At 45.3% G+C, this 1,109,466-nt stretch overlaps 1 protein-coding gene across 2 annotated transcripts; it reads right to left on the minus strand.

The window, feature by feature from the left end:
- Positions 1-436,150: 436,150 nt before the first annotated feature.
- Positions 436,151-952,687, minus strand: BMPR2 (bone morphogenetic protein receptor type 2). 2 transcript variants are annotated; one of them, XM_069226041.1, is made up of 13 exons: positions 951,684-952,687; positions 797,408-797,581; positions 776,538-776,717; positions 615,360-615,470; positions 614,081-614,172; positions 612,933-613,163; positions 572,791-572,905; positions 571,832-571,995; positions 553,193-553,340; positions 534,954-535,090; positions 518,982-519,154; positions 493,152-494,422; positions 436,151-442,547 (listed from the first exon to the last, which is right to left on the minus strand). In XM_069226041.1, the coding sequence occupies exons 1-13, from the start codon at positions 951,748-951,750 to the stop codon at positions 442,300-442,302; spliced, it is 3,111 nt and encodes a 1,036-aa protein (XP_069082142.1). In that variant the 5' UTR covers positions 951,751-952,687; the 3' UTR covers positions 436,151-442,299. The 2 variants fall into 2 exon arrangements, with proteins under 2 accessions (XP_069082142.1, XP_069082143.1); XM_069226042.1 differs by having other exon boundaries at positions 571,832-571,992; positions 951,684-952,682.
- Between the last annotated feature and the right edge of the window lie 156,779 nt (positions 952,688-1,109,466).

The following is a 1,109,466-nucleotide window of genomic DNA, read 5'->3' on the forward strand; positions in this document are numbered from 1 at the left end:
GCAAGCTAGCAGTACCTCACCTTCACCTGGAAGTGGCAGTGATTTGTGGTAGGCATGCGCATGACATTCTGACTTCTTAGGGAAATTGTGGAGCAACAGATCTTATACTTTTCTCTCAGTTAAGTTTGTCTCACACATGCAAAGACAAATAGAAGCAAAGATTGGTCCAATATACTTTGTTGAAACAACTGCGTTGTAGAGAAAATAGCATGTACTGCAATGATTAGGATGATAAAACATACTAATAATAATAATAACAATAATAATGATACGGTGACAAAGAGAGTGAAACATAAGAAAAGTCCCACCAGAGTGTCAGAATGCTAGGTGTTGGAATTTCTAACTACGCCACTTAAGTACTATATTAGAACACACAAGTGCTAGCCCTAATCCACTCTTCAGCATACCTAGGAAGACACCATCCCCCATACCTGGATTTGGTAGTAGCGAAGAGGGCTTTTAGTCTACTGAGTGTCCACTCTCATGAAGGCAGAGAAAAGAAATCAAGGGCCATATTCATACTTTTTTAGCGCCGCAATTGCGCCGCTTTTTGACGCAAAAGCAGTGCAAAATTACAAAATACAATTGTGATAGCCTGGAATTTACAAGATTCTAAAACAACTATGAAGGCTAGAACTGATAGATTAAGAAGACCGGTCCCACTCGTTAAGGTATGAGAGAAGGTCTGGCTGTCTTCCAGATTCTTGCCCATTCAAAAATTGCCAATCCGGTTCTGTCTTTGATTTTTTTGGTCCCTTTGTAATAACCAAACAATAAATCCTATTGCCTTTAGGTTCTGTCTTCGTAAATCTTGGATGATTTACTCTAGTTTTCATGTGTCCCTGATGAAACCTTTTGTGTCTGATCCCTTTTGTCACAATTCTCCTTTTATGGTAAATGGAAAACCAAATTAGTTAGTAAAATTGGTGATTCCTGGATTTTTCAGAATCTGCTTATAGTTCTTCATTTACTGAAAAGGCTATCCTGCTAGTGACAATCCTGCAGCCTCAGAAAGGGGGGAATACTTTTATGACCATGACAACTCAGCCATCTGGTTCCTGTTAATTTTGTTTGCAATGCTGCATTCCTTTGTTCATTTCCTCACTCCCTCCACTCGCTGATCCTTAACCCTCACGCCTGAAGAATTCCACTAGGGATACTGGATTTCTGGTTCTCTTTAATCCTTTGAAGTCCTTGTCAAGGAAGGAGCTTTTTTACACATTTGGCTTTTTGAAACTGAGAAGGTGATAGCTTCTCAAGAACACATTCCTACCATATATTTCAATTTGTGGTGATATTGTAGCTTCCAGATACAGTCACCTGTAAATTGAGCAGTAGAAGACCCTGATTAAGGGTATGCACCCATACCTGAACTGGGACTATATGCATCTCACAGGTCTTCTCTGTACTCTGCCGTGTTTCTTCTGCTCACACTGGGCCACTCCTCACACCAGCCTTGGCAGTTGGGTTCTGTCCAAACTCCTGCGGGACAGAGTTCTTTCCTCTGCTGTCTCAGCAGGCAGGCAGATGACTCCCAGGGTCACTGATAGACCCACAGCTTTTTCCAAGGCTTGCAGAAACCAGGGGGTATTCTATGCCCTTTAGGATACTGGCTATCATTGATACCAGTCCTGGAATACAATACCTTTTCTTCTTGGGCAATGAATCAGCTCAAATTGGACCCACTTTTATATTGTATTTTTAGACAGGGGCTGCGGATCCACAATCTGGGTTTAAAAAAAGCTTTGGCCTTGTTTCTTTACATAGTTCTTTTTCCTCTTCAGTGCTGACTGGTACTTTGTGCAAGGCAATTGCTCCTCGTAGCAGACAGTGACTATGCTGGTGCCAAGCAGGAGTATCCACATCATGAGCACAATGAATGCAAAGCACTGTGCTTGGCTCTCATCAGCCTTCCAGCACTGTTCTGAATATTGTAAAAGTTCTCGCTCTTCTATTTCCCGCATTTGGTTCTGACAGATTCTACTATTTCTATTTTGTGCCTGTCCTCAGACCCTACCTGTCTCATAGAAAGTGACACGTTTGGGTTATGCCTGTTTAGTCTCTGGGACTGGCATGTATTTGCAGTTTGTAACGCTTGTTACCTAAAACTAATGTGATAAATGAGGTAACAGGTTTGTCTTATTGATGCTTAAGTGTATGCAAGCCCTGCATTTGTGTTCATGATATATAATAAAATCAGCCATCAGATACCCTAAAAATTCAGGTATCCAATCATAGTCAGAAAGAGACATCACACTGGGCTGTCACTGCAGATGTCACTCTGGTTGGTAGCATCATCCAGCCTCCATAGGAGGGAACATCAGGACAGTGAGAAAAAGAGGCCTTCAATCACTTGTTATATTCCAGCCTCAAACAAGCTGACTTGCTATTTCATAACGAAGACACAAGTAAGTTGTGCCACCCATTAGGAGAAACTCAAACACAGACTTGCTATTTACTGTTTTAACTACAACTCAGCATAGAACTTAGAAATAGCCAGACGATTTTAGGAGGATAAGAACCCAAATATCATGTTAGATATGTTCATGCTGTTCATACCAGGTTTCACTGCATTCATTTTTGCATTCTGTGTAGGTACCATTAATATATTATGCATTAGATTAAGATAAAATAAACATCTTAAAATATCGATCCTGATTCTTAGTGCTATTATGAGTGTGCAATTCATTTACGAAAGAGGGTTTGGAGTTCCACTGTGTCCCTGGGCTCATCTTGTGGGAGAGACCATTCCCAGTAAGCACTTCCTTCAAAGTATTGTTTAGTAGGTTGTGTATAGGCTGCAGTCCACTTGAAACTTGGAAAGTCCTTGTACCAGGGAGTTAGAATCTGACCCCCTGCAGCTCCAAGGGTCCTCAGACTATAACATTTTCATGCCCATAGCAGGGCTTCGACTATCTGAATTTTTAAGTAGATTTGAATAGAACACCTCTGTAGGTTTGCCAAGTTTGAGCTGCCTGTCAGTCCATGGTAGTCTCTCCATTACCCCCAAACATTTTCATATTTCCCGGAGCAGTCTTGTAGACCACCCTCTAGGCTTCCATACATCTGTTCATTCCTTCTCGCCACATATCCATCTTTACAGTGTGTTCCCTCCCCCACAGTTTGGTCACATCCCTTTTTGCCACAACATAACCCAGCATACAGAACAAAAAGTTGTTTCCTGTTAATTTCTTGGTTACTGATTGCCTGGTATAATCAGTTGGTGTGTCTTGGAAATGACCATCCCCACCACGGCCTCCAGTTCAGTGACAACTGATCCCCAATACACACCAAACTTCGAGTAGCTCCAAATTGTGTGTAGTAAGGTGCCCACCTCCAAACCACATAGGAGGCACATGGGGCTCATCACTCCTCTCATTTTGTGTAGTCGTTTCTTATTGTAGTATGACCTGTAGAGGATGTTGAATTGGATCTGTCACAGTCTGGCATTGATGACATCTTCCGTAGGGTGCATCAGGGCCACCTAGCAATCAGTATCTTCCAGGGTTCCGACATGAGGCTTACATTTTTCTAGTAGGTTATACAGGTTGTCCAGTGTGATGTTAAGTATGTTGCGATATAACTGGGATACTGTTTATGGGTGATTGGACTCCCAAGGGCCCAACTTTCAACGAGCTATGTTCTGGAAGGTCCATCTCCAGGACTCTTTCCTTTCTTAGGGCTTGTGTCAGTTGAATGTATCTAAACCATTGAGCATCAGTTAAGGTGTTTTCTTGCTACAATGCCTTAAATGACTTACCATCCGCCAGCATATCCCCTAATGTTTCTATCCCAGTCTGTTGCCACAGGAGAAAAACATTGAGTTTGCCTTTTTTTGGTCAGTATTGTTCCCTTACATAAGGGGGTGGCCAATGTAATCTTCCCCCTCCAACCCAAAGCTGTGGTGGCATCACCTAGGAGCACAGGGTGGACTGGGTCAGCTCAGGTAAGAGTTTCCTGTAGATGTTATGGACATGGGATGCTAGTCTCATCTACTCTCTTACTATCCTATACTCCTGTTCACTAAGTGGACTGTGTCCCCAGTCATTTATAACGTGCAACTGTGTAGCCCTATGATATGCTGTCATGTCAGGAAGTGCAAGGACCCGTTGTAGGCTGACCTGTACACTTTCCTCAGGGCTATTCCTGAGGTACCCCGTTCCAAAGAAGTGTGAAGAGCATTTTATATAATTTGTTTAAGTATTTTTTTGGGAATGTAGTACAAGGTATATTGCAGTTCACAGAGCAGCTTGGACAGGATAATAATTTTGTAGAGGACAGCCCTGCCCATAATCGTCAAAAGAGTTTATGCTATTGTTCTGTGTTTTTGCGGAAGTCCCAGTGAACTTGGTCAAGGTTGAGATCTGGGAGCCTTTTTCTGAAATTATAGCAATACCCAAGTATTTAAATTCTATTCTTGTCAGTTGGAAGCCACTTTTTACCCCCACCCCCCGGTCCTCCCAGTCGGTATATGATGGATTTCTCCCAATTTATACGGTTGGTACCCGGATAGTGTCTCAACAGCACAGAAGACTGAAAGTACTGCCAGGATCGACAGCTCTGCAAGGGTTGCTAGGTACACCAGAGCATCATCGGCATATAAAGTTATTTTTTTCTGGATCCCCCGATTTCTGGGGAAGGCCCACTATGTCCGCTTTCCAGACAAAATGCAACTGGGAGGGGTGACAAAGTACAATCTTGCCTTGTGTCTTTTCCAAGACAAATGTCTCTGAGACCATCCGGTTCACCGCCACTGGTGATGTGGGTGCTTTATAGAGAAGGGCTACCCAGATACAAAACTTGGGCCCAAATCCGAACCGCTTCTGGGAGTAGGTAGCACCAGTCTATGGAGTTGAATGCTTCTTCAGCATCTGACAACATTATTACCCTGGGTTCTCTATCAGTCTTAAGTTGATCCGGCAACAACTGTAACTGTGTAAGGTTTAGTTGCATTGGGGGTCATTCCGACCCCGGCGTTGGCGGGAGCACCGCCAACAGGCTGGCGGTGCCCCGCAGGGCATTCTGACCGCGGCGGTTTGGCCGCGGTCAGAACAGGAAAACCGGCGGTGTCCCGCCGGTTTTCCGATGCCATGGGGGATTCCGACCCCCTCACCGCCATCCTGTTCCTGGCGGTTCCGACCGCCAGGAACAGGATGGCGGTGAGGGGTGTCGTGGGGCCCCTGGGGGTCCCTGCAGTGCCCATGCCAATGGCATGGGCACTGCAGGGGCCCCCGTAAGCGGGCCCTACATAGAATTTCAGTGTCTGCATTGCAGACACTGAAATTCGCGACGGGTGCAACTGCACCCGTCGCACCCTTCCCACTACGCCGGCTCCATTTGGAGCCAGCGTCCTCGTGGGAAGGGGCTTCCCGCTGGGCTGGCGGGCGGCCTTCTGGCGGTTGCCCGCCAGCCCAGCGGGAAACACAGAATGGCCGCCGCGGTCTTTTGACCGCGGTGCGGTCATTCGGCGGTTCCCGCCGCCCGCCGGGGTCTGAATGACCCCCATTGTCTTTTTTGTAATGAAACCCATTTAGTTGGCATGGACCAATTCGTATATCACCCTGGCCAGTATTTTTGAAAGGACCTTGGCTAGGATTTTGCTCTTGGTATTCAACAATGAGATGGGTTTGTACAAGGAACATAGATTGATTGGTTTACCCTTCTTGGGGATAATTACAGTAATTGAATGATTTAGGTCCGGGGCAGGCTCTCTTTGTCTCTCGCAACTCCAAACAGGTTTAGCAAATGTGGGTTAAGTAGGGAGGCCAGTTGCATATATAACTCTGCAGGGAAGCTGTTGGTTCCTTCCATCTTCCCTAACTGCATGGCTTTCACTGCCTCCCCATGTCCTAGTTGTGTATCTCCTGCAATAGTACTAGACCAGGGAAGTGTCTAAAGATATATTGCATAGTGCCCCCTCTTTTGATTTTACAGGCTAGCCCATTCACATTCCACAAGAGGCCTTTCAATGTGTCAAAGTGTTGTGGATTTATCTCTGTTATTTTCTGCTCTACCTCTGTGTTCTGTACCTTGTACCTGTGGGTGTCTCTCCCTCTTTAGTGCCATGGTGTACCTACATGACCGTGTGACCTGTTGTGTCCAACTGTGAACAGCCTATACTGGCAACCCCAACTGTTCCCCCACCCCAGTTTTCCCTGCATGGGTTTTCAACTACCCATTTCCTCAACCTGGGAAAGGTCTGTTTCCCACCCCTCCCCTTAACATCTATTCATACCCTTCCCTCTGTCAGCTGGAGTCAGGCACTCTTTCCTTCTTTCCCCACGTCACTTAGTTCCATTTCACTGTTTGAATTATATAGTTATATGGCACTGCCTAGTTATTTGTATTAAAGGCCCCTGTTCGGACTTTTGTACAATAAAGGTTAGTCTGTCACCTATGTCTGTATATGCGGGAATGTTCTTCTTGTGCAATGTTTCAGGCGATGAGGCTGCTTCCCTGCCCTGGGGCCACGGTCGTCCTCAACAATCTGTCTGGATTCATGCTTAATCTCCCCCAATTCCCTTGCTGTGAGTAACACTAAGGCCCTCATTATGACTTAGTCAGTCTTCCTTGAAGACCGCCAAAGCCAGGGGTGCCAGAAGACCACCAGTGCTGGCGGTCTCCCGCTCGCCATATCACGGGTACTTCTGGATTTCCGCCACACTTTGGGTGTAAATCCGGCAGTAGTCATGCTGGCGGGCGGAGGTGCTCTGGCGGTTCCACCACTGGCCCAACCAGTACGACCACAATGGGTGGAAGTGCCCCATCTCCCGTTCTCTGCCGGGCGACCATCTCCCTAGACCAGGTAAGGTGATCATCCGACAGGAGAGGGGGGTGGTAGGGTGCGGGTGTTCTATGTGCGTGTATGAGTGTGTGGTGTCTGCGTGTGAGCATCGATGTGTGTGTGTGTCTGGTTGTATGCTATGTGACAAGGGGGATGGGGGTGCTGTAGCTGGAGTGGGGTCTAGTACTTGCCGGGGGTGGGGGAGCCGTCTACCGGTGACTGAAAAGGAATTCCCTGTCACCGGTAGCTCTTACGCCATGGTTTTCGTGGTAGTGCTACAGCTGCGGAAACCATGTCGGAAGGCCGGCTCCTACTACCCCTGGCGGTCTTCTGTGGACCACTAGGTCGGAGATGATCATCTCCGCCCGGCGGTTCAAACCGCCATGGGGGTATGATCTCATAATGTGGAGGTCTGCACCTCCAGCCTGTTGGCGGCAGGACCGCCACATTCAAAATGACCGCCTAAGTCTCTATTTCTGTAGTTCAACAAGCGAGCAATTATCTGCCTTGGGCTGCCTCTGGTGGAGGTTTTGCTGCTAGGTCCCAGTATGCCCTTTCCACCAGAAAACTCAGTAAATGGTGGTTCGGAGGGAGGAAGGATTGCAGACACTGCTCAAGGAAGTGATCCAGGCGGGGCCCTCCACTCCCTCTGGCAATGCCAGAAACCATAGATTATTGTGCTAAGAGCACCCTTCAGCATCTTCAATGCAGGCCATCAGTTCACCAGAAAGGCCCTACAACTTTTGGACTGTCTAGTTCAAGTCTCTGACGGTGCCCTCCAGTGTCGCTATCCTTGTTTCAGGCTCTGCCATGCATCCCATGGTATTCCGCAAATCCTGTCAGAATAGTGCTATGTCATCACCAATTTCCCCAATTTGGTCAGCAAAGTGTGGTGGGAAGACTCAATTGCCCTCAGGATAGTGTCTGTCCCTGTCTGGGGCCGTCTCCCAGTCCCGCTGCTGGCCTACTCTCTTCACACCAGCTGCACCAGGGTTTGGTGAAATTGTACAACTTCCCCTGTTTCGGTGGGACTTTATCCTTAGTCATGCCTGCTGGGGGCATGACATCAAATTTGGGCTGGCAGCCTGATGGGCAGTCACCGGCCTGGGGCAGGGTAAAACTTCTGGAGTGGGCCCAAACCACATCTCCTTCTCTGATGTCCCTTTGCTCCCTCCTCAAGGAGCTTCCTTCATGGGTCATGGCTGATGCTCTGTCTGGGAGGGTGGGGGTGAAGAAGATGGAGCTTTCACCTTGGCACTGTAGCCCTTGCCAGGTGAGGCCGGTCGCGAGCAGGTTGGTTCTGCGTCCAGGGTGTGCTCTTATGTCCTCAGTCCTACTGTGGTCGGTTGCTTCACCATACCTGCCCTGCAGCCATCATCTTGGAGCCCTGGTGATCTGGGAAACTATTCCTCAGCCACACAGGAAGCCTCGCCTGTCGGGCTCTGTGACCTTCATGCTGCTTTCTGGGGCCTCTCTTCTGTCCTGTGTTTCCTCCTCTGTGAACTTCTTCACGGGCTGTGGCATTCTCCCTGCAGCCTGGGATGTGGCCACTGCTCATTCTAGGAGGGTGGGTGGGGGGGAGTGCCCCCCCCCCCCACTGTGGTGGTATGGGCCCGCTCCGGGGGAGACGGTCGAGGGCAGGTTCAGTCTTGCTTCTAGGGTGGCCTCTAGCCCTCGTGGACCTCCACCGGTCGACCATTTTACCATGGCTGCGAAGGAAGCCTTGCCTGTTGACTCAGTGGACTTCACGCTATTCTATGGGCCATTGAGTGTCTCCTTGCTGTGGGGAACACCTGAAGGGTTAGTGCAGTGCCCCAATGATGTAGAATGGTTGTGTGGTCTCAGTAGTGCTGTGGGATGGCGAGTAACATCTTGTGTTGCCAGACCACGCCTCTCAAGCTTGACTCTAAAACATTTTTCCTCATTCTGTGGTTTCTTCACTTTAGTTGTCATGTTTGTTGAATCTGGTCACTAAGAATGGGTCAATTAGTTTGTGTTGCAGTAAGAATCAATCAACGGGCACCAGTTACACAACATATTACAAAGGGAGGTTTCCCTAATGCAAGGGATGCAGTAGCCTTTGTTGTAAAACCACATGCTGCATATGCCTCTGAAATATTTTCATGATGGAGTATGATACCGCAGATGGTGCCACTAGGCATGTCATCACATGAATAACTCCAGGAGTGCCTCAACATTACCAGGTTTATCATGACTTGGAAATGCCCTTACCTTACCATAAACATTAAAATTGGTTTGGGGGTCTTTTACCCCATATGCCACTGTATGTCAGATTGGCTCCCCGAACAAATGACCTGTATTGGCCGGGTTTACCCCTTATCAGCAAATTTGCATGTTGGGGATGTGGAAAGATGATTAAACCAGATTGTATCATAGTACCTATCTACAGGCATCTCAGACAGTATGGGCTATGCATAACAGATGCTAGAGCAGCTCTAACAGGGCCTGTTCCACAAGCCCAGGTTGCCATACAAGCAATTAGTCCAGAGAATATAAATGCTATTATGGACAAAATGCTTGTAAAAGGAAAACAAAATGCTTTCTGGATTGCACACAAGACAAACCACCTTTAAGTGGTCTACCCTCACACACCACCCTTTGACTATGTGTCTTCCTTTTAGAATGGTGCCACTCGTAGAAGAGTGCAATACCTGGGGAAGTATATTACACATGGCACCACCTCATAAATGGTGCTACCAAATGTATTAAAACAAGTACAAAATGAGTACAAAGATACAACAGCTCTTGATTTAGGGATGAAATTAATGAGAACATTTGAAACAGTTTTCTTAATCATCCTAGTACAATTTGCAGAGAAGCCGTAGCCCTTGTAATACACTCAAGAATTCCAGCAGGTCATAAGCAGTGCATTGCGGGGGCGTAAGTTATAGTTAGGAGAAGAACTATAATTGCTGAATTTCTATGGTTTCGCACGTTGCACGTAAAATGTGAGCCTAACTATAGCGTCCCTGTAACCTATGTTTTGTTCAGTGAATTTCAAATATTTGTTTTGTTTTATTTTCCTAACTATAACATCCATGTAACCGTTGACTTTTTCAGTAAGTTTCTAAGGTTTTTTAAGTTTATGTCATGTAATTATAACATTTTAATTATGATTTTTTTTTTGTGAATTATTATGTGTTTTTTCTAAAATGTTAAGATTTTTAAATACTTTACCTTTTTTTGTTGAATTTTCTTTTTTTCAAGTTTTTTAACTTTTTGACTTTTTGTTTATGATCTAAACTCTAACACAATTTTTTCATTTTTCTGTGCAATTTTTTTGTTATTTATTTTGTTAATATATAATTGTTATTAATAATTGCATTTTTAAAAGAAATAGAATGTTTTGAGAAAGATATGTAGTGAATTATTTAAATTGCTTTTAATAAGTTTTATTTATTTTTTGGAGCGAACGCTGGTCGGAAGGAAGGAGTCGCTGAGTGACGTGGTGTGGGCGTGGCTGTTGCACTGCGCTCGGCACCTGGTTCGTCTCCCACTTGCTCTGGCCTACTCTGGGCTCTGATCTTGGGGCTGCCTTTTGCCTCCGGTTCCCGGCTCCCAAGGCCGCTCCGAGGTCGCTGTTGAGTGGGGGGGTTCCTCCTGGCGGGGACAGTGTGGACTTCGGCGGTGCTCGCTGAGCGCCCCTGGTGCCCGGACCAACATAGTCAGACCAACATCGTCGGCCCGAAACGCTGTGCCCAACATCCTCTACCTGGCCCAAAGCTCAGCGCTAGGTTTGTGTTTTGCCACATGGCCGTTTAGAGGCTGCCCCAGAGGTTAAGGTCTCCTCTGTGGTGACGGCGTATCCTGGCTGTTTCGGCGAGGAGCAAGGAGGGCGTTTGGTGCTTTGGTGCTCTGGTGTACTGAGCGCAAAAGGCCTTTTATGGTGATCTCTGCAGCCCCCTTGGACCCAGACCTGGTCCCGGACAGTTGCGGCACATGAAGCAAAGGAAAAAGAGTGGACGTAAGATTTTTACACCTTCCAGTGCCAGGGGCAGAAGAAGTAAGCTGTGAGACACCCAAACTTTTTTTCAATTGAATTCTCTTATATTTCTACTTTTCCTGCTTGGTCCCTCCTCCCCCTGCCAGGACAGGTCTGCAGGAGGCAGGGGGTTGTTAGTAGGAGGTGTAAGAAGGGATAGCTCCCGAGAAGCTGTAACTGCTGCATTACGAGGAAGTCTTGAGTGCCCCTCGAAAGGGTGTGTGGCTGTGGTAGATCCGCTAACTCAAGAGCCAGTTTGGGAGTACCTGGGAGTTCCTGGAACTGGGGTCTGGCCTTGTTAGCCTCTCCACCTTATTTTCTCTTTTGTGAGTACTTCCCAAGTGCTCTCTCATGGTATGTGCTGGTACTGGTGGCAATTAGGAGTGTGGGAATCTTTTCAGCCATAAGGATGACTGCCAAGCACTTGCAAAGAAGCAGGATCTTCCTCAGTCGAGCATGTAAAAAGACCAAGTCCAACCGCCTAAGAAATATGGGTGTTCATCATCTAAGTTTAAAAAGCATCAATACTATCCTACTGTTTCTTCAAAAAGAGTCATCTAAAGATCTGAACATCAACTAAGTAAATGGACTAGTGGTTAACTATGTTGACAGTCGGGGAGAGAATAAGTGTTCTCTGGGAGGGGTTTCTATGAGTAATATTGCTCCCTCAGAGATTGGGGTTGGTGCCCTTGGAGGAGGGGACTTTACCCTCCCAGATATTGATGTGGAAGTGAATGGAGCCGATATTGTAGGGAATTTATTTGATTGTTGTCCGACTACGCCTTTGCTAGGTAAACCTAAAATTAGTCCTTCTGGCTTAAGGTTGTTCAGTAGTACCCCCACTGAGCTTTCTCTCTCTCCAGCTTTGCCCACTTTAACGCCAGTTCTGGGGTCCTCTGAGAATCTACAGAGTTGTCCTCCAGACCAATATACTATATTTTCGGAGTCCTTTTAATGCCTAGAGAGAATGTTATCTTCAATCCTGGCACTCGTAGAAAAATCTTTAAATAATTTTGATCATACCCAAGACCTTTTATCCTCTATATTGAAAATTTTGCTAGATCAAAAAAATGTCAAATTAGAGATGGATGAGAAAACATTTATGGCTGTAAAGGTTCTAGCACATGTATGACCCCTAGTGCCTCTCGGGCACTTAAAACGTCTTGCACTCAGCCCACTTTTCCCGATCAGGGAACTCAGGTGGGTAAGCCCCAGGTTTTGTTGAAAGCTTCAAACCTACAGGATTTCTTGAAGCAAGAAAGTATTGTTTATTCCTTGAAAAAGCTTTTCTCCAGTCCTCTATCCACGAGTAATAGGGCGCAAGCAGTATCTGATTCTGCACCTATGAAAACTGAGTTAGATCTCTCGGTGGCCCCTTTTCCCATTTTTCTGCCCAAAATTCCTCCTGCTCCAATATCAGCAGAGCATAATATGAGTTCGGCTCCAAAAGAGGTTGCAGCGGGGAAAAGTGGTAAGAAAAAGGGGAAAAAGAGAGGAAAAAAGGGAAACAGTGCATTCTAAAAAAAGAACCCAAGAAAGGATAAGTTTGAAAACATTGGCCTTGATGGGCCTTTGAATGACCAGGAAGATCATGATCTGGCCCAGAGGTAGAAGATGCTCAAGGATATGAGTACTGTGGGATCTCTGTTTCCCAGGGGAAAACAAGATTTGACCCCCGGTAGGGGTTGGCAATGTGATAACTCACTTGACTCAATGAGAGTTGTGTTAGATTTAAATCCATGTGCTGAACCTTATTGTAATGAGAATGTGTTTACAGGATTATCGAATACAGCCTCTAATTGTAATAAGGGCGGGGAAGTCACCAGTAGGATGAAAGCCAGAAAAGGGCTTATGACGATCCCGGATTGTCTGGAGTTTTCTGCTCCATTTGATCAGGATTAAGTTTCTATCAGGAAAATTGGAGTTGGCTGGCGGGAACTTTAAATAGCAAGGGGGTGAAGGGAAAACTGTTAGACCTTGGTTACTAACCCTAATTTTACATTAGTCTCTTGGAACGCTGCAGGACTGGAGAATCACTTGGAGAAATTAGATATGATCCAGTCTTGGAAAGCTGATTTAATTTGTATCGAAGAGATCTGGAGGGTTTCGGATTTTCCTTGCCCCTGTTCTTTGTTCAAAGGCCCAGTCCTCTCCGAAAGGGCACGCAAAAAGGGGTGTTGCTATGTTGTTAAGTAATAACTGTAAGTGGGAATCTGTGTTTCTGCCAGTTTCTTCAAACATTTTTCAAATTGTGAGAGTGTTTCTAAGGTTGGAAAATGTAGGAAATTTTCCTTATGAATAGTAAATCCCCATATCCCTCCAGATAAGGATTATGACTCAGCTATTTCACAAATGTTTGATCATATCTTTGCCGTCTGCTCTTATTCAAAGGAGTGTGCAGGTGAGGTATTGATTATGGGAGACTTAAATTGCAAGATCTCTAACCAAACTTTTTCCATCTTTTGTGATCTAGAGAGGGAGACTGTGATGAATATCCCTCACATTTTATTCCCCCTAGAATTAGGACAGATAAAAGGGGGTGCATCTTAATGAAAGGGCTGAGGAATCTTAGTTGCATCATCTTAAACGTGCGTTTTCGCTCTGATTCCCCTGCAGTCTTCATCCACAAATCCTTACAAAGTAATTCTATTATCGATTATATGATGGCCTCTTATGCTATCGCCCAATTGGTGGAGTATATGATAATTATCGATTCACAGTATAGTGACCATAAGATCCTTAATTTATCTAAATAAATTCAGTTACCCTCAATTGAGTTGTGGAATTTAAAGGGCAAGGATATCACTTTTTAATGGAAAAACTGGCAGAATGTATTGGACACTGGCTAAAATCTTATTTGTTAAAGATGTCCTTGAATGCTCAGTGAGATCTGTCCGTGGGGTTACGTTAAACTATTTCACCAAACTCATGACATGTATCACCCAAAGTGATCAGCCCAAGTGTATAAAACCTCCTCAAAAGAGAGTAAAGTTATTGGTACTATTATTGAATAGAGGGATCAATAAATTGGTAAGGTAATAGATATAATGGAGATTCTAGGGATAGTAATAGGATAATTTCCCTCCTAAAAAGAAGATGAGCGAGCAAGAAGAGAAGTATTAGGAAGTTGTTGCATTGACGTGAAGCCGCAGTGTCCAAAAATTCTCAAAAGTTTTGGTCTATTATATCTGATGGGTGTGGTAATCATAAGTCCTCTATCGCTCCCCCGATAGCTGAAGCAGACTGGAAGGAATTTCTACTTTCCCTTTATGTGGAAAATATGGATATGAATCTAAGGGGAGTGGTCCCGTGTATAAGTAATATAGCAGAAATTAACAGTTTCATCCACCTTCTGAATCTGAGATAGAGGGATTCATAAGGTCAATGCGAGCACCTGGAGCTATGGGCCCTGATGAGGTTCCGATGGTAGTAAATAAACAGGAACCTCAGCTTTGGGCAAAAATTATCCACCCGTTATTTCATGCCTGCTATTTACAAGGTAAAATTCCAGAGTCTTGGACAGGGGGTATTATAGTCCCCCTTTATAAGAAGGGAGACAAAATCCTCCCTATAAATTATCGCCAAATTGTGTTGTTGGACGCAACTGGTAAGATTTTTGCGAAAAGCATATTAGTACACCTAACTTCTTGGGTTGAGGAGAATGCGATCCTCCCTCTGGAGCAAGCAGGCTTTAGAAAGGAACACAGTTCTTTGGACAATATTCTTATATTGCAAACTATTAAGGACAAATATATTAAGCTTTGGGGTGGAGGTGTATGTGCTACTTTTATAGATTTCTCAATGGCCTTTGATAGGATAGATAGGAATATTTTATGGAAGAAACGACACGAGATGGATGTTCCACCAAATTTGTTGCGCTTAATTATTGCTCTGCACTCTTCCACCTGATGCAAAGTTCTTTTAGGTAGAGATCAGGGAAGGTCCTCTGAATTTGCTACAAATAATGGTTTGAAGCAAGGCTGTCTTTTGGCTCAGTTGCTTTTTTTCTCTTTATATTAATAATTAGCCGGATTTCTCATCGAATGCAGTTGGTTTTGCACCCAAAATTGGAGACAGACCTATCTCTTGCCTGTTATATGCGGATGACATAGTCGTGATTGATCTTATACCGAAAGGATTAAAACCAGCGTTTAGCCGCCATAGATCTTTACTCTGTGCAGCACCACCTGAATATAAATATATCTAAATCTCAAGTTGTTTGTTTTCTTGGGAAAAGGTCTGGTAAAAAGATCAATGTCTTCTGGTTCTTGGGACAACATAAGTTAGAGCGAGTAAAAACGTATTGTTTTTTAGGGCATATTTTATCCCACTCACTCAGTGCCCAAGACCATATTGGAAATAATGTAATCAAAGCCTTCTCTCAAGCGCAAGGGTTATTAGCTTTTTTTAATGGAGTTGGCCGGCGTCATTTTTTACGTCTTCTCACTGCTTATCAAGCAAAGCTACCAGCAACCCTTCTTTACGCAATAGAATGTATTGAGATTTCTAAATGGGGTTTTCTTGATAGGACCAATGGGCAGATTTTAAGACGCCTTCCCTCCTGTATTCATTTGACCTCAGGGGCTGCCCTTAGGCTTGAATTTGGTGTTAACAGTACCTTTGTGCAGGGCCTTGCAGCAGAGATTTGGAGGGCCTGTTGCCTGGCTCAAAGTAGGGATTCTTCCTTGAGACATTTAATTGTCATATACATTTTTTGTAGCTTAAGAGAAAAATCTAAGTTTTTTTGAAATTTTAATCTTGCAGCCCAACTGCTTGATCTTGACCCTGACTGAAGAGGTGACATGGTCTAAAAGTTTTTTATTTAGATCAGGAATCCACTTCGTCAAATATTTGTGATTTATGTCAATTGGGGGTGTAGGATCTTAAACATGTTGTGTTTGTCTGCCCCGTTTTAGCATTTTATAGGAAAATGTGGTTGAAACCCCTCTAGCTGAATCTTAACATTTACTCTGCTAAAGAGGCTTTGGAAATCTTGTACAACCCGCCAAATGAATTTTTTTGTTACAGGGTTTTTAAATATTTCAAGTCTTTTTTAAATCTTTACTGAATTTTTGTTTTCGTAGGGTACAAGAGAAATTTATTGACTCTACCTTGGCAGGGTAAAGACCCTATATGATCTTTAAAGAGTACTGAGTGGGATGGGTAATAAAGCATACTAATGTCATTATCTTGTATGTTTATTTGACAGGCAGAGGGTTTGCAGTTCATATAGTTTTCCTATTATATCTATATAGATTTTATGTACAGGTCCTAATCGGTTTTGATGGTAGCCAAATTTATTTTGGATTCGGGAATATATTTTAAAAGTGTTTTCTATCCAGGGAGTAACTGCTTGTATGAGATGATGTGCACTAGGGAACTCAGTGAATGTAACTTATTTACAGAGAATGTAGTGTTTTATAAATTTTAATTTTACGGTCTTTTTGTATATTTTTTTGTATTGTATTTGCTTGTGGACCTCTTTGGAGTTCCATCCCATGGCTTAACCAAAAATTTATGTATTTATTTTTTTCAATATTTCTTGGATCCGCGGATCCACCATGGACCAAAAACCGAGATGTACTACAAGAACTCTGTGGTTTCTCATTCTGATCATGCAATCCCAATGTATTTGTGAATTTGGATTTACAGATTTGTCAAAAATTAAAAAAAACATTATATATATATGAAATACACTAATTTAATGAAGGAGGTCAGCGTCTTTTTATGTGAGGCTATATTTCTCTCTTTATATATTTGTTGTTAAGATTACTCCATAATTTATATTTTGCGTGACTTTGCAAATCTATGTACTGGAACCATGAATTCATGCTATGACACATGCAAACCTTTCCTTTTGACTGGCTAGATAAGCACCACACTTTTTTTTTGTTTTACAAAAGAAACCCCACCCAAAACCTGTTATTTCGTATTTAACAGTGCAGACAGCTACACTGATTCACATTGATCTGCTGCTTTTGAGGCTCACAGCTGCTCAGAAGTCCAAATTTTGAAAATTATGGCTGCATCTAACCCTTCTACACAAAAAGAGAATCATGTCCTGGTCCAGTAAGATGCGTAACAGCACAACCCTCTACTTAAAATATGGCGTGAGTATGGAATTTTTTTACAATCTCCTTCAGTGGAGAGGAAAGTTACAGCATGGATTTTAAAATGCACGATTTGCGGCAAAGGTCTTGTGGCCCTAGCAAGACATACAGCCACGGTACTAGCTCACTGAAGAAACATCTCAAAACAATCTATGAAACAGCATATCTGAGGATGTTAGTTGAAAGAGAAACTAGTGCTGGTGTCTCTACATCTACAGCCACTTTGCCTGCACCCTCCACCTCAGCCACCATCACTGTTCCTGCTCTGTGTCCTAACCCAGGACACATGACAACCCATTGCTTGAGATGCCACATGCCAGTCAGGTTGAATACAACATAAGTGGCAGAATATTCGGATGCAAATAATAACCATCCATCTTAATTTTAATTTCTTCCTTTTTGCATCCAACCTTTTTCCCAATGTTTTTTTTTTTATTAGAAAGCCTGTTGCTTTTCATTATGGTTATTTTTCTACAGTTTTCACCTGTTTTTTGGTGCATTTATAGAAAAAAGTACAATTTAAAAAAATGTAAACTGTTTATAAAAGAGTTCTTTGTTAGAATCACACCAACTAATCATTAAAATAGCTTTGTTTGTGATTTTAGTATTTTATTGTATATATGTTGTCTATCTGCAAGCTTGGTATGTCAGTGTATGCATCAGTGTGTGCTTGGGTATGTCAGTACATGCATCAGTGTGCCTGCGTTCCAGTGTATGCATGAGTGTGTGCCTTGGTATGTCACTGTATGCATTAGTGTGTGCCTGGGTATGTCAGTGTATGGATGAGTGTATGCCTGTGTGTGTCAGTGTATGCATGAGTGTGCCCCTGGGTGTGTCAGTGTATGAATGACTGTGTGCCTGAGTATGTCAGTGTATGTATGACTGTGTGCTTGGGTGTGTCGTGTATGCATGAGTGTGTACTTAGGTATGTTAGTGTATACATTAGTGTGTGCCTGGGTGTGTCAGTGTATGGATGAGTGCATTCCCGGGTGTGTCAGTGTATGCATAAGTGTGTACCTGGGTGTATCAGTGTGTGCAAGAGAGTCTGCCTGGACGCGTCTGTGTATGCATCAGTGTGTGCCTGGGTGTGTCAGTGTATGCATTAGTGTGTGCCTGGATGTCTCAGTGTGTGTCTCAGTGTGCACCTGGGTGTGTTAGTGCATGCACCAATGTCTGCCTGGATGTCTTATTTGATGCATTATAAATGGAAAAGATGTAATTAGCCAACTACATTACTGCAATAAATGGTCCCGTTGAGCTGTCTAGAAAGAGAGAAAACATAAACATAAGTACATGTTATATGTTGTACAATTGCAATTAAGAGTTCTGCAAGATAATTAATTTCTATATGGGACACTAGCATATAGAGGGCCTTATAAAGACATCACATCTGGCAGGTTGCATGATGTCATAATAATGGTAATATATAAACTACAACTAGAGTATTTAAGTTTTCCATTTGTAATCCTTCTGCTAACTTGTTAGGTCATGTTGCAATATCTTTTTGTGACATTCTTCTCATTATATTGTGTCCATCGGATTCTAGTTTTTGAAAACAAATTGCCATATCCGGAGGCAATAGTAACTTGGTCATAAAAGATAATAACTTTGATAGTATTTCTTTCTCCACAAAATATTTTTTTGTCCTCGTTTTTAGTTTAGACTGACTGTTTCCAATTTATGGGCATGTGAGCTGATTCATTCTACCATTAACTGCATATCAGGATTTCGAATCCTTTATATAGACATCACCCCTGGTAGGCTGTATGATGTCATAAATATTTGTATTAGAAATGCCACAAGTATATAATTTCATTTTTTCAGTTGTAGTCTTCGTTGAAACTTAGGTTCAAGAAATAGAAGATAGGACTTTTTCTGCAGGTATTTTTCTGTGAACCAACTTTAAGCAACCTGCCAGAACTGACAGTTTTGCAATCTGGTAGTGTTAGGTAAATAAATCTCTCTGAATCAATTTCAGTGGTTATTCTAGAAAACAATTTACACACACATGGTTCCGTGAGTAACTAAGTCCAAATAATTCAGCAATCGGTACCATCCATTCTTCTAAAATGTCAAAGATTACCATTAGAAAATCTTCTGCACTTCTTGAATGTTTTGAGTACAAATCCAGTGCACATGCCTACAAGGTCTTGCATGTGAGATGCACAATATGTTTTACTTCTATCACTGCACAGGCGTTCTCACAAAGCAACCAGTGTAGAGCACAATCTCTAGCCTTTTTTCTCTTCAGCTGCATGAACAACATGAGGTAAAGAGAACAGTGCATTCAGTTCCACATTGGCATAGCAGTTGATACCAGAGAGTTTCAACAACTGGTCACCAACAATATCACTGGCATTCTCAGTTTTTATCTTTCAGACTTTTGTTGTTCTTTTTTTTACACTTTTTCTCCACAACATCAGTACAATCCTTCAAATGCTTTCTCTTTGGGCAGATTGTAGGTTAGAGGTTTTTCAGAAACTGGATACTGTCATAAATGAGGAACTCTTTGACACAACTTGAATCAGCATTGACTCTCATCAAAGTCTACAAGATACAAACTGGACAATGTTCTAACTCGCAATAAGGCTACATATGACACACCTTCCTTAAAAGACAGTAATACCAATATTAATGGATGCTGCATCTACACTTAAACCATGAGCTTTACAAATAGTTAGAGCATCTGTGAGAAACTGGAAACCCCTTTCTCTGAACATACAAGTCCTTCACAAAGAAGAAACTGCAAAGGACCTTGCAAACTGTTTTATGCCATCAACCTAATCACATTTTATTGTGAGGCTTTCAGCCTTATTACTGTTAGGCAACTAAATGAAAACAATTATTTTACCAATAGCACCATTTACTAATCCTTCCTCAACATTTATATTATGCCCCAAAATTACTCTACAGATTGTGCAAACATGTAAACACTTTTCTAATCCCACAGTTCTGGAAAGAGATTACTACAATTAATCCAATTTTGCTTGTAGTTTTTCTCCTAGCAGTACTGTCATCATGGAGAAGTATTGTGAACACATGCTGTCCTTTGACAGGGGTAAGTTGTAGTAGGTCGCCAAACACAATTAGGTACTTTCTTCCAAACAGCACGTCATAGTCGTCTTTAAAATCTGTTGCATTCTCAAGTGCACAAAGGCAAGCATCGAATTTGAGACCATACTCACCTCATCGATGATTTTGAGTTTTAATTTACTTTTGGTACTCCAGTTTCTTGTCATGTTCTACAGGTAACATAACTAGTCGATGTAAAGTTATTCCTTTAATGTTGTGCGCTGTTACTATGCACAGCAAATTTGAGTCTGTAGTTGTCTGTAGGTAAGCAGTAAGAGCTTCAAATAAAAACATTTTCCCAGTGCCAACTTGACCACTGAAGTATAATAGTATTGGCTTAAATGATTAACATTTACATTAATTCTTCTTGTCGAGGAAACTATGCTCTATTTTCTCTTTTACCTCCATATGTTCGTCATTCAGTTGACCAACTAACTGTGTCAAATCAACACTTTCCTATCTTGCCTGTTGCATTGCAGTCTCCACCTCATAGCTCTGGCAGCTTCATTTTTAATAATTGGTTGTCCAAGAGATCCTGAACTTTGGCTGCTTTATAAACTGTCCTTAACTATCTCAGCAGCAATTGTTTCTTCCTGTTCAAACGTATTTAACATTTTGAGGTAGCTGGGAAAGACTGAACAGTGAATGCTGTCTTTCACAGTGTTGAAAGAATCTTCATAGCAGTTAAAGAATCCAAGTAACCACGACTCAAAACGTCAAGGCTTGAACATTTGCAAAAGTGCCAAGCAGAAAAACTCTCTTTTATCATGTGTTTGGCAACTAAGGGCCTGATTTACCACTAGGCAGAAGGAATGCTCCATCACAAATGTGAAGGATATTCCGTCCATGGTATTACGATCCTCATAGGATATAATGTGATTGTAATTGGGCAGATGGGATATCTTTCATGTTTGTGACAGAGTATTCCCCTCTGTCAAGATCTAAATCAGGCCCTAAGTTTTCTGTGGTTTATTAAACTTCCTTTTGTGTGTCGAACCAAACAATCATCACAACCAACTACTGCCTATTTCCCCTTCATATATGTTTTCTGTTACATTGTTTCAATATCGATAGTGTTGAAGTATTTCATAAATACATATGTTTTAAAGGTGTGGATTCCTTCTTGGATAGTAAGTATCCAACATATTTGTTTTCACAGTATCTGTAATTTCATTGTCAAACTCTGCTAGTTACTGAATTTCTGGGAAAGACTTCAAGACTCTGTTATGCCTGCTTGCAAGGCCTAGACTTACCCAAACAATTCCCTTTGATTTCGAGTACCAACTGGCTGAGCTCAACCGATCACAGCATTCATTGGAACCTGTCTCCCCATATGAAAGTATTTTCAAGCTAAAGCCGTACAAGTTCTTGGCAAGAGAATTTTCAGAAGAAATCTTCTCCGACACCTCCTTCAACTCTTCTCTGATTTTGTAATATAGAAAGTGACATAAAAAGCAACAGCAATGGAGTTGTCTGCAACAAATTTTATATTCCTATGTGCATTCTACATTTCCAGACTCACAGGATTATAGTCATCAATATACTTGGAAGCTTATGTTCTTCTGAGGCTTTATGTGTTTTTCAATGATTTTCATCCCAGTGTGCGTCTGATTCAGATAAAAAGCTGTTCACTCTTCCTTTGGAAATGACAGGTCTTAGAGATCCAAAACAACACCTTGTATAAGATTTTCCTTTACATTTTCCTTTACATCTGTGTTTTCAACAACAGTACTTGACACTTGTATGTTTTGAAAGCGCAGAACTTGTTTTATTTTTTTTTCATCATTGTTTTTCGGGATGGCACATGTCACATACTGTTCTACGAAACAGAGTACACAGTCATCACTGTCTGTTTCAAATTTCAGTGCATCTTTTATCCATAACTGCATGTGAATATGAGGAACACCTCTTGTTTGGTACTCATTACTCAAAAACTCAAAAAAAATTTGTAGCATCCCCAAGAGAAGAATTTCTTTTGTTGTAGATGAAAGACATCATGGCTTGAAACCTGTGGTTAAAATGTTTATAAACATTAGACTGATCGAAAGAGCAAAGTTCTCCTGCTGTCTTCACATTGATATCCTTAATGTTTGAGTTTGGTTCTCTTAAAAAGTTAAGTAAGGCATCCTACGCGTACTCTGTACAACTGTCAGAAACAAAGTAGGTGCACCTACGTATCACAACATACATTTAGGCTCTCCATGTCAACAATACCAATACTTGAAGGTACCATGTTGACATGTCATCAAATTATATTCCAACTTTTGATCCTTACCTTGAACTTTGTCAACAAATTCTCTTGCAGAGAGATTTCCTAGATTAACTCCTGTCTTCAGAATGTGGTTTACAGCATATGATAGTACAGACAAGTCACTCTCAAATAATAGATGGAATATTAATGGAATACAGTGGCAAAATCAAGGGTCCTCTGAATATAGTGTAGTTGAGCTGTACTCAACTGCTGGTATTTTTACAGGGTGGTAATCATACTTGCCACCTACTCCATTGGGAAATAGGTGTGGGAAAACAGCGAGCCTCTAAACCTTTTCCCCCACACATTCAGTAGAGCTGTTTTTGCTTGTTTCATTTGAAAGAGATCAATAGCATTGCCAATAACTTCTTTGGAATGGAGTGGATGAATGCTATTGTTTTTATTGTATCTATCCATTTTTTCAATCTGTCCACTTGATGATAACATTCCATCATCTATAGAACTTACATCTCCAACAACATCAACATTTTTTAAATAGATATAATTTTATTTTAGTTAAAATTTAGTTTTTATTTTACTTTAGTCACATCTACTAACGCCTGCCAGATTTCTATTTTTGGTAGGCACACCATCTACTAGAATGATAAGTGGTTCATCAGTATCTCTCTCCACAACTATAGTTTCCACATTCCATTTAAAATCTATAGTTAAGTAGGCAATTCTTCCTTTAAGGCCTTTCTCTAGCTTTGTTGGTGGTTGTTTCCCAGTATTTGGTTCCAGAGGAACTGTTGTTTGAAAAGGGTGTATAAACTGTATGAGAATTGATTCATGAATATTTAATTGTTGAAGTTCTCCTGGAATTAACACCCATTCTAACTTGTTATGTATTGCTCTGGCTGACATTTTGTTATCCTCCAACCTATCATAGCAATACGTACATTTAATTTGCCGTGTTGCCAAATTCAACAAATACAGAAAATGGTCTATAGGCAGGGATAAATTCAAACATTATTATTCAAGACCAGTGCTTAATTCTGTCCTTATGGATCAATTACTTTCCATTATTTATTACAATTCATTTTGTACAAGGTCAGCAGTGGCTCATTAGTGAGTTATGTACACAGCACAATTATTTACAAAACAAAAGCACAACCTACTATCACATACAATAACAATTTATTTTATCTATAACTAAGACATCCTTATACTTTGTATATAATCTAAACACTGGCAGTATGCCAGAAGAGGATAGTGCCCAACATTGTTTCTTAAATGGTGGTTACCATTCCAAGATCGTGATTGTAATCCACTCGATTGCGATGATTGAAAGTTCAAATATCAGCAGCAGGCAAATACCTATTTCTTTTTTTAGGGTATTTTGCAGTGCTTATTAAGTTTTTTTAAATCAAAATCACTTGAATTAAAGAACGCAATCTCGCGAAAATGTGTGTCAACGCGTTTCGGCCTCTTCAGTCAGGGCCTCATCAGGACTATCAGGGGGCAACGAAGCCTCTACGAGAATTAAAACAAAATTAAAACACCACAATTAGCTAAAAATACCTAAGGTATCACTGCAACAAGAGAGTTTTACTTTGTGCGTCAGTGCCAAACTTATACCAAAAAACCTTTTTGCCCAAATCATCACTTCCTGTGGGTCAACTGAAGCTGCTACCCAAGTGTGTATGGTACCGTGCCATTGTCAGTGATTCAAGAAGAGCAAGTGAAAGGTATTAAAATATAGTGATCAAAAGCACTTTGTGTTGTTAACGGGCATGCATCTTTCAAAACATGCAACATGTTCAGGGTAGCACCTTTTTATATTGAAATCAGAATTGCTCACGAGTCACCACGTTCTTTTCAAAACTGAAAAGTAGCAAATACAGTAACTGTTGACTCACTCGCATATCTTTGTAGTGAGAATTGGAGGCAGTATTCACAGAGTTTTTTTTTTTTTTTTATTGTTTAAAGAGACTCGGAGTGGGGTCTTACTTTGTTGTGCCAGGTAATGAAATGACTCAATACCGGGAAACACGGTGAGCTACAATTTATTTCACCACCGTCAAGGCTGCCGAGATAAAGGAGAAGCAGGGATAAGTTACTGTCTTTGCCGGAAAAACCGGGAGGTAACACTTCCTTAATTTAGGCGGATTGCCACTTACTTGAATCGGATGTATCAGTTCATGCCTTTTCAAGCGCCCGCAAACAACGGACCTCACGCCGTCTTGGCGGTTCTTTTTCCAACTTTTTAAGAAGCCACCTCGTAGCTTCTCGCGTCTCCACTGAACCATTGTATAGGTTTGCCAAATCAAAGCATTCTTCCATATATAAATATACAGTAAATTATTGCCACTAATCTCTGTTCTCCTGTTCAGTTTTTGAGAATAAAACATTGCAAGTTTGGCTTTTGTAGTGAGTGCTTTGACAACAAATATAATCACAATTGGGTTTCTCTGAAGAAACTGTGTTAAACTTTACAATCACTTGCGTAAAGTTTTCAATACTAATATGTGGGTCCTGTTCCTCTACACCTACAGTCACCAACTCGTCATTTTCCCTAGACTCAATTCAGGACCAAAGAAACAAAACTGAACATATTCACAAACGTTTTCTACCTCTGCAATAGAGTTCTATTCATCTATCTTACACATAAAGTAGCAGTTTTCACAAAGTAAAGTCTCCTAACTAAATTGCACATTTTAGAATGATGAGCAGCTAACATTTTGAAGTAATGAAAGTTGCTTCTGCACACTTTCTTTCATAGACATGCCAGTGAATGTCTCTGTAATTTAGTATACTTCCTCGCTTTACACAGATTTGATCTTTGCAAAATTCCATTGTTCTACTTCGCACTTTTGCATAGAAACTCACGTAGGAAAGCTCTCAATATATCTATTGATTCCTGACAAACACTGCAAATACTACTACAGTTCTATTTGTATAAAGGGACATGTCTATGTCTTCCTTGTACCTCTTCACTTATCACTTCCGCTACATTCTTAAGAACCATCTCTTCTTCTGCAGTGGGAGTACCATCTTTTACCTCATAATAACAACCAGTTGTACCAACTGCATGCACTAATGTGTTCTCTTGTAAGAAGCTCCCTTCACGAAAAAAGGTTATGTACTAAATGTGTGCTTCCATTCACCTTTAAAAATCTTGCAAAAAGTAGTTTTATTAATAAGTCCTTTATAGGGTTTTTTCTTCATAGACAATACTGTTTTATCTAGTGTCCTCATTCTGTACAATATCAAGATATTTTCCTCTTCACAGCAAATGCTGCGTCAACTACCCTCTCAATATATTGCTTTTGCTTAAGTGCAGCACTTTCCTTCTTATATTTCTTCATGTTTCTTAGCAAATTCTGCATTACTGTCATGCCGTGGGCTTCCGCGGCATCTCCAGCTCGGGCCGCGGTGGGGGCCGCGGTCCGTTTTCCAGGTCACGGGGCCCGCCGTGGCCCTTTTTTCCAGCTGTGGCCATTTTCCTTGGCTTCGGCGAGGCCGGAGGCCCAGGGTTGGCCATCAGGTCTTGCTGCGTACAATGCACGGTACGGGTGTTGTCATGGGGTGCCCGCACCCCCCCCTCGGTCCTTTCACTTACCTGGTGCCCCAATCTAGGCCCTTCTCCTCTTCTTTCTTCTTCTTGGGGGAGCCATGATTTATCTTTCCCAGCATACCATTCTCCTTCCCCTTCCCTGCATGCATCTGTTCTCCTTACTACAATGGTGTCTTTCCTATCTTGTTCTATATCCCCTTTCCCAATCCAAGATCGCGTTCCTACTTCTTCCTGCATGTCACTTCCTGCTAGGGGGTATATAAGGGGTTAGATTATTCTTCTCTTTGCGTTGCAACACTTCTCCGGTGGTGGTCACGCTCCGGCTGGTCTTCTCTTGGATTCCAGTTTTTGCTCCTGTTTTTCCTCTGCCTTTCCAGTGAAAATTCCAGGCGTTGAAGTTCTGATCTTCTTGTGTCCTCTTTTTCTGTTCCAGGGAGTTCCTGTCTAGAGGTTTTTTCCCTTTGGGGTTTTTCCTCTGGGACTCCTTCTGGAGGGCCCGGACTGTGGTGACGTACTACTGCCAGCAGCACAGTGGCTACCAGAAGGGGTCGCCCCTACCTCGGGCCGAGCAGGACTTACAAGAACCGAGGCTGCACGTCATCCCCATCTGATCAAGGTGGTAAGCCAAAGGTGAATCGTGACAGATTGCAATGCCCAAAACTTCAGTTTTGGCCGACGATCACGGAGGACCCCTCCACATTACGGAAGAAAGAAGCCAAACATTGCTCCTGACTATCCAACAGGAACTACAATAGTTACGAACCAAAAACACAGCTTTACGACAAGCCTTAGTCTCTAGGACCACTGATATTCCTACCATTTCTGCCACTACACCTCGTTTTTCTGGGGATCCCAACAAGTTGTGAGAATTCCTTGATGCCCTGACAGTTTACTTTGCGTTTAGACCTTCACAATTCGTGCAAGACAAGACTAAGGTAGGATACCTAATCAGTGCCCTGTCTGGTCCGGCCTTAGCCTGGGCGACTTCTTTGGTGATCTCAATGATTCCCATCTGCCTGACTTTTCAGCCTTTGTTGCTGCCTTTAAGCAAATGTTGGAGCGTCCTATATTTGAATCCTCGGCAGAAGAAGCCTTATGCAACATCCAACAAGGTAGCCAGGACGTCTTACAATACATCACACGATTTAGGCAGTTGGCAGCTGAAACCTCTTGGGTGGAACGTACCCTTGTTACCCTGTTCAGAGAGGTCTTCAGGATGAAATAAAAGACGAACTAGTGCATTCCGCTAGAGTGGAGGACCTCAAGGGTTTGATGGACTTAACTCTCTCCATAGAATATTGTCTTAATGAACGTAGGATGGAGAAGAAAAAGGACCGTGTACCATCCCATTCAGGAACCTCACGTACTATCCCTCATCGTTCTGAGGAGACTCGTTCTAAATCTAAAGGGGCTACTGAGGAGGAACCTATGCATATTGACATGGCCCGTGGACCATTATCGGCTAGTGAACGTGAAACCAGACGACGGAAAGGACTACAGCCCTCATTGTGACATTGGCAGTAAGTCCCGCTTACTGCCATGCTGACTGCCTCCAACATACCGCAACCGCGGCGTTATACCGCTACCCATATTATGACCCACACATAGCAATTCATCACTATACAGACACATACACAAGTCCGCCAGCCCAAAGAAGAGTGATAAACTGGTGGTACCAAAACCCACACCGTTATGCCAACAGAACTACGCCCACAATGTTATGACCCACGAATCACCGTGGCGGACACTCAACTGCGGTAAACCATTGGCGGTACATATAGCTGCGCTCAAAATACACACACACACACACATAAAAAACAACACCACATTGGACAATTCAAACTACACACACCTGACACACATACACACATCACACCCACCACTATAAAACACACACCCAAATTACCCACATCCCTTTACGACTAACAAAAATTGCCACTAGAGAGAGATACAGCAAGAGCACCCACAGAACCAGAGCCACAGAACACTATCACCCATACACCATCTACGCACCTCACAGCACACACCCCAACACATCACCCCACACACCCTCACACAAACCACTCACATGACACCCATGGCACCACAAAGACACCCCAGGTTCTCAGGAGGAAATCATCCGGGTAGAGCCACAGCTATTCAGATCACAGGTGCAGCAGACATCCATCGCTCGGAAGATGGAGCTATGGCAGAGGATCGTGGACGGGGTCAACGGCATGGGACAGCACCCAAGAACAAGGGATGACATCAGGAAGAGGTGGAACGACCTATGGGGGAAGTTGCGTTCCGTGGTAGCAAGACACCAGATAGCAGTACAGAGGACTGGAGGTGGACCCCCACAACATGGGAGGAGCAAGTCTTGGCAATACTGCATCCTGAGCGCCTGGCAGGAGTAGCAGGAGGACTGGACTTTGTTAAGTCAAATCTCTATTACTATCACCCCCCTACCTGCATGCCATCACATACCCCCACCCCTACTCTCACCCCCATCACCCCAACACCTTGCATACACCCCACCATCACAACACACCCATCCCAGTACCCAGCACTGCATGCGCCACCAATGCATGGACACCACTCACAACCCTGCATGGACACCCATCACCACAGCATGCACACTAGAGAGAATCACCTTGCCCACAAAATAACTACTCACACAAGGCAAAGCTGACAGGGCACTCACAACCATAGAGGCCAACACGTTCATGCACAAGATGTCACATGCAGAAACAATAACACTGCATTTACATCCCCACAGGTCCCCCACACAACATCACCGGAGAGGAGGTGCCAGCAACATCCAGTCCCCCCCCCCCCCACCAGAAGAGGCCCACAGTGATGACAGCAGCTCTGGATGACCAACCTGGCCCATCAGGGACCTCCGGACAGTCGGTTACCCAGGCACAGTCCCATACCACCACAGAGCCTCCCCCATCAGGATACACCACCACAGCACCCACCCAGCGGGCCCATACCTCTGTCCCCAGGACACATCAATCAGCAGTGTGTCCACCACTACAGGGACCCCAGGACACCCCACAAACACAGGACGATCAGGGGCCTGGGGTCAGTGGCAGTGGGCACACGGTTCAGGGGACAGAGGCACAGGACAACGAGGAAGCTGGGAGGACTGCTGTGCGACAGGGGGAGGACAGGCCCAGGGAACTGACACTCCATGAGGCACACAGTAACATCCTGGGAGCATACCACCATTTCCAGGAGACGATGGGCAAGATACTGGCCAAGTTGTAGGAGACCCAGTGGCTGCAGGAGGGACAGTACCTGGGGATCAGGGAGGACCTGAGGGACATCCACACCACCTTGGTCACCATTGCAGGGGTGCTGGCAGACATGGCCAACACCATGAGGGAAGCAGTGGCACACCAACGGGTCCCTGACACTAGCCAAACCGATGAACAGCCCTCCACCTCTGCTGACACTAGTGGACAGGAGTCCCAGCCACAAGAACAACAGGCCCCAGCACCCCACCCCCTGCAGAAGGAGAACCATCCCGCAAACGGTCCCTGCGATCCAGGCAGAAGCTAGAGAACATTGCCAAGACCCCCGCCAGGAAATAAGACTCTCCTGATTGTCACCCCTGTGTCCCACTCTGCCCACCTTCAACTGCCATTGCTCCACTTCCTATGCACCCTTGAACAACACACCTGTGATACAAATAGACTGGGCTATATCCTGTACTCTCCTCCACCACCCCCTAAGCCTATAGCAATACCCTTACATACAAATGCATTCCGAAGGGCATTTACTCTGGTGTGGCGGCCCAACAAAGATCATTCCAGGGTCTGGCTTCCTCCCTAATGGCAGCCATTGTTCCTGTTTCTAGCCTCCCCCTCCAAGTTCCTCTACCCAATCCCATTCCCCTGAACCCCAACCTATCCCAAGCACACATTCAGACCAGCATGCACCCAAGACAACACACAGGGGTGGCTCAGGCAAACACAAGCACCACACATTTTGTGAGCCTCTGTGCATCTCCCCTGTGTCCTGATACAGCCCAGTGTTCAAGAATTGCAATTTTCTGGGTAAATAGTATTATTTGTTCAAAAGTATTTGTTTCAGCTACTTGTGTCTGTTTTACTGTGAACTCTCTGTGTTTCAGGCAGCCTGGCCTCTTTTAAAGGGGTGTTTTTTGTTTAATTTGTTTTTGGCGTGACTGTGTGAATTGCCTTGCTTGTTTGTGGCACACCCCTCTACCCCACCTTTTTTATCTTCTAAGTAAAAAGGCTATATACATCTTGCAGAGTGTGTTTTTAGGAGACTGTTTTAATCTGTTTCTGTGATTTAAATTGTGCTTAAAAACTGCCAGCCCCCCTGTAATTTTGCATTTAAAAAAGCTCGATTTTAGAGTGCGCGCCCAGCACTATTCCAGTGTTTGTTTCTTAAACAATCTCTCCCTTACCTGGAAAGTAGACTCTGCTAGCTTGGAAGTGTGGATTCAGCCTGTCTGTATCCAAGGAGATTCTGAATAGAGCAGCAGTTGCCTTTCCCCCTGACCACAGGGACTGGACTTCAGTCAACTTGCTCCTTATATAAGTTCCTAATTGGTTGTTGCATATGTTGTTGTGATAGGTTGTTGGGAGATAGTGTTTCATTGGTTGCTGGCTCCAGGGCTGGGGTTATGATTGGTGGATAGGGCTGGGAATCTGATTGGCTGTTGGTTCTAGGGCTGAGATTCTGATTGGCTGTTGTTTCTAGGGCTGTGATTGGTGGATAGGGCTGAAATTCTGATTGGCTGTTGTTTCTAGGGCTGTGATTGGTGGATAGGGCTGGGATTCTGATTGGTTTCTGGTTTTAGGGCTGGGGCTGTGATTGGTGGTCAGGAATAGATATGATTGGTGATTAGGGCTGGGTCTCCCATTAGTTGTTTGAATCAGGGCTTGAAATTGGATTGGCTAGGGTTAGGACCAGCTTCTTACTGGCCAGTAGGGCTATTAAAGGCTAGGACTCAAGGCACCTCAGCCCGGGTGTCGAGGCAAAGGGTGGAGAGGACAAGGGCAGCTGCCTGTTTGGGCCTGTTCGGGACAGGTAGAGACTAGGGCCCAGGGCCAGAAATGCTGCCCAATTCACAATGGACCAAAAATGGTTCCAGCACCTACACATCCCTCAACATGCAAACACATATTCCACAAAGGCATCCAACTCATACATCACAAACTGACCACAGACAGATTGCATTGCCCCATCACTCAACACAATACCCTTTATACAACACATATACACATATCCCCCACAACTACTACAGTCAAACACCTGCATTCTCACAGCCAACACTACTCTGTCCACTCCCACTAACACAACCTGCCATCACCCACACAACACAAAACTACAGTATACATTTCTCTCAGTCTCAGCCTTCCAGATACACACTTTCTGCTCATACTAACCAACAACACTATCCGCTATTTGCGCCACACAGACCACCTCTCATCATAACAATGCCCAAACCCTGCCTTCAAACACACCATCTACAAACACTCTTCCCCTCTCTTCACCAATTACACACAACCATACAATCCCCACATTTCACTCCACCACACATATTACCTCTTCCAATCATTGCAACTAACACTAACTCCCCTGACACACATCCATCACCTCTTACACACCTTGTACATTCATCTCCAAAACACATCAACACCCCATCTAACACTCAAATTCCACTTACCAGCACTAACTCACATACAAATCCCTCAGCAAAAACAACTACACCAATATCCCCTCTCACTATTCCACAAAAACAATACTGACCACAAACATCAGCACATCAAAGCAACACAAACTTACATTACACTTATCGTCATACCCACTCCCACCCTCAGGACTACACAAAGAATACAAATTCCATCCTATCTCCACCCCTACTTTCTCACTCTTCACAAACACCTACCACAAGCACCCCAACCCAGCAACTTTCATTCACTCGCCTCTCCTCCATTGCACAATTTAAAGCCTTACATCATGATCCACATGCTCCTCCACCACCCCTAACCCATACTCCATCCACATTCAACAAACGCAAACAAAATAAAAAACATGCCACTCATAGCAACCTCGCATCCCCTTGTCTATTACATAATAAAACTACCCTACAAAAAACAGTCCACTCCTCATGGCTCCCTCAGCCACCACGTCCACCACCCACACACACAGACCCAACAAAATGCCTCCTTAACCTGCTGGAAGAGGAACACTATATTGAAAAGCAAGACTATTGTGAGCCTCAAACAGTTATCACAAATAGCAACACTCCTGCTTCAAGCTCACATTATACTACTTACCCTTCTCCTAAACAAAACAACACTACCACTAACACACCTTTTCTAAACTGCCAGCTCGTAAATGCTCGATCACTCTAAAAAAACAAGCACCACATCAACAACCTGCTCACAGACACATAACCTGACTTACTATTCATAACTGAATCCTGGCTGGGAGATGACATGGCCCCAGTGTTGCACGAAGCCATTCCTCCGGGCTATCAAACCATCACTCAAAACCGTATAGGCAAGAGAGGAGGTGGACTAGCTATTATATTCAAACAGGCATTGAACCTCAGTAAAACAGACAACATCTCCATACAAGGTTGTGAAGCCCTCCTTACCAGATGCCACCCTACTCCAACTTCCTCCTGTAACTTTCTCCTCCTTTACAGACCTCCACCTAACAACTCCACATTCCCAGATGCTTTTCTAGACACAGTCTCAAACCTTATTACACTATACTCCAACCTACGCATTCTTGGGGATCTAAACATTTCCTTTGACAAACCCAATATGCCCCATCCAAAAGCTACCACCACTGGCCTAGTTGCATTGAACCTACATCAGATTGTACACATTCCCACACACATCGCTGGTCACATCCTAGATGTCATTTTTGCTAAGCCTGAACTAGTTACTATTCATAGCATCATGCCAATCACTTGGTCAGACCACCATATGATAACTTTCCAACATACAACTCCACAAATCAACAAACCCCACAACTACTTACATACATACACCTATCGACCATGGAGCAAACTCAATTTGGATCACTTAGAAACACAACTAACAGCAAACACAGATCTAGATACAATTAATTCTGTGCCAAAACTTTATGAGTGGCTACAGGAATCTTTTGATATCCTAATACCACTCAGAAAAACTAAACACAACAAAAGAAAACCAACACTTTGGAGAAACACAGAACTTAAAAAGATAAAGCAACAAATCAGAAAGTTGCAGCGGACCTGGCTCAAAACAAACAACAGTCAAGAAAAACTGCAGCTACACAAACGTAACAGGATATACAAATCATCAATCAAAAAAGCTAAAAAAAGGTACTACTCAGACAGAATTCTAAATGCTCAATCTACAACCAAGGAATTTTATAAAATTCTCAATGAATTTCGAAAACCTACATGCATGGAAGGAAGTCATCCCACTACTCAAGATTTCACAAACAAATCGGCAACTCACTACACAACCAAGGCAGACACATTGGACTCCTATTTAAAACAGAAGAAAACCATCAGCACCAACCCCTTTCCTAAAATACCCTCTAAGAATAAACAAACCCAACCTCTACAGTCCTTCAAACAAATATCCCAGGATGAATTTATGGATTTGGTCAAAGCAAGAAGACCTTCTGGTTGCCTGTCTGACCCTTGCCCACCACAAATCTTCAAGAACATTCTTCTATCTACTTCTGGTGCAACACCTGTACGAAGAATCATCAACAACTCTTTAACTTCAGGAACTTTTCCTGTAGACCTGAAAAAGGCATACATACGACCTTTATTAAAGAAAACAAACATAGACCCGCAAGACCCCAACAACTACAGACCAATTACAAATGGACCTTTCCTGGGCAAATTGATAGAAAGAGCAGCTTTCGCCCAGATGTCACAATTCATTGAAGACAAATCTATACTTTCAGACTTCCAAACTGGATTCCGCCCAGGAAGAAGCACGGAATCGGCACTCATAACAATCTGGGATGATCTTAAAAACACAGGCGACCACAATGGAGTTGCTGCACTACTTCTCTTGGACCTCTCAGCTGCCTTTGATACGGTTGACCATGACACCCTAACTCAAAGACTCCACAAAGCCGGCATACAAGGGATTGCTCTCGACTGGATTACTTCCTATCTTCAAAAAAGATCTAATATCATCCACTCGCCCCCTTCTCGTCCGAACCCTACCTCACAAAAGCAGGGGTCCCCCAAGGGTCAATCATCTCACCTTTGCTTTTCAACATCTACATGATATCTTTACCAGAACTGATCAATGATTTCCATCTCACATGGTACAACTATTCAGATGACACACAAATACTACTTAAACTAGAATGCCCCCAAAAAATGGAAAACTCACAAATCTTCAGTTGCCTCAGAGCCGTTGATCAGTGGATGACCTGGAGCCATCTCAAACTAAATACCTCCAAAACAGAAATACTCATATGTGGTGACTGGAAACATTATGACCCTCTGTGCGTCTGGCCTGACGATCTCGGACCACCTCCTCAATTATCCAAGGAAGTTAAAAACCTAGGAATCACCATGGATTCCAAGTTAACTATGAATGCCCAAGTGGACAAATTAGCATGAACAAGCTTCATCACCTTGAAGACGTTACAACGCATCTTCCCCCACCTTGGATTTCCACACAAGGTGCAAGCTACTTTCTCGCTTGTGCTATCCAAATTGGATTATGCCAATGGCCTCTACCATGGATCATCTCTATCTGTTATGAAAAAACTGCAACATATCCAGAATTCCGCAGCCAGGCTACTATTACATGTAAAGCCGCAAGCCCACATCTTCCCTGCCTTGAAAGCACTATACTGGTTACCCGTTGCCAGAAGATGCACTTTCAAGCTGCTTTGTATCACCCACAAAGCTATACATGGAACAGGACCGCTTTTTTTCAGAAACAAAATTACCAACATCCAATACATCCAACAAAGAAACCTCTGCTCAAGATTGGCACCCCGCCTTAGAACACCACCATACAAGAAAAAGACTATAGGTGGTACATCCTTCTCTGTTCAAGCAGCCAAACCTCCGCTTCCACATCTAACTCACCAAACTTCACTCTACTACAGTGACCTCCCACATAACCCTACAAAATTCTCCTGCATTTATCTCACCCTGCTACTATGCTCTCCCTAACCCTTCCACATACTCTTCCCTCCTCCACCCCCCTTTACTCATCCCAAGCCTTTGGGTGGAGTAAATTAAGGATATACTCCCAATTAACACTTCTGGATTTCTTTTCTCCTCCACCCCTCCATTACTCCAGTCAATCTAACTAACAAACTCTCATATCCACAGCTCAAATTAACTCATAATTATACTAAAACTGTACTCATTATTTCCCGACACTAATCCATCACTAATTCTTGTAGGGTTCCAGAGTAGCGTGCTACTCACCGAAAAGCGCTTTGACGCCTCGCCAGGGGTAGTAAGCGCTATATAAATACGATTACAATACAATACAATACATCATCCCACAGGCACTCGCACAAACACCATCCAGATGCTGACATAACAACATCCACTGCCTCCACTGTGTCTCCCTCCACCTCCCTCCCAATAGTGTCTCCACTCACACCTGCATGCACTACATCCACACCCACTGCCTCCGTCACCATCACGCCTATCACTATACGCCCTTCACTGGCAGTCACCACTCCCACATCCATGCACACGTCCCCTGTGTCTTCTCCAACTGTGTCTGTGCCCCCTCCTCCCAAAGTACACAAACGGAAGCATTCAGACACCCAACAGCCATCCACCTCACAACAGCATCCAGACCATGCACCTGCACCCAAACACAGTAGACAGACACCTCCTACAACCACTACCTATTCCTCCACTCCCAAACTTTCACCCTCTTCCCCCCCCAGTGTCTCTAAGAAGCTTTTCCTCTCCGCCGTTGACCTCTTCCCTACCCCTCCCCCCTGTCCTTCACGTCGGGCCAGGGTGGGCAAAACCCAGGCTAGCACCTCAGCCACCCAGTCCACGGCCAGTGTAGTTTTGGCAGCTACTGCAGGTGTGAGAGGCTCCCAGGAAACACCCATGAGCACTGGCAGTGTGCCTGCACCAGCTGCAAAGGGGAAGGGCAGGGATGTACCATCAGCTGCTAAGGGCAAGGAGGTACCACCAGCTTTCAAGAGGAAGGGCAAGGAGGCACCACCAGCTTACAAGGGGAAGGGCAAGGTGGCACTACAAGCTTACAAGGGGAAGAGCAAGGAGGCACCACCAGACGGCAAGGGCAAGGAAGCACAACCAGACGGCAAGGGCAAGGGCAAAGGGCCTGCCCCTGCAGGCAGGAGGGACAGGAGGCCTGGTGCTGTGACTGAATCTGAGCCCACAACACTGACCATGGCGCTTCAGCCGTCTGAGGCTGTAGGGGAAGGGCTGGAGCCTCTCCCCACCAGCACCGCCACCAGCACCGCCACCAGCACCACTGCAAGCAGCAGCAGCCCCAGTGGGCAGCCGTCCGAGGGTGCAGGGGAAGGGCTGGAGCCTCCTCCCACCACTGCCAGCCCTGCCACCAGCACCGCCATCAGCACCACCACCAGCACAGCCACCAGCACCGCTGCTAGCAGCAGCCCCAGTGGGCAGCCATCCCAGGGTGCAGGGGATGGGCACTGCCAACACTGAGCAGCCATCACTGCCAGAGGGCAGTGTGTAGTCCTGCCTCCAAGGAGTGTAATGCATCCTGCCCACTGCAAATCATGTGGGTCTGACATCCAGGTGAGTGACCTTGCACTCCCCAATATCTGCATCACTAGGCACAAAGCTCCCTCCAGAACCAGTGGAAGAAGGCATCCACTCACCCCCTCCTTGCCAGGATGAAGCACACTGGGCACAAAGCCCCCTCCAGGACCAGTGGAAGAAGGCATCCGCTCACCCCCTCCTTGGCAGGATGACGCACACTGGGCACAAAGCCTCCTCCAGAACCAGTCGAGAAGCCATCCACTTGAGAGACTGTGGCCTTGCACCCCCCAGGACCAAGCAGTGGGCAAACCACCCACTAGAGAGACTGTGGCCTTGCACTCCCCAGGACCAAGCAGTGGGCAAACCACCCACTAGAGAGACTGTGGCCTTGCACTCCCCAGGACCAAGCAGTGGGCAACCTACCCACTAGAGAGACTGTGGCCTTGCACTCCCCAGGACCAAGCAGTGGGCAGACGACCCACTGGATAGCGAGACTGTGGCTTTGCACCCCACAGGACCAAGCAGTAGGCAGACCACCCACTTGAGAGACTGTGGCTTTGCACTCCCCAGGACCAAGCAGTGGGCAGACCACCCACTTGAGACTGTGGCTTTGCACTCCCCAGAATCAAGCAGTGGGCAGACCACCCACTAGAGAGACTGTGGCTTTGCACTCCCCTGGACATCGCACAGGGCATGTAGCCCCCTCCAGGACAAGTGGTGTTCTACAATCTTCCGGCTGAGGTGCCCCCCATTCCCTGTACCCCTCAGGTGCCTGTGTATTTTTGACCTGATGCCCCAGCAGTGTTCTCTCCGTGTTGATGCAGGAGTAAAGTGGGGCCTTGGCCTATGTGATGTGGCCACAGACATTATGGACTGGGCAGTGTCCCTCCATCTGTGTATATGTAAATAATGTTTTGAATTTTGAGGATGTATTTCCAGATTTTTATCTTATTACACTCACTTCAATCAATTCCTTTTGTCCTTGCATTATTCCTGAGGAGTGTGGGGTGGATGTGTAATGTTGTTGCATCTGTTTGTGTGTATGTTGTTGGGAGTGGTGGTGTTGCATGTTGCGTGTGTGTGTCACTCTCTTTTTCCTCCCCCTATCCCTGTGTGCTAGGCGGCAGTATTCACCATAGTCGTTGTTTGCCGGCTTTGGTATTCCTGGTGTAGGAGGAGATAGACCAGCATGGGGAACACCTACAGTTCGGGCTCCATGGTGATGTGGTTCTTCCCTGAGTCTCCAGCGGTGAGTCCTTTGACTTCTGAGATCTGTTTCCGCTGTGCTTTTGTTGTCATTGATACCGCCCCGGAAAAGGTGGCGGATAGGCCTATTGTAATACAGTGGGTGGTACATTGTCTTCCGCCTGGCTGTTGGCGGTTACCGCCACGGTGCTTGTTGCTACCGCCGTGGCAGTTGGTGTGTTAAAGTGGCAGTCTGTGTTGGCGGTTTCTTACGTGGTCATAATTCAATTTTTTTTACCGCCGGCTTGTTGGCGGTATTACTGACGCTTTATCACCGACCGCCAGGGTTGTAATGAGGGCCTATGTCTTTATTGTGGTGCTTCTGGCCATCTAATTTGTACCTGCCCCATTCGTCCTTCAAAGCCTTTGGGAAATGCCAACTCCCGTCCTCTGTGGGAAGGGAAAGGAGTGGATGTTCAGAGATACCTTCCATTTGTTCCTCCAGAGAAGAAATAACAGCTCTCTTCCTTTTGCCCATCACCTTACAGTTAGCCAATGGCCGAGAAGAAAGAGCGTTAGCCTTGTTGGATTTTGGAGCCAGTGGTATCTAACTAGATGAGACATGGGTTCTGGAACGAAAAATCCCTCAGACACCTAGGGACATTCCAGATCAAGTTCATATGGTGGATGGTTCCCTCCTAGCTTCTGGACCTGTCATCAATACCACTCCTACCTTGTGTTTACATTTCGGGAAACATCAGGAATATATCTCTTTCGACCTGATTACTTCACCAAATCACGTAATAATTCTAGGTATCCCATGGCTAACCTGACACAATCCCTATATTAATTGGGAAACTAGAACGATTTCGCTTTCTTCCCAATTCTGCCAACAGCACTGTTATTTATCAGGAACTTATTGGTCCCCGAAGAATATGCTGTTAACACCACCAAAAGTAGATTGTTCCATTAACCTTCTACAAGGAGTACCCAGCCATTACCTGGAATATGCAGTTGTGTTTCAGAAACCCGAAAAACCAGTACTACCACCTCATAGAAAATATGATTGTGCCATTCCTTTGGAACCTGATACTGTAGTCCCCTTTGGGAAAATGTATTCTCTTACCGAGCCTGAGAAGAAAATACTCAAAGAATATCTAGAGGAAAACTTACAGAGTGGTCTGATTGCCCCTTCCTCTTCACCCGCAGGGGCTCCCCTCTTTTTCGTACCAAAGAAAACTATGGATTTACACCCCTGTATAGGCTTTTGTGGATTAAACAAGATCACTACTAAAGACCGCTATCCTCTGCCACTCATTAAAGATATTCTGGAAGCCATCAGAAGAGCAAAACAATTCACCAAATTAGACCTTAGAGGAGCCCACCATCTTTTAAGGATAACAAAGGGTGATGAATGGAAAACCGCCTTCAGAACCCCTTTTGGCCATTATGAGTATCTTGTAATTCCCTTTGGGCTAACCAACGTTCCCTCGATATATTCAGAGATTTATGGACGCTATCTTTTCTGTCCTTTTACACAAACAGTGGTTGTCTACTTAGATGATATTCTAATATATTCCACTTACCCAGAACATCACACTAAACATGTACTCCAAGTATTAGAAAGGCTTAGGCAACATCATCTATTCTGCAAGCCAGAAAAATGTGAATTCGATAAGACTGAGGTGAAGTATTTGGGGTATCATATCAACCAAGTGGGTATTGCTATGGACTCATACAAGGTCCAAGCCATTCTAGACTGGCCATCCCCCTCCTCCATCAAAGAAACCCAGTGTTTTCTATGATTGGCCAATTTCTATTGTCAGTTCATAGCTGACTTCGCCCAGCAAACCAGTCATGTCACGCAAACTCTTAAGAAAGAAAATCTACAGGAAGGCTTCTGTTGGCCCAAAAATGCAGAAACCGCATTTCAAGGCCTAAAACAGGCCTTTACGCAAGCTCCCATTTTACGGCATCCAGATACCACTGGACAGTTCATAGTTGTCACAGATGCCTCAAAAAGAGCAATAGGGGCCGCATCACTGCAAAAACAAAATGATGATGGGTTAGAACACCCCGTCTTTTACCTTTCCCACATACTGTCCGACTCAAAAAGTAACTACTCTGTTTTGGAATGAGAACTGCTTGCCATTAAGACAGCCTGTACGGAATGGAGACAATTTCTTATGGGATCTAAAGAACCCTTTGAGGTGAGAACAGACCATCAGAATTTACAGTGTTTACGTAACTTCCAATGCCAAAATAGTCGTCAAGCCCAATGGGCTTTCTTTTTTAGTCAATATGACTTCTACATAACTTACATCCCTGGTTCCCAAAAAATTTCGGTAGATGCCCTGTCACGACGTTATCCTGAATGTAATGATTCTCCTATGCAAAACCTAATTGAACCCGATAGGATCATCGGATTAGTACAATCCTTTCTTGATAAAGTAAAATCTGAGTATTCAAACCTCGACAAAATTGAAATGAATAATTTACGTCCACATCTAAGTTGAGATAAAGAATACTATTATCACAAGAAAGCATTGTTCCTGCCTACTAAGATAGTTGAAACAGAAGCCCTACGGATGTGCCACGATTCTCCCGTCGCTGGCCATCGTGGTATTAAAGCCACCTAAGACCTACTTCTTTGCTCTTTTTAGTGGCCCACACTTAAAACAGACACTGAAAGCCATGTGGCTTCTTGTCCCATCTAAGGAAAAGCAAAGATACCTCGTAACAAACCAGCCGGATTGCTTCGTCCTTTACCTGTTCCACCTGCTCCATGGCATACTGTCTCCACTGATTTCATGTATTCCCCACCTCCCTCATCCGGTAATCGAGTTATAATGGGGACAATTGACTCATTCACTAAATTGGCACATTTTACTGCATTAAAGAAATTACCCACTGCAAAAGAATTGAGCCAAATCTTTATTCAGGAAATCTTTCGGCTCAATGACCTCCCTCAAGTCATCCTCTCGGAAAGTGGTTCCCAATACATTTCACGCTTTTGGAAACAATTTTGTGAAACACTCAGAATAGATGTGACCCTGTCATCTGGTTTCCATCCTCAAACAAATGGACAAACGAAATGCCTAAATCAAGGTCTTGAACAATATTTACTTGCAATGCAATGCTACTTGAAGCAATTGGTCTATGTATTTACCACTTGCCGAATTCTCGTGTAACAACGCAGTACATAGTCCCTCAAAGGTCTCTCCATTTTATTGCTCGTATGGGTTCCATCCTAAAGCCTTTCCTGTTACCCTCAGTGAATCATCTACACTCCCTGCCATCACAACATTTGTTCGATGACTACGCGGTATCCAACGTGTTATACATTTTAATCTTCAAGCCACCAAACTACACATGAAAAGGATGGCTGGTAAGAAATGTTGGGATGCCCTGTATTATCAAATCAATGATAAAGTCTGACTTTCTTCTAAATTCTTACTTCTCCATTTGTCACAAAACAAATTTAAACCCCGGTATTATGGACCATTCCTGATCCTTCAAAAAATCAATCCTGTTTCAGTCCATCTTCATTTGCCTCGGACTTGGAAGATATATTCTGTGTTTCATGTGTCTCAGCTTAAGCCCTATGTCCCTGATCCTTTTCACAGACAATTCTCCTGTCCTCCTCCTCAGTTGGTTAATGATGTGCTCGAATACGAGGTCCATGAGATCTGTTACTCTTGGTTCTTCCGTGGACGTCTCCAGTTTCTCATCCTCTGGAAGGGCTATCGTCGGAGTTAATGCTCCTGGGAAGACACCGCTTCGGTTCATGCCCCTCTTTTGGTTTGTCATTTTTTCTGTCTTTTCCCGGAGAAACCTGGGGCCTCGGGGGGGGACCCACTGTCATGCCATGGGCTTCCACAGCGTTTTGCGCTCGGGCCGCGGTGGGGGCCGTGGTCCATTTTCCAGGTCGCGGGGCTCGCCGCTGCCCTTTTTTCCGGCCGTGGACGGTTTCCTTGGCTGCGGCGAGGCCGGAGGCTGGAGGCCCTGGGTTGGGCGTCGGCTCTCGCTGCATGCAATGCGCGGCGTGGGTGTTGTCGCTGGGTGTCCGCGCTCCCTCTTGGTCTTTTCACTTACCTGGTGCCACAATCTAGGGCCTTCTCCTCTTCTTTCTTCTTCTTGGGGGAGCCATGATTTTCCTTTCCCAGCATACCATTCTCCTTCCCCTTCCCTGCATGCATCTGTTCTCCTTACTACAATGGTGCCTTCCTATCTTGTTCTATAGCCCCTTTCCCAATCCAAGATGGCGTTCCTGCTTATTCCTGCATGTCACTTCCTGCTAAGGGGTATATAAGGGGTTAGATTCTTCTTCTCTTTGCATTGCAACACTTCGCTTGTGGTGGTCACGCTCCGGCTGGTCTTCTCTTGGATTCCAGTTTTTGCTCCTGTTTTTCCTCTTCCTTTCCAGTGATAATTCCAACTGTTGAAGTTCTGATCTTCTAGTGTCCTCTTTTTCTGTTCCAGGGAGTTCCTGTCTAGAGGTTTTTTCCCTTCGGGGTTTTTCCTCAGGGACTCCTTCTGGAGGGCACAGACTGTGGTGGCGTACTAGTGTCAGCAGCACCGTGGCTACCGGAAGGGGTCGCCCCTACCTCGGCCAGAGCAGGACTTACAAGAAACGAGGCCGCACGTCATCCCCATCTGATCAGGGCGGTAAGCCAAAGGTGAATTGTGACAATTATTCTAGTTTGAAACATTTTAACTCATATCTGTTTAAGTTCTTTCTGTCTTCATGTCAAACTGCCTGTTTTCTTATAACATTTCCTACTTTCAAAATCATGAACTCCTTGCTGTTTGTCAGTTGATTTCATACTTTGCTTTCTACTTAACACCTTTCCCGTATTTTGCATTTTTGCACATTTGTTTCAGAAACTCCTTGGTACCTTTACCAGCTACTATTTTTTCTGCGCCCATTCTCCACCTTATCTTCCTTTTCACTCTCAGTTTTAAGCAGGTACTACTATTTCCTCTGTTTCTTTCTTCTTTTACTCTTATCAGGCATTGTAATTCCTCTTCTTCAACTGCTAGTAGATGTCTGAAAAGCAAATAAATAATACATTTATCTCTACAAAACATACTATGAAAGTACATAATGTAAGCTAGTAGAGTAAGTACATATGTGGTTATTTCAGTGTCTAAAAGATTCCATAAGTCTCTCACTATACATTTATATATGTGGATACTATTTACTGTAGACATGGGAGACTAGGTATTCCACTACTTGAAACGTTTTGCATTGGTTACTTGGTGTGTTTCTTATATTATAAACATCCAACTCTCTGTACAACTGCCGCTCTTACTAATAGGTATTTGTGTTTGAGAGTGTCAGTTTATGAATTAGTGTGTCTATGGGTCTGTTAGTATGTCTGTTGGCTGGGTGTGTTATTGCACATCTCATTGAACATCTGGGTTTGTAATAGCTATATTACCATTTAGTTGACTGTCGTAGTGGCTGTATTAGTGTCTATGTGGTGTCAGTGTATCCATCAGTGTGTGCCTGGGTGTGTGAGTGTGTGCATGAGTATGTGCCAGCTCTTGTCAGTGTATGCCTAGGTGTGTCAGTGTATGTATGAGTGTGTGCCTGGGTGTGTCAATATATGCGTCAGTATGTGCAAGGATGTATCAGTGTATGTCTCAGTGTGTGCCTAGGTGTGTCAGTGTATGTCACAATGTGTTCCTGAGTGTGTTTGTCAATACATCAGTGTGTGCCTGGATGTCTCACTATATGCAGGAGTGTGTATCTGTGTGTGTAGTGTATGCATCATATGTTCCTGGGTGTGTCAGCATATGCATCAGTGTGTGCCTTGGTGATTCAGTCTGAGCACCAGAGTGTCTGTGGGTGTGTAATTGCATGTGTCAGTGTGTGCCTGGGTGTGTCAGTGTATGCTTCAATGTGTCCCTGGGTGTGTTAGTGTATACATCAGTGTCTGCCTGGGCATGTCAGCGTATGCGTCAGTGTGTTCCTGGGTGTTTCAGTGTATGCATCACTGTGTCTCTGGGTATGTCATTGCATACATCAGTGTCTGCCTGGGTGTGTCAGCATATGCATTAGTGTATGCCTGGCTGTGTCAGTGTATGCATCAGTGTGTACTTGAGTGTGTTACTGTATGCATTAGTGTTTGTCTGGATGTGTTATTGCACGCATCAGTGTGTGGCTGTGTGTGTCAGTGTATCCATCAATGGGTACTTTGGTGTGTTACTGTATGCATTAGTGTGTGCCAGGATGTTTTAGTGTATGCAGTTGTGTGTGCCTGGGTTTTGTAGGGCATCAATCAATGTGTACCTGGGTGTGTCAACATATGCATCAGTGTCTTCCTTTGTGTCCGTGTATATATGAGTGTCTGCCTGGAAGTATTAGCGTAAGCATCCGTGTTTGCCTGGGTGTGTCAGTGTATGTATTAGTGTGTACCTGGGTGTCTCAGAGTTTGTGCGAGTGTACGCCTAGATATCTCAGTGTGTACATCACTGTATGTCTGGGTGTGTCAGTATATACATCACAATATGCCTGGATGTCTTATTGGATGCAATAGTGTTTGAGTGGTGGTGTTAGTGTCTGCATTACTGTATGACTGGGTGTTATTAATATATATAATGCTTTCTTCCTCCTTTACTGATCACTGTACTTTTCCTTATTTTCATCACATACCCTCCATTTATATTCCCTTTTACTTTTTCTAAATGTCCTGCTCACTTGTATTCACCTTACATACACTCATGCCTTTTATAACACTTTATTAAACCACACCGTCTTTCACATACCTGGTAAATGTCTTTGTTGGTCTATATTTTTGTTTCACAGTTTTAGTTAGAAACTCTTCTCACTGAAAATGCAAAAAACAAGAGAACCATTGATGGTAACCATTTCACCCTTGCTATCAAGGTTACTCAGTCAGAAAACAATTCACAACCTCCCTTTCATATTTAACTGATGTTATACCATTTCGGAATGGTCAGTATAGTTAACCCTTTCTAACACTCCTCTAAAGAATGCCATAATTGGTAGCACTTTTGGGTGAATCCACCACAAGGCTCATTGTGACCATGTGAAACTTTGCAGTGGATCCACACGAGAGCCAGAAAATACTTTTCATAATCTGTTCATAAACAATGACGTTTATACTCCAATTGGGATAAGTGACTTAGGACCTAATTTAGAATTCGGCATATGGGGGTTACTCCTTCACAAACGTAATGGATATCCCATCCGCCGTATTATGATTCCATTAAATGCTATTGAAATCGTAAGATGGTGGACGGTTCACCTAATGTGGATATTACTTGGGTTGGCCTTTGAGCGCATTAAAGTGGCATTAATTGCAGATTTTGGTTGAAAACATTATGGATTGCCAACATCCAGACATCATGATTTTGCACTGTGGTGGCAATGACATGGCCACAGACACTGGAGCAATACTGGAAATACTAATGAAAGGTAAATTAATGAGACTTTTTCCACACACTGCCTTGGTATTTTCCAACATTTGCCAAAGGCGGAAGTGGTCAACAGAGTTCTGTTCACTGATAGACAAATCCAGGAAACATACTGATAAAACAGTTTCCGCATTCCTCCTGATGGAGTTCATTTGACAGGGAAAGGCAACACAGTCTTCCTTCAGAACTTGAAAGACTGCATTCTGTGTTATGTGTAGATATCACATAAATATCATAAACACAAAGGCTCTTTTCAGTACCAATCCTTTCACTAAAGACAGTTTTTAAAAATTTTCATTTCCAATTTTATTAATCTCATGCTGATCTGCAGATCAATCGCAGATTCACAAACCAAAAGCACTAATCTTATACACACCAGCAACACTACATGATGTCTCATTGGATATCTAAGTGGTTCATCACTCTAACAGTAGGAGTATAAGTGAATCTGTGGGTATGTGAGTGGGTGTGTGAGTATCTGTCTGAGGCTGTAAGTGGGTGTGTGAGTGTCTGAGTGGGCCGGTGAGTGGATGTCTGATTACGTGTGTCTGTGAGTGGGTGTCAGTGCCTGAGTGGTCCTGTGGGTAGCTCTGTGAGTGGGTCTGTGAATGGGTGTGAGAGTGTCTGTGGGTGTGTGAGTGGGTGTCACAGTGTCACCACTGTGAGTGAGTGTGAGAGTGTTTATGGGGGTCTGTGACTGGTTGTGTAAGTGTCTGAGTGGGTCTGTGAGTGGATGTGAGAGTGTCTGGGTGTGTGAGTGGGTGTGAGAGTGTCTATCTGGGTGTCACTGTGGCTGTGAGAGTGTCTATCTGTGAGTGTGAGTGGGTGTAAGAGTGTCTGCGTGTGTGAGTGAGTGTGGTAGAGTCTGTTTGGGTGTCAGAGTGTCTGTCTGGGTGAGTAAGTGGGTGTGAGAGTGTCTATCTATGGATGTGAGTGGGTATGAGAGTGTCTGTGTGTGTGTGAGTGTTTGTGAGAGTGTCTGTCCGGGTGTCATAGTGGGTGTGAGAGTGTCTGTCTGGGTGTGTGAGTGGGGATGAGATTGTTTGGGTGTCAGAGTGTCTGTCCGGGTGTGAGAGTGTTTGTATGGGTGTCAGAGTAGGTGTGAGAGTGCCTGTCTGGGTGTATGATTGGGTAAGAGAGAATATGGGTGTCAGAGTTTGTGTGATAGTGTCTTGGTGTGTGGGTGAGTGTCTGTGTGACTGGGTGTCAGAGTATCTGCCTGGGTGTGTGAGTGGGTGTGAGAGTGTCTGTCTGGGTGTCACAGTGGGTGTGAGAGTGTCTGCCTGGTTGTGGGAGTGGGTATGACAGTGTCTGTAAAGGTGTCAGAGTGGGTGTGGGAGTGTTTGTCTGGGTGCAGAGTGTAAATATATATATATACATATATATATATATATACATATATATTTGGTTTGCAGCAAAAACCACACGTCCGTTGCTGATTTACACAGGGGGCCACACTAAGCCTTGCAACGGATCTGCGGATCTTACATGTGTTAAAAAAACATACTCTGGCATTTTGCTGCCCATTATACATACTTTTACCACATCTATAATACACACATGGGATCAGGAAAGCTCTAACCTCACCTCTTCAATTAGTTTACAGGCTACTTTTCTTCCATTTCCTGATACAGAAAATGGCAGTCGCAACTTTTCTGTCAAGTTGAAGCCAGCCAATCAGGGATTTGCGTTGCTGCATGAATACTCAGATCCACCGTGGATAGTCCATAGAGTTTCCGCTTCCCTAGGTATACCAATTTCCTTTTCCTTTAAAATTGCATAAGCTACTTAATGAATTTACAACAAATAATGAAAAGCACGCTTTATGGACCAAAAACTACCTTTCTGCCAAATTTGATGTAATTCTGTCCAGCGGTTTGGGCTGTAGTCGTGTTCAAAATCCCTATGGGAAATTGCATTGGAATAATGCATTTTGGGACCCCCTTCTTCTCACTTGACGAATCACCCTGAAACTTTCAAGAGAGCAGCTGAAGTGAGTGGTGTACTAGTTTTAAAAATGTAATGAAGATTCGTCAAACTGTGCTAAAGTTATTAGAAAAAAAAATGTGGTTTTCCTATGGAAACTAGGTCCTAGTTATAACTATCTACTGGTGACTATATATACACAAAATCCTCGCCAAAATCCAGAAATGAATTTTGCACTTCCGAAAAGTGAAATACTAAATTGTTTATTAACACTGCCAGTGGTATCAGCAAAACCCAATGCTTTTCAGCAACAGCCTTCATCATGGGTTTTGATAATACCACTATTGCTGTGAATTAACACTTTGGCATTTCACTGTTTGAGAGTGCATAATTCCTTTCTGGATTTTGACAATGATTGCTTTAAGATATGAAAACAGGTGCTCACACCCCTAATGTAATCTCTAGAGCCAGGACGTGGGAGGTGTTGTGAGGACACTTGTTGGACTTCCATATGTAGTTTTATTTACACATTGTGTTTTATATGTCTTCCATGACATTATATTTGTCTTATCTCGATTAACATTCTGGGTATTGTTACAGTTCCTGTTTTAGAACTAGACTCTACTATTTCTATTCTGTACCTGCCCTTAGACTCTTCTATTTTCCTCATAGAAAGTGTGAAGTTTTCAAGATACAAGTAGAAATGTTTGTATCATGCTCACTTACTATCTGAGATAACGTTTGTTATTTATGATGATGTTTATGATGATGGTTACCATCAACGTGACACATTTGTCTTCATGATTGTTTAGTCTTTTTGATACATTAGAATCTGCAAGACCTGTATTTGTGTTATCATAATATAGGATAAAATTGGCCATCAGATTCTGGAAACACTAGGGTAGCTTATCTAACTATAGTCAGAGAGGGATTTCGCACTAGGACTATCACTCCAGAGGTCAGACTAATCTAGTCTCAGTAAGTGGCGATATTGTGGACAGCAAGTAGTGACCTACAGTCTGTTGCTGTTTAGAATAGCTGAGTTGCTGTTTCAAAATGAAAACAAAGGTATGCTTTGTGAACCATCTTGAGAAACTCTAACACTGGCTTGTTTTTTTTACTGCTTATCTTAAACTTAGCATTGTACTTAGAAATAGCCTGAGGGTGTTAGGATGATAAAAACTCAATAATCTTGTCAGCAATGTTCATGCTGATTTCGCTGATCATAACACTTCTCGCAGAATTCATTTTTGTATTCTGTGTGGTTACCATTCATATTTATACACAAGATCAAGATTTTAAAATAAACATTCTAAAATCCAAGCCCTTCCCAGAAACATGTCTTTCATTCGCAACTGTCTCTTTTGACTGACTCCCATTCCCCCACTACTTACCAATTAGCAGTGCTCAGCAAGGGCAAATCAGCAACCCCTTGCTGAAAAGGTCACATAGATTTTTGAAAGGCAGACCTATATCCATCCCGCTAAGCTTCCACTAAATGGGGACTGTTCCACAACCTCCATCTTGTGCCATGTCAAACCAGGGGCAACCCAAAATACATCCCACTAGTAACAGCATAGATACACATGCAAACAGTATGGAGTCCTGCTACATACATGCACACATACTTTACTTTCACACAGGGATGTCACAGCAGGATATGGTCATGATGGGTGGGTTAAACCTCACTCAGGCGGGGCTGCGGGCATTGAGTTCATATCTATGAAAGGGAAAAAGGCTTGTTCAGTTACTAATTACTGAAAACAGAGTACTCTGCCACTACCACGCATTGTACATAATGAGGGACACAGACACAGTCTTGTCCCCAGCCACTAGCATGCTTCTGGCACCCTTCCATGACCTCTGAGCCAGGCTCTCGGCCTCAATGTCAATTTTGATCATAGGACTGCAGCACACACAAGGATTCCAGGTGTGCTGAAATCAATATAAAGTCAAGATACCATATTCACTTACAGTAGGGTTAGTCAGTGCAGGGGTACAAGTCTTTTACCATCCAGGGATATATACATGTCCCAACATCTAGCCTATTAGGTCAGTGGAACAAAACATCCACTCTAGGAATTCCTAATGCCCCATGTTCACAGGTACACATGCTGATGGCTCCACCCATCCTTCAAAAGTCGATAAAATGAATACTGTTTAGTTGAGTAACAATATACATTTGTTATCTGTCAACAACACAGAGAACTCATTCATGAATGTATACTCTACAAATAAGCCTTTGATGTTAAATAATGGATGTCCAAATAAAGTTGAGAACTTATATTAGGCAAAGTTAGAGTTACAACTACAAAAATAGTAAAGCTAAAATGTGAGGAAGTTAGTTGTTGTCCTTTCATTTACTTGTTTGTCATTTTGTCACTCCGGAAGCATGTTGGTGCTTGTAAGTCTCTATTGCATGACACATACTTATTTTATTTATCAATGATTTGGGTTTTTGTAAACGTCTGTGTATTTGGGATGGATGACATTGGATTATGCAGTTTCAGCAATCAGGGGGTCATCACTTTAAGACAGCGACCTTCAATATGTCTGCCCTTTGTCTTATTTTCTCTTCCCACCAACACATACTCTCCCATACCAAAGGACAGTAGTACGGAACACAAACTAATTATATATTCTAACATTAAATCATGGAGACAGAACCCATGGCAAGTGCAGGGTCACTCAGCTCCACCACTCATCATATCAACCGAGGCGCAGGCCAAAGAGCCATGTATGGAGGGCACATCAGTTGAATATTTGTAGTGGCCTCTATGGTAAGCACAAGAACCCAGATACGTAGATCTATGTCCATTCAAGCAGCAGGGGTGAAGTGAATCTCCCTTTACTGTACATCCTAGAATTTTATGCACCACATTTCCAGTGTGGGTCATTATGTTTTTTCAGAGTGTTTGACGATGATCAGCTACACTGATAGAAACAACTGCTAAACATGTTTCCGCTAGTTCTATCACAGTCATCCTATGCACCAAGCACAATCTCAAAATTTGCAACCCTTGATCATCCAGGATAGAGAACCTTATTATTAGAAATAGGTTCTCTAGTTGGCAGAGGTATACACCCTTGTTCAAATAAGGACCACAATCCTAGTCACGGTAAGACACAACGCAATCCAAATTATCGAGTGCTCACCCTCCAGTAGCCTGGCACAGAGCAGGCAGGCTTAACTTAGAAGGCAATGTGTAAAGTATTTGTGTAATAAATCATACAGTAACACAGTGAAAACACCACACAAATTGCTCCACACCAGATTAGTAAAATAGATCATATTTATCTGAATACAATAAAACCAAAATGTCAAGAATCCTATGTACACAAATAAAAGTATGAATTTTGCAATATTAAATCCTATTATAGAGCTTAGAAACACAGTAGCTCCAACTGGCGCTATTCCGACATCGTAATAGATCATTCCCAAGATAGCAGACGCCACTCGCAGGGGAGTGTGGGCCAGTCACGGAGTCACACGGACTCCAGGTACAGTACCTTTGGTAAACAAGGAAACAAGGACGTAGAATGGTATTTGTGAGATGAGGCATCGGTGGGGCCGGTGCGGTTTTGGGTCCTGGCTGTGGTGTGGGAGGTGAGGGTCAGTTCCTTACTGCTGTGCAAGTGAGGTGAGGCATCAGTTCTGTCTGGTTGCAGGGGACTTGTATGCGGCGTCGGTGGCAAGGCATTGGTTCCTTGTGACCCAGCAGGGTCGTTGAGTCCAGCAGGTCAAGATGCAATGTGTCGACTTCGCAGTGTTGTGATCACACCACAGGACTTCAGCGGCTTCGTGGTGACATGGGACTTACATTGCAGCCCACAGTTGTTGCGATCAGCGAGTACCACAGAGCGGGCAGCGGTGTGGCGTCGGACAGCGGCACCAATTCCGGGGTCATCGAAGTCGGTAAACTAGTTAGGTGCTAATAGATGAAAAGCCTCATTACGACTTCAGTGGTCTTTAAAAAAGACCGCCGAAGCCGCGGGAGCCAACATACCGCCAGTGCTGGTGGTATGGCTGGCCCCCTATTATGACTTTTCTGCTGGCCCAGCGGACGGACCAGTGTTTCCGTCTGCTGGCCCAGCAGAAATGTCACATCAACATTGCAGCTGGCTCATAATAGAGCCGGCAGCAATGTTGATATGCAGCGGGTGCAGCAGCACCCTTCTCGCATTTCACTGCCCGAAATTCAGGCAGTGAAATGTGCGCTGGGGCTGTGCCTGGGGGCCCTTGCCAAGTGCATGGGCAGTGCAGGGGCCCCCAGAGGCACCCCGAGTCCCCCTTACCGCCAGCCTTTCAATGGAGGTGTTCACGGCCATGGACAGGCTGGCGGTTGAGGTCTCATAATCCACAGGGCAGCAGTGCTTGCACCGCTGCCTTGGGGATTACGACCGCCTGATGGTAGCCTGGCGGTCAGTTGGAGGGGCCGGCGGTATGACCGTGGCTGATGTGCCACGGTCATAATTCACTGCTGGTACACCACCAGCCTGTTGGCGGTGTTACCGCCAGTGTACCTCCGGCCGCCAGGGCCGTAATGAGGTCCGAGGTCTTTGCTTGCCCTAAGGCTTCAGATTAGGAGGCAAGCTCAACTCATGCCTCTTGAAGAGCACTTTTGGAGGAAGGTAGAGTCATTCCAGCAGAATCAGGGGCCAGAACAAAGCAGAGAAACTGACAGGGCAGCGGTCTTTCTAGCAAAGCAGTCCAGATGAGACCTTTGGGCAACCAGGCAGTCCCTCTGACAGAGTCCAGTTGTAGATCCAGAAGTGTCTCATTTGGTTGGGTCAGAGACCCCGTATATGTACCCAAAGTGCCTTTGAGGTGGGGGAAACTTCAAAGAGTGGTTCTGAAGTGCTCAATTTCCCCTTTCAACCCATCCCTGTTTGCCTGGAGCCCTGCGGGGGTTTATCAGTCCTTTGAGTGGGGGCAGTGCACTGACCTTTGAAGTGTAAGTGAGAGCCCCTTCACCCTTCTTGCCCAAGGAAACCCATCTGTATGTAGACAAACGCAGATGCAACTGAGTGTCCTGTGTGTATGGCTGTCTGCGTGGAATGCACAAGGGGAGCTGTCAACCGGCACAGACCACACGTAGGTGGAGACAGGCTGTAAGGCACAGATGGCAGTAACTGCAGGGAAATACCTACTTTCTAAAAGTGGCATTTCTAAAATAGTAATATTAAATCCAACTTCACCAGTAAGCAGAATGTTCTTTATTCTGCCTATACTAAATATGACAGGGCTGCTCCCTTCTGATCAGAATCTACCACTTAAAAGTATATAAAGGCAGTTCTAATGCTGGCCTATGAGAGGAGCAGGCCTCACAGCAGTGAAAAAACAAATTTGGGAGTTGTTCACTACTAGGACGTGTAAAACACATAGGTACATGTCCTGCCTTTTACTTACATAGTACCCTGCCATATGGGATACCTAAGGCCTACCTAAAGGGTACCTTTTATGTAGATAGGGGGAGTTTTATGGGTTGGCTAGTAGTTTTAAATGCCAAGTCGAAGTGGGAGTGAAACTGCACACACAGGCCTTTCAATGGCAGGACTGAGACATGGTTAAAGGACTACTTATGTGGGTGGTACAATCAGTGCTGTAGGCCCACTAGTAGCAGTTAATTTACAGGCCCTAGGCACACGTAGTGCAATTGGGTATGAGCCAATGTTACCATGTTTTAGGGAGAGAGCACATGCACTTTAGCACTTGTTAGCAGTGGTAAAGTGCCCAGAGCCCTAAAGACAATAAAAACAAGGTCACAAAAAGAGGAGGAGAAAGGAAAAACGTTTGAGTTGACCACTCAGAGAGGGCCATTTTCCAACACTTATTATTTGCTTTGTAGATACAAGTACCACTTTTGAGCAAAAATCACAATTTATAGCAAGACCACCAGACTGCATTGCTGTGCCCTGAGTTCTGTTGTGCCTCTAGCATTTTCTAGGTGTACTGGGGAACATTTTCTTAAGCTGTCTGACATTAGTTACCTTTTCAATATGATATTAAATACATTTTACCTATGATTGACAGCTAAGTTATTTTTGCTGGTGTTCCCCAATAGACCCTTTTGATGAATCCATTTAGATTTGCTCCCGCAAGGGAATTTCCCATCTGCATATATTTCCATTTTGGGTCATAGGAGGTGAGTTGAGTGTAGATGCAGGATATCAAAGTTTTTTGTTCCAGAAAATGTAATTATAGCCTTTCCAAAAAGTGTACTATACGTAGTGGCAGCTTTGTGCATCGTGGGGTGCATGCCACAGTGTATGAATTGCAGATACCTACATTTTTCTTCTCCCCTAAACAAAACTGCAGCTTGCATCCCCTTAGTATTTTCCTTATCTACTAAAACAATTATCGACGATATGGTAATCAAGCTTCCTGCCCATCACGTGAACTGACACTTTTAATAGCCAACAAAATTTAAGATCAAGTATTTTGAGGGAAAAAGGATATACCAGAGGTCAGTGACTGCTGCATCACTATATCATCTCTTATTTTAGCAGCATGCTGGTGACTATACTTTAGTAGAGGTTCAGAGATGTACACTTTCTAGCAACCACAATACATCCGCAAGGTCCTTTCTACTACCACCTGGTCCCTGTGGCTACACCGCTTGCATGACTCCCCCTGTGTCAATTCGCAAAATACTCATAGGTGAGCTGCCCTGTAATATTTTTTAACCAGGAAGTCCAACCTACTCTTCCTCCTCAAGGATTTCCCTGCAGAGATAGATAACCTTAGTGCCTTACCCTGCCTTATAAACGTCAAGTTGTCTGACTGTAGTCCCTCCAGTAAATCCTTCTTATGCTGAACTGAGAGGGCCAGAAAAACAGAATAGTTGACACAACACGTTAACCTAAATAGCCACTAGTGCATGCACATGAACTCCCACCTAATGAGGTCAGACCACTTGAAGATTTCTGGGATATTCGTCACATGTAAGTTTTGAATACTTGAGGCCATATGGGTACCTAAATACCTAACAGAGATATAAATATCTCCATGAAAGACTAACTAACTCTGCATAAAGACTTCCCCTCATCAAACTATGTCACCAATTCTTCTTCCTCTTCTTGTTAGTCTTGCAAGGTGGGGTATCTTCCTAAGAATATGAAAAGCCCACCATTAGTACACATTTCACATGAACTGTAACATTTTAGATGAAATGCGATGTACACAAGATGTACACAAGATTTAGTAACTGATGCACGATGGCAAACATTCAGCTTTAGAAGGGCACATTACCTTTATCTTGTTAGAGCCAAAAGAATCATCATGAGGCTGATTCTGTTCTGATGTCCTGTTGCAATTGTTAATGCTCCACAACTTGAGGCACCGATCAGGAAAAAAGATTCACACAGGACCTGTACATAACACTGCAGAGGCCCATGAGGCAGTTATTACAATACATTTTTTGAGTTGACAGCTATTCACATGATTGGGTTTTGCACGAGGAGTCATGAAGAACATTTTAAAGAACGACTCCAAGTACATTTGGTGAATTTGGATTACAGATAATCTGAACCTTAATTTTGGATTACTGTGTATAATGGAAAATATTCAGAATTCAGAGAGCTCCATTGAATACAATGGAACTGTAGTGCCCTATAAAAGCTAGTGTAAGCTATTTGCACTCAACATTGCAATGCCCTAATCCACAGCCCCTGCCTCTCTATTTCCCCTGCTTCTCCACTCCAGGATATGTGGCTTGGGAGACGAAAGAAAGCGACAGTCTGTGGCTCAGAGCACATAATAGCCTTTTCCCTTCCCTCCTCACACAGCTCACAGTGTCACTGCATCCTTGGACGAAGGGAGGGGGAATTCTGCTCAGCTCCTGGGTTTCCCTAGCTCAGCTGAACGTGGAATAGAAGTTTAGCCAACCAGAGGTTGACTTCAGATGCCTTTCACAGCTGTCACTTTGCATGTTCAACAATGAACTGACATGGCCCTATGCATGCATTGTTGAACCGTCACAGCAAGAGCTGTGAAACAAAGGCTTCAGTGGCATGAGGGTTCCAGCCCCCTCTCTCCCTGGAGGCGTTTGTTTTCTAATTACTACATTCCACCCTCATGGAGCAGAATGTCCTTATCACCTTCTAACCTGCTTTAGCACACTATACGGCTAAATAGGAGGGGTTTTATCTTGATCACGAGGGGCACAAACGTATCCTTGTACAAGGATACGTTTGTGCCCTTGTTTAGGTGGCCGGTGAGAGGGTAGCCTTTATATAGACTCATAGGTTCTTGATAAGTTGTGTGGATAATTGGGTTTTCCCTAGACAGATGCCATGGAAGGGGTGTCTCTGACTTCAATGAGATAAAATGATGTCATCTAGTGGGCTATGAAAGGCAATTGTTTATGTTGTCAAAGTTTAGACTAGTTTCCTTGTCTATTCTGATGATTACCTACATGCCGTTGGACTTGAGGAGATTGACTATGTATTCTTTCCCATCATTTTACTGAATACGAAGAAATTACCTTGAATTTTGAAGTTGTAAGTGTTTCGTGCTGCTAGAGTCTTCTACTTACTGTGCATAAATCAGTAGTTGTTTGGGTCATTACAACCACGAGAGCTGCTTTTGTAGTGGTTTGGTGTAAGCGGTGGTGAGTTCTGGTAGAAGGAGTTATTTTCCAGTGGAGGCCTTGAAAATGTATAGGTAAGAACAGACCACTGTGGGACAAGGTAGTTATTGAAAAACATACATAGTACACTATTCATCAGGAGAGCCTTCGCTCTTGTTAGCTTTGTTTCCATCCTGAAACTGGGGTTTGAGATTTCCTGGGATTGTTTCAAAGGCTTTTGCAATGTTAGAGTATTTGAGGGGTGTGAGTGTTCAGCCTAGGTTTGAACTGCTGGCTGACATCTAACTGAAGAAGTCTAGCTTCTGTGTTTGTAGATGTTTGAGCTCTAGGAAGAAAAATGGTTTTATAGGGTGTAGAATATATCTTGCTCGATGGATAGCATGTATCTGGTTTGCTACTCTCCTAGAATCATTCTAGAGCTCTCCTTTTTGGCAGCTGGCCAAACCCTAACCCTGTTGGAAAACCTCTTGCGAAAAATATGTTATTTTATGTTTTTCTTACTGCACAACTGTCGAGTTTAATCTGTTACATGAATTTCAGTTTCTCTTTGGGGTGAGGTTTCGGCATCACTTCCGTTTCAAGGTCTTGTTTCTGCTTCTACTTTATAATGAGTATTGAATCTTTTTGGAATTGTTCCTCGTGTATTTGTGTAGGGTTTTAATAGCTGTAGGAATGCTTACAGTGCCTGTCATCCAGCCAGACAATGAGATGAGATGTTGCCGGGCCTTTCTGTGCTATTCAGGAAGGTTATGTAATAAGAGATCTTATAGCTGATCTTTCTTGAAGTCTCCAAGAGTTCGTGAAAGGGTACTGAAATTGAGTGGATGGTGTTTTTCTTATGTACAGGATATATCATTTAATTGTGAAATGATACCTCCGTGTTGAAGGGGATGAGAGAATGTTTGCTGTTAAGGCAGCAGTGCTGAAAATGGCATTTACAGTGGCTGAATGTATCCTGCTTATACCCATTTATTTCAAATGTAGGTCTTCCAGGTTTCCTACTGAGGTTCTGATCGAGCCTGGCATTAAAATGTCCTGGACTAGGCATTGGAGACGGAGGATTATCGAGGTAAAACTGTCATGTAGACTGTGAAGTTCGGGTTGGGCTGTAGTGGTGCTGATGGGCAATGGCTAGTCCTGCCCTTTTGTGTTAGCCATGTTCATCTTCATCTTGTATCTTCATCTTCATCGTGTATGCTACCTGTATTACTTAATTCCCTTGCACGAGTTCTGTCCAGGAAAAACATTGTGGTCTTTTACATAAAAGAGTAATTGTCTTAGTTTCTGCTAAAGTTTATAGCAGATGGTTTTCTTCATTACAGGCATACATTTATTATAGAAGCCTTTACAGACCTATAGTGGTCTGTGATATTAAAATCAAATCACCTCTCTATGAAAAGGAGAGTGTTTTTTGTACTGAAAGTAAGTGGTAGGTTATTTACTATTCCTGAAACCTCAGGTAACTTTGCCATGTACAGTGAAAAGAGCAGAAGGACAAGTATGTACCCCTTCCTTCATGGTAGGCACTTGTGAAGACAGTCCTACCTAGACTGAGAGTCTCACTTGAACCGACGCCTGAGAGTGAATCTCAAGTATTAGGTGCAATAATTTAATGTCAACCCCCCGTCTTTTAGGTATGCACTATAATAGAGCTCTATCTAAAAGGAGAAAAGCAGATCTATAGGCAATACAACTTGTATGCTAGAAGACGTTATCCTTTACAGGTTACGCACAAGACAGCACATGCACAGTTTGTTGCTAGACATACTATTAGCTTACGGTGGGCTTAGAGACTGCCCTTAGCTTACCACTGATATGCTTTATTATTGCTCACATGTGGTTGCTTCTTATTCGTCAACTTTTGCATTGATGTATTGCTAGCTTACAATGAGCATAGGGCTTAGGTGGGCTGGGGCTTTCTTTGGAAAGTGTTAGTGGGGATCAGGCTGTGAGAGGTTCCTTTCCATGGTTATGGCTGGATATTTCCACCACGTCATGAGTATGCTTGAATGACAGCCTCTCCGGACCTTTTTTGCTGAAAAGGAGCACTTGGCAGGGTTGGCATCTATTGCTTTTCCAAGTGCATTGATTATAGTGACTTTGGCAACAAGATGGAGGAATCGGCAGAAGGTAATTTGTACCTGAATCCCTCAAAACCTTCCTGTTTGCAGACAATACTCTTCTAACTCTAACCGACCCAGGGCCCATTGATTCATAAGGTGTTGGGCCAGCTCTATGAAATGTAGCATGGTTGATTGGATAAATCTGAAATACTTAACCTAACACTGAGTCAAGCAGAAGTCATCTCCCTTTCTGTGGTCGGATAAACATATTAAATATCTAGGATTGATATAACTCTCTCCCCCAATGATCTGTATCCATGACTCCTGAAAGCCATAAATGATGAGATGAGGGAATAGTGCTTTTCCTTTTGAATTAATGTTATAAAAATGCATATTTTAACCCAGATCGTGTTCCTATTTCAGTATCTTCTCATGGTGGTGGAACTGAGCTTTTTTGACAGTTTGAAACAAGCTCTCCTAAGGTTCGTATGTCAGGGCTTGCATCCTAAACTGGTATATAAGCAACTTTGTGAGCTGAGAGACCGAAGGGGGCTGGGAAACCCAAACAACTATTTATGTTACAAAGCGGCACATCTGCAAGTATTGGTTGACTAGTCTCTCACGGATATGCACAAGATATGACCACGCATGAAGCACAAATTTGTAGAGAGAGGCAAGCTGTGGGACATACCATGGAAACCAAGGAAGAACTGGCCTCAGACTTTTATATTAGTGCTCCAGTGGGTATGACTTTAATGATATGGGATACAACAGCACAACATTAAAGGCTCACTACATTCCCATCCCACTACATAACAATTACATTCAATGCAGCATTCTCACATCATGGTCCATTTGATTGATGGGAGGGGCACTGGTGGGGATGGAGGGTGCATTAAGATGTCAAATATCTTTGGAAGGGGGAGGAGAGATTAAGGGCCTGATTTAGATCTCGGTGGATGGAATACTTCGTCACAAACGTGACAGATACCACATCTGCCGTATTACTATCTTCATAGGCTATAATGGGATTGTAATACGCCAGACAGATATCTGTCATGTTTGTGCTGGAGTATTCCCCTCAGCCAAGCTCTAAATCAGGCTCTAGAACTTTATGAAAATTGTGGCTGGGCCAAAAGGCCTTATACCATCCATTTATAAAATATTGTTAGAGGTTTCACATAGTAAAAGGGGACAATATAGGAACCGGTGGGAATGGGAGTGATACACGGGAAGGGAGGTAAATGATGCAACATGGGGGAGGCTCTGGCAGGACCTGGTGAAGTGGATCACAAATATTCAAAACAAAGTGGCGGATTACTGAGTTGCATATGGTGGTACAGGTGCCCAGCTGACCCTCATTGGTTTTATCTGGCGGTAACCAGATGGGGTGCGGTTGTGAGACATTATGGCCCTCATTACAACCCTGGCGGTTGGAGTAAAAGTGGCGGTAATACCGCCAACAGGCCGGGGGGAAAAAAAATTGAATTACAACCATGGCGGTTACCACCATGCAAAACCACCACTTTTACACTTCGACCACCAGGGTGGTAACGAACGTTGGGCTGGAGACTTCGGTCTCCAGCCCGGTGGCCGTCACTAGACCGCCGGCTGTATCAGGACTCCGCATACCGGATTTCGTGGGGTTTTGTACCGAAAAAGGGCAGAGGGCTGCCAGCAGTCATGATACGGTTGGCGGGAGACCGCCACCACTGGCGGTCTTCGGCCTGGAGTAACCTCGGCGGTCTTCAAAAAAGACCGCCGAGGTTAAAATGAGGGCCATAGTTTCTGGAGAGGTTGATATGAGTGAGCTCTGTATGCTTCAGTGAGTTTGATAAAGCAGGGGGCCAACTTCTGACCTAACTATCTATCTATGGCATTGCCAAAAGTGAAGTTCCCACCAAGACTCAGGGCCTTAAGATTATTCTCATTATCTTGAGAGTGGGGCGACCACGAGAGACAAGAACCAAAGCCTCCCATCTGCATCATTAGATTTAATAATAGCTATTAGAATATTCATTTGCACTAGTACTTGATAGAGTTGTGCCGATTTAATTGGTTTTACCACCTTCTGCAGAAAAAATATTTTTTACTTGGGTTTAGTTTTTGAAATTCAGTTGCTTTGAATATATAGTGCCCAATATTTCAAGCAGAATGAAATATCCCTGATTACTAGTCAGTGTCCTCATGCTGTTAATGACTATTTTCCAAAAGCCTTTATTATCAGTTTACTTAATCACATTGAACATTTTTTTTACCAAGTGGCTTCATTTTTTCATGTTTTATTCCAGATGCATACACTGTATTTTTTAAGATTATTAATTTGGTTATCTTTCACTGTGCCGGTTACAGTTTAACCAAATGCCTTAGAAGTCTCTGAAAGATTTTTTCACTCGATTGACACATCTTGGTTGTGATCAATGAAGACTGACAAGCTCCCTCCAACAACTCATCCATAACTTGAGGTTTCAAGGCATTTTTATAATGCTGATCGCACACCGAAGAGTGCTCACTTCATCCCACACTGGCACTCACGTTCTCTCGCTGTATGAAGCAATCTGATAGTTGCCATCAATTTTAAAATAATCGATTACCTACACAAAGAGGGACGGAGCAACCACTGGGCCAATCAGTCTAACTCACCAGACCTCATCCTGACCAGGAATCAGGAGGCATTCCATTTCCTTCATTCATGAAACAGATTTGTAATCAACTAAAATTGAAACGCCACCTGATTGCATCCTCTAGGTCCAGGGCCGGCTTTCGCGCTAGTTGCGCCCTGTCCGACAGACTTTTTTGACGCCCCCACCCCATGACCACCTCCTCGGATTCACTCACTACCACCCGACAAATGTGCCCCTCATCTCTACATAGCACTCCTTTGACACACAATAATTTGCTTCAAAGTGCTTGTAAAGGCTAGCTTTACTAATCCACTCAGCTATCAAAAAAAATATAGTTAGCAGGCTTATTAACCTTCTAATCTACTTATTGCATCAAAGCTGCCACTAGAGAAAACTCCCATCTCTGTTCCTAGCAGGAACATTATTCACTAGAGGTATCTTGACATTTTAATTGTTTCCTGAAGGCTGGACACACAAGGAACTTTTCATGAGGTGCTTTTAAGTTGTACATTTCGTAAGTGATTGCTAAACACAGAAGCCCCCAGAGGTCAGCGCCCCCAAATCCAGGTCAGCACCAGGTGGGCCCGCACCTCTCGCACTGCCCTAAAGCTGACCCTGTCTAGGTTCCCTCTACACCTTAACTCGAGAGGCATGCCTGGGTTTGAAAGCCCCAAGAACTGGTTTGCTGACCTGATGATCTGAAACTGATCCAAAATGTTTGGTCCCATCACTAACACCATCCCTGGAATACAGAACACTCTAAGACACTGTAACCAATCCCCAGTCAATCAAACTCCTTTATATTCCTACTGATGTTTCAGTTAATACTCCAATCAAAAGACAGGGCCAAAGCCAGTGGATGAATAACTAAACAAAAGTTGGAGGTGCAACTCACCATTGGTGCACTCAGGCTTTTCATTCTGACTCCCAGGGCATAGAACACAGGTGAGTAATCTGATTAAATGCATGCTGTAGGTTTTAAAAAACGGAGCGCGAAGAGTTACCCATCACCCATGTACTTACCTACCACTGCATACCAGAAACTGCTGCCAACAGGATTCCACTCTATAAAGTTGTGATATGGGTCCCTTGCTCAGTGTGCCAAACTATACCTGGCTGAAGAGCCCTAACTAGGGTGAAACCAGTCCTGTTTTCTTGTGTTCCAGTTCAGAGAGGACCTAGCTTGGCAGTTTGGGCTGGACTGATCCCAGGAGGAGCAGGGTGAAGACAGATTTCCATATTGCTGGATCCAAACTGAGATGGCATGGTCGGCAAAAAAAGATTGATTGGGATACGGCCCAAGTGATTACCGGAGGCTAAGATTAATTCAGGCATTTCATCCACCCACTGGTTGTTTTTACAATTTAATAAACACCTAAGGTAAGTGAAAATAAACTCTATTTTTTTTCTTTATCACCCATGTCTCATTTACATTAAGAAAAAATGTTGGGACTTTCTGACATGCCCTGTTACCATGGCTGCATGCTCTGACATATGCAAAGTTGTTGCTTTACTAGCTCTTTCCCTTCTACCCTTCCCTGTTTATCTTTCCTGCAGAGTTCTGGTTCATCTTTGTAGTCTTCCGAGTTCCTCCTTAGATCAGATCACCCACCATGCCTTTGGAGGTTGAGTCTACCATTAATGTTCTTTGTGTTGCAATCCAAACCAATATATTCCCTATGAGTTATACATTCATTATTTCACTGTCCCAACATTTGGAGTCATCTGTGAGACTTCCTACGGACCTAGACTATTCTCTCCCTTCCTATGCTTGATTCCTTATTTTCCCAATCACCACTTGTATCAGCATAGTATACAACTCTTTGCTGGTCACTTGAGTTTTGGGTGATTGTGGGTAATTCAACAGTTCTGGTTTGTATACACTCCCAGCTGGTCTCTTGCCTCAGTGGTAGAGCACATTGCTACTGCTGTCCTCAGCTAACCTATGACTCTTTATAGAGATGCCCAGCAAGACTTTTACGTCAAGCTCATGATAACTGAATATCTGTTAATCCAGTAGCAGATTTTATAAGAACAGCACCTTCTCGCTGTCCAGTCTTCCACTCCAGCAACACAGTCTAGACAACAGCACGCTGTTCTATTTCCTAACACACATGAGGTATCATTTTTATCAGGAGGCTGAGGGGAGTGCTGGATGGTAGGAAATATGTGCTGGCGTGCTGATCCCACACAGAAATGTGAGGGAAACATGATTTTTTAGCTAAATTTGAGGTCTCCAGAGGATTCTGGGTAACAAAACATTGAGGGATCCACACAAACCACACCTCCCTGGACTCCCCAAGCGTCTAGCTTTCGGAAATGTCTGGGTTTGGTAGGTTTCCCTAGATGGCTGCTGAGCCCAGGGCCAAAAATGCAGGTAGCCTCTTTGCAAAATGGGGTTGTTTTGTGATAGGGGGTGACCTGCGTTTATTGTATCGGGCTCAGCTGCCATGTAGGGAAACTAATTGCCAAGCCTTAAACTCCCATTTTTTAAATATAATTCACCCCTAAGGTAGGCTCAAGGTAACCCAGAGACCAGGGTGCTATGTACTTATCTATTTTACATTCCAGATAGTGGAAAACTCACAAATTTGTTTCCACTACTGTGAGGCCTGCTCCTCTCATAGGCCAGCATTAGAACTGCCCTTATGTACTTTTAAGTGGTAGATTCTAATCTGAAAGGAGTAGTCCTGCCATGTTTAGTATGGCCAGAATGGTAACAGAAAATCCTGCTTACTCGTGAAGTTGGATTTGGGCATTTCTCCACCCTTACCACCATCTGTGCCTTACAGCCTGTCTCCAATCCATGTCTGGGCTGTGCTGGTTAACAGCTTCCCTTGTGAATTCCACCCAGACAGCTAAAAACACTGGACGCTTAGTCACATCTGCATTCATCTGCACACTGAATGGGTCGCCCTGGGCAGGAAGTGTGGAGTGGCTCTCCCTTACACTTCAAAGGTCAGTGGCCTGCCCTTACTCAAAGGACTGATAACCCCCCACAGGTATCCTGGCAGACAGGACTGGGATGAAAGGGGAACTTGTGCACTTCAAAATCACTCTTAGAAGCTTCCCCCTTTTCAAAGGCATTATTTGGTATGTATACTGGGCCTCTGACCCCACCAAATCAGACACTTGTAGAGCTGCACCTGGACTGTCTCAGAGAGACTGCCTGCCTGCCCATAGGACTAATCTGGACTGCTTTGCTGAAAAGGACTGCTGCACTGCTTGTTGTCCTGCTGCCTGCTGGCCCCTGCTTCTGCTGGAAGGACTCTGCCTTCCCCACAAGTGCCTTCAAGGGCTTGGATTGAGCTTGCCTCCTGTTCTGAAATCTCAGGGCCACAAAGACTTCACTAAAGAGAAGAAAATCCCTGTGCGTTGAAAAATCAATGCAACACCTGCACAAATTGATGCAGCACCTGCCTCATGGCTGAAAAATCACTGTATCGCCTAATGGATTGAGCAAGCATCTGCTCTTTCTCACCAGCGTGTCAAGGATTTTCAACGCATCCTCCCTGGGACTCAAAATATCCCAGGCTAGCAGTGAGGAACTGAGGCTGCGCTCCTGGAAATAAACACACCCCCTTTCAGCGTAGAAAGAAACAATGCATCGTCTGTACCACGCTAGAAAATCAGACGCTGCGCCTTATTTTTCAATGCATCACCTCTGAACCAAGGCTGCACTCCTGTGAATCGACGCATCACCATGCAGTGCGTTAAAAAACAAAGCATCGTCTGTGCAGTGCTGGAAAATCCAACGCAGCACCTTATTTTTCAACGCATCTCCTCCTCTGTGACCCAGTGTGTTGTTATATTTTACACATCCCAGGTACTGTGTGTTACACGGATACACCCACTGATTCTTAAGGATTGAGACTCATTGAAACCTTGAAAAAGTGATATCTTGACTTATGCATATTGGATTTTTGTTGTTTTGGTCTTATTTATTCAGATAAATATTATCTATTTTCCTAAGCTTGTATGGAGTACTTTTGTGGTGTTGTCACTGTGTTACTGTAGGAATTATTGCACAAATACTTTACACCTTGCCTTCCAAGTTAAACTTGCCTACTCTCTCCCAAGCTTCCAGAGAGTGACTGCAGGATAATTTGGATTGTGTTGTGACTTACCCTGACTAGGTCTGTAGTCCCTACTGTTACAAGGGTGTATACCTCTGTCAAATAGGGACCCAATTTCTAACAGATGTGGACTGTTAAAATTAATTACTCCCACAGCAAACTCAGCAAGAATGTGGTATATGATGGACTTTGGCGGGGGTCCTATTTACTATTCCCACAGCAATTTCAGCAGCAGTACAGAAAAAGTTGGACTTTGAAGGGGTCAAAGTTACTATTTCCACTGCAGTGTAAGCAAAAGAAAAGAAAGTGTTGGAGTTTGGAGGAGTTAGCTCTACGATTCTCTCTCCAATGGAAGCAAAAGTAGGGAAGGGGTTGAAGTTTTCAAGACTTAGGTTTACTATTGCCACTCAAACATAAGCAAAAGTAGTGAAAGTATTGGACTTTTGAGGGTCTAGATTTATTAGTCCAATTCCAATATAAGCAGTAGAGATAATTTTCAAATGTGAAGGGGTCAGATCTGCTATTTCCACTCCACTCAGAGCAACAGTAGTGAAAGTATTGGACTTTAGAAGGGTCAGATTTACTATTTCTACTCTAACTTTTGTTTTAAAAAACATTTAAATGTACACCAAAAAAATGCATAACACATTTGAAGGATTGTTAAATATAAAACAAATATAATACAATTTAAAAAAGTCACATTTTGTAACTAATAAAAATAATTTTAATTAAACTTTCCCTCCCTACTACCATAAAAATACACCCCAAACAATTAAAACTTAAATAAAAACATTATAAAAATAAATAATACATGAATGTTAAATTAGTTAAGTAAATTAAAATAAATATAAAATTAACTAACACAATTTAATAAATAAACAAACTTATCAATTAAGTAACAATTAGTTTGAAATCAACAAATAATTAAATTGATGAATCAATTAAGTTGCATAATCATCAATTAAAACATGTAAATATATAAATATCAATCATAAACTAAATATAATACTACACATTAAAAAACAAATCCCACCCTAATTCCCTACAAACTCAATACCCATGAGTAAATTAACTATTTCTATTTATATATTTACATAATTTCTAATTACATAAGACATTTACATTTCATGTAAAAATCAAAATAAAGTCAAATAGTATTATAATACTTAAAACTTTCAAATTCACTAATATTTTTCAAACTAATTACAAAAACAATTTTATGCAGCTATTGTAAAATTACATTATATTCAAACTATATTTAAAAACACTATATTAAATTACTAAAAAGGCAGTATTCTTACTTTCCATATTCTGTCCCACTAAATTCTTGACTTAACAATATTTGTGACTCATGACATTTTTATGGAATAATTTTTGGAATACCAATATCGACAGGTCAAATAACACTGCTACTATAAAAAAAAAGAGGTTAATCTAATAGAGCTCTCATACTACTAACCAGTTACCAGCCTCCCAGGACTTGAGAAAATGTGTGGTAGTTCAGCTTGTCTCACACACCACTAAAATAATATTTTAGACCTCACCAGTTGGGCTTCCTCAAGTGTGTAGCCCAGAAACTGCTACCTTGAAATCCTTAACAACATTCACGATACCTCAGAAAAAGGCTGTGCATGCTTCCTGGGTTTTGACACCATTGAAAATCATACACTGCTGAAATTTCATGAAAATCACATGTGCCTGAGCGGTAAGATCCTCAGATAGTTCACCTCCTTTGTCACCAACCTAACAATAGCTGGTAAGAATAGATTCAACCACCTCCAGTGCAACAGCAATCATTTTTGGTGTCCCCCGGGGCTCTATAATCACCCTATTGCTTTCCAGCCAGCACATGGAGCCACTCAAGGACTAAATGGAGGCAATGAATGTAATGACGGGGGTTTCTCCTTTAGGGCTAAGGGGCAGTGCCCCTCTATAATTCTTACACATTTATATAAAAAAATATTAAATAGATCAATTTGGTATACAGACACAACTGTATTTCTAAATAAATTGATGTATTTAAGTCTGGCTGTCATGTCTGGGCTGCCTGCCCCGCCTCGCTTTGAAGCAGGAGATGGAAGCCAGGCACTAAATACAATTTGTCCACTGTGACGCAGGGCTTGCCTTTCTAAAGCCCTCTGTTTGTATTGTGGTCTATGGTGGTAACCTCTATAGGCCAGTGACACTTTTAGCGCCATTGTTTGGGGCGTCAGAGTCTTCATCCCCACGTGAGAGCAGGCATCTGCCTTTCACAGGCATAGATTCCACACCTTTCCCATGAGTGGATGCCTTGTCCTTGGTAATGGTAAGAGTTAAAATGCTAATCTTGGGTTACTTTTATTGTACTGAAACCCCTTGTCAAACTAACCTCCCCCATTGTGATATCCCAGGCCCTTGCTGCAGATTCTGGCCCCTTCAGAAGTGGAGTTGCTATATTTGTTCCCCGTAAAATTGATCCAAAAGCCAGCGGGGTTCTTGTTCTCTTGTGAAGTTGATCCAAATATCTGAGTCAAATTCAAAACAAGAAATATGTGCTTATAGTAAAGATAGTTATCTGCTGTATGGCGTTCTCACTGGCTCTATGAGCATGCCCTTAACATTAATGCCAAAAACATGGATTGATTTATGAACAATGAATGTTAAAAACGTTAAGGTAATGTGTGTCAGCAATTTAGTTCCTCTCTCATTTCACATGTTTTACTTAATGTTGCTTTCCCCAAGAGAGTTAACTGTTTCATCATGCTGTGTTCCTCTAAAAAAATTTTCGTGCATCTTATTACTCTTGTATAGTGTACATGTTGTCTCATGACAGGTGTTTATGAGGGGATTTGATTGATCACTGACACTGAAGGCAAAGCAAAGTGCCTGTCAGTAGGTTGCTGTCTCAGCAAAGCACACAGGGCAAAGGTCATGTATTCCAGTTGCAATTGAAATTCAGTGTAAATGTGTAGGAAGTGGATCAAAAGAAGGCAAATGGAAATAAAGTGCTTAAATGTGAATTAGTGAGAGTATGTTTTGGGTAGTAAAATGAGGTAGATGAGAGGAAAGGCATTCAGGGGAAATCAAAAAGAGGGTACTGAAGAGGAAAGAGAGGAGGTTGAAAATGTGCAGGGGTATATGAAAAGTGCAGAGAGAAAGGACAACAAATCTAACATAAAGCACACATAACTGAAGGCTGTACTACTTCCACAGGCCTCAATAGTATTTATTTCACAGTCTCACAATTTCAGAATTGAAACATTCCCAAAGTTAATTATTTATAACAAATCATTGTTATTACTCATTTATCTTAAATAGCTAACAACCACTGACAAAGTCAATAGTACTGTCAGGTTCTAGGTATATGTCAGTTGTGTTATATTTCTGCATGGGCTAACATCTCAGAGAAAAACCAAAATACAGGCTGGGGCGCACACTTTGGGAATCACTTTAAAGAGCTGAAGTTATCATGCTGTACATTTGCACATGAAAGTAACTGTTGAATATATTAATGCAGTAAGATATGGGGCAGTTTTTAAAATGCTTAATATTTCAAGGCTATACATTTGCACTGCTTTATAAACCATGCTTTCCCGCTAAATTTATTTGCTTCCAAATGTACCATTTTGTCAAACTTTTATTTCTTGGGAGGCGGGACCACAATGGATCCCACGGTTGTCCATCAAGCTTGCTTTGTTACGACTCTGTTGTCCCATTTCTAGGGGGCGCTGTAAGGGTACTCTCGGTAGCCTGGGAATCACCTTGAACACTTATCTAGAGTCCCTTGCTGACTCCTGTTTGTTTCTCTTTTCGCCATGGTATACTTGTGTAGTACTACATTTGCTTCCTGGGACTGCAAATCCCATAATGCACAGCCTGGTAGTCAGGAAAGCCTGGATTCTGTTTACCATTGTTTTCTATGGGAGAAGTCCAGTTGCTCCTTTTCACCAGATCCTCTGCTCCAGGACTTGCGAGTGTCTGAAATTACACACACCTGAGACCTCTCCTGTGCAGCCCAGCTTGGAACGGCTTATAAGCAGCCATTTCCTCAAGATTCCCGTTATGCATTGGAGTCCGGTTCCTTTGTGTTACAGACCCCTTATCGGATGGTGTTCCAGTTTTGTTCCTGTTCTGTTCCAGCTTGATTCTGTGCCCTGTTTCTCTGCCCTGTTCTTGATTGTTCCAGCCAGAGTCTGCTCCCTATCTTTTAGCCTTGTCCCTGTCTCTTTCTTCTAGAGCCTGCTCCCTGTTCCTCTGTCCTGCTCCTGCCTTGTTTCAGCCTGAACCTGCTCTCTGTTTCCCAGTCCTGTTTACTGCTTATTTCTACATCCTGTATTCCAGCCCTGTCCTTGCCTTTTCCAGCCAGAGCCTGCTCTCAGTTTCCCAGTCCTATCTCTGTTTGTTCCAGCCAGAGGTTTACACCCTGTCTTCAAGTCCTAATCCTGCCTTTGCTTCAGCCTGAGCCTGTTCCCAGTTCTTGCCTCTGCCTCTTAGTTTGTTCCATGCTGTTTCCGTTTCTTCTTGGCTATTTGTGTCTGGTAAGTGTTCTATCAGTCTTCACCAATGCATAAGTGTCCTCCTTTGTACTGGGGTTTGCTCCTGGTTTCCAGGAGGCAATTCCAGCCACCATCCTTGTCTAGTGTTATACGTTGTCTTTCGTGCCTAACAGTGACAGTGTGCTATTGCTGTTTTCTCAGGAATCGCCACTGTGTTTCCAGCTGGACCCACAAGAGCGTGTCTTGTGTATGTAAGTACTATCCTTGTTTGTGCTCTAGGGTCCAGAGACAGAATCACTTCTGCTGCCTCCTTTCTATGGGGCTGGCATGGTGACTATCTGCAAGAGCAAACTGCACAGAGGCATTGACATTCCCTCTCACTGTGGGAGGTTCTACGCCTTACTCTGTGTACAAGCCCAGTATGTTTGTCCATTAGTAATCTGTTTCCTGCTTGTTCACACAAGGGTTGCTTTGCTTTTACTTTCCTGTTTCCTGTGCCTGTCCATAGCTGTCCTTTCCGTGTATGCCTTTAGCTGCTCTTCTGCCCCAGTACACTACCTCTTTAGGATATTCAGTGACCTCAAGGAGTGTCCCAACCAGAGTCCTGATCAGATCCGCCCAAAACCGTGACATGCTCACTTTACTCGCTACATAAAAGTCATATCCAACTTTTATTCCTCACCACTTTCAAATGTCACCAGCTGCCACTTTGTAATGAAACATCAATACACTGATAGGACTCGTCTACCTGGAAACCAACACAATCAAAGACATCCAAACCTTGAAGACATATCTAAAAAGACTGCAAAACTTCATGCCATCAAATTTTCCCAGACTCATCCTAGAGATAACAGAATGTATTTTTCTGTGGAGAAAACAAGAACTGTGATTTAAACAAGCAATGACTCAATGAACTAAAATCAGAGGCATCAACTCCTATCTAAAACATGATGTCAAGTCCCTTGCCATTTGGATAGATCGCTTGCTATTGATGTTCTCACAGATCGACCATGCTGTAAAATCTGTAGGGCGACACTACTCTCCTTAAAAAACTCAAACCCCTTGTGCCCCCACCAACTTCCAACTAGTTGGACAAGCCATAGTTATTTCACAAATCAGTTATGAAAATGCCACCCTTGAGGGAGATCTCAAGTCACATTCTCCCTTCTTTCTGCCATCATACGTTTGCAGCCCAATTTATGTCTTGAAGCAGAACATTTTATTATTTCATCTCTTTTTGAAAAAAAAAATATACTGGTTTCCTTTAAAGGCAAGAATCAAATTCAAGCTTGTCTGTATAACTTACAAATGCACTCACTACTCCTAGCCAGATTAGCTATGTTCTACCCTAAAATCTCTGGAGGAACTTGACAACTAGTTATCAAAAACATTCTCCAACTTGCATCCAAATGCTGAAATATCATGCAGGAAGCTACTAGGCCTTCTTGGAAGCAGCCACATTGATACTTGTTTTATACTTTCATACAAAATATGGCCCTGAATTTAGGTTTTCTAAACCCACTGGCAAAAACATAGGCTCAATGCCAGCTTAGGCCAGGAAACTTGGTGGACTGTAGCCTTGTAACCACAATTATATGAGGGTGATGCATTCTGGTCAATCCTGTAAGAATCCATAGGAATATTTGTGGTCACTAGGTGCCAAATCTCTTTTGCCATGAATAAACACACTCAAGAGTGCACAATAAGGATACGTTTCATATTTTTATTAAAATTAACGCCCTATCCTAGTGCATAATATATGAATAATTGTAACTGTAAAAATGGACAAAATATATGCAATTAATAAATAATATATTAACATGAATTGCAACATTGTGACAGTGGTTCAAAATGCAGAATTCTCTTGCATGAAAAGATGGATTCTATCAGGATCTTCTAACTCCTCCCTTCTTGGCTCTAGCTAAGCTATTTCAGCACTAAAAGGGCCTGTGAGAGTTTCTAAGGTGGCCGCTTGTCAATACACCCCAAATGAACAACAGAAGTGTTGTTCTGCATGAAGAAGGTCATTGTCTATTTCTGCTTGGTAGCTATGGGGTCCCAGCAAGCTGATAAAGCTGGGTTGGCTCTGAGATGCCAGCCTGTGGCCTCTACGAATGGTGTTTACCACTCAATCTGGTCTCCTGGGAAGTTGACGGTTTCCTCTTTGCCTTCTACTTCTGTGCCCAGCTTAAAAACACTTGTATCATTATTTTTAAAAGGGCAAGCCTCACATCAACTGATACAGTGCTGCCAAATGTCACTCATCTGAGGTGAGATGAGGTTAGATTTATGATTTTTAAGGAATTCACTGAATTACCAAAAATGCCCAAAATATCACGCATCCTTAAATCGAGCCTTTGTGTGCCTTGCTGCTGAACTGCTCATTTTCATGAGCTGGAAGGTAGGGCATGCTACTGACAGTGATAAGTGGGACTGAGGATTGTGGCGGCCAATAAAATGAAGCTTTGGTGCCCAGCCCTCAATAGGCTGTAGTGGTGTAGAACTCCGAATCCTAATTGGTCAATAATAAATCACATGACACGCAGTGGAGCACATCCTGCCCACACTATCCCAGTGTTCCCTCCTGTTTATGATGAGTGCAGCCTGCACAAAAGCGCTAGTGCGGAGAGGGACCTGCCTTCAGCTGTAATTTCAAAGAGCCAAGCCGCCATCCAAAACAAACATCTTGACTGAATGCCCCAGTGTCTACACAGAGTTCAAGATGCCCAGAATGCAGGCCTGGCCTAGCAAAGGCTGTCCCACATAACCTTTTTAGAGCTTTCCACCCTCTGAGTTGTATCAGTTACACCCTCTAGGCTTGCAAGATGAAACACGTGTGCTTGAACTCCAGGCACTGAGCATGACCGATGCAAGCTCTGTCATTTGTCAATACAGCTAGTAGTTCTCTTGAGATGCTGCTAACAGCACAGGCTGAGTGTTGCATGAACACTAGGCCACCCCGCTGCTGCCTGTTCCACAAATGTATTGTGCTCTTGGATATAACGCCAGTACTGACTGAAGGTTTCACAAGTGACGATGGGGAAGCTATTCAGGAAGATCAGATCATTTGGTCCTTGTGTTACAGGCAGCTGCAACAGCCTAGGTTCCCACTACTTACACTAAAATAGGTGAGTAATGATCATGTTTTATGTGACTGGCACCTTCAAACTGAGCACCAAGCTATATATATATATTACACTTTCTGTGCCAAAGTATACAGCTGGCTAAAATCCATTATTGCCTATGTAATTGAGTTTTATTGATTTGTAGAAATATATGGTATAAGATATCATATATATACAGACATGAATTAAAATTATAATACCCAAAGAATAGGAAGGATTGATTAAGCTTTTAAGTCCACTTTTACGGCCTCATTTTACAAGAAATGGGCTAATTTCTGAAATGTATCTAATTATATGGACATAATTACTTGGTTCTACTCAGAATGAAGTGTCATCTAGTGTGTCACATATATGGCAATAACGTATCACAAACAAACATACTGATAACATGTAACTGATGTAAATCAGTATTCTACAACATAAGCAGTAGTCAGGAAACATGTTATTACACCAAAGCACTTGTCATAAGAATATCATAAACGCCCATATTAGGAACATTAGAAAACGTATGACAAGTCATAAAAACATATTAGCATGTTATGCCCATAAAAGGAACATTTGCATACACATATGAAGCTATCATAAACAGGTAGGCAATATATAAATCAGAAAAGTCTCTAGCAAGACCTTAGGCCATATATATTGTCTGGTAGGGGTTCCTGCTTTTCTGATGAGGCACCTCCAGTGCCAAGGAACGGAGAAGGGGCCCCCAGCGCTCTGCTGCACAACGTGGGGGCGTCCTTAAAACTCAGGGGTTTTAACCCCCAGGCCTCCACCGGCCCTCATGCTGGGGGCCAAGGTCAGCGAATACTTTTAATAAAAGGAGGGGGGTGCTATGCACCCTCTCTGGTTTCAGGACGGCCCCTCCTGGGGCCTGCAATCACTGGGGTCCCACTGGGCATCCACCGTCCCTCACGAGGGGGGGGGGCCACAGTCAGTGAAGAGTGCAAGGAGGAGGGGCGCCACGCACCCCCTCCGTTTCAAGGGCAGGCCCCTCCTGGGGCCCACGATCATTGCGGGGTCCCTGGGCCATCACAGGCCCCCCAATGAAGGGGGGGGGCGAAGATCAGTACTGGCCCACAAGGGGCCAAACAAGGGACCGTCAGCACGGGGGAGCCTCCGGCGAGGCTTCTGCCCCACCCGCAGTCCAACAGAGACTTCTCCTGGGCTCAGTGGGGCAAGGAGAGGCTTCCTTCTCTCCTGCCTGTCTTGTTCGGGCCCAGTAAGGGCCTTTTGGTGCCCCTGTGGCGCTCCTCGGAGCGATCCATGCCCCAGGGGCACCGCTAGGAGCACCCTTGTTCCAAAACTAATTTTGCAGGTTGCTTCGTGCCCCGGGGGCACAGAGGACAGCGCGACTCCGGCGCGGCCTTTGCATACCGCCCGGGTTGCGCCGGTGATGTCGGGCAGCGCTCAGATGAAGCGCTGCCCAAAGGGGCTGAAAAACAAAGAAACAGAGGCGCTTCCCAGTCGCTGGGATCCACTTCTGATAGAGCGCTTTTCCAAGCGATATGAAATGAAAATGAAGCGCTCCTACTATGCTTCAGCAGCTGATACCAGGGGACAGGGGCCACAGCACCCTGCTCCTGGGGGACAGAGTCCAAAGAGAAGGCCCACAGGTGGAGGGGCCCAGCAACAGGCCAGCACAAAGAAGATACAGCAAGTGGCAAGTCCTTTACAGTGACCAAGCAGGTCACAGGTCAGCACAGCAGCAGTCCATGGTGGTCCCTGGTGAGTCCTTCCAGCATTTCTGTGTCCAGGTCCAAGATGTTTCAAAGAGCCTCCAATTGTCGGGAAAACTCCCCTGTACTTATACTCAGTCCTTACAGTGTTTTACAATGGTGGGGGAGATAAGGTTCCAACCAGTTCCAACTGGTTCTAGGAGTGCCCCCTTTCTCCTCCAGCACAGGCTCCAAACATCAGTTGAGGGTAAATGACCCTATCGTGTGAGGCCAGGGCAAAGCCTTTACAAATGCAGCTGTGTCCCACCTCTCCCTTCTCTCAGCCCAGGAAGACTATTCAGTATGCAAATGCACCTCTGTGACACATCCACCCGCCCTGTGTACAGGCTGTCTGAAAAGTATGTACAAAGCCCCAACTGTCACTCTGCCCAGACGTGGATTGGAGTCAAGCTGCAAAACCCCAGAGTCATAATCCCAGAGAAATGGGCACTTTCTGGAAGTGGCATTTCCGTAATAGTAATAAAAATTACACCCACACCTGTAAGCAGCATTTATTATCACCATCACAACCAGGCCAAACATGCCTGCGCTACCCCTCATAAATCAGACAATACCCCTTACACATAAGGCAGGGCATTTCTAATGCAATCCTATGAGAGGGCAGCACTCACAGCAGTGAGACACCAAGTTAGGCTGTTTGTCACTACCAGGTCAGGCCACACAACCTGGCACATGCCCTGCCCTCTACATACACGTTACCCTGCCCATAGGGTTAGCTAGGGCGTACCTTAGGGGTGACTTACATGTAGTAAAAGGGATGTTCTGGGCAAAGCAAGTAAATTTAGATGCCCAGGTCCCTGTGGCAGAAAACTGTGCACACACGCCCTGCGCTAGCAGGCATGAGACAGGTTTGAAAGTCTACTTCAGTGGATGGCACAAGCAGCGCTGCAGGCCCACTAGCAGCATTTAATTTACAGGCCCTGGGTATAGAGATACCACTGTACAAGGGACTTACAGGTAACTTAAATATGCAAATTAGGTATAAGCCAATCATACCAACTTTAGATGGGAGAACACCTGCACTTTAGCACTGGTCAGCAGTGATAACGTACTCAGAGTCCTAGAGCCAACAGCGACAGGTCAGAAAAAATAGGAGGCAGGAGGCAAAAAGATTGGGGATGACCCTGCATAAGGAAAAAAGTCCAACATCATGAAATGATGCACTTGGAAGTATCACTTCCTCCCCTTCACCATATCTTTTTTTTTTGTACATCTATATGTTGATTTTTGTGGCATACAGAAATAAACAACTGTTCAAGGTCATGCACTGACTGCTTTTAACGTCATCAATAACAAATATACCAGTTATCAATTCTAATTGTCCCCACAACCAAAAGAAGAAGGAAACATAGGGGGAAACATAGCAATTGAATTGGTGGATGAGGCATATTAATAATGGTCTTAAAGGGAGTTTAGAGTCCACGGACCCCAAATTTTCTGAAGCTGTGCGGTGCAGTCTTGCCATTTATATATTTCTTTCTCTGCTTTGCAGCTGACATCCATTCCGCTGTACCACATGGATATCGAGGGAGGCTCCAGGGATCTCCAGTTCTTTGCAATGTCTCACTTAGCCAATTCCTGTAAGCGCGTCCTTTGATACCTAGTACTGGCCCATACCTCTATGATCCCCAAAAGCGCCACCTTGAGATTCAATCTTGCCAGGTTTTGCCATATTTGGGTAATCATGTCATGAATCGAGGTCCAGTAGGTTGCTATGACGGGGAGGGACCATATGACGTGAAGCACAGACCCTAACGGGTCTCCACATTATATGCAGGATAATGTTCTCAATCGTCTCATTCTCTGCAGCCTACTTGGGCTATAGTACAGTCAGTAGAAGTAATGGAACTGTATACGTCTGAGATTAATAGGAATGACAAGACCCATGAGGCCATTTTGTCTTGCACCAGTCATCTTTGTCAAGTTCACCCACATCCACTTTCCGGCTCACACGGAGTTTCACTAAGGGGTCAGGGGCATTAGGTAACAAGGACTTACAGAGGTGGGAGATCCCCTGACGACTCAGCAGGCTCATCATCAGCTTCCCCTCTAGTAGGATGAAATCACTTCACCAACGTTATTTTGCAAACATTGCAAAAGCATACTATTTATTGTCAACCCTATACTGCAGTGAGCACTTTCTGAGCCAGGGCGACCCAAGGAGGTTATTGTGTCATTTTGGCTAGTTCTCTTTAGACCTTGTGTACCTAATCCAGAAGGTTCAGCATTACCAAAGTCTCTTGATTTAAGCCCAGAGGCATCAACTGTCTCATCTTCCTTTTTTATTTTTTTTAGGAGGAAAATGCACATCCATTGTTACACTAGGGTTCTGTACGTTCCCTATACCTTTTATAATAAATATTTCTCCATTACTCAGGTTCTCCTGTTATGGTGGTCCTTTTATTGGACTGTACTGTTAGGTCTACCTCACCTACTACACAACTATTGAGGAATATACTTTATCAGTGGGCGTATTTGTTGTAAACTTTTCTCCTTTACCTACAGATATTTATTTTGTGTTCTTTGCAGAAGGACTCACATTTTCATCCAGCTTTCTATTTGATCTCCTCAGTTTTTAAGCTATGCTTAGTAATTACGTGTGTAAACTCCTCTTTCTTCAACATTATTAATTAATTTAATATCACTTATTATTAGTGCTGCCACTGATCATTCCGTGACCACAGACTAACTCAGAACAAAATGGATCTTGAACATTGTGCTGTAATGATTGTTTAGTCCTTACATTTATTGTTTCACGACTTGTGGCCTTCTGCACTAATAACCATTTCGCCTGTTTCTTTGTTGGGTGGATGTTTTGTTTTGTTCCGCAATGCCTCTACCCCTCTTTTTGCAGCTCTCAAAAAAGGATCTAGTGTGTTCTGTTTGACAACAGTGTTAGATTTACCAACCATTTCAGGTTATGTGCAGATTTTTCGACAATTCAAGTCTATTTGTGCCGTTTTTATCCCACCTTTGTGAGACCAGATCAGTATTATTATATATATATATAGATAAAAACAGAAGGGGTGTGGTTAGAATTCTGCAAAATCTGGAGAAATACCTAAAAACGTAGGGTATGAAGTGCAAAAGGTAGTGGACTACGATAGACAATAAGCACTGCTGTTTTTCTGATGCATGGATTAAAAGCAGTACACACCAACTTAATGTTTTGGAGGAAGATACCATAATTCAATTCCCCAAACTCATGGATTATTTAAGTCTCCTAAAGAAAGAAATCTATCAACACTTAACCAGTTTTGCCTTCAAAATCGCCGTGCCCCTATAGTTCACCGCCTAAAGTGGCTACAGTTTGACACAAGCAAACCAACAAATACCCGAACAACCTCCCAGAATATTTTTGATATTCAAGAATTTCAGGAGCAACGCAACGGAACAAGGCGCTCTAAAGCATGGATATCAATGAAGGGTAGCCAAGGGTTAACTTTTCTAGTCTTGGCATTATCCATAGTCTCAGGGTTTATATAGATGTAGTTAGGGAAAGAAAATAAACAAGACCCCAAGACCCTTAATTATGTTTCACATATTCTAGTCGTTGTTTTTCCAGTAGACCCTCAGCAGCTTAAAGGTTGTTGAATGGCTAAGGGGGGAAAACAGTCAACTTTCGTGCCATTGGCAGGTCAAAGGGTCCAGGATGTCACTTAAGTTACCTATGCCATTTTGGTAATTTAATGTTCCTACCCTGAAGGGGACTGAAGCTTGGCTGTAATACTTTCAGGTGTCAGTACCTAACAATACATAATAACAGGCAGGATCAAGCCGCAGAGTGCTCAAAATCCACATCGGTCTACAATAGTTTTGATCATCCACAGAATAATCTGGTCACCGGCAAGACTTCATCCAGATGGTCTACTAGGAACTCCCTCCTGCACAAGGTTTAAAATTGAAAATGCACTCTGGAGTATATAAGCTCTTCAAGTGACAAAGCATTATTGCTGTTGTAACAACGCCTAACAAATCAAGAATGTCATCATGCCAGCTCCAAAGTCTTAGGGCCTGTGCATATGGAGGGTGTTTTTTTTTTCTTTGCTACACTTTAGTCTCTGCTCCGTCAGGAACAGGGACCCTGAGTCATGTGACACTAGGCACTAGGCTGTGATTGCACCTGCTATCAGCTCCTTCACGTCGACAGAGCAGTCATGGATGGAGCAAATAATGGTGCTTTGCACTGCACAATGGCAGGTGGTACACCAGCCAGAAAAGCAGAAAGATTGTGTTCCTGTCTAAGCCTCCCCACAGTATGTGTTGTAGCTAGTCTGCCATTACCATGTGGGCATACAGTGCTGATGTGTGCATTTGTTTACTGCACTGCCTGGTATTCGGACTCAGAAGGCAGCAGGCTGCGATTGAAACTGCTGGCAGCAGCTCAAAAAGGACGAGGCAATCACAGAGGGAACACACAGTGACTATCTTTACTTGACATAATTGCCACCTGCTGAATAAAGGCAAAGGTTTGTGCAACTGGGCTAGGCCACTGCATTTTAAAAAGTTACAGTGCTTGCTGAATCTAACCAGATCAAACCGCCCTCTATCTCTCAGGCAAGGGGAGCTGGCCCAACAGATTGTTTACTTACTTTGTAATTTTTGAGACATCTCAAACAGCTTATTTTAAAACTCTAGACAGTCTGGGACTGTCCCAAAGGCTTACGTCAGGGGGCTCCTATAAAGGTTGTGTCCCTGCGCCAGAGCCCGCTGTGTCCATGCCTTAAAATGTCTTTTTATTCCCCTCCCGTAAGCCTTCCAGCTTTGGACCATGGCTGCGAGGCCTCGGGGAAGGGCCTCTTGCTAATGATGTCATTTGTGATGGTGCAACAGATGCAGGGATATCAGGCACAATGATATCAAGGGCCCAATGCACCAACATTCTGGTTTTAATTTTACATCCAGCCAGTGAATGAGAGAAAGAAGATAACCTTGCTTGCGCCGGGAATAATGACACCACTGCTGGGCCACTGTTTATGGGGGACACTCCACACAGCTTCCAACCCCAAGTTCGTCAGTCCCTCCAATACTTCATTTGATGCCACTGGGAAAGTGTTTTTTATCTATATTTATGTGGAATTAAAAAAATGGGTATTAATGACTATTATGTTGGATCCAATTCGCATATGATAAATTAATATGATTACAGTTGAAATGAGTTTAATATGAGGTATAGAATTGTATATATTAACATAAATGGGTTGAGCCACATATAGGTTAAAAAAACTGTCATTCACTGCAGTATTCACGCTACCCCATCAGGTTTGCCTGCCTATCATCTCTCCTCACAAGCTCTGCAAAAGCAAAGACAGCTGATGCAACGTTTTTCTCATTGTTATGAATACTAAGGTTAGTCTTGAACTTTTAGTGTTCCTGGTGCCAAGGTCTTTCTGCTGTAGTTGTGCTTGATAAACGAGTCCTATTCATTTTTGTGAAATTATATTTTTAAAATGTTTCATATTTTGTTCAAACATCTCCTGATGTCAGTAGCACGTAAGATGCGGAGTGCTTTCTTTGAATGGGATAGTGCTAATGTGGTAATGGATTGATGTTTTACTTCTGATTTGCTAAAAACATTGTTACATATTTCATGCTATGAATAATCTGTAGTTTAGCTAAATTGTTATGCAAGAATTCTGTATATGAGACCCTTGATTTTTGGGGTGAGCCGTAAAGCTGTCACATTCTACTTGAGATATTGTCCAATTTCTTTGAGATTTGTAGGGAAGACTTTCCTGTTCTGTTGTGGATGCTCTCTGCCCCTTGTCTGATTTTATTACTCATGGGGGATTTAGAATGATTCCTGTTTTTTAACTACTCTGTAATAACTCTGCATTAGAGCCTTTATGGCATTTATTCTGTAATACTTGATTTGAGATTTTTGTACGAAACCCTTTAACTTTCCCTTCTGATCTAGAACTCAATTATTATGCATTCTCAGTTACTTATTTTTGATACTCTGCTAAACTGATGTCGGGGAGGGTGCCTTTTCGCATAATTATTTCTAGTGGGAGAAGCATATGAAGTAAATGTAGGGGTGTCTCAAATTTTAGGATTTCCAAGACTATTGGTTTACTATTTTGGCTCCCACACCAGCTGAATAATGTCTCCAGCCACAATGATCTTGACTTCTGTGAACCTCATGATGATATGGGTAAATTCCAGCAGCAACCTGCCCGGTCCCTCACTAGGGAACATACTACCACTAATGAGAGGCATTCAGTTTCCACCATCCTCTTAACCAGAAGCAGACTGCCCTTCTTGGCCTGCACAATGGTGTTTAGGGTGAACAGAGGGCACATTTCGTAAGTACAGTGGCACACCTCTCCATCGTCTCCACCATCTCCAGCCAGGGACCCACAATGGGGACAGATTTTCTGTAGGAAAATCACACAAATTATATACAAGCACACTAGTTAGCCGTAAGCTCATATTTATTCCTTATCAACACAGCACCAGGACCACCGGGTGCCATTAAAAGAAATCAGCTTATATTATTTTTAATATTTGAAGACAACACATCTACAAAATTTTCATTAAATACTTTCAGATCAAACAAGTTACAATTGCCGTTGTATTAGTGTATGCAAATTCTGCGAACTGAAATCAAAGGCAATTCAATATTTTGTCATTCCGTATTAGTTTTATATTAAATAACTGGAGTTACATATAATCCACAGCTCTAAAGATCAAATATTCGTTTTCTATTTACTATTTAAGTTACTATGGTTTTATTCTTTTCCACCGAGGGTTTAGGATCTCAGCTCTGTTCTTCATTACATTTGTTAAAATATATCAACGGGAGGTGTCGGGGGTGTCACTTTTGTAGATTATTAACAGGCAGTATTTGTGCTGATATGTGTGTGTCTGGCTTTTGTACCATACAGGTTAGACCACTCATTTCCATTCTTACACTATTTATTGCGCCTAAAGTTGTTAATAATATGTGAATAAACGTACTCGTATTTAAAACAAACCATATAAAGTTTGACAGATAAAGTAATTATGCATATTATTAAAATCATTTAAAACCATTGCTATGGCTGTACAGACACGAAGACGTTTTGAATTCATAGAAAATATGGTAAAAAAAATTGCACCTAAGTTCTAAGAGCAAGGAAGGCATGTTTTAAATATTTGCTGTGTAGGGCACCCATTGCAGCAGAACAAGATGTAGACGAGTGTTTCTATGGTTTGTGCAGAATGGTAACATTTCCTACTGTTCCTGCGTATTTTACCAACCTGCTCTTTAACACACGGGTTGAGAAAAGGGTCAAACTCGACAGCATCAATGCTTTGGGCTGTTCAAACTGATCTAGCAATTGTGACTATTCGTAGACTAGTATAGAACAGTTAGATGCATATCATGCTTTGCAGCTATATAATCTGATATAATTTTCTCGACAAAACCTTAACTTTTTTAGGCTGGCTTTTGTTTAGAGAAGAAACATTCTTTTTGTCGTCAAGGGCTGCTTGTATACCTGGAATGTCTAGCCAGTTTTCACCACTTGATCTCTGCTAGCTGTATATTGGCGATGAGTGTGATATTGTCTGCTGAGGCTCGATATAGTGTAAGATACAGGCCAGGGCAGACTGGATAGTTCTAGCTTCAGTTAAACCGTTTTGAACTCTAAACAAATCGCCTCCTTTGGGTTTCTCTAGTTTAGACCAAGCAGCCTACTCTGTGGCACATTGAGCCTCTGTTGTGCCCATCACTGATGTAGATCACTACAGGGGTGACTTTCGCCTTAAAGGATCTAACCAGTGAAGTCACTGGACCTCCTCTAAACCATCGATCAAATCTTAGTAGCCCGTTTGACAGATTCTTGTGGCTAATTTAGTTTTATGCTTGGATCATAAGCTCCATGGCAGGTTCTCTACTCAAACGTTAAGCATATGTCTTTATATTCTGTGTCCTTTCAATCCTGTGTGTGATGATGATTCTACTTTATATTTTGTTGTGCCAAACATGAGAGTTTGGTTGTGATCGATGTAAATTGAAAGCTGGTTCTCACCAGCAAACCGCATGAGGATAGTCCTCTTTCGTTCGAGCTCCCAGTCCACGGAAATTGATTAAAGGGATATCATTAGCATAGAACAGTGCCTGAGTTTTCACCAATGCAAACTTCAAGGTTTGGTCGAGTTTGTACTTCAACATGAAAATACATTTCTGGTAAAAATGCTAAACAATTAGGGCGCCAAAATGCGCCCTTGCCTCACTCCTGTTGATGTTTCCTTCAGAAGTCTGTTGGTTATAGTGGGTCGTAATATCCTCTTTTTTAAATTCATCTTAAACTAGTCCTTTTCTTACGAAATGTTTTTGGTCCTCCCGGCTGGCCTGCAAATTGCAAAAGGTTTCCATGTGCGTTAGGTATAATAATTGCACACATTATGCTTGGGCAAGCACCTGCTTGAAAAATGTTCATGAGATATGCCTTTGTGCACAAAAGTCAAAGAAAATACTTGTGAAGTGTTTTTTCCATGGAGTACGTAAAGGAATGCGGGAACGTTGCCAAAGCAAGCGGCCACAGTCCAGAAGCCATTTTCTGCTCAAACCGGTCTCCCACGGATAAAAGGTGTACAAAAGTGTACGTGAAAAGCGAAAAGTATGTTGGGTATCCCTCTCTCCAAAAATAATTAGAGTTTAAATGAAATTAGTCTTGCTTTAAAAAAATAATATTTGCGCCAGGGATAAATAATACTTCCGGCTCTTGTCTCCTGCTATTGGAAATAACTTTTAAGTTACACTTACTGTATTATTAATGAAATACCCTTTTCGACACAGGTGAGCTATTCCGATAGTCACTTCCTAACTTTAGAACTCTGGTCAGGCATATACACAGAGCATCTTCCCTATAGATCATGCTTCCCTAAATATCTAAATTCTTCAGGATTTACTAAGAGCTGGTGAATACAAATAGTAATACGACACTTACATGGTTTACTATTCTCTGCTAGACTTACCGACTAAAGATAAATGGGGCAAGGATCTAGGTGTTAACTGTCTGAAGATCAATGGACCAAGGTATGATACCCTTTAAAGCAAGTTTCCTTCAGCGCCGGGTATAGTCTGGTCCAATATAAAACATTACACTCTATCTTCTGAATAACATTCACCTGAATAAAAACACAATTGGTCCTATATGTGTGACTATGCAGGTGGGATTGCTGCAGTTTTGTCTGGTAATAGAGCAATTCCTGGCAAGGAGTACTCATGAAAATTAACTGCTGTCACGCACTCACCTTGGTCCAACCGTGGAGGTGATGCTGGACTTCTTATCCCTCGGAGGGCAGCCCAAGATCAAGGAACCCTAAACCCTTAAATCATACACTGCCCTCGAGGGGAAAGAAGGTTGGAACAAAACAAGAAAGGATAGACTTGCAGCACCAGTCCTGGTCTGCTGCCTTGCGGCTCTGCGTAAGAGGTTCTGCACTCACTGGACCGTTTGAGTTCGTGTGAATGTAGTGTACTGGAAATAACAAGAAGAATAGTTTACCAACAGTTCTCAGCATAAAAAGATTATGCAGTTAGCAATTTACAAGATTCTGCATCTGAGCAGGTACAAATCAAGATTTAAGGCTGGAGTTTCTGGCACTCCGAAGAATCATTTTACATTCAGTTCTCTGTACAAGTTTGTATACATAAATAGAGCGCTCTAGTAAGTCCTTTCTCATTCTTATTACAACAGTTTGTCAAGAATTACTGGTGGGCGGATTTCAGTTACAGTATAATTCAAGTCCAGAGCACCTACTCTGTAAAGGAGTTCAGAACGGTAAAGCTATTGAAAAAAAAGGTAGTGTCCGATTTACGGAAAGCGAGCTTTCTCTATTCAGAACTCAGTATTATAGATAGTCTTAGGCTTAATCCAAAGATCAGTGCACACTAACTTGTGATCAAGTACTTGGGGTCTGATAATAATTTGGCAGTTAGATCACCAGACCGCCATGTCCTAAAAAGAACGATTCACCGGCGGTCCCTAGCCCACTGTGTTACAATGCAAACAGGCAGAACCGCTGCCCACCAAGCAAAAAGGCAGCCCACCAGTGATGTCGCAGTCTAACTAGGCGGTCCGACCTCCAGCGCTGTCAGTGCCGCAGATAATCACTGAGCCTATTACAAACACACAGTCGCTGTGGCGGTCCCCTTGCGGCGGTCCTTGTTCAGCAAAGTAGCAGACAAGTGCACATTGGATGAATTAAAAAAAAAACACAGTTGACACACATTGGTCCTGTGGACACACCTGCAAATTACACCATAAAACACACCCCTTTCCAGACCACAATCCTTTGCATCTCCACTGGAAGATAAACAACACCGACCACCATTTTTTGAATTGTCCATAGATGAGACACTCCTTTTTTTACCATCCCATGTAACACCTTGCACACACTTTTGTCGATTCATTCCCTATAGCACTTCCCATATTAATTACATCCTTGGCACCCATGTTAGTTGTCCACCATGTAATGTCCCAAAAATCCTCGTTTTTCTGAAGATGAGTTGAGAGTCATGGTGGATGAAATGATAATAGTAGAGCCACAATTGTTTGGAGTCCCAGTCTCAGTAGGAATATGGAACTGTGGCAAAGGATTGTTGATAGAGTGAATGCTGTAGGCACCACCCTGCACACAAAGGTGGACATTAGGAAGAGGTGGAACGACCTGAGGGGGAAAGTTCATTCTCTGGCCTCAAGGCAACAGATGGAGGCCAACAAGTCTGGTGGTGGCCCTCCCAGTGCCCCATTAATACTCTTTCCCTGGGAGGAGAAGGTCTTGGCCTTCCTGCATCCTGAGGGTTTGACAGGAATACCTTGGGAAGTGGAGTCTGGTAAGTTTCTGCACAAAAACGGTTGCAAAATGTCCTGCATGCTCACAGCTCAGTTTTTGCCACTGTGTTGTTTATGACCTTCACCAACATTCAATAACCAGAGTATCTGAGAAGTAACACTGTCAATGTGTATTGCTGGACCCAACAGCAAAGCTACCAGTGCCCATGACATGCCATAAGTCGAAATGGTGCCTGTAAGTCTTTCAATATAAAAAAAAACCTAGGACTCATGGTATGTCTCAACATGTAAACGTATGCTCAAACCTAAATGCAGTCTACCTACAGATATGTAATACCCAATATTAGTCTAGTGTGTGAAGTAGAGGGAATCATCTGACTGCAACTCCCAGGAGGCCCTGTTTCAGTAACTCGCACCACCAGCCCAGTGTTCACTTTCCCATATACCCCTGTTTGTTAACTCTCAATTGAAGTGTACTCACCTGGGAGAATATCATTTGTCCGGTGTGGGAAGTAGACAGAGTGACCTGTCTGAAACTCTCTGGAGGCCCTGTTTCAGTAACTCCAACCTCCAGCCTAGTATTCACTTGCCCATATATCCTTGTTTGTTAACTCTCAATTGACGTGTACTCACCTGGGAGTATAGCATTTGTATAGTGTGTGTAGTAGAGAGAGTGACCTGGCTGCAACTCCCGGAGGCCCTGTGTCTGTAATTCCAACCACCAGCCCAGTGGTCACTTGGCCATATGCCTCTGTTTGTTAACTCTCAATTGAAGTGTACTCACCTGTGAGTGAGCAATATACAGATCATGCTCAACTCAGAAACATGTCTGTCTATCTATCTCCAACTTGACCTGCAAAACCAAGATCAAATTATTGAGGACAGGAATGACACCTTACCAAGTATGCACATCAAGTATTCCTAATGCCTTCAGCTGCATCACCAGATTGGTAGCAGCAGCAAACACATTGACAGCACTGCACACATGGTGACTGCAGTTACATATACAACAAAGTTCTGGCCCTGTGCCTGTGCCTGTATCTTACTCGAGTAGGCCTCCAAATGGTCAAAGGCATATGTTGCCTCTCCACTGTATTGGCTTTACCAATGGTAAGATGTCACTTTCATTCCACCATCAAAAGTACAACTGATCTGCACATCTCATTGGCTGCTTGAGTCTTATAGTTCAGGCAAGCTTCACACATCCCATGTCAAATAGTCCAATACTATGGTCAAATGGCCAAATAGGCTAGCCTACAACTTAAGAATGTCCAATGTCTCTGCTTACTGTAACATAAAACATTTAACAATGTACCAGTAACAATGTACTTCCCTCATACACAGGTCGAGCTGCAACTGGGCACACAGAGTCCACCGAACAGACACCTTCTACCCCCCTGGACAAAGCCCTCAGTGATGATAACACTCCTGGACCTGTGGATGTGGCGGATGGTCCTGTTCCATCTGGGCAACCTGGTCAGATGGCAACAGTGAGTCTCACTGTGCCCACAGCGTCACCTCCCAGCCCTGTTGCATTAACATCCCAGCCAATGATGCGCCACCCCAACCTGTGTACCTAGCACAGTTTCCACCATCTTGTGCCCCTCAGTCCTGGATCCTGAGGTGCAACTCAACACTCCTGACACTGAGTCTCCAGGACCTAGTTGGAGAGGTCACCCTGTGCCAAGGGCAAAGGCTCATGGGCTTGGTGTGTGGGAGGGATGCTGTGGGCCAGCAGAATGAGGCCACTGGAGCTGCTGTCGGCCAGGGCACCATCAGCCACATCTTAGGGGTCTATCAGGAGTCCTAAGGTGTGATAGGTCAGGTGTTGACTGAACTCTGGGAAATTAAGCAGCTTAAGAGGGTCATAATAGAAAAACATCGATGTCCATAACAACAACATGGGTACCCTCACAGAAGTGAAGGTGGAGGGAAATCATTACCACCCTGAGCAGCCTTTCACCCCAACATATACCCCTTTCTGTGTTACAACAACATCACGCCTAAGTACACCTGCGGCAGCCTCAGGAAGGGAGGCCCTGCCAGAGGCACAGACACCTACAGACACCCCTGCCTCTGCAGCAGCTGATCTTCCCCACCTCGCAAGCGGGGATATCCAGCAAAGAATCCAGGAGGTGCGGGTGGCGGGATACCCACCACTGCCAGCAATAAACCTCTTCCTTAATGTCCTCCTTTGTGTGTCACACATACACTCTGTGGACTGATCCTGAACCACATTCTATTTCCAATGGGAAGAATACTCTGGCCTTTGGGCTTCCAATAGTGTAGAATCTACTTCAATGATTTCATTCACCATGACTGATCCCTTCACTTTACATTTTTGTTTCTTTCTGTCACAAATATTTTTGTATGTAGTAGAATTGCAATAGATTCGCCCGTCACAAAATCATTGCCTTCTTGCTTAATTTTCACATCTAGCTATGTCGGTATGCCAGACCATATGAACCATATGATGATGATTCAACCGGGGATAGGTTGCATGTATACTGTGTCCTGCTCAGGATTACAACCAATCCACACAAACACATTCATACAAGTGTCTTTTCAAAGGATACATTTTATTACATTGTTCAGCCCGTAGGCTGCCAGTATGTCTGTAACACAGCAAATCATACATGATTGAATCATAATGGGTAAATGATCAAATTTACAGATATAGACCTCCAGACCTTGGAAGGAAGGGATTTATCAGTCATTGTCATGTAGAATAGGCAAACATTAAAGTGTTGTTGTCCTCAGCTGGAGCCATATTGTCTACCACACAAAAGTAATCCAACATCATATACTGCAAGACTCAGACAGATGGCAGTACAACATGTTCTGATCACAGGGTCATTACAATCCAGTGCTTCTGCATCTGGTGGTATGACACAAACAAATGTCAGTGATGTGCCACAGGCACTTTGGCCTACAATGATGAAACACATCAACAGCTACATACAGTTGACACACAAAAAAGAGTGTTCTGCCAATGTGAAGGGAAAGTAACATGAATTTGGGCTAAGACTGCATATTGTCCGACCACATGATGAAACACATGATGCATCAGGGCCATCACACGACAAGGATCAAGTCCAATGGATTCTTCTGCACTTCCATTCTATCACTGTGCAAGCTGTCTTAGCACATGTCTTCTACACCCAAAGTCTGTGACCTACATTCCCCGGAGCAATCTATGTCCACTTCATATGTGCGAACATCATCACATACCTGCCAATGTCACAACTCTGAAATGCCTGAACAAAGAACAAAACGAGGAGTATAGGTATAAAACTATACATATGACACAAGGCACATATCAAGCATCTGGAGAATAAAGTACATAACAATAAATCTGACACAAACAAAGCAACATCATCACGATGTGGATGTGCCAAGCGCTACCTCATCAAACACCCTTTGGAAGATTTTGCCTGAGCATCTGCTCCCTAACTATTACCAAGTACTAACTCCACACTTTGGGCCTCATTATGACCCTGGCGGGCGGCGGAGGCCGCCCGCCAGGATCCCGCCCTCCATTATACCGCTCCGCGGTCAGAAGACCGCGGAGGGTATTATGAGTTTTTCCCTGGGCTGGCGGGCGGTCTCCAAAAGACCGCCCGCCAGCCAAGGGAAAAACTCCCTTCCCACGAGGATGCCGGCTCGTAATCGAGCAGGCGGAGTGGGAAGGTGCGACGGGTGCAGTGGCACCCGTCGCGTATTTCAGTGTCTGCAAGGCAGACACTGAAATACTTTGCGGGGCCCTCTTACGGGGGCCCCTGCCGTGCCCATGCCATTGGCATGGGCACGGCAGGGGCCCCCAGGGGCCCCGCGACCCCCCCCTACCGCCATCCTGTTCATGGCGGCTTTCCCGCCATGAACAGGATGGCGGTAGGGGGGGTCAGAATCCCCTCGGCGGCGCAGCGAGCTGCGCCGCCTTGGAGGATTCTAAGGTCAGTGGAAAACCGGCGGGAGACCGCCGGTTTTCCCGTTCTGACCGCGGCCAAAGCGCCGCGGTCAGAATGACCAAGGGAGCACCGCCGGCCTGTCGGCGGTGCTCCCGCCCCCGTTGGCCCTGGCGGTAGAGAACCGCCAGGGTCAGAATGAGGGCCTTTATCAGAAGTACAGTTCATTGTACAGTCAAAGTCATGACATTTCATGTCATACTTACACTCATGAACAAAAGCTGTCAATGAGATCTTGTTGCAAGTCAGCTCCTTACTCTTCACCACTATCTTCATTTGGAATTTCAGTATTCTCACCCGGTGGCACTGCAGGCTCCCCTCATTTGGGATGTAATGGATATTCCTCCACAGGGCGATGTTATGGAGCATGCAGCATATCGCAGTGATCTGACACACTTACCCTAGTGAGTAGAGGAGGGCTCCCCCAGTCCTGTCCAGATAGCGAAATCTGGACTACAGGAACCCAAAAGTCCACTCCACTGCTCGCTGTGTTCTTCCATATGGCTCATTGAAGTGGACTTCCCCTGGCCTAGTTGGATTCCTCAGCGGCGTCAATAAACAAGGACGGTTTGGATATGCTGAGTCTTCTGTAAGGAATGTAAGCACAACAATGAGTCACTCACTTCATGATTGTACCACCTGATATTGCACACACAAAATCAGGACAGATATAACTTACCAACCAGCCAGGCCCTCTCTGGTTGCAGTTGTGACATAAGTTGGATAAGGTGCTGTTCCACATTAAAAAGGAATCATGGGCTGAACCTTGGAACCGGACACTGACATTTGAGATATAGAATTCCGACAAGCATACAACTTGCATGTTGATAGAATGAAAGTGTTTCCTGTTGCAATAGACTTGTTCACTGGCCTGCGGTGAATGTATGTCGGAACAACGCATGCCGGAACAACGCATGCCTGAACAACGAGGTCAGAACAACAACCGCGTTGTTACCACTTATGCCTTTACCACGAATGCCTTAATAACGATTTTTTGTTGTAAAGGCATTCCTTGTAAAGGCATTAGTGATAGGCATGCATTGTTCCAGCATGCGTCTTCCTTGGCCCCCCACCCCCACCCCTAAAAATTACTGCAACCCCCCTACCCCCTCTAAAACCACACCAACCTCCACCCTTGCCCCTAAAACTACCCCAACCCCGCACCTCGTCCCTAAAATTACCGCAACTCCCACCCTACCCCCAAAATCTAAAACAACCCCAACCCCCACCCCATCCCTGAAACCTAAAGTACCCCAACCCCCACCCCTAAAACCTAAAACCACCCGCCCCTATAACTACTTCGAGCCCCCCACCCTGCCCCTAAACCTAAACCCACCAACCACCCTGCCCCTAAAATTACCCGACCCCCAACCTACCCCTAAAACCACCCCCACCCCATCCCTAAAACCTAAACTACCCCAACCCCCAAAACCACCCCAACACCTGCCCCTAAAACTAAAAATACCTGACCCCCCACCCCGCCCCTAAAACTAAAACCCCCACCCGCCCCTAAAACTAAAAATACCCCAACCCCCCACCCTGCCCCTAAAACTAAAACTCCACCCCCAAACCCCCCAAAACTATAAATACCCGACCCCCCACCCCTCCCCTAAACCGCCCGACGCCCCTCCCCTCAAACTAAAACCCCAACCCCGCCCCTAAAACTAAAAATACCCCGACCCCTCACCCCTGCCCCTAAAACTAAAACCCCAACCCCCCACCCCTGCCCCCGCCCCTAAAACTAAAACTAAAACCCCGCCCCCCTCCACTCCTGCCCCTAAAACTAAAAATACCCCGACCCCCCACCCCGCCCCTAAAACTAAGACCCCTCCGTGCCTAAAACTAAAAATACCCCAACCCCCCACCCCGCCCCTAAAACTAAAACTAAAACCTCAACTCCCCCACCCCCACCCGCCCCTAAAACTAAAAATACCCCGACCCCCACCTCGCACCTAAAACTAAGCCCTGCCCCTAAAACTAAAATACCCCGCTCCCCCACCCCTGCCCCTCAAACTAAAACTAAAAGCTCAACCCCGCCCCCATCCTGCCCCTAAAACTAAAACCCTAACCCCCACCCCCGCCCCACTTACTTGACCCGACCCCCCACCCCGCCCCTAAAACTAGAACTCATCCACTCACCCCGCCCCTAAAACTAAAAAATATCCCGACCCCCCACCCCGCCCCTAAAACTAAAAATACCCCAACCCCCCACCCCGCCCCTAAAATCCCAACCCCCCACCCCTGCCCCGCCCCTAAAACTAAAAATACCCCGACCCCCCACCCCACCCCTAAAACCCCAACCCCCCACCCCCGCCCCTAAAACTAAAAATACCCTGAGCCCCCACCCCGCCCCTAAAACTAAAACCCCAACCCCCACCCCCGCCCCACTTACCTGACTCGTCGCGTCGTCCTCCTCAGCCAACTCCCTTGTTTGTGCTTTGTTCAGCACATGCGTGGTTGAGGCACAAAACAAAGAAGTCGTGGTTAACGAAAGCGTAGTTCCGCTTTCGTTGCCCACAACTTTGTTGTTCCGGAGTCGGACTTCAGAGCATTTCCCGTCTGCGGTAGCATCAAGGCAACATAACGGCCATCAATGGCTCTCACCACATGTGAGAGGCAAGTAAAACTGTAGAAGTCAGCCTTAACATTGGCTAAGTCCTCACGTCTGCTGAACCTGCTATAGCTGTCAATGTGTTTCATCATTGCTAACAGCACATTTCTTAACACAACACTGAGCATAGGTTGGGACATGTCACCAGATAGGGCCACTGTATGTTGAAAAGACCCTGCGGCTAGGAAGTGTAAGTGTGATTGGTTCCTGGTTCTAGGGCTGGGGTTTGTGATTGGTGGATAGGGTGAGATTCTGATTGGTTCCTGGTTCTAGGGCTAGGGTTGTGATTGGTGGATAGGGCTGAGATTCTGATTGGTTCCTGGTTCTAGGGCTGGGGTTGTGATGGGTGGATAGGGCTGAGATTCTGATTGGTTCCTGGCTCAAGGGCTGGGGTTGTGATTGGTGGCTAGGGTTGAGAATCTGATTGGTTCCAGGCTCTAGGGCTGGGGTTGTGATTGGTTGTCAGGTTAAGGGGTATGATTGGTGATTAGGGCTGGGTCTCCCATTGGTTGTTTGAATTAGGGTTACAAACCTGATTGGTTAGGGTTAGGACTAGATCTCTATTGGCCAATAGGGCTATTTAAGCCTAGGACTCAGGGTGCCTCAGCCCGGGTGTCGAGGCAAAGGGCAGTTGCCTGTTTGGGCCTGTTCAGGACTGGTAGGGCCTAGGGCCAGAAATACTGCCCAATTTTCAGTTGACCAGAAGGGATTTTACTCCTTACACATTAACATGCAAACACATTATCTGCAAAGACATCCAACTCATGCATCACAAACTGACCACAAACAGATTACAATGTCCCATCATCCAACACAATATCACTTATACAACACATATACACATATCCTCCACAACTACCACAGTCAAACCCCTGCATTCTCACAGCAAACATTACTCTGTCCACTCCCACTAACACAACCTGCCATCACCCACACAACACAAAACCACACTATACATTACTTTCAGCCTTCCAGATACACACTCCCTGTTCATACAAACCAACAACACTATCCTCTGTTTTCTCCACACAGTCCACCTTTCATCATAACAATGCCCAAACCCAGCCTTCCAACACCCTTCTCCTCTCTTCACCAATTACACACAACCATACAATCCCCACACTCCACTCTACCACATATATTACCTCTTCCAGTCATCACAACTAACACAAACTCCCCTGACACACATCCATCCCCTCTTACACACCTCATACATTCATCTCCAAAACACATCAACACCCCCTGTAATATTCTAATTCCACTCATCAGCACTAACTCACATACAAATCCCTCACTGAAAACAACTACATCAATATCCCCGCTCACTATTCTACAAAAACAATACAGACCACACAGATCAGCACATCAAATCAACACAAACTTTCATTATACTTATCGTCACACCCACTCCCACCCTCATGACTACACAAAGAATAGAAGTCCCATCCTATCTTTACCCCTGTATTCTCACTCCTCACAAACACCTACCACAAGCACCCCAACCCAGCAACTTTCATTCACTCTCCTCTATTGCACAATTTAAAGCCTTCAATCATGATCCACATGCTCCTCCACCACCCCTAACCCATACTCCATCCACACTAAACAGACGCTAACAAAATAAACAACATGCCACTCCTAACAACTTTGCATCCCCTTGTCTATTACATAATAAGGCTACTCTACAAAAAACAGTACACTCTTCATGTCTCTCTCAGCCACCATGTCCACCACCCACACACAGAGACCCAACAAAATGCTTCCTAAACCTGCTGGAAGAGGAACACTATATTGAAAAACAAGACTATTGTGACCATCACACAGTTATCACAACTAACAACACACCTGCTTCAAGCTCAAATTATACTGCTTACCCTTCTCCTAAACAAAACAACACTGCCACTAACACACTTTTTCTAAACTGCCGGCTCATAAATGCTCGGTCACCACATCTACGACCTGCTCACAGACACACAACCTGACTTACTACTCATAACAGAATCATAGTTGGGAGACGACATGGCCCCAGTGTTGCACGAAGCCCTTCCTCCGGGCTATCAAACCATCAGGAGGTGGACTAGCTAATATATTCAAACAGGCAATAAATCTCAGTAAAACAGACAACATTTCCATACAAGGTTGTGAAGCCCTCCTCACCAGATGCCACCCTACTCCAACTTCCTCCTGTAACTTTCTCCTCCTTTACAGACCTCCACCTAACAACTCAACATTCCCAGATGCTTTTCTAGATGCAGTCTCAAACCTTATTACATTATACTCAAACCTATGCATTCTTGGAGACCTAAACATTTGGTTTGACAAAACCAATATGCCCCATCCAAAAGCTATCACCACTGGCCTAGTCGCATTGAACCTACATCAGATTGTACACAATCCCACACACATCGCTGGACACACCCTGGATGTCATTTTTGCTAAGCCTGAACTAGTTACTGTTCATAGAATCACACCAATCACATGGTCCGACCACCATTTGATAACTTTCCGAAATAAAACTCCACAAATCAACACAATCCACAACTACTTACATACATGCACCTATGGACCTTGGAGCAAACTCAATTGTGATGACTTAGAAACATAACTAACAGCCAGCACAGATCTAGATACAATTAATTCTGTTCCAAAACTTCATGAGTGGCTACAGGAAGCTTTTGATATCCTAATACTGTAGGAAAGTACCATCTTGCCTGGCATGTTACCCCCATATTTCACTGTATATATGCTGTTTTAGTTGTATGTGTCACTGGGACCCTGCCAGCCAGGGTCCCAGTGCTCATAAGTGTGCCCTGTATGTGTTACCTGTGTTATGACTAACTGTCTCACTGAGGCTCTGCTAACCAGAACCTCAGTGGTTATGCTCTCTCATTTCTTTCCAAATTGTCTCTGACAGGCTAGTGACCAATTTCACCAATTTACATTGGCATACTGTAACACCCTTATAATTCCCTAGTATATGGTACTGAGGTACCCAGGGTATTGGGGTTCCAGGATATCCCTGTGGGCTGCAGCATTTCTTTTGCCACCCATAGGGAGCTCTGACAATTCTTACACAGGCCATTGCAGCCTGAGTGAAATAACGTCCACGTCATTTCACAGCCATTTACCACTGCACTTAAGTAACTTATAAGTCACCTATATGTCTAACCTTTACCTGGTAAAGGTTGGGTGCTAAGTTACTTAGTGTGTGGGCACCCTGGCACTAGCCAAGGTGCCCCCACATTGTTCAGGGCAAATTCCCCGGACTTTGTGAGTGCGGGGACACCATTACACGCGTGCACTATACATATGTCACGACATATGTATAGCGTCACAATGGTAACTCCGAACATGGCCATGTAACATGTCTAAGATCATGGAATTGTCATCCCAATGCCATTCTGGCATTGGGGAGACAATTCCATGATCCCCGAGTCTCTAGCACAGACCTGGGTACTGCCAAACTACCTTTCCCGGGGTTTCACTGCAGCTGCTGCTGCTGCCAACCCCTCAGACAGGTTTCTGCCCTCCTGGGGTCCAGCCAGGCTTGGCCCAGGATGGCAGAACAAAGGACTTCCTCAGAGAGAGGGTGTTACACCCTCTCCCTTTGGAAAAAGGTGTCAGGGCTGGGGAAGAGTAGCCTCCCCCAGCCTCTGGAAATGCTTTCATGGGCACAGATGGTGCCCATTTCTGCATAAGCCAGTCTACACCAGTTCAGGGATCCCACAGCCCTGCTCTGGCGCGAAACTGGACAAAGGAAAGGGGAGTGACCACTCCCCTGACCTGCACCTCCCCTGGGAGGTGCCCAGAGCTCCTCCAGTGTGCTCCAGACCTCTGCCATCTTGGAAACAGAGGTGCTGCTGGTACCCTGGACTGCTCTGAGTGGCCAGTGCCAGAAGGTGATGTCAGAGACTCCTTCCGATAGGCTCCTCCAGGTGTTGCTAGCCTATCCTCTCTCCTAGGTAGCCAAACCTCCTTTTCTGGCTATTTAGGGTCTCTGCTTTGGGGAATTCTTTAGATAACGAATGCAAGAGCTCATCAGAGTTCCTCTGCATCTCTCTCTTCACCTTCTGCCAAGGAATCGACCGCTGACTGCTCTGGAAGCCTGCAAAACTGCAACAAAGTAGCAAAGACGACTACTGCGACCTTGTAACGCTGATCCGGCCGGCTTCTCGACTGTTTTCCTGGTAGCATGCTGTGGGGGTAGTCTGCCTCCTCTCTGCACTAGAAGCCTCGAAGAAATCTCCCGTTGGTCGACTGAATCTTCCCCCTGCAACCGCAGGCACCAAAAGACTGCATCACTGGTCCTCTGGGTCCCCTCTCAGCACGACGAGCGTGGTCCCTGGAACTCAGCAACTCTGTCCAAGTGACTCCCACAGTCCAGTGACTCTTCAGTCCAAGTTTGGTGGAGGTAAGTCCTTGCCTCCCCATGCTAGACTGCATTGCTGGGTACCGCATGATTTGCAGCTGCTCCGGCTCCTGTGCACTCTTCCAGGATTTCCTTTGTGCACAGCCAAGCCTGGGTCCCCGACACTCTAACCTGCAGTGCATGACCTCCTGAGTTGTCCTCCGGCATCGTGGGACCTTCTTTTGTGACTTCCTGGACCTGGTGCAGAGTGTAAGTACCCCTTGGTACTCACTACAAACCAGGCCAGCCTCCTACATTGGTTGTGCAGCGGTGGGTATAAGTACTTGCAACTACTTACCACTTTGTCATTTTGTACTTTTCATAAGAGAAAAATATACAAAACAAGTTCAGTGTATGTACACCTAACCAAAAAGTTTTGCTTTTCTTCTCTTACTCTATTGCTAAGTGCTGAAAAGTACCTCTAAACTTTCACAATGTTTCTTAAAAGTTGAAAACTTTTTTTTTTCTGTTTCCTTAAAAAGTTTTGAAACTTTTTCTTTCTTTTTCTGTCCCTTAAACCTTTTTCTATCATGTCTGGTACAGGTCAAACTCTGGATCTGACCAGCACTGCTTATGACCACCTTAGCTGGAAAGGTGCAAGGAGTCTCTGCATTGATAGAGGTTTAGGGGTAGGGAAGAATCCCTCAAGAGAACTGTTAGTTATTATGCTCATTGAACAAGATAAGACCTTAGTTGGCACATCTGGTGAGAAATTGGCTGATGGTTCACACTCTGATTCTGGGGTAGCCCCAGTAAAAGGGTTAGAAGGAAACCTTCCCAACCTGCCCCTTAGCAGGCCACCTAGCAGGGCTGGTACTGATGTGAGTTCTCATCATAGTATAGAGGTTACTCCTTTAGGCCAGGTTGTTAGAGTCCCATCTGTTAGGGACAGGTCTCCCTCTGTTCATTCACACCATTCTTCTGTGTCAAAGCATGCCCAACCCACCCTCCCTAAAGACAGAATGTTAGAAAGGGAACTCAATAGATTGAGAGTGGAAGAATCCAGACTGAAGCTCAAGAAGCAACAGCTGGATCTAGACAGACAAGTATTTGACTTAGAAAAAGAAAGACAGAGGTTGGGGTTTGGACCCAATGGTGGCAGCAGCAGTATTACAGATAGTAATCCTGTAAAAGAGCATGATTCTAGGAATCTGCACAAGATAGTTCCCCCTTACAAGGAGGGGGATGACATTAACAAGTGGTTTGCTGCACTTGAGAGGGCCTGTGTTGTACAGGGGGTCCCTCAAAGGCAGTGGGCTGCTATCCTATGGCTATCTTTCAGTGGAAAGGGTAGGGAAAGGCTCCTTACTGTTAAGGAAAGTGATGCCAATGATTTTACAGTTCTTAAGAATGCACTCCTAGATGGTTATGGCTTAACCACTGAACAGTACAGGATCAACTTTAGAGAAACCAAAAAGGAGTCTTCACAAGACTGGGTAGACTTTGTTGACCATTCAGTGAAGGCCTTGGAGGGGTGGTTACATGGCAGTAAAGTTTCTGACTATGAAAGCCTGTATAACTTAATCCTGAGAGAGCATATTCTTAATAATTGTGTGTCTGATTTGTTGCACCAGTATCTAGTGGACTCAGATCTGACCTCTCCCCAAGAATTGGGAAAGAAGGCAGACAAATGGGTCAGAACAAGGGTGAACAGAAAAGTTCATACAGGGGGTGACAAGGATGGCAAGAAGAAGGATGGTAAGTCTTCAGACAAGGGTGGGGACAAATCTAAAAATGAGTCTTCACCAGGCCCACAAAAACACTCTGGTGGGGGTGGTGGGCCCAAATCCTCTTCAAATCAAGTTACGAAACCATGGTGCTATTTATGTAAAGTAAAAGGCCATCGGACAACTGATCCCAGTTGTCCAAAGAAAAGCACCAAGCCTCCTACCACTACAACCCCTGCTGCTACACCTAGTGCCCCTAGTAATAGCAGTGGTGGTGGGAGCAAACCTACTAATAACCAATCCAAGGGAGTAGCTGGGTTCACTCTTGGTAATTTAGTTGGGGTTGGTCTTGTTAGGGAGACCACGGAGGCTGTGTTAGTCTCTGAAGGTGCCATTGATTTGGCCACCTTGGTTGCTTGTCCCCTTAATTTGGATAAGTACGAGCAACTACCCCTAATAAATGGTGTTCAGGTTCAGGCCTACAGGGACACAGGTGCCAGTGTTACCATGGTAATAGAGAAACTGGTCCACCCTGAACAACACCTACTTGGTCAACAGTACCAAGTGACTGATGCTCATAACAACACTCTTAGCCACCCCATGGCTGTTGTGAATCTCAACTGGGGGGGGGTTACTGGTCCAAAGAAGGTTCTGGTTGCCTCAGATTTACCTGTAGACTGTCTACTAGGGAACGATTTAGAGACATCAGCTTGGGCAGAAGTGGAGTTGGAGGCTCATGCAGCAATGCTGGGCATATTTTTGCTTTGACAAGGGCTCAGGCCAAAAAGGACAGGGTGACTTGGATCCTGGAACAATGGACCAAGTGCTCCCTAAAGCTAGGGTTAGTAAAGGTAAAACACTACCTACTATCCCTCCCTCTACAGTGGATTCAACTTTTGAGGAAGAATAATTTCCACCCTGTGCAGAACCTACACCAGAGGAGCTGGAAGCAGACACTGCTGAGCTTTTGGGTGGAGGGGGGCCTGCCAGGGAGGAGCTGAGTGTGGCACAGCAGACCTGTCCCACACTAGAGGGTCTAAGACAGCAAGCTGTCAAACAGCAAAATGGGGATGTCAGTGACTCTCACAGAGTTTACTGGGAGGACAACCTCTTGTATACTGAAGCAAGGGATCCAAAACCTGCAGCTGCCAGGAGATTGGTGATTCCTCAGCAATACAGAGAGTTCCTCCTAACTCTAGCCCACGACATTCCCTTGGCTGGACATTTGGGACAAATGAAAACTTGGGACAGGCTTGTTCCCTTCTTTCATTGGCCTAGAATGTCAGAGGACACAAAGGAATTTTGTAAGTCCTGTGAAACCTGTCAAGCCAGTGGCAAAACAGGTGGCACCCCAAAGGCACCCCTTATTCCACTACCTGTGGTTGGGGTTCCCTTTGAAAGGGTAGGGGTTGACATAGTTGGCCCCCTTGACCCTCCTACTGCTTCAGGCAATAGGTTTATCTTGGTGGTAGTGGACCATGCCACCAGATATCCTGAAGCAATTCCTCTAAGGACCACTACAGCTCCTGCAGTGGCAAAGGCCCTCCTGGGAATCTTTTCCAGGGTGGGCTTCCCAAAAGAGGTGGTATCAGACAGGGGAAATAATTTCATGTCTGCTTATTTAAAGGCCATGTGGAAGGAATGTGGTGTGACATACAAGTTCACCACACCCTATCATCCACAAACAAATGGACTGGTTGAGAGGTTTAATAAGACTCTCAAAGGAATGATAATGGGACTCCCTGAAAAACTCGGGAGGAGATGGGATGTCCTGTTACCTTGCCTCCTTTTTGCTTACAGGGAGGTACCCCAGAAAGGAGTGGGCTTCAGACCCTTTGAACTCCTATTTGGACACCCTTTAAGAGGTCCTCTAACACTTGTGAAGGAGGGTTGGGAACAACCTTTAAAAGCTCCTAAGCAAGACATAGTGGACTATGTACTTGGCCTAAGATCTAGGATGGCTGAGTACATGAAAAAGGCCAGTAAAAACCTTCAGGCCAGCCAAGAGCTCCAAAAGCAATGGCATGACCAGAAGGCTGTTCTGATTCAGTACCAACCAGGGCAGAAAGTGTGGGTCTTGGAGCCTGTGGCCCCAAGAGCACTCCAAGACAAATGGAGTGGTCCCACATTATTGTTGAGAAAAAGGGAGAAGTCACCTACTTAGTTGACTTAGGCACTGCCAGGAGTCCCCTTAGGGTGCTCCATGTCAATCGCCTGAAACCCTACTATGACAGGGCTGATCTCACCCTGCTCATGGCAACAGATGAAGGACAGGAGGAAGAGAGTGACCCTCTCCCTGATCTCTTCTCTTCCACAGAACAAGATGCTCTAGTGGAAGGTGTAGTTTTGGCAGATTGTCTTACTGCTGTGCAGAAAGACCACTGCATAAATCTCCTGGGCCAGTTTTTTTTAACTCTTTTCTACTGTGCCAGGCACCACTTCTTGGTGTGAGCACACTATAGATACTGGAGACAGCTTGCCTGTTAAAAGTAAGATCTATAGGCAGCCTGACCATGTCAGGGACTGCATAAAACAAGAAGTTCAGAAAATGCTTGAACTGGGAGTGGTTGAGCCCTCTGAAAGTCCATGGGCCTCTCCTGTGGTACTTGTACCAAAACCTCATTCCAAAGATGGGAAAATTGAAATGAGATTTTGTGTTGACTACAGAGGTCTCAACCAGGTAACTAAAACTGATGCTCACCCTATACCCAGGGCAGATGAGCTAATAGATACACTGGCATCTGCCAAGTATCTAAGCACCTTTGATTTGATTGCAGGGTATTGGCAGATCAAGTTATCAGAGGATGTTAAAGCAAAAACTGCATTTTCAACCATTGGAGGGCACTACCAATTCACAGTAATGCCTTTTGGATTGAAAAATGCACCTGCCACTTTTCAGAGGTTGGTGAATACAATCCTGCAAGGGCTGGAGGCCTTTAGTGTAGCATATCTAGATGATATAGCTGTCTTTAGCTCCAGCTGGGATGATCACTTGGTCCACCTATGGAAAGTTTTGGAGGCCCTGCAAAAGGCAGGCCTCACTATCAAGGCTTCAAAGTGCCAGATAGGGCAGGGGAAAGTGGTTTATCTGGGACACCTGGTAGGTGGAGAACAGATTGCACCACTTCAGGGGAAAATCCAAACTATCATAGATTGGGTTCCCCCTACAACTCAGACTCAGGTGAGAGCCTTTTTAGGCCTCACTGGGTACTACAGGAGGTTCATAAAGAACTATGGCTCCATAGCAGCCCCTCTTTATGACCTCACTTCAAAGAAAATGCCTAAAAAGGTATTATGGACAGCAAACTGTCAGAAAGCTTTTGAGGAGCTGAAGCAGGCCATGTGCTCTGCACCTGTCCTGAAAAGCCCCTGTTACATCCATCCTCCAAAGGGGAAGTTCCTAGTCCTCTTCGTTCTTGCAGAATCCACAGCTTCTACCATCCGGTGGCAGCTTCTTTGCACCCACAGCTGGCATTTCCTGGGCATCTGCCCACTCCCGACTTGATTGTGACTCTTGGACTTGCTCCCCTTGTTCCACAGGTACTCTCGTCCGGAAATCCACCATTGTTGCATTGCTGGTGTTGGTCTTCCTTGCAGAATTCCCCTATCACGACTTCTGTGCTCTCTGGGGAACTTAGGTGCCCTTGGCACCCACTTTTCAGGGTCTTGGGGTGGGCTATTTTTCTAACCCTCACTGTTTTCTTACAGTCCCAGCGACCCTCTTCAAGGTCACATAGGTTTGGGGTCCATTCGTGGTTCGCATTCCACTTCTAGAGTATATGGTTTGTGTTGCCCCTATCCCTATGTGCTCTCATTGCAATCTATTGTGACTGTACATTGCTTGCTTTGCTTTCTATTGCAATTACTGCATACTTTTGGTATTGTGTACATATATCTTGTGTATATTTGCTATCCTCATACTGAGGGTACTCACTGAGATACTTTGGCATATTGTCATAAAAATAAAGCACCTTTATTTTTAGTATATCTGTGTATTGTGTTTTCTCATGATATTGTCCATATGACACCAGTGGTATAGTAGGAGCTTCACACGTCTCCTAGTTCAGCCTAAGCTGCTCTGCTAAGCTACCCTTTTCTATCAGCCAAAGCTGCTAGACACCTCTTCCACACTAATAAGAGATACCTGGTGCAGAGTGTAAGTACCCCTTGGTACTCACTAAAAACCAGGCCACCCTCCTACACTTATAAAAACTAAACACGACAAAAGAAAACCAACACCTTGGAGAAACACAGAACTTAAAAAGATAAAGCAACAAATCAGAAAGTTGCAGCCGACCTGGCTCAAAACAAACAACAGTCAAGACAAATTGCAGCTACACAAACTTAACAGAATATACAAATCATCAATCAAAAAGCTAAAAAAGGTACTACTCAGACAGAATTCAAAATGCTAAATCTACAACCAAAGAATTTTATAAAATTCTCAATGAATTTCGAAAACCTACACGCATGGAAGGAAGTCATCCCACTACTCAAGATTTCACAAACAAACTGGCAACTCATTACACAACCAAGGCAGACACATTGGACTCCTATTTAAAACAGAAGAAAACCATCAGCACCAACCCCTTTCCTAAAATACCCTCTAAGAATAAACCAACCCAGCCTCTACAGTCCTTCAAACAAATATCCCAAGGTGAATTTATGAATTTGGTCAAAGCAAGTAGACCTTCCGGTTGCCCTTCTGACCCTTGTCCACCACAAATCTTCAAGAACATTCTTTTATCTACTTCTGCTGCCACACCTGTAAGAAGAATCATCAACAACTCTTTAACTACAGGAACTTTTCTTGTAGACCTGAAAAAGGCATACATACGACCGTTATTAAAGAAAACATACCTAGACCCGCAGGACCCCAACAACTACAGACCAATCACAAATGGACCTTTCCTGGGCAAACTGATAGAAAGAGCAGTATTCGCCCAGATGTCACAATTCATTGAAGACAATCCTATACTTTCAGACTTCCAAACTGGATTCCGCCCAGGAAGAGGCACTGAATCACCACTCATAGCAATCTGGGATGATCTTAAAAACAGAGTTGACTGCAATGGAGTTGCTGCACTACTTCTCTAGGACCTCTCGGCTGCCTTTGATACAGTTGACCATGACACCCTAATTCAAAGACTCCACAAAGCCGGCATAGAAGGGACTGCTCTCGACTGGATTACACCCTATCTTCAAAAAAGATCTAATATCATCTATTCTCCCCTCTTCTCGTCCAAACACTACCTCACAAAAGCAGGGGTCCCTCAAGGATCAATCATCTCACCTTTGCTTTTCAACATCTACATGATTACCAGAACTGATCAATGATTTTCATCTCAGACGCTACAACTATGCAGATGACACACAAATACTACTTAAATTAGAATGCCCCCAAAACATTGAAAACTCAGAAATCGTTTGTTGCCTCAGAGCCATTGATCAGTGGATGACCTGGAGCCATCTCAAACTAAATGCCTCCAAAACAGAAATACTCATATGTGGTGACTGGAAAAATTATGACCCACTGTGCGCTTGACCTGATGATCTTGGACCACCTCCTCAATTATCCAAGGAAGTTAAAAACCTTGGAATCACCATGGACTCCAAGTTAACTATGAATGCCCAAGTGGACAAATTAGCACGAACAAGCTTCATCACCTTGAAGACTCTACGATGAATCTTCCCCCACTTTGGATTTCCACACAAGGTGCAAGCTACTATCTCGCTTGTACTATCAAACTGGATTATGCCAATGGCCTCTACAATGGATCATCTCTATCTATTATGAAAAAACTACAACGTATCCATAACTCCACAGCCAGGAAACTATTACATGTAAAGTCACAAGCCCGCATCTCCCCTGCCTTGAGAGCACTATAACTGGTTACCCGTTGCCAGAAGATGCACTTTCAAGCTGCTTTGTATCACCCACAAAGCTATACATGGAACAAGACCGCTTTTTATCAGAAAAAAAATAACCAAATACATTCAACAAAGAAACCTCCGCTCAAGATTGGCACCCCACCTTAGAACACCACCATACAAGAAAAAGACTATAGGTGGTACATCCTTCTCCGTTCAAGCAGCCAAACTATAGAAATAATTACCGACCAACTATAAGAGCCACAGATAACTATCTCGTCTTCAGAAAACTACTCAAGAGTTGTCTCTTTCCTTCATTACCACCATATTCAAACAACTATGGTCTGCATATGCCTATGTTGATAAATATTTTTCTCTGATTCTGTGTATATTCTAGTTATATATAGTTCTTTAGAAAATATGTATCACTACAATGTCATAACAATAAATTACACACACACTCTTTAAACCTGTTTAAGTGTATTTACTCATGGTTTAAATATGTATATGTATGTACATATATGTGTGTGTATTCATGTGTGTCTGTATGTGTGTGTGTGTGTGTATATGTGTATGTTATTCTATGCTTAACATGTTCATGGGTCACTGCATAACTCCTAGATAAGTTGTTATACTAGATACTTATGAATCCCTGCTCTCAGCTTATATCACACTTATCTGCCCATCACCATATGTCATGTCTCTATCAATCTATCCTCCATTCCCACTCTGACTCATCCCAAATCCATTCTACTACTTTCATCTCCTAAATAACTCTGCCTAAGCTCTTCCCTCCGCTTTCACATCTAACTCACCCCAACCTCACTTTACTACCATGATCTCCCAAACAACCCTACTATATTCTCCCTCATTTATCTCACCCTGCTACTATGATCTCCCTAACCCCTTGCACAGACTCTTCCCTCCTCCATCCTCCCTTTACTCATCCCAAGCCTAAATCCTATTACCATAAACTCCCAATTAGCACTTCTGGATTCTTTCCTCCTCCACTCCTCCATTACTCCAGTCAATCTAACTAACAAACTCTCATATCCACGGCTCAAATTAACTCATAATAATACTAAAACTGTACTCATATTTCCCTATACTAATCCACCACTAATTCTTGTTGGGTTCTGGAGTAGCGTGCTACTCGCCAAAAAGTGCTTCAGCGCCTCGTCAGGGGTAGTAAGCGCTATATAAATACTATTACAATACAATACAATAATACTGCCATGAGTCTCACAATGGGTGGTATGAATGTTGGATTAGTTTTCTCAGGCATTAGAACTGGCTCCAACTGGCAACATAATTCCACAATAGTTTGCCGATTCATATGGAACTGTTTGAATATGTGATGTCCTTTCATGGTTTCAAGGTCTGGCAGCGGACAGTAGACTGGAGCTTGTTGACTCCTTCCTCTCCCAGGGTACCTATTTGTGACATCAAATGAGTTGAAGCATTAGTAAATGTATAGCCACACCATCAATATAGGACACAAGTCCATGTGACAAAGCACGAGTGTCTGGAATAACATAACACCCATTACACATCAAAGCTGCCTACTACCCATGGGCCAAATGTGATCCCCATGGCCGTCTACACGTGTCAACAACATGGATTTGGGCATCACTCAACTATCCGCTCCTCATGTGCCCCATGAAATTTGACAGTCTGTTTCTGACTGCCAAAAATACTGTCACCAGCAGTGCACAAGGAACTGCCGTTTTATGCCGTTTGTGACTGGCAACACACTACAATGTTGATTGCGTATTAGAAACCAATACAACAAGTCTGCTTTAGGATGTAGGTGATGATCATCCACATATAATTGAATTGTGAAGCATTTACCAGGGCACAAAACTGTTTTTCCAATCACCAAAATGGCAGATGCCTGACCAACTTCACTTAACATTAGGAACCGCCCGCCGTCGCCAGCAGAAGTCATCCACGCGGTGGGTGGTTTTAACCATGACGGACACAGCCATAAGCTAACATTGTTGCCTGTGGCGGTGTTGACCACGTACATGGCATATGTGTACGCTGCATTGTACAAGCTCACTTACTTGACTCTTGACACTGCTCCCATAAACACCTCCACCACTTCAGCTTTTAGGAGCAATTATGCCACGTCAAGCAGGTGAAAGGGCCCCTGTCTTCTCTACAGAGAAGCTGGAAAAGCTTGTAGAAGAGGCCCTTCCCCTGTATGGTGAACTCTGTGGCTCACTAGAGGAGCAGGTAAGAACCTCATAGGCGTATTTGACTCTGTTCAACACCATCCTTTCCGTCCTCACAGGCTACAATGTGCCTCTGTTTGAGTTACTGTGGCTATGCAACTGTGGCACTGTACCCACCCCCTGTAGACCTGCAGATCCTGGCATGTGGCCAAATTGATGCTCCAGTGGCAAGACATGGCCCGAATGCCCTAGTCCATTAACTAGATTAGGAATGGTTACTGAGGTAAACCCCTGAACTAGTACATATGTGCATTTTGCATCATTGTCAATGTGTGTGATTGACTTATAATTTATTCCTTACTCCCACAGTTCTCTTGTCACCTTTACATAAGTCATATTTGCCCAGTACAGGTGTACTGCACAAGTGAAAAACCTACAGTACAGATAGTTGGTAGATTCTGGGGAGGGCATGACATGTGACTCAGTAGTTTGATTACATGGAATAATTAAGACCAAACATATCTTTGTGTGTTGGAAGCCATCTCTGAAGGTTTTCCGCATATGCTCAAACGTATGTTCTGTGCTACAAGTACATACCACACAAACCTACCCTGAAGTGGCATGAGTCTACATTGGGTAGGCCACATATCCACACATGCGCAGGGAAGAAACTTTCCATGTTCATCATAGCAGCCCTTTTATTGTCAATCAAGTCTTATGGTGAAGTTTGTACTATGGTCATTGTAAGTAGGTCCTGTATGCAGTGAGTCAATGTTGCAGAATGTACATGTGGATGTCCATTCAGGCCCAAGGCGTTTACCCTTCAGAAGGCCAGAATGATATGTTGTGTTTCAATCACAATATATGTCAATTGAGCCTGGGCTACCTGATGTCAGTATGCTTGCTTAGTCAGAGTAGGCCATGAGCAGGGTAGTGGGTTAGTCTACTCAAATTAGCACGAACAAGCTTCATCACCTTGAAGACTCTACGATGAATCTTCCCCCACTTTGGATTTCCACACAAGGTGCAAGCTACTATCTCGCTTGTACTATCAAACTGGATTATGCCAATGGCCTCTACAATGGATCATCTCTATCTATTATGAAAAAACTACAACGTATCCATAACTCCACAGCCAGGAAACTATTACATGTAAAGTCACAAGCCCGCATCTCCCCTGCCTTGAGAGCACTACACTGGTTACCCGTTGCCAGAAGATGCACTTTCAAGCTGCTTTGTATCACCCACAAAGCTATACATGGAACAAGACCGCTTTTTATCAGAAAAAAAATAACCAAATACATTCAACAAAGAAACCTCCGCTCAAGATTGGCACCCCACCTTAGAACACCACCATACAAGAAAAAGACTATAGGTGGTACATCCTTCTCCGTTCAAGCAGCCAAACTATAGAAATAATTACCGACCAACTATAAGAGCCACAGATAACTATCTCGTCTTCAGAAAACTACTCAAGAGTTGTCTCTTTCCTTCATTACCACCATATTCAAACAACTATGGTCTGCATATGCCTATGTTGATAAATATTTTTCTCTGATTCTGTGTATATTCTAGTTATACATAGTTCTTTAGAAAATATGTATCACTACAATGTCATAACAATAAATTACACACACACTCTTTAAACCTGTTTAAGTGTATTTACTCATGGTTTAAATATGTATATGTATGTACATATATGTGTGTGTATTCATGTGTGTCTGTATGTGTGTGTGTGTGTGTATATGTGTATGTTATTCTATGCTTAACATGTTCATGGGTCACTGCATAACTCCTAGATAAGTTGTTATACTAGATACTTATGAATCCCTGCTCTCAGCTTATATCACACTTATCTGCCCATCACCATATGTCATGTCTCTATCAATATATCCTCCATTCCCACTCTGACTCATCCCAAATCCATTCTACTACTTTCATCTCCTAAATAACTCTGCCTAAGCTCTTCCCTCCGCTTTCACATCTAACTCACCCCAACCTCACTTTACTACCATGATCTCCCAAACAACCCTACTATATTCTCCCTCATTTATCTCACCCTGCTACTATGATCTCCCTAACCCCTTGCACAGACTCTTCCCTCCTCCATCCTCCCTTTACTCATCCCAAGCCTAAATCCTATTACCATAAACTCCCAATTAGCACTTCTGGATTCTTTCCTCCTCCACTCCTCCATTACTCCAGTCAATCTAACTAACAAACTCTCATATCCACGGCTCAAATTAACTCATAATAATACTAAAACTGTACTCATATTTCCCTATACTAATCCACCACTAATTCTTGTTGGGTTCTGGAGTAGCGTGCTACTCGCCAAAAAGTGATTCAGCGCCTCGTCAGGGGTAGTAAGCGCTATATAAATACTATTACAATACAATACAATAATACTGCCATGAGTCTCACAATGGGTGGTATGAATGTTGGATTAGTTTTCTCAGGCATTAGAACTGGCTCCAACTGGCAACATAATTCCACAATAGTTTGCCGATTCAAATGGAACTGTTTGAATATGTGATGTCCTTTCATGGTTTCAAGGTCTGGCAGCGGACAGTAGACTGGAGCTTGTTGACTCCTTCCTCTCCCAGGGTACCTATTTGTGACATCAAATGAGTTGAAGCATTAGTAAATGTATAGCCACACCATCAATATAGGACACAAGTCCATGTGACAAAGCATGAGTGTCTGGAATAACATAACACCCATTACACATCAAAGCTGCCTACTACCCATGGGCCAAATGTGATCCCCATGGCCGTCTACACGTGTCAACAACATGGATTTGGGCATCACTCAACTATCCGCTCCTCATGTGCCCCATGAAATTTGACAGTCTGTTTCTGACTGCCAAAAATACTGTCACCAGCAGTGCACAAGGAACTGCCGTTTTATGCCGTTTGTGACTGGCAACACACTACAATGTTGATTGCGTATTAGAAACCAATACAACAAGTCTGCTTTAGGATGTAGGTGATGATCATCCACATATAATTGAATTGTGAAGCATTTACCAGGGCACAAAACTGTTTTTCCAATCACCAAAATGGCAGATGCCTGACCAACTTCACTTAACATTAGGAACCGCCCGCCGTCGCCAGCAGAAGTCATCCACGCGGTGGGTGGTTTTAACCATGACGGACACAGCCATAAGCTAACATTGTTGCCTGTGGCGGTGTTGACCACGTACATGGCATATGTGTACGCTGCATTGTACAAGCTCACTTACTTGACTCTTGACACTGCTCCCATAAACACCTCCACCACTTCAGCTTTTAGGAGCAATTATGCCACGTCAAGCAGGTGAAAGGGCCCCTGTCTTCTCTACAGAGAAGCTGGAAAAGCTTGTAGAAGAGGCCCTTCCCCTGTATGGTGAACTCTGTGGCTCACTAGAGGAGCAGGTAAGAACCTCATAGGCGTATTTGACTCTGTTCAACACCATCCTTTCCGTCCTCACAGGCTACAATGTGCCTCTGTTTGAGTTACTGTGGCTATGCAACTGTGGCACTGTACCCACTCCCTGTAGACCTGCAGATCCTGGCATGTGGCCAAATTGATGCTCCAGTGGCAAGACATGGCCCGAATGCCCTAGTCCATTAACTAGATTAGGAATGGTTACTGAGGTAAACCCCTGAACTAGTACATATGTGCATTTTGCATCATTGTCAATGTGTGTGATTGACTTATAATTTATTCCTTACTCCCACAGTTCTCTTGTCACCTTTACATAAGTCATATTTGCCCAGTACAGGTGTACTGCACAAGTGAAAAACCTACAGTACAGATAGTTGGTAGATTCTGGGGAGGGCATGACATGTGACTCAGTAGTTTGATTACATGGAATAATTAAGACCAAACATATCTTTGTGTGTTGGAAGCCATCTCTGAAGGTTTTCCGCATATGCTCAAACGTATGTTCTGTGCTACAAGTACATACCACACAAACCTACCCTGAAGTGGCATGAGTCTACATTGGGTAGGCCACATATCCACACATGCGCAGGGAAGAAACTTTCCATGTTCATCATAGCAGCCCTTTTATTGTCAATCAAGTCTTATGGTGAAGTTTGTACTATGGTCATTGTAAGTAGGTCCTGTATGCAGTGAGTCAATGTTGCAGAATGTACATGTGGATGTCCATTCAGGCCCAAGGCGTTTACCCTTCAGAAGGCCAGAATGATATGTTGTGTTTCAATCACAATATATGTCAATTGAGCCTGGGCTACCTGATGTCAGTATGCTTGCTTAGTCAGAGTAGGCCATGAGCAGGGTAGTGGGTTAGTGTGCAGATGACTCCAAAACTGTGTAGTCATGTCCCTGTACTTATCAGCATGTGTGCTTTACCCTTGTGGTGTGTTGACAAGTTTAAAGTTTTGTGCTTGGTGTTTCTGAAATGTGTGTGACACAACCATCATTTGGGTAACAAATTGTGTTTGTAACCTTTTGATTTGTCTCTTGCATCCATACAGGTCAATGCCCATGCGAAGAAGGGGATTTGGAGAGCCATCGCCTGGAAGGTCCATAGCTGGCCTCTGTCGGAAAAGGTGTGAGGACCTGAGACGCTGGGCCCAGAAGATCGCAGAGGTCCAGCTGGGGCTGTCCTACCTATGTGGGCGGGGTGCATGTTGGAGCATGACCACCCCTAATGGCCCGCATTCTTTTAGTGGCCTACCCTGAGCTTGATTGGCATTTGAGAGATGCACAGCAGCTACAAGGTGGTAAGTCCAGGGCATATACCTGTATGTTACATTACAAAGTTGATGTGTTGCATTCTACCATCTCTCCCTGAAAATTAGAGATGGGCCATGTGTGACACACAAGATAAGTAATTGTTTGCGTAGGTGTGGAAGTTGATGCATGCTGATGTGCCTTGCCTATTAGCCTAGTAACCAAGGACACAACCAAGTATAGCCCTCAAACAATTAACTCTCCAGGACCAACACATGGCTGAGTTCAGTGATCAATCAGGACATGTTGTTTGTTGATGTGGGTGTAATTCGTACACAACAGTCTTCTACTCTTCAGTGTGACAGCCCAAACAACATGAAATAATAGATCACTGTCCTCAGCCATGTGTCTGCTCAAGTGAGTATATTGGCATCTGTCCCCCACAGGCCACTTGTCTTCAGTGTGTCACGAGTGCTGGTGCCTCACTACTGTCTCATGTGAAGGTGGCCATCAGACATGTGACAGAGCATGCATTGCTCTTTGGGTGAAGTCACAGAGCAATACTTTCCCTTGGTAAGTGGTGAATGACCATTGATATGATTTTGGTGACATCACTGTTGCCATCATTCCTTGTGCCTACATGTTAGTATGTGTACCTTTCACTTTTACCATATCATTTTCACTGCTGTTTCATGCATGATCTACCTGTCTTCATGGGATGATGTCTGAATTACCTCACATATTGGGGCTAAAGTTCATGTGGTTTCACAGACAGGAGTGTGTCACCATTGATTGGTAGCTCACACACACCCTCACCTGTCATTGCATGTAGTTTGACATGTACAACTGCAGTAGCAATGAAGGTCATGACAGGTAGGACTACAGTATTTACCCACAACGTGCATTTCTGTGACATCGATGTAGAATCATGCAGCAAAGTGTTTTGCACATGTTAAGCGTGGAAGGTTTGTTACCTAAGTGTTGACATGCATCAGAGAGTGACTTGCAGTAATATGGGAATCAGATGTGGTTGTGTACAACCATTAATCCAAGGGAATCTGTGTTTGCAGGACAAAAAGAGATGATAATATGGCTTCACAGTTAGCAACATGTTAAGGGCCTTCTACACACACTTGAGAATCCTTGGGTCTCTACAACATTCAAAGGACTGTTGGCTTCTATTGATGTAATCAGAGTATGGTATTGCCATCTGTACCAATCAAGAAACGTGTTATCCCTGGGGCTAGCTGTTTGTGGTGTGGATTTTGTAGACAAATCTCCCTGACATTTTGCCCAACTTGTGTCCAGTGTACATTTTCGTGCAAGATGTGTTATCTATCTGAACAACATTAGTAAAACCTCCATGAGTCCATTTAGGCAATGCACACATAGTGAAGTGACAATTGTTGATTTGTTTCCAGTGTGACATGAGTGTTTATTCTGGCTACTGTATTTCTATGAGCAACATGGCTGGATTATTTGGCCATCATTTCTTCATGATGTGGCACTGGGTATATGATGACTAGCTAGATTCATGACCTTGTGTGGGATCTGTGTAAATGAATTTGGCACTGCTCTACTTTTGTTTGACAACAGTTAACCGAGGGATGCTACATGAGGCAAACCATTGAAGGTGATAAGGTCTGTCATTGCAAAACTTCATCCATGCAATTGGAGTTGTCTGAGATTCAGAATTCTCTGTGGGCAACTGTTGAAAGTTCATGTAGCAGGCATGCATATGGTGTTGCAAATGTTGGGGCCACTTGACTGGAGCTTGTGGCTGGGGGATACTGTACATCATGGTGATGTTTGCTAATCACAGCTGTTGTTCAAGTGTTTTCAGGAACATGTAGTGACCCTAATTATTTTTGTAATTTCAGCATCATCTCAGGCAAGTGGAGGAGACAGGGCAGAACCAAGTGGGGAAGCAGCTGGCCACAGGACCTCCTGTTATGGGACAACCGACACAGAGGGACCCAGTGGCCCGCAGGGGGAGTGGAGTGCACAGAGGACACAGGATCGACATCATCATCTTCAGATTCTTCCTCCAGTGGCTACTCCCTAGTTGTGGCGGACCCATCAACACCTACTCCTGTTCCATCCTCGTCTGCCACCCTCAGTTCAATCTCCACCCTCCCTGTTGCTCCCCATGTAGATGTCTGTGCCTTCTCACACAAGAGGGTGGGTATCTCCTTCCCCCAGGCACCTCGCCCCCGTTACCCCTGATGCCCTGAGTGAGGAGGCTATTGACCTCTTGGGGAGTATCTCTTTAGGTCACACTGCCATTCTGAATGCCATCCAGGTGCAGGGTTGCCAGCTCTAGCAGATGGTTGCGTACCTGGAAGGCATTCATAGTGTCATGTCGGGCCTACAGAGATCGTTTCAGGCTCTGGCCTCCTCACTGATGGCAGCCATCCATCCACTATAACCCTTTCCCTTTTGTTGCATAGACTGGGGTTGGGATAATAAATTTAACCCCTCTGAAGTTCAACGCTTTCCTTACTGTTGCACAGACTGGAGTGGGAATAGTACATTTTACTTGTCCAAAATTCATTGTTTTCCCTTCTGTATCACAGATTGGAGTGGGGAATAGTACATTTTACCATTCTAAAGTCCAACACTTTCCTTACTGTTGTATCGACTGGAGTGGGAATAGTACATTTTACCCCTACAAATTATAATGCTTTCTCTACTGTTGCACAGATTGGAGTGGGAATGGTGTATCTAGTAGTCCTAGACTTTAATACTTTTTAAATAGTGTTTACATTTTATATTCTCTCTCTCTCTCTCTCTCTCTATATATATATATATATATATATATCTTTTGAGTAAATTATTTTGGTAAGTTATTTTATGCTTTGAATTTGATTTTGTTAAATGTTTTATGCTTTATATATTTTTACATATATATCAAAATATAGACATATTTGTATAGCAGTAAATTGGAAAAAAATGAAAAACTGTATTATAATGTGAAATATAGCTTTCAATAATAGTGGTATAGTACTTAGATGTATATATTAACATACACACATGGATTTATGTGTGTATGTATATATAACTATACATTATATTTAATATTAAATGTTACTTAAATGAATTTAATATATATTATATTATGTATTAAAATATATATGTCTATTGAAAAAACATATTTTTGTCTTACTTTCATCAATAATAATGTGAAGCAATACTTTTTTTTATATTTTTGTACTTGCTATTATAAGTATAGGGAAACAATATTTGTGTTATCAATATTTTTGCACGATATTTATGTGTCACAATATTTTTGTAATTAATGTTATGTCAGTGATCTGGTTTTTCAGGATTTAGCACTGTCCTAGTTGACTTATTTTCTGAAAACCGGACTTTTCAGGTCTATTCTACCAATCCCATCTCTAGGTGTCACTCTCTTCCTTCCAGAGTCTCACAAGGCTCTGCTTTGAGCCCAGAACTGTTTAATATCTATGTACATCCCCTGGATTATATCTTTGAAGGCTGTGACCTCTCTTTGTTTTCTTATATTGATGACACTCAGATTATCTTGTCTTTGACATCTAATGAGACTCACAGCCTGGACATTTTGAACTCATCTCCTGAAGGTCACCACCTGGATGAGTAATAATTCCCTGAAATTAAACTGAGATAAGAATCAGGTTTTGCTTGTGGGTAATAACCCCCAATTTTGGGACCCACATCACGGGCTGGATACTCTTTGATTCCATCAAGTTCCTGGCTCCTTGGTGAACAAATTAAGTTCCTGGCTTCATTACCAATTTTCAATGAAAACTCAAACTTCTAACATCTCCTCTACCTGTTTTGCGTTCCTAAAGTGGTTAAAACAATTGTCTGGATATTACCATTTTCTGCTCAGCTGTCTGTTTTTGTCAAGGTTGGACTATGACAATATTCTATATCCTGGGGCTGGTAAGACTTCACTTAACTGCCTACATGTGGTCTAGAACACGGCCGCCAGACTGCTATTCCATCTCCATAAACAAACTTCCAAGTCCAATCTCTAGCTTCCAGTGTTAAAACGAATACATTCAAAGCTCTATTCTACATGCAAATAGCCATGTGCAATGTATCTATCTGAGACTGCTGGTGAAACACTATTGCCCCAGCTTCCCTCTTTGCTCTTACAATTGGAATCTCTGCAAGGTCCTGAGATTTAAGAACACCCGTCAAGGTGGTAGCTCTTTCTTCTGTCTGGGCCACAATTTGTGGAACACGCTGCCTGACTCGCTGAGAAGCTGCTAATCCCTCAGTGTCTTGCTGGTTCTTGGCCAAGACACTTTACCATATATGTTGAGTGCTGGGAAACCCCATCAGGTAGCTATGCACTATATAAAATTACAAATTAAAAAAAAAAAAAAGAAAAAAATGTCTCACCCTCAGCGAAGACCAAAAGACTGCTAGGAAGATTTTGAACACTGCCTAGCTATAATGTCTCATGAGGTTTTGAAGGAGGTGCTGGTGGGATGTGAGTGAAATTTAGTTTCTCACTTCTATCTGGAATGTTAGGTTGGTTTGTTAGAATGTTTTGGTTTGAGAGAGATGACAGTTGCAACTTATCTGGAAGAGACCTTGTGTGAGGGCAGGGCTGTGCATCCCTTCTATAAACTTCAAGAAGTCATTATTTTCTCTCTCATTGTATATCACCATACTAGCACACCTAGAATTTAAGATGATGACACTTAGGGCCTCATTGTGAGGCTGGCGATCCGACTTCCGCATTAAGGCCCTGGTGGTCAGACTGCCAGGGTTCAATCAGCACCGCCAGGATCAGTGATCCCGATGGCCTGGCAGTGGCGGAGATAATAATCTGCATGCATGCAGTGCTGCCCTGCGTATTACAAACTCGTTCTCTGCCAGCCTTTTCATGGTGGTTTTACCACCATGAAAAGCCTGGTGGAGAAAGGTGCAGGGGGCCATAAGGGGACCCCTGCACTGCCCATGCACTTGGTATGGGCAGTGCAGGTGTCCCCTTGCCCAGCAACGTCACAATGTTAACTGTCTGCTGTGCAAACAGTGAACATTGCAAGGGTGCTGGTGCACCCTGCAGGCTACAACATTGCCGCTGGCTCGATTACAAGGAGACAATGATGTAGTCTGTTTCCTGCCGGCCTAGCGGGAAACTCCTAATAGGTCCGGCAGTGTGGTCGCTACTCACTATGGTGGTGGCCACCCTGTCTGGAGTTTGGCAGACGGGCTTTCTCGTCCACCAAACTCATAATGAGGCCCTTTGTCTCTACGATCGAACCAAGTCTTCAAAGCAGATGCAGTGTGATTTCATATTTAATAATAGTGGCAACATTAGTGGCTGTCTATGGGCCTCATTATTAGTTTGGCATTCCCACTGCGGGACTGTTAGACTTACGGGGAAGACGCCACTGCCATGGCGGTGACGTCCCCCTTGAGTGTATTACAATGTTCTCGCCAGTCTGGTGGGAACAGTGCTACATTACAGGATTCGGCTCCCTTAAGGGAGCCAAGTCCTATACCACAGCACAGAGGAGGTCAACCAGCACCCTTAGAATGTGCACGCAAATCGGTACTGGACTGGGGGACCACCAGCACTGGCTTTCCACCAGCCTTTTAATGGCAGGGTCCCCACCATGAAAAGGCTGTCAGAAGGTGGGGATGTAATCAGCCAGGCGGCGCTGAGTTCAGTGTCACCCTGGCTGGGTACAACCCCAACTTGCGTCACCACATCGGGAATGATGTTCCTGGCAGGGGTGGTGGTCTTTAGGCAGGTCCGCTCGCCAAAGTCATAATAGTTTTTTTTTTTATAAACAATTTTATTGGTTTTATATGAAGAAAAGAAAGGAGAAGAAGAAGTAGAAATGGCAAAGCACAGGTAGGTGCTTTCCTTGTCAGCCTACACACAACATCGCATAGACAGCGTAGATTGTCAGTATGGCATCTCAACATCACTAAAATACCACACCGGGAGCACAAGATTAAGTGATCAAGGGAGAAGACCCAGCCATTTACCCCGCAGCTTTGCGTGCTTACATGGGCAACCCCTTGCATTAGAGACCGATTTTTCTTGGCTTACACACCAGTCAACTCCATGCTTTCATTTCCGTAAGGAAGGGCCTGTAGCGGTGTTCCAAGTGGCTGGAATGTCTCTTTTCACCACCAGCAAAGCAGTACCCACAAATGCTCGGTCAGCCCTCAAACCCTCCAGCTCGTCCATAGCACCCAACAAGATTATGTTTGGGGACATCTGCTGCTCTCTTCACAATACTGTGCTCAGTTCACAGAATATCTCGCCCCAGTAAGCCTCCCTACAGGGGCATTCCCAGACCATATGGAAAAAGTTCACCAATGCCCCTAAACACCTAGGACAATGGGCAGAAGGGCAAAGGTCCGCTCGATACAGCCGGACAGGAGAAAAGTACGACCCATACAGGAAATACATTTGCAAAAAGTGCAACCGTGCCGACATAGTCAGTAGTTTAGGTGCCATCAGCGCATCCAGCCAATCTGTCTCCTCAAGAGGTCCCAGCCATCCCTCCCACCTACCCCTGAGGTGGTTCAGGTTGCCCAGGGCATGGTTAATTAACATCTTGTAAATTTGGGACATCCCTTTTTCCCCCAGAGCGCCCATGAGCAATTTAGCCTCCAGTGGACTATATTCAGGAAGTGTGTCATGGCGGGACAAATGCATGTTCAGGGCATGTCGCAGTTGTAGGTACTTAAAAAATGGTGTGGGGGAGAGTTGGAAGTCAGTCTGTAGGACCTGAAAGGATTGCATTGAATCCCCCCTCCACACATCCCCCACTTACGAAATGCCCACCAATTCCCATTTTTCAAACCCACTAAGTGCAGTTGATTCTTTTAGCCATTTGCCGTGCCATAAGGAGGTTTGCAGGGTAATTACAGTATTCCATCCAGTGTGACGCAGAGCCGCACGCTCTAGCCACTGGATCCATCTCACAGGGGAGTGGTGAACCATAGAGTAAGTGCAGAATATGTGAAAAACTAAGTGCCGCCAATTCCATCTGATATGCTGGGTTGGCCCACCCCCCATTGAACCAGTCATGCACGACCAGGAGCTGCGTCGTTAAGTAGTATAAATAAGGGTTAGCCATACTCTTCCCTCCATCATATACCCCCCTCTTGCAATGTTGCAGTGCAATCTAGTGCCTCTAGCCATACCAGAAAAATGAGGTTGTTGCCCTGTCTGATGTATGGAACAAGGAGCGTGGGTTCGGGAACAGGAAGTTCTGGATCATGTACAAAATACGCTGCAGTATCATCATTGTGTATAAGGCCACACGGCCCAAAACATTTAATGGCAGCACCTGCCATCGCTGCAGGTCTGCATTCATTCGAGGGCAAAGCAAAACACAAACGCTGTGGGATAGCTTAACTTAATTCGAGACATGAACGGCACCAAGTTTAGGGACCAAGTTAACTCTAGGAGGAGGGCCACCCATATACCGAAGTACTTAAAGCTCAACCGACGATTAGGCAGTACTTCCTGCCAATAGTAGCAATCCCATGGTGGTGTCAAGGGTACCAGTACTGATTTGGCGGGGTTAATTTTACGCCCGATGCCTCTTCATAACAGCGGAGGAGGTGAAAACTTCGTGGGCCAGACTCACTGGGTTCCGTCATGTATAGTAAGACATCATTAGCATACAGAGCCACACAGTCTTCATATGCGTTTCCCCAGTTCGAGCCGCGATACAGAAGGCCAATTCTAATCAGTTGTGCCAAAGGCTCAATGGCCAGGGCAAAAAGGAGAGGGGACAGGGGGCAGCCCTGATGCGTTTCCTGGCAGATATGGAAGGAGAAGATACCATTGACCTGTACCCAAGCCATGGGGTTGGCCTATAAGGCACGGACCAAACGACAAAATCTAGGCCCCAAGTAAGCACGCTGCAAAACTAGAAAGAGAAGCCCCCAGTCCACGGTATCAAAAACCTTCTCAAAATCAACAAAGAGAAGTGCCAGGTCCTGGGGTAGCTGGTGATGTAGTGCTAATGCCACATGCAGATGACGTACAAAATGTTGCGTGCTTGGGTTGGCCACAAAACTACACTGGTCCAGGTAGATCAGCGATGGCAGGACCCTCCTAAGGCGCGATGCAAAAATCGTGCCATGAATCTTCACCTCACTGTTAATAAGGGAGATTGGTCTGTAGTCCGCGGAAGGTCGTAACGGCGGCTGCGTTTTGGAAAGCACCACAATAGTGGCCATATCTAGACCCTCCGGAAATGATCCCAGTCGGTCAACCTCATCATATAAGGTTTTGAAGTGTGGCGTTAAGTCATCTCGAAATACTTTATAGTATTCCAATGAAAACCCGTCAGGTCCGGGAGTCTAGCCAGTTCCCAGTGAGGAAACTGCATCATTGATTTCCTCATTCATTATGGGGTCATCCAGGATAGCTGCCTCTGCATGAGGCAGTACAGGAAGGGGAACATCTATTAAGAATTGGCGATGAGGCCCTGTAGAGTACCTCATAGTAGGAAGCGAAAGTATCTGCCACGTCTTGTAGTTTAGTAACGGGTTGTCCAGTCATGTTAAAAATTTCAGGGATAATTCTAGATGATTGATGGCTTGAAGCCAACCAGTAAAGCAGTTTCCCATTTCTGTCCTCCCGCCCATATACCCTGGCATTAACTGCACCCCAGAGATGTTTAGCCACCTTTAAAGAATGATCACGGATCTCGTCCCATATCAGCAAGAGTTGCCTGGCCACCGCTTCAGTCGGCTGAGTAGATTGATCTGCTTCTAGGTGGGTGGCTCGGGCCTCTAATTGGGTAATATGTAGGGTCTGGCATCGCTCCCAGGAGCGGACGAGGCTCTTGGCCATGCCCTGTACCACTGCTTTGCTCGCCCCCCCAAAGAGTACCAGTGAGGAGACCGAATCTGTATTGAGATGAAAATATTCAAGAAGTGTTTCCCGCAGCTGTTGGACATGAGGCTTTTACCGCAGGTACCATGCGTTCATGCGCCACATTGGGCGAACCCCTGCTGGAGCGGACCCCAGTACAAACCGGAGCGGCACATGATCTGATATACCTCTTGGTAGAATTTCAATGTGTGTGAGATGGCAGCAATCTGTAGCAGGTAATAGAACAAGATAAATTCTAGATTGTGTACGGTATGCTGCCAATGTGTGCGTAAACTGCTGGTGCCCCCAGATGCCAAGACTCTCCATGCATCACACAGCCCTATGGACGCCAGCCAGGGCAACAGTCCTGAGGCTGCGGTCTGCCTATGGACTGATGGAGATCCCCTCACGTCCAACACAGGGTCAGGGAGTGCGTTAAAGTCCTGTGGGGCAAAGCACAGCCGCTGGAGGGACATATACACTGATAACGTTGATGGTGAGGCCTTCCACCTTCCTGGTCAGGATCACATATCCCCTCTGTGGGACCTTCTGCACCTGAGTGACCACCATAGGAAAGGAGCAGTGAAGCAGTAGCGCTGCCCTCCTCGACCCCCGAGCAAACCCCGCATGGTACACCCTGTCAAAGCCCATACGGGCAGTGGTCCCCGAGAAGCTGGGTCTCTTGCAGCAAGAACATTTCAGTTCGGTGGCGATGAACGTGCGCAAGTACTGCCGTGCCATTGACCTTATCTAGAAGCATCTGTCACCCTTATAAAACATTTAACTCTCTATTTTAGAAGGTTCTTAACCCCAATCTATTGGGCAGTGGTGTTGGATTAAAGAGCATTAGTTAGCAGGCAGTTGCCTCTCAGCCCATAACCAGATTGAGGCTGTTTTCGCCCTTTCTTTATTTCTTGCCAGCAGGAATGTCACATTGCCGGACTAGGGTATAGGTCAGAGTCACTGTGGGCATCCAGGCGCTCAGGTGCCCCTTCCCTCTGCTTGTGACTCCTTCTCTGTTTCACCACTGCAAGCAAATGTTGAATGCTCGGACAGTGCCAGCTGCGTGGTCCCCTCCCGCAGGGAACCAACAAGGGAGCTGGACCGCGAGCTACGCCCGCGTCTCTTGGAGTGTGTGCGCTGCTGTAGACCCGTAGGCTGCCGCTGTCCTTTATCCATTGGCAGCGCCTCACGATTCCTTGGGGAGCCGCCCTTCCGGGGGCCCAAAGGGACCTCCTCAGTCACCCACATCCATGCCGCTGCGGGAGTCTCTAAGAAATAAAAAATAATAATAAACTACTCTGATGTGGCACAGAGAAACTGTTTGTCCTCTCGCCTGTGGGCCCTTGGATTCATTAGGGGTGCCACTTTACACAAAATGATTTGAAATATTGTGAAATTAATTGCAAGGTATTTTGTGTGAATACTGAACACAAGGCATACCTAAAATTCAAAAGTCACATCAAATACCAGCAGGGGTTCTGGTTCAAATAGAAAATGTCTCCTGAAAGTCAGTTTCTGCTGGAACCAATCTCTTATGGGAAATGTTCTGCTCAAGCCAGTCCTCTGAAGAAAAGAGTGCAAAGGTTTGTACCTGCCAAATTTGCACTTGTTCACAAATTTATCAGGCATAGTAAAACTTTCACACACCTTAGTGTTAATAACTGTATTGTATATAACCTGTGGGGCAATAATGGCTTTTAATTACCGTCCCTTCACTATTGGCCTGCGGCTTGGGTCCTTAGTTGCAGGAAAGGGCAATTAACAGCTTTTCTTGTCACAGATAAGGGTTTTAGGGGGTCATTACAACCCTGGCGGACGGTGTTAAAGGTCCGGTAATACCGCAAACAGGCCGGCGGACAAAAAAAGGGAATTATGACCGTGGCGGAAACCGCCAACATAGACAGCCACTTTAACACACCGCCCGCCACGGCGGTAAAGACAAGCAGCGTGGCGGTCACCGCCAACAGACAGGCGGAAGACAATGTACTGCCCACAGTATCACAACCTGCCAATCCGCCACCTTTTCCGGGGCGGATTCACCGTGGATAAAAACACAGCGGAAACAGCTTTTGCAATGGGAAAACGCTCACCTCAACACACTCCACGAGGAAGGAGGACACCATGGAGCCGGAATTACAAATACTGCCTGCCCTTGTCTTCCTGCTCATCTACGAACACCAGCAACGGCGGCGTCGAAGACAACGGTGAGTACTGCACCTACGACATAGGGGAGGGGGAAGGCAAAAGTCAGGGACACACACACGCAACACCCCCACCCTCGCACATTACAACACACACACCAATGCATTTCCAAACATCACAGTAACAACCCACAACCCCCCCGGAAGAATGCAAAGACAAAAGGAAATCAGTTCAAACATTGTAATGTATCAAAATACAGTTCCAAATATATACAGATATGTATATACACATTCAAAATTATATACATTACGAGAAGTAGTGCAGGTATGCACATATCAATGTCCGTCCACCATTGGTCCAAAAAAGCATGGGCGAGGCCCACACTAGATACCTGTCCACAAACGGAGAGAACACTGCAGGGGCATCAGATAGAAATACAACAAGCACCTCAGGGGGAAGGGAAGGGGGCGGCACCTCAGCCGGATTACAGCACCACGCCAGATCCACGACGGGGCTCCATGCCCATTGATGTATCCTGGGGAGTGCAAAGCCACAGTCTCTCAAGTCTCTACAGTGGGTGGTTTGCCCACTGTACCATCCTGGGGAGTGCAAAGCCACAGTCTCTCAAGTCTCTACAGTGGGTGGTTTGCCCACTGTACCATCCTGGGGAGTGCAAAGCCACAGTCTCTCAAGTGGATAACAGTCTCCACTGGTTCTGGAGGAGGACTGGTGCCCAGAGTGCTTCATCCTGTTAAGGACAGACGGAGTGGATGCATGAGTGGATGCATGTCTCCACTGGTTCTGGAGGGGGACTGGCGCCCAGAGTGCTTCATCCTGTTAAGGACAGACGGAGTGGATGCATGTCTCCACTGGTTCTGGAGGGGGACTGGTGCCCAGAGTGCTTCATCCTGTTAAGGACAGACGGAGTGGATGCATGTCTCCACTCGTTCTGGAGGGGGAATGGTGCCCAGACTGCATCAGGCTCCCTGTGACGGTTCCTGTTCCGTCACTGTCCCAGCTGCACATGGGATAACAATGCTTGATGTGGCGGTGTTTTCCTTGTTCAGCGGTGCTTTGCCCTGTTCAGCGGTGCTTTGCCATGGCAGTCTCTGACCTGTTAAGTGGTGCTTTGCCCTGTTCAGCGGTGCTTTGTCATGGCGGTCTCTGACCTGTTCAGCTGTGCTTTGCCATGGCGGTCTCTGACCTGTTCAGCGGTGCTTTGCCATGGCGGTCTCTGACCTGTTCAGCGGTGCTTTGCCCTGTTCAGCGGTGCTTTGCCATGGCGGTCTCTGACCTGTTCAGGGGTGCTTTGCCCTGTTCAGCGGTGCTTTGCCATGGCGGACTCTGACCTGTTCAGCGGTGCTTTGCCCTGTTCAGCGGTGCTCTGCCCTGTTCAGCGGTCTTCACCATGGTGGTGTTTTCCTTGTGCAGCGGTGCTTTGCCATGGCGGTCTCTGACCTGTTCAGCTGTGCTTTGCCCTGTTCAGCGGTGCTTTGCCATGGCGGTCTCTGACCTGTTCAGTGGTGCTTTGCCCTGTTCAGCGGTGCTTTGCCATGGCGGTCTCTGACCTGTTCAGCGGTGCTTTGCCATGGCAGTCTCTGACCTGTTCAGCGGTGCTTTGCCCTGTTCAGCGGTGCTTTGCCATGGCGGTCTCTGACCTGTTCAGCGGTGCTTTGCCCTGTTCAGCGGTGCTTTGCCTTGGCGGTGTTTTCCTTGTGCAGCAGTGCTTTGCCATGGCGGTCTCTGACCTGTGCATTGGTGTGTGGCATGACGGTCCCTCATTGCCCAGCGGGGCTGTGGCTGCCAGGGCCTTCCTTGGCACTGCCTCTGGCGGTGGCCTCCTGACCAGTGACGATACTGCTGCCCTCCTGGGCACTGACTCTGGCGGTGGTCTCCTGACCAGTGACGATACTGCTGCCCTCCTGGGCACTGACTCTGGCGGTGGTCTCCTGACCAGTGACGATACTGCTGCCCACCTGGGCACTGACTCTGGCGGTGGTCTCCTGACCAGTGATGATACTGCTGCCCTCCTGGGCACTGATTCTGGCGGTGGTCTCCTGACCAGTGACGACACTGCTGCCCTCCTGGTCACTGGCTCTGGCGGTGGTCTCCTGACCAGTGACGACGGTGCTGGCGGTGGGGTCCCGGCAGCCGGGGAGGATGGCACCCTTCTCTGCCGTGCTGCTCTTACCAGACTGTGCAGACTTCTTCTGGCCCTCACCACCTTTGGAGGAGTCACAGCTGACTCTACAATCCCCCTGGGACCCTTGTGAGCAGTTTTGCCGCCAGGAGTCTTCACCCTGTCCCGTCGGCCACTTTCCAACTTGAGGTGATTTACAGGGGGTGGACTGGCAGTGCTTTGGCTCCGTGTCACACTGGCTGCCCTGGTGGCCGGTGCACTCCACACACCTTGAACACGCACCACAGGTCCTGGAGTTTTTTTGGCTGAGGTGCTACTACAGGACTTATGAATTGGAGGGGTTGGGGTGGGGGCAAAGAGGTCAACGTTGCTGAGGAAGAGTTGCTGACGAAGACTGGGATGGGTAGCTGGAGGGGGTCTGGGAGTGGAGGAAGAGGAGGTGGTTGTGGGAGGTGTAACTTTAGGTGTTTTGGGTGCAGGTACTGGAGGCTGTCGTGAGGTGGATGGATGTTGGGTGTGTGGGTGCCCGCGTTTGTGTACTTTGGGAGGGGGCATCACAGACACACTGGGAGTGGACACAGGGGACGTGTAAATGGTAGTGGGGGTGGTGAGTGCAGGTGAGCGGGTTGTGGTGCTGGGTGTTCTGGTGCAAGTCCTAGTGCCTGTAGATGTAGTGCATGCAGGTGAGAGTGTAGACGACACTGGCAGGGAGACGACGAAGAGGGGGACACAGTGGAGGCAGTGGATGTTGCTGTGTCTGTATGTGGGTGATGCTTCCGTGAATGCCTGTGGATTGTGTGGTGCCTATGTTTGCCTGAGCTACTTGTGTTTGTTGAGGTGTATGCATGCTTGTTTGATGGTGTGCTTGGGATAGGCTGGGGTACAGGAGATTGGGTCTGGGTGGAGGAAGTTGGAGGGGGGAGGCTAGACACAGGGACAATGGCTGCCATCAGTGCTGAGGCCAGAGATTGCAGGGTTCGATGATGGGCAGCCTGACCAGAATGAATGCCCTCCAGGAATGCATTAGTGTGTTGCAACTCCCTTTCTACACCCTGGATGGCATTCACAATGGTAGACTGCCCAACAGTGAGTGACCTGAGGAGGTCAATGGCCTCCTCACTGAGGGCAGCAGGGGTGACAGGGGCAGGGGCTGAGGTGCCTGGGGCGAAGGTGATGCCCACCCTCCTGGGTGAGCGGGCACGGGGCGAACACTTAGGGGCTGCTGGGAGGGCGGTGCTGGTAGGGGAGGTGGCGGCTGTACCTGTAGAAGTGGGGCACAGATGGTGCCGCCACAACAAGGGAGCTCCCATCGGCGGACGAGTCTGTGTCGCTGGTTGGTGATCCGGTGACCGACATGAAGCTCCCCTCGCCCTCCGTCCCACTGGTGTATTCTGAGTCCGTGGTGTGGCCCTCCATGGCCATGTGGGATGCAGCTCCCTCGTGCTCCGGTGTAGGAGGCTGGACTGGCTTGTAGTGAGTACCAAGGGGTACTTGCACCTTGCACCAGGCCCAGTTATCCCTTATTAGTGTATAGGGTGTCTAGCAGCTTAGGCTGATAGATAATGGTAGCTTAGCAAAGCAGCTCAGGCTGAACTAGGAGACGTGTGAAGCTACTACAGTACCACTTAGTGTCATATGCACAATATCATAAGAAAACACAATACACAGTTATACTAAAAATAAAGGTACTTTATTTTTATGACAATATGCCAAAGTATCTTAGAGTGTACCCTCAGTGAGAGGATAGGAAATATACACAAGATATATATACACAATAGCAAAAATATGCAGTATAGTCTTAGAAAACAGTGCAAACAATGTATAGTTACAATAGGATGCAATGGGGAAACATAGGGATAGGGGCAACACAAACCATATACTCCAGAAGTGGAATGCGAACCACGAATGGACCCCAAACCTATGTGACCTTGTAGAGGGTCGCTGGGACTATTAGAAAATAGTGAGAGTTAGAAAAATAACCCTCCCCAAGACCCTGAAAAGTGGGTGCAAAGTGCACCAAAGTTCCCCTAAGGACAAAATAGTCGTGTTAGAGGGAAAATGCAAGGAAAACACAAATCAGCAATGCAACAACGATGGATTCCTGACTGAGGGTACCTGTGGAACAAGGGGACCAAGTCCAAAAGTCACAAGCAGCTCGGAGATGGGCAGATGCCCAAGAAATGCCAGCGGTTGGTGCAAAGAAGCTCTTACTAGGCTGAAGAACTGTGAATACTGCAGGAACGACAAGGGCTAGAGACTTCCCCTTTGGAGGATGGATCCCCCACGCCTTGGAGAGTCGTGCAGAAGTGTTTTCCCGCCGGATGGACGCCAACAAGCCTTGCTACACGCAAATCGTGCGTTTGGCGTTTTTGGACGCTGCTGGGGCCCAGGAGGGACCAGGAGGTCGCAAATTGGACCTGCAGAGAGAGGGGACGTCGAGCAAGACAAGGAGCCCTCACTGAAGCAGGTAGCACCCAGAGAAGTGCCAGAAACAGGCACTACGAGGATGCGTGAAACGGTGCTCGCCGAAGTTGCACAAAGGAGTCCCACGTCGCCGGAGACCAACTTAGAAAGTCGTGCAATGCAGGTTAGAGTGCCGTGGACCCAGGCTTGGCTGTGCACAAAGGATTTCCGCCGGAAGTGCACAGGGGCCGGAGTAGCTTGCAAAGTCGCAGTTCCCAGCAATGCAGCCCAGCGAGGTGAGGCAAGGACTTACCTCCACCAAACTTGGGCTGAAGAGTCACTGGACTGTGGGGGTCACTTGGACGGTGTCGCTGGATTCGAGGGACCTCGCTCGTCGTGCTGAGAGGAGACCCAAGGGACCGGTAATGCAGCTTTTTGGTGCCTGCGGTTGCAGGGGGAAGATTCCGTCGACCCACGGGAGATTTCTTCGGAGCTTCTGGTGCAGAGAGGAGGCAGACTACCCCCACAGCATGCACAAGCAGGAAAACAGTCGAGAAGGCGGCAGGATCAGCGTTACAGAGTTGCAGTAGTCGTCTTTGCTACTATGTTGCAGGTTTGCAGGCTTCCAGCGCGGTCAGCGGTCGATTCCTTATCAGAAGGTGAAGAGGGAGATGCAGAGGAACTCGGCTGAGCTCATGCATTCGTTATCTAAAGTTTCCCCAGAGACAGAGACCCTAAATAGCCAGAAAAGAGGGTTTGGCTACCTAGGAGAGAGGAAAGGCTACTAACACCTGAAGGAGCCTATCACAAGGAGTCTCTGACGTCACCTGGTGGCACTGGCCACTCAGAGCAGTCCAGTGTGCCAGCAGCACCTCTGTTTCCAAGATGGCAGAGGTCTGGAGCACACTGGAGGAGCTCTGGACACCTCCCAGGGGAGGTGCAGGTCAGGGGAGTGGTCACTCCCCTTTCCTTTGTCCAGTTTCGCGCCAGAGCAGGGGCTAAGGGGTCCCTGAACTGGTGTAGACTGGCTTATGCAGAATTGGGCACATCTGTGCCCAACAAAGCATTTCCAGAGGCTGGGGGAGGCTACTCCTCCCCTGCCTTCACACCATTTTCCAAAGGGAGAGGGTGTCACACCCTCTCTCAGAGGAAGTTCTTTGTTCTGCCATCCTGGGCCAGGCCTGGCTGGACCCCAGGAGGACAGCTGCCTGTCTGAGGGGTTGGCAGCAGCAGCAGCTGCAGTGAAACCCCAGGAAGGGCAGTCTGGCAGTACCAGGGTCTGTGCTACAGACCACTGGGATCATGGAATTGTACCAACAATGCCAGGATGGCATAGAGGGGGCAATTCCATGATCATAGACATGTTACATGGCCATATTCGGAGTTACCATGGTGAAGCTACATATAGGTAGTGACCTATATGTAGTGCACGCGTGTAATGGTGTCCCCGCACTCACAAAGTTCAGTGAATTGGCTCTGAACAATGTGGGGGCACCTTGGCTAGTGCCAGGGTGCCCTCACACTAAGTAACTTTGCACCTAACCTTTACCAGGTAAAGGTTAGACATATAGGTGACTTATAAGTTACTTAAGTGCAGTGTAAAAATGGCTGTGAAATAACGTGGACGTTATTTCACTCAGGCTGCAGTGGCAGGCCTGTGTAAGAATTGTCAGAGCTCTCTATGGGTGGCAAAAGAAATGCTGCAGCCCATAGGGATCTCCTGGAACCCCAATACCCTGGGTACCTCAGTACCATATACTAGGGAATTATAAGGGTGTTCCAGTAAGCCAATGTAAATTGGTAAAAATGGTCACTAGCCTGTCAGTGACAATTTGAAAGTAATGAGAGAGCATAACCACTGAGGTTCTGGTTAGCAGAGCCTCAGTGAGACAGTTAGGCACCACACAGGGAACATATACATGCACACCTATGAGCACTGGGGCCCTGTGTGACAGGGTCCCAGTGACACATACATATAGGCCACAAACCTATGAGCACTGGGGTCCTGACCAGCAGGATCCCAGTGACACATAACAACCATACTGAAAACATGGTGTTTTCACTATGAGCACTGAGGCCTGGCTATCAGGATCCCAGTGAGACAGTGAAAACAGTGACAAACACCCTGACATACACTCACAAACAGGCCAAAAGTGGGGGTAACAAGGCTAGAAAGAGGCTACCTTCTCACACAACCCCCCCCCAAACGAAGGACAATAAGGCTAACCTTGGCCAGTTGAGACTTTATTGTCTAAGTGGTGATAAGTAGAGAGTAGCTCTGCAATAGACTGGTTACTCCCTTTATCATCCACTATATGGTTACTTCCCTGTGGGGATGTAAACCACCCTGTTTGAAGTTTTTTTAGCTAGGCAACAATGTGAAGATGTATTTTCAGAGTTTCTATCAGTAAGTTTTAGTTTAGAGCAGTGGGAATTGTCCACTGAACCTATTTGTAGTGATGGAAATGCCAGACAGGGATGCTGTCTCAGAAAAGCCATAGCTGGGCAAAAACTTTGTCCATCTGGCTGGAAGAGAGAACAGGGATGCTGTTTCTCTTGAGTTGGAGCAGGGCAGGGATGCTGTCCTATCAGCTCCACACTAGGGCAGGGATGCTGTCCTAAGTGTTGTGAGGCAGTGCAGAGTTTCTGCACTAAAGTTTCTCTGGGAGGGTTGGAGGGATGCTCCATGTTAACTAAAATGGTGCTCTTTTTCTCACCAATGTTAGTTATCCCACAGAGAGGTACTTCCACCTCAGGGAGTCCAGCTTTGCTAGCTGATGATTCCCTTGGAACAGGTGCCACCCCAGGAGAGGTTTCTCCCACCACAGGAATAGTATCCTGAATGGTAGGGTGGTTAGGGGATACTGTGATACCCTTTTTACCTGTTGATGGAGAGGGATCCTGAGTTTTCAGGCCTTCTCTCCTTTGCTTTTTCATTTCACTTGAAATGAGAGGGAACAATTCCTCAGGGATGCCCAGCATGGCTGCATGGGCATAAAACTCTACATCAGCCCAACCTGAGGCCTCTAGGTCATTACCTAAGAGACAGTCTACAGGTAAGCTAGGTGATACCACCACCTGTTTAGGGCCAGTAACTCCACCCCAACTAAACTGAATTATAGCTAAGGGAAGAAACTTAGTGGAGTTATGGACATCAATAATCTTATACTGTTGTCCAATGATGTGTTGTTCAGGAGGCACTAGGTTTTCAGTCACCAAAGTGAAACTGGCACCTGTGTCCCTGTAGGCCAAGGCCTCAACACCATTTATTGAAACTGTCTGCCTGTACTTATCCATTGTAAGGGGACAAGCAGCCAGTGTGGCAAGGCCAGTGCCACTAGGTGTGACAGAAACTGTCTTGGGACTGATTACATCAGTTTCCACTATGGACCCATAAGTGAACCCAACTACACCCTTTGCTTGACTGTTGCCAGCAGTCCCACCACTAGTACCACTACTGCTAGGGGCACTAGAGCTTGATGTATTAGTGGTGGTAGGCTCAGGGGGTTTACCTGGACAGGACTTATCCCCTGGCCTATGGCCTCTGTTTTTACACACAAAGCACCAAGGCTTTTTAATGTGTGCAGGTTGAGAAGAAGAGGAAGAATTTGTTTTATCCCCACCCCCTGAAGAGTGTTTAAGATTTGAAGTGGGATCTTTGGTTTTACCCTTATCCCCATGCTTATCTTGAGATTTTTCACCATCTTTCTTCTTATTGCCATCTTTGTCACCCCCTGTATGAACTTTTCTGTTCACCCTTGTTCTGACCCATTTGTCTGCCTTCTTTCCCAATTCTTGGGGAGAGGTCAGATCAGAGTCTACCAGGTACTGGTGCAACAAATCAGACACACAATTATTAAGTATATGCTCTCTCAGGATTGTGTTATACAGGCTTTCATAATCAGTAACTTTACTGCCATGTAACCACCCCTCCAAGGCCTTCACTGAATGGTCAATGAAATCAACCCAGTCTTGTGAAGACTCCTTTTTGGTCTCTCTGAACTTTATCCTGTACTGTTCAGTGGTTAAGCCATAACCATCCAGGAGTGCATTCTTAAGAACTTGGAAATTATTGGCATCATTTTCTTTCACTGTAAGGAGCCTATCCCTACCTTTTCCACTAAATGATAGCCATAGGATAGCAGCCCACTGCTTTTGAGGGACATCCTGTACAGCACAGGCCCTCTCAAGTGCAGCAAACCACTTGTTAATGTCATCCCCCTCCTTATAAGGGGGAACTATCTTGTGCAGATTCCTGGAATCATGCTCTTTTGCAGGATGACTATGGGGAATACTGCTGCTGCCACCATGGGTATCTAAACCCAACTTCTGTCTTTCCCTCTCTATTTCTAAAGACTGTCTATCCAAATCCAGCTGTTGCTTCTTGAGCTTCAGTCTGGTTTGTTCCACTCTCAATCTATTGAGCTCCCTTTCTAACAATCTGTCATCAGGGTGGGTGGGAGGGACATTTCTAGATACAGAGGTATGATGGGAATGAACAGAAGGAGACCTGTCCCTTACAGAGGGCACCCTAACAGCTTGGCTACCAGCATAATGTGAGAGCACATCATCAGTATGATGTGATTCAACCTCTGTACCAACTATGCTAGACTGTCTAGTAATGGGCAGGCTGAGAAGTTTCTTTCCTGAACCTTTTCCTGGGGGAGTCCCTGGATCAGATTGAGAACCATTAGCTACTTTTTCTACAGATTGGGCACTTATGGCCTTATCCTGTACTCTAAGCATATTAATTAACAGTTCTAAAGAAGGATTCTTCCCTACACTCAAACCTCTCTCTATGCAGAGACTCCTTGCTCCTTTCCAGCTAAGGTGATCATATGCAAGTTTGGACAGTTCAACATTTTTTTCTGTGCCAGACATTTTTTAGAGAGAGTTAAAGTGATAGCAAAAGAGAAAAAAGTTTTCAGAATTTTTTGGAAAGACAGAAAAAAAACTTTTTAAACTTTTAAGAACTTTTTGAAAGTTTAGAAGTACTTTTCAGCACTTAGAAAAGAGTGAAAAGAGGAAATGCAAAACTTTTTGGCTATGTGTATATACACTGACCTTGTTTTGTATATTTTTCTCTTATGAAAAGTACAATGACAAGAGTGGTAAGTAGTCTCAAAGCACTTATCCTACCGCTGCACAACCAATGTAGGAGGCTGGACTGGCTTGTAGTGAGTACCAAGGGGTACTTGCACCTTGCACCAGGCCCAGTTATCCCTTATTAGTGTATAGGGTGTCTAGCAGCTTAGGCTGATAGATAATGGTAGCTTAGCAAAGCAGCTCAGGCTGAACTAGGAGACGTGTGAAGCTACTACAGTACCACTTAGTGTCATATGCACAATATCATAAGAAAACACAATACACAGTTATACTAAAAATAAAGGTACTTTATTTTTATGACAATATGCCAAAGTATCTTAGAGTGTACCCTCAGTGAGAGGATAGGAAATATACACAAGATATATATACACAATAGCAAAAATATGCAGTATAGTCTTAGAAAACAGTGCAAACAATGTATAGTTACAATAGGATGCAATGGGGAAACATAGGGATAGGGGCAACACAAACCATATACTCCAGAAGTGGAATGCGAACCACGAATGGACCCCAAACCTATGTGACCTTGTAGAGGGTCGCTGGGACTATTAGAAAATAGTGAGAGTTAGAAAAATAACCCTCCCCAAGACCCTGAAAAGTGGGTGCAAAGTGCACCAAAGTTCCCCTAAGGACAAAATAGTCGTGTTAGAGGGAAAATGCAAGGAAAACACAAATCAGCAATGCAACAACGATGGATTCCTGACTGAGGGTACCTGTGGAACAAGGGGACCAAGTCCAAAAGTCACAAGCAGCTCGGAGATGGGCAGATGCCCAAGAAATGCCAGCGGTTGGTGCAAAGCAGCTCTTACTAGGCTGAAGAACTGTGAATACTGCAGGAACGACAAGGGCTAGAGACTTCCCCTTTGGAGGATGGATCCCCCACGCCTTGGAGAGTCGTGCAGAAGTGTTTTCCCGCCGGATGGACGCCAACAAGCCTTGCTACACGCAAATCGTGCGTTTGGCGTTTTTGGACGCTGCTGGGGCCCAGAAGGGACCAGGAGGTCGCAAATTGGACCTGCAGAGAGAGGGGACGTCGAGCAAGACAAGGAGCCCTCACTGAAGCAGGTAGCACCCGGAGAAGTGCCAGAAACAGGCACTACGAGGATGCGTGAAACGGTGCTCGCCGAAGTTGCACAAAGGAGTCTCACGTCGCCGGAGACCAACTTAGAAAGTCGTGCAATGCAGGTTAGAGTGCCGTGGACCCAGGCTTGGCTGTGCACGAAGGATTTCCGCCGGAAGTGCACAGGGGCCGGAGTAGCTTGCAAAGTCGCAGTTCCCAGCAATGCAGCCCAGCGAGGTGAGGCAAGGACTTACCTCCACCAAACTTGGGCTGAAGAGTCACTGGACTGTGGGGGTCACTTGGACGGTGTCGCTGGATTCGAGGGACCTCGCTCGTCGTGCTGAGAGGAGACCCAAGGGACCGGTAATGCAGCTTTTTGGTGCCTGCGGTTGCAGGGGGAAGATTCCGTCGACCCACGGGAGATTTCTTCGGAGCTTCTGGTGCAGAGAGGAGGCAGACTACCCCCACAGCATGCACAAGCAGGAAAACAGTCGAGAAGGCGGCAGGATCAGCGTTACAGAGTTGCAGTAGTCGTCTTTGCTACTATGTTGCAGGTTTGCAGGCTTCCAGCGCGGTCAGCGGTCGATTCCTTATCAGAAGGTGAAGAGGGAGATGCAGAGGAACTCGGCTGAGCTCATGCATTCGTTATCTAAAGTTTCCCCAGAGACAGAGACCCTAAATAGCCAGAAAAGAGGGTTTGGCTACCTAGGAGAGAGGAAAGGCTACTAACACCTGAAGGAGCCTATCACAAGGAGTCTCTGACGTCACCTGGTGGCACTGGCCACTCAGAGCAGTCCATTGTGCCAGCAGCACCTCTGTTTCCAAGATGGCAGAGGTCTGGAGCACACTGGAGGAGCTCTGGACACCTCCCAGGGGAGGTGCAGGTCAGGGGAGTGGTCACTCCCCTTTCCTTTGTCCAGTTTCGCGCCAGAGCAGGGGCTAAGGGGTCCCTGAACCGGTGTAGACTGGCTTATGCAGAATTGGGCACATCTGTGCCCAACAAAGCATTTCCAGAGGCTGGGGGAGGCTACTCCTCCCCTGCCTTCACACCATTTTCCAAAGGGAGAGGGTGTCACACCCTCTCTCAGAGGAAGTTCTTTGTTCTGCCATCCTGGGCCAGGCCTGGCTGGACCCCAGGAGGGCAGCTGCCTGTCTGAGGGGTTGGCAGCAGCAGCAGCTGCAGTGAAACCCCAGGAAGGGCAGTCTGGCAGTACCAGGGTCTGTGCTACAGACCACTGGGATCATGGAATTGTACCAACAATGCCAGGATGGCATAGAGGGGGCAATTCCATGATCATAGACATGTTACATGGCCATATTCGGAGTTACCATGGTGAAGCTACATATAGGTAGTGACCTATATGTAGTGCATGCGTGTAATGGTGTCCCCGCACTCACAAAGTTCAGTGAATTGGCTCTGAACAATGTGGGGGCACCTTGGCTAGTGCCAGGGTGCCCTCACACTAAGTAACTTTGCACCTAACCTTTACCAGGTAAAGGTTAGACATATAGGTGACTTATAAGTTACTTAAGTGCAGTGTAAAAATGGCTGTGAAATAACGTGGACGTTATTTCACTCAGGCTGCAGTGGCAGGCCTGTGTAAGAATTGTCAGAGCTCCCTATGGGTGGCAAAAGAAATGCTGCAGCCCATAGGGATCTCCTGGAACCCCAATACCCTGGGTACCTCAGTACCATATACTAGGGAATTATAAGGGTGTTCCAGTAAGCCAATGTAAATTGGTAAAAATGGTCACTAGCCTGTCAGTGACAATTTGAAAGTAATGAGAGAGCATAACCACTGAGGTTCTGGTTAGCAGAGCCTCAGTGAGACAGTTAGGCACCACACAGGGAACATATACATGCACACCTATGAGCACTGGGGCCCTGTGTGACAGGGTCCCAGTGACACATACATATAGGCCACAAACCTATGAGCACTGGGGTCCTGACCAGCAGGATCCCAGTGACACATAACAACCATACTGAAAACATGGTGTTTTCACTATGAGCACTGAGGCCTGGCTATCAGGATCCCAGTGAGACAGTGAAAACAGTGACAAACACCCTGACATACACTCACAAACAGGCCAAAAGTGGGGGTAACAAGGCTAGAAAGAGGCTACCTTCTCACATCCGGTGCCACTGTACCTCCGCCTGATGATGCTGATGCACAAAAGAACAGGGAGAGCAGAAAAAGGGAGGGGGGGGGCGACAGAAGAAATGACAGGTTGAGTGCATGGTTTACCGCTACCTTTGGCGGACAATACAGACACAGCAGCCCCCTGCACTACGCCGTGCTCTTGGCCACTACAGATGCAATTCCTGGGATCTGGCCTACATGGCTATAGTGGACATCTGCACACATGGATGCCACAGGGGCATGTATACCTGTACTTGGCCCTCTACTGAGGTGGGGTGGAGTGGCACATGGCCTGCATTACGGAGGGGCCTAGCCTACGTAAGTCACCCTGGCCTAGGGAAACCCACATCCCTCCTCCCCCACCCAGACCCCTCCACTGCGCGCAAAGAACGAGAGTGTACTCACCCCCTTGTGTCTGCTGTGATGCCCTCAAGCGCCCATCCAACTCCGGGTAGGCCACCGCCCAGGATCCTGAACATCAGGGGGGTCATGGTGCGACGGGCACCCCTCCCACGTTGGGAGGCCATCCCCAGCTGAGCGTCCGGCGTCTTCTTGCTCCAGCGGCGAATGTCCTCCCATCTTTTCCAGCAGTGGGTGCCCCGTCTCTGGTGGACCCCCAGGGTCCGGACGTCCTTGGCGATGGCATGCAAAATGTCCTTCTTCTGGTGGGCGCTGACCTACATGACATGCACAGGGGAAGAAGAAAAGTCATTACCAACTGCACTGTCGATGTGAGTGGCCCCCATCCCTACCCTTGCCATGTGGCACATGCATTCACAGTCCTTCATGTTCCCTGAACTTTGCCCCCTTCCTTCTTACAACCAGCCCTCTCCACCCAGGCATAGTCCATACAACTTGCTCCCTTGGTACTTACCTGTTGGTCTGGAGTACCGTAGAGTAGCGTGTACTGGGGGAGGACCCCGTCCACGAGCTTCTCCAACTCCTGAGCAGTGAAGGCAGGGGCCCTTTCCCCAGACGCAGCAGCCATTGTCTCTTCCAGACCGAGGTCACAGCAGCACTTGCAGTGTAGGTCCTCTCCTGTCGAAGATCAGGTATCGAGTGATTGAACAGATTAATAATGGCGGTCACGTCCGCGGCGGTGATGTCCGCGGCGGTGCGTATCATTACCGCCGGCGCACTTCATCATTGGCTCCTGGGACCCATAGGGTCCAATGTTAACCAATGCAGCATTGCACCGCGGTCTATGACGCCTACCGCAACGGGGTACAACGCCAGCACAGATACCTCACATCCCATTGTCCCAGTTTAGAGGTCAGGCAGCCGCCATTTCAGGGGCCCACATGGCTTCATTTACTACTGCGTCACACATACCCAGGCCTACACTCAACACACATGCAGGAAGAGTTTTGTGTTTGGTGTCATGTTCTGTGTATCTGTGGGTACATACCTGGAAATTTGTTGACTCTGTGGTCGCTGTTGTCCTTCCTAGGCACCGTCAGCTTGGACATTTGAGAAGATGGCGGAATCCTCCGGTGTACCGACCGCTGGTGGACCTGTTGACAATGGAGTAGCGACATTTAATCACCACCTACAGGTTTGACCGTGCCACTATCCAGGAACTATGTACCCAGTTGGAGCCAGACCTGATGTCACCAATCCGCCATCCCACTGGAATCCCCCCTGACGTGCAGGTGCTGTCAGTGCTCCATTTCCTTGCAAGTGGGTCTTTTCAGACAACAGTGGCCATGGCATCAGGGATGTCCCAGCCTATGTTTTCCAACGTGTTGTCAAGAGTGTTGTCTGCCCTGCTGAAACACGTAAGGAGCTACATCGTTTTCCCTCAGGTGGAGGATTTGGCTACAGTTAAAGGTGACTTCTATGCCCTTGGACATATCCCTAACATCAAAGGTGCTATTGATGGCACCCATGTAGCTCTGGTCCCCCCCCACAGGAGTGAACAGGTGTACAGGAACCGGAAGAGTTATCATTCGATGAATGTACAGATGGTATGTTTGGCAACTCCAGAGGCACCGTGTGTGGCTATTAGGGGACTCTGGTTACCCCAACCTGTCCTGGCTATTGACCCCAGTGAGGAATCCCAGGACCAGGGCATAGGAACGCTACAATGAGGCCCATGGGCGGACTAGGAGGGTGATCGAACGCACCTTCGGCCACCTGAAGGCCAGGTTCAGGTGCCTCCATATGACAGGTGGTTCCCTATTCTACTCACCGAAGAAGGTGTGCCAGATCATCATCGCCTGCTTGATGCTTCACAATCTTGCTTTGCGACGACAGGTGCCTTTTCTGCAGGAGGATGCTCCAGATGGAGGTGTTGTGGCAGCTGTGGAGCCTGTGGAGCCTGTGGACAGTGATGAGGAGGAAGCTGAGGAAGAAGACATAGACAACAGGGAGTCAGTCATACAGCAATATTTCCAGTGACACACAGGTGAGAACATTTCTTTTTTACCATTACATTCACTTTCACACTTCTACCTCTATCATGTCTGTCATTCCATAGCACTATTTGGTCACTGAGTTGTACCTTTCCATTACGGTTTCACAGGTGTGGTTACCAACGTGTGTCATCTGCTTGCATCCTTCAAGGACTTGTGATGTGTGACATAGGTATGTTGGCTTTACAATTGAATACGCATTTTGACACTGTCATTGATAATACAAATTTACCAAATCACAGACTGACTCCAGATTGTTTTGTGGTTCAAGGGTGTTTCTTTAAGTGCTCAAAAATGGAGGGGGGTTGTAAAATGGTGATGGGGGACGGTGGAGGAATGTCCATGGCAGAGTCCAGTCTATTGGTCACACAGGTGCACTGCCATATGCGCATAGGAAGTGGAGCTGGGGTAGTTAAAGTATGGACAGGGTAACAAAGTGGGACAGTGGGAGGACAATCAGGGTGGTCTCATTTCCTGGCGGGGGTCTTGCCATCTTGCTCTGTCCTGTTCCTGGATCTCAGGGACCGCTTGCGTGGTGGTTGTCCGTCTGCAGGGGGTGGGGTGCTGGTGTGGTGGTCCTGTGGCGGGGCGTCCTGTCCACTAGCGCCGGCGGACGTGGTGGGCAGTTCATCGTCCAGGCTAGTGTCAGGGGCCCCTTGGAGTGCCACGGTGTCCCTCATGGTCTTTTGTATGTCCTTCAGCACCCCTACGATGGTGCCCAGGGCAGAGCTGATGGTTCTGAGCTCCTCCCTGAACCCCAAATACTGCTCCTCCTGCAGGCGCTGGGTCTCCTGAAACTTGGACAGGACAGTTGCCATCGTCTCCTGGGAGTAGTGGTATGCTCCCATGATGGAGGAGAGGGCCTCGTGGAGAGTGGGTTCCCTTGGCCTGTCCGCCCCCTGTCGCACAGCAGCCGTCCCAGTTCCCCTGTGTTCCTGTGCCTCCGTCCCCTGGACCGTGTGCCCACTACCACTGCCCCCAGGTCCCTGTTGTTGTTGGGGTGGTGGGTTATCCTGGGTTCCCTGTAGTGGTGGACACACCGCTGATTGATGTGTCCTGGGTACGGAGGTATGGGCCCGCTGGGTGGGTGCTGTGCTGGTGTTACCAGAGGGTGGAAGGTCAGTGTTGGGCTGTGCAAGGGGAACCGACTGTCCCGAGGCCCATGATGGTCCGGGCTGGTCATCAGGATCCAGTAGGGCAGAGCTGCTGTCATCACTGTGGGCCTCTTCTGTGGGTGGAGTGGAGATGTCTGGACCCTCCGTGTGGTGACGTTCCTTAGTGGTCCTGCAGGGATATGAGAGCATGATTATTGCATGTGTGTGTGTAATGGAGTGCAATGGGTGGGTGTGCGTGTACCCCAGTGCAAGCATTCCTGTGTGCGGGTTTGTGTGATGATGGTTAGGGGGTTGTTCTGGGTATGTGCAGTGAGCATGCTTTGGTGAGGGGTGACCATGCTTAGTTGTGTCATGCAGGGCTTGGTGTTGGGATGAGTGGTTTGTGTTATTAGTACATTAGTGAGGATTTGGGGTGATAGGGGAGGGGGTGAGGGTGGGGGTGTGTGATAGCATGCAGGTAGGGTGGGGGATATGATAGTTAAGATTTGACTTACCAGTGTCCATTCCTCCACCGACTCCTCCGAGGCCCTCTGGATGCATGATGGTCAAGACTTGCTCCTCCCATGTTGTTAGTTGTGGGGGAGGAGGTGGGGGTCCGCCGCCAGTCCGCTGTACCGCGATGTTGTGCCTGGAGACCACAGAACGCACCTTTCCCCGTAGGTCGTTCCACCTCTTCCTGATGTCCTCCCGATTTCTTGGATGCTGTCCCACAGCATTGACCCTGTCCACGATTCTGCGCCATAGCTCCATCTTCCTGGCTATGGAGGTGTGCTGCACCTGTGAGCCAAATAGCTGTGGCTCTACCCGTAGGATTTCCTCCACCATGACCCTGAGCTCCTCCTCGGAAAACCGGGGGTGTCTTTGGCGCGACATGGGGTGGTGTGGGTGATGTGTGGGGTGGTGTAAGTGTTGATGTGTGTGGTGATGTGTAGTGGTGTGTGGTGTTTTGTGCGTGGAATGTTGTATGGGTGATGGTGTTGTGTGCCCCTGTGTGGTGGGGTTCTCAATTGCTGTGCTCTCTGTCTCTCTGGCCTTCGTTCGTGAATTATGGTCATAGGGGTTTGTGGGTGATGTGGGTGTGTGTTTTATATTGAATTGGGTGTGTGGGAGTGGTGTTTGTATGTGTGTCAGGTGTGTGTATTTGGAATTGTTCAATGTGGCGGTGTTTTGGAGATGTGTGTGTATTTTGAGCACGGCGATGTGTACCGCCAATGGAATACCGCGGTTGAAAGACCGCCGCGTGGATTCGTGGGTCGTGATAGCATGGGCGTGTTTCTGTTGGCGTGACGGTGGAGGAATTGTTTTCGCCAGTTTAACACTGACCTTTGGTGTGGCGGAGTTGTGTGGGTGTCTGAATTTCGGCAGATTCCGAGATGTGTGTCATAATAGCTGTGGCGGAATTCCGCGGCGGTGTTTTGGCGGTCTTCTGCACAGCGGTAAGCGGCTTTTACCGCCAATGTTGTAATGACCCCTTTAATGTGTAAATATACGTAGGAGGGACAGCTTGTCAATAGATATGATACACAATTATGCTGTTGATTTTATGGGTATTACTACCAATACAGGACTCTTGTAGGTGTTTCTTTGCTGTACTGTGATTATAGTCTAAAGAGTAGAGCAGGCTGTTGGTAAAGCTTAATTTAAATACACAATATAAAAACAGCTTTAAAGTATACAACCTTTAACCTTTCACTAATACTTACCATGCAGAATCTAATGCCACACAATATAGTGGAGGCAATGTAGTTGGTGTGGTGACGTAGTAGAGTTTTTAAAGTGAAAAATGTTACTTCAGCTTTTGGGTTTCAAACAAAAGCGGCTCTTTTCTTATAAGATGTATGATTGGAGATGTAGTTTTAGAAAAATCCTCAATGAAACACGTATAAGAATTGGCAAAGTCAATTAAGCTTCAACTTCCTTGAGTAGACAAATTGGGGCCAATCAAGAGCAAATGTTTCACCTTTCATACCAAGACGTATGTGCATGCTTCTAAAACTGACTTTTTTCTAGTTGATATTAGATTAGGTAAAAGAGTCAAAAGGGTGGAGCATTTGCTGGCACATCTTCCAGATCATTTGGCTGTGCAGCTAGAACTACTTCTCGATAAGATTACAACTCCTCCCAGATGGTCCAGCGACAGAACTCTATTACTAGACTTGATAGTGATAGAATCGCTTAAAAAGGACACAAGGGAGTTTTTCCAACTCAATAAAATTCCTCCCCCAATACATATAATATGGCATACGTGTAAAGCTTTTATTAGGAGCAGGATAATAAGCCTGGCAGTAAATAGACACAAGGAGTCACAGAAGAGACTAAGAGACTTAGGGGGTCATTCTGACCGCGGCGGTCTAAGACCGCCGGGGCCAGGGTCGGCGGGAGTACCGCCGACAGGCCGGCGGTGCCCCGCAGGGCATTCTGACCGCGGCGGTTCGGCCGCGGTCAGAAGAGGCAAACCGGCGGTCTCCCGCGGGTTTACCGCTGCCCTTAGAATCCCCCATGGCGGCGCAGCTTGCTGCGCCGCCATGGGGGATTCTGACACCCCCTACCGCCATCCTGTTCCTGGCCTAGCAGACACTGAAATACGCGACGGGTGCAACTGCACCCGTCGCACCTTCCCACTCCGCCGGCTCAATTCTGAGCCGGCATCCTAGTGGGAAGGTTGATTTGCCCTGGGCTGGCGGGCGGCCTTTTGGCGGCCGCCCGCCAGCCCAGGGCAAATCTCAGAATCACCGCCGCGGTCTTTCGACCGCGGTGCGGTGTTCTGACGGCGGAACCTTGGAGGACGGCCTCCGCCGTCCGCCAAGGTTAGAATCAGCCCCTTAGAGGTTAAAATTGTGAGACTCAAAGAGAAGGTTGAGTTTCAATATAATCCCCAGGGGCAAGCTGTTGTACAAGATAAGACTAACAGAGCAAGTGCTGATCTAGCAGATAATCTGAAAGGTATACCACAAAGGAGATGGGAAGCTAGTAAACTGCTCCATTATGAGTATGGGGAAGGATGCAGAAAATTATTGGCCTGGAAGGCAAAGGTTGAGCTCTCTCAGAACATTAAGGAGATTGTATCCAAAGAATCTGGCAAACCTGTATAGAGGATCCAGCTATAGAGCAGGCTTTTACCATTATCTTTCAGGATCCTTAAAGGGAGGATCTAGAAGTCTGTAAGGCCCAGATAGAGAATTACTTTGAGAGTGTAGCTGTGCTATCACTGAAAGCAGTGCTTAAATCAAATTATTAGCATAGAAGAGGTACAGGGGGTTATTAAAAAGCTAAAAAGAGGGAAAGCAGCTGGTCTGGATGGCCTTCCGAATGAACCGTAACTGTGGGCCTGTAAGACAAACTTATACCGAGCCTAACTGAATTATTGAACAAAGCTTTCTCTGAGGGTCTCGCCCTGACGCAATCCTGGGATGAGGCCACCATTAGCTTAATTCTAAAATCAAATAAAAATCCTAAAATCTGTGGGGAAGGGCGGAGCTAGCCTGCCGGCATGATGGCCGTCACAGCATGAGGCTCTGCTGGACTTAGGGCTATCATTCTTCATTCCCCCTGAGTCAGCGGTGCTGGAGGTGCTCCCCCCGGCCGGAGGCCTTTGTGAATGGACTGGGCTTCCCCCGGTCCGTAAATTTGCTGGCTCGCTGCCCTGGGAGCCGGCGGGGTGGCGGAGGCCGCGCCGGCGTCTGGCCTGAGGAGGAGCGGCGCGCTCGGATCAGACAAGCTGCCGCGAGCTGCTTCGGGGGCCGAGGAGGGGTTCCCCTGCGGCCCCATCGAGGAGAGGCGGTGCTGGTTGGGGGGCCTTCAGCGGTCTTGCCGGGCCGCGGCCCCCCGTGAGGCTTTAGGCCCGGGCTGGGCCTGGCCTGGAGCCGCGCGACTGTCTCGCGGCGCGTGGCTGCCTGGAGGCGCGCGCCACCGGTGCAAGACCTTCCTGCCGTGGAGGTGGCTGCGGGGGCTGAGGGGGGGTTCCCCTGCAGCACCGTCGAGGAGAGAGGCGGTGCTGGTTCCCGCCTTGGAGGTGCGGACCGGCGGTGGTGTAGGTCCGACTTGGAGGAGGCCGGCGGGGGCCCCCGTGTGATGCAGGCCGGAGAGACCCCCCTGTGAGGCTGGGGACCCACCTTTTATGGCCTCGTGAGGGAGGCCCTCGCTATGGAACTTCAGGTGGTGGGCCCCTGCTGGAGGGGCCTGTACTCCATTGTCGCCAGCTGGATCGGGCCGGGGGGGAGCCTTGCTGGGACTTTTTTGTTTGGGCCCATAGGTGGCAGTGGTGTTTTCTTCTACTGCTGCCCATTGTTGCCCTGTTGAAGGCAACGGGGGATTTCTTCTTTCCCTTCTTTTTGCCACTTGGGGAGAGCTGAGGAGGCAATTGGATTACCTCATGTGCGCTTGAGAAGACGACTGTTGCTGTTGCGGCTGTTGGGCACTTACCTCTGGAGGAGTGCGGCTTTAGGCGGGTGCGATGTGACCAGTGACTGGAGAATCCTCTGTGAGTTGTCAGCTGGTCTTTGCCTGCTGTGGGCCCGTCTACCTTTGGGCACCTGGTGGAGCGTCTGGGGCTGGGCTTTACGTGGAAGCCACAATGGGTAAGGCGGAGTAGCGACAGGCCAAGATCTCCTTTGAGGGCAGTAAGCGGAAGGGGAGCACCGCCGCGCTGCAGTCTGGTGAGCTGCAGATGGACGATGGGCCCTCTGAGGTCTCTGTTAAATCCATGTTCATGGATCTTAAGTGCAGTTTGGCTGGATAGATGCCAAGTTGGACCATTTGACAGAGCAGATGGACCGCATCAGAACTCGGGTGGATGAGCATGATGCTCGGTTTGAGTAGCTGGAGTCGCGCACCTCTGAGATGGAGAATCAGCGGCACGGGGAGAGGGAGCGCTTGTTGCAGGTGGAGCGAGTGCTGGAGGTCATCAGGAACAAGAACGAAGATTCGGAGATGCGGTCCTGGCGCAATAACGTTCGGTTGCTTGGCCTTCCTGAGACCACTGACATGGGCAGAATGGAGGATTTCGTGGAGGAAATGCTCGCTGATTTGTTTCCTGGTGAGCTTTCTCGTATGCTGGTGGTGGAGAGGGCTCATAGGTCTCTGGGCCCCAAGCCCCCTCCTGGGACCCCACCGCGACCTGATATTTTTCGTCTTTTGAATTATCGCTGGGCTGCGACTGGCTCGGGACCACCACTCGGTGGTGTACAGAAACACTGAGCTGCAATTTTTTCCGGACTACACTCCAAATGTGCAGGCGTTCCTGCCGGTTAAGCACTCGTTTTTCGCTTATCTACCCGGCTAAGCTTCGGATACAACACGGCGGAACATTGCATTTCTTTACGGATCCGAAGTCGGCGGGCAAGTTTGTCAAGACGCTTCTTCGGCGCTCTTCAGCTGAACAGTCTGAAGCTTTGGGCTCGGAGCGGGCACACCTTAGTGACACTGATTGACTGCCTTGAAGTTGCGTTGATGGTTGGCCCTGAATCATGGCGGGTGCCGCTCTGGTTTTGCCTCTGACTTCCTCTTTCAGGGCTGCTGAATCAGTTTATCTGCTTTTTCTAGCCCTTTGTCCTTTCTAGCCTGTCTGTTCTTCCGATGGGCTGGATGGCTAGACTTACGACCCCTGGATGACTCCTTTTCTTATGCTGTGGGGTTCAGATGTCCTTTGTTTGGGGATGGGGGGGTTTGCTTTGACCCATTTGGGGGGTCCGCATGGGTGGGGGTGGGACTGGGTCCTGGTTTGTTGTATCTGTGATGTTAGGATTTCATTACTGTTCTGTTGTGCTGGATGGGGCTGGTTGGAGGTGGCGGGCGGATCTGTGGCGGGATGCCTGGAAATGTTGCTGGGATGAGGCTGGGGGCAATGACGACGGTTAGTTGCCTTGCATGGAATGTGTGTGGCCTGAATGATCAGCGTAAGGTGTGTCACATATCTACTTACATTCAAAGGCATCGTATCGATGTGTGTCTGCTTCAGGAGACTCATCTGGAGGCGCACACGTTGAAGCGGCTGAGGGCGGGGTGGATTGGAGAGTGTCATGGAGCGGTGTTTTCGAGCTACGCTAGAGGAGTGGCGATTTTGCTGCGCAAGGGGCTGCAATGGCGTACGCATCGTGTGATAGTGGATCCGAATGGGCGATATGTGCTGCTGGGTGGGACATTGCTGGACAGGCCCTGTCGGTTGGTGTCAGTGTACGGCCCTAATGTGGATGACCCTGGATTCTTCTGTGAGGTGTGGGGCTTGGTGGAATCGTTGGGCAGTGGGACTGTGATCTGGGGGAGAGACTTCATTGTGGTCCTGGATCCAGAGAGGGACCGGGAGAGCTCGACTAGACCTCAACATTCTGCTGCTGCTGCTGCTGCTGCTGCTGCTTTGAAGAATGTGATGAGTGATGGTGCTTTGGTTGATCTATGGAGAGCTAAGCATGGGGATCTGAGGGAGGGCACTTGTGTTAACTATGTTCATAATAGCTGGTCTCACCTGGACCGATGGTTGGGGACTAGGGACGTGGAGATGTGGACGCAATTGGTAGAGCATCTGGCCCGGACCTTTTCGGACCATTCTCCGGTGAAGCTGCAGCTGTCAATACCCGGGACTCCGGGGGTCACGTTTGCTTGGCGCTTGCCGCAGGCAGCTCTTCGAGATGCAGTGTTTCATGAGGAGGTGCGGGAAGCCATTTTGCATTTCTTTGCTGAGAACCATGGGTCGGTGAACTCGGCTGGAATGCTCTAGGAGGCCTTCAAGGTGTTCATTCGAGGGGTGTGCGTCTCTAAGCAGCACGGCGTGCTTCGTGCCTTGCGTCGGGAATTAGCTGAGCTGGAGTCTCGGATAGTGGAGTTGGAGGCGAAATTGGCGACGGACTGGGCTGGTGAGACGTTGGCGGCTTTGCGGTATGCGGTCTCCCAATATGAAGAGGCCTCTGATCACGAGGTGCGTTTCCTGGGTAAATATGCCAGGGCCCGGCGCTATGGGGAGGGTGACATGGCGGGTCGTACATTGGCGAACATGCTGCGCAAGCCTTGGGCGAGTGGGTATGTCACTGAAGTAGATGGGCATGGGGGCCACCGGGTGGCTGGAACGGCGGGGGTTATGCAGGTCTTTGCACAATATTTTGAGGATCTGTACTCGGCCCCTGCTGAGCCGAACCTTGATGTGGCGCAGGCTTATTTTGCTGAGATCAGTCTGTTCTGGTTTGATGACAAGCATAGAGCCTATTTTGATGAGCCCTTCTCGGTGGAGGTCAAGGCAGTAATTAGTGGACTGCCTGGTGATAAGGCTCCGGGCCTCGATGGCTTGACCCCTGCCTTTTATAAGGAGTACTCCGATATCCTGGCTCCCTACCTGTTGGAGGTCTATGCTGAGGCGTTGGAAGTGGGCTCTCTCCACGCTTCCTTGCGGGAGGCGCTGATCGTCACAATACTTAAGCCAGGCAAGGATCCTTGTAGCTGCGATTCGTACCGCCCGCTCTCCATGATTAATGTTGACAATAAAATCTTGGCCAAGTTGATTGAGCTCCGGTTGCAGCCGTTGATGTCGCTGCAGGTTCTCCCGGATCAGTCTGGTTTTGTGCCGGGGCGTTCGACTGCGCACAATTTGCACATGTTTTTTGCGGTGCTGGGTAGCCTCACGGCGGAAGATGAGGCTGCTGCAGTGTTTTTGGATGCGACAAAGGCGTCTGATTCCTTGTCCTGGCCCTATCTATTCGCGCTGCTGGGCAGGGTTGGTATGCGTGCTTTATAGGGTTGATTCGCATGCTCTATACAGATCCGGTTGCGAGGCTCCGGTTGAACGGATGTATGTGCGGGAACTGAGTGGGAATTTGGATATTTTGCTCACTGAGGTTGTCCGCTTCGGTACCTTCTCTGGCATAGTGATGAACTGGTCTAAGTCGGTGGGGCTCCCTCTTACTTGTAGCACGGCGTGCTTTCCCTCGCGTTATCCTGTTGAGTGGGCAGAGGGCCTAGTCCGCTATCTGGGTGCATGGCTCAGCTGTGACGTCTAGACCCTTTGGCTTGCTAATTGTGGTAGGCTGGTGGCCTGGTTGGAGGACAGGCTGGAAATGTGGCGCTGATTGGACGCATTGGCATTGCCAAGATGGTTGTTTTACCCAATTTTTAAAATCTTTTTGTTAACCTTCCGCTGGTGCTGCCCATGAGCTTCCTGCGGATGCTTCGATCGGCTTCGGTGCGGCTGGTGTGGGCAGGCGGGCAACCCAGGATCGCGTGGGAGAAGCTGACGCTGGCGTTTGAGCTAGGGGGGCTTGCCGCCCCTGATTTGGAGTTGTATTATTACTGTGCTCAGGCCCATTTTGCGTACTTTTGGATGCGGTGTGGCCGGACCGGCTGCCGAGGGTGCTTGGATGTATGACCCGGACTCGCCCTAGGGGTGTGAATACCATTGCGTGCACTTCTGGGGCTTGGGCCGCTCTGCTGTGTCGGTCGGATGGGTGTGAGCCTTTTGCTCCTACAATGTCGGTGTTGGATGTTGCAGATGAAAGAATGTCCAGTGATGTGCGATTATGGGACTTTCTTTCTGCTTCCGGGCTGTCTCTGCTGGGGGACTGGTTTGTGAATGAGCGTTTGCGGTCGCCAGAGGATGAGCTAAGTGACGGTGTTGATAATGTGTTGCATAGGTTGTATTTGTTTGTGGGTGTATGCGATGTTTCGGACGCGATTTACTGGTCTTCCGACTATGCCTCAAACTTTTAAGGCACTTGAGCTACTTTGGCGCGTGCAGTCCCCGTGTCAGCTTATTACCAAACTGTATAGATGCATGCAGGAGCAGTGGCGGGCGGTGGTGGAGGCTGCGAGGGTCAAATGGGAGAGGGATGCTGGGGAGAAGATTACTGATGCTATGTGGAGAAGCTGCTGTGCGCACATGAGAGCGCTGTCGCCCAACTATAGACTGCGGTTCATACACTTTAAATTCTTACATTGCTTGTATTATACCCCCTCAGTCTACAGGCTATGGGGTTGCGCGACGATGCGCGCTGTGAACGCTGCCTTGCCCCGGATGCTGATTTTCTGCACTTGCCGTGGACTTGTGGTGAGGTGCGCGTCTTTTGGGGTGAAGTGATGCATGCGATAACCGGCATGTCTGGCTTAAATATGCCTTTCTCTCCTGTGGTGGCGTTGCTGGTCCTGCTGGACGGGGTGCTGTCGGAGTGGAGACGTCTCGTGGGTATGTTGCGCTTGTTGGCGAAGAGAAGAGTGGCGGTCTGCTGGGGGCGGGGCAGGGCTCCGCAGAAGGATGATTGGCTGCGGGATGCCGCATTCTGTCAGGAGCAGCTGTCCATCTTTTGTGAGATGGCCCCGGCGCGTTCTCGCCCTAGAGACATCTGGGCGCCTTTCTGCTCCTGTTTGGAATCCACTGGTTAAATTGAGAGAGTCTTTGCGGTGGGTGCGAGGTCACGTGTATGACTGTTTGGATTGGGTATTGCTTCCGCACGTGTGGGAAATGCTGTTTGGTGGACGTTCCTGCTGCGTGGGTCTGTTCGGCCACCTCCATCCTTCTGATGTTGTGATTTTTTTTAGTTTATACCCCAAGTACTTCTGTATTTAGATTTCCCCTGGGGGTGTGCTTCATGTTGCTCCTATCGGCATGTATATGGGATGGTATTTGAACTTAGGGCTTCGACCCCACTGGGTACCTTGTTTCCTTGGTCTTTGCCTTTTGTTATCCAGGCGTTTCTTGTGCACACACTTATGGACTCCTTGTGGTATATCTGGAGCTCTTGGGGCTATTGTTGTTGGTTTATGCAAATTTGTATAAATAAAAAATAAAATAAAAGATCTGTGGGGAATATAGACCAATCTTGTTACTTAACAGGGACTATAAGATCTACATGCAAGTATTAGCGAAGGGATTGGAAAAGGTGATCGGGACTTTAGTTCATGAGGGTCAGAAGGGGTTCATTAAGGACAGACAACTTCATGAACTAACACATGGTTTAGTTGGCATAATCAATGTGGCTACGGGAAAAAAATCTGCATTAACAATCATGACATTTGACACTGCTAAAGCTTTTGATAGGGTGAGCTGGCCCTTCTTATATCACGTTATTCAACAATATGATTTAGGGAGCAATTTGCAATAACAATAAGGTCAATTTATAAAAAGCCAACAGTGAGGATTGTAGTAAATGGAAAACTAACTAAACAGATTAGAATAGAAAGAGGGACATGACAGGGGTGTCCAGTGCCCTTCCTCCTTGTTAATCTATATATTGAGCCCTTAGCAAACAAAATTAGGGAGAATCAGGGCATTATCCCCTTTGAATACAATGGCTGGAGGAAACAAATTGCGCTTTACGCGTATGACCTGATGGAAGTTCTCTTCAGTGATATTGAGTGTTTTGGACAACTTTGGGATAGTCTCTGGCAATTTGGTTATCCAAAAAAAGATGGGGATAATGACATGGTATACTCACCTGGATAGCCAGTTCCTGAAAAAGGAAATAAGATACTTAGGGGTTCAAGTGGTACAAACTTGGACAAGATGGCCCAGACTAATTTTGAGAAACTAATGACAGTAACCAAGACATTATTGAAATCATGGGGCTATCTCCCACTCTCAATAACAGAAAGGTCCAATTTGACTAAGATGATGATACTCCCAAAATTTACCTTCATTTTTTATGCAATCCCATTGTTTTTCAATCGTGAATGGGTGAAGAAACTGCAGGGAGAGGTACGTAGTTTTATTTGGTCATGTAAGGGATAAGAATTGCATGGGGTAAACTATGCAGGAGGACAAGAGAAGGAGGTGTAGCAGCCCCAGATGTCCAGCTGTATTGCTGGGCCTTTCAACTAAAAAAGTTAAGAATCCTGCTATCCAGTGGTCTGTCTTTTCGTCCTCTATTCCAAGCTCTAACGAGCGATCTCCCTCAGGGAGGCAAATTTTTCTTTTCAAATTCACCCCCCCAAATTATTTTAAAAAGTTCATGCTGGGGATTTTGGTCATAGCTTGCAAGCTGTGGTTTCAGGTTAGATAGGTCTTGGGCCTTTGCCATGCCAGATTAATATGGAAGAGGGACCTTCCGATGCTTGAAGAGATAAACTTATGGCAAGTATCGATGTCTATTTTATGGTATAAAGTAAAATCAGCACCTCTATTTACAGTGCAGAGAGCATATTACACCCCAAAGAAGTTATCAAGCCTTTAAGGTCAGGAAACAAAGGCCTGTCTGAGGTGTGGTGTGGAGAAGGCAGACAACGTTCATATGCTCTGGCAGTGTCCCACAATTGGGATGTTCTGGCAAGAAGTAGGTAAGGCTCTAAAAGATATGTTTGGAAAAGAAATAGAGGTAAGCCTTGCAATAGTGATTTTTACTGTACTAGATGGCACTGAATCCTTGCCAAAGTTATGGAGAAGGCAGGCATCACTATTATTTCCGTTCATTCCGATCCTAATGCTCCTTTACGCAAATGAAGACTAAAAAAAATGTTTTTTTAAAAGAACTGTGTGTGCATTTTTCTTGTCTGAAATGTTCCATTTAGGTGGTTCAGAAAGTGGTATGTTCAAAACATATAGAATTAAAGATGGTTTACAGGGAATAATGGGATGTTATTCACGAAGGGGTTCGTAGTAAGATTAAATAGACAATGAGTAGAGGCATTTTATACTGAGGGGTTAAATCAAACAATCAATCAATCAATCAAAAGGATTTATAGAGCTCGCTACTCACCCGTGAGGGTCTCAAGCCACTTGAAGGGGGGGTGGGAAGGGAGGGTTACTGTTCGAACAGCCATGTCTTGAGGTTTTTTCTAAAGAGCAGGAGGTCTTTGGTTTTGCAGAGGTTGGTGGGGAGGGAGTTCCAGGTTTTGGGGGCGAGGTATGAGAATGCCCTGCCTCCTGTGGTGGTTCATTGGATGCAGGGGACTTTAGCTAGTGTGAGGTCGGCTGATCGGAGGTTGCGGGTGGGAGTCTGGAAGTTCACTCTTTCGTTGAGGTAGGTCGGGCCGGTGTTGTGGAAGGATTTGTGTGCGTGGATGAGGATCTTGAAAGTGATTCTCTTGTCTATGGGGAGCCAGTGAAGGGCTTTGAGGTGTGGTGAGATGTGTTCGTGGCGGGGAAGGTCCAGGACGAGGTGTGCGGCCGTGTTCTTGATTGTCTGGAGTTTGCATTTGAGTTTGAGTGTGGTGCCGGCGTAGAGGGCGTTACCGTAGTCTAGTCTGCTGCTGATGAGTGCATGGGTGACTGTCTTTCTGGTCTCTGAGGGAATCCATTTGAAGGATTTTTTCAGTGTGCGGAGTGTGTGGAAGCAGGAGGAGGTTACTGCATTGATTTGCTGTGTCATGGAGAGGGAGGGGTCCAGGATGATGCCGAGGTTGCGTGCGTGGTTTGCGGGGGTGTGTGCGGGGCCTAGGGTGGTGGGCCACCAGGAGTCGTCCCATATGGTTTTGTTGGGGCCGAAGATGATGATTTTGGTTTTGTCAGAGTTAAGCTTGAGGTGGTTTGTTGTCATCCAGTTGGTGGTGTTGAGGAGAGCGGCGTGTAAGTTGGTTTGGCGGTGGTGGGGTTGCGGTGAGAGAGAGGATGAGTTGGGTGTTGTCTGCGTAGGAGAGGATGGTGATTCCGTGTGGTCGGAGAATGTTGGCGAGGGGGATCATGTAAATGTTGAAGAGTGTGGGGCTGAGGGAGGACCCTTGGGGGACTCCGCAGATGATTTTGGTAGAGGTGGAGCGGAAGGGTGGAAGGCGGACTCTTTGGGTCCGGTCGGTGAGGAAGGAGGTGAGCCAGTCTAAGGCTTTGTGACAAATTCCTGTGTTGTGGAGGCGTGTGCGGAGTGTGTGGTGACAGACGGTGTCAAAGGCTGCAGAGAGGTCCAGGAGGATGAGTGTGACGGTCTCGCCTTTGTCGACTCTGCTCCTGATGTCGCCAGTTCATGTGATGATGGCGGTTTCCGTGCTATTGTTCTTGCGGAACCCGGATTGGGAGGGGTCAAGAGTGTTGTTTTCCTCGAGAAAGTGGGATAGGCGGGCGTTGACTAGTTTCTCGGCGACCTTGGCGGAGAAAGGGAGGAGGGAGATGTGGCGGTAGTTGGAGAGGACCTCCGGGTTGTCTTAGGTTTTTTTAGGATAGCGGTGATTTCTGTGTGCTTCCAGGGGTCTGGGTAGGTGGCGGAGTCGAATGAGGAGTTGATTATGTCGCAGAGTATGGGGGAGATGGTTGGGCTGGCTTTGTTGTAGTTGCGATGAGGACATGGGTCGGAGGGGGATCAGGAGTGGATGGAATTCATGGCTTTTTCGGTTTCTTCGTGTGTGGCAGGGGCCCAGGTGGTAAGTGTGGTGGGGGGGTTGCAAGTGGGGTTAGATTTGGGCAAGTGAGGGTTGAGTGTGGTGGGTGTGAGTGGTATGAAGCTGTTGTGAATGTCCAGGATTTTGTGGTGGAAGTGGTTGGAGAGGGCGTCACATGGGGGCTGTGTGTGTGGGGGGTCTATTTTGCTGGCTTTGGGTTTGGATAGCTCTTTAATGATGGTGAAGAGTTCTTTGCTGTTTTGAGAGTTGTTGTCAAGGCGTGTCTTGTAGTGAGCTCTTTTGGTGGTGCGTATGAGTTGGTGGTGGGTGCGGATGGAAGTTTGGAGGGTGGAGAAGTTGGTTGTGGAGGGTTCTTGTCGCCAGATTTTCTCCACTTGGCGGCATTTGCGCTTGGAATCTTGGAGTTCGGGGGGGAACCAAGGGGCGTTCTTGATGTTGCTGGTGGCGATGTGTTTTGTGAGGGGGCAAGTGTGTCTGCGCAGGCAGTGATCTATTTAGAGAGGTTGTGCGCTCCTGTGTTGGGGTCATTGGTGTGGGGTGGTTATGAGCCAGTTGGGAGTTCAGGTGTTCTGTGGGGATCTTGTCCCACATGCGATAGGGTGTGGTGTGTTGCTAGTGGTGTGTGGGGGGTTTAGTGAAGGAGAAGTGGACGCAGTGGTGGTCGGTCCAGTGGAGTTCGGTGGTGTGGGTGTAGGTTATGTGTTGGCTTGAGGTGAAAATTGCGTCAAGCGTGTGTCCTGCTGAGTGGGTGGGTGCTGTGACCAGTTGTTTGAGTCCGACGCTGGTGAGGTTGTCTATGAGGGAGGTGGAGTTGTGGTCTTGAAGGTTCTCCAAGTGAAAGTGGAAATCACCGAGGAGGATGTAGTCTGTGGAGGTGAGGGCGGGGCTGCAGGGGAGGCAGCGGCAGGGAGCTGGAGGGCTGAAAGAAATGGGTGGGGGAGGGAGAGCGAGGCTAGAGAAATCGCGGGGGCGGGGGTCAAGAGAGCGCGGAGCGGAGGGACAGAGAAAAACAAAACAGGCTGAAACAACAGCGCGGATTACAATTTAAACAAATATACCAAACTACAAAGGAATAAAGACGCAAACGCAAAGAATACAGAAAAAGTCACAAGAAAACACGTACACGAATTATGTGAGATTGGAGAAGCCTACCACTAGGCACCAGGGATGAGGCGCAGGCGGGGGCCTACGGGTGGAGGAGGGCCTGGAACTGCTGTCCAGGTGGCAGTTGGGGGGTCAGGAGCACGGGGGCAGGCTGGTGGAGCCGAGTGGACTCCTGGCCAGAACCAGGTCAGGGAGTCACACGAGACTCTGTGCAGCGGCCGCCATTAAGAGGGTGGGGTGGGAGGGTGTAGCAGCTGGGAGGTGGGAGGGGGCCAATGGGAGTGTGCGGGGGGCAGGGCCGCAGGGGAGGCAGCACATACTCAGGAAAGAATACAGACTTGCTTAAATCTATCTGACTACTCTTGTACCTGTTTTTTTCTACAGCAGGTGCCACATTAGAATCTCATCGGAGAGCCGCTGAGACGTTCCCAATCCTGGAAGCAGCTACAGTTGAATCTGGGTCTTTGCTGATTTCATTGACTACTACAGCCTCTAGTGAGCTTGGACTGAAATTGGTACTTCCAAACTGGCCAGTGCCAGCCGATTGGAACAAATACCTTCTATAAGATGAGTTCCTGTGATAGGCACTAAACTTCTGGGATAGCGTGAGTGCCCTGCTTCTGTGGCCTGGGAGACCTGGAGACTTATGTGAGATGCCCATATTGATTTGACTGTAAAGGCATACTGGCAGCCCTTAAACAGCCAAATGTGGCTATCCCGCTTAAAAAGTGAAACAGGGTGGTGAAACTCCATTGACATAACTAAGGAGAAGATGGGGCATACAAAGGAGACCAGAGAGCCACCAAACCTAGGGCAGGCTCACTGGTGGCACTGAGACACCAGACATCCTGCAGACAGCCCAGAGACAGGGTGCTGAAATGAACCAACTGAGCACCCATCTAGGTAAGCTAGACAAAATATACTCTCCTATAGAGGCCACCAGAGAGGTGCTAGAGGCTAAGATCGACAGAGTGGCCATGCAGTAGGGCCGGGTATGGGTAGATCTGCAACAATTGACTGAAAGGGTCAAGGATGCAGAGGACACCACTGAAGAACTATGTACTACATCAGACATAGTGATGAAACAGATTGACGAATACATAGAGAGACTGCAGCTTGGAGAATATAAAGCCAAACACTCAGAAGGCTGCAGCTGCAGAGATAACATCAGATTGGTGGGGCTACTGGAGGGGACTGAAGGAGCGGACATGCTGTAATTACTGGAGAAATATACTTGTTGGAATCGATGCGATTCATTTCCCGCATTTAAACCTTGATGTTTAGATCGCTAACAGAGTGCGCGATCATTTCATGGCATTTGCATATTCTTGTTAGAAGCGGCAGTGTGCGTGATTCATTTCCTGCATGTAAACCTTGGTGTTCAGATCGTTAACAGTGTGCGTGATCATTTCATGGCAATTAAAACTTTGATGTGTAGTGTTTCCTGAAGTGCACACATTTATCCTGAGCCTATGGATTTCCTATGAAGATGATAAATTCAAAATGTGACGTTCTTTGTGCATATTAAGTCCCTAGTACAATTCCAATTGTTTTCCATGGAATGTTTCAGATTGTCTTATCCTCATGTTAAAAATGCAGTGTTTGTTCTGAAACAGTATTCTAGAAGGTTCTTGTATTTCCAGACTGTATGTGATATTTCATGAAAAGCTCATATGAAACATTGGATTAACCCATTCTTGATTTATTCCAGGTACCTAGATTTCTTGAGGCCTAGTTAGAGTCTAGTTCTAGGCCATTTATGTTTCTTCAGTCTAAGTGTTATTTCATGTTCCGAATATCATTGAACTCTAGATTCAACAGAGTGTTATTTCATGTTCCGAGTATCATTGAACCCTAGATTCAACAGAGTGTTATTTCATTATTCAAATATCATTGAACCCTTGATTCAACAGAGTGTTATTTCATGTTTCGAGTATCATTGAACTCTAGATTCAACAGAGTGTTATTTCATGTTCCGAATATCATTGAACCCTAGATTCAACAGAGTGTTATTTCATGTTCAGAGTATCATTGAACCCTAGATTCAACAGAGTGTTATTTCATGTTCAGAGTATCATTGAACCCTAGATTCAACAGAGTGTTATTTCATGTTCCGAGTATCATTGAACTCTAGATTCAACAGAGAGTTTTTATGATCCTCAATGTGATTATGGGGGTTATTACAACTTCGGAGGAGGTGTTAATCCGTCCCAAAAGTGACGGTAAAGTGACAGATATACCACCAGCCGTATTACGAGTCCATTATATCCTATGGAATTTGTAATACGGCTGGTGGTTTATCCGTCACATTTGGGACAGATTAACACCTCCTCCAAAGTTGTAATAACCCCCTATATCTTGATATTGTGTTGTTTAACATTTTGCTTCCTACAGGTCTCCTTCCCAGCTGTTCCCTTCCTAATCCCCTTTTCCCCACTTGGACTCTCTTAGGCTCTGTGATATTCCTATCAGAGTTTTGGAGCTGTCTTGTGGTGGAAATGTTGGGAACGTGCACAGACCCTGAGGATCTGGTCTCCCTGACAAATGCAGGTCGTGAAGCATGTGAAGACCTGAATATAGACTTCTAAATGCCCCATGAAACATCATGTTGAGGCTGATGGAGCAGCACTGGTCAAATGGTTTGGGGAAGGTACAAAGTCATCAGTCACTTCCACCTCAAAAGATAGAGCTGAAGGAAGTGAAGAAACTGAAATGCCCACTGTATTACTCCAAACTGCTTAGGGCATGAGGGCTGATCTGCACTCGCCTTTGAGCAAAAGAGGATGGCTGAGACTTTAATTGTCTGGACAAAATATTACGTAATACTATATAGCGATATGTATGAGAAGGGAAATGGGGCTAATGCAACTTTTATACAATTGTAAATGATGGTGCTCTTGGGGGGATGGTCCAGATGATAAGAGACAGCAAGATGGTTTTCGCCTGGTGGACAAAGGGAGATAAATGCAGAACAACAGAAAGTAAAATTTTTCATCTATTCCCCAGTGCACAAACTGAATGCCCACGTAGGTAGATTAGTAGGGTTCACCACTGCTTAATTTGTAAATAAAAACATGCCAGTGCCCAAAACCCTCCTCTTAAACACGCGGCTGCTGCAATTAAATGTGCAAACACGGAATACTGAGGCAGCGTAATACTGAAGCCATCTCGGGCCTCTTCAATCATCCATTTAAAGCCACTCCTTGTCCCTTCAGCTTACTCTTGCAGCTTTCTGCTTTCTCCCATTGTGATGCTTTTTCGTTTTTCTCTTCTTCCGTCTTTCCCATATGTGTCTTTTGCTTGCAGTAAATGCTTGAGGCAGAAAAAAAAGTGCCGGCCGTCAAAAATAAGTGCCGATGCTCTGCACCGGAAACAACAAGCACAAATTAAGCACTGGTTCCCCCCATATCTGTCTACCCCTGTAGAATATTTGGGGAGAACCCTTTTGGACCACAAGACTGATATGAAAATAAGATGGGGCAAACGTAACACACCTATAACAACTTAGTGGCTCCAAAGTACGGTTCTAGAAGACTTTCTAGGTGGAGTGATTAAAGATTACTTTGTAAAGAATCAGGGACGGCATTGAAACCTATAGTGGAGTGGGAACCATTTATAATGGTGGTCAGGGGCTCCTGAATTAGGGCCATAGATCAAGTGTGACAGATGATGACATGGATTTGTCCCTGCGGGAACTAGAAAAAGTAGTACTGGATCCCCTTAAAAATCAGGAATTAATGGCCCTCTGTTAGAAATATACAACAGCTGTAGAGAGAGCGAGGTGCTTTGACTACAAAGATTTCTTAGTCCTTATGCATGTAGAAAGTCATAATAACAGAATGCCTCCTGGATTGGACAATCAAACCAAATCTTAGGACTCCCCCCATTACGCAGGTGCACAATGATTTAGAACAAATTAATTAATACAGCCATGATGAGTTATTTTCCAAAAGTCAGAGAGGATTGTCTGGATGACTGACCCTAAAGAAGGTACCAGAAACCAAGGTGGAGCAGCTAAGTAGCCCAAACAAAGAAGGAGAGATTAAAGAGATTCTAACACTGTTGGCCAGGGGAAGGACATAAGGCACAGATGGCCTTCCCTCTGAGTTCTTTCTCACATGTGCCGCTAAAATGGCCCCTCAACTATCCAGACAATATGCCATAGTCTGGGAGCTGGTTAAACTCCCTGACTCTGCAGGTGAGACATTGATTATCCCCATTTCTAAACAGTGCAAAGACCTTTCTCGTCGAACTTTTTATTAACTTATTTTGGTGTTACAGTTAGATATTAAAATTCTAAGTAAGATTTTGACATTGAGACTAGACCCACAAATGATGATACTTATACATCACTATCAGCGGGGTTTCATACCCATTGGAAACACCTCAGACATTATGATATGTTTCATCAGGATAATAGCTGAGGCACTTAAAACTCCCCTTAGAGTAGAAAAACATCCCCCTGTACCCATGTACGAACTGTGCAAAAAATGCATATGTATAACAAACATACAATTATCTATAGAAAGGTGCTAATGAATTATGGTGACATATAATCAATAAACGTTCATTGAGAGAAGTGTAATAAAATCAATTGCACCAATTTGTCTCATATGCCACCATTCATGAGTCCATGTGTTAATAAATAAATGATTTTTGTTGCATATTGATTTTTTTGCACAGTTCACACACGTTTTACAGGTAGAGTTTTTTGTGGTTTGGCAACGTGACCCTGCCCCCTTGGTGTTGAAGGGTCGCTCTCTTTGTGTTTTACCCCGATCGCTATTAGACAGAGCACCATGATCTTAGCTGTCCTCCTGGAAAAGGCATTCAACAGGCGGAGTTGGACTTTACTCTATGAAGTACTGCAGTGAATGGGTATGGGGGAGCGACTGGGTTAAGTAGATCAAGATCCTCTAGAACAGGCCCACAGCAAGGGTCAAGATGGGCAAGTGATTTATATATCCTATGTAATAGCCAGGGGAACTAGCATGGACCTTATTTAGGGGGCGCAACTGCGTCCCCTGGATTGCACCCTTGCGACCCCTGGCACTTCCTTTGTGACTGCTGGCCTCAGGGGTCAAGATCAGTGTCTGGAATAGAGCGGTAGCTCATCCTTACGGACGTACTTTGGGACGCCATTCTCCTTGTTTTCTATCAAGTTTTTATTACACTAATAGTGAAGAAAATTATATTTGTCATTATTATTGTAATAGAAATTGAGTACAATTAGCTGGAATATGACTTTTCCTGGCAGCTGAGGTAAGTAAATAAAATGCTTTTAAAATGATGCTGTGTGCGTGTTTGCAGTGAGTGTGAGTTTATGTGAGAGGGTGTGTTTATGGGTTAATGCGTATGCATGTGAAAGTAAAGGGCAAGGGCGTGATGTTACTTCTGCCACCTCTGGCATTTTGGCGAACTGAACTAGGCAGGGATCCTCAGTCTCACATATGCTTTTCACTTTGGCCATCAAACCCTTTGCTGAGATATTGAGAATGACAGACAGAGACAGGGGTATCTCACTGTGTCAAGGTAACTTAGCATTTAGCCAAGGGTTGTGCGGCTGTGCAGTGAGTGTGTGGACAAAGCAACAGACAGAGACGGCCTCACACTAGACTTGCAAGTGGCCCTTGTCTTTTTTCCTTGTCCAGCGTCTCAAACAGTGTGTGATGTCATCTTCAGCTAGTCATGACTTGTTTACATAAGGTATTTGCTGCTGCCGTGTTCTCGCTTAGTATCAGTTCCATTTGTTTTCTCCTGTTTGTTCAAATAATTATATACATTCGCATTTTCACAGGAGCTTCAGGTCTGTAAAAACAAAAGCAAAGAAAAGTTATTTCATTCTGATATGGTTTGTTGTTAAGCGAGCCTGGGAGGCAGGCATTTGCTTAATTTGACGGAAGAGTTTCAGTGGTATTCTGAAATGTTTCAGGCTATTGATAGTCAACTAGGAATTGCTATGGACCTTTAAGACTTTAATTTTTTTATTGCATTTAGCAGTGTTGTGCCTGTGAAAAACAAGAAAGGCATTTATAGCTGGATTCTGTTGAAACATGTAAAAATCAAAAACAAAAGATGATTTCTGTTTCCCTGGATGAGCCTGAAAAGTAAACATTTTAAAGACATTTTAGGAGAAACATTTGAAGAAATATAACTGCAGATTTCCAAAGGAACAGTTATTTACAGGCACTCTTTCATTAAACTGAAAAGGCAAAGGTTAATTTATGCTTGTTAAAAAAAATTCCACATAAGCAGAGACTTTAACATTGTTTTTTTTTGTTTCAGCCAGCAGGGAGAGACAACTAACTGTGTCAGAGTTAATTTAGCTATTACGTTTTGTACAGATAAGAGAATCAGAGGGCGTGATTCACAAATGTAGTTTACAGTTTTGAGTATGTATATTGTTTTTTGGTATTCTCAAACTCTGTGTGTAAGTTACTACTAAAACAAGCATTGGTAAAGCCAATAGGTCTCACCTATGCAAGAGCTATTTGCTTTGGCAATGTGATTAAACTATGTTGTACAGCAGCTTAGCTGCTGATCAGCATGGGTAAAAATTACTAGGAGGAGAGTGGCATGGAGTGTTGTAGAGTATTGTGGCAAAGAGTGGAGTAAAGTATCATAGAGTGGAGTGTCATAGCGTGTCATGTCTTTGAGTAGCATAGAATGGATTAGCGTTGCGTGGCGTACAGTGAAGTGGTGTAGAGTAGAGTGGACTGGTACAGAGTGCATTGGCCTAGAGTGCTGCAGAGTACAGTGGTGTAGAGTGCAGTGCCGTACAGTGCAGCAGCATAGAATTCAGTGGCGCACAATGCAGCGTCACAGGATGCAGTCGGCCTAGATTAGAGTGTTGCACAGTAGCGTGCAGTGGTGTAGATTGCAGTGGTACGGAGTAGAGCAGAGTAGCATGGAATACAGTGGTGTAGAGTGCAGTGGTGCACAGTAGAGTAAAATGGCTTGTGTTTCAGAGTAGAGTGGCGAAGAGTGGTACAGAGTAGAATATAGTGCCATAGAGTCACAGAGTGCAGTGGCATAGAATCGAGTACTGCAAAGTGCAGTGCCATAGAGTGGAGTGATGCAGAGTTGAGTGGCATAGAATGCACTGGTATAGAGTGCATTGGCATAGAATGTAGTAGTGCAGAGTAGAGTGGCACAGAGTTGAGTGTCATAGAGTGCAGTTTTGCAGAGTAGAGTGGCGTAGAGTGAAGTGGCATAGAGTGCAGTGGTGCAGAGTAGATTGGAGTGGCATACAGTGCAGTTTTGCAGAGTAGTATGGAGCTGTGCAGAGCAGAGGGGAGTGGCCTAGATTGGAGTGGTGTAGAGTGCAGCGGTGAAGAGTACAGTGGTGTAGAGTAGAGTGGTCTAGAGTTATTTGGCATAGAGTATAATGGTGCAGAATAGATTAGAGATACGTATAGCGAAGTGGTTGTAGCAGTGGCATTGAGTGGAGTGGTGCAGAGTAGAGAAGAATGCACTGGAGCAGAGTGCAGCAACATGGTGTAAAATGGTGTAGTGCAGAGGAGAGTGCATTGGATTGGAGTGGTGTAGAGTGGTGTGGCAAAGACTAGAGTGGCATAGAGTGCAGTGGCATAAAGTATGCATGGTGGGGTAGCGCACTAGCATTACAGACAGCACATCTTTAGTTGAAATTACCATTATAGTTGCATAGACACACATTTTTATTAATAAGACTCTACAGTGCACAAGCAATAATGTGTAGAAATGGAATCACCTAGTGTATTGATTTGTTTTGATCATATTAAAACATTTGTTCCCAACACACTTCAGAAATAACAAAAAAATGTGCTTCATTTATGGTTTGCTAGTTCTGATATATTATGAATTACTTGCATTGTATTCATTTTTAAACTCAGACTCATTGATAACTTTGTCCAGGTCAGAAAGTAATGCCGGGATGGTTGACATATGGCCCGTTAGCATCACATTACATCGTCCTGATAAAGTGCTGGTACCTCCGAACCGCACTCCCTTTATGTTTCGGTAAAGTTGTATCATCTCTGCCAACAGCTCCATATACAGTGGGAATTATAGGGGAGACAGAGGGCAAACCTATTTTGTCCCTCCCCCCCACTGCAAATCCTGTATAATCCTACTGATTCCCCCCACAATTAACGGGGATCTCATACTGGCATGCAAAGCAGGCATTGCGGACGGCAGAAATGTGGACGAATGCTGCAATTGGACATTGCGGAGTGCCCGGATCAGAACTGATCGCACTGGGGCCTAACCACGAGGCTTGAGTGCAGCGGGCGCGGCCTTCAGCGGCGGGGAGCAGTGCCCTGCGACCCTGGGTGAGTTGGGCATTAACGGAGAAGGGAGAGAGACAGGAAGTCAAACGCGCTGATCGCAGCGCACCAGCATGCTCACAGGAACGCCAAGCGCCAGTAAGAGGGCTGCATGGGGTTCATTGGCACCTCGACCCCGACCTAGACGTCCGAGACAGGGAGAATTAACATGGCGGGACCCAGCGGCTGGGACCAACAACTTACTAGAAACACCGACACAGAAAGAGTCTGACGCTCATGGTATCAGCAGTGGCCCAGGTAAAAGGGCTTCACAGGGGCAGCAGGGACAGCACGAGGGGCAACAGTGAGCACAAAACCCACGGCGTTTACAGCAACCATACATCTCTGAAGTATAGGGGCATGGAAATAGGCCTCACAAATGGCACACAGAACAGATGACAGGATCTCAAGACAGATGTGATTGGGTCCCACACTCCCACTCGTGACCTGCTTAATTTTTGTAGCGAACAGCCGTAATCAACAAAGCATGCTAACCCGGTTCTGGTACATACAATAGGCAGAGTCAAGACCACGGGTCACTGGAGGGGCCATCTCTCACACCGGTCTCCACTACCCCACACTCCGGCGGTGGTGACCTCAAATTAAATGGGTGCATAAACAGAGGAGCCCCAATACAGTTGGTGATATGCTGAAAGGAGTGCTGGGGGAGAGCAAACCTGGGTGATTCAGAACCCCCCCAACGCCGAGCTCTGGAACCCCCAGGTGCTTCACTGCATCACAACTCTCTCCACTATAGTGGTTCATGGGCAAGGACAAGGCGGGCGCTCTCACGGGGCAAACACTATCACCTAATACACTACTTCACCCCACCCCACTCCACCCAAGAATAACGAGGCAAACAGGAGTGGTGGATGCAGATGACTCAGTGGGGGGGAGACACTGAGCCCTCCCAGGCGGAGCTACTGGCCGCAATTCAAGGCTCCAGAAAGGCACTCAAGCATACAATTGAAACAGTGTTAATAGATTTCAATCTCCTGGATGCCGACCTAAGCAAAGTTGCGGACAAGGTCACAACTGCGGAGGGAAATAGAGAGTTGCAAGGACAGTTGGTCACACTCAAGCGTCAGATTGCCCAGTTGACCACGACTACAAGGGAGCTGGAAAGGTGGGCCAAAGATGCAGAAGGCCACTGGAGATGCGGCAACATCAGAGTCCTGGGATTCCCCGAGAGAGTGGAGGGAAGCTTGCCTGAAAAATTCTTCAAGAACTGGGTGTGTTCGGAGCTCAAACAGCAGGGACTTTCTGAGGTTTTTGTGCTGCAAAGGGCACACAGAGCCCTCGTGCCTCCACTACAGGGGGCACGCCACGAGCACCCATGAGAAGGATCATAATCAAAATCCTCAACTACCATGACAGAGATTGCATACTACAGGCATCCCATGAAGGAGGGCCATATCACTTTGAAGGCAGTAAGATAACCATATACCCAGACTATATGAGGGAGGTACAGGAGCAACATAAATCCTTTCGAGGCATGAAACAAAAGTTGCAGGCACTGCAGCTCAAATGCATGCTGCTTTATCCAGCAAAACTAAAAGTCCTCACGCAGGGGACAATGCATGTCTGTGACCAACCTGAAGATATGTTGAAATGAGTAGAACTCAGGGGCGAGAGTGGGTCTCTACCCAGGAGCCAGAACTCAAACAGAACTGAGGAACTCACCCTCAAGAACAACAGTGCCATTCCAGCACAGCTGCTGAAGATCCTAACTCTACCTACCTGGGCACTCCTGGACGATGGGACACTCCAACTAAGTGCCTCAGTACCACAGGACTTGGAGCAAATCACTGAAATACCTCAAACGTTGGATGAGGCTGGGATTAGAGATTCAGACTCAGCTATGGATTTCGTGTCTGATAACCTGGTTGCCCCGGAGGTGGGGACTGGTAATGAATGCATGTGATGGGGGTAGTGCATCTGGGAGGGATAGGCTGCTTGGGAATCCTATGGGTAAGCTTTTTTTTTTGCTTTGGTGAGGGGCTTAGTTGTGGAATATAGTAGCAGCAATGGTTGCCCCTAGAGCTTGCATGCCATTTTATTTGATTGCTTTATGCGTATTGTTCAGAATTTATGCTAATACTGTTTCCTTAGGGGACCCGAAAAGAAAAGAGCAATGTACATGGATATGTGATGGACTCAGGTGAATGGCTTGTCGGGATGCCGGTAGTGTTTGAGACATTAACTGATCCCAGCTGGATCAGAGGGGATGCTGTGCATGTCCTGGTGCAAGCATTGGGTGGGCTTGAAAGGTTGAATGTGGGTACTAATCTTTTCCATGGGAGAAGGGTAGTTGTTATGATGATGATATTGTTAGTTTGTATACAGAAGCTGGCAAGGATACGGGCAGGATGCAAAGGCAGATGCCCATGCATTAAACGCATACATGACAATGGGGACTAATCTAAAATTCCTAACCTGGAACGTCAGGGGACTAGGAACATACACTAAAAGATACATGGCGCTCACATTCCTGAAGTGGCGCAATATAGCTATTGAATGCTGCAAGGGACACATCTAACAGCTCCTCGCCTCGCCAAAAAATGTCAGGGACAGGTTTTTCACTCCTCATACTCTACCTATGTGAGGAGTTTACTAGTCTGGGTGGAGCCAGGATACCCTTCTCACTCACATATATGGAGGCTGATGTAGCCAGACGCTATGTTTTATTGTGGGAGACTATAGACGGACATAACTTGACCATCTTAAAATCTTATGCCCCAAACGTAGATGACCTGTCCTTCTATCATGGTATACAAGACTTACAACCCAGGATATTGACTCACCCTTAATTTGGTTCGGTGATTTCAACTGCATCTTGGATGCTCACCTGGATAGGATAACCCCCAGGGAGGGTACGAAACCACTATTGACAGCAGCACTCGATGAGCTGATGCAACAACTGGGGATATAAGATATATGGCAGTCACTGCACCCAACACAATAACATTTTACATGTTACTCAGCAACCCATAATACATATGGCAGACCGGATAGGATACTCCTAGCAGAATTTCCATGCATGGATGATAGTGAGGTTTCACATCTGCTGTGTTACCTGTCTGATCACTCGCCGGTCAGCTGTATAATAAATTGGGGGGCACACCACACAGTCCGTGATGCCCTGGAGGATGCTGGTATATATCCTGATGGACCAAATGGGGAGGGATGCTCTCTTGCAAGCACTGAATGGTTACTTGGAGGTTAACTGGGGCTGCACAGGCAGCAGGACAATGGAATGGAAAGCACTCAAAACAGTGCTGAGAGGAACTTGTATGGGACTAACTTGCAGGATGCTTAGGCAGCTCCAGAAGGAGCTAGCTGGGGAGGAGGCAAAGCTGACCTCATTACAAACCAGGGCATCCATGCATCCAACAACGCATAATAGTGAGCAAGCAGTACGCAGACGCATTGCAGACTTCTTGGTCCTCAGACTTAAGAGGCAGAAATCCCTATTGTTTCCTCTAGCATCCATAGCTAAAACACTTGAAGCCCTCCTATCAAGTTTGGGTCTACACTAGGAGGTGTCACATTTCAAATATCTGGGGATAAGAGTTCCACAAACAAGAACACTGCAACTATCACTTAATGTAGATAGGGTACTAGAAGGATTACGTGATCGGTCACCTTCTGGAATACATTGCTACTCTCTCTGATGGGCAGATTAGCCATAGCCAAAATGGTGCTTCTACTGAGGTGCCTGTACATGCTTCAAAACTCACTTTGCCCCCTTCCCATGAAGACGTTTAATGGGATAAATGATATCCACACATCACTGCTATGGGCAGGCCGCCATAGGAGAGTGGCCCTGGCCACCATTACTAAACAATATGACGAAGGCTGCCTGGCGGATCCCAGGCTCAAGCTATATTATTACACTGTGCACTTGCAACACAGAGCTCGATGGCTAACTGAGGAAGACAGCTGGGAAAAAATGTTGCTACATGGCTTAGTGGATACTGACCATCTTCCCGAACTACTGATGGAGGGTGGGGGAATACAGTGCGACAGGCCATTCATAGTGCGACACACAGCCCACATCTGGTAACAAGTAGTAGAATCAGTGCTGAGACGACACCCATTTTATCAGGGACTTCTGATATGGATATTAAAACCAATTAGACAAATGATGGATACCATGTCCTTCCAAACTTGGAAAGAGGGAGGTTCCAAAGTGCTTGGAGATTATACCCAGATGAGAGTTTGCACTGGGCCCGGGCAGTTGCTACACCATGCAGGATTGACAGAAGTGGCTAAGATGACCTGGCCGGCCTTCCCAGCGGCGCCCCCACTCACACACATCTTGGACATCTTGCTGTTATGTGGCAAGGGACGCCACCTGATCACTCACTTGTATTAAGCGATGCGACGAGGTACAACGAGTCCACCACCCAGGGCCCATTTGGCTTGGGATACTGATCTGGATAGATCATTGGGTGATGGGGAATGGAACCAGGTGTGTGACTTCACACAATCTATCTCATGCAACACCAGATTTAAATTAATACACTACAACTTCCTACTTAGGCCATACCTTACCCCCAAGAAGCTACATCGCACATCCCACTCGTGAACAGAGAGATGCCCCCGCTGTAATGCCAGAATGGTGACTTCCTACATTTATCCTGACTCTGCCAGCCGGTCCAGGACCTCTGGATACAGGTGGTGAATGACTTGAAACAGACTTTACAACTTATATTAGAATGCACCCCACAGAGTTGCCTACTGAGAAGTGTCAGGTATTCTAGGAGATCTAAAATGGCATATAAATTTGTTCAACTGCCTCTAGTGTTAGCTAGATGCAGGGCTGCAATCACTTGGATGGGACACCGATCGCCCACACGCCAACTATGGCATAGGGATATACAGGAATGGGCATTAGCCAAAGAGAGACATATGAAAATGAGCAAATTGGATGGGAAAGTGGAGGAAGACCTCCAAACCTGGCAGGACCTGTCTTTCACACTGATGCACTCAAATGGAGACACAAACACTAATGTTAGCCACAGTGCGGATAACACTGAGAGTGTGGGATCCCTACAGGAGGGAGCAGGGTGATAATATTGCGCACAGTGTGTGCAAAATTGTGCCCCTAGGATCAGCAGGGAAGGACTACCAGTGGCTAGCTTCTATCAAAATGTAATGGAAATGGAAAGTTCTAATGAGCATGGTTGTGCATACAATTTACATTGCCTGACTTGTCAAACCATGCCAACCGTATTATTGTTTTTGCGTTGTGCTTTTTTTTTAAAAGCTGAAAAATAAAGGTTATAAAAAATACATATATATGGCCTTTTCAGCATCTATGAACAGTAGGAACGTAGGCTAGCCTGTTCACTTCACTCTGTTCAGGATGAGGAGCATTCATTTGCTGTTGTCACTTCATCCCTGTTCGGGAATAAAGCCTGTTTGATCCGGGTCTATCAGTCCCTGCAGGTAAAGAGCCAGTTGCTGGGCTAATATCCCTGTGAAGATCTTCACGTTGAGATTTAGTAAAGATATGGGCTTGTATGATGAACAGTGTGTGGGGTCTTTTCCAGGCCTGGGTATGTGAGTCACCACTGCTTCCCTCATAGAAGGAACCAGGGTGTCAGATCTTGAGAAGTCATTGTATAGTCACGCCAGTACTAGCGTCACGGTGGAGCAGAACATCTTATAGGAAGTTGTTGTGAGGCTGTCAGGGCTGTGCACGTTTCCTAGTCAAAGCCCAGCGATCACCAACAAGGCTTCGACCACTGAGTTATATGTGTCTAACAACTGTGCTTGGTCAGGTGTTATGGTTGGTAGTGAGATATCCGCTAGGTATGCATGAGCATTGGAGGAGGGTAGAGAGTCAGTTGTGTACAGACCTGCATAAAAATTGTGAATCACGTCTACTATGTTGGCCGTGACTCGGAACAGAATGGAACAGAACAGACAAAAGGGGCCTTCCGCGCTAGTGATACTCCACACTTCCTTAATGAGGGGCATTTTAAAAAATACACCAGCTCCAAGTTGGTGACTCTAAACACTGGGCAGCAGCACTTTCTAGCACAGCATAGTTTCTCATAAGCAATACACCTCACCTGGATGCTCAATAAAGGGACACTGCCCGGCTAGAGGCTGCTTAACCTGTATCTCGCTTGAATAGTGACGGAACCTTTGTAATCTCAGAGGGGGCCCAGTTGGAGCAGTTCTCGCCCAATTTTAGCAGACATTGTCAATATAGTAGACATTGGTCACTTTCACTGACTACCTGCCTCATTTTGCTGGACAGAGGAGTACCTGTCTCAGTTTTGCTTCGGGGCAGGAGGAGGAGCCCTGCTGCCACTGTCATCTGTACAGGGGCCCGCAGCGCTAATAAAGCGCCTCCTGAGTTCTGCAGCGTGGGACGCATGCGGGCTGTGTTGAGGCAAGTCATTGACTGGAAGAGGATGGGCTGAGCCACCCCTCTTGGCTCTTGTTGCTTAATGTGTTGTGTCCTGTCGTGGTGTAATTACCCTTCACAAAGGTACTGTTTTTTTCTTTTACCCATGGTCTTCCACTAAATGGTGTGTTCTACGGTAGATTTATGGGATATGGGCAAGTGGAAGCTCCGCCAGCAGCCTCGGCCATAGGAACATCGCAATCACACACTTGTACTGCTATTGACAGCTTTTTGGTTTGGGTGATTGACGTTATTTCCAAGGAGGTTCAACTGGCTGAAAAAAAGATGTGACCCCTTTAATAATATTGTCTTCTCTGCCCCTCTCCCAATCGCCTAATTTAGCAGCTTGCCTTCGAGCTAACTGTGGAGATGAACAACATATTTAATCTTTTACCTTTTCTCCTGGTAATGAGGGTATGGAGGTTGGGGTGGGTGGAGAGAAAGCTCAAAACAGCATTATTGTGGACACACTTTCCCCAGAACCTGCCGCCACAGACAAACCTGGAAAGGGGTTATCTAAATGAAAGATAGGCATTTCCAAATCACGTTCTGCACATGGGAATCAGCAGTCCAGGGATTTTAGCTGCTTGAGCTCTGACACAATCACTTGGGATCTCATTAGAGGGTTGCTGTTTGAGCTGCTTGATTGTAAATTTTCTCCATTGTATGATCGCTTTTGTGTAATGGAGGAAACTTTACGTAAAATTAGATTGGGTGGGGAGGATTGTTCACCAAGCAGACCTGAGGAAGGGCCAAAGACATGTACTAGAACCCTTGTCCATGCATCCTTAGCTAAAGTTGCAAGTGAAATCAGCCCCAGTGAACTTGGTATAAGACAACTAAACACAGCCATGAGTGATTCTGTTCCTATTGCTGCTACCCCTGTGATAGAAGGCAACGTCTGTTCTAATCATAAGAGTATGAGGAAGGCCAATACATCTCCTGATGTGGTGGTCAGCAGCAACATTTGTGAAGAAGCCCTTCCTGTGATTGACTTAGCTCCCGCTTCTTGTCCTTCTGTGGCCATTTTAGCCAATGTTCCTTGTCTGGCCCCTGGTGCTATTGAGTCTACCCTTAAGGTGATACATTGTATTTATAGCAAAGTGTGCAGTGGTCGCAACCTTCATGAGGAAATAATTTTTGTTTGAAGAGTTGGGAGAATAGGGCCGTTTCCTGGTGAACCACAAAGGAATTGTATCATCGTAAATTTTCGCAGGCCTTTCGTAGCAGGTGAAGTCCTTCACCTAGCAAACATAGTTCTAGTTCAGCCAGGGAATATAAATGTTGTTCTGTGTTGTACTTTTATAAACATTTAGCCCCAAAACCCAGGAGACTCAATCAAAACAACCATTCAGCTGCTGCTATCACACGTTTCAGCTGCCACATGGAAATTGGTTCCAGGTGCTATCTGGCTTGGAAAATAATGATTGACAGCTGATGGTGAAAGTGTGACTTGGCTCAGGTTCAGATTAGCAGGGGTTCTTTACACCAATCTAGGATTCTCCCTAGCATCATTCCTGCCCGAAGTTCCTTATGGAGTATTACTAATGTAGAGCTACCCCAAGAAGAGCTGATTCTTTCCCTTATGGGTGACCAGTTCAGAGGCTCACAAGAATATGGATTCAAGAGCCGTTATGATGCAGTTTTGGGCCCCTGTTTACCCATGCTTAATTTGGATACTCAGTTTGATGATCCTTCGTGCCCAGATTACATCTATACAAACCGGGTCAGCATGAATATTCATGACTTATCTATTCACACCCAAATTTATAATGTTGGCTTATCCGGGTTTGCGCGCACTGGTAATGACCTCCCAGTTCTTGAAGTCTCCAATAGCACATCCACTGATTCTGTAAGCATCTTGTCCCCGCCCGAGTGTCCCACTAGAAGTCATGATTCACCTTTGATCCCAGGGGTTTCTTGGAATGTGGCTAGCCTTAAAGCTAAGATAATGCAACCACCCTGGGGTGAATATGTCGACAAGCATGATATATGCCTCTTCCAAGAAACTTGGCCAATAGAACCACTATATAAAATGAGGTAACTGTCTTTTCACTCTCCAGCTAAGCTGAGTGAGTTTGGAAGGCCTATGGATGGCCTAACAACATGGGAGAAGTCCACCCTAACTTGTAAGACTTGCCAATTAACAATTGATTGCCCTGACATATTAGGCATTGAAGTAACTAGGGCGAGGGACCATAGTGTATTGATCTTCAACATATATGCATGTGGGGTTCAGTGTGTACTTGCTTCAGAGACAATCTAATCCCTAGCAGCTCATCTGGCTAAGTTGCGTTCACGTTCATATCTGATCCTTGTGGGGGACTATAATACTATGGTGGTCATTACAACCCTGGCGGACGGTGTTAAAGCGGCGGTAACACCGCCAACAGGCCGGCGGTAAAAATTTTGGAATTATCAAAGACAGCCACTTTAACACTCCGACCGCCACGGCGGTACAGAAAAACAGCACGGCGGTCACCGCCAACAGACAGGCGGGAGACAATGTACCGCCCACAGTATCACAACCTACCAATCCGCCACCTTTTCCGGGGCGGATTCACCGCGGATAAAAACACGGCGGAAACAGCCATTTCAAAGGGAAAACGATCACCTCTACACATCCCACGAGGAATCAGGACACCATGGAGCCGGAACTCCATATTCTGCCAGCGATAGTCTTCCTGCTCCTATACGAGGATCATCAATGCCGGCGGCGAAGAGCACGGTGAGTACTGCACCTACGACATAGGGGAGGGGGGAGGCAAAAACACAGGGACACACACAACCAACATCCCAACCCCCACCCCGACCCTCACCCACTACAACACACACACCAATGCTTATCTATACATTACAGTAACACCCCCCAATCCCCCCGGAAGAATGCAAAGACAAAAGGAAATTAGTGGAACCATTGTAATATATCAAAATACAGTCAGCAAATATATACAGATATATATACACATTAAACAAAATATACACCACGATTAGTAGTGCAGGTAATGCACCATTCATTGTCCATGGACCACTGGGCCCAAAATGCATGGGCGAGGCCCACACAAGATACCTGATCAAAACGGAGAGAACACTGCTGGGGCATCAGATAGAAATACAACAGGCACCTCAGGGGGAAGAGAAGGGGGGGCACCTCAGCCGGATGAGTGCACCACACCAGATCCACGAGGGGGCTCCATGCCCATTGATGTATCCTGGGGAGTGCAAAGCCACAGTCTCTCAAGTCTCTACAGTGGGTGGGTTGCCCACTGTTCCATCCTGGGGAGTGCAAAGCCACAGTCTCTCAAGTCTCTACAGTGGGTGGGTTGCCCACTGTTCCATCCTGGGGAGTGCAAAGCCACAGTCTCTCAAGTCTCACAAGTGGGTGGGTTGCCCACTGTTCCATCCTGGGGAGTGCAAAGCCACAATCTCAAGTCTCACAAGTGGGTGGGTTGCCCACTGTTCCATCCTGGGGAGTGCAAAGCCACAGTCTCTCAAGTCTCACAAGTGGGTGGGTTGCCCACTGTTCCATCCTGGGGAGTGCAAAGCCACAGTCTCTCCAGTGGATAACAGTCTCCACTGGTGCTGGAGGGGGACTGGTGCCCAGAGTGCAGCACACACCCCGTGACGGTCCCAATTGCGTCACTGCCCCTGCCGCAAATGGGCTAGCGGTGCATTCCATGGCGGTCTTTGCCCTGTTCAGCGGTCCCTGGCCTGTTCAGCAGTGCTTGTGTTGCCAGTGTCAGACCTGTTCAGCGATGCATTCCATGGCGGTCTTTGCCCTGTTCAGCGGGCCCTGGCCTGTTCAGCGGTGATTGTGTTGCCAGTGTCAGACCTGTTCAGCGGTGCATTCCATGGCGGTCTTTGCCCTGTTCAGCGGTCCCTGGCCTGTTCAGCGGTGCTTGCCAAGGCGGTCCTTAATTGCCCAGCAGGGCTGTGGATGGTGGTCCTTCATGGGTCAGCTGGGCTGTGGCTTGCGGGGCCCTCCTGGCCAGCTGGGCTGTGGCTGGCGGTGGCCTCCTGGCCAGTGACGATGGGGCTGGCCTCTTGGGCAGTGACTTTGGCGGTGGCCTCCTGGCCAGTGACGATGGGGCTGGCCTCTTAGGCAGTGACTCTGGCGGTGGCCTCCTGGCCAGTGACGATGGGGCTGGCGGTGGCCTCCTGGGCAGCGGGGATGATGGCGGTCCTCTCCGCCGTGCTGCTCCTCCCAGACTTTGGAGATTTCTTCTGCCCCTTCCCCACCTTGGGAGGAGTCACAGCTGAGTCGACACTCCCCCCGGGACCCTTGTGAACAGCTCTGCTGGCTGGAGTCTTCCCCCTCTCCCGCCGGGCACTGTCCAACTTCTGGTGCTTCACAGGGGGGGGACTGGCTGTGCTCTGGCTCCGTGCCACACTGGCTGGCCTGGTGGCCGGTGCACTCCACATACCTGTAACAACAGGCACCACTGGTCCCGGAGATTTCTTGGCTGAGGTGCTAGTACGGGACCTGTGAGTTGGAGGGGGGGGGGATGGTGGTGGGAAATAGGTTAAGGGGGGCCAGGAAAAGTTTTTGGGAGTCACTGGGTCGGGTAGATGGAGGGGGTTTGGGAGTGGAGGAAGAGGTGGTGGTTGTAGGAGGTGTATCTTTTGTGGATTTGGGTGCAGGTGCATGGGCTGGAGGCTGTCGTGAGGTGGATGGCTGTTGGGTGGGTGTGTGCCTGTGTTTGTGTATCTTCGGAGGGGGCGTCACAGACACACAGGGAGAGGACACAGGGGACGTGTAAATGGTAGTGGGGGTGGTGAGTGCACATGAGCGGGGTGTGGTGGTGGGTGTGCTGGTGCGGGACGTAGTGGCTGTAGTGGTAGTGCATGCAGGTGTGAGTGTAGACGAGACTGGGAGGGAGGAGGGAGACTACGAGGAGGGGGACACAGTGGAGGCAGTGGATGTTGGTGTGTCTTTATGTGTGTGATGCTTGCGTGAGTGCCTGTGGGATGTGTGGTGCTTATGCTTGCCTGAGCTTCCCTTGTGTGGTGAGGTGTGTGCAGGCTGGTCTGATGGTGTGCTTGGGACAGGCAGAGGTACAGGGGATTGGGTCGGGTGGAGGAAGTTGGAGGGGGAGGCTAGAGACAGGGACAATGGCTGCCATCGGTGCTGAGGCCAGAGTTTGCAGGGTTCGATGAAGGGCAGCCTGACCAGAATGAATGCCCTCCAGGAATGCATTAGTGTGTTGCAATTCCCTTTCTACACCCTGGATGGCATTCAAAATGGTAGACTGCCCAACAGTGAGGGACCTGAGGAGGTCAATGGCCTCCTCACTGAGGGCAGCAGAGGTGACAGGGGCAGGGGCTGAGGTGCCTGGGGCGAAGGTGATCCCTCCTGTGTGAGCAGGCACGGGGCATACGCTGAGGGGCTGCTGGGAGGGCAGTGCTGGTAGGGAGCTCCCATCGGAGGATGAGTCTGTGTCGCTGGTTGCAGATCCTGTGACCGCCGTGGTGCTCCTCTCGCCCGCCGTCCCACTGGTGTATTCTGAGTCTGTGGTGTGGCCCTCCATGGCCATGTGGGATGCAGCTCCCTCGTGCTGCGGTGCCACTCTACCTCCGCCTGATGATGCTGATGCACACAAGAACAGGGAGACCACAAAAAGGGGGGGGACGACAGAAGAAAGACAGGTTGAGTGCATGGCTTACCGCTACCGTTGGCGGACAATACAGACACAGCAGCCCCCTGCACTACGTTGCGCTGTTGGGCTCTACAGATGCAGTTCCTGGGATATGGCCTACAAGGCTATGGACGACATCTGCACACATAGATGACACAGGGGCATGAATACCTGTACTTGGCACTCTACAGAGGTGGGCTGGGGTGCCACATGGCCTGCATTACGGAGAGGCCTAGCCTACGGAACTCGCCCTGGCCTAGGGAAACCCACAGCCCTCCTCCCCCACCCAGACACCTTCACTGCGCGCAAAGTCCTCTGAATGATGTTGTACTCACCCCCTTGTGTCTGCTGTGATGCCCTCAAGCGCCCATCCAACTCAGGGTAGGCCATCGCCAGGATCCGGAACATCAGGGGGGTCATGGTTCGACGGGCACCCCTCCCACGTTGGGAGGCCATCCCCAGCTGAGCCTCCGCCGTCTTCTTGCTCCAGCGGCGAATGTCCTCCCATCTCTTCCGGCAGTGGGTGCTCCGTCTGTGGTGGACCCCCAGGGTCCGGACGTCCTTGGCGATGGCACGCCAAATATCCTTCTTCTGGTGGGCGCTGACCTACATGACATGTACAGGGGTAGAAGAGAAGTCATTAACAACTGCACCGTCTAAGTGAGTGGCCCACAGCCCTACCCTTGCCATGTGGCACATGCATTCACATTCCATCATGCATGCAGAACTGTGCCCCCTTCATTCTTACAACCAGCCCTCTCAACACAGGCATAGCCCATACAACATGCTCCCTGTGTACTTACCTGTTGGTCTGGAGGACCGTAGAGTAGCGTGTACTGGGGGAGGACCCCGTCCACGAACTTCTCCAACTCCTCTGCAGTGAAGGCAGGGGCCCTTTCCCCAGACGCACAAGCCTTTGTCTCTTCCAGACCGAGGTCACAGGAGCACTTGCAGTGTAGGTCCTCTCCTGTCGAAGATCAGGTATCGAGTGATTGAACAGATAGAAAATAGCGGTCACGTCTGCGGCGGTCACGTCCGCGTCGGTGCGTAACATCACCGCCGGCGTACTTCGTCATTGGCTCCTGGGAGCCATAGGGTCCAATGTTAACCAATGCAGTATTGCGCCGCGGTCTTCGACCGCCTACCGCGACAGTGTACAACGCCAGCGCAGTTACCTCACATCCCATTGTCCCACTTTAGAGGTCAGGCAGCCGCCATTTCAGGGGCCCACATGCCCTATTTACTAACTGCGTCACACAGACCTAGGCCTTGTCGCACAACACAAATACAGGCCAGATTTTGTGTATGAATGGTGTTCTGTGTAGACTGTGGGTACATACCTCTGAGTTGTTTGACTCTGTGGTCACTGTTGTCATTCCTAGGCACCGTCTGCTGGGACATGTGAGGAGATGGCGGAATCCTCCGGTGTACCGACCGCTGGTGGACCTGTCGACAATGGAGGAAAGACATTTGATCATCACCTACAGGTTTGACCGTGCTACTATCCAGGAACTGTGTGCCCAGTTGGAGCCTGACCTGATGTCAGCAATCCGCCATCCCACAGGGATCCCCCCTCAAGTGCAGGTGCTATCAGTGCTCCATTTCCTTGCAAGTGGGTCATTTCAAACAACAGTGGCCATGGCATCAGGGATGTCCCAGCCTATGTTTTCCAACGTGTTGTCCAGAGTGTTGTCTGCCCTTCTGAAACACATGCGGAGCTATATCGTTTTCCCTCAGGTGGAGGATTTGGCTACAGTTAAAGGTGACTTCTATGCCCTTGGACATATCCCCAACATCATCGGTGCCATAGAGGGTGGAAGCTCTGTGGTGGCCTGTGACTGGGTGTGGGGAACCGACTGTCCCGAGGCCCACGATGGTCCGGGCTGGTCATCTGGCTCCAGTTGGACAGAGCTGCTGTCATCACTGTGGGCCTCTTCAGTGGGTGGGGTGGAGATGTCTGGACCGTCCTGTCTGGTGACGTTGGGTAGTGGTCCTGCAGGGGTGGAAAAGCATGATTATTGCATGTGTGTGTGTCATGGTGTGCAATGGGAGGGTGACCGTGTACCCCAGTGCTAGCATTCCTGTGTGGGACCTTGTGTGATGATGGTATAGGGGGTTGTGTGGGTATGTGAAGTGGGCATGCTTTAGTGATGGGTGTCCATGCTTTGTTGCTGCATGCAGGGCTTGGTGTTGGGATGGGTGGTTTGTGATGTTGGGACATTTGTGAGGAGTTGGAGTGATAGGGGAGGGGGCGAGGGTGGGGGTCTGTGATAGCATGCAGGTAGGTTGGGGGATATGAAAGTTAAGATTTGACTTACCAGAGTCCATTCCTCCACCGACTCCTGCGAGGCCCTCAGGATGCAGGATCTCCAAGACCTGCTTCTCCCATGTTGTTAGTTGTGGGGGAGGAGGTGGGGGTCCGCCGCCAGTCCGCTGTACCGTGATGTGGTGTCTTGAGACCACGGAACGCACCTTCCCCGTAGGTCATTCCACCTCTTCCTGATGTCATCCCTTGTTCTTGGGTGCTGTCCCACGGCGTTGACCCTGTCCACCACTCTCTGCCATAGCTCCATCTTCCTAGCAATGGACGTCTGCTGCACCTGTGATCCGAATAGCTGTGGCTCTACCCGGAGGATTTCCTCCACCATGACCCTTAGCTCCTCCTCTGAGAACCTGCGGTGTCTTTGTGGTGCCATGGGTGTAGTGTGAGTGGTATGTGTGAGGGTGTGTGGGGTGATGTGTTGGGGTGTGTGCTGTTAGGTGCGTGGATGGTGTATGGGTGATGGTGTTATGTGGCTCAGATTCAGTGGGTGCTCCTGGCTTGTCTCTCAGTTGGCAATATTTGTTTTCATTGTAAGGGGTTGTGGGTATTGTGGATGTGTGTTTTATATTGGATTGGCAGTGTGGGTGTGGTGTGTGTATGTGTGTGTAGTTTGAATTGGCCAATGTGGTGTAGTTTTGTTAGTGTGTGTATTTTTAGCATGGCGGTGTGTACCGCCAATGGTTTATCGTGGTTGAATGACCGCCGCAGTGATTCATGGGTCATGATGCTGTTGGCGTATTTCTGTTGGCGTAACGGTGTGGATTTTGGTACCGCCAATTTATCACTGACCTTTGGTCTGGCGGACTTGTTTGGGTGTCTGTATAGTCGCGGATTTCTCTGTGTGGGTCATAATACCCGTAGCAGTATACCGCAGTGGTCACGATATGTTGGCGGCCGTCAGCACGGCGGTAAGTGGCATTTACCGCCAATGTTGTAATGATGGCCATAGTATCATTAAAAAAGAAAGTAGCAGCAATAACGTGTGGGCTCACTAGCTTGAATAAAAAACAAAAAAGTGCCTCTGCCACTCCAATTCTGAAGGTTATAAAGACCTGTCTTCCACTGGCACTTCACTATGGGCACCAGGCATTCCCTGAGGACTGTGCTATTACCCTGGACTGCAGACTCTAGGATACAAGAAAGTGTTACACATTGGCGAAGTTCTAGGACCCGTCTGGAATTTGGACTGACAAGCCAAAGATTAGCCTGTACGTCAGATATTCAGAAATTCTACATTTGCATATTAAGAGAACCAACAAACTCACTGAAAGCCTGCCTGAAAGAAATCTTTGAGAGGCCTGGGAACCCCTGGCAGCGGCAGGTGCAGAAGGCAATTCAATCGCTTCAAATAGAAGCAGCAGCCTTAGCGCTCGACTCAGTTGATCTTCAATCATGTAACACGGCAATTAACCAACAGGTGCGTGTTGTATCATCCAAAAACAAGGGGGAGATGGGGCCCCACTCAACCTATCACCCCAAGGGGACAGGGCACCGTAACACAGCGATAAAAAAGTAACCCCTAGGAGGAGCAAAAACTGTCCACCACACAACACTTTCACAGACACTCAAAAACTCCAATGATCAGTCTTAGTAAAGGAATCTCTAAAAATTGTTTAATAAATAATCCCACACAAATGCAAAGAATACACCATTAAAAGGAAAAATTGTTTAATAAATAATCCCATACAAATACAAAGAATACCCCATTAAAGGAACTGGCTAATTGAATAACACATCCAGGCCCTCATTATGACATTGGCTGTAAGTCCTGCTTACCGCCATGCTGACTGCCGCCAACATATCGCGACCACAGCTGTATACCGCTACCCATATTATGACCCACACATAATCCGTCACTATACAGACACACACACAAGTCCGCCATCTCAAAGGTCAGTGATAAACTGGCCATAGCAAAACCCACACCGTTACACCAACAGAACTACGTCCACAGCATTATGACCCACGAATCACCACGGCGGACATTCAACCGCGGTAAACCATTGGTGGTACATACCGCCACGCTCAAAATACACACAACCTATCAAAACAACACTACATTGGTCAATTCAAACTACACGCACCTGACACCCATACACACACCACACCCACACTACTATAAAACACACACCTACACTACCCACAAACCTTTAAGACTAGAAAGAATTGCCAATAGAGAGAGATACAGCAAGAGCACCCACACAACCAGAGCCACAGAACACCATCACCTATACACCATCCACGCACCTAACAGCACACACCCCAACACATCACCCCACACACCCTAACACACACCACTCACACTTGCCCTATGGCACCACAAAGACACCACAGGTTCTCAGAGAAGGAGCTAAGGGTCATGGTGGAGGAAATCATCCGGGTAGAGACACAGCTATTGGGATCACAGGTGCAGCAGACATCCATCGCTAGGAAGATGGAGCAATGGCGGAGAATTGTGGACAGGGTCAAAGCCGTGAGACAGCACCCCTGAACAAGGGATGACATCAGGAAGAGGTGGAACGACCTACGAGGGAAGGTGCGTTCCATGATAGCAAGACACCAGATAGCAGTACAGAGGACTGACAGTGGACACCCACCTCCTCCCCCACAACTAACAACATGGGAGGAGCAAGTCTTGGCAATACTGCATCCTGAGGGCCTGGCAGGAGTAGCAGAAGGACTGAACTCTGGTAAGTCAAATCTTTACTATTTTCACCCCTCTACCTGCATGCCACCACATACCCCCACCCCTACCCTCACCCCATCACCCCACCACCTCACATCCACCCCACCATCACAACCCACCCATCCCAGTACCCAGCACTGCATGCACCACCAATGCATGGACACCACTCACAGCCCTGCATGGACACCCATCACCACAGCATGCACACTAGAGAGAATCACCTAGCCCACAAAATAACTACTCACACAAGGCAAAGCTGACAGGGCAATCATAACCATAGAGGCCAACACATCCATGCACAAATGTCGCATGCAGAAACAATAACACTGCATTTACATCCTCACAGGTCCCCCACCCAACGTCACCGGAGAGGAGGTGCCAGCAACATCCAGTCCCCCACAGAAGAGGCCTACAGTGATGACGGCAGCTCTGCTCGCCTGGATCAGGATGACCAACCTGCCCATCAGGGACCTCCGGACAGTCGGTTACCCAGGCACAGTCCCATACCACCACAGAGCCTCCCCCCTCAGGAAAAACCAGCGCAGCACCCAACCTGCGGGCCCATACCTCTGTCCCCAGGACACGTCAATCAGCAGTGTGTCCACCACTACAGGGACCCCAGGCAACCCCACAAACACAGCACGATCCAGGACCTGGGGTCAGTGGCAGTTGGCACATGGTTCAGGGTACAGAGGCACAGGACAGCAGGGAAACTGGAAGGACTGCTGTGGGACAGGGGGAGGACAGGCCCAGGGAACCGACTCTCCACGAGGCACTCAGCAACATCCTGGGAGCATACCACCATTCCCAGAAGACGATGGGCTAGATACTGGCCAACTTGCAGGAGACCCAGTGGCTGCAAGAGAGACAATACATGGGGATCAGGGGGACCCGAGGGACATCCACACCACCCTGGTCACCATTGCAGGGGCTCTGGCAGACATGGCCAACACCATGAGGGAGGCAGTGGCACACCAACGGGCCCCTGACACTAGCCAAACCGATGAACAGCCCTCCACCTCCGCTGACACTAGTGGACAGGAGTCCCCACCTGCAGCCCCCCCCCCTGCAGAAGGAGAACCACCCCGCAAATGGTCCCTGCAATCCAGGCAGAAGCCAGAGAACCCTGCCAAGACCCCCGCCAGGAAATAAGACTCTCCCGATTGTCACCCTTGTGTCCTACTCTATCACCCTATCCACCTTAAACTGCCATTGCTCCACTTCCTATGCCCCCTTGGACAATGCACTTGTGATATGAATAGACTGGACTCTATCCTGGATTCTCCTCCACCACCTCCCTAGCCTATAGCAATACCACACCCACTTATTAGCACATGAATAAATATAATTGTAAAAAATAGTATTGAGTCTGTCAAGTGATTGAACTACGTATTTGTTTCACAATCTTTAGACATTGCAATTCAACTCTACAGGAATGTATACTTAGGTATGACCTGTAGTTTGCTGCAGTCAATACACCAGGAGCCAGAATTGGGCACAGATATCTTCAAATAGACATGTCAAAGGGTACAGTAAGTGGCCATAGTAGTGGGAATATCAGCCTGCCAGTTCAAATTTACAATACAAAACTGCAATGGTAGGTGAAGTTACAGGGGGTCATTCTGACCCTGGCGGTCGGTGATAAAGCGGCGGCCAACCCGCAAACAGGCCGGCGGTCAAAAAAATGGTATTCTAACTCTGGCGGGAACCGCCAACACAGGCGCCACATTAACACTCCGACCGCCACGGCGGGACCGACAAACAGCGCGGCGGTCACCGCCAACAGGCAGGCGGCAGACAATGTACCGCCCACCCTATCACAACTCACTAATCCGCCACCTTTTCCGGGGCGGGAGCCCCGCTGATAAAAACACGGCGGAAACAGACTACGTACGGGAAAACGCTCACCTATACACACTCCACGAGGAAGGAGGACAGCATGGAGCCCGAATTACACATCCTACCAGCTCTTGTCTACCTGCTCATCTACCAGGAGTACGAACGCCGGCGCAGACGACAACGGTGAGTACTGCACCTACGACACACGCGAGGGGGGAGGAGAAAAGATTACGGGGACACACATGCGCCATACACCCACCCCCCCACCACAAATACCTACACCCCATTGCCGAGCAACAAGTCAGAGTGACACCACACAAACCCCCCGGAATAATGCAAAGACACAATTTAAATGTTCGAAAAAATATATGTATAAATAGCTCCATAGAAGGAATGGCAAATATGCCATCTAAAAGATACAAAAATAAGGAATGAAGATAGTCAACAAGATATTCATAGGCAAAAAGTCCTGCACATTCCGTCAAAGTTCCATAGTCCGTGGGCCAATGTGCACAAACACATGGGCAAAGCCCACACAGGAGACCAGATACCATTGGAGAGAACACTGCAGGGGCATCAGATGATAAAAGTACAGGCACCTCAGGGGGAAGAGAAGGGGGGGCACCTCAGCCACATGAGTCCACGACGCCAGATCCACGAGGGGCCTCCATGCCCACTGTCCCATCCTGGGGTGTGCAAAGCCACAGTCCATCAGATGGATTACCGACTCCACTGTGATTGGAGGAGGCATGGTGCCCCGAGTGCTCCCTGAAGCCCTGGTCGACACTGAACCAGCACTGTCAATGGGCCAGCGGTGCCTGACAGGAAGGGCCCAGCGGAGCGGTGCTTGAGACGGCGGGGCCCAGCGGAGCGGTGCTTGAGACGGCGGGGCCCAGCGGAGCGGTGCTTGAGACGGCGGGGCCCAGCGGAGCGGTGCTTGAGACGGCGGGGCCCAGCGGAGCGGTGCTTGAGACGGCGGGGCCCAGCGGAGCGGTGCTTGAGATGAAGGGCCCAGCGGAGCGGTGCTTGAGATGAAGGGCCCAGCGGAGCGGTGCTTGACAGGAAGGGCCAAGCGGAGCGGTGCTTGACAGGAAGGGCCCAGCGGAGCGGTGCTTGAGATGAAGGGCCCAGCGGAGCGGTGCTTGAGACAGCGGGGCCCAGCGGAGCGGTGCTTGAGATGAAGGGCCCAGCGGAGTGGTGCTTGAGATGAAGGGCCCAGCGGAGCGGTGCTTGAGATGGCGGGGCCCAGCGGAGCGGTGCTTGAGATGAAGGGCCCAGCGGAGCGGTGCTTGAGATGAAGGGCCCAGCGGAGCGGTGCTTGACAGGAAGGGCCCAGCGGAGCGGTGCTTGACAGGAAGGGCCCAGCGGAGCGGTGCTTGAGATGAAGGGCCCAGCGGAGCGGTGCTTGACAGGAAGGGCCCAGTGGAGCAGTGCTTGACAGGAAGGGCCCAGTGGAGCAGTGCTTGACAGGAAGGGCCCAGCGGAGCGGTGCTTGACAGGAAGGGCCCAGCGGAGCGGTGCTTGACAAGAAGGGCCCAGCGGAGCGGTGCTTGAGAAGGCGGGGCCCGTTCAGCGGTTCTTGGACCGGCGGGGCCCTGTTCAGCGGTGCTCCTCCCGGCGGGGCCCTGTTCAGCGGTTCTTGGCCCGGTGGGGCCCGTTCAGAGGTGCTCCTCCCGTCGGGGCCCTGTTCAGCGGTTCTTGGCCCGGCGGGGCCCGTTCAGTGGTGCTCCTCCCGGCGGGGCCCTGTTCAGCGGTTCTAGGCCCGGCGGGGCCCGTTCAGCGCTTCTTGGCCCGGCGGGGCCCTGTTCAGCGGTTCTTGGCCCGGCGGGGCCCGTTCAGCAGTTCTTGGCTCAGCGGGGCCCATTCAGCGGTTCTTGGCCCGGCGGGGCCCGTTCAGCAGTGCTCCTCCCGGCGGGGCCCTGTTTAGCGGTTCTTGGCCCGGTGGGGCCCATTCAGCGGTTCTTGGCCCGGCGGGGCCCATTCAGTGGTGCTCCTCCTGGCGGGGCCCTGTTCACCGGTTCTAGGCCCGGCGGGGCCCGTTCAGCGGTTCTTGGCCCGGCGGGGCCCTGTTCAGCGGTTCTTGGCCCGGCGGGGCCCTGTTCAGCGGTTCTTGGCCCGGCGGGGCCCGTTCAGCGGTTCTTGGCCCGGCGGGGCCCTGTTCAGCGGTGCTTGTCCTGTGTGTCTAGGGAGCCAGACCTGGGCAAGACTTCCCGCTCATTCCCCATCCGAGCTTGCGGTCGCGGCGCCCTCCTGTGATGGAGTCCTGGGCCTGTGGGTGTCGTCCGTCACACCCGGGATGGGGCTGGTGGGGACCTCCTGGGCAGCTCGCCTGCTGCCTGACTTCTCCGCCCTGCTGCCCTTGCCCTCCTTCGCTGGAGCTCTGTGGCCCTTGCCTCCCTTGGATGATGTGGCAGGTGACGGGGCAAGGCTACTGTCCTTGGTGGCAGCCGTCTCAGGCTTGTCGCGCCGGACCTTTTTCTTCCTTGTCCTCTTCCCAGGGGGGGGGGGCTGGCTGTCCCCTTGCTGCTGGCCGATGTTCCTGCCCTAGGATCTGGTGGACTCCAATAGCCCTGCACTATGGTCACAGTAGATGCAGGGCTGGTGGTGGCTGAGGTGCTTTTTTTGGTCTTAGCAGATGGAGGGGGTGGGTCAGTGATTGGAACGAGCTCAAGATTGGAAAGGAAAAGGACTTTGGGAGGACAGGGACGGGTAGGTGTAGTGGGTTTGGGAGTGGAGGAAGAGGATGTGGTTGTAGGAGAGTCAAGTGTGCTGTCTTTGGGTGCAGGTGCTTGTGACGGAGGCTGTCGTGAGGTGGATGGCTGTTGGGTGGGTGGCTGCCTGCGTTTGTGTGCTTTGGAAGAGGGGGTGACAGACACACTGGGAGAGGACACAGGGGACGTGTAAATGGCAATGGGGGTGGTGACTGCACGTGTGCGGACTGTAATGGAGGGTGTGCTGGTGATGGAAGTACTGGCTGATGGTGGTGTGCATGCAGGTGTGAGTGGAGACGTCACAGGGAGGGAGGGGGGAGATGAGGAGGTGGGGGACACAGAGGTGGTAGTGAATGTTGGCATGTCTGCGTCTGGGTGTTGCTTGTGTGAATGCTTGTGGGATCTGTGGTGCTTATGTCTGGATGAGCTGCCCTTGGGTGTAGAGGTGTGTGCAGGCTGGTCTGATGGTGTGGATGGGATAGGCAGAGGAACAGGAGACTGGGACTGGGTGGAGGGAGTCAGAAGAGGGAGGCTGGAGACAGGGACAATGGCTGCCGTCAGTGCTGAGGCCAGAGCGTTGAACGATCGCTGATGGGCAGCCTGACCCGAATGAATGCCCTCCAGGTATGCATTGCTCCCATGCACCTCCCTTTCTACACCCTGGATGGCATTCAAGAGGGTAGACTGCCCAACAATGAGTGTCCTGAGGAGGTCAATGACCTCCTCACTGAGGGCAGCAGGGGTAACTGGGGCAGGGCCTGAGGTGCCTGGGGCGAAGGAGATGCCCGCCTTCCTGGGCGAGCGGGCATGGAGCAAAGGCTGAGGGGCTGCTGGGAGGACGGGGCTGGTGCGCTGGGTGGCGGCTGTACCTGTTGTGGCGTTGGGCACGGATGTTGCCGCCACCGCTAGGGAGCTCCCTTCCGAGGACATGTCGGTGTCGCTGACGTCTCCACGGGTCCCCGTTGTGGAGCTCCACTCGCCCTCCGTCTCACTGGTGTACTCGGAGTCTGTCGTATGGCCCTCCGGGGCCATGTGAGATGCAGCTCCCTCGTGCTCCAATGCCACTTCTCCTCCGCCAGATGATGCTAATGCACACATGAACAGGAAGACAAAGAAAATGGGGGGGGGAGAAATGAAGACAGGTTGAGTGCATGCATTGGCAACACCGTTGTCGGAGAGGACAGACACAGAAGCCCCCTGAACTAGGCCGCGCAATGGGGGTACACTACTCAGTTATTGAGACTAGTCCTACGGGTCTATGGACGACAAATGCACACATGGGTGAGGCCGGACCATGGATAGCTGTACTTGGCACCCTACAGAGGTGGGGGGCGGGGGCACAGGGCCGTGTCTAACGGAGGGGCCTAGCCTACAGAATGCGCCCTGGCCTGGAGATAGCCACAGCCCCCCTCCCCCACCCAGACACCTTCACTGCGCGCAAAGATAGCAGAATGTGCTGATACTCACCCCCTTGTGTCTGCTGTGATGTCCTCACGCGCCCATCCAAAGCGGGGTAGGCCACCGCCAGGATCCAGGACATCAGGGGGGTCAATTGGCGGCTGGCACCCCTCCTACGTTGGGAGGCCATCCCCAGCAGAGACTCGGCGGTCTTTCTGGTCCCGCGGCGTATGTCCTCCAACCTCTTTCGGCAGTGGGTGCCCCGTCTGTTGTGGACCCCCAGGGCCCGGACGTCCTGGGCGATGGCACGCCAAATGTCGATCTTCTGATGGGCGCTGACCTATGTGACATGTACAGGGTGGTAAAAGAAAGCGCATCAGTTTTCAGCCTGGTCAATGTGAGTGGCCCCCCCCTCCCCAACCTTGCCATGTGGCACATGCTCTCATCTTTCGTGCGTTGCACTCCTCATTCGCTCCCCTCCCCACCATCTTACATACACCCCACTCAACACAGGCATAGCCCATTCAACGTGCACCCTGTGTACTAACCTGTTGGTCTGGAGGACCGTAGAGTAGCGCATACTGGGGGAGGACCCCATCAACAAGTTTCTCCAATTCTTCGGAAGTGAAGGCAGGGGCCCTTTCCCCAGTCGCAGCAGCCATTGTATCTCCCAGACCGAGGTCACAGCAGCACTTGCAGTATAGGTCCTCTCCTGTGGATGATCAGGTCTCGAGTGATTAAGCAGATAGAAAATGGCGGTCACGCCCGCGGCGGTGCGTACCGCGACCGCCGGCGCACATCGTCATTGGCTCCTGAGACCCATAGGGTTCAATGTTAACCAATGCTGCTTTGCGCCGCGGTCTTCGCCCGCCTACCGCCACGGTGTGCCACGCCAGCGCAGTGACCTCACATCCCACTGTCACACTTCACAGGTCAGGCAGCCGCCATTTCAAGGGCCCACATGGCATGATTTCTACTGCGTTACACAGGCCCAGGCCTTGCATTGCCACTCATACAAGCCATTCAATGCATAGCGATTCGTGTACTGTGCAAGCTGTGTGAACGAACCTGTGGGTTGCTTGACTCTGTGCTCCATGTTGTCCTTCCTAGGCACCGTCCGCTGGGACTTGCAAGGAGAAGGATGAATCCTCCCGTGTACCGGCCGCTGGTGGACCTGTCGACAATGGAAGAACGACATATCATACTTACATACCGGCTTGACAGAGCAACCATACATGAACTATGTGCCCAGCTGGAGCCAGACCTGATGTCCCCCATCCGCCAACCCACAGGGATTCCCCCTCTGGTGCAGGTTCTGTCAGTACTCCATTTTTTGGCAAGTGGGTCTTATCAGACAACAGTGGCCATATCATCTGGGATGTCTCAGCCTATGTTTTCTAAGGTTTTGTCCAGAGTGTTGTCTGCCCTGATGAAATACATGCAGAGCTACATTATTTTCCCTGACGTGGGCGAATTGGCTACAGTGAAGGGTGATTTCTATGCCCTTGGACATATCCCCATCATCATTGGTGCCATTGATGGGACCCATGTGGCTTTGGTTCCCCCCAGTGGAAATGAGCAGGTGTACCGAAACAGAAAAAGTTATCATTCGATGAATGTCCAGGTGGTCTGTTTGGCTGACCAGTACATCTCCCATGTAAATGCCAAGTTCCCTGGGTCAGTGCATGACGCGTATGTCATGCGAAATAGCAGCATACCTTATGTGATGGAACAGCTACAGAGACACCGTGTGTGGCTAATAGATGAGTCTGGTTACCCCAACCTGTCGTGGCTACTGACCCCAGTGAGGAATCCCCAGACCAGGGCAGAGGAACGGTACAATGAGGCCCATGGGCGAACTAGGAGGATCATAGAAAGGACCTTCGGGGTCCTGAAGGCCAGGTTTAGGTTCCTGCATATGACAGGGGGATCCCTCATGTACTCACCAAAGAAGGTGTGCCAGATCATCGTGGCCTGCTGTATGCTTCACAATCTTGCATTGCGACGCCAGGTGCCTTTTCTGCAGGAGGATGGTCCAGATGGTGGTGTTGTAGCAGCTGTGGAGCCTGTGGAGAGTGAAGAGGAGGAAGACGACGGGGACGACACAGACAACAGGGAGACAGTCATACAACAATACATTCAGTAGCACCCAGGTAAGAATCAGCCACCCCATTTTACATTTACTGAAGGCCTCATGCGTCTCCACTGTCTGTGTTTCCCCCCAGTTCCTGGTAACTGATTTGTGACTTTCCCTTCCCTTTTCAGAGCTGTATGACCCACTGCCTGACATCAGCTTTGTTTGCCCATGGACTAAAGCTTATTGAAATTGGTATGTTGTCATCACAAAGTAACTGGACATTATTGCACCGTTATGTGTAATACATTTGTTGAAAATACAAGCAGACTCCTGTTTTTTTTGGTGGAATAAGTGATTTATTTTAAGTGCTACATATAGGTACATGATTGGGAAACGGTGATGGGTGGGGGTGGAGTAATGTCCATGGCAGAGTCCAGTTCTCAGTTGCACAGGTGCATTGTCCATATGCCTGGGGAAGGATGGAGCAGGGACAGTTCAAAGTTGGACAGGGTGACAATGTGGGGCAGAGGGATGACATCAGGGGGTATCTTAGGCTGGCGGGGGTCTTGCAATCCTACTCTGTCTTCTTGTGAGATCTCAGGTTCCGCTTGCGGGGTGGTTCTTCTTCTGCAGGAGGTGGGGTTCTGGTGGCCCGTCGTTGTGTGGGGGCCTCCTGTCCACTAGCGCCGGCGGAGGTGGTAGGCTGTTCCTGGCCTGGGCTAGTGACAGGGGCCCTTTGGGGTGCCACATGGTCCCGCAATGTAGTGACGATCTGGGTAAGGGCCAGGACGATGGTCCCCATTGCGGAACCGATGTTCCTCAGTTCCTCCCTGAACCCCATGTACCGTTCCTCCTGCAGTTCCTGGATCTCCTGGAACCGGGCCAGTACCGTCGCCATCGTCTCCTGGGAGCGGTGGTATGCTCCCATGATGGTGGAGAGGGCCTCTTGGAGAGTGGGTTCCCCGGGCCTGTCCCCCCCCGTCGCACAGCAGCCCTCCCAGTTCCCCTGTGTTCCTGGGCCTCTGTCCCCTGGACGGTGTGCCCACTACCACTGCCCCCAGGTCCCTGTTGTTGTTGGGGTGGTGGATCAACCTGGGTGCCCTGTAGTGGTGGACACACCGCTGATTTACGTGTCCTGGAGACAGAGGCATGGGCCCGCTGGGTGGGAGCTGTGCTGGTGTTCCCAGAGGGGGTTGGGTCTGGTGTAGCCTGTGGCTGTCTGTGGGGAACCGACTGTCCAGAGGTCCCCGATGGGCCGGGCTGGTCATCTGGCTCCAGGGAGACAGAGCTGCTGTCATCGCTGGGGGCCTCTTCTGGGGGTGGGATGGACATCTCGGGACCCTCCGTGGTGGTGTGGTGGCGTTCGGGTCCTGCAGGGGTATAAAGGTATGGTATTGCTTCTGTGTGTGGCATTTCGTGTGATGGGTGGGTGTCCGTGTACCCAAGTGCAGGCATTTCCTTGTGGGGGCTTTTGTGAGTGTGGCTTGTGGGGGTGATGTGTGTGTGCAGTGGGCATGCTTTGGTGATGGGTATCCATGCTTTGTGGTCGCATGCAGGGCTTGGTGTTGGGATGGGTGGGTTGTGATGGTGAGCCTTTTGCTAGGGGTTGGTGTGATGGGGGAGGGGGTGAGGGCGGGGGTATGATTTGGCATGCAGGTGGGGTGGGAAGCAGTAGTGAAGATTTGCCTTACCAGAGTCCATTCCTCCGCCTACTCCTGCGAGGCCCTCAGGATGCAGGATGTGCAAGACTTCCTCCTCCCACGCGGTAAATTCTGGGGGAGTACGTGAGGGTCTGCTGCCAGTCTTCTGCACCGCAATGTTGTGCCTTGAGACCATGGAGCGCACCTTCCCCCGTAGGTCGTTCCATCTCTTCCTGATGTCCTCCTGATTGCGTGGATGCTGTCCCACCGCATTGACCCTGTCCACTATCCTTTGCCATAGCTCCATCTTCCTGGCAATTGTGGTGTGCTGCACCTGTGCCCCGAAGAGCTGGGGCTCTACACGGACTATTTCCTCCACCATGACCCTGAGTTCTGCGTCACTGAACCTGGGGTGTCTTTGGGGTGCCATGGGGTGGTGTGGTTGAGGTGTGGGGTGGCGTTTGTGGTGATGAGTGTGGTGCGTGTGGTGGTGTGTTTGGTGCGTGGATTCTGTGTGGGTGATGGTGTTGTGTGCCTCTGTGTTGTGGGATTTTCTATTCTGTGCTCTGTCTCTAGCCTTCGTCAATGATTCCGGGTCATAGGGGCATGTGGGGGATGTGGGTGCGTGTTTTATATTGTGTTGGGTGTGTGGGAGTGGTGTTAGTATGTGTATCAGGTGTGTGTATTTCAAACTGACCAATGTGGCTGAGTTTTCTATGTGTGTGTGTATTTTGACCGCAGTGGTGTGTACCGCCAATGGAATACCGCGTTTGAAAGACCGCTGCAGGGATTTGTGGGTCGGAATGGTATGGGCGTATTTCTGTTGGCGTGACGGTGGAGGTTTGGTCATCGCCATTTTTTCGCTGACCTTTGGTGTGGCGGACTTTTGTGGATGTCGGGTTTTTGGCGGTTTGCCAGTTGCGGGTCAGAATGACCGTGGCGGTTTACCGCGGCTGCGGCGGTGTTATGGCGGTCTTCTGGCCGGCGGTAAGCGCCTTTTACCGCCGAGGTCAGAATGACCCCCACAGTGTCTTACCTGTGTGTCACTGGAAGTACTGTCGAATGATTGCTGTTCTGTTGTCCACATCCTCATCCTCTGCCTCATCTTAGTCACTGTCCACAGGCTCCACTGCTGCCACACGCCCATCTCCAGCCTCATCCTCCTGCAGAAAAGGCACCTGGTGACGTAAGGCAAGGTTGTGCAACATATAATGTGCCACAATGATCTGCCACCCCTTCTTGGGTGACTAGCACAGGGAACCACCTGTTAGATGGAGGCACCGAAACCTGGCCTTCAGAAGGCCAAAGGTTCGCTCTATATTTCTTCTTGTCCACCCATGTGCCTCATTGTAACGTTCCCTTGCCCTTTTCCTGGCATTCCTCACTGGGGTCAGTAGCCATGAGAGGTTGGGGTAACCAGAGTCACCTGCAAATACTGAGGGATACCTGTTAGCCAGACACTAACCCTTAGGGCCAACCCCATACCCATACACCAACATCCACCGGGTGGGGACCATGGGCTCACCTATTAGCCACACCCGGTGCCTCTGGAGTTGAGCCATCACATATGGGATGCTGCTATTCCTCAGGATAAAGGCATCATACAAAGACCCAGGATACTTTGCATTCACATGGGGGATGTACTGGTCCGCCAGGCACACTATCTGCACATTCATAGAGTGAAAGCTCTTTTGATTTCTGAACACCTGTTAGTTTCTCCGGGGGGGACAAAGGCAATATGTGTACCATCTATTGCCCCAATAATGTTGGGGATATGTCCCATTGCATAGAAGTCAGCTTTCACTGTGGCCAAATCCTCCCCCTGGGGAAAACGATGTAGCTGCGCATGTGTTTCATCAGGGCAGACAACACTCTGGTCAGCACGTTTGAGAACATTGGCTGTGACATTCCTGCTGCCAAGCCCACTGTCACTTGGAAGGAGCCAGTTGCCAAGAAATGGAACACAGATAGGAGTTGCACAAGAGGGGGTATCCCAGTGGGGTGACGGATAGCTGAGGTCAGGTCTGGCTCCAATTGGGCATACAGCTCTTGGATTGTGGCCCTATCAAGTCTGTAGGTGAGGATAATGTGCCTGTCTTCCATTGTTGCCAAGTCCACCAGGGACCTTTACACGGGGGGGATGTCTCCATATCCTGTTCATCCTCAGCGGTTGTAATCTAGGGGGCAAAATTATGAGCATCTGGTCAGTTTTCAACATTTCCTAAATGTACAGTGCATTGCATGTTGTGACAGGAACAGTATGTTGATGTTTAGTCCCAAATTGTGCCTATGTGTGCTGTGACGCAGTTAGGTGCCATCGCCTTCCCCCCCGAAATGGCGGCCACCTGTCCTGTGTGGATGGACTGGTGGAAATGAGGTAATGCCACTAACGTTGTGCGCCATTGCGGAAGGCAGTTGAGTACCGTCATGCTACTCCTCATTGGTTAACATTGGGCCCCATGGGTTACAGTAGCCAATGGTGATGTACACCAGCGGTGACAGTACGTACCGCCGCGGACGTGACTGCCATTTTCTATCTGTTCACTCACTTGTTACCTGACCTTCAACAGGAGAGGAGCTACACTGCAAGTGCTGCTGTGACCTGTGTCTGGAACTGACCATGGCTCGAGTCACTGGGGAAAGTGCTCCTGCCTTCACCGCTGCGGAGTTGGAGAGACTGGTGGTTGGGGTCCTACCCCAGTACCGAATGCTGTATGGGCCTCCAGACCAACAGGTGAGTACACTGTGAGCACGATGCATGGGGCATGAATGCATAGAGTGCTGTATGTGAGGGACTCATGTAAGGGGGTGGTTGAGGGGTGCTGGGATGCGTGCTGCATGTATGGTGGGAAATGGATGTGCGTAAGGGGATGGGAGGGCTATGGTGGGCTATTAGTGTAACAGGCCGGACGGTATGACTCATACCCTTTTTCTATGTGTATTTCCTCTGCAGGTCTGCGCCCTTCAAAAAAAGGGTATATGGTGTGCCATCACCAAGGACGTGCAAACCCTGGGGGTCTACGGCAGGCGGAACACCCACTGTCACAAACGGTGGGAGGACCTGAGACGCTGGGCACGAAAGACGGTGGAGGAGGAAGGGGTGCCCATCAAACCCTGACCCCCTGATGTTCCGCATACTGGCGGTGGCCTATCCAGAGCTGGATGGGCGCTTGAGGGCATCACAGCAGCCACAAGGGGGTGAGTACAATTCCCAATATACTACTTGCGTGTGTTGGGGTGGTCTCTGGGTGGGGGATGTGCACCTGTTGGTGCCCCTAGGCCAGGCCAGACATTACAGGGTAGGTTCTATGTTGGGCATGGGCTGATGAATTCCTCCTCCAACCAAGCTAGTGGGCATCCACTACTGGGCAGGGCTCTGTTGGTCTCAGGTATGCTGCAACTGGTGTTAGGTATTACTGTCCATAGCCTGGTGACTATCATTGTGACTGGTAGTGCATTGCCTAGTGCGTAGAGCTGTTCCCTTTGGTGTTGTTGCTGCCATTGACCAAGTGTATTCTCTGTCTCTTCCCCCCCTTTTTGTTTTGTCATCCTTTCCTTATGTGCATTAGCATCATCTGGCGGAGGAGCAGGGGCAACGGCAATGGAGGGAGCTGCAACCCACCGGGCCCATGAGGCCGAATCCACCAACGGTGAGGGCACCAGTGGGACGGAGGGCGAGGGGAGCACCATGGCGGAGACAGAAGGGGACAGTTCTGAAAGTGATATCTCCTCCAATGGAAGCTCCCTAGTGGTGGCGGACACCTCTCTGGCCACCCCAACTACAGGTACAGCCGCGCCCCCTTTGTACCAGGACAGCCCTCTCAGCAGCCCCTCAGTGAGTTTCCTGTGCCCGCTCACCAAGAAGGGTGGGCATCTCCTTCGCCCCAGGCACCTCAGACCCTGCCCCAGTTAGCCCTGCTGCCCTGAGTGAGGAGGCTATTGACCTCCTGCGATCCATCTCTGTTGGGCAGTCAACCATAGTGAATGCCATCCAGGGCCTGGCAGGGCATTTGTAATACAAATGCATTCCTGGAGGGCATTGACTCTGGCGTGGCGGCCCAATAGAGATCATTCCAGGCTCTCACCTCCTCCCTGATGGCAGCCATTGTTCCTGTATGTAGCCTCTCCCCTCCAACTTCCTCTGCCCAGTCCCATGGCTCTGAACCCCAACCTATCCCAAGCATACATTCAGACCAGCAGGCACCCAAGACAACACACAGGAGTGGCTCAGGCAAACACAAGCACCACACATCATCCCACAGGCACTCACACAAACACCATCCAGATGCTGACATAACAACATCCACAGCCTCCACTGTGTCCCTCTCCTCTTCGTCATCCATCTCCCTCCCAGTAGCGTCTCCACTCACACCTGCATGCACTACATCCACACCCACTGCCTCCATCACATCACGCCCATCACTACACGGCCTCACTGGCAGTCACCACCCCCACATCCATGCACACGTCCCCTGTGTCCTCTCCCACTGTGTCTGTGCCCCCTCCTCCGAAAGTACACAAACGCAAGCACTCAGATACACAACAGCCATCCACCTCACAACAGCATCCAGCCCATGCACCTGCACCCAAACACAGCAGACAGACACCTCCTACAACCACTCCCTCTTCCTCCACTCCCAAACCTTCACCCTCTTCCCACCTCAGTGTCCCTAAGAAGCTTTTCCTCTCCGCAGTTGACCTCTTCCCTACCCCTCGCCCCCCATCCTTTACGTCGGGGCAGGGTGGGCAGAACCCAGGCTAGCACCTCAGCCACCCACTGTAGTTTCAGCAGCTACTGCAGCTGTGAGAGGCTCGAAGGAGACACCCATCAGCACTGGCAGTGTGCCTGCACCAGCTGCCAAGGGGAAGGGCAAGGATGTACCACCAGCTGCCAAGGGCAAGGAGGCACCACCAGCTTCCAAGGGGAAGGGCAAGGTGGCACCACCAGCTTCCAAGGGGAATGGCAAGGAGGCACCAAGGGCAAGGAGGCACCACCAGACGGCAAGGGCAAAGGGCCTGCCCCTGCAGGAAGGAGGGACAGGAGGCCCGGTGCTGTGACAGAATCTGAACCCCCAAGGCCAACCATGGCGCTTCAGCCGTCTGAGGCTGCAGGGGAGGGGCTGAAGCCTCCCCTGACCACTGGCAGCACCATCACCTGCACCACCATCATCACCGCCACCTGCCCCACCACCTGCACCACCACCAGCACCACTGCCAGCAGCAGCAGCCCCAGTGGGCAGCCGTCTGAAGCTGCAGGGGAAGAGCTGGAGCCTCCCCCCACCACTGGCAGCACTGCCACCTGCACCGCCACCAGCACCACTGCCAGCAGCAGCAGCCCCAGTGGGCAGCAGTCCGAGGCTGCAGGGGAAGGGCTGGGGCCTCCCCCCCCACCACTGGCAGCACCAACACCAGCACAGGCACTGCCACCACTGAGCAGCCGTCACCACCGGTGACGGCTTGTAGTCCTGCCTCCATGGAGTGTAATGCATCCTGCCCACTGCAAATCCTGTGGGTATGACACTCAGGTGAGAGACTGTGACCTCACACTCTTAAAGATCTGCATCACTGGGCACAAAGCCCCCTCCAGAACCAGTGGAAGAAGCCATCCACTCACCCCATCCTTGCCGGGATGAAGCACACTGGGCACAAGGCCCCATCCAGAACCAGTGGAGAAGCCATCCACTCACCCCACCCTTGACAGGATGAGGCACACTGGGCAAAAGGCCCCCTCCAGAACCAGTGGAAGAAGCCATCCACTCACCCCATCCTTGCCAGGATGAAGCACACTGGGGACAAGGCCCCCTCCAGAACCAGTGGAGTAGCCATCCACTTGAGAGACTGTGGCTTTGCACTCCCCAGGACCAAACAATGGGCAAACCACCCACTAGAGAGACTGTGGCTTTGCACTCTCCAGGACCAAGGAGTGGGCAAACCACCCACTTGAGAGACTGTGGCTTTGCACTCCCTATGACCATGCAGTGGGCAAACCACCCACCAGAGAGACTGTGGCTTTGCACTGCCCAGGGCCAAGCAGTGGGCAAACTACCCACTAGAGAGACTGTGGCTTTGCACTCCCCAGGACCAAGCAGTGGACAAACCACCCACTTAAGAGACTGTGGCTTTGCACTCCCCAGGACCAAGCACTCCATTTGTAGATCTGTAAATACTGTTGTGAATTTTGATGACGTATTTCTGGATTTTTATCTTATTACACTCACTTCAATCACTTCCTTTTGTCCTTGCATTATTCCTGAGGAGCACGGGGTGGATGTGTAATGTTGTTGCATCTGTTTGTGTGTATCTTGTTGGGGGTGGGGGTATTGCGTGTTACGTGTGTGTGTCACTCTCTTTTTCCTCCCCACTTCTCTGTGTGCTAGGTGGCAGTACTCACCGTGGTCGTCATCGTCGGCCTTGGTATTCCTGGTGTAGGAGGAGGTAGACCAGCATGGGGAAGATCTGCAGTTCGGGCTCCATGGCGGCGTGGTTCTTCCCTGAGTGTCCATAGGTGAGTACTTTGACTTTTGAGATCTGTTTCCGCCGTGCTTTTGTTGTCATTTGTACCATCCCGGAAAAGGTGGCAGATAGGCCTGTTGTAATACACTGGGCGGAACATTGTCTTCCGCCTGGCTGTTGGCGGTTACTGCCACAGTGCTTGTTGCTACCGCCGTGGCGGGCGGTGTGTTAAAGTGGCTGTCTGTGTTGGTGGTTTCCGTCGTGGTCATAATTCAATTTTTTTTTACAGCCGGCTTGTTGGCGGTATTACCGCCGCTTTATCACCGACCGTCAGGGTTGTAAGGAGGGCCCCAGTCTCTGATCGACATAGATCAGAGACTGGATGTATTAATCAATTAGCCAGTTGATACCATATTTTGGAACAGCAAATGATGATAGACTAGAAAGGATGTCTTGTGTGTTGTCTCCCATTTTATTTGTTTTGGTCTAGCCTTATTGGTCCTTTAGTGTTGGGCCGGTTTGGTCCTTTTAATGGGGTATTCTTTGTATTTGTATGGGATTATGTGTTAAAATTTTTTTAGAGATCCTTTATTAAGACTGATCATTGGAGTGTCTGAGTCAGGCGTGGCCCGTCCTTTAGGGCAGGGAGGCCACGCCCCACCACCTTTTGCCCCTCATAAAGAGTACCGGTCAGCCTGAACAAAGGTCAGCCTGACAGATACTCTTCATGTTCAGGTCATGCAGCCAGGAGCCGACATGCGCGATTTGCGCAGACTTCTGGCTGCCTGAGCTGCACTTTGCTGGGCTGAAGAGGTCACAGCTCCTATGGGCGTGACCTCCTCACCTCAGCAAAGGTGCCTCGGAGCCCTCCCCCGGGTGACGAGGAAAGCGTCACCCATTGACTTCGACCTGGGTGCTTCAGGTTTAAGCCCTGAAGCACCCAGGGCGAGTGTCAGTCAGTGACACCTCGTCACAGAGTGGGGTGGGGTCAGCAGTCTCACTGACCCCACCCCACTCTGTGACGAGGCTGGGACTGCTGCCTTCCCTCATTGGCCAACCTAAGGTCAGCCAGTGAGGGAAGGCAGCAGTCCCAACCCTCCTGGGACCTCTGAGGCTGAATATAAGTGTGTGTGTGTGTGTGGGTGTGTGTGTGTGATTTTTTTTTAATGAATGTTTGGTGCTTGCATGTATGTTTGAATGTTGATGAGTGTTGTTAATGGATGTGCGTGTGTGTGAAAGTGTGAGTGTGCTTCCCGTCCACCCCCTCCCTCCTAAAACTGCCGGCCGCCACTGGTCGGAGTGTCTGTGAAAGTGTTGTGTGGTGAACAGTTCTTGCTACCCCTAGGGGTTACTTTTTTATCACTGCTTCTTGTATCATTCCAGCAAGAAATTGCTTTTCTGCGGGCCTCAGACATGTTATGTTCAATGAACTCATCCTACTTGGTGTGTAAACCTCAGCCCTAGCTCTCAGAGGCTATCAATCCTCGTATACATAAAGACATTATGGCCCTCATTATGACTTTGGTGGTCTTTGCTGAAGACAGCCGTGGTGACGGCCGCCAAAAGACAAACGCGAAGGGGGCAGTCCGCCCGCCATATCATGAGTCACAAACACAAAACCACCTGAAAGCAGCCAAAATTGCAACCCAGCCAGAGCCAACGGAGACGGGAGAGAGTCGGTCCCACCAACCTCCCCACCACGCCTACAACAAACCACCCTCCTATTTATGACCCTCGAATCACCACAGCAGTCACTCAGCCGCGGTTACCCATTGGCGGTGTGGACCACTGCGGCCGATTTTGCCACTCCACGACAACAGAAGACAACATTGGCCAGATTGAAAAACCCACTCCTGACACACATACATACACCAAACACACCCACTAACAGCAATATAAAACACACCCACACACAACCCACAATTATTTGCAAACTCGAAAATTCTGCTACATGTTGCCAGCACACACATCTCCAGAACTTCACACACAAACCACAGCCACCCTTAACACATCACACACCACAAATCATACCTCTACACCAAACACACACAACAACACTGTACGCAATAACTACTTCACAGCATCCCACATACTCACATAACCTGCACCCCAGCAAACATTCCACCCTCTGCACAACACACACTACACCCACTACACAATTGGCATGTCCCCACAGAAGAACCCTCGTTTCACTGATGAGGAGTTGCAGGTCATGGTAGACGAAATCAATAGGGTAGAGCCACAGCTGTTCGGTGCACAGGTCCAGCAGATATCCATTGCCAGGAAGATGGAGCTATGGCGGAGAATCGTGAACAAGGTGAACTCAGTGGGAACCTATCTACGCACAAAGGACGACATTAGAAAGAGGTGGAACAACCTACGGAAGATGGTGCATGCCACATTGCCGTCATGAAGACTAGTGGTGGACACCCACCTCCTCCCCCACAGTTGACATCATGGGAGGAGAAAGTCTTGACTTTCCTGCATCCAGAAGGCCTCAGTGGAATCACTGGAGGGCTGGACACTGGTAAATCACCATTACTTCTCCACCACCACGTACACCTGCATGGCATGTCTCCCCGTCACTCTATCTCCCTTCAACCCACTCCATCCCAAACTGATAACCACCCCCATAACCACCCTCAACAATTCTCCTCTGTATGCTCTACCTACTTCAAGCACACCTCTCCACGGTCATCATTCACACACATGAGTAATGCATGGTCAGCATTAAGCACTACTAATCCCACAATGCATCACCATACACAAAACAAAGGAGGTAAAACCACACCCATCCCACAGGGAAACCCATTAATGCTGAATATGTATCTGAGAATGAAGGTAACAAATATCTTATATGTCCACAGGTACCCCAGCCAATGTCAGCTGGCAGCATGCGCCACGTCAAACCAGTCCTCCACCAGAAGAAGGCCCCAGTGATGACAGCAAATCAGGATGTTTGGATCTGGAAGATCTCCCTGGCCCATCTGGTACCACTGATCAGTCATACACCACAGGCAACCCCCAGTCCACCGAGAGCACACCACGTTGGACTCCACTACCACAGCAGCCACCAAACGTCCCCAAACCTCGGTCCCCAGGACCCGTCAATCAACAGTGTGCCCACCTGTTCAGGGACCCGAGTCAACACCTCACAGGCAAGACGAAAAAGGTCCTGGTGTCAGTGGGAGTGGGAACACAGTTCAGGGGGCCAGGCACAGGATGCCAGGGCCAGTGGGAGGATACCTGTGTGCCAAGGGGTGGCTCAACCCAGGGAACCGACTACCCAGGAGGCACTGTCACATGTCCTGGGAGCATACCAGAAATACCAGGACAGGATGGACCAGGTACTTATCATCTCGCAGGAGAACCAGAGGCTGCAGGGGGAACACCACCAGGAGGTCATGCAGCGGTTGCAGGCCTTCAATGCCACCATGGCCTCCATTGCAGGGGTGCTCAGTGATATGGCTACCATCTTCGGTGAATATGTGAGTATTAAAAAAAAGTTACGCGTGGAAATAATAAGATTAACAAGAACGCCGACTCTAAGAATTAAGATTTGAACCAGTTGAATAATATTTGGTTCTGCCATATTTTATCTCTATATATATTTTGACTACATGAAACACAATCCATAAAGACGGTGGATGCTAAGGAAAGTATCTATATATATCAGTGTGGATGTTGTGTATTGGTTTTTCTGGAGGTGTGAATGAATAACTTTGGGGAGTACAATATTCAGTCCTGGAGAAGGTGGTGAAAAAGGTTTGGAATCCCACCGAAACGCGTCAACGCTTTACTTTTACTGGACCCATAGAAGGAGGACTCTATCGAATAAAGAGTTTTGATAATTATCGATAGGCCGATTCCTATCAGTATTGGGACAATTTATTCTATAGACGATTGTATATGTCTTTGTTTGTTTCCCCTCTATGTCTTTGTACTCAATGTCAATTTTATATCTTTGATGTTTTAATATTTATGTGTTTGTTTTGTCATTGGATGATTTGAGAATTTGCTTGGAATTTTATTAAATATTTAATTTCAATTCTTCAGATTCTTAGTTGATTAACAGAGAGATTTACTGTCTGCATGAGTGAGGTGTGATTGGACTAGTTTGCCCGGTGGGGGTTTCTTCTATATATTTACCATCTTCGGTGACTACACAACATGCCAGCGGGCCCCTTCCACTAGCCAGTGTACGGACCAGCCCTCAACATCTGCTGCAACTAGTGGACAGGAGGAGATGCCACAGGACTCACAGACCACCAGCACACCTCCCTCTGCAGCAGAAGAACCACCCATGAAATGTCTCCTGCGACCCAGACATCCACCAGAGACAGTAGCCAAAACCCAAACCACGGCCAGGAAGTGAGCCTCTCCTACATGTCTCCCTTTTGTGCCACTGAGACACCTTGTTTACTATGGACTGCCATTGCTCCTTTTTCCTATGGCCATATGGATACTGGACCTGTGCTACAAACTAACTGGGCCACTACACTGACGATTTCGTCCACCATCACCCTACCCTATTGCGCTATCCCTTCCTTTTTGTCATTACAATAAACACACTTAAACACAACTGAAGGATGTGTGCTTTTATTTCATCAATATGGAATTACTTGACCTTTATCATCCCTTGCAAATGTATTGTGAAGTATGAATCCATCCAATGTACAGTCAGCTTGAGGTACACATTACCAGTGTAAGAGCATCCCACAGGTCATCATCCACCAAACTGTGTAAAAGCACTCTGTAAGAATTACATGAGTTCACAGTGGTGACCACAACAACATCTGTAAAAAGGGAAACCATTAGTGACATTCAAATGAGAAGGACAGTCTTGCCCTTGTGTCATTGGAAGTACTGGTTATCAGATGTGTCCTGTTGTCCACATCCTCCTCCTCTCCATCTTCATCACTGTCTTGAGTGTCCTCTGCTGTCATAGTTGCATTGTCTCCCCCCTCCTCCTGCAGGAATGGCACATGCCATCTGACGTCCAAATTGTGAAGCATGAAGCAAGCTACCACTATCTGGCAGACCTTTCAAGGGGATTAGAGTAGGGATCCACCAGAAATATGGAGGCACTGGAACCTAGCTTTCAGGAGCCCAAATGTTCTTTTAATGACTATTCTGGCCTGTCCATGTGCCTCATTATATTGATTTTCCACCCCTGTCCTCGGATTCCTTAATCGTGTCAACAGCCAGGATAGGTTTGGGTAGCCAAAGTCACCTGGAAATAGTGAGAAACACACATTACTTGTGTACATTAGCACAGAGGGCAACTCCAGGTGACATAACGTGACATACATTGTGTATAACATCATGCTCACCAATGACCCAGACTCCCTCTCTCTGTAGTTGTGCCACCATCTGTGGAACACTGCTGTTCCTCATTATGTAGGCATCATGCACATATCCTAGAAACTTGACTGAAGCGTGGTACATATACTGATCAGCAAGGCACACAATCTGCACATTTATAGAATGGTAATTCTCACTATTTCGGAAGACCTGCTCATTTATCCAGGGAGGGACCAAAGCAATATGGCTCCCGTCAGTGGCCCCAATCACATGTGGAATGTGTCCCATTATGTAGAAAGCAGCCTTAAAAAGGGGTAAATCATCACTTTGGGGGGGATGAGATATATCTGTTTATATGTTTCAGCAAGGCAGTCAAAACTTTACTCAGCACATTAGAAAACATTGGCTGTGACATACCTGTCCAGCCAAGCCCACAGTCACCTGAAATGATCCACTGCCCAGGAAGTGGAGCCCTGACAGCACCTGTACTGTAGGAGGTATTGCAGTAGGACTACGAAGAGAGGGATGAGATCTGGCTTCAATTGTGCACCCAGTTCAATAATTGTGGCCCTGTCCAGACGATAGGTGAGAAAAATATGGTGTTCCTCCAGTGTAGCCAAGTTGACTAGGGGTCGGTACACTGGTGCAGGTCTCCTCCTCCTCCGCAGTGGTTGGCATCTAAACAAACCAAATATCACAAGTGTGTTATAGCAGGAAGGATAGACACACAACATCACAGTAAACAAAGCTATCTCGTACATTTCAGGCTACCAATGATTGGAATGTGCTTTGGTGTACTCTACATGAAAATGGACTTCTGAAACAATATATTCACATTAATTTGCCATACTGCCTCACAGATGTAGTTGAAGTCGTGAGACGTGATTTGTACCATCACATTTAACATGTTTTGTCAACTACTCTTCTGCAAGCAGTGCACTGGCATGAGCTCTCATTGAAGAGCCAGAGTCTCCCACCAAACCTAAAATCTAGACGTGTTGGAATTGCTTTGGTGTGTACCATCCGTACCTATGACGCACATTTAATTGACTACCATGAGTACTATCATCAGGAAATGGCACCCGCCTGCCCTGCATGATGAGGACAGGTGGAAGTGACCTCACTCCACTTGCGTTTGTCGTCATGGCAGACGGCGGTCCAAACCGCTTTGCAACTCCTCATTAGTTAAAACTGCAGTCTAAGGAGCACAGGGGTCAATGATGAACACCGCCAGCAGTGAAGGTGATTACCGGCGCGGACGTGACCACCATTTTCAGATGCCCATGTCACTTGTCTCCTGACTTTCACCCTATCAAGACAGACTTCCACTGTGTGAGCTGATGTGTCCTGTGTCTGGAACCAACAATGGCCCATGCTACAGGGGGATAGGGCCCCAGCCTTCACATCCGAGGAACTGGAGAAGCTTGTGGATGGGGTCTTACCATGTATGGACAGTTGTATGGGGCTCCAAATCAACAGGTAAGCACCTTTTAGGTATTTTGGATGTGACATGGCTGTATGTAGCTGTATGTGTGTGCATACAGGATGTAGTGTGTAGTTAATGGTGTCCTTCTGTCTGGGTCTCCTATGAAGGTCAGCGCCCATCAGAAGAAAGGGTTATTGCATGCCATCGCCAAGGACGTGCGGACCATGGGTGTCCATTGCCGGCGGATCACCCACTGCAGAAAGAGGTGGGAGGACCTGAGACACTGGGCCAGGAAGACCGCAGAGGCCCAGCTGGGGACATCCTCCCAATGAGGGAGGGGTGCCCATTGGACCCTGACCCCACTAATGGCCTGCTTACTGGTGGTATCCAACCCAGAGTTGGATGGGCACTTGAGGGCAGCACAGCAGCCACGAGGGGGTGAATACACGCTGTGTGCATTTCTTTCCTGATGCCTGGCATGGTCTTTGGATGCATGATAATAGTCAGTGTATGCCTCAGTATGCCACTGTAGGTTATGATGTCAAGTTCTGCATAGCTATGGTCAGTGGTATGTACAATTGGTATTGTTCATTTGCTGGTATTCCAGCTTCAGTAAGGGCCTACATCCTGACTCACCAGTGTTGGAGTGATGTTCTGATGTCCACTGCCTAAGTGGTATGACCTTGCAACTGCACGTTGTGCAGTCACTTTATTGGAGTAGTGTAGCTGTGACTTTGTCAACAGGCAGGCATGGAATAGTGAATGCCATCCAGGCGCTGACATCCCAGATGCAGCAATGCAATGCCTATCTGGAGGGCATTCACTGTGGCTCCTCCAACTACCTGTACCCAGTCCCAGAGCCCTCTCCAACCCACCCATCCCAAGCACACAATCAGATGAGCATGCACCCAAGACAACAGACAGGACTCACAAAGACAAGCACCACAGATCACACAGCCAACACACAGAAACACACACAACAACAACCACTGCCTCCACTGTCCCCCCCTCCACCTCGTCCGTCAGAGTCACATCAGCACTCACCTGCAAGCACTGAATCCTCAGTCCCAGATCCTGCCACCTGTTCAGCCTTGCCCACAGTCACCACAACAGCAGACATGCAGACTAGCACCCCATTCACCACATGCACAGTCACCATCACAACCACATGCAGCACACCCACCTCGCTTGCAGACACCAAGACACCAACCTGTGTGTCCTCTCCCTCCCTCTCTTCCCCCTCCCAAAACACATAAACGTTCCCACTCAGACACTCAACAGCCATCCACCTCACACATGCACACTTTACATGCACCTACAACCCAGTCCAGCATACTTACTCCTCCTACAACCACTCCCTCTACCTCCACTCTCAACCCTCCTCCCACAGTCTGCCCCACTGTACCTAAAAAACTTTTCTTTTCCCGCCTTGACCTCTTCTCTCCTCCTGACCCATACCGTGTTGTCCCGAAACGTAAGGTGCCCCTCCCTTAGCCCAGTCACTCCAGCTCCCAGTTCTCTCATGACCTCCCTAGTGTTGCAAATGTCCCTCCCCCGCCAAGAAACCTCCCACTACGGAGAACAGGACAGTCACTCCCAGCCCCCTCTCCAGGCTTACTCCCCCGCCCCTAAACAGAGGAGCAAAATCCCACCCCACTCCCAAACCAAAGTCCAAAGAGCCCCCTTCTAAGAAGAAACCCCCCTCCCCCGAACCCACTGAGTTGCCTGCCTTCCACATTGATGTCCCTGCCCAGTGGAGTCACTTGGGCTGTCAGAATCCAAGTTGGGGCAATTTTGTTGCCCTCTGGGTTGCCATGGACAATTGGACTGGCCAAAGGCCCTTTGTATATAGTTCCTGTTTTTTTGTGGTCGCTATTCCCACTGGAATACAGTGGTTGAATCACAAGTAATTTTCCTGGCTTTCTTTTCCTCTTGCTTATGTTATTGTTGTACTTTTCCTCGGATTGTTCTCCATGTGTGTGGTATGTGTGCGTGGTGTGTGTTGTGCATGTGGGTGTGTCATTTTTGCCTCCCTCCTTTTCGTGCTAGGCGGCTGTATCTTCATCAGCACCGCTGCTCGTGGTCTCCCATCGCATGGTATAGCATCGGCAGGACTTCCAGTTCAGGTTCTATGGCAGCCGCGGAGTCCTCTGTGTCCCTGGAGGTGTCTCCTTTTATATGGGTTGTTTCTGCCAGCCTTTTTGTAGCAGTGGTCCTGCCCCATAAATCCTGGCGGTCTACCATGTCATAATATGGTGGGCGGTAAATGGTGTCCCTGCGGGCTGAAGATGGCGCCCGCACTGGTGGTTCAAGCGGTGCATTGGCTGCATATGGGAGGGATCACTGCCGTGGTCATAATATGGCGGTCTTCGCTGCCAGCTTGGCAGAGGTACTACCGCCATTGCCGGCGTGACAGTCAGCTGACTGCCAAAGTCATAATGAGGGCCTATGAGCCTGTGTCTGCGCCTGCTAGCTTTACCCATGGTAGACTTTAATCCAGCCTAGAAAGAGGGGGGCTTGCAGGCTCTGCAACATCAGTAAGGATCTTAGCTCCATCTATTGTGTTGCTGCCCTGCCCTTGACGCTGCTAAGAGGTTACTGCTGAATTTGGTTTTCTTTCTAAAGCGGGCCCGCACTGGCAAAGAGGCCTCCGCAATATGTTTTGTACAAACAGATATAAGAGCCTTGGCAAGATGTGCCAAATACGCCAATTAACTCAGAGCTCTCCTCTGGCCACGAATTACGAGAAATAGGCCCACTAACTATACTCAAAAACTTATTTCAGACTATGGCCCTCATTACGAATGTGGCGGTCTTGCAAAAAGACCGCTGAAGCCGCTGGCGCTACAATACCACCATTGCTGGCGGTATTGGTGGCTTCCTATTTCGACATTTCCGCTGGGCCAGCAGACGGAAACAGCGTTTCCGTCCGCTGGCTCAGTGGAAAAGTCACATCAACATTAAAGCCGGCTTATAATAGAGCTGGCGGCAATGTTGAGGTGCAGCAGCACCCGTCGCGCATTTCACTGCCCGAAATTCGGGCAGTGAAATGCGCAATGGGGCTGTGCTTGGGGGCCCCTGCACTCCCTATGCCAAGTGCATGGGCCGTGCAGGGGACACAAGGGGCACCCTGAGTCCCCCTTACCGCCAGCCTTTCCATGGCAGTGTTTACCGCCATGGACAGGCTGGCGGTTGGGAATTATGACTGCCTGGCGGTAAAGTGGAGGGGCCGGCGGTATGGCCGTGGCTAGTGACCCACGGTCATATTACACTAGCAGAACACCACCAGCCTGTTGGCGGTGTTACTGCCAGCGTTCCGCCGGCCGCCAGGGTCGTAATGACCCCCTCTATGATCTCAACATAGCTTTTTTCCATTATGCATAGCTTGGTTCAATAAATGGCGTACAACAGTTTAAAGACACCCAGCATTAATGGACAAAATTTAACTCTTTTAAACTGTACAGTGTATACTTTTTTCGCACCTTAAATTGTAGAGGACGGTTAAGCTCTGATGATTATTCTGATATGCACCTTAAGATCTATAATGCACTTTACTATTATACAGCACTTTCTGCGACCAATATCTAACCGGCGCTGGCTGCTTTTTAACTTTTGCAATGGTTTTAAGTAATCATGCATTACTATCCATAAACCTGAACTTGAATAATGTGTTGCACCTTTTTCTTATTTTTATATTTATTATATTTTATTGAAACTTTTATGGCTTTCTCGAAATAAAGTTATATTTGACTTTGACTCTCACTGTTTCCCCATTTGTGTAGTTAGAAGCTCTTTGGTACTGTCCTGTCGATTGCTTTTAATTTGCAGACCAGCAATCCACCTGCTTTATTTTCCCATGTGTAGTATCTTTGAGCTGCAGGAGTGGGAGTTCCGCTTTATCAGCATCAAGAGCTTTGAGTTGTCTAGCTAATGTGAGTAGGCACCATAATGTGTTTAGACGCTGTTCGTTATGTGAACTTTCAAGATCTGCAACTCTCCCCTCCAGCTCTCTTCTCTCATCCCTCTGCTCCCTATTGAAGTGTGCTGCTTGTGAGATAAATTCTCCAGAAGTAACTGCTTTGATTGAGCCCCACAGAATTGGGACAATCATATCAGGGGTATCATTGATGCTGAGGAAATCTGCAATGCTGATTTTGATCATTTCTATCACCTTGTATTTTAGTAGGTTATCGTTAACCCTCCACGTCCATGCGGGGGTGTCTTTGGAGGCCGCCTATAGTACAATTGTGACGGGCGAGTGATTGGAAAGGGCGGATAATTTTTTAGTGATGCACATGGTCTTTGCATGTATGTACATGGGGCAAAGAAAGCAGTCTAGCGTAGCATTGGTTTTCCCAGAATCTGAATAATAGGTGTTCTTTAGCGTGGGATATAAGTCTCACTCTTTATTGACTAGCCCCAGGTCCTTTAATCATTTGAGGCTCCGCTTTATAGTGCCCCAGTTTTTCCCACCCTGTGCGTGGATCTATCCACGTCTATGTCCTCAACTATTTTAAAGTCTCCTCCAATCAATACATCCCTATCGAAAGATGCCAAGACTTGTGTAAGGGCAGATTTAAAGAATGCTTCCTTCATTTGGAGTATATGTGGTGCCTAGATTAAAGATGGTGGGCCCAATATGGATGTGCACCATTTGAAGTCTTCTTGCTATGCAAGTGTATCATTGAATTTGTTAGCCAATAGGATAGCTACTCCCCTGATTTTTTGGGTCCCGAGGAAAAAACTGCTTGGATAACCAGCAAGATCGAAGTCTCAGATAATCTCATTTGGTAAGGTGTGTTTCCCGTAGGAGATAAATGTCTCGCAGAAAAGAGAGCAAGGCCAGGCATGTGGCTGGAGCATTTTTCCATCTCACATTAAAGCTTAGGATTTTCACCATTGCAAAGTTGTAGATTATTGTGTTGTCTCCTGATAGACCTAAGGTGTAATGTGTGCCCATGGATAAGTGTAGATGTTGATATTGTAAGTATGCTTTGTGATGGTGGTCATGGATCAACATTCCCTCCCCCAGCAACATTATAGCATTAAAAATGTACATTCATACCCCTCCCCCAGGAGCCTTCAGTCCCTTGGTATGGCCCAATTGATGGGCTCAAGAAGTCTATGTACAAGTCCATTCTTGTTCACTGACCCCAGTACCTCCCCTAGTTCCGCCTGCTACTCTCTTCAGTCATCTTACCATTGCCTATGCCCTAACCATCTCCAGGTACCTTTCGTTGTTATTGCGACTTGTCAGGAGTGTTATGGTGTCAGTGCTATAAGTGATAAGTAATAGCATCTGTCATTCAACCTTTGTTGCAACATTACATACTTAAGACAGCCGTCTGTCTGTGTATTTCATTGAAACTCAACAAGGCCAGGTCCTCCGCACTCACTGAAGGCCAAGTGGGGCACACAGGCCGATGGACGTTGCCTCTGTCCCTTGTCCAGAGGGGTGGCCCCCACACTGCAGGGAAGCGCAGGGCCCCAGGCCTGGTTCATCTTCAGGCCTGGACTTCACTGGCGTCAGTTGGACCCCAGCATAGCTGTACAACTCCCCCATCCCACACAGGTTACAGATCCAGTTTCGTGGCTCCCCAGCACTGGATGAACAGCCTTCATCACTGCACCCCTCTGATTCCAGCCACGGCCTTGGCCCCTGCCTATCTGGCGTGCCAGTCACTGGATGCCTCTTTGGTTTCTGTGGCAGGAGTGGGGCTTCAATGTCACATGCTGTGAATATGTTTTTTTGTGGTCGCACCTCTGCCCCAAGTCAACCTGGTCGTCTGTAGTAAAGAGGTCTTCAGAACTGCTTTGAGAACTTGGGGGAAGACGTGGGGGCAAATTTCCTCTGGCGCGGCATAGAGTGGAGAGAGGAAGCTCCCACTTCAGTACCATCTTGGACAGGCCCCCCAATTAGATTATTTATTTATAAACTATTTTGTTATATTATTTTTTTAATTGACATAGGTTATAAAAACATTATAAATTTAAATAATAAACATGTACCATTTTTATATTTTTAAATGTACTATTTGTATATTTTAAAATATCTTTTAGCACTTTTATATATAATTTATATTTATGAAAAATGGTAGCTATTTAAAATAATTGTATTTATCTTTATTTGGTATGGGGTTTTATTTGAAGTCTCTACCTCCATTATATTCTTTGGGGGGGTGTTGCAGAACTAGTGGTTGGCCATGTGCAATGCTGGACTCACTATTGTTTTCTTTATTAGTATTAACTTACACTCAGAATTTGTTAGTACCGAAAGTTACCTTTGTGATTCAGGCACAAACACTTCAGGACTCTACTTACACATATTAAGATTGATATTTTCTAGGAAATGAGAGGGTGTAAAGACTTCTGATAAAGGATGCAAGCCCTTGGATATTTCTAGACTGCATTTCCCTAAAGGAAAAAAGTGAGTAAATAAAAAAGATAGCGGGGAACAGGGGTCCATCAGGTGGAAATAAATATATATTGAAAAAGTATTAAGTAATAGGCTGAAAAAGAACAGAAAATTACAAATAACATTAGAATCTATTACATTCTCAGTTCCAGTGAGATTCATATCAAAAGCAAGGAAAACAGTTAGAGTCTACCATATTGAAATCGTGGAGAGAAAAGAGACCACAGGCCTCAATATTCTGATGACGACCCTGTAATGTTTTGAAGACTGTCTTTGTCTCTTCCATCATCCACTCCCCTTTCCTCAGTCAAACAGAGGATCACCATGTGACTAAATAATATTATATATGCAAAAAGTGTGCTAACTCTTGTGAAGAGAGTAACCAGGTAATACAGTAAAATTTCCCATTTTGGCCAAATGATCCACAGTTAGAAGAATGAGAGAACATTTTGACTCCTGGGCAACTCTACAATAGAGTCCATGGACTCTGTGTGCCATGGTTTGAGAAGAACAGGTTTTGGCCTTAGGGGACCCATGGGTTTGGTATATGAACATTTGATTTGGGTACAAACAGTACATCTGTATATATTACTTCAGATTTACATACATTGTCGATCTCTAAAAATACCTTCTAACCGCTGCTATTGTTTTAATAATTCCAAGATGCCCCAACAGTCTTAGAGTCAGAAAGCCAACTTATAGCTTGTTGTACTGAGGGTAAATACAAACATTTCCCCAAGTATAACAACCCAGCTTTCCCTCTTCTCTTACTCTGTGTACTTTGATCTGAAAGGCTTCTACATTAATTAAAGTTATGGAATCATATGGAACAACAACTTTATATTTTTGTATATCAAATACTGAAAAACAAACAGTATTTGTCATATCAAAAATGAGAAATAAAGTTCTAAAAAAAACTGTAAAATCTCCTTCCAAAAACATCTAAAGGCTCAGCAGACGGAACTCCTTATAGAGCCATTGTTTAGACATCTTCAAAATATTTCCAACCAGACTCAGTACCAACAGGTGAAATACAAATCCTGTTGTGTAGACATTTTTGCTCTCCAGACACAGCCAATCCTATCCAACCTCGTTCACCAATATCATATCCAGTCATCTGGAAACCTGCACTCTCCTTCACCTTTTCTCCAAACTATCAACGAAACTGAAAACTCCTGCTCCATCGTACGTCCACTACAGTGAACTGACAGAAATCCCCACACCCATTTTCCATAATCCTTGTAATGTAAATGTAATGTAAATAAGCTTATATTTCGCATGATTACCTGAGGGTGTCTTGGCATTAGCATTCTAAAGAAAAACCACCGGAGCCTAAATCAGGGCTGAAAAACACAAGAGAAAAAAGCTAGGTTTTTAGCATTTTCCTAAACTTCAGCAAATATGATTGACATCTTAAGTTCAATGGCAGAGTGTTTCAAAGTTTTCTGGCACTAAAGGGAAAACTCCTGCTGCTCCAATTTGTTTTATTTATTCTGGGGACAGCCACTAGACTTGCAGGACTTGATCTAAACAGCCGGCCAGGTGAGTGCCAGAGAAAGATTTTTTGAAGGAATTCTGGTCCTGTTCGGGTAAGAGCTTTGTGCACCAGACATAGGTGGTCATTATGACCTGGGCGGTCTCCAGGGCAAACGTGGCAGTTTCACTGCCAACAGGCTGGTGGTGAAGACCGCCACATTATGAGTGTGGAGGGTTGGCCTCTGTCAACCCGCCACATCTCCACTCATACTGCCATGGTAGTCAGACCCACTGGGTTGGAGATAAGCATCTCCGACCAGGGGGTCCACAAAAGACGGAAAGGCTACTGGTGACAGGGAATTTCTTCCCTGTCACCGGTAGATGACTCTTCCGCCCCCCCCCCAGCAAGCACTAAACTTCCCCACCCCTGCTCCAGGCACAGAACCCCCCTCCCCTCTCCATCCCCCCCGTCCAGGTACAGCGCCCTCCCCCCACCCCACATACATGCACACAGACACCCACATGCACCACGCATACACTCATTCACTTACACTTACATACACACATTCACACACACGCATCCATACTCACAATCACCTCAGCACACATACACGCATTCAAGCAGGCATACTCACACCCATCCAAACACGCATACTCACACCCATCCAAACATGCATACTCACACCCATCCAAACACGCATACTCACATGCAGACAAACATGTATTCACCACAACACTCATACTCGCATACACACACGCATGCACACATAAATGCATACATGCACTCACTTCTACATTCAGACATGCATACCACCATGCATACACACATTCATGCACACACGCAGACAATACACACTCACACAACACCCCCACCCTCCCCTGTCAGACGATCAACTTACCTGGTCCGGGGAGGAGGTCAGCTGGCAGGGAACAGGCACTTCCACCTCCGGCAGCGCCCCACCATCAGGACACCTTCAGGCTGTATTATTGCACATGATACGGCAAGGGGAGTCCTTCTGGCAGAACCACCCCAACGCCTCAGCCTGTCAGCACGACTACTGCTAGATTTCCGCCCAAAGTGTAGCGGAAATCCAGCAGTACCCGTAATATGGTGGCTGTCTTCTGGAGTAAGATCAAAGCCTTTAAGATTGTCTAAAAGATATTATGTATCTGAACTGTCAGGAAGGTCTAGATGAAAATGAAAATCAACCATAATGGTGAAATTTGGGAGATGAATGCAAGATTCCATGAAGTCTTGCACAGTTAGAATACATTTGCCTCCAAGGCCAAGTGAATGATAAATAAGAAGGCCCTGAAAGGAATTCATATTATTGAATTTCAAATGAAACATGAAGGTTTCACAATCGAGCTGGGTGATAGGATGAAAGGCTATCTTTGTAAATTTACGATACACTATTGCAATGCCACCATTCCTCTTTCCTTGTCGGTCCACTCTTTCCAAATTAAAGCCATTATGTATGGCAAATTTGAGGTCAGGGTCTGAAGTGAAACAAGCCCAAGTCTCCGTAACAAATATGATTTTTAGAGCATGCTCGTCCACAAAGTCAGCAAAGTCATACTTATTCTTAATTAGGGAACGGGTATTTAATAGAGCACATGAAATCACCTGCAGAATATTTTTCCTCTCCGTTTTCACAGCAAGGTGAGGTTGAGGTATGTTTTGTCTTAACAGAGAAGGAATTCCTTTGTTAAAAACAAAGTTACATGCCAAGAATCTGTAACTGCCTGATTTACTATTAAAATCATGAATAATACAGGAACCATGCTTATCGTCATTGCGCAATCCAAGAAGAACTTCCCTTGAGTGTGCCAAGATCAAAAAACAGTCAGGGTTCCTGGCACAGGGCGCAGCCTGGCCGTAGATGGGGGCAGACATGCTTGCTTGCTGCATTGCTCTTTTTAAGGGACTGTATCAAGGCGGTGTGTGTGACCAAACTTCTGAGGTGCAATGAAACACCTTGAATAAGAAAACAGGGAGAAGAAACAAAATAGGTCAAATTGAGGTCCAGCAACCGCTTTCCCATGAGCATGCTCCCCTACAGGTGAGAATTACCTGCAACCAAAATCTAATTAACTAAAAAGGGGGAAATGAACCTGAAAGCATAAAATTATTAAAATAGGCAATACCGCCTACCACACGGCATAGACGTAAAATATAGGAGACTGGAACCTCCTAATAACACCCTGTGAGAGCCTACAAGGAAAACAAAATGCTGCCAGAGTGTAATTTAGTTAGAACGCTGCGCAGACGTATTGCACTGTTCTTTTGAAGCGCCTGCATCAAGGGGGGGGGAGGCATTGCCAGGCTTCATAGGTGCAATTAAACACCTTGGATGAGGAAACAGGGAGGAGAAACAAAATAGGTCAAACTGGTGTCCAGCTACCCCTTTTCCATCAGTAGGCTCCCCTGTAGATGAGAATTACTGGCTACCAAAATCTAATCAATAAAAAAGGGAGAAACAAACCAGAAAGCATAAAATGACTAAACTAGGCAATACCACCTACCACCTACACGCATAGATGTAAAATATAGGAGCCAGGCACCTCCTAGTATGGCCCTGGTGAGAGCCTGTGAGGAAATCAAAATGCCACCGGTGTGGTATTTAGTTAGAAAGCCTTCACCCATCAAACAGCATCAAAAGCACATAATAACATAGGGTGCATGGGAGCATAGTCAATTACTAACCGCCTACACTAGCCACTTACATTCATTGGATGATGCCAACAATGATTTCATTTGAGATGTCATCAGTGATGTCACTGACCATGTCATGAGTGATGTAATATGTGAGATCCTCAGCAATGCATTACAGGGGTGTGAGTTATAGTTAGGTCTGATAACTAAGACTGCTGAATTTCTATGGTTTTGTATGTGTAAAATCTGAGCCTAACTATAACATCCTTGTAATCTTTGTTTTTTTCAGTAAATTTCTAAGGTTTTTTAAAATCTATTTCCTAACTATAACATCCTTGTAACCTTTGTTTTTATACAGTGAATGTCACTGTTTTGTTAATACAAATTCTACTACAATTTCATCCAAACATTCAATTCAATAATATAAATTTTCACAAGTTTATAAATGTATTTTATTAACACATTTATTCTTATCGTACTTTTTAAAAAGTAACAATTAAACCATCTTAAGATAACGTTTGTAAGTTTGTTATAAATGCAATGCAGCAAGTCTTTCTCTTTTTTTGTATTCATTTTATGGAACCACAGATCTCCTGCAATGCCATCATGAATCTGCCACAATTCCAAGAACACACCCAAGCTTCAACTCCTAATTGGATACACCAGGTCTCCACCCATCTAAATTGCAAACCATACCTTAAGTCAATTATTTGGGTTTCACATCTCTATGGAGACAGACTCAAAACCACAGCTCCACCTTTTTTCTAACTTTCCTTCAAAAGAAGAGAGTTTCAAAGTTAAGATGTCTTCTGCTGAGGACAGAAGAGAAGGGGAAGAGCAGGACGAAGAAGAAGAGTTACCACCTCCAAAGAATTTCTCCAACATTTTAAAATATTTCTCCATCCCTTCAGAAAAAAAGAAAGTTTTTCCCTAAAATTGGTCCAATGCAGTAAATGCAGTGAAAAAATGTCAAGAGGTATGGTGAAGAAATATTCACTTGGCACATCCTCTATTAGGAAACACCTGAAAACCATGCGTAGAAGGACATATCACAACATGATAAGGAAGAAGGAAGGTGGTGCGTCATCATCAGCAGCTGGACCATGTGTGGGACCCATACCTCTTGAGCAGATGGCTACCATCCCCGTTGGTTCACCAAAACTGGAAGACATTTTCACTCACTGTAGCAAATGCAATATGCCAGTTGCACTAAAATGCCATCTGTTGGCCAGTTTATGAATGCTGATATCAGGTATAATTCTTCATTATTTTTTCGTTCACCTCACTATTCCATCTTCCATTCCTTTTTAAACAGAAGTAGATAAATGAAAAGCAAATATAGAATACGTTTACCTATACATTATATATTATTACATTACATACAATAAGCAAGTGAGTAGCTACATAAGGCTGTTTAAGTGTCTTAGTATTGGTGCATAAATGGGTACCTGATTGGCTGTACGGATGTGTGACTGGGTGTGTCAGTGGTTGAGTGGTTATGTGAGTGAGTATATCAGTGTCTTTATGGGTGTGTCACTGGATATGTAACAACCTGTGTGGGAGTGTAAATGGACGTGTCAGTGGCTGTATGGGTGTCTAAGTGGATATGCAAGTGGCTGTACATATTGGTAACTGGCTGTGTAAGTGGGCGTTTGGGTGGTGGATACATAAGTGCTATGTGGGTGCGTGAGTGAATGTGTAAGGGCCTCTGTCAATGTCTGACTGAGTGTGTGAGTGGCTGTATGGTTTTGTAAATAGGTATGTGAGGGCCTGTATGGTTGGGGACTGGGTGTATAACTGGGTGTATGGATGTGTAAGTGCATGTGTAACTGACTGAGTGTTGGGTACATGAATGGCTGTATAGGTGTGTGAGTGGGTGTGGCAGTGCCTGCATGGGTGTGTGAAGGACTATGTAAGAATTATGTAAGTGGATGTACAGATGAGTAACTGGGTATGTGAATGGCCTTATGGGTGTGTGACTGAATGTGTCAGTGACTGTGTATGTGACTAGTGGGTACATAAGTGCCTTTGTAGGAGTGTAACTGGGTGTGTAAGTAACTGTGTGAGTGGGTGGAAATTACATGCTATTAAATTACATACTATAAGCATGAACACACATTTATTTTCAAACACAATCACTGCTACAGGCTTAATAAAACAACTATATTTTCAGTATAGCAATTCTTCTTTCTCCTCTGCTGCTCACTATTTTTTATTTTAATGTTTTCATCTAACCTCCCTTCTTTTTTACTTTTGCTGTAGTGTCTAGAAGCTATACATTTTCTTTCAGTTTATATACACTCATAGGTTTCTTTAAGATATACCTCTTTATAGTACAACCTAATTCACATACCTGTAAAATCTATTTGCTGTTGTGCAACTTTTATGTAAATATCTGCGAATATATGTTCTCCACTGCAAATCTCAAGTCAGAAATATGGCAATCCTCCTCCGCTCTCTGTAGAAAAGTATCAATAATGGCTACCCTTCCCACTGTGTTCTCACTCATACTGTTGTACTTAGCAAACCACAGACTTCCTTTCATCTTTTATTTTTGCTATACCACTTCTAAATGATCACTATTTGTTAACCCTTTCCCTGTTTCCTGTAAAAAGCACAATTCAGTAGTTTGTTTGGCCTTAAAAGCATTCAACAATCTGCTGTCAGTGCTTTTCATTTACATTTTATTTTGTAAAATATTGTCAATTACAAAGCACACACACCCTACTGAGCAATTGCTGTACTCCAGTATGTTTTTCAGTTTCACATTGCAGTCTCTTCTGTTCCATTCCCCACACTCTTTTATCTCTGTTTTCATAGTAACCATGTTTCCAATAGTCTCTGCCTACCAGTAGGTCAACAAGTTCACGAGGCTTTCTCTCAACAGCATACTTGCTTCACAATAACTGTAGCAGGCGTGGCTGACTTCGCAATTCCAAGCCTATCACACACAACATAACTTTTTTTTATTTTTTCAAAGCCAATCAGAATTAGTTACTTTTTTCTTAATGCCACTACCTAAATTAAGTTCCCTGCACATCTCCACCATCCAATCAAATATGTTCTTTTTTCTATTTTGCTTGCTACCCTCCATTTTAACTGCCTTTCATCTTCAAAACTGCCTCATTCTGCTACAGCCTTTTCCTGTGTGCTACTCCTGCTTGTCTCCAATATGGTCAGAGCCTGCATTGTGGGTCATAGTTTTATGTTTTGGGAATGGGTATGTAAGTGGCTGTATGGGTGCTTTATGACTGTATGAGTGTGTGACTGGGTGTGTGAGTTCCCAGTGTAAGGTGGTCATTCCAACCCTGGCGGTCGGTGTTAAACCTGCGGCCAAACCGCAAACAGGCCGGCGGGGTAAAAAATGGAATTCCGACCCTGGCGGAAACCGCCAACAGAGACCGCCACATTACCACACCGCCCGCCACGGCGGCACAAACAAACAGCGCAGCGGTCACCGCCAACAGACAGGCGGGAGACAATGTACCGCCCACTGTATCACAACCTACCAATCCGCCACCTTTTCCGGGGCGGTAGCCCCGCCGATAAAAAAACGACAGAAACAGCCATTTCAAAGGGAAAACGCCCACCTCCATATACCCCACGAGGAATCAGGACAGCATGGAACCCGAACTCCACATACTCCCAGCGATAGTGTTCCTACTCCTCTACCAGGAGCACGAACGCCGGCTCAGAAGACAACGGTGAGTACTGCACCTACGACACAGGGGAGGGGGGAGAAGAACATATTACGGGTACACACATACGCGACACACCCACCCTCACCCTCACCCACTACAACACACACATCAATGCATAGCAACACATCAGAGTGACACCCCCAAAACCCCCCCGGAAGAATGCAAATACAAAAGGAAATGATTCTAAACATTGGAATATATTGTATAACTGGCTTAAAAATATATCTACACATCAAAAAATCTGAGAGACATAAATGTACAAGTCCGAGCATTGTAGCATGCATTGTCCGTGGACCACTGGGCCCAAATCACATGGGCAAAGCCCACACAAGATACCTGACTCCAACGGAGAGAACACTGAAGGGGCATCAGATAGCAAAACTACAGGCACCTCAGGGGGAAGGAAGGGGGGGCACCTCAGCCAGATGAGTAAATAACGCCAGATCCACGAGGGGCCTCCATGGCCACTGTTCAATCCTGGGGAGTGCAAAGCCACAGTCTCACAAGTCTCTGCAGTGGGTGGTTTGCCCACTGGACCATCCTGGGGAGTGCAAAGCCACAGTCTCACAAGTCTCTGCAGTGGGTGGTTTGCCCACTGGACCATCCTGGGGAGGGCAAAGCCACAGTCTCACAAGTGGATAACAGTCTCCACTGGTTCTGGAGGGGGCTTTGTGCCCAGAGTGCTTCGTGCAGCCCTGCCCAACATAGATGCGGCCCAGCCCCTGCCGCTCATGGGGCAGCGGTCCTTGAGACGGCGGTGCCCAGTTCAGTGGTGCTTGAGATGAAGGGCCCAGTGCAGCGGTGATTGAGATGAAAGGCCCAGTTCAGCGGTGCTTGAGATGAAGGGCCCAGTGCAGCGGTACTTGAGACGGCGGTGCCCAGTTCAGCGGTGCTTGAGATGAAGGGCCCAGTTCAGCGGTGTTTGAGATGAAGGGCCCAGTGCAGCGGTGCTTGAGATGGCGATGCCCAGTTCAGCGGTGCTTGAGATGAAGGGCCCAGTTCAGCGGTGCTTGAGACGGCGGTGCCCAGTTCAGCGGTGCTTGAGATGAAGGGCCCAGTTCAGCGGTGCTTGAGATGAAGGGCCCAGTGCAGCGGTGCTTGAGACGGCGGTGCCCAGTTCAGCGGTGCTTGAGATGAAGGGCCCAGTGCAGCGGTGCTTGAGACGGCGGTGCCCAGTTCAGCGGTGCTTGAGATGAAGGGCCCAGTTCAGCGGTGCTTGAGACGGCGGTGCCCAGTTCAGCGGTGCTTGAGATGAAGGGCCCAGTGCAGCGGTGCTTGAGACGGCGGTGCCCAGTTCAGCGGTGCTTGAGATGAAGGGCCCAGTTCAGCGGTGCTTGAGACGGCAGTGCCCAGTTCAGCGGTGCTTGAGATGAAGGGCCCAGTTCAGCGGTGCTTGAGACGGCGGTGCCCAGTTCAGCGGTGCTTGAGACGGCGGGGCCCAGTTCAGCGGTGCTTGAGATGAAGGGCCCAGTTCAGTGGTGTTTGAGACGGCGGTGCCCAGTTCAGCGGTGCTTGAGACGGCGGTGCCAAGTTCAGCGGTGCTTGAGATGAAGGGCCCAGTTCAGCGGTGCTTGAGACGGCGGTGCCCAGTTCAGCGGTGCTTGAGATGAAGGGCCCAGTGCAGCGGTGCTTGAGATGGCGGTGCCCAGTTCAGCGGTGCTTGAGATGAAGGGCCCAGTGCAGCGGATCTGGCCATGACGTGGAGGTCATTTGCCACCTGTCCTGTGGCTGGCGGAGCCTTCCTGCCCATCTGTCCTGTGGCTGGCGGGGCCCTCCTGGGCTGCAGTGCCGGGCCTGTTGGTGGCCTCCTGCCCACCTGGGATGGGGCTGGCGGGGCCCTCCTGCCCACCTGGGATGGGGCTGGCGGGGCTGGCGGGGCCCTCCTGGCCAGCTGGGCTGATGGCGGTGTTGTCAGGCGTGCTGCCCTTCCCAGCCTTCCCTGATCGCCTGTGTCCCTTCCCCACCTTGGGCGGTGTGCCAGCTGTCTCCACACTTCCTGCCGGAGCCATGGTAGGGGTTTGAGTCCCTGCTGTCTTCAACCTCTCGCGCCGGCCACTGCCTATCTTTGGATGTTTCTCCGGGGGTGGGCTGCCTGTGCCTTGGCTCCGTACTGAACTTGCTGCCCTGGAGGGTGGGGGACTCCACAGTCCATGGCAGACTGTCATGACAGGGCCCGGCTTTGTCGTGGCTGAGGTGCTGACTATAGTCCTATGACATGGACGGGGTGGGGGAGTTGGTGGAAAGAGGTTGAGTTTGGACAGGAAAAACTTCTTAGGAGCAGAGGGACGGGTAGGTGTAGTGGGTATGGGAGTGGAGGAAGAGGTTGTGGTTGTAGGAGTATGAAGTCTAGTGTCTTTGGGTGCAGGTGCTTTGGCTGGAGGCTGTCGTGAGGTGGATGGCTGTTGGGCGGGTGGCTGCCTGTGTTTGTGTATCTTGGAAAAGGGGGTCACAGACACACTGGGAGAGGACACAGGGGACGTGTAAATGGTAATGGGGGTGGTGACTGCACGTGTGTGTGGGGTTCTGGTGTGTGTGCTGGTGATGGACGTAGTGGCTGAAGATGTTGTGCATGCAGGTGTGAGTGGAGACGTGACACGGAGGGAGGAGGGAGACGAGGAGGATGGGGACACAGTGGAGGCAGTGGGTGTTGGCATGTCTTTTGTGGATGTTGCTTGGGTGAATGCCTGTGTGATCTGTGGTGCTTATGTCTGCCTGAGCTTCCCTTGAGTGTTGAGGTGTGTGCAGGCTGGTCTGATGGTGTGTCAGGGATAGGCAGAGGTACAGGTGATAGGGTCTGGGTGGAGGAAGTTGGAGGGGGGAGGCTAGAGACAGGGACAATGGCTGCCATCAGTGCTGAGGCCAGAGTGTTGAACGATCGCTGTAGGGCAGCCTGACCAGAATGAATGCCCTCCAGGTATGCATTACTCTGGTGCACCTCTCTTTCTACACCCTGGATGGCATTCAAAATGGTAGACTGCCCAACAGTGAGTGTCCTCAGGAGGTCAATGACCTCCTCACTGAGGGCAGCAGGGGTGATTGGGGCAGGGCCTGAGGTGCCTGGGGCGAAGGAGATGCCCACCTTCCTGGGTGAGCGGGCACGGGGCAAACGCTGAGGGGCTGCTGGGAGGGCGGTGCTGGTGCGGTGGGTGGCGGCTGTACCTGTTGTTGCCGGGGCACAGATGTTGCCGCCACCACAAGGGAGCTCCCTTCAGAGGACGAGTCCGTGTCGCTGATGTCTGCCCGAGTCCCCGCTGTGGAGCTCCCCTCGCCCTCCGTCCCACTGGTGAATTCGGAGTCCGTTGCATGGCCCTCCATGGCCATGTGGGATGCAGCTCCCTCGTGCTCCGATGCTACTTCTCCTCCGCCTGATGATGCTAATGCACACATGAACAGGAAGCCCACAAAAAAGGGGGGGGGGAGAAAATAAAGACATGTTGAGTGTATGCATTGGCGACACCGTTGGAGGACAGGACAGACACAGAAGCCCCCTGCACTACGCCGCGCACTTAGGGTCGACTACTCAATCCGTGGAACATGGCCTGCAAGCCTATGAACGACATCTGCACACATAGATGACACAGGGCCTTGATTAGCTGTACTTGGCACCCTACAGAGGTGGGGGACGGGGGCACAGGGCCATGCCTTACGGAGGGGCCTAGCCTACAGAAATTGCCCTGGCCTAGGGATACCCACAGCCCTCCTCCCCCACCCAGACACCTCCACTGCGCACAAAGTCAACAGAATGAGATCCAAATCGGGGTAGGCCACCGCCAGGATCAGGGACATCAGGGGGGTCAAAGTCTGACTGGCACCCCTCCCACGATGGGAGGCCATCCCCAGCTGAGCCACCGCCGGCTTCCTGCTCCAGCGTCGGATGTCCTCCCATCTCTTCCGGCAGTGGGTGCCCCGTCTCTGGTGGACCCCCAGGGTCCGGACGTCCTTGGCGATGGCACGCCAAATATCGATCTTCTGGTGGGCGCTGACCTATGTGAAATGTACAGGGGGGGAAAAATAGTCATCACCATCTGCATGCTCAATGTGAGTGGCCCCCCATCCCTACCCTTGTCATGTGGCACATGCTCTCACCGTCGTTTGATGCATGCCTCAATCGCTCCCCTCCCCACCATCATTCATCCACCCCACTCAACACAGGCATTGCCCACAAAGCATGGTCCCAGTGTTCTTACCTGTTGGTCTGGAGGACCGTAGAGTAGCGCATACTGGGGGAGGACCCCATCCACAAGTTTCTCCAATTCCTGAGCAGTGAAGGCAGGGGCCCTTTCCCCAGTCGCATGAGCCATTGTCTCTTCCAGACCGAGGTCACAGCAGCACTTGCAGTGTAGGTCCTCTCCTGTTGAAGATCAGGTATCGAGTGATTAAGCTGATAGAAAATGGCGGTCACGCCCACGGCGGTGCGTACCGCGACCGCCGGCGCACATCTCCATTGGCTCCTGAGACCCATAGGGTTCAATGTTAACCAATGCTGCTTTGCGCCGCGGTCTTCGACCGCCTACCGCCACGGTGTGCCACGCCAGCGCATTTACCTCACATCCCATTGTCGCACTTCACAGGTCAGGCAGCCGCCATTTCAGGGGCCCACATGGCTTTCTTTCTACTGCGTCACACATACCTAGGCCTTGCATCAACACTCATACAAGCCATTCAATGCATTGGGAATCGTGTTATGTGCAAGCTGTGGTTACGTACCTGTGGGTTGATTGACTCTGTGCTCGCTGTCGTCCTTCATAGGCACCGTCCTCTGGGACATGCGAGGAGATGGAGGAATCTTCCCGTGTACAGACCGCTGGTGGACCTGTCGACAATGGAGGAAAGACATGTCATACTGACATACAGGCTTGACCGAGCCACTATCTATGAACTGTGTGCCCAGCTGGAGCCAGACCTGATGTCACCAATCCGCCAACCCACAGGGATCCCCCCTCTAGTGCAGGTGCTGTCAGTGCTCCATTTCTTTGCAAGTGGGTCATTTCAAACAACAGTGGCCATATCATCAGGGATGTCTCAGCCTATGTTTTCCAAGGTGTTGTCCAGAGTGTTGTCTGCCCTGCTGAAACACATGCGCAGCTACATCGATTTGCCTACAGTGAAAGGTGACTTCTATGCCCTTGGACATATCCCCAACATCATAGGTGCCATTGATGGGACACATGTGGCTTTGGTACCCCCCAGCAGGAGTGAACATGTGTACAGAAACAGGAAGAGTTATCATTCGATGAATGTACAGATGGTGTGTTTGGCAGACCAGTACATCTCCCATGTGAATGCCAAGTTCCCTGGCTCAGTGCATGACGCGTACATCATGCGGAATAGCAGCATCCCTTACGTGATGGGTCAACTCCAGAGGCACCGTGTGTGGCTAATTGGTGACTGACCCCAGTGAGGAATCCCAGGACAAGGGCAGAGGAACGCTACAATGAGGAACATGGGCGTACTAGGAGGGTGATCGAGCGGACCTTCGGCCTCCTGAAGGCCAGGTTTCGGTGCCTCCATATGACAGGTGGTTCTCTCTACTACTCACCAAAGAAGGTGTGCCAGATCATCGTGGCCTGCTGTATGCTTCACAACCTGGCTTTGCGACGCCAGGTGCCTTTTCTGCAGGAGAATGGTCCAGATGGTGGTATTGTAGCAGCTGTGGAGCCTGTGGAGCCTGTGGAGAGTGAAGACGAGGAAGCCGAAGAGGACGACATAGACAACAGGAACACAGTAATACAGCAGTATTTTCAGTGACACACAGGTAAGAATCCACACCGGCATATTACATATACTTAACCACTACTACGTCTCTACTGTCTGTCCTTTTTCTATGGTAACTGAGTTGTGACTTTCCCTTCTGATTTCAGAGATGTGGGCCCCACTGCGTGACATCTGCTTTGTTTCCCCATGGACTACAGCTGTGTGACAGTGGTATGTTGGCATCACAATGTAAATATGCATTTTGGCACAGTAATCTCTAATACATTTGTACTAAATCACAGCCAGACTCCAGAATGTTTTGTGCAATGACTGTGTTTATTTCTGTGCTCTATATTGGTGGGTGGTTGCAAATCGGTGAGGGGTGATGGTGGAGGATTGTCCATGGCAGAGTCCAGACTAGTATTATCACAGGTGCATTGTCCAAATGGCTGTGGGAAGTGGAGCAGGGGCAGTTTAAGGATGGACAGGGTAACAATGTGGGTCAGTGGGATGACAATCAGGGAGGTATCCTTTGCTGGCAGGGGTCTTGGCATCTTACTCTGTCTTCTTCCTGGATCTCAGGGCCCGCTTGCGGGGTGGTTCTCCTTCTACAGGGGGTGGGGTGCTGGTGGCCTGTTGGTCCTGTGGCGGGGCCTCCTGTCCACTAGCGCCGGCAGAGGTGGTAGGCAGTTCTTGGTCCCTGCTAGTGTCAGGGGCCCTTTGTGGTGCCACAGTGTCCCGCAATGTGGTGACTACCTGATTCAGAGCCCCTACAATGGTGCCCAGGGCGGAACTGATGGTTCGTAGTTCCTCCCTGAACCCCAAATACTGTTCCTCCTGCAGGAGCTGGATCTCCTGAAACCTGGCCAGGACCGTCGCCATCGTCTCCTGGGAATGATGGTATGTCCCATGATGGAGGAGAGGGCCTCGTGGAGAGTGGGTTCCCTGGCCCTGTCCCCGCCCTGTCGCACAGCAGCCCTCCCAGTTCCCCTGTTTCCCTGGGCCTCTGTCCCCTGGACCGTGTGCCCACTACCACTGCCCCCAGGTCCCTGTTGTTGTTGGGGTGGTGGGTTAACCTGGGTGCCCTGTAGTGGTGGACACACCGCTGATTGACGTGTCCTGGGGACAGAGGTATGGGCCTGCTGGGTGGGTGCTGTGCTGGTGTTCCCAGAGGGGGGAAGGTCTGCTGTGGCCTGTGGCTGTCTGAGGGGAACTGACTGTCCCGAGGTCCCCGATGGGCCGGGCTGGTCATCTAGATCCAGGTAAACAGAGGTGCTGTCATCACTGTGGGTCTCTTCTGGGGGTGGAGTGGACATTTGTGGACCCTCCTGCGTGGTGACGTGGTGTTCGGGTCCTGCAGGGGTATAAATGGATGGTTATTGCATCTGTGTGTGCCATAGCGTGCAATGGGTGGGTGCCCGTGTACCCCAGTGCTGGCATTCCTGTGTGGGGGCTTTTGTGACGGTGGTTTGGGGGGGATGGGGATGTGCAGTGGGCATGCTTTGGTGATGGGTGTCCATGCTTTGTGGTCGCATGCAGGGCTTGGGGTTGGGATGGGTGGGTTGTGATGGTGAGACATTTGCAAGGAGTAGGTGTGATGGGGGTGAGGGTGAGGGTGGGGGTATGAGTTGGCATGCTGGTGGGGTGGGGGGGATGAAGTAGTGAAAATGAGACTTACCAGAGTCCATTCCTCCAGATACTCCGCCGAGGCCCTCAGGATGCAGGATCGCCAAGACCTGCTCCTCCCATGTTGTAAATTCTGGGGGAGGAGGTGGGGGTCCGCCGCCAGTCCGCTGCACCGCGATGTTGTGCCTGGATACCATTGAACGCACCTTCCCCCGTAGGTCGTTCCACCGCTTCCTGATGTCGTCCCTATTTCTTGGGTGCTGTCCCACTGCATTTACCCTGTCGACTATTCTGCTCCATAGCTCCATCTTCCTGGCAATGGAGGTGTGCTGCACCTGTGTTCCGAAGAGCTGTGGCTCTACCCGTGCGATTTCCTCCACCATGACCCTGAGTTCATCCTCAGAAAACCTGGGGTGTCTTTGCGGTGCCATGGGGTGGTGTGGGTGATGTGCGGGGTGGATTGTGTGGTGCTAAGTGTGGTGATGTGTATTGGTGTGTTGTGTGAAGTGCGTGGTAATATTGCTGGGTGAAAGTAAAATGCGCGTCTGGGTGCTCGGATCTCTATTTCTCTGTGCGTGGTCCCGATTCTGGAGGAGTGGGGGTTTGAGGGTGATGTGGGTGTGTGTTTTATATTGTGTTGGGTGTGTGGGAGTGGTGTTTGTATGTGTATCAGGTGTGTGTATTTTGATTTGTCCAACATGGTTGTCTTTTGTAAGTGTGTGTGTATTTTGAGCGAGGCTGTGTGTCCCGCCATTAGAATACCGCGGTTGAAAGACCGCCGCGTGGATTCGTGTGTCGTGATAGTGTGGGCGTATTTCTGTTGGCGTGACGGTGGAGATTTGGTCATCGCCAGTTTCTCGCTGGCCTTTGGTGTGGCGGACTTTTGTGGATGTCTGTATTTTGGCGGTTTGCCTGTTGTGGGTCAGAATGACCGTGGTGGTTTACCGCGGCGGTATGTTGGCGGTCTTCTGACAGCAGTAAGCTGATATTACCGCCAAGGTTGGAATGACCCCCTAAGTCTGTGAGTGGTGTGTGAGTGGTTCTCTGGGTCCCTGAGTGGATGTGTCAGTAACTGGGTGTGTGTGAGTGGCAGTATGGGTCTGTGAGGGGGTGTGGTAGTGGATTTGTTGGTCTGTTAGTGGGTGCGTGAGTGTATGAATGGGAGTGAGAGTGAGTGAATGTGTGTTTGAGTGGGTATGTGAGTGGCTGTGTGGGTCTGTGAGTGGGTGTGGTAGTGATTGTGTGAGTGTGTGAATGGGTGTGTGAGTGGCTGTGTGGGTCTGTGAGTGGGTGCAGTAGTGGTTTTGTGGTTCTGTGAGTGGGAGTGGGAGTGGCTAAATGGGTGTGTAAGTAGGTGTGTGGATGTGTGTGTAGGTGCGGTAGTGATTTTGAGGGTCTGTGATTGGGTTTGTTAATGGGTGTGTGAGTGAGTGTGTGAGTGGCTGCCCGGGTCTGTGAGCGGGTGTGGTGGTGGTTTTGGGGGTCTGTAAGTGGTATGTGAATGTGTCAATAGGTGTGTGAGTGGGTGTGTAAGTGTGTGAATGGATATGTGAGTGGGTGTGTGAGTGGCTGTGTGGGTTTGTGAGTGGGTGAGATAGTAGTTTTGTGGGTCTCGGAGTGGGTGTGTGTGTGTGTAAATGGGTGTGTAAGTAGGTATGTAGATAGGTTTGTCTGGCTTGGTGGGAGCTTTGACACTACTGCCATGTCAGAGCAAACACTCTGCTTCAGGGGGCAAGAGCTGTTAAAGTGCTCTCACTCCCTGGAAATAGAGGTTTCATCATTTTCCCTGTCCACAGAGATGCGGGCAGGGAAAGAGATGAAACTATTGCACACAGGGAGCTGCATGTTTAGCAGGAGGTGAAGAGCTGGCTTTGACTGCAGGACCTTGAGGCTCATCCCAGGGTCCCATTGCACACTGGGTGCCCTGGAGGGCACCCAGGATACAAAGCTGGGCCCTGGGTGTTGGGGTCCCTGGGTCTGAAATTGGCCCAGGGAGTGGGGCTGTGTGGCCCTCCTCCTCTATTTAGTGAAAGCCGGGATGGGCTAATCTGGGCTGAGATGGCCCGCAGAGGATTTATGGCCAGGCCCTGGGGCTCGTATCAGCCCGGGGAGGGGGGCCGCACAGACCCCTCACCTATTAAATGAAGACCCAGCCTTGGGGATGGGGATGGGGTCCCCGGAGCCCCCCCTCCTCCATTTATTGATAGCCAGGCCCCAGGGGATAGGGTTCTCAGAGCCACGTGGCCTGCGCCCCCCTTACCTAATAAATGAATTCTGGGCCCTGAGGGATGAACTTAAGGTAACTATATCTCGTGCCCCCACTATGCACAATTTTCTCTGAAATAATTTTATGGCAAATGTTACATTGATATTATCAATGATGTTATCAAAGATGCCATGAGTGATGTAATATGTGGGGTGATTAGCAGTGCATGGCAAGTGCATGAGTTATAGTTAGTGCCTTAGGGTACAATTTATAGTTACTTGAGCTAACCATGGCTATAATTGCTGAATTTCTATGGTTTTGTGCAAGTAAATTCAAATCCTAACTACAATGTCCCTGTGACCTTTGCTTTTTTAAGTGAATTTCTATGTTTTTTTACATTTGATTTCCTAACTATAAAATCCTACAACCTTAGATTTTTTCAATTAATTTCTATGCTTTTTGCCTGGCCATAAAGCCATTTTAATTGCTAAATGTTAATCCAACCACCGCCGCGCACGGCATCGGAGGTTGGCTGCAGGGCTTGGCCTCCCAACCCCCATGCATTAGTCTCTGAGTGGGTCTTTGAGTGTGTGCATGAGAACCTCAGTGGGTCTGTCAGTGGGTGCATGGGTCTCTGAGTGAGTCTGTGACTGAGTGCATGAGTCTCTAAGTGGATGTTTGAGTGGACTCGTGACTCTTTGAGTAGGTCTGTGAGTAGATGCATGATTGTGTGAGTGGGTCTGTGAGTAGATGCATGATTGTGTGAGTGGGTCTGTGAGTAGGTACATGATTGTCTGAGAGGATCTGTGATTGGGTGCATGAGTGTCTGAGTCGGTCTGTGAGTGAGTGCGTGTATCTCTGAGTGGATCTGTGAGTGGATGAATGACTCTTTGAGTAGGTCTGTGAGTAGATGCATGACTGTCTGAGTGGGTCTGTGATTGGGTACATGATTGTCTGAAAAGATCTGTGATTGGGTGCATGAGTGTCTGAGTGAGTGTCTGAGTGCATCTGTGAGTGTGTCAGTAGCTGTGTGAGTGATTTGGCTACAAAAGAACTTCATCTGCACTTTTATCCAACAAGAGTCCACAGAGTTTTGCTCAAAATATCTACCCAAGTGGAGTTCTTACTGGCTCCTTGGGCAAATGTCCAGTACGTATTCTACACTACAGCTGCTTAATGAAGCACAAGGAAATGCACTAGTGACCTTGTATGCATTTTGGCAAATGATTTTTTCCGGTACGCCTTTATCCAGAAATAAGTGATAACATGAATCCTCCTATAGAGAGGCCAAAAAGACTACAAAGTCATAAATTTCTACCAAACCAGGGTCCTTCTGGTTATCTATATGACGTAAGTGCTTCTTTGTTTTGTGGAGATGTCCTCATATTCCTCGGATTTAAGAATGCACCACCAAAATTGGCAGAAAACGCCCCGGGGGACCCTTTAGTAAGCTGTTCATCATCCTGGCAAAAGGCAGGAAGATCTTTGCATACTACTAGGGTGGACGGTGCAGGACCAAGTGAGCGGAGCTTACAGGTAACTTGCACATTTGCATACTTGTAGCAATTTAAAGGTGGAACAATGGACTCTGCTCTCACCAGGAGAGGACAAGAAAGAACCCACAGATTGCGCTTCAATACATCAATGATGCATTTACCAGGTGTGTGACTGAGCACCAGAAAAGATGGTTGCACCTTGTGGAAGTCCCTTAACTCTTAACTTGAATCCCCCACACATCAGACTAGCAATCCGGCAACGCAGCCTGGATGACTGAAGCCTGCGTTGGAATGGTGTGACCGCTGCCAATTCAGACCGCTCTCCCTCCCTCGAAAGCACAGTAAGAGTGGGGCCTAGACTGAAGATGGCAGCCATTTGAGGAAACATGGTCACGGGGATGGAGAGGAGAGGCTGCTGACAGCTCCACCTGCCCTACCTGAAGTGTCAGCTGAAGCAGGCGACGGGGGAGCAACCTCCTATGGACACAAGTGGGGGCTGACCTGAAGCCTCTTAGAGTCCTGGAGGGTGTTGAGCTGCTAAGCCAGTGAGGTGGAGGCCACAAGGGAAGCCTCAGCCCTCTCCCTCCCTCATTTGCACTGCCTGGGCGGGGCACAATTGCAAGCATTGAAGCTGTGATTCCCCCTGCTGGAGATCCCAGAGTGGATCTGGCTGCACGGCGGATGGTGACACCAGAGAGGGAGCACCTAGCAACTGCAGGAAGAACAGCGTAGGACTCGGAAGGTAGGCCTGCAGAGATTCTGACAGGCTGAGACGCTATTGCACAGAGGCACTGGGAGGCCCAGGACGAGTGGGCCTGAAAATAGACAGGAAAGCTCAGGGAAAACTATAATATCCTCACTCCAGGAGAGGCTCCACATGGTGAGCAGGGCCCTCTTACAAGTCCCTCAATATTTGATTTGGTTGCTCCTCACCCTCCTTTGTCTCTCCCGCACAGATGCTCCTGGAGACCTAGACCCTGCAATTGTGATGCAGAGCTGGGGCCCGCATAGTGTAATACGCCAGACAGGATTTGGGATTGCTACTTACTGGGAATAGCGAGGGAGGCCTGGAGGTTTGACTCTTGCCATATACCATAACTGTAGTGCCAAAATTGGAAGGAGAGCCAGAGTGGCTATATGGAGTACTAGAAGTGGACCAACACTCTGGGAGACAGGGGCCACACATGAGTCAGAGCTCTTCAATCCTCCTCTGAGCAGAGTGGAGCTACTGAACGGTTCTGGGGCCGGGAGACGTGCTGTGTTGAGGGGAGCAGAGGACACATTTTATAGCCCAGGGCCCCCAGGGCCTCCTGCAAGTAGCCCCTCTACAGCATGGTGAAGAACAAATGACAGCGACCTCTGCACACAAATAAAATGTATAAATATGCTGTCCCAAGACCAGCTGAGGTGCTAGGAGAAGATACAAGAAGAAGCCCAGGGAGGAGCCAAGCCCCACCAGCAGAGACATCATTGGGAGCGATAATGGCAGCTATCCAGGTCCTCAAAGGTTCACTGGAACAAAATTGCATGCGTATTAGTTGATGTCACACTCCTCTGTGCGGGCCTCAAGAAAGTCACTGAAAAGGTCATGACTGCCGCGTCAGACATTGTGGACATCTAAAGTCCACCTCCAAAAGACTAGAGAGTCAAGTAAAGTTCCTTACAAAGGAAAATGAGAGAATCATGGCCCGACTTGAAGATCAGGAGGGAAAAGCAAGGATAAACAATATTAGAGTAGTGGGGGAACAGGAGGGAGCTGAAGGGCTGAGTTTTGAACTTTTTCTGGAGGACCTCATTACCAAGGCACTTCGCCCCAAGAGATTATCTAACATTTTTACAATAGACCAGGGGCCCCTCCCAGATCAATCATCACAAAGGTCTTTAACTTTTGAGACAGGGATGCGATCCTGCAGGTGGCTCGGTCCCTAGGTGACCTCCAGTTTGAAAACACCATAATCCAGTTCTTTCTGGACATCAAGCTTCAGGTGCAGTGACAAAGAGATAGTTTTCAAAAAGTCAAAAAGGCACTCAGAGAGCGCGAACTCAACTATATGATGCTGTTCTCAGCACGCTTGGGAGTGGTTGTGGTGGGCAAGACATGGCATTTCACAACACCAGAGGAGGCATGGGAGTGACTAGATGGATGGTGCACCACAAACTGCACAGCTAAGTGTGAGGATAGAGGGAGACATTGAGGAAATGACAGAGAAGGGGATTACTCGAACAGTCCTGATCCTGGACAAAACAAAGGACAAGAAACACCACCATAAACTGCAGAGTCTGCGGTATGGAAAATCTGGTCACTTCTGGGGCAGGATCAGAGCTGTATTTCATTAAGTGTAAGTGCTGGGGTGTGAGGTGAGACCCTGGCAAACGAGACAAGATGAGCCTGGGATCGATCTCACTTGTGATGAGTGGGTGGAAAGAGTATATATCCATACTTTCAGGGGAGGCGAGGAGCAGGACAATGTATGGTACTGATGTCTGGTTCAGGTACACGACAAACAGGAAGAAAGGTAAATTAGGGATTCAAAGCAACGGTTTTCTTAGTCTGTGTAGCAGGTTAGTCGAGATGGCGCTGGCCCACCCATGAGATTTAAGGTTTTATTATGGGCGACAGGCACTCCGATGGTGGGTGGGGGGCAGTTGTAAGCCTGCTTTGAGTGGGAAGCAAGGTGGGGTGAGTTTGTTAGTTGGGGGCAATTGCTAGTAGTTTGTTTGTTTATGATAGACTTCTATCATTGCTCAGACATTGTGCAGCTGATTTGGTGCATAAGGTGGTGTGGGTTCCACTGGAAAGGAAGGGACGGGTGGGAAATCGGACAGACATGGTGCCTCCAGCAGACATATAGATTACTCTATGATGACAACAAAATTACAGTCCCTAAATGTGTTGACATGGAATGTCAACTGGTTGGATAGCAGAATCAAGCATACCATCGTCTTACAACATTTGCACAGGCATGTCCCGGACCTGGTTCTTTTGCAGGAGATGCACCTGAAGGAGAATCTATGTAAAGCCATGGATAGATCTGGATATTCCCTGCTGGCACATGCAGGTTACACCACGAATTCTAGAGGTACAGGTATCCGTAACAAAAAGAAGGACCTTTTAGACTAACTCGCACCTGGTGGGATCCCCTAGGCTGCTTTGTGGCAATATCAGAGGGTTGGGAGGGCCACACACTGAATGACTGTTCTGTGTATGCACCACTGAAGCTACAGCCACCTACACAAGCTGACATAGGGACCCTACTGTTGGAAATACCATCTGGGCTCCTTGTAATGGGAGGTGGCCTGAACTTGGTAGCAGACCCTGCGGTAGATAGGGAACCGCGAGCTAAGACTCAGAGTGACCCAGAGTCGCTGCAGACCTTTCTGGATGCACTAGGTTTGGCATACTTGTGGTGGGAGCATAACCCTGGGGTGAGACAATACACCTATTATTCAGGGGTGCATGGCAGCTATTCCCACTTAGACTATCTGCTCACCTTATGGGCCCACATTGGAAAGTTTAGGGGCACCCACCATAGATCATGTGGGATGTCTGACCACTCCCCAGTGGAAGTAGAATTATTAGGCTCAGTTAAGACACACATCTTGCCTACTAGGCTGGACCCTTGGCACCTCTGGGACAGGACCGTTAGGGTCAACTTTAGAGAAAGGGCAGCTCAATATTTTTTTTAAAATCTGGATTTAGTGGACTCAGCCTGTGTCTTGTAGGAGGCCTTCAAAACAGTTATTCGTGGACACGCACATGACCTAACAGCATCGTGGTAATCCATAGCCTTTGATACTGAGGAGCAGTTTAGTGTTCGAGGAGACCTCTTGCCCAAGCACCCCAGACACTGCCTCCAAAAACTGTTGCATCCCGGGCCAGGTCCACAATATTTGGAAGGAGGTTCCCCCCTGCATTGCTGCAGACAGAGCGGGGAGTCTCCCCAGCCTATCTTGTGTAGGAGCACCCTGTGCAGTATTCACAATTGGATCAATCTGAATTAAGCTTGTATTGCCACCTCCCTGGGGCTTTGTTTCACCTCAACCCAATTGTCATCATCTAATACCCCTACATTGTCCTCCCAGCCCATGCGCAGGGCAGTCAGCAGATCCGGGAAATCATTCATCAATTTCTTATATCTCATTGAGATTGCCTTATTTTCAAGTGAAGCCGAGAGGAGGTGGTGCTCCACTGGGGCTGCTTCGGGTAGCTGGTCACCCTCCACCATATGGCAACGTATGGCGTGCTCCAATTGCATATGCCTATGGCGCTCGGTCTCTGCCATGTCGTATTACTGATGGAGATCATCAAACGTCACCAATGCCTGCACCCTCCAAACATCTCTCAGATAGTCAATGCCCAGAAGTGCCCATTTCTTGAATCTCCTCAAAGCTCTGACCTCACGGAGGAGATCACTGTGCCTCAGAGAGGTTCGGGTGGGCAAGGTAGTCCCCCATCCCAGGTAACATGTCGCCTTCATCCACACCCGTACGTCAGTACCGGGGTGTATCGTCAAGGCCCGCACACTCGATTGTTTATATAATGCAGCTTCATAACTTCCGCTTCCCATCATGTTTTTAACTACTCGGAACCCAGCTCTGTTTGGTCAGCAAATATCCAGTCATTGACAATGAAAAGTTGCGATGCCCAGTAGTACCTATGGATATTCGGGACAGCCGGACCCCTGTCGTACACTCCCCGTTGCAACTTACGCAATGCTATGCGAGAACTACCTCCAGCCCACAGTAACAATCTGACTTCCATTACATAAACCCAAACACCTCCAGGGGGACACCATAGGGAGTGTTCTGAAGAACATATAGTAGCCGCAGTAGTGTCACCATTTTATAGAGGGCAGCCCTCCCCATTAGCGATTAGGGGAAGGGTCCAGCATATGTTTCATCACTTACATTTAAAGAGCTCCACCGGCAGAACAATAGGTCCAGCTGCCTTGACTGGCTGGAGGCTCCGTAACACCAGAACAACTTCATCCTCAGTCAGTCTCATTTCCAAGGTTTCCCTGTCCCCATCTGACAGTCGCTGAGGAGGTCTGCACAGGTCTGCACAGTCTGCCTCAGTCCCCAGGTCCCTGAAGCATAAATCCCTGCATAATACTCTGCAAAGGCCTCCATGATATCATTGTTGCACATTCTTGGCGACCCATCAGTGTCCAGTACCTCCCTGGCTCAGGTCTGCTCCCATTCTCACTTATCAAGCCACAGCAGTAATGTATTGGCTTTATCCCCAATATAATAAAGTCTTGGGTTGCTAATGTGTGAGCCTGTGCATGATATACCACCAACTCCTGCAGTTCTTGCCACTTAAGATGCAGCTGGTTTTGGAGGCTAGCTTCCTCCCCGTCCGCTGTCGAACTCTAGGCCTCTAAAGCATCAATTTCCCACTCGAGTGTTTCCCACTGCAATCTGTGTTCCTTCTTTTTCCACGAAGCACCTCCACAAAGCATTTCAGATTGTTTTCCAAAATGGAATCCTTGAGAAAACACACTTAATGGGGAAGGGGGTCGCACGGCCCGCCTCCCCAGGCCCATTTCATTTTTGGGGACCTCATCCCCTGGGACCTGGCCATGTCTCCTGGGTGCCCTTTGGCAACCAGTGTGCAGGATCGGGACCACGGGGGAGCCTCAAGGCCCCCACGGTCCCAGCTGGCTGCCCGCCTCCTGCGGGAGCCAGCATTGCCGTTGCACACAGGGAGCTGCTGGAAATGCAGCTCCCTGTGTGCAAGAGCAATAGTTTTATCTCTTTCCCTGCCCGCATGTCTGTGGGCAGGGAAAGAGATGCAACCTCCGCTTCCAGTGGGTGAGAGCACTTTGACAACTCCCGCTCGCTAGAAGCAGAGTGTTTGCTTTTTCTTGGTGGGAGCTGTCTAAGCCCCTGCCAAGCAAAAGCAAACAGTTACGTTCCGGGGTGGGCACCCCGTGACATAGCAGGTGCCTGCCCTGGTGGAGGGGGGCAAGACCCCTGGGCCATGTATGGCTTCAGGAGGAGGGCCACACGGCCCCTTCTTCTATCTGCACAGGCTGCTCCGGGGAGGTGGTGACTCTCGGGCCGAGAATGGCCCAGGAGAAGGGCCGTGTGGCCCTACTACTTTTTTTTTTTTTAAGCCCTGGGGAGGTAGTGACCCCTGTGGTGGGAGAGGGTCTGTGCCTCCCGGCTCCATATTGAACTTACTCTCAGGGAGGTGGTGGTCACCAGGGCTCACGGGTGTCCACGTGACCCCTTTTACTGTTTCTTTAGCCCCAAGGAGGTGGTGGTCCCTGTCTACAGCCTCAGGAGGGGGGCCCCATAAGCCCCCCTCCTTTTTTATAAATAAAGCCCTGGGGAAGTGGTGATCTCGGGGCTCCAAGAGCCTCAGGAGAGGGACCCTGTGCGCCCCCTCGTTTAAAAAAAAATATCCAAGGGGCCCGGCCCACCAGGGGGATACATTTAAAACAAGCGCAGGAGCCCGCACTCGTTTAAAAAAATATATATATTTACTGTGAATTCGCGAATTTAACAAATTTGCAGAATTTGTTTTTTTACAAAAAGTTTTTTTTTTGTCGGGGTCCCTCTGCTTCCTTTTCTTTTTTTATGTTTTTTTGTCAACTGTCAGATGGTTGAAGTGATGGCAGTCAATCAGAGCTCTGCATTTCCCTGCACAAGGTCCTTAATCTTCGCAATGTTGTCAAAGAGGAACTGTGGCCTTAGATATACAAATTTGGATTTCCCTAAATTTCTCAACAACTGCTGAATGAATTTACACCAAACAACAAAAAGTACAATCTGTGGAACAAAATCTGGCTTTCTGCCAAATTTGGTGTAATTCTGTCCAGTGTTCCCGGGCTGTAGTTGTGTTCAAAACTTCTATGGAAATGAACATGGGATACACACTTTTTTGACCCCCCTTTTCCTCGGCTCCTGCTTGACGGATCACCCCAAAACTTTCCATGTGCAACAAAAATTACTGGCACACTTTTTCATTGTGAGAAACTGTGGGAAACCGGCAAAGGACCAGACGACTCGGGAGGCTCCAACGTCCTGTCGGAAATTTCCAGGGAACCGGATGAGAGTTGGTGGAGTAAGCCGGGAGGTCACCGTCCCCTCATGTTGCCCTACCACGTTTCTGGAGGAGTGTGGCTAGCCCAGGTGCGTGGGCGTCTGCTAGGAAGAGAGGGAGGGTTGACAATGGGTAGTTGTGAGGAGGGGAAATCCGTCTGAGAGACAGGCTCCTCTTCTTATTTGGAAGATAGGAACGAGCCTTGAATACTACGTTTTTAAGTAAAATAAATAAGCATGACAACACAATAACGGGATAGGGAAAATGGTGATTATCTCCCTCACACCCACCCCCATAAAAATAAGACAAAATTAAAGAGCATACACTAACCTGTGGTTCTTTCCTTTTCAGTCCGAGGGGCATGACAACTACGGTGGTCAAGTCTGGTATGAGAAAAAGCCAAACAAAACCACCAATGCAACTTCCAAGATTAGGATAGGGAAACCTGAGCCTGTGATAAACCCTGGTCCTCAGTGCTATGAATGTGGGGAGTTGGGCCATATTGCCTGATTCTGCAAAAGACGAAAAGAGAAGGGGGATGACGAACCCATGGATATCGGGTATATTCCCAGGACTGTTCTCTATGCCCAGGAAACTGTCCCCATTCATTATGTGAGTTTATTGTTAAATGGGCAACCATAACCACTTTCTTAGATTCCGGCTGTAGATAATCAGTTGTCAGGAGAGTGGGTACATCCTTCCCAAATAATTCCAAACAAAAAGGTGGGGATATGTTGTGTACATGGTGACACCAAGGTATATCCAGTCGCAAGGCTTAAACTCTCCAGCCTCTCTGGGGTAAGTAGCATAGTCGAAGTAGGGAGTCCTACCTTTTCTCCCTGAACATCTCATTTTGGGTACAGATAATCCCTACTTTCTTGAGTTATTAGGAAACCTTTTACAGAAAAAGATGACCCAGACCCAACAAATCACGAAAGAGACTTTTGTTCATGATTCTCTCCTTACCCCAGAACCGTGGATACTGGACAAAAGGTTTGCACTAGCACAACTTAATGATAGCACCCTTCAGGATGCTTGGCCAAGTGCCACGAGTAATCCTGACTCATCTACTCCTACATATCTATGTTTCATCATACAAAAGAGCCTCCTTTACTGATTAGGTAAGGCCACTGATACCCCTCAGTTGTTGGTTTCATTAGGATATTCTGGCCATGTTTTGCTTTTTGCACATTTTCACCTGCTAGCTGGTCACTTTGGAATAGAAAAGACCAGTCAGTCCATCCTGCTGAATTGTTTTGGCCTGGGATATATGCACAAGTCAAATGATATTGCCAGGAGTGTGCCATCTGCCAGAACAAGAACCCCTATCAATCACCCCAGGTACTCCCTACATACAACCATTAGCGGTAATTGGAAATGCATTTGATCATATCTGTATGGATTTAATAGGACCCCCACCCAGGTCCGCAAAAGGTTTCCAATATGTGTTGGTAATGGTTGATTATTCTACAAGGTATCCTTAGGCTATTCCCTTATGGGTGACCATGTCAAAGGTCATCGCCCAACATTTTATAGAAGTGTTTTCTCAGATGTGATTTTCTTGTGAGAAGCTCACAGATCAGGGAACTCCCTTTGTTTCTAAAATAATGAAACAAGTTTACAAACAGTTAAACATAAAACATCTGACCACTTCTGTTTACCATTCCCAGACAGATGGCCTCATTGAGAGGTATAACGGGAGTCTCAAATTGACTCTTAAGAAGATGCTGTCTAATGTGGGTGAACTTGAGACCAATTACTCCCACTTACCTTGTTTGTCTTAAGAAGCCAAATCCAAAGTAGTTTGGGAGTCTCTTCTTTTTAGTTGCTTTTTGGGCGATGACCGCATACTCTGCTGGAAATAATTTAAAAAGCATGGGAAAAAGACTCAGAAGATGAGGCCTGTTCTCTTTTGGAGTATACTAGACAGCTCAAATCCAGAGCACTAAGAGCACTAGCCCATGAAAACCTAGAGAAATCCCAACAAAGACAGAAGTATTTCTATGACAAGGGTAAACGTTGGAGGGAACTCGCTGTAAGCGATTGGGCTCTGGTCCTTCTACCCAATACTGCTGTCAAAATGAAGAGAGCGGGGCAAGGACCCTATGAGATAGTTGAGAGAATAGGAAGAGTCACCTACCAGCTATGCCTCCCCCAAAACCGAAAACAGTTATATCACATTAACATCCAAAAAAATGGTTAGGACCTCCTCCGAAGGCTGTGCAAATGGTGAACTCCGTAAAGGAGATAAAATCCACTATAAGTGACACAGACATCAATAATTCCCTAGCCAAAGAAAAAAAAACTAAATTCTGAATCATATTATGCGGGCATTTTTTCAATCTGCCTGGTATGACTAACCTCGCTATGCATTCCATGTGACCCATGAGGGGGTTGCGATCAAGCAACCTCCATATTGTACTCATAAAGCGAGGTGCGTCTTGACCTCCAGTCAGAGGTTACACAAATGCTTAAAATGGGAGTCATTGTTCCATCCAAAAGCGAATGGTGTTCACCGATAGTACTTGTCCCAAAACCAGACGTCAGTCTACGGTTTTGAATTGATTTCTGGGCTGTGAACGGAATCTCCAAACTGGATGGATACCCCTTACCCAAAGTAGACGAGATGATTGAGAGGCTTGGGGAAGCACACTACCTAAGCACTATCAACTTGACTAAAGGCTGTCGGAAGATCCAGTTAAACCCAGCTGACCAAGACAAAACAGCCATTGCTATGCCTAACGGGTTGTACCACTTCACTGTTCTCCCCTGTGGGTTACATGGGGTCCCTGCCACCTTCCAGAGACTCATGAATAGCCTACCAGCAAACACCAGAGATATTCAGCCGCTTACTTGGATGATGTAGTGGTATACAGCAAAACATGGCCAAAACACCTTGAACATCTTAGATCAGTTATTTTGGAATTATAACATGCCCACCTCCATATCAATGCGAAAAAGTCCAGATTTGCACACCATAAAGTAAAATATCTTGGTTATGTCCTTGGGGATGGGGTGATCGAACCCAAAAAGGAGACGATAAAAGCCATAACAGAAACTCCTTTCCCCAAGACAAAAAGGGAGATGCAAGCATTTCTCGGTCTCCTAAGATATTACAGGAGATTTATCCCTTGCTTCTCCGATCGATCAGCTTCCCTTACGGATTTATTGAAGAAATTGGTATCTCCGTCTATCTTTGAATGCCCTCCAGCTACCGCCCTCAAAGCCTTGCAGGATTTGAAGAATGCTCTTACTACTGCTTGGGTACTATTGTCTCCTGACTTTAGTAAACCCTTTATTCTACAAACAGACGCTTCAGACATGGGCATTGGTGCTGTTTTGTCACAGTTGGATGCTGAGGGACAAGAGAGACCTCTTCTCTATATCAGTAGGAAACTGTTCCCTCATGAAAAGGTGTACCTACCATAGAAAAAGAGTGTTAGGCCCTGAAATGGAATATTGAGAAGCTGTGCTACTATCTAGAGGGCAGGTATTTCGTACTGTATACAGATAACACTCCTTCACTTGACTTCAGCATAACAAAAAGAACAATGACAGTGGCCCGAGGTGGTTTTTGTGTTTATAGCCCTTCAGGTTTGAGGTCCACCATAGAAAGGGTAGGGATCAGGATAACGCTGACTACCTCTCTCATTTTCCCCTTTTCCCCGAGCGGGAAAATCCTGGGGCTGGGTGTGTGATGGGGAAAATGTCAGCTTAGATGAGGTTTTACCCTGGCCCTTCCCTTTTCCTTCTACAACACAAGATGTGCCTGTCTTTTTCTTACAGACTACATAGGGCATCTGTCCCTTTAAGACATCTACAGAGAGACATGAGGAGGGGCGTAGCCTTCAGTGTGACGCTGATCAGCCCCCGGATGAATGGTGGCGGGAAATCAGAAGGACGATGAACCCTGAAGGAAGGAGTGCTGACAAGGGAGGGAGAGAGGAACACCAAACGGAGACACTGTGGGAAACCGGCAAAGGACCAGACCAACCGGCATAGGGAGACTCTAGCGCCCTGTCAGAAATTTCCAGGGCACTAGATGAGAGTTGGTGAAGTAAGCCGTGAGGCCAACGTACCCTTGTGTCACCCCGCCACGCTCCCGGAGGAGCGTGGCTAGCTTATGTACATGGGCGTCTGCCCGGACGAGTGGGAAGGTGGATAATGGGTAGTTGTGAGGAGGGGACACCCATCTGAGAGACATGCTACTCTTCCTATTTGAAAGTGTATGTTATGTTTAGTCATTATTTTAGTAAAATATTTTTTTTATTCTAACAAAATAGCATATGGTTCACAGTTTGCTAAATTCTTAGTAAAATGTGTGGATTAAACAGATATATAATTATTAGAAATAATTTATTTGTTCAGTAACTTTGATAAGATATATCACCAGCAATCTTTTTTTAGGTATCAATGTTCTCACAAGAGGATCATGAGAAGCTTGTGGGAGACTCACAAGATCGCAAACTTCTAAATTTTATTGTCAACTATTCTATATGGTTCTTTCTCATGTTTTCAGTTATGATTTAATGCTAATGAATAATACTGTAGTGAAGAAAAGATCGTTGGATGTTCAGTGATGGCTCTTGAGAGACCCTTGCGGGAGCCAGACACACAATCCCCAGCGTGGACTCCGAGAGGGCGTTACTTCCTAGTTGGCTTTCGCAACCCATGCATGAGACTCTTTATTCGGAATTAAATGAATTACAATGTTTTACTCTCATTTTCAACAAAATAGTACATTAGACATGTTGTTTAAGGTATAAATTTGTGTACTGTTCTATAGATGATATAAAGGAAGTATTTCTTTTATAACGGTCACACGGGATGGCCGTGAGACACTTGCAAGAGGCCCTAGGGAGGAACCACACCCTAAGACAGGATTCTAATTGGGCAATATGCAGGTCTTTATTTAGAAGAAGATGATTCCATACTTTTAGCTTCATTTTACTCTTGGACTTTTCTGACAGTGCACATATTTGGCCTGCTCTCCTTTCCTGTTTGGCTTTGAAAAGAAAGTTACCTTTATCTGATTCAGATGATCAGCCAGGGCTATGCACCAGCCGAGGCACCTCAGCCTCCCAAGGTATCCTTATGTGGCATTTTTTTCAATTGAGGCCAGGTGGCAAGACGTTTTCAGTAAAGTACATCACCTGTAATCTTAGCAGCAAAGAGTTTAGCCGGAGGAGCAAAAATAAGCACTATAGCATAAGTACCATTGGTACGTGGAGATACCGGAGGCCTGTGCATCTGGAAATGCTTGCATGGGCAGAGTTGGCTCGTACTGCGGAGTATGACAACTCTACAGGGGCATCAACATCATTTGCTCCAGGAGATGCACAGGTTCTAAGTGCACAGGCGGACAATACCCCTGCTTTTTTTAATAAAGCACTATTTTGCTGCTTGTGCAAGCAGATAATTTTTTCATCTGAGATAAGCCGGTCTGCCCAGGACAAGCTTGTTCAAGAGCACAAGTGCCCTCCTAGGCAGTACGTTTTTTCATAATTTTTTTGTAAATTTTTCTCATTTTTGTTTTTAAGAAAATACTGTTGGTGTTTGTTTAGCACCTCAAGTTGTTTGTTATTGTTGTAAAAAAATGTAAATACTTGAAAACATAAAAAAATTATAGTTGTTGAAAACTGTCAAAAAAACAGCTCCTTTAGAAGCTACACTCTAGTTTTATTATCTGTTGTTTCCACGGCTTTGGTTTTTTCCCCCCTTCTTAAAATCTCTCACAATACAATCGCAAGATTCACAAAGGTAATTCTTTGTAGGCGGGGTCAGTGCTTCCTGGTTTGCTGTCAAGAGTCTCTTGCAAGAATGTACCAAAATGTAAAGCTAGCCAATAGAAAAGTGCGTACTGTTTATCAGTTAACTGTGCTCCATACACACAGCAGTTGGTAACAACCTAACTTACTTTTGTAACTTCCAAAAATCCATCAATTACATTTATAATTTTGCCACCTTTTCATTTTTCCTCCCCTCAGATAACTCCACATACCTCCCCCGAAGCTTACTCATTCTGCTGAGCAGTCCTCTGGTGACTGAGATCTCTGTACAGCACCGTGGTTTGTCTCTGGATTTTGGGACACAGCTTCATCCACTGGGTTAGAGAACATACCATTGATTGTGGTATTGACAAGAATTTTGGATTTCTAACCTTGGACATAACTTGGATTGGCCAAAGTAGTATGAAGTGGCATCAATTGTTACCAATGGTTAAGCACATTTTGGATTGTGAACACCTAGACCTGATGATAGTGCACTGTAGTGGCAATGACCTAGGCACACTCACAGGTGTTGCACTTGAAATCCAAATGAAGGAGACCTTTTCACAATTGATGTCTCTCTTTCCTCAAACTGCCTTTGTATATTCTAATATATGTCAAATGTAGAAATGACAGTGGTCAAAAAAGGTTTGTCCTAAGATTGAGAAACCCCAGAAGCATGTCAATAAAACAGATTCTGCATTTCTTCATGACCATGGCATGGGCTCCATATATCACAACAAAATCTGGTTTGATTTACCAGGTGTCTATAGGCAAGATGGAGTGCACTTCACTGCAGAAGGGAAAAAGATCTTCCTTTATAACATCAAAGTCTGCATCCAGTTCAATGAGTCACTGAACATTACATACTATAAACATAAAGGCTCTTGTCAGAGTCACCCTATTGTAACATTATGCCATTATTTTATGGTGTAAATCTCTTTTCTTTTGGGGTACTGACACCCGTGAGACTCTTGTGAGAGCGGCAGAACACAAACGCCTGCTGTCACTGGTATATTTGTCTAGCTCTCATAAGCGCAGATATTCAAGCTGTATGTAATGCGTAATAGCTCTGTATCATAGGGTGTGAGTATATACTGTCAAACACATAAGCCTCCATATGGTAACATTTGTCTTGAGAAATATTTTCTGTACCCCACTAATTTTCTTTCTTTTTATACGATCTTTTGAGAGTCTTGCGATATCATAACATTTTTTGGGGGAAAATGTACCCTTTCATTTATTAAAGTACTTATGCCTTATTGTCCCCACTAGTAGGGTGTGGGGAGAAAGTGGCCTCTCCACTGATACTTCTCACCCTATAACAGTGCATATTTGGGTGTGAGGGGACAGGGAGTTCTTCACTAACACCCAGACCTACAAGTGTGTATAGTTTGGCGTGGGGAGAGACAATCTCTCCAGTAACATATTGCATCAAGATTTTGGGGGTCATTCTAACTCTGGCGGGCGGCGGAGGCCGCCCGCCAGAGTTCCCCCGACAGAACACCGCTCCGCGGTCTGAAGACCGTCGCGGTGATTCTGTGTTTCCCGCTGGGCTGGCGGGCGACTGCCAGAAGGCCGCCCGCCAGCCCAGCGGGAAACCCCTTCCCACGAGGAAGCCGGCTCCGAATGGAGCCGGTGGAGTGGGAAGGTGCGACGGGTGCAGCTGCACCCGTCGCGAATTTCAGTGTCTGCTAAGCAGACACTGAAATTCTTTGTGGGGGCCCCTGCAGTGCCCATGCCATTGGCATGGGCACTGCAGGGGCCCCCAGGGGCCCCACGACACCCCATACCGCCATCCTGTTCCTGGCGGGCGAACCGCCAGGAGCAGGATGGCGGTATGGGGTGTCGGAATCCCCATGGCGGCGCAGCAAGCTGCGCCGCCATGGAGGATTCCTGAGGGCAGCGGAAAACCGGCGGGAGACCGCCGGTTTTCCCTTTCTGACCACGGCCAAACCGCCGCGGTCAGAATGCCGCGGTCAGAATGCCCTTGAGAGCACTGCCAGCCTGTTGGCGGTGCTCTCGTGGTCGTTGACCCTGGCGGTCAATGACCGCCAGGGTCAGAATGACCCCCTTTGTGTACCCCACTTTTTTTAATGATCCTGCAAGAGTCTTGTGAGAGCGAAAACTTTTTTTAGAGGAAGAGTTTGCACTTACTTATACATTATAGTCCTCATTAGTAGGGTGTGAGGAGAAAGAAGACTCTCTAATAAAACCTTTTCACGGTATGACAACAGTGCCCACTAGGGTATGAACAGACACTACAATCTCACTGTCACCTCTCCACAGTCTAACAACTGTGTATAGTAGAGTACTTGGAGGGTTTGACCCCTCTACTAACACCTTGCATGAAGGTAACCAATGTGTAGCATAGAGTGTTAAGAGACACTGCCTCTCCACTAACGCCTTTTTCCCAGGTTCACTAGTATGTATAGTAGGGTGGAGAAGATACTCACCTCACATGTAAGACTTTACTATTCCATGGCAAGAATATCAAGTACTGGCTTCTCCACTAAGTCCTCTTCCCAAGGAAATACCATATATATGCTAACAGATATAAATAGTAGGCTGTTTGCTGACAGATCTCTCTTGCATCATATGTCTCCACAGTACCTTGTGGGGAAACACTGGCAACTCTCCTGTGACCTGTCTGTTGGATGATAGATGCCCTAATTAGACTGTGAAAAGGGGCTTACCTCTCTGGTCACAGCTCTGTCCAGGATGACAGATGTGCAAGTAAGGTGTAGAGATGAAATTACCTCTGCGCTGAGAAGTCTGGCTTGCATAATAACTATAGAGACTATGGTATGGAAATACACTACCCCGTCAGCTGAGACATCTCCGCAGAGCAACATATGTGCAAAGTAGACTGTGGGTAGACTGTTCTCTGTGCATACATCTCTTCATTGTGATGAATTTCCGTAGTAGAGTATAAAATGGAGTATCCTCTCTGTTGAAAATAATGTCTTCAACAACTGGTCTCCATAGTTGATTGCAGGCACATACTCACCTTGCTTTCAGAGATCTCCCAATGGAGACAGTCATACATAATACTGTGTGTTCAGCAGGTGATAGGGGTGTATATTAGAGAATAAAGATGCAGCATTCTCTATGGCAATACCTCTCTCTTGTATCTGAGGTCCCTGTACTACAGTGTGAACAAGGACTGATCTCTCTACACCTCACCGTTGCATGACAAGTCATCATGGCTGCAAAACAGAATAATTGGCTTCTCCATTACCAATTGTATTTAGAATAAAGGATGTACAAACTACCATGGAGATACATGCAGCATATTTACATTCCCTTAAGATGGAACTGACAGTGTTGTTGAATATTGAAATAATATGATGAAATTTAAATTTATAATGAGTATTAAGCAAGGAAATAATAAGACTGTAAACTTTTTTTTACTACAACCAAACAATTTAACAACACTACACAACTACAAAAACTATATTAACAAACTATAGCAGGTGCCAATGTCTTCCCCCTTTTTGCTTAATTTGCCTACTTGATTATGATTGAAGTGAGAATTAGTTTCTAGTCTCTTAGTCACCTTAGCCTGCCAAAGAGTTCAGTTTCCTAGTATACATTAGCAGGCTAGGTGGTAAGGAGGTTTCACTGAAGCATTATGTTATAATTTATAGTTCACAAAGCCAAGCTCGGGCAGAGTTAGCTCATGCTGCTGAACTGCACAACTCTACAGCCACTGCCACATCCCATCAACCTGAATACACTGTGCTGAAGAGGTAGTTATGGCTGATCAGTACAATAATCCTGCTTGTGTTGATAAGGCTCTTTCTTGCTACTGAGTTAAGCAGTTAATACTTCCCTAAGACACAAGATTCCAGTTTCCTCCTCAAAAAAGACAAAATAACAAAAAAGAGAAACATTACAAACTGGTCAACAATTCATTACAGTGATTCGTCACTATATTCTCTAAGCTTTACTACATTTTTCACCCACAATCCCATATTTATGTCTAATGCATCATTAACTTGTTATTCCTTTTTCATGAAGAATATCACACCCTCAACCAGTCTATTTTCATAGTTTTCAATTAAATTATAGCATGTCATGAACTCTGGCTCCATAACAGTTTCTAAAGTAATAGAATCATCTTGACACCTTTGCTAACACTCACTACAGTGTTTCACTCTAGAAATACTCAAACATCTCATGGTACTAAAATATATGTACAGTGATCTTCATAAGAACAGTAGAGCTTGTATTATTACATTCTTCATTTTATAATTTAAGAAACATTACGTCCTTTACTTACAAGTAAAACGTTTGCCATTATTAGTACACCAACTGACACCACAACAATGGTTATATAATGTTTTATTAAATACCTGAACTTAAAGTTCTTTCTTAAATACAGATGATGACACCAGTCTCTTTCGACTCCACATAAATTCACTTCTGTTGAGCACAACTCAAACAAACCTCCTTCTCCTCCAAAGCACCAAGAACAAAATGAGCTATCTCTGGTTCTGCAGCCAATCACCTCACATTTCTTCGACCATGTAATGAGAATGATTACTATTGGTTCAGCCTTTGCCTTTTTTTTTTTTTACTTCCCTCCATACAATCCCTTGAGACTCTCACAAGACTGTAAATACCTTGTGGCAGGCCCAGTAATTTTCCATGCAGTCTTGTGAGTGACACATGAGATCGCAACATAAAAAAATAAAAAAAATTAACCATCTACTCATCACAGTACTTATCGCTTACACACTGTCTCGCAAAAACAAGCACCACAATATCCATTCCTACTAATAAAATGTATTGTGAACTCATCTATTCTTTTTTACTATTCACAATCCTGCAAGAGTCCCACATGATTGTAAAAATTAGTTAAAAAACAATATACATTTATAATCTTTGTAGTAGTTGTCCCTTAGAAAACCTCCTCACTAAATCTAAGGGGACAGCATACACTTCTGTTCCCACCTTATGTAGCTTTTTTACTTCTTTTCCACAACACCTCTAATTTTAACTTAATTTATTTTCTAACATTCTAACATTTGAACAGCCCACCAATCAGACTGCTTGTGAGACTGCGGGACGGACCTCTCAATCACTCACATGGGTCAATTTTTAAATTCACACACTCGCAGGAGGTTTGTGGGTGTCTCGCCACCCCCAACTGTTCAAAAAGGCAATTATTTGGGGGTTTGGAGAGGTGGGGGTGTGGGAGGGGTTAACTGGAGAGGAAGGGGGTGGAGACCCCATCAGTGACAGGGAAGGAATTCCCAGTCACTGATATGGCCTACTGCCATGGTTTTCGTGGCGTTACAAACGCCACAAAAACCATGGCAGTAGGCGGTGTCATAATGCTGCAGGCGGCACAATGGCTGCCACCGGGTTGGAGATGGATAGCTCCAGCCCAGCGGCTGTTGCCGCTGTGGCTGTCAGAGTGGTACCTTGGCGGGTTAGCTTGAGCCAACCTGCCAATGTCACAATGTGGTGGTAAATATTGCCAGCCTGTTGGCGGTACTTACCGCCACATTATTGCCGACCGCCGGGGTCGTAATTACCCCCATTGTCATTTACAACGCCAATAGCTCTAACTCGCACAAATGCAAGACCTATTTGCATTGCCAATGCTTGTTTAAACTTGAATTAGACACAGTATAGATGGTTGCCACAAATTGCACAAAAAGATTTAGGTTCAAGATAAAAAAGTACTTCAAAAATGTAAATCTCAGTAATATGCAGACTGTACCTCGGGCAAACATTTCAAACATTTTCATAGCTGTCCCCTAAAAGCACACACTCTAAAGGTCATCAGACAGCTTACAATACCTCTCAAAGAGAATATTCTTCAAGTGACTGCTTCAATTAAAGCCAATATTGGCTTCCAAGCAGCCTTTACAATTGCAGATTACCCAAATGCACACATTTACATTTCTTTCAGGCCACACACTCCCTGGCTCAAAGGTTTGTTTCTTCTTCAGCTGTCTGTTCCATCCTAGGCTTCACAGCACTAGAGACGCTCCCCCCTTCCACTTCAGCTAAGGCGACTCAAATGTCGGAATTAACTTTTCTCTTTCAGCACACCCAAATGAAAAGACTATCTTTCATGCCTGCCTGGCTTCTTAAAAACAAGGGTTTGGCATTATCAAAACCTTTCATGTTATTTCATTTTGTCCCGGGAGCAGGAAGCTTGCTCCTACTAAAAGGAGCAAGGCTGCGCGTGGCAGATGTGCAGTCTAAAGAAAATACCATATATATATATATATATATATATATAGATATACATTTGTATATATATATATATATATATATTTGTAAGTTAGTCCTCACCTTCTGTTATTACTACCCACCTCTAAACCTAAACTTCTGTTTACCACTATCAACCCCTAAACCCTAAAATGAATATTTACATTAAATGTTTACATTAAATATTGTCTTGTTTTGAGGAGGGAATCCACCTCAAACCACCCTTTGACTTTAATTTACTCCTAACCTCCCTTTACCATTACCCACCCCATCACTCCACCATTACCTATACCTTCCTTTACCACTCCCCCATAACTCTAAAATGACCCTTAGCTCCCTTTACCACTACCCACCTCTAAATCCTAAATTTACCAATACCTCCCTTTTACTACTGCCCACCCCTAAACCTAAAATTAACTTGGCCTTCCTTTATCACCAGTTTCCACCTCTAAACCCTAAGTGTATCCTTACCTCCTTGTACCACCACTCACCTCTAACCCCTAAAAGTACCCTTGCCTTCTTTTACCAATACCCACCCCTAAGCCCTAAAATGACCCTTACTTACATTCTCTTCTACCCACCCCTAAACCCTAAAAAAATATCCTTACCGCCTTTTATTTTTAACCACCCTTGAACCTAAGAGACCACCCCTTTACAAATGATCTATCTATCTATCTATCTATCTATCTATCTATCTATCTATCTATCTATCTATCTATCTATCTATCTATCTATCTATCCCTTATCTATATTACCATGTGTGGTAAAGGCATACATGGTAAAGGCACCTGCACAGTAAAGGAATGCATGGTAAAGGCATGTCTGGTAAAGGCAAGCATGTAAAATACTGTGTGGTAAAGGATGTTTCTCACAACACCTGCACTGAACCTTCTCAACCATCCAACTTCATTAAACTACAACACACCACACAACACCCTGCATCAATTTTTCCACACCTCTTCACCTCATGACACTGTTTGATAAGACATTATAGTACTATACTACTCCATATCAATCAAACCACACACGCAGCAACTCATAGCACATGATATTACACCAGACAAGCTCCACACATCATAATTGATCACATTAGGCTACATCAGTCAAAGTATCCAAATGGCTACATCATTCCACACCATAACATCTAATATCATTCATCCTATTGCAGCACGTGAAATCACACCGAACCACATACATATACCCCCATATCAACAGCTAGCTAGAAGGCACAGTATTATTAATATAAAGCAATGAACATTTGTGAGAAAGAAAACCACTATCTCTTTGGAACTAGCCAATTAGGGCACCATATTACCCACTGATTAATTAAATGTATTTTGCAATGATCTCTTCTTTCTTTATATACTATTTGGCATCTGCTTAATGCTTAATGCAAATAGTTCAGAACAGCAGTAAATGCCCTCCTTGTTCAGGCTGTTAAGTGCTGCAAATTGGGTGGGCTACATCCCAGGGTCCTTTGTACAAGGGTTTAATTCACAAAGCAATTGTTAGATTTGGCCATTTTGCAAAAAGGAAATAGTGGAAGGAGTACTCTGGTTGTCCAGCTCTTTCTATGACACACTTCCGCCATTACATATGCGCTAAGCTAAGTATTTATAATGATTCTTTCAAAAATAATCTGCTTGTTTAATGTATTGTCCATTCCAAATGGATCTTGCACAGTTTGTTTGCCCTATTTGTTTTCCTTTTTATATCTACAATTGTAACTCCAGGTTAATTGTGGAGACGACTGATTATAACAACCCTGGAAGGCTTTTTTTTTTAGTTTCTTTGAGTATATCCTTAAGAATTTTTAAAAGTTGCACACTGGCTGATATTTTGAGTGGTTCGCGGGGGGAGTAGAATAATAATGGCCCGACTCTTGCTTTTGGTAAGTAGTTTATGACTATTAAAATTCACAGAAAGTTCCAGAAGCTGTCCTGTAAATCTGTGACTGTCACATATTTCCAGTGTTCTCAAATATTTCTTGATATAGAATCGTAACACGGTCTACATGATACCATTTGAAACACAATGCAAATGTGCATGTGAACTTTGTTTTGCTTCTTGATTGGGAAGTGTTTTCCCTGTGAAGAAACCCTTTTCCTAATCAGTCATCAAATTGGGAATGGTGCCCCTAAATTTCAATCCTACAAGCACACTTATTTCAGACTTCATGATAAATATTTACACTCCAATTATTGATGGGTACCAGTTTGTGGGTGTTCAGTTTTTCTTGGAGGACCTCATCTTAATTTGTGTGTTCTCTAAAGCAGTGGTTCTCCAGCCTGTGGTCCGGGCACCCCTGGAGGTCTGCAAAGCCTTCTCAGGGAGTCCATGACTCCTTAGAAAATTCAATAACATTACCTGAGTAGGACCCCAGCTTCATTGGGGGGGATCCCCAGATTCCAATAATGATTCCGGGGAGGTCCGTGGGTTCCTGTACAGATAAAGTGGGGGTCCACAGAAGTCAAAAGGTTGGGAACCACTGCTCTAAAGAATATCATGGAGCTAGGAGTGACTGCTTGCTAATGGGTATTCTTAGATAAACAAGTAACTTTTTATGGTTTGAAGGTGTGAAAATGACCTCGGAAGACAGATGGAGACAGGCAGACAGTACCACAATTTTTTTAAACGAATATGAAAAGGCATAACTGTCACATTGGCTATGACTCTCAGGTTTTTAGATTGCGTCAAGTGTCTGTTGTTGAAATGAGGGCCTGGGGGAAAGGATTAGCAGCTGTGAAGGGCATTTCAAAGAGATTTAAAAATAATGCATTGTGGTATCAGCAGCCAGTGGAGAGATTTGTTTCATGCCCCAGCACTGTGGGCAAGTTTTCCAAGTCCACAAACTAGCCTAAAAGGAATATGTGGAATCCACTGAAGCTTCCCCTGCACATAGGCCTTTTAGCCAAGGTAAAGAATGTTTCTGTAATTTGGATTAATGAAGATGAAGCCATTGACAAGTTAACAACATGTGTTTTGATAAAGAAACTTATGGGTAAAAAGACCACTGAGTTATTTTTGGCTGAAAGCATTAGTTTCTTGTCAAAAATTAAGCCTACAATGTAAGTGGAGAGACAGGGTCTTGGTGTGGACCTAGCTCAGATGGCCCTCGGATAAAATCCCAGAGGCACTTCTTGAGCCACAGCTGGACACATGGCTGAATTTCCATGGGGACCAAGCTGTCAGTGAATACACAAGTGGAAAAGGTTGCCAAATCAAACTTTCACACAATGGAAACACTGCAATACATCTTCCCTCGCCTAGGAATCCCCCACAAAGTTCAAACTATCCTAATCTTATCAAAACTGGATTACACTACTGGTCTGTATCCTATCTCCCCTTTGTCAACCATAAGGTTAAAGAGCATTCAGAACACTGCAGCTAGACCCACTATATGTAAAGCCATAGGCATACGTCTTCCCTGTCTTGAGGATCCTACACAGGTTACCAGATGCCAGAAGAACAACCTTCAAGCTTCTTAGTACTACACACAAAGCAATAAATGGCAAAGGACCACTCTTCATCAAGAAGAAAATCAGCAAATACATACAATAAAGGAACCTTTACTCAAGGACGGTTCGCCGCCTTAAAATTCCTACATGCAAGAAAGAAACCTTGAGTGTAACATCTTTCTCTGATCAACCAGCCAAACTACATAATTTGCTACCCAAAAACAGAAGATTCACACACAACGATCATAACTTCAAAACATTAGTCACGTGCTGGCTCTTCTCCACATGACAACTATACTCACAACACAACAGTGCACCACAAGAGTATACTCATACATGACAAACTATGCTTCTCACGGTATGAAGATGAGGTTGCTGTTATACGTGTCATTGTACATTGAACTATGCTTCATTATATAAGCAGCTACATTTATACAAGAGAATATGTATATTACACCAAAAGGTGCATGTGTATATCAGACCATATCATAATTGCTACTTCTTTGTACTTATAGGTGCACATATAGAGGGGTTTCTACCTCCTACTAAAATGTTAAGAAATATCATGTGTACATATATATGTATAGGTAACTTATAGGTCTTTGAATAAAAGAAAGTGCATACTTCACCACAAAATTACATTGTCACGCCAGACCACGTAAACATTGCAGTTTCTGTGTACATATGGATATTTATACAGAGGGGTTCACAACTGATTAGTTAGTGGAAGTCCTACCACACAAATGAGACTATTCCAAGTCTTTATGAAAATTGAGCATAATTAAAAAAGATGAATCCAAAATGAAATTCAAGAGGCTTCTTTCAATTCATCTCTATATTTCTTTCTTTCTCTACATAAGATATCATTGAGTTCATTGAAAGAACAATAATCTTCCTTTATCCTTATAGAATCTATGAGAAGAATCCTTCTTTCACATTTTGATGCATTTCGGGCACCTGATCCCTTCATCAGAGGGAATCATTGCAAACCAGAAAACCATGAAAACAAACATGCATCGAAATCCACAATTAAAAGAGCTATGCAGCACCACATATTTCTTATTGCGAAATGGCAATAAACTTATATGCATCTGTTAGAAATGGAGTCAATAGTTGGCAGTCAGGTTACACCCTGTCCAAGTAGGGACCCTCACTCTAGTCAGGGTAAGGGAGATACACAGCTCACATAACCCCTGCTCATCCCCTTGGCAGCTTGATACAAGCAGTCAGGCTTTTCTCAGAGGCAATGTGTAAAGTATTTGCACAAACACACAATAACACAGTGAAAACACCACAAAAGGACTCCACACCAGTTTAGAAAAATAGGCAATATTTATCTAAAACACACAAGACCAAAGTGAGAAGAATCCAACATACACAAGCAAAGATATGAATTCTTAAAGTAAAAAGAATCCTAATCCATAGAAATCAATGGATGCGTTGTTTTGGCACAAAGTACTTACTATGCATGAAAAATAAAGCCACACGGGTGAGTGTGTGAGGGAAAAGCAAGCAATGCGTAGATTCCTTACTCACAAGTGAGGCCATGTGTCGATTCTTTCTCCGCCGGGTAAGCAATGCTTATGTTTGCAGACTAGCAGCCTTGGGTCCGTGCAGTGATGGTGAAGATTTTGATGCCCCAGGGACTATGCATGGAAAATCGGGATGCACAGCAGCAATGAATCTGCGCCAAGCTGGTGATACGTTGATTTTACCGGCGCTGTGATGATTTTTCAGCCATGGTGCAGGCAGTGCATATATTTTTCTGCCCCTCAGCTCCAGAGTGTAGATTTTCATCTGGTTCTGTCAGATGTTCCTTCCAGGGGCCCAGGGACTGGATGTGGCACCACTTGGCAAGTCAGGGGGGTCTCAGCAAGAGAGCCCAGGTGCTAGCAGATGTAGTCTTTGATGTCCATGAGACTTCTTAACAGGAGGCAAGGTCAGTCTAAGCCCTTGGAGAATCTTCACAAGCGGGATACTTAGCAAAGTCCAGTCTTTGTCCTCTCTAAGGCAGAAGCAACAACTGCAGGACAACCCAAGAAAACAGCAAAGGGGCAGTACTCCTCCTCACAGTTCTTCAGCTCTTCTCCTTGGCAGAGGTTCCCCTTGATCCAGAAGTGTCTGGAAAATCTTGGGTTTTGGGTCCACTACTTATACTCATTTCTGCCTCTGAAGTAGGCAAATTTCAAAGGAAAGTCTCTGTTGCTCACAAGGTCCTGCCTTGCCCAGGCCTGGCCCGACACACTCCAGGAGGTTCGAAACTGCATTGTGTGAGGAAAGGCACAGCCCTTTCAGGCCCAGATGTCAGCTCCTCCCTCCCCACTCTAGACCAGGAAGACTTAGCAGGATATGTAAGACACACCTCAGTTCCCTTTGTGTTACTGTGTAGAGGGAATTCACAAACAGCCCAACTGTCAGTCTAACCCAGACGTGGATTCCACAGGCAGGCAGAGATATAGAATGGTTAAGCAAGAAAATGTCCACTTTCTAAAAGTGGCATTTTCAAACAGACAATCTAACAACCGACTCTACCAAAAGATGTATTTTCAAATTGTGAGTTCAGAGACCCCAAATTTCAAATCTCTATCTGCTCCCAATGGGAATCTGCACTTAAAAGATATTTAAAGGCAGTCCCTATGTTAACTTTTATGAGAGATAGGCCTTGTAATAGTGAAAAACGAATTTGGCAGTATTTCACTATCTGGACATGTAAAACACATCAGTTCATGTCCTACCCTTTAGGTACACTGCACCCTGCCAATGGGGCTACCTAGGGCCTACCTTAAGGGACTTACATGTAGTAAAAGGGAAGGTTTGTAACTGGCAAGTGAGTACACTTGCCAGGTCGAATTAGCAGTGGAAGACTACACACACACAGACACTGCAGTGGCAGGTCTCAGACATGTTCACAGGGCTACTCATGTGGGTGGCATAATCAGGCCCATTGGTAACATTTGATTTACAGGCCCTGGGCACCTCTGGTGGACTTTACTGGGGACTTACTAGTAAATCAAATACGCCAATCAGGAATAACCAATCATAATCACAATTTATACAGGGAGCACTTGCACTTTAGCACTGGTCAGCAGTGGTAAAGTGCCCAGAGTACCAAAAACCAGCAAAAACAAAGTCCTGCACACAGTAAAAAATAAAGGAAGCAGAGGCAAAAAGACAGGGGAAACCAAGCCAAGGGCACCAGGTCTAACAGCATCCAATCTATGAAACAACTTCAAAAGTGGGTAAATGACATTTAAATCTGAAAAAAAGAAAACTAAAACAATAAGATCCTGTGAATCAGTCTGCAAAACAGACAAGTACATTGTGACACGCCTGTGACACGTGATGACTCAAATCACCAAAATGTTGTGTTGACCACCTTCTGTGCACTGTGAACCTAGCAGAGCACCATTCAGCTACATACAATCAGTGTACAACTATCATTCAAACTGGCTAAATATGAACTCATATGGCATAATTATAAACAGTGAAGAGAAGAAGAGAAAAAACCCAAACCCAAATTACTACCACGACTATAATATACAAGTGAAGTTACGTGTAGTTAATTAGCCAATTAACGCCTTATTGCTGATGCCATTAAAAATGTGTAACTGCAAACGGAGCAAAGCTTAGAGTACTAACCTTGCCGTCAATGTGAAATGCGTGTTGACACAAACACAGTCAGTAAAACTCACACAAGGTATTGCCGGAATTTAAGCTAGTGCACGTGACCAACACAGTTATACCATTTTTTGGATATTGTCACCATCTAACCAACTAACACAACTTGTGATCTTAATGCTGAAAAGTTATCAAACCTTATAGAACAAATGGATTAAAACATGAATAATATAAATAATAAATCTCACAAATATACAATTTTACTCACACAGAATACCCTGTGAGAGCACAACCACCCAAGCAAACACTATGGATGCCCAAGTAAGGTATTCTGCGCATGTTTTTGTTGAGAAGGCTTTCTTTTTCTTGCTTTAGCTCAACCAGTAAAAAAAGCGTCTTTGGACATGGTTATGTAATTGGAACCTTCAATGTTGTGTATGTATTATACTATTATTATAGTATACCAGCAGATGATGACCTTGCACCATGGTTGAAAGTATGAGGAGGACGGCCCCATTGCATTTGCCAACCAAGGCCATATGTCCTTCATTGACCAATTATTGCACACTTTTATTTCTCTTAAAAATCTCAGATTCATCAATAGCTCTGTCCCCCCATTACAAGAAGTTTTTGTTTGGCTTGACTACCTGGCTTTTCAAAATTTGCCAACCAACAAAATGCCTGCCTGATATTTTGATAGAAGATAAGTCTGTAACCAAATTGTAGTGATGTACTGTGGTTGTATTTTGCTATAAAAAAACAATGGAGAGGCGTATCACACATCTAAAATGTGAAATGTTTTTTTTCTAGCTGCACCAACCACCTGTGCCGGGGACAGATGCAACAGTGCAAGCAGTTGAAGGAGGACTCTCAGTGGCGGTAGTGGTGGACGGTGGTAAGTCATACTGCTTGCTTATTGAAAATTAATAATATACTCACTGCAAGGGTGTACTAGTGTTGTTGACTCACTCGTTGTAGGAAAGTACCATCTTGCCTGGCATGTTACCCCATATTTCACTGTATATATGTTGTTTTAGTCTATGTGTCACTGGGATCCTGCCAGGCAGGGCCCCAGTTCTCATAATTATGTGCCCTGTATGTGTTCCCTGTGTGATGACTAACTGTCTCACCGAGGCTCTGCTAACCAGAACCTCAGTGGTTATGCTCTCTCTGCTTTCCAAATTGTCACTAACAGGCTAGTGACCAAATTCACCAATTCACATTGGCATACTGGAACACCCATATAATTCCCTAGTATATGGTACTGAGGTACCCAGGGTATTGGGGTTCCAGGAGATCCCTATGGGCTGCAGCATTTCTTTTGCCACCCATAGGGAGATCTGACAATTCTTACACAGGCCTGCCAGTGCAGCCTGAGTGAAATAACGTCCACGTTATTTCACAGCCATTTACCACTGCACTTAAGTAACTTATAAGTCACCTATATGTCTAACCTTCACCTGGTGAAGGTTGGGTGCAAAGTTACTTAGTGTGTGGGCACCCTGGCACTAGCCAAGGTACCCCCACATCGTTCAGGGCAAATTCCCCGGACTTTGTGAGTGCGGGGACACAATTACACGCATGCACTATACATAGGTCACTACCTATGTGCAGCGTCACAATGGTAACTCCGAACATGGCCATGTAACATGTCTAAGATCATGATCATGATCCCATGGCTCTCTAGCACAGAACCCGGGTACTGCCAAACTGCCTTTCCGGGGTCTCCACTGCAGCTGCTGCTGCTGCCAACCCCTCAGACAGGTTTCTGCCCTCCTGGGGTCCAGGCAGCCCTGGCTCAGGAAGGCAGAACAAAGGATTTCCTCTGAGAGAGGGTGTAACACCGTCTCCCTTTGGAAATAGGTGTGAAGGCTGGGGAGGAGTAGCCTCCCCCAGGGGAAACGTCCTTTATGCCTAAGTTTTGATAACGAAGTCGTGGTTAATGAAAGCGGGAACAACGCTTTCTTTAACTACGACTCCGTTATTTTGTGCCTTAACTACGCATGTTCTGAACAACGAACATGCGTGGTTAAGGTACAAAGAAGGGAGTCGGCTAAGGAGGACGACGCAGGGGACAACTAAGGTAAGTGGGGGGTTTTAGGTTTTGGGGAGGGGGTGGGGGTTCAGGGGATTTTAGGTTTTGGGGTGGGGTTGGGGGGTGGGGCGTTTTTGGTTTTGGGGAGGGGGTGGGGGATCAGGGGGTTTTAGGTTTTGGGGTGGGGTTGGGGGGGTGGGGCGTTATTTGTTTTGGGGAGGGGGTGGGGGGTCAGGGGGTTTTAGTTTTTGGGGCGGGGTTGGGGGTGGGGCGTTTTTGGTTTGGGGGAGGGGGTGGGGGGTCTGGGGGTTTTAGGTTTTGGGGCGGGGTTGGGGGGTGGGGCGTTTTTGGTTTTGGGGAGGGGGTGGGGGGTCAGGAGGTTTTAGGTTTTGGGGTTGGGTTGGGGGTGGGGCGTTTTTGGTTTTGGGGAGGGGGTGGGGGGTCAGGGGGTTTTAGGTTTTGGGGTGGGGTTGGGGGTGTGGGGGGTTTTAGGTTTTGGGGTGGGGTTGGGGGGGTGGGGCGTTTTTGGTTTTGGGGTGGGGGTGGGGTGTCGGGGCGTTTTTGGTTTTGGGGAGGGGTTGGGGGGGTGGGGTGAGGGATGCAGGATCAATGGTGCCTATTACTAATGCTTTTATCAGGAATGCCTTTACAACGAAATATCGTTGTTAAGGCATTCGTGGTAAAGCCATTATTAATAACAACGAGGTTGGTGTTCCGACCTCGTTGTTAAGGCACTAGTTGTTTCGGAAGTCGGTGTTCTGTCATATAACCCTCCCCCAGCCTCTGGAAATGCTTTGATGGGCACAGATGCTGCCCATCTCTGCATAAGCCAGTCTACACCGGTTCAGGGATCCCCCAGCCCTGCTCTGGCGCGAAACTGGACAAAGGAAAGGGGAGTGACCGCTCCCCTGACCTGCACCTCCCAGGGGAGGTGCCCAGAGCTCCTCCAGTGTGCCCCAGACCTCTACCATCTTGGAAACAGAGGTGTTGCTGGCACACTGGACTGCTCTGAGTGGCCAGTGCCAGCAGGTGACGTCAGAGACTCCTTCTGATAGGCTCTTACCTCTCTTAGTAGCCTATCCTCCTTCCTAGGTAGCCAAACCTCCTTTTCTGGCTATTTAGGGTCTCTGCTTTGGGGAATTCTTCAGATAACGAATGCAAGAGCTCACCAGAGTTCCTCTGCATCTCCCTCTTCACCTTCTGCCAAAGGATCGACCGCTGACTGCTCAGGACGCCTGCAAAACCGCAACAAAGTAGCCAGATGACTACTAGCAACCTTGTATCGCTTCATCCTGCCAGCTTTCTCGACTGTTTCCAGATGGTGCATGCTCTGGGGGTAGCCTGCCTTCTTCTTGCACCAGGAGCTCTGAATAAATCTCCCGTGAGTCGACGGAATCTTCCCCCTGCAACCGCAGGCAACAAAAGACTGCATCACCGTTCCTCTGGGTCCCCTCTCAGCACAACGAGCGTGGTCCCTGGAACTCAGCAACTCTGTCCAATTGACTGCCACAGTCCAGTGACTCTTCAGTCCAAGTTTGGTGGAGGTAAGTCCTTGCGTCCCCACGCTAGACTGCATTGCTGGGTACCGCGTGATTTGCAGCTGCTCCGGCTCCTGTGCACTCTTCCAGGATTTCCTTTGTGCACAGCCAAGCCTGGGTCCCGACACTCTAACCTGCAGTGTACAACCTTCTGAGTTGTCCTCCGGCGTCGTGGGACTCCCTTTTGTGACTTCGCGTGGACTCCGGTTCACTCTTCTTCCAAGTGCCTGTTCTGGTACTTCTGCGGGTGCTGCCTGCTTCTGTGAGGGCTCCCTGACTTGCTGGGCGCCTCCTCTGTCTCCTCATCCAAGTGGCGACATCCTGGTCCCTCCTGGGCCACAGCAGCATCCAAAAACCCAAACCGTGACCCTTGCAGCTAGCAAGGCTTGTTTGCAGTCTTTCTGCATGGGAACACCTCTGTAAGCTTCTTCACGACGTGGGACATCCATCCTCCAAAGGGTAAGTTCATAGTCCTCTTTGTTCTTGCAAAACACCAAGCTTCTTCTATCCAGTGGCAGCTTCCTTGCACCCTCAGCTGGCATTTCCTGGGCTCCTGCCCACTCTCGACACTGTCGCGACTCTTGGACTTGGTCCCCTTGTCTTACAGGTACTCAGGTCCAGAAATCCACTGTTGTTGCATTGCTGGTGTTGGTTTTCCTTGCAGAATCCCCCTATCATGACTTCTGTGCTCTCTGGAGGTTGTAGGTGCACTTTACACCTACCTTACAGGGTCTTGGGGTGGGCTATTTTTCTAACCCTCACTGTTTTCTTACAGTCCCAGCGACCCTCTACAAGCTCACATAGGTTTGGGATCCATTCGTGGTTCGCTTTCCACTTTTGGAGTATATGGTTGGTGTTGCCCCTATACCTATATGCTCCTATTGCAATCTACTGTAACTTCACATTGCTTGCATTACTTCCTTTTGCTATTACTTGCATAATTTTGGTTTGTGTACATATATCTTGTGTATATTTCTCATCCTCATACTGAGGGTACTCACTGAGATACTTTTGGCATATTGTCATAAAAATAAAGTACCTTTATTTTTAGTATATCTGTGTATTGTGTTTTCTTATGATATTTTGCATATGACACCAGTGGTATAGCAGGAGCTTTACATGTCTCCTAGTTCAGCCTAAGCTGCTTTGCCATAGCTACCTTCTATCAGCCTAAGCTGGTAGAAACACCTCTTCTACACTAATAAGGGATAACTGGACCTGGCACAAGGTGTAAGTACCTCTGATACCCACTACAAGCCAGGCCAGCCTCCTACACTCGTGAACACCCTGCTTTGGCAGATACAGCGGAATGTGAGTATTAATGGCCTCTTCTACCTGCAAGTCAGCAGACAAAGGTTCATAATGAATTTTAACTATGATGGGTTTATGGAAAAATGAAGGAAGGATTGAAGGAGGAAGGATGAGTGAAAGTTAATATGATTAAAAGGATGTGTGGGTGAAAGGGTGCATAATAATCATATAGGTGAGTGATAGGATGCATTGGTGGGTGAAGGATGGATGAAACTGTATTCAGGTGATAGGATGCCTGCCTGGATGGGTGAAAGGAATCCTCAGGTGGGTTGGATGAGAATCTTGGATGGGTGAATGGGTGAAAGAATGCATGGGGGTATTGGATAAATGGATGTTGGTAAAAGCTTCGTTGAGAGCCATGTTTGGAATTTGGATGGCTTTTAATGGTGAAAGACTGGATGAGGGAATGCAAAGCTTAAATGGTGTGTATCAAAGCCAAGGGTGAAGGATAAGAATATTAGAAGAACAATGCAATGATGAATAGATAAATGCTTGGAATGAAGAAACAAGGGAACTCTTCTGGGTAGGGACTTTCTTCTCACCTACTTCACTTGCATGGAATGGTTTTATCAAAGGTTTAATTCAAAGGGTCGGGTCGTATTTCTGACTATGCCCTTGATTTACAGTATTTTTCAAGCAAAGCAGATAATGTGTATCCCATCAGCATTAATCATCACATCCCTCCTTACCTATTGCATTTCACCAGTGCCACCCATGACCTAACAACTGCATGGTTCAATTTGGCAGTATCGGCACTGCAATGTTGGCTGTTCAATGTGCCTCTACTTAAGTTAAGTTAATTTGTCATTTATTTTCAAAGTTTTCAATGCATGGCAATGCAAAAACAAGGTGTGTTTCCCTTCCCTCCCAGTGCCCACTGACTCAGTCACTTCCTAGTACTTCACTCCTTTAATCTTTCTCAAGTTCAAGTTTTGTCCCAGCCTTCCAAAACATTTGAAAAATTCATTCTTTGCTTGTGCCACATTTTTCTAGCCAAGTGATATATTTTATTATGGCTTCCATCACAGATTAACGTCTGTTCAGCTTTTTCGGTTTCAACATTTGCTAACGACAGTGACTCACACTACCAGCCAAACCTTAGGCACATGATGATGAATTGATCAGTAAAGCATCTTCTCTACCTACCCAGCCTAATCACCTCTAACTTACCCTGTAGTAGAGTAAGTTAAGATTCCTTTCCTTACTGCCAAGCAAATGTATGTTGGAAAAAATGAATTATTACAAAGTGTGGTGGAAGAAGGGGATGAGGACAGGGAGTGAAGTAGGACTAAGTAAGTGCCTTGACTTTTGTGGATGGGATAGTTTGTGACGAGCGTGCCAAATACAATCTATATATCCTGTTCCTTAATCCTTTCCCTGTACTGCAGTACATCACTTTTCCCACTGCCTCCTTATGGTAGACAGGATGTCTGCATGATTGATTTTAGTAAAGTAAGTGGCATGTATCATTCTTAATATTCATCTGCCTTGTAGTCAGTGTAAAATTGAAAGGCATTTTGGAGAATAGCAGGGTCAATGAAATAAGATAATTGTCTATTACAGCTGCCCCAGCTGCAGACAGTAATGAGTATGACTAGGGTGCCAGCTGAGTTAGCGTGCCTCCATTAATTTAGCACAACTGGAGAGAGAGGAATACTTGTATTCCATAGTGCATAATGGCTGTGACTCTAATCACATAAAAATTGAATGGCGTGAGGTACCAGCAATGGTACTGCTACTGTGCCACTACATGACTTTAAACAAGTGTTTTGCACAGAGCATTGTTCACAATTTGTCTTTTTTCTTTCTTGATATAGCTATTCCTGCTGCTCCACATTCACGGGCAGGACTAGCAGCCCAGCTGCAGCAGCAGAAGCATGAGGCCATCAGGGCTGAATATCAGTGGCTTGTGGTCCTGGAGGAAGAGGAGGCAGCAGCGGCAGCTGTCAATGCCAAGGGCCCCAGCCAGACCCAGCGCCTCCAGACCCTCAGTTTCAACACCGGTGCTGCTGTTCGCTGGCAGCCACCGCTGTCATTCCATCACTACTGCCACCCCCCAACACTACGTTTCGTGGCCTGCGAAGGCTGGCACAAATAGAAGCCAGGCAGGCATGCATGGAGGGGCTCCTTAAACAACTCATGGCCCACCGTTAGTGCCCTCTTTTGCCCCTTTTCTAACCTTTGTTTTGGTGGGTGGGACTTGTTGTGATAGGAGAGAGTGGGAATGTGTTTTTGGGACTGTGTCCAGGACTGTTGGACTTTGATTTCTTTTATCATGGACATTTGAGGTTTTTTTGGACATTGGTTGGGGACAGGGAGATTTGTTTGGGGAGAGGAGTGGGTTTATTCTTCTTGTTAAGGTTAATAAATATTTATTTAATGTTATTTATGCCTCAAATCTTTTTGAGTGTGTTTTATTTTGCATTGCTGCCTTTGAGCGCAGCATGTTTTTAAAATCTACTGATAGTGTATAACAATTAGTTTTGCAGTTAGGTACCCTTGTCCTACCTCTCTCCTAGTCTCTGCACTGCAGTCTGCAACTATATTTGACCCATAAGGAGTGAGGGGAGAGATTTGCCATTGCCTATTATATTGCCTAAAAGTACAACAATGCTCCATAGTTCCCTTACCTGAATAGATGAAGCGAGGGCTGCATGGTTTCCCAAGGTGCCATGGTGGAGGTCGTAGTAGCATGCTTGCGGACTAACAGTGAAGGTGTACTCAAATGAAGATCCTACACATTGATTTGGTTTTGGTTCCACCACATTTGCACCACCAAGTGTGTGATTAATTAATGGTGTACATTAATATGTCACACCTCAATAAATCACACATCCCAGGGGAAGAGGGTTATGGATTTGATGAATGGATGGGAAAGGGGGTTTAGGGAAAGGTGTGACAAAAAGACAAGCACAACACAAACACAAAATTCATCTGGGCAATGATCAGCAGCCTGTTGTGGGAGGAATAGAAACGAATGAGAATGACACACTTAACTTAAATGGATTGCAAACGTTCCGTCAGCCCCAGAAAGACCCAAGTTATTGTAATTCTAAATGTTCTGTCACCTAGGTTTGCAAAATAGTAAATGCAAATAATGTTGGAGTGAAGCTAACACTCACAGTTCTAAAAAATGATTATAAATAGAAAAATGATACTAGTCTGTATTGCCAAATTGGGTTGTGCATCTGCATTCTTCTTGGGTTGCCTCGTCAATCTTGAGTGCCTGCCTGGCTGAAGCCATTCTATAAGGTAAGGATGAGTGTTATGGTGCTTTTGCCTTTTGTACAGGAGAAGAGAAGGCCTGCAGGATTGTAAAACACAAATGATTATCATTAGATTGTACAATCAAGAAGGATAGAATGGAAGGTAAGCTTCATAAGAAGGCTAGGAGGAGGCAGAGCAAGAGCATAGTTCTTTGCAACAATTCATTTTATGAATGATGTGCGATCAGTTAGGTGAGAGCAATTACAGCAACCAACAATCACAGACAAGTGGCTGAATGTATATTGGGATGATTAAACTTCCAACGGTCATGATAATGATCATCATCATAATTACATTTAGCCTAGAGCATGCGCATAATGTAAAGATGTGACATCATCCATCACATTTATGTCTCCTCCAGTTGCCTACAACAACAGGCTCCTCACCCAACAACATAGTTACAAATTGGAGCCAGCCAGCACACATATACAGCAGCAATGCATTTCACCAAATCAAGTAATCAATGCACCTCTCACCAGTCCACAGAGTTGAGTAGGCCTCTTAGACTCACCATCCATGTTGTCTTCCATGAAGGTGATAACTTCCTTCTACTGGCAGTTCTTGAAATTGTCTTTTCACACTTTGAGTCCTTGCATAATCCTCCTGACTCTGATTAAGTGTTATGTCCAACTCCGTACCAACTCCTCCCGAGAGTTCCAGTTCCAATTGAGATAGAGTGACCTGTAGCGCATAGCTGTGTTTCACAACAAGAGAAACACTGAGTTTTTTTTTTTTGTGTAAACTAGATTTGTGTTTGTTAGCTAGGTGGACTGGTCGGGATTTTGAGGAATGTGAACCCGAAAACAAAGCAGTGTGAAACAGGCAAACAAATCTCGGTAAGTGCCAAAGGGGAAGGAAAAAAAATCATCTTCAGGAAAAAAATGATAATCCATGAGGCCACCAGCATTGTAAACCAATCACAAAGACAATCAAGTGTAATAAATTATAGTTAAACAATAAACAACCACTCTCACTATCTGCCACCACATTAATCATTTCAACATTAAAACAAGAATCACTCATATCACTCTTTGGTGCATAGCATTACTTACCCATTCCAGTCAAGAATGGTGGTACATTGCTGATCCGCTTTGATTCACAAAACAAAACACACATTGGCCAGTAAGTTGTAAATCAAATATCTGGGGCAGTCCTGCTAGGGGATAAAAGAAAGGATAGGCACGGGGACGGGATGGAGGCAGGCATTGTCTCTCCAATGTCCTTGAAGGGGTTTAGGTGGAGTGTGGGGAAAGCCTTCTTCACTGCACACTGGTCTAACTCCAATCCGGCCATACATGTGTCTAAAACAGTGGCGGTTTATTAGTCAGTGAGACACAAACAAACAAAATAATAATGTTCCCCCACAAGGTATATCTTTTTTTTGGTCTCAAAGCAGTTCTTCAATAGAAAGAAGACATTTCTATGGTGACACAGGTCTACTCAGTGGTCAGGGGAGTAGAGTTCATCCTCAAACTCAGGTGGTTCACCCAGAAGTTGGTCAGCTAGCACACTACCATGACCTTAGTCTGACCAATCACACTCATCCATCTCCTGTTGAATGCTGTAATTCGGGGGTGTATAGTGCTGATTCATTTTGATCATGGTCTATCATTTTTGGGTGAGAGACTGGTCCTTCTCACTGTGACAACTGCACCAGCTGCACAGAACACACGCTCAGCAGACACACTGGCTACAGGGAAAGCCAGATACTTTATTGCCAGCCTGCTGAGCACTAGCCATTGGCACCTCTTCCCATACCAATACACCAATGGGTTTTTAACCATTTGGAATGCCTCTAGAGATAATGCTCTCATACTCACTGCAATAAAAGGGGTGAGGGAAAGGCAGGATGAAATTAGAATATCTAGGCTCATACGTAAGACTTTTTTTCCACATGCTTTCTACATTGCAGACACACTTAGGGTCTCTGTAGTGAGGACTAGGCTTTTGTTTTTGGTCCTGAAGAAACACCACTTGATCTGTAAAGACTTTCATAGACGTGAAACATGTTGACCTATACATAGTGATAGAAGAAATTCTTCCTTTCCCTCACCCCTTTGCTTGCAGTAAGTGCGAGAGTATTATCTTGGGTGGTACTCCGAATTTCGTTTTTAACCTTGACATAGAACCCATAGGTATTGGATAAACACCTAGGTTTGGGGGCCTATAGTCAATTTTAACATCCCCTTTCCTGTCCTTCACCTTCTTCACTCACAGGGCCATTATATCCCTGCACTTAACCAGACGGCATTGATCAAAAGATCTCCGGCAAAGAGCCCAATGGGGGGCCCGTCAGACATTGCAGCACCGGTCCGACTAGGAGCAGGCCAAAGGGTGAAGCGTGACACCCAAATCGATGTGTGAGGGCCCTTTCTTCTATTTGCAGGAGTGCCTAGATTAACCTGTGTCTCACTTAGGGGTCCCAGTTGGCACACCTTGACCTCAGAACTATGTACCTTTAAGTAGTGTTTGTATTTATTGGGGGACTGTAAACTGGACTGGCAATATCCCTCATACCCCTCGTATTTTGAAGCACATAAAATGGCCGCCAGCCACACGGTCAAACAGTAACAACCAGCAAGGAGGCATGGTCACAACAAAGAACACATGCAAGCCTAAAAGTACACTGTCTGCCTACACAAAATGGCTGCCACCCACATGGTCAAACAGCAAAAATCAGCAAGGAGGCATGGCCATAACAAAGAACACATGCAGTTCTAAAAGCACACTGGCTGCCTACCCAAAATGGCTGCCAGCCACATGGTCAAACAGCAACAACAACAAGCAAGGAGGCATGGCCACAAAAACAAAGAACGTGCATGCCCATGGCACAAGCACAATGGCTGCCTACACAAAATGCCCGCCAGCCACATGGTCAAGCAACCAGCAAGATGAATAGAAAACAAAAAACACATATAGGACTATAATTGACTACACAAAAAGGGCCCCTGGCCACATTGCATGGGAAACAAAGACAAATGGTGGCCTAAGGCAAACACTCTCACGCACTGGCCAGACAAAGGAGGCATTGGTACAGGAGAAGAAAACAGCATTAAGTCAGAAATTCCAAAAATTAAAATTAAATGGGCTAAAAAAGTACATTTTACAACAACACACTTCATACTAAGGCATCAAATATATTACCCAACCATACACTGTTTGTAGAAAACAAATGTGAAATACCCTCAAAGAACATTTTGTAATTGTCTAATCCAATGCCATTCATGGTCTAAATGATGTTTCAGTTCAACAGACACCACAAACAGTTCTTTCATCATGCACCCATGACCAGTACTGGGCCTACAGCTGGAAGGACTATTCCATTATCAGACTAGGCCACATAACTTAGGGAATTAAATGTATATTGCAAATTTTCAAAACATGGAGAAAATGTGCTGAATTCTGAAACATTTTTCCTTTAAGGAAGAAAAATTACAAGTGAAACAATAAACAAGCCCCTACTGAAATTGCAGGCCACCCACCACAATACATTTTAAAAATCGAATAAACATACAGATAAATCCTGGTGCATGCCCTCTATCAAACAAACAAGTTATACAACACCTGAATACCAGTGTCTTTGAACTTAACTTGTGAAATCTCAAATACTACAAAGTTCTTCAATCCAATGATACATACATGAGACAAAAAGTTGGAGTCACTGGGGCACTTCCTCTTGTGGAAAAAAAAGTAAATTAAAAAAGTACTCCTGGCACACAAAAAACATCGCAAACAGTCTATCAAGAGAAGGTTTTTAACTCAAAATTGTCTTTTTGAGGAGATTTAGCTGCTTTTAACTCATATTTAACTTCTCCAGGTTGCAGCCGTGGTCGACTGTACTCACTCGCGCTTGCCTACATCACAAAAAGAAGCCCCGGAAGTTGCTGGTGTGGCTGCAAAATCTTGCGGAACTCGGAGGTGGGTAGAAAATCTTGTTTGCACTTGTGAGTGGCCGACACATCTCTTGCTTCCTGCACACGTGAAATGACATTGAGCGCGCCAATAGGTAAAAGACTCTGCTCCATTGCAGAGCGTGGAGTCTATCGGTAACTCCACTTTCTCCGCGGAATGCGTAGTTGCAGAATTCCGCAAACTCCACGAGTGGAGCGGAGTTTTTCTCCCAGGCTTAGACAAGACCATGAATGTGTACACAATTATAGAAAAAATGAAAATTATTTACTCCGACAGGCTGTAGTGTCTGTAACAATTTCATCCAGTGTATTTTCCTTTGGAACAGTTTCTTAGAGTTGTCTATTTCTTGTTTTACTGTTACCACTTTCAAGACTTGGAATCTTAATTGAAAAATCATGTAGTGTGCTTCACGCCAATGGGATGCCAAACAGAGGGGTTTACTCCTGCCACTAAAACTTTACCAAGTGTTATGTGTATAAATTAATTTCAGGTTTTGTTATAACAAATACTCCCTTCAGCTATTGTCCCACCCCTTCTCTTTCTGACTCATCCCAAACCTTTCTGACTACTATGAATTCTCAAGTATCCTTCTCAAACTTCACCCTCTGTTTTTTGGCCATGTGACCCAACTAACTGGCACACACAACCAGTAATTACAAAAACAACCTACTACTTCCCCTTTCCAATCCATTCCCATCGTTCTAACCATACTCTAAATTCTACTATATACACAACAAATCAAGAGCACAAACCTAACGCAACTAATGCACACAGACAAAACATATATTACTAATCTACTAAGTATTACTCTAATCTTGGGATCCAGAGTACCGTGCTACTCACTATAAATTGCTTCAATGCCTTAACTGGTATAGTAAGCACTATATGAATACAATTTACAAATACAATTACAATTGTGACAAGTAACTCTCCACCTTTTTGTATAACTTACGGCCTGATTACAATGTTGACGGACGGGGTTACTCTGTCACAAGCGTGACGGATATCCTGTCTTACGATCCCATTTTATCCTATGGAGATTGTAATACGGCGGACGGAATATCCATCACGTTTGTAACAGAGTTTTCCATCAGCTAAGATGGTAACCAGGCCCTTAATTCTTTTCACCAGTGTTTTTTTCTAAAAAAAAGAAAAACAATGTTTTTCTTTTACGTCACCAAGTGCCAGATGTATCAAGCGTTTTTGCATTCGCGAACAGTGCGAATGGCCGTTTGCAAATGCAAAAATGCCTTTCATTATGTATGAAAGGCATTCGCTGTGAAATTTATGGAATCTCTAAAATAGCGATTCCTTAAAATTGCGAGCCCTTTTGGAGAATAGCAAATTGCAATTCTCTAAATAAGAAATCGCAAATAAGGAATCCTTATTTGCGATTTCTTAAGCACATGTATTAAGCTTTTCCTTAATGCGAATTGGGCATTAAGGAATCACAATTACCACCAAATACAATTTGGAGGTAACCATGTGCAAATTTGGCATGTGGACCTTACATGTCCTAAAATAATTTTTGGGGGTGCAGCAGAGGGGGCTTTAGGCCCCCAGCACCCTGGGGTTTGCGTTTCCCAAATTGAGAATTCCAGTTAGGAATTCACAATTTGGGAAATGCAAATAATTTGCCCATAAGTGCGAATGGGGTCAGAGTCGCTATTTGTGATTCAGTAATAGCATTTGCGATTTTTAAGAAATCGCTATTACCGAATCGCAAATATGATACATACCATTTTGCGACTTCTGAAATAGCGATTTCTTAAGAAATTGCTATTAGAGAATTGTAAAATGGATTCTTGATACATCTGGCAGCAAATGACTAAGACATTAACTTTGGCTTAATTTCCCAGGGTTCTAGTTAGTTTTCTGTAACTTGCGGCATGCTGTCAGACCATCTAATCTACGAATATTGACAGTGTTTTCTGTACTATAGGGTGTCTGTAGTGGGTGTCTGACAATTTATTTGCCCGAACACGCAGGAAAAAGTGAGTAGCTTGAGACTCTTGCATTAATATTTCTTATGTGTTGTTAAGATTCACTTTTGACCCAGTTCGGCAATACCTTTGGAATGCTAGCATGTAAAATCAGCCAATTTGTTGGGAAACGTAAACCAGTAATCATCGAAATACTTCTAACATAAACAGTACCTGTGTCATTCAGGTGGCAGAAGACCAGTCATCTGCCAGACTCCAGCAAAATAAAACTAACAAAGAAAATCTGGTACTAGGATCTCCAAGGGTTTTCTCAAAATTGTTGTCTCTGGTGGGTATGGTTCGTACCGGCCGTTCAAATATTTCTGTACCTGTATGGCTGATTAATTCCTTCCTCTTATTGTCTGAAAGAATCTGAACAAGCTCAGCGAATCTGCAGTGTTTTGACAGGTCATGGATTTCTGCTCAACCTGAAAAAGACAAGCTAGCTCCAGTTCAGAGCCTACAGTTTATAAAATCTCTTTTCTGAAGAGACGTAGTTCAATTCTTCCGGCCAACAGCAAAGAGGCAGAAGTTGGTGGCATGTTTAACAAGTTTGCTGTCTGTGCTGGTTACAACAGGCCAGGACGGGTTCCTTGTGCTTGATTGTATATAGAGCCACTGGTTCAGCACTTCTGGAATCAGATATTGGAGGACTACGAGGTAGCAAACGAAATAGGGACATCATCATAATGGTGGCTGACTTTGCTATGTTTCGATTCTTTATCCCTACTTTCTCCGGTGGTGTTAACAACAGATGCCAGTCAAATGGGTTGGGAAGCGACATTAGAGGTTCGGATTAGCTCTGGGATTATGGACTTCCATCAAGCTGTTATACTCTTCCAATTGGATAGAAATAAAGGCGGTTCATCTAGCTTTGCTTAATTTATCAGCATCTTTGAAACAGCAGACTGCCTGAATTCTGACACACAATCAAGTAGTCAGATGTATTTCAGTCATCAGGGAGGGACGGGATCTCTATTTCTATCTGACCTAGCTCAGACAATCTAATCTGTTGGCAGAGGAGAATCTCTTTTCTCTCTCTACAGTCTATCTTCCGGGAAGGGGAAATGGGCCTGCAGAGTACCTGAACTGGGTATTTTCCTCCATGACATCTCTGTGTCTCCATCTCTCCATTTTTCATTAGATTGTTCAAAGGTTCAAAGCTCCTTGGTTAGAACTTTTTACAACTCTGGAGAGTTCTCTTCTTCTCATCTTCTGTAAACCTATCCCATCTCCAGTGGCATGGGGGAGTTGATGTACTCTCTCTGGCATGGCCAATGTGTCTGCTGTATGTTTTTCCTCCAAACCAGTGTTTCCCAAACTGTGAATCACGACTCACCAGTGAGTCACGAGCTGATTTTTGATGGGTCGCGAAAGTCCAAGGAAAACTAAAGATACCTTTAAATTCTATATTTATCTTGTCAGGTTTGCTGCAGTTCAAAGACAGAGGTCAAATGTCGGGCTATGTCTTCTGAAAAATTGCCGCTTATTTTTTAACACGGAGATTGGTGTTTAAAAACTCTTCTCACTTTGCAGTCAGAGAAAGATAAGCAAAGTGAATTATGTAGCAATCTGGCTAGAGTATGGGGAGTGTGAAAGGAAATTTATTAAAGCAAAACTGTAGCTTTTTTTTTTATTCTGATGTGTGATGGAAAGATTTTAGTAGGATCAAAACAAATCAAGACACTTGGTGATGCACAAATGATAAATTTGCATTGAAACCCAATTTCTACACATTATCATTTGTGTACAATATAGTTGTACCCGTAAACATGTATGGCTGTGCAAATTTAGTGTTCATTTCAATTGACAATGTGATGTCTGTAAATGACAGTGCGCTACCATATAATTCTTTAGTTACATTAAAAATACTCACCTGCCCATTAATCTAGGTGTGTTGCTGACGTCTGTCATTCTAATAGTTCGGTCATGGTTCTAAAACATTTGGAAAGCACTTCTCTAAACCATTTGATTACGAAAATCCAGGAGGATTAGGCAAAGGTTTTTCTAGTGGCACCATTTTGGCCATGCGTACCATCGGTAGCACTTGCTCTTAGACTATCTGTTCAGTCTCATTCTATTGTTCCAACTTGCCTGTCTCCTTTCAGCACATCTGTCCTTACAGAATTCTCTCCTGCATGCATCTAGGGGTTTGAAGCTTAAGGGGTTAGCCTTACAAGCTCAAGACTGTTCAGCAGAAGTTGCTTCAGAGATTCAACAGTTGAGGCGGCATTCAACCCCTAAGATTTATGATAGTCAATGGGGAAACTCTGAGTGCTGGTGTTGGACCAAGTATTTGACCTCTTCCTGATGAAACCCAACAATGGTATTTGATTTTTTAGGGAAGGACTTTGTGTTAGGTCTAGTGGTTCTACCCTCCAAAGTCAATGGGCAGTAATTTGGGCTATTAAGGGGAAAGCTATACAATGTTTTTTTCAATCTAGCTTCTTGTTTATTGCAAAGGTTATTTTTATCTGCAAAGACCTCCAGTGCACTTTCTGATTCCTTCCTGGGATCGTCCTTTAATGTGGAGGGCCCTGCAGTCTGACTCATTTGAGTCTCTGAAATCCATTGATTTTTAATATCTTTCCTATAAGGTCTCAGTTTTAGTTTCAGTTTGCTCAGGGTGAAATAGGGGCACTTTTTTGCTCAGAACCTTTTCTTTGCTTTTTACCAGATTACGTCATCATGCACCCAGATCCTTCATTTCTACCAAATGTTCATTTAGACTTAGATTTAATATTGTCTGTCCATTTTCCTAATAGTATTTCAGGTGCAAGAAATAGGGTTACATTCTTTTATTTTACACAGGGCACTATCCATATTAGGCGCCAGAACGACGTATTTAAAAGGGGTATTTTCTTTTTGTGAATTTTGGAATTTCTGGTCGAGGTGTTCAACTATCATCTTTGACTCTCAGTCATTGGATGAGAGACTATTGTTACTGCTAATGAGCAAGCAGAATATCAGTACAATGTAATCTACCAGAGGAGTGTCTACTTGGATGGATGTAAAGGGTCTCTGTGAAAGTGATTTACTTGGCTGAACATTGACAACCCCACACACACATGATCCCCTGGCCATCTGCAAGTGGGAGGTAGCTCATCAACGGACTTAGGTTCACATGTTTTGGATTCAGTCAGACACAAGAGTGTGTTAAGTAATAAATCATGAGAGGTTGCAGAAAATATGTCTAAAGAGTTTTTAATTGTTACTGGAATACCCAGTTTGCGTTAAGCTTTGGTATTACCTCATTTAGGTAAGGTTTGGAACCAGGGAAGACAAGTGGAGGGTGAGGGGAGGGGTAATATATATTTTTATGAATAATGTATTTATTCTTTTTGAAGTAGGGAAGATGTGTATTATTGTAATGAACCTTCCTATTAGTTGTCTTTGCTTGGGCATGCTCACATTCTAAGTTTGACAATTTGTCAGTTAGAGCCATTCAATGGACGCCTCTATTTGGGACCATTTACTCTGCAACAGAAAATCCCACTAATTCTTGCCTTCGAGTCTGGACATTTTGGGCCAGATGTAGCGACGTTTTTGCACGTTGCAAACAGCAAAATTCGCTGTTCGCGACGTGCAAAAAGCACATTGCGATGCCCAAACCCCGTTTTGCAAGTCGGTAACCTGGTTACCGACTCGCAAAATGGGACTGAGAGTCGCAATTAGGAAGGGATGTTCCCCTTCCTAATTGCGAGTCGCAGCGCGATGCTTCATTGCTTGGTGACCGCGAACGCGGTCGCAAAGCAATCGCAGTTACCACCAGTGTCACACTGGTGGTTACCCATTTGCAAAATGGGAAAGGGTCCCCTTTGTGAATGGCATGGAAACCATTTTTTCAGGGCAGGCAGTGGTCCTATGGACCACTGCCTGCCCTGAAAAAATTAAACGAAAACGTTTAATTTTTTCGTTTTGTAATGCATCTCGTTTTCCTTTAAGGAGACAGCCGACCACCATCCCTGTAAGTGCTGCGAGTCTCAAGGGGGTCGCAAATTGCGACCCACCTCATTAATATTAATGAGGTGGGCCTTTGCGACCCCCTTGCGAGTCGCAGATAGTGTCAGGGACACCATCCTGCGTACTGAATTCCGACTCGCAAATTGCGAGTCTCTCTGACTCGCATTTTGCGAGTCGCAATTCAAGTAATACATACATCTGGCCCTTTTTTACTTCGATACAACAAATCTCGTGTTGTTCTTTTTTAATATTGTACATTCGGAAATGTACACTAAGTATTAAACATACTTCTACGTCTGTAAACATTTCCTTTATGACTTGGAGCCCCAAAGTTTAGGCAGCTACAGAAATGATTGTTTGAAAACAAAATAAAACCATGGTTATTAAAGCTGATATTGTTTTTGAACGTTTACCTTAGACTGTGGTAAAAATGAACAGTGAAAGCCATTTCCCTCCTCAAGTTGGCAGTAAATCGAGGTGATAGTCCATTCTAAGAATTGAGAATTTTATGTGACCGAAGTCCTCACCTGATGTTACCTTAGCATCCAAGCAAGCAGGTAACTACACACGCAATAAAATGAAGTGGATCAAAAAATGTGGTCTCTTGACACGTACGTACGCCATTGACTAATTCACCCTCCATCTAAGTGATTATTTGTGATTAGTCACGCCCACCTAAAAACACACGCAGAGAGAGCACAAACTGTAGTTCACAAACAATGACACCTAGCACACTCGGATCTGACACAGTACTTGCAACTGCTGCGAGGCGGGTGTTAGGGCCAGATGCAGGTAAGTCCGAGTTTGCGACTTGCAAATTGCGAGTCTGAGCGACTCGCAATTTGCAATTCGCAAACCCAGATGCAGGATGGTGTCCCTGACACAACTTGCAAATCGCAAGGGGGTCGCAAAGACCCACCTCATTATTATTAATGAGGTGGGTCGCAATTTGCGACCCCTTGCGATTCGCAGCACTCACAGGGATGGTGGCCTGCTGGAGACAGCAGACAACCATGTCTGTGACTGCTTTTTAATAAAGCAGTTTTTTTTTTGTATTGCAGCCCGTTTTCCTTAAAGGAAAACGAGTTGCAATACACACGAAAAAATGAAACGTTTTTGTTTCATTTTTTCAGAGCAGGCAGAGGACCATAGGACCACTGCCTGCTCTGAAAAAATATTTTCAGAGCCATTCACAAAGGGGAAGGGGTCCCATGGTACCCCTTCCCTTTTGCGAATGGGTTAGCACCCATTTTAAATGGGTGTTAACTGCGAATTGCTTTGCGACCGCGTTCGCGGTCACAAACCAATTCTACATCGCGATGCAAATCGCAAATAGGAATGGAACACCCCTTCCTATTTGCGAGTCACATTCCCATTTTGCGAGTCAGTAACCAGGTTACTGACTCGCAAAATGGGAAGGGGCATCGCGATGCGCGTTTTGCATGGTGCAAACTGCGAAATTCGCTGTTTGCACCATGCAAAACGTTTGCTACATCTGGCCCTTAGTTCCGTTCTTCAACAGCGCCTCCCAGGATACCGAGGAGCTTTCTGAAGGGCATTTATAAGGTTCCGATACTTCATTTTTGTATTTGTTTGAAAAGAGGAACTCTTCTCCCATGGGGGCGGGCTGCCTTCTCCAAGAGAAGACATTGTTGAGCCAAAAATATATGTTCATTTGTTTGTATAGCACACACTGCACAATTCAATTTCTTCTAGGCGCTTCAGAGAGGAGCCAGCCAAGGTGAGATGATCTGTGTTATACAGACTGTGACTGGCCCAGTACCCGGTGCGGCAAAGGAAATGTGGTTCTATCTACACAGCAATACAGCGTATGTTGTGCAACGAGAACCTAACCAGCATATTCATTCTTGCAATAACGCAGCCGTCCAAGATAAGGCAAGGAGCAGCGTTCCATACAGGTAAATATGACCAAAGGAATCCTGGTATAGGAGCATCCCCGGAGGACGAGGGGGGTCTGCAGGACAGAGAGAAGGGGGAGATGGGTGAGCGCAGTCCATACGTGGTAGGGGGCATCTGATGACTGTTTGTATGTGGGTTGTATGGGAGCAGCAGTGCTGAAGGTACGAGCTATTATTGGAATAGGTGGGTATTGAGTTTGAATCGTTATTGCTCATTTATCCGATAAAGTAATCCTGACGAGAAATCAGCACAGACCTTTAACTTTCCTGCAATATGTTGGACACTGGAATTGTACTCTTGCAACTTTGATATTAGTCTAACAAGAGAGCTAAAACCAGTGCTTAATTTGTGCTTGTTGTTTCCGGTGTGGCACTTATTTTTGAGGGCCGGGGCTTATTCTTCTGCCTCAAGCATTTACTGCGAGCAAAAGATGCATATGGGAAAGATGGAGGAAGAGAAAAATGAAAAAGCGTCACAAAGGTTGAAAGCAGAACGCTGCAAGAGTGAGCTACAGGGGCAGGGAGTGGCTCTAAATCGATTGAAGAGGCCCGAGATGGCTTCAGGATTACGCTGCCTCAGTATTTCGTTTTCCCACATTTAATTGCAGCAGCCGCATGTTTAAGAGGAGGGCTTAGGGCACCGGCACGTTTTTATTTACAAATTAAGCACTGCCCCATCCCTCTTGGATTATTTACCAAGTGTGAGTATGGATTTTGAAACGTTCAGTTTCTACTATTTACTATATTTTTATTCTACTATGTTTTGCAGGGTTGTTATGTTGCTAAGTTTTTATTTTGTGTCGTCTTACAACTATATACATGTGATATGCCATCTGATAAAATGCTTACACTGTGTGGCCTTACATTAATACTCTGGTTTGTATAGCTATTGTTATTTTACTGACTATCGGTGAGTCTATATAGCTGTCGCATTTACCTTTCATTCCATTTTTTGTTTATTCCCTGCCTCCACTGGTTTTTATGTGATTTCAGTGCAGTCCTTGTGAGTGGCCTGTATATGGTATCTGAGTTTCTTAAAGGTTGTGTGGCTTGTATATGGTGTGTGAGTTACTTCACGGCTGGGTGGGTGTAACTTTGAGCCTGCATGAGCAGCATTCCTGCTTGAGTAGTTGTTGGTGTATCTTTTGTAAAATCAGCCATACTTGTTGTTGTGTCAGTGCAGTTGCATTGATTCCCCAGCCTCCTTTGCCCACAGCTTGATTTTCCACTTGTCATTTTTGTGCCCACCCCCTGTCTACAACCACATGTACACCTTGGTTGTTATGGTATTTTCATGAATAAAAAAGATGCAAGTTGAGAGCCCTCCGGTATGCAGGGAGGAAACCAACATAACTTTGCAGTGAGAAATAGAGACGGCCTGAGGTAAATGATTATATAATATCCCACAATTTGAGGAGTAGGTGGCTGAATCCAGAGGATGCGCCATTTTCAGAAATGTGCAACTCAGACTCTCCTCTTGATTTCCCACTCCCTTCACAAATCAAAAGATTTCCCAGTTCCACTCATTTCTAGGTTTCGCCTGCACAGCGCTTGTGCTGTGGTGAAATCTTTTGTATTTGAAAAAAAAAAATCTGAAAGGGGCTTACAACCCACCCACAGGCTTCCCATTAGTTACCATTGGTTGGCTTCTCCCTCACTCTCCTTTCCTTGTCTCTGATTGGTCAACAGGATTTCTCACTTTATCAGGTTGTACTTCCTCTCTTCTGGCCTGAAAAGGGGCAAACAACTCGCCCACAGGCTGCCCATCACTTACCATTGGTTGGCTCCTCTGGGCACTCTCCTTCCCTTGCCTCTTATTGGTTAGCAGGAATCCTCACGTCATCAGGTTGTACTTCCTCTCTTCTCCTTCGGGCTTCGGCTGTTCACTGGAGCTTAGACAAAGTGCTCTTTCTGGTTGGCGATCAGTGGCTGGCAGCATGTGTCCTTCCTCTAGTCGCGAGCTTCTGAGGTACTGCATTTTTTATTACTTTCTTCCCAGCCGGTGGTACAAAATCCTTCTCGTGTTTTTCTTTATTGATTTTTTCATGTTACATTTACAGCGTAACCTGCATAAACACAAAACCCTTCTTGTGTTTTTCTTTATTGATTTTTAAAGTTACATTTACAGCGTGACGTGCATAAACACAACGTGGGTGAAGGTGTTCCCCGTATAGTAACGAGAAGACAAGAAAATGGCAACTCACTGTGTATTTTTGCTCCCAGAAGCCATTCTTAATTCTCTACATTTGTAAAGAGTACCATGGAGGTTTGTGGGGTTAGGGTGTTTGAGAGGATGGGTTTCTCTGTTGCAAACAGATGTGTCAAATGATCAAGGGAATTGCAAACACAGTGAGCAAGCTTGGACGTCAGTAGCTGCGTTTCATGTAGGGCACGGGTATTGCCCACAGTACAACTCAGTAAAAGAAAATTCGTCCCTTGTGCAGATTCGCATGTGTGCGAGTTTCTGAAATACCATCGCTAATTTACTGCTGCATTCTTGGCATTATCATAGAAGTCTCAAGCTAAGCTATAGAAAATATGTTGTATACATTAAACATGCCCATGGCCACCATAGTAAATCCGCCATGGAAAAGATTCTGTGGCCAATGCACCAGTCTACCTCACTCTGATACTTTACGCATTATAGAGGAGGTCATTTTTTACATAGACTGGGAGTACCAGACACCATGCAACTTGGTTCTGGAATGTTGCTTCTGGGCATTAACCAAGAACTTTTTTCAGATTTGAAGACACTCTGTACCTTTAGAAACATGGTACAAGCATGGGAAGCATCTTTGCTGCAAGTCTAGCAGGTCTTTACGTTCACCATCTGGAGAAGGAAATAATTCTTAAAACCACCAACCCATGCAGGGAAACCATCACTTTATGGAAAAGATACATTGACGATATCCTACTTATTTGGAAAGGGGAGGAAACACAAATAGACCCATTTTTTGTTGTGGCTCAACATTGCAGGATCAGTTCCTGAAATTCACTCTAACAAAGAGTAAAGAACAACTACTTTTCCTTGACCTTAACATTATAACAACGAATGGCACCCTAAAAACCACCACTCATGAGAAACCAACAGCTAAGAACTGTTTGCTCTTATTTGACAGTGCCTACCCTCACCATTTGCGAGAGAACCTTCCCTTTGGACAGTTCCTCAGACTCAGGAGAAACTGTTCTGAGGTATCCGACTATAAACAGCAAGCCCAGATCCTTGCATCAAAACCAGAGGCTAGAAATTACACCCCCAGAACCATCCACCGTGCCATGAAACGAGCATGCAATAATAACAGAGAGGCCCTTTTGGACACCCCTCCTCAGAAAGAGAAAGAGGCAAGGCCCATATGTATTACGACATTCAATGTAGCCTCCAACCTGGTGAATAAGATTATCAACCGACATTGGCGCATTTTCAATAGCGGCCGTTTGGACCTTCTCAAACCTATGTTTTCCCATAGGTGTGGCAAAAGCATAAAGGACATACAGGTACACGCCCACACAAGAGAGGGTTGAACACCACCAAACTCCTACCACCACCAATAGGACATTACCCATGCGGCAATTGCACTGTGTGCCATTTGACAAGCGCGACTAAGAGGGTTATTTTTAATAGCAACTCCACATGGGAAATCAGGGGTTTTACTAACGTCAACACCCAAGGAGTAGTCTATGTGATTACATGGCCATGCAATCTGCATTACATAGGAATGACTACCCGCAAAGCAAAAATTTGCTTTTGGGAACATCGATGTAACTTAAGGTGTGGCCGCGCCACCACAAAAATGTCCTCCCATTATATCACTAGATCACACACAGTAGATCAGTGGTTCCCAACCTTTTGACTTCTGTGGACACCCATTTTATCAATACTGGAGCCCGGGGACCCCCACTGACTCATTATTGGACTCCGTGGACCCCCACTGAGCCATTACTGATAGTTGGAACCTAATATTATTACATTTTCTAAGCAGTCGCGGACCCCCTAAGGAGGCTTCGCGGACCCCCAGGGGTCCCCGGCCCACAGGTTAGGAACCACTGTACTCAGTAGATGACTACCAATGGGTCATCCTTGTACATCACAAGGAGGTTAGGTCTGAATCTTTCCTTCTCGAAATGGAACAACGCTGGGTTTTCAAATTATGCACCCATCAATGTGGTCTGAATGAAAACATCTCATGGGGAAAACGCTAACAACTGTCCCCCTCAATTGAACGTCCAATACCACATGCAGATGTACCTAACATAGATTTCTTGAAATCACCACCAAGATACTTTATAAACATTTTTCTCTAGCCCTAACATATGGCAGCTACCTTTTCGTGTATATATATATACATTTCTATGGAGGCCTAGGTCTCCTCAGTAGTCAGGGAAGTAGAATTCATCCTCAAACTTAGGTGGTTCACCCAGACGTTGGTCAGCTAGCACACTACCATGACCTGAGTCTGAGCAATCACACACATCCACCTCCTGTTATATGCTGTAATTCGGGGGTGTAGAGTGCTGATTCATTTTGATCATGGTCAATCATTTTGGGGTGAGAGACTGGTCCTTCTCACTGTGACAACTGCACCAGCTGCACAGAACACACACTCAGCAGGCACACTGGCTACAGGGAAAGCCAGATACTTTATTGCCAGCCTGCTGAGCACTAGCCATTGGCACCACTTCCCATACCAATACACTAATGGGTTTTTAACAATTCGGACTGCCTCCAGAGATAATGCTCTCACACTTCCTGCAATAAAAAGTGTGAGGGAAAGGCAGGAGGAAATTAGAATATTTAGGCTCATACGTAAGACTTTTTTCCACATTCTTTCTTCATTGCAGACACACTTAGGGTCTACGTAGTGAGGACTAGGCTTTTGTTTTTGGTCCTGAAGAAACGCCACTTGATCAGTAGAGACTTCCATAGACGTGAAACATGTTAACCTACACATAGTGATAGAAAAAATCCTTCCTTTACCACACCCCTTTGCTTGCAGTGAGTGTTAGAGCATTATCTTGGGTGGCACTCCGAATTTTGTTTTTAACCTTGACATAGACCCCATAGGTATTGAATAAACACATAGGTTTGGGGGCCTATAGTCAATTTTAACATCCACATTCCTGTCCTTCACCTTCTTCACTCACATGGCCATTAAATCCCTGCACTCAACCAGACGGCATTGATCAAAAGATCTCTGGCAAAGAGCCCCCTTGTGGGGCCCGTCAGACATTGCAGCACTAGTCCGACTCAGAGCAGGCCCAAGGATAAAGCAGGACATCCAAACCGGTGTGTGAGGGCCATTGCTTCTGTTTATAGAAGTGCCTAGATTAACCTCTGTCTCACTTAGGGGTCCCAGTTGGCACACCTTGACCTCAGAACTATGTACCTTTATGTAGTGTTTGTATTTATTGGGGGACTGTAAACTGGACTGGCACTATCCCTCTTACCCCTCTTATTTTGAAGCACATAAAATGGCCGCCAGCCACATGGTCAAACAGCAACAACCAGCAAGGAGGCATGGCTACAACAAAGATCACATGCAAGCCTAAAAGTACACTGGCTGCCTACACAAAATGGCTGCTACCCACATGGTCAAACAGCAAAAATCAGCAAAGAGGCATGGCCACAACCAAGAACAAATGCAGGCCTAAAAGCACACTGGCTGCCTACCTAAAGTGGCTGCCAGCCACATGGTCAAACAGCAACAACAACAAGCACGGAGGCATGGCCACAACAACAAAGAACATGCATGTCCATGGCAAAAGCACACTGGCTGCCTACACAAAATGCCCGCCAGCCACATGGTCAAACAACCAGCAAGATAAATAGAAAACTAAAAACACATATAGGACTATAATTCACTACACAAATAAGAGCCCCTAGCCACCTGGCATGGGAAACAAAGACAAATAGTGGCCTAAGGCAAACACTCTCACACACTGGCCAGACAAAGGAGGCATTGATACAGGAGGGAAAAAAAGCATTAAGTCAGAAATTCCAAAAAATGAAAATTTAATGGGCTAAAAAAGTACATTTTACAACAACACACCTCATACTAAGGCATCAAATATATTACCCCACCACACACTGTTTGCAGAATACAAATGTGAAATACCCTCAAACAACATTTTGTAATTGTCTAATCCAATGCCATTCATGGTCTAAATGATGTTTCAGTTCAACAGACACCACAAACAGTTGTTTCATCATGAACCCATGACCAGTACTGGGCCTGCAGCTGGAAGGCCTATTCCATTAGCAGACTAGGCCACATAACATAGGGAATTAAATGTATACTGCAAATTTACAAAACATGGAGAAAATGTACTGAATTGTGAACATTTTTCCTTTGAAGAAGAAAAATTACAAGTAAAACAATACATAAGCCCCTACTGAAATTGCAGGCCACCCACCACAATAAATTAAAAACATTGAATAAATGTACAGATAAATCCTGGTGCATGCCCTCTTTCAAACAAACAAGTTATACAACACCCTAATACCAGTGTCTTTGAACTTAACTTGTGAAATCTCAAATACAACAAAGTCCTTACATCCAATGATACATCCAGGAGACAAAAAGAGTTATCCTTCCATCTCGAAATCGAAGTGAAAAGTGACCAGGAGGTGGAAAAGCACTGGGAGGAGCCTGCAGGACAGGAACAGGAAGTTGCATTCACTGGGGCACTTCCTCTTGTTGAAAAAAAAGTAAATTAAAAACGTACTTCTGGCACAAAAAAAAGCACAAACAGTCCATCAAGAGAAGGTTTTTAACTCAAAATTGTCTTTTTGAGGAGAATTAGCTGCTTTTAACTCAAATTTGAGTTCTCCAGGTTGCAGCTGTGGTCGATCGTACTCACTTGCGCTTACCTACATCACAAAAAGAAGTGCCGGAAGTTGCTGTTGTGGCGGGAACTCGGAGGTGGGTAGAAAATCTTGTTTGCACTTGTGAGTGCCGACACGTCTCTAGCTTCCTGCACACGTGAAATGACATCAAGGGCCAATAGGTAAAAAACTCTGCTCCATCGCAGAGTGCGGAGTCTATAGGTAACTCCACGTTCTCCGCGGAATGTGTAGTTGCCGAATTCTGCAAACTCCATGAGAGGAGCAGAGTTTTTCTCCCAGGCTTAGACAAGACCATGAATGTGTACACAATTATAGAAATCAGGAAAATCATTTACTCCGACAGGCTGTAGTGTCTGTAACAATTTCATCCAGTGTATTTTCCTTTGTAACAATTTCTTAAAGTTGTCTATTTCTTGTTTTACTGTTATCACTTTCAAGACTTGAAATCTTAATTGAGAAATCATGTAGTGTGCTTCACGCAAATGGGATGCCAAACAGAGGGGTTTACTCCTGCCACTAAAAATTTACCAAGTGTTATGTGTATAAATTAATTTCAGTGTTTGTTATAACAAATACTCCCTTCCGCTATTGTCCCATCCCTCTTCTTTCTGACTCATCCCAAACCTTTCTGACTACTGTGAATTCTCAAGTATCCTTCTCAAACTTCACCCTCTTTTTTGGCCATGTGACCCAACTAACTGGCACACATGACCAGTAATTGCAAAAACAACCTACTCCTCTCTCTTTCCAATTCATTCCCATCGTTCTAACCGTACTCTAAATTCTACTAAACACACAATAAATCAAGAGCACAAACCTAACGCAACTAATGCACACAGAAAAAATATATATTACTAATCTACTAAGTAATATTTGGGTTCCAGAGTACCGTGCTACTCATAATAAATTGCTTCACTGCCTTAACTGGGGTAGTAAGTGCTATATGAATACAATTTATAAATACAATTACAATTGTGACAAGTAACTCTCCACCTTTTGTATTACTTAGGGCCTGATTACGATGTTGACGGACGGGGTTACTCCGTCACAAGCATGACAGATATCCCGTCAGCCGTATTACAATGCCATTTTTTCCTATGGAGATTGTAATACGATGGATGGAATATCCATGACGTTTGTAACAGAGTATTCCATCGGCCAAGATCGTAACCAGGCCCTTGGTTTTTGTCATCAATGTTTTTTTCTAAAAAAAAAAAAAAAACGTTTTTCTTTTATGTCACTAAATGACCAAGACATTAACTGTGGCTTCATTTCCCAGGGTTCTAGTTAGTTTTCTGTAACTTGCTGCATGCTGTCAGCCCATCCAATATATGAAAATTGACAGTGTTTTCTGTACCAGAGGGTGTCTGTAGTGGGTGTCTGCCAATTTATTTGCCCGACCAAGTAGGAAAAATTGAGTAGATTGAGTCTCTTGCATAAATATTTCTTATGTGTTGTTCAGTTTCACTTTTTAACCAGTTCGGCAATACCTTTGGAATGCTAGCATGTAAAAACTGCCAATTTGTTGGGAAACGTAAACCTGTAATCATCGAAATACATCTAACGTAAACAGTACCTGTGTCATTCAGGTGGCAGAAGACCAGTCATCTGCCAGACTCCAGCAAAATAAAACTAAGAAAAAAAATCTGGTACTGGGATCTCCAAGGGTTTTCTCAAAATTGTTGTCTCTGGTGGGTATGGTTCGTACCGGCCGTTCAAATATTTCTGTACCTGTATGGCTGATTAATTCCTTCCTCTTATTGTCTGAAAGAATCTGAACAAGCTCAGCGAGTCTGCAGTGTTTTGACAGGTCATGGATTTCTGCTCAACCTGAAAAAGACAAGCTAGCTCCAGTTCAGAGCCTACAGTTTATAAAATCTCTTTTCTGAAGAGACGTAGTTCAATTCTTCCGGCCAACAGCAAAGAGGCAGAAGTTGGTGGCATGTTTAACAAGTTTGCTGTCTGTGCTGGTTACAACAGGCCAGGACGGGTTCCTTGTGCTTGATTGTATATAGAGCTACTGGTTCAGCACTTCTGGAATCAGATATTGGAGGACTACGAGGTGGCAAACGAAATAGGGACATCATCATAATGGTGGCTGACTTTGCTATGTTTCGATTCTTTATCCCTACTTCCTCCGGTGGTGTTAACAACAGATGCCAGTCAAATGGGTTGGGAAGCGACATTTGAGGTTCGGATTAGCTCTGGGATTATGGACTTCCATCAAGCTGTTATACTCTTCAATTGGATAGAAATAAAGGCAGTTCATTTGCTTTGCTTAATTTATCAGCATCTTTGAAACAGCAGACTGCCCGAATTCTGACACACAATCAAGTAGTCAGATGTATTTCAGTCATCAGGGAGGGACGGGATCTCTACTTCTATCTGCCCTAGCCCAGACAATCTGTCTGTTGGCATAGGAGAATCTATTTTCTCTCACAGCAGTCTTTCTTCCGGGGAGGGGAAATGGGCCTCCAGAGTACCTGAACTGGTTGTTTTCCTCCATGACATCTCTGTGTCTCCATCTCTCCATTTTTCATTAGATTGTTCTAAGGTTCAAAGCTCCTAGGTTACACCTTTTTGCAACTCTGGAGAGTTCTCTTCTTCTCATCTTCTGCAAACCTATCCCATCTCCAGTGGCATGGGGGAGTTGATGTACTCTCTCTGGTATGGCCAAGGTGTCTGCTGTTTGTTTTTCCTCTAAACTAGTGTTTCCCAAACTGTGAATCATGACTCACTAGTGAGTCACGAGCTGAATTTTGATGGGTCGCGAAAGTCCAAGGAAAAATAAAGATGCCTTTAAATTCTATGTTTATCTTGTCAGGTTTGCTGCACTTCAAAAACAGAAGTCAAATGTCCGGCTATGTCTTCTGAAAAAAGCTGCTTATTTTTTAACATGGAGATTGGTGTTTAAAAACTCTTCTCACTTTGCAGTCAGAGAAAGATAAGCAAAGTGAATTATGTGACAATCTGTCTAGAGTATGGGGAGTGTGAAAGGAAATTTAGTAAAACAAAACTAGCATTTCTTTTTATTCTGATGTGTGATGGAAAGATTTTAGTAGGATCAATCAATCATTCAAATTTTTTTATAGAGCGCGCTACTCACCCGTGAGGGGTGGATCAAGGGGGGGGGGGCAGGGAGGGTCACTGTTCGAACAACCATGTCTTGAGGTCCTTTCTGAAGAGCAGGAGGTCTTTGGTTTTGCGAAGGTTGGTGGGGAGGGAGTTCCAGGTTTTGGGGGCGAGGTAGGAGAAGGACCTGCCTCCTGTGGTGGTGCGTTGGATGCGGGGGACTGTGGCTAGGGCGAGGTCGGCTGATCGGAGGTTGCGTGTGGGAGTGTGGAAGTTCACTCTTTCGTTGAGGTAGGTTGGGCCGGTGTTGTGGAGGGATTTGTGTGCGTGGATGAGGATCTTGAATGTGATTCTCTTGTCTATGGGGAGCCAGTGAAGGGTTTTGAGGTGTGGTGAGATTCGTTCATGGCAGGGGAGGCCAAGGACGAGGCGTGCACCTGTATTCTGGATTCTCTGGAGTTTGTGTTTGAGTTTGAGTGTGGTGCCGGCGTAGAGGGCGTTACCGTAGTCTAGTCTGCTGCTGATGAGTGCATGGGTGACTGTCTTCCTGTTCTCTGGGGGAATCCATTTGAAGGATTTTTTAGAGTGCGGAGTGTGTGGAAGCAGGAGGAGGTTAGAGCATTGATTTGCTGTGTCATGGAGAGGGAGGGGTCCAGGATGATGCCGAGGTTGCGTGCGTGGTTTGCGGTGGTGGGTGCGGGGCCTAGGGCGGTGGGCCACCAGAAGCCGTCCCATGTGGTTTTGTTGGAGCCGAAGATGATGATCTCGGTTTTGTTGGAGTTGAGCTTGAGGTGGTTAGTGGTCATCCAGTTGGCGGTGTCGAGGAGAGCAGCGTGTAGGTTGGTTTTAGCGGTGGTGGGGTTGCGGGTGAGGGAGAGGATGAGTTGGGTGTCATCTGCGTAGGAGAGGATAGTGATTCCGTGTGCTTGGAGGATTTTGGCTAGGGGGATCATGAAGATGTTGAAGAGTGTGGGGCTGAGGGAGGACCCTTGGGGGACACCGCAGATGATCTTGGTAGTGGTGGAGAGGAAGGGTGGAAGGTGGACTCTCTGGGTCCGGTCGGTGAGGAAGGAGGTGAGCCAGTCTAAGGCTTTGTGGCGAATTCCTATGTTGTGGAGGCGTGTGCGGACTGTGTGGTGGCAGACGGTGTCAAAGGCTGCAGAAAGGTCTGGGAGGATGAGTGCGACGGTCTCGCCTTTGTCGACTTTGGTCCTGATGTCGTCAGTGCATGCGATGAGGGTGGTTTCCGTGCTGTGGTTCTTGCGGAACCCGGATTGTGAGGGGTCAAGAGTGTAGTTTGCTTCGAGGAAGTGGGATAGGCGGGCTTTGACTAGGTTCTCGGCAACCTTGGCGGGAAAAGGGAGGAGGGAGATGGGGCGGTAGTTGGAGAGGATCTCTGGGTCGGCTTGTTTTTTTTTTTAGGAGAGCAGTGATTTCCGCGTGCTTCCAGGGGTCTGGGTAGGTGGCGGAGTCAAAAGAGGAGTTGATTATGTTGCGGGGTATGGGACAATTGTTGGGCTGGCTTTGTTGTATATGCGATGTGGACAGGGGTCGGAGGGGGATCCGGAGTGGATGGAGTGCATGTATTTTTGGTTTATTTGTGTGTGGTGGGGGCCCAGGTGGTGAGTGTGGTGGGGGGGTCATGAGTGGGGGTTGGGTTGGGTGAGTGAGGGGTGTGTGTGGTGGGTGTGTGTGGTATGAAGCTGTTGTGGATGTCCAGGATTTTGTGGTGGAAGTGGTTGGAAAGGGCATCACATAGGGGCTGTGTGTGTGAGGGGTCTATGTTGCTGGCTTTGGGTTTGGCAAGTTCATTAATGATGGTGAAGAGTTCTTTGCTGTTTTGAGAGTTGTTGTCAAGGCGTGTCTTGTAGTGATCTCTTTTGGCGGTGCGTATGAGTTGGTGATGGGTGCGAATGGTGGTTTTGAGGGTGGAGAAGTTGGTTGTAGAGGGTTCTAGTCGCCATATTTTCTCAGCTTGGCGGCATTTGCGCTTGGAGTCTTGGAGTTCAGGGGTGAACCATGGGGCGTTCTTGATGTTGCGGGTGTCGATGTGTTTTCTGAGGGGGGCTAGTGTGTCTGCGCAGGCGGTGATCCATTTGGAGAGGTTGTATGCTCCTGTGTTGGGGTTGTTGGCGTGGGGGGGATTGTGAGCCAGTGTGGAGTTTAGTCGTTCTGTGGGGATCTTGTCCCACATGCGGTAGGGTGTGGTGTGCTGATGGTGGTGTGTGGGCGGTTTGGTGAAGGAGAAGTGGACGCAGTGGTGGTCAGTCCAGAGGAGTTCGGTGGTGTGGGTGTAGGCTATGTGTTGGCGTGAGGTGAAAATTGCGTTGAGTGTGTGTCCTGCTGAGTGGGTGGGTGCGGTGACCAGTTGTTTGAGTCCGAGGTTGGTGAGGTTGTCTATGAGGGAGGTAGAGTTGTGGTCTTGTAGGTTTTCCAAGTGAAAGTTGAAATCACCGAGGAGGATGTAGTCTGTGGAGGTGAGGGCGTGCGAGTTGATGGTGTCGGCGATGGTGTCGCAGAAGGCGGGGCGTGGTCCTGGTGGTGGTAATGTACCTCTGAGGGTGGAGTTGTTGTTAATGTGGATCAGGAAGTGCACGTGTTCTGTGTTGTTGATAGTGTCTTGGGAGCTGGTGGTGACTTTTATGGTGTCTCTGTGTAGGATGGCGATGCCACCACGTGCCTGTTGAGGCGGTCTTTGCATTGGAGTTTGTATCCCTTGAGGGTGGCGATGGCTATGTCGGGTTCTGAGGAGGGGTTGGTCCAGGTTTCCGTGAGGAAGGCGATGTCAGGTGAGTGCGATGTGATGAGGTCCCAGAGTTCTATGTCATGTTTGTGAAGGGGGCGGGTGTTGAGGAGCAGGCAGTTGAGGTGGTTGTGGTGGGTGGTATTGGTGTGGTGCATGAGGGTGTTGTTGCGGGGTGTGTTCTGGTTGTGGGCTGGTGTGCGGCAGGGTTGGTTGGTGGGGGTGGGGGCAGAGCAGGTGAGTATTGTGTTGGGGGTGTTGTGTTTGTTGAAGGTGGGGTCGCTATGGTTGGTGTGTGGTGTGTGGTGTGAGGGATGAGGAGCAGGAGAAATGACAGGTATGGCAGGTGTAGGGGACTATGAGTGTGTGTGGGGCTAGAAGGGGTGCACGTGGGGCGGGGGCCTGGGTAGAGTGAGTGGAGGGTGAGGGGGGAGTAGGTTTGTCTGAGAGGGCCAGGGGGACTGGCGCTGGGCGCGGTCTTGGCGCAGACGGGCGCAGACGGGCTTGCCTTAAAAGGAGGGGAGGGTGGGAGTGACAGCTGGGAGGAGGGAAGGCTGGTCGAATGGGAGGGCTGGGGGTGGGGCCGCAGGGGATGGCAGCGGCGGGAAATTGACAAAGAAAAGACGGAGAAGAGGAGGGGGGAGGCGGGAGGGGCCTCAGGGGACGCAGCGGCGGGAAATTGACCAAGAATAAGATGGTGAGGAGGAGGGGGGAGGAGGCAGGAGGGGACGCAGAGGACGCAGAGGACGCAGCGGCGGGAAAATTGACTAAGAGAAGACGGAGAGGAGGAGGGGGGAGGCGGGAGAGGCCACAGGGGACGCAGCGGCGGGGAGATTGACTAAGAGAAGACGGAGAGGAGGAGGGGGGAGGTGGGAGGGGCCGTAGGGGACGCAGCGGCGGGGAGATTGACTAAGAAAAGACGGAGAGGAGGAGGGGGGAGGCGGGAGGGGCCAAAGGGGAGGCTGCGGCGGTAAATTGACAAAGAATAAGACGGTGAGGAGGAGGGGGGAGGAGGCGGGAGGGACCACAGGGGACGCAGCGATGGGGAAATTGACTAAGAGAAGACGTAGAGGAGGAGGGGGGAGGGGGAGGTGGGAGGGGCCGCAGGGGACGCAGCGGCGGGTAAATTGACTAAGAATAAGACGGTGAGGAGGTGGCGCGGGTGGCGGAGCGGGGAGCGACCTGCCTGCAGAAGCAGGGTCCAGGGTTGCTCCTCGCTACCGCGCCGCGGCTGCCATAAAAGGAGGGGAGGGTGGGAGTGGCAGCAGGGAGGAGGGAGGGCTGGTCGAATGGGAGGGCTGGGGGGTGGGGCCGCAGGGGATGGCAGCGGCGGGAAATTGACAAAAAAAAGACGGAGAGGAGGAGGGGGTTGGCGGGAGGGGCCGCAGGGGATGCAGCGGCTGGAAATTGACAAAGAATAAGTTGGTGAGGAGGAGGAAGAAGGAGGCGGGAGGGGCCGCAGGGGACGCAGCGGTGGGGAAATTGACTAAGAGAAGACGGAGAGGAGGAGGGGGGAGGCGGGAGGGGCCGCAGGGGACGCAGCGGAGGGGGAATCGGGAAATTTGGTGAAAAACAAATCAAGACACTTGGTGATGCACAAATGATAAATCTTCACTGAAACCCAATTTCTACACATTATCATTTGTGTACAATGTAGTTGTACCAGTAAAACTGTATGGCTGTGCAAATTTTGTGTTCATTTCAATTGACAATGTGATGTCTGTAAATGACAGTGCGCTACCATATAATTCTTTAGTTACATTAAAAAAACTCACCTGCCTACTAAATCTAGGTGTGTTGCTAACGTCTGTCATTCTAATAGTTGGGTCATGGTTCTAAAAAGTTTGGAAAGCACTTCTCTAAACCCTTTGATTATGAAAATCCAGGCGGATCAGGCAAAGGTTTTTCTAGTGGCACCATTTTGGCCATGTGGACCATCGGTAGCACCTGCTCTTAGACTATCTGTTCAGTCTCATTCAATTGTTCCAACTAAAGTTTTTAATTATTGCTGGAATACCCAGTTTGCGTTAAGCTTTGGTATTACCTCATTTAGGTAAGGGTTGGAACCAGGAAGACAAGCGGGGGGTGGGTAATATATATATGTATGATTAATGTATTTATTCTTTTTGAAGTAGGGAAGACGTGTATTATTGTAATGAACCTCCCTGTCAGTTGTCTTTTCTTGGGCATGCTCACATTCTAAATTTGACAATTTGTCAGTTGGAGCCATTCGCTGGATGCCTCTCTTTGGGACCATTTACTCTGCAACAGAAAATCCCACTAATTCTTGCCTTCGAGTCTGGACATTTTGTTACTTTCATACAACAAATCTCGGTTTGTTCTTTTTGAATATTTTACATTCGGAAATGTGCACTAAGTATTAAACATAATTCTACGTCTGTATACATTTCCTTTATGACTTGGACCCCCAAAGTTTAGGCAGCTACATAAATGATTGTTTGAAAACAAAATAAAACCATGGTTTTTAAAGCTGATATTGTTTTTGAACGTTTACCTTAGACTGTGGTAAAAATGAACAGTGAACGCCATTTCCCTCCTCAAGTTGGCAGTAAATCGAGGTGATAGTCCATTCTCGGAATTGAGAATTTTATGTGACCGAAGTCCTCACCTGATGTTACCTTAGCATCCAAGCAAGCAGGCAGGTAACTACACACACAATAAAATGAAGTGGATCAAAAAATATGGTCTCTTGACACGTACGTTAGCCATTGACTAATTCACCCTCCGTCTAAGTGATTATTTGTAATTATTCATGCCCAGCTAAAAACACACGCAGAGAGCACACGCTATAGTTCACAAACAATGACACCGAGCACACTCGGATCTGAAACAGTACTTGCGACTGCTGCGAGGCGGGTGTTCGTTCCGTTCTCCACAGCGCCTCCCAGGATACCGAGGAGCTTTTCTGAAGGGCATCTATAGGCTTCTGATACTCCATTTTTGTATGTGTTTGAAAAGAGGAACTCTTTTCCCGTGGGGGCGGGCTGCCTTCTCCAAGAGGAGACATTGTTGAGCCAAAAATATATGTTAATTTGTTTGTATAGCACACACTGCATAATTCAGTTTCCTTTAGGCGCTTCAGAGAGGAGCCAGCCAAGGTGAGATGATCAGTGTTACACAGACTGTGACTGGCCCAGTCCCCGGTGCGGCAAAGGAAATGTGGTTCTATCTACACAGCAATACAGCGTATGTTGTGTAAGGAGAACCTAACCAGCATATTCATTCCTGCAATAACGCAGCCGTCCAAGATAAGGCCAGGAGCAGCGCTCCATACAGGTAAATATGACCAAAGGGACCCTGGTATAGGAGCATCCCCGGAGGACGTGGGGGGTCTGCAGGGCAGAGAGAAGGGGGAGATGGGTGAGCACAGTCCATACTGGTAGGGGACAGCTGATGACTGTTTTGATGTGGGTTGTATGGGAGCAGCAGTGTTGAAGGTACGAGCTAGTATTGGAATAGGTGGGTATTGAGTTTGAATCGTTATTGCTCATTCATCTGATGATGTAATCTTGTCGAGAAATCAGCACAGACCTCTAACTTCCCTGCAATATGTTGGACACTGGAATTGTACTTTTGCAACTTTGATATTAGTCTAACAAGAGAGCTAAAACTCCGCCTGGTCCATGCTCTCCCATCATATAATCGCTTTTCAAAATGAAATGATTTCCTCACAAATATGATTCAACATTTTCAACAGCGCAACAAAAGGCTACAGCTTTTTTTTCTATCTTGGTAGAGTGTTCACTCCCTTCTATACTTTGACTCAATACACCTCTTCACTCCACACCAATTTGTCATTTTTTCTCAACATACATTTCAATGGTTCCATTACCTTGGCATAATTGTTTATGGATCTGGCATACTAGTCACACAGTCTTATAAAGAGCCTCAACTGATCTCTGTCTGTAGGCATGGGCACCCTGAGAACAGCATAAATTAAATACTTCTTTGGTAGAATTCCAAATTGTGTGATTAAATGGTCCAAGTATTTTACTTCTTGTGTCAAAAATATACAACTAGATTTCGACACAGTCTTGCCCTTGTTTCTCAAAGTATTTAAAACTACAAAAAATTGAATTATGTAGATCAATACCCTCAACATAAAAGAGAATATTGTCTTGAAGTGTCAATAATCCTTTGACATTTAAAAAAAATTAGTTCATCATTTTGTGAAAGACACTGAATGGGCCACATTTCTCCCTTGCAAAAACTATGGCAGAAATCCATTCTGCAGCATCCACAGGAGAAATGATGCCCTTCGTAAATAACATCCGTATCTCTGTCCTCAAATCATTCTGCACACTTCTGACCTTTGTGTGCTCCTTTGTGTAGGGTTATGTTATATTTATGCCCTTTGATTTTATCTATTTTATCAGAAAATACATTGCACAATTAATTCAAAATAATTCCAATGGTATCTTTGTAGTTTGAGGTTTACCCACATCTATGCACATGAATGTAGGATGAATGATACACTGCAAACACATTTTCTGCGTACTATTTTGACTGGGAATAATATGAAAATAGCCACATCTGACCACAATCATTTACACATATCATACAGCAAAAGCATTTTAAATCCCATAACTACAAGCTACACCCACAGCCCTGTCCTTTTCTGCTTGTGCTGCAGGTCGCTATGGAGCCAGATTTACTCCAAGAGACTATGTGGGCTATTCTAACTTTGGAGGAGGTGTTAATCCGTCCCAAAAGTGACAGAAAAGTGACGGATTTACCACCAGCCGTATTACGAGTCCATTATATCCTATGGAACTCGTAATACGGCTGGTGGTATATCCGTCACTTTACCGTCACTTTTGGGACGGATTAACACTCCTCCAAAGTTAGAATAACCCCCTATATATTCAGACCATTATGCTCCACAGGAAGATAAACTTTACAAGGGAGGAACCAGGCATTGCATTCAACCTTGTAGTTGACAGCTGTTGTGAACGTTATGGTCTGCCTTCATACTACTTAAGTGGATCTGCGATGATGTCCATTTGAAAGGACATCACCGATAGTGTGTTTGGACTGGGGCTGGAGGTGCCTACCTCGGGTTAAATAATGGAAAAATGGCAGGGTGAGAGAAGGTTTTCGAATGGTAGATTTACCAGGCAGAGGTGGCAGCTGTTGTTTCTGGTGATGGATCCGTATGACATCTCCTATTCACCCAAGAGACATATTATCTCTGTCAGGAACTCAGCCATCTGCCTGCCAATTCTAGAGACCACAAATGTCAAGCCAGATAAGCTCAGTCATAAGTCCAGACGCAAAATATGTCAGCCCTCACAAATGTATCAATGCCTCACACAAATCATACATGCCCATCAGACTCACAGGGCCAAGGGTCACATATATGGCATGCCACACACAGACTGAAACTCAACTAGTCACAAACATAACTGCTAATTATCATCTCCATAAAGGGGCAACCTGATTTGTTTACATTAAAATCTTCCATTTACTCTTTCCGGATCTTATGCATGCACAGTGCTAGAACAAACAGCAGAAGCTACCCTTGGTGGACCTTTTGCACTATCAGGACATGACATAAGGTCAGCCTTCCTCATCCAGCCATGGAGGTTTCACAGCAGTGTCATTCATAAACATACTCTAAACACAAGTGGCAAAGGTTAGCAACATCGCCTGTGCATTTGTCCACTACCACTTCTGTCTCACAATCACATCCTATGCTATCACATTAGAGGAAACAAACACAGACTCCCATAAATTATGTTTCTATCACCGTTGCAGGACCTGTGTTCCTAGTCCCTCTGCCTCCTTCCACCACCATCAGTGTTGGTGCCCTCTTGCTGTGCCATGTAGCCTGGCCTGTGAGATCTCAAACTGAACAAATGACAAAGCCTAGTAAGTATTCTATCACATGTACAAAAACAGTGGGATTCATGTCTGTTATAGCACACAAACACCTACCAGTACAGATCAATATTTGTTGCTAAAATCAGATTATTCAAAGTATTTTCCATATAGTTATGATGTATATGTTCTCACAAGTGCCATGTCTCCATTTCCCTCACAGAACATCCATCATAGTCATGACCGCCACTGGTGTAACCAAACCTTAGAACAGCAAATGTGAGTGCCAAGATGTCCCCAAAGTGTCATTTGGAGCATGGCAACTCTATCTTAGACCACTAAAAGTTCCTGGTAATGTCAATCGATCAAAAAAGCCAGCACTGTGCCAATGTTACACCAAAGAATGTGGAAGTCTGGTGAGAATACAGGTACGTGTCATGACGTGTGATGTCATTGCAGTTGCAGTGAACCCAGAGTGCCATGTCAGCAAATGTGTCACTCTGATATGCTACATCAAAGAAGCTGAAGGAAATTGCCTGATTCTGCCAGCATCAGCCACAATGGACAGCACGTATTAAAGGCGCATGTCCTAACTCTCTGTACACCTTGCTACTTTATGTTCTATACGTTCTCTTTAACATTCATATGGCATAATGTGTGTTTGCACACAGCTGCAGTCATTCAATGTCCCTTGGTCACACCAACACTGTCCACCCACCAGACTGTATCAGAGGGTCCACGGAAAACAGGATATTAGCCTTCTGTCACTCAGCAATCAAGTATGTCTGCAGGCCTAGAGCCTCAATAGCACTGTGTGACCTAATACAAACAGTAACACGGTAATTCAATAAAATGTGTACTAACAACAACTTGCACACGTTGACGTTTATAGGGCAGGGCTTGAGTGGTAACTTCAGCTAGGAATCCATGTCCACACCTACATCTCTGAAATGCCAGACAGTATGTGATGTGAAAGCCTACTCTGTGCCATTTCATCTGCACCCAAACTAAGAAGGAATGAGATGGTTGTTCCAGCGCCAGATCGCTTGCCTACCACTGTGTCACTGCTATGCCGCAGGGCCCCTTGTCAGGGTTTCTTACAGATTGCAAGTCCACGGGTGCATGCATCAAGACCACAGGTGCTTGTGCTAGCTATGTAGGACTCGCCCACACCAAACACTGTTTAAGTATCCTTGATAAACCCTTCCCTCAAGGTGCAATTCCAGTGTTCACTCCGGCATTGCAGAAACAGAATTTCTACGGTTAACAGTAGGCCTTTCTCATCCAAGATTTACCCCATCATACCCCTCAAAGTCAGCCTGTTGCGCACGAGCATCAAGATTGCTACCTGCGACAACCACACATGGCGTTGTTGGCTTGAGAAAGGACAGCTTTATAAGAGAAGGGCTTCTTTGCCCAGCAAACACTTCATGTAACATGATATCTCAAACTGGAGGGTTTCATGCAACTGCACAAACAACCTCATATAGAGCTACAGTCAGATCCCAGAGGGCACATTGTCCTGGCTCTGGGAATGTCGGTGAAGGAGAGAGGAAACTGAGGCTTTGATCATGAGTTGCATGGTGCTGGTGGGGTGAAACCTCTGTAAGTTATATTTGTATTACTGTAAGGGTACACTGCATCACTAACTACGGTGCAATTACGAAATGGAGAATAACCGTTGAACCCAGATTTACCAGCCATAAAACCACACATAATTTCCAGTCCTATGGGTCTTAAAACGCACATTTAGCACCTGCTTTGGGCAAGTAGTAAATGTGTGTGAGGGCTTTTGTGTGAGGTATGAGTTGGGGGGGGGGTGGCATGTAGGGCAGGGAAGGACAGAATATTTCTGCGAGGGGGGAAACATTAAATGTTCCCTCTTACCAGAAAAATGTCGGAGACGAAGCAGCAAAAGCATTATGCCATTACACTAGGCACACTTGCCCTTTGTTAAAATTAGGTCTAGTATTAGTACACTGGGGAAAACCAGGTGCAACAACATCATCACACTTGTGATTAGGTGGAGCAGAATTCCATTCCACAGTACTATGCCGCCTGACTCGTAATCAGGGCCCAGGTGGCATAATGAGCTCCTATAGTTCATTTAGGCCTTGACTGAGTCATATCCTTAATAGTACTGGTGACCAACAACTACCCGTGCGTACTTGTAACTCTACTCTACTCCTCCCAGTAAAGGAACAGATCTCAGTTCCACCACAGGGCCTGTACTGTTTAACCAAGGGTGTGTTCATTCCGGCCCCTTTTGGATGTGGAACCCAAACCCCTTCACCTTGAACAAATATCACGAATCATTCGTAAGTACAACTCCCTCATATACCCTTCTCCCTTCTTGCATGTAATTGTAATTGCAATAGTATTTATATAGCGCTTACTACCCCTGAAGAGGCGTCAAAGCGCTTTTCGGTGAGTAGCACACTACTCTGGAACCCAATAAGAATTAGTGATGGATTAGTATCGGGAAATATGAGTACAGTTTTAGCATTATTATGAGTTCATTTGAGCCGCGGATATGATAGTTTGTTAGTTAGATTGACTGGAGTAATGGAGGGGTGGAGAGGAAAGAAATACAGAAGTGTTAATTGGGAGTATATCCCTCATTTACTCAACCCAAAGGCTTGGGATGAATAAAGGGGGATGGAGGAGGGAAGAGTCTGTGGAAGGATTAGGGAGAGCATAGTAGCAGGGTGAGATAAATGAGGGACAATTTAGTAGGGTTGTGTGGGAGGTCATGGTAGTAGAGTGAGGTTTGGTGAGTTAGATGTGGAAGCGGAGGGAAGAGCTTAGGCAGAGTTATTTAGGAGATGAAAGTAGTAGAAGGATTTGGGATGAGTCAGAGTGGGAATGGAGGATAGTTTAATAGAGACATGACATATGATGATGGGTAGATAAGTGTGATAAGATGAGAGCAGGGATTCATAGATATCTAGTATAATAACCCACCCAGGAGCCATGCAATGACCCACGAACATGCCTAGCACAGAAACAACATATACACATACATACATATATATATATATATATATATATATATATATATATATATATATATATATACATACACACACACATACAAACACACATGAATACACACACATATGCACACATATATGTACATACAATAGATAATTAGAACCATGGGTAAATATACTTAGTCAAACAGGTTTAAAGAGTGTGTGTGTATTTTATTGTTATGACATAGTAGTGATACATATTTTCTAAAGAACTATACATAACTAGAAATATACACATAATCAGAAAAAATATTTATCAACATAGGCATATGCAGTCCATAGGTGTTTGAATATGGTGGTTATGAAGGAAAGAGCCAACTCTTGAGTAACTTTGTGAAGACAAGAAAGTTATCTGTGGCTCTTATAGTTGGGGGTAATGAATTCCATAGTTTGGCTGCTTGAACGGAGACGGATGTACCACCTATAGTCTTTTTCTTGTATGGTGGTGTTCTAAGGCGGGGTGCCAATCTTGAGCGCAGGTTTCTTTGTTGGATGTATTTGGTTATTTGGTTTCTGATAAAAAGCGGTCCTGTTCCATGTATAGCTTTGTGGGTGATACAAAGCAGCTTGAAAGTGCATCTTCTGGCAACGAGTAACCAGTGTAGTGCTCTCAAGGCAGGGGAGATGTGGGCTTGTGGCTTTACATGTAATAGTAGCCTGGCTGCGGAATTCTGGATACATTGTAGTTTTTTCATAATAGATAGAGATGATCCATGGTAGAGGCCATTGGCATAATCCAGTTTGGATAGTACAAGCGAGATAGTAGCTTGCACCTTGTGTGGAAATCCGAGGTGGGGGAAGATGTGTCGTAAAGCCTTCAAGGTGATGAAGCTTGTTCGTGCCAATTTGTCCACTTGGGCATTCATAGTTAACTTGGAATCCATGGTGTTTCCAAGTTTTTTAACTTCCTTGGATAAATGAGGAGGTGGTCCAAGATCATCAGGCCAGACGAGCAGAGGGTCATAACTTTTCCATTCACCACATATGAGTATTTCTGTTTTGGAGGTATTTAGTTTGAGATGGCTCCAGGTCATCCACTGATCAACGGCTCTGAGGCAACTGAAGATTTCTGAGTTTTCAATGTTTGTGGAGCATTCTAATTTAAGTAGTACTTGTGTGTCATCTGCATAGTTGTAGCATGTGAGATGAAAATCATTTATCAGTTCTGGTAAAGATATCATGTAGATGTTGAAAAGCAAAGGTGAGATGACTGAATTAGGGTGTCATGGTCAACCATATCAAGGGCAGCCGAGAGGTCCAAGAGAAGTAGTGCAGCAACTCCATTGTGGTCAACTGTGTTTTTAGGATCATCCCAGATTGCTATGAGTGCCGATTCAGTGCTTCTTCCTGGGCGGGATCCAGTGTGGAAGTCTGAAAGTATAGAATTGTCTTCAATGAATTGTGACATCTGGGCGAATGCTGCTCTTTCTAGCAATTTGCCCAGGAAATGTCCATTTGTGATTGGTCTGTAGTTGTTGGGGTCTTGTGGGTCTAGGTCTGTTTTCTTTAATAACGGTCGTATGTATGCCTTTTTCAGATCTACAGGAAAAGTTCCTGTAGTTAAAGAATTGTTGATGATTCTTCTTACAGGTGTGGCAGCAGAAGTAGATAGAAGAATGTTCCTGAAGATTTGTGGTGGGCAAGGGTCAGAAAGGCAACCGGAAGGTCTGCTTGCTTTGACCAAATCCATAAATTCACCTTGGGATATTTGTTTGAAGGACTATAGAGGTTGGGTTCGTTTATTCTTAGAGGGTATTTTAGGGAAGGGGTTGGTGCTGATGGTTTTCTTCTGTTTTAGATAGGAGCCCAATGTGTCTGCCTTGGTTGTGTAGTGAGTTGCCAATTTGTTTGTGAAATCTTGAATAGTGGGATGACTTCCTTCCATACATGTAGGTTTTTTAAATTAATTGAGAATTTTATAAAATTCCTTGGTTGTAGATCGAGCATTTTGAATTCTGTCTGAGTAGTACCTTTTTTTTTTTTAGCTTTTTTGATTGATGATTTGTATATTCTGTTAAGTTTGTGTAACTGCAGAAACTTTCTGATTTGTTGCTTTATCTTTTTAAGTTCTGTGTTTCTCCAAGGTGTTGGTTTTCTTTTGTTGTGTTTAGTTTTTCTGAGTAGTATTAGGATATCAAAAGCTTCCTGTAGCCACTCATAAAGTTTTGGCACAGAATTAATTGCATCTAGATCTGTGTTGGCTGTTAGTTGTGTTTCTAAGTCATCCAAATTGAGTTTGCACCATGGTCGATAGGTGCATGTATGTAAGTAGTTGTGGGGTGTGTTGATTTGTGGAGTTGTATGTCGGAAAGTTATCAAATGGTGGTCTGACCAAGTGATTGGTGTGATGCTATGAATAGTAACTAGTTCAGGCTTGGCAAAAATGACATCTAGGATGTGTCCAGCTATGTGCGTGGAATTGTGTACAATCTGATGTAGGTTCAATGCGACTAGGCCAGTGGTGATAGCTTTTGGATGGGGCATATTGGGTTTGTCAAACCAAATGTTTAGATCCCCAAGAATGCATAGGTTGGAGTATAGTGTAATAAGGTTTGAGACTGTGTCTAGAAAAGCATCTGGGAATGTGGAGTTGTTAGGTGGAGGTCTGTAAAGGAGGAGAAAGTTACAGGAGGAAGTTGGAGTAGGGTGGCATCTGGTAAGGAGGGCTTCACAACCTTGTATGAAGATGTTGTCTGTTTTACTGAGGTTCATTGCCTGTTTGAATATAATAGCTAGTCCACCTCCTCTTTTGCCTATACGGTTTTGTGTGATGGTTTGATAGCCTGGAGGAACGGCTTCGTGCAACACTGGGGCCATGTCATCTCCCAACCAGGATTCAGTTATGAATAGTAAGTCAGGTTGTGTGTCTGTGAGCAGGTCGTAGATGTGGTGCTTGTTTTTTTTTTTTTTTTTTTAGAGTAATAGAGCATTTATGAGCTGGCAGTTTAGAAAAGGTGTGTTAGTGGTAGTGTTGTTTTGTTTAGGAGAAGGGTAAGTAGTATAATAGGAGCTTGAAGCAGGAGTGTTGCTAGTTGTGATAACTGTTTGAGGCTCACAATAGTCTTGTTTTTCAATATAGTGTCCCTCTTCCAGCAAGTTAAGGAGGCATTTTGTTGGGTCTGTGTGTGTGGGTGGTGGACTTGGTGGCTGAGGGAGCCATGAAGAGTGTACTGTTTTTTGTAGGGTAGTCTTATTATGTATTAGACAAGGGGATGCGAGGTTGCTAAGAGTGGCATGTTTTTTATTTTGTTTGCATTTGTTTAGTGTGGATGGAGTATGGGTTAGGGGTGGTGGAGGAGCATGTGGATCATGATGTAAGGCTCTAAATTGTGCAATGGAGGAGAGGCGAGTGAATGAAAGTTGCTGGGTTGGGGTGCTTGTGGTAGGTGTTTGTGAAGAGTGAGAAAGTAGGGCTGAAGATAGGATGGAATTTGTATTCTTTGTGCAGTCCTGAGGGTGGGAGTGGGTATGACGATAAGTGTAATGTAAGTTTGTGTTGATTTGATGTGCTGATGTGTGTGGTCTGTATTGTTTTTGTGGAATAGTGAGAGGTGATATTGGTGTAGTTGTTTTTGGTGAGGGATTTGTATGTGAGTTAGTGCTGGTGAGTGGAATTTGAGTGTTAGATGGGGTGTTGATGTGTGTAAGAGGTGATGGATGTGTGTCAGGGGAGTTAGTGTTAGTTGTGATGACTGGAAGAGGTAAAATGTGTGGTGGAGTGAAATGTGGGTATTGTATGGTTGTGTGTAATCGGTGAAGAGAGGGGAAGGGTGTTTGTAGATGTGTGTTTGAAGGCAGGGTTTGGGCATTGTTATGATGACAGGTGGTCTATGTGGAGCACACAGCGGATAGTGTTTTTGGTTAGTATGAGCAAAGAGTGTGTATCTGGAAGGCTGAGACTGCGAGAAATGTATACTGTAGTTTTGTGTTGTGTGGGTGATGGCAGGTTGTGTTAGTGGGAGTGGACAGAGTAGTGTTTGCTGTGAGAATGAAGGTGTTTGACTGTTGTAGTTGTGGAGGATATGTGTATATGGCCCTCATTCTGACCTTGGCGGGCGGCGGAGGCCGCCCGCCAAAGTCCCGCCGTCAGGTTACCGTTCCGCGGTCGAAAGACCGCGGCGGTAATTCTGACTTTCCCGCTGGGCTGGCGGGCGGTCGCCTTCAGACCGCCCGCCAGCCCAGCGGGAAAGAGGCTTCCACGATGAAGCCGGCTCGGAATCGAGCCGGCGGAGTGGAAGCTGTGCGACGGGTGCAGTTGCACCTGTCGCGTATTTCACTGTCTGCGCAGCAGACAGTGAAATACATGTAGGGGCCCTCTTACGGGGGCCCCTGCAATGCCCATGCCAGTGGCATGGGCACTGCAGGGGCCCCCAGGGGCCCCGCGACCCCCCCTACCGCCATCCGGATCCCGGCGGTCGGACCGCCGGGATCTGGATGGCGGTAGGGGGGGTCGGAATCCCCGCGGCGGTGCAGCAAGCTGCGCCGCCGTGGAGGATTCAATGGGGCGGCGGTACACTGGCGGGAGCCCGCCAGTGGTGCCGGTCCGACCGCGGCTTTACCGCCGCGGTCGGAATCCCCATTGGAGCACCGCCGGCCTGTCAGCGGTGCTCCCGCGGTCCTCCGCCCTGGCGGTCTTTGACCGCCAGGGTCAGAATGAGGGCCTATGTGTTATATAAAGGGTATTGTGTTGGGTGATGGGACATTGCAATCTGTCTGTGGTCAGTTTGTGATGCATAAGAAGCTGGTCCTAACCCTAGCCAATCCAATTTCTAGTTCTGATTCAAACAACTAATGGGAACCCAGCCCTAATCACAGCCCTATTCTTGACCACCAATCACAGCCCCAGCCCTAAAACCAGCAACAAATCAGAATCCCAGCCCTATCCACCAATCACAGCCCTAGAATCAACAGCCAATCAAAATCCCAGCCCTATCCACCAATCACAGCCCTAGAACCAACAGCCAATCAGAATCTCACCCCTATCCACCAATCACAGCCCTAGAACCATCAGCCAATCAGAATCTCAGCCCTATCCACCAATCACAGCCCTAGAACCAACAGCTTATCAGAATCTCAGCCCTATCCACCAATCACAGCCCTAGAACATCAGCCAATCAGAATCTCAGCCCTATCCACCATTCACAGCCCTAGAACCAACAGCCAATCAGATTCTCAGTCCTATCCGCCAATCATAACATCAGCCCTGGAGCCAGCAACCAATGGAAAGACCATCTCCTAACAACCTATCACAACAACATATGCAACAACCAATAGGAACTTGTATAACGAGCAAGTTAATTGAAGTCCAGTCCCTTTGGGCAGGGAAAAGGCAGCTGCTGCTCTATTCAGAATCTCCTTGGATACAAACAGGCTAAATCCACACTTCCAAGCTAGCAGAGTCTACTTTCCAGGTAAGGGAGAGATTGTTTAAAAAACAAACACTGGAATACTGCTGGACGCGCACTCTGAAATTGGGCTTTTTTAAAGGCAAAAACAGGGGGGCAGACCGTTTCTAAACACAATTTAAATCACAGAAACAGATGAAAACAGTCTCCAAAAAAAAACACTCTGCAAGATGTATGTAGCCTTTTTACTTAGAAGGAAAAAAAGGGGGTGGTTTATGTACCACAAACTATTAAGGCAATTCACACAGTCACAGCAAAAACAAATTAAAAAAAACACCACTTTAAAAAAGGCCAGGCTGCCTGAAACACAGAGAGTCCACAGTAAAACAGACACAGGTAGCTGAAATAAACACTTTTGAACAAATAATACTATTTACCCAGAAAAATCTGGGGGCTCCTTACCTAGGTCTTTTTGCAATCCTTGAACACTGGGCTGTATTAGGACACAGGGAAGATGCTGAGGGTCACAAAATGGAAGTGGCTGTCTTGGGCTTCCCTCCACAAACTTAAGGGGCCAGAGCAGGTGTGAGGGGGAGGGCTCAGGTGCAACAGGGACTCAGAGAGCCAATCAGCTAAGTCAAGCCCCTGTGGGCAGGGAGAAGGCAGCTGCTGCTCTATTCAGAATCTCCTTGGATACAGACAGGCTGAATCCACACTTCCAAGCTAGCAGAGTCTATTTTCCAGGTAAGGGAGAGATTGTTTAAAAAACAAACACTGGAATACTGCTGGACGCGCACTCTGAAATCGTGCATAAGTGACAAACGTATTTATGGACATTTTCTCACCACACTGTATGTCACAATACAATATTTGCACAAATGGTAATAAGCCATCCCACAGTCGTTGTGTGTTGATGTTAGTACATGTACATATGTGTAGTGAGTGTTGTGACTCATCCCTGCTCCATCCTTAATCTCTGTCTTATTGGTCATGGTGGGTGTCCTCCCCGTAGCCATGACCATCTTCTCTTGACCAGGGTCCTGCTGTCATTCCTCTGTCTTTTTACTGCCCAAAGTGGAGGATAAGAAAGCGAATGGGCCATCAGTCCAGTTGTATATATCCAATGACACAGCTCATTTTAGACTGCTTCTCAGGGGAGGATGTCACACTTGCCCCATTGTCTCAGTAGTCATAGAGTGTAATGGTCTTCCTGTCCTGCCCTGAACATGTAACTCCCTTCAGCATCACACAGTTCAACTTTAATGATGTAAAGCACACACTCAATAGTACCATGGCCTAACTTGCCCAATCCATGCACCACAAGCAACTTGTGGATTTTACACAGATACAAGACAACCTGAAACTCAATACGTCAGGTCAACAAATGTGAGTGTCTCTTATCTATCTAAAGATATGGCAAAAAAGGCAGGGCACAAAATAATACAGATTTAAAAAAGCACAACATCACAGTGCATCACATGTGCTTTACTTGGCATTGCAAGGCAAAGGTTCTCACTACTATACAGCTGCTCATAAGTCTCTATGTGAGCATGGGCGTCTGACGAGGCCTTCGCCAGGATCCTGCTCTGCAGTGGGATGATCTCGGAGATGTACTTATTTCAGCGCTGAAGCGCAGGGTGTTTAGGACCTTCATCCTGTACATGAGAAGGAAATCCTTTCAGAGCTTTCAGACAATTCAGCCCTTTCACTTGATAACTCCTGTTGTACTGTGATTCCTGCTGATAACTTGCCATTTCAACAGGCATGCACCTCCATAAAGCTGAAGAACCCTATTGAAGACCACCTGCCTCACCCTCTCTGTTTCTTCCTGAATTAGGTTGGGGACCCTCTCGGATATCTCCTCATCTATAATGGGGTCAATCAGAGGAGCAGCACCAGCAAGAAAAAGTTGGATTTTAGTGACAGATGGGTTAGTTACAGGGCATTTCATTGGTCACTTTAAGGTGCCCACGGATGGTGTGGCTGAGTGTATAAATACGCTGTATTGGATCTACCAGAAGGGAAAAACGGTGACAGACAGTAGTTGTGTGCCTATAAAAGGTGTCAGATCAACGGATAAAACTGCTTTGAAAGTTACACCTAGTTGATATAAGTATACATACAGCTGGTTATTAGTCCACACATGTAAATGGAAAAAGAAGAATCTGAAACAAGTTTGATACATTTGTTTCCTACAGTGTAATACAGATGTGGAACTGAGCACGTTGTGTGTGGTTGTAAGGAAATGCCTCTGTGGCATGATTACCCCCTGACGTTTTGCCTTTTGTTGATGCCAGTTATGATTGAAAGTGTGCTGGGACCCTGCTAACCAGGCCACAGCACCAGTGTTCTTTCCCTAAACTGTACCTTTGTTCCCACAATTGACACAGCCCTGGCACACAGATAAGTCCCTTGTAAATGGTACCACTGGTACCAAGGGCCCTGATGCCAGGGGAGGTCTCTAAGTGCTGCAGCATGTCTTATGCCACCCTGGGGACCACTCACTCAGCACATGCACACTGCCTCACAGCCTGTGTGTGCTGGTGGGGAGAAAATGACTAAGTCGACATGGCACTCCCCTCAGAGTGCCATGCCCACCTCACACTGCCTGTGCCGTAGGTAAGTCACCCCTCTAACAGGCCTTACAGCCCTAAGGCAGGGTGCACTGTACCACAGGTGAGGGCAGATGTGCATGAGCACTATGCCCCTACAGTGTCTAAGCCAAACCTTAGACATTGTAAGTGCAGGGTAGCCATAAAGAGTATATGGTCTGGGAATTTGTCAAATACGAACTCCACAGTTCCATAATGGCTACACTGAAATCTGGGAATTTTGGTATCAAACTTCTCAGCACAATAAATGCACACTGATGCCAGTGTGGGATTTATTGTAACATGTACCCAGAGGGCATCTTAGAGTTGCCCCCTGAATACCAGTCCGACTCCTAGTGCTGGGCTGACCAGTTTCTGCCAGCCTGCCACAACCAGACAAGTTTCTGGCCACTTCTGGCCACATGGGGAGACTGCCTTTGTCACTCTGTGGCCAGGAACAAAGCCTGTTCAGGGTGGAGGTGCTTCTCACCTCCCCCTGCAGGAATTGTAATACCTGGCGGTGAGCCTCAAAGGCTGTAGGAAAATGGCTCCCTGTTGCAATTGCCCCCCACTTTTTGCCTGATATTGATGCTGACTTGACTGAGATGTGTGCTGGGACCCTGCTAACCAGGACCCAGCACCAGTGTTCTTTCACTAAAAATGTACCATTGTTTCCACAATTGGCACACCTCTGGCACACAGATAGGTCCCTTGCAAAAAGTACCAGTGGTACCAAGAGCCCTGTGACCAGGGAAGGTCTCTGAGGGCTGCAGCATGTGTTGCGCCACCTTTAGGGACCCCTCACCTAACATGTGCACACTGCCATTGCAGATTGTGTGTGTTGGTGGGGAGAAAAAGGCAAAGTCGACATGGCATCCCCCTCAGGGTGCCATGCACACAAAATACTGCCTGTGGCATAGGTAAGTCACCCCTCTAGCAGGCCTTACAGCCCTAAGGCAGGGTGCACTATACCCCAGGTGAGGGCATAACTGCATGAGCAATATGCCCATACAGTGTCTACGTCCATTCTTAGACATTGTAAGTATAGTGTGGCCATTTAAGTATATGGTCTGGGAGTTTGTCAAAAAAGAACTCCACAGCTCCATAATGGCTACACGCAATACTGGGAAGTTTGGTATCAAACTTCTCAGAATAATAAACCCACACTGATGCCAGTGTTGGATTTATTTAAAAAATGCATACAGCGGGCATCTTAGATATGCCCCCTGTATTTTACCAAATCCTTCAGTGCAGGACTGACTGGTCTGTGCCAGCCTGCTGCTGAGATATGAGTTTCTGACCCCATAGGGTGAGGGCCTTTGTGCCCTCTGAGGCCAGAAGCAAAGCCTGCTCTGGGTGGATGTGCTTCACACCCCCCCTGCAGGAACTGTAACACCTAGCAATAAGCCTCAAAGGCTCAGGCTTCGTGTTACAATGCACCAGGGCACTCCAGCTAGTGGAGATGCCCGCCCCCTGGACACAGACCCCACTTTTGGCGGCAAGTCCAGGGGAGATAATGAGAAAAACAAGGAGGAGTCGCCCACCAGTCAGGACAGCCCGTAAGGTGCCCTGAGCTGAGGTGGCCCCTGCCTTTAGAAATCCTCCATCTTAGTTTTGGAGGATTCCTCCAATAGGATTAGGGATGTGCCCTCCTCCCCTCAGGGAGGAGGCACAAAGAGGGTGTAGCCACCCTCCAGGACAATAGCCATTGGCTGCTGCCCTCCTGACCTAAACACACCCCAAAATCTAGTATTTAGGGGTGACCCAGAACCCAGGAAATCAGATTTCTGCAACCTAAACAAAGAAGAAGGACTGCTGACCTGAAAGCCCCACAGAGATGACGGAGACAACAACTGACCGGCCTGTCTCCAGACTCAAAGAACCCGCACAGCGATGCATCCGACAGGGACCAGCGACCTCTGAAGCCTCAGAGGACTGCCCTGAACCCGAAGGACCAAGAAACTCCTGAGAGCAGCGGCACTGTTCAAAAACAGCAACAACTTTGCAACTTTTTAGCAGCTTCCAAAGAACTCACTCTTCCCCGCCGGAAGAGTGAGACTTCACACTCTGCACCTGACGCCCCCAGCTCAAGTTCCAGAGAACTAACACCGCAGAGAGGACTCTCAGGCGACTGCAACTCCGTGAGTAACCTGAGACGACCCCCATGCACCCCTACAGCGACGCATGCAGAGAGGATCCAGAGGATCCCCCTGACCGCGACTGCTTGGAACCAAGAACCTGACGCCTGGACCAAGCACTGCACCCATAGCCCCCAGGATCAAAAGGAACCGAATTCCAGTGCAGGAGTGGCCATCAGGCGACCCTCTGCCCAGCCCAGTCGGTGGCTGGCCCGAGAAGCCCCCCTGTGCCCTACCTGCAACGCTAGAGTGACCCCCGGGTCCCTCCCTTGACTTTTATTGAAAGCCCGACACCTGCTAAGCACATTGCACCCGGCCGCCCTTGTGCCGCTGAGGGTGTGTTTTGTGTGCCTCTTTGTGTCCCCCCCAGTGCTCTACAAAACCCCCCTGGTCTGCCCTCCGAAGACCCAAGTACTTACCTGTTGGCAGACTTGAACCAGAGCACCCCTGTTCTCCATAGGTGCCCATGTGTTTTGGGCCCTTCTTTGACCTCTGCACCTGACCGGCCCTGTGTTGCTGGTGCGGTGACTTTGGGGTTGCCTTGATCCCCCAACAGTGGGCTGTCTATGCCCAGGAAACTGAACTTGTGAGTGCCTTAGTTACCTGAGAAACTAACCAATACTTACCTCCCCCAGGAACTGTTGATTTTTGCACTGTGTCCACTTTTAAAATAGCTTATTGCCATTTTAACTAAAACTGCGTATGTTACTGCTCTAATTCAAAGTTCCTTGCTTACCTATGTGGAGTACCTTGCATTTTATGTATTTACTTAAAATCTTGAATCTTGTGGTTCTAAAATAAATTAAGAAATTATATTTTTCTATATAAAACCTATTGGCCTGGAGTTAAGTCTTTGAGTATGTGTACAACAAATGCTTAACACTACCCTCTGGTAAGCCTACTGCTCAACCACACTACCACAAAATAGAGCATTAGTATTATCTAATTTTGCCACTACCAACCTCTAAGGGGACCCCTTGGACTCTGTGCACACTATCTCTCACTTTGAGATAGTATAGACAGAGCCAACTTCCTACAGTGGTCATTTGTGTTGAGTATTCACATGGGTATGACTGGCTGTTGTATCGTGCTGAAGCAGACAATTGTGTTAGATGTGGACTGATTCATTGACTAAGCACTGGCAACAACAACCAGATATATATTGAGGTGAAGTGTGCAGCCACAAATTTGTTTCATACATACAGAACTTGCCCTATGTCTGCTGGGCCATCTTGGAGACATGCACTGGGCCGGAGTGTTGGACGTTGGTCTATGTGCGTGCCCCGTCGAACTACAAGATTTAGAAGACGACACTGATTTTGCACAATATGTCAGGTAGTACAGTTGCACCCCCAGTAACATCATGACATCTGTAGTTTAACTTGAGGATACCAAATGTGCGCTCTATGAGTATGTGGGTACATAGTTTTGGGTGGTGTATGTGTGCTATTGTGTTCCTGTTTTTAGGACCAATGATTGGATGTCTGAAAAGGACGAGAAGATAGAGAGAAAGCCAATGCAGAAGACTTCCTTCAACAAGGTTAGGGATAACTGGATTACACTTATCCATCTTCATTCACAGTTATTCACATGTCACTCATACTCACAATTTGATCAGGGGTTTTGTAAAAAAGAGTGTTGTGAAGTGTGTCAGTCACTGTAATGTTGCACCAGGAAAGGTAGCATACATGTGTGACAGGTTGCCATCTGCATAGTGACTGAAATGGCCCATGTGTGTCGTCAATGACATTTAGCACAAGGGGAAATCAGTTAAGGCATAGTATAACTGTGCCACCCATTGCCTGCAATGCAGTGACTGCGGCATGGTGATGTACTGTTGCACTCAACAGGTGCTACAGATCAGTACCTGGAGTACTCATTAGGGCTCTCTTGCCTGTAAGATGACAGCAACAATATTACAGTTTCTCTGGAAACAATCATTGGCCAGGAAGTGACGTGCTGTCAGTACCTTGTCAATGTCACATCTTGATGGATGCACTTTCTTCCCAATAACTGTTTCTCAGACATCCAAAGGGAGTGATCCTCTCCCTGCATATCTTCTCTCTCCTGCACAAGCCAGTGTTTTTTAGGATAATGGGCAGCACATCAAACACTGATGCTGACATTGTGGAAAAATTGCCATGCCTGCGGCTGGCTTACCTATGGCGCTGACCTGCATGTCATTGTCAGTGGGTTGATGAGAAACAGCTGGGTAGGAGCGTGGTGCAGGCAGAGTCAATAAGCCCCTATTCAGTGCTCAATTTGTGCCTGTTCTTTCTGGTGCTGCACTTATTTTTGAGGGCAGGCACTTATTTTTCTGCCTCAAACATTTACTGCGAGCAAAAGACACATATGGGAAAGATGGAGGAAGAGAAAAACAAAAAAGCGTCACAAAGGGAGAAAGCAGACAGCTGCAAGTGTGACCTGAAGGGGAATGGAGTGGCTTTAAATGGATTGAAGAGGCCCGAGATGGCTTCAGGATTACGCTGCTTCACTATTACGCACAGCAGCCGCATGTATAAGATGAGGGCTTTGGGCATCGGCACATTTTAATTTACAAATTAAGCACTGCCCCCATCCTTCTTTTATTATTTACCAAGTGTGGATTTTGAAATGTTCAGGTTCTACTATATACTATATTTCTATTCTACTATGTTTTGCAAGGTTGTTATGTTGACAAGTATTTATTTTGTGTCTTCTTACAACTATATACATGTGATATGTCATCTGATAAAATGCTTACACTGTATGGCTTTACATTAATACTCTGGTTTGTGTAGCTGTTGCTATTTTACTGACTATGGGTGAGTCTATATAGCTGAAGCATTTATCTTTCATTCAATTTTTCGTTTATTCCCTCCCTCCATTGTTTTATGTGATTTCAGTGCAGTCCTTGTGAGTGGCCTGTATATGGTGTCTGAGTTACTTAAAGGTTGTGTGGCTTGTATATGGTGTGTGAGTTACTTCAAGGCTCGGTGGGTGTAACTTTGAGGCTGCATGAGCAACATTCCTGCTCGAGTAGTTGTTGGTGTATCTTTTGGGAATTCAGCCATACTTGTTGTTGTGTCAGTGCAGTTGCATTGCTTCCCCAGCCTCATTTTCCCACAGATTGATTTTCCGCTTGTCATAACTTCTTCAGACAATGGATATTCATAATTTTTGTACCCACCCCCTGTCTACAACCACATGTACACCTTGGTTGTTAGGGTATTTTCAAGAACGAAAAGGATGCAAATTGAGAGTCCTCCGGTATGTAGGGTCCAACAGGGAGGAAACCAACATAACTTTGCAGTGAGAAATAGAGATGGCCTGAATTAAATGATTATAGAATATCCCACAATTTGAGAAGTAAGTGCTGAATCCATAGGATGCGATATTTGCAAAAATTTGCAACTCAGACTCTCCTCTTGATTTCACACTCCCTACACAAATCAGAAGATTTCCCAGTTCCACTCATTTTTAGGTTTCAACTGCACAGCTTTTGTGCTGTGGCAAAATCTTTTGTATTTGAAGAAAAAAAATCTGAAAAGGGGCTTACAACCCACCCACAGGCTTCCCATTACTTACCATTGGTTGGCTTCTCCGGTCACTCTCCTTTCCTTGCCTCTGATTGGTCAACAGGAATCCTCATGTCATCAGGTTGTACTTTGTCTCTTCTGGCCTGAAAAGAGGCTAACAACTCGCCCACAGGCTTCCCATTACTTACCATTCATCTGATCAATCGCCTTCCTTTGCCTCTCATTGGTTAGCAGGAATCCTCACGTCATCAGGTCTACTTCCTTTCCTCCCCCTCAGGCTTCGGCTGTTCACTGGAGCTTAGACAAAGTACTCTTTCTGGTTGGCGATCAGTGGCTGGCCGCATCTGTCCTTCCTCTAGCCGCTCGTTTCTGAGATACTGCTTTTTTTATTACTTTCTCCCCAGCCATTGGTGCAAAATCCTTCTTGTGTTTTTCTTTATTGATTTTTTCATGTTACATTTACAGCGTGACGTGCATAAGCACAAAATCCTTCTTGTGCTTTTCTTTATTGATTTTTAAAATCACATTTACAGCGTGACGTGCATAAACACAACGTGGGTGAAGGTGTTCCCTGTGTAGTTACGAGAAGAAAAAAAATGGCACCTCGTGTATTTTTGCTCCCAGAAGCCATTCTTCATTCTCTACGTTTGTTAAGAGTATAATGGAGGTTTGTGGGATTAGGATGTTTGAGAGGACGGGTTTATCTGGGGCAAACAAATGTGTCAAATGATCAAGGGAATTGCAAACACAGTGAGCAAGCTTGGACGCAGATATCATGTAACAAAATCGTATAAGGTAGAATGATTTTAGCAAAGAAAAATAATGTACATGGGAAATTGTGCCCACGGAGTAGTTCGCCATTATTATAAACAAGTCTAATTAATCGTGAAGAATTGACAAATGTAGTAATCTGTCATAATTGCGAATGTGTTTTATGATTTTCTTCATTGAAACTGTTTTATGCTTAGCTTAAATTTAGTAGAGGCTTTGGCCTAGTCGCCTGGTCTCAAATTCAACTGCGTGGTTTTTCACTTGCACTAACAAAAAAGCATATTATTTCATTTAAAGGTTGTATTTTTCCAGTAGAAATGACTAATACCCTTATCTCAAGGTTTCGTGCTAGGATGGATGCATCCCTTTTGATGCGAAGTCAACTCCTGCAGCTGCGGACAATGAAAGCACTGTGATAAAATTAATTGGCAAAATCGTTGCAACTTGTGTTCCAAGGCTCCAAGGACAATGTATGCATAAATGAGTACTAGGAGAAAGACACTATTCATTGGTCAAATTGAAGCCACCTTATGAACCCTCCAATGGAAGACTGCAGAATTTGGAATGTTTCTTACTTAAACCCACCGGACAAAGAGAAGTCAGCCATTTTTTCCTTGATGCCATCTTTGAAGCTAAATGCCAGACGCCATCTTGGACGACATCTTGATGCCCTTTTTTCTCTATTCCAGAGAAAGAGACTTTAAGAATTCTCACCCTAGAGACTTTAACTTTAATGTTGCCCCGTCTTGACCATGCAGTAACTTTGCCCCATTCTCCTTGCTGCTGCAAGGAAACTTGCCCTTAATTCTGCCCCTTTGAGATCTGCCCCATGCTGACCGAACCGGTACCTGAAGGACGAAGACTTTCCTTGTATGCTGATTGTATTTGGTAATTATGAAAGGATAACGGTATTATGCATTGTGTTTTTCCTTTTAGGTACCAACTGCTATTTGATAGGGCCCAAGCTAGAAGTTTTCCAAATTTGTGTTGACTAAATTCGTTTTCGCATGAAGTCCCACATGCCAATGCTAATTAGAGGTTAGTTAAGATATTCACTTAATACACCATGTTGAAATGAAATCTTGTTATGCTGACCGATGTATGCAATTAGTCAAGTTCAATTACTAATATTAGTGATTTGCATTGCCATAATTGAATGTATTATAATTCAGATTTTGCGTAGATTACGTTTCTTCCGCTGCTATGGACAGCTAGTAATATTCGTATACATATATCATTTGGTTTTGAGACTCATATATATCGTTTTAGCTTTATTAATATAGGGAAATAAATTCACTAACTTTAAATAAACTGGTGTGGTTATTCGTGACTGAAAGGTCATGGTGCGTCGAAATACCAACTGTTATTGATTCCTGATGTGTTATTTTGATCTATTAATTGAGTAGTGGCTATCGATTACAATAGCTATTGATTATTGATTTAAGTGATCCGACTATTCTAGGATGAGGAGACCCCAACTCGGTTAAAAGGTTCACCGACCTCCAACGTGTCCAGATACAGGTAATTTATAAGGGCTGGACGCGTTACCAGTAGATGGTAGCAGAGATTGATGGTTACGCCCTTTGGGACCCCATCCGAACAATAGACGGAGTCAAGTTAGAATTTTCTTTGATAAAACAAGTTGGAGAGATGATGATGCCCTAAATCCCCAATGACTTTCCCGGAATCTCGGAGCTTGCGAATGGAGGAAATGGAGGTGTGAGAATGTTTCCGGCGTTTCTAGTGACGGTATGAGAGAAGTTAGGGTTTTGCGCTTGCACAGCTTATTGCCGCAGATTAATTGAGAAGTTTGTGAGGATTTTAGGGGGTTACGAACTCCAATTAAAAGATTTTAGAAGAGTGTTACTCCAAAGTGTGAGAGTAGGGAAGTCGTCGAACTTCACATGTGTGTAGCACTTTGTGCAGGAAAAATTGTCCATGTGGTTGTTGATGTTGAGACGGGCCCTGCGAGGTCAAGAGACTCCGGAGTATGTTGAAAAGTGTATGAGACACTTGATTGATGTTGTAATCTGTTCAGTTTAATAGGTTGATCGGGCGTGGTCAACGAGTCAGTATGAATATTGAGGAATGAAAGAAAATTTTCGACTTTGAGATTTGACGAATTCTAAGGTGCACTAGAATAGTTCATTGATCAGTTGAGAGTAAAGTTTGCGGGTCAAATTTTGCTTGCGAGAGCGGGAAACCGAGAAAGATGGAATAACTGCTGAGGCTAGTGAAAAATCCCTAAGGTTTCTGAAGCGATTGTATTACCCCTTCCTGTAGTAAACCAACAGATTTGTTTTCTTCTTTTTGGTTAGTGCTCACGATATATTGCGGAAATTAGTTGTTGAGTGAAGTTGAATGAAAGAGGACAAGCCGCGGGACTTTGTCAGCCGCAGTGTGTGAGTGTGATGTCACTAGGAGCCACGCTGGGATAGGTTGGTTGGTGAGAAGGGTCGCACACGGATTGGACGCATTCCGTGAAGCGCAATTGGTGGGGAAAGGCAAGCGAAGAGCATTCCGGGAATTAAAGTCACTTATTGATTACACATTTTAGAAAAATAAAAGACGGAAAGATTACATTTTTCAAAGCAATTAAGAGTGCATTGAGGGGAGATGTATATGTAAAAGCAAATGTAGGAGAAGAAACACCGCCTGAGGGTACACCAGCTTACATCGTGATTGAAGAGATGGGTGTCGCACCATGTCTTTGGCTAAAGCAATGGTGCAAATTGACAGAAAAACATGGAAGTGTAGCGTTCCCTATCCATGGGTCGTTTAATCTAAGAGTTTTGGAGAATCTGAGATTCGCGCTATATGACATGAAAGTACCTCAAAGACCAGCGCAGTTTGAGGCATTAGCAATTTGGGAACTAATAGCTAGGAACCAACAACAAAAGAAATTTGAGACAAGAATAAGAAAAGTAGAAAAGACACTAGCGGATGCTAGATGGGATACCACACAAAAGGTTTGGAGATCAGACGTACTGCAGGGAATTAAATTGTTTCCGGCAATTACTGATGAAGCAGAAACGGAAGGAAGGAAAGTTACCTATAAAACAAATAGGAGTCAGTCCAGAGATAGAGAAAACAACAGAAATTCGAAAAGATCAGACGAGTCAGACGATGAGGAGTTCATTATGCAATTGTTAAATGATCGCCCACCACCATAGGTGGAAAGCGAAAAAGGCTCAAGCATTAGTACTGCCCCTCCAGGACCAATACAAGGTAATGTGACACCGAATTTGAGAATATCACAGAGGCAGAGCAGTTCCGATATGCCCTTTTCACCACAAATACCACAAATTCAGAGGATATATCCTGACGTGCCTAAATTGAATCCTGTCGATAATTATCAGCCGCAGGTTCAAAGGCGCTGCTGTGATGAGCATAATATGGGAATGACTTTTGATTTAATGGCGCAGGGAGGACAGAACTATCAAAGACCGACATTGATTCAAGCTGAATCAACACAAATTTTGATACCTCAAGAACAGGTACAAGAAGTGCCGAGGTACACTCGAGTAACAGAGAGCCAGTTGGGTATGCCAACAATGATGAACCATAATGTGGGAATTAACATGCCACAGAATTCGGGGAACGGACAGAATCCAGACGCAATATCTCTGCCTATCACTGTAGGTCCGCCAGTACCATTGTATATACAGGCAAAGCCGAATGCATGCGACCAAGGGGTAATGACACGAAATGAGACAGGGAGGAGATGCATAGAAAACACTCCAGAAACAACCCCGGTAGGAACACTGCCAAATAGATCTGGGTCTTTGTCGGAATTTAGTCCAATTCCAATTTGTGCTCCGTCAACTGTGGTAAGATCGAATCCACCACTAACAGTACCGCTAACTTCAAAAACTGAAACTTTGCCGCAACCATCAGTAGCAGTTGATGTAAGTGCTACATTGATGGGACTGAACGCACAACAGCTAACACAATGGTTCAACAGTTTGAACTCCTCACAGAGTACATCCAGCGGGAAGGGAGAAGAATACCTGAATAAAATAAGATTGGGCATGGAAGCAGATGAACTAGTAGAGGGAACGATGGGTCTAAACAGGTTAGAATCATACACAGAAGAAGAGCTGAGGTACATGTGCCCTAGGATTACAAGAGAAGTGAGCAACATACATAAGAAGTTACAAGAGACTGCAGACAGAAACGGGATCGATATAGGTAAGACTAAACACTTGAGCAGAAGTTACAGGCTAGACTTTGAGACAAAAGACTTTGAACACATGAGATCTGCAGGGATGAAAACACACCTTAAGGAGATACTGCAGAGCGCGCAGGTCTGGAGATGCTTAGACAAGTGGGAAAGTAGATGGGTTAAGAAAAAGGACAAAAAGAAGGAAAATACCCCAGATCGGAATGAAAAAGCACAACAGAATGACGACCTGATAACAATGTTACCAATGAGAGAAACAGCAGGGGGAAAACTTGTACATGTACCGTGGCACAGGTGCGATATTCAATCCTTTACGGATGATTTCCCTAAATTAAGAGAGAACCCAATGGAATGGTATCAACAGACAGATAGATTTGTGAAGCTTGCAAAATGTCTTTGGGAAGACCTGAACACCTTATTCGAAATTGTGGTTCCGGCAGACTTGTGGGAAGATTGTAAGAGGGCTGGAGGTTGGCCGACAAGTGAACCAGAAAGGGACAGGGACACAGGTGCACCATCACCTACGGTAATGAGTCTATACCATAAGGTGATTGAGCACTTGAAAACAAAGGTTGCGTCGAAAAATGTGGATTGGCAGAGGATTGACAGAACGGCACAAGAAGCTAAAGAGTCAATACATGCGTATTATGAGAGATTGTTGAAAGCGTTTAAAATTTACAGTGGCACGGAGACGATTGAGGCAAAGGACATGCTCCATTTCGTGTTCAGATTTGTGGAAGGGTTGAGACCCGAAATCAGCCAGATGATTAAAATGCATTTGATTTGTTGGCAGTCAAAATCAATCGACGAAGTGTTGAACTATGCAAAATACTGTAGTGATGAGATTGAGACGAAGCAGAAAAGGTTGAAAGAAAAGGTGATGGTGATGCAGCTTAGAGCAGCCCAGACAGGTTTGCAAGGTTTACAAGGTTTTCAACAGCAGTTGCCGCAGCAGCAACAGCAGGGAAATGCTATGTTCCAGCCACAAATGAGAGGCAGAGGCCGAGGAGGTTTTGTGAATAACGGTCCTGATATAAATACTGTTATGATTCCAAATGGTATACAGGCAATGAAGAAGGTGATGCCATGTCACACGTGCGGAATCGTCGGGCATTGGAAACGGGAGTGCCCAATGTTGGTGCAGGAAGGCGTAGGTCAGCAAAACAATGATGTCAATGAATTTCAGAATATGAGAGGACCGAAATTGAGAGGTCCAAATCCAAATTTTCTAAATAATGTAAATCAAATGCAAGGTTTACAACCCATACAACCGCAGCAGGTGCAAATGCCCCGTGCACAAATGGCACAGTTGCAGCCAATGCAACAGCAGTTTCCTATGGTACCTAATCAGCAAATGCAAATACCCTTAGCACCAATGAATCAGCAACAAGTAATGCTTCCTCAACAGGTCGCGGGTCAAGGGATGAACCAAAATGACACAGTACACCAATTCCCGTTACACATTGAGCATGGAATAAACGATGCGTGGGAGAGTGGAAGTTCAGATGAGGAGGGAAATTGTATGCTTGCAGCATCCTTGGAAGTTGATCAAAAGGGTCCGTATGTGGAAGGAAGAGTTATGGGTCACAGCGTTTCATTCTTGGTTGACACAGGAGCTACACGCTCTACAGTTAGAAGCATTGAAGTACCAAACCTGCCACTTTCAGGGAGAACAGTTCAAGTAGTGGGAGTAGCAAATAGGTACCTGACAAATCCAATCACAGATCCAGTGCAAGTCAGAATTGGTAACTATCAAGGGTCACACAAATTTGTGGTGTGTGACTCAAGCCTGATATCATTATTAGGGAGAGACTTATTGTGCAAATTGGGGTGTTCGATTATGTGTTCAAATGATGGAATTAAAATTCAGACAAACAGTGATGAGGAAGAAGAGGACAGTTTAGGAGGAGACGTAGTGGAAACTGTTGATGAAGAGTATCCCCTGATTACTCTTTACCCAATGCTCACTGAAGCAGATATTCCTGCTGAGTTACAGGAAACAGTTGGAAAGGAAGTGTGGGATATGACAGGAAAAGAAGTAGGATTGGTCAAAGGAGTAGAACCAGTGAAAGTGACTGTAAAACCCAATGTGAATTTTCCCCAGACCCCACAATATCATATGGCACAAGACACCCTCATGAAAGTCGCCCAACTCATTGATGAGTTTGTAAAACAGGGAGTACTAAAAGAAGTGTTAAGCAGTCCATGTAATTCACCAATCATGGGACTAATAAAACCGAGTGGAAAGGTCCGGATTGTTCAGGATTTGAGGAAAATAAATGACATAACATTCAAATGTTGTCCCTTAGTACCAAATCCAGCTGTGATAATGTTTCAAGTTCCCTGTGATGCTGAATGGTTCTCAGTCATCGACTTATCACAAGCATTCTTTTCTGTGCCTCTTCATGAGGACAGCCAATTTCTCTTTTGTTTCAAATTCCTAGACAGAGTCTACAGTTGGTGTCGAATTCCTCAAGGGTTTTCGGAGTCACCATCAATTTTCAATCAGATTCTAAAGAAAGATTTGGAATTATTGGAATTACCATTTGAATCAACCTTGGTACAGTATATTGACGATTTGCTGATCGCGTCCAAGACAGAAAGTGACTGTACAGCTGACACCATTGCCCTATTGAATCATTTGGGAAGGAATGGACACAAAGTGTCCCCTTCGAAATTACAGTTCTGTCAGAAGAAAGTGAAATATTTGGGTCACCAAATAGAGAAAGGGTCGAGAAGAATCATGAAAGAGAGAATAACAAGTGTACTTCAAATGAGTCCACCGAAGACGAGAAGAGAGGTGAGAAAGTTTTTGGGAATGGTGAGCTATTGTCGCCAATGGATTCCCAATTTCTCAACTCTAGCAAAACCTTTGCTGAAACTGACCCAGAAAGATGCGCTGGATGAAATAGTGCTGAAAAGAGATGAGATGGATGTTTTTATTGAATTAAAGGAATGCATGTGCAGGGCTCCAGCTTTAGGTATGCCTGATTACACAAAGCCTTTTACATTGTTTTGTCATGAACGTGGTGCATGTTCCTTGTCTGTCTTGACTCAAGCCCATGGTGGCATAAACAGACCAGTAGCATATTTTTCAGCTACTTTGGATCCGGTCGCAGCAGCACTGTCAGGGTGCTTGTGTGCGTAGCAGCAGTTGGTATCAGCCTAAATCAGAGTGAAGGAATAGTGATGGGACATCCTTTGACAGTCATGGTCCCTCACTCAGTCGAGATACTTTTGACACGTTCCCGAACACAGCACATGACCGGTGCTAGGCTTACAAGGTACGAGACAATAATTTTGGGTTCACCTAACGTGCAGCTGAAAAGGTGCACTACGTTGAATCCAGCGACCTTGTTTCCCAGTGAAAATGTCGAAATTGAGAACGCTGAAGACATCGAGCACGACTGTCTTCAGGTGACTGAATTTTGCACAAAACCAAGACCTGACATCAAAGACACCCGATTGGAAGAAAATGATCAAGTTATTTTTGTTGATGGTTCACGTTTAAGAGATGCACTAGGAATATTGAAAGCAGGATATGCTGTATGTACAATAACAGGTGTTCTGGAAGCATCTTGGCTTCAAGGAGTTTACTCTGCACAAATAGCGGAACTGGTAGCACTTACTAGAGCTTGCAAACTTTCCACATTAATGAAAGTCACCATTTACACTGACAGTCAGTACGGATTTGGAATAGTGCATGATTTTGGACAGTTGTGGTCACAAAGAGGCTTCATGACCTCTTCAGGATCACCAGTGAAAAATGGTGAAAGATTAAGGAAACTGTTACATGCCATCCAGTTACCAGGAGAAGTTGCAGTGGTAAAATGCAGTGCACATTCAAAATCACAAGACTATGTTTCTTTGGGAAATGGATATGCAGATCAAGTCGCAAGGTTTTGCGCATTGAACTGTATATTGCTCAGAGACGAATGGAACTTGATAAATGAGCCAGAACTTGAACCAAGGAAGCTTTTGCTCTAAAGGTTGTAGATACAATTGATTAATTGAAATCCTTACAGAACGACGTCAGTGAAGATGAGAAACTCTCATGGAGCAAATTACAATGCGTAAAGAAACCAGATGATTTGTGGGTTTCAAGTGAAGGGAGATTGGTTTTACCAAACAGTCTTTTGATGCAGTTGGCCAGATTGTACCATGGACAAGCCCATCTTGGAAGGGATGCCATGGTTAGACTATTCAAAATTGATTGGTTTAATCCCAAATTCCGTCAAGCTGCTGAAGCAGTTTGCCATCGTTGCGTCGTTTGCCAGCAAATGAACGCAGGGAAGGGAACAGTAGTAAATTTGAGCCACATTGGAAGAGCGGGAGGTCCCTTCAGCAGGATGCAAATGGATTTTATTGATATGCCTGTGCATGGAGGCTTGAAATATGTGTTGGTGATTGTGTGTATTTTTAGTCACTGGATTGAAGCATACCCCACACGTAGAAATGACAGCCTTACAATTGCAAAACTACTCTTGAGAGAACTAATACCACGTTTCGGATTCCCGATCTCCTTAGAATCAGATAGGGGAAGTCACTTCAATAACGAAGTAATGAAATTACTGTGTGCAGCGCTGAACATTGAGCAGAAACTGCATTGTAGCTATCGCCCTGAAGCATCAGGACTAGTGGAACAAATGAATGGCACATTGAAGTCAAGAATGGCGAAAATATGTGCATCAACAAACTTGAAATGGCCTGACGCATTGCCCTTGGTGTTAATGTCAATGAGAAACACCCCTGATAGAAAGACTGGACTGTCCCCGCATGAAATACTCATGGGCAGAGCCATGAGACTTCCAGCGGTTCCTGCAAATGCTCTTTTGAATATTACAGATGATGTGGTGTTGGACTATTGTAAAGGTCTAGCTGATGTGGTACGCTCTTTTTCTCACCAGGTGGAGGCAACCACCTTGCCACCGATCCAAGGTCCAGGACACTCCCTGAAAGCAGGTGACTGGGTCATGATAAAGAAGCACTTGAGGAAGTCGTGTTTGGAACCCCGTTGGAAAGGACCTTTTCAAGTGATTCGGACAACTACCACTACTGTGAAGTGTGCGGGAGTTCCCAACTGGATTCACGCCAGTCACACGAAAAGGGTGACGTGCCCCACAGAAGAGGAAGTTGAAGCGCTAAAATCGCCAGTGACTGACAAGAAAGTACCAGGCACTGAGACAGAACAAAGAGAACCTGGAGGCGAACAAGCAGAAATAGAGGAGGGACAGATATTTTCTGAGGAAGAAACAATAGACCCATTTGAGGAGAAACCTCGGAAAGTGACGAAGATCCTGAAGGTAACGAAGAGCTTGTGACAGGTGAAGGAGCAGGAGAGCCTGATCAGAGGAGGGCTTTCCCAGAAGCAGCCGATACAGGAAAAGAAAATGAAATCCTGATTGACCTCCTAGGGGAAGAAAAGGAGGCGGGACAGGGTGAAGTCGTTCAACCTCATCCAGAACCGGTTGCAGGGCCCTCAGGTGAAAACAGTGCGAAACGGAGACAAAGCATATCGCCAGTGAAATTAAGGACTAAAGAATTATCAAATGAAGGTGAAGGGCCAAAGTTGAAAAAGAAAAGAAAAGAGGTGCCTGTCGCAATAGCAACGCCAAGTGAAGAGAAATACCTGGCCAAGGAAGAAAGTACCAGTGAGAGAGAATCAGAACGAGATGCAAAACTGAAAAGGAAAAGAATACCGAGCAGAAGATATTCTGGTCCAGAGTGGGAATACATAGCCACTAACGATTGGTCAGACGAATTTCTATCTCTCAGTCTTGAGAACGAAGAAGCAGAACTTCACTTTGGCACTTGAGAAGCGAAATCCCATGAACATTACTGAATAAGACATTAACAATCTGATTGACTTTTGAACCGGCTAAGACATTGCTAACTTGATTGACTTTGAAACCGATTTTGAGACAAAGCTGCTAACCGATAAGAGACTAAGCTGCTAAAGAAAACAGTGTGAACATTGAACTCATTCAGCTTTATATATATCTGCAAATCTGATTTGAAAGAGTGTCTTCAACTTTCTGATTCTATATAGATCATTACAGGCTACACTACACAGGGACATAAGATGAAGTGTTGTAAATATGTGTGTATAGGTCTAATAACTGCATGTGTACTAATCATTGTAGCAATAATTCTTGGAATGCATGGAAAGAATGAGAGAGAGACGAATGATGCTTCTACTTCTAAACCTATTACTGAACTAACTCCTTTGAAGAAACTCGAACAAGACGAAAGACATTTGCATGATAAGAAGGAACTTTCGTCCAACGTTTTCTATCCCTTGTTGAGTGAGTATGTTGAGACAATGGATGCGAAAGATTGTTATGTATGCACACAAATACCTACCTCAGTAGTGGAAGGGGTGACATATCATAGCATGCCTCTTACGTATGGAATTACATGTAGTTTAATAATGACCAGATTTCACGGCCAAGAGTATATTCACTACTTTTATTCCAATCAGGATGTTACATTTGCATATATCCCCATAATCGAGTACCTGAGTTAAGTAGCAAGGGATTACTATATAAAATTGATGAGGGGTTTCTTTGAGCCTTTGTTACCTTTTCACACAGCTCACGCCCACAGAGAAAACCTTACATGCTTGCTTTCACCAATGGAGATAAGCTTTTTAGATCGCACTGACGATAGGAGGAAAGAGGTGAAGGAGAAATTAGAAAGGGAATTACACAAGAGGACATCTGTAGATAACTATGCTTTTGCCGCGATAAAGACGCAAGGGAAAATAGCTTTAGATACATTACACGTAGGGAGATTTTGTGTACATAGACATAAATCATATTATGACACAGTTTTTGTGGGAACGAGTGAATGTAAGCATACGTTTTTGTTTCAACCTAAATGGACGTTTATGCTGAATGGACAAGACCCAGTTATTCCAGGGGTATATTATATTTGTGGACTTAACGCCTATTATCGCCTTCCTAAAGGATGGTATGGGAGATGTTATTTGGGAATAGTATTTCCAAAGGTTTATCAACTGGACGACTTAAAGAATTTTCCAAAGCTGTCTGAATCACATACATCTGGGCTCCCGTACCCTCCTCTGGGGAGTGGTACTGCCAGACAACTAAACTGTCAGGGTGCCCTTAGGGGTCACCCCTCTCAGTTCACCTGCCACCTGGGGTAACTCATTCCCCAGAAAGCAGTCAAATGGCATCTGAGGACTAACTATGACCCTTGTCTGGGTCACCTCCCCACCCCACTCCAGGGATACCAGGGCCATAGGGTGGAAAACATCCTGCTCATGGGCAGGAGTCACCCTACACACCTGGCCGGTGTACTGCTCTGGTGAAACTAGTCTCTCCACCATCATGGTATGACTAGCCCTGGTGTCCCTCAGAGCAGTGATTGGGACCCCATTCACTCCCACCTGGTGAAAGTGAAGTCTCCCACCCTCAGGGATCACCAGCTCACCCTCTGTGTCTATCTCCCAACTAAGGGAGATTAGGGTATGGTCTATGACCTGCCCCTGGGGACTACTTTCCTCTAAGCCACAATGGCCACCCCTATAGAGATTCCACCAGTGGGTGGTCTCCTTGGACAGAAAGAGTCCCCCTGCTTGTGTCCTAGATGGGAGCGCTCAAAGTAGCAGGGCTGGAAATGGGATGCCCTGGGCCACCGCCCACCAGAACCACCACCCTGTTTCTCAGATGGGGCACGGGACCCTTTCTTCCCCTCTTACTCTGGGAGTTGTCTGGATTATCTTTAACTTCAAACACCAAGAAAAGGAGGGGCTAAAGAGACATGGGAGATTCGGAAAAAAGTCCTGGTCCTGTGTATAATACTCCCATCTAACATGTAAATCAAAAAGGTATACACAGTTCCACTAAAAAAACGAATTCCTATATTTCAAAAGTTCCTGAAAATCCAAATCTTTTGAAACAAGAGCCCTCACTCACCATTTGGTGACATGCTTCATCATTGGGCTATGCTCCTCGTCAGGCCGGCACTGCAATGCCTGACGGGCCCCATGCGGGGGCTCTTTGCCGGAGATCTTTTGACAATGAATAATAGCCGGTCAGTGTGTATAATGATGTAGGATTGGTATGCAAAAAGTAAAGGAGTGCTGTTAAAAATGACTAGAGGTAAAACGTATTTTATTAGGATATCTAACCTCTGTCATGATTAAAAACAGAAGTGAGGGGAGGGAGCAAGATAAGGTCTAATCTCCCCAAAAAACAGGAAACGAAAAAGTATTGGTAACTATCACTCAACCTCTCAACTTAGAGTGTAGTGTATGTATGTACAGGATCCCCTGTACTACTATTGAATCAAGGTCAACATGTTTCTCGCTTTTTAGTCTATAAGATCTTGTGCGATTCTTCAGGACCAATAAACCTACCTAATCCTAAAGTTATATGTTACCCATAGTAGGGAATATCACATTAGGCAGGAACCTGGAATATAGAAAACGGAAAGCAGATCATAAAAAAGGCACATTCAATGTGTAATAGGTGTTTGCAAAGCATTAAAATAGATGACAAGAAAAAAACAGTTATAATGGACGTAGTGCCCGTAATAACTCATGAGCCTTCATTGCAAAGACAAAACTTTTTGTTGTCATCTCAACAAATGTCTGACTTAGTCAGTTGCAAAGCGCCACGATATTAGGAATATCAAATTTTAAGTGAAGGGACCGCGTTGTAAAATCCCAGTAAGGCATATGTAAACCATTATCTGGACCGGCTGCAAAGCGCTGCAACGTGGGGCGCGTCAGATGTCGATGTGGGGACCGCGCTCCAAGGTTCTTAATATATCGCATATGGAACAGCGCGTCATACTTAGAGGCTCCGACCGGATACCAATAATGGGACCACACTACAGGGTCCCAGTAAACCAGCACGTTCAATTGCTAAGGACACTTACTTGAATCGTTCCCACGACTGGCGGCTCCACCTGCCCCGGCTTGATGCTCCCGGAAATGTGGGGATCGGCCGGAGGACGGAAACATTTAAAAGGGAAAACATAGAAAAGAAAGAAGGGCCAGTAAGCAGGAGGCCATCTTGCTTGCTGTATCTGAAATTAAATAATAAACATAGAAAGAGGACAACGGTGTCCGTGAGACAAATGGAGTCCATATTAGAAAGGGAAAATCATCCCAAATGTAATAGGAAGCAGACATGGATGGCTATAGTGGGTGGTCGAAATTAAATTACCTATATCAGAATTGGGCATAACATTTTGATTCAAGAACTGGTGTCATCATACTCATGGTTAAATCACTATTAGGTCAAAGTAAATCAAATTATTGTATAGTGCCTGGAGCAAAAGATCAGGGGAACCTCTCTGTTTCTCTGAACAGTGACAAAAGGGGAGACCTAGACACTAAAATAATTATTTGACGAAAAGTATATTATATCCAAAGGTAAACACAATTCGAGTAAACTTATCTATGGATAAAGTCAGTCCATGGGATATCGTTGTTAAGCCCAGTTAGATGTGTCCTCAATCTATAAACCCAGCTTTGTTCTTTCTCAAACAGACGAATAGTACAATTTCTGACCACCAATACTCAAGAATTGGACCTGGACGAACCAAAGAAATGGCAGTTAGTAACACACACTAATTGTCGTACAAAAAATTGCATCTACATGATTACTTGTCCTTGCAATTTACGATATATAGGTATGACCACTAGAATAGTCAAGACACGAATTAAGGAACATCGGAGCACTATTAGATGCCATAGATCCTCGACTAAATTGACTAAACATTACATTGAACAGCATTACACCCCCAATGACCTCAGATGGGTCGTTTTGGAAACCATTAACCCTTTTAGTGCGGGCGTCGGCCACTGGCCGACGCCCGCACTACCTCCCTGGTGCGGGTCACGACCAGTGGCCGACACCGGTGAGGGGGTTTGAAAATGCTCGGGTGCGTTGCACCCGAGGATTTTCTTTTTTTTTTGGTTCTGGGAGACACGGAAGAGCTTCCGTGACTCCCCCCGCCCCCTTGTTACGTCAGTGCGCCGCAAGGCGTGCTGACGTCACAGTGTTGTTTTCCCCATCGGAGCAGGAAGTGGCCGTATGGCCGCTTCCTGCTCCGATGGGGAAAACCGCCCCAAACTGCCTTCCCCACGTTCGGGAAGGCCTCGTACGAAAGGAGAGACTCTCCCCTTTCATACGAGGCCTTGCTGAATGTGTTTCCTGGCCCTCAATCGCAGCACAGCTGCGATCAAGGGCCAGGAAACGCCACTAGATGCCAGGGATTTCTCTTGGGGGGGTCGGCCCCCCTAGGAAAACGGGCCGCCCAACCCCCCCCCGGGGGCCATCTTTTTAAAATTCAATGTTGGCGCCAACCCCCAGGGGCTAATTTAAAAAAAAAAAATAATAATAATTTACAGGGGGTCGCCCGTAGGCAGGGCGACCCCCTGTGGGGCCATATTTTTAGATGTCAATGTTGGGGCCCCCTGGGGGGGCGCGATCACGCCACCCCCAGGGCTAATTAAAAAAATAAATAAATATATGAAATTGACAGGGGGTCACCTGTAGGCAGGGCGACCCCCTGTGGGGACAATTTTATTTTTAGTTGTTGTGGGGTTTCCCTGGGAGCCATTTTGGCCCCCAAGGAAACCGTATAACTACCAAAAAAATACAGGTCTATATATGTATATATATCTATATATATAGGTATATATATAGATATATCAATCCATGTAGATATAGATATGTCTATCTACATGGATATATATCACTTTTGTCAGTGCATGTATGGTTTCCATGGGCACTGCAATCGGCCCCCAGGAAAACCAGACCCACTTATAAAAGTGATATATATATATATATGATATATATATATATATATATCATATATATATATATATCATATATATGTATATATTATTATATATATATATTTGCCACCAGTTGTCTTGCAGTTGCAGCTCGCGTCTTCAAAGTAGTGCACATACTTCAACTGACGCATTTCAACTGTAGCTTTTAGGCAGCAATAAAGAAGTCAAGTAAGTCTTGTGATTATGTTTCTGCTACAAAAGGATCAGACTTTTGTCTAGTGGCAGTTTTAGTGCCAAAAAGAAGCGCAGAAGGTTTATCTGACTACTACAAAGAGCAAATCTGTATTTTATGTAAATAGCTGAGTACATTAGTAAAGTCAGCCAAAACCTGCGCTATAATACAAATGAAATGTATGTGCGGGGTGGGGGGTGGCTATGGAGAGATGAAGAGCACGTTTGCTGGGTGGTAATGAGGGAATCCGAGGAGGAGGACATGGGAGTGGGAGCACCAATAATGATTGTTGGACTGGGCGCAGGAGGTGCTAAAGACTGTGACGAATGGTATGTGACAAGGTGTTTGAGTGTCTTGAAAGTACGTGCTGATTGAGGGAAGAAGCGCAAGTAAGGTGGCCTCTACTGTTGCATGTATCACACACACACACCAGCAATTTTGTGACTGTCTATGCAGGTTAGTGTTTTAGAGCAACAGTTTAGCCAATAGCAGAGATGGCATCTTGATGGATGACTGCTGCTGACGTCACTCTGGTTATAGAGGACAGCTCTGACATAGGATCAGAGACTGAGACAGCAGATACTGGGGCAGCATCTGAGGGATAGGACAATGGTGCAGACTCTGGGAGTGATTTTTCAGTTGGAGGAGTTCCATTAGATAACTCCTTCCAGTAAAATCTGAGGGAGGTGATGAGGGCAGTCCTTTTGTCCCTTCGCAAGCACAGTCTGTGCAACAGGGCAATAGTGGGTTAGCCCAAACCAGAGAGCAGGTGAATGCAGGGGCAAGCACAGAGAGCGTGCTCTCTTGGGAGCTCCCCAATTTAGTTCAGCCCCGAATTCCACTGCCCAAATTGTATTGTGGAGACATCAAAATTATCTATCACAAAACAAACTGGTTTTGTGAGGCAGGCTCCTGTGTTTTTGGTCCTGGGTTCGGCGGCTATATAGGAAAACATACTAAACCCAAACATTTCTGGAAACTAGACATCCAGGGGAGTCCACAGAGGTGTGACTTGTGTGGATTCCCCAAAGTGTTCTTACCCAGAATACCCTGCAAAGCTGAAATGTTGAATAAAAACTCTATTTTTCTAGCATTTCTGTCACACATACTACAGGAATATGCTGCGAGCCACAAAATTCCTACCACCCAGTGATTCCTCACCTGTCCTGATAAAAACACTACCCCACTTGAGTGCCTATACCTAGTGCCTGCGTAAGGAATGGATCACCCCAGGGTCAACAGTTGCCTCATGTAAGTACCAACATTGACCGTTGTGGGATCTATTCCTGTCGCGGGCACTAGCCCTACCCGCACAAGTGAGGTACCATTTTTATCGGGAGACTTGGGGGAACGCTGGGTAGAAGGATATTTGTGGCTCCTCTCAGATTCCAGAACTTTCTGTCACCGAAATGTGAGGAAAAAGTGTTTTTTGGCCACATTTTGAGGTTTGCAAAGGATTCATGGTAACAGAACCTGGTCAGAGCCCTACAAGTCACCCCATCTTGGATTCCCCTAGGTCTCTAGTTTTCAAAAATGCACAGGTTTGGTAGGTTTCCCTAGGTGGCGGCTGAGCTGGAGGCCAAAATCCACAGGTAGGCACTTTGCAAAAAACACCTCTGTTTTCTTTGAGAAAATGTGATGTGTCCACTTTGTGTTTTGGGGCATTTCCTGTTGCGGGCACTAGGCCTACCCACACAAGTGAGGTACCATTTTTATCGGGAGACTTGGGGGAACGCTGGGTGGAAGGAAATTTGTGGCTCCTCTCAGATTCCAGAACTTTCTGTCACTGAAATGTGAGGAAAAAGTGTTTTTTTGGCCACATTTTGAGGTTTGCAAAGGATTCTGGGTAACAGAACCACCTGATCAGAGCCCCACAAGTCACCCCATCTTGGATTCCCCTAGGTGTCTAGTTTTCAAAACTGTGCAGGTTTGGTAGGTTTCCCTATGTGCCGGCTGAGCTAGAGGCCAAACTCCACAGCTAGGCACTTTGCAAAACACACATCAGATTTCAATGTAAAAATGTGATGTGTCCATATTGCCTTTCCTGTCGCGAGCATTAGGCCTATCCACGCAAGTGAGGTACCATTTTCACCGGGAGTCTTGGAGGGACACAGAATAGCACAACAAATGTTATTTGCCCCTTGTCTTTCTCTACATTTGTTCCTTCCAAATGTAAGACAGTGTGTAAAAAAGACGTCTATTTGAGAAATGGCCTGTAATTCACATGCTAGTTTGGGCACCCCGGAATTCAGAGATGGGCAAATAACCACTGCTGCTCAATACCTTATCTTATGCCCATTTTGGAAATACAAAGGTTTTCTTGATACCTATTTTTCACTCTTTATATTTCAGCAAATGAATTGCTGTATACCCGGTATCGAATGAAAACCCATTGCAAGGTGCAGCTCATTTATTGGCTCTGGGTACCTAGGGATCTTGATGAACCTACAAGCCCTATATATCCCTGCAACCAGAAAAGTCCAGCACACGTAACGGTATATTGCTTTAAACAATTTGACATTGCAGGAAAAAGTTAGAGAGTAAAACGCTGAGAAAAATGGCAGTTTTTTTAGCTCAATTTCAATATATTTTTTTTTAGCTGTTATTTTCTGTAGGAAAACCTTATAGGATCTACGCAAATGACCCCTTGCTGAATTCTGAATTTTGTTTACTTTTCAGAAACACTTAGCTTTCCGGGATCCAGTGTTGGTTTCACACCCATTCCTGTCACTAACTGGAAGGAGGATGAAAGCACCAAAAATAGTAAAAATGAAGTATGTCTCAGTACAATGCCAAAATTGTGTTGAAAAATTTGGTTTTCTGATTCAACTCTGCCTGTTCCTGAAAGCTGGGAAGATGGTAATTTTAGTACCGCAAACCCTTTGTTGATGCCATTTTCAGGGTAAAAACCACAAGCCTTCTTCGGCAGCCCTTTTTATCCATTTAAAAAAAAAAAAAAACATTTTAGGTGTATTTTGGCTAATTTCTTGGTCTCCTCCAGGGGAACCCAGAAACTCTGGATACCTTTAGAATCCCTAGGACATTGGAAAAAAAGGACGCAAATTTGGCGTGGATAGCTTATGTGCACAAAAAGTTATGAAGGCCTAAGCGCGAACTACCCCAAATAGCCAAAAAAGGGCTCAGCACTGGGGGGTGGGGGAGGAAGGCCCAGCAGCTAAGAGGTTAAGGATCACAGAGATGGTACTATTCGTCTGTTTGAGAAAGAACAACGCTGGGTTTATAGATTGAGGACACATCTAACTGGGCTTAAAGACAATATCCCTGGACTGACTTTATAGTGGAGAAGTGTGGCTCAATGGTTAGAGCGGCAGACTCTGAAGCAGAGATCTGGCTCAAGACCAGGGTTCAAGTCCCGCTTCGGCAGGTCTTGGGCTCAATTCCCCTTGACCAGATAATTCTCGCCTCGGTGCCTAATCTAATTCATGGGTCCCACTCTGCAACTCTGGGCAATAGCTTGCTTAATCTCCACAACGGCCCCAACAGCGCTTGGATGCCTGGCTTCACCCTGGGGGTGCTCAGGAGTGGGCGCCTCACAGGGAAAAAGCCAGGAGGGGTTCCATAGCGGTATGAGTACAGCGCCTTGAGACCCTAACGGGTGAGTAGTGCGCTATACAAGTGCTAATTTACATTTACATAGATATGTTTACTCGAATTGTGTTGTTTACCTTTAGATGTAATATACTTTTGTCAAATAATTATTTTAGTGTCTAGGTCTCCCCTCTTGTCACCGTTCAGAGAAACAGAGAGGTTTCCCTGATCTTTTGCTCCAGGCACTATACAATAATTTGATTTACTTTGACCTAATAGTGATTTAACCATGAGTATGATGGCACCAGTTCTTGAATCAAAATGTTATGCCCAATTCTGATATAGGTAATTTAATTTCGACCACCCACTATAGCCATCCATGTCTGCTTCCTATTACATTTGGGATGATTTTCCCTTTCTAATATGGCCTCCATTTGTCTCACAGACACCGTTGTCCCCTTCCTATGTTTATTATTCAATTTCAGATACAGCAAGCAAGATGGCCTCCTGCTTACTGGTCCTTCTTTCTTTTCTATGTTTTCCCTTTTAAATGTTTCTGCCCTCCGGCCGATCCCCACATTTCCGGGAGCATTGAGCCGTGGCAGGTGGAGCCGCCAGTCGTGGGAATGATTCAAGTAAGTGTCCTTAGCAATAGAACGCGCTGGTTTACTGGGACCCTGTAGTGTGGTCCCATTATTGGTATCCGGTCAGAGCCTCTAAGTATGACGCGCTGTTCCATATGCGATATATTGGGACCCTGGAGCGCGGTCCCCACATCGACATCTGACGCGCCCCACGTTGTGGCACTTTGCAGCCGGTCCAGATAATGGTTTACATATGCCTTACTGGGACTTTACAACGCGGTCCCTTCACTTAAAATTTGACATTCCTAATATTGTGGTGCTTTGCAACTGACTAAGTCAGACATTTGTTGAGATAACAACAAAACGTTTTTTCTTTACAATGAAGGCTTATGAGTTATTATGGGCAATACGTCCATTATAACTGTTTTTTTCTAGTCATCTATTTTAATGGTTTGCAAACACCTATTACTTGGAGCATATGGAAAAGATATTGGCATATTTTTATACTAACACTTTCTATTTGCATTGGATACTCTTTGAGAGAGAGTTTTTTTTGGGACACTTTCAACAGACAAATATATGGCTTTCAGTAGTGTGACACATTTGTTGGTCTAATCAGACATAATAGATGACTTTCACTCTTTTACCTAATAGCGTCTTTCCATTTTGCACTTATACCTATACATTTAGACCGCATTGAGCCACGCAAGCTTGGTGCCTTACCCGATGGGGCCCATCCACTAATATTAGGAGGGTAAGCACATTTGTCATTTGTCTGTTATTCTATTTTCTCCACCTATTTTTATGCACATCACGAAGGGGAGATATCACATGTGTGCCGATTAATTGTATTTGCACATTGCACATCATTGAATGTTCTGTGCCTTTTTTATGATCTGCTTTCCGTTTTCTATATTCCAGGTTCGTGCCTAATGCAATTTTCTCTACTATGGGTAACATATAACTTTAGGATTAGGTAGGTTTATTGGTCCTGAAGAATCGCACAAGATCTTATAGACTAAAAAGCGAGAAACATGTTGACCTTGATTCATTAGTAGTAAAGGGGATCCTGTACATACATACACTACACTCTAAGTTGAGAGGTTGAGTGATAGTTACCAATACTTTTTGTTTCCTGTTTTTTGGGGAGATTAGACCTTATCTTGCTCCCTACCCTCACTTCTGTTTTTAATCATGACAGAGGTTAGATATCCTAATAAAATACGTTTTACCTCTAGTCATTTTTAACAGCACTCCTTTTCTTTTTTGCATACCAATCCTACATCATTATACACACTGACCGGCTATTATTCATTGTCAAAAGATCTCCGGCAAAGAGCCCCCGCATGGGGCCTGTCAGGCATTGCAGTGCCGGCCTGACGAGGAGCATAGCCCAATGATGAAGCATGTCAACAAATGGTGAGTGAGGGCTCTTGTTCCAAAAGATTTGGATTTTGAGGAACTTTTGAAATATAGGAATTTGTTTTTTTAGTGGAACTGTGTATACCTTATCTTTAACCTCCCCTTCACTCTGCTGGGGGGAACCTGAACCACCCTTCTTGGAGTCAGGGTGCACTGTATTTAAAAGGTAGGACATGTACTGGTGTGTTTTACATGTCCTGATAGTGAAATAGTGCTAAACTTGTTTTGCACTATTACAAGGCTATCTCTCCCATGAAGTAACATGGGAATTGCCTTGACATGTCTTTTAAGTGTAATTTGCCATTGGGAGCAGATAGCGATAGGAGTTTGGGGTCTCTGGACTCACAAATTAAAAATACATCTTTTGGTGAAGGTGGTCTTTAAATTGTAAGTTTGAAAATGCCACTTTTAGAAAGTGGGCATTTTCTTGCTTAACCATTCTGTGCCTCTGCTTTTCTGTGGAATATGTGTCTGGATCAGGATGACAGTTGGGCTGTTTGTGAATTCACTCTAGACAGTCTCTCAAAGGGAGCTGAGGTATGCTATGCATATTCTGATGGATCTTCCTGGACCAGAGTGGTGAGAGGAGCTGACACTTGCACCTCAATAGGGCTGTGCCCGTCCTTATACAAAGAAGTCTCCAAGCCCCTGAAGTGTGACTTGGGCCAGGGCAGGAAAGGCAGGGTCCTCTGCACTACAAAGACTTTTCTTTGAAGTTTGCATACCTTAAAGACAGAAATGGGTATAAGTACTTGACCACTGACTCCACAAAGTTAGAATCCTTCTGGACTGAGAACACTCTGCCAGGAAGAAGAACTGAATGCTGTAGGATGGACTGCCACTCTGACTGTTGCTTTGATGTGCTGGCCTGCTGCTTGCTGCTTCACCACCAACTCCGCATCACCTCCCCTGCAGCCGTAAGGAACCAACGTCTCGCCTCCCCGGCAGCAGTAAGGAACAAACGCCACACCAGCTACAACGTCTTTTTTTCCTCATTTTCTAAGGTAATGTACCTTGGGTCGGTGCGACTCCGTAACTGGCCCACACTTCCTCGTGAGTGGCGTCGGACTGTTGGGAACGACCCCCTAAATATGCCAGGATAGCCCCAGTTGTAGCTATTGTGTCTCCAAGCCCTATATTAAGATTTATTCTTTGAAAATGTGTATCTTTGCTTGTGTATGTTGGATTGTTGTTGTTTTGGTCTTGTTTTACTCAGACAAATAATGGCTAGCTGCCTAAACTGGTGTGGAGTACTTTTGTAGTGTTTTCACTGTGTGAGTGTGTGTGTGTGTGTGTGTACAAATACTTTACACATGGCCTCTGAGGTAAGCCTGACTGCTCTTGCCAAGCTACCAAGGGGGTAAGCAGGGGTTATCTTAGCTGTGTGACTCCCTCACACTGAATAGAATGAGGGTACTTACTTGGACAGTGTGCAAACCACTGCCAACTAGAGACCCCATTTCTAACACACATTCTGTGCAGTTTGGAAAGTCTGCAAGCTGGAGGAGTTCACACCAGTTATCCGGGCCCTGAGAAGGGCAGCCTATGACCATTGCAGTTTGTCCTCCAAAGCTGCAGTGACTACTGCAGCTCCCCTGATGGGTTCAACAAATGTTCATAAATCTATCACATCACAACTACTAAGAACTTAAAAAAAAAAAATAAAAAAAAAAATAATGACCAAGCCAATAGGCCTGGCATTGCTGCCAACATTTGGCTTTGCCAGTGTTTTTGTATAGTTCTTGTAAAACGGAACATGGGAACTACTTTTATGTGTAAGCGCACAGTTGTGCAAGAACAAAATGCTGGTACTCACAAAGACATAAGTCAATGGCTGTAGTGGATTGACCTCTGTTCCATGCTGCATTCTGTGCTGGGCAGAAACAAATATCTCACTGAGCGCAATAAAATGCTCCTATGCCCAGGATAATTGAAAACACAACAAAAAAATAATTTCAGTGGGTGGGAGAAAAGGGGAGAATTAGCACACAAGGGAAATAACAACACAGTGTGTGGGGAGTGAGAGAGCAAAATGCTGCACGGGTGGCAGTGTTTCCCAGAGGAGAAATATATGAGAAAGAGAGAGTAGCTGGTGAGGGACAGAGCAATATAGGTTGCGGAAGAAACACACAAGGGAGAGAGCAACATGGAGCACTTGGTTCAGGGAGTTTTGCAGAGAAGTGCACATGAGAAAGAGAAACAGAAAGAGAGAGAGAAAGAGAGAGACAGAGAGGACACAAAGGAAAGGAGCAACACAGAAGAAGGGGAGGGAAGAGAATATCATGAAGCAAGCTCAAGAAAAAAGAGGTGGAAACCAAGCTCATGAAAGAGGAGGTGGAAACCACAAGCGCTCATGGAGTGATTAATAACAAAGAAAAAAGTAGTTCCTTAAATGTAAACTGTGGGAGCATACAAGGCAACTGTTCTAGGAGGTTGGGGCAGGTACTTTGTGGGCACCTCTCCTTGATGAATGTGTGACTATAGGAGACACCGCCTCGGAACAGACCATGAGGTTAGTAGGCCATAAAGTTTAGGCGTGTTCTAACAAAAAATTAGCAAAAATATTTTGTAAGGTACGTCCACCACTTGCACTCAGTGTTTTCAGCTTCCTGAATAATTGTTTGGGTTAAGGTTTTATATTGTAACCCTGATGAATACCCTAGACCTTTTTAGACTATTAATTAATGGGTAGAAACATGTTGGCACTGCAAGAGCTAGGGGTATAATCGTGCACCATCCCCAACTAATGACCCCAGTGTAATACCTTCATGGTGTTATTTTAATCATACTGAGGATACTACCCTAATAAAAAGGATACTTCTTGTGGTCTATACTGAGATATTTTTAATTCCATCTGGATCAGAGTTCTTTTTCCATTTAAATAATATCTGAGAGCGCCCTCAAGAGAGCCCCCCTTGAGGGTGAGTCCACCCTGGTAGTATCATCTTACAAGAGTGGGACGAGGTGCCCAATGATGAAGCATGTCACAATACGTGAGTGAGTCCACCTCGTCCAAATGTTAGGGATGTCTGGAAAACTCCTGAATAGGAAGGGCTACACCATAGACTCTTAAAAGAAGAGGTCTAGGGTAATTGTGCAAGGGTACCACGCATTATGTGTTTATTGTTAGCCAACAGACCCTTGTATTCTGCAACTTTTAATGTTGCTGTTAGCTTTAGAAATATGGAATTTAAAATCACAGGATGTAAAATGTTGACTAAAAAGCCGTAATAGATCAATGGATTGGTTTCACAAAGCCTGCAGCATGTGGTGCATCGTGCAGTGGATTGTGTGCATATGGAGGGTGCTTTTTTGGTTTACCGCACTGTAGTCTCTGCTCTTTGACGAACAGGGACCCTGAGTGAGATGGCACTAGGCTGTCATCTCACCAGCCACCAGCTGCTTCATGTTGACAGTGTATTCATGGAGGGAGCAAATAATATCGCTCTGCTCTGCACAGTGGCATGTGATCCACCCACCAGAAAAGCATAAAGACTTGTGGTTCAGCTACGCCTTCTGTCCACGATGTGTCTTGCAGCTAGTTTGTCATCATCATTTGTGGATAAGGTGCTGATGGGTGCTTTTCTTTACTGCTCTGCCTTTGGTGCGCGAGACAAGGATTTAGACCCAGAAGGTAGCAAGCTGTGATTGAAACTGCTGGCAGCAGCTCAACAGTGACAGTGCAATCACCGAGGGAGCACACAATGACTATCTTTCATTTCATTGGCACATGCTGAATAAAGGCAAAAGCCTGTGCAGTTGGGCTACGCCTATGCGCTTTAAAAGGTTAAAGTGCTTGCTAAATTCGACCAGATCAAACAGGTACTTTCCTTTAACCCCGCTCCTCCCCCCCCTATCTCTCAGGCAGTTGGGAGCTGGCCGAACAGCTTGAGCTGTGTCACAAATAAAGCAAGCATTGGCAAAGCCAATAGGTCTCGCCTATGATTCAAGCGGTATTGGCTTTGTCATTGTATTTTAGGCATGCTGTACAGCTGCATGGCTGCTGTGCAGCATGGCTGAAAATAAAGAAAAGGAGCTATGATGTGGTTAGCGCTCACCGAATACATAATGTTTTTCTTTCTTTTCTTTCTGTACTGTCAGCCATGATGCACAACAGCTGTCAACGAGGCTCAGCAAAACATTGACAAAGTCAATAGCTCTTGATTAGGTGAGTCCTATTGGTTTTGCCAATCCTTATTTTTACCAAGCAGATAACTCTTAATTAATTATTTGGAAGCTTTCTCCCTCTATGTAGGGAAAGGAGCAATCCTAGCGTCCCTTTAATAAATGTACATCTGTATATCCGTATATTTAAAAACCAAGCCATATTTTTTGACTGCCAATTTCAAAATGTACGCCTAAGAATAAAAATGTATTAACTTACAAATTTATCAGCTTTTCAATGTTATCAACACATCAGTTGTTCCCAATAATAAATTCGATATTTTTAAGAAACGACAGGGCATATTTATGGAAAAGTGTCGCATCATTCATGATGCACCACTTCCTTGCGCTTTTGTGTGTCCCCCTAACAACACCACGTGTGCGCCGTATTTACCATACGCTGCACCATGGCTGTCGTGTCCACATTAGAGTCTTAATTTATAGTGCAAGTGGGGCGCTGTGCTTGATTAGCGCCATAAATTATGGCACCAATGTAGCAAAGCACAGGGAGGCCTACTGGAAGTAATGGGAGTGTTATCTTAATGCCTGCTTTAGGCAGACATTAATAATGACGCTAAAATGGCACAGTGAAATCTTTCAAATTTCACTGGGTCATTTTTTGGGCCTCTCAGCGGCGGAATGCCCCCTTGCATATATTATGCCTGGCGTAGGCATAATGTGGCACAAGGGTTTACAAAGTGGCGCAATGCTTGTAAATATGGCACGTGGAAAATGCCACCTTAATGCCACATTTGTATAAAATAAATAACACAAATGTGGCACAAGGTGGCACTAGGGGCTTATAAGTATTCCCGGATATTTTATTTCTGCAAAAAGAACTTCATGCGAAAGTAAGTTTGTTCACCCCAATAAAAATAAAAACAACTAAAATACTTGTCTCCTTGTCAGTTATTATACACTGTGTCTGCAATGTGCCCTCTTGTAAGTGGTAACAGACGAGTATTGGCAGATGGTAGTTAGACAGGGATGCTTTGCTGCCTGTGCATGCCACTGAGAGTGAAGAAATGGGTGGAGGCTGGGAGCTCCACGGCGTACAATGAATGAACACACGCTTCAGCTGCTGACAGTACAGGCACCAAGGGAGCCCAGAAAAAAATTATTGTATTGTCAGCACAGTTCATTTGCGGACATTTAAATTTTGATGTGTGCTAGGAAAAAACATAACATTGTAAAGCCTTCCTCAGGCAACAGGAGGAGCAAACTGAACCTGGAGTGCCTAAAGCAAATAAAGTCAGCAAATAGAAAGCCAGAAAATATGAGTTACAAACCACAAAGCCAAAGGTAATCAACAAGCTGAATGCGTTCCTAAGTCAACTTTCTGAAAGTCCCCAAGATGTCTTTAGCAAACCAGGCTGCGACCTAAAAAGTACGTAAACAAACAGGTTATATTAAAACTCTAGATAGTCTGGGACGTTCCCAGAAGCTTAAGTGAGGGGGATGGGGCTTGAATAGTTGGGGCCCTGGGCCAGAGCCCAGTGTGCCCATGCCTTAAAACATCTCTGTGATATTCAGCATAGGATGCCTGTCTTCTAACACAAGCAGTCAGCTGTCCCAGCTACGTTTTAAGTGTTGCATAAAGCCACATAAGAGTTGTCCCTGTCCTGATGCTCTGGGTACACTTAAGACGCTCCTTTGCACACCCGCCCTATTTGCTCTACATGCATTTTGCTCACAATAGTAGTTTTGTTCATTGGCTTAGGATTCTGGCATATCTTGCATTTCTAGGTATAATGCACTTTTGTATCTTTTAAGTGGTTTGTGCTTTCCACCACAGGTCTAAGTCACAGTAGGTAAAGTGATCTGTGTGGCGAACCCCCCCCCCAATTAAGGCGAAGAAAGGTAAGTGTAAGGCTGGGTATGTTATTGTCAGAGACTTAAAAATAAAAGCTTTTCACTCTCTTTACTGTGGACATACACCCTTGACCTCCATTCTGGTTATTGTGCTCTGTGGGAACTGGAAGTTCATCATTCCTATCACCTTAACCAGATTATCAATGCAGATGTTTTTTCTGCTGCTCAGACAATGGATGGTTTTCTCCTACACTTTTACTTGTCACAACCTTTAAATAGTTGTGTATTTCCAGTAAGAAAACAAAGCTAAATGATATCCTTTGCAGACTTTGCGCTCTGCATGAGCGCATAAAAGTGTTCATACGCCCAGTATAACTGAAAACACACCACAGAAGTAACTCCACCTTCAGATGATTGCCAGGTGAGACCTGCCAAGTCTATATGCCTCCTGTGTAGACACATACAGGAAAAAAAGTATTAATGCACCATTAGGCTTGCAAAAGGGCTTTATTGAAAGAGAGAGAGAAAGAGAGTGACAGAGGGAGAAAGAGAGTGTGTGTGTTTGTGTGTGTGCGTGTGTTGATGTGTCTCCATAAGTATGGTTCTGTACAAGTGATTAATAAAGCTATATTTGTAAATTCGAAGCAGGCTCATGTATCATGATCTTTTGTCTTAACATTTTTCTGAAATTATTATATTTTAAGACCTTTCAAAAAGGTTGGTCCCCACAAGGGTGGTCACACGCTTATGTGTGTGTGTCTGAGATGCACTTAAGAGATATTAACAGATGCCTAAGAGGTGCGGCAATGCATGTTTTCTATCTTTAATTGAAGGTACGTTTTTTCAGACATAATCCACTCATTTATACTACAAAAGTCTATCAGGTTGCAACAGGCAGCTAAATTGTCATACTAAGCAGGCCTGCTCGTTCTTGACTGATCTCATTGCCAACTTGGACATGTTTCACAAGATATACAAGTTCCTTGTTGGTCTCTCCTTGCCAACTTTACAGCAATTGTGTTCCTGGGAACTGTTTTACAACTCTAAATTATGATAGCTGCGCATACCAGTGCAGAAAATTATCATTACCGGTGCCTCGGTGCCTCGCTTCCCTATCACAATCCTTATCATTCATGGTGACTCACACTCTAGACAGGCACCCTGCTGCCGCCCATAATTAAAAGTTAATACTTCACCATCTGAAAGGGGTGCCCTCCTAAGAAGCCTCCCACAGGGCAAGTCATTGATGGTTCGTTCACTGCCCGGGGGACATTTATTTCTATTTTATTGGGTAAGTGACTGTTAACTGGACATTGATTTTTAGGTCGAAGCCTGACAGACAGCGCGGCTAACTGGTTTGCTAATGACATCTTGGGGACAATCGGAAAGCTTTCCTGGACTGCATTCCACCCATAGGATACCATTGGCTTTGTGGTTTCTAATTCACATTTGTTTGCTTTCTATTTGCTGACTTTGTTTGTTTTAGGCTGTCCAGCTTGAGTTTGTCCTTTCCCTTGCCCAAACATCTATTTACTGTATTCTTCCATAAGTACTGATTTTCTGTAAACTGGCCTTTAAGTCTTGTTCCTATGTAGTCACATTTAGTGTGCATTGAAAGACAGAGGTCAAATGTCCGGCTCTGTCTTCTAGCGAGCTTGGTGTTTACATTTCTTCCTCTGACTTCAAAGAGAGAGGATTTATGTGACAATCCTGATGGGTACCCATTGGTGTCAGAAAGGTTGTAGGATGTTACTTTTTATTGCTGGCTACTTGGGGTGTGCTGTATGATGTTATTGTTTGCTATCACAAACAAAATTTTAATATCTGTAAATAAACTGTGCTGATATTTCAGAATATGAAAAGCACAACTGAAACACATTTTTGGGAATTCTAAAGTGTGGTGGAAACAATATTTTAAGATGGGCAAATATATTTAATATATATATTTTATATTCAAATATTTTAATACAATAACATTTCCATTCGTTATAGTTTGTACGCTGAATACTTTCATTGGTAAAACTGTATGCCTGTGCAAATGTAATGGTCATTTCAATTGAAGTTTTGATGTCTGTAATGGCAGTGCGTTATCACATCATGCTTCTCCACTTTACCCCACTCCACTCTACTCTGCACCACTCCACGATGCCGCACTCTACTCTGCACCTCTCCACTGTACACCACTTCACTCGATGTCTTTCTACTCTACACCACTCTACTCTATGCCAATGTACTCTACTCCACACTACTCTATTAAGAACTGCTGCACTCTTCAGTGTTACACTCTATGCCAATTCACTCTGAGCCACTCTCATCTACTCTGCACCACTGCACTCCGCGACACTCTACTGTTGCCACTGCAGCCTATGCCACTTCATTCTTCTCTGAAACAATCTACTCTAAGACACTTTATTCCACTCTGCGCCATTCCACTGTATGCCACTCAACTCTACACCACTGCAATCTACCCTGCACTATTCCACTCCAACCCACTGTATTCTATGCCACTCTATGCCGCTGCACTCTACGCCACTGCACTCTACACCACTGCAATGTACACCACTTTACTCAAAACCAGTACACTTAACACCTCTGCACTCCATGCCAGTCTATTCTGTACCACTCCACTGTACGCTTCTATAATCTACAAAACTCTGTTCTATGCCATTGCACTCTATGCCACTCTACACCATTCTTCTCTATGCCACAACACTCTGCACCACTGTACTCTACACCCCTGCACTCTACCCTGCCCCTTTCTACTCTACGCTACTGAACTCTACTCTGAAACAATCTACTCTACATCACTACATTCTACGCCACTCTTCTTCACTCTGCGCCATTGCACTCTATGCAACTGCAATCTACTCTGCATCACTCTACTCTACGTCACTGCAGTCTATGCCAGTGGACTCTACACCACTTAACTCAACACCAATGCACTTTACGCAATCTACTCTGCACCACCTTATGTTATGCCATTTCACTATAGTCCACTCTACAACACTACACAATACCCCACTCTACTCTACTATGACGTTGCACTCCACTAAACTCTACTCCACTCTATGACACTCTATATCACTCCACTCTGTGCAACTCTGTGACTCTATGATGCTCTGCATAACTCCTTCTACACCACTCCAAGCCACTATAGTCCACTCTATTCCACAACACAGTACTCCACTCTACCCCACTGCTCAAGCCTATGCCACTCCACTCTGACACTCCATGCCACTCCACTCTGCTCTGTGCCACTTGACTCTACAACACTACTCCACTTTATGCCATTTCACCCTCCTATACTACCCCACTCTACAACAATCTACTCCACTCTATCACTCTACTCTGCAACACTCTGCTCCACTACTGCAACACCCTGTACGCCACTCCACTCTGCTGTACACCACTCCACTCTACAACAATCTAATCCACTCTATGTCCCTCTACTCTACAACAGTCTGCTGCACTACCACAACACCCTACACACCACTTCACTCTGCTCTACACCACTCCACGACACTCTATGCCACTCCATCCACAACACTCTACTCCACTCTGACACTCTGTGCCACTCAACTCTACTCCACTCTATACTCTTCCACTCTATGACACTCTACTCCCTCCAGGCACTCCACAACACTCTACACCACTCCACTCTATGCTATTCCATGACACTCCACTTCACTCTATGCCACTTTACTCTACACCACTTTATGCCACTCCATGCTACTGTGTGCCACTCTGTGACTCTCTACACCACTCCACAACTCTCTACACCACTTCATAACACTCCACTTTACGCACTCCACTCTCCTTTATCCAACTAACTTTTAGTCATGCTGAGCCTTAGCCAGGCTGGCGTACAACATGGCTAAAACATAGTGGCAAAGCCAATAGCTCTTGCATAGGCGAGACCTATTTGCTTTGCCAATGCTTGTTTGTATTGTAATTGTACAACAAACTATCTGATTTCTAAATCCTCTAGTCCTTCTCCTTGACTCATGTCCCAATTGGCAAACAACAGTATGCACTGTGGATACTGCTCTGTACACACTGTCTGCCCCAATAAAATAGATTGTGGATTCCCCTGCACATTAGGTCTGAGGCAATGTTAAAATCTTGGTAGGATTAAAAGACAAGTTTAGGTAAGACTTTGATAGCTCTCTCCCAAGGAATCTATGGGCACTGCGTGTGCCTTTGCACTGTAGAACTACTGAAAAGCATTGAAAGTCCTATTCTCTGAAAATAAGGCCCATGCCCAAACCTAATGGTGCATAAATACTTTCTCCCTTACACGTCTACACAGGAGTAATATTGGCTTTGTCAAGTTTAACTTGACAATCATCTGAAGGTTGAGTTGCTGTTGTAGTGTGTTTTCAGTCCAAATGTCATAATAATATGAATGCATCACCTCCCATGACCTCACAAGGGTGAGCTTCCTGGAGGTTAAAACAATAGGATCCTGTTTCACTTAGACAGCAGGTACGAAGGCCTGCAGGAATAAAAGGTAGTCAGGTATGCCGTAGCTTGCGGCTGTTGCATTGATTTCTAGCCAGGGAGGACTGTGTGAGGTAAATTGAGGAAATACTGCTAGACTGCATGTTGTTTAGGTAGGCCTCTGAGACAAGGGCCCTAGATGAAGAAAAAACAGTGATTGCACTATATTCAAACTCAAACGTCAGATGACAGAATTTACCAAGTGACACTGAAATTTAGAATTAAGAAACTGGGAATGTTGAACACTGGTGACACTGAGAATACAGTACAGATAAGGACAAGAGAGCACAGGTTCAAGAAATCGTAATCAGACAGAGAGCAAGTCAGGAACTTTCAGGCACTAGAATATTAGGATGTGGGGCTGGAGATCATAAGAAGTCAGTCATAAATAATTCAATCCCACTTATACAAGGCCAGGAACAGGCCGTTTGGACAGTTTTGGCCCACCAGATCGAAATGAGGAAAGCACAAGTTCAGCCTCAAACCAGTGCTTAGTTTGTAAATAAAAAGGTGCCAGTGCCAAAAGCCCTCCTCTTAAACACGCGGCTGCTGCGGTTAAATGTGCGATCACGGAATACTGAGACAGCGTAATCCTGAAGCCATCTCGGGCCTCTTCCATCGATTTAATGCCACTCCCGCCCCTTCAGCTCACTCTTGCAGCTTTCTACTTTCTCCCTTTGTCTCTTCCTCCGTCTCTTCAATATGTGTCTTTTGCTCGCAGCAAATGCTTGAGGCAGAAGACTAAGCGCCGGCCCTCAAAAATAAGTGCCGGTGCTCAGCACCGGAAACAACAAGCACAAATTAAGCACTGCCTCAAACCCCAAACTCGGACAATTCTCTGTATGCAACCATATAGACTGCAAGAAAGCATATTTGCCTGTGGACTTACAAAAGGTTCACTCAGGCCCAATAAATTACCATCCATTGCTGACCTCCAAAACATTCCCTACCCACATGAGGTTGGTTGGCAAATTGCACGGTCCACCCTCCTGGCAGAATACCACCAAGAGGAAACATTTTCCATGCATCCAAGCCAGAGCAACCATTTCGGTCAGGATGTGGTTTTTCCCTTCTACCTCGCAGTGATATCTGTTGGAAAAATCTGAGCATGTAGATCTGCTGCAAGAAGTGCAAAGATATCAAATAATTGTCAAACGAGCAGCATCCAAAACTTGTGCAACCTAAAGTAACAAACAGCTTGACTTTAATGTCTCAAAGAAGCTGAGGTGACCGACAGTCACACGTGTTTCTCTTTCATAAACGATTTTAGGAAAGAGCCAAACTCCCCCCTTCTAGAAACCACACTGCCTGTTTCAGGTGTAACACAGTGTCACGGATGCTAGCTGATATGGAGGAAAAACCATGGGCAAGGATATCTAGCTCTGGGAAAATGTATCCCGTGATTACAATGAAAGTTGATATTCCCCCATAGGTTTTTATTGACACTTTTAAATGTGGTTTGGCTTCTCTCAATATCCTGCTTTCTCCCACTCTATTGGTCTTCCTGTCCTTCCCTCTGCTGTACTCCTCCTCTCTACCCTTCGAGTTGGCTGCAGAAGGAATAAGTTCACCTTCGACCCCACCCTCTTAAAGAATCATGCTCTACCAGACATCATGGCCGCTGAAGTCGGTATTCTAGCTGACTATTGTATCGCTGTTTTCATTCATTTTAGAAGCATAAAGGAGTTGTATGACTTGCAGTTGCAGACAACTGGAAGGGAAATGGAGGAGCAGCAAATAAACGTAGAACCGCATAGCCTACAGAACGCAGTCACCACGCACCACCACGCACCACCAGAACATCAGAGCCACAAAAAAAAAATGCCATTCAAGAACGCCTCAGCACCAGCGCTCACAACAGCAAGGAGCTCTTCGCCATCATCAAAGAGTTCACGAACCCCGGGAAGACACCTCATCCATCCCTCCCTCCCTCCCAAGACTTCTGTGACGATCTCACCACCTTCTTCCAGGAATATCCATCCAGGACATATACAAAGGCTTCAAGAACCAAAACCCGCTCACACCTTCCACAACTAACAATACGGACCCCGCACCACACCAGATCCTGAACTCCTGGACCCCCACCACCACAGAGGACACCCAAAGACTCAGGAACTCCATCCACTCGGGAGCACCCTCGGATCCGTGTCCTCATCACATCTTCAACCTGGCCAGCGCCACCATACCATCTGAGCTCTGCCGAACTATCAACCGGTCCTTTGAGATCTCAACCTTCCCAACAGACTGGAAGCACGCTGATATCAACCCGCTACTCAAGAAACTCACCCCTGACCCAAGAGAACTGAAAAGTACAGACCCATCTCTGCTCCCTTTCCCAGTCAATATAAAAGAAAAGGCCATTAACCAGCAGCTCATCGAATTCCTCGAGACACACCAAATCCTAGACCCATCCAAATCTTGATTCAGGAACAACAACAGCACCAAAACAGCCCTTCTAGCAGCCACTGATTACATACGCACCATACTAGACCATGGAGGCACAACCGCACTCATCCTCCTCGACCTCTCCACCACATTCAACACCATCTCCCACTCAACCCTCTGCGTCAGACTCCACAACGGCAGCATCTAAAATGAAGCACTGGAATGGATTAGATCCTTTCTCACCGGAAGAACACAGAGTGTCAGACTACCGCCATTCACATCAGATCTCAAAGAAACATGCTGCGGAGTGCCCCAAGGATCATCACTCAGCCTGACGCTTTTCAACATCTACATGGCCCCGCTCACCAACATCATCAAACAAAACAGGCTAAACATCATCTCCTATGCCCACGATACCCAACTGATCCTCTCCATGTCCGACGAACCTGTAAAGGCCAAAAGAAATTTCCACAATGGGATGAGAGCATTCGCCGCCTGGATGAAAACCAGCTGCCTCAAACTCAACTCAGACAAGACGGAGATCCTCATAATCGGCTCTACCGCTTCAGCCTGGAACGACTCTGGTGGCCTACCGCACTGGGAAATGCCCCCACTTCCACAGACCTCAGACCACGCATGCAATCTGGGCATCATCCTGGACTCCTCCCTGTCCGGGACCCACCAAGTCAACGCCGTCTCATCGTCATGTTTCCACACCCTCTGACTCCTTCGAAAGATCTTCAAGTGGATCCCCTCTAACACGAGGAAGACAGTCACCCACACACTCATCACTAGCAAACTGGACTATGGCAAAGCACTCTATGCCGGCATCACTCAGAAACTGCTATCAAGACTACAAAGAATCCAGAATGCAGCAGCCAGACTCATCCTCGACATCACCTAAAAACTTCTGATCCACACCTACAAGGCACTACACAACATAGGACCGGCATACCTCAACCACCGCCTCACCTTCTACGTACTCAACAGACAACTCTATTCTTCCCAGCTCACCCTTGCAGCCATTCCCAAGATCCAAAAAAGCACAGCAGGAGGAAGATCCTTCTCCTATCTCGCAGCCCGGAAATGGATCACACTACCTCTAAATCTCAGACAGACCGCATCACTGAAGCAGTGTAGGAAGGACCTCAAGACCTGGCTTTTCGATTGAGCAGCACACCCACAAACAGTGCCTAGAGACCGGACAGGTGATTAGCTGTACATCAGAAACATTGATTGTTATTATTGTTGGTTCCCTTCCCTGCCTATTATATCAACCTTCCTACCCCCTGAATCCAACCATGTCTTCTTGGTGGCCTCAGGTGGCTGAAGATAACAATGTTCTACCTTTCTCTCAGGGTTGTGCATTCCTCATAGAGTATGTAAGGTACAGTAGGTTCTGTTGTTTCTAACAGCTGTTCAAGCCAATCCTATCACACATAGTTGTGGAGAAGATGCCCTCATGTGCTTCCTGGAATGATGAGAATCAGGAATTCATTGGTTTGGTTGACAATCAACACTCTTTCTTACCTGACAAGATATTAATACAAGTATATAATCATTGATTTGACTACCATTCCATGACCAGCTATTCAGGTTTTTTGGAGTGGGCCAGTCAATGTTCTATGTAGTTATTTTCATCTTCAGGGATTTGATCAACAGAATGTCTGGGTCAAAATGTGTTCTAACTTTTATTCCAACATTGTGCAATCATGAAGGACATCCATGAAATATTCACACAGAAACCATCATTCTTCACAAGAGAACTGTGTGCCGGGCAGTATTGAGTTTTTAACTGGTCGCTCTACAAAACAGCCTTCTCTTCATGGTAGTGAGACTGCTTGTGTTGCTTATTTGTGGGCAATTCTCCTGAGCTGGTGCAAGGTGAGACATTCAAAGGCTTCACCTGGAGTATGATGATAATTAACTGACTGACCTAAGGGGAACTATGTCCACAAGCAGATCTACTTTCCTCTACTGGAGAATCAGATGGGGACCAAAAACAAGACTTACTATGCTCATGACAGAAGCTGGATCTCATAACTATGGTGCTGGTAACACAATTCACATACAGTTTGTTGGGAACAAGTTAGTGTGAACTAAAAATAAAAGGATAATTCAGTACGACAGCAAAATTAAACAAAACAATTTCCTTGTGGTTACCTAATGGCTTTGTTTGGGCTTTTACTGTTACTGAAGCCAACACTGTACCAGCCACGCTGTGTGCCACGTTTGGTCTTTGCTCTTTATGATCCATACTTTTTTGTTTGTTCCTATGCTCTGCCTGCAAGATCAAGTCAGTCAATTCTGTCAATGAAGTAAGGTAGGCTACACATACTAATTCATTCTTGATGTCTCCTTAAAGACCTCTTCTGGGAGATGTATTCTGGGTCATTTCCACTCAGAGATTTCTGTGGCTAGTAGCCGCAATGAGTAATCAATCAGTCAGTAATTTGTTAAGCGCGCTACTCACCCAGTAAGGTCTCAAGGCGCTAATGGGTAATATATGCGAGGGCCTTAAATTGAACAGCTGATAGGGTCAGGGAAGCAGTAGGCAGCAACTAGACTGCAACCCAAGATGGCGGCTTCCCGATGGAACAAGAAGAAGAGCAAAGATGGTTCTGTATGAGCGCTGGGATGCTACCCGGAGGCATCCCAGCACAAATAAAGAACCAGACAGCCTAACAAAGGGGTTATGCTCCAAACAACAAGGTTTTAAGCTCTTTACGGAAGGGGAGTTCTTGACTGGTCAGCCGGAGCTCTGGGGGGGAGGGAGTTCCAAAGCTTAGCTCCTAAGTAGGACACGGATCTGCCACCCCACCTGGCTCTCTTAACTGCAGGAAGCCTGACCAGGGTGGCCGTCGAAGATCTGAGAGACCTGAGAGGCGTATAAAAGGAAGCAACAGATCTTAATAAGGATGGACCTCAGTTGTGTAGGGCTCTGTGTATGAAGCAAAGGGATGCTCCACCGGAAGCCAGTGGAGGAAGGAAATGGAGGATTTGGTGGATGGATGTCTGGGGATACTCAAGAGGAGCCGAGCGACGGCATTCTGGACCACCTGCAGTGTTTTAGCTACATACTTGGGAGAGCCCAGATAAAGAGCATTGCCATAGTCCAAGCTCGAAATAATCAGGGACTGGACTAAGAGCTTCTTGGCTAAAAATGGGAGAATTTTAAAAACTTTCCTTAAAAGTCTTAGTAGACAAAAACAAGTAGTGGCTGTCCCAGGCTCTTTATCTCATCTGTAGGATGAGACAGGGCTTTCAGAGACTCCGGGATAGATGACTGGAGCCCCTGAAGGAGGTGGTTCCCTAACAACATTACCTCTGTTTGTCTTTGTTCAGTCTTAGTTTGCAGTCAGACATCCATCGCCAAGATAGGGGGTCTCAGTGAATGCAGACAATGAGAGGAGTATACAATACTCTCTGGGTTAGACAGGACAGAATCCCTGACCCCTTGACCCGTCCAGGCACAGACAGGCTTGCCTTAGGTGCACCTTCGGAGTGCCTACGGCGCGCCAGCTGCACACTTCTGCTGCATTGCGGCCCTTATATGGGGTCAAGGAAGCAGTAGGCAGCAGCTAGACCGCAACCCAAGATGGCAGCTTCCCGATGGAACCAAAAGAAGAGTAAAGATGGAAGCCGGGATGGGTGCTGTATTCCAAGAGGAGAGGGAGGGTGGATGTCCCAAGAGAGACGAGTGAGGAGGCACAGAGGTAAGAAGAGGGTGAGAGAGAGGCCCTTAGTGAAATCCTCTAAAGACCTCAGCGAAAGACGCTACAAAGCAACTTAGACCACACCTGAGGCCACTGAACACTGGCCTGAGGGGAGGCAGATGAAAATACAGATAAAAAGAGAAAATGATAGGTAAAAAACACTGTCTATAAATATTGAATTAAAAATTATTAAGATGCTTAAAACAGAGCTAGTTAAGAACAGGAGTCACCTGCCAGGTCTAATAGTTCACTTCAAAGTCTAAGGTAAAACATTAGAGTCAATCTGTGTTACTCCTGGTGTGAAGAGAAGTAGTGTAGGATCTTAGTATTATTATTCTAGGACAAATTTTGCACCCATTGAGATATTCACTCTGAAGCTAAACTTTTAAAGGAAAACTTTAAAGTCTACCTTAAAAATGAACAAATGAGAAAAGCAATTGCCAATAAAAAAACTATGATCAGACTTAGGGCCTGACTTAGATCTTGGCAGAGGGGAATACTCTGTCATAAACGTGACGGATATCCTGTCTGCCATATTACAATACCATTATATCCTATGGGGATCATAATATTGGCGACAGGATATCTGTCACATTTGTGACGAAGTATTCCATCCACCAAAATCTAAATTACGCCCTAAGTCATGACATTTGAAACCAATGTCAAAGAGCATGGCATACTAGAAGAAAGAGAAAAAAACAAATATGTACCTTATCAAAGCATACAGAAGCTGCGCAAGCTAATGCTACATTTACCTTCTTCCTTCCAGAGTGAATCTCTGCAGGTCATCCTCCCTTGCAGCCTCGGTTAATTCTCGCCTCGGTGCCTAATCTAATTCATGGGTCCCACTCTGCAACTCTGGGCAATAGCTTGCTTAATCTCCACAACGGCCCCAACAGCGCTTGGATGCCTGGCTTCACCCTGGGGGTGCTCAGGAGTGGGCGCCTCACAGGGAAAAGCCAGGAGGGGTTCCATAGCGGTATGAGTACAGCGCCTTGAGACCCTAACGGGTGAGTAGTGCGCTATACAAGTGCTAATTTACATTTTTACAATGGGTACACCAGAGAAGTATGTTTTCTTTCTCTGTTTGTTAATAAAAAAAAGGTGTCAAAAACATGAGATGTCTACACTTAAAACTGAAACCATGGCAAATTGGTACAGATTTGTTAGCATTACCATTCAAACAGTCTGCTTTTCTAGGACCCGTTCATTCTCTAATATTAAATGCAGTCATGATTTATGTAGTCAAGTCTCTCCTCCATGTAACTTGCATTATTAGCATTGGAAAGTGCTGGCAATCAGACAACTTATTTAGAAGTTTGCCAAGCATAAGTTCAAGAATACTTGGGTTGTAGACACTTCTTGACAGCAAAGAGGCTTGGCTCAGTTTTGATACTTTGCAATTTAGAGTTGCATTCACAATGAGAAAAAAGAAAGTCCAGGATAATGAACCCCTAGGGATGTTTCAATGTAGGTTAAGGCTTGACCACTTCAAGAAATCAGCAACATTTTGGTATTAGATTACAGCCTCTGTACATTTGATGAACGCCACCCTTTTCTTTTCATGTTGCAAGATATAAAGATAGCATTTCACTCTGGTGATCACTGGACCTTTTAAATCAGGAGTGGTGTCAGTGTAGCTGTATTAAAATGGATCACATCATATCTCACGGATTGCACTCTGCAGATACAAATAAGCCAGTCCCTCTCTGATACTGTTTCTATGCCACCCACCTGCTCATAACTTTCACATTTTTTCTAAACTGGACCCTCCTAAATCCATCTCCACCATCAAACAACAAGACTAAGGGACTGATTTAGATATTGGCGGATGAGTTACACCGGATATCCCATCCCCCTAAATAGGATTTAGATATTAGCGAATGGAATATTCACCACCGATGTGATGGAGTAACTAATCTGCCAATATCTAAATCAGGCCTTAATTTCTGTGTATTTGACTCAATACCATTAAGAAGACCTCCACTGGCAAATCTCTAGGAATTCTGCAGGAAAACAATCTTCATTTCATAACATAGCTGCAGAAGCAAGATTTCAACACCAGACAAAAAAAACCTGGTGGACATATTTATCAACGCTTGGTGCCAGTACAAAGTCACCAAAAGTAACATAAGCTGACACAAAGTGTTAGTGTGGGATTTACTTTATAGTGCAAAACTTTTTCTGTGCTGGAAAATTGCCTAAAAGTTACAGAACGCATGCACTAATAAAGGATACTTTGTGTTAAAGGGTATTCCATGGGTGGTGCATGGGCATTTCCAGACTACTACCAGTGGTGTTTTGATGCAAAGCCCCAGCTACTAACATTTGTAGACAGGGCTTTGTGCCAAGAAATATGCCTCCTTGAGCCAGATGCAAAGTATGGTTTAGTTTTTCCAAACATGCATGTGTGCTGCGCTATACCGGGCACAAAGGGATACGTTTTAACATTAGACTAAGCATAGTGTTTTGTAATTGAAGGGTACCCGACCAGCAAACAAATCTATGCTAACCGGACACCTGCAGCTTTGCACTATGATGAAAGAGTGTGTTAGAGTATGTGGCACAAGGCAGCCAGAAAGCATGCCAGCCCTTGGTATGAGGGCAGCAGTGCTCATCTTTGTAGTGATGGAGCCTAACTCTCTCTTCCTTTCATGTAACACAGTGCAGTGCAGACACTTTGGGTGCTGCACTGCGTGGCAAGAAAAAAATAATACATTCATGCCACAGAGCATAACCCCTCTGCACATGACTAGAAATGAGCAGTAAAACCACTGGTTATTTCTTTCCTTGAATATGGCTTGGCCGTCACAAAAATAGACTGGCTCCACTAAGAGCTGTGCTTCATGGCGCTGACAGATTTCTGTTCAAAACAAAACCTATCGCCTCAACTGTTCCTTTTCTTAAATGGCTACAAAGCCTTACACGTTAACACTCCAAAATACTTTTCTCAAATGTTTTCCGTGTATAAAGGTTCAAGAGAACACAATCCCTGCACCCTGGATTTGAAGACGTGTATGGAACTCTCTCCAGTCGCATATCTAGAACATCCCTTCCTTCTCTGTATTCTAAGAGGCTTCTTGGTGTCCGTGTGCTTGTGACTGCATAATAATACCCTTTTGTTCTCCTCCCCGCAGGGCCTGTCCTAATTTGTTCCACCAATGGCTTACTGCCTCTATACTAATGTCATCCTCTGCCTCAGGTAATTAGCTGCTTCTGTTCCTGTTAATGTAATGTTTTGTGCAGCGCTCTGTACGCTTATTCTGTGCTTGTTTTTTCAGAGCCTTCTACAGCGCCCTAAAGACTGGATAAACGGAGTGTGCGATACACAGCTAATATATAAATAAAATTCATACAATAAATACTATCTGTAAAAATATTTTACAGATACTAGCACGGAGACCGTTTATGGTCCAATCACTGTCTCCCAAACTGTGGGTCGCAGATTTTTGGTGGCTTGTCACGTTTGCTGCATTTCAAAGACAGAGGTCAACTGTCAGGCTGTCTTCTGACAAATTGCTACCTGCATTTTTTTTACTTTGGGATTGGTGTGTACAATCTTTCATGACTTTGCAGTCAGAGAAAGATAAGTGAATTATGAGAACATCTTGCGAAGACCGTGAGCGTGAAGGGAAAGGCTGTAGGATCTCATTTTCGTAACACAGAACAAAAATAACTGCACACATTCAGCAGTTAGGAAAGCAAAACTGAAGCACATTTTTTGTATTTCTGAAGTGTGATTGAAACAAAGATTTTATAGGATCAAAAAATCCAGACACTTTGCTTGGTGATGCACAAATGTTCAATATTCACTAAAACCCGGATTTCCACCCATTATCATTTATGTGCAATATAGTATTGCTAGTAAAACTGTATGTCTGTGTAATTTTAGTGGTCATTTCAATGGAGAGTGAGCTGTCTGTGAAAAACAGGGCGCTACCACAGGATGCTTTAGTTACATTTAAAAAAATCACCCGCTTCATGCTCGTTAAAGCTCGGTGGGTCGTTCATGAAAGCTTGTCATCCGAAACATTGAATCGTGGTTGTAAGGCATTTGGGAAGCACTAGTCTAAACAGATGGATTGCTATTCCAGACTAAAACCACAAGATGGCAGCACAAGCTTGAGAATCAGGAACTCCCCACCATCTGGACTAGTTTCCATATCATCGTCAAACCGAGGAACGTGAACTGTAGGATTTAGCAACTTTATTTACTATTAGTTTGGCAACAAAGCTTTGACTCTGTTTTTTTGGATACGTGTCTACAGGGAGATTTTAAAGATTAACGAAGTATACTAATAAAATAAACACAATCATCTTCTCTTTTATCAGCGACAGGTTTATGGCATTTTGACGGCAGGTTTAAGAAGTTAACCCGATGAAAGGTTGACTAATAGTAGGTAATTCTTTTGATGACTGCTTTGGTTGGATGAGTGAAGCGAGTTAATGACATATTAGCTCTTTTTCTGATGGTATGAAATCAAAGGAATGTCAGATTCTGTGGAATACGGACCCAGCAGCATCCAAGAGAGTTTTGTTTTTTGTTTGTTTTTTTGAAGCGTGAATTATGGGTAAATGACCTTTAAAACATAGAGCCACGGTGTGAAATTTAAAGCAAATATTTTCAAGTAGATTGACTAAATTTTCAGGTGGCTACAACTAGCTAACACGGGAGCTCCTGAAATATTCTGATAAATAACTCTGCCTATTTAGACATAACCTTGTTCCTCCACAGCGTTAGAGGTATGTATGTGACCATCAGACTACTGTGGGCCTTGTAGAAACCATGGAAGTACATCAGATGCTCCCTCCTAAAAGCTACTTTATTGTGCCTCAGTCAGACAAATGTCCATCACATGACACTTGTAAGTACTATCAGAGTTTGCATGATGGGTCGCCACGCCGTTGCCATGGCAGAGCTAACCCCTCCTTCGTTGCTGGTTGACTGGCTGCCATATAGAGAGGTGAGAAAGGTACTGACATAAGCCACCTCTACAAGAACATATCCAGTATTTAAATGTTCCTCCCGCTGAGCGGCTCCCAACCCTTTAGGGAGCCCACATTCAGCCCCAGGCCAATGAATATCTGTGAGATATGGGAGACTCAGGGGACCTTGTCATATTTTGCAGAGCTGGCGCATCCAGTGGTGTAACAAAGGACCCGCAGTTCCCACGGTGCCTGGGAAGGGGGCGATCTCCGGGGGGGGGCCCTCTGCATAGCACCTGGCCCGATTGAGTCTGGAAGGGGGTCCCCCTCAATGTTCTTTGCAGGGGGGTCCCCTCTAGTTTCTTTTCACCCCCGTGTGCATCATTTTGGGTTAGGCCACTGAAGTGGAGGAAACACCGGGAGCTGGCCTCGGGCTACTACGATGCAAATTCGGCGATGTAACACTGCTGAACATTATCAAGAAATAAGCAGCACCTGCCAAGCCAGAGGAAGATAATGTGAGAAAGAATTCAGGAGAGGATGAGTGCTTTGCCCACAGTGCTCTGCACACAGAATGTCAGGCATTAATGATGTTCTCGTTGCATCAACATCTGCATCAGCATCCCCCTTGCTATCCATGTCCAGTGTCAAATTATTCACCTTCCCTTTGTACTCTTGTGTATGATGTTGTAAGGTATGATCGTTTTGGAGACCTTTCCAGGGGCTTACAAGAGGTCAGCTCCACTATTGTCCAAGAATTTGAAGTGCGCCTTGAAGACTGTTCATCAGTGGTGGCTGGTGACTGAAAGCAGAGGTGGGGCACAAATACAAGACAGAATTACACCTTGTGAGTGAGCCTCACTACCCACGTATTTCCATTCACCTACTCACCCACTGCCTTTGGTCACCTACCCATTTACTCATCCACAATGTCATCCACTGCCATTCACACAACTCTTATACACAGACACCCACATTTTCTCAGCCACTCTGTCAAGCCCTGCAAACACATTCAAACAAACACACAGTGCCTCACCCATCCAGTATCCAGCAGTTTCAGTGATAAAAGGTACACGTTTATTTGAGCTGCATATTACATGTATAATATGACACATCACGTCATTAGTCTGCAGAAGAAATAAAACAATAACTAGCCAGGATACATTACTGGAACCATTACTGCCTTTGAGAGAGGAAATCACCTACAGAGGCAGTGAAAGGAGAGGAGAGCTGAGAGAACAGATTTTTTTCTTATTGTCTGTAAAAAAGATAGAGCTCCAACTCACTTGTGTGCTGGGTTGTCTTTGGCAAATTTATGACTTGAGGTCTTCAGATCACACTCCTGTCTCCCAGAGAGTCCTGGATGGAGTTATTTATTGTATTTATTCAATTTCTCTGCCACAGACTGCTTGTAATGCAGGAAAAGGGGATTTTCTTTGCACAATGCCACATTCTTTTAATAAAATGTGACCTCTGGTACGTAGACCCTTCTGCCACAGTTTGCGAGATGCTGCTGTTTCCGAGCATCATGTGTGGACCCTGGAAACTGCGTGGACGTTGCACAGACTTTGTACAGATTGGGTTTAGGCTCAGCCTGGCGTTCATGCTGCGCCGATGTGCCCTGCTCGCAAAGTGTACATCTATTCACATCCCCTGGGTGAGTGGCAAATGGGTGCAGTAAATTGCTACAGTTATATGGGATATACCAACCAACTTACAAAACTCTCCCTCATGGTGTCTGCGTCCATTTGGAGGTAATGCAGCAATTGTCTTGCTGTATCACAACATCCAGAGTTTGAGTGAAGATGGCAAAAAAGTTGGCTGTAGCGTTCCACTCAACAGACCCACAGAAAAGCTGCACTTAAAGTCCTCCATCAGTGGTGGTATTGTAATCATGATGCTAATTTGAACTCCGAATGAGAATAGTGTAGTGATGACCGATACATGCAAATTTTATACATTTTATCTGCATTCTTGCCTGCATCTCCTTTTCTAGGCTCTGTGGTTTGCCAGAAGACCATTTAGGTGGAAGGATGGTAGTCAAGTGCAGTGTCAGAGCTACGGCAAGTACAAGTGTCATGATAGTTTCAGTGAGCACCTTGTACACAAATAATTTCCTAAAATGATATCACATACATTTCACGGCAATAAATCTTATCTTCATAATCCAAAGTGTGCTTTGCTTCCTACGCAATGGCACAACTCCACGCACTGAGCCTCATGATGTGTGTTCAGTCACATTAACGACTTTCTTTTACAAAGACAGACATGTACATATAGCAACCAGTGTCCATTGGTGTTTCTGTCACATTGACTGGGGCTTCCAAGGCCCATCCCTCCCTGAATTCCTGGCATGCAGTTGTGATGTATGAGATCATGACAGTACCCTACATTGGTGTCATGGTCTTGCCATCTAATGCATGGTGGGCATGGTAAACAGTCATTATGATCGGGCATGACAGATTGCTCACTGCGGCTGTGACTCATGGTGGACTCTCTCTTAACTGGACTGTCATGTTTCCCCATCCAATGTATGGCTGTGACCAGCAATGATGGACCAAATCCATGGTATCCAATCATTGTCGACATTTTCCCTTGCCTTGGTGCCATGTTTCCTGGCACCAAGGCAAGGTGAACCATCCTATCAGACTGCCAGCCACGGTGGACAGTTTCCCATTTCCCCCCCAATCACAATATGTGTTGATGAAGGTCAGTCATTATGTACCATCCACTTTACCTGCTGCCCATGATGACCAATCCCCACAAGTGGTTGTTAAGGTTTCCGTATTTGTATGGTGGGTGGCCATGATAGCCTACTGTGGTGCCCATGTATTGAGGACACTCCTTCCAGTCTTGCTGTCATGATTTCTCCATTTATTGTATAGCAACAATAGAGCTAGCTATGACAGACTGCTTACCACGGCTGCCTCCTACATTGAATATTCCCTCAAACCTTGCCATCAAATGATTGTGTGATGACCATATTGGCTGGCCATTGTGGTAAAACTTAGCCACCATTTTTCCTCCTCTGGCGGCTGGCTTTGGTCTCTATAGTTGCAGGCAACAGTGGAAATTTCCCTGTAACAGGCCATTATGATTTCTCATAGCTTGTATGATCACCATGGCAGTCATCAATAGCTGACCACCAACTGTGACTGCACCCCATGGCAGACACTCTCTTGAGGTTTGCCATCAAGGTTCCATCATTGATTTTATTGGGACCATGGGGGCAGCCATAACAGACCATACACCCTGGCTGTTGTCCATAGTGAACAATCCACAGTGCCTTATTGTCACAATTTTGCCATGGCTTGGCAGGCCACCCACAATAGCTGCCATGAAGGCCTGTTTTCTTCCGCAATGGCAACTTCAATAATGCAGTTGTGATGGGCTGAGAGTGTCTCGCCCGAACAGGAACGGGACTTGTGCTGTCTCTACCACTTCTATCCCTGACCTTCCTGACCTCCTTCCCCGTGATTGGCTGGTTCCCCTCCCGTCACGGGAAGACAGGAGGTCAAAAACAGCAGCGCCCGCACCTGAGGGCGCGATCGTGGGAGGTGGAGAAGGAGACCTGGAGGACGCTGACACAACACGAGGACGAGAAGACGAGGAGCAGGAGAGTGCCGAAAGCACGCAAGGACAAGAAGAAGACGATCAGGCTGACCTGGAGGGCGAGAGACACTGGTGGCCTGATGCCAGGAACCAAACATCCAGACGGGTGCCCAACAACAACACCGGAAGCCTCAACAGCGAGAAACCCTGGGGAGGCGAAGCGCTCGTTCCAGCCGCGCTTCAGGAGAAGCGTGGCTCTACCAGGTTCGTGGGACCTGTGGAATAGAGGAAGCGGGAGGGGAAGAAAAGGGGGTGGGACAGAGGGGGGGTGGGGTTGGACTGGGCACCTCTGCACAAACAAATATTTAGCACGTACAAACGAGATAGCACACAAAAAGAAAACCAGAGCAGTGAGAAACGTTTTTTTTATAAAAAGCTACATGGGACAAGACAGGAGAATTGTGGGTACTGCGGCACAGAAACAAAAGAAATAATATAGGAAGAAGAGGCGTCCTAGAAAGAAAGAAACAAAAAGAGCTGGAGACAGAGACAGATAGAGCAGAGCCAACCGTATAACAAGCAAAGGAAGAAAAGATAAGGGGAGACAGTTCAGGAGAAACGAAGGTGAGAAAACAGAGGGTGGAAAACGAAAGGACAGGAAGACAAGAGAAGACAGGGAGGTAGACGAAACAAACGTACCTCAAAGCACTTACCGTGGTATCTTTCTGTCTCTCCGCATGCGTTTTCCCGGGGAACCTGTGATGCGAAGGAAGCCAAAGAGAAGACTGAGAAGAGCAGACCCAAGAATAACTCCGTAAAGACTAGAAGAAAGAAGGCAGGAGCAGAATCAGAGCTCAGGAGAAGAGAACAGAGAGAGAGAGACTGTACCTTAAAAAGCTATCTGAAAATAAAACCACATAACTCACAGACAACCGACTCCCGAGTATTCCCTATACACCGAGTGCGTCACAGCAGTGTAGAAAATTGCATGAACAATTTATAAATAAGGATTCAGTTTGACCTAATCTTGTCTCCTTAGATGTAGGTATATTTGAGCCTCCTGGTTTTGCACTCTTTGAAGCCTAGCACTGCGATTTGTGTAAATGCTATAAAATACAATATATTCAGAGCATGAATGAGCTCTAGTTGATAGTTAGCTTGATGACACTAGAGAATTATTCGAACGAGAGAAAATTTAAAATGTGTTCCTTGACAACAGTATTGATTTGAAGCATGAAGTTGAGGTACAAAGCAAAAGTAACCCCCAGGTTGACCAGTTGATTGAGAGTTGGTGTGATGCTCATGCTGGTGTGTCAATTGAACAAGGGTGACTTCATTAAGTGTTGGCCCTTCCTATAATAAACAAGTCAGCCTTGGTTTCATTCTGGCAGTGATAACCCTCAGCATTCAGTGACTAATTTGTTCTAGGCATTCTGCATTGTGCACCTACTGTTTCCTGTTTTAGAGTTTGATGTGTATCTGAGTCTCACAAGCATCCATCTGAAACTGATCCTGAGGTAAATTAACTAATTGCATCAGGGAACATGTAACTATAGAAAAGGGGAGAAGAGCCCTGTGGTAACCCACACTGCTCTTTGCAGTTAATAATGGCTGCCAAATTGCTTTCAACAATAGCATATGCAAGCGTTGCCTTACATGGGAAGAATACACTGCTCCTGATCAAATTGGAAACAACGGAGTACAAGACAATATTTAGACTTACAAAAAATGCCTCCCAAGTGCAAGTTCGCTTGGAATTCGACCTTGCACACCAGCTACTAGGAAGAAAATATACCGCAGTAAAATCTTGGTATAAAATTAAATTGACACAATGCAACCTGCTAAATAACACCTAATGGACTGCCTTGGTTAAGGATCCTTCTTGCAGCCATCATGAATATCTTTACACGTCATTAAAGCTGACGAATATTGCTGAGCTTTGGAACAGGAATCTGCCCTTCTCAACATTCAGGCAAGTGGTAAACAGAGGGGCAAAATTGCATTCTGTCTTGGATGATAAAAACACCTTTAGTGATCGATCGAACGCCTGGGTGGTTGTTGACAATTATGATAGTATGAAACCAGCTCCATATTTAAGCCTGACATTCTCAACTCATAGAAAGCAAAGGCTGATGTCAATACGTTTGATGAAAATGATCCTATTTGTCTCTGCTTTTTCCTATTGTGGCGGAATGAATATACCATGTAGAAGGCCAGCCTGGCTGCTTCTGCTTCCTTAAGCTTCCTTGTGAAAATATTGTGGTCCACAGTGTCATAGATTGCCAAGATCTCCAAGTGATGTAAGGCTCCTTGTTGATCTTCGTCAGTGGTGTAAGAAGATCGCTGTGATAACTGCTAAGGTTCATTTTGTGCCATGTGATGATCTGGGTCTTGAAGTTTTGAAATTACCTGGTGTTTTCTCTTTCTGTGTTTTTGCTTGCGGATGGGAGATGGGCAGTTCTAGAACACTTGGGGGTCTGCTGTTGGTTTCTTCAAGAAGGCTGTGATGTTCAGTCAATCAAAGACCAGAGATTGTGCTGCAAAGAACCGAGGTATTAATCACATTTGTCATGTGGCAAGGTTTGAGAAAATAGTTTTCAGGCATATTGGGCATGGTTCCCTGGGTGAGTCGGAGGCTATTTTCTTGGCTAGACATAGGACTTTCTCTTCCATCATGAGTTTAAAGGATGTGATAGAGAAAGGTCCAAAATAGCAGGAATCAACGGCTTATAAGGTGACAGTATTGCAATGGTATCCTAGAAGTGCAGGATCTCCACCATTAACATGCCTTAGGGTGTGTATGCCACGAAGGATGCTCTCCAGATTGCCGTACAGGCGACAGATTATGTCTCCCCGTTCCCCATTGGCCAAAGACAGGAAGGCAGACACCCCTGATCTGCACATCATACTCTGGCATAACAACACTGTCTTGGCTCATGTACCTAAAATGCCTTTACAGGTGTAATGTAGCTTCCACACAGCAAAGGATGACAGCTACAGAACTTGAGCCATTAGATGCCAGACTGCTGCTGGAGCTTGCAGTCCTCCACCAGTCCGACTGTGCTTCCAAACTGCACTCAGCACAACATATATGCGAGCTTTACAGAAATTGTTACTAATTGTACTGCTTTCTTAAAACATACTTGCTTCTGACATACAACTTATGTTATCCTCCTAAATGCAACACAGTCTTTCCAAAGTGCCTACAGCATCTCCTAGCACCACGTCTGCTGTGAAGCACCAACATGAATTTCATGATCTAGGTTTTCGTAAAAATGTCCAGCCATTGCTGCTGATGGAATCTGGCTTCATTCCAGCCAGTGGTATAGCTATTGGCAGGGTTCTACCAGGGTACCTTATTTTACATTAAGACAGGCAGCGTGGCTGAGTTGGAGGGTTGGCTATCATATGTAATAAAAATATATCCATTTGTAAAAACCCTTTGTTGCTTTTATAAATTGCTGTGACTAATTTATGTGTAACCTCACCACCTTCCCAAAACACTGTACCACCTGGCAGGTCTGATCTTATAAACCAGGCATGCTTTCTTTCAGTTAGGTATGGTTCCTTGATAACAGTAGGATAGGTAAATTTTGGATAGATGACACTGTAGACATCTTGGCAAGAGCTTCCAAATCCTTCCTGTTTGATATGCACCTTATACAGATGGTGCATGAGACTATTCATATTTGGAGACCACACTTTTCTCCTCATGCAGTTTTTGCAATAAAACTACCATGTCTATTAAGACCATTGTCTCAAACATCTGCTCACACCGTGCTGCGATTGACTTCCAGCATCTCTGCAATTTCAGGTCCTAATATCAATATTCTGTGGAAATGTAGATGGGAAATCTTCACACAGAGTAAAATTCCTGTGGCCTCCGGGCTAGTGGAGCATAAGGATTCATCCAGGGAGGTTTTTGAGCTACTTTCCTCCTTTATGAAAAACATGCCGATTCCTACCACCTCTGTTTCAAAATCCTGGGAGCAATTCCACCATGCTCTATGTTTTACCATGGCTTTCTATCATGTGGCACAGGCTAACCGATAAAATGTACAATCTCTGAAAACTGCAGAATCGCTGCTATAAAAGCAAAAAGTGCTACTGGACAAACCAATTGGTAAAAGTGCAAGTCAACCAAGAGGGCTGTTCAAATTGGTTTTGGTTACCATTTCTAAATCATATTGCAATCTGGCTGTGTCCCACACAGAGCATTTCTATTAGGAACTGAATATGTCCTTTATTGACAAAATTATTGATTCTTTGATTCAGGGACTGTCGGAGACTGCTAAACGGCCAAGCCTGGCCTCGGCCCTTCCTCTGTGGTCAGTTAAAGGGCTCCCTCTACAAGGATCAAGTCCTGGCAAAATTGTACTGAGGTTGATAAAGCCTACGTAAGAATAGAATAAATCTTTAGTGTTTTGGTTAATTAAAAGTGTAACAATGTTACATAAATTATCAATAATCAATAATAATAATTCGATGAAATCATATCTGACAGTTCGAATATCGTAACAAGCTAAAATCAGTCATATGAAACGGTTCTAGACAATTCATTTATCATAGTGAGTCATTCCAGGTTTGCGTGCATGGCTTTGTGAACTTATCATCCACTATAAAGAGTTCTTTAATCGGTGTCACAACAAGGTATGATCAACCATACAAAACAATTCATTCATCATAGTGAATCGTTCCAGGTTAGCTTACATGGCCTTGTCAGATATCATCCACTGTAAAGAGTAATTTAATCAGAGAAAGAAAACAATTGTTATATTCAACTAATGCAAAAAGAAGATACAGTAAAATGCAGTGACTCCATCTCTCAACCTCACTTCACCATGATAGATCGGCCATGCTGGCAAGTTTATTCTAATCAATGACAGCAGCAGCCATAAAAAAAAAAAGGTTAGTAAAATCAAAGTAATGCAGGGTTAGTTTGGGGATGCCTGTTCATTCCTGTTTGTATTGCATGCCCCTTTTCATGTATCAGGAAAGAGTTAAATCAATTCGCAATTTATTTGAGTATCGTCCGGATTAAGTATTCTTTTTATCGCCAACCTGCATGTGTGTATGCCTCGGGTCAAGAGCTCTTTTTGAGTAATGTAATGTGGGCTTGCCTTAGAGTGGGGCATATGCAGATCAAGTGTATAAAGTTTTCATTTTCAGATCCGCATAGTCTTCATGTTGTGAGTCCCTTATGTTTCCAGGATGGTTCATCTGCTAGTGCTAGAAACTGGCTGAAACGTATTGACATCAGCCTTTGCTTTCTATGAGTTAAGAATGTAAGGCTTAAATATGGAGCTGGTTTCATACTATCATAATTGTCAACAACCACCCAAGCGTGCGATCAATCACTAAAGGTGTTTTTATCATCCAAGACAGAATGCAATTTTGCCCCTCTGTTTACCACTTCCCTGTATGTTGAGAACGGCAGATTCCTGTTCCAAAGCTCAGCTGTATTCGTCAGCTTTAATGACGTGTAAAGATATTCATGATGGCTCCAAGAAGGATCCTTGATCAAGACAGTCCATAAGGTGTTATTTAACAGGTTGCATTGGGTCAATTTAATTGTATACCAAGATTATATTGCAGTATATTTTCTTCCCAGTAGCTGGTGTGCAAGGTCGAATTCCAAGCGAACTTGCACTTGGGGGGCATTTTTTTGTAAGTCTAAATACTGTCTTGTACGCAGTTGTTTCCAATTTGACAATAATAGCTTAAAATAAGGGCCGTCCAGCTTTTTCCCAAGTATACAAAATGCATTAATTAGCACTTCCCTTTCTTAGTTATGTAATGTTTCTGCCATATAAAATTTACCTTGTTGTCTATGTACACTCCCAGGTATTTGTAACTCTTGACCTCCTCTAAGGTCACGTCATCCAAGCAGATCTTGGTTGCCTGTCCGATTAAGTTTCTGATCCTCAATATTTTTGTTTCGGTGGTGTGGATTTCCAATTTATTTGCTTTAGCATATTTATTTGATTCAAAAACTTATCTTTGCATACCGATTTTTGTTAAGCTCTGTAATACGACATCATCTGCATAGGAGATATGTGACAAAGTTAGGGGCCCCAAGTGTGGGGAATGCGAGTTTACACAGTCTAATCTCTTCCATAAACAAATTCAAGAGATGAGGGGCCAACATGCACCCCTGCTTTAAACCCTTTTCCGTTGGGATTATCCTCGAGAATCACCCAGTTTGACCTGCACCCAAGTACTTGTATAAAGCTGTTCAATGGCTCGTAAGAGGTTAATTGGAATGGTCATGTCCTTTAATTTTCGCTATAATATCCCCAGATAAACACAATCAAATGCAGTTTTAAAGTCTATAAAACAAAGATACAGGTTTTTCCTAGCCTCTTACACTTATCCTCTAGTAGAGATAGTGCTAGAATATTCATGGTTGTGCCAAAGGCCCCTCTAAAGCCTGTTTGATTAACTGGTACCAGATTGTTTGTGTTTGATCACTGTTAGCTCTTGTAGAATTGGAGAGGCATAATACTTGGCTTCTAATCTAATAATGCTATGAGCCTATAGTTGACAGGGACTGATAGGTCCTCGCCTCAAAACATTGGATGTATTATTGACCCTCTCCAACTCATGGATATGGTGCCATCTGGTCACCTTCTCTATATAGTGGAGATAAGATGTTTGCGCGGTAGTGAGAATCGGATTTAAAAATGACCTTTGGAATGCTGTTTGGTCCAGGTGCTCCATCACTCCACCCGCTGTTATTATCCTTTGAACCTCTTTAGGGGGATAAATAGCTTGCTCGTGTTCAGTAGTGTTGAGTCGATTATCTGGTGGGCTATTGGTCATACTACTGTCCGCAAATGGGCTTTCTTTAATAGCAGAATTTTGTTCTCAGATGTCCTCAACAGCCCAGGGTTTGGGTTGCTATTAAATGCATGATCGAGCGTGCAACCCAAACTTCCTCCAACACATTTGAATTATTTATCACAGTGGGAGGTCTTACTAGGCCATTTATAGTCTCCCAAAGAGAGCTGGTGTCTGCTTTTTTTGAGTTGAAGATAAGCTTCACTCAGAACTCCTCATCCATGAGCTTCTGATCTTCCCAAACTTGCATTTTATGCTGCGTTCTCAAACTGTTTATTGTTTCCCATGAGGCTAGTTGGGCATTTATTTTCTTTGATTTACTGATTTGTAAGCTTCCTCTTAAAGATTGAACATTTAAGCGAGAGGTCAGTTGGATGCCTGCAAGCTTGCTGGTCTGTTTTTACAGGAGATGCAAATGATAACAGCTTAGATACGAAGATCACCCAGCATTCCATTTGCTTAGCTGATGATAAGCGATTTGCCTTTAACACGAATCTTTGTCCACCTTAGTGATTTTAAATTAGTAGTTTTAAGGAGGCTAACGTCAGCTGGAGCATGTGCATGCTTTGGGAGACTTATACTTAACATAATTTGCTGGAATGCATGATCGCTTAATGTAGTGTATTTGACTGCAAATTTCTTTAAGTATGGTATTAGAATAAGAGATAGGGCGGTATAATCTAGAAATGAATGTGCTTTTGCACCGCAATACGAATAATTTGGTGGGGGGAGTCATCCTGCATCCATCCATTTATTACTCTCAGGCCTAGATGCTCCAAAGCAGTGACAAGCCGCTTACCTTTAGTGTCACAGCATTTTAATACTGGACGATGCTGAGATTGAACATTCCAGAATGCATTATCTGCTGTTAGTTTATCATATTCCTCTGGGCTATCGAATAGAATAGCATTAAAATCTGCGGTCAGGATTATCTCCTATGTAGGGTTTGCAAATCTTATTTCAGTTATTGTGGAAATTAATTTTGTATAGAGTATTTGTTTCTCCTCTAAGTTGGGATCTGCATATACGTTGCAGAGCGCAACAGGATTTGTTGCATGTTCCTTCCATTTACTACATTTTATAATTTAAAGACCCGGATTAGGCGAGGATAACTGTTCTGTGGCAATATTTAATGATGTTGCTATGAAAGCCGCTAGCCCTCCTTTAGATCTCCCGAATTTTTGTGTTTTTTCAGCCTTGAGGTGATAATGAATATAGCCTACCATTGGCAGTGGTTACATTCACCAAGACTCTTGTTGTACGATGATATCATATGTCTGTCAGTTCAGGGGGAACGTCCCATCTTGAAGCACTGTTTTAGCTCCTGAGATGTCCCATGAGAGAAGATGAAGGGAATCTTGCGGAATTTCCTTCCGCGTTAGTCTCAAAGTCACTCTTTTTCTGGAGCATTTAGTGCAGAGGCTAACTAGTCCCATTGATCTTGACTGGGATTACTAGCTATCTCAACTGAGAATTCTATGCTTGCCAATGGACCCCTATGGATGGAAACCTATGAATTCAGCAGTAGATCCTGCTGCAGTACGGTTATTCAACGACTCCACTTGTACGTCTGCACTTCTCACTTACCGAATTGTAAATGGTACCATGAAATAAGGACACTTTCTAATTAGATAAAAAAAACATCATTCCATTGTTGAAAAAGCATACTTTAGATCCTTTGGTTATGTCCGACTTCACACTCTTCACACATCTGCCAGAGTTTGCTAACTATTGGAGAGCATTGTGGTTACCCAAGTCCAAAGGTATCGTTTCAGCAACAACCGCCTTTCCAATTGAGTTTTCGACCAAAGTACAGCACCGAAAAGCGTGTTTTGGGGATAATGCCTTTCACTACATGGACAGGGGTGTGCTTCCTCCTGGTTATGTTAGACCTGCCTGCAGCATTTGCGACTGTGGATCACCATATTCTTCTGAATAGTTTAGCCACAGTCGCACCAAATAGTCTTGTCCTTCATTTACAAAAGCAGAAGGTTTATCCGAGTCGTTCTGCATCTACATAGAAAGGTTGCCTTCATGTGGAATCGCACAAAGGTTGCCAGTGTCATCTTCACTGTTTCTGTTTACCTTGCCCCACTTTTTGACCTATTCACAGTCATTGAGCAATCTTATGAGGACCGCAGTCAAGTCTACGTTACGTTTTCCTAGGATGAGCCTTTTACAACTGAATGGCAAAGGTTAATGAAAAAGTTGGAAATTTGGATGAGCTGTAACCAGCTTCAGAATTTTCTGTTTGGTACTAAAGGTCACTCCACTCTTAACACATTGACAATCTAAAAAAAACTTTCAATAACAAATCTGTGGCTTCTACCAGCATAAACAATATAGATCTTTTGTTGATGACATGTCTCTCAAAGCATAGGTATGGGAGGCTGTATGAAGTTGCTTTCATCGGCTTACCAAACTTAAGTCCCTTCTTCTTTCTGCTTTGTGTTTAAGTATGTGGTATGTCTATTGCACAAACCTAGCCAGAAGGCAGTGGAGCACTCTACAGGATCAAAGCCATGCATAAAGTCATCTAGTGATAAGTGAGGTAGCTGATTTGTGGACCGTTAATGCATTGTGATGTAGTGTTTTTTAAAGAGATGATTCACATGAAACATCTCATAAAACGTTTGTCATAGTTATGGCAGTAAATTCCATGCTAGACAACTGCATGTGTGCAGGACTTCCTGCGACTAAACTAGACCACTATCAAAGAACTCAGAATGCACAATTTAGGGTGCAATCAGGATTAGGCAACAGAAAACATCTCTCTGGCCAAAAGATCTTTCCACCGGCTCCCAGTCAGAAATACAATCCGATTCACACTGTTTTGCTTGATGTGCCAAAATCCTAGCACCTCTATTCTTGGCAAACCAGATTTCTGTGTTTCATCTCATCAGAGCTCAGAAAAAGCCAAGACAAAACGCAACTCTACTCCACAGGTCAAGTTAAAATACAAATGGGTAGAGCCTTTTTATCTTTTGGCCTTAAATTCAAAAGCAAAGTTTCACGGCTTTGGGGGTAACACCCCCTGAATAAATGCATTCCTGGCTTGGTAGTTGGGTCTGTAGATGCTGATTTGTGTCTGCTTTGGTTTATCTGGTTGTGTGCCAAGAAGAAAAAGAAAGAGAAAGAGAAAGATATATATATACTTCTGATGACTGAATTCCAAACTGTGAAGCCGGGTAACCTGGAATCAATATGGTTTCCCCTGCTTGTTGAAATTGTGTGATCCTGAGCAAATGATTTATTTCACAGAGGCACCTTTTTCTTTAATATTGCATGTGAAAGCACATTTAAATACCTGAATTCGTGATCTGAGCTGTACAGCATCTCTTATGTTTGATTTAATAGGCTTGAAAGTTGCTCCATCTATAATAATAATCTAGGCCTTGTCTAAGGTTTCCAAGACGACAGACTTGTCTCTTAGTTGGCTAATAGAATTGATGTTGGGAACGAGACATTAATGTTTCTAAGTTCATGTTTAAAAAATCAATTTTAATAAAAGTCTGTCTATACAGTGATATAATCTGATGTACTAAGGTGAAATACTTCATGGTTAGGAAATAAATTGTTTTGAATTTTGAGAAGACTGTATCATAACTTTACATTATGGCCCTCATTACGAGTCTGGTGATCCTAGGACCACCAGACTCACGGTGGCGGTCGGAACACTGCCAATACAGTGGTCCGGCCTCCACATTAGGAATGTGGCAAACGCACCATGGTCGGAACGCCAGCCCCTCCACTTGTTCGCCAGCCAATGGCCTGACGGTGCAGACAGTCTTAATCCGCCAGGGCAGAGCTGCCCTGGGGATTGAGAGTCCCCTCTCTGCCGGATTTTACATGATGAGGTGCTGAGGGCCCCATGGGGGGCCCTGCACTTGTCATGGGCAGTGCAGGGGTTCCCATGAACAGCCCCTTTGCACTAAGCAGACAGTGAAAAGTGCGAAGGGTGCTGTTGTACCCTACGCACAGCAACATTGCCGCCGGCTCAATTATGGCGTTAATGTTGTGGGCTGCTTCCCGCTGGCTCAGTTGGAAACTCAAAATAGGGGCAGCAGTGACCTGACCGCCGGAGTTTGGGGGCAGCCTTTTCCTCCTGCCAAACTCAAAATTAGAGCCTCTGTTTTTTGCACGATATTAATGCCAAACATTATCATGGCTTGGCACATGCACTAACTCTTAAAGTCATGCCAGAATCCTGGCTCTACTCACCCTAATAATTTGCTGGTGTATACATCTCCCTTTGCAACTTTTGGCTTAGTACATAAAACCACCAGTTATTTGATAAAAAATAATTTGTAAAAATTGAAGACTGGAAACATGGTGCCCTGCCTACATTCTCCACTTTAACAATTAAACCATCAAAGCTTCTCGTAGTAGAGATAAGGAGTGTGTGTAGTGAACACATATTGACAATAAGGGCAGGTACACCAGGTCACTCTGTTGTATGTAACCGTAGTCATAAGTTCCCATGGAGAACTACTAAGCCCAGGTGGGATTGACAGGGGGCGTAGCTACAGAGGGGATGTTTGGGGTGTGAAACCCCCTAAAATGCATTCTTGGCTTGATAGTTGGATCTGGGGCCCTGAGTCAGGTTTGCTATGTCTGTGTTGGTTTTTCTTGTTGTTGTTATTTTTTTTGAGAGGTCTTAACTACTTCATTTTTGCTTCAATACATACAGTGACTGGTTTACCACAAAACAATAAATTTGCATCCATAAAATACTCCTTAAAATTGTGCAAATGTACTTCTTTTTGGAATTCACAAATATTGGCTTTGGTAGGCTTGGAAAGCAGCTCCAGTCTCAGGTTTCCAGGCACACCACTGCTCTGCAAACACCAAAAAGGTGATGGGATGAATGCCTTCTAACAGCCTAAGCAGTGGCAATCACTCTGGGTAGCATTCCAACCCATTATCTTTCGCCCACAGTGCCACTCTAGACGGAGGCAAACTTAGTGCAAATCAATATTAACTGTGTTCCGCCTGGAAACAGTCCATTTCAAACTTTGGCAATTTCACCCCTCCACCTTGAAGCCTACTTCTTATTTAGTTGGAAATTTGAGATTCACACCATGCGAATTTCACCAACTAAACTACGCCCCTACCTGCAGTTTGCAATTCTTTGCCACAAGAGCTAATTTATTTGGCCAATTCGATCAATTTCAGAGAGGCACTTAGGACATATGTCTTCGAAGGGAAGACTCTAAGGCTTGTCCCAGAAGATCTCAATAGTGTTGTTGTCTGGAATGTAAATGTTGTAATTCATTATTTTATTCATTTATTTCAGAAACATCTTCACAATGTGGGTGGGATGTACTAGGTGAGTTTTTCAACACTACAGAATTTGTAATTTCTTGGATGAAGTTGATTATGTCCTTTTTTAGTGAGGAGCCTCAAAGATTCCATGTTCTGAGAGCTGAACTCAAATCTTGAGCAACGCTATGATCATGCAGTTGATTCATGGCGTAAAAGTATATATCCATTTCTTGATGAAAGATTTACGAGTCATAGTGTTTATTAAGCTAGAATAATAAGTCCATTGTGCATTATATTTAAGGAGAAAGCAGTGAAACCATGGGATGGAACACTAGTGACATTGGGGATCAAAGGATATGCCACAGCAGACGGAGTGTGCTGTCTCCGCATCGGAGGCACCGCAATCTACATGGATGAAGAGGGTGCTGGAATGAAAATAAGCTCAGTGGCAGGACTTAATTTGGAGGATGGTGTTGAACCATATGCCTCTAGCCAACCCACAGTGAAATCAGTGGAGGCCATCCTACCAACTTCAGCTTCTACCACCTCTCCTGTCCCCCTGATTCCCTGAGCAACTCTGGACTGGGTTGTACTTCGTTTTTGTGACCTCACAATTGGCCCCACTCATCTCCTCCCTCCTTCCCATAACGTGGATTCAATCTGTGCTGCATTACTGCACATATGTCTGGCTGGTAGTATTATGAAAACATTGGATCGAGTTGCCCCTTTTCCTGAGAGCATCCATATGTTTCCAGTGGCCTAACACAGAGGTGGGCGTAGTTTCAAAAACTTCCAGGATGCAGGGACTTCTCATTCCAACACTGACTTACTTCCTCCTACTTTGCGCTTTTACCCTTCCAACCCACTATTCTATTTTCTCGTCTGCTTCTGTTTCTATATATATATATATATAGAACAACACATCAATATATATATATATATATATATATATATATATATATATATATATATATATATATATATATATATAGTGATGTGTTGTGAGAAAACTGCAGATGTTGGCAGATGAGGCAGCAAAGAAGACGTCAGGTTAATGGGACACCTGGTATGTAAAACAATTGGCACCACAGAGGGAAAGTCTGGCAGAATACGACCAGCAAGTTGAATATGGTGTCCAGCTATACACGCACTATGAAAGACTGTGAAAAAAGGCTTCAAGGTTCTCAAGAAAAAGTACCAGGAGCCGTTATGACAACTGCAAAACAGGAGCAGGACTGGCCCCTGCTATTGGGTCTTCAGCCTTGGGAAGAGTAGATGCATGCAATCATCATCTACAGAAGCACAGAAAGCGTGCAGGCTGGAGACGAAAACACAAGGGACAAAAATAGACATAAGTTATACATTGGTTTAACAAAACTGAGAGATTGGTATTTCCAGGGCAATAGTCGTGAGGCCAATTTAAAGTGTTTTGGTGTACATGCAGAAGAGAATTCTTGATTCACTAATGTATGGATTTTTGTGACTGGGAGAAGGTTGTATCACAGAACCACGCATGCCGGAACAACGCATGCCTTAGCAACGTGGCCGGAACCACGACCGCATCACTTCCACGCATGCCTTTACAACGATTTTCGACACCCCCTCCCGCCCTGAGGCCCAAAACTACCCCCACCCTTAATAGATAAAATAACCTGACCACCCCACCCACTCTAAGCCCTTAAAAAAAAGCACCGTGCCCCCCACCCACCCCTAAAAACTAAACTACCCCAACACCACCACCGGCCCAGAGCCCTAATACCTTCCCCCATCCCTAATAACTACCCCAACCCTCCACCCACTCTAAACCCTAACAAAAAAATTACCCCTGCCCCCACCCCCCTAAAAATAAATTACCCTGACACCTCCACCTGCCCTGGGCCGTAAAAACAACCCCCACCCCAATAGCTAAACTACCCCGACCCCCACTCACCCTAAGCCCTAAAATATAAAACGACCCTGACTCCTCACTCCCTCCCCTAAAAAAATAAACTACTCAGTCCCCCCACCCACCGTAAGCCCTATAGATAAAACTTCCCCAAACCACCCTACTCCTACCACAATAAAAAGAAATTGCCCGATCCCCCGCCCCATCCCTGAAAACTACCCCCCAAACCTGCTCCAGCCCCACTTACCTCACCACGTCCTCTCCTGCTCTCTGCATTTTTCTGTGCCTTTACCATACATTTGCATAGTTTGGCACGTGCGCCGTTAAGGCACATAAAAAGGGTGTCGTGATTTCGGCAAGTGTGGTTACACTTGCGTTGTAAACATCCACATTGTTTTGAACAGGTGGGTAAGGACGTTTCCCATGGAAGAACTGATATACCAACAGGGGGTACCATTTTTCAAACTAGTAATCTGGCCAGCATGGTTATATCATTCTCATACATAAATACTTGTGCCTTAGTCACATCCTACAAATGTTTTTTCAATAACTACCTTACATAGATTGTCTGACGTATCACATTTTCACTAATGTCCAGTACTTATAATTATTTAATATGCAATGTTGCTAAAATGTTACTTTAACTCAACAAATTCATAGGTGCTGCTGTACTGGGTGACTCATCACAAGCAAAGATTATACTCCTGGCTGTTTGTCTACCCAAGCATGTCTAATTCTTCAACATATCACCATAGGTAACAAAGTTATTAATTTTATATAAAACATTTGACAAAAATGTACATTGTTGCACTGTTAGCATGGATTCTGTAAAACATGAAACCCCAATCCAGGAAATAGACAGGCCAAAAGTTGTATTCATGTAAGGAAATGCGCCATAGAAAGTGGTGGGCATATAGCTAAAAAATCTGTATTCGAATTCTCATATCACTGAATTTATTACCATTACTATTTCAGTTATCACTGCAGAGGGCGATGGTGAAGCCCATCAACTGCTCATGTACCATCACTAAGAAAAGGAAGGAAAGATACTGCCAAACCGTCCTGTGCCACCTTCAGACTTGGTTCTAGCTGACAGTACTGCAGGGGCTGCGAATACCAGCAGCACAATCACAAACCCAACTGCTGTCACAACCAAATCTGTGAATACACCGAGAGCCAGTGGCACAAGTCCCAGACTACCTGCCAGTGGTCCTGTTACAACCGGATTTCCAGGCACATGTTACTGTAACTGCAATCACCAGTGTTACAATGTGCAGCATGCCTATTATAACTGTTGTTCCCATCACACACACACACACACACACCATTACCATAATGGCTGTGCCAGGCACTGTATCCGAGGGAGAGAGGAGCATACAGGAGGCTGCTGAAGAGTCATCAACAGAAGAGCACAGGCTAAGAGACGAGTCTGGTGCTGATGTGGAGGCCAGAAATATCGATGATGAGCATTCTGGGCATCCAACTCATGCATTCCAAAGACCGGTTACAAATGTGAACTTTCATGCTGTTCATTGTTTAATAATGATGCTACATTGGGTACCTGGGTGTCAGGGGATAGGTAGGGTTGAGCAGCTAGGGAATAGCATTTCTTTAGAATAGATGTGTTTATAAAGGCTTGTAGCGATATGATTGAGTAGTTAGGGTATCGTAATGTTCTGGGGTAGATGTGTTTATTAGGGCATATGTGATTAAAGGAAGTGGGTAGGATCCAGTAGTTAGGGGATCATTTGTGTTTGCAGTAGATGTGGTTAGATTGGTTTATTTGAGTAGGGTTGGTGTTTCATTGTTTTATTGTGTGGTGTAGATCGTAATTAAAAATAACTAATTTTACAAGGCCTTAGTGTTTAACGCTAAGTATGTAAAATATGTTCGAGCTGAAACCTGCTATTGTTGGTAAATAATGTGGCTCAAAGTACTCATTTAGGATTATTCACAGCACTATGGACCCAGTATCATATTTTTATGAGGCATGTAGCTTGGATCATTCTTTTAATGATTCATTGAACATTTCTTTGTATTGCAAATTATTCAAGTTAACAAACTCCGTCCTACTACTGGTGGATGGCAGGGAACAAGATAAAACAGAAACGTTTTCCACCTTCTGATCCGCCCTCCCCATTCCACCCCCACCTCAGCACTCCTTATTGATAACATGTGCCTTTAGACTGCAACATTTCAAGACATTAGAGATCATTCTCAGCAATACGATATGCCTGGCCCACCACGCTCCGTTAGTTATCTTACACTACAGATATTTAGGGCAGTGAATTTATTTGCATTCCGTTGACAAAAACGAGAAGCATGGTCCCCAGTGGGGCTACAATTCTGTCCCTTCTTGCTCTATGGTCAGAGGGATCATTACAGCATCTTGATCTTCTTTTCCCTGGAGACTGAAGATATTTGAGCCTTTCTGCTACTTGACGTATGCCCTTAAACATGGAGTAAATACCGTCCATGCCTTCCGGCCAATCTTTCATCGGTCTAGGACCGTTCTATAGCAGACAAGAGAGTGTACTGTTCGCTACATCCCCCCACACCCCTCCAGCAATCTCTTTTTCTGGGGTATCCCGTGCGTGTATTTTCTTTGGAGTATAGTACCAGAATGTAGTGATTTTTATCAATGTCTTTTTGAAGGTCAGTCTTGAGGCGGTTACCTTCTCCCTCTGATCCATCCTTTTCTCACCCTAACTCTGCTTCCTGCCTCCTCTGTCTGGGAGTCTTCTCAGTGACTGGGTTGTGTGTTATGAATTTATACATTTCTGAAAGTTTTCACAGATCCCCTGATTTCGTGATCAGGCACGTTTCGAAAGGTAGCCATGATCCTTCGACTGATAGCAAGACAGCTATCGAATGATAGAAAGACAGCTGTCTACTTTGTCTATATCACGCTAGCGAAGATGGGTAGGATGCACTTTGTGATATCTGAGCAGCTTCTGCCCAGGCTGAACCCAGCTTTTGGCGAGGCTGATAAGGCTCTGCATATGAGGTCCACCATCTTGGCCAGAATACCCGTGAACCGACTGCATCCACGTTTAGCAAAGAGATTGGCCAATAGTATGTATATAATCGTGTGGCCTTGTCTGGTTTGGTGAAGACCGTAATCGAGGCCTCTTGCATTGTTAGTGCTGTTGCCCCTAGCCCACCTATCACGTTCAAAAGATGAGAGCAAGGGTGACAGGATATGGAAGAATGACATAAAACATAAGAGTATCAATTGGGACCCGGGTGTTTCTGCAGCTTTAGTCTCCTGATACCAGTAATTACTTTCGGTTGTGATTGTTTATTCTAGACCAGCGATTCTTAAAATGCGACATCGGTCGACCCCCACTGAATCATTACTTAAATCCTGGGACCCACCTCTGAGTCAGAATTGGAAGTCAGGCAACTCCATCTTAAGCAATTCCTATGATTTGAACCTCAAAACAAAACACAAAAACAAGAATGCACCAAACACATGCTCAAATATTGAAATATTTTGTTTATCCACAATCAAATATGGATTTTTTTTCTTCATATTTTTAATATTGTAAAACAGTTGTGAACCCCCTGAGTAGTCTATGTGGACCCCCCGAGTTGTAGGACCAGAAGTTAGAACCGCTGTTATAGACTACCTGTCTGCAAGTTGGGTAGCCTGGACAATGGTACATCTTTCAAAAAGTTTTTCTGGGTCTTCTTCGCTGTGTACGGGGTTTCATAAAGTTCCCAAAAAGCTTTTTTGATGATTGTGTCTTGTGGTAGACATTCCTGAAGTGGTCTTGATGGAGACAGTGTTTTGCTACTTTGGCCCTACGTTTACTTGCTCATATCTTTCCTTCTCTGTTTTTCGTTTCAGTCTAAGTAGAACATATTCTACCCTGTTTGCATTGAATTACATGAGCTGTGCTCTGGTTAATGTGAGCCTATGGCTAATGTTTTGTAATCCTGTCCTTTTGTGTTCCCCTTCTAATTCTTTCTCTTGGTCTTCCAATTCTTGATTCTTTTCTGTCTTTGTTGATCTTTGCCCCTAATGAGATACATGTTCCTGCAATGAATGCCTTTAATGCAGCCCAGAGATAATGCAGTGCCGTACCATCCCTGTTGTTTCTTGAAAATATAGTGTCAAGGCCATTTGGGTTTGCTGTCTGTTATGGTCACCGTATAGCAGGTGAGTTATGAGCTGCCAATTGTTGATGCATTTTGGCGAGCAAAGAACTTGTATTGTGACCCGGATCAGGGCATGATCAGAGAAAGATTGCACGCCTTTTTAGAAGCTACTATCTAACACATCAGATGAGAAGAACTGAGGAAGTAATCAACCATGGAGTATGTTTTATGTACAGCCAAGTTGTGTGTAAAATCTGTAGCATCAGAATATTTTGTACACCATGTGTCTACTAGGCCTACGTCTTTCAGCCACTCCCTGTCATCCAGCAATATCACCCTTATCTGCCTCAACCTTTGCACTGATCTATCCATCACATTACACATAACTAGATTAAGATCCCCTCCCAATTACAATATCTTTCACTGCTGTTTGTGTAATGATCTTAGGAATGTTTCTTGTAATGTGTTTGGTACATACACACTCGCCACGGTGAAGGAGTAGTCCCCCAGACTAGCCTAAGAGTCGCATTCTGCCATTGACATCTGCCACCTCAGCATTAAAGGAGCTCTTGCATTCAGAGAAAAATAAAACAAAATATCCACTTTGATCGCAATCTATGCTCATCTTTCCAGACATCTATCATTTAGTCTTATTATTTCCATCTCATCCGTAAGGCATTGAGGTGTTGCACTGAAGACTGCATAACGCCTCTCTGCTGTTGCCCACCTCTATGTTCGTATGTTCCTTTGTGCCTGAGAAGCATGGCCTGGAATACATGTTTAAAGTTGTAAGGTGAACCTCCCTCCAACTTAGATAAAAAAGCAAGACAATGAAACAAGTGCCACTCCCACCCCCACACACAACACACACATTTTTGGGCACCTCAGGGTGTAAGAGCCTGAATGTACCCATCTATATTGTGGGTTTCTTCCACTCCTCTCCCACATAGCCTTCTTGTTTATTTTCCCTCCCACTGGGCCACCACCTTCTACACCCTTGCATCAGAGGTCTCCCCACAATCCTTGTGCCCGAAAGCCCGCTGCCACTTTTTCAACATCTGGGCACTATTAGAGCAACTGTCTTACTGGTAGGTTATTCTACTGCCATCATCTTTGCTAGAGATTTCATGCTCTTTTTGGTGCTTTGAACTTTCTTCCCCCTACCAGATCTGGGCGGCCTGCTTCTATTCATCTGTGTTACTCCTGTACATGCCTGGCCAGGGTCTTTGAGTCCAAGGATCCAGGAGATTTCTGTCAAGGACCTCATCTCATAGAGCACCCCCTTCTACAAGAATATAAGGCAGGATGGATGGTCCCATCTGTATTTGATCTTGCTCCTTCTCAAATAACCTCCAACCACTTGAAACTCTTGGTGCTTTTACAGGGTGATGGTTGAGAGATCCTGAAAGACTGCAATCTTAATGCCCTTCAGGGCAATTTGTCTCATTTCTCTGGCTGCTGTCACAAAGTCTTTCTTTTGCTTGAAGTAGTGGATGCAGGTCAGGATTTTGGGGAGGGTGGTAGGTTCTCCATCCCTGGCCCTCTGTGCATGCGGTCCAGCAAAATGTTCTAATTCATGAGGGTTAAGAGGATGTGCTTAAGGAGTCTCTTGACCTATGCGTGTGTGCACTCTCCCATAGCAGATAGGGACTCATTTGATGTTAATGTTTTGCCACCTCAAATGGTTTCTAGTGCCTTCTAGGTATGCCTCCATATCTACTACTTGCTCCCTCAGAAAGAGTGCCTCCTATTGCAAAATCTAGACTTCCTCTTTGCTGACGCCTCCCATGATTTCTACAGTTGAGACTCTGTTTCTCAATTCCATAATGTCTTGCTTGAGGCTCTGGATCTCTCTTAACTTCCTGAGAAGGTAATACAAAAATACTACGGTCATGGAACATCTAACAACAAGTATTGCAAAGGTACTGACACAAAATTAGCAAAAGATCACTTTAAAAGTCAATGCTGTTTCATCACATTCCTGGACAGTCAAGGACTGTAAAAAAAGATTTCAGGATCTAAAGCTCTGTGTGCATCATGTCTAAACACTGTCGTGACACCCTGGCTACTGAAGGAGAACCAGCTACAGTACATGACTTTATACAATAGGAGAAGGAATTGAGACACGTTAGCAACATTTCCAGTATACATGGCTTTGGAGGTGGAGTGGAAGCCAGAGGTGTAGAAGAAGCAGGTGAGTCACTTTTATATGTACAATTTGTAATACCATAGCATCCCGAGGTCTTCACTATAGCATTACCATATTTTGACACATGGTTACCTATAGGCCAATACAACAAACCTGGTTGGTATTATTGAGCCTACAGAAACTGAGATTTATATTTTTGTTTTCTAACTTGTATATTGAAAGATGATGCCAACATTTAAAATTTAAAAAATATTTATTTTCATTGTTGAGTCATTAAATAAAGGGGTATATTCACAAGGATAAACACACACATGTATGCTTACTCACTTGTATATTCATGTGTCTATTTACTACTACACCTAGGTGTAACCCTACCAGTTTTTGCTACTCAAGGTATAAACTTACATGTCTCCAGCCCCTCAAATCATAGAGAGAAGCCTCCTACAACAGGATTGAGAGGTGTAAAGTTAATCCAAGTAACTTTACATGTGCAGTTGAAGATCTCCTTCACTGTGGTGGGGATCTCCCTATGGGAAACAATAGGGGAAATTATACAATTTTATTATTCTATATAAAAAAATAAACATGTTAATGTAAAATAGAAATGTGAATTAATTTTAAATATTTAACCTAATACTAATAAAATGAAACAATACAGCACATTAACACATTAAATTAAATGTGTATTAATGTAAATATATTAATTTATTTATGAACACGTTTGACAATAATTAAAATAAAATCCCACCCTAACATTATGTTTGTTCAATATATATGATACATTTTGTCAAAACAATATGGGTTTAATTTAAACTTTTAAAATGTTTAAATACATGTTTAAAAGTTGAAGCAAGTATGTAAAATAATTGTTTTTATTAATGTGTAAAATAATAAAATAAGTATTTATTTTTCACAAGTGTGTTTGAAAGTCTCCTCTGCTTTAGGCATACAGTGCCTAACTGAAGTGCAGCCAAACCCAGACAGAATTCCTGTTATTTGCCAAGAACAATAATAAAGATACAGACAAACCTGTCTCAATGACATGAACCTTGACAGTTTTGAACCTCAACTCTCACCGAATGCCAAGTCACTTGGATTCACTCGGGGTACCAACCTCGTCCTCAAGGAAGTCACTGCCAAAAAAAAGACAAAGATGGCCTGGTACCATAGCTCTCTTTCAAAGAAAGTCAAACAGTTTCATTCAGAAATCTACATCAGACCTGCTTTCCAAGCCCTTGTACTCTAGCATCAGGATAGTGGTGATACCCTACTTCATGGCCTTTCAGACTCCACACTAGCACCCCTTAGAGCCATCTTATATGCCACAGCATATCTCCACAGACTGAAGAAATATGCTCACATCACCTTCATTATGATGGAACTCCAGTGGCTCCCTTTGCTGTCCCGCACCATCTTCAAAACCAGCTACATAATTTACAAAATCATCATGACCAGGACTTCCGCATATCTTGCATACAAGCTCGGTATCTCTGAAGGATTTAGGCACATCCCCAGAGAGGGAACCACCATTCTGTAGACAAAGAAGTGTAAAAAGGTGAAAACAAGACAGCAGGCCTTTTCCACCTATGAACCCAGAATCTGGAACACCTTCCCCTTATCCATCAGGACTGCCTGAACACTGCTCAAATTTAGGGAACAGTTAAAGACTCACCTCTGTAAGGAACACTACATCAGTGCATTAACCATCCACTTCCTCTTACTCATTGACTTTCTACTTGCCTTTGACCATGCTAAGCTCTCTACTGACTTTTGACTAGGTTTGCTATATTGAAATTCCATAAAGAAAACACACATGTATATAAGAATTATATGTAATTTAATCTGCAAATAGCAATGGTCTTTTTATTCTTTTGGTCTATGTTTCTATAAGCATATTCCTCCCTACACCACTCCTTAAATATTGCTAACCCCTTCTCATTAAAGCGTAAGCAATTCTCAATCCTTTAGCTAGCACTTTAACAAAGAGGTAAATGTCAGATTAACATTATCAGCTACCCACATGGTACAGTATATTTGTAAATATTGCCACCAGGCAAGCTAGACAGAGGACATTCTACTGCCATAACTGTATGTATGTCACCAATTTGATAGTGAGATTAGATGAGAGACGTTAGATGCAAGAAGGCATCACTCATTATTTTTAAAAACCTAAATGACCAGGGCATTTTTATCTACCAAAAAGACACGGCAGAGGTTAACTCCGTCTTGCCCTTTACTTGCCAAGCATACTTACGGCTGAAAGACAAAGGCCTAAGAGAGACATACCAACAATTGGTAACACCAGCGCTCATAGAAGAGTTCCACTGACCATGATCACGGCACCAGAGCCATAGCCACACCAGCTGACATCTGTGCAACAACCTCTAGTCTTCTTCCAGGCTCTTTCCTAGTGAAAGCGTTCTAGCACCTCCAACAACAGCTCATCAACAGCACTTTTGTTGCTAAATGGGCATCTGTTAAATGACCACGGCTCCTGCATTGTCATCTGTGTCTCAGGTTGCAGAAGCGATCCACATACTGAAATGAGGGGTAGAGCAGACCAAGCCTCATTATCTGCCCATTGCAGTCAAGGGCCGACATTGATGCCTGGTCTGCAGATGAAAAACACCCACAATTATTTGAAGGTCATGCAGCTGAAGAACACATTGAAATGATGACTGTTGAGCACATATCAAAACAAATTAAAGCAATGACGGAATGTAGTTCTATTTTGATAGAGAATTCAAAAGAATCTAAGACCACTGTTGTAGGTGACATCATATCTAACTTGGTTCATCTGTAATGGAGATCTACTAGGAGACAAAACATTCAGATGTGCAAATATGAGATTATCTTTACAGTGATGTATGGTGGACATGGCTGAGTCTACAGCAAAAGGGTAGGCATTATGGCACATGACAAATATAGTATGCAACTTTCTCAGCAAGGTTGTGCAAGCACTTACAAACAAGTTACTTACCTTCTGGAACAACCTTTCTGGTGGATACACTCTAACTGCAGATACCTCATCTTAAACATATTTCCCAGGCATCAGACTGGATATAGAAACTTTAATGCAGTTCTGCTGCACACCAGTAGTTGGCGCTGTCCCAATCCACGCCAACATAATCCTGCTCCGATGTGATGCACAGAGCTGTATTTAAGTGCCACCGATATGCACTGACCAGTTGCTTTCCAGGCTGCCCACACCCTCAGATGTAGAGCCCCCTAGTAGATTGGCATGACTAGTGTGCAGATCTCTAAATTTGAGACCGTTTTGGATGTGAAAAGAATCCAGTTCACAGAACAGGGAGGTGGGAGGGTCAGTGAGGAATCGGACGTTAGATGCAGTATCCATCAGCAAGAGTGTTACTGAAGGTAAGCAACTTTCTCTTCTGATGAATACTTCTAACTGCAGTTTCCCTGCCTTGTGAACAGATATCATTGAAATACCTCCCAAGATTGGCAGGTCTATGAACTGGCTCATACCAAAATGTCCTGCAGGGCCACAGGCAAAATGCCCCTCTCAAATGATGTGACTGTTGAGACAGTAGTGCTTTGTGAACTAGTGTACCAATGCCTACGTAACCCCCTGAAAGATGTCCAAGATAGACACTCCTAATGCTAACATAGTGGTAGCAGCTTTGGCCTGGTGGAATAAGCCTGCAAGCCTTCTGGCCAGAAGGGTAGTGTAGCATCCTCCCCAGCCTGGTACCCATCAATGACTACGCCACACACAGAGCTGTAATTCACCCACCTTTATACCTCTGCGTGTATCTGTGAACATCAACATTCCAAACCAAGCTTTCATTACATTATATTCTAGCAACGACGTCACAATAATTCAGAGGCCGTTTGCAGCCAAAAAGGTTCCGTCCTAAAACATGCAAGACATTACACCTCCTCCTCTGTTAAATGAAAAATTACATTTTTTTAAAATAAAATCAGTAGACATACACACATATAGAACCATGTACAACTATAGCTCTTCCATAAATCTTCTTGGCGCTCTGACCATACTACCCAACCTGGTTACTGAAAGCTAGAAGCTGTCATCTTCTGTGTCAGAGATTGCCAAGCATGGTAAAGAGGTAGCAGCAGTCACTAATTGTTCAGGGTCCGCGTGTCCAAGATGGCGACCGAAGCGGCAGCTTTAATCGGAGCTCCACACTCGGACGATTAAATATCCTGCATAGCTGCGATTGCTGTCTCTCTCTACCCATCTCTCGCTACCCCAGCCCTCCCCTGCCAGCAATGATCCCAGCGGGCCGCTGAAAGAGGTACTGCAGCGAGTGAGGAGTGCCGATCGCCCGTCTTCCAACCGGCTGGGTCTGGAGACGGACTCGCGGAGACGCTTGCAGGCCCACGCGAGGGTGCTTGCTCCTCCCTAGACGAAGTGAGGGACTCTCGGCTCGAGAAGAGAAGAAGTTTCCCTGAGACGTCCACACACACCAAGAAACGGCCCTACGTTAATAATAAACGCCGACTTAAAGCATCCTCGTCCTGGAAGGGGGAGGCGGCGTCAACCGTAGATACGTGAGTAATCCGTGAATCACTACAAGGGGGACCTGAGCTGCAAAGTGCTGTATTACCCTGCACATGCACAGACTACCCATCAGAGGGCCATATAACTAATAATTTCGGAGGCGGACACGCCGTAGAGCACCACTCCAGACAACCCCGGTGTAACGCTAGTAGCGAGCAGACACATTGCAGATTCCTTGGTGTATCTGAAGCCAAGAAGGCATGACGCTGTAACTACCACGCGTCATCGAAGGGAACAACAGATGCCTTGCAGCAAATGGATGCCACCCTTCATAATCATACATCTCAAATTGAGATAGTTCTGCAGGCCATCTTAGATACAAAACGTCCCTGTAAAGTAAAATCAATACCATAGCACAGGATGTTAACTTACTTCGCGGGGACCATCGCAAATTGCCCAAAAGAGATGATGAAACGGAATTTGATAAAGTGGCAATTCGACCATCAATTCAGAAACTGCAGGATCACATGAAACAACTGAGCACAGAGGTGGCCTCACTACATCAGAGAGCAGAAGATGCGGAGGGGAGATCACGGTGCAACAATATCCGACTGGTGGGGTTGCCGAACCGAGCAGAAGGTCCCAACTTAGAAATGTTTCTGGAACAGTGGCTTACAAACATAGTCTTGCAGGATAAAGTTCCAAAATTCTTCTCAATATAGCGGCCCACAGAGTGCCGGGAAGACCGCCGCCACTGGGTGCTTCTCTAAGACCTTTAAGAGCTCGCCTTCTTAATTATCGAGACAGAGACCTAGTGCTTCAACTCTTTCGTGCACATGGGCCATGGAAATTTGAGGATGTGAACATTACTGCCTAACCTGATTTTACAGGAGAAGTAAAAAAAAAAACGCAGTTCCTTCTTAATGGCAAAACAACAACTCTGTGAACACAACATTAAGTATGCACTACTTTATCCGGCAAAACTGCTCTTGCAAGATGGTGCAAAAAATCATATATTTGCAACACCCAAGGACACCTGGACCTGGCTTCATGCCAAGGGACTGGCCAAGCCACCACACAAGGAGGACATAGCAGAGCAGTGGTTGACACCTAAGAGGAAAGGCAAACGCCATACAGGCTTGGGGCCTAAACCTACACTGGCGCAGTTCGAGGAGGAACAGTCCCGGGCATTGCTTGAGGCCACACAGTTCACGTCAAAACCTTTTGCAACACTTCAGGCGTCCCCAGGCACAGATACAGAGCGAAGAGACTATAGTGACTCTGGTGAATCTTTTTGTGGTCTGCCACTCACTCCCCACTCAGCTGATGACCTCTGAGGCTATACACCTTCGCTGAGTGTTAGTGCTCATCATGGACCACCCCTCAGCCGCAGAGGAGTAAAAACTAAACTACAGGGAGTCCCAAGCTGCTTGCAATAAAATAGACCTTTTGGAAACAAGGATCCCCACAGAAAGAATGAGTTAAACACATGCTTTGCAACTTTACTATTAACATTAACTGACTGAGGCAGTCATCTGGACTACAACGAGAGCACTATGGCCTGCATGAGAAAACAAGATCTCACAATTAAGCATGGAGTGGTACGAGGGAACAGCTCAACATCCTGCGGGCTGAGCATATAAGCCAACCCACACCAGACATCCACCCCCCCACAAATTGTACTGTATGGACCAGTTTACCCTTAAGCCTGACTACAGGTTACGTAGACCTAGCTCAATGTTGTTCGTAACATGTTGCTTCGATTTTCCATTAGGCCTGTTGTTGTCCATAATTACCCTGCTATTGCCGCCAATCACTGCTAGTGAGTTGAGCATCAGGAGAGATGGAGGGTATATGAGGAGAGGCAACATAATATGGAAGGTACACACAAGCCCTTTCGGTACTGACAGAGGGAAGGTGATTAGGACCCTAATGCAATGCCGGAATCACATACATATATGGCTACAGAAGCGCAACCATTTATAACATGCTATAATGTGGTTACGTGGAACGTAAGAGGTATTGCAACACCGTCCTAGAGAGATTGCATACATGCATACTTGAAGCGACATCAAGTAAATATTGCCATGCTCCAAGAAACACACATTTCAGAAGCCACACTCAAGAAACTTGGCTCCAGTTGGAAGGGGCAAGTATTCAGTACAGTGACATAGTCTTTTGCGCAGGGAGTGGTAATCTGGGTCGCACCAGGAGTACCCTACAAGTCAGAACGGACGCACATAGATCCTGATGGACGGTATGTGGTGACTGAAGGCCAACTGGATGGTACACCTTTGACACTTGTAGGAATATATGCACCCAATACCAATGTGGGGAGCTTCTTGAATACAGCTGGGGATAGCCTGTGGGGTGGTGATTGTAATTGCGTACCTGACATTGTACTAGACTGGTCTGACCCACCCCTATCGAGCGCACCAAGTAGACATACCTCCCAAGAGTTCCCAGCCTGGAGGTCAGATAGCGGACTATAAGATTTATGGAGGAAGGGGCACCCATCAGAGCATGAATACTCATTTTACTCTCCAGTCCACGACCTACACACCAGGATAGATCTGCTGTTGGCACCAGTGGCCATGATACAAAGAGTACATAGCTCTGCGTATCTGGTTTGCACCATGTTTGACCACTGCCCTTTGAGGGTGGTCCTATGTTGGGGCAGACCTATCACGGAGATACCGACTTGATGCTTATGGGTAGAAACACTGTTGGATCACCCTTTTCATGAGGACCTAGCCAAATGCATCTCCACATACTTTGTACAGAATGATAATTCAACGCCTCGCCGTGTCATTGAGTGGGATGCACACAAGGTAGTGGTAAGTGGCCACTGCATGTCTGCCTCTTTGGGTGTCCAACAGTTGTTGCTCCGTGAGTTGACCACACTGGAGACTAAAATGCGGGAGACAGAAGTGGCCGTTGCAAACCGGGAGGCCAGTCCTGTAATTCTCCGCGAAATACGCACTGACTACATGGAAGCAGACACTTGGCTAGACAGATACGACTACAGGTACGATAAGACGACAATATGCAGAGGGTGACAGATCAGGCCGCCTACTGGTGTGGCTGGTTCGGGACACACCACAGCGAACCCCCATTGGAGCAATTAGACTGGATTCAGGTGAAGTAGTTAAGACATTGGGGGCCATAAACACAGCCTTTCAAACCTACTACCAATCATTGTATGGGGCTACCCCAGCACCCACACCCATGCAAATGTCAGCTTTTTAGACACGCTCCCTTTGCAGCGACTACAACCAGAGCAAAAGAATGAGCTAGGCAAACCCATCTGTTTAAAGGAGGTTTGCATGGCATTAGGTCAAATGGCCCGCAATAAGGTCCCAGGCACAGACAGCTTAACTGTTGACTATTACGCATCACACGCAAACCACCTTCTGTAACCTATGCTAGACATGTTCAATGAAGCACACAGAACATGTCAACTGCCGGAATCATTGCGTGAGGCTCTCATAGTAGTTCTGCCTAAACGTGGTCGTGATCCCTTGGACGTGGGCTCATACCGCCCCCTCTCCTTATTAAACATAGATTGTAAAATCCTGGGGAAAATTCTAGCTAACTGAATCCTCCCGTTAATCCCTCAATTGATACATGAGGACCATTCCGAATTCATTCCCGGACGGAGCACTTTCCTGAAAACCTGGAGATTAATACGCATCCTCCACAGCAACCTAGGGTCAAATCACAACAGTGTTGCTATAACTCTTGACACTGAAAAAGCGTTCGATACCCTCAATTGGGACTTTCTTAATGAAACCCTACACAGGATGGGTTTTGGACCAGGATATATGTCTTGGATCAACACTCTGTGCTCTAACCCAATAGCCCATGTTAAGAATGGGCAAATTATCTTGGATAGTTTTTCTATACACCGGGGCAACAGATAGGGATGCCCACTCTCTCCTTTACTGTTCGTAATAGCGATGGAACCTCTGGCAGATGACTGCATCGGTACGCTCTACTCTGGGGAATACCAGAGACGCACATGCATCACATCATATCATATCCATATATGCGGATGATGCCTTACCAGCGGTTATGTCCCTACTGGACTCCTTTGCTGCAATATCAGGGCTGAGAGTAAACTAGACCAAGTCTAGCATTTTTCCTTTAGCACCCATCCCTTTGGACATGCAGCCAACCCTCCCAGGCTACCATCTACCGTGATGTCACACCACTTTTAAATATTTGAAGATACAAATATATCACACCACTAAAGACTTGAGGGAGGGCAACATAGATTGCACCATAAGGTCCTTCAGAGACTCACTTTCCTTCTGGGGCTCGCTTCCACTATCACCCATGGGCAGAGTGGCCATAGCTAAAATGTTAATTCTCCCTAGTCTATTGTATTTATTTGCGATGCTGCCAATTATCCTTCTCCATTTGTTTTCTTAAAACAGTGCATAGCTTATTAACTGGCTTGCTCTGGTGAAAGGACAGACGCAGAGTGGCATTGGCTACGACGCAGTGCTCATAAGACAAAGAAGGCCTTGGTATGCCTAATCTTGAATTATACTACGCAGCAGCACAACTGCAATGGCCATTCCAATGGATGGGGGAGCCTCAGACGACAAAAAAAACTACCATATCCAACCTCCTCGGCCAGACCCCAATATACACTTGGCTGACCGATAAGACTTGGCCCCCTCTTTGAGGTAACATCCTTACAGATGTGGCTAGAGCCTGCTGGCTTAGATACATTCACTGTAAAAATCCTAACATACCGTACTAACTGCTGATACCAATATCATACTTACCAATGGCCCTTGCTACACTTGGACAACACAACATGGCTCCATTGCGGGCTGCAAAGCTTGAGCTGGTGGGAGACTATTTCTCAGCGGGCACACTACTGACGTTTGACGAACTAAGGGACATTAACGGGCTACACACTGGCGCATTTCTAACATATTGTGCATTAAGACGCCTTATACAGGAGACCTGGAACAATGGAGATGAGGAACCACAGCCATCCCAGATACTCACATTGATGTTATCTAAACCTGAGACCAAAAAGGCGATTTCCGTGTTATACAATACCGTGAACACTACAAACTACCTGAACATGGAGACCGCTCAAGCTCTTTGGGACGCGGAGCTCACCACTCCTCTGTCCCAGAAGTCATGGGCATTAGCACTATCTACTGTCAAAAGTGTATCGCGTAACCCCAGGTTCCGTTATACACAGTTTAATTACTTACACCAAGCCTATCTTTCCCCATGCCGAATTAAATGCATGTTCCCTACGACGGAACCCATGCTCTGCGGCACCTGAAGCAAATTTTTACCACGTGGTATGGGATTGTCCACCCCTACTAACAGCCTGGCTCCAAATAGTCAAGTCTACATCCGATATAACTAAATATGCCCTAATACCCAACCCAGAGTTCTGCCTCTTAGGTTTATGCCAGAGAGCCAAAGGAGACAAGCATCTACACAGATTTATTGATCTTGCACTCAGAACTTTCAAACGCCTTATAGCCAGACATTGGAAAGCGACCTATGCCCCAGCTCACACCAAATGGCTACAGTCCTTGCTGCAGTGGTCCGAGGCGGAGGCAAGGGCGCTACGTTTACTACAGGCTAGGGGCTTAGCATGAGGTGGTCTTGAAGTGGAGGACACATTTATTATAAACATAGAGGCAAAAAAATGACACACGCTGTCATGAATGCACCAGCATATTAAAATCCCATCAGGGAAGCATCATGTCACCTGGATTAGCTATGTGTTCACGAACATCATGCCATACCTCACCCCTGAAAAATCTTTCTTGTGGGACATCATATGTTGAGGTCCTGCCCCACAGCCTAGCCCCACAATGATCATTGATACATGGTAAGACACCCCCCCCCCCCAGTTCAAAGGCACTTAACAGTAACAGAGCATCGTAATCGATCGGGCCTATACTGACAAGATATTGGTATACACGTTTTTCCCGCATACCCAGCAAAATAGCACACTCAACTGCCTCACACCCACTAGCGAACAGGGATTTTGCGGTTTATTGTATACTGATGGCTAATACACGACCCATATTCATTTATACCCGAAACAAATCAACACTCCCGATACCCCCTCTTAGTAATGTACTACCTGTACTGCGGCTACGTTTAAATGTTCTTGTTTTTGTCATGCTTTTCCCTGTTATTGTCCACTACTGCAACTATCTGTATGATCAAACTAAACCTAATAAAGAGATTTGGAAAAAAACAAAAGTATTCAGAGTCAGCCTTTTGGTGGTCCATTGAGGTAAATTGGTTGTCTTTGTTCTCGCGAACATCAAAGTAGCAGGACTTTCACCTGTGGTCAACTGGGATGTTGAACGATGAGCTCTTAAAGCAGAATTTAGTACTGTTTTGAACTGAGCTTTTAAAGAGTTGCACGCTGTACTGCTTTCGTTAGTGTAATCGTAAACGCTCAACAAGTCCATTAGCCTACGGCAATAAAGGTGTACTCCTGATGCTTTATGTTCAGATGCTCCAGAAACTCTTAGAATACTTTCCTGTTGAAGGGTGGGGCATTATTAGACTTCACAATGGCTGGAATGCCTCATGTCGCAAATATGCCATCAAGCTTTTCAATAACTCGTTCATGAGTCGTAGATGAGAGATCTTCAACCAATGGGAAATGTGAGTATTCCCCTACAGTCACCATTAGGTGTTGTCCATTATTAAGTGGACCAAAGAAGATGATGGCCATTCCCTTCCATGCATGTTTAGGGAGTTCTGACATGTTCAGAGTATGTTGAGTAACATTGGTAGAAAGGCAGTTGCATGTATGACAGGCCTTGAGTTCCTTTTCAACTCTTTCATCTAAGTATGGAAACCAAACTCGGTCTCGGAGAGCTCTTTGTGTGGCAATGATACCACGATGTCCATTATGAGCCACTTCAACAATTTTCTGTTGCAGATTCCCAGGATCAGGATTCTTGACCCTCGCAGTATAATTCCTTCCAGAGTTATGGACAATTCATCTTTGACATTTTGGTATTTTTTGTAGTCACCATCATTTGGGAGAGGTCGAGTGTGTTTGTTCCATGATTGATGTGTAATTATGGGCCTGATTTAGGTCTTGGCAGAGGGAAATACTCAGTCACAAACGTGATGGCTATCCCATCCTATGATATCCTATGGAGCTAGTAATAAGGTGGATGGGATATCCGTCACGTTTGTGAAGAAGTATTCCCTCCGCCAAGACCTAAATCAGGCCCTATGTTTTTTTTTTTACTTGAACATGTCACTATCATATCTCGTGTCAATGATAATCTGGGCTAACGAGATAGCAGCTGGTGTATTTGACTTGGCAATGAAACTAAAGTAGGCTTCAGACATATTGGCTGGAGTACCGTGACCTTGTATAGTCACCCTTGAAAAGTAGTCAGCAGGATTCTGATCTTTTCCTGGATGATGCACAATTGTATAATCATACTCCTTTAATTGTAGACCCCATCGTTCATGCGAGGAGGCATCTTGGCTTTTGGATTGCCAAAGGTGTTTAGTAAAGCTTGATGATCAGTTACCAGCATAAAAAGGCTTTCTGTACAGGAACACATTGAAATGTTCACAAGCTTATATCGCAGCCAAATGCTCTTTCCCAGGCTGTGAGTATGCACATTCTGTTTGGGTCAAACTTCCACTAGTGTATGCCACAATATGATGTTGACTATGCTGTGTAAGAATAGCGCCTAACCTCACCAGGCTAGTGTGGACTACAGTTTCAGTATAAAGCTTTGGGCCGAGAATGCCATTTCAGTAGCATTGTCAATGGCATGTTTTATTCTCTTGAATCTCTTGAAACCGTGACTATTGGAAGGAAATATTTTTCTTTGTCAACTCTCGTAATGGAGTACTAACAGTGGCAAAGTCTTGTACGCACCTTAAACGTCCTGTGGGGTAATCTGCATTTGAAATGGTTATACTTTTGCAGTATCAGATATGGTCAAAGAATGTTAGTTTTGTCTTGTTGAACTCACACTTGTCAGCATTCAAAGTTAAACCCGAATCACTGAGTAAACAGCATACTTGTGTGTGGGCTCTATCGTGCCCCTTCTGCGTAGCTCTGAAAATGTATATGTCATTGCTGTAATTGAACGCATTTACAACAGGCTGTATGATAAGGTGAATGATGTCTTCAAAAAGATCTACAGACGATTACACACCAAAACTAAGGCCCTCATTATAACAATGGCGGCAAATGGCGCCTACCGCCACGGCAACGGCCACCAACATACCTTCGCCATGGCTAACAACCATCCACCAAAATATGACTGTAGCTGGAATTCTGCCAGAAGGCTGGTGGAAATCCGGCTACGGTCATGGCGGCGGACATCGGTAAGCTGGCGCTGCTGCCAGCAGCAGCGCCACGCCAGCAGAACGCTGCCGACCATATCATTAGCCATGATACGGCCTAGCGTTGTTCTGCTGGCAGATGCTGCGCTGGCAGCAGCGCCGCGTCCCGTCTCCTGTCGGAGGACCCCCTCCAAGCAGGTAAGTCGGGTTCTCCAACAGGAGACTGGGGTGGGGGGTGTTGTGTGCATGTGTGGTGGGGTGTGTGACTGTGTTTGAATGTGTGCATGCATGTGTAATGTGTATGTGCATGAATGGGTGTGAGTGTGCACGCATGTTGTGTCGTGTGATTGCGTGTGTTCCTGGATGTATGTTATTGAGTGTTGCTGTGAGTGTGTATGAATGCATGCGTGGGTGAATGTGGATATGCGTGTGTGTATGGGTGTGTATGTATGTGCGAGTGTACATGTCGGGGGTCGGGAGGGGGGGACTCTGGGGAGGAGAAGGAGAGGTGGAGGAAACCCCTATCAGTGCCAGGGAATTCCCTGGCACTGATAGCACCTACCGCTGTGGTTTTCGTGGCAGTACAGAAACCACGGAAACTATGGTGGTGGGCGGAGTCATAATGTCATGGGCGGCCTAGTGACGGCTGCTGGGCTGGAGGCTGTAGTCGGTGTGTTAAATTGGCCAAAGCCAAACCACCAGTATCATAATAGTGGCGGTATATTACACCGACCACCGAGTTCATAATGACCCCCTAAGTCTTTTGTATTGAAACAAACCAGCATATGTAGAAAAGGATGTAATGTAGCTGCAACGTTCCTCAAATTCCAACTGATGATAACCTTTATTTAAATCAAGACGAGAAAAGATCTTTTCACCATTCAATTGCGTTATAATGTCAGCAATGTGTGGACCAAGATGTCGTTCTCGTTCAATCGCCTTGCGTACAGCTCCTTTACTGCCTTTTTTGGGCACCACCTCTACGAGAGAAACCCATGGTGTTCGACTAGTTTAATAATGTCATGTTTCAGTAAAGACTCAAATTCTTTTTCAACACCTTCTTATAAATGAAAAGCAATTTGTCTGTGTCTCTGAGCATCAGGATGGACATCTTCACTAATATGCAGTTTTACGATTATAGCCTTAAAGCTTTCCTAAACAATGAAACAATGAAGGAAATTGACTTACTATTTCGTGGTGAGCATTCAGGTTGTAATTCACAGAAATCAGTCCCATATCAGCAGCCATATTGAGTAAACAGGCACTTGACGCTATATATTGGAGCACATGGATCAGTTCTTGTACCTTTGTTTTCTTATGTTTATCTGTCACTATCAAGGAACCTTGACTCTTTATGGACTTCGATGCAGTCCATGTATAAACTGGTTTTCGATGGAGTAAGCCTTGGTAATGGACGTAGTTCATTGTAATTCTCTTCTGGCATTATGTTTATTGATGCACCACTGTTGATAATGAAAGGTACTGAACACCCATTTATCTTCAATGTAATCTTTGGGCAGTGTTTGTATGATTTTGCTGCTGTGGCATGTCGACTTGTCTTTGACTCACATTTTTCTTTATAAGCGACCAATCCAACATGCACACGTTTGTCTGAGGTAAACATCAACATGGCCCAGTCACCTTCTTCACTTTCACTTGATATTGAAACAGAAGAACTGTTTGACAATGATTTAGATGACGATAGACTTCGTTTAGTGTCAATTTGCCTCAATTAATGTTGCCTCTTGGCCTTGTGGGCGCGCGTCAAACATTGCTTCTGGAACGTTTTAGTGGCCATTTTGTCTTCGCATTGTGACACCCTTACTTTTTCCTTTGCTTCACACACCATCACAAAATGGTTCTCTTTCCTGCAGCCTTTATATATCTGCCCAATAGCAGGACACATTTTTTTGTGTGGAGACGAACATCTACATCTAAAACACAATTTCTTTTTATGCATAGACATCACTTTGTGCCCTTCAGTCTTTTGTTTCGGATAACTTTTCACACGCATGATTAATTCACTCTGGGTACCTCGGGCCTCCGTGTCAGCAGCTTGTCTCTCAGCACGTTCCTCGGCACTGGCAGCCATAAGCACTCACTCCAGACTAAGGGTCTCAGCATTCGTCTTCTGAATTAATCTGACAAGCATCCAACAATAACTCTAAGACGCATAACTTCATCATTAAATTAATTGAGCTTACAGTGTTTGCATTGAGTCTTTCCACAAGTTCATTGACGGTGTCACAGAATTTGAAGTTCTTGACTGAAAACGTATCATTCACAATAAACGTTTGGTAGTGGATTGAATTTGAGATTCAAAGCATTTTTAATCTGATGGTACGTGACTTTTGTCATTTCTCAGCATTTTTTTCTAACTTCTTTCACACCGTAACCAGCAAAAATGTTGTTTGAGATCCTCGATAATCTTTCTTTTATGAGTCTCTTCAAATGCATCAATGAAATCTTCAAAAATCTCTATCCACGCAGTCTATCTATCACCAATATTGAGCATTTTCGCAGTACAGAAAGGAGGTGGTTTCAGAAAGGCAGCAGCATTGTAACTGTTTATGGGAGGGGCTGAAATTTATGGTGAAGCTCTTTGAATGCTGTTGGCTGTCCCTGAGAATCTGCATCATCACTGAATCCAGACGATGGATAAGCCTCGGGGTCATTCAGGACAGTGTTTGAAGTTTTTACCTTCTTCTTGTTTTCCATCGGCCTTGTCACTCATGGAGACCTCTGGAGTTGTTCTGAGCTGCCACCTGGCAGCTATGGTGGTGTGCCGCTTCAGATGTTAGACTGCTCCGTAAGCACAACCCCAGTGCTTCTTTTTGGGTCTCCCCGCCCAGTGCTGATGTTGTAATGCTCCACTTGTCGAGACTCCGGTAAGTGTAATAACAGTGTGCTTCCTTTTTACTTGTTCCGTCAGCCATTACTATTATTCGCAACCTTATGTGGTAAATTGTGATTGTCTTTGAATGCAATTTGTAAATCTGGTTGTGTCCACCTACACGTTTAACACTCCGTACAATGTATAACTTTATTTTGCGGGGCAACATGGTACCTTTTAGTGTAGTCTTGGTGTTAGAAATGGGGTCTCTAGCTGGCAGTCGGTTTGCACCCTGTCCAAGTTAGGGACCCTCACTCTAGTCAGGATAAGGGAGATACCTGCTCAGATAACACCTGCTCACCCCCTTGGCTTGGCACGAGCAGTCAGGCTTATCTCAGAAGCAATGTGTAAAGTATTTGCACATAACACACAGTAATAAGTGAAAACACTACAAACGGAAACCACACCAGTTTTAGAAAAATATCCAATATTTATTTATATAAAACAAGACCAAATACGATCAAACATACAGTAATAAAAATATGAATTATGTAAGATTTACTCAAAAATACAGTTGCCTGAAGTTGATAGCTTCACCTGGGGCTATCATGGCGTTGTGATCAACAAAACCAACAGTTCAGGCTGCCTGCGACGTTGCGGGCCAGCTACGGTGTCGGGAAGACCCGCAAACAGTACCTTGGATTTGTAGGGCATCATGATCCTCACGGTGAGCTCCGGAGAGCGGCGTCGCTGATGTCGCGGTGTCGGTTCCAGAGTCGGTGCAGGAGTTGTCAGGACATTGAAGTCACACACGTTGCAGATTGAACTCCAGGCTGATGAAGTCAGGAACGCAGGCATGGATGGCATCGGGTCTGTGGTGCGAAGCGGGACGATGTGACGTGCGGTGCCCACAGGTCACGGTGCAGGCAGAGTCATCGTTGTTGCGGAAGCGCTGTTGTCGGTAGGTCCAAGCCAGCGGTGCGGGATGGGACGGTACTTCGTGTACCTCACGAGCGGTGTCCACAGGCCACGGGGCAGGCAGCAGCGCTAGTGTCAGCAGGAGCGGCGGCGGCGGGGATGCCCAGGCAGCGGTGTGAGTAGGCAATGCCGGAGTGCGGGGCCCACAGTTTACTGTGCGATCAGAGGCTCGGTGAAGTCGTCCGATGATGGCGTCGGTGAGACCAGGGTCGGGGTGCGAAGCGGGTCAATGCGACTCCGTGATGCGTTGGCAGATCACAGTTCAGGCAAGCAGCGTCGTTGGCGGCATCGCAGTGGTTTCTCCTCTTGAACAGCACAAAACACACAGTTCCCAGTGCTGCAGGTCGAGGAAACTGAAGTCTTTGGTGTCCCTGAGACTTCCAACAGGAGGCAAGCTCTACTCCAAGCCCTTGGAGAGCTTTCTCAAGCAGGACACACAGCAAAGTTCAACCTTTGCACTCTTTTCAGGCAGAAGCAGCAACTGCAGGCCATTCCAGCAAAGCAACACAGCAAAGGGACAGTACTCCTCCTTCAGCTCTTCTCCTCAGCAGAGGTTCCTCTTGATTCAAGAAAGATTCTAAAAGTCTAGGGTTTTGGGTCTTCTTATTATCACCTGTTCTGCCTCTGAAGTTGGCAAACTTCAAAGCAAAGTCTCAAGTGTTTGTAAGATCCTTCCTTGTCCAGGACAGGCCCCAGATGCACACCAGGGGGTCGGAGGCTGCATTGTGTAAGGGCAGGCACAGTCCTTTCAGGTGTGAACAACCACTCCTCCCTCCCCTCTAGCTCAGATGGCTCATCAGGATATGCAGGCTACATCCCTGCCCCCTTTTGTGTCACTGTCTAGAGAAGAGGTGTTAACAGCCCAACTGTCAAACTGACCCAGACGGGGAATCCACAAACAAGCAGAGTCACAGAATAGTTTAAGCAAAACAAAATGCCTACTTTCTAAAAGTGGTATTTTCAAACAGACAATTTAAAAACCAACTTAAATAAAAGATGTCTTTTTACATTGTGAGTTCAGAGACCCTAAACTCCGTGTTTTTATCTGCTCTCAAGGGGAATCTGCGCTTTAAGGATATTTAAAGGCAGCCCCCATGTTAATCTATGAGAGAGACAAGCCTTGCACAGTGAAATCCGAATTTGTCAGTATTTCACTGTTAGGACATATAAAACACACCAGTATATGTCCTAACTTAAACATACACAGCACCCTGCCCCTGGGGCTATCTAGGGCCTACCTTAGGGGTGCCAGGCAGGTAGTAAAAGGGAAGGTTTAGGCCTGGCAAGTGGATATACTTAATCTCCAATGAAAAATATCAAACCAGAAGACCCGTGATCTCAGGAGCTAGAACCCTCAAGCATCACATTGGATGACTAGCATTATCATCGGGAAATGCTCCTCACCAGGCCGGCACTGCAATGCCTAGTGGGCACCCCGATGTGGGGGCTCTCAGCATGACTCTTATGATAGTGACTGGTAGGTTCAACTATACAGATTATGATGCTTAGAGTCAACACCAATACACACAAATGAAAAAGAGGTTAAAATTGGTTATTCATCCACTGGACACCATCATTTAATCAATCTGATATAACAAGGATGAAGACCAAGGTTAAAATAAAAAAAACTTGAAAGAAAAATTGAGGATTATACTCAAAACCTTTAAAAAATTAAGAATATTGTAGAGAGTCCTAAATATTAAAGAACCTCTGTACTATGGTCGACATGTTTCGCGTCTAGTGGTCCAGCCGGATCCATTGACGCTTCATCAGGACCTACATAAATAATTATTCAGACCTCTTCAAAATGGTATCACAAATTAGGATACGTTGATACCGGTCACTTACTTTAAAGTTAACTGGTTAGCACAGGTACCCAACCCCTACTCGAGACCAGGTTCCTTGGGTGGTGCGTTTCAAGGACTCAAAGTGACAAGAGTTATCACTGGTCCATCTTGTTAGACCTAACCTCAGAAACGGACGACCCGAGTGACCAGTGATAACTCTGGCATTGCAGTGCCGGCCTGGTGAGGAGCATTTCCCGATGATGATGCTAGTCATCCAATGTGATGCTTGAGGGTTCTAGCTCCTGAGATTACGGGTCTCCTGGTTTGATATTTTTCATTGGAACAGTGTACCTTTATTTAAGTGGATACACTTGCCAAGTCAAATTGGCAGTTTAAAACTGCACACACAGACACTGCAGTGGCAGATCTGAGCCATGGTTACAGGGCTACTAGTATGGGTGGCACAACCAGTGCTGCAGGCCCACTAGTAGCATTTGATTTACAGGCCCAGGGCACCTCCAGTGCACTTTACTAGGGACTTACCAGTAAATCAAATATGGCAATCATGGATAAACCAATCAACAATACAATTTACCTAGGGAGCACTTGCACTTTAGCACTGATTAACAGTGGTAAAGTGCACAGAGACAATAAACCAGTAAAAACAGACCTGAAAAAATAGGAGGTAGAAGGCAAAAAGTTTGGAGATAACCCTGCAAAAAGGGCCATTTCCAACACTTGGTCATAGCTTCTTGACCAATAATGCGTAAACCTCTCTGGAGGCTTTCTTTGTTTTCCACTGCTTCACACTGGCTGGAGTTGTCCTTTGTCTCCACTTGTGCCAACGGTCAACTCGGCATTTAGATGAGGCACAGGTGGCACGCACAAGCAGTTTGCTTGGACCATTGCTAACTCTCTGGGAGAGCACTGTCCCCTATCGCGTCACCAGTTCTAGAGTCCTCCCCAACCTGCTTCCTGCCAATGGCTACACCACACGGAGAGCTGTAAATCACACATCTTTATTCCTCTGTGTGTACTGTGAACTCCAACATTCTAAATCAAGCTTTCGTTACATTCAATTCTAGTGATTACATCACACTCATATGGAGTCCGTTTGAAGTCAAAAAGGTTCAGTCTAAAAAACATGCAAGACACTACAGGTAGTAGCCTGCCCGACAAGAAAAGGAACACCCTGTTACTGGAGAAATTAAGCTAGGGTCCTAACACAAACTTATCTAGGATGAAAATGGATAAAGGGGTTGACAGAGAGTGGAGCTTGCTTCAGAAAGACCGTCATTAATGTCAGATGTCTCAAAAGCCAACTGTGCAGCAGCTCAAAGGGAATGTGCATCAAAAAGATGAGTATTAAGTTCAAATCCTACTGAGGCATTACAAACGGTTTTGGTAGAAACAAATGTTGCATATCTTTCAACAGTCTCATCACAACAGGTGATTTAAATAACAAAGCCTGGTCCGTTAACCGCAAAAGAGCCAAAAAGCTGATAGGCACCTCTTAACAGTGTCCAGAGTAAATCCTTGCTGGGCTACGGAGACAGCAAATAACAAATCGTCAGTTATTTTCACTTGTAATGGGTTTTTGTCAAGTGCTGCACTAATCCACAAATTTGTGCCAAAGGCTGGCATTTACTGATTTTGTGGCAAGGTAGGCATCCCTCCACATTAATGACCTTAGGGAGAAGGTCATAGGATGCCAATTGTTGCTGCTCAATCTCCAAGCATGAAGATGCAAACTGTGCAGGCCTGGGAGCAGAATCCTGCCCTGCTGCTACAACAGAAGATCCTCCTGAAGCAGAAGTTTGATCGGAGGACAGACATTAGGGGCCCAGGAGTTCCATGAACCACATTCTCCTAGCCAAATCCAGTGCCCCTAGGTCAACATGGGCCCGGTCGTTCCTGGTCTTCTTCAGAACTCGGGGTAGGAGAGGCAGTGGAAGGAAGGCATACTGAGCTCCACTCTAGATGGAAGGCGTATCTGAGAGCTGGCTGCCTTGGAAAGTCTGACATGCGAAAGAACTAACACACTGGGGGCAGTGGCAAAAAAGATCAAGCCATGGTTCTCCTCACTGTTGGTAGACACCCTGCACAACTTTCAGGTGCACCTGCCATTTGTGATCTGGCAAGCGTCTGTGACTGAGTTTATCCGCCCTGGCTCTCAAAGGTCCCACCAGGTGGTTTACCACTAGAGAAATTCCTTGGCAGTCAAGCTACTTCCAGAGGCGCAGAGCCTCCTGACACAGGGCCTAAGACCCATTCCATCCTGTTTTGCAGTACCATATAGTGGTTGGTTTGTCTGTGAGCACATGCACTAGCCTTCCTTCGATGGTGGGCAGAAAGGCCTTCAATTGCAAGCAAATCACTCTCAACTGCAACAAATTGATGCGGAGTAAAGTCTCTGCCAAACCTAAAGCCTCTGATCTCCATCCGTACCAGATGAACTCCACAACCCAGCAGTGATGCATCTGTGCTCACAGTTAACTCTGGGAGGGGTAATGAGAGGGGCTTGCCACTGACCCAATTCCCAAGCAGTACCCACTGCTACAGTTTTTTTTACAGTCTCCTCTAAAATCTGGACACAATCCAACAGATTTCCCTGATGATGTGGCCATTAGGATTGGAGATCCTACTACAGTACCCGCATGTGTCATTTGTTATGCTTGGCCAGCTGGATGCAGGAAGCCATCCTCCTCAGATAGCCCTTGAGTCATCCACAATGAGATCCAGGACAGACTCTGAAACATTGGGATCATAGCCTGTATGTCTTGGACTCTGCTCTGGTGAAAAGGCACAAAACCAAACCATAACCATAATAGCTCTGATGAACTGGAGCGACTGCGAAGTCTCATGTGTGACATCTACACCTCCTCAAATATGTGAAGAGCTTTGCAATTGTCTGGAGGCAGAGTGCACTATACCACAAGTGAGGGCATATGTGCATGAGCACTATGCCCCTACAGTGTCTAAGCAAAACCTTAGACATTGTAAGTGCAGGGTAGCCATAAGAGTATATGGTTTGGGAGTTTGTCATACACGAACTCCACAATTCCATAATGGCTACACTGAAAACTGGGAAGTTTGGTATCAAACTTCTCAGCACAATAAATGCACACTGATGCCAGTGTGCAATGTATTGTAACATACACCCAGAGGGCATCTTAGAGATGCCCCTTGAATACCTACCCAACTTCTAGTGTAGGCTGACCAGTTTCTGCCAGCCTGCCACACACCAGACATGTTGCTGGCCACATGGGGGAGAGTGGCTTTGTCACTCTGTGGCCAGGAAAAAAGCCTGTACTGGGTAGAGGTGCTTCTCACCTCCCTCTGCAGGAACTGTAACACCTGGCGGTGAGCCTCAAAGGCTCACCCCTTTTGTTACAGTGCCCCAGGGCATCCCAGCTAGTGGAGATGCCCGCCCCTCCGGCCACTGCCCCCACTTTTGGCGGCAAGGCTGGATGAGATAATGAGAAAAACAAGGAGGAGTCACCCTCCAGTCAGGACAGCCCCTAAGGTGTCCTGAGCTGAGGTGACCCCAGCCTTGAGAAATCCTCCATCTTAAGTTTGGAGGATTCCCCCAATGGGATTAGGGATGTGCCCCCCTCTCCACAGGGAGGAGGCACAAGGAGGGTGTAGCCACCCTCAAGGACAGTAGCCATTGGCTACTGCCCCCCAGACCTAAACACACCCCTAAAATTAGTATTTAAGGGTGACCCTGAACCCAGGAAATCAGATTCCTGCAACCTGAAGAAACAAGGAGGACTGCTGACATACAAGCCTGCAGAGAAGAAGGAAGATGACAACTGCTTTGGTCCCAGCCCTACCGGCCTGTCTCCAACTTCGAAAACCTGCTCCAGCAACGCATCTGACAGGGACCAGCTACCTCTGAAGCCTCAGAGGACTGCCCTGGACTAAAGGACCAAGAAACTCCCGTGAACAGCGGCCCTGTTCAAAACCAGCTACTTCTTTGCAACAAAGAAGCAACTTTCCAAGACTGCACGTTTCTCGCCGAAAGCGTGAGACTACACTCTGCACCCGACGCCCCCGGCTCGAGATTCAGAGAACCAACACCTCAGGGAGGACTCCCCGATGACTGCGAGCTCGTGAGTAACCAGAGATGACCCCCCTGAGCCCCCACAGCGACGCCTGCAGTGAGAATCCAGAGGCTCCCCCTGACCGCGACTGCCTATAACAAGGGACCCGACGCCTGGAACCAACACTGCACCCGCAGCCCCCAGGACCTGAAGGAACTAAACCTCAGTGCAAGAGCGACCCCCAGGCGATCCTCTGCCTAGCCCAGGTGGTGGCTGTCCTGAGAAGCCACCCCTGCGCCTGCCTGCAACGCTAGAATGACCCCCGGGTCCCTCTATTGTTTTCTACCTAAAACCAGACGCCTGCTTTGCACACTGCACCCGGCCACCCCTGTGCTGCTGAGGGTGTGTTTTATGTGCCTACTTGTGTTCCCCCCAGTGCTCTACAAACCCCCCCCTGGACTGCCCCCCGAGGACGCAAGTACTTACCTGCTGGCAGACTGGAACCGGAGCATCCCTGTTCTCCATAGGGGCCTATGTGTTTTGGGCACCTCTTTGACCTCTGCACCTGACCGGCCCTGAGCTGCTGGTGTGGTAACTTTGGGGTTGCCTTGAACCCCCAACAGTGGGCTGCCTATGCCCCAGAACCGAGACTTGTAAGTGTCTTACTTACCTCCTAATCTAACCTTTACTTACCTCCCCCAGGAACTGTTGATTTTTGCACTGTGTCCACTTTGAAAATAGCTTATTGCCATTTTTACAAAGACTGTATATGATATTGCTTTTATTCAAAGTTCCTAAAGTATCTAAGTGAAGTACCTTGCATTTAAAGTGTTTCATGTAAATCTTGAACCTGTGGTTCTTAAAATAAACTAAGAAAATATATTTTTCAATATAAAAACCTATTGGCCTGGAGTAAGTCTTTGGGTGTGTGTTCCTCATTTATTGCCTGTTTGTGTAAAACAAATGCTTAACACTACCCTCTGATAAGCCTACTGCTCGACCACACTACCACAAAATAGAGCATTAGAATTATCTAATTTTGCCACTATCGTACCTCTAAGGGGAACCCTTGGAATCTGTGCACACCATTTCTTACTTTGAAATAGTATATACAGAGCCAACTTCATACATACCAAAGCCTTTGGCCTTTTTTTTGGCACAAGCAAGTAGTAGGAGTAACACACATTTGCTACTTACAAGGCTAGAACTCTCTCTATCGACCCTTTGAGGAAAAGAGCCCGCACTTGCTGTGGTAACATGGTCCTCCATCAACCGCCCTGATTGCGATGAAAGATGAGGGGGTGGAATGAAATGGAACAGAATAACCATGATAGAGAAACTATCGGATTCTGCCTCCAACAGGTTGGCTGTATGCCGGCAACAACACACTAAAGTGGTTTGTGGCTGCTGCTAAGGGGTGGACGGATTAAACTGCACATGGTCCATGCTGGTCTGAGTGAGAACTACAGCACCAGCCATAAAAGTGCTGAAAGCTCGGCGGGCCATGGCAGGAGTTTGGCCTTGGTGAAACAGAAAACCTCTACTGCAGCCAGAGTGGGCGAAATTGCTGAAGGAAATGTCCTGTGGGAGCAGAAAGGCCCAAGGAACTTGCTGTGACTCTGCTGTCCTTGAAGTGTTCTATTACAAAGCCTGTTTGTTTTTCAAAAAGGTTTTAGCCGTCATACAGCCTGTCGATTAAGGATGTCTGGACATCCTCGGAGAACTCATTCAGGTGTGCCCATTGCTCACCCTAAGCAGTTGGTGGATACGTCGATATGCTCTGATTTGTTTCATTATGCATTGCATGACATATTCACGGTCAGGGTGCCGGTCACATGTGCAAATTCTAATGTTGTAGCAATGTGCTTGTGGCTTGTGACCAGTTGCAGGGCATCATTTATCATCAATGCGTAGCTGCATATATTAGTATATCATCTGTCTTTGCATTAAGGAGATCCGGATCTCCAACAACCATTCTTTGAGATGTTGCTTTTTCAGGATTGTTAGACCTGGCATCCTTGCCATGGTTTCCCCTGTCTTTTTGCCTCTGCTTCCTGTATTTTTGACTTTGTGCTGAATTTCATTTTTGCTGGTTTTGGTACTCTGGTCACTTTACCACTGCTGACCAGTGCTGAAGTGCAAGTGCACTCTATCTAAATTGTGATTGTGATTGGTTATCCTTGATTGCCATATTTTAGTTTACTAGTAAGTCCCTATGTGCACTAGTGCACTAGAGGTACCCAGGGCCTGTAAATCAAATGCTACTAGTGGGCCTGCAGCACTGATTGTGCCACCCATATGAGTATCCCTGTAAACATGTCTCAGACCTGTCACTGCAGTGTCTGTGTGGGCAGTTTGGAACAGCCAGTTCGAGCTGGCAAGTGCACCCACTTGCCAGGCCTAAACCTTCCTTTTTACTACATATACATCACCCCTAAGGAAGGCCCAAGGCAGCCCCACGGGCAGGGTGCAGTGTATTTAAAAGATAGGACATGTACTGGTGTGTTTTACATGTCCCGATAGTGAAATTCTACCACATTCGGTTTCCACTATTGCGAGGCCTATCTCTCCCTTAGGTTAAAATGGGGATTGCCTTGAACAATCTGTTAAGGGCAGTTTCCCATTGGGAGCAGATGGAGGGTACGAGTTTGGTGTCTCTGAACTCACAATATAAAAATACATATTTTGGTAAAGTTGGTTTTTAGATTGTCTGTTTTAAAATGCCACTTTTAGAAAGTGATCATTTCTTTCTTAACCACTCTGTGCTTCTGCTTGGCTGCTGAATCCATGTCTGGGTCAGACTGACAGTTGGGCTGTTTGTGATTTCACTCTATAGAGTGACACAAATGGAGCTGAGGTGTGTCCTGCATATCCTGATGAGTCTTACTGGTCTAGAGTTGGAGGAGCTGACACCTGCATTTGAAAGGGCTGTGTCTGACCCCTCACAGTACAGCCTCTAACAACCTAGAGTGTGGCTAGGGCAGGGCAAGGAAGAAGCAGGGTCTGGTGCACCACAAAGACTTTCCTTTGAGGTTTGCTTACTTCAAAGGCAAAAAAGAGTATAAGTAGTGGACCCAAAACCCCAGACGTTTAGAACACTTCTCGATCAAGAGGAACCTCTGCCAAGGAGAAGAGCTGTGAGGAGGCGTACTGACCCTTTGCTGTGTGTGCTTTGCTGGTTTGGCCTGCAGTTGCTGCTTCTGCCTTAGAGAGGACAAAGACTGGACTTTGCTGTGTATCCTGCTCGTGGAGTTTCTTCAAGGGCTTGGACTTAGCTTGCCTCCTGTTAAGAAGTCTCAGGGACATCAATGACTTCAACTGCCAACACCTCGGCTCTCTCGCTGAGAACCCTGACTTGCCAACTGGTGCCACATCCATGGCTGAACCTGAGTGAAAATCCATGCACCGGAGTGGAGTGGCAGAAAAATGGACGTAGCACCCGTCTCGCGGCTGTAAAATCGACACAGCATCTGCCTCACAGCTGCATAAATCGACACATTGCCAGCTCAGCGTGACTTCACAGTTGCCATGCATTCGGATTTTCCATGTATACTCCCTCGGTATCAAAATCTTCAACATCACCACGCGGACTGAGGCTGCTCGTCAGGAAATTGACATCACTTCCCTGCAAGGAAAGAATCGGCGCATGGCTTACCTGGTGAGGAAAGAATCGATGCATCACTTGCTTTTCTGATACGCCCTCGCAGCTTTATTTTTGACGCGTACCAGGTACTTTGTGCTAAAACAACGCAACCATTGATTGTTATGGATTAAGAATCTTTTTACTTTAAAATTTGATGTCTTTATTTGTGTATGTTGGATTTAGATAGATTTTGGCTATTTTTCTAAACGGGTGTGTAGTTTTTTTGTGGTGTTTTCTCTGTGTTACTGTATGTGTTTGTGCAAATACTTTACATAGAGTCTCTGAGAAAAGCCTCACTGTTTGTTCCAAGCTACCAAGGGGGTGAGCAGGGGTTATCTGAGCTGTGTATCACCCTTAACCTGACTAGAGTGAGGTTCACTACTTGGACAGGGTGTAAACTGACTGCCAACTAGAGACCCCAATTCTAACAAAGATTTGATAAGTTTATGACTGAATCTGATGTGAATCCTGAGGCATGTGAAGTTCATGATATTGTTATGCTGGGATATTTTGAGGATCAGTTGGAATTTATGGGTCGTTCTATCATTACTGAAATATGTGTTTCAGAGAAGAAATGCAATATTGTGGGTTGGTGTGACTGGGTAACTTGAGCATAGTCCTTAAAGCTGGCACAGATTGTCCTGTCACTTAAAGCGAGTTGCTGGTTTCTTCTCTAGCTACAGAAGACAAGTTGGACGCCATTTTGGATAAATGTAAACAAGTTTTTAAACTCAAAGTTAAGTGTGTTAAGGGGTTTGAGTATCACTTGAGGTTAAAGTCAAATGCTATCCCTGTCAACCGCAAAGTCAGGGTGCTTTCTCAGTGTAAAAGATGACTTAAAAGTGATGCTGGACTCAGTATATACAAATTCTGTGATTGAACCAACAGATTCTTCCAAGTGGATTGCAGCTGTTGTTCTGGCAAAAAAGAAGTACAAGTTACTTACTTTCAGTAACAAAATATCTGGTAGAGACATATTCTAATTGCAGATTCCTTGCCTTAGAATTTTCTCTAGGCGTCAGACTGGATCCGGAGATTTTTCTTCAAGCAATACCCTTGCGCGTCATTGGCATCGTAGTCGCCGTGATGACGTCGGGAGTAGTGCATAGACGCCGCCTCAGCGCAGTGGTCAGTTTCTTTTGACGACTTTCCTCACCAAAGCGCATAGCCGCTAAGAACACAGAGATTGGTGTGCCAGAGCTAAGGACCTGAAGGGGGAATCCCTGTCCTTACAAATCAGTTTGCAAGCAGGGCGGATCAGTGGGCGGTAAGGAATCTGCAACAAGAATGTGTCTCTACCATATATTTAGTTACCAAAGGTAAGTAACTGGTACATTAGATAGAGACTTCTAGTTGCAGATTCCTTACCTTAGAATAAATACCCAAGCAATGCCATCCTTGGTGGTGGGCTGCGAACCAAGATCATACTAGAAAGTCCTGCAGGACCGAACGACCAAAGTAGCCAACCCGACGGACCTGACTGTCCAGGTAGTAGTGTTTAGCAAATGTGTGCAGGGACGCCCACGTAGCTGCCTGGAAGATATCCAGGACAGGAACTCTGCATGCTAACGCAGTGAAAGTAGTAGTTGCTCTGGTGGAATGAGCACACAAGCCCTCAGGGGTTGCTTCTCAGCCAAAGCGTAGCACATCTTGATGCAACAAAGTACCCATCTGGAGATGGTACGTTTTTGCACCGCCTTCCCTTTCTTTGCACCCACATACCTGACAAAGAGTTGATCGTCCATCCAGAAATCTTTGGTACGATTAAGATAGAACGCCAATGTTCTTTTTGGGTCCAGACAGTAGAGTCTCTCCTCCTCATGGGAAGGATGTGGGGTGCGTAGAAAGTAGGCAGGGTGATGGACTGGCCTATATGAAAAGGCGTAACCACCTTTGGATGGAAGGAAGCCTTAGTGCGCAACACCACTTTGTCAGGGTGCACAGACAAGTATGGAGGTTTGGAGAAAAGGGCCTGAAGCTCACTCACCCTGCGAGCAGAAGTGATGGCAACAAGAAAGACAGTTTTGAAGGTGAGGAGCCGTAAGGGACAATTGTGCATCGGCTCAAAGGGAGCACACATTAAATAAGTAAGGACAAGATTGAGGTCCCAATGAGGCATGATAAATGGAGTGGGAGGAAATAAATAGGTAAGTCCTTTTAGGAATATACTCACAATAGGAGATTTAAGGAGTGAGGGCTGATCAGGTAACCTAAGAGGCCAAAATGGCAGATAAATATCCTTTAAGGGGGCCAAAAGCAGAGCCCTGCTGGGCCAAAGAAAGAATGAACAAAAGAACCTCAGAGAGAGGAACAGAGAGGGGATCAACAGATTTGTTGGGGCACCATGCCACAAATTTATGCCAATGACAGGCATATAATGTTTTGGTGGAGGGACACCTGGCTGCCAAGATAACATCACAGACTTCGGGTGGAAGATCAAAAGTTGTCAACTGTCGCCGCTCAAGCTCCACGCATGAAGGTGGAGATTGGACAGGTTTGGATGGAGAGACGTCTCCTGCTGCTGCAACAGAAGATCCGCCCGAAGAGGCAGTCTGAGTGGAGGATTGATGGCCATATTCAATATCTCTGGATACCAAACTCTCCATGCCCAGTTCAGAGCCACCAAGATGACATGGGCCCGGTCGTTCCTGATCTTCTTGAGAACTCTGGGCAGAAGTGGTATAGGCGGAAAGGTGTAAAGGAAGCCAGAGTTCCACTCGAGACGAAAAGTGTTTCCGAGCAAGTGCCGCCTTGGAAACTCCAACGCTCGAAACAGCTGACATTGCGTGTTTTCTGTGGAGGCGAACAGATCTAACCAAGGCTCTCCCCACTGCTGAAATAGACGTTGTGCCACCTCCGGATGGAGACACCATTTGTGATCGGCTGTGTATCGATGGCTGAGAGAACCTGCCAGATTTTGAACCACCAGGGTAATGCCCTGATGTTCCAGCCATGTCCAGAGACGTAGTGCCTCTTGACAAAGGGTCCAGGACCCTACTCCGCCCTGTTTGTTGCAGTACCACATGGCGGTAGTATTGTCCGTGAACACCTGCACTGCCTCCCCTTTGAGAGTGGGAAGAAATGCTTTCAATGCAAGCCTGATTGCACAGAGCTCCAGAAGATTGATATGGAGCCCAGACTCCACCGGAGACCAGAGACCTCTGATGTCCCCCTCTCCCATGTGGCCGCCCCAACACAGAAGTGACGCATCTGTCACTATAGCCAGATCTGTCTGGGGAAGGGAGAGGGATCTGCCGTGGACCCAATGCGGATTCGAAAGCCCACCACTGCAGGTCTTTCGCAGTCCCCTCTGAGATCTGGACCATGTCGGAGAGATTCCCCTGATGCTGCGCCCACTGGAACTTCAAGTCCCACTGCAGAGCCCACATATGCCATCTGGCATGTGTTACTAGCAGGATGCAGGAGGCCATGAGGCCCAGAAGCCTCAGAGTCAGTCTCACCGAAACCCAAGACAGAGGCTGAAAGATCAGAATCATAGCCTGAATATATTGGACTCGCTTTTAGTGAGGATAAGCCTGAAACTGCACTGTGTCCAGAACATCCCAGATGAAAGGGAGCATCTGAGAGGGAGTCTGGTGTGACTTTGGCAAGTTTATAGTGAACCCCAGCGTGTGCAGGAGGTTCGCCGTAGTCTGAAGGTGGGAAATGACTTTCTGGGGCGAGTCCGCCTTCAACAGCCAGTCTGCGAGGTAGGGGAAGACTGAGACCCCTAATCTGCGCAGATGAGCTGCAACCACCGCCATCACTTTCGTGAACACCCGAGGGGCGCTGGTAAGGCCGAAGGGGAGCGCTGTAAACTGCTAGTGCTTGTGACCTACCACCAATCGTAGGTAACGTCTGTGGGCAGGCAGGATGGGAATGTGGAAATAGGCATTCTGCAAGTCCAGCACTACCATCCAGTCTCCTGGGTCTAAAGCAGACAGAACTAGAGCTAGGGTGAGCCTTTTTAATTTCTCCTTCTTCAGGAAGTAGTTGAGGCCCGAAGGTCGAGGATAGGACATGAGCCCTTGTCCTTTTTCGGCACCAAAAAGTAGTGGGAATAACAACCACAACCTACTTCTGGCACAGGGACCTTCTCTATAGCTCCCTTGGCCAAGAGAGCCGCAACTTCCTGGCGGGGAAGTGCCAAATGATCCTCTGGGAGTTGGCTGAGTGATGGAGACATGGCCGGTGGGGCAGATTCAAAAGGGAGGGAGTAGCCCTTTCGAACGATCTGCAAAACCTACCTGTCCGTAGTGATGGATTCCCAGTGGGGCAGGTGATGGCGAATCCTGCCGCCAAATGGATGGGAGTGAGGGGACGGACTAGGAGGGTTTGGAGGCTGCTGCGGGGGCAGAAGTGGGATTCCAGGTCCCCAGCCACGCAGCGGCTGAACAGCATGGGTGGCATGGTGGCTGGGCGGGGACACGAAATGGGTGAAAAGCAGACGGCGAGGGGCGAGGGACAGCGGAAAGACCAAGGGACCGAGCCGTAGCCCAGGAATTCTTGAATCTCTCCAAGGCCGAGCCCACTTTGTCTCCAAAGAGATGGGAGCCATCAAAGAGCATGTCCATGAGAGACTGTTGGACATCCCCAGAAAAAACAGAAGTAGGCAATCAGGCGTTGCGTCGCAATGCCACTGTTGTACCAACCGATCTGCCCAGAGAATCGGTCGTGTCCGGCCCACATCAGATCGTGAACTTTGCCGCATCTCTCCCATCGTTGACAGCTTGGGAGTATAGCACTGCCCCCTCCGGTATCTGCGGCAGGACTTGCGCAACCGTATCCCACAGAGAGTTGGTATAGCGGCCCAAAATGGAATGCGGTGTTCACTGACCGCAGCGCAAGACTGGAGGAAGAAAACTTCTTCCCAAATTGTTCCAGCCTTTTTGATTCCCTATCCGGGGGTGCGGAAGGGAATGCGCCTGAGGAAGAGGAAGCCTGGATGACAAGACTCTCAGGCGTGGGGTGTTGGGACAGGAATTTAGGGTTGTTCGGAGCGGGCCAATGGCAGCGTGCGATAGTCCTATTCACAGGAGCCCCTGTGTTGGGTTTGGACCAAGTACCCAAAAGGACATCGGTGAGGGCTTCATTGAAAAGTAAAAGGGGCTCACATGTGGAAGCCCCTGGCTGAAGCACCTCCTTCAGGAGGTTGGACCTGACCTCTTCAGTACGCAGCTCAAGTCCAAGCACCTCGGCCGCCCTACTGTCCACCATACCATAAGTCACTCCCTTTGCCGTAGCCAGAGGGGACCTCGGTGGCCGGAGCCAAAGCTGCTGGCGCAGAACCCGAAGGCCCCTCAACTGAACCCCTTGGGCCCAAAGGCGCCATGTCGGGGTCGGTCCACCCAAAGATGAGGAGCATGGCCTCATAGAATGCCTTAAGCTGGGCGGGGTCACGCCGGCTCCCAGAAACTCATGGAAGCGTGGAGCGGACCCAGAAGCAGGCTCCGAGGGCAGATGCCTTGAGCATTGACGCTCCTCCCGTGCCGCGTCAGCCTTCGATTGCTTTAACTTATTCTTCTTACCTGTACCCGAAGATTTTGAAGAAGACAAGTGGTGATGGCTCTGCGAATGGTCTCGAGACCTTCCTCTTGAGGGAGACCGGGACCTACACTGAGTACAGTGCCGAAACCCAAGACAGAGGCTGAAAGATCAGAATCATAGCCTGAATATATTGGACTCGCTTTTAGTGAGGATAAGCCTGAAACTGCACTGTGTCCAGAACATCCCAGATTAAAGGGAGCATCTGAGAGGGAGTCTGGTGTGACTTTGGCAAGTTTATAGTGAACCCCAGCGTGTGCAGGAGGTTCACCATGAGCTTGAGGGACTGCTCCCTCAAGACCTTCGGGTGCATAGCCCGGCACTCGGAGCACAACTTCGGGTCGTGGTCGTGCTCGAGACACCTCAGACAAACCTGAGGCGGATCCGTCACCGACATCATGCAGTGACAGTCCTCGCATGGCTTGAATCCGGTCTTCGGAGAAATCTGCCCCAAATCACACCAAAAACTCACTAGAAATCGGTCAAAAAGAGACCATGGTAGCTCTCTCCGGATCAGCGTGTGGCACGGAAGGGTACGGCTAGAAGAAAAATCTCCAGATCCAGTCTGACGCCTGGGGGAAATTATAAGGTAAGGAATATGCAACTAGAAGTCTCTATCAGATATAAGAAAGTATTTGCTTGTGGGCAGATTTCTGCTTACTCCCCATAAGCATTATCATTGATGGTAATCCCAATCCTTTTTTACCGGAAATGTTGATGGCTCTGGGTATCTTGTAATTTTATCAGTTATTGACCTCAAAGCAGCCTATTACCAGGTTACTTTGTCAGATCGGTCTAAAGTTTTTGCAACTTTTGTGAGTCTTTTTGGCACCCTTACATAGTTCTGACTTCCACTTGGGCTGGCACCCAATGCCAGCATTTTTCAAAAACGAATGGAGATCTTGGTTAAAAGGAACAAAAATCCTTAATTCTGAGTTAATTTCTTTGTCTGAAAGAGATATGACTATTTCTTGGGAGAAGTTTGTTATTAAAAAATGAAACTGACTGTCTGGGTCACTTCAATTCAGGTAGTGATATCAAACGAAAGGGTGACCATATCAGCGCCATCAAGACCACTGCATAGAGATTCACTCAGATCTTTTCTAGATCTGACCAAATACTACGTATACTATGTTTGGGCAGGGTTATGCTATTGCTGTAAAACCTCTGAGGAAACTTCTGCGAAAAAAATGAATATTTTTATGGAATAAGACGCAAGATGATGCTTTTGAAAATATTAGAAACTTGATTACATCTGCACCTTCAGTTTTGCAGCATTTTGACAGTCCTGCTAGGTGCTCTGTTAAAGTAGATCCAAGTTCTAATGGACAAGGCGCTGTGTTGGAGGCCATGAAGTAATAGCAAAGGAGTATACTGTATCTTTTATACCTCGCACACTCAAGAGTCCTGAACTGCACTATGGTACTATTGAGCGTGGAGCCTTTGTGTGAGGGTGCGGTTGAGAAATGTAAATGTTATCTCTGGGGCAATAGCTTTGAAGAAATTACAGGTCCTTAGCCTCTTCTGTACTTAATGAACTGTAAATGGTCCATTGTCTAGGTTTGTAAGGTTGCGCTCTAGAATACAGAAGTTTAATTTTGAGATAAAGTATATTCCATGCGGGAGGAAAATAAGAGCTGATTGTTTATCACTTCTACCTTTGTCAGATTCATCTGACCCGTCTTAATGTGAAGATGTGGAATGTGTAATTGCAGCAAATGATACCTCTCTGACTAGTTTGGGTTGTATTTTAGAAAAGCAATTGGTGGATTTTGTTGTGAAGGTGAAGTACAGTTGAGTGAATTTCGGCGTTACCATATAGAAGTGTGGACAACTGTTAGGAACTTGATAAAGTTATGGTAAAAACTGTAAACTTTGCACTTGTATAGCGCACTACTCACCCGTTAGGGTCTCAAGGCGCTGTACTCATACCGCTATGGAACCCCTCCTGGCTTTTCCCTGTGAGGTGCCCACTCCTGGGCACCCCCAGGGTGAAGCCAGGCATCCAAGCGCTGTTGGGGCCGTTGTGGAGATTAAGCAAGCTATTGCCCAGAGTTGCAGAGTGGGACCCATTAATTAGATTAGGCACCTAGGCGAGAATTATCAGGTCCAAGGGAATTGAGCCCAAGACTTGCCAAAGCAGGACTTGAACCCTGGTCTTGAGCCAGATCTCTGCTTCAGGGTCTGCCACTCTAACCATTGTGCCACACTTCTCCAGTATGGTATCATACTAGAAAGTGGCTTCAGAGTTGGTATTGATTATAATGCACACCGTGGCATGTCTGCCATCAAGAAGTTGTTGAGGATGTATTACTGGTGGCCAGGATTGGATGCACAAATGGAGGGATATGAAGATAGGCGTCAGAGATGTTCGTTATCCCACAAACACTGGAACTAAGCAAATAAAAGTATGTCTTAATTCCACGACTGGTAGCCACCGATTTTGCTGATCTGGGCAATATGCTACCACACAATATAATAGTTCTGAATGATTCTTGCTAAAAATGGATTTGTTGCGATTTTGTGAGTGTATCTACCAGAGAAAATGTTAATGAATTTTGCAAGGTGTTTTTTCTAAAGAAGGTATGCCAGATGGTGGTATGCATTTTGTGTCAGAAAAAAATGATACATTTTCTGAAGTTCAATGGTATCAAGCATGGAAAAAAAATTTTTATTTTCCTGTCTATAATGGTTTGGTGTAAAAAAAAAAAAAAACAACTCTTGAAAGAATTTGTGCTAACTACCATTGCGTCAAGAGTTGATGTTAAAAGATATTTGAGAGAGAAAGTGTGGAGCCATTAGAACACACTCCAGTCTCTGACTGGTGCATATAAGATGGACCATATTGACTCATAAGTGGGTGCTGTTAATTTTTATGATCTGAATGCTAAATACAGTGTGGTGGAATGTGTGAAAGAAAACTAAAATTGACAAGGCAGCATTTGAATTGAGCCAGGTAATGTAAAAGCAAAACGTTGGTGGCCGGTTATTGGGTTTTGTTCAAACGAAAACTTTTAGGGTTCAGAAAAGGAGTCCCACCTTTTCTAAGCCTGCTTCTGTTTGCATACAAACCATACTGCTGTTCTGTTAAACGATCGTGGGTGATGCAATAAGGTGCAATAATGATTCAGCTGGGAGGTGATGCTAAATTGTATATCAGTACTGCCCCTTGGTTATTTTTATCAATCTTATTGCTCCTCCAGCCTGGGTGTCAGATTTTCCCCATTCATTACTAGCAACCGTTTTTCAAGTCTTGAAGGCTTAGAAGAAGTAGATTGACTTGATATTATTGCAACCCCATTGACAGGAGACAGAGTGGTGTCTTCTTCTGCTTTAAAAGGAGATTGGCTAGAAAAGCCTAATAGCCCTGATGGCAATGGTGCAATAGTTCCCCTGCGCACATTCCCTGACAACGGGATAGGGTTCAGTCCCAACTCCCAGGCAGTCCTTCCTGTTACTAGAATTTCTATCAGGTATAGTGAAGACAAGGGTAGCGTTCTGGAATGTGACAGGTTTGCTGACTAAATTGGAAATAGCAAACTGGTGCGAATTTGTAAACAGTTTTGACATACTTTGTTTTCCAGAGACTTGGGCAGTAAACCCAATTCATCTAAATGGCTTTAGAACCCTTTCATACCCTTGCGGTGCCATCAAATTCAGGGAGAGCAAAGGGGGGAATTTGCATTTACATTTCAAATTCCCTGACGGCTTCCAGCATAGATATGTTAGTTCCACAATCCTTTTATCAGATTGCAATTGTTGAGTTTTCAGCCACATGTGTGTTGGCATTAACACATTTTTATAATAACATCTCGAAGGTGGAGGTGAAATAAGACTATTAAAAAAAGGATTTTGAAGCTATCAGGAATGGGATCTATGAGGACGTGGTATTTTTGTGGGGCGGGGAATTAAATGTTAAATTATGCACCAAGGGTTCAGCTACGATCTGTGGTTTAAGTGAAAGTGAGAACAATGGGCATTCACATTTCATAAGCTCTCTCTATGGTGACAAATTGAATGAGTTTCTTTTTAATATTGATCTGCATTCTGTAATGAGATCTGTTCCCCGCCAGTGCCATTTAAGTCTACATTTAATGGACAAGAGAAACAATTTGGTGATAAGACTATATATTGGTAACAAACAGACACGCCACAAGGGTTGGAAATTTTACTACCCACACTATTGCATGTAGTGACCATTACCCATTGAGTATAGACTTGGATATATTGCCCAAGGATTGGTCAGCTCAGGTGTTACATTCTAACTATTGTACAGTGGGTGACATAGATATTGCAAGGCATAACAGGTGTACCTTGTGATGGTCCCAGGTTGATTCTCAGGAGTTAAAAAAAAAGCTGATTTGTGGTAATAAACAGGCTTTTGAGAAATGTTTAGATATGGGCACTAGTCCTGAGGATATTATTGAGGGTTTCCAGAGGATTGCTGGGGCACTAAGGATGGACTGGTGGTTGTCAGTAGGGGCAGTAATAATAAGAGAAAGGGGTGGTTTGATGAATTCTGTACCAAGGTCCATAGTACATTGAAATCAGCCTTACATATAGGCCCACGCTGTATTCACGAAATCCGGGCTGCTAGGAAAAACTGTATTCACATTTTAATGCAGAGGAAAAAAGTGCTGAAAGAAGAACTGTGGGATAAATTGCAAGAAGCCAGCCTTAGTAAAGATTCTGCTTCCTTTTGGCGTGTAATAAGTTCTCCTTATCTTAGGTCAGACGACGGACCACGCCTGGAAATTGCAATTAGTGAGGCAGATTGGATCTTGCACTTTTCGGTCATCTATTCAAGCCCTCCTGATAGGTTATGTTTAGTAAATGATGAGGCCCCTGATAGCTGTTCTCTTGCCCCTGTTAACTTTCCAATTAATCTTGTATGTACCTTGGAGGAAGTTATTAAAGCTGTAAATGCAAGCAAAGGAGGTAAGGCGCCAGGCCATGTTTTATCCCTGTAGACGTATTTAAAGCCAACACTAGTCTTTGGGGACCCTTGCTGACAAGTGCTAAATGAATGCTGTCAAAATGTTTTTTTGAGGTCTTGGACGGATCTCTTTTCTGCCATTTTTTTAAAAGAGGGAGAGGCATAGCCCAACTTGTTACCGGCCATTTACTTTATGAGATTCTATGCTGAAAGTACCTGGTCTAATTGTCCTGGAAAGATTACAGGACTGGGCACAGGCGAAAAACGTCTTATCTGACCTAGAGTATAGGTTTAGGGCGTGTTGAGCAGGGCCTCAACCTCAAGATGCTAATTGAGAAATATTGTATTATCAGACATGGGAGATTATACCTGGCTTTTGTTTATTTGTCAGCTGCATTTTATTGTGTAATTCACAATAAATTGTGGGTTATTATGATGATTCTTACGGTGGACTCACCGATTATACTATTCCTTAGGCAAACGTGTCAGGCTTGTAAGGCTAGAGTGCAGCACGGATTATTGGGTGAATGCACATAGCAATTTAGCATAAAGAGAGGGGCAAGGCAGGGATGTGTTTTGGCGCCTTTCCCTGTTTTCTTTATATATTAATAGTTTGGGCAGTACGTAAGTGCTGACTGTAAAAGTTTGCCCCAAATAGGATATCGCCCCATCAGCTTTGTGCTGATGATGGCATGCTCATGGCATGTACACCTACACACTTATTAATGCAATTTGTATCCTATATGGAGGAATTAGGGCTACTAGTCAATAAAAGCAAGACATTTGCTATGAGGTGTGGAAAAGCGATATTGAAATCTCAGAGTCTCATGATAAAAGGCACTAGAATAGATTTGGGTATTATGTCTGACCAGGATGGTCATGGCTGATGGCAAATAAGACCAGGTTACATTTCTAGAAAACTGTTACAGCGTTGCCTAGCTTTGCCTGCAAACTTGGTAACAAAGGGAGCTATTAACAGTCTATAAGGCTAAATGTATGTCAACAGCCTTGTATGGGGCAGGCCTTTGGGGGTATGTAAAAAACAAATCCCTGCAAGTTATTGAGAATGTTTTTTTTTTTTTTTTTTAAGTGCCTCCTTTCTCTTCCGCAGAGTAGCCCAACTTATATATGCTATGCTGTACTACTGATCTCTTTTATCACAAGTTTAGCTCAGACCCAGCCAATTTTGTTATGGCAAAAGGTATGGACTTCTGAGCATACTAAACTGAATCAAGAGATTATTGGGGATTGTCTCAGGTCCTCTTGTGTAAGAAGAGTACAGTGGTTAGAATAGGTTAAGAATTTTATGATCGACCTGGGGCATCAAGATTATTTTTATAAACCTGAAACTCTAAAGAGTGTAGCAAATAAATCCCTTAAGAATGAGTGTTTGTCACATTTGGAAGAATTAAGGCTATGTCCCGAATTGTTTAAGCTAAGTGTTTTAAAAAAAATCAATTGACCTTAATTTCATTTGACATGCAATTGTACTTAATGGAGGTGAGCAGCGACCAGCACAGACTTGTTTTAACTAGGTTTAGATTGGACATTTTTCACCACTTGGTGAGCTTTCGAACTATGAATAACTGGTTGCGGCCTATGGCAGGATGCCTGTGTGACAAGAAGACAGACCAAAGCACCTTTGATACAATTCTATTCTGTAACTTAAATAAGATGCAAAGAAAGGCACTGCCATTATCATTGTTGAGATCCATGGATTTGGTACAATGTCGTTCAGCCTATGTGTTTTTACAATCTCTGCCAACTATTTATATTTGCAATGCTATGTCTAAATTTGTATGGGCTATCTTAAGGCATAGAAAGATTACATTTTAAGGAGAGTGGGAGTTGGTTTATATTCTAGTTGAAAATGAAGTGGTGTTTTTTAAATATTTATTACAGTTTTTTATTGTGCACTTTTATGATTTTAACAAAAAATCTATTAAAGCGGATTTGATTTTTGATTCAGCTGCTATGTTAAAGTCCTTTCAAAAGGAGCTCATTACAAAGTGAAGCGTCTTCAAAATTTTGATGCATAGTTGGATCAGGTTCATGAAAAGAAGCCTTAAAGTAGAGATACTTTTGATGATCTCTCACTTGCAACTTTTCAATCATAATTCTGCTCATGTTAATGATGGCGGCAATGTGGATTCTGATCAAGCTGTAAGTTCTTCGGTCTCCACCATGCATGAAAGTACTAAAATCAACAGTGACTTCACTTCTGGCACCACCGAAAAGTGATAAAGCTACCCGAGAGACTTTGAGAATGTAAGAAGCACTACATGTACAATTACATAACTGTGTATCAATGTAAACTTGTGACTGAAAAATGCAATAACATTTGTGAGAAAAAAAAATACCTAAGAGACTAGATGACTGTGCATATTGATTTTGTCTGCTTTATTCAGTATGTTGAACACATTTTGCTGTGTATATTTCTTCATTCCATATTTTTGCTGAGCATATTGCCTAATGGCTAACCGGTTCGTTTTCTTCTTTCCTTTAATTTGTTGGGGCGGGAGATGTTCTATGATGTCATTAGAATTTAGAATATTGCTGTGGTGCATCTCATGATGCCATGGAGGTTGTGTGTATATCGTGGTCGTCGGGGTGGGGGGGGGGGATCACTCTTCCTGAGCTCTCCTGCACAGCTGCTTGAATAGGAGCTTCCTCTTTCACAACCTTATGGGCCTTATACATAACACTTGCATTAAAAACAACTATACTATCTTTTAGCTCTACATTGTTTTGCATTGTGTTTGTTTGGCTGAATGCAATACATGTATGTGGTGGACTCTCATGAGAGAATGGGCCTTGCTCAGTTGCTAGGTAATATTTAAAAAGAGAAGGACCTCTTAGTTGTGGAAGTGCTCTTTTAACAATGATGCCCACAACTCTGCTGAGAAGCAAGGCATTCTTCCTCTGTTGGACGAAGATGCAGATGCCGACGACCTTCTCCAGAAATAACATAACGTGTGCTTGTAAGGTGCAAGTTCACTCAAGTCTTGGGTCTCCTGGTAGTGAAACAACAAATGTTTTTTGTCAACTGTTATAACTAGCACAGTCAAGCCAAGATCACTATATATATATATAGATCTCTCTCTATATATAGATATATATATATATATGTAGATATATATATATATCTATATATAGATATATATATGTGTGTGTGTGGTCTTAAAACTCCCCAACATTCTCTCCCGTTTCATTTATAACCCTCATTTGGTTCCATATGTCATACTTTCACTCTAAGCTTGAGCAAAGTCCAAGAGCAAGTTGCTGATTAAAGTGGAAGTTACCACATTACCAATAAATGGTACTCATATTTTTGTGAAATTGTTTTTATTGAGGTTTCATTACAATATAATGAACATGCCCATTTACATAAGACTTCAGGCTTCGCAGCTTGTTCCGTGCTTTCACCCTGTCCCTCCCCACCCAAGGCAAGTTTAATAGATAGCAGAGAGATACACATTCTTAAGACATCGCTCTCGTCCTGCAGAGGTGAACTAAGCCGTTAGCTTCCGTTACATGGAACAGATAAAGAACAAAAACTTACAAAACAACAAGTGTCCCCTCCCTTTTATGCTGCTGAGGCGATTTAAAAGGCCACTGGATCGAGAGCTCCTTTCCCCGACCCAGAGATAACATTCCTAGTCGCACTCATCCACCCCTTGCAATTGGTTTCTATATGTGGAAAAGATGCAGCGCACGAAGACGTGGGCTACATGCTGCAAGAGGCAGGCATTGTGAGAGAAACCTGACCAGGGGGTCCCAGATAAAGTCAAAAGTCAAAAGCTCTGCGTGAGTCGTCCATTTTGTCAGCTAGACGTTCCATGGCGAGGCCCCGCAATAACCTTGTGAGCCACAGAGCTATTGTCTTTGCTGCCCCCAACGCCAACCACAGAATGGAGCGATTCCCCTGCGATTGATGTTTCTGCTGCAGGAAGCGAAGGCCCAACAGGGTGTGCTCTGGAGATGACGGTACGGGGTAGCCCAAGTGTGAGAAGATTTCGTTCCAATGAGGGCAGATAGCAGGACAATCCCACCAAATATGTCTGAAATCCCCCAACAATGGTACTCATTTTATCGACCTCAGAAAGATGAAAGGCTGGGTGGACCTGCAAGATTTCAACCTGTGACCATCAGGTCAAAAACAGCACGCAGGACTGGATGCATTAGTCCACTGAGCTGCATACCCAGCAATCATCTAGAAAACAGAAGGGTAATAAAGATCTGGCTGTTTCCTTAATCATAATTTAAGCAGAACATACCTCTCTCTTCAATCCAATCTGATTCTTCACTTTCAAAGGAGGAACCTCAGATCTAGAAAGGTTTCTCTCTCAATCATCTACCATTTCTGTAAAAGAACATAATCAGACAGGAGATTCTTCTCTGAGCAGACATGCAAGCTCTGAAACTGTCTCCCAAGGAAAATAAGCAATGATTTAGGATTTAGGAAAGCAATGACGACCTGCTGTCCCTAAAAAGTCTCGCAACCAACACTTTTTCAATCATGCATAAGATATGCAGTACTTACTCTTCCACCTAAGAAGGGGTACGAAAGCGCTGGATAAGTGCCAATAGAATATAATACTCAAAGCACCCCCCTTTGCTCTCCAGATCTCATTTCCTTCAACCCGATTCGCCCTGTTTATAAAACCTCACACCACCACCACCACAATATCTCTGGAATTTTGCAACCCACTGAATTCCTAGGAGGATATACTAAGTCAATTCTAGTTCTTGTTCAAATATTCTCAAACTAGAAAACTCAAATTTAGTTTAAAAAGTAACTTGCCAACAATATGAATACCTGAATGTCCCTACAAGTTTCCTGTACATTCCAGGATATAAGTTAGTGTTGATTAAATTGGTACGAACTTTCTTGTATAGATATAATATATAATCCATCTCAAATAATTGTCCCGTTGCCCCTTTTGGTTGGGCAAAGACACCAGGCACTTCTGAGTCAGAAACCATCGAACTTTCATCGTGTGCATGGCTTCTCTGCCCTGTTAGCCAAACCTAGAGTTGAGAATTCTCACTACCCTTTTCAGACTTGCTTGTGGTGGCATTAACAGAGGCGCTTCCTTGTCTGGGTTTGCTTGATCTGCATACCTTCACGAAGTGATTGAGCTTCCCACAGCCTTCACATTTCTTTCCTTGGGCAGGGCAATTACTCAGTTGGTGGACAGGCCATCCACAGTATCTACGCGGCCACGGTGGTTGTCGACCGCTTCTTGTTTTACTTTTTTGGGATACTGTGTCACTGCATTGACAGCTTGTTCTTTGATTGGTCTCTGGAGTACGGCCTCCATGTGTGAGGCTCAGGCTTTTGATAACTCTTTGGTATGTCCCAACGTGAGGATGTTGGGCAGGGACTTCCCCGACTCTTCCAGGATTCTCTCTTGCAGTTTGGCAGATGCACACCCCTGAATCACTTGGCCTCGAATTTCTTCAGTCTCATCTGCAAACCTACACGTGCTGGCTAGGTTTTGAAGTCTCATGTGGAACAAGTTAATTGACTCTTCTGCTTGTTGTCTGGTTTGCCTGAATACAAAGCGTTCGTAGTCTGTGTTGGCCATGGGCTCAAAATGCATGTTTATGGCCGCTATCAGGGTCAAATGCGTCTTGGGGGTGGCCTCCATTTGGTTCTTGGATATTTTGTAGATGTCCTTCACCCTTTTGACTTTGGTGGCTTCGAAAAACAGTAATACCTAGTCCTTCCACCTCAGAGCTTGTGCTGACGGTGCTCCCTCAATTATGAAGGGCTCGACTGGGGGGGATAGCACACATGTTGGATTTGAGTGGGTGGAGGGCTATATGTGGTAGCCAATGCCAGTATTGTCACCTCTTGCTGTATCTCTATATATACTTTTGTTGTATTTTTTTTTTTTTAAGTTGCATTGGCCAATGCTTATTTCTCACTGTTTGCTATGATGATTTTTCTGATTTCAGAACATTTGCCCAGTACCTGGACAACGATCGTCCTCCAGTTCAAAGGACTGATAGTCTGCTGAAGCGTGGTGCACTCATAAGACACACTTGTTTTCCAGGTGCAGTGTCAACTGGCTGGAATGCAGAAGCAGTCCAGGAAGAGACGGGGCCTGGCATCGAGTGGGTGTGAATGCATTTACACAGTCCTCCGCTCGGCTCCGAAAGATGCAAACTTCCTTTTTATCCGACTGCGGCAGTCAGATTAACGCAGAACCAGTGACACACGTGGCACGAGCACTGCGTGGACAACTGCAAACGCCATGGCGATTGGAGCACGCGTTTGGGTGCGCCTCTCCGACACGATATTCTGCTGTTGGGTGCCAGCGGGTTCTGTTTTGCAGTTCCTCACTGTTCCCACCCACTGGCTCCTGTTTATTTTATAAGCTATTCCCCCCGTGGGCATGGCCCAACATATTATATGTTTAAGCAGATGGGGGGATTGCTAACTTCCCCTCTGCAAACATCCACATGGTAGTGTGCCGCGACCAGTTTTGTCACTGGCGCGACACTACAGGTGGTAAGTTAGAGTAAAAGTTTTCATTCATATTTATCTCAAAAAGCCAACATTTCTGTTACACGAGAGAAGCTGGAAATTATTTCACTTTCAGTATTAGATAGACCAATAATGGGAATTTAGGGCCATACGCACGAACACATTTTCCCATTGACACAGAATGGGAAAAACCCTTTGATACATCTGGCCCAAAGCTTTTTCATGAGCATGAATACATAGAAGATGAGTGGTACTGCAGCTCTAAAACTGAAAGCTATGCATTGCTACTGGCAATCCATTTAAGAACTTCACAGAACAGCACACAAACAAAAATATTTTACTAAAATAACTGAAAACATAAAACGAAGAAAAACAAACAGTTAACCGACACAAACATGTTTTTACAATTATGCTTAAAGCAATCTATAAAACCAAAAACATGTATTGTTCTCAAAATATAAACTCTACTTTAGTCATGTATGATTTTTTTACCAGTATGTCTAAGCATTTCACTTTGCATTTCAGCCACAATGGGCTCAGGTCAACCGAGCTACTTCTCTATCTGGGTACTTAGTGCCACACAACAGTACTGCACCTGAAGAAGATAATACAACCAGTGGACATAGAGTGGGAAGAGACGACTCCACGCCTAGTAGTGGCAAAATGGAAATACAATGGACATATGTTAAATTTAGAGAAAAGGCAAACTTTACAATTATGTGTCAGAAAACCCCTCAGTTCACGAAAAGAAAGTAACGATTCCAAAAATTATTTAGTGCTCACAAAGACACACAAAACACTAACTATATCAGAATTCGTTAGTAGAACACTTTTTTATGGGACAATTGGAAGTTTGGAATTTTTCAGACCCAATTGTCTCAATAAATTTTTGCTGGGAGTTGTAAATGCTTTCAAAATAAATTATTCGATTTCAAATATGGAGAAAGATGATGTAGAACGGGATGCTCCAAGCGGCCACCTGTTTATCGGCAATCTGCAAGAGAACCTCAAATGATGTTTACACAGAATTTTATGAAGAAGACTTTCTGATCAGAATTCATTTCCACCAGACAAGAATAAAGAAGAATCATTGTATGAACTTCCTAAGAGACTGGCACCAGACGTAAAATGGACAGAAAAATGTGTTCCATTAGACCTACTAAAAGAGCTGAAAGATAATCTGTTACACCCTTTATAAACCAGGCTTGATCAGTGGGATGAGCAAGTGTGCTTTAGCACCTTAGGTGGGGTTAGTCACTGCACCCGATGGCCTTGTAATCTGGGTCCCACTAAGTATTGAGTCGTTTGATATTTGGCATCTTATGTTTGCAGACAAAGACCCGTAACACCATCTATGGGAAGTCAGGGCAGTACTGAGGTGGATGTCGAGTTGCTAAGGGACTCAATTTCCGGAAGGGAGAGAAATTATGAAATTCTAAAATAATGACCAGAAAATCGTGTGCAGGGTGAGAGAGAGGGTCGGGGAGGGGTGGAGAGATGGGGGCAGGAAAGAAGGTTGAGATAAGATCGAAAAACTAGTTTGAGAAAAAATGGCAGCTATGGTAGTTATTACTGGAAAGGTGGAAGGAGTGAAAGGGTGGAAGGTTGAAACGAAATGAAACAGAAAGAAAATAAGAAAGGAAGGTAGGGAAGATGAAAAGAAAAGTGGAAAGAAGGGTGAAAACAAAGAAAGGGTACAAGGAAGAATGGTGGTTGGAAGGATGCAAGTTTGGAGTGAGGGGTGAAACCATCAATTAACAGTAGGTTGGAAGGAAGGATGCAAGGATGAACGGGTGGCTGGAAAGCTGGACAAAAGGCTGTTATAAATGGACTGAAGAGTGAAAGGATGGACAATCGATGCATGAAGAGAATGTTCATTGAATGGATGGATGGTTGAAAGATTAGATGGGAGAAAGGATGAATGAGTGGATTGATGAATGGAAGGAATGTCAATGGAGTGTTGGAATATTGAAGGGATGGGTTACATGATCAAAGAATTGATGGAGAGAAGGGAGGCAGGATGGATAGATTGGAGGATGTGTGACAAGAACTAAAATAGGACTTGTTGAACTTACTGTTTCTCTCATTGGTGTTAAGAGTTTTGGTTGAAAGTGGGGGTAATTTAATTGTCTGGCTACTCCCTTGAGTGTGATTCTTTTGCAGCAGAATGACAGCACAAATTTTACAGGTCAGATTTAGCTGTCTTCTTTCAATCATAACTAATATAAGTAGGTGTCTTCACCTGGTAGGGACTCATTGATGTATTGTTGGGCACCAGCAAAATGTAAAGACTACCACTGGACGCAGATGTCATTAGCAGCTGCTGAACTGTAATTTTTCCTTTTTCATTATTTGATGATAGCAGATATCAACACTAGAGACTCGGACGACCTATAAACTCAACCACATTTGTTTCCTGTAACAACATGGATGACCCTCTTATATATACCTTATGTTATTAAGAGGACTTATTCATAGGCTTATTCATTGGCACTTTTGTGTAGATATACTGAGTCTTTGACCCCAACAAGTCAAGGCACTTCTGGATCTACACCTGGACTCTGTGAGGGACTGCCTGGCTGCCCAAAGGACTCATCTGCACTGGTTTTCTGAGAAGGAATGCTGCCCTGCTTGTTGCATTGCTGGCCTCTGGTTCTGCTGGAAGAACTTTGCCTTCCTCGCAAGGGCTTTCCAAGGGCTTGGATTGAGCTTGCCTCCTGTTCTGAAGTCCCAGGGCCACAAAGATTTCACACTAGAGAAGAAAATCCCTGTGCATTGCAAAATCGATGCAACGCCTGCAGGAATTGATGCAGAGCCTGCCTCGCTGCTGAAAATTCACTGCATCGCCTACCAGATCGAGGCAGTCCCTGCTCCTTCTTACCAGCATGTCAAGGATTTTCAATGCATCTTCCCTGGGTGTCAAAATGAGTACATCGCAGAGAGGAACCAAGGCTGCACTTCTCGAAATCGAAGCATCACCTTGCAGAGTGGAAAGAAACAACACATTGTCTGTGCTGCACTTGAAAATCGAGTGCAGCACCTTATTTTTCTACGCATCTCCTCATCTGTGGCCCCGTGCATCATTATTTTTTAGGCATCCCAGGTACTGTGTGTCATACGGATACAACCACTGATTTTGCAGATTGAGACTCTTGTAAACCTTTAAAAAGTGATATCTCGACTGGTGCATATTGGATTTTTGTTTTGATCTTATTTTATTCAGATAAATATAATCTATTTTCTTAAACTGGTGTGGAGTACTTTCTGTGATGTTTTCACTGTGTTACTGTATGAGTTATTGCACAAATACTGCCTGCCCTGTGCCCAGCTACACAAGGGTGACCACAGGATAATTCGGATTGTGTTGTGACTTACCCTGACTAGGATTGTGGTCCCTACTTGGACAAGGGTGAAAATATCTGCCAACTAGAGACCCAACTTCTAACACTTTAGAATATGTAACATGGCACTCAAAGAATTGAAGGTAGGAAAATAATTTTGTTTAAAAAAACCTGCAATAAAGAGCTGACAAATGGCTAGGGAATAATGCTGTAACACTGAATGAATAAATAGTTGTTTTAAGGACATAGGAAACGCTCCAAATTCTTGCGTGCACGTCTCTGCTGATATGACACATACAGAAACAAGTTTCAACTCACCAGCAGATCTAGCCTTCAACATTGGTACAATAACCTGAATGCAGAAACATCAAGATCACAAAAGCAGACGCTGTTTGAATGCAAGGAATCATTGTTCTGCTACTAAGGCAGACTGCTGCAGACGTGTGGACTGTGAAAGTAAGAAAAAGCCTGCCTGGAACTCCAATATTAATTGTATGAGCACTTGCAAAGGATCACAAGATCTTGGGTGAGTCGGTAGGTGGTGGCTATCTAAGTCAGGCAAAATTAGAGAACTCCTAGAAACAATTGAAAGCCCCATTTTTTAAGACAGGCAAACCACTAAAACTCAGAAATCATCTAGAATGACAAGGAATGTCCTGAATACACAAGTCCAAAGACTTTTGCTCCTAATAATGACAGCTTGCACCTGATAATTCCGACATTTTAAGTTCTGTTTTCTCTGCTGTGCATTGACATAGATACAAGCTTCAATCAATCTTCTCAACATGTTTGTCTAGCCTAGGAAACCACATATTCTTACATAGTTGTTTCTGTTGCAGTTATCCTTCTGTGGCTTTCATGGGCAACCTCAATTACACATCTTTGTAATGCATTACTATTCTTGTTCATTGTAAATGGATGTTAGTTGGTGCAACGGCACATTCATCATTTATACTTTTCAAAGCAAGCATGCTTTCTTATCAACTCCTAAAGGTACACATATTGTGGTATCTACAGGTTGATGTTAGATATTTTTTAACTTCCTAAATTGTCTGATCACCTGTTGAAACTTATAGTAGTTATTTTTCTGAGATACTTTCTGGATTAGTTCTTCTAATTAAAAACAAATGTACGTACACACACAAACACACACACACTGAAATTTGCACAATACTTTAGCAGATGCCGGGATATACTTTACTTAGGGAGAGCTCATCTGTACTGGAAAAGATGATGTAACCCCGCCTGGTCTACAGCTGCATCTCTGTGAACTACCGAGTCCAAGCAGTAATGCTGCATAAAGGTGTGTCTATTTCCCTAGCTTACTGCTCTGCAGATATCTTGGATAGACATATGAGCAAACAACACTGCCGAAGTCGATATCCTTCTGGTAGAATGAGATCGCACCTTAGTCTGTAACGGTGTGTTAGCTTTCTGATGACAAAGTTGTATGGCATTAGTTATAACCTTTGAAGGATAACCTTTCCTAGGAGCACTGTATGCCACTAACAATTGACTAGATTTGTTTTGCCTTGCTTGTCTTGTCAACGTAAAACTTCAAACATCTCAACATCCAAGGAATGTAATGTTCTTTCTGCTATAGTTTTTGGATCTGGAAAAAGTCATTAGGACTATTGGTTAGTTTAAATAGAAGTCTGTTCGAACCTTTGGAATGAATTTTGGATTTGTGTGCAGAATCACCCTATTTGTTCCAGAACTGTAAAAATGTAAAAAGGGTTCTGGAATGGTGAATGCTTATATTTCACCTACTTGTCTTGCTGATGTCAGTGCCAGCAGGAGGGCCACTTTCCAAGAAAGGAACTTAATGTCTGCTGTGTGTGTAGGCTCAAATGGGCTCTTCATTAATTGTGAGAGTACTGTATTTAATTGCCAGAGCGGAGGAAGATGTTTTGCAGGATCAACTTAAGGTCTAATTTGTTGCAAATGTGTAAGCATGTCTCAGTTGACCTCTGTGCCGATTGATGTGAAGGTATGGAAATACTTGGGGGTTTTCTTGCCTTAGGAATGCTGCTACTGGAGCCAGACACTTTGTGGGGTGGGGATGGGGGGCAACTTCAGGCTGTATGGAAGAACTTTGATAATGGCTGCTAGCTACTGTGAACCATAAAACATTTCAAAGGTGTGGATGAATTGTGACATGAAAATAGGCGTCTTGGAGATTTAGTATTGTTACATAATCTCCCTGGTTCAGAAGCTGTAGGATATCTCAAATTGTGATCATGAGAAATGTCCATGATAGGTCTCCATTCCCCTTTTTCCTGACCAAAACCAAATGGGAGTAGAAACCTTTTCCCTTCTGGTTTCCAGGAACTCGATCTATGGGTCTTTGCTGAGCATGGTCAGGACTTCTAACTTGAGAAGCTACAGATGCTAGGGCGGGGACTTCTGGGGTGGAGAAGGAGGTGGTTTTTTAATGGATTCCAGTGAGTGACTGAATGTAATCAAATTCAATACCCACTTGTCTGTTGTTATTTTCTTCCATCCGGGGAGATGATTGGATATTTTGCCCCTGCGACATGCTGGAGGAAATTAAATTGTAGCCGGTGCGTGTAGTCTGTCATGTCGTCTTCCTGCGTCTTTGCCCTGTGGACCCAGCTTTAGTTTCTGGGTTTGTCTTGTGTAGGCAGGTTGAGGAAGTTGTCGCTGTTGGTACTGCGGGCAAAACTGTTGTGACCCAGACTGATAGATTGGATATCCGTATAGTTGGCAACTTCCTCTGTATGAAAATTGCTCTCTTCCCCATGCACTACGAGAAGGAATGTTTCTGTATTGCAGAGTACCTAAAGATCTTGCAGTATCCGTATCTGTTTTATGGATTAGAGGTCCTCATCAATGTGCTTACTGAAGAAAGCTTCACCATCATATGGCAGGTCTGAAATTTTGCTTTGCACCTCTGGTCTAAAAGAAGTGGCTTTCAACCACCCCTGCCTCCGCAAGACTGCTGCTCCTGATGGCTGTCTAAAACATGTGGATGCAATGTCCATAGTGCAGTTGATTTCTGAGGAGGTAAGCGCTCCTTTCCGCAGCATCTTTTTGGCTTCAGATTTTGCATCATCCGGTAGACGATACATATATGGTGCCATGTCGAACCACACTTGTCAATCATATCGTCTGGGCACTGCCAACATATTTGCTGCTTTTACTGTTAATGCAGTTATCGAGGAGAAGTGCTTTCCAATGTTGTCTAGACGCCTTCCCTCCCTATCAGGTGGTGCTGATATTGGCACTGATGGATTTTTTTTAACAGCGCCACCATGGAAACAGGTTTTGTGTGACCAAAAAAGGCTAGCTGGAGAATTTTCCAGGACCTTGTACTTCTTGTCTAGGCATGGCATCCCTGCAGCCACTGTGGATGGGTTTTTCATTGTCTTGATACATTCTTTCCTTATGTAGCCCACGATAGGGATGGCTCTGACGCTTTTACAGGAAGTTATTTTAAAACCATAAAGGAAACAGTCAGATTGCTTTGTTGTAATTGGAAGGTCAAATCTCTTCGCCGCTCTCGCTGGGATATTGTGGAAACCTTTTATATGCTCACCAGGGGGATACGTGGGTGGTGGTGTTGGGGATGAGAGAGTCAGAATGAGATAATCATCCCACTCAGTGATGATATCTCTAAGATCCTCTTCTTCCCTCTCTTCATCTGAGGACATGCTATCATCCCCGACCATAGTTCTGGATTGTGGTATATGCCTTTTGGAGGCCACTGTTGTGCAATTTTGTGGCGTTTGCGGAGTGGAAGGCTGCACTGGTGGAATTTTAGGTTGCTCTGTAACTTGCCTAGATGAGGCAGGTATAGGTGGGAATCGCTTGTGGTTATCTGCAAGCATCATTTGTAGATCCGATACCTATGCCTTTGGGACCCATACCACATCCTCCTGGTACTGTTGTTGCAGATATGCATGGAACTGTTCTGAATATTGTATGCACTCTTGCTGGAAGAATAATACTCCTGGCCATAATACTACTCTTCCTCCTCGTCGTCATCTTGTTGATATTTTACATGCTGCTCTAAAGAACTATGTGCCACGTCAAAAGGACCATCATCATCTAAGTCATTCTCATCAAGTAGATGACTGGGTGACAAGGGTGATAATTTGCTTGGAGATGTATGCTCCAGCATCAAAAATATTGTTTTTCCCATTTCTTTTGTTTTTTTACCCATTTTGTCTCTTGTCGTCGATGCAGTCGATGGCGGTCAGATCAGGACTGCAGATAAAATCAGTTTGACCGTTGACATGCTGTTGTCCACTAGGCAGAGACCCATTTAACCATCAACGGGATGGGTGCAGTAGACTGTATCAATGATGATGTAGTTGTCGTCAGTGAACTGACCATGATCACTTTTGTTACCGTCGTCATGTCAATGTCAAACACCGTCATTAAAGTAGTAGACAATTTCTTCATCGATGGTGTGCTTGTCGACGCCTTCTCTGTTATCAGTGCTGACAACTGTTTTTTAAACTTGTGAGATGCACAACGGGAGGGCATAAAAGGTTCAGATTTTGAGTTCCCTTTTTTCTTCGGAGGACATATCATGTCCCTTATGCGTGTGAGAGTGCCTTTCAGAGGGACTGCGCTCCTTGTAGTACCCATGGGGAGTCCTTTTTGAAGACATCTTGGGAGGGTCATGAGGTGACCAAACTTTTGACCTCTCCCTCTTTTGGAAGATGAATCAGAGTCCTCATTGTCTTCCCCAGAAACTGGATTTTCCTTGGCTTTAAGATTTTGGAGCCCCCCAATAATCTCCTGTGCCTTTTAGAGTTTTTGAGGAAACCGTGTGGTAGATTTTACAATCGTTTACGCTTGTGGGATGGGTAGAGGCAGTATTTGAGGCCTTGTCTTGGTCCTAAAAAGACCCTTTATAGCAAGCTCCGACATTGTAGAGTCAGATTTGAAGCAGATGGTAACTGGTAATAGTAGATAAATAAAATCTCATTAACAATTCCATAATAGGTTGAGCTGAGCAGAGCTCAGGGGAGACTCCCTCACACAACGTGCAGTAGAAAATCTTAAGAGACAGAAGCCTCTTAGTGGAGTGTTCTAGAGATTGCTGCAACCCGACTAATTGAATTTGATCTCTTTTAAATGACAGAGATATGTTACTAATATAAAGGCTTTATGACCTTCCCAAGCTATGTTTAACATTACACTGCTTCTCTAGTTTTACTGTGGTACTCCCACTTCAATGACGGAGAATGTTTCCAACATGTGAATCTTTGAAAGGTCCAATACTGTATGAGCACTTGAAATACTTAAAATTATAATCCATTAACCTCATACCCCACCATTCAATTTGTTGTGGCATTTTTAATTTTGGATTTCTGAATATTGCCAATAATGCTTGGTGATCAGTAACCAATACAAACGGTTTGCCATACAAGAAAGTATGGTAGTGTTCATATGACCAGACAACTGCCAGACTTTCCTTAAGAATATTTTTTTCAATTACAGATAAGCTTATGCTAGCATTATGTATTAAATGTCTGAGTTTCCTTTTCAGGTGTATTTTGTACATATATTGCACCGAATTCTACTGGGCTTGCATCCATTTTCGGTTCTGTGGACAGGATGGCGTCGCAAGATGCTAAGTGGGCTGGTGAAGAAATGTCCTTATCTGATAGAGACTTCTAGTTGTAGATTCCTAACCTTAGAATTCCTTGGCGCCAGCTTCGAATCTGGATTTTTTCTGCTGAGCAGTACCCTGTGTGCGCCATCGGGTGGCATCGTTCGGATCAGAGTGCGTCGTCCAGCTCTGCCTGGCATCCTCAGCATCATTGGAGCTGTCTGTGACGTCACGTTCTTCTATATAGGCACCACCCAGGCACACTTACGTCAGTTCTTTTCCTTCCGCGCCGGTTAAGCGCAGGTCCGGAAAGAGCTACCCTTTTTTTGGCATTTTTGTTGAGGATTTTTTGATTGTCCGAGCAATGCCTTTGAGAAAGACTGGATTTAAACCGTGTGGTGCATGTCATCGCACCATGTCGGTCACGGATCCACACCAGGTTTGACTCTGGTGCCTTGAGAAGGACCACGATTCGAGTCATGTTCCGACTGTCAGGCCATGGCTCCAAAGTCCTCCAGAGAGAGCGATCTCTCAAACTTCTAGCGGCCCGGCAGCCATCTTCGGTTAGTGTGACTCCGGGGAGGTCACAGTCCCGCTCTAGGAGGAGGTCACGGCACCGCTCCAGGAGCCCCAAGTCACCTTCCTCACATTCGAGGTCTTCAATGCATTCATGTAAGAGGCACGAAAAGAAGAAGTCCAAGCGGATTTCGACTTCGCCACCCCCGTCAAGGCATCTAGGGAACATCGACGTTCCGAGAGCGGCTCCGCGGAGCCGTTGCCAGGGCTGACTCTGCATCTCCCCCCCCTTTCCGGGAACTGGAGCGACCCTCACTCAAATTAAAGAATTTTCCGAGGCTATGCGCCTTGTTTTTGAGCGGGGTGCACCTCTGGGTGGGTCTTCGGGCCCCGTGGGGTCAGCAGGGGCCCCATCAGATTCAACGTCAGTAGCTTTGGCCTCTCGGTTTCTCACAGTCGACCTCTTCCAGTGCCGGGCCCGACATCGACGCTACCTTCACCACCGGCGCTCACTGGTGGTGGTAGCCCCATCCTCATTCCAGATGATCCTGAGCCAGAATGGCGTCGTACGACGCAGATTCCAACTTCAACCGCACCATTAGGCCCAGATCAGTGCCTGAGGCTTATTCAGAACAGCCAGGCGCAGGAGAGGAGTTGGGGTGGGGGGGCCGAGGGGACCTTTTAGAATATGGATTGGAGCATGAACAGGACTGGTATGAGGATCTAGGGGAAGCCAGTGGACTCAATACGTCTCCAGATGCTGCCATGCTCTCTCCTCCCATTGTGGCTACGGAGGAGGGTGCATCTTATGCCATGGTAGGGCAGCTGAGGTCTTGGACCTAGACTTGCCTACGGTGCCAGACAGGACTAATTTCCTGACGGAGGTGCTTCATCCGGGGGTTGCTACATCAGATCTGATGTTACCCTTCAATGAAGCCCTCACAGATGTCCTTCTAGGAACATGGTCCAAACCCAGCACAGGGGCTCCTGTGAATAGGGCAATCGGCCGCCACCATAGACCAGCCCCAAACGACCCTCATTTCCTCACCCAACACCCCACCCCGGAGAGCTTGGTGGTCCAAGCTTCCACTTCCCATGGTACCTTCCCTTCTGCCCCTCCGTACAGGGAATCCAAGAGGCTGGACCAACTTGAAAAGAGGTTGTTTTCTTCCTCCAGCCTGGCATTGAGGTCGGTAAACACCTCTTGGCTATTGGGACGTTTTTCCCATACTTTATGGGATACAGTGGCACAAGTGCTGCCCCAGGTCCTGGCGTACGGGAAACTCTCACCCGGGCTCTCAAGGATGGGAGAGATGCAGCCAAGTTTACCATCAGGTGTGGTTTGGACACAACCAACTGTGGCCCTCCAATGCCATGCCTGGCTACGTTCCACTGGCTTTTCGGGGGATGTCCGGTCGAGCTTGATGGACATGCCTTTCGATGGCACTTGCCTTTTTGGTGAGAAGGCAGACTCTGCGCTTGAGAGACTCAAGGATTCTCGAGCTATAGTCAGATCCTTGGGCCTCTCAGCGCTGGCTCACCAGCAGTCTGCCTATCCCCTTTTTAGGCTTCGGAAGGGGCACAGTACCACGCCAGCCACAGGTTAGCCACCACCCTCTGGCATCACAGCATTCCGTGCGAGGACGAGGTTGTGGTACCGTCAGACCCAGAGGGTTTGGCCAGAGGTCGGCCACCACCCAGCCCCCCCCCCAAGCCCTCAAGGATGGTTCTGCAAGACCATATCCGTCCAGATGGAGGGAGGATTCAATTTCATCTCTCTCACTGGCGGTCCATAACATTGGACAAATTGGTCTTGCAGATCATACAGAAGGGCTATTCTCTCCCCTTCCAGTCTTTCCCTCCCTCGATCCCTCCGGTAAAAGAACAGGTGATGGAGGATCATTTGATCTTACTCCGCAAGGAGGTTACGGCTCTCTTGGCCAAGGGAGCCATAGAAAGGGTCCCGATGTCAGAAGTAGGCAGTGGTTGTTATTCCCGCTACTTACTGATTCCCAAAAAGAACAAGGGCCTTCGCCCTATCTTGGATTCAAGGGACATCAATCTCTTCCTCAAGAAGGAGAATTTCAAGATGCTCACTCTTGCTCAGGTCTTGTCTGCCCCAGACCAAGGAGACTGGATAGTAGCATTGGACTTGCAGGATGCGTATTTTCACATCCCCATTCTGCTTGCCCAAAGGTGTTACTTGCGGTTCAAGGTGGGCCACGAGCACTTTGTTCACCGTGCTCCCCTTTGGTCTCACCAGTGCCCCTCAAGTGTTCACCGAAGTAAAGGCAGTGGTGGCAGTTCATCTGTGCGGGTTAGGGATTTCAGTCTTCCTCTACCTAGACGAATAGCTGTTGAAGGCTCTGACGCTCCAGGCTCTCGTCACCCACCTTCAGACTATGGTAGATCTCCTGCATTCGCTGGGGTTCACTACAAACGAGCCGAAGTCACACCAGATTCCCTCTCAGAAGCTCCTTTTCATCTGAGCTGTTCTGGACATAGTGCGGTTTCAAGCCTATCCTTCCAAGCAGCGAGTCCAGGATATTCAGGTTATAATACCGATGTTTCAGCCTCTATCCTGGATTTCGGAGAGAAAGACTCTGAGGCTGATGTGACTCATGGCTTCCTGCATCCTATTAGTCAAACTTGCCAGATGGCATATGAGAGCTCTGCAGTGGGACCTAAAGTTCCAATGGGCACAGCATCAGGGAAATCTCACCGACTTGGTTCAGCTCTCGGAGGGAACTGCAAAGGATCTACAGTGGTGGTTAGTGAACTGCGATTGGGTCAAATGCATACTCCTCTCTCTTCCCCAACCATGGAGATCAGGGGCCTCTGTCAGCAGTATTGCGCGTTGGAATTTCCAAGACGGCTATCCCTAGCCGATGCTTTTCGTCAGGAGTGGAATTCAGGCCTCCTGTACGCCTTTCTGCCCATACCACTTCTGCCCAGAGTTCTCAAGAAAATCAAGAACAACCGGGCCCAAGTAATCCTAGTGACCCTGGATTGGGCACGAAGTCTGGTATCCAGAGCTTCTCAAAATGAACATCAATCCTCCAATCAGGTTGCCTCTTCGGGAGGATCTTCTGTCGCAGCAGCAGTAGAAGGTTCTCCACCTGAACCTGTCAACTCTACGGCTTCATGTGTGGAGATTGAGCAGCGGCAGTTGATGATTTATGACTTCCCTCCCAAAGTCTGTTATGTCATTTTGGCAGCCAGGCCTCCCTCTACTAAGACTGTTTACGCCTGCCGTTGGAAACATTTTGTATTATATTGTACAGAGAGGTCTATTGATCCTCTTTCTTCTTCTCTTTCTAATATCTTCCTTTTCATTCTGACACTCTCCCAAGAGTTTTCCTCTTTAGGGACTCTTAAGGGCTATCTTTCATTCCTTATCGGCTTTTCTTTGATTGCCTGATCAGCAGTATTTGTTTGAGTCCCCTATTGTACAGAGATTCTTAAAAGTGCTTGTACATATGTTTCCACCTACGCCTTTTGTTATGCCCCAGTGGGACCTTAATCAGGTGCTCACTTTTCTTATGTGTGCTCCTTTTGAGCCTTTACATAATTGCCCTCTCCGGCTGCTCACTATCAAAACAGCCTTCTTAGTGGCGATCACATCTGCCAGGAGAGTAAGTGAGATGCAGGCTTTATCATCAAAACCGCCGTATCTCACAATATATCCAGATAAGGTAGTCTTCAGAACTCGTGCCTCTTTCCTCCCCAAGGTGGTGACCCCTTTCCATCTGGGTCAAATCATCACCAATCCCACATTCTTTGCTCCACCGCATCCCTCTAAAGAAGAGGAGCGTCTCCACCATCTGGACCCAAAAAGTTGTTGTTCTACCTTGACCGCACAAAAGAGTTCTGGGTGGATGACCAACTCTTTGTGGGGTACGTTGGTGCAAAGAAGGGTCGGGCAGTCCAGAAATTAACCATTTTGCGCTGGGTCGTTCTCTGTATTAAAATCTGCTATGCACTGGCTAAGAAGCAGCTTCCTGAGGGCTTGAGAGCTCACTCTACAAGGGGGAAGGCTGCTACCACGGCGTTAGCTTGAGGTGTGCCAGTTCTAGACATCTGCCAGGCAGCAACGTGGGCTTCCTTGGACACGTTCGCAAGACACTACTGCCTGGATAGCCAGGTGAGAAGAGAGGGGCATTTTGATCACTCGGTCCTACAGGACATCCTGGTATAAAGTATATGTTCGCAGCCCACCGCTAGGAGGTTATGGCTTGGGTATCTATTCTAAGGTAAGGAATCTGCAGCTAGAAGTCTCTATCAGATGAACAAGATACTTACCTTCGGTAACGAATTATCTGGTAGAGACTCTATCTAGCTGCAGATTCCTTAGACCCACCCAGGCCTCCCCACTCTGCAGATATATACTATGTATTTTCAGATATTTACCTTTTTTCCAGGGCATGTCATTTTGCTCAATCAGAAAAAAGTTGATTCTTCCATGACTGCGCTTTCGGCGTGGAAAGTTGTGGAAAAGAACTGACGTACACGTGCCGGGGTGGTGCCTATACAGAAGACCGTGATATCACAGATGACTCCAATGACGCTGACAACGTCACGCAGAGCCGGATGACGTGAGCAGGGTACTGCTCAGGAGAAAAATTCTGGATTCGAAGCTGACACCAGGGAATAGTAAGGTAGATAGAGTCTCTACCAGATAATTCTTTACCAAAGGTAAGTAAGTTGTTCTTTAGGTTTTGCCTGAGGCAGCGTGCATGTGCTCTCTTTTCGAGATCTATTGCATCCTAAAAAAATCTAAAAAGGGCTTAGAGCACACCCACTACTTGCCATTGGTTGCTGTCTTTGTCACTCTCACTTCTTTTGTCTTCATTAGTCAGTGGAACCATGGCTGGTTTCATTCTGCCAGCAGGCTCGCTCCATACGGCTTTGGGGAGGATTTGAATTTCACTCACTTAGATTCGACACATACACAGAGTTTGGTTTCATCTTTTTTAATTTGATACACACAGATAGCTTCAAGCTGTTACATATCACATAAATCACTCCACTCTACACAATGTTATTCTATGTCACTTTACTCCACTCTGACACTCCAGTCAATGCTTCTCCACTCAACACCACTGTACTCCACGACACACCAATCTACTACACTCTCCTCTACGCTGGGGTACAACATAGCTAAGCACATTGGCAAAGCCAATAGCTCACAAGACCTATTGGCGTTGCCAATGTCCATTAACTGATGTTTCAATATTTTTCTGATAAAAGTGAAGCAGCAGCCAATTCCCCAAAATAACTATTTAAAGTTGTTCAGTTTCTCTCTAAGCCTGCCTCTCTCTTAAGTAATTCTCTGAGCCAGGAATTTTGTGATAAACTTGCAGGTTGTTGTAAATCCAAGATGGAGTCTGTCTATAGTAAATTTCATGTGGCCATCCCTATTTCACTAGCTGAAATTAATATACCAGGACATAATGCGGTCTTTGCTAATTTTCCTACACTATCTAATGACTCAATGAATAAAGTTATTGCCCAGGTAAAATAAGGTGCACCTGAGCCATGTCTAAATATACAAAGCCTCAATGTTAACATCTTTGTTGAATGTTAGTATTTCATCAGGCATTTTTCCAACTGACTGGGAAGATTTCCAACCTGCCCTTGTAAAAAAAAAAAAAAAAAAAAAAACATGGGACCCAACTGTTGAAAAAATTATTGCCCGATTTCACGTCTCCCATTTTTGCCCAAACCTCTAAAAAATATATTTTAATATGTGCCTATCTCAATACCTTGATCCAGTGATCTGCTGCATAAAGCACAGTTTGGCTTCAGAGCAGGTTTTAGCACTGGGACAACGTTAATCGCTGTCTCAGAGGAGATCAGAGAAATTAAAGATAACGGAGGAAGAGCAGCTGTGGTCCTTTTGAAACTTTCTGCAGCTTCTGATACCGTGAGCCATTCAGCTTTGCTGCAAAGTTTGTCCGATATTGGGTTTCAGGGAGCTGCTAGGACCTCACTGCCTCCTTTCTAAACAGTAGAGAACAGATGGTGGCCTTATGGAACTTCTGTTCGAAGCCCCTTTTCTCTCCGTGTGGTTTCCCCCAAGGGTCATCTCTAAGTCCCACACTTTTTAATATCTATGTTGCACCGCTAGTTAAATTGATACATTCTATTGGCTTTGCTACAGTTGCACATGCCAATGACACCCAGATAGTGGTTTCGGCTACCAGCAATGTGAATGAGGTTTAGTAGCTGTATCAAGGCAATTACGACATGGATGACTTCCAATGGTCTGAAATTAAACTCTGATAAGATGGAAGTACTCAATTTTGGTAAGGGTCCCACCTTTTGGGGTCATTCTTGGTAGCCAGAATGTTTAGGACCTACTCCTGCTCCAGCATCTAAAGTATGAAATCTGGGTGTCATATTTGAATCCGATTTTCCTTCAGAGACCATATAAAGAAGGTGGTATTGGTATGTTTACTGCTCCGCAGATCTGTAAGGAAAGTATTACCATATCTCCCTTTACCGTTACACAAAAGGGTGATTGTTACCCAATTCTTTCCAGGATCAATTCAGGTAATGCCCTTTATATGGACTTGAGGCTATCTGTTCTCAAGAAGCTTCAAGTGGTTCAAAATGCTGCTGCACGAATTTTTAAGAAGCTTCCCAAACAATCATTAACATCAAGTGCTCTGAAGGAACTTCACTGACTTCCAGTGAAGGAAAGAGTAACTTTTAAAGCACTTTGTATTGCTCATAAGACTCTGTATGGCACAAGGGCTACTGGTCTGGTAGGAAAAATAAGGTGGTAATGTTCTAACAGACACCTGAGATCTGCATCAACCTTGCTTGTCAATGTACCTAGGATATGTACTACTGTTTGGGGTGGTCACAGTTTTGTATGTACCACTTGCCTGTAGTGGAACACGCTGCCTTTATACTTGAAACAAGCATCCAATTTTTTTATGTTTCGAAAAGTGTTGAAAACATGGCTTTTTCCTGTTTAATTTAAGATAAGCATTTGCCGTATCTGTCCCCCCCTTTACTTTAGCTCTGTCAGCAGTTTCCTGGATTCTCAAACGTCAAAACACCCAATGGGTATTCCTGAAGTCTACAAGCAAAATCATGAATCATAGTCACAATCTTTATTGCATTCAAATTTCTTCCGTTTATCAACTCATGCGGCATCACACTTGTAGTAGCATAATCATTCATATATTCTGAACAGTAACTAGTTACTGTTCATAGGCTTTTCTCCTCCTTTTATATTACTGTCAAAGATCAATTTAGTGCTTAATTTAATACTGCTCATCAGTTTTTCTCCTCCTTTTATATTACTCTCAAAGATCAATTCAGTGCTTAAATTAAATGTGCTAAGGTGTCAACAAGTGCTAAAAAAAAATCAGGACATAATTTGGTTTGGGTAGATCAGTTGCTTGCAGCATCTATCGGGTGCACATACAGCTATTCAAACACAATACATGCTGATCTATTCTGAATCACTTAGGCAGGCAGCAATGACTTAATATGATAATGAAAGGACACATTTGTACTACTTTTTCTGCTTTGCATTGTAATAGCAGCATCACATTGCAAGCTTATCGCCATGGCACTGCTCAGTCCCTTATCCCAACAGCTTATTGAAGGTGGAGTAGACCAGCAGGCTAAAACCTACTTTCTCAGCAGCCTGCCTCAGTGCCTCATGAAGCAGTGCAGAGGAGGGCCTATGCTGCCTCCATACTCTTATCATTTATAAAGGATGCAACTGGGTCTTGTGGTGAGTCTATACAGCCAAGGGCAGCCTAATATACGGAAGGTCTCACATGAAGCTGGATGGAGTATCTCTGGACATCCTGATGGAATTGGCCAAAGGTAGGTAACACAAGGGCATTGGAGAATGGCGACACAGATCATGTGTGGCAAAGTGATGATGCTTGTACAAAGGCCAATGGGGAAAAAGAAAAAGAACATCTAAAATGGACTCCCGGCAGAGCAGCTAAGCAGAGGGTATAGGAAAACACTCCCCCAGAGTGAGAGTTACGGGGTTCAGCAGACATATGCCAAGGGACAGTAATGCCACAGTTAGGAGAGCTAGATTAATTTAGCCTGCTCTGTTAACAGTATAAGTTGCAACCCCAGTGAAGCTGCACAGCCTCAAAGTAGGTGGCACAAACTCAAAATTCATCGTAAGCGGCAACACATTTCCTAGTTAACATGCTTTGTGGGCAACTATATGCAAAATAATAGAGTAAAAAACACAAACGTGGGGAAGATACTCTGAATCCTCTTCTGAATCGAACAATCAGGTACCAATTCAGAGCCTCCTTCCTCCCTTAGCCAGCACCAACCCTTTTTTGATAGAGGCCAATGAGTGAAGATGGGCAGAGCCCAGTAAAGTAATCAAAAGTCAGGTGAGAGACACCCTTAAGAAGGAACTACAGATGGGCCTCACACAACTAGAAGAGAACATGATACTTCCTGATTCTCCCATATTTCTTGATACGGCCCACTTCGGGATGACTGACACAATCCCCATCTTCAATTTGTCTCAGCATGTATTAACTACCAGCGAGACTAGTTTGATTAATAAATGACTGACATTTAGTTATGGACAAAACCAACTTCTTCCAGTTAAAGAAATAAATACTGACATTTTTAGGTTGATAAGATTGAGGTTCTTTTCCACAAATGGACAAATTCACCAGAGTGGTGCAACTAACTTCTAACCTACTTATTACATAATATTGCATACAGAACAAATCGATGGACAACAGCACGTGTGAAGCTCCTGGGCCTCACAATCTTTATTTCATCTCACCTACAGCACAAATGAATGCTGATCAGGTTTTATTCAGAGCGGCTCATGTTCTAAACAACACACTGCACCTTACAATGATTTCGGAGTTCCTGCCACCTACTTGGAGGCCCTGAGGCTTTACTGGTGATTGCCAAATAACTACATACTATATTATGAACAGAGTTGGGTAAGCTAATCTGACTCCCTTGACTGTGAAAATGATGTGGCTTGATGTATGCCTAGTGCACCCCGTGGCTCCAGCTTTTAGTCTTCATCATACCCATCAACAACAGTAGTGGTAGTTTGTATCCTACAGACTAGTTAATATCTATCTTACATATTCATAGGGTTATAATTCTTTCTCAATAGCCTCTCTGTATTTGTTACAGTCACCTTTTATGAACTACCCTGTATTCCTTACAACTACCCTTCAGCTCCAATTCATTCACATGGAATTAATAATTGATATCACTAGGGTCTAGCTCCTATGCCGATTCGGTTCCAAAGATGTATAATTTAATTATTTGTGCAGATCTACCACACAATTGCTGCGCTAAGGTAAAAGGGTTGTCGACAACATGGCACTCCAGACTTGCGGCATCATTACAAGTCTGGCGTTCTACTGACCACCAGACTTGAGGTGGCGGTAAGAGCGCCACATTATGACTGTGGCGGCTGCGCTACGGTCGGACTGCCAGAATTAGTCATCCTGGCGGTCATGGCAGTCATAATCCGCCATGGCATTGCTACAAGCAGCGCTGCCCTGGTGATCACGACCTCCTTTCTCTGTCAGCTATTTCATGGCATTAACACAATCGCAATGTTCACTGTCTGCTTTGCTGGTGCACCCTACGCACTACAGCATTGCTGCCTGCTCTATTACGAGCCAGAGACAATGCTGTAGGCCGATTCCCCCTGGCCCAGCGGGCGGAAACTAAGGTTCCACCCCCTGGCCCACGGGGAAACCGTAAAGGGCCCGACAGGGAGGCTGCCATACTGGCGGCAACCTCCCGTCGGAACTTCGGCAGACAGAAAAGTCCATACGCCGAAGTCATAATGAGGCCCTAGGTCTTTGCATACCATCTGTTGGCTCCAGCTGTGAAATGTAACATTTCAATTCACCCAGCCTCATTATACAGAACGTAATTGTCTGTTCTACTGTATAAGCGCACACAATCATCTATTTGTGACTTGCCGTTCTTTGTGATCACCAGGGACATGAACACTTTTTAAATACAACTTACAGAATCTCTGGTGTATATATAAATGATAGACCAAAGACAGCCTATAACAATAACACAGTACTGCTCCTTGAACAGAACAGGTCTGATCCTTTTAATTAAGCATTTTTTATAACATAATTGGTTTCAGTTTGTAGCATGTACCACAGTTTCGCATCCCTCGGTGTTCACATTGCCAATTTATTGATTTCTCACAGTTCGGAGGAACTCTACCTTACCTCATGCTTCATGAAACATTGAGACATCTGTATATAGCAAACATACAAACATTTGCTTGTTTAAATTATCAGTATTTTTCTGTCAATCAAGTAAATACCAGCTTAGCACAAACAAATGAATTTGCTTATCGTAAGAACACTAACATGCCAAAATCAATATCCTACCGCCTTTCCCAACAGCATGCATTAAAAGGTCTGGCAATGCAGCATTTATTGCTGAAAACCCTAAATATAACATGCAAGAGAGGGTGCACAAGTGAACACATACATAGAAAATACAACAAAATAGAAGGTAGTGGCATTAGTGAGGTTTATTTCTTATTTTTCTATAGTTTGAATTCATTGATAAAGACTACTGGAAGTCCTCATTGAACAACCACTGGTCATCTGAGGGCAATAATGGTGGTACAATCGTTAATACAGCAAAACATGAGGCCAAATCATCCATCATACAACTGTTTTCCAACTCAATCTTCCTAGTGAATGATATTATGAGGTCCAGGGAATGTTCAAATGTGGTAACTTCAACCTTTCTTCTTGTTGACAACTGAACAATCTTTTGCAGTTGTTTTTGATGCCACAAACAATTACTGGAATCAAAAGATAGTGTGTCTTTCCCCTATGAGTTCGGAAATCTGGATTATATGCAAATATGTAGTGAATGTTGAAGGGGGGTAGCACTTATTTTTAGCTCATGTCTTTCTCCTTTTGGTGTGTAAGAAACCTGTAACTGTACACACTTTCAAAAGACCTGTTTTTTCTGCCAGATTAAATCATATTGTACTTGAAACAATAGTTATCACCATTAAATCAGCTCTTAGTTTTAAGTGTGCCCTTCTGTGTGGAACAGATAAGGTGGGGCATATCTCATGGATGCCAGGTAGGCATAAAAGTAGTCATCCTGCATTTCATAATAACCTACCTTACCAGTGGTGATATATTTTTTCCAGGTATTAGGGTGGAGGATGCCGTATTCTATTAAGATTGAGACTATGGACCAGATGTACATGCAATGCATTGTTTTAAAAATGGCTGCAGTTTGTATATCAAATTTTACCAATTGCACTAGTAGTTTGCGCACCGACCTATACACGGATAGGTTGGTTCACAAAATATCAAATCATAGCAGGTTGTAATTTGACCGACCTCATTAATATTAATGAGGCAGGTTGCAAATTGCACCACGTATGATCTGTTGCCATCACAGCTGGAGTCAGCAGACCACCAGGTATGTGATTGCTTTTAAATATATCATTAAAAAAAATACAGCCTGTTTTTCTCAAAGAAAAACTGGGTGCATTAAAAAAAAAATTACAGACCACTGCCTACTCCTAAAAATGATTTTTCAGAATTCACAAGGATAGGGATCTCTTGGGGACCCCATCCCATTTGCAAATGGGTTATCGCCTCCTTTGATGTGTAGGAAAATATTTATGTTTTGTGACCAGATTTCCGTTACAAAACATTAATACATACCAAAAGAAATCTGTATTCGGCTCGATAACTCTAAACATGTTGCATCCAAATACTGAGTCAGTATGGTTTCCTAAATCTATTTAAAGATTCCGAAAGGGCTTTAGAGTTTGCAAGCCCTAGTCTGTAAATGATAAAACCTTTTGTACATCTGGCCACAAATGCTAATAACTTAATATAAGTTGTCTTGACAAACAACATAACAGGGTAAATTTCCTCAACCAATTCACAAGGAAATTATTATGATGTTTCATCAAGTTGTGAGCAATGTAAAAATATTTTTGAAATATTGATAGCACCTGATATAATAATAATTTCAATCAGTTTGATTTGATTTGAATCAGTTTAAGGACGGCTCTGTGTCTCAATTAGAAGTGCTATATTGATAGATATGGCAGATTTATGTCCTTAATGATTGAGCTTACAGAGTTTGCAGTGTGCAGAAACTCCATTGTCTCTGAAGAGGGAATAGAATACAGCAGTAAATGGCACCAGGGTAGCATTAGGGCGCTTGGGGAAAACAAATAGAAAAAGCAGGTGAGACAAAGTGACACCACAGAGAGAGATCCGGGTCTTCACATATTTGTTGAAGTATAGTTAAGTTACATTTGTGCAAGTAGGTGAGCGGAAGCAGATTCACAGCCTTAATCCAATCACAGACAAGGATCTACCTCCCTTTATGATCCTTTTGATCAGGAAAATCTGAAGAGGAATTGTAAGTAGGGGTGCAATGAAAGAATGCAAAGGTAACAAAAGGAAGGGGAAAATACAGTCTCTGAAGCTGAAGCCTCTTGACCACAGAGACAGATTATAAAGTGCTGTAGGAGGGTAGGATGCAATCCCTCCTGTTGACTTCCTTAAAGAGGCAGAAATAGTTGCAGACAAGAAACTGGGAAGAATAGGGCTACTTTGACCGTGTCGAAATGACAAAGAGGAAATGAAAGATGCCAAGCAGTTATGAGCTAGAAGAAGCAAATGCAGTCCTTTGTGTTGACTTTGGGGCAAGGTACATTCTGCCAAGATTCATTAGCACCACCATATACTTACAATGTGACACTAACATTTTATAAAAGGGGCAAGGTAGCATAAGGAAACCTTTAAGGATATAAAAGAGGGGAATATTGAATTGTACCAAACAGTCATTAGCAATAATAAAACAGGGGAAAGCAATAGACTGCAACCAGCCTGAAGGGAAGGGGCTGAGCAGGTTAAGATGGCAGCGGATCACTTGATGGTGAGCAGGGGTACATGTTGCAAAAAACATGAGGAGTACTTGATGGTGAGTAGGGATGAATGCTGCTTATAACCTAACACCAGGACATCGTCCAGGGCAAACTAGTTATGCAGGACAAAAAAGTTCACCTGTGTTGACTCACTAGACTGGGCGAGGTCCACTTAATAGAGTCAAGACAACTTTAAGGCAGTAAAAATGCCTGAATTAGTTGTCTATTCTCATACAATAAATCAGTTCTGCCATAAATGGTAAGATGGAAACAGGGTTGTGAGTACGCATAGTTGGTTTTGTTACAAGAGGGTTTTTGGATGAAGGACCCTGGGACTTATAGGCCATGTCACATGGCCAGAAGCGACAGCAGCTTGGCCAACACCCCTCATAAGGTGGCTAAAGATGGGAGGCTGCTCTGGAGTGGATCTACAGAGCCACAGCTTTTAGTTCAAAGTGATATAACTGTTAAAATCATAGTGGTTGGAAGGCATGCATTATGGAAAATGAGAAATCAGTGGGTGCCATGAGAATGGAGGCCAAATTGCAAAGAGGATGTGATGCAGCAATGTACTGATATCCAAAGAGATGTGCTCAGTTGTTGGAGGCCACATCTATATGAACATAAGAGTGCTCCAAGAAGAGGACTAATGAGGGGATTAGCAGTGGAAACACATCTGAAATATGTGAAAAACTTTCAAGGACCTTTAAGGAATCTTTACCAGAATATAAGGTGTAGGTAAACTGTCAATGCAGTACTGTCTCATAGAATCCCTTCCAATACGTCCGAAAGAGTGTTTGGTAGAAAAGTGTTTTCCTTGGGTCACTGGTATCCCATTTGAATTACAGTCTGCGGTTGTCCCATTTGAGATCAACCTACAAACTTGAGCCGCTTTAGGAGGTTGAGTACATGTTTTTGGGAGATTGACAATGTTAACGAAGTAGAAATTCAGAAGCCAAGGAGGTGCAGTACAATGGCAGAGTCTGTCAGGCTGGTGCGCTATGGGATAGATTTCAGTAGCAGGTCCAATATAACTACCTTGCATGCTTGAACATCCTGATTACGGGAGCAAAAGCTGATGAGTATAGTCTGGATAGGGAGGCACTATGAAACTTCCTTTTGGCCACTAGGTGTGATCAGACAGTAGCTGTATAGGTAGCTGGACTGTTATACCTTGTGGTATGAAACCAGCAAAATAAACTTAAGATTGCCATTTAAGACACAATGGGTATATGTAGTGTTGTTCTGCTGCTGCTTGGGAGCTTGGAAAGGGCAGAGGCTTGTGAAAGTTAACATATAAAAATTTATGTATGTTGGGTACTGTGCATCTACAAATAAATGCATACAGTAATGGCAGCGCAAGGATAGGCATGGCTCGGCCAGACTGTTTACGGTAGTCACGAAGAGCAGTGAAAACAACGAAGAGAAGGCAATCACTTGGCAAATGTGTAATAGCTTAGATTAAATATATGGTAATTTATATGATTGAAGTAGAATGGTAGGTCAACAATCTCCATCAATAATATCAATAGTGTAAAAAATACTGACATCAGATACTTCAGAGACAGGACTAAAATGGAAGAACAAAAAGTAATGGAAGAAGTGTGAACATATTTTACATAAATAATGAAGAAACGCCAGTCCGAAAGAATGACTGGCACACTATTGAAGTGTTTAGAGAAATTAAGGTTTATCCATAAGGAGGAAATTCAAAATTCTAACACAGAGATTATCAAAAAGATAGCTGAATAATTATTCCCATTTGAATGCACTGCCAGGTATTTAATCAGACAGTATGCATTTTACAAGGTCTACGTACAGGAAGATACACAAAGTGGTATTCATGTGTCATTTCTAGATGCACAAGAATAAATTTGATCATGAATTTAAGTTTCATTACTTTGAAGAATCCAGTCAGGACAGTGTTATTCACTCATAAGAGATTATCTTGGCTAAAAGAACATTGGTAAAGGTAGGAAACAACCGCTAAAGAAGATCTATGAAATAAAGCTTATTACTTGATTCAACAAATCATAAAATGAACTGCCATGAATGATCAGACCTTCTGACCTTCTCTGATTAACAGATTCTGGAAAACAAATGATGCAGTATCAGTACAAAACAAGGCTGAGAGCAGCCGGCCGTGACATTGTGTAGAGGAATAGTCTGTATTGCATGTTAAAGACTATGGGAAACTAAAAGGTTCTTTACAAAACACTGAGCACCATGCAGCAAGTGAATTTTATAAGAAAAAACATTCAGTAGGCAGAAGAGATGAGCATGAATGCAATTACAGGTCTGTAATTAATGGATTAGAAATTATTTCCACTAAATGTTTTGTGTGGGGGCAGTTTTTACACTTTAAGGCATTGTTTAACATCAAATGTCTGTTTAATTCACGAGTCTCTTTCATACAATACGTCAGAAAGCGTCATCTTTTCATAGCTTCTGAGTACGGTTGCCACCTTCACAGAGAAATATACTGACCCCCTTGTGCATGTTTTGAGTCTGGAAGGGACAGAATCTGATACACTGTTAATATGTTCTATAAAAACCCATGTAATCTTTTAACTGAGGCATTCTGCTTCGATTTGCTTTCATGATCATTCAGGAATAATCTCTAAATAAGTTTTATGTGGTTGATTCTTGTATTTCTTTTAAGTTTATATTTCACAGCGGAAAATACCTCCTTTTACCGATTATATCATTTTTTTACTGACAGTGATATAAAGTCACCATCAGTCAGGTGGCAACCCTGCTCCTCAGACAACAGTTCTTGCATGCAGGCGTATCTATATTAGTGTTTCTGTTTTTGAGTCAAACTTTCTGTTGAAGACTTGCTTCCAACAATTACAACATGGAACATTTGCATAAACATGCACAAAATGAGAATAAAACAAATGCGTACCCGGAACATATTTTCCAATAAGTTTCTTAAGTTCTTATGGACCAGGATTTGATTTGACTGGGTGGACTTGGAACAGACTGTCACCTTACAATTCGGAAGACCGAGTGTAACGGCAGTTCAAGTTCTCTTTTTTTAGGAGAGGACATGAGGTGCAACGAATGGGAAAAGGGCAAGGCTGGTGTAATGGCCATGCTCACCTCAGAAAACAACAGCTATTAGCACGTGTGCGGATTTACTGTCACAAACGATTGGCGTGCCGATCAATAAAATATATGCACAAAAATATTCACATGGGGGCACATGTAGTGGTTCAAAACCACCCACATCTATTTTGAATGTGCTGTCAACCATAAAGACTATTGCACATTTGGACAGAATGCAGGAAAGAGAAGTTCAAAATAAAATAAGAATAAAGGTAGGCCTTGCATGAAAAGAAGCACAGAATTCAACATGAATACAAAACATAAACGTCAGCCCTGTCTCACAGTCTGCTCGTGTCTTTAGTGACCTTCAGAAGCTGGTCCAAACTGATTATCAGCAACACATCGTTTTCGCAATTATATATAAAAAAACTACACTTTTTGATACACATATATAATTTGTGGTCAGGAGAGACCTAACTCAAGCAATGCTAAATAAAAAGTGCAAAACCGTTTGGGAGGAAAAACAAAAACAATTAAAAAATATGGAAACAAGCTAAAATTGTTCTGCATAGCTGAAACCTATTTAAAGCGAGTCTTTGAGAAACAGACAGAAAGATAAAGCAGTTCATTTTTCAATGTATTCTGCCCATTGTTTTAAATGGTGCAAAAGAAAGTCAGTTTGTGGCATTAGACGCATTTCACAGGTAGCTCATCCCTGTGTCTTTAGACACCATAGTTGTTGCTGTGCCTCCTTCTACAAGGTAAACAGCTGTGCTAGACCTGGACTGGCCCAACCGCCCACTGCCATTGTTGTTGACCTCACAGTCCTGTGACTCAGTCGGAATCACCCAAGTTGAGGGGCGCCACCGTTTAAGCGAGTATGGCGTCTTCACACGCTTCTTAATCTTCTCACCAGATCCCGGTCTACTATCTGGTAGTGATTCGCCTATTAGGAAAATTAGGAGAAAATACAAATGTAAAACATTTTTAGTGGTTAACGACTATGCTTATGCATATTTATCAAATGTCAGCTGTATAAGTGAAGAATAGCGATGTCTTTTGCAGGTAACTTACAACTTGCCAACCATTACAAGTAAGATATTGCCATTTTCACCTAGTACAAATTCACTTCCTTAGCTATGTGCAATAATTCTAGCAGAAACAGGCAGACAGTAGATAAGGACTTAAATACTCATCCATTTGGACTATTTTCTGTCTCTCGTCATACAGACCCCAACATACTCTTCATTCGGGATTGCACTATACTAATCCCATGAGAAGAAACTCAGGCAGTGACTGTAGCCATTACCTCCAGTAAGAGATGATTAATTTAAAAGACAACCTTGCCTAAAAAAATAAGAGTGTAGTTCTCAGCTACAACAGAGTCCACGAATAAAGATTTACAATGCATGCTTGTCTAAAAGCTACTAGAGTTTGTCCTTCTTTAGTCATGAGACCCTGCCCAGTCCCAGAAAGAATTGTGAAGCCCTCTGACATCTAGTGTTTGAGCACCCTCTCTTTACTCACCAGTGGTGTGATACAGTACTGTAAGAGTGTTTTTACTTTTTAAGTGGAACTATGAAAGCAACTTAAGAAAATACTTAAGATTGAATCTTTGAAGAATAGAGGTACCTTCGTAGATACTCAGTTAAATCAGAATCCAGAGACAGATTTACACTACATACAATTTCCTCAGATTACAAATCATACCTACCTTCATACTGTTTCACCTACACTGAGCAAACTGCTTTATCGAGGAGCTCTGGGTTTCAGGGGCTCTTCCTGCATCTTACAACTCTGCTTCCAATTTTACATCAACTCGCTTTCAGGGCACTGTGCCTAACACACCAAACACTACAAGGCAGCAAACAAAGTTTCCTCTACAGAAGTTTCACACAGAACAACTTTCTTGTAGCTTCCACACCAACCAAGACTTTGCTACAAATAAAAGTACCAAGAGTCAACAAATCACAACTTTGAGGTCAGTACTTGCTTGTCCAGGGGAGTATAACCCATCTTGACTTCCAGAAGTACAAGAAATGATTGGCCCTTCAAGCATTCGACCCCTGCATACCCCTAATTATCTATAAGCAGCAGCATGATACAGCAACCTAGCTCCCAATAAGCCACAGTAAATCAACCACAGTCTTATACAAACCTTTGACAAATACAGTTGTCAGCAATCCCACTATACTATGACTCACTACTTAGGTAGAAAGAACAAGCAAGCTTTAAGCCGTAGTAGTGGATACCAGCAGCTGCAGCAGTGCTGGGACATTACCAGACGATGCATCAGGGCCATATATATCACAACAAATTCTTCCCACACTGAACTCATGTACAGCCTTGCCTGCAATTGGTCCAGAAATTTTAAGTGTCACGATGCCACGCTAACAGCAGTGAAAGATAATGCGAAAGAACTGCTACATAACCACTAAACGCTCATCTCTTTTTAACTTACAAGTACACTGTCACCTAGCAACTGAACAGAAACTGATTTGCAACCATACACCTTTGCTTCTTCAAGAGTGCTCACACCCTTTCTAATTCCTTCTTACATAGGAGCCTATTGGTGTGATCGTTCTGACTGAAGAATTACTTACATAAACATCTAGCTCTGGAACAACCAGAATGAATGGCTACAGAATGAAGGAAACAAATCTTCACTCTTTAGATAAGGTATGCAAGTGAAGCCTACTCCGCTGCTTCTAAATTTAAAAAAACTAATGTACTTAAAGCATTAAAGCACAAACTTGTGGAAAAACTGTTATCCACAAAGAATATTTGGCATATTAAGACACCTTGATTAATTGTGGAGCCACCTATAAGCTAAATCAAGTCAGGATTGTGAATTTTCAATTTTATCGATTTGCGTATAACAGTTTAGCTCATGATTGCTGTAATGATCTGTTTCTTTTTTTGTGAGACAGAGAGCTGTTGGAATAATGAATGTGTCTAATGTACTGCTGTAAAAAAAGTGGTCATAACTCAGAATCGTATTCTTATGTTGTGACCTATCCTGACATCTCATAACGGCATCTCAAGGCATCCTGGTAATCTGTCCTGATGCGTGAGCCATTTAGATGGCATTATACTCTCAACATCAACAAGCTTTTGCTCGAAGTCAAGAGCTTTATTCGAAACCAAAGCCATTCAAGATCAGGGGTCTCTCTAAACTCTAAGGAAAAACAGACAGATGGACAGGTTTACCACTGAGTAATTAGAAGGGGTGTGGGTGACTGATGGGGATTTAGTAAAGGCCGTGTTCACTTCATCGAGCCTTTGTGCACTGACTCTTTCCAGACTGGGGGTGAAAAACTGGTAGCTCTTGAAGTGACAGGGAGGTCACCAGCTCAACTAAGGATGACAAAATATCCCACCTTCAAGTCATTAAGCAAAATCTTCTTACAAAAATAAGAGTGCAAATCCCTATAGGTAGAAAAGAAGCAGAGGAAAAAGCCACCCTTAAGTTAAAAGTTAAAAGCAGACTGGTTCAGTGTGAGGACCAACTACATTGGAGAACAGAGAGCCCTTCTAAGGCACTGTTTCTAACGATGCACTGGCTGACTAACAAATGTGAAACCTCTTGAAGACTACCTTCTTTAGGTTAAGGACACTTCAAAACACACCAAAAGTGACATTAACTCTAAGAGGTTTACCACAGACTCCATTTTTTTTTTTTTTAACACCGACAAAGTCCTGCAGGACAGAAAGATGCCATGGGTGACTGAAAGGGAAAACAGTGATCATGGCATGCACGTGAAAGATGAATAATTTTACCATTTTAATGAGTCCTATTACACTTAGTTGGTCGATTCTTTGTAGATGTTTTACTTTTTGTGGACCATGCCATCAAAAGTTGTTAATTCAGAGCATTGTGCACCAGTACAGCAGACACATCCATACACTGCAAGTGGCATGCACCCCTTTCCATCCGTACACGTGCCCATGCCATTTTGTTTCTAGAAAAAAGGCACACACTGGTATGTTTTTTGGCTGATAGCTGATGGATACGCAGCAACGATAGTGACTGCAGAATTCGTAGTCATCGGACTGCTAGCAGTGGATTAGTGTTTGGGCCTTAATGAGAACGAGAGCGTACATCTCTGGGAGGTGAATACTGAGACTTGCAGTGTTTTCTAGAAATCAAGAAGGTGCTAGAGGCCTATATCAGCTGAAGCATTAGTGTTTGTTTAACTATATTGGCTATGTTGCATGAAGAAGGGATACAAGTGGTGATTTTGAAGGAGGCCGTATTCTATCAAGGCGCTAGGGTCCTACGGTTCCCAGACCAGAGATCAAGGAGCAGGAGAAAGCAAATTCAGGAAGTGAGCGCACAGGAGAGTCAATTATCCTGCATGACTGAGGTCACGTAATTTTATAGGAGGGATCAGGGAGAAAACTGGGGAGAGAAGGTGGTATTTGTTTAAAAAATACATTTATTTTTAGTAAATTATAACATAATAAACTTTAAACAAAAAAGATGTTAGTGTCACGTTTCCCCACTACACAAAAACAATAAAATATAATTTCCTCGCCAGACCACAGTTCCTTCTTAACCTCACAACACAAGCAGAAAGCAACTATGCTTCCCTTAGCCCGTGGGAATACCACTTCGCTCACTAGGTGTGGCTTGCCAACCCGTTACGACCTCATTTATGTACATTCAACAACACTTACTATTTCTCGCAATGTTGCTGCCCAGGTCGTTATGCCCCCCGTTACCTTGTCATCTGACCAGGACACTCAAACGTCTCCTCCGTGAACGCCTTTCAATTGTGTCCTTGACCCATAAAAAAGTAATAGGGCTTCGATTCCCCAACCAACCCATAGCTATGCATCTCTTTGCTGGTACCAATGCCAGAAGACTGAATCTGAACTGCCTTTTCCTCCTTTTGGGTTTTGTTTTAATATCCAACAGAGTGGAAAGGGGTCAGATCAAGCGCAATCCACAGGACTTCATGGAATCTAGTTACCACTGCTGTCCAATAATCCGAGAGTTTAATCACAGGACCATGCAAGATCCTTCAAAGAGCGCCCCGACCCCCCCCCTTCTCCCCAAAAATGGGTTTGGTCTTGGATCGACCTGGGTACATCCTGCTCAGCTTGACTAGAGTAAGATAGGTGAACTGGAATGAATAAGCATCTTGCCGTAGCTGAGATCTTTTTTGCAGGGCACACGTGATCTGCCAGAATCTGTTCCTCAGCGGGCTGCCCGGCCCGCGCTGAATACACCCCTGACTCTCTCTAGGTTGGTGTTACTTTTGGAAGTAAATTGCAAATGACACTCAGCGCACTGGTGCTATCTGTTCGGGGGCCACACTGGCCAGATGTCTTGTAAGCGCTGGACAGCGGTTTACTCTCGAATGTATTGTCCATTCATGAAGGAGGATTGAAATGACAGTATTATGTAGCTGTGTTTTAATTCCCTCTTACCCGACCCAGCTTGTTATTGCTGTGAGGGCCCAGAAGCGCATACAGCCTCCAGACAGCAACGTGCGCTCGTTTTCGCATCTGCCAACTTCCTGCGCATATCTTCTTTTTTCACATACCGTTCAGAAAATGGCCTGAGCAACCGCTGGCAAAGCAAACAGGTTTGTGCCAAACAATGTTTGCTACATTTCCAAAGGGTCACCGATCTTCATATATGTATAGAGTGTTTAAAACAAAAAAAGCTCAGTTCAAATGTTATTATATAGGCATTACTTAAAAAAGTAAGAAGTTACTTTATACATAGCCTGAAATATTATTTGGACCTCTAAAGGTTTCACGCTCTGCATATAGAAGGTAATGGAGAAAACTATACGTCAAAACTCGCACGTTGCTGGAAGCCTCAGCTGGTACAGCACAACCATATGCACTCGATATGCGATTTCTCCTATGGGACACTGATGGGAATGGGCCATGAGAACTAGTGGCTGCAAATGTACCATGGGGACCGGGCAATGTTATACGACCAGCAGCCACATCACGCAACCACCAGCCAATTTCGAAGGAAGGGGACCTCACTCAAGAAAAGGGAGAAAACTACATTTGCACATTTTGCAGTTATTGTTTTTGGAGACGACGAAAGGTAGGGGACATCTATATCCAATAGTTCTGTGAAACCGAAGAACAGCTATTATAAAGGAAGATTTAAAAGGGCACTTGTGTCTTTCAGACGTCTCCTTTGGTACATCTAGGCAAGTGAAAGAAGTATGATTTAAAAGGGCACTTGTGCCTTTCAGACGTCTTCTTTGGTACATCTGGGCAAGTGAATGAAGTATGGTTTAAAAGATGCTTTTCGACAAAATCCATAAATTACAATCTACTAAAAACGACAGTTAATTTTGATCGTTTAACACCTGCAATAATGCACAGGAAACTCCGAAGGACAAAATGTTTGATAACCTGTTTTTCTCGTACAATTACTTTGTGATACAAAAACTGATATTAACTACGAAAACAAAAATATTGGGAAAAAACAACTGAGAAGTGTAAGTACTGGAAATATGGCAAAGATAAGGGTAAAACAAACAAGTACTTGCAATGCAATTGGTCTCGCGTTTGCTCGAGTTAGAGCTATTAGCATTGCAAATCCCTAACTGGACTTTCCTTGCCACATAAATTTAAAATAAAAATTAAGACAATTGCTATAAGCGAGCCAATTCAAAGTGCCACAGGTGCCATGAGCATGAGTGCGAAGGAGAGACATAAAAGGAAAAAGAATTTCGCTCACAGGCAAACATATCAGCAAACGTTCAATTATCCATGTAACAGGGTTGATGGCCAAGGCGGTAAAAACAACTGCCCCAAGGAGGGATAAGTGTAAAGCATTTACCAATGAAAACAAAGGATTTTTTAAAGGAAAGCCCAGGAACGAGTGATAGTGATGGGCGTGCGGTGGTCATGCTTAAAAGCCCACAGATAAGATTACAACACTTCAGATCGCTTGCACCCTCAACTTAAAATAGGTAAAAGAAGGACCCTTAGAGCTAAGCCATCTGCCCCATGGTTTACTAGGGATCTAACAGGAGAGAGGAAACACTGTAAAATATTGGAACATGCATGGCAGAAACAATACAATACTCTTGATAAAAGCCAATACAAATAGCCTCTCAGCAGATACCATGCAAGTCTGAAGTTGGCTCGCTGCACCTTCTACGCTCATATAATTAATAAAGCCAATAACCATGTGTGGTATCCGAATGTTGTGGATGTGTTCTGTGTGTACTGCGAGCGCGAGTGCGAGAATGACAGAGATAGAATCTAGAACGGTGTGAGTTGGAGAGAGACGGTTGAGACTTGGAGCAGATGTGGATGAGTCAGGACGTGGTTGGAGTAGGACTTTTCACTCGACGTATTTTCCAATAAACCCTTCTCTAATCAAAACATATGCAAGCGTTCTGCTGACTTCGTTTGTGCTTCCGCCAATACTTTCACATTTCGCGACGTGGACTGGTCGTAGAGGGAGAACAGCGACAAAATAGGAAGCGGGCGGAGAGCGAGAGCATATCTCGGCGGTGGAAACAAAGGTGAGAAACACCAGCGGCAGAAGAAGAGTCCTAACAACACTATCCTGTGCTCCCGTGTCAGTGTTTTAATCAGTTGTTGCGTGCAACTCCTGCATCATGCGCGGCCCTAACAACGAAGACATACCCAGCGCTCAGCAACAGTAAACACGGTCGCTTGGTAACACGCCTGTCTGCGCAGAGCCTTTACATCATTGACCTGGGCACGGAACTTACTATTTCATCTTACTTTGACACATTTCATTTAGCGTGTGTCTCACTGTGACTCCAATTTTACCTTTGGAGCACGCGCAACTCTAACACCAACGTACATGAACTCAGCGCTTAGCGACAGTATCCACGGATGCCTGATAACGAGTCCGCTTGTGCTTAGCAACAATAACCATGACGCGCTGAGACCTTGCCTCGTCGATTTAGTTACGAAATAAATAAGGTGCCTTCGCACTTGGAATAGAATAAGAAAAACTGTTTTATAAATACACAGTCATGCAGAACGTTCCTGCTGCACTGTTTTTCTTAACTTCTCCTGGCGATCCACCCATTCCTTGGGTAAAGTGGAAAAAGGTTTTTAACAATTACGCCAGGGTGTGCGGTACTTCTTTGAGCGCAGAAAGGAAAACATCACTGTTAATGCATTGCTTAGGAACCGAGGGCCAGGAAGTCTTTGAGAATCTTCCTGAACTTTCTGATGCAGACTCTACTGGCCTCAATGAATTTGAAATTTCATTAAAGAATCTGGACCTTCATTACTTACCAAAAGTGAGTACTGTTCTTGAAAGGTACCAATTTGGGAAAAGAGTGCAACGTCAAAGAGAGACAATGGAACAATATATAACGGAACTCAGGAGACTGGCGTCTACATGTGCATTTGGAAATACTTATGAAGAACGTTTAAGGGATCAATTCATGCTTGGGTGCTCCTTGGAAAAGGCAAAGGAGAGTATGTGGCAAAAAGATAATCCATCCCTAGACGAAGTTCTTGTGTTGGCAAGAACATGCAAACACTCGAAGAAATGTGTTGAAGTGCTTCGCAAAGACTCCATGGTATTGGACACAAAAGGGGAAGAAGGAGCTTCAGTGAAAGCGATACGGTGCAACACCACTGACAATAGAAGTGGTGGAGAACTAGCACTGACAAAGAAAACTTTTAATGGGAAATGTTTTAGATGTGGCAATACTGGCCATATGGCCAATAACAAAGATTGTCCTGCTTGGAAAATAATATGCAGAAACTGTGGCAGGGTTGGACATCTTGCAAAATGTTGCAGGATGAAGAATAACTCTAAGAAAATAAGAGAAGTGTGGTGTGATAGTAACGCAAATGATGTGGAGGCGGTGAATGTTGTTCAGATTCTTCAAACGGGTGTTGGACCTTCTGATGGTCCTGTAGAGTCAATATTGGTGAATGGAAAACACCTCAAAATTCTCTTTGACTCTGGGGCAAAGATCACTATAGTACCAAAAACATTTTATGATCAACATTTAAAAGGGACGGTTAATTTATCAAAACCGGATGTGTTACCCAAGGGTTATGGTGGTGAACCAATAAAACTATTAGGTTACTTTTGGGGAAGTATAGAATTTAAAGAACGCATTATTCCGGCAAAGGTGTATGTCTCTCTGTGAAAGGGGACTCTTTAATTAGTTGGTTTCACCAACGTGATCTCCGAATTTTGCTTGATCCAAATGCAGACCCACCTGTTAGACTCAAGGATAATCACACAATTCAATCTGTGGTTGATGATGAGAGCGTTTGGCTGAAAGAGTTTCCAGATGTTTTTAGCAAAAAATTAGGTTGCCTTAAAGACTACGCACATAGAATCAGGCTTAAGCCTAGAGCTCAACCGAAGGCAGCGAAAGTAAGGAATGTTCCCTTGTTGGTAAGGAACAAGATGAAGGCTGAAATTGAAAAACTCGTCGCGAGGGGGATCATCCAAGAGGTTGAGGCTTCAGAATGGGTAGCACCAGTGGTGATGGCAAGGAAAGCCAATGGCGATGCCAGGCTTTGTGTTGACCTAAGGGATCTAAACAAATCTGTCATCATAGATCACTATCCGCTTCCAAATATTACAGAATTGTTGTGTTCACTCTGTGGGGCAAAGCACTTCTCAACACTAGATTTGACCTCTACTTACCATCAAATCAATCTTCATGACTCTTCCCAGGAACTCACTACTTTTATTACACCTTTTGGTACATTTACATTTCTTAGAATGCCGTTTGGGTTGATTTCTGCGGCATCGGTTTTTCAGAGGGCCAAGGAAAGAATTTTGAGAGGTATGGAAGGGGTGAAGGTGTATCAGGATGATATACTAGTCACAGGGTCCAATCTAGTAGAACACGATGAGAGATTGAGAAAGGTTTTAGAAAAGTTAAGAGAAAATGGTCTAACGCTCAAGGCTGCGAAGTGTAAAATAAACATCCCCAACATTGAATACTTAGGTCATGAAGTGTCGGCGAGAGGAATCCGTCCCAAGGCAAGCTTAGTTAACACTATTAAAAAATGACCCAGTCCACAAAATAAAGAAGAACTGGTAAAGTTTCTAGGGATGGCGGAGTTTTATAATAAATTTGTACCACGCTTTGCAGAGAGAACCTATTACATGAGACAATTGTTAAAGAAAAGAGCAGAATTTAAGTGGGACCACGTGTGTGAAAGAGAGTATCAGGACATCAAAGTCTGTTTAGATAAGGCAGTAGACTTAGGGAGTTTTGATGCTCATGATGAAATTATTCTGATGACTGATGCTAGCTCAAAGGGTCTTGGGGCAGTTTTATTACAAAAAAAAAAGACGGCCAAATGAGGACAATTCTATTCGCCTCTAGATGTTTGAAGGGAGCGGAATTCAATTATTCCGTTGTTGAAAAAGAGGCGCTAAGTGTCTTTTGGGCAGTGAGAAAACTGAGGAAATTTTTGCGGGGACATGAATTTCACATTGTGACTGATCACAAGCCACTTGTAGAGGTTTTTACTAAAAAAGGAATAGAGATGATTTTTCATAGAATCAGGAAGAGGGTGGTTGCTTTGCAAGAATTTGTGTTTGTAATTTCCTACATGCCTGGGACATTGAATGTTCAGGCTGATTGTCTTTCGAGACTTTGTCCAGATTCTGGGAATGATGATGAAATCATTGAAGGTGGGTGTTTTGCGGACATCGTAACTGATGAGGAGATAAAAGACTGTATTGTTACGGAGGGAGCGATTTCTGAACCTACATGAGTGGAAGAGTTAGCTAGGGATGTCACATTGCAGGAAGTGCTAAATAATGTCATTAATGGTTGGGGTGTCAAGGAGAAACAAGTTGGTGAAATGTCGGGTTATTGGCAGGTCAGAAATGAATTGTCTGTGGTGGAAGGGCTTTTGATGAGAGGCAGTAAGTTGGTCCCTCCAGCTAGTTTGAGAATGGAACTTGTAAATCGTGCTCACTCAAGTCACATGGGTATATCCAAAACAAAAGAGAGATTGAGGAATGCGTACTGGTGGCCTGCAATGGACATGATGGTAGAAAGGGTTGTAAGGAATTGTTATGAGTGTGTGTGTTCTGATAAGGTATTAAAATGTAGAATTCAACCCATGGTCTTGCGTGAGGATTCCCCTGGTCCCTGGGCTGACATCGCTCTCGACATCTTAGGCCCAATAAAATTGAATTCTGTTGACCGCTATATTTTAGTCTGCATAGACATGTTCTCTCATTGGCCAGAAGTCAAATTCGTAAATTCTGTTGAATCAAGGGACATAATTAACTTTTTGGACAAATTATTTGAAAGGGAGGGATTCCCCTCTACTTTGTTAACAGATAACAGGGTACAATTGGTCTCTGAAGCAACCGAGTCTTTCTTAAAAGAAAGAAATGTGGTACCACAAGAGAACAGCCCTTTATCACCCAGAGTCTAATGGAATTGTTGAGCGCTTTATAAAGGTTCTGAAACAATGCATGCAAATTGCACTTGTGAATGGTGTAGAGTGGGAGTGTGAAGTAAAGAAAAAGGTTCGAGAATATCGTCTTACACCACATTCCACAACGGGTGTGACCCCCTTTCAGTTGTTCAAAGGTAGAGCACCTTACTGTGAAATAGAACCGAGGTGGGTTATGGAGAAAAGAAAGGAGATTGATGATAAGGTTGATAACATTGAAGGGTGGAAAGAGAGAGAGAGAGAGAGGTGAAAGTGAAAAGAAAGTTGAGATATGACCAGCGGAAAGCTGTAAAAGAAACAGTATTGCGTGAAGGTGATTATGTTAAAATTAAGTCTCCAAGGAAGGAGGGAAAATCATCAAAATTCAAAGGTCCTTTTAAAGTCATAAAATTATTCAAGAATGCCGTGAAAACAGATGACCACAGGATATGGAACTTGAATAGAGTGGCTAAATGTTCAGAACCTAATGCAGTTCAAGGTATGTCTTCGGATGTCTTTGCTCGAGAGACTCATAATGCTTTAAGAACTCCCAGCGTGCAAGACTCAACTGAGATTCGGTCTAAAAGAAATGCATCAATGCCGTTATGGTTTAAAGACTATGTTATGTGAACGCAAAAATTAGTTCTTTCTTCATGTTTTGTTATGTTAAATTTAGATTGATTTATTTGGTTTGCATGCAATATAATCTGGTTATGTTTTTATGTGGGATTTAATATACTGTTCTCTTATTTTCTCGAGTTGATATGGGGAAGATGGTGTGGTATCCGAATGTTGTGGATGTGTTCTGCGTGTACTGCGAGAGCGAGTGCGAGAATGACAGAGATAGAATCTAGAACGGTGTGAGTCAGAGAGAGACGGTTGAGACTCGGAGCAGATGTGGATGAGTCAGGACGTGGTTGGAGTAGGACTTTTCACTCGACGTATTTTCCAATAAACCCTTCTCTAATCAAAACATATGCAAGCGTTCTGCTGACTTCGTTTGTGCTTCCGCCAATACTTTCACACCATGCTAAAGAATTTTTTTTAATGGTATCTGACTTCACAGACCCTAAAAGCACTGCAGTCCTTGTTGATTCTAGCATTACCTTTATGTTCTCAAGTAAGCTCTTTCTTTGAGGCCAAAATTCAGAAAATTCGGGAGAAGCTTGCAGAAACTCAAGCTACTGAACTATTATACATTGTATGTCGCTTAATGCTCCAAGCCCTGGGCAAACTCACACAGTTCCACACAGTGCCCCCCCTCCCAACAGTCTAAGACGTAGAGTGCTTTTTCACCAAGAATAAATCAGGGTCGCCATGATCTTTTTGCTAGCTCATTAGACTCGGGGATAGTAAACACCTCATGGAAAAAGGCAAATGTTATCCCCTGCTAAAGAAAAAACTCAAAAAACAAACGCAGACCCCAAGTATCCTCTAATTTCAGACCCATCTCGCTGTTCCCTGGGGTCTCTAAGATAATTGAAAAAGCCATTAACTCTCAACTAATGCAATTCCTGGACACCTACAATCTCCTACATCCTTCAAAATCAGGTTTTACGGCCCTCCATAGTACGAAGTCTGCATTGATGGGCATCACAGATACCATTAAATTCACATTAGACACGGGTCATAATGCTGCACTGATCTTATTAGACCTCTCAGCAGCATTTGACACGATCTTGCTTTAATGTCTGAACCATATTGGGGGGTTGACTGGGCCTGGTTAAGGGCCTTTCTAGAAGATAGGGAGCCTGTAGTCTGGCTTAAACCCTATTACTCGGCTGGCAAAAATATCAAGTTTGGAGTGCCTCAGGGTTCTGCCCTGAGCCCCACATTTCTTATTACCTCTATGGCAATATTGGCATACCTCATCGACATATTTTGGCATCCGAGTCAACTTGTATGTAGATGATACGCAATTTCTTATTACAACACCAATGCGCCAGAAACGAAAGCAAAGTTTACTGAATGCGTAACACCTGTGATGGGAGGCTAAAAGCAAACTCCCTGCACTATAACGAAGATAAAACTGAGGTACTGTTGTTTAGTAATAACCTATTGCCCGATTGGCTGGGAGCCTGGCCTATTTACTGCACAGCACCCCTCCCCCAGCTGAGGTGGCTAGAAATGTAGGAGTTCTTATTGACACAAACCTATCACTTAAATCACAGATCTCAGCGGTGGTCAAAACCGCATGCTGTATCCTTAGGATGTTAAGAAATTCCTGAAACTCCTGCCTAGGGAAGCCCAGAACACGGTTGTACAAGCTCGGATTCTCTCCAGACTTGATTATGCTAACATCTTATACATATGTATCCCAGACTACCTCATCCAGAAACTACAAAAGGTAAAAACATGGCCGCTTGCCTACGGTTTACCCTTCCTAAGTATGCCTCGATATCTCAGTTTCTAAGACAGTTTCACTGGCTTTCAGTAAAGAAGAGAGTGTTTTTTAAAGCTCGGACGGCACACACAGCCTTCTACAGGACAGGTAATAAATACTTTTGGGACAAATTGATCCCTTACTGTCCTATAAGACCCTTGAGGTCACAGTCAGACCATCTGCTGACCATTCCACTTACTAGACATAAGAAATGGAGGAAGCTCAGCCTGCTCAGTACTGGCTGCCAAACACTAGAATGAGTTTCCTCTGGCCCTCAGGTGTACCCCGAACAAATATTCTCTGCAAACTACTGAAAACCCACGTGTTCAAAGACTAAGCTGGTCTCTGTCCCTTTGGCTTTTGTCTAGCACCAGGACACTCTAGTAGCAGCTACACACTTTATTCATTCATTCAGAATATATAATATGGAGGGACCAAACCTAAAAATAAAAACTAGGAAGAGTACATTTAGCTAAAAAAGGAGAACGGTAAGTGGAACAAAGGAACGATGGAACAAAGAATAAAATGTTAAAGTAATGGAAAGGCTAGGGATATGGAGCACTTTCCGCTAAATTAATGAATTACATTATTTAAAACTAACATAAAACATAAACCCAAACATCATCCAAAAAACGTTCCGAAGTTTATAAAAAGAAAAAAACGGTTCCAATACTCACAGTGATCACAACTGCCATAGAACCCAGCCTGCGCAAGGCCACAACTGCCAGCCGAAGAGTCGGGCTGTACATGATGGCTGTACCTGCCCAAGCTGATCAGCTTCCGTGAGGCTGCTGCTACTGCCTAACATCACCAACGGCCAGAGCAAAGCTACCACTGCCTTGAGTGATCAGCTTGTGCAGGTGCTGCAACTTCCACCTGTTATACCCAGCATATGCAGGGCTGCATCTGCCAACAGTGTGACAACCCAGAAGAGGCTGCCCATGCGGCCTGATTTGAGGACCTCTGGTGTTCGTCTCCACACAAAAGAATGTGTCCTGCCGTTGGGCAGATATATAAAGGCTGCAGGAAAGAGAACCATTTTGTGATGGTGTGTGAAGCAAAAGAAAAAGTAAGGGTGTCACAATGCGAAGACAAAATGGCCACTAAAACGTTCCAGAAGCAATGTTTGACGCGCGCCCACAAGGCCAAGAGGCAACATTAATTGAGGCAAATTGACACTAAACGAAGTCTACAGTGTGAATCCAACGCAGAGACCCTAACTGCAGAGACAGACACTGCTGGTCAGATCGGGATCACACTGTAAGAGGTGCCACATTTGCCTCTGCCAGGCACAGTAACAAGTGCGGGCCAGTAAATGAAATAGAATCCAGAAGACGCTGCTGGCTGACGTGCAACCTCTCTTATTAATCAGTTAAACTGATCCATCTGGTACAACTGTTTGGGAATGCTAAAAACGTCTGAACTATGTATGCTACTACCTTTTACACCTTAGAGAGGGGTCCATTTAGGCCTGGAGGTAGAAAGTCTTGATCAGTGGGAGGTAAGGAAACAGAGTTGAAGCGCAGCACTGTGTGGATAGTGCCCAGAGGCACTTTAACTGCATTCTGCTGATATAGTGTGTTATTTTGTTCTAGTGTGTAATAAAGTGCTTTTAAGCACTGGGCTGGACATTCAGTTATTGTGTTGTATGACAGTTGAGCTCTGAGCTATAGCACCCCCACACAGCCTCAATGAGAAGCCGATTACTACTCATCACTGAGAGTCAAGTGTGTAAGAGAGATTGTACCCTGGGATAGCAGAGGCAACAGACTCTAGCCCCTACAGCTTTTGCCCTCTGATTGCCCCATGGCATCTTGAAAAGGGTCTGACAGATTCCATTTCTTCCTCCTTGTGTGGGAAAAGAACTGGTTCAATTATCTGCTTCTTCAATAGAAAGGAGAGTGAAAAGATCAAGCTCCCCCAACTGCAAACTGAGGTGGGCGTATTGAGGTGTAATGGCCTACTGTTGGAAGTCCGGCACCCAGAAGCGTTGGAAGGTTCTGTATGCGCTGCTTTGTTCTTGGATCCCTCCGGTGACTGGGGTAACTTTGGCCCTGCTGCTGTTGATGATTCTGTGAGGGCCAGCAAGGGGACTGAACCCCCCAGGGGTAATAGTAATGTCCCCTACATTTATACTTGGACGTGAAGAACATTTTTCGTTCTGCAAAGCCAAAGGCTTTGAGTGTCTCAGCTTCATTCTGGCCATCTTCTCACTTGTAAGCTGTAAAAAAGAGAGAAGAGCCTGAAAACAGGACGCTCAGGATTTTCAGATGCATGACAGGATTCAGTTTAATCAGTTGTAACCAAGACAAATGCCTCAAGGTGACCCAATGGCAGTACACATAAGCTGCCAATTTTGCTGTTTCTATGGCTGCATTGATGACTTGGTTAGACCCTAATGAGCCTTCACATAACATTTCTTCAAAATTCTGTCTGAGCTGTCTAGGTAAGTCTTCAGCAAAAGACTTTAGGCTGTCACATATTTCTCCTTCAAATTTTTCAAGGAGGACTGTCGCACTGGCATTTTTCAGGGCTTGAACCACTGTTCCACCTCTTCCTTCCAGCCATTGGGCATTTCTTGTTTTCTGTATCAGGTTGCACAGAGGCTTCAGGGGTGGATGTAATGCCTCTTTCTAACTGGTGATACAATAATGGAGTCCGATTTGGGGTCTAGTATGAGAAAGTCTGGATCCTGCTGGGGCAGTTAATATTTCTTAAGCAGCAGTGATCGAGCTGCTTTAATGGTGGTTGTGTTAATAGTTTTCCCTCAGCTGCTTCTAAGAAGCCCAGCACTAATGAAAAAGGCAGCAGCCTTGGAAATGCTGTTGTTTGGAAGATCTTCATGATGTCTGTGGTGACTCCAATGGATAATTCCATTTCGCCACTCCTTGTGCAAGAACGTCTTGGAAAGTGGTTGCCAACTGGAGAGACCCTCACCAGGAGATGTGGGTGCGAATGATGCCATGAAATTCCGATATTGTGAACAAGACCACAAAGGGGACACTGCTTGCAATGCGTGTTGTCTGCATCTCTTATGAATGTTTGGAGACTAGGAGTCTTCCCTGGGAAAATGAGGAGTGTGAGGATGGGTATAATGACTTGAAGAATGCTGAGGTTAGTTACAATGGTATTCTTCAAATTGGTGACACTATTCTGGAAAGGCGTGGCAAATTAAGAGGTTGTAGAACAATTTGCAGAGGGTCCTTTAGCCAGGATGAGACAGCCTGGAGGTCGTAAAGGCTGCAGAGATGAATCTGTAGTAGGTAATCACCTTAATGGCTTCTTTGGTATCTCTGGAAAGAATGTAAATATTTAAAATCTCTACGCCTATCTGGGTGACAGTGAAGGATCCCATGACGCTAGATTCACTGCCTAGGATAGATTATGAAGGGGATGATCGCACGTGCATAGAGTGTTTTGACGTCACAGACTTGACAGAGTGGTTTTGTCTCGTCATTGATTCCTTTGACGGCAAATATGTCGGGCCAAAGCTCTTGATGCCAATCAGGTCAGTCAATAGTCAGAATGACTGACAATGTCTTTTTTCACCTTTCCTGATGTTTGTCTATGGAGGTCCTTTGGATATTTTGTCACCTTAACAGTTCTTTGCCCTCGGGTCTTACAGCTTGCATTGAAGTCTAATTCCTTTTATGACTTTCAAGGTCCTTTTAGTCATCTTTTTACAAAAGTGATATTTCTTCACAGAATGAGAAGTCGTCAGATAAAGTTGGTGTGGGTCTAAGGCAGCTTTATTCCTCCCACATGAGGGGCACTTAAAGAGGGTGCCCCAAATGTAAGCCTGTCTGCATCCGTCCGTGCCCAGTCGGAACCAGAAGGAAGTCACTATGCCCAAAATGTGACTTATACCATAGAGGAACTGCGCAAACTTACTATGGTAGGCTTAAAAGATTTGCCTAAGTGAACCAAAGTACAGTAAACGCATGATTTACTAACCTCTTCAGTACAAACAGAAAATAATATGGAACCCAATATCCCCCCCAACAACCCCAAGGCTTAGACAACTTGACTAAAGAACCCCTGAAATAGCTAATTCAGGTGTTGTATCTTAATACTCGCTCCCTTGACAAACAAGGGATAGAAGTTGATGGGAATGGTCCTTTTTGTGGGGTTATCCCCACACTTTTTGCCTTCTCCCTCCTATTTTTTCAGATCTGTTTTTACTGCTTTCTTATCTCTGCACACTTTACCAATGCAGATCAGTGCTAAAGTGCAAGGGCTCCCTATGTAAATTGTATTAGTGAATTGGTTTATCCGTGTTTGGCATATCTGATTTACTAGTAAGTTCCTAGTGAAGTGCACTGTATGTGACCAATGCCTGCAAATCAAATGCTACTAGTGTGCCTGCAGCACTGATTGTTCCATTCACAAGAGTAGCCATGTAAACATGTCTCAGACCTGCCACTGCAGTGTCTGTGTGTGCAGTTTTAAACTGCCAATTCGACCTGGTAAGTGCACCCACTTGCCAGGCCCAATCCTTCCCTTTTACTACATGTAAGTCACCCCCCTAAGGTAGGCCCTAGCTAGCCCCATGGACAGGGTGCAGTGTATTTAAAAGGTAGGACATGAACTCATGTGTTTTACATGTCCTGATAGTGAAATACTGCCAAACTCTTTTTTCACTGTTGCAAGGCATATCTCTCCCTTAGGTGAACATAGGGATTTCATTTAAATTCCTCAAGTGTAATTTCCCATTGAAAGCTGATAGAGATACGGAGTTTGGGGTTTCTGAGCTTACAATTTAAAAATACATCTTTTTGTAGAATTGTTTTTTAGATTGTCTGTTTGAAATTGCCACTTTTAGAAAGTGGGCATTTTCTTGCTTAACCATTCTGTGCCTCTGCCTGCCTGTGGAATCCACATCTAGGGCAGACTGATAGTTGGGTTCTTTGTGAATTCCCTCTAGACAGTGACACAAAGGGATCTGAGGTGTGTCCTGCATAGCCTGATGAATCTCCTGAGCTACAGTGGGGAGGGAGGACCGGACACCTGCACGTGAAAGGGCTCTGTCTGTCATCACACAATACAGTCTCCGTTCCCCTGGAGTGTGTCTGGGGCAAGGCAGGCTCTTGTGAACAACAGACTTTCTTTTTACGTTTGCCTACTTCAAAGGCAGAAATGAGTATAAGTAGTGGACCCAAAATCCCAGACTTGGAGAACACTTCTGGATCAAGATGAACCTCTGCGAAGGAGAACAGCTGAAGAGCTGGAGGAGGAGTACTACCACTTTGCTGTGTGCTTTGCTGGGTTGGTCTGCAGTTACTGCTTCTGCGTTAAAGAGGGCAAAGACTGGACTTTTCTGTGTATCCTGCTTGTGAAGCTTCTCCAAAGGCTTGAAGTGCAGGGTGCTTCCTGTTGGAAGTCTCAGGGATATCGAAGACTTCAGGTTCATTTGCCTACAGCACTGGGAACTGTGTGTTTTGTGCTGCAACAGAAGAAAAACCAGCACTACGCCACCAATGACGCGGCTGCCTGCACCGTGACCTGACGTTGCTGCATGGAGCTGTGCCCCACTTTGTACAACAACCCTGGTCTCACCGACGTCGCCACCAAATGCCGTCACCGAGCTGCTGCTTGCACCGTGACCTGTGGGACTCACACTCCGCATCGCCTTGCTCACACCGCAGCCTTGGTATCCCTGACGCAGCCCCTCCACGGTGCCATCAACGCCGCTGCCAGCACTGTGGCCTGAGGACACCATTCGTGAGGTACACAAAGCACAGTCACACAACGCAGCCCTGGTCCACAGACGCCAGTGCCATCGACTTCAGCATCATCAATAGATGTCCTTGTCTGCACCACGACCGATTGGTGCCGCACAGAGCCTTACCCGTGTCATACTGAGCCTACCGACAACAGCGCATTGGCAACGACAACAGCGCATTGGCAACGACAACGCTGCTGCCTGCATCGTGACCTGGGGACACTGCACGTCGCACCGCCCTACAACACACCGCAGGCCTGGTCTCACCGATGCCACAGGATGCCGTCACCAAGCTGCTGCCTGCACCGTGACCACTGCACGTCGCATTGTATCACTTTGCACCGCAGCCCAGATGCCATCAATGCCAGCGCTCCTGACTTTGTCATCAGCTCAGAGTTCAATCTGTAACACGTGTCACTTCAAGGGCCCGACAACCCCTGCACCGACCTCCTGAACGGACACCTGCGACACCGCACTCTGGATCTCATCTCGAGGATCACAGTGCCCTACATTTCCAAGGTACAGTTTGCGGGACTTCCCAACACCGTAGCTGGCCCGCGACCCTGTGGCCGGCCAGAACTGTTAGATTGTTCACGACACCGTGATAGCCCCAGACACAGCTACTGACTTCAAGGAACTGTATTTTTAAGTTCATTCTTGCAAAATTTATATCTTTATTACTGTATGTTGGATTTTTTTTGTTTTGGTCTTGTTTTACACACATAAATATTGGCTATTTTTCTAAAACTGGTGCATTGTTCTTTTGTAGCGTTCTCACTGTATTACTGTGTGTTATGTGCAAATGCTTTAGACATTGCTTTTGAGATAAGCTTGAATGCTTGTGCCAAGCTACCCCGGGGGGTAATCAGGGGTTATCTGAGCTGGGTATCTCCTTAAACTGACTGCCAACTAGAGAACCCATTTCTAACGATAGTTCACACCAGACCTGACATACTGCCGCTAATGGGATCACGGTTCACAGAGGAATGCTGGAAGGAAGCCCAGAAAACTAGAATTAATTATATAAGAACAGAGTGTGTAACAACAAGCATTTGCAATGTAATGGGTCTCGCCTTTGCTCGAATTAGAGTTATTAGCATTGTAAACTCCTAACCGGACTTTTCTTGCCACATAAATTGAAAGTGAAAAATAAAATAGTTTCACATTAGCGAGCAGATTCACAGTGCCACAGACGCAATAAGCATCAGCCCGAAGGAGAGACAAAAAAAGAAAAAGATGTTCGCATGCAGTTAAACTTATCGGCAAAAGTGCAATTAGCCATGTAACAGGGGCAATGGCCAAGGTGGTAGCAAAACCTCCCCAAAGAGTGACAAACGTAAATCATTTACCAATGTCATCAAAGGATTTTTGAAGTGCTAGCCCACGTACGAGTGGTAGTGATGGGCGTGAGGTGGGTGTTGTTAAAAAGCCCAGATACATACCAACACGTCGGAAAAGCAGTGCTTGTGCACTGTTATGCTCGACCTAAAAAATGGCAAGTTGTCGCAGCCATAATCCACAGTCAATTGAAAACTTCTCAGCTCCAAAGTACCTCAATCAAAAATGTAGATCTATTACTTTTCAAGATCAAATTTAATAACAAAGCCCTAGACTGTCTATTTTCATATCACCTTCCCCAATTTATGGCCAAGGTTGGTCGACAAATGTCTGACATAATTTTCCCTTTGGTTACTGACAAATCATGGTCATTGGTAATTTCAATTTGTGGGTCAACTCGGCTGACATAGATTCCAAAGGTCAGGAGTATAGAATCAATGACCTCGCTAAACTTTCAACTGCATAAAAAGGGGCCTACTCATATAAATTTTTTTTTAAAAAAATCACTTTGTGGACCTGATTTAGGCAATAAACTTAAATATTGCTCTTATTATTATTCAAAGTAATTGGTCAGATCTCTACCAAATATTATTGAAAATTCTTGTACTGAAGAATGCGGATAGTACATTTACGGAAATTCTAAAGGCATGGAAGTGTAAACAAGTTAATGTTAAGGAGATGGTATGTGGGCTCCAGCATACTAAACTTATGCTTAGTGATCGTCCCTTGAGAATTTACAAACTGGCTAACAATGACGGTTGATGAACACGCAGCATTACAAAAACAGTGTGTAATCAACTGGGCAAAATCACCACCTTGGTTTTCTAAAAAAAAAAAAAAAAAAAAGAAAATAAGGTGACAAAACTCTAACTTTAGCAGTTAGAACAGCTAGGTCGCAGGAAGTACAAGGAAGAATTTAAAGTCAAATTTAACAAACATTTGCAATGCAATTGGTCTCACATTTGCTCCAGTTAGAAGTATTGGTGTTGTAAATTCTTAAGTGGACTTTTCTTGCTACATAAATTGAAAATGAAAAGTAAAACAGTTGACAAAAATGAGCTGATTCAAAGCGCCATGGCCGCCATGAACATGAGAGCAAGGAGAGACACAAAAGGAAAAAGAAGTTTGCTCACATTCAAACATATCGGCAATCGTGCAAATTATCCATGTAACAGGGTCAGTCTGCAAGGCCGTAACAAAACCTCCCCAGGGAGGGACAAAGTTAAAGCATTTACCAATGATAACAAAGGATGTTTGAAAGGCAAGCCCACGAATGAGTGAAAGTGATGGGCGTGAGGTGGGTGTCGTTAAAAACCCACAATACTTACAACAGGTCAAAGCGCTTGCGTGCTGGACCTAAAAAGGGAGTAGTCAATATAAAGCAAAGCTGATGCTGGCAAAATCTAATCATTACACTGACAGAATTGTGAAAGCTACAAATACACAAAAAGAAACCTGCAAGATCTCAGAAGAACTTACATTGTGGAGAAAGGGTACAGTTAAGGTGAAATGCACCCAGGACTTGTTTGATAAACAAATTTCTTTATAGAAATAAAAAAAAGATAATCAAAGATAGTATCACAACCAACCACGCAAGCCTGCCGCAATCTAATTAGGAGACTAACAGCATACCTTTAACTCGCTTTTCTGAGAACTGATACTGATCAACTGAACAGCCTTTAAGCTCTAGGAAGTAATACCATTGATGGTAAAAGAAGGCGAAGAACCAATGGTGTTGAAAAATTATAGACCTATTGTTTTACTCCTATTCCCAGCAAAATTCCTACATGCTCGTTTTGGTCAAGAATTATGTAGACATTTACAGGACACTGATTTTCTTCAAAACGCTCAAGCTGACTTTCGATCTTCATACAGCACGAATTCTGTTATAATGACCATCTTGGACGAACTAAGATGGGAAGATGATTCAGGCAAAAACACCGCCCTGTTTTTGTTAGATTTGTATAATATCTTGACTGACTGGGTAAATGAAGCAGGGGTGCAAGGGAATGCTTTACACTGAATAATGTTTTTTTTAAGTAAGGGCACACAGTCAATAAGTTGGGCCACTTATCAGCTAAAGCAATTACTCTATTCTATTCTTGGCATTTCTAAAACCCATGGCTACTCAAAAGACCTCCCAGAGATGACAGATCATACAATGCCTGCATTCTTGCAGAGTTCAATAAACAGCAAAGTCTTCAACTCTTCCTGAAACATAACTCATATTTAGTCTTCCTCAGCTCTGTAGGCAGTACGTTTCACAGTTTAGGAATCAGATAAGCAAAATATCATCCTCCACTTCTTCATCTGTTATTAATCTAATAGCAGAGGAGCACGGCGTTCTTTTCGGAAGAGAGGGACAAAACTAAATGTAGTAATTGTGGGCTCTTTTTATGTAAAACCCGATGAGCCACGCACAGAACCTTGAACTGTATCCTCTTAAGAACAGGGAGCCAGCGTAGAGAGGCCAATGCTGCAGAAACTGAGTTATGCTTAGGTAATTTAAACAAAATTCAAGCATTGTGTACCACTTGAAGTCTTCTTACAACATACTGGGGGCTGTCCAGGTAAAGAGAATTACTATAGTCCAACCATGACAGAACTAACGCCTGTACCACCAGTCTCCATGCAGACAAATAACATTTTTCTAGGGGTCGTCAGCAGACCAAAACAGCTAGCTTCCTAGCATGTATCTCCAAAGAAAGCATATGGTCAATTCAAACCCTCAAACTTTTTACAACTGATTTGGGGATAGGAGGGCCACCTCATTAGTCGGGCCAATACAGCATGGACCAACAAATAGAATCATTACCGGCTGAGAGTACCTAAGTTTTATCTCCATTGAGCTTTGAGCAACTGGCTGACATCCATTCAGGCAGGGATTGAGGCGTTTAGAGACTATCACAGTGTCATGGGTAAGTGAGACGACAATCTGAGTGTCATCCGCATAAGACACTATCGATAAACTGTGCGAATACACAAACTCTGCAATGGGACAAATGGACAAGTTACTTTTCTTCAGTAAGGCCTTATCGAGTTGTAAATTCCTTACCTTAGAATGTACCCAGGCATCAGTCTGGATCCGGAAGAGTTTCTCGAGCAGTACCCCTGCGCACCATCAGGTGGCGTCGATCAGCTCCACATCAGTGTTCGTCCGCACCGGATATGATGTTGTGGTCCTATATAAGTACCACTGACGCCAGTTCCTTTGCACGACTTTCCACACTAGAAGCACAGAGCCATGAAGAAAAACTAGGGCCCTGAAAGGGAGTCCCTGTCCCTAGAAATCAGTGTGTAGAGCAGGGAGGATGGGTGGGTCGGTAAGGAATCTGCAACTAGATATTGTCTCTACCAGATAAAGCATTACCGAAGATAAATAACTTGTTCATCTGATTGAGAAATCTAGTTGCAAATTCCTTACTTCAGAATAACTACCCAAGAAATACCATCCCTGGAGGTGGGTCTGCAAACTAAGATCATACTAGATAGTCCTGCAGGAACGAACGGGTAAAGTGCCTGTCCTGCAGGACCTGACTGTCCAGACAGTATTGTTTGGTGAATGTGTGCAGAGACGCCCGCATGGAGGCCGGACAGATGTCAAGGACTGGAACTCTGCGTGCTAACGCAGTGGTTGTAGCTTTAGCTCTGGTAGAATGAGCATGCAAGCCCTCAGAGGGTTGCTTCTTAGCCAATGCGCAGCATGCTGTAATGCACAGTACAACCCATCTGGAGATGGTTCTCTTGGCAGAGTCTCTCCTCTTCCTTAGAAGGATGTGGGGGTGCGTAAAAAGTAGTTCACTTTTGGTGAAATGGAGGCCGTAGAGTAAAGCATCACTTTGTCAGGACAGATAGAAAGGTAGGGCGGCTTCGATGACAACACCTGTAGCTCACCCTGCGGGCAGATGTAATGGACACAAGGAAGGTTGTTTTCAGAGTTAGAAGCCTGTAAGGACAATTGTGGAGAAGCATGAAAGAAGCGCACATGAGAAATGTCAAAAACAAATTCAGATACCATTGGGGAATAATGAATGGAGATGGAGGAAACATATGAGTAAGGCCTTTAAGGAACCTATTTACAACTGGAGACTTAAATAAGGAAGGTTGATCAGGCAACTGCAAAAAAGCAGAAATGGCGGACAGATAACCTTTGAGAGTGCCCATAGCAGAGCCCTGCTGGGCCAGAGAAAGGATAAGCAATAAAATCACAGAAAGAGGAGCAGAAAGGGGGTCAACCGACTTGTCTGTGTACCGTGCCCCAAATTTCTTCCAACGACAGGCATTTACTGTTTTTGTGAAGGGTCACCTTGCTGCCAAGATTACATTACAGACTTCAGGCGGAAGGTGAAAAGCTGTCAACTGCTGCCACTCAATCTTCATGCAAGAAGGCGGAGAATGGACAGGTTCAGGTAGAGAACCCTCCCCTGCTGCTGCAACAGAAGATCCTCCCGAAGGAGCAGTAAGAGCAGAGAATTGATGGCTAGGCTCAGTAGCTTGGTATACCAGACTCTTCGTAGCTAGTCCGGAAACACAAGTATTACTCAGGCCTGGTCATTCTTGATCTCGATAACTCTGGGCAGAAAGGCGTACTAGAGGTTCCCCACAAGACGAAAATTTATGCTGGGTGGTTGCCACCTTGGAAACTCGAACGCACAATACTGCTAACATTGCGTGTTCTCTGCAGAGGCGAACAGATCAATCCAAGGCTCTATCCACAGCTAAAAAAAAGACCTTGCGCCACTTCCTGATGGAGGCGCCATTCGTGATCGACTGAGTTTGTCTGTTCTGGAGCTCAGAGAGCCCGCAGATGTTGAAACACCAAGGAAATGCCCTGTTGCTCCAGCCATGTCCAGAGGTGCAGAACCTTTTGACAAAGAGTCCATGCCCCATCCAGCTTGTCGCAATACCACATAGCAGTGGAGCTGCCTGTGAACACCTGCACTACCTTCCCTTTGAGAGAGGAGAAATGCTTTCAATGCTAGCCTGATTGCCAGGTGCTCCAACAGGTTGATGTGGAGTTCAGACTCCACTTGAAACCAAATGCCTCTGATCTCCGCCTCCCCCAGGTGTGACCAGGAGTGATGCATCTGTCACTACTGTCAGATCGGGTTGGAGAAGAGAGAGGGATCTGCCTCTAGCCCAAACGCGGTTCATTAGCCACCACAGGCAGGTCTTGTGCAGTTCACTCAGAGATCTGGACCATGTCAGAGAGATTTCCCTGTTGCTGCGCCCAACGGAACTTTTGGTCCCATTGCACAGCCCGCATATGCCACCTAGCTTGTGTCATCAACAGCATGCAGGAGGCTATGAGGCCCAGCAGCCTCAGAGTCAATCTCACCAAAATCCAGGACAGAGGCTGAAACATCGCCGGAATATCCTGGACTCGCCACTCTGGAGGATAAGACCGAAACTTCACTGTGTTTAGAAGAGCTCCGATAAAAGGGATGCTATGAGAGGGAGTCAGGTGTGACTTTGGCATGTTTATAGTGAACCCCAGCAAATGCAGGAGGTCCACCGTAGTCTGGAGGTGGGAGTCAACAGCCTGGGGCAAGCCCACCTTCAACAGCCAGATGTCGAGATAGGGAAGAAAAAAAAAAACGATTTGTGCAGATGAGCTGCAACCACTATCATCTTGATGAACAGCTGAGGGGCGCTGGTAAGGCCAAAGGGGAGCACGCAGCCTACTGTGAACCGCAAGTAATGTCTGTAGGCAGGCAGGACAGGGATATAGAAATACGCCTCCTGCAAGTCCAACGCTACAATCCAGTCTCCTGGGTTCAGGGCAGAGAGAACCTGAGCTTCAGTGAGCATTTCGAACTTCTCCATTTTGAGACAGGGATCCTCTTTACTGCTTCCTTGGCCAAGAGAGATGTAAGGAGGAGAAGTGGCAAGTGATGCTCCGTCATCCGATCGTAGGATGGTGGCATTAATGAAGGGGTAGTCTTGAAGGGAAGGGAGTAACCCCTTCAGACTATCTGCGAAACCCATCAGTCTGACGTGATGGACTGTCCGCGTTTGCAGGTGTTGGCGGATTATGCCTCAGACTGGTTCCTGGTGGGAAGCATCAGACTAGGAAGGCTTGGAGGTTGCTGCAGGGAGGTTTAGGGGGAGGCAGCGGACTGGCCAGACCACTGGCTCCCACATCCTGGAGAGGCTGGGCAGCACGCAGGGCATGGTGAATAGAGAGGAACAGATGTGGCTGGGCGCCCCCTTCTGTAGCCAAGAAAGGGGCAAAAAAGAAGACAGAGGGACGAGGGGCCAGTACAAGGCCCAATGACCTGGCTGTAGCATGAGAATCCTTAAAGCACTTTAGTGCCCAGTCTTCATTATCTCCGAAGAGATGGGTGCCATCAAAAGGCATGTACATAAGATCAGCTTGGACTTCCCCAAAAAAGCCAGACGTCCTCAACCAGGCATGGCGCCTCATGGCCACTGTTGAAGCAACCGCTCTGCCCATTGAGTTGGTCGTGTCCAGTCCACATCAGATCGTGAACTTTGCAGCGTCTCTCCCACAAGCAACAGTTAGGGAACGTACACCCCGGGCCTCCTCTGAGACCTGTGGCAGCACTTCGCAACCTTATCCCACAGCGTGTGGGAATAACATCACAAAAGGCACGCTATGTTCACGGACTGCAATGCCAGGCTGACAGAAGAAAATATCTTCTTTCCAAGTGCGTCCAGCCTCTTGGACTTACTATCAGGAAACCTGTGTCACCCGGGGCAAGGCGATGGCAGCGGGCAGCTTTCCTGTTCACAGGATCCCTGTGCAGGGATTGGACCAGGTACCCAGTAGGACATTCATAAGGGCTTCATTAAAGGGGAACAGGAGGCTCAGAGGATGAAGCCACAGGTGACTAACCTATGCCAGGAGGTTAGTCCTGACAGCCACTGAAGGCAACTTAAGGTCCAGGACCTATGCTGCTCTGTGCAACAGAGTTGAATATGAAGCTCTCTCCTCTGCAGACATGGTAGGGAGAGACAGCATGCCAGTTTCTGGGGAGGTATCCAATAAAACTAGTTACTTACCTATAAGAATAATTTTGCAGCTTGACTCTTCAAGATTCACATACTTTGATTTCCTGAACATCGATCAGAGTAAAGTTTTCAGTCTCCTCTTCAGCCTACCACACAGCTCCTCACCAGCGCAAATCAGACAAGAATTCAGGCTACAAGACCAAGCCCTGGTACAGAACAGAGCTATCCTTAAATATGCCTCCTTATTAAGACAAGCGCCACCAAACACACTAAAAGCACTAATCAGGGAGGAATCAGGCTTGAGCTTGGAGGTCGACTCAAATTCTTGGTCTGACAAAATCACCTTAGCAGTCACGCAATTTCAGACAGAAGAGCTGTGGCAAAAGTCCTTACCGCATAATACTTTGAAGAATTTAATAAATACACAAATCAAACAACTATCGTGGAACAAGGACAAAGGCAAATTCAGGTCACGTTCCCACTCATGGATGACTATAAACACGTATAAGGCACCGACAGCACAGGCACAGATGGGAGAAACACTAAACCAATTCCTGAAGGTAAAGGTGCTGCACGCCAGGCTGGGTATCCTCGCCTCATTGGACATGGTCCCAAAATGACTCAACCCCTCACAAACCGGGAAACGCAGGCTATGTGCATATCATCAGGAAGATTTTCAACACCTTCTATGCATATGCCTTGCACTGGCACCCTGGCGCAAACTGTACCTTAAAAACATGTTTGGCGCAAACAGCATTCCATCATGCCGACAAGCCATCCTATTTTGCCTCAAAGGACTGACACCTCAGCACATGGCATGTGCGGCAAAATTGATATTAAAAGCAGAACTCCTGTTAAAAGCAGAGGAAGATATTCAACCAATGACTAAACAATCTTCGTTTAATTACTCTTGCTCAGCCCAGACGCAGAACATTACGGACGGCACGGAGGCCGATCATCACCCCTGACGAAACAGGCACCCTTGCAAGTAGACACCCTACAACTGGACGAGGGACCATTGCTTTTACTCACTGTAATCTAGAAATCCTGCACGGTGTCTGGCCTACTAACTGTAGCATTTATATATATTTCTGACTGCAATTATTTTAACAATTATGTAACAAAGGTATATCTATCTTAAAAACGCATAGATAAGAATGATCTAAGTATTTCACTTATTAACAGCGTGATTTTACAAACATTTTGCATTAATACAACATGTACTTCAAATCAGAGTAAGTGAATAGACTATTAGGAGTTTAATGATATTATTCAAATGCATTCAGGGGTCTCCAATTCTTCCTAGTGGCCATAGTAGGCAGGCTATGAACTCTATGTACTTTGAAGATCATGACAGGAATATAAATTCAAACTTTTTATGATGATGAGAGAGTAAATGTTGTCAGGAATCTGAATATATTGAGAATTAGGCACCTTAGCATTAACATCTTTCTGAATCGAGTTTCGATTTTACGATGACATTTTTATTATAGGAACAAATGTTTGCACTTAACATGTTATAGCTCTTAGGATAAATGTTGTTTTTCATTTTTTTTTATATTTGAACAATGAACAATATTTTAGAAATTGTATTTTTTAAATTTTCAATGCGGCTGCAATTGTTCTGTTCATATATATTGTAATGATTTTTATTAATCAAACAATAAAGCTACTGTATTGTTTAAAAAAAAAAAGAATCTTTGCATATCCCGCCATCTAGTGTTTGGAGTTTTTTATGCTTTGTGATTGTGTATTGCCTGTTCAATAAGCATAATGTCTGTATTTGTTTAGTATGGTGTGAGTGCGGGGTTACCTGTTGACTCGCAAAGGGTTTTATTTATTTATTATTTTACTTTCTTCTTGTAAACAGTGCTTGTTGTGTGGTCCACATATGTAGTAGCGTACATATTTTTGTCCCACTTTGCACCGAAAAGTAAAGTTCTGTGTTGTTATGCTTTGTTTACAAACTTATTTATTCCTTTATGTATGAACTTTGCAGTTGAATATCTTTCAGTAACGTCAACTGCTATAATAAGAGGACCAAAATAGCTTTTTTCTATTATACTGTCCTTATAAAGTACTTGTGAACCATGCTGGGTTCAGGAAAATTGTCCTGATTTCTTTATTTTAAATCACCACACTTAGTTATTTTATTCATCTTGTGTCTTCTCATTCACTGGGGAGGTGGGAGGGTCGTACGTGAATCTAGAAGAGTCAATATGCAAAACTATTGTTACAGGTATGTAACTAGTTTCTTTTGCAGCATAGACGTCTTCTAGATTCCCATACCTTGCATACATTACGTAGCAGCATTTACCCATTGTGGAGGAGGGAGTGAAGACCCAATAGTACCAACAGAAAAAACCATTGTGTGGTCTACCACTTGCTCTCTTTGAGCGAGCATGTGTCTTCTATTGTGTGTACACAGTATATATTCACACCTATAGAAATGTACATACATATATAAACATCCCTCTACATACCTCCATATGTGAATGTGTGTGATAATCTAGAGACCTGACCAAGCAGCTCTTTATTCTGCAGTTACAGCCAGCAGTTAACCACATGTATGTGGAAATTCTTATATTCCCTAGGCCAGTGGTTCCCAAACTGTGCGCCGCGGCACCCCGGTGCGCCATTAGAAGTTGCCAGGGGCACCACGTGCATTTTGGAAACATGACAGGAACAATTTAAAAGATTTATGTGCAGTTTATAAATTATCTCTTAGGACGAGGTAAACAGTCTTTTGCCGTGAGTAACTCATTTGGCATTTCATGTGGGGGAATTACACAAGCCCCACCTGATAACATCTTGCATCTGGAGCATGGTTTCACTCAGCGTGATTACGTTATCAGAGCCTTCTCTTCTAAGGAGTGCAGCAATTGCGAAGACAGCAGTGTGATCAGGCCATGCTCATTGAAGTGCACACATCCAACAGTGCGCACATCCGACGTGTTTCCCTGAAGTTCCTTGTCGAATTTAGGAAAATCAGGTAAGTATTATTACAATAATTAGGAGAATCTAGAGTGAGAGATAGGGCACGACAGGACCGGAGATTTCAGGAATGCTCAGAAAATTCTCCTAACCAGCACCGGTGTGGTAATTAAATCGGGCTCCTCTTATCCTGCACTGCATCTAGGCGACTTTGATAACAGTGTTTACAGAGTCTTATAAACGACAGAATTATTTACAATGATCCAGTTTCTGCTTCACAAAACCATTCCCCTGGGAGCCCCCATCCAAAAAACAGGAAAATTGTTTATTTGGAATGAACTGAGTTAATTTGCTAGGAGAAGTCAGGGTCAAGTTATGTGCACTCCACGGCCTTGCAGGGGAGATTTATGATGCACCATTGATGTTAAAGAAAATTCTTAATTTTTGTAGCATGTGCTAAATACAATCACATTTTACATATTTACATTTTTATTACTAAATGGTTTGCGCCCAAAAAAAGAGACAGTAGTATGAACTTTTATGTAACAGGGCTATTTTTACTGATTTTAAGTATAACTACTGGAGCACATGATCTGTTTCCATGCCTCTGCATTTATTTTGTTGAACTACAAAAAACAGAAATGAGTTATTTCAGTGTGGGCCAATCTGGTTGGTCATGACGCCCTTTTCTCATTATAAAGCACACCTTTCCTTTTTTCCCCATTTGTGTTTAAAAAATGCTATTTAAATTGTCCAAAATAAATTATAGGCCGACAGTCCTCCCTCACTTGCATGCCCAAATCAGATTACTTACTGAGTCTTGCTGCCAAGGAAAGGCAATTTTCGTTGGGAGGCCAGAAAAACGGCTATGGGAGGTACAGACCGGGTGGAACTTGGAAAGCACAGTTTTCAAAAGCTGAAGTCTTTGAAATAATTTAGAAACTGCAGAGTGTGAGTGTGAATGACAGTGCTTAATTTGTAAATAAAAATGTGCTGGTGCCCAAAGCCCTCCTCTTAAACATCTGGCTGCTGCAATTAAATGTGGGAAAATGGAATACTGAGGCAGTGTAATCCTGAAGCCATCTCAAGCCTCTTCAATGATTTTAAAGCCACTACCTGCCCCTTCAGCTCACTCTTGCAGCTTTCTTTTTTCTCCCATTGTGACATTATTTTGTTATTCTCTTTTCCTCAGTCTTTCCCATATGTGTCTTATGTGTCGTTTGCTCGCAGTAAATGCTTGAGGCAGAAAAATAAGTGCCGGCCCTCAAAAATAAGTGCTGGTGCTGTGCACCGGAAACAAGCACAGATGAATGATCAAGTACTGTTGCTAATTCATGGAAACATTTTTGGCCTTTAATATTGTATTGTTTCTGACTTAACTGAATTGAAAAAAATTCTTTAAGTAAACAACTTACATTTTTATTTTGTTACCAATACCTTCATCGCCTTCATCCCAATTATTTGGAGGGAGAAAAATTGAAGTACTCCCGAGGCTGGGCTTACATCGCCTACCCGAATAAAAGTGACATAATGGGGAGCCGCGGGCAATGGCCAATATAGGTGAAGGGAGCCGCGGGTCGAAAAAGTTTGGGAACCACTGCCCTAGGCCCACACATATTTATTTAGGTTAAAGTAAAATCTTGTTATTTTATTTTGCCCGTGCTACTTTAAAATGCTTTATAGCTCTATGTGTGTACTTAGAGGCCCCTGGTTTCACCGTTCCCAACCACTAGCTTGTAGTTTAGTTAACCAGAGACTGTTTGTTGTTTTGGTGATGTAATGGGCCAAGCCTTAATGCTTTGTGTAGATATGGCTTAAGGGTTACTGGATGCTTGGTTGTTTTAAGTATGTTCTTATTTAATTTGATTTTTGATGCCTGCTTTTGGTAGAGACCATAAGCTACGTGCATGCTGCTGACATGTTTTCACCATATTTATGGTCTTGCTGTAACATGGAAAGTACCATATGATTATGTTACTTAAACATGCGTTTATGCGTAAATCCCCAAGAGACGCTATGGTTCACTTTTTTTAATATGAACAATATCATTGTATAGCAAGCTGGTGTTGGCTGATGTCTGGAAACATTATATATATTGTCCTTTGCCATGTGTTATATACCAAAGATGCCTGGATTTATAGGCACTGACCTATATATTTTTGTTGTGCATATGTTTAGATATTGTATAGTAAAGGCCCCTTTTGCCACTTATGTGGGTTTGGAAGATGTTAAGTGATAGGAAGACTGTCTTGAGTTGAAGCAGGCTTATGTGCTTTACTGCTTCTGTGGGACGCCATAGGCCCCTTATTTTTTTTTTTTTTGGTAGATATATGCTTCCCATCCTGTGTGGGATGCATCCCTTGGTATGGTCGTAGCAGAAGCTAGGTATTTGACAAGCACTAATCTGCACTGTATGCATATATGTTAGACTGGTTCCTGGACCATTATAAGTGAATGTGAAAAAAACGGTTGAGAAATTTTGATTAAGATATAGTTACAACTGGCAACTGGGTCATTGTTACTCTTAATTTGTACTGGACATAGTGGGCTTTGGGCCCAACTATTTGCGATAGGACCCCCTTTTGCGGCAGGCTTTAGTTGCATTGATTACCCCACGGATAATGACAAAGGGTGAGTTACTGTACCCACTGTGCATGTTCTATCCTGACAGCCCAATGTGGCACATTTGGAGGTTACGGTCAAACCCCTTTTAGGAGTCGCCAGCCCCATTATATTCTCAAGGTCAGTCTCCCTTGAAGGAGCCGGCTCGCACTTTTTTTGGGGTTACCACACCCCATATTCTTGTCGAGATCAGTCTCTGCCATCGAAGCTACCTCACCCTTTTTTTTTTTCCCCTTCCCTTAGTGAACGATCATAATGGTTGGTATTGCCCCGCCCAACCATGGGGTCGAGATCAGCCTTCTTTACCAAGGCTGACTCCCCTTGTTTTTGTGATAAACTCTCTCAGTAAAAAGGTACTGTATTGCCTTTGTTGGCGTGGTCCCTTAGTAGGGGTTTGTAAGTTTTCCTACCTGAGACCCATCCCCTCAGTAGACGCTAACGGCATATATGTAGTAGGACAGTGTAGGGTATTCCCCGTGCATGCTTTTTCCCTGAAAAAAGTTGAAAAACCATCAGGTGCAAGCAGGGTTGGGAACAATGTTAGTAGTAAGTATCATTGTTCGCATGACCCTTAAATGCTGTACATCAAAGTGTGTGGAGGGAAAAAGTTGTTATATATCCTCCTTCTGTGTAACAGCTTATATGAAAAACAATCTGTGTTCTTTTGAAAATATGAGTGCCCCTGAGTTTTTTCAGTAGTTCACCCTCATAGTGACATTTTTTTTATGTTGGGGGCCGAAAAAACACTCCTTTCATTACCCAGATTTGCCGTGGGTGTACATCGGAAAGGGGAGAGACAGAGAGAGTGTGTGTGTGTGGACACGGACACACACACACACACACACACACACACACACCCCCCCTCCCCCCTCCCTCTGGCCCATGTATCTATGGGTGTGCGAACAAGCCACATCTATTTTTGAAACAGTGTTCGCGGGTTGTTAGGTTAATTTTTGCAATACCCATTGTAGAGTTTCTGTGGCTCACTTGAATAAGCCGCCAATATGCGCGCATTAGTACTTGCACTACAATCTTTTATTCTCACATTGCATGGAGTAAATGCTACGCAGCCAATTCTTCTACCAAGTGGCAGTAGTTACTCGTAAATGATGCAATTGCACCTCTATTTGTACGTTCTTGTGTGGTTTGAAATAATTAGTCACTGCTTTGCCTTTGAGAAGCCAAGGTTAAAAAAGACAATGAAATGCTCTTTTCTTTTACTGGGACCGTAATTCTATCGAGGAACGCACTTACAGCAGATAAAGCAATTTATTTATGAGGTATTGACATGAAGGCCATTTTAGCATGTTTACAATCCCTTGCTCCAAGCTTCCCCAGTGTGGAGCCCCCATTGGAGTCTGACCTAAAAGGGAGTTTTATGGGTCAAAACTGTCTTGTGACCACATGTTTAATATGTGAAAAATGCTTGTCTTGCAGCCACATATAAGCAGTATTTGGTGCATTAATGAATGTTTCCTATACCCACATATTAGATGCTTGGGAAATAAAACCCCGCTGGACTGAATAATGTTTAAGAGATCCCTGCGTTATCTTTTTAAGCCAAAAACATACACCTTTTTTAGGGTCTCTTTGGGCTTCTAACCAAGCCCGTGTGAGGTCAGCCACTGTCATTGGTTTGTGGGCTTGCCTTTTAAAATCCACTTGCTTTCATTAGTGAAAGGCATACATACGTCATGCCTTTTCAGGTGTTTAGCCCTCCTCGAGCGCACTGACCAACTACTGGAAACGTGCGAGGCTCCGTGTTTTCCGTATGGTTTCTGGACTACTCTTTCTCTTTATTTCGCAGCGCGAACGCGCCGGGTTTTAACACAGAGCAATCGTACTCGTTTTTTTCCGCCAATTAATGTGGCAAGAAAAGTCCAGTTAGGAGTTTATCACGCTAATAGCACCAACTCGACGAAATGCGAGACCCATTGCATTGTAAGGGCTTGTTTTTTGCAGCATTAAACCTTTTTAAGTATGGCGCATATATGAACTAAGTTTTCAGCGATGTTTGAACTAAGGAAAGACTGTGAAATAAGTAAACATTCCGAAGAAACACCGTAGTGCATGCAAGAAGGAATTATCTATTTATCTTTTCTTTCTTCAAATAGGTGCGTTTTAAATGCACTTAAACGAGAGAAGAGCATTCCAAAGCAATATAAAGCAGCATACGAGGCGTGTAACAATATTGTTGTAAGCACCGGCATGTAAAGAAAGACAGGGAAATAGGAGTAGTGTATGGAGAAAAACTATTTATTTTAAATTATAGGTGCATTTGAAATGCACTTATAAAAACCTTTAAAAATGTTCCAAAGCTGTATAAAACAACGTACGAAGTGTATAACAGAGCACTGCAGTAAGCATAGGCACATTAGACATGCTGTTTACTGGCTTTGTTAAATGCATGCATAATGCATTTTTAAAAGCTTTGCGCTCATGCATAGAACAGTTCACCCATCACATAGCAAAGAGCAAATTCATACCTCGTCCTTTACAGTTTTCGGGTGAAGCTTCAGCTCCTTCCATAACCTTTCCCAAATACTTTGAGAGAGAGTATTTAAAAAGGCAGGGAAATTATACTTGCCTTGCTGCATAAGGAATAATGTGAGCAGCGCCAAACAAGCTGCTTTGTCCAAGATTACCCGCTCATGCACCACCTAAATCTCCTTGATGTTCCTGCATCTCCCTGTTGTTGTGTTTTATCTGCAGTCTGCTGGACACCTACGATCTCCATGGCAGAAAAAATTATCAGGTAGCTTGTACAAACACAAAGGGGGTTATAGCTCAAGCCAGAGGGACCTGGTTTCACACACAGCCGTTAAAAAAAAAAAAAAAGAAAGGAAAAAAAAAAAAAAAAGTTAAAACATAAGCAAGTAGCACTTTCCATCTCCAACCACTAGATGGCAGATTATGCAAAGTATGGGAATCTAAAAGACGTCCAAGCTGCAAAATCACTGGCTTTACTCAGGTCCAATCCATGGGGTCTTTGAGCCGGTATTCCAAAGGGTCCAGCGATCCCTTCCATTCCTCACAGTAACCTAGCCCGTAGGAATAAGGCTCAGGATCAGACACTAGGGGCAAGGATCATCTTGGTGCTGGAGTTGCGTTGTACTACACCCATCCGGCTCCATGCAGGAGTCAGTAATGAGAATGGGACATGCGCCAGGTAAGGTTAAGGTGGTACGACAGATGTCGGTCCAATTCCAAGAACTAATCCATGGGTGCCCGTGGTGCCAAGGCCAAAGCTGCTGGAGCGGAACCCGAAGGGGGACTCTTCTTGACTCTTCAGGGCCCGAAGGCACACCAGCGGAAACGGATTGCCCAAAAAAGAGGCGCATGGCCTCATAAAACCCCTTAAGTTAGGCAGGTGTTGGTCCGGCTCCTGGAAACTCAGGGAGGCGCAGAGTCGGCCCAGATGCAGTCTCTGCAGAGGGAGGCCTAGATCAAGGATGCTCCCTTGCCTCATCCGCCAACGGAAGAGGTGAAGTTGAAGAATGTTTCACTTTCTTCAACTTCTTACATTTTGACTTATCAGATAATTCAGAGTACTTGGAGGAGGAAGACAGAGGGGGGCTCCGCGACCATTCCTGACGTTTGTCTTCCTCTCAACCAAGAATAGTACTGTGATTTACGCAGAGCAGAACGCCGGGCTGCCATCAGCATCAGGAACCACTCCCTCAAAACATTCGGATTCACAGTCCTGCACTTGGAGCATGACTTCAGGTCGTGGTCGCACTCCAGACACCAAAGGCACACGAAGTACGGATCAGTAATGAACATCAAAAAGCAACTGAGGGGTAGCTTTTTTTTTTCAGATCAGAGCTGGCTGTTGCGGAAAGAAAAGAACTAATGTCGGTGCGCCAGGGTGGCACAAAAATATGACCAGCGACGTCATATCCTGCACAGATGATGCCGACACCAGACGATGAGTTGATCAACGCCACCTAACAGCATGCAGAAGTACTGTTCAAAAATAATCTCTGGATCCAGACTGACGCCTGGAAAGATTCTAAGGTAAGGAATCTGTAACTAGATATCTCTATCAGATATGCAGATTGTATAAGGTAGGTCTTTAGCTCTGGGGTACTTCACACTTTAGGAGGTATGATTCAGAATAAAAAGGTTCCTTATAATCCTGGGAGCTCCTATCATCAAGAAAAAGGGCAAGCCATTTCAAAGATAGGCTGACCACTCCTGCCAGCTTGTGTAATAGAATAGGGACTTGGCTTGACTAATGGAATAGGGAGTGATACGTATCAAAAACTGCACTAAGATCTAATAATATCACTGCAGCCGAATCACCTTGATAAAGAATTTCTCAACTCTTGCACAACAGCTAAAAGTGCTGTCGCCGTACCATTCTCTAGACGGACGCCTGTTTGGTTGAAATGAAATACCTTACGCTTTTAAAAAACATAAAGGTACAGGGAAACAAAGATATTGGCCTAAAACTTTCCACTAATGCAGGATCCAAAGATGGTTTGTTTAGTAATGGCCTCAAAACAGCGTGTTTCCATGAAGGTGGCACCACGGCCGCTCTAAAGTGATAGGTTAAAAATACCTACAAGATCGGGGTAGATTACATTTTCCCCTTGCATAATTGCAGAAAGAAAGGCCGGGTCCAAGGGGAAACCGGATTTAACGGTCTTCATCAATCCTTCTACATCTTCCTTCTTAAAAGGAGGGACAGCTGCTAGAGCGTGATTTAATGCACTGTCATGGTGGGTTCAATAACAAAAATCTTGCAATGCCCTGCTTTATCTACAAAGGTTGCATAGATGTCAGTAATTCTTTCAAGAAAATGCTTATCCAGATGAATGGGGTAGGGTGTAGGTTTTAGCAGGATTTATAAGAGTTAACAATTTTCAACAGCTCTTTTTCTGAGTTCGAGGCATAATAATTAAAGAAGTGGAGTGTGCTTTTCTAACAGCATAATGATATCTATTGACTGCTTTATTATAATGTAGTTTACTAGTTGCGGCGTTAGTTTTCCTCAACTTTCTTTACATCCTTTTGCGTTCTTTCTTTAGCTCCAACAGGTACAGGTTGAACCAGGGGACCGACCCTCCGATCCACCCAATTTATGAATCCCAAGACGTATGAACTTATCTAACGAGGCCTTGATACAGCTATTAAACATTAAAATTACCTCTGATATTTCACCCTTTATTTCAGGTATCGATTTTAAAAGAGTGTTTTCACAACTGGCTGGGATCAATTTAGACCAACAACGAAAGGAGGGGGTGGGTTGTACTGATATTTGATAGATTAGTAAAAATTGGGTCCAGAAGATGGCCCTTTTTGTGCGTTGGATCCTCCACCAACTGTACAAGTTGGATGGCAGCAAAAATGTAAAGGATTGTGAACTCTTACAACTAATATCAATCAAGTGCAAGTTAAGATCTCCCAGAAGGGCAAAATGATTTTTCTGGAAGACCTGTTCGGTCAAAATAACAGGTAAGGCTTGTAGAAACTGAGTAACCGAACCAGGAGGACAATAGCCAATACCCCTGAAAAGGTAAAAGTAGGGGAGAGGTTTATGGAGATGGAAAGACTCTCAGAGTCTGGAAAGGTGAGTGGAGTAAACACACCACTCAAAGTTTCCTTATAAATTATGGCAACTCCGCCATCCATTTTATCTGGCCTATCACATCTAGCTATATGATAGCCCACTGGAACAGCCTGTATTACTTCCTGCATGGACATTTCACTAAGCCAAGTTTCAGTAAGAAACAGGGCCTCCGGCTGACTCATCAAGGAAAGCGGATAGATCTAATTTGTGTCTTGGCAGTGGCCAACAGTTAAATAGGATACATCTGCCGCAACTTGTTTTTAATCAAAGGAGGATTCTGGTACATACCTTTGCGAAAACGCATGTTGTATCCTAAGGTTGTGGTAATATATATGTCACATAACAAAGATAAACCTTTGGGGTCAAATGAGTGATAGCAGCTCTTGCTTGCACTCACATTTAAGAGTTGAAGAGTATGTTAAGCAACTTGAAGGAGAACAACGTAAGGTTCTGGCTTCTGACCCCTGCCACACAGACAGGCACAGACGGGCTTGTCTTAATTACGCCCTGGTACTCATTTTATAGTCTGACACGAATAACCACTAGAGCGCTCACCAAGTTTGCTTGAATGTGGAGTTCCCGAAGGCTCTGCACTTTCCGAGCACTTGTTTAATTTATATAACAGGCCCCCGATTGTGGAGCTGGTAACTAAAGGCTGTTGAGTTCTAGATGGTACTGTATCCTCAAACAACATTTCAAAATAATATGAGGTTTATTGCTGGCTGGACAGGGTCCAGAATACACACAAGTTGGAAATACTCTTGCTGAATAGCAAATCTAGTACATGCAATCATCTAAACTGGCTAAATGAACTTGTCTGAGTTCCAACTCATGCAACCTCTGCTAACGGCTTAGGGGGTTGTGATTGATGGTAACCTCACACTGCAGTCTCAAGTGCCTAAATGCTCATTTTTTTAAATAAAAGTTTTGAGGAAATGTGTAATTACAATCCATTGAATCATTAAAATTAAAAGCGATAGCAACTATCAAAGCAAGGCTTGACTAAGCATATGTATATGCAGGACTGATTAATGTCATGAGAAAAACTTCACGTTTTCCAAAATAAGCCTGTTCCTAGATGTACTCATGCCGCTCTCTTATTAAAAAACACTTCACAGGCTTCCAGTGAAGGAACCAATACAATTTAAGGTGCTGTACAGTGGCTAATAATCTGAATGGGCCAGCCCCTAAATTTGTGGTAGAACAAATATAAAGAAATATAATCCCACACGTAAACTGAGGTTAACACATGCAATCATCTCAAAGTCTCCAAATTTCGAAAATGCAGGTCGAGCTTTTTGTGTAATGGCCCTCGCTATCAGGAACTCTTTACCGGATAAACTTCGTCATAAAAGGGATTTCCAACTGCTTCCTAAATCTTAAAAGACTTAGGGCCTGATTCTAACTTTGGAGGACGGTGTTAAACCGTCCCAAAAGTGGCGGATATACCACCTACCGTATTACGAGTCCATTATATCCTATGGAACTCGTAATACGGTAGGTGGTATATCCGCCACTTTTGGGACGGTTTAACACCGTCCTCCAAAGTTAGAATCAGGCCCTTAGTTACTCAGGCAAATTTATGAGAGCAAGTAATCCTAGTTTGTGTGCTTTGTAAGCATCACGTAACATCACATGCCATTTTGACCCCTGCAAAATGTCAAGGAAAAAGCTTTATACTTTAGCTGTCTGTAAAAAATGCACTGTGAAAGCTCAAAAAAGGTGATTTATTACAGAATATTCTCTGAGAAGTCGGTGGGAAAATATCAAGTCTGTCCCTAGTATCCCAGTTACAAGAGCCAGAAAAAGAACGCACTCAGCAAGGCAACTAGCAGCACATGCCATCATGGGTAGTGGAAGCTCCTGCAGCTTTCAAGGGAGACGAGGCCTCTTTCAACTATTCCTCTAATGAAACCTGCACTTTTCCTCATTCTTTAGACATGGAGGCAGCAGTTTGCACTTACCATAGTTTAGAGAAACGGTTTCTTGGTAACACAAAAATGTCTGTAATTTGGGAAACCTTGCCTATCATAGGCTTTTACAGGGTGCTCTGACACATATGGTCACGTTGAACTGTACCTTTTCTATTGATATACACATAGATACTTATGATGAATCACCCAGGTGTCCTTGCATGTAGTGGGGAATTACTTTAAAGTTTATGGTTATCAACATACATCCTATGATAGAGAAGATGTGCTTTTTGTGCCACATTCCGTCTCCTGCTTTCTATGCCTGGTAGGCATCCTACAGTTGAGTCTGGGACAACGAGTCTCTTCCCCAAGTAGTCACAAGTTCTGCATGTCATCTCCTACCTAGAATGGGTCTAGTCTGTTAAATTCTAGATGTTCCAGAAAAAATTAACAGATTGCTAACTGAAATTTAACATGCTGGTTTGAAAATCAGTGAAGGCACTGTGAGGTATTGAGGCCTTCTTTGATAATGTATTAATGGTTTTACCAGGAAACCGCAGAGCAGTACCTCATAAGGATGTCCAGCGATGAAAGACTAAACCAATAACCCTTCTAGCGAAACTACCCTGTACCACCCTAAACACTTTGCATGTGCTGTCTGTAGTCCTCTGGGATGTAGAGTGGCACAAGTTGAATATTATAATAAGGACCGCTTGTATCTAGCTCTTGAGAAGTGGTGCTTCTGCTGGATTATATAGCCCCTTCTCTGGTTGCACTGTTCTGTTTGAGCAGTGGAAACTGTTGTAAAAGCCTTCCTAAAGTTGATTTTAGCTCTCTAGATATATTTGTATGCAAAATTAATTTGTATAAGTTTGAAGTCTTACAAAAGATTTAGGCACTGTAGGTTAGCGTCTATTTTCCTAGGATCCTTGGTTCAAAGATGCATCATGTTCACCTGAAGGCTATTGTGATGGTTTTGATCAGTCAGGTTGTTGTCCGAGTCAAGGCTGATGATGTTCTTTTAGGGCTGATGATGCCAGTCTTCCAAAATGTTTCAAGACCAAGGAATCAAAATGAAATTGAAAATAGATTTTTTATACTGTTCTCTTTTTCAAAGCCAAAGTCTTTTCCTAAATTACTGTTGTTGCATTCATAGTTTTAACTATAGATGGCTCTTGGTGTCCCTTTGAGAGGGCAGAGGTGTTTTTTATAGTCAAGATTCAAGAGGAATGAATTTAAAGCGTAAATGCAAGACGATAACCCTCCTGAGGTTTTGATGAAACATTATCCTTAGCTTCTTCAAAGTAAATCTTTATAACAACACAGTGGTCCAATTTGAAGTCACATACATTTTCATGATGGAGCCCTTGATGCATAAGTGCCTAATTTAACTCTGCTTCAACACAACTGTAAGTATACTCAATTTCTCTTTGAGAATTTTCAAACTTTTGACCTTGTATATACTGTCATGGTCATGAGGAAGTTAAAAATTGAAGTTTGTAAATCTATCTACAAAGACCACCCATTGCACAGACGGCAAATCCTAACTAATGATTTTTTAGTTGCCAGACCCCATGAATTCCCACAACAGCTTGAAAAATAAAAATGGAGGTATCCTTTTTTTACTTGAATTGATATATTGCAAATCAAATGTACTGTGGCCGCAATTCTTCTAGTGAATTTCTATTTTGTTGTCATAGCTGCTTTCAAGCCAGTGACAAACAGGTCTACCTAAATATGTCATCAAAAGAGATGGGGAAATTGTATGTGGTGGAATGCTATTGTAGTCATTGTCAACAAACATAACCAATGATTGCAACAACCAGATTGCTCTTTTAAGAAAAACATTTTATTTTGAACTAAATCATTAGATAGTGAAACTATGTGCAAAATGGCAATCTATGAAAGGATTCATGATGTGAACAAAGGTTTTTGTTTTGCTTACCTTTGATAAAACTTTTTCTGGTAGAGGCTCTATCTAGCTGCAGACTTCTCACCTTTTCAATATACCCGACTGGATCCAGACACTTTTCAGTAGTACCCCAGCATGCTGGTAGAAGGTGCTGGTCAACTCTGCACCAACAACAGTCTGCTCCAGAAATGATGTGCAAGGCCTATACTATGACCTCAATTTCTTTCAAGAGTGTCTGCACCCAAAACGTGCGCCCCAAAAGAAAACTTATGCAAACTGTGTGCAGATTCCTAGACTTGGGATTTTATTGAACAGTAGTGTTCGCTCACACCACAGGAAGGCTTGGGATGATGTAAGGGTCTATGAGGATCTGTTGCTAGGTAGAGTCTTTCCCAGAAAGAGCGTTAGTGCACATAATTAACTTGTTCTTCTGGAAGAGACTTCTAGCCGCAAATTCCTCACCTTTTGAATAGATAGCAGAGTAGTAACCAAATTGGAGGTGGGTCTGTAAATGGCTCAAGCCAAAATATCCTGTAGAACTGAGCAGGCAAAATGCCCTTCTCAGTGGACCTGACTGCCAGACAAAAGTGCTTTGTGAATGGAGGGACACCCATGTAGCGCCTGGCAATTGTCTAGGAAAGGACCCCACGTGCTAATGCAGTGGTAGCAGCTTTGGCCCTGGTAAAATAAGCACATAGTTCTTCTGGATTCAGCTTTTTAGCCAATGTGCAGCAGATGTTAATACACACCACAATCCTAATATAGAGCATGATCGAGCTGGACATGCACAGCCTTGACTTTCTTTGCTCCAGGGAACCCATCCAAAGAGCTGATCGTCCACCCGGTGTTTTTTTTGGTACAATCTATGTAAAATCTCAGCTCTGTCCTGTTGGTCCAAGTGATGGGGTGTCTCCTTTTTAGAGAGGTGAGGCAGAACATAGAAGGCTTAGAATGCTGGCAGGGTGAAGGTTTGAATGACATTTAATGGAGACACAACTTTTGGTAAGAAGGATGCTCATGTCCGAAGAACCTGTTTGTCTGGGGAAAAGGTGTGGTGTATAGTGGGTTGACACAGAGCTTAAAGCTCACTTACCCACCAATCTAATGACGACAAGGAATACTGTCTTGAGGGTGAGGAGAGCAAGGGGCACCTGTAAAATGGATCGACGGAGAACACATTAGGCCATTATGCCAAAGGGGTAGGGTGGAAAAAGATTTTGTAAACCTTTGAAAAATGCATAACAACTGCAGATTTGAAGATCGCCTTGATATGTATGGGCAATACTTGTTTTTACTTATATTTATAGTAGTTTTTAGCATTTTTTTGGTTATTTTGATTTTTTTGTTATCATCTTTCATCACTTGTACACAACATACAAGTGAATCCTAATGATAGTTGGGGCACTACTGGGTGTTTGTAGTTTTTACGCATGTACATGTTTTATAGGGTAAATACCACAAAATAAACATTATGATGAACATCAAATAACTTTGCCTGGTCGGGATCTACCTGGCAAGTGTTGCACCAAGCTACAAATAAGTCAGAACAACAGTCTTATACAGTTTTCATTGATGAACGCCAGGCTGCAAAGATGACATCAAACACCTCTGGAGGTACGTCAAAGGTGCTCAGTTATCACTGAATCTACATGTGTGAAGGTGGAGACTGCAAAGGCCTGTGTCCAGAACCCGACCTTTCGGTTGCAACTGCATATCCTTCTGGAGGGGCAGCCTGATCAGAGGACAGATGCTCAAACCTGGGAGCTCTGGATATCACACTCTTTGTGCCCTATCGGGAGTGATTAGGATGACTTGGGCCCAGTCAGTCTTTATCTTCTTGAGAACTCTGGGCAGGAATAGTATCAGCAGAGAGGCATGCAGTAGTCCTGAGTTCCACTCAAGGCAGAACGCATCTCAGAGCATGATACGCTTTGGAAACTCCAACATGCATAAGTGCTGACATTGTGCATTCTAGGCGGTGGTCAAGAGATGGAGCCAAGCTTCTCCCCATTCGCGGAAGAGCCCTTGTGTCACATCCATATGCAATTGCCACTAATAATTTGCTAGGTACCTCTAGCAGATTTCGTCTGCCCTGACATTCAAAGAGTCGGCCAGGTAGTTCACTACTAGGAAGATCCCTCAGCAGCGGTCTGGCCTATTCCAGAGGTACAGAACCTTCTGGCAAAGGGTTTGTGAACCGTCTGTCGTAGTACCACATAGCGATGGTGTTGTCTGTGAGCAGCTGTACCAGCTTCTCCTTCAAGGATGGAAGAAAGGTTTTCAACACCAAATGGATGGCCCTCAAGTCCAGAAGGTTGAAAGGGAGCCGGGGCTCCACCAAAGACCAGAGGCCTCTGATCTCCACCGCTCTCTCCCAGATGGCCGTCCCAACATAGAAGCGATGCATTGGTCAACACTGTCAACTTTGGGTGAGGAAGGGAGAAAGGTCTGTTGCAGAACCAATTGCGGTCTAGTAGCCACCACTGCAGATCTTTTGCAGTCTCCTTTGAAATTTGAACATGGTCGGAGAGGTACCATTGATGTTGACCCCACTGAGACTTCAGATCCCACTGTAGGGTCCACATATGCCACCTATTGTGTTCGACCAGTAAGATGCAAAAGGCCATCAATTCCAGCAGCCACAGACTCAGCTTCACTGATATCCAGGACTGAGGCTGAAAAATCTGGATCACAGCCTAAAATTCCTGGACTCTATTTCCATGGAGAAAGGCACAAAATCAAACCGTGGGCAGAATGACTCTGTCATATGTGACTTCAGCATACTGACAGTGAACCCCAAAGATCACAGGAGGTTCACCTTAGTTTGGAGGTGGTTGATGACTGCCTGGGGCAAGCCCACCTTCAACAACCAGTCACTGCTGAAGGGGAAAACTGGCACCCCTGCCCTCCAAAAGTGTGCACTGGTGAGACCAAAGGGAAACACCTCAAATTGAAAAGGTTTCTATGTCACCTTGAACCATATGTAGCACCAATGGGCCAGCAGGAAGCAGCTATGGAAATAGGCATGCTGCAGCTCCAAAGCAAACATCCAGTCTCCAGGGTTGAGTGCAGGCAACAACTGGGCCAGGAAGACATTGAGAGGGTGCAAGTATAGAATAAGACTAACGCCTCCATCCTTCCTGGGGACCAGAAAGTAGGGGGAACAATAACCATGTCCTACTTCTGGCACTGGCACCCTCTCAACAGCTCATTGTGCCCAAAGGGCTTACACTTGCTGCTGCAAATTTGAGAGATGGTCCTCTGTCAGTCAGAGAGGGGAGAAAGTGGAAGAAGCCACTGAAAAGAGAGGAAAAGCAAGGCATATCCCCTGCAGATGATCTGCAGGACCCACTTGCAAGATGTTATAGCTTGCCAACACAAGAAGAATTACTGAATCCTGCCTCCACTGGGTGGCTGTGCTTCCCTAACTGCATGCAAAAGGGGTTAAGCAGGTTGGACTGCAGGGAGGGCAGTAGACTGAGCAGCCTGTTGACCTTGGCTGCAGGAGTGGTGGGCACCACAGCCTCACCTGCAAAACTGCTGGGTTCCTTGCTAAGGAAGGACAGGCTGCAGTACAGGACAGCTCGTACAAATCTGCAAAAGGAGCAGTAAGGTTGTTGCGGATGGTGATGTGGGAGAGATAAGCCTAGAGAGCATGCTGTAGGTCTGCTCTCTTTAAATCGCTCCAAATTAGAACAAGCCTTGTCCCCAAATCGGCGAGACCCACTGAACAGGGCCTCAGAATCCAGTTGATATCAGCAGTGCATGGTGGCGAACGCAAACACTAGTACCATTGGCTTGCCCAATGGAATATGTGGTGTCAAAGCCACAAAGAATTGTAAACCTGGGTGCATCTGTATCTAGAAGTCTTTATCAGAAGAGTTTTTTACCATTCTGGATATGTAATCATGGCTAAGGGACCTAACAAAACAGAAGAAACCCCACTGCTACTGATGCCAAGGTAAAGAAGGATCCTTTTCATTACTAGTTAAGACTACACCCAAATTACCTAGGCTCTAACCACAATCTTGCCATATTGAAACCTTTCAGGAAATTATAGTGTCAACTAATCTGATTCTGATCCCATGAGGAAAAGGAGAAAAGACATGCAATAGTATAGACAAAGATAAAGCATATTCATTTTAATATGTAGCCATGATTTGGACAATAGGCAGCGATTGTGCAACCCGAAAAGTCATTACCTAATATGCACTCATACAAGCTACAGAGAGGGTCCTGAGAAAACATAGAAAAGCATGAAACTAATGGGATACTGAAAATATGTAGCTGGCAGACAATAGCTTATAAATAGATAATATTACCCTTATACCTGCACTTTTCTTCCCCGCTGCTGTTCGCCTCACTGAGCAGAGTCTGTGCCCAATGCTTGTTCTAATTGTTTGTATTGCTCTTCCGTCAGTGCCGTTCTGTGCCCCTTAGTATCGTCTATCTAGTCTATCTATTCTCCTTGTACTGTTCATCTATTATCATCAGTTACTGTTCACCTTCGTTTGTAAGTATTATCTGGTTGTTCTGTTCAGCTGTTATTACTGTTTTTGCGCCCCCTTAGTTTTGTCTGCCGTATTCATTTGTACGGTTGATCTTGTTATTGCTGATTTTCTGTGCGTCTGATTGCCTTCTGCTGCCTTCCTTCATGAGACTGGTCCCACCTCCTACTTCCCGCAATTTTCGCCACCATCCTTCCCAGGACCTTTCTCAGTGGCGGGCACACCAAAGGCAAGCCCGCCTGCACCCATTCACGCCTGGACCGCACCCAACGTCAAGAACCCTGGATCTCCCACCACCAGCTATTCCACCAACTCCTGGATCTAGGTCCCAAGGACAACAACTGCTGCACCCCTCCCCTAGGAACACAAATGGACCATTCGCGTGTTGCTGGTGCTGTTTCTCCTGCTCCAAGGAGACCCAAATACGCCAATCCAGGAAAACATCTGCGCTGCATACTGATCAATGCAAAATCCCTTTGCAAACACACAGTGGAGATATAGGGCACCCTAACCATCGTCAGCCCAGACCTAATGTTCGTCACTGAAACATGGCTCGCAACCTCATAAGCCCAGGACATAGCATGCACCACCCCAGAAGGCTACAAAGTAATACATAAATCCCACCAAAATAGTCACAGAGAAGGCATCACCATCATGCACAAGAACACAATCTCATGCATCGCCTTCGAAGATGAGACATCCCACCTCATGGAACACCTCAACTTTCTCATCAGAATCTACGCCAAAAACAGTCAGAGCATCCCTCACATACAGACCCCCTAGCCCTCGATGGGGTTTCTGAAAAGACATCGCCGATTTCATAGCCCCGCTGGCCATAGACTCAACAGACTACATATTTCTAGGAGATCTCAATTTTCACATAGACGATCACACTAAATACAACGCCACCAACCTCCTGGACAACCTCAGCAACATAGGACTTAGCCAACTAGTCACTACTCCCACCCACACAGCGGACCACATCCTCGACCCCATCTTCACAGCCAGCAACAAAGTCATTTTCTCCCACACCTCCGAACTTATATGAACCGAACACCTGCTGGTACATTTCTCCATATGATACAAAACCACAGCCCGCTATCACACCCCTGCCCACCCCCATCCACGAATGGAAGAAAATCACTGAATCTCAATGGAGCAACACCCTCCACTCCAAAAGACCGACGCTCGTGAACAACCCTGACCTACACCACATCGACAAACTAACTGAATGGATCTTCAACTGCACCAACAAAGTAGACCCCATCACTAGCTCCACCACTAGACGATCCTGTAAACCAGAGAAATGGTTCACCCTGGAACGCCACACTCTCAAAAGAGACTGCAAATGACTGGAAAGACAGTTGCGCACCAGCAAACACCAAACAGAACGTACAATCTACAAAGAAGAGCTTAAAAGTACCACCTCTAAATCCTGGAAACTAAGGACTGCCCTCCTCAACTGCATCGAGGAAAGCTCCAACTGCCCAAAGGAACTTTTCAAGATCATAAAAGAGTTCTCTTGCCCAGTGGCCTCCGAAGACACCATCAAACCTTCTCAGACCCTCTGCGACTCACTAGCTGAATACTTCCACAACAAGAACACAGCAATCTACAATAATTTCTCTCATCCGCCCATCAGCATCGAACGCCTACTCACTCCAGAAGAAGAACCTAACAGCCACCTGATCATGGACTGTATGCCCCAATCCACCCAGGAAACAGCAGCCATCATGGGATCCACTCACTCTGGATCACCCATCGACCCCTTCCTCCACCACATATTCAACCTGGGCCAGAAGGAAATCAGTTAAGTCCTCACTCCCATCATAAACACCTCCATCAGAACAGCCACCATCCCCGAAATCTGGAAACAAGCTGAAGTCAAGCCACTCCTAAAAAATAAAAACACTGCAAACCCCAGCAAACTCAAAAATTACCGACCCATCTTGCTGCTCCCATTCCCAGCAAAAATCCTGGAAAAAGCCATCAACAAACAACTCTCTGAACACCAGGAAAAATACAACTTACTGGACATCTCCCAGTGCAGCAGCCCCTCCAATTACAGCACGTAAACTGCCTTTATCGCCGCAACAGACGACATCAGGTTCCTCCTAGACTGAGGAGAGAAGGTGGTTCTTATACTACTCGACCTCTCTACCATTTCAACACCATCAGCCACTACACCCTCACCTTCAGACTACAAGACATCAGAAGCAACGCCGTCAAACTGATCCACGCCTTCATCAAAGGATGCACCCAGAGAATCCTCCTTTTACATCAGAACCCAAGGACATCATATGCAGAGTCCCCCAGGGCTTCTCCCTTGGCCCCACCCTGTTTAACACCTATGTGACACCACTAGCAGAGATCGTGACCTTCTATGGACATCATTTAATATGCCGATGACACACAGCTCGTCCTCTCCCTTTCCGAAGGACGTGCCCCTCCCTGAGTATACGCCTCCCACACAGAAATCTTCAGCAACACATTGTGCCACATTGCCGAATGGATGCTGAACAACTGCCTCAAACTGAACCAGGAGAAAAGAGAAGTGATCATCTTTGGGAACGGCCTCTCCACCTGGGACGACTAATGGTGCTGCCCCGCTCTTGGTCAAATCCCGACAGAACATGCCCAAAACCTAGGCTTCATCGTAGAAAACAAGCTCACTTTCAGAAAACAAGTAAACACAGTGGGCGCATTCTGCTTCCACCAACTCGGCATGCTTTGCAAGCTATTCAAATGGATCCCCACCAAATTCATAAAGGCAGTAAGCCAGGTCACCTCACCAGCATACTAGACTACGGAAACCCCCTATATTTGGGACTGCTCACACAACCCCCTGACAGACTTCAGACCACACAGAACCCAGCAGTAAGACTCGTCCTGGATTTACCCAGAAGAACCCACATCACCCCCATCTCATGAAACGACACTAGCTGCCCATAACAAGAAATGTAAATGCAAGGCCCTCACCATTGCCTTCAAAGCCCTCCACAACAACGGACCCAATCTCATCAACCACAGACTCTCCTTTCACCAGCCCACCAGAGAGCTCTGTTCAACCAACCTCGCTTTTGCCCAAATGCTGAGAATCCAACGTACCCGAAGTGGAGGACGCTCCTTCTCCTACATCATGGCCAGGAGCTGGAATGAACTACCAACAAACCAGACCCACCCTCCCCGAATTCAAGAAGAAGCTCAAGACATGGCTTTTTGAGGAATAACCTAACCAGCTCGCAGCCAAGACTCCCAGTGCCTGGAAACACCCCAGGGTGATAAGTCATGCATTATAAATCGGTTTAGGTTATATATATGAAAGAGAACTCACAAAAAAGACATACAGAGCATAACGTCTGATTAAAGAGTATTATGGGTACCTATAAATGTAAAGGAACAAAGGTACTTTTACAACAGCGAATAGACTGACGCATGTGTAATCATATTACCACAGATATGGTGTAGGCTACATATGAGCAACTGTGAAGTAACAGAAATTCACACTTGCTAATGCTTATAGAAAAGTATCTGGAAGGACGTGCTAGTCTGAAAACAGAATTTTCTATCTCTCTAATGAACTAAAAGTTGCCAAGCTGCAACCAACAGAACTGAAAACAAACTACTAACATAGCAAGCTCTGAAAAAGTGTGACCAAGTGTGGTGTTCTTCATAATCCTACGCGGAAACTGTCTTCTCGCACTGCTAGAATACAGAAAGGTAACAGAAGGTGACCAGAAACAATGTTTGACTTCTTGTATTAACCTTGAACTTTTCATAAAAGCAAAACGTTTATGTTGCACCTGGAAGCAGCAGGCAGCTGCCAAAATGTAGTATGTGGCACACTACAACAAAAACAATGCTAACCGACTCCTCCCCATGTTCTTACTGTTTTGTGATGAGATTTAGCAGTTTGCATATTTTCAAGTTAAAACCTGGCTTCCAGAATTGCTCATTTAGGATCATGGAAATCATTCTGCAGATGCAAAAAGCATATAAAAACAGTTGCTTGTGCATATTCCCGTGGTTCTCACAAGATTATATGTAAATCACTAAAACATTTCAAGTACCTATTACGGACACTGGGGTTTAATGTCAAATCATTCTCCCAACCTTACTTGTGTCACCCAACCTCTTCAACACAGGCATATCCATCAAACTCATAATCCATCAAACTATATATAAATACTTCAATAGCATTTTACAAACTATATACTGTGAAAACCAAACCATGTTTTCCCTCTAGCAACACTTGCACTTACACTGCATAATATTGCTATCCAATATGTTGGTAGCAGATAAATCCAGTGAATTAGGCCTTCTTGCTCTTCTTGTCGGACACTGCCTTAATTCGGGTGTTATGTTCTGTACTGCAGGAGCAGTGGTTTCTTGGATCAGACATGAATTACTATTGTTGTTATTGGAATTTGTTCGGATGTTGTCCAGCTGACGCTCCCTCCTGTCACCTAAACGATCCAGAACACCCTCATCATGGCCCACCTGCTGCTCCCTTCTAAGTAAAGGCTCATGCTCATCAGGGCTTGAATTAATATTCAGTCGGCTGTCCTCACCACTAAACTGATTCTGCAACATTTCTTGGCCTCGGATTGCTGCAGTGTTATTAGTTTGGCCAACTGCACTATTAGTGTACTGAGCTGCTGAGACATGAGAGTTTACATTGTGGATTCTGCCCGCCACTCCGTTTGTGGTGACAGTCACTACATGGGGTTCTGCAGCATTGATTGTGTTCAGCTTGGCTACTCCAGTCTCCACTTGTTTCAGGTTAGATTTGTGCTTGCTGCCAAATTTAAGCCTTGACTCCTTTGAGTTTTTGGTATTCAAGGGTAGGCTGGTGGGCCTTTTAGGAAGGTTCTGCTGCTTCGGCAGAGTGTACATTTGAGCTGACGGGACCTCCGGAATCAGGCAGGTTTGGCCATTTACAGTTTGTGTGAAGTCCTGTTGGCCAGTGCCATCTACAGCTAACTTTATTAGGGGGTAAAGCAAGCTGGAGCTGGTAGTGCTGATTGGGTCTGGCCCACTGAACTGCTTTAGCGAATGTTCCATCAAATTTTCATCAGAGCTCTCCTTCAGGTTCTTGTCCACTTCTTTTGGGTCCAGCTTGTTTGTCTCAAGGTCCTCTTCTGTAAGCTGAAGACAAACTGGTGTTGGGCCCCTAGACTGAAGCATGTTAGTAGCATGGGGGATGGCCTCTTCAGAGTAGTGCATTTCAGATATGGTGGTCATCCCTGTGCTTGGTGAAGGACCGGTTGTGTTGGTGGTAGTAGTGTTGGTAGATAAGCTTGTTACACTGGTCTCAGGACTGGGGATACGAGCCTGTGCTTGTTGACGCTCATAGTTTATCGAATTACGATTCTTTTCCCCTGCAGTAGAGGGTGTGCTTGACACTGAATGTTCAGAAGAAATGTTCTTTACAATGCTGTCAGCATGGTGCATTGAGTCCTCGATATAAGATGAAGAGGAGTAATCTGGGTAGGGTCCAATCTTTGGGGCACGCCTGCTGTGTGACAAGTTGCTTCAAGAGAAAAGACACAAAAGAAAGTATTAGATGTAGGTTATTTTTAACAAAACAAACTTAGTTCTGTTTTAATGTGTTTAATTGTGCACATGATATTTTGCATATGTTTATATACATTAATTTTGTATTCCTGAATGAAAAATCCTAGCTTGGTAGCCTTAGGGACACAAGTCATTTATAGCTAAACATTATATAAAGGTTTGGGAGCCATGGATCATGTATTTTAAAAAAACAGTAAAAACTGGATCTGGTCCTATTCACATCTCTAGTCAGACTACCAATAATGCTAACAAGGAAGAAATGTATGGATAGTTCAGTGATTATAAGAAGAAAGTGAAATTTTAGATAGGAGAGGGTATTGAATGATAGTGGAGACCAGAAGCAGAGTACATAATGGGCAAACTGGCGCATGCAAACGAGTACACTAAATCTGAGGTACAATCCTGAACCAAGGAACAATAAAGCCAGGAGAGAACAGGAATATGGCGTGCAGTTTCGAGAGGTGCACTGAAATCAGAAAGCCGAGAATGCGAGAATAAATCAGCAACGGAGAGAGCATGATATCAAGAATGTAACTAAAAGTAAAATATTTTACCGTAAAAGTAAAATATTTTACCTTAAAAGTAAAAACACCAAATATGTGATTTAATCAGGTGAAAACTTTACAATTCCACCACCTGCAAAGTAGGACGGTCCCGAGCCAGGTAAGTAAAACTGCAAGTTGGGAGGAAGACACCAGCATTGTCGGAATCTCGGGGAATTTAATTGCACAACTGCTAAACTGAAGTATTTGAATTTGTATGTTATAGACTTAGTAATAATAATTACCTGTGCCATCTCATCACATCTGTAGTTTAGGAAAAGCTTCACTGTTTTAATGGAATTCACTGTTTTTAAATCGATAAAACTCACAAAATGCTTTCACCCTCTAACAGGCACTCTGACCAAGCGACGCAGTGAGGTCCGATCAGGGGGAGGGGCACTGAAAACAGAGGCACCATTTTGGACGGCAGCACTCTAGTGTTTCAGGTCCCCAAGTAACTTTTCCAATAAAAATATGGCCCCGGCGTGAAGCAGGCACTCCACTGGTAAGCCCGTTTGCACCTGCCCGAATCCAGACTGCAGCCAGTGCCAGACTCCATGATGGTGGCAGCTTAATGGTAAGATCTCGGACCACCGACACTTCGGCAGAGATACTCAACCTGTAAACCAGTAAACGATGTACCAACCCTGGGATTATAGACTGAAAGAGTCCAGTTTGCTGTCGTTCCTGTAAGATGCTGCTCCACCCCCTAAACCAAGGAGTCAGTGACAAAGGAGAATAGTTGAATACCCAAAGGAAGGTTAAAGCAGCACTAACAAATGTCTGTTCCCTATGAAACACGTCTTAGACATTTACAATTTGATTGAGGAAGGACAATTAGATGTCCTCCTCATGACCGAAACATGGCTAGATGAGGATTTATGCCCAGACCTGCAACGGGCTCTCCCTCACACTACATCCGCATACACCTAGAGCAAGAAGGAAGGCGGGGTGGAGGAGTTGCCATAGCCTTTAAGAAACCATTAAAATGAGCTACAGTCCAGGTTGAGGACCTGGTTGGTGCAGATGCCCTAGCATTTGTCATCTTTTCCTCCGACCAATGTTCCATTGTGGGAGTCCTGCTATACCGTCTCCCATGGGTATGCAAGAGATTTATTAATTCCATTTTCCAAGCACTAAGGTCATAAAATGATTCGCTATGCAAACTTCATGAATTTGGGAGGGTTTAACATTCAAATAGCTAATCCATTTATTAATTAGTAGACATTGATCACAACAACTCTAATGGGACATACACATAAAGCAGGCCAAAAAACAGAGGCCGTTTTTTCTAACACCCTTACTAGATCCAGACAGATCAAAAGGAGAAGTCTCATGGTCAGATCATTTTAGAGTACCCTTCTCCAGAACTTTGTCCCCTTCTAAGTGTTGAGGAAAAAGATGGCCCACCACAAGAATTGTGCCTGAAATAATAATACAACGGCCCTTTTCAATCTTTACTCTGCTGACCTGAGTGCTGCCCTGGAAGGAGCTAGCCTAGTTGCTCCAAAGCTGGGCGGGGTGCGCATACCTATCCTGCAGTATGCAGATAAAACTAATCATGGACCACACTAAAGCCAGTTTACAGACAGCCCTTAAAGCACTGCACTGCTACAATCAGGCAAATAACTTGCAGATGAACCAGAGTAAAAATTTCGGATTTTAACCCGACCTGGGCTTGTTGAGGTGAGACAACGGCATGCAGGCTATGTAATTACCCAAAGAATCCTGGTATCACCAGCCGTGCTAAGCTGGCTGAGGCGAGAGGCCGTCTGCTTCTTCAACTGCGTTGCTCTAAAGATGTGAGGCACTGCAGTGAGGCCTCGGACCTGTGTTTCACAGAAAACTCCCTCACCCCCCTAGCTAGACTAGGGTAATTTACGAACAATATCCGACAATCACTCTTTGAAGCTGCCACTGGTAGTCCTTAATCATATCACTTCGTGCTAGGAGAGTTGCTAACAAGTTCTGTGAACTTCAAGGTTTGCAATATTGTGTTCAGCAAGATCATGTGCTTATTTGCTCTGCAGGCAGTCATCTTCTTAACAGCCAGGCTCATTGTTTGAGTAGGTGATTCTTTCTTCCTTCACACCTATGATTGCTTTTTTCCTTTCGAAGGTGCCAAAACTATTATACATTTTAATATTTATGGTTTTACTAATTACTAGTCCTGGCTCCTTGATATACCGGCAGAGAAAAATTGCTGTCCAGAGATTTTCATTTTTGATTTGTGTTTTTGTATCATTAGAGATATAATTTAGCTTGGTTAGACATTGCTAATCCGGGCAGATTTTTTCTGGACAACATTTTTTAAAATGGCATACGGGTTGCAGTTATGATGTAATGTTTCAGGAACCATGAGACCTATATATTTCATTTTGACTCCAAAATATAGGTTTTGGGGGTCAAGTAGTCTTATAGAGACAGAAAATAATTCCTCGGAGCAAGCCTCCACCATTTTCCCAAATGGAGGCTGTGTAATGATGGGTCTTAGCCATCATATTGGTAATTTAATTTAATATTGTTTTTGTTTCAGGTTCTTCGTTGATTCAAATTCGTAAACATGAGTGAAGCAAGTAGTAGCAGAGGATACCTCTTGACAGAGTGTTGCCAACTGCAAAATCAGAGGACTCCTTTAACAAAGGAAAATGTGTCATATGTCAAACTAATCGAAAAGAAAAGCTAACCAACTGTTGCTGGACAGAAGAGCTTGAGATGCTGCAGAAAAACAGCAAGACAAAGTTAACAGAAGATTGAAACTGCTGGATGAAGAGATTAAATATTTTAGCATTGTAGCAACAAGTGCTTTAAGTTGTACGCAATGGAAAAAAGCCTGGAAAAAAAATTGTCAAAAAATTGCAGAAACCAGTTAATCACAACAAGAATCCGAGTCTTCTGAGAAAGCGACAACAAAAAACAAAAGCCCATCCACTCAGAAAATCGATGGCTACCGCTCGCCCACCTTCAACAACTGATCAGAAAGCAGAGGATCTTCAATGTGTTATCTGTGGTTTAGCCACAAGGACAAAAGGGATTGATGAAGCAACAAAGTATGAGTCTCAAAGGGCAAACATGTTTTTTCTGCAGTTAGTTTCTTCCAAGATGGAGTTTTCAGCTGAGTAGCTGATCTAAACAGCGAGGTAAATGTATCTGAAAGGGTTTTGTATGCCCACCCATACTGCATGCGTGCATACATTAAAAAATACGAATGTACAATGAGCTCCCAGCAGCAATGTAACCCCCAACCCTTCAGTTAAATTTGCACTCTTTAAAAAAGCTAATTAAGTTTTAAAGCCACTCTTAAGTGCTGACTACGGGTTCACAATCCGTGAGATCAGAGAAATAATGGTCAACACTGATGAAACTGCAATAATCCATAATAATGAAATTAAGATCTTTCTGGTGCGAATGTACAATGACAGAAGTCGTTTTTATCAGTCTAACAAAAGGAATGAACCATTTATGGTGTTCTGAGCTAATCTGACTCCTGAGGTTCTTTGCTGTCAACATAAGTTCAAAGGATGCAGTAAAATCCGCAGGAACCAATTTAGGAAACGCCTTGAAAGATTTAGATTTTGGACTTAATGATACATTTTGTGATAACCCAGAGCCTGAGGTTGACTTAACATTTTTTACATCATTGTTTAATATTAGCAAAGCAAATTTGTTACAAACTAAAGTTCTTGAGTTCAGATCAGAAGCCGACAGCAATGATGATGGCTTTGAAGTTATAAGCGAAGAAGTGGAAGACAATCCCATGAACCGACAGACTTATGTTGTGCAAATGTACTGTCTTTTCCAAATCATGTTTTATAAATTACATCACAGCAAAAAGAAAACTCTGCTACAAGTGATGACTGGCCACGCAATTTATGAAAAGTGCAAAAGTAAACAGGTAATCACTTCAATGAATAGGATTGGTGTATCAACAAGCTATAGTGACATAGTACGGAGCAGGAACTTGTTAGCAGCTCAAGTTGTAAAATCCTGTGAATCCGACAGCTCGCCACTTCCAAGTACCTTTACCAGGAAAGGATTTGCAATTTCTGCACTTGATAATTTTGATTTTGAAGACAGCTCTTCTGAAACATCCAGCACACGATACTGCCATGGTGCTTTTTCAACACTGTACCAATGACATAGCTGCTGGAAAACAAGCTGTGTCAGATGTAGGCATAAATAAACAAAGCTGCAAACTTATAACCCAACTGCCTTGCCAACGTGTGCAAAATCACTACAAGTCATCAGCATGTCCCAGTGTACCAGAAAATTTCAAAGTGGCTGAAGACATGAATCTTCTACCGGATGCTGCGGGCCGCAAAGCTGATTTAACTGAATGTATCATATTGCTTATTAAGTGCAGACTGAAGGATAAAGAATGGCCAGTTCCTCAGTGGGCTGGAATTCATGCTCTGATCTCCCAGAATACCCTCCCACTGAAGAAGATTGGGTTTTTACCAGAAATACCATTTCCAGTCACAAACTACGGAACAGCATACACAGCTCTAAAATAAATTCCAAAATGTGCCTGCTCAGCTTGAAGACCAGCCTATCCTGCCACTTTTCTGCGATGAAGGTGTTTTCAGTATTGTAGCTGACATTGTTACGAGCAATCCAGTATAATTTGATGATCGTTATCCAAATGATGGGTGCTTTCCACATGACAAAAGTTGTGCTGTGGTGTGCAGTAAGTTATCTCAGTGGATGTGGCACAGACAATGCATTTATTGAGGCTAAAATCTTTGGAAGCAAAACTGTGCAGTCAGTTTGAGCAGAACCCATTATGGTCATTTGTCACAAGGTATGCTCATCATATCTGAGGTTACAGAAACATGGTGTTGGAATGCTTTCTGGAACAACAATGACTAATTACGTTTTGCATATCTTATCTCCGAGATGAACAAGGCACAGGGTGCACTTCATTCAAAAGACATAATGCAAAGCCAGGCAATGTTCAATACACTCACTTCAAAATCAGAAACCCGAACACCAAGATCATAGAGTGTGTCAAAGAATATTAAGAAAAGTCAGAACTTTGCAAGTACTGGGGAAATGTTTTACACATGATAGCTATAGTGAAAAACGTGGTACATGCTGATTGGGAAGGTGATTGGGAGCTGAACAGGAAGATGGTGGAGTCACTCATTACTGTGTTTAGCAAATTTGATTTAGATATGGGTCCTAGTATTTGGAAAGAATGAAGTTAGAGGTGGAAAAAAATACCTCTACAGAAAATTCATTCTAAGAAGTTTTGTGGTGAAAGACAGAGAGGGAAGGTTCAATGCTGTGGCTCTAGATATGAAACTGGAACAGACGATCAGAGATAACATAAAAGCTCTAAAGGACTTGTTGGACAGACACGTAAAAGTGAGTAAGTTGCTTAATGGCAGCTAGTTTACCATTACGTTCTTTCTATCTGCAATGTTTTCAGAGAGATGACAAATTCAAAATTAATGGACCATCATGAAACTGTTCCTCACCACGAACTTGTGGAAAAGAGGGGAGAACGTTTTAATAAACATGTTGAAGGCCTTCATTTCATGCAGCAGCAAGGAAACCCCTGTGAAATGACTGAGCCTCTACGACCAAATAACTTTGTGACTAAACAATATGTGGATAACAAGATATAAAGACACGTCTACTAGATGTCCTGGAACATGGATAAAAACTATACGAAGAGCTCAAGCAGGAGAGATTTGTATTGAAAGAGAAAACGTTTTTGATCACTAAAGCTAAACTTTCACCATTTAATTGCTGTAGTGAGAGTTTTGTCCAACCATCCACTACAAAACAGTTTACAAAAAAACAACTTTTGCGAGCACATAGAGAGATGGATGTAGCAAAAAAAAAGGGGTGAATTTATCAAGGACATTCTGTTGCATGATCTTCTTCCAACAAACACATTATTTGATGGAGATGCTGCAACCAAATTATTTAAGCACAAACTCGTACAAGAGCTTGAAAAAAAACTTTAACCTGAAGAATTTCAATTCGAAAAGGTGTCCTCATTGAAAACCGCTGTTCTTGTGGACCATAAGTCACAATTGCGCATGGTCATGATTTCATCCATGCAAAACCTCGGAGACTGTACCTCAGATATCAAAGTTAGTGTGCACCTTGCAAGAACTGAACATTGACTTTGACAGTTATCCTGAGCTATCTGTTAAAGAATGTGAGAGAATCAGACAAATGTCTACAAGTGGAACAATTCACCTGGCCTGCATCAACAATTTGACACCTATTTCCTGTGTAAGTTGATAAACCACGAGCGATTGCCGAAATAATGTGTACTATGAAAATGTGTCTAAAACAGGAGTGATAAACATTTTTTTCATATTCAAATCATACACATTGTTTGGTGTATACATAAAAGGATTAAAAAGCATTATTATTTGTTTCATTTCTATATATGTCCCTCCGGGCCCATTACGAGTTTCCCGCTGGGTCAGCGGGGGGAACCTCAGTTTATGCCAGCTGGCCCATCGGGAAACAGCCTACAGCATTTTCTCTGGATCGTAATAGAGGCGGCGGCAATACTGTAGTGCGTAGGGTGCACCAGCATCTGTCGCAGTGCTAAACATTGTGACGGTGCTGGACAGGGGGGGGGGGCTGCATCCCATCTCTGCCAGCCTTTTCATGGTGCTGTTACTGCCACTGGCAGAGAAGGGGGTCATAATCCCCAGGGCAGCACTGCTTGCAGCGCTGCCCTCGTGGATTAGGACCGCCACGACCGGAAGGACAACTAATCCCAGCGGGGCTGGCGGTTCGACTGCAGTGTAACTGCTGAGGTAATAATGGGGAGCTCAGACCGCAGCATTGGCAGTGGTTCGACTACCACCGCAAGCCTGGCTGGAAGCAGTGATACCCATAGTGTTAGATGAGGTCAGTGTGATCAACTGGCTTGCTGAAGCCACCCTTATGATCATGTAATAAGCAACAGGACCCCAAGACTTAAGTTGTCCGACCGTTGGTTTACAAGTGAACCAATGGAAGAAAGAAAGCAATATAAAAAGCTAGAACGCGTATGGCAAAAACAATACAATGAAGTAGAGAAAAACCAGCACAAAGCAGCACTTAGCACCTACCACATTAACCTGAAACTGGCACATCACACATTTTTTACTTTAATATAATTGAAAAATCAAACAATAATGCAAACTTTTTTTTTTTTAATTGCAACTGATTTCACAGATCCTAAAAGCACTGCACCCTCTTGAAACTAGCACCACCCTATGTTCTCAATTGAGCACTTATTCTGAAGTTAAAATGTTCAAAATTTCAGGACAGTCTTGCAAAAATGCAAGATAATGAGCCTTCAAGCGATGTACGTCATTTAGTGCCCCGGGCTTAGCATAAACTAATGCAGTTTACCCCTCCAATGGTTGAAGACATGGAAATTCTCTTTGGCAAAATTAAATCAGGCTCCCTCCCTGGATGTCTATCCCCTACAGTTATGAGGCTTATTGGGGACAGCCTATGCCCTAGTCATGATCTCTTGACTACTTCCTTGTATTTGTAAATGGCATCCCTCTCCTGGAAAAAGGCAAATGTCATCCCCCTTTAAAAAAATAAAATGAATGCAGATACCACATTTTAGACACATCTCCCTGCTCCCCGGAGTATCTAGGATCATCGAAAAACTTAACATCCAGTTAATGCGATTCTTGGAAACCAGCAACCTCCTACCCCCATCACAATCGAGTTTTAGGGGCCTTCACCATTAAATTTATGTTGCACGGTGGTCACAATGCTGAACTCATTTTATTAGACTTCTCAGTGGCATCTGACACGATTTTGCATGAGATCGTGTTACACCAACTCACCCATTTTGGGGTAGAGGAGAAGGTCTTGGCCTGCCTGAGTTCCTTTCTAGAGGACAGGGAACAGGCATTTTGGCTCAAACCTTATTTTTCAGAAGCCAATACACTCAAGTATTGTAGGATTTTGGCTCTGTATGCCCTATTTCAAAGTACGGAATAGTATGCACAGAGTCCAAGGGTTCCCCTTAGAGGTAAGATAGTGGCAAAAAGAGATAATACTAATGCTCTATTTTGTGGTAGTGTGGTCGAGCAGTAGGCTTATCAAAGGAGTAGTGTTAAGCATTTGTTGTACATACACAAGCAATAAATGAGGAACACACACTCAGAGACAATTCCAGGCCAATAGGTTTTTGTATAGAAAAATATATTTTCTTAGTTTATTTTAAGAACCACAGGTTCAAATTTTACATGTAATACTTCAAATTAAAGGTATTGCAGGTAGGTACTTTAGGAACTTTGAATAATCAAAATAGCATATACACTTTTCACATAAATCACATATAGCTATTTTAAAACTAGACACTTAGTGCAATTTTCAACAGTTCCTGGGGGGAGTAAGAGTTTGTTAGTTTTTGCAAGTAAGTAAACCACCTACAGGGTTCAAGTTTGGGTCCAAGGTAGCGCACCGTTGGGGGTTCAGAGCAACCTCAAAGTTACCACACGAGCAGCTCAGGGCCGGTCAGGTGCAGAGGTCAAAGTGGTTCCCAAAACACATAGGCTTCAATGAAGAAGGGGGTGCTCCGGTTCCAGTCTGCCAGCAGGTAAGTACCCGCGTCTTAGGAGGGCAGATCAGGGGGGGTTTTGTAGGGCACCGGGAAAGGGGGGGAGGGGGGGGACACAAGTTAGCACAGAAAGTACACCCTCAGCAGCACGGGGGCGGCCGGATGCAGTGTGTAAACACGCGTCGGGTTTCCAATAGATTTCAATGGGAGACCAAGGGGTCTCTTCAGCGATGCAGGCAGGCAAGGGGGGGGGGCTCCTCGGGGTAGCCACCACCTGGGCAAGGGAGAGGGCCTCCTGGGGGTCACTCCTGCACTGGAGTTCGGATCCTTCAGGTCCTGGGGGCTGCGGGTGCAGAGTCTTTACCAGGCGTCGGGATCTGAGGAACAGGCAGTCGCGGTCAGGGGGAGCCTCGGGATTCCCTCTGCAGGCGTCGCTGTGAGGGCTCGGGGGGGGGGGGGGCAACTCTGGCTACTCACGGTCTCGCAGTCGCCGGGGAGTCCTCCCTGAAGTGTTTTTTCTCCACAAGTCAAGCCGGGGGCGTCGGGTGCAGAGTAGCAAGTCTCACGCTTCCGGCGGGAAACACAGGTTGTTTTAAAGTTGCTCCTTTGTAACAAAGTTGTAGTCTTGGGTGAACAGAGCCACTGTCCTCGGGAGTTCTTGGTCCTTCTAGAGCAGGGCAGTCCTCTGAAGATTCAGAGGTCGCTGGTCCCTGGGGAAAGCGTCGCTGGAGCAGTGTCTTTAGAAGGGGGGAGACAGGCCGGTAGAGCTGGGGCCAAAGCAGTTGGTGTCTCCGTCTTCTCTGCAGGGTTTTTCAGCTTAGCAGTACTCTTCTTCTTAGGTTGCAGGAATCTGAGTTCCTAGGTTCAGGGGAGCCCTTAAATACTAAATTTAAGGCCGTGTTTAGGTCTGGGGGGTTAGTAGCCAATGGCTACTAGCCCTGAGGGTGGGTACACCCTCTCTGTGCCTCCTCCCAAGGGGAGGGGGTCACATTCCTATCCCTATTGGGGGAATCCTCCATCTGCAAGATGGAGGATTTCTAAAAGTCAGAATCACCTCAGCTCAGGACACCTTAGGGGCTGTCCTGACTGGCCAGTGACTCCTCCTTGTTTTTCTCATTATCTCCTCCGGCCTTGCCGCCAAAAGTGGGGCCGTGGCCGGAGGGGGCGGGCAACTCCACTAGCTGGAGTGCCCTGTGGTGCTGTAACAAAGGGGGTGAGCCTTTGAGGCTCACCGCCAGGTGTTACAGTTCCTGCAGGGGGAGGTGTGATGCACCTCCACCCAGTACAGGCTTTGTTACTAGCCACAGAGTGACAAAGGCACTCTCCCCATGTGGCCAGCAACATGTCTCTAGTGTGGCAAGCTGCTAAAACCAGTCAGCCTACACGGATAGTCGGTTAAGGTTTCAGGGGGCACCTCTAAGGTGCCCTCTGGGGTGTATGTTACAATAAAATGTACACTGTCATCAGTGTGCATTTACTGTGCTGAGACGTTTGATACCAAACTTCACAGTTTTCAGTGTAGCCATTATGGTGCTGTGAAGTTCGTGCATGACAGACTCCCAGACCATATACTCTTATGGCTACCCTGCACTTACAATGTCTAAGGTTTTGCTTAGACACTGTAGGGGCACAGTGCTCATGCACTTGTGCCCTCACCTATGGTATAGTGCACCCTGCCTTAGGGCGGTAAGGCTGCTAGGGGGTGACTTATCTATACTGCATAGGCAGTGTGAGGTTGGCATGGCACCCTGAGGGGAGTGCCATGTCGACTTACTCGTTTTGTCCTCACCAGCACACACAAGCTGGCAAGCAGTGTGTTTGTGCTGAGTGAGGGGTCCCCAGGGTGGCATAAGATATGCTGCAGCCCTTAGAGACCTTCCCTGGCATCAGGGCCCTTGGTACCAGGGGTACCAGTTACAAGGGACTTACCTGGATGCCAGGGTGTGCCAATTGTGGAAACAAAAGTACAGGTTAGGGAAAGAACACTGGTGCTGGGGCCTGGTTAGCAGGCCTCAGCACACTTTCAAATCAAAACTTAGCATCAGCAAAGGCAAAAAGTCAGGGGGTAACCATGCCAAGGAGGCATTTCCTTACAAGTATGTACAGTTCAGTATGTAGTGCCACAGGAATTGGCCCTAAACCCCACACTTTTTAATCTATAAATGATGCCACTGGCACACCTTATTGAATCCTTTGTATCTAAGTGCCCCTATGCAGATGATACACAGCTTGTGCTGACCTATAACGACGAGCCAGAGGCCAAAGTCAAATTTGCGACCAGTATGACAACTATGATGGGTTGCTTGAATGCCAACTTCCTATAATGCAACCCTGAAAAAACGGAGGTTCTGCTGTTTTGTAACACTTGCACCACAGTGAAGAAAGGAGTCATTGCTAAAGCAGTGACGTTGTTCAGCTTTCTAGAAGACAGACCTGAAATACCTACTTGAAAGGATGACTTTATACTGCCCTAAAAAATCCTTACGATCACAGTTAACCCATCTGCTGTCCATCCCCTCCATCAAACAAAAGAAATGGGGCAGTTCTGCCTTCTCAGTGCTGGAAGCCAAACACTGGAATTAGCTCCTCTTACCCCTTAGATGCATTTTGGGTAGAAAGCTTTCACAAACAACTGAAAATGTACCTGCTCAAGGGATAAGGTGATCTCGATCCTCCCAATGGCTATATGCCCCATCGCTGGGGCACTCTCACAGTAGTCGAGAGCTTTACAAATCCTCTCCTTCATTCATTCATTCATTCATAGTATTGGCCTTCCAGTATGTGCAATTGTTGACTGAAGTACACCAGATGCCCTATCGGAGCAGAGATTGGAACAGCCTGGCATTGGCTCTGACATTGGTAAGTAGTGCACAGTGCATTTTTGCTCACTAAAGGAAAGAGTGGCTGCTGCTGAATGTGTGTGTGCATGTTTGTATGTGACGGCATTATCTCCCACCTTCTGAAACGTGCACTATATACTGTGGACGTAGTGGAGAAATGTCATGCTCCATTTACACAAAAAGTCCAATCACAGTCTGAAAATGTCTTTCAGCGTTTATGAAACTTCCTCTAAAGGTTATCGTTGTGTGTTTCTGTTCTTCGGTTTGGTTGTGGGGCGCAGAGGCAGGTTGAAAGAAATCTCAAACACTCTCCGCTTTTGATCAGTGGTCCAAAGTTAGTCTTTCTCTGTAACCTGCTCCTATCAGCAGAAAATGCTCAGAGGAGAGTATGAAAGCCGCTTTCTATGAGCACAGGCTGAAGCATGAGCAGCTTTCTTATGATTTGCCTACCCTCTGCTCCCAGATGGTGTCCTGTGCTGTGACTAACCCCAAAAAGGCAGAATTCTAGCAAACGCAGGCCTGCAAGTATTCTGAGACACTGATTGAAAGTGTTGTTTGCCAATTTCTCAGTGACATAATCGAACCTGCAGGAATGAACTCAATGGGTCTCTTCCCTTAGCATCTTGTATAAGAGATCCCTAACCTTAGCATGGAAATCCCTCTTGGGATGTAGGAGGTTTCAAACCCGAATTTGAAGAAGTTGTACTCAATTAAGCTATGTAAGAATTACGTTTTTTAGACAGAGTAGTGGGTGCTACTTAAGTCTTGTAATGTCAAATCCACTTTACCAGCAGCCTCACTTACCTCTTCCTCCTGCGTAGTTACGCCGGGACACCATAAAACTATGCATCTCTAGACACCATAAAATTATACACCACAGTCACTAAAACTATGATGACCCTCTGAGGGATAACATCATTCCTCTCTCAAAGCAGATATATAAATGTTGACTCGCTATACAGCTTGGTTGCCGACTTTAATTGAAGAAATAGAAAAATGGCAGTGATGTATTAGGGCAATATATAACATCCTCTAATTGTCCTTCCAGTGCCATAACAATTGCTCCAGTGTGGGATGCTCGGGCTGTTTTCCATACGTTCATCAATATTAGAACATGGGAATGTTGAGCACTGTACTGGAGACAATGGAGTAGCTCCAGGCTTCTAATGACTGGTATAATCTGGAGCATCAACATTCCAATGTTTGCATTTCACAGCAACAGCTGTGAACAAAGGTCTCACGGAGCCCGGCCGAGGGAATTTCAACCCCCTTGGGCTCTGCAAGGCCTTTGTTTTACTAATTAGAACATTCTGCCCTGATTGGGCGGAATGTTGTTGGGTTCTCTTGCAGTTCTTATGTCGAGTCTTGCGGGGATTCTGGAACCTTTGCTCGAGACTCGACCTAAGACGAGAGAATGGTTGGGACGGCGGCTGTGGCGGTGTTGTTCATGAGCTGTTCTGCATTATCCTGAATAAAATTTGTACTCACAAGAACCAAGACTCTTCACTGGTGACGAGGGACTGCAGGACAGCTGGGCCCACGTGTGCACTCCTTTGAAGAATTCTATGCGCGGCTGCCTCCGTTGCCTTCAACCAGCCTTCAGTGCTTCTGTTGCGGTGAGCACAATTTTAGCCGCCTCCGTTTCCTCTGCGATCCTGCAAGCCGGTTTTCGCAATTTCTGGCGGTTTTGGGGGCTGATTGACACGGTGAGTCTTCGGCGCGTGCTGAGTCCTAGCGCGCCTTCTTCAGTCGTTGCTCGCGTGTTCCGTCACGCATCAGCACCTTGGAACTTTGTTGCTCAGCAACGAAGACGCCAGGATACGCGTCTTATGGGCTAGTTCGTTTCCCAGCAACTGGGACACCAGGAAACGCATGAAGCTGCTAGCTCACACATTGGCTCCTTAACTTGTGTCAAGAGTCAATCGTGTGTCCCGAACTAGTTCGTTTCCTGGCAACGGAGACGCCAGGAAACGCGTGAAGGTGCTAACTCACTATTTCACTCATTGACACGTTTCCTAAATGAAACGTGCCTTCATTTCCACAAGTTACTTGTTTCCAAGCAATGGAAGCAGCATAGGAGAGCTAACTCGTTCTTCTTCAACCTGTTTTTCAGCAGTGACACGCACACCTTGCGCAGCGTGTCTTGCAAACAAACGGGATATGCACACCTTTGTGTTCTACACGATTCCTCACCTGGAGCTCAACTTTCATCAACATTTTTATTGTGGTTACATTAAATACGCAGCAATCCATTCTCCCTCCTTCAGTATTCTCTCCTGATCCTATTTCATCAGAAGCGGATTGGGATTCGTGGAAAGAAGGTTTCGAAGCATATTTTGATGCCATAGACGGTGACTCCTTTACTCATAGGAAAAAGTTTGCTGTTTTACGTCATTGTTTAGGCCCAGAGGGCCGCAAAATTTTAAAACACATTCCCCAAGTGTCTGTTTCATTAGATGTGGGTGAAGGTGATGGCGGTATTGATGAATATGCTTCTGCCATTAAGTCCCTTGATGATAGATTTAGAGCATGTAAAAATTTTATTATGGAATGACAAATTTTATAAAAGGGTACAAGTTCCTGGAGAACCAGTGGCTAACTTTGTGGGAGCCTTGAGAATGTTAGCGGTTTCCTGTGATTACAAGGCATGTGAGGATGAAATGATTAGAGATCAACTTGTCGAGAAAACGAATAATAAGAAAGTTCAAGAAACACTATTGTCTACACCGAATTTAACATTAGAAAAGGCCGTGGAGATAGCCACTAGAATCGAGAATACAACAATGTTCATGCAACAGATGAGTATAACTAGTGAGAAGGATTCTCATCAGAAAGTTGCTATAATCAAACAGAAATTTAACAAATCCCAAGCAAATGTCAAAGCTGAAACATCAGTTAGGAAGGAGAATCACAAGAAAAGGGAATGTTTTAGGTGTGGTAGTCCCACCCATTTAGGTAATGCAAGTAATTGTCCTGCTGTAGGAAAAAGATGTTCCAAATGCTCCAAAGTTGGGCATTTTGCCAGTGTGTGTAGGGCCGTTAACACATCAAGTTCCAGTTCAAGGGATAAAGTTCTTAAGTTACAAAATGACAATTTGGATGGTTTTGATCCTCCCTCTAGTGAGGATGACGAAATTCTCACTGTTGTATGTTGTTCTAAAAAGAGCGATGGTGTTTTTCTTAACAACACCAAGAGGCCTACCTGTAAATTGTCAATTAATGGGTGCAAAATAATTGTTGTGGCCGATTCAGGTTCACCCTATACACTTGTGAGTCAAAATGTTTGGAAGGAAAATTTCAACCATGTTGAGCTCAGGAAGTCTTGCATCAAGCATGTGGGATATGGTGGCAAACCAGTGGAAGTTTTGGGGGAGTATGAAGTCGAGTTGAATTTCCAAGGTAATGTGGCTAAGGGAGTTGTGTACGTAGCTAATGATGATACATGTCTTTTAGGTTGGGAAGACCAAAGAAAGTTGGGTATTTTGTTGGATCCTAATAACCCCGAACAAGTAATACTGAGCAAGAATTACAACCAGGTGTTATCTGTTAGTTCTGTGTGGGTCGATACCTTTCCAGGTGTTTTTAAAGAAGGAATTGGTATGTTCAGGGGATTTGCACACAAGATAAAGTTAAAGGAGAATTCAGTTCCCAAGGTCCATAAAGTACGTAGAGTAACTTTAGCGCTGAGAACAGAGTTGAAAAAGGAGCTAGATAGATTGTGTGATCAACGCATAATTGAGAGGGTGGATGCATCAGATTGGGTGGCCCCCATAGTGATTGCCCGTAAGGCCAATAACTCTATTCGCATGTGTGTGAATTTACGTGACCTTAATGCACAAATTTGGGTGGACTGCCATACGTTGCCCAATACTGTTGAAATGCTATCTACTCTAGGTGATGCCAGCGTGTTCAGTTTGTTGGACATGACATCGGCTTATCATCAAATTAATCTGCATCCTGATTCAAGACATTTGACAGCTTTTGTTACTCCAGAAGGTTTGTTCCAATTTAGACGCATGCCATTTGGCTTAGCTTCAGCTTTTGCGGTATTCCAAAGGGTGGTGGACAGTTTATTTGGAGGTATGGAGGGTGTTATTGCTTTCCAGGACGACATTCTAGTCTTTGGCAAGGATCAAGCACAGCATGATGAAAGAATGGAACGAGTATTGTCTTTGTTGAATAAAAAAGTGATTGTTCTAGGGGCAAACAAATGTAAATTTGGTGTATCTAGTATTGATTATCTAGGGTATAAAATTTCCAAACGAGGTGTGGAACCAAAGGAAAAGCTAGTTGGGGCTATTGAAGATTTTCAGTCACCTAGTAATAAAGATCAGATCAGATCATTCATGGGCCTGATCGAGTTTTATTTGAGGTTCATTCCTAATTGTGCAAGTAAAACACATAAAATCAGATCACTTTTCAGGAAAAATTTAAAATTTGACTGGTGCCTGGAGTGTGAACAGGAGTTTGCAGCCATTAAAAATGAAGTAGCATTGGCAATGCCGTTGAAGTCTTTTAACACAAGGGACGAAATAGTAATAATGACGGATGCCAGTCAACTTGGGTTGGGAGCTGTTTTGATGCAGAGGAAAAAAAGGTAGGGATGAAGTGATAGCCTTTGCCTCGCGTAATCTGAGAGGTGCTGAAGCAACATACTCAACTATTGAAAGGGAAGCCCTTGCATGTTGGTGGGGCATTGTGCATTTCAAATCGTATCTGTGGGGTGTACAGTTTACAGTCAGGATGCATCACAAACCCTTAGTACAATTGTTTTCTACCTCTGGTGCGCATCGAGCCACTCCCAGAGTAGCCAAGTGACAGTACAGATTACAAATGTATAAATTTCATGTAGAATATGTCCCAGGTGCAAAGAATATACTTGCCGATTCCCTTTCCCGTCTTACTTGCAAGAATGAGTCAGATGAGGAGGAGCCAGAAGAGGATGATGTCCTGGTATGCTCTATAGTGTATCAATTGGGAGGGGCTGTGACGGAAGGTGAGTGGAGGCAAGCGTGTGGAAGTGATGAACAATTGAAGGAGGTCATGGAGGGCATAGCGCAGGGATGGTCTGTGTGCAAATCTGAACAGTGTGAAGTGTACAAACATGTTTTTGAGGACTTGTCTATTGTAAATAACATGTTGATGCGTGCGGATGTAATGGTTGTACCAAAAGATTTAAGGTACAAAGTATTGTCCTTGGGACATGAAGGACACATAGGAATGCGGGCCATGAAAAGGAGAATAAGAGAGGATTTCTGGTGGTCTGGGCTGGACAGAGATGTGGAACACTTCGTGAGAGATTGTTTGGCCTGTGCTATTAGTGACAAGTCTCAAGTCGTCCTGCCATCTCCTGTTGAAGCTATTGAAGTGCCTGGGAAAGCCTGGAGTAAGGTTGCAGTGGATTTGATTGGACCTGTCAATATGCTCAATGGGCAAGTGGAGTATGGTATAGTGTTAATTGACTTTTACAGTCATTAGCTCGAGTTTAAGTTGGTGAAGGTACCTAATTCTCATAAGGTCATTGAATTTTTTAAATCTGTTTTTCACAGAGACGGTATTCCTGATGAGATACTTACTGACAACGGCAGTCAATTCACATCTTCTCAATTTTCTGATTTTTTGGTGCTCATGGGCATTAAACATGTTAAGACATCACTTTATCATCCTAGGAGTAATGGTTTAGCTGAGCGCTTTAACAGAGTGATCAAAGAGAATATGCAGCGGGCCAAAGCTGGAGGTTTAAATTGTAAGGATGAGCTGAGGAAGTTGTTGTGGGCTGTGCGGACCACATCCAATGCAGATATCGGTGTGTCTCCTTTTATATTATTGAAGGGAAGAGCTCCTGGAACTAAGTTGACAAGTGAGTGGATGGGTGAAAATGGAGATGATGAGGGATTGATTGAGAAAGTGAATGAAAAAAGGATTTCTGCTCAGAATAAATTCAAAGATGATCCTAGGAAAACAGTTTGTGTAAAGGTGGGTGATTATGTTAAAATCAAGAGTGCCCGCATTGTTCAGAAAGGTGAATCTAAATTTTCTTGTCCTAAGAAAGTTATCAAGATTTGTAAAAATGCTTTTAAATTGGAAGATGACAATTGGTGGAATAAGGAGAGGTTGTCCTTGGCTCGTGATGTGGAACTTTTGAACAAGTCTTTGAAGGAATCCACCAAAGTAAATCAAGAGGCAAGGAACGACCCACAGAAGGACGAGAATTTGGAAGGACCTGACAAGATGGAGTGTGTGACCATGGACGTAAGGAGAAGATCCTCAACTGGGAATAGGATGCTTCCTAGGAAGTTTAGTGATTTTGTACTTTCAGTTTAACAAATGTTTTACATGTTTTTGTATATGTTTGGGTGCAATTTTGTATGTGTTAAAGGGAAGGATATGTTGGGTTCTCTTGCAGTTCTTATGTCGAGTCTTGCGGGGATTATGGAACCTTTGCTCGAGACTCGACATAAGACGAGAGAACGGTTGGGACGGCGGCTGTGGCGGTGTTGTTCATGAGCTGTTCTGCATTATCCTGAATAAAACTTGTACTCACAAGAACAAAGACTCTTCAAATGTCCTTATAGCTTTATAGCCTGCCATAGCTAGACTATACTGGCGCGGATTTTTGATGGCTGGTACAGCCCACTGCGGTGGGCTATAAAGCTATGGCTGGTGTAGGGCCACTGAGCTCCAACATCCATGGTCCTGCAACCATGGATCCCAGTAGTGCAATATGCAGACTGGGGGTTATGATAGATACCTGCTCTCACACTGGAAATATACTTCATTTTATAACTGATATGAAAGTCTCCAAAAAGTGCTGATGTGGGCACTAGTCACTGAAGCTGGTCTCTTTTTGAGTGGGTTTGGGCTTTTCTCCCTGAACGTTTTCTGTCTCTGGACTGAGATCCAGCATACCGCCTAGGTTTGGAAAAGGCACCTTCAAGAAGTAGCTTTGACCTCGCATTTGCTAGGCTCGGGTGTTAAGTCAGTACCATTGTCATATAGGTACAGGATGGCTATGCCCTGTGCCTACTAAGCACATGGAGACTGGACCCAGAGCCAGGCAATCGGTCATGCCCTGTCCCCTGTACTCACAAAGTGCCTTGATAGTACGAACACGAGCAACAAACCTTAGGTTCTACACTTGCCATTCACTGCTCATGACTGATGTCAGCACTCACTGATGAAATAATTAAGGAACTAAGTAAGGATTTCAAATTAACTCACAGCAATACTTTGTCTTTTCAGTACCGATTAAGTTCAGCTGCCTTTTTTATTTCAATTTGCTCATGGTTTAGTTTATTTTAGTTTAACAGATTTATAAAGTGCATATCTACCCGAAGGCTTCCCAGCGCTAAAAAGGAAGTGACAACTCCAACACAGGAAATAAAACTATATCAGATATAAAAGGTTAGGTCAAATAAAGGAGAGTCTTTAATTATTTCCGGAACGGTAGTTCCAAGGGTTCTTGCCGGAGTTCTTGAGGCAAGGAATTCCAAAGGCGCGCTGCCTTAACTGAAAAGGAATTATCTCCCCATGATGACCTCTTAAACCGTGATTTGTGAACTAGCTGGGTGGTGGAGGATCTCAGAGTTCTTATAAGGATATAAGGGGAGATGCTTTGTCTGAGGAAGTGGGGGCCTTTGTTATGCAGGGCTTTATGTATCATGCAGAAGGCCTTAAAATGAATTCGCTGTTTTATTGGTAGCCAATTAAGGGAAGCTGAGCTGATTTGGCTGATTGATGTCTAGGTAAATTCATGAGTAATCTTGCAGCCGCATTTTGTACAACCTGAAGTTTCTTCAATACATAATCAGGGGAACTAAGAAAAAGGGAGTTACCATAATCCAGTTGAGAAAGTATCATAGCCTGGATAAGAATTCTTCTGGCAAGAGGAGGTAATAGATTAACGATTTTCCTTAGGGTTCTAAGAAGACCAAAGCAGGATGAGGAAATCTTTTTTTGCTGCTCCATTGTGAGGCGACAGTCCAGCCAGAACCCAAGGCTCCTAATATGATCTTTGGGGAGCGGAAAGCTGCTGAAGTCCTCTGGGTATAATGCGGGAAGATTAGAAGGGGCATCGTTGCCTACTATCATCACCTCTGACTTTCCATCATTAAGTTTCAGTTTAGACATATTCATCCATTTGCCAATGTCAGCAAGGCAAAGAGAAAGATTTGTCAAAGAAGGATCCTTGGCATTAGAAAGAGATACTACTAGTTGGGTGTCCTTTATTACTATAAGAATATCAATGGAATTGTGCTTCGTATGTTTAAGGTGGCAGTTTTAACAAAGGAGGCCTTGCGCAGGGGAGTCAATATGCATGCTTATAATCATATGGATTATTGACTTACAAAGAAGGTGGATAGATGAGTGAATGGCAGATTGCTTCAGCGGGGTATAGAGTGACGGCATACGTTTAAAAAATAGAATGAACTGTGTAATGGTTACTGAGTTTAAGTCACTAACTCACTTGCACAAACTGTATGCCAACAAGTGAGTAATGTTCTACAGACCTGGAGCTCATTAGCCAAGGGCTTTTGCCTTTTCTTGCTTTTTATGTGCTTCCGTTGTGGGGCAAAAAAGATGAAGTTTCTATGCAGACTTTTCTTTAGTATTGCTTGAACAAGTCTCTCTCTCTCTCGAACTACCTACAGAACACAAGGCCGGGCTCAATCATGTTGAAGAATATTGAGGATATAAACCTTGCATGTTAGATGGGACCTGTGATCAAAACCATCCATGGGAGCAGTTAAGCTCTACTACCTTTCATCAGCGTATTAAACCATGGTTCCCACTCAAAGAAAGTAAGGTTTGCTAGACCTCTTGGTGCATTAGGCCTGCAGAACCCTGAGGGGAAAAAGTCTGTCTTAATCCTATGGAGCAATGGTAGTTTAAAACATTTGCACATAGAGAGGAACTAGACTCAACCCGCCAGTACACCAAAGTCTCCAGAACTGAAGGTGAGATGGGTCTTTGCAGGGCACTCAAAGCCCCTTCCTGGATCTAAATAATTAGATTTACTGGTAAGCAGAAAACGATGGTTGGAGCCAGTGTGCTCACCTTTCTTCAGGTTAGTCACACCTCTTGTGTAAGTCCAGTAAGAGTGACCTTCTACTAAGGGAAGAGGAAGATGACTGATTAGGACACCTTGCTACCTCACTGTCAGAAAGGATGTTCAGTATAACACCAAATGGCCAACAGCCCGTAATTATTTTTAGATTTTTCTTCCCAATGATAAAATCCAGCTCCTGTGGAACGATGCGAACTAACTCTGCATGAAGTTTACACAGTTCTAGAAGGGACCTCAAATGAATGGTATGATGCTAAATTCAGGCGTGCTTTGGAAAACTATTCCCATATAGCCCTAGGTAGCAGTGGTAAAACTGGATGGCTGCTGCAAACTCAGGATAACATGAGACACAGGGCTTTAAACTGGATTATTAATTACAGTGTTTACATGAGATGAAGGAAAAAGAGAGAATCGAGAAAATAACAAAAAAAAGACTGCAACATCCAAAAAGAAGAAAGAAGGAAATGTCTAGGACAATGCCGAGAGCAAGAGAGGTAGGACCCAATTCACACTATTAAAAAAAAGAGAATCAGAAGAGGGCACAAATATGCACAGGAAACAGGGTGTGTGTGCTCTGTATGCAGTGCTAGAGAACAAAAGTTAGACTGAACAGTTTTAGAAGCTGTGTGCAAGTCCCACCACTACCTGACTGGGATACCCATATGTCGAGATTGGGAAAAAGCTAGGCCTTTAGATTAATAAAGAAAAAGTGTGCATATTTTCCGAATCCAATACCCATGCCAGTGATTGGCACACTGTTACAGGGTAAACGCTGGAAACTTCTGCCATTCACTATTTTTAAAACATTACTGTGGTCCATACCAATGCAATCTGCTCTTCATTCCCCGAGAAGAACCACTGGCTGTAAATAAGGTTTGATTGCACTTTGGAGGTCTCTGACCCAGACACAAGGGGACCTTAAAACGACCATCACTGCCCTGCCTCTAGTACCAATAGACCATAAGGTTTTTGCAGGGACCATATAAAACGATAAAACTGCATAGCTGTACATTTCTAATAAGAGCTGTGGACGGAACCCTCAGAAGTCACAAATTGAGTACCCCATCTAAAATTTTCTAAAACTCTCAGTTTAGCATTTATCTACTGCACTCTCTGAAGTGCACATTTGTTCTTTAAATGCAAATGCCCCTCAGGGAACTCTGTCCTAGTTTGGGATTCCAGCTATGTCACTGCTCGTTCCACTCCTGTCATTCCTCAGGTAAAGTATCTCTCCCTAGTTCCTTGCCAGCTTGCTCGGTGTTGAGTTCTTTGTCATCAGTGTGTACAGTATTAAATGACTCAGACAGCGTTGTTTTGGCTGCAGTGAGGGGAATATACTGATGGGGCATCTTTTCGGCACAATAACTCTCTTGCCATTCCACTTCTTCCCAGGGTGACAGTGGGGGAATGGGTGAAGAAGCTTAGATAAAGAAAAACACAAAATAACTTGAACAGTATCGGGGTCTCCCAGAAAGAAAAGAACATAATAAGAAATATACATCTAACTAGATGAAGCAACACTGGCATCTACAGACGGAAATAAAAACATACATTGACATCAGACTAAGACTATTCTCATGTTAACCAAAACATTTTAAAAGACACAGGGGCCAAGATTACTCCTTAAGTAATTTATTATTCAAATATTAACACATGAAACCCTCTTCCAGCAATGGTTGCAGTAAGAGAGGGTGGTGAGTAATGTAAACGCTCAAGACAGAGCAGATGTCTTTCTAAATCGAAACTACTTTTGTTATGCTGGACCAAACGAAGCCGCTGTGGTATCAGAATCTAGGCGACCAGTAAGCATTTGGGTATTCTCCTCAGTGCTCTTAAGGGAGAGTGCCACGACCGTTCACCTCCTTGCACTTCCCCATCACCGTTACAAAGTCAATGGGCGTGTTGAGCTATCATTTGCATCTCTGTTAATGAACCTCGCCAATTCAGAAGGGCACTGCCAGTGTCCCACACAATCCCCACACTAGCTTAAGCAAGGGCAAGCTTGCCGCCACCCGGCGCTGCGGTGGACCATCTCTAATCTGGGGGGTGGACTCACAGAAGTACGTGCACGCTATCTTATTTATCACAGACTGGACCTTCAAATGGCTTATGTCTGTGGGAGTTCAGAGCTCTACACCCAAAGCGGTGGGCGAATCTGAGGACCCCTCCAAGTCCTTCGACCGACGAGATGGGCAGAGATGTAGATCTACTTGTGAGAACTTCAAGATCTAGAGGCCATCTTCGTCCTGGCCAGCTTTCAACTAAATTGCTTTTGAAGCATATCTGAAAGGATTTATTTCTCCAGGATACAGAGGTGGCAGTAAGGTCTCCAGGACCTCAATAAAATAGCAGCACCGGACTGCTTTAGGACACTTGATGTATTGGAATGAATACTTAGGCAGGGCTCCTAGTTATGGGAGGGGGTTGTTTGGACTAGAGTTCTTATTTTTACAGATGCCTTTTTTTAAGTTGGTGGTTGTTTCTTGGAAGGTGATCTTTGGTGGATAAATGCATGACTTCACTTCATACAAATTTCCTCGAGTAAAGGACATAGGAAACAACCATCTTGAATGGCTGTATTGTAATCCATGCAGCCAACTGGGTAGTTTTTTGTTGATTTAGAACACTGTAATGGGTAGAGACTAATCTGATTATGTATTTCAACAGTTACGAACAGGGCTGCTAGGCGCTTCTCTTCCTTTTTGGAACAGGCTAAGACCAAGCTGCTAGAGATGATTGGTTTAAGAAAGCTGATGCCCACAGCTGCATGGATAATCAAAGATAATCAAGCAAGAAACATGAAGTGCAGACACGGAATGCCCACTAGGAACCTTTCTTCGAACTTAACATTATAGATGGTGAACCTACAGATGTATGGATGAGCAATTACATTGCTAACAACAGTCAGACTGAAGGACTGCAGCATCACTATCTTATCACTATCAACCCAAGATGGGGCATAAAATAGAAAATAAACGAACGGGCTGTGCAAACCTTCACAACATGTCAAGACATACTAGCAGCTCTGAAATGGAACCCCATCCTAAAGCCTCACAAGACGATTAGAAATGGAATGCGTCATAAAGCACCACAAGGCGACCTTCCTTAGTTCTCTCTCTTCTCAGGGGCCACACTCTTTTAGACTTAAGAACCTTTGCAGATAACTTGCAAATGACCCAAACCACTTTTCCATCCTATGCACTTTGGGTTTAGGTCAACGTCATGTCATTTTATTGCCCCACATACGTCTTTATAATCCTCCCACCATCAACAGAATGTACTATCTCCACATCATGAATGTTTCATACACAACAACTCCATTAACAAATAAATATACACATTTTCACTTCTATTCACTACGCAAACAGAATAATATAAACTACATGAACAGATCCTGAAGCAATTCTTTAATCTATAAAACAACTAGCTTTTTGGTAGCTTCACTTTTTGTGAAATGGGCTGCCTACTTCATAGAACCCCAGTTTAATGCCTAAAAACCACAATTTGTATAACTTGTGACTCACCGCTCATTCTGCATTTGTGTAGACATCGGATTGAGAGTAGGGCTGACAGATTTGTTTCTTTCCCAGATCATGATAAGCTCTGCCATTCTCTCCTCCGCGCACTGAGCAGTTAGACGTGCCTCGGCATCCTGATCCCAGCAATCATCTATCGTCTCCTTCAGTGACCGTACAGCCTGTAAGATAAAATTTGTACACACATGCACGTTATAGCTAAGTAAAAGATCTGTTTTTTATAAAGAAAAAAACCTTAGAAATTCACAGAAAAAATAAATAAAGGTTAAAGTAATGTAATAGGTGAATACGTCAGTGACAACATTAACATTTTGAACTAGAAAAAAACAGACTCTCCATTTATAGTTAGCAGAGCTAACTATAACTTACGCCCACTCCATGCACTGCTTATGACAGCACATATTACACCACTCATGACATGTTCTATGGCATCATGTATGACATCACTGATATCGCTCAAATCCCCCCCATACAGCCAACCGCACCCTGCACACTGCCTTTGTCTGTGGGCAGTGAGGGGTTGGTCATTGGGCCTGGCCCTCGGGACCCCATCACCCAGAGCCTTCTTTTTTAATTAAAAGGAAGGGGGCTGTGCTGCCACCCTCCCTGAGCCTCATTAGGCCTTGGTGACCCCATACCCCAAGGCCGTACATGTAAATTCAAAGGGGAGGGTGTACGCCCCTCTCTGAGCCTTGTCCCCAGGGCCAATCTTTTAAATGAAGGTCAGGGATGCCACGTGGCCCCTGTCTCCAAAACATTATCGTCCCCAGGGACTCCATTCCCCCCCCCCCCCCCCCCGGGCAACTTAAATAAGGGGGAGGAAGCCGTGTGCTTGCCTCCCCCTAACTCTGCTCTATTACCCGGGTCAATTTGAACCCTGGGGACCTCATCCCCTGGGGCCCTGTACTGTTAAAGGTGGATGCCCCGATGTCCACCCAGGGCACCCACCATACTCTCCCTTGGGGCTGCGGAGGGAGCCTTGCAGGGGGCAGCTCCTAAAGCTGCCCCCTCCAGGTGGGAACAATATTTTGAAATGTTTTTCTGACCCTTTAATGTGGGCAGGGGAACAGATCAAAAGTCCGCTTCCAACAGGGGGGAGCATCTTCAAAGCTCTCACTTGTTGGAAGCGAGCTTGGTATTTGCTGTCACTTGGCAGGAGTTTTGGAAATGCTTCCGCCAAGCAAGAGCTAACACAGGTTTCCCTGTACATGCTGCTGTGTACAGGGAAACTGCTATGTCCCAGGTGTGGGATCTGTCCGACGTAGCATCTGAGCCACCTCCAGGGGATGAGGTTAAGGGATGGGGTTAATGGCTCAGGAAGGGGAGCTGCGCGGCCCCATTCACTTAAAGTAATCTGACCCTTGGGGTGGGCTCTCTTGGGGCCACTGATGGCTGTGGGGGGAGGGCCGAGCTCCCCCCTCTGCATACACAATATATTCAGCCTGAGGGTAGGCTCCCGGGGACCTCTGATGGCTCAGGAAGGGGGCCTGTGTGACCCCCCCATACACAATATGTTTAGCCCAGGGTGGGCTTCCTGGGGCCACTGGAGTGTCAGGGAGGGGAGCCATGCAGAGCTCCCCCTACCCTTTATGAATACAGCACCAGCGGGGGGCTCCCCGGGGCTTAGACTTAATAAGCACGGCACAGCCAGCACGAGTTTTGCAAGATTGCAGCATTTTCTGTCAATGTGCCTCCCCTGACATTCCCAAGGGGCTTAGTGGGATGGTATCCCTACCCTACTCCCTTATATTATTTTGTTTTTTCTAACTTCAGGAAGGGGACTAAGTCCCCAAATCGTGTAATGGCTGCCAGCAACCTTTTTCTCAGGCTGGAGTGAGATGACCCAAGCAAAATAAAGCTCCCTGAGCCAATCAGAACGCTCCATTTTCAAGCGCTTGAGGTATTGCCTGCCAAGTTTACTGCCAAAGCTGATACAAAACCGGTTGAATTGAGGGTCAATGTGGGGCACATAATCCATGGGGGCCATATCACCACGATTCATCTTTTAAAAAGTCCAGGTAGACATTTCCTACTTTTTAGAGTTTCCCCCAGGAGCTGCCATCTTTAGTGGGGTAGCGCTCTAGTCGTAGGCTATGCCATGCCTATTTAAAGCTGGCCACAGTGCAAACATGTATCGCTTGAGGTATTTGCTGCAAAATTTTACTGATACAAAGCTGATATTGACTGGACTACTAATTAGTATAATTGAAGACATGTACTTTATTCGGTTCTCTTGCACAGTCCACTTACACATTCTCTCTAATACATCTTCCATTTTAACTTGATGTTTGCCTAATTGTAATCTGTGTGAATCATAGTGCGTTTTTACTGTTCTTACTATTGATTGAATTTGTGGGACTAAATTATGTTGATTGAGGGTTAATGTGGGCTACATAATCCATAGGGGCCATATCACCACGAGTCCTGCCTTAAAGACTCCAGGTAGACATTTTCTACCTTTGGGAGCGTCCTGCTACAGCCACCATTTTAGTCTGGTAGCGGTTCTACTCATAGGCTGTGTCCAGGCCTATTTAAAGCTGGCCACAGTGTGGATGTGCACAGCAGGCCAAAAGCAAGCTCCTCTGCGACTGGCTAGGTCTAGGCGCCAGCAACCGTGCCCAAAAATATACTTACTCACCAGAGGAAATCCGAAGCCTACAGCCAGTGTGTCACCTATTAGATTCACAACTTCAGGTGAAGTTACAAAAGTTAAGGATTGCTAAATTTAAGTAATCCCCCAGTTAATCCTGTTAAAGCTATGTTAAATCCATCACACAAGGTCTCTCTCCCAAATAGCAGGGTAGGAAGTACTAATCACGTCGGATCTTGTTCTCACTTAGACTCGCTATCTATACCTTACCTAAACACACACACTCTAGTAAAGCATCAGATAAAAAACTTCCATCTACTAGACCCCGACTCCACAGATATTCTGTTTTTGGCTGACGCTTGGCTCACTGATGAATCCTCGCCTGACATTTTAGCAGCCCCTCCTGAGGACTACCACATTTGCTTTCCAACAGGGTGGCTGGTAAGACAGGTGGGCATTGCAACATTAAGAAAATAAAATCTAAATTAACTTGCCTCAACATCCCTGGTGTTGACAGCCTAATGATTAAAATGGAGTACCAGACCTCTCCATTTATATGTATTCTTAAATAACAGGTTCCGGAGTAGATGCAGAACTTTCCCCGGCAGTTTTATGAACTAATTTCTCCCCTTTTAATAGATCATACACAAATCTTAATTCTCAGTGACTACTGGGCCAATGACGAGAATAACTGTCAGAAATCTTTAGACTTCTCAGACTTCCTGAGTTGCCTTAATTTATAACAACACGTGTCCCCACCCACAACAAAGGCCATACACTTGACCAGGTCCGGTTGATTAATCTCCAGCTGCTCGACCTAATTTTATCACCACGTGTTTGGTCTGATCACTGTTTTATTAAACTTTCCCTGCTCGGGGTCTTTCTCCAAAAATATAAACCCCGCCTTGGAATACTTTCAAGGAACTGGTCTCGGGTTGACAAACATCTTTTGCAACCTTCTTGCAACCACCATCCCGAAAGCGAAACAGGACACTGACTCCATTTAAAAGGAGCTATCCTTTTGTTACTGCAATAAATATCCACGCCCCCTTATGCAAGTGGCGGGAAAGACTATTTTCCCGGAAAGCAATACATTTATAAAATCCATCCTAGAGATTATAAAGCCTCCCTCTTGGAAGCAAAGTCCTCCTTCTTTGCTAATAAAATTCTCCTCTCCATGAATAACTCTAAGGAGATTTTTTTAAATCTAACCCTGACAACCTCACACTACCTTTATCCCCTTCGCAGAACCTTTGTGACTCACTCAACACTTTTTTCATTGACATGATCATGACTATTTAATATAGCATCCCAGCTAGCATGCTTTTAAATTATGTTACACCTGAAGATAATAACCATTCCATCCTAACCATTTTATAGAACTCTTGGCCAAAGTAAAATCTGGCTCACCCAACCATACTAGCGCTCCCACAGCCCCCCTCCACCAAGTCCTAAAATCGGATTTCTCTACCTTCCCTGGTCCTGCATTGACCCTTCTTAATTCCTCCCTCTGTCAAGGTCATGCACCTATCTGAAAAACTATTGCCTAATATCACTGCTGCCTTTCCTTGAAAAAGTGATGGAGGCCCATGTCGCACAATGTGTCTGTTCCTTTTTTGAAGGATCAAAATTCTTACATTCATGCCAAGCCAGCTTTTGCCCCACACACTCCACATATTCAGTAATCCTTTCTGTGGTAGATGACATGCGTTGGGAATGCAACAAAAGCTACACTGAACTTAACTCTCTTGGCTCTCTGAGCATCCTTCAACATGCTTGACCATACTTTTCTGGTGGATTGTGTCAATGCCACAGGACTGCACAGCTCAGCGCTTAAGTGGATCACATCGTCCCTAAAGTCACACTCCCAATCTGCATGACTTTCTCCTTTTATGGCAACAAAATCCCATCAGGATTGCAGAGTACTCCCGGGCTCCTCCCTATCACTGCATCCCTTCAATATATACATACATCCCCTTATTCATGCACTTAAAAACATGAATTGCATTATCTACAACAATGCTGATGATATGCAACTAGTTTTTAAGCTGGAAGGAAAACATTCTGCCTTTATTACCACTTGAAATACACACCCAACAGGACACTGCGTTGCTCTTCTAAGATTTTTTTGTTGGTACCTGAATTAAAAAATATATAAAAATAGGAGATTGGGGGGTTCCAGATTTTCCGTCTTGGACCCCAGCACCTGAACTATCTTTCTCTTTAGAAACAAATGGTCCAAACCTACAATAAATTAAGACAGTGGGGGTGCTAGAGAGCCCGAAGCAAAATGGCTGTACTGTAGTGGAACTCTCCAGATCAAGGTCCAACATACAGTAATTATCCTTGCCTGAAGGGCCCCCCCACTTCTGTAGGCGACCACCGAATATTAATTGCAAAAAGAAGGGACAGAATACGCAAATTCCTAGCGCACTAACAAGCAGTGCCCAGCTGCGAGGATCACGAAGACGGCAGCGGCCCTAGATTGATTAAACTGTGAGTTGGGTGGTGCAGGAGAGACCTGCTGGAAGCGGGGTAGAAAACGAAGCGGAGGAAGCCCAGTGACCGGCGAGCAAGTAGAGTTGCTGAGGTGTGCGAAGGAGGAGAGTTGGCACTGCCAGAGTCTCGATAGCAACTGAGTGCCCAACTGGCGGGCGCCGAGCCAGTTCCGACTGCATTAGGCCGGGAAGATGGAGCGAGAGCAGTGAGTGTGGTGCTGGAGCTCCAGTCTGCAGCTGTGGGCGGGTGGCTACTGATAACTACGCAATATAACGTGTAAAGACTGTGCTACGTGCCTGGGGGACCCAGTACTGACAGGAGGACTACGAAGGCAGTTTTTGTGCATCCCTGTTGTGAGTGGCCCGGCACTCCCGCTAGGTTAAAGGATGCCACTGTAGTGGGGCCCTTGTGAAAGCTATGGCTGGTAATAAAGGATGACCACGAAACTTCACAGTGAATTGACTCTGCACTCCCGTGGCGCCATGTAGAGCAGTGGGTCGATATACTGAGCAGTGAAGCTGGTTGGCTGAGGGAGAGACAGAGGTTTGACCTGCCGGGACTCCGCACATGTGCCTGGGAGGAAATAAGGCAGGGTGGCATGCAAACACCAACTTATAAAACAGGAGCAGGAGCCTGGGGGACTGGTGGACCACTGTCGGCACTGGCCAAGGACAAAGTACATTAGTGACTTAGCCACAAGATGGCCTGTGAGAAGGGGAAGAAAAAAGAAGCGGAAGGTCATTATTTGCAGGCGACCCAAGTAACAGGTGTGCTTGCTACCATGCAACTTGAATATCAGAAGTAGTGAGGAAGGCTGAGTAGACAAGAAGGACGAGCCTGGAAGGACTCCCAGGTGGCAATCGTATGAACTGGTGTGCTACCATGGGTGACATACCTAACCAGGCGAAATGGGAAAGGCAGACAGGATTCAGTTGCGAATTACCTTTGAGACCCAATGCGCTCATAAAACCACTTGAGACACGTCGCCTGGAAGCAATCCAGGGGGAATCCTTCGAGAGATAATGGCTCATTAGAAACTACACTGCTGGCCATGCAACACAGTTTACAGTCCATTGACAGCAAAATAGATACCTTAAATGTGCATGTAGACCAAATGGCGGCTAAACAAACAGGCATGCAACACGTCTGACAGATGCGGAACAACGGATATCCACCACCGAAGACCTGCTCCAGACTATAAGGGAAACATGCCTGAACATGGAGAAGGAGTTAGCCGATATTTAACAAAAAAATTAAGATCTTGAAGCGAGATCGAGGAGAAACAATACATGCATTCTTGGTGTAGCAAAAACCACCAATCACTGAAAAATAGAAATATTTGCAGAGCAACTCCTTCGAGATGTGTTTGGCGGATCAACAGTTCTCTGACATGCTGATCGTTGATCCCGGGGGCGAGACCCCCACCTGAAGCGCCACCCAGGCCTATACTAGCACGATTACTAAATTATCGAGACTGGGATTCACTGCTTTGGCTCTCCAAGGAATGTAAGGCATTGCAATTTCATGGAAGTGAAATTGACGTTTACCCCGAGTTCAAGACAGGAAGACAAGATTTTGTCAAGTTAAAAAGAAAATGCAAAAAGCGGGAGTGGAATATACCTTGCTGTAACTGGCCCGGCTCCAAGTGTATACATCTGAAGGACAGAAGATCTTTGGCACTCCACAGGCCGCCATGGAGTTCATTAAGAAAGCTGGACTGCGACGTGGAACGGCCCAAGATAATGTTCCAGCATGATAACTACATGGCACTGTAACATGTAATGGGAATGTTGTTTTGCCCATAAGGATTATTAATCTATTGCCTCGTGTTAATCTATACAATGCTGTGCCGCAATTAATTGCATTATGAGACTATGGTGCTTAGGGGGACTCAAGCTGTAACTCACCTCAAAGTTTTGTCATGGAATGTGAGGGTACTAAATAGCCCCAAAAAGATTGGGCAGAGTTTAATTTATGCTTGGATCTGGGAGTAGATAGGTCAACGGCAGCCAATAGTTCAGATAAATAAGCTGCCAAAATAATGAGGGAATACATTGTAGAATACGGTGCCATTTATATATGGCGGATATGTCACTGTGGTTCGTAAGCTTCCTCAAACATGCGCAGAAGGTGCGGAGCCAATATGTCTACATCCAGTTCCTGCTGTTTGTTGTTGTGGACCCCGATCCTGTTCCTGCCGCCGGTTCCTGCTGCCAGCAGCGGTGATCTTCATTTGTTAATTTACAGCTGGTCGCTAAAGCCGGCAAGGAGAGTACCCTTCCGTTGCCTTTTGGTCTGGCTTCCGCAGCGAGTGTGTTTCAGCGATTGATGGGTCAGATGTTTGGTAGCCTGAAGGATGTATTATTTTTTCAAGATGATATACTTGTGATGGGTGAAACAGTTGATGAACACAATGTCACACTCAGAAAAGTACTCAAGATCATTGGAGAATCTGGTCTAAGTCTGAAAAAGGAAAAATTTATTTTTTTGGTTGAGGAAATTGACTACGTCGGGTATTCTAGTGCTAAAGGGAGCATTAAACCAAAGAAAAGTCTTTTAGGGGCCATCAAATTTGCACCTGCACCAGCTAACAAAGACCAATTGAGGTCTTTTTTAGGACTGGTGGAGTACTACTCCAAGTTTGTAGATAAATTTGCAAGCAAGACTGAGAGTTTAAGGAAGTTGTTGAGGAAGGGGAGTAAGTTTTGTTGGTCTAATGAACAGGTGAGTTGCTTTGATCGAATTAAGGATGAGATTTGTGATGCAGGTATTTTGACAGCTTTTGATATTAAATTACGCTCTATCTTGACTGTGGATGCCAGTGGTACTGGTTTAGGAGCAGTATTATCACAAGTACATGGAAAACAAGAGAAGACAGTCACGTTTGCTTCTCGTACGTTGACACAGACAGAGCAAAACTATTCTGTCATTGAGCGTGAGGCTTTAGCGGCTGTATGGGGCACGGAATATTTCAGAACGTATTTGTGGGGGTTAGAGTTTACTTTGAGGAGTGATCACAAACCCTTATTGAGAATATTATCTGATGGTGGTGCGGGGAAGGGGTCAGCGAAGTTGGCTAGACTATCTGCAAGATTACAGGAGTATCTGTATCGTGTTGAGTATGTTCAGGGTTGGAAAAATGTTCAGGCTGATTGTCTTTCTAAGTTGTCCCTTGACTGGGAAAAGGTGGACGCTCAGTCGGTAAAGTCTAGTGATACGGATGATGCCGTGGCTTCTATCTGTGATGTTGTTGAATGGGGTTTAGGTACATTTACACTGGAGGAATGGAAGAATGAGATGGCAGCTGATGATTGTCTTAAATGAGTTTTTAAACTAGTCTCCTTAGTGATTCGAAAGGAGAGTACCCTTCCGTTGTCTGTTAGGCCTTTTTTGGATGTGTTGGATGAACTGTTGTGTTGTGGGGACAGCAGCGTATTGATGCGGGGGGAACGTTTTGTTCCATCGGTTGGGTTGAGGTTTAAATTATTTACCTTAGCTCATGAGGGTCATTTGGATCAAGGGATGATGAGCAGGAGACTGAAAGAGTATTTTTGGTGGCCGGGATTGGATGGACAGATTAAGTGTTGGGTGGAACAGTGTAGACTATGCAAAGAGAGTGAGAAGAGGTTGAAAGTAGGAGTTGGCAGGGTGGAAGGACATATTGAAGATCCGGGAAAACCTTGGCACACAATTTGTTTAGATTTCATTGGTACGCTATTGGAAGTTCTGTTTCAAATGCGTTTCGCAGTAGTAGTAATGGATGTACACTCAAGATGGTTAGTGGTTAGGTTTGTATGTGATGTCACCACGACCACAACCATAAAGGTTTTAGAGGATATTGTCATGGAGGAAGGCATCCCCAGGGTCCTTATCACAGACAATGGCACTCAATTAACTTCGAATGAGATGTGTTTGTTTTTGAAGAATTGTGGAGTGCGACACACCAGGACACACTCCCTATACTACCCACAGGGTAATGGAATTGTTGAGAGAATTAACAGATTTATCAAAGGAACAGTACAGTTAGCTTTGGTTATTCATTGTAGTGTGCAGAAAATGATAATTGATGTTGTACGAGCATATCGCTCCACGATTCATAGTGCTACTGGCGTGTCTCCTTTCCGAGTGATGAGAGGGAGATCAATGGGGTCGAAATTGATTCCTTCTTGGCTTCAAGAGTGGGTTGCATCTGGTGGTGAAAAGACGAGTGTGCCCTCTCAACATGAACATGGATTGATGGTGGGAGACTGGGTCAAAGTCAAGTCAGGTAGAGTAAGGGCAGGTGTTTCAAAATTTAGAGGCCCTTTTCGTGTGAAGCAGGTGGGAAAATTGAGATTGAAGGAGGAGAGAAGTGGAATGTGAGGAATGTGGCCCTGTATCAGAGGGGTGGAAAGTGTGTTTCAAGTCAGGTGGAGGATGAATGTCCTAGCTCCTTCTTCTGGAGTGATGAAGGAGGATCTACAGGAGGTCCTACTTCTGGTGTAAGTCACGGTACTGATCCTGAAGCTGGAGAGAGCAAATCACAAGGTACCAGTGCAACTCAAGAGAGAGAATTCTCAAACAAAAGGAGTTGTTCGTGAACAATCGATGAGGACTCGCAAGTGTCCTAGTTATTTGAAGGACTATATTTTGAAGTAATTACGTCTCACAAATTATTTAATAATTTGAAAGACTGTGTTATGAGGTAACAACTTGTCTGCTTTAGACGTTCTCTGTTTTAAGTTAGTTATTTTCCTTATTACATTATTGTAATTTTAGCATTTTTTTTCTATTAGTTGCTTTATGTGAAGGCAAGAGGATATGTTGTGTGTGGGTTCTTAGTGCGTTCTTCAGAACGCAAGCGGTCTGAGCATTCCGGAGATGACAGTTAAATCTGTTTCTCCGGAGTGGCTGGACGCTAGGTCGCGCTTACGAATAAAGTTGTGTTTTGACTTAGCTTTGCTGTGGACCTCACTGTCTTTGTCCACTTCAATGTACTTTTTTGGGAAAGTTTTGTGAAGAGTCATCAAAAGAGACCAAACTTATTAGCAAATCAAAAACTGCTCTTGCTATGGAAAAGTAGACTTAAGTATAACAACTTATTGGCAACTGCCACTCGGGAAAAAAAACAAAGGTTACAGGGATGTTCTAGTTAATTTCTGAATTTACTCACATAAAACCAAAGATATTCAGCAGTTATAGTTAGTTATTTCAAGTAACTGTAACTCACGTCCTTGCCATGCATTGCTAATTGCCCCACATATTACAGCACTCATGACAACCTTTATAACTTCAATAAAAATATTGATGAAACATTAGCAGTCAGATTTTCGAAGAAAAAACTGTGCATGGTGGGGGTGCGAATTATTGTTACCTTAGGGCGCGAGTTATGGTTACTTGAAATAACTAACTATAACTGCTGAATTTCTATGGTTTTGTGTGAGTAAATTCAGAACTTAACTATAACGTCCCTATAACCTTTGGTTTTTTAAGTGAACTTCTAAGCTTTTTTAAAAATTCTATTTCCTAACTATAAGGTCCCTGTCATTTTTTTTCACTGAAATTCTATACAATAACCCAAACCACCGTCGCGCGCGGTGGGGGTTGGCTGCCAACCTAGCCCCGCGTCCAGCATGGGCTTTGCCCATGCGTATGGGGTTGGCTGTCCTGGGTGTAAAAATAGGTGTGAGAGGGTGTCTCTGGGTGTGAGAGTAGGTGTGACAATGTGTGGGTGTGAGAGTAGGTGTGACAATTTGTGGGTGTGAGAGAATCTATGTGGAAGTGAGTGTGGGTGTGAGAGTGTCTGTTGGTGTGAAAGTAGGTGTGAGAGTGTGAGTGGTTGTGTGGGCATCAGTGCAGGTCTGAGTGGGTGTGCAAGTGTCTGAGTGGGTCTGTGAGTGGGTGTGTAATTGTCTGAATCAGTCTGAGTGGGTGCATGAGTGTCTACTTAGGTCTGTGAGTGAGTGCATGAGTCTTTCAGTGTGTCTGTGGGTGTGTGGGTCTGTGAGTCGGTGTGTGAGTGCCTGAGTAGGTCTGTGAGTTGGTAAGTGCATCCTGAGTGAGTGTTATGAGTTTATGGGTGGGTCTGTGAGTGGGTGCATGAGTGTCTACTTAGGTCTGTGAGTGAGTGCATGAGTCTTTCAGTGGGTGTGTGGGTCTGAGAGTGTGTGTGTTCGAGTGCCTGAGTAGGTCTGAGTTGGTAAGTGCATCTTGAGTGAGTGTTATGAGTTTATGTGTGGGTCTGTGAGTGGGTGCATGAGTGTCTAAGTGGGTCTCTGAGTGCAGGTGTGAGTGTCTGAGTGCATCTAAGAGTGGGTGTGTGAGTGTCTTTTTGGATGTGTCAGTAGCTGAGTGAGTGACTCAGCCACAAAGGGATCTCACCTGCCCCCTTTTTAATTTCTTTTTAATTAATCTTTTTATTTAACTTTTGCTAAGTACACCAACTTGACACCATCATGTACTCAATATGTCAACAGTCAAAAGATAAAAACCATACAGCTCTCCTCATCTTATTTATAAGTTGTCTTACAATGATTGTCAGAAGTACTGACCATCCATGGCATTCCCCCGCCTCACTCCACTCCAACCCTCCTCATCCCTGTACAATATCAAAGAGTTTCCAAATCTTTTCATATTTTCATAGCCATCCTCGGCTTTTATAAATCACTTGCTCAGCTCTTTGGTACCAATCCATTTCCTCGCTCCCACTCCTGTATCCCAGGGGACTCATTTATTTCCCAGGACCTCGCTATGTTCTGAATCGCCACCTTTGCTGCCAACATTAAGCTTCTTATGTCTGGGCAACCGTTCCTCCCCCCCTTATGTGTAGGATAAGCCAGCGGGCTTCCAGTGACATAGTGTGCCCGGTGCCCCTAGGCATTATGTTTGTCACCTTTCGCCAATATTCCTGAGTTGTGGGACAGGCCCACAGGACAAGAAAAAAGGACCCTACCCCTCTGCAGTCTCTAACACAATGGGCGGAATCACAACGCCCCAGTCGATATAGGAGTGTACAGGAGTAATACACCCTCTGCAATATCCGGAGTTCTACCATACTCTTATTGCATTCTCTCTTGGGACCAGCCCTTTTATACAACAAGATTCCATAGCTTTGCACAAAATATCTACCCAAGTGCAGTTCTCTGCCTCCTTGGGTAAATGTCCAGTGTGTATTCTACACTACAGCTGTGTAATGGACCACGAGGAAATGCCACCAGTGACCTTCCGTGCGTTTGGCAATGTGACTGAGCCTTGTACGTCTTTCTCTAGAATTCTGTGATAACATGAATCCTCCTACAGAGAGGCCATCGAGGATAAAAAGACGTAAATCTCCACAAAACTTGGGTCCTTCCTGTTATCTATTTGAAATATGTGCTTCTTTGTATTTGTGGAAATGGCCTAAAAGTCCTCAAGAACGCGCCACCAAAATCGGCAGGTAATGCTCTAGGGGCTCTTTGGTAAGCTATCCATTATGCTGGCAAAATGCATGAAGACATTTGCATACCACTAAGGTGAACAGAGTGGGGCCATGCGGGTGCAACTTACAGGTGATTTTCACATTTACATACTTGTAGCATTTTAAAGGGAGAACCATTGGCCAACCGCGGTCCAATAGATCAGTGATGCATTCACATCCACTTTGAAATATGGGAGGGGGTGCCACGTGTCCCCCAACCCGCCCTCCAGGGCCCAGCCTTCATTCAATAGGGAAGGGGGGACCACACGGCCTTCCTCCCCCAGCCTGATTTCGGCCCTGGAGACCGCTCTCGCTTGCGGGGAGCAGAGTTGTGTTTGCTCTGACTTGGTGGGAGATGGGTGTGGCAGTCCCCTGGCCCACTATTGGCTCCAAGAGGTGGGGCCACGCAACAAGAGGTGGTAGTCCCTGGGGCCAGGGGTCCATGACACACAATCTTCATTCCTTCAATTCAGCCAGTTCGGTCCCTGGGGCATGGGGCTCCATTGGACCCCCCACACCCATTATAAGTAACTCATTTGCCCCTGGGAAGTGGTGGTCCCCGGGGCTCTCCCGCATACAATTTAATTTAAGCCCAGGGGAGGTGACTGTTCCAGGAACATAAAAAAGCCCTAGGGGGGCGGGCACATGCGCCCACCTCCTTTATTTTTTATATGCCCCCAGGACCTCGCCCAACCAGGGGCTTTACTAAAACAAGTGTGGGAGACTGTGCTTGTTTTAAAAAAAAAAATTGCCACAAATCCACAACACTGTTGTGAATTTGCTGTAAAAGGTTTTTTTAAAAGTGTGTTTTTGCCCTGGTGGGGTTTCCCTGGGACACTTTTTTTGGAAAATTTTGTGAAGATTCGTCAAATGACGCACAGATTTAGGCAAGCCAAAAAATTCTTATTCTATGGAAACATGGTCCTAACTATAACTACCTACTGGCGACTGCCAGTGGGTACTATATATATATACACATGTGTGTATATATATATATATATATATATATATATATATATATATATATATATATATATATATATATATATAGACACATACATACACACAGACACATATATATATATACATAAGTCCTACTTTATTATGTGTTAAAATGGATGGATACAGATTAAAACAGAAAAAAACTCTGAAATTCACAAGTTATGGAGTTATGGTTACAACCGGGAGTGTCTTCTTCATTATAGCGGATGAGTGTCGCACCACAAAAAAATGCCCCAGAGATTAAAAATTAAATGGTAACAAAGTTTATTTATTTCCTTTTTTCCCCACCAGCCTGTACTGAACAGTGTGTCATGATGGGGCGGGGCAATAGCTTCGGAGTGGCAGCAGGGAGCTGTGCACTTATGCTTAAAGTGTGCATGTCCCTTTGGCCGGCCATCTTGTGATGGCCGGCCAGACATGGGCATTTTAAACCTCTCTAACCCAGCTGGTGACTGCTGGGTTAGAGAAAGCACAGGACTCCAGTGCTCGAGAACACAGAGAGGCCGCTCCATCCAATCCTAGTGCTTCTTTCATGCTGGTTAACAGCATGAGAGCAGCACAGGGTCCGATAAGGAAAGAGAAAACTGGAACACCGGAGTGAGGAGGAGGTCTTTCGACAAGCCAGGAAGGTAAGTGCCTTTTATTTTACTAACCCCCCCATTTGCCTGACCCGCCTCTCTCCTTACATGCCAGCCGCCACTGGTTACAACCACAATCCATTAGTTGGACAACAGCCATGCAAACCATATATTGCACTCCAAAATATAATGCTCATGATGTCAGGCTTGGTGTAACAGCATGCAATTGCAAATACTGTAAATGATCTTAAAAGATACGTTTGCATATCTTTTTATGTTTTTCACTTTGAAAATGAGGACTAGGAATGTAGCATTATTTATGTGCTGTTCGAGTATGTGTTGTTATTTAATTATATTTTGCTGTTAGGTGTTATTTATTTTTATAAATACTGCAAGATCATAAAGCACTGTGGCGGTCATTCTGACCGCGGTGGGTGGCGGTCGCCGCCCGCCATGCGGTTACCGTCAAAAGACCGCGGCGGTCATTCCAACTTTCCCGCTGGGCCGGCGGGCGAACCGCCAAAAGGCCGTCCGCCGGCCCAGCGGGAAAGCCCCTGTAACGAGGAAGCCGGCTCCGAATGGAGCCGGCGGAGTTGCAGGGGTGCGACGGGTGCAGTGGCACCCGTCGCGATTTTCACTGTCTGCTAAGCAGACAGTGAAAATCTGTATGGGGCCCTGTGAGGGGGCCCCTGCACTGCCCATGCCAGTGGCATGGGCAGTGCAGGGTCCCCCAGGGGCCCCACGACACCCGTTCCCGCCATCCTGGTTCTGGCGGTGAAGACTGCCAGAAACAGGCTGGCGGGTAGGGGGTCGGAATCCCCGTGGCGGCGCTGCCATGGAGGATTCCCTGGGCCAGGGGAAAACCGGCGGGAAACCGCCGGTTCCCCTTTTCTGACTGCGGCTTTACCGCCGCGGTCAGAATAGCCCAGGAAGCACCGCCAGCCTGTTGGCGGTGCTTCCGCTGCCCTCCGCCCTGGCGGTCATGGACCGCCAGGGTCGGAATGACCCCCAGTGTTTGGTTTCAGGTATGAATTTGGCAAGGTTGAAGATAACTCAACTGCTGTAGTGTCTTTAAGATAAGATACAAATAGCTTTGGTGAAGTGAGTGCATGATGGATTTTACCAGGTGTTAGAGGTCCTCTTTTAGCTCCTTTGTCGATGCTTTGCCTCTGGCTTTTCAAACTCTCCCAACCATGACACCTGGAATCTGCATATTTGTAACCTATCATTAACTGTACATTGGTGGTGTAGTCAAGATGGTGTACTGCTAGGAGGATAGGTGTACTCTAAAACAAACTATACATGAAACATAAAAATAAACACTTCTCCGGGAAACTAGTTTTGTACAAACGGTACAAACACCCTGGATCATTTAAAGTTAGTCTGGTACGACTTTGCGTTATTTTCTTTGTTTTCTTCAGCACCCAGGTTGTTTTACATGAAACAAATGGCAAACTAAGCAGTGGGGCTGGGCTGCGAGGCACTGCGCAATTTCAGCCAATGTCATAATGAAAGCTCATTATACTCAAATGACGGGCTTACACCTACCATTTAAAAAAACACACATAATTCCAACCTCAGTCATAAGATACTAGGATGATGGACAACATAAGAATCTATGATTGTCACACTGCAAATCCTTATTTTAGCACAACAAAAAATGATTTAAGGTAGAAGCCCAATACATTTGTAGACCTTCGCAACAGATAATTCAACAACAGAAGCAAAATAACAGAACTGAAACCTGAAATTTCTTGATTTCAATAGACAAGAATACTTATTATGCATTGTAGAATACATTTTGCATCTGTTTAGGATACTTGTGACTTCATCTAGATGATAGTTGCTCATCTCACCAGACTATTTTCTTTCCAGGCTTCTGGGAACTTTGGGCGTTGCTTCTCTCTTGATACCAGGACTTGCATATCTTCAAATGTTGGATGGTTTCCAGCCTCTGCCTGGAATGCCATTTGGTACTCTGGTACAGACTCTCCTGTCAACATATATTTTTTTTGTTTTAAGAAACCAATGAGGATATCCGACTTAAAAACGTATGCCATCATAAAACAATATCCAAACAACCACACTGCTACATAAAGTTAAAATAAATCAAAGCTGCAAGGCACACTCTATGGTTATGCAAGCTTGTGGCATCAGTAATTACCTTTTCACTTGGGAAACACCATAGTAGCCTAGCACTTGATGAAATCACCATCAATCATTGAAGTCGTCTAGAACCTCTACTTCAGCCAACATTTTAGAAATTAGTTATTCTTCTCTCTAATGCCATGGAGTATTCTATGACGAATGTACTATAAATTGAAATGCTGGGCTAACAGTTATTATTTGTTTTATTAGTAGTTTTAGCTGCTTTAATTAGCTTGTTTGCTATTTTGGAATAAAACTTTATAGCTGCAATTTTGTAGCGGACAGTCACAGTTTCTGTTTGTTACTTTGAATAACGTTCTGTTTTGGTTAAGTATCACACACTCTCCTGTATTCACAACTCAGTCCAAACTGGAGCAGCTACTTGGCCAGAATTTTTCTTGCAGCAGTTCTTCCTCGGCTTTCGGGTACTTATACAAACCATTCAGCACACAAGTAATTTGCTGCTAGGACTGTTTAAACAGTATTTCTAGCAGCTCTACTGGCCTAGGCATCCAATTTTTTCATTAAAAAAAGCTGAACTATGTTTTGAATACAGAGTTCATAAAACCTACATTGTTAAAAATATAAATAAAAACTTCTAGTTGAAGTGTCAGGTGCAGCTGCATCTGAGGTATACTGAGAAAAGCCGGAAGCCAAAGATCCCAGCAGAGCTGAGATCTGTTCAAAGTATGAGGTTTGTTTTAACAGTATGGTATTTCTGGTGTGTAGAAGTATCTCTGATGAGGGATACACTGTTGCGACCCTCTTGTCCTTAACAGCTGCCAAATTCTGCAATCTCTTTATGCATATACTGTTTTATATACATAGCACACACCTATGAAACACTACAATAATTAAAACTGTTGGGAGACAATACAAAATCATGCAAATCAATTGGACATTTACATATTTAAAATTACCCAATGACATGACCTGTCACATATTTTCAATGACAATGCACGAATATGTCAAACAAATTATAATTTTAGGCAGATGTGGAATTAAGGAACGTTACTTACACTGTACATAGCTGTTTGTGGCATGTAGTGCTGTAGATTCACGTGGTCTGCATACACTTGTCATAGAGTGTTGGGTCTGGATGTATGCAAATTGCTTCTCTTCAAAGAAAAGTATTTTGAGTCACCGAGGTTGATACTGTGCATGGGCATTGACTCCATTGTTAGATTGTTCTCCCTCAGGAGGGTGAGAATGGAGTGTAGAAGAAGTGTAAGTCATGAGATGTCCAGGTGCAAAAGTGTAGAATAAACTGTAACGACCACAGGTGTCTGGGTAGGAGGGTGGGCATGTGAATCTACAACACTACATGCCACAAAAAGGTGGTTACAGGGTAACATATTCTATTTGAGGCATGTGTGGCTCTAGGTACACATGCTCTGCATAGACTGTAAAGCTATCCCCCTCAAAAGGGGTGGGTAACCTATGGGTGCTGCAGTTGTTTGAAAACGGGTATGTAGCACTGCCTGACCTACACTTGCTTGCTGGTGTGTTAACGCATCCACACAGTAATGTTTAGTGAAGGTGTAGTGTGGACCATGTAGCTGCCTTATATATGTCAGCTATGGGAATATTTCCTAGAAAAAACATAGATGCTCCCTTTTTCCTAGTAGAGTGTTCTAGGAGGTGTAGATAAAGGTCTTTTGGCTTCAGCATAACAAGTCTGGTAACCATGGTGGCGGTATTTTGCCGGCCGTCACCGTGGCAGTAGACGGTATTTACGGCCAATGTCAAAATGACCACCTTAGTGGTTTAAGTCCACTGCGAACCTGAGAAATTTGCGATGGGCTGGATGGATTGGTATGTGAAAGTATGCGTCTTTGAGATCTAGAAGACACAGTCGCCCTGTTGAAGTAGTGGAATAACATCTTACAGTGTGACCATATTGAAGTGATCTGAGAGACTGTAGTTGTTGAGGAGCCCTAAATCCAGGATTGGCCTGAGAGTACCGTTCTTTCTAGGTATGAGCCCTGACCTTGGTGCTGGAGAGGTATGGGTTCTACTGCTCCTTTGGGAAGGAGTGTTTGTACTTCCTATTTGAGTAATGTCTGGTGTTCTAAGGAGAGCCGATAAGTGCAAGGTGGAATGTTGGGAGGTGTGGTAATGAGCTCCAGACAATAACCATGTGGGATAATGTCCAATAACCACTGGTCTGTTATTTGCTGCCAGGTGAGGAAAAAACATTGTAGGCATCCCCTGGCAGGTGTAGTGTGGTTGGGGGGGGGGGGGGGGGAGGGAGTCACTGCTTACTAGTGGTGGTAGTACCACGTGCGGAAGCACCCCCTCCCTTTGAGTTGCTTCCTCTATAGGAGCCCCTATAGTAGTACTTTGTGAGAGAGTATTGACTCTGTTTATGCAGCTAGAAGGTGGAAGGTCAAGGGGTGGTGGTTTTTGAACCACCGCGGTAAGTGGAGAGACAAAAGGATCCTCTAAAAGCCAAGTTTGAACTTAACTGTTTGTGTCCTGTTTGATTTTTTTCTAATGTCTCATCGACTTGTAGGCCAAAGAGATGCTCCTTATCAAAGGGGGGAGTTAAGAATGTGTTGCTGAACATCAAACTTAAAGCCAGCAATACGCAGAGGTGGATGTCTGTGGAGGAATACACGTGTGTTGATACTCCTGGCTGTGGTGTAGCAGAGTCTAGGGCACATCCAATGGAAGTGTTAGAAATTAGGTTCTCTTCTGTCAGTAATTCCTGACCCCTTTTCCAGTGCCAATCTGGGAGATGTTGGAGAAGTTCCTCCGTGTCTTCCCAGCGACCACAGACGTAGAGCCCTAATGGCCCCATTGAACTGGTTAGCCAACTCAGTAGCAACCCGTTTGCTTGCTGCATCAATTCTTTTACTTTCCTTGTCAGGCAGTGGAGGGTCGCCTGCCATTAGTGAGTTAGCCTCTGACACTTGTTACCACAAGGGAATTTGGTGGTACTTGTCCCCTTATGTATACTGGGTCGGACGGTGAGGCCTTTTATTACTTATTGACCCTAGGGGTGATAACTCGGGACCTGACAGGGTCTTCAAAGATATCCTCTGTATGGTGAAGTATGCCTTTCAGTACTGGAAAGTATTGTGTGCCTCTGTGGGTGGATAACAGTGTTTCAAACGAAAAACACTCTTCAAGAGGTTCTTTGTGTAACTGTATCCCATGAAAATTAGCCATCCTGGCTATAGGCTCCTGATATGTTGTTGAATCATCAAGGGGCAAGGGCGTGCTGGGTACAGGTTTTGGTCTGTGTCCCCGGGTGGATCTACATTGAATGTGGCCCAGGGGTCAGTGTTTTGAGGCACCTGAAAGGAGTCATCTGCTGGGTTGGGTAATCCAGTGTCATGCAGGGCAGCCTTGAGGGGTTATGTTCAATGGTTCCACTTCAGAATATGGTGAATGAGCCATGTCTGATATTGGCAGGGGAGGTTGTGCAGGTGGCTGTGGTAGTGGAGAAGGCAGAGTTGGCAGCAAAGGACTGGTGGCCTTGTCAGACTTCTTCCTTTTGGCTGGAATGGGTATGTTCAGCCCTCCTGCAAAGAGTTTTCTCTTGGAAGGCCATGGCTGGGGAGGTAGTGGTTTAGCCAATATCCTTCCAGTCTTTAGTTCGATCTGGATATGCTTTTATTTAGAGTCCAGCATTTCCTGCATTTTCTGGAGAATGGATTCCACACCTATCTCAGCAGTCTTTTTCCGCACCGTCTTGGAGGTTTTGGTTTCGAAGTCGAGCTTGAGTTTCAGTGCCAACACTGAGGAACGTGCCGGCCCTGGGGTGGATGGAAGCGGAGGAGGTTGTCAGCACAGAAGCTTTCGGCTTTTAGGGGTGTTTCAGCACAAAGCTGGAGGGCAGAGCATCTAAACTGGATTCTCGGTGCCGACCAGGCAGTGGTGGTCCAAGGGCCTCTTGTTGTTGATGCATGACTCTTTTTCTGCCTTGCATGGCAACAAGGGCAAAATCTGAATGGCGTTCATTTCATCACTGGGAGGTCATAATGTGGAAGACAGAAGTGGAGATAGAGATGGAAGGCCCCCCAGAGGCAAGGACCTCGAAGATCATCAACAATCCTGCATTGACTCAGCATTCGGTTGAGAAAGAAGAGAAGAAAACACAATCAATAACAATAATGACGAAATAAACTAGGCCCGAAAGAAGGAATCGATGACGGTCTTGACTCAGAGCGGGAATACACGCCCAAACCCGATGGCAGTGAAAAACAATCTAACAATGGAGTCGATGTCCATGCACAGTACCACTGAGAAGGAGGAATCACTCTACCTTGTGACTGGAAAGACTTTCTTTGACGAAAAACAACTAGCACATACCCGGACCCAACCCTAGATGGCAGGAGTATGCAGAGCATGTGTATCTACAGCCACACATGCCTCAAACATAATTTTCCCAGAATCACACAATTTTCAGTGAAGTGCCAAAGCTAGGATTAAAACCTGGGTCGCCAGGTTGAAAAACAAACAACTTAGCTACAAAACAACACGTCCAAAAGTCTTCTACTGGGACTGCTATGTGTTTGGCATAAATGAATACTTTCCCAGTTTCTAGAAGAGCTCATAGGTCACATGAACATTTTGCAGAACCTGTTTTCCAAAGCCAACCACATAAACATGGGTAGATGAAGATTTTCATTTTGAGGAAGGCGACTACCACAGCAATATATTTGGAGGACAAGCAGAAATTAGGCCAAATGGCAGCCCAGTGTAGTGACATCTTAGATTCTTCAGAACAAACACCACAATTTGCATGTTCTTCTTTGCGATGTAAATATGTAAACACCCACCCCTATGGTCCTTCGATGTACAGCTTTTCAGTCTCAATCAGTTATTTGTAAAGTGTGGCAAATCACCTGTGAAGGTCTCAAGGAGCAGGAGTGCTGGATGCTGCAAGGTGATTTGCTCATTCAAACAGTCAAGTTTTGTGTCCTTTCCTGAATTGCTGTAGCGATGGGGAGGTTCTGAGGTACAGGAGGAGGTTGTTGCCGGCTCTGAACGCCAGATGAGAGAAGGAGCATCATCTGTGGTTGGCTCTGTGGATCCAGGGGATGTCTGCGAGGGAGAGGGAGGTGGACTGTAGGTGTCTGGTTGGTTGGGGGAAGGTCATGTGCTTGTTGATGTATGTTGGTCCAATACTGTGTGTGTCAACATCCTGAACTGGTACCTTTTCTGGATCGGAAGCCAGTGTAGCTTCTTAAGGTGAAGTGTGGTGTGGGTCCGTTTGGGGAGGTGGAGGACGAATCCTGTCGCTGAGTTCTGTATTGTTTGAGGTCTCTTCAGTAGACGTGCGATGATTCTTACATAGAGTGTTCCTATTGTCCAACATGCTAGTGACAAGGGCATTTGCAACAGTCTAGGAGCCACCTGAAGATGTTGCAGAGCATGCGTAGGGAGTGGAGGCAGGTGGATGAGACTTTGTTTACCTACTGTGTCATAGGTAGCTCACTATCCAAGATGATGCTGATGTTGCGTGCATGCCCATCAGGGCGAGGGGGATCTTCAGAGTTCCAAGAGCCACCATGTGTCGTTCCATGGTGAGGTATTTTTCCACAAAGATGAGGACTTCTGTCTTATTTGTGTTCAGCTTGAGGCAGTTGTCCTTCATTTTGTCGGTGATGTTCATCATGCATTTGTGGAAGCTGGCTCTGATGGTGGTAGGTTCTTCTGAAAGCGAGAGAATGAGCTGGGTGTCGTTGGCATAGGAAATGATGTTGAGCATGTGTGATCTGACAATGTTGGCCAGGGGGTCATGTATATGCTGAAAAAAGTAGGGCTGAGGGATGATCCTTGGAGGATGCCACAGATCTTCTCAGATTCAAAGGGGATAGGAGGGAGTTGGATTTTCTGGGTTATTCTGGTGAGGTATGAGGCGATCCATTTGAGGGTGTTTCCCTGGATTCCAATGTGGAATAGTCTGTTTATCAAGATGTGGTGGGAGACAGAGTCGAAGGCGGCTGACAGGTCCAGTAGGATGAGGGCAGCTGTTTCGCTGCAGTCTAGGATGGCCCTGATGTCGTCAGTGGCTGTGATCAAGGCTGTCTCAGTAATGTGGTTTGCTCGGAATCCGGATTCAGAGGGGTGAGTTGCTGGTTGTCTTCTTGTACCTTCTCGTGGACCTTTGCTGGAAAGGGAAACAGGGAGAAGGGTCGATAGTTCCTGGGGTCTGCTGGGTCCGCAGAATGTTTCTTCAGGAGGGTCCTTACTTCAGTGTGTTTCCAGTACTCTGGGAAAGAGGCTGAGGTGATGGACGTGTCTAGGATTTTTTGAGCTTGTTGTCAATCATCTTGGCCCTGAGGTCAAAGATGTGATGTGGGCAGTGGGTGCTCCTAAGTAAACAGAGTTCATGATGCAGTTGGTGGCTTGGGTTGTGAGAGGGTGTTCAGATTTTGTGTTTGTGGGTGGGAGCCAGCGGATGCTGTCGTCGGAGGAGGGTTGAGGTTTTAAGTTTTCATAGATGACAGAGATCTTGCTATGGAAGAAGTCCCCCAGGGTGTTGCACAGTTCTTGAGAAGGGGTGATGTCATTTACAGCGACCGTAGGGTTGGAGAAATAGGTCTAGGTCCTTTTTTCTTTTTTTTTAGGTCTGGCCTAGAGAAAACTTTAGTTGTTTAAACAGCCTCATGTTTTCCAAAAGACAAAAATCATAATAAAAATACATACTTATAAACATGCAAAACGAAGAGGCTTTTGGTCAGTCTCCTTTGTTCACTTGTGTGCTCAATTATCATTCACATGTTGCTTTTATCCACCACAAAAGAAAAACCGAGGTGATATGTCAGCCCAAGTCAGTTATTTGATGAGTTCACTATGGCAGCATTTTCCTTGTTTACATTTGCCTAAATGTAATCCACTCCAGTGCCATGGCAGGGAGGTCAATCTTTGCTTTTATTTCATGTTTTTTTTTTTGGAAAACTTTTTGTGACAGGTCATTTTTTTAGATATTTATTTGCCAACATATGTATACCACCTTTGGATGGCAGCGTCTTTTTACTTTTTTACTGCTTTTAATACCTATTACATATGTTTGCAAAAGAAATTAATAAAATAAAGCATTGTAGGCTTGGAAAGATAAAACAATTTGGCTTTGCCAGTTCTTTTTTCTCTAGGCAGTAGTTGGAGTAAATCTCTAGATTTAAGATTCTCAGCACTACTGCTGCATCACTGAGATGACGTGAAAGCTTGGAGTGAACTCCATGTTAGTGCTTCACACACATCTTGCATCTCCGTTGCTTAAGAAAACTAAGGTTATAAGTTCCTTTCTAATAAACTGTGTTTGTGTTGCAACGGCTAACTGATAAATAGCTAATTTTTAATTTGTCTGAATACAGCTTATTATCCACTGGACAATAACTCCTTTTTATCAGTATTATCCCTGTGCTATCAGTGAAAATCTACCGCGTTAGGATTTTTTTTTACCCAATTAGTTGTATCTAGATGGTGTAAACTATTTCTCTCTTGGTATCTAGAATGTATCATGATCTCCCAGATGGTGACTGCAGATTTTGGAGGAATGTTGGCAGTTCTACAGTTTAACATGAAGCAGTGAAACTACCTTTGGTGCAAATGTGGGTGTGGGCTTTGAGAACCACCCTGCCACTGTGACATTGTATACAAAAAATTGATTGCCAGAGTCCCGAAAATGAATAACTTGTGTATATGAAGTTACCACCATTTTTAAAAAGCCATTTTTTTGGTCATTATTGCGAGGGCATTTAAACATTTGTGCAACTGTTAGTGGCATTAATCTAGTTAGCACTACATAAGATGGTATTAAGTTATAGGAAAATCATCTTAAGGACTTCCGCAAGAGCCTTAGTAACTGGTACTTTAAATAAAGAAGCAATTTCTCTATCTCACATATAGGCTGCCAATTACACCTCCTCAAGTGCTGTCAGCGCAAGCAACATGTGGTTTTCTAGGCACTATACTACACATTCTACCAATAGCTATGGGATATGTAACTTCTTGACAATGTCAGTGGAATGAGTATCATTATCATTGTCCACGTTATTTTACCACCTGTGACATCAAGTGAATTTGTAGAAAAGTGCGTGTAAATATTCCCTACCTATTTTTCCACAGTGCATTTCCATAGAGAGTATTGTTTTGGGTGTATGTATCAGTAATCTTAGTCTTACCTGCCTTTGACTGGGTACAGACAGGTGTTCCCTGTGCTTGAAATACTCGATCTAGAGTATCCAGTTTTAGTTCCCACTTAAAGATTACTCTAGTGGTTGCGATTTACCACTTATTCCAATAGTATGCTCTACTTCTCTGCATGTGCTCTCTTGTGGTGCCCAGTCTAAAATCTCTTATGCTAAATGTGATGCTCAAGAGAGATTGTGTGTCCTTGTTGCAGTATGTTGTGTTGTCCCTCAGAACCCAGACAATTTTGATACATGAGATTGGATTGCTTCCAATGATGGACCTGCTGTCAGTTTTGCCACAATGGTATGCAGAGTGCAGTAGTGCAAGCTCCACCTTTACTGTGAAGCCATTGTGTGAACTCTCACCCAGGGATTGAGTTGACTGTGGCCATGCTAACATGTCTAACATGGCTAACAGTCATGGTCCGGAGAAATGGGCTAGTCTTCCTCAGGTTCACTTTGTCTCTTATCATAGACTCTCACAAATTGGTAGTCATAGATGATGCTTGACTACTAAACCCAAAGAATTCGTTCTAGCACTGCCTGATGCATCCACTGAGAATCTGATGTAGTACAGGTTAAAAGTAACTGACTACTTCTGACATGACACTGGTAGATATCCTCCTGTGACTATGTCAAGTAAGTATATGGGTAGCATTTCCACGTCTTCTCCATGGCATACTTCCTCAGATTCAAACAAGCATCAGGGCCTGGTGGAGATACACAGGCCTTGAACACTTTCTTTAAGTACCAACTATTACAGATTGTGGCCAAGTATAAGCTCACCCTCACTTTCTCCATCTTTCACTCATTCTCCCCACTCACATGGAACAGCGTCCATAGGTTCCTGCAAGCCTAGGTTTAACCAACCACAGTTTAGCTGGATGGGGGTATCTCTGGAAGGGAGCAAAACATTAGCATAAAGTGCAAGATGTTCATTACAGTAATGTTAACCTTTCTTCCAGAATACACCTTCAGCTGTCTCTCCATCATCATATATAAACCTCCTGCTCTATAAACGAGGGTGGTTCAAATGTAGGGACTTCACAAGGCGCCTAATAAGGCTCTTCTGTTATGGCCTATCCTATACATATATGTAATGCCTGCAGATAAACATGAGATAGTTAATGTGTTAATGAGTCTCTCTTCATATGTGGTATTAGAATATGTGTCATATTGTGAGCCACATGCAGCCAGATCGGACTCTATTATTTGGTGTACGTAACGGTCCATTTGACCTTTAATTCCTTCGGCTCTCTCTAGTTTTCAGCTGAAGGAAAAATAGCTCCCTCAAAATATTATGTCCTTCACTGAAGGGAATGTTTTGACTAAAACATTTCACATCATAATTTTTTCAGTCTTGAAAGCTGTTCATTTTCATCTTGGATTCATCAGCATAGAAGAAATATTAATTTAGATATGAGGTTGATGAACCTTTTAGTGTCGCCTTATGGACTATTATGTCAAAGTCTATGTTGATCTTTTGAGGAAGAATGTCTTGCGGATGATGTTGGCAATGTCTTTGCACAACTAGTGAGGTCTCTATGCTTCGTTCGCGTCTAGTGACTGTACGTTTTGCCCTAAACGAGCCTATGATAATGTTATGAAGGATATTAGGACATTTTCCACCAAAACGTGCAGATGGGTACTTTTAAATTTAGGAATGTGTTCCCAAACATTTCCTCCTAAAATGTTTCACTCTTAGTAGACTCTGCTTCTATAGCATTGAGTCTACAATGCCAGACAGCTTTGTTTTATAACAATGTTCAGAGTAGACTACATTAACAGACAACACCCCTTCAAGCCACTGTTTAATGTTTGCTTATGAAGACCAAAAATGCCGTTCGTGAATTATCATTCATTTGAGCTGGAAATGTTCCAAAGTTGTGCATATGGAACTGTTGGGATTCGGTAGAAAACCTATTGAGACAGAGATTTTTGTGTTGCGGACCAGTTTATCCCAGCCTTCCCCTTGTTACTCTCATGACTGCACAGGTGGTTTTGAATTAGACAACCTATAAATGGTAGTGAGGTGGAAATGGGAGGGATTGTGGGCTTCAAGACAGCGCCATATTCAGTTGTTGAGAAATATCCACGGTCCACACTCACAAACGTTTGCACACCATGTGAACCTACAGCACAAGGTAAAGAAGAACCTCGCTATCACAGAAAAGACTTTAAATGATAGCTAAAGTCAAATGACTACGGGAAAAAAACGTAAAAAGGTCAAAGCTCAGTACTCCTGAAACTGTGCTTCAAAACTAGAAATATCAACTTGTGCTACCATAAGTACTTTGTGGACTACTGAATAGTGGTAAATTCAATCTATGGGTCTATTGTCTATCCAACTGTTCTGGTTTCTTTTTAACTCTTGTGCAGCACTATGGTTGTACACAGGAATAGAAAAATTAGATAGAACGGACAGTGTGATTGCTAAAAGAAAAATTAATACTTCTTGACACAGCAGCCTTTAGCCCTGCGATACGAGTTGTTCTCTTCCTGATTTATACAAGGTCAAGAATATTTGATTTGTTTTGATATGCTGCAAGCTTGTTTTTATCCGATCGGACCATTGAGGAGGATACTCCGTTTTAAACCAAAGTGCCTTCAGCCTCCAGTCATGGAAGCTGCCCTAATATCCAGATTACATTATGCAAATGGCTCTGTCTAGCACAGTTAAGCTCCAAATAGTACAATATTTTGGTGCTCAGGTCAATATAATTTATTCCAAATTCTGTCACGTCACTGACGCGTGCCACTCTCTCTACTGGTTCCCCGTGTAACAGAACACTTTAAGCCTTCATCCTTTGTTCATCAGAGGTTTTATGATTTGGCACCTAAATGTATCTGCACCACAATGGTCCAATACGCTGCTCCCGGTTTCTAGAATCCGGTGTCATCCTTCATTTAGTTACCTTCCAACCCCTTTCAATTTTATGTAGTGCATAATTCAGTGGCTGGTCATTCTCTGTAATAGATCCACAGCTCTGAAATAGGCTATCTCTGGACCTATTGTAAATAGCTAAGCATGGAACGTTTATGCAGACCTTTAAAAAAATATATTTTAGTGTCAACTGTTTTTTAGGGTAGAGCCTGCAAGTGCATGCGCTAGCACATGCGTCTCACTTGCGAGACTAAGGTGTGCACAGTAAAGGGCTTAGAGCACACCGGTTTCTTATCATTTGTTGGCTTGCATGGCACTCTTCTTTACAGCCTTGCAATTCGTCACTGTAGGACAAGCATCATTTCAATTCCTCACAGTGGAGCAGGGACCAAGCATTGTTTGTCTGACTTTATCAGTGCCCGCCCCCTGCTCCAGACGAGATTGAGGTACTATTTTGTTCTTTTTAACTTCTAGTGCCCTGCAAACACAAGGCCTGTGACTGAGAAAAACGTGTCCTGCAGGACAAACAAAAATGCAAAGTTTTATTTTTATAACTAACTTTCTTCTTTTTTTTCCAAGTCGTCTTTTCTCACTTTCCACTCACGTTTTCTTTTGTTTTTGCTCTTGGTCACTCTTCTTGAAAGATTACAATTATCCTTTTTTTAATTTTTTATTATGTGTAATTTCTGAAATGATGCTTTAACACACAATCGTGCAGTACACCCCAATCCAATCCACTACAATCTGCCCCACTCCAAACCAAAACAAACAATCTGCCCCACTCCAAACCAAAACAAACAATCTGCCCCACTCCAAACCAAAACAAACAATCTGCCCCACTCCAAACCAAAACAAACAATCTGCCCCACTCCAAACCAAAACAAACAATCTGCCCCACTCCAAACCAAAACAAACAATCTGCCCCACTCCAAACCAAAACAAACAATCTGCCCCACTCCAAACCAAAACAAACAATCTGCCCCACTCCAAACCAAAACAAACAATCTGCCCCACTCCAAACCAAAACAAACAATCTGCCCCACTCCAAACCAAAACAAACAATCTGCCCCACTCCAAACCAAAACAAACAATCTGCCCCACTCCAAACCAAAACAAACAATCTGCCCCACTCCAATCCAAAACAAACAATCTGCCCCACTCCAATCCAAAACAAACAATCTGCCCCACTCCAATCCAAAACAAACAATCTGCCCCACTCCAATCCAAAACAAACAATCTGCCCCACTCCAATCCAAAACAAACAATCTGCCCCACTCCAATCCAAAACAAACAATCTGCCCCACTCCAATCCAAAACAAACAATCTGCCCCACTCCAATCCAAAACAAACAATCTGCCCCACTCCAATCCAAAAACAAACAATCTGCCCCACTCCAATCCAAAAACAAACAATCTGCCCCACTCCAATCCAAAAACAAACAATCTGCCCCACTCCAATCCAAAAACAAACAATCTGCCCCACTCCAATCCAAAACAATCTGCCCTACTCCAATCCAAAACAATCTGCCCTACTCCAATCCAAAACAATCTGCCCTACTCCAATCCAAAACAATCTGCCCTACTCCAATCCAAAACAATCTGCCCTACTCCAATCCAAAACAATCTGCCCTACTCCAATCCAAAACAATCTGCCCTACTCCAATCCAAAACAATCTGCCCTACTCCAATCCAAAACAATCTGCCCCACTCCAATCCAAAACAATCTGCCCCACTCCAATCCAAAACAATCTGCCCCACTCCAATCCAAAACCATCTGCCCCACTCCAATCCAAAACCATCTGCCCCACTCCAATCCAAAACCATCTGCCCCACTCCAATCCAAAACCATCTGCCCCACTCCAATCCAAAACCATCTGCCCCACTCCAATCCAAAACCATCTGCCCCACTCCAATCCAAAACCATCTGCCCCACTCCAATCCAAAACCATCTGCCCCACTCCAATCCAAAACCATCTGCCCCACTCCAATCCAAAACCATCTGCCCCACTCCAATCCAAAACCATCTGCCCCACTCCAATCCAAAACCATCTGCCCCACTCCAATCCAAAACCATCTGCCCCACTCCAATCCAAAACCATCTGCCCCACTCCAATCCAAAACCATCTGCCCCACTCCAATCCAAAACCATCTGCCCCACTCCAATCCAAAACCATCTGCCCCACTCCAAAACCATCTGCCCCACTCCAAAACCATCTGCCCCACTCCAAAACCATCTGCCCCACTCCAATCCAAAACAATTTGTCCTACTCTAAACTGCATCAGTCCAATCCAAAACAATCTGCCCCACTCCAATCTGTCCCACTTCAATCCAAAACAGCCCGTCCCACTCCAATCTGCCCCCCTTTATTCCAAAACAACCTGCTCCACTCCCACATTCCCCACTTCAATCCAAAACAATCTGCCCCACTCCAATCCACCTCGCCCCAATCCTCCCCACTCCATTATACTTCACCCCAATCCAATCCTCCACAACCCACATCACTACAACCCAGTCCCCCCACACCAATCCAATCCACCTCAATCCAGCCCAGTCCATACTACCCCACTCCAATGCACCTCACCCAATCCATCCCACCCCAGTCCTATCCACCCCACTGCAATCAAATCCACACCACTTTAATCCAACCCATCTCACCCCAATCCATCCCACTCCAATCCAACTCATCCTACTTCAATGCAATCCACCCACTCAAAGTCCACCGCTACCCAATCCACTTCACTCTAATCCAGTCTACCCACATCACCCCAGTCCATTCCCACCCCAATACAATTCTTCTTAATCCACATGACTCCAGTCCAAGTCAGTAAACATTAATCCACCCTACTCAAGTCCAATCCACCCCACTCCACTCCACTCCAAACCACTTTAATCTACCCCACTGCCCTCCAATCCACTTCTCTTCAATCAATCCACCCTACTCCAGTCCAATCCACCACAATCCTCTCCAATCCCCCCTCACTCAATACCTCCACTCATTCCAATCCATCCCACTCAATTCAAACCAACCTACTCAAATCCAATCCACCCCCCACCTTAATCCAACCAACCCCAATCTATTCCTCCCCAATCAGATCCATCCCACTCCAGTCACCCCATCCCACTTCAATTCACTCCATGCCAATCCAATCCAACTCACTGCAATGTAATCACCCAGAGTCTAATTCACCCCAGCCCAATCCACCCTACCAGTCTCCACCATCCAATCCAACCCTTCCCATTTCAATCCACTCCACCCAATCCATCACACTCAACTCCAATCCAATCCACCCGCACCCCAATCCAATCTAATCCACCCCATCCCAGTTCAGTCCACCACACTTCAATTCAATCCATCCAGCCTACCCCACTACAATCTAATCCACTCCAATCTAATCCACCCCAACTCACGCCAGTCCACCCCAAAAGAATCCAACACACCCCACCCCAATCCTATCCACCCACCCTTCTGCAGCCCACCCCAATCCACCACACTCTACTCAAATCCACCCAAGTTCATCCCAGTTCAGTCCACCCCAATTCAATTCATCCCCCCTCAACTACCTAACCCACCCCAATCCAATATACCCCACCCCACCTCAATCCTATCCACCCCACTTGAATCCTATACACCCTGCTCCAGTCCAGTCCAATCCAATCCATCCTACTCCAGTCCAATCCAGGCCACTCCAATCCAATCCACCCCACCTCAGTCCAACCTAATCCACCTCAGTCCAGTCCGATCCACCCTACCGCAATCCAATTCAACCCACACATAATACTCCAAACCAAACGACCCACCCCAAATCAATCTAATCCATCCCACTCGAATCCACCCCAACCACCTCACCCCATTTCAATTCACCTCCACCCAATCCACCCCATTCCACTCAATCCACTTCATTCTACCCCAATTCAATCTACCCTACTTTACTCCAATCCAATCCACCCAACTACCTATATCCAATCCAACCAACTCCACCCTATTCCACTCTACCACACTCTGCCACTGAACCACTGAACTCTACTCCCCTCTGCTCAACTATACAACACTCTACTCCTCCTACTCCACTCTATTACATTCCAACAAATCCACTCTACGACACTGCTCTCCCACTCCACTCTTACACTCCACTAACTTATAGCCATGGTGAACGACAGCCACACTGTTGTACAACATGACAAAACACATTGCCAAAGCCAACAGCTCTTGTATAGGAAAGACCTATTCATTTTGCCTAAGCGTGTTTTCTTTTTCTCCTACTTTCAGTTTTACTGTCATGATGCCTTTGGGGGACTGTGCTCTCCAACTAATTACTTTGCTTTGGTTAACAGTTTCTAGTTTACACTGCGAAAGCAGATTCCTCACCTTCAGAATATTCCCCAAGTGCCAGACTGGATCCGACAGCTTACAGCAGTGCTTCCTCGCACCCCTAGGTGGCACTGTGTGGCTCCACGTAGACCTCATGTCAACCCGGAAATGGCAGAGCCGAGCCTTACATAGATGCCACCTCAAGTGCTGACATCAGTTTCTTGACTGACTTCCAACGTCCTTGGGCACAGAGCACAAACTATTGTCAGAAGTAATGTGCAGTTATTTAACTTAGGACCTTTTTAGACGGTAAAAAGGAGACCATTTTACAGAACGTTGGTGGTCAGGGAGAAATCTGGGGTTATACAGAGTACACACCAGAAAGGGCATTACTGAAGGTAAATAACTTGTCTTCTGATGGATATTGCTAACCGCATATTGCTGACCTGAATGGATACCAAAGTCGTGACTCATTGGTCTGTGGAGTGGGCTCAGACTAAAAAGTCCTGCAAGACCGAATGAACAAGTTGCCTTTCCCATCAGACCTGGCTGTCAAGACCATAGTGTTTAATGAATGTGTGCAATTATGCCAACATCGTAGCCTGACAGATGTTAAGAACAGATACTATGCATGCCAACGCAGTGATGGTAGCCGTGGCCCTGGTAAAAGAGCCCTCAGCCATTCCAGAAGCTGCTTTTTGGCTAATGTGTAGGAGATCTTAATGCAGAGGACAATCCACCTTGACAAAATCCTTTTCTTTTCTGCACCACCGAAGCTCTCTTTGCCCCAAGAACCTCAGAAAAAGCGGATTGTCCACCTGATGTTCTTGATGTGATCTATGTAAAAGATAGATTATGGCTTTTTTTATTTTGATGGAGTCTCTCCTCCTCTTTCAAGGGGTGAGGAGTGGAAAAGAACGTTGGGAGGATGATGGATAGGCCAAAGTGAAAAGATGACATTTAGGTGAAAAGATGACATTTAGGCAAACAGGCCACCCTAGTTCTCAACACTGTATTGTCTGGAAAAAAGGTGGTATAGGCTGGCTGCACCGACAGAGCCTGGAGCTTACTCATGCAAGGAGCTGAAGTGATACGGATGAGGAAGATGGTTTTAGGGTCAGAAGACACAACGAGCTGCTGTGCACTGGCTTGAAGTGAATACACAAGGAACATTAGGCCTAAATTAAGATCCCACTATTGCATTACAAATTAGAGGAATATGTGTGTTCAATCTTTAATGAACACCATCACAATGGGTAAATGAAAGAAGGATGGTTGATTTGGCAACCATGAAAGGGCTAAAAAGGAAAGAAAAATAACCTTTAGTGGTGCCCACAGCAAGACCTTAATGGGCCAAAGTCATAACAAAGCATACACCGTTTTGGCTTGTTGGAAGTATGTATTGTGGACGACAGACTAAGCCTCAAATATTTTCGAACACGCAGGTAGGTCGAACATGGTCAACTGCTTCTGAACAATCTCCGAACATAGAGGTGTAGACTGCCTTCCTGCGGAGACAGAAAATGGTCATGCCCAGATGTTCCTGGTACCACACACTTCTGGACCATTCCTGAGCTAGTAGGATAACTTGGACCCAGTTGTTCCCGATCATCCTCAGAATTCTGGTCTCCACCTCTCCCCGATGACCTCCCCAGCACAGCAGTACCATCATCAGCTCTGGCCGTAGAAGAGAGCAGATCTTGTACAGGCACTTCTGAAACCTATAAGACATCCAACAAGTTTTGCCCTGTGCTTGGCCCACTGACACTTTAGATCCCACTGCACAGCCTTCATATGCCAGCTGGCTAAGTGGCCCAGCAAGACAAATGAGGGCTGCAAGCCAAGACACTCAGGACCGCTCTCACCAAGATCCAGGACCAAGGCTGAAATATTGGGATTATAGCTTGAATGTCTTGGATTTGTCGTGACTTAGGTAAGGCATGGGGCTGCACAGTGCCCTTTAGAAGGAAACCACTGCCAAAGAGCCGGGTGTTACTTAAGCCTGTTGACTGAGCAATTAAGTTATGTCAGGAGGTTTGGTGTCAAAGGGAGGTAGTCCATCACTGACTGTGGCAAGCCTTCCTTCAACAGCCAATCATTTAGGGTCAGTGGTTATCAACCGTTTGACTTATGTGGACCCCCACTTTATTATTACTGGAACCCAGGGACCCCCACTGAATCATAATTGGAATCCGGGGACTCTACACGGAGTCATTACTGAAAGCTTGGGACCTAATCTGTTAATATTTTTTAATTTTCTCAGTCACGGACCCCCTGAGAAGGCTTTGTGGACTATCGGTGGTCCCCGGACCACAGGTTGGGAATCACTTACTTAGGTAGGCTTGCAACAATTTGTCTGCAATAAAATCTAAGCAATGAATCAGTAACTCTGCTCAAACAAGAGAGCGCAATAGAAATTCATTTTTTAAAAACATTTCAGTCATAACAATGTCTATTATCCTCAGCCTTTCATCACTTGAAGGAAGAGTAACATGCATAACAAACCACAATATTAATAGTTCTGTTACAAACATTTTAAAGCACCTATACACTCCAAAGAGTGTACAGTGTATTACAGAAATATATCTTTTACTGTGCTCTTACCTGGAAAAAGATCTGTGCACCTCATAAAAATCTCCCAGTAGATAAGGCCAAGAGCATACATGTCAACCTGTTTTAGAGCAGATTCACAATCCCGCAGGTTTACTGCTCCTTCTAGCACTTCTGGGGCCATATAGCGAATTGTGCCAACCTGAAGATAATAACAGTTAAAATATATAAATATATATATATATATATTAATATTGAGAAAAACGATTACACTTCATTTCAAAGTTCTTTGAAAACATTTTACATAATTGTATTATTCTTGCTAGTGTTAAATAAAAGTATGAAACATTTCTCTTACCATGATTATGGCAGTTTTAGTTCCTTCACTGGGGGGCAATAGCCTGTCCTGGCAAGCCTGACTGAAAAAAAGCTTCCCTAAAATACTGATGTCGCTAGAAAGGTTTGTAATGCTCATGCATCCCTCCTTCTGTATGAACCTCTCCCAATATGTGCACTACCAACTACCAAACACAGTTCCAGTAGGTTACTGACATATAATGATACAGCACAACATGTACAAAATGAAGGAGTGGCTAGGTTGGTCCTGAGGATGAGAGAGCAAGGAGTAAGATTAATAGAATTATCCTGAAAATAATTGTTTTTCATTGTCCTATTCCCAATTATTGCCAACTGTTTGTGAATCTGATCTCACGACTTGGCTCATAACACTTACTGGAGTACACAGTTTATGCCAAACAGGCTTCAAACAAATGAGCTGCTCCGAGCTTTCTGTCTGAAAGCTGCACCTTTTCTAGGAGATGTACCTAGTCTATATTTACAAACAGTATGCAGAACTTTGCAATGGGAACATGTCTTCTGAATGCCACAAATGCTGATTCTGCTCTGGTGGAATGAGTAAAAAGTTTATGAAGTGGCTGATCTGCTGGAATGTTTTAAAATGTTGAAATTCAAGAGATAATCCAGATAGCAACCATAGCTTTAGCCACTTTATTGCCTGGTGAAAGATCATCATGAAGAGCAACATGGAAACCCTCAAGGCTTTTTGCTTTTCTAGGCAGATCATCACAGCTCTATAAACATCAAGATGGTGGGTGGTTTCTTAGTGTAGATATGAAAAGGTTCCTTACCTTGAAACCTCCTGTTCATAGCATGTGGTACTGAAAATTAACATGCTCTGCATACTTTCATCATCTATTGTTGGGCCTGGATGTTTGCAACTTGTTTTTCTTTTAAGAAGCTTCAGCGACAAACCCTATTGTGACCCCTCTCTCTGTACACAATGCACCAGCACACTGGAGCCACATCTGATTTATTTTTGCTCAGCGGACGAGTAGTGTAAGTGGAGTGCAGTGCTGAGGACAAAGTGTGGTGTGCACAGTGAAGGGAGTTAAAGGACATGGAAAATATCCATAATCATTACTTTTTTCCAAAGAGCAAAGCCGAAGCATGTGAATCTACAGCACTATATGCTATGAACAGATGCTTACAGGGTAACATTAACCATTCGTAACATTTGTGGGTGTAGATACATATGAGCTGCATAAACGATAAAGCAATCCCTCTAAAAAGAGTTGGTTAGCAAGTAGATGACGCATATGTTTGAAAATGTGTTTTTAAGAAACAGCTTGGGCAACCAAAGCTTTTTGATCTGCATGAATGTCAACAAAATAATGTTTGGTGAAGGTATGTGGTGCTGACTAGGTAGAAGTCTTGCAGATATCCATCATAGAGTGCTACCCAAAAAAGGCAAGAGTTACTCTCTTTATGCGTGTAGAGTGGGCTCTAGGAGGCACAGGATGTGAGGTGCCTCTGGAGATACTGTTAACTTTAGAACAACCATGAAGGCCTTAACTTTAATCAGGGGAGAGTGTTGTTTGATTTGAAGGTACGCTGCAACTACCATTAAGGATAAGCATATAGAACCGTAGACATGATCTGCATTGTTTACATGTAGGAGGTAAGGAGGTAAGAAACAATTTCTGCACACAAACTTAAAAGTGGCCTAACAGTTTGGAGATGCAATAATGCATGAACCTTTTCTACTTTGTGGCATAACAAACAGGAGCAGAAAGCTTTAATTCTTCCTGCAAAATCACCATGCATTTCTCTGGGAGATTAAAGTGACCAAGCTCTAGAAACTTAGGTGCCAAATTGCGAGGTTCAGCTCTTTGGGATATGGGTGTCTGAGCCCACCCTGATACTGAATGAGAATGTCTGATGTACGCAGGAGCTTTGTGTGAGGGTTGACTAACATTCTAGGAGCACAGACTATCAAAGCTGTCTCGCCCAGGTTGGTGCCACTAGGAAGTGTGTCATGAATATTTGTCTCATCTTCATCAACGTGTGAGGGCTGAGAGAGAGAGTTTGAAAAGGATAGGTAAATATTCCTGACCAGTTTATTCAAAATGCATTGCCCATGGATGCGGGTGCTGGCCCAGGAGGAAAAGCTTTGGTATTTTGGTGTTTTTGGGAGTGTAAAACAGGTCTATTGTTGGAGTCCCCCACTGTTGAAAGTACTTGTGAAGGACTTGTGGCTGAAGTTTCTGTCCATTGACTTATTCATAAGTCGTTCTGCACTACAGGCAAAATCACTGCCAGCAGCTGAATGTTGCTGTGGTTAGGCCAAACCTGCTGAGCAAGCATAGAGAGTTAGAGGGAGCAGGTTCAACCTGCTTCTGGATGTGAAACAAGCCTGTCATGTTGTCTGATTTTAATAGTATTGTTTTCCATGTAGTTGTGCTCCCACGGCATGGAGCTCTAGCTGAGCCAGAAACAGCACAAATCTTTGGGTCTAGCAGTTCCAGCCGGTACACCCCGTATTTGAGACATACCGAAAGGCACAAAAGCTTACCATGCTGCATTGCCCCCCCCCCCCTTTCAGCACAGAGGCACTAGAAAGCTGCTCTCAGTGTCAAAGACACCCAAACACCTGCAACAAGATGCGGAAAACACTAATTTGAAGCCGATGTCTTAGACCTCTCAACAACTAGCACCAAAGTCTGCACCATAGTCACCCTTGATGCCAAAGTCGGCTATCTCAAGTAAGTTTGTTTGAAAAGGGGGGTCTGGCCAAGCAACATGTAGGAAAATGGCTCCCTGTTGCAGTTACCCCCCCAACTTTTGCCTGGTTTTGATGCTGACTTGACTGATAAGTGTGCTGGGACCCTGCTACCCAGGCCCCAGCACCAGTGTTTGTTCACTTAAAGATTTACCATTGTTTCACAATTGGCACACAGACAAGTCCCTTGTAAAAGGCACCAGTGGTACCAAGGGTCCTGTGACCAGGGAAGGTCCTTAAGGGCTGCAGCCTGTGTTGTGCCACACTAAGGGACCCCTCACCTAACACATGCACACTGCCATTGCAGATTGTGTGTGTTGGTGGGGAGAAAAAGGCAAAGTCGACATGGCATCCCCCTTAGGATGCCATGCGCACAAAATACTGCCTGAGGCATAGGTAAGTCACCCCTCTAGCAGGCCTTACAGCCCTAAGACAGGGTCCACTATACCACATGTGAGGGCACAGCTGCATGAGCAATATACCCCTACAGTGTCTAAGTCTATTCTTAGACATTGTAAGTACAGTGTGGCCATATTAAGTACATGGTCTGGGAGCTTGTCAAAACATACTCCTCAGCTCCATAATGGCTACACCGAATACTGAGAAGTTTGGTATCAAACTTCTCAGAATAATAAACCCACACTGATGCCAGTGTTGGATTTATTACAAAATGCACACAGAGGGCATCTTAGAAGATGCCCCCTGTATTCTACCCAATCCTTCAGTGCAGGACTGACAGGTCTGTGCCAGCCAGCCACTGAGACGAGTTTCTACCCCCCTGGGTGAGAGCCTTTGTGCTCTCTAAGGACAGAAACAAAGCCTGCACTGGGCGGAGGTGCTTCTCACCTCCCCTGCGGGAACTGCAACACCTGGCGGTGAGCCTCAAAGGCTCATGCCTTTTGTTACAGCACCCCAGGGCATCCCAGCTTGTGGAGATGCCCGCCCCCTGGACACAGCCCCCACTTGTGGTGGCAAGTCCAGAGGAGATAAAGAGGAAAACAAGGAGGAGTCACCTACCAGTCATGACAGCCCCTAAGGTGCCCTGAGCAGAGGTGACCCCTGCCTTTAGAAATCCTCCATCTTGGTTTTGGAGGATTCCCCCAATAGGATTAGGGATGTGCTCCCTTCCCTCAGGGAGGAGGTACAAAGAGGGTGTAGCTACCCTCTAGGACAGTAGCCATTGGCTACTGCCCACCAGACCTAAACACACCCTTAAATTTAGTATTTGGTGAAATCTCAGTGGTTTTTGTATGGGAGCCGCGTTTCGTTGCCGATGCTACTGCAGAGGTTGGATGTTTTTGGGGCTTTCTCTGGTCTCAAGATCAACATGAAGAAGTCGCTCCTGTTCCCCTAAGGGTCCCTTAGTGGAGTTGCACAGGCTGAGCTACCTAAAGCGGGACTTCGGTGGGAGGTTGAGTGTTTCCGGCACTTGGGTATATGGGTTACTAACTGTATGGCTGCGCATGATAAATACAAGGTTGACCGAGCAGTTGCGGTCCTGGAACACTTGGTCTCCTTTTGGAACAGGTTGCCTCTCTCTGTGGTGGGTAGGGCTGCGGTGGCAAAGATGGTGTTTTTGCCATGGTGTTTATACTTTGTACAGAACTCCTTGTACCTGTTGGCTGCCCAGCTCTTTTGTTGTTTGGACAGTCTGCTGATTTCTCTGGTGTGGGCTGGTCGACGAAGCAGGGTGGCACTGTCGGTGTTGCAGAGGGATCTTGAGGGGGGTGGCCTGGTGATTCCTACCATCAGATACTACTATAACGCAGCACACTTGCAATATGCTGCCAAGTGGATGACGGATACTGACAACTGGGAGAAGAGGTTGTATGCTGGTATGTGTGATGGGCGGTCACTGGTGCATATATTGATGTTGGGGGTAGATGTGAACCTGCTGCGCCCTACTTGATCAAGATCACTGCTGGGATTTGGGAGCAGGTAGTTAAACATGTACTCAGGCGAGCCCCTTTTGATAGGGAGCTAAAGATATGGGACTTGGCCCCATTTTGGGATATGGAGAGGTTAATGTCGGTAGAGGCCTGGAGACAGGGAGGATGTGAGGTGGCTGAGGATCTTTATCCCAATGGAGAGTTTCTGTCCTTTACTGATGCTCAGGATTTGTTTGATTTGGGCCTTGGTCAATTTTTGCAATATGCGAAAACCGATAGAGTTGCACGTGAGATCTGGAGTGGTTTTCCGGTTGCCCCTGGGGTGAGGGGACGCACTTGATTGCTCGGTTTTATAAAGCCCTGTGGGAGGATCAACCAGGCGTGATAAGTGTGGGACGCAGAGCGTGGGAGTCTGACCTGGGGGAACCCATAGCGGATGCAGACTGGGATTTGGCTTTGTCTTTGGTGCGTATGGTGTTGTGCAATCACAGGTTTAAATTGCTGTATTTTAACTTTGTACACAGAACGTATCTCACACCCCGTCGACTAAACAGGATCGACCCGAACCGTAGAGCGTGCTGCGCTGGGTGTGGTGCGTTTGGTGCTTCTTTCCTACACTTGGCCTGGACTTGCAGGGCAGTATATGACTTTTGGTAGGAAGTGGTAGCAGCGATTGAGGAGGTCACGGGATTGGGGTTAGAGGCAACGCCCATGACCTGCATCTTGGGAGTGGTGTGGAAGCCGCGTGGTCAGGGCATCTCATATAAACTGGCACAGTTAGCGCTGGTACTGGCCAAGCGTATAAGCTGGATGAGCGCTCGGAACCCGATGATCTCCAGCTGGCTACGGGATTTACTGGTGTGGGGGGCTGCCGAGGAGCAGCATATGCGCTTGACACAAGGATGAGAGGGCACTCACTGATGTAGCGGCTTGGGGAACATTGTTGGAAAGGTTTACTGGTAGGGAGGACATAAGCTCTATAAGCAGCGAGGAGGATGAGGGGGGTGGGGACACCCCTTGCCCTCTCAGTAGGTGGCTAACAACTGTGGTCTCGATATGCTCCTATATGTATAAGTTGTTTAAAGTATGGTCTAACAATGGTCTGGGTTGGGAAGGTGGGATGGAGGATAAGGTCTGTACAGTGGTTATAACTCTCTCTTGACAAACTCCAGTGTACATGCCCTCTGGTACTCTTATGTAATGATGATGTATTGTCTTGCTGTAGCCTGCACTGTGCTGTATGTTTTTATTGGTTTTAACTTTTTAAAACTTAATAAGAAAAGTTAAAAAAAAAAAAGTTTGCTTGAAAAGGTGGCAGATGGCCTGGATAAAAAACAAAGGAACATTTTCATCCACCAAGACACAGGCAAGGTTCTTGCCAAACCACCAGCACCAAGACTCACTCGCACACCAAAGAAGAGATTCCTCGCTTTCGAGGAGAAACCAGGGTTTCTACCTCCTACCACCTTAAGCCCCAAAAAGGTTTAAGACTAGGTCACCAGGCCTATGCTATTCCCACCATTACCACCCTTAGCTGCTCCTCCACCACCAATGCTCTCACCACTCCCTCCTCCACCTGTGCTAGCACATACCAACTCAGATCCAGGCAATCCATGTTACTCCCAGGACCCCTATGATGAACCATTTAGACCAAAAGGGGTGAATGACCCATGGAAGGATTAAGCCATAGACCCACAAGATGGCCCAGAACTAGAGCTATATCCTGTCAAGCCATCCCCATTACTCATCTGCATACTGTGCAGTAATTCAGAGGACCACACAACGTCAAACTTCATATGGCGGTGGATGAACACAACTTTATGGTTGAAATCTTGTGCAACATTGACACCCGGTACATTATCTAGCAATGCGTAAGTCAGTCAGAGATGCAGTCTGTCTTCTCATTGAAAAGATGTGACTTATCAAAGGGCATACCCATGGGGAAGGCCTGCAGACTGTTGTCAAATCCTGTGGAATGCATCCACGTGTCTCAACGAAGTGCAACACTAGTACCGACTGCCCTCCCCAGGCAGTCTGTAGTATCCAGACCTCTGCAGATTAAATATTTGACAGCGTCATGCCCACCATGAATTGTCTGGGCCAAAGAGGCCCCAAGGTGTTCTAGGACTGTTGACAAGATCTTGCTAGCCATATTCTACAGGGCATGTGTAAAATGAACTTATAAACAAACAGCATTTACTGATCGCAATGCTAGACTGTCAGAGGAAAACGTATACTCGCCAAAAGCTTCAATCCGTTTGGAGGAGAAAGCCATCCCAATCACCCCAATAGTTTTCCACATCCTGGGGTGTCCCTTGTTCCTTTATAGTGTCAGAGCCAAAAAGAGAATGTAGTGTCTGCCGTTCAGGGTGCATGATGGTTAAAATCAAGCAACACTCCTGTCAGTAGCAGCATTGATGTGGAAGGAACGAGTAAAGTCCTGAAGTCAGAGTGGAAGTCTGCACTAACTTTGGTTCACTGTCCATAAGATGGTCCAAGGTGTCAGATGGCAAGGAGTAAAGCTCTGCTGGCTGTCTGTGACCCGTCTGGGGACCCCTCTGGTTTCTTGGAGCCAGGAGACGCACAAGATGAAGCAGGACGCGCTCCAAAAATATGAAGTCCGGCCTCCTTGAAGGGTTCTATCTCCTGCAATGTTGCCAATAGTCCAGGAACCTCAGGGTGCACTGGGACCATCTGAGGGCTGCTTGCAAGTTGAGAACTCACAAGTGTGTGACTGATGTTGTGACACCTTCACGCCTATTATTTAGGCACAAGTACAGGTTTTCTTTTTATGTTTGCATTTGGACTTCAATTTCTACTTAACTGAGGACTTTGAACGTGAAGCTGGTGGCTCACAGGAACAACAGGGTCTGCGTCGCAACTTGGAGCTGGACTTACATAAAGGCTGAAACTCCTTATGTTCGCCAACATACAGCTTCGTCTCCTGGTCCCAAATCACATCTGGGTGCATTAAGGCATGTTTATCACATGATTTTGAGCGACGGCCTGAACTAAGAGACGTCCGTCACCAACATCTGTCTTTTTGGGTGGAGACATAATTCCCTACCACACTGGAATTAGTTGTCTGAGCTGTCAGAAAACTCACAAGATTGGGAGCGGAGCTTCAGATCTGTGTCAGAAGTAACAGAAAGGAAGAAGCTGATATCAGCAGAACAGTGTGGTGCTTATATGCATCTCGGCTCCATTACTTCTGGAGCAGTATGGAGTCAAAACAGAGCTGTACAGTCCTATCTATCAATACATTTGAGCAAAGCGGAATAAAGGTTTCTGGATCCAATCTAGTGCCTGGGGAGTATTCTGAGATGAAGATTCTGAGGTTAGAAGCATCCATCAGCTTCCAGTATTTCTGGCTTGGACATGGGTTTATTCATCTCTTCTTTATGTTTTCTCACTCACGAAAGAAGGAAGAACTTTTTTTTAAACAGGCCTCACATTCATTAATATTAATTTACTTTTCAACGTTATATAGCTTTTCGGAGAATTCCTGAAATGCCTCCAGGATATCATTTGTAGCTGTTAGATTCATACCATTTTTGTTCCTTATAGATGAGATGATTGTTTTATTTTTGTAAAATTTTAGATAACTGGCAAGAAACTGGATTTGTTTTTTTCTGATGGACTTCTCTTTATTTATGAAGATCAATTTATGTGCTTTTTTGCTTATTATTTTATTAAATTCATATTTAAGGTTTTTCGGGTCAATCCTGGAGAGACTCATGAGGGTATAAATAAAATGTACAGTCGCTCCTCGTAGGATTATGGATCCTCCAAACACCCATTAGAATATATTCATTACATAGATTAATTAGCTGGGAATATGCATGGTTGGGCCTATGTTGTACCTTTGATATTCTGTCTAGGTTGCCATCCATTGGCAAATTAATGTTGCCTTCTAGTATTATACCTACGTTTTCATGTCGATCTCAGATGGTTTTGTTAAGTGAAGAACAGAAAGCAGGGTCATCATTTTTCAGTACATAAATGTTTATAATGTATATTCAATATTATTTTTTGTAGCCAAGTTAATTAGCCATCCAACTACCATATCTTGATGGGATGTGATACTAATATCGGATTTCTTAGAGATCAGAATTATGACCCCCCCATTCTCCTAATGATTTGCAGGGGAGCTGGCACAGTCAAAAATCCAATTACCTAAACCCAGCAATTGATGATATTCCTCTACTGTGTCGCATGCACCATTCTTTGCAGGACTTCACCATCAGTTTGCACCAATCATCAACGGTTTGCATCACCTGCTCCATAAAAATTACCTCTGTTACAACAGGCTGACACCAGCTGGTTTGTAGAGACGGTGTATTTATATCTGTAGTGGCTTTCCTGGTCTGTAGCTGTTTTACATTAGTATTTGGCCCCAAAGCATTGTTGTTATTTGTACTAGAACAAGACTTAAGACCCTGGCGGATTAGTTGGGTTAGTCCATGATGACAGTGCTGTGATGCTATGGGATGTCAGCAAAGTTGTAGCATTAAGGGAGCAGTCCGACACGGGCATAATTTCTGTGGATAATAGCCAGCATTTTTAGAACTGTATTTCTCCTTGGAGACTAGATCCAGGATCAAGCGTAGATGGGTTCCCTGGTTATTGGAGGGGCCTGTTGGTATCGCTGCCAGTGGCAGGTCTAGGAGGACTACACAACTGATGATCAGCTCTACCTTCTAGGGTTCCTAGAAAATCTTAGGTATGACTGGCTATTGTCCTTTTGTATTCTGCCTAGCTCTCTATTTCACTCCTGGTTGTTGGTGTTGAGTGAGTAGTTCACAGTGCTGCAGCAAGAGGCAGGCTGTAAGAAACACTAGGAGCAGCTAGACACCACACTCAAATGACATTTCCATCTGACTGGTCTTTGTGTTAAAGCTGTAATGAGGGAGAACCCAGAGTGTAGGTGGTCATTTATTTAGTGCCTGGTACAAGACCCAATATTGTTTGAGCTGGGTATCAAGGATAATATAAAATAAATCGCTGGGCAGGTTGAAGGCTGGACAGTCGGAAGAATAAGGGAGTTATAAGGGCACCATGAGACAGATCTTTCTCTTTTACCCTGGAAACACAGGGGGACCAAGTCAAGAGTGCTGGTGGCTATTTTGTCGAACAACGTACCTTCCTCTATTTTGTGGAATGCTGACCTTCCTCTCCACTCTGTGTCATTCTGGAGTAATGAAACACACAAATGTATATAACTTGCAGGTCTTCATTTGGAAGGAAGCAGTATGTCAACACTCTATTTCGTCAAGTTTCCACGTGATCTTAGTTCTGTATTGATGAAGAGGTCAGTAGTGTATGGCAGAAGCCATTTCTATCACTGCCTGATCCAGTCACTGCAGCACTCTATCTCACTCTAGTAGTCGACTCAACAGGAAACACTGCTCACAAAAGAGATCGGACAGAGAGATTGAATCTGTTCTACATCCTATAAAAATCAGGCACAAATCATCTGTAATACCAAAAGGAGTGTTCGTCAGTACAGAGTGATTGCTCTAGACGACTGTCTTGCTCAGGCAACAGCAGCGATCCCCATGGCTCCAAGCTACCTTAAGAGTAACTGTCAGTCCTACTCCCAATGCAAACCTCTATTCTCTCAACAATGGCTTGCCAATAATATGAAATGTAAACTGTCACCAACAACCTAGTCTAGAAATCTGTTTTGCAGAAGATTTGGTCAATTAAGTCCAGGTTTAAGTTTAGAAATTAATTGAGAAATCTTAATAACCAGCCTCTAGCATTTGTTTTATGATATACTGCCCTATGAAAGCTGTGTTACTTATCTCCTCCTTCCTCTCTCCACCATCCCAATTACTGTTAATGCCATGGCATCCACTTCACCATCGTAAGGAGCAACCTGGGAGCTCATGCTGATGACTCTGCCAATCCAATGCAAGGATACATCAACGTTTTTCTTTATATAAAAGGTCTGTTTCCTGGCTTTTCTATTCTCCTTGCATTTGAAAGTTGCCAGCCAAGGTGGGATAGGAGACAAGCTGGTGTAAAAGTTCATATGAAGGAAGACTTCCTTATGTTTGGGATTTGTTCTGGGTGCATGGAGACGGTTTCAAGAACAAACCTCAAAAATGGCTTCATGACTTTAGCAAAAAATCAGTAACAAATTAACAACGTTTCAGACATGTAAGGCTACTTTGCCAGCACTGTTATTTTTCATGGATTACATATTATATTCAACCGTTCTCTTGGCACGGATAAAAATCTGAAAATTTAAACAAAATTGCTGACCCTCTGTCACAACAGTCCTAACAAACTGTAATTACAATGACATTAGAGCAGCGATCCAAAGCTCCATGTCCAACTACCATTTTACTGAAAACGTTGCAAATGCTCAAGAAAGCGAAAAAGGTTACATAGTGATATGAAGGAGGCAACTAATGGGAATACAATGCAGCAAGTCTGTAACGTTGTCTTGTGCATATGTGAGCAGTGTTTCCTGTTGAGTCGACTACAACAACAGTCCTATCAAACTGCAATTACAATGACATCAGAGCATCAATCAAAAGATCCCTGTCCAAGTACCATCTTACTGTAAACGTCGCAAATGCACATGAAAGAGAAATGGGTTGTATAATGATATGAAGGATACAACTAATGGGAAGACAATGTGGCAAGGCTGTAGCTTTGTCTTGTGCTTTTACAGAGTATGCACTACACTGAACAGACTTCCAATTAGCACAGAAGAACTGAGGAGGGAGCAAGAGCCTTGGCAAAGAGATTTTTAGAATGGGTAAAATACTGGACAATCAGTCCCCTTGGGTGCCCTGGACGTAACCGTTACATCCTGCAATGGGCCCTAGGGCGAAGTGCTAGCGCTCCCCCCAGTGGCCTGGCCAGAAACCCATAGACACCAGGGATCATTTTGTTTCTTTCTTTTATTGTTTAAAAACATGGGGAGCGACCCATTAGGCAACTGGGGGGAATTGTATTTTGGCCATTTCTACCTCCCTTGGTGGCAGATCAGCCTAGTCTTACTATTCTTAAAGCCTACTAGATGTCAGGGAATTATGAAATATTTTATTTTTTTAAATAGTGAGGTGGTGGCTACCAACCAGTATGGGTATGGTTATGCGCCCACCCCAACCAACTGAAGGGGCTAACAGTCTTTCAGCTCTCCCCCCACACACTAAATCATCTTATCCCACAGCAAGCAAGAGGACATTTGATTATTTTGGGTTTTGGTTTTACATTTGGGCCATGAGATCTTGTCCAACTCTCAAAATCGTCCCACTTGGAATGGTGAGGGCTGCACTTCTTGGACTTCGGGACGCTGCCATGTAGAAAAATCTATGAGACCTAGACACATCTGAAAACTAAACATCTGGATGAGTCCAGAGTGGGGTTCTTCACGTGCACCCTGCACCATTTTCTTACCCACAATGCTCTGCAAACCTCCAACTTTGCTGGAACTCACACATTTTTCCCACATTTTTGTTATGGAGCCTTCTGGAATCTGCAGGAATCCACAAAACTCCTACCACCCAGCATTGTCGCATCTATAACGATAAAAAATGTACCCCACTTGTCAGCCTAAAATCGTTTTTTTTTTTTTAAACTGCCCTTTTGGACCCGCTTTGCTTCCCCCCTCATTTTCAACATGTTTTTGCTCTTCCCTGTCACGGGGACTTGGTCCACATACACAATTGAGGTATCTTTTTTTACCGGGAGACTGAGTGGAACGTTGGGTGGTAGGAAAGTTGTGTGGTGCGGTGATCTCACACAGAAATGTGTGAAAATTTTGATTTTTTAGCTTAATTTGAGGTTTGCTGAGGATTCTGGGTAAGAAAACACTGGGGATCCATTTCTCTGCCTCTCTCATGTGGCCGCACCATCCCAGGAGTGATGCATCTGCCACTAATGTGAGATCTGGTTGGGGAAGGGAGAGGGATCTGCCACTGACCCAATCTGGAATCGGCGACCACCACTGCAGGTCTTTTGCAGTTCCCTCAGAGATCTGAACCATGTCGGAGAGATTCCCCTGATGCTGCGCCCACTGGAACTTCAGGTCCCATTGCAGAGCCTGCATGTGACATCTGGCATGTTGAACCAGCAGAATGCAGGAGGCCATGAGGCCCAGCAGCCTCAGAGTCATTCTCACCGAAATCGAGGATAGAGGCTGAAGCATCTGTATCATAGCCCGAATATTCTGGACTCGCTCTTCAGGAGGATAAGCCCGAAAAGGCACTGTGTCCAGAACAGCTCTGATGAAAGGGAGCATCTGAGAGGGAGTAGGGTGTGTCTCTGGCACGTTGATAGTGAGCCCCAGTGAATGCAGGAGGTTTGCCGTAGTCTGGAGGTGGGAGACAACTTTCTAGGGATGTCAGCCTTCAACAGCCAGTCGTCGAGGTAGGGGAAGACTGGGACCCCCTAACCTGTGCAGGTAAGCTGCAACCACTAACATCACTTCCAAGAATACCTGAGGGGCACTGGTAAGGCCAGAGGGGAGCATGGTGAACTGAAAGTGCTGTGACCTACCACGAATCGTAGGTAACGTCTGAGGGCCGTTAGGACAGGAATATGGAAACAGGCGTCCTGCAAGTCCCATGCAACCATCCACTCTCCAGGGTCAGCAAAGAAAGGACTGGAGCCAGGGTTAACATCTTGAACTTCTCCTTCTTGAGGAAGAGATTGAGGGACTGTAGGTCTAGGATAGGACAAAGACCCTTGTCCTTTTTGGGCACCAGAAAGTAGCGGGAATAGCAACCACAACCTACTTCTGGGGCAGGGACCCTCTCTATGGCTCCCTCGGCCAAGAGAGCATTGACTTCTTCGCGGAGAAGTGCCAAACGATCTTCCAACAGATGATCAAATAATGGTGGCATGGCTGGAGGAGAAGTCTTGAAGGGGAGGGAGAAGCCCCTTCGGACGATCTGTAAAACCCACCTGTCCGTGGTAATGGATTCCCAGTGGGGCAGATGATGGAGAATTCTGCCGCCAACTGAACCCGGATGTCCCAACGGACTAGGAAGGTTTTGAGGCAGAGGAGGGCGTGGGGTGGAGTAGGCGGTGACCCAGTGGCAAAAAGAGCGAGAGGCAGACTGAAGGGGCGAGAAGCAGCTGTAAGGCCAAGGGACTGAGCCTTAGCCCAGGAATCCTTAAAGCGCTTGAGCGCTGAGTCCACCTTGTCTCCGAAGAGATGAGTGCCATCAAAGGGCATGTCCATCAAAGATTGCTGGTCATCCCCCGAAAAGCCAGATATCCTTCAAAAGGCGTGACGTCTCAGTGCCACTGTTGATGCAACCAATCTGCCTAATGAGTCGGTTGTATCCAGTCCACAACGGATTATGAACTTGGCTTCGTCTTTCCCATCTGTCATGGCTTGGAAGAGAACGTTCCATGTCTCTTCTGGAACTTGAGGCAGCACTTGCGAGACCGTAGAGAGTATGGGAATAACGGCCCAAAAGGCATGCGGTTTTCACGGACCGCAGCACTAGACTGGCAGAAGAAAACATAATTTTTCATAAATTGTTTTTTGATTCCCTGTCCAGGGGAATGGTAAGGAATGCGCTAGAGAATGAAAAAGCCTGGATGACAAGGCTCTCAGGCGTAGGGTTTTGGGTAAAGAAATTTGGGTCATTCGGCGCAGGCCGATGGCGGCAGCAATCGTTCTATTCACAGGAGCCCCTGTGCTGGGTTTGGACCAGGTCCCTAGTATGACGTCCGGAAGTGCTTCGTTGAAGGGGAGAAGGGGTTCAAAACCTCAGCCACCCTTCTCACCACCATAGCATAAGACACTCCCTCCACAGTAGCCACAGTACAGGGAAAGAACATGCCAGTGTCAGGGGAGGTGTCCAACCCACTGGCATCACTCAAATCCTGTACCCAGTCCAGTTGAGGCTCAAGCTGGTCTTCTAAAGGGTCCAGTGATTCCTCTACACTCTCCTCATATCCATACCCATAGTAATAGGGTTCAGGATCAACCCTGGGCACAGCGTGGCCCATAGAAAATGGAATTGGCATTGAGCGACATTGTTCCGGCTCTGGGTCGTCGAGAATGAGTATAGGGTCGACGTTGATTATGGGACCAACTGGCGCCGGGAGCGTTGACTTCTGACCCAATGCCAGGGAAGGTCGCGTTGGCACGACCGCCATCGGGACATATATGGAAGCGGATCCTGAGGTGCCCCTCACCGGCTCCCCTGGGCCTGAAGGCGCCGAGAGTGGGTTGGACTGCCCAAATATGGGGCACATGGCCTCACAGAAGTCCTTAAGTTGGGCGAGGGTAGCCCCTGTTCCCGGTAATTCGGGGAGGTGCAGAGCGGACCCATACTAGGGCTCCAAGGATGGAGGCCTAGAGCGTCGAAGCTTTTTCCCACGTTTCACCTTCTACGACGACGACTTCCAGGTTACTTGGATGAAGAAGAATGGTGGTGACTCTGCGACCGGTCTCCTGACCTTCCTCTCGAACAGGACCAGGAGTCAAGTGTCGGGCCGCCATGAGCTTCAGGGACCGCTCCTTCAAAGCTTTCGGGTTCATGGCCTGTCACTCAGAACACGACTTTGGGTCGTGGTCGCGCTCCAAACACCAGAGACACACGAGGTGCGGATCCGTCATCGACATCATGCGTGACAGGAGTCGCAGGGCTTAAATCCGGTCTTACAGGACATCACTTGACGCACCAAAACTCGTCAAAAACAATTAGACAAAATGTCGCAGTTAGTCAAAAAATGACTGGGGTAGCTCTTCTCCGGAACTGCACGTAGGCTGGCGCAGAAAGAAAAGAACTGATGTCAGAGCACCAGGGTGACACCTATAGATGACTGCGACGTCATCATGGTGACCACGACGCTGACCGACGCCACCTAACAGCACGCAGGGGTACTGCTCGAAGAACAAATCTCCAGATCCTGTCTGACGCATGGGGAAATTCAAAGGTGAGGAATCTGTAACTAGAAGTCTCTATCAGATATGCCAAAATTGTGTTGAAAAATATGGTTTTGTAATTCAAGTCTGCCTGTTCCTGAAAGCTGAGAAGATGGTGATTTTAGCACCGCAAACCCTTTGTTGATGAAATTTTCAGGGGAAAAAAAAAACACAAACCTTCTTCTGCAGCCCTTTTTACCCATTTAAAAAAAAGATTTTTTTTGCTGTATTTTGGGTAATTTCTTGGTCTCCTCTAGGGGAACCCACAAACTCTGGGTATCTCTAGAATCCCTAGGATGTTGGAAAAAAAGGCCGCAAATTTGGCGAGGGTTGCTTATGTGGACAAAAGGTTATGAGGGCCTAAGCGCGAACTGCCCCAAATAGCCAAAAAAGGCCTGGCACCTGAGGGGGAAAAGGCCTGGCAGCGAAGGGGTTAAACATCTGCATTAGAGAAGGCTTGCAAAAAGTAGGGATCGACCTTTAAGTTGCATTTGTATATCTCTGCTAAAGAAATCTTGCCTCTATGAGCTTCAATGTACCTTCTGGAATAGGATACAACTTAACAAGAAAGCATTTTGTATTTGACAACACTATCTTTATGTTAAGGACTTACCTGGAGAGAGTCTTTCCTCTGTGCTGGAGCCAAAGGTACCACACAATAAATATCAAATATCTTTAGTCAAGTCAGTGTAGTGGCTAAGAAATCTCATTGGCATCATAGCCAGGAGCACAAAATGTCCTTTGAAACTCTCAGTAGATTATTTATCTTTGAAATAAGTTGTGTCGAACCCGACCTCAGAAACATTTTTCGAGCTTTCACTGTTCTACAGTAAATCACTATTGTCACAAAGTGCCGACCAGACACAATAAGGCAATGGTGTCCAACATTTTGGCTTCTGTGGACCCCCAGTTTATCATTACTGGAACCCGGGGACCCCCAATGAGTCATTACTGGAATCTGGGGACCCCTCACAGAGTCATAACTGGAAACGGAGAACCCTGGCCTAAACATTGCTGACGATTTGAAACGGAACACAACACACAAAAAAATACTGAAACAAGCATTCATCAAACACACACAAATGATAACACATTTAATTTGCAAACAAATATAAATTAAAAAAATAATAACAATAGGAGGGTTACAGATTTTCTAAATTCAATTGAAGCCACACATCGTCCATACTATATTCTGTTTGATGCACTTGCACTGCTCCCACTAATCAATCTGAGGATACTCATTTAATTTTTCACCTCCAATTTCAAATTACTTGACATTTACAGCATGTATTTTCAATTGTAGATTTTATTCACTTTCTTTATATACACATTATTAATCTGTTAATATTATTTAATTTCCTAAACAGTCACGTGTACCCTGAGGAGGATTCGTGGACCCCAGGGGGGCCCAGACCACATGTGGGACCACTGCCATAGGGTATAAATAGTCACACCACGCCCCTACTCTAAAGGTTCAAGCAGGCTTGTCATAAGTTTTTGCGGGGCTTAGGTTAACTTGCTTCTAAGTATAAAAAAATCAACAATGATTAAGGGAGACATGACAGTTCCAGCAGCGATCGCCCTTTGGCGGTATGGCCATGTTTACCCGTTTCTTTACTAATTAACAAGCAGACTTGATTAAAGTCTATAAATAATAATAATTGCTGCAGCAGGAGAGTTGGACGCTGACAAAGTACAGTGGTGGGTTGTGATGCCCCCTCTGCACTACCCTTGTGACGGCTCTTGTTCCTAGATCTCTCCAGTCACAGAAGCAAACAGAATACCCTAAATTGCAAGAGAGATGACAAGCAGGAGATTAAGAACCTGCAGAATGAAAGAATACTACAGGGTAAAATTTACCAAAGATACACATCCTTTTTTTCTTGTGAATACGATTCTCAAAGTAGATCCCTTATACTTTAAAGATTAATCTAGCAATATACCACAAAATAACTTTATCATTACAGTAGTAGTCGTCTGTTTTGGAAAGAAATGGGGTGCACCACATACATGGATTTGTGATGTTTGTAAGCACCATTTATTTTAGCAAAACGTTTTTTTATTTTATTTTTTTAAAGACATTGCTCACATTTTTGTATATTTCTCTTGCAGAAGACTCTAGTGAACTTAACTCTAACAGACAAGGGTTTTCATGCTCTGATTTTAAAATTGTGGCTCATACTCAACCTGTAACATTCATCAGCCACATAGTATTTAAAGTCAAGGCAGAGATTTTTGTGAGCTGCTTCATAAAATTAACTATTTGAATGACCTTTATTACCACTGCCGAACCACAGCTAGGATACTAATACTCTATCTGCTGCAAATATTAACATATGCTACAATGTACATACTCAACAAGGTCTTAATTTTGACAACACAGATGAGCAACATTTATCAATATTAGAACTCATCAGCAAGAAATGACTGCAGTCATACAGACTAAGTAGGCTACAAGTGGCGCAAAATGTCACACTCAATACATTTGATCCTTGCTATTCGTTTATTGATCCAACCTGTCAATCTGATGTTTATGCACGATCTTCCCCTATTTAAAATTTAGAAAAAAGGCGCCGCTCTACTTATCCTGCCACCTAGAAATAACGATCGCAATATATGCTAAAACTATCATGCCACAAAGGCTTCCTCCACACCCCGTGCACTGCCCGTTCTGTGGGTACGAGGAATGTAAGCGGTGTCATCTCTGGTATAAGTACTGTGCATTCTGAGGAAACCGGGTACATATTTCACTGCTTTTTCAGTCAAATAAGGAGGGAAATGAAGTGTAGAAGAATTGAGAGTGTTTAGTGTAAGCTCACCTCACTAATGGCTGCATTGTCTTCATCTCCAGGTCGTACCAGCCTATTTCCAGTTAACTTCATTGAGAGTCCAAAGTCGCTGATGACGCACGTTCCATCGTTCTTCACTAGGACGTTGCGGCTGTTCATGTCTCGATGAGAAATAGCTGGTTTGTAATGGTCTGCTTAAAAATAGTAATGGGCACCATTACGCATTGAATGGGTGGATATCAGGGAACGCTACTGTTTAAAAACATTGCTTCCAACTATCAGGATTCAGAATGGCTTTCAAGCTAGGACTGCGTTACGCAAGTACGGGTAAATGCCTACATCTAAATAGAGAAAGTGTATCTAATTATTCATGCACTTCCTTACACTTAAGAGAGTGTAAGCGTTATATAAGATGCTTAGGAAGTCTTTAGAAGTTATCTTTAAATATATAATAATAACCACATAACAAATCTCATGTTTCCCTCTTCTCCTTTACAAAGGTAATCTACTTTTACTGCCTTTGAGAAAACATCTGGGACACCGTGCTGGTTCTCTGTGCCTTCCTTCTTATTAACAGCACTGTCATCTCTGCTGGTTTTCAACTCCTAAAAATACCATGAGTAGTCACTTTCGGTTTTTACTGCAATAAACATTTGCCTCAACATCTTTGTTAGGTCTAAATTAAAATAATTAGACAACTAAATACGCCAGATAATTTCTATCGACCATTCAAGTAAATTCTTGATTTTTGAACCCACCATGTGCAAATCCCATAGTTACCTCCCCCCTTTCTTCAGTTTTGTCTAGCAGTGACTCAAATGTAAATTTCCGACCCTTCTGTACCAGTACCGGCTAAGTACTAAACCCCACCAATTACACCAAATTTTATTACCAAACATCTTCTGCGTCATTTGAAAAGGTACTGTGTATGTATGGCTGGGAGGTGGATGCAGTCAAGTATTCCTTTCAATTATCATGCCTTGTCTTACCTCCTCGTAATAACTCTGTGTGCAGGTATGCCAGACCCCTTGTAACAGAATGGGCCAAACGGCAAGAGCTCACCCAGTCATTGGTTTGTACAGTGAGATACTTGCACAAGGAACCCTGTGGATAAGAGAAAAAGCCATACTTTTCAAATGTCTTCATAATAGTCAAATTATAACAAATTTACAAGAAAACGAATTAGTAAAAGACTGCTGAAAATGAAATTCAACTCTACATAAACATTTGTTACACTGATCCTATGATATGCAAAACGTACCTAGAGTTTATTTGTGATTAGGTACTTCCTATGAAAAAGGGCGGGACAAAAAAAAACAAACCATAACTTACACAAGCACTCACAAATCCCACAGCTTAAAATGTCGTTTTATTGTACAATGAAGAGGGCTTCGCTGCTTTTACACTGTTTGGTAAAAGTAAATTTACTTGATGGCGCCAAAACAGAGCCAGGATCGTTCTACCTCTATTTATTGAAACTCTCTTTCATTACTGACTTGAACGACCAGCCATCACACCTAATTCACATGCTTCAAACATTGCATACTGGTGTCTCACCCAAATAGAATGTGCCAGGCCACCATAAGGAATGAGGAATCCTCAAAAATAATAAACGTTGAACCCACGGTAAAAGGCAGGTAGCTACTTACTAGCCACCACAGAAAAATGTGGTGTCCTTCCTAATGCTTCTGTCCATTACAAGAGGCACTAGTAGCCCCAAAAATGACCCTGCTATTATGCACCAGGCTTTTTCTTTCCATTATGTTAAAAAATAACTCCTAAAATATCAAACCGAATTAATATTAGAAATGTTCTGAGGTCACCTTAAATTGAGCAGTGATAGCATCAGAAACTAACAAGCTAGGCGTTGTAATCATAATACTAGAACGGTACACTTGAATAGGAGTAAATTTAAAAGAAAATCAAACTGTAGCAGTGATTAATCCAAATGGTTCTTCAAAAAAGTCGATTTAAATTAAACTGGCACTCTTAAAGCAAGAACTAGTGATTTATGGCCCACTTTGGCAGACTTTTGTCTTCACCACACCCCAACTTTCAATCTGGAAAGAATACCGATTGAACATCAGCGAAAATTAAAACTCCAGTCGATGGTGCTATGTCACTAAGAAAGCTGATGGTTTTTATTAAACATTGGTTTTTTAGGTTATTGGTGCTTAGCACAACAGGTTTTTCCTAACAGGGATGACAGGCCCAACTGAGCTTTTTTGTTTTCGTACCTAGGTTGTAGCCTGACAAGGCAACTTTGTCCTGATGAGACTCTGTAAGCCCATCAGGCTGAATCTAGGAAACATACAGCAAAGAATGAAATGAAAAACTACTATCCTCCACTCTGTATTTCAACCAGATGCTGCTAGGGTAGTATTTGCATTAACACTGTCTTTATAAAGTCACCCACCCACACCCGTGCACTGCGATGTTGTTGCAAATGCAACATCACAATTTGATACATAATGTACATGGACACGAAATATATGTACACATAACTATACTAATACCTAAACAAATGCCCATTTGGCCTTTTTGATGATCCACTCACAATATGTTCTAACCAGTTGTGTAACAAAGGCCTCTGTGTTATGAGAGGGACTTCAGGGGGCCTGAGAGCTCCTGAGTGAGTCTGGGGAGGTGGCCCCCTCAAGTTCCGTTACGACACTGGTTCTAACTGTTGTATATGCGAACAAATTATTTTGAAAGATAAATGTTGTCTTAAAAGGACATGGGTATCAAATACCCTGCACTGGGAACCAATAGAAACTTTGATCAGGCAAAATAAATCCTTGGGAATCAATATTTATCTGTTCTATAGAAAACGCAGATTCCTAGACATAAGGGCGAACCCTTTTACATTTGTTCCTTTGCCGCATTCGCAAACATGAGATCTTTAATAACTCTATTGCAGTTGTTCTACCTTCAAGATCTTAAAGTTTCTTACCTGTAGGTGTAGTTTTGCAGCTTGAAGAATTTTCTGGATTCACATGGTGTGCATTATTCCGTCACTCAGTGGTTGGGTCTTGAATTCTACTATTTTCTCTAAGATTGAAAAAGTTTTTTGGCCTACTTCTTTCTCTACTGTTGTTTGTTGATGGGCGTGGACGGATCCTCCTTGTGACGTCGTTGCACTTCCCCCGAACGGTTACACCTCTTGTCTCCATCTTCAGATTTTTTTTAATTTTTTTTTACTTCGCATCTCCTTGGTGGGGCGGGTGGGTTGCTTGTGAATCCAGAAACATTTTCAAGCTGCAAAACTACACCTACAGGTAAGAAACTTTATGTTTTGTAGTGCAAATCTTTTCTGGATTCACATGCTGTACATTGACTTTAAAAGCTTTTTTTTACTTTTCTTTTTTTTACTGAGGAGGCTGGGTTGAAGATGGGTAGTGACTTGCAAGTAATCGAGCTTCCTTATTCATTTGAACATCAACACGGTAATGTTTTGTAAAGCTGTGTACAGAAGACCAAGTTGCTGCCATGCAGATATCTTGTAACAGGGTATTTTGCATGAATGCAATAGTTGTGCCATTCTTTCTGGTTTAATGTGCTCTGGGGGTCCTTGTTAATGTTTGTCCTGCACTGTTGCAACACAATTGAATTAACTGTGCAATCCATCTTGCTATGTGTTCTTTGTGACTGGTTTTCCCCAGTAACCTTTTGAAAAGGAGATAAACAATTGCTGAGCCCTTCTAATCCCCTTTGTCTTTTCAATGCAGTACATAATGGCACTTCATGCATCTAATGTGTGCAATGTTCTTTTCGCAAGAGTCTTTGGTGCTGGAAAAAACTTGGTATTTGAATAGATTGATTAATGTGAAACTGTGAATCCACCTTTGGTAAAAATTGTGGATCTATTCTCATGACAATTCGGTCTTTGTGAATTTGTAAATAGGGTTCCTGGAATGTGAGTGCTTGAAGCTCACTGACTCTACATAGAAATGTAATAGCTACCAAAAAGACAGTCCTTAGGATTAGCGTCTGTAAAGAGGCTTTCTGTAGCTGTTCAAAGGGTTTCTTTATGAGCTGTGTAAGAATCAAGTTCCATGTACGAGCTGGTACCTTTTCTGGTGGTGCTATTCGTCTCCTCTAAAAATCTCTTGACCACTGGTGCTGTAAAGAAATATCTTACAATTTGCCCTCTTGTATATGCCACGGAAGCTGCTAGATGTACCTTTAAAGATGTGTTTGCTAGACCTTCCTGTAAAAGGTGCGTCAAATAGTTTAACAAGTTTCCTCCTTTGTAATTTCCATGCTTAATTTATTTCTTATACACCTTAGTGAAAATCTTTTTCATTTTGCAGTATGTAACTTTTTCTTACTGGTTTACTCACTTCTCTTAATACTGCCATTGTTTGTTCTAATAAATTAATGTGTCCAAATTCTATGTCTTCAGGAGCCAGGCGGTCAATATGAAAGTACTCTGGTTCTGGGTGACATACCTTCCCGTTTTTCACGGAGTGTAAATTTTTCAATTTTGGTAGTATTAGACAATTCCCCTGGGCTAGTTGTACAATTTCCAAGTACCATGTTTGCAGTGCCCATGAGGGTGCAATTAGAATCAATATCATGTGGCATATTCTGCATTTGTTGATAACCCTGTGTAGCAGAGGAATTGGGGGAAAAGTGTATGCAAATATCCATGACAAGTTCATCAAAAGGGCATTCCCTTGAGAGTGAGGATGTGGTTGCCTCAAGGCGAAGTTTTGGCATTCCGCGTTTCCCGGAACTGCAAACAGATCTATTGTTGGTGTGCCCCAATTCCTGAAAATTATTTGTCTAATCTTCGGATTAAGCTCCCATTCGTGTGAGCATGAGGAAATAAAACATTGCTGTTGTGTTGTCTGTCTGAATTAATATGGTCTTTCCCTGACTTTGTCCTTGGAATGCTTTCATAGCTAGAAATACTGTCTTCAATTCCAGAAGGTTGATGTGCTGTACTGCCTCCTGGTTCTTCCAGATTCCTTTCAGTGTGTCCATATGGGCTCCCCATCCTATATGTGATGTATCTGTGCCTATTGGTACTGAGAGAGCTGGTTCCTAAAAGAGTATTCTCCGTGTAATGTTTTCTCTGTTGAACCACATGATTTTCTCCTGCAACTTCTGCATGACAGCCACTAGGTCTTCCCGACTCCCTGTTGCTTGTAAACATTTATTTTGAAGCCACTTTTGTACTAGTATCATATGAAGTCTCACATTTGAAACTAAGGGAATACATGATGCCATTTTCCCAGTAGTCTCCCCACAGTTCTCATTGTCACAGCTTGCCCCTTCTGGTAGTGGTGAATCTCCTCCAAAAGAAATTGTGTCCTCTTGCTCCCAGAAAAATATTTTCCTGTTCTGGTTCTGGGGATTATTCCTCTATGTTTAATGAGACCCCCAGGGAATAAAACATGCTCATTACTATCTGAATGTCTTTTTGCATTTCTGGTAGGAGTGTGCCCTTACTAACCATCGTCTAGATATGGATCAGTCTGATTACCCATTCTCATGAGATGTGCCACTACTGTAGCCAGGCATTTTGTGAACACTCTTGGAGCTGACTTTATTCCAAAGGCTAGAACTTCGAATTGGTAATGTTGCTTGTCTATCACAAACCTTAGATACGTTGTTTTTTTTTTTTGCATTCATCGGTATGTGTAAATATGCATCTTTTAGGTCTATTGCTGATGTAAAATCTCCTCTCTGCAACTGTGAGATTTACTTCTTACAAGGTTGTCGTCTTGAACTTTATGGTCTTTATGAATTTGTTGATGAACCTGAGATCCAGGATCGGACGGAGAGATCTGTCTATCTTTGGAATTAATAATTGATTCGAGTGATTCTGCTTGTTGATTTCCTGATTTGGCACTGTCATTTTAGCTTGTTTGTTTCATAGTTTCTTGACTTCCTTGAGAAGTAGATCTGTTTCTTCCTTTGAATGATTCCTTTTCTTTGTTCTTGTTTTTTGGGGGGAACTTGTCCAGTTCTATGCAATAGCCAAATTTTATTAAATTTAATACCCATTTGTCTGAACTTATTTTTCTCCACTCCTGGAGAAATTTGTTTAGTCTTCCCCCTACTGGGGATTGGTGAATAAACTGTTTTTTTTTGTGTATATTGTTAGTTATACTGTGGACGTTATTACTTCTGTAGTGCAGTCATTTACTGGTTTATTTGAACTTTGATTCTTCCTCAAATGGAACCTCGTCCTTGATGTTGCTGGTATTGCCAGGTTTGCTGTGGTGAGGTGGTTGAGTATTGCTGTGGAACCCTTGATGAGAATTTCCCGTCATAAGCTGGGTCTTCTTGATGTGAAAGATCCCCTTCATATTCCCCCTCTGAATTGTAAAGTCCCCATTAACTTAGCGGTCTCATTGTCCTTTTTAAGCTGGTTGAGGTTTTTATCAACTGTGTTACAAACAATTGCTGGCCACTGAACAGTGTATTTATTATGTTATTATATCTGTGTGGACTTCCAGCTTGAATCCCAAAATTCTTAGCCATGCATGGCGTCTCAAGGTAATCCCTATCATCAGCTGATGGCTAGAAGTATCTGCTGCATCCAATGCTGACTTCAAGCAGGTTGGCGATATTTGTTGGCAATATTTTTTCCACTGTCCACCAGAAGAACAGCTCTTTTCTAGTGTTGCTCTGGGGGGGTGTTTTAAAGATCTCCTACCTCCTCCCAATGTTGATGCCTGTGCCTTTTAAGAAGGGCGTTTGAGTTAGCCATGCATCACTGGTTAGCTGCACTCCTCTCCAATCTGTGGCCCATGAGTTATATCCTACTGTTTTTATTGTCAGGAGGCGGCCAGAGATGGATGGGGTATTCACCTTTTTTCTGCCCGTCGCCTTGATAATGGAATCAGCTACAACAGTACCTTTTATGTATGGGGAGGGCTCTTTTGATGAGAATTTATATTTCTGCTTAGCCATTGGTGTGACTGCTTTGCATGTGGCCAGCTCTTTGAATTATTTCCTGCCTTGATCTAGCACACTTGGTATCAAAGATAGGTACTGTTTTTTTTGATTGGTTGGGCATAAGTGTTTCCAATAAGATACATGATCGAGGCTTATCCTCCTCTAAGTGTGCATTAAATTTATCAGCCACATTTTTATTAACCATATTATAAATACCAATATCATCTGGAGGGGAGGGCCTGGATGGATAACATTCCACTTCTTCAGTTGAGTCCCTTTCTAGTCTTTCCACTGTACTGCTATGTATTGTTCTTCTGAAGGTTGCTCGGCAGTCTGCTCTTCTTCTGTGTAGAAGAGATCCTCCTCTTCTACCTCTGGGGTATTAAGAGCTTGAATTTCCTCGACTTCCGTTTCCTAGCCCTCTGTATTCTTTGAAATCTTCTGAGGAATTTCAAAAATGAATTTGTCAAATTCTTTTTTCTTTTGAATTAACGTGGCTATTGCGACCTCAAGTCGCTTCCCTTTTGATTCAATTTTGAGGGCTCAGTCTTCCAGACTCAAAATTGACCGTCTTTTTTTCAAAGAAGGAACCTCCCTTCTCGACTGCTCATTTTCTGGGCTTCGCCGAATCCTTTGAGAATCTAGGCCTTTGGACATTGACGCGTCCTTCGCCTTTCCATTCTTAAAAAAAATGTGTTTTCAAGGAGTTTTTTCTACCCTGGAGTCATTCTCAAGGGCTCCCTGTTACTCCTTTTCGAGGGACATGCCTGCGGTAGGTGAACATTTGGCCTCATAGAGTCAAATTTTTTCGATTTGGGGTCTTTCAAGGAGGTTGTTGACTTTCTTACCTCCTTTTGGATCTTCTTCAGAGGTCCCTCTTCGACTTCTATGATTTAGCGCTCACAGAAGTTGCAATACTCGCTTCGATGGTCTCTCCATCCAGGCATTCTCGACCCCCTGTAAGAATTTTGTATAAAATTGAAGCCGATCCTCTTTACTTGTTTTTCTCTTCCGTGGATGATGTTTGTAAGTCTTCAAGAACTTTGAAAAATCATCTTCTTCTGTTTATTCTTTGCGCTTTTCTCTACTGTTTTCAGATGACATGGATGAACCATCTAGGGGGGCTTGGCCTGGGACCGATGGAGCTGCACGCGTAGTGCGACGCTCCCGGGCCACAATCCAGGCCCGAAGCATAAATCCTGCCATAATAGCGACCGGGGGTTTTGAAAATGGAAGAAAAGCAATCGGAGAATATGCGGCACGAGTAGGGACCGCGGCGGCCTTACTTTGGGGTAGAGTTTGCCCAAAAAACGCCCCGACAACCTCGCGGCTGCCGCAATCCAAAATGGCGGCCGCGGCGGAGCAGTGAACCCGTTGCGGCCGCGGCCCTCGACAGGGAGGGAGCGACGGACCCACGGAGGTGAGGACCCCCACATCATCCACTGAGAAGCACAAGAGGTACAGACACCTTTGCCACCAACGGCGAGAGCAAAAAATACGAAACAGAACATCAGTGGACTTTGGGGGAGTGAAGAGGAGTGGATGAGGTGCGGAGCCCCGGGAACGTCGGGTGAGAGAGAGACAGCTCCGACGAGTCGGACCACCGGTTGCCGCGAGACCATGGAGAGCGTAGAGGCCGTCTGCCGAGACGGAAGCTAATACTGGCACATTAGGAGAAATCGGGAACCGCGATCTCACGTACTCCAGAAATCGATGAAATCTTGCACAACGGACGCCCAGCTGGAGGGAGAGGTCGGGGACACCGGTACAGAACTCCCCCCCTGTTACCAGAACAGTACGCAGATGCCGACATCCGAAGCCCGGCCGGAGGTGAGATTTTAGCAGTGCCTTTCTGCATTCACAAGCTGCCCTGCCCGGCGACCAACACGTGCATAACTGTGGGAGAACCCCCTCGTGGTCAAACGGCTCAAAACTTTGAACTTCTCACAGTACTTTTTACATGAGAGTACCGGGACTGGCGACAGACGACATACAGGCTGGACGACACTGACGAACGATATCACCTTCTACTAATACGAACGGCCTTCGCCAACCCGAGACCTATTACAATGGTAAAACCCAAAAAACATGACAAACCACCAGCGGGGGACTCCTCGCCCACTGAGAATCCGCCCCCAACGCCCGCCAGAGAATCACAAGCAGGACACGAGCAACAAGAAACTACTCTGGACACTGTGCTGCTGGCCATTAAAGATTCCTGCGAAGCACTTGAATGAAAAATCGATAACCTTTCCCTTTTACGAGACGACCACCGTAAATTAAAGGAAAGGGTAGGCTTGCACAAGAGTACGCTAACGGGGGTATTAGCGGCACACAAAGACTCATCCTCAGAAATTAAAGACCTGGCCACCCGGCTGAAAACATTGGAGGCAAGGGCGGAGGATGCCGAGAACCGAGCCCGACGGAACAACATTAGACTGTTGGGGGTTCCGGAGGGGGCAGAGTCCTTCGCAGCTAGCATAGAAGCATTCTTGGAACAGTGGCTTAAAGACACAATGGCCTCGGAGGGCTTTTCACCGTTTTTTGCAGTGGAGCGAGCCCACAGGGTCCCCGGCGGGCCCCCTCCTCCGGCAGTCAGGCCACCACAAGGATAGAGACTATGTACTGTCACAATCCCGCCAGCAATGAGAGATTCAACTGGACGGCCAAAAAGTCATGATACTCCCAGACTTTACAAGAGAGACGCAGGCACAGAGGGCATCCTACATTGCAGTAAAAAACACCATGCGTGAGCATAGTATAAAGTATGCCATGCTCTTTCCGGCTAAACTCCGAGTGGAATACGATAACAGGACCCATTTTTTTCTCACCCCCCCCAATTGGCGATGGATTGGCTCGAATCACTGAATATCCACTGCAGATCAACCCGTGACCGCACATCTCGAAACCCCGGGAAGAAACGTAGTAGATCCCGGAAGAAGACCACAGAGGCGGCTCCTTCGAAACATCAGTCACAACAGGAGATGCGTGATGCGGTGGCAACAGCAGCAGCGCTGAGCGGAGGAGACTTCCACATGCATCGAACCCCGAATGATACATCAGATGTTGATTCAAACTGCGAACACTCCTCAACATCCTCCCGGGACACTCTTATGGGCTTGCCATCGATCACCCCAAGAACAGCGGACGAGATTATATGACCTTGCTGAAGGAACAAGCTGGCAAGTGAGCTGGCGACTGCGGGGGAACCTCACTCTGTGTGGAAGCCTTGCTGGGTCCCAACCATGAATATAGAACGCTTTGACACTGGATGACACTTCTTAACCGGCACATTTCATGTGGTCGGGCATGTGGAAAGGTCCGGAGCGCTGCTTCTTGGTCTCTGGCGCACCTCCTTCCAATAGGTTGATAATTAAGATTACAATAGTTGTAATGGTTTGGACGGGGAGAGTTGTAGGTACCGGTCTTGGGGAGAGGGAGTTGCAAAGGGGGTTTGACTTCGTTTTTGTTGTTTTAAGGGTACATCATGCACATCTACTTCACAGCCCAAACGGTTCACACCTTAGATTACTGAACTTGATAGATATATCCAGTGGTAGTAATAGAGCGACGTCGGCAGACCACCTTTACAATCCCCCCTAAATTATGACCACAGAATACAAGCTAATCACATGGAATGTTAGGGGTCTAAATAACATGGCCAAAAGGTACAAGGTTCACAGTTTCCTTAAACGAAGGGGAGTGCACATAGCTATCTTACAAGAAACTCACTTGTTAGAGCAGGAGGTTAAAGCCTTGAAAAAGCGCTGGAGGGGACAAATATTTGCCACCACCCACTCGGCGTTTGCGAAGGGAGTGTTGATATGGATCAGACCAGGCGTTCCATTACAGGTTCTCCATACCTTGATTGACACGGAGGAGAGATATGTAGTGATTTCTGGTAGATTGGACGGGAAAGAGGTAACCCTTGCGGGACCATACACCCCAAATCACGAACAGGGGAGATTCCTAGATCGACTATCGCTGATTATGAGCACGCTCCTCACCAGCACCACATTAATAGGAGGCGACTTTAATTGTGTAACGGATACCACAATGGACAGATCGCACCCACCGTTGTTACAATCCGCAATCCATAAAACAGCGCTGCACTTCCAGCAGTGGCAAAAACACTGGCAGCTAACGGATTGTTGGCATAAACTTAATCCCCTCAACAGAGAATATTCTTTCTATTCAGCAGTCCATGATCTGCACGTACGACTAGACACCTTTCTGGCATCTCTGGAGGTGCAATCTGTGGTGGCGAAGGCAGAGTATCTTGGCCGCACCATCTCAGATCATAATCCCCTATTGATTTCTTTGTCCTGGTGCGGTGAGAGACCTTTGATTCCCACTTGGCGCCTAAGAGCAGAGTCACTTGAAGACAACGCTTTTAAGGCTCAACTGAGTACGCAGATCACTGACTTCTTTGGGAACAATGCTGAAACTGCCTCGTCCAGATCCATCGAATGGGAATCCTTTAAAACTGTGATCAGGGGACATTGTATTAGCACGACTTTGGGAGTACGTAGGGTGTTAGAGACAGAACTAGGTGATCTCGAGGATTCCCTTAGGGATCTTGAACGCAAACATCTGGCACAACCCGACCTATCAACACAACTAGAAGAGACAAGGACTAGAATAACAGAAGCTAACACTAGATTGTCTTGTTTCGATTACAAACAATTTTTGCAGAAACAACACGCAGAGGGTGACAGAGCGGGTGCCCTCCTGGCCTGGTTGGACAAACCACTCCAACATCAAACCATAGTGGTGGAGTTGGAGACCACCCCAGGTATTAAAGTGTATGGGCAGAAGGAGATCAAAGCTACCTTTCTTGAATATTACTCAGAGCTATATGCCCCCCCCCACCGAAGTACTTAGCGACGCTCCATTACAAGAACTGGGAAGCCTCAATCTCCCAACACTGGGAGAGGAGGACAGAATAGCCCTGGCGACTCCCATATCGCTTGCAGAAATAAAGACTGCAATTCAGAGTATGGCCAAGGGCAAGGTTCCAGGAGCAGATGGTCTCCCCTTGGAGTTTTACCTTACGTATCAGGATTCATTAGCCCCCCAGCTCAGCATACTATATGCGGAGGCATGGAATAACAATAGCTTGCCTCCTTCCACTACGGAAGCTATAATGATTCCTCTTCTGAAACCCACCAAATTCCCCACGGAAGTTCGATCATACCGCCCACTATCAATGTTGAATTTAGATTATAAGATACTGAGCAGAGTGCTAGCTAACAGACTTTTGCCGCACATGTCCTCATGTCCTCATTAATCCATCAGGACCAATCGGGATTTATTCCACAGCGAAGCACTGCCCAAAATATTCGTCGATTGATTTATCTTCTTCATGCCCTGCCTTCTGATGCAGCTAGAGCAGTAATCATCTCGATTGACGTCGAGAAGGCTTTTGATAGCCTGAGGTGGGACTACCTAGAACGAGTCATGCTACAGCTGGGACTAGGGGAAGGTTTTGTCAAGTGGACGAGACTTCTTTATACAAACCCCACAGCGAGAGTGCGCACAGGCCGTACAATATCCCCTTCTTTTGCCATAGGAAGGGGCACCAGACAGGGCTGCCCACTATCACCTTAACTTTTTGGGTTGGCAGTTGAACCTCTCGCCCAGTCGGCTAGATCCCAGAGGTTCTATGAAGGCATTACAATCAATGCCTGGACCGACTTGCCAGGAGCAATGACAATGTTAGACAACTTTGGGGCTGCATTCGGGCTCTGGATAAATTGGGGGAAGTCGTCCATTTTTCCAGCTACTAGGGGTATCAGAGAACCAAGGGACAATCGGGGCCTACCATGGTCCCCGTCCACATTCAAATACTTAGGGGTTAACATCTATCACTCCGCTGACGATCTACTGGAGGGGAACATACAGAGCACGATTAGAAGTATAAAAAACAGCATGGTATTCTGGCAGACACTTCCGTTGGCAGTCACTGGGAGAGTTGCACTGATTAAGATGTTAGTGTTGCCTAGAGTGTTATATTACTTCGCAACTATTCCACTCATAATACCGAGGGTTGTATTTAAAACAATCACGTCCTTGATTACAGGATTTATATGGGGAACCAGCAGACACAGGATTGCATTACGCACCCTTCAGAGAACAACAGCAGAGGGTGGTCTGGCTGTTCCCGACTTCAAATTATACTATTGGGCCAACCAACTCCAATGGCTGGCGCGATTTATCAGAGCACCCCCAGTGGGGGAGGCACTGAGAGCCCCTCTCCACTGCTCCCGAGATAGAATTCTGGGCATTCTACTAAACCCCAAGAAACAGAATAGACCACTACCGGTGGAATGGGAGGCATCGCGTTACTGCTGGGAACAATACCTAAAGCGAACACACACCAGAGCTCCATACTCACCAGAGGCCCCCCTGACCTGCGTGGGGTCTGTTGCGGGAAATCATGTGATAGGGGGTATCACCCGATTCATGGCATTTCAGATCAACACCATAGGAGCTCTATATAATAATGGGAAACTGCGCTCTTATGTGGAACTGCAGGAAAGGTTCCAGCTACCACCAGGGCTGTTCCTGACCTATAACGCGATTGCCAGAACTCTTCGTAGGCAGTGGGGCACAGGGCTGGAGGAACCCCCCAGACATACTACCTGTGACCAAATATGCACTATAGGAGATCAAGGGAGGTTGATATCAGGGATATATACATCACTACTAACCAGCACATGTCTTCCCTTAAATAGACTTAGGACCAAATGGCAGGGGGAGCTGGGTGTTACAATAGACGACGCACAGTGGTCCAGAATAACGTCACACATATATACAGTTTCCAGAAATGCCAGGTTTAAATCAATAAATATATATGTCTTTCATAGGGCCTATATGATATCAAAGATTTATGGTGTGGAAAATGCCAGTTGCCCTCGATGTGTAGAACTGGCAGCAGAATTGTTGCACATGCTCTGGAGCTGCCCACTAGTCGGGGATTACTGGGCAGGGATATTTGAGGCACTGTCCGCTTGCACGGGCAGAACATTACCCCGATCAGCCATGGTGGTGGTCTTGGGGGATTTCACTCGCCCCAGCAAGCATAAAATCACAAACCGGTTCATAGACATGGCCCTGATACAAGCAAGGAGAGAAATAACCTCGCACTGGAAAGATCCGAAGATAAATCGTTGGAGAAATGCATTAATTAAATGGGCGGAAACCGAAGGGACAGTACTACTGAGGGAGGCGCTCAAGGGCCTAGGAACTAGGGGAAATGCTCAGCTTTGGAACACGATACTGGACAATTTTAGAACACCAGACACTTCTAATTCTGATGCAGAGGCTAATCTATCAGAACCAGACCATACATTGCTAACTAAGACATCCCTATAGAAGATTGTACAAGAGACCAAACACGTAATTCATTTGTGAACTGAACAAACACTTTTATGTAATTGATAGAATGTGCAGAAGGTAAGAGGGAGAGGGAGGGGGGATTACAAAATTAGGAAGTTATTTTGTTATGTATGCGTTATCATGCAATTATAAAACAAGAAAAGAGATCTAAAAAAAATGGATGAACCATCTAGACCCAACAGCAGAAAAAATAATCTGAAGATGGAGACAAAATGTGTAAACATCCAGAAGAAGTGCGACAACGTCCACCAAATGGAGGAACTGTCGACGCCCACTAACAAACAACAGTAGAGAAAGAAGTAGTTTTTTTTTTAAGATCTTAGAGAAAATAGTAGAATTTCCAGACTCAACCACTAGATAACGGAATAATGCACAGCATGTGAATCCAGAAAAGATTAGATTCAAGCTGCAAAACTAAATTAATCTTACAAAATAAGGGCATAACATGTTCCACTGTTTCACCTATCATTTCAGATATAATTGTTCACGTTTTTGAAAGACTTAAAAGAAGGCTTGAGGGCGGCTTTTGCCCTGTAGGCTGCTCTCCAGTTTTATTTGGTTAAGGAAGCCTAGCAAAACTAACTAGGGTCAAATCAGATTTTTATCAGCGAGTTATATTTTGTACCTTCACATTATTAACTCGTTCTCTGCATCGGACGTAATGGTTAAGTCCTGCGACACAGTGCTCCTGTGCAGAGGACGTAACCATTACGTCCCGGCACCGGAGAGTTTCCCTCCACCTTCCAGGGTAGGGCTGGAAGGGGAAGACCTTCCAAACCTCTCCCTCAACACCCCCCCCCTTGGTGTCTGATGATGTAAACGTGCTATCGCACACTGACCTCATCAGAGGCCTGCCCCTCCGTGCTAGAAGCTGAGAATATTACTTTTAGGCTATTTCTTTATTTTTATTAGGCCAATCTGCCCCCTGGGGGGTAGGGACAGAAACCACTTAGGCACCAGGGATTGGTTGGTGTGTGTATGTTTTGTTTAGGGGGCAGCCCCTTGGGCAACGGTCGCTCCCCATGGGGGCACGTTACTGTTGGCCATACCTGCACCCCTTAGGGGGCATATCGGCCTATTTATGGAAGGCCCATCTGCCCTCAAGGGGGACATAAAGCCCACCTGAGACCAGGGAAGATTTTGTTTTCTAAAATAAAAGTGGGGTGGTGGTTATCAACCAGTTTGGGCCTGGTTATGCCCCCACCCCAACTGAAGGGGGTAACAGTCTTTCAGTTCTACCTCCTCACACTAAAACATCTTATCCCACGGCAAGCAAGAGAACATTTGATTATTTTGGGTTTTGGTTTTACATTTGCGCCATGAGAGCTTGGCTAACTCTCAAAATTGTGCCATTTGGAATGGTGAGGGCTGCACTTTTTGGACTTTGGGACGCTGCCATGTAGAAAAATCCACAAGACCTAGACACATCTGAAAACTAAACATCTGGGTGAGTCCAGAGTGGCGTGCTTCACCTGCACCCTGCACCATTTTCTTACCCACAATGCCCTGCAAACCTCCAACTTTGCTGGAAATCACAAATTTGTTCCCCATTTTTGTGATCGAACCTTCCGGAATCTGCAGGAATCCACAAAACTGCTACCACCCAGCATTGTCTCATCTATACCGATAAAAATTCTGCCCCACTTGTCAGCCTAAAAATGTTTCTTTTTCCAACTGCCCTTTTGGACCCGCTTTGGTTCCCCCTCAGTTTTACCAGGTTTTGGGCTCTTCCCTGTCACAGACACTTGGCCCACCTACCCAAGTGAGGTATCATTTTTACCAGGAGACTGAGGGAACGTTGGGTGGTAGGAAATTTGAGAAAAATTTGATTTTTTAGCTAAATGTGTGCTTCGCTGAGGATTCTGGGCAAGGAAACACTGGGGAATCGACGAAAGCCACACCTCTCTGGACTCCCTCAGATGTCTAGTTTTCAGAAATGTATGGGTTTGGTAGGTTTCCCTGTATGGCTGCTGAGCCCAGGAACAAAATTGCGGGTGCCCCCCAACCCTGCAAAAACAGTAGTTTTGCATCCGATAATTTTGATGTGTCCAGATAGTGTTTTGGGCATTTCCTTTTGTGGGCACTAGGCCTCCGAACACAAGTGAGGTACCATTTTTATCGGGAGATTTGGGGGAACGCTGGGTGGAAGGACATTTTTGGGCCACATTTTGAGGTTTGCAAAGGATTCTGGGTAACAGAACCTGGTGAGGGCCCCACAAGTCACCCTATCCTGGATTCCCCTAGGAGTCTAGTTTTTTTTAAATGCACAGGTTTGGTAGGTTTCCTTACGTGCCGGCTGAGCTAGAGGCCAAAATCCACAGATAGACACTTTCCCAAAAACAGCTCTGTTTTCTTTGGAAAAATGTGATGTGTCAACGTTGTGTTTTGGGGCAATTCCTGTCGCAGGTGCTAAGCCTACCGACACAAGTGAGGTACCAATTTTTATCGGGAGACTTGGGGGAACACTGGGTGGAAGTAAATTTGTTGCTCCTCTCAGATTCCAGAGCTTTCGGTCACCAAAATGTGAGGAAAAAGTGTTTTTTTTGGCCACATTTTGAGGTTTGCTAAGGATTCTGGGTAACAGAACCTGGTGAGAGCCCCACAAGTCACCCCATCCTGGATTCCCCTAGGAGTCTGTTTTTAAAAATGCACAGGTTTGGTAGGTTTCCCTAGGTGCCGGCTGAGCTAAAGGCCAAAATCCACAGCTTGGCACTTTCCAAAAAACACGTCAGATTTCAATGTAAAAACGTGATGTGTCCATTGTTGAGTTTCCTGTCACGAGCATTAGACCTACCCAATGAGGTACCATTCTTATCGGGAGACTTGGAAGAACACAGAATAGCAAAACAAGTGTTATTGCCCCTGCTCTTTCTCTACATCTTTTCCTTCCAAATGTAAGACAGTGTGTAAAAAAGACATCTATTTGAGAAATGCCCTGTAATTCACATGCTAGAATGGGCACCCCGGAATTCAGAGATGTGCAAATAACCGCTGCTTCTCAACACCTTATCTTAGGCCCATTTTGGAAATACAAAGGTTTTCTTGATACCTATTTTTCATTCTTTATATTTCAGCAAATTAATTGCTGTATACCCGGTATAGAATGAAAACCCATTGCAAGGTGCAGCTCATTTATTGGCTCTGGGTACCTAGGGTTCTTGATGAACCTACAAGCCCTATATATCCCTGCAACCAGAAAAGTCCAGCAGACGTAACTGTTTATTGCTTTAAAAAATCTGACATCGCAGGAAAAAGTTACTGAGTAAAACGTGGAGAAAAATGTCTGTTTTTTCACCTCAATTTCAACATTTCTTTAGCTGTTATTTTCTGTAGGAAAATCTTGTAGGATCTACACAAATTACCCCTTGCTGAATTCAGAATTTTGTCGACTTTTCAGAAATGTTTAGCTTTCTGGGATCAAGCATTGGTTTCACACCCATTTCTGTCACTAACTGGAAGGAGGCTGAAAGCACAATTTTTTTTTAAAATGGGGTATGTCCCAGTAAAATGCCAAAATTGTGTTGAAAACTGTGGTTTTCTGATTCAAGCCTGCCTGTTTCTGAAAGCTGGGAAGATGGTGATTTTAGCACCGCAAACCTTGTTGATGCCATATTTTGGGGAAAAAGATTACAAGCTTCTGATGCAGCATTTTTTCCCATTTGTTTGAAAAAATTAACATTTCGCTCTATTTTGGCTATTCTCTTGGTCTCCTTCAGGGGAACCCACAAACTCTGGGTACCTCTAGAATCCCTAGAATGTTGGGGAAAAAAGGCACAAATTTACCGTGGGTAGCTTATTTGGACAAAAGGTTATGAGGGCCTAAGCGTAAACTGCAGCAAACAGCCCAAAAAAAGGCTCTGCACAGGAGGGGGAAAAGGCCTGGCAGCGAAGGGGTTAAAAACCTACCAGACTACTGCAGTAAAAATAACTGGCCGCCATAAAAATTATGATTCTATCTGCTGTACTTTTATCTTGCCAAGTGGAAACAGATTTGTCTCTTGCAATGCTGAAGCACTACTGGGGAAAGGCTTCGGACAGGATACAGAGCCTCATCTTAGGAGCGGTGCACTCAAGTAATAGAAATGGGTGGCAAACAGATTTTTCATTTGCATTTTTCCTGCATAGGGTGCTACACCTGAAAGGATGAAAGGTGACACAATCTGCATAGGTTCAAATAAGTTCCTAGCCTTAAGGAAGAAAATATTGAGAATACAGACTAAGTTTAAATTGTCTTACCAAAAACATGAAGGTCTTAGAAGTGGAGACAAGGAAACATACCAGGAAAAAGAACATACTGATTCGGCATGATGCACACCTAATGGACTTTGAGATGAGCAAAATACAAAACTAAATGGGTTACTTGGGCATATCCTACCATATTTGATGAAAATTAAACAACTCTTATTACAAATAACCTAAAAATGAAAAAACCCATACCTAGCATATGTATACCTAACATATTTGGAGGCAAGTGAACTAGAATAAAAACAAGTTAAATGGGTCCAATAGCATACATTCTACCTTGTTTGATAAAAATTAAACCAAATAACAAACTACTATTATTATAAGTACCATCAAAACTTGAATGACTCAACTGGAGGACATATTCAACTCGGGGGTAAATTGTAGAAAAAAACTTAGCAAGCCTATTCGCTTTTTATACTGCAACAATTTTTACACCTTTTTTTGTATGGAAGCATCTGTGCTAATCTGAGATATTACAACGGAGGGACATCATTTTGCATCTTCCTAGAAAGAAGATCAAATATAAAAATCACCCCAGTGCTGAAACATTTTAAAGAATTTATCATTTGAAATAGTATAGTAAATAGGAGAAATATGAGAGTATTTCAAGGAAAATCCAGAAGACGACCCAAATGGGAAACACCGAGTTGATAGTAGTGGGTCAGAAATGTACATAAGGGTACACAAGGATTAAATACGAAGAGTATAGGGATCAATAAAAAGGATTTTGAATTGAAGTATGTAGCAGATAAAGAAATGGTATCAATAGAATATAGGAAATAATTGGAAAATTGACATTATTACACAAAGATATGAGGTAAGGTGTTTGAAGAAGAGCAGATTACTTCCTTGAGGTTGAAGGGGAGAAAAGGCTATTTGAAATAAGGTGACATGAAATAACAGCATAAATGTTACAGCCTAGATTGGCAGACAGTTTGAACCATTACATACAATGGCTGTGCTATGCTTTTCACTAAAAGGAAATATGTTCCTAAGGAGGTAGGTAGAAAGGGAAAATACAGCCAGGAACGGATATGGTCAACTGAACAACTATCTAGCAAAAGCTCTCAGGATGTTCTAGCTCAGACAGAATCATTTGGATTAATGAAGGAATCCATTGTACAACTACTTTAATATGCAAAGAGTGAGAAATGGAAAAATATTTGATTGTGACTATTTTTAAGACAAACTGCCATTACTCGAACTAAACAGGGTACAAATCCCATAAGATACACCAACAAGAATGTTGAAAATTCAAAACTTAGTGACTAGAAGTAGGATGGTTCTTCTCTCTGTCTTGGGGACAAGCATGGAATTCATGCAGGAGAGGCTGTGAAAGACCACTTAAAATATCACATGCACTCTTCTATGACATGACTCTAAAAAGAGAGGATGATGATGCTGTAGGCCTTTTCAACAAATGATAACAGTGTTACTTTACTTACAACAAACATATTGAAAATGACGGCTGTGGTCATGATGTGAGTTAATGAATCCCTCTCTGGTACATTCGATCATCATATAAATGTCTTAGGAGAGTCCCTCATCACCTAATTTCTTGCATTAATAGAGCTTTTGGGTGGCTTTACTAACAAAGAAGAAGTCTAAAGTGGATTGTGTGCCAACAAACACAAAGGCCTCATACTGATAGTAGATTCATACTTGCCAAAAATCTTCCAAGCTCTTAATGTTATCTAAACAGTGCCATTTTTCATTTTTATCCAGTGTTGACAAGTCTTTAATCACAGAATATATGGTCAGCATACTGCTTACAAACATTCAGATGTGGTAAGAGGAGATATTTAGGGACTGCAATAGTCTATAGAGGCTGATGAAATGCATTCTTTATACTTTTTTCACAATGGACTCAGCCCAATAGGTCTCGCATTTGTGAGAGCTAAAGCTACTTACTGGTGTTGTAAATTACAGTGTCTTTTAGCTATGTATTTTGGTTTGGAGTGTAGTGGATGTATGATCAGAGATGCAGCTGCAGCACTGTCTGGAGGACTACAAATGTTAATTACCACTGAGAACAGAGAAACAGCTGCAGCACTGCCTATAGGACTTAGAATGGAGGAGTTATCGATGGAAACAGAGAAGTTGCAGCGATGTCTAGGGGACTAAACTGAAGAATTACCCCTGTGATTGGAGAAACAGCTGCAGCATTGTCTACAGGATTAGGAATGAGGAATTACCACTGGGGCCAGAGAAGCAGCTAGCAGCACTGTCTAGAGGACTTAGAATGAGGAATTACCGACTGGACCAGAGAAGCAGATGCAGCATTGTTACATGACTAAAAATGAGGAAGTACCGCTGGGACCAGAGAGGCAGCTAGCAGCACTGCTAAGAGGACTTAGAATGAGGAATTACCACTGGGATCAGAGGAGCAGCTAGCAGCACTGTACAGAGGACTAAGAATGAGTAATCACCACTGGGAATTAAAACTGGGACTAGAGAAGCACTTAGCAGCATTGCCAAGAGGACTTAAAACGAGTAATTACAAACAGGTCCAGAGAAGCAGCTTGCAGCATTGTCTGGAGGACTTATAATGAAAAGTTACCAACGGGACCAGAGAAGCAGCTTGCAGCACTTCCCAGAGAACAAAGAATGAGGAAATTCCACTGCGACCAGAGAAGCAGCTGCAGCACTGTCTAGAGAACTTAGAATGTGGAATTACCATTGGGATCAGAAAAGCAACTGCAGCATTGTTTACAGGACTAAGAATGAGGAATACCACTGGGACCAGAGAGAAAGTTAGCAGCACTGACTAGAGAACTTAGAATGAGGAATTACCAATGGGATCAGAGAAGCAGCTCGCAGTGCTACCTAGAAAGCTAAGCATGAGGAATTACCACTGGGACCAGAGAAGCAGCTGAAGCACTGTGTTGCGGACTTAGAATGAGGAATTACCACTGGGACCAGAGAAGCAGCAGCACTCTCCACAGGACTAAGAATGAGAAGTTACCAATGGGAACAGAGAAGCAGCTGCAGCGCCGTCTAGAGGAGTCGGAATGATGAATTACCACTGGGACCAGAGAAGCAGCTGCAGCATTGTCTACAGGACGAAAAATGAGGAATTACCACTGGGTCAGAGAAACAGCTGCAGCACTGTCTAGAGGACTCAGAATGTGGAATTACCACTGGGACCAGAGTGAGGAATTACCGACAGGACCAGAGAAGCAGCATGTCCTAGAGGACTGAGAATGAGGAATTACCATTGTGACCAGAGAAGCAGCTGCAGCACGGTCTAGAGGACTTAGAATGTGGAATCGACACTGGGACCACAGAAGCAGCTGCGGCATTGTCTAGTGGAGTTACAATGAGGAAATACTGAAGGTACCAGGGAAGCAGCTTGCAGCACTTCCTAGAGGACTAAGAATGATGAATTACCATTGAGACCAGAGAGGCAGCTGCAGCACTGTCTAGAGGACTTAGAATGAGGAATTACCACTGGGATTAGGGAAGCATCTAGCAGCACTGTGTGGAGGACTTAGAATGAGGAATTACCGACGGGACCAGAGATGCAGCTAGCAGCATTTCCTAGAGGACTAAGAACAAGGAATTGCAGCTGCAGCACTGTCTAGAGGACTCAGAAGGAAAATGTTACTTACCCAGTAGACATTTGCTCATGGCATGTATTACTATAGATTCACATGCTTTGCGTAAGTCCGCCATCTAGTGTTGGGCTCGGAGTGTTACAAGTTGTTTTTCTTTGAAGAAGTTTTTCGAGCCACGAGATCGAGTGACTCTTCCTCTCGATGACAGTGCGCATGGGTATAGAGTCCTTTATTAGACTGTTTTCCCGCAGGAGGGTGAAGTAAAGAGTGTACAAGTGTACATGTACATATATAGTAATGAAATGAGATGTCAATGCAATGTATATACATATTTACAATATATAGTACTACAACGACCACAGGCTTCCGGGGAAGAAGAAGGGTGCATGTGAATCTACAGCACTACATGCCACGAACAGATGTCTACTGGGAAGTAACATATTCCATTTGATGACGTGAAGCCGTACATACACATTCTTTGCGTAGACTGTAAAGCAGTCGCCTCCTGAAAATAAGCAGTGGCTAGCCTGTAGGAGTTGTAGTAGTTTGAAAGTGTTATAAGCACTGTCTGTCCAACATTTGCTTGTTGGCGAGATAATACATCCGCACAGTAGTGTTTAGTAAATGTGTGTGGTGTAGACCATGTGGCTGCTTTACATATGTCTGCCACTGGTATATTGCCTAAGAATGCCATTGAAGCCCCTTTCTTCCGGGTGGAATGAGCTTAAGGAGTTACTGGTAACTGTCTTTTAGCTTTAAGATAGCAAGTCTGTATACAATTGACTTTCCATCGTGCTAATCCATTTCTTGAAATGGGATTACCTTTGTGTGGTTGTTGAAATGCCACAAAGAGTTGCTTGGATTTTCTGAAATCCTTTGTTCAGTCTATATAGTACATGAGCACTCTTTTAACATCAAGGGTGTGAAGAGCTCTTTCAACAACTAAAACTGGCTGTGGAAAGAAGATTGGCAATTACACTGACTGACTGATATGAAAAGGTGAAACCACCTTTGGTAGGAATTTTGGCTTTGTCCTAAGAACTATTTTGTTGTTGAAAATGTTAAATGAAGGTTCCTTGAATTTCACTAACTCTCCTTAAATAAGTGATTGCTACTAAAAAAGAAACCTTCCATGATAAAAACTGAAGAGGGCAAGAATGCATGGGTTCATAAATCTGGGGAGTAAGATTAAGATTCAACCCAGGGGCTCGTGGAGCTCTAGGTGGAATAAACCTTTTAAGAACCTTCATAAAAGCATTTATAACAGGAATCCTAAACAGGAAAGTGTGTTGTCTGTTTTGGAGGTTAGCAGCGATTGCTGTTAAATGGATTCTAATAGAGGAATATGCAAGGTTTGCTTTTTGTAAATGTAACAGATAGCAAACAATATCCTGTACTGATGCTTTAAGTGGGTCAATGTTTTTAGGCTGACAATAGTAGACAAAACGCTTCCATTTTGCTGCATAATATTGTCTAGTTGTGGGTTTGCGTGATTCTTTTAGAATATCCAAACATTCTGATGGAAGTTATAAGTAGCCAAACTCTATGACTCCAGGAGCCAAATTGCCAGGTTGAGTATTCTGGGGTTTGGATGTGTGATTTGACCTCTACTTTGAGTCAACAGGTCTAGCTTGTTTGGTAGTTTGTAATGTGGTACTACAGACATGTCCAATAGTGTTGTGTACCAATGTTGACGTGCCCACGTGGGAGCTATGAGTATCATGGTGAGTGAGGTTTGTTTCATCTTTTTGATCAGAAATGGAATTAGTGGGAGAGGTGGAAAAGTGTAAGAAAATATCCCGGACCAATTCATCCAAAGAGTACTGCCCTTGGATTGAGGGTGTGGGAACCTAGATGCAAAGCTTTGGCATTTTGCATTTTCTTTTGTGGTGAAAACATCTATTTCTGGGGTTCCCCACATTTGGAAGTATTGTTGAATCACCTGTGGGTGAATCTCCCATTTGTGTACTTGTTGTTGCGTCCTGCTTAAGAGGTCCGCTAGTTGATTGTGTATCTCTGGGATATACTCTGCCACTAATTGAAAGCGATTGTGAATTGCCTATTTCCAAATTGTCTGTGCTAGAAGGGGCAACTGTGATAAATGTGCCCCCCCTCTGTTTTTGCACATAATACACTGTGGTCATATTGTCTGTCCTTATTAATAATATTTTGTGTGTGATTTGTGTCCGAAAAGCTTTGAGTGCTAAGAATACTGCTAGTAACTCCAAGTGGTTTATGTGATAAGTTTGTTGGATTGAGTTCCATTCCCCCTGTATAGTGAGGTTGTTGAGATGAGCTCCCCAACCTATCATTGATGCATCTATTGTGATTATTGTCTGAGGCACAGTGTCATAAAAGGGCCACCCTTTTGATAGGTTGATGGAATTCCACCATTGCAGAGAGCGGTGAGTCTGGCGGTCCAACAACACTAGATCCTGAATTTGACTGTGTGCCTGAGACAACTGTTGAGAGACACTGTTGTAGTGGTCTCATGTGGAGCCTGGCACTGGGTACTACTGCTATGCATGAAGCCATAATCCCTAACAGTTTCATCACCAACTGTACTGTATAGGTGTGATTGTACTGTAGTAGCCATATGAGATTGTGAAATGCTTGAATCCTGACTGGGTTAGGGTATGCCAATGCTGATTGAGTGTTTAGAATTGTTCCTAAATAAGGTTGTATTTGTGATGGTTGCAGGGGAGATTTTTGGTGGTTTATGGTGAATCCTAGATTGTGTGGGATGTTTATGATGTATTGAGTATGTTGTTGACAAATTTGAAGTGTACTGGCTTTTATAAGCCAGTCATCGAGCTATGGGAAGACATGTATGTGTTGTTTCCTGAGGAATGCTGCAACCACCGCTAAACATTTGGTAAACACCCTTGGTGCTATTGTTACCCCAAATGGTAGCATTCTGAAATGGTAGTGCTTTCCTGCTACAACAAATCTTAGATACTTTTGATGTATGGGAATGTGGAAATAAGTAACCTTGAGGTCTAATGCTGTCATGTAATCCTGTTTTTGTAACTGGGGAATGACGGTGTGTAGAGTGGCCATATGGAAGTGTTCTGACAGTATGTATAGATTTAGGGGTTTGAGATCTCAGATTGTTCTGAGAATACCATTTTTCTTTGGTGTGAGGAAGTATAGTGAATATACTCTGATCCTTGTTGGAATATAGGTACTGTTTCTAAGGCTTGTTTGAGCAGTAGTGATTGCACCTCTTTTTTTAATAGAGTGAGGTGTGGAAATGAGTTCTAGACAGTAACCATGTTGGATAATTGACAAAACCCACTGATCTGTAGTGATGATGTGCCATTGTGGATAGAATTTTACCAGTCTTCCTCCCACAGGAAACGTGTGCTTTATTGGAATGGTGAGAAAGTCACTCTATTTGATTGAGAGGGACCTCTGGAAATCACCTCTCTTGTTGGATCCTCTGTAGGAGCCTCTAAACAATCCTTTTGTGTAGAACTGTGAGGATTGTTTTTGTTAGGAAGTTGCAGTTTCTGAGGCTGATGGTTTGAAACCCCATCTAAACTGTGGTCTACGAACAGTACCTCTACTGGGTATGGTGAATAACACACAAATTGCTTTGGCTGTTTCAGAATCTTTTAAAAGTTTGTCTATGGCTGTGTCAAATTCTGGGCCAAATAGAAGTGGTTTGTCAAAGGGCATACTTAACATGGCCTGTTGTATTTCAGGTTTGAACCCTGAACATTTTAACCAGGCATGTCTTCTGATAAGCACACTGGTGTTGATTGACCTGGCGGCTGTATCAGCTGCATCCATAGCGGATCTAATACCATTATTAGATGTTGCTTGCCCATCAGTTACTATCCGTTGTCCCCTCGTTTGGTGTTCTGGAGGAAGGTACTGCAAGAGTTCTTTCATCTCATCCCAGTGGGTCCTATCATACCTAGCTAAAAGAGCCTATTAGTTGGCTATCCTCCAATGATTTGCAGCTTGTGAAGCTATTCTTTTACCTGCTGCATCTATTTTCTTACTTCTTTGTATGGAGGAGGAGCATCTGCTGTGGACTTACTGTTGGCCCTTCTTTTTCTTGCTGTGCTAACTACAATTGAGTCAGGCAGTAATTGATTTTTTTTTTTTATAAACACTGGGTCTGAGTGTGGCGGTTTATATTTTTTACCCACTCTAGGAGTGATAATTCTGTCCTTTCCTGGTTCCTGGAAAATATCAGAAGCATGTCTGGGCATTCCTGGAAGCAGTGGAAGACATTGATATTGTTTATATGTAGACACTAGAGTGCTGAAAAGGACATCTTGTTTTATTTGATCTGAATGCATCTGCACATTATGATAGGCAGCAGCTCTAGCTACTACTTGATTGTATGCAGAAGTGTCGTCTGGTGGTGAAGGTGTAGCAAGATATAAGTCCGGACCATTTGGCAGAATGGGATCAGGATCATATGTATCCCATGGATCTTTGTCCTGCTGGTCATTACTAAAGTCATCCCTGTGTGGTGATAGTAAGGATGTGTGTGGTGACATTTGTGCTTCATATGTGGGTTATGGTGGTGGTGTGGAAGGAAGAACAGGAGAATGTGGAGGTGAAGGCTGTTTGTGTTTTGTAGCCTGTTCCTGCTCTTTATCCTTGGAGACATTCTTTGATGGAGGTACATCCTTTTAAGTGTCTTTAAAAGTTAACTTCCTTTTGAAGGAAATTGGAGGGGAAGCAATTATTCTTCCAGTGTCCTTTTGAATGTGTAGTTTTCACTGTTTAGCGTCCATCACCTCTAAAATAGGTTGTATTTCCAAGGATTCATGGGTAGAATTGGTTTGCTTGCTTCAGTGTCTTTCAACTCCAAAGGTTTGTGTGTGGAGTGCTTTGCTCAAACCGGAAACATTAGCTCTGAAGGTGGTGTAGAATTTTTTGGCTCCGAAGATGTCCTTTCTGATTTTTGCCTCAATTCCGAGACTGCTGTTGGAGTCTGTTTGGTCGATGCTGAATGCACTTTAGTCTTTAATCTCTGTGCCGGACCTGAAGGTGGGTCATCCAGACTTACTTTTCGGATCTGGCCATGGCCCGAAGGCAGTGGAGGACTGACGACTAGTGCTGGAGTCTTTTTTAATATTTTTGTATGGTATGATGGGGCAGTTGTACTTGTGTACTGCGCTGGAGGTATCTAGTGGCTATCATCATCCAAGTCAGAGTCTTGGATGGAAAATGTTGCTCCTTGTCAAACTTCTTCCTGTGCGTGTTCTTTACCGAAGATATCATGTGTTTCTTCTGTGGACTCGGATGCCATTTTGAGGCCCCAGGTGGTCTTTTTAGTTAGAAATGATCTGCAGGTGTCACAAGTTTCTTCTCGATGATCTGGAAATAAACAGAGATTGCACACAGAATATTGATCGTTATAGAGGAAATTAGCGTGACACCAAGGATAGAATCGAAACGGAGTTAGTTCCATCAGTCCAAAATTTAAGTAGGCCCAAAAAAGGGCAAGAAATTGACACCGATGGTCTAAATCGGATCAAGTATAGATGGAAAACGCGATCGAAACAATACCGACGATATTATAGAAAGGTAGAAAAAAGTTCAGAAATACCGAACCGAGATCCACCAGAGCGAGAGAAAACTAATGCATGTGAAAGAGGATCCGCCTTCTAAAATGGCAGTCAAGGACCCCTTTTATGAGCACCACTCATAAAAGATGAAGACCCACTGCAGAGAAACACTGCATCATAGGAACTTGCTGGGATGTTTGCTACCGTATGAGTTTTGATGATCCCAGGGTGCTTAGAAAATGCTCAAGCTGGAATGCTCCAAAACGTTCTTTAAAATACAGCATTCATTAAAAGATTCTTTTCACTTCTGCAGGCAGTGCAGGTATTTTCAATCCGATTTGGAGAGAAATGACATAATAAACAAGCATTTGCAATGGAACTCGTGTTTGCTCGAGTTAGACCTATTACCGTTGTAAATTCCAAACTGGACATTTCTCGCCACACAAACTGAAAATAAAAAGCAAAACAGTTGACCTAAGTGAGCTGATTCAAAGCGCTGCCACCACGAGCGTGAAGGAGAGACACAAAAGGATAAAGAAGTTAGCTCGCAGTCAAAGTTATCGGCAAAAGTGCATTTATCAATGTAATAGGGTCGATGGCCAAGGTGGTAACAAAACCGCTTCAAGGAGAGACAAATGTAAAGCATTTGCCAACTAAAACAAAGGATTTTTGAAGGGCAAGCCCATGAACGAATGATAGTGATGGGCGTGCGGTGGGCGTGGTTAAAACCCAGATACATACCAACATGTCGAAAAAGCAGCGCTTGTGCGCTGCTATGCTCAACCTAAAAATTGGTATTTAGGAAATCGAGAGTTGTCAGTGTTGGAACAGGAATGTTTCCATATTATGCAGGATTTTTCCCCTGCCTCGATTGCACAACTGATTGTCTATTGTGTATTCTGACTTTTATTTTGGACCTAGCATCATGCTAATCTAGCATGTCTGCATAGGCCTAGATCTGTCCCCTAAAGTGATGATCTGAATCTGTCCAGTGTCCTAGAGAGGCAGATCAAGTGTACTCTTAATGTGGCTAGACGGCTACTGTACCTGTCCTAAGTCCTGTGCATAATGCACTGGTGGCAGCATAACAAGTTTAGGAAGTATTAATATTGTGACCAGACCTTTTTAACCAGTTCACTTAGAGTTTGGCTTACTGGCCCCACTCATGTAAGTTTCAGCTAATATGTACACACCCGGAATCTTGTACTAGCATCTCATGTGTTTGTCGATTGTGTTCACGTGTGTAGTGCAAATAGCATATGTACAGAGTAGTAAGGCTAGATGGTGAGGACTATTCCCCCAGACAGTAGACGTGTTTTGCCCTGCATTCCTGTGGCTGGAGGGAGAAGATTTAGATGCTGAAGGGAGGCAAAGACATGGCTACCTTTAAAAATTACACAAGGCCCTTTTGTTAGCAAGGGCCTGCTGATTAATTTTGCCTGAGCACTGCTTGTTGGGATGAGGGGTGAAACTGCAATTTCTACTGTGCAAGGTGAGGAAGTTTCTAGCTCAGAATTGGCCTTCTGTCCACCCAATTACTACTAATATTGGACTGATGACAGACAGGCTCAGAAACCTCACACTTTACTGTGCTTATCGCATTGGGTGCTCCAGTCTGGACACAGCCCTTGTGCTAGCTGCTGTTAGAAGCATCAGTGTACACAATGGTATTTCAAAAGAGCAACCTAAAGAGAGCACTTGAAAGAAGAGAACATGCCATGATCATCACCTTGGCCTGGTCATGTCTGCTTCGTTTGTGACCCGTGCATCTAAGCGATCATTGTTGCAACTACCTATGTCAGCTCGGATGTGGCCCCCCAACTTACCTGCTGTCTACAGAAACCACAGTGGGAGGATGTGCATCAGCACCAGAGCTTCATAGCCACAGACTAAAGCAGGCAGGCATTCGAGACTCTACCCCCACATAACCCAATCAAGGCCCTCGACAGGGCCGTAGTTTACCCATTTCCCAACTAAAATAGTAATGGGCTGTAGGGTGGACGGTGAGATGACCAAGGTTCGGGATGGGATGTTTCCATAAGAAAAAGAGTGACTACTAATTCGCAATAGGCCGGCTTCTGTCTAGAGCGGCCCAGTGGGTGAAAAGCAATGAGCTGAAATGCTACAAGGAGCGACTGACACTGGATAGGATACTTGAAAACATTCATCTCATCCCAGGCCTGGAAACCTGTGACTAGCGCAGCTTTTCAAGCCTACTACTGCCAATGTTTGTTAATGCCATAAAGCAGTAAATCTGCAATCTGCAACTTTCAATGGGCACAAATTTTAAAATTTTTGTTAAACCAAAATATATATTAATAAGTTTCAGCTCTAAAATTGAAAAAGTTAATAGCTTTTAGTGAAATGAGAACGAAAAGCAAACCCGACTCGGGGCCCCCCAACTAAATGCCAAGAATGCATGTGGGCGGTGTCACATCCCAAACATCTCCGTACCCCCTCACCCAACTCCCTGAATCTATGCAGCTGCCCATCCCACCTGGGCTTGGTGTTCTCCCGGAACACTGAGGATTATGGTCACGTACGACACAACAGACTGGGGTCCCTACCCTTATTTTAAATGTATTTTCACTGCACACACTTTATCTATACGAAGAGGAGCCTTGATAGTAGAGTTGTCTACTCAGTGCATGTAGGCAGGGCTCCATGTTTCCAGTTTTCATAATTTATAAAGGTTTTTAATCAAGTGACTGATGGCTCCATGCACTATGCCCAAGTTCCAAATAGAGGGGGACACGCCAGCAAATTCAAAGGGCAAGCCGAGTCAAGGGTCTAGCTTGGCTCTAAAACTATGCATGAGCCAAGCCATGAAAACCTTTGGCATGTATATCGTGTTATACACATAATATAAAAACATGATACAGTGTCTTCAAAATAAAAAAACAGTGCATTTCCTTAATATGCTGAAGCAGGTCAGCTAAGTGAATCCAATTATATCACTGCACACACAGGCATTTATTAAAAGTGATATTTTTTAAACAGGAACTTAGAAACATTTATGGCTCGCACCCCAGAGACAATTCCATTAGTGAACTAACAGGCAAGTCAATAGTCATGTGAACCCTAAACATGGCCTAGATTTGTATTATAAATGGAGCAACATTACAATCTATTAAATCAAATAGAAGAGGTGCTGTACAGCATCAATACAAAACACAGGTATTAGGAAAGGCTTTCATATGTGATAAAGAAAAAGGAGGAATATAATGTTCACCTAGGATCAAACAATTTGGACAGTCGGGAAGACCGTATTGATTTCAGGTTATCTGGCTTCACGTTTTGAAATTCAGCCACCAGATGTATATCTCTGTCTCTCTCTCACCTGTCCAAAGATCAAGGTTCTGTATTTTATTCTTGGCGCACAACGAGATACAGCAGATCAGACTCAGGGCCCCCAGGCCAAACTATCAAGCCAAGAATGCATTTATTTGGGCGGTTTCACACTCACAACTCTTCTCTGAAGCTATGCCTCTGGCCTTGGTCTATCTTCACTCTTTACAGCCACTGCATACAAGCATGTGGAGGGGCTGCACATGTGCTCTGAAGGAACAGGGAAAGATAACAGACTACCTACCCTTCTACCAGCAGGTCACAATTGGGAAAATTGTGAACTGAGTGTTAATTTATCTTCTAAGGAAGATTTAAGACTGTACAAGATCTAGATCTTGACTCATGTTCTTAAATTACTTCGGGGGGGAGGGTAGAGCAGTCTGTGAGAGGTCCCCTGGGAAGAACTCAGTAGATGTGGAGCCACAACAAATGATCACTCTCAATATGTAAGTTGGATTTGTAGTGTTTAGTACTGGTGTGTGAGTAAAAGTCGTTTTTATTTATTAGAACGATGAGTCACAGGCTGGATACTAATGTTTTGTGTCAGCTGACTGCTTAGTGCTGGCTCAAGACACCTATGCTACATGTCTGAGAAACTTATAACTACTCACAACTGCTACACCAAAGAAGTGCAAAGGGTTTGTACCCAGTTTGCAGAGCAATATCAAGATGGACCCCAGGACACCAGTGGCAAACTAACCCCACAGTTTGGCAGTCTAGTGAAGCACTACAAATTAAGCATAGACTTTGAGTTCTTTATCACCACCCAATCATCATTCATAAACTGGCAGATTCAACTGCAAAAGACACAAGATGAAGATACTAGATGTTCTTGTAGCTAAAGACTTGCACACCTTCACATGAGAATATAACATCCCTTAGAAGAAGGTTCTAACGTTAGAAAGCAGGCAATTTGTACAATTTATACACTGAAGCGTATTACCTCATTACACTGTTTAGTGGGACTGTCTATCCCACTAAACTAGTCTTCCACTTAGGCTTTCAACATAAAAAGAGAACCTACTGTTTTACAAATACTAGATTGCTCTGTTGACCAGTTATACTTTATGAAATATCTTGAATTAAAAATAATACAACAAAAAAGAAAAGACATAGCACATTCGCTGGCAACACAGCATCTGGTTTCATTATGTTAAAAGAATTGCTTAGTGTTGTATTGCCATGAGTATTACCACATGTATTGTCTCAAAGCGCTGTTGGGTTAAGGTACCTTCTCGGGGTTTCAGGCACAAACCAGAATGTTCTTCAATGAATAGGAGCATCAGTAATGTTTGTGTGGTAAATATTTCGGATCAATCATATTTGCCAGGTACTGTATTGTGACATATTGGAGAGCTAGGGTTTTATAGATATATTCTGACGACACCCAGTCATTATTTGATATTACAGGGAACTTAGATATAGAAGCATAAGTGTTGCACAGCCATTTACAAATAACAACATAATAGACAGAAAGAACGTTTCTATAATTAAAATGAGAAATCTGAACAACTACTAGAAGAATCCTAGCAATCCACCTCCAATGTATGTCTAGACTAAGACCCAATGAAATTAGATGTTTTTTTACTGAAGACATCACAAAACATTCAACCTCTGGCACTGATGTTCAACTAAAATTTATCTTTGAAGAATTTCAACAAAGTTATGAAAAACTGAACCTAATATATAAGATTTCCAGAAATAAATTACTAGAAGAAAAACTAGAGTTCTGGAAACAACTGGTTGAGAATGGGCTACAAGACCATATTTTTTAGACATAACTAATAACCTTATTAATGGCACCACAAACATCTACAATTCCTTCAAAACATGTACACATCCGACCTTGAAAACATGGTTACTGGTAGCCAAGGTGATATTTTAAGTTGCTGTGTTAATGTAGTGGACTGTGAGGGCTAACAGACGTCAGTAGTTCCACATGTTTGCTGAAAGGCTGCTGGGAGGAAGAGCTCTGGCCTCGCCACCAGTTTGGGCAGTGGTCCTGGTGGGTTGTTGACTGGCCCGCAGGCTTCCATGCTCACGGTGGGTCAGCCGCGAGAGACTACCTGAAGACTGGAGTCACAGCTTGATGCCTGCGTGCCACACAAGAAATGGAGGAGTCGGGCAAGAGAGGCAACAATCTTGAGCGGTAGTATGGGGGCTGCTGAGGCGGGTGGGAAACACTAGGCTCTGGTAGCCTGCTCAGTGAGGAGGCAGCTGGCATTAAGGCCAATGAAGCTTGCACAGGCATGGTTGCCTCTCTCTGCTCCGCCCTTGGCTGCCTCCCCAGCCTAGCCTGGCCTGCCCCTGATCCTCTAGAGCCCCTGTGGAGTCCTGGGGTGCCCCCGAAGTCCTTGGAGCCCTGGTGGTCCCTCCCTCCACCCCTGCCTAGTTCCTCTGAGTGTCCCTGAGCATCAGTGGAGTATTCTCCGAGACCTGGTGCCTGGCTCTCTCTGACCAAATGATCAAATCTTAAATCTTATTCCTCCAAGTTCTGAGGGGGGAGCACCAAGGCATTCACACCACATTTGACACCAGAACGGACCAGCTGCATATCACACGAAACAAGCACTCATCCTGGTGCCTAACAAACTGCGTGCTCGAGCTCCCCCTCCTCAAAGTTACAAACAGCATGGAAGTCTCCTCCTGGGGGTGTTGGGACACAGTACGGGAGAGCGGTTTAATCCTCCAAAAAACAGAAGACCAATATTGGGCACCTTAAAGCTGCATCTGAACCAGACACTATAGCTGTACAATTTGCACAATTGCACAATCTCAACATCAATGCTATCCTCAATTCAGCAGTCAATCAGCAGCAAAACAGCAGACTACTGGTGCAGCGTACTTGTGCTCCCCCCACCCCACAACTGCAGGGTCTCAAGACTGGGGAGAGTGGTGGTGCTCTTGAGTTTGAATATCTTTTAATAACATTTCGCCACCATGCCTGAAAGGAAAGTTCTTCCCTTCAAAAAATTTGAGAATCCTCACTGGACAAGTCCCCTTCCCACCAGGTCTCCTCGCTTCTGGAGTTAGATCTCACCTACAGTCCGCCTAACAAACTCACAAAAGAAGGAATTGAGGTGCATGACCAAGATGGTATAATAAATAATAAAAACAGCAACAGCCACAATCTCTGAGGCTAATACAGCACAGAGGTTCGGTGTAAGCACAAAGAGGCCTTCCTATCCAGGTCCAGCACAGGGGTAGATTAACGATTACATCCACAAGGCCCTGCAGACAGCTTTTTTTTTACCTGCCTCACAAGGTCCAGAAGAGCTACTGTCCCCAGACACACAGTGAAATCTACATAGATCAAATTCCTGTCCAAGACTACAAGGGGGGGAACCAGAGCAGCGAATGGACCTGTCTACCTGCCCTGCTGCCCAGCCGAATTAGACTTACCCCCGAGGGGGATGAACAATCCAGAGACATTATTTCTTTGGCCCAGCGGGTCTCACGCAATGGGGGCTCTGTTGGAGACGCTCTCCCTACCACAGCCCGCCCACACGCAGTACTGGTGAAAGTGCAAGTTCACAACTGGAAGCCAACGTCTCCCTCTCTGACACTGCTGCCTGGGTCGAGCAATCGGCCAGCGGCTAGCCCCACCCAACCTCTCTCAAAAACTTTGAGGAGGGAAAGTAGCTCACACCATGAGCTGGGGAACCTTTCGGATCACTTCAAGGCCACCTTGGGAGCCCAGATTGAAGAATCACTGGACTAACACCCCTTATTGAGAAAGGGTCCCAATATTAGATCCGAAAGTCCCATATTGATAAGGCCTTCAGGCTCTACCCCTATAGTGCCCTCCAGCCCGTTCCAGGCCTCTTTGTATTTTGCTTGATGCTTTTGGAAGATAATGTCCAGCGCCCTATTGTGGCAATCACAAACAAGCATTTTCAATGCAATGGGTCTTGCATTTGCTTGAGTTTGAGCTAGTGGTGCTGTAAATTCATAACTGGACTCTTCTTGCCACATACATTGGTCAACCCTGCCTCATTTGGTGTTTTCCTGCCACATAATTCCAGTGTCCCTGCATTTAACTAATGCGCTTCTATTTAGCTGTGTCCTCTCTCTCTGCAGCCAAAAATGAAAATGTTGCCATTTATCCTAATTTAAATATGCCATGCCAATTCAAATAGAACACAACTTTCACCACCCCACCTTCAGAGTTGCCGGCTGGCTAACACAATTTCCAAAACAAGACAGCCATGGAGGAGTAATGAGAGAAATAAACTAGAAGGGTCCATGTGTTCAAACAGTCATAGTGTAATAAGAATGTTAAGTTGGCCTGAATCATTGTCATAATTGCAAAAAGGAGAGATTAATAAAACATATACAATTATCATATAAACTCAATAAAAACCTTTATCAGAAATAAATGTTTGGCATTAGACTGTAATGCTCAGAACAGCTCCTAGAGGATACCACAGTGAAAATAGCATTTGTAAGAAACATGGCCATGTTACCATATAGTTAGCCCCTAGAGAGCATAAGCACATGAAAAGAAAACGACATTGCAGCGTAACCATGTATGAGGGCGTAGTGCATTACAAGTTTTAAGGGCTAGCAGGCCTACTGCAATGATATTACCAACAAGACCCTTAAAACACAAACTTCTCTCAGCTGTAAAACAAAAGTTCAAGCCATGAGAGAGGCTAAAAAGACATTGAATGGAGGGAGGGGTTCTTATTTTGGGGTCCCCACTAACCTAGTGAGGGGACCCCAGAGATGATCTAGACGGAAAGAGCAGGTTGTGGTGAACTTTTTAAAGGTGGCCCCATTGTCCTAGGACCACCACAGGTTGAGTTATGAGCACAAATGTTTTGTAAAAGAATGTTCTGCAAAACATTATGGGATGACTGAGTGCTGCAAATATTGTAGTATGTTGACTGTAATGCTCAGAACAGCCCCTATTAACCACAATTAAAATAATATTTGTAAGAAACATGGACATGTACCCACATAATTAGCCCATATAGAGCATCTCCACATGTAAATAGAATGGCACAAAGTAATGTAATGTAACCATATAGTTGACCTCTAGAGGGCATAGTGCCTTACACATTTTCAGGGCTAGCAGGCATTCTGCAATACTAAGGCCCTTAGAACACAAACTACTCCAAGCTGTAAAACAAATGTTCCAGACATAACAGAGCTTAAAGAGGGACTGAATGGTGGGAGGGGTTATTATTTTCATGTCCCCTCTAACCTAGTGTGGCGACCCAGAGATAACCTAAAAAGAAAGTGTGGGTCATGCTCAACGTTTAGGTGGTGGTCCCGCTGTCCTAGGACCACCACAGGCTGAGTTATGGGGAAAAGTGCTTTAAAAAGAATACTTGGAAAGCATTATGGGGCAACTTTTCCAGAATACAGTATTGGCTCTCCCACTCTGCTGGGAGAGCCACGTTGAGGATTTCAGTTTTTTATTTTTTAGTAAAGCATTTATCAATTATAAGTAATTTTGGGAAAGCTATGGAACGTGAAGGGGACAGCCCAAAGAAATGACTCTGATTAGGTAACAGTGTGAACAATGTGACCAGCGCTCCAATACCACAGATGGAGTTTGCGCTGTTGGTGCTGTGAGGGCCATGGCTGGCATGGAGCACGAAGGGGAGAGACAAAAGAGAAAAATAGTTCACCTACGCTGAAGAATATCAGCAATCGTGCAATTATCCATGTAATGTGGGTATCAAACTGCTAAAACGATCTGCACCAAAATATCCATACGTGCTACTGCTGTCTGAACCCCCCCCAGGCCACACAAGCGTCCATAGGGGAGCCTGGGTTGCCACCCATGACTGGCTTCTAGGCGAAACAAAAGTCACGAATTCCCTAGAAGTCTCATGCATCCATAACGCGTGAATAGTACTCCATGTGGCAAGAAATTACAACAACGGGTGGAGCCATTCAGGTAATTGTAATCACAGCACAATAAGGGTCTATCCTAGTCTACCTAGCCCTCACCAGATACCCCTATTGGTGCCCGGGCTCCCAATTACATCGTGGAATGTGGCCAGTCTAAGGACAATACTGACACGCAAACTTGCAATGGCACTCTTGAACAACAGGGACATAATCTGCCTGCAAGAAACATGGGTACTCACCCCCACAATGATAAATGGCTACTATGAGCTCTTCAAGCCAGCAATATGTGCAAACCAGCTCGGCCGGCTACCCGGAGGTCTCTCAATAGTCATTAAGCAAATGGTCAAGAGCACCGTAAGACCCCTGATTCAATCCTATTGGGCCATGCAAAGAGCACTAATCTACAAGTTAACACTGCAGGACACAAAGCCACCACTACTTCTGATAAATTGTTATCACAACCCACAGAAAGCTCACAAACTTAGGGCAACCACTGATCTTAGCAACTGCCTGGTAATTATTCTGCTCAAACACGCTACCTATGAAGTTGTGCTACTGGGGGACTGAAACATCAGGGGTCTGGAAAACTGTTGTAGCAGCTCGAGAACTGGCAGAGAAAAAGGTGTAATGATCGATTTCTTAAATACCTTCAAACTAATCTCAGCTGAGGAAACATTCAAAGCCAACGCTCCTAACTGTCAATTTATCCCCACTCTCAACTATTGACTATGTCTTCATGCCGGAACCTCTAATAAGTCAGCTCCTCAACCTGGAGATCCCGAAGAGTGTGAAAGGGACCACAATCTGTTGATCTTAACTCTGAATCTTAGAGCTGCTCCAGCGGCCAGGCTGCTAGCTGTGGGGTCCTTGACCAGAGTCGAAGAAACAAAGTTAGTGAGGAGGATCAAGTGGAGACCTACAGATGCCCCAACTGTGATAAACTGGTCACAAAACCCTAATGTCACTGGTTGGGCCCTTAGGCCCAATTGGACTGCTCTGACCACAGGATTTAACATCTACTCTGCAGCCCAGTGAGGCCTACATGAAACACCAGTGTGGGAAACCCTTTAAAGGGCCTAACCCGCACTACAATAAGGCGATTGTCTGTTCACAGAGAGCTCTATGATCCTCCCAGCAGCAACACAAGCTAATCCCTACTCTTAAATCTGCTAAAGAGATCACTAAGTTGCGGAAAGAACATAAAAACTTAGCTTGGGAAACCAAAAAAGCATTAGAAGACAAGCAATGGCTAAAGATACACAGGTTAATCCAGGAAAGAAGTCTAGCCCAGTTCTGGAACTTAGTTGATAAATTAAAATCTCCAACCATAGTCAGAAGCAATGGAGTCTCCAAAGAGGACTGGTTAGACCATGTAACTGCACTGTACTCTGGTCACAACAGTTACATCAGCTAACACAATCAGCCAGGGGCGCGCCATTCTGCCCACAAGGCCGCAGCAGGTCCTCACCACCCAAGGGCAAGTCATCGAAATTATCAAGGCAATGAAATGCAACAGGGTGCCAGGACCCAATGCTCACCCAGCAGGGATTTTCAAATGCGTCTGGAGGACTGGGCAAAGATTCTCACCCCTCCTCTTTTACCACACCTTCCTTTCACCCAAGATCCCAGACGCATGGAGGAGTTCCATTTTGAGCCTTATAGTCAAGAAAGGTGAACCCAAAAAGCCATCCAACTACCACCTAATTGCTCTACTGGCCCTAGAGGCCAAAGTATATGCACACCTTCTTCTTAAGCAGCTGGAGGCCTGGGTACAAGACAAGATTTTACCATTTTTTTCCCAGACAGGATTCTGTGCTGCAGCATCAACCATAGATAACATTGTCTCACTGGCTGTACTCAGCCAGCGAGCTGCCTCTTGCAAGCACCTACGGCTCCTCTGCTGGTTTGTTGATTATAGTGCTGCCTTCAATGAAGGGGATGGCCCCAGGTTATGAAGAAAGCTAACAACTTGGGGGATCCCTCCATACCTCTTGCAGGCCATTATCTCACTAAAATACATGGGTATGGCTAAAAACAGGGCCACTTATTGTTTCTTAAAACAAATCCTACAAAGGCGGCTTGAAGCAAGGCTATGTCCTTACCCCTCTGCTGTTTAACTTGCACACTGCAGACATGAGCAAAGCACTGGCGAACAACTGTCTGGCTCCTCCTCGCCTAGGCCAGTCATCGGTGCATATTTTGCAATATGCAGATGACAATGCCATAATGGACCACACAAGACGCTGAATGCAGCGAGCTCTGAGTAGCCTTCACAAATACAATGAACAAAACTATCTAATGGTACACCAGGACACAACCAAAGAGGTCATTTTTGGACAGCAAAGGAACAAGTAACTGCTAGCCTGACGCTTGGGTCCACTGACAATCAAATCGCATCAAAATACAACTACCTGGGGGTCTGGTTCTCAGACACTGCCAACCCCCCAGCCCACATGGCCTCCCTAAAGAAGAAACATATGGTCTTGCCTGTCTTAACAGAAAATTAAAAAGTCCATCCGCTGCTCCAATACTTTAAGTTATCAAGGCCACCCTTCTCCCTACCCTTCGTTACTGGCACTTCGCCTTCCCCGGCACCTGCTCATCCACCTTGGATCTGGCTCAGTCTTCAGGCCTTAGAAGTACGTTTCATCTTCCTAGATACTTGTGTAGATCCCTCATTCGTTTAGAATTTGTCTGACTCACCAAGGGTTAACCTGCGAAGCTGACTTTTTAAAAATACTATCTCCGGGTTCTGATGGCAACCGGGAACTCAATGAAGGCTCGCCTGAAGGGAATCTTTGAAAACCCATTGAATCCATGGTCCGAGCAACTCTAGTAGGCATTCCAAATTGAAGACTCACCTTCCTCAATGATTTCCATCCCTTTTGTGTCCTTAAAGAAGGGGATAAACCGGCAGCTGCTTTTACCTTTTTTTCAGCTAAAAATTGCTTCATTACACTCCTTGGACATCCTACTTTCTTTGACTTCCTCATACCTTGTAGGGAGACCGCAACACTACCGCGTGGCCTCAATCAACAGCCGGGTGCACATCAGCATCCTGTGCATGAGACTCCTCAGGCTACCCATAACAGACTTCAACCCCGCTTGGGCCAGCACAGGATACAGAGGGGCTTGCAGGCTGTGCAATGTCAAAAAAGAATCATGGCTGCGCCTTCTGTGCTGCTACCCCGCTCTGGATGCCAGACGGAGGTCCCTATTGAAACTAATATTTCTAGCAAAAGGGGGGCACATACTTGCCAGGGTGCCTCCTTGATTCTCCCAAATTGATACAACATCATTGGCTAGATGTGCCAAATATGTGAAGAAATTCAGGGTCCTCTTGTGTCCTCCTATGAAGAGTCTTAAATCCACCAACTAAAGTAAAAAACTCATAACAGATTTAGTCTAAGATCTAACTAACTCTAAGACCCAATTAATCCAATAGACTCAGGGGGTGGATCACCACACACAGCATTTTAGACACTGGTCACGGTCTATCTAGTGGCTCTATCACCTTGTAAACATTCTGTACTGCATTCGCTATTTGTGTGGCAGTTGGGTGACTAAGCCGGACTCCCCTATCTTGCCGTAGTAGGTCCGACTGTCATTCTAACCAGCTTTGAACACAATGTATTTCAGGTTTTACGTTTCTCGTAGCAATTGTTTGTTATGGATTTTATTAATTAAACAATATAATTGACATTGACAGTGTTAATGTAATAAATATTTTGGTGACAAACTCTCCATTCAAGAAAGATACATTTGATGGCACACCTCAGTAATATTGTTAAGATTCTCTTCTGCATATTCCTTGCTCCAGAGTGGGACAAAGGAACTTGGCATCCACTGTATCCCCTACCCACTGATCCTACCACATCTTAATGTGTGTGGGGCACAGAACTGGATGCTGTGAAAGAAACTGCTGATAAACATTCTGTATGCATGTCTGCCATATCTCCAATTCAAGTTTTATCAATATATAAAAATGTGATGAGAATGACAAACTCAATCTTAAATTACTGTAAAGTAAGGATACTGGTATTTCAATCAGACACAAACATTAATTGCTGAATACTACCAATAAATAAAATTACACCTCTACCATGGAAACCCAGATGGCTAATACATATGGTGCAGTACGGCTTCATAAGACCTCTGGACCTATCAGAATTCCTTGCCCCAATCACTCAAGTCATTTATTACAAACCGAGGATTCACTCCAACTTGATTCCAATTAAAAATGTGTTACATAGGAATCAAACCACTTACAATTGGATAGTACTCCATGACTAATAAATATTCCATACGCCCATCAGCAGTAAGCCTCTCATCTCCTACAATGAAATGGGCAATGTTGGCATGGTCCATCAACGGGGTTCGATATATATTTCTTTCATTGATGAAGTTCTGGCGGTTGTTATAGGAAAACACTTTCACAGCTACAGGGCGCTCATCCAAAGATCCTTTATACACTGCTCCATATCGGCCGCGACCAATAAGCTGTTTGAAAGAATATATTTGTCACTACAATATAGTTAAAAAAACAACACAATCAATGTTATATGTTTGCATTTAAAACGGAGAAGCAAAAGGCCTAATGATGATGCTACACCCCAACTAGTCGCTCTTCCATAAGTGAATTATTTTCTGTAAATGTTGTTTGCCAAGCAGAGATTGAATAACAGTCATGGAATAAACGGTATTTCATCTACATGCACAGCATTCTCATACTCTACATAGATAGGAGTACAAACAGACACACCATTCAAAATATATTTATGATCTTATACTGTCATTTGGGAGAAATGATAAAGATCAAAAGATGAAGCTTAAATGGTTTGCAAATGTCATGGAAAACTAGAAATTTATATTACCTACATGCAAACATACCTTTACTGGTTTTCTGTCACACAAAACGTATGAGAGAGAGTAGTTTTAAAAGAGGGAGTTTGATGAAGCAAAAACTGTATGAATCCCTGGTTACAGATATCTGACAAAAGAGGCATAGCAATATTACACTACATCAACCACTGCTGTATACATACATATGACTTCGAGTACCAGCCTTCATCTCAAAATCTCCGAGTCACTATTAAAGGTGTATGTGATAAGGGAATGGCATAGTAGTAGCTTCTGCTTCTAATCTATGTTGCATAATTCAAATTAAACACTATACATAGTAAAACATCAGTAGAGGGACATTAACAGGGATGCAAACCGAGTTAGCCTCACTTTCTGTCAACCAGTACTATCATGCAGTATGCTCTCCACATTATATCAAGGCATAATAATTACCCTTGGAGCAAACCCTGCCCTTAAATCATCTTCTAATGTTCTGAGTTTTGAATAAAAGCCCTGTTAGGCTCTTGTTTAACAAGTAAAATATGGTATTTAATTTCATTATTTTAAGTTCTTACCTCCAACAATTTTAAGTTGTCCAAATCCAGTGAGGGTTCAGATGCTGCTGCCTCCATCATATCCATGCTGTGTAGCCCTTGCTTACGGTCTCCTGTGGGCAATAAAAGAAAGAAGACTTCAAAAAACAACAATACAATACTACTTTAGTTAGTTCAGTAATTCTAAGACACCACTGTCAAATTGAGCAAAGCAGCTCGCACAGTGTGCTCCACAAATCAATGAACGTCAAGGCACTCAACCCACCAAAGGATGACAAAGTAAATAGGGCTACATCACAAAGTCAGAGAAGTTTTGAAAAAGCATGTGAAACACAGGGTGGTTTTTAGTGATCTAGTGGTCCAACAGCTGAGTATTTCAGACCCATAGCCTTCAGTGGGAAGCAGACTTCGCCCTCACAATAATACAGTTTGTAGACTAGTGTACATTTCTTGCCCAGTGTTAACAAATCAGCCACAGGTGATCACACACAGCCTTACCTACTACATACATGAACTGCTAAATGGCAGCAATGGAGTACTAGCAGCAAAGGTGGGAATGCTCTCTTACAGCTTTTTACCCCCAGGAACAATTCTATTTGTTATTTCTGGATTGCTTGCAATTTGTGCATGGAACTTCTGGACACTGTGAAACACAGTGTCATTCTGTAGTCAAACTGTGCATTAACTGTTGTGTCCATTACTATGAGCATGCTTTTTGTGTGTATGAAGCAGGAGAGAGCGATGTATCACCTCTGGATACACGATTTCCATAACACAGTGTCCCAAGAAAAAACAAGCACCTAGTAGTAACAGAAGGGTGAGTAGGGCAAAGGCATATTTATTGAGGCCTCTTTCAAGTATGCAGTATTCAATGCATAGTTAAGCTCCCACCCACAAAATGGCTGCACAGAGTGATGGAGTTTTAATATTCTTATTGTATTGTAGCATTTATTAACATGCATCTTTTCACAAGAGAATAGCAGAGAACTAACAATACAGTAATAGCATTTATATATTAGAACATGGCCCAGGAAAATAACTATCACATAACCATTAGAAATTAAGGATCCGACTTTTGGGGGCTAGTTATTAGTCAATTAGGTGATGAAAAGGGATGAGAATAGCTATGGTGGGTATACCTATAAATACAGATTAAATATTGAAGTCCAAAACAATTACTGGTAAACATTTAAAGCTGAAATTTTTGTTACTGAGTTTTACCGTATGATGGATTACACCTATTGTCACTTTTGTCATAAATGCACGAGGAAAGCCCATTCTCTTTATTTCTACTTCATACCTCCACACATCCTGTATCCAAAAAATGAAGCTGCAATCAAAATGGCTAACACAGAGACAGATCCCAATGCAATCACGATTATCTCCTCTTTGTGGAACCCACGAGATTGGCCTGAAACAAAGAAACAGATGTATCAATATTATGAAAGATTTGAATCTATGTCTCTTGTTTTAAGATGTCTTCATTATCCTGAAAGACGATCTATTTGGATAGGATCCCAGACCACGTGCAGTAAGTACATCTTATTCACGTACTATGTTGCACCTAAACTAGACACACTAGCCAACTACAGTATTTGCTATTAAATAAATATCAGCTGGATCAACGTGATGGCAACATTTGATACTGACATTAACATAGCTCAATGGAAGGCTTAACCATGAACGATGCATACAAAAACTTTCTAAAGAGCATTTATTTTCAAGCTCAAGGATAAAAGGGTACATAATCAGGAGTGGTCGGATTCAGCACAAACTCAACCAAGGCACCCCCTGCAAACAGTTAACAGTTCCTCAAAAAGAGTTTTTCCATTGCATCACGACATATCAGGTACATAACATATTTGTTTTTCATGATTCCCTTTTAGAAGCAATAGATCGCCCCCAGAAGGAGCATAGTAATTTTTAATAAAATGATTCCACCTTCAAACTTGCCTAATACAGGAGGAAGAAACTAAAAGCATCTTATATTTCTGTACAGTTAAAGTGTGATGTACAAACCTGACATTGGTTCCACTAAAAAAAAAAAAAAATGCTTTGCTTTGAACACTACTTCACACGTCATTTTTTTTTCTGTTAGTGTTACCGTCTGCGTTAAATAGCCCCACTCAACACTGCAACAAATCTATGCTTGCAGAATGTTTGCTTCTAGTTACCTTTCAGCATGAACCGACTCGCTCCAGCTTCAGACTTTAAAACCTTTTATTACAAATAGTGAAAGAATGCCTAATTTCTTTCTTTCACCTTACATCACCTACACGTGGTGGCTATCTAAAAACTCCATCTCCCTGTATTTTTAACACTTTAAAGTGATCATTAACAACAAGTGGTGCTGTGCAAAATCTCAAATCGTTCAAACAATCATGAATAAAATATTTTTACCAATGATCATTATACAAACGAATCGTCTGAACATCCATGTAGCTACTTTTTTTTTTTTAAACAATCAAGATTAAATAGGTGTGTCCAAGATAGCGTCCACGACAGACGTGTTGTGAAAAGCTCTGTATGCGGCCTGGGCAAACATCCTTTATGATATCTATCCCAAACCCAGCAGACTCCCATGAGTGGGCCCCGGACTGGCATTGGGAGTGGTGCCAGATTTGAACCCGGGTGACACTTAAGGAAGCACCCTGCGAAAAGGAAACGGGGGCCGCCTGTAGCACATGTAACAGGCCTCATGGATTTCAACAAAACCAAGAGAACATGGCCGTGGCCCACGCCCGGTGCTGAAGTGAGGGAAGTGGAAGCCACTCACGCGGATGACAGATGTGAGAGAACAGCTACCCGGATACCTGCGGAGGGCAAAGACTGGAGCTGACCGCAGGACAATGGGGCGCCGTAGACTCGCCGTTAGCAGCACAGCACAGCACAGCGGTCCGTTGTGTGAGGCGGCATGTAGATGGATAACTGAGGTGCAGGCTAGAGATTCTCAGTGGCCAGTGCCTGCAAGCAGCCAACCGTGGTGACACCAAACACTGACGAAGCCTTAGGGAAGCATGAGCGTGCCTGCGAGGGGCAGAAACAGCAACCTGAAACTACCAACTCTGTTGGCCTGGGGCACTCTGCCTTGGGCCTAGGAGAACTTGGCTTGACCTGAGGAGCCGCCAGATTTCCCCTCGATCCACAGGACTTTCTGAGCCATAGGTTGTCATAGGGGCCTAGGTATGACCGACGAACCCCAAGCCCGGTGCTGAGGCCCCAGTGACGTCAAATAATGGGGGCAGAGGCTCCGGTGTGAACTTGCAGTCATAACAGTGGCACAACTAGGTGGTCTCTGACCGTAATTGGTGCCTCCCTACTGCCTAGCCAAGTCAACACACATGAGGGTGAGGGGACAAGAAAAGCCTCCCACTCTCTCTCTCAGGTGATCACGAATCACTAGACCAGACAAGGAAGTGGAATATCTGAAAGTGCACCGACCAGGGTGAGCCCCCCCCCATACTCTCCCACCACCCACTGAGAACTATAACACTGGGGACAGGAGACCTAGCTAGCGACCTGAGCTGAGTACCAGGGGACATCATGCAAGCCAATACCCCTGAATGATGTGAATCCATGGCCCCACTACTAACCCGGTCAACAACAACCAGCACCGAAGGCACATACGAACTGTGGCACAGCAGATAGTGACCGTGATGAGCAGCCCATGCCTTTCAGTGAAGGTCAAACCCAAGGGTCCCAAGTCAATACCTATTTCGTCTAGAGACACAGCGGGATGTTTATGTCGTAATCATCAGGGCGTGACTCTTTAAGCCAGGGCTTGAGTCCACAGTGGAGAACCCCACAGGGCAATTTGAAAGGGTCCTCCAAGTGATAGAAGACACCAAAATGGTAATGGAAACAAAAATAGGCTCAGTCACCACACAGGTAAAACTGCTGCGAGCAGACCACAGAACGTACAGGACGACATGGAATGAATGCTAACCGCCCCAAGATTAAGGAGATGCACACTCAAATGCAAGAATTACAAGAAGAGGTGAAGAAGCTGCAGTGACGGGGGAAAGATGCGGAAGGTCGACTGAGGCGTAACTATATTTGATTCCTAAGGATACCAGAACTAGCACAAGGCCTGAAAATTGAATTTTATTTTTGGGGGAGAAGTGGCTAACAGAGATGGTTCTTGCTGATGGCTCCCCAAGTTCTTCTTGCTGAATGAGCACACTGATTGCATAGCTGGCCCCCTCTGCCGACGCTGCCCTGCACCCAGTCATACCCAGATACCCCCAATTACCAGATTAGCAGAAACCCTTTCACTGCATTAAGGTCAGCACATTGGCTGGATTCAGAATCTGATACCAACAGATCCGGGTCCTCAGAAGGAACCCAATGATGAAGCCCTCTCTTGACACCCAGACTGGCAGCCGACATCGTATGACATCTGAATCTGGACACTTGCTTGGCTCAATAAAGAGGTCAGACTGGAGATGAGGACGATGAGCGCCGGCAGGTGTGTCAGACGGTAATTAAGGGGCCTGCAACGGAGATGGCCACTCAGCCGAATTACATGCTCCTGCGTACCACATTGGGCATTATGCTAGCTCTAATGCTTATTTTTTTCAGTTTACTGTTAGTTATTGTTACTGGCATGGTGCATGAGATGCACCGTGCCTGGAGGCGGGGGGGGGGACTTTTGTAGGGGGATATCATTAATTAGGGTTGTAGCCCACACACAGTGCACCCCACAACTCCATGAAACATACCTACCACTCAACGCCAAAAGACATATCGGATAAGTGTCAGAGGGCAGTGTGGGCACAGAGGGGGCAATATAGCGACTATAAAAAAGGAAAAACGAACAAATACAATATCACATGATGGCACAATTACCCCTTCATTTACCATCATAACAGTAACATATGGGGTATTGTAACCCCTATACGCTGTCATACAGTGCGCACATATGTAAAACGCAGACCTATCCGCATTGCATTCTTGCAGGAAACACAACTAATGCAAGTGAAATTGCTCAAGCTTCGAAGAGATGCCGAGGACAGATAAATGCTACAAACTACTCAGCATATATACAGGCTCATACTAGGGACATATTTGAGAAAAAGCTAAAACACATCTTTCGAGTCTTTAAGCCACTTGCTATTTCCCCCTCAGATCACAGAGCCGGGAAGCTCCTCAGGGGGGCAGCTGCTGTGCTATACAAGTCTGTTTCATTCATTCATCATTCATACACTGGTGGAGTGTTGATATGGATAGCCCCGGGGTCTACTTTGTCATGGAAACATGTAAATCATGCCCGAGGGAGGATATATAGTAGAAGGATGGATGGATGGAGAACACTGACAACACTTTCGGACCTGGACACACAGTAGCCTTCATCAAGTACTATGCAACACTCTACACCGATCCCAACTCAAACACTGCCAAACCCATATGTGACTATGTCTGTAGAATCCAGACCCCAAACTTAATCCTTTGTAGTTGGTGTTGCCACTTCAGGCAGAGGAGATACATATGGCAATTCACTAAATGATGAGAAATATAACACCTGGGTTATACAGGCTTCCAACAGAATTCTATGCCATGTATAGTGCAAAGGTAGCCCCTAAACTACTTCAAGTGTACGAGGACGCGGTTGAGGCCAGCAGGCTACCAAATTCCATGCGAGGCATTGATAGTGGTGTTTCTTAAATCAGGAGGGGACCTGATTGATCTCAGGTTAATGCCCATAGTGGGAACCTTGGTCCACGAGGATAAGAATGGGTTCATCCCTGAGAGGATCACCTTTCTCAATATGCACCGAGTGCTGAGCTTGATGTGTGATGGCAAGGTGGCCCCTGTGGACTGTCTGGCAGTCTGCTTGGACATTGAGAAGACAGTTGACACATTCTGATGGCCGTACCTACTAGTGGTGATCAGAGAACTGTATTTCGGTTCGAATTTCCTAAGCTGGATCAAGATGCTTTGTAGACAGCCATCGGACAGAGTCAAGAAGGGACAGAGTATCTCACACAGCACGTCAAGGATGTCCCATTTTCACGTAGATATTTGCATTGGCCATGGAACCCCTAACTTGTAAGATTCGTGTCAGAGCTCAAGATTGGGGCACACAGGCAGTTGGCATGTTGCCTATTTATAAGCAGATGATGCATTAATGTACCTACTCAAAGCACCTGAATCCCTTCCCAGAATTAATGTAGACATTGGAGACATTCAGCGCCATATCTGGCCTAAAGGTGAATTGGAATAAGTTGGGTCTTTTCCCCATGAGACCCATACCGGACATAATGCAGGCATGGTGCTACAAACAAGGCAGATGTGGCACTATGTGCGTTTGAGTATCTGGGTATACACATATACCATGGTGAAGGTGACTTAATAAACAGCAAACTGGAAAGGGCACTTACATCAAACAAGCAGCTCATCCCCTTTTGGACAGCTGTTCCAACTGGGCTCGGTGGCAACTGCTAAATATGCTAATACTTCCCAGGATGTTATACTTCTTTGCTGCTCTGCAAAAAATTCTCCCTACCTCCTTTTTTAAGACCCTAAATGGAGCATTATCGGAGTTAATATGGGGAAAAGGTCATAAATGTGCTGAGCACTACAAGATATAATGCCCATTACGAAAGGGTGGCCTGGGAGCTCCTGGTTATGGGCTGTATTATGCAGTGGTGCAACTACATCAACGGCCGATAAGTTGACTAGGTGAGAGTTCCTGCACTGAACAGGCAACAGGGAAAGACAACTTTAGGGATGAAAGGATTTTGACGTGGCTAATGCCCAGACTGGAAGGACAGACGGTGATCCTGCTCTGACACCAGCGAGAAAATGTTGGCACAAGTACCCCATATGCTCCACTAATAGAACAATGGGCAATTCCTGAACAAAGGAACACCCTACTGAGACATGCAGTGGTGCCATAGAGAAAGACTGGAGTAACCCAAATTGGAGACATATAGGCCAAGGGGAGATTTTGCGACTTACAAGAGATAAAAGACACATACGGCATCGGCTCAGGGCACTTAATCATATATAGTGCAAAACTCCACACAATTCAGATTTGGTGGGGGCAGAAGGAACCGCCGACGTCGGCACCCTTTCAAAGGATACTATCACACACCAAAGCGTGGAGAGCCATCATGGCTCTATACATCTTATTACACTCATCTAATCCCCAAAACTACATGGGAAACTGACCTAGGATACGAACTTCCTGACGAACAGTGGCAGAAATTCAGCAGGCACGTCAAATAGGTCTTGAAGAACCCCAGATTTCAGCACACACAATTTAATTATCCACACCATGCTTATCTTACAGTGAAACGTTTAGAACACACGTACGTGGGGGCACCTCCGACTGTCCGAGATGCTGACAACCAGAGGCCAGCTCCCATCACATGGACTGGTCCTGCCGGGATATGATTGATGTGGGAGGTAGTTCTAGCTGAGGTGTCAGACCTGCTAGGTCAGACAATAACAGGCACTCCTGAGCTGTGCTTACTTGGGCTGATGCCACAAGCAAAAATAGATAAGTACATGTGCAGATGTGTTGACCTAGCCTTCCTACTCTTTATAAGGAGGACAGCTATGACATAGAAGGCTATCCAACCACAAGGTGCACATAGTTTGCTACGAGACTTACACAAATGGATAGAGTTGAGGAACATACTATGGCCTGCATCCGATAAAGGGGGTAGGAGCCCAGACAGCACCATATGGGACGTCTTCATTACTAAACAAAGCAAAAAACGACACACACCCACCTTAACTAAACATGCTGGAACATTACTCCCAACAGGTAGCAGGACTTGAATACACACTAAGAGAACAAAGGTGGAGACCAGAGATCAGCTAACGGACAAAACCCACAACAGACATTTCCAATTGGTACACCTGCTCCAAGCTTACAACAAGGCACCATCAAGGGTACACTTCACCTGACAGTCACACAACAAAAGGCACCTGCAGCTCCCCAAGTAGTACACGAAAGGAAGACGGAGAAGGTTAAAGAAGTAATATCACTAAGTAATAGTGGAAGTGGTGTATATCATTGACAACTAATTGAGCGGACTCAAACCTGCACAGTTACTATGTATAATGTTTGTTAAAAGCCCATAAAGAGATTTAAAAAAGTGCAAATAAACAAAAGGTGGCAGAGGGTGACACAGCCTGAAAAGCTAGAGTAAATATAAATCCAAGCAAGAAATAGAAAGTCAATTGATAGTTATGGACTATGGTGAAAAAAGAAAAAAATGCAACAATATTTACTAAGGAATAATAGTAAACGTCTAAGTCACAAAATTGCTTTTGGGCTTGCAGACCAACGAAAGGGGCCATGGCAGAACTCACCTTAAAAAGTTCCAATGGCAAAATATCCTTCTCTCCAGATAGTTTGAGGCTTTTGAAGACAAAGTCCATGAAGAAGAACTGGACATTAGATGAAAATCCAGACATTCCAGCCAGGTGTGTCCAGGAACACCAAACGAGGTCCTTATTGAATCCACCATATCCAGTCCTGACTTACTTGTCCAGATGCTGTCTGACCATCTCTGTTGGGTTCTCGAAAGTCGACTTGAAGTTCCTGAGGGAAATTAGGGATGAGAGTGCCACCCCATATGCCACAGCACGTAGCATTCAAGGACAAGAGTGCTAGGTTTCTAGTTTTCTTGGCCCAAGCCTCTATTTTCTTTTGACTCTTTATCCGCTGGGGCAGTAGAGAAAGTGACAAGGGGCAGACGAGAAGAGGATGAGGCCTAAATAACAGAACTTTGTGGGAAATGGTGCTCAGACAGAAATAAAAGGTCACCCAGGGATGACTGACCTGTTGACTGTAGGGAGTGAGGATGGCTTGGTCATTTGGCTAGAACCAGGTCTATTAGAGCCTCACTCAATAGAAGTAGTGGCTCTGAGATGTGGACCATGGGCTGTAGGACCTCTGGGAGGTAACGCCAGAACGTCTACAGCCTTTCATATTATGGAATAGTAGGAAGATGCACTTGAGGAAAGGCCCCACTTGGGGTTCTAAATTTCTAATTCTGGGGAGAGATTAACGTCACTGACCTCAGTATGGCCCCATGCAATGGATCGAGTATAATCTTCATCTGAACTGGTACCACATACAGAGGCTACTATCGGAATCTGAGCCTGCACTAGCAGCACTACAGGAGAAGGTCATTGAAGGACCTGCTTTAGAATCAATGGTGGCATTGACTGAGGCGTCTCGAGTAGCAGAAAGGGGGCTAAGGGCACTGAGGGAAAGCCCACTGGCAGGAATCCAAGCAGCATCACCCGAGGTCCCATGGAAATCACAGCATGCAGTAAGTCCTCGAATTTAGGGCTGATACATGGATTGGAGCCACTGCACTAGACCAGGAAGCAGAACATCCTCGACAACTTCAGCTCTGAAGAGGAGTCTGAGGGTGGTATAGCGACTTATCTAGTTTATGCTTGCTGCTTTGCCACTACTTCTTTTTGTGTTTTATTGTGTTAGGACCTTCACTCCAATGACTGTGAAGATCCAGACTGGGGAGCTTAGATCTACACCTGCTTATGCTGTCCTTGGCCCTGATGCTTACGACTATTTTATAGCCTTAGAGTGCATATTCTGACAACTCACAAGACATCTAGTCAAAATCAGGACCTAGGCACCACAGACACAATGCTTGGTGGTCAGTAATTGACATTTGCCACTCCCAATCTTTAATGGCTGCTTAAGAGGGGACATTTTGCACTCATGTTGTTTATTTAAGAGTTTTTATGAGGAGAAAAGAGTTGTAGAACTGCGTGGAAAGGCACAGCAAAATGTGAGCTGATGTTGGCATGACAATTGGGGAGGAGGGGGTGTTATGTTGAGTCAGAGACATCATTGCCGGCTGTGCATGGAACCAGTGCCTCAGATCATCTGGGAGAGCTACTGAGAAATGTTTCCAGGACCAGTCCGGCACCTCGGGAATTATCTGCGCTTGGGGGAGGAATCTGAAGGTATAAGTATCAACCAGAAATCTCCTTTCATCTTCAGGGGCATAAAGTTACATCTTAAAGCATCATCCTTTGTAAATGTTCACAGCCTGAAATGCTTTTCTAAGGTAGTTGTACCATCACATCCCGAAACTCAATCCCACTAAAAGTGTCCTGTCTGGAATTCTGTTCAGTTAATAACTTGTCAATTAATTCTTTGTAGGTAACACTCTTCACTACTGATACCACTGTTTCAATTGATTGCACAGTGAAATCCCTATACTACATATTAAACATCCCTCTCAGTAGGTTTGGAGTAAAAAAAACTGTGAGGGAAAAAGAAGACTAAAGAAATTGTTTCAAAAGTATCACCTATTGAAATAACAGAAAAGTTGAGGTGGGGAAGTGAATTGGAGATTAGTTAAGGGCTTTTACGATTCATGGAAGGGTAGCATTAAGTGGTACAAAGGGGCTAGTAGAGTTCAGGGACTGGTTATGTTAAAAGGGTAGTTACGTGGTTTTAGGGTTCAAGGACGCATTAAGCGGTAGTAACGGTTTTTAAGTGTTCAGGGATGGGTAGCTTAAAGGGGTAGAAAGGGGTTGGTATGGTTCAGGGAGTGCTAGCAATAAGCGTAAGCAGGGGGGTTTTAGGTTCAGGGATTGACAGCAATAAGGGGTAGTAAAGTTTTTTTTAGGATTAAGGGTAGAAGGAAAGAGTAGTAAGGGTTTTTAGGATTAATGCAAAGAATGTGAAGAAATATTGAGGGGTTTTTGAGTTCAGTAAAGGATAACAAAGGGTAGCGATAGTAAGAGATTTCTAGGATTCAGGGAAGGATAGAAATAGGGGGAAGTAAAGGTAAGTAGTAAGGGGCTGGTAGGGCTCAGGGTTGGCAGAATTAAGGGCAGTTATGGCCTTTTAAGGAAGGCTAGCTTTAGAGACTAGTAAGGGTTTTCAGGGTTCTGAGAAGTGGACGAATGCATGTAATTTCAACTCAACATTTTATAGGTCACATTTATCACATATAACCTCTTAATGTCCGCCTCTCACAAAAATGGACTGCATGTCCTAAAGAATATTATTCTATTACTCCCTGCCTCTGATTTTTAGACCTTTCCTTATTCTTTGGTCATCTTCTGGGTAGAGGAGTGCTTTAAACGCAGAATTTCCAATTCCTCGGATTGCTCGTAAAAATATTCTTCATTCTGCTGGCCACCTCATCAAAGCATCCTGGAAATTAGATCATACCACGCCAATTCTTTTTGAATGCCACTGAGTTTGCCTATTAGTTTTCAGATCTCTTACCCGTTACTGAATCAACTTCAAGTACATTGTCCTGTGTCTGGTCAATATTTGCCTGGCAAACTCACGGGGGTTTCCATAAGAATCGCTAGGATGAAAATGTCACATTAAAATCCCGAAATAGTGCAGAGAAAAAAAAACTGCCACTGCTTTATCCATGCCTGTCCACCTGCGTTTTAATTATGAACTTCGCACAGTTCTTTAAACTTTTTTTTTTTTTTTTTACTTAACATCTTGGGTCTATCCTTGTGCACCAAATACCCAATTCGGAAGAGTGCTACACTAAAAGTCCGAAGGGGGATGGAGAAATAAATTGCGAACTATGTTGTTTATGAATTATCAGGCACCAGACTAATGCAGCCCCCATCTTAACTTTTTGTATTGCTTAAAGAAATATTAGGCACCTACTACTTTGGAACACAGATGCACTTTGCTTAATCTGTTATATGCATCTGTTAAAGACTGATTATTGGGGCCAAAGCTGATGTTTTCCTTTGTATTTAATAACATGGCACTACATGATCTCTAGGTCCATGTAAAATAAGTTTATTAGCTTTCCCTGCTTGGTGTGAAAGACCAGGGTGCTTTGTGGAAATTGCGCTTGTTTATAGACCAGGACTGTTCTAGTTTGTCTCAAAATATGTTGATATATTTTGCATGTATTTTGGTATTACAATTGTAATGTATATTTTTTTTTATATCTCAATTGTTTTTGTTTTACGTCTGTGTTATTTCAAACTATTTTTACGACACCCCAACATACTTTTGGTTGAGCTGCCGGATTTTATAAATTTACAAAATATATTTTTAATACACAGACCTAATAAAAGAAGTAGCTATAGTCTAATTTCATCAAGTATGGTTACGTTTTGACAAATTATAATAAAATACTAAAAGGGAAGTATTGTACAAACAAACAGCGTGTTATCTATTAAAATGCTTAGAGCTAGAGCAATGCAGCTTAAAGTGCTATAATTCATAAATGGCAACTCCTCAACTAAACAGCATTCCAATTTAATAAATCGTGAAGGAAAGAAAATCAGAGATGCCAACCTGCCATGATCACATCTACCAGCAAGTGGTAGAACTCTGTCTAATCAGAAATGTTCTAGGTCGTCAGGCTCTTAGATGCAGATAAGCACCACCTCTGTATTATGTGCATATTTTATTCAGGGCACGGCTATGTGGTCAAATGCCTGTGAAAACAACATTAAGCTGCCAATGCCTCCCTTCGTCATCATTTATAGATAACAACTACAAGAATGCCAATAATGCTAAAGGCAGCCTAAACAAAGTGGGATAAGTCACACAACGTTCATGCCAGTCAATCTGAGATTAGAAAAAGGTTTAGAACGCTTCATATGTAAACTAATGAACATAAAATCAAATACCACTTTACAAGACATGAGATGTTGTGCCTAGAATTCCAAATACAACCGACCAGACAGCAGGTCCACCACCCAATCCATCAGCTTCACTTAGACCCTAAGAAATATAGGTCTGCCCTTTAGCACCTACCTGTTAGCACATTAGAGTGAGACAAGCGAGAAGGAGCTAACAGAAGCAAACAACCAGCTGCAAAATAATCCCTCATGCAACTGGAAGCAATGCAAGCATTTGGGTTGAGGCGGAAAGATACAGCCAAATAGTCATCAGCACTAAGTGAGAGATGAATACTCCAGTGGCCTGAGCTAGTCTCAGGCCAATAGTTGAAAAAAGCTAGTTATGGAAAGCCTGAGGTTGAAAGGGACAGAACTGAAGCACAGTCTATATTTATTTATTGTTTGCAATAGGTCAGTTTGACAGCTGTGCTATCAAAACCCTGAACTAAACGTTAATTGCGTTTAACTCCAAATCCCCAGAGTGGGAATCACCCTTGTGCTTTAAAAACACACAAGCAATATTAAAACCGTATTGGTCTTTTGGCATCGGAGAAATCCATCTCTTTACAGGACCATTCTGTTAAAAGTAATGAACTCCAAAGCTGATAACAAACCACAGATGTCTACCTGAAATGTATAATGTTCTTAATTCCGCCAAAGCACTCTAATTATAGACAAGACTGCTGTCACAAATACAGTAAAGCGATTTGAGATGTAACCGTGCTGTTCAAATACATTATGTGATCTTGTGCAAATCACTTTATCCCATTTGGACTCAGTTTCACTGTTTAAATTACAAGATTTTATAAATTACATCTATATCGTGGGTATTCAGGTTAGGGTCAAATAACGTCTGAGGGATCCTAGTGACCTAATGACCCAAGAGATTAAAGATCAAGTTGAGTGTAAATACCATCACACTCCCAAGATGACATTACAGAGACACACATCTTATAAAGTATATATGTGTAACACTGTCCAAGGACTTTAGTGACATAATGAACTGGGAGAGCTACACAAACTCAAGAAGGCATTAGAAGACCACCGTACACGTTATCAAAAGTATGTAGATTTAGTTTTCATTTTTGATGTAATTTGCATTAAAACATAATTTCAAACAGTAATATGTTTAATGAAAACCATGAGTTAAATGCTTGATTATTTGGTTAGGTCATCTGCAGTAAAAAGAAATGAAAAAATGATTTATGTTGTTCTAACGAAGGGGTTTTAGGAAAGTGATGAGAGATTTGTCTGGTAGGTACAGCTTACTCCAATGTTCAGTCTTTATTTAATCAGCAACCTGTTAAACACAAATAAGCAAAATGTAATGATGGAGTTCAGCAGTAGGGTATGAGATTGTTATTATTTGAATGTACTGGCATGGTTACAGACCAGCTACCGGTGTGAAGGTAATCAGGCCAAGCTTCCTGCTGAATAAAATCCAAAATTCATTGAAATTTTGCTAATATAAAATGTCACCAGAATCATCAGTCATTTGTAATGTCATCCCTCACATCATGTGTGAGATCGTGATCAATACATTTGGAGGAGGAGCTAAGGTTTTCATGGCAAATGAACGAGAAAAGGTTTGAGCAACTTAATTGGTGATTTAATAAGGTGAAGGTAAAACCAGAAGTCTTTTTCATTTCAGCTCCCATGGGAATTTTTGCTCTTGGCTACAAGAAAAAATGATTAGTAGACTTGAGCTAAACGTTGTATGAAAGAACGGTTTTGTTCAAGAAAGCCTGCTTTTTAAGTTTTAGTGCACATTTGTTCAGTAATTTTTGATATGGTGTTAGATGGACTTAGAAAGGTTAATTTTTATGTGTTTTGTCAGTTGACTTTGTGGGACGAAACTTATAAATGTCACTAATCTAATTTAAATGACTATACAGATGTGACAGTTGTAAAAACTGCATTTTTCTGCCATCTTGATGAGATCGTCTTGAGTTTGCAAAACTTGCAAATTCATCATTCAGGAATATTTTTGAAGAGATATGAAGCGGCATGATAAGCATTTCTTGAGTACAGAGAGATGGAAGGTAAGATGCAGAGATACGTAACACGTTTTTTCTTTAAGAAAAAATAGTTTTGTCACACAAAATGCACAGGTTTGCACAAATTCTGTCCATCTGTCTAAATAAGTAAAGACCTGTCTAAGTTTTCTGATTTGCTTATAACACTGACACCGTTTCAGAAAATTTGGAAAACATTTGGCATGTTTAGCTAACTCTTCGTATGGTAAGTTTCTGCAGAACCGTCAAGGGAGCAAAGTTAAAACGAGGGACAAAAAAGTTTATATTGGCTAATAAATTTCATGCTGTTGATCGAGCTGCGTGACTTCTGGCAAGCGATCAGCAAGTTATGTCCCAAGTTAGGCAGAAATTGAAAAAAATGTGCAGCTCCAAAAACAGTGATAAAGTTGAAAGTCAGACGGTTGGGTGTCAAATTAGATGCACAAACGCTGAAACGCCACAAATAAAGTAAACAAAGCTAACTGCATTTGTATTGGGGAGGTGGCTGCGTAGGAGCGATGAAGATGGCCAAAGGCTGTGAGCAACGGGGCTGACCTCAGGTCCTGGCCATATGCTGAGTCCTGCAGCCAACCTCCCTTCTGTAAAATCAGGTATCATGAACTGTGGAGTAATTGGCTGCATGAAGGTGGAGCACAGTTTGAACCCTAGACTGACCAGACACTGGGTTGAGCACAGGCTTCTAGCCAAGCCCTCCAGCTGAAGACAGTTCATAGTAGGTGCTGCCTGCATGGTAGGAGGCGAGACCCCTCCGGTCAAAACCACCTGCTTGCTCCACTGATTCTTACAAAAGATCAAAAACATTTCCAGACATTAATTTCCTTTGTCCCCTTTGTCCACTGCACAGGCTTCCTCATGCTACTCTTACCAAAGCTCTGCTTAACAGATGTTGCTGAAAGGTTTCAAGGAATAAAATGAGACATTGAGCCAATTTACTAGTCTCACTGCATTGGCTCACTCTCTTATCCCTACACTGACCTGCATCAGCGGCTGGTTTTACTAGACCCTCAATGCCACAATCCACATCAAGCACCTGATCACCTACTAAACCATCACAAGCCTCAAGCAGTAACATCTCTGCCTTCTTAGTCAATGGCTTACCTTAGTGCTGATCTACCTGTCTTATGATCGACAAAGTAAAAGCTTCAAGTAGCCCTCAGTCCCTCCTCAAAAGATAAGCAAGCACTGGTAAAGCCGATAGGTCTCGCCTATATAAGAGCTATTGGCTTTGACAATGTGTTTTGCCATGTTATACACCAGTGTGGCTGCTGTTCAGCATGGATAAACGATAGCGGCTTTTAGTGTCAGAGTGGAGTAGGGGAGTAGAGTGTCGTGGAGTGTATTGGTTGGAATGTTGTAGAATGAAGTAGGAGGAGTACAGTGTCATAGAGTTGTGTAGAGGGGAGCAGTGTTCAGTAGCAGAGTGTTGTGAGGTGGGATGGAGCACGTTGGAGTGGAATGAGAGTGGGGTGGAATGAATAAGAGTGCAGTAGGGTGGATTGGACTGGTGTACAGTGGGGTGGCTTGAGTGGGGTGGACTTGTGTGGGGTGATTAGATTTGAGTGAGCTGGATTGAAATGGGGTGAGGTGGATGGGTTTGGGGTGGATTAGATTGTATTGAGGTAGGTGGTTTGGACTGGAGTAATAGGGATAGGGAAGGGTGGACTGGAGTGGGGTGGATCAGACTGGAGTGGGGTGAATTGGCCTAAGGTGGATTGCAGAGGAGTGGGCTGGATGGACTGACGGGGCAGGCTGGATACACTGGAGTGAGGTGAATTGCACTGGAGTGGACTGGATTTAAATGTGGTGGGATGGATTGGATTGGGGTGTGGTGGGATGGGGTGGGGTGTGTTGGGCTGGATTGGATTATAGTGGGGTCACTTGCATTGAGGTTGGGTGGACTGGAGAGGAGTGGATTGGGGTGGGAGGGGGTGGGGTAGATTGGAGTGTGGTAGACTGAAATGGGGATGGAGTGGGGTGGATTAGACTGGAGTGGGGGGGATTAGAGTGGAGTGGGGTTGAGTTGAGTGAGGTTTATTGGAGTGGGGTGAATTGAAATGGGTGGGGTGGACTGGGGAGGGATGGATTGGAGTGGGGTGGACTGCACTGAGTTGAGGTGGATTGGCATGGGATGAACTGAATTGGAGGGGGTGGAGTTGAGTGGGGTGGAGTGGAGCTGAGTGTGCTGGATTGGAGTAAAGAGGATTAGATGAAGTGGGGTGGACTGGACGGATTGGGGTGGATTCGAGAAGGGTGAGGTGGATTGTATTGAGTGCTATGGATTGGACTGGACTGGGGAGGGGTGGACCGGACTGGGGTGGGGTGAAATGGATTTGGGTGGAGTGCAGTGGATGGGGTGGATTGTAGTGGACTATGGTGGATTTAACTACAGTGGGGTGAACTGGGGTGGGGTGGATTGAAGAGGAGTGGATTGGAGTGGGATGTGGTGGGGTAGATTAGAATGGAGTGGAGTGGGGTTGATTGGAGTGGGATGGAGTGGATTGAAATGGGTGGGGTGGACTGGGGAGGGGTAGATTGGTGAGGGGTGGTGTAGATTGTGTGGACTGGGGTGCATTGGACTGGGGTGGACTACAGGGGTGAGGTGGATTCGACTGGCATGGGGTGGGGTGAATTGAACTGGAGTGGAACAGATTGGGGTGGGGTGGAGTGGACTGGAGTGATGTGGATTAGATTAAGTGGGGTGGACTGCATTGATTAGAGTGGATTAGAGTATGGTGGCATAGACTGCATTGAGTGTGGTGGATTAGGGAGGGGTGGCCCAGATTGGGTGGGGTGGAATGGATTAGGGTGGATTGAACTTGAGTGGGCTGGATTAGACTGGAGTAGGGGTGGACTGGATTTGTGTGAGGTGAGGTGCACCTCTGTAACACAGTTAAAAATTGACAAAAGAGCCTATCATCAGAATAAGTAAAACTGGCACTAGCAGACTTGAAACTTTCATATTTATGAACTTTAGAAATGGAACTAAATGAACTACCGAACCACATTTTGTTTGTGATGGGGGTGGGGGAGGGAAGGTTGGGAGGGGTAAGGATTTGCTTAGACAGCTGATACCCTAACAATGCATGATACCCTAACAATGCATGCTGAAACAAAAGCATAAAGCAAGACAGCATCGTGGTGTGGTGACCAGAACTCCAAATTATTCCCACATGAGAGGCAGCGGTATGAAAAATATTCAGCACGCCCTCTGCAAAATGAGTAAGCCAGGTTCAAGTTGAAGAACGCACAAATTAATAAAAATATCTATAGACAAGCATGTGAACTATTCCACTGCTATTTCCACCCAGCATTTAAATCAAAGCAGAAAGTTACACCAAAATGCGGAATCCTAACAATGAACCTTGGACCAGAGGTACAATGAACAAGTGGCTTGACAGGACATCACTTGACGGTAGAGCACTGTAATGAAGTGCAGGATCGACAGGGTTGTGCATTAGCTCTCCTCTAGGGAAAACGGCTTGATCAAGTGGAAACCCAACGAGCAGAGTGGCCTCCTCGAAAATCTGAACCATCCACCAAGACCATAAAGCATCCAGTTGGGAATAGAGGTGAAGTGTCCGAGCAGTCTCTACAAGCTGCACAACAGAGGCAAGAGTACCTCAGTCGAGGCACGTTCTTCTCTTAGTGGCCTGGCATCTGCTTTCCTTTCTGCAACATGATATGAAACCACCTTAGTGCACCCACACATACACTATTTCTGGACACACAATACAAATACATTTATCAGATACCTCACTTTCTTTTTTAATTCTGGTACTTTTTCGAAAATTTATAGTTTTAGACAGCCAGCCTCAGTGCTTGGGCTTGAGGAGAATAGGGAGTGGCAGAGAAAATGCACTAACCCTGAAATCGCTTACCAAATATTCTAGAAACATCAAAAAATTGATTCTCTTACGCAAAAGACATTCCTGCAACGAAGCTAGTCTCTGGGCTTTAACTCCCCTTCTCCCTAAACTTTCCGTGTCTGGATTTGTGATCCAAGCACATCTCCAAACCTCAGTAATCTCGAGGAGCATTGCTTTAAAGTTGTTTCCCTGATGAATAACATGGCTGGATTTGGCTAAATTCTCTAAGGAGGCAGGAACTTGTAGCATGTGGCGCGTCAGAAGAGAAATAATACAATGTAACTTACAGTAACGAGGTAACTTATGTTCTATTCAGGTAAATACTAGGTATGGAGTGACTTTGACTGACAGCTTGATACTTACTAGGGAGTGGGCATTGCAGCCTATAGCTGTACATATTGGGAGGAATTTTACGGTTTGTAAGTTTGATATAATGATATGAAACAACGCATGTAAATGTTTTTAATACATATATATTTTAGTGATTTATATAAGTGCTGTTCATTTAAAAACAACCAACCCATTCCTATTTTCACTGGCAATACTGTATGTACTTGCTGACCTATCTGTTGTATTTTTATCATATGCTGCAAGGAACAGCAAAGGTTGAAATGCTGAAAAAACAACAGACTTGTGCATCACGTTTCGTGATAGTTGTTAGACCTGGAATCCTTGGCGAGGTCTCCCCTGTTTTTTTGTCTCCGCTTCCCATGGTCTGACTGCGTGCTGGACTCTGTTTTTGCTGTTTTTGGTACTCTGGGCACTTTACCACTGCTGACCAGTGCTAAAGTGCAAGTGCTCCTGTGTAAAATTGTATTGGTGATTGGCTTTTTATGATTGGCATATTTGATTTACTAGTAAGTCCCTAGTAAAGTGCACTAGAGGTGCCCTAAGCCTGTAAATCAAATGCTACTAGTGGGCCTGCAGCACTGGTTGTGCCACCCACATATGTAGCCCTGTAAACATGGCTCAGACCTGCCACTGCAGTGTGTGTGTGCCGTTTTAAACTGCCAATTCGACTTGGCAAGTGTACCCACTTGCCAGGCCTAAACCTTTCCTTTTTATACATGTAAGGTATCCCCTAAGGAAGGCCCTTGGTAGCCCTATGGGTAGGGTGCAGTGTATGTTAAAGGTGGGACACATACTTGTGTGGTTTTACATGTCCTAAAAGTGAAATACCGCTAATTTTGTTTTTCACTGTTGCAAGGCCTATCTCTCTCATAGGTTAACATGGGGGCTGCCTTTAAATATCTTCAAAGTTCAGTTTCCATTTGAGAGCAGACAGAAACCTGGAGTTTGGGGTCTCTGAACTCCCAATTTAAAAATACATCTGTTAGTAAAGTTGAGATTGTTAGTTTGAAAATGCTACTTTTAGAAAGTAGGCATTTTCTTGTTTTAACCATTCTGTAACTGCCTGTTTGTGGATTCCCAGTCTGGGTATGTTTGACAGTTGGCCTGTTTGTGAATCCCCTGTAGACAGTGATACGAAGGGTGCTGAGGTGTAGCCTGCATATCCTGGTGAGCCATCTGTGCTAGAGTGGAGGGAGGAGTGGTCACCTATACCTGCATAGGCTGTGCCTTCCCTCTCACAATGCAGTCTCCAACTCCCTTGTGTGTGTCTGGGGCAGAGCCGGGGCTAGGCAGGATCTGGTAAACAACTGAGACTTTCCTTTGAAGTTTGCCTACTTCAAAGGCAGAAATGAGTATAAGTATTGGACGCAAAACCACAGACTTTAGGATTACTTCTGGATTCAAGTGGAACCTCTGCCAAGGAGAAGAGCTGAGAAGAAAAAAATGCTGCCCATGCCTGTGCTTTGTTGGGCTATCCTATAGTTGCTGCTTCTGCCTGTGAAAGGGGCCAAAGTCTGGACTTTGTGGTACATTCCTGCTTGAGAAGAATCTCCAAAGGCTTGAACTGAGCTTGCTGAGCTTGCCTCCTGTTTTGAAGTCTCAGGGCCATCAAAGACTTCCTCTGCCAGCACCTGGACTCTGTGCGGAGAATCCTGCCCTGACAAGTGGTGCCCTACTCAGTCTCTGGGCCCTTGAAAGGTGAAGCTGACAGAACAAAAGCTGAAATCCATGCACAGAACGGCATACGAGCAAAATTTTGATATACCATCTGCAACGTGGCTGATAACGCGCCGCCGGCTTCGCAGCTAAAATCAATGCTCCATCTGCATCGCGGCTGGGAGATCGACGCATCGCTGCTGGAGAAACGACGCACAACACCCGCTTGCAGCTCCTGATTATGACGGAAACCGCACGCATCGTGGTATTCTAACACCAACTGTATTTCTCACACAACGTCCCTGGGTGTCAGTCATCCCGACCTTGCGGGGATCCAAGATACCCTGTCTGGAAATCAATGCATCGCTCTCTTGCGAGGGAGAAAAACGACACATCGCTGCCCTGACCAGAGAAGGAACGACGCACGGCCTCCCTTGCGAGGAAGGAAGCGATGCATTGCTGCCTTTTCCGATGCACGCTCGCCCGTGCGACTTTATTTTTTTAAGCTAACCAGGTAACTTTTGCAAAATTGTTTCCTTTGTTTTAAATGGAGTAGGACTCTTATTCTTTTGAAAATTCATATTTTGCCTTGTGTATGTTGGATTTTTGTTGTTTTGGTCTTGTTTGATTTAGATAAATATTGCCTATTTTTCTAAACTGGTGTGGTGTCCATTTTGTAGTGTTTTCACTGTATTAATGTGTGTGTTGGTACAAATACTTTACACATTGCTTCTGGGATAAGCCTGCCTGCTCGTGCCAAGCTACCAAAGGGGTGAGTGGGGGTTCACCAGGTGTGTTTCTCCTTTGCCCTGACTAGAGTGAGGATCCTTGCTTGGACAGAGGGGTAACTTGGCTGCCAACCAAAGACCCAATTTCTAACAACAGTAATATAGGATTGTCAGTGGGTATGGCTAATGATATAACGAAAAATCTAAAAAGGTAATTAGGAAATATACCACAATTTCCTAACACTGGAATGACAGGGATAAGGGCACAGTACCAGTACATTTGTAAGTTGAAGGAGATATTCAAGCAGGATACATTGCAACCACACTGCAGCATGGGTAACATAAAATGTTTGAGTTTAAATGTTTTGATCTCGCTTTGCTACCAAAATTGATTGAAACGGTTAGCTTGGTGGAGGGGGGGGGGGAATGGAGCTAGCCACCACGAGAAATGACGGCTTTTCCATAAGGCTCTATGGAGGAGAATGAAACCGTAGCTATTTTGTCTTTGAAAACCTGCATTAATCAGAAAGCGCATACTGGAAACAACAAACAGAACACTTCTGATAATCGTGGTATGCTTCACTTTCAGTGAATTTAGCTTCCTCACAAAGTTTTTCCGAACGCTACCTTCCATGGAGCCGCTCTAGAGAAGAACACAGGGCGCACACCCATGAATTCCCTGTATTTATGGCTGATCACTTGCGGCAGAAAAGCTACAGAGTTCGGCAAATCATCAGGCAATAAAAGCTGTGAGGTACATTTTAAAAATATATATATATATATCTACGCATGTAAGCTCATCTTCCAAGAGAGAAACAATTGGTGCTCAACTCAACAAATCTTGTATATTCACCACACCGCTAACTATGCTCTCACAATACAGCACACGCATTTGAGGAAACTCTTTGCTATTGAAAGAAACCCTGTCTCAAGCACCCCCATTCATCAGACTTTATGACATGGGACTCGAGCTTGAGAGCCTTCTATTTGCCTCTACAAGCGGCCAATGGAAGGGCCTATTTTCATAGAAATGACTCTAACCCTATCTATCCTGGGTATTTACTATGCCATTATAGAATTCTCTTCCACAACAACAGGCATGATACTGGAGATCATTGAGAAATTAAGCCCATAATTACTTTTAGATTTGGTTTGAAGGTACAATAACAAATCATTCTGGAGACAACAAAAGACATAACCTGTTCAGACCACAGTCTTCATCAGTCATACTGCATTTGGTGACCTTATTTTTTTGAAATATAAAATCATACATGACATTGCTGGGTCTCTCATATTATATATGCACTGTGACTATCACAACTCAACATCATAATCAAGAGTGAACTAGGTTATATGTCAAAACCTAAGCACGCCCAACATTTCACATATATCAAAGCTCTAACCACAACTATATCCACTGCAATTACGACTACTATGTATTCAATATCTGTGGTCAATAATGCAGTCTCATTGACCACTCAAGACGTACATTCTCTTAGGGGTGAAATGGCTCAATTGCACTCAAACATGCAACTAGTAAAAAACAAATCGCCTCACGGAGGTCGAATCCCGTATTGATAAACTACCCGAATACCTGTCATGATATATGGTACCTTCAACAAAAATCAATTGACTTTGAAGATCACAGCAGGAGAGACAATATTAGAATCACTGGTCTTCGAGAACAGTTGGAAAAAGATAATATGAGACAATTTCTAGTTACTCTACTTCCCAATTTGACGAAACTCACTTATTCTCCACCACTAGAATTCCAAAGGGCACATCACATACGCTCAGGAATTCTGCAATCACCTCTCAACCATATCGATATATCCTTGCTTGTTGTCTGCGTCACCACCAAACTCGTCAACTTATAATGGCCGCAAAGAAAGATGGTCCATATACTTTTGAAGGTGCACAGATAATCACCCCTGCTGATTTTTCTGCTCCTACTAATCTTAAGAGAATGCAATTTCTGGCACTACATTCTAGGTTAAAGGTTTTTCTCTTTCTTAATCCTAATTTCTTCCCCACATCGATATTATTGGTACTAAGCTATGTTTTTTTATATTGCATAACATTTGAAAATCAATGTTAGTGGTTTACCCCTGACTTACATTTTCATGTATGTTTAATACATCTGTAAATATGCAGAATGCCAACATTGTTTATTTGAATGGATCTAGGCCTGGGCTTGAAATCCACTCGATCACTCGCATTGGCGAGTCTTATTTGATCAGGTTGAGGTATTTTTTAACAGATGTTCTGTTCAGTTGAAAAGTGGAGGGGCAATAAAAGATGCCTTTAAAACTTGTTCTTATGTCACATTTGCTCTGTGTTCACAGACAGAGGTCAAAAGTCTGTTGTTCTTCCAATTAAATTTCCTGCTGACTGGAGAGTTCCAGGACTTTGTAAGGTGACCTGTGTGACCTGCTGCTGAGAATGTAAATTAAAAGGATATAGAGTGTCAGGTTTTTCCTAACACACAACATTTAAATGACTAAATCAACTGTGCAAACAGTTCAATATATATTCCAGTAACTGTGAAAGCCCTTTTTATGGGCGAGCACAAAGTGCTCCGTCCATTCTGTAATCTCTGTTTGGGGATTCAACCCACACCCATGTCACGTCAGTCACTTTCATTGGTTCGTGGGCTTGCCTTTTAAAACCCGCTTGCTTTCATTTGTGAAAGGCATGCATACGTCATGCCTTTTCCAGTGTTTAGCCCACCTACAAAGCACTGGTAAACTACTGAAAACCTACGAGGCTCGATGTTTTCAGCCTGGTGTCCGGACTACTTTATCTGTTTATTTTCCACGCAGCACGATCGCGCAGCATTTTGCATAGCGCAATCGCGCTGTGTTTGTTTTTTCTTTAAATCGCTAATAGCTCTAACTCGAGCAAAGGCGAGACCTGTTGCATTGAAAATGCTTGTTTATATTTCTGTGTGATGAAAACATACTTTAATAGGATGAAAACAAATCAGAATACTTTACATGTTGATGTGCAGAGGATATGTTTTAGAAAAAAAAAAAATCACACATTGTTAATACACTTTATAGTTTTATCAGGAAAGCTGCCAGTTAGTGGAGAGGTTTTTGGACATTTCTTGAAACGTTACTGTGTGTAGATGACAATATGTTACCAATCATGGTTTAGTAATATATTTATTAGAATTGAGTGTTTAAACAAACTGAGAAACACTCCTGCCCTGATGGCAATGTTGTAAGTAAACTAAAAGAAGTCCTAGGTTATGTGGGCTAGACCTCATGGGTATGTGGGCTAGATTCTTGTGATGCATGCAGCAAACTTTAGTCTATTTAATCAAACAAAAGAGGTTTATTTGTACTGCAGAAATGCTGAGCTCACATATTTGAAGGTGCAATCATGTGAGAATTAAGAAAAAAGTGACTGTAAACTATTTGCCTAGGATCACACAATTTGAGACCTGTTTATGGGTCAAGTACATTACAGTTAGGTCGAGTAGATTATTTAAGTTACTTGACCTGCAAATCTAGTAACATTTTAATGTTTTTTTGAGCCCTGTAGGCACTATGTCTCTGCTTTGGTATTACCTTACGAGCTCTACTCCAGTTAAGTTTTGAAAAGTTTACGAAATTCGAAGCTTGTACTACCTAGTCTGAACAATTGCTGTTAAAACTTTCTTTACAAATAATTTGCTAAACTCTCACTATTAGAGTATAAGTTTTACACACTTCTCTGTTTTAGTATTACCTCAACAGTAAGCAATATTGCTTTAAATTTAATTCAATATTCTTAGTAATATTATAATAGCTCAATCTTATATACACTCTCACTATACATATTGTTCTATTATTAGTACATTTCCTACTTATGTCAAAGAAACTTTTGAAAACAACCTCTTTAAACGTTCATGGTTTGACACATTTTATTAAACGAAAAAAGATATTAACATACATTGGTCAATATAAATCAGATTTAGCTTTATTACAAGAAACTCACCTTTAACCCTCAGAGAGTGAAAAATTGAAACGGGATCTGGTGGTTCACGTCATTCATGCGAGTGTTAACTCCATATCTTCTAATAATACAAACAACATATCTAGAAAATGTGGAGTAGCTGTTCTTTTTAATACATATCTCCCCTACAAAATATTACAAACATGGGAGGATATAGAAGGGTGTTAGGACTTCAACTCTGCAATGCATTCTTGTTAGTTGGATCTAGATATGCTCCTAGAGACTCCAAACTTAGTTTTATATACCAACTTAGTAGACAATTATCATCCTTTGGAAACACACGAGTAGTGGAATATGTCAATCGATCCACTTATGGATAGATCTGGTAGACCAGATATACAACACGACAGAGACAGATATATGTTGAAAGACTTTATAAATGATTATTCTTTACAAGAACCATGGAGACTACTTCACCCAACTGAGAGAGACTACACCTATACATCCTGCCCTCATGCTAGTCGCACAAGAATGGACTACTTCTTGACGTCCTCTTCTGCTTTACAACTGGTGACTGATGCACAGATCGTGCCTCGCAGTATGATCAGATCATGATCTTATTGATCTCTAAATCAATTTAGGACTCTCACGAATTCCTATAAATCAATGGAGACTTAATCTCTCTTTATTTAAAACCCCACAAGAGAAGCAAACATTAAATTAATACATGGAACAATTCTTGAAAGAGAATGAGACTCAGTATATTCTGCCCATTTACTTTTGGGTGCAGGAAAAGCTGCGTTAAAAGAGATGTTAAAGAGGAAAATGTAAGAACACCACCAGAATTACAATAGAAAGAGAAATTACACATCACACTTCAACTTATTCCTAAACCCAACATCCGCAAATTTTGCACAAATTATTATCTGTAAAATTTGAGCTTAACAACCTTTATATCTCTCACGCAGAAAAATATTTGTTTCAAATTCGTCAACCTCATTACGAAGGAGGGGAAAAAGCAGGGAGCCTACTAGCCTATCAGTTAAAACAATATGAAAGCTTGAGAACGATTCCTGCCATAAGACATTCAGACGGTACTTTACTCCTTGCAGAGATATGAAGCCTTATACACTTGCACTGATTGTTCAGATCACTCAGAAGAATGCCATCTTCTTATCTACACTTAACCTTCCGAAACTAACATTAGAACAGAAACAAAAATTAGAGGGAGAGATTACTAGCAATGCGGTATTAAAGGCAATTGACTCTTTAGCTACTGGAAAGTCACTGGACGAGGATGGATGATTGAATGTCATAAAATCACCAAAATACATGCAGTGTCACTTTTTGTATAATTATTTAACAAAGCTTTAAAACAGACATTTACCTCCTGATTTTCTTACAGATCACGGTATTCCCTAAACCAGGTAAAGACCCTCTAGATGCCCAAGTTATAGAACAAGTTCTTTCAATGCTTCGGATGTTGAAATTCTAGCTAAAATACTGGTACACTATTTGAGTTCAGTAATCACCTCTCTGATACATCCTTTCCAAGTTGATTTTCTCCCTGGTAAGTCGCCCACTAATCACCTTCGCACCATTTCACACTTATGGCAACAGCAGAATGGTAAAGAGTAAAATATCCTTCTTTGCTTACATGCAGCAAAACCTTTTGACAACGTAGAATGGGATACTTATTTCGTATGATGGAAAGGATGGGTTTCGGTAAGGATTTTCTTACATTAACAAATGGCATGTATCACTTATCCACCGCTTGTGTAACCTGTGGTGGTTTTACATCATATTTTATATTCATCGCGGAACTAAACAAGCGTGTCCCCTTTCCTCTTTACCTTTTTTATTGGTACTGGAACTTTTAGCTAGGGCCATAAGATCTATTAGCAACATTAAGGGCATTACCACTGGAGAAATCAAAACCTTTTATTATCTGGATAATATACTTTTGACTATTACACCCTAAAGTATCTGCAAAGGCATTAATTTCACAATTAAACATATTTTGGAAATTCTCTGACTATAAAATTAAGTGGTTTAAAAGTGAAGCCCTGCCCATAACTACTATAGCTACTAATGACGGACAAGTGGTTATATTCGAAATTAAAATACCTTGTTTTTTTATTTTTAACTGTGGCCTCAAGGATAAGTTGCTAGATAACTTAAACCAAATAACTGAACAAACTAAGTGAGACTATTAGCGCTGACCACTTCTAAACTTATCTTTATGGGGTAGAATACAGATCATAACAAGCATTTGCAATGCAATGGGTCTCATGTTTGCTCACGTTAGAGCTATTAGTGTTGTAAATTGCTTACTGGACTTTTCTTTGCACACAAACTAAAAATAAAACAGTTGACATAAGCGAGCCGATTCAAAGCGGCTCGCAGTCAAAGTTATCAACAAAAGTGCAATTATCCATATAACTGGGTCGATGGCCAAGGCGGTAACAAAACCGCCCCAAGGAGAGACAAACGTAAAGCAGTTACCAACGAAAACAAAGGATATTTTAAATTCAAGCCCATTAACTAGTGATAGTGGCGGGCGTGGTTAAAAGCCCAGATACATGCCAAAAAGTCGGAAAATCAGCACTTGTGCACTGCTATGCTCAACCTAAAAATGAATAAGACTCCTAAATTCAACTACGTTTTAGTATGGTTCCACTTATTATTCCAAGACACTTCTTTAAATCATTGACATCAGTGATCTCCCGTTTTGTATGAGGCGGTGGCATGCCTCGCTTTAACAGTTCAAAATTGCACTCTACATCCGAAAAGGGAGGCCTAAGACTCCCTCACTTTGATTACTATTGGATTGAACAGCGTATAGCTAATTCTATTTACATGCTGGCAACTCACAGGAACACACTGTTAAAGGTTACAGTAGAACGATCCCTTCTTCGATCTGATGTAGAATTAGCAATCTATTACACTAAAAGAGTACAATTTACGAATTCTACTAACCCTGTTGTCTACGCCTCGCAACTAGCCTAGCAAAAAGCAAATAAAATCATAAAAACTCATAACCTCCATTATGAAGCTCCAATATGGGATAACACAGATATTAAATTGAAGAGATCTGAACTCAACTGGACTCCTTGGATTAAACGAATAAGTTACTTACCTTCGGTAACGCCTTTTCTGGTGGATACACTAGCTTCCTGCGGATTCCTCACCTAATGAATAGAGTCCCAAAGCAGTACTTCACACAGAGGCGGTTGCCTGAATGGTCGCACCAAGAAATCCTGCAGCACGGACCGTGCAAAATGACCATCCCTCCTAACCTCTGAATCCAAGCAATAATGCTTCACAGAAGTATGGAGGAAAGACCCAGTTGTGGCCTTACAAATCTCAGCCACAGGAACATCTCTAGCCAAAGCTGAAGAGGCCGACTTAGCCCTGGTGAAATGGGCTCTAATTCTAGCAGGAGGAACATTCTTTGCCAAAGAATAACAAATTTTAATGCAAAGAATGACCCACCTGGATAGGTGTGGACCACCTTGCCCCTTCCTCTTCCCCACGTAGCCGATGAAGAGCTGATCTTCCACTCGGAACTCTTTCGTTCTGTCACCGTAGAAGCTTAAAGCTCTTTTAGGGTCAAGCCGTTGAAGTCTCTCCTCTTCTTTCGATCGATGGATGGGGAGGAGGATAAAAGGATGAGAGCGTAATGGACTGCCCTAAATGGAAGGGTGTAACAGCCTTTGGAAGGAAAGCCGCCCTGGTCCTCAGGACCACTTTGTCCGCATGGAAGGAAGTGAAAGGGGGTTTTACGCTAAGCGCTTGCAGTTCACTCGCTCGCCTAGCTGATGTGATGACTACAGGAAAAACAGTTTCAACACTAAAAACCTTATGGGGCATGAATGTAAAGGTTCAAACGGTGAACCCATCAAGAATGTGAGTACCAAATTCATATCCCATTGAGGCATAATAAAAGGAGAGGGAGGCAACTTATTAGTAAGACCTTTCAAGAACCTTACAACTATAGGGGATTTAAACAAGGAGGGCCGACAGCCCCGAAAAACAGCCCTTAACAGTCGCAACTGCACAACCCGTCTGCGCCAAGGACAACGCAAATAATAAAATGTCAGACAAATGGGCACGTAAGGGATCAATTTGGTTCTCTCCACACCAAGCCACAAATTTTGCCCATCTGCGAGCATAGACTGATTTGGTGGAGTGTCGCCTGGCCGATAAAATAACATCCACCACCTCTGGCGGGAGAGAAAGGGAACTCAGATTGCCCCGTTCAATCTCCAGGCATGCAGGTGTAGACTCTGGAGGTGGGGGTGTAAAACCTGCCCCTGCGACTGCAAGAGGAGGTCTGCCCTGAGAGAGAAACGGAGCGGAGGGCACAGTGAGAGTTGGAGAAGGTACGAATACCACACCCTTCGAGGCCAATCCGGAGCTATTAAAATGACTTGGGCCCGGTCTTGGCGAATCTTCCTCAAGACTCGAGGAATCACGGGTATGGGGGAAACGCGTAAAGCAACTGGCCGTGCCAGGACATCTGAAACGCATCCCCCAACGCCCCTCGCACTGGAGGCTGCAGAACGACGGACAGTGCCCTTTCTCCCGAGTGGCAAACAGATCTACCTGAGGAAATCCCCACATCCTGAAGATGTACAGGATCAGGTCCGGATGGAGAAGCCACTCGTGATCGGCTGAGAAGTGCCGACTGAGACTGTCCGCACGTACATTTTGAACTCCGGCCAGATGGTTTGCTACTACGCAAGTCTGATGGTCCTGAGCCGAGGACCAAAGCCGTAGAGCTTCTCTGTAGAGAAGGTACGACCCTACTCCTCCCTGCTTGTTGATGTACCACATCGCAGTAGTGTTGTCCGTCAGGACCTGTATCGACTGACCACGAAGGTAGGGGAGGAAGGCCTTGAGTGCCAAACGTATCGCCCGCAATTCCAACAGATTGATGTGAAACATCTGTTACACTGAAGACCAATGACCTTTGATCTCCAGGTCCCCCAGATGAGCTCCCTACCCTAAAGTGGAAGCATCCGTTATCACCGTGGTCACCGGAGGTGGCAGTGAGAACGGCCTTCCTTGGAAAAGGTTGCCGTCCACAGCCCACCATCGTATATATTCGCTGCAGTGTGTCTGGAGATCATTATTGACTCCTCGAGATCCCCTTTGTGTTGAAACCACTGCCTGCGGAGGCACCACTGAAGAGCCCTCATGTGCCAGCATGCATGAGTGACCTACAGAATGCATGAGGCAAACAGACCGAGCAGACGAAGGACCTTGAGGACTGGAACAACCGCTCCACTTTGAAACATTGGAATCAATGCCTGGATGTCCTGAACACGCTGAGGCAGAGGAAAAGCTCGATTCCACGTTGTGTCCAGTACAGCCCCTATGAACAGGAGGCGTTGAGAGGGCTCCAGGTGAGATTTGGGCAAGTTTATCGAAAAGCCCAGATCGAACAACTGGGTTGTCATCTGCAGGTGACGCAACACGGGCTCTGGAGATCTGGCTTTGATCAACCAATCGTCCAGGTAAGGGAATACCGCTATCCCCTTCCTCCTGAGATGCACTGCAACCAATGCCATCACCTTCGTGAAGACTCGAGACGCGGAAGTATGACAAAAAGGAAGGACCGCAAACTGATAGTGTTGCGTCCCCACCACAAACCGGAGATACTTCCTGTGCGACTTGAGAATAGGGATGTGGAAGTAAGCATCCTGCAAGTCGCCCGACACCATCCAATCTTCTTCGTTCAACGCCAAAAGCACCTGCGCTACGGTCAGCATTTTGAACTTCTCCTGCTTGAGGAACCAGTTCAAAACCCTCAGGTCCAGGATAGGCCTCAACCGACCATCCTTCTTGGGGATCAGGAAATATCTTGAATAACAACCCCCTTTCCTGTTCAGGAACCAACTCCACTGCACCTTTTGATAATAGGGTCTGAACTTCCTGTTGCAACAACAGGAGATGGTCTTCTGTGCAAAAGGAGGGACGAAGATGGATGGCAGGAGGAAACTCCCGAAAGGGAAGTGCATAACCTTTCTCCACAATATTGATGACCTAGGAATCCGATGTGATCAGCTTCCACATGCGGAGAAAAAGAAACAACCTTCCCCCTACTGGAGAAATATGGGAAGGAATGGACGGAGGACTAAGGCTGCTTTCCCTGTTGCACCTCCCGGAGGAAGAGGAAGAGGCAGGGTGCTGCTGGGTGGCTCCTCTGGTTCGAACTCTACCCCTCCCTCTAAATGACCTATAGGGAAGCGTAGATGGTTGTTAGCCTGCAGACTGGAGTCTCCCCCGAAAGGAAGAGCCTCAACCAAACCCCCTGAACCTTCTAAATGACCTGAACGGGGTTGTGGTAGAAGCCTGCAAACCTAGGGACTTAGACGTAGCCCTACTCTCTTTGAAGCGCTCTAAGGCAGAGTCAGCTTTCAAACCAAACAGTTTATCTCCATCAAATGGCAAGTCTAAAAGAGTTTAAAAGAGTCCCCATCGCTCTGGCCACTGAATCGGCAGTATCTAACCCCGTCTGTAAGACCAGAGTCTCTGCCGCTTGAGAATCCGCCCAAAGACCCCGCATGTCCTAGAACAAATCTGGCATCTCAGCCTTAGCAGCGTCCATCAAGGCATGAATGTATCTTCCTAACACACAAGTTGCGTTAGCCGACTTCAGGGCCATACTGCAAGATGAAAAGATCTTCTTGGCCGACTGCTCCATCCTTTTCGACTCCCTGTCTGAAGGAGCCCCAAGGAACGAACCAGGAGCTGAACGCGAGGAGAAGGTTGCCTGAACCACCAGACTCTCCGGAGTCGGATGCTTAGAGAGGGAGCCCGGATCTCCAGGGGCCACTCTGTACCGTCTCGCCACTGATTTGCTAACCGCCGTTGAAGAAACTGGTTTCCTCCAAACCTCAATAATTGGCTCAGTGAGAGCCTAATTAAACGGCAGGAGTGGCTCTGCAGCAGCTGAAGCCGGATGTAACACCTCTGTGAGGATATTGGTTTTCACCTCAGCTGCAGGTAACGGGTGATCTAAAAAGTCCGCTGCCTTTCTCATCACTGAGTGAAATTAAGCCACTTCCTCAGTGAATGTACCTGGAGAGGCCAAGTCCCACTCTGGGGAAGTATCGAGACCACTGGCAGAGTCCAAGCCCTGAAAGTCCCCCAGGGTCCCTGCCATCTCGCCTTCCTCTAGGAGCTGTCTCTGATATTCCTGCTCCTCCAACAGTCTGAGGGCCTTCCTCCTCAAGCACATCCTTGGCGTCGATAAAGAATTAGCTGACTACCTCGGCTGACATTGATCTTCAGATTCTTCTGACGCCAGATCCATTGGTGCCATGGGAAGTCTAGCACTCTTCGCCGGCGTCTATTGGAGTCGTGGCGAAGTCGACAGCGCCACCGGAGCAGCTGAAACCACCAGCGGCGAATGTCTTCTCGGCAACGTCAAAGGCACCGGCGCCGGACCAGCCCCTTCTACTGGGGAGAAGGGCATAAAAGGCGTAGGCTTGTATGGAGCCGGAACGCCCAGACCAAAAGCCAATGGACCTGATGGACCAGCCGGTGCACCACCAGGAGCCATGGCACTAAAGATGTTGTACATCGCATTTAAGAAGCCTGCCGGATCTGGTCCCGGAGTCGAGAAGGCAGGATACCCCTGCGGCATCGGTGCCGACTGCGACGTCGGTACTGGATCCGGCACCGCATTTCTGCAGGTGAGAAGGCAGGACTCTGGCAAGGCTCGTCCACCTCGAACACCGCCGGAAAAGCCTGAGGACTTTGAGGCTGTGGCGTCACTGTCGGGCTGACCTCACAATCGAGCGGCGCCAAGCAGATGGAGACCTCGAACGAGATTGATCTTTCCCCGACTGATGTCGGGAATCATGCCGATGCCTAGAGTCATGACGGCGCCGTTTCTTGTGTGAAGATTTCAAAGAAGATCTGCAATGTCAATGCTTTTCCTTCTTCTTCGATTTCACTAAAAAGAGCTTGGCTTCACGCTCTTTCAACGCCTTTGGATTCATTTGTTGACAAGAACCACACTCTTACTTGTCGTGCTCTGAGCTCAAGCACCATAAACAGTCATTATGCGTGTCCGTGACTGACATACAACACCCGCATTACCTACAAGGCTTGAAGCCGGACTTCAGAGGTGGAGACATTTTAACTGGAAAGTATCTCTTCCGAGAAACAGTAGCTCCCCAAGAAAAAAACATTACTCAAAGGCATGGAAAAAAGGGAACTGACGTCAGCACGCCGGCGAGGACCTCTTATTGCCTCGATGACGTCAGACAGCGTTGCGTGGAAGTCTGCTAATTGTGACGTTCTCGTCGACGTGCAGAGCTGGGAAGAAAATGTCTGTTGAATGCTGGCGCATTGGGAGAATTCATTAGGTGAGGAATCCACAGGTAGTTGTATCCATCAGAAATAAAATTTACTTGCTATCAGATATGATCACAATACCCCACTCTACCAAACCTTTTTCTAATACACAACAGGACCATGAAATTCTGTCTTCTTCCTTCATAACTACACTCAATTACACTCAGCTCTCATTTCACGTCTGACAAAAACTCCTGAAGTTTTATCCCACTCGCCAATTATACATTATATGCATACTTGGAAATCTTTTAGGGGAACGGTGTCAGGTTTATATGCCATTCTCATAAATTACTTATTCTCCATGGAAAATTCTTGTAATTTAAAATCATGGTGGTCGACACATTTGAATGTGGTCTTTGAGGAAGCAGTCTGGGATTACACACAACAGAATTGCTATAAAGGATTAGGGAACTCTCATCTTAAACTCAACTATTTCAAAATATCACATTGATGACACTGGTCCCCATCTAAATTATATTCAGCTAAATTGGGCCCAGACCCCTTTTGCTCTTGATGCAGATCCTCAGATGAGCATACTGATATTGTTAATTTAATATGGGAATGTCTCCGTGTTCGGCCATTCTGATTTCAGATTGAAAATTATCTAAAAACAAATTCAGTTATCAATGCTTTCCTCTCAGATCGTCAATCACTGCTACATGATATTTCAGAATTGCCATCTATGTCCACTCGTTGTTTCGAATGTTTATCCACTGCACTAAGCTTAGCTAAAATTTGCATTTTACATTTCTGGAGATCTAGGAATACTCCCACCGTTCAATCCTATCTTGAAGATATGTTTGAAGTGGCTAAATTTAAAATAATTATTTATAAACTGAATGACAATCTAGTTCAACGTAATTAGACGTGTGGTCCTTTCATAGACTCAAGAACTGCATTGAGTTGGGGTGGATTAAATCGAGTGGAGTGGATTAGATAGTTTAGGGTGGAGCAGATTGCTTTGGATTGTTTTGGATCAGAGCGGGGCAGATTTTTGTGGACTGAAATGGGGCAGCTTGGAGTGAGGCAGATTGTTTTGGACTGGAGTGGGGCAAATTGTTTTGGACTGGCATGGGACAAATTGTTTTGGATGGGAGTGGGACAGACTGGAGAGGTGCAGATTGTTTTTAGATTGGAGTAGGACAGATTGTTTTGGTTAGGAGTGGGAAGGAATGAAGTGGGGCAGATTGTTTTGGATTGGAGTGGGACAAATTGTTTTGGATGGGAGTGGGACAGATTGGAGAGGAGCAGATTGTTTTAGACTTTAGTGGGGCAGATTGTTTTAGACTGGAGTGGGGCAAGCAGATTGTTTTGGATCAGAGGGGGGGACGTTTTGAATTGGAATGGGGCAGATGGGACAGAGGGGGGTAGTATGGAAGGATTGGAGTATAGTGGAATGGAGTAGATTGGGGTGAGTGGTTTGGTTTGGAGTGGGGTGGATGGGGTTGGAGTGGGGTGGATGGGGTTGGGGTGGGGTGGATGGGGTTGTGGTGGATTGGATTGGATTGGTCTGGGGTCAATTGGATGGATTGGGTGGGGTGGATTGGATTGGACTGGGTGAGGGGAGGTTGTCTGGAGTGGGGTAGACTGGATTGGAGCCAGGTGGTTTGGGGAGTATTGCACGATGTGTTAAAGCATAATTTCAGAAAATACCCATAAGAAAACAAGCTTCTGCAATGCAATGGGTCTCGCGTTTGCTTGAGGTAGCGCTATTAGCGCTGTAAATTCCTAACTGGACTTTTCTTGCCACACAAACTGAAAATTTAAAGTAAAACAGTTGACATAAGTGAGTCGATTCAAGGCGCTACTGTGAGTGCGAAGAGAGAGACAAAAGAAAAAATACGTTCTCTCGCAGTTTAAGTTATCAGCAAAAGTGCAGTTAACAGGGTCTCTGGCCAAGGCAGTAACAAAACCGCCCTAAGGAGAGACAACAGTAAAGCAGTTACCAACGAAAATAAAGGATTTTTGAAAGGCAAGCCCATGAACGAGTGATAGTGATGGGCCTGAGGTGAGCGTGGATAAAAGCCCAGATACATACCAACACGTTGGAAAAGCAGCGCTGCTATGCTCAATCTGAACAATGCTGCTGTGCAATATTTAGAACAAGATAATCGTCATCTTTTAAGAACAGTGCCCATGAGCAAAAACAACACAAAACATGAGTGCAAAGTGGCAAAAGAAGACTTGGCAAAAGAAAACACCATTATAGAAAAATAAAGCGGTCAAGTTGTCCTGCTGGGCATGTTTTTGCCAATCACGCCTTATGTCTGCAGGGCCCTAGAAGTTAAAAAGTAGTACCTCGATCACTCTGGCAGCAGCGGACAGGCACTGATTAACCTGAATCTATTAGTGCTTGGTCCCTGATCCACAGACAGAAACGGAAATGATGCCAGGCCTGCAGTGACAAATTACGAGGCTGCAAAGAAGAGTGCCGGGCAAGCAAACAAAAGATAAACTACAGGCAGGGTCCGAGCCCATTTAAGTTAACAACAGAGTCTCACAAGCGAGACGCATGTGCTAGCGCATGCTCTTGCCACGTGTGCAAAAACACTTTTGTGGAGGACCAGCAGCAATTTGCTGCCTAGATCTTCAAAAATATTTGTATAAAAAATGAAAAAAGAACAATGGGGAGGAAAGGCAAAGATGAGCAGGAGGAGGGGCAAAGATGACCGGGTGGGGGAAGAGGTTGGGGAGAGAAACAGGGACTGGGTGAGGGCATGATGGAGACAACATGGGGTTAGGGCAGAACCGCACAAGGGAGACAGTAACATGGAACATAGTTGGGAGGAGGGTAAAAAAGGAGACGTTTATGTGAGAGAGCCACAAAGGAGAGAACAAACATGGAGCGGGGGTATTATTTGGCAGGGGGAGGAAAACACAAGAGGGAGCTGAAAAACGTGTATTGTGATGGACTGATTAACCAAAAAGAAAGAGTAGTTCCTTAAAAGTGAGCAGTGGAAGGAGATATGACAGCCAGTAAAGAGTTCAAAAGTACAGATGGTGAAGAGGCTATACTTCAGGGAGGGACAAACACAAGATAGACAAAGAAAGCCACTGAAGAGGAAGCAAGCAAATGTGGGAAACAGTAAAGCCAACCAATGTTAAGCACTATGCAAGATGTAAGGACTTTTAAATCCATGGCAAACCCACAATAGGTCTTATGCAACCAGACAGCCTGTGACTCGATTAACAAAATGCCAGATTCTTGAATTTCAACCAAAGCCAAATAGCCAACACTTTTTTTGGGGTGGGGAGGGTGATCTTCAGCTCCCCTCCCCACAGCTTGCTTCTGATGTTGGGTTTCCCTTCTTTAAAAGCACCACTGCTAAAATGAATGCAATCCGTCGGAAGCACACTTACATTGTCAATGTTTCTTAACTACTTCTCCCAACAACTTACGCTAACGAAATGACTGATCTAAGGCATGTCTGTCTGCATGGCTTGAACTCTCCTCCCTTTACTGATTCTAACATATATGGCAGCTCCCCATCTAATCAGGACTACTGGACAAAACACCAAAATGACTGCTACAGTACTCTTTAGGCAACCTAAGGAACCATCATAAGCAAAGCACAGCTCAACCTATATCACTGGCTGTTTACCACCTGAATGGAACATACAGATCATATTGTATTGTCTACACCAACAGTACACATTTGATACAACCCCTAGAACCTTCACTTGCCCCACAAGATTCCACGTTACACACCTTACATAAGCTAGAACGGTACATAGTAAACACCCGGAAAAATTCATGCAAACCTAATGAAACCCCATACACACAGACTAACGCCTTAGTCTCTTTTTAAGCAAAGATGTCTTGAAACTTCACCACCTAAAAGCAAGCAATTCATAGCCATATGCTCCTGCATTTTCTTTTATATATTGGCATTTTAAACTGTTAATTAGCATGCACCATTGGTTGTCTCCTCAATACAAAAAGACCTCAGCTCCTTCTGAACAATTAACCGTCTACCTCCCATACATCATATATACTCATATTTCCCACCACTGCATCCCTGGAGGTAGGCTGGACACCATGTCAAGTACAGGGTTCCCTTTGAACTAAGCCAGCCCAAACTCAGTTTCCCAGATGGTTGAGTATGTTATAGTTTTAAGTTGACTCTGGGCTGACCCCAAGGGCAAAAGGAGTTTGGGGGTGAACAGCTATTAACTAACTATAAGAACAAAAAGAAGAAGGAAAAAAGGAAAGTAAGAGCGTCTCGGGGGCTGGGTCCTAAGTATTATGGTTAGCAGCGCGGGGTGGTGTGCAGGCAGGCAGTGGCAACATGTCAGTGTTTTGGGTATACTTGTTACAGGCCTGTATGGGGGAATGGTGGTGCATTCAAAAGCACAATCTGCAGCATGCCAGTGACCCATCTATAATGTACTGTGTCTGGCACAGGATCAGGTGGAGCAGGCTTTTAGACAGTTAGCCCTAGTCATGTGGAGACCCATCCCTCGCTTCAACCAACTCATCCCCCTCTCCTGCCTCCCTCATGCTCACTTTATTCCAAGTCGCCCTGTTCAGAACCAGTGTCTCCTTTAGGGTGCTCCCAGTTCTCCAGAACCACCACCCACTGTCCTGCCACAGGACGTCTCCGAACTCCCTGGGCGTCTTCCCGGCGCAGTACAGTTTCTTGAGCTCTAGGCTGTGTGGTGATGTCCCCAGCCCATGTTTCCACTACTGATCCTGTCTTGGACTTCCATGCCAGCCCAATCCTTTGCCTAGCCAATGCAAGTGCTAAGTCCAGAAATTTAATGCAGACTCTACAAATATTGGCCCTGGGAAATCCCCCTAGGAGGCATACTTTCAATGTGCAAGAAAGTGGGTGCCCTTATGCCATGTGGAGACGGAGTGGTACTGCAGACCAAAAAGTCTGAAGTATTGGGCATCCCCACATCATATGTTCAAAATCTGCGTTGAGTGGCATCGGGGGCACTCCTGGTGTTCGCACCCGTAAAGGACCTGTAGACTGTGCATGGTGAGGTAGGTCATCTGTAAGAGATTTTATTGTATATATTTAAGTTTGGTGTTGCGGCAGACTATCTTGGGATAAGCCATTGTCCGGTCCCATTCCCGGTCGGTAACCTCACGGTCCAGAATATCATCAACCTTGTCCTAAGTGCCCCAATGGTTTTGGTCCCATAGCGATTAATTACTGATATCATTTGTAACTAAGCAATACACAAATCCACCTTTTCGGCCACTATGAAAATGTACTGCATTGAGGCATTTGTGTACCGCTTCATATTTCTATCAGGGTTGCAAAGTGCTGCAGTTTCTATCAGGGCCGGGTACCCCTTCAAAATGCAATGACCTGCTATTTAAAAAACAAAAAAATACAAAATACAAAAGAAACAATTTTACCAGATCACTTTTATTCTGTTCAACCGGAATCCTAGAACTTTAAGGGGCAGATTCAGAATATGCTTCGGGAATCATACAAAATGGTGGGATTGCACTATACATATACACTGAAAAGTAACATTTAGAACATATTAAGGCCTTCACTGTTTATTAAATTCGTTGACCCATTAATGCTGGACTCCTGAAAATAGACTTGAAATCCTGAAGCGCATGAAATGCAGGTCTTAAATGAAATGAAACTGAATCCTTTTCAAAGCATACTGTGCTCCATGGCAGCACACTATCCAAAACACTCTCAGACTTGGCTGAGGAACCCTAAACTAAGATAACGCTTGACGCCAGTATGACGCCAGTATATCCAAGTGGCATTTTCCTGTTCTTGTGTGCGATGAAAATTGAATATGTAAGAGAGGCGAAATCTATTCTGCACTGAGGAATTGGCAGGCAGTCATCATACTATTGGACTAACCCACTCGCCTACGGCCTGCATAAAGGAGGATATCGATTCTCTTGATATGAGCGCTTATTCGCTCTCACCACTTTTGTGGCTAGTCAAATGTTTTGTCACATGAAATACTTGCTTTCTTATATGAATAGTAGGCAGTCCTCTGAAGAGCGAAAAATGCTTTAAACTTTCCCAATCCAAGAGAATAAAACAAAGACTGCAAAAAGTAAACAGTCTCCAAAAATAAGGCAGTTTCAGTTACTTGTAAAGTTTGGATTTAGGTAAAATATTTTTTAAAGTAATGTAACAACGTAAAGCCAGTCGCAAGCACGTTAGCAGATTAACTTCCACCTTTGTTCAAATCACTGCTTCAAATTCATTCATTTTGAGTGCAAAACCATGCAAATTGGAGCCAAGAACTTGTCTAATTAGGCTCTTGGTGCACGTCATATAATATTACTCTTAAGTATAGTACAGCATATCAACCTGGGGCATCAGCAATAGTGCAATCAACTCTGCCGCCAGAATTACCAAGTACAGGGTCATTAAAAAAGCAGGTTAGGAATATTGAGAATAAGACATCGAGACTTCGCACTCTGTATTGTCCTAGTATACACTAATAAAACATCAGTGACCATATCGTATCTTTGAACAAACAGACAGGAATAAGGCAATGAGACTATAGAAGCGGACGAAAAACGTTGCAATTTCAAGCTGATCATACTAAAATGCAAATTAATATATTTACTACTAGTTTGCAAAGTACCTACTATTTCCACTGCAAACACATACATTCATCACATAAACATGCATAGCTGATGTTTGTACTCCGTATACAAAACAGAAATCTCATAGGGTCTAGATCCCCAGGGTCTTATGCTAACCCTCAAGAGAGGACCTGCCAGAGAGACCCAAGTTCAGGAAGGTTTACAGGAAAACTCAATATGTCAGCAATATTACCTTAATCTGTCAGCAGCTGTGCAAACTGAGGAAGAGGTCAACGACTTACTTGTTCCAGACACATTAGTAAGGTCTGCACCTTACATGTATTTCACTGAGGCTCCTAGGAGTATATCTTTGGTTAAAGCTGGATAACAGCATGATTCCTTTTGGAAATCCTTTGTATTTAACACCAATGTACAATAACCTCAAGCTACACCTGGGGCCGTGACTATCCGGTCAATGAGCAAGCAACACTAGCATTCACATAAACGTCTCTATGGCTAATAGAACTTCTCGCCACCGATTGTGGTTGTCATACAATATTTTTGTATTTGGATCGAATAGTGCACCGCAGAGTGCACAATGTGAAGACCTCTTTCACTTACTGCAAGGGCTGCCTTTCCAGGATGTTTCAAACCAATATTCGCATGCTCGCCACATTTTCACTAACTACCAAGTTTTTTTTTTTAAACACCTATGGCATGCAAATGACAATGTATATAAACACGTCTGTCCTTGGCAAGGGTACACTTTGTATTTAGTGTTTGCAAACCTGTGGAAAAAAATGACAAAATAGAGAAAATAAAGGAGTGGCTCAGCAGCCCAGCCGGAAGAACCGTGGCACCGAAGGACACTCCTGTTCAGGGTGCTGTATATGATCAGGCTAAGTGCTGTTACTCATATTTCTAACAGCCAATGAATAACGTGGTATGACCCCTTACTCTATGCTGTACACTGTGAAGGGTGGAAGCAAAATATGAATGAAACTTGGACCGGTGGATGTGGAGGGGCTGACTGAAATCCTCTGTCGATATAAATAAGCGTTTGCATTTTCATCAAGATATATATTTTTTTTACAATTATGAAGCGGGTTAACACTAACGCTGTCTCGTAGCCAGACATTAAATTATGCAAACCTGTTTCTCAACCTTGCCGGCGCTCATTTAAACATAGTAAGATAGAACAGGAGAAATGCGGCTATGGAAATATCCTTTGTCAAAACAAAAGCTACTATAGGCAGCAACTGAAAGCATGAACAATACTGCAGTTTCGCTAGAAAAACCGGTTTTCTTTGGCTTCAAAACGTATTCCTCTTCTTCCAAATGAGCCGAGCTATTCACAATGGTAAAACACCATTGTACAGTGGAGCGAATCTGCAACCTCATTCTATCCTTACAGTCAGTGTGATCCAGCCATATTCTTTAACGGAAACTAAGAATTCACGGACAGCAGGGACAAAAAGCGCTCAGGGATTATGGCAACAAAAGTGCTTCTATTTTGTCACAGATTACAGAAAGGGACCCATAATTTTCCGGGAAATTTGCATACCTTCATAAAATGAAGACATCTTTAGTTACCCCCACCACATCACTTTTTACCATTTCTCACATGAAATTTAGTAACTAATCTGAATGGAAGATTTATGGCTTTGCCTCAAAAGAGTCTTATGAGTCAGATATTTTTCTAAATGACTAGAGTTGTGTATGGTGGCCAGTGTAATCAAAACATTGTCACTGGATTCTTGGAAAATATTTTCTGGTGAGAAGGTTTTTCAGAAATGATGGTCATGGACAATCATGTTAATTGTGGTGGGATCAAACAAACTAGGGTAGCTTTGTATCACCCAGAGGCGAATGGTCAGGTGGAATGATAATAGAGTGATTAAGGAAGCAATCCAGTTGCCCCTCTGTGTTGGAGGAAAACGTTGCAAGTCACCCTTTTATCTTACAGCGCCACTCCTGGTGCTTTCATTGACACGTCGCCATTTGAGTTGCGGAAGGGATGGAAACTAATAACGTAATTGGTACCATGGTGGTTGATTCATCAACAAAAGATCAAGTCTAAGTTTGTGAGAGATGTGGAAACGAGAGATAGAGTAAAGCAGTATCAGGAAAGATTGAGGAGTCAAAGGGAAATGCTTGTAGTGATAAAAGAGCAGATGCTCCTAGGGTTGGAGTGGGTAATTAGGTCAGAATCAAGAAACCAAGAATGATTCCCAGAGTAATTTATTGCAGTCAAAACCGCAGAAGGCAACTGAAGTTATAAGAACTGCTGTGAGGGTCCAGGGTAGTGAAGTGGAGAAATCAGGGAGACTGTCCGTGTACAGGCAGGTCAGTAATGTGGAGGCAAGTAAGAGCAAACATGTATACTGGTCTGATGATAATGTGTTTTTGAATGGTAGTGATAAAGAAATTGGATTATTTTAGAGGACGGCGATGCCGGACAAATGAAGCAAGGTGGCAGGTATTGGGATTTGTGAGACTTCAGTTAATAGTAGTAGCGGTCCAAGGTTGTGTATGATACCTTACCAGTACCATGAACTAGGAGGTTAGTTGTGTTTGTTCTAGGTATGAATGCAATCTATACATTTTCTCTGCTCTGTTCAGTCGGGTATTATATGTGAAGAGGGTAGTGCTTCATTTGTAAATAAAAATGTGCCAGTGCCCAAAGCACTCCTCTTAAACACGTGGCTGCTGCACTTAAATGGTCAAACACGTTATACTACTGCAGCGTAATCCTGAAGCCATCTCGGTCCTCTTCAATCCATTCACAGCCACTCCCTGCCCCTTCAACTCACTCTTGCAGCTTTCTGCTTTCTCACATAGTGATGCTTTTTCGTTTTTCTCTTCCTCCGTCTTTCCCATATGTGTCTTTTGCTCGCAGTAAATGCTTGAGGCAGAAAAATAAGTGCCGGTGCTCTGCACCGGAAACAACAAGCACAAATCAAGCACTGGAAGAGGGAGATGTGTGGAATGGGTGGCTGCAGGTAGAATATATGATGCAAGTGGTGAAATAAAGCGTGTGGGTTTGAACAGGGGCAGTTGTATGGAGGACTAGGAGGAAGACCGATATAACTGAGCTTTGTTCTAATTACGAATAAATAAATTATACTTCGAGCACTAAACCTGCTACATTAGTCCTTTCCACACTTTCCTTTGTGTTTCCTATGTTTTTTGGGGGGATCTGAGGATATTCTTCTCTCTTTGCTTCTAGGCCACAGAAATAGTCATCTCCTTTCTGAAGGAGACATCTCAGAAAGGGATCATTTGACACGGAGACCTGAACTTCAACCAAGTCGACTCAGGGTGCTTACGAAGGAAATTAGATCAAAAGAGCACAGCCTCCACATACCCTCAACCTAAACAAAAAGAACCACTGGCTAATCACATATAACTGCACTCTTGTTATTCTTCTGAGATGGTTCAGGACTTCTTTACATAAAGATGTTGTTGTTTTTTAACAAGGACACCACTTATATATCATAGCTAATATTAGGGAGCAAACCATCATTTACTAGGAATATTTTCATAGACAGCATTTCACAGTAGAAGGATCACTTACAGTTTGAAACAATCAAGTATGATTTTTTTTAGGAGTACAAGAGAATAACTTGGCTCTTCTAGCCAACATATAACAGTATACCACCAATATCAGCCTAGTCAAATCTTCCAATCGAAGCCATGTTAGAACAAGCATTTGCAATGTAATGGGTCTCACGTTTGCTTGAGTTAGAGCTATCAGTGTTGTAAATTCCTTACTGGACTTTTCTTGCCACTTAAATTGAAAATGAAAAGTAAAAGAGTTGATTCAAAGTGCCATGGCTGCCATGAGCACAAAGGAGAGACACAAAAAGAAAATGAAGTTCGTTTGCAGCCAACCGTATCGGCAATCATGCAATTATCCATATAACAGGGGCAATCTACCAGGCGGTAACAAAACCGCCCCCAGGAGGGACAAACGTAAAGTATTTACCAATGATAACAAAGGATTTTTGAAAGGCAAGCCCACAAACAAGTGAAAGTGATGGGCGTTCGGTGGGTGTGGTTAACACCCACAATGCTTATTGCCGGTCAAAGCGCTTAGGTGCTTGACTTAAAAAGGACATCAGGTGTACATTGTTTGAATGCCTGGTTGCTCCTAGGCGACTTCTCTGCATTTATACAACAAGATGCTCTAATCTGCATGGGTGTGAAATGTCTATAGCCCAACGAACAGGACATATTGTTTGGGGTCAAGGGCAACAAATTTTCATGTTTATTTTGTCCTTGGGACAAGTAGGCCCAACACCCTGCAGCACAAACCCTTTGGCTGCCAGTTTACAGGGAAGGGATCTGTTGCAGTTGAGGTTCTATTTGTGTCCATATGCTAATGCTGTTAGGGCTTGTATTTATGGTTTGTTAAAGCAAAGCCTTTATTATTAGAGTGAGCACTCTAAATAAACGGTGTAAGGCCAGACTGCACTACTTTCAGTGGTTCCTGTAAAATAAATCTGTGAACACATTTGAAAAGTTTACCAATATGAGGCTATGCATAATGCTCCCAGAATGCTCTCAGATTAAATTTAAAAGTTTGCGGAAGCTTGATTGATGATTGTGTGCATTAAAAAAAAACGTTCTGAAAAAAATGCACGTAGGAAAACAAAATTGCTTATTTACTGCTAGATTTTAGGAATTATTTCTTTGAAGCATCATTTAGTAAACGGTATTGATGCATGCTTGCATTTCCAAAACATTCATAATGAAAATCAGTGTAACCACTTCCAACAAGATTATGGAAAACATGAAAATTAAACAAGCACCGGTAAAGCCAACTGAACCGGCATTGGTTGTCAGTTTTTTGGTTTTGTCAGTGCATTTCTTGTTTTGACATGACTTTTGTAGCACTTTATTTGTGTGGGAGCTGTATGGCCCTCCCTCTTGTAACAAACATTATTAAAAAACAAACAAAACAAATTTGGTCTCAAAAACACACACATTGCCACAACAGTTCCTGGCCAAACTACTTTGTGTGCCAATATGCTCCTTGTTGAAGAGCAGAATGCTATAACTCACAGTAAAGCCAGCCGGTAGATGAATAGCAAGAGAAATAGAATGTTAATTTAAAAAATGGCTTTGTCAATGCCAAATCAAATCAAATCAAATCATTAACATTTATAAAGCGCGCTACTCACCCGTGCGGGTCTCAAGGCGCTAGGGGAAAAGGGGGGGTTATCGCTGCTCGAACAGCCAGGTCTTTACGAGTCTCCGGAAAGCGGAGTGGTCCTGGGTGGTCCTGAGGCTGGTGGGGAGGGAGTTCCAGGTCTTGGCCGCCAGGAAGGAGAAAGATCTCCCACCCGCCGTGGAGCGGCGGATGCGAGGGACAGCAGCGAGTGCGAGGCCAGAGGAGCGGAGGAGGCGGGTGGGGACGTAGAAGCTGAGGCGTCTGTTGAGGTATTCCGGTCCCTTGTCGTGGAGGGCTTTGTGTGCGTGGGTGAGAAGTCGGAAGGTGATCCTTTTGCTGACTGGGAGCCAATGCAGGTGTCTCAGGTGTGCGGAGATGTGGCTGCTGCGGGGTACGTCGAGGATGAGGCGGGCCGAGGCGTTTTGAATGCGTTGCAGGCGATTTTGGAGTTTGGCTGTGGTCCCGGCGTAGAGGGTGTTGCCGTAGCCCAGGCGGCTCGTGACGAGGGCGTGGGTCACGTTTTTTCTGGTGTCGGCGGGGATCCAGCAGAAGATCTTGCGGAGCATGCGGAGGGTGAGGAAGCAGGCGGAGGACACGGCATTGACTTGCTTGGTCATGGTGAGAAGAGGGTCCAAGATGAAGCCGAGGTTGCGGGCGTGGTCTGTGGGGGTCGGTGCGGTGCCAAGGGCCGTGGGCCACCAGGAGTCGTCCCAGGCGGACGGGGTGTTGCCGAGGATGAGGACTTCCGTTTTTTCAGAGTTCAGCTTTAGGCGGCTGAGCCTCATCCAATCTGCGACGTCCTTCATACCCTCTTGTAGGTTGGTCTTGGCGCTGGCGGGGTCCTTGGTGAGGGAGAGTATAAGTTGGGTGTCGTCGGCGTAGGAGGTGATGATGATGATGTCGTGCTTGCGTACGATGTTGGCGAGGGGGCTCATGTAGACATTGAAGAGTGTCGGGCTGAGTGATGAGCCTTGAGGTACGCCGCAGATGATCTCGGTGGGTTCTGAGCGAAACGGAGGGAGGTAAACTCTTTGGGAACGGTTTGCGAGGAAGGAGGCGATCCAGTCCAGGGCCTGGCCTTGGATCCCGGTGGAGCGGAGGCGGGTGATTAGGGTGCGGTGACAGACGGTGTCAAAGGCAGCCGAGAGGTCGAGAAGAATGAGGGTGACTGTTTCACCGTTGTCCATCAGGGTTCTGATGTCGTCTGTGACTGAGATGAGGGCGGTTTCAGTGCTGTGGTTGGTTCGGAATCCGATTTGTGAGGGGTCGAGCAGGTTGTTGTCTTCCAGGAAGGTGGTCAGCTATTTGTTGACGGTCTTCTCTATTACTTTGGCTGGGAAAGGCAGAAGAGAGATGGGGCGGAAGTTTTTCAGGTCGCTCGGGTCAGCCGTAGGTTTCTTTAGTAGGGCGTTGACTTCGGCGTGTTTCCAGCATTCGGGGAAGGTAGCAGAAGAAAAAGAAGAGTTGATGACGGTCTGGAGGTGCGGGGCGATGATGTCGTCGGCTTTGTTAAAGATGAAGTGCGGCAGGGGTCCGAAGGGGCGCCGGAGTGGATAGAGTTCATGATGGATTTGGTTTCTTCCGTGTTGATGTGGGTCCAGTTGTTGAGGGTGATGGCCGGGGGTGCGGGTTCGGTGGGGTTTGGTTGGGTCTGGTGTCCGAAGCTGTTGTGGAGGTCGCTGATCTTGCGATGGAAGAAAGTGGCGAGGGATTCGCACAAATCCTGTGAGGGCGTGACGGCGTTGGCGTTGGCGCTGGGGTTGGAGAACTCCTTGACGATGCTGAAGAGTTCTCTGCTGTTGTGGCTGTTTTTGTCCAGTCTGTCGGTGAAAAAGTTCCTTTTGGCAGCGCGGATCAGGTGGTGGTGTTCGCGGGTAGCGTTCTTGAGGGCGGTCATGTTGTCAGCGGTGTGGTCCTTGCGCCAGGCTTTCTCAAGGGCGCGACAAGTTTTCTTTGATTCTTTGAGGGTGTCAGAGAACCAGAGAGGTTTTTTGGTGTTGGTCTGTCGATGCGTGCGTTTGAGGGGAGCAAGGTTGTCTGCGCAGTTGGAGATCCAGTTTGTGAGGTTGAGGGCTGCGTCGTTGGGGTCGGTGGTGAGGGTGGGTTGGTTGGCGGCGAGTGCGGAGAAGAGTTGCTCTTCAGGGATCTTGTTCCACTGTCGATGAGGGATGGGTTGAGTGCGGAGGTGGCGGGTCTCGCGTCGGAATGTGAAGTGGACGCAGCTGTGGTCGGTCCAGTGTAGGGTGGAGGTGTGGCTGAAGAAGACGTGTTTGCTGGCGGAGAAGATAGGGTCGAGCGTGTGTCTGGCGATGTGGGTGGCGGTGTTCACCAGTTGTTTGAGGCCGAGGTTGGCGAGCAGGGTGGTGGTGTTGGGGTCGTTGTTTTGTTCCAGATGGAAGTTGAGGTCGCCTAGGAGGATGTAGTCCGGTGAGGCGAGGGCGTGCGGGGAGATGAAGTCGGCGATGGCGTCGCTGAAAGGGGCGCGTGGTCCGGGAGGACGGTAGACGAGGGATCCTCTGAGGGTGGTCCTCGGGTCGGTGCGAATCTGAAAATGCAGGTGTTCAGCGACGAGAGGGGTGTCTTCGGTGGAGGTGGTGACGCTGATGGAGTCTTTGAAGACGATGGCGATACCTCCGCCGGCTTGGTTGGTGCGGTCTTTCCTGGAGATCTTGTAGCCTTCGGGGATGGCGGTGGCGATGTCTGGAGCAGAGGAGGCGTTCATCCAGGTCTCCGTGATGAAGGCGACGTCCGGTCCTGTGGAGTCCAGGAGGTCCCAGAGTTCAACGGCGTGTTTGTGGACGGAGCGAGCGTTGACTAGGATGCACTTGAGGTGGTTGATGGCGCGTGGGCTTGTGGTCGTGGTAGTTGCGTGGTGGAAGATGCGTTTGCAGGAGTTGCAGGCGAAGGGTCCATGGGTGCGTTTGGGGTGAGCTTGGAAGCAGGTGTTGGAGCGTCCTGGGTTGAGGGCGTGGAGGGTGGTGGGGTCGTAGCGGATCAGCGGGCTTGGGAGAGCTGGGGACCAGGGGTCGTGGCGCTGGGCGCGGGCCAGGCACGGACGGGTGCAGACGGGCTTGCCTCTGGCGCGCCCGCTGCGCAGTCGCGCAGCGGCCGCCATATGAGGTAGGAGGGGGGGAGGGGTCAGCTGGGGGCGAATGGGAGCTGGGGGGCGGGGCGTGCAGGAGGTCACGGCGGGAAAGCACAAGGGAGGGGGGACAGGTAGAGTGAGAAGAGCTGGGGGAGGGGGGTTTAAGGGTGGAGGGGGGTGAGTGTTAGGAGGTTTAGGAGATTAGGGAGAAAGATAGGAGTAGGGTTGTGAAGATAGGGGAGGGGGGGTTGTAGAGGTGGGTGAGGGTGAGAGGTAGAGTGAGAGGATAGGAAGATAGGTAATAGAGGGGGTGGCGGGAGGGGGGAGATATAGAGAAATAGATAGAGAAAATAGATAGAGAAATCGATAGATAGAGAAATAGATAGAGAGATAGGAGGAGGTGGAGAGTGAGGGAGTTAGATAGTGGGATAGAGAGATAGAGAGATAGGTAGATAGGAGGAGTGAGGGAGGTAGATAGTGAACGGGTTAGATAGGGGAGATAGAGAGGGGGATGCGAGTGAGAGAGGGGGATGAGGCAGGAGCAGGAGGGCAGGCGCGGGGAGAAGAAGACGGAGGAGGCAGAAGAACAGAAGACCGGAAGAACAGAAGACCGGAAGAACAGAAGACCGGAAGAACAGAAGACCGGAAGAACAGAAGACCGGAAGAACAGAAGACCGGAAGAACAGAAGACCGGAAGAACAGAAGACCAGAAGAACACAGAAGAACACAGAAGAACACAGAAGAACACAGAAGAACACAGAAGAAGATACTGAAAACGAAGAACAGAGGGCAGAAGACACAGAAGAAGATGAGGAAGAAGAGAGGCGACAGGAGAGGCTGAGAAGCACACAGAAGAAGAGAGAAGACGGGGAAAAGAAGAGTACAGAAGAAGATTACAGACGAGGAGCGAGGAGGAAGAAAAGAGAAGAAGAAAAGAAGAAAAGAAGCAGGAGAGAGGGTGAGTAGCGCGGGGCAGAGCGAGGGGCTGGGAGGTGGGGGGTACTTACTGTGAGGTGGGTCTCAGGAACCTGGAGGAGCTGCAGCGGCAGGGGGAGCGACCTACCCTTGGGTCAAGGGTCGCTACCACTGTCGCGCAGCGGCCGCCATATGAGGTGGGGGGGGAGAGGGGTCAGCTGGGGGCGAATGGGAGCTGGGGGGCGGGGGCGTGCAGGTCGCGCGGGAAAGCGCGAGGGGGGGACAGGTAGAGTGAGAAGAGCTGGGGGAGGGGGGATTAAGGGTGGAGGGGGTGAGTGTTAGGAGGTTTAGGAGATTAGGGAGAAAGATAGGAGTAGGGTTGTGAAGATAGGGGAGGGGGGGTTGTAGAGGTGGGTGAGGGTGAGAGGTAGAGTGAGAGGATAGGAAGATAGGTAATAGAGGGGGTGGCGGGAGGGGGGAGATATAGAGAAATAGATAGAGAAAATAGATAGAGAAATCGATAGATAGAGAAATAGATAGAGAGATAGGAAGATAGGAGGAGGTGGAGAGTGAGGGAGTTAGATAGTGGGATAGAGAGATAGAGAGATAGGTAGATAGGAGGATTGAGGGAGGTAGATAGTGAACGGGTTAGATAGGGGAGATAGAGAGGGGGATGCGAGTGAGGGAGGGGGATGAGGCAGGAGCAGGAGGGCAGGCGCGGGGAGAAGAAGACGGAGGAGGCAGAAGAGCCGAAGGCGGAAGAACAGAAGAACAGAAGAACAGAAGAACAGAAGAACAGAAGAACAGAAGAACAGAAGAACAGAAGAACAGAAGAACAGAAGAACAGAAGAACAGAAGAACAGAAGAACAGAAGAACAGAAGAACAGAAGAACAGAAGACCGGAAGAACAGAAGACCGGAAGAACACAGAAGAACACAGAAGAACACAGAAGAAGATACAGAAAACGAAGAACAGAGGGCAGAAGACCACAGAAGAAGATGCGGAAGAAGAGAGGCGACAGGAGAGGCTGAGAAGCACACAGAAGAAGAGAGAAGACGGGGAAAAGAAGAGTACAGAAGAAGATTACAGACGAGGAGCGAGGAGGAAGAACAAAGAAGAAAAGAAGCAGGAGAGAGGGTGAGTAGCGCGGGGCAGAGCGAGGGGCTGGGAGGTGGAGGGTACTTACTGTGAGGTGGGTCTCAGGAATCCAGGAACCTGGAGGAGCTGCAGCGGCAGGGGAAGCGACCTACCCTTGGGTCAATGCCAGACCTAATTGGTGGCCCAATTCTTAAAGAAAGTCATGAATGTGCACCCATGGTACATGGCTTTGCATTAGTGGCTTTTGTGAATTCACACAAATTTACAGAAGTAGACCAGGAAACTGTACTCCTAAAAAAAATTGTGAACTGTATTTTAGCACAAGCAAATATGCATGTGTAGATGTGCTCACGCGAAAATCTTTCAAGTGCTTAAAGTACACTTTCCCTCCAACCACTTTTTTCCCCAACCCTAGAAGAACTTCTACTTCTGCCCTGGTCAGGAGCAAATTTCCAGCCTTTCTCAGTATGGGAAAAGATTAGAAAAGAGCTGGTGAAAATCCTTAAAACATGCATTTTACTAGATTTGCACAGATTCAAAGGCTTTCCAGTCCTGGAACCATTGATTACTGCTTCCTCCAGCCACAGTATGTAGATCTGCGGAAAGATGGCGAAATAAGGAAATTACAATAGTATGGATTGAAATTGCTAGTACTCCAGCCCTACGATAGTACTTGTCCTGGCAAAATCAGAGTGACTATAATCAGAGCTCTTACATAATGAGATTGCTGCCATAATTGTTGCCACACTACGTGGCACCAAAGGGAAAAGTAGACTTTTTTACAGGACAAGTAGATTTATTAAGTAACCTGTCCCATGAACAAGTAGATATTTTATTAAATTCCACATCCCTGTAATCTTCTTTGAGCTCAATCTAGGTCTGGTCACTTTTGCAGCCACAATATGGGAAGCATTCAAGACAGAGATCTGGAGACGAGCTATGGCTTTTGTTCATGAGAAGGTGAGGGAACAAGAAGTTACTTCACTTGAGGCAAAAAATTGCTACTCTAGAACATGTATTCATAACTACTCATGATAGTACGGTCTTCTATCACCTGGAGATGGCTAGAGCTGATCTTAAATGGATTTCATGGGAGGAGCCAGGCACACATGGCTGGCCATGCATCACAGTATATTGAACTAGAAGACAGAACAGGCAACTTATTGTACTACATGGCCAACCAGTGTTATCGCACTTATTTTGGATCGAAGGGGTGGAGTGTGTCACACTTTTGCAAGCGCTGCTACATTTAAGACTCTTGTAGGCAACTTTATGTGGTTGTGGCCCCTATGGGTGGTCAAAGCATAGAACCATCTAACTTGAGAATTGATAATCCAACCCCTCAAGCACTCAGACCTGGGCAACCTTCACCCACACATTGCTAGAGAAGGTAAAGAAGACAAACAGAGACATGCCCTCGGGTACAGGACTCGGTCCCAGTAGGGTTCCTTCAAATTCTACTGGGGGGGGGAAAAATATACGCCACTTGCCTGGCTATGCATTTGCCGACAGACTCTGAATAGACCATCCATGAGGGCAGCCTCCCAACATGACCTCAACAGAGCATGTATTTCACTGTTACTGAAACTCAGAAAACACGCTGAGTAAACCTTTTCCTACTGCCCAGTATCACTCATTAACATATTAGCCAAAATACAGCCCAAAATAATAGCCCAAAGGATGGCCAAAATGAAGACCACCCTACTCCACTGGAACCACTGCACATTTATAGCAGGTTGTAGCACACACCACTGTCTCAGACACCTACAGTTGGTCTTGGTGTGCACTCATGAGATCAGGTGTCCTGGTGGATTACCAGAATACATTTCAGTGAGTGATTTCAGCCTTCCTGTATCAGATTATGGTTAGAATGAATTTCAGCTTTCTTCACTATATTAAGGTCCTGCATGTCTCTCCCTGGCTACATGTATGGGTTAATGGTCCCTTGTCTGGGCTATTTTCCATTCAAATGTGGTACTCAATTGGGGTGCCCCGTGTTCCATTCTACTTTTGGTTCTGGTTATCAAACCACTGCTGGAGCTGATTACGAGAGATGCCAAGTTGTGGAGCTTTGATATGACAGAGACATGGAGGTCTGTGTCTTGCTATTTGCAGATGATATACTCCTTTTCATCCACAAACTCGACCTAACTAGCCTAAGGATAATGCACATTCTAGATCTATACATGAAGGCCTTGGACTTAGGGTCAACAGGTGACAACCTGGCAACAAACTAACCAAATGTGATGCACACCCAACACTAAGCACTTAGTCCCTTTCGCAGGCCAGATTAGGGGAGACATGGAGGGATAGAATACTCTGCTCCTCCTATTAACTGTCAGAGATGCATTTTTCGAAATTATTGTGGTACCTATTTTACTCTATATGCTAAAGATCTACTTATATGATATTCTACCAGGCTTCTTTGAGGAATTGTGTGTTCAGGTCTGGAATTTTCTGTGGACTGGCGAGCAGCCCCAAGTTTCCTTTAAGAAATGCATACACTTGGTGTATGATGGCAAGCTGGGAGCAGCAGAAGTCCAACTTTATTACTGGCCTGTATAGTTGTTACTCATCTGTGACTGACTCTTTGGGGCCAGGGATAATCCATGTCATTGGCTAGAAGGCTGTCTGTTTGAGAGACCTAAGATGATGGATCTGTTGTATGGCATGGTTGCTGCCCGCTCACTCCCTGAAGACTTGAGAGTCATCTTTGATTGTTGATGTACAGCAGTGAATTGGATAAAATAGTATGGTACGCTCACAGGGGAGACCCACCACTTGGAAGAGAACACTTCTTACAACCCCAGTGAAACTTATGGCAGAGGGATCAGACTGGGATCTTTAAACTTGGAGATGTATGGGACAGGAGTCATATGAAGGGTTTTAAAGGAATGAAGGATGAATTCACAAAGTACAACTCACTGTTCTACGGTTATCTGACGCTGCCACATTCATCAAAGGTAAAAAATAGGGTCTTAACCCTCAGCCGACTTCAATCCACTAGAGGCCAAACTGACAGTAGAACCAATTGGGGGGAAAGCAGTCTTATGTGCGGCTAGTGATAAATACCACTGACTCACACAAGAATGAGTGGCAACAAGAGGTTGCTCCCCTTTAGAAGAGGTTTGGTGAGAAGCTTTCCCAACACAAGCAATTTCGACTCATTTGCCTTTGACAGAACTTAATTATTTTCACAGGGCCTACTATAACCCAGAACGGATGTGGATGTGGAGGCTGGGTTGGAGCTCTAACTCCACATCTCTCAGATGCAAAATTGCAATGGAATCCCTAAAACATGGTACTTTAGGGATTACTGGATGAAGAGGATGGATCCAAGGTATGCCTGACTGCTGACTGGGATGGGTCTTATTCAGACACAACTGTCCAATACTGGAGATCGGATAGGGAACCCAGAAATGTATTGCTAAGAGGGATGGACTATAGTGCACACGCCAAAAAGGTTCCAAGTAACACCAGAGAGTGATCTAATTGCATAGCAGAATTTGAGGGGCCATGGTGTGGACACTTTTTCGATTTAGCTCTCTGATTGGGATGGGTTGCTTACAGGCAGGCAGGTCATTAAATGTGATCGGAATTTCAGGTTTCAATTTCATCCAATGAGGTCTGGAAATTGATCATCATTAGTATGTTGTTAACATGCAAAAATAAAAGGGTATGTTTAGAAAACAATTTTCTCATCTGTGTGTACTTATAGTTCTTGATGCAAGTTCAACCGGTTCCACTAATTTATAGGGGCATGAAATAAATATCTTGGTAGCATCCAACTGGAGTTTAGAAGCAAAGAGCATCCAATTTCTAGACTGCAGTCTTACTGCACAGCTTATAGTAGATCTCAATGCAACTTGAGGAAGTTTTTGATTGCAGAATCAGCAGTCGCACAGATCACACCTAGACCATTTTAAGGCTGTGACTTACTCTGAACCTTTCAGGCAATTCTCTGTATCTTAATTGTCCTTTCAAGTGTATAAATACATTGTTGTATTTGGATGATGGTTCATCTTAAAATTGAAATGGACAGCAATTTGGAGAGTACATTCTGAAACTATTGAAGCATTCTAGCCATGAAAGCGTAATGACAAAACGGAAACAGTGAGACATTTCTATATCAGATTAAATGCACTAAAACCAGACCACGGAAGATGCCATATCAGACAAAGAGAATAAAAATGAAATTCTCTGGTGGCTTTGATACTACAGATAGTTTATGTGGTTAGAATGGCCATCATACCCCCGATACACCTCAAACACATTCCTGTTGACTCCACCCTCTCCATCTTGTTGCTGCTAATACTAGTCTCAATTATTATATATATATTCTTTTCTCTGAGCCAGCAAAAAAAGGCAAGTTACATTCCTGGTTTGTGACTATCTTTATCCATTATTCAACAGCACATGTACAAAGTAGAGTTTGAACAAATCCTTATTTCACAGGTTCCTGTAGGAGGGTTTGGTGTGCACATTGAGTCAATTCTTTAGCATCAAGTACTTCAGCATGAAATTCAGCATGCTTAAAAAATGATGACAGTGTTTGATACAGGGAAAGAATACCACAGTGCTGGTAAGGGCACAAAATGACTAGCTCTCAGAAGACAATATGACTAGCTGTCAGAAGACTGGGTGACTGCCAAAGCACATCAGCAAATGACAAGTCTCTTTGACTAAAACAATCATTTTTAAGAGTTGTTTAATGACTTCAGTCGCTAGGTGCACTTATTCAAAGGGCCTTTACTCAGTTAATTTGACTGACATAAAAAGAACCACACTTTAACCACGCTAGCTACGACAACAATATTGTTCCATCAAATTCAAAGAATTCTATTATTAGACAGCTCAGTTAACATGAAGTCAGGAGTACCAATCCCTTTAAAACAGCTCAGTAAGTTATGCACTGACTGAAACAGTTGCAAATTACCAGCAAGGTATGGATTTGAATTCTTGCATGCTTCATCTAAATCAACGATTCATGTAAATTTGAATAAATAAATTCCATTGAACTGGGTCCCGCACGCTTATTGTTAAGTCCCAAAAAACTATTCAGTATTGTGTGCCATATATAAGATGGTTGACGTAAGACACAAAGACATATTGTAAATACATATAGAGCTTGAAAAAGTGAAATATTTTCAAATTTTGACTTTTTGCTTTTTTAACTTGGGAAAGAAATAAAATGCTCACTGTAGCTTTGTTTTCCTTAATGAGCTAATGAATTGGGTGGCGCAGTGTGAGTGTCCAGCTATGCTGCCACTTACTTCCTCGCCATGACAACTCTGATCAAAGGAATCACTGACTGCGATTTGAAGATGGGCGCTTGTAAAGGAGGCTCCAATCCCTCAACTGCCCTGTTGAGTGCAGTCTCCTTGTGAGAGAAAGCCTCTTTGTCATGGTTAGTCCCAAAAGCTAACCCTCTATTTAATGTGCAAAAGCTAACTACCCTGGCATGGTTGTTGGCCGGTCACAATCATCCTGCCACCACCAGAGAAGATTCTGGAACCCTGGGGCAAGATATCCTGCTCTCTGGGTCCCAGAACAAAGCCATTACTGGGTGGAGGTGCAAACATCCCCTCCCTCACAAATGTGCACTGCCCTTATAGCGAGCTTCAAAGGGCTTACCACCCATGAACCTCGACCCCCAACCCTGCTGCTAGCAGCAGATGACCACACCGCGTTGCAAACTTCACCTCCCCCCACAACTTTTGTTAGCAGCAACGTGGGATATCACACAAAGGATAGGAGGGGTGGTCATCTCCAGCTTGCACCACCCCTAAGGTGTTGCATTCCAGATGACCTCTCCATTTTATTTTCCTCCACATTGCATGAAAGGAAAATGGCCAATCAGGTGTAGGGAAGGGACCTCTGCCCACAGGAAGTGGTCACTTAGTGAGTGTAGCCACCCTAAGGTAGATGACCCATTGGTCACCACTAGGTACTCCCCTAAACACCCACTAAATGTAGTATTTGGTGGGCATCCCTAGACTAAGAAATTAGATCCCAATGACAAAAGAAGACCAGCAACAAAGAAGACCCATGGTTCAAGAACTGAAGTCCTGCTGCACAAAGAAAAGACGCCAAACCCTGTCTGCTGCAACCAGGACTCAACAATCGCTGCTGATGGGCTGCTTGCACACTGGACGGACTCCACAAACCCCCAGAGGACCTCCACTCTTCAAAAATCTCCAAAGATCTCCCTCCAGAGTGAAGGCATCACTCTCCAGCAACCAAAGACCCAGCGAAGGCTACTTCACTGACCGGCTGCTGACCAAGGAACCAGATGCTGCAGCCACGCAAACCCCACTTGACGGACCGTGAGGAAAACCCTGCAAGCGTGCCAAGTTTGGTGGACTGCACCCTCCAGTGGTCAGACCGTGCAATAGCCCTAGGTACTGGTCGCCTCACATCGGACATCCAGAAGGACAGTCCCTACCGGACTGTAAAAGGACCAGGAGGGATCCCCATTCGAGAGACTTCAGAAACCACCAGGACTTCCCACCAGAGTGCCCTTGCTGACCTGCAAGTGACCCTCATAGAGACCTACCACCTCTTGCTTCCAAGGGCACCTTTGCGCACAGCTCCTGGCTCACTGATTCGCTCTATGCCCTGCACCGAAGACCCAGTTGTGCTCTAAGGGTCCTGCACCCCTTGCTACCTCGACACTCCAAGGGGACCCACTGGACTTCCCTTTAAGTCCACCTGTGCAGTGCTTTTCCAAGTGGTCCCCCGCAATGGCCTGGCACCAGCTTCAACGGCTTTCTGCAGCTGCTCCCACTGAAACTAGGAGCAGGTCGAACTTCTCCGGCTGATCTATAGTGCCCACCGACGACCTCAACATACCTGTAAAAGGAGACATTGGAAATCATATTGCCTGATTTTATATGCAATTTCAAAGTATTTTCTCCATTGATTCCTATGGTGTGCAATTACGCACACAATTACTATTTTTATTAAAACTTCATAAATTCATAACTTAAAAAGTATTTGCATGATTTTGAAGATCTTGGTCTTAAGATTTTCATGAAAAATCTGAAGTATTTTTGTAAATTGGTCTCAAGTTATTCTTTTGAGTGTGTGGTCTCATTTATTGATACTGTAAGTACAACAAATGCTTTGCACTTCTCCAAGATTAGCCTAACTGCTCGACCAAGCTAACATAAAAAGTAGAGCACTAGGTGGGCTAGTTTTTACCTCTGTAAACCAATGTGTGGTTGTCTGGAGTCCCTGCATAGTGTGCCTAGATTTGCACACTAAATAGAGGGTCAGCCTCGTACACTCCTGCTGTACATGGTATATACATACAGTGACTTGAATGAGCACAGGGACCACAGAATGTCACTCACCGTTGGCACACTGCACCCTGTCAAAGTTGATATGATTCACTGACCAGGAATATGGTTTCAGCATAAGATTAGCTGCTGGAACCAGAATCTGACTGTTTCCGAGACTCTGCCAGCAGTGTGCTCTATTACATTATTTGAGCAGGTTCCAACAATGTCCGTGGGCCACCACAACTCTGGTAAAGTAAGACTGGCTTACAATAGAATTCAGAGTTTTTTCCATGTTCATCAAAGGTCCTGTAAGCAGGCTCACCAGACCTAGTGCCTCTAAGTTAAATGTCATCAGTGGGCTGCAGCACTCATTGTGTCGGACACTACAGTGATATGACAGAGTAAAGTATGTCTCCAGGCTACCACTGTAGCCTGGCTGTGCAGTTTTATACTGTGTCAAACTGTAAATTCGACCTGCCAAAATAAACCCTTTTGACAGGCTTAAATCGTCCTTTTAAATATGAATAAGTCACCCCTAAGGTATTCCAGGTTGCCCATAGGTTAGGTAGTATGTTATGTAAAAGTAGGACATGTAAATGTTTAATATTCAGCATTCTTACAATAGTGAAGAAGCGTTAAAGCCACTTTCACTGTAGCAATGTTGGCTGTTTCCACAGAGGGACACTGGGTTACAAGATAACACCTTATAATGCTAAGGTCAAAATGGTAGCACTTAGCTAAATATTTCATGGTCTTTTTTTAATAGTTTAAACAAAATCTAATGGAATGTTAAAGCTGACTTTTGTCTTAGTATTACAGAACAAATACTTTGGAAAATTAGTCTTTTGCCTGCTGAAAGCCTCTGGATGTCTTTCTAGAAAGCATTCAAATGTCTCCTGGAACTGCTCCAATGGCAATGTGCATTTGGTGCGGGGATGCGCTGTTCTCCCCTTGACAGAATTGCCTAAGGGTTGTGCCCAGACCATTGGTGCACTTCAAAGGGGGCTCCACTGTCACTGGCAGCTGTAGCTCAAACCCTCAACATCTGTGGGAGGGACAGCTGCCCCAGAACTGGTTTAGAGTGATCACTGGGGTGAGGCAGTAGGCATTCTCTGACATTGGAGTGTCAAATCCTGTTTGAATGTCACATCCTGCTTAACAGGTCTGCTGGGTTTTACACATCTGGAGCGCACTTCAAAGGAGGGAAACAGAATTCTGAAATACTTTGTGTGTAAACACTGTCTGATTGCTGAAAGCACAACTTTGAATTTACCAGACTACTGTCTTAGAGTTTGTTGGGGTACAGATTTTAGTGTTCGGTCTGCGCGGACCCTAGAATTACAATAGGACACACTCTCAGTCTCAGAGTCTACTTTTTTTGTGGCCAAAGACACAGGCCATCTAGAAAATGCCCAAAGTGGTTAGGGTTAGGCCCAGGAACCTTTCCCCCCATGGTTAGGGTATCCCCAGGTGTCATTGTCACCCTTTAGGTCATGCCAGGCATAAATATAGCACCTCTAGGCATCCACTTCAAAACACTCCTGGACCTGTGGAAGATCAGAAGAGTACTTAGCCTGCTGCTTTAGACCTATAAAGAGCCCTGAAGGACTGGACCTGCTCTCCCTCTTGTGCCCAGGAAAAACAAATAGACTTGGAGGGTCATAAGGCTAACCTCATGGTCAAGCTACAGGGATACAACAAGCACCAAGAGCCATTTCCCACAACTGCCCAGCTGATCTGTCGCAACTGGACCTTGACTGGACTCTGCCTGCCAGCTCTGTAAGTCTCTAAGCGTCTCCACTGAGGTTCTGAGGGGCTTTACAAGTGTACTCGAGTGGTGATTTGGACTTAAAAGACCAAAGTCAGAAGATAAAATCTTTGACCAGGACGATCCTGGCAGGTAAATTCAAAATGTGCTCTATTGTGATCAGCGTCAAATTGCACCTAGGTCCTATTCTACTGGGACCACTGACTATTACTGCCACTTTGCAGTTCTCTGCACTATTTCTACTTTAAAAATGTGTATCTTCGGTTGCCCTTATTGGATCTTTGTCATTTTGGTGTCAATTAGTTTAATAAATTTGACTCTATTTTTCTAATTTGTTTTGGGGGTTTTATTGTATTGCATTTCACCTTCATCACAGTTTTATTACTGCATAAATACTTTACATAATGCCTCTAAGTGAAGCCTGCCTGATCTGTGCCATGGATATCAGGGGTTTGAATTTAGGATTAATTGGTGATCTTAGCGGTTCACCCTGACAATGATTGTGATTATTATTTGAGGTGAGTACTTACCCTTCAACTAATAACCCAATTTATTACGGTTGCAAAACAAAAAAGAACATGTTTTTCTTGCAGAAGTCCAGGAGTCATAAATCCAGATTTAGGTCAGATCATCTGCAAATTCACAGCCTGATTCACACATTTTTGCAAAATTTGATATCATGAAAAAGGTAGCATATTACACTCTTTGTATATGCATGAATATACATACGTACCTGCAAAACACACACACACAAACCCTTATTGAGAAAGCACTCTTACGGATTATTTTTCAGAAATCACTAACCTGAAACAATGCCCTGAATTTCACCATTTATGGTTTGCAATGCTCAACATATCACACTACCCCCCATGTTTTGCTCTTTATATATATATATTTTTTTTTTACTCAACACATACCACTGGCAAAGTGGTGTTCTGAGCACAGTGGGCAGCGTGACTTGTGGTGTGTTGCATACCACAACTGGTGAATTTCATGGCGTTTTCAGGTTTGTTGAACCATAACTAAACTTTAAACTATTTTTTCAATTTCTGGGGGGTGGGTGTTATGACTTATTGCATTCACCTGACATATACCCATTCCATGCTGAGCATCTAGTCTGGCCCCTTTAAATTGTTTAAACATTTTTATGGGCCCTTGCAGTTCAGAATGGGTTTCTAAATTAACTATTAGGCCATTAATGTGTCACATAAGGCCAGAGAATGCTCTGAATGTCCAATTATGTGTCAATGTTTTTTTCTGTACACCAGGATACAACCCTGCATCATATAATTGTAGTTGAAAGTGATTTTTTTTATTTTGAGGCCAGCCGAGGCCTTTGAGTTCGCGGACCTAAAATTGGACACTGGCAGAAGACACTGTTTCATCCAATCATTTCTGTTTATTAATATATTTGGTTCCTATAACCATGCTTGAACTCTGCTTCAACAACATTTCGATTCCTCCATGGCCAACATATACAAAACTGTTAAGCTTTTAAAGTCAGAACAGAACCGTTTTGTAACAAAAATATCTCAGAAAATACTTAAAGAATTTGCACCCAATCACAAAACAACGCTTTCTGAATAAAGTTCTACCACATTCTTTTCAAAGGTGGTCAAAATCCGATCATAGGCTTTTGCAGTAGAGATATGCTTAGTTTCCTAAGAGTAGCTAAAAAGGAAAAACACACCTTCTTTGACTCCCACCCATTTACTTTGTTCTCCTGCAAAGACCACCTAAACAATTGGCAAGCTGGACCTTAGCTGCGTACATAAAGGGGGTGTCAAATTTTGTGCAGATCCGTCACGAGAATCAGGGTCATAATCAAATCAGGAAACACCTAGTCAATGTAAAGTGTGGCTCAACCATAACTATCCAGTAGTGACTGCCAGTGGCTAATATATTGTATGAATGTGCAAATATGCAGGTGGGATATGCTATTTATTACCGTTGTTGAAGCATATTTCAGCTCTGCACAACTACAAATATGGTTTAAGAGGCTGATCAGATTTTTATAATAAAAACACCAGAACAGCTGGAAACATAAAAGAGGTCTAAATATTGGCGCCCGATAACGATTGCTTAAGATCCAATTCAGGACCTCTTTTCTGAATATACAAATCTTCTACTGGATTTAAATTAAATACTACCCCCAAATGCTATAGTAATGAGCTTCAGATGTAGGCTGCTGATGACCCAGGCATTGGTTAATGGGCCAAGATATGGATTCACTCTTCTCGTTAAATCCTGCTGTGCTTCGCGAAGGGGGCAATATAGTACAGCAGGTAGCTCAAAACAATGGAGCTTCTGTCTCCGGTTAGCCAAGAGGGCCGATGGAAACGTGAGACTGCACAACACTGATGAATGTGCTTGTTCACCGGAAACTCCCTCAAAATCTGAGACATGTATTTATGAGAGCAAAACGTTAGCGATGCCGGGGCAATCCTTTAAAAATCAGGACTGGACAGGCAAATCAGCTAAGTCTGGTCACACAAAATGGTTTATGCTGTGCTGTTCTTTCACTTGTATTTGTTAGAAACGTATGTAATATTTAAACAGAAACAGAGCAGATACTTGCTATTCTGGCCAAAGGTATGAGCAGTGAAGCTCAATAGCATGATGGGTGGCAGCTTTCCAGTGGTAAGTACAAGAATTTTCACCTTTTGATTTTAACAATAGATGGCGTGGTTTTAAAAGTGAGGTAATACAACAGAAACCTTCCAAGCCGGAAAGGAGAGACAGCAAAGTATTGTGGTCTTTGAAGCATACCGAGTGTTTTAAGGTGGAAGACCCCCATAAACTCCATTGCAGTCGCCTATACATACAAGACCAAAGCAATGAAATGAAATGACGAAGCAACGAGTGGTTCGAGTTTTAGTGGGACTATCCCATGAAACTACAGGAAGTGGGAAAATATCTTCTGATCTCAGAATTAATGTCAGCGGAGAAGGATATATCAGTGTCGAGTTGACTGATATTTCAGAGGCGGTTTGAAGTGGCGGGGAAGAACACAGAGATTAACTATATCATGTAGAAATAAGTCTGCGGTATCTAAACAAGAACCTAGTTCCATTTCCTGTGAATCGAGCAATTTATCAGCAGCTTTCATTTATGAAAACAAAAATTATATCTGGATTACTCGAAGAGTATTATGTCTGCTTACAGTTTTTACTTCAACATACACGAAGGACAAGACACTAGCCGTGCTTTTTCGCATCGAACATGTTTTTTAACGTGTTTTTTACAACTGTAAACCTCAGTAAAACGTAGTAAAAGCATATCAAGATACTTTCTGCGCAGTCATGCCCACAGCCGTCATTCAATAATTTAACTGGCAGTTTCTGCCTTCTTCAGCTACTCGTTTATCTGAAGAGTTTGCGAATGCCGGATAATGGGGCTGTCACGGTCGCCTGCATCCCGAGACACCACCCACCCATAATTTGCTGAGAGGAAAGCCTGGGCTAAATTTAAACCCTTGTTGCGTGTGCGCCTGGGATGGCTGGCAGCACAAAGCGGGCACTTCCTGCCTAGGATCAGACGGGAGCTGCTGTCTGCATGATTACAGCCTGGAATGTGGCTGTTTACAAATCCTGGAGCCAGGCTGGGCCTGCCCGGAGGCAGGCTGTCTGCTCGCAGCCACACTCAAGCTTTGTCTGGGGCAGTCTGTGTCAGAGAAAGAACAGTCTCTCGCGCAGCACTGCGATTACCAGCGCAATCACAATGCGGCTCGTAAACACGCATCCGGGATTAATGGATTTTAACGAAAATATAGGCTCCCTTCTAATCGGAGAGCAAGAGATAAAGGCAGCTGTACCAGTTCCTTTCTCATCAAGTGACGCGGCGGACCGTGATTGAAGGAACAAAAAAAAATGGCCAGTAGGAACTTGCACTAATTGAGTGCTTCAAATGGGTTGAAAGGAGGAGAACTGTCACAAAATATTAGCCTTGTCTGGGAGCATTTATGGTGATTTACTGTAATTACGACGACTGTGGACCGCAGACAGACGGCTCTAAACATGTGTTGGGAGTCGTTCTTGATATTTCCTTACAATAAACGCTACATTATGCATAGAAACTTGACTGTCCGGGTGGATAGCAAAAGCCCCGAACTGATGTGCGGAGGCCTAGCATGAGAAGCATGCCTTGAGGGGCTGGGGTCACAACCTGGAGGAAGATCTGGAAACCTGTAAAATGGCGCGGGCCCACTCCGACCCCGCCAGTCAGATCAAGCGTAGATAAGTATGCTCTAACAAGTAGGGTGGGGATGGACCAGGCACAGCTGTCATTTACTTGAGGTGAAACCACCCTACGGCACTGAGCACTGGGTAGCTGCTGAACGATGTAAAAGAAGGGATTACAGCAGAGGCCAGGCAGTTTGGTAGAATAAGGTCACCTGGTCGGAGATCATACCCGCTTCGAATGGAAAGGAGGGTGCCTTATCTCATAGAGCCATAGAAAGTCAAAGAGAAAACTCAAGACCACAAGGACTAATTTTGCAAGGACATATTGGCTTTAACTTCATAAGACACGATTTGCTCAATGTAGAGAAACCTCGATGTTATGCAGCCGATGGGGTCCAGCTGTCGGCGGAGGGCATGCAGATGTTTATGAACATAGTAGGAACCCTGGAACTAGCGGGGTACCAAAAGGAGACTGAAAGGGGGAACCGCAAGAGGGTGACAACTCCTATGTGGTGCGGCGGAACATGTTTAAACAATGCTTAAAATGCTATCACATGTCAAAGAGCCCCAGGTTCAATGGGACATTGAGGTATTATAGTCCACAGACTCTGGGATGCCAGACAGCAGAGCCAGCTGGAAGTAAAGAGTAACCTCAGAAAAAATACTGCGCACTTGCAGCATAGCCTAGACCAAGGGGCAACGGACAGTAACAACCCGACGGTAGAAAGCTGAAGCCAGTAATCTGTGGGCTTTTTGACCCCAACCTTTAATTAAGAACCGATAATGACAATAAAAACGATTCCCCGTTTGCGAGCGGTAGAATAACTTGAAAATATGTTTAATAAACTGAGGGCAATTTACTCGACTACTGTCTGAATCTAGCTTTTGTTGTGTGATGTGGATGACCGAGTGAACTGTATGCACAGGTTATTTATTCCCTCTTGGCACTTCAACAACTGGTGTTAATACCCAACTAAACAATACTCTCAGGGGAGTGGAAAATCGAGCCTGTCTAGTCAAGAGTGAAACGGGTGGCAAGAAGGCTGGCTACTCGAACACCCCTGCCTCAGCACACAACTACACGATCCATCTTAACTGCTAAAAACAAAAAAACAAAACAAAAATACTATCCGTACACGAAGCACTGGGCTGCTTGCGTTCCTTGTCTGTTGTGCGCCTAGCTAGGGACTCGGCCACGTGTGTCTGTTGAATTATTTCAAAGGACAGGATTACCTATCATTTTATAAATTACTCGCAAAACACGTTCAATAGTACCAGAACTATGTGGTATAACAACTAACATCACTCATGGAAAAACGCACTTCTAAAATGGGGTTTTCCCCAAAAAATATTTCTTAATATACTCTGATGACGATGGGACATAATGTCTACACTGAATGCTTGAATATTAATCACTTCAAACTTTAAAGAACCCAATGCAGACTCTACCACTATGGCAAAGGTCACACTATCATAGTATAACTTCCACCACCAGCGGTCTAGTGATCCTTTGGCATGATGTGGTGGTGTTTCTTTTATGTAGTACATACGGGGCCTACAATACAAAGCACAGCTATGCATTCAGCGAAAAGAGTGAAAACAAAGAGAAGTAATGGACTGCAATTATGCAGGAGCTGTCTTAGCCATAAGAAGTTAGAATTAAGAGTCAAGAACAAACTTCCACGAGTATATATTTATTCTTCTAATCAGGGGTCGCAGTCAATATATTCAGTTTTGAGTAGCAAGTGAAAAACAGACAGCCATAAAAACAAGGATTTTCTTGTGAAAAAAGCCTTTCTGAAGGGTTGATGCTTTTAAGGACATGCCAAACAAGTCAATTCACGCAATGCCACAATGTGTCACGGGGTGAGGATTCAATATCCCACGGTTGATCTGGAAACCAAAAAGGGGTTCCAGCTCATGTATGTAGACTGCACAGAACGCCTTTACCAGCTTTCCAACCTCTTACCTCATCAAGACAAGGGAGGCTGTATGTGAAGCCCCTGTGTTTAAGTCTCACCTACAAAACTACAAACAGCTCTAGATGCCTTGTCAAGTACTAATCTCTAAAAGCGACAAGAGTTAATCTTTTTTGCCTTTACATCTTCTGAGATGCTAAGGGTGACAAAAAGTCTCCCTTGCAAATTACTCTGACACTCTTTGGGGCCTGACTGCACGCTCTATAAAACTGTAAAGTTATACACACACACAACATACAACAGTACAAATTAGGCCGAACATTTCTCACACACACATCAACACAGCACATACATCGTCACACTTTAAGTGGGTATCAACGTACTCACAACATCATGCACCAGTAATCAAATAACATTTGGCATTACAGGCCTATGATCATATTAAACAGAAAGCTTCACACATGCCAAACCCAGCAAATATACACCACATGCCGAGAACCATTATCACCGCAATGCTACACACCAATCCACATCTGAAGAGAACTCTGAATACACATTAATACTGTTCAAATGTGCAACTAACCAGCTACTAGGGTACCCAACAGCTCATTACACACACAAACACACACATTTTCAATACTAACTTAACGGGCAGATTCCTTCACACAGGTGACATCACCCCTTCACAAACCTATTCAGACTTTGGTCTTGTTAGGATGCAAACCTCGCATCTGTTTGAATAGTCATCTGTGCACTACAGAACGCACTTCAGTGCCTCACTATTGGCCAACTGTGTGCAATATAAATACAAAGCCTCAATAAAAAAGCATAAAGCAACAGGGCCGGTCTCAGTGCTGGTGGTGCCCTGTGCCCTGACCACTTCTGCCACAGATTCCCTCACTACCACCCTTTAACAGTGCCCCTCAGGTCTCCATAACCAAGCTGTTGCAGATACATTTAGTTTTAAAGCACCACTCATATAGGGTGACCAGATTTTGAGGAGCAGAAACCGGGACAGGTCAGACATAAAGGGACTAAAGACTTTACTCTCACTTTTATATCTGGCCTGTCCCTTTTTTTTTGCGTAGCTTTGTGAATGTGTGTGTATGTATATATATATATATATATATATATATATATATATATATACACACATACATATACACACATTTACAAAACTACATATAAAAAAATTAGCTATGGCTTGACCTCCTCCCATACACCCCCAACCCACCCACACACACCTCTCTCTGCTCCTCACTCCCTCTCTCTGCTGGGAGCAGACAGGGGACTTGCATTGCCCGACAGTAACAGATAAATTACTTTAATTGTTTCATACTTTGTAGGCGTCTTTAACTTATGCTTCCCTAGATGAGCTAACCTTTGGCCCAAAACCGGGACATTTATTTAATGATCTGAACTCTGTCCCAAAAACCGTGACATTTATTTAAAATTAAGAGAATAGTCGGACACCGGGACAGTCCTCTAAAAACCGGGACTGTCTGAGGAAATCCAGGACATCTGGTCACCCTACACTTATACCAGTGTAGGGCGTCAGAGCACTTTACACTGCACACACATTACACAGAGATAATTAATCATAGGTGTGGAAATCAGTGTATAAGAAATGTTACATAAAACAGAGCACTACAAGATGTAGGAGTCATGTCATCCATGCTGATAGGTTGTATAGTTTAAGAGTGCTTGTTCAGGAGAAGTACAAACTCAGAATTTAAAATGTATCACAGTGGTTGGAGGTTGTCTTTTATAATAAGAATTTATGTCTACCCAAATGAACCCCTTTTGCAATATTAGGAGAACGAAAGACTGGGGGAAAATCATAATGCTCTAATCTTTACCTTGCAGTAGGCATGCAGTTCTTTGATGACAGTTAATAGCTTACTTGTCTATATTAGGATTTTAACTTATAAACTGCACGTAACAAAAGGACCTCTCTAATAAAAGAAGTAATCCACCAACCTATTTGTATTGTAAGCACTTGGTGATCTGCATGGTACAGGTTCTTTGCAGCAAGCATATTAACACTCTCCGTGATCTTGAAACTTCCACTAGAGAAAACTATGATCTCTCTCCAGACAGAACATTCATCACCAGAGGACCGCTGCAAAAACCATAATATACCTGCAAACAAAGCGCTCCCACCCAAAGTCAGCACCTGGTGCGACAGCACAGGTCGCACCACCATAGAGTCAGCCCTGTGAAGCAATATGTATTTTTAGTAACAGCCTTCTTACCTCTGTTACCTTTCGGTATGTCCGATATTACACCTTGGGTATTTTACAACCAGTTTTGTTCCCTGCTGTGTTGTTGGATAGCAGGACTGAATTTAGTAAGGCATGCTCTTAGGGGTGCATGAGGGCAGTCAGTGGCACTCTTTGTCTTGTTTTTTTTTTTTTAAATGAGTAATCCTTCTAGTCCAGACAACAACGTGGCTACAATTTGACAGGCTTGGAATTGCCAGGGGGCCAGATGTCATGGAATTGAGCCTTTAATCAAGCATTAGCCTTCTTAAATTATTAGTAGAGATTAAAAGGAAACACAAGAAGCAAACTAGCATCGCTAAGAGAAAATAAAAGGGAAATAAACTAGTGATATTAATGGTATAGCATTCGAAAATATCCAATTGACTAGACAAGAGGGACAATCTCATTCTAGCACTACATAAAAAGAAGCAGTGGCAAAGCCAGTAGGTCTCGCCTCTGCGAGGGCTATTGGTTTAGTTTATTTTAGCTATGTTGTATTGTACTGTAGTTATATAGTACGTCCAAACTTTTTTTTATTTTTATAAATTGGTATGAAACAGCCATTATTCTTGTCTTATTTATTAATGTGTGAGCACTGGTATGAGCTTTGAATTAAAATGTGAAATGGAAGGGAAATAGCAACACAAACAACTGCTGTCTTAAAAAAGTATTATATCATGAACACTGCACTTTTTTATGGGGCTTTGGAGGTTCCTGATCTGGAGAATGTAGCTGATGGGTAGTGTAATAGTATATACACATCATGTTTAGTGGAAATGACTGTTTCATTTTAATTTATGAAATATTTTAATTGACGGAAATTGAGATTATGCACATTTAAAAAGATGAATGAAATTTTCCTCGGAACATTGAAAGTGAAGAGAGTTGGGAAGCACATATTCTTAAAAGAAATGGAATGGACACAGTGTGTGTATAACAGAAAAGCAGTTCCCCAAATTTGCTAACATGACGTGTGCTTGAGCTAGGAATTAATGCTATTTGTTTTTACAAGCATGGCAAAAGTGTGTCCTTGAAGCTTGTTTTTTGGCACAGCAAAGTTGAAAATTAAACTTAGGTTATGGGTGAGGTGCAGTCACAAGTGTTGTTTAAAACTGTGTAACTTAACAAAGGAAAAGCAGCATTGTTCGACATTGCATAAAGGCATATTTAAAGCTGAATATAAATATTGCCCTCATGGTCACTTTTTGGACACCCATAAGCTAAAATAAGTGAAGTCAAAGGTAATATTCCCCATGTGCCTTGCATATATCAAGTGTTTTTTCAGTCACAACTATTGTTTAAAGCTGTCTAACGAAAAAACTGAAAGGCAGCACTGGTTGAAAGGACTAAAACTTAGGTTGTAGTTGAGGTGCAGTCACAAACATTAATGTTTTCTAACTTAACAAATGAAAGGCAACATTGTCCGAAGTCGAATGAAAGTAAATTCAAAGCTGAATGTAAATGTTGCTCTCTTGGTCACTTATGGACACTAATAGGCTAAAATAAGTGAAGGGTAACATTTTCCTATCTACCTTGCGCACACCCTGTGCTTTTGCAGTTACAACTATTGTTTAAAGCTGTCTAACATAAGAACTGGAAGGCAGCATTGTTCAAGGGGAATACAACTTAGGTTGTGATTGAGGTCCTGTCTCAAATATTGCTTAAAGCTGTCTAACATAACAAACGAAAGTCAGCATTGTCCGAGGTAAAATAAAGGTAAATACATTTAAAGCTGAATGTACATGTTGCCCTCTTGGTCACTTCCTGGACACCCATAAGCTAAAATAAGTGAAGGGTTACATTTTCCTGTCTACCTTGCGCACACCCTGTGCTTTTGCAGTTACAACTATTGTTTAAAGCTGTCCAACATAAGAACTGTAAGGCAGCATTGTTCAAGGGGAAAAAAACTAAGGTTGTGATTCAGATGTTGGCTCAAATATTGCTTAACGCTGTCTAGCATAACACATGAAAGGCATCATTGTACGAGGTAAGATAAAGGTAAATTTAAAGCTGAATGTACATGTTGCCCTCTTGGTCGCTTTGTGGACACCCATAAACTGTGTGCTGCCTTCTAGCAGTGATTGCTGTGGCCCTCCAACAGGGAATAGCTAAGTGTGGGCCGCAGAGCTGTAGCACATGGCCAGACGAAAGTGACGGGAGCAGGACAGAATACATAATCCCAAAGACGGACTCTGAGAGGTGGCCGGCAAGATATCAAAACGATGGATCTCTGTGACAGTTTATTTTATAAAAAAAAATGAATGAATACAGTCATTAATGAGCATAATCCTTGTATGTTGGGGTCATGTAATTGGGGGGAGATCAGGGAAGCACCTAGAGAGCTGAATGGGGCTGCACCCTCGGAACCTTGGGGGGGCGGATGTGGAGTGAAGCTCTACCCTGAATGGGGTTGTTATATCAGATCAACCACACCAGATAGGGTTGTCTCCTGACTGCAACTGAGAAGACCAGCAACCAGAAGGGAAAAATATCCTGAAAGAGGATGATGGAGCAGAAAACATTGCACGATACAGCACAGAGGAGGCAGTACCCTCAAGGGCAGTAGCATGCAAACAGAGAGCCGCTACCTAGAGCGAACGGCACCCCGACAGGTGGTCAGAAAGAGAGTGGGCAGCTGCACTTTGAGATGGGTTTGCAGGAAGGACACAACACCTTGGGAGGGGAAGCACCTTGACAGCGCCACCTTGAAAGGGTAATTCTTTATGTGACAGCAGCGCACTGACAGTTGTCAAAGGGAGGAAGCAGCAACCTGAGGAAGCTTCACCATTAGAGGGGCTTATCAGGGATGAGCCATCACCTTGATAAGGGACAGTAGAGCAGAGCACACAGAGGCAGCAAAAAGTGTGACACGTTGAGAGGGAAGTATCAGAAAGAGATAGGATAACCATGCAGAGGGACGCACCGAAACGGGGTGAGGGAGGTTGAACAGCACTACGGAAGTTCGTAAAGGAAAAGAGCAGAGCCTGAGAGACGGCATAAAAGAGAGTGGAGCACTATTTTGAGACAAAAGCACCACACATGTGAGAGGTCATTAAAATGTGTCAATGAGTGTGCTTAACACCCAGGGAGAGCTACACCAGAGAGAATAAACAAGAATATCACAGGGAGGAGACTGCGCCTTGAGAGACAGCAGAACAGCAGAGATAAAGTAGAGCCCAGAAACGGGTTTCAGGGAGGGAACATCAAGCTGACAGAGGGCAGCACCCTGAAAAAGAGGTGTACCCTGACAGAATTCTAATATAGACTGGAGAGCACTCAGAGTGGGAGTAGCCAACTGAAACAGTGTTTGTGAAAGGGCATGGAGCAACCTGAGTAGAGAAAACTAGCTGGGGGATTGGTGCCTACCAACAGAGCAGCAAACTCCGAGTGACTGGATAGCATCTTGAAAGGAGATAGCTTCACTATGCGGAGGGGTGGGCAGGGTATCACCCAGAAAGTTGGAAGTATTCCAAAATTGAGGGCAGCTGTAGAGTGGGTGAATGAGAAAATAATACCCACAAAAGGCGCAAAGTATTTAAAGAAATCTTCTTTAGTCTTAAGAAGTAAAGCAGCAACAAACCCACGACCAGTTGGCAGCCGGCTGGCTCTCAGGACCCCACTGGTCAATGGTGGCATCAAAGATACCCAAGCACTTACACTGGAACAATAATGAAAAGTAAACTTCCTTATAAATATTTACAGCATACCACATTACTTCCCTCCCATAACTGAAACAAAATACTTTAATAGCGTGCAAAGGAAACAGAATTAGAAGAGCAAGAAATAAACAATGTCAAAATTTAATACAATTCAAAGTCCTTAAACCTGGCCGGGGATCTTACAGTCCTTGGGTTCTCAGATCTCATTTTGTTCGTGCTCACCCTCTCATGCTCATTCTGTCAGTGCTCAACAACAGGAACAGAATGACCATAAGAACTCACAACATCTGTAAGGGATGCTGTAGAGGAAGGCTCAAATGTGCTACATCAGTAGTCAACATAGAATGATCAAAATTATTGCTATGGCATGTCTCAAAATATATTTCAGTTTGAATATCAGAAATCGGGACTACTCCGTCTCTGTTCGACCTTGTAGTAAGACAGCAGCTTTGATTATTTGGATTACTTTGACAGGACCGGTAAATATGGATTCCTCTTTCATAATCCTGGTAGTTTTCTTGATTAAAACCCAATCATTGACTTTTATCTCAACATTTGGAACATTGTTTTTATCATAGTATTGTTTCTGTTTATTTTGTTTATGCAACACACAATCTTTGACAGAAAAATTACTAGACGTAACTTCAAATCTCTGAACACCTATTAAAGAGTTATCTTCTAACCATTTAGGTAAAAGTTTGGTTCTTACTTTCCTGCCACATAAGCTCATGAAGGGAGATACTTCAGTGGTGGAATGAGAAGTGGTCAAGTATGCCCATATTTTTTCTTCTAGAAACTTTCCCAAAACCTCTAAATCAGATGAAAGAACACTCAGAATACGCTCTTTAATAATATGCTTCACCCGTTCAACGAGCCCATTAGAAGAAGGACTATATATGGCAACTTGTAAATGCTTGATATCCAAACTTCTCAGAAAATTACTCATTTCTTTTGAGACAAAATGCATGCCATTATCAGTGACAATAAACCAAGGGATTCCTTCAACACAAAAAACCTTTTAAAAAAAGTCTATGGCTGACTTGGTATTTGGAGAGTCAACAAAATCACAGTAGATCCATTTAGAAACATAGTCTACTAACATTATTATGAACCTTTGATGTGCAGGTAGTATATTAAAGGGACCTGTGAAAGCCATTTAACCCACAGCCCTTCAGGAAGTGGCACTGGAAACAGAGGAGTATTGCACCTTTTCCAACGCTTATCGAAGACAATGCATGTGGGCACTTATTGATTAAACCAGAAACAGATTTTTTCAGACCAGGCTACCAGAAATAATGTTTCAAATTTTTATATGTTGCTGAAATACTTAGGTGACCAGTGTGTATCATCAGCATAATGTGTTCCCATAAACTAGTTGGAGGAATAAATCAATTATTTCTCGTACAAATCTGATTTTCACATTAGTTCTGCTGATATTTGTGAATAACACCTTAGTTCATGTGATAACAATTTATCTGAGCACTACCCACATTTTATAAAGTGAACATTTTTCTGCGGAATTTCATCCAGTAGTGTGGCTAGCACCCATCCATCTTCCATAATGATACTGTCACATGCAGCAACTACATCCATTGTCGCTACTACACATTCATTATCATTCTCCAGTAAGTCGTCTGTGGTAATGGTAAGCATGACAATCAGCCAGCACAGTAGTTCTTCCCTCTTGGAAATTTCCGATTTCAAAATTAGATTCTTGCAGTTGAAACAGTAAGCAAAACAACCGTGAAGAAGCCTTGCCAAGACCATTACCACCCGAAAGGTACACCAGGGGTTTGTGATCAGTGTACAAGTGAAATGAAGTGCCCCACATGTAACTTTTAACCTTTTCCACTGCCCACACACAGGCAAGCGCCTCCCTTTCAATAGTACTGTAATTTGCCTCTGCTTGATAAAGTGTTCCAGACGCAAAAGCTACAGTATTCTCTCCCTCATTAACCCACTGGCCAAATATTGCCCCTATGCCTTTTAAATTTCCATCAACTGTAATACATGATTTTCGAGATGGATCATGTGGTTTTTGACGTTCTCTAATGCTTGATTAATTTGTTAAGACCATGCAAATTTAGTTCCTCCTTCAATAGTGAACACAAAGGTTCCACTTGAAGGACATACCCAGGAACAAATTGGGCATAGTATTCACAAAAACCTAAAAAGGACCTAAGTGCATATTTATCTGTGGGAGGTGCAGCTTTTTCAATAGTCTCCCATTACAAGCGTAAGGTCTCATGCCAGATTCTAAAATACTGTGACCCAAATATTCAACCTGTTGTGCCATAAAAGTACACTTGTCCATTTTTACACTCATGCCATGGTCTCCTAAAATACTGAACACTCTTTCTAGTGCAGCCATATGCTCTTCCTTAGATTTTGTATAAACCAAAATATTGTCCTGGAAGGCTTGCAACTGAGATTCCTTAATGAACAAATTATCCATCAGCTTTTGGAAAACACTTGCAGCTAATGCAAGGCCGAATGGAAATCTCAAATATTTATAAGCACCATAAGGCATGACAAAGGTTGTTAGAGATTGCAACTCTGCGATGAGGGCGATCTGGTGATATGCTGCATGAAGATCTATGTCGAAAAATATTTGGAATGCCCAATAATTGCCATAATTTCATGGATACGTGGAAGGGGATGGCAATCCACAAGTATATTGTGATTGGGTGTAATGGGAGATACCCACTCCAAAGAATTAGTAGTGGCAATCACCCCTTCAGATGAAAGTTTCTCTAGTAGTATATTCTATTCTCCCCTCACACTCATAGGAACTGGTCTCACCTTATGTATAACTGGTTTGGCATTCTCTTTTAACTTAATTACATGCTAAAAACCTTTCACCGTACCAATAGTGTTGGAGAACATCTTGGGAAACATTTGTTGAATCAAGTGTTTCAAATCACAGTTAAGACTCTATATGTAGAATTGGCATTTCTCCTAGCACTATTGGTACCTCGTGACCTGGCTGTAGCAAGATTCCTAATTTGGCCAAGTCTTTCCAACCCACAATATCACGTCCTTTAACTGCCACATAGTATGCAATGACAAAGACAATTCTCCCATCTAAGGCCACTTGACAAAACGGTCCTCTGATCTTCTTGTAACTTAGTTTAGAATCAGTATCTGTGTCTATAGTTAAAGTACATTAGAAAATTTCAGAGTGCAACCTTGAAGTTCACTTGGTTCCTCTGTTACAGTAACATTGTGCATCTTTACCCGTTTGAGGAATTCACAGCTCCTCTACAAACTGCCTGGAAGTGACTTATCTTCCTATAACAAGTACACCTTTTACCAATGGCTGGGCATGAGGGATGATTTTCTGTGGGGGGTTTTGAGCAATATCTGTCACATGCATTTGTTCTTTTCCCTATGGCAAATTTGTTAGGCTTGCTGACCACATAAATGGTTGATTCCTCTGAGATGGAATCGACTGATGCGAAGGCCTCCTGAATTAAAACAATGCTCACTGCTATGGTTATACATGTGGTTAAACAGATCTCTCAATACTTTTAGCAATGTCAATAGTGTCAGATAGTGTAGGATTCTTGCATGTCAATAGTCTCTCCTGTATCTTCTTTGAGTGACAGTTAAAAACAAATTGGTCTCTGATGAACATATCTACATTGTTCTCAAATTCACATTTTTAAGCCAGAAGTCTTATTGTCGCAATAAAATATTCTACTGTTTCCTTAACTGAATGCTTGCATTTAAAAAAAAAATAACTTTCAAGCAGGAAAATAGGTTCCTCAGCATTTTGCTCGAGTATGTGCTATTTTGTTTCAATATAAACATTCTACAAAGTTTTTTCCACATTAGGCGCAGATACTATAGGCAAATTGTCAAATACTCTTTGACCTGTCACCCTCAAATGGTTGAGCAATAGCACTTTCTTCCTAGTAGGTGGATTGTTATAAGCATCAATGGCATCAATATAATTTTCAAAAACGTGGAGCCATTCGCTCCACTTTTAGCTCCAGTTTTCCAGGTTTTTGTTGAACACCTTGTAAACTTGCCATAGTACAATAGAAAATAAACTCTCACCTGTATTTCAAAAGAAAACACAGATCCCATAAACAGACAGAAATAACAACAATTACGGATGAGGAAGTATAAATCACATTACAAGTATGCAACATGTCACAGTGAGAAAGCATACAGTTGCACTGGAAAACAGTAGCGGAGGAGTACCGATGAATCAGAAAGCATGTGCACTGCCGTGTAGAATACCCAAAATGTAAACAAATCCTCTCAAGATGGCCACCGAAGTGAAGACGGCGATGTAGGGACACGCGGGGTCATGTAGAGTCCTGAGGGCAGCCGGGATGACAATCTGAAGAAGGTGCTCTGTGCGGCGCCCGGACAAGCACACAGAGGAAATGCTCCAGAGGGGAGAATTCAGATGATACCATTGAGTCAGTAACCGCTGGTAAGCAGCGCATATCAATCAAATGTTCAATAAATTGAAGGCTAAAAGTCGCCCCAGGACAAAATAACATCTCTGATGCTCCAATAAAAGCCCTCTTTCAAAGATGGCCTAAGTTTTCCACGGGTTTGGAGAACCATTTTTTTCCAGCGTTGTCACAGCAGCACAGCACTCTTGCACCGGTGGGCCCCACTACTAGTACCATGATGTAGAGTGGGTGAACGAGAAAATAATACCCACAAAAGGAGTAAGGTGTACAAAGAAATCTTCTTTATTCTTAAGAAGTAAAATAGTAATGAACCCACTACCAGTTGGCAGCCGAATGGCTCTCAGGACTCGAAGAATGCCACCCTTGAGATTCTCAGAACCAAACAACATTCCACTGGTCAACAGTGACATAAAAGATATGCAACCTCTTACAATGGAACAATAATAATAAAAAGCAAACTTCCTAATAAATACCTAAAACATATTACACCTTACACCTTAAGAGAGGCGCACCCTGAAAATGACAGGAAAATAATTAATGAAAATAAAAAAGTAGTTATTTTAATACCCAGAGGGGTGAACTCCCAACTACACCAGATAACACTGTGTGACTGAAAGAAAAATAGCAGAGAGAAAGAAATAAACTGAAGAAGCAACAGTACATTTAGAAGAAGGAGACGCCTGTACCCTGGGACAAAGGGCATACAACCAAGAGGGGGAACACAATAGCACAGTAGAGCTAGAGAAGAGCCTTTGCTGGGAAGCAAAAGGGTTGGCAGCACCGTTAGAATAGAAATGATCAGCTACACAAGGGTAAAGAGTTTGAGGTAGCCTCTAAGAGAGTGCAATACCATGAGCGAGATTAGCCCCACATAACAAAGAAAGGGCAGTACCTTGAAGAGAGGTGGAAGCAGAGTTAAGAGAGGAAAACTGAGACGCAAGCATGACTCAGCACTCTAAACAGTGGTATAAGGGAGATAAAGGAGGGAACTGCACTCCAAGAGGGGAAGGATCAGTATATTGATTTCGTAAATTAATAAAAAATAAAAAAAACATGAAAGTGCATTGATCCAGAGTCATAATATAATTTGCATTGCTGTTGAGAGTGAAAATTGATGAATCAAAAAATGTACATTAGCTTATTAGGAAGTGAAAGGGCATAAAGAGGTCATGGGTGGCAATGAGTTGTTCTTTGGATGGGAGGGAGATATATTCTACATTGACTTAAAGGCGAAATTGTGCTCAGAATGGCTTCCCTGGAAGCACTTCCTTATAACCCTGAACATGTATACACTTGGGAAGCACTGAAAAATGCTTTAAAAAAACACAGTTGGAAACTGCAAATTTTCCATTTGTGTGCTGTGAAATGTGCTAATCTATGCTGCGATATCATAGGAAAGAGGGTCTAACTAGCTGCTGCAGGGGGCCCCAGCAAATGTCAAAAAGCAAAACGAGGAAAGCCTCCCCCTCCCAATGAATGCTAAAGGAAAATTATAGAATAGGCCCTTCATGTCAGCAATATGAGGATACAATTCAGTCAGTATGTTGGTAAAGAGGCTTTGCTCTTGGGCAGTGGCTTGACTTCTGTGGACCCTCCCCCACCTAGTCATTACTGGGAGCTAGCGACACCCACTGAATCCTTATTGCAATCTGGGCACCCCTACTGCGTCATTACTGGAAGCGGGGCACCCCAGCCTAAGTATTTTTAATGATTTGAACTGCAAAACGATATACATAAAATACAGAAGTGAGTACTCAAACATATACACAGATGATGAAATACAAAAATCTACATTTTAATTTTAACGGGAAGCCTGGAGCTTTTCTAAATTTGAGGCCACTCATTATCCATACTATATTTGTGTGATGCACTTATACTGTTCCCACGAATCAATCCGAAGATGCTAAATTTGTATCCTCCAATTTCGAATTCCTTCACATTTACAGAACGTTTTAAAATGTTAACGTTTACATTTCGTTTCTTTATTTATATACCTTTCATTATTTGTTAATATCATTTAATTTTCTAAGCAGTCTCGGAGTCGGCTTCACAGACCACCAGGGTCCCAGGATCACAGGTTAAGAACCACTGCCCAGGGGAGGGGAAGATGAATAGCGAGTAGAGCAACTGGATAAGGATTAAGGAGCAAGACAGACAAGTAAGCAACCCACTTGTCGACAAGGGACTGCCCCAAAACCCACTCTATGTATTTGTCTCTGTCAAAGGCAATTTGTCTTTGAGGCTGGACCGCTAAAGCTTTCTATAAGTTGAGATATAAAAATGAGGCCAAAAGCTGAAATTTAATTTTATGGTCTGCAGCAGCAAAACTGCTCCACTTTGTAGCAGAATCACCCTGAAATCTTCTGCCCTCCAAGTGCACCAGAATAGAATTGAATTTGTGCGTAAGAAGCAATTGTATAAGGGCACCTCTTCATGTTTAAAGGTGCATAGATGATGTTTTGTAAAAACATATTTCATATTTCCTTATATTAGCAGTTCACAGAAACAGAGTAACATAACACATCATCAACGTGTAATTACTGACGTGCCATGGGCACAGCATTCAAGGGAATGTTTGTAAAGAAGCAGAAATGGCCTATGAACATATAGATTTTTTTTTTTTTTTTTAAAGGTCCTATTATTGCAATTCTACAGTATGGTTGGTGATGCAAAATTAAATGAAATTTACTGAACAAAATTAAGAAATATATTGCGAGGTAATAAAATGTAAATGGGACAAAATTATGAAGCCTGGACTGAATGCCCTGACTTGGTTTTTCAAACTTTCAACCACGTACAACAGATCTAGTTGAAACATCTGAATGGAAAGTGAGATAAGCATTAAGCTTCAAAAAATACATTTAGCATTAAGCCAGAAGGAATGTGTTACAAAAGTAGAGAATGTATCCTTTCAAATGGGAAAGGAAGTTTATAAGTTAATTCCAGACATCAGAACAATATATTTTATATCTCCTATGGTTAATTCCCACCTCCCCATTCCATAATCATACAAATGTTAATGTTCATTCCCTTTGCCCAGACCTCTGCTCCTTTTCTCACTGCATGAAACGTTGATAATCGTCTAGCAAAAGGAAAGAAATGACACAGACCCTCTTAAATTTCACTACCTTGGTCTCACTTTGTCTTTCATTTCCTCATGTATTACTTTTCTCTCATATTTTTCCATCACTTATTTAAAATGATTAATAGGTCTCTGTTCCATTCAATTATCTGTCATAATCCCAAGAAAACACTACACCTGGGTTTCAGCAGCAGCTACATCTGGGATACTGTGTAACATTTCAATGAGCCAATCAATAATAACCAAGCTTTGCAAATTATAGACCACTATCCATAATTATTATCTTCACCTTTGTGCCCAGTTAAATCGATTTTCAATCTACAGTAAGGCTGGTTGTGTAGTTTAGAGGAACATTATCTGCACAGGAGAACAAAACAGCTCCAAGCCTGCTGACACATTCCTAATGAATGCCTGAACACCAATGAGAGGATTTGTTACACATAATTGGTGGACTTCCATACAAATATGGCAACTATGCATAAACGAGTGTTTGACGATTCCTTCCACTACAGTATTTTCTGGGTGATTCTATATCAATACTTCTAAAACAAAATTAGAGGAAAGAAATTAAAATTAATGTTTATCTGGAGATACAGCATTGTAGCTGCTCACTGCACTCAAATTATGTCTTTAAATACCTAATTAACTAAATCTGGAGAATATTCACCTTCTACTCACAAGAGCTATACCTCAGACAATGCAGGAATGCCCGAATGTTAGGTCTAATATGTCTGCACATGGGGGCGTGGCTTGGCGGCATGGCGGTAGCAGCTTCTTTTTGAGGCTCCCGCCTTTCTCTCCTCGCCTCCGGGGCTATAATAATCAATTCGGCTCCAGATTCCGCACAGAAGGAGCGGAGTGCGTGGTGACCCCCCGGACTACCGATGTTCGGCTTCTGACCCCCAGAAACTGCCGACTGGGCTCCGATACGAATGGGCTAGATGCAAATCGGAAAAAAACTCGAGGGGACAAGATGGCGGCGGCCATGCACTCCGGAACCTGGGCGGCCGGGAAAATACCCTAGGGCAGCACCTCGGCTGACTGAGAGAAACACGGAGACCTAGACCGAACCATACTGAGCCAGAACGAGTAGAAAGAAGGAAGAAATCGACCGATGGGCAACGCTGGAGGAGACGGCCCAGCACAGTGGTGTCGTTATAAGAGGAGGTGAGGAGGCCTGGCGCCAAGAGGGGATCGAGAGCGCAGCAATCCGACACAGTAAACCGTGATAGGCTCACCAGGGGGAGATGGCCCGGGCTCTGTAATCTGGAGACCCGAATAGCGAGAAAGCAACCAAAGGTGAGAAGGGGCCTGACGTAACGAGGCTGAAACCTAGCGAGGCCACTTAAGAAGGGGTGGGAAATCGGTCGGACCAGTGATACGGGGAACCGGAGCAGAGAGACGCCTCCCCAAGCCAGAACAGTGAGAAACGGCCACTAAGAAGACACCTACCTAAAAATATCCAAATCAGACATTTCTAACAGATAAATCGACTAGCGGTCGAATAAAGAAAGGGACAACGGGGTAACTTAAAAATATAGCCCGGCCACACGCATTACCCCTAAATTCAGACAAGTAACACAGATTATTCGCCAATCCAGTTTAATAATCTAAGACATTTGGCTCAATAAAAGACAGGCCTCCACCCCCCAGGTGCCGGACCCAGGTGGCCCCATCCATCAAATTTTGGAAAAACAGGTAAACACTATCATCAGCTCCATACTACCTTTACACTATCAAGTGATCACCAGCATAAACGCCGCACTACACCAGAGATGGGCAAACCAAATAGAAGGCGAGAAACCGATAAAACTAGTGATATAGCAGACAATGCACCCCCAGAACAGGAGGTTATGGGGAGATCTTCCTCGGCAGAGGGGGGAGCCACAAAATAATCTACTCTACAAGATGTAATACAGGTTATCGCGGCCTCCAGAAACGCTCTTGAGATGAAAATAGACTCCCTCGCGTCGGACCTTACAGTACTCCGAGACGATCACCGGCGCCTAGCAGAAAGAGTGACCTCGACAGAAAAACTGCTGAATAAACTGGGACCAGAGCTCCAAGGCGCTTCCAAAGCAACAGGACAAATGGAGAAACGAATAAAAGACTTGGAACTGAGGGCGGAAGATGCAGAAAACAGATCGAGAAGAAATAACATCAGAATCATGAGACTACCAGAGAAAATCGAAGGAAACAACATGGTTGACTTCCTTGAAAAATGGCTGAAGGAAAATATAGCGAACAAGGGACTGTCCCAATTTTTTGCAGTGGAAAGAGCACATAGAGTCCCAGCACGTCCTCCTCCGCCGGGCGCTCCTGCTAGACTGGTGGTGGCCAAACTATTGCACTATAAAGACAGAGACCATTTACTCACCCAAAGTAGGAAAAAGAGAGACTGCTTACTGGACAACCAAGTGATTCAGATCTTCCCCGACTTTTCGCGAGAAGTGTTAAGGCAGAGGGCTTCTTTCAGGGAGGCTAAACAGAGACTCAGAAATTTAGGGGCCCAATACGGGATGCTATTCCCGGCCAAACTCCGAATAATAACCACAACAGGCACACAGTTTTTTAACTCGGCGGAGGAGGTTTGGAACTGGATGGACAAGCAACATCCCAACGAGAATTAACCTTGAAAAACACCAACTAAACCTTAAAGGAAAAACTAACAGCAGAAACACTACAAGGCGCACTAGTCCATCCCCTCTGGAGATTTTAAACGACTGTCAAAAAGCAGTGGAGGCAGCTGCGTCCCTCGGCTGTTATGAACAGAGCTCACCTAAGCAAACACATAGTGACGTAAATCAATCAGACTCGGAACATGAATCAGATCTGTCACTCACGCCTAACCAAAAGGGCCCGGATGTAACCCCAGGGACGTCAGACACCATAATATGAAGTACATCCTTGAAGCACAAACAGAACTCCTGGGAAATATGATGTATGTAAACCTCTGGGACAACTAGGCGTACACTCACAGATTCTAAAACCGAATTAAAAGTATGCAAGAAGAAACTAACTCGCTGACGCCCGATAATCAAAACCCTGGAGCCGCAGAATTTCAGTCCTTCTTCCACCCGGAGGCTGAGGAGAGATCGCCTTGCCGAGCTTCGGTTTGCTAACTGAGGCACCCCCCACGTGGTTGGACAGTTGACTTTTTCTTTATTTCACACAAGTTTGGGCGAGAGAGGTTCGACTTTTGTCCCAGGGATGGGGAGTTGGGTAGCTTTTATGTTGGGGAATTTACTAGGGTTTAAAATCGGTCCGAGAATTACCACAGAAAGTGCAAAATGGAGCAGGGAATAAGAAATTACCAGGGAACCTATCAGACTACTAGGTTGCCAGGAATCACCCCCCAGTAGAACCACAAAACACTACTATGGCTACACCAAAATCGTATCAGGTCCTTACCTGGAACATCAGGGGTATGAACTCTTTAGTCAAGAGATATAAGATATCTTCTTATTTGCAGAGAAGGGGTATCCAAATAGCTATGTTACAGGAAACTCACTTAACATCGAATGAGGGCAAAGCCTTACAAAAAATATGGAGAGGTCATGCATTTTATACTACTTATTCAGCATAATCGAGGGGCACTCTGATTTGGATTCGAGCAGGGGTCCCATTTCAGTTGACAGATAGCCAGGTGGACCCAGAAGGGAGATTCGTAGCGATCAAGGGCAGACTGGAGGGGAAGGACATAACACTAATCAATGTATACGCCCCTAACACTGGACAGGGTGACTTCTTCACTCGACTATCCAGTACACTAGCAACATTCCTGCAAGCACCGGTAATAGTGGGTGGTGATTTTAACTGTGTAAGTGATGTAAGTGCAGATAGATCACATCCTCCCCTACCACACTCTCCATTAGAGAAGATAGCTCAACAGTTCACCACATGGCAGGCAAATTGGGGCCTCATCGACACCTGGCGTAAACTACATCCTAGCGCCAAGGACTACTCCTTTTTCTCTGCCCTCCACGAGCTCCATGTTAGATTAGACTCCTTCTTGTGCTCGCCAGACATACACTTACTTGTATTAAACACAGAATACTTGTCTCGCACAATATCCGACCATAACCCCCAGTTGCTGTCATTAGGATGGGGGTCCTTCACCCCATGCATACCCACATGGAGACTTAAACCCGAATTACTAGAAGACCCCCCTTTCCGAGATGATATCCGACAAGCCATAGAACATTATTTCGAAGAAAATAGCAACTCCACGACTAGCGGACTGATAGAATGGGATGCCTTTAAAGTAGTAATAAGAGGGAGATGCATTGCTGAAACAGTAGGGATACGTAGGACCTTACTAGGAGAGACTGAGAAAGCCGAAGATGGATTAAGAGAAACAGAGAAAAATAGACCTGGAAACCCTCATTTACAATCCCAACTACAGGAAGACAGATCAAAAGTAACACACTGTGTCGAACGTCTCAGATGCTTTGACCATAAGCAGTATCTCGCAAGAGTGCATGGCGAAAGAGATAAAGTGAGTAAACTGCTCGCCTGGGTAATATCGCAGTAAGAAAAATCCCCCCCTATAATGAGCCTAACCACAGGAGATGGGACCCAAATACACGACCCGAAACAGATTAATGCCCAGTTTCTGGCCTTTTATGAATCACTATACCAAAAAAGATCTAACCTAAGTAGAGACCTAACTGAGCAATACCTATTAACATTAAACTTAAAACCCTGGGAACCAATAGCCACCGATACACTAGAAGGAAACATCACACCAGATGAGATCAAAGGGGCTGTGAAAGACTTGGCAAGGGGAAAAACACCTGGAACTGACGGCCTGCCTGCCGAATTTTGCAAAACTTTTGCTGAGATACTCGCACCTAGCTTGGAAAAAATGTTTAAATGCGCCAAGGATCAGGGCCTATTACCTGAAACTACTAGGGAAGCCATTATAGTCCCGCTGCTCAAGCCCGGCAAGGATCCAACTGGGATGGGGGCATCCAGGCCCCTCTCCATGTTGAACCTCGATTACAAGATACTCAGCAAAGCCTTAGCAACCAGACTCCTTCCTCTGATACCTTCTTCCATTCACCCAGACCAAGCAGGCTTCATTCCAGGCCGTAACACAGCAGGAAATATACGCAGGCTCTTCTCAGTCATGAACGGAATAACCTCTTCGACTGAATCTCCGGGCATATTGGCAGTAGACATTGAAAAAGCCTTTGACAGCCTAGAGTGGGACTTCCTTTATAAAGTTATGGCCCAAATGGGAATTGGCTCTGATTATATTGCATGGGTGAAACTGCTTTACACTAACCCGGCAGCTAGAGTCCGTACGGGACGTATTATATCATCCAGGTACGCAGTGGAACGCAGGACGAGACAGGGTTGCCCCCTCTCCCCCCTATTGTTTGCTCTAGCCATGGAACCTCTGGCTGCGGCCGCCAGGGCGGGACAGGGAGGACCTGGAATACTGATCGGAAATGTGAGACATTTCATAGCCTTATATGCAGACGACCTCCTGATATTTCTGGGTGACATGCAGAGGGATCTCCCAGTAGCTCAACTAATGCTGTCCAACTTCGAAAAACATTCAGGCCTAAAAGTAAATTGGGACAAAACAGGTCTATTCCCCCTAGTGAAACATCATCAACCCCCACTGACCTTGGGAACGGTTAGATGGATACCTGAAGGGCTTCCATATCTAGGAGTAAAAATATACCATGAAACTAGAGACATTTTTTAGGGAAATCTGGGCGGAGTATTCTGCTCCATAAAATCCTGCATTACATTCTGGCAAACACTCCCTCTTTCGGTGATGGGTCGCATCGCGATTCTTAAGATGATAGTACTACCTAGACTGTTATACCATTTCGCGGCCCTTCCGATATGGATTCCTAAGTCCTTCTTCAGGGATATGAACTCAATAGCAAGCTCATTTATATGGGGTAGCGGCAGGAAAAGGGTGGCTTTAATAAAGCTCCAGAGACAGCTGTCAAATGGGGGTCTAGCAACTCCTGACTTTGAGTCATATTACATTGCGGCTCAACTACAGTGGCTGGCACTTTGGATTTCTAACAGTCTGGTGCTACAACCCAATGCAGAGTCCTCCGTACCACAGAAAACAAGACTGTTTGAAATACTGCTGAACCCCACAAAAGAAGAAAAGCAAGACAGCTCAGAAGTGAAAATAATAGCTAAATGCTGGAAATCATACTTGCACAAAAATAAAAATAAAACTCCCTACTCAGCAGAACTTCCTCTCAGCGCACTGCAAGCAATAACTCAGAAAAGGGCTGAACTTGAACTTAGAGACTAGCTGGAGGCCGGGGTTAATACGTTAGGCACATTATTCGAGAACAATAAGTTGAAATCGTTTGAGACCCTTAGAGCACAATATGACATACCGGCAAAACACTTTTTAACTTACGGGACTATAAGGGCTAGCATAGGCAACCACTGGCGAACAAAAAATTCTGAACCATCAGCGCAGGATATATGCACGTATCTGGCATCCCCAACTCCCAAGACTAGGGTTATTTCTAATCTATATACACTGATTAGAGCAGATAGTACAGCCCCCCTTCCATACCTGAAACAACAATGGGAAAAAATCGTTAACAGAGATATCTCTGAAACAGAATCGGAAACGTGCACTAGAGAACTTACCTAAAGCATTGCGGAATGCCAGATTTAAACTGATTAATTTCTATGTCTTGCATCAAGCCTACCTTACACCCGCCCGTATTAACAAATACTTCAACAAAACCACAGAGTGCTGTAGAAGATGTAAGACAATAGATGCAGAATTCAACCACATGTTTTGGGAATGCCAGATACTGACATCTTATTAGTCTGAGATTTGGCAAAAATTATCCCAGATACTAGGTAGAACTGTGTCATGCTCAATTGACACCTGCCTCTTGCACATATTTACACATTCTACTAAACATAAAGCCTCGGACAGATTCCTAGACCTAGCTCTAACCCTGGCGAAAAGAGAAATAGCCAGCAACTGGAAAAACCCGGGGGCCCCTAAACTGACAAGCTGGAAAAATGAACTACTCAGGTGGGCTGCTGCTGAAGGCACTCTGCTACAAAAAGAAGCCAGAACCGGGATCAGACCCCCTGAAGTATCAGCTAACTGGGAACTAATAATGGATTCACTAAAAACCGAACTAACCATACAACATCCCCCCAACACTCCACAATAACACCCAAGGTGCCTATACAAATACACCAGAGCAGTCAGACATCAAAAACAAAATCATAGCTATCATACAGACAAATTCAGCAGACCCCTACGCATGCAAACTACCCCCAGAGACACAATTAAAGTAATTGAAAGTCTCCAAATTTCCTATTGCAGAAGTACCAGCATTGAATAAGCATTCGGACCGAGGGGTTAGGGTGGGAAGAGGGAGGGAGGAAGGGAGTTGGATTTCGATAATACCAAATAATGTTTATTAAAATTTAATCTATACCAGTTTAAGTGAACGAATAAATGAAACTAATGTGATATACAAAAAGAAGGAGAAGAAGAAAATACAATGTAAACTGTTTTGAATTATGTATAAAATCAATAAAATTTGGTTTAATATGTCTGCACATTTCACCCAAACTCCCAGGAAGATCAAAGGTAGCAAAACGCTTCGTACAGTTCTTAAATGTTAGCATGATAAGGTACACAAAAGAAGGCGTTGCTTGATGATATCTAGCACATCTCTAAGCAGTTTATTTCTAGACAATGGTAGAGGGATTACAAAAATCTGATGATAGCTTTGGTGTAGACCCCGAGTTGTAAACTGATCAGGGTACAGCTGAGAACGCTTTTGTCTCTTAAGATTAGGTCAGATTATTGGTTTGAGGATGAAGGATGGATATACACTAATAAAATAATATAAGGCTAAACTAATCAGAGGTTTAAATAACAATAACAAGAAACAGGAAATGTCAAAATAAAAAGAAAAGACCAGCCAGAATACAAAAAATGTCTTGCAAAATATTTAAATTGGAGGATGAAAGGAATCACAGATGTTATAGAAAGGAACGACAATTTAGAATACCGACATCTAGTGCAAAACCATGCAAGAGAGCATAACACCTCTGAATATTAACAAGCTTGCACTGAAGTCTCACTGTCCATCTCACTGCTCACGCAGTAGAGGGACAACATTTATTTTAAGCTTACAATGCTTGAGCCCACAACCAAAACACATCCTGTATCAATAATAAGGCTCTTGAAAACAAAATACAGAAGCAATATAGGGTACATGCGATTATGCTGGTTTCCCGTTAAATGTGCTGAGCTCAGTCACCTAACCCACTAACTGTAGATGTACGTGGGGAATAACTGTAGCAAACTGGGGGAGAGGGACTTTGGCATAGTGAAGAAGGCTTCTTGCAAAATTCTTATTGAAGAGCATGATGTAACAGGTTACTATTAGACTTCCTTCTAAACACAGGTGGAATTTAAGATGAACCACCACTGTATGCTGTTTGCCAATGCTGGCCCACCTTTATTATAAAAAAAATATTGTCACGAAAGATTAAAGCTTCATTTGTAGATATTAAATCTGCATTTAATTCATTCTGCAAAGAAAAGGGACTACAAGAAAAGGATGTGGCTATGAAATGGGTTTACAGTTGAGCAATTTGATTTTTGCTATTAAGGATCACTTTTGACAATTGGGGGGATCAACATGTCAAAAAACTGAAGATAAAACTGTAAATCGTGCACGGAAGCCTCAGCGCATATTGAATAAATAAACCAAAGAGAGGATGTTTGGTATTTTTATCCCGACGTGGTAGAAAACTGATGACTGCTTTTGATGCCTTTATATAATGAATGGAAAGGAAGTTAGGTTATTCATTCTGCCTTAGACAAGTTTAAGAATGAAACAAATACACTTGTGTCCATTTACAGGGAGTGCAGAATTATTAGGCAAATGAGTATTTTGACCACATCATCCTCTTTATGCATGTTGTCTTACTCCAAGCTGTATAGGCTCGAAAGCCTACTACCAATTAAGCATATTAGGTGATGTGCATCTCTGTAATGAGAAGGGGTGTGGTCTAATGACATCAACACCCTATATCAGGTGTGCATAATTATTAGGCAACTTCCTTTCCTTTGGCAAAATGGGTCAAAAGAAGGACTTGACAGGCTCAGAAAAATCAAAAATAGTGAGATATCTTGCAGAGGGATGCAGCACTCTTAAAATTGCAAAGCTTCTGAAGCGTGATCATCGAACAATCAAGCGTTTCATTCAAAATAGTCAACAGGGTCGCAAGAAGCGTGTGGAAAAACCAAGGCGCAAAATAACTGCCCATGAACTGAGAAAAGTCAAGCGTGCAGCTGCCACGATGCCACTTGCCACCAGTTTGGCCATATTTCAGAGCTGCAACATCACTGGAGTGCCCAGAAGCACAAGGTATGCAATACTCAGAGACCTGGCCAAGGTAAGAAAGGCTGAAAGACGACCACCACTGAACAAGACACACAAGCTGAAACGTCAAGACTGGGCCAAGAAATATCTCAAGATTGATTTTTCTAAGGTTTTATGGACTGATGAAATGAGAGTGAGTCTTGATGGGCCAGATGGATGGGCCCGTGGCTGGATTGGTAAAGGGCAGAGAGCTCCAGTCCGACTCAGACGCCAGCAAGGTGGAGGTGGAGTACTGGTTTGGGCTGGTATCATCAAAGATGAGCTTGTGGGGCCTTTTCGGGTTGAGGATGGAGTCAAGCTCAACTCCCAGTCCTACTGCCAGTTCCTGGAAGACACCTTCTTCAAGCAGTGGTACAGGAAGAAGTCTGCATCCTTCAAGAAAAACATGATTATCATGCAGGACAATGCTCCATCACACGCGTCCAAGTACTCCACAGCGTGGCTGGCAAGAAAGGGTATAAAAGAAGGAAATCTAATGACATGGCCTCCTTGTTCACCTGATCTGAAGCCCATTGAGAACCTGTGGTCCATCATCAAATGTGAGATTTACAAGGAGGGAAAACAGTACACCTCTCTGAACAGTGTCTGGGAGGCTGTGGTTGCTGCTGCACGCAATGTTGATGGTGAACAGATCAAAACACTGACAGAATCCATGGATGGCAGGCTTTTGAGTGTCCTTGCAAAGAAAGGTGGCTATATTGGTCACTGATTTGTTTTTGTTTTGTTTTTGAATGTCAGAAATGTATATTTGTGAATGTTGAGATGTTATATTGGTTTCACTGGTAATAATAAATAATTGAAATGGGTATATATTTGTTTTTTGTTAAGTTGCCTAATAATTATGCACAGTAATAGTCACCTGCACACACAGATATCCCCCTAACATAGCTAAAACTAAAAACAAACTAAAAACTACTTCCAAAAATATTCAGCTTTGATATTAATGAGTTTTTTGGGTTCATTGAGAACATGGTTGTTGTTCAATAATAAAATTAATCCTCAAAAATACAACTTGCCTAATAATTCTGCACTCCCTGTATACTGTTGATAAAAAATAAATTGCTTTCAAGTTCCTACTTTAATACCATATACAACATTAATAAAGGAAACAAATCATAGCATTGTGGTTTGGTGAGTAGTAACAAGAAACTAGATTATGCGAATATCTCTGTAGGACTTCCTGGTTATGAATTAAAAAATGCCAGATGCAGCAAAATGGTAAAAATCTCATATTTGGACTGCATAGGTGTCGACCATTATGAATTCTCTTGATGTTGTTTCAATTACTGCTGATGAAGACAATATTTACAGTTAAGGACCCGAGTATGCCTTATGAGCACCTGAGTATTAGATACCTTCTATCCTTCAAAGGCAGCATTCTGTAGGCCCCCAACATACACAGCCCCAGGGACCCCATCCCTCCGGGCCCACTACATTAATTAATGGTATGGGGGTGCGAGGGTGACTTGGGGAGATTGAGTGCTAGCACAATGTCCTTTCAAAACGCTGCATCTTGACTCTTATTCTTCCCCTTACCCACTGTTTTTGCAAACTAATAGTCAATAGGTTAAAAGCATGGCTTTACTCTTGGCGGCGTAACACTGTACGAAAAAAGCGCCTTTAGGTGAGTTATTGCTTGGCTGTACTAAACAAATTTAAAGCAGATTTTTAGGAAAAGTCCATATATATCTATCACAATGTGGCAAAAGCAGATAAACTGCATTAACCTAGCCGGAAAGCAACAGACAGTTGCACAACACAGACGATACGATACATGACTGTGTACAAGATCCTGAGACTCATCTTTTTGTGACATAGGCGGGCAGTAGGCGCTGGGATGTTCATGGAGGGATGACCTAGACTGTGTTTGAAATAGTGCTCATTTAGTTAATTTCTGAATTACGCAAGGAAATCACGGCTTTTTGCATTCCACTGCTCCTCTAGGGATGGTCAGGATTCTGACACTGTAGGCATGTGAAATGTTCGCTGCTACTTTTGTAGCTTTGTATGCGAGGCTAAGTCTTCTCTCCCTGGCCGGATTCTGAAGCTTTCACTAACAGTGTTTATTTGTCCCAAAGTACAGTCTCCAAGTGCAAGGACCTCGGTGACCCATTTATTGAGCTGCAAACACCACGAACTGCAGTCAGAATACCACTTAGGAGAATCGAGAAATGCAAAACTTAACCTGAAGGTCAGAGTTTGTCACTGAGCCAGAGCTAATGGAAAATGTAACAAGGGAAAATAATGGGCAGACACTCATTCATAATGCACGATTTTAGTAGCTAGGCAACACTGCCTTACTTTAATCAAATTTCACATTGCAATAACATCGTGTTTCTATAAAGTGGGTTCAGAACGTTTACCTAACTAGAATCTTTCGATTATGTTATTTTCTTAGGCACACTAAAGTTACCTATCAATGATTCACAAACACAGTTTTTGAGAGAACTCTATACCTGTTTTGAGGAAACATTTCGTAAACATGCAGAACTGGGCTTAATTGGGGGGGGGGGGGATTTCTCTTTATCAGATTGTTTACTTCAATTTGTGCATATGCTTTGAGAAGATATGATAAAGCATGCGTCAGTGAAACAAAGATGTTTTAAGAACAGTTTTCAATTCCAACTGTAAGCCATATTCAAACCTATCGGCTTAACACGACTTGCAATTCGAAGACAGTCGTGTCTAACTCTTCCTTATAAAGATCGTGGCTCTAGAACTCTAGTCCCCAGGAGGGGCAGAAAAAATAGGTACAAAGGGGGAGGCTACTACATGGGTGATGTTTCTTCAAAGCACATAATGCGTGATTATCCTTTTTACAAGTCAGTAGTGACAGTCTTAGCTGTATGTTTAAGAAAGTAGAAAAACTAACAAATGTATTCAAACCTAAAAAGAACAGGATTATTACATTAATTTCGAAAACTGAGCAGCATGTGATCCACAAAGGTAATGTAATGTATTTGCAATAATTGGTATCTGGTGTGTACAAGTACACATCAGTCAAACTTTCCTAGGATTCAATCTGTTCTAGGCTGACTGTTGTCTTGCATCTTGTACAAATGTCTAAGGCAGTCCCTACTTGTATTAAAGCTCCAAGTTCTAGAGACACCCAGCAGCTCCTACGGAGAAGGTGCGCTGGGTGGTTCTCAGTGCCAAAGACGCAAGCCTTTGAGTCTAACTTGCAACCTTGGAAGCAATGAAAATGCAGGTAACAATACAAGACAGAACAACAAGGAACAGAACAAGGAACACCAAAACAGAAACTGGGCTCAGGCAAAGGAGGCCTGGAATCAGGGACAGGAAAAGGGCTGAAATTCTAAGGAGATGGCTAAGAAAGTTCTTCACTCAAACAAAGCAAGACGGAAATATGCAAACAATCAAGAATACAGAATACAAGGCATGGAGTCTCATAAAACAGGACAGATCAAGAAGAGTGCAAATAAGAGACTATGAACTATGACTAACGCAGGAACAGAGAAGCAAGAAAACTATCAACAGAAACAGGTTCTACAAGTAGCCAAAAACAGAACAATGGGTTCAGAGAAAAAGGGAAACAGAATCCAAGGACATGCCTGTAGTAACAGCAGCAGAACAGACCGCACAAGGAGACACAACTGGAGTCAGTTGCAAGGCCTGCTTCCTCTAAGTACTCCTGAATAAACTGCAGGGGAGCTACTGTGGACTCGCTCCTCCCTTCTTTATCATGAGCCAGCACTTCACCGGCAAACTGCAGAACTCCACAATACCATTCACCAATAAAGCTTATAACAAATCTGTCAGAATTGACTTACTGCACACTCCCACACAAACCCTAATCAGAGTCTTCCTGTGATGGAAACCTTTGGAGTCATTTCCCGGCCTACTGACAGCCATAGCTATGCCACACTAACACTGCACTGTGCACTATTCAAGTGAAATTAACAATAAGTTGGGAGGCTTGATCATTCTTTGAAAATGTGATGCGGCATTCTTAAAGTCGACCAGAGTATACAGACTCCCTTTTCCCTAGGGTTTTATATACAAACCCTCAAATAATACCCATGTCTTCTCTCCTAAAATTGTTACACCAAATACGGTCATCCAGATTTCTCAAAGGAGTTTTATTATATGTTCACATTACAATTAAAGCTACATACAACTAGAAACTCACCATGAAGCAACCTCTACAATTTGCATGATTATGCGTGACTTGGGCCTCTTTGGATTCCAACATGTGCCATTACCACTCCAGACAAACTACCAATGAATGCATCAACACCTGATGGATAAGAGAAATGTTGAGCAAAAAGTAAAATATGGCAAGTAAAATCCCTGCCCCCCCCCCCTTATTTAAAGGCATTATAGTCAAATTTACCCATATTGCCACTTGCACCATAATCATGTAGCAGTAGCAGACCACCAGCTCAGGCTAGATTATTTAAAAAACAGATCTGACCCATTTCTTGTTAACTACGTGCATCTTCAAGACCTCCTACTACTAGTACACTGCTTCATCCAGTACACAGGACGTCTATGTTCATTCAGTATTATCACTTCAATAATATACATCTAGACAGAGAGCTGCTCTAATGTTCCATAATGTTAGCTTATTTACAAAGAGGCTAGGTTATCTTTAATCGCTTTTCAACTCTATTTATACATCCATGAATTAAGTTAACTAACCTTTCTTCTAGGTAGGCTTCACCATCCCTCTGCCATCAGTGGCTCTTCAGTAAACAGAGTCCTGCTGGCCCTTATTTGATAATGGTCGACCACAGTCTTAAACACTCAACACCTTATACCAGTGGTTCCCAACTTGTGGTCCGGGGACACCTGGGGGTCCGCAAAGCCTCCTCAGAGGGTCCGCGGCTTCATAGAAAATTAAATAATATTAACAAATTAGTTCCCCAGCTTTCAGTAATGGCTCAGTGGGGGGTCCCTGGATTCCAATAATGATTCATATGGGGTCCCCGGGATCCAGTAATGATAAAGTGGGGGTCCACAGAAGACAAAAGGTTGGAAACCACTGCCTTATACAATTGTAAAAGGTAAAACTCTGGAAAGAGTCTGACGACACTGAGGTCTACAATTTTCAACTAGATAACAATTAGTTTCACAAAACTATGCTATACAAGTTCCTTACACACACATATGAGTGGCCCGCAAACCTGCAAAATCAGACTGTGACCAAGACAAACATCAATGCCTCACTCTTACCAGAAATTACAAAACGATAATTCAACCCACCAAGAACCCAACAGGATTATACAAACAACCTGCAGGTTACACAATTTTTAAAATGGGAGGAGCTTGTCTCAAAATTCATACTCGTACTCCCAATATTCATCAATATAAGCAACTTGTCTGTGGATTCGGAAAGCTATGGCTGACAAAACCACAACCTCACCAATTAACCAGTATTATTCCTGCTAATTGTGCAGAATTGTGTCCTTTAGCGAAGTCAGGGGATCACAATTTACTGTACTTGATAGGTTTTCAAGAGTCACGAGAAAGCTTTCCGTACATAAGTAGTGACATACCAATGAGTGTGGCTTTAGAATAGGGAAAATGTCTGTTTAGGCTAAAACACACACAAAACATGCACCAAATGGACTGCAGGAGCGTAATTGCACCCATAGACAGATTACGTACATCAGAGACAACAACAATGGAAGAATTATTTACAATGAACAGCTAATGCAGAGGCAGAAAACGCTCAAGCACCCTTTGCACAAAGAGAATAGGCACAACATAGCAGCAGCAATAGGAACGAACCTCGCACACGGAGACAATTTACAGCTTGAACAACTGCAATTAGTGACGCATCAGTAACAACACAAGCAGCAACAACGGACTCCACACAGACCAGCTACCACGCAGACATCAGCAAGCTCATCATACACGCAGAGCCGAGGATCACAAGGGACCTAGATGCCAGTGTTCTGATCACTCGGTATATGGCACTACTACCTGGAAACTTAATGCTAGGACTTGATAATTCAAAAAGCAATTACAGCATAGCTGCTCTGCTCTCATGCTGTTGGGATACTGGCACAATGGATGCAACTCCGCGGCCGATCCCACACATCACCAAATCTTCTGCAGATATGACTCTGACCAACAATGCTGAATCATCTAATAACTACGATCACTATGCCACTGTTGCACTTCCTTACTGCATGATGCACAGCAGTGCACGCAATCTAATGCAGGGCAGGAAGCTGCAAAGACAAAGCAGACTATGCAGCTTACTATTTTCAGACCACCTTCCACTCTTCTTCTACACCAAAGCAATACCACATCCACTACACAAAAAAATGTAGAAGGGCAGGTCATGCCTTAACGGGGGTATCAGAATTACAGTAACCTGAAATCCCTTTTGAGCTTTATCAACTTGTAAGGTAAAAGCACGGGAAGAAATTAATGAAAAAAACGCAAACAGTTATCAGTCCTTGAAATGACTGCTCTACCTTCGCCTCCTATCCTACAACCCTCCTACCACCAAGGAGATGGCAGAATTAAGTTTTTTCGGTGGTAAATCAGCACAACAGGGTATCCTTCTAGGTTATAAACACAATTCACTGCAACAGCCTCTCCCATATGTCCAAAAGGCCGTGCTCTGGGAATCTTTTTCATCTTCATCTTTACAGGTGGTAAATGTACATGGAAACATGGTTTTTATGCGCCAGGTAGACAAAAGCATTTTACAGGCATATATCTGATCAGCTTTTTGTGGATACAAAAACGGCTAAAGTGGGATGTAACATACTCTAGATATTCTACACATAGCTTATAGGAATAACAACCCAAACATCATGACTGAATGCTTTGCTTTCAGGTTGGTTAATGCATATCTTCTGTTCTTTCAAATGAGCCTTTCAGCAAAGTTGAAGGATAGGGTTAGGCATTTGGTGCCACCAATTTAGATACCACTGAATTAAAGGCTTGAGTCGCCTCACGGGCAGTGGCAGGTGAATGCATGCAAGTCAACAGACTCAGCAAAGTCCTTACTCGGTCTGAACGTCTAGGCATGAAAACATACATTGTGTTCTTGTAATTGACAGAGTGTGACTTTCATATGAAAGAAAAGTTGGATCATTTTGTGTCAAGGAAAGCAAAAGCATAGATGGAACGCTCACAGAAATCTAGGCCTATCCATGAGAGAATCTAAATCTGGGAATAGAACGTATAGTTCAAATTAGGCATCCAAGTGTCTCTTTAGGCGTACATTTCATTGTTAGACTATGTAATAGATTGAGGTCGAACTTTTCAGGCATTCTGAATCACCAAGACCAGAGCACTAAAAAAAACTCCAAGAGGTAGTTTGTGAATGGAAATTAACCGACGGTCACACAAAGTGGTGTGGGTGGCCAGTAGCCTATGCAATCTTGTAACATTTTTTTTTTAGACTTTAGGCTTTTCAAAACAAAAACAAGTGCAGTTAAGAGTATAATCAAATGTTGTTATCGATGAGTGCCCAGGGAGGATAAAGGGCACTACAGGATCTCATGAAGAATTGTAATGAAACCAAGCTGTAGATGGTATTGCGGGTTTATAGCAAACAACCATCGAGGCATACATATAAAAAGGAATACGGGTTGCAGTCATTTACAAAAGTCAACAGAGTTAGACATAAACATCAGTACCATAGGTGAAAAGGTAGTCCCGGAGGGGTTGCCAGATATCTTGAAGTTGAGATGTGGATGGTTGTAGCGTAGCATAGATTTCACTAGGGGTGTGGCAATAGATTAAACTGTTAATCCAAGCCTAAATCGACGGGTCAACTCTGCTGCCCCAGTGTATCAATATCTCTCTTTTGGTAAGTAGCAATGAGAGTAATGTGAACCTGCAAATTGATTTGCGTACATCTACCACGTGGCCAAGGAGAGCCATGAAGGGGTCTCGGCTGGGATGTACAAATTGGTCTGTCCAGTAGTTTTCAATGTGGGGACGCGTTCAAGTGAGATTATCAAAGTCAACATCAGGTGTGTTACATTTCTTACAATAAGAGGATCTAGTGGGATCGATTTTGAAAAGGGTACTGGGGGGTCACGTATGTCCTGCGCAGGAATTTGAAGTGAGGCAGCTTGTGTTGATGATTGGGAGAAACAAGCTTAATCAGTGAACAACGGTAGGACCACGTCTTGTCCCTCAGGGTGTGACCAAGGTCAGTCTCCCACTACTCCCTTATCCTTGCATCGGGGGGAGTTTTATATAGTTTGGAGATCAGTCAACTCCCTTCGGAGTCTGATACTAATAGCGTTAATGAAGGAAAATTGGTGAGAGATAAGGGCTACGTGGCGATGCTAGCACGGAGGGCAGCAGGAAGATGGCACAGGATGAAAAGGTCTAGTCACATAGCTTGTGCGAAGCTAGTGTCATCGGCATGAGAAAGAACATGCTCTGGGGAAATAAACCTCCCAATGTATATGATCCAAATTTACTGAGTATACGCTGTACCACACGTTCACAGGTAGGTGGGAGCCAAAGACTATTAGACACAGGTAGTTAAGGGGAGTAAAAAGGGGGGGGGGGGGGGCTGGAAGGGGTGGGGAGGTTGGGGGGGAGTCCCCAGGAGTTGATTACATTTTTTCCAAGCCCAGCTTGCAGTAGATATGGTGTGGATATCTACAGGGTTGAGTTTGATACCTCATGGAAGGATAGGTGTCAATCGGGTGTCCTCTGCTTGATCCCATTCCAGGATGGAATAAGGTCCAAGTGCATCCAGGTTGAGCCTGTGCTGCAAAATAGTAAATTTGAGGATCAGGGACACCATAACAACACCTGTCATAGGGAAGCACCAGTGTATCCCATCATATGCGTGGTTGACGACAAGCCCAGATGAGGCGTAGCAGATGACCACAAAGAGTACGGAAGGCTGTATTGGTCAGTGGTATCGTGTTAGAAATGGGGTCTCTAGTTGGCAGTGGGTTTGCACCCTGTCCAAGTAGGGCCCTCACTCCTGTCAGGATAAGGGAGATATCCACTCAGATAACCCCTGCTCACCCCCTTGGTAGCTTGGCAGGAGCAGTCAGGCTTATCTCAGAAGCAATGTGTAAAGCATTTGCACATAACACACAGTAATAGGTGAAAACACTACAAAAGGACACCACACCAGTTTTAGAAAAATAGCCAATTTTATCTATATAAAACAAGACCAAATACGATAAAAATACAACATACAGTAAGAAATATATGAATTCTGCAAGATTTACTCAAAACTACAGTTCCTTGAAGCTGATAGCTCCACCTGGGGCTATGACGGCGTTGTGATCAACAAAACCAACAGTTCAGGCTGGCCACGGCGTTGCGGGCCAGCTACGGTGTCGGAAAGACCCGCAAACAGTACCTTGGAGTTGCAGGGCGTCGTGATCCTCGCGGTAAGCTCCGGAGAGCGGCGTCACTGACGTCGCGGTGTTGGTTCCGGAGTCGGTGCAGGAGTCGTCGGGCCCTTGAGGTCACGCGCGTTGCAGATCGAACTCCAGGATGATGAAGTCAGGTGTGCCGGCGTGGATGGTGTCGGGGCTGCGGTGCAAAGCGGGACGATGCGACGTACGGTGTCCACAGGTCACGGTGCAGGCAGCGGCTCGGTGACGGCATCCAGTGGCGTCAGTGAGACCAGGGCTGCGGTGTGAAGCGGGGCGGTGCGACGTGCGGTGTCCACAGGTCACAGTGCAGGCAGCGGCATTGTCGTTGCTGAAGTGCTGTCGTCGGAAGGCCAAAGTCAGCGGTGCGGGACGGTGCTTCGTGACCCTCACGAGCGGTGTCCACAGGCCCCGGTGCAGGCAGGATGCCTGGTGACGACACAGGAGTCGATGGTGCTGGCGTTGGTGGACCGGGGCTGCGGTGCGGGATGGTGAAGCAGCGCCGGTGTCAGCAGGAGCGGAGTTGTCAGGGATGCCCAGGCTGCGGTGTGAGCAGGTGATGGCGGAGTGCGGGGCCCACAGGTCACGGTGCGAGCAGCAGCTCGGTGAAGTCGTCTGATGCCGGCATCGGTGAGACCAGGGTCGCGGTGCGAAGTGAGGTAATGCAACTCCGTGCGGCGTTGGCAGGTCACGGTGCAGGCCAGCGGCATCGTTGGCGGCATCGCAGTGGTTTCTCCTCTTGAACAGCACAAAACACACAGTTCCCAGTGCTGCAGGTCGAGGAAACTGAAGTCTTTGGAGTCCCTGAGACTTCCAACAGGAGGCAAGCTCTACTTCAAGCCCTTGGAGAATTTTCTCAAGCAGGACAAACAGCAAAGTTCACCCTTTGCACTCTTTTCAGGCAGAAGCAGCAACTGCAGGCCAGTCCAGCAAAGCAACACAGCAAAGGGACAGTACTCCTCCTTCAGCTCTTCTCCTGGGCAGAGGTTCCTCTTGATTCCAGAAAGATTCTAAAATTCTGGGGTTTTGGGTCTTCTTCTGATACCCAGTTCTGCCTTTGAAGTTGGCAAACTTTAAAGCAAAGTCTCAAGTGTTCACAAGATCCTTCCTTGTCCAGGCCAGGCCCCAGACACTCACCAGGGGGTCAGAGACAGCATTGTGTGAGGGCAGGCACAGTCATTTCAGGTGAGAGTGACCACTCCTCCCCTCCCACTCCAGCACAGATGGCTAATCAAGATATGCAGGCTACACCCCAGCCCCCTTTGTGTCACTGTCTAGAAGTGAGGTGTGAACAGCCCAACTGTCAAACTGACCCAGATGGGGAATCCACAAACAGGCAGAGTCACAGAATGGATTAAGCAAGAAAATGCATACTTTCTAAAAGTGGCATTTTCAAACTAACAATCTAAAAACCAACTTCACTAAAATATGTATTTTTAAATTGTAAGCTTAGAGACCCTAAACTCCACATTTTTATCTTCTCTCAAAGAGAATCTGCGCTTTAAGGATATTTAAATACAGCCCCCTTGTTAACCTATGAGAGGGATAGGCCTTGCACAGTGAAAACCGAATTTGGCAGTATTTCACTGTTAGGACATATAAAACACACAAGTCCTACCTTAAACATACACTGCACCCTGCCCATGGGGCTACATAAGGCGTACTTCAGGGGTGCCTTACATGTATTAAAAAGGAAGGTTGAGGCCTGGCAAGTGGGTACATTTGCCAAGTCGAATTGGCAGTTTAAAACTGCACACACAGATACTGCAGGTCTGAGTCATGTTTACAGGGCTACTAATGTGGGTGGCACAACCCATGCAGCAGGCCCTCTAGTAGCATTTGATTTACAGGCCCTGGGCACCTCTAGTGCACTTTACTAGTAAATCAAATATGCCAATCATGGATAAACCAATCAACAGTACAATTTCTATAGGGAGCACTTGCACTTTAGCACTGATTAGCAGTGGTCAAGTGCGAAGAGACAATAAACCAGCAAAAACAGACCTTAAAAAAATAGGAGGCAGAAGGCAAAAAGTTTGGGGATAACCCTGCAAAAAGGGCCATTTCCAACATATGGGGATACTGAAAAAGAGATAGAGGAGGCTGAGCAGGGCTACCATTTTAATAATGGCTATCCAGACCCACCATCGAGAGGGAAAGACGTAGTCACTGCTCAATTTCAACAGTGAGTTTGTCACTATGGCACCGTAATTTAAGCAGAACATCGGTTCCCTGTCTCTGTGAAGTTTGATAGTGAGGCATTTGGTGGAGACACCACTGCACTGAATATTCACATGGGACATGCGAGGTGGCGTCAGTTAGTGGAACCATTTCTGATTTTGCCCAATTCATATGGAGTCCACAAAACTTCCAGAATCAGACAATTAGCAGTATAAACGGGAAAATATTGTGGGTAGGATCGCGCAAAAACAGCAATATGTCATCTACATACATGAAAATGAGTAGGGAGCCCAGACAGAAACGAAGACCGTGATGTATGTGTTTTTCTTGCAAGTGGCGAATGAGGGGGTCCATAGCACTAATAAAAAGTAACAGCATGATGAGCAACCCTGGTGAGTACCTGTAGCAACTGTAAACTGGGACGTTGAGATACCCATTTAAACATATTTGCACCACCAGTTGGGAGTAGAGAAGCATAATAAGGGTATTAAATCCCTTGAGGTGCCTGAGCGTTCGAAGTGTGGCTTGAAGGAAAGGCCACTCTAAAGAGTCGAAGGCCTTTTCTGCATCAAGTAGAGCGGTGGCCGCGTGAATCTTAGGAGTGATCTTGTTGAGTACCGCAAAAAAACGTGCAAAGGCTAAAGGCTGTGGATGTGTGAGGGACAAATCCTATTTAAACTGGGGAAATGATCTGGTCCATTACTAATGCCAATCTAGTGGATATTACTTAGCCTAGTATTTTAATGTTGAAGTTTAGAAGAGAGAGAGAGGCTTGAGCAGGAGTGTAATCACCGCCTCCCAGAGTGAGGGCAGTAGCACGCCATCATGGAGGGCCATAGCATCCATGTTCAAAAGGTGGGGGATTAGGAGAGATTTTTATATTTTATAAAAGATGCCTGTGAACCCATCAAGGCGAGGGGCGTTGGATCCACTAAGTACATCTATAGCCAGGGCAATTTCTTCCGTAGTGATGGACTTGCTCAAGAATTGGCATTATGCGTCTTTGATCCAAACCATGGAAACCTCATCAATGTAAGCCGCCCTGGCAATGTCATCACGTGAGAACCTGGTGGAGTAAAGCTGTTCATAGTAGTGAAGTAGGGTGTGTAGGAAATTGGCTCTGTATATACTATTTCAAAGTAAGAAATAGTGTGCACAGAGTCCAAGGGTTCCCCTTAGAGGTAAGATAGTGGCAAAAAAGAGACAATTCTAATGCTCTATTTTGTGGTAGTGTGGTCAAGCAGTAGGCTTATCAGAGGGTAGTGTTAAGCATTTGTTGTACACACACAGGCAATAAATGAGGAACACACACTCAAAGACAAATTCCAGGCCAATAGGTTTCTATATAGAAAAATATATTTTCTTAGTTTATTTTAAGAACCACAGGTTCAAGATTTACAAATAATACTTTCAATGAAAGGTATTTCACTCAGGTATTCTAGGAACTTTGAATAATCACAATAGCATGTACAGTTTTGACAAAAATGGCAATACGCTATTTTAAAAGTGGAAACAGTGCAAAAATCAACAGTTCCTGGGGGAGGTAAGTAAATGTTAAGTTCACAGGTAAGTAAAACACTTAAAGGGTTCAAAGTTGGGTCCAAGGTAGCCCACCGCAACCCCCAAAGTTACCACAACAGCAGCTCAGGGCCGATCAGGTGAAGAGGTCAAAGTGGTGCCCAAAACAAATAGGCCTCAATGGAAATAGGGGTGCCCCGGTTCCAGTCTGCCAGCAGGTAAGTACCCGCGTCTTTGGAGGGTAGACCAGGGGGGTTTTGTAGGGCATTGAGTGGGGGGGGGGGGTTGGGGGGGGGGGGGGGAGATACAAGCAGGCACAGAAAGTACACCCTCAGTGGCACAGGGGCGGCCGGGTGCAGAGTGCAAACAGGCGTCGGGTTTCTAATAGGAATCAATGGGGAGACCCGTGGGTCTCTTCAACGATGCAGGCAGGCACGGGGGGCTCCTCGGGGTAGCCACCACCTGGGCTAGGCAGAGGGTCGCCTGCGGGTCGCTCCTGCACTGGAATTCGGTTCCTTCAGGTCTGGGGGCTGCGGGTGCAGTGTGGTTTCCAGGCGTCGTGTTCCTTGAAGCAGGCAGTCGCGGTCAGGGGGAGCCTCTGGATTTCCTCTGCAGGTGTCGCTGTGGGGGTTCAGGGGGGTCAACTCTGGCTACTCACGGGCTCGCAGTCGCCGGGGAGTCCTCCCTGTAGTGTTGGTTTTCCACAGGTCTAGCCGGGGGCGTCGGGTGCAGAGTCGAAAGTCTCACGCTTCCGGCAGGAAACGTGTGGTCTTTAAAAGTTGCTGCTTTGTTGCAGAAAGTTGCAGTTTCTTGAACAGGGCCGCTGTTTTCGGGAGCTTCTTGGTCCTTTAGATGCAGGGTAGTCCTCTGAGGCTTCAGAGGTCGCTGGACCCTGTTGGATGCGTCGCTGTTGCAGGTTTCTTCGAAGTAGGGAGACAGGCCGGTGGGGCTGGGGCAAAATCAGTTGTTGTCTCAGTCTTCACTGCAGGGCTTCGGGTAAGCAGTCCTTCTTCTTCTTTAGGTTGCAGGAATCTGATTTCCTAGGTTCTGGGGTGCCCCTAAATACTGAATTTAGGGGGGTGTTTACGTCTGGGAGGGCAGTAGCCAATGGCTACTGTCCTCAAGGGTGGCTACACCCTCCTTGTGCCTCCTCCCTGAAGGGAGGGGGGCACATCCCTATTCCTATTGGGGGAAATCTTCCAAAATCAAGATGGAGGATTTCTAAAGGCAGGGGTCACCTCAGCTCAGGACACCTTAGGGGCTATCCTGACTGGTGGATGACTCCTCCTTGTTTTTCTCATTATCTTCCCTAGACTTGCCGCCAAAAGTGGGGGCTGAGTCCAGGGGGAGGGCATCTCCACTAGCTGGAGTGCCCTGGGGCAGTGTAACACGAAGCCTGAGCCTTTGAGGCTCACTGCTGGTGTTACAGTTCCTGCAGGGGGGAGGTGTTAAGCACCTCCACCCAGAGCAGGCTTTTGTTTCTGTCCTCAGAGATCACAAAGGCTCTCACCCCAGGGGGTCAGAAGCTCGTCTCTCAGCAGCAGGTTGGCACAGACCAGTCAGTCCTGCACTGAAGGATTGGGTAAAATGCAGGGGGCATCTCTAAGATGCCCTCTGTGTGCATTTTTTAATAAATCCAACACTGCCATCAGTGTGGGTTTATTATTCTGAGAAGTTTGATACCAAACTTCCCAGTATTCAGTGTAGCCATTCTGGAGCTGTGAAGTTCGTTTTTGACAAACTCCCAGACCATATACTTAATATGGCCACACTGTACTTACAATGTCTAAGAATAGAGTTAGACACTGTAGGGGCATATTGCTCATGCAGCTATGCCCTCACCCGTGGTATAGTGTACCCTGTCTTAGGGCTGTAAGGCCTGCTGGAAGGGTGACTTATCTATGCCACAGGCAGCATTTTGTGTGCATGGCATCCTGAGGGGGATGCCAAGTCGACTTTGCCTTTTTCTCCCCACCAACACACACAATCTGCAATGGCAGTGTGCATGTGTTAGGTGAGGGGTCCCTTAGGGTGGCACAACATATGCTGCAGCCCTTAGGGACCTTCCCTGGTCACAGGGCCCTTGGTACCACTGGTACCTTTTACAAGGGACTTATCTGTGTGCCAGGGGTGTGCCAATTGTGGAAACAATGGTACATTTTAGGTGAAAGAACTCTGGCGCTGGGTCCTGGTTAGCAGGGTTCCAGCACACTTCTCAGTCAAGTCAGCATCAGTATCAGGCAAAAGTGAGGGGTAACTGCAACAGGGAGCTATTTCCTTACAGGGTGTCAACGATGTCAGCATTGGTTATGATCCGCCTGCCACTGTCAAGTAACAGGTCATGTATGCAATCAGGACCACGGATGGGAAGAAGCAATTATGCCAAGGTGCATCTGGGATGCTCCCCCTTTCCATACTGACGAGCCCAAGTGTATTTGCCTAAAACAACAACCTCCCTCTCAGCTAATCAGCTGTACTCATCCATCTGTGCAAGTGGGATTCCACAAGCGATTGCATGTCAGACCCATCAATGTCCTTAAGTGCTGTTTCTATGCATTTAATACTGTTCTGGATGTCGTCCATGCGTTTTGAAATATAGATGACCCGAATGTATGCCTTGAAAGCCTCTCAAAGGGTGGCCTGCTGAATCACCGAGCCCAAGTTCAAGGTGAAGTATTCTGTTATAGCATCTCAGATTTCAGAACAGAATGTCTCATCCAGGAGGGCTGTGCCTGAGAAGCACCATTTATGTTCAAGTCCAACTCAGAATAGGATGACTAAAGCGATATGTACAAGGGAGTGGGCAGTGTGTCAAAGTGGGCGTCGATTGAACGGAAGCCAGCGCATAGCTCCGCCATAATGGCATCAGTCCCAGTAGGACACTCACTGTTGGTGGGGGCTTGGCCGTGCTCTTCGTTACCAGATGCGGACTCCGGCCTACATGACTGTCAAGATTTTTCAAAAGGAAGTTTGCATTGTTTGGGGTCATTCTTCCTCATGGTAGCACTAAGGTGTACGCAAGGGAGAATTCAAAACCACGTTTGAGAACAGCGTTTCTAGACAAGACAATTATTTCAAAGTAGTAGTTGCAGTATCTTGCAGGATCAGCCCACTGCGTGATGTTCAACTCAGGGGTGGTGGCAATGACAGAGGGCGTGTGGCACTTAGGCAGCCGAAGACATGTTTTAATGAGTGATTTAGATAGGCCCTGCTACTTATTGTTTATGGTAGGAGTCAGAGTAAGGTTGGAAAATGCAATATAGGAGTCATTGCTGGTTATGAGGTGCACCACAAAATGGCTGGTCACAGTTATTTAAGTGCCTTGGGGTCCATACAGTGAGAGGTAGGAGGGGAGCCAGTCTATAGGTAAAAAGAGTGGTAGCGTCATGGTTTGCAATAAGACCCACCTCCCTTAGCATGCATTAGGTGAGGTCACAGTTATGGTAAGCCGGCGAAGGAGCGGTGCCGGTCAAACATCACAGGCTCAGGCAGAGCCGAAAATCCACTGCTGCGCAGTCTTGCAGACAAGCACCTTGCGGGAAGGTCTCGTCAGGGCAGCCAGGCAACCGAAGCTGGAGAAAGGCGGATGGTGTGTAGTTGCAGGCAGGGGGTGGTGGCTTACTTCCAATGCAGTCACAGCAAAATACCACAAATCAGCAATAACTCGTACTCCCTCAGTGATGCCACGCGATTAGAGCCCACCCACGGTCCCAGGTCTCCACCATGCCTGTCCCAGAGCCCAGTTGCGGGCAGCGGCAAGATATTTTGATGGTTGTAGGTCACAGATGGCGCTTCAGGGCTCAGTAGCCCAGTCCTCAGGCCTCCGAGGAGTTGGGCCCACCTAAGCCACCAGGGTTTTGGGTGCTGTTCACCATCTCACATAGCTTGGGGAGCAGGGTATGGGTGGGGGGGGCATGATCTGATGCAGACCAGGATAGTGGATGGAGGGAAGATGAATAAGGTGCCTAAGAACCGCATGTTTTAGGGCCGATAGAGCCAGAGCTTCACTGCCATGCGGCAATATTGGTCGCCGGAATGGCCACGCCCACATATAATCTTGTAACTTGAATGATACTCAATTAGAGATGGCGCTTTAACGGTCTTCTCCTTCAAAGAACAATCACTAACACCTCTGCAGCTGTATGGTATTTACTGCAATTGCTCACCCTACTGGCAAGGGAACAACACTAGGTTACATTACCTTCTATTCTACGCCTGATGCGGCCGGCTGTATTTATTCTATGTGTGAATGTTGAAAAAAGCAAGTTGGATTCTTTTTCATCAGATGTAAAATGTGAATTTACGGCTTTGGTTATTAAATGTTCCACTGCTTTTCTTTAGCGCAACCAACAAACTAAATGAAGTCAGTAGTCTCCTTCCCAAAGTTTCATTTACTTTATTTGAATAACTGTTGATTTATCCTCGTCAATTATTGCAGCAGAGACACTACAACCTACATCAGCATGCACGTTTGTTCTGCAGCACTGTTTCTATAAGTATATGTTGCCACCAACCAAGTTGGCTGCAGGTCCATATTATTGTTTACACACGTAAACATTAATCCAGGCTTTTCCAATGACTAGCTTGTGAGTTATGGGTAGCACTCCAGCAACCTGGAAGTAGCGCTCCTGATAGCAGCCCAGCATACTAAACTGGAGTTTTTTGGTTGGTTGAATAATATGTGTACCAAAACTGAAAAAAGCATATTCAGGATAAAAATGTGTGTATTTTCAGAACTGATAAGCAGATGTTTCAAGAAAAATGGTTGAATTTCCTAATTACATTTAAATCTAATATCTGAGTGATAAAAATCAGGCTGTGCGAGCAGACATGTTACTGGTGTTGCCCTGAGGCACAGGGCACTGCAGCTAAGGATGCTATGTATTAATAACGAAGAAGCATTCCAATTTGACCTAGCCTTTTTAAATTACTGCTGGCAACTATGCTTGATGCATTGAGGTCATCACTGCTAGTAAACCTGTCTGATATGGTCACTATTTCAAAACTAATATTAGTAGAGCGGGATGATTTTCATTTAACACAAGTAGCTCTTATTACAGAAAAGATTGAAGACCCCTGCATTTTTTTAATGTTCCTGTATGAAGGTTCTTGGTGAGTAAAACTCAAGAGAGTATGAGCCAAGACCGTCTGATTTGACAACTAATATGGAAAATGTCACTTACCCAGTGTACATCTGTTCGTGGCATGTTCCGCTGCAGATTCACATGCTGTGCATACGTCTGCCATCTAGTGTTGGGCTCGGAGTGTTACAAGTTGTTTTTCTTCAAAGAAGTGTTTTTAAGTCACGGGATCGAGTGACTCCTCCTCTTCGGCTCCATTGCGCATGGGCATCGACTCCATGTTAGATTGTTTTCCCGCAGAGGTTAAGGTAGGAGTGATAGAGTATAAAGAAAAGAGATGTCCATGCAAATGGAATATATATATATACATATGTACAAGTGATTGTTTAACTTAAACGGCTACAGGCTTCTGGGGAGGTGGGAGGGTGCAAGTGAATCTGCAGCGGAACATGCCACGAACAGATGTACACTGGGTAAGTGACATTTTCCGTTCGATGGCATGCATAGCTGCAGATACACATGCTGTGCATAGACTAAAAAGCAGTTAGTCCTCCCAAAAAAAGCGGTGGTTAGCCTGTAGGAGTTGAAGTTGTTTGAAATAATGTTCTTAGTACAGCTTGACCTACTGTAGCTTGCTGCGCTGCAAACACATCTACACAATAATGTTTAGTAAATGTATGTGGTGTTGACCAAGTAGCTGCTTTACATATTTCAGCCATTGGTATATTTCCTAAGAAAGCCATTGTAGCCCCTTTTTTCCTTGTGGAATGTGCTTTAGGTGCAACTAAGAGTTGTCTTTTAGCTTTAAGATAACATGTTTGAATGCAGTTTACTATCCATCTTGCTAACCCTTGTTTTGAAATGGGGTTACCAGTATGAGGTTTCTGGAAGGCCACAAATAACTGTTTATTTTTTTCTGAATGGTTTTGTTCTATCTATGTAATACATTAGGGCTCTTTTAATATCTAATGTATGCAGGGCTCTCTCTGCCACAGAATCTGGCTGTGGGAAAAAGAATGGTAGTTCCACTGCTTGATTGATAAGAAAAGGTGATACTACTTTTGGAAGAAATTTAGGGTTAGTTCGTAGTACGCCTTTATGCTTATGTACTTGTTTGAATGGTTCTTGAATTGTGAAAGTTTGAATTTCACTAACTCTTCTCAATGAAGTAATTGCGACTAAGAAAGCTACTTTCCATGTTAAGAATTGTATTTGACTAGAGTGCACAGGTTCAAATGGTGGGCCCATAAGTCGTGTGAGCACTATGTTTAGATTCCATGAAGGCACTGGAGGCGTTCTAGGTGGGATGATGCATTTTAACCCTTCCATGATGGCTTTGATAACAGGAACTCTAAATAAAGAGCTGTGCTGTATATTTTGCAAATACGCGGAAATTGCAGTGAGATGTGTTTTTATGGATGAAAAAGCTATATTTGATTTTTGCAAATGAAGCAAATAGCAAACAATGTCTTGTATTGATGCTGAAAGAGGGGTAATTTGTTTAGATTGACAGTAATACACAAATCTTTTTCATTTGTTGGCATAGCACTGCCTGGTAGTGGGTTTTCTTGCTTGCTTAATTACTTCCATAAATTCAGTTGGTAGTTGTAGATACCCAAATTCTATGACCTCAGGAGCCAAATCGCTAGATTGAGTATGTTGGGATTTGGATGCCTGATCTGCCGTTTGTTTTGTGTCAACAGATCTGATCTGTTTGGGAGTTTGATATGTGGTACTACAGACAGGTCTAATAGTGTTGTGTACCACGGTTGATGTGCCCACGTTGGCGCTATGAGTATCAGTTTGAGCGTGTTATGACACAGTTTGTTGACTAGAAATGGAATGAGTGGGAGAGGGAGAAAAGCGTAGGCAAATATCCCTGATCAATTGATCCATAGAGCATTGCCCTTGGATAGGGGATGTGGGTATCTGGATGTGAAGTTATGGCATTTTGCGTTTTCGCTGGCGGCAAACAGATCTATGTCTGGTGTTCCCCATTGTTGAAAGTATTGTTAAAGTACATGAGGGTGAATCTCCCACTTGTGTGTTTGTTGATGATTTCTGCTGAGAACATCTGCCAATTGGTTGTGTATCCCTGGAATGTATTGTGCTACCAGGTGAATCTTGTTGTGGATTGCCCATTGCCAAATTATTGGGTTAGGAGGGAGAGTTGGGACGAATGTGTCCATCCTTGTTTGTTTAGGTAATACATTGTTGTCATGTTGTCTGTCTTGATAAGGATATTCTTGTGAGTGAGAAGAGGCTGAAAAGCTTTGAGTGCTAGGAATACAGCTAACAACTCTAAGTGATTTATGTGTAACTGTTTGTGTTTGGTCTCCCATTGTCCTTGAATGTTGTGCTTGTTTAGGTGAGCTCCCCAGCCAATCATTGATGCATCTGTTGTAAGTATGGTCTGAGGCACTGGGTCTTGAAATGGCCACCGTTTGTTTAGGTTTGTGGAATTTCACCACTGAAGGGACATGTATGTTTGGCGGTCCATCAACACTAGATCTTGAAGTTGACCCTGTGCCTGTGATCATTGCTGTGCAAGGCACTGTTGCAAGGGCCGCATGTTTAGTCTTGCATGTGGAACAATCGCAATACAGAATGCCATCATGCCCAATACTTTCATGATAAATTTGACAGTGTACTATTGGCCTGTCGGTATTTGTGCTAATACATTGTGAAATGCTTGTATTCTTTGCGGATTTGGGCTTGCGAGCGCTCTTTGAGTATTTAGTGTGGCCCCTAAATACTGTTGAATTTGCACAGGTTGTAGTTGTGACTTGTTAGCTTATGGAGAACCATAGGGTGTGCAGAGTTTATATTACACAATGTGAATGGTTTTGACACTGTGTATGACTGATTTTATTAGCCAATCGTCTAGATATGGAAAGACATGAATGTGTTGCCTTCTTAGGTAGGCTGCGACTACCGCCAGGCATTTTGTGAATACCCTGGGAGCTGTTGTTATTCCGAAGGGTAACACTTTGAACTTCTAATGCTTTCCTTGAATTACAAACCTGAGCTATTTTCTGTGCACTGGATGGATGGGTATGTGAAAATACGCATCCTTGAGGTCTAATGTTGCCATCAAATCGTGTTGCTGAAGTAGTGGGATAACATCCTGTAGTGTTACCATGTGAAAGTGTTCTGACAGGATGTAAAGATTGAGGGTTCTGAGATCTAATACTGGCCTTAAGGTCCCGTCCTTTTTGGGAATGAGGAAATACAGTGAGTAAACTCCTGTCCCTATTTGATTTTGTGGCACAGCTTCTATTGCTTGTTTGAGTAAGAGAGATTGTACTTCTTGCAACAGAGCGATATGGTCTGTAGACAGCTTGTGTGGTTTTGGTGGAATATTTGGTGGAGTTTGTGTCAATTCTATGCAATAGCCATTGCGGATATTTGATAATACCCAGCTGTCTGTGGTAATGGGTAGCCAATTGTTATGGAACCTTTGCAGCCTTCCCCCCCCACAGGTGAGGTGTGAATTGGGAAGGGATGGCACAAGTCACTGTTTAGTTTGTTGTGAGGCTTGTTTTGCTGTTTGATATTTTCCCCTGCCTCTGGTGTACTGGCCTCTATAAGTACCTTTGAAACCACCTCGTTGATATTGAGGTTGGTAGGCCGACTTTGGCTGTGAGGTGGATGCCTCGGCAGTTTGGGCTCTAAATCCACCTCTATATTGGGGCTTACGAAAGGATCTCCTGTATTGCGTGGTATACAGAGCACCCATGGCCTTTGCAGTGTCTGAATCTTTTTTTATTTTTTCAATTGCTGTGTCCACCTCTGGGCCAAAAAGTTGTTTTTGGCTGAACGGCATTTTGAGGACTGCCTGTCGTATTTCAGGCTTGAATTCTGAAGACCTAAGCAATGCGTGTCTTCTTATGGTTACAGCAGTGTTGATGGTTCTGGCTGCTGTATCTGCAGAGTCTAGGGCTGACCTGATCTGATTATTGGTGATGGCTTGCCCTTCCTCTTCTATTTGTTGTGCCCTCTTTTGCTGTTCCTTGGGGAGATGTTGAATTATGTCTTTCATCTCATCCCAGTGGGCCCTGTCGGATCTAGCCAACAATGCCTGAGAGTTCGCTATCCTCCACTGGTTGGCTGCCTGAGATGCCACCCTTTTCCCCGCAGCATCAAACTTTCTACTCTCCTTGTATGGTGGGAGCGCATCACCTGATGACCGCGAACTTGCTCTTTTTCTGGCTGCGCTTACGACTACAGAGTCTGGAGGTAACTGCTGGGTGATAAAGACAGGATCAGAAGGAGGTGGCTATTTTTTGTCCACCCTAGGATTAATTATTCTTGCTTTTACTGGCTCCTTGAATATTTGGTCAGCATGTTTTAACATGCCGGGGAGCATAGGAAGTGACTGATAAGTTGCATGTGTAGAGGAGAGTGTATTAAAAAGGAAATCATCATCTAATGGTTCAGTATGCATGCAACATGGTGATAGGATGCCGCCCTAGCTATGACTTGAGTGTAGGCTGTACTATCCTCTGGTGGTGAAGGCTTAGAGGGATAGCAATCTGGGTTGTTGTCTGGAATGGGGTCTGGATCATAAAGATCCCAAGGATCCACATTGTCCTGCTGCGAGTCAAATGAGTGTGCTGGTGACTGCATAGGTGTAGGACTAGTAGGGGGAGAGATATGTAAATGTGGAGAGTGAGAAGGAGACTGAGGAGGAGAAAATTGAGGAGGTGGAGGTTTCTCCTTTGTCCTTGGCACCTTAGCTGGAGGCTGCGCAGTGTCCAATTCCTCTTGAAAGGCTAATATCCTCTTTGGTTTTGGAGGTGGTGCTGTTAAAATTCTGCCAGTCTTTTTTATGGATGTGAATCCTGGCTTGCCTTTCATCCATTGCCTCCATTTGTGAGTCTCCCTCAGTAGCTTTATGACTTTCTTTAAGTGCCTGTGAAAGTCCATGCTCCTCTGTGTAAATAGGCTTTTTTGGCTCCGGAGCTGGTTTCTTCGGTATCGAAAAAGTCGGGGTTGAGGATGGTCTCGGCTCCGAAAGCGTTTTTCTTTTAGATTTGGACTCGAAAGAGCGCGGAGACAAAGCTCCGGCTTGAGTCCGATAGCTTGGGAGGAGTAGCCTTTTTCGGTGCCGAAGTTGTGGGTTGGTCACCGAAAGTCTTTTTTCGAGTCGAGCCATGGCCTTCCGGCAGTGGCGTCCCTAAGGCCTTATGTTTGGGCTTGGCTGGGACAGGGGCAGGCGTACTCAGGTGCTGTCCTGCCGTGACCGGTCTGTCCTCCTCAGACTTCGGCTCGGAGTGGGTTCCTCGAATGGAGACAGCAGTCTGCATGATCTCCTCCTCTGAGCCGTCGAGACGTTCAGTGCTTTTGGATGCCATCTCGAGTCTCTGTGCTCTTCTGTCTCGGAGCATTTTCTTGGAACGGAAGGATCTGCAGGCCTCGCAATTTTCTTCCTAATGGTCAGGGGAAAGGCAGAGATTACAGACGAGATGTTGGTCTGTGTAAGGGAATTTAGCATGGCATCAAGGCCAAAAGCGGAATGGAGTCCAGTCCATGAGGCTTCCACGCGGTCGGCCTGACTAGGCCCGAGTTGGGCGCGGGCACCCTGAAGGGCGAGTAAAGATGTTTGATCCGACGGTACCGAAGTGTCAATAGAAGATGGAACGCGATCGAAACAATACCGACGAGAAATAGAGAGTTTTGAAACTTTTCCGACTCGAACTATCGGAGCAAAAGGAAACACGTCCGAACCCGATGGCGGAAAGAAAACAGTCTTACATGGAGTCAATGCCCATGCGCAATGGAGCCAAAGAGGAGGAGTCACTCAATCCCGTGACTCGAAACCACTTCTTCGAAGAAAAACAACTTGTAACACTCCGAGCCCAACACTAGATGGCAGAAGTATGCAAAGCATGTGTATCTGCAGCTACACATGCCACTTCTTCATCAATTGGCCTGCTGTGTCATTTACAGCATACAGAAAGGATTCAGTCCCCCTGGCTGTTGGCCAACTTCACTGTAAGTGATGGCACACACAAGAACAACATCCACATACAAAGTAGTTCCTTTCAGTGCAAGGGACTACTACAGCGATGTATGTTTTTTAAAGTCAATAATTATTTTTCCTGTTAGTGAATTCATTTTTTTATATTGGCAATGGCCCAGCAGCACTACCGAAAAAATTGCCTAAAACAAATCACAACAAAACAAGCACTGGCAAAGCCAAATGGCCGGCAGCCAACAGCATACCTACTGGCTTTCCAAATGGTTATTAGAGCTTGCTGATGGTCAATATCACAATTTGCTTATCCCTTCACATGCTCTCATAAGTAACTGATGGAGGCTCAGAAGCTCACACCAGTCCCGGGTAGCACTTTGTAGAGTATGCATTTGTGCCACAAGGTTATCACTAACTAAGGAGAATGCATTAACACTTAATGTGAAGAATAATGCTGTTCAGAGGTACCATGCATAATTTCTCTAACAAACAATATCCAGAGAAGGATACAGCTTCAATCCAGAAGGAGCACTATTAATGGTGTATCAACGTAGACTGCAAGACTCTGATGCCATAGTGAGAGCAGATCAGGCTCCATTAGAAAACATTAAAGTTTTCAGTCATTATTTGGGTGGATTCTCCAAAGTACAATCTGCGAGACAGAAGAGTGCTCAGCATTAGGCATCACTTGGAAAAATAATTTGCCAGCTACAAGGAGCAGGTGATTATAATCAGACAAATAAAGAAGATTCTCTCAGTTTCAGACACCAGTCTCCAGACAAGGCTCTTCAGACTTCTCATTGATGAGATCAAGCTACCTCAATTTTCTGTGTTATTATGTGAGTCAGGACTTTTCAATAATTTGCCTGGCCCCTTTACACAACTCCATCACAGCCGTATTCTGAATGGGCCCACAAGTTTTGGAATCCTACTTTAGACATAGTATTTTTTTAAAGCTATCTTTATTGTCATTCTGCATTTATGATCACAGTTACAATTCTACTTGACTGTGTTTCATGTATTATATATAACATAGATTAAATCAACACTACCATTCCGTAACAGTTTTCACAGTGACAGTGTCTTGATTAGTCACTGGTGCCCACTGGAGCCCCTCGGGTAGGTCCCGTGGTAATGGGGCCTCTCGCTGACATGAGAACAGATAGGTCTTGGATTCGTTAAACCGGAGGCCTGAAAGTTTGCAGAAGATGTCAAGATGACGAATCGCTCTCAGTGCCCCCGCACTATCATATCTACAATAAAATATCATCATCAAAGAGGGAGATGATATGTTCTAGATACAGTAGGATTACCATTTTAAACCAGCCCTCATCTAGGAGAATCATACGCATTACCCCCAGCGGGTAGTCCCATCTTACCGAGTCAAAGGCCTTCTCAAGGTCCACAGACATAATGTATACTGTTGGTTGGTCTAAGATTTCAAGGTGATAAAGCACGTGGTAGAGTCTTCGAAGGTTGACAGATGTGCTTCTCTGTGAGATTAAACCACTTTGGTCATCATGCATGGTGTCCTGTTCCGAATCAGAGCCTGTTTTACTCATGATGGCTGCTGCCGCTTGTAAAACCACTGCCCTGTCCCGGTCGGCTTACATTTTGCTCAGTTTCTTTGGGATTTTCTGCCACAAGCTCTCTTTGGCCTTTTTCTCAAGCTCAAGTGGTTTCCAGTAGGTCATGCTCTGGTTTCAGGAGGGGCTACCCCCGCTCTATATGAGTCGAGCCAATCCCATGCCACCATGGGGTTCTCATAAAAATTGGTCTTGCCATTCAGCATTATCTTCAGTTTAGCTGGGAATATCAGAAAATATTTGATCCCTTCATCACAAAGTGCTTTCTTAACGGACAGAAAGGAGGCTCTTTTAGACTGGATTGCTCGCCTATAGTCAGGGAACAGCGTCACTTTCCGTTGCCTATAGTGTACAGTTCGTCCTCTCTAGCTCTCTGCAGAAGAGAGACATAATCTCGAAAATGCAAGAGTCAGGCAACGTTCGGACGCGGCAGTTTGCCCGGTGGCAGAGGTCTGGCAGGGACGCTATGGGCACCTTCTATAGCAAAAAAGGGTCAGGTGTCCTGGTGCTCCCACAGTGGTAAACCATTTTTCCAAAAATGCTACCATATTTTCCTGTTCTGAGACCTCCAGAAGTCCCACCACACAGACACTGTTCCAGGGGCTGCGTCCCTCGGCATCCTCAGCCCTAGGTTCCAATATTTGCACTCTGTCCGCCAGCTCACCTACTTATCTCTTGAGGTCCTGTTGGGATGGCTGTATCTCCTCAAGCCCCATCTTAACCTCTTTCATTCTGTCTGCCAGTTTATGATGTTCAGCCTGTAGTAGTCCAAGTCCCACGGACACCACCCCGATGTCCTGCTGGAGCGCTGCTTTTGTGTCTGCAATTGCTGCCTGAATTCAGTCGAATTGCACTTGGAATGTGGGTGGTCATCATTTCCATCCCCCCACCGCTTCCTGAGGGTGGTGATCCAAGTCTGACGCCACCGATTGAGGGTCCCCATGCTCAAGTCTCTGCTTCCCCATGAGTGAGGCAGTGAGTTACCGGACACACCAGTGTCATCTTTGATCATGTCTCCCAGCCCAGTGTGACTGGTGGTTCGGTCTATCAGCTGTTTCTCCAGTCTAGGCCCACTCCCTGATCTCCTGCAGTGGGGTCCCCAACTTAGAAGTAGCAATATTCAGGCATATGCTTCACTGATGCTTACTGCAGTGTCGGCCCGCCTACAGCTACTGAGTAGTTCACTAGACTAGGCAATGCATCATAGGTTTTTGGTCAGGTTAGGGGCACTGTGCATGCGTTCTAGTGCCTCTTAGGAGATTCCAGGGTAGGACACTGGAACGTCTCAAAGTCCTGCAGGGTAGGACTCACATATCTCTGGGTCAGCCTCATTTATGAACAAGTGTTCTCTCCCCTCAGGGCAGCAAAAGGTCTGGGTACCGGCATTTCTTCTAAGGTTTAGTAGTCTGTCTTGGTATGTTCTTACCTCGTTGTTGTGCAGGTGTATGGCCTGCTAGCACACAGGTTGACGAGAGCTGCACCAGCGTCCAGAGCAGAGTGGCAAACCGGCATTCGGTCTTCTCTATTCATGAGCACCAGCTCTGTGCGCTCGAGCCACTGCCGGGTGCGTCGCGCACCCAGTGCGTGCCCCCTGCTGCCACAGCGCAGAGATTATGCAGTCGGTGTTTGCCCAAGGCTGTTTCTCCTTTCAGTTCTCCCGGCAGAAACAGGTTAGCCTAGGCACTACACGCTCACTTCCGTTCTCAGGGCACTGGTGCTTTGGTTCGATCCCCTGGTCACTCTGCTGCCGTCACAGGAGGACCAGGTCTGGCCTGCAGCGCTGTCAGTCCCTGGCGCAGGTGATGCCCCAGTGTGTTTGCGGGACCCTATGCAGCATGCAGGGCCCTATGCAGCACGAGCACCAGTTTGGGATGCAGCTCATCCTCGCTCAGTCATCAGTCTGTCTGCCGCTCCACACACAAGCGGCGCCCCCAGCTATTGGTCTCTTGCTGGTCTACCTGGGCCTGTGTCCCCGCTGCCACTCTAAGCCCAGCCGCCATTCTAAGCCCAGCCGCTCACTCGACACAGGGCTCTGAAGCCATCTCCCCATCTGCATTGCGGTGCTTCAGGCAGGGAACAGGCCTCACAGGCCGCCCAGGCATCAAAGTCTTGTCTCCTCTCTTCGGGGCTTTAGGGTGTGATCCAGCCACCCAATTCTCACTGGCTCGGGCACAGCGATACAGGATCGGTCAGGAGTTAGTGCCTGTCGGCCCCTCAGGATGGGTGATTTTCAGGATGTTAGAGAGACCAGAGCGGAGCACTGCAATTATGCATCTGCCATCTTCGGCACTTATGCCACACACCCCTCCTTTAGACACATTAGATACTGTTAAATGTGATCAAAGTGTTTTAATGGATGGCAAAATGTGTTCCGAGGCAAGGCAGTTCTTTCTATTATGCCAAAGTAAACAGAGATTTGTTTAGCACTTTACTGCCATTAAGATACAGGCATTAGCTTACCTAACATTTTAGTAACTATTTGCCTTTTTCACTGGTTGGTGTTCACAAACTGAATACCACCCAACTACAAATTTAAAAGTGGAATTACCCTAAATATACAAATTATGCCATTTTAGCAGTTATTCTGAAAGCAGTACACTGCTAGGTTTGCAAAACCAAAAACAGTGACACTGCAAAAATCTTGTAAAGAAACTCACAATAATTCAGATGGGGGTGAAGGGTAAAGAAAATGTTATTTACCCAGTAAGCATCTGTTTGTGGCATGTAGTGCCATACATTCACATGCACTGCATACTCTTCCCATCTAGTGTTGGGTCCGGAGTGTGCAAGTTGTTTTTCTTCTAAAAAGTGTTGACAGGTTCAAGTGACTCCTCCTCTTAGTGATAGTGCACATAGGCATCAACTCCTTTGTTTCCCCGCATGAGGGTGAAAAAGGAGTGTAAGAGCAGTATAAAGGAAGAGATGTCCATGCAAATGTAACTAAATATGTACAAATATAATGTAACTGCAACGGCCATAGGCGTCTGGGTAGGAGGGTGGGGGTATGTGAATCTACAGCGCTACATGCCACCAGCAGATGCTTACTGGGTAAGTACCATTTTCCATTTGATGGCATGTGTGGCTGTAGATACACATGCTCTGCACAGACTGGAAAGCAGTCCCTCCATAAAAGCAGTGGCTAGCCTGTGAGAGTTGCAGCTGACTGGAAAGGTGTTCATAGCACAGCTTGACCCACCCTGGTTTGCTGACACGCTAGTACATCCACACAGTAGTGTTCTGTGAATGTATGCAGTATACACCATGTAGCTACCTTACAAATGTCAGGTATAGTAAAGGCCATAATGGCACCTTTTTTGCTACTAGAATGTGCTCTAGTGGTAACGGGTAACCGTATCTTTGCTTTAGCATAACAAGTCTGTATACATTTAACTATCCATCTAGCTATGCCGGTTTTGGATATTGAACTGTCTTTGTGAGATAAAGAAAAAGCTACAAAGAGCGATTTCGTTTTTCTAAACTCTTTGGTTCTGTCAATGTAAAACATGAGTGTTCTTTTAACATCTAGAGTGTGGAGAGCTCTTTCTTCAACAGAGTCAGGTTGCATAAAGATAGTCTAGTAGCTCAACGGATTGTTTTATGTGGAATTGTGAAACCACTTTCTGAAGGAACTTCGGGTTTGTGCGAAGGACCACCTTGTCTCTATGAATATGGAAGAAAGGTTCTTCCAAGGTTAGTGCCTGGAGCTCACTGACACACTTGAGTGATGTGATGGCGACTAAGAAAGCTACTTTCCGGAAAGGTATTGAAGAGGCTCAAAAGGAGGGCCCATGAGCCTGGTGAGCACAATGTTGAGGTTTCAGGATGGTGCAGGGGGGTACCCTTGGTGGAATGATCCTTTTAAGGCCTTCCATGAAAGCTTTAATGACTGGGATTCTAAACAAAGAAATATATTGTCTGTTCTGTACATATGCGGCTATAGCTGTGAGATGTAGGCGAATGGAAGTGTAAGCTAGATTTGCTTTCTGTAAGTGGAGCAGATAACAAATGATCTCTTGAACAGCAGCTTTCATGGGGTCACTACATTTGGGTTGACAGTAGCAAACAAAACATTCCCATTTTGCAGCATAACATTCTCTAGTTGTGGGTCTACAGGCATCCTTGAGAATGTTGATGCATTCCACAGGCAATCCTAAGTAACCAAACTCTATGACCTCAGGAGTTATATCACAAGGTTGAGTGACAGAGAAAAAGAGAAGGTAGCAGTGGTAGAGCCAATACCGCACTTCCATTGTATAATCAAATATAACAAATGCTCAGTCAGTCTGCTCAATAGGTGGAGACACATTGCTACCACAATAGTGTCATAAGCATTAGTGGGAAGAAGTTCCCACATACAATTAGTATGCAATAAATCCAAGAGCAAAAACAAGTAAATCTAAACACTAATAGTGAAGGAACATGAATTGTCCAATTAGTAGCCAAGAACGCCGTAGTTCATTGAGGAAATGAAGTTGTTTAATGCACAGCCAACATACAGCCAACGAGTGTTTCGTCATTTGACGATTTTTTTAAGGCTGTAAAAACAAACAGAAACACAAAATATACATCATTTAATCAAACTCACAACCATTGCTAACCATCGATCCATTGGTGCACTGTGACAATATCAACACTGGTATACCCAAAGAAACAATAAGGAAAGAATGCTCCGAAAGTGTGTATATGAAAAGTCTTATCCATATCACACCAGTAAAAAGATATTGCGTCATAACAGAACGCCAAGGGTCAGAAGCAGCAAGGAGTATGAAGCATTCCGCAACTTGATACCACCCTTAATGAGTACTACATGCTGCATCAAGACTTTAAAGAGAAGGTGTTGTAATGCACAATTACTTCAAACAAGTAATATTTAAGTCCAAAGTCAATAGCGCATAAAAGGTAAATTGCATAACGCGCCATATCAACAAGAAAAAAAACCTTCCAATAACTGCAATAAGTTGACGCTAGCACTGTAGAAACACAAGCAAAACAAGTATTTGCAATGCAATGGGTCTCAGGTTTGCTCAAGTTGGAGCTATTAGTGTTGTAATTTCCTAACTGAACCTTTCTTGCCACATAAATTGAAAATGAAAATTAAAACAGTTGACATAAGCGGGCCCATTTAAAGTGTCGTGGCCACCATGAGCGTGAGCACAAAGCAGAGACACAAAATGGCAAAAGAAGTTCGCTCACAGTCAAACATATTGGCAATTGTGCAATTAACAATGGTAATAAACAGCTTATTACTCTCTAAGGATCTGCTTGTTTTGTATACGTCATTACGTTTTCATATGAAGAAGTTAGAAACAAAGGTATTTAACCAGAACCCCAGCACAGTGCCTTGCAGTAAGCGGAAGTGTAATTTAAAAATTGTGCATATCGGACGTTTGTTATTCATTGCAAAGAGATTGTAGCAAAGATATATTAAAAAAATAAAATAAAACATGAGTTCATATATGAGTGATAAAATGTAAACTCCAGGCAGTAAACACTTTTTTCAAACATCGGTTACTGCATTATGGAAATAACGTGATATATGTAGTGTTGTAATGCATATGGAAATGTATGTTCATTAAAAACTATTGCCAGATTAATTTTATCAGGCCACATTTATTATCCTGGTATGGCATGCACACACACGAAAACACAAGCACATTCTCTATGCTATTTTTATCAGTGCATCACAGCTTATTTAGGAACTGGAAAACATCACTTTAAATTGGAAATATAACCACTAAGAAAGCATTAAGGGGAAGAGGGCGGTCTCTGAATTTGAACCTAAATATCTTCAGCATTGTCCCAGTGACTGTCTGATGAAAGAAGATGTTACTAGATGGTCAAACTTCCACCTTAACTGAGTAGTCCGACACCCTCCAATAACATTTCTGATCTTTTTGTTGTGACCCAAGACATCTGACTTATTACGTTTCCTTTGTCTTATTACGATATGCATTACCCTTTCAGAGTGTGCTTGGAGAGGTTGCATTTAATAATTTATCGCCCTCCACTCTGCAGACCACGAAAACAAGAAATGGAGAAACATAAGAGCAGCCCCTTATATCAACTCAACCCTCCTCCAAACCCACTGGCAGGGAAACATTATATGGTTTTCTGACGGGGGAGGGCTCTGTTAGTTAATCCTCTCACTCAACCCCCTGTAATGTTTGAACAATCTTTCAACTTCTGAATGAACCATCTGTTTGTTGACTTCCTATCTACAAAGCATTTTTTGAACCTACTGCCCACATAAATCTAGTGTAAACTAAATGCCACAGAAACTGTCCGAACCAACGACATTTTCTTCAGTGGATATTTATTTCATCACATTGAAATAAAATCACTTAAAGCTTAGTACCAAAATATGCATACCTATAGAGTCTACCAGACACACGCTGTTGAACAGTGTATTTGTTTTCAGGTAAAGACTAAAAGAAAAATGGGCTTTCATTTTCTGCACTAACCCCCATAACTCCTGCTTGGATTTTACTAAATTATGAAAAATGCCATTTAGTTTTCCATTCTAAAAATTAACATAAAAATATAAATTGATCTAAAAGTCAGCCTCATGGAAAAATTACAATCCTAAAATCGGGTTTGATGGATCAAGTGCTCCTGTAATGCAACTAGGACACTTTGAATCAAAAGTAAATAAAACAGTAATCATCAAACTAACTTTTCTTTAATTCCGGGGAGATGTGAATGTTTGTATATATTGAGCCAGTGAGCACCACCGGCAGTCAAAACCACCAAAGTTGGCCCCATCGCTGTGCAGACCGAGGTGTGGCTCAGAGGATGAAAACAAAAGCTCAGAGCTGAAGAAAAAGTAACAACAAAAACAAACCCTTGAGGAGAGACGAGATGACTGCACTACCTCATGTTGTGTAAACGTTCCAACAGAAAGTGGAAGATAAGGCTGGAAAATTATTTTATTTTAACAAAATGAAAAGTCTTGCAGGCATTCTTGCCTCACATTTCAATGAGCAGAGCGGCCTGAGAAGCTTTATGGCCCCAATAAAAGAGATAAGCAATGCCCTGTGTGCGGGCAGGGAGAGAGGGGGAGAGAGAGATTTGAGATATTATGTGAGGCTAAGCAAGTTTCACATCATTAGTTCTAGGTTTGGCTACGTTCTACCAGAAAGGGCTTTTTGTGGCTTTCGTGAGCAGTGAGCTAAACAACTTGGTGTTTCTTCTGTAAAATAAGCTTATTTAGGAGCCAGAGGTAAAAGAGGACAGCACTGGAATAAATCCAAAACAAATGTCAGCAACATGGAAGGAGATGGGAGGAACGGGATGCCACAATAAAACGCAGGCAGCTACCAGCCTAAAACACCCACAGTGAAAGGGGAGTACCAAAGAAATAACAAAAATAGTCTGTCGCAGCAACAGATAAAGAAGCCGAAGTGGAATAATAGTGTAGTAAGTCACGTCTCTGAAACTGAAAAAAGAGGGAGAAAAAGGCAGAACTGACCACTAGCGAGCAAGACTTTTTAAAGGACACCGCAACCAACAGATGATATTGCTTTAAGCCATAAGAAGTATACTAAAAGTATACACGAGGTTGAATGCTTACTCTCAACCTAAAAAGGAGAAGAAATTAAAGGGGATGGGGGAGAGAATGTAAACCATTAAAAATACCGACATCGACCATGTTTGAAGAGAACAGTTGTGACTAAACATCCTCACATAAGCACTGGGATGGAAGAAGCAATTTAAACCACTGACCTAAAACATGTGTGAGAGGGACATCATTTCTTTAGGGTCTTCTTTAATGCAGCATGTAATACTCATCATGGGTGGTATCAAGTTGCAGAATGCTTCATATCCCTTGCTGCTTCTGACCCTTGGGGTTCTGTTATGACAGAATATCTTTTTACCGGTGTGATATGGGTTCACTGTGTAAGACTTTTCATATACACACTTTCGGTGCATTCTTTCCTTATTGTTTCTTTGGGTATACTGGTGTTGATATTGTTTCTGTGCACCAATGGATCGGTGGTTAGTAATGCTGGTGGGTTTGATTAAATTATGTATATTTTGTATTTCTATTTGTTTTTACAGCCTTGAAAAACTCATTAAAAGACAAAGCACATTTGCTGTATGCTGTCTGTGGATTAAACAACTTCATTTCCTCAATGGACTACGTGTTCTTGGTTACTAATTGGACAATTCATTTTACTTCACTATTACTATTTAGAATTTTTGTTGTAGGATTTACTGTATACAAGGTTGAATGACTTGGGGTCTGGATGTCTGAATTGTTCTTGATTTTAAGTGAGAAGGTCCAGCCTGTTGGGAGCCTTCTCACGGGGGACAACTGACAGGTCTAGATGTGTGGTGAACCATCGCTGATGCACCCAAGAGGGAGGTACAAGGACCATGGTGAGAGATGTTTGTCTGATCCTTAAAACCAGGAATGAGAGGTAGAGGCGTAAAAGCATAAGCAAATATCCCTGACCAGTTCATCCATAGAGGATTGCCCTTGGATAGAGGATGTGGATACCTAGGGGCAAAGCATTGGTGTAGGAAAGTACTATCTTGCCTGGCATGTTACCCCCATATTTCACTGTATATATGTTGTTTTAGTCTATGTGTCACTGGGACCCTGCCAGGCAGGGCCCCAGTGCTCATAAGTATGTGCCCTGTATGTGTCCCCTGTGTGATGCCTAACTGTCTCACTGAGGCTCTGCTAACCAGAACCTCAGTGGTTATGCTCTCTCTGCTTTCCAAATTTGTCACTAACAGGCTAGTGACTAAATTTACCAATTCACATTGGCATACTGGTACACCCATATAATTCCCTAGTATATGGTACTGAGGTACCCAGGGTATTGGGGTACCAGGAGATCCCTATGGGCTGCAGCATTTCTTTTGCCACCCATAGGGAGCTCTGACAATTCTTACACAGGCCTGCCAGTGCAGCCTGAGTGACATAACGTCCACATTATTTCACAGCCATTTACCACTGCACTTAAGTAACTTATAAGTCACCTATATGTCTAACCTTCACCTGGTGAAGGTTGGGTGCAAAGTTACTTAGTGTGTGGGCACCCTGGCACTAGCCAAGGTGCCCCCACATCGTCCAGGGCAAATTCCCCGGAGTTTGTGAGTGCGGGGACACCATTACACGCGTGCACTTTACATAGGTCACTACCTATGTACAGCGTCACAATGGTAACTCCGAACATGGTCATGTAACATGTCTAAGATCATGGAATTGTCCCCCCCAATGCCATTCTGGCATTGGGGGGACAATTCCATGATCCCCCGGGTCTCTAGCACAGAAACCGGGTACTGCCAAACTGCCTTTCCGGGGTCTCCACTGCAGCTGCTGCCAACCCCTCAGACAGGTTTCTGCCCTCCTGGGGTCCAGGCAGCCCAGGCCCAGGAAGGCAGAACAAAGGACTTCCTCTGAGAGAGGGTGTAACACCCTCTCCCTTTGGAAATAGGTGTGAAGGCTGGTGAGGAGTAGCCTCCCCCGGCTTCTGGAAATGCTTTGATGGGCACAGATGGTGCCCATCTCTGCATAAGCCAGTCTACACCAGTTCAGGGATCCCCCAGCCCTGCTCTGGCGCAAAACTGGATAAAGGAAAGGGGAGTGACCACTCCCCTGACCTGCACCTCCCAGGGGAGGTGCCCAGAGCTCCCTCCAGTGTGTCCCAGACCTCTGCCATCTCGGAAACAGAGGTGTCTGTGGCACACTGGACTGCTCTGAGTGGCCAGTGCCAGCAGGTGACGTCAGAGGCTCCTTCTGATAGGCTCTTACCTCTCTTGGTAGCCAATCCTCCTTCCTAGGTAGCCAAACCTCCTTTTCTGGAGGACGGAATCTTCCCCCTGCAACCGCAGGCACCAAAAGACTGCATCACTGGTCCTCTGGGTCCCCTCTCAGCACGACGAGCGTGGTCCCTGGAACTCAGCAACTCTCTTCAAGTGACTCCCACAGTCCAGTGACTCTTCAGTCCAAGTTTGGTGATGGTATGTCCTTGCCTCCCCACACTAGACTGCATTGCTGGGTACCGCGTGATTTGCAGCTGCTCCGGCTCCTGTGCATTCTTCCAGGATTTCCTTCGTGCACAGCCAAGCCTGGGTCCCCGACACTCTAACCTGCAGTGCACAACCTTCTGAGTTGTCTTCCGGCGTCGTGGGACTTCGTTTTGTGACTTCGGGTGGACTCTGGTTCACTTTTCTTCTAAGTGCCTGTTCAGGTACTTCTGCGGGTGCTGTCTGCTTCTGTGAGGTCCCCCTACGCTGCTGGGCGCCTCCTCTGTCTCCTCCTCCAAGTGGCGACATCCTGGTCCCTCCTGGGCCACAGCAGCACCCAAAAACCTCTACTGCGACCCTTGCAGCTAGCAAGGCTTGTTTACGGTCTTTCTGCGTGGGAACACCTCTGCAAGCTTCATTGCGACGTGAGACATCCATTCTTCAAAGGAGAAGTTCCTAGTCCTCTTCTTTCTTTCAGAACTCCAAGCTTCTTCCAACAGGTGGCAGCTTCCTTGCACCCTCAGCTGGCATTTCCTGGGCTCCTGCCCACTCTCGACACTGTCGCGACTATTGGACTTGGTCCCCTTGTCTTACAGGTACTCAGGTCCGGAAATCCACTGTTGTTGCATTGCTGGTGTTTGTTCTTCCTGCAGAATCCCCTTATCACAACTTCTGTGCTCTCTGGGGGTAGTAGGTGCACTTTACACCTACCTTTCAGGGTCTTGGGGTGGGCTATTTTTCTAACCCTCACTGTTTTCTTACAGTCCCAGCGACCCTCTACAAACTCACATAGGTTTGGGGTCCATTCGTGGTTCGCATTCCACTTTTGGAGTATATGGTTTGTGTTGCCCCTATACCTATGTGCTCCTATTGCAATCTACTGTAGTTTTACACTGCTTGCATTACTTTTCTTGCTATTACCTGCATAATTTTGGTTTGTGTACATATATCTTGTGTATATATATCTTATCCTCATACTGAGGGTACTCACTGAGATACATTTGGTATATTGTCATAAAAATAAAGTACCTTTATTTTTAGTACATCTGTGTATTGTGTTTTCTTATGATATTGTGCATATGACACCAGTGGTACTGTAGGAGCTTTACATGTCTCCTAGTTCAGTCTAAGCTGCTTTGCCATAGCTACCTTCTATCAGCCTAAGCTGCTAGAAACACCTCTTCTACACTAATAAGGGATAACTGGACCTGGCACAAGGTGTAAGTACCTCTGGTACCCAGTACAAGCCAGGCCAGCCTCCTACAATTGGTATTTTGCATTTTCTGCTGTGGTGAAAAGGTCTACCAGAGCAGTTTCCCATTTTGCAAAGTATGGTTTGCAGTATTGGGTGGAGTTCCAATTCATGGACTTGTTGCTGCATCCCGCTGAGCAGGTCATTGTCCGTCCCTGGGAGAATGATATGGTGGTGAACAGCCCACTTTCATATCATCTGAGAGAGCTGTGACAATTGGGATGACCGTGTCCCACCCTGTTTCTGTAGATAATACATGACTGTCATGTTGTCCATGCGGACTAAGACATCCTTATGAGATAGGAGATGAAGAAATGCTTTCAGAGCTAGAAACACTGCCTGAAGCTTAAGATAACTGATGTGTAGGGATTGGTGAATGACATCCCGGAGGCCCTGTTTTGTGAGGTCTTGGAGTTGAGCGTCCCAACCTGTCAGTGAAGCATCTGTGGTCAGAATGACTTGAGGCACAGGGTCCAGAAAAGGCCGCCCTTTCAACAGGTTCGGGGTGTTCCACCATTGCAGAGAACAGTGAGTATGGCAGTCTAACAGCACTACATGTTCCAGGTGACCCTGTGACTGAGACCACTGACGAGACAAACACTGCTGAAGGGGACTCGTGTAATCTGGCATGGGGAACGATGGCAATGCAAGACACCATCATCCCTAACAGTCTCATAATGTTCCCGGCCGTGTACGTATGATTCTACTGAAATTGAGGGAGAAGAGACTGAAAACTCTGAACGTGAGCTGGCTGGGGTATGCTAACCCTAGCTCTGCATTGAGAATGGCTCCTACACGTGGCTGTATCTGAAGAGGTTGGAGGTGGGACTTGGAGAAGCTCAGAGTACAACACAGTGTGTGAAGGAGATCCACTGTCAACTAGGTGTGATATTGGCACTGTTGTAAGGTACTGGCTTCGATAAGCCAGTCATCTAGATAAGGTAAGATGTGGATATTCTACCTTCTGAGGTGTGCAGCCACCACTTTGTGAAGAATCTGGAAGCGTTAGTGACCCTGAAAGGCAGAACCTTGAACTGATAATGTTTTCCTGCAACAAAATATTTTTGGTATTTTCAGTGTGTAGGGTGGATAGGAATATGAAAGTAGGCATTGTTAAATCTAGAGCGGTCATAAAGTCACCTTGCTGTAGAAGTGGAGTTGCATCGTGACCAGCTACGAAGTGAAAGTGCTCTGACAGGATGTATTGGTTTAGCGGTCTGAGGTCGAGAACAGGCCTGAGAGAACCATTATTTTGGGGAATTAGGAAGTATAGGGAGTATACTCCTAACCCTTGGTGTTGCAACAGCACAGGCTTTATGCCCCCTTTGAGAAGAAGGGATTGGACCTCTTGTTTGAGAAGGCTGAGATGTTCCTGAGATAGTCTGTGGGTGCGAGGATGAATATTGGGAGGAGTGGTGATGAGCTCCAGACAATAAGTATGCTGGATAATGGAGAGGATCCATTGGTCTGTGGTGATGTTGACCCACTGAGAAAGAAAGTTTTGCAGTCTTCCCCCGACAGGTGTGGAATGAGAGGGGGGAAGATGAAGGTAGTCACTGCTTTGCAGTGAAGGAAGAGCCTTGAGAAGCTGTACTCTTACCTCGCTCCCCATTATTGTTGCCTCTAAAGGAACCCTTCTAGAATCCTCTGGAATAGGAAGTTTGAGGCTGCTGGAGTATGATGTGGACACCTCAGGGGGTGTTGTTTTGAAGGAACCTCTAAAACCAGGGTGACAAAAAGTGCCCCTCTGTGTAGGAGATCAGAGGGCACCCATAGCCTTTGCTGTGTCTGTATGCTTTTTCGGCTTTTCAAAGGTAGTGTTCACCTGAAGCCAAAAAGGTGCTACTTGTCGAAGGGCATACTAAGGATTGGTTACAGTACTTCTCGTCTGAAAGTAGAGCCAGGAATGCCTTCTAAGGAGCACACCAGTATTAATGCTGCATTTAGCTGTGTCTGTGGTGTTCAGGGCACAAAAAATTGAGTTGCTGGAAATAGTCTGCCCCTCAGCAACTATTTGTTGCCCTCTTTTCCAGTGCTCATCTGGTAGAAACTGGAGGAGCTTCTCCATTTTAGCCCAGTGAGCTCAGTCATATCTGGCCAATAATGCTTGCGAGTTGGCAATACGCCAATGATTGGCTGCTTGTGCAGCAACTCTTTTGCCAGCAGCATCAATTTTCTTACTCTCCATTAGAGGAGTTGAGTCCCCAGTGGCCTGACTGTTGGCACGATTCCGTGCCGTGGTGGCAACAACTGAGTCAGGAGGGACCTGAGATCTAATATATATTGGGTCAGAGGGAGCTGGTTTGTATTTTTTGACAACTTTAGGGGTGATAACCCTAGAGCGTACAGGTTCCTTTAAAAATTTATCAGCGTGATGAAGCAGGCCAGGGAGCACTGGGAGGAACTGAATATTTCTGTGTGTAAAGGTAATAGTATTGAACAGGAAGTTCTGCTCTATAGGGTCCTTGTGGAACTCTACATTATGGAATGCAGCTGCTCGTGCCACTACTTGTTGGTAGGAAGTAGTGTCCTCTAGTGGTAAGGGTAGTACACGGTAAAGGTCTGGGTCATTAGAGGGGATGGGGTCAGGATCATAAGTGTCCCAGGGACCTGGATTATGTAGAGGCCCACCCAAATTTTCCCCAGTAAATAAAGGGGATACCTGAAGAGTGTAATCTCCCTGTGTATGTGAAGCAGGAGAATGAGGAGGGGTGGAGGGCGGAGTAAAAAAAGGGGTGGAGGAGGAAGTGGAGGAAGAGGTGCTAGAGAAGGCCTACAAGGTCGACTGGTGGCCTTGTCCTTAGTTTTCCTCTTCTAAGGAGTGTCCAAAGCTTCCTGAAAGGAAAGTTTCCTCATCAAAAGTACAGTAGGTGAAGTGATAATGCATCCTGTACCCCCCTGAATTTGGAGGTGGTGCTGACAAGTGTCTATGGTGTCCAATATATGCTCCACAGGAGACGGGATAGCAGAAGACTGGCTGGAGTCTGTGGTTTGATGATTTGGGCTTTGTGTGATTCGGCACCAAAGGTTTCGGTTGTTGCGAATGTGCTGGCACCGAAGTGGAGGCTGTAGGTATTCCTCTCTGAGCCAAGGCTTGGATCAAAAAGGAAACAACCTCCTGGTCCAATGTGAAGGAAGTCGAAGACAATGGCTTCGTCTTGGCTGGTGCTTTCGGAGCCAGAAGGCAGGCAGCTGAAGCAGTTTTTCGGTTCCAAACATGGCCTAGTGGCAATGTCGGACTGGCCACCTCTAGAAGGGGCCTTTTATCTTAGGATAAGCAGGAGGGGTGACGGTGCTCACAGGTTGCGACAAGGTGATTTTGTGGCTCTCGATATCCGACTGGATGTCGACATTGGAGGAGTCATGGGTGGAAATGGTCTCCTCTTCCTGTGCAGGTTCCTCCCCCAAAAATTTCTGGGGTGTTCTCCGGTGTCTGGTGCACCATTTCCAATCGCTGTCATTTTCAGTCTTGAAACGTCTTCTTAGATCCTAATGATTTGCAGGCGTCACAGGTAGCCTCTTGATGATCGGGGGAAAGGCAGAGGATACACACCAGATGTTCATTGGTGTGGGGAAATTTAGCATGGCACAGAGGGCAGAAAGAGAATGGAGTCCATGCCATCAGGATGGCATATCTGTCAGTGCTGCATTGTAAGGTAGGCCTGAGTTGGCAAAGGACGTCCCAAAGGGCACGCAGTTGATGGCCATACTGACAATTCACAAGGTGAAAAAGTGTGAGCAAAAAATAATACCGCTGAATCAGGGTAAGATAAAGGAAAAATTTCAAACCGGATCGAGTTAAAAGATGGAGCGAAGACACACGTCCGAATCCAACAGCAGAGAGAAAAAAATCTAACAAAGTTGTCTATGCCATGCGCACTATCACCAAGAGGAGGACTCACTCAATCCCGTCACTCAGAACACTTCTTCGTAGAAAAACAACTTGCATCAGTCTGGACCCAACCCTAGATGGCAGGAGTATGCAGAGCATGTGTATCTACAGCCACAAATGCCATCAATGTAGAATTTACAAAAGAAAACTATATGTATGGTGCTTGAGATGATACCTTATTGCAAAGACAATTTTCTAAAGATAAAGTCCAATCTTTAACAGTGGGGAAACTAGTCAGATAATGAAAAACATCCAACCTAAAAAGAGTAAGACTGAATTGGTGCCTAGAACTCAGATGCCACAGATCCAAGGCAATGTCTCCATTCTGGGTCTACTTTGAAAGAAATTAGTTACCTAACTACAACTGTAGTTCTCCCGTGTTGGCATATTTCCTCCTCCTCCAAATCAGAATATACAGAGTAAGATCATCACTTGTCTTCCATATCCCTAAGTGATGGCAGGATTAGTAGTTGTATGACAGTTCAGAGGGCAAGTTTGTCAGAGGGGAATGAGGCAGGGTAGTGAAAGAGAAGTAGGTAGCAAAAGTGATGGTGGACATAGGTAGTCCAACCAGTTGATGAAGAAGCAATCTTTGAAAAGCGTCCACGATATGTTTCAAAGTTAATAAAAATGCAAAGGGTACCTGCATGACCTTGGGTCTCCACAGCAATGATAAGATCCATAGGATTGAGGAGTGGTGTCAGCTACGAAGGTCTGTGGTTGATACTCTTACTCCTCATAGGCATCCTCCTCATCTAATGCATCTTCCTCAAACTCAGGTATGTAACACATATCCAGTTGCATAGGTCTATAGGCCATCTCAGGGGCATCCTGGGCGCTGAAATCTGTTTCCAGTCCACAATTTGAGTGGAGAACTTTGCTTTTGCAGGTGACAAAGCGACTGGAGTAGAAAAGACTATTGACGATGATGGTGTCTGTTAGAAATAGGGTTTCCAGCTGGCAGTCAGCTTACACCCTGTCCAAGCAGGGACCCTCACTCAAGTCAGGGTAAGGGTGATGTACAAATAAGATAACCCCTTCTCACCCCCTTGGTAGCTTGACACGAGCAGTCAGGCTTATCTCAGAAGCAATTTGTAAAGCATTTACACATATCACACAGTAATACAATAAAAACACTACAAAAGGATACCATACTAGTTTTAGAACAATAGCCAATATGTATCTGTGTAAAATAAAACCAAACAAGAAAAATCCAACATACAATAATAAAGTTATGAATAATTACTTAAAAATACAGTTCCTTGAAGTCAATGGTGTGGTGTTGCTAGGCGTCGGTTCCAGAGGTCACTGCAGGGGTCGTCAGTCCATTGAAGTCACACTCGTTGCAGATCGAACTCCGGGCTGATTTATTCAGGAGTGCTGGGGTTGATGACGTTGGGGCTGCGGAGCGAAGTGGGACAATGCGACAGGCAGCGGCTCAGTAATGGCATCATGCGGCTTTGGTGAGACTGGGGCTGCGGTGTGAAGTGGGGCGGTGCAACGTGTGGGGTCACCAGGTCAGGGTGCAGGCAGCAGCGACATAGTTGCTGGAGTCTATGGCGCTGGTGGACCGGGGCTGCAGTTCAGGATGGTGCTTCGTGTACCTCAAGAGCGGTGTCCTCAGGCCACGGTGCAGGCAGCGGTGCCGGTGTCAGCATAGAGTGGCAGCGTCGGGGATACCAAAGCTGCGGTGTGAGCAAGGCAATGCGGAGTGTGGAGCCACAGGTCACGGTGCAAGCAGCGGCTCGGTGACAACGTTGGGTTGCTGCGTCAGAGAGACCAGGGTTGCGGTGCAAACCGGGGCATGGCTCCGTGCGGCGGCAGCAGGACACAGTGCAGGTAGCGGAGTCTTTGATGGCGTTGTGGTGGTTTTTCTTCTGTTGCAGCATAAAACACACAGTTTTCAGTCCTGTAGGCAGATGAATCTCAAGTCTTTGACATCGCGCGACATCCAACAGGAGCCAAGCTCTACTTCAAGCCCTTGGAGAAACTTCACAAGCAGGATACACAGCAAAGTCCAGTCTTTGTCCCCTTTAAGGCAGAAGCAGCAACTGTAGGCCAACCCAGCAAAGGGGCAGTACTTCTCCTCCAGCTCGTCCCCTCTTCTCCTTTGCCTGAGATCCAGAAGTGTTCTAAAATTCTGGGGATTTGGGTCCACTACTTATACTCATTTCTGCCTTTGAAGTAGGCAAATTTCAAAGTAAAGTCTCTGTTGTTCACAAGATCCTGCATTGCCCAGGCCTGGCCCCAGACACACTCCAGGGGGGTCGGAGAGTGCAATGTGTGAGGACAGGTACAGCCTTTTTAGGTACAGGTGTCAGCTCCTCCCTCCCCACTCTGGCCCAGGAGACTCATCAGGATATGCAGTACACACCTCAGCTCCCTTTGTGTCACGTCTAGAGGGAACTCACAAGCAGGGCAACTGCCAGTCTGACTAGGACGTGGATTCCACAGGCAGGCAGTGGCACAGAATGGTTAAGTAGGAAAATGACCACTTTCTGAAAGTGGTATTTTCAAACAGACAATCTAAAAAACAACTCTACAAAACATGTATTTTTAAATTGTGAGTTCAGAGACCTCAAACTCCATGTCTCTATCTGCCCCCCATCGGAAACTGCACTTAAAAGATATTTAAAGGCAGTCCCCATATTAACAAATGGTAGGGATAGGCCTTGCTATAGTGAAAAAGCAATCTGGCAGTATTGCACCATCAGGACATGTAAAACACAACAGTACATGTCCTACCCCTTAAATACACTGCACCCTGCCCATGGGGCTACCTAGGGCCTAGCTTAGGGGTGACTTACAGGTAGTAAAAGGGAACGTTTGGGCCTGGCAAGTGGGTGCACTTGCCAGGTTGAATAGGCAGTTAAAACTGCACACACAGACACTGCAGTGGCAGGTCTAAGACATATTCACAGGACTACTCATGTGGGTGGCACAATCAGTGCTGCAGACCTACTGGTAGCATTTGATTTACAGGCCCTGGGCACATATAGTGCACTTTACTGGGGACTTACTAGTAAGTTAAATATGCCAATTATGGATAAACCAGTTCACCAATAAAATTTACACATGGAGCATTTGCACTTTAGCACTTATCAGCAGTGGTAAAGTGTGCAGAGACAATAAGGCAACGAAAACAGACTACAGCATATCATAAAAACAGGAGGTCAGAAGGCAAAATAACTGAGGAAACACGCCAAAAGATGCCAGGTCTAACAGTGTCGTGGACAGTGTAGATGTTTAGGAGGTATGCATTGTTGCTTGATTTGCTGTCGACATTGGGCTGCCATCGATGGCAGAAGGAGACATCTTTGGTGTCATAATTGAGGATGATCTTTTTGCTGTTATCAATGAGGTTTGTTTCGCTTTCGTTTCCCACGACTTCCTTGTTCAGGACTCATTGTTCGGGATGCTGGGGTTTAGTCAGGACTTCAAGGAAGATGGATTTTCACACAGGTTTTTGCAGAGGTTGATGTTTGTCCAATTAGGAGTATTTCAAAGGAAAGTCCAATTTTTTCCTGTGAGGAGGTGGCTTTAGGATGTAAGTCCAGCCCTGGAAACTCCATGTTTTCACTACTGCACTGCCTTTGTGGAAGTGCTTGGTGGAGCACTTTAGATAGACTCAGCCTCAGTCAATGAGCCATTCTACTTAGAAAGTAGGTATTTCTTTATCTTAAATATAAAACAGTGCCAACCTCCTCACCCTATCCTTCAGATTCTTTGATGGAAAAGCTTTACAAACGTTGCAGTGTGAAGCTTTGTGCACTAGAAAAAGGCAATGCATACATTGCTTGTATGGGTCATCAGTGCAGATCAGTACAGATCTTTTTCTGACCACAGGTAGAACAGCAGTTCAAAAGAGTTACTTTCTCCGTCAGTCATAGTGACAGTAGAAGTGACAGACAAAACTATCTCCCTGGTCCAGAAAATGGAGATTTGCCTAAAAATGACCCCAAAAACAATTCACAGTACAATCAAAGCTGAAGATAGGGCTAGTTCAGCTCCATGGCAAAACAAGAAAGTATCATGATAAGGTCAATGAAAGGTTAGAGCAGAGTTCTTCTCGGGTACTCCCTCACACAAGACATGTGATAGAAATCTGAGCTCTTGTGGTCTCTAGGTGGTTAGAGAGCGGAGCTCTTCACCTCAAAGGCTAAAGGTCAGTTTGTTTCGAATGGGGTGAATGTGTTACTAAACAAAAAATACTTTTAAGGCCGAGGCAATTTTACTATTATTTACTGGTATTTAAAGTTACCGAAATTACTGACCAGTGAAAATAGTGAAAACAGACTAGCATACACATCAGGTGAAAGTCTTTTTTCTATATGTAGATTTCTATTATATATGGGCTAGTGGTTGCTGCACAATTCTAAATGTGAACAGAGTAGAAATTATATGTATACAGAATTATCTGAGAAAGGAATGCACACAATGATAATAATTCAATGATTATCCATGTTGTCGGTTGTCCTCTGCATTTGTTGCTCTCTCTGTTCGCCAATAATAATCATAAAAGAGGACTAAAGACATTCATATCCTATAATGGAACAGCATGCATCTAAGAGCTACATAATTTAAATGTAAATTTAAATGCACATTTAATAAATGCGATGTAATGACTCGTCAAATACTTGTCATGTAATTGCCTGTGAATAATAACTGGCATTCACTATTGCTACAAAAATTCCCTTGTGCTCTATATGAAGCACACCTATGATGTCATCAGTTAGGCCTTTAGTGGCTTGGGCAGTGCAAGGGGAGCTAGAGCTTTAGTTGTAGAAATAACCATGAGACGTGAATTTCAGTCGGTCACGCTAACCGCCATCCACTCTCTGATTCACCTCCCACTCTCCAGAGAAGAAAAGGTGAGGCAAAAAGTAAAAGGTATTTAGTGGAAGAAGTAAAAATAGATGGTGAGAAGTGAAAGAAAAATAAATAAAGTTAATGTAAATGGCTATATGGGGCACGAGAGCACCACCTCATTCAGACACCTCCCGTCCCCATTTGAAATACTACATGGGGCGGATTTCCCTTTCTTCCCTTTGCGTTCACAGTGAGCAGCAGCAGCAATCAATTTCCAATTGGTAGATCACCAATGTACCAAAATACTAATTAAAGCCAGTGGCGGTTTCTGCATGAAGGCTGGGGCCTGGCCCGGGGCTACTGTTGCTGTGATCGTAAGTCTCATGTCACATGACACTGGCAGCGATGCCGTCATTCCATTTTCCTCTGGGCAGGCCCTGAGTCTATGGTATTTGCCGGGCTGACAAGCTCACAGCCTGAGAGCTCATCAGTTCGGCAAAGACATAGCTTCGAGGACCAGTCTCCACCCCCTAATGAGGTGTGGGTAAAGTTAGCTCCGGGCGGTTCAGGCTGAAGCCCTGTAGTGCCAGAGGCTTCACGTCAGTCAGGAAGTGGATAGGACGGTCACCCCACCCTTTTCCAATTCGTCACGGGAGGTGGGTCCAGCCCTGTGACAAGTTGGGAAATGGTGGGGTAGAGGCTGCAGGCAGCAAGCTGAGAAATCGAGTATGCGCAGTTGGTGTGTTCGGCCCATGCAGCTTTCAAGTGCCTAGCGCTTGATGGCAGGTCTGCTACAGGCTGCGAGGTGAGGCGCTGTGAAATAACGGCGTTGGAACTTGCTTCTGCGCGATGTGTGCCAGAATATCTGGTGTTGCCTCTGAATTGTGGTTCCCATGAACTGTGTTCAGCTGTATTTGAATAATTGTGCAAAATATTATTTGATACACACTACTGGCAACAACGAAATGTACATTATGGTGGAATTGTGCACTAACGTTTTGAGTTGGCCAGTTAAAATGCAGATGCCTTTACAGCTAACGTTCAAATTACCGCCAACATGCTACCGGTGTTATAATCAAACCGCCATAACACTGTCCATGTGACGCCCCCGTTCTCTTGCAGTTTGTGCCCGGTTTCACTAAAATAGCGCTTAAGATCAGCAAGAAGGCAGGTGCTTAATTTAAGCAAGAAGGTAGACCCGCTTGGCCTTTGAGAATTGTTTGGTCAAATCAAAATGGCGCTAGAAGAGCGTGGTTGGGTGGTGGTTTGAGGGGGGCGAGGACTTGGGGTTTCCTCGTCAACTCTATAATGAATGGCATAAATGGAGTAGAGGCACTCAGTGGGTCCTGTAGTGGAGAAGTCATTATCCGCGGGCAATGTCTATAAACCCTTCTAGCGCCTAAAACCAAATCCATAAACCTGGACTGAAACCCTAATTCCTAGTTGTGTGATCTTGGGAACATTTAGAAATTTACTTTGATGTGACAAAATCAATGCCTCGCAGGCATCGGTTACCGTGTTTACTAAAACTGGAAATGCTTTGAAAACGGTTACGCCCCAATAGTAGGCGCTAGAAAGCAGATATTGGCGGGTGAAGTCTGACTGGCGGCGGATAGGGACAATATTAATAGATAAGTCATTGGGTCAAGTGCTTACTGGGAAGAGCTTTAACCAGTTTAAGACAAAGTTTCTTTCCACGAGTACACACTCCTTTGGGATTCCTAGCAATGTGGTTTTTTTTTTCTTTCTCATTATGGATGCTGCCACAAGAAAATAAGTTACTTACCTGTAACTGTAGTTCTCCAGTATTGGAATCTTTCATAGATTCACATGCTTGAATCATTCCCCGTCGTCGAGATGGGAGTCCCGGTACAATTTTCACAAGTAATGTTAAAACATTTTGAAGAGAAAAAGGCCCTATGCCTCTTCAATTTCATAGTCTATCAGAGTCATTTTGTGAAAAGGACCAAACCTGATCCTCCACCAATCAGGCGACAGCACCCTTCAGAACCTCCTGAGAGAAGCTCTAGCACCTCAGATTTTCCAAGCACAAGTGCTTATATTATGTTGAATATATGTATAGATAGAAAGAAAGAGGTGAAGTGAGCTTCTCCAGGGAGGTGGGTGGGTCGCATGTGAATCTATGAAAGATTCCAATACTGGAGAACTACAGTTACAGGTAAGTAACTTATTTTCTTACTCCAGTATTGGAACTTTCATAGATTCACATGCTTGAATCAGAGTAGAAAGCAATAACTATGCACATTGTAAAATGACAACATTTTTAATAAACAAAATATCTTAAACCACAAACCCTTCTTATCATCATGCATAAATTGATGAAGTATATGAGTGTACTGACATATGTCTCTCTCTCTCTCTGTATATATATATATATATATATATATATAAATATAACTATCTACTTATCTCTAATATATATAGAGATATACCTGTGAAGATACATGATGAAATTTGAATAACAAAACAGTAATAAAACATAAGACACTACTGTAACATGATCAATGTCTGAAAACCCGCTTACTTATGGGATTATGATAGCGTTCTCTTATCTTTAGATGCATTTCTGGTTTTTTTTTTTTTTTTTTTTTCAATGTGCATACCTGTTCTAGGATGGAGGGATGTAGGAGAAATGGCTCACCTTCACCTGAAGAGATTCCTGAGAACCGCCTGGCCCACTGCTACCTCTCCGTGCGAGAGGGACTCCAAGCAATAGTGCTTAGTGATGGTATGACAGCTCTTCCATGTTGCTGCCCTACATATATGTCTTGTAGTGGCACTCCGGCAAACAGTGCCGCTGACGATGAGACTTTTCTCGTCGAGTGAGCATGCACAGATGCCTGCAAAGGTTTGCCCGCTGCCTGATGGCAGAAGCGAATAGCAGAGGCGATCCATCTAGAAATACTCTGCTTGGATAGCGGGTACCCCTTTCTAGGAGCACTGTACGCCACAAATAGCTGATTAGAGCGCCGAAAAGATTTAGTCCTGTCCAAATAAAATTGAATGCATCTTTTCACGTCTAAAGAGTGTAATGCCCTCTCCGCTGGAGTAGATGGATGAGGGAAAAAAGACTTGAAGACCAAAGGTTCGTTCATGTGAAAGTCTGACGGAACCTTTGGAATAAAATGCGGGTTAGTGCACATTAGTAGTCTATCTTGTTTAAGCTGCAGGAATGGCTCTTGGATGGAGAGCGCTTGCACCTCACTGACCCGCCTAGCTGATGTAAGAGCTATCAATAAGGCAACCTTCCACGACAAGTATTTGAGGGAAGCACGGTGGATCGGTTCAAATGGATGCTTCATCAGTTGTGCCAAAACAATATTCAAATTCCACGAAGGAGGTGGTGGTCTGAAAGGAGGGTAAACCCTGAAAAGCCCCTTTAGAAATATCTTAATCAGCCGAGAAGAGAAGAGCGAGGGTGTGTCATCTGAACGTCTGTATGCAGCTATGGCTGCTACATGAACTTTAATGGACGAGTGTGCAAGGCCAGATCGAGCTAACTGTAAGAGATATGGCAATATTTCTTCTGGTGGTGAGAGTAGAGGGTCGATTTGACGCTGATGACACCAGGCACAGAATCTTTTCCATTTACACTGATACGCCTTGTTAGTGCTATCCGCTCTGGCCTTTGACAAAACATCTCTGCAGTCCTGCGGGATGTTCAAATGCGCAAATTCTCTGTGGTGAGGAGCCATGCTGATAACCGCATTGACTGCGGATCGGGGTGCCGAACTTGGCCGTTGTTCATTGTTAGTAAATGAGGTAACGGCTCCAGTGGAATATGAGGTTTGACTGACAGAATGAGGAGCTCTGTGAACCAATGTTGGCGCGGCCAGTACGGGGCTATCAGTATGAGAGTGCACGGTTCTGTTTTCATCTTCGTGAGGACCCTTGGGATCAACGGAATGGGAGGAAAGGCGTAAGCAAAGATGTCTGACCAGACTATCGAAAACGCATTCCCCCAAGATCCCTTTTGGTGATGCCAACTTGCGAAGAACTGGCATTTGGCGTTGTCCTTCTTCGCAAACAGATCCACTGTTGGTGTTCCCCACTGGGAAAAAATCTGGGTCAGTACTGTCTGGTCTAGTTCCCACTTGTGGCAGTCCAATTTCTGCCTGCTGAGTGCATCTGCTGCCTTGCTGTTTATTCCCGGCAAGTGTACCGCCGATAGTGTGATGCCTTGCTGCGAGGCCCAGTTCCAGATCGCTTGGGCTTCCCTGGAGAGGGTGAGAGATCTTGTACCTCCTTGTTTGTTGAGATAGTGCATCGTAGTGGTGTTGTCCGTTCTTATCACCACTCGCGATCCAGAGATTCTTGGGAGAAACGCTTGTAAGGCGAGGTGCACTGCCCTGAGTTCTAGCCAATTGATATGCATTGATGCCAGATGGGTTGGCCATTTGCCACTTATTTTCAGGTCCTGTAATACTGCGCCCCAGCCTTCCAGTGAGGCATCTGTTGTTATGGTCCACGGGGCTGGCTGTTGAAGAAACGAGAGACCGATTGACAGATGATGCTTTTGAGACCACCACTTGAGAGTTTTGATCATTATCGGAGTAATTTGTATCCGGTCTTCGAAAGTGCCTGATACTTGGAGCCATTGACGGTTTAGCTGCTCCTGCAAGGGGCGCATCTTTAGCCGACACAGAGGGATCAGAGGTATGCATGAAGACATCATGCTCAATAGCGATTTGAAGAGACGGACTTTAACCTTTCGTCTTCTGTGTATGAAACTCCCTAGGGTTAGTAATCTTTGTTGTCTCTCTAAAGTGGGACATGCCATGCCGGATTCCGTGTTCAGTTTTGCTCCCAGAAAAGTAATACTGCGCACTGGTAGAGGGTTGGACTTCTCCCAGTTGATTGTGAATCCGAGATTGGTCAGTAAGGAAACGCACTTTCTTGTTGACTTGTGTGCTCCTGCGTAAGTCTTTGCCTTTATTAACCAGTCGTCTAAGTATGGAAAGACCTGGTGCTTTCTTCTCCTGAGAAAGGCTGCAACTGGTGCTAGGCATTTGGTAAATATTCTTGGGGCTGATTTGAGCCCGAAGGGAAGAACTCGATATTGATAATGGCTCCCGGCTACGGTGAATCTCAAATACTTTCTGTGGGCAGGGTGGATGGGTATGTGGAAGTATGCGTCTTTGAGGTCTAGTGATGACATAAAATCTCTTTGATTGAGACGCAGAAGGACGTCTTGCAGGCTGATCATTCGAAACAATTGCTTTTTTAGGTATACATTTAGTTGCCTTAAATCGAGATCGGCCTCCAATCCTTCCACTTTTTTCGAATGATGAAGAACCTGGAATAAAATCCTGTTCCTCGTTGAGCCCGAGGCACCTTCTCTATAGCTCCCTTGAGAAGGAGCTTGTCGACTTCTTCTTTGAGTTGTTGAGGATATCTTGAAGGAGCCCTGCGGGGAGGGTTGGAGGGAGGTATCTGGACAAATTCTAAAGTATGGCCCCGTTCCACTAATTGTAGGACCCACTTGTCTGACGTAATGGTTTGTCATTGACTGAGAAATAAGGAAATTCTCCCGCCCAGGGTGACAGGAGGAGGACTGAGCGTAGCCGGCGCCTCGAAAACATCAGGTTCTACGAGCTGAATCTTTGGCGGGGCGGGTTGAACGTCCACGGCCTGCCGGTCTACTATAGGCTGGTTGAGTCGGTTGCCTTTGGGAGTAGTATGGACGATATTGTTGTGAAGATGATGGTTAGGAAGAATATCTCTGTTGTTGATATCCCCCTCTGTAAGAGGGTTGGCCACGCCCCCTAGGACGAAAGGACGATCTTCGATATTGCAGGGTCCCTAATGACCTTGCCGTGTCCGTGTCCGTTTTAATTGACTGTAGGGCTTCGTCCACATGTTTCCCAAATAGCGCTTGGCCATCAAAGGGTAAGTCTAGGATTTTATTCTGGACTTCTGGGCGAAATGAGGTGGCTTTGAGCCAGCCCTGTCTTCTTAATACAGCAGCACCTGCAAGCTGTCTGAAAGCCGTGGTCGCTATATCCATTGCACAGTCTATAAGCTCTGCAGACATGCGTTGACCTTCTTGTACAGTCTTATTTGCCTCTGATTTTACATCTTCTGGCAGTTGATTAATAAAAGGTGCAATATCCGCCCAAAGCTGTCTGTCGTATCGAGACAAAATAGACAAGGAGTTGGCAGCTCTAAGCACTAGGCTGGCCATAGACGAAAATCTTTTCCCTATGTTATCTAGCCGCCTACCCTCCTTATCTGGGGGCGCGGAAATCGAAGCAGAAGGATTTTTTGATCTTCTTTGAGCCGCCTGAGCTACTACTGAATCTGGAGGAGGATGTCCTGTCAAGCATGTTGGTGCATCATCAGGAGCTTTGTATTTCTTATCCAGACGTGGCAAAACTGCTGTGACTGTTGCCGGATTACTCATGACTTTAAGGCCTTCTTCCCACAGGTAGTTCACCATCGGGATAGAGCGCACAGACTTCTGAAAGGGCTCTTTAAAATCATATAGGAAACAATCTGTTTGCTTCGTAGGTAGCGGTAAAGTAAAACGCTTGGCTGCCCTCTCTAGGAGATTGTGAAAACCTCCAATGTCTTCAGGTGGGGACTCCACCTTCGAATGAGAAGGAGAAGATGGAGCAGGAATAATATACTCGTCCCACTCTGAGTGAGTGTCTATGAGCTCTCCTTCCTCCTGATCTCCTTCTGAGATGTCAGTGTCTTGGGGAATTGTCATGTCCGGGGTGGCCACATCTGTGAGATGCAAAGACGTTGGTCTTTGATGTGGAGTAGAAACACCAGAAATGGGCAATGGAGGAGGCTGTTCTCCTTGTGGAGGAAACCTTCTGTTGTAATCCACTAACATCGCTCTAAGGCCAGTAAGCAGGTCGGAAGGAATATACGCTCCCTGCTGATACTGCTGATGCTCAGAGTAAGCCTGGGGATCATAAGCTTCCTCATATTCCTCCTCTTCCTGGTATTTTACATTCAATTCAGAGGGGCTGTGGGCTGTTCCAAAAGGCCCATCGTCATCTGAATCTTCATCTCCCTCCAAAAGATGTACTGGTACCAGGGAGGATACCTTACTAGGTGATGTGTGGGTTGGAGTTAACTTTTCTCCTCTTTTTTGATGTTTTTCCCTTGTCGACGGTGTAGTCGACGGTGTCGTCGACGACGTGTAAATTGACTTTGTCACGGACGGTGCCGTCGACGCTGGACGCACCGTTATTTTAATAGCAGAAAGCTTCGCCGACGAGTCTACCGTCGACGAAGTCGTCGACGACGGTAGGGCTGACACTGACATCAGCGCCGTCGACGATGATGAGGTGTAGACGGTCGTCGACGCTGATGTCGTCGTTGCAGTTCTCGTCGACGGTGGTGTTCTCGACGACGATGTCGCCGACGGAGCCGTTGACGATGGAAATCCTGAAGTAGCTGTCGGCGGCGGCAATGTGCCCACCGACGGTGCCGTCGACGGGGAATCCGTCGACGAGGCCTTTTTTCCAGTCACAGAGGATGGCTTTTTGAAAGGCACAGATGGTGGAACAGATGAAGATTTCCTGTGCCTCTCAGAATTGGAAGAATGTCTTTTCCCCTCTTTACTTGAGAGTTTAGTTGGGGAAGAAGATGGGCTGCGACCCTTATAAGACCCTGAAGCAGTCTTTTTGAGGGCTTTCCTTGAGATTTGTGAGGGAGATCTAGAGCATGATCTTGCCCTTTTAGCTGATCTCTTGGAAGTTGATGATTCCTCACTCTCAGAACCAGAAACTGGATCCTTCCTATGCTTTAGTTTCTGCAGCCATATTAATAATCTGCCTTCTCTATCTTTTAAGGTCTTAGAAGAAAAAGTACGGCAAATCTTACAGTCCTTGGCTGAATGATCTGGGTAAAGGCAGTAAATGCAGTCTTGATGAGGGTCTTCAGAATGAAGTATTTTCTTCCCACAAGTCTTGCAGTCTCTAAAGAGACTTTTCTTTTCCTTGTCAGACATAGTTGAAAAATAGCTGACAAATCCAAATAAATGAGTTTCTCTGAGAGAAAAAGAGCTGAATAAAGGTGTGAAGACAGAGCAGAGCTCTGAGGAGACTCCCTAGCACGACGTGCGGTAGAAAATCTGAGGTGCTAGAGCTTCTCTCAGGAGGTTCTGAAGGGTGCTGTCGCCCGATTGGTGGAGGATCAGGTTTGGTCCTTTTCACAAAATGACTCTGATAGACTATGAAAATGAAGAGGCCTAGGGCCTTTTTCTCTTCAATATGTTTTAACATTACTTGTGAAAATTGTACCGGGACTCCCATCTCGACGACGGGGAATGATTCAAGCATGTGAATCTATGAAAGTTCCAATACTGGAGTAATTGTGGCTTCTCGGCGCTGTTGCCACCTCGGCGATGGGTTTGTGGTTTGATGCCATTAAATGGCTCTGTACATGGGCGTAGGAAGTGTGGGCGACACAGGGGATGAAGGTGGGGGGGACAAGGGGACACAATAATTTCCCCTCTCACATCTATTATTCAGAGGGCCATTAGCGCACAAAAGAGCTACTTATAATAGCCCTGTACCAACCATCCTCCAATCTGATGGTAACAGAATGAAGGTGAGTCCGGTGGCCCCCTGCGACTCTGCCCTTTTGTTTGTCCTGTTCACAACTGTGGGCATTAAGGGTGCTCATAAGAACAAAGGGCACGAGGAGGAGAAAAGAGTTTTTGATGATTACTGTCTGCATCACCTGTGCCGCCTTGAAGAGGAGCACTTCAGGACACCTTCAAGAGGAACTGCATGACAATGAGGAAGATCTAAAGAGGAAAAACAGTCCCACTCACCTTGATGCCTGCAGGCTAGAAAGCAGACTCTGAAACACAATATTTGTATTTGCCTAAGATCATATCAGTTGGTGAAACAGTGAAGTCGAGATTGAGCCCAGATTTTACTTTTTCACACAATTTAGCTATTAGAAGGGTATATTTTTCTAACATTTATGTTGAATGTTTTGTTATCTAGGTAATGAAGGGCTTGATTACAGCTTGGCTAACAGGGAGAAGCCATATTTCATTTTGGGCCGTTATGCCTAGCGTTATTATTTATGTTGTTGTTATCGTTACATAACAAAGCATATTGAAGTATATTATCTTTTCTTCACTCTACTCTGAAACAATCTACCCTATACCACTGCACCCTACACCACTTTTCTCCACTCTGTGCTACTCTACGCCACTGCAATCTATGCTGTACCACTCCACTCTACACCACTCTACGCCACTGTAATCTATGCTATTCTACTCTAACCATAGTACACTACACCCCTGCACTCTGCCAGTGCACTCTTCACCACTTTACTCAAAACCAATGCACTCTATGCCACTGCACTCTATGCCAATCTACTCTGCACCACAGCACTCTATTGAACTGATTTCAATGCAGCTGTACTCTGCGCCACAGACCTCTATGCCACTACACTCTATGCCACTCTACAATACACCACTGTACTCTGTGACCCTCTAATCTGCAACATTGCGCTCTCTGCCACTGAACTCCATGCCACTCTACTCTGCACCATTGCAGTCAATGCCACTGTACTCAGACCCACTGCACTCTAATCTACTCTACACCACTCCACTGTAGGGAACTTCATTCTACTTTGAAATCCTCTCCTCTATGCCACTGCAATCTACGCAACTCCACTCTATGCTATGCCAGTCCAATCTACCCTGCACCACTCCAATGTACCCTGTGCCACTCCAATCTGCTCTGCACCGCTATATGCTACTGCACTCTACATCAATATGCTCCTCTCTGCAACAATCTACTCTTCACCACTATACTGTACTCTGCAGCAGTCTACTCTATGCCACGGCACTCTATGCAACTCTTTTCTACTCTGCACCACTGTACTCTACGCCACTCCTCTACTCTGCATCACTCTACATCACTGCACTCTATGCCAATGCATTCTGTGCCACTCTACTCTACACCACTGCCCTTTATGACACTATACTGTAGTCTGCAACACTGCACTCTGCCACTGAACTATATTCCTCTCTACTCTGCACCGCTCAACTATATGCCACTCTACTGCACTCTACACCAATGTACTAAATGCCACTACACTCTATGCCACTCTACTCTGCATCACTGCACTCCACCACTACACTCTAAACCATTCTACTCTACCTTGCACCACTCCACTCTACGATGCACCGCATCACTCTATGACACAGCACTCTGAACCACTGCAATCTATGATGTGCCACACCACTCTACCATGCACTGCATCATTCTATGACCCAGCACTTTGCCCGACTGCACTCCACACCACTGCAATCTATGATGTGCCACTCCACTCTGCTCCCCTCTACTCTTCACCACTCTACACTAATGCACTGTACGCTAAACCAGTGCAGTCTTCACCAATGCACTCTACACCACTTTACTCAAAACCACTGCACTCTATACCACTACACTCTACACCAATCTACTTTGCACCACTGTACTTTATGCCACTTCACTCTAGACCACCCAACTCCACTCTGACACTTCACTCTGACATTACACTCCATGATACTAGACTCTGAAACTCTATTCCATTAAATTCTAACACTTTCTCCACTCTGTAACTCCCCACACAACTCCCTATAGGCCACTTCATTCCACTTTACTCCACTCTATACCACTCCACGCCACTTCAATCTATGATACTCTACGCCACTGCACAACCCTGTATGCCACTCTACTATACAACAATGTACTATGCTCAACAACACTCTTCCTAACTTTCTCTATGCCACTTCACGTTACTTTACTTCACTCTATGCCATTTCACTCTTCTTTATGCCTTTCCACTCTATGACACTCTGCCACTCCACTCTATGACACTCTATTACACTGTGACACTTCTCCACTCTACTACTACTTTATGGCATTGGCGCTTGATTAGAGATTCAGATCTCCGTTGATTGCCTTCTCACTCATATGAGACGTGAGTCAGATTTATCTTCGCCGTTTTGGTTACAAGCGCTCTGTAACCCTTTTAACTCAAGCTTAAGGAAGGCTTAGGATGATCCCGATACTTGTCTAGGGGATCGAAATACCGACGGCCAAAGTACTTTGACTTGAATTTGTGATATTGTACATAAGTTGGCATAAGCATAGGCACCATGAGCTAACGACTTCTAGATTCACTATTTGAGTCATTCATGTAAAAGTCGGGGTATAACAGCTTGTAAATCATTATTGTGGATGCTAACCTTGTAGGAAAGTAGCCACTTTCTAGCTTGGTTACCCACACTTTTGGCCTGTTAGTCAGTGTGTTTGACTGTGTCTACTGGGATCCTGCTAATCAGGACCCCAGTAGTTATGCTCTCTCCCTTAAATTATGGTTGTTGCATACTGGTAACCCAGTATTTCACCCACAATTGGCATACTGGTGCCCCCTTATAAGTCCCTAGTATATGGTACTTAGGTACCCAGGGCATTGGGGTTCCAGGGGATCCCTATGGGCTGCAGCATTTCTTTTGCCACCCATAGGGAGCCCATGCAAAAGGCTTCTGCAGGGCTGCAATTGCAGCCTGCGTGAAAAGGTGCATGCACCCTTTCACTGCCATTTACACTGCACCGGGTCACTTATAAGTCACCCCTATAGCAGGCCCTCCAGCCCTGAGGGCAGGGTGCAGAGTACCTGTGTGTGAGGGCACCCCTGCACTAGTAGAGGTGCCCCCACGACCTCCAGGACCATTTTTCCAGACTTCGTGAGTGCGGGGATGCCATTTTACACGTGTACTGGAAATAGGTCACTACCTATGTCCAACTACATAATGGTAACTCCAAACATAGGTATGTTTGGTATCAAACATGTTGGAATCATACCCCAAGGCTTTTGCAAGCATTGGTTGTATGATTTCATGCACTCTGTGGGCTCCTTAGAGGACCCCCAGTATTGCCATTCCAGCCTTCTGAGGTTTTCCAGGTAGCCCCAGCTGCTGCCACCTCTCAGACAGGTTTCTGCCCTCCTGTTGCTTGAAAAGCTGAAGCCCAGGAAGGCAGAACAAAGGATTTCCTTTGGGAGAGAAGTGTTACACCCTCTTCCTTTGCAAATAGGTGTTACAGGCTTGGGAGAGGTAGCTTCCTTTCCCAGACCACTGGAAATGCTTTGAATGGCACATTTGGTCCCCTCCTTGCATAATCCGGTCTACACCGGTTCAGGTACCCCCAGTCCCTGCTCTGGCACGAAACTGGACAAAGGAAAGGGGAGTGACCACTCCCCTGTCCATCACCCCCCCAGGTGTGGTGCTTAGAGCTCCTCCAGAAGGTCCCTGGCTTTTGCCATCTTGGATTACAAATTGGCAGTGAACTCTGGAAGCATCTGAGTGGCCAGTGCCAGCAGGTGGCATCAGAGCCGTCCCCTGATAGGTTACCTGTTTAACTGACCAATCCCCCTTTCAGGGCTATTTAGGGTCTCTCCTTTGGGAGGTTCTTCAGATTCGGATTGCAAGACTCCAGCAGGAATCCTCTGCATCCTTTACTTCACCTTCTCACCAAAGAAATGCACCTGGACCCTCCAGGAACTCCACAAACTGCAACAAAGAAGCAAAGACTACTTCTGCAACATTGTATCTTCAGCTCTGGCCAGCAAATGCAGCTGTTTCCCGGTCGTGCATCCTCAGAGGACAGCCGGTCTTCAGCCTGCACTAAAAGAATGAAGGAATCTCCCTTGGAGGGAAGGAGTCACTCCCCTGCTTCACCCGGCACCTCTCTGCAACGACAACCATCTGCGTGGGTCCCCTCTCCTGATGAGTTGCATGGATTCTGCATCACGGGTGGTGGACTGAAGTGGTCCCGATGGTCCTGACGTCCTACTGTCCAACTTTGGTGGAGGTAAGAGCTTGCCTTCCCACGCAAGACAGTACCCCTATGCACCACGTGTTTTTCAGTTGCAAAGGCTTGTTGGCATCTTTCTACGAAATTCTTTGTGCACAATGTAGCTCCGGCCCCCAGCACTCTTTGCTACGATGCACAGCTTCCTGAGTGGTTCTTTGGCGGCATGGGATCCTTTGATTTTGTGCTGCGTGGGCCTCCTTTTGCAACTCCTTTGTCCCCCTGCTGAGGGACTCCTGTGTGCACTGCCTGGTCTTCTGTGGGCTCTCTGAGTTGCTGAGAGCCCTCTCTGACTCCCCCTTCTGGGTAGAGTCCACCAGGTCCCTCCTGGTCCTGGGCAGTGCCATTTTCCACTAACCGTGAGCTTTGCGTGTGCCAAGGCTTGTTGGCAGAATCCACCGAGGCAAACCAGACTGCAGTCATCCATCCTGTGTGGGATATCATCTGAACCAACCAGGAACCCGCATCCATCTACTTGGGTGTAGTGCTGGTTGTTGTTCTTCACCAGTGGTTCTTCTTTTGCACCTTGATTCGGGTTTGCAGGGGCTCCTGTCCTCCCTGGACTCTTCTGTGCTTCTTGCACTTAGTCCCATTCTTCCACAGGTCTTTAGGTCCAGGAATCTACCCTTTGTGTCTTGAAGTCTCTTCTGGTTCTTGCATTATCTTCTTTCTCGTGTTCTTGTGTGTTCTAGGAAAGTTACTGTAATTTACTCCTGCTTTCTTGGGCTCTGAGTTGGGTTCTATTACTTACCTCTGGTGTTTTCTAATACTCCCGGCGCCCCTCTACACACCACACTTGCCTAGGTGGGAAACCGACATTAACATTCCACGGTGTTAGTATATGGTTTGTGTTTCCCCTAGGCCCATTTCTAACCATTGTGATTTTCACTAATTGAACTGTTTTCTAACTGTTTTTATTGCTATTGCTGCATACTAGTGTATATAATTAGTGTATTACTTATCTCCCAAGGGAGTATAATCTCTATGGTATTTTTGACATTTGTGTCACTAAAATAAAGTACCTTTATTTTTGTAACACTAAGGCCCTCATTCCGACATTGGCGGGCGGCGGGCACCGCCCGCCAAGCGGAAACCGCCATTTGCCCGCTCCGCGGTCAAAAGACCGCGGAGGCCATTTTGGCTTTCCCGCTGGGCCGGCGGGCGCCCGCCAAAGGAGCGCCTGCCGGCCCAGTGGGAAAGGCCCTGCAACAATGAAGCCGGCTCCGAATGGAGCCGGCGGAGTTGCAGGGGTGCGACGGGTGCAGTTGCACCCGTCGCGATTTTCACTGTCTGCACTGCAATCAGAAAATCAGAAAATCTTTATGGGGCCCAGTTAGGGGGCCCCTGCACTGCCAGTGGCATGGGCAGTGCAGGGGCCCCCAGGGGCCCCACGACACCCGTTCCCGCCATCCTGTTCCGAACTGCAATATCCTTATGTACGCAGGGGGTATTTTACCCCATATAATACATGGTCACACCACCAACTTTCCCACAAACCACTTAAAACCTTTGTGCATAGCTTCAGTCATTCCAAGCTGTTAAAGTAGAGCAGAAGAAAGAAAAGCAGCATTCCATTTTTTTGCTTTAAACAGCTGCATTAATTATGCTCTGTGACCTGATCTGCCTTTCACCTTGGCTGCTATCTCTGGCAGAAGGCATTGCAATGTCAGAACTCAACTGTAATAACCCTATCATACTCATTTTCTGATGTCTTTTCTTTTTAATCAGTGACTTGGTGCATCACAAACAGCTGATTCTAAAGAAATTAGTCTATAACTCCAAGAGCGTCTTCAGTTGAAATGCTTCTAGTTATGACTGATGTGGAGCTGAGCTTCCCAAGATCACACACACGAGTAGAAATGTTATTAGAACTGTGGTTTCCAAGCACAGTTTACAGCTGTTGTACCTAATTGCTTTTGATATCTCCAGTGCGGTTCCAATTGGCATGAGATGAGGGGCATGATGGGTGTGGGGCGCAAAGGTTATGTTCTTCCTTTTTATCCTCCTACCTTTATTTGCTTGGTGCATGAAGATGCAAGGTTAATCAACATGTTATTTTCACATTTGAGCTAATTACTTTGTGAATGTAAATAACAATAAAAGATACTTTCAGACTGTGAAAACTTGCCTTCCTTTCTCCCTATTTCACTTCTAATATATATGATTGTGTATATTTATCGGAGCCCGCAGTTCGCAAACAACAAGTGATTTGTATAGGGTTGATTGAAAGTCCCCAAGGCTGTCCCTGTCCCCCCCCCAGAAATGTATTGTCTCCTACGCCCCTGGCTCTGTACCCCTTTTTCAGTACCTAGCTGCACCCTTTAACATGAAGTACGGTTTTATGGAATATGCATTTTTAAGTAGTTCAACAGCGGCCAGGACAGATGGCAAACCTGTGCGAAAATAAGGGCTTTTAAAATTCTGGAACACACCAGGGCAGGCGAAACAGGACGGTCTTCTGTCCTTCAATAAATTACTTTTTCGGCAGAGTTCGGCGAAGTATGCAAGTGTAGTGCTTGGGTAAAACACTGCACAAGGAAGCAGCTCAGTCGGTGACGTTTTATGCCGCAGAATTCTGCCTTAAAATGTTTTAGGTAACATTTTGGTCACTGACTTCTTCCTTATGATTGCGTGTTTTAGGAAAAAAAGTAAGCACCTCTACATTAAAGAGCACTGCTGATGTGGCACTGCGTTCAGAGCTGTCGACTTTCGAACAGGAGAACCATGATCTGGTGTAGGCGTCGGCTCACCAGTCAGTTATTGGAGGAAAATTGCTTAATCATACTGTGCCTAAAAAAAAATTAAATAATGAACATGATTTTGTGTATTGTAAACGACTTTGAGTGCTCATTTACAGCGCTCCAATACCTCCAGGTCAAGTTTGCGCCACATAAACATGCAAAACATAAATAAAGCGGGTCAGCATAACAGTTGGGAAAATGCTGATTCTTGCACTCAATTGAAACATTTCCAACAGAGCAACAGGTGGTAGAAAGCCCGTACTGGACGCTTCAATTCCTGACTTCTCAAGCCAGCGGCCCTTGGCACTCTGGGATTCACACATCACTAGGCTCTGGCAAGCAAACCGGCGTGCTTGCAAGCATGCCTCCGATATTGATTCCACTGTAACCCAAAACCCACAGTCAATGAAACAGCAATGAAATGCCCCAGCAACAAAGAAAGGCCAGCACAAGACTGTGCAGAGCAACTGGAGGAAATCGACTGGTAGGCCACACGGCGAAAATCAGTTTACAGTACAGCTTGACAAAGGGACAAACATCTGAGCCAGTCATTAAGAGCACATACAAATTAAAGAGATACAAGGAATGACACAATCTGTCAGCGCTGTTTTATCTTTGCACTTTTCTTTAGTTTTTTTATGAGGTTAATTTTCTGAAATAAAGGCTAGCCACTTTTTATTCGAATCTGGTGGTTTCCCACAGTTGCAGTGTTCTTCCCAGAGAGTGAGCCTATATGTCATCATCACCAACACCCATCCTACCCTGAGGACGTTGTTGTAAAGTGCAGCATTACCATCAGCATTCTCAGGTTCAAAATGGAAGTGCATCAGGGCAAGGTCTATGGATCTGGTGAGCCATAATTAAACGCTGCAGTGACCATGTAACAATTGTCATAGTGGGGGTGCTGCCATCTATGTTGCATAACTGAAATCATAAGAATTGTGAAAAATCCAAAGGTAGCACAAGGCACAAGTGTCACAAATGAGCTACATCTGTTCATCAGGAACGTGGTTGTAACTGATGGTCATGCAGTTTGGAGCACACTGTCGCAAATATATTACTAAAGGATTATGCAGTAGTGCACTATCATTCACAGATCACGCATTGCCACTGAAATGGGAATTACATTTTCACAATTATGCAGTTTTCTGATAATATTATACAGCAACTATTTGTCCACTCTTTTTTTTAAAAAACTCTCCCATATGATAGTTGGGCTCGCTCGCAACGTAACATTCAACCACGACTTTTACGCCCCACCACTTTCAAATGTCACCAGCCACCACTGATTAAAGCTATGAATTCTTTCATCTCAACTACTAAATCAGACTTTATTTGTATTTAGACATGTTTACAGTTTGCAGAAATAATGTCCGTTTTGCGTACAGCGAGCTACAGTAGATACAGTTTCTAGAACAATAAATGAAGAAGGGAAGGGTGTTGTAAAATTGGGTTATGACCTACATTGATTCCTGTCATGCACACCAACCATCTACTCTGCACGAAGAACACTTTGTGCTTTCTCCTCATAACATTATCGCAGCCCTCCCAGTGCCTTGCGCCGTGAACATAATCAGTTACTACCTCCCAATTCAACAGGATTTATTTGATTGCCTTTAATTACAAACGCCTGTAAGGGCATTAGAGGGTAACAAACCGGTGGCCAAGGTTGTGTGCCACACAGGTCTGTCTCTCCAGCAAGCGCTTGAAGCACAAAGCCATCCGGCAGTCAACACGACGGGCTCCGTCATTTAACATCCACACGTACTTTCGGATGTAGCTGAAAGGCGGGAGACGCCGTCGTCTCTCATTTCATTAGCTTTGTCTGTCTTTTGCCTGCCCACGAAGAGTGGAAAATTATCCACTGCTGCCCAATGATTCCGTACAGCCGCTATATTTTCCAGAATATGCTAAAAGACTAAGCATGAGCATGACTCGTTTATTACCACTGGCACCTTCAGAGCGCGAGTCCAACATTAAATTACATCACCGTCACAAGGGATCTGTTGGGAGTGTGCCTATGGTGTAGGTTTATGCACGGAACGAATGATTCTCCAAGCACTGCACCGTGCGAGGGGCCGCCATCTTCACAGGTCACATACGAAAACACATAACCTCACGCATAAAAGAACAGTATGGGCGATACTAGAGGTACCTGTAAAAACATTGCGACTCTGTTATTAATTACCAAAGGCAGAGCTGCCAACTCACATGGTGCTAACGCGTTTCATCCGAAGTGAACAGGTTGGGCACTGGCAATCCGTTTTGGGGACCAGCAGTTACATTTCTTCAGACATCAGTCGAAGTCCATAAAGAAAAGTATGGGAAATGTAACCCGAGTACAACGGGAGCATGGCCAGCAAGTGTGCATTCGGGGTCAGAAGTGTGGCTAAAAAGAACAAATTACTTACACCTTAAAAAACAATAAATGCAATTAAATGTATTAGTTGAGAATGTATTTTTCAGTTTGGTTTGTTAATGCCATTACTTCAGACCCGGATAGTCATTGATTTGAATCTTGCTTTGGGCTTAAGTAAGTGGATAGTTAAAAAAACATGTATAAAACACAGTTTAAGATAGGTTATTTACAGGCTTCCAAGGTTCTTTCAAAGTGATGTATTTAGCAACACGCTAATTATACTACCTGGTGCACAAGCTTTTTTTTTTTTTTTTTTTTTAGAAGTTTCCTTTAAAAAGGTACATTTCAGATTCTATTATTTAAAGCCTAAAATTGCCTCCAAGCAGGAAGGACTGGTGTTTAAATAAAAAGTGTGGGAACTGTTTGGAACAAATTAATCAAGCTTGCAACGTCGTTCCCGAACCACTTTGATCTCTGTTACATATTGACCGAGAGCAAGAAAGGGACAACCAACACGGGAAACACTGCAGGGAGTCCAATAAAATGCGAATGGGTGATACTAACATCCATAAACATCCAGCTGTAGGGCTAATACAGATATCAGGAGAGGCGGTCCAATCATCCAGTGAGATCTATGTCCGGAGGCAGAGAACTCTAAGATTGATTAGATAATGACAGATGGAGATCCGGCACTATTTCCATAATTACAGAGTTCAATTTACCACCTTCACAAAATAGAAGTATATGCAAGTGTGTCTGCGCCTTAAAAGCATACTAAGAACCTTACCATAAGACCTTTGCGATTCCCCAGTTCTTTAACACTTGTAAATTGTGAGGGAGTTATAGAGGGGTTATGAGGAGATGATGTAACCAACACCTTAGTGAGTCATCTCTGTTCCAAACCAATGGGACAATACTCATCGCTGTTTCAAGCCAGTGGGAGAATACCTATGAAGAACAAGTTACTTACCTTCGGTAACGCCTTATCTGGTAGAGACATATTCTAGTTGCAGATCTTATACAGGCGCCACAAGAGCGCACTGATGTCATTTTCTTTTTATGACTTTCCACGCCAGAAGCACAAAGCCATAAATAAACTAACTACTGGTGTGTCACAACTAAGGCCATGAATGGGGAGTCCTTGCCCCTAGAAATCAGTTTATAGAGTGGGGGGCGATGGGTGGGTCGGTAAGGAATGTGCAACTAGAATATGGCTCTACCAGATAAGGCATTACCGAAGGTAAGTAACTTGTTCATCTGATACAGACTTCTAGTTGCAGATTCCATACCTTTGAATAGATACCCAAGCAATACCATCCCGAAGGTGGGTCTGCGAACCAAATTCGTACTAGAAAGTCCTGCAGGACCGAACAGGCAAAGTGCCCGTCCCTCTGACCTGACCGTCCTGGCAGTAGAGTTTGGTAAACGTGTCCAGGGATGTCCATTTTGCCACCTGGAAGATATCAAGGACAAGAACTCTGTGTATAAATGAAGTGGCTGCTTCTTTGGCTTTGGTAGAATGAGCAAGCAAATCTTCAAGGGGTTTCTTCTTGGCCAGTGCATAGCAGATCTTTATAGAAAGTACAACCCATCTGGAAATGGTCAGTTCCTGCAGTGCTCAACCTTTCTTCACACCCAAGTAACCGACAAAGAGTTGATCATCTACTCTGAACACTTTTGTATGATCAAGGTAGAACGCCAATGCTCTTTTTGGGTCAAGGCAGTGAAGTCTTTCTTCTTTCTTAGAAGGATGTGTTGGGGGTGCGTAAAAAGTAAGGCAAGGTGATGGATTGACCTACATGAAAGGGTATGACCAATTTTAGCAAAAAGAAAGCCCTAGTGCGAAGCACCACTCTGTCAGGATAGATAGAAAGGTATGGGGGGCTAAGATGACTGCCTGCAGCTCACTCACTCTGCGGGCAGAGGTAATGGCTACAAGCAAGGCTGTTTTCAAAGTAAGAAGCCTGGGAGGACAATTGCGAAGAGGCTCAAAAGGAGCACACATCAGAAATATCAAAACCAAATTCACTTCCCATTGGAGCATAATGAATGAGGATGGAAGAAAGATATGTGGAAGGTCTGTAGGAAAACTATATACAATAGGGGACTTAAAGAAATAAGGTTGATCAGGCAACCTAAAAAAAAGCAGAAATTGCAGTTAAAAAACCTTTCAGAGTTCCTCTAGAAGAGCCCTGCTGGCCCAGAGTAGTATAAACAACAGAACCTCAGAGAGAGGGGCAGAAAGGGGGTCAACAGGCTTGTCTGTGCACTGTGACACAAATTTCTTCTGACAGACGCATACCGTTTTGGTGGAGGGATGCCTGGCTGCAAAGGTAACATTGCAGACTTTGGGCGAAAGTCAAAGACTGTCAACTGTCACCGCTCAAGCTCCATGCAAGATGGTGGAGTGTGGACAGGTTCAGGAGCAGAACACACCCCTGCTGCTAAGACAGAAGACCCTCCAGGAGGGGCAGTATGATCGGAGATTCAATGAACATGCTCAGCAGCTCGGGATACCGGACTCATCTTGCCCAGCCCGGAGCCACAAGGATTGCCTAGGCCTGGTCGTTCTTGATCTTCACAACTCTGGGCAGAAGTGGTACGGGCGGAAAGACGTATAGGAGGCCTGAGTTCCACTGGAGACAAAAAGCGTCTCTGAGTGACTGCCACCTTGGAAACTCCAATAAGCAATACTGCTGACACTGCACATTCTCTACGGAAGCAAACAGATCTAACCAAGGCTTTCCCCACTGGTGAAAGAACTTGTACCACCTCCAGATGGAGCCGCCATTTGTGATTCGGTAGGCACTTTCGTCTGAGTTTGTCTGCTCGGACGTTCAGAAAACCCACCAGACGTTGAACCACCAGGGATATTCCCTACTGTTCTAGCCATGTCCAGACACGCAGAGCCTCTTGACAAAGGGTTTACAACCCCACCCCAACTTGCCTGTTGCAGTACCACATAGTGGTGGTGTTATATGTGAACACCTGCACTGTCTTTCCCTTGACAGAGGGAATAAATGCTTTCAATGTCAGCCAGACTGCACGGAGCTCCAACAGGTTGATTTGGAGTCCGGATTCCGCCAGAGACCAGATTACTCTGATCTCCACCTCTCCCAGACGGCTGCTCCATCCCGGGAGTAATGCATCTGTCACTATAGTCAGATCTGGTTGGGGAAGGGAGAGGATCTGCCTCTGACAGAATCGTGGTTCGTGAGCCACCACTGCAGGTCTTGCGCAGTTCCCTCTGAGATCTGGACCTTGTCTGAGAGATTCCCTTGATGCTGTGCCCACTTGAACCACAGGTCCCACTGCAGAGCCCGCATAGGTCATCTGGCATGAACCACCAGCCTGATACAGGGGTGAGCTTGCCTTCAACAGCCAGTCGTTGATCATAGGGAAGACAGAAACCCCTGATCTATGCAGATGAGCCACAACCAACGGCATCACTTTAGTGAACACCTGAGGGGTGCTGATACAGCCAAAGGGGAGCACTGTGAATTGATAGTGCTCATGGCCAACCGTAAACCGCAAGTAATGTCAATGGGCAGGCAGGACGGAAACATGGAAATTAGAGTCCTACAAGTCCAACACTACCATCCAGTCTCCTAGGTCCAGGGCAGAAAGAACCTGAGCCAGAGTGAGAATTTTGAACTTCTCCTTCTTGAGGAAGAGACTGAGGGACCAAAGGTCTAGGATAGGGCGAAGGCCCTTGTTTTTTTTTGGGTACCAGAAAGTAGCAGGAACAGCACCTATGTCTGGCACAGAAACCCAGGAACCCTCTCTATGACACCCTGGCCAAGAGAGCCATAACTTCCTCTCAAAGAAGTGCCATCCTCCGTCTTCTGTTCGTAGGATGGCATGCATGGAGAGGTAGTCCCAGAGGGGAGGGAGGAGCCCCTTCGAACTGTGCAAAACCCACGTGTCTGGCGTGATATATTGCTAGCGGAGCAGGTGATGGTGGATCCTGGTTCAGACTGGTCCCTTATGGGTTAAGGTCAGACCAGAAACGTATAGAGACTGCTGCTGGGAGGTGAGGGGCAAGGGGGATAGAATGGTGGACTGTCCAGACTGCTGGCTCCCTGATCCACGAGGCACAGGGGGCACGGACGGTGCCGGGAGCATCAGTGTCAGGACAGGTGCCGGGGAAGGTCAAGGTGCCTTGACCGGCACTGGTCCGGAACTGGATCCTTGGGTGCCCCTCGGCGTCAGGGCCAGAGCCACTGGCATACAGCCCCAATGGGCCTCAAGGCTCTCCAGCAGAGCTGAGCTGCACAAAAATGAGGTGCGTGGCCTCATAAGATTCTCGAAATCTGGGCAGGGGTCGCTCTGGCTCCCGGAAACTCTGGAAGGCATGGAGCCTGCCCAGGCCCAGGTTCCTCTGAACAAGGCTTAGAGTGCTGCTGGTCCCTAGTCCCGTCTGCCAACGTATGAGGAGAAGGCAAAGCGCGGTTCAATGACAACGACTTCTTGGGCTTACCCAAATGTCCCGAGAATTTAGAGTGGGACGAAGATGACTTCAGGCTCTGCAACCGATCTCGGGACCTTCCACGCAACCAAGATCTCAATCTGCGCGGGGCCGAGGGTCGGACCGCCATCAGCTTTAGGGACCACTCCCTCAAAGCCTTCCGATTCGATGCCAGACACTCTGAGAACAACTTCGGGTTGTGGTTCACTCCAAACAACAAAGGCACATGAGGTAGCGATCTGTCACCGACAACGCCCAATGACAGGAACCACAGGGCTTGAATCTAGTCTTCCTAGAGGACTTTCTCGATGCACCAGTAGTATAGAAACTCGAAAAAGTCTTGACAAAAAGTAAAAAAAAAAAAAAAAAAGATCAAAAACTGTCTCAGGGATAGCTCTTTTGGGATCAGCATTTGCTGGTGCGGAAAGAAAAGACCTGAGGTCAGCGCACCAGAGTGGCGCCTATATAGGACCCACAACATCACATCTGGCGTGGACGGTGCACATGACAAACACAGAGCCGATCAAAGCATGCAGGGGTACTGCTCACGAAAATCTTCTGGGTCTAGTTTGACGCCTGGGGAAGAGTTCAAAAGTTAAGGAATCTGAAACTAGGAGCCTCTCTTAGATATGAATGGCAACCACACCTCCACCAGGAAAAAACAGAATAGGACTAGGCACAGGTGCTAAAGTTCCACAACATGGGTATCAGAGAGACAGGCTTAAAATGTAATCACTTCAAAATGCATCAAAATGAGTGCTTGTCCTCACATAAATTAACTGCAGCAGGACTACTAAGAAGCTTGGAATGCAGGGGGGTGTAAATGGCCTGAATGCGATCTCTTGCATTTTCCATGAAGATGCCCAAAACCTGCAAGCTATGGATCATAGTTCAGGAATCAATACATTAATATATATTGAAAAGATGTAATGCCATCAGATAGGAGAACCTTGCTTCATGACTAAACTGACATGATGGAGATGTTCTCTCATCAAAGGCAGTGACTAGCTCCTGCGTAGGCCACAGCAGAAATATGCTTCTTGAGATGCTGGCAGTCCCCTCAACCACCAAACATCAGTTGAACGGCTTACAAAAATGTATAAAATAGCCTCCTATAAGCCAGAAACTTTTTAAGGAATAGGCAAATTGGGCTCTGGCCCAGGGCCCTATGCTTTTAGGGGGCCCATGATACACCCAGCTCTGTTCTGCTGAGAGTCTTGCCCTGATGCCCCTGAATAACTGTAAAACAGACTGCTTTAGATACTGTTTTCCTTAAATTTATTTTTAATATGGCTGATCTGTGAGAGTCTGTGACGGAGATTTCACAGAGAAATGTTGTGTTTATGTTTCATGTAACATCCATTGAAAAGTTTCTTTTAGATCAAAACGGGACCTCACATATGAGAAATGGGAGGATGACACAGAGATTATTTGCAGTAATATTAGTGAGCTGATGCTGTTACAATATTGAAGACATGTCACTATCCCCAAATATTACACGTAAACACATTTAGAATTTGGATGAATGCGCCTGTGCACCGTCAAAAACCTGGTGGAAGAGGATGTGAAACAGCTGAAAATGGATCATGAATTCAAAGCTGTTCTGAACAGTGACCCCCACAATTCACTTGGCACAGGGCCCCTAAAATCCTTACAGTACCCCTGCTAGGAACACATCACATACAAAATACAGCACAAAAGATATGTACTCCTGGACATATGTCACCATTAGTTAATGCAGAGGTTAATGACTGATCTCTCTGAAGTGGAAATCTACCCACGGTTTTAGACAGACAGAAGAAGCAACATGCTTGAAAATCAATGTAACATGAAATTTTAAATATTAAACACTAAGTTTCCGGGAGAGTAGGGGCCCTCAGACAATCTGGTCAGAATAAAAAAACAAAAACAGATTATACAGACCGATGCCTCCCATCACCCTTTCTCCCCCTCACTTTTTCCTGATGGTAACTAAAACATAAGGTTCTATTAAACACATAAAATTGTCAAAAGCTTTCCCTTTCTATACAACATGACCTACAATTGATACACATTAAGAATGAATAATCTGCAAGGTAGGAACCATTTGTTAGCTGGCAAGCTCTTGGTATAGTTAATTAACTATTAACCGAAAACTTTCAAAAACTAGACAATCAGCTACAGCCTGAAAATGGGTTAGAAAAGAGACTAAAAACAGGTCAGAAAAGAGAGTGTCTACATAAGAGACACCAGACACTATGAAAGCTGACCTATATGTATATACAGCTGTTTAAGAAGCAACAACGATTAGCATGCTGTAACTTTTTATCTTTCTCATTCTCTCCAATTGTTGTTGGGGCAGAAAAGTTCTCTACATGGTAATAGATGTGCACCCATGTTCTGAGCATCCAACTGCACTGATGCCTGGATCCATAATGATGATTTCTGTTGTCATGGGCAAACACGGATGATGTGCGTGTGCCATGACAAAGGCCTGTCTCACAAACTGCAGTCTTGTGGGACAAGGAGTATGTCCAAAGCACAACAGTCACAGTGGCGACAGTCTGCTGCATTTACAAGGAGCTAAGCAGCAAGACCATTTAGTAAACAGTATGAATGAACAGGTCTTTTTTAACCTGTGTCACTAGAGTAAGGCCTATAGGCTCATTCAGTTAAAGTTCTGCTGCTGTTTGCTTAACTCACCCTTGGCCTACATCAGGTTGGTGTGTAGTGCTGCACAGCGCATTACTGGTGTAGCAGCACTGGGTGTATGTGTTCCTGGGAAGGGTACAATACAAGGATAATGTAGTGCTGTGAAGTGGGCGCATGATAAATGCACATGCTGGGTGTATGTGTGCCTATGAGTGATACAGTAAATCAAGGATACAGTGCTAAGCAGACTATGTTCAAGCACTGAGGCAATGTATTGTACAATACATGGAGGGCCCATTGTTCCTTTTTTGGAGACCCAGGCCTGCATGGTGAAACATGGAGAGGAGGAAGAAGAACCATTTCAGACATTTGTGCATTGCTTTACACTACGAAGGGTGCTCTTTGACTCATTGAAATGTCACAAGGAATGGGGCCTGAGCACATTTCAGGAAGGAGATGGGGCTGATAAGAGAATCCTAAAGAGTAGGGCTGTGGCTCTGGGCTAACCTTTAGCTAGATGGCTGACAGCCAGATGTTAACTCTAGTCACTACAAAGGCCTGTGTTGCACGGCTGTCAGATTTGAAGTGTCCCTGCGGTGACGGCCTCCTTTCATATGGAAGAGAGAGCAAACGAGTGGGCACTTCAAAAGAAGCAGACCCCCAGCATAAACGTCAAAGACAGAGACTCTAAATCACATCTAGTGTCTAGAAATGGACTATAAAAAGGGGAGCTTAAGACCCCAAAACTCGTTATGTGCCAAGCATCCAGGCGGGCTGTGTGAGCCTGGATTACTAGCGCTTCTCAGCTTATCAAGATCAGTGTGCTCTATGAGAAAGAGGAGAGAGTTGAGGGAGTGAGGTCCAGTGGGGTTCCTGTCAAGTGGACTCCCATTGTGAGGTGTGGAGAAGCACCTGCTGCACTGACCCGAGCACTGCCTCTGTGCAGGGCAAAGTCAGCAACCCTTGTATGTCAGAGGAAAGAGACTGAGAACTCAGCCATGTACATCACTGTGGCCATCGGGTCGGATTATGTGCGTAGTGAGGAGCTGACACCCCATGTGCAAGAAGGGGCCACCGAATACAAGCTGCAATGCTGTGAGAGCCGCAGCCCCTGAGCTGTGCTGAGTCGCAACCATATAAGGAAGGAGGAACCGCAGAGTGAAGATTGCTTTAAGGGAGGTAGCCCTTGAGCTGTGGCGAGCCGTGATCCCCTGTGTCAGGGTCGCTGCTGAGGATTTTTCTGTGCTGAGCAGCCAAATCCCGTGTTCAGGGAAGATATGGTCACCACACATGCCAAAGGGGGTCACCGGGAGCAACAAAATGTGCGACCTAATCTACCACCCCGCCAATGTAATGAGGCTATGGTAAGAGCACCGCCACCATGGCAAGTGACCTGCTTCTGGATCATCGCATCACCCCCACCATGGGATGGATCGGGCACTTACCCTGCAAGGAAGAGACGCAAAACACCTCTGGTCGTTTATGTAGCACGACCCCGTGTGAGTAACTCTGCAGCCCACCTGGGTAGCATGTGTCCAACTGACCCGATTCTACTGCTGCCGCTCCAAACTCCTGCACACAGGGCGCCCTCAGGAACTCCATATGCTCCAAGCCTGCAGGTGTGGGTAAGACCAGTCATTCCTGAGAGAACTTGCTTGCTAGTTAGCGCTGTAACTATTGACTTTAAAATAGATTCAGCATGGACTTGTGAGATTTGGACTTCTAGTGGGGATTGCCCTTGATGATGCCTATAACGAATGGAGAACAGCCACTATCGTGAGGAGGGAGTGGGACCCGGGGGGACCGCTTAAATCAATCCTAGAGCCCTGACCTCGGGGGAGCTGTGTAGTTGTTTGGCAATGTCGTATTTTTCCTGTGTGTTAGTAGCAGAAGAAATAAAATACTTATCTTTTTTCATACTAGTGAGTATTTGGCTGGACAATAACTTATTGCTACTGCGTGCATTTTGGGCTGTGAGACTGTGTTCAACTCCCTGTATCCACCTCCCCTCAAGGGAGCTTTGGACTTCTGGGACCACGCTGCTCCCCAGAGTCAAGTGCTGAAGGGGTACTTGGCACAGTTGCTCAGAATCTATGGTAGGTCAGGCCCCTGGACATCACGTGTGAAAGGCCTCAACCCCCACGGTTGGGCCTAGTAGCCCCTGCTTGCCCAGTCACATTTTAAAGGAGTTCTGACAAGCATGATTCAAGAGGTATCAAAAATGATTTGTTCAAAACTTGCACATACACTGCCTTGGACAGCTATAATAGATAAATGTATTAAGAATGCTGTTGTTGTCAATCGAAGACCTGTCCCCTCTTAAGTTTTGCTTTTGTGTTCTCCATTTTCACTTTTTAGTTCTTTCACTTCTTTTCAGTCTCTTACTAGTTTTGAAAAAGGCACAATAATTATTTTTCTCTTTTGCTATGATCACACAGCATTACATACGGAGAATGTTACAGAACACACTGGATTTTTGATTGTGAATTGTATTGTGAAACACGTAAAAATCTTACTATAGAATTACGACATAAAGCAAAGATCAATATACTCACTGAACATGGACACTTAGGGTTTGTCAGGGTCTAGAAGGCCACGTTGCATGATATCCTTCTGCATTTATTGAGAGTATATTATACAAATCCTTGCACCAGGAGTGTACAAAAGTAGTTAGAACAGTTGTTTTATGTCATATGATTGTATGTGGTTGTATCTGGAGTTGTCCAATAGCAGACATACAAAGCAACACAATGTTTTGACATTTTATTGTTAACTAAACAGCTTTTATTAATCAAGCTTTGCAAACTGTATGGAAGGAGGACCCTAGTTCTGTCTGTCTCATTACTTTATTCTACCTATCAAAGAGGACTTAAGACAAATGTGTCCTCTATTCAGTTATCATTAAATGTCGTTAATCACTGATGAATATTTAGGTTGTTGAACATTTTAAAGAGAAATCAGCAACAGAGATACATTCAAATAAAATAAAAATATTACCTTCCATTCAGTTGACCATAAACTACAGCACTATCTACTGTCTTCATTTTTCTCCACTAACAATTCATTATGGATTTAAGACTGCAAGTAGTAAACAAAATATTACAATGCTGATCCCTACACATCTATGTTTAACAGTCCGTGCTAATGGGGTGACTGCCAAAGACCAAATCGCCAAGATCTCATTGACTTTACCTTCCTGCTTCCTTTTTTCCTAGTTATTTAAGCACAATTCTCAACCTTGTTCTACTTCTTACCTTCTACAGAGTGAGTGTGTATAGCAAGCAAGGAGATTCTAAGAAACTTCATAGACCAGCAACTTATTATTTACAATGAATCAACAGTACATATAAATCTGTTGAGGTGAAATGTGCATATTGTCTTATTTAACTTTTGTTACACCTTCAACTAAGTGTCTTAACTTACTGTAAACTGATGTGTCTGTTGGGTCTGGGGGTGGAAAGTTCTCTGTGAAGTTAACATTGCACATGTCGGTGCTGCAGCAACAGAAGCGGTAAGTGCCATTCTGGATCGACGAGGGTGTTGCTGTTACTACACACTCCTCATCGTGACACTCCAGTGGATCACTGATCTTTGACCAACATCCTGCAAAAAAGCACAAATAAATCATAGTGTGTGTCAGCTTGGCTGTTTATGTTTTCTAGAAGGCACCATAGTGATTCCAAACAGCAGCTGCAAGAGTATCTAAGAGACACTGCAATAATACAACAATGAACAAGTAATTTACCTTCAGTAATACTCTTTCTGGTAGAGATTCTATCTAACTGCAGATTCCTCCCCTTTTGAATATTCCTCAGGCGGCAGACTGGATCCAGAAACATTTCAGCAGTACCTCCATATGCAAGCAGGTAGTGCCCTGAGACTCCACACTGATGCCACTCTACTCTGGAAATGACGTGCAGGGCCTATAAAGATGCCACTCTAGCTTGTGGATGTCAGTTTTATTTCTTTATTTAAAATCTTTCTAAAGTACAGCTGTCACCATACAAGTATCATGGGGCTGGGAGCTTCTGTCTAGACAGAGCAGCTGCTAACATACTGTGGGATAGGTTACCTGGGGAAGAGCCAGGTCTTCAAGGTTTTCCTGAAGTGCAGTAGTCCAGTTGACGATCTAAGAGTAGCTGGCAGCTTGTTCCATAGTTAGGCTGCTTTGACCCAAAAGCGCCTCCCTTGCCTTTCGATTTTTTTTTTTTTTTACAGATAAAGTTCACTGATGCTGAGCGGCAGTATCTCTCAGAGGTGCATCTCTTAATCTGAGTTGCAGGGGCACAGGGCCTTTGCTTTCGAGGGCCTTGAAGACAATATACAGAGATATAAAGGCTATTCTCTGTTTCAGAGGAAGCCAATGAAGTTCCCTCATAGCATCGGGTGCGGATGATCTGAGAGGTCTGTTTAGTGTCAATTTGGCCGCTGATGCCTGGACTCTATATAATCTGTTAATCAGATAGTCTGGTGTTCCTACTTGTAAGGCGCTGCAGTAATCTAACCTGCTTAGTACTGTGCTGTGGACAATTTGAGATTTTGCTTGGGTTGGCAGCAGTGGTAAAAGCTTTCTGAGCGTGGTGCCCCCAACTTTGTTGACATGACTCTCCTGAGACATGTGACCCCAAAATTATGGACCGTATCAGAATATTGCAGCTCTTCGCCAGTCGAAAGAGGCCAGAAATTATAAGTTAGTGTCATGGGGATTTGCTCACAGAGCACCAGAGAAACTTAGTTTTATCCCAGATGAATGTGAAGGAGTTTGTTTGCAACCAATTGACGATATCCGTCACACACTTTCAGAAAGCGTCCACGACATCCTGCTGATTGTTGTTATAAGAAAGAATCAACTGCTTATCATCAGCATAATTGACGACAGCCTGCTGATTGCTGTCAATAGACAGAATAAACTGTGTATTGGAAGCATAATTGACCAGCTTAATACTGTGGGCCTTACTCACGAGTAATGAGTGGCCTCATATCAATATTAAAAAGGATATGACTGGGTGAAAAACCCCGAGGAACTCCATGTTGGATGGCTTTGAACTTGGAGTGGTAGTGGGGCAAGGTGACAGCCTGGCATTGAGCGGAAAGATAGGAACACATCTATTTCAGTATGGAACCACAAACTCCAAACAACACTAATCTTGCCTGGGGTGGGGGTTGGGGTTGGTGGTTAACAGTATCAAAGGCGGCCGACAGGTCGAGAAGTATCAAAACTGTTGACTGGCCACTGTCCACCTTCAACTGGAGTTCATTCATAGCTAGAAGTAGGGCTGACTCAGTGCCGAGCTCTGGCCTGAAATCAAACTGCTCTTCCTCTAGAAGAGTATGATCTTCCAGAAACCGGGACAGTTTTCAACTAACAAAGTGCTCAACTATTTTTACTGGGAAGGGAAGAAATGATATAAGCCTATAATTACTGAGGACCGATGGGTCGCAGTAAATATTTTCAAAAGGGAGTTGGCTAAGTCCCTCTTCCACATCTATGGTACAGCACCAGACTCCAGCAATTGATTACAAAGCTGTAGTGTATGGAAAAACATGTTATCTGCCATCTCTTTCCATATCCCATGTGGAAGGGGGTCATGGGGTGAGCCTGGCAAGGTGGACATAACAATGGCTCAGAAACAGTCCTCAAATATAAGTTCGAAGAACTCAAACCTACATGAGGGACTATCAACGGAGTTTTACCTATCATGTGGTAGTTGCTTTCTAGGCTGTCTGTGCCCAGGACGAGGAGTCCCAACAGCAAAGTGACTTGACCAGTGGGCAGATTCCTAAACTTGGGAATCTTATTAAAGGGTAGAGTCCAAGTCACAGAATGTTGAGGATGGAAGGGTTGGTGAGCAATCTGCGATTAAATAGAGCCTCTATCAGAAAGATAGCTACCGAAGTTGTCACTTTTTTTCTGATAGAGTGTTCTATCTGCAGATTCCTCCCATTTTGAATAGATACCAAAGCAGTACCTATTCTGAGGTTGGTCTGTGAATTGGCTTAAACCAAGAAAGTCCTGTAGGACGGAGTGGGTGAAATGCCCCTACTGCCGAACCTGAATGCCCAGACAGTAGTGCTCTGTGAATGTACAGAGTGACACCCAGGGACCTATCTGGCAGATATCTAGGACAGTAGCAGCTTTGGGCTCACAGACCTTCAGGAGGCTGCTTTTCTCCTGTGCATAACAGATCTTGATGCAGAGTACGATCCAGAGATGGTCCACTTTTGCATGCTTTGCCGTTTTTCCCTCCAGTGAACCTCACAAAAAGCTTATTATCTACCCAGTGTACCGTGGTACGATCGATGTAAAAGCACAGCGCTCTTTTGGGGTCCTAGCCAGGGAACCTCTTCTCCTCCTTATAGAACTGAGGCGGAGTGTATAATAGCGGTAGGGTGTCGGTTTATCAAATGTGGGACAGAGTCACAACTTTTTTTTAAAGAAGGATGCTTGTGTCAGCAGAATTAGTTCGTCTGTGAAGAAGGTGGAGTACGGCAGGTTAACGCTGAGAGAGTAAATCTCACTCATTTGGGGTGCCCAGGTGATTGGGAAGGGGAACTCATCCTTAAGGGTGAGGAGCAGTAAAAGACAGCTATGAAGCAGCACAAAGGGAGTACACATTGAACACATGAGGACCAAGTTAAGGTACCACAGAAGCATGACGAAAGTAGAGGGATAAAGCAAGGGTTGGAGACGTACTTTTTTTTTTTTTTTTTTTTAAACACATCAAAACCAGTGACATAAACATTGAGGGGCTGGTCCACCAGCCATTAAAAGACAGAAAGAGCTTAACAGTACCCCTCAATTGTGCCAAAATCAAAATCTTGCTGGGCAAGAGACAAAGGGGGTTATTACAACTTTGGAGGAGGTGTTAATCCGTCCCAAAAGTGACAGATATACCACCAGCCGTATTACGAGTCCATTATATCCTATGGAACTCGTAATACGACTGGTGGTATATCCGTCACTTTACCGTCACTTTTGGGACGGATTAACACCTCCTCCAAAGTTGTAATAACCCCCAAAGTACTTAACAGAACATCAGATAACTTGACCCGATGGGGTTAATTTGCTGTTTCCCACACTAAACCACAAATGTGAATATGGTAGGTATATAGAATTTTTGACGAGATGCTCCTAGCTGCCAAGGCAACATTAACCACCTCTGGAGGAAAGAAAAAGGTGCTCAACTGTTGCCACTCAATTTCCATGTATGAAGGTAGAGATTGCGAAGGCCCAGTCCAGAACCCTGCCTTGAGGCTGCCCTCCAGAACCTCCTGAAAAGCAGCCTGATCAGAGGACAGATGCTCAAGACCAGTAGTTCTGGCTACTACATTCACTGTGCCCAATCCTGAGCCACTAGTGTGACTTGGGCCTTGTCATTCCTCATCTTCTTCAAAACTCGGGGCAGGAGTGTTATCGGCGGAAAGACATATAGGATTCCCCCTTCCCACTCTAGGGAGAATGTGTGCCCAGCGAGAAACACTTTGGAAACTCCAGAACTGCTGATATTGCATGTTCTCTGTGGTTGGAAATAGATCATGTCAAAGTTCTTCCCATGCACAGAAGAGACATTGCCCCAACTCCAGTTGTAACTGCCACTCACTATTCACTAAGCGTCAACGGCTGAGCTCGTCTGCACTGGCATTTAAAGATCCCGCCAGGTAGTTCACCACTAGGAAGATCCCCAGATGGTCCAGCCATTTCCAGAGGCATAGTGCCTCATTGCACAGGGTCCAAGGATCCACACCGCCCTGCCTGTTGCAATACCACATGGTGAAGTCGTCCGTAAGCACCAGCACCAACATCCCTTTGAAGAACAGAAGGAAGGCTTTCAACGCCAAGAGGATGGCCTTCAGGAAAAGGAGGTTGATATGCAGCTGAGCCTCTGATCTCCACCTCCCTCAGATGGCAAATCCAGAAGGGACGCATCAGCCACTGCTGTCAACTCCGGATGGGGCAGTGAGGAGGGTGGAGTGGTTCTTTCACAGACTCAACTGCAGTCCAGTAACCACCACTCCAGAACTTTTGCAGTCTTCTCCGAGATCTGGACATGGTCGGAGTGGTTGTCTTGATGTTGGGCCCACTGCACGGTATCTGGGAAACCTTGTAGTTACTTATAACAACCCGGATATGGAAGGTTCCAGAGAGCACGCCCTCGTAAGAGTGTATCGGCTTGCAGGCCGATGTGTGATGTGGGGTTGTAAGAGCTGTTCTAGTTTTGAAATATTTTTTGCAGGTGGTGGTCGCTTTCACAGCTGGAGATTATTTTGAAAGAGTTGATCTTAGAAAACAAGGGCAGGGATGCAAAAGTGTAATCGAGTGTTGAGTTGTTTTTGCTTTCCTTATGACTGAAAGCCTTTGGATTATAGGGGGGATATGTGGCCATTCAGAGCAGGGAGGCTGATGCTCTCTACAAAAGCTAAGGAATGAGTGAGCAGGTTTAGGCAGGACTATAAAGGACGAGGTCTGAGCGGAATTCTCTATTTGGCATCTACTTTATTCAGGGAATCGTCCCTTACACCGATTGGCTAACTTTAGATTAAAATCTTTGAGAGGGTGCAGCTCTAAAACAGGGTAAAGACCTCCATCCTTCTTCTGCACTAGAAAGTAGTAGGAATAATAACCTTGACATACGTCTGGCACAGCCACCCACTAAATAGCCCCTTTGGCCAAAAAGGCTTGCACTTCCTGCTGTAAGACAGGCAGATGGTCCTCTGACAGTCATTCTCTAGAAAGGTGGAAGGTACAGAGGCTTGTCAGTAAAGGCCACAGCACAACCCTTCCAGACTATCTCCAGGACCCACCTGTCAGACATGATGGATGTCAACTGTCAACAATTGTCAGATCCTGCCTCAAACCATGCCGCTGTGCACCATTAAAGGCATGATGAAAGTGCTTGGCAGGTGGGGCTGCACGGGGAGGCAGTCGACTGAAAGGAATGCTAACCCTCACCATGGGGCAGTAGGCGCCACAGCCCCAAAACTGCTGGGCATCTTGCTGAAGTTGAATTGGCTTACATGTATTAGGTACCAATCTGAAGCTGCAGAAGGAACATAAGGCCTACGTCGGCAGATGTTGCAGATAAGCCTAGGGAGCATGTTGTGGCCCTGCTCTAGTTGTACAGCTCCAGACGGGCATGTCCCATCAAAGAGCATGTCCTTATGTGACAAATGGACAGCGCATGAAAATAAAATGCTATACCACAGCCAGGCGTGTCACCAAACGATGACACTGGTGCCAATGATCTGTACAATGGAATTAGTGGTATCCAAGCAACAATGAACTGTGAACTTGGCTGCATCATGACTGTCTTGTATGGCTTGGGTCAGGACAGGTTGAAGATCTTCTGGGATACCTGAGAGGACTTGAGCCACCAGATTCCAAAGAGTGTGGGAATGGCATCCCAGGAAGCAGCTGGCATTCAAAGATCAGAAGGCCAAGTTAGTGGAAGTAAATACTCGCTACCTAATGGTCCCCGCTTATTTGGGCTCCCTATCAAGCAGGAGCAATCAGGAAAGTATTCAGGTTCGACCAACATGTAGATGCCTGCTTCAACAAGGTTTCAGGGGACAGGTGCAGAGACAAAAAGTCAGAGTTGTTGCATCTCGCAACTGACCCTGGAGCCAGAGCAAAGTTTGACCCAGGCCCCCAAAAGGGTGTCTGTAAGTGCCTCAGTGAAGGGCAAGAAGAACTGAGTAGAAATTCGCCCCAGTTGGAGCACTTTCGTTAGAACATTGGTTTTGACCTCTAAGGTGGGGAGCTGGATGTCAAAACCTTCTACCACCATACACATGACCATGGCGTAAGAAGCATTCTCTTCAGTGGCAGGACCAGTGGGTCAGAGTAGGCCTGATTCAGGGGAAATATCACGGCTACTAGCTTCTTGAACATCATTATACCTATACTAGTCAGTGTACTGATTACACAATTTCATCACCCGCATGATAATTATTATCCAAATCCATGCCAGATAATGAATGTAACGTATGTGTATTTCTTTGTGGCAGAGGTTAGTCAAGAGTTGGAACACAGCCGTGTGAGCTCCTCAATGTGCCTCATTACTGAGCTGGAAACTCAGGTTCTGCCAGGACACGTTACGGGGGTGAGAACTACCCTTTCTCTTTGCATCATCTGCAAACTGGTCAATATAATGTTTGTGGTGATTTGTTCCAGATGTCCCAAAAGGTGTCAAGTGTTCTACTGCTAGAAATAAACCTTATTTCGACTAAATCATTACATCTAATTTTGCCCCATCATCAGACTTCTAGCAGTGGTCACAATTCTGGAGAAAGATGTGGCCACCCAAGATGCAATAATTTCTAGATAAGTATTTCTATCTGTCCCTGTCGAACGAGTTACTTACCTTCGGTAACGACTTTTCTGGTGGATACATTAGCTACCTGTGGATTCCTCACCTAATGAATACTCCCATGGCGCCAGCATTCGACGGAAATCTTCTTCCTAGTCTCTGCACGTCGACGAGGACGTCACTCTAGCCCACGCGACGCCGTCTGACGTCATACAGGCAATAAGAGGTCCTCGACGACGTGCCGACGTCAGTACCAACATTTTTTACGTGCATGAGAACAACAACCCAATGCAATGAAAGAGCAAGGCAATATCCCATAACATTGTAAAATACACAACATTGCAATAAAATGGTTGTAGATTTAATATAACTCTCTTTTCTTTTTTTTTTTTTAAACAACAAATATATGTAAATCATGTATATACCCAAAAATATATACATATATATATATATATATATATATATATATATATACACATATAAATATATACAAGTGTCCATATATACATCATCTATTGCAAACCTGAAGACCAAGAGGAGCGCACTCAAGGATTACTTGGTAAGACCAGAAAGGCAACGGGGAGGCAGGTGGGACCGTGAGGAATCCACAGGTACCTAATGTATCCACCAGAAAAGTCGTTACCGAAGGTAAGTAACTCGTTCTTCTGATGGATACAACTACCTGTGGATTCCTCACCTAATGAATAGAGTCCCAAAGCAGTACCACTCCCGGTGGTGGGTGCCGAAATGGTCAAACCAAGAAATCCTGCAGCACTGACCGTGCAAAATGGCCGTCCCTTCTGACCTCAGAGTCCAAACAGTAATGTTTCGCAAAAGTGTGAAGGGACGACCAAGTTGCGGCCTTGCAGATGTCGACCACAGGAACACCTCTGGCCAAGGCCGAAGTGGCCGACTTAGCTCTGGTGGAATGAGCTCTAATGCCATCAGGAGGATCCTTCTTTGCCAAAGAGTAACAGATTTTAATGCAAAGAACAACCCACCTGGAGAGTGTTCTCTTGTGGACTGCCTTTCCTCTCCTCTTGCCCACGTATCCGATGAACAGCTGATCCTCCAGCCTGAAATCCTTCGTTCTATCAATGAAGAAGCTTAACGCCCTCTTTGGGTCCAAGCGATGTAGTCTCTCTTCCTCCTTTGAAGGATGAGGCGGAGGATAGAACGTGGACAAAGTAATTGTCTGGGCCAAATGGAAGGGTGAAACAACCTTCGGAAGGAAAGCAGCCTTGGTCCTCAACACCACCTTATCCCCATAAAAAGTTGTATAAGGGGGTTTTACCGATAAGGCTTGCAACTCACTCACTCTCCTTGCAGATGTTATAGCCACCAGGAAGACTGTTTTAATAACCAAATACCTTAAGGGGCAAGAATGCATAGGCTCAAAAGGGGACCCTATAAGGAAAGTGAGGACCAAGGACAAATCCCATTGAGGCATAACGAATGGTTTTGGCGGATATTTATTTAGAAGACCTTTCAAGAATCTGAGAACAATAGGGGATTTAAATAACAATGGTTGATCTGGAAGACAAATGAAGGCTGACAAAGCTGACAAATAACCCTTAATGGTAGCCACTGCACAACCCTTCTGCGCTAGAGACAGAGCAAAAGACAAGACATCCGACAGATGAGCATGTAAGGGATCAATCTGTCTCTCCCCACACCACGTAACAAATTTAGACCACCTATTAGCGTAGATAGATTTAGTGGAGTGTCGCCTGGCCGCTAATATAACATCCACTACATCAGGCGGGAGAGAGAAGGAACTCAGGTTGCCCCGTTCAATCTCCAGGCATGTAGGTGTAGACTCTGGAGGTTGGGGTGTAAAACCTGCCCCTGCGACTGCGAGAGGAGGTCTGCCCTGAGAGGGAGACGGAGCGGAGGGCACAGCGAGAGTTGGAGAAGGTCGGAGTACCACACCCTCCTTGGCCAATCCGGAGCTATTAAGATGACTTGGGCCCGGTCTTGGCGAATCTTCCTCAACACTCGAGGAATCAAGGGTATGGGGGGAAACGCGTAAAGCAACTGGTCGCACCAGGTTATCAGAAACGCGTCCCCCAATGCTCCCTGCACCGGATACTGGAGGCTGCAGAATAACGGACAATGCGCGTTCTCCCGAGTGGCAAACAGATCTATCCGAGGAAACCCCCACATCTGGAAGACTAAATGAACTTGATCTGGATGGAGACGCCACTCGTGGTCGGCCGAGAATTGGCGACTGAGACTGTCCGCACGTACATTCAAGACCCCGGCCAAATGATTTGCTACCAAGCAAATCTGATGGTCCTTTGCCCAGGACCATAGTCGAAGAGCTTCTCTGCAGAGAAGGTACGACCCTACTCCTCCCTGTTTGTTTATGTACCACATCGTGGTAGTATTGTCCGTCAGGACCTGTACCGACTGACCACGAAGGGAAGGGAGGAAGTCCTTGAGAGCCAGACGTACAGCCCGTAACTCTAACAGATTGATATGAAACATCTGTTCCTCTGGAGACCAAAGTCCTTTGATCTCCAGATCCCCCAGATGAGCTCCCCACCCTAGAGTGGAAGCATCCGTTATGACCGTGGCCACTGGTGGCGACTGCGCGAACGGTTTTCCTTGCGAAAGATTGTTGCTCGCAATCCACCACTTCAAGTCCACAGCAGCATCTCTGGAGATCTTGACCACACCTTCTAGATCTCCCTTGTGTTGAGACCACTGCCTTCGGAGGCACCACTGAAGAGCCCTCATGTGCCAGCGAGCATGCGTGACCAACAGTATGCAGGAGGCAAACAGACCGAGCAGACGAAGGACCTTGAGGACTGGAACTACCGCTCCATTTCGAAACATTGGAACCAATTCCTGAATATCTTGAACCCGCTGAGGCGGAGGAAAGGCTCGATTCAATGTTGTATCCAGTACTGCCCCTATGAACAGGAGGCACTGAGAGGGCTCCAGGTGAGATTTGGGCACGTTCACCGAAAAGCCCAGGTCGAACAACAACTGGGTTGTTGACTGCAGATGATACGACACAAGCTCCGGGGACTTGGCTTTGATCAACCAGTCGTCCAAATAAGGGACTACTGCTATCCCCTTCCTTCTGAGCTCTGCCGCAACCACTGACATCACCTTCGTGAAGACTCGAGGTGCCGAAGTAAGACCAAACGGGAGGACCGCAAACTGATAGTGCTGCGACCCTACCACAAACCGGAGATACTTCCTGTGCGACTTGAGTATCGAGATATGAAAATAAGCATCCTGCAAGTCGACAGACACCATCCAATCTTCTTTGTTCAACGCCAAAAGCACCTGTGCTAGGGTCAGCATCTTGAACTTTTCCTGATTGAGGAACCAATTCAAGATCCTCAGATCCAGGATCGGTCTCAACCGACCATCTTTCTTACCTTGAGTAACAACCTTGACCCCTTTCCTGCTCTGGAACCAACTCCACTGCGCCCTTTGAAAGGAGGACTTGAACCTCCTGTTCTAGCAACAGGAGGTGTTCTTCTGAACAATAAGATGGGCGGGGCGGGAGGGGGGCGGAAACTCCCGAAAGGGAAGGGTGTAGCCTTTCTCCACAATACTGATAACCCAAGTGTCCGTTGTAATAGTCTCCCACTTGTGGAGAAAATGCCGTAATCTTCCCCCTACAGGAGAGGAGTGAGTGGGAAATGGTGGAAGCCTAAGGCTGCTTTCCCTGCTGCACCCCTCCAGAGGACGAGGAAGAGGCAGAGTGCTGTTCAGAGGCTCCTCTGGTGCGGGCCCTACCTCTCCCTCTAAATGATCTATAGGGGTGAGAAGAGGCGGCTTGCTGGAACCTCCCCCGAAAGGAAGAGGAGGAAGAGCCACGCCCAAATCCACGAAACCTCCTGAAAAACCTGGAAGAGGCAGAGGAAGAAGGAGCTTGCAGCCCTAACGATTTGCTGTGGCCCTGCTCTCTTTAAATCGCTCAAAGGCCAAATCTGCTTTTGCTCCAAACAGTTTGTCCCCATCAAACGGGAGGTCTAATAGGGTCGACTGTACATCCGCAGAAAACCCTGAATAACGGAGCCAGGCCTGTCTCCTTGCCACCACAGCCGTGCCCATCGCCCTAGCCACCGAGTCGGTCGTGTCCAGTCCAGACTGGATAATCTGGGTTGCGGCAGCCTGGGCGTCTGAGACAACATCCAAGAGTCCCTGGGGAAGCTCCGTAAAAGAAGATGAAATATCATCCATAAGAGCATGGACATATCTCCCCAGAATGCAAGTTGCGTTGGTGGCCTTCAACGCCAAACTGCAAGAAGAAAATATTTTCTTGGATTGCGCATCCAGTTTTTTGGAGTCCCTGTCTCCTGGCACCGTCGGGAAGGATCCAGGCGCTGATTTTGATGAACAGGAGGCTTGCACCACCAAGCTCTCCGGCGTAGGGTGTCTTGAAAGAAAGCCAGGGTCAGATGGTGCAGTCCGATATCTCCTGGCCACAGCCCTATGAACTGCAGAGGAAGATACAGGCTTCTTCGACACCTCCAACACCGGATCAAGCAAAGCCTCATTAAACGGCAAGAGAGGCTCCGCTGCAGCAGAGGCTGGATGCAGCACCTCCGTCAATAAATTCTGCTTCGCCTCTGCCACCGGCAAAGGCAGGTCCAGAAAATTAGCCGCCTTCCTCACCACCGCGTGAAAGGTAGCAGCCTCCTCTGTATACTCCCCTGGAGATAAAAGGTCCCACTCAGGGGAAGTATCCAGCCCACTGGCCGTATCCAGACCATGCAGTCCATCACCCGAGTCCTCAACCTCTCCTTCCTCCAGGACTCGCTGGTACTCCTGCTCTTCCAACAGACGGAGAGCACGCCTCCTTGAATGTAGTCTCTGCTCAATGCGCGGAGTCGGCATGGCCTCTGCCGAAGTCGAAGATCGGCGCCGATCTCCAGAAGCATCCGACGCCGCATCCGGCTCCGCAGGCAGCTTCGGCGCCGATGAAGGAACAGGACAAAGAGATCTTGGAGCCGATGGACCCACCGGAGTCACAGGACGAAATCCCGACGTCGACGGGATAGAAACATCCGGAGCCAATCCCTCTGTAGCCACCGGAGCGGCCACCGGCGCTGAGCCCACATTCCCAAAAGGGAGAAAGGGCATAAAGGGTGCCGGCCGAAGAGGCGCAGGATCACCCAATGAAAAGGCCAAAGGCCCCGAATGACCAGCCGGAGCACCTCCTGGAGCCATCTGCTGAAAGATGGTATACATCGCATTCAAAAATGCGGTACTATCGGCTCCAGGGGCTGGAAAAGCCGGATACTGAGGTGCCTGGATCGAAGGTGACCCCAACGCCGGCCTCGACGTCCGCGACGCCGGAGACATCACAAGAGGCTGCATCACCTCAACCACAGACGCTTGTCCAGGCGAAGTCGGTGACGCCGGAGAGGGCAACGGCGTCAATGGATGCAGTGTGACCGTCGGACTCACCTCCCAAGTCCTCCGACGCCGAGCCGAAGACGACCTCGAACGAGTCTCCTTGCTTGAATGACGCCGTGAATCTCTACGGCGCCGGGAGTCTCGATGACGCTGATGAGACCTTGGCGAGGAAGACTTCTTGTGATGTTTTTCCTTTCTCTTCGACTTCGCCAGGAATAGTTTAGCCTCACGTTCCTTGAGGGCCTTCGGATTCATGTGCTGACATGAATCGCAAGTCACAACGTCGTGATCGGAGCTCAAGCACCAGAGACAGTCGGAGTGAGGATCTGTAACGGACATCTTGCCCCCACACTCTCGACAGGGCTTGAAACCCGACTTTCTCTGAGACATTGTTACCGCAGAAAAGAACTACGCAGCAGAAAACACACTGTAACCACTAAAGTAACAGTAGCTCCCTCGAAGATAACCGTTTCGAGTGCACGGAAAAAAGGGAACGGACGTCGGCACGTCGTCGAGGACCTCTTATTGCCTGTATGACGTCAGACGGCGTCGCGTGGGCTAGAGTGACATCCTCGTCGACGTGCAGAGACTAGGAAGAAGATTTCCGTCGAATGCTGGCGCCATGGGAGTATTCATTAGGTGAGGAATCCACAGGTAGTTGTATCCATCAGAAACATTCAGGTTTCAGACCTAAATGTGGGACAGTACGTCCTTCTAGAAAGACACTATCCACCTGCTAGATCCGGGTACAGGTTGTCGGCTAATCTTGCTGGATATCACTGCAGTGTTTGACATAATCAAGCACACAATCGTACTATAACGATTTTGCACTGTGGCCGACACAGATGACAAATAGTTTGGGGTCCCCAAACGTTAATATGTAGTCTCTATCTCCCAAAAGAGGTGAGAACCACAAGTGAAGTCCAATAAGATCCCAGTTACTGCCTAATATACCTTATGTGTTTTATAAGCATCTTTTATGACTAAGGTGTCACCATCCTGCCCTGTGTGGATGATACAAATGCTTATTAGATTTTTTTCGAGCATATTTCATTAAAAGTAGCTTTGCAGAATGCAGTCTTTATTATTAAAGGGTGAATGGCAGAAAAATAAGCTGACAACCAGTAGGTCGTAATTTTCAGTTGAATGACAGGAAAGAGCTGGCTCCCCTGCCTATCTTAAAACACGTTGGGAAAAATATTCTAGTATCAAGGAAGGCATAAAATCTGTGTTTCTTCAGATTTATCTCTGTAAACGGAGACTGGAGATGTTGTGAGCAGTCACTTTAATTCAATAAGCACACTGAGTCAAGCCATTCCGATTATATTGTCCGATCATGGGTCTTTGGGCCGGGAGCAGCTATTAATGTCCCTTTAGATTTTTGAAAGGCCTTGTCTGATGTCCTGCCAGTATTCCAAATTCATAGCTTTCAGAGAGTGCAGAATGCGGTCGTGCGATTCATGAAGGGTATGAAGAAAAGAGCTCACAATCTCTGCAGTCAGGAGGTACCTACATTGGCTTCCAGTGCGCAAACAGATCCAATTTTAATTGGGTTTCATAACTGTCAAATGCATTCACAAATTGACAGTTAACTGTCTCCTAGAGTGCATTTACCACTAACAGGAATTTCAGGAGTATGATTGTGACCTCATGGTGTCCCTCAAATTAAACTTAGTTCTAAGGGTGGTAGGGCTTCCTTCACATAAACTCAGCACTGGAATTCACTTCCCTCACTCATAAGCCTTCTGAAAAGACCTCAATAGTCACCTCTCGTGAGGTAACTGCATTATCCATCTTAAGAAATTTCAGTTTCAGGTGTGTGTCCTTAATATGCAATGTGCATCAGTCAGTCAGGCACCAAGAAGCCTTATTATCTTCACAGCACTTCAAAAACATTAAGGTAACATTGTCCCACAAAGAGAGAGATTCTGAGTGGTTTCGCCTATTTTTTAGTGCATTCATTTCCGTTTTAGCTAGCGTTTGTTGTTGCTTTGTTGAAAAGTAGTTATGTTCAGGTGTGATTGGACATGTTCTCGAAAAGAGAATTACAAACCTCTCAAGGTTAAGGAGGTGAGGCTTCAAAAAACATGAGACCAACGAATGATAAATCAGAGGACAAGTGGGAAGTAGTTGTAAATGTTTGCTTAAATTAATACATTTAGCTATATGAAAGGTTTAAGACGTTAAGTAATTGGTAGTACTAAAAGCCATGAAAAGAGCAAAGTATTCTGACAGACAACAAAAGCTGCAACAGGTACACAACAACAAAAAATGATATGTTTGTAAACCACAAGGAGCTAACGTTGTACGCAAGTACATAGTGAAAGGTATTTAAATATGCTAAAGTCATGAAGTAAAACCGATAGAGGTTGTGAAGTAATGAAAATGTCACTTACCCAGTGTACATCTGTTCGTGGCATCAGTCGCTGAGATTCACATGGTATGCATGAGCTCGCCATCTGGTGTTGGGTCGGAGTGTTACAAGTTGTTTTTCTTCGAAGAAGTGTTTTCGAGTCACGGGACCGAGTGACTCCACCTTCTGTGCTCATTGCGCATGGGCGTCGACTCCATCTTCGATTGTTTTCCCCGCAGAGGGTGAGGTAGGAGTTGTACTATAGTAATAGTGCCCGCGCAATGAAAAATGTAAGTATGTACCTATTAAAGGATTAAGTAATATATATACAAATGTACAAAATTGAAGGTAACTTCTGAACTGCTACAGGCTTCCGGGGAGGTGGGTGGGTCCATGTGAATCTCAGCGACTGATGCCACGAACAGATGTACACTGGGTAAGTGACATTTTCAGTTCGATGGCATCTGTCGCTGTAGATACACATGGTATGCATAGACTAGTAAGCAGTTAGTTCCCCATAAGCGGTGGTTTAGCCTGTAGGAGTAGAAGTTGTCTGAAATAGAGTTCTTAATACAGCTTGACCTACTGTAGCTTGTTGTGCGGATAGCACATCTATACAGTAGTGTTTGGTGAATGTGTGAGGCGTAGACCAAGTGGCTGCCTTACATATTTCTTGCATTGGGATGTTTCCTAAAAAGGCCATTGAAGCACCTTTTTTCCTTGTTGAATGTGCCCTGGGAGTAATGGGCAGTTGTCTTTTTGCTTTAAGGTAGCAGATTTGGATGCATTTAACTATCCATCTGGCTATACCTTGTTTTGATATTGGGTTACCTGCATGAGGTTTTTGGAATGCAATAAATAGCTGTTTAGTTTTTCTGATGTTCTTCGTTCTGTCAATGTAGTACATTAATGCTCTTTTGACATCTAATGTATGTAGTGCTCTTTCAGCCACAGAATCTGGCTGTGGGAAGAATACTGGTAATTCTACCGTTTGATTTAGATGGAATGGAGAAATAACTTTTGGTAAAAATTTTGGATTAGGTCGTAGGACGACCTTATTTTTATGTATTTGTATAAAAGGCTCTTGTGTTGTGAACGCTTGAATTTCACTTACTCTTCTTAGAGATGTAATGGCGATGAGAAAGGCAACTTTCCAGGTGAGGAATTGTATTCCGCAAGAGTGCATGGGTTCGAAGGGTGGGCCCATGAGTCTTGTTAGAACCACGTTTAGGTTCCATGAAGGAACAGGTGGTGTTCTTGGTGGTATAATTCTTTTAAGCCCTTCTATGAATGCTTTGATAACTGGTATCCTATACAAGGAAGTTGAATATGTAGTTTGCAGGTATGCAGATATTGCTGCAAGGTGTATTTTAATAGAAGAGAAGGCTAGCTTTGCTTTTTGTAAATGGAGCAAGTAATTTACTATATGTTTTGGAGTTGCCTCTAGTGGTTGTATCTGATTATGATGGCAGTACCAAACAAATCTTTTCCACTTACTTGCGTAGCAGTGTCTAGTGGATGGCCTTCTGGCCTGCTTTATGACTTCCATACACTCTTGGCTAAGTTGTAAGTGTCCGAATTCTAGGATTTCAGGAGCCAGATTGCTAGATTCAGCGATGCTGGGTCCGGGTGTCTGATCTGTTGGTTGTGTTGCGTTAACAGATCTGGTTTGTTGGGCAGTTTGATGTGTGGTACTACAGACAGATCTAGCAGTGTTGTGTACCAGGGTTGTCTTGCCCACGTTGGTGCTATTAAAATGAGTTTGAGTTTGTTTTGACTCAATTTGTTTACTAGGTAAGGAAGGAGAGGGAGAGGAGGAAAAGCGTAAGCAAATATTCCTGACCAGTTCATCCATAGGGCATTGCCTTGGGATTGCTTGTGTGGGTATCTGGACGCGAAGTTTTGGCATTTTGCGTTCTCTTTTGTTGCAAATAAGTCTATTTGTGGTGTTCCCCAGAGTGTGAAGTAGGTGTTCAGAATTTGTGGGTGGATTTCCCATTCGTGAACTTGCTGGTGATCTCGAGAGAGATTGTCTGCCAGCTGATTCTGGATCCCCGGAATAAACTGTGCTATTAGACCAATTTGATGGTGGATAGCCCACTTCCATATTTTTTGAGCTAACAAGCTTAACTGCGTTGAATGTGTTCCTCCTTGTTTGTTTAGATAATACATCGTTGTCATGTTGTCTGTTTTGACAAGGATGTATTTGTGGGTTATGATTGGTTGGAAAGCTTTTAGTGCTTGAAAAACTGCTAATAATTCTAGATGATTTATATGCAGTTTTGTTTGATGTATGTTCCATTGTCCTCTTATGTTGTGTTGATTGAGATGTGCTCCCCACCCTGTCATGGAAGCATCTGTTGTTATTACGTACTGTGGCACTGGGTCTTGGAAAGGCCGCCCTATGTTTAAATTTATACTGTTCCACCATAGAAGCGATAGGTAAGTTTGGCGGTCTAGCAACACCAGATCTAGAAGGTGACCCTGTGCTTGAGACCACTGTGAGGCTAGGCACTGTTGTAAGGGCCTCATGTGCAGTCTTGCGTTTGGGACAATGGCTATGCATGAGGACATCATGCCTAGGAGCTGTAGTATTGTTCTTGCTTGTATTGTTTGGTTTGGAGACATGTGTTGAATGACCCTGTTGAAATTGTGGATCCTTTGTGGAGTTGGCGTTGCTACTCCTTTTGTTGTGTCTATTATGGCTCCTAGATATTGTTGTACTTTGCTTGGCAGAATGTTTGATTTTGCAAAGTTGACGGTGAACCCTAAATTGTAGAGGGTTTGTATGACTTGATTTGTGTGGTTTGAGCATTGTGTGAGCGAACTGGTTTTGATTAGCCAGTCGTCTAGATACGGGAACACATGTATTTGCTGCCTTCTGATGTGTGCAGCGACTACTGCTAGGCACTTTGTGAATACTCTTGGAGCGGTTGTTAAACCAAAAGGCAATACTTTGAATTGGTAATGTATTCCTTTGAATACAAACCTTAGATATTTCCTGTGTGATTGATGGATTGGTATATGGAAATATGCGTCCTTGAGGTCTAGGGTTGTCATGTAGTCGTGTTTTCTGAGCAATGGTAACACTTCTTGTAGTGTGACCATGTGAAAGTGGTCTGATTTGATGAATGTGTTTACTACCCTGAGGTCTAGAATTGGTCTCAGTGTTTCGTCCTTTTTTGGTATCAAGAAGTACAGTGAATAAACTCCTGTGTTTATTTGTGTGCTTGGTACTAATTCTATTGCATTTTTTTGCAGTAGTGCTTGAACTTCTATCTCTAGAAGTTGTGAATGGTATTTTGATAAATTTTGTGATTTTGGTGGTATGTCTGGAGGGAATTGCATGAATTCTATGCAATAACCATGTTGGATAATTGCTAGGACCCATGTATCTGTAGTTATTTTGTCCCATGCTTCGTAATATTGATGTATCCTCCCCCCCACTGGTGTTGTGTGGGAGGGGTGAGTGACGTGTGAGTCACTGCTTGTTGGTAGTGTTTTTGGGGCTTTGAAATCTTCCTCTATTCCTAGGAAATTGCCCCCCTCTATACTGGCCCCGAAAACCTCCCCTGTACTGTCCCTGGTAGGTGGGCGGTGCGGACTGTGAGGTGCTAGCTTGTGTGGCCTGACCCCGAAACCCTCCTCTAAAAGGTGTTTTGCGGAAGGTGTTATAAGATCCTCTGCTCTGCGGGGAGTAGAGTGCGCCCATGGCCTTGGCAGTGTCAGTGTCCTTCTTGAGCTTTTCTATAGCTGTGTCGACCTCCGGACCGAACAGAAGTTTCTCGTTTACTGGCATGTTAAGCACTGCCTGCTGAATTTCTGGCTTGAATCCAGACGTTCTGAGCCATGCGTGCCTACGGATGGTAACCGACGTATTAATGGTTCTTGCGGCCGTGTCTGCTGCATCCATGGAGGAGCGTATTTGATTGTTGGAAATGTTTTGACCCTCCTCAACAACCTGTTTTGCTCTTTTTTGCAGATCTTTTGGGAGATGTTCAATGAGATGCTGCATCTCATCCCAGTGGGCTCTGTCGTATCGCGCTAGCAGCGCTTGTGAATTTGCGATGCGCCACTGGTTTGCTGCTTGGACAGCAACCCTCTTCCCGGCTGCATCGAACTTCCTACTTTCTTTATCTGGGGGAGGTGCATCCCCAGAAGTGTGTGAGTTTGCCCGTTTTCTGGCAGCCCCTACCACCACAGAGTCTGGTGGCAGCTGAGAGGTGATGAAGACAGGGTCCGTAGGAGGCGCCTTATACTTTTTGTCCACCCTAGGCGTCACTGCCCTACTTTTAACTGGCTCCTTGAAAATGTCCTTTGCATGGCGTAGCATGCCTGGGAGCATCGGCAGGCTTTGGTAGGAGCTGTGGGTTGAGGAGAGGGTGTTAAATAAAAAATCATCCTCTACTTGTTCCGAGTGTAGTTCCACATTATGGAATAGAGCTGCTCTAGCCACCACTTGTGAGTAGGCTGTGCTGTCTTCCGGTGGTGATGGCCTAGTTGGGTATGTGTCTGGGCTGTTATCAGACACTGGTGCGTCGTACAAGTCCCACGCATCCTGATCTTGGTCGTCGTGGCTCATGGCGGTGTGAGCTGGCGAATGTGACGGGGTGTAAGTTGGCGAAGCCGGAGTTACAGGTGGAGGCGAGGGAGGAGGTGTTACCTTTTGTGTTGTTTCTTGCTGAGGAGTAAACTGAAGCGTTCTCTTTCGTTTGACAGGTGGAAGGGTACTGATCTTCCCAGTCCCCTGCTGAATAAAGATACGCTTTTGCGTGTGATCCACGTCAGTGGATTGCAGTTCTTGTTCAAATCTATGTTTCTTCAGTTGAGAAGACATAGAATGCTCTTCGGTATAGGAGCCAGAAACAGGGTCTGATGTCGCTTTTTTCGGCTCCGAAAGCCCTGTCGATTGTTTTTTCGGCTCCGAGGTAACCTTCCTCTTTTTCTGTGCCGAAAATTCTTGGCCTCTATGGTCTTCGGCGCCACTGTCTCGGCGTCGATCGGTGTCGACACCGAACTCTCGGTGTCGATGCTTCTGTTTAGCACTCTCTCGGTCCCGAGGAGGCTGCGTGCCGGTGTCTCGACCGAAGTCGGACGATCTCGACACTGAATGGGCCTTTTTCGGTGCCGATTGTTGGTCACCGAGAATTTGGGTGGAGCCATGGCCGGTTGGCAGTGGCGTCCCCTGGGCCTTCTTTCCTTTTTTAAGGTTTGATCTCGACGTCTTACTCACAGTTCTTGTAGAGTGTAGCTCGTCGGAGTCTGAATCCTGGATGGAAAAGGATTCCTCCTGTTCTTCTTCTGTCTCGAACTGTCGACGCTCTTTTGGCGTGGACGCCATCTGCAGTCTTCTCGCTCGACGGTCGCGCAGAGTTTTTCGGGACCGGAACGCCCGACAGGCCTCGCAGGATTCTTCACTGTGCTCGGGTGACAGGCACAGATTACAGACCGAGTGCAGGTCCGTATAAGGATATTTGTTGTGGCATTCGGGGCAGAATCGAAACGGGGTCCGATCCATCGGCGTTGTCCTCCACGCGGTCGGGCCGACTAGGCCCCGACGGGGTGCCGAAATCTACCCCGAAGGGCACCGAAGCGCTTCGATGTTCAACGCGTCGTCGTATGTGTCTATCTCTAACCGGATCGCAACGATACCGTCGAAAATCTTCCGTCTTCAGCTATCTTTCCGTTCCGAAACTCGGAGCGACATGAACACGTCCGAACCCGATGGCGGAAAGAAAACAATCGAAGATGGAGTCGACGCCCATGCGCAATGAGCACAGAAGGTGGAGTCACTCGGTCCCGTGACTCGAAAACACTTCTTCGAAGAAAAACAACTTGTAACACTCCGACCCAACACCAGATGGCGAGCTCATGCATACCATGTGTATCTACAGCGACAGATGCCATCGAACATAAACTTTCAAACACTGGGGAGAAGTATTGCGTCTCCTGCTGCAACTGCAACGTTGCTCTATATATGGGAAACGTTTCAATTACTTTCTAGCTGAGCGCTTAATGCACCTGCTAGGTGAGATTTTTCTGCAACATGCAGGTGGCCTTTTCAAATTAAAACAGACAAACTTAGACCTTCATCCTTCGAGAACGACAGAAGTGACGCGATAGTGAAAGGGTATTTACAGAGCGACAAACTTCCTGTAGCAGCAGGTATCATGTAACTATTTCATGTAACTTATTACTTTTTCTGAATGTGCAGCACTCATTTTCAAATAGAAAAAAAGATCACGTGCCTTGCTTTATAAGATGTATGTCTCCTTCTCGTTTTTTCTCCCATAGTCCGTAACAGGTGCTACCCTTTGAACACTGAACAGTTCCATTCTCTTGGGAGATTTGACTATCCCCGTTTCCATGGTCCTGCTGATACGGGTCCTTGAATGCACATAACCGCTCCCCACTCTGGACAGCTGCAAGAGAGGAGGAAAATAATCAGGTTACTACTTAACCACTGATCGGCTTAAAGCTATTAAACATTTCCGGCATTTTTTGTACTGTATTCATAACATAATTGTCATCTAAAAATATGGATTGAATAGGTTAAATAATTGCAATTATATCAAAAAGCTGAAACTGCACGTAAATCCAGCAGTATGATTTTTCAGATCGATTAAAGTGCCCAATACAGACCCAGTATTTTAAAATAAAGCAAATATTTATGTGAGCAAACGCCAAAACTCTTCAGGATGGTGGTGGGCGGCATAATTCCTTCTTGCTGTCAGGCTTCCAGTTAAATATGAAAGGTATTCCTACTTCCACTTTAAGAGAAGAGCAGCATAAAAGTCATCTACCACCTTTAGTAACAAATGAAGGGCACAGAAAAGTTAGAAAGGTGGACCTGATTTGTCCTTTGTCAAAAGACGGAAACTAGGGCGTAACTGGTCCAAGGTTGCGTGTTATCCGGGTTTAGAAAGGACCTGGTCTGGCAGTTCAAGCTGGACTGTTCCAAAGAGAAGCAGAGTCTAGACTGATTTGCATATGGCCGGGTCCAAACGAAGGTGCTATCGTAGGCAAAAAACAATGGGTTGGAAAGCGGCTCGAGCAACCTTTTTCTGTAGGAGAGGAAAAGAAGAGCTGACAGCACCATAAACTAGCAAACCTCTGTACAGAAACGTTCAGCTTGTAGGACATGCCTTGAGAAATATACTATCCCAAAATACATTTCTTCAGCTTTCAAAAAAATACCCAGGGTGAGTAGTTTCCTCAGCAAGAAAGCATGGTGTATTTGACAATTTCCGTAATTCCATCGAAACTAGAAATAAAAGAGGAGGCTGTCCTCAGTACCATGCTATCTTTATTGCAGATTAAGCATGGGTATTTCAAAGAGACAACATAAAGCTCACAAGTATTTCTTTCAAGCTGTGGACGACTAAAAACCTAGTTTCACCAGAGGTTAATGTTCCATAGTAACCTGGGTTCAAATTGAGCATCAGAGAGATGAGCACTGAAACAGGATTTCAGGAGCATGAAATGGAAAAGACAATCTAAGTGACACCCGCATGCCTCATTTTACAGAAAAAACAGGCCTATTAATACACACACCGGAGAGATAAAGTTAGCAGCGGTGTTTATGAGACCTGCATCTCCCAGATGTATTATGAATATCAAGAGGTCAGTTACAAGTAGGGTGACTAGATTTGGAGGAAAATAACTGGGATGGGCTAGCATTAACATTAGGACTAAAGCCTTACTCCCATGGGGGAAAGGGGGTGGAATATATATATACATATATATATATATATATATATATATATATATATATATATATATATATATATATATATATTTATTTCTTTATTTTCCCACTGTGGTGCTATGCCTATCTTTAAAAAGTTTGCTGTAAAAAATGGCAAAAGGCTTTTGCCCTTTCTAACTTGGCGTGGATGTCACTATGTCAATCAGATTCTTAGCCCCTTCACTGCTAGGCCTATTCCCCACCTTGCGAAGACTTTTTTTTGGCTATTTGGGGTAGCTCACTCTTAGGCCCCCATAACATTTTGTCCGCATAAGCAATCCACGCCAAATTTGTCTCCATTTTAGAAACATCCAGGGAATTCTAAAGGCACCCAGGATTGTGGATTCCCTTAGAGGGGACTGAGAAAATGGGCAACATATAGCTAAATTGTGAGTTTTTGGGGGAAAAATGGGCTGCAGAAGAATGCATCTGTTTTTTTCCCTGCAAATGGCGTTAACAAATGGTTTGTGGTGCTAAAATCACTATCTTTCCAGTTTTCTGAAACAGGCAGACTTGAATCAGAAAAACACATTTTCATTTCGTTTTGGCATTTTACTGGGGCATAGTCAATTTTTCTTATTTTTTGTGCTTTCAACCTCCTTCCAGTTAGCAGCATTAATGGGTGTGAAACAAATAGTGGATCGCGGAGAGCTACACACTTCTGAAGAGTAGCCAACATTTTGAATTCAGCAAGGGGTCATTTGTGTGGATACATCAAGGCTTTCCTAAAGAAAGTAACAGCCGACATAAAAAAAATATTGAAATTGAGTTGGGAAAAAAACTGCCATTTGTGTCTATGTTTTCATCTGTAACTTTTTCTAATTACAGCAGATTTTCGAAAGCAATATACTTTCACATCCGCTGGACCCTTCTGGTTGCAAGTGTATATAGGGCTTGTGGGTTTACCAAGTTCACCACAAACCTGAGGTACCCAGAGCCAATAACTGAGTTGCACCTTGCAATGGTTATTCATTGTGTACGGGTATACAGCAATTCATATAGTAAAATATAAATAGTGAAAGAAACCAATGCATTTCCGAAATGGGTACAATATATGGAGTTCAGAAGTAGGGGTTATGTGCACATCTTTGAATTTGTGGGTAGCCATAGTAGCATGTAAATCAGAGGGTATTTCTCAAAATTACTTCTTTCCTACACATTGTCTTACATTTGGAAGGTGCACATGCAGATAAATACCATTGATAACAACACTGTTCTACTCTTCTGTGTTCCTCTAAGGCTCCCACTAAAAATGGCACCTCACTTGTGTGGGTAGGCCTGGTGCCTGGAACAGGAAACGGACCAAAACGCAACATGGATACATCAAATTGTTCCATGCAAAACTGATCCATTTTTTTTGCAAAGTGGGTAACTGTGGTTTTTGAGCCCTACCTCAGCTGGGACCTAGGGAAACCTAGCAAACTTGTACATTTTAAGAACTAGACACCTAAGTGATTCCGGGATGGAAGGACTTGTGTGGCTGTCACCAGGCTGTCCTAGCCAGAACCCCTTGCAAACCTTAAACTTTGACTAAAAAAACAAACACATTTTCTTCACATTTCTGTGATGGAAAGTTGTGGAATCCGCACAGAGCCACAAACTTCCTTCCACCAAACACTGTCCTACATCTTCTGATGAAAATGGGACCTCACTTGTGTGGTTAGGCCTAGTGCCAGCGACATAAAACGGGCCAAAACACAACATGGACAGATACATCAAATTTTCTACGCAAATCCAACCCGTATTCTGCAAAATGTGTAGCTGTGGTTTTTGTGCCCTACCTCAGCTGGCACAGAGGGCAACCTAGCAAACCTGTATATTTTTTAAAACTAGACACCTAGGGGACCCAGAATCCCTTGCAAACCTCAAACTGTGACTATAAAAACACATTTTTCTGACATTTCAGAAATGGAAAGTTCTGGAATTTGCAGGAAGCCACAAACTTCTTTCCACTGAGCATTCTCATAAGTCTTCTGATGAAAATGGTACTTGACTTGTATGGGAGGGCCTGGTGCCTGTGACAGGAAACTGCCCAAAACGCAACACTGATACATCAATTTTTCCACACAAAACTGAACCATTTTTTGCAAAGTGGGTAGCTGTAGTTTTTAAGCCCTAGCTCAGCCACCACCCAAGGAAACCTAGCAAGACTGCTTTCCCATTTTTGAGGGGTGGGGGCATGGCCATGGCGGGAAGCCCCACCCCTACAAAAAAAAGTAATCCCTGGAGTCAAGTGGGCTTTCTACCCCTCCACCCCCCACCCACCCTTGGAGGGCAGAAGGGGTAACTGCCCCCAGCTGGTCCCAGGGGGGCGAAAGACTGTTTACCTATTTTTAGAGGGAGGGCATGGCATGTCCATGCTGGGTAGCCCCCACTGATACAAATTAAATAATGTGATCCCTGGTGTCCAGTGGGCTTTCTACCCCCCTGCGAGGGGCTGAAAGACTGTTCCCATTTTTGTCTGGTGGGTGAGGGGGAATTGGCACACCTACTGTGGGCACTGGCATGCCCACTGGGGGCAGCCCACTAACTCTCTTTTATTTAAAAAAAAAAATAATAATAAGTCACCCCAGGGGTAGGGGCAGAAAGACTGTTTCAATTTGTGTCTTGGGAGTGGGGGGCATTGACATGCCCATTATGGGCAGCCACCACTCCTCTTTTATAAATAATAAAAGAAATCCCTGCTACCTAATGGGTTTTCGCAGATCGGGGAAAATAACCCCCTTCTGCCTCCTGGGCAGAAAGACTGTTCTTATTTCAAGAGGGCAGATCGCGAGGTAATAATCCACCATCTGTCCCTGTGTGTTACAGAAAGGCTGTTATGATTTGTGTCTGGAGGGACTGTGGGCAGCCCCCACCCTTCTTTTTGTTTTTAAAAAGAAAAAAAACTGGTTTCTAGTGGGCTTTCTGTCCCCCTGGTGGGCAGTTAGGGTGTAATAACCACCATCTGCCTCCCGGGGGATGGGGCAGAAAGACTGTTAGTAGTGTTTGGGTGTGGGGGCATAGGCATGCCCATTTTGGGCAGCCCCCACCCTATGTAATAAAAAAAGAATCCCTGGTGTCTAGTGGGCCTTCTGCCCCCATTGGTCCTGGGGGGTGAGGGGTGGGGAAGGTGGGGGAAGACTGAATGGATCAGCAGTTGTGGGGAGGGGCAAAAGCCCTTGCCCCAAGGGGCTGCTCTCCCTTCCTTGGTGCCTAGTGGGTGGATCCCTGCGGGATCAACTAGGGAGGGATACCAGTGAAAAGGGGTGATTCGTTTCTTTCCAATCATACCTTTCCCATCTACCTAGGTGCTTGGGAGGCTGAGATGGCTCCTTGACCATCTAGGCAGTGAAAGTGAAATGAGCCAATAACAGTCATAACACCCCTTATTGATGAGCTACAGTTCTGCACAGAACAGGAACCTTTCACCAGCTCCATAACGGCAGGCAGGGCTTGAAAAATCTATGCCACCACCACTCGCTATGGCGACCCTTCTGGTGAGTGGACAAAGAACAGGTGTTCTGTTCAATCAGAAACTGAATTAGGAATTAAGATGCCTTTAAATGTTATTTTTGTCACATTTATTCTGTTTTCAGAGACAGAGGTCAAAAGTCAGTTTGTCTTCTTGCTCTGCAAATACTTTTCCTTGTCACTGTAGAGTTCCAGGATTTTATAAAGGTGAACTGTCTGACCTATGCCAGAATTTTATAAGGCGAACTGTCTGACCTACTGAAATGAAAGGCTTTTGGTATCAGGTTTTTCCTAACACACAACATTTATATAACTAAATCAACTTTACAAACATTTCAAAATATATTTCGGTAGCTGTGAAAGACCATTTCTTGTACTTCTGTGTGATGAAGAAAATATTTTAATAGGGTGAAAAAATAGGTCAGAACATTTTACCTGGTCATGTGCAAATGATAAATTATTTCCGAAACCCACTTTTCACAGATTATTGTTAATACACTATATAGTTTTATCAGAAAAGCTGCAAGCTAGTGGTAGGGTTTTGGGACATTTCTTGGAAATTTACTGTCTGTAAATGACAGTGCGCTACCACATCATGCTTTAGTAATATATTTATTAAAAGTGAGTGTTTAAACATAAACTGAAACACTCCTGCCATGATGGCAAAGCTACTAGTAAAAAAGGAGGCAAGTCATGCATGGATCATGTATACCCTATATGGGGGCTAGATTTATTATACACGGAACAAATGTTTAAGTGTATTTAATCAAACAAAAGAGTATTTAAAAAAAAAACAAAATTAACAGCAGAAATGCTGAACTCACATATTTGAAGGTGCACTCATATGTAAGAATAAAGAAAAACGCGACTGTAAAATACAATATTTACCTAGGATCACACAATTTGATACCAGTTTCCGGGTCAAGTACAGTACAGTTAGGTCGAGTAGATTATTCAAGTTACTCGACCTGCAGGTCTAGTAACATTTTTATGATTTTTCAAGGCCTGGCAAAGATGTTTTTAGAATCAACCCCAAGCTCATGCCTAGTGTGGTCTCCCCTATTCCACCCTAACCAAACAATTCGGCCTTCTTTCTATGGCTTGACTCAGTAACTAAAAGAGCACTTCACACACTTGACATCAAGTGTGCTCTCATGTATTATATAGACAGGATCAAATCTTTTTTATCAAACACAATAGCTCTTTGTTATCTTTGTTATCTTTGCAGAGCTTGAAAGGCAGGAATTGCCAGGTGGATTGTTAAACGCATCCAGACCTATTACCTTAAAGCCCAAAGGACCTTTACCAGCCCACTCCAGACCACACTCCACCTCCAAACAGGCAGCCACTATGGCCTTTCTTGGGAAAATAACTCTAAAGCTGCCATATGGTCCACTACACACACCTTCACAAAGCATTATTGTATGGATATTCTTGCAAGGAAACAAGCTTCAGTTGGTCAAACTGTCCAAAGGACTCAATTTCAGACCTCTGCATAATCTACTGGCTAGCCACTACTTAGGGAAGAAATGCTTTACAGTTAATGTAGAGCATGTGTATCTCCAGCCACATATGCTATGGACAGTTTAAGCTACTTACCCTGTAAGTATCTGTTGCAAGTAGTCTTGTAGATTTGCATGCATCCACCTTCCTTCCCGGAAGCCAGTCTCTGTTACAGATATCTTCAACGTACAGAACTATGTATACTACATGCATGACCACAGTCCTATCCTACTTACTACTTCATACCTACTCTCGGCCACTATGTGGAAAACAATCTACCAATGGAGTCAGTGCCTATGCAAGTTCACGACCAGAGGAGGAGTCACAAAAACATTTGTGACTTGAAGGCTTCTTTGAAGACAAACAATTGCAACAGTATGAGCCCAACACTAAATGACAGAAGTGTACAGACCATGCATATCTACAGCCACTCTTGTTATGAACATAACAGTCTGCATTCAGGTGGAGAAGGCGCAGGAATAGTCCAAATAAATTCCAAAGAAACTAGGTCATCTGGAAAAATACAAGGGGAGGGAGTATGATTCCTAGGGAGAGATGAGAATAACTCCTCAGCTGGAAGTAAATAGTATTCTGGATGTTCAAACTCATGATCAATAGGTGAACTCAAGGGTTTAATAATGGCAGTCTGCTGTAATGGTTGGAATTCAGGCGCTGGTACCAGATGAGGGTATGGTAGCAGTAAAGGCCTCAGCTCAGGCTTGTGTTTTTTTTATTTTTATTCATAAGACTATCATACTTTGAGAAGAAACTGACACACAGCATACAAAGGTTCAGCCGATCTTCAACAACATGCACAGAGGGTGAAGGTGATTTCTAGCTAATCAAAAATCAGGTCATATTGAAAAAGGTACATTCCAGAAAAAGGTACATTCCAGAAAAAACAAGACGACAAAAACAGAGTAAGAATCAAAGGTGTTGGTCACGAGAAGTTAATCTTTCAGGCACACCCGCACCGTTCTCAAACGCTTTCTCTAGAGCTAATGAAGGGATTTTCACAAAATCAACAAAAGCACGTTTTTGTGCAAAGCTCTACTTTCATAGCACGTCTGGTGTAAATTAATTATGCAATTTTTACTGTGGTTATGAACAGCAATTTTTTGGGGAGGTAAAACAGGAAAACAAATCTTTTTCTACCCTCTACCCAACTTTTCGTACCCTATGCACAAAGTGCATAAAACTGAGTACGTCAGACCCTAGTTGTCTACATGGTTGGATTGACAAATTTGGTGCAGACCCATCCATGGGGTACAAAGTGATACACAAATGAAAAAGTGCCTTTTCAATGAAAGAGCGTCTGAACCAGAACTGCAACGTGGTGACTGCCACTTCGTAATATATATGCACACACGTTTAGTTTTAAAATTATACATACAATTATATATATATATACATATATTTACATATGTATTAAACAAAACAATTTGTGGTTTTTGATATTCTTTGTTTTTTGTTAATGATAGTTTAAAAACAGGCTTCTCCAATGAGTAGCTTGTAGGCTGCTAGTTGCTCTCCAGCTACCTATAAGTAGCTCTCCATCCTAGTGTAGGAAATTAGAGACTTTGCTTGGTTAAATTAATATATGCAAAAAAAAATGAAAAGCAGATATTGGAGACTAAAATGTATACACTTTCAGAGCTCATTAGCTGATATTTGGAGAAAAAATATTGAATTTGCAAATATATTTTGAGATGATATGTGACAAATAAATCATGCCACGCTGGAAAGACTTATTGCTAATATTATTACCCTGGTACAAAGAGTACTGAAGATATGGTTGTTAAGCATTATCCTTGTAGATGAACTCCACAGTGACTGAGCCTCATTTTGTATTTTGTAAAGTATTGCTGCTGGCAACCTGTCCTGAAGAACTCAAGTGATGACTGCTATTCATCTTGCCTATCGTGGCCACAAATATAAATTAGCCCTTATGCCATCAGCCTTACAACACTAATATTAGTAGCTCGGGATGATTTCCATTGAATTGAAGTAGCTCTTATTACAGAAAAGGTTGGAAACCATTTTAAGAACGAAACAGCTACAAAAAGTTTAAGTGAAGATATGTGCAGACAAAAAACAGCAGTCTTTTACTCTCTTATTGCACTAACAACCCTGGAAGATACTAAGAGGCATGAAAAGTTTGTTTCGTTCGAGAACCTTCAGTCATGCCATTGCTGGGATCCACATGATTCGTTTGTAGAACTGAGAAAAAAAAAAAAAAATGTTATAAGTTTTTTTGTTCGTGTTATGTCCAGCGGAATGAAAAGGGTGATCAATTGCTAGATGGTTTGTGAAACGTGTTTGACAAATCTGAGGTATTTTCTTAAAAGTGTTTTTTCTTTACATTATGATATTGGGCTTAGAATAATTCTATTTCAGTTTTTCCAGGAAAAAAAAAAATGTACCTTGCTGGACTTCAGCACAAAGCAGTCGCAAGCCCAGATGGCTTTCAAGTTTTAAACTTGCGGGCAATCTGTCCAGGATTCCTAATCCTAGCACAACTGCATGCCGCACAAATTGTAGGGAATGTTGAATCGACGGTTGCAAAACATATAGTTTGCTTTCAACACAGAGCTGGCAACTGTAAAGCTAAAGGGAAAATCCTTTTATCAATACGTTTCAATTAAATGTTAAATATATCCAAATCTTAGAGGGAGAAAAGGTGATATTATCACCAACATATGGCAAGTGCTTCAGGCACTGGTTTCCAGTCACATGCAGCAGTTTCATTCCCGGGAACAGATGCTTTACGTCTGACCTGCATACTCAGCTGTCTAACATTCTCCACCCCAGGAAACACAGTGCCAAAGGGACAGCACTTCGTAGATGTGTACAATTCGGGGGACAGGCATTTTTCTGCACAACAAACCAGAGAGCCATCTCTAATGTTGGTAACGGTAGCCTCTCATGCCGGCGAATTCTTTCAATTCATACTTCAATTTTGCCCCGTAGCCACCATGTGTCAGCGCTGCACCACGCGATATCGGACGACGTCATGACTGCGTTTTTTTTTTCTTTTTTCAGTAAATAGTGTACACCTCTCGGTGATGAAATAAGGAAAGAGGAGATTCATGAGAAATCTGAAAACGGCTGTGGATTCAAGACAACAATCTCTACTGAGACCTGCACAACACAACATTCTCCTCAAATTCCCAGGGTACTCAGAACAGATGTTCAAAGTTGGGTACATTTGAGGCAAAACTTGAGCAACCAAGATATCCTTGACAAATATAAAATCAGCTCAGGAGATGAGACAGTCTCCATAAAGCACAAGATAATATTCCCTTCCCAGGAGCAAGTATTTGCAATGTTAAAGAGGCAGCTGTGATGACTTTTTTAGTTTTGACAATTATTTTGTTTTGAATGTTTTCTGGTTTAGGTGGAGAGCAGCTACAGTAAGGAGCACACAGCAACACTCTAGATTTGCTCACCTCTTTCTAGCTAAGTTTTTACTGGAACTGCTATTCACTTACACTAGGGAACTACCCAGAGTTCTCTCTTCTGTTTTGCATAAGTTATGCGTCACTCTAACCCTGAAAGGGTTTTATTATATATATATATTTATATAACCTAGTTGTAGTTACGACCATGGACCATGTTTCCATAGGAAAAGCGTTTTTTGGCTTGCCTATATCTGACAAACATTCACAACATTTTCCAAAAAAAGTGCCCCACTGATTCTTGTTGCACATAGAAAGTTTCAGGGTGATCTGTCAATTGGGGACGGAGGAAAAAAGGGGGTCAAAAAAGTTGTGTTTTCCATGTCATGTAAATTCCCATAGGACGTTTAGGCAAGACTACAGCCTGAACCGCTGGACAGGTTTACAAAAAAATTGGGAGAAAGCTAGCTTTCGGTACGCAGATTGTGCTTTCGGTTATTTGGTGTAAATCCGTTTAGTAGTTTATGAGAAATTAAGGAAAATCCAAATTTGTATCTCTCTGGCCATGAATAAATTGTGAATATTTCCGAATGCATGCGCAAATATAAGTGCTGTAATTGGCTGGCCACAACCTGACTTTAGAGGTGCGGCTGCCATTTTGTGTTATGGAAGAGGGTCCCCGGGGCTGAAAATAGAAATTATAAGTGGTATAAGGGGTCAGGTGGAGGTACCCTGGCCTCAGGAGTGTTATATAGGGTTGTTTTTAGGGTCAAATTATGGATTTAAAATGATTTTTCTTCTCCGTGCACCATATTTGCAAATATCCTCGACTATTCAAGAATATGCACAAAAACAATTAGAAAAAAAAACATTCATACTCATTCATACACTAATTAATTCACTCATAGATGCAACTCAGAGACTCATGCACCCACTCAGACTCGCACACCCAATTTCAGTCCCACTCAGACACTTGTGCACCCACCCACAGATCCACTGACAGAGCGCGTCCCTGTGGCCAACAACCCCTGCGCACTGCCAAAGCCTGTGCGCTGCGCAGGGTTGAGTGGTTATGAAGGCATGGCTCCAGCACCAGGCCACAGGCCAGGCCCTGCGGGGAATTTCCACTGGCAGTGGTTGGATTAACGTATAGTAAATAAAACTGCTTTAAGTTAAAAAAAAAAAAAAACATAGAAATTCACTGAAAAAAAAACAAAGGTTATAGTTAGGTTCTGAATTCACTCGTAAAAACCACAGAAAATATGCAGTTAGAGTTATTTCAAGTAACTAGAACTCACACCCTAAGGTAACTATAACTCGCACCTTCGCTATGCACAGCTAATTACTACACATTTTATATCATTGATGACATATTCTATGGAATCTTTGATATTACCACTGCAACTTTTGCAATAACATTATTGTTGAGAAAACTGTGCATGGCGAGGGCGCGAGTTATAGTTACCTTAGTGCTCGAGTTATAGTTACTGGAATGAACTAACTTAAACTGCTGAATTTCTATGGTTTTGTACGAGTAAATACAGAACCTAACTAAAACGTCCCTGTAACCTTTGTTTTTTTTGACAGTGAAAAAAAAAAAAAAAATATATATATATATATATATATATATATATGTATTTAAAAGCACACATTTCACCTGTTATTGTGTGGATGTGCATAATGTGGAAAAGCACAACATCGTCACTCAGTCTGGTAAGCCAATGGCTAAAGCGGACTTACTGTCTGCATACACGTATCCTATGATGGGCAAAATGTGAATGGCACTATAAGAAGCCAATGGATTAAGAAGACCATCTGAAAGTCCTTGAAAGCAAGAATGTTTAGCACATTTAGAAAGCATAGTAAGTAGGAATGCATTGTATATACATTTTTATTAATAACACAGGGGCTTGGTTAATTCTAGTCCTAAAAAATGCCTAAACGCTGTTTGTTTTCTCAAAATAACACATTTCCATGGTAGTCTTCATCATTCTGAACTACTTTGTGTGATGTTGTGCTTCTTGTGAAAAAAGAAGAATGGAATCACTCACAGTGAAGGTAGCAAATAGCTGAAGTAGGCTAACCTACTGCACCATGTAGTATGCTGTAGTTGGTGGAAGAAAATGTGAACGAAAACACCAGGCCAGTGGATGAAGAGAGCTAGCTGAAAGCACCTGTAAGTATAATATATATATATATATATATATATATATATATATATATATAAAATAATATTAGTAAGAGCAGAAGGTTTTGGCTAATGACCCACCTAAAATGCACATGATTAGAATTTGCAGACTAGTTCCAGAAACAGGCTGAGTAGTTCAATTATTGTGGGTAATGATACAAATATGTGCTTTCTTACTGAGACAGATAGATGGGTAAGTATACTTGGAATGGCTTGGTAAGGTCAGATGAAAGCCTTCTCAAACAAAGATGAACACTACAGAAAATCTGAAAGTTGAAATAGCACATAACTGTTCACAAAAGAGCCTAAATCAAAGATTACTAGGTAGCATCCCTGGGGCACACCGCAGCTGAATTAAACTCTTTGCAGAAACACAAATTTATTAGATCAGTGGTTCTTAACGAGCGGTATGTGGATACTTAGGGGCCCGCCACCCCTGATCAGGTGGTCCTCGATTGCTTAGAAAATTATTCTTAGCAGATTAATAAAGCATATATACATAAAAAATCAACTTTGAAAATTGAAAGTGTTAAAACGTTCAGTAAATGTGAAGGAATTAAAATTGGAAGCTATAAAATTAAGTTGGTATCCGTATTTTGATATGTGAGGGCAGCCCAAGTACAGTAAACAGAATGTAGAATGGATGACTAGGGTTCTCAATTGAAGCAGCACTGGGATGTGCTGGCATGCATATGGGGAAAAAAATAATGATATGCTAGAGTCTAGCATATCAATTTGTCTTTTATACAGATTTTTATTTTGGTAGAGGGTTAAATAAAATATTTCATAATTTGTGTATTTGTTTGATGTATATCTTTTCTTTATTTTTGTGCACTGTTTTGAGGTTCAACTCGTAGAAATCAGAGAAAGTGCTTAGCGAGGGTCCCCAGCTTACAATAATAATTTATTAGAGTCAGTAGAAGTAAAACGGTTAAGAACCACTGAATTAGGGACGGGGGAGGTGTCACACTTAGTAGTAGTAAATAGTAAAGGATGTTCAAAAAACCCTTACGAATGGCACTGTAATCAACCTGTCACCTCACCACCAGGTACAATTGATATAGGGTACAAATAAAATATCAGAGTATTTTTACATAATCCTATTAGCACTGTGAATTGAAAAGTGTTGGTATTATGGTTTTACAGATCAGAAAAAGGAGTGGCTTAATATGTGGAAGAGAATATTTCTTCAAGCCAGTGTACGCTGACTCAACAAGCACCATGAGCACTATGATGGACAAAAAGAAAAGTGCTGAACTATGTCAAGGAGAGAAATAATCTTGAGGTCAAGACTCAATAAAGTTCAGAATCTGGCTGCACTTTGTGATAAAGTTTAAGGCTTTGGCAACTGTTCCTAGGTTCCCTGAATACTACTAACAATAGCAACACAGGCCATCGTTTTCAACGTGCTTTCAGTTTTGGCCGGTACCAAAAACACTTATGATAACATTCTTAACTCAGACCTCAGTAATCTGTGTTTTACACGGATTGGATCCAAAATGTGGCAAAAAAGAAAGGATGACTGCTCTGTTCAGGGCACATGAAAATATCAATCGTTGTTAGATGGCTCAATCAAGACTACTCCAGATACTCAAAACCAGAATCTAATTTTTGTAATGTGCAAGATGCTGCGAGCGTTCTCTCCTTGACAGTTGGCTGTAGTCGGAGAGGGAACACTGACAGCATCGTCTGATTATAAACAAATAATTGGATAATTCAATCAGCGGGGAGCGTCGTTTATGTTTAACACTAATCACAAGAACTTCAGCCATTTCTAAGATACTGAGAGAGTAGATGTAATACCAAGCACAACAGCAGTACCAGAGTTGAACCGAGCAAGTTTAAAGAATGAGTGATTAATCCTTGGTTATTATAACTGAGCTAGAGCTCAAGGAGAGCAGAAAAAAGTATGAGCTTCTCTGTATACAGAATTGTTTGTGCATGCCTGGCACTGTAGCTCACAGTCCACCCTCCACTGCCAGAATCCAGCTCTCGCAAACTGCTTAAGGAATTTATCTTTGCCTTTAACTCTGTACAGTGCTTCAGTGTCTTTTGTTTAGGCTTGTGCTATACAAATACAATCACACATACAGCGTTAATATCTACAAAGATATGCTTCAAAAAGCTTTGCACCACCCACATATTCATAAAGGAGACTTCCTGGTGAATCTACACTAGACATTTGACTTTCAACAGACGGACTCCATAAAGTAAAAACTGGACCCATACGTGTAGGGCTTAGCTATACAGCTATTCATAATTTCTTTTAATAATACAGCAACAAAAATGTAGTAAAAAAAATAGTTGAGTATCTTCATAACTCAGTCCCATTTCAGAACGAACAGGGATAAAGCTAATAGGTCTGGCTTTCATGTGTCAAAACATGTGAACGTAAGCATTCACACATGTTGTGGACATACACTGCATTCACCAACGCAGTGTATCATAATAACAACAGACCTACTGGCTTTACAGAGGCTGAGCAAAAAAAATAGAAAAACTGATTGCTTTTTGTCTAGATTACATAATAGTCGACAAATATTTGAATGTGACAATACGTTTTACTATTAAGCATACTTTTCCGATGTAAAATAGTCCCTCGTGCATTTCAATGGAAACAGTTCCTGGAAAGCAGAATGATGCACTAAATGGCTAATAGCCATGGGTGAGAGAACGATGCTCCTCAGAATGGGGACAAAATCCGTCCTATTTTAAGAACTGGTAACATTAGTTTAGCAAACACTTGCGTGTGAAGCCAAACGTAAAATGTTGCCTCTTCTTCTCTATGTGGGTGACAAGCTATTAAGTCCTTGCCAGTCAATATAAGGTAAGTAATGAATCATTGGGAGGTTCCGCTCCATTCTTAAAAAACACTTTTAAACATAGCTGTCTGACACCATCACACAAGTGTCACTGTAAATGGCCGAAAGCAGAGGCATATCATCAAAAGACAATTCGTATTGCTGTAGGCACTATATAAACGCCTCCCACTCATTCCTAAATTCTAATTACCAAATATTCAGCACAATGCTACACAAATCATAAAGAATCATTTAGTGGCACCCTAGCAGGAAAGGCATACTGCTTTCTACAGAAAAACAGGGGAAGTGATCATGCCATTGTCTATGTCGGTGTACAACAATAAGTAAATAAATTGATTGCAATGACACGAAAGCTTTTAACCTTCGGTGAATGTTGCCTTAAGATTACTGCAAACGAATGTCTGGCTACAGAAAATTCTTCGCCACGACATTCAGACTGTTGTAACCGGCACAGGATGCAGACTGCTTTCTGCCCTTCCCTTTCCCACGGCCATGTGAGGTGGTTAAGTAATGTGTTCTCAGGGGAGGACTCTGGTGAAGAAAAGAGCATGCATTTTTCCTCAACACTTACTGTTCTATCTGCAGCGCGTAATTTTTGATCGAACATTTCAGCAATGTGTTAACTCCTAAGTTTGGAGCAATCGTCTACCTGCAGGTTTCTTGGCGCTGAAGGCTTCAGAAACAACAATGCTATTGATACCTTCCAGGTTTAAAGGCTGGCCTTCGAAAGTTACGCAAACAGGAAATAGAGTCCGTATTTTATTCCATAAATTGGAAATTGGGTTCATATTCGGTATAACATTAAAAAGCATGTTTATGAGAATCACATTTCAAATACCATTTTTTGGTTAAGTCCTCACCTTCTCTCACTGATTCGCCTCATTGAGATTGTAATTTAATGGACATCACTTGTGACCAGTGAAAGAGGACCCAGTAATTGCTCTTATGCAAAAGTCATTTACAGGTTTGATCTAATTTGATTTAATAAGGTATTATCTGAAAGTGCAACGAAATTGTCAATTCCCTGCAAGGGAGCTCACGTTCTCCACACATGCAATAGGAAAGGTTAGGGGAAAGTCTTCTATCTTTCAGCTGTAAACACTAATGCAGGTGGCCTCATTCTAATGCAAGCCTTTGAATGGAGACCACCTTCAAATTACAGACACGTACCGAGTGTTGACATATCCAATTTACTTTGCTCCAAGCATAGGCTTCGTTAAGGACCAATGACAGAGCAAGGGCTGACAACTGTTTAGTTTATAATATGGCTTGAAAAGCGAGTGTAACTCCATCTTCCCTCAATTGAGCAGGGTAAGGCAGTCCATGTCATGTTAAGGACTTCTAGGGTACTGGGAAACACATATTTCGCAGCCCCTGCTTAGAACGACTTTGAACTTATTTACTAATTTCCATCTTATTCAAGCCACCCTGGTTCTAAACATTTTTGACATAGATGTTAAACTTATAGAAATCAAAGCACACAAAAAAGCCAAAAGTTCAAGCTACCTGGTGTTGTCCTTCTAAATAGTCCGAAACGGAGTCCTGGAGAAAATGTCTTTTTTTTTTTTTTGCACATGGAGCTAGATTTTGTTGGTCTTACAACAATTTTTGTGTTATTCAGTGTCTAGCCAGCTAGTTACCCCCACCGTAGAAAAGGCAGTAAGGGTGGCTTGTACTGGCCTAGTGCTTGAAAGTGTAGCTTTTAATGCCAAGTATTCAAAATCACAAAGAATTCCTTCACAATTAGCACTCTCACAGAAAAAGTGAAAATCAAAACACTGTTCCGATGAATTTCACCATTTCATCAAGATACCGCTGGTAAATGTTTATTTAATTTTCTTCCTCTTCCTTGTCCCGCTGCTCCCCTTTCGATTTGCACACTTCTCTGGAAGACAGTGACCACTAACTCTGCTGAGTAAACGTTGTGTCAAGGGGTGGATAATAGGACAAGGACTAAGAGATGTGGAGAGCAGTATAGTGAGATAAGTCGAGCAGAAGGGGATACAGATGAAGATGAGGTTGAGAAATAGTTGAGATAAGGAGAGACAAGAGAAAGAGAGAAAGGCTAGACTGCCGGAATGCTACAGAGCGGTAGAAGGAGCAGGTAGAGTAAATAGAGGTAGAGTGATAGATAGTATTTTAGAATCAGCTAGAAAGAGCCAGCAATAGGGTAAAGCAAATGTAGAACAGGAGGGGTGGGGTACAACAATCAGTTAGGCAGAGATAAGGCAGAAAGAGAGGCGCAGTAAAGAGTGAAAGATATATACAGCTGATGTAACTAGAGAACTAGAGAAAGGTGCAAAGTAGAGAGCGAAGTGAGGTGTGTGTGGGGGGGGGGAGGAGGGAGCTTGTTGCAGTTACCCTCCCAATCTTTGCCTGATATTGATGCTGACTTGACTGAGTGTACTGGGATCCTGCTAACCAGGCTCCAGCACCAGTGTTTTTTTTCCCTAAAACTTTACCATTGTTTCCATAATTGGCACACAGGTAAGTCCCTTGTAAAAGGTACCAGTGGTACCAAGGGCCTGTGGCCAGGGAGGGTCCGTAAGGGCAGCAGTTTGTGTTGTGCCACCCTGGGGACTCCTCACCAAACACATGCACACTGCCGTTGCAGATTGTGTGTGTTGGTGGAGAGAAAAAGGCAAAGTCACCATGGCATCCCTCTCAGGGTGCCATGCCCACAAAACACTGCCTGTGGCACAGGAAGGTAACCTCTCTAGCAGGCCTTACAGCCCTAAGGCAGGGACCACTATACCACAGGTGAGGGCATAGCTGCATGGACAACATGCCCTTACAGTGTCTAAGTCCATTCTTAGACATTGTAAGTGCAGTATGGCCATATTAAGTACATGGGCTGGGAGTTTGTCATTATGACTTCAACAGCTCCATGATGGCTTCCCTGAAGGCTGGGAAGTTTGGTATCAAACGTCTCACCACAATAAACCCACACTGATGCCAGTGTTGGATTTATTGTAAAAAGCACACAGACTGCATATTAGAGATTCCACCCTGTATTTTACCCAACGCTCTAGTGTAGGTCCGACTCGTCAGAAACAAAGCATGCTCTGGGTGGAGGTGCTTCACACCTCCCCCCTGCAGGAATTGTAACACTTGGCAGTGAGCCTCAAAGGTTCAGGCCTCCTCTTACAGCGCCCCAGGGCACTCCAGCTAGTGGAGATACACACCCCCCAGACAAGGCCGCACTTTTGGTGGCAAGTCCGGCAGGAAAATTAGGTAAAACAGGGTGGATTGACCACTCCAGCCAGGACCATCCCTAAGGTGTACAGAGGTGAGGTGCCCCCTCTCTGCAGAGTCCTCCATCTTGGTTTGGAGGACAGGTACCAATAGGGTTATGAATGTGCCTCTCTCCCCAAAGGCTACTGCCCTCTGACCACTGTAACACCCATAAACCTAGTATTTAGGGGCAGAGCCAAGCTCACCAGATTCCTGGCAACCTCAACAAGAAGAAAGAAGAAGGACTGCTAAGCCGGACAACCAGCAGTGAAGACTCTAGACAACAAATGACTTAGCCCCAGCCCTACAGGCCTATCTGTAGCTTCAAGGACTCTTCTACCAAAAGGTGACACATCCATCAGGACCAGTGACTTCTCCAAACCCCCACAGAACTGCCTGCCCACAAGAGGACAAAGAACTCCCGAGAAGAAACACTCCAAAAGGACTCCAGAACTGTCCCAGATACGCAAGTCCTGTCCACTCTGTCCCAGACACCCACGGTTTGAGTCAAGATGGCCCACTGTTCCAGAGCAGGTCCCCAGGCGATTTCGACCTTGTGTCTAACCTGGGTTGACGCCTCCTGACCTATACGACGACACCATCAGCCTAATTCCAGAGGACAATCCCTGATCGCGAGATAACAAGACTAAGATTCCCAATTCCTAAAGGTACTCCTGCACCCACAGCTCCCTGTCCTTGGTGAATCCGACCATCGGTCCAGCGATGTTCAGCAGGCGACCCTCCTCCTTGTGCAGGCTATGGTTTTCCAGAACCGATCTCGTGGACCCAGCCTGCAGCATCCTTGTGACTCCCGGGGTCCTTCTATTGGAAAGCATTGGGAGCCCGATGCTGTGTTTGCACCCTGCACCCAGCCACCCCTGTATGCTGCAGGTGTATGTTTGGAGCTGACCTGTGCCCCCTCACCCCCTCTTAGTGCTCACCTCAAACCACCCCCCAGGTTTTCCCTCCAAAATTGCGGGTACTTACCTGCCAGCAGATCCGTTTCCAGGTGCCCCCAGTCTCCATTGGATCCCATTCAAAATCTAACTACAACTTTGACCTCTGCACCCGGCTGGCCTCGGGTTGCTAGTGGTGCGAGTTTGGGGTCATCCTGAACCCCGACCAGTGGACATCGTAACTCCTGGAGACTGGAACTGTAAGTCAAGTACTTACCCCAAAACTGCCCTAACAATCCCCACTATCCCCGGACTGTTCTGAAAATTGCAGTCAACTTTTAAAAGTGAAAAGTGTTACTTGCCTGTAAACCGTTTTCTTTGCCAAATCAAAACAAATTGCTATTGATACATATGTTCGATACTTACTTGCAAATGTACTTACCTTCAACAAGGTCCTTTTAGTTCTGGAAATAAAATAACAAAACATATTTTTCCAATATAAATACATTGGCCTAGAGTTAGTTATTGAGTGTGTGCCTCATTTATTGACTGTGTGTACAACAAATGCTTTGCACTACACTCTGATAAGTCCAACTGCTCAACCACATTACCATAAAAGAGAGCATTAGTATTATATACTTTAGTCTCTGTTAAGCCTTTGGGGAACCAATGGACTCTATGCACACTATATGTCATTTTGATATGGTATATTCAGAGCCAGCTTCCTACGGTAATGCAACCGAGAAAAGGAGGGATAGGCACGTGAAGGGTAGAAAAAGGGATGAGGTGCAGAGAGAGGTGAGTAATAGAGGTAGAGAAAGAGTTTTGATTTAGATATAGAGAGGTAGCCACAGAGGGAGAGAACTACAGACAGGAAGGTGTTGCAGAGTGGGTTGACTCAAACAGAGGAGTTGCAAAGAGATGTGTGTGAGTGAGAGAGGACGTAATGATACAAAAATAGGTAGAGGGAGGTCACAAGAAAAGGGTAAGGTATTGAGCAAGCTGAGAGAGATGGAACAGCGGTAGAAACATGGGGAGGTGGAGTGGTGAAGTAGCAAACATATGCATATGTACACTGAGCAGCTGGGTGTTGAGACTCATGGGGTTTGGAGGAATGCAGTAGAGAGAAGTAAAGGGTAGAGTTGTAAGATAGAGAGAGTTGATGTATAGAGACGGTATAGAAAGAGGTGAGGCAAAGAGATTAGGTTGAGAGAGAGAGCGCGAGAGAGAGAGAAAGAGGTAAAGCACATGGAGAAAATGTAAAATCAGTGAAATGGGAACAGAGCAGTGAGATGCTGAGAAAGGGGTGAGAGAGCGGTTAGAGAAGTAGAAAAACCAAAGAAGTGTTGTAGAGATGTGAGGTTGTGAGAGAGATGAAGTATATAGAGAGGTGTATTTACAGAGGATAGAAAGAAATGAGAGAGAGGTACGGTAAGGAGAGCTGAAAAAGAGAGAGGGGTACGTAAATCATCACCATGAATCCCATGAACCAAACGACAGTCATATTTCATCCCAGATTGTTTTTTCTGTTACTTCTTGCTCTACGTCATGCTAAATTTCTACAGTCTTGTAGACATTAGGCATTATCAGGAATAAAAGTGCAGAATTCAGTGCCCACAAACTTCTGCTAACATCATGTCTAAAACCATCCTATTTTGCGAAGTTACTGTGCACTGCAGCTACTTCTACAGTTAGATTAGCTATTCCCTCTGATGTTTTCATTTTTTGTTGCCCCCAGCAGTCTGCCCATTCTCCTTCTCTCCAAAGAATTGAGGGATATCCCCACTCAAGGAATAAAGAGACCCTTTGCAAGGTCAGAAACTCTTTCTCCAGCTGATTTTTCTTGTTGTTTTCCCTTTTCTCTCCAACACTTTTAAAACCCAACATCTGATACCTCATACGGTCTCTGCTGTGATGTCTGTCACAGGGAAATACAATTCTAAGGTAGCAAAATCCTGCCCAATTTAAAGGTAGGCAGGTATAGGCGTTCATTCTAGATATCCAAATGATTGTATCCCCTGCATATAAAGGTAATATAGACCATGAACTATTGCCAAGTGAAAGTGTAGTATCACATACACTGTCCTCCACTGTGATGGGTGTTTGAAATGTTTGTGACCTGTTGGCAGGTATACATAATTGCCCTGGAGTGATAGCTGATAACATAAGATAGGGAGTATTAGTGTCTTCAATTTCTGAGGTATTCAGACCCAAAAGGAAATCCCTAGATCTCCTAGACATGGTAGTATAATTGAACAAAACTCTGTTTGCTGAATCCTCCACTGTATTATCAACTGGCCTCTAAATAATTATTACAACCAGGTGTAATTACAGTTCCTCGATATAGGTTTCATAAATGAGTTTGCTTCTTTGAACCCAAGTGATAACCATTTTATACACAATAAAACATGAATCATCGTATGACAAAGGAAGATGTAGAAAAGGCATTCCTTTTTCTACTGTTGCTGGGCATTTCAAACACAGTCTGAAACATGAATTTCCCTGTGATACGCATTCGTAGTCAGTATAGCAACAGTGTCTTTATATTCCTCATGGTGATGATCATGGACATTTTGTAATACACAGGAGATGACACAGGCAATATAACAGCCATTAATATTTCATAGATCAATATGGCACAATCTATTAAGCAACACATCAAAAATGCTAATATAGTACAAGCAGGTTTAGTAGAATGTTTTCTTTTTAGTTCGTTGAACTTCTCTTTCCTTTCTCCATCCATTATTTCACAAAAGTGCGTAGATATAAGACTCTTGTCTGTGGCTTCCAGTTCCTGCTTGTTCCAACTGAAGCTCCACCCAACCCAGGACCTACTTAATGCAGACTACAGTGCAACCGTGCAGCAGACGCGTGCATTGGGCATGCCGCTGGGGCACCGAAGGCATGTCAAAGGCAATCCGTCTGTGCCCATTCGCGCCTGGACCGTGCCCAGCGCCAAGACCTTTGGTCTTCCCTCTACCTGAAGATACACCATCTCCAAAGTTTACACCCTGGACCCCGGACACACTTAACAAACACTGCCACCACGGCAGCCCATGCTCCATGTTAGGACCTTTCACCTGCATCTACTGCCACTTGACCTGCCACAGCACACACACCAGCCCACCGACCAGCCTACAACCTGAACAAAAACACCAACTCTTCTCAACACACGCTCACTATGCAAGAATTCCACCAAATTATTGGACCTCATCGCCACCCTTGCACCAGACATAGTCTTCCTATCCGAGACCTGGCTCTTCGACCATTAACTCCCCCCTCCCCCAGCTCCTTGAGACCCTAACGGGTGAGTAGCGCACTTTATAAATTGTTTGATTGACTGATTGATTGAACCCCATGTTCGCCCCAGACATTGCCACATCGATTCCCAACGGATACAAAATCACTCACCAGGACCGCACCAACAAGCCAGGAGAAGGAACAGCCATCATCCACAAAGAGACCATACAGTGCATCACCACTGCCTACAACACCACCACCCAATCCCCAAGCCCCACATGGACTATAAAATAACCACCAGAGGCACCCTTATATACTGATCCCATGACCCGCGTTCCAGCTTCTGCAACACCATTGCAGACTTCACTGCACCCCTAGCCTTATACTTCAAGGACTACATCTTCCTCAGCAACATAAATTTCTACATTGATGACCCAAATGACGACCACACTGCACACCTCTTCGACAGTATGAGCAGCCTTGGATTGGCCCAGATCATCCATGACCCTACGCACACCGCAGGACAAACTTCAGACCCCACTTTGACCTCCAGCAACCGTCAAATGTAGCCATGTCACAGAACTCACATGGACTGATCACTCGATTGTCCACTTCAGGATCTTCAGCCCCCACACTTCCACCCCCAATATGATCAGCTCCCCCCACCAGAGGTTGAAAAAAATCTCAAAGACCGGGTGTGAAAGCCCCCTCAAAACCTCAGCCCTGCTACATCCACCAACCTCAAACAGGGAGTGAAAAACATCAACACCTCAATCACCAATTGTGCTGAAAGCATTGTCCTCATCAAGAGCAACATCCAGAGAAAATCTTCCAAAAAGGCCAGCTGGTACCCAAGAACTCAGAACAGCAAAACGAGACAGCAGACAGCTGGAGAGGCGATGGCACACCAGCAAGGGCACCTCAGACAAAGCAGCCTTAAAGTCCTCCCTCAATCTCGAACAGCGCTTGCTAGGGGGAACAAAGACAGTCCGTGCCACACACATTGAAACCAGCGCTAATACCACCAACAAACTTTTCAACATCGTTAAGGTATTCTCCAACCCGGCTGCAGCGAAAACAACATCACACCTTCAGCTGTGCGACAACCTTGTCCACTTCTTCCACTACAAGATCGCAACCATATACAGAAACTTTAAACCCCAACCCACACCTACAGACTTCCTTGACAGATATACCATCACCGTAACCAACGCAAACCAGACACTGACCACCTGAAACATCTTCTCCACCCAGGACCTCACCTCCACCATAAAATCCATCCACTTTGGAGCTCCCACAGACCCATGCCCACACCACATCTTCAACTGCCGACCCCAGCAAACCCCCCCAAAAAAAAAAAAAAAAAAAAAAAATCAGCCAATCCCCCTGCTCCCATTCCCAGTGAAGGTACTGGAAAAGATCATCAACAACTCATGACATACCTAGAGCAGAACCATCTATCTGACGCCTCCCAATATGGCTTCCGCAGCAGTTACAGCACCAAAACTGTCCTGATCACAACTGACAACATGAGGGCCCTCCTTGGCCGAGGAGAAACAGCAGCTTTGATCCTCCTAGACCATCTCAGCAGCCTTCGACACAGTATCCCACCATATGCAAATCGAAATACTCCACCAAATCGGCATCCAAGGGGACGCGCTTAGATGGATCACTTCCTTCCTCACTTGAAGAATCCAGAGGGATCCATCTCCTAATTTTCACCTCTGACCCCACAGAGATCACCTGGGCTCATCCCTCAGCCCTACTCGCTTAAACCTATAAGTGACCCCGCTGGCCAACATCGTCCGATCCCACAGTCTGAACATAATGTTCTATGCAGACGACACCCACCTCATCCTCTCATTCACTGACGACCCCTTCACTGCCAGAACCAACTTCAACAAATGCATGACAAGCATCATTGACTGGACGAAGAACAATTGCCTGCAGCTGAACACAGACAAGATGAAAGTGCTGATCTGATCTTTGGCAATAGCAACAACATATGGAACAACTCCTGTGGCCATTAGACCTAGGACCCGTACCCACTCCCTCCAACCACAGCAGGAACCTCAGAAGCATCACTGACAAGCTCACCATGAAATCAGAGATCAACATCATCTCCTCCGCCTGCTTCCTCACTTTGCGCGTAATAAGATCTTCAAGTGGCTACCCCTACACACAAGACGCACTGGACGCAACTGGACTATGGCAATCCCCTCTGCATAGGAATCCTCGCACACCTCCTACAGAGACTTCAGACCATACAGAACTCTGCAGCCAGACTCATCCTCGGCCTTCCCTAACTAACCCACATCACCTCAGACAACTCCACTGGCTCCCCGTACAAAAGAGATGCGGATTCAAGCTGCTGACCAACACACACAAGGTTCTACACAGCCAATAGCGTATATTACCCACCACCTGAACTTTCACCAACTGTTGAGAAGACTACGCTCTACCTCCTTTTCACTTGCCGATACTCCCCGCATCTACCGAAGCAGAAGTGGAGAGCGCTCCTTCTCTCAAATTGCAGCAAAAACCTGAACAGCCTCCCCCCGCACTTCCGGCCTATAATATCACTTCTGGAATTCCAAATGGTCCTCAAGACCTGGATATTCGAATAAGCCTCCGGGACTTGCAAGCATCTGGATACCCTGTCAGGTGATTAGCTGCACTGAATAAATCCTTATTGATTGAGTGATCAATATACATGGTGCCTCTTCTTGAAAGTTGCGAACCTGGTAATCGATGTTCTGCAGCTCTGTCCCACTCACATTTTAATTTCACTTTCCTATCCTGTTTCCTGGCCCCAGGTTCTTTCAAATCTTGAAATATATATTTTTCACAAATGTTCTAAAATATGTTTTTTCATGATAAGGGTAAATTCTCCAGGGAATTCTATGCTTTACACCCCCTGAATGATCAATCCCATTGTGTATCATATTGTCCATGGAAATAATGGTGGACAATGGGGTACCTACCAATTGTTTAGACCTCTGTTAGGTTGTTTGGAGATGTAACCAGTATAAATAATTTAGACTGTACAGGTGAATCATTTCCATCTTTCTGGCTACTACCTAAGTTAGTCTGTTCGTATGGAGGGGTCATATCGTTCCATTTAGTAACTCCTCCATTATAAGGTCTCCCGCCTCAGGCTCTGGCTCCGATGGTGCAGACGGGCCTGGTTGGGTAACATTTTGATTCTGTTAATTCATCCCACCTACCTTGTTCCTCTCGTTGGTCCCTAATTTCCTTGGCCACTTCTCTCATTCTTTTTCTTATCTCTTTTTACCAAGGCCTGTTTTACTAATCCCTCCCTGGCCTAATCCTCCAATAAATTTAATATTTCAAACTGTGTTCATCTTATCTTTTCTTACCTAGTTTATAGAATGTTTCACAACAGTAATTTAATTTATTAAAGGCAAACATGCCCATAGTCGGGAACTGTAAGTCTGAATTCTCCCTAGTGTAGTAATTCCACTGTTTCAGCAAAAGTCCAATCTTAAGTCCCTTTTTCATCATCATTACAAAAGCAGGCAAATCTTTTGGTGGTGTGGGCTGCGCTTGACCCACCTGGATATCTGTATCAAATAAGTTACCCATTGTCTTACTTCTTAGGAACCCAAAAAGTACGCACAAAGAAATTTTAGGCTGGTAATTTAACATTATTCAGAGGAGAAACAGGACACCTAACACTCTATACTTTTTTAGGAATTCTAACCACTATTAGTTTGTGGGGAACTCTAACCTCTGTTAGTTTATCGGGGTCTTTAACCCCTATTTCCGGTACATACTGTTGACTAATTAATACATTATAATATAATAAAGGAGAAACTTCTGAGATTTCAATCTTACTCTGACACCTGCATTCACAATAGTTCATACACAGAGCAAGAAATCAGTCTTGTGTCTCAGGGTTACACAGTCAGTCCCTCAGTTGGTGCTGACTCTGGGAAACAAATTCCCCTCTGAAGGTGTACAAATCAGACAAATAAGAGGAACAAACCGGTCCCTGAAACCACAACATACAAAGTCAGGCTGGACTGATTCCATCTTTCACAGCAGTGCCTCCAGTTTGATAGAGCGTAAATAATGTCACTGCTCACAAATAAGACAGAATGCAGAAGTGGAAAGAATCTTATTTATTTAGCTGCAGTTCTACAGAAAGCCTGGTACCCTTCAGACTAGCAACTCTGCTGAATGAAACATGCACATGATATATGTAAGTTCAAGATACCACTGGTTATAACTGAAATAGAGTCAGAAAACACAAAAAAAAGATCACAAAGAGAGATAGGAGGTGATGAGAGGGAAAACGAGGAACAGAACACTGTAATGAGATGTGTAGGTTGTGAGAACTGAGGCTCAAATGACAAGGGGATTTATTGAGCACACTAATACTCAAGGGCGTCCTGGAGTAAACAAAAAAAGAAGGTATAAGCATGAACCGGGAAAAAAATATTACAGTGTAAATATCCACATTTTTAAAGGTTCTCTAAAATTAAGATGACTCGCAATAGATTTAAAATAAAGGGGACAGTTGTTTCATGGTTTGGCAGTAGCCCAGGCCATCTTTCACCCCAAGGGAGATGTGCCACTCACCACCACATTCTTGAAAAAATGTAGACCAGAGATTCCTTTTAGGGACATATCAGAGAAACTTAGACCCAATACCTTTTCAAGCTAAATAAAGTAAATCTTTGTGTGCAAAGAATTAAAGGTAATACGCTTCCTCATGGGAAGCCAGTGTAATTTAGACAGTTCTTTGGAAACAGGCTGGAATTTTGGAATGTTCAATATTAGTTGAGCAAAGGCATTTTCTGTACAGCTTGGAGCTTATTGAGGGACTGTTGTTGTATGTTCAGATAAAGGGCATTGCAGTAATTGATTTGTGATAAAATTAAGGCTCCTGTCACAGTCTTCCACACCTCAACTCAAATAAAAGGAAAAATTTTCGTAGCATTCTGATGATATTAAAACATGAGTGGATACTTGATCTGAGCAGAAAAAGTGAGATTTCTGTCAAAGATTACCCCCAGATTCCTTACTATTTTTGCAGGAACAGGAGAAGAGTCCATCTCATAGGGCCACAACATGAAGGGGTCCAAAAAGCTAGATTGTTTGCCAAAAATTAGAACCTCTGTTTTTGCTTCATTACGTTTAAAACAACTGGTTTAGTTTTGAAACCTAAATGCTACCTCTTGTTCACTACTTGAAATTGATACAATGACCTGGGTGTCATCTGTATAGGACACTGCAGAGAAGCCAAAAGATCTAATAAGTCCAGCAAAAGGTATCACAAAGATTAAATAGAATAGGTATAAAGGATGAGCCCAATGGAAAACATGGGAGAGAACAAGTTTTGGAAGAGAAGGAATTGAAGGTGACAGATTGTTCTCTGTCAGAGAGAAAAGAACTAAGTAGGTCCAGTGACTGAGATCTAGCATGGGAAGGGCAGCCTTACCACTACCATCTACAACTGATCTTATTTCTTCCGTAACAGTGACCAGCACCAATTCGGTAATATGGTTACTTATAAAGCCAAACAGGGAAGGGTCCAAGAGTTTGTGTTTTCCAAGAAACTATGGAAGTTGTTGATTAATCGCCTTTGCTAGAATGTTAGCTGACACAGGCAAGAGAGAGATGGTGTAATAAATTTTAGGGTTCATCGGACTAGTCACTTTTTTTTTTTTTTTTTCTTTTTAAATCAGAGGAATAACAATCACCATTTTCCACAATTTTGGGAAACTTCCTGTACTAATAATATTATTAAAACATTTTTAAAATGTCTAGTGTAAATATCAGGAGCTAAGTGCAGACTTCTTACGGTACAGGGGATCAGAAGGAGCTCCAGATTTTGTGGATCCGATTAGGTTATACACCTGGTTTCTCAGTTAATTGGGAAAATTCCTTAAGCAGGCTTAGAGGCTCACGCGAGGCCTCTGAAGAAAGAAGCGCTGTAGTAACCTCTTCTTAATGAAACTGACTTAGGTTAAATAATATTTGCTAAATTATTGCAAAAATCTTGAGTGATTCCATTGCTGATGGTATTAGGGTGGTTAGTAAGCGCTTTAAATGTCAGAAAAAGCTTTTTCTGTGATTTTTTCACTGAGCTAGTAAAAAAAGTAATACATTTTTTCCTAACAAATTAGAGCTTTATAGTCATAAATGAAGGATTTGTAATTCACTTTCTCACGAGAATCATATTTTTTTTGCTTTTTGTTCCTATCTCCGGCACTTTTGTTTAAAAGCCCTAAGCAAATCTGTTGGGTGGAGTTGGGTTGATTTGTTTAGGCCCAACCATTTTTACAGGAGATATAGGGGGTTATTCTAACTTTGGAGGAGTGTTAATCCGTCCCAAAAGTGACGGTAAAGTGACGGATATACCACCAGCCGTATTACGAGTTCCATAGGATATAATGGACTCGTAATACGGCTGGTGGTAAATCCGTCACTTTTCCGTCACTTTTGGGACGGATTAACACCTCCTCCAAAGTTAGAATAACCCCCATAGAGTCAAGAGCATTAGAAATCCATTGGGATTAGTCTAAAATAGTGTGGTCAACATCTTCACAAAGCGACAGCTTTGAGTTTATCAGAGCCTTACTAAATTTGTCCTATGTCATTTCGTGCCAAGCATGGGAATGCCGCTCGTGACCAAGAGTAGAAGGCGGCCGACACGTATTAGACACATTAAGCTTAAACTACACCTTTCTGATTCAAGCAAACAGCAGAGTGGATTCAAACCTCAAAGAAAAATCACTCAAAAAAGACAGTGAACTGCATGACCAGCTGTATGGGTACTGTTACTAACAACTGAAATTAACCAAAATGTTAATTGTTTCCAAAATGGATAGAGTATAAGTATTCTCATAAGACTCTGAATGAAAAATGAAAGTCCTCTAATATAGTAAAATCAGTAAATTGAAGAAAGGGTTCAAGTAATGTGCTCAAGCTCCTTTAAAAGGCCACTTTAAACAGAGAGATCGGTATATTGAAAGGCCGGAAAAAAGAGCAGGTATCTGAGATACCAATCCTGAAGGAAAAAGCTTTCCAAAGATTCTAAAGAACAGGTAGAAAATTGCCTTGAAAGTAGTCTTGGTATACAACGGCAAGACCTCCTTTTTTTTTTTTTTTTCATAAATCTGTTTATTGTTGGGTTTTTTCCCTTTTTTTCTTGCTAAGGTTACATTTCACATCTTGTCATGTTTAATGATTGTTACATTACAGACTGTTACAATGCTTTGTATTCTTTTTGTTACATTATTTTTAGTACAGTGGTATCACATTTGTGCAATATTTACTACATTATGTCACTTTGATTGTACTGTTGTTGATCTCAGTTGAGTTTCACGTTGGGGTGACATTGTTTTGTCTCAAGTGTTGAATTGTTGCGTTTAGTGGGAGGAAGTATGAAGAGCAGATAATATGATTTTTAGTTTTAATAAAGATTAAGTTTAAAGTGAAGAAGAGTAAATAAAAGGAAGAACATGTGTAACAGTAACATTGGCCAATGTCTACAGCAATGGAATTAGTGTGAGTTTTGCTGTTTTCATGCCGGGTTGGGGATCAATTGTGACGAGTAAATTTGCAGTTAGGGGAGGGGGGGAGGCCTTTCGTTGAGATCGTTGTTTATGCCCTTCTTGTTTCTCAATGCCTTAGTTTACTCAATTGTGCTGCGCGCTCTAGCTCCCTGTGCGGTGTGATCTTCTCATTTGTGGATGTTCGTTTGCTTTAGTCAAGTCCCTCCCCTGTCAGGTGCAGTTCCGTGTTATATAATTGTAGTAAGAGTCCCTCCCAGTCAATAGAGATCAGGAATTGTCGTAGTCCTAGGGTTTCTTCTCGTTTGAGTGCTACGTTTTCTGCTCCCGCCCATACCCTGAGCGAGCGTGTCCAGGCCTGTATCGGTGGAGGGTCTGGAGACTTCCACCTTTGGGTCACCAGTCGCTTCGCAACAATTAGTCCCAGGTCTATGAAGCGTGTCTCTGCTCTGTGTTGTTTGCTTATTGGGGAACAATCCTAGGATGCATACCTCCCATGTAAAGGGTATTTGTTGTGTTGTGCAAGTGGTTAGATTGTCAATCACCGCTTTCCAGTAGACGCTTAGGTTAGGGCAGGACCATATCATGTGCAGCAAGTCTGCTCCAATCTCACGGCATCTAAGGCAGGCCGCGTCCGGACGGTTGAAGTACCTATTTATGCGTGCCGGTGTAAGGTAAGCTCTGTTCACAATATAATACTGGATTAGTCTGAATCAGGAGTTACGTGGTATGTTCAGGTGGCTTGAGATGGCAGATCTCCATTTTGTTATCGCGATGGGCTCACCCGCGTCGGTTTCCCATGTCATATGTAATGTATCACTTTGGGGGGCCGTTTGGATTCTCAGAGCGTCCGCCAGCCAGCTGACCTGGTGCCTGCCGCAGCCCACCACCTGAAGGTACTGGACCAGCAGGTGGGTAGGCGGAACCGTTGTGATATCTCCCCACCTGGAGCTCAAAGACCTCACCAGTGAGCAGTATAGAAGGAATTGGCCAGGCGGGAGCCCCATTTCTTGGAGTTTGGTAAACGGCAATAGTCGGTTGTCGTCATATATGTCACCCAGTGTATGTAGTTCTAACTCATGCCATGTGTGCGGTTCTATGTCTGATGTGATCCCTGTGCCCCTCGGTGTGCCCGCCAGTGCCAGGGCGGGTGCGAATGGGATCGTCGATCCCGTAAGGCGGAGTGATCTAGCATTTGTGTGCTGTTTTAAGGAACATTTGTCGTGGGGTTCGGGCATGTGTGAGAGGATGAAATAAATGCTGTATTTGTTGGAGCGAGTATGGTCCTGTCTCTGTTGCTGTATCTGCCAGTTGTTTACCGGCCAGCCATCTGGATATCCACTGGAGTTGGGCTGCCAGGTAGTAGTGTTCCAGGTTGGGAACCGCTAGCCCGCCCTTGTCGGTTGGTAGGTACAATTTTTTCAGGGCTACTCTACAGCGGCCATTGTTCCATATAAATTCTCTCAACCCTGTTTCCAGTGTCTTAAAGAAGCTGGGAGAGACATATTGTGGCAGGTTAGTGAAGAAGTATAGTAGTCGTGGGAGTACCACCATTTTAGGAGCGCTATTCTACCGCCACTGATAGTGGTAGCCTTCTCCAGAAAGCCATTTGGGATCTAACTGAGGATGTTGCTTTTACTAAATTACCCTCGAATATATCTTCTTCGCTATGATAGACTTTGATGCCCAGATATCTAAATGTATTTGGTTGCCATGGGACTGGACTTTCGGCTAGGATGAGTCTTAGGTCTGGTAGGGTTGAGTCGAATGGGAAGAGGCCTGACTTGGACCAGTTAACCTTAAGACCTGACACCTGCGCAAAGTGTCGCAAGAGGGAGCCAGCCCTTTGTGGAATCTGTGTGATGTCTCTAAAATATAGCAAGAGGTCGTCAGCGTAAAGCGACATTATGTGTAGGCCGTCTCCCAAAGGTATTCCCCAGCTGGATCCCTCCTCACGCAGGGCGGCCGCTAGGGGCTCCATTGCGAGTGAGAATGGTAACGGTGATAGGGGACAACCCTGTCTTGTGCCTCTACCTACCCAGACTGGTTCTGATATTGCGGAGCCCAGACCCACCCTTATTGTTGGTCTGGTGTATAGTAGTTTAATTAGGCGAGTGAAAGATGGTCCTATGCCATATTTCTGCAGCACTTTGAACAAGTAGGGCCATTCCAAGGAGTCGAAGGCTTTCTCCAGGTCGAGGACCAGGCAGCCCGCTCGAGGCCAGGCCCGCTTAGCATATTCCATAACCCGGAATAGTCTCCTGATATTGTGGGAGGTGTCTCTGGCTGGTACAAATCTGTTTTGGTCGGGGTGTATCAGTTCCGGCACGCTTGGCGCTAGTCTTGTCGCTAATATCTTGGCTAATATTTTATCATCAGTATTTAGCATTGCTAGCGGCCAGTAGGAGCCCATGTCTATTGGGTCTCTTCCAGGCTTGGGAAGAGAGACCAGTAAGTCCGATAAGTGGCCCTTTTGTTCGGCTGTTTCGTATACCTGAAGTAGCTTGGGTGCTAAGTGTACCGCAAATGCTTTGTAAAAGTCGACTGGTAGCCTATCTGGGCCTGGTGTTTTACCTGAGTTGAGATCTTTGATACTGGCTTTGATCTCCTCAAGGTCCAGAGGTGCCTCGAGGGTTTCGATCTAGTCGCTTTCTAGGTTTGGGAGTTTCACTTTGGTAAGAAATTCCACACTGGGGTCTTCTCCAGGGGTTGCTTTTGAGGTGTAGAGCGCCATATAGTGTTTTATAAATTCAGTTTGTATCTCTGCGGGTGTGTATACTATCTCCCCTGTTTGTGAGCGAATTTCCATTATCGGTTTTCTCTCACAGTCCCGTCGTATCAGCCAGGTCAGTAATTTACCTGCTTTATCAGCTGACGCATGAGTTCTCGCAGAGTGTGCGGTGTAGTTTAGGCATCTCAGACGCTCTAGTAGTGTCTGGTGGTCTGTGTGTATTGCTGCTAGTCTCGCTTTTTCAGCTTGGTCATTAGTGACTTCGTCTTCTGACTGCGGTAGGTTCCGCTCTATTGGGGCCAAGTCACGTTCAACGGTTTTGCGCATGTTGCATTGAGCTCCTAGGCAGTGTCCTCGAATGAAAACTTTGAATGCGTCCCATTCAATTAATCCAGAGGTAGCTGTGCCTTCATTATGTTCAAAATACTCTAAAATTGCAGTACTTAAAATCAGCATCTTCTAAGAGTTCTGGCCTCAGCTTCCACGTGGGGATGGGTGAGTGGGGGATTTCCAGCACAACCGCGCTATTAAGGGGTTATGGTCTGAGTGCGTGCGCCCCATGTATACCAGGTGCTCTACCACTGTGGCAAGGTTCGCGGTGCAGAATATGTAATCTAGGCGAACATGTAGGGAGTGCGGGGCGGAGTAGAAGGAGTAAGTTCTGTCTTCTCTGTGCCTCTGTCGCCATATATCTATTAATTGCCATTGTTGAGTCCAGTTTGCCAGGCCTCGCGAAGCGGCCACCACTGGGGATGTTGGCAGCAGAGGGAAGGAGCGATCTAGTTCTATGTCCTGCACGCAATAGAAGTCTCCTCCTAGTATCCACGGGAGTGTGCTCGAGTGTGCTCCAATGTGCTAGGTGGCACGATAGGGTGTGTAGAAAGGTAATTTGGTCTGTGTTTGGAGCATATATGGATCCCAATATAACTGTGCTAGTTTCCCTCTGACCAGTACATATCTATCCTGCGGGTCTATGATCTGTTCTTCCGCCGCGAAGGGGGTGCCTGCCCTAATCCAGATGAGCGCGCCCCTGGCATACGCAGAGCATCCTGACGCGTATAATTGTCCTCGCCAGCGCTGGCGTAGTCGGGGGATTTCCTGGTCTATTAGGTGTGTCTCTTGTAGGAACGCCAGTTGAATTGAGTGTCTTTTAAGGTAGGAGTAGATGGCATATCGCCGCTTGGGGGTATGTATACCTCTTACACTCCAGGTAATTGTTGTGTATGTGGCCATGCGTTAAGTGATAGGTCTTTTTTCCGGTTCGCCCATTTATGTCCCCTGTGTTGTGTTATTTCGTTGGTTTTCCGTTCCCAGCTGAAATTAATAAAGATTGTGTATGGCCATTGGCAAAAACAGAACTTAGTTAATACTATTAGAGCAGTTAAACAACAGGTCACCGCCCAAACATTTCAACAAAGACAAGAACGTACAAGTGCGTGTCTATACATTTTTGAGGCTCTGCTGATAGGAGTGTAGGGGTGAGCCGGTTGTGCCAGGAGATGGTGTGGTCTTAGGCCTTGTAGTCTGGCTGTGGCGGATAATTAAGATGGTAGGTGGGAGCGCAGGAGGACCCCCCAGTATATTCATTCGTCAAGAAGGAAAACCAGCAGTAATATAGATGGGGGGGGGAGGCAGAAGTATAGAGTGATATGACTTTGCTTTGTACAGGAGTTTTTAGAAGATTTCATCCGCGGTGGCTGGTGTCACTGGGGGTCCTTCGATAGGGCCCGATTCCGATAGGCGGACCGGTGTGGGGGGACGGTCGCTAGTCATTTGTGAGAGTTCAGTGTCTGATCCAGAGCTCGGGGGGATGTGCCCATCGCTGTTGCGGTGTGTATCGCCTCCCTTCTCTCTCGAATTAGCTGTTCCAGGTCTGGAGCACATTTAGTTGGCCCTGTACGAGTTACGTTTCTTTTCCGGTCTCGTTTGTTTCGGTTACGCTTGGCCTGGGGGGTTCGTTCAGTTCGTTCCGGCGTATCGCCAGTTGAGAGTCCTGTCGATTCAAGCCAATCCCATGCTGCCTCGGGGGTGGAGAAAAAGTGTGTTTTGTCTTTAGCCACTACTCGAAGTTTAGCTGGGAACAGTAGCGAATAGATTAGGCCCAGTGATCGTAGCTTACGTTTCACAGGTAGATAAGAGGCCCTGTCCCTCTGTACTGCTAAGGTGTAGTCTGGAAACAGCAGTATTTCTGGGTGGCGGCGCAGCTCTTGTTGTTCGTAGTATGATGTCTCTGTCCGCGTAGTGGAGGAGGCGTATTATGAATGGGCGCTGAGCGCTCCCTGGGTGCCTCATTCGGGACGGGATCCGGTGTGCACGTTCAACGGAGAAAAAAAGGAGTGAGCGCTCCATCTGGCATCAATCCTCGCAGCCAAGTCTCCGCGTAAGCCCCCGGCTCTCGACCCTCCACGCCCTCCGGCAGATTCACCACTCGTATATTATTCCTTTTGGATCGGCCTTCTGAGTCTTCTGCCCGTCGCTCCAGTTCTGTTACTCTGGCTTGAATGTCTTCCAGTCCGGTTTTCAATTGGGTGGTCGCAGGTGTTAGCTCCTGTATTGTGGTTTCAAACTCTTTGGTTCTGTCTGATAGTTTGCGGTGGTCTGCGTGTAGGAGGGTGAGGTCGCTCGTTACTCTATCTTGGCTTCTAATGATGTGCGGGCGCGCTCCAGTGAGTCCCCAATGCGCTCCACCGCAGCGAGTACCGCATCTAACTTCTGGTTATCTTGAGTTGGGAGGTCTGATGCTTTCCCAGTTCCAGCTCCCGAGCGGAGTCGTCCGGTTCCAGCCATGGTTTAGTTTGTTGAGAGGCTAGTTTAGTTTCTGGTCGTCACTCTGTGTTTAGTTTGTTTGTGCACACATTACGCACTATGAGTTAATGTCTATTGGCGAGTTGTTGAGGGGGTGCGCCGCGCGTCGCCAGTTCTCAACTATTAAGTGAGGGGCTTCTCTGTTGTCAGCCTATCTTGGATCTTCAGTGGGGGCTCCGGTTCATGTATAGACTTGCAAGAAATCACTTTTGGCGGATGCGTCTCTGCAGTGTTTCATTCGTCTTTGGCCTCCGGTGGGTCGCGTGGCTTCGATATTGTGTCACTCCTGTTTTTAATTAATTAGGGGAGGATTGGGCCCACTTGTCAGGGTGTGAAGGGACCGTGACCCCGCGACAGCACGTGCAGCCCGGTCGGTTAATGCCTCCCCCCCGGGTCACCACTCTCCGCTCCTGCGGCGCTCCATGCATCTCCAGGGGCTCCAGCCGGCCCAGGAGCCCAAGCGTCACTGTGGTTCTGCCTTAGTACCATAGTCTGCCTTGGTGGTTCTGGCAGTCGTGAATGGCCAGTGAGTTAACTTTTCTGGGCCTGGTCGCCTTCTCCCCGCTGGGTGTGAAGTGAGTGGGGCAGAAGAGGGAATCAGGGGATATCCCCTTGGTGTTTCATGCAGCAGTTCCCATGAAGGGCCTATGCACAGTTTCTTTTTGATTTTCCCTCCCTCCTTCCTCCTTTCTCTATTTCCTCCCTCCTTAAAGGAAAGAGGGGAAGAAAAGAGGCTGGCGACCCGGGGGGGGGGGTGGGGGGGGCTTCCAGTTGCCGCGTGTGACTGCAATAGGGCCCCCTCTCTCCTTCCCGCCTGTCCGTTCAGTCTTTCAGGGCCCCGTAGGCATTTCAAGGATACGGTTGCAGTGAGGGGATGGGAAAGGCCTCTATGCCGCCCCGGCGAGGCGTCTCGTTATTTTACTGTTTTGTGGAAAGGGGGGGGGGGGGGGGGGGGGGAAGGGGGCACCCTCTCTCACCGGTTGTTCGGGGGGGTCTCCGGCGAGGGGATCAGCAGAAGTCCAATCTTTGCGAGCGGCTCCGGCCGCGCTCCCCGCCTCTCCCCACTCGCATCTCCTGCCTCTCAGCTCCGACTCGTGGCGCGGCCCGCACGATCGCGGAACCGCTCGGGAGTCGAAGCCTCCAAGGGGGCGGCTCCAGCCCAGGAAGTCCCAGCGCGTCCTCTGGGTCTAGGCGGCCAGCTCTGGACGTCGTGTCCCCCCATGCACCCACCTAGGCGCTGTTTAAGCCGGTTACGGCGCGGAGCTCTACCAGCTCGCGCCCGCCATGTTAGGTGGCTGAGCCACGCCCCCCAAAGGCAAGACCTCCTTGTCGCTTATTCATGCAATTGTGCTAAAATGGAATAGCCAACCAGTAGAGCGGCAACCAAGTTTAAGTAGAAGAGCTGTCAGCCCAGGTGTCTGTAAATACCATAGCTGGCTGATAATTACACAACAGTCCAACAAATTAATTCTGTTCTTAACTAAGGACTTGGCATTAATGAGATAGGATTGATTACATTGTTTTAAGAGCTATTTATAAAGGTGTATAGATGTAGATGCTCCAGAAGGATAGCCATTTACCCACTCATTAGCTAAAAAATATTTTTTTACAATTCTGACAGAATAAGTTACTATTTGACTCTATACAGTCCGGTTTATTTAAAATACATTGATCTGAGTCGCATAGTAAATTTAAGTTAACCAGGTCTTTCCTGGAATAAGAATGTCTGGATGAGGAAGTCAAGGCTGAGGTACAAGGACCAGGATTCCTGGCGCTTGGTGCGGTCCAGACAGTCTGAGGCCAGTCATGATGGCTGTAATACTCGTCAAAAAAAAAAAAAAAAAAAAAAAAAGAGTCCCCTGTTAAGAATAACCCTCAAAAATCGAATGCGTCCTAAATAGTTATTTCATTTCATCCGGATTTATATGTCTCCTTTTAAAGTAACTTGCTCCCACTCAGGGGGAAAATGCTACTTCTGAGGATCCCCACGTAATCTTTTTTTTAATTTTTTTTTATAAAGTCCGGGAGCCCACTGAATAATATAGGAATCCCCCAACTCCCCACCCAATCCCACCACTGAGTAATTACTGGAATCTAGGGACCCCGATTTAAGCAAATTTGATGATCTGAACTGCAATAAAATACACAAAAATAAAGATATACACAAATGATGGACCTTTCCTAAATTCATTTTAGGTCCCCCATTGTCCATACTATATTCTGTTTGATGCACTTGCACTTCTGACAAGAGTCAATCTGAGGATACAAACTTCATTTTTAGCCTTCATTTTCAAATTTCTTTACATTTACACTGTTTAAAAAAAAAAGTTTTCAATTTTGCTTTATTTATATATAATTTATAAATCTGTTAATATTATTTTATGTTCTACGCAGTCAATGACCTCATGAGTAGGCGTCCGGGTCCCCGGAGGTCCACAGGTTAAGAAACACTGATGTATACCATAACACCCTAGTAACAGACATCACTTAAGTGAAAGTGAGAAAGTCTCAAAGTTGTCCTAAAGTTGTCCATCTTCCAAAAACATGGTAATGAGTCAAGGAGCCCCAGCCACCTACTGGTATCTTTGTGGTTCACCCAGCAAAACTTAACCCTTTAAATCTCTAAACTCACATTCTACATTTTATTCTGACCTGCCACCGGTTATCCAAAAAATAACTTGGTCGTAAATGCATGCTTATGCGGTTATCGATGTGAGAAATTCTAAAGTAATATACAAGATCCAAACATTTATATGTTAAACTGTTGTAGTGCAAGTTAGTCCAATATGGCCTTCCTTTTAAAATCGTTTTACTTCTGCAGATTATCCAAAAACCTGAAATTCAAGCCATTCCAGGTCATGCAGTCTCTCACCACTCTTTTCCATACCGTTAAGCACTACACCACCTTTTACATGGGAGTCAGGATTTAACAAGCATTTGCAATGCAACGGGTCTCGCATTTGCTCGTGTTAGAGCTGATAGCGTTGTAAACTCCTAACCCGACTTTTCACTGGTAATGAAACCTATCGGCAAAAGTGCATTTATGTACGTAACTCGAAAAAGTGCAATTAACTGTGTAACAGGGCCGATATTATGTAAAGTGCTCGACTTCTGCCAAGCGAGATCACGCTGGGAAAATAGAGAAAAAGTAGTCCACAATCCGGACAGAAAACAGCGAGCCTCGCATGTTTTCTGTACTTGGTCGATGCGCTCGAGGAGGGCTATCCACCGGAAAAGGCATGACGTATGCATGCCTTCCACTAATGAAATCAACCACATTCTAACAGGCAAGCCCACAAGCCAATGACAGACACTGACGTGACGTGGACAGGGCTCCGAGCCCTTTTTAATTACTAAAGCGTCTCGCTTAGGGAAACGCATGCGCAGGCAACGCAGGCTCGACCCTAAAAATGTTAGGCCACGTGCTTATGTACTGTTACAATTAAACTTTACTGTTACTATGAAGCATCATCAATCTACCTGATGAACGAGTTACTTACCTTCGGTAACGACTTTTCTGGTGGATACATTAGCTACCTGTGGATTCCTCACCTCATGAATACTCCCATGGCGCCAGCATTCGACGGAAATCTTCTTACTAGTCTCTGCACGTCGACGAGGACGTCACTGTCTCGCACGCGACGCCGTCTGACGTCATACAGGCAATAAGAGGTCCTCGACGACGTGCGGACGTCAGTACCAATCATTTTTTACGTGCATGAGAACAACCAGGCAATGCAATGAAAGAACAAAGCAACATCCATTATATTGTAAAAATACACCACATTGTATGAATAACTGTAAATCTTTTTTATGTACATATATATATATATATATATATATATATATATAAAACTCTTTCTTTTAAAATATATACACACACCAAGTATATACATAAAGATATATACACATATACCTATATATATATAAATATATTATATATATACATCTATTGCACCCTCAAAGATCAAGAGGAGCGCACTCAAGGATTACTTGGCAAGACCATAAAGGCAACGGGGAGGCGGGTGGGACCGTGAGGAATCCACAGGTAGCTAATGTATCCACCAGAAAAGTCGTTACTGAAGGTAAGTAACTCGTTCTTCTGATGGATACAACTACCTGTGGATTCCTCACCTCATGAATAGAGTCCCAAAGCAGTACCACGCCCGGCGGTGGGTGCCTAAATGGTCAAACCAAGAAATCCTGCAGCACTGACCGTGCAAAATGGCCGTCCCTTCTAACCTCAGAATCTAAACAGTAATGTTTTGCAAAAGTGTGAAGGGACGACCAAGTTGCGGCCTTGCAGATGTCGACCACAGGAACACCTCTGGCTAAGGCCGAAGTGGCCGACTTAGCTCTGGTGGAATGAGCTCTAATGCCCTCAGGAGGATCCTTCTTTGCCAACGAGTAACATATTTTAATGCAAAGAACAACCCACCTGGATAGTGTTCTCTTGTGGACTGCCTTTCCTCTCCTCTTGCCCACGTATCCAATAAACAGCTGATCCTCCAGCCTGAATCCTTTGTTCTATCGATAAAGAAGCTCAACGCTCTCTTTGGGTCCAAACGGTGCAGTCTTTCTTCCTCTTTGGAAGGATGAGGCGGAGGATAGAACATGGACAAAGTAATTGCCTGAGCCAAATGGAAGGGTGAAACAACCTTCGGGAGGAAAGCAGCCTTGGTCCTCAACACCACCTTATCCCCATAAAAAGTTGTATAAGGGGGTTTTACTGATAAGGCCTGCAACTCACTCACTCTCCTTGCTGATGTTATAGCTATCAGGAAGACTGTTTTTAAAAACAAATACCTCAAGGGGCAAGAATGCATAGGTTCAAAAGGGGACCCCATAAGGAAAGTCAGGACTAAGGACAAATCCCATTGCGGCATAACGAATGGCTTTGGAGGATATTGATTTAGAAGACCTTTCAAGAATCTGATAACAATAGGGGATTTAAATAAAGATGGTTGGTCTGGAAGACATATGAAGGCTGACAAGGCCGATAAATAACCTTTAATGGTAGCCACTGCACAACCTTTCTGCGCCAGAGATAGAGCAAAAGACAAAACGTCCGATAGATGAGCTTGTAAAGGATCAATCTGCCTCTCTCCACACCACGCAACAAATTTAGACCACCTATTAGCGTAGATAGATTTAGTGGAGTGTCGCCTGGCCGCTAATATAACATCCACTACCTCAGGCGGGAGAGAGAAGGAACTCAGGTTGCCCCGTTCAATCTCCAGGCATGTAGGTGCAGACTCTGGAGGTTGGGGTGTAGAACCTGCCCCTGCGACTGCGAGAGGAGGTCTGCCCTGAAAGGGAGACGGAGCGGCGGGCACGTTGAGAGTTGGAGAAGGTCGGAGTACCACACCCTCCTTGGCCAATCCGGAGCTATTACGATTACTAGAGCCCGGTCTTGGCGAATCTTCCTCAATACTCGAGGAATCAAGGGTATGGGAGGAAACGCGTAAAGCAACTGGCCGCACCAGGTCATTTGAAATGCGTCCCCCAACGCTTCCTGCATCGGATACTGAAGGCTGCAGAACAACGGACAATGCGCGTTCTCTCGAGTGGCGAACAGATCTACCCGAGGAAACCCCCACTTCTGGAAGATTAAACGGACTTGATCTGGATGGAGACGCCACTCGTGGTCTGCCGAGAAGTGGCGACTGAGACTGTCCGCACGCACGTTCAAGACTCCGGCCAGATGGTTTGCTATCAAGCAAATCCGATGGTCCTTTGCCCAGGACCATAGTCGAAGAGCTTCTCTGCAGAGAAGGTACGACCCCACTCCTCCCTGCTTGTTTATGTACCACATTGTGGTAGTATTGTCCGTTAGGACCTGTACCGACTGACCACGAAGGGAAGGGAGGAAGGCCTTGAGAGCCAGACGTACAGCCCGTAACTCTAACAGATTGATGTGAAAAATCTGTTCCTCTGGAGACCAAAGACCTTTGATCTCCAGATCCCCCAGATGAGCTTCCCACCCTAGAGTGGAAGCATCCGTTATGACTGTGGCCACTGGTGGCGACTGCTGGAACGGTTTTCCTTGTGAAAGATTGTTGCTTGCAATCCACCACTTCAAATCCACAGCAGCATCTCTGGAGATCTTGACAGTACCCTCTAGATCCCCTCTGTGTTGAGACCACTGCCTTCGGAGGCACCACTGAAGAGCCCTCATGTGCCAGCGAGCATGCGTGACCAACAGAATGCAGGAGGCAAAAAGACCGAGCAGACGAAGGACCTTGAGGACTGGAACTACCGCTCCATTTCGAAACATTGGAACCAAATCCTGAATATCTTGAATCCGCTGAGGCGGAGGAAAGGCCCGACCCAATGTCGTATCCAGTACTGCCCCTATGAACAGGAGGCGCTGAGAGGGCTCCAGGTGAGATTTGGGCTCGTTCACCGAAAAGCCCAGGTCGAACAACAACTGGGTTGTTGACTGCAGATGACGCAACACAAGCTCCGGGGACTTGGCTTTGATCAACCAATCGTCCAAGTAAGGGAATACTGCTATCCCCTTCCTTCTGAGCTCTGCCGCAACCACCGACATCACCTTCGTGAAGACTCGAGGTGCTGAAGTAAGACCAAACGGAAGGACCGCAAACTGGTAGTGTTGCGATCCCACCACAAACCGGAGATACTTCCTGTGTGACTTGAGTATCGGGATATGAAAGTAAGCATCCTGCAAGTCGACAGACACCATCCAGTCTTCCATGTTCAACGCCAAAAGCACCTGTGCTAGGGTCAGCATCTTGAACTTTTCCTGCTTGAGGAACTAATTCAAGATCCTCAGGTCCAGAATTGGTCTCAAACGACCATCCTTCTTGGGAATCAGGAAATACCTTGAGTAAACTCCTTGACCCCTTTCCTGCTCCGGGACCAACTCAACCGCGCCCTTTAAAAGGAGGACTTCTACCTCCTGTTCTAGCAACAGGAGGTGTTCTTGTGAACAATAGGAAGGGCGGGGCGGGATGAGGGGCGGAAACTCCCGAAAGGGAAGGGTGTAGCCTTTTCCCACAACACTGAGAACCCAAGTGTCCGACGTAACAGTCTCCCATTTGGTGAGAAAATGCTGTAATCTTCCCCCTACAGGAGAGGAGTGAGTGGGAAATGGTGGAAGCCTAAGGCTGCTTCCCCTGCTGCACCCCGCCAGAGGATGAGGAAGAGGCAGAGTGCTGCTGAGAGGCTCCCCTGGTGCGGACCCTACCCCTCCCCCTAAAAGATCTATAGGGATGGGAAGAGGCAGGTTGCTGATATCTTCCCCGAAAGGAAGAGGAGGAAGAGCCACGCCCAAATCCACGAAACCTCCTGAAGAATCTGGAAGAGGCCGTGGAAGAAGGAGCTTGGAGTCCCAACGACTTAGCCGTGGCCCTGTTCTCCTTAAAACGTTCCAAGGCCGAATCAGCCTTAGCCCCAAACAGTTTGTCCCCATCAAACGGGAGATCCAACAATGTGGACTGTACATCTGCCGAAAAGCCCGAGTTACGTAGCCAGGCCTGTCTCCTTTCCACCACAGTTGTGCCCATTGCTCTGGCTACCGAGTCGGTGGTATCCAGTCCCGTCTGGATAATTTGGGTCGCAGCAGCCTGGGCATCAGAGACAAGATCCAAAAGACCCTGGGGAAGCTCTGTAAACGAAGAGGAGATGTCATCCATCAGAGCATGAATATACCTCCCCAGGATACAGGTCGCATTAGTAGCTTTTAACGCCAGACTGCAGGACGAAAAAATCTTCTTCGACTGCGCCGCTAGCTTTTTTGAGTCTCTGTCCCCAGGCACCGTCGGGAAAGAACCAGGCGCTGACTTGGACGAACAGGAGGCCTGCACAACCAAGCTCTCCGGCGTAGGGTGCCTAGATAGGAAACCAGGATCAGTTGGAGCCGTCCGATACCTCCTGGCCACGGCTCTGTGAACTGCTGGGGAAGATGCCGGCTTCTTCCACACCTCTAAAACCGGATCCAGCAGAGCGTCATTAAAAGGTAATAGAGGCTCCGCCGCGGCTGAGGCCGGATGCAACACCTCTGTCAAAAGGTTTTGTTTCGCCTCCACCACCGGCAAAGGCAGGTCCAAAAAAATAGCTGCCTTCCGTACCACTGTATGAAAGGAAGCAGCTTCCTCGGTATATTCCCCCGGGGACGAAAGGTCCCACTCAGGGGAAGTGTCCAGCCCACTGGCCGACTCCAGTCCACGCAGCCCATCACCCGAGTCCTCTAGCTCTCCTTCCTCTAGGGCTCGTTGGTACTCCTGCTCCTCTAGTACCCGGAGAGCACGCCTCCTTGAATGCAGTCGTTGCTCAATCCGCGGAGTCGACAACACCTCCGCCGAAGTCGGAGATCGGCGCCGATCTTCCGAAGCCACCGACGCCGCATCCGGCGCCACAGGTAACTTCGGCGCCGACTGAAGAGCAGATGAAACGGATGGACCCACCGGAGTCACAGGCCGAAATCTCGACGTCGACGGGATGGAAATCCCTGGGGCCAATCCCTCCGAAGCCATCGGAGCGGCCACCGGCGCCGACACTGGCGCCGAGCCCACGTTCCCAAACGGGAGAAAGGGCATAAAGGGTGCCGGCCGAAGAGGCGCAGGATCACCCAAAGAAAAGGCCAAAGGCCCAGCCGGAGCACCCCCTGGAGCCATCTGTTGGAAGATGGCATACATCGCATTCAAGAATGCGGAACTATCGGCTCCAGGGGTGGGAAAAGCCGGATACTGGGGTGCCTGACTCGGAGGCGACCCCGACGCCGGCCTCGGCGTCTGCGCCGGAGAAAACACCTGAGGCTCCAATACCTCAATCACCGACGCCTGTCCAGGCGAAGTTGGAGACGTCGGAGAGAGCAACGGCGTCGAAGGATGCGGCGTCACCGTGGGGCTGACCTCCCATGTCCTCCGGCGCCGATCCGGAGACCTGGAACGAGCCTCCCTTGAATGACGCCGAGATTCTCTACGGCGCCAGGAGTCTCGATGACGCCGATGTCTTGGAGAAGACTTTTTCTTGTGATGCTTCTCCTTTGACTTGGCCATAAACAGCTTCGCCTCGCGTTCTTTAATGGCCTTCGGATTCATGTGCTGACACGAATCACAAGTCGAGACGTCGTGGTCGGAGCTCAAACACCAAAGGCAATCGGAATGAGGATCCGTCACCGACATCTTGCCTCCACACTCACGACAAGGCTTAAATCCAGACTTTCTCTGCGACATTATTTCCACAGAGAAAGAGTACGCAGCAAGATATACACTGTAACCGCAAGAGTAACAGTTGCTCCCTCGAAGATAACCGTTTCGAATGCACGGAAAAAAGGGAACTGACGTCCGCACGTCGTCGAGGACCTCTTATTGCCTGTATGACGTCAGACGGCGTCGCGTGCGAGACAGTGACGTCCTCGTCGACGTGCAGAGACTAGTAAGAAGATTTCCGTTGAATGCTGGCGCCATGGGAGTATTCATGAGGTGAGGAATCCACAGGTAGTTGTATCCATCAGAATCAACATTTTACCTAATACATTATACAAATTGTTCATCAATCAATCTGACAGCATGATTTCATCTGACCTGCTTTAAATATAGAATTATCTGAGACTGGAGCATTCTCCGAAATTCTATCTCAGGGTGTAGGAAAACAATTTCAGTCCACCTTCTCAAGCAATCTTTGACTGCAACATATTTAAACCTAGCTTGAGTCCAAAGAGCTCTTGACTTTCTTCCTGCTGCTCATCAGATTTCTTATTCTACTAATTGCCACTGCTGACACACCCCCTACACCCACTGTCAATTTGAACAGTGAGGAGCTACCAGGAGTACAGTCAGGAATGATATATTTCAGACAGAACCATTAGCCATCTTTCATGTTCTCGGACCCTGTTCACCAACCATAAAACCCAGTACAGTCACAACTGCTGAGCTGTCCTTTGGAAGGGAGCAGTAGAACAGAATCCGCTGGTGTGGTACTAGGCTGATGCAGTAGTAATTATTCTCTGAGAAGTGAAATATTTCTATGTTTTACACAAATTGGTTTACTCTGGGAGTTAGCAAGAATAGCGATTGTAAAATAATGCTCACATGCTTCCATGAAAGAGAAAGCAATAACTGTCAGCATTAACTTTTAAATAGGGTCTGCTGAGAGTACTTGCTATTGTAAGAAATGTCTGTATTTTGTGCAATGGCTTATTTTTGTATCAACTATGATTTTTGTAAACTATAAGCTATGTGTGCTAAAAGAACATAATACCTGGAACAATAACAACACAGAACGTGGCACATAATTTCTCCTCAATTGTAACATAACCTCGCCCTGTGATGTAGTCATCCATGCTGCAAGGGTGCAGAACAGTCGTCAAAAGGATCCTCCCTAGCCATGTTCAGAGATATAGGACTGCATCTTTATTTACGTCTCACAAAATGAATCGCAAAAAAGAAAACTTGGGTAGGGTCAGAATATTTGGCTATTTATATTTTAACAATATTGGCAGTACTGGGGAAATAAAACTATTTTTAAAAAGAATCATTACAAATCAAAATCTGCATTAACTGAAAATAAATAATTGTAGGAAGATGAAATATCCTAGTTTAATCATTAAAAAAATAACGATGTTTTCACAATAAGCTCCTCCTATTACAGCCAGTGGCAAGTACAGGGAGATCTTTATAAAAATCCATACCATGCATTGTATTAAGACCTGGAGAAGCGAGGAGCAGCCCTGATCACACCACCTGCGGGTCTCTCTGTGAACACTGAGAGGAGGCAGAGGCGAGCCAGTATGTGTAGCATAGTCCAATTGCTCAGCTACCTCCTGGAGAAAAGGAAATATGGGCTCTGACAGGTGAGAGAGACGTCCTAGTGGAGCATTTCATGAAAGCTTAAAATTACTGATCAAAATGTTAAAATATCTTACGGAAAAGTAATGTTAAAATGCCTGTATTGCACTAGCACCACATAAACATGATATTGCACATATCATCTTACACTGAAATGTGGTTACATGGTGTACAGCACGTGCCTTCAATTTCAATGTGGTCAGCTTCAGATAAGCCAACCACCACTTTCTTAATAATAAACTCTTCTACCAAAGGAGGAAAAGAAACAGCCGGATCACTGGGAATGCAAGATCCAAGAGGGTTTCCATTATAAACTACATCTGGGCTTGCCAAAACATACAACGGTGATCTCTCATAATTTGAGCACTACACTAATATTGTGAAATGCCCAGTACGTGTTCACATAACTTCTACCATATACCAGCAGGAATATGGGGTATAACAAACTGCAATTAAAAAATCCCCAATTTCTTTTTCCTTCAAAAATTGTTCAGAAAGTTAAACTAGAAGTTGAGTCATGAAAAAACTAATGGCAGGTGACCTCTTTTCTTACATTTAGGGAGAAGTTTTGGATTAGACTTTTAAGCAACTGTTCAACATAAAAATACTGAAGGTATAGAAAAGAAGATTTGAGTCATTGCAAAAGGCACTGCATCTATTAATTGTTCAACCGCAGTGAAAACCCACATGCCACAGAATGCAGGTTATAAATATTGAATGTGACTAGTTTACCGAGTAACATTTAGTTTGAGGTCAGTGACAGACTATGTATTTTACAGTTAGCTTTAAAAGGTTTTAGAAAGAAAAAAACTGCATTATTTACAGCCTTAACCTGGTCACAGCTTTAACCTTGGCAATTACTTTCTCTTGCCATTACTTTATCTGAACACAATAATCATTATAACAGTACTCCCGTTCTGGCATCAAGGTTAGTAGCTGGTACGTACGTTGCATTGAATATTTCAAACATATTTCCGAACAAAATGTTTTAAAACGGAATGGTTTTAATTTCAAAGTAAAATTTGAAAACTATTTGTGTAATACATATCAGAACAAAGGTTTGTTGGGAGTAAAGCTGGAGCGGCAGCAGGTTACAAATACTGGCAAAGGCAAACCGCCATCAACATCCTACCTTCCCCAACACAGACCCTGCCCTCATATTTTGGTCGGTGTCTCTCTCGGTCTCTCTCTCTCTCTGTCTGTCTCCCTCCCTCCCTCCCTCCCTCCTCGTGGCCTATGCAGCTCAGAAGGGATGCAAGAGAGCTAGAGGTCAAGGACAAGGAAAATGAGAGTCCTCTGCTTTCGGAAAGCATTTAAGGAGGCATGGTACCATTGGACAAAACTAACCTGAGAGAATATATGAATACCGGAATGTACTTAAGCAAAATATACCGTACACTGACATTTTTGTGCTATTGAGAATTATGCCAATAATACTAGAGCCTTTCTAAAATAAAAAAAGTTATTACAAAAGTTGGGTAACTTGGGTGATTTAATGTCTATTGTGCATTGTATACATTTTGGCGAGTGCTTGGTGTGATTACTTGCTGAGACTTGCACAACTATCAAGATATTTAACAGGTGTCAGCGTTTCTAGTTTACAGATATAAAGGCAATGCTGGCACCCCTTCAATCTCCATATCCCAAAAGCCCATGAGAGAGAGCTTGAAACGCTGAAGAACAAAATCTATTAGCATCTCTTGTTTTCTGACAATTACTGGAAATTTGACAAACCACTCTCTTTCTTGCACAACATGTTATTATGAGGGCTACATTTATGTATTTTGTTGACAGTGATCAACTATGTGCATTAGTATACACTTCAAAGTATTCAAAGGTACTTCCATAAGGTAGAAATGACGTGTTTTGTAATAATACATATATTTGTGGGCATTGCTCTATCGTGTAACATAAACCCAAAAGATCAACCAAGGCGGTATGTTCAGTTTAACAAAACAGCCAGTTCCAGTGCAGCTCCTTACTTGACTAAAGTTTCACAATAATCTATAAACAATTACTGGGAATTTGAGCGTCCCGTTTTCCCAGTAGCTGCTGGAGTTTCATCAGAACAGTGCAAGTCTGCCTTATCTGAATGTGGAACAACAGTTCATGGACCCTGCAGGATAAGCGTGTCAGCAGCTACTGTCTGTTAGGGCTCTTGGAATAAAGCTACTGCAATGAACACCAGTAACCTTGTAAGGGCTGCTGGCGTGATTGGCTTACTGCTATCTTTTCCTCTCGATACACTGATTAGATCAGCCTCCTGAACTCAAATCACTTACAAGTTGGGTTCGCTGTATTTTAAATGTAAACTGCATTTGCTCTGCCCTATTCACTGACCTCTGCACTCTTATGCCCCACTTATTGCAACAGTCAATCAAGAAATATGCATCGTGTAAGAAATCCTCATGGTTTATGGAGCTTGGGGGATAGTTAAGAGTGTTGGAGCAGATATGCTAATATGAGACATTTCTAATGATTTGCGTATGAATACTAATGAGAAATATTGATAAAGAAGCTAATATTTGAAAATAATGTGTATGGGTAAAATCTGCCCACGGGGAGTGGTCACCATGTGTATTAACAAAGTGCTAAATAATGAAAATATGTGTTAATTTTTTTTTATTAATATGTCATAATTGAATGTATAACCTATGTTTTATATTAATTTGTGTTCTTAACCTAGCCATACTGGAGGCCTGGTTTTCGCTGGGCCTTGCCTGCTTTAACCTGGAGACACAACCAAGCTGCCGAGGACTGGAACTGGAGAAAAGGACCTTGAACTGTACAGAGTTCAGAGAGTTCTGCTATAAAATTCTGTAAATGTACCAATGGACTGGAGATGATGAGAATAAATTGATACAATTATGTGTAGTGTAGGCTAAACGTACTTTCCCAGGATTCAAACAATGGAAGCACTGAGGAATCTACAGGTAGTTACTGTATCCACCAGAAAAAGCGTTACCGAAGGTAAGTAACTTATTCTTCTGATGGATACACCTACCTGTGGATTCCTCACCTAAAGAATAGAGTCCCCAAGCAGTATACCCTCCGGTGGTGGGTGCCCGAATGGTCAAACCAAGAAATCTTGCAGCACCGAGCGAGCAAAATGGCCATCCCTCCTAACCTCAGAGTCCAAACAGTAATGCTTGGCAAAAGTATGGAAGGATGCCCAGGTCGCTGCCCTGCAGATGTCAGCCACAGGAACACCTCTAGCCAAAGCCGATGAAGCTGCTTTGGCTCTGGTGGAATGGGCACGAAGCCCCACAGGTGGATCTCTCTTCACCAAAGAATAGCAGATCTTAATACATAGAATGACCCACCTGGATAGCGTTCTCTTGTGGACCGCTCTACCTTTCCTCTTCCCCACGTATCCAGCGAAGAGCTGTTCATCCTGTCTGAACTCTTTCGTCCTGGCGACGTAGAAGCTCGGAGCTCTTCGTGGATCCAGCCGGTGGAGCCTCTCTTCCTCCTTGGATGGGTGAGGTGGAGGATAAAAGGAAGAGAGAGTAATTGACTGCCCCAGGTGAAAGGGTGTAACAACCTTTGGTAGGAAAGCCGCCTTGGTCCTCAACACCACTTTGTCCTTAAAGAAAGAAAGGTATGGGGTTTCCACAGTGAGAGCCTGAAGCTCGCTAACCCTTCTGGCAGATGTTGTGGCCACCAGGAAAACAGTTTTGAATACTAGGAACCGTAAAGAACAAGAGTGCATTGGTTCAAACGGAGCCCCCATAAGAAACGTTAAGACTAAGTTAAGGTCCCACTGAGGCATAACGAATGGTGTGGGTGGATACTTATTAGTGAGTCCCTTTAGAAACTTTAAAACAATTGGTTATTTAAAGAAGGATGGTTGATCAGGAAGGCACAGAAAAGCAGATAGTGCAGACAGATAACCTTTAAGAGTGGCAATCGCACAACCTTTCTGTGCCAGATGGAGTGCAAATGACAAAATGTCAGATAAACCAGTTTTCAAAGGATCTAAACTATTCTCTCCACACCAGCTTGTAAATTTAGCCCAACGATTAGCATAGATTGACTTGGTGGAGTGTCGTCTGGCCGATAAAATAACTTCCACCACATCTGGAGGGAGAGAAAAGGAACTCAGATTGCCCCGTTCAATCTCCAGGCATTAAGATGCAGGCTCTGGAGGTGGGGGTGTAGAATCTGCCCCTGCGACTGCGAGAGGAGGTCCACCCTGCAAGGGAGACTGAGCGGAGGGCACTGAGAGAGTTGGAGTAGGTCCGAATACCACACCCTTCTCGGCCAATCCGGCGCTATTAAGATGACTTGAGCTCGGTCTTGGCGGATCTTCCTGAGAACTCGAGGAATCAAGGGTATGGGGGGTGGGGGGAACGCGTAAAGTAACTGACCCTTCCAGGACATCTGAAACGCGTCCCCCAAAGCTCCTTGCACCGGATACTGGAGGCTGCGAAATAGCGGGCACTGCGCATTCGCTTGAGTCGCAAACAGATCTATTTGTGGATATCCCCACATCCGGAAGATACACAGAACTAGATCTGGATAAAGACGCCACTCATGGTCGACCGAGCTGCGTCGACTGAGAATGTCTGCACGCACGTTTAGGACTCCGGCCAAGTGATGTGCAATCAAACAGATCTTGTGGTCCTGAAGCCAGGACCAGAGACGAAGAGCTTCACTGCAGAGAAGATACGACCCCCACTCCTCCCGGTTTGTTTATATACCACATCGCAGTCGAGTTGTCTGTTAGAACTTGGATTGACTGACCGCGAATGGAAGGGAGGAGGGCCTTGAGTGCCAGACGTACTGCCCGCAACTCTAACAGATTGATATGTGACCTCTGTTCCCCTGGAGACCAAAGGCCCTTGATCTCCAGGTCCCCCAGATGAGCTCCCCACCCTAGAGTGGAAGCATCCGTTACCACCGTGGCCACTGGAGGTGGCAGCGAGAACGGCCTTCCTTGAGACAGGTTGTCGACCGCTGCCCACCATTGAAGACCCACTGCAGTGTTTCTGGAGATCTTTATCGAATCTTCGAGACCCCCTTTGTGCTGAAACCACTGCCTGCGGACGCACCACTGAAGAGCCCTCATGTGCCAGCGTGCATGAGTGATCAACAGTATGCAAGAAGCGAACAGACCGAGCAGTCGAAGGACCTTGAGGACTGGAACTACCGCTCCATTTTGAAACATTGGAATCAACGCCTGAATATCCTGGACCCGCTGGGGTGGAGGAAAGGCCCGATTCAATGTCGTGTCCAATACTGCCCCTATGAACAGAAGGCGTTGAGAGGGCTCCAGGTGAGATTTGGGTACATTGACTGAAAAACCCAGGTCGTACAACAATTGAGTCATCGACTGGAGATGGCACCGCACAAGCTCCGGAGTTTTGGCCTTGATCAACCAATCGTCCAGATAGGGAAACACAGCTATCCCCCTTCTTCTGAGCTCTGCTGCTACCACCGCCATCACCTTTGTGAAGACTCGAGGTGCTGAAGTAAGACCAAAAGGGAGGACAGCAAACTGATAATGCTGCGATCCCACCACAAACCGGAGATACTTCCTGTGCGATTTGAGGATCGGAATATGAAAATACGCGTCCTGCAAATCGACCGACACCATCCAGTCTCCTTCGTCCAACGCCAAAAGAACCTGTGAGAGGGTCAGCATTTTGAATTTTTCCTGTTTGAGGAACCAATTCAAAATCCTCAAGTTCAAAATCGGTCTCAGCCGACCATCCTTTTTGGGAATCAGGAAGTATCTTGAATAACAGCCCTGACCCCTCTCTTGCTCGGGAACCAACTCTATCGCACCTTTTGCCAATAGGGACAATACTTCCTGCTGCAATAGGAGAAGATGGTCTTCCGAACAGAAGGATGGGTGGGGGGGGGGGAGGTAGGAGGGAATTCCCAAAAGGGAAGAGCGTACCCCTTCCTCACAATGTCGATGACCTAGGAGTACGATGTTATAACCTCCCACATTGGAAGAAAATGGGCAAGTCTCCCCCCTACCGGAGACAAGTGGAGAGGGAGTGGAGGAGGACTACGGCTGCTTTCCTTGCTGCACCCCTCCCGAGGAAGAGGAAGAGGCAGAGTGCTGCAAGGTGGCTCCTCTCGTACGGACTCTACCCCTGCCCCTGAAGGATCTGTATGGCAGGGTAGAAGCAGATTGTTGCGGTCCTTGCAATCTTCCACGAAAGGAACCACGTCCAAATCCTTTAAACCTCTGAAAACCTCTAAAGGACGATGAGGCTGACGACTGGAGTCCCAAAGATCTAGCAGTCGCTCTGCTTTCTTTAAAACGCTATAGGGCAGAGTCAGCCTTTGTGCCGAAGAGCTTCTCTCCATCAAAAGGAAGATCAAGAAGTGTGGCCTGCACGTCCGACGAGAAGCCAGATGACCGTAGCCAAGACTGCCGTCTAGAAACTATGGTCATGCCCATAGCCCTAGCCACCAAGTCCGAAGTATCCAATCCCGACTGGATCACCTGAGACGCAGCCGCCTGAGCATCCGCCAACAGCTGCAACATCTCCTGGGACAAATAAGGGTGGCCCTTCGCCTCTTCCATAAGGGCATGGATGTAACGCCCCAGTATGCAAGTTGCATTGGAAGATTTTAGGGCCATACTGCAAGATGAAAAGGTCTTTTTTGCAGTATGGTCCATCTTTTTTGACTCCCTGTCCGCAGGTGTCCCAGGAAACGAGCCAGGAGAGGATCTGGAGGAACAAGAGGGTTGCACCACTAGACTCTCCGGAGTTGGCTGTCTGGAGAGAAACATCGGATCCCCAGGCGCTGCCCTGTAGCAACGAGCCACCGCTCTGTTGACCGCAGCGGTGGACACAGGTTTCAGCCAAATATCCTTAATGGGGTCCAGCAGAGCCTCATTGAAGGGCAAAAGAGGCTCAGCAGAAGCAGAAGCCGGGTGTAAAACCTCTGTCAATATATTTCTTTTGACCTCCGCGGTAGGAAGGGGAAGATCCAAAAAGTCTGCAGCCTTCCGAATAACTGCGTGGAATGAAGCAGCTTCCTCCGTGATCTCTCCAGGGGAAGCTAGATCCCATTCCGGGGTAGTGTCCAAGTCACTGGCCGTATCCAGTCCCTGGAAGTCACCAGAAGGCTCTAAAACTTCACCTTCGTCCAGGTGTTGTCTCGCATACTCTTCTTCCTCCAAAAGTCGAAGAGCCAGACGTCTTGATTTAAGCCTTGACTCCAAGCCTGGAGTCGATAAGGCGTTGGCCGACGCCGAAGATCTTCGTTGGCACAGAACCTCGGATCCGTCCGAAGCCGGAAGCTCTGGCTCCACAGGATTCTTAGACGTCGATCGGATCCGAGGCGAATCCAACGGCGCCGCAGCAGGTGTAGTCAGCCTGGGCGACGTCGTAGGCACCGGCGCCGCTTCAGGTGCAGCAGATAAAAATGGGGTGAACGGCGTCGATCTATAAGACACCGGAACACCCAAATCATAGGCCAGAGGGCCAGACGGACCTGCATGACTTCCACCCGGCGTCATGGAAGCAAAAATGTTAAACATCGCGTTTAAAAACGCTGCAGGATCCGTTCCTGGAGCCGGGAAGGCCGGGTATTGCTGCTGCTGCACCGGCGCCGAGGGTCCAGGTAACTCCTGGCCAGGAGAACCTTCAGGCCTCTGGGGAGGCTTGACCTCAAAGACCGACCCGGGTGACGTCTGGGTCGTAGGAGGCGGAGGGGTGACGGTCGGGCTTATCTCCCACGTCTGACGACACCGAGCTGACGGAGAAGCCGATCTTGACCTGGACCGTCCCTTGCTCGATCGGCGCCGAGATCCGTGACAGCGCCGAGAGTCACTATGATGGTGACGAGACCCCGAGGATCTCGAAGAAGACTCCCTCCGATGACGCTTCGCCTTCCTCTTCTTGGACTGAGCCAAGAACAATTTCCCTCCCTCTCTTCAAGTGCCTTAGGGTTCATGCGCTGACATGAGCCGCATGACTCGACCTCATGGTCAGAACTAAGGAACCAGAGGCAGTTTTCGTGGGGGTCAGTAACCGACATTCGACCCCGCACTGGCTACAAGGTTTAAAGCCGGATTTTCTTGGCTGCGACATCGTAACCGTCGTTGGAAACAGTAGCTCCCTGTGAGCCTCGAAGAATTAACCGTTACTCGGGCACGGAAAAAAGGGAACTAACGTCTGCACGTCGACGAGGGCTTCTTATTGCCTGGATGACGTCATGTGGCGTCGCGTGGAGTCGGGCGATTGTGACGTCATCGTCGACGTGCAGAGCTAGAAGAAATTTCCATCGAGGGCTGGCGCGAGGGGAGAATTCTTTAGGTGAGGAATCCACAGGTAGGTGTATCCATCAGAACCATAGGTTAGAGTCATAACTTCTGATAAGATTGACCAATTAGCAATTAGTGGGATGGACTGAGAGACTCTAATAAAAAGTCATGACAAGGGAAGGAAATTTAGAGCGGAGAGGTGAAAGATGATGACGTCAAGAGACGCTGTCCAAAATGCTGATGATTGGGCTTACTCTCTGTGAGCCTGATACTTTGCTGATGACCTGGAGATGAAGACTGACTCGTTGCTGATCCATCTGGGATAGGTAGCTGTAACAATGTGACTGACTAATGAGTGCTTTGCTTTTTCTTCTAGGTACCAACTGCGCTGTTTAAAATGTTTTTACTCCTCTAGATAGATTTTCCAAATTATTATTTTTTATCTGAATTGTTTTCGCATGAAGTCCTACATGCTGATGCTAATCTGGGTTAGGTAGGCTGACAAGGGTGACTTTCTCAGTGACAAAAAGACTGACTAAAATTGCATTGCTGAGTTACTTTATAATTGTTTTAAAGATTAGGCTGATTTATGTTGTAATTTGATTGCTCGAGATTTACTTTGGTAAACATTTGTTTTGTGATGATTAACAAAGCTTGATTAACAAAGTTGAATAAAGGTTTTGATTAGAATTGTAACTAAAAGGGAATAAAACAATTAACCTTCATGAGAGTTATGGTATTTCTTATTAGATAGGGTTTTCAAAAATGTTCGCCATTGATTATAATGGTTATTAATGGTTCATTGGGCTACCACTTAACTAGGATACTCCATGCGATTCAAAAGGTTCATCGACCTATACACATCCCCTTGTAAGTTTACTTACTAAGGACCAGGCGCGCTAACAGGGGCTTTTATAAGTGTAATTGCTAAGCACCCATAACTACCTTGCCAGATGAGCAACGCAGATGTAACATGAACACTTCTTAACAGTGTAATCGCCCGCACTACTTGGTAGCGTGGCAGACCTCAAGACTTTCAAAGAGGGAGATGCCAGTTACAACAACTGATATGAAAAAAATATATAATGAGCACATGAAGCCAGAGCAAGGCCAACCAATAATGGGCGAAATTGGAGCAAGAAAGAGGCACTAACTCTCTATAGAAACAAAATGTACCATGATGAGAACGGTTAACCATAAGGAAAAGCAGAGGCGTGAATTCATGAACCATTTAAAAAGGGCAGAAGTAAATGGTATTTGGTTTGCAAGTTTACACAGTCGGCAGGACTGTGAAGTTTGACTCTAAACAATATTACTTTAGAACTTAGCAGAGGAGTGGATTCTAAGGCTTCAGCGATCGAGCGCTCTGAGGCTAGATACGATGTGGTCACATTACAATAAGCCATACAAGATTCAAAGGTTTAATCGGAGGTGCTTTTCAAAGATAGAAACAGCTCAGAAATGGGAAACGTACTGCACAAAAGCTGGTAATGAGCACTGCCAGATTCTTCCAGTGTGTCAGGACAACGCCTGCTAGCAATGCAACTATAGAACGTTTACTTCTGCTATGCCATAAAATGAAACATGGTACTAAAATGAAAAATGGTACTATTGGTCTGACATTTCAAAAAGAATTAATGACATTATCATCAAAACTGGATGCGATAAGCCCATCCCACCCATTCCACGCTGCACCTGAAAAACGTCTGGCAATAAAAGGTCGCAATTCAAGTTGCTTGGCACTTCACTAGCAATAGCAGTGGAAAGAATCACAGCTATCTGGAAATTCCACACAGCCTCCAAGTCTTAACCCCTTCACTGCCAGGCCTTTTCCCCCTCAGGTGCCAGGCCTTTTTTTGGCTATTTGGGGCAGTTCGCGCTTACGCCTTCATAACGTTTTATCCACATAAGCTACCCACGTCAAATTTGCATCCTTTTTTTTTCCCAACATCCTAGGGATTTTAGAGGTAACCCAGAGTTTGTGGGATCCCATGAAGGAGACCAAGAAATTAGCCAAAACACAGTGAAAATTTTGTTCAACAAAATGGGAAAAAAGGTCTGCAGAAGGCGGCTTGTGGTTTTTTTCCCCCTGAAAATGGCATCAACAAAGCGTTTGCGATGCTAAAATCACCAGTTTCCCAGCTTTCAGGAACAGGCAGACTTGAATCAGAAAACCACATTTTCAAAACAATTTTGGCATTTTACTGGGGCATACCCCATTTTTACTATTTTTTGTGGTTTTAGCCTCCTTCCAGTTAGTGACAGAAATGGGTATGAAACCGAAGTTGGATCCTGGATAGCTAAACATTTCTGAAACGTAGACAAAATTCTGAATTCAGCAAGTGGTCATTTGTGTAGATCCTACCATGTTTTCCTACAGAAAATAACAACTAAAATAAAAAAAATATTGAAATTGAGGTGAAAAAAACCAGCAATTTTTCTCCACGTTTTACGCTGTAACTTTTTCCTGCAATGTCAGATTTTTTAAAGCAATATACCGTTACGTCTGCTGGACTCTTCTGGTTGTGGGGATATATATGGCTTGTAGGTTCATCAAGACCCCTAGGCACCCAGAGCCAATAAATGAGCTGCACCTTGCAATGGGTTTTCATTCTGTACCGGGTATACAGCAATTCATTTGGTGAAATATAAAGAGTGAAAAATAGGTATCAAGAAAACCTTTGTATTTCCAAAATGGGCACAAGATAAGGTGTTGAGAAGCAGTGGCTATCTGCACATCACTGACTTCTGGGTCCCCATACTAGCATGTGAATTACAGGGCATTTCTCAAATATACATCTTTTTTACACACAGTCGGAAAAAATGCAGAGAAAGACAAAGGGCAATAACACTTGTTCTGCTATTCTGTATTCCCCCCCCAAGTCTCCAGATAAAAATGGTACCTTACTTTCGTGGGTAGGCCTAACGCCCGCGACAGGAAACGCAACATGGACACATCACATTTTTACATTGAAAACTGATGTGTTTTTTGGCAAGTGCCTAGTTGTGGATTTTGATCTCTAGCTCAGCCAGCACATAGGAAAACCTACCAAACCTGTGCATTTTATAAAACAAGACACGTAGGGGAATGCAGGATGCGGTGACTTGTGGGGCTCTCACCAGGTTCTGTTACCCAGAATCCTTTGCAAACCTCAAAATTTGGCCAAAAAACACTTTTTCCTCATATTTCAGTGACCGAAATTTTGGAATCGGAGAGGAGCCACAAATTTTCTTCTACCCAGTGTTCCCCTAAGTCTCCCAATAAAAATGGTACCTCACTTGTGTGGGTAGGCCTAGTGCCCGCAAAAGGAAATGCCCCAAAACACTATCTGGACATATCAAAATTATCAAATATGGTTTTTGTCCTATGCTCAACAGCCATCCTACCAAACCCAGACATTCCTGAAAACTAGACACCCGAGGGAGTCCAGGGAGGTGTGATTTGCGTGAATTCTCCACTGTTTTCTTTCCCAGTATCCTCAGCAAACCTTAAATTTAGCTTTAAAAAAAAAATCTCATTTTTTCTGTGTGGGATCACCGGACCAGGACAAATGTCCCACAACCCAACGTTCCCCTCAGTCGCCCGGTAAAAATGATACCTCACTTGTGTAAGTGGGCCAAGTGCCTGTAATAGGAAAGAGCCAAAAACATGTTGAAATTGAGGGGGAACCAAAGCGGGTCCAAAGAGGCAGTTTGAAAAAAAACATTTTTAGGCTGACAAGTGGGGCAGAATTTGTATCGGTATAGATGAGACAATGATGGGTGGTAGGAATTTTGTGGATTCCAGCAGATTCTGGAATGTCCATCACAAACGTGTTATTTCCAGCAAAACTGGAGGTTTGCAGGGCATTGTGGGTAAGAAAATGGTGCAGGGTGCATGTGAAGCACACCATCCAGACGTTTAGTTTTCAGATCTGTCTAGGTCTTGTGGATTTTTCTACATGGCTGTGTCCCAAAGTCCAAAAAGTGCAGCCCTCACCATTCCAAGTGGGACGATTTTGAGAGTTAGCCAAGCTCTCATGGCCTAAATGTAAAGCCAAAACCTAAAATATTCAAATGTCCTCTTGCCTGCTGTGGGATAAGATGTTTTAGTGTGCAGGGGGAGAGCCGAAAGACTGTTACCCCCTTCAGTTGGGGTGGGTACATAACCATGACACTACTGGTTGGTAGCCACCACCCCACTATTTTTTGTTATTTCTTTAATTCCCTAGCATCTAGTAGACTTTCCCATAAAAAAAAAAAAAGACGACAAACCTACATTAGGACTTGATCCAAACCCATTTCAATACCCCAAACATCCTACCGCACAGGACCTCAACACCCTCTTGGTGGCTTGGCACGAGCAATCAGGCTTATCTCAGAAGCAATGTGTAAAGCATTTGCACATAACACACAGCAATAAGTGAAAGCACTACAAAAGGACATCACACCAGTTTTAGAAAAATAGCCAATATTTATTTATCTATATAAAACAAGACCAAATACAATAAAAATCAAACATACAGTAATAGAAATATGAATTCTGCAAGATTTACTCAAAAATACAGGTCCTTGAAGTCGATAGCTCCACCTGGGGCTATCACAGCGTTGTAATCAACAAAACCAACAGTTCAGGACAGTGGCAGGCCAAATATGGTGTCGGGAAGACCTGCAAACAGTACCTTTGGAATTGCAGGGTGTCGTGCTCCTCGCGACAAGCTCCGGAGAGCGGCATCACTGGAGTTGCGGTTTCAGTTCCAGAGTCGGTGCGAGAGTCGTTGGGCCATTCAAGTCACACACGGTGAAGATCGAACTCCCGGCTGATGAAGTCAGGAGTGCTAGCGTGGATGGGGCTGTGGTGCGAAGCAGGACGAGGCAACCTGCGGTGCCCACAGGTCACGGTGCAGGCAGCGGCTCGGTGACAGCGCCCCGCAGTGTCGGTGAGACCAGGGCAGCGGTGTGAAGCGGGGCGGTGCGACGTGCAATGTCACCAGGTCACAGTGCAGGCACAGGCATCGTCGTTGCTAAAGCGCTGTTGTCGGTAGGCCCAAGCCGACGGTGCGAGACGGGACGGTTCGTTATGACCCCCACGAGCGGTGTCCACAGGCCACGGTGCAGACAGGGATGCCTTGTGACGACAATGGAGTTGATGATGCTGGCGTCGGTGGACCAGGTCTGCAGTGCGGGACAGGATGGTGTTACGTGTTAAGCTATGAGAGAGATAGGTCTTGCAACAGTGAAACATGAATTTGGCCGTTTTTCACTGTTAGGACATGTACAACACACCAGTACATGTACTACCTTTTAAATACACCACACCCTGCCCATGGGGCTACCTAGGGCCTGCCTTAGGGGTGCCTTACATGTACCACAAGGGAAGGTTTGGGTGCGGCAAGTGGATACATTTGCCAGGTCGATTTGGCAGTTTAAAACTGTACACACAGACACTGCAGTGGCAGATCTGAGACATGTTTACAGGGCTACTTTTGTGGGTGGCACAATCAGTGCTGCAGGCCCATTAGTAGCATTTGATTAACAGGCCCTGGGAACCTCTAGTGCACTTTGTTAGGGATTTACCAGTAAATCAAATATGCCAATCATGGATAAACCAATCAACAGTACAATTTACATAGTGAGCACTTGCACTTTAGTACTGATCAGCAGTGGTAAAGTGGGCAGAGACAATAAACCAGCAGAAACAGAGTCCAGTATACCATAATATCAGGAGGTCAGAAGACAAAAAGACAGAGAACACATGCCAAAAAGCTGCCAGGTCTAACAAGGCCCATAAACATAACTTCTCCCAGCTGTAAAACAAAAGTTCCAGCCATGTGAAAGCTTAAAGAGATACTGAATGGTGGTAGGGGTTATTATTTTGGAGTCCCCACTAACGTAGTGCGGGGATCCAGAGATGATGTAAACAGAAGAAGCACATTGTGGTCAATGTTTTTGAAGGTGGTCACATTGTCCTAGGACCATCACAGGTTGAGTTATGAGCACAAATGTTTTGTAAAAGTAATGCCCTGCAAAGATACCATGCCACAAATATTTTAATATGTTGATCTGACCGTAATGCTTGGAACAGCCACTAGAGGACACCACTTTGAAAATAGCATTTGTCAGAAACATGGTCATGTAACTATATAGTTACCACCTACAGGGCATATTCACACATAAAGAAAAAGGCATTAAACAATGCAGTGGGCATATATATATATATATATATATATATATATATATATATATATATATATATATATATATATATATATATTCAGGGGTAGTAGGCCTATAATAATGATATTACAAACAAAACCCTTAAAATACAAGGTATTCCCAGCTGAAAAACAAAAGTTCCAGTCATAAGAGATCTTAAATAGACAATGAATGTTTGGAGGGGTTATTATTTTGGGGTCCCCACTAACCTAGTGTAATGTAGACAGAAAGATCATGTTGTTGTGAACATTTTGGTGGGGGTCCCACAGTCCTAGGACCACCACAGACTGACATACGAGTAAAAATGCTTTGTAAAAAAGCACAAAAAATGCCCTGCAAAGAATTATGGGTCGTGTTTTCCCGAGTGCAGTGAATATTTTAGTATCGGCTCTCCCACTGTGCCGGGAGAGCTGCTTTCGCTTTAAGGATTTCTGTTTTATGTAAAGCACTCACCAATTTCAAGTGTTTTAAGGGGAGAGCCACATGAAATTACTCTGATTAGGTAACTGTGAACAATGTGACCAGCGTTCCAATACCGCCGATCCAGTTTATGCTGTTGTGCCTGTTCGTGCTTTGTCTGGCATGGCCGTTATGCAGTACGAAGGGGAGAGACAAAAGAAATAGTTTGCCCAAGCTGAAGTATATCGGCAATCATGCAATAATCCATGTAACAGGGGCAGTCTGCAAGGCGTGACACAAGCAGCCTCCAGGTGGGACCAACGTAAAGCATTTACCAATTATATCAAGTCCTTTATTGAAAGGCGACCCACAAACAAGTGAAAGTGATGGGTGTGACACTGCGCACTCAGCCTAAAGAGGGAACTTAATTGACTAATTATTTTAAGGACTGAAGGACGACATGTTCTGATGAAGTCTGATCATTTTTGGGGTGAGTCTGCAAAAATCACAGTAAGGGCTTGTGATTTAAAATACCAATGAAAGAAAAGCCAAATGTACACTAAAATAGCCTTAATCTATCCAGCTATGGAAGTAAAGCAACTTAAATTGATTTTTAATGATGAGTGTTTATGTTTAGAACAAGCTTGCTCCTTTCAAAACAAAACAGCTCAGGAATCTTTCCTCATCTTGTTTCACACCATGTATCATAAAGGAAAAAGTGTTACTAGAGGTTAGAAATAAAGCAGAGGAAAACTAAGCCCGAAGAGGGTCAATATGCTTTTAATTGTATGGATTTATCAGACAGCAATTTTTGACAGAAAAAAATAAAAGAAAATTTGAGTTGCAAGATTAATGCTGCATCTAATGAAAGTGTTTACAGGTGGTGTAACCCCTACAGCCTCATTCTATGTCTTACAGCTTTCGTGAAGAAAGTACACCTTTAATAATTTCTTTAAGCGGAACGTCACAGACATAAAACATGAAATATTTTGCAATAAGACTGAAACAAATTTCTATGAACATCATAACCATGGATCCAGTTCTGACCACTGAGATTCAGCCAGGACAAACCTGCCATCCTCCCATACCCAGATCCACTTTACTGGCGTTGCGGGGGTGACACCTGAGGGACTCCAACAGTAATAAAAGCCAAACTGCCATGACACCTGGCCTGTACTGGCCACAAGTAAAATGGGCTCTATCATTCTGCCATGTGTTAGTCTATAAATCACTCTTTATGTTCAGAGAGAATTATAGTGTAAAGCAGTCCATTTAGACATCCCTGATTAAGAAACATTTGCTTGATTCAGAAAACCGTCACAGTTACTACACTATAGAAGGATTTTAAAAGTTCTAGAGTAGATGGTTTAATGTTTTCATTTTTTAATGTTTTCGAAAGCATGAACAAGGTCCTGAGTGGTGTCAGATCATCTTACATTTCATTAAACATTTAGCATCAAATTTATATACAAAATAAATACATGCACAATACCACATTTTGTTACAGAAATGAGTATGAGATATCGTGCAAGGTAGCCATTTCTGCTGCATTCCAATTACAAAACATATGACTGTAACCATAAAAGTAAAAAATATGATCAGGGAGATTAACACCCTCCTAAGAGAAAATAGTTCTAGGTTTTGGAGGTAACTAGGTAGAGAAGGATAATTGAGGGGACTACAAATATATTAATAGTAGAGAAAAATTAATATCATCTAAGTATTTGTTCAGAAAGTGTGATTTAAGGGATCACTCTCCAAGACTGAAAGAGTTGTGCAGTCTAAGCAAAGCATACCATACCTTAGGTGCATACCTAGTGAAGAAGAGGGCAGTGGAGTCTTAAGGGACGGTGCAACCCAATTTTACCTATTGAAATGGGTAATCCAATGTATACAAGAACAGTGTTCCAGGAGGAATTATTTATACATAGTTTTTAACAATATAAAATATTGGTCAACATAAAGATCCAACCAGAACTATATCAGAAATATTATGTCATACATACTGCAATGTATAAATAAAAGATGATTTTATTATAATATTGTAAACATACAGCAAATACAAAATCTTTTAACACACAGCGTGTCCAGCACCACTAATCACAATCCAGCACTGGCACTTCCTCTTACATGATCAATCTATGTACATTTTAAAAAGAAGTGCCCGGTCCTCCTATGCACGTGGTCCACAAAGGTCAATGTCCTGTTTCTTTGAGCTTTTCAGATTACTCCACCATATGCAGCCTTGATCATAGTTAGAGAAGACCCATTGTCAACGTTTCGGTCTCCAACGGCAAAGAATTCCACAAGACCATCATCACGGCTCAGTGATAAATAGGAAATGAAACCTAAGATGCTATGCCAAACCATACAAATCACCCACACTAACTAAATACCTGAATAAAATGCCAGAAATTAGTGCATCGCCTACCGACAATTCCACCGTGAACATCCATGCTCCAACTCACTATACGTACCCAGTGAGGAAATCAACACCCATGTGAGGAAACCAGGGCACTAATGACTCAATAATACCCGCAGCTTACAAAAACATACAGATGTCTGAAAGATTTAAACAACGTGCCATGCAACTTACCCATCCTTAATCTAACAGGGGGTCCAAAAGTGCACAAAAGAATTTACACTAACTCTATATGGAAAGTAAAAAGGAAGTGTTGTCAAAACTACACACCCAAGTAGCAACAAAGCCACATCACAAGAACCAATGGGAACTTACCATTTCGTAAATTACTTGAAACTGAAAAACAACCCAATCAAACATTTAAAAAAAATACAGTTAGCTCACTCTCAATCTCCTTATATCAGTAAGTACCCCCGCCAGCTAAACGACTTACTTAGCTCAATGGCCTTTCTTCATTACAATGCATCACCTGAATGAATCAGAATATAAGAGGTGTAGACGCCATCAGGGAAATTAAATGTTGTGTTGAGAGCGCGTCCAATATGCCTACCCTATGTCATGTGAGAGAGTCCAATAATTGCAGGTCTCATCTTGGAACAGAGGGCAACTTAGATCAATGCTGATAACCAACCCAGTTACAATATGTTGTAAATAACTCAGGCTGTGAAGACTGGAGCAAATAAGGAGCAAAAAAGACCCTAAGTCCCACAGTTTACCACCAACTGATCCTTATCCTTGCTCAAATGAATATAATCAGCCTATGCAACATACAAATGCCATCGCCAAAGAGGAATGCTTCAAACAACAGAACAGCCAACATATCTATCAACCACTCACATAATAGTATTCCAATTATTCTGTTGTATTATACTTACAACGGAATACAACTCAATATAATGCTAATTATGGACCTAATCCATACATACAGTTACACTGGCTAATGCCACAAAGACTTGAATAGAGCCTAACCTAAGGCAGAAAAACTTTTCAACCCTGCTACATGGTGTAGAAAGGTAGAGTGCACATACCCGTGGAAAACGTATAATCCCAAGCTGCAAGAATGGCTTATAATGCAGCCAGTGTATGCCATTCAACCTGCTGAGTAAGCCCCTTTTCGACTGTCTTTGCCAACCAAATCCGCTTATTTTCTCTGACTGTAAGAAGGTGATGCATATCATGTCTGCGGCTTGAGCATTTAACCTGTTCTAACACAAACCATTTCATAGCACAAGAAAGGTGGATTAGGACCGCCACCAACCTCGAAACCGCCGGGATGTGAGATCCTGGTGGAGCTGGCGTTTTCCTGGAGGCCCGACCGCCAGGTTTGTAAAGTGGCAGTTGGACTGCTGCACTGGTGGTGGCCGCGACCACCACTGCGAGTGTGGCGGTCTATGGACCGCCACACTCATAATCGGGCCCTAAGTCTACAAGTTTTAATCACACTTGTTGTGGCACACACTGTGCAATTCCCACATGGATAGTGTCCAACCTCAGGTCCCAGACCCCATTACGAGTTGAGTATAGTCAGTTCAGGATCATTATATGCTCAAACCAGACAATCTTTCAGACTTCTTCCTTTTTTTAAAGCAAATAGAGGTTTTTCTTTTATGTAAGTCATCGACAACAAATGAAACTTTTTCAATATGATTTTTTTGACACTGTTAGACTCAGTACCAAAAATCGTTACACAAGTCACTCTCCTTCAGCCTGTCTTTCTTTAACCTGCAGCAACTAATCTCTTTCACAAAACCAAGCTTATTTAATTGATTGTTTAACCAGACAGGTTGGATACTCTCTAGTTACCAATTTCGAAAGTAAAATCTTTGTTTCTGTGAAGTAATCTTCCTTTCTAGTGCAGTTTCATTTAACGCGTACAACCTGTCCAAACGGAACATTGTCTCATATTCCTGGGATGATGACTGGTATATTTAAGAAGAGTATTCCTAGAGGTGGGTTGGGTTAACAGGCTAATATAGAGGCATTCATCATCACTGATGATTTTGAGATCCAAAAAGTTAATAGAGGGATTATGGTATTCCATCATGAACTGTAAATTGCTGGCATGATTATTAAGCCACTTATAAAACTCAAGCAGCTGGGCAGGAGATCCATGCCAGATCAACAAGACAGCATCAATATATCTTAAGCATTTCCTCAAGTTATTTCTAAAGGGGTTCGTATCATTGTAGTTCACCCTTTCTTCAAATGCAGCTACATACAAATTAGCTATATCTGGGGCAAAAATTCCCCCCATTGTTTTTATTTGAGCAAAACATTCCCGATTAAAAATGATGCAGTTACGCTCCCAAGTCAATTCCAGCACAGTCTGTAGTGGACTCTGTAGGTACAGCATGAGGTCTGTGTCTCAAATGAACAAGTTACTTACCTTCGGTAACGCTTTTTCTGGTGGATACAATAGCTACCTGTGGATTTCTCACCTTATGAATTCACCCTTGTGCCAGCATCCGACGGAAAATCTTCTTCCCAGCTCTAAACGTCGATGAGGACGTCACAATTGCAGACCTCCACGCGACTCCTTCGGATGTCACCGTGCCAATAAGAGGTCCTCGCTGACGTCAGTTTCACCCATTTTTTTACGTGCCTTTGAGGCGAACAGGTGAGAACCGACTCCACAATAACTCCAATAAATACATATATACATAAAGCCTTAATGATGCAACATAATCCAAACCATCATTTAAATATACAGGAAAACTATCAAAATATATATACATCTATACAACCACATATTCTAGTGCAATTTAGACAGGCAACGAGGAGGCGGGTGGGACTGTGAGGAATCCAAAGGTAGCTATTGTATCCACCAGAAAAAGCGTTACCGAAGGTAAGTAACTTGTTCTTCTGATGGATACAAACTACCTGTGGATTCCTCACCTTATGAATAGAGTCCCAAAGCAGTACCACACTCGGAGGTGGGTGCCTGTCTGATTACACCAAGAAATCCTGCAAAACAGATTGTGCAAAATGGCCGTCCCTCTGAACCTCAGAGTCCAAGCAGTAATGCTTTGCAAAAGTATGGAGAGACGCCCAAGTTTCCGCCTTGAAAATATCCACCACTGGAACCCCACTTGCTAGGGCCGAAGTAGCAGACTTTGCCCTGGTGGAGTGGGCTCTGATACCTTCAGGAGGAACCTTTTTCACCAACGAGTAGCAGATCTTGATACAAAGGATAACCCACCAGGAGATAGTTATTTTATGGACTGCTCTGCCTTTCCTCCGTCCAACGTACCCCACGAACAGCTGATCTTCCAACCGAAAGTCCTTTGTCCTTTCAATGTAGAAACTAAGCGCCCTTTAGGGTCCAACCGGTGAAATCTTTCTTCCTCCTTCGAGGGGTGAGGAGGAGGGTAGAAAGAAGGAAGGGTAATATAGTCTGCCCTATATGAAAAGGAGTGACAACTTTTGGCAGGAAAGCCGCCCTGGTTTTCAACACCACTTTATCTGGGAAAAACAAGGTAAAGGTGGGTTTTACAGAAAGAGCTTGGAGCTCACAAACATGCCTAGCTGAGGTTATGGCAACAAGAAAAACTGTCTTAAGCACTAAAAACCTTAACGGGCAAGAGTGCAAGGGCTCAAAAGGTGACCCCATTAAAATTGTCAAACAAGATTCAGGTCCCACTGAGGCACATGAAAAGGAGTAGAAGGAAACCTTTTAAGTAAACCCTTAAGAAACCTAACTACAATAGGTGATTTAAACAATGAGGGCTGATCCAGGAGGCAAAGAAAGGCTGACAGAGCAGCTAAATAACCCTTAACCGTAGCCACTGCACAACCCTTCTTTGCTAAGTCCAAAGCAAACAATAAAATATCAGAAAGGTGGGCCTTCAAAGGGTCAATTTGCTTTTATCCAAACCAAGCCATGAATTTTGCCCACTTACCAGCATAAATGGTCTTACTGGAGTGTCGCCTGGCCAATAAAATAACATCCACTACATCTGGTGGGAGAGAAAAGAAACTCAGGTTGCCCTGTTCAATCTCCAGGCATGAAGGTGCAGGCTCTGGAGGTGGGGGTGTAGAACCTGCCCCTGCGACTGCGAGAGGAGGTCTGCCCTGAGAGGGAGACGGAGCGGAGGGCACAGCAAGAGTTGGAGAAGGTCCGTGTACCACACCCTTCTTGGCCAATCCGGGGCTATTAAAATGACCTGAGCACGATCTTGGCAAATCTTCCTCAGCATCCGAGGAATCAAGGGTATGGGAGAAACCCATAAAGCAACTGGTTGCACCAAGAGATCTGAAACGCATCCCCCAAAGCTACTTGCACCGGATACTGGAGGCTGCAAAATGACGGGCAGTGCGCGTTCTCCCGAGTGGCAAACAGACCTATCACCAGCGTACCCCAAATCCAAAAAATGTGCAGGACCAGATCCGGATGGAGACGCCACTCGTGATCGGCCGAAAGGAGCCGACTGAGAGAGTTTGCACGCACGTTGAGCACCCCGGCCAGATGATTTGCTATCAAGCAAATCCGATGATCCTGAAGCCAGGACCAGAGACGTAAAGCTTCTCTACAGAGAAGATAAGACCCTACTTCTCCCTGCTTGTTTATATACCACATCGCGGTAGTGTTGTCCGTCAGGACCTAACCTGACCGACCGCGAAGGGATGGGAGGAAGGCCTTGAGAGCCAAGCGTATCGCCTGCAATTCCAACAGATTGATATGAAAAGTCTGTTCCAATGGAGACCAACGACCTTTGATCTCCAGGTCCCCCAGATGAGCTCCCCACCCTAGAGTGGAAGCATCCATCATGACCGTGGCCACCGGCGGCGGCAGTGAAAACGGCCTCCCTTGCGAAAGGTTGCCGTTCACAGCCCACCATCGTAGATCCGCTGCAGCATCTCTGGAGATCGTTATCAACTCCTCGAGATCCCCTTTGTGTTGAAACCACTGCCTGTGGAGGCACCATTGGAGAGCCCTCATGTGCCAACGTGCATGAGTGACCAACAGAATGCAAGAAGCAAACAGTGTTGCAACCCCACCACAAACCGGAGATACTTCCGGTGCGACTTGAGTATAGGGATATGAAAGTTCGCATCCTGCAAGTCAACAGACACCATCCAATCCTCTTTGTTCAACACCAGTAGTACCTGCGCTAGAGTCAGCATCTTGAATTTCTCCTGTTTGAGGAACCAATTCAAAATTCTCAGGTCTAGGATTGGTCTCAAACGACTGTCCTTCTTGGGGATCAGGAAATATCTTCAATAACAACCCTGACCCCTTTCCTGCTCTGGAACCAACTCCACCGCACCTTTTAATAACAGGGTCTGAACTTCCTGATGCAACAACAGGAGATGGTCTTCCGAACAAAACGAGGGACGGGGAGGGATGGAAGGAGGAAACTACTGAAAAGGGAGAGCATATCCTTTTCTCACAATGTTTAGCACCCATGAGTCTGATGTAACTAACTCCCACTCGTGGAGAAAAAGACGTAATCTTCCCCCTACCGGAGAAGTATGGTCGACAAAGGGGAGAAAAATAGGCCTGCTTCCGTTGTTGTTGTCCTCCAAAGGAAGAGGATGATGTAGGGTGCTGCTGGGTGGCACCTCTCGTTCTATCCCTTCCCCGCTCTCTAAAGGACCGATATAAGAGGCTGGTAGGCTGCTGGACTGAGGACTGGGGTCTCCCTCGATAAACTGCCCCACGTCCAAACCCCCTGAACCTACGAAAGGACCTAAAAGGGGTAGCAGAGGAGGCTTGCAATCCTAAAGACTTCGCCGTGTCCCGGCTGTCTTTAAAGCGCTCTAGGGCAGAGTCCGCTTTATCTCCAAACAGCTTTTCGCCATCAAATGGCAAATCCAACAAGGTGGTCTGTACATCTGAAGAAAATCCAGAGGACCTTAACCAAGCGTGCCTCCTGGTAGCAATAGATGCACCCATTGCCCTGGCCACCGAGTCCGTAGAGTCCAGGCCAGACAGAATTATCTGCTTCACAGCAGCCTGCGCATCAGACAGGAGTTCCCCAAAAGGCCTCTGTATATCTTGCGGCAGATAAGGAACCATGGCCTTTGCAGAATCCATGAGGGCGTGGACATACCAACCCAGCACACAGGTAGCGTTTGCAGCCTTGAGAGCCATGCTGCAAGAAGAAAGTCTTCTTTGCGGATTGCTCCATCCGCTTGGATTCCCTATCCGATAGAATCACAGGGAAGGAGCCAGGTGCAGAGCTTGTAGACCAAGAGGTCTGGACCACCAAACTCCCCGGGGTAGGATGTCGCGACATAAACCCCGGATCACCAGGCGCCACTCTATTTCTTCTCGCTACAGCTCTATTCACCGCAGGAGACAAAACCGGCTTCCTCCACAGTTCTAAAATGGGTTCCGTAAGAGATTATTGAAAGGAAGCAAAGGGTCTGCAGAAGCCGAAGAAGGATGCAGCACTTCCGTTAATATATTCGTTTTAACTTCAGCAGCAGGCAATGGAAGCTGCATTATCGTGTGAAATGAAGCTGCCTCCTCCATAAATTCCCCCGGTGAAGACAAGTCCCATTCTGGGGAAGTATCCAGCCCACTGGCAGACTCCAAGCCGTGATACTCTCCCAAGGGCTCAACAATCTCTCCTTCCTCCAACTGCCTTTGATATTCCTCATCTTCCAAGAGCTCAAGGCCTTCCTGCGTGACCTCAAACGAGCCTCCAACCTCGGCGTCGACATGGAATTTGCCGACGTCGAAGACACCAGCTTCAAAACCTGACAAGGCACCGTAGAGGAGGGTTGACTCCACTGGAATCCATCACCCGGGTCCGTTGCCGGTACGGATCCTAATGGCGCCGAAGATTCATGTGACTCCACCATCGGTGCCGGCTGACGTGGTGATGATATTGGTGCTGTAGATGTAGTTGGCGACGCCATAGGATTCGCAGGACCTCGAGGCGATGTCATTGGTGCCGGTCCGGTACCCTCAGCTGGTAGAACGGCATAAACAGTGCTGCCTTGTACAGAGATGGGGATCCCAAAGAAAATGCCAACAGACCCATGGGACAAGGCGGTGCACCAGCAGGGGCCATGGCGTTGAACACAGTAAACATGGCATTCAAAAATGCCGCCGGATCCGCTCGCGGAGCCGGGAAGGCAGGATACCACTGGTCTTGTTGCACCTGTACTCGCTGACCATCTGGCTCCTGAGCAGCAGGTGAAAACTGAGGACTGTCCTGAGATGCCACGACCTCAAAAACGGACGGCGCTGGAGAAGCCTCAGGACTCTGGGATTGCGGAGTCCCTGTCGGACTCACCTCCCACGTCGCATGACGCCGACGAGAAGGAGACCTTAATCAGCTCCGACCCGAACGACACCAAGAGTCATGACGGCGCCGTTTCTTATGCTTCTTCAAAGAAGCATGGGAAGAGGATCTTCTATGGTTCCTATGACCCTTCTTCACTTTTGCCAAAAAGAGTTTGGCCTCCCTTTCCTTTAAAGCCTTAGGTTTCGTGCTCTGACAAGACGCACACTCCTCGACGTCATGCTCACAGCCAAGGCACCAAAGACAACCGTCATGAGGGTCAGTGACCAACATGCGACCGCCACACTCTCTGCAAGGCTTGAAATCGGACTTCCTCGGGGGAGACACTGTAACTACAAAGAGAAACAAGAGGAAACCTCCAACAGAAGCGAGAGCTAGGAGAAAACCGTTGGCGTCGAAGGCATGGAAAAAAGGGAACTGACGTCAGCACGCCGGCGAGGACCTCTTATTGGCACGGTGACGTCAGACAGAGTCGGGTGGAGCCATGCAATTGTGACGTCCTCGTCGACGTGGAGAGCTGGGAAGAAGATTTTCTGTCGGATGCTGGTGCAAGGGTGAATTCATAAGGTGAGGAATCCACAGGTAGTTTGTATCCATCAGAACTACAGTGTTTTTGATCATTTCTAATATCCCTATCTGGGGAATATCGGTGTAGAGACTTTCGATGTCCATTGTGACCAACAGGTCATGTTGTTCATCAAACTTTGATCCCTCAATTTGAATATTCACTGTTAGGCAGTGTGGAGAAGGCAGGAATCATATAATTGCCTTTATTCAAATAATCAAATTCTTTTTGGCTGAGCTATGTGCCTTGTACGCTTATGGAAGTGAGTGTATGAATTTCCTTACTTATGGCAGGTGTGGGATCCCTCTGTAACCTTAAATAATGTAAGGGATTACTCAAGTGTCGCATCACTTCAACGCCATAATAATTTTTATCTTCTACCACAATACTTTTGTCTGCAGGTTTGATTAGAATATCTCTGCAATTCGACAATGAGGTTAGAGCGTCCTTTTGAGTCTTAGATAAATTATATTTGGCAAACTTATTCTGTTTAAGAAGCATATTTAATTTTTTGAAGATCACATTCTGAAAACTTATTAATTCCTTGGGCATAAGGTTTGTGGGAGGACCAAAAGTAGATAGACAATGCAAGCCTATGATACCAAAGGGCTCACTTCTGGGTGCCACTGCAAATAAATATTTAAGTCGTAAAGATCTGAAAAACCTGTAAAGCTCAATCTGTGTCACAAAAGGATCATTTTTGCTTGTAGGAATAAATGAAAGACCCAAAGTTAACACTTCCATTTCTCTAGAACTCAAGTCCTGTGAAGATAGTTTGAAAATAGGGACCGCATACAAATTAATGGGGGCTGCTTGTTGCTTAGCCACTCATAATATTGGTTCCTGGCCCATCTGAACCTAGGTGTGTACTGATTCCTGAACCATCCTCGCCTCACGTTCCTTGTTCGCCCCCGTTGTGGTCTCAGTCCTTGGGGTAAAAAAGACTGATTCAAGGACAATGGACCAGGGTCAAATCCTTCACTGACTGGCCCTCCTCCTATAATGTCACTATCAGAACCAGAAAAACATGTTTCCGAGAATGTCAGTCTTTTCTGAAAGCCACATATGTTACTTGGGCCTTGTTAAAAATCCTTCCTCAAGTACGGATATGTGTTCCCTATTATAACTTTTAATAGCTTTTTGTAGTTTGTCTTTTTTCTTCAATATGTTAGTTTTAAGACACTCTGCCAGGGACCCCTCTAAATTCTTCGAAACTTATTTGGCATCTGTAATAGCAGGGTCTTCTAGTAGTGTTTCTTCTAGCTCTGCAATTTCTTTTCTGATTTGCTCAATATGTTTCTGTGCAGTTTCAATACTGAGAATCATCTAACTACGAGAACATTTGAGGATACAAAACTGAAACCTGTATTGAAATCCTCGTTCTCTGCAAAAATGATGGGGATGTTACACACTTGCAAACCAATTGGTATGATGTTGGGATTTAAACAATCCGTCAAAAAAATAGCATGTAATTCTGTTTTTATTAATTTTGTAAGCACTCTCTCTAAATTGGCTTTTGTTAAATTTTGTAAGGTATAATTAGAAGATCTTTGTGGCCCTAAGAGTGATGCAAAACTGGCTTTTTAGGCAATATATTCATAATTGTACAGCAAAGTTTGTTTTTCAGACAGCTAGACTACACCTACTAAATCACAAATACATACAATCTATTTCAAACAAGGGAAGTGTGACTATACACTAATATACATGCATGTCGCAACAAAAGGACACAAAATGCAAAGAACAAAAAAAAAGCTGCTCAAAAAGAGAACCTTCGCAGACAGCTGCCTGCTCTAATATAGTCTCATGGGATGAGGCAACCCAATTTTTCCCATGGAATGGGTAATCCATTGTTTATAAGAATAGTGTTCCAGGAGGAATTATTTCTATATAGTTTTTAACAATATAAAATATTGGCCAACATAAAGACCCAACCAGAACTATTTCAGAAATATTATGTCAATCATACATCCGTAGAGCAATGTATAAATAAAAGATGATTTTATTATAATATTGTAAACATACAGCAAATACAAAATATTTTTACATAGAGCTTGGCCAGCACCAGTCTTAACAATCCAGGACTGGCACTTCGTCTTATATGATCAATCTATATACAATTCAAAAAGAAATGCCCGGTGTTCCTATGCATGTTAATCCACAAAGGTCAATGTCCTGTTTCTTCGAGCTTTTCAACAATGGACTACTCCACCATATGTAGCCATGACCGTAAATTAGGGCACATCATCAACGTTTTGGTTTTTAACAGCCTAGAAGTCCACAAAACCATCATCAGGACCCAATGACAAAAAAGAAATTAAACCTAGGATGCTAAGCCAAACCATAAAAATCAATAACAGTAAATAAATACCTGATTAAAATACCAGACATGAGTGCAGCACCTACTCACAATTCCACTGTGAACATCCGTGCTCCAACTCACTATAAATGTGTCCAGTGAGGAAATCAACCCCACGTGAAGAAAGCAAAAACACTACAGACTCAATAATACCCGCAACTTACAAAAACATACAGATGTCTGAAAGAATGAAACAGAGTGCCATGCAACTTACCCATCCTTAATCTAACAAAGGGTCCAAAGTACCCAAAATAATTTATAGTAACTCTATAAGGAAAGTAAAAAGACGGGGGGGTCCCAAAATTATGCACCCAAGTCTGAACAAAGCCACATCACAACAATCAATTGCACCTTACCAATTCGTAAGTTACTTGAAAACGAGAAACAACCTAATCAAACATAAAAAACATATAGAAACATCAATTTATACAGCCAGTTCACTAGCAATCTCCTTATATCAGTAAGTGCCCGCCAGCTAAATGACTTACTTAGCTCAATGGCCTTTCTTTATTAGAATGCATCACCAGAATGAATCAGCATGTGTATATAGCATCCAAAGGCAGCAAGCTAAACTATCTTAAGGATTACTCTTCATGGGAACTGCCCACTTAAGCAGCAAGCAAAGATCCTTGCTGCCTTCACAGCTGTAGCTTACACTGAGGGCGTTTCTTTAGAGGCAGTTGGACCTGCAATCAGGAAGTGTGTAGACTGTCACAGAAGAAGCTATGCCGCATTAAAGTCTCATGGGAAGGATGGCAATGAGGGCCAAGGCAACCATGGCTGAGATGCAAAAACTACCACGCAAGCTAAACTTTGCTCTCAAGATCATCCTGGCAGGCAGTTTATTTGCCAGACAATTGGTCCAGCTGACAGTAGGGGCTAAATAGAATTACCAACATCTGGCACAGGACCTCTCAATGTAAAACATATTTTTGGTAATTTACAAATGGAAAAAACTTTGACAGAGCTATTCACAGATGTGGCAGACAGCAAAAGTGATGTTGCAATGCAGGCCTCGGCTTGTTGTATCAAGAAAAATAGGCAACCACATGAATTGGAAGAGCTTGGACAAACATTATCACCATTCTTGGTCTGTTATCCATAGTTACAGAACTATTTATTTGTGAAGAAAAAAATCAGAATAATAACTACCCTACGGCCTGGAAACCATGCACCAGTACAGCTAATTAATAACGGCAAAAAACTGCCCGGAGGTACTGCAACTGCTGAGACATGATTATTTTATAATTTTGTACAAACGTGGAAGAAATAGCTAAATATGGTTCTACGATTGATAACACAACAGCTGAAGCCTTTGTCCACTGCAATCAGACAAATTCTGATAACTAGCCACTCCCATGGACCATCAGCACTGTCTCCCGACAGACTATGGAAGTACACGTCATTGCCCAGGGGACAACCAGTAAATATCTAGTCACCTACACACAAATAACGTTTTTCATTGAACACTGAAATGGCAGAGCTCTGTCGCTGCCTTTCAGAAGGTTCATATTTTGGGCATACACAGGGGCAAAATGCAAGTCCATTACTGCCGCACTCATTGCAGCAGTGGCTTTTTTACCACGTTGAGAACGGGCTATGATCAGACTAGCAATCATTACCTTTGAGCAACAAAGAAAGTTTGGAAAAATTAGATGATGGTAGCAAATACATCAGGCTGCCCACAGATTTCAATAGGCTAAAAACAATAATACAGAGCTAGATTGTGACTTGCCTTTGGATGTATCAGTATTTAAGGCTATTTTCACCACAGCCTTTGCTCCGTTTGAGCGAATAGGTGAAGCTCCAAAACAACAGAAGGCGAGTGACTCCTCCTTAAAGGCACAGAATGTGTAGTGAGGAGATATGAATGTGGTGATAAAAATCAGATCAAAGACCGATTAAGAGAGAGAAGTAAATTAGTCTGTCTGGATTGTGTAGCTGACAGTTTACCACCAGTGTGCCTGCTGAAGGCGTTTGTCACAGTAAGACTAGCAGAGTCACCTTCTATTCAAGCAGGCGAGCGTTTTGTATTTCAGCAAATTTCAGCTTTCCACACTCGTTCACAAAACCCTGTAATTGGTGAGGCTTTCAAACCTCCATTCCAGCACCCAAACAAAAAAGGTGATGAAGGGAATGCTGAAATATAACTTAGCCACTGGTGACTGCTCAGGCAATATGCTAGTTCATTGTTTTTCACTGAAAATGCTACTTTAGACAGACACCAGCCATGCTCAAATCAAGAATAGTAACTGTCCAGCCTAAAGTGCCAGGCCAGGTCCCCTCCAGATAGGAGCACAAGAAATGCGAGATGGGTTTCAACCTACTTAGGCCTCTTCCGTGAGGTACAGCTTGAGTCCTGCGACGCAGTAAGTGCAAAACCCACTTCTGGGCACAACCAGTGTGGCATATACCTGATCAAGACTTTGGCAGTCACAAATTCCACAATTGCAAGGCTATTAATATGCAGGACAATGAGAGTCGGCCGAGAACATCCAAAGCATACAGAGAATACACAAGACATAACATGATATAATACTAACACTTATATTGAGCAATGCTGAACCAATGTAATCTGTTAACATTATCAACAGACTACGAAAGAAGGACAGAAAGCTTTATTGCCCAATCTTACATGGTCAGAAATCAATAGTGGCTTTCAGGATGCAATAGTTCAAGGGACTGTGGCTAGCGAACACCAGTGCTGAATGCTATGGGATCACAGGCCTTAAGTGGAAGCAGCTCATCTTTACTAAGCAGAACACACAAGGTTAAATATTCCAGCCACGCACCTATGGTAAAAAGCCTTAAACTTGGGAATGGGGGTCACTTAGCTGGACGTAACTACTATTGTCAAACTGCACTGATCTGGCATGAAACTGTAGTCAGATTGAGTGGAGAAACTATATTTCCCATTGCACAATCGAAAAAAAAGCAGAACAATGCAATGTAAAAATTCTTCAAAGGAATGTGGGACGAATTCATCAGGCGCGTCTTCATTAATTTGAGAATGCCTGGCTAACAGGACAGACTTATTCGGGACGAGTATGGATATGTCCCTGATATTGTGAGCTCTCTGGATTTAACTGAATGTATACAGGATAGGTCAAGCTTTAGGGAAGGCCCACAGCACGACAAAAAATGTTGAGCTATTAAGGGGTATTAACCCCTAAGCGGCATGGAAGCAATTAAAAAAAAAAAAAAAAAAAAAAAAAAAAAAGACTCTGGTCATTACCTCACCATTCATAAGAGCAGCCAGAGGGGATGGGTCTTCCAAACAATTGGCCTTAGGATGTCAAACAGCAGTACTTGCTGGAAAAAAGCAAAAAGGTTACACTCTCAAAGCAGATACAGAGCTCACAGCCTGGACCTCAGCAGGAGGCCAACTAAGTTGTGCAAGGGAGTTGGTCAGGGAGAGAAATCTATAACCTGTAAGGGGAAGGGCTACCCTAAATGTAAATGAGGAAACAATGCTAGGACACTGTCAGCCATCTGAACGATTGATAATTTGGATTTGTTATAACCTGTAATGGTTGTAATAACCTGCAGTTGTGATGCATTCTATGCGCAGCTTCTCGGTTTCCCTTCTCTAATGAGCCAGTGTATCATGTCACAGGATGTTGGTGATTGAAGTAGTGGACAGTTAGAGAGTGTGGGCTGAGCAGAGAGGATGCTGCACCAGGTGGGGCTTTCCATTAAGTAACCTGTAACATCTTCCATAAACCTGCAACCTGTTAACCTACGAGACCTGGCTGACTGATTCCTGCTTATCAAGAAGGAATCTTCAATAACAACACTGGTGATGATCTCAAAGCGGACCTATGCGTAAGGGAACTCATGGAAACAAAGAAGTGAAGGTACATTGAAGGCGCAAGAAGGGAAAAAGAGACGCAAGAAGAGAAAAAGATGCCCTGAACCCCACCATTGTCTTTTCAATCTGACAGCCTGTGGACAACGAACCAATACACTCAAAGCTTGAGAGCATCGTCTACTGAACTCTGGATGTACACAGATTAACAAAGGTGATCGCTAGAGTGGACAGAGCTGGCGAGCAGTCACCGTTTTTAAATCAAATCTGCTGTTACTGGTAGGAACCATACCAAAAGCCAATTTATCTGGGTTTTTTTTTGGGTGGGGGGTGGGGCGGGGCGAAATACAAGCAGTGAGTGTGTTGCAGCAGTAACAGAACTGCAAGCAATTACGTATGTGGTGGTTTGAAGTACTTGCAAGACTGGCGTGCACTGTCTACGGCCACCCGTGTGTGCTGATAGCGTAGAATGTTGAAAGAGATTCCCACAAGTACTTCTCCTCGTGCAGCAGTGATTCCTTACTGAAGGAAATTTGGGCCTTTGCAGCGATAGTGATCAGTTAAGTAAACATACTTTCAGAAAAGTGAAAGGACTTCCTCATGAGTCTTATAGCGGAACTGTGTAATTTTGGATCTACCATCAGTACAGGGAGTGCAGAATTATTAGGCAAATGAGTATTTTGACCACATCATCCTCTTTATGCATGTTGTCTTACTCCAAGCTGTATAGGCTCGAAAGCCTACTATCAATTAAGCATATTAGGTGATGTGCATCTCTGTAATGAGAAGGGGTGTGGTCTAATGACATCAACACCCTATATCAGGTGTGCATAATTATTAGGCAACTTCCTTTCCTTTGGCAAAATGGGTCAAAAGAAGGACTTGACAGGCTCAGAAAAGTCAAAAATAGTGAGATATCTTGCAGAGGGATGCAGCACTCTTAAAATTGCAAAGCTTCTGAAGCGTGATCATCGAACAATCAAGCGTTTCATTCAAAATAGTCAACAGGGTCGCAAGAAGCGTGTGGAAAAACCAAGGCGCAAAATAACTGCCCATGAACTGAGAAAAGTCAAGCGTGCAGCTGCCACGATGCCACTTGCCACCAGTTTGGCCATATTTCAGAGCTGCAACATCACTGGAGTGCCCAAAAGCACAAGGTGTGCAATACTCAGAGACATGGCCAAGGTAAGAAAGGCTGAAAGACGACCACCACTGAACAAGACACACAAGCTGAAACGTCAAGACTGGGCCAAGAAATATCTCAAGACTGATTTTTCTAAGGTTTTATGGACTGATGAAATGAGAGTGAGTCTTGATGGGCCAGATGGATGGGCCCGTGGCTGGATTGGTAAAGGGCAGAGAGCTCCAGTCCGACTCAGACGCCAGCAAGGTGGAGGTGGAGTACTGGTTTGGGCTGGTATCATCAAAGATGAGCTTGTGGGGCCTTTTCGGGTTGAGGATGGAGTCAAGCTCAACTCCCAGTCCTACTGCCAGTTCCTGGAAGACACCTTCTTCAAGCAGTGGTACAGGAAGAAGTCTGCATCCTTCAAGAAAAACATGATTTTCATGCAGGACAATGCTCCATCACACGCGTCCAAGTACTCCACAGCGTGGCTGGCAAGAAAGGGTATAAAAGAAGGAAATCTAATGACATGGCCTCCTTGTTCACCTGATCTGAACCCCATTGAGAACCTGTGGTCCATCATCAAATGTGAGATTTACAAGGAGGGAAAACAGTACACCTCTCTGAACAGTGTCTGGGAGGCTGTGGTTGCTGCTGCACGCAATGTTGATGGTGAACAGATCAAAACACTGACAGAATCCATGGATGGCAGGCTTTTGGGTGTCCTTGCAAAGAAAGGTGGCTATATTGGTCACTGATTTGTTTTTGTTTTGTTTTTGAATGTCAGAAATGTATATTTGTGAATGTTGAGATGTTATATTGGTTTCACTGGTAATGATAAATAATTGAAATGGGTATATATTTTTTTTTGTTAAGTTGCCTAATAATTATGCACAGTGATAGTCACCTGCACACACAGATATCCCCCTAACATAGCTAAAACTAAAAACAAACTAAAAACTACTTCCAAAAATATTCAGTTTTGATATTAATGAGTTTTTTGGGTTCATTGAGAACATGGTTGTTGTTCAATAATAAAATTAATCCTCAAAAATACAACTTGCCTAATAATTCTGCACTCCCTGTATAAAGTGTGAAGGTGAGACATTGCTCACCAGAGAGAATGACTTTGGGTTTACTGCCAGAGATTCTGTCAGCTGTATTGTACATGTTGCTCATTAGATCCTTATTTGTGTGGAGTGGTCAGGAAAATGTGCTTGTTGTATTTGTTGTATGCAAGAGTCTTGTGAGGAGTTAGTGCCACTTGTTTACGTCTCTGCTCCTGTGAGAGTATGCAGGAGTCTTATGAGGAGTAGTGGCTATGGCTGAGTCTAAGCTTTGCATCCCTGGTCCTGCCAGGGTATGCAGTAGAGGGTGAGTGTATAAAATGTTTCCTTGGTCCTGGAAGATTGTGCAGTAGAGGGTACATTAGTGTAATAATTGTCCCTGGTCCTGCAAGAATATGCAGTACAGGGTAAACGTGTAGCATTTATCTCTGGTTCTGCAAAAGTATGCAGTAGGGGGTGAATATGTAGTATTTGTCCCTTGCCCTGCAAGAGTATGCAGTAGAGGGTGAACATGCAGTATTTATCCCTGGTCCTGGAAGAACACACAATAGAGGATGAGTGTAGTGCTTGTCCCTTGCCCAGCAAGAGTGGGCAGTAGATGGGGTGTGAGGGATATATGTGTTTACTGTATGTCCCTGCTCCTGTGAGAGTGCTCAGTAGCGTACACAGTTGCATATGTCCTTGTTGCATTAGGTGTGTTAGAGGGAGAGTTTATCATTTATGTCCCTAGTCTTGTGACTGGCTGGTAGTTGAGGCAGGTGCAGAGCACGTGCCTGGTCCAGTAAGTGAGGTATGTGGATTACATGTGTCACTGGGGAGAAAGTATTGTTCCCCTGGTATTGCACATGCTAGTGGTGTGACCTGTATATGGTGTTCTTTTGGTTTTGTATGGATGGGGTCGTATGCGACTACTGTGTGATTAGTTTGTAGGGATTTTCAAAGCTAGAGTTTCTTATGATTCTTTTTGTATTATTGAAGCTAAAGTCTCTATTGGTTCTTTTGTATGTATTACTATGTTTAAAGGGAAGGAGTTGTGTTATAATCTGTAAAGGTTGTAATGCCATGCCATAGTTGTAATGTATTCTATGCATAGCTTCTCAGTCTTCCTTCCCTGCTCAGCCAGGGAATCATGTCATAAAATGCTGTTGAGTGATTGAAGGAGTGGGCAATTGTAGACACTGGGCTGAGCAGAGAGGATGCTGTTCCTTGTGGAATCTTTCATTAAGTAGCCTATAACCTAACCTGTAACATCTTCAATAAACATGCAACCTGTTAACCTACGAGACCTGGCTACCTGACTCCTACTTACAAAGAATGAATATTCAATTACAACAGGATTCAAATGAATCAGTGTTGTGGATGTATTTATGCACATGACAGAGGTCATTTTGCATCCACATGTGGGTTTGAGTAACCAGTATGTTTCCTGTACACTAGAAATGTGAGCTAAATTGCTTCCAGGCCCTCTAATTATCCATGTTTATGGTACCCTTTAGGTGATGACACAGACAATGCCATTAAGCTAGAATATGTGTCCATGTGTTTTAAATTAAATCAGGATTTTACTTCGTCGAGTACAATAATTTTCAAAGTAATCATCCTCAGAACTGTGCCCATTTTTCCAAATCATCTTTTCAGTCACTGTAAACTTTCAGCGACCAATTACGTTTAAAAATGTAATCTACAAAGCAACAACAAGCAGCACTGGCAAACCCCATATGTCTTGCCTTGACAATGCTTTTTTTTCAAAAACCAAATAGCTGGATTTGAAGAAAAAAAAAAAAAAAAGAAAGTTAAACATTTTTTAAAGAAAAGAATCAAAATGCCCAGTGATGCACTGCATGCACTTGCACAGCTTACAATCTAGCACTATATTGCCAATTCCAAGACACATGCACACGCGGGTAGCCTCTTGAAAGAAATAGCACTCCAAGATGGTCACCAGTGCATGCATCATGTAATCACAACACATGTACACACGTCAGCCAACACCAACAGCCATTTTGCTTTTTTTTAAGTTTAATTTACTGTTCCATAAGGACTCAAAGCTATTTTTGAATGAAGAATTAAATTGAAAAAAGTAAGTGTAAGCACAAAAATAAAGGAGCAAGTAGCCAGGCCGAAGTGAGCTGTTGCCATGCCGCTGCGGAGAAAAACGATCACTGACAATGGCAGTAGGCCTGGTGTCATCTCATTCACCAGCCTTTTAGCAATTCATGTTTTGCTTTGCCACAGCTTTTGCAAAACTTTGTTTGGGAAGCTGCAGGCGTTTGTCAATCTAAAAAAATAAAATAAAAAAAAAGCACTGACTAAAGGCAAAAATGTTTTGGGGTCTAAATAAAAGCAAGCATTGCCATATTACTCTTTGCCCCTTAGTATGTGGATGTGCTCCTTCTGAAAAGGCAGCATGCAGTAATTCATAGTGAAGTCAGACAATGGCCGAAGTGGGCTGGAGCTAAAAGTGAATGACACAACTACAGAGACATGGATGAGGTGTGGCTGAAAGCACCTAACACCTAAAGTGTCATACACATAATTTAAGCAAGCTATAAAAAGGTCTTGGCTAACATAGACCTACAAAATTAAATTGTTGTGCCATTGGCTGCCAGGAAGGAAGGAAGGAAGGAAAGAGAAAGAAAGAAAGAGAGAAAGAAAGAAAGAGAGAGAGAGAAAAAAAGAGAAAGAGAAAAAAAGAAAGAAAGTGAAAGAAAGAAAGAAAGAAAAAAAGGAAAGCAATAAAGAAAGTGGAAGAAAGAAGGAAAGGGAAATAAAGAAAAGGTAAAAAGGGAGACTAGGAAGAAGGAAACACAAAATAAGGAAAGAAGGCAAGAATAAATGATAGAAAAAGCAAAAAAGGAAAGAATGAATGAAAGGAGGAAAGGGGAATGAAAGCAAGAAAAAACTGAATGAAAGCAAAAAAGAAATGAGGGAACGAAGGAAGGCAAGAGAAAGAAAGCAAGAACGAATGAAAGAATTAAAGAAAAAAGGAAAGCAAGAAAGAAGGAATGAGAGAAACAAATAGAAGTAATGAAATAAAAAAGGAAAAAATGTATGAAAAAGTAAATAATGAAAGAAAGAATGAATAAAAATAGGAACTCATTGAATGAAAGACTGAAGGAAACAGGAAAACAAGAAAGAAGGAATGAAGGAAAAAATGAAAGACATTAAAGAAAAAAGGAAAGAATAAAAGTAAGAATGAAACAAAGAATGAAAGAAACAAAAGACAGAAAGAGAGAATGAAATAAAAAAAGGAAAGACGTGAAAAGAAAGTAAGGGAAAGAGAAAGAAAGCCCTTAAAACAAAGAAACAGGGTAGAAAGGAAAGAAGGAAGTAAAAAAGTGTAACAAGTGTTTCAAACTAAATATGATAAATGCTGGTTTTCTACCTAAGCAAAGTGTATTAAAGAACCAATTGAACCCAGAATAAATGTGTCCTGAAGAATTGTCTGCTCCTAAATTTACATGTGTAATATATGGAAGCTTTTGAGAACCTAATACAGAACCATTTCAAATGGGCGGGCTCAATCTGTTATGCTGTGACATACCAGCAGTCAGGTAAGGGACACTCAAAAGGAATTTAAAACACCATGGCGCAAGACAGGAACTGATAAAGTGTGGAATGTGGCTTGTGCACACATCTGGTATAAATTGCCTTGCTGTCATGCAGACTAAACACAAAGGGAACCTCAAAATAATACATTAAAACCAAAAACATTAGCACAGAAGAGAACTAGCTTGTGTGTGGTGTATATACTCCTTGTAAAAAAGCAAAATACAGTCACTCAAAGTAAAGTTACCCATGAGGCTGAGGTAGGCTGGAAGCAAAATGTGAATGACACACCAACAGATCAATGGATGAAGAAAGCTGACTGGACACCTTTTTAAAATAGGTATACTGTACATATATATCAATTTTGCTTTTCTCACACGGTCTTGGCTAACGTCATAACTAAATATATTTACATATAAATTATTATATAAAATATTTTTTTTTTTAAAGAAGAAAAATAAAAAGTGAGAAGGGAAGAGAGAGGGGCAACAACGAGCAGATATGACCGGTGGATGGAGAGCAATGGAGAGGAGAGGCGACAGAGCAATGCAGAAATGGTGGTGGGGGGGGGGGGGGGGAGACTAAAAGCAATAGAAGGGCAGGGGAGGGTGAAAGGGAAGGAAGGTGCAGAAAGGCCGAGGAGTTGGGAGAAGAAGAGATGAAAAGCAGCAGAAGATTGGGTATTAGTGGGGACACAATAGAGAACGTGCAGGACAGCAACACAAAAAGCTGGAAATGAGGGGCAAAAATGTAAAGTAACGCAAGCTCACAACAGAGAGAATGGGAAAAACACAGCCACCGCTGGAAGAAAAAAATAAAATAATGGCTCCCTAATTGTAAACAGTGCTAGTAAGCACTTCATCCAATCAAAAACAACGTAAAACAGTTATGATCCAGGGCTTAGACAAGAAAGAAGGAGGAAAGAGATTGCAAATGAGATCAACAAGAAAGCCTACCAACAATAATCAAAGAGCCAAAACAAAGCCATTGGCATTAGATACGGTCGGCATGGCGACAACACATAGATAAGACCGTCTGCAGGCGTCGACCTAAAATGTCTTCAAAACAAAAGTGGAATGCGCTGTGTACACTCATTTCGTTTCGGAAGAGGCAGTTCCCTTCAAAATATTGTACTATTATTATTATTTTAGAGACAACTCTCGTGCACAGAAAAACAGAAAACGTTGTTAAATCAGCACCAGTCTAGGACTGGTGAGCAGCAATCCTTCAGCATTACTGCTATAAAAACTAGTTTTGATTGTGCTCTGCATCGGCCAGCGAATGCGGAGGAGCAGAGATTACAAGAGCCCAGCTTAGTCAAACCGATTTAATAATAGAAAGCAGGAACCAGCAATGGTGTTTTGCTTCTTCCCACCACCCTCCTCCCATGGTTCCACGGGAACATTTTGTGGCTTCTACTGAACTGAATGTCTGGCCGACATCCAAAATACACTTAATGAGTTTCTGACTATTCCGCGGCAATGCAGACGCCTTTCCAGGGTCACAACCAGGCTCCATCTAATAGATGGAAAAAGCAGCAAGGCTTGAGTTAAACAAAAACAAAAAAATACTAAGAAACAGGTAATCGAGGAAATGAATGATCGATTGAATGAATGACTGCATATAGTCATTTAAATCCATTACAAAAAAAGATTTAAAATTACCCTTGCTGTGAGAAAGAGAGCGCACTTTTTTCAAGTCGCATCACAAGGGTTATTTAAAAAAATATATTTTAAAAACTCATTGAGCATATGAATCTTGGAATATGTTAAGTATCAGGCTTTCAAATATTTTCACTCAATTCAATTCATAAAGCTTTATTCGGCACATATAAATGACCATGAAAGCATGAACAAAGAAGAAAAAAAGAAAGACAACAGTACATATTTACAAAGACATTGCAATTAAAACTTACAGTTATTAATTATAGTTAATGGCTCATTGAGTAATACATATGGTCATTCATAAATATATAAAATGAATAATAAAATACATTAAAAACTCATACTTTTCCTGGAATTGATGCACTGATTTAAAAAGGTGGCAGTATAAAAACAAATATCTGCCGATTGCAGATTAAAAATTAAAGCCATGGCATGTTTAACTGTACGTGTTCCGTATTTAACAAACAGAGGTTTCAAAAATACTATACGAAAACATGTATACAGTTTACAGAACAGCAGAAGGTGCACAGTGCTCTGTGTAGATACATTATCGCACCTACATGGCCCAATCGGGTGTTTCTTAATGTTTGGATGGGCTACTAAACAATGTGCCATCCCAAATCTTAGTCTGGTTAGCACAAATTTATGTGAATTCCTAGTCACCATAGTTAGGTAAGATGGAAAACCCTCCATTAGATTGTATCTATTATAAAAAATGACGGAGGACAATGATCCGGCTATGGTTGCTCGTTTCCTTTCTGCATAAGTTAGAAATATACTTTTCATTTCTGATTTGGAGATCGTGGTTGCTGCACTAGGATTATTTAAAATATTCAGATTAAAAATGTCTGAAAAACAGACAACAACATATTTAACCCAGGGAATATCTCGATATTTATCCAAACGTAAGCAATCCTCAACAATAGTTCTGTTAAGTAGCTTCTCATCGCCAAGCCAAAAAGACCGCCAGATCATCAATGGTCTAAGTGATATCAGATCAGTTAAATAATTAATGGCTAATTCGCGATGGCTTAATTCAGTTGAGGCAGAGATGGGCAAAAACAGGAGCTTTTTTAAAAACATACAGGGAGTGCAGAATTATTAGGCAAGTTGTATTTTTGAGGATTAATTTTATTATTGAACAACAACCATGTTCTCAATGAACCCAAAAAACTCATTAATATCAAAGCTGAATATTTTTGGAAGTAGTTTTTAGTTTGTTTTTAGTTTTAGCTATGTTAGGGGGATATCTGTGTGTGCAGGTGACTATTACTGTGCATAATTATTAGGCAACTTAACAAAAAAAAAATATATACCCATTTCAATTATTTATTATTACCAGTGAAACCAATATAACATCTCAACATTCACAAATATACATTTCTGACATTCAAAAACAAAACAAATAGAAATCAGTGACCAATATAGCCACCTTTCTTTGCAAGGACACTCAAAGCCTGCCATCCATGGATTCTGTCAGTGTTTTGATCTGTTCACCATCAACATTGCGTGCAGCAGCAACCACAGCCTCCCAGACACTGTTCAGAGAGGTGTACTGTTTTCCCTCCTTGTAAATCTCACATTTGATGATGGACCACAGGTTCTCAATGGGGTTCAGATCAGGTGAACAAGGAGGCCATGTCATTAGATTTCCTTCTTTTATACCCTTTCTTGCCAGCCACGCTGTGGAGTACTTGGACGCGTGTGATGGAGCATTGTCCTGCATGAAAATCATGTTTTTCTTGAAGGATGCAGACTTCTTCCTGTACCACTGCTTGAAGAAGGTGTCTTCCAGGAACTGGCAGTAGGACTGGGAGTTGAGCTTGACTCCATCCTCAACCCGAAAAGGCCCCACAAGCTCATCTTTGATGATGCCAGCCCAAACCAGTACTCCACCTCCACCTTGCTGGCGTCTGAGTCGGACTGGAGCTCTCTGCCCTTTACCAATCCAGCCACGGGCCCATCCATCTGGCCCATCAAGACTCACTCTCATTTCATCAGTCCATAAAACCTTTGAAAAATCAGTCTTGAGATATTTATTGGCCCAGTCTTGACGTTTCAGCTTGTGTGTCTTGTTCAGTGGTGGTCGTCTTTCAGCCTTTCTTACCTTGGCCATGTCTCTGAGTATTGCACACCTTGTGCTTTTGGGCACTCCAGTGATGTTGCAGCTCTGAAATATGGCCAAACTGGTGGCAAGTGGCATCGTGGCAGCTGCACGCTTGACTTTTCTCAGTTCATGGGCAGTTATTTTGCGCCTTGGTTTTTCCACACGCTTCTTGCGACCCTGTTGACTATTTTGAATGAAACGCTTGATTGTTCGATGATCACGCTTCAGAAGCTTTGCAATTTTAAGAGTGCTGCATCCCTCTGCAAGATATCTCACTATTTTTGACTTTTCTGAGCCTGTCAAGTCCTTCTTTTGACCCATTTTGCCAAAGGAAAGGAAGTTGCCTAATAATTATGCACACCTGATATAGGGTGTTGATGTCATTAGACCACACCCCTTCTCATTACAGAGATGCACATCACCTAATATGCTTAATTGGTAGTAGGCTTTCGAGCCTATACAGCTCGGAGTTAGACAACATGCATAAAGAGGATGATGTGGTCAAAATACTCATTTGCCTAATAATTCTGCACTCCCTGTATTTTCCTCCAACTGTAAGTTGTAGGTACAGCTATAACCCCATACTCCTGCCCCATACAGAGCAATAGTCACACATCTAGCTTGGTAAATCTTGAGCATATCCCTGGTTCGACGATCCCCAACTTTTGCAGCAAATCTATAAATACCATAAGCATTTTTTGCCATTTTATTCCGGATGTTATTAAATTCATTGTTCCATTTCCTGTCGTTAGAGAAGGTAATACCTAGGTAACAAAATGTATCCACCTGTTGCACCTTTTCGCCATCTATAAAAAAGGCATTTGACGTTTTGGCTTTAGCTCCGCAGGTCATGGTATGCGTTTTTCCCTCATTAATTACTAGTTTTCTATCTTTAATAAAGGAGGAAAAACTATCCATTAGTCGTTGTAATCCGACAGGTGTTCGAGAGAGTAAAACAGCGTAGTCGGCATATAGTAACACCGGCACCGGGACACCGTTGATCTGAGGAGCATCAGCATTAACCTTTTTTAAAATATCATCAATTCCATTAATAAATAAAATAAATAAAAGAGGTGCCAAAACACAACCCTGTCTAATTCCTCGTGTAACACAGATTTTTGGAGTACATTCTCCTCTGGTTCCAAAACGTACGTTGGTTTTCAATTTCTCGTATAACCTAGCGAGGAAAAAGATTATGCCTTCTGGGGCTCCTAAATTTAACAGAGTTGGCCATAAAATGGAATGATCTACCATATCGAATGCGCTGCTCAGCAAAACAAAGATACAGGGAACCGGGTTTCGCTTCAGTATACTTCCCGATCAGTAGATCAAGATTGATGCCCTGGTCGAGCGTACCCCGTCCCTTCCTAAAACCATACTGGCTATCAGCCAGTATGCTATCCTGCTCAGCCCATTCCTCTAATCTTACTAACATCACTCTACTCATAACCTTGACTGAAGAGTCAAGGAGAGAGATCGGGCGGTAATTCTTAGCGTCAGATCTACTTCCCTTTTTATGAATTGGCACAATGATTGATTCACCCCAAGTTACAGGGGCCTCGGCACACACAGCAACATTAAAAACAATGGTTAAAAGGGGGCCCCAGACATCTGGCGCAGCTTTATAAACGTCTATAGGTACCCCGTCCGGGCCCTGAGCTTTCCCTCCTTTGCTACCCCGTATACCATATTTGACCTCACTAACGGATATATCCAAAGGCAGAGTAGGCCACTTATTGGGACTAGGATCATTGACTTTATCAGAGTCAAAAATGCTTGAGAAATGTGCAATCCAACCCTCGCTAGAAACATTAGAAGTCAACTGTGGTGTTTTTTCATCCCTTAGAAAAGGCGAGTTGACCGTGGCCCAAAATAATGTACAATTTGATAATTCAGCAGCTTGGTTGAGGGAATCCCAAGCCTGTTGCTGCAGTTCACCCTTCCTCTGTTTGAGCGCACATTTATATTCCATTCTTAATTTATTTACCAGTTTTTTGTCCCTGGGCCTCGCTGCTAAAGCCTGCTTGAGGCCAGTTAGTGCGGAAGTGCAAAGGTGATTAAGCCATCTCGGTCCGTTCCTACTTTGCCTACTATTGCGGCTGGTAAACTTGGCATCAATAGCTTTATTAATTTGGTTAAAACAATATAAAACCGTCTCAGAGTCAGAAGAACGAGTTACTTACCTTCGGTAACGACTTTTCTGGTGGATACATTAGCTACCTGTGGATTCCTCACCTAATGAATACTCCCATGGCGCCAGCATTCGACGGAAATCTTCTTACTAGTCTCTGCACGTCGACGAGGACGTCACTCTAGCCCACGCGACGCCGTCTGACGTCATACAGGCAATAAGAGGTCCTCGCTGACGTGCCGATGACAGTACCAACATTTTTTACGTGCATGAGAATAATAATAACCCAATGTAATGAAAGAGCAAAGCAACATCTCTTAATATTGTAAATCACACAACATTGCAATAAAATAGCTGTAGATTTAATATAACCTTCTTTTTTTTTTTTTTTTTTAACAAATAAATATATTTATACATACGAATCATGTATATACACAATATATATAGATTTATATATAAATATACACATATATACAAATATCATATATGCAAAATGTATTGCAACTTTGAAGACCAAAAGGAGCACACTCAAGGATTGCTTGGAGAGACCAAAAAGGCAACGGGGAGGCGGGTGGGACCCGTGAGGAATCCACAGGTAGCTAATGTATCCACCAGAAAAGTCGTTACCGAAGGTAAGTAACTCGTTCTTCTGATGGATACAACTACCTGTGGATTCCTCACCTAATGAATAGAGTCCCAAAGCAGTACCACGCCCGGCGGTGGGTGCCTAAATGGTCAAACCAAGAAATCCTGCAGCACTGACCGTGCAAAATGACCGTCCCTTCTGACCTCAGAGTCCAAACAGTAATGTTTCACAAAAGTGTGAAGGGACGACCAAGTTGCGGCCTTGCAGATGTCGACCACAGGAACACCCCTGGGCAAGGCCGAAGAGGCCGACTTAGCTCTGGTGGAGTGAGCTCTAATGCCCTCAGGCGGATCCTTCTTTGCCAAAGAGTAACAGATTTTAATGCAAAGAACAACCCACCTGGAGAGTGTTCTCTTGTGGACTGCCTTTCCTCTCATCTTGCCCACGTATCCGACAAACAGCTGATCCTCCAGCCTGATATCCTTCATTCTGTCGATATAGAAGCTCAACGCCCTTTTTGGGTCCAGGCGATGTAGTCTTTCTTCCTCCTTTGAAGGATGAGGCGGAGGATAAAACGTGGACAAAGTGATTGTCTGAGCCAAATGGAAGGGTGAAACAACCTTCGGAAGGAAAGCAGCCTTGGTCCTCAACACCACCTTATCCCCATAAAACGTTATATAAGGGGGTTTAACCGATAAGGCCTGCAACTCACTCACTCTCCTTGCAGATGTTATAGCTACCAGGAATACTGTTTTAATAACCAAATACCTTAAGGGGCAAGAATGCATAGGCTCAAAAGGGGACCCCATAAGGAAAGTCAGGACCAAGGACAAATCCCATTGAGGCATAACGAATGGTTTTGGAGGATATTGATTCAGAAGACCTTTCAAGAATCTGAGAACAATATGGGATTTAAATAACGATGGTTGGTCTGGAAGACAAATGAAGGCTGACAAGGCCGACAAATAACCCTTAATGGTAGCCACTGCACAACCTTTCTGCGCTAGAGACAGTGCAAAAGACAAAACATGTGACAGATGAGCATGTAAGGGATCAATCTGTCTCTCTCCACACCACATAACAAATTTAGACCACCTATTAGCGTAGATAGATTTAGTGGAGTGTCGCCTGGCCGCTAAGATAACATCCACTACATCAGGCGGGAGAGAGAAGGAACTCAGGTTGCCCCGTTCAATCTCCAAGCATGTAGGTGCAGACTCTGGAGGTTGGGGTGTAAAACCTGCCCCTGCGACTGCGAGAGGAGGTCTGCCCTGAGAGGGAGACGGAGCGGAGGGCACAGTGAGAGTTGGAGAAGGTCGGAGTACCATACCCTCCTTGGCCAATCCGGAGCTATTAAGATGACTTGGGCCCGGTCTTGGCGAATTTTCCTCAACACTCGAGGAATCAAGGGTATGGGGGGAAACGCGTAAAGCAACTGGTCGCACCAGGTTATCTGAAACGTGTCCCCCAACGCTCCCTGCATCGGATACTGGAGGCTGCAGAATAACGGGCAATGCGCGTTCTCCCGAGTGGCAAACAGATCTATCCGAGGAAACCCCCACATCTGGAAGATTAAAAAGACTTGATCTGGATGGAGACGCCACTCGTGGTCTGCCGAGAATTGGCGACTGAGACTGTCCGCACGTACATTCAAGACCCCGGCCAGATGATTTGCCACCAAGCAAATCTGATGGTCCCTTGCCCAGGACCATAGCCGAAGAGCTTCTCTGCAGAGAAGGTACGACCCTACTCCTCCCTGTTTGTTTATGTACCACATCGTGGTAGTATTGTCCGTCAGGACCTGTACCGACTGACCACGAAGGGATGGGAGGAAGGCCTTGAGAGCCAGACGTACAGCCCGTAACTCCAACAGATTGATATGAAACACCTGTTCCTCTGGAGACCAAAGCCCTTTGATCTCCAGATCCCCCAGATGAGCTCCCCATCCTAGGGTGGAAGCATCCGTTATGACCGTGGCCACTGGTGGCGACTGCGCGAACGGCTTTCCCTGTGAAAGATTGTTGCCCGCAATCCACCACTTCAATTCCACAGCAGCATCTCTGGAGATCTTGACAGTACCTTCTAAATCTCCCTTGTGTTGAGACCACTGCCTTCGGAGGCACCACTGAAGAGCCCTCATGTGCCAGCGAGCATGCGTGACCAACAGAATGCAGGAGGCGAACAGACCGAGCAGACGAAGGACCTTGAGGACTGGAACTACCGCTCCATTTTGAAACATTGGAACCAATTCCTGAATATCTTGAATCCGCTGAGGCGGAGGAAAGGCTCGACTCAATGTTGTATCCAGTACTGCCCCTATGAACAGGAGGCGCTGAGAGGGCTCCAGGTGAGATTTGGGCCCGTTCACCGAAAAGCCCAGGTCGAACAACAACTGGGTTGTTGACTGCAGATGATGCGACACAAGCTCCGGGGACTTGGCTTTGATCAACCAGTCGTCCAAGTAAGGGAATACTGCTATCCCCTTCCTTCTGAGCTCCGCCGCAACCACTGACATCACCTTTGTGAAGACTCGAGGTGCTGAAGTAAGACCAAACGGGAGGACCGCAAACTGATAGTGCTGCGACCCTACCACAAACCGGAGATACTTCCTGTGCGACTTGAGTATCGGGATATGAAAGTACGCATCCTGCAAGTCGACAGACACCATCCAATCTTCCCTGTTCAACGCCAAAAGCACCTGTGCTAGGGTCAGCATCTTGAACTTTTCCTGTTTGAGGAACCAATTCAAGATCCTCAGATCCAGGATTGGTCTCAACTGACCATCCTTTTTGGGAATCAGGAAGTATCTTGAGTAACAACCTCGACCCTTTTCCTGCTCTGGGACCAACTCTACCGCGCCCTTTGAAAGGAGGACTTGAACCTCCTGTTCTAGCAACAGGAGGTGTTCTTCTGAACAATAAGATGGGCGGGGCGGGATGAGGGGCGGGAACTCCCGAAAGGGAAGGGCGTAGCCTTTCCCCACAATGCCGAGAACCCAAGTGTCCGTTGTGATAGACTTCCACTTGTGGAGAAAATGCTGTAATCTTCCCCCTACAGGAGAGGAGTGAGTGGGAAACGGTGGAAGCCTAAGGCTGCTTCCCCTGCTGCACCCCTCCAGAGGACGAGGAAGAGGCAGAGTGCTGTTGAGAGGCTCCTCTGGTACGGGCCCCACCCCTCCCCCTCCCTCTAAATGACCTATAGGGGAGGGAAGAGGCGGGTTGCTGGAACCTCCCCCGAAAGGAAGAGGAAGAAGAGCCACGCCCAAATCCCCGAAACCTCCTGAAAAATCTAGAAGAGGCAGAGGAAGAAGGAGCTTGCAGTCCTAACGATTTGGCTGTGGCTCTGCTCTCCTTAAATCGTTCCAAGGCCGAATCTGCCTTGGCTCCAAACAGTCTGTCCCCATCAAACGGGAGGTCCAGCAGGGTCGACTGCACATCCGCAGAAAACCCTGAGTTTCGGAGCCAGGCCTGTCTTCTTGCCACCACAGCCGTGCCCATCGCCCTGGCCACCGAGTCGGTCGTGTCCAGCCCAGACTGGATAATCTGGGTTGCGGCAGCCTGGGCGTCCGAGACCACATCCAAGAGACCCTGGGGGAGCTCCGTAAATGAAGACGAAATATCATCCATCAGAGCATGGATGTACCTCCCCAGAATGCACGTTGCGTTGGTGGCCTTCAACGCCAAACTGCATGACGAAAATATTTTCTTGGACTGTGCATCCAGTTTCTTGGAGTCTCTGTCTCCAGGCACCGTCGGGAAGGAACCAGGCGCTGACTTTGAGGAACAGGAGGCTTGCACCACCAAGCTCTCCGGCGTAGGGTGTCTAGAGAGAAAGCCAGGGTCAGATGGTGCAGCTCGATACCTCCTGGCCACAGCCCTATGAACGGCCGAGGAAGACACCGGCTTCTTCCACACCTCCAACACCGGATCCAGCAAAGCCTCATTAAATGGCAAGAGAGGCTCAGCTGCCGCAGAGGCCGGATGCAATACCTCTGTCAGCAAATTCTGCTTCGCCTCTGCCACCGGCAAAGGCAGGTCCAAAAAGCTTGCTGCCTTCCTCACCACAGCATGAAAGGAAGCAGCCTCCTCCGTATATTCCCCTGGAGATGAAAGGTCCCACTCAGGGGAAGTGTCCAGCCCACTGGCTGTATCCAGACCATGTAGTCCGTCTCCAGAGTCCTCAATCTCTCCCTCCTCTAAGACTCGCTGGTACTCCTGCTCTTCTAAAAGACGGAGAGCACGCCTCCTCGAATGAAGTCTCTCCTCGATACGCGGAGTCGACATGGCCTCCGCCGACGTCGAAGAACGGCGCCGATCTCCAGAAGAATCCGACGCCGCGTCCGGCGCCACAGGCAGCTTCGGCGCCGAGGCAGGAGCCGGAGGACGAGGTCTTGGAGCCGATGGACCAACCGGAGTCACAGGGCAAAATCCTGACTTCGACGGAAGGGCAACCTCCGGGGCCGAAACATCTGAAGCCACCGGAGCGGCCACCGGCGCCGAGCCCACATTCCCAAAAGGGAGAAAGCGCATAAAGGGTGCCGGCCGAAGAGGCGCAGGATCACCCAACGAAAAGGCCAAGGGCCCCGAAGGACCAGCCGGAGCAGCTCCTGGAGCCATCTGCTGAAAGATGGTATACATCGCATTAAGAAATGCGGTACTATCGGCTCCAGGAGTGGGAAAAGCCGGATACTGGGGTGCCTGGATCGAGGGCGACCCCGACGCCGGCCTCGACGTCTGCGACACCGGAGAAAACATAAGAGGCTGCACCACCTCAATCACCGACGCCTGACCAGGCGAAGTCGGTGACGCCGGAGAGGGCAACGGCGTCGATGGATGCGGCGTGACCGTGGGGCTGACCTCCCAAGTCCTCCGACGCCGAGCCGAAGGTGACCTCGAACGAGACTCCTTGCTGGAATGACGTCGTGAGTCTCTACGGCGCCGGGAGTCTCGATGACGCCGGTGAGACCTTGGCGAAGAAGACTTCTTATGATGTTTCTCCTTCTTCTTTGACTTTGCCATGAATAACTTGGCCTCACGCTCTTTGAGGGCCTTCGGATTCATGTGTTGACATGAATCGCAAGTCGAGACGTCGTGGTCGGAGCTCAAACACCATAGACAGTCGGAGTGAGGATCTGTGACTGACATCTTGCCCCCACACTCTCGACAGGGCTTGAAACCCGACTTCCTCTGAGACATTATTACCGCAGAGAAGACTACGCAGCAGACAATACACTGTAACCACGAAGGTAACAGTAGCTCCCTCGAAGATAACCGTTTCGAATGCACGGAAAAAAGGGAACTGTCATCGGCACGTCGGCGAGGACCTCTTATTGCCTGTATGACGTCAGACGGCGTCACGTGGGCTAGAGTGACGTCCTCGTCGACGTGCAGAGACTAGTAAGAAGATTTCCGTCGAATGCTGGCGCCATGGGAGTATTCATTAGGTGAGGAATCCACAGGTAGTTGTATCCATCAGAACTATTTTTTAAAATAGAAGCAATGTCCAGCAGGCTCTCATTAATTATGGAGCTAGTTAAATCATCGGCTCTTTCACCAATCCATCTTAGCCTTACACCGTTAGTCCTATGTGGTTCTAAATTAGAAATAATAATTCCCACATCCACCGAACTACCGGCCCAAAGGGTAGTGTCCAGAATAATACGGTTGTGGTCACTTAGGGTAGTTACTTCAATTCTTGGTGGATCACAGTAAGAACTAATATTAGAAGATGTGATCACATGGTCAATGACCGAGCTGGTGTGCCAATTTTTAAAAGTGGGAATGGGTAAACCATTAACATCTTTACAGCACTCCACTATTTCCAGGTCATAGCAGCCCATGAACTTATGCAGTGCTTCCCCATAACTGTTATGTCCAAAATGCGGGACATCCCAGCCGGCACTGTTAGTAACCCCACAAACCCTTTGTGTAGACAAATCGCACAAAGTAGTATTGAAGTCCCCTACCCAGATGAAGTCAAATACAACATTCTGTTCCAGACATAGATTTTTGACAGCGCCGGCTAAGTCTGTTACTACTTTGACCCGGGTAACATCAAAAATGTTATTATAATAGTTAATCAGTAAAACATTATGGTCTTTGTCATCCACAAGCCAGAGGATCTGCACAAGGTCCCCTACAGGTATATACTTTTTAACCACAATAGGACGACAGATCGTTACAAGTATAAGGAGACCGCCTTTCGCTCTACCTATACCACCTCCCAACGCCGGTAAATTGTAAGAAACGAATCCCTCATAGTTAACTTCATCTTTACACCATGTTTCTTGAAGACATAAAATGTCATGGGCATTAACAAACGTTAACCATCCCGGATCCCTCTCCTTCGATTTCAGCCCTGCCACATTCCAACAAACAATAGTAATAGTATCCTTACCCCTAACACAATTACTATCAGGCACCATACCATTGTTTCGTCCCCAATTCGCATTCTGTTTTGAATTGCTTATGTCCCCACAATCGGGCGGTGCCCTTATATCCACCGCCAATTCAATTTCTGTGTTGTTGGGCATCTCTTGGGCCATGGTATTGTCTATACCGATATCCACACAGGGAATAATAATCACCTGGGGTAAAAACTGCCCTCCCTCATTAAGTCAATCATTTGCATCCAGAGAACTTAGGGGTTGAAACCGGTTTTGCATTGAAATATCAGGGTATAGCCTGTGTGTGGCAGGGCATAATCTACTTCCTCTACTCCCATAAGAGGCATTATTATGATGGCTGTAAAAGAAAGCAAGCGAGCGGGCACACACATTATTATCAGTAATTGGCAATGAGGCAGCTCTTAATAATACAGTGGCAGCATGTTGAGGGTGTTTAAAGTTTATAATGACACAGTCACCACTAAAACTTTTCTTAGAGCTCCCTATCCAATTTACCCTTCTGGTAGTCAGAACTTGATCTGAGAGTTCAGTTGGGAATCCACAATGCCTGTGCATCCAGGAAACGTTTTTATTTTTTAAAGACTCGTGGGTTTCCTGATGATTCCCCTTTGCAACAGGGGGAACATTAGCTAAAACTACCACATATGGTGCGCAGTCAGGAGGGAGATTAATGGTGCGCCTTCGCCTTACCTCAGTCCAATCCTCTTTTCTATCAGGTATTAAAACAACCTGGCTATCATTACAGGCTAAGGACTGTGCTGTCGGGTAGTTCTGTACAACACTCCTACTAATATCTAAACCTGTAACATCACCGGGAGGAGCAACCTGAGTATCACGATTGCTTATTGTTATTGGGGCTGACACACTATCAGCTTCCACCAGTGTTTTTTTGAGGAGATCGCCTAATCTATTAACCTCCGCGGTTAGCTGATCAATTTTTACCATAAGAGGTTTGACAATACCCTTAATCTTTAAGTCAATAATACTTACTAAGTTTTTTGTTTTTTCTGCATCTAGTTTAACGTCGTCGATATTTGCCGTATTATCCTCATCCTTATCTGGATTCTTGAGGGGGCTAACTAATCTTTTTTTTGCGGGCCGAGCACCCCCACGTTTAATCTGGGTCTTTCTACATGCTCTAACCACTCTAGGTAGTGGAGTGGGTGGATGTTGCACTATGGGATCAGTAGAAACCTCTAGATCGGCTAAGGTAGAAGTATTCTGCACATTCTGCATAATCATTTCCCTATCAGGAACACCGGAATTAGTGCAGACACTACTACTGTCATCCAGAGCCAATGGAGCAGGTGAAAGTTGCACACTAGATAATGGGGGGGGGGGGGGGCTGCTAAGCCCTAGGGATTGTCTCCTCTCGCAATTAATTTTACTAACAATCTTCACTAAATAATTATCCAGTGTCTGGGGTATAGAGGGGACTTTTTGCTTTGACATGCTTAACAGTCACAAATTATCACTTTAAAATCGAATAAGGATTTTCCTAATTACACACAAATAATAAGATAATAAGGGCTGCTTGAAAACAAGGACTCCAAGATGAACGCCCCAATGTTGTATTCAGAGCTTCGCAGAGCTTCGCAGGGTAAGTAAGAGAGGATCTGGCATCAGTCAATCTGGCATCAGTCAATCTTAACGAGCGATTAATTGGCAGGAAGGCCCTTCACGCCTCCCCTCTGATACTGCCGTTCTCTGTCCACCACTATGATAGGGAGTCTACCACCAGTCCTCCAGTGGGGCCAAGACCAGCCCCAGATCAGGCCCCCTCAAGGCGCAAGCCTACTCCTCCTGCCTCAAAAGGGCCAAACGACCCTCCGGTCCGATCTGACCGGCGATGGAACTTCCCAGAGGCCCTTCACCAAGCGCCTTCGCCAGCGAGGCCAAAGAAAGCCCCAGTCCAAGAGCAGGGCCCAGTCCAGGTCCCCTGCGAAACAGAAGGGGCCCAACCTGTCACATAACTTCAGGGCGGCCGCCCCAGATAAGATCCTCGAGGGTCAGGCGGGTCTCAGAGCCGTGCAGCCCACAGGCACCAAGTGCGGGAAAGCGCCACTCCCGCGGAGCCACAGGTCAGCAAAGGCCAAATACCGCGAAGGCTCGAGGCTGCAGGGCCGCGGTCCGAAATAACCGCGGAGCCGGCCCGCAAATGTTTACCTCACCCCGGCCGGCGGCAGCTCCTCCTCCGGAGACTTGGCCGGCAACCAGCCAGCATCAACGCAGGGGCGCGTCCTCCGCGTCACGGGCCGAGAACAGGTCCGAGTCCACCCCTCAGCCGCATGCAGCCTGCAGCCAGCCGCCGCAGAGCCGCAGAGCCTCCACTGGCCCAGAACCAGGAACTCAAGACAGCAACATCACCACAGCAAAGCTGTATGTTCTCCATACAAATGGTGGGGATTTTAGAATTAAAAACCCACTAAATGGAGAAAAACGCATAGGTGCTTATTATAACAATAACGAAGAGGCATGCTATGTGGTGTGTGTGCTTCCATTGATGCACAAATCTGGTCCAGTGGACATCTACTTGGAATTGCTGGCTAGAGCACTTAAATCACCTTTTGTGGCATACACCATTACAAGTTTGGCAAGGATTACAACTCCAGGACAACCCTCGCCATGCCCCGGCGTTCCTGAGCTCCTACTGCATATTTCACATCCAACCAGTATGTTGGGGCTGGTTACAACACAACCTCTTGTCTCAGGTCTGACCAAAAAGAGTACAGCTGGTTACAAAATTCAAGGTACAAGGCACCTTGAATTGTGGACTGTCCTGGTTGTACCAGTGTCAGAAATTCTTGGTGCTGACCGCTTGGTTGTTTGAGCACCAGCTGCCATCGAGTCTTTAGTCTGGAGCTGAAGCCGTGCCTGGCAGAGGACTTGCTGTAAGGGACTCTGATTCTTCTGACAAGTCAGCGGACAATGATTTGGGCAGGGTGGATCTGGTGGAGGTTGGGCGCCCAGAGAACTGCAGTGGGCCCAGGTGCCATGGAAAATTCCTTACCAACCCAGTTGTTTCACCTCAGTTTGCCGTATTGGACTACATTTATATGATTGTTACCTATATGTTTGAAGCGCTTTTGTAGAAATGGCTGGGTACCGGCGGGTGCTCGGACAGAGTGTGCAGGTTGGGGGTTCTTAGAATTGTTTATATGTTGTTGGAGTTACACTTACAAACTAGACTGGCCACCACGGACACTGCTAGGCGCACGTACACCTGAGAAGGTGGGGAGAAGGAGAAATGTAGGCCAGGAGAAGCCTGTGCACGAGGATCGAGACTCGTGACCTGGTACACCCAAAGGCTACGTCCGCATGAGCGTTGACACTGCAGTATAACGTGCTGACCTGGTACATGAGGGACATGGCCACTCCCACCAAGAGGCACATATTCATTCCCACCTTAAACAGTGACATACACACATAGCATTCATACAGGAGACACATGACGACGGAATTACACACGCTCAGCACGAAATGGAGGGGCTAGATTTATAAGACAACTTAAAAAATTGAAAGAGAAAAAGGCCTTCCCTGCTGTAAATGAACCCAAGCCTACAAATAACCAAAGTCTGTATAGGGATTGTCATTCATGTTGCTATAGGTTCGGAAACAAAGATGATTATGCTCAAGACAAACTTTGCCCTGCAGCAAAACAAAAAGGCTCATATTGTAGAATTTTAAAAGCCCACTGGATGGCAACATTTAGCCATTCCCTGTATACTATACTTTTTTCACACACTTGTTTGTTCTACAGATAGAAGAACACCCACAGAATCACTGGTGTTCCATTGGAGCGGGTGAGTACCCCTTCCCCGCTACATTTGATGATCTGCTTGAATCTATCTGTGATGGTTTTTAGATGTCATGCCTCCATCACCTCTGAAACAAATATTGATATGAGAGAATGTGAATGTGCCGTTCCTTGTGACCTTATGGAGGGACTCATTTGCCATTTCGCTTCATGGTCGTCCTCAATCACCCAATAGTTACCACACCTGCCTGGTCTGTTGAAGTTCCAACATAAGAGAAATATATGCAACATCAGTCCTTATGGTGTTATGTCTGCCACCAGGCCTCACGCGCATGTATGCGGTCATGACAAACAGCAGTGTTTTGTTTTCCTAGCCTGATAATCGTACGATTGCCAGCCTTGGATAATCCGTTTCAATTTTCAACAGGGGTTTCCCACAATTATATTTTCATACTCCCTAAACTAAATTCGTAAATCATTATTTATTTATATCTGCATTATATTTCACAGTCTACTATAAAAATTTACTTTAACAGTGGATGGGAAGTAAGGCTCCTATAAGTATGCTCGACTTCACTAGTTTCTCTTCCTTTTTTCTTTTTTTGAGTCATTATGGTAATTGTCTTTTCTTGACTCCTCACTCCGATAGGTTGTTTCTCTAATATCCCAAAGAAAACCCTGCTGTAATTGATATATAAGGTCAAAACGTCAACAAAACAACATCTTGGCTAGCTTAACAATTGTAGTGACAATACTGTATTGTAATTCAGAGTCTCTTTCTTAATGAAAGGCTGTAATGCTCAGTCAGCATTGCTATCTGATTGTTCATTTTAAGCATTTACTAGCACACTTTATTCACATAATGTTTTCACTACATTGTTCATTGGAGCACCTATTATTGTTTTGTTTCACTCTTCATGACTAAGCAGTGATTGAAGAATGGTCTATCTATTTATGATTGTGTATATTTGATGTACTCAGCTACAGAAGCCTAGGCTCAATGCTTCTCCTGAGGGAACCATTGTTTCTCGTTTGCCATGGGCACAGGGTTATCAGTTGGCTTTTAATTTATATACAGTGGTAAGGATTTAGAGCCACCAGAAGAGCACCCAGAGAGCTTCGCTGTAGACCCCATACCTATGCTGGGTTTTAGGACTTTATCTTTCATACTGAAATGTAGGGAGGCCTATGGCAATAAGTATGTTGCAGCGAAGGGGGGCACTTGTTCTTAAATGTATAGACCAGCGTGATCACCCTGGATCCAAATAGCAAGATGCATGTCCTATCATTCTATATCAGAGAGGGATTTGGCAGTACTATCTGCAAAGAAGTTTCCAATGTGTCATATGGGAAGGCTGAGAGGTTGAAGGATTTTTCCTCACAAAATCGTTTTGAGGGAGTCCTCTATCCCATACGTTAAGGGGCATACTAATCAGCATCAGATATTAAGTAGCTGCTGAACTAGAGAAGTTGGAGAAGGCAAAAATCACTGAGGCACTGGAGGCTACAGATTGGTTGCCCCCTTTGGTCAAAGCCCAGAGGCCACACAAGACTGTGCATTGATCTATGGGATCTGACTAAAAGTATTTAGGGTTGACACTTTTCTTTTCCAGAGTTTAATGAGTTGTTGAGTACAACAAAAGTGTGTCGTAGTTTGGACTCTTGCTCTAGGCAAGACTGCTGGTTCAAGGATGACAGTACTTTTGTTTGTAGGCGACTATTTCTGTCCTACAACAAGTCGTAACTGTTGTCCCAACCTTACCGGCTGACTAGCAGCACCTCACCAGAAACACAGTAGTAAAAGGTGATTTGTGGCAGCCTTTACGCATGGACTCGAGAATAAGACATCTCAGGGAGTGTTGTGGTTAAACGGAGATTACCCCTTTCTCACAGATATATCATGTCTCATACAAACACAGGCAATGACAAAGACGCGGTAAAGTTTCAATAGTTTTTATTTAACACAACTGCAATTTGCGACATGTTGGATGGGATGCAATGATTAGGATAATGAATAGTGCAAGAAACAGAACTGTGAAGACGAGAGTCATTATTACAAAGACCCCCCACCATCTTGCAATGCATGTAAAAGACATAAGAGGTGTAATATGCCCTAATACCCTAATATGATAGGCCTAACCTCCTACTCGTTAAACCTATTTTGCCAATGCCATGTCCCTAAGAGGAGCCCCCAACCCTTGTTACCTTGGAATGAGGTCTCTATCTCAGACTCCGCATGGACACGAAGACTGGGTCAGCGTCAAGACGGTGTGCAGCATGGATATCAGCGATGGTGGCAATGCCCTCTGGTCGGAATCCCTCTCATCATCTGTCTAAAGTGCGATGTATTTATAAAGATCTACCAGGACCCCTGACGCAGGTGTGTTCCCAAACAATAGATAACAGACATGCTTAGGATGGCAATTATTATAAACAATCCCTCGAAAGTATAGAGAGGGAAAATCCCTGAGTGTGAACACCTACTGTTTGTTTGTCTTTGTTGCTTGGTCTTGACGCCTTAGCGCAGTGGCACTGATAATGCAAAGCATAACAAGTGGCCTAACTATAAACAAGGCAGCCATCTTAGATGAATTAAATAATTAAATGGGCTAAGACAGAGCAAGCTAAGTAGGTTAAAAGTCACTAGGTGACGGGGGCACGAGTCTGCAAGCCAGAGGCTAAGCTAACTCCTGTTATCCCATTAAAACAAACTAGGATTCACTACACCTTCTCCATTGCCGTAACAGGTATGACGAAGGTAGAGGAACCCAAATGCTAACATTGCTCTGAACTAAAAAGCTAAAAGCATAAAAACTAGCTAAAAAAACTCTTTAAAAGGACTTAAAAAGGAATAAAAACAGTCTAAAATACATACAGAGATGTTAATGTCAACCATGACAAGCACAGTGTGCCAAAGCAAGTTAATTTAAATGCATTATTTTAATCAGGAATGGCAAGCCAATTCAACAAATTATTTGCTGTACGCGTGATCTCGAAGAGTGTCATCGAAGTCACCAACCAAGGACCTCAAAAATGAGTCAGCATCATCTGATGTTAAATCGAGTGCTGGGCGGACAAACGGATCCACAGAGCAGTAGTCTCTAGTGTAAAGTCATCCGTTGCAGTGCCGCCGTCCATGGTAGACCTTAAAACAGAAGGCTCATAGGTTGCCTAGCGGAGCAACCTCAGTCTCAAGGTGCATGACCGTGTATGAACCCTCATCGGGGACATCAGCAGTTCGTGGTCCACAGGAGAGGTCGGTGCAACAGCAAGACAGACCATAGGCAGATGTTCAAAGAGGCACCATAGCAGCAGAAAAATGGTTGTACGCACCAGAGAGGGGGTAGAAATGACGACGACTAGTCATGCTCCAGTTCCACCAGCAAGGGTGCACCAAAGATCCGAACCATGCGTTCACGGCACAGCGGAGTTGGTGGGAGCGGCTCCATTGCTCTGCGTAGCTAGAAGGAAACAACCACTGCGAAGAAATAGCAGTAGTAGTCCACCAATCAAAGCCAAAATAATTGGAAAACCACCAAACACACTTGAAAACGACAGAATAACTCCGAAGACAGTCTGGAAGATGGACACGAAACCAGACCCGACAGCCTTAAAGAAATGGACAATCCCAGTAGTGCTCGAAGCATTGAATATTGTGGATACCAGTTCTCCAAAGTGCTTGGGGAAGTTGGTATTTAATAGGGATTGTATCTCGGCAGATGATCTCGCAATCTGGAGAGCATACGTCTCTCTTGCGGATGTCAAGGCGACCTGTTTTTGAAACAATAGCGCCTTTAGCCTGCTCAGCTTGTCATAGTTTACATTAATAGTATCTATGTGGGGCCACATGTCAGATACTTTTATCTCTCAGTGTGGGGGAATAAAACATGTCCACAACACGTAACGACCTTCAAGACCGAGATTGCGTAGGCAATTCCTGGTCGCATGCTGCAACAACTTTGATCGTTCAGTAGCACATAACTTCCATTGGAAAGTACATGAAATACCGGGCAAATCAAAGGGATGGGAGTACCCTTCAGTAAACAGGCCAAGTTTGCGACCCCCGCATTGCAAAGACCATGAAGGGACACCTGCTTACATATCATTGAATGACTAACAGCAGCCTCACATTCGCTTCCGCTAACAAACACCTCTGTTTCGCCGTTCAGACATTTATAATCCAAGGGGAACTCCCACTCTTCCTTAATATAGCTATCTCCTAGTTGCTCGTACCTTCCCACTGCAAGATGTTTCAGGCAGCTTGAGAAACGAAAGGTCTAACTGGGTAAATTAATTATGCCATGTAAGAGCCAGATAGTTGAAGGACTCTCTGCTACCGTGAAGGGCAACTTATCTAGTTTTTCTACGTGAAGCATGGTGAAACTAGCCTCCCTTTTAGCCACTGTCTGTTGTTCTCTGGAAAAATTAAAAGCAGTGAGGAATTCACTCCCGTTAATATACTTCCATGGAATACGGCCATTGTTCAGTGTCTGTGGAGTCCAACCCAGCTGCATGATGGAACGTAGCTGTGTCCGTCCATGATATAACCGAGACAAGTCTGTCTGAGTGATATCAATAGCAGACAACACTATATTTGATAGTGAATAAATCCTGTTGGACAGAGTATTCATGCCGTTGTCAACAACCGCTAAAGCCTTCTCTAAATTTTCCTTATCCAATTGCCTTAAACGCGCAGCAGCCTCAATCTGTGAAAGTTTCCAAATTTAATTGTACATAGCTTATAGGAACCTTTTTGAGCGCTGTTTTCTAGGACCCAGCAGAAAATCCTGCAAGTCTACATCTTCAGAAAGAGTGTTCAGATATTTCTTAACTGCGGCTAATGTGTTAGTCTGTACCCATTGCTGGCACAGTTTACCCACACCCACCTGTATGTCGTCACTATACCTGTATGTTGACCTGATACAAAGCGAGGGTCTGGCCTGTTAATTGAAAAAAAAACTAAAGAGTTCAAGAAACGTGCTTGACACTCATTAGTGTCAGTGGGCCATATTAACCACCCGCCGGGACTGGAAAGTGAAGAATTATAAGTACCAGCCTTAACCATTGCATCTAGCCTTTCCCCGGTGATATTAAGGAAATATTGCCAATCTTTAAACCTTGCCTGAGTGGGGATACTGGGCGTGTTCATGTCTTTAATTTTTGCTAACCCCAGACATGACGTCTGCTGACTAGTGTCATTTAAATAAAAATCATTTGCACAGGAATCAGGCATGCTCGAAATAAAGCTTCCCTACCCTGTATCTGCCAATCTTGTGTTCTCCATACACTTTTCAAGTCAATAGTGCTCTTCCAGTATTCGTAACCTTCAACTGCGAGCCGGGAAACAAAGGGATCTGAATAAATCAGTTTTGTGTCAGTTGGCAACATTTTCCTAATTTGTGCTGGAGGTATTTTAAAATAATACAACTCTGCTTTTTTTGTATCATGCCCAGAGAAATATGTAAATTTATCAGTATGGTATTTTGGGCTCCCCACTGGTGGTGTTGAACAGTGTTCCCACTGTCTGTAGTTTAATACTGGTCTATATCTAGTGGCACAGTAGTAATGTCCCCAATTGTTATAGCAGAACCTTTCCCCATAATTCATTGTATGTTCATATACATCATCACTTTCAAAAGCGGAATAGAGACAACATCAGGTGGAATTACATCTGTCATAGATATTTTCAACACGTATGGTATTTGAATAATCTCTGTAGGCCGTAATATATCAAAGGGAACTTTGTCCCACACAATCCCATCAGAATCAGTAACATTTACAGGGGACAAGTCTCTTCGGACCTTATGTGAGGAATGATATGGAGTTAAAACTTCATCAACAGGCTCAACAGAGGAGCGATCAGGAATACAGTGACCATTTATGAGCAAAAAGAAAACAGTCACAAAACCAACCCATAAAAATAATGCTGAAAATGTCAGACAGAACCATAAGTAATTCCACAAGTATATTAAATAGTTCTTTAAGCCACTGATACAGCTTACTTCTTGTTGAAACATAGTCAATCACAGTAGTGGATGAATCTGAAGAAAAGTCATCAATGTCAATGAAATAGCCAGAGGTAGTCTCTGCAAACACGGGAGCCGGTGCATTATTTGTACTTTGGTCCACTTCACGTGGAGGCTCTTGGTAGACAGTGTCAACAGTCTGTGAGGTGTTTGTGTAGAAAAACAGCCAAATCTTGGACAGGAGTGGTCAACGAAGTGGTGACTGGAACTAGCAGAAGTTCATTTTCCGCCCTCCCCATGGTCGAGGAGGTGTCTGGAACAGCGTTGGACATTGTTGCATAGTCCGTAGTAGTGTTGTTCACCCTACTTTGTAGATGTATGTCCTGTTGGGTAGTGAGACGGAATCGGGAACCACCCAAGGGACCTCTTGGTCTACTGTGAAGGGTCGGCCACATGGTTAGTTTGATATCGTCAATGGAGATAAATCTGTTTGTTCGAGAGCCAGACAGTGGTGGTAAGATGACAGTCCTGGTACCTTGGATTCCCCAGACCGGTACAGGTGCTCTGTATGATGGACCGAATTCCTTCTTCACAACGATCTTCTCACAAACCAGATCCCCAACTTTAGGAATCCAGCCAGTCGAAGTTTTCGCTAAATCCCTTATTCCTAAGGTGGCAGCACTGGTAGATGATTTATCATCACGAAATTGCTTTAAGCAGGCATTAAAAGGACGCACCGTTTGGATTCAATAGGCATCCTTGCAATTTGCTTCACTAGCGTCAGAAGTTTTGACACTAGTAGAGCAAAGTGCCACAATAGCAAAAAATAGCAAAAAAAGTTTGACACTATTGTGCCTAATTCCACCATAGTGTGCTGTATATTAAATAGTAGCGTTAGGGGGCACAACGAAAGTGGCGTTTTACAATGGGAAGCACCACTTTTCTTGAATCTGGGACAAAATGTCTTTGTTAACGCCAGACCTAATTAGGGACCCAATTCTTAAAGAATGTCACTAAGGTACACCCATGGTCTATGTCTTTGAATTAGTGGCTTTCATGAATTCACAAGAACTTACAGAAGTAGACCAGGTAATCGTACTCATAGAAAATATTTGTGAATTGTATTTTAGCACAAGCAAATATGCATGTGTAGATTTGTTCACGTGAAAATCTATTGAGCGTTTACAAGTTCACTTTCACTCTAACCTCTTTTTTTTCCTCCAAATCTGGAAGAACTTCTATTTCTGCCCTTGTCAGGAGTAAATTTCCAACCTTTCTCATTAAAGAAATACATTAGCAAAGAGCTGGTGAAAATCCTTAAACATGCAAGTTAGTAGGTTTGCAGACTCAAAGTCATTACAGCCCTGGAACTATTGCTTACTGCTTCCTCCAGTACCAGTATGTAGCTCTGCGGGAAGGTGGCAAAATAAGGAAATTGCTATAGTAGGGATTGAAATTGCAAGTATTCAAGCCCTACTATAGTAGTAGCCCTGACATAATCGGGGAGGCTATTATCAGAGCTCTTACATAATGAGATTGCTGCCATCATTTGCACTACATGGCACCAAAGAGACAAGTAGATTTTTTTACAGGACAAGTAGATTTAAGAAGTAACCTGCCCCATGGACAAGTAGATATTTTAATGAATTCCACACCCTTGCTTTTAGTAAAATCATAAGGTGTTGGCTAACATCAGATCTTAAAAAGCAAATCAATATGACATTGGCCGCCAGCCTATTGCCTTTGATAATGTTTTTTTGTAAACGTTTTGCAAATCTGTATTACAAATATAGAAAGATAGGACTGAAAAGATAGATAAATAGCACAAAAGCAGATAATAACTGTTCTACAGATAGTTATCTGTTTATGCAACATTCTCTAAGTAAATTGGTATAGATACATAGATAGATGGTTGCATAAATAGAGTTGCCAAGATAGCAAACTAAATAGCTGGAGTTGCAACTATAGATAGATAAAGTTACATAAATAGATGGGATAAGATTGCATTGAGAGATAGACTGACAGAGCTGCAAAGATAGAAAAACAGATTGATTGGGTTGCAAGGATAGCCAGACAGATAGATATAGAGCATGGGTATTCAGACATTTTCACAGGGACCAAAAAGTTTGGTCTGTGATGTGCCCGAGGGCCGCATCAATGCCAGATGAAAGGTGGCCGAGCGAGGGAATTAGGGGGATTGGCTGCTAGGTGTGGGTAGGCGACGTGAAGGATACACGCCTAGTGACAGATTTGAGAAATATTACACTAGGAAACCTGAGATTAATCTAGTCTTCCCCACTTTTCCAAAGTGTGTGATCCTAGACAATTGCTTACTTTCACTTTCCCTCCTTTTTTTCATTATCACATATGAGGACACGATATTTCAGAATCTACACTGTAAAAATATGCTCATGTGTTTGATTTTAAAAAAACTATAAAATGGTTCCTGTACAGTAGGAGCCCAGGCCACTCAAAACGTGCACAGAACATCTGACTTGCCCCTTTAATTCACTATTGGCATATTTGTCAGGGTAGGGTAAGAATTAATGTTTCTGAATTCATGTTTGAAAACTATCACTTTTAAATTAATACTTCTCATTGCAATGATATAATAACTTATACTTAGGTTGAAAGGTTCATCATGGTAACTTAATACACGTTTTGAATTTTGAAGCAAGTGTGATATTTCACACTTTTCCTGCAGGATGTCTTTAAAAATGAACCTGTTTCTTAAGTGAAGCTCAGGACTCTCTAGTTACTTCCTTTCCACCAGTTAACCACGAAATATTTAAGATCTTTTATTTTTAGAGCCGAATTTAGTGAACAGCAGCCCTGTACTCCTGTTGCCCAGGGGGCCGCATGTAAAAATCAGAGGGGCTGCATGCGGCCCCCGGGCCTTACTTTGAGTATCCATGATATAGAGCCACAGACAGACAGTTCGGGCAGGAAGGTGGAATAAACAACACAGCTTCAATTCCTAATGTAATATTTAACTGTCTAGAGAAGAGTACTACAAGCAAAATAGAAATCCTTACACATAGGACATACCAACTTTATTGAGTGCATCCTAAACAGAGGACAGCTTTATAAACAACAATTTCAAATTAACAAAATCTTATGTGCCGTGGAATAGCAGCAGTCAGATAAACAAAGGTCATTCCAAAAGGAATTTATAACAGCAGTAGCAGGAGGCAGGAACTGATAACGCAGGAATGTGCCCACATAAAAATATGGAGAGCTGACAAAAAGCATCCTCCCATCAAATAGGGCTGTACAAACACAAAGGCAACAATAAAGTGAAGACAAATAACACTTGCACTGAAAGGAACTACCTTGTATGTGGATGAGTTCCTTGTGAAAGAGCAAAATGAAGTCACTCAAAATGAATGTATCCAGTGGCTGCAATAGGCTGACACATTGTTCCACTGTGTATGCTGTAGGGGCGAAAGAAAAACGTGAATGCACAACAGACCAATAATGGAAGAATGCTGGCTGAAGCCCATTGAAGAAAGTATATTATACTTCTAATTTTATTAAATGAAAAGGTCTTGGGCAACACCAGACCTACAAAGTGTGGATGGATGGTTATGTCAGTGACAATAACCGGGCAAAGGTATGTACCTATGTTCAGATTTCATGGCCGAGTAAGTTTCACGTTGTTGAGAATCTAGGTGCTTTCAAAGAAATTAGGGATGAGTTATTCATGGATGATAATGGTTTCTTATTCAGGAGATGCAGAGTTGTGGCTCCCAGATACCTGATGGATGCAATTTTGAGAATTAATCATGAAGGCCATTTGGGTTTTGTAAAATCTAACAGGGGAGTGAGATCTCTTTATGGTGGCTAGGTCTGATTCCAATACTGAGAAATTTGAAAAGAATTGCACTGTCAATGTGAGTGCTGATAGATATCAAGCCGTACTGAGACCTCCTTTGATTCCCTTGGAGTTCCCTGATAATTCTTCGGAATTGTAGCAATTAATATTCTGGGACCTGTTTTGAATTCATACGGTTCCTCCAAGTGTGCTTTTGTAGTATTATTGTGTTAGCTGTCAAAGTAGATGGAGGTAGAGTTAGTGGACAAATCAGATTTTATTGTTGTTTTTAAATTAATGGATAAGGCGTTTCTGTAGTAAAGTATTCCAACGTCGGACCTTAGTGATAACGGTCGATAGTTTGTGTCCAGATACGTCAAGAATTTCATGTCTTGGGATGGTATACAGGCAAGTCGTACACATTATTGTATCATCCAGCAGGAAATGATGCACAAGAACATGTTAACAGCATCACCGTGGATGTTGTACAGATACCCAGTAATAGTGGTAAGTGCTGAATGAGGGAGCTTAGTACAATGATCTGGGTGCATTGTGTCACACCTACCCTGATGAATTTCAGGATTTTATGAAGTAGCAAGTCTTTCACCAAAGACAATGTGCGATGGATGTCCATAGAATGTCTTGGTGCATGGGCTCCTTCTGTTGTTAAAGGTAATATTAGGAAGGCAGAGATGGTCAATAAGGTTTATTATGATCACAGGCATTGTGTTAGGAGTATGAACTTGTATGATGAGTGCATGATAAGAACTTCATTAAGGTGAGGAAAGGTAGCCGAAAGTTTTCTAACTTGTACATGATTTTGACAAATCTAGGAGAGTGCATGATGGCAAAGTCTGACACCTCAGCAAATTGATGAGGTGCAACAAGATTCTGTACTGGAATGACAAAGGTTTGGTTGATGCAGTACAAAACATGGCATGGCTGTGGGTCGAAGAGGATGGTGAGGACAGTAGATTTCAGAATGCAGAGCTTAATGCAAGAAAATAATCTGGCTTCAGGTAGTGAAGTGTACGTTGAAGACGGATGTGACAATGTACAAGTGCTGCATGGTTAATGGGGAACAGAGTATGAACGCTTATGAGAGACTGTAAATGATGGAAGTACTGTTGATACCAAATCTCGCAGTGGCTTATCTTTGTGGAAGGATTGAGGACTTTCAGTAGGTCATATTGTTGCAGTTGTTTAAATTCTATCTTGTTTTGTTTCTCTTTATTTTCTTCCTCTTACGTACAGATTTGCTTGTGGGTAATACATCCTCTCTTCCTATTTAGTCCATACTTTATCTCTCTTGAGAAATGGAGTGGTTGGAGTTGTTGTTCAAAGGGAGCAAAAGTGTGTAGGGTCTGCTTTCATGTATTGACATGTACATTATGAGTTGGGGCTTTGGGGTGTTGGGCATTCTACTTTTTATAGCTAATGCCAGGATCTGGCCCTGTAGACATCTACTAGGAGTTGTTGATTAATGCAATTAACTTATGTCTTGTGGAGTACATCATTAAATGCCAAAAGTCAGACCTGTTACAGGGATAACAGACACAGAGATACAAGACAAAATCAGAAACAAAAGACTACAGTTTTGGGAGGTACAAATGTGATCTTTGAACAGAGATGATATGCAACTTGAAGTAGTGTCATGATTATTCTCTACCCTAAAAGTTGACAGTAAACAGTGTGCAGTGCAGTTTTGCAAGGTTACATTGTTAAAATGTTATAATGATCATCAAATGATGTTCCCAAAGAGGCCAAATGATATAAGGAGATATATAACATTTGTGAATGTGTAGCATTACCTCCACTGATAAAACCCAACATCAATTCACCGTATTTATTCTTCATGCTGCTATGGGCCACAGAGAGATGGGAAAATGGGGATGCGGTATAAAATGTGGCACAAGCTGGTGGCTTCTACTGTTATGGCCTATGTTTATGCGTGGATACCCCTTGCACTGACCACTATGACAATTTCATTGTTTTGCACACCTTCATACTCTGCTGTAGCATAAACAGAATGAAAGCTGCAAAACAGTAGTTGTTGGTAACACTGTGAGAAAAGAAAAAACTGCCTCTCCAATCTGTCAACTGTGTTACTTTAATTTTGTCATTACCTGTTGCCCGATGACAATGACAGCTGTTCGCAAATGTATTTCCCGGAGCACTGCTCCAGTCTACACCTTATTTTTAAACTCTTTTCATTCCCCTAGTGCCCTTCAAAATAAACCTAACCCCCAGCCAACTTATTTTTCTTAAGATTCAAACCATTTACAGTTTCCTACACAAACTGTAGACTCTCATATTGTGGAGTCTAATTCAACCTGTGTCCTCTTTTCTCTAATTTCAACCTCATAGCTTTGGAAGATTGTTCAGCTGAACTGGCCAAGTGCAAGTCAGGTTCCCCTATTGAGTAATGTCCACTTGACATTTAAAAAAAATGGCTTCCACTTTTGTTAACCCTATTATTAACGAAATGATGAATTCCTCCTTAGAGTCAGCACGTTTCTCAGAGTTGGAAACAAACTCTACTGCTTCCCTTACTCAAGAAATCAAATGCTGATCCGAGCATCTTAAGTAACTGCAGACCTATTTCTCCTCTGCCTGCAGGGACGAAGATGCTTGAGAAGTTAATTAATAGACAACTGTCACATTTTTTTGGAATCTAACCATCTCCTGCATGTTTCTCAATCAGGATTTAGGTCATGATATAGTACATAATCTGTCTTGATGGAAATTACAGACTTTTTTTTTTTTTTAAGATAATCTAGATCAGAATTCCTTGGCAATGGTGGTGCTCATTGATCTATCCTTGGCTTTTGATACTGCATCCCATGCGATTCTCCTGAGCAGGCTCAGTAAAATGGGAATCCAAGGTCAGGCCTTGTCCTGGTTTAAGTCTTTCTTGGAAGAGAAGACACAGTCTGTTCTGTTGTCTCCTTTCACTTCCTAATCAAAACCTCTGGATTGTGGAGTGCCACAGGGTTCTGCCTTGGGTCCCACTCTTTTTAATATCTACTTGGAGACCTTGTCAAGTCTAGTTGAATTTTAGGATCTGCAGGTGATCTCCTATGTGGATGATATCTAGCTTCTCCTATCTTTTCAGGAGAATGATATGGTAACACTTAATTCTCATTTGAACCTCAAGTCAAAGCATTATCGGTCTGCTGCGTTACCACTCTTGAATCTTTAAAGAGAATATTGCATTTAGTACCACAGGACAATGGTAAGACTATTGTTCATTCTCTGGTGACTTTGAAACTGGACTATGCTAACAGATCGTACTTGGGCCTTCCGGAGTATCTGACCCAGTGTCTTCAGATTATTCAAAACGCTGAAACTTGCCGAAGCCTGAAAATTCCAGGGTGCCCACCTGCAACAACTACATTGATTTGCCAGTTATTAATCTGATTCAATTCAAGGCTCTTATCCTTGCTTACAGAGCTCTCCAACATAAAGGTACCATCTACCTAAAGAAGAGAACAAAGGCTTATTCTCAAACTAGATCCTTGACAACTAACAAACAAAAATGTCTTGATATACCCTGGGTCCGGAAAAGCTAGCAGAGATGGAAGATCCTTTGTGTACCTTATGCCTAGTTTCTGCAGTTCGCCCCTGTTAGATCTTCACTTAGCTCCATTGGAATCTATTTGTAGGAAAAATCTGAAGATGTTTCTTTTTAACTCTGCATTCTAAATCTCTTTGATTTACCGATCACTTGCTGCCAGCACCAAGACACTTGTTAGGAAGCAGCTGCGCCATCTACAAACTTGTTTGTATTGTATTTGGATCATTTATAAAACAACGCTGACTGACTGCTTTGCAACAACTCCAGTTTGTTTTTCTGCACCTGCTCAAAGGTCCTCTTTGGATCATTTTATCTAACAAAGGCGACTGGTCGCACTGCAACAGTTTTCATTTGGTCATTTCTATGCCTTCTCAAAGTATATATTATTTATGCAGTGCATGTGCAATACCATTTTCTTCTGAGGAAATGTGTTGATTCTTCCCTCCGAGATGAGTAAGATGAGTATTTTTGACGCAGGTATGATGGCCTTTTCATCTAATGATCACTAGAAGTTAAACCCCGGTGTGTTGCCACCACCACACTTTGGCAAAAAAGTTAAAACTATGGAAATGAAGGTTCTTGCGCAGACACTAATAAAGTGGCTTCCAAAGAAGAAAAGATGAAAGTGATGTTTGATGAAAGAAAATCAGTGACTGTACTCAAGATAGCGTAGTTTGTTAGATTTTAAGAAAAACTGATTTTGTAAAGAAAGGGCATTCCCAATATGGAAAACCACTAAAAGTTCCAAAAGTGAATTTATGCAGCGTGGCCATGATGGACTGACTTGGAATCTGAGAAGACTGGCAAGTGCCTTTATGTTGATGCTTCTACTGATGATTAAACATGGTGAAGTTTCAGGCAAAGTATTTGATTAGCATGGGAAATAAAGGCAAAACAAATGTTGGGCATAGTCTGTACAAACAGAAATGCAAAATGAACTTCAAGAGTATATTCTTATTGTCCCTATCTCCCCAGCTCTGATGAATTTTGTGGATGATTCTGTTGCTTCCAGAATCAGAAGAAATACATTTATTTGGACGCCACCTGTCAAGAAGAGACAATTTGTATAGGGTACATTTTTCTATTGTGTTCCATATGGTATTTTGTATCCCTATATAGTTTATGTATTTTTTTTTTTGACGAGATACCCTCACGTTGATCATGAAAGAGTTCCATTGTTTTGTGCACTGTTGTATTATAAATAGAATGACTCAGTTGCGTTACTTCTCCTGCATAGGCTGCTTTGGAAAGTTTCAAATGTAAAAATAAAATAAATATTCCATGAGTATGTTTCCGGGGTAGCAGTACTAGGATTCTGAGGAACTCGCAGAGAAAAAAAAGTGTTGAGGTTGCAATAAGCCAGTCAGGAAAAGAAAATGTCCTAAAACAAGATAGAAACTGGCTTGATTAGATGTTGGTATGCAAAGCCTAAAAAGAAACCTATAATATGGGCAAGTTGTCACGAAAACGTGGTCTGCCAGGAGCAGCAAACATTTCACATTATACAGCCTGAAGATCTCAGAACGCTACGATAATTATTTAAATAATCGAGAATGAACTTCCAAGATCTGAAATATTGACTTTCACAGCACACATCGTATCAAGGAAAATCGTGTTGCATTTTTCCCCGGTTGATGACATTAACTTGCACCAAAATGAGTCATTCGCCTAAAGAGTAATGTGGGGGGCACCCTCTTCCTCTCTGTCACCACGCCACTGTAAGGAGTTACACTGCTTCCGTGTCCTTTTACAGGCGAGTGATGTCTATGTGAAACAGATCTGTAGACTCCAAAATTAACCTGGACACTGTCCATAGACAGGTTGCAGCATCAATTCCTACGCAGATGCAAAAGAAAATGTCAAAGGGTATTTTAAATGCCACAAAATGGATCACTACTATCTTTTTGTGACTCGATTATCTAAAATCACATAAAAAAATTGTACTTTGCTAACATCCAAGCAAAGAAGTAACAGGCAAAGAGCAGCGAGTGCGTGTGTTTATTTGCACAGCAGTAACTGCAGGACTCGGGTGGTTAAGTGAAGAAATATGAGCCTCTGGGCACTGTGCATACACTGCAGTCATTGTGCCCACACTCCCAAAAAAATTAAAAAAAAAATTAAGGCTGCGCCTCTAAGTAGTTTTACAACATTAAATTAAGGTCACATGGGCACCGAAATGTATTGAAATAAGGTGTATATTGATTTTAGTTCTGTAAATTTGAAAGACAACACAATTATTTTATTGTTGAGAATGTACTATATCAAACAATAGGAAGTATTTCTTTTTATGCAGAAAATTTTGTTATTGAATCTTCTGCAGACGTTTCAACATTCAGTGGAAAACTAAGTCACAATATATGGATAGATTTGCTTTAACTGCAAAAATTATTTTTTAAGGAATTATTTAAACGATGCACAAATTTCCTGCAGAAGCTACAGATATCATTCTTACATACAAAAGGGCACATTTATGTTTTAAAAGCTTTTCATATTTATCTCCTTTCCAAAAACCTGACCTTCAATAAAACCAGTTTCAGCAACAGCACATTGTAGACAACCTCTCATAACTGTTAACAACTGCTGCTGAAGATGTAATTGAGAATTGTGGAAGGTGTGTCATGGTATGTTATCTGTATCTGCAAAACACATTATCAGTTGCAGGGGTATCCTGGTGCTGCAATTGTGAGTGCCTAGCAGGGCACAAGTCCTTAAAAAAGAAGGGAGGGGGCTAACCGAGTTAGGCTTTATGCAAGTGACATCACGGCGCATGACACAGCGCTTAGCGTCACAGCCCATGACCTCACAGGAAGTGGCATTAGATCTTAATACCTCAGACATATCTTTAGTAGTTCTATCATAACTACATTTGAGTACATTACGAGATTTAACAAGTGAGATTTTGCGCTGGGGTTGTGCCAAAAACAGTTATGCAACCCTGACACAAAATCTGGGTCTCAATTTATAGATTTATTTTTAAAAGCTCTGCCACAAAGAAATTGGCAAAAAGGAGAAATGTGGCAGTAAATAAATTCTGCTTCACTGGCTGCATTTTAAAATATCTTAATCTTTGTATACCTAGTAAATCTCAGAGAAAAATAATAATAAGGTAAGATAACTCTGGAGGTTAACACATTTGCAGAAGAGATCTATGCTATGCCTACCCACAGTTTTGAATCAAAGTGTCTGCACTGGGATGAGCAGCATTTAAACAGAAATAAAGCAAAATAGTGGTATTTATTATAAATACAGGGTCAGCCCAACACATCAGAAGTTCTTAAAGGGCATGCATATCTCTTATTGGCAGGGGCTGAACAAAGTGAAAACCATGTCTCTCTTAAGTACCTATGAATAACAAGCTGTGTATCTTTGTTTTCCCCACTGCAGCTAGGTGCAAGGCTCCAGACAGCTTCTAGCCAGGATAATTAAACAAAAGGAGGACTGATGGCCCCTTAATTTCGGCCTTTGTCCCGGGCCAGCAGGATTTTAAAATAATAAAGCCCTCTCCCATCTTGCACGCCGCTGCTCATAACATGCAGGCGCTGCTAATAGTGTGTGCAGGCGCTGCTGAAAGTGTCCCGCTACACGGAACTAATGCACCATATTACACTGGTGCCCAACTTCTTGGCCTTGTAGACCACATCCACCCTGTGAAAACACCTGCATGTACCCCCGACTTGTGCCCTCATGCCTAGCCTTGCCAGGGATGAGGGGGTGGGGCCAGGGGGGGTGGAGGGGACCTAATCGAAACACCAACTCTTTAGATTCGTACCAAACTCAATTAGCTAGGAAGGGCTCACATGTCCAGCAGGAGGTAATTCCATGCTTCAGGAGCGATGTACGAGAAGACCCAGCTTCCTGATGCATTTCTGTATATTGGTGAGATGTGTGCAAATAGGAGTCCGGTAAAGCCTGGGTGGTTGGTGGAAGGAGATGCAACTGTTCAGATAGATAGGGCCTGTGTTGTGCATTAAATGTGTGTGTGTGAGGAGTTAGATCTGAGCACGTTTGTGAATCGGGAGTCACTTTGAGTGCCAACAGAAGTATCAAAGTGTGCCATCAAACTACTGGGCACTAAAATACTGTCAGGTTTATGGTATATCCACAATAAATGAGTATGAGGAACATATACGTTATACATTTTAAATGAGATTATTGGCATCCATTTTAAGATTTAACTGGATTTACCATTTGAGAATTCGAAAAGTCCAGTCCTAAAAACCCCAAAGTATTCGACGGCTGAATATAGTGCCTTACAAACCCTTCTCGGAGAGCCCGGTAAGCAATAATGGATGCAACTGGGTAATGAAGCAGAACTACAGCAGGACCACCACCAGCCAAGAGAGAAACCTGCAAGTGAATCAGGCCTCCCCAAAAGCAGAGGAGGCACAAAGCGCCTACGTAAGAACAAAGGGCCTCACAAACCTCTTCGACCACACCGGCAGCTTCATTCCTTCTTCTTAAGCTGCCAATAGCAATATCAAATCCTTGTTACTGCCCGCCACTAAAACACGTCACTTGTTTTAACGTGAAAGGGTTTGTGGAGATATGAAAATAAAAACTGATTTACCAACAACTGCAACTAACAGTTGGCTCTCTCATTTCACCTCGGAACTAAAAGCCAAAATTAGCTATGAGAGAGGACACGCAGGCACTTCTGTTAACTTCAAAACATGTCCTTTTTAATATCATCATTTTCAGCCTTGGTTTTGAAAGGGCTCTGGCTTATGAAGGTCACGTGACTTCCAATATGCTTTAATGGATGAAAATCGTCCCTGGATTAACACCAGCGGGCTTGTCCTTCAGGGATTGTCACCTCATACAAAGGTAATCCATATCAACTGTATAAAGTAATCCCTTTTCTGTTTTTTAGCTGCTGCCCTTTTATCCATTTTCTTAATACTCGCATCTGTTCTGATCTACTGGACAGCAGCTATACTATCATTTTACTTCTACTATGAGAAGTTTTTAAAAATGTAGTTAGGATGTGTACAGTGCTGCGTGCCTCCTTTTGGTTACTTCCTAGCACTGCTACAATGACAGAGTACCCACATAAAGCAGCGGAGATAAGTCGGAGTGAAATCGGTTGATAGAAGCTTCAGTCTCAAATTCTTCATCTCGTTCCCCAGCTACAAGAACTTCAGTCAAAGGTAAGTTGATCTTGGTAGCAGACCTGCGAAATGCCACAGCTACAAGACTTTCACTCAAGTCCCGAGCAGCGCACAGTGGACATACTGACCCGCTGAAAAGACACGATTCTGCATTTACTCAGAAGAATTCGTGATGTGTGTCAGTCCCTAAACTGCTCATCTCAAAACACTACCATAAATTCCACTGCTCACATGTGTTTAAACAAACGCTCCGCAGCTCCGTCAGGCAGCTGAATACCCTCATTAAAATATTCTATTGACCAGTGGCGGCCGGCTGCTTTAGAAGGGCGGGCTGGAAGCGTGTGTGCGCGCGCGCGCGCGCGCACGCGCACGCGCACACACACACACACACACACACACACACACACACACACACACACACCTCTATTAACAACTCTCATAACATTCAAACAAGCACGCACCAAACATTCATTTTAAAAGTTCACACACTCATTCTTTCACACACATACGCACGCACAACCATTCCCAACACTCATACCATTCAAACATGCACACGCGCACCAAACATTCATTTTAAAACATCACACACACACTCATTCTTTCACACAGGCACGCACGCACATCCATTAACACTCATAACATTCAAACATGCATGCACGCACCAAACATTCATTTTAAAACATCACACACAAACATTTACCTTCAGCCTCGAGGTCCCAGGAGGGTTGGGACTGCTGCCTTCCCTCATTGGCTGACATTAGGTAAGCCAATGAGGGAAGGCAGCAGTCCCAGCCTCTTCACAGAGTGGGATAGGGTCAGTGAGACTGCTGACCCCACCCCACCCCACCCCACTCTGTGACGAAGTGTCACTGATTGACACTCGCCCTGGGCGCTTCAGGGCTTAAACCTGAAGCGCCCAGGGTGAGTGTCAATGGGTGACGCTTTCCTCGTCACCCAGTGGAGGGCTTCCTTTGCTGAGCCGAGGAGGTCACGTCCATTGGAGCTGTGACCTCCTCAGCCCAGCAAAGTTCAGCTCAGGCAGCCAAGAGTCCGCGCATCGCGCATGTCTCACTCCTGGCTGTCTGAGCTAAATATGAGGAGGGTCTGTCAGGCTATCCTTTGTTCAGCCTGACAGACACCCTTCATGAGGGGAAAACGTGGGGGGGCGTGGCCCCTCCGCCCTAAAGGACGGGCCGCGCCTGCTATTGACTGAGGAGTGCCACCATTGAATATTCTATTGACTGATGAGTATTATCATTAAATATTCTACTGAAACCAGATCTAGCAGTGAAATCATGCACTAGGAAAACAAGAGGCAGGGTCTGGCAGGTAATGCAGAAGTAGGATTCCACAAAGGCTAGATTCCATTTACAGGCTAGTCACCAAGTCATCTTTATGTTTTGCGAGATGTAAAAGCAATTTTATTATTGGCTACACGATCCTTCTCCAGAGAAGACAGTACCACTTCCCAAGCTCCGTTCCAGACATACTTACTCACATTCACATTACTGAAGAGTAGAAAGTAAACTGTAATCACAATGAACCAAATCCTTTACAACATTTCAATTTAAAAATCAGTCAATATCTAGTTCCAAGATGCTTAACTTAAGTCAGAAAGAAATTTAAGGTTCAAAATAGCCAAGATGAGCTACAAATAGCTAACTGGACAGACAAGCTTTCCCAAAACATACACCACAACCCCGCACAGTAAGATACATCATATTTAGGTACAGCCTCTCATACACATTAAACATCCCCATAAAGATAGTGGCAATGCATAAGTCACTTTCCACATACTACATGAGTGTTTTATGAAGGCGGCCATGGAAACACAGCTAATACTTACTTTGTAGAGTGTGCCAAATGCATAAACCAACTACTGACAGTAAAAAGAAAATGACTTACCCAAAACATCCAGTCAAAGGGTTTGTAACTGTACACCTCCGCAAAAAAGTATTTGGTGTTAAACAACAATAGAAAGCCCAAGTAGAAAAAAGCAACAAAACACAATCATGTTTAGTGAATTCCTTCCCCCCCCTAAAAATCTCTTCCTGTACCGCAACAGAAAAATACATCTGTAACTGAAATCTCCATAGAGAGTCACTGCAGTACAATGTAGAGAATGTTAGTGTGTTTAAAAAAAAACAATCTTTGCGATTTATGATTGAATGTATGAAACCTTTTGAAACAGGTGGAAGATAAGCAGGTCACCTCAAAACCCCACTACCACTTTGGCTGCGCATTGTTTCGTGAACTCCGGTCTGCCCTGACATTTCTTCCCCGTATTAGTTTTCTTGTGCTAGTCCCACATTTCTGCTCTCTGATTGTTATAACTCCACTTCTCATACTCATGCTAGCTTCAATCCATGCAATAACAAAACAAAAGCATTAACCTACTTACTATTTGTTGCACTTTTTGGCTTTGGTGTGAAGCCTTTGGGGAGATGATCTTCACTACCTCTTACTAGAGGTGCTTGGAGTGCCTCAACAATGTCCCCACATCTGATTTTTTTCCAGTGACAACTGATAGGTTGGATAATGTCACACCATTTAGGACTTACTTTCCTGGATTATCTTAGACTTCTTCAGCTGGAGGTAAGGTGAACAAGTCACAAAGGAGATGCGGATTTGGGTAGCATCAGTGTAGGGTGATAATAGAAGTTGAACGGATAGACAATGCAACAGAAATAGATGGGATTCTTTGAGAAAACAACGACTGAGACTTGTGGAGGGTCCTCTAGCAGAGGGATAAGTGCTTGCTTGATTCTCAAGTGACTCTGCTAGACAAATCATGCCTAATGACTGTACTGAGGAGAGTAGCATGATCAACAGTACTGAGGGCAGCAGATGGGTTCAAAAGAATGAGGATGTTGCATACAAATGATGATATGTGAGTGCAGTTTCTGTCGAGAATTGGGGAACCTGTTTGGAGTAGGTTAAGCAGAGTGAGAAGAGCTAAGTGTATGCAATCAGTACTTTTTTGTTGAGAGTTAGGAGCACCGCATGATAATTGGAAAACAGACCTTTGTCCTCTTTTACGTTTACCCCAGGAAACAGCATGCCTAAGTATGTTACAGTCACTAAGGGCCTGATTACGACTTCGACGGAGGGGATTACTCCGTCGCAAATGTGACGGATATCCCCCCCCGCCGTATTACGAGTTTCATAGGAAATAATGGACTAGTAATTCGGCAGGCGGGATTTCAGTCACATTTGCGACGGAGTAACCCCCTCCGCCGAAGTCATAATCAGGCCCTAAATGCCATGCGGTCCTCAGGACTCTTACACAAGAGCACGGACTCTAGAACTATCTATTGATGCCTCAATTTAATTTTGAACAAAGGCCCCACAACCACCAAGTAAAAATCTTACTTTCTATAAGCAACCTAGCGTAATTTTCTAATACACTTTGAGACACATTACAGAAAAACTATTCAAACATATTTACCCTACATATAAAACTAATTCTTCCCATCATTATGGCTCACCATAGACCTGGACTAATTCTAGTGCCATAACAGAAAATTGTTGTGCAATAAGATGTGCAGGCCCTGGGATTAGTTGCCTCAACAAAAGCCAGTCCCCAATTCGTCTTATATGATTAGACAATAACAACTGTATTTGTTTGGCACATTCAAATAATCCATACAGTATTAGTATTGTTCACTCCTTTTACTGGAAATGTAGATCTATTCTGTATACCCTGTATCTTCTCATCACTAACTAATTACATACACTTAGTCATTAATAAAGATGGCAATTTACAAAATAAGGCTAATTCCGTGTCACTCTTTTGTTATGGAGCCAACTTGACAACTTTCAACTAACAAATGTTTTGCGACAGAGTGCTCTGGTTCTTCACGGCTATGTCTTTCTTTTATCATACAGAAAGGTTTTTCAATGAGCTTCAGTTCATATATTGTCGGGGACAGTTGCTAATATGTAGATCACAAAAGGTTTCCCCGATACTCTCAAACTGGATGAAAAGTGAGCACGGATCAAAAACTGATTCCAAGTTATGCTCAGGATAAATGCTGAAACTTCATTAGAGATTGTCCTTGCGACTCTAGCTGCGGGATAGTATCAATCGCTTAGATCGATGAGGAAGCTCTGCAGAATACTCCCTCCACATTATTTTAAGCTTATAATACCACAATTCTAGAATTTTGGATTCACAAGTGATTTATAAACGTTCTTGCAAGCCACCTTTCTCCAGAACAATACTACTGTCTATTGCAGCTTATAAAAATGTTCTATTACACAGAATGTTTATTTCATTTCAAATTGTGTCTCTAGAGAGCAAGCTACCAGAATCTTCACAAACACAAAAAAAAGTAGCTCTAGTCATATTAGCTAAACTATTACCCAACTTTCTACAATGCCCTGAAGCATCTACCCTTATACTACTTCCCTATTATTTAAAATACAAATATTTGAAACTGAGCAGCTAAAAGCATTAGTGCTGAAGAAAAGACGGGTTGCAATCCCTAAATCTGATATATTTATTCACAATAACAAGGGACGAATGTAATGCTAGGTTATCACGGGCCTACGATAATTCATTAGTGTAAGAACCAGAAAAATAAGTTTCTAATGATAAACTGGTGGCCAAGCAAGCTCACCGATATGGCACAAACCTAATGCACTGGAAGGAGTATCCACATCTGACACTGATTTTGTATGCTTAACTTTATTCTGGAATACTACTCAGTTCATTCAAATTATTTGTGCACCATACCCTTGATGTTGAATACCTGGCATTTAGTTCAAAGTTGAAGCACTTGGCAATCAATTTTGTAATCCAATAGCAAATGATCAAGAAAAATAACACGCAGCTATACAGCCTGCAAATGTTCTAGGGAGAAGCATCTGGTCCAGATGTGGCGCTGGTGACCTTTCAAGAGGTGCACTGCTGAACTATGAGGTGGACTTTTCACAGGTTTCAAATAAACCCGCAGGTTACATTCCTCTTCCCTCCTTTTTTGCAAATGTTCGGCATAAAGTTGAAAAATAATTGCTCATCTGCGAAAATATTAGCGCACATGCTAGTTGGTCATGTTCAGGCAAGCTTGTTGATGAAACATTTTGTAACAAAATGGGCGTCTGACATTGTGCCGGTTCCATAGGCCACCCACATGCCTTTTCTGCCACACCTTATTGCTTGCATGCTTCCTGGATAGAACTGGAACACTGAATCTAAAGCTCAAGGACTGCACATCGAATTTAAACTACTAGCGCCAATAAACACTGGTTGCCTATTTTAACACATTACAGACGACAAGAATGATTTCCATGTGCTGCTATGACTGCTGGTAGTGTAGTTTTAATGCTGGCAATTGCAACTGATAAAAACAATGCCCGTCCAAAGACTTATTTCGGGCATAGATCCATTCCTAAATCTTGCGGAAAAGCATACAGCCTGCCATTTATAAAGGGCTGGTCATCTAGGCATGGTCACCAAGTACCGGGAAGCGTAGTGTGGGCACAGGGAACCCCTGAATTCTTACACCCCAAAAGAGACACATCAAAAGCCCGCCCACAGGTGGATAGGTCGGGGACGGACTTAAACCTCAATTTCATGAGTCAGAGATAAAGCACAACATGCTTTAAGTAAAGACAGATTCAATATGTGATTTATAGGGCAAAATATGAACATTTAGAGTAATTTATTACAAAGATTTCAAACGTCAGAACACAGAAATTATAAAGTGCGGGTGTACTAGTCACTGCCATAACAGATCTCGTTAACAGGGCACTAGAGAACGGTAAGCAAAATCAAAAATATTCTATATCCCAAATGAGTATCAATAGCAGTAAAAATCTAGGGTTTATATAGGACATCTTCTCGTAGAATAACATTGAAAGTGCATATTCATAATAGTGTGAGCAAAAAGTACATTTTCAGCACATCAAAGCACAGAATTAATAAACATCACATTGCCAAACAAGGACCATCTGACTACATGAATATTAAGCAAGAGGGGGCTGAAATCACCTAGAGATGGCAGAAGAAACTAGTTACAAAAAAACAGTGAACAACTGTGAATGAATGCAACAGAGCGAGCAGGCGGGACAGACCTTGAACGTTGCATCATTACTGGGCCCATATTAGAAATACTTCTTCAAGAACGTCATTCGGAAATTAACAGACTTGACTTTGCAGCAGAAATAATACACACTGAACTTGCAGGGTGAGACATCCATTTTGAACAATATGTCCTCAAGGCCATACGGAGGCCTAGCTAGCATAAAAGAAGAAGACACGTTAACAGGTCATAGCAAAATCGTTTCAAAGGCAATAGCCTTATATAAATGTATATATAGGAGTTTTGCGTGTAGATACATATCCTGCACGTTAATAATGCACAGTTGTAATAAGTGCACAAATATTCCCACAGTAACTCCAATGCTGATGCATTATATTATGAGCAGAAACGCCCAGGACTAGAGAGTCTGGTCCGTCTCCTGGATTGCTGCCAGAAAAATCTGACTTCATTTAAATTCCGTTCCAATTACACTCTCGTTGTTCGGTGGCCCTAGGGAGGGTACCACTCAGCAGCATGGGAAGCCCACCAATGCAGGCCAGTCTTTAAATAATTTACGGTATTGCCTACAAGGCGCTAGTATTAAATCTCAAACTCCATACCTGATATAGCACCTCAACAAGACTGGGAGATCAAAGGCGTACTGTTCAGAAGTGCGACGATCTATCCCGAGGATTCTTTCCCACAGCACACCACCGTGAATGTTACAGTTATTTTACTTACTGCCTGCCATGATAAGGGATAAGCATGAACCACCCTGACGCCCCTCCACTACAAGTAAACTACACTGCTGAGCTCCAGAGAGAACAGTGCCTGACATTACTGGCTATCTTTTGAAGTAGTAGCTTTGATTGGATTCTTTAAGTGGCATTACATTAAGATGTTGCGTTTTTGGTTAGACTCTGTGAGGATAAAGATGAAAGAAATTACTTCTGAGGCCTTAGTCATTTCCATACAGCTTGCCCGTGTCTTGACTGAGGATGGGAGAGGCAAGACCACGAAAATCAGTTGTCCGAGAATGTATTTCATAGGATTATTGGATGCTTTAGTTTCCTCAAGAACATAATTTTACAACTTAAAAAGTTTTGTGTTGGGCAGCCTTCGAGGGTCGTTAGCCTGAAAGCAGAACGCACGTGCCACGCAAACAGTAAGCATACAAACCATAAACGTGTTGTTTTTACACAAACACTAGTTAAACTAATCCGGGCCCAAAGATTATGGACATTCACCATATTTCTTAGACAACGTCACACATAAAAGGAACCTTTTAACTGATGACAATTTAAAGTACCTGAGCACATTAAATTTAACGATGAATGCCAGTAAATAGTAAATAACGTCAGAGAGTACAGGGGGAGTGGGATCATGTTACAGTACACTGGTGAGGTAACATCCTCAACAATACCACACTGACAGCACACACTAAAAGCCAGACCTGACGCTGCTCTGAGCAGCATCAGGATTGGCCGCAAGGCAGGCTGGGAGCTAGTGCCTGCAGCAAGACAAAGGAGAGAAGCGGCGCAGGCGCAGCGAGGAGCAAGGTAAGCGTCTTATTTCTTCAAATTTAATAATTTTTTTTATTTCCCCCTTTCCCCTCAACGCGCCGCCCTGCCCCTTTCACACCCCGCGAGCCGTTCCTGGATAAACACACCACAGTCCTTCCTCATAGAGAGGCCTTGCATTGGGATTCAATGCATCAGTCAAAATCAGGAAATGATCATTTGCATTTTTGGAATTGTGAAAATAAAAAGAGGACTCCAAAAGGGAAATCTAATGTATGTGGAAGCTTTGTTCGTTTTACTGTTCTTGAACAAATTAAAAAAAGAAAAAAAACCTGCACAACAGCAAGTTATGCAGTTGGAGGGAGCGGTGATAAAGTTTGATGCTTTCTTACCAGATGATTAATGCGGGACGAAGGGTCTATAACAGACCAGGTTTGTTTTTTGGAGAAGTTACATATTAATTTTGGATAGAAGCCAGGCAGAGAAAAGGGAACAGTTGAAGTAATCACATGCCTGTTCTTGGATAGCGGACTTTTGCTGTAAGGTACCACATGTAATACATCTGACAGAGATACTAAGGAACGCAATAGACAATAATGTAAGAATATCAACACCATGCCAAGTAGGAATTACCACATGGTAAGATTATTTGTAAGCCATTGTTGTATATTGCAACAATTCTTTTTGAGGTGGAATTGTAAATGCACAACACTATACAACCACTACTTAAAAGGATGACACAGCAAGGCCTTGCTGCTGCCTTCAGTACATAGAAGCCTTCAATCCATGTATGAAAAACTGTATTTTTCATATTACAGTCCAGCCATAACCCTATTCCTCGTCATTAGTAAGAAAATTACCTTGTTACTGAGTGTCCCTCCAAGTTGTGTTCTTATCTCTTTTCCATATTTCACAATTCTCACCCACAATTAATGGGCTCACTTGGCTCATCATACAAGTTTGCTCTACAACATACAGCTCAATGTCAAAAACATATGATAAGAGTCAAAATCAGCTTCAATCACTCCACACATCATCTGGTCACATCAACATGCCACACCACCACCCTCAATATTACAGCACACTTTTCTGCACTACCTCACTATGCACCGCCAAATCTACATACTGTAACACACCATCCACCCTGGCACTCTACTTTACAACTTTTCATGCTTCACATTAAAACACCTCTCCTCCCATGCCACCACAGCATACACTCATGCATTGTGCCACCCCATACCTCTTCTTGAAACAAGATTACAACACTTGTTTTTATACAAATCCTTTGGGAAATATCTCACTAGTTATGACAGTATAAACCATGCCATTTTTCCCCCCATACAACTACATAACTAATTTCATCCAGCTACAGCCCAAACCACATAATACACACTACATACCATCATACTACACCTTCAGATTGTGAAAGAACTTAAAACCCCAATAACATGTTAACTTTCTTATTGCATGGCATGCTAAATCAATACAAACATATTCACATCCTCCTACTCAAAGCACAGTATCCCACAACACACAGACGTCTTTGGGTCATTTCTATCCAGTAATCCACATCAGTCAGATGACTATCACAGAGGCACATCACAGACACTGCTAGTGTATCCTCACTTTCCTACAAGAACCATATGGTAGACTTTGATGCATCTCCAAGACACCTCTTTCCCAAGGAATTCCTGTGGAACTATCTATTACATACATTCCAAGATAGCTCATTTAGAAGCCAAACAGTCATACCCCATACAATCATTTCCAACTTCGCACCTGCTATGTGAGCAAAAGCTCACAATGCATCTGTGAGCCCTCTGGGTCACCCCTTATGGAACTACTTGTAACACAACCACGTCAACCTTAGCTTGGCTCTTACCTGAAGTCAGACACTGTAGTGGACAACTTCAACTGATGCCTCATGAGAGTAAAGAGGCAAATACAGTAAATAAAACCGCTTACGTTATTGATTTATTTTTGTTCAGTCATCTGCCCACAATTGCTCATGCAATTTAAAAATTAAGACAAAAAAAGTGGCAACAGCCTATGTGAAGACCTTGAAAATTGTGTTGAACGCTCAATGTAAAATTAGTATTGAGACTGTTAAGTCTTCCAATTGATAGGCTCCCGTTAATTCAGATAATGCACAGAAAAGTTTGAACACATGATAGATATTGCACAGACTGAACAAATGCATTTGGTGGGGACAGTCATCTTAGGTTTCTTCAATGGCTGGCGCTAATATGTTTACAGGTGAAACTTGGCTAGCGATTACCACAGGGTTGATTAAGACAGTCCACACATTGAACAGCTTTCATTATTGATGAATGCTTGTTTCAACACAGATAGGTGGTCTTTGGCCAAGCAAATGCTGCTTTAGTTTTTTCAATGGTTAATGCATGTACTTTTTAAGGAACATTCCAGAACTAACACATTTCAGGCTGATATCTTAGTTCGTGTGAAACATAAATCAGAATACAATGACAATTTATGTAAAGTTCTGCACATTCTGGAAAACACTGAATTAACGTTAAAGGAAAGCGAGTGTTCATTTAGTCATAGTGAAGCGGAACATAGGGCCAATCTACGGTATTAGGCCCAAGAGAAATCGTGTTTATATCGTAGTGAATACTCCTGAACCAAAAACCATACAACAATTAGACTGTTTCCATATTTTAACTGAATTGTATGCTGAATTTGTTAAAAGCATAGTCAACAAGACAGAACCATTCAAAATGTAAAAATATATTTGGGTACGGACATCAGAATAGTGCATGCGAGTCGATTAAGAATGATACTGTAAATGTTTCACGTCTGAAATCTCTTCGTGAAAATAGCAGAGTCGCAAAATAATGGTAACAAGGAATGGGTGAGATAGTTGGAGTCGAGAAGGTGAAGGGCTGCAAAAATAAATAATTCAGTAACCGAATGCGAGTCATTGGCATCTACGTGGGCAGGGAAACACCATTGTTAATTTGTGTGGAGAAATCAACTTTACTATACAAACTGAAAACCAGCTGCTGGTGAATGTCTTGTGGGATAACTAAGGCTGCATAGTTTGCAAGAAAAATGTAAGCTTTTTAGTATGAGACTAAACAAGTTCCCGGAAAGAGAACAGCATGGCTAAACTACACCTAGCAATCAATAAAGTTCTGGCACTATTAAAAGTTTCTGGGCAGTTAGATTGGGAGAATAGTTCTTCCATGTATACGTAACTGAAATATGGGGGTTACTTAGGGATGTCTGCTAAGAAGCTAAGAGCGTGCAAGAATTTTTGGTGACCAGGGATGATGCTATGATTGACAGAACTGAACGTGAATGTGTAGTCCGCTGCAGAAAATATAAAGTCTGTTAAAGCTTGCGCTGTCTCGACTCGGTCCAAGGCAGAAGTTAACCATTTGTATAATAATATGTTCTGCGATTCTTCAGGAGTAGGAGTCACAACATTCGTGCTAACCCTGTGACAATGGAGAATGTTAAAGACTTCCTGGAGGATAACTGCAGAGAGAATGCCTTAAGAATTAGTATCACAAAAACATGTTCAGTTCATCTCTGATACAATATAGTTGTGTATCGCCTTGAGGTTATCAGACATGCTGAAAGAAGTAATCTTCTGTGAATGAGAGAGTAGCATTATATCGGATTTATGTTGACTAAGTCCTTGCAACCTCTGTTGCTAGTTTACAGGATCACCCAAATTTGGTTGCTGCACAAGACTAAGGTACCGATCTTTGAAAACACAAGCACCCCATGAAATGCATCCTGGTGCCCTCAGAGCTCGGACCTACTCCTGCCCCCACTGACCACGCTAGGAACCTAGGCATCATTCTGGACAACAAGCTAACCATGACAACTCAGTTCACTTCAGTCTCCTTATCCTCCTGCTTCTTCATCCTCCACATGCTTCGTAAGATATTCAGATGGCTACCCCAAAGCTAAAGAAGCCCCATCCCCCAGGTCCTCACCTCCAGTCAACTAGAATATGGCATCGCTCTCTACGGATGGACCACAGCTCACCTCCTTTGACAGGTACAGACCATACAGAACGTCACAGCAGACTTGTCCTGGATTTCCCTAGACAAACCCACATCACCCCCTACCTTCGGGAACTCCACTGGCTCCCTGCAGAGAAAAAATGACAGTTCAAGCTCCTGGCCCATGCATACAAGGCCCTACACAACTGCAGACCTGTCTACTTCAAACACTGCCTCAACATCCTTCAGCCCACCAGACACCTCTGCTCAGCTCCCCTTTCTCTAACTCTCAGCACCCCGCACCGACATAGCAGATGCAGAAGTCACTCCTTGTCATACTTAACAACGAAGACATGGAACGAGCTACCCTTTCATCTACTAACCTCCCCATCCCTTCCAGAGTCCCAAAAGCCCCTAAAGACATAGCTATTCGGCTAATCAACTGGACCCAGCCAGCACCTGGATACCCTCAGGGTGAATAGAAGCACTCTACAAATCTACTGACTGATTAAGTGACTGATTATTTTTTTATAGGAAGTGTGTGATAAAATGTTACCTATGGTGGCTATACAGGAGATGGTTTAAGAGGAAGTATAAGCCGAGAAACGTGAGCTTCAAAAGAAGATGGAAAATTATAAAGAGGAGGTGTTTTATATAAACCAAAAAAAGATAAAAGAATATTGCAGGAGTCTGTGACGGAATTACCACAGTTCAAGGTGGTGTGTGAGTCAAAGCCAAGAAACCATTAGCTAATGGAAAGGAAACCCTGAGATGGTCGAATCTTCAGAAGCGGACTAATCCTTTTCACAATGCCAGAAGACTTGAAATTCGTAGACAATGATCATAACACCTCGCTAACACTACCTGAGACTTACTACAACCCATATATGTGAAGCAGAATGGAGAATGGCAGACTTGTTTTTTTGCTTCCTTTGATCTGAATGGTCTTACCTGATAATGTAGTCATTAGCTTGTAAGAGTTATAGGAGAAAGTTTGCTTATTGCATGACTAGAATATAATAAAGAAGAGGAAGGCGGCAGATACACACACAGGGTAAAGAACAAAGCTAGCTCTGACAGCAACAAGACATCCAAAACACGTTATGAAACAAATTATGAGCTGTATATTGGCACACTTATTTTCTCAGTACCGATTCCACATTAGCTGCAAGATATTTCAACACATGAGGCAAAATAGAAAGCAAGAATTCATAAATTGAGTTGGTGTGAGAAGGCCGATGTTTTGAATAAAAAACCTGCTTACACACGCAAAAGGATACAGAAAGTGACCTTAGAATCATTCAACCGCATGCCTCTACTTTCTTTCTTTTTTTACAGAACTTTTCAGTGACTCACAAAATCCTTAAAATGTATCACAGGGACTACTTTATCCTATACATATTGCGTAGCGTACAACAAATCTGTAAACACAATATATGTGCCATGAATCTTTAGAAATGAAGATAGTGGGTAGATAGGGATGATCTGGCATAGCTGGGAAGCGTCAAGGGAACACAAACCACTTCCCAGTGGAATAACTTAAATTTCATCCTGGCCTGCAGAGGTCTTTCTTTTAATTAAAAAAACATTATCTTTAACAACATGAATACACTTCCCTAAAGAAAGTGAGATATACCTTAGTAAATTTTGCTTCTAATCATTTATATAAAATGTTCAGAGGTCAGTCTGCCAGGATTGTCTTCTGACTACGTGCGTATGTACACAGTTATTTGGTCATCTTCCTTGTAGACGTCTCTGGCTGGATCACAATAACCTGCTTCCTGCACCCGCTGCCATAATGTGTGTGTGTGTGTGTGTGTGTGTAAAACAGATACCATTTTTTTCTTTTGCAGATAAGCTTCTCGTTGGACACCGTGTTATAGAGTCTCCTGTGCTACCCAGAGTTCCAATCTGCATATCCAGTGACTTGTGATAAATACTATCTTACTGGGGACCATTTGTCCCTAGGACTGCTTTGGAGCAACATTAGCTTGTTCACTGCAGTACATGTTGTGGAGGAGCATTTTCGAAACTTTTGGTGTTAGGTCTCGTCCCCACTGCATAGCAACTCTGCTTTTGACTAATACAAGGTGTACCGATGTGAGTTTCCTATCCTGAGGGGGAGGTGATTTATATATCCGAATAGTGTCAGGAGTGAGATGAGGGCAAGTTCAATGGCTATACTGTCTTAGCCACTTCCTTCCAATAGGTGTGCATCACTGGGCAGCGCTAGGTCAGGGACAGAAAGCTCACCTCAGATTCTCCACATCTCTGGAATTGCAGCATTCCTCTGAGGCTTATTTTGTACAGCTGTTGTGGTGTGTGAAATATCCCGTGCAGGCATTTTAAGTGTATTAATGTAAGTTTACAGTTTGGGAGTAATTCTCTTGTCTGTGCACAGCAGTATGCACACTCCGCATCTGTGGGCCACATTTGCAGATCTTCCTCCCATTTCTGTTTGGGCTGATATATCCGGGCTGTGTCCTGTACTGCTTTATATATGTTCAAAACACTAGTTATTTGTGTGTCGTGGGCTGCCACAACGGTTTCTAATGTGCAGAACACTGGGCTGGGAAGTTTGAGTTTCGTTTACAGCAGGCCTCTCTAATTCTGTAAGAGAGAAAAGCGGCAACACTGTATGCCCTCCCTGATTCAGCACTGTCTTGGGTTGTTTAAATATCACAGCTCCCCCCCCCCACTTGGTAGAGGACTTCCATGCAGGTGAGGCAGAGTGCTCTGCTCGCTGTTAGATTACATGTTGTGTGCTCGAATCAAAGGCTAGGGGCATACATTACTGTTAGTTTCAAGCTAATATTCTATTTGTATTAGTATCTATTTATGCTGCATAGCAATTGCTTGTCAAGCATAGCAGGGTATTTTGTCACACCGGTTCAAGGTTATCTCCTTCTGCAACCACATGCAGATGGTACGTTGTTGAAAAACTGCTAGCTGTGTATGCATTGCTCATGAGCACTGAAGTAGTACAGTTCTAAATCTGGTGCTGCCAACCCACCCTCCTCATTGGGGAGCATACATTTTTTTCTGTCTGTTTGCCAGCCCATGTTAGTTGTGTCAGGACTGACCGTAGCCTCGCAAAAAAATAACGTTTATCTAGATAGGTTTATTGTTGGACACATAAATATTTAGGTAGTATCCCCATCATCACCCCCACCAGGAGCCCAGCCAGCAAGAATGGTAGTTTTATCTATACATCTATCTGCTGTTTTATTTTTACCAGGGAGCCACATCGTCTTGAATGTTCCTGGCCACTTGAATGCCTAGGTATTGCAGCAACGTTCCTTCCCATTGCAGGTGGTATTCCAAATCGCATCTGCAAGCGGCCTCAGTCAGAGGGATTACGGTGGATTTGACCCGGTTAATATTTAGAGAGCAAGGCAAATCTGAGAAACTCCTTAATTAGCTTTGCTCTGCAGAAGGTTTTCTTTATCCAAATATTGTATAACTCTGTATATCTTCCTAGCTAAAGGTTTACATATTCCACCAACTAAAATGGCACAATAAGAATAAGATGATAAAAATACTCTACATAATCCACAGATAGCTCTACTGTGACTTGGAAAGCCCATTTTGATACTCGCCTGCATTTCAAAGTAGAGGAAAAGGCACCCATATATAGCTATATATATATCTCTAAATATTTTCAATAAGTATATGTCTGTTTTATTCCCACAGATCCATTATAGTCCTGAAAACCTCACTAACTAAAGACCTATCATCAATATCCTGTACCTGGTAAACCTTCTTAACTGTCACACTTGCCACCAACCAACCGACCCATTAACTCACACACTGTTTAGAGTACACCATCTTGGAAACACCACACGTAAGATTCAGTTTACAAAGGGAACGAAATCCACATTAATCTCAATATAGGACTGTCTTAAAACAATACTCGAGGAAAACACTGGCATTGAGATACTAATCCTTATTGTTCTTTCATCAGCCTCTGGTACAGTAGGTCATCACACTCTTCTGACGTGACTAATAGGCAGAGATCCATGGGTCTGCTTTTACATTCCTCTCAGACATAACTCAATTGACGCAATAATTTTTCAGTTAGCGTGGAGTCCAGCGGTATGATGAGTACCACAAAGATTAAGACCATTCTCTCCTATCATCAACATGTTCAAGACAGCTCATATCCTCTCCATATGTGTGGTAGTAACAACTACACCAATGGCACTGTGATCATTTTTACAGTTACTAGTTTTTGATCTGTTACACCTGCAACCGCCCTAAACTGTCATCAATGTCAACCTTTGAAAGATCAAGTACCATCTCAAAGTCGAACCAACAAACCAGACTCCCTCACCTTTAACATCATAATCAAGGCCTCCCCTTCACCCATTCTGGTGACACAGCTTGGTCCCCTGCATTCTCCATGCCAAAAAACGTTTAGAAAGGAGGTGTGGCTATTGACTTTGAAATCACAATTGGACCACACATTAACAAAGTGTATCAACCCTGATACTTCCATCTTTACACCTCACGATGCAGGTTAGCAAACCTTGTTTATCTCCTTAGGTTAAAAATTGCAAGTGCCCTAAATCTCCCCTGACTAGATTAGGCCAAACAACTATGCATGTCCTCACGGGTACATTCAAAATCCTTTGAGAATTCTGCAGCAGTACTGCTCCTTCAAATCAGCCCACAGTGCACTTCTACCTGGCCATATCAACCCTTCATTGACTAATGGTCACCTAAAATGTCAAGATTGAAATCCTCTGCACCAAGCACAGGGCACTCAAAGTCAAACACAGAGTTCTTTCAGACCCAGCAATAAACCATCTGCAGCCTTAACTGAGCCATACCACAACGAATGGTATAAAAATCTTATCACCTGAGGAACATCCATTTGAAACAGAATCCAAAACATCATGTGTCTATGAACACCAGTTCCCTTTCTTCCTCCCAAATCCTGCCAATACATTCACCACCCCAAGGCTAATGCTTCACACCCACCATCTGCACCCCATGATTTCACTTCCCCTTCATTCCCTACCCTCTCCCTCAGATCCCAGGTTCTCCCACCACTTGCCAACCATCACCCTTGTTTCATATTCTTCTTCCACGTTATATTCACACTGCTTCCACACCCGTTATTCTGCAATACAGAATATAAGATAATACATTATCCTATCACATTCCACGCCTGCCCATCTCCTGACAACCCTACACGTCACAAATTTCTGACACTTCACACACCCTCCTATCATCTATGATGTTCCCTAGCTATGCCCAACTCATCGTTCCACATCCAATCAATCCCTCCCACCAGAGGCCTCCAGGTCAGATCATAGGTAGGGCCCAAACAGCGCCAATTAAAAGCTCATAAGTAAGAGAGGAACTATATATTTCATCTTTATCACAACACAGGGATAGCTGGAAGTCTTAAGTGTGAATGAGAGTCTCATTACCTGACTTATAAGATCCCTCTCCAGCTTTCTTTTTTGCTCTGTTTAGGTCTCACATAGACAGCACATGCGCTGTCTCAAGACAATTTGTTTTGTTTTATAACAATGGGATCAGAGGCTGCCCATTGCTCATCATTTGCTGGCTTTGTTGCAACTCATTTCCTTGCTTCTTAGGGGTCAGCTGCAGTGGGTTTCCTTCCTTTTCACGTGTCTGACCCTCACATGGTGCATGGATGTATTACTTAAGCCCTTACACTGCTCATTTTTTAGGTCCCACTTTTTTCTTTGTCTTTAAGCACCCTATGAGAGAACATCTTTTTGAGTTGTCTCCCTCTTGTACTAGACCACCCTCCATGTTCCTCCTGCCAGCTGCCCCTCCACTGTTTGTCTGCTTGCCCAAAGCCACTTTCTCCCTCCGTTGTCATCAGCCTGCCCTAAGCTTTTCCCCCACTGTCCTTCCGTTGTCCGTGTGCCTGCTCCAAGCTCCTCACTCACACCCGCCACTGTCCATGTCATCCCTAACTCATGCACCCTCCCTCCGTGTCCCCTCCTGCCCTCTTCCCTCTTCGCATGTTTCCACCCACCCCCTCTCCTTTCTGCCCCTCACCTCCTACCCCTCAATAAACAAAACAAGCATTTGCAATGCAATTGGTTTGTCATTTGTGAGAGTTGGAGCTATTAGTCTTGTACATGACTATGGGGGTCATTCTGAGTTTGGCTGGCAGCGGGCGCCGCCAGCCAAACGGGAACCGCCAGAATACCGCTGCGCGGTCATAAGACCGCCGCAGTTATTCTGAGTTTCCCGCTGGGCGGGCGGGCGACCGCCAGAAGGCCGCCCGCCCGCCCAGCAGGAAACCCCTTCCCACGAGGAAGCCGGCTCCGAATGGAGCCGGCGGAGTGGGAAGGGTGCGACGGGTGCAGTTGCACCCGTCGCGATTTTCAGTGTCTGCTATGCAGACACTGAAAATCTTAGTGGGGCCCTGTTAGGGGGCCCCACGACACCCGTTACCGCCAGCCAGGTTCTGGCGGTCAAAACCGCCAGAACCAGGCTGGCGGTAAGGGGGTCGGAATCCCCATGGCAGCGGAAAACCGGCGGGACACCGCTGGTTTTCCGTTTCTGACCGCGGCTGTACCGCCGCGGTCAGAATGCCCATGGGAGCACCGCCAGCCTGTTGGCGGTGCTCCCGCGGTCGTTGGCGTCAGAATGACCCCCAATGTCTTTTACCTATGTGTTTTGATTTGGAGTGCAGTGGATGTATACCAAGTGCCACAACAACCCTCCCAGGCCCATTGCTGCAGGAGAGAGGACACAACAAGGCCGCCATCTTGGGAGTGTTTGGCCTCTTTCCTAGAGACTGGCTGTGATACCCTTACGATGCAAGCCTTTCTAGTGTGTTTAGCTAAACATTTATAGCACCAAATAAGCCACAAAGAGGCACCTTCAGGGCATTTTACCCTGAGAATGAGGGGGGTCAAAAGAGTTAGGAGCAAAGAAAAGGGGCACCCATATATATATATATATATATATGTGTGTTAAACTTTGAAAGGAATTATTCTTCTACATTGGCAATACCAGCCTTTTACAAACAATGACTGTATACAAGGAGAATAACAGAAGAGGCAGCTTAACTGAACAGGAGGCTTAAAATGTGTGTAGATTGGTAAAACAAAGCTTCAGTAGTAGCTGGGCCGACAGGATAGGTTCAAGAGGTGCAACATCTGGGACCTTGGATCAGTGTTTTAAATGGAAATACAGAAGGGCTAGTACTCTGTATTCATTTAAAGCACTGCCTTGGGTTAATAGTTTCATGACAGCCCTCACCTCAGGACTGGATTATGTAGAACAGATACATGTATGTGTATCTCCTGGGCCTTGATGGTGCCTTTTCGGTGCACACATTTGTGTACTGGCTGATGGTTTTGAAGTCAGAATTATCTCTGCTAGGGTGGCTACTCAAAATTTGAAGTCTTGGCCTTCCCATCTGGACCACTTAGAGTAGAGCGGGAAGGCTGGGTTTGGAAGATAAGAGTGTTTTTTGCCTCAACCAGAGGTGCTCGGTGAGGCTCCTACAGGGCTGGCTCATTGGCATTTTTTCGGGCTATGAAAAGGATTCAAATGTGTGTTTTTCTTGGGAATCCAAGGTAGGTCCAGGACCATGTCAGAATTTCTTGCTACCCACATAAGATAAATTACGTAAAAATAATGAATACGGGACTTATTTACACAGTGGTTACCCTGCAAGTCTGGCATTGATCCTGCTGGTCTGTTGTCTTATACAAAAAAAAAAAGACTTCAGTCATGACAACACATTTGGGTTATATAAGTACAGGCAGTGGCTGGTTCTTGCGGCCACAGTTTGTGAAACAACAGTTGTCCTGTTTAAAACATCTCTTGCCCATGTAGTCTTTAGTTACTATCCAGGATTGACTTTGAGATGTAGCCGTTGGGATGTGTACCCATATAAACAAACACATGTATATTCCTATAGACACAGGGAGGCGTGGTGAAGCACTGAGAGGAACACCAGTAGGAGGAGGAGTGAGAAAAGAGCCACTTGATACGGTCAGATAGATTTTCCACATACTTGGTAACCACAGCAATAAGAAATAATATATAGAGTTTACACAGGAGTAAAGAGGGTGATGGGGAAGCGCTCTGCTCCTGTGACAGCGACTGTGGGGGGTATCCGAGGTGGTCCCTCTTCAAACAGGAAGCAGTGACTATTTGAGCGCTGTTTTAGACAGTGCTTCCGGAAGCGGCATCTGCAAGGTCACAGCAGCTGTGAACGGACTGTTGTCAAAGCCATGACACCAGTGAAATCTGAGAGGAGAAAGTGATGAAGTTGGCTCCACTTTTGTGCCCTGTGACACGCTGCTCCTCTCACTGTGGCACCCTTCTGTTAGCTTCTTTGCTATTTGAAGAGGCCCAATTCACATCAAAAGGCTAGATGTTTATTGCTATCAAGCTTGAGGGCAAGAAGTGCTTAGGTCTCGAGTCACAACTCCTTTTCCACTATTTTGCAAACACCTCTCGCCATCTTCTTGCCTAGAATTAACATATGTGCTTGGCTGCTGGCTGAGGTTATCAAGACCACATGCTATCGCCTAGTCTTAAGCTCTACTCAAGTCATTGTTAGTGCACCCACTGCAGAGGTATTGACAGAACGAGAATGTCAGAGATTACAATCCTGACCTCTACATCTCTGCAAGGTCGATGCAAATTAATTATAGTGATTTTGCTAAGAATGGCACCGCTTTGCAGCACGATGAAATGGCAGAACCTGTATTACCAAACGCTATATATATGTATATATCAACACGCACCAGACAAGAATCCCTAGGGGAGAGGATGGGGCATAAGGGCCAGAGCAGCCGACTTTGGAGCTGGGGAACACAGTTCGAGTCTCAGCACCTGCTAAACAGCTAAACATCCTGTGATTCTGGGAAAATCACTTAATCTCCCCTTGCTCCCAAAAATGAAAGTGTTCTTGTGTAATGTAACTGGTGCTCATGTGAAACGCTCCAATACCATTGTGTCGAGTTTCCGCTATATATATATAGACCCCACAAACATTGTAAAGAAACAGCAAGATGCCCCAATACAAGGAAGAGGATGAAACAACATACTGCCATAAGCGTGAAGCGGCGAGGCAAAAGAAAGAAATAGTGCGCCACACTAAGGTACATGGCTGATCGTGCAATAATCCACGTAACGGGGGTCAGTCTCCAAGGCGGTAACAAAACAGCTTCAAGGCATGACAAACGTAAAGTATTTACCAACGACATCAATGGATTTTTGAGAGGCAGGCCCAGGAACGAATAAAAGTGATGGGCGTAGTTAAAGCTCACAGAATAGATTACAAGATGTCAAGAAGAGCCGCACTTGTGCGCTGCTATGCTCGACCTAAAAGAGCCCTAAATTGCCTGTGTCAATTGTTCCAACACATGCCTTCCCCTCCTCTGTGTTGCCTCCTGCCTGTACTGCCAACTCGCCCATCCACCAATAAAAATGGTGCGTCATATCGGTATTTAAAGCTTTCAATCATGCTGCACAGAAACCACAGTGCCCTACAACATGCCTAAAGAAACACTGACAAAGTCAGTATCTCTCTTCTAGGCAAGACCTATCCACTCCCCAGCTCCTCCACTGCCCTCCAATGCCCCCCCCCCCCACTTCCTCTGAAGTTTACTTTTCCCTCACACCTTCTGCCACGCTCTTTGATTTTATGTATTTTTTTTTTCATTTGCCTACTCCACAATTGGCACCTGCCATCTTGCACCAGTAAATTAAAAGTTAAAAAAAAGAGGAAAAAACGGAGGCAGCGTCATACACACGGTCACATTCATGCTCACACGTGCAAGTCTAGGTCCTCACAATGCAGCAGTTTGTTAATTTGTTTTTATGTGCCTGATGCTGTCCTACATCTATAAGCAAGCATTTTTTTTCTTTTTGCCGAAGCAGACCAGCATCAACACAAAGCATTGATAAAACCAAAAAGTTGCTCAGCACTATTCAAAGGCAAGACCTACTGGCTATCTTAATGTTTGCGCATAAGCTAACATGAATAAACTCTTGTAGACTGACAAACCAAGTGCTTACAGAGTACTTGAAATAATGAAATCTTTTACACCAAGTCAAAGCTCAAATGACAATTTTTACAAGCCAATTTACAGAACAACGGTTTCTTTATCTAGTACTCTGAAAGGAGGTAGATGGAAGCGCATAAGTATTTAAAATCCAGCTGCCGGACTGTGTAGGTTTTATTGCCATTAAAAACAGTTTTATACGGTGGTCTCTGTGTGTTACCCTGGTTGTGGCGATTTAAAGAAACGCATTCCGTGTAACTTACATAAGGCATGCTTTCTAGAATAACATTTTGATTGGGTTCAGTGAAAAATGCGTATCGCTCGTGCCTGTAGCAACAGTATTTAAACTTTGTATCAAACGAGATGGAAATAATTTCAGTCTTACGGATCACCCTTATGAACGGTTACTTGTTACTCACGTCTGTATATCTCCCCGGGTTCTGGAACAGAAATGCTATTGCTTTTTTTCTCAAAATGCCGACCATTTTTCTAAAACATGTTTGCAGAAATAGTTTTTTTGACTCTTGGGCCTTCTCAAATCTCAGTTTGATACTTATGTGACCTAGTGGCTGAAAAATACAAAAAAACTGATGAGTGGTATCAGGGGAGTAGCCAGAAATTAAAAAATACCGCCCACTTTGAACCGTACCTAATGGACTGAACCGGTAAGCATTCAAGCCTGAGATTCCCTAGAAACGTGCTCTTCACCTTTACATACTCCCTCCATGAAAAAATCCATCCATTCACCTTCCCATCGATCCCTTCATAAGGCCCATCGTTTTACCCTTCTATCCATCCACCTATATTTTCACACTCCAATACATGTATTGCTTCTCACTTCTATCCTTTCAACTTCCCACCATTCCCTTTCCTTTAATTCTTCTTTCAAACTTACTTTCACGTTATTCATGTTAACTTTCCTTCACTTTATTTTTTTATTAATTTCACCATTTCTTCCTTGAACCCTGTCTTTATATCCTAAGCAGCTCTCCTCTTTTTGCCTCCTAGGCATATTTAATTCCTTCCTTTTTTCTTACCTTGCTTTCTACTTGTTTTTTCTCTGTCCCTTTTTACATTTTAATAATTTATCTTTCATCTCTCATTTGAAGCCCTCTGCCCACACCACCCTAGACAGAGACCAGCCATAAACAAATCAGTCTTGATCTTGTTCCAACACAACAGTCCAGCCTGAGCTGGCAGGCTGAGTCCCATCCAGATGGAATACACACAAGCAATTCAAGTCCCATTTCAGCCCTGTTAGTGAGATACAGCTTGAATGTAATAGCACTGTGAGTACTGGATGAAAAACAATTATCAGGGGAGTGGCCCAGGTGACTGGCAGTAACAGAGACCACTGCAAACATTCCCTCCATCACCTTTACTTTTTTCTCAGTGCGACATCTACGCCCAGACATGGGTTCCAAGCTCACTCTGCCACATGACTGAATTTATATCTCACCGACTGATCTTAAGTAGGCTAAAACTGGTCAGGGATTCTTTAAGCTCCAATTTCGAGGAGGCCCAGCCCAACAGTTCAGGCTGGACTATTCCTACTGGAGCAAGATCAAGGGCGATTTGCCTATGACTGAGGTTGGGACCGGAATGTCTCCTGCATGGTATGTGGGCGTTGTTCCTTGCCATGAGTGCCCAACTGCACGCATATCTGGTATCCTGAACTTTGCTCTGGCGTCATGTTAATTTATGCCTGTGAGCCAAGTTCAGGCCTGTCCCTGACTACTCGAGGTCCTGGACCAGTCCTCATTTGTGAGAAAACTACGACTGTCCCTCTTCCTGGATACACCAAATGAAGCAATGACAGCCCCTCAATCACCCTGGTAACGTTCCACTGTTATTTGTATGCCTAGAACCTTGCGCTGACATCCTGTAATGTCAATTTCTACTGTAACAATAAATATTACTTTCAGTGAAGAGTCATATGAAAAACTCTATAGCAGCCTGACATGCATATTGTACACATTCTTAATTTATTGCTGTACTCTTTTTACAAGTTTATTTAAACATTGTCATACATCTCCAAAGAATCAATTCTTAATCTATTAGAGCATCTGAGTTGAAGATGAAATACTCATATTTGATGTGGTCAGCTAGTGCATTCTTTCTATTGACTTTAGGTCTGCGATTGTTGTAAGAAGAACTTGCATCTTTGCTTCAAGACAGCTTCATGATTTTTTCTGTTTGCTGAGGACAAAGATGGATCAAGGGTCGGTTAGTGTGTATATGCAACACAAATATCTGGAGCTGGTTATTTTGTTTGTTTCTCCTTTTCTAGAGTTTATTAGAGAGAACGACTCATTTGGAGCTAACATTGTTGCTTTTTTGTTGTATTAACAACCATACTTTCTCTTCAGAAAATTAGGTTTATACATACGGTGGTGTGGACTAAATGCATGCCTTAAATCGTAACGTTTGCCCGTCTAATATTTATGAACTTATAGTCTACAAAAAATTCACAGGAATGATTGAGATCAGTGATAGGATTAATTTTAGTGGCCAATATACTGGTTTAGTGACTTCTACTGTTTATGTTTAATTGTTAAGTGTAATGAGAACTTTGACTATATAATGAGTGAGATGCTGGCTGCCTAATAATCGTTAACAGGATAGAGTAGTGGACTAAAGCATGTGCATGAAGGATTTAAACACTAACAGGCCAGGAGTTTGATTCCCCACCTATGGTTTTGTCAATCAGTTCAGCCTTTCTTGCCTATGATGGTTTATATATTTGGTGGTGTGAACTGTTTAAACTATTTGCTTGTTATAACCAAATGTATAATCCACAGTGATATGATCATTTTTGGTAAACTTGAACATTTTTAGCAGAGAAAGTTTGGTTTGTTAATGTTTATTGTTTGCGATTGTAGAATTTACAAAGAAATGTATTATATGTGTAGCTTCTTTTTAGTATAGATTAATATGTCTGCTGTTTCCTTCAAGTTGAAATCAGTATTGAAATACTGGTGATGGCTGGGAGTCAATCGGTTAATTTTCTTTTCATTTCATTTTGAATGATTAGATTAATTAGATTTGGGGTAATTAGCCTAACGGCTATTTGAGAAAGGTCAATTACCTTGGAGTGCGGGTTGGCGGTTTTGAGGAAAAGTGGGTAGTTTAACAGCAGCAATGCTGAGGAGCAACAAAAACGTTATCTCTGCAAAACTGTGAGATTAACCTGTGCGAGGATGGTTTGGGAGTTAAAATCTTAGTCTTTATATTATTCCAGTTTAAATATGTGAGAAGACTGCATGTGATTTGATGTATTTTATTAGTGTTTGATGTCGAGCGGGGTTTGTTTATTTACTATGAACTGAGTTACAAGTTGTATGGAGAGACTGCTGTGCTTTATGTCAAAAAAGGGTGAGAAGGGAGGGCAAGCAAGTCACACATGGGAGGAGGGAGGGAACACCAACAATGGAAAGCAGGAGTAGGGGGAAAGCAACATGAGAGGTACGCAGGAGGCAACAGAAACAATAGACAGCGGGAGAAGGGCAGGGAGAGCACCACACAAGAGTTGTATGGAAGGGAGCGCCAACAACACGTAGGTGGGAGAAGAGCGTAGGGGACAAGCAACACGAAGGGCGTGCAGGGGGAGGACGGAGGGAACAACAGCACAATGAGCAGGGAGAGGAGGGTGGGATGGGACAAGCAACACAAGGGAAAGGATGGGGAGGTAGGTGGAGTCACATGCAGTCTTCTAGAACATTTGTCAAAAAGCTAACCAAACAAAAGGTACTTGCGAGAGCCTGCAGCCAGAGGAAGCACTTTGGCCGAAGACATGAAGCTGTACTAGGTCTACACTCCATAGCAGAGACAACACTAAAACCCCAGGAGAAAGCAGGAAGGAGCAGGCGGCGCTGACCAATCAGAAACAAGGAAACAAGAGTGATGTGGAAGCCATCCAGTAGTAGACAAGCACTAAGCCTGTTTTCGTTTTTATTTAAGCAATACATTTCACCAACAATGTATACAGCGAAACCTAAACATTGTGCAACTAACCTGTCCTATCTAATCCATGATGGAGCTATCTGTGTGCTTTTTTCCCCACCCTGAGTTTTTGAGGGAAGATTTTCATCTACTTGGAAGAGGCAGGATGGAAAAATGAAAAGAAGTTAAAAACCGTTGCCAGGAAAAATGACAGGCCATAAGGTTCATTTTCTGAATTGCCTGTATCACCTAAGCTAATTAAGGCATTTTTGGAGATCTTGTTCTGAAAAATACATAATTTTGTTGCCACCATTTACTTAAAATTGTCTTGGGACAAATGAACTCACTACAATTGTGGGAAAAGTCAAACTTGCTAGGCACATCATAAAAGTATTACAATAGTTCATGATACGTCCTTAAGAAACCATGGTTTTGAGATGCATTTATGAGAAAACTGTGCTGTGAAATGCACCATTTCACTCCATTTTCAATGTTTTCTAGTGGCAAACTCATTTACTTGGACTAATTGGGGTGGTTACTTACACCCTACTCCTTTCAAATATATCCAGCTGCCACTGCACTTTCACCTTGGGAGGACTGCACTAATTAGATCCCAGCTTCACTGAGAAAAATAAAATATCAGTAAAACCAGTGAGTAATCTATAAGTCACAAGTTCCACTCCTCAAGAATTATAAAGTGGAATTTACCCGACAATAAGTAAGAGTACTGCCAAAAAGCAATTTAGTTTGTTGTGTCGATTACACAACGGTCACTATCACTGGAACTCTTCTACCTGGGAAGGATTTCTGGGGTGGGTGTCTGGGCTTATCAGGCACAGGGATAGATATAGTAACCTTAGCAGTAAGCCAGAGTAGGACCGCCAAAGCAAGTACTGAGATTTCTGTAACTAAATGTGGTGTCTATATCCCGAGAAGAGGCTCCAATGAAGTGTTTCAAAACCATGAATTTCCTCCAGATTTCTTCATAAAACTACTATTTAGAGGCACACAAGGTCGATTGTTTAGTAAGGCAATTGTTTTAGAATCAGTACCAGAAAATATTTTACCGTTTTCCATACACATATTCATTCCAGCCAAGAGAACAAAACTGCACAATCTCAAAGAAAGGAAAGAAATGGATAAAGAAAGTTGAGAATAACAATTTCAACTATAGACAAGGATGAAAACCAATTATAAGCTGAAGGAGCAGAAAACAAAGTCACTATCAGCATGTCATTAGCCAACATGATTTAATTTTCTGGGCAGAAGTAGCATGTAAACCATGTACAAGGCAAAACCAACGCCTAGTCTGAGGGTGAAGCACATGTTCAGCGACTACCACCCAAAGGCCTTCAACTTACAGGAAATTGATTTTCATTTGGTGGAATATTCTAATAATCTAACAAAATAACATTTTGTTAACAAGTTAGAGAGGGATCACAGACCCAGAGCAAGGAGGACTTCGAGATTTTCAGTCATCATTACAGCACTAAGGCCCTCATTACGACCCTGGCGGTATAGAACCGCCAGGGCCGCGGGACGCGGTGGCACCGCCGACAGGCCGGCGGTGCCCCGCGGGGCATTCTGACCGCGGCGGCTTAGCCGCGGTCAGTAAAGGGAAACCGGCGGTCTCCCGCCGGTTTCCCGCTGCCCCCAGGAATCCTCCAAGCCGGCGCAGCTTGCTGCGCCGGCTTGGGGATTCCGACTCCCCCTCCCGCCATCCAGTTCCTGGCGGTTCTCCCGCCGGGAACCGGATGGCGGGAGGGGGAGTCGTGGGGCCCCTGGGGGCCCCTGCAGTGCCCATGCCAATGGCATGGGCACTGCAGGGGCCCCCGTAAGAGGGCCCCTACAAGTATTTCACTGTCTGCTTGGCAGACAGTGAAATACGCGACGGGTGCAAATGCACCCGTCGCACCCTCCCACTCCGCCGGCTCGATTACGAGCCGGCATCCTCGTGGGAAGGTCGTTTTCCCCTGGGCTGGCGGGTGGCCTTTTGGCGGCCGCCCGCCAGCCCAGGGGAAAACTTGAAATACCCGCCGCGGTCTTTTGACCGCGGCGCGGTATTTTGGAGGGCGGAATTCTGGCGGGCGGCCTCCGCCGCCCGCCAGAATCAGAATGAGGGCCTAAGTGATTTCCTTAGTGGTTTCGTCGTCAAAGTAGTCTATTGGAGCCTTATTTATTTAAAGTTTTTTTTTTTTTTAATATATAATCAAACGGGTTTGGTCTACGAGATTGCTACTGAACTGTACAAATAAACTTCTTAAGAATATTGAACAATGATAGGTGAATTATAATAAGTATCTCTCCAAATCAAGAGAAGGTTAAGTTATTTACAGATGTTTAGTTATCAGGAGGGATTTTTTTCACAATGTGTTTGCAAACACAGACAAAACAAGCATAGGCGAAGCTAATACGCTATATTTTCTTTCCTGTGAGATTCTCGTTTACCTGGAAGGATAAATATCTTATTCTTTGCTGTAGTAGAGGAAATGCAATTGTCTTGTTAGAACTGATGCTAAACTTCGGGTGGATTTAGAAGCTGCAATGTCAAACATTTTTGGACAAGAGAGAGAGGTGGTGAGGGGGAGAATTCCTCGAGTAGTGATGGGTTAATATGGTGGGGTGGTGCCTGTGTATGTGTTATCACCAGAATGCCTTTGCTCTGTGATGTTTACATTGATCACAGAATATGTCTGTTTCCCTTATAGTATCGAACTGTTGTAATGTAGTAACTGGTGTAAGGCCGGTGTAGCTCTGTTGTGTTTGTACTCAGTCTTTTAGAGTTGCAGTTTTGTTTGTTGTCATGTGATTATAAAATGACATATAAAGGTTATACAAAAACTATCTTATTCTTGGCTCAGTCGACCCAAGAAAAAAAACTGGAATTACTAAAATGAACATTACCTCTCTCAAGGTATCCACTCACAAACAATGCAACAACAAAAAACTAGCTATTTTGAGAGTTTGAGTTTTGGTGCTGTTTCACTGCCCGTTTGACAAAGAGAATGGCGCCTTTCAGATTTGCAATACCATTTGGGAGACAATAGGGCTTTGCTTACATGTATGTTTTCTGGTGCCAGCTCCAGCTGATATGTTTGACCCACAATTTCCCCATCCACAAGATGCAGAGGTGACACAATGGCACGGAGGAAACTCCCAGGCATCCACGACCAGCCATTTGCAGCCAGCTATTTATTTTCTCTATTTTATTCACCATAACATTAAAATATGCTCTTATGTGATCCCACATTTCTGCCATGTCTTGGAAAGAGTGAGTACAAACGCACTAGACATGCCTGTATGGAATATTAGTTCAATCGAGCAGATAGCCACAACTATGTCAATAGACAGATGGAAAAGGGGATAATGCCTCGCATAAGAAGACATATATCCCAAGAACAGATTTCTCTCATATGATGGGCATTAGGCAGCATTCAAGATTAACACAGGCCAGTTCCTCCACTGTGAAAAGCTGGCCCACTCAACCAGAGGGTTATGGACTTTTTTCAGGAGGCCCCACTGCAATCACACGCAATGGCTATGTTGCTAGCCCTGCCACACTGCAGACACCTCGTCTCTCACTTAGATCGCTCACTGGGAGGGGACAAACCGGCAATGACTTTAAAAATCTGAGACAGGTAGCAGGACTACTTGAACGGCATACACTGACACAGATTGGTTGAAGGTGTGCCACGGGATGTGGACAGTTTCTAGCAAAGCACTCTTCAAATTAATACAGACCTGCGACGCTCCTTACATTTCTCCGTAAAATGTATCTGGCAACATCAGCAAGCTGTAGTAGATGTGGCCAGGACGAGGCGGATTTCCTTCACAAAGTCTAGGACTGCTGTGTCAGTGTTGTATCATAGTAACAGCAGGTGTGTAATCCAAGACTGTACGGTTTTTCTGGACAGGTTAGTGTTTGCATGAGTTTTGCAGCTGTTGAGCAAATAACACGCTAATACTATGTTGATAGAGTATGATTTGATAATACCTATGCAGCTCAACCACAGTAAAATTTCTTGTATGCTTTATTTGTTGAACATCCAGTAAAAAAGAAAAGGAAGAATGAGTGTGGAGCTTTGTAGTCATGGTGGTATAATAAAAATGATTATAAGGCAAAATAAAAGAAAACATTAAAATAATAAAATCCTGTTGCCTAGGTGAATCAAAGTACTACATTTCCAGGGGTAAACAAATAATTGTAGTTTAGATTGGTTTACTTCCAAAATAATGAATTGTACTGTTTTCAACAATTTATATAACGCTTTATAACCCTAATCAGTCCATAAGGTGATGCGATTAAAAATAGGTTCCCAGTGCCCTTTTAGAATGCACTGTTAAAAGGGTGTGGGTTGGAGTTTCAACTACAAGGAGGCGTAATGTGAGGCATGTGATGCTCAGAAATATGCTCCAAACATGGTATGGTGAACTGGTAGCTGTGTATAGGCTTGCTGTGCAGATGAATGAGAATAAATCAAGTTATGCATGTACGAAGCAAACGAAAAAAAAAAAGAAAGAAAAAAGTGGTCTTAAAATGTTTTTATTGCCTTCCATTTAAAGAGAGACCAAATAAGTTTTTCGTACCACGTGAAATAAATAATTGACTCTAAAGAAATACTGAAAAAATAGGTCTCTAAAGTGGTGAAAGATAGTGGTGTTTTGGCTAGCATGCACGGATGTTCCAGCACTGAGATAAATGGGATCTACATCCTAATGCGTGTTTCAATCCGAATTGTGGAGATTCTGTGATCCAAAAAAAGAAACAAGGTCAGTCAGTGATAAAGTATTCAGTGCACTGCAAGGACTGCTGCGCCTCCACAGAAAATCCAACCTGTCAGCGTTTAGACATCATTATTAAATACAAAGGAGATTAATTTACAAAGTGTGATTCGAATTAGGTGTACATTTTTGTTTGAGTGAGTAATCATTCACACAGAGGAAACTAAAATTGCAATGCAAACCTTGGCTGTTTACCTATCAGCAAGACAGTCGCACACAAAGATAACGCAAAAAACTGTGCCCGGTCAACTTTCCAAGAAGGTTAGTATTTAAGATGACCAAAAATCTTTATCTGAGCAACACAATCAAAAAAGCTATGGAACCAAAATGAATTAGCACAAAGTACAATGGTTGCCATAACCATTAGGATAAGGGCAGAAAGTCGAAATGCTGCCATTAAATACGAGAAAGACCCTCGGCAGTGACAGGCCCTTCCCACAAAATCATTATATGTTAAAAGTATACATACACACTTTGAACCGATGATACGCTAGCGTCCTGATAAAATCCATGCACATAAGCAATCTGTCCTAGTGTGAAGGACCAGCAAGACACTCGCACACTAAGAGAACACAAAAAACTGTGTCCTGTCAACTTTCCAATCAGGTTAGTATTTAAGATGATCAAAAATCTTTATCAGAGCAACACAATCAAAAAAGCTATTGAAATGCACTACCACAAAGTTGCCATAACCATTAGGATAAGGACAGAAAGTCAAAACGCTGCCATTGAATAAGAGAAAGGCCCTTGGCAGTGACAAGCCCCTCCCACAGAATTATTATATACTCAAAGTATACACACACACTTTTAACCAATTATACGTTAGCGTTCTGATAAAATCCATGCACATAAGCGATCTGTCCTCGTGTGAAGGACCAGAATTCACTTTATGTCGCCATCTTTAAGGCAATTCCATGATCCATCAGCTTTCAAATTGTTGACAAATAAATACCACAGCTTCACCCGGAAAGAAGCGTTGAAAATATTTCAGTTTTTGTGTCTAGTAGTGTCCTTTTCTTGGGTAAAATCTTAAAAGAACCCTCTGATCATACCAAAAACAATTTTATCTGGAGATCTAAATTACTGGCAATCAATGTCAACTGTCCAACATGCTGATGTCTGGACTTAGTGAGATAGAATCAATTTCCAGCATTAGGATTTGGTTTGTTAGAAAGAAGTCTGTAATAAAGTAGTCATTCCAGGAAAATAAAAAGTAAACATGCCTCAGGCAAGACTTTGGGGGCAAGAGCGGGACTGGAAGTGGGTCCACGTTCTTGACTTTCAGCTTGGAGCAGGAATGCATGGTGCCTTCTGGTGCTTCACCACATAGAACTTTGCCTCTTGATCTCGGGTGGCTTTCAGGTTCATCTGGGTGTTGTCATCACAGAAATTTGAGTCACACGATGAACCCAAGCACCAAAAGCACACCTCATGGAGCTCTGTCACAGACATCTGTTTGAGACATTCCCTTAAAGGTTTAAATAACATAGACTTTGGGGCTGGGCGAGATATCCCTTGCACACTGGGAAAATTTGAAGGAAGAAAATTCTCTCACAAATGAAGAAAAAAGGAGCAGCGGTACTCCTGATCCACGTCTGAAGGTGCAAAAGGAAAGGAACTGACATCAGCTCATGATTTTAATAAGGCAATGAACAAAGTTACAGAAACATCCATAATACTCAATGGACTACTGATTTTCATTGGCAACAGTGGAACCATACACACTTGCCTTAATCTTATAGACTCATTAACATCGCTTTTATTTACAAGACATATCTTTGCCATTTTTTTTTTTTTTTTTTACAATTTGTGTAAATTAAATGCTTTTAATATGTAAACCTGCTGCTGTATATATTCTTATTTGCCGTTTGATTCATTCTTCACTCATGGCTCACTATGAGCTGGGTTCGCACCATCAATTGCTTTGATGAAAACAATAAGTAAATGTGTAATGCTTTACTAAATGATCCCCTTTGTTTTCTCATTAACTTATTATAACTGATACCCACACTCACAAGGGGTTATTAGGTTGGCCTTACTTTTGTACTGGTCAACGCACATGATATGTAGCTCCATGCATCACTTCTGGAGCAGAATGGCATTGATGCAGAGTTGAGTGGTGCCACCAGCCAGCACACAGGAGCACTGCTGGCATTTGGAGATGTTCACAAGGAGAGGAATCTAAGGTTAGCCATAGCCATCAGAAAGTATGTTTTCAGGAACAAGGGGAAAATAACTGACTTTCAACGCAGATTTGTTGCAAATACAAATGGCCAGGCAGGGATCAGCCCTGGCATGATACGGGAAGCATATGCTCCAAATGCTTCTATTTATTTTTTTGAGTTTCCAAGTTTTCTGGAGTAATACAAATTGATAACCATTCAAGAAACGTGCATATGTCAAATGGCAAAAGTATGCCTCAACATCACAATTTAAAAATTCAGCAAATATGACTGCTAGAAAGAGTGACCCTGTTTCTTAATACATCTTAGCATTCTAAGGCTTATTTGAGGTCACTAAATATGGAATCTCTAAAACAGAAGATTGTTTGGGGGCACTTTTTCCTAACTTCTACAGACTATAATATAATTAAAAAAAAAAAAACATATGTACTGTAGGAGATGTTAACACTTCAAAGCATCACAAAAATGTGCTATGTTTGCCTATCACTCCATTAAGATTACAAAAATGATAATACAAGTACATAAATTAACTGTCCTTTCATGATTCAGTTAAAAACACACCCCTCGGCTAGCAAAGCATTATCCTGCATCAAATCAAATATTTCAAGCTGAAGTTTCACATTACACTCATCATAGAAAGCAAAACAGGTTTGCCGAGAAGCAGTGTAAATGCAGACAACACAGAAGAATGTCACTGATTAGTGCTAATGCAGTGAAGTATTTTGTGCTTCATTTGCACTGCACATGTATTATAGACCAAATCCTGCAGTTCCACTCCCAAACTACTCCACCCCTCCTGTCTGCCACCATCATGCACATGTTGTGTCTATGATTATAATGACACCCTTCCTGTGTAATTACAGAAAGGCAGGAGGCAAGCCCAACACATGAGAAGACATTAATTACTGAAATACACGTTTCACTGCAGCCTGCCGCCATTTATTTAACAATAGTGAGTTTTACGCATCATAGGCGAGCCAAATATATGTGAAGTTCCATCAAATCAATTAAGTAGTTTAAGAGTTACCGGCTTCTGCTGTAGCCAGATTGATATGTGATGTAATTTTTCTAGACCACTTTATACAGACAGCATTTTTTAAAAAATAGTTTGCTTTTTCTAAAAAGAAAGAACACTGTGTAACAGCAGAACTGTAGGATTTTATATGCCTGCATGTTCTTTTTGGAATTCATCAGTATATTATGCATTCTGTACTAATCAACACCATGAGAGGCACCTTCCGGAGCTCTACAAATCATAAACTTTGGGATAAAGTGTCACATCTGTTGTTGGGGGATAGGAAGACATTGCACCAACTTTTGCCATTAAAAGGATAATTTATATTTACTTTCTTTAAATATGGTATACTTGGTCTAAGTGCAGATGATTTTGTAAAAGGGATGGACTGAAAACCTTGAATCAATTTTAAATCAATGAAGATACCTCAGGGTCCATTCCATTGTTTGTTGATTTTGTCCATGTTGTTATAAGACGGTACCGACCTGTCTTGAAAGACAGGAATTATTCTGTGCACCCTTCTGATAAGCAAGTTGGACTATCCTGTACCTCCACTTTCTGACTCATCCCAAACCTGGCTATGCTACTATGATCTCCAAAATAATCCTTGATAGACTCTTTCCTCCTCCATCCCCTCTGGCTCACCCAAAACCTCAGTTTACTAATATGATCTCCCAAAGAACCCTACTAAATTCTTCCCTCATGTGTCATTTTATACTACTATGAGCTCCCTAATCCCTTTCTACAGACTCTTCCCTTCCCCCCTTTTATTTATCCAAAACCTCATCTTACTACTATGATCTCCCAATTAACACTTTCTAGATTCTTCCCTCTTCTATCCCTCCATTGTTCTATTCAATTCAACTAACAGTTGCACATGTCCACCACGAAAATTAACTGATATATCCCTATACTAATCCACCAATAATACTTTTGGGTTCCGGAGTAGCGTGCTACTCGTTGAAAATCGTTTCTCCCCTTTTCAGGGGTAGTAAGCGCGATATAAATATAAATACTGCACCAGCCTAGTGTGCCTTCCTCGGCATTAGCTGTCCCTCCCCCAGACAAGATTGACTTTTGTCTAATGAACTTTGTCTAGCATCCCTAGACACTCGCCTATCTCATTCCATACACCGACAAGGTCGTTTACACCTGTGTATTAATTACGGACACAAAATAACCTGGTGGTCTATTTGCATTGACTAGGTGGAGGTGAGCTCTGGTACGTCTATTATCAAAGGTGTTAAACTTGGTGAATGAAGTGGGCAAACGGCGATTCTGACAATTTGGCGTGCGTTAAAAAATAAAAAAACTTTTTTTTTTTAAAGATGATCAGTTATTAACAGAATAGTAGGAGCAAGAGCACTTTGCGAGCAGGACAGGTGGCACACCGGAAGAAAACTGCGCTACATTACGCTGTACTGAATGGGTCAAATTGACACAGCAAGTAGAGACGTTTTCAGCTACACATTGGTAACAGTACCTGCTCAGGCAGATGCTTAATAAAAAAAAAAATACAAATAAAAATCACACCGGAATGTTAACCATCACAAGCGTTACATTACAATACGCACCGTGTGTGCTGGACAGTGCTCACAAGCACACGCGAGATTTGTTTAATTTAACCTACTAGCAACCCCGCTCCGGAATGCTCCACATTCCTCAATGCTCGTTATGGAGTTTAAGTGCTCCCACAAATATCATCTATTACTTAAGAAAAACATTATAATCCTGCTCACCACTCCATCTCCACAGATGTCAATGATTGGTGGACGTGTAGAGGGCTCACGTGTGTACTGTTCACTCCGCCGAAGGATGCATCACTCACAATTCTTTATCAAAGCCAATACGTCCTTTCTACCGCAGTGTAAATATTCTTACGTACCCGCCTTGTTACTGTTTACAGCTCTATTATGACTTACGGATACATAAGCACACACATGCAAAGGACTCACGGAACCGCCTGAAAGGTGAAGTGGAGCTGTTAAGCGTGTAAGCCAAAACAAACACGTTTAAGCCTTCTGTGTCACATCAAGATAGCACATTTTGAGGCCTCTGTGGCACAGAGAGCTTAGGATCTGGGTTTGGGTATGTAGCAATGCACTGCATTAATCCTGGCCATCGAGGATTTCCCCCCAAAACGAATGCCTCTATTACCTTGTCAGTAGCGTGAGGTAATCACGCTTGTTTCAAGCCCCCCCACCTCTCATACGGGCGGGCAACAGTCCATCGAGCTGTAGATGGCTAGTGACAGGCCTAGTAAGGGCGGTGCCTAGCTCACAGAATAGTGAGGAAAACGCGTTATGATATTGAGCCCGCACAGGATCTGTGTTTCACCAATGCAATGTTTCTACACGCAGCTCCAGCTTTGGCCTAGTTTACCGGCATCTAATACGATTTTGAGACAAATTGAAGGCCAGCTGGAAGCCGGCGAGAGAAGGGAGTACTGGGGTCCAGAGGCTATGGAGAGTTAGGCAGAGGTTTTGTGAGATTACAGCGCAGAGGCTGCGGAGGCAGACTATGGTGTCAAGGGAAGCGAAAAGCAAGGGATAATTCCCACTTAAGTCGTAATGTTGTAAGGGACACTTACCAGCCGCAGAGCTGAAAAGGGCCAGAGTGGCCAGGAAAAGTCCGAGCAGAGGCTGCAGAGGAGGCATATCCGTGCCCCAGTGGACAGCAATGGCCTTGAACCTTTAAAACCCTATGGTGATGGTTCCTGCTCCAACCGAGCTCCCTTTGCGGCTAGCGGGCATCCTGTGGGCTCAGGCACACCCTGATCCCGTTAGGGTCCAATGGTTATCCGAATCCCGGACCAGAGCAGAAATATCAGAGTGTCTTATTTTCCACGCAATTTCACGATGTCGAAAAAGCAGCTGGCTTGCGGATGGCACATAGCCCCCAAAAATGCCAATATTCCAAACGATAATAAGGAGGTGTAGTTTCAACGTGAAGAAAAGTATATGTTAATGTTTGCATATCCAGAAAATAAGTATGTCGTAAATAAATCACGTTGATAAAGCGAAAGATAAATCCTCAAACACAGCAGTCTGTCTTACGACTGCAGAGAAATCGGGAACGTGCGATGAAATTCCAGTGCGGGAGTTTGTAACCCTGGCTGCATAAATGTGGTGGCAAAAAATGTGTAGAAATCTGTAGACTAATTTGTTGGGAAAAAAAACAAAAGGAGATCAACAACTCCAAATAATTAAAATAAATAAAATTAAGTCAAAAATATATCCACGAACAGCTGGAGGTTAGGCTCACCGTTGCCAACAACCTTCAAATGAATGATATGTGATGACCATTCCCCCACGATAGAAGCTCCAGGCTCTGACAACCATATCCGGACGGGGCAGGCAACCGCGGCGATGAACTTTCCTCAGCAGAGATGAAGGTTACTGTATACGGTTCGGTATTTTTTAATCCAGAGTCTTCTGCTGCCCTTTCGGGCTCCGTGCGTTGTTACTGCACCTCGACCACAGTGTACGCCCGGGTCAGCGCCAGACACAAAGGTGGGGGGAGGGCAGCCGAGCCAGGCTGACTCACCGGCTGGCTGCGCTGCGGCTGCTGTCTCCTCCAGCCAAGAGTCTGCCTGCCTGCGCCAGAGGCAGAGCCCAGCACGAGGACACGCCCCCTCAAACCGCAACTTCACCAACTGCTGCCATGGAGTCGGAGAGGACCTCAGACACTAGACCGCGCAAAGAGTTCCGCCATGTTTGCTGTACGTGAGCCCACCAATAGACGTTATATGCACCAGAAAGTCATCCGAACGAGGAACCACCACCTTGTCAGTACAGGAAAGACTTTAGGGCTTCCACAGTATTGCCCTCATGGAGCAAACAGCCATGCGCATAACATACGGTCTAGTGTTAAAAATGGGGGAGGGGTGACGTCGCGCTACGACGGCAGCCGTTGTGGGGGCCAGGCTTAATGTTTGTTGCTCCAACTATTTTTAATTTGGTGACCCTGCACGAGATCATTAGTACTGCCTTAGACGGTGACTTAATGCCTGTCCTTGACATGGCCGCGGCAAATTTCATTTCCTCCTCACGTTTGCGCAGCCTAGCGTAACCAGGAATTTGTGCTACCATGAAATTTATGCGTTTGGCTGTCATACGTTATGCTAGTATGGAGATGTACAATTTGTTAACTTTCTGCTTTACAAGGAATGCAAGTCTTGCTTTGTCACACCTTCTTTAGAGCCGGGTTACCTACATGAACAGTCAACACCACGCCAATTTTTCTGTGAAAATTATCAATCAATTTTAATGTATTTGCGTTTATGTTTTTTGAGGTTTCTATATAGTGAACTTGACCCGAAGGTAATGGTGCGCTTTACATGAGCACCACATATCAAATAAGGTCACAATCGTACTTATGTTTCTTTCTGGCACCGATAGATTAGGTGATATACCCGGAATCACAGGCTGTTTAGCCGACGCCAAGACTAACACCTGGTTTCGCAGGTTCTTAAGTCAGCAGCTCTGACAATCCTCTTCTCGTAATGTCGTCTCGTCTGATCATGCTTTGAAACGTTTTAAATGGCCCACCCATCAGTGGACAAGTGCTGGAAAGTTAGCTTCACTGTTTCACAGCATTATGTTACTAGATGAAAATTGTATTTTATCTTTTATTTTCATGACAGAAAGTCCGACTTTTTTAAAGACTCCGAGATAAGTATGTGTGCTAGCTAGAGAATAGTGAGTCTGGAATTAGTGTGATGAAGGGATGAATGGCGATAAGCACTTTAATGTGTATCTTTATATGTATTTCATTTCCTCTTGTCCTGTTAGAATTTATAATGTTCTTTCTCTAGAATTTAAGATGGTCATGTGTAGCGTCCTCCCCATCCAGGGAGCATGCCAAGGATCATGCCAAACATGGAACTCTGTAACAGAAATCTTTATTCCTCAGTATTGTTGTCAGAATAGAAATGAAGATGCAACACCACTCAGGTTGGCAATATAGTGTGGGTTTTTATCAAATACGTCCGGGAGGACAGATCAGCTCTGTGTCTGAACACTCAAACTGCAACATAACAGACAGTGTCTTATATAGTCTCAAAACCACAATGAACTCTTATTCATTGGTAGTGTGGGCATGTGACCTCCTAATATTAGGCTAAGGTGACACGTACTAGGGCAGTGACATCTCTTACTCTCAGAGGTCGACTCAAATCTTTTGAGTCAGACAGGAGTAATAAGATAATCAAATCAAACAATGAGAACTAATAGCCATAAACAACCAAATATGCAATGAGGAGTCAGTAATTTATACACACTATGGCCTATGTGGTCATGAATCACTACACCAATTTTGTAAAGTTTAAACGTTTATTACCCTTATATTAACAATGCTAAGGTCACATAAATGATGCGCCAAACCAAATGATAGCAACACAGAAACAGAAACAATACACGCTGTTCAAAGCGTCTGAAGAATCTCAATTTTATAAGAACAATTACTATTAAACACTCCAAAATAATTGTGCAAAATACTAATAGAATTATTTGAGAAATAGCAGTTTTCATTAGCTGTGCAGCTGAATCAATCAATCAATTAATAAACATTCAGATCAAATAGTGGGTCAGACATCCTAGCTACCAAATTTTAATTCGAAGAGCATGAGTGGGGTTGGGCTGTCAAATGCACATATTTGCAGATACTTACAAATGCATTTACAAAGGAGTTTTTGACACGGAGAGCCGGAGTGAAAAATCAATGACCAAAGGTCTGTTTATTTTTGCTGCAGCAAAGAGGACAGGTTTACCACTGGCATCCCAGGCCCGAAGTAAAGTGTGCTAGCATGAAGCGTTTAACAGTGATATTTATACTCATACATCAAAGGATACATAAAATGTGTAAATAATGATATACGTCATACAGATATTTTAAGGAGTTAATCAGTTTCCACACACCGGTTCCATTCCCAGCTTTGTCCTTGCCTCCCCTCTGCAGCTGCCTGACTCCCCACATTCTTGAGACCCTTCAAAGGATTACGTGGTTCAAAGGTATAGATATCAGCCTTTCCCTCCCCAAAATACCACAGCCGAGGTCAGTTAGTTATTTTGAACACACAATTATAATGAGTACAGTGCCCCAGTTAGGGAAAGAAACCAGCTGCAAGCCTATGGTGTGGAACCAGGCTTATTTTACTTAAACAAATATACATAAGATAACATATGTGATAGACAGTGCGTTCAGAGACAACAAAAGCTCAAACTTACACGTGTAAAAGAAACGAAGCAATTCAAAATGCATTCTAACAATCGACCCTTTTTGAGTTTTTTTTCTTCTGAACATAATCAACGTTTGAATAGTTCTAAATTTCCTCATATATGTTGAATTTTACTCCTACTTCCTTGAAATTTGCATTCATGGGGACATAAACAACCGATGGGTATGAGCAACCAGTATCTGTAGTGAGGATAGTGGGGTCAATAGCCATTAGGGAATTTATCTCTTCTCTCTGCATCATAGCTCGATTGGTTTCTAGTATTTTCACTGGCAGAAGTTTACACAATTTTAAACAGGAACAGAAAGCAGGTAAGCACTGTACTAACAAACAACTTAATACAATAGCTATTATTATAAAAAGTATGTCTTTAAACAACCAGCCCCACCCCCCAAACCAAGACCATAACCATGATAAACTCAAATCGCCTCCTTCATATTGGCCCCCCTTTTCAAATACCTGTACTGCTTCTTTTATTTTCCCAATATCCAATTCTATCTCTGATGACTTGTTGACAAAATAACAGCACTTTTGCTGGTACTGATGTTGGATTAAAACACATACTCCTCGTTGTACTGTAATCAAGTCTAGGGCAAGCCGATTTTGTATCGCCAATTGGGCTGCAGAGTTTATCTCTATCTGTACACTTCCTATGGCCTCCCTGGTGGCATTAAATGCAATGGCTAATTCAGCTGACATATTCATCATTGCCAGTTGTAAATCGAAAATTCCAAATCCTGGAATAAGAACATGTAGCACTTGAAATACCCAGTTCTTTCGCTCCTCCAGTATGGGTGTCCCTCGTTTGTACCTATGTGCAAAACTCCCCATGTTAAGGGGCTGGGAAGATGATATATTTGATATCACAGTAATGTTGGGTGCCAAATATGCCAGTGAACATATCCCTTCCCAGTTTAGAGGTAGTACTTTATATGCAGTTCTTCCACATACGAAGTACATGCCTCCCTGGATTTGTGAATTTATAATGCTGTATTTTATTTGGGGCAATCCTACACCCTCTGGGGTGTCATGCTCAGAATTATTGCAATACTTGTAATCCTCCCAGATTGTATTTAGCAATGATACATTTGCCCAGGGTGCAACATATGAACATCTAGCCGTCCAGAGGGGGCCAAGGAAAACCCGGGATAATATTACAGGTGAATTTTTCCCATTTCTATCTTGTTCTCTGGAGGGATCATATAACAATCCTTCTGGATCTACCAGAATCTCATTTTCTCCCACAGTCAGGCTCCAATAATTTACAGTGTAATTTTGATGAGTCCCATTAATTAACGCTGTCCAATTTCTGTCTATTTTCTCCTCTCCTTCAAGATCCCAATTCCCTGTTTTTATATCAAATAACAAAGTGTAAACACACTGTTCAGGAGGGATCTTTCCCATGTATTTTGCCTCTGGGTTTTGCCCATAAAAATAGGTACCAAAACATATGGGAAACATTTTAAGTGTGGCATTCTCTCCAGGCATCGGGGAGAGCTTGTATTCTGCCTGGGTATTAGGGAGCACCACACACCTAGGGTACCATTGATATTCTTGTTGGTCACATCTCCAAGTGGTATTTGGTACAAGACACACTTCCCCTCTTTCATATTCGCTTGGTGATACTGGTACTTCATAAAGGCCTATAGGATCCTCAGGGTGTCTAGACAAGTGCCGGCAAATCCAGCAGTCAGTGAGACTTAATGTCTCCGCTAATTTTCCATGAACCTTTATCAATGGATGTAAGGTAGGATTTTGCAACAATGATGCAACACCACTGGACATTATACATATTAACATAAGGGTCACTAGGTACTTCATTGTTGTTTTGTAGAAATAGTTATAAGGCCACTCTTCCCTATTCTCTAGAGGGATATTTGTCCTGCCAAATGGATATATTTTAATAATTTTATTGTGCTCTCCTCCTTGGTCCTACAACCTTTCTATGATACCGTTTTACTCGTCTCGACCGCCTATGTGTGTTCAAAAATATACCCACACAATTACCAAATATGTAAATGCAAAATATTGATATCACTATACTAATAATCATATACGTATAGATACAGATAAGTAAATTTTCCTTCAATGTTCACACCCACTAGGGTTCAGCACCGCCGTGCTTTCCACTCTAGCAGTTAGGCTGCACTGGTTGGTCCATGAACAAGTTTTTCAAATACAGGACAATAGATGTTGGCTTGATCCTAGGTCCCTTATCTTCTCCTTTTTCGAGTTTTAACTCCTGGTGAGTCTCAACTCCCAGTGAGTAAGTCGCGATACTTCAAAGTTCGTCTTCAGTATAGTTTGTCAGTTTCGTTCAGTGTCTCAGCAAAAATGAGGGCGGAGGCCAGCAATTTTCAACCAGATCAGTGATGTGCTTGGGTATTAAACAGAAAAGGGCACCTTTTTTTTTACCGCTGGGACTACAAACCGCACCAACCCTAATGGCTGGCCGCTTCCGTAGAACTGGTACTTGGTTTTTCTCGCCAGTCACAGAACTGTTAACTCCATTTACCCACTGCTTTTAACACAGATAATAGCGTTGCACAAGCTGCATCCCACTATGCTTGTGTTCTCGTTGAGACAATTGTTCTGACCAATGTTCTGGTGTCGTTGCACAGGCTAGTCACCCGTGTTCCTGTTCATGCTGAAAATTTAGTCATCACAGTCATTTACAACCTCGTCGCCCAAAGTGTGCGTAACAACAGTGAGGATAGCTCGTTTTAATGCTGGTACATCAATGGCATCGGAAATGCCGGTGGCGGTGAAAGCGGGGAACTGTATTTCATGAAGGCAGGCGTGCCGTATTCTGCTGAGCAAAGGATTCCTTGGCCATTCAGAAGAGACCTCAGTTTGCAATTCCAAGCTAGGAGCTATCAGGGTGATGTAAATGTAGCTTTTCGTAGGAGTCACCACCTTACGCACCTTCAAAATTCTGTTCATTTGGATGGGCGAGGACGCAGGTTGTATCGATGAGTTTGTTGATCTTCAAACAGCAACTCTTCGTCACTGGGCTGCTGTGTCACCTCAGGAGCAGAAGTAGCACTTGAAACCTGTGGAGGTGTTTCCTGTCTCCCTACTTCTCTGTAATCAGGAGACAATGGTAATTCTGCTGTTAGAGTACTTTGTAGTGGAATTGGTGCACGCTTACAGTGGCTAGCATGTATCCAGTTTTTCCTTCCTTCCACTTTCACCGCTGTCTGTGTTGCAAGCAGTACCTGGGCTGGCCCCCGCCACCTGGGCTGAAGACTGTTGGTTCTTTGAAAATTCTTTGTCATAAGCCAATCCCCTGGCTTAAAAGGGTGACCAGGGCCTTCAAGAGGAGTCGGTAGGCTGGCCTTGACCTGTTGTTGGATCAAACGCAAATCTTTAGTCAATTGTTTACAGTAATCTACAAACAAAGGATATTGCACTTCAGAAAGCTTCTTTGGTCGTGGTACCCCCCAGATATTGGCTGGCCTCCCCATGACAACTTCATAGGGGGATAATCGTGACTTGCTACTGGCAGTCATCCTGATGGACATTAATGCTAGGGGCAAAGCATCCGGCCATTTTAAGTTGGTCTCAGCACAAATCTTAGCTATTTTGCTCTTCAAGGTGTAATTATACCTTTCTACAAGGCCCGCTGATTGTGGGTGATTTGCAGCATGAAATCGATGTTTGATGTTAAGGGCGGTACAGACCTTCTCCATTACCTCATTAGCAAAATGACTGCCATTGTCACTCCAGACTAATCGTGGCAATGCGTATCTAGGAAAATATTCTTTTAGTAATATTTTGGCGGTAGAGAGGGCACCATTGTCTTTTAATGGGTAGGCCTCTATCCATTTTGAAAACATGCATACTACCACTAACACGTATTTCAGTTTGTTACACGGTTCCATGTGGATAAAATCCATCTGTATAGCTTCAAAGGGGAGATCAGGAGGGGCAAAGTGGCCAGGGGGCGTAGGGGTCCCTTTTCCTGCATTGTGCACTGCACACACCATACAACTTTTAACCAGATTATTAGCAGCTTTAGATATCAGAGGATTACTCCAAACATGGTCCAAAGTTGTCTTGATGCCTTGGGCACTGATGTGTGCAGGACTGTGGGCCATAGTAACCATAGCGTGTACATAACAATTAGGTAACATCCATCTTCTTCTGTCTGTGTCATCTGTGTAACAACCCTCACTGTCTAGTCTACCGTTCTTCTCCCACTGTTCCCTTTCCTCTGCTGTTGCTTCTGCTTGAATATCTCTTACACACTGCATGGTATTTTCTAATACTTCGTTCTGGGGCTCTCCCTTGATGCTACTCTCAACATATGCATTGTCAAATGGTGCTCGTGCTGTTGCTTTCGCTGTAGCATCTGCAAAAGCATTTCCTCGTCCTATATCATCAGTAATTTTTTTGTGGGCACTACACTTAATGATTGCGACCTGACGGGGCAGGCTGAGAGCATTCAAAAGTGTCACAATCAAGGTGCCATGCTGAATGGTAGTGCCATGTGACGTGATAAAGCCTCTATTCGCCCAGAGTCGCCCAAAATTATGAGCTACTCCAAACGCATATTGGCTATCAGTGTAGATATTAACACTAAGATGTTCACTTATTTCACAAGCACTGGTGAGGGCAATTAATTCTGCAGCCTGTGCCGAATTTTGCGTGATTCTATGAGATTCAACCACTGTTTTTACTGTGGTGACGGCATAGGCTGCAGTGGTCGTACCATCTGGTAACTTGAAGCAAGACCCATCTACAAACAGCTCTCCCTGTGGGTCAGATAGGGGAGTGTCTGTTAAGTCTACCCGTCCCTTGGTTTCTTCCTCAGTGGCAAAAATGCAATTATGATCAAATTCCACATTGTCTTGAGGGAGGGGTAGTAACGTAGCTGGGTTCAAGACATTGCACCGCTTCAAAGTAATATTTGGACTGAACAATGTTAATTCGTAACCCGTTAGACGAGCACTGGTGAGGTGCTGCGTCTGTGTCTTGTTTAACAAAATATCAACTGCATGAGGAACCATCACAGTGAGCGGATTGCCACCAACAAACCCTTCACTTTGTTTCACCGCAGCTGCTGCAGAAGCCACTCCTCTAAGACAAGTAGGCAAAGCTTGCGCCACAGTGTCCAAGGTGGAAGAGAAGTATGCACAAGGGCGTTGTCTCCCACCTTGATCCTGTGTCAAAACAGACAATGTACAGCCATGCTTTTCATGCACAAATAAAACAAATGGTTTGCTGTAATCCGGATTACCCAATACAGGAGCAGAGCACATCGCCTTTTTTAAATCTTGAAAAGCCTCCTCACATTTGTCAGTCCAAGGTACAGGAGAGGGCACATCTGAAAGTGTCAGAGCAGTCAATGGTTTTGCTATAAGTGAAAAATTTGGAATCCACTGTCTGCAAAAGGATGTAAATCCCAAAAAGGCTCGGACTTCAGAAGGGGTGCGTGGTGCAGTCATTGTATGAACCAGTTTAATTCTGTCTGGATGTAATCTCCTTCCCTCCTTAGAGAGGAGGTGTCCTAGATAGGTGACCTCCTCTCTACAATACTGCAATTTTGGGAGGGACACCTTATGGCCCAGAGGTGCTAAATGATGTAATAATGCAACAGTATCAGTCTTACATTGTGTCATGGAATCTGAGGCAATTAAAATATCATCAATGTACTGCAACAATGCAGAGCCTGAAGGTGGATTGAATTGGTCTAATTGACGTTTAAGACATTGACTATATATACTCGGGGACTCAACAAATCCCTGAGGAACTCTTGTCATCGCGAATGATCTACCAAAAATCGCGAAGCTAAACAAATATTGAGATTCTTCGGCAATTGGAATGCTAAAGAAAGCATTCTTCAAATCGATTACGGTGAAAAAACACGCAGAGGGTGGAATCATGGTGAAAAGACTATTCATGTCTGGGACCACGGGAAACTGGGGAATTACTATTTTATTTATTTCTCGGAGATCAATAACTAATCGATATACTGTGTTATCAGTAACTGATTGCTCACCATCTAATCTATTAGCATCATTTTGTTTCTTTACAACAGGAAGGATTGGACTGTTACATGGGCTGCTCACTATTTCCTTTATGACACCTGCATGCACAAGATCAGATATGACTGCCTTGAGTCCTTTTTCGCTTGATTTAGGTAATTTGTATTGAGGGACACGAGGTAACCGGGCACCTGGTTTGATTTTTATTACAATAGGGTCGATATCCATAATGCCTACATCATTCTTGCCTTTGGCCCATAAGCGAGGGTCTATTTCCTTTAGCTCTGGGGGTAAGTCGTATTCCTGTGAGAACATGCACCGAGTTGGGGAAACACTATCCATAGTTACATAGACACCATCCATTGAACAGTGAATAACTGCATTTAATTTCTTTAACAAATCTAATGCAAACAAATTTTCATTGCAACCTGATGTTAAAGAGAGTGGCGTGTGTACTGTAAATGGGCCTACAGTTACTCTCATAGGTGTTGAGATGGGGCTCACCACGGGGATCCCAGAAATCCCAATTGATGTGGAATGAAGCCCAGACAGGGGAGCCCCGGGGACTGCAGAATGTGCAATAGATGTTCTGGTGGCACCAGTATCTAGAAGAAACTTATGGCCCTCTCCTTCGATTTTTACATCAATGTAGGGACCATTCTGATCTACAGGAATACTTACTCGCCCCTGGCCCTGTCTGTGGCTGTCCTAATAATTGTAGGATTCAGAAAAGGAATCATCAGCATAATATTGTCGTTCAAATGCATTGTCAAAAATATTAGTGTTACGCGGGACCTGATTCTCATTCTGCGAATTCTGATCAGTTCTACCTCTTCCTCGTCCTCGTGCATTACCTGCCGCGTTCCCTCTATGAAGTGACATACTTTGTCTTCCTTCCAGTAATGGGCAAGTATCAAGCCAATGTCCATCCTGCTTACAGTAGGCACATTGGTTGATATTTAATCGGCGGTCTTGGGGTGGTGCAGATGCACCTCGGCCTCGACCCCTTCCCCGTCCCCTTGGTGGGCCACCCCTTTGCTGAGGGGTTGTATCCCGCTGGGGGTATGCCTGCTGTAATAATACCTTTTTCTTCAATTCTTTTACTGACTTCTCATTCTTTTCTAATTCTTCCTTGTACCTGCTCTCATAGTATTGTGCCATCTGTAAAATCTCTGCCTGTCCCTTCGTCATCCACGAACTCTCTGTTGCTTTTAATTTTTGTGATATTTCAGGTAGAAGGCCATTAACAAAGCGTTCTACAAATAGTGTGACACCTGTTACGGTGGCGAGGTCTTGACCGCTAAAATCTATGAAAGCTTGTTCAATTCTAGTAAAATAATCTGGGACATCTTCACCTATTTTCTGTTTATAAGTGGCAAGTTTTCCCCAATCCACAGTCTGAAGAGGTATAACAGTTTCTAACTTAGTCAATATCCGGTTAGGTAAATTTAAAATATCCTGATGCGGCAGGGTTCCTGGTGCCCTTTGTGCTTCCCGTGCTTCTAAACCCCCCCATGTATTTCCCAAAGTAGGTGCATCATCTACTCTTCTAATTTTATGCCAAACTTCAGGACCCAATAAAACACCAAAAAAATAGTCAATGTCTTTGAGTGTCATGGTTGTGGTGGAAATGGTAATTCTAAGGTCCCGATAGAATCCAGCTGGATTCTTTCGAGGGTCTGGCAAGTCTTTCTTTATAGCCATTACCTCCTCCCTTTTCCATGGTATATGGACAAATTGGGCCACCGGCACGGGAGCTGGTTATCCGGCGGCAGCTGCTGCTGCAACTGCAGCTGCAGTGGGCATATCAGGGTGCACTTCCCTCATTGGGTACCCCTTGTCATATATATTGAGAACATCTTCCCTGGCTATGACACAAATGCGTACTCCCTCATTTATGCTGTTACTATCAAGAATACAAGCCACACTGTCCCGCCATAATTGGTGTAATTCTTGTTCATAAGGGAGAGGGGTAGAATCTGTAATACAAGACTTCCAATCCCTCTCCAATTTTTCAATCATATACTGTAGTGCTAATTGCTGTCCAAAATGTGACATCTGTTGTATTGTGTCCATAATATCGGTGTGGGTGTAAATAGGATGTGACATCCAGTTCTCTGACTGATTCTTGATAACCCGTTTTTCCCCATCCCCAATAGTGGAGCGGGTACTAGGGGGCGAAATCGACTTAATAGGTGTGCTCCATATGGGTGAAAGTGAGTGTGTGGCTGTGCACTGTCGGCGTTGTCCATTTGGGGTATTAGGGGCAGGGGACATTATTGGTAACCTTGCAGTGCTGGCTGGTAGTGGTGGGGCAGGTGGCGGAGGGATTAGGACTTGGGCTATTGGGGTAGCTTGGGCTAGAGGCTGTGGTGGTTGTGGCACATGCTGCTGTAGTGGTGCACCTGGATTTCCCAAATTGTGCCCTTGCCCTTGCTGCTGTTGCTGTGCCCCCATGATAGGTTGGGCTACTGCAGGGGGTGTGTAAGGTGGAGGTGCAGTAGGGCTATTATCTAATAGCTGTAGCATTACCTCATCTTCCTCTAATGCATGTTTGGTTTCTGTTGGCTTTGATACATAACTTCCCTCCACCTGGGCCCTATGGACTCTATCTTCAGATTCAATCCTTTTCTGGGTTTGGGAATGGTGATACAGGGCGGCCTTCTGCATGATGGTTCTCCTGTTTTCCCTCTCTATCAGTTTATCTGATTTAATTTTTCTTTTAGTGGCCTCCATTTCCCATTTTCTGTATACCTCAAACATATGTTGTCTAGCCTTTTTATGAAACAAACATTCCTGTAGGTAGGTTAGTTTCTTTAAATCAAAAGACCCATCCTCCGGCCACTGGAGGTCAGGACAATGTCTAGTATACCTGCGCCATATACTATTATACAAATTATTCTCTAAGCCATAATCCTTTAACATGTCCCACCCTGGTGTTCCCTCTTTTGGGATCGGTTGCTTTTTATCTAAACGTGGCACATGATTTCGGCGAAAACAAAGACATAACCCTTGCCAACATTTCTTATTTCCCATATCTAACCTTTTAAATTTTCAAAAAACAACACGCACCAAATTTCAAAATGCAACATGCACCAAAGAAACCCTTTTTCAAATGTGCACCAAAGAAAACCTTTTTCAAATGTGCACCAAAGAAAAAAACCCTTTTTCAAATATTTACCAACTTACCAATTGCTCCAGGCCTGGGCAAATTACTCAAACAAGAAAAACACGTGTAATACAAATTGTCAAATGGTACCTTGTACAAATGCAAATTTACCAAGAACTAATCATTCCCAAAAGTGATAAGTTATCCAAAAACAATTATTCTCTCAAATGCAAGTTAAAGCAGACAAGTAGCCAGCGAGGAACAGTCTTACCTGACTATCTGCTTTTTCCTGGATTTCTCTCCGGCCGCCCGTGTCAGACTAATCAGTCAAGATAAAAACCGATGTTTTCAGGGACTTCGCTGGGACATCATGAGAAAGCGGGGAGAGGCCTGCCCGGTGGATAAGATGCAGCTGCTTTTGAAACTAAGTCTTTGTGCAGGGGCCCCTGGAATCTACACCTCCGGAACGGCGTCCCCCCACTGGCAGCACGTCTCTTGACAGAGCTACTGAAGATATCCACTGGAAGGTCCCTGTTCGGGCGCCAAATTGTCAAATGCACATATTTGCAGATACTTACAAATGCATTTACAAAGGAGTTTTTGACACGGAGAGCCGGAGTGAAAAATCAATGACCAAAGGTCTGTTTATTTTTGCTGCAGCAAAGAGGACAGGTTTACCACTGGCATCCCAGGCCCGAAGTAAAGTGTGCTAGCATGAAGCGTTTAACAGTGATATTTATACTCATACATCAAAGGATACATAAAATGTGTAAATAATGATATACGTCATACAGATATTTTAAGGAGTTAATCAGTTTCCACACACCGGTTCCATTCCCAGCTTTGTCCTTGCCTCCCCTCTGCAGCTGCCTGACTCCCCACATTCTTGAGACCCTTCAAAGGATTATGTGGTTCAAAGGTATAGATATCAGCCTTTCCCTCCCCAAAATACCACAGCCGAGGTCAGTTAGTTATTTTGAACACACAATTATAATGAGTACAGTGCCCCAGTTAGGGAAAGAAACCAGCTGCAAGCCTATGGTGTGGAACCAGGCTTATTTTACTTAAACAAATATACATAAGATAACATATGTGATAGACAGTGCGTTCAGAGACAACAAAAGCTCAAACTTACACGTGTAAAAGAAACGAAGCAATTCAAAATGGATTCTAACAGGGCTTTGTCACATGCAAAAATTAAAAATAAGACACAAATTAATTTGGAAAAAGCATCTAACTATGGCACTAACAAAAATGCGTTTGGATTTTCTAAGGGAAAAACCTGTAAACGAAAAAAAAAAGCACATTGGTTATACCTCTCCTAAATAAAACAGCAGCCAGCAGTATCTTCATCGGCAGAACACAGGAACAGCAGGTCTTCAGCAGTCATCATCAGGAACATGAGAAGGGGCAACAGTTCAGTAATGTTGGGCCTATTGTATCTGAACTATTAAAATCATAAGTAGCTAGACAAGAGCTGAACAACAGAACTAATCCGAACAGAAGTTAAACCGAATCTCAACTAATTTACACCACCTAAAGCTTTGCTATATTGAAGTCCCCAAAATCACTAACTAGGCTTCTATTGGACCGGACTATGAGATGTGATAGTACGCAGCCAATTAGACTTTGTTCCTGATCCATTTGTATCTTTCTGCATTCCTTCTTCAAGATAGGCTCATGTTCACGCTCCTCTCCAGACAGCAGTTTCCGTGTAACAATAACTTTGTTAAAACAGCAGCACAGAACACAACATTTATCTAACATTACTTCCTTCCAGAAACTAAAGCCCATTGTTAAAACTTGCAGTATTTATCACAAGGAACTACAAAACATACAGCTAATAAACAATGCTTGCAAACGCATTTCAGTAAAGTCAGCATAACATTTCAACATTGTGCTTCTGGAAAAATAGTAAAACGTAGGCCTTTTTACTAATGCTAATACATGAAGAGTAAAACAATTACATAATAATTTCAAAGCATTAGTTTTGCTCATTAATATAAATCGTTTTTTGCCAATACATTTAGTTAAATTCATCAAAATACGTTTTCACACACATTTATTATTTCACATAGAAATCTAAGTGGCAAATACCATGTGGACCACATCTTAAACATGCACATTTTTTTTTCTAACACTTTTGTCTATTTAGGCCTTGTGGTACAAGTTAATCATTTAATTTTAATTACTCATTTTTATTAATAATGTTTGCTATCTAACAGTGGCATGCATATTAATTAAAGCACTTGCCTAGTACATTGTTATCTTTAATAATTTCAGTGCAAAGCAATAGTTTTCTGCAAAAATCTAACCACACGTTACAAGAATGCGACGGAAGTGCACCTGCTATTGATGCAGTTTGCTAGTAAGCACAGTGTCTTTTAGTCTCATGCTCTGAAGCATATCACCATGTCCGCCCTCTGCGTCTGCTGCTCTGCGTGTTCCATTCTTTCTCAGAAATGTGTATACAATGTGGCCTGTGATTCATGCTGTTCCCTCCCATTTCAGCTGTGTTACTAATTATTTTGTCTACTACAACTCGTGTCTGCCTCTCACCTGGGCGCCCACTCTGTTCCTGCTCTCTATTCTGACAGCGTAAACAGTTTGGGCCTGTGTTTGTCTTTGACCACATACAATTCTACACTTTTTCCTGCTAATCCATGCATTAGCAAAAAGTGGGCCTTCTCTCTTTTCTATATTTTCTATGACAGTATACGATCACACACTGCACTGAGATCATGTTCTAATCGTTAATATCTACACCCTAACACCTCCCAGCAAGTTACTTAATCCTCTATTGAGTTTGCCTAGATTCACAAGGGTTGTAGCGCATATAGGCTCACAACACTACTTCTCCCTACTAATTAAATAAAAAGTATAAACAACAGTAACATTATATTTCTTCAATAAGTCATTGAGGCGCTCACACTAGGCAGCCAGATCAAGTGATATGAGGTAGTTGAGCTGCACTCTGCTTATGCACCAGTGCCACTGGTTCTGATCCTTGATCGCGGCTGTTAGGTGGGATTGACTCATTCATAATCGTAGGAGCTAACGAACGTCGAGGTAGGTGCCTAAAATGTGACGAGTCCCATGTTGTCGAATGTCCAGGACGGTGCGTTGTCACCATGTGTCCTTTGCACGTCACCACCCTCAGAGGATCAACAGCAAATGAGGTGTCTGTTTCCGCTTTCGTTTTTGTTTGACCAGGACCCAGTGACCTTCATCGAAGACTGTTTCCTGAGATCATTGACGATGGTCGGCATATGTTTTCATTTTGCACTTCGAAAAGTGTCTGTGACGCAAACCTTGTCAGCATTTAAAGGTCAGTCCGTTGTCCACTGAGGAAGTTTGGTTTAGATGGCTCTCCCAAATAGCCAGGTGGCAGGACAGGCCCCACTCAGTGTCCTCTGTCGGTGATGGCATACACCTGGAACACTAGGGATTTGTCCCTCTTCAAGGGGTTTGTCTCTACACACACTGGGGTTACCTCTCACTTATCAACTACCAAACCTGTTTGGGTGACCTCCTGCTCCCCTATCCGGACTCCCTGGGTTTAGGGACTGTGTCAATCTTCCCCCTACTCAAAGCCCCCATCGTCTGCTATGCCGCTGTTCTGCTGGGTCTCCCTTCAGCAATTGTTTGTTGAGATCTCCTTATTGCTCAGTATCTGCATCATACTATTATGGGTAAAACTAAGACCACTAGAACACTGGTCATGGACTCTGGTGCCCCAGCACTGTCCTTGGTCTCCTCAGACCAGACTATGGGTGCTCTACAACACACTGAATCCACCCTCAACAGGCATTAGACACAATTTGAAAAGGGCCTTTCTGCCATACTGGATATGAAGACTGGAACCAAAAATTGACAGTGTCTAGATGTGGGCATGCTGCGACCACCTAGTGGAGAAGCACATCAAAGAGGACAACATTAACAGGGGGTAGTTTCTTTCTGCCATTCTTTGCCCTTCTGGTGGGCGTTGCCTCTATCCCCAATGGGTAATGGGCGATCTCCAATATGCTGGTACTGCCCTGCCTACTCTACTTTTTTGCAGCCCTCCCAATCCTGCTCCCTAAATGTTTTTTGCGGGAGCTCCAGGGGCTACTACTCAAACTGATATAGAGCGAGGGCCGCTGACATGTCGCTCTTGCTACACTGCAGCATCCCTTGATTGAGGGGGGCTAGTTGCCCCTAACGTCAAGCTCTACTACGCAGCAGTGCAGTTGAAACACCCAATGGCTTGGCTGCGCTCACCCACCTACCATCAGCTGCTGCTTGTTCAGGCGGTTTTAGGTAGCCTGAGTATTTACACAAGGCTATCTCCCAATGGGAGACGGGACAGATGATGGTGGCTCGCACCTGTTGGAGGAGGTGTGTACACCCTAAGGGCCCTCACCTTCCATACTTGCCGGCCATAGCGATCTGGGAGATGCCACAGCTTCACACCTAGGTGCAGCGATACAACACAGACCTTGGAGACAAGCAGGAGTTGTTCAGGTGGGAGAGCTGTATCATGAGGGGTCTGCCATGTCTTTCTCAGATGTTATGGACACCTATGGGCTAGGCGCTGGTCGGTTCTTATCCGTTCACAATGTACATCATGCACTATGGGCCACATGGGGCACCGGGGAGGAAGAGCCCCTGTAGGAAAATGGCTCCCTGTTGCAGTTACTCCCCACGTTTTGCCTGATATTGATGCTGACTTGACTGAGAAGTGTGCTGGGACCCTGCTAACCAGGCCCCAGCACGAGTGTTCTTTCACTAAAAACGTACCATTGTTTCCACAATTGGCACACCCCTGGCACACAGATAAGTCCCTTGTTAAAGGTACCAGTGGTACCAAGGGCCCTGTGACCAGGGAAGGTCCCTAAGGGCTGCAGCATGTGTTGTGCCACCCTAAGGGACCCCTCACCTAACCCATGCACACTGCCATTGCAGATTGTGTGTTGGTGGGGAGAAAAAGGCAAAGTCGGCATGGCATCCCCCTCAGGATGCCATGCACACAAAATACTGCCTGTGGCATAGGTAAGTCACCCCTCTAGCAGGCCTTACAGCCCTAAGGCAGGGTGCACTATACCAGAGGTGAGGGCATAGCTGCATGAGCAATATGCCCCTACAGTGTCTTAAGTCCATTCTTAGACATTGTAAGTACAGTGTGGCCATATTAAGTATTTGGTCTGGGAGTTTTTCAAAAATGAACTCCACATTTCCATAATGGCTACACTGAATACTGGGAAGTTTGGTATCAAACTTCTCAGAATAATAAACCCACACTGATGCCAGTGTTGGATTTATTACAAAATGCACACACAGGGCATCTTAGAAGATGCCCCCTGTATTTTACCCAATCCTTCAGTGCAGGACTGACTGGTCTGTGCCAACCTGCCACTGAGACAAGTTTCTGCCCCCCTGGGGTGAGAGCCTTTGTGCTCTCTGAGGACAGAAATAAATTCTGCACTGGGTGGAGGTGCTTCTCACCTCCCCCTGCAGGCACTGAAACACCTGGTGGTGAGCCTCAAAGGCTCATGCCTTTTGTTACAGCACGCCAGGGAATCCCAGCTAGTGGAGATGCCCGCCCCTCTGTACACATCCCCCACTTTTGGCGGCAAGCCCTGCGGAGATAATGAGAAAAACAAGGAGTCATCACCCACCAGTCAGGAAAGCCCCTAAGGTGCCCTGAGCGGAGGTGACCCCTGCCTTTAGAAATCCTCCATCTTGGTTTTGGAGGATTTCCCCAATAGGATTAGGGATGTGCCCCGCTCCCCTCAGGGAGGAGGCACAAAGAGGGTGTAGCCACCCTCCAGGACAGTAGCCATTGATCGAGATCCAGAGAACCAACACCACAGGGAGGACCCCCAGGCAACTGCGACCTCATGAGTAGCCCAAGACGACCCCCAAGGACCTCCACACTGATGCATGCAGAGAGAATCCAGAGGCTCCCCCCGACTGCGACTGTCTGTAACAAGGGACCCGACGCCTGGAACAAGCACTGCATCCGCATCCCCCAGGACCAGAAGGAACTGAACCTCAGTGCAGGATCGACCCCCAGACGATCCTCTGCCTAGCCCAGTCGGTGGCTGGCCCGAGAAGCCCCCCTGTGCCCTGCCTGCACCGCTAGAGTGACCCCCGGGTCCCTCCATTGAATCCAATACAAAACCAGACACTTGCTTTGCACACTGCACCCGGCCGCCCCTGTGCCGCTGAGGATGTGTTTTGTGTCCCTACTTGTGTCCCCCCCCAGTGCTCTACAAAACCCCCCTGGTCTGCCCCCCGAGGACGCAGGTACCTACCTGCTGGCAGACTGGAACCCGAGCACCCCTGTTCTCCATGGGCGCCTATGTGTATTGGGCACCTCTTTGACCTCTGCACCTGACCAGCCCTGAGCTGCTGGTGTGGTAACTTTGGGGTTGCCTTGAACCCCCAATGGTGGGCTGCCTATGCCCAGGAACTGAGACTTGTAAGTGTTTTACTTACCTGACAAACTAGCCATTACTTACTTCCCCCAGGAACTGTTGATTTTTGCACTGTGTCCACTTTTAAAATAGCTTATTGCAATTTTAACAAAAACTGTATATGTTATTGCTCTAATTCAAAGTTCCTAACTTTCCTGTGTGGAGTACCTTGCATTTTATGTATTTATTTCAAATCTTGAACTTGTGGTTCTAAAAATAAATTAGGAAAATATATTTTTCTATATTAAAACTATTGGCCTGGAGTTAAGAGCCATATGTACGAACACTTTTTCCCATAGACACAGAATGGGTAAAAACCTTTGCTACATCTGGCCCTAAGTCTTTTGAGTGTGTGTTCCTCATTTATTGCCTGTGTGTGTACAACAAATGCTTAACACTACCCTCTGATAAGCCTACTGCTCGACCACACTACCACAAAATAGAGCATTAGAATTATCTAATTTTGCCACTGTCTTACCTCTAAGGGGAACCCTTGGACTCTTTGCACACTATCTCTCACTTTGAGATAGTATATACAGAGCCAACTTCCTAAGGCCCCCCACACTTCCATAGTGCTACACACACTTCTGTCTTTTAATAGCACACGTCATTCGATCACCACCCTCTACATGTCACTCAACTCAGCACCGCTGACCCAAGATGTGCGGGTATGCACTAGATGGGATGAAGTACTGCAGCAGCCTCTGATGGATGTTGACTGGGTGTCATGAGTTGCTATGGCAGCGCCCATTCCGCGTTCACTATAGATGCTGGGTTGAAACAGAAGGATCAGCCATTTAACCCTTTATGTAGTAAACTACATTTGGCTGTGGGTCGAAAATGGTGGCAGTGCTAGAAGTGAATATCCTGAATTGTGCAGCTCACTCCAAGATGGCCGCCATGTATGCCCTGGATTGCCGAAAACTGAATTAGTGAGAATTTAATCTTTGTTCCTATTGGCCAACAAAAGTGTAATTCTATGTCAGGACCGGAGGCTCAGATTATGCTTCTCTTTCTTTACTACTCTTAAAACAGCAGCCAATTAAATTGTTAATAAAAACATACATTAACATAAAACCATAGAGCACGTGTCCCATCATGCCTTGTGTCCATCCACCAATCTCATGAGAGCTGACCCTTCAAAAGTCCAATACGCTCCCACAACTTTCTCTTTCTTTGCTGCTCATACCAAGATAAGTATGATTTGTGGTTCATGCCTTTGTTTGCAATTATTTGACAGAATTTGCTTGGCACGCATGTGAACTGGTGCTTCAGTATAAGATCTGCACTGTAACTGTGGTATCAACCATGAGCGTGGCGTTGCGCTGTTCATTGGTGCACTCATCTCGCTACTGCAGTCAAGGTTGCCCCTTTCCCTTTATTGTGCCAACAGTATCGCAGCAGCACAAAGGATCGGAGCCTTCCCTAATCGGCCCCGAGGACGAGCCTCTGAGGAATCACACGTAGCCTGATTGGGCAACTTCTAGTAGGATTGGGCTACATGCTAGTTGGGGAATTGTTTTGCAGACAGCCCGCATTCGTTGCTAAGTAACACGCGCGCTCGAGCTGTCAGAGCGTGAGTGAGACGTCTTGGCAGAAGCTGTAATAGTGAAGCCATCGCACATCAGAATTTATGGCTTTTTAGCAGGGTACACACTCGGTTAAACGTTTGGCTTGATTTTGACATCCATATCCCCAGAGTAGGTGTGGGCTGTAATATTAATATCACAGGCTTGCACGAGAGGCACAGAGAGTCATTTGCTGTGGCAGACTCTTGTTCCTTTTAAGTCCTTGCACCTTGGGGCTGCTCCCCCTGACGCCAAGAGTCACTTGGACCATGAGTGTTTCCAATCATGGCAGACAGGAACCTCTTTGATGGAACGGCCTATTATGAAGAGGGTAATGAGGAGGATGGGGAGTACAGTGAAGATGTGGACCCACTTCAGGCCTTGAACGCATCCGTTCAGCAATCCATTTATAAGGCCCTAGTGGCAGCATTGGGGCCCATCATGGCCCAACTGCAATTATTTGCCAAAACGCAAAGTCGCAAAACTCCTGCCTCCCAGAAGTCCATAGGAGAGTCTTCGGACGTTCCTCGTAAATGTAAGGAGAAATCCAACCACTGGCCTCATAAGGAGGTTCTCTCTTCCTTGGAGCAGAAACCCGCAGAAGATCACAAGTACTGCACGCCCAACAGCTAGCGCACTCACTCACCCTCGAGGTCTGATACTGATTCCCAATCTGTTGAGTCAGGAAGTTCTGGAGATGATAGATCGCGCCGCCTTAAAAACAGAAAGCAATCTTTTTCTCCCCGTGAACCATCTCCTTCTACCCCTTTTAATTTGGACCCTGAGAGCATTATGCATCCTGGCTCTTCAGACTGGGCTCCGGAACGAGAGGTGTCCAATTACCTTCATAATACTTTGCACAAACCATTTGATAAGGAGGTGCGCAAACGCCTCAGGGCAGAATGTCCAAGACCAGACCTGCTGGATGAGGTGACACTTACGCCAGAGGTGGACCCCAGCACCACAACCTTCTTAAAAAAATATTCCAGAGATCCCAAGAAAGGAATCGACAGGGCATGGAAGGCATGCCAGGTTAACATGCTGGACATGGTGGGTCCCTTTGCGAAGATCCTTGAGATGACATTAAAGGCTAAAGAGAAGGGTGATCCCATCAACCCTGATGTTCTTGCTGGGTGGACTCATCGTGCCACTTGCCTCCTTGGCAATGCCAATTGTGTGATATCTACTGAATGCCGCAAGTCTATTCTCATGAGAATAGACTCTAGACTTTCTGAATTGGCACCAGCGGAAGCGGGCCCTTGAGCACATGGACTCCTCTTCAGAGGAAAATTTGTTAAGAATATTGGGAAGTATGTCAGCACCTTCATAGCCCTGGACAAGGCTCAGACTTCCTTGAAGAAAGTGTTTCACACAAATCTTTTCATCAGGGCCGGGCAAGGTAGAGGCCGCTCGTCAGGCTGTCAAACTTTGCAAGGCCTCCAAAGAGGGGTGTATGGACAGCAATGAGGTGGATATCAAGACTCCACTAGAGGGGGAACCTTCTTCCCTTCTCGAGGGATGCGTGGGTCCTTCAAGCAGTCCAGGGGTTTCACATGGGGTTTTACCAACAAGGGCATCCAAAACCTCTCCATTTTCCCCAACAAGAGGAAGAGTTTATAGATGCCGAAATAGGAGAATTGCTGCGGAAACAAGCTGTGACGCAATACGAACCCATCCTCAAGGTTTCTGTAGCAATATCTTCCTAGTGCAAAAGAAAGGAGGAGATCACAGATTGGTTTTGAGCTTGCGGGAATCCAATTCAGGAAAGCGACTGGATAGTCTGACTGGACTTGAAAGACACGTATCTGACAATTACCATTTTTCCTCCCCACAGGCTTTTCTTACAGTTCCAATGAAAAGACCAGTGGTATGAATACCTGGTGCTACCGTTCGGACTGGCTTTAGCCCGATGGTGTTTCACCAAGGTTATGAAGCCAGTGATAGCATGCCTGAGAGCGAAAGGAATACGCCTGATTGTTTATTTGGATGACATATTGATCATGGCACAATTGTGTGAGAGGGTGATCAAGCATCTCCAGCTGAAAATCGATCTTCTCCAAGACTTAGGATTTGTGATCAACAGGGGAAAATCCAGCTTAGTCCCATCTCAGTCCATGGAGTTTGTAGGATTTCGAGTGGATTCTGTCAAAGCAACATTTCTGCTCCCCAAAGCAAAAATTTGGGACACCAAGAAAGAATTGAGGATGGCCCTCTCCAGATCGACTTTGTCTTTGCGGCAGATGGCAAGGCTGGTGGGCCACCTAGCTTCATCCATTCAGGCAGTGTTTCCGGGACCACTGCATTCTCGAGCTTTGCAGAGATTGAAGATTCAACACCCCCGGAAAGGCTTAGCCTATGCAGATCAGGTTCCTCTTTCTGCGGAGGTCAGAGCAGAACTGCAGTGGAGGTTAGAACAGGTCGATGCGTGGAATGGCAAGGCGATTTTCAGTGCTCAGCCAGACGTCATCATAGAATCAGATGCCAGCCAATGGGGCTGGAGCGCGCATTGTGGAGATGCATCCACGGTAGGCAGATGGGCCACTCATGAACTGGAGATGCACATCAGTTGTCAGGAACAGTTGGCAGGATCCTTCTCTATCCAGGCTCCATCCCGAAGAAGGTATCATGTTGCATCCTGTTGAGGATGGACAATATCTCTGCAGTCCGGTATATCAACAAGTTGGGGGGAACTAGGTCCAGACTCCTGGCAGAGATGGCCAAGGACTTCTGGCACCTATGCCTGGATCGCAAGATCATAGTGATGGCGGAGTACATTCCGGGGCAGTCCAACACCATAGCGGATTGGAATTCTAGATTTCTGAGAGACCCCAGTGATTGGAAACTACATCCTCAGTTATTTGCTCTGATTCAAGACACATGGGGGATTTGTTATATAGATCTGTTCGCATCTTGATTGAATCATCAGCTGGAGAGATTCTTCAGCTGGAGACAGGATACAGAAGCAATGGCGACAGATTCTTTTCTTCAGGACTGGTCGGGCAATGTGAATTACGCCTTTCCCCCATTCACCGTGATATCGAGAGTGACCACTCAAGTGAAACACCAGAGAGCAGAAGTGATTCTAAGCACCTCAGTGTGGAAAGCACAGCCATGGTTTCCGCTTCTGTTAGCACTGACATGCGATTATCAGCTGCTTCTTCCCTGGAGTCAAGACATGCTCCGGGGACCTCTGGGGGAATTCCACTCAATAGTGATGTCAGAGCAGCATTCCCTGATGGCCTGGAGGCTGTCAGGCAAAAGTGGTATTTGCCAGGCATTAAAGAGTCAGCTACAGAATTCCTCAAACAAGCGTGGGCCCCATCCACTAGGAGACAGTATGCGTCAGCCTGGAAATGCTGGATGGGTTGGTGCATGGAACAACATGTGGATCCCGTGGAAGCAGACATTGCAGACATTCAGAATTTTCTCTCTATGAAGGATTCTGAAGGCTTGTCTTACAGGTCAGTAAATAATTTTCAGTCAGCTATTGCAGCAGGGCATGTACAGGTAGCTAACATATCAGTGGGCATGCATACTGTGGTTTGTAAATTATTGAAGGGTATCAGAATGTCTAATCCCCCACAACCTAAATATACCTTCTTGTGGGATGTAAATATGGTTTTAAAACCTTTTTGAGAAATGGCCTCAGAATAGTTTGTTGACTAGAAAGCAGCTTTCAGCTTAATTGGCTATGTTAATTTGTCTAGTTTCCTGCAGGAGAACAGCGGATGTGAAGGTCCTGGATCTTGCAGGTAGAGTATTTACTCCGGAGGGAGTCTCTTTTTCCATTACTAAAAGAACAAAAATCTTGACCAAAGCTATTGATTATCCGACTTTTCCATTTTATGAACAATTGTGTGGAGTTAAATGCTTAAAAGCTTATGAACTCAGTACACAGCCGATAAGGAATGATCCGCATGGGCAGTTACTGATTGCCTTACAGAAAACTTTCAAACCTGTGTCATCCGCTAGTATTGCAACATGGGTCAGAGATGTCATGAAGGAAGCTGATATTGATATTGGAGTCTTCGGAGCACACTCCATGAGAGGTGCTATGGCTTCGAAATCAGTATGTCTGGGTACATCTCTGCCAGATATTATGAAAACTGCAGATTGGTCATCAGATTAAGTTTTTAAACGGTTTTATTATAAATCTGTGGTGAATGTTGCTTCTGTGGTAATTACTCAGCTTTAAACCAGCATAATCTGAGCCTCCGGTCCTGACATAGAATAAAAAATCTGGTAGCATTCGTGCCAAGAATTTTCAATTCTATTAAGGACACGAAGGCGAGGATTATCCCACCTTAGTTCTGTGATTCAGAGAGAATATTTCATGATATAACTTGCTTAATCTGTTATTGTCCACATGTTGATGATTAAGAAAATTGCATGCCTTTTTAGTTTATATGATTAACCCACCCATGAATGAAGGTAATGGGAGTTATGTTACAATGCTGACATACTTTTGATGTTCTTGATTGGCATCTCATTCTGAGTACTATTTTTGCCCCACCCCCCTCTCCACATACCCCCTACCCCACCTTCCTCTCCAAAGCCCCCTATATTCACGCCCCCTTCACACATACACACGCATACACACACCCATTCCCACATGCATCCACGCATGCATACATCCATCCACACACATATCCGCACACACATTCATACATACATGCATTCACAGAACACAACATACATGCACTCACACCTCCATACCTGCACACACGCATTCAACACGAAACACACACCCGCATACATGCATGCACAACATCCTCCTCACCCCCCTCCCCTGTCAGAGCGCCCACTTACCTGTGTTCAGGGGTTCCTTCGGCAGGAGACGGGACAGGGCACTGCTGCCACCAGCAGCGTCCGCCAGCAGAACACTGCCAGGCCGTTTTATGGGTCATAAAGAGGATCTCACGCCGCAGGAGAGCAGAAGGCTGGGCTTTGCAGGATGGAGTGCTGTGGGCTGGAGCTACACGTCGCCTGAAGATCCCTTGGAGGAGATGCTAACAAGCCTTGGCAGTTCCAAGAGATGCAGTGCATGGGGGAAATGTCCTGCGTGGGAAGCCTATGGCTTACCTCCACCAAAGTTGGACAACTGGCAGAGAGGACCAAGAGGACTATTCCGGACCACCACCCGTGATGCAGGATCCACGCAGCCCAGCAGGAAAGGGGATCCACGCAGTCAGTTGTCGCTTGTTGTAGGTGCCTGCAGGGGACTGACTCCTTCACTTCCAGGGAGATTCCTTTCCTCTTCCGGTGCAGGCTGAAGAGTTGCTGTCTTCTGAGGATGCACGGCCAGGGAAATGTTGCAAAGCTGGCAGGAGACATGGAAACAAAGTTGCAGAAGAGTCTTCTTTGTTGTAGCAATGTTTGTCGGATCCTGGAGAGTCCAGTCGCGGTTCCAGTGGCCAGAAGTCGAAGTGGAGGTTGCAGAGGAGTCCTGCTGGAATCGATCAAGCCGAATCTGAGGACCCAACCAAGAGAGAGGCCCTAAATAGCCCTGAAAGCGGGATTGGTCACCTAACCAGGTAAGCACGTATGAAGATTCTCCCAGAGTTCCAGTCCAACCTTGGAAACAAGATGGCACAACCCAGGGACCCACTGGAGGAGCTCTAGGCACCACCCCTGGGGTGGTGATGGACAGGGGAGTGGTCACTCCCCTTTCCATTGTCCAGTTTCACGCCAGAGCAGGGACTGGGGGTCCCTGAACAGGTGTGGACTGGTTTATGCACGGAGGGCACCAAATGTGCTCTTCAAAGCAAACCAGTGGCTTGGGGAGGCTACCCCTCCCAAGCCAGTCACACCTATTTCCAAAGTAGGAGGGTGCTACCTCCCTTTCCCAAAGGAAATCCTTTTTTCTGCCTAACTGGGCTTGATCAGATCAAGCAGCAGGAGGGCAGAAACCTGTCTGAGGGGTAGCAGCAGCTGTGCAGCCCATAAAACCCTGTAAGAGTGGTGGTAGAAATGCTGTAGGTCTCCTAAGGAGCCCCCAGAGTGCATGGAATAATACTTTCAATACTTGCAACAGTATTGGGGTATGATTCTGACATGTTTGATGCCAAACATGCCCAGGTTCGGAGTTACCATTATGTAGCTGGACATAGGTATTGACCTATATCCAGTACACAAGTAAAATGGGGTCCCTAAACTCACAAAGTCCAGGAAAATAGATCTGTAGTTTGTTAGGGCACCTTTGCTAGTGCAGGGGTGCCCTCACACATAGGTACCTGCACCCTGCCCTCTGGGCTGAGAGGGCCTACCATAGGGGTGACTTATAGTGACCTGGTGTAGTGACCTGCAGTGAAAATGGGTGCATGCATCAGTTTCACACAGGCTGCAATGGCAGGCCCGCAGAACCCTTTGAATGGGTTCCCTATGGGTGGCAGAATAACTGCTTCAGCCCATAGGGATCCCCTGGAACCCCAATGCCCTGGGTACCTAGGTACCATATATTAAGGACTTACATGGGAGGACAAGTATGCCTATTGTGGGAAGAAAACAATACAATAAAAAAAGGAGAGAGCAAAACTACTGGGGTCCTGGTTAGCGGGATCCCAGTAGACACAGTCAAACATACTGACAAACAGACAAAAAGTGGGGGTAACCAGGCTAGAAAGAGGTTACTTTCCTACACAACCCCCCGCCTCCAAGCAAAGGACAATAAGGCTAACTTTGGCCAGTTGAGACTTTATTGCCTATGTGGTGATAAGTGGAGAGTAGCTCTATAGTAGAGTTGTTACTCCCTTTATCATCCACTATGTGGTTCCTTCCCTGTGGGGAGGTGAACCACTCTGTTTGTTACTGAAGTACATTTTGTAGGAGGCTGGCCTGGCTTATTGTGGGTAGCTTGTAGTACTTACACCCTATGCCAGGTCCAGTTATCCCTTATTAGTAGAATAGAGGTGTTTCTAGCAGCTTAGGCTGATAGAAGGTAGCTATGGCAAAGCTTAGGCTGAACTAGGAGGCATGCAAAGCTCCTACTATACCACTTATATCATATAGCACAATATCATAAGAAAACACAATACACAGAGTTACTAAAAATAAAGGTACTTTATTTTTATGACAGTATGCCAGAAGTATCTCAGTGAGTACCCTCCTTAAGAAGGTAAGTAATATACACAAGTTAGATGTACACAAACCCAAAACAGGTAAGTAATAGTAAGAAAGGTAATGCAAACAGTGTAGAATTACAATAGGATGCAATAGGTGAACATAGGTCTAGGGGCAACACAAACCATATACTCCAAAAGTGGAATGCGAATCACAAATGGACCCCAGGCCTATGGGAGCTTGTAGAGGGTCGCTGGGACTGTAAGAAAACAGTCAGGGTCTCCAAGATACCCCACCCCAAGACCCTGAAAAGTAGAAGTAAAGTACCCCTACTACCCCAATAGGACACAATAGTTGTGATAGGGGGATTCTGCAAGAACCACAAACACCAGCAAAGCACTGAAGATGGATTCCTGGACCTGAGTACCTGCAAGGCAAAGGGACCAAGTCCAAGAGTCGCGATAGCGTCCGGGGGACAGGAGCCCAGGAAACCACGGATGAAGATGCAAGAAGGCTGCCTCTGGCTGGAAGAAGCCAAGGATTCTGCAACAACAAAAAGGGCTAGGAACTTCTCCTTTGGATGGAAGATGTCCCACGGCGTGCTGGAGGTTGCAGAAGTGTTTTCACGCAGAAATACTGCAAACAAGCCTTGCTAGCTGCAAGGGTTGCAGCAGAGGTTTTTTGGTGCTGCTGGGGACCAGGAAGGACCAGGATGTCTCCCCTTGGAGGAGGAGACAGAGGGGGCACTCTGCAACTCAGAGAGCCCCCACAGAATCAGGCAGCACCCGCAGAAGTACAAGAGCAGGCACTTCAAAGATTTGTGAACCGGAGTCCACTCAGAGTCACATAGGAGGGTCCCACAATGTCAGAGTCCAACTCAGAGGGTTGAGCACTGCAGGATGGAGTGCTGGGGACCCAGGCTAGGCTGTGCACAAAGGAATCCTTGGAGAAGTGCACAGAAGCCGGAGCAGCTGCAAATCATGCAGTACACAGGTTTGCTGTCTGGCGTGGGGAGGCAAGGACTTACCTCCACCAAATTTGGACAGAAGGGCCACTGGACTGTGGGAGACACTTGGACCCAGCTCCTGTGTTCCAGGGACCACGCTCGTCAGGATGAGAGGGGACCCAGAGGACTGGTGATGCAGTCCTTTGGTGCCTGCGTTAGCAGGGGGAAGATTCTGTCAACCCACGGGAGATTTCTTCTTGGCTTCCAGTGCAGGGTGAAGGCAGACAGCCCTCAGAGCATGCACCACCAGGAAACAGTCGAGAAAGCCGGCAGGATGAGGCGCTACAATGTTGCTGGTAGTCGGCTTGCTACTTTGTTGCGGTTTTGCAGGCGTCCTGGAGCAGTCAACGGTCGATCCTTGGCAGAAGTAGAAGAGGGAAGTGCAGAAGAACTCTGGTGAGCTCTTGCATTCGTTATCTGAAGAATACCCCAGATGAGAGACCCTAAATAGCCGGAAAAGGAGGTTTGGCTACCAAGAAAGGAGGATTGGCTACCAAGAAAGGTAAGAGCCTATCAGAGGAGGTCCCTGATGTCACCTGCTGGCACTGGCCACTCAGAGCAGTCCAGTGTGCCCCCCAACACCTCTGTTTCCAAGATGGCAGAGGTCTGGGGCATGCTGGAGGAGCTCTGGGTACCTCCCCTGGGAGGTACTGGTCAGGGGAGTGGTCACACCCCTTTCCTTTGTTCAGTTTCACGCTAGAGCAGGGCTGGGGGATCCCTGAACCGGTGTAGACTGGCTTATGCAGAGATGGGCACCATCTGTGCCCATCAAAGCATTTCCAGAGGCTGGGGGAGGCTACTCCTCCCCAGCCCTTCACACCTATTTCCAAAGGGAGAGAGTGTAACACCCTCTCTCAGAGGAAATCCTTTGTTCTGCCTTCCTGGGCCAGGGCTGCCTAGACCCCAGGAGGGCAGAATCCTGTCTGAGGGGTTGGCAGCAGCAGCAACTGCAGTGGAAACCCCAGAAAGGCAGTTTGGCAGTACCCGGGTTCTGTGCTAGAGACCCAGGGGATAATGGAATTGTCACCCCAATACCAAAGTGGTATTGGGGTGACAATTCCATGATCTTAGACATGTTAACTGGCCATGTTCGGAGTTACCATTGTGACGTTATACATAGGTCACTACCTATGTATAGCCTCACAATGGTAACTCCGAACATGCACGCTTACGCTTGTAATGGTGTCCCCGCACTCACAAAGTCCGGGGAATTTGCCATGAATGATGTGGGGGCACCTTGGCTAGTGCCAGGGTGCCCACACACTAAGTAACTTGGCACCCAACCTTCACCAAGTGAGGGTTAGACATATAGGTGACTTATAAGTTACTTATGTGCAGTGAAAATGGCTGTGAAATAACGTGAACATTATTTCACTCAGGCTGCAGTGGCAGGCCTGTGTAAGAATTGCCTGAGCTCCCTATGGGTGGCAAAAGAAATGTTGCAGCCCATAAGGCTCTCCTGGAACCCCAATACCCTGGGTACCTAAGTACCATATACAAGGGAATTATATGGGTGTCCCAGTGTGCCAATGAGAATTGGTACATTTAGTCACTAGCCTGCAGTAACAAATTTAGAAAACAGAGAGAGCATAAACATCGATGTTCTGGTTAGCAGACCCTCAGTGATACAGTTAGGCACCACACAGGGAACACATACAAGGCACATACTATGAGCACTGGGGTCCTGCCTAGCAGGATCCCAGTGACACAAGGGCTAAAACAACATACATACAGTGAAAAATGGGGGTAACATGCCAGGCAAGATGGTACTTTCCTAGACATTTAAACTGTGAACCCCACGATTATCTAGTTTTTAGGTGTGGAACAAGTGATAGAGCAGGGCAGGGTGACTATCCCTGGGGCTCTATGTTAGGACAGGGTTGCTGTCCTAAGGGTTGTAAAGCTAGACAGGGGTGCTGTCTTAGCAGGGCTAGAGCAGGACAAAATAAGGGTTGTAAAGCCTCAAATGGAGGGCAGGGTTGCTGTCCTACCTTGGGTAGAGCAAGGCAGTGTTGCTGTCCTAAAGGCTCTACAGAAAGATTGGCTTGCTGCACCACAGTTTCTCTAGGAGATCAGGAGGGCTGCTCCAAGTTCTCTGAGACAGGGCAGATTTGTTTTTCTGTCTTAAGTTCCTTCCAGACGGGTACTTTTACCCCTGGGAGCTCAGCTATGATAGCCTTTGGCTCCTGTGGTACAGACTCCGCCCTAGGGGTGGTGTCCTCCGTCAGAGGAGTGAAATCCTTAGTGGGAGGGTGGGCAGGGGATAATTTGGTATCCTGCATTTTTAGGAGTGTCCTGGGCCATTATTCCAGGCTCCAGGGCTCCTTTCCTACTTTACGCTTTAGTCTGGTTAGAGAGTAAAGGGAGCAAATGCTTGGGGATGCCCAACATGGCTGCATAGGCAGGCACGGAACTCTACCTCAGCCCAATTTGAGGTTTCCAGGTCATTCCCTAGGAGACACTCAACAGATAGGTTAGGAGAGACTACCACCTTTTTAGGGCGAGTTACCCCACCCCAGCTAAAGTGTACTACAGCTAAGGGGAGTGACTGAGTGAAGTTATTCACGTCAGTGACTTGGTACTTTTGACTAAGTAGGTGTTGTGCAGGTGACACAAACGTTTCAGTAACTATAGTGACACTGGCACCTGTGTCCCTTTAGGCCTCAGCCTCAACACCATTTACTTATCCATGTTAAGGGGACAAGCAGCCCGGGTGGCAAGGCCAGTACATCCCTGAGAGACAGAAGCTGCCTTAGGGGTCTCTACACCTACCCCAGCTTCCACTATGGTCCCAAATGTGAACCCATCTATACTTTTGGGCTGACTACTGCCAGTAGTCCCACCACTATTACTACTACTAGTATGGGCACTAGGAGTCAAAGTGATTGTAGTAGTGGTGGAAGGCTCAGGGCCTTTACCAGGCCAGGAGCTGTCCCCTAGCCTATGGCCTTTATTCTGCACACATAACACCAAAGCTTTTTACTGTGTGCAGAGGAGGAAGAGGTTTTAGTCCCACCCCCAGAGGAGTTTTGTTGACCTGATGAGGAGTCTTTACTTTTATCTTTGTCCCCACCCTTATCCTGAGACTTACCTGTTTCCTTTTTCTTCTCTTCATCACCCCCTGTGTAACCTTTTCTGCTCACCCTGGTTCTGACCCATTTGTCTGCCTTTTTTCCCAATTCTTGGGGTTAGGTCAGATCTGAGTCTACCAAGTACTGTTGCAACAAATCAGACACACATTTATTGAGAATATGCTCTCTCAGAATTAGATTATACACGCCCTCAAAGTCACTGACTTTGCTACCATGTAACCAGCCCTCCAAAGCTTTTACAGAGCAGTCCACAAAATCAATACTATCTTGGGAGGGCTCTTTTTGGTCCCTCTGAACTTAATTCTATACTTTCAGTGGTGAGACCAAATCCTTCTAATAGAGCAGAACTGTGTATTTTTTTTTTATTATTATTTCTTTATTGCATTTTAGATATACAACAACCAGCACGCAAGGTACAGTCCATGCCCAAACAACAAAAGATCAATGTAGACTGCATACATTCTATCAAAGTCAACACCCATTTGAACAATAAAGAAAATAACAGGATAAGGCAGTCACTTATCATAACAAGATTAGCCCTTAAGGTGCAAGGCATGGATACGTGGAAAAAAGATGGGACGAGAGAGTCATAGAAAAAAGCAGCAGAGGAAGAGGGAAAAGAAAAAAGCAGCATTGTTACAGAACAGTCCTGGAGATGGGATTAGGTCATCTCAGCACCCCCAGAAGAGATCAAGCACCTCAGCATAAAACGAAGGGGGAAGCATGAAAAAACGAATCCGCTCCTTGAGTACAAGCTGCCAAATATACCAGTAGGGGGACCATATATCACACGGGGGGATCCCTCTAGCATCAGCTCCTAATATGTTACCAATTGTTCCTGACAATATGCAGCATCCTTCAGCCAGTCATTTGAGAGCGGCACCCACCCCCGTCCCCAGCACATCGCCACCCTCGGCTGAGCAAGGAGCAACAATAGGCCCACCAGCCTCCGAAAGGCAGGGGGGCCTCTCACACATAACCGCAAAGCACCATCAAGGGGGTGCGCGGCAGCTCCAGGCCCATCTCATCAAGCGCATCCAGCACCTCAGACCAGTACTCTTGCAGCGCCCGGCAACCCCACGCCAAATGCAAAAAACCCACCTCCAAAGCCGAACAGCGTTGGCAGAGAGCATCCGCCTGCAACCCCATTCTTTTCAGCCTGCCAGGCGTATAGTACACCGCTGCAAAAAATTAAAATGTATGAGGCGAAGTCTGAGGTTAGGGGAGAGCTCCCTCATCTAGGCACAGCAATAACTCCATTGCTCCTCAGAAATAGACACAGCCAGCTCCGTCTCCCAGCGCATGCGAGCCCTCGATTCAGCGATAGGCACCGTACTCTGCAAACAGACATATAAACACGTAATAAGTCGTCGAGCAGAAGTCGCCGTGCAGAGTAGCTCCAGAGCCCGGCAGAGTGGAGGCTCCTCAGGGAAGCAGGGATACCGCTCCCGCAATAAAGCCCGTATTCAATAAAAAAGTAGTCTATAAATTGCAGAATCACCATACTCTCCCAACACAGCCTCCAGCGAGACGAACTTCCCCAACTGGAACCGACCCCCAAGAGCAGTCATATCCAACTCCTGGAGACGCTCAGAAAGCTGACCATCCTCCTATGGGGACAGGCCCGCCACATCCCGCACTAGCATTGACAGTGCAAAAACTTCATGCAACCCAGCCCGCCGCAGCAAGCAAGACCAGGCCTTTGCCGAGCACTCCACAGTGCCCACATCCCGTCTACAAGGCCGAGGCGGCCTACCACTCACCCCGCTCAATCTCTCCGGCCACACCGAATCAGCCTCAGGAGCAAATGCGGCAGATAACGAACAGAGTGCAGCCAGAAATAAACACAGTGGGCCTGTGCGCAGTAATTGTAAAGTTCTAAATCCGGGACAGCCAAGCCACCCCGCTCAAACAGCAGCGTCAACGTCTCCCAAAGAATTCTGGGTTGCCTACCAGCCCACACAAGAGTCACAAGCAAGGATCGAAGCCGTCTCAGAAAACTGGTGGTAAGAAGAAGGGGCAAATTAACAAAAAGGTATAAAAACTTCAGCAGAACCACCATCTTGGTTACTGCAATCCGCCCGGTCAGAGAAAGCGGCAACGAGCGCCAAACCGCCACTCTTTCCTCCAGCCACGCAACCGCCGCTCCATAATTAGCTTCTCAAAGCACGTCTACCCTCTGGCTCAACCAGACACCCAAATATTGCACCGGCCCATCCGCCCAACGTACAGGGTAGCCAGAGGGACACGCACTGCACCGCAGCATCTGTTAAGGGCAGCACCATCGACTTGAACCAATTGATCATAATCCCAGAGATCCGACCAAAACGGACCACTTCATCCAGCAGGATATCAAGATGAAGGTGCGGGTCGCGGACATAAAGCGCAATAATATCAGCGTTAAGGGAAATCAAACCAGGACGCTGCCGGAACGCCAACCCCCTATGATTGTGATGCTGGCACAATCGCGCCGCAGGGGTTCCATAGCTACTGCAAAAAGAAGCAGTGAGAGAGGGCATCCCTGTCGCATACCCCGGGCAACCATAAAAGAGTCCGATGATGACCCATTAACCCTCAAACGAGCAGTCACCTTGGAGTACAGCAAATGTATCAGCTGAAGGAATCGAGCATTAAAGCCCACCCTAGCCAACAGAGCAAACATATACACCCAGGCCAGTGAATCAAACGCCTTCGCAGCATCCAGAAAAAGCACCACTGCACGATCCTCAGGCCCGAGCATATGAGAGAGCGCAAAAAAAGGTACAGAGATTATTTGAGGTTGAGCGACCTGGCACAAAACCCGATTGATCTGGCAGTATCAGGGACGGGAGTAGGGGCTGCAGTCGCATCGCAATGAGTTTCGCCAAAATCTTAGTGTCTCTGTTTATGAGTGAGGGCGGCCGGTAAGAGTCACATCTGCTAGGGTCCTTCCCCGGTTTCAAAATCGTCACTATAAGAGCTTCTCGCAGCGAAGGTGGAAGGAAACCGCCCTCAAGGGCCTCAGCATAAACCTCAAGAAGATGTGGCGCCAAAACATCAGCATATGCCTTATAAAAGGCAGGCGTCAGCCCATCCAGACCCAAGTCCCTATCCCCAGGGAGGCGGCGTATAGCCTGAATAACATCATCTACCATGAAGGGGACGTTCCGATATTGCCTGTGTGAATCCTCCAGCCAAAGCAGACTAATCTCCTAAAAGTAACTGACAACGTCCGAAGTGGATATTCCCGGGTACTCAGCGCACAATCTGAGTAAAAATCAGTCATGACACGCTGAACCTCAGCCGTACCCGTACGCAATGTCACCCCAGATCAACGAGTTCAACAACATAGTTCCCCGCCCATGGCCTCACCAAACCGCTGCGCTTTGGCCTCTTTGCCAAATAACAAACCTCACGCTGCGCCGCCTCCTCATAGGACGACAATGCTTCCCGAAATTCAGCCAGAAGACTCGCCGACCAGGCAGAGGCTAATCTCCGTTCCAAATCAGCCAAATGTGTCTCCAACCCTGCCAGTTCTCTACGGAGTGCCCTCAGCACGCCATGCTGCTTAGCAAGACAGATTCCCCGAATAACAACCTTGAAGGCTTCCCAGAGGGTGCCCGCAACAATACCGAGCCCTGATTAATACTGAAGTAATCAATAGTAGTATGAATTTTGTCATGGAAAACAGGATCCCGCAGTGCCCCACAAGGCAACCGCCATGAAAATGCACGGCCGGGCCCCCCGGGCACATGCAACTCTAACAAAACCGGTGCCTGGTCCGATAGTGTAGGAGGCATATGCTCAACTGAAGTCGCCCAAAGCTCCACATCTTTGGTACCCAACCAGCCATCTATTCTGGACCAGCTACCATGTGCATAATTGATGCATGTACCCTGCCTTTCCTCCCCATGCTTAGCTCTCCATAAGTCCACCAAGGCACCTTCCTCCATAATATGCGCTAAAGTTCTCACCGCAGCTACATGCCGGGGTCTGGCCCTGCTCTCCCTGTCCGCGACAGGGTCCAGAACCACACTGAAGTCTCCTCCACACAGCAGAGAACCAGGGCCCAGTGTGCCAATCAAGCGGCAGACCAAAAAAAAAAAACCAGGATCATCAACATTGGGGCCATAAAGGGAGACAAGACAAAACGGCGTATCACATAGCGTGCCCTTCAACATGACATAGCGGCCACATGGGTCCAACAGCACCCACCCTGTGCGCCACGGCAGGCCCTTCCGGATCAGAATCGCAACACCGCGCACATACCTCGAGTATGTCACCATATGACACTCCCCAATCCAGCCAGCCCTCACCCTTGCCTTCATACCATCAGACAGATGTGTTTCCTGCAACATGCAAACATCAATCGCATGGCGCTGTACATACGCAGATACCAGTCTCATTTTTCGGCTATCATTCAGTCCCTTGACATTCCAATTAAGTCATCTAATAGCAGACGCAACTCTAGTCACCATCCCGACAGTCTCTCAACTGTACAACAACCCCAATCAGCCAACAAGAAGCAACAGCTGCTAAGAAAAGAGAAGAGAGAAAAGAGACAGAAAAGATAGCAGCAACTCCATCAAAGAAGCCAGCAGCAATCCCCCACCCACGCCAAATCCCCAATCAAGCCAGCCCACGGGACCACCCCCCACGCAAACACAAGAACTGCAGCAGATCAACAAAAGACTGGTTTGGATACATCCAACAGGGCGTCAGCAAGGCCACCCGATAACCACCCTAGGAGGGGGTGGGTGAGCGGGGATAACAGGATAGCGTTCATAGACTGGAATCAGCTACCAGCCGGCCGGCGTATCACAAAACAAAAAAACAGCACGGCCCATAGGCACAGGCGTAGAGCAATCAGTGGCAGCAGCCAAAAGTTGGTCATTATCACTGCCATCAAGAGGTGCATCCTCCGCCTCCCCGCCTGGAACACAAGCCGGAGGTGCACTTTTAGGAATAGACTTGGAATACTTAGCCACCAGCTTTGGATCCGTGAAGAAATGCAGCTTGCCCCTGTGCATCACATTTAACTTGGCTGGGTAATTAAGAGAAAACTTAGCATCAGTTTGGCTCAGGGTACGCTTGATCGGGAGGAACACCCGGTGCACAGCCTGCACCCCAGGAGTATAGTCAAGAAAAATGTTGAGTTCATTGTTATTTGTAAATCACTGGACAGTACTCACAAGCCAGCCGAAGTATGGCATCCCTATCGTGATAGTTCAGTAAGCGCACAATGAACGGCCGTGCCGGTGCCCCTGGCGGAGGCCTAGGGCCCAGTGATTGATGCGCCCACTCCACCACCAGTACCTGAGAGAGCTCGCCCGGAAACAATGATGTAAACATAGTCTCCATATAATCCTCCATGCGTCCCATGGCAGTCGACTCAGGTAGGCCCAATATACGAACATTATTGCAGCGAGAGCGGGCCTCAAGAGCTTCATTTTTATTACGAATGAGCTCTAGCACACGTTCCATCCTCAGCAATTTCTCTCCCTCCTCACGGTGGCCATCCTCCAAATTCGACATTTCAAGACTCCACGTGATGAAGACGGGCGGCATGGCCATCAACCCTTTCCTTCAAGCAGTCCATTTGCGCAGACAAGCTATGTTTAAGGTCTACAAACATAGCCTTCGCACTGGACGGCTGCATGTCCTCCTCCTGAGAAAGGACATCCAATGACTTGCTCGCCTGACTACCTTTCTTCTTGCCCTCGAAAGTCAGCTTGGGCTGCTTCTGATCCGCCTTCCCCATTCTGGGCGCAGATTCCACCACCAACCAGCTGCCACCAAAAAATGACACGAATGACCACTCCAGACAAAAATAAAAAATGTGCAGAAGGCGCACCCACTGCCCAGCCAAGCCTAAAGGCGCACACCAGTGTCGACAATTTCAAAGAAAGCTGGTTCAGCGCATCTAACAGGGCCCAGCCACCATGCCGCAGGGACAGAAGTCAAAAAAAGGAAAAAACGGGTGCCACCGCAAATCCCCCACGGCAGGCAGCAGCGCCAGAGGATGCACCCAGGGACCACCGCTGCATGCAGTAAGTAGTAGGGACTCAGGTCAGGGCAGGGCCGATGCCCACACCCCGCACCTCAACGTCCCCCTCAGACCGAGGTCAGGGCAGCAGCAGGGCACCCCAAATGCCCAATCCAGCCGGCAGGCCAAAATATGCAATACAGGGCAGCAACAATCTCCTGCTGCCCTGCCGACCGGGCCCCGCGAAATCCCCACCTGCCAGGGGCTCCACGTGGCTGCGACCGCCAAACTTCAGCCCCTCCCGGCTCCCAGGAGCATGGAGTAGAGGGGGGGAGCACCCGCCACAATCAGCTGCGGGAGCGTCGAGTACCAGGCTGCTCCCGTGATGCAGCCGCGAGGCGAGCGCTAGGCCCAGTGCCGCCTCACACTGTCTTACTGCCGCCATCGGTCCTGCAAGGGAAACCACAGCAATACAGGTCCAAGCAGGTGCACCCCCGGGCCCCACATAAGTGGGGGCCCCCAGCCGACAACCGATGGGCAACTCCAGCAGGGGAAATGGAGGATAAAGTTCCCCGCACAGCAGAGCCTCACATAGGCCCTCATTCTGACCTTGGCGGGCGGCGGAGGCCGCCCACCAAAGTCCCGCCGTCAGATTACCGTTCCGCGGTCGAAAGACCGCGGCGGTAATTCTGACTTTCCCGCTGGGCTGGCGGGCGGTCGCCTTCAGACCGCCCGCCAGCCCAGCGGGAAAGAGGCTTCCACGATGAAGCCGGCTCGGAATCGAGCCGGCGGAGTGGAAGCTGTGCGACGGGTGCAGTTGCACCCGTCGCGTATTTCACTGTCTGCGCAGCAGACAGTGAAATACATGTAGGGGCCCTCTTACGGGGGCCCCTGCAATGCCCATGCCAGTGGCATGGGCACTGCAGGGGCCCCCAGGGGCCCCGCGACCCCCCCTACCGCCATCCGGATCCCGGCGGTCCGACCGCCGGGATCTGGATGGCGGTGGGGGGGTCGGAATCCCCGCGGCGGTGCAGCAAGCTGCGCCGCCGCGGAGGATTCAATGGGGCGGCGGTACACTGGCGGGACCCCGCCAGTGGTGCCGGTCCGACCGCGGCTTTACCGCCGCGGTCGGAATCCCCATTGGAGCACCGCCGGCCTGTCGGCGGTGCTCCCGCGGTCCTCCGCCCTGGCGGTCAAAGACCGCCAGGGTCAGAATGACCACCATAGTGTCTGCCATTTGCTGGAAGGACAAGCCACGCCCCCCAGAACTGTGTAGTTATCAGCATCCTCCTCTCTGACAGTAAGGAGTCTATCTGTCCCCTTGTCAGAGAAGGTGAGCCAAAGAATAGCAGCCCACTGTCTCTTCGGGACCTTCTAAACTTTACAGGCCCTCTCCAGAGCAGCAAACCACTTCTGGATGTCATCCCCCACCTTGTAAGGGGAAACAACTTTGCTAAGGTTTCTAGAATGAAAAGAGTCCTCCCTGACCCTAGGTTCCCTGAAACCAAAGCTGTTGCCACCATGGGGTGCTAACCCCAATCCCTGCCTCTCTCTCTCTCTACTGCCAAGGCCTCCCTATCTAGGGCTAGCCGTTGCTGTTGCAGCCTCAGCTTGGCCTCTTCCAGCCTCAGTTTCCTGAGCTCCCTGTCTAGAGAGTCCTCTGCTGGAGTTGAGCAGTTTGTCCCATCAGATACTGAGGTGACATGAGAGTGGCAGGATGAGGATCTGTTCCTAGGCTTACTAACCCTCTGAACTAGTCCTCTGGGTACAAAGGTGGGCCTACTAACATGGCCACCTTTGGTACTACCTGTAGTGCTCCCAGCTACACTTGGGGGTTTACTAGAGACCCTATGATCCTCCGAGGTACCCTTCTGACCCTCTTCAGCGTCTAGATCCTCTCTTTCTAACAGTGGAGGCTTAGAGTCTACATCCTCCTCCCTCTCCTCCTAGCTACCAACTTGATTCTGGTCATCCTGGAGGAGAATTCCTTGGAGAAGACTCTTATTAGGGTTCCTCCCTGTCTTCAGTTTCCTACTCTTACACACTTCCCTCAGTTCCTGAAAGGTGAGGTTCTCATAGTGGGAACCCATGGACTGAGATGTGCTCGGTATACAAGACATGTTATAGTGTTATAGGGTGTGCCTAACCTACCTTCTTGGAGATAGGTCAGTTCTGAGTCTACTAAGTACTGTTGCAACAAATCAGACACACACTTATTGAGAATATGTTCTCTCAACATTAGATTATACAAGCCCTCAAAGTCACTGACTTTGCGCCCATGTAACCAGCTCTCCAAAGCTTTTACAGAGCAGTCCACTAAGTCAATCCAATCTTGGGAGGACTCTTTCTTGGGTCTCTGAACTTGATTCTATACTTTCAGTGGTGAGACCAAATCCTTCTAATAGAGCAGAACTGTGTAGTTATTAGCATCCTCCTCTCTGACAATAAGGAGTATATCTCCCCCCTTGTCATCGAAGAAGAGCCAAAGAAAAGCAGGTCATTGTCCCCCCTGGGGGACCTTCTGAACTTTACAGGCCCTCTCCAGAGCAGCAAACCACTTCTGGATGTCACCCCCCACCTTTTAAGGGGGAACAACTTTGCTAAGGTTTCTAGAATCAAGAGTCCTCCGTAACCTAGGTTCCCTGAAACCAAAGCTGCTGCCACCATGGCATGCTAACACCAATCCCTGCCTCTCTCTCTACTGCCAAGGCCTCCCTATCTAGGGCTAGCTGTTGCAGCCTCAGCTTGGCCTCCTCAAGCCTCAGTTTCCTGAGCTCCCTGTCTAGAGAATCTTCTGCTGGAGTTGAGCAGTTTGTCCCCTCAGATACTGAGGTGACATGAGAATGGCAGGATGGGATTCTGTCCCTAAGCTTACTAACCCTCGGAACTAGTCCTTTGGGTACAAAGGGGGGGCTACTAACATGGCCATCTTTGACACTACCTGTAGTGCTCCCAGCTACACTTAGGGGTTTACTAGAGACCCTGTGATCCTCTGGGGACCCTCCTGACCCACTTCAGTGTCCAGATCCTCTCTTTCTAACATTGGGGGGTTAAAGTCTACATCCTCCTTCCTCTCCTCCTAGCTACCAACTTGATCCTGGTCATTCTGGAGGGTAAGTCCTTGGAGCAGACTCTTATTAGGGTTCCTCCCTGTCCTCAGTGTCCTACTCTTACACACTTCCCTCAGATCCTGAAAGGTGAGGTCCTCATAGTGAGAACCCATGGACTGAGATGTGCTAGGTATGGAAGACATGTTAGTGTGGTGTAGGGTGTGCCTAACCTCCCTAACTTCTAGTCTCTCTTAGAGAAGTTTAGAGCAAGGGCTATGCTTAGACCCTTTTTTTACCCAAACCCTATAGACTATGGTGTTCATTATGATATTGGCGGTGTACTGACCACCACTGTTAACGTGGGGGTAATACCGCCAACAGGCTGGGGGTAATTCCTGCCAAATTATGACCAGAGCGGTGAGATCGCCCATAGACAGCCAATGTACACCAACTGCCAAGGCGTGAATACCACCGACCAAGGTGGTAGCCAGCTAGGGCCAGGAGGAAGTCAAGGTACCACCCTCCATATTATGACATAGCAAACTGCCAGGATTTCCGGGGCGGTAGCAACACCATCAAAAGCCTGGCGGAAATACATCACAGAAAAGGAAAGACCTACCTTTAGGGACACAGAGAACTCTGCAGCCGCCATGGAACTGGAACTCCAAGTCTTCCCGATGCTCCACCACGCCATGGCCGTCCTGGAGCACCAACGCCGCCGAAGATGATGACGGTGAGTACAGCCGCCTAGCACCCAAGGGAGCGAGGGAGGAAGGAAAAGGAGAGTGACACACACACGCAAAACACACACCATACACACACAATACACACATAACCAGCTGCAGAGTCAATCGACCGTAACAGGACCCACGAGCAAAGAATGCAAGGACACATAGCTGTAGTACAAACAATGTAATTTGCTGCCAACAGCCATCATAATGAATAATGAATTTACAATGTACACATCAATGTACAGATCAAGCCAATGGCCAGTCCAAAGTACCAAAGGGACACATGGCCAGAGGGCATCGTCCAAGCCCCAACTTGACTCATGACATCATCCGGCCTCCACTGTTCAGGGGCATCATGTCGGAAATGGGCAGGCACCTCAGGGGGAAGGGGGACAGAGGGGTCACCTCAGCTGTAGTGCGTGTCATGGCCACTGGTTCTGGAGGGGGCTCCTTGCCCACTGTCCCTGGAGGGGAGTCTTAGGGCACAGTCTCTGGAGGGGCTCCTTGCCCACTGTCCCTGGAGGGGAGTCTTATACCACAGTCTCTGGAGGGGGCTTCTTGCCCACTGGTTCTGGAGGGGGCTCCTTGCCCACTGTCCCTGGAGGGGAGTCGTAGGCCACAGTCTCTGGAGCGGGCTGCATGCTCACTGTCCCTGCAGGGGAGTAGTAGGCCACAGTCTCTGGAGGGAGCTCCTTGCCCACTGATTCTGGAGGGGACTCCTTGCCCACAGTCCCTGGAGGGGATTCTTAGGCCACAGTCCCTGGAGGGGGCTACTTGCCCACTGTGTCTGGAGGGCAGTCTTAGGCCACTGACTCTGTAGGGGGCTCCTAGCCCACTGTCCCTGGAGGGGAGTCTTTGACCACAGTCTCTGGAGGGGGCTCCTTGCCCACTGTCCCTGGAGGGGAGTCTTAGGCCACAGCCTCTGGAGAGGGCTCCTTGCCCACTGGTTCTGGAGTGGGCTCCTTGCCCACTTTCCCTGGAGGGGAGTCCTAGGGCACAGTCCCTGGAGGGTGGGCTACATGGCTTCTGGTGGAGAATGGGTATCCTTTCCCTCAGGTGGTGGAGGGGTATCCTTGCCCGCAGGTGGTCAAGGGGTATCCTTGCCCTCAGGTGGTGGAGGGGGATCCTTCCCCTCAGGTGGTGGAGGGGGACCCTTCTCCTCAGGTGGTGGAGGAGGATCCTTGCCCTCAGGTGGTAGATGAGTATCCTTACCCTCAGGTGGTGGAGGGGTATCCTTGCCTTCAGGTGGTGGAGGGGTATCCTTGCCCTCAGGTGGTGGAGGGGGCAAGGAAAAGCCTCTAAGGGACATTGAGGCAGGATGTGGCAGGAGGGACAGGAGTGGAGGTAGATTGAGTGGTTGTAGGAGGTGTATGTATGCTGGATTTGGGTGCAGGTGCACGGACAGTGCATGTGTGAGGTGGATGGCTGTTGGGGGTCTGAGTGCGAGTGTTTGTATTTCTTTGGGAGGGGGCAGACAGGACGAGTGGATGGATGTTGTGGTGGTGTCTGTAAGTGAGGTAGGTGTGCTACATGAGGTGATGATGGTGGTGGTGACTGAGCATGTGGTGTGTGGGGTGCATGTCTGCTGGTCTGCTCTTGTGGTGTCTGTGGGCAAGAGTGTACATGTGGCAGGGTCTGGGACTGTTGATGCAGTATATGCAGGTGTGAGTGCGGATGTGACTGTGAGGGAGGAGGAGGAGGAGGGGGAGACAGTGGAGGCAGTGGATGTTGTTCTGTATGCAACTGTCTGTTGTTTGTGTGAGTGCTTGTGGCTTGAAGCTTGGTGCCTATGTATGTCTGTGCTACTCTTGTGTGATGTTTTGTGTGCATGCTTGACTGCATGGGTGGCTGAGGGCATCAGGGCTCACTGGGGCAGGGCCCGAGGTGCCTGGGGTGAAGGAGATGCCCACCCTCCTGGGTGAGTGGGCACGGGTAACTCAAGGTGGGGGGGGCTGCTGGGGGAGCATTGCTGGTATGGGGTGGCGGCTATACCTGTAGCTATGGTGGTTCCAGATGTGTCTGCCAAAACCAGGGTACACCCATCGGAGGAGGTTTCAGAGTCAGTGTTGTCCTGTCCCTGCCGTGGTGCTCCCTTGCCCTCCATCCCACTGGTCCCCTTGGCGTCAGTGGACTCTGCCTCCTGGGTCCTGAGAGCTGCAGCTCCTCACTTGCCAGTGCCCCTGCACCTTCGCCAGATGATGCTATTGTACACATGAACAGGATGACAGAAGAAAATTGGGGGAGGGGAAGAAAGAAAGGGAGCTCTGGGTCAATTACAGCACCAACACCACAGATGGCATACACAGCACCATCACACACAGGGACCAAGACTGAGCAGTATGCACTGCACTGGCCTCCCATTGGCCAGATAGCACAGCAGGTTGATAGCCAAACACTGCCATCTACACCCCTCCTGGGACCTACTAAGCCCTGTCTGACATGGAATGCCACCTAGCTAGCTATCTAGATTTTGCTATTCACCCATTAACCCTGAGCTGGACCACGCAGCAGTGTATAAGCTGGCATAAAGAGGCATCCACTGACTAAAACTCACCACCAGAATTCCATGCCAGGCAACAAAGATGATTGTCGCACACTCTAGACTCACCCCCATGTGGCTGCTGTGATGCCCTCAAGCGCCCATCCAGCTCTGGATAGGCCATCGCCAGTATGCGGGCCATCAGGGGGCTCAGGTTCCGACAGGCACCCCTTCCCCTTTGGGAGGCCGTCCCTAGCTGGGCCTCCGCTGTCTTCTGGGCCCAGCGTCTCAGGTCCTCCCACCGTTTCCTGCAGTGGATGTTCCACTGGCTATAAACCCCCAGGGTCTGCACCTCCTTGGTGATGGCCGTCCCAAGCGCTTTTTCTGATGGGCGCGGACCTGCAGGAAAAACACAAAAAGAGGGACACCATGAATACAAATATCCAGCCTGTCACACATATGGCGTTCACAGATCATTTGCACCTCAAATGGCACACACATCACCCAGAGCCCTGCATGTACACTACCACCAGCCATACCCCCCACCCAAATGACATACTGCCAGCACACACACATCTCCATGCAGCCTTATTGCATGCAACGTCCCCATGGTGTGCTCACCTGTTGTTCTGGAGGCCCATACAGCTGTCCATAGAGGGGTAGGACCCCATCCAACCGGCGCTCTTACTCCTCTGAAGTGGAGGCAGGGGTCCTTTTCCCTGTCATACGGGCCATGGCTGGTTCCAGACACAGGTCACAGCAGCACAAGCAATGGAGGTGTTGTCCTGTGGAAAGTCAGGAATCAAGTGAGGTGATAGTCAGAAAATGGCAGTCACGTTCATGGCGGTGTACAACATCACCGGTGATCCTCAGTGGATACTGTACTCCATATTTTAGCCAATGAGGAATTGCACGACAGTGCAAGATTGCCTTCGCAATGATGCCCAACGCCGGCGGCGTGACATCACTTCCACCAGTTCCTACATACAGGACAGGCGGTCGCCATGTCATAGTGCTGGTATACAATTATAGAACGAAAACTGCGTCATTGCTGTTGATTGTACATACATAGCCATTTACATTGTCCAGTTACTTACATGCTCTATGTGCACTGCAGTAGTGGTTCCATTTTTCTTTTTGTCACTCCCTTCTCACTCTTCTGTCCCTTAGATACCTACCACTGTGGAGGAATAGGAGGAGGAGGCAAGCCCCGGTGTACAGACCCCTTGTGGACTTGGCTACACTGGAGGATAGGCACATAATACTCACCTACAGACTGGACGGGCCACAATCACAGAGCTGTGTGCTCAATTGGAGCCTGATCTGATTTCTGCTATCTGTCATCTCACTGGGATTCCCCCTCTTGTGCATGTCCTATCAGTGGTCCATTTCCTGGCAAATGGCTCTTTCCTAGTGACAGTGGCCTTGGCTGCAGGAAAGTCACAGCCAATGTTCTCAATAGTGGTTGCAAGGGTTTTGGCTGCTTTGCTCAAACACGTGCAGCTACATCGCTTTCCCCCAAGTAGAAGATTTGGCCACTGTGAAGGCTGGATTCTATGCAATGGGACATATTCCAAATGTTATTGGGGCCATTGATGGAACACATATAGCATTTGTCTCCATCCTGGCTAATGAACAGGTGTTCAGGAATAGGAAGAGTTTCCACTCACTCAATGTCCAGATGGTGTGCCTGGCTGACCAGTACATCTCCCCGTCACTGCCAAGTATCCTGGGTCAGTGTATGACGCCTTCATCCGGAGGAATAGCAGCGTCCCACAAGTGATGGTACAACTACAGAGGCACAGAGTGTGGCTTATAGGTGAGCCTGAGTCCCCACCCAATGTATGTCAGTGTATGCCTTCAGAAGTCATCCCACATGCCATTGTGCAAGCCTAATGTTTGTCCCTCACTTCTTGCAGGTGACTCTGGCTACCCAAACCTGTCCTGGCCCCTTGACCCCGGTAAGAAATCCAAGGACAGGGGCTGAGAATAGGTATAATGATGCTCATGGGCATAGCAGAATGATTATTGAGAGGACCTTCGGTCTCCTGAAGGCCAGGTTCAGGTGCCTCTATCTAATTGGTGGATTCCTCTGCTACACCCCTGATAATGTCTGCCATATAGTTGTTGTATGCTGCATGTTGCACAACCTGGCCATCAGATGACATGTGCCCCATCTTCAGGAGGAGGAGGATGAAAATGATCCTGTGCTGGCAGTGGACCCTGAGGACAGTGAGGATGAGGAGGAAGAGGATAAGGATGTGGACAACAGGACACCTGTTATATGGCAGTACTTCCAATGACACACACGCAACATAGTAGAACTGACCATTCCTCTAACAAATTATTTTTCTGTGTGGCTGTAGCATGATGGCAGTCACTTCCTTAGCATCCCAATTGACTGTCACCTATGCCTTCCCATTTTGCAGATGTTGGTGTGGTTACAACTATGTACTGATATGATGACTACAAACTGCTACAGGCCATTTTTTGGATGGAATCACAAAGTTCTGGACAATTGCACAGGATGATACAGTTCAATACATTTCACATTCCTGTCAGATAAAGCATCATTACTCAAGTTGTGTTCAAGGGTGTTTATTGAAGTGAAAATTATGAAGGAATAGTGCAATGGAATGGGGTGATGGTAGAAGAAAGTCCAGAGTATTGGTCCAGTGTGTTTGTAGCACAGGTCCAATGTCCAAGGGGCCATAGGAAAGGAAACAATGGCAGTTCAAAGTGGACAAGGTGACACAGTGGAACACCGGGGGACACTCAGGTGGGTCTCATTTCCTGGCGGTGTTCTTGGTCTTGGCAAGTGTCTCTGGTGTCTGTCTGGGTCGGAGGGAATTTTAACAGGGTGGTTCATCTTCTGCAGGGGGAGGGGTGCGGGTGGGTCCCGTGGCAGGGCCTTCTGTCTGCTAGCTACAGCAGATGTGGAGGGCTGGTCACTCGACTGGCTAGTGGAAGGGGCCCGCTGGTGTGATGTGTTATCCCTCATGATGTTGGCCATTTCACCCCAGCACCCCTGCCATGGAGACCATGGTGGTGTTGAGGGCCTGCAGTTCTTTCCTGATCTCCTGGTGGTGTTCCTCCTTCAGCCGCTGGTTCTCCTGCATGATGTCTATCACCTGACCCATCTTGTCCTGGGATTGTTGGTAAGCCCCCAGGACATTGGTGAGTGTCTCCCAGACAGTCAGTTCCCTGGGCCTGTCCTCCCCTGGCACACAGCTGTCCTCCGAGTGTCCCTGGCCGCCTGTGCCTGTGTCCCCTGAATGGTGTGTGGACTACCACTGACCCCAGGACCCTGATTGTCTTGCCTGTGAGGTGTGGACTGGGGTCCCTGTACAGGTGGGCACACTGCTGATTGACGTGTCCTGGGGACAGAGGTGTGGGGACATTGGGTGGCTGCTGTGGTGTTTGGTACTGAGGGGGAGACTCTGTGGTGGAGTGGGTACTGGGGGCATCTTCTGGTTGGGGAATCTTCAGGTGGGGGACTGGGTAGCCGTGGCACCTCCTCGCTGCTGAGATTGGCTGGGGCACCTGTGGGGATGAAAGTGGTGTATTATGCCACATGTCCAAGACATATTCTGCCTCCCTAGCTTCCCCTATATTGTTGCTGTTGCCCTGCCTCCTTTGTTTGTGTATGGTGATGTATTGTGGGATTGTTAGTTCTCCATGCTGTGCATGCCTCAGTGGTGGAAGTGATGTGCATGTGGGTATGGCATGCAGGGTTAGGCATTGAGGTTAGTTAATTGTGGTGGTGCACTATGGGGGGGTGGAGTGGAGTGATGGATGTCAGGATGAGGGGTGGTGGCATGCAGGTATGGGGGGATAGGTCGTAAATATTGACTTACCAGTGTCTAGTCCTCCGGCAACTCCAGCGAGTCCCTCCAGATGCAGTATTGCCAAGACTTGCTCCTCCTATGCTGTCAGCTGTGGGGGACGAGGTGGGGGTCCACCGCCAGTCCTCTGGATAGTGAGCTGGTGCCTTGCTGCTATGGAACATACCTTCCCCCGTAGGTCGTTCCACCTCCTACTGATGTCGTCCCTTATTCCCTTATTTGTGGATGCCATCACACGGCGTTCACCCAGTACACCATTCTCCGCCATAGCTCCATCTTCCTGGCAGTGGATTTGCTGTACCTGTGCTCCAAACAGCTGTGGCTCTACCCTGAGTATTTTCTCCACCATGACCCGCAACTCCTCATCAATGAAACGGGGGTGCCTTAGCGGGGACATGAGTGTTGTGTGGTGTTGAGGACTCAACCGAGGACGTGGAGTCATAGGGGACCCTCAGCGTAGCAGAGAGTCCACAGGAGCAGAGGCAGCACCCACAGGAGTCTCACAGGACAGGGATATAGGAGCCACAGAAGTAGCCCAAGCAGCACTACAAAAAAGGATCCCACGCCGCAGGAGAACCACGCAGGAGGCTGTGCTTTGCAGGATGGAGGGCTGGGGGCAGGAGCTACACGTCGCCTGAAGATCCTTTGGAGGAGGGGTGAACAAGCCTTGGCAGCTGCAAGAGACGCAGTGCACGAGGGTACTCTCCTGCGTGGGAAGGCAAAGGCTTACCTCCACTAAAGTTGGACAGCTGACAGAGAGGACCAGGAGGACTACTCCGGACCACCACCCGTGATACAGGATCCATGCAGCTCCACAGGAGAGGGGATCCACGCAGCCGGTCGGTGCTTGTTGTAGGTGTCTGTGGTTGCAGAGGAGTGACTCCTTCACGCTAAGGGAGATTCCTTCTTCTTCTTGTGCAGGCTGAAGATTTGCATTCTTCTCAGTATGTACGGCCTGGGAAATGTTGCAAAGCTGGCAGGAGACATGGAAACAAAGATGCAGAAGAGTCTTCTTCATTGTAGCAGCATTTGCCGGTTCCTGGAGAGTCCAGTCGTGGTTCCAGTGGCCAGAAGTCTGAGTGGAGGTTGCAGAAGAGTCCTGCTGGAATCTTTCAAGCCGAATCTGAGGACCCACCCAAGAGAGAGACCCTAAATAGCCCTGAAAGGGGGACTGGTTACCTAACCAGGTAAGCACCTATGAAGACGAGGCTCTGACGTCACCTGTCTGGCCTGGCCACTCAGATGCTCCCAGAGTTCCCTGCCAACCTTGGAAACAAGATGGCAGAACCCAGGGACCTTGTGGAGGAGCTCTGGGCACCACCCCTGGGGTAGTGATGGACAGGGGAGTGGTCACTCCCCTTTCCATTGTCCAGTTTTGCTCCAGAGCAGGGATTGGGGGTCCCTGAACCTGTGTGGACTAGTGCATGCACGGAGGGCACCAAATGTGCCCTTCAAAGCAAACCAGTGGCTTGAGTAGGCTAACCCTCTCAAGCCAGTCACACCTATTTCCAGAGGGAAAAGGTGTTACCTCCCTCTCCCAAAGGAAAGCCTTTGTTCTGCCTTCCTGGGCTTGATCAGATCAAGCAGCAGGAGGCCAGAAACCTGTCAGAGGGCTGGCAGCAGCTGGTCTGCCCAGAAAACCCTGTAAGACTGGTGGTAGCAATGCTGGGGGTTCTCTAAGGAGCCCCCAGAGTGCATGGAATCATAGTTCCAAAACTTGCAACAGTATTGGGAATGATTCTGCCATGTTTGCTACCAAACATTTGCAGGTTCGGAGTTACCATTATGTAGCTCGACATTGGTAGTGAAATGGCGTCCCTGCTCTCACAAAGTCCAGGAAAATGGATCTGGAGTTTGTCGGGGCACCTGTGCTAGTGCAGAGGTGTCCTCACACACACAGGTACCTGCACCCTGCCCTCTGGGCTGAGACGGCCTACCATAGGGGTGACGTAAACATGGTGTAGTGACCTGTAGTAAAAACGGGTGCGTGCCCCCGTTTCACTCAGGCTGCAATGGCAGGCCTGTAGAAACCTTTACATGGGCTCCCTAAGGGTGCCAGAATAACTGCTGCAGCCCATAGGGATCCCCTAGAACCCCAGTGCCCTAGGTACCTAGGTACCAAATACTGTGGACTTACATGGGGGGACTAGTATACCAATTGTGGGAAGAAAAAGGTACAATTTAGATGAGAGAGCAAAACTACTGGGTTCCTGGTTAGCAGGATCCCAGTAGACACAGTCAAACACACTGTGTTCGGAAATGCCTCCTTGGCATGGCCACCCCCTAACTTTTTGCCTTCGCTGATGCCAAGTTATGATTTGAAAGTGTGCTGGGACCCTGCTAACCAGGCCCCAGCACCAGTGTTCTTTCCCTAAACTGTACCTTTGTCTCCACAACTGGCACAACCTTGGCACTCAGGTACATTCCTTGTAACTGGTACCCCTGGTACCAAGGGCCCTGATGCCAGGGAAGGTCTCTAAGGGCTGCAGCATGTCTTATGCTACCCTAGAGACCCCTCACTCAGCACATGCACACCGCTTCGCAGCTTGTGTGTGCTGGTGGGGAGAAAATGACTATGTCGACATGGCACTCCCCTCAGGGTGCCATGCCAACCTCACACTGCCTGTTGAATAGGTAAGTCACCCCTCTAGCAGGCCTTACAGCCCTAAGGCAGGGTGCACTATACCACAGGTGAGGGCATGAGCACTATGCCCCTACAGTGTCTAAGCAAAACCATAGACATTGTAAGTGCAGGGTAGCCATGAGAGTATATGGTCTGGGAGTTTGTCAAACACGAACTCCACAGTTCCATAATGGCTACACTGAAAACTGGCAAGTTTGGTATCAAACTTCTCAGCACAATAAATGCACACTGATGCCAGTGTGCAATTTATTGTAACATACACCCAGAGGGCATCTTAGAGATGCCCCCTGAATACCTACCCGACTTCTAGTGTAGACTGACCAGTTCCTGTCAGCCTGCCACACACCAGACATGTTGCTGACCACATGGGGAGAGTGCCTTTGTCACTCTGTGGCCAGGAACAAAGCCTGTACTGGGTGGAGGTGCTTCTCACCTCCCCCTGCAGGAACTGTAACACCTGGCGGTGAGCCTCAAAGGCTTACCCCTTTTGTTACAGCACCCCAGGCCATCCCAGCTAGTGGAGATGCCCGCCCCTCCGGCCACTGCCCCCACTTTTGGCAGCAAGGCTGAAGGAGATAATGAGAAAAACAAGGAGGAGTCACCCACTAGTCAGGACAGCCCCTAAGGTGTCCTGAGCTGAGGTGACCCCTGCCTTGAGAAATCTTCCATCTTGAGTTTGGAGGATTCCCCCAATAAGATTAGGGTTGTGCCCCCCTCCCTACAGGGAGGAGGCACAAAGAGGGTGTAGCCACCCTCAAGGACAGTAGCCATTGGCTACTGCCCTCCCAGACCTAAACACACCCCTAAATTCAGTATTTAGGGGCTCCCCAGATCCCAGGAAATCAGATTCCTGCAACCTGAAGAAAGAAGAAGGACTGCTTACCTACAAGCCTGCAGAGAAGGAGGAAGACGACAACTGATTTGGCCCCAGCCCTACCGGCCTGTCTCCAACTTCGAAAACCTGCTCCAGTGACGCATCCGACAGGAACCAGCGACCTCTGAAGCCTCAGAGGACTGCCCTGGACTACAGGACCAAGAAACTCCTGTGAACAGCAGCCCTGTTCAAAACCAGCTACTTCTTTGCAACAAAGAAGCAACTTCCAAAGACTTCACGTTTCCCGCCGGAAGCGTGAGACTCTACACTCTGCACCCGATGCCCCGACGCCCCCAGCTCGACCTGCAGAAAACCAACACCTCAGGGAGGAATCCCTGGCAACTGCGAGCCCATGAGTAACCACACACAACCCCCCTGAGCCCCCACAGCGACGCCTGCAGAGAGAATCCAGAGGCTCCCCCTGACCGCGACTGCCTGTAACAAGGGACCCGATGCCTGGAACCAACACTGCACCCGCAGCCCCCAGGACCTGAAGGAACCGAACTTCAACGCAGGAGTGACCCCCAGGCGGCCCCTGCCCTGCCCAGGTGGTGGCTGTCCCAAGAAGCCCCCCCTGTGCCTGCCTGCACCGCTAGGGTGACCCCCGGGTCCCTCCATTTAAACCTATACAAAACCCGACGCCTGCTTTGCACACTGCACCCGGCCGCCCCTGTGCTGCTGAGGGTGTGTTTTGCGTGCCTACTTGTGTCCCCCCCAGTGCTCTACAGAACCCCTCTGGTCTGCCCCCAAGGACGCAGGTACTTACCTGCTGGCAGACTGGAACCGGAGCACCCCTGTTCTCCATAGGTGCCTATGGGGGTCATTACAACATTGGCGGTAAAAGCCGCTTACCGCCGTGCAGAAGACCACCAACACACCGCCGCGGCCGCGGAATTCCGCCACAGCTATTATGACCCACATCTCGAAATCTGACAAAATTCAGACACCCACACAAGTCTGCCACACCAAAGGTCAGTGATAAACTGGCGAAAACAAAACCTCCACCGTCACGCCAACAGAAATACGCCCAGGCTATCACGACACACGAATCCACGCAGCAGTCTTTCAACCGCGGTATTCCATTGGCGGTACACACCGCCGCACTCAAAATACACACACTTCTACAAAACGCCCGCCACATTGGACAATTCGAAATACACACACCTCATACACACACCACTCCCACACACCCATTACAATATAAAACACACACCGACACCCACCCACAAACCCCTACGACCATTATTACAGAGAGAAGGCCAGAGAGAGACACCACCATCCACAAACTAGCAGCCACAGGCACTCAACACCATCACCCACACAACTTCCACGCACAAAACACCACACACCACACACCACTACATATCACCACACTTATTACCACACACCCCACCCCACGCATCACCTACACCACCCCATGGCACGGCAAAGACACCCCAGGTTCTCGGAGGAGGAGCTCAGGGTCATGGTGGAGGAAATCGTCCGGGTAGAGCCACAGCTATTTGGAGCACAGGTGAAGCACACCTCAATTGCAAGGAAGATGGAGCTATGGCAAAGAATAGTCGACAGGGTCAACGCAGTGGGACAACACCCAAGAAATCGGGATGACATCAGAAAGAGGTGGAAGTCCTACGGGGGAAGGTGCGTTCCGTGGTCTCCAGACACCACCTGGCAGTCCAGCAGACTGGCGGCGGACCCCCACCTCCTCACCCACAACTAACAACATGGGAGGAGCAGGTCTTGGCGATTCTGCATCCTGAGGGCCTCGCAGGAGTCGGTGGAGGAATGGACTCCAGTAAGTCAAACCTTTAACAACCATATCCCCCACCCTACCTGCATGCTATCACATACCCCCACCCTCGCCCCTCCCCTATCACTCCAACTCCTCACAAATGTACCAATATCACAAACCACACATCCCAAAACCAAGCCCTGCATGCAACAACAACGCATGGACACCCATCACTAAAGCATGGCCACTGCACATACCCATACACCCCCCGAAACCATCATCACACAAGCCCCCACACAGGAATGCCAGCACTGGGGTACACGGTCACCCACCCATTGCACACACACAGATGCAATAATCATGCCTTTCCACCCCTGCAGGACCACTACCCAACGTCACCAGAGAGGAGGGTCCAGACATCTCCACCCCACCCACAGAACAGGCCCACAGTGATGACAGCAGCTCTGTCCAACTGGATCTAGATGACCAGCCTGGACCATCGTAGGCCTCGGGACAGTCGGTTCCCCTCACACAGGCACAGGCCACCACAGACCTTCTACCCTCTGGTAACACAAGCACAGCACCCACCCACCCAGCGGGCCCATACCTCCGTCCCCAGGACACGTCAATCAGCTGTGTGTCCACCACTACAGGGAACCCAGGATAACCCACCACCCCAACAACAGGGACCTGGGGGCAGTGGTAGTGGGCACACGGTCCAGGGGACGGAGGCCCAAGAACACAGGGGAACTGGGAGGGCTGCTGTGCGACAGGGGGCGGGCAGGCCAAGGGAACCCACTCTCCACGAGGCCCTCTCCTCCATCATGGGAGCATACCATTACTCCCAGGAGACAATGGCAACGGTCCTGGCCAAGTTTCAGGAGACCCAGCGCATTCAGGAGGAACAGTATTTGGGGATCAGGGAGGAACTCAGAACCATCAGCTCCGCCCTGGGCACCATCGTAGGGGTGCTGAAGGAAATACTCAACACCAGGAGGGACACTGTGGCACTCCAAGGGGCCCCTGACACTAGCATGGATGATGAACTGCCCACCACCTCCGCCGGCGCTAGTGGACAGGAGGCACCGCCACAGGACCAACACACCAGCACCCCACCCCCTGCAGATGGAGAACCACCCTGCAAGCGGTCCCTGAGATCCAGGAACAAGACAGAGCACAATGCCAAGACCCCCGCCAAGAAATGAGACCACCCTGATTGTCAACCCACTGTCCCACTTTGTCACCCTGTCCATATTGGAACTGCCCCAGCTCCACTTCCTATGCCCATATGGGCAATGCACCTATGAGACAAATAGACTGGACTCTGCCATGGACACTCCTCCGCCATCACCCCTCACCATTTAACTTCCCCCTCCAATATTTTGTATGTAAATAAACACATCTAAAGCACCAAAAGATCTGGAGTCTGTCTGTGATTTTGAAATAGTGTATTTGCAATTACACTGACAAAATTTCCAGGAAATAGTAATGTCAACATACCTATGTTACACAGCTCTAGTCCATGAGGAATCTAAGCAGATGACACATGTTGGGACCCACACCTGTGAAACCGTAAGGGAAAGTGACAACTCAGTGACCATACACTGGATGAAATCGACAGACAGGATAGAGGTAGAAGTGTAAAAGTACATGTAGTAGGCAGGAATGTATTCTCACCTGTGTTTCACTGGAAATATTGCTGGGTGACTGAGTCCCTGTTGTCAATGTCTTCTTCCTCTGCTTCCTCCTCATCACTGTCCACAGGCTCCACAGCTGCCACAACACCGCCATCTGGACCATCCTCCTGCAGAAAAGGCACCTGTCGTCGCAAAGCCAAGTTATGAAGCATACAGCAGGCCACGATGATCTGGCACACCTTCTTTGGTGAGTAGAATAGGGATCCACCTGTCATATGGAGGCACCAAAACCTGGCCTTCAGGAGGCCGAAGGTGCGTTCGATCACCCTCCTAGTCCGCCCATGGGCCTCAATGTAGCGTTCCTCTGCCTTGGTCCTGGGATTCCTCACTGGGGTCAGTAGCCATGACAGGTTGGGATAACCAGAGTCACCTAACAGCCACACCCGGTGCCTCTGTAGTTGACCCATCACATAAGGGATGCTGCTATTCCGCATGATGTAGGCGTCATGCACTGAGCCAGGGAACATGGCATTCACATGGTAGATGTACTGGTCTGCCAAACATACCATCTGTACATTCATCGAATGATAACTCTTCCGGTTCCTGTACACCTGTTCACTCCTGTGGGGGGGACCAAAGCCACATGGGTCCCATCAATGGCACCTATGATGTTGGGGATATGTCCAAGGGCATAGAAGTCACCTTTCACTGTAGGCAAGTCCTCCACCTGAGGGAAAATGATGTAGCTCTGCATGTGTTTCAGCAGGGCAGACAACACTCTGGACAATACGTTGGAAAACAGAGGCTGGGACATCCCTGATGCCATCGCCACAGTTGTTTGAAAAGACCCACTTGCAAGGAAATGGAGCACTGATAGCACCTGCACTTGAGGGGGGTTTCCTGTGGGATGGCGGATTGCTGACATCAGGTCTGGCTCCAACTGGGTACACAGTTCCTGGATTGTGGCACGGTCAAACCTGTAGGTGATGTTCAAATTTCTTTCCTCCATTGTCGACAGGTCCACCAGCGGTCGGTACACCGGAGGATTCCGTCATCTCCTCACATGTCCCAGCGGACGGTGCCTATGAAGGACAACAGCGAGCACAGAGTCAAACAACTCAGAGGTATGTACCCACAGTCTACACAGAACACCATTCATACACAAAATCTGGCCTCTATGTGTGTTGAGAGTAGGCCTAGGTATGTGTGACGCAGTTGGTAACTAGGCCATGTGGGCCCCTGAAATGGCGGCTGCCTGACCTCTGAAGCGGGACAATGGGATGTGAGGTAACCGCGCTGGCGTTGTACACCGTCACGGTAGGCGGTCGAAGACCGCGGCGCAATGCTGCATTGGTTAACATTGGACCCTATGGGTCCCAGGAGCCAATGACGATGTACGCCGGCAGTGATGGTACGCACTGCCGCGGACGTGAACGCCGCGGACGTGACCGCCATTTTCTAGCTGTTGAATCACTCGATACCTGATCTTCGACAGGAGAGGACCTACACTGCAAGTGCTCCTGTGACCTCGGTCTAGAAGAGACAATGGCTTGTGCGTCTGGGGAAAGGGCCCCTGCCTTCACATCAGAGGAGTTGGAGAAGCTCGTCGACGGGGTCCTCCCCCAGTACGCGCTACTCTACTGTCCTCCAGACCAACAGGTAAGTACACAGGGAGCATGTTGTATGGGCTATGCCTGTGTGGAGAGGGCTGGTTGTAAGAAGGAAGGGGGCAGAGTTCTGCGTGCATGAAAGACGGTGGGGGCATGTGCCACATAGCAAGGGTAGGGATGGGGGCCACTCACTTTGACAGTGCAGTTGGTAATGACTTCTCTTCTTCCCCTGTACATTTCATGTAGGTCAGCGCCCACCAGAAGAAGGATATTTGGTGTGCCATCGCCAACGACATCCGGACCCTGGGGGTCTACCACAGACGGAGCACCCACTGCCGGAAGAGATGGGAGGACATTTGCCGCTGGAGCAAGAAGACGGCAGAGGCTCAGCTGGGGATGGCCTCTCAACGTGGGAGGGGTGCCTGTCGAACCATGACCCCCCTGATGTTCCGGATCCTGGCGGTGGCCTACCCGGAGTTGGATGGGCGCTTGAGGGCATCACAGCAGACACAAGGGGGTGAGTATACTCTCATTCTGCTGACTTTGCGCGCAGTGGATGGGTCTGGGTGGCGGAGGAGGGCTGTGGGTTTCCCTAGGCTAGGGCGAGTTCCGTAGGCTAGGCCCCTCGTAAGGCATGGCCCTGTGGCCCCCCACCCCACCTCTGTAGAGTGCCAAGTACAGCTATTCATGCACCTGTGTCATCTATGTGTGCAGATGTCGTCCATAGCCCTGTAGGTCATTTCCCAGGAATTGCACTGTAGAGCCCAACAGCGCGACGTAGTGCAGGGGGCTGCTGTGTCTGTCTTGTCCGCCAACGGTAGCGGTAAGCCATGCACTCAACCTGTCTTTCTTCTGTTTCCCCCCCTCTTTTTGCGGTCCCCCTGTTCTTGTGTGCATTAGCATCATCAGGCAGAGGAGCAGTGGCACCGGAGCACGAGGGAGCTGCATCTCACATGGCCATGGAGGCCCACACTACGGACTCTGAATACACCAGTGGAACGGAGGGCGAGGGGAGCACCACAGCGGTCACAGGATCTGCAACCAGCAACACGGACTCGTCCTCCGATGGGAGCTCCCTTGTGGTGGCGGCAACATCTGTGCCCCCCACTTCAACAGGTACAGCCGCCACCCCCCCTACCAGCACTGCCCTCCCAGCAGCCCCTCAGCCTTCGCCCCGTGCCCGCTCACCCAGGAGGGTGGGCATCTCCTTCGCCCCAGGCACCTCAGCCCCTGCCCCTGTCACCTCTGCTGCCCTCAGTGAGGAGGCCATTGACCTCCTCAGGTCCCTCACTGTTGGGCAGTCTACCATTTTGAATGCCATCCAGGGTGTAGAAAGGGAGTTGCAACACACAAATGCATTCCTGGAGGGCATTCATTCTGGTCAGGCTGCCCTTCATCGAACCGTCCAAACTCTGGCCTCAGCACTGATGGCAGCCATTGTCCCTGTGTCTAGCCTCCCCCCTCCAACTTCCTCCACCCCGACCCAATCCCCTGTACCTCTGCCTATCTCAAGCATACCATCAGACCAGCCTGCACACACCTCACCACACAAGGGAAGCTCAGGCAAACGTAAGCACCACACATCCCACAGGCATTCACGCAAGCATCACACACATACAGACACACCAACATCCACTGCCTCCACTGTGTCCCCCTCCTCCTCGTCTCCCTCCTCCCTCCCAGTCTCGTCTACACTCACACCTGCATGCACTACCACTACAGCCACTACGTCCCGCACCAGCACACCCTCAACCACACCCCGCTCACGTGCACTCAGCACCCCCACTACCATTCACACATCCCCTGTGTCCTCTCCCAGTGTGTCTGTGACGCCCGCTCCGAAGATACACAAACGCAGGCACACACCCACCCAACAGCCATCCACCTCACGACAGCCTCCAGCACCTGCACCTGCACCCAAATCCACAAAAGTTACACCTCCTAAACCACAACCACAACCTCTTCCTCCACTCCCAAACCCCCTCCAGCTACCCGTCCCAGTGTCTCCAAACAACTTTTCATGTCCACCCTTAACCTATTTCACACCACCCCCCGTCCAACTCATAGGTCCCGTACTAGCACCTCAGCCACAAAATCACCGGGACCAGTGGTGCCTGTTGTCACAGGTATGTGGAGTGCACCGGCCACCAGGCCAGCCAGTGTATCACGGAGCCAGAGCACAGCCAGTCCCCCCCCTGTGAAGCACCAGAAGTTGGACAGTGCCCGGCAGGAGAGGGGGAAGACTCCAGCCACCCAAGCCGCTCACAGGGGTCCCGGGGGGAGTGTGGACTCAGCTGTGACTCCTCCCAAGGTGGGGAAGGGGCAGAAGAAAGCCGCAAAGTCTGGGAGGAGCAGCGCTGCGGAGAAGACCGCCACCATCCCCGCTGGCCAGGAGGCCACCGCCAGTCCCCTAGTCGCTGTCCAGGAGGACCCCGCCAGCCACAGCCCAGCTGTCCAGGAGGGCCCCGCCAGCCATAGCCCAGCTGCCCAGGAGGACCCCGCCAGCCACAGCCCAGCTGTCCAGGAGGACCCGCCAGCCCAGCTGCCCAGGAGGACCCCGCCAGCAACAGCCCAGCTGCCCAGGAGGACCCCACCAGCCACAGCCCAGCTGTCCAGGAGGACCCCGCCAGCCACAGCCCAGCTGCCCAGGAGGGCCCTGCCAGCCACAGCCCAGCTGGGCAATGAAGGACCGCCAAGTCAATCACCGCTGAACAGGGCAAGCACCACTGAACAGGGTAAGGACCGCCAACTCAAGCACCGCTGCACAGGGCAAGCACCGCTGAACAGGTCAAGGACTGCTGAACAGGGCAAGGGCCGCCAAGCCAAGCACCACTGAACAGGGCAAGGACTGCCAAGTCAAGTACCGCTGCACAGGGCAAGCACCGCTGAACAGGGCAAGGACCGCCAAGTCAAGCACCGCTGCACAGGACAAGCACCGCTGATCAGGGCAAGGACTGCCAAGTCAAGCACCACTGCACAGGGCAAGCACCGCTGAACAGGGCAAGGACCGCTGAACAGGGCAAGCACCGCTGAACAGGGCAAGGATCGCCAAGTCAAGCACCGCTGAACAGGGCAAGGACCGCCAACTCAAGCACCGCTGCACAGGGCAAGCACCGCTGAACAGGGCAAGCACAGCCAACTCAAGCACCGCTAGCCCATGAGCGGCAGGGGCAGTGACGCAACAGGGACCGTCACGGGGTGAGTGATGCATTCTGCATACACTCCGTCTGTCCTTGGCAGGATGAAGCACTCTGGGCACCAGTCCCCTTCCAGAACCAGTGGAGACTGTTATCCACTTGAGGGACTGTGGCTTTGCACTCCCCAGGATAATGCAGTGGGCAAACCACCCACTGGAGAGGCTTGAGAGACTGTGGCTTTGCACTCCCCAGGATGGTACAGTGGGCAAACCCTGGAGAGGCTTGAGAGACTGTGGCTTTGCACTCCCCAAGATGGTACAGTGGGCAACCCACCCACTGTAGAGACTTGAGAGACTGTGGCTTTGCACTCCCCAGGATGGTACAGTTGGCAAACCACCCACTGTAGAGACTTGAGAGACTGTGGCTTTGCACTCCCCAGGATAATGCAGTGGGCAAACCACCCACTGGAGAGACTTGAGAGACTGTGGCTTTGCACTCCCCAGGATGGTACAGTGGGCAAACCACCCACTGTAGAGACTTGAGAGACTGTGGTTTGCACTCCCCAGGATGGTACAGTGGGCAAACCACCCACTGTAGAGACTTGAGAGACTGTGGCTTTGCACTCCCCAGGATAATGCAGTGAGCAAACCACCCACTGGAGAGACTTGAGAGACTGTGGCTTTGCACTCCCCAGGATGGTACAGTGGGCAACCCACCCACTGTAGAGACTTGAGAGACTGTGGCTTTGCACTCCCCAGGATAATGCAGTGGGCAAACCACCCACTGGAGAGGCTTGAGAGACTGTGGCTTTGCACTCCCCAGGATGGTACAGTGGGCAAACCACCCACTGTAGAGACTTGAGAGACTGTGGCTTTGCACTCCCCAGGATGGTACAGTGGGCAAACCACCCACTATAGAGACTTGAGAGACTTTGGCTTTGCACTCCCCAGGATAATGCAGTGGGCAAACCACCCACTGGAGAGACTTGAGAGACTGTGGCTTTGCACTCCCCAGGATGGTACAGTGGGCAAACCACCCACTATAGAGACTTGAGAGACTGTGGCTTTGCACTCCCCAGGGTACATCAATGGGCATGGAGCCCCCTCGTGGATCTAGCGTCGTGCACTCATCCGGCTGAGGTGCCCCACCTTCCCTTCCCCCTGAGGTGCCTGTTGTATTTCTATCTGATGCCCCTGCAGTGTTCTCTCCGTCATGGTCGGGTATCTTGTGTGGGCCTCGCCCATGCATTTTGGGCCCAGTGGTCCACGCACTATGAATGGTGTATTACCTGGACTACTATTTGTGGTGTATATTTTGTAAATAGTGTATATATGTATATTTTTGCTTACTCTATTTTGATATAATACAATGGTTACACTCATTTCCTTATGTCTTTGCATTCTTCCAGGGGGTTTGGGGGGTGTTACTGTAATGTTTGGATATGCATTGATGTGTGTGTTGTAGTGAGTGAGGGTGGGGGTGAGGGTTGGGGTGTTGCGTGTGTGTGTCCCTGTTTTTTGCCTCCCCCCTCCCCTATGTCGTAGGTGCAGTACTCACCGTGGTCTTCGCCGCTGGCGTTGGTGCTCCTGATACAGGAGCAGGAAGACTAACGCAGGAAGAATATGGAGTTCCGGCTCTATGGTGGCGTCGTTCCTCGTGGAGTGTGTAGAGGTGAGCGTTTTCCCTTCGAAATGCCTGTTTCCGCCATGTTTTTATCCGTGGTGAATCCGCCCCGGAAAAGGTGGCGGATTGGCTTGTCATAATAGTGTGGGTGGTACATTGTCTCCCGCCTCTCTGTTGGCGGTGACCGCCGCGCTGTTTGTCTGTACCGCCGTGGCAGTCGGAGTGTTAAAGTGGCTGTCTTTGTTGGCGGTTTCCGCCACGGTCATAATTAAAATAAAATTACCGCCGGCCTGTTGGCGGTCTTACCACCGCTTTAACACCGTCCGCCAGGGTTGTAATGACCACCTAAGTGTTTTGGGCACCTCTTTGACCTCTACACCTGACCGGCCCTAAGCTGCTGGTGTGGTAACTTTGGGGTTGCCTTGAACCCCCAACGGTGGGATGCCTATGCCCCAGGACTGAGACTTGTAAGTGTTTTACTTACCTCCTAATCTAACCTTTACTTACCTCCCCCAGGAACTGATGATTTTTGCAGTGTCCACTATGAAAATAGCTTATTGCCATTTTTACAAAGACTAGACATGATATTGTTTTCATTCAAAGTTCCTAAAGTATCTAAGTGAAGTACCTTACATTTAAAGTGTTTACTGCAGATCTTGAATAAACTAAGAAAATATATTTTCAATATAAAAACTTATTGGCCTGGAGTAAGTCTTTGAGTGTGTGTTCCTCATTTATTGCCTGTGTGTGTACAACAAATGCTTAACACTACCCTCTGATAAGCCTACTGCTCGACCACATTACCACAAAATAGAACATTAGAATTATCTGCTTTTGTCACTATTTTACCTCTAAGGGGAACCCTTGGACTCTGTGCACACTATTTCTTACTTTGAAATAGTATATACAGAGCCAACTTCCTACATTGGTGGATCAGTGGTGGGGTCTAGGACTTTGCGTTTGCTGGGCTACTCAGCCAATACCTGATCACATGACTAAATTCCCAAAATTGTCATTAGAAACTGATTTTTGCAATTTGAGCTATTTTTCTAAATTTTTAAAAGTCCTGCTAGGGCCTTGTGGAAGTCCCTGTTAGCATTTATTTTAAAGTTTAAAAGTTTTGTAAACGTTTGGATTAAGTTCTAGAAATAGTTTCAGGGCCAGATGTATGAAACTTTTTTGCACTCGCAAATGGTGCGAATCGCAAAATTCGTCCGTTTGCGAATGCAAAAACGTGGTCTGCGATGCATGAAAGGCATTCGCAGACCAAAAATAAGAAATCACAAAAATTGCGATTTTTTGCGTTGCGGCCTGGTTTTGCGAGTCGCATTTTGCGATTCGGTATTTCCAGAAGGAAATTGCGAGGCGCAAATTGCGATTCACAAAATCCAAGTCGCAAATCGATGCACCAAAAAATCGCAAATTGCGATTTTTCGCATAGTGGCATTTTGCACATGCAAAATACCACTAAGTGAAACCAGGTGGTAACCAGGTGCAACCTATATAAAGAGGCCCAGAATGCCTCAGACTCTTGGCTGCACTCTACGTCATGGCGAGGAGGATGAGAATCTTGGCAGGTTTGAGGAGAGGGAGGAGGAGACAGGAGTCTTCAAAGTGCGCATTACACTTTTTAACCTGACAGAGGAGGAAATATTTGAGAGGTACAGGTTGAACTCAGCCATGATTCTTGATATGATAGCTGAGCTACAGCCCATACTGCAGCGCAGAACACTAAGGACTCACAGCATACCCACCCATGTGCAGGTATTATGCTCCCTCCACCTACTCGCCTCAGGGAGCTATCAAGGGGTCATAGCAGCAGCTGGAGGGGCATCACAGAGTATACCCTCTCTAGATTTTTCAATGCAATTATCAACGCCATGCTGAGCAGGATACACCAGTACATCAGATTCCCCCACACCCCACAGGTTATACAGCAGACAAAAATTGATATTTACCAGATAGCACAGTTCCCCCACGTCCTAGGTGCCATAGATGGGACACATGTTGCAATCTGTCCACCATCAGCCACAGAGTATGTGTTCCGCAACCGTAAATACCAACATTCAATGAATATACAGGTGATTTGCAATGCCTCATACATCATTACTGATCTCGTGGCCAGGTACCCAGGGAGCACACATGATTTGTACATCTTTCGCCATAGCGGCATTCACACAAGACTGCTAGCTGGGGAGTTTGGAGAAGGATATCTACTAGGTATTGTCCCTCTATACAATGGCGCATTGATGGCGTGCTGATGTCAGATGGGTCAGTTACTCATCATACCCTCTGCCCCTTCCAGGAGACAGTGCCTACGCAGTGCGCACCTACATGATGACGCCCTACCTCAATCCTGCAACACCTGCTGAATGGAGATACAATGCAGCACACAGGGCTACCCGCAACGTGGTGGAGCGCACCTTTGGACCGCTGAAGTGTCGCTTCCAAAAGTGGAGGGGCACTACAGTACAGCCCAGAGACCACATGTAGAATAGTGGCTACTTGTGCAATCTTGCACAATATAGCTACCACAATGGGCATACCAGTAGAAATATGTGAATCTGAATCTGATGAGGATGATGATCCCATACCACCCCTACAGCCAGCAGACAGGACCAGTGCAGCAGAGGGAAGGCAAAGGAGTGCTGACATCACACACAACCATTTCAGATGTAAGTATGAATAACACAAATGCACTGACAAATGTACCTGTAGTGAAGTAAATGTATTACCTTAATGTCAGGTAATGTTAGTCCAACAAATTGCAAAAGAATTGAGTTAAAAAAAACTAGAAACAATAGAAGTTCAGAGTAATGCACTATTACTTCAGAGCAAACTCATTACCCCTCTGGCTACTACAGTTACTTCTTGCAGCCACGCACACCACTCGGGTGCCCAGTTGCCTCACTGGCACCTCAATTGTCCGCCTCACTGGCAGTGCTGTGCCTGGCACTGCGCTGTCTGGTTTCCACTGCGGGTACAGCTAGACTGCTGAGGCTGGAAGTGTCCTCTGTGTCCCCCAGTCCAAGCTCACTAGGTGTGGCTGACCTCTGTCCCATGATGTTTTCAATCACATTTGTGATGTGGACAAGTCCGTTAGCCACATCCCTGCTGCTGTGTGCTGCCCCCACCTGTCCAGCCACTGCACAACGTGCAATCAGTGAAGTTGAAGTAGCTAGCCTGTTGACAGAGCGACAGAAGCCCCCGAACATGTTCATGAATCATCGCTCCTGTCTGCGGTGGCTCACGCTGTCATGGCGCAGCTCCTGGCATAGTTCCCGCACAGCAGATGCTTGCACCTGTCCCTCATGCAGCTGTTCTACATTCGCATTCAGGCACTCATCGGGCGCTGCTGCTGCAACATAGCTGCTTCCAGCCCACCAAAGAAGGAGGGACCCTCACCTGCCTCATTCGCCTGTGCACCGGCATTTGTCGCCATCCTGCGTGGTCCTGTGGTCTGCTGAAAACTGGCCTCCTGCATCTGTGTGCGCCGGCCAGTTGGGGATGGTGTATGTGGCCCTTCCTGCTGCTCATCCGAGTCCTGACTGAGCTCTGGCAGTGGCAGTGCCCTGGGCCTGCGTCGGAGTGGCGCAACGGTGAGAGACCCACTTGTGTTTGAGTCTGAGGCTGGATGGGTGTCAGTCTCCCCTACGCTGGCACATGCTGTGGCTGCTAGGCCTGGCCCACCTGCAACAACATTATGCAGCATGTCAGTTATGTTTGTTGCAAGTAAGGGCACACAATGGTAATAAAGGTACAGGTACTTCTCTTCACTGTGTTGTGGGTGTTGTGTTCCTCTGGGTGTTGCTCTACTTAATTAGATTGTATTTGCTACTTTCAGCTCTGGGTTGTGGACTGCCACTCCCATAATGCATTGTTGTGCTGCTTCTAAGATGTGGAATGGACTACTTCTCACAATGTTGTACATTACTTGCTAATTCCTAAGGGGCTTTTGTGCATACACATATGGGGTTACAATTCAATATTGCACTTACCTTGGCTGGTACTTGGTGTGCCGGAGGTGTCTATCTCTGTGACCCCAGTCACTGCTTCAGGGAGGAGTGTGGACTCCACAAGGTCCTCTAATGGGGTGGATGGTGCCTCTGTGGATGGACCACCTCCTGTGCCCCTGGCCTCCTGCAGTCTTCTTGCCACCCTCTCCTTCGCACGGGACCGCAGGTCATACCACCTCTTCTTAATTTCGTCGACCGAGCGCTGTGCCACTCCAATAGCGCAGATCTTGGTTTGTATATCTGCCCAGAGTCTCCTTTTCTCACTCTCTGGCACCTGGAGTGAGCTTTTACCAAAAAGGCGGTCATGGCTCCTGACCACTTCCTCTGTCAGCACCTCCAGCTCTTGCTCGCTAAATTTGAGCTTCCTCTTTCTTTCTTCCTTCTCCTTTCCTTGGGCTAAGGTGTCCATCCTTGTTCAGGTGTGCTGCCTCCTTCAGAGTGTTGCTCAGTGTGGCTGGGCTGCTCTCTCTGGATGCTGGTTTGGGTGTGGCACCTGAAACTACCTGGGATGACTCACTTCCTGCTTGTGATGTCATCAGGCTCCTCCAGGTGTGCTTTCTCGAAATTTCTGGCAATTTGCGATTTTCAATAACCGAATCGCAATTTGCGAAAATGCAAATTGCGATTCGGTAAATCAGCCTCGCAAACCACAAATAGCGATTTTTAAGAAATCGCTAATTCCGAATCGCAATTATGATACATGGCCTATTGCGACTCGGAAATAGCGATTTCTTAAAAATCGCTATTTGCGATTCGCAAGGCCATTTCTTCATACATCTGGCCCGAAGATTCTTAAAAAGTATTCCAACCTTTAGAAAAATAATGTCTAGCACAGAAGAGATGGTTGTGGAACTCAACCTCACCCCTTACCTACATCTAAGGCTGTCAGAGTTAAAGACTCTCTGTAAGATACAAAATATAAAAACTGGATCAAACCCTACCAAAGTACAGCTCCAGGAGCTTTTGGCAGAGTTTGCAAGAGACCACCCCTCTGAAGATAACCTTACAGAGGGGGAAACTAGTGACCTGAAGGATAAATCCCTCCCTCCTGTCCTAGTTAGGGAGGCCAGGGTCCCTCAAACCCTGACTCCACAAGTGACAGTCAGAGATGCTGGTTCTGCCACAGGGGAGTCCAGTAACTCTGGAAGCATTGAGGGCAGCCTCAATGAAGATGACCTACTGTTAGCCAGGATGGCCAAAAGACTGGCTGTGGAGAGACAGCTCCTAGCCATAGAGAGAGAAAGACAAGAGATGGGTTTAGCTCCCATCAATGGTGGCAGCAACTTAAATAGGGTCAGAGAGAATACTGACATGCTAAAAATCCTCAAAGGGATTGTAACAAAATATGAAGATGGTGATGACATCACCAAATGGTTCACAGCTTTTGAGAGGGCTTGTGCAACCAGAAAAGTGAACAGATCTCAATGGGGTGCTCTCCTTTGGGAAATGTTCACTAGAAAGTGTAGGGATAGACTCCTCACACTCTCTGGAAAAGATGCAGAATCCTATTACCTCATGAAGGCTACCCTGATTGAGGGCTTTGGATTCTCAACTGAGGAGTACAGGATTAGGTTCAGGGGGGCTCAAAAATCCTCAAGCCAGACCTGGGTTGATTTTGTTGACTTCTCAGTCAAAACACTAGATGGTTGGATTAATGGCAGTGGTATGAATGATTATGAAGGGCTGTATAGTTTGTTTATGAAGGAACACCTTTTAAGTAATTGTTTCAATGATAAACTGCATCAGCATCTGGTAGACCTAGGTCCAATATCTCCCCAAGAATTGGGAAAGAAGGCAGACCACTGGGTCAAGACAAGGGTGACCAAGACTTCCACAGGGGGTGACTAAAAGAAAGGGGTCACAAAGCCTCCCAAGGGGAAGAGTGTTGTAACATCCGAGGGAAAAAGTAAAGAGTCTTCTAAAGGGCCCCAAAAACCTGCACAGGAGGGTGGGTCCAAAGCCTCTTCACAATCCTCATTTGGGTACAAGGGTAAAAACTTTGATCCCAAAAAGGCCTGGTGTTGCAGCTGTAGTCAGCATGGACACCAAACTGGAGACAAGGCCTGTCCCAAGAAAGGTTTTACTTCAACTACTACTCCAGTTAGCACTGGAATAGCCAGTCTCCAGGTGGGATCAACAGTGTGCCCAGATCAAACCAGAGTCTACACTGAAGCTACATTAGTCTCTGAGGGTGGGGTGGACTTAGCCACAATAGCTGCCTGGCCGCCTAACATGCAAAAATACAGGCAGCAGCTCTTTATTAATGGGACTAGAGTAGAGGTCCTGAGGGATACAGGTGCCAGTGTCATTATGGTGACAGACAAACTGGTTTCTCCAGGACAATACCTGACTGGACAAACTTATCCAGTCACCAATGCTGACAATCAGACTAAAGTACATCCCATGGCTATGGTAACTTTAGAATGGGGAGAGGTCACTGACCTGAAAAAAGGTGGTAGTCTCTTCTGCTATACCAGTAGAATGTCTGCTTGGAAATGATCTGGAGTCCTCTGCATGGGCTGAGGTAGAGCTCACAACCCATGCAGCCATGCTGGGTATCCCTGAATTGGTGTGTGTCAAGACTATGGCACAGTGCAGGGCTCAGGGTGAAAAAGAGGTGTTGGAGTCTGGAATAATGGCCCAACCCTCCAAGAGAAAAGGAAAGAAGACTGGGGGACCAGCATCAGCACAGAAAAAGAAACAGAACCTCTCTTCTCAGGAATAAGTTCTATACCCTGAGGGAACTTAGCCTATGGAGTTAGAACCTTACCAGGTTGAGCTCTGGGCCCAGGCGGACCCTCAAGGGAACAGCTGTGTAAGGGGCAAGAAACGTGTCCCTCTCTTGAACGCCTAAGGCAGCAAGCTGCTGAACAAGAAAAAGGAATTGCCAGTGGAACACACAGGGTCTATTGGGAAGATGGACTCCTTTACACTGAGGCAAAGGATCCCAAACCTGGTGCCACTAGGAGAGTGGTAGTGCCTCAGGAGTTTAGGGAGTTCATTCTGACCTTAGCCCATGACATTCCCCTTGCTGGGCATTTGGGACAAACCAAGACATGGGAGAGGTTTGTCAACCATTTCTATTGTCCCAACATGTCCCAGAAGGTAAAGGAGTTTTGTGCCTCCTGTGCCACCTGTCAAACCAGTGGTAAGACAGGTGGCCATCCAAAGGCCCCCCTCATTCCACCTCCAGTGGTGGGGGTCCCCTTTGAAAGAGTGGGAGTGGATATAGTGGGTCCACTTGAAGCTCCCACAGCATCAGGGAATCAGTATATCCTAGTAGTAGTGGAGCATTCTACTAGGTGTCCTGAAGCAATTCCCCTTAGGTCCACTACTGCCCCTGCAGTAACCAAAACACTCATTGGTATTTTTACCAGAGTGGGATTTCCTAAGGAGGTGGTTTCTGACAGAGGTACCAATTTCATGCCAGCTTACCTGAAACATATGTGGAATGAGTGTGGGGTGACTTACAAATTCACCACACCATACCATCCACAAACCAATGGACTTGTTGAGAGATTTAACAAGACATTGAAGGGCATGATCATGGGGCTCCCTGAAAAATTCAAAAGGAGATGGGATGTCCTCCTGCCCTGCCTGCTTTTCGCCTACAGAGAGGGGCCTCAGAAGGTAGTAGGGTTTTCCCCCTTTGAACTTCTGTTTGGCCATCCTGTTAGGGGACCACTAGCTCTTGTGAAAGAAGCCTGGGAGAGACCTCTCCATGAGCCTAAGCAAGATTAGGTGGACTGTGTACTAGGCCTACTTTCAAGGATGGCAGAGTACATGGAAAAGGCAAGTAAAAACCTTGAGGCCAGCCAACAACTCCAGAAGATGTGGTATGACCAAAAGGCTGCTATGGTTGAGTTTCAGCCAGGGCAGAAAGTCTGGGTTCTGGAGCCTGTGGCTCCCAGGGCACTTCAGGACAAATGGAGTGGCCCTTACCCAGTGGTAGAGAAAAATAGTCAGGTCACCTACCTGGTGGACCTAGGCACTAGCAGGACCCCCAAAAGGGTGATCCATGTTAACTGCCTAAAACTCTTCCATGACAGGGCAGATGTAAACATGTTCATGGTTACAGATGAGGGCCAGGAAGCAGAGAGTGAACCTCTCCCTGATCTCCTCTCCACTGACCCTAAGGATGGCACAGTAGATGGAGTGATCTAGTCAGACACCCTCTCTGGCCAACAGCAAGGTGACTGCAGGCAAGTCCTCCAGCAGTTTGCTGAGCTCTTTTCCTTAACCCCTGGTCAGACGCACCTGTGTACCCATGATGTAGACACAGGAGACAGCATGCCTGTCAAAAACAAAATATTCAGACAGTCTGATCAAGTTAAGGAAAGCATCAAAGTGGAAGTCCACAAGATGCTGGAATTGGGAGCGATTGAGCACTCTGATAGTCCCTGGGCTAGCCCAGTGGTCTTGATCCCCAAACCTCACACAAAAGATGGCAAGAGAGAGATGAGGTTCTGTGTGGACTACAGAGGGCTTAATTATGTCACCAAGACAGATGCTCACCCCATCCCTAGGGCAAATGAGCTGATTGACAAATTGGGTGCTGTCAAATACCTGAGTACCTTTGACTTGACAGCAGGGTACTGGCAAATAAGAATGGCACCAGGAGCAAAATAGAAAATAGCATTCTCTACACCTGATGGGCACTACCAGTTTACTATGATGCCCTTTGGCTTAAAGAATGCCACTGCCACCTTCCAAAGGTTGGTGAATCAAGTCCTTGCTGGCTTGGAGTCCTTAGTGCAGCTTATCTTGATGAGATTGCTGTCTTTAGCTCCAGCTGGCAGGATCACCTGGTCCACCTGAAGAAGGTTTTGCAGGCCATGCAAGCAGCAGGCCTCTCTATCAAGGCATCTAAATGTCAGATAGGGCAGGGTACTGTGGTTTACTTGGGACACCTTGTAGGTGTAGGCCAAGTTCAGCCACTCCAACCCAAGATCCAGACTATTCTGGACTGGGTAGCTCCAAAAATTAAGACTCAAGTCAGGGCATTCCTTGGCTTGGCTGGTTACTATAGGAGGTTTGTGAAGGATTATGGATCCATAGTGACCCCCCTCACAGAACGTACCTCTAAGAAAATGCCCAAGAAAGTTAACTGGACCTTGGACTGTCATAAGACCTTTGACACCCTGAAGCAAGCAATGTGCACAGCACCAGTTTTGCTCCAGATTACTCTAAGCAGTTCATTGTGCAGATATATGCCTCTGAACATGGAATAGGAGCAGTCCTGTCCCAGAAAAACGATGATGACCTTGACCAGCCTGTTGCTTTAATTAGCAGGAGGTTACTGCCCACGGAGCAGCGTTGGAGTGCCATTGAGAGGGAGGCCTTTGCTGTGGTCTGGTCCCTGAAGAAGTTGAGACCATACCTTTTTGGTACTCACTTCATAGTTCAAACTGACCACAGACCTCTCAGATGGCTCATTCAAATGAAAGGAGAAAACCCTAAACTGTTGAGGTGGTCCATATCCCTACAGGGAATGGACTTTATAGTGGAACACAGACCTGGGACTGCCTATGCCAATGCAGATGGCCTATCCAGGTTCTTCCACTTAGAAAATTAAGACTCTCTTGGTAAAGGTTAGTCTCAGCCTCTTTCGTTTGGGGGGGTGGTTGTGTAAGGAAATGCCTCCTTGGCATGGTCACCCCCTAACATTTTGCCTTTGCTGATGCCAAGTTATGATTTGAAAGTGTGCTGGGACCCTGCTAACCAGGCCCCAGCACCAGTGTTCTTTCCCTAAACTGTACCTTTGTCTCCCCAATTGGCACAACCCTGGCACTCAGGTAAGTCCCTTGTAACTGGCACCCCTGGTACTAAGGGACCTGATGCCAGGGAAGGTCTCTAAGGGCTGCAGCATGTCTTATGCCACCCTAGAGACCCCTCACTCAGCACATGCACACTGCTTCACAGCTTGTGTGTGCTGGTGGGGAGAAAATGACTAAGTCGACATGGCACTGCCCTCAGAGTGCCATGCCAACCTCACACTGCCTATGGCATAGGTAAGTCACCCCTCTAGCAGGCCTTACAGCCCTAAGGCAGGGTGAACTCTACCACAGGTGAGGGCATATGTGCATGGGCACTATGCCAATACAGTGTCTAAGCAAAACCTTATACATTGTAAGTGCAGGGTAGCCATAAGAGTATATGGTCTGGCAGTTTGTCAAACACGAACTCCACAGTTCCATAATGGCTACACTGAAAACTGGGAAGTTTGGTATCAAACCTCTCAGCACAATAAATGCACACTGATGCCAGTGTGCAATTTATTGTAACATACACCGAGAGGGCATCTTAGAGATGCCGCTGAATACCTACCCGACTTCTAGTGTAGGCTGACCAGTTCCTGCCAGTCTACCACACACCAGACATGTTGCTGGCCACATGGGGAGAGTGCCTTTGTCACTCTGTGGCCAGGAACAAAGCCTGTACTGGGTGGAGGTGCTTCTTACCTCCCCCTGCAGGAACTGTAACACCTGGCGGTGAGCCTCAAAGGCTCACCCCTTTTGTTACAGTGCCCAGGGCATCCCAGCTAGTGGAGCTTCCCGCCCCTCCGCCCAGTACCTCCACTTTTGGCGGCAAGGCTGGAGGAGATAATGACAAAAACAAGGAGGAGTCACCCACCAGTCAGGAGAGCCCCTAAGGTGTCCTGAGTTGAGGTGACCCCTGCCTTGAGAAATACTCAATCTTGAGTTTGGAGGATTCCCCCAATAGGATTAAGGATGTGCCCCCCTCCCCACAGGGAGGAGGCACAAAGAGGGTGTAGCCACCCTCAAGGACAGTAACCATTGGCTACTGCCCTCACAGATCTAAACACACCCCTAAATTCAGTATTTAGGGGCTCCCCAGATCCCAGAAAATCAGATTCCTGCAACCTGAAGAAAGAAGGACTGCTGACCTACAAGCCTGCAGAGAAGGAGGAAGACGACAACTGATTTGTCTCCAACTTCGAAAACCTGCTCCAGCGACGCATCCGACAGAGACCAGCGACCTCTGAAGCCTCAGAGGACTGCCCTGGACTACAGGACCAAGAAACTCCCGTGAACAGCGGCCCTGTTGAAAACCAGCTACTTCTTTGCAACAAAGAAGCAACTTCATGTTTCCCGCCAGAAGTGTGAGACTCTACACTCTGCACCCGATGCCCCCGGCTCGACCTGCAGAAAACCAATACCTCAGGGAGGACTCCCCGGTGACTGCGAGCCCGTGAGTAACCAGAGACGACCCCCCTGAGCCCCCACAGCGACGCCTGCAGAGAGAATCCAGAGGCTCCCCCTGACTGCGACTGCCTGTAACAAGGGACCCGACTCCTGGAACCAACAGTGCACCCGCAGCCCCCAGGACCTGAAGGAACCGAACATTCAACGCAGGAGTGACCCCCAGGTGACCCTCTGCCCTGCCCAGGTGGTGGCTGTCCAGAGAAGCCCCCCCCCCCTGTGCCTGCCTGCACCGCTAGAGTGACCCCCAGGTCCCTCCATTGAAACCTATACAAAACCTGACGCCTGCTTTGCACACTGCACCCGGCCGCCCCTGTGCCGCTGTGGGTGTGTTTTGTGTGCCTACTTGTGTCCCCCCCAGTGCTCTACAAAACCCACCTGGGCTGCCCCCCTGCTGGCAGACTGGAACCGGAGCACCCCTGTTCTCCATAGGCGCCTATGTGTTTTGGGCACCTCTTTGACCTCTACACCTGACCGGCCCTGAGATGCTGGTGTGGTAACTTTGGGGTTGCCTTGAACCCCCAATGGTGGGCTGCCTATGCCCCAGGACTGAGACTTGTAAGTGTTTTACTTACCTCCTAATCTAACCTTTACTTACCTCCCTCAGGAACTGTTGATTTTTGCACAGTGTCCACTTTGAAAATAGCTTATTGCCATTTTTACAAAGACTGTACATTATATTGTTTTTATTCAAAGTTCCTAAAGTATCTAAGTGAAGTACCTTGAATTTAAAGTGCTTACTGCAACTCTTGAACCTGTGGTTCTTAAAATAAACTAAGAAAGTATATTTTTCAATATAAAAACTTTATTGGCCTGGAGTAAGTCTTTGAGTGTGTGTTCCTCATTTACTGCCTGTGTGTGTACAACAAATGCTTAACACTACCCTCTGATAAGCCTACTGCTTGACCACATTACCACAAAATAGAGCATTAGAATTATCTGCTTTTGCCACTATCTTGCCTCTAAGGGGAACCCTTGGACTCTGTGCACACTATTTCTTACTTTGAAATAGTACATACAGAGCCTACTTCCTAAACACTGACAAACAGACAAAAAGTGGGGGTAACCAAGCTTTCCTACACCACTACTTTGCATTCCCACTGTCACCTCTCCCACGAGGGCCACGTCTTAAATACTGATTAACCACATCTCCTGGTCGAGCAACAGCCCTGCTGGATATGCCGCATGAGGGCTGGCCCTCGTCGCACAATATGACATAACAATACCCTAGGCAGTCTGGATAGTTTCTATTTTTGTCTTATTTTCTTCTTTTTTGGTTATGCTTAACTATTCATGTGTTGGCTTCTAATACTCTGCAAATACACAACACAATGCTGACAGCACTGTCAGGCCAAAATGCGATTCTTTGGAGAGTTAGGATGCTGTGGTTCACCATGCTTGAGTATGTAACTGTTGATACTGCTCTGTCAAAAATTGAATAAAACAGTAAAAAACGAAAGAATGGAGGGCTTGACACTGGAACTGATTTATCTTGGTTCCCTCCATCTATGCTCGCTGAATTACCCTTTTGAGGGTACCCATGAATCGTTCCACAACACCATTCGCTTGAGGCCACAGAGGTGTACTCTTTTGATTCTTGATATTTAGTCTGACTAGGAACTCCTTGAAATCTTTGCTATTGAACGGTGGACCATTATCAGATTTGAGAATGGCAGGGATAACTCAGGCTGCAAAGATGTTGTCCAGCCACTCAATGTCCTTGTCATGGGTTGTTGATAATACCTAGTCTTCTAAAGGAAAACGTTAATACTCATCAATGACTACCAGGAGATTATGTCCGTTCCCAAAGCCCCAAAGAAATCAACTGCAACTCTTTCTCAAACTTGTGCAGGAAGGTCATACATTGGCAATGGATGCTGCGTCACTTCTGGGGAATGGCAGTTGCAAAGATGGCACTCTTTTAGTTCTCTCTCAACTCTAATCGTGAGAACGACACTCGGTCTCTTAGGGCTCTTTTGGTGGCTACAATGCCATGATATCCTTCATGGGTTAGTTTAATGACTTGCTGTCGTAGGCTCTCAGGTATGATGATTGTTGAGCCTCTCAAGACAACAACTTCCCTAGTCACAGACAGTTCATCCTGTACACTTTTTAATTTTTTAAAGTCTACATTGTCAGCAAAAGGATGAGTTTTCCTCTTCCACGTTTGAGTTGAAGTGATGTTTTTGAGGCTATGCATGTGCTTATCGGCATTAGTAGCGGCAATAATCTGTTCAAAGGACAGGGCTGCTGGTATGCTGAACCTAACAATGAAGTTAAGGTAATCCTCGGCTGTTTAGGATGTCGCACTATGACGATGTAGTGGTATTTGTGAAAAGTATGCTTTGTTGTTTGGAGCTGGAGGAGCCTGTTCACTTCTGCCTACATCTCCCATCAACCTGTGTGGCAGGAGGGCTGCACTGTCAACACACATACCTGGAGTCGCTTAAAACCAATGTGCCACTCCTGCTGCATGGGACGCTTTGTTGTTTGGAGCCAGTGGGAGCCTGTTCACATCTGCCTTCATCTCCCATCGACCTGTGTGGCAGGAGGGATGCCCTGTCAAGACGAGCACCTGGAAGCACTTAGAACCAATGTGCTACTCCTGCTGCGTGGGACACTTTGTAGTATGGAGCTGGGAGGATCCTGTTCACATCTGTCTACATCTCCCATCAACCTGTGTAGCAGGAGGGCTGTCCTGTCAACATGCGCGCCTAAAGGCGCTTAAAACCAGTGAGCTACTCCCACTGCACGGGACGCTTTGTTGTTTGGAGCCAGGGGAGCCTGTTCACATCTGCCTACATCTCCCATCAACCTGTGCAGCAGGAGGGCTGCCCGCTTATCGCAAGTGCTTGGAAGTGCTTAAAACCAGTGTGCCTCTCCAGCTGCGGGATGCTTTGTTGTTTGGAGCCAGGGGAGCCTGTTCACGTCTGCCTACATCTCCCATCTACCTGTGCGGCAGGAGGGATGCCCTGTCAACACGCGTGCCTGGAGGCGCTTAAAACCAGTGTGCTATGCCCGCTGCGTGGGATGCTTTGTTGTGTGGTGCTGGGGGAGCCTGTTCATATCTGCAGCAGGAGGGCTGCCCTGTCAACATGCGTGCCTTGAGGTGCTTAAAACCAGTGTGCTACTCCCACTGCGCAGGAGGCACATGCCCAGGCCATGACCAGGCCAAGACCAGGCCAAGACCGGGCCCGTCTTTGCCCGTCATCAGCCGAGAGAGGCTGGGCTGGGTCCCCATCTCTTCAAACCAAGGGATGAGAAAGTCTAGCCTTGTCTACCTGCAATCATCGGGTGAGCTTGTTTATGCTTTCTTAGACCTCTGGGTGGCCTCTGACTAATTGGCTTAGCGCTGTGAATCTCTATTAGTCAAAGGTGCCGTTTACTTCTTGAAACTTGTTACATCATGGGCAAATGCAAATGTCTGCCCAAGGAATATTTAACTGCTGCCTCTCCAAAGCCTACTACAATCAATAAAAGGTTGCACAACCTGATTGGAGTGGTAGCAACAGAAAGTGAACTTAAGGAAAGGCGCTTATCTTTATCCTGTGACCATCTTAATTCTTTTGCAGTAGCCCAACCGCCATCACCAGGAGGATATAAACAGTCCAACTGTGGTCTGGGGCTATCCTCAATGCTCCTAGAATGGCAACCAAGAGCGGGGTCTCTACTAAATTAAAGCAATCAGAAGTCAATCTAGTGCAAGCTCAAAAAGGCCTGGGGACAGGCGAGGTTGTAAGCTGTTGCCGCCGCATGGTTAACAGGCCTATAAAGCTCTCTAGCATGGAATTTACCACTGGGCCATCGCCAATGAGGGTAGTCCCTGGGTTCAAAATCCAGAACATGTTGGAGTCTGTGCTGACAGCGGGGCTCTCCCCCCTGGTAGCATGTCTGGAAAGACTGGAATTGGCCTGTAGGGAAATTTTGAGCTAGGCCCGTTGGGCAATTATGATGGTCTCGTCGGTAGGAACCGAAACTGAAGCCAGCCAGTGGACTCAGTTAAGGGACCCTAATACGGATCCTGTTGCAGCCCCCCCTCACAGTGGGAATGAGTTAGTTGCAAGAATTTGAGAAAGGGTAACCCTCAGTCTTCTGGGCCATTTAGGGGTGGGCTGCCCATGAGTCAAGTCGGTGGGGGTCCAATTCCTGCAACTGAGGAGGGGGGTGGGGTAAGGGTGACTGAGGATGTTGCTGGGGTGGATAGTATGAGTTGCCCTGTCATTAATTTGACCCCAGCTTTGTGCCCTTTAGTGGTGGTTCTTTCTGGGGTCCCTAAGCTGAGGGCAAATCAAAGGGAGTTTCACGAAGAACTAAAAAACAAATGTATATGTTGGTTAATGCATACGTGTTGTGGGTACACTACCACATCCAAGAGCTCGATTACAGCAAGGTGCTGTTGCTTGCAACATTCAGACTTCTTTTGGTACATTCATTACATCCTTGAATATCAAGTTTGCAAAAACCAATGCTTGCTAAATGTCTCATTAATTATAATTAATGCTTGTTGATTATGCACATTTTATCCCACCTGCTAAACTAGTGCCAACTGTAACTGCCAAAACATGCACTCTTCACAATGTGATCTGTATTGAGCATGTGCCACAATCAGGAGGATAATTGTGCATTTCTTTAACAAGCAATTAACTGCCAAAAGGCACATGTGCGCATTTGAATATTTAAGGAGGCATGTGAGTCTGAGGCCTTGTTTGGCTTTGTACCTAATGCTCTGCTCACCTGTTTCCAGTCAAGTCGATTTCCTTGTCCTCCTGCCTGCTTCCAGTTGAGTTCCAATGCAAGTCAAGTTCCTTTGTACCTATTGCTCTGCTCACTGTTTCCAGTGCAAGTCAAGTTACTTGTCCTCCAGTCTGTCTCCAGTTGAGTTCCAGTGTTCCTCGTTGTCCGACCAGCTCCCAGATGAATGCCAGCATTTCTCAACTTCCGGACAGTCTCCAGTCGAGTTCTTGCATTCTTGCTGATCTTGCATTCTGATGATCTTCCTACAGAGTTCCGGCTCTCCTCTTCATTGTCTGACGACGATCCAGTATTTCCTGTAAAAGAGAGAAAATATGAAAGGTGAAAAAAACTCAGTTTGGGTTCTGAAATTTTCAAGCAAGTAACTTCATTTCACGGTAAATAAATATTATTAGCTTAAATGAAACAAAACAGAATTTTAACTTTTAAATAATTTATGCCAATCAGACCTAGCGTGATTTATTGTTTGGGGGGGAATTCAAGATACCACTAAACAGACATTAATGGAAAGATGTATTTCCAATAACAAGCCCTCCACCGAGAATTAGGAGACTGGAAATAGAGCAAGTTAATCAGAACTATTATTGGCAAGAGATTATGCCAAAACACAGAGAAACCCTTTAGTCAAGTTGATTGTTTTTGAGTTTGGACATTGCTTCAGAGATGCTGAGAGTATTGTAAAAAGAGGAAGAGACTTGTTCAGCCTTATAGAAATGTATGCACAATGTGTCACAATGTATAATTTCCCAATAGTTTATGGAAGTTCAGTGTATCAATGAAGTAACTCTTTTGCAGCCCAGAGTCCTAAAAACCAAGAACCCAGTATTATGAGAAATCAGAAGTCCTCATTCCCAACACAACACGCAGCCCCGGGTCCAGCAGTTCGATTCTGCAGTTCACAAAGCAGAAGCTGGTATTTTCTCTTTTTCTCTGCCCAAAACCACTTTCCCCTTGAGGACTTGCAAGAGGGCAATGTACTCTTCATCACAGTCATGTTAGTCCTCACTGTGATAAGGGAATTGTCATCACCCCATGGGAACGCCTAGAATTCAAGTAAGTGGCTCGCATAGAACAGTACAGTAATTCTCCACGTTCATTGGTGGATAATATTATTCTAACCAGACAAGTAAGTTGGATTGGTGCGTGCTCAAAAGATCGCCCAGGGGACTGTGTGATTGTAAACTATAGGAATCCCTGTATGGCGCAGAGCCTTCTGCAGTGTGAGCCCCCAGCCCAGGCCAGAGAGTGGTTGCTGGTATAACTATATTACCTCTGGGCTACTTTTATAAACCCCCCGTCCTACACTGCCTGTAAGACAGGCTTTCCATCTCCCATATATTGCAGCTCATAGTTGTAGTGCTCCTCCACATGGGCCTAATGTACATTCAGCTATGTCCTCTAGGTTTGTCAACATCCCAGTGGCCCTGGAAGTGGTAGAGTGGCTCAGGGCCAACAGTCCATTTCCAGACCAAGGAGTCTTCCGGTCTCTATATACTTACGGCATCACTATACAAGTATTGAGCCCTGATAAAATGGTTAGTAAGGCAAGTTGTTGCTCTTACCTTAGTGGCACGGTTGCTGTAGGTACAGCAAAGAGGCACTATACGGAACCACTGATAGCTTATATGGCCAATGCCCCTAGCTCTGTGAAACCCATAAAAACCCCTATTTTTACTGGCCCATTTAGGAAAGGCGACAAGGAGTTGGGTTCGAACGGGGATCTATTTCAACAGGTGATGACTGAGGATGCTCTTACGCCTCAGTATTTTTCCACTTCACTTGGTCAATTAAGGGGGACTGGTAAAGGAAGGGGTGCGATTCAAGATAACATCCAGAGTGAGATCACTGGGGTTGAGAGAGCCATTGAAGTTTGCAAGCAGCAACCAAGTCCTCCAAGCTTTGTCAAAGTGCTCTCTTGGAATGTGGCTGGTTTACGGCAAAAACTGGATAACTCTGTCTGGGTATCTTTTATAACACAGCATGATATCAGCCTAATCCAAGAGTCATGGATTAGCGGGGATGTCAAACACCCAGGATATGCCATTTATTCCAAGACACCAACCAGAAAGGAGTTGGGGAGGTCCTCTGGGGGTTTTCTACCTGGGTAGCTTATGTTGTCCTCTAGTAGGCATAGGATCAAGTGGACTGAAATTGTTCAGTCCCCTGAATTTTTTCACCATCTTTTTAAAGCCATTGGCCTAGCCTTGGGCAAGGTGAGTGAGATTTTAGAGGCCCGGGTGCCACCTAATCAGTGGGATTGCATGGAGAACATGCAGAGTATCAGGCTTGTAGTGGCAAGAAAAAGCAGACCACGTGGTTTAGCAAGCAGTGCCGGCAGGCGAAATTGGACCTCTGTAAGGCCATTAAACTGAAAAATCGTGGGCTGCTACGAATGGCCAGTAGTCAGTATAAGAGCACCCTGGCCTCCGCAAAGAGAGAGTGGGAGGCCCCAAAATGTGAATCCTTTCACCTAGCTGTGAGGAATAAGGACTTCCACATGTTTTGGCGACTTGTTGCCTTGGGTAAGCAAGAGACTAACGGCTCAAACAAAAGCAATATTTCTGCTGATCAATAGTTGGAGCACTTTCGGTCTCTTTATGATTTCCAACCTATCACTGGTGGCCCACTGGATATTAGAGCAGGGAGCGCGGTGGTCCATGAAAGGTCTGAGGCATACCCTTTCATTATAATAAGGAGGTACTTCATGCAATCTCTAAAGTGGCTCCAGGTAAGGCACCCATGTTAGATAGAATTCCGGGGACTTATATGGGGGTTCATTATGACCCCGGCGGTCGGTGCAATAGTGGCAGTAGTACCGCCAACAGGCTGGCGGTACATACCGCCATATTATGACATTGATAGTTTGGCCAAAGCCAAGCCGCCAATGTAACACACCGACCGCCACAGCGGTAACGACTGGCAGGCTGGAGACTACAGTCTCCAGCCCGGCGGCGGACACTAGGCCGCCCATGGCATTAAGACCCCGCCAACCGCCATGGTTTCTGTGCTTTCTGTACCGCCACGAAAACCATGGCAGTAGGCACTATCAGTGCCAGGGAATTCCTTCCCTGGCACTGATAGGGGTCTCCTAAGCCTCCCGTCCCCCTCTCCAGAGTCCTCCTGCACCCTCTCCCTCTCCCCCGCCCCTGACATATACACACATACACGCTCATACATACACACCCATACACACACGCATACCCACATTCACCCATGCATGCATACCTTCATACACACACAGCAACACTCACTAACATACATCCAGGCACACACGCAATCACACGACACAACATGCACGTACACTCACACCCATTCATGCACACATGCATTACACACGCATGCATGCATAAAAACACAGTCCCACACCCCCCCACACACGCACACAACACCCCCCACCCCCCTCTCCTGTTGGAGAACCCAACTTACCTGCTTGCAGGGGGTCCTCTGGCAGGGGATGAGATGCGGCGCTGCTGCCAGCAGCAGCGTCTGCCAGCAGAACACGACAGGCCATATCATGGCTCATGATACGGTTGGCGGCGTTATGCTGGCGTGGTGCTGCTGCTGACAGCTGCGCCAGTTTAGCGCCGCCATGACCGTAGCTGGAATTCCGCCAGCCTTCTGGTGGAATTACGGCTACGGTTATATTTTGGTGGATGGTAGGTAGCGACGGTATGTTGGCGGCCGATGCCATGGCGGAAGGCGGCATTTCCTGCCAATGTGATGAGGGCCATAGTTTTGTACCTGATGTCTGGGCACCATATCTTGGGATTCTATTTAATGCCACCCTGGATGGAAGCCTATCCTATTTGTATCTCTAAGAATGACTCTTCACTCTGCAATGGTTTAGTATCAGCCCATGTGTAAATTTTCTGTTTGATGGGTTGAGGCATGGCACAGGAGGCAGCCTATTGAATTTCTCAACTGTCATGATATTAATCGACGCACCACTGTCTATGATAAAGGTTATGGGGCAACCCCTGACTTTTATTGTAATCTTGGGGCAGTGTCCAAATGAATTCAGTTGTTTAGTTTGATGGTCTGCCTTTGTCTTTTGTTCTTCCTTGTAAGCATCAAAATTGACATGCGCCTGTCATTCCTTGGTCAACATCATCATTGCACATCCATTTTCTTCATTAGTGCTTGACCATGACTTTGAAGAGCCTTTGTACGATGAGCTTGACGATGAAGAACTTTGTCTAGATTCTACTTGTCGTAACTGGTGCTGCTTCATGGTCATGTGGCATGTCTAGAATGCTTCTGGAGCCTTCTGGCATCCATTTTCTCTTCTCACTGTGACGTATTTGGTTTCTCTTCCGCTTTGCAAGCTGTTATGAAGTGGTTTTGTTTCCCACAACTGCTGCACGCTTGTCCTATGGCTGGACATTTACCTTCATGGGAAAATGAAAATTCACACTGGTAACACAACTTTATCTTCTTTGACGACGTAGCCTGGTGGGCATCTACCTTGTACTTGTGCTTGCTTTTTATGACCACAGCTGATTCATTTTTCACTGTTCCAGCTTCCATACCACCAAGCTGTTGATCTGCTCTTTCATCGGCTCTTGCAGCCACTAATATTTTCTCTAGACTGAGCGTATCTCTTAACATATATCTTCTGAAACAGTCTGAAAAACAGCCATTGATGACTCTGAGGGATATGGCTTCTTCATCATTGAATTCACTAACTTCGCAGTGTTTGATAAGCACATCAAGTTGTTCAACAAACTCATCCATGGTTTCACCAGTTTTCTGTCTCGCTTAATTGAAAATGAACCTTTCATAATCGATATTCAACATCAATTTGAACTTGGTACTCAATCCTTGTTTAATCTAGCGGTATGATATTGCATCAGTCTGCAAAATATTCAACACTTCTTTTATTCCTTCACTGACAAGGTTCTTTAAATACATAGGCCCTCATCATGACATTGGTGGTAAAAACCGCTTACCGCCATGCTGACGGCCGCCAACATACTGCCTTGGTGGTACAGCACACACACCAACAGAATACAGCCACATACACAAATCCGCCAGCCCAAAGGTCAGTGGTAGCTGTCGGTACCAACACCTATACTGTTACGCCAACAGAACAACCCCCACCACATCATGACCCACAAATCACCACAGCAAACATTCAGTGGCGGTAAACCATTGGCAGTACACACCGGCGCCCTCAGAATGGACAGTCAAATACTAAACAACACAACATTGGCCCATTCAAACAACACACACCTGATACCCATACACACACCACACCCACCCACTCACACCACTATAAAACACACATCCACATTACCCACAACCCTTTATGAATACAAATCATTGCCACCAGACAGACATCAAGACCACTGTGACAAATACACACACACCCATACATCCCTCACGCACTCCACTACGCACACCCAATCACACCACCCAACACCCACACACTTACACACACCACACAACACTCATGGCCCCACAAAGGCCCCCCCGTTACACAGATGAGAAGTTGAGGTCATGGTAGAGGAAATAGTCAGGACAGAACCACAGCTGTTTGGAGCACAGCTACAGCAGATATCCATTGCAAAGAAGATGGAGCTATGGCGGAGAATCATGGACAGGGTGAACACCGTGGAACAGCATCCAAGAATGAGGGATGACATGAAGAGGAGGTGGAACGACCTACGGGGGAAAGTGCGTTCCGTGGCAGTAAGGCACCAGCTCGCCATACAGAGGACTGGTGGTGTACCCCCATCTCCCCCACAACTCACAGCATGGGAGGAGCAAGTCTTGGCATTACTGCATCCTGAGGGACTCGCTGGAGTAGAGGTCTGGACACTGTTCACTGAACATGTACCACTTATCACCCCCCATACCTGCATGCCATCATACCCCCTCAACCTCACTCCCATCACTCCACTCCATCCCACACACTCCACCTACACATATGAGTTACTCAAATGCCCAGCCCTGCATGCCATACCAATGCACGGACAGCCCTCCCAGTCCTGCACGGACACCCATCACAAAAGCATGCACAGCATAGGGGAACTAACAATCCCACAATACATCACCATACACATTCAAAGGTGGCCTATATGTCATGTCAGTGTTTAATGTATATCTAACATTATTGTGTTGGGTAAGATCAAGAGAACGAGGTGGTAAAGCCATCTGTTTTATTCGGTGCCAAATATTTGCTGTCTCTCTAAAGTGTATGATGTCTTTTTCATCAAATGTTTCTAAGAGTGTCTAATAAAATATGAAGTCATTGCATACATAAATAAATATGTGGTCACAATAAGACAAGGTTTTGTGCCCATTCATTAATAATTGATTAGAGTAGAGTCAGTGAAGGTATTTCTTTTTTGTATGATTCATTTAGTGGCCTTATCTCACTGACATGAAATTAGCCCAACCCCATTTATAGATTAAGTACTCTTGACACCCCTGCAGCTGAGCTAGAAGAGTTTATTTTTTCTGTTTTTCTTTCAAAATCCATCAGAAAAAATTGTATCAGGAGAACAAAGGGAGCAGGAGAAAGATTAGCAGCAAGCCAGGAAGGAAGAACATGCCCCAAAGAAGGAGACAGTTGCGTGGCTGTTTTTCTCCATTCCCTCTGGAGAGAAAAAAGTAGTAGCAAACGTTGTGAAATGCAACCTTTTTAACGAGGAACTATCAAAAGGAACACATAAAAATTACTCCCTCTGGACCAGCAGTATGTTGAAGCACCTCCCTACGATCCATCCCCGACAATTGGCATGAGTGGAGATTCAGAGAGTTGTACCACATGCCTAAACATTGAGTGGTCAATCTCAACTTGCACCCGGAGATCCAGTTCCTATGTTAGTAACTGCCAGTATTACATCAGTGGTTCCCCAGATACTAAAAATTGCATCTTAGTGCACTGTGTGCACTCAAATAGTTAGTGTGAGTGAGCAGTCTATGCAAGCTTTTGTTCAGGCTGTCATCAACCACCAGTGTTTTTCGAAAATACTGTTTGCTCAAGTCCTGTGCATTTGTCTCCTTTATTTTTTGTAGTTAGAGTTCGTTCTACACAAAAATTAAAAAACAGCAAAAAAAACAAAACACAAAGCCAGTTCAGAAAAATCCAAAAAATGTTCTTTTCGAACTGCCTATTTTGGTCTAAAGAAAGAAAAACTATATCTTATGTTAGTTTGCCCTTATAAGAATGACTGCTGTCAGAAATCTACATGTATGTCACGGGAGTGTGATTGACTTCGAAAGTAAGCATTATGGGTTAGATTTACTAACATTTTGTTGCATGGTTGCACTTCTTTTGTGGAGCCTCCATGACACAAAATGCTAGTCGACATTTACAAAACCACACAAGGGGTAATTTGCCCTGCTGCTGCTTGGTTTTGTAAATAAAATGTACCGCAATGCAGCAACGTGCACTAAATTGTGTTAGATTTCATTGTGAGAGGTGTTCCATGGGTAGAACATGGCTGTTTCAATGCATCCACCCTTGGATTGTATGTAGTCCCAGGTTTACAAAGGTTTGTAAACCTGGGATTGCATTAAATTGGTACTCCTCCCAAAGGATGGCATAACAAGGAGAAAAGTTAACAATGTTCTCATTCTCTAATTGCAGCATTTCTATATTAAAGAGCACACACTCGTCCAAAGTTGGCCTAAGACACACAATTTGCTTGTAAGTGTTTTGAAAAGCTTCCATTACAGCTGCTGGAGAGGTATGATTTGGAAATAAGATACTTAAAGTGTAACCCTGAAGAGCTAATTTGCTTATTTTTATAAGATTTCCTATTCTAAAGTCTTTTGATATATCTCCATACCTCACATCTGCAGATTGTCTTATTTTCTAAGAAAGCTCTTTGTATTGAAAATTCAACCCAATAATAACATTTCCAGTACTATCTAAAGAATTTCTGTTTTGCTCTTGAAGCAATGTATTAAACAGTGGCTGACATTTCACGGGAGTCAGCTGGAGTAGATCACCAAACACTATAACATGTTTACCATCAAACTAAATAACAGTCTGTCCTGAGAACTTCTTGCATTCTCAGGTGAACAAAATCAGGCATTAGGTTTTACACCATACTCACTTCATCTATATTCAACAACTTCTGTTTCTTAAGAACTCTTTATACTTCATGGGAATCATCACCAGATGACTTGTATTCGAGTTTGTTGTCATGCTCAACTGGCAACATTAGACGTCTGTGCAAAGTAATGCCTTTTATAATGTGTGTAGCAAGTTCAGTAGGTGCTGTTACAGCACAAAAAAGATTGTTTTCAGTTTTTTTGTGAACTAATGCAGCAAGCACTTTTATGAGAAAGTTTTTCCCAGTCCCCGTTTGTCCCCTAACATATAGAAGTGTGGGCTCCAATGTGCTGCATAAACATTGAAAATTATCATTCTGAATTTAATGATTTACTGATGCAGTTATCTCCTGATATTTGTGAAGTTGCTCTTCATTTAGTTAATATATCAACTCATCCAAGTCTATAGTTTGAACATTCACCTGGTCCATAACATTGTGTACCTCATTCATTGCAATGGCTGCCACATTTTCAATAACGGACTGGCCAAGTGCATCTTAACTGTGAGATCCTGAACTTGTGTACTGTCCTTTGCAATCTCGGCTGCTATAGTCTCTTCTTGTTGAATCTCATCATTCAACACCCATAATAGTCATAATCACCTAACTGTTCTTGTTCATGGCTCCAAGGTTAAAGAGTTGGAGAAGTGCTAAATAAAAGAACTCTTTCTGATCAGCAGTTCGACAAGACAAATTGCAGTAGTTTGTAAGGCTTGTTTTATTGTGTCTAACTAAACAATCATTATGCCCAGCCACTGAAAATTTACCACTTTGAATGTTTTCCTCAACATTGTTTATGTATGTGTAGAACTGAACTACTTCATACAAACAAATATTTCCTAAATGCACAATTGGATTTGGGTAGTAAGTGTCCAGCATATTTGTCTTCACAATTTCTATACTATCAGGATCTGAGTGTGCAAGGTATTCAACGTCAAAAAAAGATTTCAATAGAATCCAGATCATTGATTTAGATTTACCATACAAACTTGAAGAACCTTCTATGTCACATGCTCATAAAAACTAACTTCTCTGTGTGAAAGTATCTTTAAACTGAAGGAATACAACTTCTTTGTTAAAGAACTTTCTGCAGAAATCTCTTTCTGCACTTTTTTCATTTCTGCCTTTTTAGACCTTGTAACGTAAGAGGTAGCATAGCATGCAAAAGCAGTGGAATTGTCTGTCACAAGCTAAATATCTATATCTGCATTCCACATAGACAAAATGACAGGGTTGTAGTCATTTATAAGTTTTGAAGCCTCACTTCTCTTTATATGGCATGTGCTTTAGGGGATTTGCCAGTGACTGTAAGGCTGACTGCACCAATTAAACTGTTTACTCTTTCATTAGAGATAACAGGGTGAGGAAAACCAAAGAAACATTTGGTATAGTATTTACCTTTGCTTCTGTATTGCAGACAACAATATTTTCCACATGTGTGAGACTCAAATCTCAAAACGTGCTGCCTAAGACTTTTGTTAACACTCTCACTAGGAATCTCACATATTATATACTGTTCAATGAATGATGGTACTGAGTCGTCACTATCCTTAGATCACCATGCAGACGAAACCATTACCCATTAGTACAATGCTGGCATGGCATGAGATTCATTAAGTTACACTCAACATAGTCATCTTTTCCATGAATTGTTTCAACAAACTCTCTTGTACTCATATTTTGAAAATGTGCTCCTGTTTTTACAATATGTCCAACAGCACATTATAAAATTGACAGTTCACTTTCATACAGAAGGTTAAAGAGATAGAGAGTATTTTGCCTAAATCTGGGGTCCTCTGAATATAGTGTAGTTAATTTGTATTCTGAAGCAGGTGTCTGAACTAGTAGATCATAATATTAACCTCCTTCTCCAGTTGCACAGGTGTGGAAACACTGAGCTTCTAAGGTCTTTTCCCACACACTTATGAGTTTACCTTTATCTTGTTTCATTTGACACAATTCCAATGCATAACCCATAACATCCCTAGAATGAAGAGGATGAATATTATAGTGCACATGTATGTCTTCAGCTTTTTCAAATTGACCACTGTCTGTAGAATTTGAAGTAGGGGCCCCCAATAAAGTCACTGTTGATCAATATTTACATCTTTATAAAAATACTTTCTTTTTTGAGATGTTCAATGGCCTTTTTTACTTTGCCTCTTATTTTTACTAAAACTAATAGTTCCTCTGCTTAGCACTCTTTTTGCTTGCATTCAAACTGTGGCTTGAAAAGGGTGCACAGTTTGAATCAATATACTTTCATACACATTTAGCTCTTTGAGTTCTGGAGGAATTGGAAAAATGTCTAACGTATCGTGTACACCTGTAGCAGGAATATTATTATCATCCAGTTTAGTGATGCAGTATTTGCACAGTACTTGATTAACACATAAATCAAACCGGTCCTCCACAATTAAGTATAAGGCAAGCTTAAACCACTAAAACAGGTCTTCCTCTTCAGTAAGTGCACAATTATCTATTGTTCTAGTTCGTGCTTTGTAGTGCGTGCATGGACAACAAACACATATTTTGTTCGGAATATCTTTACCTATATAAAGTAGGGGGTAATACTACTTCATGTACTTCTGTCTGAGTCTCCAGACCAAAATAATATATTTGAATATCTTCAAGACATAGGCGGTCATTCTGACCGCGGCGGGCGGCGGTCGCCGCCCGCCATGCGGTTACCGCCGAATGACCGCACCGCGGTCAAAAGACCACGGCGGTCATTCCAACTTTCCCACTGGGCCGGCGGGCGACCGCCAAAAGGCCGTCCGCCGGCCCAGCGGGAAAGCCCCTGCAACGAGGAAGCCGGCTCCGAATGGAGCCGGCGGAGTTGCAGGGGTACGACGGGTGCAGTGGCACCTGTCGCGATTTTCACTGTCTGCAAAGCAGACAGTGAAAATCTTTGTGGGGCCCTGTTAGGGGGCCCCTGCACTGCCCATGCCAGTGGCATGGGCAGTGCAGGGGCCCCACGGCACCTGTTCCTGCCATCCTGTTTCTGGCGGTGGACACCGCCAGAAACAGGCTGGCGGGAAGGGGGTCGGTATCCCCATGGCGGTGCTGCAAGCAGCGCCACCATGGCGGATTCCCTGGGCCAGGGGACAACTGGCGGGAAACCGCCGGTTCCCCTTTTCTGACCGCGGCTTTACCGCCGCGGTCAGAATAGCCCAGGAAGCACCGCCAGCCTGTTGGCGGTGCTTCCGCCGCCCTCCGCCATGGCGGTCATGGACCGCCAGGGTCGGAATGACCCCCATAGTCCTAATTTCCAAAACAGTATCATGTAATAGAGCTTTATTTAAAGCTTTTAAGTGAAGACATGGAGTTTTTATAAAATAAAACCTTCTACCTAGATTGCGCATTTTGGGGTGATAAACAGAGAGCATCTATAAATGATGGAATAACTGTCAGAAATTTCTTTAGATAAGTAAGCCAATGAATGGCCGTTTAGTTTTAAAATGTTACTTACTCTACAGGGACCACGTTTTCAAAGTGATCTGATTTTCTGTTTTAAAGTTCCTCTATTAAACTTAGACAGGAAAAATCCAAGCTTATCAATTAATTTGTGCCTTTTTGTTACATAAACTGCTACACTGCCAATCATACACTGATGCGGGTGGACGTTACTCTAAAATGGCATTGCTGATTACTTCAACAGTGTTTCTAGGTATCAGTTTTTAATTTAGTATGGCTGTACCATGTTTTACCTCATAAGACTGACCATCTACATCAACAGCAACAAAAATTTATTGTTTTGAAAATAGGTTTCTTCATTAAAGTAAGGCTTCCACTCCTCATCAAGTAGTAATCTGTACCTCTGGTGACACTTTTCTTTAGAGAAGACACTAACGTACTGTAAAAGAGTTACATGGATGTCGGACGACACTACGGAGGTGGAGCCGACAGCAGAGTGCCCCAGGGGCACTCTAGAAAGACATGGACGCTGAACCGGAAATAGAGGGGTCAGAAGCGGCGCACGCGGGGAAACAAGAGACGAACGGTGAGGAAGCGAGAGGGGGAGACACGGAGGAGAAAGAGATGGCGGAAAAAGATGCGAGAGGGGAAGACACAGAGGAGAAAGTGACAGCATAGAAAGACGTGGAAGAGGAGGACACAGAGGAGAAAGACACACAGGGGAAAGACGTGGGATTGAGAATCATGGAGGAGAGAGATGCCAGAAGTGAAGAGGACACCGAAGCAAGAGAGGAACAACACCCAGGAGAAAACAAAACAACCTGCCACGTCCCAGGATGGACTTGGCTAATGCAGGTATGTGCCTGCATACTAAATCCCTCTACATATTTTTGGAAGAGGGATGGGGAAGGAGGGGAAAGAGGAGTGAGAGAAGAGGGAGACATGAATGGATACTTTTCACCTACGTTAAAACATTCAGGGACAGACTGATTTTGAGACGAGACAGAGCTTTCCTCTCTCTTTCCTTTCTTCCAATTTTTCTCCCCACCCCCAACTAGGAATATAAAAGAAAATATGCAAATCAAAAATACATACCTCTTATCCCTCTGTTTCTTATTTCCATTCAGGCACATCTTTCGGTGGGAAACACTGACACCGGGACCGGGGAGACACCTAAGAAAAAAAGAAAGAGCAAAGCCATTAAGAAAAAAGTCTGAAGAAAAAGTCAACTAGAGAGAGAAAACCGAGAGAACTGAAGAGAGAGAAAGAGAAATACTAAAGGGCATAATTTAATTGAAAACCACATAGAAATATCATACAAGAAAAATAAAAGAAATCACAATACCCTCCCAACTTAAGGAATTGTCGATATGTTTATTTCCTAGCCTTAACCCTGACAGGGCGACTACTGACATACCCATGACACGTACCTTAACTTCTCATTCGATTCAGAGTCAAAAGAAATAACTTCCTTTTAATTGTAAAAGCCGTTTATACTAATTTATCAACAAACTGTTTTTGACAAATCCTACTTGGTCTTTTCTTCTCTGGTTTCATTGATTTGAAGATGTAATTTATTACTCTTGTTTGGAAAAACTTTTGTTTAAGTTCCATGTTTTTTTTTGGTTCTTGTATTAGAGTACTTGCATTGCTTACGCACAATACTCTTGACTGTACATTCTTTTTGGACAGCTGTTTTGATAGTGGCACCATATTTTCTCTTCAGAACATACCTATTTGAATGTTTGCTGCTATTAATTATTTATCTAAGAAATCTTTGTGTGCTCTTACTATATTCAGTTTTTTCTATTGTGATACTCCTACAATAATCTCAATTGTGATATCACTTCCTTTACTGCAGCAGCCGCGTTTCATCATCTTCTTCTGCTGTTGCTTAGTTGGTATTGTGAGAGATGTAAAACAAATAAAAGGATGACACGATAGAAAACAATGTGTTTTCTAAAATATATTTATTTCTGACAACATATTAACAAATAAACAACATTTCTTTTAACTATCTGATTTTTGATTGAAGAGCCTTCTTTACATGATCTTTATTGTGAAGCTTCTTTAAGTGTTTATGTCACGCGGCCGTGGCAGCCGCGTCCACAAGCACGGGCCACCGCGGTGCAGCATTTGGTGAACACAGCGGCCTGAATGCAAGCCGCGGGGGAAGCCGCGGCTTGCAGGCGGGCCGCGGGGGAAGTCACGAGTCCGGTCAGGGGTCGGGGCACTCGCCGCGCCCCCTTCTTTCGTTTCTGCCGCAAGGGCAGACGCGGCAGGGGTTGAGAACCCGAGTTGGGTCTTGAACCTGCCGCGCATAGCGCATTTAGTGCGCTTAACATTCTGGCACTAAAGAAACCTTCTTCTTCACCACTTACCAGGTCTCAACAGGCAAAAGCCGGATACCTGCACATGGTGGTGTTTTTATGCATGCCTTTTCCCTTACCCAGCATGCTGCCCACTTCCTCTCTTCCCAGCATGCATTGTTTCTCTTTGTTGGACGCATGTTATTTATTCAATGTTATACTCTTTTCCCCAATCCAAGATGGTGGTGTTTCTACTTCCTGTTTCCTACTTCCTGTCTAGGGGTATATAAGGGGATTTCAGCTGCTTGCTCATTGCGTTGCAATACTCCTTTGGTGGTAGTCATGCTCTGGCTGGTTTCCTCTTGTGGATCCAGTATTTCCTGACCTGTCTTCGTCTCCAGTTTTCCTGTACTCTCGGATCTTCAGTCCTAACGTCCTTGTGTCCTCCTTCTGTTTCAGGGAGTTCCTGTTGGATGTTTTTCACCCTTTTGGGGTTTTTCCTCTGGGACTCCTTCTGGAGGGCACGGACTGTAGTGGCTTGCTATTGTCAAACAGCACCGTGGCTACCGGAAGGGGTCGCCCCTACCTCGGCCAGAGCAGAACCTGCCGGAATCGGGGTCGTTCCCCAACCCTCATCAACTTCGACGGTAAGCCCAGTGAAAACCGTGACAGATTGCAACGCCCAAAAATCCAGTTGCAGTCCGGAACCATGGATAATCCAGTGGCCAATACGGAACCCACCAGCCAGACCCTGCTCATGACTATACAACAACAGGCTTAAGAACTCCAACAGCTACGTACTGAAAACACCGTCTATCGACAAGCCTTTGCATCCAGGACCACTGATGTCCCCTCAGTATCTGCCACTACACCTCGTTTCTCTGGGGATCCTAACAAATTGAGAGAATTCCTGGATGCCTTGACGGTTTATTTTGCCTTTCACTCCTCGCAATTTGTGCAAGATAAGACCAAGGTGGGGTATTTGATTAGCGCCTTATCGGGGCTAGCCTTGGCTTGGGCCACTCCCTTAGTGACAAGAAATGACCCCTGCCTGTCTAATTATTCCACCTTTGTCACTACCTTTAAACAGATGTTTGAGCGCCCTGGACTTGAGTCTTCAGCAGAAGAAGCTCTTTCGATATCCAACAAGGAAATGAAGATGTATTACAATACATCACCCGTTTCAGACAATTAGCAGCAGAAACATCCTGGGTGGAACATACCTTGGTGACACTGTTCCGTAGAGGTCTCAGAGAGGACATTAAGGACGAACTGGTGCACTCTGCTAGAATAGAGAACCTTAAAGGATTGATGGATCAGACTCTGACGATAGAATATCGGTTGAAGGAACGAAGAATGGAGAAAAAGAAGAGTCGTTTGCCATCACACTCAGTGACTTCTCGCACCTTCCCTCATCGTACCGAAGAAGTAAATCCTAAACCTAAGGGGGCTACAGAGGAAGAGCCAATGCAAATTGATACGGCTTGAGGACCTTTACCAGCTAGTGAAAGAGAACACAGACGAAGGAAGGGACTTTGTCTGTATTGTGGTGCAGCTGGTCACCTAATTCGCACCTGCCCCATTCGTCCAACCAAGCCTTTGGGAAACGCCAACTCCCGTCCTCAGTGAGAAGGGTGAGGACGGGATATCGTGAAATACCTTCGATTTGTTCTTCCAGGGAGGAAGGAACTGCTCTTTTTCTTTTACCAGTTATCCTTCACTTAACTGATGGCCGGGAAGAAAGAACCCTGGCTTTATTGGACTGCAGAGCCAGTGGCATCTATTTAGATGAAGCATGGGCCAAAGAACGACATATTGCACAAATACCTAAGGAAGTACCAGAACAAGTACACACGGTGGATGGATCACTCTTGGCCTCAGGACCCGTACAATATACCACCCCTACTTTCTGTCTACAGTTTGGGAAACACCAAGAAAATCTTTTGTTTGATTTCATTTCATCACCACACCACGTCATGATCCTGGGAATTCCATGGCTCACACGGCACAACCCTTACATCAACTGGGAAACAAGAACTATTTCTTTATCCTCTCACTTTTGCCAACACCACTGCTACCTACCAGGGGATTATTGGTCCCCAAAAGGTCTCTTAGCAGCACCCCCTAAGGTGGGATGCTCTATTAACGTCCTACAGGGAATTCCCAAGCATTATCATGAATATGCCGAGGTATTCCCGAAGCCAGAAAAACCTGAACTGCCACCCCATAGAGAATACGATTGCACCATTCCTTTAGAACAAGATACAGTGGTTCCTTTCGGGCAAATGTACTCTCTCACAGAACCTGAGAAGCAGATTCTTAAGGAATACCTTGATGAGAACCTACAGAGTGGGTTGATTGCTCCCTCCTCTTCACCTGCAGGGGCTCCTCTCTTCTTTGTACCTAAGAAGACGAAAGATTTACGTCCCTGTATTGATTTCAGAGGATTAAACAAGATCACTATTAAGGATCGGTACCCGTTACCCCTCATTAAGGACATCCTAGAAGCAGTCGGAGGGGCAAAGAGATTCACCAAGCTGGATCTCAGAGGAGCCTACCATCTTTTAAGGATCAAAGAAGGTGATGAGTGGAAGACCGCTTTTAGAACACCTTTTGGTCACTACGGATATCGAGTAATGCCATTCGGACTCACCAGTGCCCCTTCCATTTTTCAAAGGTTCATGGATTCTATCTTTTACGATCTTTTGCAACAAACAGTGGTGGTTTATCTCGACGACATTTTAATCTTTTCTTTTCACCCAAAGGAACACTCTAAGCATGTTCGCCAAGTTCTAGAGAGACTCCGACAACACCATTTATTCTGCAAACCTAAAAAGTGCGAGTTTGATCAGACAGAAGTAAAATACTTGGGATATTGCATTAACCAAACTGGAGTCGCCATGGATTCAGACAAGGTGCAAGCTATATTGAATTGGCCATCTCCTTTTTCCATCAAGGAGACTCAGTGTTTTTTGGGATTAGCCAATTTCTATCGACAATTTATAGCAGACTTTGCCCAGAGAACCAGCTACATTACTCAAACCCTTAAAAAAGACCATCTAAAGAAGGGCTTTTGTTGGACACAAGATGCCGAGGTAGCCTTTCAAGACCTAAAGAAAGCCTTTATTCAAGCCCCCATTCTATGAAACCCAGACACCAGCAAACAATTCATTGTTGTCGCAGACACATCCGAAAGAGCCATTGGGGCTGCCTTACTGCAAAGACAAGACGATGATGATTTAGAGCACCCTGTATTCTACCTGTCCCACATTTTATCTGATTCAGAACGGAACTATTCCGTGCTAGAACGTGAATTACTCGCCTTAAAGACCGCATGCACAGAATGGAGACACTTTCTGATGGGCTCGAAAGAACCCTTTGAAGCCCGGACAGATCACAGAAATCTACAGTGCTTAAGAAACTTTCAGTGTCAGAATAACCGGCAGGCTTGATGGGCTTTCTTTTTCAGCCAATATGACTTTTATATCACGTACATCCCTGGTTCTCAGAACATCTTGGCGGATGCCTTGTCCCGACGTTACCCTGAGTGCAACGATTCTCGTGTACAAAACCTATTTGACAATAACAAGATCATTGGTTTAGTACCGACTTTTTTAGACCAAGTCAAGTCCGAATATGCCCGCCTAGAAGATACAGAGCTGAATAAGTTGCGTCCGCAACTTCAAATAGATCAAGGGTATTATTATCATGATAAGGCCCTGTTCTTACCCACTAAACTAGTACAGACTGAAGCCTTACGTATGTGCCATGATTCCCCCATCGCAGGTCATCGAGGAATGAAAGCTACCCAAGAACTTCTGCTTCGCTCCTGCTGGTGGCCAACTCTCAAAACAGATACTGAAGATTATGTATCATCCTGTCCTATATGTGCTCAAGTCAAGACACCCCGTACTAAACCAGTAGGATTACTTCGCCCACTACCAGTTCCCCCAGGTCCATGGCATACTATCTCCACAGATTTCATGTGCTCATTACCCTCTTCAATGGGAAATCATGTAATAATGGTAACTGTGGACTCCTTCACTAAGATGGCTCACTTCACAGCCTTAAGAAAGTTACCAACGGCAAAAGAATTAGGTCAAATCTTTACACAAGAAATCTTTCGACTTCATGGATTACCTCAGGTCATTATATCGGATAGGGGTCCTCAATATATCTCCCGATTCTGGAAACAATTCTGTAAGACCTTGGGAATCGAAGTGGCCTTATCATCAGGGTTCCATCCTCAAACTAACGGACAGACGGAACGACTCAATCAAGGCCTCTAACAATATTTACGTAGCTTCTGCAATGCTACGCAGAGTAATTGGGCTACCTATTTACCACTTGCAGAATTCTCCTACAACAACTCAATACACAGCGCCTCAAAAGTCTCCCCTTTCTATGGCTCCTACGGTTTCCATCCTAAGGCCTTTCCAACTCCCCTGAAAGATACTTCCAATCTTCCTGCCATCTCCTCCTATGTTCGACAGCTACGGGGTGTCCAACGTGTTATCCATTCCAACCTTGTGGCCACTAAGTCACGCATGAAAAAGATGGCTGATAAGAGACGTTGTGAGGCTCCTCACTATCAGGTCCATGATAAAGTTTGGCTCTCCTCTAGATTCCTACCTCTCCGACTTACTCAGAACAAATTCAAACCCCGTTATTATGGTCCCTTCCTGATTCTCAAAAAGATTAACCCAGTGTCTGTGTGTCTTCGCCTGCCCCAGACTTGGAAGATACACCCTGTATTCCATGTCTCTCAACTTAAACCTTACCTTCCTAATCCTTTTCACAGACATTTCTCCTGTCCTCCCCCTCTGTTGATTGACAATGTGCCCAAGTACGAGGTCCAGGAAATCTGTGACTCTCGGTTTTTCCATGGACGCCTCCAATACCTTATTCATTGGAAAGGCTACCCTATGAGTGAGTGTTCCTGGTAAGATGCCCCTTCAGTTCATGCCCCTCTGTTGATCCGTCGCTTCTTTCGGCTTTTCCCTCACAAACCTGGGGCTTCGGGGGGGACCTACTGTCACGCCGCGGCGGCCGCGGCAGCCGCGGCCACAAGCACGGTTCGCCGCGGCGCGGCATTTGGTGAACACCGCAGCCTGCATGCAAGCCGTGGGGGAAGCCGCGGCTTGCAGGCGGGCCGCGGGGGAAGCCGCGAGTCCGGTCAGGGGTTGTGGCACTCGCCGCGTCCCCTTCTTTTGTTTCTGCCGCAAGGGCAGACGTGGCAGGGGTTGAGAACCCGAGTTGGGTCTCGAACCTGCCGCGCATAGCGCATTTAGTGCGCTTAACATTCTGACACTAAAGAAACCTTCTTCTTCACCATTTACCAGATCTCAACAGGCAAAAGCTGGATACCTGCACATGGTGGTGTTTTTATGCATGCCTTTTCCCTTTCCCAGCATGCTGTCCACTTCCTCTCTTCCCAGAACGCATTGTTTCTCTTTGTTGGACACATGTTATTTATTCAATGTTATACTCTTGTCCCCAATACAAGATGGTGGTGTTTCTACTTCCTGTTTTCTACTTCCTGTCTAGGGGTATATAAGGGGAATTCAGCTGCTTGCTCATTGCGTTGCAACACTCCTTTGGTGGTAGTCACGCTCCGGCTGGTTTCCTCTTGTGGATCCAGTATTTCCTGACCTGTCTTCATCTCCAGTTTTCCTGTACTCTCGGATCTTCAGTCCTAACGTCCTTGTGTCCTCCTTCTGTTTCAGGGAGTTCCTGTTGGAGGTTTTTTACCCTTTTGGGGTTTTTCCTCTGGGACTCCTTCTGGAGGGCACGGACTGTAGTGGCTTGCTATTGTCAAATAGCACCGTGGCTACCGGAAGGGGTCGCCCCTACCTCGGCCAGAGCAGAACCTGCCGGAATCGGGGTCGTTCCCCAACCCTCATCAACTTCGACGGTAAGCCCAGTGAAAACCGTGACAGTTTATGGATAATAATATTCAAGAGAGAGTACACAGTCTGCCTACTAGATAGCTAGAATGGTAATTGTCACCACGTTGTAAGGAAAAACATATATGCAGGAGTTGAGGTGTCTGGTAATAGGCGATATGTGCACATGGGAACTTTTATTTTCATGTAGAGTGCTCTACAGTGAGGGCTCTGCTGTGTGTGCAAGTGCTGTAACAGAGCAGGATAAGGTATATCTGACCTGAGGTAACACAATACACAGCTGTGTTGAGGCAGAAACGTGCACATTAAAGATGCTTGAAACTTTTCACTTCAGTTATAAATAGCACAAAAGAAGTCAATTGTGTGCAAGTAACAGAACTGTGACCCAGGGGACATGTCTTTTTCTGCACATCTCCCTTTAGGGAGACTGCTATCTCTGAAAAAGGCTTCAGCTATATGTAGAATATATTTTAGAGCTAAAACTGCAGTGTTCATAGTCACCCTCTGTCTTAAAAAGTGCCTCTCCTTTAAACATGAAATATTTCCAGCAGGGGAGAGGACAGTGTCTTCTATACTTTCCTTAAACAGAGAATTATACACAGATTTGCTAGGCTTAAAATGAACTGATAAGGACACCAGGAGACTTTGTTTCTCATGTACAACTTTGCTTAATAGTCAACTGGTACTGATGACTTCAGCTACTGGGACTTGCTATGTGTGAGAAAGGACATGACTGTTTATAGTCACTTCTTCTATGTCACAAACCTCAATAAAAAAAAAAGACTCATTACTTTTAAAACTTACAGTGCCTACTAGATAACTAGAAGGGTAAGTGTCACCATGTTGTAGGGTAAGACAGGCATACAGCACTAGGGTGCCTGTTAAGATGTGATGTGAGCACAGGGGAACTCTTCTTTTCACACAGAATACTCGCTACAGTGAGGGCTCTTTGTTCAAGTGCTGTAATGGAGCAGGGCAAGGTATATATGGCGTGAGATGAGACACTACACAGTGAACTGTGTTGAAGCATAAACCTGTACATTAGAGAGACTTGAACCTTTTCCCCTCCACATATCAGAAGAAGGAAAGTGGAGATTGACATGTGAGCTTTCCTTAGTGAGAAATATTCATTCAAAAGGACCAGAGTCTGCAACTGCATTACAAACATTCCAACATATTATCATTACATGCAACAAAGTGAAAAGTTTTAACAGCTTTATCCCTCCAAATCTTTGTAATCCACACTAAAACCTTCAAATATGCATATTAATCTTAATTTACTCAATGTATTTTTATAACATTATAAAAAAGTACATACAAACTGTTTTGATCAGTAAACTTCTTACATTATAAAAAAGCTACAAAGGTTACTAAATATAAAGGCCCTCATTACAACCCTGGTGGTTGGTGTTAAAGTGGCGGTAATACTGCCAACAGGCTGGCAGTAAATACTGCCAAATTATGACCGATTATGGCGGTGAGAACTCAGCTAGACAGCCATTTTACCACACTGACCGCCAGGGCAGAAACAAGAAGCACCACGGCGGTAGCCGTCTGCAGCCAGGCGGAAGTCAATGTTCCGCCCACCATATTACAAGAACACAATCAGACACCTTTTCCGGGGCGGTCCCAACGACATCAAAAGCCTGGCGGAAACACTGCACAGAAGGGAAAGGACTCACCATTGGAGACGTAGGGAACAATCACGCCCCCATGGAGCCCAAGCTGCATGTCTTCCCCATGCTCTTCTATGTGCTGCTCCACCACGAACACCAACGACGGCAAAGACGATGACGGTTAGTACAGCCGCCTAGCACACAAGGGAGGGGGAAGAATAAAAAGAGTGACATACACACGCACCACACACCCCCTCCACCCTCCCACACCATACACACATACAGCTGCAGTACTAAAACATATTTACCCCATACCTCAGTTGAATAATGCAAGGACAACAGAAATTTACTAAAGTGAGTGTAATAAGATCAACACAGTAGAAATAAGAAACCTGCCATGCAACAGATAAATACAATTGTACAGTTCAAGGGACACTGCCCAGTCCTCAGTGTGTGTGGGCCACAGGGCCAAAGGCCAAAGTCTAAGGCCCCAGTTGTCACCTGCATCAACACGGAGAGAACACTAGAGGGGCATCAGTTGGTAGATAGGCAGGCACCTCAGGGTGATGGGGGTTGGGGGGTGGGGGAGGCACCGCAGCCGGGAGATGAATCAAGACCACTGGTTCTGGATGGGCAACATGCCCTGTGCTTGGTCCTGGGGAATTCAAGGCCACAGTCTCTCAAGTGGTTGAATTTCCCACTGGTTCTGGAGGGGGCAACAAGCCCTGTGCTCTTGATCCTGGGGAGGCTGCGGTTGGGGGGTGTCTTACCCACTGGTTCTAGAGGGGGCATTGTGCCCTGTGCTCTTGATCCTGGGAAGGCTGGGGTTGGTGGGTGTCTTACCCCCTGGTTCTGGAGGGGGCATCGTGCCCAGTGCTCTTGATCCTGGGGAGGCTGGGGTTGGTGGGTGTCTTACCCACTGGTTCTGGAGGGGGCATCATGCCCTGTGCTCTTGATCCTGGGGAGTGCAAGGTCACAGTCTCTCAGGTGGGTGTCATACCCACGGGATTTGCAGGAGGAAGGCTGCACAGCAGCCCATGGAGGCAGGACTACATACCGTCCGCTGGCGGTGACGGCTGCTGAGTGGTGGTGGTGCTGCTGCTGGTGGGGGGAGGCTCCAGCCCATCCCCTGCAGCCTCGGATGGCTGCCTACTTGTGGTGGTGGTGCTGCTGATGCTGGTAGGGATCGGATGGCTGCACAACCATGGTTGGTGGTGGGGGCCCGTCAAAGTTCCTGCCCCATGCCCCTTGCCCTTACTACCTGCTGGTGCAGTCTCCTTGCTCTTCCTGGCAGCAGCTGGGGCAGGCTCCTTGGTGTTCCTGGCAGCAGCTGGGGCAGGCTCCTTGGTCTTCCTGTCAGCAGCTGGGGCAGGCTCTTTGCTCTTCCTGGCAGCAGCTGGGGCAGGCTCCTTGCTCTTCCTGGCAGTAGCCGTGGCAGGATCCTTACCCTTGAGGCTGCCTGGTACAGGCTCCTTCACCCTCAGGACATGTGCCCTGGATCCTTTCCCACCACGAGTGGGTGTTGTGACTGCTGAGCGCGTGGACTGGGTGACTGAGGTGCTTGCCTGGGTTTTTGCCACCCTGGCCAGACATGCTGGACGGGGGGAGGGTTAGGGAAGAGGTCAATGGTGGATAGGAAAAGCTTTTTAGGGACATTGGGGCGGGAAGAGGGAGAAGGTTTCGGAGTGGAGGAAGAGGTTGTAGGAGGTGTCTGCTGATTTTGGGTGCAGGTGCATGATGCTGTTGTGAGGTGGATGGCTGTTGGGTGTCTGAGTGCTTGCGTTAGTGCACTTTAGGAGGGGGGGCAGACACAGTGGGAGAGGACACAGGGGATGTGTGCATGGCTGCGTGGAGGTGTCTGTCAGTGAGGTGTGTGTTCTGCTAGGTGTGGTGGTGATGTTGGTAGTGGATGATGGTGTAGTGCATGCAGGTGTGAGTTTTGACGGAACAGGGAGGGGGGAGGAGGAGGAGGAGGGGGAGACAATGGAATTTGTGGATGTTGGTATGTCTGCATCTGGATGGTGTTTGTGTGAGTATCTGTTTGTTTGAAGTGTGGTGCTTGTGTTTGCCTGTGACACTCTGGGGTGTTGTCTTGTGTGCATGCTCGTCTGTCTGTGTGCTTGGGATAGGTTGGGGTTGGGGGAATGGGTTCGGGAAGAGGAAGTTGAAGGGGGAAGGTGGAAACAGGGACAATGGCTGCCATCAGAGAGGAGGCCAGAGCCTGGATCAATTTCTGTTGGGCCGCCAAGCCAGTGTGAATGCCCTCCAGGAATGCATTAGTCTGTTGCATCTGGGCTGTCAGCCCCTGGATGTCATTCACAATGGTTGACTGCCCTACAGAGATGGATCTCAGGAGGTCCATAGGCTCCTCACTCAGGGCAGCAGGGCTAACTGGGACAGGGCCTGAGGTGCCTGGGGAGAAGGAGATGCCCACCCTCCTGAGTGAGCGGGCACAGGCAACTCAATGAGGTGCTGCCGGGAGGGCGGTGTTGGTACGAGGGTGGCGGCTGTACCTGTAGCTGGGGTGGTCACAGAGGTGTCCGCCACCACCAGGGAGCGTCCATCGGAGGAGGTGTCTGTGTCCGAACTGTCCCCACCAGTCTCCGCCGTGGTGCTCCCCTCACCCTCCGTCCCACTGGTTCCCTCCCCGTCAGTGGACTCTGCCTCCGAGGTCCTGTGGGATGCAGCTCCCTCCGTTGCCGGTGCCTCTGCTCCTCCGCCAGATGATGCTAATGCACATAAGAACAGGGTGACAAAACAAAAAGGGGGGGAAGAGACAAAGGATACACTGGGTCAATGGCTGCACAAACACCACTGTTGGCGTACACAGCACACTCACACACAGGGTATAGGCCTACGCAATATGCATTGCACTATCAGTGGTATTGCTAGCCACCAAGGCATAGGGAGGGACACACACCGCCAAATGCTGCACACCTGGGACCCACACAGCCCTGACCAGTAGTGGATGCCTATGAGCTAGGTAGCAGGATTATCCCCGCAGGACCCTTGCCACCAGGGGACCTACTCTGCAATGTCAGGCCTGGCCTAGGGGCACCCACTGACACACATCCCCCACCCAGATACCGCCCTACAATTTGTAAGTTGTGATGAGGGGCATTGTACTCACCCACTTGTGGCTGCTGTGATGCCCTCAAGTGTCCGTCCAGCTCAGGATAGGCCACCGCCAGTATGCGGGCTATCAGGGGGGGGTCAGGGTTCCACGGGCACCCCTTTCTCGTTGGGAGGCCATCCCCAGCTGGGCCTCTGCCATCTTCCGTGCCTAGCGGCTCAGGTCCTCCCACTGTTTCCTACAGTGGGTGCTCTGCCTACCGTAGACCCCTGGGGTCCACACCTCCTTGGCGATGGCACGCCATATACCATTCTTTTGATGGGCGCTGACCTGCAGAGGAAATACACACAGGAAAATAGTATCAGTCAGACAGTCCTACCTGTTATACTTATGGCCCACCATACCCCTTCACATCACCACTTACATACATATGGCCCAGCACACAACCTGTACGCCGCCCAGGGGACATCCACCCACCCCTCTTACACAATGCCTTCACACACCACTCCATGCATTCATGCCACATACATCGTGCCAACACTGTACTCACCTGTTGGTCTGGAGGTCCATACAGCAGTCTGTACTGGGGTAGGACCCCATCCACCAGTCTTTCCAACTCCGCCGAGGTGAGGGCAGGGGCCCTTTCCCCAGTCACACGGGCCACGGTTGGTTCCAGACACAGATCACAGCAGCACATGCTGTGTAGGTCCTCTCCTGTGGAAGGTCAGGTAGCAAGTGAGGAATCTGATAGAAAATGTCGGTCACTTCTGCGGCGGTGCATACCGTCACAGCCGGCGTAGATCAACATTGGCCACTGTACCCCATAGGGCCCAATGTTAACCAATGAGGAGTTGCACAGCAGTTCTCGACCGCCTCCCGCAATGGCACACAACGTCAGCGGAATTACCTCACTTCCACCTGTCCCTCCACACAGGACAGGCGGACGCCATTTCAGGGAGGGTGGGGGGGCAGGCCCAGGATGATTACTGCATCATTGTCTTAATTTGGACATACAGGACAATTCTCACTTACCCATTACAATTTGACAGCATACATTTAACTGTTGTAGCCCCATTGTTCAGTTTGTGACCTTCTCCTCACTCTTTTGTCCCATAGATTGCTACCACTGCAGATGAATAGGAAATGGAGACATACCCCCTGTGTACAGACCCCAGGTGGAGGATTTGGCCACAGTGAAGGCTGGCTTCTATGCCACGGGACATATCCCCAATATAATTGGGGCGATTGATGGAACACATTTTGCATTTGTCCCCCCCCGTCAAAATGAATAGGTGTACAGAAATCGTAAGAGTTTCCATTCAATTACAGTAATGTACAGATGGTGTGCTTGGCGGACCAGTACATCTCCCATGTCAATGCTAAGTATCCTGGGTCGGTGCATGATGCCTTTATCCTGAGGAATGGCAGCATCCCAAATGTGAGGGCCCAACTACAGAGTCACAGGGTGTGGCTCATAGGTGAGCTCTGGTCCCCACCCAGTATATGTTGGTGTATGGGTATGGTGTGGGCCATATGGAATAGTGTGTGGCTAAATGTTGTCCCTCAATATTTGCAGGTGACTCTGGTTACCCCAACCTATCATGGCTTCTGACCCCTGTGAGGAATGCCAGGACAAGGGCAGAAGAACGTTATAATGAGGCACATGGGTGAACCAGAGGGATCATAGAAAGAACCTTTGGTCTCCTGGAAGGCCAGGTTTCGGTGTCTCCATCTAACAGGTGGATCCCTGTGCTACTCACCCAAGAAGGTCTGCCAGATAATAGTGGCATGCTGCATGTTGCACAACCTTGCCCTGAGACGCCATGTGCCTGTTCTGCAGGAGGAGGACACTAGAGATGGCCGTGTGGCAGCAGTGGACCCTGTGGACAGTGAGGATGAGGAGGCAGAGGATGAGGATAACAGAACAGCAGTGATACGACAATATTTCCAATGACACACAGGTAAGACAGTGTAACTTCACATATAATTGTCATTACAAGGGTGACAATCAGGAGAGTCTCATTTCCTGGTGGGGGTCTTGGCAATAGTCTCTGGCTTCTGCCCGGAACATTTGCGGGGTGGTTCTCCTTCTGCAGGGGGAGGGGTGCTGGCGGCCTGTGAGTCCTGTGGCAGGTCCTCCAGGCCACTTGCAGCATCGGAGGTGGAAGGCAGTTCAGATGACTGGCTAGTGGCAGGGGCCCACTGGTGTGAGACTGCCTCCCTCATAATGTTGGCCATGTCTGCCAGCACCCCTGCTATGAAGAGCAGGGTGGTGTTGATAGCCTGCAAGTCCTCCCTGATCCCCTGGTACTGGACCTCCTGCAGCCACCTGCTCTGCTGCACATTGTCCAGGATCTGGCCCATCATGTCCTGGGAATGTTCATATGCTCCCAGGATCTCCGTGAGTGCCTACTGGAGAGTCGGTTCCCTGGGCCTGTCCTCCCCCTGGCGCACAGCAGTCCTCCCAGTTTCCCTGTTGTCCTGTGCCTCTGTCCCCTGAACTGAGTGCCCACTGACCCCATGTCCCTGATTTTCCTGGGTATCAGGTGTGCCCTTGGGTCCCTGTAGAGGTACACATACTGCTGATGGATGTGTCCTGGGGACAGTGGTATGGGTAGGCTGGGTAGGTGCTGTGGTGATGTTTCCAGATGGGGGAGGCTCCGTGGTGGTGTGTGACTGGTCTTCGGTAACCGACTGTTGAGAGGTCCCTGATGGGCCAGGTTGGTCATCCAGATCCAGGCGACCAGAGTTGCTGTCATCACTGTGGGCCTCTTCAGTTGGGGGACTGGATATTGCTGGCACCTCCTCTCCGGTAACACTGGCTGGGATACCTGTGGTGATGTAAATGATGTGTTATTGTTTCTGTGTATGACATATTGTGTATCAGTGGGTTGCCCTCTTTGGTTGTATTTGCCCTGGCAGCTTTAACTTGTGTAAGTTGGTATGTGGTGGGCTAGCTGATTCTCTCTAGTGTGCATGCAGCAGTGGACCCTGTGGACAGTGAGGATGAGGAGGCAGAGGATGAGGATAACAGAACAGCAGTGATACGACAATATTTCCAATGACACACAGGTAAGACAGTGTAACTTCACATTTAATTGTCATTACAAGGGTGACAATCAGGAGAGTCTCATTTCCTGGTGGGGGTCTTGGCAATAGTCTCTGGCTTCTGCCCGGAACATTTGCGGGGTGGTTCTCCTTCTGCAGGGGGAGGGGTGCTGGCGGCCTGTGAGTCCTGTGGCAGGTCCTCCAGGCCACTTGCAGCATCGGAGGTGGAAGGCAGTTCAGATGACTGGCTAGTGGCAGGGGCCCACTGGTGTGAGACTGCCTCCCTCATAATGTTGGCCATGTCTGCCAGCACCCCTGCTATGAAGAGCAGGGTGGTGTTGATAGCCTGCAAGTCCTCCCTGATCCCCTGGTACTGGACCTCCTGCAGCCACCTGTTCTGCTGCACATTGTCCAGGATCTGGCCCATCATGTCCTGGGAATGTTCATATGCTCCCAGGATCTCGGTGAGTGCCTCCTGGAGAGTCGGTTCCCTGGGCCTGTCCTCCCCCTGGCGCACAGCAGTCCTCCCAGTTTCCCTGTTGTCCTGTGCCTCTGTCCCCTGAACTGAGTGCCCACTGACCCCATGTCCCTGATTTTCCTGGGTATCAGGTGTGCCCTTGGGTCCCTGTAGAGGTACACATACTGCTGATGGATGTGTCCTGGGGACAGTGGTATGGGTAGGCTGGGTAGGTGCTGTGGTGATGTTTCCAGATGGGGGAGGCTCCGTGGTGGTGTGTGACTGGTCTTCGGTAACCGACTGTTGAGAGGTCCCTGATGGGCCAGGTTGGTCATCCAGATCCAGGCGACCAGAGTTGCTGTCATCACTGTGGGCCTCTTCAGTTGGGGGACTGGATATTGCTGGCACCTCCTCTCCGGTAACACTGGCTGGGATACCTTTGGTGATGTAAATGATGTGTTATTGTTTCTGTGTATGACATATTGTGTATCAGTGGGTTGCCCTCTTTGGTTGTATTTGCCCTGGCAGCTTTAACTTGTGTAAGTTGGTATGTGGTGGGCTAGCTGATTCTCTCTAGTGTGCATGCAGCAGTGGACCCTGTGGACAGTGAGGATGAGGAGGCAGAGGATGAGGATAACAGAACAGCAGTGATCGACAATATTTCCAATGACACACAGGTAAGACAGTGTAACTTCACATTTAATTGTCATTACAAGGGTGACAATCAGGAGAGTCTCATTTCCTGGTGGGGGTCTTGGCAATAGTCTCTGGCTTCTGCCCGGAACATTTGCGGGGTGGTTCTCCTTCTGCAGGGGGAGGGGTGCTGGCGGCCTGTGAGTCCTGTGGCAGGTCCTCCAGGCCACTTGCAGCATCGGAGGTGGAAGGCAGTTCAGATGACTGGCTAGTGGCAGGGGCCCACTGGTGTGAGACTGCCTCCCTCATAATGTTGGCCATGTCTGCCAGCACCCCTGCTATGAAGAGCAGGGTGGTGTTGATAGCCTGCAAGTCCTCCCTGATCCCCTGGTACTGGACCTCCTGCAGCCACCTGTTCTGCTGCACATTGTCCAGGATCTGGCCCATCATGTCCTGGGAATGTTCATATGCTCCCAGGATCTCGGTGAGTGCCTCCTGGAGAGTCGGTTCCCTGGGCCTGTCCTCCCCCTGGTGCACAGCAGTCCTCCCAGTTTCCCTGTTGTCCTGTGCCTCTGTCCCCTGAACTGAGTGCCCACTGACCCCATGTCCCTGATGTTCCTGGGTATCAGGTGTGCCCTTGGGTCCCTGTAGAGGTGCACATACTGCTGATGGATGTGTCCTGGGGACAGTGGTATGGGTAGGCTGGGTAGGTGCTGTGGTGATGTTTCCAGATGGGGGAGGCTCCGTGGTGGTGTGTGACTGGTCTTCGGTAACCGACTGTTGAGAGGTCCCTGATGGGCCAGGTTGGTCATCCAGATCCAGGCGACCAGAGTTGCTGTCATCACTGTGGGCCTCTTCAGTTGGGGGACTGGATATTGCTGGCACCTCCTCTCCGATAACACTGGCTGGGATACCTGTGGTGATGTAAATGATGTGTTATTGTTTCTGTGTATGACATATTGTGTATCAGTGGGTTGCCCTCTTTGGTTGTATTTGCCCTGGCAGCTTTAACTTGTGTAAGTTGGTATGTGGTGGGCTAGCTGATTCTCTCTAGTGTGCATGCTTTGGTGATAAGTGTTCATGCAGGGCTGTGAGTGTTGTCCATGCATTGGTAGAGCATGCAGGGCTTGGCATTGGGATGAGTGAGATGTGATGGTGGGGTGTGTGGGAGGTGGTGGAGTGATGGGAGTGAGGGTGAGTGTGGGGGTATGTGATGGCATGCAGGTAGGGGGGTGATAGTAGTAAACAGTTGACTTACCAGAGTCCAGTCCTCCTCCTGCTCTGGCCAGGCCCTCAGGATGCATGATTGCCAAGACTTGCTCCTCCCAAGTTGTTAGTTGTGGGGGAGGAGGTGGGGGTTCACCACCAGTCCTCTGTACAGCAAGTTGGTGTCTTGCTGCTATAGAACGTACGTTCCCCCGTAGGTAGTTCCACATTTTCCTGATGTCGTCCCTAGTTCTTGGGTGCTGTGCCATGGCGTTGACCCTGCCCACGATTCTCCGCCATAGTTCCATCTTCCTTGCAATGGATATCTGCTGCACCCGTGCTCCAAATAGCTGAGGCTGTACCCTAATGATTTCCTCCACCATGAAGCTTAGCTCCTCATCTGAGAATCAGGGGTGTCTTTGTGGTGCCATGGGTGTTGTGTGGGTTGTGTAGGTGAGGGTGTGTTGGGTAATGTGTTGAGGTGTGTGATGTGGGGTACGTGAGTGGTGTATAGGTGTAGGTAGTGTGTGGCTCTGGTCTTGTCTGCGGTCATGGTGTCCGTCTCGTGCCAATGGTTTGTAGTCGTAAAGGTTTGTGGGTAATGTGGGTGTGTGTTTTATAGTGGTGTGGGTGTTTGGGTATGGTGTGTGTAAGGAAATGCCTCCTTGGCATGGTTGCCCCCTGACTTTTTGCCTTTGCTGATGCTATGTTTACAATTGAAAGTGTGCTGAGGCCTGCTAACCAGGCCCCAGCACCAGTGTTCTTTCCCTAACCTGTACTTTTGTATCCACAATTGGCAGACCCTGGCATCCAGATAAGTCCCTTGTAACTGGTACTTCTAGTACCAAGGGCCCTGATGCCAAGGAAGGTCTCTAAGGGCTGCAGCATGTCTTATGCCACCCTGGAGACCTCTCACTCAGCACAGACACACTGCTTGCCAGCTTGTGTGTGCTAGTGAGGACAAAACGAGTAAGTCGACATGGCACTCCCCTCAGGGTGCCATGCCAGCCTCTCACTGCCTATGCAGTATAGGTAAGACACCCCTCTAGCAGGCCTTACAGCCCTAAGGCAGGGGGCACTATACCATAGGTGAGGGTACCAGTGCATGAGCATGGTACCCCTACAGTGTCTAAACAAAACCTTAGACATTGTAAGTGCAGGGTAGCCATAAGAGTATATGGTCTGGGAGTCTGTCAAACACGAACTCCACAACACCATAATGGCTACACTGAAAACTGGGAAGTTTGGTATCAAACTTCTCAGCACAATAAATGCACACTGATGCCAGTGTACATTTTATTGTAAAATACACCACAGAGGGCACCTTAGAGGTGCCCCCTGAAACTTAACCGACTGTCTGTGTAGGCTGACTAGTTCCAGCAGCCTGCCACACCAGAGACATGTTGCTGGCCCCATGGGGAGAGTGCCTTTGTCACTCTGAGGCCAGTAACAAAGCCTGCACTGGGTGGAGATGCTAACACCTCCCCCAGGCAGGAGCTGTGACACCTGGCGGTGAGCCTCAAAGGCTCACCCCTTTGTCACAGCCCAGCAGGGCACTCCAGCTTAGTGGAGTTGCCCGCCCCCTCCGGCCACGGCCCCCACTTTTGGCGGCAAGGCTGGAGGGAACAAAGAAAGCAACAAGGAGGAGTCACTGGCCAGTCAGGACAGCCCCTAAGGTGTCCTGAGCTGAAGTGACTCTAACTTTTAGAAATCCTCCATCTTGCAGATGGAGGATTCCCCCAATAGGGTTAGGATTGTGACCCCCTCCCCTTGGGAGGAGGCACAAAGAGGGTGTACCCACCCTCAGGGCTAGTAGCCATTGGCTACTAACCCCCCAGACCTAAACACGCCCTTAAATTTAGTATTTAAGGGCTACCCTGAACCCTAGAAAATTAGATTCCTGCAACTACAAGAAGAAGGACTGCCTAGCTGAAAAACCCCTGCAGAGGAAGACCAGAAGACGACAACTGCCTTGGCTCCAGAAACTCACCGGCCTGTCTCCTGCCTTCCAAAGATCCTGCTCCAGCGACGCCTTCCAAAGGGACCAGCGACCTCGACATCCTCTGAGGACTGCCCCTGCTTCGAAAAGGCAAGAAACTCCCGAGGACAGCGGACCTGCTCCAAGAAAAGCTGCAACTTTGTTTCCAGCAGCTTTAAAGAACCCTGCAAGCTCCCCGCAAGAAGCGTGAGACTTGCAACACTGCACCCGGCGACCCCGACTCGGCTGGTGGCGATCCAATACCTCAGGAGGGACCCCAGGACTACTCTAAGACTGTGAGTACAAAAACCTGTCCCCCCTGAGCCCCCACAGCGCCGCCTGCAGAGGGAATCCCGAGGCTTCCCCTGACCGCGACTCTTTGAATCCTAAGTCCCGACACCTGGGAGAGACCCTGCACCCGCAGCCCCCAGGACCTGAAGGACCGGACTTTCACTGGAGGAGTGACCCCCAGGAGTCCCTCTCCCTTGACCAAGTGGAGGTTTCCCCGAGGAACCCCCCCCTTGCCTGCCTGCAGCGCTGAAGAGATCCCTAGATCTCCCATTGACTTCCATTACAAACCCGACGCTTGTTTCTACACTGCACCCGGCCGCCCCCGCGCTGCTGAGGGTGAAATTTCTGTGTGGGCTTGTGTCCCCCCCGGTGCCCTACAAAACCCCCCTGGTCTGCCCTCCGAAGACGCGGGTACTTACCTGCAAGCAGACCGGAACCGGGGCACCCCCTTCTCTCCATTCTAGCCTATGTGTTTTGGGCACCACTTTGAACTCTGCACCTGACCGGCCCTGAGCTGCTGGTGTGGTGACTTTGGGGTTGCTCTGAACCCCCAACGGTGGGCTACCTTGGACCAAGAACTAAGCCCTGTAAGTGTCTTACTTACCTGGTTAACCTAACAAATACTTACCTCCCCTAGGAACTGTGAAAATTGCACTGTGTCCACTTTTAAAACAGCTATTTGTAAATAACTTGAAAAGTATACATGCAATTTTGATGATTTGAAGTTCCTAAAGTACTTACCTGCAATACCTTTCGAATGAGATATTACATGTAGAATTTGAACCTGTGGTTCTTAAAATAAACTAAGAAAAGATATTTTTCTATACAAAAACCTATTGGCTGGATTTGTCTCTGAGTGTGTGTACCTCATTTATTGTCTATGTGTATGTACAACAAATGCTTAACACTACTCCTTGGATAAGCCTACTGCTCGACCACACTACCACAAAATAGAGCATTAGTATTATCTATTTTTACCACTATTTTACCTCTAAGGGGAACCCTTGGACTCTGTGCATGCTATTCCTTACTTTGAAATAGCACATACAGAGCCAACTTCCTACAGTGTGTGTGTGGATGTCAGGTGTGTGTTGTTTGAATTGTCCAATGTGATGTTGTTTTGTTTGTGTGTGTGTATTTTGAGCGTGGCGGTATGTACCGCCAATGGTTTACCATTGTTGAATGTCCGCCGTAGTGGTTCGTGGGTCATAATGTGGTGGGTGTTGTTCTGTTGTCGTAACGGTGTGGGTTCTGATACCGCCAGCTTATCACTGACCTTTGGTGAGCCGGAATTGTGTATGTGGCTGAATAGTGACGGGTTGGTGTGTGTGTGTCATAATACCATATTAACAGACACATAATACAACCAGTAGGAACATATACTAAGTATACATTCCTTCCAAAAAATCTGCTCGTTCAATATAGTTGAATGAAGAAAGTATATTTGTTCCACACTCTCCTTTAACCATTACTTAAAAGCAATAGTATGAGAGTTTATCTCCTTCACCTTTTCATCAGTCACAGTTAAACTCAACAGACAAAGGTTATACATAATGTATGAGTATTTATACCTTGAAAACATCACCCAATCACAAAGTCGCTTTTTCTGAAACTTTTTACTGGGAAGACCTACTATTGGTTGAACCTAATGGAACCTTTGTGTACATGTTATGTAGTATCTGCAGAGAACTGTTCACATTATCTAGTACAAAAGTAAAGGTATATATATATATATACATATATATATATATATATATATATATATCTTTTCTCTTGGCGTGCTTTGTTTTGAATTATGTATACATATATATATATATATACCTTTAACTTCCCTGTAACCTTTGTTTTTTTCAGTGAATATATATATATATATATATATATATATATATATATATATATATATACATATGTGTGTATATATATATATATATATACATATGTGTATATATATATATATATACGTTTTTTGCAAATGTTGCATTGAGAGTATGAAAGATGGCATAGAATATGCCATCAGTGATATAATATGTAGAGTATGGCAAGGGTGCAGGTTATAGATACCTTAGGGCGTGAGTTTTAATTACGTGAAAGAACTCTAACTATAACTGCTGAATTTCTATGGTTTTGTACAAGCAAACTCAGAACCTAACTATAACGTCTTTGTAACCTTTGTTTTTTTCAGTGAATTTCTATAGTTTTTTTAACGTATAGTAATTTTAATTTCTGTACGTGAATCCATCCACTGCCGTGCAAGGCCTTCGGCTGTGCACGTCAGCAGTTAGCCATAGTGCCTGGCCTGCGGCTCAGCCCTGAGCTCACCCCCTATAAGCACTCATCCTTGCACCGTTCACTGCCTTCTCCCGTGCATAGTAGGGGTTGCCTGGAAGGGTTGGCCTGCAGCCAGTCCCTGTGGCCAACCTCCTAACTACCCAACCCGATATTGTGCACGGACCTTAGCGCATGCACAGCGGAAGTTAGCTGTGGCCTCTGTGGGTGTGAAAATAAGTGTGGGAGGCTGTATCTGGGGGTAAGACTGGCTGTCAGGGAATCTGTCAGGGTGTGAGAGTGTACACATCAGTGTTTTAGTGAGTATGTCAGTATGTGCACCGGTCTGTGAGTGGGTGCATATGGGTGTCAGTGGGTGTGTGAGTAGGTGTGTGACGGTCTGAGTGGGTGTGTAAGTGAGTGCGAAACTGTCTGAGTGGGTCTGTGTGGGTGCATGAGGGTCTGACTGAGGCTGTGAGTGGGTCTGTGAGTGGATGCTTAAGTGTCTGAATGGGTATGTGAGTGGGAGAATTGATTGAGAGAGAGAGAGAGAAAGAAAGTGAGAGAGAAAGAAAGTGAGAGAGAGAGAAAGAGAGAGAGAGTTTTTAAGGCTTTCATGCCTGATATACTTAGAATGAGTTATTTGTCTCCAATTAAAAAATAAAAAAAATTATTTGTTTTTTTCGAAAACATAATAATAATTTTTTTATTTAAAAAAAAATGAAATTAGTCCAGCTGAACTCGAATCCCCATAGCTCAGAGGTCTGGGGGTTTATTTTATTTATTTATTTTTTCTAGCCCTTTATGGGCTTTCATATTATGTATTTAAAATAAAAACAAATTAATCAAAAGCCCTTTACAGGCTATCTGGCACTGAGGGGGGAGCTTTAAGGGGTCCCCTGTGGTCCCTATAGATATATTTTTAATTACATTCTTTTTTTACATTTTTTTAAACAAATAAAAAACCCTTTACGGGCTACCTGACACTGCGGAGGAAGCCTTAAGGCTTCACCCGCAGTGCCAATGCTTCAGCAAGCACGGAGCTGCTTTGAGAGCAGCACCTTGCTTGCTGAAGTATTTCATCTCTGTCCCCTGCATGCAGGAGACACAGATGAAATTTTGGATTTTGACAGCGGGACCTGCTTTAAAGGCCCGCTGTCAAAACCCAAGCCCAAACCCAGCACTGCAGCCAAGCCATAGCAAACAGCTATGTCCCGGGGTTTGTGACCCCCGGAACATAGCAGGAGCCGGCCCTGGGGGTGTGTCTGTCCTCAGGGCCATCAGTGGCTCCACAAGAGGGCCGTGCGCCCCCCCTTCAAAATAGGCATAGACCCAGGGGATGGTGGTCCCCAGAGCGCATGGGTGTGGGGGGGCTGCAGCTGCCCCCCGCATATACTTTCACCAATGTCACGGGGGATGGCGGACCCAAGGGCAGCAGGGAGCCCGCGGACACGCCTGCATACAAAAAAAATGAAAGCAACGGTGGGGGGGGGGAGGGGGTGGGATAGTGGTCCCCGGAGATGTGTGGGGGGTCCTGGCCCACCCAGTGGCCTATAAAAAAACAAGCGCGGAAGCCCATGCTTGTTTTTTCCCCCCGTGAATTAACAAGTCTAGGTTGTTAAAGACTGAAGAAGGACTAGAACATTTAAATAGATGGATTTAAAAATGTCTGCCAATGTCCAGTTGAAGGCTTTCGCCGAAACGCGTTGACATTTGGCCGGGACAGTGTGTGTGAGTTGTTTGTTTTTGGCACTTTATTGCTTTACTCGTTTTTGTATATGATTTTCTAAAGTGCCGTTTCATTCATGAACTTTCTTTAAATAAATAGAGCCAACGATTATTTATTGCATTTATTTTGCAATTGTGTTTTTTTTCACTCAGCCCGAGCTTTTGGATATTGTGCGGTCTGTTGGTGCCCTATTAGATGGCACCGCGTTTTTGATTAATTATTGTTCCGCGTTGGTCTGGCTTGCGGTTTGGCCTGCACGCTGCTTGGAGTGCGCGTGATACTTTTTAACCAGTTAACCAGACTCTCTTTGATGAAGAAACTTTCACGCTGCACGCGCCGCTTTGGATACAAAGTTTCCCGACCCGTGTAACTCTCGGAGCTGCCGAAGAGAGTTGAGACCGCTTGGAGGTAAGGTGAATTTCTAACGGAGACGGGGAAATACAAGAGACTGTGATTCTATCGGTGCTCAGCTCGAATGGACTACCATAGTCATATATTTGAAATATCCGCTGTATATCCAAGGATCACAATTTAAGCTCGTATATCACAATCTTTACAGACATTGCACAAAGCGCGTTGGCTCTCGCAATCACACTTTCACACGCTGTCCCGTTGTACATAGTCCGTTTTTTTCAGAATAAGAAATTTATTAGTGACCTTTTTGGAACCTTAATGATTTCTTTTTTTCATTTTTAATTTTTCTTCTTTTTTCCTCCTTTTTTCCCGTTTTTTCTTTTTTCTCTTGTGAAAATAATTTTCTCTTCATGTTAAACTGCTAGCAAAGAACTGCACATATTGAGGACGTTGTTTGAAATCTGTCCTCTAAGTGGCTGGATAACACTGTCTTTTCCATAATTTAACAGAACATGGCTAATCGAAGAGTTCTGTGGGAACAAGCAGCCACTACTCTATTTGACAATACCTCAGGAACATCCATTGCCTCCAATTCCCAAACTCGTACAGCAGCTAACATCGTTTTTGAATTGGAAAAGGCACGGATTTCAGAATTGAAAAAATGGTGGGAAATGACTTCATTGACCAAATATTTAGAAAATGGCTGTGTCCCAAGAGGCTTAACAATTCTAATTTTACCTACTCTTGGTGACATGGATCCTGATTTATTGGAACAATGGAGATCACACACATCTGATTGTTCTGTGAAATAAATGGACACTTTGATTATTCAATCGAAACGACGCATGGAAGAACAAACACACAAGATTGAACAATTAACTAAAGAATTGGAAAAAATGGTGAGTTCGCAGGAAACACAACAATTGTTGTTAAAAATGGAAGAACGTATTGCTAAAAAAGAAGAAGAAATCAAAACACGCAAAGCTTTAAAATTTAACAGAGATAAAAAAGACTATGAATTAGGAAGGATTTACACCTTTGCTCGAAAATATAACACTCTGAGAGCACAAGACAAAATCGCAACTACAGACAGGGCAAATGTGCAATCTAATTTAGTAGATGAGAGTTCGGATTTGAGTTCATCAGCTGATGAAGCTTCTTCAAACAAATTGGATTTTCACGGGGAAATGCGATTACTACAATTAGTTACGCCACAATCCAACAGGAACAAAGGACGAGGTCGAGGAGGCACAAGACGCGGAGGGGGAAGAGGAAGAAATTACAAACATCTAGATTAGGGGGAGATTCTTCATTTGACAACTCCAACATCATTGTAAATATTTCCAAGGTTGAACTGACCCAGAATCAAGAACGCATTCTCAACCTAGGGTTGAGTTTTTGCCCTGACGTCCTTTGGAATTATGTTGACACAAGAATAGAACTATACAAATTTACACGCAAGTTGCGTCTAATGAAACATTTTTCCAACAAAACTCCAGCTAATCCATTGGGGCTCAATAGAAATGTGGATAATTTATCTGGGTTTCACATTAATGATGTCCCTGATTTAGTAGAGATCAGTGATTTGGCCAATACAGGAGACACCATTAGTAACACCAGAGACACTGATGATGAAATTTTGAAAAATATGGAATTTATGGTAGATCATACAATTTCCAGTGCATTCAAACCATCCAGTAGATTTAATCCACCACTACCCACTGGCAATCTTATTGACACGTTTTATGAATTAGTGGTTGATGATATTGATCATTTTCGAACCAGTTGGAATGGCAATAGATCTAAAAGACTCAAGGGCACCAACTTTTCTGCCACAGATTGGAAAGAATTGAATGAGTTCAAATCTAATAACACTATTGTCATCAAACCCTCAGATAAAGGAGGCAATATAGTAATCATGGATGTAGACAGTTATGTCAAGGAGGCCCATCATCAGCTATCCAACAGAAATCACTATGAAAAATTAGGTAGCAATCCCACCACCCAATATCAAACTATCTATTGGGAAATGTTAGACATATGGTGCACTAATGGCCTCATTGACCAAAATCAGTATCTCTACTTAAAGATTGAATTTCCAAAAATTCCCTGTATTTATTTCCTACCAAAGATTCATAAGAACAAGAATCATCCTCCTTGTCGTCCGATTGTCAGTATGAACTCCTCCCTTTTAGAGAATACTTCTCGGTATTTGGATCTCTTCCTCTGTCCCTATGTAACTGAACTGCCCTCCTATTTGCGAGACACTAATGATTTTCTAGCCAAAATACACGATATCCCCTGGCAACCTAGTTTTTTACTGGTCACCATGGATGTGACCGCTCTTTATACCTCTATCATGCATGAATATGGTATTCAGGCTTGTAGACATTTTTTGGGCACTCGTACTATTGAATTCTTCCAACACACCAATATGCTTTTGACCATGTTAGAATTTTGCCTTACCCACAATGTTTTTCTATTTGATAATCAATTTTATCTGCAGAAACAGGGCACAGCAATGGGAGCCTCATTTGCTCCAACATATGCGAACCTCTATATGGGTTGGTGAGAGAAGGAAATAGCTTGGTCTGATTCCAATAGTAAACATATGGAAGAAGTTGTGCTATGGGTCAGATATATTGATGATCTCTTTCTCATTTGGAATGGTGATGAACATTCTCTAATACAATATGTCAACATGCTCAATAACAACGAGTTCAACATTCATTTGGATTTGAAATACAGTTCTCATACCATAGAATTTTTAGATGTTCTGATAACAGTCCATAACAAAACCTTACAAACCACCATATTTTGCAAACCAACTGTATGTAATTCCATCTTACATGGGAATGGCGGTCATCCGAAAGCTCTTAAATGGAGCATTCCATACAGCCAATTTCTACGGGCTCGTAGAATCTGTTCCAATGATGAATCTTTCAATGATGAAATTGTTACCATGACACAAAGATTCTTAGATAAAGGTTATCCCCGGAAGGTCTTGCATGATGCATATTTGAGAGTATTAAATATGTCTAGAGAAAAATTGCTTTTCAAATCGGGATGTACAAATGTTGATCAACAAGATGGTAGATCGCCGCCTAGGTTGTTTTTTAAATTTAATTCTCAACATTCTCAATTGAACAACATTATACAAAAAAATTGGCATGTTTTGAGACATCACCCTTTGATCAAAGAGAGTATAGGTTTACATCCTCAGATCACTTATCGTAAAACCCAATCACTAGGTGATCACCTCACTAGAAGTTTGTTCTGTCCTAGAGCCAATCGATCATGGTTATCTCAGAAAAGTTTAGGCTTTTGGAAATGTGGGCATTGCAAATCTTGTGCATATGCTCAGAACACACATTCATACATGACATTTGAGGGAAGAGCTTGCAAAATAACAGATCGCATTACGTGTGACACTGAGTACGTTGTATATGTGATTGAATGTGGCTGCCACAAAAAATATGTAGGCAGCACCATTCACAAACTCAAAGTGAGGTTTCTACAACATCTCAGAGCCATCAAAAATCGTGATCCATCTTACCCCTTAGCCAAACATTTTTGGGATGTTCATGAAGGCAATTGTAGTTCTCTGACCTTCTATGGCATAAAAACCATTGCTGGCAACCCTCGAGGGGGCAATAGAACTTCGCTGTTAAGACAAACTGAATCAAAAATGATTTTATTATTAGGTTCTGAAAACCCGTGGGGACACAATTTGGATGCAGAACTCCATGTACATCTGTGATTAATCTAATGCTTACAGTCTCTATTCATTTACACAATGGAATTTTTAGGTACATTCAGGGGCATTTACCATTAGGATAAACTTCTCTGATTCTGTGATGATGATTATGGACACCGGACTATGATACAGACATTTTTAGGATTATGTATATTTTTTACATGCCCTTCTCACCTTTATCACTATTTTATACACTAGAATGAAATTATTATTTTTTACTAACACCTTGGGAGATTGAAAGGCGGTCTATTATATGTCCATTTCTATTTTATTGTATATCCATATCTATATATTGGTCCCTTTTTCCTTTTCCTTTTGCTCATATATATAGAGATCTGTTTGAATTATAGGACCTTACTCACATTTGGATTTTCCATCATTGATACATTATCAACATTGGATAAGGTTACAATTCTTCTTGCAGATTATTCATAAATTCTATTTCATACATGAAACCAATATATTGTTGCGATAAATTGAGACATTTTATCGGTATCAATCATGATAATATTTATATTTATCTATTTATTGAAATTGATCCGTTTTATTGTTTCTCTTATCAGCCCCTTTGAATATAAAAGTGGGAATCATTTACTATTTATATATTTATATAATTATATATTTATATTGATTGCATTAAAAAATTTGATTGAGAAATATTTGATTGATTAATCTATTTATATATATACTATATTTAAGAGTGATGTTAGAAAATATGTATAGTTTTGTAAAAGAAAGAAAGAAAAGAAAGAGAAATAGAGAAGAACAAATATAATATACCTTTTTTTATATATCATTGTTAACAATTTCAATGTGGGATGCTCAATAATGTTCAAAAGGTCTCTTTTAAAAAATTCTCAAAAAATGCTTAGAAAATGCTTAAAAATGCACAAATAAGACTCTCCAAAGAAATTGGCATATATAAGGGATCATAGTCGATATATAAAATGTAGTAGGTAGGTTTTAGACCTAAGTATTTGGACTTGAATAGATAAGTTCACTTTGAACATTGTGACGTTACAATATGGCCGCTGTTTTGCACATTTTGCACATTTGGTTATTTAGGTTGTTAAAGACTGAAGAAGGACTAGAACTTTTAAATAGATGGATTTAAAAATGTCTGCCAATGTCCAGTTGAAGGCTTTCGCCGAAACGCGTTGACATTTGACCGGGACAGCGTGTGTGAGTTGTTTGTTTTTGGCACTTTATTGCTTTACTCGTTTTTGTATATGATTTTCTGAAGTGCCGTTTCATTCATGAACTTTCTTTAAATAAAGAGAGCCAACGATTATTTATTGAATTTATTTTGCAATTGTGTTTATTTTTCACTCAGCCCGAGCTTTTGGACATTGTGCGGTCTGTTGGTGCCCTATTAGACGGCACCGAGTTTTTGATTAATTATATATATATATATACATATATATATATATCTCACAAGAAAATCTCGGAATGCAGGGACTCTACACAGCGGTCCTGGATGGGCTCCGAGAGGCCCTAATACAGCTTCCAACACTCCTTCACGTAACAGGAGACCCAGGACACCTCCAAAGTGCAATTCAATTTATTACAGCACAAACATCCAACGCGTTTCGGCAACAGCCTTATTCATGGATACAACATTGTTGCAGTGCTCCAAGCTAAAAACCCAAATAATAGTAGACATAAAAAACAGACAAATCTCAATTCCCCCACCAAAAAGCACATACTGTGGTGGCCATCTTAAAGTGCATCTATAAGTGAATTCCACAGTAGTTTGTACCATAATCTTTACAAATACAGCTCTAATTTTTGTTCAAATCCATCAGAATCTTAAAATTTACACGATATCCCTCTCCAAAGAATAAATAGAGTAAAATCCAATTGCAAAAAATACAAAACTACAAAACTGCATATAGAATAATTCATTACACTATAAAGGTATAATAAATAAATATTATCAAAGTTTAAAATTCAATATATCACTTATAAATCTTGTATATTAATACCTATGCTTGAATTACTCACATTTGGTCCCATAATATTATCAAAATTTTAAATTCCATATATCACTTATAAATCTTGTATATTAATACCTATGCTTGAATTACTCACATTTGGTCCCATAACACCCAAATAGACATGTACACTTGCAAAATATTTTCTATGGAGGATCTCATATTAATATAGTGATAATCACGACCTTTCTCATATAATGGAGCTTATCAACCCAAGTGGGTAGACGTACACATTCTTCTACTATTTAAACCTCATAGAACCCAACACCTTTACCCTTAAATAAAACAATAAGAATCAAAAAGATCACCCCTACTCAAAGTGTTCTTCTAAACGGCCGCCTCTTTTCCAAAAATATTGATTACCCTAAATGGATGCTCAGTTCCTCACTCGAGTTCAGCCCTACAGGTTCCAATGTTTCAAAGTCTATTATATATTTAGACTCTAAAATGCGTAACAACCTCTCTCTATCGCCTCCCCTTCTACTAGTCCTCACTTGGTCAATAACCACAAACTTCAGCAGGTTCTCATTGCCAAAACATTGGCTAACAAAATGCCTAGCTACTGGGTAGTTTTTATCCTGATTCTTAATGGCTCGTCTATGCTCTAAAATTCTTTTCTTAGCATTGTGTATTGTACTGCCCACGTACAACTTCTCACATGGGCATATCATTTCCCATATGGATATATGCGAAATGCGAGAATGGAAGGCTTCTTCTGTTGTATGAAATGTAAAGCCTGCAGAACCAGCAATAGTTGCAGGACATTAAGTGTTCCAGGAAGGTTAGATAACTTTGTAATTAGAGGTAACTACGATTGCAACACATCTTATTGTGTGTATTGTTTGATATGCCCATGTGAGAAGTTGTACGTGGGCAGTACAATACACAATGCTAAGAAAAGAATTTTAGAGCATAGACGAGCCATTAAGAATCAGGATAAAAACTACCCAGTAGCTAGGCATTTTTTTCCCCAACATTTTGGCAATGAGAACCTGCTGAAGTTTGTGGTTATTGACCAAGTGAGGACTAGTAGAAGGGGAGGCGATAGAGAGAGGTTGTTACGCATTTTAGAGTCTAAATATATAATAGACTTTGAAACATTGGAACCTGTAGGGCTGAACTCGAGTGAGGAACTGAGCATCCATTTAGGGTAATCAATATTTTTGGAAAAGAGGCGGCCGTTTAGAAGAACACTTTGAGTAGGGGTGATCTTTTTGATTCTTATTGTTTTATTTAAGGGTAAAGGTGTTGGGTTCTATGAGGTTTCCATAGTAGAAGAATGTGTACGTCTACCCACTTGGGTTGATAAGCTCCATTATATGAGAAAGGTCGTGATTATCACTATATTAATATGAGATCCTCCATAGGAAATCTTTTGCAAGTGTACATGTCTATTTGGGTGTTATGGGACTAAATGTGAGTAATTCAAGCATAGGTATTAATATACAAGATTTATAAGTGATATATGGAATTTTAAATTTTGATAATATTATGGGACCAAATGTGAGTAATTCAAGCATAGGTATTAACCCCTTCTGTGCCCAGGACGTAATGGTTACGTCCTGAGGCACAGTGCTGCTGTGCCCAGGACGTAACCATTACGTCCTGTGCACAGAGCCCAGAGGGAGCGCTCTCGCTCCCTCTGTGGGGTTCCCCCCCACCCCCCCAAGTCAGGGATGGAAGGGGAAGCCCTTCCCCTCCCACCCCCGACCCCCCCAACCCCCCCTGTGACGTCAGCGCGCGAGCGCGCGCTGATTAGTCACAGGGTCTCCCCCATCGCGCTGGAAGCAGAGCTTCCAGCGCGATTGAAAAAGAAATGCTTTTGCATTTCTTTTTCAATCCCATGGGGGAGGCCCCGAGAGGCTTCAAAGGGAAGGAAATGTATTTCCTTCCCTTTGAAGTCTCTCACAGGTTTCAAAAGCCGGATTGCTTGCAATCCGGCTTTTGAAACCCCACTAGACACCAGGGATTTATTTTTTTCTTCTTGAAATTGGCAAAAGGGAGCGACCCCTTGGGCAAGGGTCGCTCCCAGGGGGGCATTTTTTTAGGAAGGCCTTTTCTGCCCCCCCTGGGGGCAGATTGGCCTATTATTAGGCCGATCTGCCCCCAGGGGGGGGCAGAAACCTCTAGGCACCAGGGACCATTTTTTTTTTTTTTTTTTTTTGTGATGAATTCTTTTTTTTTAGGTGGGGAGCGATCCCTTAGGCAAGGGTCGCTCCCCTACGGGGCAATATATATTTAGGCCATTTCTGCCCCCCTTGGGGGCAGATTGGCCTATTTTGATAAGGCCAATCTGCCCCCAAGGGGGGCAGAAACCATTAGACACCAGGGAGTTTTTTTTTGCGCGCGAATGTCACGCAACAAAGCGACCCCTTTGGCAAGGGTCGCTCCCAGGGGGGGCAATTTTTTGGGAAGGCCTTTTCTGCCCCCCCTGGGGGCAGATCGGCCTATTATTAGGCCGATCTGCCCCCAGGGGGGGAAGAAACCTCTAGGCGCCAGGGCAAATTTTTTTTTTGTGTTTTTTTTTTTTGTTCTTTTTTTTTTTTTAGAGATGGGGAGCGACCCATCAGGCAAGGGTCGCTCCCCTGGGGGGGCAAATTGTATTTAGACCATTTCTGCCCCCCTGGGGGCAGATTGGCCAATTTTAGGTCAATCTGCCCCCAAGGGGGCAGAAACCACTAGGCACCGGGGATTTGTTTTTTGGCGCCAATGTCACGCAGGGGGAGCGACCCCGTAGGCAAGGGTCGCTCCGGGGGAGGGGGGTGGGGGTTGGGGGGGCAAATTTATTTTAGGCCATTTCTGCCCCCCCGGGGGACAGATCGGCCTATTATTAGGCCGAACTGCCCCCGGGGGGGGGGGGGGCAGAACACTCTAGGCGCCAGGGCAATTTTTTTTTTGTGTTTTTTTTTTTTGTTGTTTCTTTTTTTAGAGATGGGGAGCGACCCATCAGGCAAGGGTCGCTCCCCTGGGGGGGGCAAATTGTATTTAGACCATTTCTGCCCCCCTGGGGGCAGATTGGCCAATTTTAGGTCAATCTGCCCCCAAGGGGGCAGAAACCACTAGGCACCGGGGATTTGTTTTTTGGCGCCAATGTCACGCAGGGGGAGCGACCCCGTAGGCAAGGGTCGCTCCCGGGGGGGGGGGGTGGGGGCTGGGGGGGCAAATTTATTTTAGGCCATTTCTGCCCCCCCGGGGGACAGATCGGCCTATTATTAGGCCGAACTGCCCCCGGGGGGGGGCAGAACACTCTAGGCGCCAGGGCAATTTTTTTTTTGTGTTTTTTTTTTTTGTTGTTTCTTTTTTTAGAGATGGGGAGCGACCCATCAGGCAAGGGTCGCTCCCCTGGGGGGGCAAATTGTATTTAGACCATTTCTGCCCCCCTGGGGGCAGATTGGCCAATTTTAGGTCAATCTGCCCCCAAGGGGGCAGAAACCACTAGGCACCGGGGATTTGTTTTTTGGCGCCAATGTCACGCAGGGGGAGCGACCCCGTAGGCAAGGGTCGCTCCCAGGGGGGGGGGGGGGGGGGGTTGGGGGGGCAAATTTATTTTAGGCCATTTCTGCCCCCCCGGGGGACAGATCGGCCTATTATTAGGCCGAACTGCCCCCGGGGGGGGGGGCAGAACACTCTAGGCGCCAGGGCAATTTTTTTTTGTGTTTTTTTTGTTGTTTCTTTTTTTAGAGATGGGGAGCGACCCATCAGGCAAGGGTCGCTCCCCTGGGGGGGGCAAATTGTATTTAGACCATTTCTGCCCCCCTGGGGGCAGATTGGCCAATTTTAGGTCAATCTGCCCCCAAGGGGGCAGAAACCACTAGGCACCGGGGATTTGTTTTTTGGCACCAATGTCACGCAGGGGGAGCGACCCCGTAGGCAAGGGTCGCTCCCGGGGGGGGGTGGGTGTTGGGGGGGCAAATTTATTTTAGGCCATTTCTGCCCCCCCGGGGGCAGAAACCTCTAGGCGCCAGGGGAATTTTTCTTTTTTTTCTTTTTTTTTTCCTTTTTTTTTTTTTTTAGAGATGGGGAGCGACCCATCAGGCAAAAGTCGCTCCACTGGGGGACAAATTGTATTTAGGCCATTTCTGCCCCCCTTGGGGGCAGATTGGCTGAGTTTAGGTCAACCTGCCCCCAAGGGGGCAGAAACCACTAGGCACCGGGGATTTGTTTTTTGGCGCCAATGTCACGCAGGGGGAGCGACCCCGTAGGCAAGGGTCGCTCCCGGGGGGGGTGGGTGTTGGGGGGGCAAATTTATTTTAGGCCATTTCTGCCCCCCCGGGGGGCAGATCGGCCTATTATTAGGCCGATCTGCTCCCGGGGGAGGGGGGGGCAGAAACCTCTAGGCGCCAGGGGAATTTTTCTTTTTTTTCTTTGTTTTTTTTTTTTAGAGATGGGGAGCGACCCATCAGGCAAAAGTCGCTCCCCTGGGGGACAAATTGTATTTAGGCCATTTCTGCCCCCCTTGGGGGCAGATTGGCTGAGTTTAGGTCAACCTGCCCCCAAGGGGGCAGAAACCACTAGGCACCGGGGATTTGTTTTTTGGGGCCAATGTCACGCAGGGGGAGCGACCCCGTAGGCAAGGGTCGCTCCCGGCGGGGGAGGGTGGGGTTTGGGGGGGCAAATTTATTTTAGGGCATTTCTGCCCCCCCCCCTGGGGCCGGCTGAGCTACAGGCCAAACACCACAGGTAGGCACCTTGCAAAAAACACCTCTGTTTTCTGTGAAAAAATATGTTGTGTCCACGTTGTGTTTTGGGCCATTTCCTTTTGTGGGCGCAAGGCCTACCCACAGAAGTGATGTACCATTTTTATCGAGAGACTTAGGGGAACGCTGGGTGGAAGGAAATTTGTGGCTCCTCTCAGATTCCAGAACTTTCTGTCACCGAAATGAGAGGAAAAAGTGTTTTTTGGGCCAAATTTGGAGGTTTGCAAAGGATTCTGGGTAACATAACCTGGTCAGAGCCCCGCAAGTCACCCCATCTTGGATTCCCCTGGGTTTCTAGTTTTCAAAAATGCACTGGTTTGCTAGGTTTCCTCAGGTGTCGGCTGAGCTACAGGCCAAAATCCACAGGTAGGCACTGCTTTTTTATAAAAAAATGTGATGTGTCCACGTTGTGTTTTGGGCCCTTTCCTTTCGTGGGCGCTAGTCCTACCCACACAAGTGAGGTATCATTTTTATCGGGAGACTTGGGGGAACGCTGGGTAGAAGGAAATTTGTGGCTCCTCTCAGATTCCAGAACTTTCTGCCACAGAAATGTGAGTAACATGTGTATTTTTAGCCAAATTTTGAGGTTTGCAAAGGATTCTGGGTAACAGAACCTGGTCCGAGCCCCGCAAGTCACCCCTCCTTGGATTCCCCTAGGTCTCTAGTTTTCAGAAATGCACAGGTTTGGTAGGTTTCCCTAGGTGCCGGCTGAGCTAGAGGCCAAAATCTACAGGTAGGCACTTCGCAAAAAACACCTCTGTTTTTTTCCAACATTTAGGATGTGTCCACGTTGCGCTTTGGGGTGTTTCCTGTCGCCGGCGCTAGGCCTACCCACGCAAGTGAGGTATCATTTTTATCGGGAGACTTGGGGGAACGCTGGGTGGAAGGAAATTTGTAGCTCCTCTCAGATTCCAGAACTTTCTGCCACAGAAATGTGAGGGACATGTGTTTTTTTAGCCAAATTTTGAGGTTTGCAAAGGATTCTGGGTAACAGAACCTGGTCCGAGCCACACAAGTCACCCCTCCTTGGATTCCCCTAGGTCTCTAGTTTTCAGAAATGTACAGGTTTGGTAGGTTTCCCTATGTGGCGGCTGAGCTAGAGGCCAAAATCTCCAGGTAGTCACTTTGCTAAAAACAGCTCTGTTTTCTGTGATGTGTCCACGTTGTGTTTTGGGGCATATCCTGTTGCGGGCGCTAGGCCTACCCACACAAGTGAGGTATCATTTTTATCGGGAGACGTGGGGGAACGCTGGGTGGAAGGAAATTTGTGGCTCCTCTCAGATTCCAGAACTTTCTGCCACAGAAATGTGAGGAACATGTGTTTTTTTAGCCAAATTTTGAGGTTTGCAAAGGATTCTGGGTAACAGAACCTGGTCCGAGCCCCGCAAGTCACCCCTCCTTGGATTCCCCTAGGTCTCTAGTTTTCAGAAATGCACAGGTTTGGTAGGTTTCCCTAGGTGCCGGCTGAGCTAGAGGCCAAAATCTACAGGTAGGCACTTCGCAAAAAACACCTCTGTTTTTTTCAAAAATTTAGGATGTGTCCACGTTGCGCTTTGGGGTGTTTCCTGTCGCCGGCGCTAGGCCTACCCACGCAAGTGAGGTATCATTGTTATCGGGAGACTTGGGGGAACGCTGGGTGGAAGGAAATTTGTAGCTCCTCTCAGATTCCAGAACTTTCTGCCACAGAAATGTGAGGGACATGTGTTTTTTTAGCCAAATTTTGAGGTTTGCAAAGGATTCTGGGTAACAGAACCTGGTCCGAGCCCCACAAGTCACCCCTCCTTGGATTCCCCTAGGTCTCTAGTTTTCAGAAATGTACAGGTTTGGTAGGTTTCCCTAGGTGGCGGCTGAGCTAGAGGCCAAAATCTCCAGGTAGTCACTTTGCTAAAAACAGCTCTGTTTTCTGTGATGTGTCCACGTTGTGTTTTGGGGCATATCCTGTCGCGGGCGCTAGGCCTACCCACACAAGTGAGGTATCATTTTGATCGGGAGACGTGGGGGAACGCTGGGTGGAAGGAAATTTGTGGCTCCTCTCAGATTCCAGAACTTTCTGCCACAGAAATGTGAGGAACATGTGTTTTTTTAGCCAAATTTTGAGGTTTGCAAAGGATTCTGGGTAACAGAACCTGGTCCGAGCCACACAAGTCACCCCTCCTTGGATTCCCCTAGGTCTCTAGTTTTCAAAAATGCACAGGTTTGGTAGGTTTCCCTAGGTGCCGGCTGAGCTAGAGGCCAAAATCTACAGGTAGTCACTTTGCTAAAAACAGCTCTGTTTTCTGTGATATGTCCACGTTGTGTTTTGGGGCATATCCTGTCGCGTGCGCTAGGCCTACCCACACAAGTGAGGTATCATTTTTATCGGGAGACGTGGGGGAACGCTGGGTGGAAGGAAATTTGTGGCTCCTCTCAGATTCCAGAACTTTCTGCCACAGAAATGTGAGGAACATGTGTTTTTTTAGCCAAATTTTGAGATTTGCAAAGGATTCTGGGTAACAGAACCTGGTCCGAGCCCCGCAAGTCACCCCTCCTTGGATTCCCCTAGGTCTCTAGTTTTCAGAAATGCACAGGTTTGGTAGGTTTCCCTAGGTGGCGGCTGAGCTAGAGGCCAAAATCTACAGGTAGTCACTTTGCTAAAAACAGCTCTGTTTTCTGTGATATGTCCACGTTGTGTTTTGGGGCATATCCTGTCGCGGGCGCTAGGCCTACCCACACAAGTGAGGTATCATTTTTATCGGGAGACTTGGGGGAACGCTGGGTGGAAGGAAATTTGTGGCTCCTCTCAGATTCCAGAACTTTCTGCCACAGAAATGTGAGGAACATGTGTTTTTTTAGCCAAATTTTGAGGTTTGCAAAGGATTCTGGGTAACAGAACCTGGTCCGAGCCCCGCAAGTCACCCCTCCTTGGATTCCCCTAGGTTTCTAGTTTTCAGAAATGCACAGGTTTGGTAGGTTTCCCTAGGTGGCGGCTGAGCTAGAGGCCAAAATCTACAAGTAGTCAATTTGCTAAAAACAGCTCTGTTTTCTGTGATATGTCCACGTTGTGTTTTGGGGCATATCCTGTCGCGGGCGCTAGGCCTACCCACACAAGTGAGGTATCATTTTTATCGGGAGACTTGGGGGAACGCTGGGTGGAAGGAAATTTGTGGCTCCTCTCAGATTCCAGAACTTTCTGCCACAGAAATGTGAGGAACATGTGTTTTTTTAGCCAAATTTTGAGGTTTGCAAAGGATTCTGGGTAACAGAACCTGGTCCGAGCCCCGCAAGTCACCCCTCCTTGGATTCCCCTAGGTCTCTAGTTTTCAGAAATGCACAGGTTTGGTAGGTTTCCCTAGGTGCCGGCTGAGCTAGAGGCCAAAATCTACAGGTAGGCACTTCGCAAAAAACACCTCTGTTTTTTTCCAACATTTAGGATGTGTCCACGTTGCGCTTTGGGGTGTTTCCTGTCGCCGGCGCTAGGCCTACCCACGCAAGTGAGGTATCATTTTTATCGGGAGACTTGGGGGAACGCTGGGTGGAAGGAAATTTGTAGCTCCTCTCAGATTCCAGAACTTTCTGCCACAGAAATGTGAGGGACATGTGTTTTTTTAGCCAAATTTTGAGGTTTGCAAAGGATTCTGGGTAACAGAACCTGGTCCGAGCCACACAAGTCACCCCTCCTTGGATTCCCCTAGGTCTCTAGTTTTCAGAAATGTACAGGTTTGGTAGGTTTCCCTATGTGGCGGCTGAGCTAGAGGCCAAAATCTCCAGGTAGTCACTTTGCTAAAAACAGCTCTGTTTTCTGTGATGTGTCCACGTTGTGTTTTGGGGCATATCGTGTCGCGGCCGCTAGGCCTACCCACACAAGTGAGGTATCATTTTTATCGGGAGACGTGGGGGAACGCTGGGTGGAAGGAAATTTGTGGCTCCTCTCAGATTCCAGAACTTTCTGCCACAGAAATGTGAGGAACATGTGTTTTTTTAGCCAAATTTTGAGGTTTGCAAAGGATTCTGGGTAACAGAACCTGGTCCGAGCCCCGCAAGTCACCCCTCCTTGGATTCCCCTAGGTCTCTAGTTTTCAGAAATGCACAGGTTTGGTAGGTTTCCCTAGGTGCCGGCTGAGCTAGAGGCCAAAATCTACAGGTAGGCACTTCGCAAAAAACACCTCTGTTTTTTTCAAAAATTTAGGATGTGTCCACGTTGCGCTTTGGGGTGTTTCCTGTCGCCGGCGCTAGGCCTACCCACGCAAGTGAGGTATCATTGTTATCGGGAGACTTGGGGGAACGCTGGGTGGAAGGAAATTTGTAGCTCCTCTCAGATTCCAGAACTTTCTGCCACAGAAATGTGAGGGACATGTGTTTTTTTAGCCAAATTTTGAGGTTTGCAAAGGATTCTGGGTAACAGAACCTGGTCCGAGCCCCACAAGTCACCCCTCCTTGGATTCCCCTAGGTCTCTAGTTTTCAGAAATGTACAGGTTTGGTAGGTTTCCCTAGGTGGCGGCTGAGCTAGAGGCCAAAATCTCCAGGTAGTCACTTTGCTAAAAACAGCTCTGTTTTCTGTGATGTGTCCACGTTGTGTTTTGGGGCATATCCTGTCGCGGGCGCTAGGCCTACCCACACAAGTGAGGTATCATTTTGATCGGGAGACGTGGGGGAACGCTGGGTGGAAGGAAATTTGTGGCTCCTCTCAGATTCCAGAACTTTCTGCCACAGAAATGTGAGGAACATGTGTTTTTTTAGCCAAATTTTGAGGTTTGCAAAGGATTCTGGGTAACAGAACCTGGTCCGAGCCACACAAGTCACCCCTCCTTGGATTCCCCTAGGTCTCTAGTTTTCAGAAATGCACAGGTTTGGTAGGTTTCCCTAGGTGCCGGCTGAGCTAGAGGCCAAAATCTACAGGTAGTCACTTTGCTAAAAACAGCTCTGTTTTCTGTGATATGTCCACGTTGTGTTTTGGGGCATATCCTGTCGCGTGCGCTAGGCCTACCCACACAAGTGAGGTATCATTTTTATCGGGAGACGTGGGGGAACGCTGGGTGGAAGGAAATTTGTGGCTCCTCTCAGATTCCAGAACTTTCTGCCACAGAAATGTGAGGAACATGTGTTTTTTTAGCCAAATTTTGAGATTTGCAAAGGATTCTGGGTAACAGAACCTGGTCCGAGCCCCGCAAGTCACCCCTCCTTAGATTCCCCTAGGTCTCTAGTTTTCAGAAATGCACAGGTTTGGTAGGTTTCCCTAGGTGGCGGCTGAGCTAGAGGCCAAAATCTACAGGTAGTCACTTTGCTAAAAACAGCTCTGTTTTCTGTGATATGTCCACGTTGTGTTTTGGGGCATATCCTGTCGCGGGCGCTAGGCCTACCCACACAAGTGAGGTATCATTTTTATCGGGAGACTTGGGGGAACGCTGGGTGGAAGGAAATTTGTGGCTCCTCTCAGATTCCAGAACTTTCTGCCACAGAAATGTGAGGAACATGTGTTTTTTTAGCCAAATTTTGAGGTTTGCAAAGGATTCTGGGTAACAGAACCTGGTCCGAGCCCCGCAAGTCACCCCTCCTTGGATTCCCCTAGGTCTCTAGTTTTCAGAAATGCACAGGTTTGGTAGGTTTCCCTAGGTGGCGGCTGAGCTAGAGGCCAAAATCTACAGGTAGTCACTTTGCTAAAAACAGCTCTGTTTTCTGTGATATGTCCACGTTGTGTTTTGGGGCATATCCTGTCGCGGGCGCTAGGCCTACCCACACAAGTGAGGTATCATTTTTATCGGGAGACGTGGGGGAACGCTGGGTGGAAGGAAATTTGTGGCTCCTCTCAGATTCCAGAACTTTCTGCCACAGAAATGTGAGGAACATGTGTTTTTTTAGCCAAATTTTGAGATTTGCAAAGGATTCTGGGTAACAGAACCTGGTCCGAGCCCTGCAAGTCACCCCTCCTTGGATTCCCCTAGGTCTCTAGTTTTCAGAAATGCACAGGTTTGGTAGGTTTCCCTAGGTGGCGGCTGAGCTAGAGGCCAAAATCTACAGGTAGTCACTTTGCTAAAAACAGCTCTGTTTTCTGTGATATGTCCACGTTGTGTTTGGGGGCATATCCTGTCGCGGGCGCTAGGCCTACCCACACAAGTGAGGTATCATTTTTATCGGGAGACGTGGGGGAACGCTGGGTGGAAGGAAATTTGTGGCTCCTCTCAGATTCCAGAACTTTCTGCCACAGAAATGTGAGGAACATGTGTTTTTTTAGCCAAATTTTGAGGTTTGCAAAGGATTCTGGGTAACAGAACCTGGTCCGAACCCCGCAAGTCACCCCTCCTTGGATTCCCCTAGGTCTCTAGTTTTCAGAAATGCACAGGTTTGGTAGGTTTCCCTAGGTGGCGGCTGAGCTAGAGGCCAAAATCTACAGGTAGTCACTTTGCTAAAAACAGCTCTGTTTTCTGTGATATGTCCACGTTGTGTTTGGGGGCATATCCTGTCGCGGGCGCTAGGCCTACCCACACAAGTGAGGTATCATTTTTATCGGGAGACGTGGGGGAACGCTGGGTGGAAGGAAATTTGTGGCTCCTCTCAGATTCCAGAACTTTCTGCCACAGAAATGTGAGGAACATGTGTTTTTTTAGCCAAATTTTGAGGTTTGCAAAGGATTCTGGGTAACAGAACCTGGTCCGAGCCCCGCAAGTCACCCCTCCTTGGATTCCCCTAGGTCTCTAGTTTTCAGAAATGCACAGGTTTGGTAGGTTTCCCTAGGTGGCGGCTGAGCTAGAGGCCAAAATCTACAGGTAGTCACTTTGCTAAAAACAGCTCTGTTTTCTGTGATATGTCCACGTTGTGTTTTGGGGCATATCCTGTCGCGGGCGCTAGGCCTACCCACACAAGTGAGGTATCATTTTTATCGGGAGACGTGGGGGAACGCTGGGTGGAAGGAAATTTGTGGCTCCTCTCAGATTCCAGAACTTTCTGCCACAGAAATGTGAGGAACATGTGTTTTTTTAGCCAAATTTTGAGGTTTGCAAAGGATTCTGGGTAACAGAACCTGGTCCGAGCCCCGCAAGTCACCCCTCCTTGGATTCCCCTAGGTCTCTAGTTTTCAGAAATGCACAGGTTTGGTAGGTTTCCCTAGGTGCCGGCTGAGCTAGAGGCCAAAATCTACAGGTAGGCACTTCGCAAAAAACACCTCTGTTTTTTTCCAAAATTTAGGATGTGTCCACGTTGCGCTTTGGGGTGTTTCCTGTCGCCGGCGCTAGGCCTACCCACGCAAGTGAGGTATCATTGTTATCGGGAGACTTGGGGGAACGCTGGGTGGAAGGAAATTTGTAGCTCCTCTCAGATTCCAGAACTTTCTGCCACAGAAATGTGAGGGACATGTGTTTTTTTAGCCAAATTTTGAGGTTTGCAAAGGATTCTGGGTAACAGAACCTGGTCCGAGCCCCACAAGTCACCCCTCCTTGGATTCCCCTAGGTCTCTAGTTTTCAGAAATGTACAGGTTTGGTAGGTTTCCCTAGGTGGCGGCTGAGCTAGAGGCCAAAATCTCCAGGTAGTCACTTTGCTAAAAACAGCTCTGTTTTCTGTGATATGTCCACGTTGTGTTTTGGGGCATATCCTGTCGCGGGCGCTAGGCCTACCCACACAAGTGAGGTATCATTTTGATCGGGAGACGTGGGGGAACGCTGGGTGGAAGGAAATTTGTGGCTCCTCTCAGATTCCAGAACTTTCTGCCACAGAAATGTGAGGAACATGTGTTTTTTTAGCCAAATTTTGAGATTTGCAAAGGATTCTGGGTAACAGAACCTGGTCCGAGCCCCGCAAGTCACCCCTCCTTGGATTCCCCTAGGTCTCTAGTTTTCAGAAATGCACAGGTTTGGTAGGTTTCCCTAGGTGGCGGCTGAGCTAGAGGCCAAAATCTACAGGTAGTCACTTTGCTAAAAACAGCTCTGTTTTCTGTGATATGTCCACGTTGTGTTTTGGGGCATATCCTGTCGCGGGCGCTAGGCCTACCCACACAAGTGAGGTATCATTTTTATCGGGAGACGTGGGGGAACGCTGGGTGGAAGGAAATTTGTGGCTCCTCTCAGATTCCAGAACTTTCTGCCACAGAAATGTCAGGAACATGTGTTTTTTTAGCCAAATTTTGAGGTTTGCAAAGGATTCTGGGTAACAGAACCTGGTCCGAGCCCCGCAAGTCACCCCTCCTTGGATTCCCCTAGGTCTCTAGTTTTCAGAAATGCACAGGTTTGGTAGGTTTCCCTAGGTGCCGGCTGAGCTAGAGGCCAAAATCTACAGGTAGGCACTTCGCAAAAAACACCTCTGTTTTTTTCCAAAATTTAGGATGTGTCCACGTTGCGCTTTGGGGTGTTTCCTGTCGCCGGCGCTAGGCCTACCCACGCAAGTGAGGTATCATTGTTATCGGGAGACTTGGGGGAACGCTGGGTGGAAGGAAATTTGTAGCTCCTCTCAGATTCCAGAACTTTCTGCCACAGAAATGTGAGGGACATGTGTTTTTTTAGCCAAATTTTGAGGTTTGCAAAGGATTCTGGGTAACAGAACCTGGTCCGAGCCCCACAAGTCACCCCTCCTTGGATTCCCCTAGGTCTCTAGTTTTCAGAAATGTACAGGTTTGGTAGGTTTCCCTAGGTGGCGGCTGAGCTAGAGGCCAAAATCTCCAGGTAGTCACTTTGCTAAAAACAGCTCTGTTTTCTGTGATGTGTCCACGTTGTGTTTTGGGGCATATCCTGTCGCGGGCGCTAGGCCTACCCACACAAGTGAGGTATCATTTTGATCGGGAGACGTGGGGGAACGCTGGGTGGAAGGAAATTTGTGGCTCCTCTCAGATTCCAGAACTTTCTGCCACAGAAATGTGAGGAACATGTGTTTTTTTAGCCAAATTTTGAGGTTTGCAAAGGATTCTGGGTAACAGAACCTGGTCCGAGCCACACAAGTCACCCCTCCTTGGATTCCCCTAGGTCTCTAGTTTTCAGAAATGCACAGGTTTGGTAGGTTTCCCTAGGTGCCGGCTGAGCTAGAGGCCAAAATCTACAGGTAGTCACTTTGCTAAAAACAGCTCTGTTTTCTGTGATATGTCCACGTTGTGTTTTGGGGCATATCCTGTCGCGTGCGCTAGGCCTACCCACACAAGTGAGGTATCATTTTTATCGGGAGACGTGGGGGAACGCTGGGTGGAAGGAAATTTGTGGCTCCTCTCAGATTCCAGAACTTTCTGCCACAGAAATGTGAGGAACATGTGTTTTTTTAGCCAAATTTTGAGATTTGCAAAGGATTCTGGGTAACAGAACCTGGTCCGAGCCCCGCAAGTCACCCCTCCTTGGATTCCCCTAGGTCTCTAGTTTTCAGAAATGCACAGGTTTGGTAGGTTTCCCTAGGTGGCGGCTGAGCTAGAGGCCAAAATCTACAGGTAGTCACTTTGCTAAAAACAGCTCTGTTTTCTGTGATATGTCCACGTTGTGTTTTGGGGCATATCCTGTCGCGGGCGCTAGGCCTACCCACACAAGTGAGGTATCATTTTTATCGGGAGACGTGGGGGAACGCTGGGTGGAAGGAAATTTGTGGCTCCTCTCAGATTCCAGAACTTTCTGCCACAGAAATGTGAGGAACATGTGTTTTTTTAGCCAAATTTTGAGGTTTGCAAAGGATTCTGGGTAACAGAACCTGGTCCGAGCCCCGCAAGTCACCCCTCCTTGGATTCCCCTAGGTCTCTAGTTTTCAGAAATGCACAGGTTTGGTAGGTTTCCCTAGGTGGCGGCTGAGCTAGAGGCCAAAATCTACAGGTAGTCACTTTGCTAAAAACAGCTCTGTTTTCTGTGATATGTCCACGTTGTGTTTTGGGGCATATCCTGTCGCGGGCGCTAGGCCTACCCACACAAGTGAGGTATCATTTTTATTGGGAGACGTGGGGGAACGCTGGGTGGAAGGAAATTTGTGGCTCCTCTCAGATTCCAGAACTTTCTGCCACAGAAATGTGAGGAACATGTGTTTTTTTAGCCAAATTTTGAGATTTGCAAAGGATTCTGGGTAACAGAACCTGGTCCGAGCCCCGCAAGCCACCCCTCCTTGGATTCCCCTAGGTCTCTAGTTTTCAGAAATGCACAGGTTTGGTAGGTTTCCCTAGGTGGTGGCTGAGCTAGAGGCCAAAATCTACAGGTAGTCACTTTGCTAAAAACAGCTCTGTTTTCTGTGATATGTCCACGTTGTGTTTGGGGGCATATCCTGTCGCGGGCGCTAGGCCTACCCACACAAGTGAGGTATCATTTTTATCGGGAGACGTGGGGGAACGCTGGGTGGAAGGAAATTTGTGGCTCCTCTCAGATTCCAGAACTTTCTGCCACAGAAATGTGAGGAACATGTGTTTTTTTAGCCAAATTTTGAGGTTTGCAAAGGATTCTGGGTAACAGAACCTGGTCCGAGCCCCGCAAGTCACCCCTCCTTGGATTCCCCTAGGTCTCTAGTTTTCAGAAATGCACAGGTTTGGTAGGTTTCCCTAGGTGGCGGCTGAGCTAGAGGCCAAAATCTACAGGTAGTCACTTTGCTAAAAACAGCTCTGTTTTCTGTGATATGTCCACGTTGTGTTTGGGGGCATATCCTGTCGCGGGCGCTAGGCCTACCCACACAAGTGAGGTATCATTTTTATCGGGAGACGTGGGGGAACGCTGGGTGGAAGGAAATTTGTGGGTCCTCTCAGATTCCAGAACTTTCTGCCACAGAAATGTGAGGAACATGTGTTTTTTTAGCCAAATTTTGAGATTTGCAAAGGATTCTGGGTAACAGAACCTGGTCCGAGCCCCGCAAGTCACCCCTCCTTGGATTCCCCTAGGTCTCTAGTTTTCAGAAATGCACAGGTTTGGTAGGTTTCCCTAGGTGGCGGCTGAGCTAGAGGCCAAAATCTACAGGTAGGCACTTCGCAAAAAACAGCTCTGTTTTCTGTGATATGTCCACGTTGTGTTTTGGGGCATATCCTGTCGCGGGCGCTAGGCCTACCCACACAAGTGAGGTATCATTTTTATCGGGAGACGTGGGGGAACGCTGGGTGGAAGGAAATTTGTGGCTCCTCTCAGATTCCAGAACTTTCTGCCACAGAAATGTGAGGAACATGTGTTTTTTTAGCCAAATTTTGAGATTTGCAAAGGATTCTGGGTAACAGAACCTGGTCCGAGCCCCGCAAGTCACCCCTCCTTGGATTCCCCTAGGTCTCTAGTTTTCAGAAATGCACAGGTTTGGTAGGTTTCCCTAGGTGGCGGCTGAGCTAGAGGCCAAAATCTACAGGTAGTCACTTTGCTAAAAACAGCTCTGTTTTCTGTGATATGTCCACGTTGTGTTTGGGGGCATATCCTGTCGCGGGCGCTAGGCCTACCCACACAAGTGAGGTATCATTTTTATTGGGAGACGTGGGGGAACGCTGGGTGGAAGGAAATTTGTGGCTCCTCTCAGATTCCAGAACTTTCTGCCACAGAAATGTGAGGAACATGTGTTTTTTTAGCCAAATTTTGAGGTTTGCAAAGGATTCTGGGTAACAGAACCTGGTCCGAGCCCCGCAAGTCACCCCTCCTTGGATTCCCCTAGGTCTCTAGTTTTCAGAAATGCACAGGTTTGGTAGGTTTCCCTAGGTGGCGGCTGAGCTAGAGGCCAAAATCTACAGGTAGAAACTTTGCTAAAAACAGCTCTGTTTTCTGTGATATGTCCACGTTGTGTTTGGGGGCATATCCTGTCGCGGGCGCTAGGCCTACCCACACAAGTGAGGTATCATTTCTATCGGGAGACGTGGGGGAACGCTGGGTGGAAGGAAATTTGTGGCTCCTCTCAGATTCCAGAACTTTCTGCCACAGAAATGTGAGGAACATGTGTTTTTTTAGCCAAATTTTGAGGTTTGCAAAGGATTCTGGGTAACAGAACCTGGTCCGAGCCCCGCAAGTCACCCCTCCTTGGATTCCCCTAGGTCTCTAGTTTTCAGAAATGCACAGGTTTGGTAGGTTTCCCTAGGTGGCGGCTGAGCTAGAGGCCAAAATCTACAGGTAGTCACTTTGCTAAAAACAGCTCTGTTTTCTGTGATATGTCCACGTTGTGTTTGGGGGCATATCCTGTCGCGGGCGCTAGGCCTACCCACACAAGTGAGGTATCATTTTTATCGGGAGACGTGGGGGAACGCTGGGTGGAAGGAAATTTGTGGCTCCTCTCAGATTCCAGAACTTTCTGCCACAGAAATGTGAGGAACATGTGTTTTTTTAGCCAAATTTTGAGGTTTGCAAAGGATTCTGGGTAACAGAACCTGGTCCGAGCCCCGCAAGTCACCCCTCCTTGGATTCCCCTAGGTCTCTAGTTTTCAGAAATGCACAGGTTTGGTAGGTTTCCCTAGGTGGCGGCTGAGCTAGAGGCCAAAATCTACAGGTAGTCACTTTGCTAAAAACAGCTCTGTTTTCTGTGATATGTCCACGTTGTGTTTGGGGGCATATCCTGTCGCGGGCGCTAGGCCTACCCACACAAGTGAGGTATCATTTTTATCGGGAGACGTGGGGGAACGCTGGGTGGAAGGAAATTTGTGGCTCCTCTCAGATTCCAGAACTTTCTGCCACAGAAATGTGAGGAACATGTGTTTTTTTAGCCAAATTTTGAGATTTGCAAAGGATTCTGGGTAACAGAACCTGGTCCGAGCCCTGCAAGTCACCCCTCCTTGGATTCCCCTAGGTCTCTAGTTTTCAGAAATGCACAGGTTTGGTAGGTTTCCCTAGGTGCCGGCTGAGCTAGAGGCCAAAATCTACAGGTAGGCACTTCGCAAAAAACACCTCTGTTTTTTTCCAAAATTTAGGATGTGTCCACGTTGCGCTTTGGGGTGTTTCCTGTCGCCGGCGCTAGGCCTACCCACACAAGTGAGGTATCATTTTGATCGGGAGACGTGGGGGAACGCTGGGTGGAAGGAAATTTGTGGCTCCTCTCAGATTCCAGAACTTTCTGCCACAGAAATGTGAGGAACATGTGTTTTTTTAGCCAAATTTTGAGATTTGCAAAGGATTCTGGGTAACAGAACCTGGTCCGAGCCCCGCAAGTCACCCCTCCTTGGATTCCCCTAGGTCTCTAGTTTTCAGAAATGCACAGGTTTGGTAGGTTTCCCTAGGTGGCGGCTGAGCTAGAGGCCAAAATCTACAGGTAGTCACTTTGCTAAAAACAGCTCTGTTTTCTGTGATATGTCCACGTTGTGTTTTGGGGCATATCCTGTCGCGTGCGCTAGGCCTACCCACACAAGTGAGGTATCATTTTTATCGGGAGACGTGGGGGAACGCTGGGTGGAAGGAAATTTGTGGCTCCTCTCAGATTCCAGAACTTTCTGCCACAGAAATGTGAGGAAAATGTGTGTTTTTAGCCAAATTTTGAGATTTGCAAAGGATTCTGGGTAACAGAACCTGGTCCGAGCCCCGCAAGTCACCCCTCCTTGGATTCCCCTAGGTCTCTAGTTTTCAGAAATGCACAGGTTTGGTAGGTTTCCCTAGGTGGCGGCTGAGCTAGAGGCCAAAATCTACAGGTAGTCACTTTGCTAAAAACAGCTCTGTTTTCTGTGATATGTCCACGTTGTCTTTTGGGGCATATCCTGTCGCGGGCGCTAGGCCTACCCACACAAGTGAGGTATCATTTTTATCGGGAGACTTGGGGGAACGCTGGGTGGAAGGAAATTTGTGGCTCCTCTCAGATTCCAGAACTTTCTGCCACAGAAATGTGAGGAACATGTGTTTCTTTAGCCAAATTTTGAGGTTTGCAAAGGATTCTGGGTAACAGAACCTGGTCCGAGCCCCGCAAGTCACCCCTCCTTGGATTCCCCTAGGTCTCTAGTTTTCAGAAATGCACAGGTTTGGTAGGTTTCCCTAGGTGGCGGCTGAGCTAGAGGCCAAAATCTACAGGTAGTCACTTTGCTAAAAACAGCTCTGTTTTCTGTGATATGTCCACGTTGTGTTTTGGGGCATATCCTGTCGCGGGCGCTAGGCCTACCCACACAAGTGAGGTATCATTTTTATCGGGAGACGTGGGGGAACGCTGGGTGGAAGGAAATTTGTGGCTCCTCTCAGATTCCAGAACTTTCTGCCACAGAAATGTGAGGAACATGTGTTTTTTTAGCCAAATTTTGAGGTTTGCAAAGGATTCTGGGTAACAGAACCTGGTCCGAGCCCCGCAAGTCACCCCTCCTTGGATTCCCCTAGGTCTCTAGTTTTCAGAAATGCACAGGTTTGGTAGGTTTCCCTAGGTGCCGGCTGAGCTAGAGGCCAAAATCTACAGGTAGGCACTTCGCAAAAAACACCTCTGTTTTTTTCCAAAATTTAGGATGTGTCCACGTTGCGCTTTGGGGTGTTTCCTGTCGCCGGCGCTAGGCCTACCCACGCAAGTGAGGTATCATTGTTATCGGGAGACTTGGGGGAACGCTGGGTGGAAGGAAATTTGTAGCTCCTCTCAGATTCCAGAACTTTCTGCCACAGAAATGTGAGGGACATGTGTTTTTTTAGCCAAATTTTGAGGTTTGCAAAGGATTCTGGGTAACAGAACCTGGTCCGAGCCCCACAAGTCACCCCTCCTTGGATTCCCCTAGGTCTCTAGTTTTCAGAAATGTACAGGTTTGGTAGGTTTCCCTAGGTGGCGGCTGAGCTAGAGGCCAAAATCTCCAGGTAGTCACTTTGCTAAAAACAGCTCTGTTTTCTGTGATATGTCCACGTTGTGTTTTGGGGCATATCCTGTCGCGGGCGCTAGGCCTACCCACACAAGTGAGGTATCATTTTGATCGGGAGACGTGGGGGAACGCTGGGTGGAAGGAAATTTGTGGCTCCTCTCAGATTCCAGAACTTTCTGCCACAGAAATGTGAGGAACATGTGTTTTTTTAGCCAAATTTTGAGATTTGCAAAGGATTCTGGGTAACAGAACCTGGTCCGAGCCCCGCAAGTCACCCCTCCTTGGATTCCCCTAGGTCTCTAGTTTTCAGAAATGCACAGGTTTGGTAGGTTTCCCTAGGTGGCGGCTGAGCTAGAGGCCAAAATCTACAGGTAGTCACTTTGCTAAAAACAGCTCTGTTTTCTGTGATATGTCCACGTTGTGTTTTGGGGCATATCCTGTCGCGGGCGCTAGGCCTACCCACACAAGTGAGGTATCATTTTTATCGGGAGACGTGGGGGAACGCTGGGTGGAAGGAAATTTGTGGCTCCTCTCAGATTCCAGAACTTTCTGCCACAGAAATGTGAGGAACATGTGTTTTTTTAGCCAAATTTTGAGGTTTGCAAAGGATTCTGGGTAACAGAACCTGGTCCGAGCCCCGCAAGTCACCCCTCCTTGGATTCCCCTAGGTCTCTAGTTTTCAGAAATGCACAGGTTTGGTAGGTTTCCCTAGGTGCCGGCTGAGCTAGAGGCCAAAATCTACAGGTAGGCACTTCGCAAAAAACACCTCTGTTTTTTTCCAAAATTTAGGATGTGTCCACGTTGCGCTTTGGGGTGTTTCCTGTCGCCGGCGCTAGGCCTACCCACGCAAGTGAGGTATCATTGTTATCGGGAGACTTGGGGGAACGCTGGGTGGAAGGAAATTTGTAGCTCCTCTTAGATTCCAGAACTTTCTGCCACAGAAATGTGAGGGACATGTGTTTTTTTAGCCAAATTTTGAGGTTTGCAAAGGATTCTGGGTAACAGAACCTGGTCCGAGCCCCACAAGTCACCCCTCCTTGGATTCCCCTAGGTCTCTAGTTTTCAGAAATGTACAGGTTTGGTAGGTTTCCCTAGGTGGCGGCTGAGCTAGAGGCCAAAATCTCCAGGTAGTCACTTTGCTAAAAACAGCTCTGTTTTCTGTGATGTGTCCACGTTGTGTATTGGGGCATATCCTGTCGCGGGCGCTAGGCCTACCCACACAAGTGAGGTATCATTTTGATCGGGAGACGTGGGGGAACGCTGGGTTGAAGGAAATTTGTGGCTCCTCTCAGATTCCAGAACTTTCTGCCACAGAAATGTGAGGAACATGTGTTTTTTTAGCCAAATTTTGAGGTTTGCAAAGGATTCTGGGTAACAGAACCTGGTCCGAGCCACACAAGTCACCCCTCCTTGGATTCCCCTAGGTCTCTAGTTTTCAGAAATGCACAGGTTTGGTAGGTTTCCCTAGGTGCCGGCTGAGCTAGAGGCCAAAATCTACAGGTAGTCACTTTGCTAAAAACAGCTCTGTTTTCTGTGATATGTCCACGTTGTGTTTTGGGGCATATCCTGTCGCGTGCGCTAGGCCTACCCACACAAGTGAGGTATCATTTTTATCGGGAGACGTGGGGGAACGCTGGGTGGAAGGAAATTTGTGGCTCCTCTCAGATTCCAGAACTTTCTGCCACAGAAATGTGAGGAAAATGTGTTTTTTTAGCCAAATTTTGAGATTTGCAAAGGATTCTGGGTAACAGAACCTGGTCCGAGCCCCGCAAGTCACCCCTCCTTGGATTCCCCTAGGTCTCTAGTTTTCAGAAATGCACAGGTTTGGTAGGTTTCCCTAGGTGGCGGCTGAGCTAGAGGCCAAAATCTACAGGTAGTCACTTTGCTAAAAACAGCTCTGTTTTCTGTGATATGTCCACGTTGTGTTTTGGGGCATATCCTGTCGCGGGCGCTAGGCCTACCCACACAAGTGAGGTATCATTTTTATCGGGAGACTTGGGGGAACGCTGGGTGGAAGGAAATTTGTGGCTCCTCTCAGATTCCAGAACTTTCTGCCACAGAAATGTGAGGAACATGTGTTTCTTTAGCCAAATTTTGAGGTTTGCAAAGGATTCTGGGTAACAGAACCTGGTCCGAGCCCCGCAAGTCACCCCTCCTTGGATTCCCCTAGGTCTCTAGTTTTCAGAAATGCACAGGTTTGGTAGGTTTCCCTAGGTGGCGGCTGAGCTAGAGGCCAAAATCTACAGGTAGTCACTTTGCTAAAAACAGCTCTGTTTTCTGTGATATGTCCACGTTGTGTTTTGGGGCATATCCTGTCGCGGGCGCTAGGCCTACCCACACAAGTGAGGTATCATTTTTATCGGGAGACGTGGGGGAACGCTGGGTGGAAGGAAATTTGTGGCTCCTCTCAGATTCCAGAACTTTCTGCCACAGAAATGTGAGGAACATGTGTTTTTTTAGCCAAATTTTGAGGTTTGCAAAGGATTCTGGGTAACAGAACCTGGTCCGAGCCACACAAGTCACCCCTCCTTGGATTCCCCTAGGTCTCTAGTTTTCAGAAATGCACAGGTTTGGTAGGTTTCCCTAGGTGGCGGCTGAGCTAGAGGCCAAAATCTACAGGTAGTCACTTTGCTAAAAACAGCTCTGTTTTCTGTGATATGTCCACGTTGTGTTTTGGGGCATATCCTGTCGCGTGCGCTAGGCCTACCCACACAAGTGAGGTATCATTTTTATCGGGAGACGTGGGGGAACGCTGGGTGGAAGGAAATTTGTGGCTCCTCTCAGATTCCAGAACTTTCTGCCACAGAAATGTGAGGAACATGTGTTTTTTTAGCCAAATTTTGAGATTTGCAAAGGATTCTGGGTAACAGAACCTGGTCCGAGCCCCGCAAGTCACCCCTCCTTGGATTCCCGTAGGTCTCTAGTTTTCAGAAATGCACAGGTTTGGTAGGTTTCCCTAGGTGGCGGCTGAGCTAGAGGCCAAAATCTACAGGTAGTCACTTTGCTAAAAACAGCTCTGTTTTCTGTGATATGTCCACGTTGTGTTTTGGGGCATATCCTGTCGCGGGCGCTAGGCCTACCCACACAAGTGAGGTATCATTTTTATCTGGAGATTTGGGGGAACGCTGGGTGGAAGGAAATTTGTGGCTCCTCTCAGATTCCAGAACTTTCTGCCACAGAAATGTGAGGAACATGTGTTTTTTTAGCCAAATTTTGAGATTTGCAAAGGATTCTGGGTAACAGAACCTGGTCCGAGCCCCGCAAGTCACCCCTCCTTGGATTCCCCTAGGTCTCTAGTTTTCAGAAATGCACAGGTTTGGTAGGTTTCCCTAGGTGGCGGCTGAGCTAGAGGCCAAAATCTACAGGTAGTCACTTTGCTAAAAACAGCTCTGTTTTCTGTGATATGTCCACGTTGTGTTTTGGGGCATATCCTGTCGCGGGCGCTAGGCCTACCCACACAAGTGAGGTATCATTTTTATCGGGAGACGTGGGGGAACGCTGGGTGGAAGGAAATTTGTGGCTCCTCTCAGATTCCAGAACTTTCTGCCACAGAAATGTGAGGAACATGTGTTTTTTTAGCCAAATTTTGAGGTTTGCAAAGGATTCTGGGTAACAGAACCTGGTCCGAGCCCCGCAAGTCACCCCTCCTTGGATTCCCCTAGGTCTCTAGTTTTCAGAAATGCACAGGTTTGGTAGGTTTCCCTAGGTGCCGGCTGAGCTAGAGGCCAAAATCTACAGGTAGGCACTTCGCAAAAAACACCTCTGTTTTTTTCCAAAATTTAGGATGTGTCCACGTTGCGCTTTGGGGTGTTTCCTGTCGCCGGCGCTAGGCCTACCCACGCAAGTGAGGTATCATTGTTATCGGGAGACTTGGGGGAACGCTGGGTGGAAGGAAATTTGTAGCTCCTCTCAGATTCCAGAACTTTCTGCCACAGAAATGTGAGGGACATGTGTTTTTTTAGCCAAATTTTGAGGTTTGCAAAGGATTCTGGGTAACAGAACCTGGTCCGAGCCCCACAAGTCACCCCTCCTTGGATTCCCCTAGGTCTCTAGTTTTCAGAAATGTACAGGTTTGGTAGGTTTCCCTAGGTGGCGGCTGAGCTAGAGGCCAAAATCTCCAGGTAGTCACTTTGCTAAAAACAGCTCTGTTTTCTGTGATATGTCCGCGTTGTGTTTTGGGGCATATCCTGTCGCGGGCGCTAGGCCTACCCACACAAGTGAGGTATCATTTTGATCGGGAGACGTGGGGGAACGCTGGGTGGAAGGAAATTTGTGGCTCCTCTCAGATTCCAGAACTTTCTGCCACAGAAATGTGAGGAACATGTGTTTTTTTAGCCAAATTTTGATATTTGCAAAGGATTCTGGGTAACAGAACCTGGTCCGAGCCCCGCAAGTCACCCCTCCTTGGATTCCCCTAGGTCTCTAGTTTTCATAAATGCACAGGTTTGGTAGGTTTCCCTAGGTGGCGGCTGAGCTAGAGGCCAAAATCTCCAGGTAGTCACTTTGCTAAAAACAGCTCTGTTTTCTGTGATGTGTCCACGTTGTGTATTGGGGCATATCCTGTCGCGGGCGCTAGGCCTACCCACACAAGTGAGGTATCATTTTGATCGGGAGACGTGGGGGAACGCTGGGTGGAAGGAAATTTGTGGCTCCTCTCAGATTCCAGAACTTTCTGCCACAGAAATGTGAGGAACATGTGTTTTTTTAGCCAAATTTTGAGGTTTGCAAAGGATTCTGGGTAACAGAACCTGGTCCGAGCCACACAAGTCACCCCTCCTTGGATTCCCCTAGGTCTCTAGTTTTCAGAAATGCACAGGTTTGGTAGGTTTCCCTAGGTGCCGGCTGAGCTAGAGGCCAAAATCTACAGGTAGTCACTTTGCTAAAAACAGCTCTGTTTTCTGTGATATGTCCACGTTGTGTTTTGGGGCATATCCTGTCGCGTGCGCTAGGCCTACCCACACAAGTGAGGTATCATTTTTATCGGGAGACGTGGGGGAACGCTGGGTGGAAGGAAATTTGTGGCTCCTCTCAGATTCCAGAACTTTCTGCCACAGAAATGTGAGGAACATGTGTTTTTTTAGCCAAATTTTGAGGTTTGCAAAGGATTCTGGGTAACAGAACCTGGTCCGAGCCACACAAGTCACCCCTCCTTGGATTCCCCTAGGTCTCTAGTTTTCAGAAATGCACAGGTTTGGTAGGTTTCCCTAGGTGCCGGCTGAGCTAGAGGCCAAAATCTACAGGTAGTCACTTTGCTAAAAACAGCTCTGTTTTCTGTGATATGTCCACGTTGTGTTTTGGGGCATATCCTGTCGCGTGCGCTAGGCCTACCCACACAAGTGAGGTATCATTTTTATCGGGAGACGTGGGGGAACGCTGGGTGGAAGGAAATTTGTGGCTCCTCTCAGATTCCAGAACTTTCTGCCACAGAAATGTGAGGAACATGTGTTTTTTTAGCCAAATTTTGAGATTTGCAAAGGATTCTGGGTAACAGAACCTGGTCCGAGCCCCGCAAGTCACCCCTCCTTGGATTCCCCTAGGTCTCTAGTTTTCAGAAATGCACAGGTTTGGTAGGTTTCCCTAGGTGCCGGCTGAGCTAGAGGCCAAAATCTAGAGGTAGGCACTTCGCAAAAAACAGCTCTGTTTTCTGTGATATGTCCACGTTGTGTTTTGGGGCATATCCTGTCGCGGGCGCTAGGCCTACCCACACAAGTGAGGTATCATTTTTATCGGGAGACGTGGGGGAACGCTGGGTGGAAGGAAATTTGTGGCTCCTCTCAGATTCCAGAACTTTCTGCCACAGAAATGTGAGGAACATGTGTTTTTTTAGCCAAATTTTGAGATTTGCAAAGGATTCTGGGTAACAGAACCTGGTCCGAGCCCCGCAAGTCACCCCTCCTTGGATTCCCCTAGGTCTCTAGTTTTCAGAAATGCACAGGTTTGGTAGGTTTCCCTAGGTGGCGGCTGAGCTAGAGGCCAAAATCTACAGGTAGTCACTTTGCTAAAAACAGCTCTGTTTTCTGTGATATGTCCACGTTGTGTTTGGGGGCATATCCTGTCGCGGGCGCTAGGCCTACCCACACAAGTGAGGTATCATTTTTATCGGGAGACGTGGGGGAACGCTGGGTGGAAGGAAATTTGTGGCTCCTTTCAGATTCCAGAACTTTCTGCCACAGAAATGTGAGGAACATGTGTTTTTTTAGCCAAATTTTGAGGTTTGCAAAGGATTCTGGGTAACAGAACCTGGTCCGAGCCCCGCAAGTCACCCCTCCTTGGATTCCCCTAGGTCTCTAGTTTTCAGAAATGCACAGGTTTGGTAGGTTTCCCTAGGTGGCGGCTGAGCTAGAGGCCAAAATCTACAGGTAGTCACTTTGCTAAAAACAGCTCTGTTTTCTGTGATATGTCCACGTTGTGTTTGGGGGCATATCCTGTCGCGGGCGCTAGGCCTACCCACACAAGTGAGGTATCATTTTTATCGGGAGACGTGGGGGAACGCTGGGTGGAAGGAAATTTGTGGCTCCTCTCAGATTCCAGAACTTTCTGCCACAGAAATGTGAGGAACATGTGTTTTTTTAGCCAAATTTTGAGATTTGCAAAGGATTCTGGGTAACAGAACCTGGTCCGAGCCCCGCAAGTCACCCCTCCTTGGATTCCCCTAGGTCTCTAGTTTTCAGAAATGCACAGGTTTGGTAGGTTTCCCTAGGTGCCGGCTGAGCTAGAGGCCAAAATCTACAGGTAGGCACTTCGCAAAAAACACCTCTGTTTTTTTCCAAAATTTAGGATGTGTCCACGTTGCGCTTTGGGGTGTTTCCTGTCGCCGGCGCTAGGCCTACCCACGCAAGTGAGGTATCATTGTTATCGGGAGACTTGGGGGAACGCTGGGTGGAAGGAAATTTGTAGCTCCTCTCAGATTCCAGAACTTTCTGCCACAGAAATGTGAGGAACATGTGTTTTTTTAGCCAAATTTTGAGGTTTGCAAAGGATTCTGGGTAACAGAACCTGGTCCGAGCCCCACAAGTCACCCCTCCTTGGATTCCCCTAGGTCTCTAGTTTTCAGAAATGTACAGGTTTGGTAGGTTTCCCTAGGTGGCGGCTGAGCTAGAGGCCAAAATCTCCAGGTAGTCACTTTGCTAAAAACAGCTCTGTTTTCTGTGATATGTCCGCGTTGTGTTTTGGGGCATATCCTGTCGCGGGCGCTAGGCCTACCCACACAAGTGAGGTATCATTTTGATCGGGAGACGTGGGGGAACGCTGGGTGGAAGGAAATTTGTGGCTCCTCTCAGATTCCAGAACTTTCTGCCACAGAAATGTGAGGAACATGTGTTTTTTTAGCCAAATTTTGATATTTTCAAAGGATTCTGGGTAACAGAACCTGGTCCGAGCCCCGCAAGTCACCCCTCCTTGGATTCCCCTAGGTCTCTAGTTTTCATAAATGCACAGGTTTGGTAGGTTTCCCTAGGTGGCGGCTGAGCTAGAGGCCAAAATCTCCAGGTAGTCACTTTGCTAAAAACAGCTCTGTTTTCTGTGATGTGTCCACGTTGTGTATTGGGGCATATCCTGTCGCGGGCGCTAGGCCTACCCACACAAGTGAGGTATCATTTTGATCGGGAGACGTGGGGGAACGCTGGGTGGAAGGAAATTTGTGGCTCCTCTCAGATTCCAGAACTTTCTGCCACAGAAATGTGAGGAACATGTGTTTTTTTAGCCAAATTTTGAGGTTTGCAAAGGATTCTGGGTAACAGAACCTGGTCCGAGCCACACAAGTCACCCCTCCTTGGATTCCCCTAGGTCTCTAGTTTTCAGAAATGCACAGGTTTGGTAGGTTTCCCTAGGTGCCGGCTGAGCTAGAGGCCAAAATCTACAGGTAGTCACTTTGCTAAAAACAGCTCTGTTTTCTGTGATATGTCCACGTTGTGTTTTGGGGCATATCCTGTCGCGTGCACTAGGCCTACCCACACAAGTGAGGTATCATTTTTATCGGGAGACGTGGGGGAACGCTGGGTGGAAGGAAATTTGTGGCTCCTCTCAGATTCCAGAACTTTCTGCCACAGAAATGTGAGGAACATGTGTTTTTTTAGCCAAATTTTGAGGTTTGCAAAGGATTCTGGGTAACAGAACCTGGTCCGAGCCACACAAGTCACCCCTCCTTGGATTCCCCTAGGTCTCTAGTTTTCAGAAATGCACAGGTTTGGTAGGTTTCCCTAGGTGCCGGCTGAGCTAGAGGCCAAAATCTACAGATAGTCACTTTGCTAAAAACAGCTCTGTTTTCTGTGATATGTCCACGTTGTGTTTTGGGGCATATCCTGTCGCGTGCGCTAGGCCTACCCACACAAGTGAGGTATCATTTTTATCGGGAGACGTGGGGGAACGCTGGGTGGAAGGAAATTTGTGGCTCCTCTCAGATTCCAGAACTTTCTGCCACAGAAATGTGAGGAACATGTGTTTTTTTAGCCAAATTTTGAGATTTGCAAAGGATTCTGGGTAACAGAACCTGGTCCGAGCCCCGCAAGTCACCCCTCCTTGGATTCCCCTAGGTCTCTAGTTTTCAGAAATGCACAGGTTTGGTAGGTTTCCCTAGGTGGCGGCTGAGCTAGAGGCCAAAATCTACAGGTAGTCACTTTGCTAAAAACAGCTCTGTTTTCTGTGATATGTCCACGTTGTGTTTTGGGGCATATCCTGTCGCGGGCGCTAGGCCTACCCACACAAGTGAGGTATCATTTTTATCGGGAGACTTGGGGGAACGCTGGGTGGAAGGAAATTTGTGGCTCCTCTCAGATTCCAGAACTTTCTGCCACAGAAATGTGAGGAACATGTGTTTTTTTAGCCAAATTTTGAGGTTTGCAAAGGATTCTGGGTAACAGAACCTGGTCCGAGCCCCGCAAGTCACCCCTCCTTGGATTCCCCTAGGTCTCTAGTTTTCAGAAATGCACAGGTTTGGTAGGTTTCCCTAGGTGGCGGCTGAGCTAGAGGCCAAAATCTACAGGTAGTCACTTTGCTAAAAACAGCTCTGTTTTCTGTGATATGTCCACGTTGTGTTTTGGGGCATATCCTGTCGCGGGCGCTAGGCCTACCCACACAAGTGAGGTATCATTTTTATCGGGAGACGTGGGGGAACGCTGGGTGGAAGGAAATTTGTGGCTCCTCTCAGATTCCAGAACTTTCTGCCACAGAAATGTAAGGAACATGTGTTTTTTTAGCCAAATTTTGAGGTTTGCAAAGGATTCTGGGTAACAGAACCTGGTCCGAGCCCCGCAAGTCACCCCTCCTTGGATTCCCCTAGGTCTCTAGTTTTCAGAAATGCACAGGTTTGGTAGGTTTCCCTAGGTGCCGGCTGAGCTAGAGGCCAAAATCTACAGGTAGGCACTTCGCAAAAAACACCTCTGTTTTTTTCCAAAATTTAGGATGTGTCCACGTTGCGCTTTGGGGTGTTTCCTGTCGCCGGCGCTAGGCCTACCCACGCAAGTGAGGTATCATTGTTATCGGGAGACTTGGGGGAACGCTGGGTGGAAGGAAATTTGTAGCTCCTCTTAGATTCCAGAACTTTCTGCCACAGAAATGTGAGGGACATGTGTTTTTTTAGCCAAATTTTGAGGTTTGCAAAGGATTCTGGGTAACAGAACCTGGTCCGAGCCCCACAAGTCACCCCTCCTTGGATTCCCCTAGGTCTCTAGTTTTCAGAAATGTACAGGTTTGGTAGGTTTCCCTAGGTGGCGGCTGAGCTAGAGGCCAAAATCTCCAGGTAGTCACTTTGCTAAAAACAGCTCTGTTTTCTGTGATGTGTCCACGTTGTGTATTGGGGCATATCCTGTCGCGGGCGCTAGGCCTACCCACACAAGTGAGGTATCATTTTGATCGGGAGACGTGGGGGAACGCTGGGTGGAAGGAAATTTGTGGCTCCTCTCAGATTCCAGAACTTTCTGCCACAGAAATGTGAGGAACATGTGTTTTTTTAGCCAAATTTTGAGGTTTGCAAAGGATTCTGGGTAACTGAACCTGGTCCGAGCCACACAAGTCACCCCTCCTTGGATTCCCCTAGGTCTCTAGTTTTCAGAAATGCACAGGTTTGGTAGGTTTCCCTAGGTGGCGGCTGAGCTAGAGGCCAAAATCTCCAGGTAGTCACTTTGCTAAAAACAGCTCTGTTTTCTGTGATGTGTCCACGTTGTGTATTGGGGCATATCCTGTCGCGGGCGCTAGGCCTACCCACACAAGTGAGGTATCATTTTGATCGGGAGACGTGGGGGAACGCTGGGTGGAAGGAAATTTGTGGCTCCTCTCAGATTCCAGAACTTTCTGCCACAGAAATGTGAGGAACATGTGTTTTTTTAGCCAAATTTTGAGGTTTGCAAAGGATTCTGGGTAACAGAACCTGGTCCGAGCCACACAAGTCACCCCTCCTTGGATTCCCCTAGGTCTCTAGTTTTCAGAAATGCACAGGTTTGGTAGGTTTCCCTAGGTGCCGGCTGAGCTAGAGGCCAAAATCTACAGGTAGTCACTTTGCTAAAAACAGCTCTGTTTTCTGTGATATGTCCACGTTGTGTTTTGGGGCATATCCTGTCGCGTGCGCTAGGCCTACCCACACAAGTGAGGTATCATTTTTATCGGGAGACGTGGGGGAACGCTGGGTGGAAGGAAATTTGTGGCTCCTCTCAGATTCCAGAACTTTCTGCCACAGAAATGTGAGGAACATGTGTTTTTTTAGCCAAATTTTGAGGTTTGCAAAGGATTCTGGGTAACAGAACCTGGTCCGAGCCACACAAGTCACCCCTCCTTGGATTCCCCTAGGTCTCTAGTTTTCAGAAATGCACAGGTTTGGTAGGTTTCCCTAGGTGCCGGCTGAGCTAGAGGCCAAAATCTACAGGTAGTCACTTTGCTAAAAACAGCTCTGTTTTCTGTGATATGTCCACGTTGTGTTTTGGGGCATATCCTGTCGCGTGCGCTAGGCCTACCCACACAAGTGAGGTATCATTTTTATCGGGAGACGTGGGGGAACGCTGGGTGGAAGGAAATTTGTGGCTCCTCTCAGATTCCAGAACTTTCTGCCACAGAAATGTGAGGAACATGTGTTTTTTTAGCCAAATTTTGAGATTTGCAAAGGATTCTGGGTAACAGAACCTGGTCCGAGCCCCGCAAGTCACCCCTCCTTGGATTCCCCTAGGTCTCTAGTTTTCAGAAATGCACAGGTTTGGTAGGTTTCCCTAGGTGGCGGCTGAGCTAGAGGCCAAAATCTACAGGTAGTCACTTTGCTAAAAACAGCTCTGTTTTCTGTGATATGTCCACGTTGTGTTTTGGGGCATATCCTGTCGCGGGCGCTAGGCCTACCCACACAAGTGAGGTATCATTTTTATCGGGAGACTTGGGGGAACGCTGGGTGGAAGGAAATTTGTGGCTCCTCTCAGATTCCAGAACTTTCTGCCACAGAAATGTGAGGAACATGTGTTTTTTTAGCCAAATTTTGAGGTTTGCAAAGGATTCTGGGTAACAGAACCTGGTCCGAGCCCCGCAAGTCACCCCTCCTTGGATTCCCCTAGGTCTCTAGTTTTCAGAAATGCACAGGTTTGGTAGGTTTCCCTAGGTGGCGGCTGAGCTAGAGGCCAAAATCTACAGGTAGTCACTTTGCTAAAAACAGCTCTGTTTTCTGTGATATGTCCACGTTGTGTTTTGGGGCATATCCTGTCGCGGGCGCTAGGCCTACCCACACAAGTGAGGTATCATTTTTATCGGGAGACGTGGGGGAACGCTGGGTGGAAGGAAATTTGTGGCTCCTCTCAGATTTCAGAACTTTCTGCCACAGAAATGTGAGGAACATGTGTTTTTTTAGCCAAATTTTGAGGTTTGCAAAGGATTCTGGGTAACAGAACCTGGTCCGAGCCCCGCAAGTCACCCCTCCTTGGATTCCCCTAGGTCTCTAGTTTTCAGAAATGCAGAGGTTTGGTAGGTTTCCATAGGTGCCGGCTGAGCTAGAGGCCAAAATCTACAGGTAGGCACTTCGCAAAAAACACCTCTGTTTTTTTCCAAAATTTAGGATGTGTCCACGTTGCGCTTTGGGGTGTTTCCTGTCGCCGGCGCTAGGCCTACCCACGCAAGTGAGGTATCATTGTTATCGGGAGACTTGGGGGAACGCTGGGTGGAAGGAAATTTGTAGCTCCTCTCAGATTCCAGAACTTTCTGCCACAGAAATGTGAGGGACATGTGTTTTTTTAGCCAAATTTTGAGGTTTGCAAAGGATTCTGGGTAACAGAACCTGGTCCGAGCCCCACAAGTCACCCCTCCTTGGATTCCCCTAGGTCTCTAGTTTTCAGAAATGTACAGGTTTGGTAGGTTTCCCTAGGTGGCGGCTGAGCTAGAGGCCAAAATCTCCAGGTAGTCACTTTGCTAAAAACAGCTCTGTTTTCTGTGATATGTCCGCGTTGTGTTTTGGGGCATATCCTGTCGCGGGCGCTAGGCCTACCCACACAAGTGAGGTATCATTTTGATCGGGAGACGTGGGGGAACGCTGGGTGGAAGGAAATTTGTGGCTCCTCTCAGATTCCAGAACTTTCTGCCACAGAAATGTGAGGAACATGTGTTTTTTTAGCCAAATTTTGAGGTTTGCAAAGGATTCTGGGTAACAGAACCTGGTCCGAGCCACACAAGTCACCCCTCCTTGGATTCCCCTAGGTCTCTAGTTTTCAGAAATGCACAGGTTTGGTAGGTTTCCCTAGGTGCCGGCTGAGCTAGAGGCCAAAATCTACAGGTAGTCACTTTGCTAAAAACAGCTCTGTTTTCTGTGATATGTCCACGTTGTGTTTTGGGGCATATCCTGTCGCGTGCGCTAGGCCTACCCACACAAGTGAGGTATCATTTTTATCGGGAGACGTGGGGGAACGCTGGGTGGAAGGAAATTTGTGGCTCCTCTCAGATTCCAGAACTTTCTGCCACAGAAATGTGAGGAACATGTGTTTTTTTAGCCAAATTTTGAGATTTGCAAAGGATTCTGGGTAACAGAACCTGGTCCGAGCCCCGCAAGTCACCCCTCCTTGGATTCCCCTAGGTCTCTAGTTTTCAGAAATGCACAGGTTTGGTAGGTTTCCCTAGGTGGCGGCTGAGCTAGAGGCCAAAATCTACAGGTAGTCACTTTGCTAAAAACAGCTCTGTTTTCTGTGATATGTCCACGTTGTGTTTGGGGGCATATCCTGTCGCGGGCGCTAGGCCTACCCACACAAGTGAGGTATCATTTTTATCGGGAGACGTGGGGGAACGCTGGGTGGAAGGAAATTTGTGGCTCCTCTCAGATTCCAGAACTTTCTGCCACAGAAATGTGAGGAACATGTGTTTTTTTAGCCAAATTTTGAGATTTGCAAAGGATTCTGGGTAACAGAACCTGGTCCGAGCCCCGCAAGTCACCCCTCCTTGGATTCCCCTAGGTCTCTAGTTTTCAGAAATGCACAGGTTTGGTAGGTTTCCCTAGGTGCCGGCTGAGCTAGAGGCCAAAATCTACAGGTAGGCACTTCGCAAAAAACAGCTCTGTTTTCTGTGATATGTCCACGTTGTGTTTTGGGGCATATCCTGTCGCGGGCGCTAGGCCTACCCACACAAGTGAGGTATCATTTTTATCGGGAGACGTGGGGGAACGCTGGGTGGAAGGAAATTTGTGGCTCCTCTCAGATTCCAGAACTTTCTGCCACAGAAATGTGAGGAACATGTGTTTTTTTAGCCAAATTTTGAGATTTGCAAAGGATTCTGGGTAACAGAACCTGGTCCGAGCCCCGCAAGTCACCCCTCCTTGGATTCCCCTAGGTCTCTAGTTTTCAGAAATGCACAGGTTTGGTAGGTTTCCCTAGGTGGCGGCTGAGCTAGAGGCCAAAAATCTACAGGTAGTCTCTTTGCTAAAAACAGCTCTGTTTTCTGTGATATGTCCACGTTGTGTTTGGGGGCATATCCTGTCGCGGGCGCTAGGCCTACCCACACAAGTGAGGTATCATTTTTATCGGGAGACGTGGGGGAACGCTGGGTGGAAGGAAATTTGTGGCTCCTTTCAGATTCCAGAACTTTCTGCCACAGAAATGTGAGGAACATGTGTTTTTTTAGCCAAATTTTGAGGTTTGCAAAGGATTCTGGGTAACAGAACCTGGTCCGAGCCCCGCAAGTCACCCCTCCTTGGATTCCCCTAGGTCTCTAGTTTTCAGAAATGCACAGGTTTGGTAGGTTTCCCTAGGTGGCGGCTGAGCTAGAGGCCAAAATCTACAGGTAGTCACTTTGCTAAAAACAGCTCTGTTTTCTGTGATATGTCCACGTTGTGTTTGGGGGCATATCCTGTCGCGGGCGCTAGGCCTACCCACACAAGTGAGGTATCATTTTTATCGGGAGACGTGGGGGAACGCTGGGTGGAAGGAAATTTGTGGCTCCTCTCAGATTCCAGAACTTTCTGCCACAGAAATGTGAGGAACATGTGTTTTTTTAGCCAAATTTTGAGATTTGCAAAGGATTCTGGGTAACAGAACCTGGTCCGAGCCCCGCAAGTCACCCCTCCTTGGATTCCCCTAGGTCTCTAGTTTTCAGAAATGCACAGGTTTGGTAGGTTTCCCTAGGTGCCGGCTGAGCTAGAGGCCAAAATCTACAGGTAGGCACTTCGCAAAAAACACCTCTGTTTTTTTTCCAAAATTTAGGATGTGTCCACGTTGCGCTTTGGGGTGTTTCCTGTCGCCGGCGCTAGGCCTACCCACGCAAGTGAGGTATCATTGTTATCGGGAGACTTGGGGGAACGCTGGGTGGAAGGAAATTTGTAGCTCCTCTCAGATTCCAGAACTTTCTGCCACAGAAATGTGAGGGACATGTGTTTTTTTAGCCAAATTTTGAGGTTTGCAAAGGATTCTGGGTAACAGAACCTGGTCCGAGCCCCACAAGTCACCCCTCCTTGGATTCCCCTAGGTCTCTAGTTTTCAGAAATGTACAGGTTTGGTAGGTTTCCCTAGGTGGCGGCTGAGCTAGAGGCCAAAATCTACAGGTAGTCACTTTGCTAAAAACAGCTCTGTTTTCTGTGATATGTCCACGTTGTGTTTGGGGGCATATCCTGTCGCGGGCGCTAGGCCTACCCACACAAGTGAGGTATCATTTTTATCGGGAGACGTGGGGGAACGCTGGGTGGAAGGAAATTTGTGGCTCCTCTCAGATTCCAGAACTTTCTGCCACAGAAATGTGAGGAACATGTGTTTTTTTAGCCAAATTTTGAGATTTGCAAAGGATTCTGGGTAACAGAACCTGGTCCGAGCCCCGCAAGTCACCCCTCCTTGGATTCCCCTAGGTCTCTAGTTTTCATAAATGCACAGGTTTGGTAGGTTTCCCTAGGTGGCGGCTGAGCTAGAGGCCAAAATCTACAGGTAGGCACTTCGCAAAAAAACAGCTCTGTTTTCTGTGATGTGTCCACGTTGTGTATTGGGGCATATCCTGTCGCGGGCGCTAGGCCTACCCACACAAGTGAGGTATCATTTTGATCGGGAGACGTGGGGGAACGCTGGGTGGAAGGAAATTTGTGGCTCCTCTCAGATTCCAGAACTTTCTGCCACAGAAATGTGAGGAACATGTGTTTTTTTAGCCAAATTTTGAGGTTTGCAAAGGATTCTGGGTAACAGAACCTGGTCCGAGCCACACAAGTCACCCCTCCTTGGATTCCCCTAGGTCTCTAGTTTTCAGAAATGCACAGGTTTGGTAGGTTTCCCTAGGTGCCGGCTGAGCTAGAGGCCAAAATCTACAGGTAGTCACTTTGCTAAAAACAGCTCTGTTTTCTGTGATATGTCCACGTTGTGTTTTGGGGCATATCCTGTCGCGTGCGCTAGGCCTACCCACACAAGTGAGGTATCATTTTTATCGGGAGACGTGGGGGAACGCTGGGTGGAAGGAAATTTGTGGCTCCTCTCAGATTCCAGAACTTTCTGCCACAGAAATGTGAGGAACATGTGTTTTTTTAGCCAAATTTTGAGGTTTGCAAAGGATTCTGGGTAACAGAACCTGGTCCGAGCCACACAAGTCACCACTCCTTGGATTCCCCTAGGTCTCTAGTTTTCAGAAATGCCACAGGTTTGGTAGGTTTCCCTAGGTGCCGGCTGAGCTAGAGGCCAAAATCTACAGGTAGTCACTTTGCTAAAAACAGCTCTGTTTTCTGTGATATGTCCACGTTGTGTTTTGGGGCATATCCTGTCGCGTGCGCTAGGCCTACCCACACAAGTGAGGTATCATTTTTATCGGGAGACGTGGGGGAACGCTGGGTGGAAGGAAATTTGTGGCTCCTCTCAGATTCCAGAACTTTCTGCCACAGAAATGTGAGGAACATGTGTTTTTTTAGCCAAATTTGAGATTTGCAAAGGATTCTGGGTAACAGAACCTGGTCCGAGCCCCGCAAGTCACCCCTCCTTGGATTCCCCTAGGTCTCTAGTTTTCAGAAATGCACAGGTTTGGTAGGTTTCCCTAGGTGGCGGCTGAGCTAGAGGCCAAAATCTACAGGTAGTCACTTTGCTAAAAACAGCTCTGTTTTCTGTGATATGTCCACGTTGTGTTTTGGGGCATATCCTGTCGCGGGCGCTAGGCCTACCCACACAAGTGAGGTATCATTTTTATCGGGAGACTTGGGGAACGCTGGGTGGAAGGAAATTTGTGGCTCCTCTCAGATTCCAGAACTTTCTGCCACAGAAATGTGAGGAACATGTGTTTTTTTAGCCAAATTTTGAGGTTTGCAAAGGATTCTGGGTAACAGAACCTGGTCCGAGCCCCGCAAGTCACCCCTCCTTGGATTCCCCTAGGTCTCTAGTTTTCAGAAATGCACAGGTTTGGTAGGTTTCCCTAGGTGGCGGCTGAGCTAGAGGCCAAAATCTACAGGTAGTCACTTTGCTAAAAACAGCTCTGTTTTCTGTGATATGTCCACGTTGTGTTTTGGGGCATATCCTGTCGCGGGCGCTAGGCCTACCCACACAAGTGAGGTATCATTTTTATCGGGAGACGTGGGGGAACGCTGGGTGGAAGGAAATTTGTGGCTCCTCTCAGATTCCAGAACTTTCTGCCACAGAAATGTGAGGAACATGTGTTTTTTTAGCCAAATTTTGAGGTTTGCAAAGGATTCTGGGTAACAGAACCTGGTCCGAGCCCCGCAAGTCACCCCTCCTTGGATTCCCCTAGGTCTCTAGTTTTCAGAAATGCACAGGTTTGGTAGGTTTCCCTAGGTGCCGGCTGAGCTAGAGGCCAAAATCTACAGGTAGGCACTTCGCAAAAAACACCTCTGTTTTTTTCCAAAATTTAGGATGTGTCCACGTTGCGCTTTGGGGTGTTTCCTGTCGCCGGCGCTAGGCCTACCCACGCAAGTGAGGTATCATTGTTATCGGGAGACTTGGGGAACGCTGGGTGGAAGGAAATTTGTAGCTCCTCTTAGATTCCAGAACTTTCTGCCACAGAAATGTGAGGGACATGTGTTTTTTTAGCCAAATTTTGAGGTTTGCAAAGGATTCTGGGTAACAGAACCTGGTCCGAGCCCCACAAGTCACCCCTCCTTGGATTCCCCTAGGTCTCTAGTTTTCAGAAATGTACAGGTTTGGTAGGTTTCCCTAGGTGGCGGCTGAGCTAGAGGCCAAAATCTCCAGGTAGTCACTTTGCTAAAAACAGCTCTGTTTTCTGTGATGTGTCCACGTTGTGTATTGGGGCATATCCTGTCGCGGGCGCTAGGCCTACCCACACAAGTGAGGTATCATTTGATCGGGAGACGTGGGGGAACGCTGGGTGGAAGGAAATTTGTGGCTCCTCTCAGATTCCAGAACTTTCTGCCACAGAAATGTGAGGAACATGTGTTTTTTTAGCCAAATTTTGAGGTTTGCAAAGGATTCTGGGTAACAGAACCTGGTCCGAGCCACACAAGTCACCCCTCCTTGGATTCCCCTAGGTCTCTAGTTTTCAGAAATGCACAGGTTTGGTAGGTTTCCCTAGGTGCCGGCTGAGCTAGAGGCCAAAATCTACAGGTAGTCACTTTGCTAAAAACAGCTCTGTTTTCTGTGATATGTCCACGTTGTGTTTTGGGGCATATCCTGTCGCGTGCGCTAGGCCTACCCACACAAGTGAGGTATCATTTTTATCGGGAGACGTGGGGGAACGCTGGGTGGAAGGAAATTTGTGGCTCCTCTCAGATTCCAGAACTTTCTGCCACAGAAATGTGAGGAACATGTGTTTTTTAGCCAAATTTTGAGGTTTGCAAAGGATTCTGGGTAACAGAACCTGGTCCGAGCCACACAAGTCACCCCTCCTTGGATTCCCCTAGGTCTCTAGTTTTCAGAAATGCACAGGTTTGGTAGGTTTCCCTAGGTGCCGGCTGAGCTAGAGGCCAAAATCTACAGGTAGTCACTTTGCTAAAAACAGCTCTGTTTTCTGTGATATGTCCACGTTGTGTTTTGGGGCATATCCTGTCGCGTGCGCTAGGCCTACCCACACAAGTGAGGTATCATTTTTATCGGGAGACGTGGGGGAACGCTGGGTGGAAGGAAATTTGTGGCTCCTCTCAGATTCCAGAACTTTCTGCCACAGAAATGTGAGGAACATGTGTTTTTTTAGCCAAATTTGAGATTTGCAAAGGATTCTGGGTAACAGAACCTGGTCCGAGCCCCGCAAGTCACCCCTCCTTGGATTCCCCTAGGTCTCTAGTTTTCAGAAATGCACAGGTTTGGTAGGTTTCCCTAGGTGGCGGCTGAGCTAGAGGCCAAAATCTACAGGTAGTCACTTTGCTAAAAACAGCTCTGTTTTCTGTGATATGTCCACGTTGTGTTTTGGGCATATCCTGTCGCGGGCGCTAGGCCTACCCACACAAGTGAGGTATCATTTTTATCGGGAGACTTGGGGGAACGCTGGTGGAAGGAAATTTGTGGCTCCTCTCAGATTCCAGAACTTTCTGCCACAGAAATGTGAGGAACATGTGTTTTTTTTAGCCAAATTTTGAGGTTTGCAAAGGATTCTGGGTAACAGAACCTGGTCCGAGCCCCGCAAGTCACCCCTCCTTGGATTCCCCTAGGTCTCTAGTTTTCAGAAATGCACAGGTTTGGTAGGTTTCCCTAGGTGGCGGCTGAGCTAGAGGCCAAAATCTACAGGTAGTCACTTTGCTAAAAACAGCTCTGTTTTCTGTGAT

Source organism: Pleurodeles waltl, chromosome 3_1 (genome assembly GCF_031143425.1).
Source record: "Pleurodeles waltl isolate 20211129_DDA chromosome 3_1, aPleWal1.hap1.20221129, whole genome shotgun sequence".
Lineage (NCBI taxonomy): Eukaryota > Metazoa > Chordata > Amphibia > Caudata > Salamandridae > Pleurodeles > Pleurodeles waltl.

Excerpts from the sequence above, each read along its gene's own strand:
- BMPR2 (XM_069226041.1), bottom strand. The coding sequence starts at position 951,750 with ATGCCTCCTCTGCAGCCTCTGCTCGGACTTTTCCTGGCCACTCTGGCC. Across the intron at positions 776,718-797,407 it reads CATACATCTTATAAAGCAAG|GATGTTGGTCAAAGATCAGT; the intron begins GCACGTGATCTT and ends GCTTTTTTGCAG. Across the intron at positions 572,906-612,932 it reads TCATGGAGTACTATCCAATT|GGTTCCTTGTGCAAGTATCT; the intron begins GTAAGTGGTTTG and ends TCTTATCCACAG.